Source organism: Xenopus tropicalis, chromosome 3 (assembly GCF_000004195.4).
Source record: "Xenopus tropicalis strain Nigerian chromosome 3, UCB_Xtro_10.0, whole genome shotgun sequence".
NCBI classification, from domain to species: Eukaryota; Metazoa; Chordata; class Amphibia; order Anura; family Pipidae; genus Xenopus; species Xenopus tropicalis.
The window spans coordinates 50,864,093-51,992,842 of record NC_030679.2 but is presented as its reverse complement, the minus strand read 5'-3'; the positions used below and the strand labels follow the sequence as shown (position 1 = coordinate 51,992,842).

The following is a 1,128,750-nucleotide window of genomic DNA, read 5'->3' as shown; positions in this document are numbered from 1 at the left end:
TATAATATATATATATATATGTATATATATATATATATGTATTTATATATGTATATATATATATATATATATATATTTCTGCCCCCATTCACCTTATGATAAAGCCCCTTGCTGTTCACACTAACCTGTCAGACTATGTACATACTTGTTGCTACTAGTGGTTTGTCCAGTGGACTGGCCATTAATGCATGCAAAAGGTGTATATAACTTAACTTTGTGTATATGGTGACAAGGAAATGTAGTCTGGGCTCTGTGCATACAGGTTGCCATGGCTCTGTGGAATTGTCTGTTAATTTCCTTGCTGTATTTTCTTTAATATGTGCCATAGCTCATAGCAGCACATTTGTTTGCTTTTTTGCTTGTTTTAATTCCATGTTTACATTTTATGTAACACATTGTAACCGTGACAAACTTTTTTTGCCCCCTTTTGGGCAAATTGGCGGTTTTTACTGTATATAAATCCCTGGGAAAGATTGTACTGTAGTAACCTAAACCTTGGACTTCACATGTGATTTAAAAGAGAGAGTGTGTTTTGTAACCTGAGTTGAAAAGAACTGAGCATGCCCAGTAGCCCACAGCCAAAGCAGTTCCTGAGGGAGGGGGGCAATTTAGTTGGAGTAGAGTTGGCTTACTCTTACTGTAGGCCAAGAAAATGCCCATGTGGCAGTAGCCTAAAGCTCTTTTATTGGAAAATTGCTATTGCCTATGAACAAATGAACATGTTTCTCTCTTAATTTGAAATGCACTTGTAGACACTTAAGAGTTATCCAGAATAGTTTTTCGAAAGTACTTTGGGCACAGCTGGCAAATGTTTACTTAAATAGCACCAATTGTATACTGATCAGAATAATAGCACTTGCTGAAGCCACATTACTGATAAACCCACTTTACCAGTCAGTACCCACTTTACCTTTGTCAGTATATGTATCTAATGTTTATGTCTGATGTATGCTTTACAGTGCTGTGCAGTTTGTTTATAAATTCTAAATAGGGATGCACTGAATTCACTATTTTGGGATTTGACTGAACCCCAACTATCTCATGAAAGATTTGTCTGAATACAGAACCAAATCCTAATTTACAAATGTAAATCAGGACAAGGAAGGGCTAAAGAGAACTCTGTGAAAATGTTCAACTGTGTGACAAAAAGTCATGTTATTTTAAGGATTCGGATTCAGTTCGGCCAGGAGCGGTGGATTCACCCGAATCGTGCTGAAAAAGGCCAAATCCCCAACCGAAACCTGAATTCAGTGCATCCCTAGTTATAAATATGCCCTAATTATAATGTGCCTATGGACCATTGTACATAAATTGGGCACATCTCTCCAACCGTGACGGCATCATTTGTACTGCCGGAGAGTGGCAACGTGTTGAGTGCAGCTCTGTTTTGTTTTTATTGCTAATTTTACAACCAGTCTGCAGTTTGATCATGTATGATAGACAAATGCTTTTGGAGATCAGTGTGTCTGGAAAGATGCAGTAGTTAGTAGTTTGGATTAGGAACTATTGTCATTGCTTGCTTAGGGGGCTGCATGGTTATCACGATACTTACTGGGAGTACCCGGAGGGTACATTCTTCGCGCCCCCCCCAGCATCCTCCAGGTACCCCCAGCATTCTCCTGCTTCCTCCAGGGCCCCCCAAGCAGCTTCCAGCTCCCCCCAGCATCCTTCTGCTTCCTCCAGCTCCCCCCCAGCATTCTCCTTCACCCCCCAGCATCCTCCTGCTTCCCCCATGGCCCCCCCCAAAGCATAATCCAGTTCCCCCCCCCCCAGCGTCCTCCTGCTTTCTTCGGCTCCTCCTGCATCCTCTGGTTTTGGTGGCGTCCTCTGCTATGTCCCTGCTCCCCGCAACATCTGCGCTTTTATAAGGTTGCGCCCCATACGTATGATGTCAATACGCGCAGGGTGCAACCTTATAAAAGCGCAAATGTAGCAGGGAGCCAGAGGACGCCAGCAATGACAGGGCCTGGACTTGTTTAAAAGTTCCAGGCCCCCTTTAAAGTTAAAAACGCCCGAGCCCGGGACGAGTGTCCATCCTGTGCCCCCCTGATGGCGGCCCTGTGGTCTGGTAAAATCTTACCTCTAACCTGTGTACATTTGTGGGAAAGTGTGGAACACAACACAAAATAGTGGTACATAAAAGTATCATAAATAACAATATTTGTGTATCAGCTAGGGTTGCCACCTGTCCGGTTTTGACCCGGTTTGAGCCCAGTTTTTGGAAGGGCTGCCCAGTTTCCCTAATTAAGAAAACTAGGCAGGATTCCCCCGGCCCCTGTGATGTCATGGCCCCGCCACCCATGGCGTCACCCCTGCCAAGTTTCTTAGCCGTCAGAGGTGGCAACCCTAGTATCAGCATAAGAGTTTTCTCATTATTTGTATATTTCTGTATGTGTGTGAAGTTCTGCTCAAACAGCCATTAGTAGACTAGGATAGAAGCTAGAGATCTATACAAGATCAGATCTATAGCACTAATTAATATATTTTTCTGAAATGATTTTCCCTGTATGAAATAATTCACTATAAAAGATCATAGCCTGTCTGTGACACACCTTAAGTTACAATGGATTTGTAAGGTACTTCCTTGTACAGTGCAACTGGAAAATCAGGTTTATCTCACCAGAAGAATGCTTTACTGATTCCATGGGGAAAAGAATAGCAAGTATTATGTTCTGCAATTTTGTCAGATTATTCTAAAGTAGTACAAAATAGCAACTGATCACAATTCTTTAACTATTACCTTCACATGGAATGAAAAAAAAATAATAATAATTGTCATTATTGCCACAATTGTTTTTACATACCATAAAATATTTCAGTTTCATCAGTTGGATGTGCAGCCCTGTGATTTTGGGATAAATGGATTGAAGCTCAGTGCCTTTGAAAACCTCTAGGTACATATTTTGTTGCATTTGTTTGTACCCTATAGACTGGCAAAATGTGATTAGATAGAATGGCAGGCTGGTGTTGGCTGGAGACCAATGTCCCCAATGTTGGATACTTGTCAACAAAAGCTAGTTATTGTGTTTCATTTCATGTCCAAATGAATAATATAAAGCAACATAAAATAACACTGCATACGGGGTCCTTAGACAAATATGGACACTGCATATGGGCTAATTGTTGGCCTCCTGAATGAAAGTTTGGTCCCTGAGAAGTTTTGTTCGATTCAGTCATATGTCCCAAAACAAATGGACAAACTTTAGCTTTTTATTGGGAATTATGTGCCCCATATTGTAAAATATAAGGAAATTAAAAGTTGCAAAGAGTTTCATGACAAAGCTTAAAAGGCCAAGTGAGGCTTTATCGTTGCTTTATTCGAGGTCATGTTGTTCAGCCGAATACTAAATCGAATCGAATTGTGGGTTCGGCCGGATCCTAAAATAGTGGATTTAGTGCATCCCTAGTAGGAACCCTGGAGCTACTGCCATCTCAAACGTGATGGTAGCTTCAGGGTTCCAACATGACTCACATTTAACATTAAAGAATGCTGCTCATTAACATTAAATAAAATAGCTGTTAAACACTTGACTGGCTTTTTTTTTATCAGAATAGTGACCCCAGAGCTAAGGTTTACTGGGATTGTATGTTTTTTAGCTACAGAAAAACCCATGTAGAAACATGAGTATCATTAACTAGTTTGATATTGACACTGGAGTATTCGTAAACAGATATTTAAACGACTTTTAATGGATTTTATTTTTTTACTTTCATGGTAGAGATGTAAATCAGTAATGAAGGGTTACCATTGTGACTTATGGGGAAAGGGTCTGGCCCTGGACACAAGCGCATCTAAGCACTGAATGGAAGTGGAACGCAACATGATGCTTTACACCTGTGTCAGTACGGGCAGATAAGAAAGAATGAATTGCATTTCATCCTGCACTCCCCTGTTGTGAAATGTAGGAGAAATCCACTGCGGTGGAATGCAGGCCGAAATGCCAATGTGTACGAGCCCTTCAATGGCTGAAAGGTGGAACTATTTTTGGATGCTTCTTGTAAGAGATGAACTGTTTATCTGAATTATGCTCTTTTATACCCTTGTATTTGTATTCCTTTTTAGTGTGGATTATGGTATAATCAATACAGAATTCTTTTATGAAGAATTAAAGTTTACAAAGTGAATACGTTTGTACTACTGAAATGTTGTGGACCGCTGCAGCATTTAACCTATTTATATGGATGGACATTGACAAGCTAGTGGAACTATTATATTATAGACATTGGTGTTTGTGATTCTACTGTGTACCGTCTGTCAAGCAATTAAATGCTACTACTGTGTGCAGCAGAGGGATTCCAAAGGGCAGTCCATGTTATCTGGATGTTACTCTTAAGCATCTTTTCGCTTACCGTACTGAATAATGCTTAGCTACAGAAGTAGTTAGGACACAATGTATTCAGAGGAGCCAGTCTGTAAATATACAGTATAAAGATGTCCATGCAGAATATGAACACACAGATTGAATTTTTGCCACCAGATGCCCCTTAGAGCAAATATGCCTTATACTAATATAATTAAGCAAACTCAAAGCTCAAGCATAACATTGTGATTACTCTAGGGCAGGGGTGGCCACACTTTTCCATTCCGCGTTCGACTGATGAACGCAGAATGTGGAAGTGCGGCCTGAATGTGTACGTACACATTCACGCAGCACTTCTGCATCTTTGGCTTGATCGTGGTCCACCAGTGATCCACCAGGGATAGACTGGTGGATCGCGATCGACATATTGGCCACCCCTGCTCTAGGGGCACCTGAGATGTTAAATCCATTTTTAATTCTATGGGTTACAAAATGAAAACTGAAAATTATACTGAAATTATAAAATACAGTCATATGAAAAAGTTTGGGAACCCCTCTTAATTCTTTGGCGTTTTGTTTATCATTGGCTGAGCTTTCAAAGTAGCAACTTCCTTTTAATATATAACATGCCTTATAGAAACAGTAGTATTTCAGCAGTGACATAACGTTTATTGACTTAACAGAAAATATGCAAAAATGCATCATAACAAAATTAGACAGGTGCATGCATTTGGGCACCCCAATAGAGATATAACATCAATACTTAGTTGAGCCTCCTTTTGCAAAGACCAGTGTTCCCCAACCAGTTGCTCACCAACCCCTTGGATGTTGCTCCCAGTGGCCTCAAAGTAGTTGCTCATTTTTGAATTCTTGGCTTGGAGGCAAGTTTTGGTTGCATAAAAACCAAGTATAATGCCAAACAGAGCCTTCTGTAGGCTGCCAGTCCACATAGGGGCTATTAGGTAGCCAATTATAGCTCTTATTGCTACCCCCAGGAACCTTTTTCATGCTTGTGTTGCTCTCCAACACTTTTTCCATTTAAATGTGGCTCACAGGTATAAAAGGTTGGGGATCCCTGCTCTAGACGCCTCCTATAGCCTTTGATGAGTGTCTGGATTCTGGATGGTGGTATGTTAGACCATTTGTCCATACAAAATCTCTCCAGTTCAGTTCAATTTGATGGCTGCCGAGCATGGACAGCCTGCTTTAAATCATCCCATAGATTTGTGATGATATTTAAGTCGGGGGACTGTGATGGCCATTTCACAATGTACTTCTCCCTCTGCATAAATGCCTTTGTAGATTTTCAACTCTGTTTAGGGTCATTGTGTAGTTGGAATATCCAACCCCTGTGTAACTTCAACTTTGTGACCGATGCTTGAACATTATTCTGAAGAATTTGTTGCTATTGGGTTGAATTCTTCCCCAGAAACACTGTACTAGCCACACAGCCCACAGCATGATGGAACCTCCACCAAATTTGACAGTAGGAAGCAGGTGGGTTTTTTTTTTTGAATGTGGTGTTCTTCTTCCGTCATGCAAAGCGCTTTTTGTTATGACCAAACAACTCAATTTTTGTCTCATCAGTCAAAAGCACTTTGTTCCAAAATCACTGTGGCAGAAATTCCTCTGCATATGCCATTCCTGTATTTTTCTTGGTCTGCCACAGACCTGGGTTTTTCAGCACCTGTGGCTGTGGCCTTCCATTTCCTGATTACATTCCTTACAGTTGAAACTGACAGTTTAAACCTCTGAGATAGCTTTTTTGTAGCCTTCCCCTAAACCATGATACTGAACAACCTTTGTTTTCAGATCTTTTGAAAAAAAATTTCTTTGAGGATTCCATGCTGTCACTCTTCAGAGGAGAGTCAAACAGACGCACAACTTGCTATTGGCCACCTTAAATACCTTTTCTCCAGATTGGACACACCTGCTTGACACAAGCTAATCCAACCAATTTGGTGTTGACGGTAATCAGTATTGAGCAGTTTTAGCAAAATTACCCATATTTTTTTATTAATTTCATACAACTAAATACTGCTTCACTAAAAATCTTTGTTCAGAAAACACCCCAGTACTCGGATGTTCCCGGGAAATGAAAGACTTACCACTGTTATCTTTTTGTATGTATTGATGGTGGGAAGTCTTACTGGATTTTTAAATTAGCACAACCATATATACTCCTTCCATCATGGTGGCTTAATTGTAAAGGTGTGTTAAAAATTGTGTACAAATACAATGCAATGTGTTTTTTGTCATTATTAAATCAATGATGATTGCTGCATTATGATATCATAATGGCCGTTTCTGTCATTATGATGACAGAAACATATTTGTGTCATTACAACATCACAAAGCCATTTCTGGTAAAAAAAAACCCCAAAACATTATGATGTCATAACAGCATAATTGGCTTTGTGATGTCATAATACAGAAAATATTATTGTGACATCATAGTCAAAAAAAATCAGGTGTAGAAGTGTTATATTTAGGTTTGATAACCTAAATGTCATATGTGTTATTAAAACAATAATACCTATAAAAATCCATAAAAACGTGAACGTATTACTAAAGAGTAGGGATGAGCGAAATAATTCATGCAGCGGAAAATTTCGGCGCAAGACAATAAAATTTGCCACATGATGCTTTCTTTGATGCGTGCGTCAGCTTTTTGACACATAGTTTTTTTTTCACACGTGTGTCATTCTCTTGACGCACGTCCTAAAAACAACACGCATGTAGAAAAAAAATGCACGCGTCAAAAGCCAAAAAACAACACGCGTGTAAAAAAAAATGCATGTGTCAAAAGCCAACGCACACATCAGAGAATTATTGTTGCACTGCAAAATTTTTCGCCATGCAAATTATTTCGCTCATCTCTACTAAAGAGTTGTAGGACCAAAATACCTCTGGCCAAAAGGCTGGTAAGTACAGGGCCTCTATGTGCCTAGCACTTGCTAGCGCTCTAACATGCATTTGAATGCCACCTACATGCCCCCCCCACCTGCCCCTCATGAATAGAGGGTTGACAAATGCAGCTATCTCTGTATTCATCGGGGGAATGCAGTAGTAATGTGTGGGTCCAAGAATAACCTAATAAATAACTCGCAATAACCTAACCCACACTCTACCTGATGTGCCGATTTATATTCCCACTCGGATTTAGGCAGGTACAACTATATATACACATGGAGCCCCATGGCTTATAGGACAAAGAGGTCATTGGAGTAGCTGGGTAGCGGCAACCTTCCACAAAAGCAGAACATTAGCTTAAAGCTACACTTGTTTTTATGCCAGTTCTGCAGGATAGAAAATGGACTAGTTTGACATTAGGCTCCATTGCACCTCCTCTATAAGCAGTGTCCCCTAACTTTTGTCATGAATTATAGGAGCCCCTGCATCTTGAGAAGATAGAGGAAATGTAGAAGTTAGCATTGTGTAATCTTAGTGAAGAGTACACTTCTACAGATATAGGATCTGTCATCCAAAATGCTTCAGACCTGGGGTTTTCTGGAAAAAGGGATTATCTTGTAAAAAGGATTATCATATCTTGTCTGCTTAAAACATTTGAACATTAAACCCAATAGGACTGAGTGTAGCATGGTTGGAAAATCATAGAAGGAAGGTAAATCCCTTCCAGAATCCTCTATGAAGCAGGACAGATGAGTGTGAAATTGAAGGTCTGTTCAGCTGTGAAGGCTTATTAACCTCACCTGTAGTTAAAGGAAAACTATACCTCCAGAATGAATACCAACAGATAGATTATATTATGTTAAGTGACCTATTAAAGAATCTCGCCAAACTGGAATATATATATCAGTAATGAAGCAAGAAGGGGTGGGAACTTTATTATCACGGGGGGGTAAGTTGGTTGATGAGAATGGGGAAAAAGCTGAAATTTTGAACTCTTATTTTTCATCTGTCTATACATCTGAGGAGCCAGATAATGAAGGCTTCCCTTGTAATATGCCCAGTTCTAGTAATTTAGCTACTGGCGCGTGGGTCACTCAGGAGGAAATTCAAAAGAGACTTGAACATGTAAAGGTAAACAAAGGTCCAGGGCCGGATGGGATTCATCCCAGGGTATTAAATGAGCTGAGCGCTGTGATTGCCAAACCTCTTCACTTAATTTTTCAGGATTCATTGAGGTCTGGCATGGTGCCAAGAGACTGGCGGATTGCTAATGTGGTGCCGTTATTTAAAAAGGGATCCCGTTCTCAGCCTGAAAACTATAGGCCTGTTAGTCTGACATCAGTAGTAGGAAAACTTTTGGAAGGGGTAATAAGGGATAGGGTACTTGAATACATTGCAGTTCACAATACTATTAGTTTGTGCCAGCATGGTTTTATGCGTAACAGATCTTGCCAGACTAATTTAGTCGCCTTTTATGAGGAGGTGAGCAGGAACCTTGATGCTGGAATGGCAGTTGATGTCATCTACTTGGACTTTGCTAAAGCGTTTGATACAGTACCTCACAGAAGGTTAATGATCAAATTAAGGAATATTGGCCTAGAACATAATATTTGTAATTGGATAGAGAACTGGCTGAAGGATAGAGTACAAAGAGTGGTTGTAAATGGAACATTTTCTAATTGGACCAGTGTGGTTAGTGGAGTACCGCAGGGGTCAGTCCTTGGGCCTTTGCTTTTTAACTTGTTTATTAATGACCTGGAGGTGGGCATAGACAGTACTGTTTCTATTTTTGCTGATGACACTAAATTGTGCAAAACTATAAGTTCCATGCAGGATGCTGCCGCTTTGCAGAGCGATTTGACAAAATTAGATAACTGGGCAGCAAACTGGAAAATGAGGTTCAATGTTGATAAGTGCAAAGTTATGCACTTTGGTAGAAATAATATAAACGCAAACTATCTACTGAATGGTAGTGTGTTTGGGGTTTCCTTAATGGAGAAGGATCTAGGGGTTTTTGTTGATAACAAGTTGTCTAATGCCAGGCAGTGTCATTCTGTGGCTACTAAAGCAAATAAAGTGCTGTCTTGTATAAAAAAGGGCATTGACTCAAGGGATGAGAACATAATTTTGCCCCTTTATAGGTCCCTGGTAAGGCCTCACCTTGAGTATGCAGTGCAGTTTTGGGCTCCAGTCCTTAAGAAGGATATTAATGAGCTGGAGAAAGTGCAGAGACGTGCAACTTAACTGGTTAAGGGGATGGAAGATTTAAACTATGAGGTGAGACTGTCGAGGTTGGGGTTGTTTTCTCTGGAAAAGAGGCGCTTGCGAGGGGACATGATTACTCTGTACAAGTACATTAGAGGGGATTATAGGCAGTTGGGGGATGTTCTTTTTTCCCATAAAAACAATCAGCGCACCAGAGGTCACCCCTTTAGATTAGAGGAAAGGAGCTTCCATTTGAAGCAGCGTAGGTGGTTTTTCACGGTGAGGGCAGTGAGGTTATGGAATGCCCTTCCTAGTGATGTGGTAATGGCAGATTCTGTTAATGCCTTTAAGAGGGGCCTGGATGAGTTCTTGATCAATCAGAATATCCAAGGCTATTGTGATACTAATATCTACAGTTAGTACTAGTGGTTGTATTTATAGTTTATGTATGTGAGTGTATAGATTGGTAGGTGTGGGTTAAGTGTGCTGGGTTTACTTGGATGGGTTGAACTTGATGGACACTGGTCTTTTTTCAACCCTATGTAACTATGTAACTAAGTAATTATTGCCCTTTTACATCCTTTCCCTTGATCCACCATTTTGTGATGGACTGAGTTCTCCTTCAGAGATCACATGACCAGAAAAAATGCAGCTCTAACTGTAACAGGAAGTAATGTGGGAGTAAAAGGCAGAACTCTCTCCATTTAAGGACCAGTAACACCATTTAGACATCCCAGCTCCAAAAAATCAACTTACAGTTATTACTTGAAATACTCTGCTTCATGCTGCTTTCCTATAATGTATCAGTAAAAAATCCCAATCGCCGCTTTTCCGCAGTATATAGGGTCTCCGCCATCTTGCAGGGCCTGAAAGCTTCTTCTCCCCTACGTGCACGCTGCATAAGGTGTGCTCCATAAGTATTCCCTTTCTGCTTTGTTCTGGGGGAGCGGTGAGCAACTGAAACTGTGGTATGTGTACTGGTTGTAAAAGTGTTTTTGGGACAGGGACTGTTTGCTGCATGGCTATCTCTTAGGGCTCTGGCACATGGGGAGATTAGTCGCCCACGACTAATCGCCTGTTCACGGGCGACTAATCTCCCCGAATTGCCTTCCCACCGGCGAAAATGTAAGTCGCCGGTGGGATGGCGGCACGATTTCGGCAAATCGTCGAAGTTGCCTCGCAAGGCATTTTCGGCGATTTGCCGGGATGGCAACTTGGGGAGATTAGTCGCGGTGGTGGGATGGCATACGCGGTGCTGCGATTTGCCGAAGTTGCCTTGAGAGGAAACTGCGGTGACTTTGGCAAATCGCGGTGCCGCGTATGCCATCCCACGGGCAATTTACATTCTAGCTGGTGGGATGGCAATTCGGGGAGATTAGTCGACCGTCGACTAATCTCCCTGTGTGTCTCAGCCCTTAGGGCTCTTTGCCGAAATCGCCTGCGCAGCGTGTGCCATCCCACCGGCGACTTACATTTTCGCCGGTGGGATGGTAGTTCGGGGAGATTAATCTCCCCATGTGCCAGAGCCCTTACTTAGTCTGAGGATATTTATTCACAAGAGGTAGATTTCCTAGTAGCAAGGGCCAGCTACTATCTGATGCCCTAAAGACTTGGGACTGATATGCTGCTGTTTCTGAGAGAGCACGGGGATTCTACAAAGGACTGTGAGTGTATCTGGCATTTACTTACAGGTATATGTAATTATTCTGCCCAAGTGTGATTGTGTGTGTCCTCTGAGAAGGACGGTTTCTTTTTCAGCAAGATTGCTACTTATTTGTTATATTGGGATCTCAGCTGTATGATTTTTCATTTTCTGCCAAAACTGCTGTGTTACATAAATTCACATGACAAATTTCAGTTTAAAAACCCTGTGTACCTGTCTCTTATCTGTGTAAAAGATAATTGGTTTTCTGGATAATGGGTTTCAAGATAAGGCATCCCATACCTGTATATATGTCTATGTTGCAGGAAAGATGATGTTAACAAGATATTAGTAAAAGACTTGATAATTACTCAGAAATCATAAGGATGCTGTACCCGGAAAAGAAAACCATAGCACTGTGCCTTATTAACAATTTGTGTGGGCAATTCAAAAATTAATTTATTTAAGCAGGGTGCTGTTCTGAGCTCTCTTGCAAATTAAATTAACTTTCTGTTTATAGCAGTTTTTGAGATATTTGCATTTTAGATTTCTAATAGGCTTTTGGCTCAACTGAAATCCACCAAATGTTAATTGAATCCAGAAAGTGCATAGAAAATGCATAGACAATTTGGGTCACTGACACTTTGGGCCTTCAAATATTGCTGTTGAGCTGATGCCTGCCTTGCAGTATAAAACTGTGTAAATACTCTACTTATATCTCAGACACGACTAAGAGAAAATTAATGTAAATTGCAAAAGTACCATTTTGAACACTAATTCATTTTTGTGGGTTTAGGTCCCTTTTAAACTAATTGTGGTGCAAATTAATTTACAATACTCTTATCATGCGGTAAAAAAAATCATGCTCATGCCTATTCCAGCAAAATATTATTTACCTTGTATTGCCACCTGGTGGCCATTGGTAAAACTATGCTTTTTTTTAACTGTTTTTGTACTTTTATGCCACAAATATGCAATATTTATATTTTATATAATATGTAGTAGTACACCACATTTTAGTGAAATGTGGTTTAGCCATAATGCAGCATTTCCCATATATATGAACATAAGGATAGACATATCTTTGTGATGCTTTAATATACAAATATGACACAAGCCAGCCTGTGGCGCATCTAAATGCCTTGCATACATCTGAGTTCAGTTTTTGTCGTTATTCAAAATATGACAATGCCAAGCCAGGCAGCTAGGGAACTAGAGTACCATTAAAACTTTTGGATACAAAAATTGCAGGTAATCATTTTTTTTTTCTATAAACTATAATAGCAGAAATGCCATACTGGAACAAATATTGTGATATCATAATTACACAGATATCTTTGGGATGTCATAATTTAACAAATCTCAATATGTTGTCATAAAAATACAACTATCTTTATGATGTCATTTTGCAGAAGATATTATTGTTTTCAGTGTCAGACTGGGCCCACCGGAAACATTCCTCAAGCGCCCCCACCTCCGCCATGGTCTCCCATACCTGTCCACACCAGGTCTCAAAACCACCTGTCCAACTGTCCAAGCAAGCCTTATATACTAATACTTTAGTATGATAGTACTGATCTAGAGAAGGACAAGCCAGCACAAAAAAACTGAGCTCAATTAACCTTACCTGAGTATAGATACTTATTGGACATAGTGAAGCATTAACTGCTGCTGTACAACCAGCATAAATACCAAATTGTAGAACATAATAGTAATGTTCCACATTTACTTCCTACCTGATTATAAACACATCTCCAGAATGAGCAACAGTTTCAATGCAGTCTAGAATAAAAAAAATCTATAATAAAAAGGACCTTTGCAAATTGTAAAATATTTATTTATGTCAAGGTTTTCAGGGGTTATTTTAATTGTAATAAATGAAGATTTTAGGGTATTTGTTTTCATATACATTCCATTTTTTTTAATATTTGTGGAGACTAAAAAAGTGAATTTAGTTGTGTTTAAAAAAATCACAAAAATTACACAAACACAAATTTTAATACATGGCCTACATGGTGTCAAACCACACCAATGTTATCACAAGAGCTGTTAAGACCATAACCACATTAATGGTGGTAGCGCACAAAAAAACAAATATTCCCTTACGTCCCTTTGCGGCAGCAACCATGAGATTATTACATTCCCCTGTCAGGTAGGACAAGCACAAAGAGTTAAAATAAAAGGAAAAACCCCACCTATAAGTAGGAGTTACCTTCCAGCCTTCATCAGTGTTTTTTTGTCCTAGTCGGTAGGTTCAAGTGAAATCTTTCTAATTTCTCTTTCTTTATTTTTCAGGTTTTTGCCAGGTCCTGAGGGGACTTGAGGACCGATGGATTACCTGTCCAAGGGGCAGAATATCCAGAGGACGCATTATGTCCTTAGGTGGAGCGGCGCCACAGTAAGGGAAGGCAGCCTAGGGCTGCCTCTTACAAAGATGGCCGCCGCATAGTGAATGCGCTGCTCGGAGCATGCGCCGTACGATCGCGGGTCGCGATGACGTCACACGCGCGCCGATCGGGCGGAAGTGCTGGGGGAAAAAAGGGATTTAAACCCAGTTATTGTTTGGCGCGGTGCCTAGGATCAGACGGCGTTTGGAGACGCTTAAGAAATCCTACAGCGTGACTCTCCTGCCTAGGCTGCAGCCCTCTGAGTAGGCTGTAAGGTAGTGTAGAGATTATGGGCTCTGTGGTAACTGCTGTGTATAATGGGATTTACACTCAATTACTTATTGTTTTGTTCCAGATGCCCACCCCTCCTGTTCAGGATGCACCTACAACTAAGAGACACAAGAAATCCAAGCACCTACAGTGCAGAGCATGTGATGACATATTACCTGATGGATATGAAAAGAGACTATGTAAAGATTGTCTAGCTTTTGTGGCACAGAAACAGGATGCGGATGCAGACTCATCTCTGTGGATTGAGGAGTTTATTAAAACCACTGTGAGAGAAATGATGTCTCAATCACGGAGTAGCTCCAGTAATCTGGCGGATGCATGTCAATCACCTATAGAGACGGTTACTATCTCACCTGAGCACTCAGGGGAAGATTCATCCTCAGAGGAGGAAGAGACATTAGCTTTATTTTCTCCAGAGAATACTGCAAAGCTGATCAGACGTGTCAGATTTACTATGGACTCTTTGGAGGGTACAGAAACAAGTACATCAGCTCAGACTGTAAAAAGAGCTAAGACTTTTCCTATTCACCCTATCATGAAAGACCTCATGAAAAGAGAGTGGAAAGATCCGGAAAAGGCTCCTACAATAACTAAAAGACATAAGCTTTTGTTTCCAGTTCAGGAGGAGGAGTCACAGGCTTGGGAGACGCCTCCCAAGGTGGATATAGCAATTGCTAGACTTTCCAAAAAGACTTTAATTCCGGTGGAAGACGGATCCGGGCTGAAGGATCCTATGGATCGTAAAGTGGAGTGTGTTCTTAGACGTTCTTACGCTACTGCAGTTGCATCAAGTAAGCCAGCTCTCGCAGCGTCAGGTGTGGCACGCTCCACCAGATTTTGGCTTAAACAACTCGGGGAAGATATAGTCAACAAAGTCCCTAGAGAAGACTTGTCTGATTCTTTGGCAAGAATCAATATGGCTCTGGATTTTCTATGTGATGCTACAATAGAAGGAATCAAGTTGTCTGCTAAGGCTATGGCCTTATCCACCGCTGCAAGGAGGGCTCTTTGGCTAAGAACCTGGACAGCCGATGTTGCCTCAAAGAATAGCCTTTGTACCATGGCTTTTGAACCGGGTCATCTGTTCGGCTCTGAATTGGACAAGTTACTGGAATCCTTGTCGGGGGCTAAGAGTAAACGTCTGCCTCAGGAAAATGTTAAGAAGAACAGCCACCTATCAAATCAATACTAAAATTCCTTCAAGAAGGGTTTTCCAAGGGGCTTGCTGTCAACACAATCAAGGTTCAAATTTCGGCACTGTCGGCCCTGTTAGACAGACCTCTCTATTCAGTACCCCTGGTCAAGAGGTTTCTGAAAGCCATATCTAAGATTCGTCCTAGAGTCCTCTATCCTTGTCCCACATGGGACCTTTCTCTGGTTCTGAAGAAACTATGTGAGTCACCTTATGAACCTCTTCAGGATTGTACTATAAAATGTCTCTCCTTTAAAGCTCTCTTTCTAGTGGCTATCACATCTGCTAAACGTATTGGAGAACTTCAAGCCCTCTCATCTAAAGAACCGTACATCTCCTTTTTGCCAGATAGAGTGGTGTTAAGAACTCTACCTAACTTTAGATCTAAAGTGTCTACAACTGATAACATAAATCGGGAGATTGTACTTCCTTATGTTAGTCAAGAATCTCAGGAACAAGATAGTCAGCTGGCTCTGCTGGATGTCGGTAGAATTCTAAAGGCTTACCTTGAACAAACAAAATTATTCAGGAGAGAGGAGAATCTATTTCTCAGTTTTGCAGGGAAACAAAAGGGGCTGAAAGCGTCTAGACCCTCTATCGCCCGATGGATCCGGGAAACTATCCAGATGGCATATATTAAAGATGGTCTCATTCCTCCATTCAAGATAAAAGCTCATTCCACAAGGAAAGTCTCAACCTCCTGGGCAGAGATGGCCGGAGTGTCCATAGACAACATTTGCCGTGCAGCTACCTGGAGCAATCCCAATACTTTCGTTCAGCATTATAGGGTGGACATCTTAGCCTCTCAGGAAGCTTCCTTTGGCAGTAGCATAATCCAGAGGGCGGCGTAACCTTAGACCCACCCTAAACTACTTGTTAGTTCTCATGGTTGCTGCCGCAAAGGGACGTAAGGGAAGAAGTAAATTTATACTTACCGTAATTTACATTTCCCTTAGTCCCTGCGGCAGCAAGAATTACCCTCCCATTAAAGTTGGTTAAAGCATTTTTGTCTGTGTTACTTTTTTAAATACACTAATGAAGGCTGGAAGGTAACTCCTACTTATAGGTGGGGTTTTTCCTTTTATTTTAACTCTTTGTGCTTGTCCTACCTGACAGGGGAATGTAATAATCTCATGGTTGCTGCCGCAGGGACTAAGGGAAATGTAAATTACGGTAAGTATAAATTTACTTCATTTGTTCTCATTGCAGGGATATCCTCCTTCACTCATATGTGAAAAAAGTTTATTTTGTCATTAAGACATATCCTTAAATCCATATGTACATTATTAATCACCTTACAGACCTTCTAACGACTATTTCCAAACGCTACCAAACTCCCAGAACCTCTACTAGGTTTATCTCCCACAGGCAACATAGGGCAGCAGTGCATGGCACACAGGTAGGCAGAGTATGGCGCACACAGGCAGCATAGGGCAGGCACAGTATGGCACACACAGGCAGCATAGGGCAGGCAGAGTATGACACACACAGGCAGCATAGGGCAGGCAGAGTATGACACACACAGGCAGCATAGGGCAGGCAGAGTATGACAAACACAGGCAGCATAGGGCAGGCAGAGTATGACACACACAGGCAGCATAGGGCAGGCAGAGTATGGCACACACAGGCAAGCAGAGTATGGGGGGGCATTTAATCGCAGTACTGATGCAGGTATAGGACCCATTATCCAGAATGCTTGGGACCAAGGGTATTTCGGATAAGGAATCTTTCCGTAATTTGGATCTTCATACCTTAAGTTTACTAAAAAATCAATAAAACATTAATTAAACCCAATAGGATTATTTTACATGCAGTAAGGATTAATTATATCTTAGTTGGGATCAAATACAAAGCACTGTTTTATTTTTACAGAGAAAAAGGAAATCAATTTTAAAAATGTGAATGATTTGATTAAAAAGGAGTCTATGGGAGACAGGCTTTCCGTATTCGGAGCTTTCTGGATATCAGGTTTCCGGATAAGGGGTCCCTTACCTGTACCATTTAAAGCTTACACAAAGGTAATCAGTCACAACAGCCAGGCAGATGGGGGTGCACAGAAGGGGGCCGTGGGATAGTTTCACTGCATTAGATAGTTTCAAGAAATGCTTGAATTTCTTTTTAGAAAGTGAGAAAATATCATGTTATTGAAAGCAAATTGGAGATGCTCCAGATGTTTTTGTTTTTTTGTTTTTTTTTATACTTTCATCTAAATCAACAAAGTAGTTAGTTAGGTATTTAAGCAGCCTGCACAGACTAACGTACACTGTACATGTAGCAGAACCCTGATTAGCGCCTATTTTGAAACAAGGCTGGGGGCTGGTGTTCTTTCCAGACTTTCTCTTCCTGCTGCCATATGTACAGAAGATTCACCCTACTTCGATGCATTATCAGTAACTCTTTAGCCAGTATATAGTTCAGCAGGGGGTACGCTAACAATTTAATTCCCCAGCCAGCATACAGTGCAATAGAAGGTAATTGTCTTAGGTGCTAATAATACTTTGTCAGGCACTGAAGTGAACAAGCCTGGTGCAATAATGGGGGGAGATCAGAACACACTTGGCCAGATCTTAATGGGTTGTTGGAGGAGGATTGCCTGGCAGTCCTCGTGTGGTACTTCCTGACCCACTTGGAGCCACCACGGATTCAATAGAAGAGTCAAAAATCTAAAATCTCCCTTCTTCCCAAGTACCCAGCGTTGCCTCCTTGTGGGGAGTGTCACGTTGCTAGGACACACCCATCTCTCTCACCCAAGCAACCAGGCCGCAAAGTGGAGAAATGCAGAAAAAAAACCTGATTTATAATGCACAAAAAATGTAAATACCATTTCCCAATCTGTATTTGCCCTTTTGTACAAAGTATAACTATCAGTATTGTATATTGTAATATTCATGTCATGCTGGAGGTATCTGCTGATACACAGTGCTATAGAAATATTTACTTGCACCGATACATTTAATTCTACTGCCACTCTTCCTCTCAGACTGCGTTCCTGGGCCTGGCACTTGTGGCCCCTCTTTGGCCGGATATTGTCCTTATACCCAGTGTTGTTTTATAAGGAGAATCTCTCAACTGTAGCCATCCGTTCTCTTGCACTTGCAAATACAACCACCAGAATGCCACTGTAACCTTAGTACCTGGATAGGAAAATGGGTAAAAGAAAAAGGAAGAGGTGCCGTCTACCGGGTGAAAGTGGAAATACAGAGAAAGACATTTATATCGGGGCGATTTCTTATTATTTGCCTTGTTGCTGCATGTTTATTCAGTGGAGTCATTTTATTTCTTCTTGTAATACATATAAAATACATAGAAACCCTCCCGGGACTCTACCCTGTTTTGCCTATACAGCTGCCCCAGAACTGAGCATGTTGCAGACTACACTGATTCCCAAGCAGCCATGGCTCATGTATCTAAACTGATTACTAATGAGCTCTGAGCAGCGAGCAGCGAGTCGCCTTTGTGTCTTTCTACAAAATGAATAATAAAGTGGTCAAGCTCCATTTGCCAAAACACTGTCCAGCCAGGGGGTTGCACTGTAAAACTGGTCAAATCCACTTATTCCCATTAATTCCTAATATTGCAGGGCAGCCCTGGGCATTGCAGGGTTAAACACATTAATATGGGGAATTCACAAAAGTGGTGATATTGAGACAAAATAAAAGTGATTGAGATAGATTTGTCGGATTTTTCACCGTATTCACAAACCTCTATCTCCACTATTGTGAATTTGTGTTTTAAACAGACCATTCTGCGATTTTTTCATTTTGCCAACAATTTTTTGTATGACTCTCTCTTTAGCTCTTAAATCTGTCAGTGTGCCATCAAACCCGGCCCCACGTCTACATGAGCCTTGGAATAAGGATTTTCCCAGCAGGATTTTGCATTTCATATGCCATTTGTCATTTCAATTTAGGGGCATTTCCTGCAGGGCCATTTTAGTTTGCCTAGGGAAACTATACATCATTTTTTCAGGACAAGCTGAGCTTTCTAATGTTTTCTACATTTCTGTGTAATTCCACTTCTGTAACGAGATGTAAGGGTCTAAATGCCTTCTTTGAGGGGAAAAAAGTGAATCGGGGGCCCACCCCCTGCACTACTCTTCCCCCACACTACTTCTCTAGCCCCTACTGATTACTGGTCAACAGCAATCCGGCCCGCACACCAACATGCCCGCCGAAAAGGGGCCCAACAGGACTAGGGCCCACCGGGTTTTTATCCAGTGGCCTGTTATGGGCCAGTCCAACCTTGTACCCCAATATACCAGTTTGGGTGCCAGTGTGCATGTACTGCTCACCAAGACGGCGGCTGGGAACAGAAGAGGCGCAGTTAAAGGTGGGGGCCAATGCTGTCACGCAGCTCTGTAGTTCTGGACATGCGATGGGGGAACAGGTTAGTTGCAACAAGTGTCAGTGAAGTGATTAAAGAGGGTGCACTGCTGCTAAAACTAAAAATTTGCCTATGAGGCTTTACTTTTCCTTTAAATAAAAATGTATAAAATATATTCATAAACAATATTATTATTGCCTCATTCATTAAGTATAAACTAGCATAACAATGCAAATGTGATCTTAAAATCTTTTTTATATATAACATATCAATTCAACTTTTTGTTTAATTAGTGTTTTAGTTGTTTATAAAATGTCAGTGGGGCTTTTTTGTTAGACAGAGACTTGTCCCCTAACAATGAGTCTGCTAATCTCCGTCAACATGTTAATGATCCCCCAATGGGGCCCCTAGCAGAGGTGTGAAATGGGGACTGGATGAAACAAAGCAAAACAGAAGAGCTTAGAATTGATTTGAGAGAGTTACACTGAGCTTCACACCATTTTAAAAATGGCGGGGGAAAATTTCTTTAAAATGTAGTTTAAAAGGCAAATTCACAAAAGTGTCTGTAAACGGTCTTTTTTTCACCAAAAATGGAAAAGTGGCGGTTGAGTTGGAATTTAGGTGGATTTCTGTTTGTGAATATGGAGAAAGTGTTTTCTACCAGTTTTCCCACCACTTTTACTCCAAAAAAGGGCTATTTCCACTTTTGGGAATTCCCACCTATATGTCTAGCTGTCCATTCAATATATGGGCATCTTGATATATAGGATGTGACTTGCACACTCTAAAGCCTTCTTCACACAGAATGTATTTACATGCCTTATGCTACACACATAGCACTGCCTTAAAACAAAAAAATGACGGGCCTTATGTAGCTATGGGTTGAGACATGCATAATAACAATGCAAGTTTATATCATTAGTAATATGTGAATTTTTTTCTGAACACAAAAATGAAAGGTCTCCCCCCAAAAAAGTAACAACAAAAAAAACTGAAGTGGGCAGTTTAAAAAAATGACCACCAGATGGCACAAAAGGAAATATAATAATACTAGAATAGGTATAAGCAGTTTTTTGTCACCCTGTAACAATAATAAAATACATAAATATACATCTTAATTGTAATTATCAATGCCTGGACCCCAGTAAAGTTAAAGGGCAAAACTGTCCATTTCAGTTTGCAGAAAAATATACAAAATTAGCAAAATTGTGCCAAAGTGCATTGGAGTTAATGGGAATTTTTCTGTGTTGATTCCCTGTGCAAAAAAATGTGGCGTTTTTTCTTAATTTTTTTCTATCACAAAAGCCCCATTTTTTCCCAGAGAAATAAAACACATGGAGAAATTCAATAACACCAGTAGAATATTTACCACTTCCAAATTGAAAATTTTGCTGCAAATGTGTTCTAGGCGAAAAAAGGTTGCTCACCACTAGTAGTTAAATAGCCCCTTTTTTGATTCCCAGGTACAGCAGCCCTATAAATTCTAAGTTGTGATGCTTAGCAGCAGGATTATGTTACATGTACATATACCACTGTGGGAATACTCATTGTGCCAAATGGGAAGGTGGTAAGCCTGGATGCTTGTAGATCATAGGCCTTATTTATTGAAACCAGGGGTGCAAGAGCATTAAATCCAAATGGAGCCCCGATTGGCTCCGAAATTCTCCCGGGCCTGACTAGAACCTTTCAGTCAGAACTCAGAATGTTAAACAGACAGCTTTATTTGAAGTATACATTTATGCAAAATATTGCAATACATATTAAATAATACCTCATGCATAGTGTTGATCGAATTTTATTGCCAGACATGGATATGTGGCAAAATTCTGCATTTCATGTGAAATAAAATTCTTACTGCAGAAAAGGCAAAAAAAATAAACCCTTTGTTCTCTTTAATGCATTTTGAGTAAGGAAAAACTTAATTAAAAAAATGCCCTTCATCATTTTACAAATCTTTTCACAGTTTCATAAATTTTTATGAGAAGCAAAATGGGACAGATTCACTCATGCACTCATGCACCATGAAAGCCTGTGATGATACTGGAAAAACATCTTCCAACACATCAAGCTACCATTGTTTTTGGGTAGTAATGCTGTGTAATGACGTAATGCTCTGTCTTGTAAATCTGCAGTCATAGATCATAGTAGGGCTCTCAAATATCTCTCTTAGATAGAGTATAGGTTGAGTGCAGCAACTGAGCAAGGCACAGGATATTAAGCTGCAATGAATCCACCCATAGCTATCACATCAGCATGTATTGCTAAACTCATATAATAACTACCTGGGCCACTGGAAGAGGCTGACCATCTACCAATTCTGTAAATACAGGCGATGGCTGCCAACAGCAGCAATTTAGAACCCATCTGAGTTTGCTAGAATCCAAGTGCTGGACAAGAAATACTCTCTAAAGATGAGAAAACAGTGTAGTTACTGCTATGCAATATATTTACAGTTGCAAGAAAATGTATGTGAACCCTTTGGAATGATATGGCTTTCTGCACAAATTGGTCATAAAAGGTGATCTGATCTTTATCTAAGTCACAACAATAGAAAATTGTGATTTTCTATTGTTGTGACTTAGATCAGATCACATTTTATGACGAATTTGGGCCGAAATCCATATAGTGCCAAAGGGTTCACATACTTTTTCTTGCAACTGTATATAGGTTATAGCCTAACATAGTATTTGTGTAAGAATACCTGGTGGTCCAGTGGGGAAGCGGGGACGCCCGCCGCTCTCTAGACGGGGATGCCCGCCTTGTCGTGCGCACCAATGCGCATGTCCTGGAGCTATGGAACGCGGAAGTGCGCGCGCTTCCTTTTAAACCCGGCGCGCCGCATGACGTCATCACGCAAGGCGCGAGTTTCAAATATTTAAAGGCGCTTGTGCTTGTTTTCAGTGCCCAACTTCGGTTTTGCCTCCTGGTTCTCGTTTTCTGCTATTTTGACTCTGATTCGTGTTTTGACCCTTGCCTGACCCTGACCTTGCTGATTGCCGCCTGTATTGACCTTCTGCCTGTTTTTTGACTACGGTTCCGGAATCTGACTTTGTATCTCGCTGCCTGTTCGGTTTGACCTCGGCCTGATCACCTTGTCTCTTCTCCCCAAATTCTGCATAACGCTAAGTTCCCTAGCCTGCTCAGAACATTTGCCCTGGTCCTCTCACAATAAGTCCTGGCGGCACCCGAGTAGCGGAGGACTCCTCCCGAAGTGAAAGGTGGCTGTTATAGGCAGAAGAGTGAGCTCAGACCGGGACCTTGGCTTTTGTTCTGAGTTTTGGGATACCGTGCGTGACAATTTGTTGCACAATAAGAGGCCTATTTATTATGCTGTGTAAAGCAAAATTTGCCAAAAAAAAGTACAAGAAGCTGTGCAAAATAAATGGCAAATTTTGCTTTCCGAATGCCACATTTTCCACCATTATTTTACTTTCTGGCAGAATTAAAAACACATAAATTACGGTGCAAAGCCTGACGATGTGTGGCATATTTTGTCGATATTTTTTACACAGCATAATAAATAGGCCCCAAAAATGTATACGCTAAGCTCCATGTTATTATTGAATTCAAGTCTGTCAACATCTGGTCCCCTTCCTAGACCTTTTTTTAAGATCAACAAGTAAAAATTTTACATGTTCTGTGCATTCATAATGAATAGGGCAACTACTGTCCAACAGCAAACTCCAATACCAGCCCAACAAATGGGTATGGAAGTGAAGGCAGTGGAATCATTCATCAAGGAAACAATCTAAAGCACCCATGAATATGTTTAAAAAACAAGTTACTGCATTACATTTTGCATATTGTTTTTTTTTTTACTATTATATTGTTCATAGAAATGTCCAATGCAAAGGTGCAAAATCAGTAACATGGATTTTGACACGTTTGCTTACCAAAATATCTTGCTAGGTTTCTAGAACTTGTCTCCCTTCTTTTTCCAGATTAAAAAAAACAAAAACTTTTGTTCCACATGGAAGGAACATCTTGGCAGAAATCATAGCTAGAAATGTATCTGTGTGTATAACTTTTTGTAAATGTTCTAATTACATATAATTATGCTAATATAATAATTTTCTTAATTATAATGTATTACAAATTCATATTGGTGATTACCATACATAAAAACTCAGCAGACTGTACATGTTTTTACGTAAGTCAAACTCTTAAAATGTAAATATGGACATAAAAAACTACTCTTTAAAATATGAATTTACATTGAAAGTTACCTATAGGTCATGTTTCTTAAAGTTCCTAAACCTGACTGTTTTTCCCTTCTCAGACTGTCAGTTACAGCTTCTAATGCTTACAGACTACTGCTGCACAAACATGGCAGCACCTTCACACAGGAGGCGAAATTCTAAAGTTCATGCAAAGACAATGCTATTATAGCTGTAAAAAATGTTTATTTTTGGTGTCGGTATCTCTTTAAGTAGTTGGAGTCTGTTTTCACCCATATAAATCTATTCTACACAAAATACATTGAAGCCAATTGGCATTTTTTCTCTGCATTTTTCATGCAAAATGTTCTTTTTACTCAGTGTTTTTCTTGCATGTTTTTTCTGTTTTTATGCCCCTAATGTTGCTGCTCTTTTTATGGCAATTTTAAACCATTAATCTTCCTTACTCTAGTTTTAATTTGCAGGGATCATGTGTGATGTGGGGCTCTAGGGCACATCATACACCACTATTTATAAACATGAATCATGGACTGTATGAGATTGTAACACTTCAGTTTGAATTGTTACATTTGACAGATTTTATTTTTGCTCTAAATCTGGTGAATTCATCTCTAGAATCTGATTCACATGGACTACAACCTAGGGAAGACTAAGCATCTGCTATGCTTCAACAGGAAAAGATAAGAAAAATGCAGTGCTTTTTGGCACATCTTTGAGAGCATGGGTCTTCACCTAGGCATACTGTAACCGTAGTGCCTGTGGGCTGGTACAGCAAGCTAACAACATAATGCAGGTAGCAATTTTAGCTTAATCCATCTCTGCCCTTTAGAGGAGAACTAAAACCTGAAAAATGAAACTTATATACCATTAGCTCAAATGTTCAGAAACCCTATACCAGTAATGATCAGTATTGGAAAAGTTGTTCATAGCAGCTCCCTGGAACGCCGCCTTTTGAGTATCATTAACACTGCACGTTTGTTGTGTCAGCTTAGGTGTCCTTAGAAATCATCAAAACATTAACAGAAAGTGAGGTTACATCTCTCATGCTATAGGATTATTAATCAGTTCTGGTGCAGAATGCACTTGTTTCTATATGGACTTAGTATGACTTTTAGTAATTTACTAAAAGTAAATAAATAACACAGAGCAAAAAAGAAGATGGAGAAGCTACTGTGGGAATATTTGGAGGCACAGATCTTCCCTGCTAAAGGGCTGTGATTAACTTGAACTAGTGGAGAAACCCATAAAAATAAAGTATAGCATTTCTAAATACAGTACATATTTGGTGCAACTACACCCAGTTTACTATGAAGTGCACACTCAGTGTTTTGGTGAATTGGACACAGTTGCAGTGGCACAGGGCAACTACATCATCAGTATTACCCCCTTGTGACTGCTGTGACGCAGAATTTTGCGAAAAAAACACATTGTGGGAAAAACATGGCTATTGTGTTCAAAATTGCACTTTGCTCACTCCACTTGAGAACTTACAAAAGCCCTAAAGAGTCCATGGGACATTGATTTACTAAACTGTGGGCTAGTTTGTATTTATATCAGTGTGGTTACCTATAGCAATAAATGATATCTATGCTTTTGTTCTAACTTGATGTAATCCAATTCATTCATGCTGATCCTTGTTATGAGTAACCACACTAGTTCATCCAGACCCGCCCCTATAAATACAGTGCGGCCCAATGTGGGGAGGGCTGTATTTATCAGGGCTGCCGCACAAAAACTGTAGCAATTCAGGACCAGAGGAAGGCAGCATTCAAAGTGCAAAAAAATGGTAGAGTGCGCCCATTTATTAAACTTTGCCTTCTACTAAGTAAATGACCCCTGTAGTCTTTTGTTAATCTATCAGCATTTCTGGCTGAGAATGTATGTCTAATTCCCTGCCTGCTAAAATTCAGTGCATAGCAATGTAGAAAAAAATAATCAGTGTTCATAAACCTTTCAGCTGTCACAAAAGAGTAAATATCTCTAATTGACTTTCCAGAAGGCACTCCAAGTAACTGTGAAGAACAAAATTAAAAGGTTAAAAATAGCGATGACCCTATTAAATGCCAGTGCATTATCACAGAAGGAATTGGATTCAAAGCCAAATAAATAAAGCTTTCCTACAAGATTTGCCGAACAGCATTTGCATAATTCAACATGTTAACTTAAGAAATGTTTAAGGCTTAATGGTCTTGCTGTTTGAATTGTAATCAAAACATCATTTAGCTATACTTTGTAATCGCTGCCGGCATGCTCTGTGTTCAAGCAACAACAGAAAATAATTGTCAGTAGGCTTACATGGGAGAGATTTAGATATGTTATTTTGACAACTAAAGAAAATGTACCTTTTTAATCCAGTAAACACACATTATGGATGGACATGGGAAATGGCAGAGTTATTTAAATGTATTAAATGTTAAAATGCATTTGGCATACATTTGCGCTACACTGGGGGTTATGTAATAAAAGGCACCAAGTTTGCCCAGGAGAAGTAACCCATAGCAACCAATCAGCAGGTAGAATTTACTGGTCACCTGTTGAATAACTGCTCCTGGGCAAACATAGTGCCTTTTATTACATATGGGGCGTATCCCTTAACTTCTAGGCAAAAACACTAATGGGAGCTAAATAGTATGCTCATGGGAGTGGTAAACTTGCCAGTTAGCTGTTGAGCATGTGAATTTTACATCTTTCCACTAAGGAAACTATACTTGCGTACTTATTTTTATAGTTTTTTAATGATTTGCCTTCCACTTCTGGCTTTACAGCTTTCAAATGAGGGCCACTGTTCCCAGCAGCCAAAAAATCTTTGCTTTGTGAGGCTAGATTTATGATTATTGTTAATATCTTTCTATTTAGGTCCTCCGCTATTCATATTCTTGTCTCTCTTTTAAATCACTGCTTGGTTGCTAGGTTAAATTGGACTGTAGCAACCTGATAGCTGCTTTAATTCCAAACTGGAGAGCTGATGAACAAAAAGCTAAATAATTCAAAAATGACCAATTATAAAAAATGAAAACCATCATACTTAAAGTTAATTTAAAGGTGAACAACCGTGTTAGGAGATATCAGCAGATCTCCTGATCTAAACAAATCAATGGCAGCTTCAGTTTGCTGAGCATGGAACTGTGATGAAGGCAGCCAGATATAATCACAGCAATATAACTCAGCATGTTATTATATAAAATAGTAGCCTTTGAAATAATAACAGAATAAAGTATTAAATAATTTTTTTATAAAGATTTGTTCTGGATGTTTTACGGATGACTGGCTGCATTATTATTCAGTAATGCCTCGGTGCAACATTGAGATGCTTACACTAAATATGTTATTTCATTATCTGCTAAGTGAGATTAATGGGCCGTGTGTTCATGGATTCAAACTCTGCTACAGGCAAAAAAACAAGCTTTTGAAAAGAGAAAAGAACACATATTCAAGATCCAATAGAGATAAACCCATCCAAAATGTTAAACATTACCTTCTTCCAAAATGAAATCACTTTTGCTAACGGAGAATTTATTCCATGGTAACTCATTGAATTACTGCACCGAATGACCCAAGCAGTGAACTGGTCCCTTGCTGTACTTTGCAAAACCACCAAACCATGCTCCATTAGTTTAAACACGAGCAAATGCCAAAATGTAACCGAAGAAATGTCTGCTCTTTCTTGCAGTGGGTAGCAGTGGTGGTTTATTTTTAGCCATTTTCTTTTTTTCCCCCCAGATTTATTGTTTCTGTAGTTGCGATACTTGAAGCAGAAAATATTATGCACGAATAAGAGAAATTATCAACTGAATAGAGACTTAACATTTATCTGAAATGTTAAGAGGAAAATGCTTTCCTAAGCTCCGATTCTGATACTTCTGCTTAGAGGCACACATTTTTCCTAGAATAGGCGAATATAGGTGTTGAGCAAAAAAATCCATGTGATCTTACAGAAGTAATATTATGCCCTCTTTTCCTTCATTTTATAGGACATTCTCTATATAGGAATTCTTATGAATCGACACGTGAGTCTCGGCATCACAAGGAAAAAATTACAGATATAAAGGGTTATTTAGAATGAATCTGGATGCTAGTGCTGGAGCACTTAAGGGCGCAATTGTGGCTCATTCAAGAAGTAATTGCACTGATGCACTATTTACTTCATTCCAGATACCAAATCCAGCATGAGGTAGAGACAAGAGCGCAGGCTCAAGGCAGCCCTGTCCTTACCCCCTGCCGCAGAGCCAACCATCACTCTTAATTTGAGTCTGAATGACTTGCAAGTTAGGGGGCTAGAGGGGGAAGTCTGTGTTCCTCTCCCCACCATCCCTTCATGAATACAGATATGCTCTGGAACAAAATTTGTTGTAGCCAGAGGTGCTGACAGCGCCGGATTTCAAATCCACGCGCCCCGAGGCCGCCCCCCCATTCGCCCCCCCGCCCCGCATGCGAGAGCAAACCTCCCCGCCTTGCTGCGCCGACTCAAGAACGCATGTGCGGCCATTTAACCTCCCAAAAGGAGCAGTGGGGAGAAGTCCCCAATTTTGTTGCGGCGGGGCGGCATGCCGCCCCTAAAATCGTGCCGCCCTAGGCCCGGGCCTTTGTGGCCTCACCACAAATCCAGGCCTGGGTGCTGACAGTAGGGGTGCTCCATATTTTCCTGCACTCTATCAGTAAATGACCCCTATACAATAGCAGATCTCAAAAACATGTATTTTTTGCACTTACTTACAAAACTTCCAGTTTTATGCAATGTTATTAAAGCTGCACAAAAACATTTCATTGGTCAGAACATTTCAATTAAATTTGTAATATGTAGCAGTGGCTAGCTTTACAGCTTTTCAGTGCTGGGTCCTAGGTTTGGTTCCAGCCATGGTACTATCTGCAAGGTGTTTGTATGTTCTTTCTGTGCTTGTGTAAGTTTGTCCAGTTGCTCTGCTTTTTTTTTTTTTTTTTTTGTAAAGTGCTGAAATATGGTGGTGTTATTAAGATAAAGCATAGTAATATTGTATAAATGTCACTGGGTGTAAACCCCTCTCTTTTATTTTTATGCATATACAGTAGATAACTTGTAATGCCATAAGGCCATCTATGTGAACTAGGTGTTGCTGTTCTGGGAAAATCAACAAGAACATAAGAATCTATTCATTAAGACCGAATCTATAGTACCTCCAGTGTATTCATAAGCTTTTTCACTAGCCTCCTAGTTGTCAACCTAATAGCACTGTTGCATGGTTAAGTTTTGGCAACCACAGTGTAAAAGCACACATTCATCTCCACACTATGGGGTAATGTAAACTGTTTCTGGAGACTGTGAATGTCTACAATTGCTTTCCTCTGCCTCCTGGAACCAATTATACGTTCCCCTATGGTGTGGTAAAATCTCATCTACTGAAGTAACTGAAGATTCCTCTCACATTTACTATATAAAATGCAGTATTATATACATCTAAGGGCTCTGGCACACGGGGGAGATTAGTCGCCCGCGACAAAACTCCCTGTTCGCGGGCGACTAATCTCCCCGAGTTGCCATGACCCGCCATCCCGCCGGCGAACATGTAAGTCGCCGGCTGGATGGCACACGCGAGTCTTTTTCGGCGATTTCGGGAAATCGCGCAGCCGCGTGTGCCATCCCGCCGGCGACTTACATGTTCGCCGGCGGGATGGCGGGTCATGGCAACTCGGGGAGATTAGTCGCCGACTAATCTCCCCCGTGTGCCAGAGCCCTAAAGTACATCCACAGTTCCTTACATATTGGTAGTTTTCCACTGTAAAACATTAATAATTGTGCTGTATGCATAGCTGATATCGATGTTTATTTTGGAACATATTCCTGAGAATTAGTATATTCTTCCACTGATGTTATCTTAGATGCACAGGATGTTGATTAACCCAAAACAAAAACACAAACAAACAACATTCTTAATTTGAAAATATGAATAAAATAGACTTATGCCTTATCCCTTATCATTAAGGAGCCCATGAGAATGGCGATAGTTTTTCTACTGTGTGTTGTAGATACAAACCACACATTAAAACACTTAAAGGAGAAGGAAAGGCATTTTGGAATTTTATTGCCAATAAATTAGCCACAGCAGTGCAAGCTATAACATATATTTATTCTGTAGAAAGCCATTTCAGCTTGGTCTCAGAAACTTCCTCACTAAACTCATTGGTGAAGCAGACAGCTGCACCACTACCTTTACTTAAATATGCCTTTTGCTCCTAGAGCAACAATTAAAGTTTTTCACTAACTTGATCTAACTAGTACCCAGACCTGTAGCCACCTCCCAGTGAGGTGAAGTCCCAGGAAAGACCTCAAGCACATCCAAACAGCTATCCTTTTTATATTAGAGTACACTGCCCACCTGCTGGGCATTTCTGAAATTATAAGGAAGTTTACTTTTAACCTGGAAAGGGAACACAGAACCAAAAGGGAAACTGCCTGACTGACAACACTAAATTTTTGAGGTAGCTACACAAAGATACATAAAGGGGCTGATTTACTTACCCACGAACGGGTCGAATGGAGTCCGATTGCGTTTTTTTCGTAATGATCGGTATTTTGCGATTTTTTCGTATGTTTTGCGATTTTTTCGGATTCTTTACGAATTTTTCGTTACCAATACGATTTTTGCGTAAAAACGCGAGTTTTCCTATCCATTACGAAAGTTGCGTAAAAAGTTGCGCATTTTTCGTAGCGTTAAAACTTACGCGAAAGTTTTAACGCTACGAAAAATGCGCAACTTTTTACGCAACTTGTACAGAATCCGAAAAAATCGCAAAACATACGAAAAAATCGCAAAATGTTCGTTTTCAAGTCGGAACTTTTCCAATTCGGGTCGGATTCGTGGGTTAGTAAATCAGCCCCAAACAGTCACCGTGCTGTAGTCCCATACACAAACATACATGGGGCCAACTCACTATAGGTCGATAACGCTTATCATATGCTTTTTTGCATTAAAAAGCATGCGATAATTAAGTACCTACTCATCAAAGTCATTTCGCATGCATTAAGACGCATATCGCATGTGCAAAAAACCACACTATAGCAAAGCGTTATTTCTATTGCATTGCGTTGATTAGCAAATAGAAACAGTACTAATACATGACTCACAAACACATATGAAGCATTAAACGCACAAAATAAAGCTTTAATCTGTGCAAATATTAACACCTACTTGGGGTAGGCGGTACTTAAAGAACATTCCGTTTTGTGAGCGTTTGGCAACACAACATGGAGTTTGCAGTCAGATTTTTTTAAGTATGTGATTGTCCTAGAGTGATGCATCCTCCAGTTTTCAGGGAAATGGTAATTTTTAGAACAGTAGTTTTCAGAAAGTAATGGTTACGTGCGTAATATCGTCGCTAATATCGCACGCGGCGGGAAATACCGCAAGATAATCGCTCATCGCGAGTTAAATAAAGCAAAGAATATCGCTTCTTAATTATGACAAGTGTCCTTTTAGTGAATCAAGCGTTAAGTTGCAAAAAATAAGAAGTGATAACATTTTTAACGCATGCTATAAATATCACTCGTTTCATTGACCTTTAGTGAATCGGCCCCCAGAATGCCACTTCACTCCACATCACTGTGTAACAGCCCACACACGGGGGACAAAGGCTATAAGCAACAATGAGGACCATGGTCGGAAACAGGTACAGGGTAGAAGGGGGGGACATAAAAAAAATCAAAGGAAGGGAACTGTGTAATAATTATAAATGAAATTCTACATTTTGATCTAATTTTTCATTTGAAGCATGTAGCAAGTGGTTAGAGTTTACTGTAGAGATTTCCTTCACACAACTATTAAGCTTAAACACTCAGTAGTATAACTATTGTAAATCTTAAAATGCTATTTTTAAAAATAAATTGCATGGATGAAAATAAATGAACCATTTGTGTCAGACTGTAAAATCTACTGTGCTGGCACAGTGCCGTTGGTTCTATGTTTTCATATTACAGCTTATTCCATGCTAGGAAAAATCATCATGATGGTTAAGATGGTTAAGGTAAGAAATTAGAAGCATGCCACAAATTGTAATTTTTTTGGAGCCAGGGCTACTCACTCCTGCGACCACTAAATGAATCTGCAATACTAAAGTACATATAGTTCATAATACTTGTGTCGCAAAGCTCATAACACTGTTTTATTCAGTACTTGCACACATCTTCAATTCATACCTTCTTTAAATCCTTATGTAACATACTGAAAATGTCCCATCCTTACCTATACAGGCCCATAGTCACTTTTAATTCTGTCAAATTTCAGGTAAACAGGCCTGCAAATTTGGCCTGCTTTACCTAAATAAAGGCAACCTGGAGTGGTTGATAGTGTTGTACTTGTAAATAAGCCACAACATTTAACATTTCAGTATGCTTACTGAAGGTTTTACAACTATACTGGGCACATGCATCTTATCCAAATACTGTAGCACTTTCCTATGGCAGGTTTTAAACTGCAATTTTTCTTGAAGCATGTGTTCATCTGACCATGACTGGAAAAAAAGCAGGAATATAGTATGATACATTTTTAATCAATCACTTTAGTTTATTATGACATTTGGTGAATTCCATCTTGAAGTCTAGATCATTAAGGAAATAGTAAACAAATACAGCACAAGGAAAGTGTTCCCATGGCATAGGATTTCCTATTAGAATGCATTTAAGTGAGCTGCTAATTGTGATCAGATCTGAGTTATTGTCCCATTTAATAAAATGTCCTTTAGAAATTCTTTAGAATATCTCCAGACCCAAAATGACTCCCAAGTTTAATGACCTTAACTGAGAGATGACCCAAAAATATACAGGCATATTAAGCTGGTGTAGTGTGGGCCTAGTTTGTTGCAATAGAACTTCATTGTACTGTACTAAACTTAAACCCTTTATTTACATATCAGAGCATAGCAAGCTGTACTGCATGTTATAGGTAGTGCAGAGCAAATGAGGTATTGCTCAAAAATGAGAAACAGCAACATACCAGAATAGCTACAGTATGTAAGATGAGAACTGAATATTTACTGCTCTACTTTTACTGTAACCAACTTGTTTATGTTTGGTCTCTGTGGACTATTATTATTTCCATGGCAAAGCCTGCTCAGCAAACTAACTTAGTCATAGAGGCCCAAAGTGGCCCAAAGATTTTAAATCTGCAATAAATCTGCTGCTCTTGGCTTTTAAAATCCATTAAACTCAATGGGAACTGGATGCCGCAAGCAAAGCAAAAATGTGATTACATTCCATAAGAATCCCTGTCATAGATTTGTCTTTAAAAATTAAAAAATCTAACTTAACCCTGGGTTACCTTTTTATTCTACTGTTACCAGTATGATGGGGGACCCTTAAAAATGTAAGGATCCATGTGGGTGAAATGAAATTAAGGGGATTGGGGTACAATGGATAATCCCACACACAGACTCAAATTTGCATCAGAATTGGTAAATCATGAGCATTTGTAGTGTTTCAAAGTGGGTGCAAAATTAATGGACAGTAATGAACCAAAAACGATGTTAGCTGAGAAAATTCAAGAGGGTTTATTAACAAGATGCATTGCAAAGAGCAAAACTATTTGCATTAGAACTGTAAACTTGCATCTTTCATTAATATCTAGTTCAGACTGCTTTAGTGAATTAAAGCAAGGTGCAAAGTACAAACCACGTGGACAAAATGCTTACAGAATCTTAAAGGAAAGGTTCCATTAAAAAAATGAAAGTGTTTTAAAGTAATTTAAATATATTTTTTCCCTGTTTGCTTCAGAAACAGGACTATAGTTTATATAAATCAGCTGCTGTGTTTAACCTTTTGCCAAAACCTACTACGTGCCGATCTTTTCTAAAGCACATACAAGGGGCTTGGCTAAAAATTCTAGAACTACAGGAACTTAATGGGGAGAAATTTACACATTTAAAAAAATTCCCGTGGTTCTCATTTACTATATTTAAACCACAGGTGGTTGGATGTAATTAACATCCCAATCTAACCACTAAGGCAAAGTCTTGCGTTTTTAGGCAGATATCGGCTACATGAGCGCATAGAGCGTATTCTCGGCAATCGTTTTTCGGCTTGCCGAAAATATGCGCCATACGCTACGTGCAGCATTAGCCTAAGGCCAAAACATGGTCTCCCTAAAGCCCCACATACACAAACTTTTAAAATCGACTTTCCTAAGTAGGAAAAATTAGTAAGTATATAATAACAAATACGTATTATAACAAGGATACTAACTCCAATATGATCTTTGATGCTTAGGCTACTTGGCTACCTAACCTACATTTTCTACTGCTCCTAGAGAAAGTTAAAGGGGAACTGTTGTTGGAAATTTATACATTCTGGTTTACTCAAGCAGTGGAAGAATAAATCGTTACAAGTGTGGCAACCAATCAGCTTTGAGGAAAAGCTATAACTCTTGGTCACCTGATCGCACTGCCTGAACTACAGGTTGTAGGGTGAGAAAAGTAGATCAGTGTTCTAGAGACTAGAATTTTCCAGTTACTGAGTCTGGTTCCTGACTCTGCTTTAGCTACTGTTTAGGAAAGTTGTATATCCTGATTTTTTTTGTCCCAGACCATTTCTGCTGGCTGCATTCTGAATCTCCCTGCTAGTGCTACACTGCTCTTGCAAGTTTCTTCTTATTTAAGTTTTACTTTTGAGTGCCCGTTTTATTTATCTAGAGTTCTCTAGTGTTTTTATATGTGGTTGCAGATGTATCAGAGCTAGTAGCATTCAGAGTGTTAGTCTATTTCATTGAAGGGGTGGTACACCTTTAACATCAATTTTAGTATGTTATTTATTATACGGGAGCACCAAAACTATTGCTCTGTAAGGCTACAATCTTATTGTAATTGTTACTTTTTATTACTTATATTTCTATTTAGGCCTTTCCTATTCATATTCCAGTCTCTTATTCAATCCACTGCCTGGTCGCTAAGGTAAACAAGACCCTAGCAACCAGTTAGCTGCTGAAATGCCTAACTGGAGAGCTGCTGAACAAAAAGCTAAATAAATGAAAAACAAAAAAATTAAACCAATTGCAAATTGTCTCAAAATATAAATGTCTACATCATACTAAAAGTTAGTGAAGGTGAATAATGCTTTTAAGGCAGTTAGTCTATAATCTGCCTGCAGTCATTGGTAGTGGGAGCTTAACCCTTTCAACTCCTGCTGAGTACCTGCTAGCCATTTGTATGCAGTATAACTGCAGACACTTGTTCCTTGCTAACTATTATTCTGGAGCAGTGCTGTCCAACTTCTGTGGTGCCGAGGGCCGGAATTTCTCTAGCATACATGGTGGAGGGCCGCTAATGGAAGACAGTTTTGACTACTCCCCCTTTTTAAACTACACCCACTTCAAAACACACCTATTTTATCACAATGGTGGTAGCACAGCAAAATCCCAAATGCTTGGTCCTTACTGTGGGGATATCAACCATCATTCATATGTGAAAGAATTATGTCATATTAAGATATACCCTTAAATCCATATGCCTCCTCCTCCCTTGTGGATAGCACAGCAACCCTCAGCATATAATTACACACCTTAGGGACCATTTAATGGCTATTTCCAACTGCTAACAAACCCCTGCCAGGTTCACCTCCCACAGGCAGCATAGGGCAGGCAGAGTATGGTACACACAGGCAGCACTCTGTTTGCCCTATGCTGCTTGTGTGTGCCATACTCTGTCTTATGCTACCGGTTTGTGCCATACTCTGCCTGCCCTACCCTGCCTGTGTGTGCCACACTCTGCCTGTCCTATGCTGCCTGTGTGTGCCACACTCTGCCTGCCCTACCTGTTTGTGCCATACCCTCCCTGCCCTATGCTATGTGCCGTAAACACACAGGCAGCATAGTCCAGGCAGTACCTACATAGGTACTAACAGTACCTATGTCTAAGGTGTGAACAGGTGAACAATGTGGGTGATTATAGCCTGAGCCTGAGGTGTGAACACTATAGGGGTTGAACAATGCAGAGATTAAAAGGTGTGAACAACATAGGGGATTACATATTTAAACAATACAGCCTGATTACAGCCTGAATCAGAGGTGAGAACCATGCAGGGGGCCAGTTAAAGGAACAGTAACACCAAAAAATGAAAGTGTATAAAAATAATTAATATATTATATACTATTGCTCTGCACTAGTAAAAGTTGTGTGTTTTCTTTATAAACACTACTGCAGTTTATATAAATACCCTGCTGTGTAGCCATGGGGGCAGCCATTTAAATTGAAAAAAGGAGAAAAGGCACAGGTTACATAAGAAGATACCTGATAAACTGAAGAATACAATGGGAATCTGCTACTTATCTGTTATCTGCTTAGTAACCTGTGCCTTTTCTCCTTTTTTCAATTTAAATGGCTGCCCCCATGGCTACACAGCAGCTATTTCTATTAACTATAGTAGTCTTTCTGTAGCAAACACGCAACTTTTACCAGTGCAGGGCAACAGTACATTATATTTTAATTATTTTAAAACATTTTTATTTTTTAGTGTTACTGTTCCTTTAATATCAGTACTGATACCATTTAAAGCTTACACAAATGTAAGCCATCAAAGCAGCCAGACAGGTGGGGGGCCACACAGAGGGGGGTCGAGGGCCGCATGCGGCCCGCGGGCCGCCAGTTGGACAGCACTGTTCTGGAGGCTTAAACAACTTATTACCTTATCTGACCTCATGGGAAATCTGCATAAACCCTAATTGTTTCCTATCTCACATTGCTTCTTGCTACAAGGATCTTGTTATGTTCCTAAAAACTACTGAAAATATAGATGGATACTTGTGGAAATAAAACTTTTTAAATTTAATCAATTAAAAATTCTGTTCAATGTCTGAAATATCAAGTTACTCTTCACTATCTCCCTCTATACTTGTCTTTATCTTCTTCACTATCCCCCTCTCAGCAATCTGTCTTTTTTCATGCAGGAGTTGAAGTCAGATTTTGATTGACATATTGGTGTGTGCTTCTTTTTCATTGCTTTTGACAATGTATTACAGACAATAACAGACATCTACAGAAAGCTGCAGGGGAAGGAAAAAAGGGAAAAAATAATAAATCAATCCCCTAATATTACAGCAAGTGAGCTTATGTAGCTATGTTAAAGGTTTCCCCCAGCAATCTAAATGGCTTTCCTTGGGATAGGTAAGTAAAAAAGCTTGAATAAAGTACAAATGCAGTTTTTCACTTTTCATTTCACATGGCCGAGTAGCAAGAGGTTTTAATATGCTTATTAAAAATACTTTTCAAGTGCATTTTATTTGCTAATTAAAAATTCTGAAACTAATATGCACCTATGATTTGGTCCCTCTGTATCATTGTATGTGCAGTTTTGCTATGTCAGTTAAAAAAAAACCAAAGCATTAATGTCCTAGATAAGAAGCATATTCATAATACACCTATCATTAACCTATGGGATTCATCTTGATATAGAGCTTAAACCACAACTAATAAAAATATGTGTTTTTTTGTGCTTTGCATAATAATACTTAAGAAAACATGTTATCAGACAAGACAGGGGAAGATGTCTACAGCTGAGTAAAAATGCAGACAGCAATTAATAAGAAGTGAATGGAAATGTTTCTAAGGGACAATCCTATCTGTAAATGGGTTGTTTTGTAATACCATCAATATAAAGAAGCTCCAAATGCATTTATTCTGTCAGCTCTTTAATCTTTATTGCTAACATAGATAAAAGAAAAAGATTATTATAAGAGAGCTGCTTTTCAAAAAGGAATGTAATAATTGCAGTGTGATGAAAGTGGTGCAGATTCTTTAATCAGAGTACTGCTAGCTTCCTACAATGCAATGTGAAGTGTTTACTTCAGTTAATGCAGCACTGTTCATATTTGGCTGATACGCAGGCTGCTTGAAAAGTTGTTACAAATCTAATTTATTGTGCCCAAGTTTACTGTTGACTTACAGCATTCTTTATTCTTATACTTAAAATGGAGTGAAGAAATGTTCTGCTGCTTTAGATTTTATCTTCGGAAAATACATTTGTACAACTTGTCACTTTATTCCATTTAGAAATACAGTATAGTAACATAGTCAGTTTTAGACTGGGTCCCCAGGGGCCCACCAGAAAACCTTAGACCATGGGCCCAGTCTCCAAACTATTTTTCATCCACTTCTTACTCAGTCTCTATATTTTCCTAGTTGTTTTCATCTTTACATACTATAATCTATTCTTCCATAAATTTAGTTGCTTTGATCCCATAGAAAAATAAGTAATTGCCATGAATTATGCCAAATGGCCAAAAGCAGGAGGGCCCACTGACACCTGGGCCCACTGGGAACTTTCCTGGTATCCCTGTGGGCCAACACTGAACATAATAAACATGCTCTTAATTTGTTTTTTGGATTTGAGGTTGGGGTTAGATTAGCAATTTTTATACATTATCCAAGTCTCTAAATGTGCTTTGCACTATGCTGCAGCCAGATGGGTGAATGTCACCTACCAGACAGCTGTTTTCCTAGTGATGCTTGTCCCTAGTGAAACTCTATGCTCTGTGTTATTGTAGGACTACCGTTTGCCTTCCCATGATATTCACAATGGCATTGAATTGCCTCCCCTGCCATGCTTACACTGTTTTAACAACATTTGAAGAATCACAAATCTTATCCTGTTGTCCCATCCTACAACTGCTTCCCTCCCAAACAGCACTATGGGCAAGCCCAATTCAGTGACTGCTCTATGGACTGTCTAAGGAAAGCTCTATATGTGTATCTGGGAGAGATGCTGTGTTAGCAGTAGAATTTTGGTGCCCAGAATTACTACTTGGGCCACGTGTTGTCTATCTCTGATCAAGTTCACCATTTTACTACTGGCTCTACCCTGTGGTAGGAGAGACAAGGAAAACAAATGCTTTTTTTTTCAATTCTTTATTTATTGCAAATTTCAATTCTTTACAGAAAGAAAAGAGTCAAGCATTTTTGTGATTGCCAGTAGCTTAGAAAAGAAAATATTTTTAATACTAGCAAAACAGAGGTACAGTTATTGTATACATGTTCATGAAAAAAAAACTGCCATAGGCTATCATTTCATTGTGTCCTCAAAGACTGCTGTTTGCGCTATACCACCCTGTGGGCAATTTAGTAATCAGTGTAATGCCAGATTATGGATTTTTTTAAAGTCTTTATGTTATATATTTTTTTTCCCTCCATCTTACATAACATCAGTAAATGGGTGCAAATTACATAAATTGACCCTGCAAGCGAAATAATTTAACAGAGTAATTGTTTTTGTTTGTGTTTGATGGTGACCAACTAATGGTGCTAAAGGGTTTAGGCTTGATGTTGTGCGTCATTAGCACATGGCCTGAGTCCACATCACGTTGAAATGCTTGCTCTCTTACATGAATCCTATTTGTCCCGTGATATGGCTACAGCGGTATTTTATATCTAGTTTTTATTTGATGATTTCCCTTTCTCAAAGCACCGTAGTCCATTAATAAAACTCTGTAGTGTCGGAACACATTTGCCATGCTGGTTTGCATTTTTTTTTTAAACTTACTTGAATCTGACAGAGATATTTTCTTAATGAAATGCCGCACAACAGAAAGAAAGAGTACATTTAATTAATTGTTACATAGTTACATAGTTACATAGGGTTGAAAAAAGACCATTGTCCATCAAGTTCAACCCATCCGAGTAAACCCAGCACACAACCTATACTAACCAATCTATACACTCACATACATAAACTATATATATACAACCAGTAATACTAACTGTAGATATTAGTATCACAATAGCCTTGGATATTCTGCTTGTTCAAAAACTCATCCAGGCCCCTCTTAAAGGCATTAACAGAGTCTGCCATTACCACATCACTAGGAAGGGCATTCCCCAACCTCACTGCCCTCACCGTGAAAAACCACCTACGCTGCTTCAAATGGAAGCTCTGTTCCTCTAATCTATAGGGGTGACCTCTGGTGCGCTGATTGTTTTTATGGGAAAAAAGAACATCCCCCAACTGCCTATAATCCCCTCTAATGTACTTGTACAGAGTAATCATGTCCCCTCGCAAGCACCTCTTTTCCAGAGAAAACAACCCCAACCTCGACAGTCTAACCTCATAGCTTAAATCTTCCATCCCCTTAACCAGTTTAGTTGCACGTCTTTGCACTCTCTCCAGCTCATTAATATCCTTCTTAAGGACTGGAGCCCAAAACTGCACTGCATACTCAAGGTGAGGCCTTACCAGGGACCTATAAAGAGGCAAAAATATGTTCTCATCCCTTGAGTCAATGACCTTTTTTATACAAGACAGCACTTTATTTGCTGTAGTAGCCACATAATGACACTGCCTGGAATTAGACAACTTGTGATCTACAAAAACCCCTAGATCCTTCTCCATTAAGGATGCCCCCAACACACTACCATTCAGTAGATAGTTTGCGTTTATATTATTTCTACCAAAGTGCATAACTTTGCACTTGTCAACATTGAACCTCATTTTCCAGTTTGCTGCCCAGTTTTCCAATTTTGTCAAATCGCTCTGCAAAGCGGCAGCATCCTGCATGGAACTTATAGTTTTGCACAATTTAGTGTCATCAGCAAAAATAGAAACAGTACTCTCTATGCCCACCTCCAGGTCATTAATAAACAAGTTAAAAAGCAAAGGACCAAGGACTGACCCCTGCGGTACTCCACTAACCACACTGGCCCAATTAGAAAATGTTCCATTTACCACCACTCTTTGTACTCTATCCTTCAGCCAGTTCTCTATCCAATTACAAATATTATGTTCTAGGCCAATATTCCTCAATTTGATCATAGACCTTCTGTGAGGTACTGTATCAAACGCTTTAGCAAAATCTAAGTAGATGACATCAACTGCCATTCCAGCATCAAGGTTCCTGCTCACCTCCTCATAAAAGGCAACTAAATTAGTCTGGCAAGATCTGTTACGCATAAAACCATGCTGGCACAAACTAATAGTATTGTGAACTGCAATGTATTCAAATATCCTATCCCTTATTACCCCTTCCAGAAGCTTTCCTACTACTGATGTCAGACTAACAGGCCTAGAGTTTTCAGGCTGAGATCGAGATCCCTTTTTAAATAATGGCACCACATTAGCAATTCGCCAGTCTCTCGGCACCATGCCAGACCTCAACGAATCCTGAAAAATTATGTGAAGAGGTTTGGCAATCACAGCGCTCAGCTCATTTAATACCCTGGGATGAATCCCATCCGGTCCTGGACCTTTGTTTACCTTTACATGTTCAAGTCTCTTTTGAATTTCCTCCTGAGTGACCCATGTGTCAGTAGCTAAATTACTAGCACTGGGTATATTAAAAGGGAAGCCTTCATTAGGTGGCTCCTCAGATGTATAGACAGATGAAAAATAAGAGTTCAAAATTTCTGCTTTTTCCCTGTTCTCATCAACCAACGTACCCCCCCGTGATAATAAAGTTCCCACCCCTTCTTGCTTAATTTTTTTACTATTCACATAATTAAAAAATAATTTTGGATTCTTTTTACTCCTAGCTGCAATATCCCTTTCCATCTCTATTTTAGCTTGCCTGATAGCTTTTTTGCATGCTTTATTTGCTTCCTTGTACCTGATGAAAGTTTCCGCTGTCCCAGCTAACTTGAATGCTTTAAAAGCACGTTTTTTATTACCAACCTCGACCCTAACTCTTTTATTCAGCCATAAAGGTTTTGCTTTGCGATGCCTCTCCTTGCTTACAAGGGGAATATACTGTTGTGTGTGTACATTTTCAAGGAACATTTCATGTTAAAATCACGCAGCCTCTCCATAGCTTTTATATACATTATTATCTCCTGGTTATTAACTGAGCCATTAATGTAATAACAGAAACCTTGGTGATATATTTTTTTTTATTTAGAATAATAAATTAATGGTGTAAATTAGGCTTAAAGGACCTTATTTACTAACAGCAAACATGCACATATTTACACAATTTTCTCCCATAATGCATTGCATTGCCCAAAATTCTATTACCTTTGCAGGAAATGGAAGAGTTTGCACCTGGAGCTTGTTGGCAGGTTATTTATCCATCTGTGCACTGTTGATTTGGTGAAAAATTACCTATATGTATGTGTGCAAAGAGCTAATGGAACCCTAGCTTTTATGGATTTAAAAGACAGGAGCTACTGACAAGTTTCTTCCTATGATGGGAATGATATCAATGTTCAGAAAGAGATGAATTCATTAATTTGTAATTATGAATATGGGTAGAAAATCTGTATTTTATATACTGAACTTTACTGTACCAGCTTGGAGGTTCAGCAGCTGTATAGTAGTAATGATTCACTGCTAAAGGGCTGTGGTTAGCTATAAATTTTATGATTGTAAATTTAATGATTGTATACTGGAAAATTGCCTAGAATTACATTTACTGTTTTAGATAGAGATCCAGGGTCAGACTGGCCCACCGGGATACTGAGAAAAACCCTGGTGGGCCCTGGTTCTGCTGGGCCCAGCTATCTGCCCCACTAGACCCTGCTAGCAGTCCTTTGTGGGTTACAATATTTGAGTAATCTGCTTACCTTTTTCCAACAAGTCATAAACCGGAAACCCTCTAAAAAATAGGTACTACATACTGGCATTTCAATGTACAGATCATAAACCCTATGATATCCCCAATTCCAAATGTATATTATATTATATATCTAAATACACTGTCTTTCAAGGAAATAAGTATAGCTTTAATGTATGTGTTTGGTTTTCCAATGTACCATAGATTTGTGTACGTTTTTAGACTACATTATTAATGGAAAACAACCAGTGGATAAGATGCCTTGTGTTACATGTTTTTATGAACCCTTATTAGAAGTGATGTCCTTTATTAAGGATGTTTCCCTGTGCTGTTATATGTGCTGAGTAGTAGCTGATCTGATTGCCTATGTTACCTAGTGCTGTAGTGCATAGTACATAATGTACTGTACCATAGCTGCTTCTGCTGATGAAGAGTATTTAATTATACATTATATTCGTTTCACATGCATTCCACTCATTCTAGAATACTAACAAACTATTACCATAATTTTGTTCAGATATTAAGACGGGATTCTGGATTGAATTATAGCACCTTTATGTTCTTTAAATGCACGTGAATTACCCTGGTCATAGCAAAGCTAGAAGGAATTTTGTGCAGAATGACTAAACTAAAGTTCCTGGGTGATTAAGATGTTTTTGTTGGTGCTAAACAAGAAGTTTATTTATTTAAAAGTGTTCTTGTTATTTTTAGTGTTACAGCAGGATGAATTGGAATGTCATCTTGGAGTCCTATTTTCTACTATGTTTGTATGAATGAAGACCAGAATCACTATCCCAATCATTTATATGGTGACAAATTAAAAAAACAAAAAAAAAAAAAACAAATTTGATACAAAATACCACCCTAATGCTCTTTAAAACTTCTTGAGCCATACTATTAGAGAAGAGATGATGTGTGAAAGGTTTGGGATCACTGCATTATTTGTAAGTGGCATTAGGTGTTGATTTCAATGTTTCAGTCTGACCATAATTACTCAGTCATAGAAGAGGCATGCAGGTTTGGCAGAAAGTACCAAGTCTGGGTTACAAACATTTTAGGGTGCAATTTTCTTTCTTTCAGGTTATTCACTCTGATGATTTGTGGGAGCATTTTTGTATACATTTCACCATAGACCAGGAAAGGTGAAGTTCTATTAGAGATGAATCTCCTGTATTCCTAGGATAGTTAAGAGCAATGTGGATCTGTTTGAAATACATCATCTTTCTTAAAATGCTACATCAAAGTAGCTAAACCTAAGTTAAATAATAGCAGAAAGAGAAATATATAGTGACTTGAAATTAGATAATATGCAACAGACAAGAGTAACCACATGTGTTTCCATCAGATAAGCAGTATAAAATCAATGTATTTTACATTAACCAAACACAGATGATGTTCTTGGTTTGGTATAAAACTTTACATTTGCTTCTGATCTCCACAGTATGTACTGTGAAAAACAAAAAGTTTGTCAACACAGCATTACAGAGCTCAACTTTTTATCCATTTATTAACCCCTAAAAATAACAGTGCTGAAGATAAAAATCAGCAAAAATAAACTTCACTATACAAAAATATATAAGGGTGCATTTACAATGCCCCAACCAGAGTGTAAACCAGAGTGCGCAGAGACCTGCGCTCTAAGATCAAGAATGACCTCTATTGTGTTTTGGCTGAAATCATCAGAACAACTTGGCTGACCTGGGTACAGTTTGCAATTAGCGATGCAAATCATCAATTTTCAGATAAGTTTGCCCTTTTCTTATTGACAATCTGCCTTTGCATCCAGCAGTATCAGCTGCAGATTTCACTCTTCATCACAGGCATGCTCTGGTCCAATATAGTTCAGTCCCTTTTCTTTGAAATGTCTATACTAGTATTTCCTTCAGTGTCTTCTCTAGTCCCTCAATTACTCCTGTTTCTTGTGATAATAATGTAGAAAAAAAGAAACTCAGCAGGACTTGGACTGAAATGTTTGTCCAAGGTTATTTCCAGTATCTTGTCCATTACTTTGAATTTTTTCTTAAATAAGGTTCTTGGATAGAGGACTCCAAAATGATATGTCTCCTCAACCAACATTTTCCCAGAAAACAAAGGAAACTACATGCACCAAAAGTGAAAACCATGGAGGAAAAGTACTGTACATTCTCTTTCCAGCCTTTAATAGTTGTATTTACGGTTTGCTCACTATATTTGGCAAAAAAGTATAAAGAATTGTATTTATTAATTTTATTTATATATTTAAAAAATTGCACCCCACCCCAGGAAAAGTATGTTTTTGCATTTTACAGTAATTTAATAATGTCCAAGTTTTTTCCTGTTCTTTGAGTGTACCAAAGGCAAAGAAAATGTGATGTGGAATAAACAGTTAAGAATACAAATTCAAGAAACAGGATGTAAAAAAGAATTGTCTGAAATCTGTTAGGCAAGAGATACATAAATCTAATCTCTTGTGAGTTATTGCAGAGAAATAGCTCTGGGAGATGTAAATCTACTTGCATTCCATTTATACTCTCTGTGACCTCATTTTAATGAAAAAAGATGTGTATCAAAATAATGCCTTGTTCTGTTTTCCATAAACATTATTGTTTTCTGTGTTTGGCTCTTGGCTCTGGAACATATTTCAGCACTTGAGGAATTCCCCCCATTGAATACTGAACATCCATCAGTATCCAGTTTGCTCTTTATGGGGTTACCAGTTGTTTGGAGAAAGGGTTAAGAACCCAAAGAAACCCAAGTGGCAAAAACCAAGCTTACTTGTCTGTCCATACATAAATAAGAAGCTATACTTTTTACTGAATATTTCAGTTGGGATGTGTCACAATGTGCCAACAGTCTATTCATTATAAAATGGGAAGGGCCAGAGATAAAGAAGAATAGCCAAGGGCACTGAAAGTTTAGGGCTAAAAAAATGTACTCATCCAACTATCCTTCAGCTATTAGTGGATGTTGCTATAAGGTCAGTTGCTGCAGGCTGTTGACTACAGCTTCAAACTGATTGGAACAACTGAAAAGTAACAAAGAAAAATAATAATAAAGAAATGAGTGTAAAGCTGCTCATATATTAGAAGATCCTCAGGTGGGTGATATTGGGCAGATCTTTATGGCCAAATGACTGAATCAGCCTGATATCACACACCTTAGGTGTGGGTATCAGGGAAAGATCAGCTCATTTGGTGACCTCTCCTATTGAGTGGATCTTATAACATATGGCCAGCTTTATATTGATTGATTTTATTTTATTTTTTTTGTAACTTTTTTAATTTTCTTTTTTCATAAATAAGCCAATGCAGTCCTTGATCTTTTCGGACAGATATTGGTCAGGGAGGCCCGTCGGTGGTCCCCATACACAGGTAGATAAGTTGCCAAATTGGTCTGAAAAGGCTGAACAAGCATCTTAAATCTGCCCAAATATGGCGACCTTAACAGTACTTTCCCGTAAATTTACACCCCTTGACACCAACCCTCAAACTTGCACTGTCTAAGCTTCCTCAGTTCAGTGCTTCATTCAACCATTCAAGCATCCTGGGATACCTGTGACAAACACAACTATGCTACACTCTAGCAAAAAGCCTGCATTGGGTAAGGGAACTTCCAAAAAACATTATTCAGATGCCCTTTTCCATAACTGATCTTGAGTTGTAAAAAAGAATTTAAGTCAAGCACGGTAAAAAATAAGGGATAAAGGAACTATGCCAAAATTGGAAAAGCTTTTTGTGTGATTGATTGCTACAACCAACAAAAATATACACAATTAAGATGAATGTTTTTAAGTGTATTTATTTATGTTATTCTCATGCCTTTTACAAACAGGATAATCTAAAGTGTTGGCCAAAAAAATAATGAGAGAAAGTAAAATAAAGCTACAATCGGATAACTCTTCTCAACTAGATTTTAGAGGGTGACAATTGTAAGGTTATTAGGGATGCACCGAATCCCGGATTCGGTTTGGGATTCGGCTGAATCCCGGCTTTTTTTTAGGATTTGGTTTCGCCCGGATCTGCGGTCTCGGCCAAACCGAATCCTAATTAGCGTACATTAGCATATGCTAATTAGAATCCGGAATTCCACCACGTGCGCGATTTTTAACCCCTTCCAATCCTAATCAACATATGGGTTCGGAGGTTCGGCCGAACCCAAAAAAGTGGGTTCGGTGCATCCCTAAAGGTTATATTTCACTGTATTGCTCTTGTGTCATGCTCAATGGTTTTCAAATGTGAACGTCCTTAAGGTCTTATTTACAACTACAATTCCCCACGCAGTGGGCAAAGTGCAAAAACATTTCTGATTGTGGCCTAGTTGTCCAGAAAGTTATTTTAATATTTTGGGTTTTAAAGCTGCTTTCCATTTTCTCCCTTTCTGTCCATTCTCTATGGTTCCTATCTGCTCCTTTTCTTTTCCTCTTTTAGCCATTTAGCATTTCTAGCCTTTTTGCCTTTTTGCTCCTATGCAGCTTGTTTTTTTCACCTTTCTATCTTTCACCTAAAGACTGTTCCATGATTTTTGCTAGGCTGGAAAATGATCTGTGAATAAATTTCATTTTTCTTCTCCACATTTTTTTTTTCTTTTCAAAAAGTATCATTGTCATGTATATATCATGCATGCAACTTTTTTGTGTTGCTATAACAGCTCAAAGAATTCAGCACTCAGTGTTTTGCTTAGCTTACACACAGAAACTAGAGGACAATCACACACTTAGTTATGTGTGGCCTCGGGCATCGGTGTGTGGAAGGTTACCAGCAAAAAAAACACTGTTGGTTAACTTTAAGAGCCAAAACTATAAGTGGACAGCACAAAAAGTAAGAGGGGGAAGGCTGCATAACATGATGTAGGATGCAGAATCTCCCCGGCATCTGAGAGAGAGTCGTTATAACCCTTAGAATAAGCCACAAAGGGTGACCAGAAGTTTATTACACTAGTATCAAATATCTGCCAAAATGATATGTCATCAGCATAAATCCTTTTATTTACAGAAAAATGTGATATATATGCAATGAAATACATAGAGCTTTTACTTTTTAAGTGACTGACAAGCTTGTCATCTGCAGAAGAACAGTTTCTCATGGGAAATCCCAGAGCTCCATACAATTTTAGTAACTACCTCCTAGTACTTCATGGGCTAAATGATGATAACCAGATTTAAGAAACTTCCTGTTCTTTTCTGTTTCTCCTATTTGTCTTGCTTTTGTGTGACACAAAAAGTAATGGCAATAGTCCACTTTCCCTATCCTTAGCCTCTAGGGTAACATTTAATTCCTTATATGAACATGGGATCTTTGGGAATTGCTAAAGATAGTCATCTTATTCCATGAAAATGATGTGCTTAGTTTATTGTAGTCTGACAGTATTTCCAGCACTTTCGCTGCATCTCTACCTGTACTGTCACTGTGGTGCTTATATTTACTCTTTATTGCTGTTTAAATTAAGACATACATGTCATAATACATTAATACATACATGTAAAATTTACATCAGACGTCGGTAACAACCAAAGTAATCCACACATACAAAGAAATCAAAACAAATAAGTCTTTAAGTTATGTGTGATAAAGTAGAATGATACAGGGAATATGTATTGAACACATGAAGAAAAGGAGGTGCAAAAAGGCATGGAAAGCTATGAAACCTGCTAAAATCTGTCAGTGTTTAGAAAGCAATCCTGCCCCCTGTCAGTGCAAATTAATATCAACTGGTTTGGACCCAACTGATGGCCTATTAAGAAGCATCTTATGATGGGTAATGCAAAGAGCTCTCTCAAGACATTTGCAACCTTATTGTTGAAAAACATATGGATGACATTGGTTACAGATGTATTTCTAAGCTTCTGAATGTTTCAGTGAGCACCGTTGGGGCCATAATCCGAAAGTGGAAAGAACATAATTTCACCTTAAACCGGCATGACCAGGTGATCCTTGCAAGATTCAAAAGAAGTCACAAGAGTTGTGCAAGAGCCAAGGATCACTTGTGGAGAGCTTCATAAAGACCTTGAATTAGCAGGTACAGTTGTCTCAAAGAAAACAAAGTAAGTAATGCACACAACCAACACAAACTCTATGCACGCTCACCTCTGCTGAAGATAAGCTCTTTGCTGCACAACATTTGGACAAGCCAATGAAATTCAGAGAGACTATAGTCTGGTCAGATGAGACCAGAATTGAACTCTTTGGATGTCATTGCACACACCATATTTGGAGGAGAAATGGCACTGTACATCACCTCAAAAACACCATACCAACAATGAAGTTTGGAGGTGTGGGGCAGTTTTTCAGCATATGGTACTGGCAGACTTCATATAATTGAGGGAAGTATGAATGGAGAAATGTACCGGGACATTCTTGCTAAGAATCTGCTGTCATCTACCAGGATGCTGAAGATGAAACAAGGGTGGACAATTATCCAGCCTATAAATCCCTACCTCTTAGTTCCTTCCACTCCCATTATAGGTCTACATAGTTCCTGGGTGTGCTTTCTGATCTGTCTATTTGGTTCTAATCTCTGCCTGGACTGACCCCTATGCCTGCTTGACTTCTCTTCTGGATCCTGATTTTGTTTTGTGCTGCTGTTCTGGTTTTGACCTGGCATGCCTGACTGATTCTTGTAAGCTGCCTCAGTCCTCATCTGGTTCCTTTGCTTGCTGAGAACCTTTGCCCTCATCCTCTCACTTTATGACCTGGCTGTTATAGGCAGAAGGGTGAGCTGTGACTGGGACCTTGGCATCATCTCCCATAAACTCTATTTTAATCAAATAATTACATTTGTTTTTAATTATTTCCTTCTCTCTGTAATTACATGTAAAGTAACCTTTTTTTTAGGTTAATTTAGTTGGTATCATACAGGAGTCTCTTTCTGTAAACAACTGCTGAATTTTATTTTTAGCGAAAAACACATGGATCTCATAAACCATATGAGTAATTATTCAACCTTTCAATAAAATCATGGGAAATTAATATATGGTATTTTTCCTGTTTTATATGTTCTAAAATGTCTAGGGAAAGAAGTAGAGATTTTTATTTTCCATAGTCAATTTAATGTAATAACATTCTTTATTATAGCTGGTTTGCAGACTAGAGCATATTGTCACTTGGGGCAGATTTATTAAAGTGCTAAAATTTGAACTCACCACAGTAAAATTTCACTGTTTTTCATTCCCATGAGATTTTTTGAGGTGTATTTTTCAGTTGGTGAACTCTTAAAATCCTGTAGAAATCAATAGAGGGCAGTGAAATTTTACTTAAACAAGCCCTTTAGTCTCTTGCTTCAACTCCACGTAACACAAACAATATTTCTACAAAGAACACTGTTGTAAAGACTTTTCAGCAAAGCATGGGCTTTCTTTTTTCAGTGTACAAGCCTGTTAAAGAATACAAGGTCATTATTTTTTTAACTCCATACATACAAATCCTTGTATTTGATTTGTTTCTTTTCATTTAATTTTTATTATTGGAGAATTCATTGTTTTTAGCTATTTGTGAGGTCACTCAGGCGTTTCTTTCCATTTGGCTTTACATTTATTCAGGTATATATATTCTATATCTATTTACTTAAATATGGTTTACTACTGAAGAAATTTCAACTCTTATGTATAACTTAAACTTCTTTATTTGCATTTGGGTTCTGTTACATTTGTTTGTAATTTGCTTACATTATTCTGGCTGTGTTTGTTTTCTTTATACCATGTGGTACAGCAGTATGCTGTTAATATGTTCCATAACCCACCAGTTAATTTCATCTGGTCATATTGTCCTTATAATTTAGAAAACCACATGACCATACAGAGTTGTCTGAAGATAAGGATCAGAATGAAGACACTAGTGAGTGGATGGACATTTTGATTACAAGTAAGCCCATAAGCATTATAAAGCATTACTAAGGATATATGTTCTGCCCTCACTATGTGTTACCCTGAGGGAGTGTGTAGCTTGACATGAAGCTGAACCATCCCAAACTCCAATAAGAGAAAGAAAGTTTGCCAGCGCTTAGTTTGCCTTTAAAAATAATGTTTACAAAAAATGAGGTGTTAGTACCACACTTTGGCCAAAATATGTAAGCTCACGTGCCACGTCAAGGCCCCTCATTGTACGTGAGTCCTACACTGTCTAATGACTTTGAGTCTGTGATGCAATTAAAATAAAGTCCCCCAGAAAACAATGTGACTGAGTATAAAGACCTATTACACCAGCTCATTAGCACACACATGAAAGTGATTCATTGGTTTAAAGGCTACATAGCAGCTAGAAGCAAAATTTGGCTACAATTTGTACACAAAACACAGAAAGAAGTCGCCAGCGCTTGTGGGTTAGGCCGAGCGCTGGCACAATAGTCTGTTTCTAGCAGCTGGTCAACACTACAGCGTGGGTTAGACCGAGCGCTGGCGACTTCTTTCTGTGTTTTGTGTACAAATTGTAGCCAAATTTTGCTTCTAGCTCCTATGTAGCCTTTAAACCAATGAATCGCTTTCATGTGTGTGCTAATGAGCTGGGGCTTAAAAGCTCCCTGCCTTTCCCACTAGAGCCTTTTTGAGCTAAAGGTAGGTGCAATAGGTCTTAATACTCAGTCACATTGTTTTCTGGGGGACTTTATTTTAATTGCATCACAGACTCAAAGTCATTAGACAGTGTAGGACTCACGTACAATGAGGGGCCTTGACGTGGCACGTGAGCTTACATATTTTGGCCAAAGTGTGGAACTAACACCTCATTTTTTGTAAAAATTATTTTTAAAGGCAAACTAAGCGCTGGCAAACTTTCTTTCTCTTTGTGTATAATTAATGGCTTTTTGTCGTTTCTAGCAGCTGGTCAACTCCAGATTGTGGGTTAGACCGAGCGCTGGCGACTTCTTTCTGTGTTTTGTGTACAAACTCCAATAAGAGACTGAGAGGCGGATTCACTTAAGGTCGTTAACACTTATTGCATAGCTTTATGCATAAAAAGTGTTAGTTAATTAAGTAACGATTCATCAAAGTAATTTTGCATGCGTTACTACTCATATTGCATGTGCAAAAATCTCAATTATCGCAAAGTGTTATGTCTATCGCATTGTGAAAATTATCTAATAGAAATAATACTAACGCATAATTCACAGACATATTTTAAGCGTTGAAATATTGCGATAATTTGTGCTAATATTAACACCACCTAGGAGTGGGCGTTACTAAAAAAAACATTGCGGTTCGTGAGCGTTTGTGAAGACAAGATGGAGTTTGCAGTCTGATTTTTGTTAGATTGTGAAGAAGAGAATCAAGTATGTGATCGTCCTAGAGTGATGCATCCTCGGTTTACAGGGAACCTGTCATTTTAAGAAAGTAACGGTTAAGCATATATATATATATTGCATGCTTTAAAATATCGCTTAAAAATATGTCATCGCAAGATAAATAACGACAATAAAATTGCTTCTTAATTCAGACAAGTGGTCTTTTTGTGAATCGATCATTAATTCTCAAAATATAAGAAGTGATAATATTTTTAATGCATGCTAAAAATAACACTCGTTTTTTTGGCCTTTAGTGAATTGGCCCCTGAGAGTGAAGTCTGTAAAATTTTACTGGATTTTTACTCAGACAGCATACAATAACTACCATGAAAAACAAATTACATGAAAAGCATGGACCAAGTAGCTGTAGCATGAATATACATATCCTGACACAAATTCTAAATGCAGCAGTGTCCCTGGGGTGCTGGCAGCTGTAGATGTAGCTGGATCCTACCATGGGAGAGAAGATAGATATGGTGTACTTTATCCCGCATGGGCTACAAAATGGAATGTGGACTCCCACAATGCACTGTAATAGGTCACATGCTAGAAGTATTGTGGTTCCAGAGGGTCAAAGACAATGCTGAAAATGAATTCCTGTAGATATGGCAAATGGCCAGCAGGGGTGATGGAAAATGACAGCATAATGAGAGCTTATGCTGGAGACATCACAATATACAGTATATAGCTCAATGTCCAAGTCAAGGCATCTATGCCATTGGATAATCCCAATGACAGACAATGCATTACCATCTCCTTTCATTACTTACCATTTGATTGAGTTATATGTGGAATAAGTCAGTCGAGGGATCTGAGCCAGCTTATTTGGTTCAGGCTGGGAGGCTGAGCTTTTCTTTCTGCCTTCACTGTGTGGAAAATGGTTCGCCTTTTTGATAGACCCTATACATGGTTGCCTTTTTAATGGATTAAACAAAAACCTAAACATGGGGCCTTTTAACAGGCTAATTGTGCTCATCTTACAAATGGTGTAAATTTTTCCTTTGGCCGCCATCTATGTGATAAGAATGGCAGTTTGCATCCTCTAAAGCCCATGCACTTATTATTTGTACACCTGCTCATCCTCCATGCATGTTGCGCTCATCTCCTTGATGCAGACTAAAAATCTGATGCAATATGCAGAGTACAGATTGAACAGGTGCAATGGAACAGGGCTATCTTGCTCCTCGTACTCTCTGCCACTCTTGCCTACTGAAATAACACCCAAGGCAGATGGTGTGTCATATGATGCCTAAGTCCTGTGTGAACGCAGCGATGGTAGGTGGTGCCAGGACCTGTTTGCTTTAATTTGTAAGCAGAAAGTGCTAACAGGGAATATCATAGGGGTAAGGGTGAAAGTGCCAAAAACAGGTGCTTTGTTTTGCACTTTGTTCTGGCATTATTAATACCCTAATGCATATTTTTATCATGCTGTGTAAAAAGTGGAGTAAAACATTACTAGTGATGTTGCTTATAGCAGCCAATCAGATGCTTTGCTTTGGTTTTCAGACTGTTGAAATCTAATTGCTGGTTGGTTGCCCTGGGCAACATCACCGGTAATGCTCCACTCCACTTTCTACACAGCATGATAAATATACCCCTAAATGTACTGAAACTAGTTCCGAGTTGCTATCATCAACTGAAAACAACTGTCATAGATTCTGCAAGGAATCAATTTGCCCAGAGCAGGGCCACTGAAAAGTAAAATGTATGTTTTTGCCTTCCTTAACACTTGAAGAGCAAAGGCCTTCTGACTCTACCTTGGGCTTCTCTAGTTTCTGCAAAACTGCAAAGTCTGTAATAGGTATGCTGGAAATTCTTTAAATGTGAGTATATAATTGGCTGCCATCTATTAAATAATGAACACAAGCACCTTTCTGAGCCCAGTCTATTCTGTGATGTGCAGAGTGAGAGATGTGGCATTATTTATCATAGTGAGCCACAGAGTAAAAAAGTTGATTCGCAACCACAGCAATAATGAATGATGGTCATTTGAATCCAACTGCAAATGTGATGTTTGAGTTTTCATCACAGTGAGTCTGCCTTGCAGTTTAAAGATGTGGATTCTGTTTCTCAGTGCAGGCAATTCGTGGTGTTGGCACAATTAATAGAATGGTTTAGGTCTTAAATTCTTCTGCCTAATATTTTCAGAAAGGTATCATTTTCAGTTTCTCATTGAACTCACATCTTTAGCTTTTTAAAGCAATTGTGAGAAGAGGAGAAGTAGTTTGGTCAGGTTAACATTCCTAGGTGAACCTCCTGTTTAATAAACTCCTCAGTAAAACACAGAGAAAGTATAAGAAACAAGGAAATTAATATGCAAAAGTCCTAGAGGTAGGGGGGTGGTTGTAAAAGTAAAAACAATTGTCTATTGGTGCTTCATAATAAAGGAATAAAATAAAATACAGGTATGGGATCCCTTATCCGGAAACCCATTATCCAGAAAGTTCCAAATTACGGAAAGGCCATCTCCCTTAGACTCCATTATAAGCAAATAATTCTAATTTTAAAAAATGATTTCCTTTTTCTCTGTAATAATAAAACAGAACCTTGTACTTGATCCCAACTAAGATATAATTAATTCTTATTGGAGGGAAAACAATCCTATTGGGTTTATTCAATATTTAAATGATTTTTAGCAGACTTAAGTTATGGAGATCCAAATTACAGAAAGATCCCTTATCCGGAAAACCCCAGGTCGCAAGCATTCTGGATAACAGGTCCCATACCTGTATATGTTTTGGTTAACTAATACCAAACTTTTCCTTCTTCATACACTTAAATACACTTCTTAAAATCCCATAGGAATGAATAGAACATGGTTGAGTTTTTATGTATTGAACTCTGAACCCACATTTTGATCTGCCCCTTGGGCTCAGGCCCACAAAAAGACCCTAAATTTGATATTCCAGCAGGAGGCTCTGGAAAGGTGTCACTTGCGTATAGGATTATTCGAAGTGTGACTATTTGGGCAAGGAAGCTGGGACAATTAGTTTCTTTGATTTGTTGATCTGAGCTGCAGAGGGGGAGCAGCTATGAGAAAAATATGGATTATAGAAAATGATCCATATCTCCTCTGCTCTGATCCTCATAAATCATTATTGATTATGAGGAGATCACATACTTCCTAATAATACCAAACAATGTGCATTGGAAGCGCATAAAAATAAGAACATGTGAAATTATGGTGTAATATTTCTTAAATAAATACACCACTCACAAGTGCAAGCTTGAAAAATGAGCACTTGTGGGTGGTTTATTATTTCAGAAATATTACACCATAATTTCATAGGTTTTTTTTTTATGCCCTTCCAATGCACATCTTTGAATACCCAGTCAAAGGGGAGTCATTTAGAGGAGGCTGCACACAATCAACACAGATTGTACACACTTTACGAAGACCATGAGAAGCACTGAGTATTTCTCTTCTTTCCTAATGATACCAAACAGGGCCAGCCTATACCCACCAATTAAGAGGGATTGTTTTGGGGGACTGGAACAGGAGACTTCCCTCATGTTTGGTATCATTCCGATCGCCCACGTATGGATCACAGCAAGCCCATATTTTCATTATAATATTGGATACTGGCAAGTCCCAATATTATATTACAGAAAATCGGCCTAAAACCAACAACCACCAAGAGGGTCATAAATGACACTTTCCTGGGCACTCCCTTCTCTTGCATAAAGTAATGAGCGTGTCCCAGCAGGCCATAAAAAAATTGGGTGACACCTAGCCACGATAGCTCATAACTGAGGACCCAGTTCTGTTGGGGGTATGTGCCCAGGTTTCCAACTCTCGTCTTAGGGGGACAAAGGAAATTCCTAACTCTGTAACTTACCTAGGGTTTCTCTGTGTTTTATTCCCCTTTTATTTTATTTACTGTTTGCATGTGTGTCTTCTTGTAATATCTTTTTTTTGTAAATGCACCATTTACTTTTTTGTTATATTAAATATAAATTTTGCTCTAAAGAACTCATCGCCTGTATTTAACTTGGTAGGTGCCATTGGGCCAGATATAATATCTTTGATGGGCCATTTATATCCCTTAATCAGCCACTTGTAGCAGGTCTGAGATGCACAGCATGAGTGTGTTGCCTGCAGCTGGAAAAATGCTAGGCGGAGGAGCTTGTAAATAAACTACCTAATATATAGGGCAATTGATATATTAGGTTGGAAGGCTTGAGTGCACCTATGCATTTTATCAGGCTTGTTCCTCCCCTATTTGATGTCACGTCGAGGTCATGTGTGTGCATCTTGTGTGTCAGCATCAGCAGAAGAAGGGGAAGCCTTCTTGAAAAAAAGCTGGAGTCAGTTTCTGGGAGGGAGAGTGAATGTAAGGGGACCAGATGATGTGAATCATGTTGTGCTCTGATACATGATTTATTTGCTATTGCACCTGCACTGCACTTATTTTTAGTTTCCAGCCAGGAGGAGGACTGGGCTCCTAAAACTAGGTGGTGCCCCCTAGGCATGTAGTGATATGTGTGTGTTGGGTCATAGGGTTGCAGTGCAAAACCTGGACATACTGTTGATTTTTGAAAAAACGTCCATACAGGCAGACAGGGGCCCAAAAGCAGGATGTGTCTAGGGAAAATATTGTAATCCTAGACAGTTTTCCTTCAGTTACATTCCTCCTAATATTGTGGAAAGCATGTCTACATGTCTATCAGTGAACTTGCTTTTATGTAGCATGTGAGGAATTACTGTTCTCTTTTGGCTTGCTGTTGTTCAACATCATCAAGCCAAAACAGAATGTCTATCTGGGGTTCAGTGCATTGATACATTAGTTTAATTCCTCCAGCTCTAAACAGGCAGTTGGGTATCCACAGAACAGATATGATTATTATTGAAGAATCATCTTGTATCTTCTGTAGCCATAGACAATTATATCAGGTATTGTTGCTTTAAGAATCCATCCCTGATGTTGTGGGACTACAGCTCCAAGCATACATTGGTAATAATTAGGAGTATGCTGGTAGTCCAGCAATATGATAAATCATGGTTTATCATCAATGTTGCATCCCCTTTTAAAGGGGCACACGTTTTCAATTACATTGTAAATTCTAATAATCTAAATTACAAAATATAACTGTTCTTACAAAAATATTAATAAATTGTTAGGTCCCCACTTAACCAATAAGAAGGTAGGTACATGAAAGCATTGCAATACTAAGCATTCACCAATAGTTTCAACAATATCTTAAAATGCAGTTAATGTTGCACCCAAAATTTCCATCTAGGTCTGCTAATGGGTACCCTCCCCAAATCCTCAACCCTGTTGGGTTTAAGGCTGGACAACTCAAACAGTTTGTGGTGTGCCCTCCAAAACTATTTGTTTGAATTGTGTTTCCCTACAGGAGTGAGCAACTACTTCTTAAGCAAAGAGAGTTAAGGTGCCCATACACTATAAGATCCGCTCGCTTGGCTTGGCTACGGGTGGGCGATATCGGGTAGCAAGGGACTTAAAAAAAAATAATCCCATCGTTTGGCCCTGGGGATTACATTTGAGGTTATGGGGCAGTCGGTTCGGCTGGAATTTCTAACCTGGCTGATCGAGATCTGGCCAATTTCAGGCCAGATATCGGTCGGCCAGGCCTCTCTGTTCTGCCCATACACCCCCAGGGCCAAACGATTGGATTACATTTGAGGTTATGGGGCAGTCGGTTCGGCTGGATTTTCTAACCTGGCTGATCGAGATCTGGCCAATTTCAGGCCAGATATCGGTCGGCCAGGCCGCTCTGTTCTGCCCATACACAGGCCGATTAGCTGCCGAATCGGTCCAAGGGACCGATATCGGCAGCTATAGTCGGCCCGTATATGGGGGCCTTTAGAGTGGATTTATAAGCTTGATACTGGAGCTCCAAAGGGGATGAAAGAAGAGAAAGAATTCTCATTGTTCTTTTAAGATGGCCCTTGGTAGCTCTCCTTTCATAAACTATGACCTCAGCTTGTGTGTATATTTGGGAAATGTTTTTAATTCTGATGTATTTACTGTTGTTATTTAATATATTTATATAGTACACATATTGGGTAAACTGTTCTGATCGACGATTGATCTTAGACTCTCTACCTGGTGAATGGGACAATCTCATCATTAAAAATAGTTTTTTACCTCTTCGCAATAATGTCTCTATTGGCACTTCCAGACTCACTGAGTACTATTTCAACTGCGATTTTGCACTTTCAATGTTATTAACAATATATATTGATGTATTTATATGACATATATTTATATGATACTTATGTATTGACACTGCTGCACTTTATGTATTTATTATAACAATATGAAGGTATTTTATTGTCTGTAAACATGTCATATAGTATACTATGGGAACAGAGCTTCTGGAACTATTTTAAATTTTTTTGTAAGAATACATAAGGGTTGATTCACTAAAGCGCAATAATGCATATTGCATGTTTTTTTGTGTTAAAACAGACGAGAAAAAAACAGATGATTCGCTAAAGTATTATTGCATGCGTTAAGTCGCATATCACATGCATTAATTAGCGTGAAACCACATGCGTTAATTTTACCGCGTTACGTTAATTAGAGCGCAGAAATAATACTAACGCATGATTCACAAACACTTAGACGCGCTAAATGTCGCATTATTCTATGCAAAAATTAACACCTACTTGGAGCAGGTGGTAATTATAGAAAAGTACAGTTCATGAACTTTTGGCAACACAATATGGATTTTGCAGTGGGATTTATTCAAGTCTGTGTTGGCCCTAGAGTGATGTAGACTCCAGTTTGCAGGGAAATGGTCATTTTCAAAAAAAGTAGTTGTACGAACGTAATGGTGTGTATGGCTAATATGGCGTGCGCGCGAAATGTAGTGCGCTGCGTTAATTAGGGCGTGTGACAAGTAACATGCTGCGTTAATTAGCTCTCTTTGCATCATATACCCCACGAAAATAGTCTTCGCGACTTAACGCAAACAGCATCGCGTCTAAATTAACGTAAGTATCCTTTTAGTGATTTGTGCGTTAAGACACGAAAAATTAGAGGCGATAAAATTTTTACCGCATGCTATAAATAGCGCACGTTTTAACGCACTTTAGTGAATCAATCCTATATTCTCTTTTTAAAGAGGAAATTTCTATGTTGATAATGTTCTGTCCCCAATATTTAGATATGATGTGTAATTTTCACTATGTGGAATAATATGCATTGTGTATTGTTAATGTTATTGGTAACTGCTAGGAGTTATATCTTTGTATAAAGTATTTGTATGGCACCCTTGTTGTGGGTTAGTTAGAAACTATGGGCCTGATTCACTAAAGTTTATCGCACGCTTTTTTGCGGTAAAAAAGACGCGACAATTAGCACGCGATTCACTACAGCATTACCGCATGCGATAAGTCGCATTTTCGCATGCAGTATTTCTCGCGCTAGTTTTACCGCATACGTTCATTTCCGTGCTGAAAAGAATATGATTGCATGATTCACTATAACTTTTGCGTGCTAAATATCGCATTCGGCTATGCGAAAATTAACACCTACTACAGGCAGGCGAAAAATTATACAAAAGTACAGTAAATGATTTTTTGCAATAAAATATGGACTTACAGTGTTATTTATTCAAGTATGTGTTTCCCCTAGAGTGACGCAGCCGCCAGTTTGCAGGGAAATGGTCATTTTTAATACAGTAATTTTCTGCAAGTATTGGCATGTATGGCTAACATGGCATGCGTTCATTTGCGCGACTATTTATATTTGGCTACAAGTGATGAAATGTTTCAGCAGGCATGGATTCGCAGCGAATTTTTGGACGTGCGTTGAATTTTTTTGCGGCAGATTTTTTCATGCGTTTCGCAAAACAATCCGCCAATGGCAAAACGCCTGAAAAAATTTGCCACGCAAAAATTCACCGCACATACAAAAATTTATACAAGCGTCAAAAAATAATAGTCACAGCAACAATTTTTTTGCCGTTTCGTGGATCTTTCGAAAGATTTGCTAATTTTCACTAAAGATAACCAGAACACATTTGCTCATCACTAGTGGCTACTATTTATAAGCATCTACTATTTATATGATACCATTTATATGCTACCATTTATATGTGGCTAATATTTATATACACCATTTATATGCGGCGACAATTTTTATACACTATTTCTAAGCTACCATTCATATGCGGTGACTATTCGCGGGCGTAATTTAGCACATGTACCAGCAAATACCGCATTGAAATAGTCTTCGCGAGTTAAATAACGCATGCAATATCGCGCGTAAAAAAGCGCGAGTATGCTTATAGTGAATCGTGCGAAAAATCGCCAAAATTAAGACGCGGTAAAATTTTTAACACACGCTATAAATAGCGCACGTTAAATCGCACTTTAGTGAATCAGGCCCTATGTTTTTAGCTTTTTTGTCAGTTTTCTCTGCCTGCGACTATTCTGATGCACCACTATTCTGACTCGCGAAAATTTTTTACCACGTCTTTAACGCTGAAATCAGCGGAACTGACATAAAGGAAGTGACGTCACTTGCTTTTTTTCACGCGCTTGCAGTACCAAACGAGGTGTGTCCTATCGGTATATAAACTTGCATAGAATGCCTGCACATCAGAATCCCCTTGACAAAGGACTGTGTTCCGGAATGTTGGGGTTTTCTCAATCCTAATGTGTCTGCTTTTTCTGTTTTATTACATTTTGTCCAACTGGTGGTATGTATATTATGCATTATAATTGTATTTACTGTTTTGTGAATATTTACAATATAAAGAGCATTATATGTTAAACATACCGTTTGCTGCCTTTTTGTAGTTAGTAGGTGTGCATGGAGCAATTGATTGATTTTTTAGGCTGGACAACCCCTGCAACTGCTCTGGGTCCTCTTAGGTGGTCCAGTCCAATAAATTGGGTTCTATTATTTTAAACAAACATTTTCAGTGTAATTGATTCTGTATTTGCTGTAAGAAACAGAAACCATATTTTATAAAATAAAACCAAATACTTAATGCTCTTATAGAGGAAACTGTCCCACAGGGGGATTCAACAATAGTTTGTTTGCAGATTTGGAGCCAAGCTGTTTTATTAATGAAAATCAGATGAGGAACTGACATTTTGACAAACTTTGTAAAACTGAGTTTAGCTTACAATGTCTACTTTTGTTTGACCTTACTAGTACTCATGGGAACTAAAAAGCTTTCCAGAGTTTATGTAAAAAATATCCGCTGAGGAGAGATTTTGGGGACACAACAAGGAATAGTGCACTTTCACAAGCTCTTGGTGGCCTTATGGGGCCCTACGTAACCTTACATAGTTTACATGAAGCCACTACTGGTAAATAAAAATAAGCTTGCTTCATGCACATTATTTTAGTAAAAATTGTATTTTTATATTTTTTGTTCTGTACCACAGCTTCACAATAATCTTGCAAGTAAAAAAACACAGAAACAAAGTAAAAACACTGCCTTAGTTTTGCAACCACAGCAACCAACCAGCAGTTTTGCTTTTTCTATTCCAGCACAAACAGTATAGTGAAAGCAGACATGCTTGTTTTGGGCTGCTGGATTAAGGCAGACATTTTGCCTGTGCATATGTGTAACCCAATATCTGCCTTTTTGTTTTGTATACAGTAGAACCCCCTGAACCTTGTAACAATAAGGGCTCATTTACAAACACAAGTGCAAAGCACAAAATTACATTTTTTGAAACATTTACTAGGTGCAAAGAATTGGGGTCATGCATGCAAGAGAGCCCTGGAATAAATGTATGCCTTAAGTGTTGCATGTACATGTATGCAAATACACAAATAATGTATCTAATTAATTCTGTTTAATACCCCACAAACTGGAAATGACTAAACTATTGGACATATTAAAGGGCACCTGTCACCACTGAACCCTATTGAGAGGTGATGGCTAATAGAGCATGCACTCCAGTTGGGGAAAACAATATTTATTAAAAAATGTAGCCCCTACCAGTGCTAGGTTGCCTGCACCAGGGAGGAGCCTGGTTGTTGCACTCACTCATTATGTGCATGCATCTTAACTTGGCCACGTAAACCGGGTGCTCCCTCCCAGTATGGGTGGCCTGAAAATGATATCTGCACTTAATTCTGTAGGGCAAGTTAACTGTGCCTATTGATGTTGGCCAATGTGGGAACCCTGTATTGTCCTGAAGCTAATATTACAAGTAGTAGTTTTGGCTAAATGAAGAAAGAATAATTTGCCTAAAGGGGAACTATCACTAAAATTAAATCTAAGCTTTATCTCATGAAAATATGAAACTTTCTAAATATAATCAAATAAAAATTCTGTCCCGTTTTTGGAATCATTAAGTTCCTCTTCACTATCCCCCACATCAACGTTCATTCTCTTTATACAGAAGTCAGGGTCAGCTTTTGATTAATACGTAGGTCCAATACATCTTTAAGGTGGGGCTTTATTTCCTAGCAGATGTATTAGAACTCATTCAAATAACAGACTTCAGCACAAACAAAATCTTACAAAATAATTGACTCTGCCACAAATCCTGAATGTAGAGAAACAGGATTTTTCTAGTACATCATCTAGGCCAGTGTTTCTTAGCCATTGGCTTGTGAGCAAAATGTTGCTCCCCATCCCCTTGGATGTTGCTCTCAGTGGCCTCAAAGCAGGTGCTTATTTTTGAATCCCTGGCTTGAAGGCAAGTTTTGATTGCATAAAACCCAGTGTAAAGCCAAACAGAGCCTCCTGTAGGCTGCCAGTCCACATAGGAGGTACCAAATAGCTAATCACAGCCCTTATCTGGCACTCCCAGGAACTTTTTGAAAAAAGAGAAACAGATTGCGGAGAGAGGCTTCTTTATTTCCTAAATGGTACGTAAATTTGAATTGATCACTTTTTGGGGCCCATTTACTAACCAGTTTTTTATTTTACACTCGGATTGAATTTTTAGCGTAAAAAATCTGAGAAAAAATCTTGCAACTTTTCTGAGATTTACTATGCGTCTAAACGGCTAAATATTTGAATTTGACAATTCACCAGTTTAAACTTGCCAAACGTATGTAGAAATCAATGGCAAAGGCCCCTTCTCTTTCCTTAAAGTTGCTTTTTTTGTCTCAAAACGTTAGAAATTTCCCTGGGTTTTGTCTGAAAACTTTTTGTCCCAACTTTTTTGGGGATTTTTTTTTTTTTTAAAAGTCAAGTATGGTACAACTTTTCTCACAGCGACTTTTTATTAAATATTAGACATATGAGTTTAGTTGAATTTGAAAATGAAAAAAATTAGAAATTATGGAATTTTAGTAAATCTGCCCTTCAGTTTCTTATTTTGGAGGTGACGCTTATAATATAATTTTTATTTCTTCAATAGACCTCCTATAAACTATAACTTCAGCAGTTATATGTAGAAATGTAAAGTTGGAACATAAGCTTATCAGGTTTATGGTGAATGCATGTCACAGTGCATAAAGCTGGCCTAAAGCCTACTCTGATGTTGACAAGCAAACGTGCCCCTGGTAGGTTAAAGGACAGCTGATCTATGGTTACGCTTTTCAACTGAAAGCATTTGTCCTGTCAGCTAACATAAAAAGACAAATGGGTGACAAAGTAATGTGTTATCTGTGATTTTGTAACTACTATTCTTCAAGAAAAAACAAATGCAAATAAAATAAAAGTCATCCAGCCCCAAAAAAGGTTTGTTTTTCAGTTATTAAATTAACTAGTCCAGTATTAATGAAGAAATAGTTTTCTGTGAAGGTGTTGTCTAATGATGGCTTTGCTAACATTTAATCCCTGCTTATGTCAATGCTTTTGAAATGAGACTTTTCTAAATGGCTTATATACATTACAGGCTTACTTTGCTCACCATTTGATACTAAGGATGCACCAAAACCAGGATTCGGCTGAATACACAGTCGAACCAAATCCAAACCCTAAAAATCATGTGACTTTTTTTTAACGTAAATGCCGGCGCCGGTATTAGTCTGAATCCTTTATGAAGGATTTTGGGGTATGACCAAATCCAAAAAAGTGGATTCAGTGCATCCCTATTTGATACACATCTAAACTGGAAGCCACCCATGCTGTCCTTGTAACTTCCTACTCTGCCGGTGGCCTTACTTGCAGGCCACAGTTTTATAGGTCTATATGGAAAATGTTGTAGTGTTTATGACATGTCTTAAAGGGTACCTGTCACCCCCAAATTGTTTCATCCACCAGAGGTGCTGGCTTATAGAGCACAAAAGAACAAAAAACTTGTTTCCCCTGAGTGGAGTGTGGGCTCAATTAGCCTGCACCTCTGATGGAGGAAACCATTTGGGGGTGACAGGTATCTTTAAACAGTGAACTGACTGCTGCCAAAATTTACAAGCTAATGTCCATATGTACTTAAAGGTTCTATCACAGTATTCTGGTCCCTTGTTTCATTGTGCCTATCCTGCCTAGTGCAGCACAGGATGGTGTCACTAAACAACTATCACATCTGCTAATTCTCTGGATGTGGTTGCACAGGTTTTTTTTCCCGAGTTGGAAACTTAGCAGCCTGTTCCAGGGCTCTTTTATTATACTTCATTACACCAAAACTTACCAAGGATTGAGTTTATAAAGGTAAACAACTAATGCTTTTTACATTTAAAATCATTTAATTGCTCTCACACACACACACACACACATATATATATATATTTATCTTTTGTATAAATAACAAAGTGCACACACTATACTTTCACATGATAAATCTGTATTCAGCCAAATTCCAAAAAGTGGAATGTCTTTAACACAAAGCTTTTATGTAATTAATATGAATTTTAATTATCAATGAGAGTGAAACCTTATAAACATTCTGGAAAATATAGAAAATGTTTAAAAAGATGCATATACATTGTAAGTTTATAAATAATAAGAAATGATAATAAACAACATTTTGTGACAAAATATAATTTTAGTGGATGGTGTTTAATAAATAATGTAATATATATTTCAAATACAAGGCAGAAGATAGAGTAGACAGGGCCACAGCAATGCAAGATGGCTGTGCTTTCTATGTGATTAGGCAAAAAATTATATAAATAGGGGGACGAGCAACTCACAGCATCTGCAGGGCCACAAGGTGGACACCGATTTACACTTGGAATGCTTAGTGGCACAGCATTTATTTTCAGCGGTGATGATTTATAAAACGGCATGACATTGTTGGAGCCAAATGAAAATGTCTAAACAATGCAATTATATATATATTACACAGTACCTTTCTGCCCCTTAAATACTGCATGTGATGCTGGGAACCCAGGACAAATCCCCCTTCCTGCCCTACCCTAAAACTGATCCAAATACTGTTTGGCTGAGACAAGAATCTTATCTGCAGTATTTGCATAGCACTGAGCACTTGTACAAAAACATTAAAATGAAATATTTTCTGTAACACTGCAAGAGAGGATTAAAAACACCACAAGCTCACCTTTTTTGGTGTATAAACCTTCTACGGCAAAATCTAAGCAACTAATAAAAACTCTGTCTTGGAGTCTGCCTAATATAATAATTAAACTGTCAAATAGAGACATCTATGATCTGGAATTGTATGCTTCTTTCATAGAGAAAGACAAGAAATAACTCATCGGCATTTTCCCAACTGTCAATAATTTTGTCAGGTCATTAAAATACTGTTATAATGAAGGAATTTCAATAACATTTAACAACTTTTACTTAAAGCTTTATTATTAGGAATTTACAATACTGACAAAGAGTGCTGAAGTCCTAAACATTGAGATATCTATCTGAGTGGCGCATAGGTGAGGATTAGTAAAGATTAAGGGGTGGTTAGCCTCAGCAAAAAAAAGGCCAACTTCTATCTATTCATACATAATGCAGTTGTAAGTTTTCCAATGAAAAGTCTTCTATTGTTAGCCTACACAACCAAAAATGTCACCCTCCCCTCTTGAGATGGCACCAAATGAAAGCAATTTATGATGGCATTATTGGGGTTCTGGGAGATGGCAACTGATTTAATGGAATGCTTTACAAATAAAAATGCAAAAAAACTACACATTGCTTAATGGCTTATACAAATTGTGCTCCTGGTTATTTCAAACTGTCATACATTGATATGACAGTTATTTGTAAACATGATATTTATTAGTTAAGAAGAGTGATATTTGGGGGTGTAACTAAAGTAATATTCAAGAGGTATTTCAGTGACTTGTCTTTTATCCCAGAGTCAAAAGAATAATCAAATGTGTCTTTAAATTTGGTCACTCGGTTCTACAGTACAATGAGAATAGCAAAGCATGGTTAGAACTTAGTCAACCGCTGGATAATCCTGCACATCTGAGATCTGGTTAAGGTGGCCATATATCAATATGGTCCAGGGGCCAAGCCGTGCAACGTTAGATGGGTCGGGCCATGTATTTTTATTGTAAAAAATGGATAAATGGTATAAAAACAATAATCAGATATCCAAAAAGGAAAAGAAATGTATCAAGTATGAAATATATTACAAATAAAATTATTCACAAAATACAGATATTTAGCACACCATAGAAAACTTCAGGAAACTGCATTAAAACATGAAAAAGGTTCAGAAATACATTGAGCACTGAAAGCCAACTGTTTATACCCAGTATCACATGCCATACAACCACTTTTCACAGAGTTCACTAAAATGGTCCTTAGCTTTAATTAAATTATTGGTTTATATTAGTTCTTGGGAATTTCTGAAGGGAACATTTCCCATTCTGTGAAAAAGGTTATACACATACTGTACAAGGCAGGGATTCTCTGTATCCCCTGGCGGCTGTTAGATGTCAAGGGATTCTGGGAGCTGCAGCTCAGTAACAGTTGAAGAATCACAGGTTGAAAATCCCTGATAAATCTCTGTGACAAATGCACTGCCTGCACAATTCATATTTGTTCTGCAGTATGTTACTCTAAGGGACACTCATGCTTTAGTTCTTCTATGTACATTAACCTCCAAACCTATAGTCTTAATGTAACTACATTTTGATAAAACTGTTCATTTACAAACAATATTATATATATATATAACTGAGCTTTTTCAATAAACTTTTTTTCTTTTGCGTCAAGTCCCTGAGTGTGCAGTTCTCTCTCTCTCTCAGAACAATCTTATTGGGCCTATTTCGTGTTTAAATTATGTTTTAGTAGACTTAAGGTATGGAAATCCAAATTACAGAAAGATCCCTTATCTGGAAAATCCCAGGTCCCAAGCATTCTGAACATCAGGACCCATACCTGTATGTATATATCATTAAACTGTTCATTTTTTAACTGGTGTTACACTATGTGAAAATTAAAGATATAAAAATATATTAAAAAAGTGATGAATTTCCTTTTAGTTACTGTTTTAAATTAAATGAAATTTAAGCTTGAGTAACTGTAAGAGCAAGCACTTGCAATGCCAAAGCAGCAAATACTCTACTTACTGGTGTCATTGTCCTTGAATGTCAGGTAAGCAAATTGTAAGGAATAAAAGCTGTCAGGATGGAACTAAGGTGATGTAAGTAAATCTAGGGCAAATCCACAGGAATAGGTGGCAGTTAGTTGGACCTTTATTTTGCCTCATGTGATGCATTAGGGTGCTGCTTCTTTTATGTTTGCATTTTGAATGGAGGGAATCTTATGAAGCAGACTTGGAGAACAATCTGCAGTGTTCAGATATTTAGATACTGCTGATAACACACAACTACTGCTCAGAAATTCCTTAAGCCACAATCTAGTGTCAGTACCTGGGGTTGCACTCCCACTATGTTCTGTGTTTCTAATCCTGTGTTTCTAAAAAGTGTTAAAAACTTTATGAAGCTTTGTACAGAATATGGAAAATATTCAGTATACAGTACGTAGGATTTTGTTTAGAAACTGGGGCTGCCCAACTTGTGCCATTCAGATCATTGTTAAACTGGCTATTATTGGCTGCTGGAACTTAGAGAATAACATTAGTTTTAGGACTATGTGGTGAACATCCTTTCCACACATCACTTGTTTACACATTTACTAGTAAATAAAGTTTGTGAACAACACACAATGTTTTAGATAAGAGAGTCTGCATCTCAGCCCTCCATCTGCTTGTGAACTACAGCCCACAGGATTTTTATTTTCTGCTGTAGAATGATGGAAATTGTAGTACAGAAGCATATGGATAGCCTTGGATCACCCATTTCTGATTTAATAGTATATGGCTGTCTTGCTTTCTTTAGAATTATTTTTTTCTATAGGTGACAATTTCAGGTTTGAATGGGCAAGAATTTGATAGACTTGCTGGATTTGGGGGACTCCTTCAGGGTATGAGTGCTGTTAGTGGGACTTCTTGTCTGGATCCTCGTGAATGAGGTTTGCCTGCGGGTGCTGCTGTCTGAATCTTCCTTGCTAAAAGTTTGCTTGATTTTTTGAAAGCAGGGGAAGCTGTGTATGAAATCTTGCAGGAGATGCCCGCTGAAGAACATGTATATCCAAGGGTTGCAGCAACTGTTCAGAGAGCCCAAGAGCGCTGTCACGGTGGTCGCAATGTCTTCTGAATCTAGAGGAGATAAAACACATCATGAAATATTTCTTATTTTACTGTGTCAGTTCAGTGTAATTTATCTTGCGCTAATTCACGTGCCATATTTTGTAAAATTAATCATGGCAAGAGTACTTTAAGAATACTGCTTAATGTACAATATTCCAGCTGCTGATGGCATTTACTTCCCAGCATCCCACTCAGGGGCCAAGGCTGCCTAGTCATGTAGGGAATTCTAGTTTAATAACAGCCAATGGACTGTATAAATAAAGTAAGTGCAGAATATTAGTGACATCATAATTTGCTCATCAGTAACATTTTGTTCGGTTATTTTTTCCAGTCTGAGCTTTACCCGGTGCCTTATACTGAAAGGAACCTATTTCACAATATGTGCCAACAGTAGGAAGAGATTATATAATTGCAATGGACTGTCATTAGTCAGTCTCAATGAAATGATATCAGGGGTATGAAATAAATGAGAAATAATGTTTATTGCAGAAATTATTTTCTTTCATTTGTCTAATTGTGTCTGATTAGGGATAGCATGTCAATTTAAATTGTGTACATAAAGGGTGGTTTGTATGCACATGCATTTGTTTCTAGAGTGCAGGGTCAAAAGAAAAATCTTTAGGGTGAAGACACACATAGTTACATAGTTACATAGGGTTGAAAAAAGACCAGTGTCCATCAAGTTCAACCCATCCAAGTAAACCCAGCACACCTAACGCACACCTACCAATCTATACACTCACATACATAAACTATAAATACTACCACTAGTACTAACTGTAGATATTAGTATCACAATAGCCTTGGATATTCTGATTGTTCAAGAACTCATCCAGGCCCCTCTTATAGGCATTAACAGAATCTGCCATTACCACATCACTAGGAAGGGCATTCCATAACCTCACTGCCCTCACCGTGAAAACCCCCCTACGCTGCTTCAAATGGAAGCTCCGTTCCTCTAATCTAAAGGGGTGACCTCTGGTGCGTTGATTGTTTTTATGGGAAAAAAGAACATCCCCCATCTGCCTATAATCCCCTCTAATGTACTTGTACAGAGTAATCATGTCCCCTCGCAAGCGCCTCTTTTCCAGAGAAAACAACCTCAACCTCGACAGTCTAACCTCATAGCTTAAATCTTCCATCCCCTTTACCAGTTTAGTTGCACGTCTCTGCACTTTCTCCAGCTCATTAATATCCTTCTTAAGGACTGGAGCCCAAAACTGCACTGCATACTCAAGGTGAGGCCTTACCAGGGACCTATAAAGGGGCAAAATTATGTCCTCATCCCTTGAGTCAATGCCCTTTTTTATACAAGACAGCACTTTATTTGCTTTAGTAGCCACAGAATGACACTGCCTGGAATTAGACAACTTGTTATCAACAAAAACCCCTAGATCCTTCTCCATTAAGGAAACCCCCAACACACTACCATTCAGTAGATAGTTTGCGTTTATATTATTTCTACCAAAGTGCTACTTGTAGCAGCTACTTGTCACAGCTACTAAAATAGACAATGCTGATCATTTACTCATAATTGTCTCTACGTGTGTTTTAGCAGAGGCAATTCTAAGTATTGTCTATGGCAGGGTATTTTCTGGCATTTAGTAGCCGTGACAAGTAGCTGCTACTAAGTTGCTCTGTGTCTCTTCACCCTTATAGGGCAAACATAGTGACTGGACTGTTGCCACAGTGTCTGTATCTCAAACACAGATGCATATTGTAATACTTTAGAATAGATCACTGGTCTCTACTACTGGGTTTGGGACCTTGCTACATCCACCCCCTAATTATTGAATTGGTACCTTATTTGCATCAAGGTCCCACTTAGGAAAGAAACTCATATAACATATGGATACTAAAACCAATACCATATGGATACTAAAACCAGTGATCTTTGCTCCACCATTTGAGTGTTGCCCACTGTTGTATATGCAAGTCTACCAGGGCAATGACAAAATGATTGCTTAGCCTTAGATGCATGTGCAGCACATCAGTACGTTAATATACAGTCTATGTCTGCACTGAGGACACCTGGGAAAGGCAAGTGCATTTTTTCCTAAAAAGCACCACTGTCCTGAGGAATGAAATAGCAACTTGATTCACTATCTGTTCTGGGAAAAAAGAACCCCCTCTAAACAATATATTGGATCTGTCATTTAAAATCAGACTCCTAAACTCCCATATGAAGAGACAATGAAGAAAGACAAATGCTGAGAGGGGGATAGTGAAGAGTAACTTGATTATTTCGAAAACAGGTCAAAACTTTTAATTGATTATATTTAGGAATTTCATATTTCAGTATGTGAAGCATATATTATACTTTAATTGTTTAGGTAGTCCCCCTTTAAGGACATTGTCGTAATGTGGTGTAAGTGCAGTGGAAGTTATAGTATGAGAAAATTTTTTATAAAACAGTCTCCCAACAGGTTAGGTGTAGTTCAGTAGTTGCATATATCCATATCTCATCAACAGCCTAGAGCTGCCTATATGGGTAAGAATTGCTACTTCTTTCTAGCTCCCCCTCCATTGTATCTATAATGTCTGTATTCTCAGCTTCTGCTGGTATTAAAGCATAACATAAACTGGTAATTGTATATATTTCAGGATACTGAAAATATAATTAATCAAAGTACAGTATGCAGTATGCATGTTACTTACATTTCCTAAAACAAAGCTATAATGTCTGTAGTGTATAATAACAGAATCCCTTCACTAATTCAGAATATTGCTCTCATTTTCCTCTTGTACTGACTCTATCCTCCCAGGTTTTTCTGTGTGTGATGTATATCCACCTGCTATTCTTTTGAAGTTTATGAATCAACTGTTCCTTATCTATTTATTTGTGAAAGACAAAATGGAGGCTTTACACCCCCCAAGACAATAATATAATTACCACAATTGTTTTCTTGTAAAGAAAAGAAAGAAATCTTGGTTCATCCAACTAGTACATTGCCTGGAACCAATCTCTGCCAAAAATGATAAGTACAGATATTGAGCTTGTTGTTTTTGCTGTCACAATGAGATGATGCAGCTTTGCTAATATTACCAAATGTTCCTAGCATGATGGGCTGCAGCTCCATTCATATGGAAACAAGCACAGCCAATCAGTTTGCAGGTTTTAACATAGTATTATTAAGGGGAAAAAGTTTCTGCACCCATCAGCTGAGACTTTCCCAAGCCTACATTATTCAGGAGACACCAAATGACAATGTTGGGACTTTTCTCCTGCCCTTTTAGTATCAACAACAAACTCTTGAGCTGCCACTTACCAGTCCATTCGAAATTCTTATCCCATACCGACCTCATCTGCACAATGAAGAAAGGAGCCCAGCAGAGGATGTAGGCAGTCACTATCACTAAAGTCATTTTTACAGTCCTGATCTTGGCCCGGGAGATGGTCTTCACGCTGCTCACTGAGGTGGACAATAGTCCGTGACTCTTCCTCCCCTCATTCTCCTCTCTCTTAGTCTTGCACTGTATGTTCCTCCAGATGTTGTAGCAGATAAAACCATAGCAGGTGGTGAGGATGGCCACAGGCACCACAAAGATGCTAGCTGTCATCCAGGTAATATAAGCCCTTGCACCCCAAGGCTGAATGAAATGAGCCCAGCAGTCATACACCTCGGACCCGTTAACCGGGCTGAAGGAGAAGATGAAGTACTGCGGGATGCTGAGAAGGAAGCTGATGATCCAGGCGCTGATGATCATCACATAGGACCTTTTAGTGGGCTGCTGAAGGGTTTTTAAGGGGTGACAGATGGCTATGTAGCGGTCAGCAGTCATCACCACCAACATATAGGCAGAGGCGAACATACCGAACACCTGCAGATGCTTCACAATTCGGCACAAGATATCCGGACCCCGGAATCTGTAGGTTACCTCCCAACACAACTGGGGCAGAACCTGAAAAAATGCCACCGCCAGATCAGCCAGGCTCAGGTGCTTGATAAAGAGGTGCATCCTGGACGTTTTCTTTTTCGATTTGTAGAGCCCAATCAGAACGCTACAGTTGCCCAGCACTGCGGCCACAAAGATGATGGCTAGTATGGCGATCTCGATCTTTGCCAGCGCCTCATTACGAACGTAGGGGTCTGCAGTCGGGTCTATTTGGCTGCTGCTGCTGTTAAACAGAGTTGAGTTTGGGCTGCAATCTTCAGTTGGGGCTGCCAAGTTAGAGTCCTGCTGGCTCTCAGACGAATGGGTCAGATCCATGATACCACAGCCAGTTGCTCACTGGCCAACTCTGTCGGTGCTGTTTAATGAGCAAGATGCGCTGCCGCCTACTAAGCTGCCTTCTGGGGCAAATGCGCCCGGCGCTGAGAAGCGGCAGATATACTTGTGTACTAGGGGGCTGTCAGGCATCTGACTCACAGGCTGGAGTCATGCCCACTTGTTCATCAAATCTTATAGCTGCTCCACATGGGCTATATCCTCATATTATCCGCTCTGTCCCCTCCCAGTACCCGAGCGCAGACAGAAAATAAACAGCAGCAAAAAGGCGCATCTGTATGAACAGCAGTGTTTGTAGAGCAGGAATGTGCCGTAACGTGTGCAGGCGGTGTTCTTGCTCCATTCATAAAGTCGGCTGCCCATTCCCCCTCATTGGTCCTGCACCCTATAATAAATCAGTTCAGATACAAGGGCAATGTTAGCGCTAGGGACATTTCTTTGCATCCTAATGGCGTGTATATCAAGGGGCTAACAGTTCCGAACATGGAATTTCAGGCACAGAGATCTCCTTTCTCGCGTTAGCAATTATTTGAGACTTGATGACCTATAGTTAACTTTAGGGAATTTAGAATAATACATAGAAACCTCTGCTTTATCTGTCCTGGTTACAGGACTCGGGAAAACGTTGTCACATCGGTGGCACATTTATGTTCTTGCAGCACATAGGAGTATTTACATATGGGTGTTAGGGAGCACTGGATTTATTTCTCCTTTTTTTATTCTACCCCATGTGAATTTCCTAAGGATCCCAAAAGAATCAGAACTCCCTGTAGCTCAGTTCCTTTCTTCCCTAATGGGACTTGAAATGAAATATCAGCAATGCAACATGTTACTGGGAAGAATAAATCCAGTGGGCAAACACAATATACACTTCCCAGGGTAGGGGCGGAATAGCACTTTACTTAGTATTTGGAGGCGTTTAGGGGAGCAGTTGCTGTTCTGTGCACTTCATTGCACTTTACTATGTGAGATTGCATGCAATATTGGTGTAATTAAGCTTTACTGCTCTACACCCACAGTGATAGGAACAAACACTGAATCCAGTAAAACATTAGGTAAATCAGTATTTCTCCTGTGTTTGGTGTTCCTTTCTATGTGCAGCTACAGAGACATACTGTATGGCTTAGTAGGACTAAATCTTTCATGGGGTGGTGTGTAGTGCATGCACAGAAAAATGCCCATGGGCAGCGATAAGCAAAACTGGCATATTTTTCTTCAATGTAGAATATGTAAGACTGCAGAAAAATTAGCAGTAAGGTATTTTAGTTGTGCAGTAGCAAATACATTGACCTGCATTGTTACACAAGCTCCTTTGCTTTTCCATAGAAAAGGCTAATATGTTGCCAATTTCTTTCAAATACAGGGCCCAGGTAGAGGGATAGGGAGGACCCCATACCTATCAGTTGATTTGCAAGGCAATTGTACCAGGTAAAAAAAATTAGTCATCCCTGCCTAAGTCTATAAAAGGAATAATGGGTTTAATTAAATTTAAAGTCATTTCAGCCCACTAAAGGCATTATTTACCACCCAGTTCTGGGAAAAAGTAATTAATGCCTTTATTTATAAAGTGCCAACACATTTATTCGGTACTTTACAGCGTTTGTTCACTTGCTTTTAATTTGTATGGTCCCCTGGTATTGTAGGTCACCTCACTTCTTATAGGGCTAGGTACAATTAGCAGTCACTTTCAGTTAAGATGATTAACATCTGTAGAGAATATATCTCAGCTAAATATAGAGGACACAGAAACTTAAGCCATATTATTGTTGTAAGTGTATAAGTATTAATATACAACAATAATATGGCTTAAGTTGAAGTGTTTTTCTGTTTTCTTTCTGGCCTGACCCACCAATTAGAAAGGGGTGAAATCTGGACCACCTTCTGTAATTTTTTTGCCCCTCCCTCACAGTTGGCAATTGGGCTTCTTTTGGATCCCTGAAATGTAAATTATTCAATTAACTACATTATACATGGTGTGGGTCATGTGCACGTTAATTTCATTATTTCCATGTGATGAGGATACTTAATAAGGAAAACCTTTTGCGTCTAGATTTAATTTTGGGGAGCTAGGGGTACATGTGTGGCAGTTTTATAGAAGATTAAATGCCATTAACATTCCATGCAAGTGACCTTTCCAATAACATGTAAAATGGGATAGGGTGACATTATTAATTGTGGACTTAACAAAGACATGATCACCAAATTAAAAAGGGCATCAAAAAAACTTGTCATTATTGCTGTATTTAAAATTGTACTTGATACAATTAGCTCATATGCCCATTTAGTGACTGGTCACCTCTGAGACAATTGGTTAATATGTGATGTGCTTGGAAAAAATAGGGGTTTCCCTTGTGTGGGTGCAGCTATAATGTGAGAAGGTGTCAATTGTACACTCTATCCTGGGGCACCTAGCCTTATGTGTATGATGGGATTCATTTACAGCTCTGCTTTAAACATATTTGCCAGGGTGAAAGGTGTGCTTTAATGATATTACAAGTGGAAATGTTAATATCCAATAGATACTAACTGTGATTGCTAAATTAGAGTCCAGCAACAGTCCCTAGTGACCCCTTACCTGAAGACTTTTAAAAGGATGAATGAGTTACTGATACAGTGTAAATAATTATTAAATATTATTTTCAAGGCCTAAAATGCAAAGGTGGAGGGTAACAAACCACCATGAAGTCCATAACAATAATCAGGAGGGTTAGAAGAAATAATTCACTTCATTCTTCTTTGTCCCAGTTGCCTTGTTGTCATCTTTCATCATGTGTGAGACATACTTTATTCCCTGTCATAGCGGATCCTGTTTCCTCTCACCCTGGATATTTATATGCATCAGCACAAACCAAATACAGTCCTGCAATATTAACTCTTTCATAGGCTATGCATGGCAATGTCACATGGCAGGATCCGGCTCTAGCCAGGGAGACATACCTCTCTGTCTATTCTGGTACATCAGCTTCTGCTAAATATGTGCGTGCCTTTTTATAGAGCGAAATGTCCCTTGATCTTTGCAGAGAGCACCATTTCCTCTCTTCATATAAAGCATATGAGCAAATATCATATAAATGTAAATATAGTGCTTAAATGGTTTAATATGGTTTTACATTGACTTGTAAATGCAAATGCTTTTGAAAACAGTATGTTTTTATCTTTCTCTGTGCTTTGGTTCTGACTGCTACATTGTTTCAGGAGTCAGATCCAAAAGTGCAATGAATATTATTAAGACTGATGTATTTCCATTCCAATAGTGATTACATTTACAAATCACAATAGTGATTGCATTTACTAAATCCATTATATTTTCTATGATCACAGGAATTATTACTGGATAACTGTAAAATACACATTCTCCTCCTACACTCATGCTGGAAGTGGTACTTTTCCACGGTACTGGGAAAATGATTTTCTCTCCTCTTGATTGTGGAATTTCCTTTTCCAAGGAAACAAGATAATCTGATCTATTTGAAAAGCATAGATCAGTTTGTTTGCTTCACTGAAAGACACGTGCTTATGGCTATAATGCCTGTGCTGTAATCACAGCATTCCATAGTTCAAATCAATGCACTTTCCCATTAATCAGGCTGCATGCTATAGACCATTTGCTAACGAGAGTAAGTTGTTTAAAATGAATTCAAAACAAGTTATTATGAAAGGAGTGGCAAACTCAATGGAGTTCTCTCCTAAATGACTTCACTATTTCTCTGTTTATGACCTGTAAGTGTTCAGGAAATAATTCATATCATTCATATGATTTATGATCTATATAAAGTAGACATACATACACACAACATTGTGTTAATAAGAGAAAACAAGAAACTAAACTTAATTAACTACTGTGACTGAGGACACTGTGCTTCTGAAAACACTTTTACATAACAACATCCTTCACTATACCTCTCAATGAAGCCAGTAACTGCATACTTCTGCGCATACACACACACACACACACACACACATGCATGCATTCACGTGTACACCCCCACCCCCAAATCTCCCTCTCACTCATTTACCTAAAGCATCTCCACAGCAGCACAAACATACTTCCCTGGTGACTGTAGGCCTGGGGGCAAAGATGTCATTGTCTGTGCCGGGTTTAGGGCAGAAGCTGCCACTGTGTCAGTCATATAATACTTGGGAGCCACAGTGTCTTATGAAATGCTTTGGGACCATAGTGTGACCCAAATCTAGTCCTTTATTCCTGATGCTGCCATTCCAACCATGTTTAAAGGGGAGTAGTTTTGTTCATTGAGAATGTTATTTGGGGTACAAATTGGGCAAGACCAAAAATGTCACCACCATGCTTTATGCATTGGTTAGTTGTATCCCCTTTCCACTTTTTCAAATGTGGTATGGTACAGCAACATTTGAGTGGAGCAATACTGCTAGGGGATGTCTCTTTTAACTCTATCATGGTGATTTCTGGGGTCATAAGCCTCATAGATTATAAAGCTACCATTGTGACTTTCATACTCAACAAGTTCAGTTGTTCTTTATTAGGTTCTCCAAATCCATTAAATATCAAAAAATAAAGATGCAGTAAACCCTATAAAACCTATCATGTAACAGCAACATGTGCTCCAGCTATTGTTTGCATCTGCTGTGCAGAAAGCAGGATTTTCACTGCATGTGTCCTCAAAACCTTTTAAGAATCCATCACAAGTACAAGATGTTTTGGAGTCATGTAGAGCACTATGTAAAATATGTACTTACAGTATATTTACAGTGATTTAGTATTACATCCCATAGCCTTAGATTTAGTACTTTTATATTGTGATAATATAGCTAGATAATAATGCTGCATGCTTTAATGTAAAATAAACTTTCAGATAAAATCACAGGGATTGAGTCTGAGCTGATGCTTTTTTATCGATCTGTTCTGCAAAAAAAATATACATCTTTGTTCTGATCTTCAGCGTGTTATTTGATGATCTGCATGTGGATGTAATTATGGAGCCTACTGTGATGCGTTACAGGGCTGGAGAGAAAACCATAACAATAAATTGCTGCTGGAAAAAAAAACAGATTTAATGAAATCCAGCACCAATGTCAGCTATCTGAGTTAGCTGTCCTTTTCTGGAGAAGCTTAGTTTTAAAGTTATAGATGAATTGTCCTGTAGGGATGTGACTGTGGCCTAGTACTGTGTGTTTTACTTTCTCTAGTATAAATACAATGGCAATCTCAGGGTAAATGTGGGCTATGCTCTATTAACTAGTAAGTAAGCCATAGAAGCTCTATAAGAACATTTGTGCAGTTTAGGGTTGCTGATATGATCACCTTTAACAAATGGACCAATAAAATATATTTGGACAATACTAATTTCTCATTATTCTCATATAAAAAGGTTCAGTAACATCTCTCTAAATAAATGGATGATGTGAATTAGTCATCAGAACTGTAGTTCACCTGCTTGTTTTGTTCCAGGTTATATTGCTGGTTTGGGAGCTGTTTAAAGACACCAATCATCACAGTTTCCATGCCCGTCGGAGCCTAGCAGAGAATAAACCAGCTGGGTGTTCATCATAGCGGGGAAGTTTTGCAGTGAAAGCCAGCTTGACAGTAAGACTGCCAGCCCTCAAGAGAGACTGATTACCTACACCTTGGTAATAATTTGTACCAATAGTGTGGAAAAGTACATATTAATAGTGTGGAAACTATATGATAATATATAGTTTATTACACTGGTGTACACATGTACATTCATAATGTGTTGATATTACACGTAGCTGTCAGTGTGTATATTGCCAGTATTGTCACACTGATGTGTGTACCCGGGAACTAAGTTACAGGTAAAGGCTTTGCATATGCCTTATTTGATTAATTATATCTAACCTCATGTAGTGGTGGCACATTAGTAAAGCTCTTTTTATCAAACAAATATACACTGCTCAAAAAAATAAAGGGAACACAAAAATAAGACATCCTAGATCTGAATGAATGAAATATTCTTATTAAATACTTAGTTCTTTACATAATTGAATGTGCTGACAACAAAATCACATAAAAATGATCTATGGAAATCAAATTTATCAATCCATGGAGGTCTGGATTTGGAGTCACACTCAAAATTAAAGTACAGGCTGATCCAACTTTGATGTAATGTCCTTAAAACAAGTCAAAATGAGGCTCAGTAGTCTGTGTGGCCTCCACGTGCCTGTATGACCTCCCTACAACACCTGGGCATGTTCCTGATGAGGTGGCAGATGGTCTCCTGAGGGATCTCCTCCCAGACCTGGACTAAAGCATCCACCAACTCCTGGACAGTCTGTGGTGCAACGTGGCATTGGTGGATGGAGCAAGACATGATGCCCCAGATGCGCTCAATTGGATTCAGGTCTGGGGAACGGGCAGGCCAGTCCATAGCATCAATGCACACACTCCAGCCACATGAGGTCTAGGATTGTCTTGCATTAGGAAGAACCCAGGGCCAACCGCACCAGCATATGGTCTCACAAGGGGTCTGAGGATCTCATCTTGGTACCTAATGGCAGTCAGGCTCCCTCTGGCGAGCACATGGAGGGCTGTGCAGCCCCCCAAAGAAATGCCACCCCACACCATTACTGAACCACTGCCAAACCGGTCATGCTGGGGGATGTTGCAGGCAGCAGAACATTCTCCATGGCGTCTCCAGACTCTGTCACATCTGTCACATGTTCTCAGTGTGAACCTGCTTTCATCTGTGAAGAGCACAGGGCACCAGTGGCGAATTTGCCAATCTTGGTGTTCTCTGGCAAATGCCAAACGTCCTACATGGTGTTGAGCTGTAAGCTGAACCCCACCTGTGGATGTCGGGCCCTCATACCACCCTCATGGAGTATATTTCTGACCGTTTGAGCAGACACATGCACATTTGTGGCCCACTGGACGTCATTTAGCAGGCCTCTGGCAGTGCTCCTTCTGTTCCTCCTTGCACAAAGGCGGAGGTAGCGGTCCTGCTGCTGGGTTGCTGCCCTCCTACGGCCTCCTCCACGTCTCCTGATGTACTGGCCTGTCTCCTGGTAGTGACTCCATGCTCTGGACACTACACTGACAGACACAGCAAACCTTCTTGCCACAGCTCGCATTGATGTGCCATCCTGGATGAGCGGCACTACCCGAGCCATTTGTGTGGGTTGTAGACTCCATCTCATGCTACAACTAGAGTGAAAGCACCGCCAGCATTCAAAAGTGACCAAAACATCAGCCAGAAAGCACAGGAACTGAGAAGTGGTCTGTGGTCACCACCTGCAGAACCACTCCTTTATTGGGGATGTCTTGCTAATTGCCTATAATTTCCCCCTGTTGTCTATTCCATTTGCACAACAGCATGTGATTGTGCAGCATGTGATTGATTGTCAATCAGTGTTGCTACTTAAGTGGACAGTTTGATTTCACAGAAGTGTGATTGACTTGGAGCTACATTGTGTTATTTAAGTGTTCCCTTTATTTTTTTGAGAAGTGTACTTAACCCCTGTAGGATTGTGATATACTCAGATAGCCTTCGGGATATAGATTTTCACTAGGCTTTGAGACCATTGCCCAACCGTTTGTGCTAAAATTATTTTAGTTTTATGTGCGTACGTTTTTAATATATTTTCTCATATGGAATAAATAAAAGATTTTTCACATCTTTCAAAAGTGGTGGTATGTGTAGCTCCTCTTGGGAGCTCCTCTTTCTTTCTTTTGTTCTGTCCTATTACGTACTGTTCAGGGCATTATTTGTATGTAAGCATACCCAGTCAGAAATCCAGTGTATTAGAAATCAGTGTGATTGACTGATGTGTCATTTATTTTTGGAAAACATTCCCACTTTATAATAAGTTTGCTTAGAATGTAGTGCTGAAAAACCCTTTTTAGGAAAGTCTTTAGTGAAGTGCATAGCTATGAAATTAAACATCTCAATATCCCAATAAATTCAGAAATGACAGATGTTTTTCTGCAGAAAAAAAATGCAAAATAACAATTGACAACCAGAGTGTTTGTCTAAATTCTTGGAAAATGTCCTAAAGCCACTATATTTAGAATACGTTTTGTATTTTAGAGTTGTGTTCATAGAGTTCCTTCTATAGTTGTCTACCTCCAGGCAATGCACAATAAAGGGGGTATGATATACATGCAGAATGCCATAAACAAAGTGCTTGCACTGACCTGAGCACATACAGTATATACTAGCTTCCTACACCAATTCATTATGTTTACTCAAGAGATGAAAGATTCAAGATGCAGTGCGCACTGACTGGGTCTATAGGCACTTGCTGTTTACCAGTTAAATTGCAAATGAAGGGTATCTAGGGGGAACACCCATATCCTGCATGCATGCCATACCACCCAAATATTTAGTTGAAAGATGTCACATAATGTGTTTAATAAAGGAGCCATAAGAAGACTAACCTTTTTTATTTCTGAAAAATCTCTGTTTGCAGGGGTTTTAACTGAACCTCCACCCAGGGTCTACCTTTTTGGAAGATGTCATTAAGCCAAAGGGTTTCTGTTACTTGAATGCCTGCCATTCAAGGAAAGTATAACGTTTGCTTTTACTGAAACAAAAATATTGCTTCATTCATCAGAAAATGTTTTGATTTCCCAACATATTTTTTTCAGAAAATGTTGATAGAAATGCCTGACGACAGGGTCAACCAATTTCCTTTCAAACCACAGCTACTGAAATAGTAGAGAATTGTTACATTGCAGCCTTCTCTCAGCTGAGCCCTCAATGGAAGTGTCTGGAAAGGAAAGGTGTTGTTCCTGACTGCAATTTAAGGTACAGTTGACAGTAAAAATAAAGGGCACCTATAAGGATACTCACCATGTTCGTCGCGCAGTCCTCCATCCGTGCGTGTCGTGACTGGAACGTTGCGTTGCACCGCGTGCGTTCCAACGAACATGTCTCGACGTACGCCGATTATTCGTGGTGTAAGGGCGACATGCATTTAGACGCACAGCGTGTGTTCTTACACTCCTCCTGGGCTATTTAAAGCTGGCTGTAATGGCTATCAGTGCCTGGTTATCTTGGTCTCCCCCTAGAAGCCTAGCCTGTTCCTGTGTTTGTATTTCCCTGGTTTGACCTCTGCCTGATTGACCTTCTGCTCTTCTCCTCTCCTGACTTCGGCCTGTTTACCCGCTCAAGAATCGTTGCTGCCTGACTCAACCTGGATCCGCCTGACCAAGCTTTCATCTCATCCTTGTGTACCGCGTTATCTGGCCTCACCGGCTACTCATCACTCCCTAAAGTTCCCTGTGCCATCCTCAGGTGAGCCTAGGGCTGTGTGGGGCGCTTGTGGGTCTCTCTATCAACATACTTGATCCTTCCTGGTAAGCCTGACAACACCAATGGTTCTTAACCATGATGTATTAGTGTATTGAACAGAAAGTTACTTCCTTTGTACACTTAATAGCTGAGGAAATAGAGATAGTATAGTACAGAGACAGACAGACAGTTCTAACACCCCAGTTGGGTTGGAGATGGATAGGATCAGGGTGTATGTATGTATGTATGTGTCTAATCAACAGGAGTGACATCAAAGTAAAATAAATCTTGTGTGGAAGTACAGTATAGACTGAGTCCTGTTCTATCTGTGGTCCCTACACTAAGTCATCTTCACCTACGGAATACTAACCCCACACTATTTCTCCTTGACAGATTACAGGGCTGCTTTTCCTCATTAGCCCCAACTGTCTTATATTCTTGGCTTTTACAAAATATATTTTAGGTATAGGGGTCCTAAAGGGTTAACTTTCCGTTGTTCAGGAAGTTACTGGTCAGAACGTATTCTTTGTAGAAGGGAGATAGTCCTATTGACCCAAGGGTAGTTTATTGCTTTCTGTTTCCAAGGGGCATATTTATTATAGTGTGTAAGCCAACTTCACCGATGATATTTCCCATAGCAACCAATCAGCAATTAAATTTCAATGGTCACCTACAAGTTAGAAAACAAAAACAAAGGTCTGATTGGTTGCTATATGCAACATCACCGGAGATGTTGGCTTACACACTATAATAAATATGCCTGCTAGAGTATAAAAGAGTAGGGAACATGTATCTCTATGGACTTCATAGTGTAAGGTGAATCTAAAGTGGAGATTGGAGACACCAAGGCCAATCCCCAAGATAAAAAACCCTATGAACAAAGTTAGTGTGTGATAGACTAGCATCCTGTCGTAATACACCCCATAACATTTATAGCCATTTTTGATGTTTCACCTTGACCTCCATCAGGCCATACCACAGTGATTGTGCTACACAACCAGTTATACAAATAATTAATATTACTATATTGTCTTGATTGTACAGATATAATCTCTTCACAGGCGCCCTTTCCAGGCCAGTCATTTTAGTGCAACAAAGCAACTTTGAGAAAACATTACCTTTTAATTAGCTTTGCATAGGAGCATATTTATTTATTTTAATAGCTTTAAGATGGATATTGGTGTTTAAAAGATATTTACTTGTTCCAAAATAAAAATACATTTGTAGTATTTATAATCTTTTCATAATGTTTATGAGCAGTCTGACATTGTCATATTATCTGTGTTCACACAGATATGCTCTTTTCCTTCCCTGCATGATTTGTCCATTCCATACTCTTCCCCCTGCTGTTTTCCTCCCCTATGGTATGTTCTTTCCCTATGTTGCTTTCTGGTCTCACTGGCACTAGTTTCTCTCCAAGATCTTCTTCTCTTCTCCCTCACTCCATACCAGTTTCTTCCTGTTTACTCCAATCTCTTCCCCTTGCCCGTTAATGATGTAATTAACGGGCATATTAGTTCTGGCTTCAGGGCAGTGGGTGAGCTGGGAGAGTAGTGCTTGAGTGAATTAGTGGGTGAAAAGGATGAAGAGAGGGAGCAAGAGGGGGGAGGGGATGCTGAGAGAGACAGTTGCATCAGATAAGTGCTATGTATTACAGTAGAACCCCCATTTTACGTTTTTCAAGGGACCATGGAAAAAAGATGTAAAATCGGGGAAAATGTAAAATCAGGGAAATGTGTAAAAGACACATAAATGTAAGCTATTTAAGCTGCATGACGCTGACACAGAGACACCCCATAACATTGACTTCAAAATGTACATACATAACTCTTAAACCAAAAATCTGTACCATTTTAAAGAGAATTCGCACCTTGTACCTTGTAACTTGTACCTTTAATGAAGGACTGGTGTTTTTGTTGCTCAGTCACAAATTCCCCTGTGCTTGTGCAACTCTCACAATATTTTGTAAGCTCCCGGATAGGTGCGCATGCGCAGTGTGTATTATGAGGCGATAGTGGTGATGCTGACCTTCCCAAGATGGCGCCTGCGATCGCAAGACACAGGGAAACTTTGCTTCCTAAAGTAAGCACCCTTTTCAGCTTAAAATGAAGCGATTTGCTAGGGAGAGGCATGTTAAAAATAATGTAAAATGTGGGAAATACAAATATAAATTCCAGGAAGAGAGAGCCCATAGGAATGCATACAAATTGGTGGGACCACAACAAAATGGTGTAAAAGGCGGGAAAACGTTAAATCCGGGGACATAAATTCGGGGTTCTACTGTATTATCTATATAATGCCATTGTCTGACACAGCACTTTACAGACTAGGGGGTTGCAAATACAAGATAAAACAGTTTATATATATATATATATATATATATATATATGCACATAAGCATTTTAATATATACACAGTTAATATTGCATATTGTTAGGAGACAGGTGGAGGACTTGAAAAAGCTACAATCTAAGAGGGGGAGTAAGTGAGACATACAAATATGCAAGATGATAAATCAATTTTCTCCCCTTATCTGTATATTTATAAAATGAGCAGGACATTAAATCATCAGTTTGTAATTTGTGAATTGGGGCTAAGGGATCAAAAACTGAATTGGACCAGCTGTGACAAGTAGATAAGCATGATCAAAGCCTTGCCCTTAATTAGATTGATAGAAGAAGGCCATATGATGTACATATATACATACATACTTATATAGTTATTAAGTTTAAAAACTGGACTCAAGTTTTTCTTTGAGAGGATTAGAAAACATACTTCCTGATTCCAGAATTTAAATCTGCCTAGTTCCTGAACCAACAATCTGCCCTGTGAATTTAACGCAACCATTCATCAGGGAGCACATTCTATAACTTTATTACAGTTTGTCCAGACAGGTTGTCTTTATAACTGAAATCTTCTGCTCCCCTAATTGATTTGGTTGCTCTGTTATGTTACAGAATGCATTTTTTGTTAGCTTGAGACCAAAACTGATATTCAGCTTTAGACCTAATGCTAGTGATTTGCAAAATAGCAACAACTGTAACTTCTCTTCCTCAGTTACCTCCTTTAATGCAGGATAATAATGTATTACCTCCTTTAATGCAGGATAATAATGTATGCTGGTGTTTTAGGTTGCTGAATATTGACATTATTGTGAAGTGTGCTATTCAAAGTGACCTGCAGATACTTCTCTGTCAGGGATTTATCCAGCAGAGTACTAGACATATACATAGGGAAATGCCAAATGTAACCTGTTTAATTTACCTAAATTGAATCCAAGCCAATAGTCTGAGCAGATCGCCATGCAAATAAAATGATTCTTCCTGGAGAATTACTTTGATAAAATATAATAAAAAAATATATATAAATGGAGTTGAAAATGGATTGAAATATTAGGTATATATACAGGCAACCCTATACCCCTCTCTCACAGTTAGACTTTCATAACCTAAGGCTAATTTATTGAGCATACTATAAAATTAATGACCAACATCAAATAGTTTGGAAACCCCTCATTTGGCCTGCCTGAACCCCAGACTTGGCTTCTTCACATTGTTATGGATATTCTTTATTCAAATGCAGCCATAAAGAATGTGTATGTTACATGTCCAAAACATGGTGTCCAAGTTAAAGGGGTTGTTCACCTTTGAGTTAACTTTTAGTGTGATGTAGAGAGTTCTATTTAATACTGTTTGCAATTGGTCTTCATTTTTTATTAATTATAGGTTTTATATATATATTTCAATTTTTGTTTAGCAGCTTAGCAGTTTGGAGTTTCAGCAACTATCTGGTTGCTAGGGTCCAAATTACCTTAGTGACCAGGGAGTGGTTTAAATGAGAGACAGATAAGTTATGAAAAGTAACAATAACAATAAAATTGTAGTCTCACACAACAATAGTTTGCTGGCTGCTGGGGTTAGTGATCCCCATTTTAAAGCTACAAGGAGTTGGAAGACAGCAAATAATTAAAAAAACTTTAAACAAATAACAATAAATAATGAAGGCTAATATAAACGTTGCTTTGAATTGGCCATTCTATAACAAGAAAGTTATAACTAAAAGTTAACTTAAAGGTGAACTACCCCTTTAACTGTGTACCCTTTCCTTCTAGATGTTGAATAAAATCATTTTCTAATATATTGGAGACTTGAATATACAAAAGCTGTTGACTTTCTGTTTAATTTAACTCAACTATAGATTAATAGCATTAGACATGAAAGCTGAAAGATGAGAACATACATAATATGACAAAGTTTGGAAAGGCCATAAATCATTTTATATCCTTCATGCTTATATCCGTGGCAGGAAATCGGGACTAAAAATTAGGACTAAGTCAACTTAGCAGATAGTTTTGATCAAAGAGCCTGTTCAAGTTGTGTTAAATGATATAGCAAGTAAGGCAGATAAGAGTGATAAATTCAGAAGGATTTCTAGACCCTTCCCACACATTATATTGATATATTGAACTTAGCGCCATGTAGATTGTATAAAAATGTAAACATTATATTAATGATAATAAGACAGGAGTTCTTCTTATCTTCAGACCACGCATACTCCCTATTTGGATTGATGCTATAAAGGGAAAGATTGGGATGATGTTAAGAAAAACAAAAGCAGCATTAATATAATGCTCACCCATTATATGTGTTGGCACTCGGAAATTCCCTGGGGCAGTGGTAAAGACCTTAGACTATTTGAAGACACAGGAATGTGAGTGGGACACTCTGTTTTGATGGAATACGAGAGTAGAGTTTTAAGCAAGAGGAGGCCCAGGAGCAGATTGCAAATCCTGAGGAACCTGAATGGATCACTGGTGAGTGCTTGGAAGATATTGCCTTTTCCTGTAAGGCCAATGTTATTGCATTTTTTGATGAGATACGGTATTTCAGTATCTTTTGTTAATATCAGTAGCTACAGTACTTTATGTTATTGTTGATATTATGTTACTTACTTCCAGTGTGGTAGGGCAGGGGCAGCAAACAGAACACAAGGCTAAATCTTGTACTCACCTTAAAGTTGTGAATACAGTAATGTGCCAGTATCCAGTAACAAATACCTATACACCCCACCTATGTGCTTACATGATTCCCACTTACTCACTGCTGCTCTGGTGCGATCAGCTCTACTGGGGAATGATTGGGTGAGACAAACGCCTGGCAAAATCTCCCAGCCAGTGGTGATGCTGACAAGGTCTGTGGCCTGCCCACAAATCTGCCTACAAATCCAAGCCTAGGATGGACCAATTACCAGCCCTTACCTGGATATGGTTTCTAAAACATCAACCATTCCCCCCAAGAAAGGCTCTCTTGTTAGGAAATATTGAGTTGCAAGTTACAGACCAACAGCAATGCGTTGTCGACATACACTCTGGGCAGCTATCTGCCTGTTTCCTTACCTTGTATGCTTGTCATGTTTGTTCCTCGGCACGTTGTGTTTTACAGCATTTTCAGATCACAGGTCAGTTTAATGTAGAAGAAAAAATTTTAAACTAGGAAAACAGACAATTTCTGATGATATAAAAGCAGTGCATTCAAGGTTAACCCTTTCACTGCCAGCCTTTTTGGTCAAAGCTGAACTTATATTGCCAGTTTTTAAACATTTTGCACTTTAGGGGCCTTTTCTCTGGGACTTTTAGTTTACCCAGGAAGACAATATATAGTTTTTTTCAGGACAACCTAAGCTTTCAAAATATGGTAGAATTTTTGTGTAATTCCAATTCTGTAACAAGATATAGGCTTCTAAATGTCTAAAAGATGAAAAAAATATATATTCTGATTATAAACACATATACCAGAAACAAAAGTTATTTTATGTACAGATTTGGAAAGTCCCATGTCTTCTGAATGTGCCAGTACCAAATATATTTAGTTTTATCGACCCGTAACTATACAGAGACCCATAGACCCATAGACCCACCCCTAGAAAACCATATATTTTTGGAAAGTACACATTCTGATGAATTTAAAATAGGTTATTTTTCTACACCAAAGTTCCACATGGCAACGCTAAGCTAAAAACAGATCAGCAATACTAATACAGGGATAAAAAATGCAGTAACCACAAAAATTGTGCAAATCAATGAAACAACAAAATAAGTCACACAACAGTGTAATTAGTGCTCAGAATATCTGATACAATAGTCACGCTGTCTTTCGTTTTTTTCACGCTAGGGAAAAAAACTGAAGACAAAGGGATAAAAAAAAGTGTTTGTGCATACATGTATGTACACATCTAAAAGTTGTGTGACAGTGTGTGTGTATATGGGCGTATATAAGTGTGCTAAAATCTAAAATGTGCAAAAAAAAATTGTGTGCGGTACATGTGTAATTGTATGTAAGTGTGTGTAATAGGGCAAATAAAGGCCACTTACTTGTCCTGGAGGTAGAAGTACGCAAGAATCGCATGGAGGGGTCCTGGAGGGTCCTGTGAGTGGGTGGCACTTGGGGGGGGGGGAGGAGCAGGGAAAGGAGAAGGAGCAGGGAAAGGAGAAGGACAAGCAGCAGGGGGCTGTCATTGCTCCTAACTCTCTGCAGAGAGAAACAATATACGGCGCACGTGCTTGGCAGATAAACCCTTTTTCTTAAAGCATGTACGCCGTATGTACTTGGCGTTGCCATGTGGTTATAGAATGGCAAATTCTATTTGATATATTGTTATAAGTTTTTAATTATTTGCATTTTTCTTCCAACAGTTTTTAATGGGGTCACTGACCCCGGCACCCAAAAACTATTGCTCTGTGAGGCTACAGTTTTACGGTTATTCTGACTTTTTGTAACTTTCTTTACTATTCAGGCCTTCTCCCATCTATATTCCAGTTTCTCAACGAAACCACTCCCTGGTTGCTAAGGTAACTTGGACCCTAGCAACCAAATAGCTGCTAAAATGCCGAACTGGAAAGCTCCTGCACTGAAAATTAAATAACTAAACAACTATAAATAATAAAAAATGAAGACCAATCACAATTATCTCAGAATATTACTCTCAACATCAAACTAAAAGTGAATTCAAAGGTGAACCACTCGTTTAAACAGGTTACTAAACAGGACAACTTAACTTCTGCTTTAAAAAAAGAAGAGGAATGCAGCCTTAGTAGGCAAGGAATGGGGCAGGAAACAAGCCCTGTCACTGCTAGGGTGATGAATACTGATTGATAATTATGTTATTATGTTATATGTTATATATGTTAAATATATTAAAAATGTCTTGTTCCTAAAAGTCAGTGAGGCCTAGTATCTTATAGTTACAAGCCAGCAAGTAGCCAGCCCTTTACTGTGCTTGTAAGAGTGACAAACTCACCTTGCTGGCCAAACCAAAAACAAAATGCTGTTTAATCCAAGGTATACAAGATTATTATTAGGAATTTATTGAATGGCAGTATATAAGCAACAATGGTGAAGCCCATCCATAGGCAGTTTGGCCAAGAAACAGGGCAACTGAATGGTTCTTTTCCACCTCTACACACAAGTGTTCAGTTAAATAACACGTGTAAATTGCTGTTCTCTTTAGCACATCATTAAGCAACATTTCACATTAAACTAATAATAGGTAATAGAAATAAATGTATTCTGTACCTTTTTATGAATAATGATTTTCCTGAAGAAGTGGAAAAACTGAATCAAATAATACATTAGTATCATGCATTAGAGGAAAACTCTACTGCAAGAAAGTAGAGAAATTAGCTTGAAATAGTGCAGCCTCTCAAAGGGAACAATTCTTTGCTACCATTTATTAGCAAATGTGTGTTTGTTAAAAAGTAAGTCCTCTGCTTGCTTTTTGTGCATTATAGTGTTTTTGTTTTTTAGAGTTCCTTAAATCAGTGCTCCTGCATTATATACAACTTTCTGTCCTTGGCAATCATATTTTAACATTAGGCATTTTCTCAGTTGGCAGAAAAACAGCAGTTTTTGATTTAAAAGTTCAGAAATAATGAAGCTTCTCTTCACTATTCCCCCTCTCAGTATCTGTCTCTTTTCATGCAGGAGTCGGAGTTTGATTCAGAATTATATTTAATACATCTTTTGGGGGGATGCAACTTTTGCCCAAAAGATGTAGCATTCACCTTTTAGGGCTCTGGCACACGGGGAAATTAGTCGCCCGCGACAAAACTCCCTGTTCGCGGGCGACTAATCTCCCCGAGTTGCCATGACCCGCCATCCCACCGGCAAACATGTAAGTCGCCGGCGGGATGGCACACGCGGCAGCGCGGTTTCCCGAAATCGCCGAAAAAGACTTGCGAGGCTTTTTCTGCGATTTCGGGAAATCGCGCCGCCACGTGTGCCATCCCTCCGGCGACTTACATGTTCGCTGGTGGGATGGCGGGTCATGGGCAACTCGGGGAGATTAGTCGCCCGCGAACAGGGAGTTTTGTCGCAGGCGACTAATTTCCCCGTGTGCCAGAGCCCTTAAAATAATTGACTCTGACAAAAATCTTGTCACTCTACATGCAGGATTTGTGCCAGAGCCAGTTGTTTTGTTAGACTTTGTGTCTGAATCTTTTATTTGAGTTAGCTCTTATCTATCTGCTAGGAATGGGAGCCCCCTAAAATATGTAGTAGAACTTTCCATTAAAATCTGACCCTGATTAGTTTAGATATTGGTATTTATTTATGTATATTGACAGGTCTATATATATATATATATATATATATATATATAAGATTGCAAGTATCGGCACTCACCAGTCCAAAGGCAATAGCCGGGTGCTAACCCAAAAAATGCATCCACTGTATCTAGAAAGCACTCATGGCCTCAGTGTCCAGAAACTGGCTGCGGTTTTCTCCTAACAGGTCACCAGCCCAGGGTACAAGGTAAGCGATTTAAGTCACTTGGGGGTTCCTAACATTTTGGCACCCCCAAGTGATTTAGCCTTTCCTTGTCTTTTAAGGACTGGAGCCCAAAACTGCACTGCATACTCAAGGTGAGACCTTACTAGGGACCTATAAAGTAGCAAAATTATGTTTTCATCCCTTGAGTCAATGCCCTGTTTTATACAAGACAGAACTTTATTTGCTTTAGTAGCCACCGAATGACATTGCCAGAGGATAGAGGAGCACTGACCAAACAAAAACACAGCATGCCCAGGTGCAGGCAAGATGTGTACAGAGAAACAAAAAAAGTACTGCACTTAACAGGCTCAGTTGGAGTAACTGATTTTAAAAAACAAACAAAAGAAATTCCAATGTTTCGATCACATCATCGTGATCTTCCTCAGGGAAAACAACACAGTGATGTGATCAAAACTTTGGAATTTTTTTGTTTGCTTATTAAAATCAGTTACTCCAACTGAGCCTTCTTTGTTGCTTTATATATTATGAGGAAAAACAATCCTATTAGGTTTATTAGCGCATAAATTATTTTTAGTACACTTAGGGGCACATTTACTTACTCACGAACGGGCCGAATGCGTCCGATTGAGTTTTTTTTGTAATGATCGGTATTTGGCGATTTTTCGGAAAATTGCCGCGACTTTTTAGTTGCCATTCCGAATGTTACACAAAATTTGGCGATTTTTTGTAGCGTTACTACTTGCACGAAAAGTCGCAACTTTTTCGTAGCCTTCGCGCCGAGTACGAAAGATTCGGATTCATTCAAGCTTCAGTATGGTGACTTTTCTTGGGCCAGGTTGGAGCTGCAGGGTGCCATTGAGTCCTATGGGAGGCTTCCAAAATCATGCTAAGTCTGAAAGTTTCGCCCGCCGCTTACAAGCGCTCAATAAGAAAAAGTCGCGACAAGATACGAGCGCATCGTAATGGCTACGAAAAACTCACGTTTTTTCGCACAAATCGTATTGGTAACGAAAAAAGGCGCCGAAAAAAACGCAAAAAATACGAAAAAGTCGCAAAATGTTCGTTTTCCAATCGGAATTTTTCCAATTCGGATTCGGATTCGTGGGTTAGGAAATGTGCCCCTTAAGGTATGACGATTCATATTATGCAAAGACATCTTATATGGAAAATCCCAGGTCCAGAGCATTCTGGATAGCAGGTCCCATATTTGTATGTATAGAGCATGGTGTGAATGGCATTCTCCAAATGATGTACTGTATACTGCCTAGGTGCTGTGGAGTAGTTCAACAATAACAGATATGCAAAGGACCACTACTCACTTGAAATAAATCAACTTTTGTTTATTTGTGGAAGATTGAGGTTTCGGTCTAATTAACAGACCTTGCAACTCTATTATATATATATATATATATGCAATGGGTTCATTTGGGGGTTGAACTTGATGGACTAATTATGTAACTATTACTATAGTGAGTTTTTTCAAAGAGAATTCTGGCTACCCACCTAATTGCTTCCATTAATTTATGTCATTGACTGGATTGTGCACACAATGTACCCACACTGATAAACCTTTCTACATATAAAAGAAGACAGTTAAATTAAAATAGGAGTAATTTCATGATTTCCTTGATTGTATGAATAACTAATCACTTGTCCATACTAATCTAGCAGACAGTTTATGAAAATCTTCCATATTATCAGGTTAACTTGGTGATATATACAGTGAAGGTTGCCACTAGGGATGTGAGTGAAATTCTAGCAAGGTGCAAAAATGTGTCATTATCCTGTGTAATATTACCAGAAATTCTATTTGAACACATTGAATATATTTTCATTTGCTAGCTAAGATGCACATTACCTTTCTTCTTCATAAATATACATTGCATTATAGTTCGACATTTCCCATCACGTACTGCCCAGTTTATAGTTTAAAGTTTCTTGTGCATGCACAGAATCTGATTACACAAATCTCTCATTTCACACTCTATATAGAGCTTATTGAGAAGGGCATAGTATACGCCATGCTGTGTGATGCACATTCCAATTAAATATTAGATTTGACCTGTTAAGCTGTAAAACCTGCTAAAGATAATTATTATTTTGAGATTAGACTGTCTGTATTACAGAGACCTGACAAATATAATTTTGCAGCTTATTAGTGAGGATAATATGGAAACTGGGGCTGAATTCATATAATTTGATCACCACACAAAGGAAAACGGCTAAATATAACAATACTGCCAATACTGAAAAAATGAAAGAAGTCCAGTTCTTTCCATGTTTAAATAGATACTGTCATGGGAAAGTAAATGCTTCATGCGCATGAACTTTAAATTCCTGTGAAGTGTTCATTTGCATATTGTACAATTTTTGATGTTCATTTACTCTTTTCTTATAATATGGCACTCCTGCTTTTCCAGGTAAAAAAGACCAAAACCCCATAGAATTCATTTATTCTCAGATGTTAAAAAATAATGCGGCAGAGTTTCAAAATCCTCTTAGAGTTTAGTTCTTGGAAATATGTCAAGATTGGAAAAATGTTCATGTTTCCAAGAAGTACAGGAGGAGTTTAGTTCCTGGTATATTTCTGGAAACATTGCAATTACTGAGGGAATATGGTTGTGGCCATTCCCAGTGTATTGTCTCCAGTTGTGCTGCTTAACTCCCACTGGGTAATCTAGATCCACTGTTATATGCTTGCTTCTTCTGTCCATCCTCTCAGCCTGAGAAAACCACCATTTAGCACAAATGAAATGTCTTATAAAGCCCAAAACACCGGAAAATGATTTCCATGGAAAAAGGAGTGAGTAAAGAATAACAAGGTGATTATATGTTATATGCTGCTAGCCACATCCTACACAGGAATACGTATGTAGCGAACCTCACAAAAAAAGTTCGCAAACCCGTTCGCGAACTTCTGCCAAAAAGTGCGAACTTTTGCGAACTTTGCGAACCCCATAGACTTCAATGGGAAGGCGAACTTTAATACCTAGAAAAGCCATTTCTGGCCAGAAAACTGATTTTAAAGTTGTTTAAAGGGTGCCACGACCTGGACAGTGGCATGCAGGAGGGGGATCAAGGGCAAAAATTTATCTGAAAAATACGTTGTTGACACAGCGTTGCGTTTTGTGCTGTAAAGGGCAGAAATCACACTACATTTCTAAACTTGTGTAATAAACTGCTTTTACAAGGACTATTGGGTTACAGCAGATGAGATCAGCAGGACAGCTGCCCACAGCAGCTACATACAGAGCAGTAGAAAGTAGATTACTAGTCAGCAAAGCTACCTAAACTGTCCCTCAAATCCCGGCACAGCTCTCTCCCTATGCTAACTCATCAAGCACACACAGGCAGAATGTAAAATGGCTGCTGGGCTTCGGTTTATATATGGAAGGGAGTGGTCCGGGGGTGGTCCAGGAGGGAGAGCTGCCTGATTGGCTGCCATGTATCTGCTGGCTCTGGGGTGAGAGGTCAAAATTTGGCTCCAGCTAAGGCGAACCCAAAATTGCGAACATTGTTAAAAGTTCGCGAACTTGCGAACTTGCGAACACCCGATTTTCGTGCGAATTAGTTCTCCGGCGAACAGTTCGCTACATCTCTACCTCTGCCCCCATATTGACATTGGTGTCCCCTGAGATTTCATGTCAAACGGTTACTTTTTACTAGTTCAGGTGACACATTGCACCACATTCATTGTACGCTTTCTGGAACCAGTTGCATCACTTTCTAGATTGCTACATTGCTCTGTTCTGCTTTCATTTTTATTTACATTTCCAAACACTTCACTTAAGCATGTGCACACCAATCCAATTTCGGCAGTCTAATACCATATTGCACCATTCAGATCCCACTAGCACAAAATCATAGCCTACGAGCTTTGAGAAGTTGGGCCAAATGATTTCTCATACCCCATTGAGTATTACTGGATGCAGTGGTTTCTGATAGTTAAGTAAAAGAGCATAACAACATCAGGGTTGGGAGCAATTTACACTTACTAACTCCTTGGTGGTTTGAGCCCTGTTGACTGTGTTGAGCATGGGATTTTGCAAATTTGCAAAACGAATACCATAGGTTTCTTTTAAGTCCAGTGAAAACACATCTAAAAAATCTCTCAACTGCATGCATGCACCCTCTTTTTGGATTTGGAGGTGACGTTAGGAACATACATGACATATTCTAATTTTGAGATTTATTCCAGACAAAGATTTCTGACCAATAGTTGCAGAAACATAATTTGATTATTATAATTGGTTTCATACCAAGAAAGTTTGAGAAGAAGAAAACCATTACAATCTACTTTGCAGCGTGAGCACAAAGTACAGAGCAGACTAAACAGCACATTGGCAGTGCCAGGCTGAGCCAGCAGTAACATCAGTGGTGGGGGAAATAAGTGAAAAGAGCCTGGAGTCGCGTCAGGTAGGCAGAAGAGGTACTTGCCTAGTGCCCCTCACCTTTGTGCCCTAGCCACATGCCTTTTCTTCCTACCCCCTAGTTTTAGCCCTACTCCAACATGCTAAGTAGTGTGTATGAATGCAAAATCTTTGTGAAAAGCAGCTAACACATCATATTTATATTTATTTATAGCTTTTTGCACATTGCACTTGGCTATGCATATGAACCCTGATATCGTCCCTTAAAATTTTTTGTAAAAATTCCTTTGACAATATCATCATTATAATGTATAGCCCATATTAGTTTCCCTATGGTATATAATGAATAGCATTTAGCCCATTCTGTGGCCTTTTTTTAATAAATTACTTTTTGCTTATTTTGGTGTATTTGACCCTTTTGAGAGTTAGTATTAATAATGATAATAGTGCTTATGAGTGAACTGGGAATAAAAGAGAACATATTGATTCCATCTGATTAGGGAAATGCGTCATTTTGCCTTTCAATCATGACATTTTGCTCTGTTTCTCAATTTCGGAGATATAGACAAACTTTTGTCAAGCTGTAATGGGCAAGATAATTTTAGTTCTGGTAAAATGGCAAATTACTCACACAGAAGACAATTTCAGTGCAGTCCTGTTCTTATTACTTGAGTGCGTTTGTACAGAAGGAACACTGTACCAGTAATCACCAAGGTACATCATTTCCTACTTGTGTATGCTTGTCACTACAAGAAGAAGCATTCAATTATTTTGTGCATTTGTTGATTATTTCTAGTTTTATTAACTGTTGAAGTAATAATCCAAGATTTGTGTATCTGAAAGGAGCACTAAGCTCTATGAATGTTTTTAGTCTGAATAAAGACACCATATACTACAGCTCAGCAAACAAAATCATGTGCCTCTGACATTGCCCCAATTTTCAAGCCTTATCTCTACGTGGAAGAAAAACAACCAATGATTTTAAGTCTATATTCATGCTCCACTATGAACAGTTTCTGAGTGTTATGTTGATTTTATCAGTAAGACATGGAGGTGGGGAATTCCGCACGTATATAACTAGGGCAACTCTGAGAAAGTTCTTTAAGTTCTATTCAACTACTGTAATCTTTAATTTGTTATGGGCTTGTTTGGATCCACTTTCTTCTCTGTAAAAAGCATCTACCATGTAAATAGGTATGGGATCTATCATCCAGAAAAGCATTATGCAGAAAAATCCTAAATATTTATTGAAACCAGTTTCAATAATGTCTTACTTAAAAGTTCTTGTTTTTTTGTTTTTTCACATATTTCCTTTAGTGTGCCAAACAATCCTACTGGGTTTTTTAAAAAAAAATCTTTACATTTTAATAGCCTTAATTATTGGATTAAATAGGTTATGGAACACAACCTTGCTAAACATATAATCAAATTTAATGCGGATTAAGAGGAAAAAGTCTAGTAGATTACAGAAAGTATACATAGACATCATTCCTTTTACAAATAGATACACAAATCTTTGCTATGAAACAGATTTGTGATTATTGTATTATACAGGTACTGGGTCACCTCTGCAGTTTAACAAATCTAAACTGAAATTCTGAAATATTTGATTAACTGTCCATGAGAGTGTTGGTTTAAAAGGTTCAGTTATTCATAAGGCAATCTTTTTCATTAGTGCTACATTCAGGCAATGTTCTAGTAGCATGCCTCTAGGAATGTGTGTTATGTGTAGCCTGATGCTGGGAGGAACAGAATACTTACATAACAAGCAGCTGAAATAAAGAGATAAAGAGAAACAGTGAAGGTGCTGCCGCATAATGGCATGTCCTAAACAATATGTGAACAGAACAATGGAGAGTGGCAAGAGGTGTTGGGTAAGAAATCAGTTATTTAATAGGAAGCCTGAAAAGTGACTATATGAGGGTGCTAATTATACATCTGTGGTGCAAGACAGATGTATAATTCTGGCAGCGAAGCTAAAAAGTATGGATTTGCTAAGAAGGAATATGAGCTAGAGATCAATCTTTGAAAAAAAAAACAAAGAACAAAGAGGCTCCTAGTAGAGCTATATACCTATAAAGTGCTAAAAAGGATAGAATTAGATAGAATTGGATGCAAACTCTCTCATGTGAGAAAAAGCCTAAGCTAATGTGCCAAGGCAGAAGTACATGATAAAATCTTTCTTCCCCAGTTGCACATTACTTAGGAGAGGGTTAGCTTGACATTATGCATTCATGTGAATAAAATGAGGATATTTGCATTTTACTATGAACATAATTCATGTTTAAGTTTTAAATATGAAATGTAAATAAGGATATTAAGTAGAAATAATTATAGGAAAAGACAGAAATCTGCCTATTAGGGCCAAAAATAAATTCCTAGACTAGTCAAAGTACAGTAATTTATTAAGATCTAAGGAGAAGGACCATGTGGAGTAATGCTTGTTGAATTATAAATGGGTTATAGTAGACATGGGTAAATTACATGTTATTACATTTTCTTCTATACTTTGATTCATAATTAAAATTAATATGTATTAACAAAAATAGGGTTGTAATTTCACTTGTTATAAATGATAAAAATAAAAAAACAAAACAAAATTAACCAACGTCATATTTTTATGGCCATAACCTATTTAAAGCTCAATAGGAATAACATATCCAATTCTAGAAATATTTTATGACTATGGGTATGAAGCCCAGAGGACCATGGTTGTGATGGGTTATATATATGGCAGATGAAATAGACAGCGATGAATCAAACAGGAAGGTAGCAAATGGGGCAGCAGGGGGTGGTTTGTAAATAACATATAAATGTTGAAGGTTCCGAACTGCATGCAACTCAAAAAAGTGAATGAGAAGGTTAAAGGGAAAGCTATGAGACAAAAGGAAGTGGCAAGAGAGGAGAATTCCTTCTCCCCAAGAGTATGAGAGAAAGCGAGGCCGCCATTAGTAAGTACAGCCTGTGACTGTATCATTCTGGGAAAGTTCTTGTTTATTCCTGTCTCATCACTCACCATAAAACAAAACTGGACTACTTAGTAACATGGTTACAGCGTTCCTGGTCCTTATTCCATTGTTACCTACTTTTTTTTCCTTAGTATTTTCAAAGCTAATGACTTGTTATGAGTTAGTGGACATGATCACATTCTGACCATATTACTAAATGACCCCAAAGTCCTTGTCGTGAATATGTGTTCCTTTATAAACCTTATTTGTCCCTGTGTTTTTCTGTACATTACGTACATCATGTACAGTATATTTATATTTCCTATTTAACGTCACTAAATGTTTAAACTTGTTTTCCATGAATTTGTAGTTAATGGCATTAGATGCACATGCATTTTAATGTCTCCCCTGAGATCCTAAACGAGTTATACTGCTTCTTTTTCCAGCTAAATGTTCAAGAGAATTTGCCATTTTGATAGTGACTAATTTATTCTTCAAAATTTATACCAAATAATCTGTAGGAGGGAGAAATTATAACAAATTAACCCTTTTAGTGCTGCTTCCCTTTGATCTTGCCACACAGTGTGTTGCCATAGGCACATCACGGCTTACAGTAGATCAAAGAGAAATCTAGAACAGTAGATCCTACCGAGCCAGTCAGTTTGGTGGCACACTAAGATCCACTCATTAGCAAGGTTTCAGTCTAATGGGACCAATAATGAGATTACTATAAGGCAATCTTGAGAGAACCACATCCAGTTCTGGCCAATTCATTTTTCAAACCTCAGTAGCTTGATCTATGTTGACCAAAAGGGTTTATTTACTGTATATTGTGGGAGATTTTAAAAATGGTGGTGCTTGATACATTTTACTGTGCTGTTGCATATACTACACATTGAGGAGCAAGGATTTAGAGAGATGTAGCACTGCTGCTGAGCTACAATTGCCTAGGGCACCCCGTCGGCTCGGCCCGCCCCTGGCTGTACTGGAAGATATCTAATATAGACCAGAGAGAGTAAATGCTCTCAACGGCAGACTGGGGTGACTGGGGCTCACTGGGGTCACTGACCCCTCTCCCTGTGTGCACATGCCTTATAACTAACTTTGCTGTGATCGGGGGAGGGAGGTCAACTGGGGAGTGCCAGTGCTTTGGATCAGGTCTGGGTCACACAGTCTGACCCTGAATGCCTTTATGATATTTGTGTGTTTGTTCTGCCTCTCCATTCTAAGCATTGCAAGTGTGATCTCTATAACTTATCAAATTGTCTTGGGATAGCAATAACCTACAACATCAATAGTGTTGGCAGACAGTTGCTTTAATAGCTGTAAAATTAAACATTGCTGAATACAAATATAATGTTAATTATGGAATTACAGTCATCTAAAATGGACAGAAAAGTGCAAAGATTCGGGCTTAAGCAGTTTCACAACTTCAGCCTGTTAGCAAAGTGGATTTTGGTGTGAAAATGCACTGTATGAGCAGTTGATTGGCCCGTGGGAGTATGATCAATCAAATTTTTTCACCAAGTGTGGATTCACCACAAAATTCATTGGCACATTTTGTTAATGAAACTACTGTAAAAATTTGCTGTGACAAAAAATTTGTAAATTGCGTTTTGGCAAAAAAAGTCACACTTGTCAAAAAAGTTGATTGGCAGCTGCATTTCACAAATTTTTCAGCAGTTTCATGAACAGATTCCCTCATCACTATTATCTACTAATTTTTTTTATATAAACCTTTAGTAAAACTTTGTGGCATAAATTATTTTATTCTGACATTTAAATTCCATAACTGGTCAGTATTATTATCTAAGCAATAATTATTCCTTTACACTAATGGTAACACTAATGGCTTGCATATGCATTGTGCATTACTTTCAGAATTCAGATGCATTGAAACATAATAAGCACTTCATATAGGCACCTTCAACTGACAATGTAATGACATTTTATTCAGCACTGAATTCTTAACATATAGTTACATAGCTACATAGGGTTGAAAAAAGACCAAAGACCATCAGGTTCAACCCTTCCAAGTAAACCCAGCACACACAACCCTATACTTACCTACCTATACACTCACATACATAAACTATATATACCAACATCAATACTAATTGTAGATTTTAGTATCACAAGAGCCTTGGATACTATGCTTGTTCAAGAAATCACCCAGGCCCATCTTAAAGGCATTAAGAGAATTATCATTACAACATCACTAGGAAGGGCATTCCCCAACCTAACTGCCCTCACCGTGAACGACCCACTACACTGCTTCAAATGGAAGCTCCGTTCCTCTTATCTAAAGGGGTGGCCTCTGGTCTACCTATCTGCCTATAATCCCCCCAATGTACTTATACAGAGCAATCATGTCCCCTTGAAAGCACCTTTTTTTCCAGAGAAAATAACCCCAAGCTTGACAGTCTAACCTCATAGTTTAAATCTTCCATCCCCTTAACCAGGTTAGTTGCACATCTCTGCACTCTCTCCAGCTCATTAATATTCTTCTTAAGGACTGGAGCCCAAAACTGCACCGCATACTCAAGGTGAGGCCTTACCAGGGACCTATAAAGACACAAAATGATGTTCTCATCCCTTGAGTCAATGCCCTTTTTTAATGTAAGACAGCACAACATGATGTGTATTTTTTCCAATTGCAAATTCAGCTACTCCATCTGCTGTCTACCCTTCTGTATTATATCAGGGTCTCAGTGCCAGGGAGATGCCCCTCTATGTCAGAGCTGATAGATCAGAGGTAGCACATAGGAGTAGACCCTATGGAAAGCTGGTAAGTGTTCTGACAAAGAATTAAGAGTCTTTTCTGCCACTCGGTATGCTGGTAGGCTTTGAAGCAGTAAATGCCCAGCTAAACTGCCCATAGCTATTTAACATCTGGTACAGCCTGTGAGAGCACTGATGCATTAAGAGGAACACATAAGCTGTTTAGAAAAGAACTTCAGGCAATTAGACAACTCTTATCTACTGATGCCAAACCTTGTAATAAACTTTAAATAAAACAGCATTTTTGTACCGTGAAACAGTTACTTGGAAAGACAGCAGCCTTTTCAGGAACATATAATATCTTGCATGTTACACACGTAAAGAAGCAACATAGATATGCAATTATTCTATCCTATGTTTGATTTATAGCTAGCATATGGCAACCCAATTTATCTGAATGAGAAAAACAAACTTCCAGAATAGATTCCAATAGCAAAATGAACATTTAGAGTTTCGGAACACTCCATGTTAATTTCAGATATCATCTTGATTATCCGCCTGTTCATCCCTGCTTCTAATTAGGTTTTAAAAATAATTTCTTATTGCCTTCTGTTCAGAATTGAAAGTGGACTTGCCATGGAAAATCACATTTCTATTACAGCTCTATTGGAGTTCTTGCTAAAAGTAAATTCGTAAATTTGCCCATTCCTTTGCCTCACATTGTATGTGGCTTCAATCAACACAATTCCCCAGCTCTGATTGGTTAGAAAAACTACATGAAAACTACATATCTGATTTATTTTCCCAAAGCCCTGCTGTCATGGTACAGCATTCTCTCCAAAAAGTACAATAAAAACTTAAAGAACCCACAAAACAAATTACCTGCAACAAGTTACGTAATCTATTTATCACACTTACAAGTGTTAAGAAACTGTAGGGTTGATTCACTAAAGTGGGTTAAAACGTGCGCTATTTATAGCGTGCAGTAAAAATTTTATTGCGTCTAAATTTTCGCGACTTAACACACAATTCACTAAAAGCATACTTGCGTTAATTTACGCACGATATTGCGTGCGTTATTAAACTCACGAAGACTATTTTCGTTCAGTATTTGACGGTACATGCACTAATCAACGCCAAATTTTTTCATGCGTTTTGCCATTGGCAGATTGTTTTGCGAAACGCATGAAAAAATTTGCCGCGAATCCATGCCTGGTGAAACATTTCATCACTTGTAGCCGCATATAAATAGTCATACGAATAAACGCATGCCATGTTTGCCATACACGCCAATACTTGCGGAAAATTACTGTACTGAAAATGACCATTTCCCTGCAAACTGGAGGCTGCATCACTCTAGGGCCAACACTTGAATAAATAACACTGAAAAGTCCATATTTTATTGCCAAAAGCTCATTAACTGTACTTTTCTATAATTACCGCCTGCTTCAAGTAGGTGTTAATTTTCGCATAACCTAATGCGATATTTAGCGCGTCAAAGTGTTTGTGAATCATGCGTTAGTATTCTTTTGAGTGCGCTAATTAACGCATGCGGTTGCGCAAAAATTTACGCATATGATATGCGACTTAACGAACACGGTAATACTGTAGTGAATCGCGCGCTAATTTTCACGTCTATTTTAACGCAAAAAAACGTGCGACAAAAAATAACGCACTTTAGTGAATCAACCCTTGTGTCTCAAAAATATTCTGTTATCGAGATAAAATCCCTTTCTACTTCTGATGAAAATTGTGTTGTTACAGCATTGAAAGCAAGATCGTTCTGATAATATTAAAGCTGAATTATACATATCTGTGGCAGAGTATCAAGCTCAAATAATTGACTTTGCAAATGATATTCCATGACATTTTCCATTCCACATGATATTCTATGACATTTATATATTAAATATTTTTGTCTTATGCAAATTACAGACAGTTGGAAAGAGAATACTGTAACATATAACTGGATTATGGGTTATTAATGGAAGAGGGTGCTGTACATAAAAGAATTGTTCCATGGCCTGCCTGTACTGAGTGGAACATATACTCTTATAACCAGCTATATACAATGTTTATGATTCTGTTCATTTTATAAAGTTTTTGCTTTAGGATTACCTAAATTATAGGTGACTTTTTACATTGTGTAATTAATAGAATGTCAGTTAAAAGTGAAGTTTTACTGCTGAAGAACATGTGATGAAACATTAACTACATTAATGCTCAGCAGATTGTAGTTAGTGAAGTTGCATCTGTTCTTGATAAAAACTCTGTGTGATTTTTGGATGTAGCTAGAATGCAGACAGTCTCGGGTTTTTATATTGTAATCAGAGCAGTAGCTCACTAACTATAACTTTTTCTTTAGGTTAATAATGGCATGCTTAGAGGCAAATAATTTCAGCATTTGATGTTAAAATGGATTTCACACATACAAATGTGACCAGTGCCCTTGTATGCGGGTAACCCTGGGCATGAATGCAATATCGATATTGTAGATTATAGTAATAATAGTAAGAATTATAGATTCCTGTGCGCTTTTATGTCTGTAACAGCCACCTTTGGCTTTGGGTCTGGCCCCTAAGAGAATTCATTGGGGCCAGGCAAGGGAAAGAGAGACCTGTTCTGGAGGATCACACACCCTATTTATAAAATATATAAACTCTAGGCCAGTGATCCCCAACCAGTGGCTCGGGGGAAACATGTTGCTCCCCAACCCCTTGGATGTTGCTCCCAGTGGCCTTAAAGCAGCTGCTTATTTTTGAATTCTTGGCTTGAGGCAGGTTTTGGAGATGTACTGCCAAACAGAGTCTCCTGTACGTTGGCAGTCCATATAGAGGATACCAAATAGCCAATAACAGTCCTTATTTGGCACCCCAGGAACATGGTTTATGCATGTGTTGCTCCCCAAGTCTTTTTACATTTGAATGTGGCCCACAGGTAAAAAAGGTTGGGGACCCCTAGAGCATCATAGATTAAGGTGTGATTTTTTATTTTGTAAAATTAATGCAGTTTATTTTGCCTGCTCTAAAGAATAGGAAAAAATGCTACCCTTGAAGTGGGGATTTTATAAGATACCTAAAGAATAGCATACTTTATTTCATCCAGTTGTATCTGGTCTATGAAGATTATTTCATAGTACAGAACAGCCCCTATTATTAAAGAACAAATTAGCCTAGTGACAGAAATATTGGGTTGACCCCCAACAGGCAGACTCCAAGTTTAAAAATGAAGTATGAAAGCTTTTAATGTTAAGAAGAAAATACTGGTAAAACAGACCTGAAGCAAAAATAGGAGTTTTCATTAAGTACAGGAAATTAATTTCCCGGAGACAGTTAAATAATAAAGAGGTCAGGGAGGAAAGTGCATGTCTCTCTATGACGTTAATGTTAGTTTAAAATAATAATTAAGGATTTATGGTGAGATTGGCTAGCTATCACCAAGTACAAGAACACATAATGGTTGAGTCAATGTACAGTTCTCTTATATCTGCTATTAAAATGGAAAAAGCAAACTAAAATCCTTGAAAATATATTTTTCTAATGATGTACTCAATGTATTATAAATGTTTTCTAAGTCAGTAATAATAATAATACAAAACTGAATGGAATATCCTGCTTCTACCTACTTTGAAAAATAATGCATTTGGTTGTTTTTTTACAGAATGGTCATTTGCACACAAATCTCTCCTTTTTCTCTTTTTTCATATTTAACACCAAAGAAAAATGAAATGCAATAAGAAAAACAAAAAGGATAATGATTAAGATGAGATCACACTTAAGGGATATTTGTAGTGTGTTCTGGATTAAAAGTTGTAAAATAGAGAACAGTTCCAATTTTATAAGGTATTGGGTAATTTGGGGCAAATCTTGTTTTATTATCTTAAAACAATACAGATCTCATTGTGATACCGGAACCCACAAGTGAGTTAGCTGAAGATTGCGCTCAGGCCCAAAACACTCCACCAAATTTGGTAAAAATCTCCACTTTCATAGTAACTCCTAAAACAGAGAAGGAATATGGAAGGGCATTATGGACTTTATTAGAAGAAGATCATATACAATCTAAAGATAGCATTACGTACTGTTTTTTTGATGCCACGATTCACTGAACATGCATTGGACGCTAACCAAATTGTAGACATAGGGACTAATTTTAGAATATCTTAAATACACATATAAAACATATGACAAATTTTTACCTTAATTAACCCTTTCCTGTTCATCGCAAATTACACAGGGCATAAAATGTGCAAAAGTAAAAACAGGTTTTATAGATTACAGAGGACATCATGACACTTAATAATAAATGTTGAACAAATAAATGTTCAAATAAAGGATGTTAAAACAAAATCAGCAGGGATCAGGATCTTTAAATATATGGGACTAGTAATATCTAATAAACTTGCCTAGAGAAGAAAAATATATTACTGTGTACTGTTGTGAATCATAATGGATTCTTATGGTGGGTTATTGAACATAAAAATAGATATTTACTGTATGTATCTCAACATTTATCAGTGAGTGTATGGGTAGAATCTTACTCAAACCAATATATATATATTGTGACATGCTGATTGCCTGTACACGCATTTTTGGGAGAATTAGCAATGGTAGGCAGGCAGGCATGCAGAGGATCTGGAGCATAGAGACAGGGACACCAAGGGGCACATTTACTTACCCACGAACGGGCCGAATGCGTTCGATTGAGTTTTTTTCGTAATGATCGGTATTTGGCGATTTTTCGGAAAATTATCGCAACTTTTTTGTTGCCATTCCGAATGTTGCGCAAAATCTGGCGATTTTTTCGTAGCGTTCGGATTCATTCAAGCTTCAGTATGGTGACTTTTCTTGGGCCAGGTTGGAGCTGCAGGGTGCCATTGAGTCCTATGGGAGGCTTCCAAAATCATGCTAAGTCTGAAAGTTTCGCCCGCCGCTTACGAGCGCTCAATACGAAAAAGTCGCGACAAGATACAAGCGAATCGTAATGGCTACGGAAAACTCGAGTTTTTTCGCGCAAATCGTATTGGTAACGAAAAAGTCGCGACAATTTCCGAAAAGTCGTAAAGGCGCCGGAAAAAATATGAAAAAGTCGCAAAATGTTCGTTTTCCAATCTGAATTTTTCCAATTCGGATTCGAATTCGTGTCTTAGTAAATCAGCCCCCAAGTCTTCAAGCAAAACTCAGGTTTATTTAGGGCCAGTTCTTCCCAACAGAAACATAACACAGTTCATCAACATACAGTTCAGGATTATTGTTTGTCCCTTCTTCAGGGTTCTCACCTTCCAGGGTTAGTTCCACTCTCTGGAACACTCAGGCTTCACACTAAGCCTTGCTGAGCCCTCTCAGCACTCATCCGTTTGGTCAGAACTCCCTCTGCTCCCTGCAGCGGCAGGAGGCACCCCCAGCTCCTCTGGGAGTTCCTGACATAGGCAGCCCTCCTGCTCTGTGCCCTGCTCTGAGAGTGACCTTCACTCAGTCAGCGTTCAATTCCAACTCCAACTCCTCTGTGTAAATCATACAGCCCTTTTATTGGCTGCTCACCTGCAGCCTAATGAGGCAGCTCCCTACAGCTGGCCAAATCAAAATCTTAAAGGGAGATTTACTCCAACACAGCATTACCTGCTGTAAAACAAGGCATTTTCCCTGGTGCCATTTGTATCCCACCTTAAACACTGGTGGAAATACACCAAACAATGACCTTTTCTCTTACAGGTGTCTGTGGGACACAGGGACCATGGGGTATAGTATCTACCAGCAGGAGGCAGGACACTAGAAGAGGAAGAAGAGGAAAAGGCCCCTCCTCCCTGCTACTATACCCCCTGTAGCTTCCTTAGAGCACCAGTTTTTTCTAGTGTCCTCAGGAGACAGGATCTTACAGCTCTCTGAAGTCTGCGGCCAGATTTTTCTGGCACCAGGGGTCGACCTATAGGGCCTACTGCAGTTCCCTCCACAGGCTTCCCCCTACGTGGGACTCAAGCACCGGGGCCAGTAAGACTCTCTGAGCGGGCCACACAGATTCCCTGCCTCTACCTGTGAGTGCAGACGCTGTCCGGCGCTTCCTCCTTCTCAGCTGCACCCCAGGTCAGTTCAGCTCCCAGCCTGCCTGCTCAGCCTGCCAGCCTACCTAAACAGCCCCCCTCGCCTTAGTACCCTCAGCGGTCCCTCTGCCGGTCCCCATGCGTTCCACCGCGGCCCCATGCGTTCCACCGTCCCTTCCGGGTGACGTCACTACGCGTCGCCATTTTCTGCGCGCCTCTGTTCGCGCGCTTTCCTCCTTCGCGCCATTCTGCTCCGCTCTCCATCCTGAACGGTCGCATCCTCAGGGGCTCTCCTTGGCTTTCCGGACACAGGGACGGTATCTTTGGCAGAGGGGGCACTATTAGGGGAATTTCAGGAGGGCAAGGCTGGGCTTTTAGCGCGGTTGGGTCTGTCTGATCGGGTAACCCCTCCAGGGTTGAGGGGACTGTATTCTTTGCTGAGTTATGTGAGGGTGTTTTTCTGCTTGGGAAGTATACAATTACTTATGTATTGAATTATATCTGTGCCTAATCGCCTCATATATTTCCCTTACACCTTTTTAAAAAAAAAAAAAAAAAAAAAAAAGGTTATCCTAACGTGTAAGGAGGGGGAATTCCCCTCTCTCCCTTGCACTGACTTGCATTAAAGCCTGCCTGTCTTTTTTGCGTTTATCTGCTGACCATTGTAGGACTGCTTGTCTTGCTCCTTTTCTGTCATGGCAGAAGGCATTCCAGAAGGCCCCTTTTCCAGGGGGGCTTCTAGCTCCTCAAAGGTAAAATACCTAGCATGCGCCAGATGCTGCAAACGTCTTCCATCTGGAAGAAAGGAACCCCTTTGTTCCTCTTGCTCCAAAATTCCGGCTGAAACCCAGTCCCAGGCTCCGGACGTGCCACTGCCCCCCAGTTCAGAATTAGCAGGGGGGGACCCTACTCCAGCACTGGCTCTGGATGCTCAAGCGCAAGCTTCCTCTTCCCTACAGGATCCTCCCTTATGGGCGGCCCAGCTTTCCACCGGCATTCCCAAGCTTGCAGCCTGCCTTGATAAGCTCTTGGACAGGTTAGATAGGGAGGAACCTCATCCTCCTAAGTCCCTCAAGCGGCAAGCCTTACTCCGCTTGGATGACTACAGCGACTCAGAGTCTCTCCACGCCTCGGCTACTTGGGAGGACCACTCCCTAAGCGAGGGGGAGATTTCCTCCGACGGGCCTGATGACCCGGAGGACGCATCTAGATCGTCACCAGAGGCCATTGATGCTCTCATTGCTTCAGTAATGACCTGCCTTGACCTCAAGGCTCCAGAATCCTCTCTAGAGTCTTCTGCCTCTCTCTTCAAGCGTCAGAAAAAGACCGCCTCGGTTTTTCCTTCCCACGATCAACTGGACTCCCTTATCCAAGCGGAGTGGGATCACCCTGAGAGGCGATTCCAGACCTCACGGCGTTTCCAACGCTCGTATCCCTTTCCACAAGAGACCCTGGAGAGATGGTCTACCCCTCCATTGGTAGACGCTCCGGTGTCCCGATTATCCAAGAACACCGCCCTTCCTGTCCCGGATTCCTCTTCCTTCAAGGATCCGATGGATAAAAAGATGGAGGGTTTCCTCAGAGCAACATTTACTTCAGCTGGAGAAAGCCTCCGCCCCACCTTGGCCTCGGCCTGGGTTTCCCGGGCAGTTCAGACCTGGTCCAATTCGCTCTTAGAGGGCATATCCTCGGGCTCTTCCAGACAGGAATTGTCCTGCTTAGCCTCCCAAATTCGTGACGCTAACGAGTACCTATGCAAAGCATCCCTGGACTCAGCCCAGGCCATCAGCCGTACCTCAGCCCTGGCTGTAGCGGCACGCCGTTCCCTCTGGCTTAAGCTCTGGTCTGCCGACATGTCTTCTAAGAAGTCCCTCACCACTCTCCCCTTCAAGGGCAAGCTCCTATTCGGGCCAGAACGCGACAAGATAATCAGCCAAGCCACTGGGGGGAAGAGCACCTTCCTTCCCCAGCCTCGGACTCGCCCTTCCTTTTGCAGGGGTCGCTTTTTTCGCCCCAGGGGCTCCAAGGTCTCCTCCTCCAGGGATTCCTCCACGCAGAACCCCGCGGGAAAACCCAGGTTCCAAGTGCTCCTGGCAGGGTAGGCGTCCTCAATCCAAGCCCGCCGACAAGTCCTCTTCCACATGACTACCCCCGGGCAGTAAGTCCTCCTCCCGTAGGAGGCAGACTTCGCCAGTTCCGCGAGGCCTGGCTTCGTCTTACTTCCGATCCCTGGGTACACCGAGTGGTATCCTTCGGCTACCGTCTCGAGTTTCTTGCCACCCCTACGAGCCGGTTCTTCATGTCCCGACTCTCTCAGGACCCTCCCAAACAGTCCGCATTTCTCGCCATCATACAAGACCTCCTGGACGAGAGAGTGATCATGCAGGTGCCTCCCGAGGAGAGGTTCCGGGGATTTTATTCCAATCTCTTTCTCGTTCCAAAACGAGACGGGTCCTTTCGACCCATCCTAGACCTCAAGAAGCTCAACACCTTCCTTCGCTTCTCTCGGTTCAAAATGGAATCACTCAGGTCAGTCATTGCGGCCATGGGTCACAACGAATACCTAGTGGCGCTAGACATAAAGGACGCCTACCTCCATGTCCCCATTTTCCCTCCCCATTGGAAATACTTAAGATTTGCGGTCAAAAACCTCCACTTCCAGTTCACGGCTCTTCCCTTCGGGCTTACCTCGGCACCTCGCATTTTTACCAAGATCATGGCGGCGGTAGCAGCGTCTCTCAGGGCTCAGGGGGTGTCAATCACCCCATATCTGGACGACCTTCTTCTCAAGATGGCTGCGACATCCCAATTGGAACTGGTCACTTCAACCCTAACATCCCTGGGTTGGAAGATCAACTTGGAGAAATCACGACTCATTCCATCCCGTCGAATGCCCTTCCTGGGCATGATCTTCGACACAGTCCAGCAGAGGGTATTCCTCCCTCCAGAAAAGATCTCCCGAATTCAGGACTTGACGCGTCGGCTGATCCAATCACAGGGCCCATCTATCCATTTTGCCATGCAGGTACTGGGGTCCATGGTGTCGTCCATAGAAGCCGTGCCCTTCGCGCAGTTTCATCTACGCGACCTTCAGTGGAACATCCTGGATCAGTGGACACGCACCAGTCTGTCCCAGAGAATCCAGATCCTTCCCAAGACGAAGACTTCTCTTGCATGGTGGCTCGACACGCCTCACCTTGCCAGGGGGCGTCCTCTCCAGGAACCTCACTGGCGCCTTCTGACCACGGATGCCAGCCTCAAGGGTTGGGGAGCAGTTCTGGACCACCTCTCAGCTCAAGGGACCTGGTCAAAGACCGAAGCTCTCCTTCCCATCAACATCCTGGAGATCCGGGCAGTCCGTCTGGCCCTATTGCACTGGCAACACCTTCTTCGGGGACAGGCCATCAAAGTACAATCCGACAACGCCACCACGGTTGCCTACCTGAATCATCAAGGCGGAACCCGAAGCCGTCAAGCTCTCAGGGAGGTCAGTCTTATTCTGACCTGGGCGGAGGCCCAGGACTCCCGGCTGACAGCAGTCTACATCCCGGGCCTCGAGAATTGGCAGGCCGATTACCTCAGCCGGCAGCAGCTCGACCCAGGAGAGTGGGCCCTAAGTCCAAGTATCTTTCAGGACATCGGCGATCGATGGGGTCTCCCGAGTGTAGACCTCATGGCATCTCGCCTGAACCGGCAGGTCCCCCAATTCATGGCCAGGTGCCGCGACCCTCTAGCTCTGGCAGCGGATGCTCTCACGGCCAGTTGGGATTTCCCTCTGGCTTACGTATTTCCCCCGCTTCCTCTTCTGCCCAGAGTCATCAAGAAGATCAAGGCCGGAACCAGCCCGGTGATCCTAGTGGCCCCCTTCTGGCCCAAAAGGGCCTGGTTCTCCGAGCTGGTAGCTCTCAGCAGGGCCGAACCCTGGAACCTTCCTCTGGTTCCCGACCTTCTCTCCCAAGGCCCGATCCACCACCCGGACCCGGCATTCCTGAATTTGATGGCCTGGCTCTTGAGTCCCTAGTGCTCCAACGCAAGGGTTTCTCTCCCGAGGTCATCCGTACCATGATGGCTGCCCGAAGGCCGGTCTCCTCCAGAACCTACCACCGTGTTTGGAGGATATTCAAGGATTGGTGCGACACGGAGGGCTATTCCTTCCAGACCTTCTCCTTACCCCGCCTCCTCTCCTTCCTTCAGTCGGGGCTTTCCAAGGGTCTTTCACTGGGATCCCTTAAATCTCAGATCTCGGCACTATCTGTCCTCTTCCAACGTCGCCTGGCCATCCTACCGGACATAGCCACCTTCTTACAGGGAGTCTCTCGACTTTGTCCTCCCTTTCGCGATCCCATCCCCCCATGGGACCTCAACCTTGTTCTCACAGTTCTTCAGGGGCCCCCATTCGAGCCCCTGGGTAGCATACCTCTGGCATGGCTTACCTGGAAAACAGTTTTTCTGCTAGCCATCTCTTCAGCTCGCAGGGTGTCTGAGATCTCGGCTCTTTCGCATCTCCAGCCATACCTCGTATTCCATGCAGACCGGGCGGTCCTCAGAACTTTGCCTTCCTTCGTGCCTAAGGTCGGCTCTTCCTTTCACATCAACCAGGACATCACCATCCCGTCCTTTTGTCCTCAGCCTTCCTCGCCTAAGGAAGTAGCCTTGCACGCCTTGGACCCGGTCCGGGCGTTAAAGTTCTACCTCCACCGCACCAAGGACATTCGCCAGTCCTCAGCCCTCTTCATTGTGCCCGCCGGCCCCCAAAAAGGTTCTCCGGCCTCCAAGGCTACCTTATCCCATTGGATTAGGGAAGCCATCCGCAGAGCATACATTGCCAGAGGCAAACAGCCGCCCCTTCATCTCAAGGCTCACTCGACTCAGGGAATTAGCACCTCTTGGGCCTTTAGAAACAGGGCCTCAGCCGAACAAGTCTGTAGGGCCGCTACATGGTCCTCCATTCATTCCTTCACTAAATTTTACAGATTTGAGATTTTTGCGGCATCTGATGCTCATTTCGGGAGAAAGGTGCTGCAAGCCGCAGTTACCTAAAACCGTTTCTCCCACCCTTTCTTCTATTGGGGCAGCTTTGGTATGTCCCCATGGTCCCTGTGTCCCACAGACACCTGTAAGAGAAAAGGAGATTTTGTGATTACTCACCGTTAAATCCTTTTCTCTTAGGACGTCTGTGGGACACAGGGCTTCCCCCCCTGAACCGGTTCCTCTGGAAAGTTTTCTGCTTATGTAGATAGTTAAGTTATACTGTCTCTTTCTTTGTTGACAAAACTGGCGCTCTAAGGAAGCTACAGGGGGTATAGTAGCAGGGAGGAGGGGCCTTTTCCTCTTCTTCCTCTTCTAGTGTCCTGCCTCCTGCTGGTAGATACTATACCCCATGGTCCCTGTGTCCCACAGACGTCCTAAGAGAAAAGGATTTAACGGTGAGTAATCACAAAATCTCCTTTTCCATTGCATCTCTCACAATATATATATATATATATATATATATATATATATATATATATATATATATATATATATATATATATATATATATAAATCTTTCACGAACACACCGCTCCACACAGGACTTAAGTTGAACAAAAAATTTATTTAAAGTATATAACTAGAACTGACGTTTCGGCTGGCGTCTTTTTGGAGACTGTACCCAGGCAAGATTAACGTCAGTTCTAGTTATATACTTTAAATACATTTTTTGTTCAACTTAAGTCCTGTGTGGAGCGGTCTGTTCGTGAAAGATTTTTGTATACATTTTTGGAGACTGTACCCAGGCAAGATTGACTTCTTTGAACCGTGAGTGCCTTCCCTATGGACTTTATATATATATAAATATATAATATATATAAATACAGTTATTTTTTTTTTGCCCATTGTGTAGTAAGGTGAATTTATGAAAACAGGATGTATCTAGGATTACAAGTTAAATAAGAAATGGAGCCTATAGTGATAAGCTACTTTACATAAGTCTGCATATATAGATACAAATAACCTGTATTTGCCCAATTCTGTTTAAAAATATAATTCATGAGAAAACAGCTATAGTAAAACAGTACAGGGAGTGTTTTACTTAACTGCACTAATAGGGCCACTTAAGAGGGCCATATATGGCTAATTAGTGGGTTGAAACACAGGCTTATGGAGCAGATATTGTCTGAGTAAAGATTAAATAAACCTTTTTAAAAAAAAAAAAAAACAATCTATAAAATTACTCTTTTTAAGGCAGAATTCTGTGCAGTGAATGGATTGTCAGCTGTAGGATAAAAATGCTTTGCATGCAAGAGAACAGACACTTAACAGAATTATTCCCTCAGAATCCTCTGTATGCATGCTTCCCCTGGAATTCTGAGACTGGTCAACCTTTGGCTGTCGGCATTCTCTGAACATGTGTCCCATTTGGGGTGCCAAATGTTAAGGCAGAATGCTGTACAGCAAATGGATTGTCAGCTTTAGGATAAAAATGCTTTGCATGCAAGTGAACAGACACAGAGTCTAGCTGTTCTGTCCAACCTGATTGGTGTGCAGACCTTTATTTATATTGATTTTTGTACATATCATGTTAATGTTATACTTGAAGTGGTCCTGCTTGATGACCAATCAGATTTAAACATGTATGGTCATTATATGATAAGTGAAGTGTCTGATGAGTCTACAGAAATTGCCCTTTGCACTAATTACAGGTTTAAGAACAGTACCTCTTAAACCAATAGTTAGTTTAAACAGAAGTATTTGCTTAACATAAATTACATTTTTGTGGTCCTTGGAAAGCCGGTAGTATTGATTTTCTTAGATACACAGTTGTAGGTTGATTTGTCAATAGATTTCTGTAGCATTTATTAAATCTTTATTTAATCTTTATAATCTTTCTGAGCATGTCTTCTCTTTGTGACTATGATGACCTCAAAGAGGTGCCTATTGCACATGCCTGATTGATTTTAATTGGAGCAGAAGCAGTGAGCATGCCCAGTAATACTTAATCAACATATACTGTAAACTATAACCTAAAAGTGGCCTATTAAACAATCTTTCTGAATGGAGTATATATATATATATTGGTAAATTGTGCCCTTTTATGTAATTTACCTTTAGCCACTAATTCATGATGGATTGTGTGCTCACTCACAATTTACATAGACTGTTTATGCAAAATATATAGTTATAGAGACCAACATTGAACAGGGGTATAGTTACCTTTTAATAAGAAACAGTAATAGCCCTTACTGTGTTTCCCAGGCAGCCTTATGGCTTCCTTACCAGTATTTCTTTTAACCCCAGTCTCCTCATTTGGGTGGTAAAAGTACTTAAGGTATTGTGGACTTCTTTTTTCTCTGTGTTACCCTATGTAAGGGTAAGCATAATAAGCAAGGATGAGGAGTCCATAGAATCCTTTATATTCCTTTTGGTGGATGAAAGACTGTAGGGTGTCCATGTCTGACACCACCTTGCTCTGTTGTTTTTTGAGCTCTGGGGAAGTGGTGGGATAAAAAAATCATTTTGGCCAATGCTGACATAGTGAACATCCTGGTGTGGCCTCCATTACTTTCTACCTGGCTATAGCAGTAATAAAAATAATTTGATATATCTAAAAACAAGGCACAATATGTCTCAGAATATTACTCATTCTAAGAGAACTGCATACTGTAATGCTTATTCATGTGGAAACTATGGGTCATAGTTATCAATAACAACCATCTATGTATGTATGTGTGTATAAATTTATTTATAAAGTGCTGCACTTTATAATACGATACACAACACTGTACAGTCTTACATTATACACAGGGAGGACAAGTGTTATAATAAATACAATAAATAAGTATTAATACACAGAGATTAAGTTCCTTGTGGTATGCAACAGAGTAGAGCTTACAATTTAAGTCTATAGAATTTTTTGGGGGTGTATTAAATCAAGGCTGAGCACAATTTTCAACTTATGATAATATGCACTAAAAATCTTATACAAATAAATAGAGAACTAGGTAATTAACCACAGTTAGCTATATGCCTTAGTGACTCCCACATTTGCAAAGGGTCTTTAAAGATTTTGCAGTATTTAAAATATAATAATGAAACAAGCAAGAGGGTCTATTTTATTCTATGTAAGAGCGCTTTAATAGTGATTTCAGAACACAAGAATGTACAGATCTGCCAAGATGTAACAAGATTTATGCCTATTTTCCACAGTTTTCTACTAGGGACTTCTGCAGCTCATTAAACGAAACCATGTCTGACAGTCTGAGCAAAAATCTTGTAGATTACAAATATATTATTAATTAGCACGACCAAAAAAACAGTTTCTGTGTTAATATAACATGTTCTGTGGTATCTGTATCTTTATAAAATATTCCAGTTATTTTAGGGTCAACAAAAGAACGTCCTATATGACATTAAAAAACTAACTTTGCAGCACCATTTACCTGTGTTAGAGATAAATTATTTTGTCTGTTAAAAGCCAAATACGTTTGGTAAAAGGTTATTATATAATCAATGGTGTTTATATTCCATGCACGTTTTGGTTACACATTTATAAAACATGTATTCACTGTGTTCATATTACAAATGGAAATATGCTGACTGCATAATTATTTATTATCCATATATTTTGTATACCTTTTGCAGGTGTTTGGTGGATGTACAGTATGTAGCAGCTCTGCACACTGTTTATGAGTGCTATGGATCCATTCTTGCAGGTAGATTTGCTCGAGGTTGTTCTCATTAGCAGAATGATATTTTTGCACTTTCATTTTTAAATATTGGATTGGATCAGGATCAGGTCTTGGCTGGGTCACTGTAGGACTGCCACTACTACTGCCACCACCACCACCTTAGACATGGGGTAGCTATATTACTTGTATGGGAGGGTGGCACAGAAAAAAAGAAACATGTAAAAGCAAATCTGGAAGCAAATCTAGACCAAGGCAGAGGTTTCTGGCCAACGTTCAAAGATATATGTATGCCTACACTTTACAACGCAACGTACCTTCAGTGAATTATGGTGGTGGTATCATCATGTTTTGTGCTGCTTTTAATCTGCAGAAATTGTCCATGTGATAGTTACATAGTTACATAGGGTTGAAAAAAGACCATCAAGTTCAACCCTTCCAAGTAAACCCAGCACACACAACCTATACTTACCTATCTATACAATCACAAACATAAACTATATATACACAACTACTAATACTAACTGTAGATATTAGCATCACAATAGCCTTGGATATTATGCTTGTACAAGAACTCATCCAGTCCCTTCTTAAAGGCATTAACAGAATCTGCAATTACCACATCTCTAGGAAGGGCATTCCCCAACCTAACTGCCCTCACCGTGAAAAACAACCCACACTGCTTCAAATGGAAGCTCCGTTCCTCTAATCTAAAGGGGTGACCTCTGGTTAGTTGATCTCTTTTATGGGAAAACACAACATCCCCTATCTGCCTATAATCCCCTCTAATGTACTTGTACAGAGTTATGATGTCCCCTCGCAAGCGCCTCTTTTCCAGGGAAAAAAACCCCAACCTCGACAGTCTAACCTCATAGCTTAAAGCTTCCATCCCTTTACCAGTTTAGTTGCACGTCTCTGCACTCTCTCCAGCTCATTAATATCCTTCTTAAGGACTGGAGCCCAAAACTGCACTGCATACTCAAGGTGAGGCCTTACCAGGGACCTATTAAGAGGCAAAATTATGTTTTCATCTCTTGAGTCAATGTGATGGGGATTAAAAAGCACATTCTACCACCCACCCCCCTTTCCAGATCAGCAATATCCACACAAAGGGGCACATTTACTAACCCACGAACGGGTCGAAATGAGTCCGATTGCGTTTTTTTTGTAATGATCGGTATTTTGCGATTTTTTTGTATTTTTTGCGATTTTTTCGGCGTCTTTACGAATTTTTCGTTACCAATACGATTTTTGCGTAAAAACGCGAGTTTTTCGCAGCCATTACGAAAGTTGCGTAAAATCTGGCGATTTTTCGTAGCGTTAAAACTTGCGCAAAAAGTTCTGCTTTTTTCGTAGCGTTAGAACTTACGCGAAACTTCGCACCTTTTAAGTTTTAACGCTACGAAAAAGGCGCAACTTTTCGCGTAAGTTTTAACGCTACGGAAAAATCGGGCGATTTTACGCAACTTTCGTAATGGCTACGAAAAACTCGCGTTTTTACGCAAAAATCGTATTGGTAACGAAAAATTCGTAAAGACGCCGAAAAAATCGCCAAAAATACGAAAAAGTCGCAAAATGTTCGTTTTCAAGTCGGAACTTTTCCAATTCAGGTCGGATTCGTGGGTTAGTAAATCAGCCCCAAAGAGTTTCTGCAAACAGAATTCACTATTATTGTTCCTGAGAAATTGCTTGTGTTCAGATATTAATGAGAAGTGTTCCACAGGGAGGCAAAGGACAGTGGAGGAAACAATGTACACTGTTGCCTAGGGTGCAAGCCAGACATGCAAGCTAATAGCGTGAAATCTGGCTCATTTGGTAAGAACCTGACAGAAGGAAACCAATAAACTGTAGTATGATATGATTTTGTTTTGAGAAAATGGGAACAATTTCAGATGGGTAATTACTGAATTCTGGGTGAGGAAGTTCTGTTTTTAATTCCAGCTAGCACTGGCCTAGCTTTAAACCTTGGCTGTCTATTGCAGTGATGAGTCCCAGGGCAAAACAGATTTCGCTTCCAGATATGGCAACTTTATTTTAACACCATATGGACAGCCACAGACTAAGCAACATAATTGCGAAAAGTATATAACAAGAAATACAAAAATATTATATGTAGCTGTTGCCAAATTTCAGTGGTTTTTATTGCACTAGGAATTGCCTATTTATACAAGATTTCTCGTGAAGTTTGCATGATAACCAAAATAGTTCATGATGTCATTTAAGCTTTCTAGTAATTGTTACTGACATTCCTTTTATTTCCAGTAGCAATTCAGTCACTGTCAACATTATTGACCAGTAGTTAAAATTATGGCGTTCTTTATAAATAAGGACAAATAAGGAAACGGTGGACGAGAAATAAAACATTTCTGTTAAAATTAGAGTTTAGAATAGGAAAATAAGGAATATTGGAGAATTTGACCAAATTGAAACAAGTCTACAATATGAATAGCTCATATAAATCATACAGGTATGGGGCTCATTATCCAGAATGCTCAGGACCTGGGGTTTTCCGGATAAGGGATCTTTCCGTAATTCATATCTCCTACCTAAAGTCTGCTAAAAACATTATTTAAACAGTAATTAAACCCAATAGGATTGTTTTGCTTCCAATAAGGATTAATTATATCTTAGTTGGGATCAAGTACAAGGTACTGTTTTATTATTACAGAGGAAAAGGAAATCAGTTTTAAAAATGGGAATTATTTGATTAAAATGGAGTCTATGGGAGATGGCCTTTCCGTAATTTGGAACTTTCTAGATAAAGGGTTTCCGGATAAGGGGTCCAATACCTGTACAGGGTTTCCTAATATGGTTGCTGACTTTTCCAAGTGCAGTTAACAGTGGAAACCAATCAGCATTTATAACAACATTTTGATTTTGTCTTAAGTTAGAAAATTATAGTAAAGATCTGATAGCAACTACACTCGGGCAATTTTGCACTTGTTAGTAATCTGCCCTAATGTTTTGTTGCTGAATGTGCACACATATAAAATGATTTGCATTGAGATGGAACTTTTTAATTAATCTCTTGCATCTGGTCTGTGAGTTGTTATAATAGAATAATTACATTTAAAACCACCCCATATATGCATACTATAAAAAGACTTTGTCACTGTTGGGATTGGGCAGCAACATAGTAAATTTAGTGTAGATGTAAAAGCTGTACAAAAAAAAGTAAAATAAATATAGAGAAATCAGTAATGGAAAAGGTTTTATGTCAGTTTTAACATCATTTAAAATGAAGGTTATTAGCTGTAATTCTGTGCAGTGAGTCTATAGCGTATAAGCTTCTATACGTGATACCTATTAACCATATGTTTCTGATCATATCAGACCTTATGCAGTTTGTGTATTTTGCTATAAAAAAGTGTAGTGATGCTTTACAGTAAAAGTGCATTGTGATAAGGAAACTATTCCTACATTAGATAACCATCATCATTAATGCAATTACATGTCCACAATCAATGTCCATTTAAAACAGTAACCACCCCTCCTTAATGCTTACAACACGTTCTTCATCTTAGCATTGTGTATAGTTCAGTGACAATAAAATATTATAGAAATTAAGAATTAAATGCCATAAAGCCAGTTGTAAGCTGACTGTTAAGGTTATTCCAGGCTTGGTTTTGCTATCAATGAAATAGATGTGAAAACAAAACTAATGTTTAATATTAAAAGTGCAAGTCATTTCGAGTTACCGTATATACTCGAGTATAAGCCGAGTTTTTCAGCACACAAAATGTGCTGAAAAAAGCGACCTCGGCTTATACTCGAGTACTCAACTAAATACAGACCCCCTCCAAGTGATTGCCGCTGCCCCCGGCAACAGGACAGGCTACCCGCACCACCTCTAAAGCCCCCCACACACACGCACACCAGGGAAGTTAAAAAAAGAGTTGCATGTTACCAGCACTCGCGTTCGTCAGTCTTAAGAAGGAGAAGGAAAGTGAAAGGTATATTTGTGTAAAGCATCAGCCCCCCTCCTGAACCGCCGCATTAAGAACTCACCAGCTGCTGCTGGATCGGTACACCATCCATCTCCCGTGTTCGATCTTTGGCGGCGCCGCCGCCATGTCACTTCCTCCTTGCGCCTGCTCCTCATGCGCATGCGCCGGCTTCGTGACTTTGGTGACATAAGCGCTACTGGCGCGCTTATCTGTTACTGCCCTGCACATGCAGATTGCTGGCGGAGAAGGTGAGGTTCACTTTGTTTATTTCAGAAATGGCCATAGCGTTTTGCCCAAAGCTTTTTGCCCATAGCTTTTTGCCCATAGCTTTTTGCCCATAGCACTGATTTCAGGAGACACTAAAGACATTTCCATTTCCACCTTAAGAGGACACTTCTGCCATCAGAACTGGTTACAAGGCATTATTTATTAAATGATATGTTTAATAAATAATATTTATTTTAATTCTATTTTATACTGGTTTTGTGGCTGGGGATGTGGGACTGTGGGATGGCTGGTGTATGTGGGATACACAGGAGCATTCCGATTGGACAATAGAATGAAGTGGGCTCATGTTGTTTTTAGACTTTCCTTGTCCTTTAAATACCGGCACTCGCGTTCGCCAGTCTGTGATTGGAACCACTGAGTATCCTTCTGAAATGTTTTTGTTGACCCTCTTCTCCACTTACAGAGCTAGCTAAACTGTTTTTCTTTGAAATAAATATGTAAAAACATATACCCCTCTGATGCCTCAATTTATGTGATTTTATTGGTATTTATTTTGATTATTGAAACTTAGCAATAGCCGCTGCATTTCCCTAGGCTTATATTCGAGTCAATAAGATTTTCCAGTTTTTTTAGGCAAAATTAGGTACCTCGGCTTATATTCGGATCGGCTTATACTCGAGTATATACGGTAATTAAGGTACATTTACAAATTAGGCTTTAGACTTGTAATGACTGCACTCGAAAATGGTGACCTTACATAAATGGCTGAGCATCTAGCTTTTTAAATATATTTGGCATCCAAAGTAGGACACTGTAGCCTTGGTAACACTAATCAAAAATAAAAAAAAAATCAATGTATTCCTGTTAATTACTATTTCCTGACTGTGGATGAGTTTATTCAGTTGTTGTTCTTGTTTGTAGAGCTCTTATTCCTGTATTAAATGTTCATTTCCTTTTCTGGCCTTTTCAGCACATTGATGCTTGTCTGGTCAGAGAGTAGGAAACATCCACTGTTATTCCAATATATTTCAAGCTTATCTATAAATCTGCATTTTGTTCTTAAATAAAACAGTATATTATTTGAGCAATACTAAGAAAAGACAAGTAAGCGTAAGAGAAATACATTTTGTTTATTCATGCAAACAAAACTGGGAACATTCTGCAATAACATTTATTTATATTGTCCTTTTCCTATGGATAATACAACTGCTTTGTTAACAAAACATGGCGCTATTTGTTCTGAGCTGTAGGCTCAGATGTGAAGTTAGGAGATGCTATTTACTTTGTAGTGTGCTATTTACATATAGTAGTTATTTTTCTTTACAAAGGCCATTAGGTTCTTGGCAGTAACTCATTGGGGAATGGTCTATACTGTTTGAAAAGGATTAATGTAATACATTTTCCTCAAAATGTCATTGTTTTTAAAAAAAAACCAAAACCCTCCACTTTCAACTTTGATTACCTACTTTGTTCACAGGCATTAAGAACGAGAAACAAGTTTCTTGTCTCCACTTATAGTTGCCATATCCTGTATGGATTGTGGTTTGGCTACAATTTTTCTTTGTCTACTAAAAGATATTTAGTATTTTCAGGTGCAGTTGACCAAGCTGTACAATTCTGTGTATGTGTTGCCTAAACATAATAGGATATAAAAAATAAATAAATAAAAAATAATAAAAAAAAAAAAATATATATATAAAAATAACAAATATATAAATAAAAAAAGTCACCTGAGAGGGGACCTGAAACATGTAAGGGATTTATGAATCCTGGGAGTGCAGAATGCACAACTTAGTGCTCACTTACAGAGCATTTGTGCCTCCCAGGGTTGCTGCTCTCTGTCTGCAGATTAAGAATCTGTTTTGTAAATGAGTCCTGTAGTACTATGCTATTACAAATACATCTACACTTTTTCATTACGTATAGACCAGTGCTGTCCAACTGGCGGCCTGCAGGCCAAATCTGGGCCAAAGAAGAAGCCCAAGAGGAATGATCAGAGCACAGTTTGCAGGAATGCAAGAATATTTCCCCAATGTTTAAGGGCTGTGGCAGACAGGGAGACTAGTCACCCACGACAAATCTCCCTTGTCGCAGGTGACTAATCTCTCCGAATGTGACCTCCAATCATTTGGGTTTTTGCTGTGCTACCACATTAATGTGGGTATGGGCTTATAAGATATTGTGATAACATGCGTGTGGCTTGAAGTGTGTGTGTGTTAAAAAAGGGGAGTGGTCAAAACTGGCCCTTGGTACCACAGAGGTTGGACAGCACTGATATAGATTATCCAGTGAATATTTTTTGTTGTGGAGGCGGTTACTCTTCCTACTGTTGATGATGCCATTGACACAGGTTGTTGTGGGAACCAAGAAGATGCTGGCTGGTTAAGAGGTGACGGTAGCTTTAGGGTTCCTCTTGTATCAAAACATGCAACTGCAGTAGCAGGTGTATTGGGTTGTTGGTTGACTCAAGAACATATGGGTTTTAATTAAGCTGAGTGGTCTCACTAGTCAACCTCTAGGCTGGTCAGTTTGATCACTGCATGTAGGCCATTCGCATACAAAGTAATGTTCAACAAGTCATACCACAGGAGATCTGGCTGGATGTCAAGGAACCCTGCCTTTTTGTGTTCAGAATAAATAGAAGCAATTGCAATTCAATAAATGTGATTTATATTTATAAAATATTTCTGTACACTGCTCCACTGTGGATAATTCAGAGGTACTTAATTTGGTTACTATTCAAATATTATTTTTCTATTGTTTCTGACAAATTAACAGTTCCAAAACAGCACCTTACTTACTTACTTAGGAAAGGTCCAGACCATCTGGTCAGTCCAAATGTGTTTCTTACACAACTGAGTAAGTATTATCTCTGGTAATCAAAGTACAGATTTTCAGCCTTTAGTAACTCTAACCTATGTATCAGTTTTTTTGTGGCTACTGTACTAGATTAAAAAGCCCAGACATAGCACTTGGTAAATAAAAGAGTTTTATTAACATATATAGCCAAAATGTAAATAGCCCCCATTGTGTGGAAAATCCATATAGTTTGCATTTAAAATCAAGTTCATCATAATAAATAGACTTTATGGCAGTACACGGATTTATTGTATATCTTTCTGACTACATTTGTGTTGAAAAAAAACCCATTAACTTAGAGGAATATTTATTTATCCTTTCCTAACCTCATATCATTAATTAACTGTTTCCAATTAGATCATTTTACCTTCAGAGTATTAAGTGATAGTGAGTCAGTTGCTTTTCATTTCACTTTTGCTTTGTCAAGTGTATATGGGTATCAGAGAACAATTTAGGAGAGTAGAAATGAAAAACGTTATCTCTTCAAGCAAACAGGGAAAGTGAGAATAATTAGCAAGTTGAGATGGCTCTATTTCACACCTTATATTACCTGTTAATTAGTCTGGGGATAACATATATTCATTTCTCCCCTTATTGATCACATTATGAGTTGCCATTCTGGGTTACAACATATGATTTTCTGTTTAGCAACTAAATAAAGAAGGATTTCAATTTTATTTAACAGGAATAAAAATCTAATATTTTTAGTAAAAATATACTTTAGACAAATAACTAATCTGGGTACACAAATACATGTTTAATTCCATATGATTTATGAGTAATAGGATGACCAAATGATTTACTAGTTACTAGACCCTACACTTTGTCAATCCAGTTCCATTCCTTCATTTAAAAAGATGGTAATTTCTTTGCATATTTCCCTTTGCCATTTCCTGCTGCTTTTAAGATATGCAGGTATGGGATCCGTTATCTGGAAACTCATTATCCAGAAAGTTCTGAATTATGGGAAGACACTCATCCATAGACTATTTATAAGCAAGTAATTCAAATTTTTATTAAGAATTTCTTTTTTCCTAGTAATAATTACAGTACCTTGTACTTGATCCCAACTAAGCTTTAATTAATCTGTATTGGATGCAAAACAATCCTATTGGGTTTAAAAAATGTTTAAATAATTTTTAGTAGATTAAGATATGGAGAGCCAAATTACAGAAAGACCCCTTATCCGGAAAATCCAGGTCCTGAGCACCCTGGATAACAGTTCCCATAACTGTACTTAGTTTATACAGCATATGTCATATGTCACAGTTGAAACATCCATTTGATGCTATCCAAAAAAGCAATAAAGGGATTATACATTCTTGGTGCCATAGTCATCTGAGTGCAACATGCAAAGGTAGCCAGGGAAGTAATAGCTCCTCCAGGCAGGTGTTAATGCCAAAGTCCTTTGCATTTTTGTGCCCTGCACTTTACAATTTATTCAGCAAAGTGCATGTAAATAGTAGCATATAAATAGTAGTCGCATATAAATATTTATATGCTACTATTTATATGTGGCTACTATTTATATGCTACTATTTATATGCACTATTTATATGTGGCTACTATTTATATGCTACTATTTATACGCGGAGGCTAATTAACGCATGCGTTAACATTACCGCATGCGGTTGCGCGCAAATTAACGCATGCGATAATACTGTAGTGAATCGTGCGCTAATTGGCGCGTCTTTTTTAACGCAAAAAAAGCGCGCAATAAAAATTAACGCACTTTAGTGAATCAACCCTCATGTGTTTTAATAACCCTACAACTGCACAATTCAGCTAGTGCAATGCTAGCCTGGAACCCACATCCTCTGCAAACAAATTCACTTTCTGGGGTGCTTACCCCAGAAGGTGTCAGGCCTGTCAGGCACCCATTAACAGTGCAACTGCCTTCATAACTTACTTAATGTGTCCCAGACTTGACCACCCTGCCACGTCCAGCAAAACTATCTTACATAAATGTAGTGAGGAAGGGTGGGCGTGGGTTATAATAAATATTCCTAATATGCAAAAATGGCATGAAAAACTGTCATTAATTGTTTATTACTCAAAACACACAGACATGTTTCTAGATGGGAACTAGAAATGCAATGTACAACAAAGGCAAAAGCAACTAGATTGAAAAGTCTTTATTCTTACAGGATTGTTTTATTTGCCAGAACTGTATTTGGCTGGAAATGTACTGTAACAGCTGTGTGATGTGGAAATCCTTTCTTAGAGAAATTCCTTCTGATGTTTACTGGAAAGCAGACATTATTTCAAGTGAATCTTTTTCATTTTTTAAATTGCAGATGAATGGGTTAAAATTGACTGGAAATTTAATCCAACAGAATTTATAGTTGCTTTTAAGAAATGATTTTTAAATGCAAGGAGTAATGAAAAGGTCACACTCGTTAACATATTTATAGAATTTATTGTTCTTCAGGGACACGGTTCGTCCAACCATGAACATTTTTGGATGATTTTACTTGTAACAAAATAGCAGGAGTCATAGGTAAAGTATGGTTTCTATTATCTTGTAAGCACTTTTGGATTGCTATGTGAGATCTAAGTAAAAATTGTTATTGTTTCCAAAGCAGGGATGAGAATGGAACTCCGCTTTCTCGAGGGATCCATGTGGTGTTGCAATATAAGGGTTTTTAATTTTAAGTGAAAAACTTGTGACCCAGACAAATAAGATCTGTGTGTACACAGTAAGGGACATTTACTTACACATGGGGAAGCGTGCAAAATGCAATATGGATGTGATTTACAATGTTTCTACACATTTTCATTTTCACACAATTGTAGCTGATCTGAGAAAAATTGAACAATTGCGCTTGCATTTTGATGTGAATTAAAAGCAATTGGATGCCGGTGTTAAAATGACATCTGCATGTGATTCTTTAGGTGCTGCTGTGCATATTGACACTATCTGTTATAGGAGCCCTGGTACAAGTGCCAGCTTGGCAGGAACAGTAGCTGCAGGGTTCCCCTGAGTCAGTATGCATACTTGTGAATACTTGTACCATGGACAAACACTTGCACTGTTTTTGAGTCTCTTTCTCCTTTACCCAGTGCTTATATCACTTTTTGAACTATGTTCATCTCTGTTCTATATATGTGTGTATTTGTGTTTTGTTATGTTTCTTGTATGATGATGAGTTTTCCATTTTCTGATTCTGAACTTGATATTCCCTGATTTTTTTCTCATTTCAGACTTTGCCTATTCCTGTGATTCAGTTCCTCTCTGTTGTTTGTGCATCCTCCCCCAGTACACTCATCCATCTGCCCCTCACCCAATATTTGTTATTTCTTTGATTGCTTCACATTTATCTGCTGGTGTGTGCACACAATTCTGACTATATTTTTCCTTCTAGTTTGTCAGTGATGCTACATTTATCTGTTGGCATTTGATGTCTTGAGGGTCCTCAAAAGCCTTCGCATAAATGTACATGAACTGCAAATTTAATGATATCTTTGTCACTTCCTCGACCTTTAAACATGACAGATTTCAATCCTCCCACACAGATTGAATGCTTGAAAAGGCAGGAACTCATAGAGCCTGAACTATTCTGTGTTTAATGCTGCTTAGAATGACCAGTGTCATACAGGGGTGAAAAAAAATATTTTTTATTCAACAAATCAGTGTCCTCTGCTGTGGCTATTTCATTAGAGAGTGGATAGTGAATGTCAGGTTTCCTGATGGTTATGGGGTGCCCTTTGCAGTATTTCAGTGGTAGACAAGTATGGGATCTCTTATATGAAAACCCAATACCCAGAAAGCTCTGAATCCATTTTTTAAAAGGTTCATTTCTTTACCTTAGTAATAATAAAATTGTACTTTGTAATTAATGGTGACTAAGCATTAATCCATATTGATGACAAAACAATCCTATTGGGTTTATTTAATGTTTAAATCTATTTAATTAGATTTAAGGGATGGAGATCCAAATATAAAAAAAATCCTAGAGGGCTCAAACTTTTCATGCTATACCTGTATTAGATTTTGTCTTGTTTTCTTAATCTTACATCTAGGTCCAAAGGGCAAAAATTACCTGTTTATACATTTAAGCCTAACATTTAACTTGAGGTTATCAATTTCACAACTGCTGTACATGTGTGTATATAATACCCTAAAGGAAAGAAATCCCCAGATTATCCTATTTTTAGACTTGTGATTTGTCACTAATTTTCAACATAATCATGTGTCCTTTATTTTCTTGCCTGTATAGTTCACAGTCAGAATAATTTCAGTTGTGACTGCAGTAGAAAGCCTTTAATTTATGTAATGAGCTATTCACTATCATAAAAGGTGCAAGAAAATGATGGGTAAATAATTTGGGATACAGATATTAATGCACATTTTAGAATATTATTGCTTTGAATGTGTGTGACTAGGAATTTGTTGTACTTTCCAAGATGTAGTTCTAGAGCTAAGCCTTGTTATTGCTGTGCCAAGTTTTGTGTATAGAATGAAGTGTTCAAAATGAAATGCACGTCCCTGTTATTACAATATTCATAAGCCTTTGAGAGATAAAAAAATATATGAATCACGCTCATAGCATACTGATTAAACCCCAAGGAAAGTGATATTGCCATAAAAGATAAACTACAGCTTTATTCAAGGAATAGCGGGTTCCTATTTCTTTGTCAAATAAAATGTGAACATAATATCAATCACGTTCCATCAACAAGCATGAAGAGCTGGCTCTACTGCTATGTTTTCATTCATGTTTAGTCAGTATACTATTGACTTAACTCTAACAAAAAGTGGCCCTTAACCTGATGCTACACAATCCTGTATAATTACTAAGTAGTGCTGCTCAAATGGGAAATGGTTATAACAGTGTCCACGATTGTAGGCATAATCTAACTCTGTGTGATGCTTAAAGGACAGATTTGACCATTACTAATTAGAGGTCCTTTGTTCCTTTTCATAGTTGTGTAATTAACTTGAGATAAAAAAAACGAAATAGTCCATCAATTTCAGCTTCTCCAAAGCCGATTTTATAGTAGGCACTTAAAAATGACATCAAAGAAAAAGCATTTTTAACTATGTCCAATCCTGTTAGCACTTTTCTACTACTTTCCATAATTGACTTCATTTTTTGTGCTACTGCTTCATGCAGCCCTAATATAACTTCACTAAATTTTAACACAAACGGCATTATTTGGCCCATCATATTGAGACTTGTTGGAGCCTAGGAATGTTTATGAAAGTCTTTTCTTACATTAGTCCAGTAATAGTTTGAAATTAAAATAATTACTGAAACAAAAGTTCCTTGCAGCACTCACAGCTTTTCTTTTCTTCAACCTGCTTCTTTAGGTCATGGCCTGCTATTCCAGTCACTGTCAACTGTCATTGCTGTTGTGCATCTGCCCCATCAGGGTTGTGGTCTTTTTCTGAACACAACCTGTTATTATGTGTGTGTGGTTATGGGCCACTGGTGGAGTAGGAGTAGCTCTGGGCGCTGGGTTGCATAAACTGGTAAATATATGGGGTCTATACAATTGCACAATATTCTGACACTCTATTCTGTGTCAGGAAAATGCTCTTAGACATAATAACATTGTAAAAAGACACACATCCATGAAGCCTCTCTAATTTGCAGCAGAGGGGAAAATTCCTTCCTGACTCCAAGATGGCAGTCGGACCAGTCCCTGGATTAATTTTGCACTAAGAGCTATTTTTAATAACCCTGTATTTCCTTGCTAAAAAGACATCCAACCCCTTCTTAAAGCTATATAATATATCAGCCAGTATAATTGATCTAGGGAGAGAATTCCACCACCTCACAGCTATCACTGTAAGTATTAAGTACTTCTTTCTCCTAATTGGAATGAATGTATCTGCTGGAACACCTACTGGTAAATAAAGCATCAGAGAGATTATGATATGATACCCCTGTTTATATTTACACATATTCCCCCTTAAATGCCTCTTCTCCAACATAAACAACCCCTACTTGGCCAGTTTTTTCCATAACTGAGACTTTCCATACGCTTTACCAGCATAATATCCTGTTTGAGAACCAAACTGAGACCGAAACATCACTGCATATTCTAGATGGCACTTTCCCAGCACTCTATAAGGTGGAAAAATGACCCCCTCCTACTGCTAATCAATCCCCTTTTTAAAACATTTAATTATTCACATAATATTGAATCATTGCATTTTAGGAGATCTTTAAATATCAACTGCAAAAGCTAAATGTGCACTCAGGTAAGGGACCTGTTATCTAGAATGCTCAGGACCTGGGGTTTTCTGGATAAGGGATCTTTCTGTAATTTGGACCTTAAGTCTGCTAAAAAATAATTTAACCATAAACACAATAGTATTGTTTTGCTCCAATAAGGATTAATTATATCTTAGTTGGGATCAAGTACAGGCACTGTTTTATTAATACAGAGAAAAAGGAAATCATTTTTAAAAATTAGAATTATTTGCTTATAATGGAGTCTATGGGGGATGGCCTTTCCGTATCAGAACTTTCTGGATAAGGGGTCTCCGGATAAGGGATCCCATTCCTGTATTATACAGATCACAACAAACACACAGCATTTTTCCATTATACAAGTGCCAACCCTACGATCTGATGTCCTCTGGTAGCACATTTTTTGCTAGAAATCGCCCTTTTTATCGTAAGATAGGAATGTTATGGTTAAGCTTATTAGGCACGTAACCCTGCTTTGTTGTAACTACATTTTGCTACAAATGATATTCAGCATGTTTTCATTTTACTGGAAGCTGTACTTACTCCCCCTTGTCTTTTCCTATTTGCTCTGTACATTTCTTTATATACAGTATGCTCAATAATTCTATAATTTAGAAATAAAAAAAAATATATATATATTATATATAGTACAGTCTCATTGAAAATGAATGGAACAATTATGTTTTCTTTTGAGATTATTCTATTCATATTTTTCTAAAATATGCTACCAACTAAGAATAAAATTGTGGAAAAAAAGTTGTTCAAGCTTTATAGCGAACTTTCTTCGATAATTTTTCATGTGATTTTCAAATATTGAAACATTTGCCCCTAACAGTTCAGTAGAACTGAATCTAAAAGATTGAGACCAATCGAAAACCTGCAAAAACTTGCTTTTTTCATTGTAAAATTAGACATTTCAGCCTGTGACCTTGTCAGAATTGTTAGGAATATTCCTAAACAAATTTGGTCTGCACTTCCATGTGCTCAGAAAGTGCACTCAGTAATGTAATAGAAACCTATTTAGACCCCTATCCAACCCAAAATCCTATGTAGGCCCAAGTGCTCTCATACTTGAAATACCTAGTACTAAGGGAGTACTCGGGTGACTATATTATGTCTCTCTATATATTTATTATGCTGAATTAAAGTGTAAATCTAAAGAATATATATACAGTTCAAGCAAAGAACCACAAATCAGAGTAAGCAAATATAATTTTCCAAAAACCAGTCTTCTCAGTGGGATAATAAATACAACTGGAAAATAAACATTGCTATCAAATGAAATAACACAAACAAAGACATTATGAAAAATCAATCCTAAAGCACGTCCTCTGTGAAATAATCACAAGCCTTTAGAAGCCATTGTGTTTCCTATTAGGGTCTGGAAAGGTGCAGCAGATTTCATTTACCACACAGGATGGTATTGGTTTTCTGTTAATGTTTCTCAGAAAATGATAAATCTAAACAGTAAAGCTTCAATATGATGTTTTTCTCCTGCTTTTGCAATACAATATATATATCTTAACATGAACATTACTTTACAACAACAACATACAGAACACCTGTCAAAGCACCACAGATCAGATGACTATACCTACTGTATATAAAAATGTAGGAAAAGTCTTTATGAAAATATTAAAATCATTTATCTTTGAAAGTAAACATAGTTATTAACCTTAACCTTACAGAAGCACAACTAAATGAGCTCACGATAATAATAAATATTTGAAATCTGAATTTAAATAATGTTACAATATCTGTAAAATGTAGATACAAATGTCAAGGTATATGCAAATCAAATAAATACTCTTTCCAGTCAAAACTTCTAAAAATCTAAGTTATTTTTTAAATAAACAACATTTTAAAAATATCGAAATGATGTTAATTAACTCAACGGTCCATCTGCATGAAACCCAAGAACATCACACTTAGGCAAAAATGTCTGTTATATATAAATAAACTGATTTCCTGTTGCAAGTTCAGTTGCTATAGTTCTTACTGGATCAACATGGGATGTTGATGGCATCTCTGATTTTGTTTGTTAGGATTCTACTAGGAAGCAAATCACCAAAAGAAATAATATTTAGCATTTACCATAACATAAGTTTTAGCCCAATGTCATGCAGGCTGAAAAAAGTAATACTTTTTGGAAAGTATGAAAGGTGAGCAAAGGAAAGGTGAACAAAACCAAAGAAGACTTTATACTGTAGAGAGAATAATACCATTAAAATGGAATGTTAGCAGCATTCTTTGCCTATTACAGTCACGTATTTGGTTAAAAATCGAGCAAATTGATACATGTTCTACCCTATCTTGGACTTTCTAGGACCTATTTCACTAAAAGTGACATTTATATGCCAAGATGTTGCAGTCCTCTCCCAGAACCTGAACTAAGGAACACTGTCACATTTGGCCTGAAGTAATAATCGCTATAATATTTTGAAGTCTGGTTAAAAACCCCTCATTATAAGGGGCGTTGCTAGCCCTAATGCCGCCTGAGGTGGCTTTCCCAATGCAACCCTCCAGCCCCTGATAATTAAAAATGTTTTTCCTTTCTCTTTATACTAATAAAACAATACCTTGTACTTGATCCTAACTAAGATATAATTTATTGGAAGCAATACACTCCTATTGACTCAAATGATTTTTAGCAGCCTTTGAGGTATGGAGATGTAAATTATGGAAATACCCCTTATCCAGAAAACCCCAGGCCCTGAGCATTCTGGATAACAGGTCCCACACCTATACTCCTGTACTCCAATTGTCTTTAATAAGAAGCAATTCTTTAGTTATCACATTCTTTAGTTATCACTTCCTATAATATTTATTAGGCTACCATGCTTTCTTACATAATAAGCCCAAATGGCTAGAAAACTATGAATCTATGACTATATGGCTGGTTTCTTAACAGCTGCATATCAACCAGTGCTCAGGTTAGAAATACAATTTACACAGCTCGCTGAAATTAAAAGCAATTCTGGCTGAGGTATGTGAGGTTCTTGAAAAAATACAATATTGTTGGTTAATTTACCAGTATGTGGTCTGTAATATTATACTGGTATTCTAGGAAAATATAGTGAGAACAGCAATATAAATATATGTTGCAATAAAATAAATTTGGTGGAATGCCTGTGCTTAGAGACCACTGTGTACAAACTATGTAATAATTTGAATGAATTGTGAAGAAAGGGATAGCCTTGTGTTCTTTGCTTTCATTGCTGTGGGAAAATTTACCAGTTTAGTCTCAGCACCTGTTTTTTTTTTGGGGGGGGGGACAGGGGGAGTTGCACTTTTATTCATAAATTTTCTATCTGTGTTCATTTCCATCACTTCTGTGGCCATGCTTGTAAATTTGCTATCTGCATTAATTTCCATCATCTCTGGTTACATGTGCTGTAACTCTGTAGTGTTAATGTTCCATTTCAAACTAGTTGTGTTATATCGATTATCAGTTCTCCCTGTAGTCTTGTTAACTGGCCATACATGGGATGATAAAAGCTGAAGCTTATTGGCCCTTGTTTGTGGCCCTCTGATGGGTCTGTCTGACCAATAAACTGGCTGAAAATTCGGCAGATGTTGATGAGGCAGTTATAATAATTCTATTGGTGCGGCTTGTCCTGACTGCCTGCATCCTGTCAATGTGACACAATTGTTCAGACAAACTAACGGATCTTTCCATGTATAGCCAGCTTAACTTGTACATTTTATGACACCCCCACAAACTCCTTTGAAAACAAGCGTTGTAAGTCACTTTGTCTCTGTGTTCATCTACGCTTTTGCTCCCATCTAGGTGCCACAGCTAGGTGCTCTCATCTAGGTGCCACAGCTAGGTGCTCTTGTCTAGGTGCCACAGCTAGGTGCTCTCATCTAGGTGCCACAGCTAGGTGCTCCCATCTAGGTGCCACAGCTAGGTGCTCTCGTCTAGGTGCCACAGCTAGGTGCTCTCATCTAGGTGCCACAGCTAGGTGCTCTCATCTAGGTGCCATAGCTAGGTGCTCTCATCTAGGTGCCACAGCTATGTGCTCTCATCTAGGTGCCACAGCTAGGTGCTCCCATCTAGGTGCCACAGCTAGGTGCTCTCGTCTAGGTGCCACAGCTAGGTGCTCTCATCTAGGTGCCACAGCTAGGTGCTCTCATCTAGGTGCCATAGCTAGGTGCTCTCATCTAGGTGCCACAGCTATGTGCTCTCATCTAGGTGCCACAGCTAGGTGCTCCCATCTAGGTGCCACAGCTAGGTGCTCTCGTCTAGGTGCCACAGCTAGGTGCTCTCATCTAGGTGCCACAGCTAGGTGCTCCCATCTAGGTGCCACAGCTAGGTGCTCCCATCTAGGTGCCACAGCTAGGTGCTCTCGTCTAGGTGCCACAGCTAGGTGCTCTCATCTAGGTGCCACAGCTAGGTGCTCCCATCTAGGTGCCACAGCTAGGTGCTCTCATCTAGGTGCCACAGCTAGGTGCTCTCATCTAGGTGCCATAGCTAGGTGCTCTCATCTAGGTGCCACAGCTAGGTGCTCTCATCTAGCTGCCACAGCTAGGAGATCAGTTTGCTGGTCAATCAATTCCCCAGACCTGTGTGCAGCAATTCCCAGATAGTTTGCCTAAGGCTAATGCCACACAAAGAGTATGGAGCATATTTTCAGCAAGCTGAAAAACGCTAGCGGGGAATACGCTCCGTATGCTTAAAACTCCCCCTACCCGTGCCTGCACCTGAATGAATTGAATATACTCGGGTTCAGGTGCATGTAGCATATATCCGCATAAAAATGCAAAAAAATGCAAATGTGGCATTAGCCTTAGGCCTAAACTCCATGTGAGATTTGGATCAGATTTTGTGGTTTCAGATTTTATCTAATCTTGTCTTGCAACAGCACGCAACACCATGCAGCAGCACAAGATTTAGTAGGATCCTACAAAATCTGAACCCTGTAGGCTGTAATATAAAGTCGGATCAGATAAAGTCTGATGTTGTGTTTTTTTCCTGCATCTACATTCAACGGTCAGTGTATTTCAGTGTCAGACACCATCAGATTGTATCGCAGTGGATAAAGACACAGCATGTAGTGTTTCCTTCCACAGGCATGTTGTGTAGGATGGCAAACCTTTTCATGTAGTTTACACATTTGATTTTTGTAACAGTTCCATTATATTTTGACCCATGCAACTACATCCAACTTGCAGTATGTGTTTTGTCAATCTGACACCATCCTACACAATCTCCCCTGGAGTTTAGCCCTTACTCTCCCTATTCATTAAGTTACTGATAGGGGAGCACATTGGCTGGGGATAAGCATTTGCAAGGGTGATTTGTTCCACAGTGATCATTAACAAGTGATCTGGATGAGTTCTACCAGGAGAGCTACAAAGAGAGCCATTATACAGGACCTTGGTATCTGTCTGCTACTGGAATTAATGGACTGCTCGAGCAATTCTCGGAATCGGAAGATATAAAACAATAATTTATCTGCTACAAAACAGCATATTACTCCTGGTATTTTTCCCGTATTTGCTCCTCAAATTTGTTTCTTTATGTTATCCTTCCACTTAGATTGTAAGCTCTACGCGGCATTTTTGACACTTAGCACTTAATGTTTAATGTCATTTTCCATGTTATTTATTTAGTTTTATTATTGTAATGACCCCTGTTTGTTCTATTAATGTATTGTTCTTCTGTACAGTGCTGCATACATAAGTAGCGCTATATAAATAAACATATATACCAGCTCTTATTGCTTTGCACTCTTTATTTATCAGTAGCAACCCAGGGACTGTTGTTAATATACTAACCCTGAGATCATTTATTAATAAATTAAAATGCCATGGACAAAGAAGTTTAATTAGTGACCTTATGTGCAGTACTGTATCAAATTATTTAGCACAATGAAAGTAAACCATATTTTACATGATCTAGGCTTCTGATCATATCCTTGTAGAACATAATTAGATTTGCTCTGCTGGATCTATGCCACACAAACCATGCTGGCACATACTCATAGAGGGTGACTTAAGACAGACTGGTAATTTTCACAGAGCATTTGTGATAGTTGCTGCTGTGTAAAAAATACATTACATGTGCCTTTAGTGTTTAACCCTGTGAAAGGATTGTGCCAATTAAGGGTAATGTTTCTTGGGATGTTTTGTTATTGTGTAAAATTTTGTGTGGGTAACAAAGCTCCCAATAATTCCTTCACATTGGTGAATGCAGGAATCAGTGAGTCCAGAACAGCTGTAGCAACATCACAGAAGCAACAAAAATCTCAAAGAAGACTGTGTTTTGACACTGTTCCCTAAATCCTCATCCACACTGGTGCTGGATGCACTAAGGATCAGCATTATTAGTGATTTCATGTTGTGTCTGAGTTGGTTCCTGAACAAGGTAAGACAAAAAGTTGTCATTTAGCATTAACCTTTTGCATTTCCTAACTTGGCTACCCCATTACTCCAGTCAATGCTTCAATAAAATATATTGCCCGTAATTAGAACCTGATCTATTTGTAATGGATTTTTTTTTGCATTTATTAGCTGTTCCATATTCTTTTCACTTAATTACATGCTTAATGATGGCACTGTGTCAAATGGTAGCTAAAAAAGGAAAGTTGTGCTATTAGGCTGTGACCATAAAATTCATACAGACAAATACAATTCCTGTTTTAAGGGGAGGGAATTTTAGTAGCCTAATGAACGAAATGTTTAAAATGTCCTTAGCATATTATTTATGGGTGAGTGCAGAGGACCTCTTGTCATTGTCTATTGAGTCCAGTGGCCTATAGAAATAACATCAACAATACAATATCATTATACTGCCTGTAGTAAAATATAAAGATATTGTAAGTCCTTTCAAGGTCCATGACCTGTATAAAAGCATTATAGTGTTGTGTCATATATTGAAAATGCACTATATCTAATATATATATAAGCAACCACATTTGATAAATCTGATTTGCCATACTGAGAAGCTTTTTTTTTCATACAGATGCAAGCTTATCAGTGCTATGGCTGCATTATTATTCAGGCCCTTTCCACAAGAAACATATTAAAGTTGATTCATCAATCTTTTTATCTATGTCCTTATCCAAATGTCTTTGTTGTACTGCATTATATTTAGCTGGTGCTGAGAATATTAAGCTGGAAATTAAAAGAACAAAAATAATTATTCCTATGGATTTACTGTGCATCTCTCCTTTCATTTAAAAAAAGCACCATATTTTGGAAAATCATTATTCCTGAGGTTAGCTGTTTGGTGAGAATATTGTTTTATATATTAGACTATACTTGATTATTATAATGATGTTTCCAATTTAGGTTTGGGAATAAAGATGCTTTGCATGAGCTTTTTTCTTGCATGTATGAAAATCCTAAAATTTACATCAGTGTTTTGTTTTTTAAATACACCCCTGTACCATGTTTTTGTTTCATTTGGTAAAGCCATGAACTATTTAAATCACTTATTGTCTTTCTTTTGCCATATGCAGGTCCAGGTCACTAACTATGTATGGTTGCATTTGTGTTTGGCCTGTTTTATATATATATATATATATATATATATATATATATATATATATATATGAACTGAAACGTAACGTTGGCTGTTCATGCGTTCTTTTAATACATAATTGATTTTTTTGGAATAAACTCGGTGTTGTTGGTATTTTTTCCATATTTAAACCATATATATATATATATATATATATATATATATATATATATATATACACTATAAGGAGTACTTGTAGATTGTAAGCTCTTTTGGGCAGGGCTCTCTTCACCTCTTGTATTGGTTATTGGTTGCTTTATATGTTACTCTGTATGTCCAATGTATGAAACCCACTTATTGTACAGCGCTGCGGAATATGTTGGTACTTTATAGATAAATGTTAATAATAATACTGCATTTAACATACTTGTTGAGACTAGCAGAATGATACAAAAGTTGCTTCTTTTCTATGAGCACAAGCCAAACCCCACCCAGAATCAGCTTGGTAAGTCAGAGTTTGAGTTACACATCAAGAAGGTCTTCTGGTGCCCCGGATAGGAATGCATCACAGATACAATTTTAATATTATTCAAAATACTGAAATACTGTGGTGTATACTATGCAATTACCACTTTATTGTCTTTATCATCATTTTTCCTCACTTGCTGATCACCTGACAGGAAATGGAAGGCAGTTTCTGACTCTAAAAGGAAGACGTGTGGAAGTAAGAGATGGAACCTAGCATGTATTTGTGCCCTTGGTTTGTGTATAAGCACAGTAGCTCATGTAAGCCAGGTGCATAGATTTTAGTGCTTATATTGTATTAGCACATATTATTAGAAAAGTACATTTTTATGAAAAGGCTTTATTTATATGAAAGAGCGTTTTACATAAGGGCTGTTTATGTGATATATTTTTTATAGAGCAAGAAAAACAGATATGAGCAGCTACTAGTAAATAAATATTGTTATAACTGAATGACAATTTAGAGAGAAATTATGGTCAAAACAAAAACATGTTTCTTACCCTCTGCTGAGCACTTAGTCATAGATGACTTCATACATGACTTACCATTAAGAAGGCTTTGCTGTGTACCTGCTAATATCCCTTTTGCTAGCTTATTTGTTCCACACGGAATGGAACTCCGCAGTGCACTATTATTTCTCATGTACACTCTCCTTTACAATTAATGCCACTTCTTTTGTTTTATTTATATTTTATAGAGACTTGTAATGGGTAATGGGTTATAGTTTCCTTTTAAATGGACAATTAACTTTTCAGTAATCTTTAACATGTAATAGAAATAGAGATGACTGTCTCAAAAATGATTGCTCTACGGGCTACATTTTATTACTTATCTTTCTATTCAGGCTGTCTCTTATTCATCATTCCAGTCTCCCATTCAAAACACTGCCACATACTCGGATAGCCGGGTAGCTGCTGAAATGCTAACTGGAGAGTTGTTGAACAATGAGTAATTAAAAAACACATTAAAAAAAACAAAATGACCAATTAAAAATTGTCTTAGAAATGTTCTATTGAAATCCTATATTCAATCCCTGTATATAATTTGTGTAAAAGAAATTGTTTGTGACAGTGTTTGTTAACTATAAACCTGCTGCAGACAAAACACAATGACAGTTTAATTTGTCAAAATTTGCACTTGGCACAAACATAAACCAATATTTAGGTACTTCATTTTCCTGCTGTTTGTCTCCACCAATGACAGTATTATTTATCACTTAATTAATCATGCCTCAGTCAGTACTGATTCACATTACATATTGCATTAAGCCAGTCATTGCTCATTGTGTTCTGCTAATATCAATGGTTAAAGAGATGAAGTAGAGGTTTGAGTGTTTTACTTTTTCTTTATTTGTTTGGTTTAGCTCAGTGCTGTCCAACTTCTGTGGTACCGAGGGACAGAATTTTTCAGGCCTACATGTGGAGGGCTGATAATGGAAGCCAGTTTTGACCACTCTCCTTTTTAAACTGCACCTACTTGAATCCGCATAATGTTATGTTATCACAAGAGCTTTTAAGGCATACCCACATCAATTGGTGCCCACTGTAAGGATATCATTCTTCATTCATATGTGAAAGAAATGTATTATTTTATATTAAGACATACCCTTAAATCCATATGCCTTCTTCTTCCCTTGTGGAAAGCACAGCTACCCCCAGCACATTTCACACTTTAGGGACCATATCATGACTATTTCCAAGTGCTAACAAGCTCCCAGAACAAACCCCTGCCAGGTTGACCTCCCACGGGCAGCATAGGGCAGGCAGAGTATGGCACACACAGGCAGCATAGGGCAGGCAGAGTATGGCACACACAGGCTGGGTAGGGCAGGCAGAGTATGGCACACACAGGCAGCATAGGGCAGACAGAGTATGGCACACACAGGCAGCATATGGCAGGCAGAGTATGGCGCACACACAGGCTGGGTAGGACAGGCAGAGTATGGCACACACAGGCTGCATAGGGCAGACAGAATATGGCATACACAGGCAGCATAGGGCAGACCGAGTATGGCACACACAGACAGCATAGGGCAGGCAGAGTATGGCACACACAGGCAGCATAGGGCAGACAGAGTATGGCACACAAAGACAGCATAGGGCAGGCAGAGTATGGCACACACAAACAGCATAGGGCAGGCAGAGTATGGCACACACAGGCAGTATTGGACAGGCAGAGTATGGCACATAAAGGGCAAGTTGTACATACACAATACTGGTACTGCTCCTACAGTCTGTCTGAGGTGTGAACAGGTGAACAATGTAGGGTGCTTACAGTCTGAGCTTGAGCTGTGAACAATGTAGGGGGCGAACAATGCAGAGACTAAAAGGTGTGAATAATACAGGGGGTTAAAAGTGTGAACAATACAGGGCATTACAGGTATAAACAATTCAGGTGTATACAGCCTGAATCTGAGATGTGAACAATGCAGGGGAGCAATTAATACTAGTAATGATACCATTTAAATCTTAAACAAAGGTAAGCATTTTCAGCAGCCAGACTGAATATATCAGATTGAATTATGAAGTGAAGGGAAAGTTAAAATTTAAGTGTTTGTTTCAGTATAAAGGTATTGGTATTCAATGACAAAACTGCTATTTTAAATGAATAGTTATGCTTTAGTAGCATGAGATGATTCTCTGCATGTCTCTTTTAACTGCACATATTCAGAAGTGTATTGATGATAAAGCTTATATCAAGTTGATCTTTAAATGAATGTTAACCAATCCAAGGTACTGTCCTGTGAAGCAAGCATCGCTCAGTGAAATTGTGTCTGAATGAAAAAAACACTGGGTACATCATACAGTATGCAAATGGCCCAAGGGGGAACAATAGCAACATAACTCATGTCCCACTCTCCCACTTGTTTGTTTATTCCTATTCCGAATGGCTTTGCCCACTATTGGTAAAGCTACAGGTGGGCAATAATCTGCGTCTGAGTGTGAAAGTGACATGTTTGTTACGCTAAACATTTCCACATACGCAGGAGACTTTGTTTTGTAGCACTGAACCTTTTGTTAAAATGTTAACTCACACAGAGATTGCCAGTGTGAGATTTCCTCGTCTCCATCTGCCAGCCTTTAAAAACACTCACCATTCAACACCAAAACAATTCAGAGAATAAAAAGAAGAGAAAACATTGAACATAATATTGCAGATAATGTCAGTGCTAAAATCCATTTGCAATGCTGTCAGTCCTGTTCCAGCACACGTGGGCATTAAAGTCTATTATTTTTACTGTCAACATCTTCTTTGGATTTAATCCTCTAATTGTATGCTTTAAGTAAAATCTGATCATCAGTGGGAGACAATTTGTGGTATTTTATTTTGTCATTTTAAATATGCGATTAGTCCACAGCAAATCCCATTCTTATAAATAAATAAAGCCATATCTCAATGTATTGCAGTCATGGAAGAAAAAAAAAGATCTTCTCAGAGAGTACAAATATATGATCATATAAATTGCTATTAACCTTTTTTATCTCAATATTTACAAGTCTAGACTTTAATTTACTGAAAGATAAAATTTCAAGATAGATAGTAAAGGGACATGAACTAATACTTCCATAATCTCCAAACAAATACAAAGGAATAGGCTTTAAATGTGTGTTTGCCACATATTGCATAGTGCTGTTGCATGCTTTGGAGAGAAATGCCATAAGCCTACTATGGTAAAAAATAATAGAATAAAGGGTGAGGATTTTCTGGGATTGCCGTTGTCCAAACATCTTGGATGGAGATAAATAATCTCTTAGATGAAATCTTAGCCCATCGTGTTCCCAAAGACATCCTCCCTCCTGCTGGGCAAACTGCTACACAATGTACACAAACATGGTCAAGCCCCAGTTAACCAGATCATGGCTGCCACATGTTTCACAATTACAGCTAAATGGAAACTCCAAATGCTCCAACTTTGGCAGAAACAACTGTAACTGTAAAGGAGACATATCATATATAAATCAAGAATGTACAGGAGAATTATACTCCTCTAGATATAGAAGGATTGACCTTAAAAAGTTGTATTTCGGACTGATTTCCACCAGAACCCCACTAGTCCCGCCCATCTATTCCACTTCCTGCTGGCTGAATTCTGGATATGGATATGAAGGGGAGCCGGAGGCACTCAACACACTGCACTGTAGGATAGGAACCAATCAGCTGCTAGGCTGACCTGATAGGGAACTGAAGCCTGCCTATGCATGTGTGAGTGCAGGGCTGTCATTGGCTCTCCCCCTCCTGCTGTGCTTCTGGCAGGAACCGTTAGGACACGCCCATCCTTCATTTGAAACACGGACAGAGAACAGATCTATAAGGAGCTCCAATAAAGGGGCCATTTTTACAGACTGTATTCAATTTTAGCCCAAAGTGAAAACAGCACCATATATTATTCATAATTTATCCAATATGTCTCCTTTAATAGAAGCTTTAAGTCAAACATAGGTACCCTGCAGAATGAGGTCCATCACTACATCAATATATGGTCAGCCTGGGAGTTAAACACCAATCAAACCTACATCTACACCTCAACTGTCTACCAGTATATATGACTTTACAAATGCTTTTCTATTGATAACAGTATCCTAATGTATTTTATGTTTTGTTCACAATCATTTATAACTAGAACATCCATAGTCTCACGTAGTTTTTTTGCTCCCGTATTTTCACTTTTTACCTACCATCTTAGTATAACAGTCTTTGCTTTTACTGCCAATAACTAGCATCATCTACTATAAAATGTAGTACAGCTGGATACTATGTACAACAAATTCTTGTTTTTCCTTTCTCTGTTATGTTTTTTCTTTACATGATTTCAGGGTTGGACTGGGGGGTGCAGGGTGCTGCCCCAGGGGCCCCTCACCCCCAGGGTGCCCTTGGCGTGCCCCCCTAACCCCTTGCAGGGGCCCCCGCCAACGTCCTCCCCTGAGCACGCGTAAGTGAAGCCTCAGGGGAGGGACACCAGCGGCCAGGGAAGTGCCGACAGGGATCAGGTCTGGGCCCCTGGGGCCCACCAGGTTTTTTCCCAGTGCCCCGGCGGCTCAGTCCGACCCTGCATGCTTTTATGTAAAATTTCAGTAAAATATGTTATCAAAAGTAAAATGAAAGCTGAAAATGGGCATTAATAAACATTCTCATTGTGGCGAATTATATGTTAATATTATGGCTGTACAATTCCACACACATATACAGTGGCTTGCAAAAGTATTCGGCCCCCTTTAACTTTTCCACATTTTGTCACATTACAGCCACAAACATGAATCAATTTAATTGGAATTCCACGTGAAAGACCAATACAAAGTGGTGTACACGTGAGAAGTGGAACGAAAATCATACATGATTCCAAAAAATTTTTACAAATAAATAACTGCAAAGTGGGGTGTGCGTAATTATTCAGCCCCCTTTGGTCTGAGTGCAGTCAGTTGCCCATAGACATTGCCTGATGAGTGCTAATGGCTAAATAGAGTGCACCTGTGTGTAATCTAATGTCAGTACAAATACAGCTGCTCTGTGACGGCCTCAGAGGTTGTCTAAGAGAATATTGGGAGCAACAACACCATGAAGTCCAAAGAACACACCAGACAGGTCAGGGATAAAGTTATTGAGAAATTTAAAGCAGGCTTAGGCTACAAAAAGATTTCCAAAGCCTTGAACATCCCACGGAGCACTGTTCAAGCGATCATTCAGAAATGGAAGGAGAATGGCACAACTGTAAACCTACCAAGACAAGGCCGTCCACCTAAACTCACAGGCCGAACAAGGAGAGCGCTGATCAGAAATGCAGCCAAGAGGCCCATGGTGACTCTGGACGAGCTGCAGAGATCTACAGCTCAGGTGGGGGAATCTGTCCATAGGACAACTATTAGTCGTGCACTGCACAAAGTTGGCCTTTATGGAAGAGTGGCAAGAAGAAAGCCATTGTTAACAGAAAACCATAAGAAGTCCCTTTTGCAGTTTGCCACAAGCCATGTGGTGGACACAGCAAACATGTGGAAGAAGGTGCTCTGGTCAGATGAGACCAAAATGGAACTTTTTGGCCAAAATGCAAAACGCTATGTGTGGCGGAAAACTAACACTGCACATCACTCTGAACACACCATCCCCACTGTCAAATATGGTGGTGGCAGCATCATGCTCTGGGGGTGCTTCTCTTCAGCAGGGACAGGGAAGCTGGTCAGAGTTGATGGGAAGATGGATGGAGCCAAATACAGGGCAATCTTGGAAGAAAACCTCTTGGAGTCTGCAAAAGACTTGAGACTGGGGCGGAGGTTCACCTTCCAGCAGGAAAACGACCCTAAACATAAAGCCAGGGCAACAATGGAATGGTTTAAAACAAAACATATCCATGTGTTAGAATGGCCCAGTCAAAGTCCAGATCTAAATCCAATCGAGAATCTGTGGCAAGATCTGAAAACTGCTGTTCACAATCGCTGTCCATCTAATCTGACTGAGCTGGAGCTGTTTTGCAAAGAAGAATGGGCAAGGATTTCAGTCTCTAGATGTGCAAAGCTGGTAGAGACATACCCTAAAAGACTGGCAGCTGTAATTGCAGCAAAAGGTGGTTCTACAAAGTATTGACTCAGGGGGCTGAATAATTACGCACACCCCACTTTGCAGTTATTTATTTGTAAAAAAAAATGTCGTTCCATTTCTCACGTGTACACCACTTTGTATTGGTCTTTCACGTGGAATTCCAATAAAATTGATTCATGTTTGTGGCTGTAATGTGACAAAATGTGGAAAAGTTCAAGGGGGCCGAATACTTTTGCAAGCCACTGTATATATATATTGTAATATGTTTTTTTCAATCTTTGTTGTAATCATTCATGGAAACTTCTGAACATGCAGAGTATACTGTAAATTAAAAATAAAAAGACTTGTAAGTTTGAACCTTTTCAATTCTGGGGGATGGCTCTTTGCTCTATTCTGTTACTTGGGTAAATCTGTAAAAGAGAACAAAGAATTATCCAGAAACATATAATCAACATCTCTGGTACTAGATATAAAGGCACTGTAGACATTATGTTTCATTGTTTTTATCACATAGTAATATGAATGCATATGTTAAGGTTAATTAGAGGATATCCACATGCTGCCAACCACCTGCCCCCTATAAATACAGTACTTTCTTCCTATTTTGGCATTTTGCACCCTGCTCTAAGCTTGTAAATGACCCCATTGAAGTACTGTATATTTGTGTCATCTTCATAATAACCCTGTTAAATGTATTCACATATTATTTAATGTTTAATAATTAAGTATGTTAAGACTAAGGCTAATGGCACATGTACTATTCTCTGCCAGCAAACCAGTAGAGAAACACTTAATACTCCACCTTGCATATTGCAGAAAAGAAACTCTAAGGCAGATTGATGAAGGCTCAAGCACACGGGTTCTGGGAAAATATTTGCAGAAAATGTGAGTGAGTTTCTTAACTCGCCTGGGTATTCTGCAATTGATTGCTTTGGCTTACAGCTAAATAGGTTTAAAAAAACACAAAAAACTGCTTAAAACACAAGTCAGTTCAAGAACTGCCTGCCCCCAAGTGTGCAATTAGCCTAATCATAGCACACAGGAAAATGTAAAAGCTTTATTTATAGGTAATATATTAAAATAACCATAACATATCCTAACATATCCATAAAGCTTCACCAGTAGTAGGTTTACTGAATTATTGGGGGGAGTTCACAAAAGTGGAGATAGCCCTTTTTTGGAGTAAAAGTAATGGGAAAACTGGTGGAAAACACTTTCTCCATATTCACAAACAGAAATCCGCCTAAATTCCAACTCAACCGCCACTTTTCTGTTTTTGGTGAAAGAAAGACAGTTAACAGACACTTTTGTGAATTTGCCTTTTAAACTACATTTTAATGTAATTTTCCCTGCCATTTTCAAAATGGAGTAAAGCTCAGTGTAACTCTCTGTCAGATTAATTCTAAGGTCTTCTTTTTACATTTTTTTCACCCAGTCTTCACTCACACCTCTGGTAGGGGCCCCATTGGGGGATCATGAACATGTACACATCATCCCCATGAACATGGGGATTAGCAGACTCATTGTTAGGGGACAAGTCTCTGTCTAACCCTAGAATATTAGGTGCAAAATGCCTCACTGACATTTTATAAACAAGTGAAACACGATTAAAAAAAAAGTTGAATTGATATCTTATATATAAAACATTTTTACCTCACATTTGCATTATTAGGCTAGTTTTAGCGTAATGAATGAGGCAATAATAACATTTTGAGTGAATATATTGTATACATTTTTATTTAAAGGAAAGGTAAAGCCTCCCAGGCAAATTTTTAGTTTTAGAAGCAGTGCCCCCTCTTTAATCACTTCACTGACACTTGCCGCAACTAACCTCAAATGCAAAATCCTGCTGGTAAAATCCTTATTCCGAGGCTCATATAGACATGGGGCCGGGTTTGATGGCACACTGACAGATTTACTAGGAGCTAAAGACAAATTCATACAAAAAATTATAAATTTATAAAAAATTATAAAACAGGCACAAGCATATTTAATGAGCATCCTTACAGCTCTAGGACCTGCTTCTAGGGCCTTGCTTCTTTAATTATCCCAATTCCCCACTGTATCCAATGGCGGGTATCTTCTTAATCATTCCCTTAACTAAGCCTTTAGATAAAATATAAAAATTCTTTATGCAAAAACAGAAATATGAAAATTGTCTAGAGATATAGAAAGCCTACAATGCTCTGCATACTTCAGACAGAATGTGTGTGCTTTTAAGAATCATGATATATAAAGATACACTGTCATTAAATATATTACACATCTGTGGCTGAAAAATGGAAAAATGGATTTATTTAAATGTTTAAAAAAATGACAGCCTTGTTTATGTTCAGATAGGGAATCAGATGATTAAATCACAAGAGCTTTCAACTCAGTCATGCTTGAGCAGTGTGGCAGATAATTCTTGTATCCAGAATGACAACATTTGATGCCAACATCTGATCAGGGCTTGGTCATATACTGAACAGATTATTAACAGGTGAATTATTATTACTACTCACTACCTATTGCCATTACACCAGGGGCAGCAGGTAAGTTCATTGCATCTATGCCTTGGGCAGTGGTAAATGATCCCTAATAGAGTATAAAAATAATCTACTAAAAAAATTGGTCTTTAATGAATAGAACTAAGGTTTTCATCCTTTATAGTAGAACAATATTTAGGCGAGTGATCACACATTTTCACTTGCATATAACTTTCACTTCGCATAACTTTTATACAATTGTAATCTAGCCTATAACAATCCTGCAATCTTTGAGACAACATAATACCATATAAATGCACACTGAAACTTCTTAGAATGTTAATAAAACAATGGAAATACAGACAGTTTTGCTGCTGCCTGCCTGTTTTATCTGACATTTTATCAATTTCTTTTCTTCTATTGTTTGCCATAGATAAGCTTGTGCCTAGGAGTAAGAAATAAAATGATTTTTTTTAGAGAAGGGAATTAAATAGTTCAAGTAAATCAAAAGAAAAACTGAAATGTCTTGTTGATTCAAAAGTCATTTTGTTTGGCTTTTGTGTAGCCCCAAAGAAAATAATCATTTATCCAAATGAGTAATATCAAAATGTACCGTTTGTTCCTTAAACTCAACTCAAAAAAAGATTGCATTATTTTGCTTGCAGGCATAATGATGAGTAGCATATGTAACTTCTAAGGATTAACCATTTAACCATATGTAAAGAAAAGCCATAGAGCATGTAATAAACTGACAGAGCCAGTCATTTACATTTTCATGTATGATGTAGTATATACAGGAAATAACATACCCCCCATCGTCAGTGTTGGACTGGAGTGTCTAGGGGCTGCCACTGCAAGGGCACACCATTAAAGACACTGTATGTCTTTTTTCTTAGATAGATTAAAAATGGTGCTCAGGCGGTTGCAAACAAAACTATATGCAATAATAACAGATGGCACTCACATAACGTTTTCAGTTGTATTATGGAGTTATGATGACTTGCATTGTAATGATTTTATTGTTACTGATTACCAATTCCATTATCAATGATGGGGCTATATCTATACATCTGATACCAGAAATTAAACTGTTTATAACATTGTCTTTGCATGTACTTTATAATTTTGCCATTAAAGTATTTGTCCAATGTGTTTACATTACATTACTTATCTGATCAACCTTATTTCTCTATGAGGGGGCTGCCATATTTGTGCAGCAGGAGTCCATTAGCAATAGAAGCTCTAACTGACAAGTTGAGAAGGGACAGTCAGGTTGGCAAAACCCAGGTTTAGTAACAATTACTTACAAAAGCAGGTACATTTTTACGTACATTAATATTTTGAAAAGCAGTTTTTTGTATCAGTATCACTTTAAGAATGTCACAGACAGGTATTTCACTGTTTTCACTATTTTAATTATATAACTGGTACAGAGGCTGTACACCGATTCGCTTTATGAGTGGGTGGGGTTTTCCCTTTGTATACCTGTTTCCTGTTACTTGTTGGTGAGAGCACTTGGGAAAAGGGGGACGTTCCCCTGAAACTTGTGTGAAGATCTCAATAAAATGTAGAACATATTAGTACTGGATGTGCATGCCATCTGTTAAACATTATATATATATAGTACTGTTCCAGGGTTCACCACCCCAGCCAAGTAGCCCCCCCCCCCCTCCAACATGTACCTGGTCTGTGCCTGAAGCTTTATAGACAGGGCTGAGTAAAATGACTTACGAAAAAAGAATAAAATGCAAAAACATATCATTAAAAGGCATTCCATGACAAGACATCTTCTCTTTTACTTAAACCTTTAAAACTGTCTTGTCTTCTAAAACTCTGAAAATTCAGTTTGTAATTGCACTTCTCTGAAATTAAAACATCAAATGGATGACTAATTTGAGACTAAGCAGCAACCAGCCAGGCATGTATTCCCCGGATCATTGGATAACAGGTGAGAAAATTAAACAAAATTATTTCTTCTTCTTAAAACTGATAAAGTCAAATAATTTGCTTTTTCCGTTAGATAGCATGTGTGCTCCCTATTAGCCTGGGATCTCATGCAGCAGAAGGCTATACATTGAAATTACAAGAGCACCTGTTCCCCATTATACATTCCAGTTTAACACAGGCAGAGAATTTAAGGGCACTGCTTCTTTTCCTTAGCTTGTAATATAGAATAACACTAGCCAGCCAGCTGGAATGAACTAGGTTGCAACCATTTTCCCTCTCTTGTAAAAAGTCATTGCAAACATAATTCCAGGTGGCTGATGATTTTTGGAAGTATAAGTGTTATGTTAGTCACTCAGAGTTAAATTTAGATTACTGCTACAGTTGTAGATTGATAATAATACACTGTGGATAGAAATAATACTGTATTGCACTAAAAAGGTTTAATGCCCTGACAATAACCATATGAACAAAAAATAGAGCGCGAAGTGTATCCAGGACAGGTAGAATTATAATTAATCGATGTTCTTGCAGGTTTCCCTCTGGCCATTTAAGATGTTATAAAGTATAATCAGTATAAGGGCTTGTACCTACAAGCAGTTTTTCTGTGTGTCCCTGCAGTGCTGTTCTCCTGCTTTCCCCCACAGGGGAGTACAAGCCCTACAAAAGATTTAAGGAGATGTGTTGTTCCATTCAATTGACTACAACTAGCATTATCTTTCATATTATAAAGGTGTAATCCTTTCTTGTCCCAAAACAAGTTTTCTATCTGCTATGATGTGGAGCACGGTTACACAATAACCCCCTCCCTCTATCATACTCTTTATGCCAGGGGGGAGCCTGGTATACAGATTATGATGAAACTATTTTTGTATTATGGAGGGGACTATTTTAAGTGTCTGGTTAATTATGTGACTATATCTGAATGTATTCCCTTTCTCTCTTAACCTAAACTGCATTATATATTGTATAAATTCTTTGGTTCCCATATACATAATGTAAACTGTAGCTGACCTGCATTCACCCTTCCACCCCAGAAACCATACCCCCTGCTATCAAAAACCTCTATAAGGTTAGCTCACCCCAACACACATAGCCAGAAGTCCTTGAGGGAGCTGTGTATTGTCTGAATTCTAAATACAATCATACCTTGGCATAATCATCAAGTGGTTTCTCTTGGCCTAGCAGCATCATTTGTGACTGTCCCTATGAAAAAGTATTTATTTAAAGGAGTTGAGCACCATTTATTAATCTTTCTTTCAAGATAGTAGTTCACTTAACCATATTGCTTTCATATAAACAAACTGGAGTAACTTACAAATTAAAAAAAGGACTTTACTGGTACATAAAGTTTCTTTGTGTCTTCTATACAGTATGTGTGTAACTGATCTCTCTCTTGCTGTATTTATGTTTCTGTTTTAAAAATGTTGTGCTCTAGAGGTGCATAACTAAATGTTGATCACCTCTGTTGTATATCCTGAATCCTCAATACAATGACCTACATAGACTTCAGTTTGCCTGGTCTCTGTGGTTGGTTGAAAGAGTCTATACATCATCTAAATGTACAAATAAACTGATGATTTCTTGGCTTACAAATACACAGTTACAGTTTAACAAACCATTACAAAGATAAAACCATAAAGCTTTAGTACCTTTTTGACTCCAATAATCAGCGCTGCTGGGCTGCCCTATACCTAGACTAGTATACAGTGCTTCAGCTCAAATACCCTTAATTAAATATAATAGCTGTTGCATGTTAAAATTGCATGTCATGTTACATAAATATAAAATAAATGAAATGTTCAACTAACAAACTAATGGGTTTATGTAATATCAGAAGCAAAGTTTGCTACACTTCTTATCACCTCTAGCAACCAATCAGTACTGTAGGTAGAATCTAATGGTCACTTGTTTAAAAGCAAGTATCTTGCTTCTTGGTAAACGTTGTGCCTTTTATTACATATGGGGGTTACATCCTTCTAGCTGCTGTTCAAGTAGCTCTACTTGATCTTCCAAGGTATTGTGATATCTTGGGGTGGTGTTCCTATGCCTGTTCTATAATGAAGAGCATACTAAGAAAAATAAGCAGCCATTTACAAAGGGGGTATAGCATCTAAATAGGATGATATTACCTAATTTTATAGCACTTTCTTCATGTATGCTTTGCTGCACAGTGAATGGATATGAGGTTTAAGGATTATCTACCATATTTGAAGGGAAAAATAACATAGACAAAGTGGCACAGAGCTATATGTGATGTCAGGGCATTTCAGATATGTTGAACTGTGACATTTTGAAGGCTGGTGTTCCCCGGCAGTTATACATGAACAAATGCGCCATTGGATAAAACACTTCAAGTTGTTATCGCTTAAAAATTATTTCAGTCCTAAAAGGACATGTGAGATTCTGGTATGTAATGTTAATATTAATTTAAAAAAGCAAAGCATATGAAACATCAAATAGAAAAAAAAAATTTCTTCCAGGAAGCACTTCCGTTTAAAGCACCCTGCTGTATATAAAATAGGTAGTGTATCAGTATAAATGACAGATGGCCTCACCTAATGGTTCTTTCAGTTTCCTGCTGTCTCTGTAATATAGTTTTCACTACTGAAACCCAATGACCCATAATACTCATGTTATGCAGTTAATAACTAAGCACCTGCTGTAAGGAGAAAATAAATCAGTTTTAATGAATTTCATTCAAATTCTCAAATAAAACTTCATGGCTACAACTGATGTGATCATTTATTATGTGAGGAAATTATTTAAATTATTGATTAAAAATCACACAGAAGTGTATAACAAGAATAAAGTACAAATTCAAGTGTAACTATATTTTGTATGTTGTTTAAAAGTAATTGCTGATTGTTTGCTGTTGGTAACTACATTGTGTAATTTAGAACCTATGTTAGTAAATGAGTCTCAATGTCACTTGTTATTTTACCCCATAACTGCCACTTGGACCAAGAAGAAAGTGTCGCTTACCCAACTTAGGGCCCATCATTTCTCACAGGTGGCCATGACTACAGGCACAGCTTTGCCTCATCTGAGTCCCTTTTCAGAAGAACTTTTTGCCTTGTCTCGTCTACCATGTAGTACATATTAGTGTAACATGTAGTACCTTAGTGTACTTCACATATACTTTAATGCTGCTCACATTTGTCTTTATCCACTTGGGAACCTGAGTTGCAGAATTTCAAAAGGTGAGAAGACAAAGAGGTCAGCCTATCAATATACTATTCTCCTTATGATGGGCGATGGTCTCTATTCCTATCTCTATACAAAGTACAAATTAGAGTAAATACTACATATTTGTATGTATTCCTATTCCCACTCACATGCATTAATCTGTCAAAGAGGCAATGTGACAAGTGAAACTGGATTATGAAATTGCAAAACATAGCCCTCTGATGAAACAGAAAAGGATGAAACACTGTTTAAAACTGTATAAACCTTTGAATAGGAATACAAAAAAAAAAGAAAATGATATTACGTCATAGTATTAAGGGATTTAATTAAAGTACTCACAAAAACGCTCATTTATTGGACAAGAAATACAGCCTCCGTTGTATCAAATCTCACAGAAGGAAATCACAGTTAAAGCATAAACTGATATTTTTATGTACTGTTCACATATTAATCTGCAAATTTTCTACTCAGGAAACCATAGGACATAGTACCACTTAACGTAATTGGTTAACAACTTTAAGCCATATAACAGCATGAAGCTATTTTAACTTTTAGCTTGAATAGTATTGTTATTAAGAAACATATCTTATGTTAATACCTTAAGCTGTCAATGCATAATGCATTATTCCTTAATTACAGAATGATTTATCATTCAAGCATACATTGTTAGTTTTTAAGACTACATATATTTAGAACAAAACATATTATTTGAACAAGTATTACAAGAAATAATTATTTAACCAAAAGTTATCCTCTTCTTTTATTCAAAATAATGACACATTGCATCTAGCTTTAGTGGAAAATGTAATAATAATGTTTTTCCGATGAAGTTTATTACCATAATGCTGAAGGCTCTCAGAATCCCTAATCTTGAGTTTGTATTATGATTTGTACCTACTTTGGAACAATGTTAGGACCTGTCTCAACCCCTGGCAACCATGACAGTCAGGAGCAGGAAAAGCCAGTTACCTGCTGTCCTCCATTAACATGGGTATAGATTCACTCAGTTTAGGTCATAGCAAATAAACTAATAAAGAGTGTGAAGGGTCTCAATGAAACCCTCTGAAGTAAACAGGGTGAGCGGATACCCTATTTTACACAATTCCCCAATTATAGTTACATAGGGAATGTGCTATGTAAACATTGGCACATTCTTAGAAATGCATACCCCTTAATACAGCAATTAAAATTGCCACCACTTATTTCTTATCTTAATGGCAATGTATCCCTGTTTAGGCTGTACACAGTGTCCCAATGTTTTTAAGGAAAGGGAGTTCATCCACCTCTGTACGGGACAGAGCATGCAGCTTTGGGGTTTATACCTGTATCTCTAAATATGTGATATATGCGTTGACCTGTCTTTGTGGTCCCATCTATAAAGGTGAGGCACAAATCTCACAACATAGATCAGCTCTCAATCTGTTTATAAGCATTTTTTGGAGAAAGGAGGTTATAAGGATTATGATTGCTTTTTGTTTTTATAATCTTTGGTTAACAGCTTTTGTAGCTTGAGAAGTAATAGTGATTGTGTACATTGTGTGAGTTATTGATATGTTAATAATTATCTTGGTCACTGAGAATCATATTTGTGTTGTCACTTCCTGTATATCCCTTTAAATACAGCTTTTATGTCAGGTTAGTTTAATATGGCTTGATAAAGGGCGCTTATCCTGCCCAAAATGTGGGGACCAAAATGTCAGATGCAGCAACTATATGTATGTATATATATATATATATATATGGGACCATGTACAAATGTAATAAACTCTATACTTTATTCGCCAGTCCAGTACATTCTTTCAGCAGACACTGGAGCATCTCAGAATAGAGGAAAGTTTCTTTTACAGTGTGAGCTGCAAAATTGTGGGATTGTCTTCCCTAATCTAGAAGAAGAAAATAAGAAAATATGAGAATATTGAAAGTATTCTTGTATTTTGCTGCTAAATTGATCCAAGGACTGGTTTGATTTTTTTTTTTTACCTTCCTCTAGACCAACTAAGCAAATACTTCTAAATGTTCAACCTGATGGACTTTTCAATCTCAGTTTTCCCCACACATTTTAGCAAAAACATTGCCTTGAGAGCTAAAAAAACAACTAAAGTTGTTTAAAGATAGACTTGAATTCTGTCCTCTGAGGTGAAGGCTCCCTCTTTCTCATGGCAGAAATATATGTGGTTGTCTTCAAACAGAATCCTTTAAAATGACTGCAATTACTATGACACAGAGAGAAAGAAATCCATCTAGGCTCAAAAGAAAACAGAAATACAATTTTAAGTGGAAAAACCAGGACAATTGGTTTGCTATGATACCTGGGTGCATGATAGCTCAGAATCCCATCTTCTGACCACTGGCTTGCTGTCATAGCATTAGAGCCACAGGTATGGGGTCTATTATTGGGAAAACTATTACTTGTAAATGCTCCAAATACCATTCCTCACAGTGAGTTGACACAGGAGCGCTGTAATCAAAAAAGCCTGTAAGTATTGGTGCCTGAAAATATTGTTTACAATTTAACAAAGTAACTGAGCAAATGTCCATCATGTTTATTCTAGATGATCTAAATTGAGTAAAAATATAAAATTAACTTTAATTTGTCTCAAAAGGGAAAAAAATTCTTCCTGAATCCAAAGGGCAATTGTTACATAGTTACATAGGGTTGAAAAAAGACCAGTGTCCATCAAGTTCAACCCATCCAAGTAAACCCAGCACACCTAACCCACACCTACCAATCTATACACTCACATACATAAACTATATATACAACCACTAATACTAACTGTAGATATTAGTATCACAATAGCCTTGGATATTCTGATTGTTCAAGAACTCATCCAGGCCCCTCTTAAAGGCATTAACAGAATCTGCCATTACAACATCACTAGGAAGGGCATTCCCCAACCTCACTGCCCTCACCGTGAAAAACCACCTACGCTGCTTCAAATTGAAGCTCCGTTCCTCTAATCTAAAGGGGTGACCTCTGGTGCGTTGATTGTTTTTATGGGAAAAAAGAACATCCCCCATCTGCCTATAATCCCCTCAAATGTACTTGTACAGAGTAATCATGTCCCCTTGCAAGCGCCTCTTTTCCAGAGAAAACAACCCCAACCTCGACAGTCTCACCTCATAGTTTAAATCTTCCATCCCCTTAACCAGTTTAGTTGCAGTCTCTGCACTCTCTCCAGCTCATTAATATCCTTCTTAAGGACTGGAGCCCAAAACTGCACTGCATACTCAAGGGGAGGCCTTACCAGGGACCTATAAAAGGGCAAAATTATGTTCTCATCCCTTGAGTCAATGCCCTTTTTTATACAAGACAGCACTTTATTTGCTTTAGTAGCCACAGAATGACACTGCCTAGAATTAGACAACTTGTTATCTACAAAAACCCTAGATCCTTCTCCATTAAGGATACCCCAACACACTACCATTCAGTAGATAGTTTGCGTTTATATTATTTCTACCAAAATGCATAACTTTGCACTTATCAACATTGAACCTCATTTTCCAGTTTGCTGCCCAGTTTTCCAGTTTTGTCAAATCGCTCTGCAAAGCGGCAGCATCCTGCATGGAACTTATAGTTTTGCACAATTTTGTGTCATCAGCAAAAATAGAAACAGTACTGTCTATGCCCACCTCCAGGTCATTAATAAACAAGTTAAACAGCAAAGGACCAAGGACTGACCCCTGCAGTACTCCACTTTGTACCAGTCATTAGATTAGATGTACTATTAGTACTATGATTACTATCCATTGCATTGTATTTTCTCTCTTGTTTAAAAGGATTAAATGTATCTACCAGTACAACTGCTTCAGAAAGGGAATTCTACAACTTTGGGGCAAATTTACTAGGGATGCAGAGAACCCACTTTTTTGGGTTTGGCCGAACTCCCGAACCCACCCGGATGGATTCTGCCAAATCCCAAACTGAATCCAAATCCTAATTAGCATATACTAATTAGGATTGGGAAGGGTTAAAAATTGCTGCACACGCGGCAAAAAAATTTCCCCCCTACCATTTAACCCTTCCGAATGCTAATTAGCATGCTAATTTATGCTAATTCCGATTTGGTTCAACTGGGACCATGGATTCGGCTGAAACCAAATCCTTCAAAAAAGGCTGTATTCAGCCCGAACCGAGTCCGGGATTCAGTGCATCCCTAATATTTATCAAAAGATTAAAATTAGAACTTATAGAGAGGCAAATTTATCAAAGGGTGAATTCTCATTTTCACCCACTGATATATCAGTCTTTAAAAATCCCATGGAAACAAACAGAGGGTGGAGGAGTTTCACCGTGGCAAGGTCTAATAAATATGCCCTTAGTAGCTGTAATTGAAAAAAAAAAAAGAAACCTTCACACTTTAAAATAATTCTTTCTTTCTTGCAACCTCAAGGGATTCCCTCATGGAAAGATATATTAGCAAATAAGAAATCAGAAAGATTATTTATATACTATACATACTGTAGTTATCACATTCACTTGATTTCCTGTGTGTAAACAACTTAGCGATTCTTCTCATAAGAGATATCTCCCAGACCCCTTATAAACCTGCCTATACGTTTGCGTAACTGAGATCTTCCATACCCTTTATCAGTTTAAAGCTGATATACTAGAGACAAAATTGAACTGTATATTGTTGATGGGGACGCATATAAGTATTTTGTCAAGGTTGGCACATCTTGGATAGACTGAATTCTTCTGCTTTAATATGTGTCATTGACATCAGTAAATTGCTTTCTGCTTTGATTGCCCTCCTACAAGTCATTAATGAAAAAATTGAATAAAAATGGATCCAATACTGTTCTGTTATTTATAAAATTATACAGATTACTACTTATAATGCAATGACTCTTAACACAACTCAAATAACTTCCCCACTGTGTATGATGTCAAAATCCGAGACTTGAAATTGCCTTCTTCAAACAGTGAACTTTTTTTAAAATATTGGAACTCTTGTTAGATTTCCTCTCATTCATTAGTTCTATATGAGTTTTAAAGGAGTCTGAAAAAATCATATATACGATGGCCTGTCTAAAACTAAGCTTTAGTAGGCTGATTCCATCAGGCCTTGGAGCCCTGCTCACATTATTTTTACTTTTTATTTCTAAATTACACTATTTACAAAACAAATAATTCACTCTACCATTTCAAATGTTGTTCTTGAACCAACAAATGTATTTTTTTTAGTTGTAATATTGGTGTGTAGGCAGCCACCTCGGTGCATTGTGCCTGAGTCTGAGCTTTCAGAAGGAGCCAGCGCTACACATTAGAACTGCTTTCAGGTAGCCTATTGTTTCTCCTACTCCCATGTAACTGAAGGAGTCCCAAGCTGGACTTGGATTTCTTAATATTCTGATATCTACTGGGAGCTGCTATCTTGCTCCCTTCCCATTGTTCTGCTATTGGCTGCTGGGAGGGAGGTGATATCACTCCAACTTGCAGCTCAGCAGTAAAGTGTGACTGTAAAGGTCACAGGGCTATAGCACCCTGGGAAGTGAAGAATATGGCTAGCCCCATGTGAAATTTCAAAGTTAAATACAAAAAAATCTGTTTGCTTTTCTGAAAAATTGATTTCAATACAGGATTCTGCTGGAGAAGTTATATTAACTGATGCTGTTTGAAAAACAACATGTTTTCCCATGACAGTATTCCTTTAACATTGCTTAAATGTTTACATCTCACATCCTTTTTCAGTTACTGAGAATTTGAGCTAAACCTTCTGTACATTTTAATGGACCCATACTCTCAATCCACAAATGTTTACTATTGAAATAGTTTTGTACAAAAGAAAAGATATCTATAGTCCCTTTTTTAGTTGGCTAGATCTACTCTACTTTCTCTTAGCAACATCATTTAGGATGTAAGGAATGAAAAAATCCATTTATATAAACAATGTTTGCTTGATTAAAATTGCATTTAAATGGGATCTCTAAAAAATAGTTTATTTTCAAACTGAAACATTTTTTTGAGCAACTAATATTGATTAATTAAAATTTGGGTATAGTTACAAACATTATTTGTAACTGATCCGTGTTTATTGTTCATTGTGGTAGCAAATTTGACCTGTGCATGGGAAATCATAGGAAGTAATTTAACTTACTAAGCGAATACAAATACAATTGCTTGAAAAAACAATCAATGTTGGCAAACTGTTTTTTCAATTTTGTTGTTGTTTTTGTGAAAGAGGCTTTGAAGACTAATGGAAAATGTGTGGCAAATCATTTGGAGAAAAAGCATAAGCATAGTTGCTACATAAATGATTGGCTCTATAAGTCAACTACTGCCACTACTATTCTGAGAAGACATTATTTAATGATGTTGTTCTAGAATGGCAGTTGCAACCTGTGCTGAAATCTTTACAAGATAAAGCTCTTCAAAAGTAAAGCCTTATTTGGAAGCACTGAGGAATGTGCTCTTAAAGTACAGAGCAAAAATATTGTCTAAGCCCCTGCTCAGTTATTTTCCACTAGTTATAGGATACAGACCAGAAAATGTTTTCTTTTTATTTATTTGATTTGTCTCCAAAAATCTGCAAACACTACGATTACAACTGTAAACTGGTAACCTGAAACTAATGCAAATGTAAACTTTAGTTCCATAAAGGACCAAGGGTGCAGCTATAAGGGCTCACTCAGTGTCAGACTGGGTCCCCAGGGGCCCACCAGAAAACCTTAGACCATGGGCCCACTCTCCAAACTATTTTTTATCCACTTCTTACTCTATATTTTTTTATAGTATAATCTATTCTTCTATATATTTAATTGATTTGTTCCCATAGAAAAATAAGTAATGACCATGAATTAGGCCAAATGGCTAGAAGCAGGAGGGCCCACTGACACCTGGGCCCACTGGGAATTTTCCTGGTAACCCTGTGGGCTTTAATGTAAATCAGGCACAATTGCACAGAATTTTTCAGAATACAGATTGTGTAATTTCTGGTGCATGTGATCAAAATGGCATCTGGGCATGATTCTTTAGTCTATGATGTTCCTATTGACAATTGCCAATTGCCAGTTTGACAGCCCTACACTAAGCTATCAAAGGGATCACCAGTTGCAACTGTTGCATACAGGTGGAACCATACCACAATGCTTTGTGTTCCTTAGAAATAATAATGTAGAATAGGCACTGATCCTTAATTGTAACAATTGCCTGATTTATTATTCCATGTATTCCCTTTAAAATAGACTTACTCGAGTGGATTAATTGTCTGCTTCTCAAAAGAACTGTAAGAGGGGGGGGGGGGGGGATAATATTATTATGAATATCAAATGTTACTTTAGCCTGGGGGATTAGGGCCTTCTCTTTTAGTTTCTTTTTTTTCACCTGTTGCTTACTAGAAAATTTAGGGACACATCTATAAAATCTATCTAGAAAAGCAGCCCTGATAGCAATTTAATTTCCATGCAATCAATGCAGCCCTGCAACATGCACGTAGTAGCCGTTCCGCCACAGGGCAATAGCAGATACAAACACACGTGCAAAGACTAGGGTTGCCAACTTTTCTGGAAGAGAATACCAACCTTTCTATATTTGTACTGTATCTTTCCTCCCTATTAATAACATTGGCAACAAGCATCATTTTTATTGGCCAGAATGGCATCATTTTTGTGCCAAGGGGGAAAAAATCCTACATGGCTGATCAACCATCGAGCTGGAATCAAACCAATGTTGTCTACTTAGATAATGAACTCCACTGAGTTGCCTTTCAAACATATCTTGTATTAATCATATTACCGTATATACTCGAGTATAAGCCGAGTTTTTCAGCTCCCAAAATGAGCTCAAAAAGGCCACCTCGGCTTATACTCGAGTATATATATTGAACCCCCTCCCCTGGACATACCTATTTTATACGTTAATGATTTATTGAACCCCCACCCCTGGACATTCTGCGTAGGCTGGAGTATATCCGGTAATGATTATTTGAACCCCCTCTCCTGGGCATACCTTCGGGCTTTAACATGCACTCGAACCCCCCCTGGATACACGTGCATGGGCTCCTGCGCCAGCACTCCACACACGAATACATTCTTGCTCGTGCAGTCCCAATTCCTGGACATATGTTCGTGCAAGAAGCGCGACGCGCCTTCGCCGTAACCCCCGTCGCGCGACGTGCCCCCTGACTTCACGGTGGGGGGGGCGGGTGCGAGCGAGAGTGAGTGGCCACACGGGAATGCAGTGTCCAGGAGCGGGGACTGTTAGCACGAGCAAGAATGTATTACACCTAAAAAAAATGGAACTCAGATACAAATGCCTTAAACTGTTCAACAACTGAGGTAAATCACACATAGTTTTGCCATTTTAGGATATATATTATATTTTGCTATACAGCAATGTATAACTAATTTCATATGCTGTGTTCAGCATCATTTTCTATTGCAGTTAGGCTTGATTATGTAGTATTCTGTGTTTATTACACTTAGGGGCTGATTTACTAACCCACGAATCCGACCCGAATTGGAAAAGTTCCGACTTGAAAACGAACATTTTGCGACTTTTTCGTATGTTTTGCGATTTTTTCGGATTCTGTACGAATTTTTCGTTACCAATACGATTTTTGCGTAAAAACGCGAGTTTTTCGTATCCATTACGAAAGTTGCGTAAAAAGTTGCGCATTTTGTGTAGCGTTAAAACTTACGCGAAAAGTTGCGCATTTTTCGTAGCGTTAAAACTTAACGCTACGAAAAATGCGCAACTTTTCGCGTAAGTTTTAACGCTACGCAAAATGCGCAACTTTTTACGCAACTTTCGTAAAGGATAGGAAAACTCGCGTTTTTACGCAAAAATCGTATTGGATACGAAAAATTCGTAAAGAATCCGAAAAAATCGCAAAACATACGAAAAAATCGCAAAGTACCGATCATTACGAAAAAAACGCAATCGGACTCCATTCGACCCGTTCGTGGGTAAGTAAATCAGCCCCTTAGTATTGTAGCTTTTGCTTTGTATTGATTGTTACTGTTCATATAGTTTTTTATGTACACTTTCCATGCTTGATAGTTATTGCTGTAATAGTGTCCGATTAGTGTTTCCTTGTTTCATAGAAAGTATATCAGTGTGGGTGCGGGCATAATCCAAGTACTGTTGTAAGGTGAAATGTGTGCCTATGTACAACTTATAGGTATGGGCCAACTGTATACAACTGATTTATAGATAACAATGGGAAATAAATGTTAAAATGTCATTTATATCAAATATTTCATGTATCATATACATGTTAACATTTAAACTCAGCTTGGCATATATTGGCCATACTTCCCACAGGTTTAAAAACCACTCTGCTGAGCACCATAGAACAATTAAAGTGCTGTAAATATTTTGTACTGTGACAGCTGCCCGGAAGGTATTAAACCATACTCCATAACCAGAAGAGAAGCTAACACACACCAATTATATAGCTCCATCATGAAAATATATACACCCCAGATGTCTTATACAATTTAAACAAATTCAAGGAAATTTTACCAAATTCACAAGGCGTGACACCATCCGTCCTGCACAAATTGTTTCCCAAGTGGTGGGAGGAGGCAAGGGGAATTGTACCCAGGAGGTCAGGTAGTGTCGGACTTGTAGGTATTTGTAGGATTTGGAAGATTCTATTTTTGAGGCATAGCACAGGTAATATAAAATCATCAGCTTTTGCAAAATTAAAATGATAACACTTAGATGGCCGGCTGGACAAGTAATCCAGTGCTGCCCTTACTACTCGGACACAGGCTAGTATGCAGGTGTGTTAAAAGAAATCAATGCCTAGGCTTATACTCGAGTCAATACATTTTTCCAGTTTTCTTAGGTAAAATTAGGTACCTCGGCTTATATTCGGATCGGCTTATACTCGAGTATATACGGTAGGTTTGTATTATGATGAAGACTGAGACCAGTTTTCCTCAAATGCTGTGGGTGAACCTGAGAGAAAAATCATTTTAATGAATTGTAGTTAATACATAAAACATGACTTTTTCTAATATTATAGAATCAGCAAAGATCAGCGGCTCTTAAAGCAATTTATTTATATTTTTCCTTCTAATAAAAACAGAAAAGCTGCTTGCGAAAGACTCTCTTCTAAAATTGTTCAGTAAACTTTAATGGCACAAATGTCCATAGAAGGTCAATTCTTAAATAAGACAATTTTCAGTAAAACTGCACTGTGATGTTGGCTCTTACTCTTTCTAACAAGCAATCTTTTCCCACCTTACTTCTATGCCTTATTCAATCATTTTGTATATATGAACATTCCTTTTATCTCAGGCAGCTCCTGCATTGTATTTTTTTTGTATGTAAATGACAGTTGTCATCAGATCAGAAATTGTATATATGTATAATATTATATTTCATATCCTTTTTTCCTTTTTTATTTAAAGTAAGCCATCAGTTCAGTTTATTTGATACTGACCTTTTACCAGTGTTCAGTGACTGGAACAGTTCCTTTCTCTTGGTGTCCTGTCTGTCAATTTCTTAGGAATAAAAAAATAACACATCTTCGTATCCTTTGGGACTTTAGGATTTATACCCCATTTCATTGGAACCCTACAAACTACATACTAGAATTCAAGTAATAATGAAATGTCATGAAAATTACATTTTATCTACTGCATATTTTCATGGAAGCACTTAAATGTAAATTGTATCTGAAACCAGTACTAGCCATCTAAACGTTGAAACAAGACACCACCAATAACAAAAATACAGCATTGCACATTTCTCTCACTCTAGAAAATAGAAAGTGTTGTTAAAAATGTCTTTGTATATGGACATGATCATTGAAATAACAAAAAACTAAACATTTATATTTGTTTTCTTACATAAATAAATTCAACTGTCAACTTGTTTATTTGGTTGCTCTTCTCTGCATTCTCTCTAGTTTCATAATGTGCTTTTGTGAATTAAGAGTTCTATAACTGTGCTAATAGTAATCTAACCCTTTAACATAGCCGCTTAGCAGGCACACAGACCATTATGAAATGCTGCCCCAAGGTACAAAAAGTAAAGCAAAAATATTTATTGCTATGTATAAATCAATTTGATAAAATTCCTTAATGGGTCACAAAATAGATATGATCTTTTTTTCAAACAAATAGAGTAATAGATATTACTAGCAGCAGCTAAATATATTGTATATAAGTTGTACTAGATTGTTTTTCTCACAGTAATTGCTTATTATACCATATATAGACCTTAGTATGCGTTGGTAGATTTGTTACAGCAGATTTTTATTTCTCACCAAAGATCTGGCCTATTCTCCCTTGCGTTTTTTCTCTTGTGCCCTGCCGTGCTTCACAGGACGTGGGACTTCTCATGTTCAATCCCCTCGGGGTAACAGACTTTGCTTTGTTTACATAGCAATGCCAACTTTCTGACAGCTGAAGATAACTTAATTTTGCCCAATTTGCAGAAAACTAAACAAACTTTTTCTTAAAAATAAATTTAGCAGCACCATTTTCAGGAAACTTCTATTCAAGGGTCTACTCACGGCTTAGTAGTGCCAATATAACCTGAAGCATAGCATGAAAAAGTTCAAGCCCTCAACTTGTACATGGGAATTCCCCCTGCCGCTACATCTCCCAAAAAATATCTGATGAAACAAAGTTTTGTTTTTTTCCCCAATATGGATACACTTGCCTGACTATCCCAAATGACATCTATGTACCATAGAAAATGAGCTGCAGCTCGTTTTGATCTTTCAGTTTGTTGCCAATAAAACAACAGATAGGTAGCTGTCACGATCTCCCTGAGGAGACGCCGTGGAGTACCAGGAAGGTGGGAGCCTGAAGACTGGGTAACCCGGAGTGTAACCATAAGTCACAAAACTGGCGTCAGAGGCCATGATGATAACGAAGAACTTTAATACTAGTGATGTAACAGTGCATACAATGGAATTACACACTGCATATATAACACGGCAGGCAGAGGCAGAATCCAAACAAGCAAAAGGTCAGGGCAAGCGGCAGTCAAACGAAGTCAAGGACAGGCCAAGGTCAAAACCGGGAAATCAAGGTAGAACTAGGAAGGACTCAGGAACAAGGCAGAAGGCAGGATCAGGACACGGAACTGGAGCTTGGAACCAGCGAGAACAGGAACAGGAAACACGAAGGCAGGGTCACGAGAGACAATTAATGACCAAGCAAGGGGCAATGGTCAGAGAAAGGCTTATAAAGGGAGAAGATTAGAAGATGGGAAACACATGAGGTTAATGAGGTGGGCGGAGGAAAGGGAGCAGACAGAAAGTAGGAGACAAGAGAAGAAACAGACAACCCAAAATGCCTCCAGTGGCTATAGAGGCAAATGCATGCCGTCAGGAACACCCCAAGTGGGGTTCGAATCCCGCTGATCCTGACAGGTAGCAATACTATGTATGGTCAGTTGTACAACTGTTTGGCCCATAATCTATCTGTTCAGCCTGCAAGCCAGGTCAGCAGTAACATTTGTGCAATTTCTTTTTGGCAAAACAAACGCAGGGTGAAATTCTAGCGCAAATATTTTACTATTCACAAAGCAACAAATTTCCAACTCAGATCTGTATCAGGAGAAAAAATATGCTCATCCCTAGCCCAGAATGTTGCTAGGTTGCCCTGCAAAGATGATATATCTTGTGTGGCCTGTTTCATTCTACTAAGTTTGTTTTACAAATATATATATATATATAATTAGTCTCCCATTTCAGGTGAGTTTTCTAATTCCATTAGCTCATGCTCAGCCAGTGAAAACCCCCACATACTTTTGTGTAATCTAAAAATTTTTAAATTTAGATTTTTAGATTTTCTCCTTTGTATTGCTTTGAATTTGGTGACATCTAGTGGCATACTTTGACAAGCTGGTTTGGTTTTACTTTGACAAGTGTGTTTAGTCTACAAGGATACTAGGATAATTAAACTAAAATTGGATGTACTTGTCCAAATATAATTACTGGGCATGTCACTATATCCCTAATATTAACATAGGGGTTGCCTGTTGGACCACAATATGTATATTTATAGCAGCTGCTATTTCTCACTGGTTCATAAACAATTTTTTTATTATGTCCCAGTAGCAGTCTCTCGAGTAGTAGCCACTAATCACAAAAAGGGTAAACCAATAATTTTAGAAGGGACCCCCCAAAAAGTAGATGTGGGCCAAGGCAAGTACCTTTTGTGACCCTATCGCACTTGCTAACTGCAGGAGCCTTTTTTGCTTGGGACACCAGATCTCCACCCCTCCCCATGATACTCCAGTCCCCGCCCTCCTGTACATATATTTGTGCTATAATTTCAACTAAGGCAGCTGCCTGTTTGTGCCATACTTCCCAACATTTTGAAAATGTAAAGAGGGACAAAAATAAATGCCACGTGCAGTGTGGCAAATTTTTTTGACCATGCCCATTTTTCCAACCACACCCCCTAAATAACACTCCCATTTGACAAAATTTGTCAGGCTATTTAAAGTTTGAACACATTTCTGGGGGTTTTGGGGTCCTGTTTTATGTGTTATTACAGTTTTGCTGAAAAAGGTAAAATTTTCCCTTTAAGCTGCAAGTCTCGGTTCCCCTAAGAGACCTGTTTAGCTTATTAGTTACAATTGTATGTCAGTGCAGGTGTGGCTTTTTACCTTTCTGGGCTCTCTGCCAAAAGCCCACTTATTAATTAAAATCAAAAATCAATGTTTCTTAGTGCAGGCGACGCTCGTTAAGATTTCCGGGCTCTCTGCCAAAAGCTACTTTTAAATTAAATTTTTATCCTTTTTAGATTCAGTGCAGGAGATCAAAGGGAAATGAGGGACTTTTGAGTAAGAATCTGGGATTGCGGGTTGAGCTGTCAAAAGAGGGACTGTCCCGCAAAAATTGGCCCTGAACATGCATGTACAAATGTATACATACCTACACGTGTGCACAGGAATGTTAGGACTCTCTCAAAACAGTTCACAGTTCCAAAGCAATCTATTTGTTATTGTGTATATTTTTAGTTATAGGCATATTTATTTTATTTATTGCAATAAAGAAAGTGTAAATACTGATTTAAGTAAAAGGAAGATTTCATGCTAAAATGTAAGTGGAACTCTTGAGAAGTCGGTAGAGCCTGATCTGGTTGGCAGGTCTTCATTTGGACACCTCTATTCTAGCCAAAGAAGAGGGCCCTGAAAAGTAGAAAATGAGGATATGAACAGCTGAGTACCACAGGCAGGCCTGTGAGAATGGGCAGCTCTAGCCCCACCAAGATGTGAGAGGGTTTAGTACCCTGTTGGTTAGTTGGGCTAGTTAGAGCCAGAATGGCTAGAAAGGAATAGATTAGGTGTATTTTAAGTGGAAAGCTATGTAAAATGAGTGGCGAATGTATGTGAATCCTGGCGATTGTGGTATATGAACTGTAACAATTCATAGCTTCCATGGATTGCCTAAATATTGCCCAAATGAATACATAGGGGGCTTGCAGGTGTGTTAGTCTGTTAGCAGATAGCTAGATAGATCCATTTGTCTCCAGGAGCAGGTATTGTACCAAATGCAATACTTACCAATTGCACGTCTTTTAATGTATTTTTTAAATTTATTGCTACATTATTATTATTATTATTATTATTATTATTATTATTATTATTATTATTATTATTATTATTATTAATAATGGCTACATTTTGTTAATGTTAACACATAGCATTTAAGCTTGAATGTAATTATATTTATTTATATTCAGTTATTCCAATGATCCTCATCTGACTATATTGTTTGTACAGCTCTGTGTGCAGTAGTGGGACCTACTGAGGTGTATACCTTGAAACCTATCAGGAGGAGGCATCATGCAACAGGTTTCCTAAACATGTAGGATTCCCAGGTCAATGTATTACAGGTATGGCATCTGTTATCCAGAAACCTATTATCCAGAAAGCTACGGTTACAGGAAGAGTTACGGGAAGGTGATCTCCCAATTTAAGCAAATCATTTTAATTTTCCCTTTTTATCTGTAATAATAAAACAATAACTTATACTTGACCCTAATTATGCTACCTGAATCCATATTGGTGATAAAACAATCCTTTTTGGTTTATTTAATGTTTAAATTATTTATAGCAGGCTTAACGTATGGAGATTCAAATACAGAAAGAACTCTTACCTGGAAAATACCAGGTCCCAAGCAGTCTGGATAACAGATCCTATGCCTGTACTATTAAGTAGGAAGCAATGGTTTATAAAATTAAAATATACCAGTAAAGATGCTTTGAAATAAAAAGTAAATGTTCCCCCTAGCGCAAATATAACTTGACACAGCAGAGGGCAATGTCTGACAATTTTTCTGCTTTTAACTAACCAGTATCTTCCTTTCATTCATGTTTTCCTATACCTGATCCTGCAACTTCACCATTACAGTATAACTGAAGCCTGCCCAGCACCAATTAAATCAGGAGCAGTGCCTGAATATTAGAAATACACTCCAGAGAAATGACAAAATGTAAGTAGTACATTAATACACACCTACTGTATGAGCTGAGCAAAATGAGCAATAAGGGCAAAACAGTTGCTCAGTGGATAATACTGCTCCCTTACAGCACTGGGGTCCTAAATTCAATTCCAGCCAGTGCACTGTAAAGGGTCTATATGCTCTCCATGTGTTTGCATGGGTTTCCTCCTGGCAGGTTAATTGGACCCTTAGATTGTAAGTTCCATTGGGGTAGGGACACTATGAATGATGCCGAAATGTGCGTACTATATAAATACCAGAGAATAAATAAATTGAAAGGAGTTGAAGGGAGATATTTATTAAAATCATGATAGAATTTTCACATTTTTCCATAATCATTTATGTTACGATAGGTTTTTGTATTCAAAATTAATTTCTTTTAGTTTGTTTTTTTAGCTCCTGCCAAGCCTGATTAGCAAACCCCTATAACTATTAAATACTTGGGCACATTTACTAAAACTAGAACTGAGGAACCGAAAGGGAATATTTACTTAACACTTTTTTCAAACTCTGTGACACCTAATATATGGGTTAAGGACTCAAATTCCAATTCCACTTTTATCTTTACTCGACATTGTGATTCATTATGATACTCTGCCAGGTATCCAGGAAGTCTTTTGCATCAGCTCTTCAGGCACAAACTTTTGTATGAAACAACTTCTCTCCAGTACTGCATTGTTCTGCTATAGACTGTTGTACACCATTCTGTTCAGTGGGGTGTAAGAGCTCAATGGCATCACTGAACTCTAACTGAATCATTAATCTTCAATGCAAATTGCAATTTGGTTTTGATGTCATAGTAACAGAACTTTCAATTATAGGTACATTTCTGTGGGACAGAAAGAACAGAGATGTTAAGAAAATTACAGAGCATTAAAAGCTAAAGTAAGATTGCAGAATGGATTAACATTAACCTATTAGTATAGAAACTTACAGTATTTGTCTTGTAATCTGAGAAGGTGAACTCTCAAAACAGCCCAAAATAGCACCAAGGCTTTCTACTATTTCAATTAAAACAAATAACATTTTATAAGTATGTCTACAACCATACGTGTCTCTGAAATGTTTGAAAGGTAAGGTAGTATAAATAACAAGGCCAGATGAGCATCCAGCCATATATAAATACAAGAAAAAGCCACATACTGTGCTCAAAACTACAGTTTTAGTGATAGCAGCCATTTGTTCTTTTTACTGTACTTTTGAGTTTAAATGATACAGTCCATGCTTTTCCACAAGTTCCACAAGCCAGTGCAAAGGTTTGAAAGAAATAAAATCATTATGCATTTAGGGTTGATATCCTAGCATATGAAGCAATTTAACATTTAGGCTCATTTCAACACTGGACAAATATGCATCTGAGCTTTTCTGCAGCCAGAATAATGAAAACAAACATTTGATTGGTTGCTATGCGTAAAAGTTTGCCCATTGTTGATAAATGACCCAATGTTCATAACCAACCAGCATTTGAAAAAAAATGATTAGTTGTTAGTGTGAGTGTATGTGGCGGGGGGGGGGGGGGGGGGGGGGGCAGAGCTGATGTTTATTTTCTGGCAGGATGAACAGAAAAGTCTCAACAGTATGTATGAGAAATAGAATGAGCAGCAGGCTTGCTGGTTTGCAGGCTTTTGTTTGTGTAATGGATTTCTCTGTCTTTAGGCCTTCTTCTGGCCCATTAGGTGATGATATCTAAGAAATCCACATCTTTAATTTTCATAGCATTTGGGACTTGGTCTGGCGTTGTTATCAGAAGCTAGAATTATAAACTGCCTGGGTATGACTGCAGGCATGAATCTGTTCAGAAATATGATGTCAATGAGAGAGATGTAGCCCTTACCAGTGCTCCTTTCCCAGCTGTTTTTACTTAAAAGGCTGGTCTTTTTTTTAAAGTGCATGTTGCAGTCACAATGTTATTGCAAGGATTATTCTCAAGTTGTATCCTTTAAATACGTTAAGGGAGATAAATTCCACTTCTTTAAACCCAGGAGGTAATTGAATCCCATTCTCTAAGAAGATACAATGACACAACTTAAAAAAAAGAGGCAAGTCAATTTTAAAACAGAGTTAAATACTTTATAGAGTCAATTAATAAAGTATGAGTAACTTTAACTTAGTAACTTTCGCTTTCACAGTAGAGTAGTGTTATGTATTACTATTATTGTAAGATCACTAGATGGCACTGTTACTTGTAAAACTGTTGTGTGTTCTGCTGGAAATTGCTCTCTCTAGTATTTGTCTGTATATTCTTTCCTTCCCCTCAACTTGTTGGAGGTTTAACCATGTTCTTTTCCAAGTTAGGCATGTGTCACTGCCAGCTGCTGTGAGCCTCTTCTGTCCTAATTGTGGGTCCAGCATATAATAGTAGTTAGCGCTCGCAAAAAAGAAATTACATATTTTTATGGATTTAAAAATGTATTTTTAACTCTGTTGTTCCAAAAATAATTGTGGAAATGTTGCCTGAATTCTTTATGTATGGCAGAATTAATATTTAGAAGGGTGTCTAACACCCCCTTGAACAGAATGGTGTTCAAATGCTTAAAAAAGCTGAAAACATTGTAAAAATTGACACACAGACCTAGGTTTGTGGGAAGACCACAAAGGTCCAGGCCTAGGGACCTGTGATTTTAGGGGTGGCGTGCTGCCGGAGCACCGGGAAATAGTGCTCCGGGACCAGAGGAGGAGTGTGTTGACATATTCTTTGATAAATGTGTCAAAACGCTGCACCAAGTAATTTGTTAAGGATCTAGTCTTTTAGGTGGCTTTCTTTACTATGAATTTATTCAGGAACCTGCATTCTCTGGGCTTTGTAAAAAAACTCATAAAGACTTTAATACTAGCACATATGTAGTATACAAAATGCAGTTTCAGACGCAAGTGGCCATGGTTTTTTTTTACCTTTAGTGCAGCGTTCATCCCATTGTTTTTCCTTATAATTCCAGTGTAATTGCAGTCACAAGGGATAGATGCACCTGACAAAATTGCATCTAATGCAGTGATCCCCAACCAGTGGCTCGTGGCACATGTTGCTACCCAACCCCTTGGATGTTGCTCCCAGTGACCTCAAAGCAGGTGCTTATTTTTGAATTTCTGGATTGGAGGCAAGTTTTGGTTGCATAACCAGTTGTACTGCCAAACAGAGCCTCCTGTAGGCTGCCAGTCCACATAGAAGCTACTTAATAGCCAATAACTTATTTGGCACCTCCAGGAACTTTTTCTATGGTTGTGTTGCTCCCCAACTCTTTTTACATTTGAGTGTGGCTCACGAGTAAGAAAGGTTGGGGATCCCTGATCTAATATGTCAAAACACGCAATCAAAAGCAATTGCTGAACATTTTCAGATGTTGGAGTAGCTGTTTATAATCCAATTTCCAACTGCAATACAGTTTCTCTGAATTAAATCCTGTCATATTAGAAACTGGTTAAGAAATATGGAAATAGATGAATATGGAATGAATTTTGGCAGCAGTGTTTTCTTCTCTTTTACTTTTTAAATGAATTCTCATTGCATTCTATGTTAAATTATAAACTTTTCCTACTTGGGCTATATTTAGACCACACACATTGATGCTGCTGGATCTCTAGGATGCTTCACCTGCACTCTAGTTACATTATAGGCAGCGGTGAAATAAAAATCACGTTTAATCACACTAATCATGTGGACCTCCAACATTGCTGGTTGTCTTAGTCTCTCAATAACTAAAGTGGATTATTCAGGGCGTAAATGCTAATGTATAAAGCTGCTGTTGATGAGACAAGAATGAATGTAGTCAAACCAACACCATATGGTTGTACCCCTGATACAAACACAACAGTTAATGAGGAAATATAAGCTAGCATAAACACCTGCTAGAAATAAAATGAATCTTAATTACAAACAAACTCCTCTTACTGTTTTTAAAATTAGATTTAAATTAGTGTAGGGACCCATAGGGTTAAGCTTCCTATGGCTTTACTTCCCTACTTTTCCTTATCTGTACTGTTATAGGGCAGACCCCTCTATACTCAGGTTACAGTTTCTAAAGCTATCCCTTACAGGTTTAGCTCATTTAACCACTCCCCTTGGCAGACTATATAGTGTCTTGCACAAGGAAGTGTTTTCCTCTTTGGCTGCCGGTCTGCTACCTGAAGCAGAGCTCAATTGAGCCTGGGTACAGATCCGGCCCAGTAAGCCACTATCCATCCAAATTAAGTCGGGGACAGGGCCCCGTGAACGAGGAAAAGACAGTATAGCAGCATATTTCATAGCACCCTCTAGAAGTGGTGAGTTCAGACAGAATTATACAGAAAGAGCAGCCATTTGCTCCATCAAGGATAATAGCAAAGGAGTAGTCTTCGTAACAGGCATTACTGGCCTTAGATTAGGGACACAGAAGTGCTAGGGAAATAGGTTAGCAAATATGCCTTGCCCTAACCTCCAAAAGAGCATGGGACTATGCCGGTGAGCTTTCCTACCTATCACACTGTTGGTGTTCTACCTGCCCAATCCTCTTGATGAGAAGGGATACACAGGGGAGCATCATATTTCTGCTATTAATCCATTTTACATCAACTGTATAACTGCATACTGCATAACATCTATTAAGTGAGTATACTGAAATACCCTGATTACCTTTGTCTTGGACAAATAAAGTATTATCCAGTTCATTAATAAGAATCCTCTGGCGTCCATTTATATCTATTGCACCACACTACTTCAACTAGTTGTAGTTTAACAACCCCTCAGCTCCATTGTCTACCTCCCACGTAGCGGAGGCCCACTCCTGTGCATTAAGGTCGAATGTAACACATGCTCTACAGCACGCTACTAGCCTGGGTTGGCCATATTATAGCCAAATAGGTGTTACATTAGTCTTCAACATTAACAGGCTTATTGATAATAAATGGGGCAAGGTGCATAATGCAAAGAAGAAAATGTGCAAAACACCTGCATCTGTAAGTAAAGGGAACACATTGTAATGAGAACACCTGCAACCACGTGAATGGGAAAATGTAATAAAAGGTGCAACCTTTGCTACTTGCCTAATCACCTGTAGCTACAGGAACCATTTATTCTTCACATGTATAAAAGTAAACATCCTGTTGCTATAGGGAGGGTTACGGCCTTGGTGTTCTGTCCCTAACATTATTTGCTAGCTCGATAACAACAAGCATGCTCAGAACCCTCTTTCCTAAAGCAACAGCATAAGGTCAACCTTGTTTATAAACACTGACCATATAGGAACTCACAGCTAAAAAGACACCTAATGCTCAGTTTTTATCTTGGAGCTTAATCAAAGACCTTTTTAGTACTTACTTGTTTATTGTCATTGTTTTTCACAGTATACTGTATTTCATCCATTGTTTTCCAACCCCTAAAGAAAAACTTTAAAGGAACAGATTACTTATATTAGGGGTTTCTGTGTTGTGTGGGGCTCTTTTACAAAATTGGAATTCCCCTTTAATACAGAAGTTCTGTACATTGGTAAGACAATAAATTTTATTCTTTCCATGCCCACAATGTCCCATGTTACTGTACATTAAAATGTTGGGCTCTGTTTAAGCATATTAGCGAATCCTTCCTTTTCAGCATGTGGGGCAATGGCATAATCCATCCTTCTGTGAGGGGTCCAGTCTTGGACAAAGTAGTCTGAAGTCCCAATGACCCATGGCAAATCAGCACATTTGCTTCTGTTCATATAACACAACATATAACACAATAACCTGATTCCTCATAGCATCAGGTGGCAATAGTATGATTTAGGTGGTGATATTCTGAGACTATTTGGCTGCTTATTTATTTGGCTTTATGTTAAGCTGTAAGGTACCTGGGCTTCTGCAGCGTGGTCGTCCGCCTGGCCGCAAGATGGCGAGTCCGGACGCCAGCACACGTTCTTCCGGCGGCGCACGTCCTGATGCCGGCGCATGCGCATTGCGCTTAAAAAGACGCCAGAGGCCTAGAGTCACTGCAAAGTGATCGCTTCCCTTGTGAAAGACGCCGAGCATTATTTTCTTCTGGATAAATTGTTCTTCTGACCCGGCCTGACCCTCGACTCTTACTGCCTGTACCGACCTCCTGCCTGTCCGACCATCCTATTGCCTCTCGATTTTGCTTTTGACGTCCGGCTCGGCACTCCTGCCACTCCTCCACTTGGTTCCAGTCCTGTCCCATCTCCAGTGGCTGTGTTCCTTAGTGGGAGGTGTAGGAAAGGTCCTTCCTCTACAAATTCTTCCAGTGACACTTCCTTCAGGGTCCTGATATAAGCAGCTCTCCAGTTTGGAATGTTAGCAGCTATCCAATTTACCCTAACATACAGGGGCATTTAATGAAATGATTATAATTATTTGCATAAAATTGACTCTGTGGGAGTTGGCCTTGGCATAATGTTTCTGGATATTGGGTTTCAGAACAAGAGATTCTATACCTGTATATTAAAACCTCTTTTTACATATAATGGGGGGCAATTTTTGACCAGTCACCAATCTTGCCATCTTTTCAGGTGATTCTATTTTACGTCCCCTGGATTAACTTGTAGAGAAATTTGGAGCTGCACTTGATCTTCTACATAGAACATTGTTGACGTTTCAAGAGATAAATTGGAAAATTTTATTTAATTAACCAGTTTTTGCTTGTTTGGAGATTATTTTGGGTAATCCTTTGCTCTTATTAAAATCAATAGACTAGGAATAATTAGTACTGAGATTAATAGTTTATTATTCCTGTTTTGTGCCTGGCTGTTTGTAATGTTTAGTAAAGGCCTTAACTGAAATTAGCTGGTAGGGCAAAAATTGAAGAAACAAAACAAAAAAATATTATTAAAAGGAACATAACCAATACTTAAGCCTATGTTAAAAAGTTAAACAGCTTTCTGATATATATAAACTTAAGTGGTGATATTTTCCAAGCAGGATTAAGAAGAACCAATACGTTAATAATACATGGCAAATCAGGACAGACGCTTATGTTCATGAATAAAGAAAGAACATTTCTAGTCCAACCATAGAAAAGAAATAAACTTGAAACAGCTGCTCAGTGACTTTGGCTTGTGATATAACAGAACCAGATTCTTAAACAGGATTATTTTTAGAAGCATGAGCATGATTATGGCCAAGACACATTAAGAGCTGCTTTCCGTCTGCCAGCTTTGTCAAGATAATATGCCAACAGTACTGAGGGCTACAGTTAGAATATGTTGACATTTTGGGTGGAATAATGACTATTAATATTTGTGATTAATCTGAGCTTTTATTTATTTATTTTGTGAAACATAAGATTCACTCTTTGAACATATAAAGGTATATATATTTAAAGTATACAGTATATTTACTGAACTGTACTAATATTACATAAGCATTTTTTTCCAATGTGGGATTTTTGTTTTTTCCCCCCAGCTTATTAAGTAAACAAAAAACATAAAAACAAAAAAAGAAAGCAAAAAAATAACACAAGCACAAAACACAATAGGAATAATTTACAATGCCCACATAGAGTGCAAAGTGGAAAAAAAAGGCTGCGGTTGACCATCATTTTGCACTTCGGGGCATTGGGCAAAAAGCCACAGGTCCCTGTGCTCCATTTCAGACCCATGAACTGCACTTTGAATCTAGCGTGACCTGCATTTGATTTTAAAGGGGGTCCTTAAGGGGGGGGGCCTTATCCAGGCTGTAGGTAAGGACAGGGCTGAGCTGGGCCTCCTGGCTTTTTCATCCAATGCTCTGTATCAGCATAGCAATCACTTTCATTTTTTATTCGGCACTTCCTAGATTTCACTGCCACTGTAAGGAGCAGAGGAAGCAAATGACTGAGCAACTAAGAGGGTGATTTATCAATAATTTTTGCCACAGTTTCAAATTTCTTGCATTAAAACTCCCAAATTCCATTCAACTCGAATGTTAAGTATTAATAACAATTAAAAAAATCCAAAAACACAAATGTAAAACTTGTACATCTAAAAGTCTGTAAATTTATGTAAAAGTCAATGGGAGTTGTCCTGAGCAAAATGTGTGTGTTTTTTCAATTTGCGCTTTTCAAGTTGTTCAGATTTTTTTGTGGGTTTGTCGACCCATAATCAACAACGGGTAGAATAGAAATTCAATGTGTTAATTTTCTTTACAGTTTAATTTAATCACATTTTACAATCACATTTTTACATTTTTTTAAATAAATAAGCAAACATCTGAGTTCAGTAACATTTTGAGATTATTCAAATTTTAAAAAATTGAGAATAAGTTAAAAAAATGAGGGTCTAAAACTAAGAGACTAACCCCTAATATTTCTGTGTTTTATGCTGGTAGTCCACAAGAGGCCCAGTGTGTTGAGGGAACACACCAAATGTTTAGAGTTGGTGCCCAGGGGCAGCAATTATTTTAATGATTTATGTTTTGTATTCTGAAATGGGCATCCCTGTGCTTCAATAAAGAAAGTTGTCTGTTGTTCATCCCACAAACACACAATTGCTAATTTAACACTTTTGAGTACAGGTATTGGATCCCTTATCCGGAAACCCATTATCAAGAAAGTTTCAAACTACTGGAAGGCTATCATCCATAGACTCCATTATAAGCAAATAATTCAATTTTTTTAAAAATGATTTCCTTTTTCTCTGTAATAATAAAATAGAACTCTGTACTTGATTTCAACTAAGATATAATCTTTATTGCAGGCAAAATAATCCTATTGGGTTTATTTAATGTTTAAATGGTTTTTTTTTTTAACACATTTAAAGGAGAATGTAATTCAAAATTTAAAAAGCATTCTGCCCAATAGTCCTCCTATTGTTTAGTAAAAACGCCACACTTTTGGCTCACCAAATATTTACTCAGTCACACTTACTTCACATTTTCTAGAACAGGCAGCCATCTCTAAAAAGGTATTCTCCCTTCCTTTCCCTCCTTGCTTCATACTGCACATGTGTTTCATTCCCTCCCCCCCTCCCCTCTGGCAGATCTGCTTCTGATTGGCTGGTGGGCATGTCTAACGCAGAACAGGAGACAGGACCAGGTTACACACATGTGCATTGCTAATGAAGGCTACTGCCGCTGGCACCTACAGGAAGGGGTGAGATATTTCAGTGATGTCACTGTAGTCTTCACACTGCTGTAGGCTGCCAGCACCATATCTCAGAGAAGCAAGCAGGGATCTGGGAATTTAGATATGCAGTCCTGTTTATCATTATATGTTTTTTGTGGTTCTGTTTCCCAGATTTCTATTTAGGGTTGTTGATAAGATCTTATTTGTGCCTATTAAAAGGTCCCTTTATTATCAAAAGGCAATGGTTTAGACAGGTGGATCAAGTGTCAAGACGCTTTATCTGGGCAAAGACCTACACTAGAGGCTCTCTAACTATCCTGCAGGAAGAGTCCATGAAGGGGGTTTGACTCATCTAATTTTATATATTATTTTTATGCTGCCCAATTAGTGTTTACTCATGTGCCACGTACAAATAACAGGCAGTGGAGTTTGAGCCAAAATGTCCGTCAAAGCAATTGACAATTAACATGTTCTTTTTTAAGTTAGGCATGTTTCACTGCCAGCTGCTCTGAGCCTCTTCTGTCATAATTGTGGGTCCAGCATATAATAGTAGCGCCGCCAAAAAAGAAATTACATATTCTTATGGATTTAAAAATGTATTTTCAACTCTTGTGTTCCAAAAATTATTGTGTAACTGTTGCCTGAATACTTTATATATGGTAGAATCAATATTTAGAAGGGTGTTAGTGCTCAGAATTGCTGGAACAACAATGCCCACAGTGTTTTCCAAATATGTTTCATTTGCAGGAAAATGCAGGCCACCACAGAAATCCAGTTTTGCTGCAATTTAAAATCCAGACCATTCATTAAGTAACTACATGGGCCAGCACAGAGTGTTTAACTGCTGGGACTCATAGGGGCTGATTTACTAACCCACGAATCCGACCCGAATTGGAAAAGTTCCGACTTGAAAACGAACATTTTGCGACTTTTTCGTATGTTTTGCGATTTTTTCGGATTCTGTACGAATTTTTCGTTACCAATACGATTTTTGCGTAAAAACGCGAGTTTTTCGTATCCATTACGAAAGTTGTGTAAAAAGTTGCGCATTTTGCGTAGCGTTAAAACTTACGCGAAAAGTTGCGCATTTTTCGCGTAAGTTTTAACGCTACGCAAAATGCGCAACTTTTTACGCAACTTTCGTAATGGATAGGAAAACTCGCGTTTTTACGCAAAAATCGTATTGGATCCGAAAAATTCGTAAAGAATCCGAAAAAATCGCAAAACATACGAAAAAATCGCAAAGTACCGATCATTACGAAAAAAACGCAATCGGACTCCATTCGACCCGTTCGTGCGTAAGTAAATCAGCCCCATAATGTACCACTGAAATAGCCATACATTCCCCAGTCACAGTCCTGCCCAGTGACTGCATGCCCTGCCCCTGGCTGCTAAAGGTGGCAACGCTATAGGCAAGAGATGGAAACTGTAGTGTCCATGAAATGTAGAGAAACAAACACACAAGTAGCTGCTAAAGTAATTGCTGTAAGGCTCAACAGGAAGGATGTTCCATAACACAGTAGCAGACAGGCCCAGATTTGTGGCAAGGCCACAAAAGCCCGGGCCTAGGGCGGCAGAAATTTAGGGGTGGCATGCCGCCCTGCCACCCATGAAAATTGTGCATACCAAGCAATGGGGAGAGGACGCACAGAAACTTTAGCGCGTCCTCTCCCCAATCCCCCCGTCTAAAGTTAAGTGACACACATGCGCACGCGCGGGGGGGGGAGTGTTGAGGTGGGCAGGCAGGCGGCCAAAGGGGACGGCCTTGGGGCGCCCCAATCAGAAATCCAGCTCCGGTAGCAGAGAAAAAAGAACAACAGATTCAACATAAAGCCTCAAACAGCAGGCTCTCTAAATACATTAATTTTCAGATGTAGAATTTTTAAAAAAATCTTTAGTAGTGATGTGTGAAATTTGGCATGGATGGCATGAATTAGCAGTGTATTTCTGCATTTTGCCATTGGTGTTTTTTTTGCGAAATGGGAGCAAAAAATGTGCTGCATGCCAAAAAATTGTGTTTTGTGAAAAAAATGATGCTTCAGAAAAAAATGTTGCGGGTGTCATTTTCAGCGCTTTGCATTTTTTTTTTTGCCATTTCAGAGTTCTTTCACAGTTTCACTTATTTTTCAGTGCAGTGAAACAGGACAGATTTCCTCATCACTAGTCATAAGTCTTTTTAAAAATACAATTAAAAAATCTGACAAAAAAGCATTTTGCAGTTCCCATATATGTCCGAAATACAAAACATACCAACTTTATAATTGATTAGTTAACTAAAAAATCATGTTTTACAAAATTAGAACGCCTGTATATGTAAAGGTTGTATGTATATGTAAAGGCACACTATAGAGAGTCATATACTATTCCCTAGGGCACAAGGGCTAGAGCACTCCCTAAATTGCATATCTGAATGTTGAGCAAGTTAAGGACAGGAGGGGGAACTCCTACATGCCTCCTCCCATCTGCCCCTTTTGGATAGAGTGCTGAACATGAGGTTCCTTTGTAGAAGCAACTTTGTCTTTGTTTGGTGCCTCTGACTTTCTCTTCATATTTACCATTTCATCCAGTTGTTTCTTTACAGGTTTTTAATTGCATAGATGGCGTCTGCATTTTAGGTGCAATGGAGGTAGAGATATGATATGGTTGGCTGTCCATTTTCTTAGTCAATACCCTTTAATGTTATAATAAGGTGATAAAGCCAAAGCTGTATGCCCAATGCTGCTTGATAAATAGCCAAGATCTGATATAATATTGGTTGTTATTTTAAAACAATAAGACATGGCATTTTTTTAGGACTGCCAATACTAATTTTCATCTACAGAAACATTTAGTTGCATATTAAAGTTCCCAGTATCTGGGAGGAATTCTCTTTGACAGAACCTATAATTCCATTAGTATGAACACAATTAACAACACCAATGAAACCAATGAAAGAAATTTCTTTAGTGAATTAGTGTTGAAGATATCAAGTTACTAAACAAGCTCTTATGCTTAATAAATGTATTTCTCATAACTAAAATGAAAATAAACACGTTTTCAACAATAAACTATAAAACATATAAAGTATGGGACCTGTTATTCAGAATGCTCGGGACCTGAGGTTTTCCGGGTAAGGGATCTTTACTTAATTTGGATCTCCATAATGTAAAAGTGTAATCATTAAATCTTTACATAAACCCAACAGGATTGTTTTGCCCCCAATAAGGATTAATTGTATCTTAGTTGGAATGAAGTACAATGTACTGTTTTATTATTACAGAGAAAAATTATATACTTTATATACTTAAAAATGTGAATTATTTGATTAAAATGGAGTCTATGGGAGATGGCCTTCACGTTTCTGGATAATGGGTTTTCGGATAACAGATCCCATACCTGTATTTTACCCAGCAGGGCAGCCAGCAGAGACATAGAGAACAAACTATTGTTCTGACTAGGCTTCCCAATGCATGTTTTGATCTTCAGCATATCCACACTATCGAATAATAACCACCAGATAAGGGGAAACTACACACTATATTACTGTATTTCAGTCATAATGTTGTTTGTGATTTTTATTCCTTGGGGTTGTTTTAAATTGTACTTCTGCCACCAGTTTTTTCTAATATCAAAGTGGATAAAAAGAACATGTGTTAGCCTTATCTTTTGTTTTGACTGGTGTCCAAAATCTGTTTACCCCGAGCTGAGTCAGTGGCAGAACCAAAGCTTTAACATTTCATTCTCAAGATGAGGCTGTCATAAAACATACACTGTCTTCAACACACAGCTGACAAAAGATAATAAAACAACTGTACTAAAATTTATCTTCAGCAGCTACGTGTCATTATGAAAAATACCAGAATGATTTACAAAGTTTTCTGACAATGTAAGTGAAACCTGGAATTTTAGAATAATCTTTTTTTTTAAATGAAATTTTGACCACCCATGACTACAAACACATCACACAGAAAAGCAAAAACGCTGTGGTTACTTTTCCGTGCAAAGGATGAGTTAAATAAAGGCTGCTCAGCAACAGTCGAGCTGTAATTCCAGTACTTAGCAAGATTCTGTTTGTGTCTGGTTCACTTAATTCTTTTGGGAAACAATCCATCTGCTCCTAATCTCTTCAATTTGAATTCTTCCTTTCTATTTTTTTTTTAATAAAATCAATACCATGGTAAAGTCACTGTTTGAACACACACTATTTAGAAACCTTTGACCCAAAAGAATACGTTTCAAGTGAATCTTTCAGCTAACTGATGTTGAGGAAAAGCAGATCTTACTTCAATTTGTAAGGAGTTGTGAGATTAGAGAATGCCATTTGGCTTCTGAAGTGTCTAGAGGCGCTTAGTGTTGCAGTGACCACTAAAGACTTTTCACCTCTTTTCTGGACAGCTTCTGTCCCCTTGTGATATCATTTTGTCTGATAGGAAACAGAGTTCTGTCACCACATGGCTATATGAAAAAAAACAGATGCATCTAGAAAATACAGTGCATAAGGATAAAAGCCTGAACAGTAAACTGCCAAGCTCCTTGTGGTTACACAGATCTAAAATTACATCTATGAATTTGAAATCAATTTACCAATGCCTTCTAAAGTTTTTTCAAGGTTAATAATTAGCAAATTTACATCAATATGTTTTATTAATTAAGGTCTCACTTTTTACAGGTATAGGACCTGTTATCCTGGATATTTCCATATCAGGGATCTTGCTGTAATTTGGGTCTCCATACTTCATAAATCATTTAAATGTAACTGAAACCCAAGAGATTTGTTTTGCCTCCAATAAGGATTAACTATATCTTAGTTGGGATCAAGTACAAGGTTCTGTGTTATTATTACAGAGAAAAAGGAAATCAGTTTTAAAAATGTGAATTTTGATTAAGATGGAGTCTATGGGAGATGGGCTTTCCATAATTTGGAGATTTCTGGATAAACAGGTTTCCGGATAACAGATCCTGTACTTGTACTTGCAATGTGTTTTCAGTAATTAATTCTCTCCTAGTGGGTCTGAAACTGAATTTTTCTAAATTCTATGGAGAAATATATTGGCAGCAAAATTATCCTTTGTCGTTGATTTAAAGTTCATGAAACTTTCATTGAAAAAGTCTGAACTGAAAGTCTGTGCATGAAAAAGTCACAGAAAAGTTGCAAAACTGTGAATTTTTTTAATTTGAAAGCAAAGAAGGATCCACTAGGGAAGGAAAGAGACTTTGTGGCATAGAAAAACTTGAAAAAGTTGCAACTTTTTTTTCAGCAACTTTTAAAAAAAGTAATCGAAAAAAAATCTGTTCGTTAGTAAATGGACCCCATAGGCGTTAAAAATCAGAAATTGACAATTCACCAGCTACAACTTGTCAATATTATATAGAAGTCAATGCAGATGTCTCTTCTCTTCCCTGGAGGAATTTGGAAAAAACAGAGGTTTCGGTGTGACAAGTCGAAAAATTTGGAGTTTTGCAACTTTTCTGAGACTTTTTCTCACAGACTTTCAGTTTAGACTTAGACATAAATGACAGACTTTCTACCTACTCCCTCCCCTATTCATTATTCAGTCTGTCATTCAAACCACTTTCTGGTTTCTAGGATCAGTGATACTGTTTAAATTCCAAGCAGTAAGACATTGTGTATAAAGGTAGTGTTATATAAATAAAAATATATAGCCATAACCAGCTGGGAAACTGCAGAATTAAATGTGAAATAATTCCCATGGGGGTATTTTATTTATTTATTTATTGTTTTAAGATAAACTGTCTCTTTATGTAAGGTGGAAAAGTGGCATCCCACCTTGTCTTTTCAAGTCTGTATTCCCACAGATGTATTCAAGTATGTTTCTATCAGTTCCATGTGAACAAGAATGTGTGTGTGTGGTCTCTTGTCTTCTATATGTGTGACTCACAGACCAACATTTTTCCTTTCACCTCTAAGACAGATATATTCATTACAACAAGGGAAACCCCTAGGGAGGTTACTGTTCACCCTTCACCTCGTCCTTCTTACAGTAGATTAATTTACACTTTGCTAAGTTAAACATTAAGGACATTTCATCCTGGTCAGTGTGTAAAGAAGCAGCATGTCACCACCTTATAAATCAACCTACAGCTTACAAGAGGGGGCCTAAGAATTATGACTTAATGGCTAACCCCCAAAATACTATTTCATATAAATTGTGTTTTATATTTTTATAAAAGGATGTTATGTGCCCAAATAAATATTCATAAGAAGACAAGAAACACATTAAAATACACACACAGAAAATTATTATGAGCATAGCACAGGGCGCCAAATTTGCCCGGCATGCCTGTCAGTTACTGCTATTGGTTGCAAATTGTATTACTGTAAAAAGTGTGCATTTGCTTTTGCTGTACTTTCAGAAAGCATCCCTGATTTTTTTTTACAGTGGCAACTAGAAATTAATGGGGCCCTAGGCAAAATCATTTTTGGGGTCTGCCCTTATGATTGTGACTGAAACTGCTTGTCACTCCCATTGGGACACCTTTACTTTCAGAGGCCCCCGGCTGTTATTGCTTCCTCTATAGATTTGACTGGCCCAGTAACCTTGCTTTATTGGTGGTTTAAATGACAATAAAAACAGAGCAGGACATGGCCTAATAGCTTCTGGCCCTATCTAAATATCATATTAGCAGACTCTGAGGCATGTGACAGAGTGACAGGAAGCTAATACATTTTAAATGATAATTAAAAGATAAGTTGACCAAGGAGTAGACCAAGGATTAGGCATTTAGTTTTAATGAAAGAAAAATAAATAGTGTGGATTCACATATTATTGGAAACATATTGAGGCACTTAATGGTTTTAGATTATGGTGCAGAGGTCACATGTGTCTAGCGCTGTTACTTGTAAGCAGATAATACAAACCGGATTCCAAAAAAGTTGGGACACTAAACAAATTGTGAATAAAAACTGAACGCAATGATGTGGAGGTGCCAACTTCTAATATTTTATTCAGAATAGAACATAAATCACGGAACAAAAGTTTAAACTGAGAAAATGTACCATTTTAAGGGAAAAATATGTTGATTCAGAATTTCATGGTGTCAACAAATCCCAAAAAAGTTGGGGCAAGTAGCAATAAGAGGCTGGAAAAAGTAAATTTGAGCATAACGAAGAGCTGGAAGACCAAATAACACTAATTAGGTCAATTGGCAACATGATTGGGTATAAAAAGAGCTTCTCAGAGTTGCAGTGTCTCTCAGAAGCCAAGATGGGTAGAGGATCACCAATTCCCACAATGTTGCGCAGAAAGATAGTGGAGCAATATCAGAAAGGTGTTACCCAGCGAAAAATTGCAAAGATTTTGCATCTATCATCATCAACTGTGCATAACATCATCCGAAGATTCAGAGAATCTGGAACAATCTCTGTGCGTAAGGGTCAAGGCCGTAAAACCATACTGGATGCCCGTAATCTCCGGGCCCTTAAACGACACTGCACCACAAACAGGAATGCTACTGTAAAGGAAATCACAGAATGGGCTCAGGAATACTTCCAGAAACCATTGTCAGTGAACACACTCCACCGTGCCATCCGCCGTTGCCAGCTGAAACTCTACAGTGCAAAGAAGAAGCCATTTCTAAGCAAGATCCACAAGCTCAGGCATTTTCACTGGGCCAGGGATCATTTAAAATGGAGTGTGGCAAAATGGAAGACTGTTCTGTGGTCAGACGAGTCATGATTCGAAATTATTTTTGGAAATCTGGGACGCCATGTCATCCGGACCAAAGAGGACAAGGACAACCCAAGTTGTTATCAACGCTCAGTTCAGAAGCCTGCATCTCTGATGGTATGGGGTTGCATGAGTCCGTGTGGCATGGGCAGCTTGCATGTCTGGAAAGGCAGTATCAATGCAGAAAAATATATTCAGGTTCTAGAACAACATATGCTCCCATCCAGACATCATCTCTTTCAGGGAAGACCCTGCATTTTTCAACAAGATAATGCCAGACCACATTCTGCATCAATCACAACATCATGGCTGCATAGGAGAAGGATCCGGGTACTGAAATGGCCAGTCTGCAGTCCAGATCCTTCACCTATAGAGAACATTTGGCGCATCATAAAGAGGAAGGTGCGACAAAGGAGGCCCAAGACGATTGAACAGTTAGAGGCCTGTATTAGACAAGAATGGGGAGAGCATTCCTATTCCTAAACTTGAGAAACTGGTCTCCTCGGTCCCCAGACGTCTGTTGAGTGTTGTAAGAAGAAGGGGAGATGCCACACAGTGGTGAAAATGGCCTTGTCCCAACTTTTTTGGGATTTGTTGACACCATGAAATTCTGAATCAACATATTTTTCCCTTAAAATGGTACATTTTCTCAGTTTAAACTTTTGTTCCTTGATTTATGTTCTGTTCTGAATAATATATTAGAAGTTGGCACCTCCACATCATTGCGTTCAGTTTTTATTCACAATTTGTTTAGTGTCCCAACTTTTTTGGAATCCGGGTTGTACTTATTATAAAATCAAAAATATGCTAGATGTATGCAGTCATTCCGTTAGGTCTGATGGTATTTTGGGCAAAGGTGCCATAAACATCAGAGGCTGCAAATCTTCCATCATATGGAATTCTTATTAGAATATTCTTTTGCAGTCAGTGGGCCCATGTTAATGTTATCAAACCAATATTAAATGATTTTATCAAGTCACAAGTTAAGCCCAACAAGAGGAAACCAGTTATTATCAGTTCCTTACATTTTTGCAGTTTATTTTACAAGCTATGCAATAAGTTATTTAGTGCAGTCTTTTAATTATTTTTCCTCCAATTCACTAGGCTGGATCACATGGTAAATACAGTCCAGATGGTCTTTCCAAGAAAACATTACAGTCATCAAATGGCAAATTAATCATTAAAATTGTAATAAACTAAAACTGACCTGATGTAGAAAATGCATTCAATGTTTGTTTTAACTTTATGTATCTTATTAAGATTTCAAATGTATTTTTTTGAAAGGAGCAATGAAGGAAGATAATGTAGAGAGCACTGTTATACAGAACTTTATTCTAAAATCTCTAGCTGGAGGAGACGTGCTCTTGTCAGAAGACAGATAACATAAAAAAACAAAACAGCTACATAAACCTCCTCCTATTAATACCTAGAACTGATCCCTTTTATTTAACCCTTTCTTCTAAGGTTACAGTAACATCACTTTTTTTTCTGTTAATTTTCACTATGTATCACATCACAGTACAAAAAAAATATAGGAGTTTCATCCAGTCAGTCTTCGAAAATATCTAGGACAGGAAGTACACGTTTACCCTAAATTTTACCCTAACTGAATTTTAAGCTGGGTTTGAGGGGTATCTAGAAGGTCATATGGTGATTATTCCCAATTTTTACCATAACAGGCCCTTCAACTGAGCCTCACCTCCTATGCTCACTTGCTCACTTACCCAGGGGGCACCCCACGGCTACCTACCCAGTGGGCACCCCACGCCCACCTGCACAGGGGGCACCCCACAGTGTGTATCTGGTGTTCATTTTACTTACTTTAATAGCTTACATCTTAGAAAGTGCTTGTCTGTCCATACCTTGTCTTCTAATTTTATAGAAAATTGAATTCTGAAACAAATTTCAGATTTTTTTTATTTAGCATGGTTAGCAATGGTTTGGAAGTTAGAATGAAATATGGATAGGAAAGGACCTTTATAGATATAATGATAGATATTAAACCCATACAACAACAATAGGAACAAGCAACATACAACATCAGCTTTTGGTTGCCAGGGTCACTGTACCATACAACCAGATACCATTTTAAATTGCAATTTAGAAAAAGAAAAAATATAAAAAAATGAAGAGCAACTGAAATATTGCTAAATATTACTAATATTAGACTGAATTTCTTACTTACTACACACTATGCCATTACTCCACAAATGCACACTATTTATTTTCCCTTTAGTATAGAATTGTAACCTCTATTTCAGCTCAATAGCTGCCTTCCTGGACTAGTACCAGTAGAACATGGGTTATACTGTACTCTTTCACCCAGAATGGGCCTTCGCTAAGTGGAAGAGGAAGGAGAGGGTGTTGTGCAACTACACCTCCCTTGCTGCTATGCAGAAAAATAAAAACAGAGGGCACCAGAGGTTCTTGCAAACAACAAAATAATAAGTGTTTATTGAACATCCACAGGGTTACTCACAATACAGCTTCAGAGGCCAGTGGTACAGGCAACACCACATACAGAGTGTAATACAGACTGACACTCCCCTGCGGGCAGACTGGCAGGAATCTCACTTCACCTTTGCCACACCCCATAGTGGATCCCTCAGGGAATTCTCTATCCTGATTCCCTATTCACTTGGATCCCTACACTACAGGCAATATGGCCTGGGAGAGATACCTCCAAAACTGCCAGTCCTATGTAGGAGCTCAGAACTGCTCTCTCTAGCTCAACCCCTAACTGCCTTCTGGGTCAGAATGGAGGTTGTAGGGCCCACCGGGGCTCCCGCCCCAGGGGCCCTGCAGGTGCCCCTGCCGGCCGAGTCCCCTAACCCCCTTCGCTAGGGCCCCACTAACCCCCCCCACCCCCACAGGGTCCCCCACCCAACGTCCTGCACAAGCACGCATAAATTTAATGCGTAAGGGGAGGGACAGTCGGGCAGGGGAAGCGCCGGTAAGGGTTGGGTCTGGGCTGCCAGGGGCAATCCCTCTGGGATTTTTGCCAGTCCGACCCTGATTACCTTACACTCCTAGAGTGTACTATTTAGGGAGCTACACTTGCCACTACCTAATGCCTCATTCACAGGGCCCTGTTCCCCGACTTTAGCTAGGCCCGTTCCCCAGGCTCACAGCACACATCCACCCTGCTCCTCAGGTTAACGCTGAGAGGAAGGTGCCACTCCTTTCCCAGCACTATAACAAAGTGAGGTAGGACGTGGTCACCATACCTGCTAGCCAATAGCACACATATGTTAATGAACCTAATTACACTCCCTTCTGCCCAGCAACTAAGGGAACTGAACCTGTAGGGATTTAATGCCATAGGGGTCATTTAACCCTATGGGTCCCTAAAGAATTTTATGTATAACCTCTACAGCCTTTAGGCTCCTCCCCTGTTGACTCCAAGTGACAGTGGAAGAGGGCAATGGTTTTGTCTATTTTTTATACTCTTAAAGAGAGTTAAACTATATATTTTCTGCCTTCTTCCATGTGACTTCCATTAAATATAAAAAGGGGAATTTTTATTAAACTATTCATGCTTCATGAAAAAATATATACAATGTTATGTAACAAAATACACATTATGTTTTCCAACTTATGCTGCTGAAGGCCCTAAAAGCACACTTTCTTTATATTTTATACACTATATCAGTGCTGTCCAACTGGCGACCCCCCTCTGTGTGGCCACTCACCTGTCTGGCTGCTTTGATAACTTACCTTTGTGTAAACTTTAAATGGTATCAGTACTGCCCCCCTGCATGGTTAACACCTCAGATTCAGTCTGTAAACCCTCAGTATTGTTTAAACATGTAATCCCCTGTGTTGTTCACACCTTTTAATCCCTACATTGTTCATCCCCTGCATTGTTCACACCTCAGGCTCAGGTTGTAATCACCCACATTGTTCCCCTGTTCACACCTCAGACAGACTGTAGGAGCAGTAGAAACCCAAAAATAAACACTATAAAAAGAACATATACTGAGGTGGTACTGCAATTAAAAAGTTTTTAAATATATAGTTATTGTGCAGACTGCAGGAGCAATGGCAGCATTGTGTCACTGTATGCTGCCTGTGTGTGCCATACTCTGCCTGCCCTATGCTGCCTGTGTGTGCCATACACACAGGCAGGGTAGGGAAGGCAGAGAATGGCACACACAGGCAGGGTAGGGAAGGCAGAGTATGGCACACACAGGCAGGGTAGGGAAGGCAAAGTATGGCACACACAGGTAGGGTAGGGAAGGCAGAGTATGGCACACACAGGCAGGGTAGGGAAGGCAGAGTATGGCACACACAGGCACGGTAGGGAAGGCAGAGTATGGCACACGCAGGCAGAGTGTGGCGCACACAGGCAGGGTAGGGAAGGCAGAGTATGGCAAACACAGGCAGGGTAGGGAAGGCAGAGTATGGCAAACATAGGCAGGGTAGGGAAGGCAGAGTATGGCACACACAGGCAGGGTAGGGAAGGCAGAGTATGGCACACACAGGCAGGGTAGGGAAGGCAGAGTATGGCACACACAGGCAGGGTAGGGAAGGCAGAGTATGGCATGTTTTTGCTGTACTACCACCATTAATATGGCTATGGTCATTCATGCGATAACATGGGTGTGGTTTCAAGTTGGTGTGGTTTTAAAAGGGGGAGTGGTCAAAACTAGCTTCCATTATCGGCCCTCCACCACGGAGGCCGGAAAAATTCCGGTCCTCGGTGCCACAGAAGTTGGACAGCACTGCACTATATGGTTCATTTATCAAGCATGGAACAAAGTGTAAAAACCAAAATACAATGCCCTATTTTGCACCAGGAAGGCTTTTTCACCTGAAACATTATTTTGTCTCCACACTGTGTGGCCATAATAAATGGATAAAGTGTCATTTTTAAATGCAACGTGTGTGGCTCCCAATTTGTTTTCCATTGTGGATTTATTCTATGGTAAGGGTCTAAGGGGCTCTGCACCACCAACTAACTACATTTTGTTTGTGGCAAGACAACTACAGGCCTTCCTTAACATTAACCATTCAATTCAGTTCTGAATGAAGATCAATTAAGAATTCAAGGACCTTTTACAATAGCATTCATTGTTTTCACAGGCTGCTTTGCAGTATGGTAATATGTATATAACAAAACTAAAAAATCTATACATTTTTCAAATCACCTACAATAATTTTATAGAGATCATCATTTTCTTGAGACAGACAAGACTAATCTACTGGTTCAGCTGGAAAACAACTTGACCATTCATTTTTGCCCATAAAACAAATGATGTAGTTTTAGCTATCTTGGTGTATTTGGTGGAAAAGCAGAATGTGTCTGGGCAAGGAATCAAAATCCGCAGTTTATTGGCAATATGTTTGCTCAGTCTAATTCTCTGGAGCCCATAAGTCTCAGATCTGAGCGAAAAGATATATTATTGTTTTCCATAGAATGCAGAAATGTTTATATTCTTGTTCAGTTGTGGTTATAAAGAATCTACATATATTTATGTTGATATTAAATATTCATTTTTTTCCTGGGCCATGCACATAATTACAATGAAACTATAACGTATCATTAAAATATATATTTTCATTGGATCTATATCTAAACATTAGATAGTGACAAAACAGTAATTTACTTTCTATGTGTAATATAAATATCAACATACTGCCTTCCCTACACCATGATCTTTTTTTCTTTTTAGTTATGAAAAACTCCAACTGTATAATCATAACATTTGAACTAGTGATGAGCAAAATTTTTGATCAGGTTTCGTCTTGAAATAACACCCATAGACTCCAAAGGCTGCAAAAAAATTAAAAAAAAAAGGTGCACTGTAGCGGCGAAAAAACATACATACATACATAGTTAGTTACATACATAGTTACATAGGGTTGAAAAAAGACCAGTGTCCATCAAGTTCAACCCATCCAAGTTAACCCAGCACACCTAACCCACACCTACCAATCTATACACTCACATACATAAACTATATATACAACCACTAGTACTAACTGTAGATATTAGTATCACAATAGCCTTGGATATTCTGATTGATCAAGAACTCATCTAGGCCCCTCTTATAGGCATTAACAGAATCTGCCATTACCACATCACTAGGAAGGGCATTCCACAACCTCACTGCCCTCACCGTGAAAAACCCCCTACGCTGCTTCAAATGGAAGCTCCGTTCCTCTAATCTAAAGGGGTGACCTCTGGTGAGTTGATTGTTTTTATGGGAAAAAATAACAACCCCTATCTGCCTATAATCCCCTCTTATGTACTTGTACAGAGTAATCATGTCCCCTCGCAAGCGTTTTTTTTCCAGAGAAAACAACCTCAACCTCGACAGTCTCACCTCATAGTTTAAATCTTCCATCCCCTTAACCCAGGGATCCCCAACCCTTTATAACCGTGAGCCACATTCAAATGGAAAAAGTGTTGGAGAGCAACACAAGCATGAAAAAAGTTTCTGGGGGTGCCAATAAAAGCTGTAATTGCCTATTTAATAGCCCCTATGAAGACTTACATCCTACAGAAGGCTCTGTTTGGCAATTACACTGGGTTTTTTTGCAACCAAAGCTTGCCTCCTAACCAGAAATTCAAAAATAAGCACCTACTTTGAGGCCACAGGGAGCGACATCCACGGGGTTGGAGAGCAACATGTTGCTCATGAGCCACTGGCTGGGGATCACTGCCTTAACCAGTTTAGTTGCACGTCTCTGCACTCTCTCCAGCTCATTAATATCCCTCTTAAGGACTGGAGCCCAAAACTGCACTGCATACTCAAGGTGAGGCCTTACCAGGGACCTATAAAGGGGCAAAACATCTATTGACTTCAATGCGTTTTGAACATTATTTAATGGAGGGCTCACAAAAATATTGATACTGATCATCTTACAGCTCAACCAAACTGTATGACACACTGATGTGGCCAGAATGAACACTCCTGGACCAACTCCAACTGGTTGTGTTTAGAGACATGGAGCTCTGAATCCAGCATTACAAATTATTATGGGAATTCCAACAAAGTTTCCCCTTTGAACCATAATTTTTTTTTCTATTGTAACATAGGATAACTTCCAGATAAAAGTTGTTATGCAAAGGTATCTGTTTTAATATCTGAGCAAAGGTGAAAAGAAACAGTGAAATGAAGGAGAGGAGGAAGAGAAACAAAGGGAGAAAAACATACATAGGGAAGGAGGTAGGGAACTGAAACAAAAGTTAAGGTGAGGTCAGATAGAAATTGAAGAGGGTTGAAGACTCCAAGTTTCCTAAATCTTTTGAAAAGATTAATTGGGTTAAGAAATATGTTCCACAAATGGAGCAGTGGTTTTGGATTATAGAATTCAACAGGTTTGCAGGTTATGCAGAACACAGAGTTATAAGAAAAAAAATACTAGAAAAGGAACTCATCAAGCTAAATTTCTCTGATAGAAAATCACATTTGTACTGGCATAGGATAAAAAGCTTGGCAAGTATCTAGAACATATCTTGAGAAAAATCCATCCTTTCTATTATACTTCATATAGCAAAAGAAAACATGTAATGCCATATCTAATGCTGTAACAGGGTTTTGGTTTGACAAATTTTGTGCAGCCAACTGCATTACTGTGCATATTAAATTTACATGTATTAAAGAGTGTGCATAGTTAAATGTGTATAATATCAACAAATACATATATAAAAGAAACTTACTCAATGAGTTAAGCTTGAACCCATTGTTCTAACTTACTGTAAGGGCCTGCTCGGACCAAGGAGGAAGTTTCAGCAGCAAGTCCGGAAATGCAGTACCTGAAGGGTTAAAACGTATTCTCAAAATGTATTGCAGGCACAGGTCAGTTCAGGCAGCAAAAACGATGGTCAGAAACAGGCAGGAAGGTGAAATATCAGTAGATCAATCAGAAGGACAATTTGCATTGCACCAGAAGCTTACTAAGAAAGCCTATACTTGGGTCTCTGGCGTGTATTTATTAAAAATTTTTGCACCAAGCGTGATGACGCCACGTGCCAGTAGGTTGTTGATATTCGCCGGTGCAATGACATTGCACCTGTGGGAGCCGCCATCTTCCTTTTTCTTACAGGGCAGAGCGCTCCTAACTGAAACCCTCCTGACACTTGCCTTCTGGATTTCTTCAATTCCCACCTTTCTCTCTTCATATTTATACCTTGAACCCAGTGAAGAATATTGTGCTTGCACTTTACCTTAGCTGAGGAGCCAAAAACTATAGGTTACTGCACAGTGTCAAACTAGCAATTTACAGTTTTAGAATTATATTGTGTTTTTCATTGGAAATGTTGGACAATGTAAAAAATAATATAGAAAGTAAATAGAAATACAATATAAAGAGAATAGCTGCACATTCATAATTGCTCAGGAAAGACTGGATTCAAACAATAACCTGAAAATTAGCTTCAGTGTCAAAAGGACAAAATCTCCATAAATCAAGTTGATTTTGTTTTGGGCCCTCTCCAATATAAAATAAAGTGTTTAAATACAATTGAAAACACACTCCTTCCAGCTTTCAGTGTAGTAGAATTTCCAGTAAAAATCTCTAGCATTTCTATCCTAAAATTGTAGAGAGTAAAATACCAAACTGTCAACAAGCAAACAAACAAACAAACAAACAGACAAAACACATGCTTCCAGTGCAATGATCTGTGGAAATTTCCAGTTATACATGGATTAGAAGTTGTATGGGTATCCCATTATCCAGAAAGTTCCAAATTACAGAAAGGCCATCTCCCATAGACTCCATTTTAAGGAAATATTTCACATTTTTAAAATATATTTCTTTTTTCTCTGTAATTTTGAAACAATACCTTGTATTTGATCCCAGCTAAGATATAATTAATCCTTATTTGTGTCAAAACAATCCTATTGGATTTATTTAACATTTTAAGATCAATTATCCGGAAAACCCCAGGTCCTGAGCATTCTACATAACAGGTCCCATACCTGTACACTATTTGTGTGAAACCTTTTTAACAACAATGGATCACTAGAATGTATATTTTCCTCACCCAGGCTAGAAGCCAATTTCTGCAGTTCAACAATGCCACAATTAGGTAACAAAGGCTGTGACACACATTCCTGGCAACTTACTCTTTGCAGAAACAGACAAAACTAGAAGCAAACAGAGGCCAAGCAAAGGTTTCATATTTGTGTGTGGCAAAAGTATGTGAACCTTTGCCGCCAGTAATTGGAGTGTCCCCTTCAGCAGCAATTACTGCAACTAACATATTTGGTAATTACTGATCAATCTTGCACATCAGCTTGGAGGAATTTTGGCCCCTTCATCTTTACATAACAACTTTAACTCAAGGACATTGGTGGACTTCCATTCCACAACATTTCTATAGGATTAAGGTTAGGACTTAGGTCATTATCTTACTTTTGATCTACTTTTGTAGATGGACTTGCGTATCATTGTCTTGCTGCATGATTCACTTTCTCTTGAGCTTCAGTTGACATGTTTCTGTAGAATTTGCTGGTACAATTCAGCTATCATTGATAGCAAACTGTCCATGACTGTTCTTGAATGCAGTATTTACCAAATATAACACTTTTTATTCAAGCCAAAAACTTTTCTTGTGGTCTCATCTGCCTTGCTTGGTGAGATCTTTGTTAATGTTGAATTGCCTCCATCTGTACATAGTCTCCCTTACAGTTTGACCTTTTCCAACCTGGTAAGCATCGATAACTGCTTATACTGTGTTTAAGCCTGGGGAAAAGGGGGGGCTCAGAGCAGTTGAGGGGTCTGCTTATATAGTAATTACGACACTGGGTAGGGTCTTTTGTATGTCACTTTCTGATATGTAGTTATTTAAACATTTTGTGTGAATAAAACACAATTTGTAGAGAATCTGCTTGTTTCCTTCCAAATGTGGTTGTATCAACTAAAGTACAGTGAGGAAGTATTTGAACACCCTGCGATTTTGCAAGTTCTCCTCCTTAGAAATCATGGAGGGATCTGAAATTCACATTGTAGGTGCATTCCCACTGTGAGAGACAGCATTTAAAAAAAAAAAAATCAGGAAATCACATTGTATGATTTTTAAAGAATGTATTTGTATTGCACTGTTGCACATAAGTATTTAAACACCTGGCAATCAGCAAGAATTCTGGCTCTCAAAGACCTGTTACTCTTTCTTTAAATAGTCCACCTCTACTCCACTCATTAATCTTGGCAATTGCCAAGCAGCTTGGTGAAAATAGAACAACTGTTGGAGCAATTGTTAGAAAATGGAAGAGGCTAAAGACGACTGTCAGTTTCCCTAGGACTGGGACTCCATGCAAGATCTCACCTTGTGGGGTATCACTGATGATAAGAAAGGTGAGGAATCAGCCCAGAACTACAAGGGAGGAGCTGGTCAATGACATGAAGAGAGCTGGGACCACAGTTTCAAAGGTCACTGTCGGCAGAGCACTACGACGTCATGGTTTCAAATCATGCATTGCACAGAAGGTTCCCCTGCTCAAGTCATCACAATCCAGGCCCGTCTGAAGTTTGCCAATGACCATCTGGATGATCCAGAGGAGGCATGGGAGAAAGTCATGTGGTCAGATGTTGGTCTAAACTTCACTTGCCGTGTTTGGAGGAAAACTAAGGATGAGTTGCATCCCAAGAACACCATCCCTGAAGCATGGGGGTGGTAACATCATGCTTTGGGGGTGCTTTTCTGCGAAAGGGACAGGACAACTGCACTGTATTAAGGAGAGGATGAATGAGGCCAAGTATTGTGAGATTTTGAGCAACAACCTCCTTCCCTCAGTCAGAGCATTGAAGATGGGTCATGGCTAGGTCTTCCAACATGACAATGACCCAACGCACACAGCCAGGATAACCAAGGAGTGGCTCCGTAGTGGCTCCGTAAGAGACATATCAAGGTTCTGGAGTGGCCTAGCCAGTCTCCAGACCTAAATCCAATAGAAAATGTTTGGAGGGAGATGAAACTCCGTGTTGCTCAGCGACAGCCCTGAAACCTGACAGATCTAGAGGAGATCTGTGTGGAGGAGTGGGCCAAAATCCCTGTTGCAGTGTGTGCAAAACTGGTCAAGAACTACAGGAAACGTTTGACCTCTGTAATTGCAAATAAAGGCTTCTGTACCAAATATTAACACTGATTTTCTCAGGTGTTCAAATACTTATGTACAGACCTTGTGTCCTATTTATGAGGGTAGTAGTGTGTAACATCAAGATACTTCTAGTCAGTAAGGCAAATCTATACTTCCTCTAATAATGCAGTAACCTAAATTCTACAGTATATGAGCTTAAGCATATATGCATATAAGCTTTTCTGTCTTTTTAGATGGAACAAAATCTGTTCATAAAAATCCATTATCTATAACTTGGTCAGCCACAGTGGGAAGTTCAATCTATGGCATATATTGCCATTTTTGTATTGTGGTTGAATCTATTTCTGTCCAAGACACCTGATATCTACCAGTTAAGTACATGTCAGATCTACTGATGAAATCACTGCTCACTCTATGACTTTCCAAAAATATTACTAATATTTTCTGTATTCTGTGTTCATTTATGCAACCCAAAAAACCTGGCAGATTCATAAATAATAAATCCAGGGAAAAGATTTGTAACAAATCAGTTTGCAAAGTTATGATTCTCTGAACTTAATGTGTCATCATTACAATTTATACCTCTTATAAAGGCCACACTGTTCTTGAAGATATCAGCTTGATAAACTAGGAAACAGTTTCCTGGAGTATCAGCTTCTCTTTTATGTAATGTAAGAGTTTAATCATGTATATGTGAAGTTATATTATAAAATATATTTTAGAATAGAATAGATTGCGGTTTGTATAGATCCCTGACCCATTGGACTGAGATCACCTTTAAGTTTAAAATAAAACCAGATCAAAGAAGAATTTCATTTGAAGAAACCACGTAAGCACTAATTAGCAGAGGTAATTGAATGTATCTGGTTAAGTATGTGGCTAGTCCAAATAGAACATACTTTGGCAGCACCTGAGAGACAGAGGTCAGTGCTAATACCTGTACTTTAGGTTCAAGACGTATGTTACAACTTACTAGATGTCACTTAGTTTGTGAAAGATTTGTGAAAGATTCACTAAATGCTATGATCCATGCAATTGCTCAGCTCTGACTTAAACTCATGATCATTAGAAGGAAAATGTATATTAACATTTGTCTAGGAATTGAAGCTTTGAAGCGTTTACCAAGAACATATTTTCTTGGCTCAGTGCGTGCCCTTTATAAGTATAAATTGGAAGACAGCTATGGATGGAAGCCAGTGGCTTTGTCTGTTATCTGAATAGAAGAAAAACAGAAATTTCGAAAACTCTTTTGTTTTAGGAGTCCTGTGCAGACTCATCATTTTTAAAGTTTTAATCTATTGAAAAATAATGATAAACTTTCTATCATTCTTTTAATTTATATGTACATGCCATTCCAGACATGGGAACAAATTGTCTTTCTGTCAGGACTGCAGAGAATAATAGGAGTTGTACTGTGCATAGAAAAAATAGAGGAGAGAAAGGAATTGACTTAAAGGGGTGGTTCACCTTTAAGGTAACTTTTAGTGTGTTATAGAAAGGCCAATTATAAGCAACTTTTAAATTGGTCTTCATTATTTATTTTTTGTCATTTTTTTTAATTATTTGCCTTCTTCGTCTAACTCTGTCCAGCTTTCAAATGAGGGTCACTGACTCCAGCAGCCAAAAAACTATTCCTCTGTCAGGCTATGATTTCATTGTTATTGTTACTTTTGTTTTCATTAACAATTTTTATTTCAAATCTTGTAACCGTACAGCGCATATTAAGCCTTTAGGCATGTTAGATTCCACAGTAATGTTACCTCAAAGGCCGCTAAATACTTTTTGTTAATTATACATTTATACATTTTAAAGAAACTAAAAAAAAAAAAAAGGAATAAATGAGAAAAACCTAAAAAAAAGAAAAGGAAAGAAAATAAAATAAAAAGGTTAGGTCCAAAAATTAGGACCTAAAAGAAGTTTAGGTAATTATAACCTATAATTTACATATGTACCCCTTAGTTATCCTTGAAATTTTGCCATAAAGACCATTTCTTTCGGAGGTTACTTAGCGAGTTTTTGTTTCTAGCATCAAAGTATTCAAATTTTTCAGTTAAGTTAAGGAAGTTTACCATTTCAACCATAGCAGGAATTGAGTATGATTTCCATCTTTGTGCTATTAAAAGTCTTGCTACTTCCTGTATGTGAACAACTAGTAATTTCTGACGATACTTTAGAAGATCTAATTCCAGATTTAGAAGCGCAGTTAATACTGTTTTTGGTACTGGGCAGTCCATGACCTTGTTTATTAATTCAAACACTTGGGTCCAAAAGAGAAATGGTTTGGGGCAGTCCCACCATATGTGAAAAAAAGAACCTTCCTGTCCATATCCTCTCCAACATTCCTTTGTTGTTTGTGGATAGATCTTGTATAGTCTTGTAGGGACTAAGTACCAATGGTACATCAGTTTGATGCTGGATTCCAGTAGTCTGGCTGATTTAGTTGTTGCAATAATCAGGCTAAAAGCAGAGTTCCAGTCTATTGGGTCTATTGATGTAGTGGTGTCCTTTCCCAGGCAGATATATATGTTTCTGGAGGCTTAGAGGAGTGTGATTAATAGAAGCATAACATTGGGATATTCTTGCTCCTGTTACAGTCAAGGTAGTGAGTTTTTGTTGCAAGGCAGATAGTTTTTTTAGGTTTGCAATAAGTATTTGCTTTAGAAAACTTGAGAGTTGGATATAAAGGTAAAGACCACTTAGCTCAAATGAAGGTAATTGATTATTGGTCAAAATACTGGCCCATAAAGTTATTCCAGCCTGAGTCCAGGCTTGTGGGTTAAAATTTGGGATAAGCCCTTTAAAAGCAGAAAAAGGGAACTTTGGGTGAAGACTTTGATTGAGAGGGTCTGCGTGGATGAATAAATCCTATATTTTGACTGAAGCCTGAAATGTAGGAAATGACAATGATTTTTAGTCTTAACTTGGAAGGGATCCAAATGGGTTTGTCTAGATGGAGAAAAAGCAAAGTTGTTTGTTTTCTTGTAGAACCCATTGTGGTTGAGTTGTTGTGGTATAAATACGTTGGATGAAGTTTAAATGGGATACTTGATAATATATAAGCTGTGGAAACTGAGATCTCCTTGCAATTTACTTTTTGTAATCAATGCTATTGCAATTCTAGGTTTCGTAGCTTTCCAGATATATTTCAAAATTAGTTTTTGTAATAGCAGAAACATTTTTTTGGAATCCTTATTGGAATTGTTCGGAAAAGATAAAGCATTTTGCGTAGTATCATGGTCTTTAAAGAAATCTCTTTAAAAACCTATGTTTCGAAATACTGCTTGAATTTTCCTAGTATTGATTTGAAACTGGCATTGTAGAGACTGTTAACAGAGAATGCAGCCTTTATGCCTAAGTAAGAAATAACAGATTGCTGCCACATAAACTTGTAAAATGCTTTCAGATCTCTCAGAGTATTAGTAGGAATCCAGATGGGTAATGCTTCAGTTTAAGTTGTGTTCATTTTTATGATATAATAATTATGTTATAATATAATATGAAACTTCAGAAAACTTAGCAAGCAGTTGCAACAGAGTCTGGAGTTACACAGGATTAGGCAGAGTTAGGATTATGTCATCCGCAAACAGAGATAATTTATAAGAGAATTTCCCTATCACAAATGTTATTGTTATTGTTACTTTTAATAATGTATTTTCAATTTTTCTATTCAGGTCCTCTCCTATTCATGTTCCAGCCTCTCATTGAAACCACTACCTGGTTGCTAAGATAATTTCAACCCTAGCAACCAGATAGCTGCTGAAACTCCAAACTGCAGAGCTGCTGAACAGAAAGTGAAATAACTAAAAAAAACTACAAATAATAAAAAATGAAGACCAAATGCAAATTGTCTCAGAATATCACTCTCTACATCATACAAAAAGTCAACTCAAAGGTGAACAACCATTTTAAGGTTACCACATCATATGGAAAAAACCCTCCAAACTTTATGATGCTTCCACTATTCCTATCTACAATCTACTTAACGTCTTAGAATCACTGCCAGCCCTAATATAGAATTTGTGTGTCAGGATATCCTTTCTCTTAAATATGCTACCAACAACTGTCTATATAAACGTATTTCCAACAAGGTCACACTATTACCTATATGTGAGGAATGTGAGGCACCTCTAGGTCTGTTAAAGGAAAAATATACCCCCAGAATGAATACTTAACCAACAGATTATATTATGTTAGGTGACCTATTAAAGAATCTCGCCAAACTTGAATATATATATCAGAAAGTATTGCCCTTTTACATCCTTTCCCTCAGAGATCACATGACCTAACTGTAACAGGAGCAAAAATCAGAACTCTGCCCAATAATTGGCTGATGAGGCCTAGCATGTATGTGTAAGCACAACAGAGGCTTATTCCGCACACCCTAGCTCTCCAAACCAGAACGCCCGGTGCACACTGCCAGAGGGATCGGCACCCTCCCAGAATCCAGTAGAACAGCAAAAAGCAAATGGCACTCAGGGCTAGAGGAAAAAATTCCTTTTAAAAAAGATTTTATTTGCGGAACAATGCAACGTTTCGAGGCAAAATAGCCCCTTTATCTATGCTTGATGCTTTATGCTAGATAAAGGGGCTATTTTGCCTCGAAACGTTGCATTGTTCCGCAAATAAAATCTTTTTTAAAAGGAATTTTTTCCTCTAGCCCTGAGTGCCATTTGCTTTTTGCTGTTCTACTAGCATGTATGTGTGCCTTGGCTTGTTTGTGTGCACTGTGAATCCTATGATCCCAGGAGGCAGACCTTAATTCTTAAAATGGCAATTTTCTATTTAGGAGTACCCAATAGCACATTCAATAAAAAAGTATATTTGTGTGATAATTGTTTATTAAGATGAAGCAGGGGGGTATTTCCTCTAAGTGATACCATGCAGGGGATTATATATTTACTTGTATTTCCATTATCCCTAAAAATTTGTCATATTGGATGCCGGACTTTTTCCTTACAGGTTTTATTTTTGGCATTTTGTCTATGTTGTATTTATGTTTTTAGAGCCATGAATATCCTACAAAATATATGCTTCTTAATGATGCTTATTAAAGTAATTTCTGTCACACGACTGACTCAAAAGTTGTATATTCAGAAAAATAATGCACCTCCTGTGGTATATTGTGAGGCTATTTGATATCACCTCAGAGATCCATGATCTTTTAAAAAAACATTCAGCATTCAGCCTCGTGCCTTTTTATGATCAGCTGTAATGAACTAGAATATCCTTATATTTTACAAAAAGGGGCACATTATTCCCTATTTATATACAGGTATAGAACCCATTATCCAGAATGCTTGGGACCATGGGTATTCCGGATAAGGGGTCTTTCCCTAATTTGGATCTCCATACCTTAAGTCTACTAAAAAATCAATAAACCATTAATCAAACCCAATAGGATTGCTTTGCCTCCAATAAGTATTAATTATATCTAAGTTGGGATCAAGTACAAGGTTCTGTTTTATTATTACAGCGAAAAGGGAAATCAATCTTAAAAATCTGAATTATTTGATTAAAATGGAGTCTATGGGAGACAAGCTTTCCATAATTCGTAGCTTTCTGGATAATGGGTTTCCGGAAAAGGGATCCCATCCTATATTGTACTGCAATATACTCTAATCTTGGTTGAATATTGTTTTGGCCTCAGCCACGGGGACAGGGCAAACCACAGGTTTCCTCATTGCGGGCTCTTGTTGCTATTTCTTAAGCCAGTAGAGAATTTTTACTTCCCTATGTGATGGCAATTTCAAGATTTGAAATGTATTATGTTTATTTTGGGAAACACAATTATTTGCATCTCATAAACCATATTAATAATTGCCACAATTCCTATTAAGCTTAAAATGAACTAATTTGTGAGATAACTTACAAAAAGCGCTGGAGTCAGCATTTCCACCCTCATCACTGGTGACAGTTCAGTATAAATAATGCAATTAAAGTAAGCTTTAAATTACATGTACTATAGACATCCTATCTAAAAAAGATTGTACTAATAAAAGCGTTTAAATGCCTGGCTTTCTCGACAGTGTCTTTTAAAGCATAGCAGCAGGTTTTGGCATATCGCAAGGCAATCCCACAATTCCTGCATAATGCATTTTTGTTTGACATCTAAAGGCATTCAAGGACACACTAAAATTCAGTTTTCTTGTGCCAAGCCAGGTTTAAAATGTTTAAAGTTACATATAATCAGACTGATTTACTGAAAAGTAGTGTTATCCTATTTTTGGAGGTGTGTCAAGAAATTGCATTCTGTTTGTAAAAAGGAATTATGTCAAATGATATCCCTTGTGATGCATACTGAGTGCATTCTGTGTCCAACCAAAAGCATTGGTTATCAGCATAGTTTGGAGGACAAACATTTAAGATAAATAAAGGAGTTATGTTGTTGCCAGTTTAAAGACGAAAAGACATTTGATGAATCGAACTTAAGTTGTGGCTTTCAACTGTTCAATGTAAAGATTGTCTTTTCATAAACTCTATCTACTATGAACCTTTTTAAATTCAACTGCAGTTGAATTTATTGCCTAAAAGTGACTCTTTTGGGAGATAGCCTTCTGGTAATTTGGAGCTTCTAGATATTGGGTATCTGGATAAGGGATCTATAGCTGCAACTGCTTTTTAAAGTTCCACATAGCATTATTGAAAACAAATACAATAACATTTTCTAAAAACATCCTGTATTTGCTTGTTTTTGTTGCTCCTGGTTCCAAGTCATCAAGGTGTGATCCTGGCTGCCTGCAATTTCCTAAACTGTCTGTTTACTGAGTTTCTGCTGACTGCTGACTCCAGTCTGTATATAGGACTCTACCCCTGCCCTAAGCTCTGGCCTATGTATTTGGTTCTGCCTGCCATTTGCCCTGCCCTGACTTCTTGCAATTTCTACTTTTTATCATTTTATTATAGTATTCCTTAACACATTTACCAGTGTTACAAAGAATATGGATTCCACTCTGTCTATATTCAGCCAATATCTCAGTAATTGTAACAGTTCCTCCCCAGTCCTGTTAAGTGTAGCCCAATTATTCCCAAACCATCAGGGGTATAAATATGGAGAGACCCTAAACCTGCATTGCATTCTTGATATGCTTTTTTATGAGCTTTAGTAGACACCGACTGACACTGGCTGGAGTTGCAAAGTCTGTTATTGATAATAACCTACAAATCCATCTCGATTAAGGAAGTCCCCAGCATGCTTCCATGTAGTCTAAAACAAGCATCATTATTGCATAGCCTTCCATAATTGAAAATGTATTCATTTAAAAAAATTAAATCGTATTAGCCAGTTTACTCCCTAGCTAAGCAATTCAAATTGCTCTGCAAAGTTTGAACATACTGCATGGAACCTATGGTATTACACAGTTTTGTGTCATCCTTAAATACACAGACATTGCTTACAATGCCAACCTCAATGTTATTTATGAATTCATTTTAAAAAAGGACCATGTGACAGCATCGATCCAACTAGAAAATGTTCCATTTATTACCACTCTTTGTAATCTATCTTTCAGCCATTTATCTGTCCAGCTACAAATAGTATGCTGAAGGATGGATCATAGCTTTGAACTGCAGATTCCACATAGCACATTCCAATAACTGTAAATACTTCTTGTCATCAACATGAATACAATGTTTAAACACTATGAAGAGAACTGATGCAGTGATACCAACAATTGCCAAAACAAAATATAATCAACAAGCCAATAATATATTCTAATGGCTGGGATTGAGAATACAATATGACACAAGGAGAGGAGGCCTAGATTAGGTTCTGCTTATTATATAATGCTAATTACATTTCTGAACATAGTACATCAATTATGGCCGAACAATAATTTTAAATTTCAAGTGTATGCAAGTTTGTATATATGTATTTGTGTGCATTAATATATGTTTAAATATTTATATTATATATACAGTTCTAAGTGCTTCATGAGTATGAATTGGTATAAATGCATTTAAAAAGAAAAACATGAATTACCAGCCCTGAATGCAGCAACGGGAAATACCTGCATTTCATTGAATGTATATATAATATCGGGATGTGGCTTCTCCTTTTTAATGTTAGCTTTACCACCATTCTTATCCTTTACAGACTGCACAATATCTCAGCTTAAAAGAGGTTTAAGATGCAGTTGCGAATACATAGCTTGTAAATTAGTCTAGGATTGATGCAAAAAGGCACTGCTTGTTGACTTATACAAGTTTTTACAAACAATGAGACGAAATGTGCCTTATTTTCAACTGAATGCAGATATTTCCCTTCACTGCCAGTAGGGTTGGTAAGTCACTCTTTCTTAAAATACATTTATACCAATTCATACTCATGGACTGCTGAGGAAATGTTGAACTGTAAATAATTCTGACTGGTCTCATGCACTGCAAATTGCCTTTGAAACTATGGAGTGAGCAACATTGCTGTTGAATGTGTGTATGTATATATATATAGGACTGGTCAGAAGGGATGACCAAGTTACACTGCTGGTTCTCAATAGAAATACTTTGGAATTAAGGAGAGCAGTTCAAAGAATCTGCTTAAAAAAAAGGCCACAGATGTTCCAGAAAGGTACAGATTTTAAACTTTTTATAGATTTTACCAGGGTGAATCTCTGGAAGAAGGTGCAACTGGCAGAAGGTGCATCAATAAGTCCCTTTTTGTCATTATAAAGTGATAGCAAGTACTAAAGTAAACCTGACTCTTGTTTGGTAACAGAAACCAATAGCAGTGGGTTCAGTGACAGTCAAGACTGTAAGACACATAGCAGGAATCCAGAATAGAATAAGGTCAGACTTGAAATTTTAATGCAGTATTTAAAGGAGAACTAAACCCTTAACAGGAATATAATTACAAATGCATATTTGGATATATTGAATGTACTGTACCAGCCTACATGTTCAGGCTGGTGCAAGGGGAACCTCATTTTCTGTGTGATGATTTGTGACAACCCGACCCTAGCTTCTAAACATTTGCCAAGAGCACACTGAGCATCTGCATTTTCACTGACACTTGCCAAAATCCAAGATGGCGAGCTTCTGTGCACAGCTTTGAATGCCTATATCATAACTGTTATCGAGATGCTGAACTTTTAGGTTGGTGTATTAAGCTCAGCATATGAATTTTTTATGGATTTATTTTTTATTGATTCACTTCCCATACAACAGAAATTAAAAGATCTCATGGTTTATTGGTAAACCAGATGAATTAGGATATATTAAACAGCACAAACATCTATTAGACTTGCTTTGAGGACAATATCCATGGCAAACCTTTCATTCTCTCTCCCACTTTAGCAGACATTAGTATTCTATATGTAGAACTGAATTTTGAATTTTGCATCTAGACTTTATTACATCATACTGTCAAAGTCATTGATGGATCTGTCTGGTAGATTTCCTGCCATGCTTTTTTGGCTGTTTATTTTGTTTGTCATGATTCCAAAAAGAACGTTTGAGCTTAAACAGATGGTTAATAGAGTACATAACTGCAGTAGCTGCTCTTCTTTCTCAGGTACAACTCAAGTTTTGTCATGGTCTTGATTTATATTCTTAACATTGAAATCTAAAATGTGTGATAAGGGTAGCTATCGGACTGTTTCCTGGGAACATGTTAAATAAAAGGTGCTGACTCATGGCAAACGTAAAATAAGATGAAACAAACAATGGGAATATTTAACATATTGGCAAACTTTCACTCTTCCAATGAAAACATAAACTTCACTTTAATCTATATGCACAAAGTTCAAAGAAAATTGCCCTGACATAGATTCAAAATGGCAACAAATGTAAAGCTATAACTTAATTGTTTGGATTTGGATGGCAAAAACATTTAATAGAAAATATCTGTTTATTAAAACTGCAGGTGTATATAGATTTTGGAAGTGATGACAGATGTAGTAAATGTAGTGTATTGAAACTGGGACAAAAATAAAGAGATTGTATGGGTATAACTTCCCAAAAGTTTTTATATTTGGAGATACACTCTGCTATATTGATTTACAAAAAGATCGAAGAATGTCTGAAGCCGGGATATGACCATACAAAGGGTTGTGGGAGAACTGTAAGATTAATTAACACAAAAATAAAATATAAAAGAATGCAACTGTCCAGGCCAAATTTGTTCAGACTTACAAAAAATGGGTGGATTGATCAATATATAAACTCTCGCCCCAGTGCTACCATCTGGAAAGTACAGGGATACTGTAGTCAGAGTTATGTATTCTCAAAAGCAGTGCTTACTGGTATTATAAACAAAAACCAAAGTACATAAAAACTAAGTCTAAATGCTCCAAGTAATTCAATGCCTCCAATAATTGTTCAAGATGGGGAACTGCCTCTTTAATCTGTAGTCAGAGGCCTTATGGCAGAGGGGTCACCAAGATGGAAAGGCCTGTTTCATAGGTCACACATGGGCACGCTTAATGTGAGTAGGCAGGGTTTGGAAGGGCCATGGGTGGAGCTTTGGTATTATTGGGGAGTAGCTCAGGAAAATCAGGGGTGGGGTTTAGAATAACGGTAGAGTAGCCAGGGCAGAGTGTGGCAATGCACAGAAGGGGCATTTTTTATTAATTTGGGTTCCATTTAACTTGTTGGCAGAACCCACCAACCAAGTAACTAGTGAACTAATAATTGGGGTTCCCCGGCATTGAAGGGCCATGCTAAATTTGTAGTATGGGATGCTGTGATTAGTGATGGTATCCCTGCCTTGCCCCATGATTTACTTTTAATTTACTCTGTGCAAGTGAATCCACTAGTGATGAGCGAATCTGTCCCGTTTTGTTTTGGCAAAAAAAATGTGAAACTTTAAAAAATTTGCAAACCATGCAAACATTTTTTGTGCCTGTTTTGCAAAAAAGTACGCCAATGGTGAAACATGGAAATTTGTCGCAAATTCATGCCTGAGGAAAAATTTAGCTCATGATTAGAATCCATTAAACCTCTTATGTGGGTAAAAACCATGGACCTGTAGTCAAATGTTTCATAGGCTGGCACCTATCTATTTAGGTGCATTTCTTGAAAATCGTGATTCAAAGGCTGATCCCCCCCACTATGATTATAGGTTTTTTCCATGAAAGAAAAACATTTTAGGTGTAATATTTATTTTTTTGCAATAGACCAACCAGATGTTTGTAAACAGGTGACCAGCAAATGCTTGGTTGCTAGGTTTATAAGACCTGATTGCATGGCATGCAATTGACATCTGCACCCGATTCATTAGGTGCAAATGTGCTGCACCCATTGATACTGGCCGGAAAGGGAACCCTGAAGCTAATGCCTAGACAGGAGGTGGCAGTAGCTCCATTGTTCCCCTGCCTCAGTAGGTACAGCAGTGCCCAATTTGGAATGGAAGGCAGAAAAGGAGTGGTGCCAAGCACTACTATACAGTAGTGCAAAGAGCGCATTTTGATTCCAAATTGCATGTTGCCATTTTTTTCTAAATTCGTTTCTGAAGTTTTATCTGCAGCGCAAGGGATTATAGGGTTTATTCACAAGCAGTATGTAAAATGTGCCTGATGCAGTTGCAGTTGATGCCTTAAAACACTAGCTATCTAATTAATTGCCACACGGTAACACTAATTGCTATCACCTACCTGCCCAGAGTCCTCATTACTTTTGCTCCTGTAATTGACTTGCATTGCTGTCACTTTCAAGCAACCTGTTTCCTTTGGGTCATTTGTGCCTCTAATACTTATATTCTAATACCCACTCCATGATTTAAACCTCTCTGATATAACCATTATGAGGAACACATTTCTTTAATATTCTTCAATACTGACATTTTAGGAACTATCTCTTTTGTAAACTGCAGAAATGTATCATTAGATATCCATCTCTGGCTCATAACCTGCTTTTTAAGGGTCTTATAAAAAGCCTTCATTCTGTAAATTTTTCTTTGTATACAGTATTTCTGTTTTTAGAGATTTTCCAGCATTGACCTCTAACATGTTTGTAAATTGTTGCCATATGGCCTTGCAAGTGTATCTTCTCCAGAGAGAATATATCCAGCCTTTTATAATAGAAGTATTCAATTTCCTTTATTAATTACATTACAAATATCTACAATTTTCCAGTTCAGCAATGTCCTTTGTATAAACTTGTAACCGAAACGTAACCTCATTCGCCATATAGTTGTAAGCTGTACGGGGCAGGGACCCCTATCCTCTTGTCTCTTTGATTCTTAACTTATTGCAACTGTACCTTGTATTTATTTATATTTATTGTTATACTTTGTATTTATCTATTATCATAGGCGGAGGGTGACTTTTTTTTTTGGAGAGGCTAAAGATCGGCCATACTAAAATAGACTGACCAAAAGCTAATGAGAGATTCACTGCTGGTGTAAAAATGAACCCCCCAATTACCTCTTGGGGTTCCCACTGACTTCCATGGATATTGTGCAAAATTGCGATTGGGAGTGCTTTTTTTTCACCCTAAAATGTTAATTATTCATACATGCACCTCTGTGAGGGGTTCTCCATCCATTTGTGTTTGGGATCAGTTAGTTTAAATGAGTTTTAGTTAGTTTTATAGCGAGAAAGGCGGTAGGTACTGACATCCCAGGCACATTATATACAGTCAAATGCTGTTTATATTTACAAAACCAGCACATTATATGCCGTGAGAAGCAGATATTCAGGCCCTGGCACTATAACACTGGCACTGATACACAACATTGGTTTGTTTCCCAGCTATGCAGTCTCATGAGGGCACCACTGTAATGAACTAGAAATGAACAAAGGTAAAATAAGTAAGTGTAAAAACAACAATAAATATACAGTATAGTACCTATGGGAGTGGGATGATGATACAGTATAGTACCTTAGAGTGGGATGATACAGTATAGTACCTGTGGGAGTGGGTGGATAATACAGTATAGTACCTGTGGGAGTGGGAGGATGATGATACAGTATAGTACCTGTGGGAGTGGGAGGATGATGATACAGTATAGTACCTGTTGGAGTGGGAGGATGATACAGTATAGTACCTGTGGGAGTGGGATGATGATACAGTAAAGTACCTGTGGGATGATACAGTATAGTACCTGTGGGAGTGGGAGGATACAGTATAGTACCTGTGGGAGTGGGATGATACAGTATAGTACCTGTGGGAGTGGGAGGATACAGTATAGTACCTATGGGACTGGGATGATACAGTATAGTATCTGTGGGAGTGGGATGATACAGTATAGTTCCTGTGGGAGTGGGATGATGCAGTATAGTACCTGTGGGAGTGGGATGATACAGTATAGTACCTGTGGGAGTGGGATGATACAGTATAGTTCCTGTGGGAGTGGGATGATGATACAGTATAGTACCTGTGGGAGTGAGATGATACAGTATAGTACCTGTGGGAGTGGGATGATACAGTATAGTACCTGTGGGAGTGGGATGATACAGTATAGTACCTGTGGGAGTGGGAGGATGATACAGTATAATTCCTGTGGGAGTGGGAGGATGATACAGTATAGTTTCCTGTGGGAGTGGGATGATACAGTATAGTACCTGTGGGAGTGGGAGGATGATACAGTATAGTACCTGTGGGAGTGGGATGATACAGTATAGTACCTGTGGGAGTGGGATGATACAGTATAGTTCCTGTGGGAGTGGGATGATGATACAGTATAGTACCTGTGGGAGTGGGAGGATGATACAGTATAGTACCAGTGGGAGTGGGAGGATGATACAGTATAGTACCTGTGGAAGTGGGAGGATGATACAGTATAGTACCTGTGGGAGTGGGAGGATGATACAGTATAGTACCAGTGGGAGTGGGAGGATGATACAGTATAGTACCTGTGGGAGTGGGAGGATGATACAATATAGTACCAGTGGGAGTGGGAGGATGATGAAATCTGAAGCAAAAGTTCAGACTTGGTTCTTAAGTAAAGGTTACAGCCTGCAGATTCTTCTTATCAGTCTTTATTTCTGCACTGCCTTTAGATTGTAATATCTCCCCATCCCTGCCTACATCTGTGCCCTGTCAATTTTACTGTCTGTCAAGAGAGCTGTGCTCTGATTGGAGAAGAAGAAAGATGCAATCAGAGCACAGCTGATTACAACAGAACCGGAAATAGGAATGCTGATGTTAAAGGTTCCAGACCACTGCAGAAATGAGTGGTCAAAAAGTGAGTTTTTATTTTTTAAGGTGCCAAGAAGGTTTGGGGAGGCTTAACCTCTCCTAGCCTTATTGAAAATCTGCCTATGTCTATTATTATTTTAATAACCCCCTGTTGTAGTAATCTATTCTACTGTACAGCGCTGCGTAGATAAGTAGCGCTTTATAAATAAAGATATACATACATATAGGTGCCCAAATATTGATGTGGGTTTTATTTTAACTAAAAATGAAATGAATTGATTTAAAAAGATTGCAGATAAAGGAATTGATTAGATAGTACAGGTATGGTATCCATTATCCAGAACTCTTTATGCAGAAAGATCTGAATTATGGAAAGGCCTTCTCCTATTAACTCTATTTTAATCAGATAGTTCAAAATGTTAAAAATGATTTCTTTTTCCCTATAATAATGAAACAGTACCTTATACTTGACATAATGAATCCTTATTAGAGACAAAACACTCCTTTTGGGTTTATTTCATGTTTAAATGATTTTCAAGTAGACTTAAGGTATGAAGACCCAAATTACTGAAGATCCCTTATCTGGAAAACCCCCAGTTCCTGAGCATTCTGGATAACAGGTCCCATACCTGTACTATAATTTATTCACTGGTAGACACATATCATAACATATATTGCAATGAAGTACTTCATAAAATGACTTTTTATTTGGTTATCAATTACCCATTTGGTTTAAACAGTTAAAAAGTTATAGTTTTTTTTTCAAAAGAGTATTCTTTTCTTGTTTTAATGAAAAGTCTTGGTATCTTTTTTAATTTCCATTTTGGAAGAAAACCATTAATGCATCCAATAACCCCTTACAAATTCCATTCTGATCTTGTTGTCTAGACAAGAAAACCTGCAATACCCGAAAATTCCAAAGATGCCTGTGGAATGACCATTACTGGACTGCTATTATGCACACAATTAACAAAAGAACACGAGAATCACTTCAAACGCTGCACCTGGCTGTAATCTTCCCTGCTTGAACTAATTGCAGATTGTTCTTTTATAACACAAAACAAATCTCTAGCTCCCAGCATCGTACCATAAAATGAATACCATGATATTGGCATCTGCCTGCTTAGAAAATCTGACATCTTAAATTAATTTTAAGCTGCTGCATATTGTGAGATGCCGCTGTCATTTCTAAAAGGCAAATCTTCAAAGGAACCGCAGATTCAGCAAGTTACGATGCACCAATCTTAGAAGTTTCCAACGACCAAAAAATACACGCTTGCCAATTATTATTAAATCCGAGACGTTACAGGTATTATAAACTGGCTGGGTACAATTTTTGATGATGTTTTTTATTTATCTCTTTCTGGCTAAAATGTGCCATTTTAAGAATTAAGGGCCACCTCCTGGGATCATAGGATTCACAGTGCACACAAACAAGCCAAGGCACACATACATGCTAGGCCTCATCAGCCAATTAATGGACAGAGTTCTGTTTTCTATTCTTACACTACTTCCTGTTACAGTTAGAGCTGCATTATTACTGGTCATGTGATCTCTGAGGGAGCACACAGCCTATCACTAAATTATATATATTCCAGTTTGGTAAGATTCTTTAATAGGCCACTTAATATGATATAAACCAGTGATCCCCAACCAGTGTCTCGTGAGCAACATGTTGCTCTCCAACCCCTTGGATGTTGCTCTCAGTGCCCTCAAACCAGATAGTTCTTTTTGAATTTCTGACTTGGTGGCAAGTTTTGGTTGAATAAAAACAAGATTTACTACCAAATAAAGACTCCTGTAAGCTGATAGTGTGCATAGAGGCTCCCTAATAGCCAATCTTAGCCTTTATTTGGCACCTCCATGAACTTCTATGATGCTCGTGTTGCTCTCCAAGTCTTTTTACATTTGTCTGTGGCTCACGAGTAAGAAAGGTTGGGGATCCCTGATATAAACTATGTGTTGGTTAGGTATCCATAACCTAGAAGAGGAATTGTATAGACTGTGTCTGCCTTGTACATTTGTACACCCCCATTAGAGAAAAGGGAAGCAAAAAAAATCAGAAATTTTGTGCATTCCCTAAAACCACATCAAATACTATACATCTTGAGGGCTGTTTTTAGAATTTTATGTGACATCCTGCATGTTTCATAGACGATTCTCCTTTGTGTAACATCACCAGTGAAACCAGTTCTGTAACAAGAGAAACCAATTATGTAGAAGAGCAAATGAATGGTAATAAATTACTGTCCTTCAAACAAACCCTAAAGGTATGAATTCCAAAAGCCTTAATATACTATATATGTGAAATAATAATAATGCTGTCTTGTAATAAATGGCACATTTGTAAAACCAGAGAGAGTAAGACTCTCCTGTCTATTGTTTAAGGGATGTGGATGTTTGGATTGGAAAATGAATTCCAAACCAAATCCTAATTGCAACAAGTATATGACTTGTTATTCAGAATGTTTGGAACATGGGGTCTTTCTGTAATCTGGATCTACATACTCCATACTACACAATTTATAGTACAGGTATGGGACCTATTATCCAGAATGCCCGGGATCTGGAGAGTTTTCAGATAAGGGATCTTTCCGTAATTTGGATCACCATGCCTTATATCTACTCAAAACATCATTTAAACATTAAATAAACCCAATAGGATTGTTTTGCCACCAATATGGATGGATTATATTTTATAATTGCAAGTTATAGTAATTATTTGATTAAAATGGAGTCAATGGGAGATGGCATTCCTGTAATTCATAGCTTTCTGGATAATGGGTTTCTGGATAACGGATCCTATACCTGTACTTTTCATAACTTGATTTATGCTTTTGCAGTAAATGAAGTTGATATAATTTTGAAACACAATTGTTACATATGTGTTTTTATAGAGATAGTATATAGTACCTATATCTATACACATTTATGGTATTTATTTTCAATAAAGAATGAAAGAGTCCTTGCTTGCATGGATTTCCTCTCACATTCCAAAACTTATAAGTTTAATTATAGGCTCCTGATAAAATTACTCACAGTATTTAAATGTGATAGGGACCTTGAATAGTAAACTCCACAGGGGCAGGGACTAATGTAACCTCTGTATGTCACTGCATAATGTGTTTATAAATAACATATTAATACAGAAAAATTGTTTTGGGGCTGGTAATTTGTGGCCACTAGTTTTAAAGCCGAATGCTGTCAACTAGGCTGCCATCAGTCCTCACTTGGCCTTCTTGGGCCTTATAGAAATAAATAGATTAGAGCCCCTTGCTGGCCTAATGACCAACCTTTACAGGCTGATTTATTAACCGTTGTTAATATTTTATGAGCCATGCAAAGCACACTGCTCGTAAAAGAGTTAATGGCAGATTAGGATTTAACTATTTATTTGCCGTGTGCAAACAATTTGTTCCACGCAGAGAATAATTGGCTTAATGTAAATCCCCACATGAGATTTGCATGTTGGAATAATAATTCACATAGAAACTAGTATGTAGCACTGCAGCTGAGCAACACTTTTTACTGTTACCAGGGTCGGACTGGGCCGCCGGGACACCGGGAAAAATCCCGGTGGGCCCCAGCGGCCCAGTCCGACCTTTGCCGGCGCTCCCCCTACTGACTGTTCCTCCCCTGACGCGTTCAATTTATACGCGCTCGGGGAGGATGTCAGGCGGGGGCCCTGCGGGGGGGGGTTAGGGGGGCCCCTGGGGGGGGTTAGGGGACGCGGCTGGGGCACCTGCAGGGCCCCTGGGGCGTTAGCCCCGGTGGGCCCTCCACCCCCCAGTCCGACCCTGATTGTTACCCAATATTTTCAGTTATGGTTATCATAAGATCTCATTTAAACAGCTAAAAACAGCCATACCAACAATTTAAACACGTTTCAGTCTAATGAACACAACTGCCAACAGCTTATGTTTTAATACCACTATTCCACCAGTGGCTGCAACTACACTGGAATTGTAGGGGAAAGGCTTCTTTATGGGTTAAAACCCCATGGCAAATTGCACCCAAAATTGCACTTTGCATATAGCACTCAAAAACTAACTGAATGCCTAACTGAACACCTGGGACAAAGCAAAATATGTTTTTGATATTTTTACAATGATTTTGTATCAATAATTTGACATGTTAAATGTAATTCTATTGTTAGTCTTACTAAAAGCTTGAAATTTGAAAAAATTCCTATTGACTTCTACATGAGTTTGCCAGCTTTTAGATGCTGAATTTTCTATTTCAGTTTTCATAGTTTTTTGCTCATAATAAATCGCAAAAAAAGAGCTTAATAAACTTAAATTCATGATCTTTCACGCAAAAAACTTAAATTGAGGTAAAAAAATTTAATTTGAATGTTGAAAAATCTGCCTCATGAGATAGTAGATAGATCAGCATTTGTGGAAATTGCTCTTATCCATTATACATATTTCAGGTCTTACTTGAGCAGAAATTTTACCTGTGGGTCGAACTCAAAAAATGTTTCTGATACTGTTTAGGATGAGTCTACATGAACATGGTGCCTGTCTGGTTTTTGAGTAATAACATTATTTTTCAACAGTTTGATTTACTCACTCCACTTCTTCAAGCTTTTTTTATTGTTATGCCAAAACTTTATTTTGCTTCTCTCTACACATGTATGCAAATAAAATGGAAAGGTTAAAAAGTGCAATGAAAAAGAGCTTATAGCTTATAGAATATTAAAGGGGAGAAAAGATTACTAGGAGAGAAAGAAGAAGGTAGAGGCATTGTAGAGGTTATAGACAACAGGAGAGAAAAAGACAGGGGGGAAACAAATATATAAAATAAAGATAGAGAACAATAGCAGACTGAGGATGATATACTGTATATTATATAATGTGGGGTAATATAGAACACGCTGGGTTTGTGCTGTGTTATAACACACAATATGCTGGTGCGGTACTGCCGCTAAACTGAATTGCCAGTCAAGAAAATTCATATACAGGTATTGGACCCCTTATCCGGAAACCCATTATCCAGAAAGCTCCAAATTACGGAAAGCCTGTCTCCCATAGACTCCATTATAATAAAAAAATTAGGATTTTTAAAATTGATTTCCTTTTTCTCTGTAATAATAAACCAGTACCTGTATTTGATCCCAACTAATATATAATTAATCCTAATTGGATGCAAAACAATCCTATTGGATTTAATTAATGTTTTATTGATTTTTTAGTAGACTTAAGGTATTCAGATCCAAATTACAGAAAGACCTCTTCTCCGGAATACCCTTGGTCCCGAGCATTCTGGATAACGGGTCCTATACCTGTACACTATTGTTTGATACTGGGTATGCACTGCTGCTAAGGCACCTGTTGCACTCATTAATGTGTATGCCGGTGATCCCCAACCAGTGGCTCAGGGGCGACATGTTGCTCCCCAACCCTTTGGATGTTGCTCTCAGTGCCCCCAAACCAGGTAGTTATTTTTGAATTCCTGACTTGGGGGCAAGTTTTGGTTAAATAAAAACAAGGTTTACTACCAAATAAAGCCTCCTGCTGTAAGCATAGAGGCTGCCTAATAGCCAGTCTTAGCCCTTATTTGGCACCTCCATGAACTTTTATGATGCTTGTGTTGCGCTCCAAGTCTTATTACATTTTACTGTGGCTCACAAAAAGGTTGGAGACCCATGGTGTATGTGAAGAACAGGCACATATGCAGTGGATTGCCACAAAATTGTGTGCCTGAATTGTATGGGGCAAATTTTTCCCTGTTTTCAGTGGGTGCAATTATGCTGTACATCTGGTAAAGAAGGTCTCTTGTGTGGAAAAATACCTTTTTTTTGCACTTTTCCCTGTTAGAATTTGAGGTGTACAAATGATGCCAAACCTTATAGATTTTACAACATGCTTAAAGGAACAGTAACACCAAAAAATGAAAGTGTATAAAAGTAACTAAAATATAATGTGCTGCTGCCCTGCACTGGTAAAAGTTGTGTGTTTACTTCAGAAAGTCTTCTATAATTTATATAAATAAGCTGCTATGTAGCCATGGAGGCAGCCATTGAAAGGAGAAAAGGCACAGGCACATAGCAGATAACAGATAAAACACTATTGTATTCTACAGAACTTATCTGCTATCTGCTATGTAACCTGTGCCTTTTCTCCTTTTTTCCAGCTTGAATGGCTGCCCCCGTGGCTACACAGCAGCTTATTATATAAATTATAGTAGTGTTACTGTAGCAAACATACCAGTTTTACCAGTGCAGGGCAACAGTGCATTATATTTTTATTACTTTAAAGCTCTTTCATTTTTTACTGTTACTGTTCCTTTAAGAGATATCCTTTGTTTTACAACTTATTTTCTGCAAGCACCCCTTTCTGAGTTACAATGCAGAGCTGGGACTGATTTACTAACATAGACGTTATACTTCCCAGGTTGCCAATAGCAATCAATCAGGTCATTTTTTTACTTGTAGTAGACTTTTCAGAACAAATTGCTGCTTGTTTTAAATTGGCAACTGCACTTGTGCAATTTAGCACCTACGTTCATAAATCTGTGTCGCACACTCACATCTGTTTGTGAGCTGGGAAATGTAATAGCTTTTAAATTAAGGACTTAAAATAAAATAATATTCATCAACAGGCCAACATTTTTTAGCAAAGTCTAATTCTTCAAAGCTAAGGACACAAATGTGCATCATATGTGAAACATTTGAAATACAGCAAAGATATTTAATTTGCAGACATCATGGTATACAAAATAAACACAAGCCTGACATTGCCTGCTGTTACCGTAGATTATCTGTATTGAACAGGAATTCCAGCACCAACCACAAATTCTTTTGTATTCCGGGTGGCCATAGTTTCATCTGAGCTTCGTCTTAAACATCAAAGACATCTATCCACACCAACCACACTCATCTCTCAGCTCTGCAGTTGGCAGAATGATTCATTTAAAACCAGCGCTTCTTTAATTTTGTATTTAATGTACATCATGTGAGGTGGGATTTTTTAATTTAAAACACAATTTAGGGATAAGTTCTAGACAAATATAAAAAGCCTGAACTTGAGCATTTAAAAAGTACACTATTCTATTAAAATAACTAGAGATATGATACTACTTCAGAAATGTAGTCATGTATAAGACAAGGGCAATGGCACTGGTACTGGACTTATTGGCACTACTAGCTTTGTAAACAAAAAACAGCTGCCATGTCTTGCTTATAGCTGGGATGTTATTAGGATTACAGCAGGCATAACACAAGGTTCATGGTAGGATCTTTTACACTTTATTTTCAAATCTTATAAACTTTTCTAAATTACATTACAGCTTCCTACACTTGTGCCCTACCCAGATCCCATACATGCTGTGCTTTGTGCCTTGTACTAGGATAATGTCACAGAAGATCTCTGTATTTAATGCTTGCTTTGAGCAGGAATTATGTTTAGGCCTCTGGAACACATTGCCTTCATTTGGTTCTCCTTCCATGTGCCTCCAGCATGACAGGTGCATGTTAAGTGGGAGCCTGTGTCCTGCCCATGTTTCTCCCCAAATGTGCTACATTCTGACAGGTTTTATAAGATATTCATATTTTAATGGTGCTCTTGTTTCCTGAATGTCTGGCTATGCATCCAGGGGCGCTGCTGACATGAGGCGAGTAAAGGAACTCAGCACCCCTGAAATTACCAGGGGCAGCAAAAAGCCACTACTGGTAACTTCAAGAGAAGAATTTCTAATTTTTAAATAGGATTTTTGGCTCTTCTAGTGCAGAAAGCACTATCGATGCGGTCACCCCCCTGCCTCCCTAATGCAAAAAGCCTGAATGTGGAGGGGCAAGGGGCTGCCACAAGGTGGAACTAGGGGCCAGAAACACCCTTGGTACATATAAACATGTAGCATTTAGTAACAACAGGAATGGTGTTTAGACAGTTTTATTGATCCACAGACTGTGATGAAACTCAATGTTTCAGGGGTATATGCCTCCCTTAGGAATTCTGAGACATGCTAATTTGTTAGGCACGCCCAGTGATTATAATAACTTGAGACCCCAGACTGTTGCGCCCGTTTGCTGAAAACCAGCCCAAGGTACTACTGTAGGAACGCAACATCGCAATGTTCTTCTTTTTCCAGGATCCTTTCTTGTGGGAGGTCTGGTGTGTATGTCCAGTAGAGTGAAAGGTCAAAAAGCCAACTTCTCATTCCAGGGGCGGGCCAAGCCGACTGGTCGCCCTAGGCAACCCAGTCGGCCAACTCCGCCCACGTCCCCGGGTCGATTAGATCGGTCATTGCCTCCGCCGCTAATGACAATCATTAGCGGCCGAGGCAATGACAAAGTAGCACTAGGGGTAGGCAGGAGAGGCTCCTGCCTGGCGCCCCTCAATCGTTGCGCCCTAGGCAGCTGCCTCTTCTGCCTACCCCTAGTTCCGGCCCTGTCTCGTTTTACTGAGCCTGCACACAGAGAGGATTCAAGAACAGGAAGAAGATTGCGATGTGGTGCTCCTACAGTAGAACCACGAGGTGCATAATTTTCAGCTAATGGGAGCACCAATCCAGAGTCTTATGTAAGCAACTATAATTGTTGGGGGGTGCCTAAAATTTGACACCTAACCAGTGATTATACCTTTCCTTTTAGCCAGACCCCTGCTGATCAGGTCAAGAGATGCTCAAGCTTATACCCATTACTAATATTTCTTTGTGGGACATCCAGGGAAAGGTGTCAGCTTAGTTTATATACGTTTTGTAAAAGAAAAAAACTGTTAGCAATATCGTATTGGAAAGTTTTGTGGTTGAATACAACCACTAAGAACAGAAGATCACAATAAAGTCAGCTAAGCAGTGTTAAGTCTGTTTCCAAGGAAACAAAATGCTTGGAAACATATTATTTACATGTATTGTTCTAATGTATTATAACTAGTTAATTATTTCACAATTGTTCTAAAGAGATTTCTGGCAGTTTCCTCAAATCAGTCATTTACATATAGCGACAACAATGTCTGTTATATATACCCCCCAGTAAGGACCCAGTGTATTTTTTTTTTTTGCTCCATAGGCAAGTAAAATATTTCGTGTGCCACTGAAACCCACAATGTAGAGAGACAATCTGAATAGCTTATTGATCAGTATAACTAACAATCCAAACAAGGAGAAACAATATTTGAATATGTATATAAGCAGACAGGATAGGAAAGGCATATTTGTATGCATATTATTTTGACTCTAACAACTGTGACATGCTGACTGCCTGTACATATAATTTGTGGGGGAATTAGCATTGGTAGGCAGGTAAGCAGAGGATCTGGAGCATAGAGACAGGGACACCACTTCTTCAGGCAAAAGCACAGGTTTATTCAGGGCAAATTCTTCCCAACATTAAGCTCACAGGAACACAGTTCATCAACAAACAGTTCAGCAAACTGAGGGTTTCTCCCTATCCTCGGTGATTTTCACATATTCACTGTGACTCTCACAGTCGTAAACACTCAGGCTTCACCTTAAAGGAGAGGGAAAGGCTAAGTCACTTGGGGGTGCCAAAATGTTAGGCACCCCAAGTGACTTTAATCGCTTACCTTGTACCCCGGGCTGGTGCCCCTGTTAAGAGAGAACTGCACCAGCCCAAGGTACCTTCTTCCTTGTTGAACTATAACAACAAAGTCGACTTTTCACTCTACTGCGTATGCGCCAGCCAAGGGATTTTGCCGGCAGAAGAAACACGGAAGAAGGAAGCCCTCGCTACAGGTACCCCGGGCTGGTGCAGTTTTCTCCTAGCAGGGGCACCAGCCCGGGGTAAAAGGTAAGCGAGTAAAGTCACTTGGGGGTGCCTAACATTTTGGCACCCCCGAGTGACTTAGCCTTTCCTTCTCCTTTAAGCCTTGCTGACCCTTCTCAGCTCTCACACACCTGGTCATGGTTCCCTCTGCTTGTCACAGTGGCAGGAGGTACCCACAGCCCCTCTGGGAGTTCCAAACACAGGCAGGCAGCCTTCCTGCCCTGTTCTGAGAGTGGACACCTTTCTGAGTGACCCCTCACTCACACTGGGCGGCCCCCAGGTGTGGGAGCACACACCCTTTTACCTCTCCAGGCAGCTCCTCTCTCAGCTGCCTCTTAATTAACCAACTGAGAGGGATTATTAACTCTGCCTGCACAAGGGATCCCCCTGCAGTCCACATCACACACCTCTAATGTGCACTCTCTCTTGCACTTTTATGAAAGACTGCTGTGTTTCCTAACCTCACTGTCACACTACATACAAATTGGATTGCAAGTGTGTTCATAACTACATTTAAAATAGATTTAAAATGCATTTATGTGCCCTGTAAAATAAGCTCTGTAACGCTTTCCTAACTATTCAGGTATAATTAATTATATACACAACTAGGTAACAATAAATGCTGTTATACATAAAGGTTGGGAAATTGACCCAGACTGGATGTTAATGAGATGACCAGGAACATGCCATAAGTGAAGAAATGTAGTAAAGTTCTTTGAATGTTAGCAGAAGGATTGTTAGCAGTGGATGTCCATGTTCCTTCTTATGTAAGAGTAGGAGGATTCTAGCTGCAGAGTTTAAGGCTGACTAAAAAGGTAGGAGGTAGGAATTTGGTAGATTGTGGTAGCATGTATGCATGTTTAAACAGTTGCTTGAGAGAAAAAGGGACAGCTCTTGGCAATATTACAAAGTATGCACACCTTTGCACAGCTTTGTGGACAATTCTTCTCAATGCCACTTGCCACTTATGGTTTGAAAATGAAGGAGAGCCCAGATCATTGCCTTGCACTGACAATTGCTGGAAACCCTCTTTAATGTACAGATATAAAGAGTAATTTATTCTTAGAGGATGTTCAGATAATTATTGATAATTTCCTACATATCTTCCCAGGCTTTGTTATTTTTAGCTTCTAAAAATAACAGTGAGGTGAGGTGGGCAACAGAGTAGCAGCAAGAGAATAATCTTATAGGGTATGTGGAGCTAAGTGTACAAAAATTCTGTGAAGAGGGGTTTTGAATTTAAACTTATATTATTAGCTAAGACATTTACCAACTAGGATCTGAGTAGACAACCCAAAATGTAGCTCCATGTTTGCATTTGGGATTAACTTAACATTTGAAGATAAAATATAATGCCATAAATATGCAAACTGACCAGGTCTTTAAATAACATTTTTCTAAGACACTTTATATACAGTTTATGGGATTAAGTTAATGTTTATGAAACATAATTTGTATATATGTATAGTTTCATAAAACAACAACAAGTTATTATAGGTTGAAATTGGCAGGATTGAGTCTTGGTGAGTATGGTTCCAACAGGTGAGGTGTGAATGTTCAAATGACCAAGTTGGTGCTGCCTCTAATTTCTATAACGTGATGCCATAATGGTTAGACACCATCCCTTGCTGCTCTCATATTGGCACTCCCTGAGCAGTGAATGTGGGACATTGTCAAACGCCCCACTTCTGCCATTCATTAAAAATCAGATCTGTTGAAGGTGAACAATTACTGTAAAGCCTGGTTGCACTTGTTAATCCTGAATTGCTGTGTAGGCTAATGCACTACTGCATTTTGTTATAGTTGATGGCAGGTTTGCAGACAGAAATACATTATTCTCATGGACAAATTTTGGACTATAATCAAACTACTCAAAATTTGTTTTACATAGCTTTAAAACATTATAGAAAGAGAGAAATTATGGGTAAGTTTGATGGGTATTTGGGATGAAGGTTTGACAAAATGAATTACAAAAGGATTTAAATCCTATGCCTATTGCCAGATAAATAATAGCCCTCAGAACTGTTTCATGACAAGCCACCTCTCAAATTATCATCAATGTGTATTTTAGAAAGATCTATAGTTGCCAACAAATACAATGTGCAAGGTTACTGGAAGTGGCATTCAGACTGTTATCGGAAACTCTGCCAGCTAAAAGCAAGTAATTAGACATTGGCTTGCTTTTGCTCAGTATAAGCTAATTGTAATGTTTTACATTCTTTTCAGACATTAATTGAACTATTAACATCACAGACTGATGGTGGTTGGAAAGAATACCAGAATCTATGAAAAAAAGCATTGGCACTGTGTTAGTATTTTAGGGGCTTGTCTGTCAAGATATTGCAGACTTTTGTTTATCACAGTTATGTGGAAAGGGCATGAATCTTTCTTCCCAATTTTAGAGAAGTTTTGGAATTCTCAAGTCCTCGAACTTTTGTTCCAAAATTCTATTGTAACACAAAGTTAATATCTAGCAGCTAAATAAAATTCAAAATAAACATCAAATGAAATTGCATAAATAGATATTTTTACAGTGTTTGCTAATTATGATTCATGACATAGTCAAACATTTCTCAATAGTGTCATAATATATAATATATAAATGTGTAAAAAATGTCCAACTGCAAGGCAAGTCAAACATAATTACAGGGAACTAGAGATGATGTTCTGCAACTGATCATTATTAAAATGGGGAAAAGTGCATAATGTGTGCAGACCACTATATTGTTACCACTATATCAAATTCTACTGGTTTAGTTCCTGGTATTGACCATTTGTGCTTCTAGAGTCTAACAATAGTAGTTGCAACTGATTCTGTAAGCAGTACTGCAGGGGTAGTAAGGTGTTCCCTGGAAGGCCTTACAGGTTGAGCATTATTTAGAACATACAAGCTAGAACATGTCATGGAAATAAGCAGCTAGTGACCCCTAAACACAAAGGCATCAAAACTGCCCCCCCCCAAAAAAAAAGTTTACCCCTTTTTATTCTTTATGATTTGGCATCAGCAATGATTCTCTCTGGGTCCAAGGACTGTATTTTCATTCTTCCTGCCAATAAGAAGTAATTAAAGTTTCTCAATGATCCCCAACTTATCCATAACCAACTGGAGTCACCTAGGCATCCAAAACTTGGAACAACTCATAACAGACAACACAATGAAACCATACGAAGAACTGCAAAGGGATTATAAACTACCGAAACACAACTTATACAAGTACCTACAAATTCGCCACCTACTCACCCCCTACCTAAAAAACATACCAGATCAACAAACTGAATATGAAAAGTGGTGCTTCAACAAAGCAGGCAACAAGAAAGGACTATCAAAAATATACCGAACACTACTATCCCACAAAAGTGATGGAAAACCAAACCATATCCAAAAGTGGGAAAAAGACCTTAATACAACATTCACTCAAGCACAGTGGCTCCAAGCAGCTAACGCAGCCTACAAATACACCAAATGTACCAATCACATAGAAAACCAAAGAAAAATCCTATACAGATGGTACAAAACACCCTCAATCCTCCACCAGATATACCCAACGTCTTCCCCAAACTGCTGGAGATGCAACACTGAAAAAGGGACACTTATACACATTTGGTGGGAATGCCCCATCCTTGCTCCCTTCTGGACAGAAGTCTCGCAACTACTATACGATACAATGAATCTACACATCCCACTAACTGCACCATTAGCACTCCTTAACCACGGGATCCAGGACCTACCCCAAGACCTACAAAAACTCACGTTCCACATCATAACCTCAGCCAGATTACTAATTCCCAGACTCTGGAAAACAAGCACAATTCCAACCAAAGAAGACCTAATCTACCTCACAGACTCCAACCTCACCTATGAGCAACACGCAGCACAACAACTATCGAAAACAACAAATAAAGACAAAATAACTCAACAAATATGGCGCACTTGGACTAAAAAACACACAAGCATCACCTAACCCAACAATCAAAATCAACAAGAGACCTGGAACTACACACAACAGACAGAATCCCGCCAACCTATCACCAACCGAAAAAGAAGCACAAAAAAGCAAGAACCACCTCAGCAACAAAGAGACAGTTTCACCAAGCATGGATTCCCCCCCCCCCCTCTCCTCTCCCCTCCCCACTTACCTCTATCACCTCTTTCAAATCTTCCACCCCAATGTTTTTGATATGTACCACATGTAAAGAAAAATAAACAAAATTTTCAGTTAAAAAAAAAAGAAGTAATTAAAGTTTCTGCAGCAAACAGCAAGGACATTTTTCTTTTCTCAAGAGAAAAAAATGAAATCAGAGGCCTTGGAACAAGTGATGAGCTAAGAGACCAGAGGGCATAAGGAGTTAAATGGAAGCATGGGACAAGGCAAGGGAGTGTAACCCTTTCTTGGCACACTCTACAGAAATTGGATTACACTCACTTCTCTGGGCTGTGTTGTTTTAGTAGACTGAATTCTCTTTGCATATGAAAGATACTGGAAACTGGAATTTACAGTGAGGTGCCTTTTAGTGGGCACTGAGGAGTACGCCTAAGGTGAATTCCACTAGCAAAATAAATCACACACAGTTTGCAGCAGAAGAAAAACTTTATATAAAAGATGAATAAATCATGAACAAACTTTATGACAAATAGAAATCTTGCCCTGGGGAACCAGTGTGGTTAAAAATAACTTATGGTGAATGGAGGAGAACCAGAGGGTGATAGAGGGTTTTAGAATTAGAGGGAAAAAAGGAAAGCAGAATGGAGAAAAAGAGTATGGAGTTACCTAAGGCAGGGAAAATAAGGATGAGACCATAATTACATAGTAGTGGAAACTGGAAGTAGAACAAAGAGGAAACTCTGGCTGTTTTGGTCTATTCTGCTATCTGGTTTTGGCCTCTGGGCCAGCAGTGTTGGGATTGGATAGAATGTAGAGAGATTCAAAGAACGAAAGGTGGGTAACCCATGAGGGTAACCCCCAAGAAGAGGTTGGGAGCACATGATACTATAGAAAATAAATTTAAGAATTGAAAAGGATGTGAAGAAAAAGTCAATACAAAAAGTGCAAACAAACAGAAAATGCTTCAAAAACGGGACAAGGTCTAGTGGAGAAAAGAAAAAAACAGACAGTACAAAACAGAGATTGAGGAACAATAAGAGAAGGTGAATATGGCAAAATGATTTAAAAAAACTTGGAAAATGAGCAGATTTTGGTGAAAAATGTCATGAATGGAGAGCTGAAAAAGTCTAGCTGGCATTTTGCAAAACATTTTACAGAAAGCTTTGAAACATGCCAAATCAGAATGCAATGATTCATCCCTCTGCTTTTATTCTGTATCTCCTTTGTTCCATTTATCATTTTGGGGAAGTTGCTGTCTGGGTCAAAATGATTTATGGATATACAGGAGAAACAAAGGGAAACAAGGCTGGGAGCAAAGGACAGAGAAAAGGAGAAAATGCTGAAACATTAACTTTGTCTGCTCTACTTCATTTTGCCAAAAGAATTTGAAAGCTCTATAGAGGTGCTCCTTATATACACCACACTTTCACATGCTCTTCACTTACAGAAGATTTTGGGTGTCGACTTTGGGCAATTTTTGAATGTTTTGAGTTTTATTTCACAGCATCCAGAAAGTAATAGAAATGTCAATACTGGCAGTAAGGCAGTTATATTTAGGTTCTGCATATGAAAGTGTAAATCTTCCTCTAGTTAGGAAATACACACACACATTTTAAAACTGGTGCTAAAAATTTTAATTGAAACTCACATTTTCCTAATGTGAAAATGACAAATTTCAAAACTTTTTCAAATTGTCGCACAAAAAACCAGCATCAAATATCCGAAACCTGTGAAGTATTGAAGAAAAGAAAGATCCTTCAGGGAAGGGAGGGAGTCTGCCATTGACTTCTACATGATCATGACAAGTTTTAGCTGGCAATTTGTTGGATTCGGATTTTTAGCCATTTGCATGCATAGTTAATCTCAGAAAAGTTGTGATTTTTTTTCTGCAACTTTAGGGGGCACATTTACTAAGATGTGCTTTTTTCTGGGCTTAAAACCTAATATGGTATATATTCGGAATAACCATGATTATTTCTGATGCTCTAAAATGTCTCGACAATGCTTTTATCATTCGTACGAAAATATTGCAATTGCGTTCTGAAAGTCATTAAATTTTTGTGCCCTAAAGTTTGTAAACTCCACGAAAACCTTTCTGGCTTTGAAGTCTTCCATGTCTGGCTTTGGAAGCTTTCCACAGGACTCAATGGCACTTGACAGATCAAACCTGGCGAAAAGATAGGACCAAGAAAAGTGTAACCAAAGCGTTAACGAATTCCGAAATGTTCATATTCTTGGCGCAAAATTTTTTCGTGGAAATTTAATGAAAACCACGAAAAACTTGTGGAGTTTTAACGAACTTTTCGCATACATTCCGAAATGTTCTATAAGTTAGAAAAAATACAAAATTATCTCAAAATTGTTTAGTGAATGGGCCCCTTAGTGTTAAAAATCCAAATTTGAGAAAAAATCAGCCGGTTAGTAAATGCCCCCCTTAGTGCTAGTACCTTTGCACATGTGTTTTGAATGATACAGCAAGCTCATTTACATTAGAATTTTACTATCATTCTAAAGAGAAATCTGTCTTCTTTAAGAAAAACTATTCTGTCCTCTGGAGATCCATTCATGAAGGCTTAAGAGAATTTCTGACAGATATAAATCCATAGTTAAATATATTCCGAGAAGTATAGAAACGTTTTTTAGTAGCCTCTCCAAACCAAATTCACTGTCCTCACCTATCTGTACTATTCTAAGAAGCTGAGAAGGTGACAAGATTATGGGGCACATTTACTAACCCACGAATCCGAATTGGAAAAATTCTGATTGGAAAACGAACATTTTGCGACTTTTTCGTAGTTTTGCGATTTTTTCGGCGTCTTTACGACTTTTCGGAAATTGACGCAACTTTTTCGTTACCAATACGATTTGCGCGAAAAAACGCAAGTTTTTCATAGCCATTACGATGTGCTCGTATCTTGTCGCGACTTTTTCGTATTGAGCGCTCGTAAGCGGCGGGCGAAACTTTCAGACTTAGCATGATTTTGGAAGCCTCCCATAGGACTCAATGGCACCCTGCAGCTCCAACCTGGCCCAAGAAAAGTCACCATACTGAAGCTTGAATGAATCCGAATCTTTCGTACTCGGCGCGAAGGCTACGAAAAAGTCACGACTTTTCGCGCAAGTAGTAACGCTACGAAAAAATCACCAGGTTTTGCGCAACATTCGGAATGGCAACGAAAAAGTCGCGACAATTTTCCGAAAAATCGCCAAATACCGATCATTATGAAAAAAACGCAATCGGACGCATTCGGTCCGTTCGTGAGTAAGTAAATGTGCCCCTATGTGTCAGGATGGGGCATTGCGTGAAGTGGGACGGTGGCCTGCACACCAACATGCCCTCTCTTTTCTTTTTGTGCATGTAAAAAAATGATCTCTCAGGCACAGTTTTAATAAACCATGTTTGCAGAGATGTGGCTGGATCCCAATTAAGCCTAAATTACAAGTTTTTACATAAATGTTTTGTATGCCTGCACTACTTACACAAACATAGCTGCACACTCTGATTTTGCAGTCAGTACTAATATGCAGATTATTCCATCCTGATACTCTGAGCTCCGTTCGGGATGGAGTAATTACCCCCCAACCCTGCACAAAGGTATTAACATGCACAACATAAACCTCCAGAACAGCTTGTTAGGGCTGTGGCAAAGACTCGTACACATCAAGTCCAAACCTTCCTCAAATCCACACATTTATTTGTGTCTGTTTCTTCTTTCATCATTCATTATGCATAAAGTTTATAACTGTATACATATTTGTAAATGCTTCACTTATACTGATGACTTAAATGTTGACCACAGTTTCTAGGAGCAGGACTGGGTGTTACAAGCCCATGAGCATTTTCCACAGAACCCAGAAGCATGGAAAATACACTCAGGTAACTCAGTGCCAGTGGAGTAGATTATACAATCTACAGCATTTAAGGATAACATTAAAATCTAATCTTAAATCAATTACAGCCATAATATAATTAAGGAAATACCCCAATCTACATGTATATATATTTTTTCTTTTTAATGGCCTAATACAACCTCACATTTTTCTTTTACACTTAGAATGACAAAACTATAAAATTCATGGTACCAATTAGTACAAACTACATCCAACTGTGGAAATGAAGCAAACCCTTAAATATGCCTTCTGGATAAAATTATCCGTCAGTGTAAATTTCTCAGTATTTAAATGGTTAGTACTTTTAGATGAAACGAAATCATTTTATTTTGGCCCAAATATAAAGCTGCCCAGCTGCCATTTGATCTGTGATTTCATATGAATGTTGGAACAGCTGCAACCAAGCAGTCAGTGAATCACTCTACCACCATAAATCATCAATCCTATACAGGTGCACAATGCTTGAATTCTTGAATCAAAATTGCAATGCTATTCTTAAGGAATTATTTTTGTGTATCTTTATACCTATTCTGAGTTGTGAAATTGCATTGTTAATTATTTCAGAAATGTTGTACTTCACAATAAATATAAATATTTATATATATATAGTTAGTACTCGAAACGTTGGATTTTTTTCAATAAAATTTTTTCACTTTATCGTTAAGTCCTTGTGTGTGTGGCTCTCTGTCCATATATTGCCTCATTTTAGCCAGCACCCAGGGCATTTGAACTTTTATAGGGTGTGCTCCACTCTTCCTTGTATTTATATATATATATTTATTTATTTATTTTTTTTTTAATGTATTTATTTGTTTGTTTTGTGAGCGCCTGGTTAAATAGCAGATCTTAGGCTGTGTCTCATATTTATCTTGGTAAATAAAGCAGCTGAAGTTGTGAAATGATTCTTAATGCAATATTTTTTTTAACATTTCAGTGGAATGACTCTTATGGTAACAAAGGATGCTGATTGGGAGAACTAATCATTTATGACTGCATACAAGCAATGGATAGTGCAGATGTATGTATGTGTTTGCATGCATGTGTGTGTGTTTGTTTGCATGCGTGTGTGTGTGTTTGCATGCGTGTGTGTGTTTGTTTGCATGCATGTGTGTGTGTTTGTTTGCATGCGTGTGTGTGTGTGTTTGTTTGTTTGCATGCATGTGTGTGTGTTTGTGAGCATGAACACTTAGCATTTTTACATTGGGACTTTCCAGTATCCCACTGGAATTCCTTCTGAAGAGCAATTTAGAAAGAGGATCAATAATAAGTAATAGTATTTTGCAGTTCAAAAACTAATTTCAGAGAGCTAAATTAAGCACTTTAGTAGTTTAATGGAAAATCAAAGCAAATGAAGGGCACAGAATCGTTTCACCTTTTGCACTTGTAACATTATTTAAATGGAAACTTCCACTGGCAACCAGTTAACATAAAGGCTATTTGTGCACTTTTAAATGTCCTTAATGGTGAATATTTATTGCAGGTGTCAGGGTCACTTTAACAGGTATTTATATAGCCTGCCAACATATTTCACAGTACAGTACATTAGAAGTATGTATACATCAAACATACAGATTACATACAGATACTGACTGATACAGGAGGTAAAAATAGAGTCCTGCTTATAAGAGCTTACAATATTACATTTCCATTAAAACAGATGTATTTAAGAGCTGTCTGCTTGAAATACGGTCCTCAATCTATCTCACTAAGTATGGGGTTTGTGTTTATTTTGTTCAATTATATCCTGGTATTTTGTAGACAATTCTTCATCTCTTCATTACTTTGAATATAGTGTGGGCCCATTAGCATGTGGCCCTGTTCCTCTCTTGTCTACTCTCTTCTTGAGATCAATCTGCCGTTTCCTTAGTCTTTATAATCTACTAATATCAACCAGATTTTGGAAATCCCTCCTCTGGCAGTGCAATACATTAGCATTGTTTGTACAGTATTGTTAAACCACCTGGAATAGATTTCAAAGCTGGAATTCATAAAACTTGCCTACAGAAAATGAAATTCATCTCCGGCACATATAACTAATGTTTTTATTCGGCTCTTCCAGATAGAGCATTTTGACCTTAGCAGTGGCATATGCTCTTTATAAAAGCAGTTTCTTATTTACAAACCTCTGTATCCCTTACATGTTTGTTGGCATTCTTTTATGAGGAAGTGGCTAATGAATTTTAACAACGCATCATGTGTATCCTCAAGGCTATGATCAGATCAAATTCTCACTAGAAACATTGATTTTTTGTTTCCTTTGTCCTAAAGACATTGAGAAGATGGAATTAATTCAGCCAATTTGTGGTTTAATCAACCTTATTTACAAAACTAGATATCTATCATGTTTATACTGACGGTAAGCATAAATGTTAATAGACATGACTGGAAGGCAGCTAAAGACGAAGATCAAACCTTTCCAAGATTCTGTACATCATTTTCAAAAATGCCTTTGAAGAGTTCTTGAGTCCTCTCTTTGCCCTGTGCTATATTATAATTCAGGTATGGGATCCCTTATCCAGAAACCTGTTATCCAGAAAGCTCCAAATTATCGGAATTGACATTTCCCATATACTCCACTTTAGGCAAATAATTCTAATTTTTAAAAATAATTTCCTTTTTCTCTGTAATACTAAAACCGTACCTTGTACTTGATCCCAACTAAAATATAATTAATCCTTATAGGAGGCAGAACTAGCCTACTGGTATTTTTTAATGTTTAAATTATTATTAGTAGCCTTAAGGTATGATAGATCCCTTATCTGGAAAACCCTAGGTCTGCATAACAGGTTCCTTAACTGTATCAGTTTATTTTGGATTGAGCTAACTTATTTTCTTGTATCACTGGTGAATATTGCCATCTTATGATTCTATATAGTAAGCTGAATGTCAGATATATCACACAATCATAGACCACATCATGTAACCAAAGAAGTGTTTGCAAGTCAAATTCAGTGAAGGCCACATATATCCCCCAGACATGCAGCTTTCCTGCCCTATCCTGTAAGTTGTTCAGCATGTTCCAATTGTAATTGCAAGAGAATAAAATGATAGAATTGCTGCTAGATGTTGCACACAAAATGCCTTGACTTTATAAAAAAAACTCATATAAAACAAGATATCAAGAAAGAGAACAGAATTCTAGTCTACACTTCTTAAGAGCTACTTAGCTCCATTTAGAGATAGCAAGAGTACGGATAATTGCTTTCTTATGAAAGGCGCTTCAGTTACAAAAATGTTAATATAAGTTTCTTTGCAAAAACTGAATACTGAGTGTCTAATTTTGAGTGATTGTAAATGCATTAACAGCTATTCATTGCTTATAATTCAAACACTTTTATACCCATATGTACATAATTAGTCAAACTTCCCATAATCAATGTATTCCCGTACATAGTATTGATTTCCTATATTTTTACATATGGTGCAAACTACTGTTTATTTTTTTGTCCCAGCAGTATATTGGATACCTAATCTGTAGCAAAACTACTCAAGTGTTATGTATTATCCCAAAATGTAACTGCTTTACCATTGTCAATGTGTTGCCATTAAACTTACATTCTAAATATATTTAGCTCAGATTAATAAATAGTGTAATGTGCCCATTTCTGTGATGAGCCAGATCCTCTCAGATACTTTAGTTGGTCACTCCATGTATTCCACTCCTATATGCCTTTATATTAACTTTTTGTATGTTTTAGAACCCATTCTAAGAAATATTTTATTTTGTCTTCATTATTTGAGTCAAATTTGACTTCATTATTAGAGTCAATTTGATGGGGTGACTAAGGCTTCAGTCTGTAATGGAGAAAAATGTCTTGGAATTCTGCTGTCTATATCATATTAAAATGTGTTTTGTTGGGGAAAAACCAACCTCTTTAAAGCTTGAGAGGAAAAGGCAAATGTATACTAGGGCCTAGATTTACTAGAAAAAATGTGCTTAATATTTAGAGCTATAATTTCTAAAAAGGTAACTAAATAATTACAGCCACTCATTTTATTAGATTGCTATCTATATTCTCATTATGAAAATTTTGCTGATAATATCTATCTCAAGTACAAAACTGCATGCAGGAAATCCAATAATAAGTTGAACACACTAACGTTAAATGGGAGCGCAGGTATAAAGCTGAGGAGGGGATAAACCAGTATTAGTAGAAGGCATGCAGTTATCGGCCTACAATTTATGGGCAAATTAATGTGATATTTTGATCAAAGTTAGCATTTTTTTTTTAATCAGAAAAAAGACTTGAAAAACTCAAAAATGTCAAATGCATGTGGATTTATGAAAAACTTCAAGACTTTAGAATTCGATCACTTAATATAACATGAAAATTCAACTGGAACACAGCAAAATCATTTTCTACCCTTCATTTTTAATTAATCTGCCAAATTATTCTTATGAACTCTAATTGAAAAATAGCTTAGATTTTAATATCTATATGAAGATGCCAGCTTTTAGATGGCAGATCTTTTCTATTTGAGTTTTTTGTGCTTAAAAAAAGTTTCAAAATGTGTGTTTTGGAAACTCAAAATTGACACAATAAAGGTAAAAATTTGAATTCAAATGTTGATAAATCTGCCCTCAAGTCTTAAGTTGGTTATGCACAAGACCTCGCCAAATGAGTGGATCTCTTCCCGATATGCCAACCAAAGATGGGCACCCTAGGGCCAAACGATCAAATGAAAACGGCGGGCAATAGGCACTTTCAGAGTGAGGACCACAGCAACAAGTCAGTAGAGGGGGAAAATTACTATTTTGGATGTAGAAGAGAACTACACAAAAATCAGGTCATCCCCAAAAGATGCATAATTCACTATATAAGAATATAAAGATTTTTAAAGAGATAAAGAGAGAGAGTCTTCTATAAAAGTGCACTGACAGCCTTAGCCCTGTGTATTGAACCAAAATGACAAATGGTCTGGCTTGTTCATACAGAGGTATTGGATAAAAGGAAATTTGTACCATCAATTTTCCTGAGGGCCAAAGGTTCATATCAGCCATATTTTCAGATCTGACCCACCGTGTAAGACTGTAATTAATGGGTTACCTGGTCAGATGAGTAGATGTTTACATGTATGACAATATTATAATAGTTTGTAACTATTATAATTGGTTTTAATACCAAAAAGGCACTTTATTTAAATGCTGTTAAAAACAAGAAAACTAACCCTAAATCTATCCATTCAGGCTGACGGATAAGTGGCTTAATAGCAAATATAAAATCTGTGAATAATGCTCAGCTGCTTTCTGTACTCAGTAGGTCACAAGAGCTACTAGGTGGGTATTTAAAGACATCTAGTTAAAGAGCATCAAAATAAAGATGCTCACAGATGCCGAATACACAGTTACAAGTTCTTGGTTTAGATTCCCTATACATAATTAATCAAATTGACTGAACCATAGTTTTTTTTTTTTTTTCAACTGAAAACAAAATGTAAAATTGCTCTTTCCACCTTGAGATTTTACAATCATATGACAAGATTGAAAAAAAACAAGACAGAGCAGCATGGGTAATCATAACTGCCTTAGCGATATTTTGGGCATGGAACACACTGATGTATAAATAAAGTTAGCATTCTTTTGGACTGCTGCACGTGTTTAAACTTAGCCGGTGTTAGTATGAATTTCATCACATGTTTTTAAATATTTTGAATAACAAAGCAACATCATACTATAAGAAAGGTTGTAACCCTGGAAAGAATCCTAGTCATTCAGATAAACAGATGTGTCACTTGAAAAGGGTGTTACAAAAGGTTTGCACACACAAGAGCTACAGTGCGATATCAATAACATGTTTCAAGTTTTTTTGTTTTTTCTTGTTTGGACGTCATACAATATAAAAATATGTCTCAGCACAATTCTTTTGTGTGGCTTTATATATCCATGCAGTGGCTCATATGTGTGCATACAAATATTTCCTTCCTGTACTAACATTGGTTATCATTGCAGTGTTTACCAAACCTCAGTGGCGATGAGTCCTGTAGAGGAATTCTAAACTGGTATTTAGCTATGAATTGCAAGTTCTATGTACCACAGTTGTTGAATTTTAAGTCTCACCAGTTCAGTTTTAAATGGCATCATTTCATGATGGTCCAGAAGAAGGCAAACAGGAATTTCCTGCATCCATAACCTTAAAAAACTTCAGGAGCTAACACAATAATGAAACTTTAAGACCCTTCCTTCCAGAAGTAACAGATGATCCTAGATGAATAGTTTCGAAATAAGAGTTCCTTGGAAAATACGCTGGTATTGACCTTGGACAGTTTGATACAGAGAAACTATATAACCTATAAGAAGCCTTATTTCTAATTTTAACCAACCAGCTATAAAGTCTGTTTTAAGTTCCCTTCCAGGACCTTGTTAAAGTTTACTGATAATTTTTGTATATAATGGTGCCCAAGGTGCAATTCTACATTAATAACATATTGCTTCTCTCAGCTCTTAAGGGCAAGACTAGAGGCTACTGGATCAGAGCTTTGTAAATGGCTTTGCACAGGTTTTTTATTGTATAAGTACAAAAATATTAATTGTTGCTTTTATTTTAGCTCTTAATTTGCATTAGTGGTACTTTTTACATTTGCCCCTTTGTGTTAAGATAATGTCAGTTTCCATGTTAGATTCTGCTAAGTATTTAGCAGTTAAGTATATTTGTTATTTGTTTGTACCGTTCCATATGAATACGTGCCAGTAGTAAGGACCTTAACCCTCCCTTCCCCTACACTACACAATAAGTTAGCGGTTAATGTGCAGGGATCCCTAGGGACTACCAACCAAATAACCAACCAAATAAACATTAAAGGTCTGTGCTTATGTTGTTGTGTGTACGTAGGGATTTGTCTAGTGTGTTTGCTTCTGCGTGGGTCTAGGAAAAGCATAAATACACCACTACATGAAATAAATGCCATCTAGCTTTTTTGCCAGTGCAGTAAGTTATGCTATTATGCTATACAATTCTGAGCAAAATAAAATTCTATCTTGGGGACAAAATCATTGAAAATGGAAGCCCCGAGCTAATCTACTGAATTTAATTTGAGTGTTGCTGTGTGTATACTGGAAAAATGTGCTGCATTGTGTTGCTGTAATTGAAAGCAGGCAGAAAGGAGAAGATAAAAGACTTAAGATTTTAGGAGTCATTTTAGTAAAACAGAAAGTGAAGTTACATCAATAAGAATATTGTTCGGAACTTTATACAAAAAATCGAGTTGTTTAAAATACAGACATTCCTCTGACATCTGTTTAAGGTTTAGGGTTTTGTCCAAATACAGTAAATTTACCTAAATGCAGCTGTGCTTCCTTATATTATGAAAAACAGAAACAAAAAATGACTGTTCTTCAAGGCTTTACATTCACATTCTGGGGAGGGGTGGGCCAGAGCAGGTGAATGCATCCATTTCCCTTTATTTATTGATCTATAACACAAAAAGACAAAAATAGAAGAGAGTGCAGGAAACAAAGCATAGCTTACTGGGAAATAAATGCATATAGGTATAGCAAGACTTTTTTTTAATTTTAAATATAAAATGTTAAATATAATAAAAGTGTAATAATCTAAATGTCAGTTTTCCCAAAATTCCACTGTATAGCAGTGATGCAAGCTATTGACTGGCCGGCCATATTTGCTTTTTGGGTCTGATTGGTGAGCACATCTGGTTTTTTTCTTATTTACAGGGAACAAAACCCCACTACATATGTATGCTGCCCACTGAGTGACCTGCTCTAACCAAACAGAAACGTTTCTAGGCCCACACACATATCAACATTGTCAAACTCATCCATTGCTCTAGGCACTGACTTTTTAACAACAGTGCACAAAAGATAATTTTTACAAAAATTAGTTTGCAACACTGCTCTCCATCAAGGATTCAACAAGATAAACAGGGACCCTGCCTTGTAGCCTGCACTCTCAGGATTTAATTTTCTAAAATTCAAGATCGTCTGTGATTCAAGAAAATAGAAATAGGAAACACATTGTTGAATTTTTTCAAAAAAACTTTAGCAGCTTTGTGAGATTCTATAGTAGTGAATAAGAGGTGTATTTCAAATATTCACACTATTATGGTTTGAGCTTGAACTTGCCCAGCACCAGTAATGCGCCAACCTGAGGGGTGTCCTAGGCAGAGCCGTCTTACAACACATGCCCCTGCGAGTAATGAGCAGAGGGAACGACAAGGTCCCTTTCTACTCGCTAATCACTAAAGTTCTTAAAAATTGTGCTGCAGAGCCAGGGACTGGACGGTCCTTTTCTCTTACCCAGGGCCAAACTATGGGTAGGGAAGGCAGGAGAGGTACTACCCAGCACCCCCTCCAACCACCATGGCGCCCTAAACACATACCTCTTCTGCCTATCCCTAGTTAAATAAATTGTAATCATCATGTTTTTCATGAACCAGTTTATAAAAAAACTTGAATTCTAAAATGAATGAGTGCAAGCAGGGCCAGGAAGTTATGTATGACAATTTAATGAGAGCAGTTCAGAAGTCATTTTTGTGCTCAGCTCAGTGTTTAATGATAAACTAGCCCACATATGTAGTATCAACTACTACTACTACTACTACTAATGTTTCTCACCACCATACACACATTTATTTATACCAGAATCTAAATTTGGTACCATCAACGTGCTAAAGGAGACATCATGAGAAATCAAGCCTAGGAACTGGAAGTCATTTTAGAAAGACAAATTGGCATTATTATGCTGTGACATGGGTTTAAGGAAACGTTGAGATACAGATCTGCAGCATAGCCTTATTAAATGTGAATTAAGCAATGGTGTTCCAATAAATAATTTACAGTTGGTTAATGACACCCTATTAACAAATATTAGTAAGCCATTACATCTGTGGGAGGAAGTGACTAGCTTGCCAGACTACATCTGCTTCTATTTGACTCACAAAAATACAGATGGAATGCACAGAGTTAGTATAACATATTTTGTCTATGCCTATGCCAGTATTACAATGCGTTCAAGAAGTTTAGGGTTTCATCAAGTCATCCATCATAGTTACATAGTTACATAGTTACATAGGGTTGAAAAAAGACCATTGTCCATCAAGTTCAACCCATCCGAGTAAACCCAGCACACAACCTATACTAACCAATCTATACACTCACATACATAAACTATATATATACAACCAGTAATACTAACTGTAGATATTAGTATCACAATAGCCTTGGATATTCTGATTGTTCAAAAACTCATCCAGGCCCCTCTTAAAGGCATTAACAGAATCTGCCATTACCACATCACTAGGAAGGGCATTCCCCAACCTCACTGCCCTCACCGTGAAAAACCACCTACGCTGCTTCAAATGGAAGCTCTGTTCCTCTAATCTAAAGAGGTGACCTCTGGTGCGCTGATTGTTTTTATGGGAAAAAAGAACATCCCCCAACTGCCTATAATCCCCTCTAATCAGTGACCGCTTGTTCAAGGCCGACAAGAAAAAATAAATTGTTTTATCAGATTTTTATTTTATATTTTTGGGGGGTTATCAGTAATTAGATTTAAACGGTCACCTACAATTTAGAAAACAAATATTTGATTGATTGCTATGGGAAACATCACTAGTGATGTTTGTCTCCAATGTAAATAAATACACCCCTAAGTTTCAGCCCAGGTTCAGTAACTCATAGCAACCAATCAGATTCATGCAGCTTAGTTACCATAAACTGCAAGGTACTGTTTTATTATTACAAAGAAAAAGGAAATCATTTTAAAAATAGAAGATGGAAGAAGAATAGAAGATAGCAAAATAGAAAATATAAGATGCCCTTCTGGTAATTCAGAGCTTTCTGGATAACAGATTTCTGCATAAGGGATCTTATACCAGTTTATTATTACAGCTATGCCAGTCAGCAGTGTAGTACTGTTATTACCCGGTGTTATTACCTTATTTCAGAAGTATAACTTAATGATATATTGTTTTATCCCAAAATGCACAACAAGTATTTTCATGAACTGTTTACCAAGATGATAATCATCCTTGTCCCATGTTTACTCAATGCATATTTTTTAAGCATAAAGTAAATCCACAATCAGCCAATTAAGGCCTGAGTTATAGCCACTCTTAATAAACCCCACTGTATATATGTTTAGCAGAAAACATTTCACCTTGTCCAAGCTGAGAATACAGGACAAATAACAAAGAAATATTTCCCATTAAAACATGTAGAAGACATATTTCATACATTCATTTCAATCAAGTCATCTTGCCGTGCAGAATGTAGAAGGAAGAATATTACTCCCAAATCCCCCCTTAAAGGGTATTCATAGCTAAAACTTACCTGCATATTAAGTGCAGAGGTACATTGCAACACACTGGCCTGCAAAGAAATTTCAGCAGTGGAGACAGCCACAGAAATTAGCTTTAGTTTAAATTCATCATTGAAAAAATGGGGAAATTAAAAGTATATATAGGAGATGTGTCTGATTTTAACCTCAAGACATTGTGGACCCCATTTCAACAAACTTTCTTATCACACAGGTATTACCAGCAGGGGGCAGTATAATCTAAAATAAGAGAAGACACACACACGTATATATACTGTATATGTATGGATGTGTAAGATCATTGGTATAAAGCTTTGCAGTAATGCTGCTGAAATGTATAGCTAAAATACAAATTCATCTAGTAATATAATTTTATGATACATAAATGAGGGACTGCCTATATAAGGGGTCAATAAATAAATGGAAGGCAAAGTGCAAATGGTGTACAAAGTGCAAAACCTGGAGCAATTCGCCATTTTTCATTTTGCACACTTTTGCTCCCCTTTTTTGAATTTCTGCGTTTCTGCACTCCTTTTCAGAGTGCAGAGACCTGAAGCCGCCCACATAAATACAGCCAGGATGTGTTCAGCAGCACTGTGTTCAAGAGGGGCAAGAAGTGGGAGGCAGGCAGGCTTACCTACATGTACCAGTCTACTAAGGGATCAGTGGCAGATGCCAGAAGGTTTAGCATGGGGAGCTTTTTTTTCAGTACGGCTGTCTGGGTCAAAACTGCCTTCCCGGAGCTCATGCTGAACCTTCTGATATCTGCCGCTGATCCCTAACTTGAATGCCTGATTCTCCTAAATTAACGCAGTGATTGGCCAATTGCTGATTTCCACATCATACCCCCACCCCCTCAGTAACCTGCCCCAGTGACATCACGCTTGCATCATGACCCTATGCTGAATGCAGACAGTCCCTGAGCAGACGTTCTGTGTGTATGACAACTAAGGGCTGCACTCTTGTGCCCCTCTGTACTATGAAAATATTTTATGAAAGCGAACTGCCCTTTTATCATGATATTACCCACAATCTATTAAGATTACAGAGCACCTCCTATATTGGAAACCTATTTATTACAAACACATGATATTCATACACCAGAAAATGTCTTTGTCCCCAGCATGTACAACCCAAAATAATTGCTATTTGTATTTCTAGAAATGCACAAATCTTGTTAAAATACTGAAGCACAAAGTTATGCCACAGGCAATGAGAAGAATGCATAATGCAAAGCTCAGTATGAATAACCTGGGATTCTTCTGACTCAGCCAGCCTGGAAGAAAATGAATATAAGCATGTTTAAAATGTATGGATTATTTTGTTGCCCTGAGATATTTTATGTGTGTTAATATTTTCCTCTAGTGCAGATTACTCCCAATTTGAAAGAAAACATATGGGTAAATGAATGATGCATATCATATAGAAAGCAGGTGCTTCCTAAAGGTGTGGTTCTGCTGTTAAAATGTAACATCCAATTATGCATAGGGTCTTGGATAAAGTGCACAACCACAGTTACCAAATATTTTTGCTGCTTGGGTAGAGATTTTTGGTATACTGAGAAAAGAGTTGCTATTGGGTTTTATATACATTTCATGGGAATAGTAGCTAAAATGATAGTGGCATGCAAGGCTATGGGGGGGGGGGGGTAATATCAAAAGAAGGACTATAGATGAACATGCATAGTTGTCAAATGAGATGTTTGTGTATTTATTCTACATGCAATGAAAAACATTGGAACAATTGAATGCAAATATCAACCTAGGAAAGAAATGTGATCATGGAAAGCCTATCAACAACTTCAAAGGCAGAAGGATGGTAATATTATGTTGCTCTATACATGTGCTGCCTATAGGGGGTGCCCCATAAATGGGAAGTGATGGCATTCCTGTTTCAATGATAAAAATGTGTGAATTACCCGATTCACAATGGCAAAAAGGTGATACGAGGGGACATGATCACTCCTAGAGGGGATTATAGACAGATATTGGGATATTTTTTGACATTGAAATCATCAATGCACCAGAGGCCACCCCATTAGACTTGAGGAATGGAGCTTTCAGATGAAGTAGCTAAGGTGGTTTTTCCTGGTGAGGGCAGTGAGGTTGGGGAATTCCCTGCCAGGTGATGTTGTGATGGCAGATTCTATTAATGCCAGAGGAGCTTGGATGGTTTCTTGAACAAATGCAATATCAAAAGTTATTGTAATACTAAACTCTACAATTAGTATAGATATTGGTATATATAGTTATATTTGTGAGTGTATAGATGGGTTGGTATCAGTGTGTGTATATATGTGCACTGGGGTTTGTATGGGGTTAAACTTGATGGACTTTGGTCTTTTTTTCAACCCAACTTTACTATGTAACATGACCGCTAACTGGATAAAATAGCAAAATGTTTAATAGCAAGAAAGGCACACACTTAATCAAGGCACACCATCTAATGGAATAAAAACTATGCTTTATTGATTTACTTCTAAAAAATTGGTTAAAACCACATACACAGGGAGTAGGAAAGGTTAAAAAAAGGAGAAATTTCCTATGTTTGTTGGAATTGGAACTGTTTCACTTTCTATCTTGCAACATTGTAACAGTGTCGCAATTGAAAATTTATAACTGTGAATGTTACTGAGGGACAGTTACTTATATCGCACTGTGTCTATTGTTAAATAGCAACATATGCTAGTGAGAGATCTGGGGTTTATTGGGTGGGTATAAGTTACCCTCAATAGTCATTCGAGAATCAACACTCATCATACATCCATCACACTTAGTTGATTATTGAGTGAGTTATAGTTCTCCTAGCTTGATCCTACCCAGGCTTTCGACAGGCTATCTTATTGCAACACGTGTTTGAGGATAGGGCTGTGAGAGTAAAGTACTGCCCATCAAACTGTCCTCTTTATGCTTTTTATTACAGATAGGTGAAATTAATCATATCAGACGCCTCTAGCATAATAATTCTATCGTGTTGCGCGAGGAACCGATCATCGGTAAAATAAAATAAAGAACGCACCTCTCCAATCATTTATTGCTGGGTACGTCCTGTTCGTAATTTAGCAGAAAAAGCCTCTGCGCTATTCAAAAAATTATTATATAGATACTTAAACCAAATTCAGGCTGCGAAGGCTATTTGCCGAGAGTAGCGGTCGATATTATTCAGTTTACTAGTAGTGCTTATGCACCTCCGCAGTCTGGTCTACCAGTAACTGTCCCTCAGTAACATTCACAGTTATAAATTTTCAATTGCGACACTGTTACAATGTTGCAAGATAGAAAGTGAAACAGTTCCAATTCCAACAAACATAGGAAATTTCTCCTTTTTTTAACCTTTCCTACTCCCTGTGTATGTGGTTTTAACCAATTTTTTAGAAGTAAATCAATAAAGCATAGTTTTTATTCCATTAGATGGTGTGCCTTGATTAAGTGTGTGCCTTTCTTGCTATTAAACTTGTTTCCTACTACATTCAAGTGCACCCTAGTAAGCTATAGTGCGAGGTCATTCTACTGTAGATACGTAAAATAGCAAAATGGTCACAACAATACTATGGTGGTTAAGAGTCCCATAGCCCTAGAAAAACAAAGGGATTTCAGACCACTGATTCTTTTTTGGTGTGATTGAGTTACAACTACATGACTGACAAACAACAGACATAGCCAAGCATTACAAAAAATACACAAACAGGAAAATGGCTATAACTTTTGCAGAATTTTAAAAGCTACTTTCATTTACTAAAACAAGATTTCTGACGTTTGCCTTCAAATTTCTTTTAACTCTTAAATACCACAGGCAATACATTGACATTGCTTCATAGCACCTTATTCATTTAGACATGCTCATGCATATTATGATGAATCAGACTATCAGGAAGTGCTTCATTTGTTAAGGCATTTTTCTATACCAGTGGGTTCTGGCTGTATTCTTGTTTGTCAGCTCCTTGAGCAAATCAACTTCCCTTGGCCTCCGGTAGTTTAGTTAGGGGGAGACTTATCAATGTTCAAGTTTTTTCAAAATTTGAGTTTTTTGTGCTAAAAAAATTGAAAGTCAAGTTATGGTTAGAAAATGTCTGGTATTTATTAAGTGCAAAAAACTTGAAAACTCAAATGTAAAAATTTGCCATCTAAAAGCTTGCGAGTTTTTATAGAGGTCAATGGGAGGTGTCCTAGGCAAAGTCAAGCTACATTCTCAAACTTGAATTTTTCAAGGTATTTAAGTCTTTTATTCCACAAGTTTTACTTATTAATAAACAAGCGAGCATTTGATATATGAGTTTACTCAATTTAGAAACACAAACTCAGTTTCACAAATTTGAAAATTGATAATTAAGCCAATTAGGCTATATGCCCTAGAAATCATTAAGGATTTGCAACATCATGTACATTACTATTTCAAATCAATAATAAAATGATTGATACAAAGACAATATGGCAGGCTGCACAGTGAAAATCTAGGTAACAATATAGTATTTTCAGATTAGCTACTGTGTTTTCAGGTAGCATAACTTATAAACAAAGAAACTTTGCCCACAAATCTACCAAGCAAAGGTTTTATTTTAAAGAAGAACTGAAGCCTTCATATGAATATGGTAGGAAAGCATTCCAGCCTAGAGGGTCAACAACCCTATAACAGAACTTATACTTGCCTTCAAAATTGTCCACAGGAGCTCGCCACCTTGGATATTGCTAAGACATATTTTGAGTGTCTGTGACACTGCACATGCTCAGTATGCTCTGGGCAGCTGTTAAAAAGTTAAACTTAGAAGTTGTTGGATACCATTGGTAGAAAATAAGGTCTGTCATAGAAGCTAAGGTAAGACTGGTATTGCCCAGCAACTTCTCTTGCTGTCTTAGTAAATCAAGATCTGCCTATGAGGGGAGGCCCCAACCCCTTCCACCCAGATATGCTTCTGGTATAGCCATACATCCAGTGAGGGAAGAGAAGTCATTTTTGGGTTGTGAGTTTTGAAATAAAAAAATAACTACTGTACATTGAATGCATGGACTGAAAGATCGGTATTTTATTTCTACTAAGGTGATGTCTGTTTTGGTGCATGCTGATCAACAAAAACACTTGAATAGCAATAAAATGTGAATTGCAAAAAGTAAAATGGGGCCAAATATCTTTGAATGCTTTATTAAATTATTCAGTGGAGAAGGTGATATCAGGTTTGACCTAAAAATACAGGTACTTAGTATTGTAACTGGCTATTTCTAGAAATAACATGATATTGTACAAAAATGTAGTGAGTTATACGGTTACAGCAGGAACATGTGAAAGGTGAATAATGAATTCCTCTTGAACTAATAATTCCTGCTCAAGATACAGCATGAACATTGTTTTCTCTTGGCATACTTTGGTTTCTCCTTAAGGGCATTGGCTGGCACAGATTGTCATGTGTACGGTACATGAGCAGAAGCAAATAGAAAATAGGTACCTAGAAACAGTCAGTAGGACAGTAGATAGTAGATCTGGAGACCCATCTGCTAAGTCTATTCTTTACCGGTCTGTAAAAATCATCATTTAAATTTTCCATCTTAATACAGTCAAAGGATTCCACATAAATCCCCTGCCTAAACTGCATTTCTTGAAAGATAAATTCAGACTATGTGGCACTATTCTATTAAATGTTACTTATGAACACATGGCCGTCGCTATTAACAGGTCATGCTAAAGAAGATTTAAGGTATCCCCAATGCCTGTGTATTCCCTGGCCCCCTGTTTTAATAAGAGGTGGAACAACTGTTTCACAGGCCATGGCTCACTTTTAATATGCCAGTAAGGCAAGCCAGCCATGGATATTCCATTATTGTATAGTGATGCAGTTTGCAAATGCACATAATTTACTCTAACACTAGTAGTTTGATAGGCTTTGGGGAGGGGTGGCATTACCAAACCTTTGTGTTTATTTTTATTTTTTTCAGGATGTATTTTTTTGTGCTAAAACTCAAATTTTTTTTTATTAAGCATAAAAACCACAAAACTTTGCTATCTAAAAGCTGTCAAGGTCATGTAGAAGTCAATGGGAGTTGTCCTAGGCAAATTGTAATAATCTTTATTTCGTAGTTTTAGCGGTTTCCGGGGTTTTTTCCATATGAAAGACCATGAAGATTTGTGGAAAAACATAAAAAAAACACAAAAAATCATAGATTTCATGTTCTTTTAGTTTTCGTTCCACATTTTAATTCATTTGCGCTTTTTCAATTTAGATCTTTTCATAAATGATTAGATATTGATGATATTAGTGAACATGAGTTTATTTGTGGTGTCAGAAACCTCTAAAACCATGGAAATTAGAATGTTAATAAATCTGCTCCTTAGTTTGATTGTTAAAAAGACTTGTATGGGCAATTATTCTTACCAGATCCCTAGCCAGTAGTGTATACCAAAAAGATAATTCACAAGATTATAATATTAAGACACTTTCCAGGAATCATCCTATATATTTTGTTCAAAGAAATCATGTGTGTTTTTTCATTTTTTGCAGGTTTCTACTACAGTCACTAGTGAAGTGGGTCATAACACCCAGAGAACATAGCTTCAAATCAAGTATTTGCCTTTTAATGACATCCAAGGCACTGTGCAGTTTATATGGAATTAGGGTAGTGTAATTTATATTATCCAACTACTAATGACATTCCAGAAAAAAACTCAAAAAACTCATGTTTACTTACTAAGGGGTGTATTTATTAACATTGGAGACAAACATCACCGGTGATGTTTCCCATAGCAACCAATCAGCAATTAGATTTGAATAGTAACCTACAAGTTAGAAAACAAAAGCAAAGATCTGATTGGTTGTTATGGTCAACATCACCAGTAATGTTTGTCTCTAACGTTAATACATACACCCCTATATGTCTTTGGAATGGTGATGGCAAAGGGCATGATGGCAAATCAATCAATTACTCAATGAACACCTACTGTACTAACCACAAAAGGGCAGAAAATGGTATGTTTAACTATAATGCTCTTTATATGGTAAATATTCACAAAACAGTAAATACAATTATAATGCATAATATACATACCACCAGTTGGACAAAATATAATAAAACAGAAAAAACAGGCTCAGAGATGATTTAGAAGTAAAAGCACACTAGGAATACACCGGGCCCAAAAATATCAAAGTAAAAAAATTATTTATTAATGTAGAATTAAAAATGAACATCTCCAAAGGCCCTATGCGTTTTATGCCCAAAGGCACATAATCATGGGCTTATTTAGCATTAGGAAGTTGTAATTTATAGGAGATATAGCCAGTGGGAAAACAAAGAATTGTCTTAAAGAGACAGTACCCATTCTATGTTAAGACATGTTTTTAAGACAATTCTTTGTCTTTTGCAAAAAAATGGGTGCTGTCGCTTTAAGCACTGAACAACTGAAGGTGGCCATTTTTGCAAATCACACATTTTTGGGGGATTTCAGTAATCTAGTGTTCAGATTTGTTTCATATTCTGATGAATCTTCTACAGATGATTTAACCGGATACAAAAAGGCATTTTCATAACATTATTACAAGATTTAGCTTTAGGAGCCAAGCTTTATTAAGCCCTTAGAAGGGAGATATATACAATGTCCAGACCACATAAAATCTGAAAACATTGTGACAAAACTTAAAAGTCGTGATAAGCAAATTTTTTTGCCAGGCATAGATTCTCTGCAGGTTATTTGTGTTTGCATCAAATAACTTGTGGCTGCTTCAGAAAAGTTGTAGTCGCTTCAAATAAGTCAAGGTTGCGTCAATAACAGTCTTGCATGTCAATAAAAGTCAAGTTGTAGCAACATTCCATAAATTTGTCACTGTTTCACACATTTTTGGGGGGAAAGTACAGTTTTTTTCCCTTTGGGTAGTGTATGGGGTGGTGACCTGGGAGTGACAAATAGACTCAAGGGGATCCGTGTTTCACATAAATCTAGATCTTCATCTAGCCTTTAGTTAAATTTCATTACCTAGGGCCCCAAACTAAACTCTTTACATTTGGTGGCAAACAGGGCCCCCAAGACTAAAGTAGGGAACAGCACGTAGGAATCTCTTCACCACATTATACTCAAGCCACTTACATATTTCCTTTGAAACCCCCTTCATGGCCTTCATAATCAGCTGAATAATTGTCGAATTAAATATTTAAGTGGAAAGTTTCAATATCTTGCCATGCACTCTCACATTTCTATGAATAGCATTTGGATGATTTATAAGGGACTTCCTTGCCAAAGCACATATTTCATATCTTTTACTATGCTTCATAAGTATGACATTCTTGATCCATGTTTAAACAAACACTACTTCCTCTTATAAATAGCTGCCTACATTAATATCCCCTGTGGATAAATTATTTAAATCCAGAAGCCTGCCAAGCTTGATTAAGTAAAATATATTTTGAGAACATGCTTCTGGCATTTGCGGTTTAAATAATGCAGTCTGCGGCATGTAGAATTCCATTTTAAGCAATCATGCATCCTTGTCGTTATTAGAAAAACAACAAATTGCAACAAAATATATTGCTTTGCAGTATTGAATATACATATATATACAGTATACATACATTTTCCTTATTTAGGTCTTACCGATGTAGATTAAAATGTATATATCAGACATAACCCTTATGCTAATAGCATTTTGTAGATTTTGAAGCATTTAGTTTTTAAACAAGAATTTTATGCCTTTTAAAAAAGAATTCTCGGCCTAACTGTACAAATTTAAAATTTCTCAAGCCATATTTACTTATTTGTATGTTAAAAAATATATGCCCTCATATATATATATATACATACATTTTTTAATATATTTATATAAACACACAATACCTATACAAGACTATGGATGCATAGTCCCTACGATGACTTTGGATACAACTATGGATCTTAAGATAACAATAGCCTCCAATATTATGCTTTTTTCGGCAGGCATGGATTTGCTGAAGGTCGTGTCAAATAAAGTCGTGGCCATGTTGTGGTTGCATCAAAAAAGTCAGGTGCGTCAAAAGAGTCATGTGGTAGCTGCATTTCATTAATTTTTGAGCAGTTTTGCATACTTTTCAGTGAAGCAAAATGGGACCGATTCACTCATCACTACAAACCACTAAAATCTGCCTTACAACCTTACTGCCCTCACTGTGAAGAACCTCCTTTGCCACTTTAAATGAAAGCTCAGTCTAAACAGGTGACCTCTGTTTTATTGTTCTTTTCTTTGTGAGAAAAGATCCAACCCTATCAGTATATAATGTCCTCTACCTCAAAGGAGCTCCACTAGGGATGGGAATGTCTATGTTGCTAAAGTAGGAATGCTCTTTTCAGGAGTGTTTATGACAGTTATGGACTGTATGACTTACCACTCAGCCAAAGAGGCTACACTATAAATTGGTATCCTGGACCTTACTTAGACAAGTAGGCCCAATGCCTAGTCATATAAGTGTAAGGGAACATGAACATGATGCTTAGTCAGAGGTAAGACCCCCTAGGGGGAACAAAGCCTTGTTTGGGAGGCAGTGTGAAAGCTAGCTCTCTTCATCTTTTATAGATATTCCCGGAAGTTCATCTTGAAGGCTATTTAATTTTACTTATTTGTCCTAAATATTCTTAGATGTATGGCTATGACATGCAGAAAGAACAGGATTGGTCTGCATCCCTTTTGCAAGGTGCACATTACAGGTATTTTCCTAGCCAGAAGTTCTTCCTTGTGCCCTTAAGTGCTGTTTCTTCTTCTTCCCAGAGGAATTGTAACTGATCTCCAATATCTTTAATATATTTATACACCCCATGTGGGCTTGGATTTCAATCTACAAGAGAAGCCAGAGCCACAACACTAACACTGCTCTGACTGATGGCTTGGAAGGAAAGATGCATGGCAATAGAAGAATAAACAGAAAGGTTCTTTGTTTCACAGAGGCAATTAAGAAAGGGAATAAACATTTAATATAGACAAACATAATAGCTTCAAGTTATAATGAAAAGATGTTTGTATCACTTAAAACACGCACTGATTAATAAGATTTTAATATACGCTTATGCTCCAGTTACAACTGTTGATAGTACCAAGTATACACACAGCATTATAATACACAGTCAAAAACTCTACTGTGCCACAAAATAATAGGGAAAGTCATATTATTTAACTTAAATTTAACAGTGTTGCTTTAAGGTTAATGTTTTAAACATCTTAAAATAGGAATATCTGGGAAGCATTGCTCAACAGATTTGAATTAATGTTGAACAGACCATTATGTTGGATCTATTTTTGTTTTTGTTGGGTTCTCTTATACATAAAAATAATACTTATCATATCCCATTAATTCTGAAGGAAGATTCTTAGCAAAACAAAGGAAAGATTAATCATGTCAGTCATGCTGGCAGAGTATAACCACATACAGCAAAAGGCATCACAAAAGGACAGGACACATTCATAGAAAGGCAAGTTTAGGACAATGTAGGGGTTATTTAGTAAAAGCAAGCTTAGTGCTTGGTGTGATGTGCTTTCCCAGCCTGCTCTGTTGAACCGTACATAGTGCACCTTTTAAAATGGGAACCCTGGAGTTACTGCCCTCTGAACATGGCAGTGGTTTCAGGGTTCCCACAGCAGGCTTCGTCATTAGATGTAACAGACATGTGCCTGCAGAATCACATGCTGGAGGTGATGGAATCCCTAATCTGACAACTGGTTGGGATGGGTTTGTTTTGATGCATCAGATGCAATTTTAAAAGATTAACCTTTGCGGGCAAGCTGCATTGTGAGCAAGGCCGGAACTAAGAACAGGCAGCGCAGGCAGATGCCTAGGGTGCAAGGGGTGCACAATTGAAGGCAAAGAATGATGTTAAAAGAATGATAGTACAAGTGTGTGAGAGCGATAGTGCTGGAGGGGTCTGGGGGGAGAGTCCATATTGGCACTCGTCCAAGTAGTATTACCTCAGGGTAAAATATGGTGAATTAGGTCCATAAATTACAATTTGCACACTGCGTCTAGTAAATAAATACCCCTTTTAATGTTTGCAAGCTGGCCTCAATTACCAGTCTCATGGACTGTGAATAAGTGCTGGATCCCTAAAGGTTTATTCAACAAGCACTTGCACCCATGGAATTGGTAATGCAATTTGAACTTTACACCTACTTAATGCAAAATCTGGTGCAAGGTGCAGAATGTAGTGCTGCTGGGCATATGGGATTCCTTTGCTAATCAGCTACCATAGGTAAGTGGGAAGTACAGGGCTGGCAAGATAGGAGGTATTCCAGGGGATTCCCTTTTTGTGGCATTCAGAGTGAGACTCAACTCATTGTGCTCCATTCTAGGACATCAGAACTGTGTCTCAGTGTGGAGCAAAGTGCAAACAACAGGTAGCTTTATGTCCATTTTTAGACCATTTTTAGACACCTTTTACCATTTTACATAAATGACCCTGTTATATGAATTTTTTTTCACAAGATAACTTCATATTTGGGAAACTGAAGATCTAAGTTCCCAAACATTTGAAATTATTAGATTTGGAATGTTCTCCATTTAGCATTACTGATGATTTATGATAGACTTCCATCAAGTGCTATAAAAAATAAAGTGCCCATAACTATGCTTTAATCCACAAAGAAAACCTATAAAACAAGATTACTTGAAGACCTTCACCAAAAAAAACCCCACATGCATCAGCCACATTCTCAGAATTTCTCACATGGAGTTATGTAGGCAGAAGCAGAATTTGTTATCTTGAAATGTGTTTGCTGATAAGTAAAGTATGCATTACATTTCAGTTAAAAATATGTACTATTTATTTTCAGTTTGAAATAAATACAGATCGTTGCTTTGATAAATTGCCTTGATAAATGGCCTACCTTAAAAAATGTTGCATCCCCTAAATACACTTTGATTAAAGATCTGAACGAATCTGAAAATGTTTTAGAAACTTCAAAGCTTCCCATTCTGATTGTCTGTCATTAGGGTTTTTTTGTTCCATTAGGGTGATTTAATATTTATTTAATGCAGATAATTTTTGGAGATAGCACATTTTTTCTTTCACTACAAAGCTTGGTTTCAGAACACCAACTTGTCTTGGCGTGTCATAGCATATTGATTCACACTAAAATTCTTTAAAGTGCACAGTAAGCACAAAGGGGAAAATATAATCGCTACCTTTCTTTCTTTAATTTCTTTGTACAGTTTCAGACTGGGTCTCCTTGGTCCTAGAACCTGAAGGTGGCCATACACGGGCACATTTAAGTTGCTGATTCAGAAAGATTAGGCATCTTATCTGCCTGTGTATGGGGACCCCGAACAGGCCTCCCCAATTGATATGTGGGCGAAAATTGGGCAGGTGTCAATTGGACAGGTTTGACTTTCCACCGATGGCCCCTATCCCGAGGACCAAACGATTGAATTGCCTGTTGTCGCCCACCTTAGGTGGGCATATTGGGAGAAAGACCTGCTCATTTGGCTACCTCACCAAATGAGCGTATCTTAATGTGTATGGCCCTAATACACCCTAAACATACTCTTGCAGGATTTAGATATATATAGTGCCTATAATTATATAGGCTCATAGCAGAAGTAAGGAGGGTCTGCAAATGTGAAAGTAGCAGTAGAAAGGACACAAATGTTGCTTTTATTGGCACTGTTCATTCAGTCTCCCTTCAACTTCTAGAAGTGCCCAGTTGGCAACTGCTTTGCACACACAAAAACATAAAAAACAACTGCCAAGTTTAGAATATAAATATATATCTTCTAGTTTAGCATATATGATATATATTTTTTATGCATAAAAGAGTGAATCCTACTGCAAATATTAAAGTTATTATAATGGCAGAGAGTTCAATAAAAAAGGTGCATATTTTCATTCCTAATCAAAACATTTAGTGGGTTTGCTGTTTCCTTTGTAACTGTGTGGGCCTAGAGTGTCTAAACTTGTGTAAAGATTGTAAATTTCTATTGTTTACCAACCTGAATGTACAACATGTATATATTTGGGATTAAATTGCAAAATACCTCATAATTTGTTTGCATACCTCCACCCACATTTGCATACATTGAATCTACTGTTTACTTTGGCATCACAACTACCATAAACTTGTATGTCAGTAATTATTGTAGGGTAGATTGATTTTCAGCTAAGTGGAATTTGTTTCCATCATACACATCTTTAAAAATAATCCGTACATTATAATTTGTATTGCTGTGGCCTAAGATTTCCACATCCTTTTCTGCGCCTCATCTATGTGCTTGGTAATGTGGTGTACACATATTAGGATCTTAGAAAACAACTGTGCACAGGTGAACAATAAGGTGAACAATGAATGGACTAAACAGTCCATAAAACTGGCCAAAAGTTGAAGCAGGTTGAAATGTGGAGTCCAATATACAGGCCACGGATCGGGGTAGGCGGCAGGTAATAATAAGCCCATAAACCAGGCAAAGGTCAAAACCAAAACAGCACAGACGTGATGAACAAGGCTGGGACAGGAACTCAGGCAGTAACCCAGGGAACCAGAATGTAGTAACCTCTGCTTTTGTGGACATTTTGCTTAAGGGCATTCCTACTTTTTTGCCATTTGTCTATAATTAATTATCCGGTTCCTGTTTCCCACTTCCTGTGAGAGCCAGTATGCAGCTAGGAACCCTAGTTGCAGTAGAAGAAGTAAAATATTTTTGCTGAAACACACATATATATTTATAAAATAAGATTTACCTCTTAGTTGCTGTTTTGCAGCATACCTAATATGGGTAGGATGAATAATGAACTTTCTACCTTTAGCAGTATGCATGCAGATGGTAGTGGGAAAAATATATAACAATTCATGTATTATATGCTTCATTCAGTTGTTTTATGTCCAGTGCTACATTATAACAGTAGTCTCTTTATATGTGAGTGCAACCACATTATGGGTGGGATAGCTAGTTTCATTACTCTGATTAGTCCAATCACACTCACATGTAAAAACGTTTGTGTGCCTTAAGCCTAAAACTTTACCACGACAGGGATAATGTGAAGCAGAAGCAGACATGACTTAAGCAATTGATTTACATCTAAGTAATAAAGTAAATTGTACTTTTGCTATAGCCAGAACAGAAACGATTGGGTTTATTTTATTGTGTGAGTTTATAGTGTGTATTGTGCTGTGTATTTTGGAATCATCTGTGAGTTTATTGTCTTCACGACTGAACATTTTGTATGTTTATTAGAATTTTTGTAATATACTACACATCTATACATCTTTAATACATGCATTGTTACTGAAATGTGTAAGCCAAAATAATAAGTGCTGGGAAAACGCATAATATAAGCCAAAATAATAAGTGCTGGGAAGATGCATAATTCAGCATTATAATTCCTTTTAAAATATTTAGACATTTCAGTTTAGGGTTCTTAATATTTTAAAATGTTCATATAATGAGACTTGCTAAGCCATTTGAAATGTATATTCATACCAAATAATGAAAGAAAAGTGTTTCCATATGAACTCTTTGATATTACTTGGTGGTCCCACAACAAGGGGGTAATTGGATACACGTTGAAGGGCTCTCTGTGAGCAGCAATCAAATAAAAACAATCTATGGGGTTAAATTTTAGTTTTCAGGTTATCCATTTTAGATCTATGGATTCGGATTATATTGAATTTCCTCTTTCTAAGGACTCTGTACCATAATAGGATTTAAGACATAGCGCATAATATACACATATCTGTGTTTCTTAGGCTAAATGGTATGCAAGCCATGCAGTCCCCCATGAACCTAATTAATTAGCTTAATTGTGGAATTGCTAACATTTCTAAGAAAATTGGAAACACAACAAAAATTACATGGCTCATGAAATCAGTTCCACATCACAGAAAACAGATATCAATAAACTTTCTTCAGAAAAAAATTGGTTAGGAATAGCCTAAACATTAGAATTGCACATACATTTTATAACTTTCGCATATTCTGACACAATTACTGAGCAAGATTCATTTACTAAAGTTTATTTTGTCTTTTTACCTATTCCCTGTGCTTAGAAATCTGCTATGTGTAAGCAAAAATTTGTATTGCAGATAATGTTAAGGAATGTTATATTTGGTATACAGGACACACAGCACAGAAAAAGACCTTGCCAGCATATGACAGCAAACAAAGCAGTGACTCAAGAGATCAGAAGAGTGAGGGCAGCAGGTGGTGCTTTGAAAGGTTTGAGTTTGCCAACCATTATTACACAAAGAACAGAGAATGCCTGTTAAGGAAATGTTTATCTCTAACTGCTTAAAAATGAAGGCATTTAGACATGATATGAGGCTTCAAAATGTAAAGATATAAATCAACAACCAACTTTCACTACTCCAACCGTGCCAATATAGCATTGGATATATGTCCCCCGTTCTGAAAACACTTGGTTGTGCAGAGTGCAAGGTTTTCAATATACTGCACCTCCATAAATAAGTATAATATCACTTACCACTTGTGATAAATCAATGAAACAGTTTGATACACCAATCAAATTAGCAGTTGATAAGGCTGAGTGAAAGTCTCTTAAAGAATATTGTAGTTATTCCCAATGGATGAAACTTTCCCACCCTATATATTGAAGAGTTTAAATTAGTAATAGTAAAATATGGTTTTGGTGGAAGAGAAGAAAGGTTCCTTCTTCTGGAAATTATTTGGAGAATGTACAGATAGCCTTGTTTATTGGACTTAACACGCAGCAGAAGTTAAAATTGTTTTTTCTCAAAACTAATTATATAATGTAGTGCCACATGGATATGTGGGTGGAGCACAGTGCATTAATTAGCTCCTTAGCAGCTGAATTGCTGTTGCACTTGCGCGCTATTGAATCATTCACATTTGATGTCCCCTCTATGTTTGTAACTCTCAACAATTAAGCCTAACATAACAACTAGGTTGCAGTCATCAGGGTGGCTGCAGAGAAGCCCAAAAACATCACAAAGTGGCTTTGCAGTGCACCTCTGCCCAATGACTAGGTCTCCATGGAACTGCAAAAAAGACGTCAGTAGTTGATTGCTCAGTGAAAGACCCCAATGATTGTACCTCGGATTGCAGACTGCAATAAAGGCCTTTGAAGCTAAGAATGGCTGCATTCCCATTTCTAGGGTTAACCCACAAGCTGTACTAGAGTGCTAAAAATGCACATTTGCAAGACTTCTTCCAAAATTCAGCAGCACATCTTCATAAAGAATTGTTTTCCCTTAAAGCTTGCTATTGTATTTCATTTTCTGATGAGACACACTGAGGATCATTTATAAACACTGGGCAAATTTGCACTCGGGCAGTAATCCATGGCAACCAATCAGATGTTTCTTTTCATTGTTTAACTTGCAGCTAGCTGAAAAAAGCTAATCACTGATTGGTTTCTATGGGTTACAAGCCCATGTGCAAATTTGTCCAGTGCTTATAAATGAGCCCCACTGGGTGGAGGCACTGTTCTAAATACTTTCCAGGTATCCAACTGTCTCTCTTAAAAGTTTATTCTGTGCCAGCTAGTAAGTGCCAATATCATCTGAAAACTATATGACATTGTTAGTGATGAACGCAACTGCCCTGTTTTGCTTCACTGAAAAATTTGTGAAGCAACAGAAAATTTTGCAGTGGTGTAAATTACTGATCACTTATGGTTTTAGCATTATTAGCAAGTCTACTATCATTAATTTTGCTTATTTTTGTAATAACAATAGTCCTAAGCCTCAGGGACAACATTTTGGAAACAAAGGTTGTAGTGTAAAACAGATCTATAAGCATTTGTGCACTGCTACCCACCAAGGAAATGTATAAAGCTGGGGGTCACTAGTAGACATAACAAATGAGGATAGGATGTCTACATTAACATATAGAATTGTCTTTAGTATTCTCCAAAACTAAAGGACTAGAGTAGAGACTTTCCACATAACTAGAAGTTACTTATCTCACTGACAGACACGAGTGTGGTATTTATGCACCCCTTTATTAAACTTAATAAAATAAACTAGCATATTCTGGTAACAAAAAATGTCCTACACTAATCAGATATGTGTAAATATGAAACAGACCTTTTCAAAAAGTAAAATTTAGCAAAGCAGCTTCTACCACAGTTTTATAAATACAAAAAAGAAGTAAATTAAAAATATTTTTCCTGCACTGTTTGACTTTTCTTTTTTTGTTTTGTGATTTGAATTTTTATTGGTTTTAAAAAGTAATGTTTTTAACAAAGAATGATGACGATCCAATGTAACATAAAATGCAAGCACAAATATATGACATTCTATCACTCTTTTATAAAGATTCTATCAGCATTAAAAGTATCCTTATACTTTATAAAAGAGTGATAGAATGTCATAAATTTGTACTATGTGGTTTAACCAGGAGAGGGAGACAGATTAGGAAAGGGGGGGGGGGTAAAAAGGGGTTAAAATGCCAGTTTTGACATTCAGAAAAGATCACGGTGCATAGGATTTTAGAAGATGTACCTCAGATCACATTGTCAGCTCCCAGATGAAACTGTGTGACTTTTCTAATAAAAATAATTTTAATTTATTTTATAATGTCTATCCTATTATATTGTGCTGCAAAATGTGCATACACAATACTTTTACCACAATCATTCTTAGTTCAGATAAAACATTACACACCAAAGTTCATCAAGATACTGAGCTATAATGTTAGTTAGTTATAGCTGCTTCCCATTCTAACAAACATGTCCTTTTATAAGTCTTGAGTTTTTTCTCTAGTGGAAGTGATATATTTATATATGAGCTAGCCTGAGCTTTTTTGATTATGTAAAATGGTGTTAGATTGCCTTGTTAAGTGAGTGAGTGACTCACTGATATTTCCTGTCCTATTGTTTATTTTAAGTTCCTCTGAGTTTCAATGATGATATAAACAAAATCTACAGAATTAGGAATTATTTATTGCCAATAAATGTCATGATCTTATAGAGCAGATATACTAAAACTGTCATTTTCAAATTTCAAATGGAACTGGAATAAAACTCTTGATTTTACTTACTTACTTGATTTTTTTCCCCATGAAATGGCACAGTAAACCTTATCATACTAAAATTGCATTCTACAATTCATTTTGAATGCGTATGCAAAATTATAACTCTTTTTAGAAAACTCAAATTCAATTCCAAGTTTAACTGCCAAATTTTTAAATTCAAGGTTTTTTTTTTTAAATTTACAAGTTTTTTTTTGCCATAGAGAACTCAAAATGTGGAAATTCTTGAATTTTAATAAATCAGCTCTTTAGAGTGTCGTGAATAATAAATAATAAAGTTTAATATCATGTATAATAGACCCAATACAGAACCCTGTGGAACCCCACTAAGAACCCTACTGAGAATGTTCCATTAACAACCACTCTGTACATGATACTTTTCTATTTTCTACTGCAACCCCACTTCATGAATCCATGCTGATTACTAATGATAATGCCATTTGTACAGCGCTGCAGAATATGTTGGCACTTTATAAATAAATGTTAATAATAATAATAATAATTATCTAGAACATAATCTTGATTGCAATCCCTTAACAAACTTTAAGATATCTTTCTTACCACAGACATGAACATTATGGGCCTATAATTGGTAGGTTGAGATTCTGGCAATCCATAGCTACAGTACCATGACTGAGAAAAGGGAGTCTGAGATTGTCAGAAAAAAAGGCCTGACTAACACTAAGGCCCTGGTGTCTTCTTTACATTAACATTTATGTAAACATTTAAGTATCATATCCTGTGTCAGTCTCAGGCTTCATTTATCACACTCTTAAATGGGTGATTCACCTTTAAGTTAACTTTTAGTATGTTACAAAATGGCCTGTTCCTAGCAACTTTGCAATTGGTCTTCATTATGTATTTATTATAGTTTTTAAAATTATTTTTTCTGACTCTTTCCAGCTTTCAAAGGGGGTCACTGACCCCAGCAGTCAAAAACTATTGCTCTGTGAGGCTAAAATGTTATTTTTATTGTAACTTCTTATTACTTATCTTTCTATGCAGGCCCTCTCCTATTCATATTGCCACCTCCTGTTTAAACATCTGCCTGGATGTTAGGGTAAATAAGAACCTAGTAACCAGATAGCTGACAAAATACCAAACTGCAGAACTGCTGAATAAAAACCAAATAATGGAAAACCCATAAAAAATAAAAATCAAGACCAATTGCAAATTAGAATATCAATGTCTCCATCATACTAAAAGTTAATTGAAATGAGAACTACCCCTTTAACCTGCATCTTTTTACTTTTAATAAAAACAAATATACACTGGGGCAACAAAGACCCTTAATTTGAGAAAAACAAACTTTAACTCTTTAAGGGCTGTCCACATAGAATAGAAATGGTTGCCAAGTAAAATGATATTAAAGCATTACTGTTCTCAATTTATTCCATTAAGAAGTAAATGTAGAATCATTAAGAACTACCCTGTGTGGCTTAATGAATTAAAGAAGTTCATTGGGCAAAAAGGAAAGCATTTAAGCAATACAAATCAGAGGGAACAGAAGCTGCATTTAAGGAATATAAACACTATGGGGCACATTTACTAAATAATTTTGAGATAATTTCGTATTTTTTCTAACTTTTTTCTAATTTATAGAACATTTCGGAATGTATGCGAAAAGTTCCGCGAGTTTTTTGTTAAATTTCCGCAAAAAAATCGTACTTTGCGCAAAGAATATGAACATTTCAGAATTTGTTAACACTTTGGTTACACTTTCATCGGGACTATCTTTTCACCAGGTTTGATCTGTAGAGTGCCATTGAGTCCTATGGAAGGCTTCCAAAGCCAGATTTAGAAGGCATCAAAGCCAGAAAGGTTTTCGTGGCATAACAAACTTTTTGGCGCGAAAATATTGTAATTTTCGGAACGCAATTGCGATATGTTTGTACAAAAGCATTTTTGAGACATTTTAGAACTTCAGAAATGAAGGAGGTTACTCTGAATTTATACCATATAGTGTTTTAAGCCCAGAAAAAAATCGGATCTTAGTAAATGTGCCCCTGTAACAAGTATTGTAAAACTGCAATCTGGAAGGCAAAGATAGAAAAGTAGGAACGCATTGTGGCAGAGGCTAATACTAACCCCAAAAAGAGTGTGGCCCCATTGAATTATGGTAACAATATGTGTATAATTGATACAGAAAAGGCAAATGTGCTAAACCAGTTCTTTTCTTCAGTGTATACAGTAGAGGGGCCAGAGTTCCAGGACCCACCCTATAGCTGCACTGTTGGCTCAGCTCAATCTGGTCAGTGGCTGGTACAGAATATGGTACGTAAAGGGATACTCAAAATTAATGTGAACAGGACACCAGTGCTCTATTTCTGATATCCTTAGACTCGTTTTTATCTGGTATGGTACATATGTATTGGAGGAAAGCTGATGTAATTCCTATATTTAAAAAGGGATAAAGATCTCAGCCTGGCAATTATAGGTCAGTAAGTTTGATATCAGTGGTGGGCTAGGTATGTACTGGAGAATGCCATTATGAGCAGTAATCAGCATGGCTTTATGAAGGACAGGTCATGTCAGACCAATTTAATTGCTTTTTATGATGAGGTTATTAAGAAGCTGGACAGTGGGGGTGAAGTTTGCCAAAGCATCTGATACCGTGCCCGACAAACAACTGCTTTCTAAACTAAGGTCTGTTGGTCTTAGAGAAGTTGTTTTACAGGATCAGGTACATTCTCTGCTTGGAGTAAGGTTTTTAGTGGGGTCCCTCAGGGTTCTGTACTGGCTCCACTTTTGTTTAACTTGTTCATTAATGACTTAGGGGAAGGTATAGTAAGCAATGTATCAGTGTTGCAGATGAAACTCTGCAGCCCAATTAATTCCATCCAAGATGTGGCATCCTTGCAGCAGCATCTTGGAGTCCTTGTAGATAATAAACTTGACTATAGTAAGCAATGCCAGGTCAAGGTTTTGAGCTGTATTTAAAGGGGCATAGATTTCTGGGTAGAGGGGCTTATTTTTTCACTTTACAAAACACTGGTAAGGCCCCATCTAGAATATGCTGTGCAGTTTTAGTCCCCAGTGCTCAAACAGGAAATTATTGAGTCAAAGATTGTCCAGAGAAGGCAACTAAGCTGGTAAAGGGTATGGAAGGTCTCAATTATTAAGAAAGACTGGCCCGGTTGGGATTGTTTACCCTGGAGAAGAGGTACTTGAGAGGTGATATGATAACTATGTTTAAATATATAAGGGGATCATGTTATAATCTCTTTGATGCTTTATTTACCAGTAGGTCCTTCCAACAGACACAAGGGCACCCACTCCGATAACAAGACAAGAGGTTCCGTCTGAATATTTGGAAAGGGTTTTTTACAGTGAGACTGGGAATTCTCTCCCTGAATCAGTCATACTGGCTGATACATTATATAGCTTCAAGAAGGGGTTGGTTGTGCTTTTTACCAAGTGCAGGAATACAGGGTTATGGAAGATAGCTCTTAGTACAAGTGAGGGAATACAGGGGTATGGGAGATAGCTCTTAGTACAAGTGAGGGAATACAGGGTTATGGGAGATAGCTCTCAGTACAAGTGAGGGAATACAGGGTTATGGAAGATAGCTCTTAGTACAAGTGAGGGAATACAGGGGTAGGGGAGATAGCTCTCAGTACAAGTGAGGGAATACAGGGGTATGGGAGATAGCTCTCAGTACAAGTGAGGGAATACAGGGTTATGGAAGATAGCTCTTAGTACAAGTGAGGGAATACAGGGTTATGGAAGATAGCTCTTAGTACAAGTGAGGGAATACAGGGTTATGGAAGATAGCTCTTAGTACAAGTGAGGGAATACAGGGGTATGGGAGATAGCTCTTAGTACAAGTGAGGGAATACAGGGTTATGGGAGATAGCTCTTAGTACAAGTGAGGGAATACAGGGTTATGGAAGATAGCTCTTAGTACAAGTGAGGGAATACAGGGGTAGGGGAGATAGCTCTCAGTACAAGTGAGGGAATACAGGGGTATGGGAGATAGCTCTCAGTACAAGTGAGGGAATACAGGGGTATGGGAGATAGCTCTCAGTACAAGTGAGGGAATACAGGGGTAGGGGAGATAGCTCTCAGTACAAGTGAGGGAATACAGGGTTATGGGAGATAGCTCTTAGTACAAGTGAGGGAATACAGGGTTATGGGAGATAGCTCTCAGTACAAGTGAGGGAATACAGGGTTATGGGAGATAGCTCTCAGTACAAGTGAGGGAATACAGGGTTATGGGGGATAGCTCTCAGTACAAGTGAGGGAATACAGGGTTATGGGAGATAGCTCTCAGTACAAGTGAGGGAATACAGGGTTATGGGAGATAGCTCTCAGTACAAGTGAGGGAATACAGGGTTATGGGAGATAGCTCTCAGTACAAGTGAGGGAATACAGGGTTATGGGAGATAGCTCTCAGTACAAGTGAGGGAATACAGGGGTAGGGGAGATAGCTCTCAGTACAAGTGAGGGAATACAGGGGTAGGGGAGATAGCTCTCAGTACAAGTGAGGGAATACAGGGGTAGGGGAGATAGCTCTTAGTACAAGTGAGGGAATACAGGGGTAGGGGAGATAGCTCTCAGTACAAGTGAGGGAATACAGGGGTAGGGGAGATAGCTCTTAGTACAAGTGAGGGAATACAGGGTTATGGGAGATAGCTCTTAGTACAAGTTGATCCAGGGACTGGTCTGATTGCCATTGTGGAGTCATGAAGGAATTTTTTCCCCTCTGCGGCAAAATAGAGAGGCTTCAGAAGGGTTTTTTTCCTTACTCTGGATCAACTAGCAGTTTTTAACCAAACTTTCTATGTTACTATGTATATGTAATATACTTAAAAATGTTTGGTTAGTCTTAGCTTGTGAGGCAATCAGTTCTGATTAGTTGCTGTTCCCTCTGTTAAGCAACACGGTGGTCCCGAAGACTCTTACATTTCCTTCTCAAGGGAATAAATTGAGAACAGTAATAATATAATATAATTGTAAATGATAACCTTTTTTTGCCTTCTTTTTTAAATTCTTTGTAGTTTTTTTCTAACCCCTGTGAGGTAACAGTTTTATTGTTATTGTTACTTTCTATAACCTTCTTTTCTATTCAGTCCCTCTCCTATTTATATATCAGTCTCTCATTTAAACCACTTCCTGAAATCATTAAAAAACTACAAATAATAAAAAACAGACCAATTGGAATATTACACTCTACATCATACTAAAAGATAACTCAAAGATGAACAACCCCTTAAAGGAACTAAAATTCACATTCCTGAAATTTAGAGCCTTTGTTGTCCCAGTATATTTGATTTTTGTCACAAATATTAAATTAAATGGTATTATGGGCACTATTACTCAGGGGTTCTGGTACTTGCACATCTTCTCTACTTTTAGGATTGTTACAGATCACTAGATCCATCATTTCTGCTTATCTCCTCAACAGTCTGTGACATACAATTGTCAGAGAGTGGGCCCCAGAACCTACTATAAGCATTTTAGTGGCACATAGAGAACAAACCATATTACACAGAGGCTAGTAAGGAATAAAAAATATCAAAGGTAAAACGTAAATACAAATAAGTATTTAGGAGACCAGAAGGTTGGAAAATGAAAAGGCAAGATGAGGAAAACAAGACAAGTACAAGTTATGGAAGAGTTTGGTGGCCTGGGAGTCAGTAGTTGTGCAGTCGTATCAATAAAAATGTGCTGATAATGTTCATTCACCCAAAAAGCTTTTTGAGAGACAACAAGGTAGTTGAGAAGGCACATGAAAGGGGAAAATGGGCAAATATGGGGGAAAACAAAAGTAAAGTAAGGCATACTAGGAAAGCACTAAAAAGCCAGAAGAAATTAAAGTGGAGTAGAGCAAATGGATACTAGTGATGGAAAAGGAATTGGAAATGCTGTGTAAATCTAGAAAAGAGCAGAACAGAAATAAAAATGTTATAAATCGTTACATTTTAGTATTTTAGTTGCTTTTAAATCAGTTAGCAAAAAGTTCTTGAAGCAATGGCCACTGTAAATGATCTGACATCAAGTGGAAGTGGTACAGGTAGTGCTGCATCAGCAGGAGGGTCTCTTTTATCCAAATTAGCTGTTTAATTTTAAAGTACAGGTATTGGACCCCTTATCTGGAAACCCATTATCCAGAAAGTTCAGAATTACGGAAAGGCCATCTCCCATAGACTCCATTTTAATCAAATAATTAACATTTTTAAAAATGGTTTCCTTTTTCTTTCTAATAATAAAACAGTAAAAGAAAACTTGCTCCCCAGGCAGCTGAATTATAAACAGCATGATCAACACAGTGTTGTGGCAGGAAAGTAAGTCAACACCTAGTTAAGTATAGAGAATGAGGTAGGCACCGAGATGTCATGTGCTTGTGTCACAGGATATTTTAGGACAGAGTCCTTGCAGTAACACGTTGCACTTATGCTTTGCATATTTTATAGCATCACCATAATAAAATGTGTAACATGTAGTCACAGCTGATTTTCCCTTCAGGTCTTGTTGTTTACCTACTTTAATCTTTAAAACTGAAAACAGCAACATATAACAGATAATCCAAGAGATGTTTACCTAGGAAAAGTACTTAAATATTTTCATATATAGTCACAAGAAAAATACTTATATGACACATTAAAATTGATATTGCTTTATGTAAAGGTTAACTAAACACACAAAAAGACTTTTATGAACAGGAACAACTGAGACCCATTCTCTGCCTGTGGCACCGCAGTGACTGGAGAAGCGCAAGAGCTGTAGCACAGCAGATGGCATCAGTAAAGGCTTTTGCATTTTTAGTGCCAGTTTAGTTTTCCACATACCTACAAACTGGCTGCACATGTCCAACTATATAGCAAAAAGTGTTCTACTGTTTTATGATTGACACATTGGGCTCTTCTAACTAAATACGCTGGGCTTATTAATGTACATTGGGCAAATTTGGCAGTAACCAATAGCAAGCTGCAGGTAGAAGAATGAAAACAAACATCTTACAGGTTGCCATGGGTTTCTTCCCAGGTACATATTTTCACAGTGTTTATTAATGGACCCTGTCATGCCACAGCAATATTTCTTTGGCATGTCCAGGGTTAAACCTGGCAACATTTGGCTTTGGGTCCACAAATGACCCTTAATTAAATATGCCACAAGGTTATACACCTATCTGGGTTAGAAGACAATTCAGAGTCAGACCACTGGGGCAGGGAAGCTGGGGCAATTGGTTTCTTTGATCTGTTGATCACAGAAAGGGAACTGTGGACCTAGAGTTGCAGGGGGGAACAGCTATGAGAAAAATATGGATTATAAAAAGGGATCCATATCCCCTTTGCTTTAGGGTTCACATCCTCATAAATCACATATTGGTTATGAGGAGGTCACATGCTTCCTAATGATACCAAACAGGGACAGCCTATACCCACCAGTAAGGAGGGACAGTTTCTGGGGGACTGGAACACAAGACACCACTCATGTTTGGTATCATTCTGATCACCCACATATGGATCACAGCAAGCCCATATTTTCATCATAATATTGGATCCTGGCAAATGGCAATATTATATGACAGAAACTGGCTTGAGAATTGCAGCCCTCTACAGGGGGTCACAAGGGACAAGTTCCTGGACACTCCCCCCTCATGCATATGGTAATGAGGAAGGGTCCCAGCAGGCGATAAAAGGGCAAAAAACCCAGTGGCTAACAGCTCATACCTGAGGTCCCATTCTGTTGGGGGGTGTGCCCAGGAGTACACAAAGGAAATTCCTAACAAGGTAATGTAAATAGGGTTTCTGTGTTTTATTCCCTTTTATTTTACTTACTGTTTGCAATGTATTGTGCATGTCTCTTTTTGTAATATCTTTTTATATGCACTGGTTACTTCTGTAATATTAAATATAACATTTATACATTTTGTCTTTTTGCTCTAAAAACAAACTCACGTACTTGCATAAACGCTTGAGCCTAAATGTACTAACTTTGTTGTTTGTGTTGAAAGGGAAAGTTGTCTGTGTAAATGCTAATTAACTAGTTGACGGCTAGCAGGAGAGTGTGTTTGACTGTAAGTTAACCCTTTGGCTGCTAGAGTGCTTGTTGAATTAGTAGAAGCTAACCCTAACTACAGTGGAGAAGTGTATGAGATACATTTGTGTATTAGGAAATAGTACCTGTTGTGGAGAGCAGGGAGATATTCAGATTAGGTTTCTATCGCCTGTTAATGATAGAGGGTGGCAGCGAATAAGTTATTTGGGGCGGTGGTGTGTTTGGGGGTGTCTGATGTTAGTCTAACCTGCGTGTAGGGTGACTGAGTGTAACCCCCTTGTTTCCCTGTCCCAGTGTCACGTGCGTTTGAGAGTGGCGTGACCGTGACAGACCCCACTGAGTGTGCTGAATGCATCACAAGCCCTCTAACATTTTTTGAAAGAACTTATAGGTAAATTTGCATTTTTATAAAGACTTATTGATGCTGTGTGCAAAGGTAACCATGAAAGACTGGCTGTCTGGAGGTGGTGGTAGCTCTAAGTTTCTCCTGCATCAATAGAAACAGCAGCACTCAATTCAGAACAGAAGACAGGAAGGGCTGAGAGAAGCTGGCACATGTACCTTAAATAAAAGTGGTTTTACACACTACTGACTGCAAGGAAATTGTGGGAAAAGCAACTGCACTTACAGCCATAAATATAGCTATTGGTTGGAAAGCCTTTGGCTGGTTTAAAAATGAAAGTAAAGGAGATAAGGAGGCAAATAATAAGGAGGCAAACAAATGTAAACAAATGTTTTGTACTTAAAAACACATAAAATCTGTACAGGTATCGGACCCCTTATCCGGAAACCTGTTATCCAGAAAGTTCTGAATTATGGAAAGCCCATCTCCCATAGACTCCATTGTAATCAAATAATTCACATTTTTAAAATGGTTTCCTTTTTCTCTGTAATAATAAAACGGTACCTTGTACTTGATCCCAACTAAGATATAAATAATCCTTTCTAGAGCCAAATCTATCCTATTGGGTTTAATTACTGTTTAAATATTTTTTTATAGCAGATAGAAGATCTAAATTACAGAAAAAAATCCCAGGTCCAGAGCATTCTGGATAACAGGTCCCATACCAGTACCTCTAATGTAACAGAAAATACAAGATTGCTTGTGAAATGATATGTTTATAAAATTGAGAAGTTTGGTCATGACTCCATCCCTTTAAAACTCTCTATTTGATCAAGTGGCGTTGCTACAATATTTTCTCATCTTTTACTTAAAAAAAGACATTCCTAATGCCTTGTTTACCAACCTTATAGACTGATTCCAAGTTTCAAGAACTAATAAATGTTTGGATGATTCCAAGACACATGAATAGAGATTAAAAATCATCTGCATCTAGGGTTTGTTTGATAGTGTCCTTTACATCCTCAACAAGGTATTCTTTAGTATACAATGTTTCCATAGCTGTTTCCTTGCTTAAGGCAAGCTGTTTCCTTGAATAAAGAAGGAGGTGGAGTAATTCTGAAAGCCATTTCTCTGTATTTATAATATTATTCACTTCCAGCAATTTTACCCATTATTTTACCCAAACTGCACCATTATTCCAGTGTCAAGCTTTAAGATAAAGAGGCTTATCTGTGGACTGTTAATCTGATTAACTACTTTCTCCTTCTCCCTCACTTACTCAAAAGGACTACAAGAAGTCAAAAACTATTTTCAGTTTCAGTCTTTACTCTTTTTTCTTTTCTGTCTATAGATCAAGAACAAAACAAAAACTCAACATTTTCTTTGTGTAGAAATCCAATACTGTACAGAATAACGGAATCCATGGATGGATACTTTGTTGGGGGATCTTGACAAACTGATGTCTTTCCTATTTACTTGTTATTTAAAGGTACTCATATTGGCACTAAGATTAGTAAATGAATAATGGGAAAGGATGGAGTCTATTAGAATTAGACTCATCTGGGAGTTGGATAGAGAAAAGGCTGAACTTAAATGACATGTATCTTTTATAAATCTCAAGATTTAAGAACCTATGACATCAAGCACTTTATAGGGAGTCTGCTTTATAAACATATTTGACTCAATTAAGCCACCCTTCTCAACTTTTTTCTATATTTGCCTGATACTAAATGGTTATATCTATAATGACAAACAGTTAATTCCCTTGCCAGTTAATCATTTTTTCAATATCATATTTTAGAAATGAAGTTCAACATAATAATATACAAAATACTCATTTAAAACTTATAATAATTTAGCGAATTTGGCATAACACATTTGTACCTGTTTCTGCAAGAATTTTAAATTATACTTAAGTCCTGTAACACCATGTACTTATGCAAATGAGGCTATAAATGGAGATAAACCTAAAATAAAAGCCCTTTCAATCACAGTTGGGCTCACTAATCACAGGATAGGGTGTGCTGCTGAGGCTTGACTGCAAGCCAAGGAATAGTCAAATAATCAAACTGCAGATGTTGGAATAAAAAAAATGCCTAAATTTATACCATGGCTGAAATTCAAACAAGAAGAAAAATGTACCATGAACGTTGAAAGAATGCATTACCAGCTATTTTTTTTCCTTAACTAGCTCTGTATAATAACCAGACCCTTTATTGATCAAAGGAATGCTCCTGCACTGAACATGTCAAGTCTGCTTGATTTCCACGATTCCTTTTAATCACAATTTTTACATTGATGAAAACATAGCTAATGATGCCATATATTGACTTTGGAAGACATATACCAACTTCTACTTAGACAGATCATTGGTTTACTCTTCCTTTTTGCTTGTATTTAAAATAAATTGCCATTGATATGTATAAAAAATAGGCAGGGCTAGACATCCTTCTGTTCTCCAGCTGTAGCAAGACTGAAGTACTCAGTAGCGGGGACGGCAGATACTGTAAGTTGTAATTCTGGAACAGGTAAAACAGGGCTCTCTTCAGTTTCCTCACTGAGCTTTCTTTTAGAGACTGTTATTGAATTTTAGCTGTTAACTCTATACACAATCAATTTTAATGTTTCAAAAACTGCCGTTATATGTCTTCTTTAAAAAATAATATTTACAGTACAAGCAGCAGGAAGGAGCAGTTCAGAGTAAAAAACTGAGTAAAATAGATAGACTGCACAAAATAAAAAATATTTTTAATGTAGTTAGCCAAAAATGTAATCTATAAAGGCTGGAGCCGGCAGATGTTTAACATAATAGCCAGAACACCACCTTCTCCTTTACAGCTCTCTAAGCTGTTAGCAGTCAGTAGTCAGTCAGTCAATGACTTGAGGGGGACAATATGGGACATAAATGTTCAGTTAGTTTGTATTTGAATCTGTCCTGCATGCTCACAAACTGAACAGTTATGTCCCATGTGCCCCCCCTAAAGTCACTCATTAACTAAGAGGTTAGAGAGCTGAAAGTAGTGTTCTGGCTATAAAGTTAGACATCTGCCCAGGTTTGGACTGGGGCAGGTGCCCCCGCTGGCTGCATCCCCTAATTCCCCCCCCCCCCACAGGGGCCCCCATAACCCCCCTTGCAGGGCCCCCCACCCAACGTCCTCCCCCGAGCGTGCGTAATTTAACGCATCGGGAGAAGCGGTCGGGCATGGGGATCGCCGGCAAGGGTCAGGTCTGGGCCGCCGGGGCCCACCGGGATTTTTCCTGGTGTCCCGGGTCCCAGTCCGACCCTGCATCTGCCCACTACAGCCTTATAGTTACATTTTTGCCTAACTATATTACTAAGTATATTGCAAATATTTTAATTTTACACAGTTTCATTTTTACACAGAACTGTTCCTTTAATGGAAGCATTTCATGCACTCAGCCCTAATGTTTTGCCCAGTTAAAGGAATGGTGCATTCTGTGTGCCATATACACCAGCTAAGTCTACTCCATCTGTTGAAGTTGTTGGTTACCTGGCTGGTGCTAAGCACAGTTCTAATACAATGACAATTCCAAGTAAGGCTTTACTTTAAATAATCCCAGTAACACAGTCCGGCATTATGTCTCACCCCTATTGATGAATAGCAGAAAGTAGGCAACAGTTCTGTTAAGGAACATTTTCAAGTGAAGCAAAACAGAACAAAAAAGTACAAATATCTATGAAATGCTGAAGTAGGCAATTATGGCCTTTTCACATTAACATTCAAAGGATAAGCTTTATATCCACAAACTGTAGTTCAACCTAAATTTTCTTTTATGTGTGAATCAGAGATTGAGGCTACACTGTATTTATTTTGTTTTTTTTTATTTGCTGCTTTAGTTCTGCTTAGTTGCTGTGTCTTAATTAGGAAGTCAGTTAAAGTTTAACCTGACCATAATTTCTATAGCTGAATTACAGTTGCATGCCATATTCCAGTAGGTTTCATTATATTAATATGAACTTGTGTAGGTACTGTTTGGGAGAGCAGCCCACATGTAACAATTCGCCCATGACTCTTTAATTATGCAAGACAACTTTTTCCTGTGGGGCAGAACACATTTAGATCTTCTAGGGCTAAATGTCGAGCCCATGAAAAAAAAACACTCGCGTGTGGCATTACACATGGGTCAGAGTACTTGATAGATATGGCTGCTGTTATTCGGTGTCCCTCATTGGTTACACTGAGGAGCTGATATGTCCATGTTCGAATTTGAATTTTTGCTGTAAATCAAATTTTTTTGCCCTCAAAACCATGAATTCGAATTTTGGCTTCCAAAGTTTGTATGTTTAATATTTGTAAGTGCAAAAAATAAAAAAAAATAAACAATCAGTGAATGTAAAACTTGTGAGTTCATGTAGAAGCAATGGAATCTGTTCAAGTCAAGTTTTTCAAATTTTTTACATTTTTTGACAGTTTATAGACTGAAAATGCTGAGCAGAATACAATTTTTTTCAAGGTTTAAAACAACCAAGTTTCATTAGATTTTAAATTTTTGATAAAAAAAAGCAAACATTCATGTTTGGTAAAATTTCAAATGTATTCAAACTGGAAAAAATCATACGGAGCCTCTAAGCATATGGAGTACATTGGCAGAGTTGGGTGAGGCCTGTGCTGGAGTAAAGTGAGTGGTAAGTAAGAAGGGAGGGTAAGAAGTGTGCGAAAAATCATATATCATACAACAATTTAAAAGGGGAATCAGTTGTCCTCTAACCTTAAACACAGTGGGTTGTACAGTGCAGGAATAAAGTGATGGTAATGCCAACTCCAAAGATATTATGTTTCTTGTATTATGCCATGCTGATAATCCCCACCATGCACAAAAGGGATACCTGTCCAAATATGTGATACAAATGTAGGTATTTTCAACTGAAACAGTCCTAGATGACTATCAACTACTTTCCATTGTAAGGGCTGTTGACTATACTACTGACAAGCCATATTTTAAACTGACCAAGATATTATGCACAGTGTTGATATAATATATTGACCTTACTATTGCAAAAAGGCTAGAAAAAAAGTATTTGAAAGTATTTACATATGATAACATACTGCTTCAGTGTTTTTTCTGTTGTGATGTGTCCATTACCAAGTAATACCTTACAGAGCTATAGTGCCACATATAAGACCTGGCAGTGTACACATATATTTTATTAACTAATACAATTTAGTAAACAGTCACAAAAAAGTAGATTGAAATCGCAGACTATCCACTTCCTTAAATTTAGCAATGTCCCTGAGAGACATGGCGTTTCCTGGTGCATAATTCTGGGATTAGTATTCCCATCGATTTCCTGTGATTGCTGCCAGGCATGTGTATCTGCAGATATCTGATAAGCTTCTGAGAAACAGTTCCCATTATCCATCAAAACTCTTTAATTAGCAAGAATGGTTTGAGCCAATAATCACACCAAAATGGTTAGCCTGCTAAGTTATAAAGATAAGCAAGCAAGAATAGAAGAATGCACACAAAGGTTTCTGTTTCAGGGAGACATTTAAGTCAGGCTTGATTAATGTTAAAAGCAACGTAGTGGATTTCATCCCATTTTTCTCTTACTTTCAGTAAATATTTTAAGTAACATTAAAGCCTGTAGTTATTGTTTTTCAAATGTTTACTGTCCTATTCAGTCTGCTTGACTTTTTTCTCTTATAACTTTTTATTGCTCATCAGGAGACTTGCAGAACAAAAACACAAAATAAATGAAAACCATAGTATGTGATTGACTTCAGCATTCTTCAAAGGGAGTGGCAGGTTTTAATAAATAGGCATGTACCCCAGACCCACTAGAACTGGGGGCCCCACCATCCGACTTTTCATCTACTTTTTACTGAAGCAAACCCAGAAATGACAGACCGAGCTGAATCAGCTGGAGGAGATCTCTTACATAACCATTTACTTTTTGCTTTTCCCAATCCCTATTGGAACAAATATCTTTCTAATAAAAGGCTTTTAATTTAATAAAGATTTTTTTCTTGTGGTGTCCCATATAGTGGTAGTTCTTTGCTAATATAAAAAAAAGTATAATAAAAAGTATTTATTCTGGAGTCTTCCATTTAAACACAATATACAGTATACAGCCCTCTCCAGTAATAGAAATGTGTATGTATGAAGGAGGGTCATGGAAGCACTGCAATCAGAAAATAAGGGCTGTTGGTCAAGGGTGGCACCTCAACTCAGCGTCTACTTGGGAAAGCACAGACTATTTCTTTCATGCCTATCTAATTATATTCAAGGTCACATATTTAATGGTAGTAGTGAGCCAATGAAATATTTGCCTTGGGCCTACTGACCAGAGCTGTAGCCACTGCTGAAGCACATTCACCCTCTTCATAGGCCCCTAAAAATGAGCCTTAGGAGCTGCACAATCACTCTTGGGACATGATCTTACCAAGACAGATCAGCAGACACATGGGCATGATTCTGCAGGCCTAGCACTGCCCCACACTCCCTGTATGCAATTTATGTATTGGTCTTAATTGAAGAAAACAAATTAAATTCAGCTTTTTTACAGGTGTGCACACTTTTGCATACACAGTGCATACACAGATACACCTTGTTGTTGCCACTTACAGCAGGAGACTAAGATGCAAATTTTTTTCTGGCAAGCTTTCCTGTTTGTTTTCTGGAAGCAATTTTTGGTGCCAGAAATACTGCCTAGAACTGATGCCAGCATTACTTGACATATTAAAGATACTGTTCTCCATTTTAATTTATAATTAAACAGTCTCCCTCTAGTAAAAGTATTCATTCCGTCATTTTAAAAGAGAACTAAAGTCTAATTAAAAAGTAGTATGGAATTGTTGTTCCCTTTAGCAGGGAAGATCTGTGCCCCCAAAGATGCCCCAGTAGCTCCCCATCTCCTTTTCTGCTGATTCTCTGCACATGCTCTGTGCTGCTGTCACTTACTGAGCTTACACTATACTGTATGTATAGAATATTAATATCACAATATATTATTATATGATTGGTAATTAATACAGCTAATTACTACATGGCAGCACAGGCCTGGGGAAAAGTGCAAAAATTCTTGAAGCTTTGCTTTTTATTGTACTTTGCACCTAGATTTTATAAACTATTTGGAAAGTTAGTGCAACTTGCTAAAAAATTTTCTGGATAAAAAATGCTACAAAACAATGATAAATAAGCCCCCTATGAATGTATGTTTTGTCAACAACCATCAACCCACTAATAGAAAAGTAGAGGATTGTGGTGTGAAGACAGACTAACTCTTATATGAGCATTGCCCAAATGCAGTTTTAAAGACAACTTGTTCCTGGAATTTCATTGCCTGTCACAGAGGAATGCTCAGTGTAACATCTGTTGTGATGTATGTTTCCTGAGGCCTTGCTTGCTTGTAACAACAAACTTTATTGAGACACAAACAGACAATATAGCAAACCTTATTAACTGTAGTGCTGGCCCAGACAGTAGATGGCAGCACATATTAAGATCTCTATATATGTGAACAATGTACATTCCCCTAATGAATGGTAGAATCCCTGCCGCAACAGAATTCCAAAGGATTTCCCCCATATTAATATATGAGCAGAATGCGCTGTGACGTCCATCTGGCAAAATGCATCACTTATGTTGTACTGGGAGCTCAGGTGTAACGGCCTTGCAGTCAGTGCACCTGGAAAATCAGCCTTTTTATAAATTTGTCTCTACATGCAGACCCAAGGGTCATTTCTTTTATCTATGTAACAACATTTAAATGTGCCCCTAAAAGATATGAACTAGCCAGATAGGAGAGAATTATCCTAAAAACAGGTAATAGTTTTAGAATACTACACTGTATTTTAATGAAAAACAATTTTAATATCTGCATTCTTTTGTGGTCATGTAATACAAGGCACTAAGTTTGCCCAGGAGCAGTAACCCATAGCAACCAATCAGCAGGTAGAATTTACTCGACACCTGGTTAAAAGCAAACGCCTTATTGGTTGCTGTGGGTTACTGCTCCTGGGCAAACCTAGTGCCTTTTATTACATATGGGGGCTTGTATTTATTTACTAATCAGTCCTTACACATATGATGCTGATGGTTACCATGGCATTTAACACCAGCCCGTGTTACTTTTCCAAAAGTCATTCACTGTCAGGCACAACCCTTTGCCCCAGCCAGTATAAAGGGGTGGACAAGGAGCATTGTGGGCAAATATTATGTCTACTTGCGCTATACAACATACAATGATTTGGGGGTAGTTGATTTACAAAGCACAGAGGGAAGTTGCCATAGTGTGCCAGTACATCTTTTACTGAATGCAGGTATAGTCTTTAGGTGATAAACTACAGTATGGGCATGATTGTTAGCAAATAGCTAGAGTTGGAACCACTGATACACATAGTGGTAATCAAAATGACATATGTGCCATTAGTTTAGTAATGAATAATGAAACTGTCTGCCAATCTGTTTTATTAGTCTCACCCAGACTGCTGCCATCATTGGCTTTGTGAATTATGTTTTCAGTAAATGTCTCCAGATACAAACAAAAAACGCAGAGAAAAACGAGCCCTTCTGCAGGTTTTATAAAGTATCTAGATAAGAGGTGAATGACAGCCATGCAAAATTAATTATGCACAAGAAGACATAATATCCAATATTTACTTTACTTCGCTTGTTAGTATTAAGGAGAATACATGAGTTTTTGAGGGCGAAGTAAAGTTACAAACATTCGGCTTTCCTATCATTTCCAATCTAATTCACAGTGAATAATAACAAGCCCATGCAAACCTTATATATATTCCTTGAAGTAATAGCCAAATGACATTTTTAAAATAATAATAATAATAATAGAGGAATTATATTCCAAGAAAAAGTCATTTATAAGGGTGCCAATAATACTTGCTATGCCCTGTGCATAGGAGCAGCTCAATCAGAAATTCTGGCTACATCACAAATGTGCAGCTGAAATTAATTTTTTGATAAATGTTTAAAAAAACACCAAAAAACAATAAAAATTAAGCAATTTATCAAATGGTATCTGATATTAATTGACATTCATTTGCCTCTCTGTCAATTGCCATTAAACATTTCAGTGTAGTAAGAAAATAACTACCTTGGATAATTTATGACCCTGTTGCACAAGGTGTTTCAGCAGAGTTCAGCCAGAGAATATGTATTGTGACAGGTAGAATGCAATCAAGGCACTTGATTAACTAAACCCAAAAAATAAATGTGACGTTTATATTCTATTTATAAATTGTATTGTGGATCAGTAACCATATGGCATCCTGGTTTCTCTTTGTACTGGACCTGGTAGATTTCTAGTGGCAGCCCTAGTCATCATGGTGTTTATGTTACACTGTAGAGGACCCAGCTCCCAATATTATATGGATCTAGGAAGGCCCATGGCTTCACTTATAAAACAACACTAAAACAAGATGTTTATAAGGTTCCCACTGAGAAACAATGGTCCAAGTGCATTTAATAAACTTTCTACAGCTGCTTCTTCAAAGCTTCACAATGCCTAGCATTATTGCCTTTATTTTTTTTTAAAGTATTTATTTATTTTGTTTCAAGACAGACAAAACATGTAACATTGCTAACAGTCATTTCTTGCTGAGAACATTAAATCGTCAGTATACAAAGGGTATCCATACAGAATGTAAATTGCACATTGTACATTGTTACGTAGGGGTTGTACATTAGACAGATTTCCAACCATCTTATGCTATTGGTCATTCTTTATACGTTGTAGTGTTAGGAAGGCCTGTCACCGTTTGTTTTTTAGAACAGGTTCTAGTCGGTAATGTTTAGGATATAGGGTATGCATCTACCCATTTGCCCCAGACTCTATCAAATTTGTCGGGGATTCCTCTGGCTTCATATGTTAACTTGATCATTGGTAGCATTTTGTTCACTAGGTCTAGCCATTGGGAGATAGTGGGGGTGGCGGGTTTCAGCCAGTTCAGGATTATATTCTTTTTAGCATAGAATAGTAGTGATCTACATAGTATACGGGTTCTGTTGCATGGTATGACTTCGTCTATTACCCCGAACATGCAGAATTCAATTGCCACTATATGCGGTATGGCTAGGTTATCATTTAGACACTTCATAATTCCTTTCCAGTATTTCTGGATTTGGGGGCAAGACCATATGACATGATAGAAATTAGCTTGAGCCTCTTGACACCTGGGGCATGCTGATGTTTTGTCTGAGAAGATTCGGTTCAGTCTGACAGGGGTATAGTAGAATTGGTGCAGGATTTTGAAGTTTATCAGTTTATCCCTAGTAGATATTAAGAAACTATACGCAGAGTCTGTGGCTTCTTCCCACTGTTCATCTGTAATAGTTGGGACGGACTGGCGCCACTTAACAAGTGCCCTCTCAAAGGGGGAGTTAATGGTGCCTTGTAATATACTGTACAGGTTTGATACCAGTTTTTTGGGGTTAGGGTTTCTAAGTATAGTGTCAATGGGATAGTTCTGATATTTTATTTGATATGAACCAAATTGAGCCTTAAATGCATGTCTAAGTTGCATGTACCGGAATTGCTCAATCTTCAAACTTGGCAATTGTTCCGAGAGTTGAGGTAATGACATTAGAGTGCCCTTGCATAGAATTTGCCCAAGGGTTTTAATACCTATTTTGGGCCAATATATAAAATCTTCCAAGTATCGGAAGTGCATGAGGTGGGAGTTACCCCAGAGCGGTGTATGAGGAGCTAGTAGACATGGGGGGGATTTGGTTAGCTTTCGGGCAGTTTGCCAGGATTGATACGTTGCTAACAGTACCGGTGGTAATGGGTTGGAATCGCACCGTCTGCGTAAGGGACAGTGTGTCATTGCTTCCAGTGAACCGAGGATAGTGGCTATTAATGCCATGTTGGGGTCCTCTGCATCTGGGAGAAACCAAGAATGTAAATGGGATAGCTGGGCCGCTATATGGTATAAATATATATCAGGTAATTGGAGACCTCCTTTTCCCAGGGGTGCAGTGAGTGATTTCCATGAAAACCTTGGTTGCTTGCCTGCCCATAGGAAGGAAGAGATGGTTCCGTTTATTTTACTGAAGGACTTTTTGGGGATTGTGGTTGGTGCGTTCCGAAGGAAATATAGAAATTTGGGGAGGAATACCATTTTAAATAAATTTATTCTCCCCCATAGCGTTAGTGGGAGATTTTGCCAGGTAACAGTTGTAGAGGTAAACTTTGTATACAGTGGTTCTAGGTTTTGTTCCTGGAACAAGGAGCATAGTGGGGATACTATGATACCTAGATATTTGATTTCGTTTGCCCAGGTGAGTTGGTTATCCATTGGCCTCTCTGCAATTGGTATTGTGTCTACTGGCATTATTTGAGATTTATCCCAGTTTACCCGCAGCCCAGAATATGAGCCGAATTCTTGCACAATATTTAGAATTTCTTGCAGTGAGTTATGTGGGTCAGCTAAGAATAATAGGATATCGTCTGCATATAAGGCTATACGCTCTTCGATATTATGCAGTCTAAACCCACTGATGTTGTTAGAGTGTCGAATGGCTATCGCTAGTGGCTCTATCGCCATGGCAAACAAGAGTGGGGAGAGGGGGCACCCCTGGCGTGTTCCCCTATGTAGGCTAAAGGGTGGAGAGACAAGGTTGTTCACTCTAATTTGGGCTTGTATAAGATTTTTATCCAAGCTAAAAAATTGGGGCCGCATCCAAAAGCTTTCAGTATTTCCCAGAGATAAGGCCATTCGACAGTGTCGAAGGCCTTTGCAGAATCGAGTGAGACTATAATTCTAGATCCACTGTTTTCGTGGGTAATTTGTAAATTTGTATATAGTCTCCTGAGGTTGCATGTGGTAGATTTGCTGGGCATAAAACCAGATTAGTCCGGGTGGATTATTGCCGTAATAACTTTAATAAGTCTATTTGCAAGGATTTTGGCCAGTATTTTCCCGTCTGTATTCATTAAGGAAATAGGATGGTATGAACTACATTGTTCGGGGTTTTTCCCGGGCTTGAGAATAAGTATGATAAGAGCTGAGTACACTGAGGGGGGCAGTTGTTGGGTGTTAAAGGCCTCTTCATACATAGTGAGGAGTTGGGGGGCTACGTTGTCTAATATTGATCGGTACCATTCTGGTGGTAGACCATCCGGTCCAGGGGTTTTATTTGATGGAAGTGCTTGTATAGCCTCTATGATTTCTTGTTTGGTGATGGGGTTGTTTAAATAGTTTGCTTGTTGTCTATCAAATTTTGGAATTGGTAGGTTAGCCAGGTAGTCATTGCCTTTATTTTTAATGAATGAAAATATGCTTAAATTATTAACTAGTGAGTCAAAAACAAAAAAAACCTTAACCTATTTAATTAGAAGGTTTTATGATGAAGGGATTTCTAGGAATAAAACCTCCATCCTACTGCAACCTTTATCTTTTTAGCCCAGGGGATGTTCAGCTAGCGCTAACTTGGCACACCTCAGAATCATCCCAACATAGGCGTACCTTACATACATTTAGAAGTACAGGATCCCTTACTTATACTAGGATTTACACAAACACACATCATGCACAGATTTCCTTTTATTGTAAAATACAGAGGGCTTTTGATTTAACATTTATAAAGCTGTGTGTAATGTTTTATCCCAAAAAAGTAAGAAAAAATGGTGAACTATAAATGTAACATAGTAAGGTATGTTAAAAAAAGACGTATGTCCATCACGTTTAACCATAATGCCTATATATAACCTGCCTAACTACTAGTTGATCCAGAGGAAGGCAAAAAACCCCATCTGAAGCCTCTCTAATTTGCCGCTGAGGGGAAAAAATTCCTTGACTCCAAGATGGCAATCGGACCAGTCCCTGTACTGAGAGCTATCTCCCATAACCCTGATTCCCTCACTTGCTAAAAAGCCATCCAGCCCATTCTTAAAGTTATATAATGTATCAGCCAGCACAACTGATTCGGGGAGGGAATTCCACAACTACACAGCTCTCACTGTAAAAAAAATCTGAATATTTAAATGGAACCTCCCTTCTCCTAAACGGAGTGGGTGCCTTTGTGTCTGCTGGAAGGACCTACTGGTAAATAAAACATTAGAGAGGTTATTATATGATCCCCTTATATATTTATACATAGTTATCATGTCACCCCTTAAGCGCCTCTTCTCCAAGGTAAACAGACCCAACTTGGCCAGTGTTTCTTGATAACAGAGATTTTCCATACCGTTTACCAGCTTAGTTGCCCTTCTCTGGACCCTCTCTAATTCAATAATGTCCTGTTTGAGCACTGGAGACCAAAACTGAACAGCATATTCTAGATGGGGCCTTACCAGCGCTCTGTAAAGTGGAAGAATAACCCCCTCATCATGGGAATCTATGCCCCTTCTAATACAGCTCAAAACCTTGTTTGCCCTTGCAGCTGCTGCCTGGCATTGCTTGCTACAGCCAAGTTTATTATCTACAAGGACTCCAAGGTCCTTCTCCATTATGGATTTGCCTAGTGCAGTCCCATTAAGGGTATAAGTGGCTTGCATATTTTTACATCACAGGTGACCTTACATTTAGCCACATTAAATCTCATCTGCCACTTAGCCGCCCAGATTGCCAGTTGGTAAGATCCTGCTGCAAGGATGCCACATCCTGGATAGAATTGACTGGTTTTGTGTCATCTTCAAGTCACTTATGAACAAATTAAACAAAAGTGGACCCAGTAAAGATCCCTCAGGAACCCCACTGAGAACCTTACTCCAAGTAGAGAATGTACCATTAACAACCACCCTCTGTACCCGATCCTGTAGCCAGTTTTCTATCCATGTGCAAACGACTTCACTAAGACCAATAGACCTTATAAAGCTTTTTATAAAGCTGCGTTGTTTTCCATCCATCACTGAAATCCAGTACATATAACTTATCACATATTCATGCATGTGTGTACTTTATGTGTGATTAGCTCCAAAAATTACACAATTATTTTACACCACTCTAGACCTGGCATTGACCACTGAAGTCAAATTTAAACAACAATGTTTTATTCATCATTTCTGGTCTGGGGTACAGAGCTGTTTTATATGACTTTTAAAAGACCTTTCCAGTTTTCACCTTTTTATCAGATATTACACCCATATACACAAAAAAATATTAAAAGCTTTAGCTTTATATTACATGTCATACCTTGGCATTAAATTGCCAATGGAAATTGTATTCTAACACCATTTTTATTTTCTAAATAAAAAGCTCCCCTAATGTTGTTTTGACATAAGTATAATGTTTGCAGCTAGAGAGAGAAGGCACAGAGAGTACACAAACCCAAAAAGCAACAATGGCACCACAACCCTGTAGGTATCAAATGGCCTATGGCAGCACCAGAGTACAGGGTGTGCTGACATCATTGAGGACATTTAAGTCAATAATTAATTATCCCCCATTTCATCAATACTTGAAATACATGCTTTAGTTGTCTCCGTTATGTTTTGAAACTGTCAAAATAGAAACTGTTGTTCAAACTGGAATTCTATCAAAAAATAAAAAAGGATTTTTCTTCTTCTTACAACATTTTAGGGAATAAATCAGATCTGCAAATAGGTTTTATACACTCTCTCATATAGTGTCTGCTATTAATTTGGCATTTGTTGTTTTGGATTCTTTTTTTTACTGGCACTCCAAATGTTTTTATTTCCGAAATTTGGAAATGGAACAAGTATTATATTTTCACTTTGACTGGATCTGTTACCACTGAGCTGACATTCCTTATTTGCAGACATGCTTTGCCTTTCTGTTAAATTGGAATTCGATTGGATCCTGTTGTTGTTATTGTTTTTGTTAATACAAAGGGATTTGTTTTTGCAGATGTTCAAGGTTAGTTTAATTTAAAAAATAAATACATTTTGAATAAAAGAGAACATGTTTATATATATGAAATGGCTTTTTTTCTATTATATCCAAATTTGCACAGTAAGATGTTTGCATAGCAAAAGAATTATGATTCTATGGTGATGCCTTCCCATTCTTTACTCTAACTGCATACTTTTTGGAACGGACAACCCTGAAACCTATTACTATGGCATAGCGAACGACTGGGTACTTTGTATGATTTTTTTATGCATACTTGTATAAAAGAGTATTACATACACTATAATGAACTGTACTTCTAATATCCTTATCTGTATGGGGAACATCTAATGCAAGGGATGTTTTGGGGCAAGCCCCTTCCTCAAGCACAAGCCTATCCTGAAAAGTTCCCAAAGTTACTTTTTCACCCACTGGAGAGGTCTCAGATAAGTTGTTTGTCAATCAATACTAAAGTTATATACATGTATAGAATCTATCATCCAGAATGCTGGGGACCTGAGTTTCTGGATTACTTTACCTAAAATCTACTAAATCTGGGCCTACCTGACCAATATATATATATATTTGTCAAACAGACAGGTGTAAACGTTGGCACGTCAATGTGATCTAATCAGATCCATCCGATATATCCCACTTTAAGACTGGCATAATGGGGAAAGATCCATTCAGTTGATGACTTGCCAAATGAGTAGATCTGTCAGTGTATGACCAGCTTTAGTATAAAGCTGAACACGAAAAGTATTAGAAGAGTTTTAATATTATTTTGTACAAGTGAGCTGCCTGGTGTCCAGACTAAACATGCATACCTTGGAACACAATATGCTTTTTTTTTTTTTAATCAATCAAATTGACCTTAATTACCTGAATATTTGTGAAAATTAAGAATGGTTTTGATTAAGAATGGTTTGCTCTTAGCTTTAGTTCTTTAGAGTTCATTTGTATTGTGTCTAAACTTTTAGCTGCACTTTTTGTATTTAAACTGTGTCATATGTTCATTGTTTTATTTCTTCCTTTGTGTTGTGTTTTTAATGACCTTATTTTATGGTTTGTTTCTTGTACTAGTATAAATAAAATTAAAGCTTTCCTTCCTTTAGAGGGTGGGAGGGAAGATTTGACTAAACAAATCACACATGGCCATTGAAGTTAACAGACAAACTGGTAATGTGGTTTAAAGAGAACTGTCGTTTTTGTGATGTTGTTTAGTCGTTTGCGTTGACAAAATACATATTAGCAACAATTTAAAGTCACATTAGAAAATATTAACAGAAGATGTGCTTGCACATATGCTTAGGGGTTGCTAAAGAGTTCCCAGCCGTGATGGTATTCTGCATTTTATAATGATAATTATAATCTTTTAGCTTATTATTTTTGTATAAAGCTTGGTAGTAGGATTTAACCATTAACGTATGAATTAATACAACTATGTCTTTGTTCTATGGATAGCAAAAACTAGCTTTTATTTTTTTTTAGACTTTGCACTAGTTTACTAAATTAGCACAGTGGTCATAAAATGAGTGCACACAAACAAGCCAAGGCACACATACATACTAGGTCACATCAGCCAATTAATGCACAGAGTTCTGCCTTTTACTCCCACTTTTCTTCCCGTTACAGTTAGAGCTACATTATTTCCAGATGATCTCCGAGTGAGAACACAGCCCATCACAAAATGGTGGCTCAAGAGAAAGGTGCAAAGGGGCAATATTTAGTGATATTATATATTTATATATATACAACGTGTATATATATATATATATATATATATATATATAGGACAAAAAAGTGTCAGCACTCACAGGATTTAAAATATTTGAAAAAAGATACATTTTATTACAAAATATGAAAAAGGAACATTACAGACCTCAACGTTTCAGTCCCCCACAGGGACTTTCGTCAGGAGGCAGAGAAAAGACAGTACAAACATCTCTAACTCTCATGACCTTTAAATTTACTCACAGGGGGAGGTTCTTTGGCATCTGTATACAGCTGCCTACCAACCCCCACCAAGCCCCAATTGTAACTCTTAAACAATATGCAGGAATGTTTTAAAAGCAATTAGATCAAGATTATATTCATATGATGAATATATCATTAGAAATGCCCCATACAACAGTAAGGGAAGCCATTAATATTTGTACAGTGCCACTGGGACCCCACATGGGGAAATGTACCCTCTGTGCAGCTGTATGTGTGAGTTGTAGTCCCACAATAGATTAGTTATGCATAGAGAAAAAAATGAGAGCCCAAGAGGGGAGTTGCAAGTATAATAGAAAAAGCCAAGCAGGAAAAAGTCAGATGAAAGGAAAAAGAGAGCAGAAGACAGGGAACAGGGGAGGAAGCAGAAGTTGTGCTTGTCACTTGCGCAGGGAGCGTGCAAGCCCAATAGCCTGGTGTCTTTTGACATTGCCTTCAAACCGGCCACTGCTTCAGAAGGGGCAGTGGTGGGTGTGCGCACCAAAGCGCACCAAGTCTCCATGGCCCCCGTACGGTCGCATTCGTTGCTAGGCAACGCAAACCAAATTTGCCGGTTAGGAATTAAGCATAAAGTTTAATAGATATGCCCCATACAACTGTAGAGGAAGCGATTAGTATTTATACAGTGCCACTGGGACCCCCATGAGCCCCACTGGGACCCCACGTGGGGAAATATACCCTCTATGCAACTGTATGTGTGAGTTGTAGTTCCACAATAGATTCCATCTATATACACACCCACATGGCTTTGCTCATATTTTGCTTCCCTATTAGGGCGAGATCATCTGGACATGCACTTTGAAGAAATATATAATATATAGTAGCAATAGAATCAAAGAAGAGGATAAAGTGAAACATAATAGCAATAGCAGAAGGACCAGGAGAAACATAATAGCAGAAAGTAAAGACAGATCACAGAAATAGGGCTGAGATTAATATATTATCCACATATATCATCATATATTAATACATCATTGGAAATCGATCAGTATTAAGCATAGAGAGTGTCCCATTGATCTGTCTGGTACATGTTATTTATGTAATGATTTACAGAACCCAATTATCATGCATAAGATTCTAAATAAAACAGCCCAAGGGTAGGGTCTCATTTAGTCCACGAGGTGAGACAGAGTCCAAACGGTGAATCCAGCGTGATTCCCTCTGTAATAGCGCCAAATTCCTATCCCCACCTCTGTCCAGGGGGAGTTGGAAATCGATGGCCATGCACCGAAAGCTGAGTAGAGTGTGTCCCATTTTAAGAAAATGCCTGGGCACTGGCTGGGTAGCGTTTTGTTCTTTTAGGGCTTTGCTGATGGCTGACCTATGGTTGCCAATCCGTTCCCTGAGCATTTTAATTGTCTTGCCCACGTAATATAGTCCACATGGGCATACAATGATATACACCAAAAAAGATGAAGTGCATGTAAGTCTGTGTTGAATTCTGTATCTTTTGCCCGTATATGGATGAGGAAAGTCTATACCGGTCAGCATACATCGGCATGTTACACATCCAGGACATTTATAGCATCCTGGTTTTAATTGTGTCGATAGCCATGTTGAATTGTCCTTACTCTGATTTTTCGAGAAATCCGTCCGAACTAGTAGTCTCTGAGACTCCTATTTCGCCTATAGCCAAACACAGGACGGGGACTTTGGTATCTTTCTCTTCACCATAGACCAGTTGTTGTTTATGATTCTGGTTTGTTCCTGAGGAAGAGCACTGGTTGTGCTCGGAACGTTGGAATTTTTTCAATAAAAACACTTTTTCTTTTGTATCAAGTCCCCGTGTGTGCGACACTCTTTCTATTATATTTTTGTTTTTGACCTGCTCCAAGGGCATTTGGACTTGTATTGGACTTGTGCTCCTCCCTGTGTACTATATATATATATATATATATATATGTTGGTTAAGTATTCATTCTGAAGGTATAGCTTTTCTTTAACTTGTAAACCATAAGTAATTATACATGCCACAGGGAACCTTTAAATTTGAATGTATGCCCCTACTGCTTCCACAGAGAGTAGCCAAGAGCCGTTTTGTAGTCAGGTGCATGTTAAATAATTACCAGTACAGGTATGGGATTCATTACGCTGAAACCCATTATCCAGAAAACTCCAAACTATGGGAAGACCATCACCCGTAGACTACATTTTAATTCTAATTTTTAAGAAGTTTTTTTTTTCTCTGTAATAATAAAAACAGTTACTTGTACTAAAAAATACTAAATGATAATAAATTCTTATTGGTAACAAAACAATTCTGTTGGGTTTATTTAATGTTTAAATTGATTTTTGGTATGGAAATCCTAATTACTGAAAGATCTGTTATTCGTAAAACCCCAGGTCCCGAGCATTCTGGAGGTCCCATACCTGTATAGCATTGATATAGTTCATTGTATACTTCACTGTATACGTCACTGTAGTTTATTACTCTTTACAAGTCACCGTTTGGGTAGGATAATCAAGTTGGAAGTTTACAGGGCAGGGATTTTTAATGTCCTCTGTCAATGGGCCACATAGACTCAAATGTATTGCATATTATCATTAAGCTAAGCTCATAATATAAGACCACAACTACTTGACTGCCTTCCTAATAGCTTTACTCTTCTGCCCCCATATGCAAACTAAGGGGCAGATTTACTAAGACATTGGAACACTCCGAGTGTATGTGCGCCAAATTTTTTGCAAATTGAGTGACTTTTTTGATGCCCGCGCAACTTTTTCATACGCCCGTGCGACTTTTTCGTACGATTGCGCGACTTTTTCGTACGCTTGCGTGAAAACAATGGAAAGGTTTTCCCTCTGTTTACAACCATTTGGTACGAAAATGTTGGGACTTTCGGATCGCCAATACAATATTTTCGTGACTAATATGATTTTTTCGTAACCGTCTCCATGATATTTGCGATCTTCGGAAATTTTCATATCCAATCCGAATTTATCCCATTCGGGATTCGAACTTGTGTTTTCATGAATGTGCCCCTAAGTATGGGTTTCTTTTTTTGAAACAGCATCGCCACAACCACTCTGGTCATCCCCACCTTATATATCACTTCCTCTTCCTTTTAGATTGTAAAGTCTAATAAGCTATTGTCTCCTTTCAAAATTCAAATGTAACATTTTGCATACACTCTGGTGAAATGTTTCTGTTCAAATTATTATGCCATGTGTTTCTATACTCTTTAAAGCACTGTGTGAGACTATGACACTATGTAAATAATAGTAATAATTATTATTTTAATATATTTTGCAAAATGTAGCCTGGCTTGGATGTTTTTCTTCATACAAAAAGGCTTTCGTCTTGCCACTCTACCCCATAGCCCAGACATATGAAGAATACAGGAGATTGTTGTCACATGTATATATGTATGTATGTATAACTTTATTTATAAAGTGCCACAAGGGTACGCAGCGCTGTACAGTATCACACAGCCAGTACTTGGCAGATATTCCTGCAGCTCCTTTAATGTTGCTGTAGGCCTCTTGGTAGCCTCCCTGACCAGTTTTCTTCTCGTCTTTTCATCAATTTTGGAGGGACATCCAGTTCTTGGTAATGTCACTGTTGTGCCATATTTTCTCCACTTGATGATGACTGTCTTCACTGTGTTCCATGGTATATCTAATGCCTTGGAAATTCTTTTGTACCCTTCTCCTGACTGATATCTTTTGACAATGAGATCCCTGTGATGCTTTGGAAGCTCTCTGTGGACCATGGCTTTTGCTGTGGGATGCGACTAAAAAATGTCAGGAAAGACCAACTAGAGCAGCTGAACTTTATTTGGGGTTAATCGGAGGCACTTTAGATGATGGCAGATGTATGCTGACTCCTATTTAACATGATTTTGAATGTGATTGCTTAATTCTGAACACAGCTACATCCCCAGTTAGAAGAGGGTGGGCACACTTATGCAACCACATTATTTTAGTTTTTTTGGTTTTCTTCCCTCCACCTAAAAGATTTCAGTTTGTTTTTTAATTGAGTTTTGTACAGAACAGGAACCTGACATTTTACCAGCTGTGTAGACTTTTTATATCCACTGTACATACATTTGAAACTATTATTAGCTATAGAAGCCCATTGTGTCTTCAGACATGGCACTGTACGACTCTTATGATGGAAATGACATTGGAGGAATCCGAGGCTGACATTCAAGTGATTATAGGCAGCACTCTTAATTCATTAAAATGCCTTTATTGTCACAATGTGGGCAGAATCCGAGTTTGACACCCATCATGTCATTAACTGCATAAGAACCATCCCTGGAGAAGAGCTACTATAGTATCTTTTTACAAGAAGAGCAGCTACATTTTTCTTAATGAAATGTTTAGACTGGTTAGCCTGCCAGCTGTTATTGCTTATCAAGATTTCAGCAAGGGTTTTGATAAATATTTGCACAATAAATTAAATTCAGAAAATGAACAGGACTTGAATGCCTAACAATGGACAAAATTTTGTTTAAAACACAGAATTACACACATTAAAATGTCATACACTGATTGTGCACGAGGTGCAAGGCACATGTGTTCTAAGATCTACCATTACTTTTGAAGTGGTAACACATGTAAAAGTCTTCCTTATTTTGTACAGAAGGAGTTCAGCAAGAATATTATTTCCCTTTATTACATTTCAAGACTTGTATAATATCTTACTCATCAATTCAACATCCTTGGCTGATTCCCAAAGGATTTTCTCTTCAGATATTTCCTTCTCCCTCATGAAGGCAGAATCAATCTACTATTCTAAAAATACACCTCTCAATAGTTCAGCACAGGTTCATTATAAACTTACATTAAACAGACAGTTATATTTATGATAAATTGTATTTCTAAGTATGGAAAAGCATTTCCAGTAAATAACTGAGAAGATGTACCTATCAAGAGCAACATGTAGGAAGGGCCGACTGAAAATACTGTAATTCCTTTCAGAAAAGTCCATGTATTTTGCAGAATTCAAAAATGATGATGCATCCCTATTAACCAGATATCCACTTATTTAGTTCAAGCTTTTTTAACATGAGTCCTTTGGCTGCCATTCCATTATTATTAATAAAGCAGTTGTTTTTCTAAATTAAACCATTGAATACAGTGTTTATGCATTTTTGACTGTATATATTTGTACATATATGCATTAGGTTAATTATATAGAAAATAAGACATGACAAGGTTTTTAGATGATAAGTGAAATTATGGCAGGGGAAGGGTTCCACATATGGGGTGCAAATTCTAATTATCATTTCATGATTAATAAGCAGTCAACCCAGAATCATGTTTTGCCTACACTGTTTCGATTACAAAAACAGAAATGGAAAGACACCTTTGCAGTTGGCTAAAAAATTACAGGAAACAAAGAAATTCAGATATCTGTTTTTAAAAAGCGATATATTCATTTTTCAAGTTATTCCAAACTTCTGTGTGTACCAAGGACTCAAAGTTCCTCAGATGTTTGAGCAGAATGTAAAGCTCCTTTTAACTGGTCAGTTCAGAAGAGTTATCTGTTTACACAAAAAATATTTGTATCTTTTCATCTTAAACTGAGCTGAGCACATTTAGCGGACACATCCATTATGGAAACACAGCAAAAATAAAAAGTTACAGAAGCCAATTTTGTAGACCATCTAATTTCAAAGCATTCCTGTTCATTCAGAGTTATTTAACTCATCTGCTGTCAGAACAGATTACAATATTCAGTCCTCTTTAAAAACAGTTCATTTTTCAAATTCACCAGGGGCATGTGTTTTCAATTTTGATCCCGACTACACAGCAGGCAGGTTCAGCAACACTGAACTGAGTACAAAGCTTAAGTTATACACTGTACACCAGTCTGCTTGCATTCTCTTTCTAGAAGCCACCTGCTTTTATGACCTAACCAGTCAAACTGGCATGATTATTTCTGTAATGGAGCAAAAAGATGGAAAAAAAACACGTAATGCTATTTTGGTAGCCAAATCCCCTTATGACTTAATTCATCCAGATCACAGGTTACGTTCCTGACCCGTCACACTCAAAGGTGAGCTCCCACATGCATTGGAGGATCAATAATAACAGTTCAGCAGTATCACATTACTCACAGTAGTCTTTGGGTTGCAGTATTCACACTTGGGTACCAGCAAGGCTTTACAGAATACCTCTTAAGTGGACCATTGAGGATCTACACCCAGAGGTGTAAAAATAAATGGTCCATTTATAAAGCTGCACATTTCTTCTCACGCATGATCTTACTCCAACCATTGCAATCCCTTAAATCATCCTTTAAAAAGAACCAGTCATGGTATTTATAAAGGAGTGTATTGTCTTTTTTTACCACCTGAATCCTGTAATTTATGCCATTATTCTACACCATCTTGGATTTCACTTAACCCAGCAGCCAGAAAATTCTAGAGAAACAGTATAAGCGGTGCAAAAGCATAAGAACAATACAATTTGTTACGCACACATTTTTCAAGCAGACACTGCTTTGTACCCCAGAATTTTACACTTCGTTTCACAGATACCTAAAATCAACCCATAGAGAGGCATTTATTAACATTTGGATTTTCATGGTTTTGTAGAGTTTTTAATCCACAATTAAACTCACTCACTAAAGTCAAATGAATGTCAGTGATTTATGAAAAGATCCAAAATGTAAAAAGCACAAAAGCATGTAAAAATGTGAGAAACACAACTTTTTCCTGTTGTCACATAAAATTCTTTTTGTATTGTTGCACAAAGCCTAAAAAACCTTTAAAACCACGAAGCAAAGAAAGATCTTCCAATTGTAAAAGAGATATCTGCCAAAATCGAACATTCATAAATGCCCACCATAGATTGATAAATAAGCCTGGTGTTTAGACTGTGAAGTGATATATATATTATTGTAGTTCATTCGACCTCTCAGAGCGTATTTTTGCCATTTGTTTCGCGCTTGCACAACTTTTTCATACGCCCGCGCAACTTTTTCATGCGCTTGCGCAACTTTTTCATGCGCTTGCGCAACTTTTTTGGACGCTTGCGCGAAAAATTCGGAAAGGTTCTGCCGCTGTTTACAATTGTTCGGTATGAAAATTTCGTGACTTTCGGGATTCAAACGTGTTTTAATGAATCGGCCCCTAAGTGTACATGCTCAGTTAGTAAGACTATGGGGCAGATTTACTAATCCACGAATGGACCGAAAGCGTCCGAACAAGTTTTTTCATAATGATCGGTATTTTTGCGACTTTTTCGTTGCTGTCGTGACTTTTTTGTATGTACCGCGATTTTTTCTTCACTGTTACGACTTTATTGTATATTTTCTGCGACTTTTTCGTCACTGTCGCGAAAAAATCGGATTGGTTTTTCCGCTGTTTACTATTGCTCAATACGAAAAAATCACAACTGCAACGAAAAAGTTGCGCAAAATACAATAAAGTTGTGACGGCAACGAAAATATCGCGCAAAATATGAAAAAACCGCAACGGCAACGAAAAAGTCGCAAAATTTTCGTTTCCAATCCGATTTTTTCCCATTTGGGATTCGGATTCGTGGATTAGTAAATGTGCCCCTATGAGCCAGCTTCCTGCTGATTGGCTTAGATTCACATTCCTAAGGGGGGGGGAGTGAGTTCTTAGCATTCTTGAGGGAGGGGGGAGCAGAGAGGGGAGAGAGCAGAGAGCTGTGGGTCTCTGGCAGAGGGAAACAGACACAAGAAATCTTTTGACAAAGAAGTCAGTGCAGGGTTTCTGTGAGTGCTTATGGCTGTTTTTACATAGACCTTTCTGATAAAGCTTACTTTTACCTTTCTTTCTCTTTTAAGCAGTCATATCAGAAGATTATAGGAATTGGATAGCTCTGTCACTCTCTGTGCGGTCAGCTCCTGTTGATTTACATGGTGATCAAACTAAAAGTCTTATGGAATACACACCTAGTCTGCAACATTAAAATGATTGATAGAAATTCTTATTTCCACAGGATTTTTGGATTCAGAAATTACTCATATAAGGTGTAAATCAGTCTATAGCATAAAATAACTATTTCTAGTCATAAAACAGAATGGTTTTATGACCTCTCAAAATCCTTAGACTTATAATTCTTTGAAAAGAGATCAAAAAGAAGGGAAGGAATATTTAATGTCATGCAAAAGCATGCAAGCTAAAATTCATAATTAAAGGGCATGGAGGTACAGTATGTTATCAATTAAGGCACATCTGGACACATTACAAACAAAAAATGTCATTATTGTATTTTTAGATATTCAATTAAATTGTTCTTATGACACAGAGTTTGATTTTAACAGAACTTACAGTTCAAAAATGTTACGTACTGTATTTAAAAGATGTCATTAAAAATCTGGGAATCTGCTGAAGACAACCCAAACAAAAGGGGGCAACACTTTTTCATTAGTATTGCATTTTTCAGGCATGCATACTGCGTTGGAAGGCAAAAACTTTTTTTAAAAAAATTAAAAATTCTAAAAATAAAAAGATAAAGAGTAATAGAATATGAATCTATTTTGATACTCAATTGGCACCCATTGTACTGCACAGTGTCACCAGCGCCTTAGGGGTGCAAACTGATACCTGTGGTGGTTGAAACTGCGCGAGTGGGGTAGCTATTGGCACCCTCAGTCACTGCAGCCAGCACCTACCACGGTGCAGCAACTCGAGCAGAAAATGCAGTCAGCCTCTTCCGTGGTACTTGAACTCGTGCAAATAACTGTCCGTAGGTATGATACTAGCGCCCTAAGTGGTGCGCAAGGCACCCACAGAGGTGTATTCCCATGGATGCTACCAAAGCCCTAAGTGGCATGCACGACACCCATAGTGGTGGAATGAGTGCCCCTAGAGGTGTAATGTGTGCCCACAGTGGTACCAAGGATACCCCACAGTGGTCTAACGAGCGCCCTCAGTGGTGCCTTCAATACCCGTAGTGCTACAATCGGTGCCTATTGTGACATAATTGGTAAATGCATAGCATCCTTAGTGGTGCATAGTTTAATCACCTCATATCCATGCCTTTCATATCATGATTGTGCTTGCCACCAATGCAGTTGCTGCCCGTTTTGCCCTATTAGCTTGGGGTCTTAGTTTGATTTACTTTTTATTTTGGACTATTATAGTTATTTTTATTTTGGACTATTACAGTTATTTTTAGTACTATTGAGCTGGCCTCCTTTTTTTTTTTTTTTTGCACAATTTGCCCAAATCTGTTACTGGACTTGTGTGGAATGCTTTTTTGTTATAGTGTATATTTATTTGTTCCAACATTTTACTCCTTTGTGTTATGTGGTGATACTGTCTTATTACCTATTTTATTTTACTTAACTTTGATCTGTTCTCTGCACTTATACACTTTGTTTACACTTGTTACTATGGTTACAATCACAGGTTTTGGCGCCCTTTTTCTGTGGAGGGGTATTTCTGTCATTGGAATGCAGTGTTGGCCATTGTCCCTACTTGATTGGGGGTTGATTATTATGTTGAACGACTGTTAGGCCCCACGCTGGCTCAATACGACTGTCGTTAGCAGAGAGAACAGCGCATGTGTTATGCATGACATATATCTTAGCTGACAACTTGGTCTTTTGATTACTACCGATCGTGGCTTCTGTATGCTTCACCCGTGGTTCCTACTCAGCTGCTTCCTTTTAGGCTGATGCCACACCAGGCGTAGGGCTGATTTTTTCGGCAAGCGGAAAAACGCTTGCCGAAAATTCAGCCCTACGCCTGCTACTTGTGCCTGCACCCGAATGAATGGGATACGCTCGGGTGCAGGCACATGTAGCCGATATACGCATGAAAACGCGAGACTTTGCATTCTCTCGCGTTTTCGTGCGTATATATCGGCTACATGTGCCTGCACCCGAGCGTATCCCATTCATTCGGGTGCAGGCACAAGTATAGGCGTAGGGCTGAATTTTCAACAAGCGTTTTTCCGCTTGCCGAAAAAATCAGCCCTACGCCTGGTGTGGCATCAGCCTTACACTTTCTGTCTCCTCTTTCACCAATGTGGTTTCTTTCCCCCTTTTCTGATTCAGTTTATTAATTTTTAGATATTTTTCACAACAATGATTCAGTTTATTTTATAGATATTTTTCCCTATACGTGTGGTTCTCCAGCACACTCTTTCTCCCATTACGTGTTATTTAATCACTATGCCCTTCAGTTGTGTGTGCATTAGTTAAAAAAGAACGATCTAATAATTTGATGATGGAATTCATTAAAGATTGGTTAGTACACACAATATGAGATGTTTAAATACTTTATTGAGTAAACATATTTTTGTATATACACTATTGTTACGGTAATGATGAGTGGGTGGTCTAGGTTGGGGGTGTGTTATGTCACAGTACACATTGTGTCATACGTCACATTTTTGTTTCTCCTGCCAAACACAGTATATATGGGTCACTATCACTTGTATTTGTAACTTTGAGAAAGGCTGGTGCTACAGCCGAAACATCAGTTTCTCTGGTTCAATAAATTATTTTGCATGTCCATAAGCCCTGTGCGAGCGTTTCCTACTTTTAAGAACATATGTAAGAATATATATATGTAGATATACATTCTTGCAGACACAGAGAAGTTAGTCTCTGTATATATACTGTATATATATTTATCTCTGTCACTTAAGGGGCCATATAGCTTTATTAACCTCTTTGAATTCTTTAAATATCTGCCTCTCTGGTTGTCCAGAGGTAAATAGTAAGGCAGCAGCATCCCCTTAATTACTTAGATTTCCTTCTCCTGTAACCCACTTGGCTCCCTCCCTCAGGACTTTGCTTTCGCTTTTGGCTCCTGAGCATGCTCAGTCTTTCTCAGCTCAGAACACACCATTCATTCTAGCAGCCAATGAAGAGATGACATTGCTGATTCCCATAGAAACTCAACTCTAGCTGTCTGCTGCTATTTTTTCTCCTAACTCCTCAACTGAGCTCAGCTGAATCACTACAACGCTTAAACAAAGCAGAACTTTTTATCAAAGACAGTGAGCCTGTATACGCGTATAACCATATCAAATAGCTCCTGTTATTGTATTTTATTGCAACGAAACTATTTTGGCATTCAGTGTGTGGCCTTCTCTGTGACAGAGAAGTGAGTTTGACTTTTCTTTGGTTATTTCTTGGATGGCCCTATCCATGGAAATAAACATTGGCTTTAAAGCATTTCAGATAGATAAATTAGTGCTCTTTCCTGTTTTGTAACCATAGACCAAAAAGGATTAAGGGTGAAGAGACACGGAGCAACTAGTAGCAGCTACTTGTCACAGCTACTAAAATAGACAATGCTTATCATTTACCGATAACTGTCTGTACATGTGTTTTAGCAGAGGCAATTCTCAGTATTGTCTAAGGCAGGGTATTTTCTGGCATTTAGTAGCCATGTAAAGTAGCTGCTACTAAGTAGCTCTGTGTGTCTTCACCCTAAAAGAAGTTTGGGAATATTAAACCTGCCTGAATTGAGATTAAGTCTATTCTGTTTAACCTCTAGTTAACTCTGATGTGTGGTTCTATAAATAGTAATGAAGTCCTCCTATATTTGTGATATATAAACTAGGCTACCTAAAAACTATTATATGTGCATCAGAATAGACTGGTTGTTATCAGAGAGAAGCTTACACAATTAGTGGCAGATTTATTAAAATGTGAACTTACCACACACATTTTATATACATATATATATATATATATATATATATATATATATATATATATATATATATATATAGCATCTATTTTCTGGACTGTTTTGGATTGTGGCAGATTTATTAAAATGTGAACTTACCACACACATTTTATATACATACATATATATATATACATGTATATATACATATACTGCTTTGGACCTGGGTTTTTCCTAACAAGGTTTTTTTATCGTCATTTTGCTGAAATTTGCTGAAAAACTTTAAAGAAACCTAATGGGATAGTTTTGCCACCATTATTGGCTTGTGCAGCTTAGTTACCATCATTAGTCACCATTAATATTTTATTTACCAGTAGGTCCTTCCAACGGACACGAGGGCACCCACTCCGTTTAGAAGAAGGGAGGTTCCATTTAAATATTCGGAAAGGATTTTTTACTGTGAGAGCTGTGAGGTTCTGGAATTCCCTCCCCGAATCAGTCATACTGGCTGATACATTATATAGCTTTAAGAAGGGGCTGGATGGCTTCTTACCAAGTGAGGGAATACAGGGTTATGGGAGATAGCTCTCAGTACAAGTGAGGGAATACAGGGGTATGGGAGATAGCTCTTAGTACAAGTGAGGGAATACAGGGGTAGGGGAGATAGCTCTCAGTACAAGTGAGGGAATACAGGGTTATGGGAGATAGCTCTTAGTACAAGTGAGGGAATACAGGGTTATGGGAGATAGCTCTCAGTGCAAGTGAGGGAATATGGTTGAACGTGATGGATGCATGTCTTTTTTCAACCCAACCAACTATGTTACTATGTACTGTAGACTGTATGACCATGTCTTATACTGCTCACGTTTGCTAATCCTTTCTCTAAGGTTCCTTTTGGGTCTCCCTACATATTATAAGGGAATTCTAGTAGATGTTTGCCATTTTTATGCAATTATTTCTTTAATCCTGCACGTCTGATTATGCTGACGTTTTAAATCTCTTGTAGAATGCAGATGGTTCTATAGTATGCATCATTATGTTTAAGAACTTTTTTTCAACTTTTAGCAAATCACTTCCCATTTTCTGGTTTTAAACACTAGTAACAAGTGATTGCCTGACTGTTTGGTCTATGGAAAATTATTTGTAGTCTTACTGTACTGTCTAAATATTTAATTTTGAGTAGCAGGTACTTTTTTTTTTTTACAAAACCTTGTATCAGAGACTATCAATACATACATTTGTATCCTACGGGGAAAACACAGCATGAAACGTGATGTTTTGGGGTGCGCTTATGTTTTAAAGTGTAGATTTACTAGTGCTATAATAAAAAGTATCCTCCATCTTGGTTTTTGATTACCCTCTGTATAGTTTCTGCAAAGACAAAAAACTTTGGCAAGCCAACTCTGCTGACCCACTGGGGCTATCATAATCCACTGAAGTGAGACATCAGCTGATTTACTATAAATGGTTATGGGTTGAGCAATTCCATTTCATCCATATACAAATAATGTACAGGATATATTTGGAATGATGAGACATCAGGTTTTTATATGGCACTTTTGAAAAAAAGACAACGCTAGTGAGAATGTGATAGGACTTAAATTGTAACCTCCAGTGGGTCAGGGACTGATGTAAATAGCGTATAATCTGTTAAAGGAGAAGGAAAGGCAAAATCTATTAAGCACACTATTAAAAAGTACTACTATTGCTGTTTAAAAACGCTGTATTCCTGGCTTGCCTAATGAAAGAATTACAGAGATACACATACTAGAACTTACATGCTTGTTTCAGTGAACGGCGCCGCCATCTTGTCCAGCGTGTCTGTATGGGCTGAAAAGCAGAAGCCAGCTTCCCGCTCCTGTTACAAAGATTCTGCAGCTCCACAAACCCCCCGCTCCTGCCACAAACAATCGCCGCCTGCAGCACCTGCCCGCCCCCCCCTTCCCCCTCCTGCTTATCACAGAGCTCGGCGACGCTGCGTCTCCATGGCAACCGGACGCTTCTGCCCTCTGCGCATGCGCCGCCTGCAGTAACAAGTCACTAAGTCTTGGGGGAGCGATGCATTATGGGAATCTTCTCTACCCAGCTCAGCGTTTCTTTTCTCTGTTTGGCTTCTGATCTTCTGAACGGGTGAAGTATGGGGAGACATAAGGGCACTATTGAGAGAACTGAAGGTATGCCTGCAGCTTGGGATTAACTCTTTATTAGCCTTTCCTTCTCCTTTAAGTGTTGGGCCCTGTTACTGCAAATTCATTATGGTACAGGTGATAAAATATCACTACCTCCCCTCCAAAAGAACAAAAATAACATCAATAAAAACACATATAATGATTTTAATCACAGAATTTTATTTAATAAAAAAACAGATAAAAATACAACATTTTGGGTGGTTGTCAAGAGCATCTCATGTCTATGTGAGCATTATGAAGCCCAAACACACCCATCATCGATAAACAAAATTTTGGCAGGAGCTTCAAGAAATGTTGCACTGATTAAATTACAACAAATATATTATACCTTTTAAAAACTGAATTTAGAATAATAAATAAAAAAGGCATAGACAAATAAAAAAATCGTCATAGCAATACAAAAAATATTAAATAAAACCACAATACTAATAACAATGTGCAGTCAAGTTTTTTTCTACAAATGAGAACATGCCAGTAAATCCCTATATAACGTTTCCAGTTGGCAATAAGCAGTCAATTATTCATTCACATAATTATTTTCTTCTTTAAAATATCTTTTGCTCAAACAAAAAGTATGACCTGGGCAAACATAGTCTGCACTAAATACTGTTTTCTTTGGTAACATGCAACTTCCCCCTGTTCACTTTAAAAGAAAAATTAGTGAGATACATTCAATATAAACATGGTCTCTTTTTTCCTTAGCATCCAACAGAGATTTCTTCAAATCGTTGGACATAAATATTATACACTGCAATCTTTTAGGACAGGGCTGTTAAACTGGGAGGCAACAGGTCGGAAGTGTCTCTGCAAAGTATTTTTATAGCCTCCTCCTAAAATTTCTATAGACTTCTTTGCTTTGCACTGATATTTTACAGTCCAACTCCCAAACATGTAGTTTTCTGGATAATAAGACCAATGCAAGGTCTGACAGTGCCATTTTTATAAAAAAGGAACAATGGCAATGCTTTGGAAAATAATGATTCCTATTATATAGGAGTATGTACACTTAATAAAAAATCTTTAGACACTGTATTCTTGTTTAAAAATAATTCTACATACTCGCAAATATGAGTTTGGTAACTTTGTAGCATTCCCAGCATATAGAAGAACTGATATGTATTTCAAGAATGGAACAGTTTTCTTTGGGAGAAGAATGGGGCCATGGAGGTTACTACTATAATAATGTAATAACAGATGCATCATTGCTATAAACTTCTCTTTAAACAGTGTTTTCAATCCTAATACAAAGAATAATGTTCAGTCTCTGCCGACTGGTTTTAAAAATACCGAGAATAGGTAAATAAAATAAAAAACAAACAACAAATAACATTTTCCAACACGGTAAATACTGATAGAAAATACACACAAAAAATGTAAAAAGTGGATAAATACATTGTTATGTGCATACGGAACATGGCAATATGGCTGCTCTTATGAACAATAAAAGGGGTTACATTTGAAGTGAAAATAGAAATATTTTCAATTTTGTTAGCATTAATGTGTCTACTTACACATTCATTGGCCTAGTCTTAATATGACTCATATAAAAGGACTCAATGAGATCCAGTGTCTAGCAGCCATATGAAATAGAAAAACACTGCCATTCTGCCTGATATTTAATACATAATGATTTGCATTTCGAAAATAGGTTAGGCAAAATCCAAAAAACCACTGAGCTTATTCTTAAAAGCAGTTCTACAATAAAGCTCATAATGATTTACCCTTAAGCTAACTTCATGTGAGCCTATCTTCTCTAAAAATGGTTGTTTTCATTTTCGTCACATGCAAAAAAAATGCCATTTGAGATGTAAAAGAACACACAAATCTTTATTTGTTTGCCCAGGCCTATCCCGCTATGCAGCATTTGTGAACACTTGCATTCATTCACACGATCCAGTTGACCCCTGAAATACCTTTATGGTAAATAAAATGCTATTTACTCCTGTTCATCATAGCTTTACCATAACCACCTTTTTTTTCCTTTTTACAACATTTTAGAAACCTTTGCCATCATTTCACTTTGTTATACCATTGTGAAACCCAATGGTATATTTCATTGCAATATTTTTGCATTCTTAAAAAACACAATACATTTCCAGATTTCCTTCTACACCAACAATTCGCAAATCACATTTTGAGACTCAACCTTGTACTTGTTCTACTTTCCATAACCACTTCAGCTAACATCCTAAAAACCAACTAAATTCAAAAGACTATTCCGTGCTGTACGCCAGTTAATATTTCAGACAGTATTTGCTGACAGTGAAGTAAAAAAACTTAACATACTAAAATTACAAATGACATCAGTTGTAATGGAATCTAGGTAGAAAATATTTTGGGAAACCCAAAAAGAGCACTTTACCTCTTTTAAAATATTTTTTAGCAAATGTGCTCTTCATAAAGATATTATTAAAACACCAGGAAAAATATAAATAAAACAAGCCAAAAAAAGAAGCATTCATACTTAACACACTCCTACATTATTATACATTATATCTCCATTATATCTCCATTATTTTAGATTCTTATTTATGTGAAGACCTAAGTAAAAAGGCATTGATTTATTCACACTAGTTGCAAGCCATCATTTCTTTTGTTATAAGGAAGAGTTGTCAAAGATTGTCTACACGCAGGATGATCTAACACTGAGGCCAGATAACTTTTTTATGGAAATGTTGGCCAAACTAATCTATTTGTTATATCTGAACTGAGACAAACATGCGAACAATGTATTTTTAGATACAGACCCAGAGCCACACTGACTTGATTTCCCCTTTAAAATATCTATTCAATCTCCTTTTTGGAGAATAGATTGATGTCTGGCAACACAGGGTAAGATGAAGTTCGCCAACACAGGCAAGCAAAGTTTTTCGTTTAAGAACCTAAATCACTCATAGTGTGCATGAGGTAGCTGACCCGTATGTGGAAAGTGCCTGCCTACTTATTCATTTGGCTGAGGGCTGCACACAGTTTTGTCATGACTAAATGACAATATTCACTATAATGAATATAATGATCTGATCATGAGTAAAAAAGCTAAATCACTGCTATCTTTAAAAATACTTTTTAAAAAGAGATGTTTCCTTTAATATGTTTGGATGTCTGTTAGATCAATAAATTACCTACAGGTATAAGACTAGTGTTTACGCAAACCTACAAAAAAAAAAATATATATATATACTGTATATATATATATATATATATATAGCACTGAAATGTTTTAGTTAAGACACGGTACTGTAGTTCTCAGATGACTTTTAGTCACTGAAAAATACTGCAGTCAGTATTCATAAATGGACAAATTAAGGTGCTCCATTATTAAAATAATAAAAATAATAATCATAATAATAAATATAATTTGCATATACTTACTTGAAAAGACAATTAAGTTAAGGTAAGTGAATTTCTGATTTTCTGAACTCATTTATATGGTCTTTTACCAAAGACTGGAATAAGGAGTTTTAAAAAATACTGGTAAAGCAAGCTTTGCAAATGTTTACATTGCACCCCAATGTCTTAAGTACCTTGCACTTTGAATATGTGAAGATGGGCAGTGCAGATAGTAACACAAAAAAGTTTATTAGCTTAAAGGAACAGTAACACCAAAAAATGAAAGAGCTTTAAAGTAATAAAAATATAATGCACTGTTTCCCTGCACTGGTAAAACTGGTGTGTTTGCTACAGTAACACTACTATACTTTATATAATAAGCTGCTGTGTAGCCACGGGGGCAGCCATTCCAGCTGGAAAAAAGGCACAGGTTACATAGCAGATAACAGATCAGTTCTGTAGAATACAATAGTGTTTTATCTGTTATCTGCTATGTGCCTGTGCCTTTTCTCCTTTGAATGGCTGCCTCCATGGCTAAATAGCAGCTTATTTATATAAATTATAGTAGACTTTCTGAAGTAAACACACAACTTTTACCAGTGCAGGGCAGCAGCACATTATATTTTAGTTACTTTTATACACTTTCATTTTTTGGTGTTACTGTTCCTTTAAGGGCTAATGAATATCAAAAGTAGTTTAAGTAGTGCCAGTTTACATGAAAGGATTCAGAGTTGATCTTTGCCGTATTTTGTCATCTGAGCTGTGGTCCCTATCAGGATACAACCATGTGTTTAGAACCCCTTACAAATAACTAGATCCTGATGGGATTTTCTTTCCTGCACAATTGATATCAGAACTATCCCTGACCAGATATCAATCAAGAAGGCCATCGTCTTGGCCCCATACTTGGGCTAATGCTAACTTTGGTTAAGAGCCACCAAGCTATCACCGTCAGACTCATTTATTAGAAGAGGAACAGAAGGATACTGGAAACAGGCCAGTTTTCTTCACTGAGAACTAGAGAAAGAAAAAGTTAGAAAAAAAAATAGTTTGCCTTTTTTGCTTAAGTTAATGAAAAATATTGCACACTTAGGATTGAAATGAGTGTGCAAAGTCTACTAGAGTTGACATTACAGATCCTGTGCAAGAGTGACAAGTGCAAAGCAAAACTGCAGAGTAATTCTAGAAAACACATACTACTGTAAACAATATGACTTTTCTTCTATAGGAAAAGGATTTAAGAAAGGTAAAATTGTACGTGCTGGCTTGGCTCATTTTGTAACTGAATGCCAGACATAAGAAAAATATTTACGGTGTCAGAAATACCTCTTCACAAAACGATTACTGGTGTCTTATTCCAATACAACCACTGTCAGCAAAGTTCCTGTGTTCACCATAAAGGTATCTTAATCTAAAACGAATAACTTTAAGTAAGATTGTTACAGATCTCCAATGCTTTTTTATAAACCTGAGTCACATCATCCATATCTGTAAGTAAAGAAAAGCTATTGTCTGCAAAACGGTTACGGTAGCGTTTCAGGTTTTGCGGACGAGAGCTTTTCTGAAGTCCATCGAAATCCTGCAGATACAAGATATTTTCAGCAGAAACACAACTGCGTATTCTCTGCTTGTTTGATCTACCACCTTTTAATTCAAGCAAATCAAAGGAGTCATTGGAAAGAATGCTGTCATCACTAATGACACTGGAGGGACGACTGTAGCTTCGAGACAATCCTTCTCCAGGCATAACACCTTCTTTCATAGAGTCCAGTGAAGCTCCTGTGAGACCAGCCACTGACAAATCTATGCAGTTGCTGGAATATTTGCTATTATGCTTTAAGATGCCCTTTCTCCTATATGACAGACTATGAGAAACCGTTCTTTTTGTCTCACTGATGACAAGTGCAGAATTGATACTTTCTTCTCCATCATTGTCTAACAGTTCAGATGACTCACTTCGTTCAGGAGAAGAGTAATAGCCAGACTCTCTTTGTGGTGTCTTTTTTAAAATGCCCTTTTTTGGCATTGGCGTTGCCTGTTTGGTATCACATATAATAGGAACTTCAAGGTCTTGTGTGCTGTTGGGAGATAGATCTATGTGCCCGTTTTCATCATCAGTGTTGTATGTTGGAGACAAAACAGGACTAACAACACCTTCAATATAGCCAGCACTATGTGAACGATAATCACCATTTCTTTTCTTTAATATTCCTTTGGGTCTCTTTGATGTTGTCACTGATGATGTTTCATCAGCGCCATCTTGCAAAGACTGTGCAATGTCGCTTTCTTTCTTCGATTTCTTTAAAGATCTCTGCTGTTCTAATGACATTTCAGATGGTTTTGAAAGGCACTTGCTTTTGTTTTCAGCCTCGAGCTGTCTGGTGGTAGAACGATTATGCCAATCGATAAACCTCGCAAGGAGAGGAGATTCAGAGTCTCTTAAAACATCACAGTCACATACACTACTTTTATAGCTCCAGTTAACCCACCAGTGGTTTGCAATATCCTCAATTGTTGCTCGACGCTCAGGATTGACCATGAGCATCCATCTGATCAGCCCACGAGCATCTGTGAATAAAAATTCTTTAATTAAAATCTAACACACAAAAACAATACTATAAGAACTGTAATATGTCCCTTTGGAGACATAGGACATGTACTATCCACAATAAACCTAATGTTGTTCATAAACAGTAATTGGGACAGAGAATGAAAAAGCAAAGGTCAGTTTTGAAATATTAATGATTTTCTATCCAAGCAAATCAGATTCTTAGGGCATTATTGACTCTGGGCATACAGCGGCACCAGAAGACCAGAACTTTGTGCTGCACTTTGCACACGAATCATGAAAAAAGAAATGCTAATTGGCACCCATGTTGAAGCATCATACACAATTAGAAGTAGGCCTAAATAACCCTGTAATTATGAAAATGAGGAATCATGTGTCAAAAACCATGGTAAAAAAAGCACATTCACTTAATTAGACTTAATTCTACTAGATACCACATTCACTTGTTTCAGAAATGATGCCTTTTATGTGTGAAGGAATGGATATTTCCTCTGAGGAGGTATTAAATACCATATTGGGTGGCACGGTGGCTCAGTGGTAAGGTTGCCTGGCCTGCCTACCATTTGACTATAAGGTGTATTATGAAGAAAGTTAAATATCATTTTCATTTTCAAGTACTTCACCCACTGTGTTTTTTTTTAGTTTTCCCTGAGACAAGGTAAAATGTACAGAATCACCCATCTCTGTAGGACTCCCCTGCACATGATAGTTAATAAGCTTTTTAGTGAATTCTGCCATGTTTAAAACAATCACATGACAAGCATATTGTTTTTTAATATCTAGGATTACATTTTTAGGAACAATTTACATATAACATACCTAAAAATGCAGATTATTGCTTTTATTTACACATCTCTCACAATGAAGGCAAGACAGTTTACAGAAAAATGATCTTCTCATGAACAAGACTGCTCAGAGCAATGGCAAATTCAAACTTGCATTTTGGCTAGGGTGTAGGGTCAGTTCATATGTTCTGTTTTAATTGCACACGTGCAAACAAGCTTAGTCAGCCAATAAAGCAGTCACATGTTTGAACTCCAGCCTGTCTCAGCATGTGGTTTCATATCATACGGTTACCTGATGGTTGTGTTGGCTCACGGTATTCTCCACTGCTTATTTGTCTGATTAGGTTTTTGTGATCAAAACCATCAAAGGGCATCGTTCCATAAACTAGAGTGTATAGAAGTACTCCAAGGGCCCAGCTGTCAACCTAAAATGGTAAAAAATTATGCTATAAATGTGAATAGAGCACAGGACAGGAAGACACATATTAACAAAAGGAATGAGGGATTGGATTCAGATTTCATAAACCAGGCCCAAAATATTATTGAGTAAAAATTAAAGAAAATAAGGTTTTCCATGGCTGCTGGCATTTGCAGGTTGGATAAAACTGCTCTACAGAGGATCATACAAGGAGTAAGATTAGTAGCCAATCCTTATGTTTTTGACTTTACTGGCAAGCCTTCCCTTGGCTAGCCCTTGGCTAACTATTCTGAGGCTAAGCAGTTCTATACGAGACAACAACATACCTCAGGACCTCGATATGGTCTCCCGTTGACTATTTCCGGAGAAGCATAAAGAGGGCTCCCACAGAATGTTTGCAGAAATTTATCTTTTTGATAAAGGTTTGAAAGACCAAAGTCAGCAATCTGCAAGAAAGAGTCATCTTTCAGTTCACCATAAAAGTTTCTCCTAAATCACAAACTTCTTATAAAACAACAAACAAATGAAGAGGTATAAACATGGCTTAATCCTAAACCTTCCAAGTAATTTATGGAATCCTCTAAGTAGTGGGAAATACTAACAGTGACACTGCTACAAATGGAAGAGAGGGCCCAGCAATATTCTTAGCAATCGCATTTTTAATTAGCGTTCCACTGAAATAAATATTTAAAGGGGATGTTCATCTTTAAATTAACTTTTAGAATCATGTAGAGTGTAATATTCTGAAACAATTTGCAAGTGGTCTTTATTTTTTCATCTGTGGTTTTTTAACTACTTTTCTTTTTGTCCAGCAGCTCTCCAGTTTGGAATATCAGCAGTTATCTGATTTCTAGGGTTCAAATTTTCTTAGCAGTCAGTGAGTGGTTTGAATGAGACTGACACATTTAGAGGACCAGAATAGAAAAACAAGTAATCAAAATTAACAATAACAATAAAACTGTAGCCTTACAAAGCAATTGTTTTTTGGCTGCCAGGGTCAGTGACCCCTATTTGAAAGTTGAAAAGGTTTAGAAGAAGAAGGCAAATAATTCAAAAACTGTAAATAAGGCCAATGAAGGCCAATGTATTTCATTTTTAATGTGTTTATTTTCAGTTTAGTAAAAAAAAAATTAAGGTACCATTTTTGGCCTAAGGAGCACTACCACCATTTATCATTCAAATAATGCAGGAAATTGGGCCCACAAGCACATTGCTTGGATTCCACCACAGGCCTGTGCATTTCTAGGATGGCAATTGGCCAGATACACTGGTTGAATAAAGCCTGATTTTCCATTTTAGTTGATTACCACTGGACGATCACACCCAAGGAAGGCATATATCCAAGTGATCACACATTTTTGTTGAATATATATTAATGATTATATATATGTAGTTGTGATTAGTTTGCCTGATTGTATTCTTCTAATATGTGTATGCACAGTCACCTTAAACCAGCTAACTAAAGCAAAACTGGCAAGGTTCATAGTCAACTTCTCACTGTGTCAGATGAATGCAACTTGAAAATATATATAGAACAAAGAAAAGTCTGGCCTCATCACAACTGCCTATCCCGAAATCCTATTCCCAGGCTCAGATTGCCTTTAACTTGCCTAAATTTCTTATCAACTCACCCTGGCTAGTTTGCAGGAAGTCACTGTTAAGTCTTGAGAAGTGTGCCTTGTCAGTCAACAGTGGGAAAAATGGCCAATTTCCAATGGTAATATTTCTGTCCTTGTCCCTGGACTTTTTACTGGCTCAAATATTCTACATTGAAATTGGCTAAAATTATACCTTATGCTGCCTTTAAAGGACACATTCCATTAATGGCATGAACTGTATCATCGTGAATAGAAAGGCATGATATATTTGTTTTCTTATAAAGGAGTAAGTACATTTAGCAGCCATGTTTTTATTGCAGCCATTCAGGAAAACATTATTTACATTATGTCCCCTCCCTTTCTCACAGACTGATGTTTATCAGCTTTCCCCATTAAAGCTGTCTGACCCATTGAAACAAGATTAATAGAAACAGAGATTACTTCATACTCTTGGCACTTTAAAAGCACCAAACTTTAATTTAAAAATGAATGATATTTGAAGGACTTTAAAGGACAGAATGTAATTTTATACACTTTTTGTAAAATAATGAATGCTTCGTTTGTAGATTTAATTTTATAATAGCATCCAAATGAGCTCAAATACCATTATTAAATCATATTTAAAATACTTTTTTCCTGAGCAATAAATACAATTTGAGTACAATCTTTATTATAGCCATTCATTATATACAGTAATACAACAACTTTAGGCAATTAATCTAGCTTATTTCAGAAAATTAAGGTTTCATTTTGAAACAAAAGTAACATCAATTTTGTCCTTGTATTATACTATTTTGTGTGACAAAATTTGTGTTAAAGAAGAACTAAATCCCCCATAGACAAAAGCCCCCATGGACTGCCCTCCATTGGGAAATGCTATTAGACGTAAAAGTATTCCTGTCTGGAAAGCTGACCTATGAATGCAGAGTAGAGCAGGGGAGATCCCAGGCACCACCTTCAAGATCTTTGGATCTTCTTTGACAAGCCCACCAACACTGAGCTTTCTGATGTATGCGCAGTTGGAGCTAGTCTAAGATTAGCTCTGACTACATATGCGCCATAAAGCTACATCTATTGACAAAGTGAAAAAAAAAGGATCCAGAAAATGGTACCTGTGAATTTGGCTGTGCTTTAGACATTTATAGGTCAGCTTTCCAAGCAGGGACACTTTTCCTTCTAATAGGCTCTGCAGGGAGGGGGGCCAATGGAGGGCAGTCTATGGGGAATTTTGTCTGGGCGGGGGGGGGTGGGGTTAGTTCTTTTTTAACTTGGTATTAATTAGCCTTTAGGGGGATGGCACACAGGGAGAATTGCCATAGAAGGAGAACTCCTGGCAATACCTCGGCATTGGTGTCAGTGTGAATCGCCAGTGGTAAAACATACGATCATTGAAAATTGCCTTCTGCATTTTCTAGTGGTTACACGATTCATATGTTTCACAGCGATTTACACTATTGACACCAATGCTATGGTACACCTTCTGCATCTCTACACACCAGCTACCCAGCACACAGGGTTAAGCATAGTGATGCTATTTCCAAGCTGCTATTGCCTGAGGGCGCACTATAGCCATATTTTGGGGGTACAAAAACTATAGCGCTTTAAGCACCTGAAGTAGGCCTGTGTGGCACTACCCTATGGGATAATGTCTCTATACAAAACTGATGCAAACAGATAATAAAATTATTTGGTGGATAAGATATGGGTTTGCCCAGACAGTACCCTGGCTGCCTGTTAACACAGCCAGTAGGATTCTGCTGTATGTCTCTCTTTAGGTTAGCAAAAGCTTCTCAGGGTCTGACTCTGATCTGGAAATATCACAATGAGTGCTTCAGAGTCAAGGTCCATCTGTTCTCACTATGTGCACTTTTTCTAACACATTTCACACTGAGCCCTATGCAAAGCATAGGAACCTTTTGACTGCCATGTTTCCTGCTAATCGCAGCAGCAGTTAAAACACCCCCAAATGTAATTTGTTTTAAAGTGATTTTAGAACATTAATTCTTGATGTTTTATTTTTGGCATAATCACAACGTGTCAATGTCTGGTTTCAAAAGTACATATTACTATTATGGAAACCAGGGAAAACACAACAACTAGAGAACTAACTGTTTAAGCAGCCATGTCTTAATATTGGCAGCAGTCATATAAAAAAAGGTAAAAAAAGTAAAAATGTATGGTGGGTCTTTAAAAAATGCGGAAGACAGAAACTATTTAGCAAAATGGTCATGGGTAGCCTCAAAGGTCCCTAAAGCTGTAATCATAGCACTAAAAGGTCAATTCTGCAATTCTGCAGAGAGTTTTAAAATTAAATTAGAAAAAAGATAAGACATCCTTACATGGAACATACTTAAGCATGACAAGGCCATGAAGTTAAAGGGATAATCCGTAAGAGTTTTCCTCACAGAGGTCAAAACAACAGGATGGAATACCTCACTTGCATCTGACCTAAACCTGTTCCCGCAATCACAATTTTTTTATTAACAAATACAGAGTATAGAATTTGTTTACCAGCATTCAAGAACAGTGGCAAGATTGACCTTGAACAATTTATGTGATGTTTACAAAACCACTGAAGTGCAAATAGTTTAGTACACAACAGTTATATTACATAATTAGCCTTATACAATGACAAAAATGCTGTGATTAATGCAAAGAATTCTGATTAGCAAATTATTTGTGAGAACAGTAATGAAGGGTTTAAGACAAAGGACTTCATTTTCTACCTTTAGTTGCACATTATATCAAAGCAGCTCTTTGTTTTCATGGGCATCCCAAAATATATAAATTACTATGCTGCCTACTGTTGGTTTTTAGCTCCCTTGACCCTTTCAGCAGGATGAAACTCCAATGGTTAATAGTTTGGAATGTGCCTGTCTGGAACTTAAAACTTAGGTCACCTCTTGTCAAAACTAAATATCAGCAGAAAGCATACATCACCCAAAGTCAACTGAAACAGAGTTATAAAACATACAGAATTCCAGAAGATTGTAGTCCAGAAAATATTACTTTTGACAACTAAAAAACAACATTCAGTATAAGTACAAATACTCTTAAAAAGATAATATCCATGGCCCCAATGACTTCTTAAAGCAAATTATCTATAGCATTATTATACATTTCTTTGTTGTAATGACACATTCAGGGTTACCCACAGTATTTCTATTAATGACAACTGAAAACAGTCTCCCGTCACCCTTCCGCATTCTCCAGAATTTTTAAAGGTTTGCCTTAGATTCGGGGCATGCATGCACAGTAAGCATTCAGTGACATTACTGCGAAGCATTTGCACGTGACTTCACCTTCAGATAGTGGCAAAAATTGTGAGTGGTGTGCTGTGCTGGTCCCCCAATTCCAGTCAACTGAGGCTGACAGCTCTGCATTTGAACAGTTAAGGTTATAGTATGAGGGCCCCTATATAATACAGAAGCATGAAACACCAGTCTTGAAAACCCAATATTCGGGTTCAGCGGTCGGGTGTGTATCTATAGGGGAAACAGACCCTATGATTGTTTGGGGCCCAGGAAGTATGCTAATAAGCAGTTTCAATATGTTTATGAGAAATTCCCAAAGTTTATGAATAGTATAATGAATTTGCTGTGGTGCACAGTAACCTTTAATTTTGCTACTAAGCCAAATAAAACCAATAAACATATACATTTTTAAAAACCTAATAATCAGCAAAGCAGAAATAGAAAATCCAGCATACCTTTATGTTACCGTTTTCATCAAGAAGAATATTCTCCAGTTTTAAATCTCTATGTACAACACCATTCTAAAAAAAAAAAAAAAAAATGAATACAAAAAAAACCCAGCATAAAAGCGTGTTCTATATATAGATTATATACTTTAGGTTTGATTTATTCACCAGACTATTAACAGGCTAATAGAAAAAAAGGCTCTTAGTCACTAGCTATGTGGTTGGGGCAAAAATGAATGGAATCCATCCTCCTCCAAAACATAGGAAACAAGAGGGGATTCTTTGGGTACCTTGTTTCACCTCCCCATCTCGACTTTGTGCTGAAAACCTTTTACTGAGCGCCAAGGGCTGTAAAAACAAATTTAATACCATTCTGGTGCCTCTTTAGTTTGATATAAACTCTGAAGAAACATATACTCTATGGCTGAAAGAATGTTCTATTGCATTAAGCTTACTGAATCAGCTTCATGTGTTTTAAACATAATATTTTCCCTCTGAGAATACAGTTGCTTTTTTTTTTCTTTTGGTCTTATTGTAGTCTACTATTTTAACCCATTAGCTTCCACTCGCCAACTGAATAAGATCTGTGCTCCAACAAGATGTAGTGCGAAAACTAAGTGTGCCTCCATTTGTGGCCTCTGTTAGGTAAATTATTTTGTCAGGGGGCACTCTCTAATCAACCAATCACAACTAATCACTTCCATGTGTGACAGCTTTCACTATCAGCCACAAGGGAGGTGAGTTTATATAACAAAGAATATTTTTAGTGGCCTCCTCTTTACACCAGAGACACAATTTAGCTGTGTGGGTGTTAACAGCTAAGAGAAAATACTTGTCTGACAACCCATACTTTAAGGGACATTGTTTAAGCTGTATCTCTAAATGCAGCAAGTATATTCTTTTTAATGGACATGATCTTCATTCCTCCCTGGAAGAAAATCCACTAGAGTGGCTGCAATATTCCTATTTAAAAGGTCACCAGGAACTGAACTACTTGTTATCAGCAAAAATATTTGTTCAATGAAAACATACATGACTCTTTCTGTGTGCGTCATATATTATAAATGGTTGCTCTTAGCGGCAAGACACTAAAAATACACCCAGACGGCTTATCTATTTCAGCTCCTCTCTTTTTGTTTTATTGTGTGAGCAAATATCAAGTAGGCTTGTCTATTTCACAGCCATATGGCAACAGTAAACTAAGACTTCTAACATCGATAAATCCAAGTTATTGAAAGCTGCTTTGGGTTTGTTTTCCCTAAAACCAGAACAGGTAATGGGTGGATACTGAAATTTTCTAACATTACTGTTGTGTCATTCCTATGACTCAGTATCTAATACCCCTACTTACAGAGCTACAGCAGACAGGAATTAAGAGTCTTACTTACTAATGAGCAGTTTGGGAAGTTGGGTTGCTGCATGTTTCATAGAGGAAAGCAAGATGTAACCAAAATTCCTGTGCTTCTAGTCAGTACTCCAGCTCCAGACACATCCCTGCAATTGGTTAGAAGTCCATGGGCCTCTATACCTACACTGCAAAAGCAATGCAGCAAGGCTGGCTGCAGTCATCTTTTGCCGTGTCACACCCCTTGTTAGAGTCCCTGGTAGTTTTTACCAATCAGAAGTATGCATGCTGGAAGACCAGATCATCTTCCAGTGCTCTTGCAAAGTAATGACAGCCAAGAAGCCTAAAACTGGATGCAACATGCACATAGATGGCAACCACCACCTACAGTTTTATATCTGGATCTAGGTCTGGGGGGTGGGGAGGAACTTGTGGGGTCTTGGCCAATGCAGTTGGCTAGGAGGCCCAGAATACATTCTACTTTAAGTTTCAAACTATACAACCCTTGTGTAATGCAGAGAATTACATACAAACCTTTTGCTGTTCCCAGAATACATAACCAGTCAGTATAAATTAACTGCAAGGGAAAGCACAAGATACATATTCCCCAATATGTACAAGATAGGAGCACACACAAATATGAGCTAGTGGAAAAAGAAATGAAGCGCTACAGTTAAAACAGCTCAGGAATCTGACAACTCAACCAAAACATTTTAGCAGCCATCATTCTTCTCACCTTGTGGCAGTAGTGCACAGCCGAGACAATCTGACGAAAGAAGTGTCTGGTTTCCCTTTCACTCAGTCTTCGTCTCTCGCTGATATAATCATACAGCTCGCCTTTGCTTGCATATTCCATTATAATCACAATTTTGTCCTTATTTTCAAAAACTGCACCAAAAAAGTGAGAGAGAGAGTAGAGGTTTAGATAATTAGCACAAACCTGCAGTTATGCTAGCTCCAGCATTGAAATAGATGAGCAACCAACGTACAAAAATAAGTAAAGGCCAGTCTGCATATAAAATAAATAAACAAAGAAAGGAATAAAGTTAATTTTGCTTGCACTAAATAGATTGACAGATACAAGATGCCTAGAGGGCCACTATTCTTTTTTCCTATATTTCTGCTTCCCTTTATATTAATGTAAAGGGCTTATTATTATTTTTCGAAGGTTCAGTGTATACTTTTCACTGATGTGTTGGCACCACATCAAAACACACTTTCAATTCAAGATGGTGGCAAATGATTTGCTTGTTGCAGAAACGTAACTTTATTCTGAATCAGAAATGAAAATGAGCAAAGGATTCTGACTGCTAACTAGCAGTAAAACAGCAAACAAAGCACCACCTGTGCCATAGCTTTAAAGCATGTGGTTTCAGCAGACTCTTATCTTCAGCTAATATGAAGCAGGTTACTGATCCATCCCAGGCCTTAGGTGTACCTGTTTCCAGAAGGCAGTATGTGTGTAGGCTGAAAGCCATCATTCAACTTAACTTGTGGCAATTCAGCAAAAGAAACCTGAAAATGACCTTTTATATTTTCCACTTAGTACCATGTTGCTTCTTACAACACCACTATCTCGTTTTTAAGTATCCATGCATAGCTTTAATGAATTGTATCTTTCTATACACTTTTAATATTAAAAACATTAGTTTGCATTCTATAACACATATTTTAAGAAATTCATTTTAGTATTTAATCTTTAAAAAAAACCATAGTAAACCCATAATAAAAAAAATCCACCAAAACTTGTTTACTGCATATGTTCAAGAAAGAATCTGTCATTGTTTCCCTATTTCCTACGCACAGGTGTGCGATACAAAAAAAAGTCTAAGAAGTGCCCTTTAAATATTACAAGTACCTTCAACTACTTGCCAAGTCCTGTTATATTTGCATGCATCAATGGGATACCAACTCAGAATATCTCACTCACATGTTAACCATAAGCAGTTAGCAGACTGTCCAGTTAGTCAGGATATTTAGCAGCCAGTACGAGACAAATAAGGGAATGAACAGACAATGTTTTTTTTACCAACCCCAGTTATAGTGACTGATGAAAAAGAAGGGATATGAGCTGTTCACATTCCCTGCAGCTTATCATCGTATGCTCTCAACTGACGTGAATCTTGTGCTCTGACATCAATTCAATTTCCCCATGTCTCAGCACACACAGACATGGCAAAACTGGTAGATCAAGATGCCTTGGGCTTATATTCTATTATTTACACTATAGTGCCTAAGAGAACTCTCTTGAATATTAAATCCCAAATAATGATACAAATATACTGTTCTTAAATGCACATGTTTACATGCACATTTAAACTTAATACAACTTATATATGAATAAAAAGGTAGAACTCAACACAACGTTACAAAAAATGTTGTTTCCCTAAAATATGCTATATGGCAAAACTATGTTGACACCTGTATGTTCAACATCTTTTCCAAAACCATGGGATAATGTAATTTAAGTTGCAGCATTAGCTAAAGGCCTTCTAACCTAGGCTCTTACTCCAACCAATCAGCAGGAAAGATTCACTGGTCACCTCCTCCTCTGTTGCTATGATTAATGCACCTGGACAAAGATAGTGCCTTTTATTACATATGATGAAATATGGGTGGATTTGCTCCTATTCACATAACAGAGGTTGGGTCCTGATGCTGAGCAATTAGGACTAGTTTGAAATGTGTTCAATTGGATTCTAGTCAGGACCCTGTGTCGGATAGTCACATTCTTCCTCTCCTGTTTCAGAAAACCCATTTTTTGTATGGCACTCTTTTTGCAAATTGGAGTACTATTTGGCTGAAACAAGAAAGAGCTGTACCCAAACTGATCCTACAAAGCATAAATCAACGGGTTAAAAAAGTATACTTAATGGCAAAATGCTAAAATGTTTCAGACTAGCAAAAGACTGCATTGTGGTAAAACAGCTTGTGACTGTATCTTTGCCATTTTGTTGTAATATTAAATAGAGACATCTTAGGTTTCCCAGATTTTAGTGTTATATCCCCACCCTTGACTTGCAGCCAAACAGATCTGTTAGTAAATTAAAGGAAACTGACTGATAACCCAGAATGTTCTCTACCCCATAGGCCCATTTCATGCTGGAGATTCTCTTCAGTGTGGAAGAGTGGTCTCTACACAGATTATTTAATTCAAGCTGTTTCTGACTTTTTTTCAAGAATTTAATATGATGACTTTTCCAGGCGGAAGTACTCAGTATTTGTTTGCTGTTGGTGGGATGCCAACAAGAAGTTTGGTTTTGCAGCATAAGATGGTGGTCAGTTCATATCGTATTCCAGCAATATTTTGTTTAGTAGGTTATTATTAAATGTCTTAGAAAATATTGGTTTTGGTGCCCAGAATGGCAGCACTCTCCACAAATGCAATTACAGAGTTATGGTTGGGAGTGCAACTATGCATTTCTTTTTGTCAGTTAACAAGCTGTAATGCAGGGTAAGATATTTGTGAATTATGAAACCTAGTAATTTACTTTTGTGGTAGAATCCATAACCAAACATTAAAACAATGGGCCAAAGCCCTTCTATGTATAATTATTTTCCCCAAGGTGTAGCGCAGCTCACATTTCGACGCAATGAAGCAAAAAAGTGTTTACATTTTAGCAGTGGAAAGAGAAAAGACAGATGAGACTTTACTTTCCAGATCTTTTCAGTTAGTGTATGCTTAAGCATTCAGGTCAAGCTTCATTTATTTTGAACTCACGTAAACTGCTCATGCTACTCTTTACATATGCATATCTGCTGTTGTCTTTGGTCATGCCGCTAAACTGATGACAAACATATGTGCCCATAACCCTACCGACTAATAACTCTCAACTATTAAGTCTTCTGTACAACTGCCCCTTTCAAAATAGGGACCATTGCCAGATATGTATATGGCTATTACATACAGATATCTGCAAAAAATTTAATTATCTGCCACTGATAGTTTTAAGCATGAGGTTGCAGCTCTGATGGTTTAAAAGGGCGAAGCTTTGGGTCAGCTGGAATATGCCTTATACATTCCCTCTCAGTCTGAGCAATCTTCTAAATTAGTTCCAGTGTGTTGACATTCCTTCCATCTGCTGCCTTTACATGCCCCCTGAATGGTATTTTATTACTCTATGGACAACTGTAGACAGAACTACCTTTCCGCAGTCACAAAGCGCTTCTTTATATAAAGTTCAACCAATCAAAAGAAGTAGAAACAATCTATTTTATGAACACTAGATCAGTGAATACCAACAAACAAATATATTTTATTTCCAAATGCTTGGTTATCAGGTCATAATGAGAAACAAATTTAAGTCAGGAATTCCTTAACCAACAGCATCTTAAACGCTTGAGCCTTCCACTTTTGCAATTGAAAAGCTGGATCTCATTTGAAGATGGAACCCAGGGACACTTTTATTTATCAAGTATATGAACCCTTAAAAGATACATAAATGAGCTTTTATGTAGCTGTACTTTTGGTTAATGACTATATTTACTATATTTTAAGCACAGTAAAAAGAGTGATGCTGGGTTTCTTTCTGCCTAAAAACACATGCAAATATAGCTATGTAAACATATTTATGTTCCTTAGCACTGAATGCACTTTCCATTACAATTTGTAAGAACTCATTAAAGCTACCCCTGCAATGCATTATCACTTGGCCCATACTTCTCTAAAAATATTAGCCTAAAATAACCTTGATAAAGATTTTGAGACACAGGCACTAGGGGGCAGATTTATCAAAATTTGTGTTTAGAGCTTAATACATACATCTTGGCCACATTCTATTAATTTCTATGGGGTATTTAGAAGTGTATTTATTAAATGGCGAGTTCTTATTTTCAGCTATTGATAGATATGCTTCTAAAATCCCATAGGAATGTATAGAATGTGGGTGAGTTTTTGTGTATTAAGCTCTGAACTCACATTTTGATAAATCTGCTTTTCTCTGGTATCATGTTTTTTCATGTTCAAAGTCCATGGCTTATTGACTGAATTAAGACCTGATTATTTGAAGTGGCAAAGTGATTTATAAGTGGTATCAAGAATAAATTAACCAGAGACACCACTTCTTTTAGTAGGAGTAACAGTTTTTATTGCTGTTAGAATGTGAGAATTTATAGCAAGTGTTTAAATGTCAAACACACGTTCCAGTCCATAAATAAATGAAAATAAATATGCAAAGCACAGGACTGCATTGTATTTAAGCAGCAGAGTATATTGATTGTTTTGCCACATAAATGCTTCAAATAATTCTTAATGGAGACATATTGGATAAATGGGAAAAACCCTAGTTTTGTAGGCAATTATGAATAATACACAGTGCTGGTTTCCATTTGGGCTAAACATTAATCTGTAAAAATGGCCCCTTTATTGGAGCTCCCTATAGATCTTATCACTTCTCTGTTGGAGTTTGAAATGAGGGGTGGGTGTGTCCTAACGGTCCCTGCCTGAAGCACAGTAGGAGGGGGAGAGCCAATCACAGCCCTGGAGGCAGAGAAGCACAGACAGGCTTCAGTTCCCTATCAGGTCAGCCTAGCTGCTGATTGGTTCCCATCCTTCCTAGAGTTCAGGGTACTGAGGGCCGCTGGCTCCCCAGCTCATCCAGAGAATTCAGCCAGCAGGAAGTGGACTGGATGGGCGGGGCTTATGGGGATTTGGGCGAACTTCTCAATAAAATCAGTAAAAAACAAACTTTTTTTAGCACAATCCTTCTATATCTAGAGAAGTACAATTCCCTGGTACATTGGTAATTTTTATAGGATATGTCTCCTTTAATGTTAGATATTTTTTCATTAACATGAAATGCTATTTTGGGGTAGACGGTTGGCAAGCATGTCTGCCAAAATAGACGCAACTGCGCATGTACTTCTTTGTGAATCTGGCACAATTGCAAAGAATATTTTTTATCTGCCTGGTGTCATTTCACATCAGTTTCATTTGCAACTGTGTGCACCCCATTCTTTTGGTGTAACAGAACTGCTGCAATTGATGTAGGGCTCTGAGGGAACCCGGAGATATTGCCTGGTCAAGAGGTGTTAGTAGCTCCAGGGTTCCCCTGTATCAACATCAGCCTTTTGGAGCAGAATGCAGGAAGGACTGAGCAGTGGCAAGCACAAAAATATGGGTGTGCAAAAAGTTAATTTTGACACAAGCACCTTTAATGAAAAGTGGTTTTAGCACAACTGTCTGCTGGGAAACTGTAGGGACTGCAACTGCATGTGCAGATGTAAATAAGCCCTATTATTGATTGTGCTTTTGTACCTCACATATAGATCATATATATTAATATATCTTAAAAATAACTGTTGCCATTTGCCCTGTGGTATGATAAAATTCAGGGCAGTTGTCACAAAGACATACCGTATATACTCGAGTATAAGCCGATCCGAATATAAGCCGAGGTACTTAATTTTACCTAAGAAAACTGGAAAAACGTATTGACTCGAATATAAGCCTACCCTAGGGTGGGAAAATGCAGCCGCTACGGCTACGTTTCAATAATCAAATAAATAACAGATAAATAAATAATAGATAACAAAAATGCTACAGCAGCAGATAAAAGCAAGTTTGGGAAGGCTAAGGAAGCTGCTACTAATTATCAAGTACTTGACACAGTTCACATGAGGGGTTGTTACTAGGGCAAAATAATTCTTGATGCTGGACTTAGAACAAATTTATTTTTTTTAAATAACAAGTTATTTTACCACTTACTGACTGGCTCGTTGTGCAGATACACTGTAGGCATTTAACACACCCTATATAGCATTAGTACTGTTTTTTTTTGTTATTTTCTATAATGGTGTGTAATACTAAGTAGGGGTCCAGATTACATCTGTATTAGCACCATGGTTTTACCTTCTTGCGCGCAACCTTGCTATCCCTTCTCTGCCCCCCCAGCCCCTCGCTATTCCTTCTCTGCCCCCCCAGCCCCTCGCTGTCCCTTCCCTGCCCCCCCCAGCCCCTTGCTGTCCCTTGTCCCCCCCAGCCCCTTGCTTTACTTGCAGCCCCAAGAGTATAAAGATAAAATAGCTGTAAATGACAGCAGGCAGAAATCGCAGTCGCACAACTGGTGGGAAATAAGCAGCAAGCAACTTACCGGCTGCCCAGCCAAGGTCACGGCGGCTCTATATCCTGCTCAGTGGGAAGTGGAGAGGAGTCTTCTAACTCGGCCTGAAACAGTCTGGATTCTAAACTGCCGCGCTTTGTCAGGTAACCCTTTCACCACCAGACGGACGGATGGTGTTATCTCCTTGCGCGGCCCCCCCTGTGAATGGACATGCGTTGTGCGTCCATGTGTACCTGTGCGCGTGGTGGAGATAAAACCATCTGCACAGCAAAGCGAGTCTGCACATCGATGCACGCCGCCCGGTGGGGGTGCGCGCAAGGAGGTAAAGCCATCATCTGCACAGAGAGTGAAAGTCTGCCTATCGATGCACGCCGCCCGGCCGTCCATTGGGGGGTTGCCCGCAAGCAGATAAAACCATCTTCAGAGCAAGTGAGACACTGCACATCAATGCACGCCGCCCGGCCGTCCACAAGGGGTGCGAGCAAGGAGGTAAAACCATCTGCACAGCGAGTGAGAGACTGCACATCGATATACTTGAGTATAAGCCGAAGGTTACTTTTTGAGCACATTTTTAATGCTCAAAAACTCGGCTTATACTCGAGTATATACGGTACTTTAGTTCTTGATGTTCCAAAGATGGCTGTATTATAAAATGTCTCATAGAAAATGCACCTTTTTTATTGATTTGCTGTTGCAAACCAGCCTTGGAGAAACAACCCATCTAGTTAACATCCAGGAGGCTGAAACAACAACTTTAATGTGCTTACTAAGCACATTTTGTCTCTGCATAGGAAAATGTACTCTGTTCCCATTTCTATTTTTTATGTTAGCTGTTAAATCAATCCACAGTGAATGGAGTCATTTACTGTTGGAATCCAAGGTTCCAGAATGTTTCTAATGTGCTTTAATAAGCTAATTAGATAGGTGCAAAAGAATTATGTGAGGAAACCTAAGGTGGCTGGAATGTAACAGTGGAAAACCAGGGTCATTTTGTTCTTGACTCCATGCCAGTTGCCGCTTCTGGCTTGACAAGACTCTCATTTGCAAACAAGCAGAAGTGTTGCTGATCTTGACGTCACAGCTCAGCGAGACAGGAAATTAATTAAAAACATGGTCTTAATTGAGAGGTAAAATGATGCCAGAATTATTCATCCCTGATCTCAATTAGGAGCCTGCCTATCATTTCACTATTTTTTTTACATCCAATTTCATCCCTTTGTAGGGTCACCTCATTCCAGTATTCTCCCTGGGAATATATTGTGGCTCTCATAATTTGTAAAACCAATCTTATGGTTTTTATAACCTAACAGCAGCATGGTACTGAAAAGGAATGCATGACCTGAAAATTGAGTCTTCTCAGTCCTAGACTTGACTTTTTGTCACTGTGCCCCATACTTTTATTAAATAATAAAAAAGACCCAATTTAGTGAGATAAGAAAAAATAAAGCAAGGGTTTAGTTTGCTGAATGTAATGAAATGCAATAAAACAGTAAGAAATGAATTGCTATAATAACATTTTCAAAGCAGATAACATTAATGAGACATTCTTTTATGTACACCCTTTGCTGCTGCCATATTTTATGAAGTACTGAAGGGAAATAGCTTCTAAATAGTCATCTTACTGTTGCACAGAACATTGCTTGCCTGCATATCTTACTTTGCATCACTTGAAAATTCAGTGTTGTTGTGGGGCTGCCTTAATTGTAATTAGTAAAGCCCTTCTAGCTGGATTTTCTAGACACTTAATTTTCAAGTGATCTGGTAACCTAATTAAATGTAAGCTTTAATGGATTTCACTCCTGATCTCAGCTAGCATTAGCTATGGCCTCTGGAGGCTGCCAATACAGTTAGCTTGTGCACATGGCCAAATATCATCTAAACACACTTAGCTAGCACAGTAAGAATTGCAATGTGCCAGAAAGAATAACCAAGCAAGCTGAAGGAAAGTATAGTTGGACACCATTACTTGAAGACTATCAAATGCATTTAATACTGAAAAAATGTTTTTATTTTTTAGCTTTCCATGCAAATGCTGTTAGGGCAACTACCAGGAAGAAACAACAGAACTATTCATCTGTGTGACACAGGCTCAGACTGGCTGAATCTGTGGGTTCTGGCAAATGCCAGAGGAGCTGCTGTAAGATGCTATAGACAGCCACAATTTATTGGGTCAGTGGGGGGCTGTTTGGGCCTCTGTGGACTTAAAATGCCAGGGCCTATTCTGACTCTCAGTTCAGATGGACCAGACCTGGTGTGACACTTGCATTTGCTGAGTTAATTTATGCTACAAAATGCATTTGGTATTTGAATTGATGCTTCAAAATTTACAAATAAATAAAAAAAAACACCATTAGCAATTCTCTACTATTCAAGATGGTTAAAGTCACTTCAATAGTATTTTCCTCCCAGCTGTATATAGCACACTGACAAATTCTATCCTGCTGAGTGGAAGGAATTTCACTACTGCAAATTAATGGTCTTCCCTTTGATTTGGGGCATTTATTAGATAGAAAAATACAGAAGCCAGTGAGTCTCTATGGATCCAATCACCATTACCATCATACATTATCTCTCTTATTTGTGCTCCTATCTAACATATATTTTATTAGGTTAGACAGCAGGTTACCAAACTCTGGAGCTGGTCTTGCTATGGAAGCCTGAGGAAATAGATGGCAGAGGGTACTGCCTGAAGGCATGTTAGCATAAGACTTAGGGACAGATTTATCAAAACACGAGTTCGAATCCCGAATGGAAAAAATTCGGATTGGAAACGAATATTTCTGAAGATCGCAAATATCACGAAAATGCTTACAAAAAAATCGTATTAGTCACGATAATATCATATCGGCGATCAGAGTCACAAAATTTTCGTACCGAACAATTGTAAACAGCGGCAACACGATCCGATTTTTTCGCGCTAAAATTACGAAAAAGTCGCGCAAGCATCGAAAATGTTGCAGAAAATACGATTGGACTGATCGAACACTCGGAGCGTTCGTGGATAAGTAAATGTGCCCCTTAGGGTAGTGGCACCTAGACCAATTCCCAGGCCTTTGCTGGCCACAAAAAGCTTGGAGGAAAAATGCTTGGATTTACCCCTAAACTGACATAAAACGTAATTTCTTGGACTCCATGACTCATAGGGCAGGCAATTGCTGGAAATACCGCAAACAGCCTGAAGGTGAAATTCTGTTTTTTTTTTCATCATTTAAAGGTGGTGTAAAGATTATAGCACTAGGGAATACCAATATATTAGTTTTTACCCCCAGTAACTCACTAACCCTGTGATTTGAGCCATTTGTCCTCAGGCCCAAGGCACTTTGCTGAAGAGTGCCACCATGTTGCATCCTATTACCAGTGGGACCAGGGAATACATGGGAAATTTCATCCATAGTGGTGGTATTTATCTAATTCTTTTATTCTAATTCTAACTGCCTGATTTCATTCACTTAGAAATGACAGCTTAGTAATGCAGCTTTAGCCAGGTTAGAACATGAAACAAAAGGAAAACAATGGTACTGGATGGCACTGTTATAATTTTGGCAGCCTCATTGTAAGTGCTCAAACTGGGAATGGTGAGTCCCACTACAGGCTACATCCCTGAGTATTTAATCAGAGTTGGAACCACTTTCTGCATAACATAATTTTTATAACATAACAATCTACGATCCCACTGTTTACTTCTGCAAGGAGAAGCTGCATTTTAGAATAAGTTACATAGTAACAAAGAAAGGCAGGTTAAAAAAAACACTGTGTCATCAAGTTGAGCTTGTTATGCTCCCTCTTGATGGCAATGAGGGTATTGATAATTAGCCCTTCCTGCATAGAGGCAGAGGGCAACAAGGTTATGTTAATGAAACATCATTGACAGAAACAGTCTGGTATCACATGTACATTTTGCAGAAGGGCAGAGCCCAAAATGGCTGCTTTGGGGTAGGGCTAGAAGGTTTACTGCCGTCAGCACAAGTCTAAGATGGTCATACAGGCTAAGAACTTGTCTTCCTTACCTCCATGAAATATATTAGCTTACAGTATAATCTGCAGTTTTGCAGCCTCTGCCTTCAAAATGAAAGAAAAGAAGGGGGTATAAACCATCCAATAATTGTTGACACATATGCTGTGGCACCACTGAGCTCATTTACAATTTAAATCATTATTATTTTTAGGTAGCTCCCTCGGCTTCCTGTTGCTGGAGGTCTCTCTTTGCCTGTATTTAGTAGGCAAAGAGTGTTTCCATTGTACGGTGTCTATGTGCCAAGAGCTGAGGAGACTACAATCCTTGGATCCTAGCTATAAACACAAGTACTGTGCTCTCTTCTACTTGTTTACATTTATATATTGACTTACCATCATGGTTAACATCTCTCTCTTTGTACTTTTAAGATTAAATGCAGAACCCTGCATAATGTATGTAAAAAAAAAAGGAAGTTTACATTCCCTTTACAAGACAGCATCCAACACATTACATTGAGTAAATACAATTATCATGCATGAGGCGATATGCCTTTAAGCTAAGCTTTAAAAATTCTGGGACTGGCTCCCCATTAGTGTCCTGGAGCAGGGGCTGTGGAGGCCCAGCTAAAAGGCTAGTTAAGGTGAGATTTGGAGAAATTATTATTCTCCTATATTCTCTGGGAAACACAAAAATGAAGGTCCATTAGTGTGGAATTTGGGGGTAAAAACATTTTAGCTACCCTTGTATTCTTGGAACTTTGGTTAAATGACTGATGCATCAATGTTTTTATAGATTTGTAACCTTGTAATTAGCTATGGGTGGTGCCGGCCAAATGCTGCACCTCAAAAGCGCACTTCAGCAGAAAATGCCTAAAATAAAAACCCTAAAATATTTATTGGAGTGGTTGTGAGCTAGACTTTTTTAGGGGGATCACAGACTTTGATGCTATTCTGCAGGTGCACCAATAAAAATGCTCTTAAACAGAAGCATCTTTTGAAGAAACAGAAATTATTCAAGATTTCTCTAAGAATCTGCCTGACATTCTAAAGACTGTTTTAGCTGATTCTAGTTTTCCTTCAGAGTAAAAGGAAATCCCCACTAGGTGTTTCTACTTGGCAGCTTTACCTATGAACTAGGGTGTGTGCTTCAGTCATCATTTTTCAAGGGTTGTTGTCAGCGCTGCATGTTTCTTTTTATTTTCGTGCCCTGTCATTTTTCCGCAGTTTCCTTGTCTGGGCCCTTTTTTCTGCTTTTTGCATAAACTTGGCCTAAACTGTACAATACACCACTTATTACACACTCCTGTCTCTTCTTGGCTTCCACTTTCCTCTGCGGGTAGGGGGTAGTCTCATGTAAACTAAATGGAAAACTCTTGATGATACTTATGCAGTTCCTCTGACTTTGTTTCCCTTTCCCATCTGGTGCTGCAGTTTAAATTTCTTGGCAGTGCAACAGACCGAATAGCTTCAGGTTACTTTGGGACAATTGGTTACAATGTTATCTCCATTCCCTATTTAATAAAAAGTGGAGGTTCCAGCCAGCATATTTATAACTACAAAAACAAAACAATTTCAAGTTTAATATACAAAAAAGAATAAATGCGACTGACCAAATTATACTCTCCATAAAATGAAATACAGAGCATTGGAGTTAATATGGCAGATGTTAAAATGCAAATATAATAATTTTTTTTCTCAGACAACAGATAACACATTTTTAAAGAACATATGAGTATCACTGTAATAAGAACCCACTATCATGGGGACCCTGACTGCTGTACCCTTGAAGGGTGCATCCCTAATATTTACACAGGCATTGTTTGTTAATAGAAATCTTAAAGCCAATTCACAATAACACATACTCCTTCCATTGCAAGTGAACAGGAGTGGATGCCACACTTGTGACAATTCCCATTCTACCTTGGCAGCTCTCAACCTATGTTTCCTTATTTGAGGATCATTTCAGCTAATACAAGCCCCTACATGGGCTGATTATCAAGCTACCCAACCATGGACCATGGGCAAACCATCTTTAAAACTTAATGGAGTTGTAAGAATACCTGGTGGTCTAGGGGGTTGGCAGGGACGCCCGCCTCATCGTGCGCGCCGATGCACGCGTCCTGGAGCTGTGGAACGCGGAAGTGCGCGCGCTTCCTTTTAAGACCGGCGCGCTACATGACGTCATTGCGCAAGGCGCGAATTTCAAATATTTAAAGGCGCTTGTGGTTGTTTTCAGTGCCCAACTTCGGTTTCGCCTCCTAGTTCTTGCTATTGCTTGATTCTGATTCTAATTCATGTTTTGACCCTTGCTTGACTCTGACCTTGCTGATTGCTGCCCGTACTGACCCTCTGCCTGTTTTTTGACTACGATTCCGGAATCTGATTTTGCACTTCGCTGCCCGTTTGGTTTGACCTCGGCCTGATCACTTCGTCTCTTCTCCCCAATATTCTGCATAACGCTAAGTTCCCTAGCCTGCTCAGAACATCTGCCCTGGTCTTCTCACATTATGTCCTGGCGGCACCCGAGTAGCGGAGGGCTCCTCCCGAAGCCAAAGGTGGCTGTTATAGGCAGAAGAGTGAGCTCAGACCGGGACCTTGGCTGTTGTTCTGAGTTTTGGGATACTGTGCATGACAGGAGTCAAGGAGGAGGAATGGCATCTGTCATTTTTGAATGTCTAACCCAAACACACATGCACAGATGGGAGTGATATACAGTAGGTAATCAGTACAGTCTAAAAGAGTTGTCTATGGCAAGGGCTCACAGATGTAGCAGTGGAAGAACAAAAAGCCAGCCAAGTATACCAAACTTCCCAACATTGCTTAGAGTATGGCCACCTTAGACAAAATAATTGTTTGTAACCATTGAAGTTCAATGCACTTAATGTCTCATGAAACATAAACTAGGGCTGCTTTGAAAGCTTTCTAAGTTTTAAGAATAAGTCAGAATGAATTTTCATATGTTGCATCTCTCGAGTATTACACATTTTAAAGTTGTCTGGATGCACTCCATAGGAATAAACATCTTTATTTGTTTAATGTGAAGTGCATTGTGTTCCATCCCACACAAATATAGAATGCTGGCGAAGACTCAATATAAAGTTTAAATTGTGGACCACACAAATATTGCTTTCAGTGCTATCCACATAAATTTACCTTCATAAATTCTTATGATATGCGGGTGGTTGAGGGATGACATGATCTCAATTTCTCTTCTGATGTGAACCATATCTTGCTCATCTCTGATTTTGTCTTTACGAATGGATTTTATGGCAACCTTTAATATAAAAGAAATTAAGCATTACTATGAGAACAAAACAGATATGAAGCAACAATTAAAAAACTTTTCTGCAAGCAATTGCTGCACAAGGACCTAATGGAAGTTTGATATATGAATATCTCACCAAACCTTTCATCATTGGGAGCTGTCTAAAACCTGCAGCATACATAACCTGGGCGCTACCTCTTTGCATTAAACTATCCAAAAAGTAGGCAGGTGTACACCAGGATTCTTTAAAGATAAAGAATTGTTTTTATTTAATCATACTATTAAAAAACAGGCTAACATTTCAGTCTCCACCTGAGGGCTCTGGCACATGGGGAGATTAGTCGCCCGCGACAAATCTCCCTTGTCACGGGCGACTAATCTCCCCTAACTACCATCCCACCTGCGAAAATGTAAGTCGCCGGTGGGATGGCACATGCTGCGCAGGCGATTTCGGCAAAAAATGGGCAAAGAAATTGCCTGCGCAACCTGTTTTTTAATAGTATTATTAAATAAAAAAAATGTTTTATCTTTAAAGAATCCTGGTGTACACCTGCCTACTTTTTGGATTTTATATATATACAGTGGCTTGCAAAAGTATTCGGCCCCCTTGAACTTTTCCACATTTTGTCACATTACAGCCACAAACATGAATCAATTTTATTGGAATTCCACGTGAAAGACCAATACAAAGTGGTGTACACATGAGAAGTGGAACGAAAATCATACATGATTCCAAACATTTTTTACAAATAAATAACTGCAAAGTGGGGTGTGCATATTCAGCCCCCTGAGTCAATACTTTGTAGAACCACCTTTTGCTGCAATTACAGCTGCCAGGCTTTTAGGGTATGTCTCTACCAGCTTTGCACATCTAGAGACTGAAATCCTTGCCCATTCTTCTTTGCAAAACAGCTCCAGCTCAGTCAGATTAGATGGACAGCGTTTGTGAACAGCAGTTTTCAGATCTTGCCACAGATTCTTGATTGGATTTAGATCTGGACTTTGACTGGGCCATTCTAACACATGGATATGTTTTGTTTTAAACCATTCCATTTTTGCCCTGGCTTTATGTTTAGGGTCGTTGTCCTGCTGGAAGGTGAACCTCCGCCCCAGTCTCAAGTCTTTTGCAGACTCCAAGAGGTTTTCTTCCAAGAAGCCCTGTATTTGGCTCCATCCATCTTCCCATCAACTCTGACCAGCTTCCCTGTCCCTGCTGAAGAGAAGCAGCCCCAGAGCATGATGCTGCCACCACCATATTTCACAGTGGGGATGGTGTGTTCAGAGTGATGTGCAGTGTTAGTTTTCCGCCACACATAGCGTTTTGCATTTTGGACAAAAAGTTCCATTTTGGTCTCATCTGACCTGAGCACCTTCTTCCACATGTTTGCTGTGTCCCCCACATGGCTTGTGACAAACTGCAAACGGGACTTCTTATGGTTTTCTGTTAACAATTCTTCTTGCCACTCTTCCATAAAGGCCAACTTTGTGCAGTGCACGACTAATAGTTGTCCTATGGACAGATTCCCCCACCTGAGCTGTAGATCTCTGCAGCTCATCCAGAGTCACCATGGGCCTCTTGGCTGCATTTCTGATCAGCGCTCTCCTTGTTCGGCCTGTGAGTTTAGGTGGACGGCCTTGTCTTGGTAGGTTTACAGTTGTGCCATACTCCTTCCATTTCTGAATGATCGCTTGAACAGTGCTCCGTGGGATGTTCAAGGCTTTGGAAATCTTTTTGTAGCCTAAGCCTGTTTTAAATTTCTCAATAACTTTATCCCTGACCTGTCTGGTGTGTTCTTTGGACTTCATGGTGTTGTTGCTCCCAATATTCTCTTAGACAACCTCTGAGGCCATCACAGAGCAGCTGCATTTGTACTGACATTAGATTACACACAGGTGCACTCTATTTAGTCATTAGCACTCATCAGGCAATGTCTATGGGCAACTGACTGCACTCAGACCAAAGGGGGCTGAATAATTACGCACACCCCACTTTGCAGTTATTTATTTGTAAAAAATGTTTGGAATCATGTATGATTTTCGTTCCACTTCTCACGTGTACACTACTTTGTATTGGTCTTTCACGTGGAATTCCAATAAAACTGATTCATGTTTGTGGCTGTAATGTGACAAAATGTGGAAAAGTTCAAGGGGGCCGAATATTTTGGAAGCCACTGTATATATATATATATATATGAAAGACACCAAATAAAGAGGAACAGGATGTTTGTATTTAAATCACCACGTGCCCTAAAATTTAAAGCATTATGACAGGACTAGTGGTGACAGGCAGATTCTATTCAAGAGAATACACCATGTACCATTTTTCCTATGCTGGAATCTATAGTGCTATCAGGTTAAACAATGGCTGAGCAACAATTTGAAGTCCCCTTTATACACAGTATATGGGCATTTGTTGTAGGGATGCAGCAAATCTACTTTTTCAGATTCAGCCGAACCCAAAATCCTTCATAAAGGATTCTGCCAAATACCAAACTGAATCCTAATTTGCATGTGCTAATTGGGTTTTGGAAGGGTTAATTCTCGCCATGTTTACGTGATAAAAAAATCACATCATTTGGCAAACCCTGCTGAAAAAGGCAGAATCTTGGCAGAATACTGAATTGAATACTTGAGTCGGTGCATCCCTAGTTTGTTGTACCACTTTCTATGTGCAGCAGCCCTAAAATTCAGTCCTCTACCCAGCATTAACATTGCTGGATACATTGCATCAGGTCTTCAGCCACCCAATAAAACTTCTTAATTTATCTGATTCCTAGTATCCACTCCATGCTCTGATTCCTAGTATCCACTCCATGATCTGATTCCTGGCTGGGTCTGCTTTTGAGATCTCTTTAATGCTAACCAAGAGTAATTTTTACTCATGGACTATGTTAAAAAAAAGAAATTTAACTGACTGGCTTAAGTTGGCTTTTTAAAAAAAATGTTCTGTGGTTCCAGAGGAACATATAATTATGTTCATAATGTTCCACATCTATCGTTAAACTATTACTACACCCAAAAGCCACATGCAGCAAGCATAATGACGTGCATGCAAATGGCAACCGTGTGCAGCTAAAGAGATTACAAAGGCTCACCTCTGTGGCTATAATGGGTAGTCTTACTCTAATTAATTTTGGAATCATTTCTGTAGTATGGGACGTGTAAAGTAAAAGTTGGCTAGAGATGAAATATTACATGAATATGACAACATCTACTCCTACTCCTGTATGCTGCAAGTTTTCTATAAAAATATCTATAGTACTGCACTATTGTATTGCTAGGATACTGTGCCATACATCATCCATTGCATGTAGCCAGTGAGACAAAAGTAATAGAAGCAACATAGACAGGTACAGACATTAGGATAAGGGTAAAATTGGAGGTAACCATGATAACATTCATTCACACTGTATATAAAAATAACAGCAAAAGAATTATTAATGTTTATTTTATATTTTCCCCTCATATGGCCACCTGAACTAAGTGAACAAAAACTGATCAACCTGTATTAAACATGATTAGATCAGATTTGTGTGCATGGGTTTCCAAGCTGGATGTCTGTACCAACAATACTCTATATCAAGCTTTGTTTTTAGAACATTTACATTAATAGGAAAGTCGCTTTAGAAATAGTCCTCTCTACCTCGGTTGAAAATAAATAGTCTACAACCCATTTCCAGTTTTTAGAATTAGGAAATGCTGATATGAAAATCTTTAGGAAATGAACATTACAATGTTACAAAGAAAATTTGGATCTCAATCCTCTGTCCTATTAAAGACATGTCTTCTTTTCTAAAGGTATCCTGTCTATCTTATTAAAGGAACAGTAACTCCAAAAAATGAAAGTGTATAAAAGTAATAACAATATAATGTACTGTTGCCCTGCATTGCTACAACTGGTATGTTTTCCTCAGAAAGACTACTATAGTTTATATAAGTAAGCTGCTGTGTAACCATGGGGGCAGCCATTCAAAGGAGAAAAGGCACAGGTTACTTAGCAGATAACAGATAAACCTCCATTATATGGGGCTTATCTTCTAGTTATCTGCTATGTAACCTGTGCCTTTTCTCCTTTTTTCCAGCTTGAATGGCTGCCCCCATGGCTACACAGCAGCTTATTTATATAGTAGCTTTTCTGTAGCAAAAACACCATTTTTTTGCTGAGCAACAGCACATTATATTTTTATTACTTTAAAACACTTGAATTTTATGATGTTACTGTTCCTTTAAGCCTGGCTACATGGAACTACAGGTAAATGTTTTTGTTTAATGACCAAACCCTTCAATCCCCTCCAAAAACGTTATAGTGTATACTGATACAAAACAAGATAAATCCTCTTATAAAGCTCCTAGGCATTAACTAAGTCTTGACTTAAAAAAAATGTCCTTCCTCAATTGCTTGTGTGTGTAATTCCACAACCCCCCCAGGGATATTTCAAAGTATATATTATATATTATACAGTACAATTGTTAAGGGGGGGGGCATCAATTTGGAAAAAAACACAAGGACTGGGGCATATCAAAGCTGGCCATTCTAGGCAAATTTTAACACCATGTGTGTGTGTGGGGTGGGGGCAACAAGCACTTAGGCACTTGAGCCACATTCAACTGTGAGAAAAGCAACACAAACTTAAAAAAGGTCCATGGGGGTTCCAAAAAAGGACTGTGATTGGCTTGTTAGGCCACTGGGAGCAATATCCAAGGGGTTAATGAGCAACATGTTGCTTGTGAGCCACTGGTTGGAGATTACTCACATAAGGATTTAACACCAGAAATGAATGCCTAATGAAAACACATCTGGGGTTAACGTCATATGCAGACATAGGTATAGTCCCCAGCAAATAGATTAAGGATACAACAGATCTACAGCTTACTTTGATTACTATTGACTACAGCAGGGTAAAATTGTGTTTGGATTAGTTCTATTTTACAGAAACATATAAAAAATGGGAGGCAGTAGGGAAAGACTACTGATGATTAATCTCGCCAGAGCTGAATAAAAAGGGTATTATAATAAGTACTACAACTACTTACTTTATACTGGAGTTTGCTTTATTCTTATGTAGCAAATTGCTATGTTTATACAAGTAACAAGCAACTTAAGAAAGAAAATGGCACTGTTTAATACTTATTATTCCCTACTGATATAATGCCAGTGTAAACGTAATGTTTTTTTATCTCTTATTTATTCATGTCAATACAAGAATCTTTTGAAAGACAAATGATCTTGTATTCAAGTCCGCAGCTGCATCAACATGTATGTCTGGGCAAGAAAGCACAAGCCGAGCAAAGGTTCTGCCACACCAGTTTATTTATATTGTTTGGGCAAACTCAATACCTTTACACAAGGCTTTGCGCAATAGACCTCATAGACCCAACATCATTCTGGAGAAGCCGCCCCAATGTTATTAAGTAATGTACAAATCATGTTCAGCACGAGATACCTGATCTAATTATTAGAGTGAACGTGATCTTATTATTAGTGTAACCCTGCCTGCATTTAATGCTTAAGTCACTACAAGTAAACATCCATAAAAATAACAGAGCCAGAATATCCTGGCACTAGAACCAAATGCCATTCTACTCAGATGACCAGCGCATTATTTCAGGGAGAGAAATCCCCAGCAATTTGTGCATACTTCCTGATCCTAACACAGCATATGCTAATACTGTAGTTAGACACTATGACCATCTGAAAGCTTAACTTGGAGCTGAAGAAAGTTCCTAAGAAAAATATTTGTGAAGAGTTTGAATAACTAGCATGTGTGCAAGTGTGCTTTCTAATAGGCCCACAGATGACAAAAGTAAGCTGAAATCATCAAGTGAATCAAGCTCTCTTTCCATATGCCACAAGACAAAAAGGCTTGTTTACCAAAAAAATAGGGCAAAGTGTAAAAACCAAGTACAAAGCTCCATGTTCTTGGCACTTTGCCCTCCTGAGGTGCAACTCTTTGCACTCCATGGGGAGACATATATCATTAACAATGAAGCTGGGGAGCACCAGCTGGAGTATGAGCTGCCCTCTGCACCATGTGCCAGATATTAAATCAGAGCCTTCATTTGACCAAACCGCTAGTACTGATTAGAGCAGTAATCCCTAACCAGTTGCTTGGGAGCAGCGGCCTAGAATTATGTGCCAATTTTGACATTTCTGGAAGCTGGAATGCTGGAAGCACAGAGACACAATTTACTCCAAGCAGAGCATCCTGCAGGCTAGAAGTCCACATGATGCTACCAAAAAATTTAGTTCATGCTTGTGTGGCTTACTAACACTTGTTACATCTGAACGTGGCTCAGAAGTGGAACAATGTTGGGAATCCCTGGATAAGACCAAGAAACCAAAAAAAGGGTATATACGTTTCTTAATTAAAGCAAAGAATGTTCAGAACAAGCCTTGTTAACTGATCTGAAATTGAACATGGTTATAATGCTCCTTTAAGAATGCTTACATTTCTTTATTCTTTAATATGTTTTAATTGTTTAACTCAGTTCTATTACTGAAATGAATAAGCATCTTGTTGCTAGGGGGGGGGGGGGGTGTCACCAAGCCTTGCAGCTAAGAATTTGTTTGAATGTAAAAATAAAAATCCGGCTTCACAATCTGTTTCTGTTTGCTAGGGTCATTGACTCTACCAAGCGTAGAGTGTAATATGTTTTGCTTTCGAGAGGCACATTAGAAAGAAAAATAACTTTTAAGAAATGACTTTATAGAACTTTTCCTTAAAACACATTTGTCCCAAGCTGGATGTGAAAATTTGATAGTAAACTGACATTACAAAATGTATTTCCTGTTGTATAGAAACATGTCCAAGGCTAAATTCAGTCTGCATGCAAGTGGTTAGTGTGACATAGGGGTGTGTTTATTATTGGAGACAAATATCCCCGATGATGTTGCCAATAGCAACCATTTTTTTTGTTGTTTTCTAACTTGTAGGTGACTGTTCAAATGTAATTGCTGATTGGTTGCTATAGGCAATATCACCAATTATGTTTCTCTCCAATTTAAATATATATGCCCCTAAGTTTCTATTGGTCTAGGAAGATGAGTTAAAGAGCACCTAGAATAGCTGCAGAACAGCGGAAAGGCAAATAGAAATGTAGCTGTGTGGGTGTGTGTGGGACGGGGGCTTTAAACAGTATTGTTAAGAAGGTTCAAGTGTATGAAAAGCAGATGGGGATAGTTACAGGAGGATGAAAGTGAAGATGTAAGAGACCCTGAAAAAGATGTGGAAATTGAGAAGGCAAGGTAGAGTAACACATGGAGAGGTATGTCTTCTCACATGTAATAAAAGGCAGTATGTTTGCCCAGGAGCAATAACCTATAGCAACCAATAAGATGCTTGCTTTTAAAGGGATACTGTCATAGTTTATATGATATACATTTTATTTCTAAGTTACACTGTTTCCATAGCAAATAATTTACTCTACCATTTAAAATGTTAATCTTGAACAAACATATTAGTTATAATATAGGTGTGTAGGCAGCCATCTCAATGCATTGTGCCTGAGTCTAAGCTTTCAGAAGGAGCCAGCACTACACATTAGAACTGCTTTCAGGTACCTACTGGCAGCTGCTATCTAGCTCCCTTTCCATGGTTCTGCTGATTGGCTAATGGGAGGGGGGTGATATCACTTCAACTTGCAGCTCAGCAGTAAAGTGTGACTGAAGTTTATCAGAGCACAGGTCTCATGGCTGGGGCACCCTGGGAAATGAAGAATATGGCTATCCCAATGTGACATTTCAAAATTAAATATAAAAAATGTATTTGTGTTTCTGAAAAACAGGTGACCAGTAATACTACCTACTGATTTGTTGGTATAGATTTCTGCTCCTGGGCAAATTTAGTGCCTTTTATTACATAACCCCCTTAGTGTTAGACCTGAAACAAGCGACTGCTGCATAACAGAGCAACTTAAGATACTTGGAGCAACAAAACCCCAACAGAGGCCATGGATTTATGGGTACATTAGAAGGCAGCTGCCATTAGACCTACTTTGGTTTTTTTTCGAGTAGCAAGATATGTAACAGAGAGATTAGAAAATGAATAATATTTCATAAAAGGAATAGCCATAACATATTTTCCACAGACAACCTGCTTAGTTGGATTATGCTAAACACGAGTGTATTTTAAGCAGAAATGTACTTTCCTATCATTTCCAGCATCGATGTCTATGAGGCCAATTGCATTAGAAGTCTTAATTTTAACTTTTTTCTTTCAATTCCATCAGTTTGCATTTGGCTTTGTTTTATAGTCTTAAGAGTGTGCCAGCTTCATAATAGGCTTTGAAGCAGTTAGCGTGTTTTAATGAGGTATGTTGGGCAGACTTGGGAGGAGCTGTGACTGTGGCTGAAACAAAAGATGTTCCATGTTAGCCCAAGCATCTTGTGGCAGCATATCATAAGGCATATTCTTTACACATTGTCATACATCTGACCACATCCCAGGCACATTACCAGCTAAACTGAACATCAGATTTCCTCTGTTTGTACATACAAAACTTCAGTCCTAGCCAGATGTTCTCTACACACATTAACAAAAACAAGATTTTCTTTCCACCCAAAAAGCCCATGAAATCACAACGTTCAGCTGAAACAATTTAAACATTTGCCTGTAATTTCCTTGCATATGTACCATCTGCTATAAACTACCATAAAATGTGTAAAGGAAAAGACATTTTTTGATTTATGCTGTTTTATGACTTGACAGCTCATAAAAGTTTTTCATCTACAGAACGTAGACATCTGAATTGTTCTAGAATATCTTTCATTTAAAAACTTCAGATAATCTGACACACTTTTTCCTCCATACTGAACTGTGAGAGACATTTTTCAGTGGGAATAGTGCAGGTAGGGGACCTGTTATCCAGAATGCTCAAGACCTGGGGTTTTCCGGATAAGGGATCTTTCTGTAATTTGGATCCCCATACCTTAGGTCTGCTAAAAATCATTTAAATATTACATAAACCAAATAGGATTGTTTTGCCTCCAATGAGGATTAATTATATCTTAGTTGGGATCAAGTACATGGTAATCTGTCATTATTACAGAGAAAAAGGAAATCATTTTTAAAAATTAGAATAAGTTGCCTATAATGGAGTTTATGGGAGATGGCCTTTCTGTAATTCGGAACTTTCTGGATAATGGTTTTCCAGATAGGGGATCCCATACGTGTACTGAGAAGCAAAGCAGTGAGATCTGAAGAGACACCACTAATGATAGCTGAACATGTAAATCTTGCAAGTTGTCAGTGCCTTTAGGTCTCTTTTCAAGAATAGACCACAGAGTCCTGAAAGAGTCATCCTTAGTAACAGTTTGCATTTGCCATACCCAAAGTGCAGTATTGAATTTGCAACTGTAGCCCGAAAATACAGATTTGACTGTTCATGTAGTAGAGTTGCTGCTCATTATTTCACTAGTGCCCATAGGCAGCTTGTTCTGTATCTTCTGGCTACTAAATCAATAAAATACAATGTCATGGGGTGGAACTTGTGTATTAGTTGAAAATTTTATACTGAGCTGTCTGTATTGCTTTGCAGAGATGGTTAAATGGTTTTATCTGGCATCCTCTTCAGTAACAAAAGGTTGTATTGGGGTAGGCTGTGCAAGACTTGATTTCCAATGCAGAAGATTTCCTGCAATCACAGATACAACCTCAACACATTGCTGTGACAGATGCAGGGTTGGACTGGGCCTGCAGGACACCAGCAAAAACCCAGTAGGCCCTTGCCTTTGCAGGCCCTGCCAATCATAGCCTGTTTCAAGTAACTTTGGAGTTCCACCCCACCCCCTAATGCAGCTGCAAGTAAAATTACTAGCAAAAGGTTTTCCGGCACAGGGGGAAGGCAAGTAAAAGCAACACAATGCAATGTTTGACGGAGAGGGAGAAGTAGGCTTGCAGCAAGTAGAGGAATTTACTATTGTGATAGAGGGCCCCCTGGGGTGGCAGTCCCAGGGAGCCCCAGCCCTGTCCAACACAACAGATTTAGCAGGACCTCTTATTGTGCCCTGTCTATGATTTGTCATGGGCATGATATTGTCAAAGTACAGCAAGAAAAGTGTTGCCATCATTGGAAAACTTTTCATCCCTTAAAAAAACAAGCTAAAACAACAATATTACTTTATTATAAATAAGGAATACAATACAGCTGCAATTTTGAAGGTGTAAGAATTGTGATAGTATATTGAAAAGACAGCTCTAGTTAAAAAGGGGTTTATATATATGTGTGTGTCCGTTTGTGTGTGTTATTTTTTTGAAATGATAGAACCTTCTAATAAACTGCATGTGTTGTTTCTCAGTGAACTGGAGAGGGCAAGTCCCTGCAGCCTAATAAAAGTGCTATCCTAGCAATGTTTTTAAGCCATCTACTTGGAGCTGATTGTAAAAGTTTCATTAACGCTATGTTGAAATTGACTTAATGTAGTACAGTTGTGTTTTATAATATGAAATAACATTTTCTTGCTGCAGCAGCAGTTCAGCTTCAAGTAGTGACATAAGCATTTAGGCTATGGGACTTGGCCTAATGCAGCTCTTGTTCCCAGTTGTCACGAGGACTTTTACTACTTACTATTTTATCAGACACTACTTACTGCTTAATGCAATTGTGCCACTGCTAGTTACCTGAATGTACCAGACACATGCAGAAAGTATACTGCCTGTATGTGCTTGCTTATCCATCACAGACAAGGTTGACCAGCTATTCAACTGCCTGTATCTTACCTTGCTTATAATGCAAAGAACAGAGCGCCTTTTCATAGCAGAGCAAAATGCGTTTTACAATGGTGCTCCTTTAAGGCAAATCAGAACCTCACAAATTGTAGTAGGTTAAAAGAAAAAGTAACAGATAAATGCACAATAAACTTAAAAGTAATAAATCTCAATGGTAGTTATTGTACCAGGGGTACTCTCCACTTCACTCAGAATTAAGGATGGTATATGTATCCAGACTCTAGGGAATTATTCCACTTTGAAAGCTAAGCCATATTATCCCGCTAAAAGACAGACAGTGTGTCTACCACTCACATACCAATACCAAAGCTAAGCATGCAAGGCTCTATGGCAATGATACATGCAATATCACTTTCCAGAACACTACTCTGTCTGCCATTAAAACAAAATAATTCAACAGGTTAGAAAGAAAGATTTTCATAAACAATACAATTAGGAACACAGTTTATTACACTGTATGTGTTAAATTAATGGTAGATGAAGACAGTTTTTTTTTTATATCAGCCTACGACCAAAAATTATATGCATGTTTATGTGATCAGCAGGCCATGCATATTTTTGGATAAATAAGCAAATAGACAGTTTACTAAAGCAGTCAAGCCTTGCCAATACAAGTATTAACTTCTTAAGGGGAAAAAGTGAGCCCAGGAGAACAATCTAAAGGGTTTTTGTTAATACCTTCATTTTTCCAGCCAGACAAATGCCTTTTATATAGGGACAAAATCTTTTTCTACATATATTAGAACTGGCCCATGTATATGTGGATGAGTACAATATTAATTTCCCCTCGTGTGATTCTGTCATAGATCCAAATGCTTATATGAATCAGATTTGATCCAGCATTTGGATGGCTTAATCGGCCATTGATCCATAGAGATTGAATCAACCCAACATTTATGTTTCAATTATGTGGTTTAATGTTATTTTGGGGAGCAAATTACAGGAGAGGGTGACTAGACTGTTGCTTTAGGCGAACAAGTGAGCAAAACAGAGTACTGAGTTTGAGCTGACGTGTGGATCCACTGGACTTGGTAACCCAGCCAAACAAGTGGCACACCAAGCTTAACTGGCTCTTGAGATGTGCCCATTTTAACTTGATGAGAAGATCTAATGAGAATGTAATGAGCCTCTGGGCAAAAAAACAAAAGGACAAAGGATTGCATTCCTGCCAGCATTAGAACATGTCAAGCCAAGCAACCAATCTGCCTCACCATAACACTAATCCACTGTTTATCAAGCCCCAACTCTTTTCAGGTCTGGGAAACAGCACTGGTCTTCCAAAACCAGGATACTTTGGATTAACGTACAAACTTGTAGGGGAGGAGATAACTAAGGTTAACAAGTTGAAACACTGACAAATGTTATTCAAGTAAATGGCAAGGGCTGTTGGTTGACATTCTGGAATGTTGGTTGGAATTCTGATCGCTGAAGATTAATATGTCCTGTGACCACAGGATTAAAAAAAAGGCAAAGGACAAGAGACGTCTCTGAATACTAGTACTAGTATTCCTTTAATAATTTGGCATTATGACATAAATTAGAAAAACTTTTCACAAGATTTTGAATCTTATTGCACGCTTACAGGCATTGTATTGGGAGAATTATACTGTAAACCAGATGTAGCACAACAAAGGCACCATGACTACATGCAGGGCCGCCATCAGGGGGGCACAGGGGGTATAGTCGTCCCGGGCCCGGACGATTCTAACTTTAAAAAGGGGCCCGGCGGTGCTACAGCTTACTTAGTAGCTCGGGCCCCCTTTAATGAATTCCGGGCCCTGTCATTGGTGGTCAGCGGGTGATCCTATTGGTCGCGCCCCGTGCGTACATGCACGTCGGTACGCACAGGGCGCAACCTTATAAAAGGGCTGGCGTCTTTCGGCACTCAGACTTGCAGAGGAACCGTCAACGAAGTACCTCACCGGAGGAGCCGCCGCCAGAGGAGCCGCCGCAGCCAAGGGGGGCTGGGCTGGGCTGTGCTGTGCTATTCCGTTCTGTGCAGGGCTGTGCTGGCTACCAATGTACAAGGGGGACCCTGCTGGCTACCAATGTACAAGGGGGACCCTGCTGGCTACCAATGTACTAGGGGGGCCCTGCTGGCTACCGATGTACAAGGGGGACCCTGCTGGCTACCGATGTACTAGGGTTGGGGCCCTGCTGGCTACCAATGTACTAGGGGGGCACTGCTGGCTACCAATGTACAAGGGGGACCCTGCTGGCTACCAATGTACAAGGGGGGCCCTGCTGGCTACCAATGTACTAGGGGGGCCCTGCTGGCTACCAATGTACTAGGGTTGGGGCCCTGCTGGCTACCAATGTACTAGGGGGGCACTGCTGGCTACCAATGTACAAGGGGGGGCACTGCTGGCTACCAATGAACTAGGGGGGGGGCCCTGCTGGCTACCAATGTACTAGGGGGGGCCCTGCTGGCTACCAATGTACTAGGGGGGCACTGCTGGCTACCAATGTACTAGGGGGGCCCTGCTGGCTACCAATGTACTAGGGGGGTCCTGCTGGCTACCAATGTACTAGGGGGGCCCTGCTGGCTACCAATGTACTAGGGTTGGGGCCCTGCTGGCTACCAATGTACTAGGGTTGGGGCACCGCTGGCTACCAATGTACTAGGGTTGGGGCACTGCTGGCTACCAATGTACAAGGGGGGGCCCTGCTGGTTACCAATGTACTAGGGGGGCATTGTTGGCTACCAATGTACAAGGGGGGCACTGCTGGCTACCAATGAACTAGGGGGGGGCACTGCTGGCTACCAATGTACAAGGGGGGGCCCTGCTGGTTACCAATGTACTAGGGGGGGGCCCTGCTGGTTACCAATGTACAAGGGGGGCACTGCTGGCTACCAATGTACAAGGGGGGCACTGCTGGCTACCAATGAACTAGGGGGGGCCCTGCTGGCTACCAATGTACTAGGGGGGGGCCTGCTGGTTACCAATGTACTAGGGGGGCATTGCTGGCTACCAATGTACAAGGGGGGCACTGCTGGCTGCCAATGAACTAGGGGGGGGCACTGCTGGCTACCAATGTACAAGGGGGGGCCCTGCTGGTTACCAATGTACTAGGGGGGGGGGCCTGCTGGTTACCAATGTACTAGGGGGGCATTGCTGGCTACCAATGTACAAGGGGGGCACTGCTGGCTACCAATGAACTAGGGGGGGGGCCCTGCTGGCTACCAATGTACTAGGGGGGCCCTGCTGGTTACCAATGTACTAGGGGGGGCATTGCTGGCTACCAATGTACAAGGGGGGCACTGCTGGCTACCAATGAACTAGGGGGGGGGCCCTGCTGGCTACCAATGTACTAGGGGGGCCCTGCTGGTTACCAATGTACTAGGGGGGGCACTGCTGGCTACCAATGTACAAGGGGGTGCACTGCTGGTTACCAATGTACTAGGGGGGGCACTGCTGGCTACCAATGTACAAGGGGGGGCACTGCTGGCTACCAATGAACTAGGGGGGGCCCTGCTGGCTACCAATGTCTCATCTCCGTGAGTCCTTTGTACTGGTGGGAGGGGGCCCCAGAAAATTTTGTTGTGAGGGGCCCCGTGATTTCTAATGGCGGCCCTGACTACATGATTTCAACAACAGAAGATGGATCAGTTCAATAGGCTCTCAATAAGTGACACACTGTCATTTTCTCACATTCTTTATTTACAACCTAGACTTTATGAAAATAAATCATTTGCAAGGGCTACAAAGAGCATAACAAACATATTTTATAACAAAGTAGAGGGTTCCTAGAATCTTAACCATAACAGAGCTGTACATAAAGAAGGAATAAATATGTCTCTATTTCCTACTAAACACAAGGGCCTGTCGCTTGGCAGTGCAAGGAAGCAGATTAATCTGTTTGAGACTGTTGACAAGTGAATTCTCTTCTGTGTGGGATGAGGTTTTAAGGAAGTGCCAAGTCAAAGCTTACTTGCAGAAGCAATAAACTGGGAGTTAAAAAAAAGAAGGACTATGGTGTTTATCATAGCATCTTTGCTCAGACTGATGGATATTTGTAATTATATATATATATATTTACATTATAGAGAGATATGTTTACTGTAGCTCCCTTGGTAGATCATGTAGAATGCATACCTGAAAGTAGATCCAGTGATCTAACCAGGTGCCAAGAGGTTTCATTTTGCAACCCTTTGGCTCCTGCCTTTGGGTAAGAAAGTCAATAAGGCAACAAAAAGCACCAAAAACATCATGTGTTAGGATAACAGATTCCTATTAATGACTTGTGAAGACAAACTATTGATGGTTACACTACAGTTCCAATGGATAGAGCTTTCTTAAACCGCAGAGTGTGCATTTGGAGATGGTATGCTGTTGTTATCAGATCCATATGGATCTTCAGGAAAAGCGTTTGGCCAAATGTGGCATAATACCCTTTGCCTTCATTGGCTTATTCTTTAAGTCTACTGCAGATCCTATGGCCAAATGAAATTAGTTAACAGAAGTCCTAAAGAAAACAATGCATGCAAATGCCTCACAATGCAGCCCATTATATTGAGATATCTGTAACCATAAGAAGAATTTCATTTTCAAATGACATCCTGTGCAAGCCACACCCTCAAATTCCAAGCCCAATAATGCTAGTTCAAGGAAAGGGCATTGAGTATTTCAGCTTCTTTATTTCCGAATACAGCAATTCAAGCAGAGATAAGATACTAATTTGATAGAGCTCTGAATCATCATAATTGATCCCATGTGCAAAGCATACTTGAATGCACACCCAGCCTGTTCCGCAAATGTTAGCTAGAATCATGCTTTCATCACAGAGCCCACTGGAAGACAAATCTGATTCGATCAGATAAACTATTATTCGTTACATTTTTTACTTACTAGAAAGAGTATATTAAATTATGCTTCTTGAAACTGTACTGCTTCCAAAAGTTTCATCTCTAGGCTGGAGTTCCAACAAAATGCCAGTATTAGTGCTGGTATTTTCTTAATTAGCCCAAAAATTAGTTCTGATTACCATATTATGTGAGGGCTCAGGGGGTGTAACATTTAAAGACAAGGGATAATAGGGAGACATAATAGCACGAGAAAGAGAACACAAAGATTTAGGACAAAGAGAGATCAGTAAGAATTCCCCATAAATCCTGGTGGCATTAAGGTGCTACCTACTTAGGGGGTGGATAATTGTTTGTATATTTTTATATACGCAGTGCTACTTATGCATGTAGGGCTCTACATTACTGCTAGATGTTTAATTAAATCATAATATATTGTGATCGTTTCAGCATGGACATTCAAACTTCAACCTGAGGTTGAGAGTCATAAATGTTTAGTCTAAAAAGACTTTGAGACTACTTCACATGAGAATAAGGAATCATGCTGTGAACTGTTGCTAGGCTTGCTTCCCATCACATGCATCTTTTGAAAAGAGAAGTGAGGAGTGAAATTGCCCTTAATCAGTTATATCTTACATATGTTTCTCCAGCTGGGGAATGATAGGGGCAGTAAAATGCCTGATGACTGCCAGCACACACATTCTTGTGTATGAAGGAGTAATGCTACCACTGGTGCAGATGTGCAAATGTTGCAAGAACATATTTTCACCATATATTCACAATATATTATTTATAATAACAATAATATCATATGGTAGTCCAACACTACCAATTGTAATTTTGTGTGTCTGTGCAGGTTACTGTAACCTTTTAATCAGTCTGCTGTGAAAATTAATAACATGACATGAGACATAACACCTCATCTGTGCACAGAATGCAGCTGTGCCTATGCACTAAATTTACAGGTTTCACACCAATGTTGCTATGTTGCTAAAACTGACTTCTTGCAATGGTAACCTGGTTAATTAAACATGTCAGAACCCACCTAGAGGTGTACATCCTACCTAGTACTGAATTGCAATACCAGAACAGAAGGTATGCATGTGTTCAAAGGAAATTTTCTTATTTCTAAGGTTCAGCACAAGCAGATGAATATCATGGAAAATCAGTTCTCCTACGATATTTCTGAAGCACTAAGATAGAAAGTCATGCATAATGTAAAGTCACGCATATATATTTGTATATATACACACACACACATGATTTTAAGTATGCAGCTTATACGCAAGCTGAAAAATAAGGCAGGGGCATTTGGAAGTAGCAAAACGCAGGTCCATTAAGAAGAGGCCCACCCAACCTGCAATTTACAACTACACTTAGACAGATAAGAACTGGCCTTTTTTCTGACAGCTACTCATCAACCACATCACATAGTTCTCATAGTTACTCCTCATACACCAAGCTCAAACTAAGTAGGAGTTTAACTACATGTATAGGATCTATTGCAGTACAGTGTCGAAATGGCCACCAGGATACTCGGAAAACTCCCGATGGACCCAGGTGTCAGTGGGCCCTCCAGCTCATGAACATTTGGCCTGCTTCATGGTCATTCCCTATTTATGAATGGGAAGAGAGAGAAGAAAAAAATTAGAGTGATTTGCTTATAATGAAGTCTAGGAGAGATGAGCATCCTGTAATAAGTGTTTGTTTTCAAACCTGTATAGAGAAAGCAGACCCTGTGATGATCACTGGGGGGGGGGGGGGGACCAGAAGGTTGGGGCCTACTGGAGCACTGACCAGTAAATAGATTAATGAAACAAATTACTGTTAAAGTTTAGGCGGGTTCTAAAACTGATTTTGCTGTGGGGTCCAGTGACTTCTAGTAATGCCAAATGGTAATAATAATATTTGGGTCTGGCACTTATCCCCAGTTATCAGAGGTAATATCTTCAGCAAATTTTATATTTTATGCCTGCAAGGAGGGAATATAGATGGCATAATTTAAAATAATTTCTGAATTCTACAAGTTATAAAAAAGGATGTCTGCTCAAAAGAGGAGAAAAAAATGCAAATACAGTGCAAAGAATTTAGCTCACAATCCCACTTGCAGGGTTTGGAGATATGGTATATAGAAGGGTTGCATTAAGGAACTGCAGGAGGCTGATGGAATAGCAGTGCATGAAAATGGTGGGGACCTTACAGTGTCTTATTAAGTCTCTGTTATATTGTTTTCGGGATTCATAATTGTTCACAATAATGTGCCTTCCAATGTTCTTTCATGAAAAGAACTGCTTGTACTCTTAAGAATTAAAAAACAAACTGACAATTTAATTAAACACAGCAGCAGCAAGTGATCTGTTAGAATGTTTTCTGGTATAAAACTTATGAATTACAAGAGAAGGAATTGTGTTTTGATGCCACTCCTGGGCAGTCATTAATTTTTCAGAGGACAGTGACAGTGATAAATTATTTAGATGTTTCTTTTTTCTCTACTGAATCTTTCATTTAAAAAACCCTCTTGTATCCATCTTTATAATCAAATGTGTAAATCCAGTGTCTTCCAAGTATTTGTAACTATAACAGAGCAGTCTAAATTGAAGCATGAGGGTGGATTCAGACCTCATAGGGATGCACGCTGTGCTCCGTGTTCTCCTTTCAATTACATCATTTTATTTAATGCGATCCTTCTCACTAGTGGGGTGATAACAGCTAATTGGCCCTCACCTTTGAAAGAACTATAAAAAATTCCAAACTGCAATTTCCATGGTAGTCACACCCTTGCCTTGGATAGGGCTATGGCCAGATAATTGCTGCTTTATGTGAACATAGACCAGTGTATCACAAACAATCAATGGATAAAATATCAACATAATGGGAAGAATGCTGGTGTAACAATCAGCCTTTGTCCCCAAGGAAAAATATGATTAGTTTTCAATGCAAATGAATCATGTGAAACTGATTAATTCACAAACCAACTGGATTATGAACTGGCCAATAAATCATGAATAGTTTCACCAGTCATTGCCCCTAATGGTTTGGTGGTGGCATTTTTCCAAGATATAAAGAATTAACTCTCAAAGGGATCTAAGGCACTAAAATGAATAATTAATTCATACAACACTGTAAACAAATATATTTTGCATCAGATGTTTTTCTTGTGTAAATACTAATCTAATCTTCAAAATGTGCTCATATTATACTCATTTCTTCCAACTACACATTTTCCAAAAAAGTGTAATTTTTAAATCAGACATGGAATTTCTAATAAAACAAGCCTGAGTCATGTGGTTTTTCTTTCCTCCATATTTACTATAAAGCCAATGGGCATGAGCCCAAGTCTCCTTAACTCAATGATATAAAATAGTAAATGACACACTAGAAAGTTCAATAACATGTGAACCCTGAAGTCATAACTACACAAATGTATACACTAATGCTCACTTACTAACATAGGACAAATATGCTCCTCAACAATTACCCATAGCAACCTATCAATTATAACCTTTGTACAGACAGCTCTAGGAAAAAGTCCCATACGGGGACTCATTTTGCCTTCCAACTCAACCACTCTTGACAGTAGCTTATTTGCCACTGCTTGGGGCCAAAAGTATATCCTTGTCAAATGATAGGCCTTAATCAGATATTGATCAAGATGGATGGAAAATTCAGTCAAGAAGGGGACCATATCTGCCATTGATGATTAATCTGCACATGCTCTCCATGTGATAGACTCATTAGCAAAGTGACCAAACAACTAGATCGGCTGATCTAGTTGTTTGGTCACTTTTCTTAATGAGTCTATCACATGGATAAACTAACTGGGTGAATCACTAACTGGGTGAATCAGAGTTTCACTCATGTAGGAACCTTGCTGTGGTATAGTCAGCTCACTTTGCCGCTGTGAAGTGCAGCGCAGCTAGCCAAAGGTGCCATAGAAATGTAAGTTAAAGTCTGATTGGTTGCTTAGGGTAAATGTACTGATGCAAGTTAGCATTAGTGTTAGTAAACTGCCCCATAATTTACTGGAAGAAAAAAATAAGTAAATTTCTTTGACTACCAATGAATTTCATCCAAACAACTCTATTTTAAATTATGGTGAAGAACAAGAAAAGACAATATTTGTCCAGACTGTACTTAAATTAAAATCAGAAATGTTCATATAAGGCTTGTTCTTTTGGTGTATCATAAAGTCAAAAACCTTCTTTTTCTACTAAGTTGCCTGTAGTATACCCATGAGCATTGTCTTACCTATCAAAGGCTATCAACCACTTTCTCCTTATGATGATGCACAGCAATTTTCTTGCTACACTTCAACATAAACCCATCATCTCACATGCTTGTCAGCACTGCTCTCTCACGTCTGCAAGTCTTTCTTTAGCTGCACCTCATGTCTGGAACTCTCAACCCTTAAATATATGTCAAGCACCATTTCTCTGTACTTTCAAACCACATTTATACATTACTAAGTGAAAGCTGCTTTTCATTTAAATACTACTTCTGTCCCTTGCTCCACAGGCACCACTGTTTCACACAAAAGGTATTTATGCATCTATTACCTGGGTTCACCACCCTTTTATTTTTTTTCCTTTTTATTCATATCAACAAAAGCGTGACAGCATAGAATGGAATCTCCTAAAGAATTAAAAGGGATGCTGTTGTGAGTATAAAGAGTGTTTACTTTTTGGCAAACACAAGATTGTATATAGAAAAAAAAATGTACTTTACATCACAAAATACTACTGTCACTTTTATGCTTGCAATTAGTATACCATTTTCTGGTGAGCATGTGATTTCCTTTCTGGCACAAAGTAGGAGTCCTGCCTTGCTTTATGGCAGGCTTTCTGGATATGGACTAAGGAAGCCACTGTCTCAAAGGTTAAAGTGGATCTGTGACCCAGACCTAAAATGCTGTATAATAAAAGCCCTTTTCAAATTAAACAAGAAAACCAAATAATTTTTATATTAACATATCCATACCCATTATAAAGGTATTTAAAAATCCCAGCTGTCAATCATATATTGCCTGCCCCGCCTCTATGCCTTAGGCAGACAGTTACTTTCACTTTCAATTCAGAACTTCCTAGGTGTTGCGGACGTCCTCACATTCCTTCTCCCTCCTCACTATGTAATTTTGTAACCAGTGCATGGACATGGGTATCAGGTCCCCCCATACTGGCACAGAAACAAGATTTTGCCAGGATGCAATGCCTGCTTTGATAACAGTGTCCACAAAATGGCACCTGCCTGCTTGCTGCAATTGTGAATTCCAAGGCTGAAGAAAATAAGATTAAAATAATTTATATAGTGTAAGTAAAGTTAACTTTGCTTGACAAACACAATAGAAAACAATTTGGAATTATTTCTTAAGGTGACAGGTCCCCTTTAAGCAGATAAAGCACCTTAAACACTAGACATCTGCTTGCAAATGCCTAGAGATGATTTAACAGTACTTTTAATAGTGGCTAGACAGTTGCCCATAGTGACATTATTCTTAAACTGATACTTTTCTTTAACAGAAAATCAGCACCATAATCTGCATTCTGAAATTGTATTTGCTTCCATTTACCTAATGCCATGCAACAACTAAGCATAACATGCTCTTTTATACAACACTAATAACAAGCTGGGTGTACAGGGCAAGCACATTTTAATCAGTCTTTCTAGATCACAATGTACCCTGGCTCCACTTCTAAAATCTGGTGGGTTCATATGAAGGGAAAAAAAATAAAACAAAATCTGCCTTCCAAAGCATAAAGCTCATATACAAAAGGATGGGGACACTCTGTCCCTACAATAAATGTGCCATGTGCAAAACTTGGAGCTACATAGTCTGCCAAAGGCATTTAGCCCCACAGCTTGAGCTTCCAAAGACTACTTTTAGCCCAATAGCTGACACATCCACAGAGTACATTTAGCCCATTAGCTGTCACAACCAGACACTACATTTGACTTAATTTAAGTCCCTCCTTTAGGATTTGTATGACAGACTTTGCTGCTATTGTTTGTTGCCTTGCAATCTAACTTAACTGAACTGGAAGGTGATTTAATGAAGTTCTACTTTTTTTAAGGATGAAAACATTTGTAAACGATTCAATGGACAGTAAATGTGAGCAGTTGTAATCAAAGCAGAAGCTAAAATAAGGTCCATAACATTGTGATGGACAGAACTGTCCCAATTGGTCTGTTCAGAACAAGGATACAGCAAACTCTATTACAACGAGATGAATGTAATAGTCAGGCTGTATGCCTCATTCTATCCAGAAGCTATTCCGATTTTAGACCCTCTTTGCAGTTCAGCAAGAGGTGTATATATATTAACACTGGAGACAAACTTTACCAGTGATGTTGCCCATAGCAACCAATCAGAATTAGATTTGAACATTCACCTAAAAGTTAGAAAACAAAAGATCTGATTGGGTGCTAAGGGCAACATCACCATTGATGTTTGTCTTCAATGTTAATAAATACACCTGCTAGTGCTATCTATAACACTGCTACACGTCTGATCATTGTCATACAGTTGCAGCTCTATTCTGGCTAAGGAAACAACTGCTATTCTGACCCCACCTAGTCTTCACAATGGGCCTACAACTACTGCATCTCATGGGGGTCAGCCCCTTGGTTTAGGACCCATGCTATCAGCTATACCACTCAATGAAACAATAAATGTAATCATGTATTACAGAGGTTCAGCTTTGGTTTGGTAAAGGGAGCAAAACAAAAACATTACAGATGATATAACAGATAATAAATTAGTAAAATATTTCCATATTTCCTCCCTATAATGTTTCCTTACAAAAATTGCAACATCATCTGTGCCTGTGAATGAAAGTAAGTTATTGTTTTAAAACAAACCCACTGATTTGCAGCCTAATATGAAGAATATGAAGCACTAGAGCATTTTTAACAAAAACAAAAAGTCTAATCTAAAATATAATTCAGCTTTTTTGTATCAGTGATCCGCCTGCATTAGCCAGTAGAGGAAAAGCACTGTATTCAAATGATATCCCTGGGCTCCTTTACCCAGCAATAAAAACAGAGCTGGTGACTGGATTTCGGCTGGCATTACACGTATGTGTTGCTGTCACTTCTGGATAGGGAAGAATGCTAAGGATAAGAAAGTGCTGTCTCTGCACTAAACCTTAAGTTACAATGACATTTTCTTGCAGTTTCACTAAGCCTGCTGGAAATCTGCCTTAAATATTTCATCACGTATCTGAAGCCAGTGAAGCGCTATAAGCATACTGAGGCTTGGCACAGGGATGTTTATAAACGAAACACTTAAGAGGAATATATTTCACATAGAGCTTTTTCAGGTACCAAACCATATTTCTTTAGAAACATAAAAAGTCTAACAAGACAGCAACACTGGTAGATCAGTAAGCCTTTACACAAATTGTTGAGGCTCTTCAGTTTCAAAATGTATTTTTGATAAAAAATACTTTTATTTTCACTTTATAAGGCTTAGTGACCCAAATCATATTTATGGATTAAACCTTCAATGAATGCACCAGTGTTCAGTTGCAATGGGTGGTAGAGATATAAGATGACCCCAGAGCAGATAAACATACACAAATGTAATAATAATAAAAAACAAACAAACAAGGACTCCATGACAAGGAAATAACTTTATATATACTGGATAGAACAACTGGCAATATTAGTTTAAACCAGATGGCTTTTCATTCTAAAGTGGGCAATATTGGCAAGATATCACAAGTAAATCCATTGGAACACTAGGCCTTAAGTCAATAATCAGATCACATAATGGGTCTATACTTTAGGCAGCTGCTGGCAAAATCCCTCACCCAACTTGGTCCTAGTCCAAATAGGTTTTCCACCATTCCCAACTGATATCCCTAAAACCTTAACAAGTACTGATTAAGGAGTTACCATTTTGGGCCCATGCATAGCCTGTGGCCAATTTGGTACCTTTATCTGTCCCTTCCAACATTTCACTAAATTTATGGGAATGCATTAAAATATATAGAACAGCCATATCAATGTTAGTTTTCAGCCATTAAGATAATGGCTAATGGGAGGAATTTCTTTCCTGCAGCACCACAGAAAAATTTCACCTTTAGACAATATTTTCCTGCACTCCAGTTACTATTAAGGCTCCAAATCTTGTTGCTATAACAACTGACCATTTCCTATGCCACCTTTCATTTTCTTTATGTAATCAGATTGCGAACATACCAATATCCCCCATCCTTTTCCAGACAGCCCATAGGCTGTTAGTAAAATAAAACTCCCACTGGCTTTTTAGGCTACTAATGTTTGTAGTTCAGCACAGCAGGAGGACTGTTAAATGGAAATCACAAAATGTTATGGGTATCTAAACATATATACATATATTTTTTTATAGAACAGTGTTTGTTCTGACATATATATAACACAATTTTGCTTAAGTGCCCTGTGTTAGAGGAGACAGGCATGCATACAGATGCCAGTAAAATAAACATTTGCTCAGTCTAAAAGGAGGCAAGAATGTCATGGGCAGCTCTGGTTTACTATGGAAATTCTTATGCTTACATCAATGTTTATTGTAATGGTTTGCAATTATAAACCAAAGTGGGGGAACAGTTCTGAGCGGTGCCTTTAGCAAGACCCTTATCCAGCTGATTAGGACATGTAAGTCATGCGCATGCAAAGCAACCACACATTTCTGAGATGTTATCTCAACTGAAATAGCCTAAAGTGCTGGTTATCTGGCCTGCACCCTGCTCAGTATGTGTGTGTCTATACAGATATCACTCTAGGACAAGGTACAGCCACATGGCACCCTCCAGTAACTGCTGGGTCACAGCCTTGCAGTTAGGACAGCTAACCTACAACCCTTGTTCTGCTACAACCCTGATTTTGTCAGGAGATCTGGTGCAACTGCTGTTGGGTGCTGGGTGCTTTAAACAAGGTTTTCCCTTAGATCTGTTTCTCATTAAATGAATGGACCAAATAAACTGTGGCAACTTCTAATGATATATGTATAGATATGTCAGGGACATCTGATTGTTAATGATGTTTGAATTATTTTACCTTTATTTTCTGTTGGTAAATGGGGCTGATGCACAAGTACTAATATCCATCACCCCTATAGTAAATAGCTGATGCCTTTATGCTCATGTGACCCATACACATAGTGCAGCAGATGAACATATGAAATGGGAAGCTTTAGCGCTGGGTACCACTATGCACATATGAGCAGATAACCTGAGGGGTGAATAGAAACATGGTGATGGGGGAGATGGGTGTGCAAATGGTACTTACCACTCTGCCTGAAAACCTCTCGATGGCTCGCTTGACCTTCCCATAGGTGCCCTTGCCCAGGGTCTCCAGCAGCTCGTACCTGTGCTTCAGGTTGTGCTTATGATGGTGCCTCTTCACCCCATGCTGCTTGGCTAGAGCCCCGGCTGTGTCGTCCTCCTCGTCACAAGGGGAAAGGTGCATTTGCTCTGCTAGCCCCACAACAGGGCTCTTGGCATCAGCACCTGGCTCCGGCTTGCCACCCCCATCCATGTCCCTCGGTCAGGAGCAAAGCGCCCAATTCTCTCTTTAGTCTGAAGCTGCCACTGTCGCTTTCTGCCTCTCGCAGCTGCGCATTTGGCACGTCAGGTCGCTAAACCCACCCTGCGTCTCCCGTGGGAGATCGGCGGAGGGGGTGACAGAGGTGGCACCAGCGACGCGATGCGATTGAAGGAGCGTGTGTCAGGGCTAAGCTGGGTCAGTGCGCACACGGCGAGGATGCGTTAGACAATCGCACAAGTGCGATCTCATGCACGCCGCGTCTCCCTCATTCACTAGTGCATATGATCCAGCCAAGGGGGGTCGGGTTTCCACTCTATATTTGGCCTCTCGCTTTAGGTCTTTCAGTGCAAGGGGACAGCACGGTCTGTCTCTGTCTCCATTCAGCATTTAAACCCAGCAGTACCTGGGGGGCTGCGCTCCTGATGGGGGGCGCCGGGGGGCCGCAGGGCTCGGAGGTAACGGAGAGTAATTCACCTCCCTAGGTTCCCCCATGTTCTTCTGCTCTCCTTCCTTTCGCCTTTCTGTCTCTCTGCCAGAGGGGCCCGAGCAGCAGTTTGTGATGCCGAGTGAGTACGAGAGGCCCTTTCATCCCCTGTTCTTTCCTCTTGTCTGAGGGAAAAGCCCATATGGGTGGGGCAGCACCTCATCCTCCTCCCCTTCTCCCTTCCATTCCAGGCTGGGCTGGAGCTGGAGATGGGGTCAGCCAGCAGGGCACAAGCGCTACTGCAAGGGAAATGCCGCCCCAGGACCCACATGCCTACACCCTGCAGCACCCTCTGGAAAGGCTTCCCACCTATACTTTCCTCACACTGCTCCTTCTAACATGATCTAATTACACGCCATGAGGGAAAGGCTAACCCATGCACTGTTTAAATAAGAATTCAGATGTAAAGTGAGTATGATAACTACAGTATATAGAAGTATATAAGTGGAGCTACCATAAACTCTCTGACGATTTAATTACCAGAAGTTCCTTCCAGCAGACAGACTGCGGAGATTTGTTCCCTCCCTTATAAAACCTTTTCCCCCAAAGTAACTGGACACAGGAAGAAGTACACTGACACCAAGATTCTTTTTGTGGGTAGGGTTCTGCCACAGCTTTATTATAGAGATACAACCGAAAAGTAGTCCTCGCCATGTATTTCAAAATTTCCCAACATTACAAACAACTTATTTGTTATTATAACGGATGCCGGCCACTGCAAACGCAGTGGGCATGTGAAAAACACCAAACCAACCGGACTTAAATGGCCAAGGACTATCCCCGCCTTTGCTGTGACATACGACCATATACAATCATATAACAGATACAAAGATAATACTATTTTTTTTTTTGCCTGAAAGGCAAAAAAACATAACAAGTAAATTAAGCGAAGTAACTATCCTATTGGTTCCTTAGTTAGACACGCTTAAACAGGGCGGGGGGGGGAGGGAGATGATCCTCCGTGCTGCAGCTGCTGCCAGTGGGATGCTGCAGGGTGATCTGTATAGCAGAGGAGAGGGGGGAGCTATAGGAGTGTTCTCTTTTTCCCCGCCTGTAACAGGAGCTTTTAACCCCTTTGTGTGCTGGAGGGAATTGGGCCCTTGCTGTCTCCACAGTCCCTCACTGCTTTCCTTAATTACTTCAGTGCTGTCCAGACTGCGGAGATTTGTTCCCTCCCTTATAAAACCTTTTCCCCCAAAGTAACTTGACACAGGAAGAAGTACACTGACACCAAGATTCTTTTTGTGGGTAGGGTTCTGCCACAGCTTTATTATAGAGATACAACCGAAAAGTAGTCCTCGCCATGTATTTCAAAATTTCCCAACATTACAAACAACTTATTTGTTATTATAACGGATGCCGGCCACTGCAGTGGGCATGTGAAAAACACCAAACCAACCGGACTTAAATGGCCAAGGACTATCCCCGCCAGGAGGAGTTCATGTATACCTACTTGAACTCCGACCCCCACCCACCAAGAGCCCTAGAGCCCTTTCAATGCCGTCCTGTAAACCGGACAAGAAAATATCTTGCCCTATGTCATTGAGGTGTACTCCGTCCTGTGTCATGAATCTATAAGTGTCACCTTCAAGGTGGATGTGCCGCCATGCTACCCATCCTTTATTCCTGACGAAACGGGATATCCTCGTATTAAGGAGCCTGCGCGCACGATCGATCGCAGCTAGGTCCCTAGCCCCTCTCCATGTTAATCTGGGGACAATTTCCGACCACACAATGATTGGGTTAGTGAACAGTGAGGCGCAGCGTTCTAAATCTGACTTCATTATTGTTATTAGCTTGGACACCTTAACCGCGCCTGGGTCGTTGCCCCCTGCATGAATGACCAATACCAGTGGGCAGTTATAGATTTTGCTAAAGGTGAACACTTCTGTTAGTACTTGTAGCCACCGCAAGCCACTAATTCCCTTCCAAACCATGTCAACCCCTTGGAAGCCGAGGTTCCTGCCTCCTGGACGAATAGCCGCCCGCCTCTCTGCCCGACGGAGGTAGGAATGCCTGACCAATAGGATTACTGGCGTATTGGAACCTGGGGAGAGAACTGATTAATTATCAGGTTGGGACGGATATATGCAGCAAAGCAGTTTGACTTCCACCTCCCCACTGACTTTACTGACGACTCGCTAAGGCCTTGTAAGCATGCTTCTGTCGCAGCGCCAATCCTGAAGGAGTGCGTGCCGAACTCCTTTTTGTCCAGGCCCAGATGCTCCAGGCATCTGTTGAAAAGGCGGCTAAACTGATAGCGTGTGAGGGGGGAGCCATCCTCGTGTACAAGGCAATTTGAGCCTGCGCTTCGCGCGCCGCGAAGGTGCTAATCAAGTGTACAGGGCAAGCATGGCCTTGGATAGCGGAGATGGTCACCCAGCAGCCCCTTCCCATAACATCGGTTTTTGACCTGCCTATCCGGACCCTTATACATTTTTTGTTTACTATCATGTCCTCTTGCCTCAGACCGCCCGGCTTTTTGGCGCTCGGGGGGACAAGCTCGCTAATGCGAAGGGCCCCGAAGAAGGCAAGGCTGAACGCTGCTCGGAATAGTGCAGTCTCGTATGGAGACTTGCAGATTACCTGAAATGGGGCTAGTAAGCGCTGTAGCAGCTGGAAATCCACCGGCCTGCGCGTGTCCCCCTTTTTCCCCTCTCGCCTCCAGCCCTTGAGTGGTGATGGGGCTGCTTAATGCCACATGTGGACAAGGATAGCCTCCGCGAGAAAACCCGTGCTATGGGCATAATGCGGCAAGCAAAGACCAGCAAACCCAGTAAGGACTGCATGCTGTGGAGCGTTACTTTTTTTGCTACTGTTACTTCAGCTACTGTGCTTTTTAGTTTTTGCAGTTTGTTGTCAGGGAGGCGGAAGACTAGCTCCACCGTGTCGATTTCAATGCCCAGAAAGGATAAAACGGTGACCGGGCCTTCCGTTTTTTCCTTAGACAAGGGGACTCCAAATTTTGCCATGAAAAATTGGAACATGCTCAGCAGCAGTTGGCACACATTGGTGTTTTGGGGGCCTATGAACAGGAAGTCGTCCAGGTAGTGGATGACGGAGTTATGCCCGGTTTCGTGCCTCACTACCCATTCTAAGAACGTGCTAAAGCACTCGAAGTAGCGACAAGATATTGAGCAGCCCATGGGAAGGCACAAATCGTAGTAGAACTGGCCTTCGAATTGGCAACCCAATAGATGATAGCAGTCGCTGTGTATCGGGAGAAGGCGGAATGCAGACTCGATATCTGACTTGGCTAGTAGTGCACCCTTTCCTGCCTGTCTCACTAGGGATACCGCCCGGTCAAAGGATACGTATGAGACTGCCGCCGCTTCCTTGCTGATCCCGTCATTTACCAATTTTCCCTTCGGGTGTGAGAGGTGATGGATGAGCCGGAATTTTCCAGGCTCCTTTTTTGGCACGACACCCAAAGGGGAAACGCGTAAATTTGGGAAGGGCAGGGATGGGAAAGGGCCAGCCATGCAGCCCAGGGCTACCTCGTTCTGCAGCTTTGCTGCCACTATTTCCCGGTTCTCCAGTACAGATTTCAGGTTTTCTGCAAAAATTGGTTGAGAATTTGGTGTGAAGGGGATGAAGAAACCGTAGGTAAACCCGTCCCTAATTAACGCGGCTTCCCCCTTCCTGTGGTATTGGTCTAGCCATGGCGACATCTTTAGGACGCTCACTGGCGTCCTCCCCGCGAACCATTGCCAGAGTTTTTGGTGGCACCCTGGTCTCTTTAAAGCATCGCAGGGCCAAATGGGCCCCGCCACAGAAATTGCATTCGTGCTTGAATTTGCAGTTCCAGAAGAATCTGCAGTGCCCTTCGTTGAAGAGCCAGCAGACTCCGGGATGTCTTGCTGCCGCTGCGCCTTGGGACCCGGTAGAGGAAGGCTGTGTTGAAAGGGCGGTTTTGGGGTCATCATGATCCTTAGCCATGCATCAGTGGCTTTCAGCTCTGGTTTAAGGGCTAGTCTGCGTCTAAATTCCTCATCGTAGCGCCACCATGAGGCGCCCCCGGGTGTCCTATAGGCCCCGTAGATGGAATCTAAGTAGACGAATAGTTCTGAGCATTTTGACTGGTATTTGAAGTTAATAGAGACCCAAACTGCCCCACACCAGCCCAACTCAATAGTGACTGTCTATGGCATCTAACGGCAGCCCCTATGACTAATACCAGAATCCAAAGATTGACAGTCTGCTCCTGTAACTATGCATTCCATTTGTGGGTGTGTTGCCACAAATGGTGGATTATCCACAGGCTGAGAACTTGGAGCCAATGCGTGAAGAAACACTGAGCAAATTTCGGATTTTCATAAAATGCATGCTTATGCACTTTGGAGTCAAAATCTGCTTTATGTGCCTGCACCCCATCCGATGCAGTAGCTCTGGGTGCAGACACAGAAGCGCTGATTCAAGCTTAGGGTTCTAGACCTGCATTTATCCAGTAGGTGCATGATGGACCTAAGCCATAAGAAACTAGTGTGTCTGCCTACACAAGAGGTGGCAACTCTCTTCACTCTAGTAGGCTGCACTGCCAAGGATCACTTATTTATTGTATGTTATTTGCTGTCTCAAAGCTAACAAGTTACATCCCCCCTTAGCATTTCCATTCAGGGAATGCTGCCTGCAGTGTTTCCCAGGTACTATCTCTGCTAAACTAATATCTACTTATTGTGGCTAAAGCACAAGCAAGTCTGAACCTGGACTTATGGCAGCTGTAGTGCAAGTCTCACAGCAAAGCAAGCACTGTGGCAGCTCACAATAATTCAGATAGATATAAATATCTACATAAATAATGGTCTTCATACAGGAAAACCAATGTTTTCTGAATATAGAAAATAAGGAACTTTATGAACCGAATCCTTCATGCAACAATAACCCTGAAATATTTTCATCGTCGTATCTTATTTTGTGATGACAGTAACCCCCTTCCATCTTGTTTTCTTAGTTCTTCCAATTGCTAGAATCTCTGTCCCTTTTGCATGAAATACATAATCTAAGTTGTAGTTATCACTATAATAACACTTGGGATAAGAACCCCGGCTGTGGTTCTGTGAAAGCTGTCAGATAAAATAATATACAAGGGATAGAATAACTTGGGTTTTATCTCCAGCTGACACACAAGATCACTACGCAGATCTCTGTCATAAATTTGGCTTCTTTTGTAGCATTTGGAAAAGCACACAAAAGGCAAGTCCTATAAATAGAACAGAGGAAAGGTCGTTAATCAGACCCTCTTTTCTAAATCTAGTAAACTTTTATACAATATTGTTCCATGCGCTTGAATCACTGGGGTATTAAAAGCCAATTTACGAATCATCCCCTTTATAATCAGACGCTATGTTGTGCCTGGGTGGGGTTGATTCACCAATATGTGGGAATTGTAAGGGCGTTCCATGTAATGAACCAGTGTAATTACTTTAATGGGACTGAGCAACTGGAGGTCAGCCTAGGAAAGGATTATCCCCATTGCTTGCCCACAATGTACATATTTTAATAGGGTCCAGCCTGAAAACATATGAGTATGATAGATAACTGGCCAAGTGATCAAAAGATTTGCTAGCTTTGCTCTGTTTTGCTAATTTATCAAGAGTAAGAAAAAACATTTAGGGAGTTATGTAATAAAAGACACTGGGGCTCATTTGTCAACAGTGGGCAAATTTGCAAATTTGCCCATGGGCAGTTACCCACAGCAACAAATCAGTGATGACCTTTTTTCAGCCAGCTGCAGGTAGAACAATGAATGTAACAATTTGATTGGTTGCCATTGGTTACTGCCAATGGGCAAATTTGCCCACTGTTGATTGGCTAGGGTCAGTAACTCACAGCAACCAATCAGCTGGTAGAATTTACTGGTCACTTGTTTAAACGTTTTGTTGTAGAAGGCTCGCACACTGGACAGATATTTATTATCCTTTATTCTCCAGTAAAGCATTAAAAACTGCCTAACGCATTTCCACACTGACCTTAATCATAGGCTTTGATGGAGAATAAAGGATTATAAATATCAGTCTGATGTGCAAGCCTTCTACAAGAAAAAGTGGTGGCTTCTCCCCTGGCTATGGGTTTGGGGCATCTGCACATGGGCCACTATAAGAATCGCGTGAGTTACTGCCTATGTAAGGCTGATGCCACACATGACGTTTTTACGCTGCGTATTTTCTAATTCTCTCAGCAGCTGAAAAACGCCCGATATCATCATCCATAGAATTAACTTGAAAAGACTCTAGGCAAACCACACAATGCGTAAATACGCTAGAAAACACCTTAGCACGGATTTTTCAAGCGTTGGCTGAAATACGCCAGTATGTGCAAAGCAAGCTATTCCTATGTATACACAAAGGCAGCTGCCAGACCTAGCTGAAATACGCAGCGTTTTTTTATTATTTTGCATTATTAGCACCATGGAAACAGGATTTGATACGTCACCAGTACTAGGCTGAAAAACGCCATAGTCAGGGGCTGTGTGGCTTGTGCAGCGTTTTTAGGCTGAGAAAAAACTCAGCGTAAAAAACGCCATGTGTGGCATCAGACTAAAGCTAATTCCGCTGATTGGGAACTCCTGTGTACTCCCTTGTCTGTGCAAAAGTTATATCTAGTACTTGGGTCACAAAGTTTCTGGAGCATATTTTTGCGGCTGAGCTGTGAGCTGTCTTTTTTAAGAAATTCACTTGTTTAAAAGCAAGCATCTTATTGGTTGCTGTGTGTCACTGCTCCTGAGCAAGCTTAGTGCCTTTTATTACATAAGTAGATTAGAATCTTTAAATCAGTCCCCATAACAAATCAGACTAATATTTTTAAGTAGAATGATTCTATCATTTAAACATCTAATAAATCTTGTGTTATTAGTTCTCCAGTGATGTCCTCCAGTCAGTGTCTTTTTTACAGATGAGTAGAGGGGGGCATATGCTAACTCATTCCTTGAAAACATAGTAGGATAGGGATAATTTGCCCTCACACAATGAGACACGTACTGCAGTTCCCTGCCAGGTCCACTGAGCAGCTGAGGCTACTGAACAGCCCTCAGGCTACAATCTGGGAGGAGCGTGGTTGTAACATGGTTTGGTCTGGGCAGATGAGTAGTGTGGTTAAGTGTTCTGTATATGAACATATATTTTTAACTGGGGCCCCATTGTGCTAGTTTGGCAAGCTTTAAATGGGTAGCAAGCTAAAATCTGGTGGGGAGGGTGGGTCATGTTGGGCAAGTAGTATGGGGGGCCCTGTGATTGTTTATCGCAGCTCTATTAGTCTGTGTGTGCCATACTCTGCCTTCCCTACCCTGCCTGTGTGTGCCATACTCTGCCTTCCCTACCCTGCCTGTGTGTGCCCTACTCTGCCTTCCCTACCCTGCCTGTTTGTGCCATACTCTGCCTTCCCTACCCTGCCTGTGTGTGCCATACTCTCTCTGCCCTGTATGGCACACACAGGCAGCATACAGTGACACACTGCTCCTACAGTCTGCACAATAACTATATATTAAAAAAAAAAAAACTTTTTAATTGCAGTACCACCTCAGTATATGTTCTCTTTGTAATGTGCAGGGTTTATTTGTGGGTTTCTACTGCTGTCTGAGGTGTGAACAGGTAAACAATGTGGGTGATTACAACCTGAGCCTGAGGTGTGAACACTGCAGGGGGTGAACAATGTAGGTATTAAAAGATGTGAACAACACAGGGGATTACATTTTTAAACAATACAGAGGGATTACAGCCAGGTGTGAGCCATGCAGGGGGCCAGTTAATCACAGTACTGATACCATTTAAAGCTTACACAAGAATAAGCCATCAAAGCAGCCAGACAGCTGGAGGGCCACATAGAGGGGGGTCGCCAGTTGGACAGCACTGCTCTAATCTTAAAAGTACCCCCACTGGGGGAAAGCCCATATTTTTATGGCATGCCAGTATATTTATTTTATTCAAGAAGAAAGGCCATATAACACATACATTGTTTTCTAACACCATAGTTATACAATGCACATGGGGAGATTTGTTGCCCACGGTTAAATCTGGGTACTTTGGAAAATCTAGGGACTTCTGGGACTTAATAAAACTTTATCGCAGGTGGAAAAGCAGTCAGGGGAGATTTGTCGTCTGCAATATACCAGATATAACCAGAGGGGTGACAAATCTCCCCATGTGCCATCACCCTAAGACTGCTGTCCCCCAATGAGATTAGTCACCTGTGATAGATCTCTGCTACTGCTGGCAACTAATCTCTCCTAAAAATGCCTTTCCACAGCAATAATGCATTGCTTCGGTGCTTTCCTGCAGGGAACTTTGTGCAACGTCGGAAAACCAAAGCGATTCCCTTTGGTGCTGGTGGAAAGGCATTTAGGAGATATCTATCACGGGCAACTAATCTCTAAAATGTGTGTAGATATTACAGCAAATGAAAACTGTAATAAAATCAATCAAATATGGCAATGAAGAGAATTAAAAGCCCCATCAAAGATGGGGAGTTATAACTGGAGGATGTTCAGCCTGCAGGACATCAGCTTTTACTGAACTGCTCCCCTTCTGCTGTTGGTGGGATTCTGTGAGGTTGCGTTTCACAATAATTTGATGTTCAGACATTGTACATTAGTGTCTAATCTAATATTTCATTTATGGTGGCCGTACACATTGCAATACACTCGTTTGGCGAGGTTTCCAAACAAGTGTATCTTCTGCTGATATGCCCACCTAAGGTGGGCGATATTGGGCTAAGGTGCCGTCGGACCGAGGACCACATCAACAAGCCAGTGCGGTCCCCCATTCCACAAAAAATCAAACCAGCCTGATCAAGATCTGGACAATTTTATGCCCGATGATGGTCGTGTAGATCCATCAGGGGTGCCCATACACGGGCAAATAAGCTGCCGGATGGGTCTAAAAGACTCAAATCGGCAGCTGAAATCTGCCCGTGTATAGCCACCTTTAGGCTTTTAGCTATAATTACCACCAATTAGGCCCAGGACATTCTCTGCCCTACCTAAAAAAATAGCATATTGTTTACAAACTCACAAAGGAGGATTGCATTGTTGGCATTGTTATTGAGAGCAAATGGCAGCCTGATATGCAGACTATATACTTTAATGCATGTATTAATGGCATCAAAATCAGTAGCTAATCCATTGAAATGTTTCCTGGCTAGTGCAGCAACACACAGGTATTTAGTGGGGATAGCAAAGTTAATCTCCTAATTAACAAACCGAAAATCACAACAGAGGTTCCAATACAAAAGCACATGCTTTATTACTAGGCTATATATAAGCAACATCATACAGTAGTTACGCAGGACAATACTGAAATAAAAAATGAAAAGGGGGTGGGAGAAAATATGCAGCTAGCTAAATTGTTTAACAAGTCACTGCCTTTTTTAATGACCCACTGACATGCAACATTATGTAAATTAAAGGAACAGTAACACCAAAAAATGAAAGTGTATAAAAGTAACTAAAATATAATGTGCTGCTGCCCTGCACTGGTAAAAGTTGTGTGTTTACTTCAGAAAGTCTACTATAATTTATATAAATAAGCTGCTATGTAGCCATGGAGGCAGCCATTCAAAGGAGAAAAGGCACAGGCACATAGCAGATAAAACACTATTGTATTCTACAGAACTTATCTGTTCTCATTTATGTAACCTGTGCCTTTTCTCCTTTTTTCCAGCTTGAATGGTTGCCCCCGTGGCTACACAGCAGCTTATTATATAAATTATAGTAGTGTTACTGTAGCAAACACACCAGTTTTACCAGTGCTGGGCAACAGTGCATTATATTTTTATTACTTTAAAGCTCTTTCATTTTTTGGTGTTACTGTTCCTTTAAGTAATATGTGTAGATACAATCAAAATGCTCGTAACATAGTAAGTTAGGTTGAAAAAAGACTCAAATCCAAGAAGTTCAACATTTTATGCCTATATATAACCTGGCAAAAACCCTTCTGAAGCCTCCCTAATTTGCCTCAGAGGGGAAACAAAGCCTTCTTGACTCCAAGATATCAATTGGACTAGTACCTGGATCAACTCTTCACAGCTCTCACTGTAAAAAACCCTTTCCGAATATTTAGATGGAAACTCCTTTTTTTTAATCGGAATGGGTGGCCTCTTGTCTGTTGGAAGCACCTTCTGGCAAATAAAGCATTAGAGATGATTACAGGTATGGGATTCATTACCAGGAAACCTGTTATCCAGGAGGTTCCAAATTATGGAAATGCCATCTCCCACATTTTAAAGAAATAATTTTTAAATTTTTTAAATTAAAATATTTACATTTCTCATTAATAAAAAACAGTACCTTATACTTGGCCCCAACTAAGATATAATTAATCCTTATTGCAGTCAAATCAGTCCTACTGGGTGTAATTATCATTTGAGCAGATTTTTAAGCAGACCTAGGTTATAGAGTTTCAAATTATGGAAATATCCCTTATCCAGAAAACCCTAGGTCTCAAGCATTCTGGATAACATGTCCCATACCTGTATATGATCCCCTTATATATTTATACATAGTTATCATATTCCCCTTAAGAACCTCTTCTCCAGTGTAACAAACCTAACTTGGCCAGTCTTTCCCCACAACTGAGACTTTCCATACCCTTTACCAGCTTAGTTGCCCTTCTCTGGACCCTCTCTAATTCAATAATGTCCCATTTGAGCATGGAGACCAAAACCGCACAGCATATTCTTGATGGGGCCTTACCAGCTCTCTGTAAAGTGGTAGAATAACCACCTCCGCCCGCAAATCTAAATAGATATTAAAACCTTGTTTGCCCTTGCAGCTGCTGCCTGGCATTGCTTGCTACAGTCAAGTTTATTATCTACGAGGACTACAATGTCCTTCATTATAGATTTCAAAATACATACTGTAGATACTGGCACAACAAGGCAATTTTAAGCAGGGAGAACCCTGTGCGTTTATTTAGTGCAACACAGTAATGTTTTGGGGTGAAACCAAGGGTGGAGGGTGCCGACCCCTCATGATACCGTGCACCAGGCGAAACATATTTTGGAGGAGCCAGGGAGTGCTGGTGAGTTTTTCCTTATCTTCATTATGGATTTGCCTAGTGCAGTCCAGTTAAGGGTATATGTGGCTTGCATATTTTTACATCCAGGTGCATGACCTTACTCTCCATAGATCCCTTCTAGGTTAGCCACCTCACCCTTTTATTACCAGCCACATAGTGAATCCAAATCTTGCATGGCTAAGTAGCAATTTATTTAGATAAATGCTGCATATTAATTAGTTCAGTCTGCAGCATACATTTTAATTAATTGGTAATTAGCCATACAGGCTAAGGAATCAATATATCGCTGGTATTAAAAGTGTGAGGTGGATAATCTTGAAGGGATTTATGGAGAGTATGGTCAAATTAAAGGGATGTGGTGACAACGCTAATTTCTTCCCATTTATAGCAGGGGGAATGGACACTTACCAATTAAAGAGATGCCCTGGGGTAGGGTTGCCACCTCACCCCTTTAATTCACATATTGAATCCACATTGGTGAATTTGAAATGAATTAAGATACACGCATCTGTGTATATGTGCAGACCCTGAAACTGTCTCTCAGCTACTATCCACTCTTTTTTTTGTCTGTACCCAAAGTCACTACATCAGCCTGGGTGCAGACAGATGGGGTTAATTTTGGCACAAAAATGCATGAGTGTGCATTTTCCTGCCGAAATCAACTTTTTGTCTGCATTCAGGCCTATGCAGTGCTCCTGGGTGCAGACACAATGAGGATGAAATAGGATCATAGGGGCAGTTTTTCAGCCTGTGTAAACTGCTCCATGTGGCAGTGGCCTTAGTGATTCACAAGCGAACCAGAGACCTTCCTCGCACACCCTTAGCTCTCCAGAGTAAATTGAATGCCCGGCGCACATTGCTGGAGGGATCGGCACCCTCCCAAGGTGATTCACAAGCCTGCAGCGGCCCCATCTATTTACTTATTTATCAGTTGACGGGGCTTCCATAAAATGATCAAAGGCCAATGTTGCATACAAAACTTGTTTTATGGCTAGTAACACTCGTACTGTGTAACTTGGCTGTGGTAAAGAAAATGGTTTGGCTGCCAAAAGGTGGTAATGGCAGGGGATGGTTATCGTAAATCTGTCAATGTATTAATCTGGTTATTCTCATGCTGAGTTAATTATCACCTCCCACAGGTATCCAATTATGTTTGTAATCCTATTCCAAATGCCATAAGGGAGCATTAACTAGCAATCCACAGGTTGACCTGACAACGCTGGGGGCATAACCAGCGGACAACTACCAGGAACAAGTCTCTTGGATATTTAATTACCTATAATGGGATAAATCCATGCTAGCATACAGTAGGTAGTCCCTGTACTAAACATTTTTTCTTCACTTAAGGATACGGAGGTATTTAAATAATACTGGCAATATTAAAGAAAACAAAATATACTGCTGGAATATGTACTGTGAAAACTCAGCAAGTGATAAAAATAAGTCACCTATGCATTTTACTGCATATCACAGTCACAGTCAAGCCAGGATGTAATTAGCAACTATATTTCATTTATTCTGTAGCTTTAAGATTATATACAGATTGTTCCAGAAAATAATTTCAAAGAGAAAACCTACAATTTTCAAGGGGGCATGTGACATATTTCAGTGAAATAAACAACCATTTATTGGCTCAAAATTAAACAAACAATTCAAAAAAGCAAACATACTATACCAAACAATGGATAGGTGCATCCCAGTGCCTCATGGTACCCACTCTCCTAAGGAGAGCTAGAGCTTCTCTAAAATGATCAAAGGCCAATGTTGCATACAAAACTTGTTTTATGGCTAGTAACTTGGCTGTGGTAAAGAAAATGGTTTGGCTGCCAAAAGGTGGTAATGGCAGGGGGTGGTGATCTATAGCGTAAGGCTAATTGCAGGGGTGCACACAATGCAGTTTAGTGCTTAAAGTTAACATTTGAGTGGTGTCACTTGTGTTTTAAATAAATTACAAGATTTTGTGAGAGAAGAACAAAAAGTGTCATACTTTGCATGATACAACAAAGGGTGTTAAGAGTTGTAGGGTAAATCAGATTACACATAGATCTATTTTGATGCAATCAAATAGTTGTGTCTGAGAAGCTTTTACCAGTGGAGTACAGTGTGTGCAAGTTGGCCACAGGGCATGGATAGATTGCACTGATTTGATCATTGATTGAATTACATGTTTCCATGGCCACACATAACACTTGCCTCCATCTGGTACCAGGGCTGGATTATTAATGGAGCTGACACCTTTATTAGGTTTAGGTGTTCAGATCTAGAAAAGATAGTTTCATGCCTTCTGCTCTGATTGTATGAAAACAAGAAAAGAGAGTCAATTGTAAACAGAGCAGGCAGGATTCTGACTGGAGGATCTTGCATCACTTGGGCTGGTAACCCTGGTGTAGTTGGAAGGCATTTTTTTGTGTTTCTTTAACAATCCATCACTATGATTGTTGAAGTACAGCTCCCATCATGCTTTAACCCAGGGGTTCCCAGACTTTGTCACCCTGCGATCTACTCTTGCCACCTGACCTCTGTCATGGGATCTACCACAGTTAAAATAGAATCAATCGATGTTTAACAAATACACATACCAATATATAAATGCAGTGCCAAATTAATTTTAATGCCCACTTAACATTATTTAAGTGCCAATTTAAAGTTTAATGTGAAAGGATTGTAGTAGTTTTTACTTCCCTTCTTCATGGCCCACTTTGTAGTCTGCACACAGAAACAAATATAAAGTGGGAACAAATATATATAGCGGCCCGGTGGGGACAATCTTCTATACCGGGATGGATGGCTTGAGCAGCCACACTCAAAAGCTGCAGTATGGGGGGAAAAATGAAGTGGTGGGATGTCATCCCACTGCATTCCACCTCGAGGTCTACCAGAAACTTTAAAGTGATCTACTGGTAGACAGCGATCTACCTTTTGGGCACCCCTGCTTTAACACTTGCTACAATTCAAGAGAATATATTTTCAATGGAATTGTAACATATTATGTGGTAATTAAGGTAACAGAATACCTCTGCCAACAGAGATTATGCCTATGTGCTCTAAGGCTAAAGATGTATACATTAACATAAAGATAATGCGTTTAGGTGTTAAAGTTCACCAATTTTAGAGTATGGAGACCTGCTTTGGACCCAGCACTAACTGCATTAGTTAGCACAGGATCCAAGAGAGGCAGGCGGAGGGAGGTACATAGGTGTCACCTCTACCCACCCCAACCCACCCCTAACTTGCACGTTATTCAGAAGCACAAGGTAGGGGGCAACAAGACACTGCGTCATCTGCCCTAAGTCAGGTGATAAGGACATGGCTGTGCTGCAGATTCTGAGGCTGCCCCTATGTACTGAGTGCTGAATGTGCAGATGCAACAAACGGGGGTGCAAGTGTTTCCACAATGAGCACTAAGGGGTATGCTCTTGCACCCTTGGGGTATATTTATCATGCTGTGTAAAACGTGGAGTAAAACATTAGCAGTGATGTTGTTTATAGCAGCCAATAGATGCTTTGCTTTGGTTTTCTAACCAGCAAATGAATTGCTGGTTGGTTGCTCTGGGCAACATCACCAGTAATGCTTCACTCCACTTTTTATACTTGCACCCCAAGGTCAAGAATGACCCTTCCAGGATTTAGAAGAGGGCAGCCAGAGAGACTGGTGAGATCACTCATCATATGGACTACATGAAAGGAGGCTCCCAGAGAAGAAGTTAGAGTAAGATAGAATAAGACACTCAAATATACTGTTTATATAATAACAATAGTGGCTACAGTTTATAAATTAAGGGCTCTGGCACACAGGGAGATCTCCCCTTTCAAGGGCGACTAATCTCCCCAAATTGCCATCCCACCGGCGAAAATGTAAATCGCCGGTGGGATGGCATACGTATAGCGTGATCTCCAAAGTTGCCTCTCGAGGCAACTTTGGTGATTTCTGCAAATCGCGCCGCCATGTATGCCATCCCACCGGCGATTTACATTTTCGCCGGTCGGATGTCATATCGGGGAGATTAGTCGGCCGCAACAAGGGAGATTTGTCGCGGGCGACTAATCTCCCCGTGTACCAGAGCCCTAAAGGCTTGCAAATAATCGTGTGCAGCAAGCAAAGAAAGTCATAGAAGAGGGGATGGTTTTAAATCGTAAAACATTTTCTCTAAGTCAAACATGGCAGCATTGTATTTATGGGAGCGGCTGCATGTCTCTGCATGCCAAAATGGATCGCAGAGACCTGGGGCAATTCACTGAAGAAGCTGCTTATCACATTTCTTGCACTGCTCTACCCTTATCTCTCTCACAAACTGCATTTTCCTAATGAGTGATTTAATTTGTTCCTTTAATTTAGCATGAGGCAGATATATTTCATTAAGCAGGTTAATGAGCTGATGGGTCTTTAATTTAATAACAAAATGCTTGTGGGATTGTAAAGTTACCGCTCAAACGATGCAGACAGTTTCTCACCCTTTCCATACATTGTATATTGACAGGTTAATACACAACTTCCTAGTATCAGAAAGGCTGACATTTTCAAAGAGGACCATTTTAAACATGCTGCTACTGTGAAACACTAAAGTTTAACATTGGTTATGGAAAGATGAATATGAACATAGGCAACAACATGTAGCAGTCTGTATGGCACTGAGGGCATATTTATTAACATTGGGGGCAAACGTCACCAGTGATGTTACCCATAGCAACCAATCAGGTATTTTCTTTTGTTTTCTAACTTGTAGGTGACCATTCAAATTGCTGATTGGTTGCTAAGGCCAAAATCTGTGGTGATGTTTGTCTCCAATGTTAATAAATATGCCCCTGAGTGGTGCATGTGTAGCTCTGGGTGCTTCCCAAAGCAATTGCAAACCTGTTTCTGTAGAAGTTAAAGAAGATAAAGATAAATAAGGCTGTGGATATTAGGTAAGCGAAGGTACTTTTTATCATATTTTATGTATCTACAAACACGTTACAGTACATATAGTGGCTGTATCACTAAAGTTAGATGCTCAGAACTCAGTGGCCCATATTCAGGCAGGTTAAAGGGTCAATAGTATTGTAAACTAAGTTATGAAACGCAATATAATGCAAGTAAAATAATGTCACAGCCTCCCATACAACCAAAACAGATATGATCTTATGTAGGAAGCATGAGCTGTTCAGGACTGGGATATTTTAATGGTCAGATGCTTTTTGTGATGCAACATGTTGCTCCCTCAACAGATTCTGTTGCTCAGTGACTAGCAATGTGATATTGAACCCTTTAACCTCTGCATTCACTGTCTTAGATACATAGCAACAAAGCACAGCACCAGCTATATATTTGCTTGTGTCCAGGGAATAGTTCCATATCAAAGACAGTGTTAATTATTTACCAGTCATTTAATGGATGTAAGTGTTTACAAGGTAACCCTTTTGAAATAAAAAAAATAACAAAAGTGGTATAAAGGTGATACCTTTATTGGCTAACTAAGATAACCATAGCAAGCTATCAGAAGATTTTATTTCCTTTTTCCAGCTGATTACCTGTAATGGATGTAAGATAATACCATTCCAGTTTATTGAGATATGGAGCCCATATGACGTTACTAAGGTAAGGTACATTTCCTTAAAGCAGGCCTAAGCCTCCATAAAAAGATTATTCCTAAAAATGCCATATTTTATTTAGTGAACTTACTGCACCAGCCTAACTGTTCCGCATCTCTATTGCAGCAAGGATCTCCCCATCTTGGATTTTGTTAGGAATGTCAGTGACACTGCACATGCTCAGTGTGCTCAGAGCATGTGCAGTGAATCATAAGAGAAGAAGATGGGGGCATCTTTGGAGGTACAGATCTTTCCTGCGAAGGGGCTGTGTTTGTCTTGGCTTGGTAAGCTTTAGTTCTCCTTTAAATACAATGGCACATATCAATTCTGTGTCTTTTGCGTGCCTTTTCCCTAATCTATAATATAAAGGTAGTACAGCTGTTACCAGATAGAGACCCACCCTTTGAGCCTTTTTTAATCAAAGGGGTAGTTTGCCTTTGGTCTTTATTTTTTGTTTTTTTGTGGTTTTTGTTCAGGAGCTCTTCAGTTTGGCACTTAAGCAGCTATGTGGTTGCTAGGATCTTATTTACTTAGCAACCAGCCAGTTGTTTGAATAAAACAATAAGTGATAAAAAGTAGCAATACCAATAAAACTGTTGCCTCGCAGAAAAATAGATAATGGCTGCTGGGGCCAATGACCCCCATTTGAAAGCTAGAAAGAGGCAGAAGAGGTAGGCATATAATTAAAAAAAAAAATAATAAAGACCATTTTCAAAGTTACTAGGAACAGGACATTCTATAACATACTAAAAGTTAACTTGAAGGTGAACTACCCCCCTGCATAAAGTTAGTGCAGTCTGTCCCCTCCCCCACAGTAATTGCATTTGCCATAGGTTAGTGCAAAATACTATGCGCTCCACTTTAAACAGGCACAACACTTCCTTCTGGCATGCAAGTTATATTTCCAACATCCTGGGCATCACAATGGTTTCCCACCCAATTGCAGTCAACTTCACAGGTTGAAAAAACATATCCGGCACAATGCACAAAGAACTATATTCTTCTTATTCTATACAGGCACTGCAAGGAAAGGAAGCTCTGGGTTTAGAGGTCAGCACTGGCTCTGATGCAGTAAGGAATGGGAATGATGGGAATACAGAATGAAAGGAACATGTCTGTACCAATTATGGCTTAAATTCTGTCTCTTTGAATAAAACAAGTACTCCCATGTCTGTGAGATACTTCAAAGCATAATCTTCAGTGAAGTCAAGCAAGTGTTCCATTATGACATGGTGTTGTGTTGAAGGTTATGGGGTATATTTCATTTTAACATGGCAAAGTGAGCAGTACAGCCTCTCCCACTCATACCAAAATGCAGATAGATAAGGTCCTTTGTAAAGGATATCTTATGGCCATCATTTACTAAAGATGTAAATAATAAATGTAAACCCACTGACAAATATGGCATAGTTTCATTAATTGATGATGGGGGCAGCAAAGCAGTATGTGAATATGTTTAATTAATATAATAGGAGGAGGGGGATTAAGAAGGATTGATTATTATGTATAATTAGTTTTCTCATTGCTTCCACACTGTGAGTAAGGTCCAAAGCTCATCTGTCCTAATAATAAATTACTAACATGGCAGCCTAACGATTTGTCAGCTACTACCCCCCACCTTCTTAATCTGGTCTTGTGGAAAGGCCCCAAAGAAAGCCATATGTTGAATCCCTTGGGCCTAACGATCGGATTACATGTACAGAATACAGACTGTTGGGACGAGGGCAGCATCAATGTGTTGATGTGCTCCTCATCCTGTCAGGCAGGCCCATCTGAGGGCACCATACAAGGGCTGATAAACTGCTAACTCAGACCCTGACCATGTGTGGATACCTTCAGACACATCAGTACCTGCTATACCATGTGGTGGATATTTGTGCCTTTTCACTACTGGGCAACACACAAGTAAACTGAATGGAGTCTAGTCAACATAAGTAATAAAAGACATTAAGTTTGACCAGTAGCAGTAATCCATATTAACCAATAAGATATTTGCTATCAAACAGATGACAAGTAAATTCTACCTGCAGATTGGTTGCCATCTGTTATTGCTTATGAGCAAACTTAGTTCTCTTTATTACATAACCCCTTTAAAATGTACTTGAACACTGAATGCAGATAAAATTGGACATGCTATGCAGTGGGATGAACAAAGTCTACTGCACAATAAACACAAGTATAAATTAAAAAGTTCCGTTAAGGCAGGGATCCCTAACCTTTCTTACTCATGAGTCACAGTCAAATGTAAAAAGACTTGTAGAACAACACAAGCATCATTAAAGTTAATGGAGGTGCCAAATAAGGGCTACGATTGGCTATTAGGCAGCCTCTATACCAGGGGTCGGGAACCTTTTTGGCTAAGAGAGCCATAAACACCACATATTTTAAAATGTATTTCTGTGAGAGCCATACAATATGTTTGGCCGCGGATGCTTAGAACACGTCTTCTATCCCCGAGCACAGGCCATACCCCTGTAATTTTTTTTATTAGAGATTTGGCAGATAGCCTCATGCAGCCATCAAAAGAGCCACATCTGGCTCGCAAGCCATAGGTTCCCTACCCCTGCTCTATACACGCTATCAGCTTACAGGGGGCTTTATTTGGTAGTAAATCTTGTTCTTATTCAACCAAAACTTGCCACCAAGTCAGGAATTCAAAAATAACTACCTGGTTTGGGGACACTGAGAGAAACATCCAAGGGGTTGGTGAGCAACATGTTGCTCACGAGTTACTGGTTCGGGATCACTGATTTAAGGGCCTTGATACACAAAGAGATTAGTCACCAGAGAAAAATCTCCTCTGTCTCAGGCAACTAATCTCCTCCAAATTTACATTATCGCCTGTGGGAAAATATATGCATCACTTTTGTTTTCCAAAGTCGGCCAAAGTTGCCTTGTGAGGAGATTTCTGGCAACTTCAGAAACCTAAGTAACACATATATTATCACACTAGCGATTGACACTGGAAAGGTATTAGGAGCAGATTAGTTGCCCGCAATAGAGGAGATTTGTCGCAGGTGACTAATCTTGTGTCTGGGTCCTATGAAGACCCTAAGATTGCCATTTATAATTAAGTGTTACATCAATTATGATATTACAAGCATTCCTCAACATGATAGCACCATATCCAAGAATTTCATCGGAAAAGAAGCAGAAAGCAACATTTTATTTATTTTTAAGAAAGCAACATGAGGAACAGATTATGGCGTAAGGTCATTATTTACCAAGGCTCAGACAAGCATCATCTGAAAAATTGCCTTGTTAATGTTGTAACTGAGAGTGCCTGTCAGTGGTGTAACTAAGAGTTACTGGGATCAGAACACAATTGTATATGGTGTCCCCATCCTCCAAACCATGGACCGGAAAATCTGCTTTCAACAAAAACATACTGATATTGTACGTCCTACTATATCTTATGGAAGGATACATTTCTTTTGGGAAAAAAGAAATAAGAAATTATTATTCATCATGTTGATTTAGGGCAGGGCTGAAATAATGGGGGTTTCATAAAAATGTTACTACTTTGACTACATTTGCATTACTAAGTCACCATTACATTTTATTTCCCTTTTACTATAATACAGACGAAAGCCTGAAAACTGAAGTAACAGATAACATATTCATGTGTGTGGAGATGAAGACAAGGCAGTGGGAGGGGGGGTTTAGGAGTAAGAGCAACTGGGGAGGTGTTTTAATTCAAACAGATTTGTATGCAAGTGGGAAGAGTTTATGAAAACATATAGGCAGACAATGTACGCATGCATTATGTGCTTCAGGATATTTTCCCTATTAAGTTTTTGGTGAATGAAGTCTGCAGTCCACCCCTATTGTGACATTGGTTCAGCTGCCAGACGAAATACTTTATTAAATTCCCCACTGTATATTTAACTGCATCACTAGATATGTGAGAAGGCTTTAAAAATAAAGGCTACTTCCACTATGAAGTATCATAGATCCCCAGTGAAAATGTGAGAGAAAGAGGAAAGACATGCCGTTTGTAGTTTTTGTTTAACTTTAGACAACTTTGAGGATTGGATGTCAACACCAATACTTGTGCAGAAATGTTTAAGAGGAACTTATCCTTGCAAGCGATCCAATGGTGGATTAGTAGTATTTTATCTTTTCACATGGGACATGTTATCCAGAATGCTCAGGCCCCAGTTCTGGATAAAAGGTCTTTCTATAGTTTGGCTCTCCATACTTACAGTATATCTACTAAATAATGATATCTTAGTTACTTTCAAGTACAAGGTACTGTTTAATTGTTACAGAGAAAAAGGAAATCACTTTTAAAACTTAGAATTAAGAGTGCAATAATGTTTACAATGGATGACAAATTATAAGAAAGTATGCCCAAGTTTAAAGAGAAGTGCAGTTTAATTAGGTGACACGGTGACAGTTATATAGTTGTAGTTTAACAACACTGATGTTAAGCTAGTGGTTACACTTCCCCCATTAATTGGGTAGTTACACCAAAAGCATCTTGATACATCAATATAGCTTTGGTGTTCCAAATGTTTCTGGTATAGCAATATGGGGAATTAACAATTGACAAATACAGTGCAACTTTGTTTTATTATGACACAACATTACAAACATATAAAAAGTGACTACCCACAAGAGTCCTTTGTGTCAAAGCTAGGCTTTATAGCATTATGTGTAAGTTTAAATAAACTATACTGATCTTACTTTAACTTGTTTGGCTACCAAGAACGTTTCATTTATCTGGAGTGCCTGCCTGTTCTTCCTGATTTCTCAGGCACTCGGATATGCCAAATCCCGCAGAAATAGGCTCAGGTTTTGGCAAATACCGAAACTGTGAATTGGTGCATCCCTTCTATAACGGTCAAAGCATGATTAAAAATTGATTTACAATGCAAGATATGTGCATATAAATTTTTTGTTATCTTGATAATACATTAGGACTAATTTATGACTGCAAGTGCAGTGGGCTAAGTGCAGTTTTGAGCTCAATTGCCATGTTTTTCATCCACAATTGAGTTTTTTCCCTCCCCTGCAATTTCCCCCATTGTAATTGTAGTTCAGCACAAGTTGCGGTTGCCAGGGGGAGACGTGCCTGACACAAATACAGCTAATGCATAAAAACTGATGCATTTGCACTAGTACTCCAATGTGAATTTGACACAACTGCACTGGTGTCATTTCCTACATGAAGAAAGAAGAAGCAGGAAGAGGAATGGTCCATGGCACTCCAACAGAAATACACCAGGCCAGTGCAGTTTTCTGCTTATGGGAGCCCAGGGTATCAGGTAGGTTATAAATACCAGGGAGAAAGAAAGATTCAACATGGGGGTGGGGGGGGCAAATACATTTGGCACCCCCATTGATTAACTCTTTCCTTCTCCTATAAAAATGCTAAAGGTGAGCACAACCTGCAACTTTGTGCTATTTCTGTAGCCTCCTATTGTGTGATCACAGTGCAAGGAACATTGCATAGCAATCCACCTCTGTTAGATTAAAGCAAGAAAACCATAACACAGGTAAGCTTTACTGCGTTTTCTCACTAAAGAATGCCTTTTATCTATAATTAAGTTTGGGCTTCTGAGTTTGGGAGCATGGGGGTGGGGCACAGTGGGAAAATTTATGGAAGGTTTACATTCCTTTAACTGCTGTAGCAGCATGAAAATGTTTATATATATAATATATATTTTTGTGTAAGGTCAAAGTGTATTTTAAGTTATTAAATAAGGCAGATACATAAAAGCAGAGGGTAATGAATGTTACATTTGTTTTAAATAAATGTTTCTAAAGCTCAGTGACAAGGGAATCTGGAAATAAGCTTATTTTGGAAATTCCCTCTTACTTCCCCTTGCTACTTTCTGGACAACTGCTCTGCTACCTGTTTTTGTAATTTGTTCATTTTGTGTGTGTGGAGGAAACAATGTTTTATTGGGCTTGTAAAAGAAAGCATGTGAAATTAAAATAAATGTTTTAGTCTCTTTTTCTTAACTACCACCCAATATAAAATATTATTAGTTTTAGTATTCTTAAAGGAGAAAGAAAGGTAAAAACTAAGTAAGCTTTATCAGAAAGGTTTATGTAAATACAGCCATAAGCACTCACATAATTAATGTGCCAGAGACACAGCTCTCTGCTCTCTCCTGCTCCCTCCTCCCTCAAGAATGCTAAGAACTCACTCTCCCCCCTTAGGAATGTGGATCTGAGCCAATCAGCAGGAAGCTGACTCATAGTCTGACTAACTGAGCATGTTCACTTGGTCTTGGTCTCAGTGCAGGAGTGAGGCATTATGGGAACACAGCTCAGCATTTTTTCTTCCTGTTTGGCTTCTGATCATCTGAACAGGTGAAATATGGGAAGACTTATTGAGACAACTGAAGGTATGCCTGCAGCTTGAGATTAACTATTTATTAGCCTTTCCTTCTCCTTTAATCTAAATGCATGCTTGTTGCAGTCAATGGTTAGAAAAAATTAAAAATTGTTAAAGAATATGGTATTTTAACTTAAATATATATATATATGAATGTGCACAAGATGCTGTACCATTTAACCATAACAGAGATAGAGCAGCAGCTACAGTTTACTCCTGCTTTCACTCAACATGCCTAACAGGAAGTGATATGAAACAGCAGCCCTCCCCTGTCTATAGGTAATGTGGAGGTTCTGCTTTTCCTTGTCTGCAGGGTTCTTGGTAGTATCCCAAGTTCCAGAGTGGATGTTACACCCTGGGATTTCCTAACTGGTGCACCTTCCCCAAACAACTACCTCATTATCAGGGGCACAGGCTGCCCTAACTGATTAGCACAGCTACCTCTCACCTCTGAGGTGAGCCTGGTACTTATCTCCTAACTCACCTAGTCATAGCAGGGTGCAGCCTTCCACCTGATCTGGCTCTGCATTCTGTTTTGCCTCATTTATGTTATCAGGCCAAAGAGGAATCCCTGGCTCCTGCACATCCTTATATAGGATCCTGTAGGGGGAATCCCGACCTTAAAGTAAGCTGAGTGAAATATTGCCTTACTATTTACAATTAAAATAAAATATATTTCACCTCCTTCAAGGTCATAGAAAGAACTAACTCCCCAATCCCAGAGAGGGTTACCACTTTGCCAGCAACAAAGCAATGGTATCCCTTGCACTAATGTGCTGCATCCTCAGTTTCTCGCCTCTACTCTTCACTCAGTGCCCTGGCCACACATGCTTGGTGCTGTAATGCAACAGGAGAGGGCTGAAGCCAGATCGCAGTGTAGCTTTCTCACCTTCTTTGTTAGTATAATTGTGACCTAGGTTTTAGAATGAACTTCCTGGTGCAACCACATTACATCCTTCCGCTAACCCACACTCAGTAACCTGTGCAGCTCATTCACTAAAGCTTAGAACCCTCCATAAATGGTTAAAGTGGTGGTTCACCTTTGAGTTAACTTTTATTATGATGTAGAGAGTGCTATTCTGAGACAATTTGCAATTGGTCTTCATTTTTTATTATTTGTAGTTTCTAATCATTTCAGTTTTTGTTCGGCAGCTCTCTAGTTTCGAGTTTCAGCGGCTATTTGGTTGCTAGGATCCAAATTACCTTAGCAACCAGGGTTTGGTTTGAATGAAAGACTGGTATATGAATAGGAGAGGGCTTAAATAAAAAGATAAGGAATAAAAATTAACAATAACAAAAAAAGTGTACAGAGCAATAGATTTTTGGCTGCCGGGGTCAGTGACCTCCATTTGAAAGCTGCAAAGAGTTAGAGGAAGAAGGCAAATACTTCAAAATCTACAAAAAATAAATAATGAAGACCAATGGAAAAGTTGCTTGGAATAAGACTTTCTATAACATACTAAAAATTAACTTAAAGGTGAACCACCCCTTTAATGTCCATAGCCACTTAGATTTAAAATATATTTATACATACTGTGTATATAGGGATATACACTCAAAAGGAGAACTCCACAAAGTTATAATCAAACAAAACATAAGAAGAAAAAAAATCAGTTCATAAGGACAGTGTTTCATGTGTTAATGTCTCCTATTCATAACCAAGTTGACAAATGGACATGTAGGGATCCATAGGGTTAATATTTCCCATGGCTTTAAGCCCTACACTTCTTTATTTCATGTTTAGTTACTAGGCAGATACCCATGTATCTATTTTGTTATTAGCATATAGCTATGATTATTGGCCCATAAGCTTTATAACCAATCCCTGTTACACTTTCATATAGTGTTTGGTTAGGGGTGGTCATTACTATTTGGCCTTCCTTGCTTGACCCAGGTGGATGTTTTACAGAGAGCATGTGATCAACAGAACTGTTCGACCCTAGGGAAAGAAACCTTTTAGTGAAGTCAAGGAGCAGGGACCCCGTGAACAAGGATTAGTAAAAGCAGGTCAGTTCTTTAATGGCACTTTCTAGTAAAGTGAGATAGTTCAGCAGCAGCTAGTAAGAGCAGCTCTTTAAGCTCCAACCAGGAGAGACCATGGGGAGTAGTCTCCTAAAAGCCTCTGCTGCCTTAGTGAAGGGACTGCATTAGTGACAAGGGCATCAGGCAAAGAATTACTTTCCCTGATCAAGTCTGTTGTTGGGATCCAGACCATTTAAGGTGGAAACCCTATGGGCGAAGACACACAGAGCTGCTAGTAGCAGCAATCTGTCATGGCATCTAAAATGGACAATGCTGATCTTCACTGATAATTGTTTCTACATGTGTTTTAGCAGAGACAATTCTATGGCAGGGTACTTACTGCCATTTAGTAGCCTTAACAAGTAGCTGCTAAGTAGCTCCGTGTGTCTTCACTCTAAGGGTATTATTCTATTGTCCCCAAGCTGTTCCCCTGAAGAGGTGCACTTCTTAAATTTGCTCCATTCTTATATATTTGAATGCCTGCCATACCATCAAGTATTAGTGAGTATCAACCCTGCATTGCATCTGTCTTGGACAATAAAGCCAGTTTAGTTTTATTGCAAAGAACTCCTGGTGTTCTTCTACTTATTTCTTTACATCATTTGTAAAACCACAGAAACATAAACACAATTTTAAAAAATACTCAAAGAAGAGTTCTAATGTAGTGTATATAATAAACAACTGTAAGACACAGAGGGGCCGATTCACTAAAGGTCGTTAACACTTAACACATAGGGCCCGATTCACTAAAGTCCGAAATAAGGAGTGCTATTTATAGCATGCGTTAAAAATCTTATCACTTCTTATTTTTCGCTCGATTCACTAAAAGGACACTTGTCATTATTAAGAAGTGATGTTCTTGGCGTTATTTATCTTACAATGACATATTTTAATGAAAAAAACTATGCGATAAGCGTTATTGACCTTTAGTGAATCGGCCCCTATAACGCTTATCGCATAGCTTTTTTCATTAAAATATGTCATCGTAAGATAAATAACGCCAAGAACATCGCTTCTTAATTATGACAAGTGTCCTTTTAGTGAATCGAGCGAAAAATAAGAAGTGATAAGATTTTTAACGCATGCTATAAATAGCACTCCTTATTTCGGACTTTAGTGAATCGGGCCCATAGTTCTATGTGTTAAAAAGTATTACATAATTAAGTACCATTTCATCAAGTCATTTCGCATGTGTTACTACTTATATCGCATGCACAAAAATCCTGATTATTGCAAAGCGTTATTTCCATCGCATTGAGGTAATTATCGAATAGAAATAATACTAACGCATAATCCACAGACATATTTGAAGCGTTAAAAGCATAAAATGTGGCGATAATTACTGTGAAACTTAACGCCTCCCAGGAGTAGATGTTACTAAACAACATAGCAGCTGGTGATTGTCTGTGGTGACAAGATGGAGTTTGTAGTCGGATTTTTTCAAGTATGTCCTAGAGTGATGCATCCTCCAGTTTTCAGGGAAATGGTAATTTTCAGAAAGTAACTGCTACGTGTGTAATAGCGTGCGCTAATATTGCGTGCTACAATATAATGCATAAATATATTGCATGCTTTAAAATAACGCTTAAAAATATGTCATCGCCAGATAAATAAAGACAATAAAATCACTTCTTAATTCAGACAGGTGTCCTTTTACTGAATCGATTGTTAATTCTCAAAATATAAGAAGTGATAGTATTTTTAACGCATGCTATAAATATCACTCATTTTTTTCAGCCTTTAGTGAATCGGCCCCAGAATGTTGTATAGTAAAAAGAGAAAGGTGATGTCACACTGTCAGCAATAAGAAAAGAACTTCCAGATTTGGGGAGGGAAACATTTTTAAGAAGTGGAGAATGCCTACAACGTGATTTAATATGAAATTTGATTAAGGAAGAATAAAAGGCATAATAACATACCCACATTACAGAAAGGTAGAAAAATATGTGGAACAGCCATTCATTAGGTGAGGTGGAGACAAAAACAGAAAATGTATGGAAAGAAATACTGCAATCTTAAAGCACTAAAAAAACACATGGAAATGAAAATATATTTTCTAATGGGCAGACTGGGTGGATCAGTTGGTTCTTTCCTATCATTAATCCTATGTAGCAACAGTGAACAAATGTAAGAATTTAATTTCCAGGATTGTAATTCAAATCAAAGCCAAGCCAAATCAAAGCCAAGCCAAGGATCAAAGGCAACAACATAGGCAAGTTGAATGTTTTTAAAGCAGTAGTTCTTATTCATGTTGCACTGACAGGGAAGTGGGGTTGAGAATTTTTTTTATTACTTACCAATGTTTTGTCCAGGATGGGAGGGGGATTCCTGACACTGCTTATTCCCTAATCCCTACAAAAACAAGCCAATGTGCTCATTCTTTCTAGAAAGCATTACTACACAGAGCAGTTGTCGGCTATTACCAGCCTCCAAGGAGTTTATCAAATTGCTTATCATGCAAATGTAAATAAATAAACTGGGTGCTATAGAATCTGCCAGTGGCCACATGGTCCTGCCATCCATTCAGCGGACACATATGAAATTTTCACCCCCCTGGACTAGACAAAGGTACAGCATTTACATTGGCCATAATTGAGGGTGTAATTTGTTTGTAAATATTGTACTTTTGCCTGGTTTGGGGATGACATAATTTGGACTTGTGCATTGCTGGATATTAAACATATTTGGGAATAGCAGGATGCAATTTTTCTATAAAAATGGTAATTTCCTCAATTCCTCTGTGACTGGTTCTTTATAACATGCACCGATAATGAGGTGCAGTTGCTTATAAAGGTTTGGATATGATTATATTTCATCCTCTAACTCAGTATAATTTTATAATAATATCAGCTAAAAGTACTATTTATTTCTTCTGGATTTCCTGTCAAGAGACCATCGTTTGTTTCATTTGTGGGGGCGATAATTTTAATTATTATAGATTGGTGTATTGGGGCACCAGCCTTAAACACAGTTATTGAGCTGTAAAGTCTCTTTCAAAATACATCATTATTGATGGTTTAATCTTTTGTTAAATCACAGAGAAATATGTTTCATATTTCTTTATTTAGGTTTCTAAAGCATAAGATACTAACAACAGTAATGGTAACAGTGACACATGCCAATATATGTGGCTTATGATAAAAATGAGATCTATTCAGCCAGGGAGGTAACAAGTTACAGATAGTAATCCATGCAAAACAAGCCAAGCAAAACATTCCTAATTAAGTGTAGAAGGGTATAACTAGACGTTTCCAAATATACTCTGGGCTTGATTTGACCACGTGCAGGACCTTGATTTTCAGTTTAACAAGCACTAGGAGCAAATTTTTATGCAGCAGTTGCTAAGTTGCTGGTCAGCATGAGGGGACTTTCTATGTGTGCCCCAAGTGAATTTGAATTGTTTATTCTTCACTATGCAAACAGGTTCTCCTGTATATACCAACCACTACAGCAGTGTTTCCTAAGCCTTTTCAATCAGGCCCCCAAATAACTTGGGGTGTGGAGTTTTCAACAGACATTTTGTTTGATAAAAAATTATGCACCTAGATTTTATTATTCTTTTCTAGTGTTAGTGTATAAAGAAATTTTACATTATTAAAAGGTACCATGGAAACCAACCCTAAACATCACCGAAAACCCACAATAGGTGGTCTTAGGCAGCTACCTGTAACAAACAAATAACATTTGTTTCATTATACTGTAAACTCAATACAGAGGCTACCTAGGATCTATTATACAAACAATATTGTTTTTCCATTAAACCTGCGTCACTGTCCCTAATTGCATTTTTATGCTGCCTAATAACTACTGAACTATTTCACCTGTTTCAGACAAAGCAAGAAGTTAGCTTTGAGTCTCTAAAACTGCTAAATAAGCTGCCTAAGGGTGTTAACGGTTATTCTGAGACAATATTAAATAATATGTTTGGAGCCAAATTCTATTAGCAGTAATCAACATGGTTTTAGGAATGACAGATTTTGTCACACAATGAATATGCTCTTTGTAACAAGCGAGTGGGAAGTTGTGCATTTCTATTACAGTTGATGTGTTCTGCATAGAATTGGCAACAACTTGATACTGCTACATAAGGGTTCATGCACACAAACACACAAAAGTCACATGTTTGAGATATGTATTTACAGGTTTGCTGCAATACATATATCAAACGTAAACACAAAGTAAATTTAGCAATACTGTACTACAATATATGATATATAATATATGTTAAAGCATGCTCAATCCACTGGATTGATTAAATGTAGAACGAACAATTTTCTGGCATTGTTCTGGTTAATATGGAGCAGTGAAAAAAAGGGTGAAATGCATTAACACATCATACGAACGCACTGGGGCCATATTTGTGTTTATGTGCACTCATATATAAATGTGTTTGCATCAAAGTTTGCCTACATACACAATGGGGCCCCATTTACTAATGTTTGTATTTTTTTTGTATCCATGAATCGTTTTTAGCTCTAAAAAATTGTGGCTTATACTAACACTCGAGCACTCGAAAAATCTGTAATTAATAAGTGAAAGAACCACAAAAAAGACAAAACTTTGCCATCCAAAAACTGTTGAGGTCATGTAGAAGTCAATGGGTGTTTTCCTAGGCAAACTATAACAATCTTTATTTTATTTGTGGTCTTAAAGGTTTTTGGGGGATTTTTATAAGTGGGTGAAAATTCTTACAAAAACAAAAAAATTGGGGTTTTCATTTTAATTTGTTTGTGCTTTTTCAATTCAGATCTTTAAGTAAATTACTATATATTAATGGTTTTAATGGAAATTACTTTTTCTTGTGTTTTCAAAAAACTCTAAAACCACTAAAATCAGAGTGTTGATAGATGGGCCTCAGTGAGTATATGTATACTAGATGATGACTTTCAATTAAAGAAAAATATAACCTATGTTTAATTTGGACTTCATTTTACTATTTTTCACATTTACCCTATTTATCTACTTGTATTCACTATATGAGAGAAAGATGTCATACACAGTGCCATGACAAAAAAGGGAAGCATACTTGCAACTACTGGAGAGCACAGGTATGTAGAGGGCTCAGTGGAGTCTTACTCATGAGCAAATTAAATATATGTTAGTTAAATAAATCAAACCAGTGTGGGGTTAAACTCACCAAAGTACATGTGGAGGTTCAGATCTTACAGCTTAGGGTGCAGATAATTATCAGAGTTTCAACCAAGCAGACAGGCACAAGTTTGTGGATAAAATGCATAGAAAAGTTATTCACATGTTGGAAAAAAGCAGCCTCATGCATTTCATGTCTAGAAATGGCTCTTAAGCCTATGATTAAGTGTCCATCTCTAAGCACAAAAGGTGTAAGGCTGTTTTTTTTCTAATAAGAGATGTCATTTCTGAATACATTTTCTCTGCCCTTTCATCTACAAATTTGTGCCTGCCAGCTTGGTTAAAACTCTGCTTAATTAATCATCTTTCTAAAGTTTTCAAGGGCCAATTAAGGATTTTTCTGAGGGGCCCAGTAATTTATTTATCTGATCTGCAATACCACTAATTCTACTAGGAACAAAAAATACTGTCCATAGGATTAAATGGAACATCATTTAATTTGCTCATCTTCTCCGGTGAGTATATACAGTATCTAGTTAAGAATATTTATTTTGTAACACTATCTATAGAATATTTTTCAACTCAGTAATCATATTTTTATCAGTAACTCCAGATTTCATTTATATAAAAGGCATACAGTTTGAAAAAACTAGCAGGATACTTTTTATTTATTCCCTGGTATTAATATAGTGCCACAACATTTCCGTAGCGCTCTACAGAGATTATCTGTCATTTACATCAGTTCCTGACCCAGTGGAGCTTACAATCCATTATTTTTTTATGCACAAAACTAGAGCCAGGTCAAGTAGTAGCAAAGTCCAAGGCAATACTACTTAGCCTGGTGCCCAGTTTGCTCATCCTCAATCTCTCACTGCTAGTTAACTTTACAAACCCCACCACCACTTGGTCCAAAGAGGCTCCCCAGCACTTTTTCTCTGCCAATCACTTTCCCTTTAATTGTGCCCAGCAACAGTAGCACAAACCCCTATCTATGACCCTGTACAAAACATGTGTTTCTAACCTGGCTTTGGCAATAAGGAGGCAGTAATGTCAGGGGCAGTAATTAGGCAGATCAGGGGAATCTATCTGTTATGGGACCAGGGATTGGGGCCAATGCAGAGAGAGAGAGATACGTTATCAGCTAAAGAGTGCCCTGAACAAAGGTTGGACCTCCAAGGAGGCTTGAAAAGCCAGACAACCACTGCCCTTTGGCCTACTTTAGAAGCCTAAAGCTTAATAACACACTTAAATGCATGATGCCACAGGTTATGGACATGCCAAAAACACTTTGAAGCATTCTATAGGGATAATATTCTATAGGAATAAAGATAAATGCAGTGCCTATTCATTGTTCAGCTAAGTTGAGGGTAGAAATCTCAAAAATTAACAATTGCTTATAACTGGGCTGCTTTGGATTGTAATATTAGGTCTTAGTTTCTGTGGTATTGTAAATTATAACATATTACGTGACTCAGAGACAGAAACTCTACCCAGCAAATAATGCTTAGATGAAAGATAAGAACTGTAGATAGGGGAAAATGGTATAGTTTTAGTGCCACCATGTGTTCATTGAAAAACAAGAGTAGGAAAGTACTGGCAGGAAAAATATATATCTTTTAATTATTATACTTAACCATTCTTGAACTAAAGGCACCTAAAAGGTGCTCCATTATGATCAGTTCTTCTTTACTCTGTTGCTTTTCAGGGACTCCTTTTTTATTGTGACTGTACATATGAATTAGCTAAACAAACCCTATTGGACCCAATGGTGGATTCTCTCCAGTTGACTTGGCTGTTTTTTAGGTCTAAAGTCCTCTTTACATTAAAAGATAACACGAAAAAAGGTCTGTGGATTATTATCTCCCTTATGACATGGGGTTCGTTGACAGTTCTGGGGATGTAAGTGTAGCCTACACAAGATACAAAGCTCAGCTCTGTGGGCACAACAAAGCTTGATGCGATCCCTGCAGGATCTGTGGTTGGGCCAGGTTCGGGTTGAAATCTGGGTGATCATTATGGATTTGGGTGCAAGTCATACTGGGAAAGTACTCTTCACCTATGCTTCTGAAGTTTCCCTGCCTTAGAACCAGAGGCACCTGCAGAAGTAGTGTAAAGAGCACAGGTACGGGTTTGATGTAGATCCTACAATGACAACATTTTGGGTTGGGTGCGGATTAAGGTTTTACAGGTTAGGGTTTTTCCCGACCAGTTAATTACTAATAGGCAGGTGGTAAATATAGAGCTGCCTTCTGTACCTGTTGGCACTCCATAATACGCAAGTCTGAATGACACGTAAGCTATGGGGCATCCAAGGTGACACCCATATACTGCCCCCAGCATTCTCCTCATGAATATAGTGTAGGACCCCATAATTTCTGGTGGCAGCTCTGAAGATGACTGGTGTAATGAAAAGACAATTCTAAATGTAGTATCCATTTTGAATCTGTATTAAAGGGGATACAAACACTGTCACGTAATCATACTTTACAGGTTGTTACCTGATCCTGTAGGACCACAAATTCTGGCAACAAACTTTTTCTTTAGCTAGGGTAGGGTAAGAAAATCCTCCAATAAGAATGTCAATTGATCTATGTAAATGTATTCTTTATTTATGCAACTGAAGCTAGATTCAATAAACACAGTACTGAATATCAGTTTCTCCTCCCTCCTCATGTCTGATTAAACTGTAATATTGTGAAACCAAAAATGCACAGTTCTTTCTGTATGATAGTTAACGGCAGGATGACTGCTGGTGTGCTTGTAAGCAGGACTCTCATTGGTAAGTACTTCTGCATCTGTAATTAAGTTTGGGCCACCTGCTTTTAAAAGCCAGTGGGCAGAGTGGGACACTGTTACTAAGGATTTAAAACACATTTGAGGCATGCAGAAACAGACAACGTCATGCAAATCATTTATGCCAGTTTGAGTTTATTCTTATTAGAAGTTAGGCAGCAAGTGCTTGTGTCACACCGGTCACAAAAGGTACCTATAAGACACACAAAAAAACCACAATTACCAACCAAGTTGATGCTTGCCTAATTTGGCCACCCACGTGCAGGACCAAATATGATGATCAGTGATCAGATCATGATGAAGGCCTATGCGCCCCTTTCAGAGAAGACTTTATCAGTGAACCAATGCAGTCCTTGCCCAATGGGATTTTATAAGCTGCAAGACCAATTTTAGACAGGCCTCATAACATAGGCCAACAGGCTGTCAATTTGGTCTGGATGGGATCTGAGCAGCTTATATAGGCGCATGTATGGCCAGATTAAGTCCCCAAATACATGCAACACCGTATACTCTTTTTTGAGCTTGCTCTTCCATCTGTAAAGTATTAATTAATCTTTATACAGTTCCCACTACATTGATATATCTCTACAAACAGCCCCTCATAGCTCTTAATTATTTGCAAAATCTATTACTCCATCTGGTAAATAATGAAAAAAAACTGTATAAAGCTAACTTGTTATTTTTATTATCTTTATGCTCTAATAAACGAATATAACGAAACTATGCATAGTTTTGTTGCAAATTAATTTAGAAATGCTGATATAACTGTTTTAGCAACATTTTTGCAGTCAATAAATTTTTATAGCTTTAATATTTCACTTTGAGCCACAGCACACAGGTCCAGAGAGGTTAGCAAAGAATGCCACGTTTCCCATAGAAATGGCTCCACTGTTTATAGTATATAAATTTATTGTTTGCACTCTATCACACCTTGTATTGGTTTAGCATGGAAATTCACATGGCTTATGAAAGGTACAGGCACCTCTAGCTTAAAACTCCTGTGTGCTATTAAGAGGTGTGTGTTTATGTCCTTTACACACTTGTGAAGTTCACTGTAAGTGCAAGAAATGAATCACAATCTGACAGCTCAGACAGTTTATAAGGTTACCAACAAAATATCCCACACAACCATGTATTCTTGAAAGCAGGTATAGCTTATTATCTTGATACAGGTATAGGATCGATTATTTGGAATGCTTGGGACCTGGGATTTTCTGGATAAGGGATGTTTCTGCAATTTGAATCACTATACCTTCAGTTTGCTAAAAGTCATTTAAACATTAAATAAACCCAATAGGATTATTTTGCCACCAATATGGATTCATGCAGCTTAGTTACCATCAAGTACAAAGTACTGTTTTGTCTATAAAGAGAAAAGGGAAAACGTTTAAAAATTAGAATTATTTGCTTGAAATGGACTTACAATGGCCTTCCCATATTTTAGAGATCTTTGGATAACTGTTTCTGGATAAGAGATCCTATACCTTCATTACAGCTTTTACTGGGCAATTAAAACACTGTGACTAACCCATACTTTGCTGGACTACAATATCCAGAACCATAGGGGAAGGGTGACGTTTTTGTTTGGGGAGGCTAAAGATTTGTCATACACAGACTGATTTAAAGTTAATGTGAGTAGCTGCTGGCATAAAAAATGAACCTCCCAACTACATCTTGCAGTTCCCACTGACTCCCAGAGAAATTGTGCAAAAGTGCGGGTGGGAGTGCTTTATTCACTGTAAAATGCTTAGGATATAAAAGTATTCATACCTGCACTTCTGTGAGGGGTTCTCCATCCATTTGTGTTTGGGATCAGTTAGCTTAAATGTGTTTTAGTTAGTTTTATAGAGAGAAAGGCAGTGGGTACTGACATCCTAGTAGAGCTGGGCGGTATGACCAAAAATTTATATCACGGTATTTTTCAAAATGATATCGGTATCACGGTATTTGACGGTATATAAATAAAAAATAAATAATAAATATTGGTGGCCCCCCACCCCCCCAACAACAACCCCAACAACAACCCCAGCCCCCCCAACAACCCCAGCCCTCCCCCCAACAACCCCAACACCAACCCCAGCCCCCCCCCAACAACCCCAACACCAACCCCAGCCACAACCCCCCCAACCCCAGCCACAACCCCCCCAGCCCCCCCAACCCCAGCCACAACCCCCCAGCCCCCCCAACCCCAGCCACAACCCCCCCAGCCAGCCCCCCCAAACCCAGCCACAACCCCCCCAGCCCCCCAACCCCAGCCACAACCCCCCAGCAGAACTTACCCAACTTGTGGTTCCTCCAGCTCCAGCGATGCGTCCTAGCGACGTCGCGTGCGCGCTGACGTCACATGCGCGCCGACGTCACGTACGCACGGGAGCAACCCGGATGTGATTGGAGAAAAACAGCAGGAGGCGCGCATACCGGTATAGCGGTATGTTTAAAACTCATACCGTTTTTTTTAAAAAAAACGGTATACCGGTTAAACCGGTATACCGCCCAGCACTACATCCTAGGAACATTATATACAGTGAAATGCAGTCTATATTTACAAAGCTAGCACATTATATGCAGTGAAATGCAGTCTGCATTTACAAAGCTGGCGCATTATATGCAGTGAGATGCAGTGGGTACTGACATCCCAGGCACATTATATACAGTGAGATGCAGTCTTTATTTACAAAACCAGCACATTATATGCAGTGAGATAAAGACCAATTGCAAAGTTGCTAGGAACAGGCCATTCTATAAAATACTAAAAATTAATGTAGGGGATCAGAGAACTCTGTCCCCTGTTTCTCAGTCTGTGACATCATCCTGCCTAGTTACAGACTGGGGAGTAACCAGATTGGCTGGATGCCCCAGTGCACTTCTGGGAGGAGGTGTGCTTAAGTTTGGAGCCAAAAATCAAGGGGCGGGCCCAGCAATTGATAAAGGTAGCCCCTGCTGTTTTGCCAGCTTTTGGAAAAGAGATATAGAGTGAGCAGCCAAGTACCACTTGTTGTGAGTTCAGACTGAAAAGAGAAGAGTCTGCTGGGTTGCCAGTGATTACAAAGTCCTCTGTGGAATCTCCGTGTGTGTTCCCTGGTGAGGACAGGTATTGCTCGTTTGCCTGCTACGTGGGAGCAGCCACCTTTCCAAAAGGGAAGGTACTCTGGGGCAGGTAGCGCTACCTGGGGGACTTAAAGGAGAAGGAAAGGCTAATAAAGAGTCAATCTCAAAATGCAGGCTTACCTTCAGTTGTCTCAATAGTACCCTTAAGTCTCCCCATATATCTCCAGTTCAGATGATCAGAAGCAAAACAGGAAAAAAAACGCTGAGCTGGGTAGAAAGATTTCCATAATGCATCGCTCCTTTCCAAGACTTGGAGACTTACTACTGAAGGCGGCGCATGCGCACAAGCAGGCGCGCTCCCCCTAGCTGACAGGCTGACAGGTGCTGGGGGGGGAGAGGCAAGCGGGGAGGCTAGTGGAGCGCCATCTTATCAGTGTTTAAAACATGGCAGCGCAAACAAGGAGAAATACTGTTTACTTCGGGAGGACTGTACTGGTCAAAGGAGGATTTTTAGAAGAAATGATTTCAGCGTTCAGGTACATGCAGGGGCCCTCTATTACATACTAAAAGATGAGTAAAACCCTTTCCTTCTCCTTTAAGAGCACTTGGGGAAGGGGCTGAACTGAATAAAAGGGTTGGGGTCTATCAGGATCCACGTTGGGACTGGGCACCTACAGAGACTGTGCCAGGAGTGGATAGACTGCACAGGTTCCTCAGAGCAGGATAATCAGTTATCCATAAAGTTGTTTTACATTCTATTTCAACAGTTATATAAAGTTGATATTGCTGCAATGGGCAGGGCCGGATTTGAGAATGGGACACCCCGAGGCCGCCCCCTATTGCCACCGCCCACCTTACGCTGGACCACCCCCTCCCCCGCCGCATACAGAGCAGTGGGGAGAGGACGCGCTAAAGTGCTCGTCCGGTCCCCATTGCTTCGTTTGAGCAAAATTACATTGCGGCTGGGCAGCATGCCACCCCTAAATTTCTGCCGCCTAGGCCCGGGCCTTTGTGACCTCACCACAAATCTGGGCCTGGCAATGTGACCGTTCCGAAGAGCGCTTTTCATAGCTTTAGCTTTAACCTTGAACATATGCAACACCTTGGATATGAGGGCCATGAGATTCAAAATAGGCCCTGGCATTTTAAGTACTCAAAGGCCCAAACAGCCCCCCCACCAGCCCACTAAATAGTAACTGTCTATGGCATCTTACAGCAGCCCCAAAAATTTTCCCAAAAATCCACAGATTTCCCAAAATCCACAGATTGCCAGTCCAAGCTTGGTAGCATTTAAACCCATGTTTCTCTCCAGGTAGATCACATCCCAGGGGCTACTACAAACTAGCCTGGAATCCTTTTCATTTGGGTCCCTAGTAGGTGTTATCTCTGAACACACAGCCTGCCTTTGGATTCAAGTTTCTTTTGAGACCTCAAGTCTTCCTGCACATCTAACCCTTTCTTTGAGTGGAGTGCAGAGAAGCACTAAGGGCTGCCTTTACTATTATTGACTACAAGGGGTGGAATTCACAAAATGTAAGTGAACTTAAAGTGGAGTAAGAAATATTATTGTAGTTGAATTGTCATTAAAAGAACACCAGATTAACAAAAGCCTTACTCGATTTCATGCATAAAGCAGTTATCTTGGCATTAAACTGTTTTTCCAGGACACATCTCTAATAAATTTGGGGTACCAAATTCCTCCAGACTAATTTTCAACATAGCTTTCAACAATCTGAAGTCGATTTAAGGTTTTTGGCTTTATCAATTACATTTTGCTGCTGATAATAATGTCAAATTAAAAAAGATCGAGTTAAACTGGCAAAATTACTTTACTTCATCTTGTTGACATAAAAAAAAAAAAAAAATTGGCGTAGAGTGGAGCATGTAATAAAAAAAAATGGCATTCAGACCAGAACATTGTCTAATAATTTTCTGGCGTAAATTAACATTTTACTCTAATGCCAAATTCATCTTAGCGACACTTTTGTTAATTTTCCTCTAGGGCTTAGTCATAATACCCTTGGATTAATGGGAACACGTTCCTCCCATAAGGCACAGGTTACATTTCACACAGTAAAGGAGGTGAACTCTCTACATCCTCTGCACACAATACACATATTTTAGGAAAACCAATAGCAGTGATCAAATTTCCATCTCTGCTGAATATGCAAAATAATATTCCTGAAAAGAAACTCCCATTTTTCCTCAGCTAGCTCGAAAGGTTAAATAGTGAGAACACAAAAAAAGTAAATAAACTTTGTATTCTAACTTAAATTTAAAAAAAGATTAAAAAATAGTTGTTGTATTTTGTTTTCTTGAGTATGTAAAGTTACACCCATACTGCCACACGTTTGTAATATTATTTGGCCTTTCTTTTTATCATCCTTTCATGTAATTAGTGCTAGAATCCTTTTCCTTACCTTTGGCAATAATCCGATGAATAAAGAGCATGGAACATGCAGTTTTCTCATCTGATGATAATCTTGTATTTTTTGGGCCTCAGGCCTGCAAGGAAAGGTTGTATTGAATAATGTTGTATTAAGAAACCATTCATCATGTTCTAGAGCTGACAGCATACATTAACCCTTGATTAAGTTATTGGGGATGCTGGGAGTTTTAGCTGGTAGTTGTGTCAGACAGAAGTGGTCTCTTGAAAGGGTCGTTCACCTTTAACTTAACTGTTAGTATGTTATAGAATGCCATATTCCTATCAACTATGCAGTTGGTTTTAATTATTTATTTTTTATAGTTTTTTAATTATTTGCCTTTCTCTTCTGCCTCTTTCCAGCTTTCAAATGGGGGTCACTGACCCCAGCAGCCAAAAACTATTGCTCTGTGAGGCTACAGTTTTATTATTATTGATACTTTTTATTACTTATCTTCCTTTGCAGGCTCTCTACTATTCATATTCCCATTTCTTGTTTAAATCACTGCCTGGTTGCTAGGGTAAATAAGACTAGCAACTGCTGAACATAAAAAACTTAAAAATACATCAAAATAACAAATGAAGACCAAATGCAAATTGTCACAGAATATCAATGTGTAGATCATATTAAACGTTAATATAAGGTGAACTACCCCTTTAAAGAATAAGTCAACCTTTTTTTTTCTATTGTTAAAATTACTCTAAACAGCCTCACAGAATAGCCTACCTTTGTCGCTCTCTTCTTTTTCACCTGCATCTTGAGTTATATTCAGCTGCATTCTTCTCCTTCCTTGTGCAGCCTGAAGCCCCGCCCCCACTTCCTGTTCAGGACTCTCACAACTCCAACAACTTGTCAGAGTGGAGAGAGCGCTTCTGCGCATGCCTGGAGGTGCCAGGGAGCCAGCCTGTGCATGAGCAGGTTTTTTTTTTCCCAAAGCTTGTGCACGTCACTGCTCGTTCTGGTTCAATCTGGAAGGGACCAGCAGCGCCAGGACCAGCATCAGGAACTTCTCTCTTACTGCTACTGCACTACAGGTAAACTAACAGCCTTTACTGCATTTTGAAAACTTAATATTATTATGCCTTATAGCTATTTACAGTATAATGCTTTATTTTAACTATTTACTGAGTATGTTTCAGGGTTCCCTTTGATTTACTGATCTATCTATGTGCCAAGTAGTTCCATATTTTTCTATTTATATGTACTGACTTTTTTAACTGTTTACAGAGTGTGATTAACTCTTAGGGTTTCCTTTGTGTGATTTACAGATCTATTTAAGTGATTTTTGAAGTGTAATTGTTATAGTAGCATGAGGGAAATATAGTGTGGAATCTATATGTATATAAATCTATATTTGTATAGTTGTGCATTATGTTTAATGTGATGGTGCAGAGTTGCACATGACATGATTGTTAGTGATGCTGGGGAAGCTGGCTTACTATTCAGTTAGGAGGCAGCCATTTCAGATAGTTCTCCATTAGGGCAAAGGTGCAGGGAGTTGCACATGACATGATTGTTAGTTGTTGGTTCTCATGACATGATTGTTAGTTGTTGTTAGCATTGTTGATTCTCAATCTGCGCTCATACACAAAAGCATATAGTGGGCTGCATTATGTGCTGAGGGGTTCACATATTGCCTATGCTTTGCCATAAACAGTCGCTATTTATTTTGCTGGGGGGGGGGTTGTGCCTCTGGGTACTGGGAATGCCAGGGGGGCTGTAAGGTGCCACAGACAGTCACTATTTATTGGGCTGGGGGGGGCTGTTTGTGCCTCTGGCTACTGGGAATGCCAGGGGGGCTGTAAGGTGCCACAGACAGTCACTATTTATTGGGCTGGGGGGGGAGGGCTGTTTGTGCCTCTGGGTACTGGGAATGCCAGGGGGGCTGCGGTAAGGTGCCACAGACAGTCACTATTTATTGGGCTGGGGGGGGCTGTTTGTGCCTCTGGGTACTGGGAATGCCAGGGGGGCTACCGTAAGGTGCCACAGACAGTCACTATTTATTGGGCTGGGGGGCTGTTTGTGCATCTGGGTACTGGGAATGTCAGGGGGGCTACTGTAAGGTGCCACAGACAGTCACTATTTATTGGGCTGGGGGGGGCTGTTTGTGCCTCTGGGTACTGGGAATGCTAGGAGGGGCTGTAAGGTGCCACAGACAGTCACTATTTATTGGGCTGGGGGGGGTGCTGTTTGTGCCTCTGGGTACTGGGAATGACAGGGGGGCTACTGTAAGGTGCCGCAGACAGTCACTATTTATTGGGCTGGGGGGTGCTGTTTGTGCCTCTGGGTACTGGGAATGCCAGGGGGGCTACTGTAAGGTTCCACAGACAGTCACTATTTATGATAAATTATTATGTTTACCAACTGTATTGATCCTTGTGTAGCATTCTGTGTACCAAGAGCACAAATAAGCACTCACCCCAAATCTCCCCCTAACTGGCCTTCAGGCTGGGCCCCCTTAGCCCATAACAAGGTTACATGTATATAGAAACATTGGGGTAACAGTCACCCTGCTATAGTTCCAGGGTTACCCAGGGCACAAATAAGCACTCACCCCAAATCTCCCCCTAACTGGCCTTCAGGCTGGGCCCCCCTAGCCCATAACAAGGTTACATGTATATAGAAACATTGGGGTAACAGTCACCCTGCTATAGTTCCAGGGGTACCCAGGGCACAAATAAGCACTCACCCCAAATCTCCCCCTAACTGGCCTTCAGGCTGGGCCCCCTTAGCCCATAACAAGGTTACATGTATATAGAAACATTGGGGTAACAGTCACCCTGCTATATAGTTCCAGGGGTACCCAGGGCACAAATAAACACTTACCCTAAATCTCCCCCTAATTGACCTTCATGCTGGGTGCCCTTAGCTCATACAGATATTAAAAAACCTTTGGTGTACCAGGCAATGGGCAACCACAACTAAGAAACTGATTTGTCAGGTTTGCCTATAAAATGTTAAAAACACACATTTGTGTGTTTCCTGTACTAAATCAGCTCTTTGTGCAGTGACAAATGAATTACAATATCATTGTGGAGAAACACTGCAGTTATTTTGCTAATAATATAAAGTGTCCTATTAGCCCTGGGCTCATGCAGACTTATGCATCTGAAGGTGGCCATACAACTTTTGTTTCCTTTACTGACGCTCAGGGCTGAATTGTCAGATAAGGAGGTAGAAACAATAGAAATTCTTCCTCCTTCTGCCGATTCAGCCCTGGGCGTAGATTTTGCTCAGGCCCCTTCAATGGTGCCCAATCAAAATCTTTTAACCTGGCTTATCTATGAGACAACCGAGATGTACGATACTAGGTTTGGGGCCAGCTTTAGGACCATATATTCATATGCATCTTAGATTAACATCCACTCTCATTGGTACAGGCACATTTTCTGAAATGTACATACTTATTTGCTACCCTGATTTTCCTGGGGACACTTGCAAGCGGATATGTACTAAAGTTTCTACGTGTCTGTTATATGCATATAACCTTGTTATGCGCTCTGGGCATGGACACACAGAGGTATGTTCAGCATTAAAAGTGCCTGCAGTAAGGTTGAAGCTCTAGTTTTCAGTTCAGGTACAAGTGGCAGCATAGGCAAGGAGATCTGCTTCTCTCAGCCTGACTGAAAAACGCAGGGCTGAGAGAAACTGACAGACCCCAACTTGTGCCAATGCCCAGAGTGCATAACAAGGTTATATGCGTATTACAGACATATAGAAACTGATGTTCATTTTAGAAAATATGCCTGTACCAATGATAGTGGTGGTTAATCAAAGATGCATGCGTGTTAGTGATGTGCGGGCCGGCACCCGTAGGACCCATGGGTTAGGTGGCTTTTGGCGACCTCGGCACATGTTCTTCGGGTCATGGGCGGGTGCAGTTTGAACCCTTCTGCTCACTCTACCCACCCGCAACCTAACACAGCATCTTTTTTGGTTCCAGCTTCTGAATTTATAGGCTCGCGGCTGACACGCCACGCGGGTTTAGGGTTGGGACTGGGCAGGTTAGGCTCGGGTGCGGGTTGAGTATTTCTCCACCAGCACATCACTAATGAGTATTGCGTAAAGGGGTTGTTCACCTTTGAGTTAACTTTTAGTATGATGTAGAGAGTGAAATTCTGAGACAATTTGCAGTTGGTCTTCGTTTTGTATTATTAGTAGTTTTGTAATTTTTTTTGTTTTTGTTACACAGCTCTCCAGTTTGGAAATTTAGCAGTTATCTGGTTGCTAGGGTCCAATTTAACTTAGTAACTAGAGAGTGGCTTGAGAGAGTGGCTGAAATATGAATAGGAGAGAGGCTGAATAGAAAGATAAGTTAAAAAAAATTTACAATTACAATAAAAATGTAGCCCCATAGAACAATTTTTATTTTGGGCTGCCGGGGTCTACAAAGAGCCATTAGAAGATTGAAAATAAATCAAAAACCCTCAAAAATAAATAATCAAGACCAATTGAAAAGTTGCTATGAATTGGCCATTCCATAACATACTAAAAGGAACAACCCATTTAATAATACCTGTAAATTTTACTAAAAATGTACAAAAAGTTTGCAGCTTAACAGTGCAATGAATTATTCCCAATCTAATTTTTAATGTTATCACTAATTGGCAAATAAACAAATACAACTCTATTGATTTGTTAATATAACAACATTTATTGAAAAAGATTATTACATAATAATATCATTATGCTCAATCAGTATTACCGATTTTAAATATTACTCGCTGTCCACTGGTGCTTGCAGGTAGAACATAGGATGCAGAAGGAGCGCGCCTGATATTTAAATGAAATCGCGCAAGATCTTGCGCGTGATCTCAGGGACCGGCGCGCACGTCCCTGCAAGGTGCGCGCTCCTATTGCTCAGTCAGCGTGCACGTCCTATTACAAAGCCGGCGCGCACCCGTGCAGACGCGCGCCGGCTTCTGGGAAGGGTGGGGGCTTCCGCTCCGCAGGAAGGCTTTTTGAAGATGGCGCATGTCATTGTAAGACGCCACGGGTAAGCGCTGGAAACAGCGGATCATAGGAAACGTATATTAAAACTTTATGTTTACCAAAATGTAGAGAATACTTGAGTAATGCGAAATATATGTTTTATTTTTTGAACGTTAACTTCTCCTTTAAAGAAATTGTAGTCTGGCATCATTTGGGTAAAACAGCACACTATGGTTTGTGTAGCAGTAGTACAATAACCTTTTCCGATATAGGCGGAGGGTGACTTTTTTGTTTGGGGAGGCTAAAGATGGGCCATACAGAGACTGACCTAAAGCTAATGTGAGCCTGCTGGTGTAATAATTAACCCCCCAACTACCTCTTGCGGTTCCCACTGACTCCCAGGGATACCCTGGTAATTTACCCTAGCAACCAGGCAGTGGTTTAAACGAGAGATGGGAATATGAATGGTTAATGGAAAACTATACCCCCAGGTTATGATAGAAATATATTGCATAAACAAGCTCATATGTAAAACCCTGCTTCATCTAAATAAACCATTTTCATAAAAATATACTTTTTTAGTAGTATGTGCTATTGCCATGGTAAGAATGAAGGGCCACCTCCTAGGATCATAGGAGTCACAGTGCACACAAACAAGCCAAGGCACACATACATGCTAGGCCCCATCAACCAATTAATGGGCAGAGTTCTGTCTTTTGCTTCCACACTACTTCCTGTTACAGTTAGAGCTACATTATTTCCTGTCAGGTAATCTCTGAGGGAGCACACAGCCCATCACTAAATAGTGGATCAAGGGAAAGGATGTAAAAGGGCAATATTTACTGATATATACCGTATATACTCGAGTATAAGCTGATCCGAGTATAAGCCGAGGTACCTAATTTTACCTAAGAAAATTGGAAAATCTTATTGACTCAAGTATAAGCCTAGGGTGGGAAATGCAGCCGCTACTGCTAAGTTTCAATAATCAAATTATTTAATAAAAGGACACTCACAAAAAGTGTGTAAGTAACAGGAATGATACTGAGAGTTCTACAGTGTATTAAAGCTCTCAAAGAAATTCCAATTATCAAAACTTCTGCTTACCTTATATCTTACTACATGCCCTCTCAATCCTATTATCCTATTAAATAAATTCTGTAAATTCTAATACCATTTTGCCTTAAAAATCCCCCCATGTGTCACCCTAGCACTCTCACCTTACCCCTCCCATGTGTCACCCTAAAAACTACAAGAATGCTTCCACTCCCAGCATCCTCAGCTAGCCAGCTGACGTCACAGTGCCCAGCACAAGAGCAGCTTCTGGGCGCTGCCGGGTCACACACACACATAGGAGCTGACACAAGCAGCGTTGCTAAGAGTGCCGGTGACAAATGTGCAATGTGCAGCTAAATAATGAAAGAGAAATGAATGCAAATCCTACAACATCCCACTCTGTGCTGCTTTTCTCTGATCGTACCCTCCCAGGCCTTCCCAGCTCATGGCAGCTTCCCCTCAACCCTCAAATGCTTCTCACCTCTGTCTCTGATAATGAGCAACTTGAAGAGATGGTTGCAGTCCCGGGCCATGGTGGCGACCTGTGCAAATGTGAGGCCCGGGATCCGCGGGCTCTAGCCAGAAGTGACAGCGAACCCAAGCGCAGGTGCACAACGTCATCTGAGGCCCCCCCCGAGCACTGTCTGTCAGTCCGGCGTCGCACCGCTGGCAACCAATACCCCGCCCCGAGTACTCCACGCCGGCATCCACCAGTCCTCCATTGCGCCGCCGGCATCCTCCAGTCCACGTCACGCCGCTGGACGCTGGCCCGAGCTGTCACAGTCATACAGGCTAGGTACAGGAACATCAGTTGCAGGGCATGCTGGCACGTCGCGCACGAGTACCCCCTCTGCGTGCGTGTGATGTGCCTGCATGCTGCTGTTACATTTAGAGTACTCGGGCGACGCAGGGGGGGGGCTCTGGGGGTTCTATCGATGGCTCAACATGCCTGCAGCCTCGCGTAGCGGATGCGCCACTACTTGACTCATGTATAAGCTGAGGATTCCTTTTTTAGCACATTTTGAGTGCTGGAAAACTCGGCTTATACTCGAGTATATACGGTATATATATTCCAGTTTGGAGAGATTCTTTAATAGGTCACTTTATATAATATAAACTATCTGTTGGTTATGTATTCATTCCAGGGGTATAGTTTGCTGTAAGGGGCCTGCATGGAAAAATACGTAATAAAAAGTCACAATAATAATAAAATGGTAGCCTCACAGAGCAATACTTTTTGGCTGCCGGGGTCAGTGAAAGCTGGAAAGAGGCAGAAAATAAAGGCAAATTATTTAAGAACTATAAACAAATGCCATTCTATAACATACTAAAAGTTAACTTAAAAGCAAACCCCCCTTTTAGATGTGTTTTAGTTCGTTTTTTGGAGAGAAATAAAGTGGGTACTGACACCCCAGGCACATTATATACAGTGAGACGCAGTCTATATTTACAAAACCAGCACATTATATACCGTGAGATGCAGTGGGTACTGATGGCAGATATTCAGGTCCTGGAACTATAACACTGGCACTGATACACAACATTGGCCCCACTGTAACTAACTAGAAACAAAACAAGGACAAAAGTAAAAAAAAGTGCAAAAAACAATAACAAATATTTAAAAGCACAATGAGCTTTTTCAGAGGGGAAAGAGTTAACTTAGGACTGGAGCGAGGGTGATAGGGATATTATAGATGCAGCCTCTATGCACACTATCAGCTTACTGGGGGCTTTATTTGGTAGTAACTCTTGTTTTAATTCAGCCAAAACTTGCCACCAAGTCAGGAATTTTAAAATAACTACCTGGTTTGGGAGCACTGAGAGCAATATCCAAGGGGTTGGTGAACATATTACCCCCGAGGTTAGCGGTTAAACTTTTTGGTTTAAAGCCTCCTTTAGAGGTCTAACCTTAGGTAAGGGACTGCCTTACTTCATAACAAGGTCACAGATATAGGAACAGATTGGTTTATCAGCCTTTGTTCCAAGAATAAGTAGGTCATCAAATAATTGTGTATCCCAAATCCCACCCCAAGTGACCTTCATGCTGGGTTTCAGGTGTATATAGAACAGCAAATAGGCTTTTACCCCATAAATCTCAACTACATCAGTCTTCAGGCTGTGCCTCTGTGTCCTTGCTACAAGGCCCTTTATGGGGCCAGGCCCACAGGTTGGAAACCACTGCTCTAGAGTGTCTGATAGCTCACAGGGAATGTAAGTACCTTAACTGTGTAATCACTTTCCTAAAAAGGAAGCTAGATCTAATAAAAACAAGGACTACAAAGTCACTACAGGGTAAGTAAGATTGATTATACATTGCTCAGATGCTCTTTGATTTGGCATCCAAACAAACAAGGGTTCAGATATCTATGTGAGGGTAAATGCAGAACTCTCATTACAAGAAACAGTGCCAACAAGCAGTTTATTTTACAAATTAATTTTACATTTCCCCTAATGGCATGATCCAAATTGTAACTGGAAATGTCTGGAAATGTCTCCACAGCGATTAAATTTAGGATAGGCAAAATATTCCTGCTAAAATATATCATTGTGCAATCATGCTTTTTTAACTTTGCTCGGGAACTTCCTATGCCATACAGTACAAAGCAGCAGCAATCCTGCAGATTTTTGATAACATGGCCTGCACAGTTGTTAAGGTTGAGCAAAAATACCAAAAAGTCTATAGTTAAACTGGCCATTAGTAGGGAGATATTGTACTGCCAAGATCTCAGGATGATTCAATAAAATTGTGGAAGTATTGTTAAATAAATGGGCAGAAACTATCTAATTTTGCCATGGGTTTAAAAAATAACGGGCCCGATTCACTAAAATGCGATAAAACGTGCGCTATTTATAGCGTGCGGTAAAAATGTTATCGCGTCTTAATTTTCGCATGATTCACTATAAGCCTACTTGCGCTATTTTACGCGCGGTATTTCATGCGATATTTTCGTTGCGATAAATAGCGCGCGCGGTATTTTCCGCATGCACGCTAATTGTGGCGACATTACGCACGCGACAATCGGCAGCATAAAACTGGCGACATTTTGCCCTGGGAGAGCACAGAGTGCTAGAGAGTTGCTGTATAAAAGTTTATTTGCAAAAAACCCCCCAAAAAACTATAAAAATCTAAGTAAGAAAAAAAAAAGAAGTGCTAGAGATAATAAAATGGGGGGGGGGGGGCATTTAAGAATATTTAGCCAAATACTTAGGGGTCCGTTTGCTAAAGTGGCTTAAATTAAGTGGGAGATTTTAGACACAGAATAAACGGGGACAAATATAATATTGCAATTATTCTGGCAACAAAACATTGGATTGGCAGTTATCACACTCGCCAGAACATACGCTACGTACTAATTAACGCAAGTTTTAATATTCAGCAAAATAGGCTAAAGACAAAATTGTTGGCAGAATATTTGCCAGAACATTTAACCCATATAGCATATTGATGCTGTTACTGATAAATGTAAGAGTGTAGGGGAAACTACATGAAAGTATAGAATACCATATCAAGGAAGGATAAATAATGAGACATTACTCAGTTCAAAAGTAGAAAAGTATAAAATTTTACTATAAAAAAAAGGGGGGGGGGAAAAACTTAGGGCTTGCTGCCCTTGAGCTCCTCCATGTCCCTCCTGAGTTGGGCAACTTCCCCCCCGGAGCTGGGCCAGCCCGGCCTTCATATTGTCCAGGTCCTCCTGCATGGACCGATGTGCTGGGCCTTCGTCGGCAGGAGAACCTGGTGGCTGGGATCCGGGGGGCTGGGGGGGGGGAACCCAAGGGCCGGGGAAACTGGGGTCAAACTGGGGGAGGAGTAAAGGGGGAGGTGTCCGGGGCCTCCATGGCCTCCTCGGCCTCGGGGGCCTCCTCCGCCTCATCAGAGTCTGGGGCCTCGGGGGCCTGGGTCAGTCCTGGGGCCTCAGGGGCATTGCTGGGTCCTGGGGCCTTGCTGGGTCCTGGCTTGGTCCTGGGGCCTGGCTTGGTCCTTGGGCCTCTGGGGCCAGTTGTCGGGCCTCGGGGGCCGGTGGTCGGGCCTCTGGCCTCGGGGGCCAGTGAGCCACATGAGCCTGGAGGGCCTGGGGTTGGGCCTGGGGAGGAGGCGCCAGCTGAAGTTCTGTGAAATAGTATTGCAAGATGTTATTTTGTGTAATATATTATATATATATATATATACATTCATACACCATCATAAATAACGGGGCCCCTCACAACAACATTTGTTGGGCCCCCCTCCTCCCACGCCCCCAATGGCCCCTCCCCCTGTGAACCCTCACATCAATACAAAGGACACACAGACATTGTTAGCCAGGGCCCCCTAAAACATTCGTGGCCCTTCCCCAAATGACTCACACTATGGGCCGCTCCCTGCTGCTTCCCCCCTGCTTTAAACTTATTTATGCATATGTATTTGAAAATAGATGTGTATATACATATATACAATAGGAAGTGCTGGGAAGCTGCACACCATATGGAACAATAATACCTGGGTGCCTGTGGCAAAACAAAATCTAGACAGGCATGGGGTGACAGCACACACAGGATTTTCACAAGGAGTCACAAAGATGTGAAATAATATTCAGAGGTTTATTGTGAGCAACGTTTCAGTTCCTCACTGGCATTATGGTTGAACATGATGGACGTATGTCTTTTTTCAACCCAACTTACTATGTTACTATGTTACTTTCATCATCCCTGACAATTCTTACATTTGTACCTTTAGTTCAAATTACTTGCTAAATCTTTTACTGAACGTATACTGTAAAAGCATAATAAAGTACAATAATTACCTTCCGCAATTTCAGCAACCAGTTCTGGACTCCTGCGCTTCAGGTCAGACCACAGACGCTGGAGCTAGCGGGGGTCCACATTAAGGGCAAACCCGGCGAGCAAACCCTCTCTTAGCTCGCCCAGGATTGCCCTCTTCCTCTCGTGGACCCCTAAGTCCCCCAGCGGCGGGTCGTCATATCCTGCACGCAGGAGCATGCTGATGATATAGCACCTCTCCCCTGGAAGCAGATCAGAAACCCCAGGCATGGTCCTCTCAGTTTGGTGGCTGCAGGCTCAATGACACAAAATGGCCCCAAGTCGCACATGTCACGAGATTGCCACAAAATGTCCGCAAGTCGCGAGATTACAAAATCGCGATAAAAAAAAATCGCCAAAATATACATAGTAATGTATTTTGCGCGACAAAATATTCACCTCTACAGTACATTATCGCGACAACATATTCACCGCTATATTGCTGTTTATTTTGGCGAATAAATTTTTACCGCTATAGTACTGTATATTAGTAGCGAAATTTCATTCATGCCAAGACTTTAGTAAAATTGAGTAAAAAGACACATACTTGAATAAATAACACTGTAAGTCAATATTTTATTGGCAAAAACTAATTTACTGTACTTTTGTATAATTTTTCGCCTGCCTGTAGTAGGTGTTAATTTTGAGTAAAATTGAGTAAAAAGACACATACTTGAATAAATAACACTGTAAGTCCATATTTTATTGGCAAAAACTCATTTACTGTACTTTTGTATAATTTTTCGCCTGCCTGTAGTAGGTGTTAATTTTCGCATAGCCGAATGCGATATTTAGCACGCCAAAGTTATAGTGAATCATGCGATCATATTCTTTTCAGCACAGAAATTAACGCATGCGCTAAAACTAGCGCAAAAAATACTGCATGCAAAAATGGCGACTTATCGCACGCGATAATACTATGGTGAATTGCGCGCTAATTATCGCGACTTATTTAACATAAAAAAGCGTGCGATAATTTTTATCGCACTTTAGTGAATCAGGCCCAATGTCTTAAAAATTAGGCAGGTTGGAAAATTCTGCTTGGGAAATGATGAAATGAGCCCATGGATGAGACTGATGGACAATGGCTGTTTAATGATCACTGTGCATATCTTTTATATTGTGGGTGATGCTGAAAGCACATTCTTCCCCACAATGATAATTATTATAAACCCACGTATGCAAACAAAATCCAAAAAAGCTGGAAACATGCAAATTTAGAATACAAAGCACAAGTGCAACAACCCAATGACATAAAGAAAGTAATGTTGATTGCCCTTTAAAAATAAACCCTTCCCAAAATTGACTCCTGTACCACCTTACTCTCAAATAAATAACCACAATGGGTCAGATTCAATTAATTGTGAAAATATATCTCATTGCTTATCGAATGAAAGCCCTAATAAAGTTCATGTAGAAGTCTGGAACAGAATTATGAGATAAGTTGTTCTTGTTGGACTGAACCTTGCTCAGTATGACCCACCTACCTCTTGACCTGTTATCCAGATTGACCTGAGTGTACATTAAGTAGGCTGGAATCTTACATGAGGATCTTTTTCCACTAATTGAGGCACAGGCCCCGGGGATAAAGTTATTGAGCATTGTTGTTTTAAGACTATAGCTCTGGTGTTGCTGGACTACATCTACCAGCATACTTTAATATGTTGAAAATATGTTGGAGCTACGATTTTAGTCCAGAAACATCTGGGTATGGTTGAGCCACAGTATTTACATCCCTTTAACACAGGCTTTTATAATTAATGATTCATCTCATAAGAGCTATGATTGCCATCATTTAATGTGGTGACAGATAAGTCTCTATGGATTCTAGGCTAAAGGCTGTATCCTGATTCTCTGCAGCTGGTCTTTGTAGAATAATGACGTACCATACAACAGCACCTCCTAGGTACAGGGCTGCTCACTCCTTTTGGGACATCTGGTCTTCTTCCATTTTCATGCTTCAGTGCATTTGCATATCCTTTCAAAGAAAATTGACTTCCTTAATTATGTGCGCTTTTTGGCTTTCATATACAATGAGATTAATTTAGATAAGTCTTTGACTGTGAACATTTTTTTAGAAGACACAGGTGCTTTGGTAATGATTAAAATTGAAATGTAAAAGCCTGTGCAACTATACTTTCTGAGAACAGACGCTTGGAATAATTATTATTTGGCTTTATTCATACATTTTCAACATATTGTACAAGATATGTTGTGACAATGCCAGTGTAAAGGGGATATGTTTAAGAAGCATTCCATGCTGGGGTTATTTTGACTTTTATTATGATTTTTTATTATGATAATTTCTCCATTTAGGAAAGTGATTTTCAAATAGGAAGGGATTTGGAGCAGTGCCTAAAGGAGTTCAGCCTAAAAAGAGAAGGAAAAGTTAAATCACTGGGGTATTAGGCAGCCCCCAGTGACTGTAATCACTTACCTGAAACCATTGACTGGTGCTCCTGTTAGGAGAAAATTGCACCGGCAGGTAAGCAATCCTCTTCCTTTTGACGAGCTTCAGTTTTTCTTAAAGCTTTACACTCCATTGTGCATGTGCGAAGACCGAAGAAGGAAGAGGATTGCTTTGTCACATAAATCCCGGCCAGTGCAGTTTTCTCCTAACAGGAGCAATTGGCAGAAGCCTAGGTAATTACAGTCACTGGTGGGTGCCTAACATTTTGGTACCCTTAGTGATTGTAACGTTCCATCTTCTTTAATGCTACTGAGGGAGAGGTTTGGTGAAAATGGTTATTTATTCTTCTAGATACCCTGTGAAAATTACGGAGAAGCTCAAATGCAGTGTGCTAGTGGGATTACTCTTCTATTGGCCTGGAATATAATACTTGTACTTGGAAAGAAAACTGGCTGAAAGATAGACTATAAACAGTTAATGGAGCATTTTCTAATTGGCCCAGTGTTGTTAGTGGAGTACTGCAAGGTCCTTGGTCCTTTTGAATTTACTGTCTCTATCTTTGCTAATGATACTAAATTGTGCAAAACTCTTAAGTTGCATGCAGGATGCTGCTGCTTTGCAGAGAAATTTGATTAAATTGGAAAACTGGGCAGCAAAATAGAAAATGAGGCACAGTGTTGATTAAGTGCAAGGTTATGCACTTTGGTCGAAATAACAGAAATGTCAGTTTTACATTATATGGTAGTGGATTGGGGGTATCCTTAACTGAGAAAGATCTGGGGATTTTTGTGGGTAACAAACTGTGTAATTCTGAGCAGTGTTATTCGGTGGCCACTAAAGCAACTAATGTACTGCCTCTCCTTAAGTATGCAGTGCAGTTTTGGGCTCTAGTCTTCAAGTAGGATATTAATGAGCTGGAGAGAGTGTAAAGTCGTGCAACTAAACTGGTAACTGCAAGGAGACATGATTACTCTTTACAGTACAGTGGAGGGGATTATAGACAGATCAGCGCACCAGAGGCCACCCCTTTAGATCAGAGGAACAGAGCTTCTATTTGAAGCAGTGTAGGTGGTTTTTCACGGTGAGGGCATTGAGGTTGTGGAATGCCCTTCTTAGTGATGTTGTAATGGCAGATTCTGTTAATGCCTTTATAGGACATGTAAACCCCACATACAAAAATTTAAACAGTGGACAGCCTCTTTGAAATCTTTCAATACCTGCCACACTGGTTGTCCAGAGGTTTAATAGTAAGGCTGCAACATCTCCTTAGTCACTTACTGTAGATTTCCTTCTCCTCCTGTAACCCACTCAGCCCCCTCCCTCAGGAATTTGCTTTGATTCCTGGCTTGTGGGCATGCTCAGTTGTTCTAAGCTCAGATTACTAAACACACCCTCCAGTCTAGCAGCCAATAAAGAGATGGCATTGCTGGTTCCCATATTTGCACCTCTTAGCCCTCCAAATGAGGCATTAGAAACATGATTGCTATATTCATCTACTTTTAAGCTTACATATTGCAGTGTTTTTCAACCTTTTTTGGGCAAAGGCACACTTGTTTCATGAAAAAAATCACGAGGCACACCACCATTAGAAAATGTTAAAAAATTTAACTCTGTGCCCAGCAGCAGTGCCCCCCTAGTACACTGGTGCCCAGCAGCAGTGCCCCCTAGTACATTGGTGCCAAGAGCAGTGCCCCCCTAGTACATTGGTGCCCAGCAGCAGTGCCCCCCTAGTACATTGGTGCCAAGAGTGCCCCCCTAGTACATTGGTGCCCAGCAGCAGTGCCCCCCAGTACATTGGTGCCAAGAGCCAGCCCCCCTAGTACATTGGTGCCCAGCAGCAGTGTGCCCCGTGGCCCTCCCTAATACATTGGTGCCCAGCAGCATTTTACTTCTGCTCTTCGGCGGCTTCAGCAGCATCTTCCCCTCACGCGCGCCGCCTCTGCACTTCTGCCTACACGCGACCGCACACAGGCCCTTTTATAACGTTGCGCCCCGTGCATACTGACGTCACCCGTACACACGGGGCGCAACCAATGACAGGGCCCGGATTTTATTAAAGGGGGCCCGAGCTACTAAGAAAAACTGTAGCATCGCCAGGCCCCCTTTGAAAGTAAAAATTGCGGCCCTGCCTACGGCACACCAGGAACAGCGGTTGAAAAACGCTGACATATTGGAATAACCATGTTTGCCAATCTTTGCTTGCCAATGGTACAATGTAATCAAACATCACAAGAACAGATACAGTATGGCTTAGGTGTTCAGACCATAGTGCTTATGGTCATGCTCATATTAACCAAGGATAGGTCAAGCGTAAACAGAGCAGGTAGGGGATCCTCTTGCATTAACTGGGCCATTGGCTCTGGAGAACCTAAAACTAGTTTTACAGAATCTGTCTATAATGCTGGACGACAGAATCCAGTATGCTTTTACCCATAATAATATGTTGGTATATACTGGGAATTGTAATCCAGGAACATTTGGGTGGAGCAGCACTAATCTAGATGGTGTATGTCCTCTTTTACTCTTATTATAGATTCCAGAACCATACCTAAATCCAGGCAGAACCAACATCTGTATAAGCTGTTGCACTTAAGGACAAATTTGGCATACCCAGTGAGTGGATAAATACCTGGAGACTTCCAGAATACACCAGGTAATCATTGTCTACATTTCTCTTGCCTGAATTTAATTTTTTGGTACATTATTTCCTATTATGGTTAGATTGTACATACTATGCATTACTTCTGCCTCAAAAGCATGGCTACCACGCTCAGTGCAAACAATCCATATGTTCTGGCAATATGTCAACCCATGGACTGGAAATTCTTTCACAGTCCATTGAAATTTCTGATCTCAGCTACTCCACTGTAAAAAACATAGCAATATTAACAATCTGTTTGGCACGCTTGAATGCATGTAAACTGTTGTGATCTATAGCTATATGTACGGAATCGCTTAACCTCGGCCAAAGACAAAAAAAGAATTGAGAGCATCACGAGCAGATTTAATAGTACAAAAAATCTAATGGGAGATACTCAGGAAGTGAAGAGCATGTGCACACATTTTTCTCTTTCAGTGCTAAATATATTATGTCTACAGACTAGTCAAAGATCAAGCTAAAACAACATTATATAAAATACATATACATTTGGGGGCTGATTTACTAAGACACGAATTCCGACCAAATTGGAAAAATTCCGATTGGAAAACGAACATTTTGCTACTTTTTCGTATTTTTTGCGATTTTTTCGGCGCCTTTACGACTTTTCGGAAATTATCGCGTCTTTTTCGTTACCAATACGATTTTTGCGAAAAAACGCGAGTTTTTCGTAGCCATTCCGAAAGTTGCGATTTTTTCGTAGCGTTAAAACTTGCGCGAAAAGTTGCGCTTTTTTCGTAGCGTTAAAACTTAAAAGGTAACGAAAAAGTCGCGATAATTTTCCGAAAAAATCGCAAAATACCGATCATTACGAAAAAAACGCAATCGGACGCATTCGGCCCGTTCGTGGGTTAGTAAATGTGCCCCTTGGTCTTGCATTGCTCACATACACCACATTTTTCAGTTAAACAATTGCATGTTTGCCTTTTTATATGCTGATATAATATGATGTAAGTAGATTTTTATATTTTCATGTACTGTATCATTAGCTTTACTAAACAAATGCTTCACATTTGTGCCTGCTGTCTTTAGGATGGATAAAGTCAGTGGATTGTCTACTACTACTATCCATTATATCATATAGTGTCAGGGTTATCTGTAAGGGAAAGTGTGTTCTATTACAAATGCATACATAGTGATCCAGTAGTCCATAGCAAGACACATTTTTAAATATAAGTAAGAAGCAGTAAGTACTAAATTGTAATAGAAAATAGGGCATGTGAAAAAGTTTGGACACCCTAGTAAGCTGGAACTTTACCTTTGGCACAGATGACAGTGTGTAATGCCTTTTTGTATCCAGCTAAAAGTATTTCAGTTCTCACTGAGGACTTTTTGCCCTTTCTTCCTTGCAGATTACTTCTTATTTCAAAATAAGCTTGAACCTTCTTGCATATTTAAGTTCTTCCCACAGATAATTAACAATGATAAATCAAGGGACTGTGGGGCCATTTTAAAACCATCAGGTTGCTTTTCTTTAGGTATCTCACTGTAGCTTTTGAGGTCATCACATTTTTCTGCTTCAACTTCTTGGCAGACGCTTTTTGTCATATGCAGCTTCTTTGTTTCTCTAAACAAACTTTTGTGATTGTAGCCAAAGTGTTAAATTTTTACTTCATCGGTACTTGTTTCCAAAAGACCTCTGCTTTGTCTAGATGCTGTTTTGCATTGTTCAGACATTGACATTTGTGATGAGGTTGCAGCTGAGGTTTCCTCCTGATGCCTCTTCCATGCAGATCATGTTTGTGCAAGCACCATTGTACCGTGGAACAGTGAAAATCTGTAGATGCTGGATGATTTATATTAACATGTTAAAAAAATATATATATATTTATATAATGTGTTATATGAAAACATTTTTATAGTCTTTCCTTGCTTTGTAGGCATTAATTTGCTCCATTTTCAGATCCTCACTGACTTGCTTTGAGGAATCTATGGTTCTTGAGTGACAGCCCAAATTTTGGGGTGTCAAAGTTGTTATTATGCTCTGTAGTTGTCAACAGGTCACAAGTCCTAATGGCTGTTAAGGCCCAATGTGGTAATTAGGGTCAGGGATTTTGCAAAAACAGTGTTTATCACAGGAAAAGTGGAACAATGTACTAACTTTTGCACATGTTACTATTACTATTTTCTTTTTCCATATCTTTTAAAATTTGATTTGTGATGGGTGTAACTGTGCATTAAAGGGGTTGATCACTTTTAAATTACCTTTTAGTATGATGTAGAGAGTGATATTCTATTTGCAATTAGTCTTCATTTGTGTTTTTTTCTAAGTATTAAACAGCTCTAAAAATTGGAATTTCAGCAGCTATCTGGTTTCTAGGATCAAAATTACCTATCAACCAGGCAGTGATTTACTGTAAATGTGAGACTGGAATATGAATAATAGAGGACCTGAAGACAAAGATAAGCATTAAAAAGTAACAGTAACTATGAAATTGTAGCTTCACATAGCAATAGTTTTTAGACTCCTGGGGTCAGTGACCCCCATTTCAAAGCTGGAAAGAGGCAGAAACTGAAAATTATTCAGAAACTACTAAAATGAAAAAATGAAGACCAATTAAAAAGTTGTTTAGAATTAGCCATTCAATACATACTAAATATACATTTAACATTTGCAAATATGTTGTATTTTAACACACTGTAGTAGTTGTTTTCTACTTTTCACTTTGCAAAATGAAGTAAACTTGTCATTTGCATTCAACTGTATTCAAATATAATGAGTTGTAATGTGAAGATAGGCAGTCTGTTGTTATACTGGCACATGGATACATTTTCCTAACAGTGACAAACCCCCAAATCAAACAATGTTTTAGGGATTCTCACCTTAAATGTGCTACGGCATGGCTCCAAATATCCTTTAATGAGAATTCTACCTGCTCTGTCACACAGGTGACAAAATGTCCTGTGTGTCATTGCCAATAGGCTAATGCCAGTTTGAAACTCTTGCGTTTTTATGAGTATTTCCGCTACATGTGCCTGCACCCGAGCGTATTCTATTAATTTGGGTGAAGGCACAAGTAGGAGGCGTATTTTTGGCAAGCACTTTTCTGCTTGCCGAAAATATCCGCCCTACACCTCGTCTGACATCAGCCTTAGATTAGAGCTCCTATGGTGCTTTAACACTTAATATGCTGGCAAATGCTGGGTATCTATAGTGCAGCAACATTTGGTTTGAGCAACACTGCCGTTGTAGGTTTATGTCCCCTTTAAAGCTAGTAGTTTACCCAGCTAGCACTGGAATTAAATGCTACCTGTACAAAGCTTGCAAAAGTGCACTCTGGAGATTTATTAATGCAGTTTTCTGTTTTTAGTTTTATATTTTAAGAACCTAAAATAAAAATTAATTTCCGGGTAACTTTATATAGAAAATGTTGTCCAGCAATGTTAAAGGTGTCCTCTTACAGAAATAGATATTTTTCTTGGGCTTGTTTTATGCTATGTGTTGCAAATGTGTGGTTTATTGAAAAACTCATTCATGAAGAAGTTGTTTAAAGCTCTGCTGTGTTTTCTTAAATAAAGTGACACACATATATATATATATATATATATATATATATATTTATTTTTTTCAAATTTTTACAAGTTTCTATGAATTCATCCAGCACATACAAATTCTATTTTATCAGTAAAACATTTTCATTCTATAGTTCTTTAGAAATCCATGAATGAGCCATTTTAATCACCCTGGTTAAACACTGTTAGCTAAAACCACAACAAACCATTTTGTTAGGCACCCCTAGGGCCAGAACTAGGGGTAGGCAGCATAGGCTAAGCCTCCCCAAACCTGCTTTGGCACCTTAAAACCTGGCTCCGTTGGTGCACTGTCGGAGCAGTGTAGAAATCAGCTGTGCTCTGCTTGGATCTTTCTTCTTGTGGATTCTCCAATCAGAGCACAGCTTTCTTGACAGGCAGTAAAATTGACCAATCAAGGCGCAGATGCAGACAGGGATCAGGAGATTTTCCAAACTGGAGACAGTGCAGAATTGAAGACAAAGAAAAGAAGAATCTGCAGGCTGTAAACTTTACCCAAGAACCAACTTTGAACTTTTGCTGCAGTTTTAATCCCACAGGCACTATACACAGGTACTGTACACAAGTACTATACTTTATATGTTCTAAAGGCTGAATCACTAGCTGAAATTTAATTGTTTTTTGTCACCTGATATCTACTGTATAATATCCCTATCCCCTACCCTAACAGATGGATCGTAAGTTAACTTTTCCCCCTGACAAAGCTCATTGTGCTTTTATATATTTGTTATTTGCACTTTCTATATTTCTTTTGTCATTGTTTTTTTCATTTCTAGTTAGTTACAGTGGGGCCAATGCTGTGTATCCGTGCCAGTGTTATAGTGCCAGGGCCTGAATATCTGCCATCAGTACCCACTGCTCCTGACGGCAAATAATGTGCTGGTTTTGTATATAAAGACTGCGTCTCACTGCATATAATGTGCTGGTTTTGTATATAAAGACTGCGTCTCACGGCATATAATGTGCTGGTTTTGTATATAAAGACTGCGTCTCACTGCATATAATGTGCTGGTTTTGTATATAAAGACTGCTCCCTACGGCATATAATGTGCTGGTTTTGTATATAAAGACTGCGTCTCACGGCATATAATGTGCTGGTTTTGTATATAAAGACTGCGTCTCACTGCATATAATGTGCTGGTTTTGTATATAAAGACTGCGTCTCACTGCATATAATGTTCTGGTTTTGTATATAAAGACTGCTCCCTACGGCATATAATGTGCTGGTTTTGTATATAAAGACTGCGTCTCACGGCATATAATGTGCTGGTTTTGTATATAAAGACTGCGTCTCACTGCATATAATGTGATGGTTTTGTATATAAAGACTGCGTCTCACTGCATATAATGTGCTGGTTTTGTATATAAAGACTGCGTCTCACTGCATATAATGTGCTGGTTTTGTATATAAAGACTGCTCCTCACGGCATATAATGTGCTGGTTTTGTATATAAAGACTGCTCCTCACGGCATATAATGTGCTGGTTTTGTATATAAAGACTGCGTCTCACTACATTACCAAATGGAGAGCTGCTGAACAATAAGCTAAATAACCGAAAAACCATTAAAAATAAAAGAGGACCTGTTGCAACTTGTCTCAGGATATCAATGTCTACATCATATTAAAAGTTAATTTAAAGGTTAACTACCCCTTGAAGCTAACTGATCACGAACACAAATGTATAAAATTAATGCTTTTACATCCTAAGCATTTTAGGGTTAAAAAAGCTCCCCCACCCGCACTTAACACAGTATCCCTGGGAGTCAGTGGGAATGGCAAGAGGTAGTTGGGAGGTTAATTTTTTACACCAGCAGCGAATCCACAAAGTCTCACATTAGCTGTAGGTCAGTCTGTGTACGACCCATATTTAGCCTCCCCAAACAAAAAAGTCACCCTCCGCCTATGGTAGGCAGAATAGGCACCTGTCTAGGGCACAACAATGGGGGGGGGCAGGGAGGTACCTCTCCTGCCTATCCCGAGTCAGTGCTCCTTTGTCAGTAACTTTGCCACTTGGAGGGGGAAAGGTGTAGGGGCGAGGTGGCCAACCAGATTGCCTAGGGCGCCCAGTCTGCTTGACCCACCCCTGTAATGTGCTATGTAACTTGTGTGCTGTGTTAAATGGCTTCCCTTCATGACAATTTATATAAACTATAGTTGAGCTTCTGGTCCAAAAATACAGTTTGTTCAAGTGAAATGTAACAAAATAGTATATTTAAATGCATAGAAATTGGTCCTTTAACATACATAAGATAATATACAACATACTGTAGTTTGGAAAGATATTAGAAATCACAAGTGATTCATGAGAAGGTTATGAAATGAATCAGTGGCTTGTAATATCCTTTTTCTGTAGGGGGTAAATAGTTTCATATAATATATTCAAGGAAGTTTTGGCATACAAGGCAGTGTATTTATTAGTAATATCGTGTTTGGTATTGAGCAAGCTACAAATGGAATTCATTTGTTGCTTAGGGTTTTTATGGTGTCATAATTATGGCTCGTTTTGTATACAGAGATTGGCTTAACTACAAATGTCCCTATAGTGTACATGCATGCTTCTGTAACTATGTAGTATGTGCCTGATCCTTCATTCCTTGCGCCGTGACCAGAGAATAGGGTATATCTCTCTGTTATAAACCTACCAAACATGCCACGTCTGACCTCATCTGCTTGGCTGGAGCCCCTGAGCAGTTGTTCATAGGGAAATGGCACTGGGCACAGGAAGGGTCTGGCCTTATGACATTCTACCTTGTCCTTTATGTTTGTAGGTTGTGATGTATGAAGAGCATCAAGGAATTGACACAGTAGCCATAACAATAATATAACCCAGCCCTCCCTGAGACAAAGACCAGAATCTTAAATCCTTCTCCTTTTTCCTATTGAAACCTTATATTCCTTCCGATACCTGAGATTTTAAACTTATTAGTCAATAGTTTCATAGATTAGACCTTTTTAAGCAATCTCTTGATTCTCCTTTTTTGAAACAACAGAATTGTATTTGTACATATGCAATATCATTTTGCTTTCACAATACAGGTATGGTATCCCTTATCCAGAAAGCTCCAAATTACAGTAAGGCCATCTCCCATAGACTCCATTTTAATCAAATAATTCTAATTTTTAAAAATGATTTCCTTTTTCTTTATAGTAACAAAACAGTAGCTTGTAATGCCAGCAAACAAACAAGAAATTCCACATTCAAGAATATCATTCTTTTTGTGATACAACCTGGCAGGGTGGAATTATTCTCTGTGCAAAAACATGCACTGGATTTGTTTATCACAAGACATAATTACATATATATTATGTATAAGTCTTTATTCTAAACGCAATAGTTAATACATAGCGATGAGCAAATATTTTCGCCAGGCATGGATCTGCAGTGAAATTCCACATTGCGCCATTGGCAAATGTTTTCACGAAACCACCACAAAAAATGTAAACATATTTTTGTATATTTAATTTTGAAATTTGACATGGGGCTAGACATTCTTTTGCCAGATGCCCCCAGACATTGGGAAGGTGGCACAAGAGCAGCTCCCTGACCCCTGCATTGCTAAAAATGCTCCCATGCTCCTACTAATGGTAGATATGAGAATAGCACTCAATAGTAAAGATCCAAGGCCAGCCCAGCCAAGTCATGGCTCCTCAAGTCATACTGAGTAGAAAAAACAACAGCTTATCTGAGAGCAGTTGCATTGTGAAGTGCTGGCTTCTTCTGAAATCCCAGACTCAGGCACAATGCACTGAGATGGCGCCTACACACCAATTTTACAACTACAAAAAAAATTTGTTGGTTCAAGAATAAAATAATAACATAAAGTCAATTACAAAGTCCAAAAAGAACATAAAGTCAGTCATCTTGATGTTATCTAACATATTGAGAGATGGCTGCAAATTCTGCTGGCCAATACAGGTATTACACTGTGATCAAGGGACCATATAGGGCAACCAGCATTACCTATGGAATCACCAATGAAATAAACAACCTGTTTTCAAGGAATTGCAAGAACTAGGTGTAAATGCATACACAGATATTAGGGAATGCTAAATCAATTAACTGTGACCTAGTAGTAGGATATTAGGGCAAGAAAGTGTGCGGTATGAAGAATTTCTACAATAAGTTGCCACCAGCTGAAACATCTGTGTAGGATTCCTTTGCATACTAACAACCAGCGCAGCCTCACCTGCTGCAAATATATCATTGTGATATGTCAACCTCAGTACCATCCTCTTTTCAACCCAGTGTTATATGTTTAGCGTTAAGGAATGAATAATTAAAGGCAGATTCTGCAATGACTGCAGGTTAAGCATAGGCCTGAGAGTTTTATAACACTGCAGGTTAAGCATAGGCCTAAAATCACTATATGTAGCCACACTATCCCCTACATACACACATCTTCCTATACATAAGTACAAGAAATAATGTGTAGGGAACTCTAGAGGGGTTACTTCAATTCTCTGAATGTGCATATCCACACTCAATAACACAGTAGCTCCGAGATACACAGGTTTTTTTCATTTTAATTTTCTTTGTCCATGGATGAAAGCAGATCCAGCCTCAAACATTACAAAATAGGTATAATCTACGAGATGCAAAATTTAAAGGGCAGGGTTGCATAGAGAGAGACAGAGAGAGAGGTGCTGTATTATCGTAATGCATATTGCAGATTATGAATATCCATGCCAACCTACTGTATACCCATGTCAAAGCAAGGGGCATGTGACTTTACACAGTTAGTGAGAAAGCTTACGCTGGCAAAGGTAGTTAGTAAGGCCCTTGTTGCCACTTTGTTAGGAGTGTTTGTTTGTATATGTATTAGTTTCCCCTTTATTTCAGATAAAAAATTATTTTGTTTATCAATACTGTATGTGCATTATTATTGTTTCTAGTGGGGCCACCCGTAGGTGCATTCCCAGATCCCACTAGGTGGAGGCACTGCGCTAATAAGTACCAGGTACCCAGTCTCTTCCAATGCCACTGCGGAGTGATTCAGGTTTGTCCTGTGCCATTGGGTAAGCGCCACACATGTACACTCTCAAAAGAGCCAGAAGCGGAGTGGATAGGGTTACATGCCCTTTGAATAAATCAAGGATTTAGCTAATTTTGGATAGGGAGCTCTGGTTTTCTTGGAGCAATAAAAGTTATGGAACACTCACCATTCTTTTAAGCTGTATGGTAAGAACCACAAGGCTCATTCTTCACCTAAAGTGCTCAGTGGAAAGTGAAATATCATCAGGCCACTCTACCGAACTCAGGAAAATTTTCAGCCATAATTACACTTTTCATTTCAACACTGGGATATTAAAAAGCACTTTAAAATAAGCTGTCTGACAGGTAACATGCCATATAAAACGTTCTTTAGACTAAATAACTTTAACCTGAATGAAAATTGATCTTTATAGGACAATTTCCACCTTTTGAAACCATGAAGCTTAAATATCAATCCAAAATAGACCTTAAAAACTCCAAATATTTGAACAGATCCCAACAGAGAATTTCTCTCAGCTAAAAGGGGATTTTCCAGACGTTTCATTTGATGGAAACAATCTTTAGGGAGTGTTTTTCTAGTTTGTTAAGTCCAGCACAACTGAGGGAGTATTAGAGAAGAATTCTTGCAGGCTTACACACGGGCAAATCGCATAATTGACAGAGTGAAACCGAGTGATATGTAACAATGTTACTTAAAAAGAAATCTAATTAAAAACACATGCAGTAGTGAAGTAAAACTGGCACAAGCAATGTGTAAGAAGAGAAAAAGAAAACAGGGAGAGAGCATTGCAATGAGTTTCTTGGAATGTTTTTATTCAATGCACATGTTTTGGAAATACTACATCCCTGTTCTTTTTTATAAAAGGACTTCTTTTTTTAGCAGTGTCTTTGCCTCATATGCGCTTGCCTCATTTGCCCTGCAGAAAGTAAGCTTGATGATAGCAAACTAGTGTCATTTTGTAATTAAGTGCATTTGAATCTCCCACATTTTGACGACAGATGAAGATAGATGTGACATGCGCCATTCCAGACTTCAGAGGTAGCAACACTAGCTGGCGTAGAGGAGGAATTGGTTTGTGGGATGAAATGGAAAAATGAGAGCCTTTGCTTGAGGATCTGTTTCTTGGCTAATGCTCTATGGCCTATGGCACACATGGCTGTTTAACCTCCACTATGCAAAGGTGGAAAACAGCCATAAGCAGAGCATTTGCCATTCGCTGAGATGGGTTGAGGGGTGCTCTATTTAGACAAACCATTTTTTTAAACTATAGGCCCCAACCGAAGAGAGTTCTGTGTGTGCTTGATAATAGCACTATAACTGATCGCACACTAGTAAAAAGGATTCTTTTTGGTAGATAGTCATATGTCTGTGATTTTGAGTCATTTATTTTGAGACCTAAGGGGGCAGCAGTGAGAAAGTACTTGTTTACAATGAAAGCCTAATCTTTTTGCTGCATTTTAAACTTTTTTTTGCAGTCCTGCATATTCTGAGGCTTTTCAGTGGGTTACCCTCCCTGAATTTGGCACCACGTTTCCCTGTCTTTTACAAGACAATTTTGTCTCATTTATTTAAAAAATGCCTGTTAGTCCTCTCGAAATTGGAAACAATGCTATTTACAATAATAGCCAGTTGCATATCATGCACTGGAGCATTTTGTAACCAGGGAATGAGATTTTGTCTAGCTGAAGCACGCATGGACTACCAAAGAAACACAGGAAAAATGCTTGTTTCACCAATAGCTACAGAGGATATAGATCAGGTAATCAGGTTTTCAAAATCAGGAAAACATAGTCCTGATGGATATATGGGTAAATATTATTTAAAAATATCCAAAACTTTATACCTTTTAAAAAAGCTTTCAAACAGCTTTTTCAATAATATCTAGAGGCCTCATTTCCTACATGGTGCATTCAAATTATGTGTATATTATGTAATGATACCAAAAGCAGAGAAAGACCAACATAATCACAACAGCTACTAGCCTATTTCTTTAATAAATTCAGATCTGAAACTGTTTGAAAAAAACCTTCCCATTCTAAAACATTGGTAACAAGTGGGATGTCAGGCGATCCGCACTGCTCGCGCTAAGCCGCCAGTTCAGCGCATGCGCGATTATTCGCGTGCACCCGTGCGTATCTGCGCGCGCGCATTGACGCGGTCACGTCGGCGTGCGCACGCTTCGGCGCATTTCCGCGCGAAAACAGGCGCATGCGCATCGCGTTTAAAAAGACGCCGCGGCCTTCAGTCCAGTGCGAGGTGATCGTCTTTACTGATTGACACTAAGCGGTTCCTGTTCCTGATTTCTGGTTTGACCCCTGCTTTTGCTCCCGACTTCGTCTTCCTTCTGCATTCTGATTGAACTCCCGGTTGTGACTTCGGCTTTGGACCTCGACTCCTCAAGTTTGCTGCCTGTCCTGACTTTTGGCTTGTTCATCACGTTCCTGTTTGCTACCTGTCCAGATCTACGGCCTGCCTTGTGACTTCGCTTGCTTAATCCTGTTTCCTGTCTCCTGCACCCAGCAGAGATCTGTGCCTCGGTATTAGCACCTCTGCTATTCCTCATCTGAGCTCACCCTGTCTACATACCCAGGATCTGAGAACTCAGTGGGAAGCGTAGGGGAGTGCTTCAGTCGTCCTTCCTGCAATCCAAGCATCTGGCAGAGGTAAGCCTGACAGTATCACCTCGCCAAGGTAAAGATGGATCCGGCTGAGGAATCTGCTGCTTCCCCTTTTGATCAAATATCCCAGCAATTGGCATCACTAACTCAGGCTGTGAGAGACTTGCAAGGTAGTTATCAGCACTTACAAACCCAGGTTCAAGGGCTGAGTGATCCATCTAACCCTGTTCCACCTGCTGCACCTGCTATGTCTGCCTCTCCTTCTGCTGAATACACAGGACGTCCTTTCGAACCCAAGGTTCCGCTTCCTGATAAATTTTCTGGTGACAGACGTCAGTTTCGCACTTTCATTAATAGCTGCAGACTATTATTTTCTCTTCAGCCCTATACCTTTTCTTCAGAACAAACTAAGGTGGGAGTGATGATTTCCTTGTTATCGGGGGAACCACAGACGTGGGCTCATCGGTTGTTGGAGCGTCGCAGTTCTATTCTTATTGATGCTAATACCTTCATTCATGCTATGGCTCAGCTGTATGATGACCCCCATAGAGAAGTCACTGCTGAAGCGGCTCTACGCTCTTTGACACAGGGTAAAAGGCCTGTAGAAGAATATGTGTCGGATTTCCGCCGCTATGCTGCTGATACCGAATGGAATACGCAGGCTTTAAAACATCAGTTTCGCAATGGGCTGTCAGAGACTCTGAAAGATGAATTGGCCCGTGTGGGAGTTCCTCAGGGTCTTGAGGAACTTATTGACCTTTCTGTCCAGATTGACCGCCGCTTGAGGGAAAGACGTGCAGAAAGACTTCAGCCTTCTTCAATGTCCTGGTTATCCCCAAGAACCTCTGGGAATCTTCAAGCTGCTGCCCATGCGGGTGATACTTCTGAACCCATGCAAATTGGTCTAGTGAGGTCTGCTTTATCGTCTGAGGAACGTACCCGTAGACGCCAGTTAAACTTATGTCTATATTGTGGTCAACCTGGTCACTTCCTGAAGGATTGCCCAACTCGTCCTAAGGGTAAGACTAGATGTCCTGCCATGTCTCCCTGTGTGACTTTTAGAGAACCAACATCTCTTTCATTCCCTGTTGTTTTACAGTGGCCTCAGGACTGTCTCAAAAGCACAGTGGTCATTGATTCGGGAGCCTGTGGTTGCTTTATGGATCTCGACTTCATTAAAGAACACGCGGTGCCCACCCGACCTAAGATGCAACCACTATCGTTGAGGACAGCTGACGGTTCGCCCATCACTTCTGGTCCCGTTACCCTAGAGACTTTACCTTTGGAAGTATTTTTGGACTCTAAACATATTGAAACCATTTCGTTTGATGTTGTCGCTTCTCCTTTATTCCCTATTCTTCTGGGGTTTCCTTGGCTAAGACTGCACAACCCATCAATAAATTGGAACACTGGGGACATTCATTTTGATTCTAAGACTTGTTCTTCTCATTTGTTAGAGAAATCTCATTCGATGGCAGTGGCTCCTGCAACTGACACTCAATTTGCTGTTGTTCCTAACTATCTCCATGAATTCAAAGATGTTTTTGATGAGAAAGGCGCTGACACTCTTCCTCCTCATCGGGTGTACGATTGTCCGATCGATTTATTGCCGGGGGCCGCCATTCCTTTTGGTCGCATTTATCCGTTGTCTGAACCTGAATTGATTGTGTTGAAAAAGTATATCGATGAAAATCTTGAAAAAGGCTTCATTCGTCCATCCACGTCTCCAGCTGGGGCCGGTATCTTCTTTGTTGAGAAAAAGGATCATTCGCTACGACCTTGTATCGATTACAGGCAATTAAATTTGATCACTGTGAAAAATCGTTATCCTCTTCCCTTAATTCCAGAATTGTTCCAGAACCTACGAGAGGCTAAGATTTTTTCTAAATTGGACTTACGTGGTGCATATAATTTGGTAAGAATTCGTAAGGGGGACGAATGGAAGACAGCTTTCAGGTCACGTTACGGTCATTTTGAATATCTCGTGATGCCATTTGGATTATGTAACGCACCCGCCACTTTCCAACACCTCGTTAATGACATTTTTAGAGACTTCCTTGATCAATTCGTTATAGTCTATTTGGATGACATTTTGGTTTTTTCTTCCTCAATTAAAGAACACGAGATTCATATGAGAAAAGTTTTTAGCAGGTTACGGGAACATTCATTGTTTGCTAAACTTGAAAAATGTGAGTTCCACAAGACCTCTATTGAATTTCTTGGTTTTGTCATCTCAACTGATGGGATTCTCATGGACCCTAAGAAGGTGTCAGCAGTTCTGAATTGGCCAGTTCCGACTAGTCGTAAGGCGACACAGAGATTTATCGGTTTTTCTAATTTTTACAGGAGGTTTATTCGCAATTTCTCAAAGATTATTTCTCCCATCACGGACTTAACCAGTACCACTAAACGTTTTCAGTGGTCTTCTCAAGCTCAGTCTGCTTTTGACAAATTAAAGGAACTTTTTACGTCGGCTCCTATCCTCAAGCATCCTGATCCTTCATTACCGTTTGTTGTTGAAGTGGATGCCTCAGAGACTGCTGTGGGAGCTGTCCTTTCGCAGAGGTCCGGTTTGCAGAATTTTCTTCATCCTGTGGCTTTTTTTTCAAAAAAACTCTCCCCCTCCGAAAAGAACTATGACGTTTCTGACAGAGAACTTTTGGCCATCAAAGTAGCTTTCGAAGAATGGCGTCAATATCTAGAAGGTTCCTCCCATCCTATTCTCATCTTTTCAGATCATAGAAATCTGGAATATTTACGTACAGCCAAACGTTTAAGACCAAGACAGGCTCGCTGGGCTTTATTTTTTTCCAGATTCAATTTTCATATAACATACAGACCTGGTTCTCAAAATCATAAAGCTGACGCCCTTTCTCGTATGTTCCATGATGAAAATGTTGAAACTCAATCTGATACCATCCTTAGACCTCAAAATTTTTTGTTATTACAAACTGATCTAGTGGCTAAGATGTTGGAACAATCCTCTTCTGTAGTTCCTTCTGATCAACTTCGGAATAAAGATGGTCTTCTATTTTTTAAGGATAGAATTTTTGTACCAGAAGCTTTGCGATTGGATGTTCTTCGATTAATTCATGATCATCCATTAGCAGGTCACATGGGGGGACGCAAGACTGTTGATTTAGCTAAAAGATCTTTTTATTGGCCAGGAATGATCAGAGACTGTAATCAATATGTTTTGTCTTGTGAAGTTTGTGCCCGTTTTAAGGAATCACGCACCAAACATTTAGGTCTTCTTCATCCATTACCTATACCGGACAGACTTTGGGGGTCAGTTTCCTTGGACTTTATTGTTGAACTCCCTCATTCTCATGGGTTCAATACTATTTTTGTGGTTGTTGACCGGTTATCCAAGATGGCACATTTCATCCCTCTGACCAGTATTCCGTCTGCAGTAACCACTGCTGAAGTTTTCATTAGGGAGGTGGTTCGTTTACATGGGGTTCCGGACGAAATTATATCTGACCGTGGGGTACAATTCACCTCCAGGTTTTGGAGAACCCTTTGTAATGCTTTAAAAATAAAACTTGCTCTCTCTACTGCTTTCCATCCTGAATCCAACGGTCAAACAGAGAGAACTAACCAAACTCTTGAGCAGTATCTGCGTTGTTTTTCGTCTTTTTTACAAGACAATTGGTATGAACTTTTGCCACTAGCGGAGTTTGCATATAACAATTCTGTGCATTCTTCCATTAAACAAACTCCTTTTTATGCCAATTTTGGGTTTCATCCGCAAGTTCTCCCAAATTTTCCTAAGGAAGTTTCAGTGCCAGCGGTCCAGGATAGACTTTCTTTTATTTCTAATAATGTCCAATTAATTCAATCTGCTATGAAACAGGCTCAAAGGAATTTTAAATTTTTTGCAGATCGCAAGCGAAGAAGTGATCCTGAATTTAAGTTGGGAGATTCTGTGTGGTTATCCACTCGTCATATCAAACTCCCGTGCCCAACTAAGAAATTAGGTCAGAAATTTGTTGGCCCGTTTCCTATCACAAAACAAGTCAATGAGGTAGCCTTTAAATTGAAATTACCGTCTTCTTACAAGATTCATCCTGTGTTTCATGCTGCGTTACTAAAACCAGTGGTCAAGAATCGCTTTGTGAGGAGAAGTGCCAAGCCTCCCGATCCTGTTCCTATCGAAGGTGTTGAGGAGTTTGAAGTTCAGTCAATTTTGGATTCAAGAATAAGAAGAGGTCGGTTGCAATATCTGATCCAATGGAAGGGGTATTCTCCAGAGGAGAATTCATGGGAATCCGCATCTGATGTTCATGCTCCCTTGCTGGTAAGAAGTTTTCATAAGAAACATCCTGAAAAACCAGCATCTACTTGCGCCCGGAGGTCGCACCTCGGGGGGGGGCAATGTCAGGCGATCCGCACTGCTCGCGCTAAGCCGCCAGTTCAGCGCATGCGCGATTATTCGCGTGCACCCGTGCGTATCTGCGCGCGCGCATTGACGTGGTCACGTCGGCGTGCGCACGCTTCGGCGCATTTCCGCGCGAAAACAGGCGCATGCGCATCGCGTTTAAAAAGACGCCGCGGCCTTCAGTCCAGTGCGAGGTGATCGTCTTTACTGATTGACACTAAGCGGTTCCTGTTCCTGATTTCTGGTTTGACCCCTGCTTTTGCTCCCGACTTCGTCTTCCTTCTGCATTCTGATTGAACTCCCGGTTGTGACTTCGGCTTTGGACCTCGACTCCTCAAGTTTGCTGCCTGTCCTGACTTTTGGCTTGTTCATCACGTTCCTGTTTGCTACCTGTCCAGATCTACGGCCTGCCTTGTGACTTCGCTTGCTTAATCCTGTTTCCTGTCTCCTGCACCCAGCAGAGATCTGTGCCTCGGTATTAGCACCTCTGCTATTCCTCATCTGAGCTCACCCTGTCTACATACCCAGGATCTGAGAACTCAGTGGGAAGCGTAGGGGAGTGCTTCAGTCGTCCTTCCTGCAATCCAAGCATCTGGCAGAGGTAAGCCTGACATGGGATTTGTGCCAGGAAGTCAGGAAACTGGCAACATCTGCAAAGCAATCATCCTGCTTGGCACCAACCTACAGTCTTCCTCTCTACTTCTGTCTCTTGATGCCCACAAGGCATTGAATAGGCTAGATTGGAGATATGTGTTCGACAAGACAATTCCACTCCTTCAGCCTGTGTATCTATCAGTTTAACATAATTGATATTAAAGGTGTAACTTGTCAGCAATGTCCTCATTGATATATGCCCCATTGTTTAGAGCCCCTAGCCCATACAATCAGAAATGCCCCTGATATCAAGGGAATCTTAGTAGGTGACTACTACTGTCTTTGCAGACAACATTTTGCTTACACCAACTTCACCTTGAACCTTATTACCAAATCTAATATAAAGATATTATTTAACTAATATAAAATTAATGCCACAAAACCACACACCTTTCCATTGAAGTTATCAAATATGTAAATCAGACTCTTGCAATTTGCTTTTGACTACCAATGGAAAACAGATTTGTTAGCACTTAGATACTTGGGCATTTATCACATCCCATTGGCTGGTACTTTATATGATACTGCCAGTTATCCCAAATTACAAGTTAACCTGAAAAGGACTTGCTTGCATGGCATACATATAACTTATCCTGGTTCAGCAGATCTACTGCTGTCAAGATGCTGCTGCTCCCACAATACCATATACACTTCCCAGAATGACTCGCTCTCTCCAGAAAGCTATGTCCAACTTAATTTTGGGGGGAGGAGGCGGACCCCACATGTATTAAATCTCAAAACCATAGGTGGGCTGGGGTGTACCTCACATCTACTGATATTATTAATCAAGTAGACTAGCAGCCTAAAACTGACACACCTTTTCTGGATCCTCAAAAGGACTGTTCCCAGTATCAAAACATGCTGCAGTGTAGACCTATGGGATTCCTCAAAATGAAACTAATTACAACAAATACAAAAAAATATAACGTTATAAAGTAACAAAAAATCCCACTGGGGTGTATCTGCCATCACAACATCACCTGGCAGGGCATTCTACAATTTTACTGCCCTCATAATGAAAAACCACCTATGCTGCTTCAACTGAAAGGTCTGTTCCTCTACTCTAAAGGGGTTGCCTCTGCTGCATTGATCTTTTCTATGGGAAAAAAGATCCCCTGTTCTCTGTATATAATGTCAGCCCCTGCAATTTGTCATCTAATTTACTTGTAGCAAGTAATCATGCCCCCTTGCAGGTGCCTTTTTTCCCATAACAACTCAAAAGAACCCTAACCTTGTCAGCCCCACCTTATAGTAATACTTCCATTCCTTTCATTAGATACAGCCTTATGGAGAGAAGCTATGAAGGGGAGATGGAGTGATTCCTTGGGCCCATTACTTGGAAAACTCATTGTTTGGGAATTTAAATGCAATAAAATTGCTGCAACTGTAATCCTCACTTGACCTTTTTCAACTTCCATTTAGTCAACAAAATGTATTTCTTCCTGTTTTCTCTCTTTCTTACTTTTCTTTCTCAGTTGTATAAAAATGTATTTTAAAACATGAGCAAACAAGTGAATCTGTTCCATTTCACTTTGGTGCAGAATTTGGAAACTGCTGAAAAATTAACAAAATGGCAAAAAATGTGAGAAATGCATCTCCCACATGACTTTTTTGAGGTGACCTTTTTGACTCACTATTTTTTTTACATATTTTTGAAGCAACCACTGCTTTTTTGACGTGACTGCAACCTTTTTGACATGACCACAATTTTTTCCTCACTCGCTGAATTTTTGATGTGGCGAATTTTAGCAGCAGTTTCGCAAAAAAAAAAAAAATCACAGATGGCAATATGGGATTTTGCAGGAGATCCATGCCTGGCAAAAAATTTGCGCTCATCATTAGAGCAAACTATACATTGCATAACTACTGTTATGCAAGAGGTAACACAATAGAGCTGGTACATAACATTATGACAGACCATCATGCTTATGTTTCTGTAGTATAAAATTCTAACCAATAAAAACCTTAAAAAAGAAAGAAAACACAAGAAAAAAAAAAGAAAATCAAACACAAGTATAATGTTTCTTTAACCCTTTCACTGCCGGCCGTTTTGATCTAAGCGGAACTTGTTTTGCCAGACAGTTTATGAACATTTTTGCACTGTTTCACTTTAGGGGCCTTTCCTCGGGGGAACTTTTTGTTTACCCAGGAAAACAATATATAGTTTTTTTCAGGACAACCTAAGCTTTCAAAATATGGTAATTCCAATTCTGTAACAAGATATGGGCTTCTAAATGTCTAAAAAAAAAAAAAAAAACAAACTAATTTTCCATAATATAAACACAAATACCAGAAACAAAAATTATTTTATGCACGAAAATACAACTGATTTGGAAAGTCCCATGTCTCCTGAACGTGCCAATACCAAATATATATAGTTTTATGGAGATTTCTCACTTGTATAGGTCAAAAACTCCCAGCAGCACACTACCAAATTTCCAAAGCACTGCTTCAGAAAGCTGCATACTTTAGATTTCAAGGACAAAAATTCCACTAACAGAAGGTTTATCCCAGAAAATTATACATTTTTGGAAAGAACAGATTCTGGGGAATCCAGAATACTCCAAACTATCAAGTCACAATGCTTTCCTAAAGTTATAGGTTTTTATCAAAATTTGTGAAGGTTTTAAAAAATTGCTTCAAAGCTTCCAGTCTATAGTATCTTATCTCCTACAGGTCATAAAGTAACCAAATAAAACACCCTAAATATGAATGCCAGGGGTCCACTAACAGTTTGATACCCAATATGTATAAGTATACCTAAGTATGTGGCATGTAGGGGCCCCAATGTGAACATACCCCCATATGATCTATCATTTCTGTCATTTCAGCTCCTGCAAAATCAACACATTTACATCATTATATGTGGGATAAAGCTAGTAAAAAGTAGGTTCTCCCCAGAAAGTCATATATTTTTGGAAAGTACACATTCCCCTGAATTCAAAATGGGTACCCATGTCTATCTACTCCAAAGTACCAAGCCACAAAGCTTTCCTAAATTTGGCAATTTTGATGACATTTCCAAAAATCCCCTCAAAGCTTCCACTTTGCAGCATCTTATCTCCCACATAGCATTAGGTACCAAGATAAAACAAACTGGTCCACTGAACAGTTTGATGCCCAATATGTATAGGTTTACCTAAATATGTGGCATGTAGGGGCCCTAATGGGAACATACCCCCATATGATGTGTCATTTCAGAAAATCAACACATTTACATCCTTTATGTGGGATAATGCTACAAAAAAGTAAGCTCACCCCAGACAATCACATATTTTTGGAAAGTACATATTCCCTCGAATCTATAATGGGTACACATTCCTTTTACTCCAAAGTACCAAGCTGCAAAGCTTTCCTAAGTTTGCCAGTTTTTATGATATTTCAGAAAATCGCCTAAAAATGTTGCAGTTTGCCGCATTTATCTCAAACAATTTCTTGCGTACAAAGGCAAATCACCCCTAAGGTCTACTAAACAGTTTAATACCCAATATGCATAGATATACCAAAGTCTGTGGTATGTACTGATCCCAAAATGAAAATAGTGCATATGGAATTCTCGCCTGCCAACTCAGCTTTTGCACACAGAGCCCCCTGACAGCGTATTATGTGCCGTTACACCCCCTAACTATACAGAGACCCCCAGAAAACCATATATTTTTGTAAAGTACACATTCTGATGAATTCAAAATAGGTAAAGTTATTTTTGTACACCAAAGTTACACCTGGCAAAGCTATGCTAAAAACAGACCAGGAACACTTATACAGGGATAAAAATGCAATAAAACCACAAAAATCAGCGAAACAACAAAATAAGTCACACAACAGTGTAATTAGTGGTCAGAATATTTGATCCAATAGTCACGTAGTCAAAATAGTTTTTAGGGAAAATAAACTAAAATCGAGTGGTAAAATGGAAAAAAAATACAAAAAAAAAGTTTGTGTACATATGTGTGTATATAGTTACATAGTTACATAGTTACATAGGGTTGAAAAAAGACCAGTGTCCATCAAGTTCAACCCATCCAAGTAAACCCAGCACACCTAACCCACACCTACCAATCTATACACTCACATACATAAACTATAAATACAACCACTAGTACTAACTGTAGATATTAGTATCACAATAGCCTTGGATATTCTGATTGATCAAGAACTCATCTAGGCCCCTCTTAAAGGCATTAACAGAATCTGCCATTACCACATCACTAGGAAGGGCATTCCATAACCTCACTGCCCTCACCGTGAAAAACCACCTACACTGCTTCAAATGGAAGCTCCTTTCCTCTAATCTAAAGGGGTGACCTCTGGTGCGTTGATTGTTTTTATGGGAAAAAAGAACATCCCCCAACTGCCTATAATCCCCTCTAATGTACTTGTACAGAGTAATCATGTCCCCTCGCAAGCGCCTCTTTTCCAGAGAAAACAACCCCAACCTCGACAGTCTCACCTCATAGTTTAAATCTTCCATCCCCTTAACCAGTTTAGTTGCACATCTCTGCACTCTCTCCAGCTCATTAATATCCTTCTTAAGGACTGGAGCCCAAAACTGCACTGCATACTCAAGGTGAGGCCTTACCAGGGACCTATAAAGGGGCAAAATTATGTTCTCATCCCTTGAGTCAATGCCCTTTTTTATACAAGACAGCACTTTATTTGCTTTAGTAGCCACAGAATGACACTGCCTGGCATTAGACAACTTGTTATCAACAAAAACCCCTAGATCCTTCTCCATTAAGGATACCCCCAACACACTACCATTCAGTAGATAGTTTGCGTTTATATTATTTCTACCAAAGTGCATAACTTTGCACTTATCAACATTGAACCTCATTTTCCAGTTTGCTGCCCAGTTATATGAGTGTATATAAGTGTATATGAGTGTGCAAAATGAAAAACAAAAACAAAAAAAGTGCTAAATTGTGTGCTGTATGTAGGTATAAATGTATGTAAGTGTGTGTAAGTAAGTGTGTAAATGCAAAAAATAAAAACACACTTACCCATCCAGAAGCAGGGATTGCATGGCTAGTTGTCCTGCTGCAGTCCTGGTCAGTTGGCCGGCTGGGGGGGGAAACAGGAAGCGGGGACCATGCAGCAGACGAGATGCGATCGCGTCTGCTGCTTGGAGGTCGGTCCTGCAACAATCGCATTGCAGGACCGGCATGACAGCCCCCTTGGCTCATTGCCCAGGGGGCTGTCATCACTAAAAACACTCTGCAGAAGCCGCACATGCCGCTTCTGCAGAGAGAATCTTTATCTGCCAAACGACATATGGCGCACGTCGTTGGCAGATAAAGCCTTTTATCCGGCAGTTAAAGGGTAAATAAACCTTTCCTCTAGCTCTCTAATGTAGACATCCCCAACTTAATAACAGATTCCAGAGGACTCATCCAATGAGAATCAAAGCTAGTGCCATATTATCATCATCATTTATTTATTTACACAACACCAGCAAGTTACGAAGAGCTTTACAGTTATTTAACAAACAAGGGTTACAGAATAAAAATTGGATCAGAGGGCCATGCTCACATGAGCTTACAGTCTAAAGGTTTGGTCATATCACTGTTAATGAAATTACCATGCAATTTTTGCTTGCCTATTTTACACTTTAATTAAATATCAAAAGGGTTGATATAGTGCTGTTTAGGTATTTAGAGTAATAAAGTTTGACTGACTTTGGTGACTATCATTGAGAAAATCAAATATAAACAGAACAGAGAGGACTCTCATTGTGTAGCTGTAGGATCACATAGTTGAACTAGGGGAAGACAGAACAAGCATATGCCTAGGGTGAAATTATGTGGTGTTACTGGGCATGTACCTCTTCTTCCTGCTTGCTGTGTGGTGGAGGGGGGGGGGTTGGTGTGTGCTTCAAATGGGAGAGGGGCTAGTTGTGATTCTGGAGTCAAAGTCCGGGCAAAGCTGTTTGGTCGCATGGGAATGGTAGGGGGGGGCAATAAAGGGAGAGAGTGTGCCTTGGCTGCCCTTAAGTGTAGGCCCAGCACTGCCACTTACAATAAGCATTGGTAAAGTAAAGTAGGTGCCAGACAGACTTGCATGTATCAAGTTTAGCATATGAAAAAACTCAAGAGAGATTCAGAATCATATTAACAGTAGAATATTTTTTTTTATTGAAGCTACAGCAGCAGCAATTCTTTCTGCAGTTCCTCCTGATTCCTCCATCCTGATAGCAAGTTTATCAACACAATATGTACAGGAAATGTGGTCTTTATTCAGTGGATCACAGGAAACCTGAATTGAAGGTTACATTAGATACATGATGCATAGTAATTTTTATTATTAGCACCATATGTTCAGTAATAAGATCATTCCTCTAGGCAACATGCAACATATAAATTCCAGAGAAATAAAGTCCTGTACCTGAGAAGCACAGTACTGTGTGTACATGCTGCTACTGTCTATGATTAAATGCACCCCTACAGATAGGGTTCTTTTCTTAGAAGAAATAATTAGACAGTAAGCTCCACTGGGACCTCTGTAAAGCGCTGCAGAGTATTGAAATTAAGGATAATAATATCTGTGTTGGTTCTATAAGCATGAATCCTATTGAATAGACAGAAATTAATACAATCTGTTTTTTCTTGAAAAGGCACAGTTATTATTCTTTTGGTATCAAGGAAGGAAAGCTCAGCAGTTAAAGGGTAGTTCACCTTAAAATAACCTTTTCTTTTGATGTAAACTGTGGTATTCTGATACAATTTGCATCTGTTCTTGCCATTCCATTCTCTTTTCTCTAAGTCAAAACTGCTTAAAGGAAAACTATACCGCAAACAATGTAGGTCTCTATAAAATATATCACATAAAACAGCTCATATGGAAAACACTACTTCATCTAAAAATATACTTTTTAGTAGTATGTTCCATTGGGTAATCCTAAATAAAACAAATGTCATTTTAAAGGGATACTGTCATGATTTTTTTGTTATACTTTTAAAAAATGTTATTCTTGAACCAACAAATGTATTTTTTTTAGTTGTCATATTGGTGTGTAGGCGCCATCTCAGTGCATTGTGCCTGAGTCTGAAGGAGCCAGTGCTACACATTAGGACTGCTTTCAGGTAACCTATTGTTTCTCCTACTCCCATGTAACTGGAGGAGTCCCAAGCCGGACTTGGATTTCTTACTATTGAGTGCTATTCTAATATCTATTGGGAGCTGCTATCTTGCTCCCATCCCATTGTTCTGCTGATTGGCTGCTGGGGGGGAGGGGAGTGATATCACTCCAACTTGCAGCTCAGCAGTAAAGTGTGACTGAAGTTTATCAGAGCACAGGTCACATGGCTGTGGCACCCTGGGAAATGAAGAATATGGCTAGCCCCATGTGAAATTTAAATATTAAATATAAAAAAGTTCTGTTTTTTTGAAAAACGAATTTCAGTGCAGAATTCTGCTGGAGAAGTTCGATTAACTGATATGTTTTGAAAAAAACATGTTTTTACATGACCATATACACTACCTGTTGGTTAACTATCCATTCTGGGGGTGGGTACTAAGGGTGGTTAACAGTTAGTAGAAAGGGTGTTTCTGCAGGTTGACTTGTCCTTTACTCATTCTGCCTATCTGTAGACAATTCTGTTCCCAGTTCCTGAGTGCTTACACTTCCTGGTGTAGATTTTGTCCTTTTTCCTTTCTGTGTCTGAAAAACTGTCAGCCTCAGCCCATTGGCCATTAAACTTTTGCCTGTCTATTAACCCTACCTGTGCCAGTCCCTACCTTCCTGCTTTGTTTTGCCATTGTTTCTGCTTTCAAGTACCAGCCTATCTGTGTCCCCGTTTTGCTTCCTGCTTGGTCCTCATTAAAACCTTTAAGACCCCGTATTCTCTGAATTTAGGAGCAGGCCTCTGGTCCTCACATGTGTTTGGGCCGCTGATTCTTACAGATTCATTTTACATTTATTAGACAAAGCATTCAAATGTTACTGTGCATTTCACAGTTTTGTTTGCTCTCAGGTTTGTTTTAAAGATTTAACAATTAAAAAAATGAGAAAAAAAGTAAGAAAAGGGGGAAGACATAAAGGCTTATGCAAGCCAGACATGTTTGAGGATTGTGAATTTTAACCATGTGTCCCACACCACATTAAACTTGGCTAGACAACCTCTAGACATGTAAACCAATTTTTGTTTGGGTAACATATTGTTAATAAGTTTCTTTCAAAAGGTGAGAGATGGAGATACAGTGGACTTCTGTTTTAACAAGGTGGCTTTTTTAACATAGAATAACAGTTGCAAGTAACACAGACATTGGTATGATGATAACCCAAGATCCTCCAGCACCCCCAGTAAACATACTTTCGGAGAGTAAATACTGGCAAAGGACAGTGGTTCATTAATATATTGCATTACCACTTTACCACAGCTTTGACAGCCTGGGGGTAATTAAGTAGGCACAGTTAATACATTTAATTTGAATAAACCTGTCTCTGACTGGCATTGTTATTTCTAGAATTTGCTCTAGGGAATTATCCCACATTTCATCGTAAAAATCTGGTGTGTCACTTTGCCATTTCCCTTTGATTCTGATTAATGGGTGAGGGGTTAATTGCAATTATAAAATATAGAACCACGATTAAGCCTTTCTCAAGCCTGGTCTATGTAGGTATTTTTCTAGAGATGACTCTTTCAGCTGCAAGGATCTAGTGGGAAACTGGGCATAAGTTATAAATAGCGAAAGTGCATGGCAGGGGGCAAATAAAGGGGGTTCCCCCATAAAGAAGTTTGGGGTACCATATATTTAGGGATCATTGTGTCAATAGGAGAGATTTTTAAAAGACTGTAATCACTGTAAGCGATTGGGGTGGTAGTGAAGTAGTGTTAAAGAGCCTCGGTAAGGGAGCCTAGCCAGAGCTTCTAAAGAATCCAGGGCTGCAGCTTCAAGCATGACAGCTTGAAATTTTCGTATTGAAACGGAAAGACTCGTATTTTGTGATTCGGATTCGTACTTTAATGAATGGGCCCCTAAGGGTTTCATATCATTATGGAACATTATTCCTAAATATATAAAAGTAGATACCACCTTTTTATGGGCTGGTGGGAGCGGCTCCATGTCTTTGGCGCTAGTAACCCTTTCAGATATCGATTGGTACGTTTCTACCGCTATATAGATGACTGCATTGGCGTCTGGGATGGGGATGAATCCTCATTGCGGTCTTTCATTGATTATTGTAATGGAGTTGTGGAAGGCATCCACTTTACATACGAGACTGATTTAAATAAGATCCCTTTTTTGGATGTGGTGTTTTCCATAACAAATGGGACAGTGAGTACGGATTTATATCGTAAACCTATTACACGTAATACCATTCTCCATGCTGAGAGTGGTCACCCCAGGACCTGTATTAGGGGTATCCCAGTGGGGCAATTTCTGCGTCTTCGGCGGATTTGCTCGACATGGGATGCGTTTCAGGAACAAGCCATGCAACTCTGGGATAGGTTTATTCAGCGGGGTTATGATACTACGGTTATCAAAATGACCTATGAAAGAGCTGTGGCAACAGATAGGTCTGATTTATTAGGTCCTGTGGGTAGGAATAGGACACGCCCAAGGAATTTCAGAATGAAACCCAGATTTTGTACTACATATGGGCGTGGTATATACGATATACAGAGGAGTGTACGCAAGCACTGGAGTATCCTTATGCAGGATCCCATTCTACAGGATGTCTTGGATAGAACCCCCCGTTTTATCTATAGGAGAGCTAAGAATGTTTCATCCTGGATTTCTAGAAGCTTATATACAACTGATGTTAAGGAACAAGATTCTATTTGGTTACGACATAAGGGCACTTTTAAATGTGGAAGGAATAGATGCAAGGCTTGTGGGATTGTAAATGTATCCAGGACCTTTGTTTGCACCTTTTCGGGACAGGTTTTTGACATCCCACAGTATTTTAATTGCAAGTCGAAAAGGATTATTTATTTAGCTACTTGTGATTGCAGGGCCCAATATGTCGGTAAGACAATTAGAAGGGCTGGTACTAGGTTTTTGGAACACCTATCGGCTGTGGAAAGACATGATTCCAAGTCTGCGATTGCGAAGCACATGGTAGAGAAACATGGTGGTGGTGGCCGTGTGACTTTCCAAATTATAGATAAACCAAAGGCTAACATCAGGAGAGGGAATCTAGATAATTGGCTACTGGAGCGAGAAGTCTATTGGATTTACCGTTTGAAAACATCGGAACAGTATGGGGGTCTGAACCGAGAGTGGGAGATATCATGCTATTGTAAGTAATGGCTAATTGAGATGCAGCAACACCATCTGAACTTAATGTAACATTTAATTTAATTTAATATAGACTTTTACATTATCGTATGATTGGGTTATGTGCGACACTGGTCCACCAACACCTTATTTTCCTTCCCCCTTTTGGTATAATGTATTGCAACAAGGTATTGTGACAAAATAATTTTTGCGACTACCATAAGCCATATACATCGTTTCATTGCACCTTTACTATAGGTTATCAATTCTTTATCGTTGTTCTTACATTATATATATATTTTTTGGTATATGGCTATTATCATTATTATTATTCCTATTTTTACATTGACGGTTTCGGGCCAAGGGGACCTCACCATTTCCCTCCATAATAATATCTGTGGTTGTTTATGTTCTTAATCAGGTATATGTTGACCCTAGGTAACTAAGGGGTTAATGATACAATGTTTTATTGGTGGGTGTGTCCCTCTGGGGGTGGGATAAGTGAATAAATACTGGTGGTGGTTTGGGTTATAAACCTAGCTTCTGAGGATGTGGCATGTTGGCCACGAAACGCGTCAAGCTGGATGGGTGAGGACGCTTTCTGTATGCTTTTAAAATGATGAAATAAATATGTACTTTTATTAATTTGGCTATCCGGTGCTCCGCTACATTTTCTATTTATCTATTTAGATACCACCTGGAGTTACTCGATATGCCGGGAATTGGGAAAATAACTGATTTACTTTTATTGACTTGGAAGCCTGACAATGATCCACAGGCTGAGACTACCTGCAATAATTCTGTCAGAGCCCATTGGAATTTGGCTCTAAGGATTGTTTTATATACTAGATATATGAATTAAATTAAGAGAAGGATAAGCCAGTAACAAACTCACTAACCCAGTATATAAGTGAGAAGATTTTTGATGCTGACAGTGTACACTGATTAGGGCCAATATTGAACTGATCATGCTTACCCTTCCCTTATATAATTGCTATTTATAAACTAGTAGTTTACTTTTTATCTGCTCCACAAAAGGGCAGTAACAGCTACAGCAGTTAGATCCTGCCATCAGGACACTATTACACCTTGCTCAAATAGGGCATATTGAAGTCTTATGTGGAAGCTCTGGATAAAGGAAGTAGTGCCCCCACTATGGTGTGTATATATATAGTGAATCAATGACATTTTGCTTGTATAATTCTGACCCAAAACTACAATCATCTTCAAGTTTATTCCCTCAGTTCACACTGAAGCTTATCAAGATTGAAATGCAATATGTGGCTTGTTTCTTTATCTTGGTAAAAGTACCACCTTTCTAAAGGCATATACCTTTTAAAAGCACAAGGCTGTCCAGCCATATGGAAGTTGAGGTTGCCTTTCTGGATAATAACTGATATAATAAAAAAAAAAAAAATATTGGGTCTATGAATGTATGTCGGTCTTGCAGGTATCTCCCCAATAGAAAGCTACAGCTGGGAGGTTAGGCTGTGAGGCCAATACTTTGGTCAGGAGACTTCCTACAATAATAGATCCAACTATGGAGGGGTTCAGCCTATAAAAAATATGGCCAGAGGTAAATAAATGAAAGTTTACCTTTTAAATGAACTTTTACTATGTTATAGATGCACCCACTCTAAGCAACAGTCAGGAACATCAGTTGGTCTTAATTGATTATTTTATATCTTTTTTTTCTGAGTGTTTCTGGCCTGCTGAAGCTTCTATCTGGTTTTTGGGGCCATTGACTGTGAATGATCTATTTATTTATTTTTTATTTATTTTGAGATCTTTAGCTATGCAATTTCCAGCCTAACTTCCAAGCTGCTGCCTGATAAGCCCTAGCAACCAGACTACAACTGAAACCCCAAGCCTGAGAATTCCACAACAAAAACACATCAAAAATATAAAAAAGGACTACTTACAAACATGCTTACAACTGACTTCTTCATTGATCAATTCAGTTTGTATTGTTAAAGCAAGTTTTGCCAGATGTCATAATTTCTTAATAGTTTCTTAAAGTTTTGGCTCTTTTGGGATCTTTAATCTGGAATGTTCTAGACCTGGGGTTTTCCAGATTAAGGATCTTTCTGTAATTTGGATCTCTACAGTCAAAAATGATTTAGTCATTAAATCATCCCAATAGGATTATTTTGCTAATATGAATTAATGTAGCTTAGTTACCATCAAGTACAAGGTACTGTTTTATTATTACAGAGAAAAAGAAACGTTAAAGCCATTACTAATTTAGCATTATTCAGTAGAGCTCTAGAGCCCTCTGCTGGCTTCTCATATTAAGTTCCACCCAAAGTAAATGAAAATGGTTTTTGCATAATCAAATAAAATGTTTTTTAATTGTTTTTGAAAGCGGAACCAAATATTGAGAATTACATTTTATTTAAAAATATTTACAAGTTAGGTTAAAAAAAGTCCATCAAGTTCAGCCCCTCAAAGTGAAACCCAGTGCACATATATAGACTTATACCAACCCATCTATACACTTACATATATAAACTCTACATACCAATATCTATACTAACTGTAGATATTAGTATCACAATAACCTTGGATATTATGATTGTTCAAGAACTCATCCAATCCCCTGTTAAAGGCATTAACAGAATCTGCCAACACAACATCTCTAGGAAGGGCATTCCCAACCTCACTGCCCTCACCGTGAAAAACCACCTACACTGCTTCTAATGAAAGCTCCCTTCCTCTAATCTAAAGGGGTGGCCTCTGGTGCACTAATATTTTCTATGGAAAAAAAGATCCCCTGCTATCTGTCTATAATCCCCTCTAATGTACTTGTACAGAGTAATCATGTCCCCTCGCAAGCACAGTTTTTCCAGTCTAACCTCATAGCTTAAATCTTCCATCCCCTTTACCAGTTTAGTTGACTGGAGCCCAAAACTGCACTGCATACTCAAGATGAGGCCTATAAAGAGGCAAAATTATGTTTTCATCCCTTGTTTTCATCTTTTTTTATGGCCTGCTTACATCTGTAGCAGATTCTTGGCTGACTATGCAATTTGATTTTGACCTTTAATTTTTTTGGTAGTAATATTCTAGTTTGTTCAAGATTGCTTATCATGTTAAACTTGAAGTTATACTTCGTACAGAAGAGCAAATATAGATTGGGAAATGGTATTTATGTTTTTGTGCATTATAAATCACATTTTTCTGCATTTCTCCACTATGTGCCACTCAAGGACTGCCAGGCAACCCTCCTCCAAGAGCCCATTAAGAACCGGCCAAGGGTGTTCTGATCTCCTCCCATTATTGCACCAGGCTTGTTCTCTTCAGTACCTGAACAATTATTATTACCTCCCAAGACTATTACTTTCTCTTGCACTGCATGCTTGCTGGGGAATTAAATGGTTTGCGTTCCCCCTGCTCTGGGATATTGGTGTACAAGGTTGGACCCCAAAAGGGCACTGGATAAAAACCCGGTGGGCCCTAGTCCTAGTCCTGTTCTTGTACTTGATCCCAACTAAGTTATAATTAATCCTTATTGGAGGCAAAACAATCCTATTAGGTTTATTCAATATTAAAATGATTTTTACCAGACTTAAGTTATGGAGATCCAAATTACGGAAAGATCCCTTATCCAGAAAACCCCAGGTCCCAAGCATTCTGGATAACAGGTCCCATACCTGTATTTAGACCCTTATATCTCGTTACAGAAGTGGAATTACACAGAAATATGGAAAACATTAGAAAGCCCAGCTTTTCCTGAAAAAATGATGTATAGTTTCCCTAGGCAAACTAAAATGACCCTGCAGGAAATGCCCCTAAAGTGAAATGACAAACGGCATATGAAATGCAAAATCCTGCTGGTACAATCCTTATTCCAAGGCTCATGTAGACGTGGGGCCGGGTTTGATGGCACACTGACAGATTTACTAAGAGCTAAAGACAAATTCACAAATGACAAAATCTGAAAAATGTCTGTTTAAAAGACAAATTCACAAGTGGAGATAGGGGTTTGTGAATACGGTGGGAAAATTTGCCAAATCTATCTCAATCACTTTTATTTTGTCTCTTTATCACCACTTTTGTGAATTCCTCCCATTAATGTGTTTAATTTGCTCTCTATTTAATCCAGCAATGCCCAGGGCTGCCCTGCACTATTAGGAATGAATGGGAATAAATGTATTTAACATTTGCCCAGTTTTATGGTGCGACCCCTGGCTGGACAGTGTTTTGGCAAATGGAACTTGACCACTTTATTATTCCTTTTGTAGGCGATTCGCTGCTCAGAGTTCATTAGTAATCAGTTTAGATACATGAGTCGTGGCTGCTTGGGAATCAGTGTAGTCTGCAACACACTCAATACTGGGGCTGTGTCTAGACAAAACAGCTAAATGGTTAGCGTACCCCCTGCTGAACTATATACTGGATGAAGAGTTCCTGATAATGCATTGAAGTAGGGTGAATCTCCTGTACCATATACCAGCAGGGGATAACAGATAGCGCTCACAGGCTATCTCCTGTATTACATAGCAGCTGGGCACTATTATACGGCTCGGAGAATATCTCCATTACTCTCCTATCAGCTCCCCAGTGTAGATTCTGTTCTATGATTATTTTCATATATCCTAATCAAATTCCCAAAAATTACCCTAAAAAGCACTTGCTGATTTTGGCGGCCTTTGTAAGCGCCATTGTCCCTGCGCTGTAGCTCAGCCCACCTATCAATTGGCTTCTTATTGCCAGCGATAAGAAACAGATTTTTCCCCGTAACAGTTGCTTTCAGCTGCCATAGACAGCACAATTCCACTCAGCGGGACAGGGGCAAGCAGGCATGCTTACGGTGGGCAATTTGATAGCTGGTATCATAAATCGCGAGCTGCAATTGAAAGTGCAAAAAAGGGGATTTGTGGGGAAATGTAAAAAAGTCAAAAGTCAATACAACAACCAATTTCTCATCGAAATGTGGTTGCCGGGACATAGGGAGGTTAAGTGACTTTGTCCAAGGTCACAAGGGCGCAGCCTGGGTTTGAGACAGACAGCGCCTTTGAGAAGATTTGAACTGCTGGCTGACTGGCTCACTTGGCTTTGACGGGATTTGAACTTGCGGCTGATTGGTTGAAGGCGGATGCCTTACCACTAGGCCACGCTTGCTCCTCCCGCTTGTGGGATGTTTTTTTCGTCCTCTTGTCAGCTGCATGCTGGCAGTTGGCGTATCCTAACCGAGTGAATGAAACATTCAGGGTTAAAGCCTGCCCCTTGCACCAACACCTATATAACTAGGGGGACCGTTTAATAATTAGGGAGACTGAACCCTCCATTTATCAACATTCTCTGAGAAAGTTGATAAGTGAGCCTCTTGGTGGGTGGGGGGGCCCGGATTGCTGTTGACCAGTAGGGGCTAGAGAAGTAGTGCGGGGGCAGAGTAGTGCAGGGGGTGGGCCCCCGACTCACTTTTTTCCCCTCAAAGAAGGCATTTAGACCCTTACATCTCGTTACAGAAGTGGAATAACACAGAAATGTAGAAAACATTAGAAAGCCCAGCTTGTCCTGAAAAAATGATGTATAGTTTCCCTAGGCAAACTAAAATGACCCTGCAGGAAATGCCCCTAAAGTGAAATGACAAACGGCATATGAAATGCAAAATCCTGCTGGTACAATCCTTATTCCAAGGCTCATGTAGACGTGGGGCCGGGTTTGATGGCACACTGACAGATTTACTAAGAGCTAAAGACAAATTCACAAATGACAAAATCTGAAAAATGTCTGTTTAAAAGACAAATTCACAAGTGGAGATAGGGGTTTGTGAATACGGTGGGAAAATTTGCCAAATCTATCTCAATCACTTTTATTTTGTCTCTTTATCACCACTTTTGTGAATTCCTCCCATTAATGTGTTTAATTTGCTCTCTATTTAATCCAGCAATGCCCAGGGCTGCCCTGCACTATTAGGAATGAATGGGAATAAATGTATTTAACATTTGCCCAGTTTTATGGTGCGACCCCTGGCTGGACAGTGTTTTGGCAAATGGAACTTGACCACTTTATTATTCCTTTTGTAGGCGATTCGCTGCTCAGAGTTCATTAGTAATCAGTTTAGATACATGAGTCGTGGCTGCTTGGGAATCAGTGTAGTCTGCAACATACTCAATACTGGGGCTATGTCTAGACAAAACAGCTAAATGGTTAGCGTACCCCCTGCTGAACTATATACTGGATGAAGAGTTCCTGATAATGCATAGAAGTAGGGTGAATCTCCTGTACCATATACCAGCAGTGGATAACAGATAGCGCTCACAGGCTATCTCCTGTATTACATAGCAGCTGGGCACTATTATACGGCTCGGAGAATATCTCCATTACTCTCCTATCAGCTCCCCAGTGTAGATTCTGTTCTATGATTATTTTCATATATCCTAATCAAATTCCCCAAAATTACCCTAAAAAGCACTTGCTGATTTTGGCGGCCTTTGTAAGCGCCATTGTCCCTGCGCTGTAGCTCAGCCCACCTATCAATTGGCTTCTTATTGCCAGCGATAAGAAACAGATTTTTCCCCGTAACAGTTGCTTTCAGCTGCCATAGACAGCACAATTCCACTCAGCGGGACAGGGGCAAGCAGGCATGCTTACGGTGGGCAATTTGATAGCTGGTATCATAAATCGCGAGCTGCAATTGAAAGTGCAAAAAAGGGGATTTGTGGGGAAATGTAAAAAAGTCAAAAGTCAATACAACAACCAATTTCTCATCGAAATGTGGTTGCCGGGACATAGGGAGGTTAAGTGACTTTGTCCAAGGTCACAAGGGCGCAGCCTGGGTTTGAGACATACAGCGCCTTTGAGAAGATTTGAACTGCTGGCTGACTGGCTCACTTGGCTTTGACGGGATTTGAACTTGCGGCTGATTGGTTGAAGGCGGATGCCTTACCACTAGGCCACGCTTGCTCCTCCCGCTTGTGGGATGTTTTTTTCGTCCTCTTGTCAGCTGCATGCTGGCAGTTGGCGTATCCTAACCGAGTGAATGAAACATTCAGGGTTAAAGCCTGCCCCTTGCACCAACACCTATATAACTAGGGGGACCGTTTAATAATTAGGGAGACTGAACCCTCCATTTATCAACATTCTCTGAGAAAGTTGATAAGTGAGCCTCTTGGTGGGTGGGGGGGCCCGGATTGCTGTTGACCAGTAGGGGCTAGAGAAGTAGTGCGGGGGCAGAGTAGTGCAGGGGGTGGGCCCCCGACTCACTTTTTTCCCCTCAAAGAAGGCATTTAGACCCTTACATCTCGTTACAGAAGTGGAATAACACAGAAATGTAGAAAACATTAGAAAGCCCAGCTTGTCCTGAAAAAATGATGTATAGTTTCCCTAGGCAAACTAAAATGACCCTGCAGGAAATGCCCCTAAAGTGAAATGACAAACGGCATATGAAATGCAAAATCCTGCTGGTACAATCCTTATTCCAAGGCTCATCTAGACGTGGGGCCGGGTTTGATGGCACACTGACAGATTTACTAAGAGCTAAAGACAAATTCACAAATGACAAAATCTGAAAAATGTCTGTTTAAAAGACAAATTCACAAGTGGAGATAGGGGTTTGTGAATACGGTGGGAAAATTTGCCAAATCTATCTCAATCACTTTTATTTTGTCTCTTTATCACCACTTTTGTGAATTCCTCCCATTAATGTGTTTAATTTGCTCTCTATTTAATCCAGCAATGCCCAGGGCTGCCCTGCACTATTAGGAATGAATGGGAATAAATGTATTTAACATTTGCCCAGTTTTATGGTGCGACCCCTGGCTGGACAGTGTTTTGGCAAATGGAACTTGACCACTTTATTATTCCTTTTGTAGGCGATTCGCTGCTCAGAGTTCATTAGTAATCAGTTTAGATACATGAGTCGTGGCTGCTTGGGAATCAGTGTAGTCTGCAACATACTCAATACTGGGGCTGTGTCTAGACAAAACAGCTAAATGGTTAGCGTACCCCCTGCTGAACTATATACTGGATGAAGAGTTCCTGATAATGCATAGAAGTAGGGTGAATCTCCTGTACCATATACCAGCAGGGGATAACAGATAGCGCTCACAGGCTATCTCCTGTATTACATAGCAGCTGGGCACTATTATACGGCTCGGAGAATATCTCCATTACTCTCCTATCAGCTCCCCAGTGTAGATTCTGTTCTATGATTATTTTAATATATCCTAATCAAATTCCCCAAAATTACCCTAAAAAGCACTTGCTGATTTTGGCGGCCTTTGTAAGCGCCATTGTCCCTGCGCCGTAGCTCAGCCCACCTATCAATTGGCTTCTTATTGCCAGCGATAAGAAACAGATTTTTCCCCGTGACAGTTGCTTTCAGCTGCCATAGACAGCACAATTCCACTCAGCGGGACAGGGGCAAGCAGGCATGCTTACGGTGGGCAATTTGATAGCTGGTATCATAAATCGCGAGCTGCAATTGAAAGTGCAAAAAAGGGGATTTGTGGGGAAATGTAAAAAAGTCAAAAGTCAATACAACAACCAATTTCTCATCGAAATGTGGTTGCCGGGACATAGGGAGGTTAAGTGACTTTGTCCAAGGTCACAAGGGCGCAGCCTGGGTTTGAGACAGACAGCGCCTTTGAGAAGATTTGAACTGCTGGCTGACTGGCTCATTTGGCTTTGACGGGATTTGAACTTGCGGCTGATTGGTTGAAGGCGGATGCCTTACCACTAGGCCACGCTTGCTCCTCCCGCTTGTGGGATGTTTTTTTCGTCCTCTTGTCAGCTGCATGCTGGCAGTTGGCGTATCCTAACCGAGTGAATGAAACATTCAGGGTTAAAGCCTGCCCCTTGCACCAACACCTATATAACTAGGGGGACTGTTTAATAATTAGGGAGACTGAACCCTCCATTTATCAACATTCTCTGAGAAAGTTGATAAGTGAGCCTCTTGGTGGGTGGGGGGGCCCGGATTGCTGTTGACCAGTAGGGGCTAGAGAAGTAGTGCGGGGGCAGAGTAGTGCAGGGGGTGGGCCCCCGACTCACTTTTTTCCCCTCAAAGAAGGCATTTAGACCCTTACATCTCGTTACAGAAGTGGAATAACACAGAAATGTAGAAAACATTAGAAAGCCCAGCTTGTCCTGAAAAAATGATGTATAGTTTCCCTAGGCAAACTAAAATGACCCTGCAGGAAATGCCCCTAAAGTGAAATGACAAACGGCATATGAAATGCAAAATCCTGCTGGTACAATCCTTATTCCAAGGCTCATCTAGACGTGGGGCCGGGTTTGATGGCACACTGACAGATTTACTAAGAGCTAAAGACAAATTCACAAATGACAAAATCTGAAAAATGTCTGTTTAAAAGACAAATTCACAAGTGGAGATAGGGGTTTGTGAATACGGTGGGAAAATTTGCCAAATCTATCTCAATCACTTTTATTTTGTCTCTTTATCACCACTTTTGTGAATTCCTCCCATTAATGTGTTTAATTTGCTCTCTATTTAATCCAGCAATGCCCAGGGCTGCCCTGCACTATTAGGAATGAATGGGAATAAATGTATTTAACATTTGCCCAGTTTTATGGTGCGACCCCTGGCTGGACAGTGTTTTGGCAAATGGAACTTGACCACTTTATTATTCCTTTTGTAGGCGATTCGCTGCTCAGAGTTCATTAGTAATCAGTTTAGATACATGAGTCGTGGCTGCTTGGGAATCAGTGTAGTCTGCAACATACTCAATACTGGGGCTGTGTCTAGACAAAACAGCTAAATGGTTAGCGTACCCCCTGCTGAACTATATACTGGATGAAGAGTTCCTGATAATGCATAGAAGTAGGGTGAATCTCCTGTACCATATACCAGCAGGGGATAACAGATAGCGCTCACAGGCTATCTCCTGTATTACATAGCAGCTGGGCACTATTATACGGCTCGGAGAATATCTCCATTACTCTCCTATCAGCTCCCCAGTGTAGATTCTGTTCTATGATTATTTTCATATATCCTAATCAAATTCTCCAAAATTACCCTAAAAAGCACTTGCTGATTTTGGCGGCCTTTGTAAGCGCCATTGTCCCTGCGCTGTAGCTCAGCCCACCTATCAATTGGCTTCTTATTGCCAGCGATAAGAAACAGATTTTTCCCCGTAACAGTTGCTTTCAGCTGCCATAGACAGCACAATTCCACTCAGCGGGACAGGGGCAAGCAGGCATGCTTACGGTGGGCAATTTGATAGCTGGTATCATAAATCGCGAGCTGCAATTGAAAGTGCAAAAAAGGGGATTTGTGGGGAAATGTAAAAAAGTCAAAAGTCAATACAACAACCAATTTCTCATCGAAATGTGGTTGCCGGGACATAGGGAGGTTAAGTGACTTTGTCCAAGGTCACAAGGGCGCAGCCTGGGTTTGAGACAGACAGCGCCTTTGAGAAGATTTGAACTGCTGGCTGACTGGCTCACTTGGCTTTGACGGGATTTGAACTTGCGGCTGATTGGTTGAAGGCCTTACCACTAGGCCACGCTTGCTCCTCCCGCTTGTGGGATGTTTTTTTCGTCCTCTTGTCAGCTGCATGCTGGCAGTTGGCGTATCCTAACCGAGTGAATGAAACATTCAGGGTTAAAGCCTGCCCCTTGCACCAACACCTATATAACTAGGGGGACTGTTTAATAATTAGGGAGACTGAACCCTCCATTTATCAACATTCTCTGAGAAAGTTGATAAGTGAGCCTCTTGGTGGGTGGGTGGGGGGGCCCGGATTGCTGTTGACCAGTAGGGGCTAGAGAAGTAGTGCGGGGGCAGAGTAGTGCAGGGGGTGGGCCCCCGACTCACTTTTTTCCCCTCAAAGAAGGCATTTAGACCCTTACATCTCGTTACAGAAGTGGAATAACACAGAAATGTAGAAAACATTAGAAAGCCCAGCTTGTCCTGAAAAAATGATGTATAGTTTCCCTAGGCAAACTAAAATGACCCTGCAGGAAATGCCCCTAAAGTGAAATGACAAACGGCATATGAAATGCAAAATCCTGCTGGTACAATCCTTATTCCAAGGCTCATGTAGACGTGGGGCCGGGTTTGATGGCACACTGACAGATTTACTAAGAGCTAAAGACAAATTCACAAATGACAAAATCTGAAAAATGTCTGTTTAAAAGACAAATTCACAAGTGGAGATAGGGGTTTGTGAATACGGTGGGAAAATTTGCCAAATCTATCTCAATCACTTTTATTTTGTCTCTTTATCACCACTTTTGTGAATTCCTCCCATTAATGTGTTTAATTTGCTCTCTATTTAATCCAGCAATGCCCAGGGCTGCCCTGCACTATTAGGAATGAATGGGAATAAATGTATTTAACATTTGCCCAGTTTTATGGTGCGACCCCTGGCTGGACAGTGTTTTGGCAAATGGAACTTGACCACTTTATTATTCCTTTTGTAGGCGATTCGCTGCTCAGAGTTCATTAGTAATCAGTTTAGATACATGAGTCGTGGCTGCTTGGGAATCAGTGTAGTCTGCAACATACTCAATACTGGGGCTGTGTCTAGACAAAACAGCTAAATGGTTAGCGTACCCCCTGCTGAACTATATACTGGATGAAGAGTTCCTGATAATGCATAGAAGTAGGGTGAATCTCCTGTACCATATACCAGCAGGGGATAACAGATAGCGCTCACAGGCTATCTCCTGTATTACATAGCAGCTGGGCACTATTATACGGCTCGGAGAATATCTCCATTACTCTCCTATCAGCTCCCCAGTGTAGATTCTGTTCTATGATTATTTTAATATATCCTAATCAAATTCCCCAAAATTACCCTAAAAAGCACTTGCTGATTTTGGCGGCCTTTGTAAGCGCCATTGTCCCTGCGCCGTAGCTCAGCCCACCTATCAATTGGCTTCTTATTGCCAGCGATAAGAAACAGATTTTTCCCCGTGACAGTTGCTTTCAGCTGCCATAGACAGCACAATTCCACTCAGCGGGACAGGGGCAAGCAGGCATGCTTACGGTGGGCAATTTGATAGCTGGTATCATAAATCGCGAGCTGCAATTGAAAGTGCAAAAAAGGGGATTTGTGGGGAAATGTAAAAAAGTCAAAAGTCAATACAACAACCAATTTCTCATCGAAATGTGGTTGCCGGGACATAGGGAGGTTAAGTGACTTTGTCCAAGGTCACAAGGGCGCAGCCTGGGTTTGAGACATACAGTGCCTTTGAGAAGATTTGAACTGCTGGCTGACTGGCTCACTTGGCTTTGACGGGATTTGAACTTGCGGCTGACTGGTTGAAGGCGGATGCCTTACCACTAGGCCACGCTTGCTCCTCCCGCTTGTGGGATGTTTTTTTCGTCCTCTTGTCAGCTGCATGCTGGCAGTTGGCGTATCCTAACCGAGTGAATGAAACATTCAGGGTTAAAGCCTGCCCCTTGCACCAACACCTATATAACTAGGGGGACTGTTTAATAATTAGGGAGGCTGAACCCTCCATTTATCAACATTCTCTGAGAAAGTTGATAAGTGAGCCTCTGGGTGGGTGGGGGGGCCCGGATTGCTGTTGACCAGTAGGGGCTAGAGAAGTAGTGCGGGGGCAGAGTAGTGCAGGGGGTGGGCCCCCGACTCACTTTTTCCCCCTCAAAGAAGGCATTTAGACCCTTACATCTCGTTACAGAAGTGGAATAACACAGAAATGTAGAAAACATTAGAAAGCCCAGCTTGTCCTGAAAAAATGATGTATAGTTTCCCTAGGCAAACTAAAATGACCCTGCAGGAAATGCCCCTAAAGTGAAATGACAAACGGCATATGAAATGCAAAATCCTGCTGGTACAATCCTTATTCCAAGGCTCATGTAGACGTGGGGCCGGGTTTGATGGCACACTGACAGATTTACTAAGAGCTAAAGACAAATTCACAAATGACAAAATCTGAAAAATGTCTGTTTAAAAGACAAATTCACAAGTGGAGATAGGGGTTTGTGAATACGGTGGAAAATCAACAAATCTATCTCGATCACTTTTATTTTGTCTCAATATTACCACTTTTGTGAATTCCCCATATTAATGTGTTTAATTTGGATTTAACATTTGCCCAGTTTTATGGTGCGACCCCTGGCTGGACAGTGTTTTGGCAAATGGAGCTTAACCACTTTATTATTTATTTTGTAGAAAAGACACAAAGGCGATTCACTGCTCAGAGCTCATTAGTAATCAGTTTAGATACATGAGCCATGGCTGCTTGGGAATCAGTGTAGTCTGAAACATGCTCAGTTCTGGGGCAGCTGTATAGACAAAACAGGGTAGAGTCCCGGGAGGGTTTCTGTGTATTTTATATGTATTACAAGAAGAAATAAAATGACTCCACAGAATAAACATGCAGCAACAAGGCAAATAATGAGAAATCGCCCCGATATAAAGGTCTTTCTTTTTTGCATTTCCACTCTCACCCGGTAGACAACAACTCTTCCTTTTCTTTTTACCCATTTTCCTATCCAAGTACTAAGGTGCTTACAGTGACATTCTGGTGGTTGTATTTGCAAGAGCAAGAGAACGGATGGCTACAGTTGAGAGATTCTCCTTATAAAACAACACTGGGTTTAAGGGCAATATCCGGCCAAAGAGGGGCCACAAGTGCCAGGGCCCAGGAACACAGTCTGAGAGGAAGAGTGGCAGTGGAATTGCCAACCTTCAGCTTTCAGCTGCCATAGACAGCACAATTCCACTCAGCGTGACAGGGGCAAGCAGGCATGCTTACGGTGGGCAATTTGATAGCTGGTATCATAAATCGCGAGCTGCAATTGAAAGTGCAAAAAAGAGGATTTGTAGGGAAATGTGGCCAGTGAAAAAGTCGAAACGGCAACCAGAGCAGCACATTTCTAGGTGCCATCATGCTGGGGTAAAATCTGACAAATCTATCTCCACTTTTACTTTGTCACCAGTATCACCACTTTTGTGAATTCCCCCTATTGTAAATCTTGGAAAAGTTGCAACTCAAGCAGTTGTTTCCACTCCCCAACTGTGTGGTGCACCAGAGCCTTGCTTGACTGGTGAGTTTTTTTATTTAATTTGGGACTAATATGATTATTTTGTAATATTTTTAAACATCTTTTGTACTTTGATTTAAGGAATATTTTCTGGGTAGGGATATGCATACATGACATTTCTAAGTACAAATTTAAGCCTTTAAAAGCTGCTGGAATTTTTTTTTAATCCCACTGTTACAAGATACAGGCTTTTAAATGGGAAATGGGAAAAAAAAATAATTTTTTTTATAATATAAAAGTATGTATTTGATTTTATTTTATACCTGAAAATACAACTGATCTAGAAAGTCCCATGTCTCCTGAATGCACAATACCAAATATGTATAGTTTTATGGAGATTTGTGACATCTAGGTCACAATTTCCGTCAGTACATAACCACATTTCCAAAGAACCCTCCAGAAATCTTCACCCCAGAAAACCATACTTTTTTTTGGAAAGAACTCATTATTTCTACTCCAAATTGTGTCAATGCTTTCCTAACGTTAGCAGTTTTTATAACATTTTTAGTAAGTTTTATAAAATGTTCTCAAAATTTAGAAAAATCACCTCAAATCTTGCAATTTACAGGGTGTTATTTATATTAGCTATAAGGATAAAACATCAGAGTTCAGCAGTAGCTCTAAACTATTCCCTCCAAAAAAATTGTGTTTATTTGAATGCATTGCTCTTTTATAGAGAACTTGCCATTTGGTACAATTCATTTTCTGTGTTACTAAGAATTGGCTATAATGTTTTTATTTTACTTATTAGTAATTAGTATAATGAATACATCTGCACATTTAAAGCTTACTTCTGCATATATTATAGAATATGAAAGAGCTTGGTCCATGGTACAACTTAATTTTCGTACCTTAACTCACAAGACTTTCATGAAAATCCCTGCATCACTAATTCTTCTTTTTCTGTTGTACAGGTATCGGACCCCTTATCCGGAAACCCGTTATCCAGAAAGCTCCGAATTACGGAAAGCCTGTCTCCCATAGACTCCATTTTAATCAAATAATTCAGAATTTTAAAACTGATTTCCTTTTTCTCTGTAATAATAAAACAGTACCTTGTAATTGATCCCAACTAAGATATAATCAATCCTTATTGGATGCAAAACAATCCTAATGGGTTTAATTAATGTTTTATTCATTCTTTAGTAGACTTAAGGTATGGAGATCCAAATTATGGAAAGACCCCTTATCCAGAATACCCTTGGTCCTGAGCATTCTGGATAATGGGTCCTATACCTGTACAAGTTCAATTTAATTTTCCCATAGGTCTTTTTTGCAAGGAAACATCTTGCTATCAGGATGTTTGGCTCTTGAAGTGCTGTTGTTCTTCTCTCTTTAGGATGCCTCTTCTTCCATATACCAAGTTGTCCACACTAAGCAGGGTGCCTCTGTATTCCACAAAGATGATACCCAGAGAAACCCTTAACTACAGAGGTAATAGAGATAACATTTGGCCCCTGAACCCACAAGACTTGTGAGTTTAAGAAGAATCCCCTCATTTCTACTGTAGTTCTTGTTCTTTCTTTTCAGAAAGATCCTTTGTTTGGCTCCTGAATTATTTTTGTCTTTCTTGTTGCTTTGGCATGCCTTTGCTTCCACATATCAGTTTTTATTGGTAGTGGTTTCATTTGAAGTCACAGAAAGGGTTCACGCTAAGCAAGGTGAATTTGTATTCCACAAGAGATAATGGAGCTCATTCATTAACGCATCACAGCACTGTAAATGTTGCAGTGGTGAAACTTTTGCCCTGTGCATGCGCATATTTAATACAACGGCGTAAAAATATGCTTCTTTATAGGGCAATTAACACACTAGTTTGGACACAGACATAAGCGTCGAACTAAACCATGCATTTCCTGTCACAAGACTAATAAATTATGCACATTGATAGCGCAAAAAAAAGACTACATTTCTTTACGCATGTAAGTATGCACACTTAAAATGGTTGTGTTTACTACTGTGCATACTGCGTCCACTATGGCGCGCAATGTGCTCATTTCTGCTCCTTTGTTCTATGATTGTTGCAATAGTGTGTAACTGAACTTGAATTAAAAAAGGTTCATTTATCTTTTGAAGCCAGATGCCTGGCTGTTTGTAATTGCCATTGCTGGGGGGGGTTCCTTTAAGACCCTGGCATGTGCAAATGTACTATTGGGTGCAAATAGTGTGCTTGTTTCCTAAGCACTTGTGCCTTCCTGTCTGCTGAGCTCTGCACTGAGTGGAAGCAAAAAAATCTCACTGATGATGTATTGATGATGGTCGCAGGCTGTGCACCCTGACGCTTGATACTGTGCATGATATGAGGTGGGTTGGAGGCAGGAAAGTGTGACGCTTACATACATACATACATCAGGCCACCTGTCCTAAAAGGAGTACTGTCTAATGCAGCCTGCATTCAAATAAGGGCATAGTGTGCAGCACAGTGGTCATAGTTATAAAAACTGGGGAATTCAGCCCTTTTATGTCACTTTTCACACTGTTTGGGCAATTGTAAATGGCTGCTAGGTAATATTCCCTAGGCCTCTTGTGCTTTAGCTAAAAGATAATAAAAATACTTTACCTGGCAGTGTGCTGGTATCCTCCATGGGAGGGTTGGTATTCTTTTGTTAAAAGAAAATTTATGTTAATCTAAAACATTAATACACATGAATGCAGTGCCGGGCTGAGATGGAAGGGGCTCACCAGAAAACCCGGAACCATGGGCCCACTCTCAAAACTTTAATTCCTCTCTCCTCCCTCAAACTCTTTATTATCCTTGTCTCTTTTCTCTACATAGTATACTCTATTCTTCCATCTATCAAGCTTCCTTGTTCCCATACAGAAATAGGGAATGACCATAAAATAGGCTAAATAGTTAGAAGCAAGAGGACCCTACTGACTCCTGGGCCCACCGGGAGTTTTCCTGGCATTCTATTGGGCCAGTCCGACACTGCATGAATATAAATTAGAAGTTTGAACTCTGGTCCGGTATTCCTGATTGCTCCGGACTCATGGTTTTCAACATTTGTGGTCTTTCTGTAACACTAATCACTAATCTATTAGTTTGTAAAATACATCTTTTACAAATGTTATAAACCCAATAGGATTATTTTGCACTAAATCTGGAATAAAAATGTCTTAGCTGGAATCAAGTACTAGGCATTTTATTATAATTACAAATATCCTTTTCTTTGTAATTACAAAACATTACCTTGTGTTTGATTCAAAATGAAATACCATTATTCCTTATGGGACCCAAAACAATGTTATTGGTTTTACTTAATATTTGAATTATTTTGGATAGATTTAGGCTCTGGAGATAAAATTACAAAAAGATCACTTATATAGAAAAACCCCTGGTACAGAGCATTCTGAAGATGACCATCCTGAAAATCAAAGCTTTCTTGTTGATGGGTTTCTGGATAAGGGATAACATTTCTGCACTGGTATTTTTTTCCACATCAAAAATATCTTTAAAAAAACAAAGAAAAGATGCAAAATTAAACTGTAGTTTTATTAAACATGATCAGAAATTTATAGATTCTGTTTATGAACATTTTTTGCATAACACACTAATTCTTTATTATTTTTTCAAGACTGGAAAAGTTCTCATCAATTTTAAGAAGACTTTTTTTGAAAACTTCTAGCTCCTGTCGGATAATATCAATTTTCTCAAGAAAATAGCAATGACAATGAGCACAATATGATGAAGGAGCATCAAATGCATCCATATTATCACACCTAGCTGACCCTTGTGAGTTACAAAGCAGAATTTCTCCATAGCTGCTACTTGGCTCTATTTCGGGGTCTGCATCTGCTGAAGCTTGTGGTGATGAGATTTGTGTAAAAGAAAATTGTGAAACACCATCAGATGTTGCCGATTCAGGCTGCTGAGCAGGTTTTAAAGGTTCAGGAGTCTGAACATCATAACCTGGCAGTTGTATAGGAGGCTGTGATGTAGTTGAGGAGGGCAGATAGTTTAGCTACTGGCTGTTGCTCTTTCAGTTGTTGTGGGGGCTGTGATTGCGTGGGGGCCTGAGGTACACGGCCTGATGACCCAGTTACTGGCTGCTGCTGTGGTGTTCAAGGTGGCAGCTTTGATGGTTTTGGGGCCTGAAGTTGCTGGGCAGATGGTCACGCAACTGTCTGATCTCTACTTTTATTTTCTTTTAATTTTAAAATAAAGTATATCTTTTGATTAACAGCACCATCAACATTTTCTCCAGATGAATTTATACAGTAACAGAAGGAAAGGACAATTCTCTCCCATCTGAAACATTTGAAGACATTTGACAGGCATAATATTATTCTGTAATGGAAACTGAATAGATTTTTTTACAGAGAGTCATAACTATAATTTTCTGCACAGTATAGACAATGCCATTTAACCATTTTGGATAAATAAAAAATAAACACATAGGGGCCGATTTACACGTTAATCCGCATATCGCATGTGCAAAAAAATCCATCATCGCTAAGTGTTATTTCTAACGCATTGCGTTAATTAGCGAATAGAGATAATACTAACACACGATTCACAAAAGCATATGAAGCATTAAACGCACAAAATATCGCATTAATCTGTGCGAATATTAACACCTACTTGGGGCAGGCTGTACTTAAAGAAAATTGTGGTTCGTGAGCTTTTGGCAACACAACATGGAGTTTGCAGTTGGATTTTTTCAAGTCTGTGTTGGCCCTAGAGTGACGCATCCTCCAGTTTTCAGGAAAATGGTCATTTTCAGAACAGTAGTTTTCAGAAAGTAATAGTTACGTGCATAAAATAATGCACACGGGAAATAACGCACACGGCGGGAAATAAGAAAATCACTCATCGCGAGTTAAATAACGCAAAGAACATCGCTTCATAATTATGACACGTGTCCTTTTAGTGAATCAAGCGTTAAGTCGCAAAAAATAAGAAGTGATAAAATTTTTAACACATGCTATAAATATCACTCGTTTTATCAACCTTTGGTGAATCGGCCCCATATTGTGCTATTTTTTCACCTTCCCAACACCCCTTTTCCTTTCTCTTGTTTTTAGAGTGTTCATCAGAAACAGATCCTTTTCGCAGTTGCATTACATGTTGCATTTTCCAACTCTACATATAGAAATGTTAGGAATCAAATTTCCTTTGTCTGCAGTTTCAGTCTGGCAGCTCAGTTCTCAGCAGCATCCATGCAATGTAAGTAACTATTGTATCAAAGTCATTGGCCTTTAAAGGACATGTAAACCACACACACAAAAATGTAATCAGTGAACAGCCACTTTGAAATCTTTCAATACCTGCCACACTGGTTGTCCAGAGGTTAATAGTAAGACTGCAGCATCACCTTAATCGCTTAGATTTCCTTCTCCTCCTGTAACCCACTCGGCCCCCTCCCTCAGGAATTTGCTTTGATTCCTGGCTTGCCAGACATGCTCAGTTGTTCAAAGCTCCAATTACTAAACACGCCCCCAGTCTAGCAGCCAGTAAAGAGATGGCATTGCTGGTTCCCATAGAAACTCAGCTCTTATCAGGACCGTATATGAAAGGGTAGCCGGAAGAATTCGTAGGGGAAGGACCTCTCCTACACCTCCCACTGAGACGGCAGTCGCTGAGGGTGAGACAGGACTGGGCCTAGTGGAGGAGTGGCAGGAGTGCCAAACTGGAGCGTCGGAGCAGAATCAAAAGCGTATAGGTTGGTCAGGCAGGCGATAGGTCAGTTCAGGCAGCGAGGTTCAAATTCCAATTCAGGCCGGGTCAAAATCAGAGTTTCAATAGCAGGAACAGAGGCTTAGTGGTTTCCAACAGAAATGATCACTTCGCAGTGATCCAGGCCTTTGGCATTGTTTATATACGTTCTGCGCATGCCGACGTTTGCGTCATCGCGCCGCGCACGCCTACTTCCTGGGACCGTGACAGGCGTGTGCGCGCAGAGAGGAGGGCGACGCGCGCCGGGAACAACCCGTGGCGCAACCTTGGGTCCTGGCCGACCACGGAGAGCAGCCCCAGGTACCCTACAGCTCTAGCTGTCTGCTTCAATTTTTTTCTTCTAACTTTCTCTCCTGAGCTCAGCTCAAACAAATTAACAATACTAGTTATCTTTTTAAATTTTTCATTATAATAAATATCTGCCAGTCTTGATATCAGAGCACGACTGTGTTGCTATGATAAATACTGTTGCAACTACATGCTTCATAACATAGCAAAGTAGTGAGCTGCTGTTTAAGTGAGAACCCAAATAACTTTAAAAATAAAAGATATTGGGGGGTGGAGCTAGCCAGCACTGAATATGGAAGTGTGAGAGTAGTAGTCTGAGTGATAAAGAGCCTAAAAGCAACACTGAGCTCGAGAGACCCCAAGGAAAAGTATTAAAGAACCCCTTCTAGCAACATTAGCCTGAAGCATCACCCTAAAAAACCGCCACAACAGGTCACAGCTTATTTCTCTCCACATCCGGGCACTGATAAACAACCTAATGTGGCCGCCATCTTGATTCAACACATGGACACAGAAGGAATCAATGCAGGCAGGCAGCAAACAACAGCAGACAAGACAAAGACAAGACAAATGAAATGGTTTCATATTAGTTTTTGTACTGAGATAATACTAAATATGCAAAAAGTTGTTTATTAGGTTATAAAAATGTTTTTTCTTGTTCATGGCAATTGCAGAAATCAGTTTTTCATGAGGAATCTCTCTCACTATACCGATAACAATCAGATTGCATTATCAAAAAATAAGTACTGTATACCATGGGGGTAGCAAACAGCTGAGACTTGTTATGGTTACATTTTATTCATTAAATGCTAGGGGCCTCAATACCCTACAAAAAAGAAACCAAGCATTAAAAGAAGCATAGAAATCTAAAGTGGAGATCTTGTTCTTTCAAGAAATGCACTTCAAGAGCTCAAACCACCCCTCATTTTGTAATAAATGATACCCACACAGTTACCATCCCTATTCTAAAACCAAAGACCACAAATTACAATTACAGATCCACTCCAATCTGCTAACCATTTTGCTAAATACTACACCTCTCTTTATAATTTAGCTAATCAACAACAAGAACCCCAACCTACATATGTTGGCATACAACAGTACTTATCAACAATATCCTTACCACAACTTACCCCCTAACAAGCTGAACAACTGAACGCCCCTATATCAGGAGAGGAAATTGAGAAAGCAATTAAACTCCTAAAACTAGCTGAATCGCCTGGACCATATGTTTTCACTAACGTGTATTGCAAACTCTTTCAAGACAAACTTATACCTTATCTTTTAAAACTTTTCCAAAACATCATGGAAACATGCAAAATTAACCTCAAATTTTTATCAGCACATATATCCACAATCCCCAAACCAGGGAAACAACACGACCAAGTCAAAACTACCACCCAATTGCTTTATTAAACACTGACTTAAAACTGTACTCCATAATTTTAGCTGTCAGACTGAATAAAGTTCTTCCCTCGCTTATCCATTTTGATCAATTTGGATCTGTACCAGGCAGACAGGCCCCAGACAACACTAGGAGATTCTATAGCCTGCTATGTCATATAAAGCTAAAACAGACTCAAACCCTTCTTCTTTCTTAAGACGCAGAGAAGGTGTTTCACAGAATCTACTGGGGGTATATGAAACAAATATTAAGCAAATATGAGCTTGGCAAAAGTTAATTCAAGCTATTCCTCCTTTATGTTCCGATTCTACAGCTTGAGTGATGGCTTCAGGGATTCTGTTAGACACCTTTCAAATCACAAATAGCACCAGGCAAGGCAGCCCATTATCCCCCTTATATTTGCATTACTGTTGCAGCAAGATTAAGGGCAAATACAGACAGCTCAGGCATTACAACTAAATTGGGCAAACATAAGTTAGGACTATTTGCTGATAACATCAAATGGTTACTAACTAACCTTCACATTACCCTACCAAATGTAAAGCAAGAGCTGGACACCTTTTACAAAATTTCCTGGTATAAAATAAACCCCCACAAAACACAAGCACAGATGAATACCTTCATCTGGGCAGGTAAAAAAACACAGATTAGCTGCAAAAAGTTTGCAACAACCGCTCAGTAACGGCAGCCTAGGCCAACCAAATATCGTATACTATTACTGTTAGAGCAATTAACATGCATAGTCCAAACTACTGCAGACAATTATTAGACCTAGAGTCAGCAGAACTGCAAGAACTGCTCTGGCTGCCTATAAAGAATAGACCAGCCAACCTTCAAGTAGCCGGATGATACTATCCTTCTGGGACAAACAAAACAAAACCACATCCTTGGACAGTTCCCTTCCCCAAGAATGCCTTTCTAATTTGCCGCAGAGGGGAAAAAATTCCTTCCTGACTCCAAGATGGCGATCGGACCAGTCCCTGGATCAACTTGTACTAAGAGCTATCTCCCATAACCCTGTATTCCCTCACTTGCTAAAAAGCCATCCAGCCCCTTCTTAAAGTTATATAATGTATCAGCCAGCACGACTGATTCGGGGAGGGAATTCCAGAACTTCACAGCTCTCACAGTAAAAAATCCTTTCCGAATATTTAAATGGAACCTCCCTTCTTCTAAACAGAGTGGGTGCCCTCGTGTCCGTTGGAAGGACCTACTGGTAAATAAAACATTAGAAAGGTTATTATATGATCCCCTTATATATTTATACATAGTTATCATGTCACCTCTTAAGCGCCTCTTCTCCAGTGTAAACAAACCCAACTTGGCCAGTCTTTCTTGATAACTGAGACTTTCCATACCCTTTACCAGCTTAGTTGCCCTTCTCTGGACCCTCTCTAACTCAATAATGTCCCGTTTGAGCACTGGAGACCAGAACTGAACAGCATACTCTAGATGGGGCCTTACCAGTGCTCTGTAAATGGGAAGAATAACCCCCTCCTCCCGTGAATCTATACCCCTTTTAATACAGCTCAAAACCTTGTTTGCCCTTGCAGCTGCTGCCTGGCATTGCTTGCTACAGCCAAGTTTATTATCTACAAGGACTCCAAGGTCCTTCTCCATTATGGATTTGCCTAGTGCAGTCCTATTAAGGGTATAAAGTGGCTTGCATATTTTTACATCCCAGGTGCATGACCTTACATTTATCCACATTAAATCTCATCTGCCACTTAGCTGCCCAGATTGCCAGTTGGTCAAGATCCTGCTGCAAGGATGCCACATCCTGGATAGAATTGACTGGTCTGCAGAGTTTTGTGTCATCTGCAAACACTGATACATTACTTATAATACCCTCCCCCAAGTCATTTATGAACAAATTAAACAAAAGTGGACCCAGTACAGAACCCTGAGGGACCCCACTGAGAACCTTATTCCAAGTAGAGAATGTACCATTAACAACCACCCTCTGTACCCGATCCTATAGCCAGTTTTCTATCCATGTGCAAACGACTTCACTAAGACCAATAGACCTTAGTTTAGAAAGCAGTCGTTTGTGGGGAACGGTATCAAATGCTTTGGCAAAATCCAAATAGATTATATCTACTGCATCCCCACTGTCCAGCTTCTTACTTACCTCATCATAAAAAGCAATTAAATTGGTCTGACATGACCTGTCCTTCATAAAGCCATGCTGATTACTGCTCATAATGCCATTCTCCTGTACATAATTTTGTATGTGATTCCTTAACAAGCTTTCAAATATTTGCCCACCACGGATGTCAAACTTACAGGCCTATAATTGCCAGGCTGAGATCTTACTCCCTTTTTAAATATAGGAATGACATTCGCCTTCTTCCAATCCCTAGGTACCGTACCTGATGAAAGTGAGTCTGAGAATATCAGAAACAAGGGCCACTGCAATTCTGCCCCTAGCTCTCTCAGTACCCGAGGGTGTATTCCATCTGGCCCCGGAGCCTTGTTTACATTTATCGTGTGTAACCCTTTGAGCACCATATCCTGTGCCAACCACTGTGTAGTTGGAGCTGAGGCAACAGTGCAGCTATTGGGTGGGACTTGGCATTCTGGCTCCTCTACTGTATACACAGAAGAAAAGAACTGGTTAAGAACACCTGCCTTTTCTGTATCCGCTGTAACCATATTGTTATTATAACTTAATGGGGCCACACCCTCAACCGGAATCTTTTTACTATTAATATACTTGAACTTTTTGGGGCTAGTCTTGGCCTCTGCAGCAATGCGCTCCTCATTTTCTATCTTTGCCTTCCGGATTGCTGTTTTACAATACTTGTTATAGTGTTTATATTCATTAAACGCAGCTACTGTCCCCTCAGACTTATATTTCTTAAAAGCTTTCTTTTTTCCCTATTAACTTCTTTACCTCAGAGTTAAGCCACATAGGGTGATTCTTAACACTTCTACATTTTCTTATTAATGGAATAAATTGAGAACATTAATGATTTAATATCATTTTAAATGACAACCATTTCTGCTCTGTGTTTTTATCAGAAAACATAATGCCCCAATCTATGCCCTGAAGCGCTGCCCTTAAGGAGCTAAAATTTGCCTTCCTAAAATTCATTGTCTTTGTTGCCGCCGTGTAAATTTGTTTCCTGCACCAAACATCGAATGAAATAACATTATGATCACTATTACCCAGGGATTCAACCACTTGCACATTTGCTATACGTTCTGGGTCATTAGAGATCACTAGATCCAGTATAGCATGGTTCCTGGTTGGCTCCTCAACAACTTGTGACATAAAGTTGTCATGCAGCAAGTTTATAAACTTGTTCCGAGTTACTGTCCTGGCAGTACTATTGCTCCAGTCAATATCAGGATAATTAAAATCCCCCATTATTAACACTTGCCCCAAACTAGCAGCCTTTTCTATTTGCAACAGGCTGAGCCTCCTCACTTACATTAGGGGGTCTATAGCATACCCCTACAATTAGTTTGGTAGATTCTTTACTATCTGTGAGATACATAATACTTTAAAAATACATAACTCCAAAAGAGTATAGCTTTCCCTACATTCAATCCCATGCCCTTTCTACAACACAAGCAGCACATTTCCGCTCATTCCTAGTCGGCTCTGCTCCCTTTTCTTTTGAGTTCTTTGGAGTATCTACACGCTTGCAGCTTCTTTTTTGCAGAACCATCTTCACAGTCAGAGGAGAGCTCAGAAAAGAAATGAAAAGGGATGGAACACTAGACTAGTTAAGCAGCTCAAATGAGCTACAGTTTGTGAGCTTTTCATTTAGAAACAAGCAGAATCTGAATGCAGGAAGAAAGGTGTTATTCTGGGCACTATTTAGAGAAGAGCTTGTCATTTGCTGGGGTGAAAAAAACTCCACCGCATAGAAAATCCTTTAGTATGTTATAGAGCAGTGCTGTCCAACTGCTGTGGTACAGAGTGCCGATAATGGAAGCCCGTTTTGATCACTCCTCTTTTTTTTAAACTGCACTCACTTCAGACCATGCCCATGTTATCACAAGAGCTGTTAAGACCATACCCACATTAATGCAGTAGCACAGCAAAAGCCCAAATGGTTGGTGCTCACTGTAGGGATATCACCCTTCATTCATATGTGAAAGAATTATATTTTGTCATTAATATATACCCTTAAATCCATATGCCTCCTCCCCTTTGGATAGCACAGCAACCTCCAGCATATAATACACACCTTAGGGACCATTTAATGGCTAGTTCCACATGCTAACAAACTCCCATAGCAAAGCCTGCCAGGTTAATCTCGCATAGGCAGCATAGGGCAGGCAAAATACTGCCTCTATATGTGCATATCCTGCCTGCGTGCCATACTCTGCCTGCCCTATGCTGTCTGTGGCATACACACAGGCAGTACATACAGTGGCACAATGTGAGGTGTAAACAATGAAGGGGCTTACAGGCTGAGGTGTGAACAATACAGAGACTAAAATGGTGTGAACAGCCTGAATCTGGAGGTGTGAACAATGCAGGGGGCCGTTTATCCCAGTACTGGTACCATTTAAATCTTACACAAAAAGTAAGCAGCCATAGAAGCCAGACAGGTGGGGGGGGGCACATATGGCCTGTCAGGTGGACAGCACTGTTATAGAGGGAACTATATTCCTTGCCCTGTCCCCACTTCTGGAGTGGCTGTCATCAGTTTTTCTAAAGTTGATTCCTGCTGAAGCCTCAGGCCAGTGTACATGTATCAATGAACAGAGCTGCCTATGGATTTAAGTCAACACACTTAAGACAGGGAACTTATTTGGAAGAGCAGACCGAAGCACTGTAACATATATGGACATTCTTCACCACTAATTCATCAGCATCAACCACTCGAACAAAAATACAACTGAAATGTGTTTGGGATGGATATTTAGTTCTGTACATTAAATCTTTAACCATCAGTTTGTTAAGTTTAAATTACATAAATGCAATAACTCTCATCTGTTTATTTCAACAGATAAACACAGCGGTAAAACCAAGTTACAATGTGTAGGCTATGCGGCAAGGTGAGAGCACAACCAATAATTACATCTGAAACAACCATAGGTCCTATTTTTTAGTTGAATTTATAAAAAACGCCTTTTGAAAATGTTGGAGTTTGCATGATTTGAGTCCATGTTTACTGAGTGAGACCAAGCTTCTTCTTCAAGGATTCTGGCATCTCAGGGGGAGGAGGACGAGGAAGTCTGAAGTAAACCTTCACAGAGTCATAGATAAACCACTGCAAAGCAGTCAAGGTACCAATCATGATGATACGGGCAGTCAAACCCTTCCAGACACCTGTTGAGAACAAAGTGGTTGTAAGAAACATACAAAACTTGCAAGGTGGAAAAGGAATATAGCTCAAAGAGTATAACACATACCTTTAGGCCCAAGTCTCTTCAGAACTTCCAAAGCAGTGCTTCCCTTTTCCTTGTTCAGTACAGAGACCACAGAATCCGCAGGATGTGAGACAATGGCACAGAAGACACCAGCTACAAAACATAAATATATGTTAGGAGCGATAGCTGTATTAGGTCATTAATAAAAACTGAATGACATCTTAATGTATCTGCTGGCTGTTTTGGAGCTGTGTATGGCCGCCTTAAGGGTGTTTTTCTTGTTAACGTGGCCATAAACCTTACGATTACGATATTTTGTTCCCTCCACTGAAGTTCAGAGCTGAATCGTCAGATATGTAGGTAGAGACAATAGGGATTCTACCTCCACCTGACAATTCAGCCCTAAATGCAGATTTTGCTCAGGCACCTTCAACGGCGCCCAAGCAAAATCTTGCGTCCCTATCAATCGACGAGACAACCGATAGCCGACGCTCCTGTGATATCGGTCACCTCGTTGATCCACCATGCAAAGTTCCTTACTACAATATCAGTGCGTGTATGGCAACTTTTAGGAGTAGCCTGCAACAGAATGTAGCCATCTACTGGAAGGTGGCAGATAAGCAGCTATTTAACATTCTCCACAAGTTTTTGTTACTGGGTTGCATTCTCCAGTGGCCTTCAAACAAGCTCTAAAATACTAAAGATAATTACAAAATCAACATGTTTTAGGAACTCCTGAATAATAAAATAGCTTTGCAAGCTTTACAGGAGATCATTTATCATTCACATCAGTCTCTGCCCAAGTGGACAGAACACACAACAAACCAGGTTTAATTATAAAGCCAAGTAACCTGCCTGTAAATAGTGGCTACAAATTCATACTACTACAGTCATCTTGTCCATAACTACTGCTTTTAGTCAGTTCACGCAAATTTCAGCATAAGATCTCACTTACCAATATATCCAGCCACGAAAGTGACAACCAACTGCTCAGATTTTGAACATTCGCTTCTGGGTTTGGGCACAACATACTTATAGAGAGCTTCAACAGTTCGTTCAAAGCAAGCAAATTTCATCATTGTGTATGGAATCTGCCTCATCCAAAGAGGAGCAACACCTTTGTAAAACCTGTATGTAGAGATGGGAGGGGGGGGGGGGGAGAAAGGTCATAAAGCTTAACTAAACACAAGGTTATCTTTTGTCATTTTTTCTAATGAGTTTCTAAGCATGAGCAAATAAGTAGTGTCCTGATGGAATGAGTGAACCCTGCAGCTAGTGGTATCAGAAACAGAGGGTTATAATACAAGTATATTAGTCTCACATGACCCAATCACCTTTCACTGTGCAACCAGAAAGTTTCTAAATGTCTAAGCTGGAACCGTTGAAGGCATACAATGTAAAATTAGCAGAAACCGATATTCACAAAGGTAGGTCTAGGGCAGCATGTAACTTCAAAAGTAGCAGGGAAAACAAGGAAGCATATTCAGAGAAAAAATATACTGTATAAATTTATGTATAAATACTTACGCCCAGATGCCTTCCTCAGCATACATCTTGGGAGCAGCTTGTCTTAAAGTATTAGCATAGCCTGGTTGTGTCTGAATGCGTACTTTTGCAGCTTCCATTGGAGCCAGAGCAATATCAGCAAAGAACTCAGCACTGGCAGACGCAGCCAGGTAAAGAGAAGTACGCCACATGTAGGAATTTTCCTGAAAGAACAACATACATTTTAGTGGGTAAAAAACCATCACATCATACAATATTTTCAACCTACTACTTATTGGTTCTACGATAATCCTTTACTAGCTAGAAAGTTTTTTCTGTAACGACTGCAATATATACCTATATAAAGATTTAATTTCACATTTTCTACCTTGCTAATATCTGCAGATTCATATTCATTGGCAAAAAGTTTTAAACTGTCACTAGTTACCTCGCCCAGCATATTAGCATACAGTATCTTGAACACTTCATAGAAACCAAACTTGCACAGGCCCTGCATTGAATATCCAATGAACGTTGGAGCCCATCCCTTTGCAAGGCCACGAACACCATCTTCTTTAAGGGTAATGGAAAAGCCATTGAAGATGCTCTTGTATTTTTGAGGGTCAACCTTAAAAGGAAAAAAAAAAAAAAATTGCATTTAAAAAAGGTATTATACAACAAATTTTTTTAAAGGCTTAAAAAAAAAAAAAAAAAAAAAAGTAGTTAACTCTTTAAATATATATGTCCGCACATTTGCTAAATTCTGATGGTGGCATGTGGTTAGGAAACCACGGCCATCAAAATGCCAAGACAAACGTGCAGGTATATTAGTCTCACATGCCAATGACTCAAGCACCTTTGACTGTACAACCAAAAAAGTTGCTGGTTGTCTCTTAGCTGGAACTTCTAAAGCCCAAAATGAGCAGTTAGCAGGACTCAGCATAAGCGGACTTCCACAAAGATGGATCTAAGGGAGCATGTTAACGTGCGGCAGGGGTTCTTCTGATTATGCATTAACTGCAAGTAATTACTAACAAAAATTAGTACAATGGAACTTGCATCCGCTGACTTCTACAGAAATCACATTTCATTTCGAGTGTGCAATCCAACACAGCAATATAATATAATATAATATAATAGGCAGGCCTATAAATAAGTGATGGGACTGCTTACATACTGTAAGGTTAGACTTTTCTATAGTGAATTAAGTACCCCCCCTTTGGAAGAAAATTTTGAAGTACAGGATTTATGAATGCAATTCAACACTTACATGTATCAGAAAGTTGCATCTTTCTCCTGTAGCAAAAGAAATTCAAACCCCCATAATAGATTTCTAACTTCATATTTTTTGTTTGTATGATCTTTTGTATACAGCATAGCCATTTTGTAGAGAAATACCTGTGAATTAGGAACCACTAAAATAAAACCCACCATTCCAAAAAATAAAAATAGCCATGAGGAGAGCTAAACCCACACTTGCTCAAGGTGTTCTTCTGGGCACTTTTGCAATTAACTGCTTTGCTCTCAACATGTGCTGGTGTGTTGGTGGCCTGAAGTTAACGGAATATGGAGGCAGTGCCTGCAATCAGACACCACTCTGCACATTGCCTCTCCCCTTGCGGTCTTAAAGAAGTGCCAACAGCGGGGGAAAAAAAAAAAAACAAACACCTCTGCATAGCAAAAACTGCGCTGGAAGGAAAACCGAGCATCCCTTAAATGTTTGCCATACTAACCTGAAGACGACATTTGACCAAATCCAGTGGTACGACAGCAGTGTGGGTTAGACCACAACTCAGGATGCCACCAAAGCCACAATATGCATAAAACGTTCCTGAGCCATATTCACAACTGAATTCACCTGCTGCACAAAAATCAAAACACACCATGCTTGTTAGTCAAATGTATGTTTTAGTAACTTGTTTGGTGGCAAACAGATTAGTTTATGCAAAACATTGGTTAATTTACACTGCATACCAAATTAAGCGAGACACAAACCTGAATCCTGCATTTAACCAGATCTAATGGGACCACTGCAGTATGGGTTGTACCGCAACTTATGATTCCACCAAAGCCACAAAGTGCAAAGAACTTGCCAGATCCGTAAGCACAGCTATACTCCTCTGTTTAATCAAAAGTGACATTTTCATTCACATTGCAGTCTATGAAATAGGCCTAAATATGTCAGTTTCAAGCCACTAACTGAAACAAGTTATTTTTTTTTTTAATACATGTGTGCAAACTGCTGTAAAGGTCTCCATAATGAAGACACATCTAATGCAAATTCTAGTGGTGACTGACAGTGAATGTCGCCTAGACACAGCTGTAACCATGCAAAATATGCTAAGAAAGTATAATGCATCCAAAATTTTATTACACTGGGGTTTAAAAAAAAACAAAAAAAAAACAGACCTCGGACCAAACTCTGATAAAGAATGTGACTGGTCTGTTTTTCCAGCTTCAACTAGATATTCTTTGTACAAAATATTGTTTGGCACATGGGCTTGGTCTCAACATACTTTTTTCCTATTGTTTTACTAGGAAAGACATGTATTTATTACTTCCAACAAACAGGGGAAACAATCTTGAAAGTATTTTAGAGCAATAGTGGGAGGAGACAGTATTCTTCAGATGAAGAAACAGCTGCCTGGTTGCTATGGTAATTATGCTCTAGCAACCATAAAATACCGTAAAATACAAAGGAGATAGGCAAAGTATTGCACATACTAATTCATCCTAACATTTCATTTTTCTATCAGTTTAATTTCATCCCCTATAAAAATATTTGCATGTCAAGAAATTATTTAAAAAGCCATGATTATGTCACACTAATACCAAAGGCAAGTATTGTCCTTTACATACATATAAGTCACAGGTTGCCCTTCAGATGACCTACTTCAGCAGGCTTAACCAAACAAGGCAAAATGGCCCAAGTTAAAACCAGGTCAAACCCCAACACTGCAGGTTCCAACCAGGACTAAATGATATGTGGTGCAAAGCTACTGCAGTAGATTCTGAAGGTTATAATAAAAAAAACAGGGTAAATTTAGAACCCATGCACAGTATAGAACACTCAAAGCACTGCAGCAGCTGACCTACAGTATCAGTGTCTCAGTAAACATGGCTTCATTTATACCTTGACAGTAGAATTCTAAACATTGTAGCAGCTGAAAAAGCTCATTACATAATTTTACTATCATATGCAACAAACATACCTTCTTGAACAGCAGCAGCAGCAAGCTGACGGGTCGGCTTTGTTTGGGGGATATTGCCTTTCCTTGATATTACAGAATCTTGCCCCAACTGAAAGTGGGGAGCATTGAAAGGGTTGGTCCGCGCTAACTGCACAACGGAGGAATACATTTCGGCGGCAACTGAGGGGGAAAGAAAAAACGTGTCAAAAGCCACCATAAGCGTAAAATAGAACATCAAACTGCAGATGGAATTATATTAGCCCCCAACAACCACGCATCTTACTTTGTTACTGGAGGTCTGTACATCTGCTTCATGCACTCCTAATATTAACTACAAAGCTAAATCACATACACACCATTGTACCAGCAGTGCTCACAAACAGCAAAACTAAGTAAAAACTCTAACACATTGCACTGTTTAACCCCGACATGACCATTCCCATCAAGCGTGATCGCTGCACATTACAAACTCTGATATGGTTGTTCCCTTTTAAAGATGAACTTTGCAAATAAACTTTGCGGTGCTATTCTGAGAGAATCTGCGGCTGATCTTATGTCTTTAGAATTGGATTTAGGCTCTCAGTCTTAACTTTCAGCAGCAGTTCCCTAGAAACCAAACACCAGAGAGAGAATGAACAGAAAGATCATTAAGAGAAGACGTGGAGCCTCCCAGAGCAATGATCCTTGTAGCTGCCAGGGTCATCAGTACATACAGAGCAATGATCCTTGTAGCTGCCTGGGTCATCAGTACATACAGAGCAATGATCCTTGTAGCTGCCAGGGTCATCAGTACATACAGAGCAATGATCCTTGTAGCTGCCAGGGTCATCAGTACATACAGAGCAATGATCCTTGTAGCTGCCAGGGTCATCAGTACATACAGAGCAAGTGAAAAGCTAAGAATAAGACACTCTAAAACACCTATGTATGGCCGATCACAGCCCCGGCTAAGCCAGCTATACACGCCCATCTTAGATTTGCCATTTGACCAGGTTAAGTAGCCAGGGTACGGCAATGTGATCGGGGCATCCCCTGCCTCTGGCCAGTACCATTGTCCTATTCCAGGGGGAGGGAGCCCCGCAAACACAGCTACGTCTATTAACATTGAATCACTTTATTTCTCCTGCGCTCAGAATCAGGCAGGAAACGCTCACCGACAGGAACTCGATTGCATTCATACTCTAACATGGAAATGATGGACTTCCATGCGGGTTAACAGGATACTACACAACTACTATACACACGCCGCTGCATTTTAAGTTAAGAACCCGTTCGGCCATCTCGGGTTGCGCGGAGAGCATTTATCACTATGATTCAGAAGCTACAGCACCACACAACACGAAAAGGAAAAGAAAACCTCCTTATTAATCCCCCGCAATGCGGCCTAGCAGAACTCACCCAACAAGATGGCGTTCACTAGCCCCCTCACCGGCTAACAGAGAACGAACGTCCTCCAGACCTAATGAATTTGTCCTTCCGTGACGTCAGCGCAACGCCCCTACAGGCAATACGCAGTGCTGATTGGATACGAGCACTGACGTCACCACAGAGCCCGCTTTCACATTGGATGGGGAGTTGCAGCGTCTTGAAAAAAAAGATATTGTCACGTGGACTACAGTACGTGTGCGTTACGTAACTGACGTATCTAATCTCCGTATTGGGCGTCCTGCAAAGTGACTTGTGCCCAATGTCACAGTGGGAGGTCAACTTCCTCTCTGACCTTTAAATCCTTCTCAACTGAGAGAAATGTGCAGATATTTGCGATATTAGCCGTGCTTTTTAGTTAAAGTGCATATCTTCAGCTTTTAGCGCTGCATTTTTAATCTGTTTAGTAGTTCTATTTCTGCAGTTAGGCTCCATGGTTTGTTTATTGAACAAATATTCCAAGGTGCCCTTAGTTTTCAATGGTCAAAGTACAGACAAATATGGAAGTAGATGGCATGAGCCCTAATATGGAGCTTTCTGACAGGAGCTTTGTCTTTTCTGACCCTCATATGCTGGTCTCTTGTAAGATTCTTGTATTTAGCAGTTGCTGTGAGGGCAGAATATCAACATCTGAATTGGAGTGTTTAATGGAACTGGAAGCCTGCTGATTCCCTTGTCGCTCATTTAGACAAATGATCTTGGCGGCTTTTAGCTTTCATTTGTTTCTCTCCACAGTGTGTACTTCATATGTGTCAAGAGAATTTCATTAGAATAGTAGATTCTGCTGTCAACAAATGCATTCAAAATTTGTAATGCTTTTATGCATTGCCTGCAATATTCTTTTTGCAAATTTTATTGTCATTTCCATTCATTTTGCATTTTTAATGAGAATTCCTAGTGCATTGCAGTTTAACTTCTGTGGTACCGAGGGCCCTGAATTTTTCTGGCCTACTTGGTGGAGGGCTGATAATGGAAGCCAGTTTTGACCACTTGATCCTTTTTTTAAACCACACCTATGTTATCACAAGAGCTTGTAAGACCATGCCCACATTAATTGTGGTAGCACATCAAAATCCCAAATAGTTGGTGCTCACTGCAGGGATATCCCTCTTCGTTCATATGTGAAAGAATTTCATTCATGTCATATTAAGACATACCCTTAAATCCATATGTGAACCCTGTTGACAGCACAGCAACCCCCACCACATAATTACACACCTTAGGGACCATATAATGACTATTTCCAAATGCTAACAAACTCCCAGAACAAACACCTGTCACATTCCCCTCCCACAAGCAGCATAGGGCAGGCAGAGTATGTCACACACAGGTAGCATAGGGCAGACAGAGTATGACACTCACAGACAGCATAGGGCAGGCAGAGTATGGCTCACACAGGCAGCATGGGGGTAGGCAGAGTATGGCACACACAGGCAGCATGGGGTAGGCAGAGTATGGCACACACAGGCAGCATAGGGCAGGCAGAGTATGGCACACACAGGCAGCATAGGGAAGGAAGAGTATGGCACACAATGCAGAGGGCCAGTTAATCAAAGTATTGATTACATTTAAAGCTATTGTCTTAATTGCTTTGTTTTTAAAAATTAGCCTAATGTGTTGACAAAATTAGCAGCTGCCTATTGAATCTCACTTCATATTATTTCTCATTGGTGTTTTGATTATATATATTGTCTTTATTTACACATTCCACTATCTGCATTCTGCATTTTTGACACCAATTCAAACCTTTGCCCTGCTGGCTCTGAGCAGGAGTAGAGACAGGAACAGGCAGGAGAAACTAAGGACAGGTACAAGACCAGGCAGAACTGAGGCAAGGCAGGATTGGAGCAGGAACAAGCTGAGAGCCCTGACCTCTGGTTCTGACTCTATAGCTAGCAGTGTGTTCTGACACCTGGCATGCAACTCAGACTACACTTCTTGCCTGTCTGCTATATTTGGGATTGTATTGTTCTGTGTCTCTTTAGTTATATGATTCTCTACATGTGTCACAGCAAAGAGCCCATTCTCTCAAAAGGGTGTCACCGAATAAATCAGTGAAACTCTCCACTAGTAAAGGAGGTAATAACCTAGTATAAACCTTTTCCATGAACCCATGCCGACTAATTCCCTTAAATATCTCTCTACTACAGATATGTAACTAATAGGTCTGTAAGATCAAAGCCCCCATTTTACTGGTACAAAACCAAAAAAGAAGTGTGTAAATAATGGCAAAACCAAGCTTTCAGACAACCAAATCCACGCCAAAAGTAAAAAATTATATTTAAAAATTTCATTACAGGAAGAGAAAAAAATATTTTTTTTTTAGTGATAAATGTGATTTAAGTGTTTAACTGATGATGAGCCACATACCTCCACCCAATCCCATGTGATATCTAGTAAATGTCTAATTAGAGTTGGCGCTCTTTTTTATAGTTATAGACACCAAAAAGTAATCTAAAATACACAAAAAAATTACAATAGTGAATACAATTTGCGGTTTATATAGAGTGTATTTTCAAGTTAAAAATCAAATAGTATGATTCCTTTATGAGTTAAAAATATCTCTTGTATGGAGTCCACACAGTATACAATACTCATACAGAGTTAAGGTTAGTATCTAATAATATTAGGAGACTCACCCAATATAACACTACTTGGGGTCCACTTATAATATCAATAAATGGCCCCAAAGAAGCGATAATTTATTAGGAGATTATTTGGTTTCTCTCCTCTCCCATACAGGGTTAAGCCAATAGCCAGTACAGTAGAATAAAATATGTATATCCCAGGCGGACAAATTCAGTAGAGGGCATAGAGACAGGAACAGGCAGGAGCAGAACATAGCAGGCATAGAGACAGGAACAGGCAGGAGCAGAACATAGCAGGCATAGAGACAGGAACAGGCAGGAGCAGAACATAGCAGGCATAGAGACAGGAACAGGCAGGAGCAGAACATAGCAGGCATAGAGACAGGAACAGGCAGGAGCAGAACATAGCAGGCATAGAGACAGGAACAGGCAGGAGCAGAACATAGCAGGCATAGAGACAGGAACAGGCAGGAGCAGAACATAGCAGGCATAGAGACAGGAACAGGCAGGAGCAGAACATAGCAGGCATAGCGGTAGGAACAGGCAGGAGCAGAACATAGCAGGCATAGAGACAGGAACAGGCAGGAGCAGAACATAGCAGGCATAGAGGCAGGAACAGGCAGGAGCAGAACATAGCAGGCATAGAGACAGGAACAGGCAGGAGCAGAACATAGCAGGCATAGTGGTAGGAACAGGCAGGAGCAGAACATAGCAGGCATAGAGACAGGAACAGGCAGGAGCAGAACATAGCAGGCATAGTGGTAGGAACAGGCAGGAGCAGAACATAGCAGGCATAGTGGTAGGAACAGGCAGGAGCAGAACATAGCAGGCATAGTGGTAGGAACAGGCAGGAGCAGAACATAGCAGGCATAGTGGTAGGAACAGGCAGGAGCAGAACATAGCAGGCATAGAGACAGGAACAGGCAGGAGCAGAACATAGCAGGCATAGAGACAGGAACAGGCAGGAGCAGAACATAGCAGGTGTAGAGACAGGAACAGGCAGGAGCAGAACATAGCAGGCGTAGAGACAGGAACAGGCAGGAGCAGAACATAGCAGGCATAGAGACAGGAACAGGCAGGAGCAGAACATAGCAGGCGTAGAGACAGGAACAGGCAGGGGCAGAACATAGCAGGCATAGAGACAGGAACAGGCAGGAGCAGAACATAGCAGGCATAGAGACAGGAACAGGCAGGAGCAGAACATAGCAGGCATAAAGACAGGAACAGGCAGGAGCAGAACATAGCAGGCATAGAGGCAGGAACAGGCAGGAGCAGAACATAGCAGGCATAGAGGCAGGAACAGGCAGGAGCAGAACATAGCAGGCATAAAGACAGGAACAGGCAGGAGCAGAACATAGCAGGCATAGAGGCAGGAACAGGCAGGAGCAGAACATAGCAGGCATAGAGGCAGGAACAGGCAGGAGCAGAACATAGCAGGCATAGAGGCAGGAACATGCAGGAGCAGAACATAGCAGGCATAGAGACAGGAACATGCAGGAGCAGAACATAGCAGGCATAGAGACAGGAACAGGCAGGAGCAGAACAGGCAGGAGCAGAACATAGCAGGCATAAAGACAGGAACAGGCAGGAGCAGAACATAGCAGGCATAGAGGCAGGAACATGCAGGAGCAGAACATAGCAGGCATAGAGGCAGGAACATGCAGGAGCAGAACATAGCAGGCATAGAGACAGGAACAGGCAGGAGCAGAACATAGCAGGCATAGAGACAGGAACAGGCAGGAGCAGAACAGGCAGGAGCAGAACATAGCAGGCATAGAGACAGGAACAGGCAGGAGTGGAAAAGAGCTGGTGTAAATTAGAGACCTTCATGGGTCTTTTTTTTTTTTTTCAAACCCGCCCCAAACCTATATCCCATTATCTTAAACCTGACCCCCACCCGCTAACCCACTTTCTTTTTCCCACACAAGCTCACCCAACCCCCCCCTGCAATAAGGGGTCCATTTATCAATGAATTATTGGGTATGATTACAAAAACTATTTTTTTTCTAAGTTTTAGAACTGTGCGTATTTTCTGCGATTAATTCGTTAATTTTTTGTACTTTTGCAACAAAATCGTATTTGTCGCAACGAGTACGAAAGTTTGCCAGAGTGCCATTGAGTCCTATGGGAGGCTTCCAAAATCATGCACTGAAGGATCAAAGTTTTTCACGCCGTTTATGATCATTCGGATACGAATATTTCAGAACTTTCGGATCGTACCACGATATTTTCGTACGACCACGATGCAAAGTTTTTGCGCTTTTAACGCACATCAGAAGTTATCGGATTTAATCCAAATTTTTTCTATCGTTCTTTTAAATGTCCAAAATTCGAACCTTTACAAAAATAATTCAGAAGTGTGGTCTTCCAGAAAAAAAACACTGACACAGAAACACAGGGAAATCAGGTGAGTAGATTTTACCCATGATTCCATGTCATCAAGCAGAAACAGTAGAAGAGACCTGACCTCCAGTCCCGATTTAGAAATCTTGTATGGACATCCCCTTACTTTCAACAGGAGAATATGGTACCTGCTTCTTCTGTCCATGTTAGTTGGCAAACCTCTGAAAAGGCTGAATTTATTAATAAGGGGCCCAATTTTTCATCCTTGCCTAAATATATTGTTCCTACAGGCTTTAAGATTAAAAAAGAAAATGTTAATTTAAAGCAGTAATACATGCCATCCAACTTCCAAAAGGGGTGAAAGCACATCCCTGTCAAGCTGCCATGGGTATCTTAGGCAGTACCAATAGATCTAAGCAAGCACAGGATGTTGGTTCTTTCAGAGGTTTCAACATCAGAAAAGCAGTAAATGTCTGACCGTTTACATTCTCTGAACTCCCAGCTCTGACAGCTAAACTGTGTAGAAGTCAATCCTATAACACAGTTTGGCTAGTGAGCAGGTTTTTCCAACTGTTTTTGGCAAAATGTTTAACATATGATATAGTGCAGGCAAATATTTTAGTAGTGTATCCAGAATACCAGTATTCAACCTTAAGTCTAATGTATTATGCAGAATACAGTTTCTGAATAATCTGTAGCACAGAAGTAAAACAGTAAGTAGGTGGTATAGCAAGGGCAAAGTCACGCAGAGTACTTAGCTTGCAATGTTTGTGCACCCATATATGGAGAGTGCCGGAAGCAATGCAATCCTTACATACTGACTGTTGAGCCATTTCGACAGATAATAATGAATGCACTTCATATGCAGCCATAAGTAAACAGTGCATCAGTTAGTTATGCAGCAGTTGGACATCCGACAAAGGGGACATCCTCACTACAAAACCCTAACCCTTAACAACTGTTTATTGACCACTATGGCTTTGCCAAGAAGCCATGTCAAAGCACCTGTGCCATTGCTTGTCAGGTAATAGATGTCACCATGTTTTCCCAAGCTACTATTCTCTGACAAGGAGGTGACATTGCACTTATCAGGCAATTACATATAAATCTAAGTGGGAGCTGCTTCGGGGCGCCTTTGCATAGCGTTTTCAGGTTCGTAGAAAACCTTTTTCACCTTCAGGCAATTGTCTCCTTACCCATTTAGGCTTGGTAGGGGTCAATAAATATATACACTGTAGCTGTACTTTCACTGAGTGATCCTGTGGTGAACCTGGGAACCTATCCCAGTGCCAACTGGCCATCAGCATGTGTGGCCAAATTTGTGTTAGCAAAACATTTTTCAAAAAAAAAAAATAAAATAAATAAAAAAAAATATATATATATACTTAGAACTAAATCTACTTATTTGTTTCCATATCAGTGAGCTGATTGGTAGATTCTTGCCAGGCAACTGTATGAAAGATGTGCAAAGGAGGCAGAATGGAAGGGGTTATATGCAGTCGAGCTTCATGCTGACCTTACTTTTTCAGCATCACATGCCTTAGGAGAAACAGACATTCGGGGGAGAAACTTTCTTGATTGGAGATGCACTGCTTCACTGGCATTTATCTGTGAACAAATCACAGACTGGATCATGGTTGGCTCAACTCATCTTGTATGCAATAACAATTGTACATAATATGGTTATTCTGAATTTAGTTCATTAAACTTTACAATTTCCACAGTTTATCAAACGTTTATTCTGGTGCTATTCAAAGGTTATAATGCATCTGATGACAGTAATAAGAAACCACATTGTCTTAAACTTGAATAACGAGTTGCACAGGAACAAAGTTATTTTCCCGAGGCCCTGCAGCTGTTGAGAAACTACAATACCAGGCATCACTCAACAAAGCCTGTCAATGGCTGATAAAAACCATGCCAGGACCACACGTTGGCCATTCCATTTAAAAAAACAAAAAAACATACAAAATGCATGAAAATTATTGTAGTATCTTCTTATGCACTGCATATTGCAAGCATTTTCTTACAATGTTACAGCCACATTTTTTACCTTATGGCGGGTGATTTCAAAAAAATATTGCACAAATTCACAGAAAAAAAAATCAATTTTGATGGTTTAGCTGACAACTTTGGCAAAATAAAAAAACTTAAGAGAATTTGGCATGCAAAATAAAAATGTAGGGGATGTCGCTACATTTTGTTCGGCTTATTTGATGATAATTTTTGGCGCACAAACTACATTTTTACTGTGCAATAATTCTTACCATTTAGACAACACTTTAGAAATTTGGCAGCATTGCAAACAATCTATCAGTCACCCACTATTGCAGTTTTGTAAGTAACACATTTACACATAGACGGAGGGTGAGTTTTTTGTTTGGGGAGGCTAAAGATGGGCCATACTTAGCGTATTTGCTGCTGGTGTAAGAAATGAACCTCTCACTGACTTCCAGGGATACTGCACAAATGTGCTTTTTTTTTCTACCCTAAAATGCTTCGGATGCAAAAGTATTCATATATACATTCACTGTAGGAGCAGTGCCAGCATTGTGTCAGTGTATGCTGTCTGTGTGTGCCACAGACACAGAGTATGGCACACATAGGCAGGGTAGGGCAGGCAGAGTATGTGTGCCACAGAGTATGGCACACATAGGCAGGGTAGGGCAGGCAGAGTATGGCACACACTGCCTGTGTGTGCCATACTCTACCTGCCCTATGCTGCCTGTGTGTGCCATACTCTGCCTGCCCTATGCTGCCTGTGTGCCATACTCTGCCAGCCCTATGCCGCCTGTGTGTGCCATACTCTGCCAGCCCTATGCTGCCTGTGTGTGCCATACTCTGCCTGCCCTATGCTGCCTGGCAGGGGTTTGTTAGCATTTGAAAATAGTCATTATATTGTCCCTAAGATGTGTAATTATGTACTGGAGGTTGCTGTGCTACCCACAGGGGAGGAGGAGGAGGCATATGGATTTAAAGGAACAGTAACACCAAAAAATTAAAGTGTATAAAAGTAACTAAAATATAATGTGCTGCTGCCCTGCACTGGTAAAAGTTGTGTGTTTACTTCAGAAAGTCTACTATAATTTATTATATAAATAACCTGCTGTGTAGCCATGGGGGCAGCCATTCAAAGGAGAAAAGGCACAGGCACATAGCAGATAACAGATAAAACACTATTGTATTCTACAGAGCTTATCTGTTATCTGCTATGTAACCTGTGCCTTTTCTCCTTTTTTGCCCCCGTGGCTACACAGCAGCTTATTATATAAATTATAGTAGTGTCACTGTAGCAAACACACCAGTTTTACCAGTGCAGGGCAACAGTGCATTATATTTTTATTACTTTAAAGCTCTTTCATTTTTTGGAGTTACTGTTCCTTTAAGGTTGTGTCTTAATATGACATAATATAATTCATTCACATATGAATGAAGGGTGATATCCCTACAGTGAGCACCAACCATTTGGGGTTTTGCTGTGCTACCGCCATTAATGTGGGTATAGTCTTAAAAGCTCTTGTGATAACATGGGTGTGGTTTAAAAAGGGGGAGTGGTCAAACTGGCTTTGATTATCGGCCCTCTACTGCGTTGGCCAGAAAAATTCTGGCCCTTGGTACCACAGAAGTTGGACAGCACTGCTCTGATGGATCAAACCTGCTGAATTTTTTTTCCTAAGCGTAATAAATCTCAAATTATTTTGAAAAAACAATTTTAGAAAAATTGAGTACTGGCCCATTTGTTAATCTCAAAGATATCTAGAAAAAAAAAATACTTTTTCTCAAAATTGCTTTGTAAATGTGCCCCATAGTTTACATTTTCTTTGTTGTGTCATTATTTTTGGTGCAAAAATGATCAAAAAACATAATTTACAATCAGATAAAAGTTAAATATAACCTGTGTTTAGTATGCTGACCATTTTATTCAGCTTACACAATACATAAAAAATACAGTATAGAGTAATTGCTAAAAGAAATTAGTCTTTATTTTCATTAAAAAACACTTTTAGGTTTTGAGGAAGGCAGCTTGCATAGCCTTGTCATACTGTAATTCCACCCAGTGTGGCTTGTGCATTTAAACAGACAGGAATACAGCTTTAATGCAATCTATATTAAGCATAGAGTATGAAACTATGGAAGAGCAAAGAACAGATTCATAACTGTATACAGATTCTTTCACTTGTATTACCTAGATTATTGTTTTTCTGCTATCTTAAAATGGTCCTAATATGTAATTTAAGGCTTATAATGCAGTACTGGCAACATCCACATAACCTACAGTGATTAAGCTATAGCATCACTATCTCTTAATGGAACAGTTCAGTGTAAAAATGAAACTGGGTAAAATTAATAGACTGGAAAAAATAAAAAATATTTGCAATATAGTTAGTTAGGCAAAAATGTAAGGCTGGAGTGACCAGATGTCTAACATAATAGCCAGAACTTTACTTCCTGCTTTCAGCTCACTAACCTCTTAGTTAGTCAGTGACTTTAGGGGGGGGGGCACATGGGACATAACTGTTCAGTTAATTTGTGAGCATGCAGATCAGATTCAAATACTAACTGAACAATTATAGCCCATCTGCCCCCCCCCATCAAATGATTGGTTACTGACTGCTAACAGCGTAGATAGCTGAAAGCAGGAAGTAGAGTTCTAGCCATTATATTAGATATCTGCTCACTCCAGCCTTTACAGATTACATTTTTTCCCAACCATATCAGTCATAGTCAGTCTATTTTGCCCATTTTCATTTTTAGACTGAACTATTCATTTAAAAAGGAAAATATACCCCTCTTTTGATATGAGCTCATCCAGTTAAGGTTATGTAAAAAAGTGCATAAACATGACCTGAACTTTCATAAATATTTGTTTTTACATAGACATAACTGATTCCACAGACTAAAAGGATACAATCATTGTCTATGTCTCTGACACCATTCTACAACCTTCCTAGGCTTACAGAGCAATGTAACCCCTCCCTTGCCTTGTTCAATTGTGAGATGAATACTTTTAGTCCCTCTGCTTTCCAGAGAATCTGTGTGGCACACAAAATGGAACACAGAAATCAACTTCAAGACTCAGATTCACTAACTTGCAAAAAGTTAAGGAAAGGGGTTACATTACACAGTGAGCCTAAGGGCCGTGACAGACGGCAACTAATCTCCCCAATATGCCATCCCACTGGCTAAAATGTAAATTGCTGGTGGGATGGCATACGCGGTGTGCAGGGATTTGTGGAAATTGGCAAAGTTGCCTTGAGAGGCAAATTCGATGACCGCGCCGCCGTGTATGCCATCCCACTGGCGATTTACATTTTCACCAGTGGGATGGCATTTCGAGATTTGTCGTGCGGCAACTAATCTCCCTGTGTGCCACAGCCCTAAAGGATGTCAAGAAATAGTTTGTATGAGCCAGTGACATACTATTATGGTTCCCTTTCTATCTGTGGAATCTGGTATGTCTGTGTAACAAAAATATATTCACCCACATTTATACATAGTAGATAAAATAATAGTTTACCTAAACCTAACTGAATAAGCGCTTGCTTCATCAATAAAGCTTTTCAGCACAGATATGTGTTGCTCTGAAGTTGACATTGGGTTTGGAAGGGACAGAGGACAAAAGTAAACAGAATGACCCATCCTATCAGACTTTTGCCAAGCCCCCCCAAGACTATTTTCATATGGCCTACATTATTCTTGTCCCAAGGCCCAACACATTTATAAGTGCAAATGTATAAGTGCTTACCTTGTATTAGTAATTTACTTAAAACCAGCTGCACCATTGTGCCCTATACATGTGATCCACTGCCTTCCAAATTTAAGTACATAGTAGCTGCCAACCATACGTATAATGTTGATATTTACACAACTTTACTGTGTGATGAAGGGGGGCAGATTTGAGACTTCAGACTAGTCTGTCAATTAATAAACTATTTTGGAAATCACAACAATCTGTGCTAACTCAGGACACATTTTAAGTTCAGAAGAGGTATTTTAGGCACAACAGTAAAATACGAAAACTGCATACTATAATACATATACACACACATGAAATGTATATAACAGCAGTTACATTTTTTTTTGGGGGGGGGGGGGTGGAACAAACATTGCCTTATTGCTATCTAATGCTAACAGCTAAAAATAATTTTATAGGTTTTAGGCCAATGACACACTGGCTGTTTTGCTAGCCATAATACATTAACACAATAAAAGGAATAAGCAAAACAGGCTTCCCTTTCTAAAGGAAGCAGGTATGGTTGGCAAACATGGAACTTGAAACACCTGAGCTCTACCTGCTTTACTCAGAAAGGTCCATGAAAAACAATGTGTGTAATGGACCTTAAAGAAAATCTATACCCCTGAACAATGTAGGTCTCTATAAAATGATAACACAGCTTATATGTAAAGTCAGAGCTGCATTATTTTCCATCAGGTGATCTCTCTGATCATCACAAAATAGTGGCTCAAGGGAAAAGATGTAAAAGGGCATTATTTACTGATACAGGTATGGGATACTATGTTTGTTTGAAAAAGCCACTTAATATAAATGGTTAGGTATTCATGCAGGAGGTATAGTTTCCCATTAAAGGAGTGTCTAAAAAAAGGACTTTATGGCTCTTTAAGCCAGCAAGTGCAGTGAGCAAATTTGCCATGTTATTTTTTCTCCAGTGCAGTTTTTCCCCCCCCCCAAGAATACTGGCATCATTGCAGATGCAAGCAGGCAATTATCTTGATGCAATTGCTCTGCACCTACCACAATTGTGTCTGATTTGCCATAATTTAATGCAACACTACTAGTGCACAACTGAACTGAATAGTCTGCCTAGTGTCATTTCTTGTGTTGGCATGCAAGTCATGTGTATTTTACTCTTTTTGAATAACTGTGCTGTAGCTATTGATGCAGGGAACCCTGAAGCGATCACCTGGTAGGAGGTGGTGGTAGTGCAGGGTTCCCGTGTCAATAGGTGCTGCAGCACCAATTTGGAAAGGAAGGCCTAAAGTGCAAGGAGCGCATTTTGAGTAGCCTTAATGAAATTGTTATGTACAACTCACTGCAGGGAAAAGTGCAAGTTGCCCACTGTTCTTGTGGAGATAATACCTTAGACTATTAGAAATGCTATATGTTATATACTGAACTTCCGCTCCAGCCCTAAGGTTCAGCAGCCCTAGAACAGTTATGACCCATGCCTTCCAAGTTGTCCACAGGAGAACCCCATCTTGGATCTCTTTAGCTATTGTTTGCCCCATGGCATGCTCAATGTTCTCCGGGCTGCTATTAACAAGCTATGCCAGCTTACGAGTCATTGTATATTTTCAGAACATTAGCAGAAAGGTTACATACGTAAAATCAACTAATGCGACAGTGCTAATTATTAATTCAAATGCAACACACTTGTTTTTAAACTGCCACTTAACACAAATCTGAATTACTAATCATCCTTGTACTGTGATTTTTATATATACTATATTATGTGGTCGACTTAGCCCAAGTACCAGCCCAAGGTAACCAAAGCCCTTAGGGCATTTTCAAAATACAGATATTAATTACTATAAGTAGCTCCCCATCTTCTTTTCTGTTGATTCACCACTGGGCACATTTATCAAAGTATGATTGTTTCCAAATACAAAAAAAATCGTATTTTTTCTATGTGCGGTTTTTTTGCAACTTTTTCATTAATTGGCACAACATTTTCATACTTTGCGACAATTTGCCCGACAAAATCATATTTGTCGCAACGAGTACGAAAGTTTCGGATTCTGCAGTTCCAGGTTGGAGCTGCAGAAAGGTTTCCCCGCCGTTTATGATCGTTCGGATACGAAAATTTCGTGACTTTCGGATCCCCAATACGATATTATCGTGACTATTATGAATTTCTCATAAGCATTTTCGTGAAATTTTCAATCAGAAATTATAGTATCTAATCCGAATTTTACCCATTTCGGGTAAAACTCGTACGGTTGAACTCGTACTTTGATGAATCTGCCCCTATGTGCTGTAAATCAGAAAAAAAAAATCTGGAGTAAAACACAGATTTTCACTGCTAAAGAATTGTGGTAGCCTTGGACGGCTACAAAGCCCTCCAAAAATAAGGTATATAGCAGGTCTTACATTAATGGTTTGCTGAACTTTAGTATTTCTTTTAAAACTAGATGCTTACTACTTTACAGTAGATAAAATAGTAAATTCTATGATCTAGCTTTTTATGAATATTAATAATCAAGAAGACTGCCCAGTAAATGAATTCTCCTTAGTACTAGAAATGCACACAAAGTAGCTCTGCTGTACATTTTTTTTTTTTTTTTATAAGTAATGTGTGTTCTACACATGAAGGTACACTTAATACTTACAGTAAAATACTTGAAGCACATCAAGAAAGTTATCGGATATAAAAATGGAAAGGGACAAAACTTGGCAATTTCATTACCCTATTTTTTGACTTGAGAGACTAAAACACAGTGTTTGGAAAAAGGTATGTATTGCTCATTGATTCACACAATATTGTAAAATTGCTTGATGCTTTAAACTTTGATTTGCAGCAAACTACGCAGAAGAATAAAATAACTAACCTTCTGAAGGGAAATGAAAAACATCCCTTGTTTCAAAAATCTGAGCTATAAATACAAGATTACAGTTACATAATGTCCTAAATGTACAGTCTAAAAAGCCAGGCTTTTTAAGCATCAATGTACCAAACATAAGCTACATGATTATATCAAAAAAATTCCCCTTCACTTTTTTTTTAACATAATAAACTAGCTGAATTCAACCCCCTCCAATCATAGTACAATTGTATTTTACAAGTTTTTCTGTCAGAGAGAAGGAAAAGACTTCACATTGAATTTAAACTGCTTTTCCAAACTTCATAATAAGATTCTTAACGTAAAATGAAAAAAGACAGTTCACATTAAAAATAGCACTACAAAAAGTGTTCCACGCAGTTCTGTTAATAAGATGTAACCCCCTTATGGCACACATTCCTCTTCTAGCTGTCCAGAATAATGAATGAAATTCAGGTGTCCAAATGTACCATCTTTATTAATGTACAAAAGTTTGAAGTGCGGTGATATTTTCAGACAGTATGGGACAAATGGCAGGTTTTCTTATTCCTTGAGTTGTTAAAAATATAAACTGTAATTCAATCCCCCCCCTCAAAAATAAACTTAAAAATCAGTTTCAGTCTTGTTTGATTCTGTGATGCCAAGAAGGAATTTAGAAAATGCTATTCCTTCATTTGTTTCCATAGCTTGATAGACTAAAAAGCAAAACACAGCCAAGAGGACAAACATCAAAATCTTTATCCATACAGGTATTGACCGTCCAGGTTTCACTTTTTCTGCCTTCACCTCCACTGCTGGTGTGTACTTTGAAACATTTGAAACATATTTTGATGTATAGGTTTCATCTATTTTGTATTCTGTGGAATTTAATGGTCGCCCTGCGGCTCCTTTAATTGGCCTGCGACAGCTGGCACTAAACAAGAAAAATGGGAGAAAAAAAACGTCAGTGAGAAAAATAGTGTGAAACAGTTGACAGTCAAGATAAAGGACAGTATACAAAAACTATGTGTAATAATTTAAAGGACTAGAACAACTTTTATTAAAACAAAATCTCGAAAACATACGAAAACTTCATCCTACTTGGCTAAATTGTTGTTTGCCAGCTAGGAGTCACCAAATTTGACAGTTTGTCAGGAAAAGGCCTCCAGCGCAAGTTATTGATATGCAAATGCATTTTGAGTTATGGCTCACCTATAACAAAGGATGCAAATGCTCATGTGGTACAACAAACTTGCTCTGAAGTCTTGATATAAGCTCAAACAGAGCAACTAGGAGTTGTGGCAAGCTGCTCATCATGACACTAAGTAATGTTGCCAGTGACAAGTGCCAGCAAAAAGGTCCAACAACAACCGTTTACAACAGCTTGTCAGCTTGTTATGGAAATGTCATAGGTCTAATAAATGTTGATTACATTTTGTGATTTGCAGCAAGTTTGTATATGAGGGTATTTGTTGGTGCCATCTGGCACTGAATTAAGAAGGGTACAGGATGTATAGAGACTCAGGAAAGCCAGTTAAGATCCATTTAAAGACCGGCTTCACTGCACAGTTTCTGAATTGGTATGTTCTAGAATCCTAGTATACTTTTTTTTAGAAAAGCAATTTGCATTGTCAAATAACCATGAAAAATGAATTTTAGCATTAGTGTATTAGTAAACATTATTATAACAACCTGATTCCAGTTGGAGTGTGAATTTCATTTGGAAACATTTCCTTAAGAATATCTCTTTCAGTTCTTCTCTCCTCAAAAGTCTTTTCTACAAGCTAAAAAGAGAATAAAAGAAAAATCTAGTTAAAATGCAAATGGCACAAAATTTATGAAGAAAAACCACAGATCACCATATAAGAAAGTGGCTAAATAAAAAGTTTCACCACGTGCACAAAAAAAAACCCCAAAAAACCAAAAACCCTCTTTCCTGTTTTTTTACAGGTGTTACAAACTTCGTTATTTTCAACTGCTTTGTCTTTTTTGGAGTTTCCAAAGAGTCATCATCGATGTTTTTCGTTTCCTTCAATATGAAGAAAATCCTTAGGGTCACTTATCTATACATTGCCAGACCAAAGGAAAACTATAAGGGGGGGCATATTTAAGCCATCACCTCTATTAAAGCTGTGTTAAGAAGATCATTGGGGTTTGCATAACCAATACTATCAACATCAATCAACCTGATTTGAGAAGAAGCGGATTCAGTTTCACGTGTTACGTTCAAATGCTGCAACTGTATAAACACATGTTAAAAGAAAACAGCATGCTTTAAAATGAATGACATGAGATTTTGCAAAATTAAGTCCCCTGATAAATTGAACCACAATATAAAGAGGAATCCGAAAAAAGGCGCCTTTTTTATAGCACAGTTTCATAAATATAAGCGACCTTATGCTATATTGCTATATGGAACAAGAAAAGCTAATCTAAACTTATAAGTATTTACTTTTTCACTGATCAGCTGTTTCTTAGGGGTTCTTCTGCTCAGTTCTGAGAATTCGCTCACTGACAGCAATGTCTCTGCATGCTTCAAACTTTCAGGCACGTGATCAACAACCTTACGAGATTCAAAGTGCTTATTTTCAGCATAAGTCTACATAAAAAGAAGAAAAAAAATGTTAAGAGCTTTAGATGGAAGTGTATGTTTCCTCCAGCTCATCAGAAAATTCTACGTTTTCAAAATTATTAAATTACACAGCATTAGCAGAACGCCTGTTAATCGCTAAAAACAATGCTCACAGTTAGCTACAAAAGTAAAATATATATTTACTAATATTTGGTTGCTTGCAGGTACTACTGTTTCAGATATAGAAGGGACCTCTGCAAGATCTGCATCATCAAAAGGGACTGGATCAGGAGCTACCACCTATTAATTGGGAAAAAAAAAAAACTGGAATTAGTATAAACTAGTGCCAGGTCACTATCTCCAAGGCTAGAGACTTCAATATAATAACGGTCATCACCCTTTTTCTTGGGGTTCGCCGGGATAATTTTGTTGACTCCTTATAAACAGTCTGCACAGGTCCACTTTTTGAAGGTCCAGATGTCCATGCTGCCTCGGTAACTATATCTTCAGACACGATCTAATTAAATATTAAATGTGAATTAAATAAACCCTGTACTCAAAACTTCAGTGGCCACAACTGTCTGGCACATGCAGAGGTGAAAAAAAGACCAAAAAACAAACATAAAAACCCCTAAACCCACAGAAGTGCTTAATGACCTCTATTATGAAATAGCGAATCAGTGAAAGTGCTTTAGAACCAATAGAAAGGTCCATAAAAGTACAAGAAACTGTGCAATAAATATTTAGAGATTAAATATGGCTATCCAGTGACTCAAGCTGTTTAGAAAATCATATTTTTTACAGGGAGATAAGTAGATAGTTCTTCAGCATCAGGGGTAAACTCCTTAGGAGGAGATCTGTTACTTCGTTTGACATTTAATTCTGGTATGAGATCAGTGTCTTCCTCCACCTAAATATAAGAAAGTCAATTCTGCACATGATAAAGAAAACCTGCATCAATAATATTTTCATATTCTATTCGAACATTCAAAAGTAATATGATACTAAAAATATTCAGAGAATGTTTAATATGGCAGACATAACAGATAAAATCAAAAACTGTATAGTTAGAATGGTTCAATGTGTTCAACTCTAAACTGTCTTGTCTGGGTGCGCAAAAAGACATGCCCCTCGATAAATCTTTTGCTTATAACAGTAATTGAATGAATGAGGACCAATTATCTTACCTAATGTACAATTTCTTAGGGTAATTCACTTTAATTATAGATAAGCTTAGGGTGTACTGGAACACACCATCCTAAGCATCAGGACATGAGGCAACATCTGGGCAAATAAATTTAATTAAATCCAAAGATGTGAAAGGACCGCTGCTAATGAATTTTACTAATCTTAAATGTATTTTGAATTACACAGCATAAACCTTTCTAAAAATAAAAAAAAATGTTTTTAAACTTTTTATGGTAGGGCCACACGGGATTGAATCAGCCAATTCACTGGCCTTTGCTTGTTTGGGTGTCAGCACTCACAGTCACAGCGTTGGCCTGGGTACGGTGGATCTTGCTGCAAAAACGCATACTTGCACATTTGTGTCTAAATTAGCTCTGTGTGTCTGTGCACCCAGGCTAATGCAGTGCCTGCAGATTGGGATGTATGCCTTCCCATCAGCAATTCCATTCCCCAGGGCCAAACAATCGGATTATATATTTTTTTAAGGTACTTGCTACCCGATATCACCCACCCGTAGGTGGGGATATCGGGTGAAGATCTTATAGTGTATGGGCACCTTTAGGGCCGTAGCCCGTGGGGACAATAGTCATTGAAAGGTAAACATTAGCTGATGCATACTCTGTGGTTTATATGTAGTGTACTGCTAAGTTTCTTTACACTTCATTTAGCAAATCAAAACACAAACATAAACAAGGCCTCAGAAACCAAGACAAGCCACAACCAAAAAAATATGGGGTAGGTGGGACTTTACAAGGAATTATTTCAAAGGCATAGATGATTATATTACACTACATTAATTTTAACTATTTTTATTATCTTTATAAGCTCTTAAACATACCTCAGTCTTTTCAGTCCGTCTGTTACGCACGGTTACTTGGGTCTTTGGCTTTCCCCTCAGTGGTTCTCTCTTTTCAAATGTCAACTCTATTTTAGTCTCTGAAAACAAAAAATAGCCATTATTTTATCTGTGCAAAAACATGCTCACATTTTCAAAAATGTAGAAAAATATTGCCGATTTAAAACAAATTCAAACCGACAGGCTCACACCGATTTGATTTGAATATACATTTTACATTACCTAGGTAACTAATCAAACATCTTAAAGGATATATACATTTGTAAGGATAGCTTTTGGTTACTTTTTATTGCTCAACTTTCTATAGGGCCCTCCTCAATTTATGTTCTTTTCTGACTTTGCAACAATTTTATGTTTGCTAGCGAAATTAGAACCTTAAGCTACAGTAGCAGAACAGAACGTTAATTCATAGGCCATTTAAAAAAATGCCTTTGAATACCATTATCTACATCAGAATTGTCCAATGTCCATTTAGCTGACATATTTCATGTTTGTGGGCCACAGTATATCAAACGGTTTAGTCTGTGGAAAGTTTCAGGTGGCAGCCATTTTGTGGAAGCTGTTATCATGGCAAAGCATCCCAAAATCATGTGTATGCGCCAGGAGTGGGAAGGGTGGGGAGAATGAGAGGAAAGAAATTACATCTAGGAAGTGCAGAAATGAAAGTGAAAGTAATTGCTGTGCCTGAGGCATAGAGGTGAGACAGGCAATATATGATTGACAGCTGAGATTTTCAAATGCGTTTACAACAGGAGTTCATATTTTATTAAGTAAAAAAGACAAACTAAGCATATTTGATGTATTTATTATATACGTTTCACCTTACCTTCTTCATTATCACTGTATTGCTCAGAATCTGTGTTTCCATTTTGTTTGTTGTCTACTTTTGATGAATCAGCAGAAGCAGAAGATGCCAGACCTTGTTCCTTTAGTTTAGCAAGTCTTTGTTCATACACTTTCCTAGTATTGCCTGAGAGAATAGTAGTATTTATGAATTAGTATTATGAATTTATCACTTCGTTATACTAAAAATTATTTTCAGCACAAGCATTATTAATTAAACTCATTGTTAAACAAGGTATATAATGACATTTTAAAGACACTTTTGGACATCACACTAACCGTGATTGATTTCTCCATTTGGGAAAATATGAAAACATTAAAAATTGGGAGTTTACAGGAAGGTTACAAGTAACAGGTATTTGGGGGACGTAATTAGTATTAGATGAATGACTGAATGGATGAATGAAATTAAAAAAACCTTACTTAAAATTGGGCCTGGTTTCATTCCATATTTAAGTAGTTCTTCTTTAAGAGCCTCGTTGCTGAGTTCTGTAACATTTTGGTCATCTTTTTCTTCTGCTTGAGGTTTGTCGGTCTTCTTTGTAGCTTTCTGAAAAACAAAATTAAAAAAGTGTATTGTATGTATCTGTACAGGTATCGGACCCCTTATCTGGAAACCCATTATCCAGAAAGTTCTGAATTATGGAAAGGCCATCTCCCATAGACTCCATTTTAATCAAATAATTCACATTTTAAAAAATGATTTCCCTTTTCTCTGTAATAATAAAACAGTACCTTGTTCTTGATCCCAACTAAGATATAATTAATCCTTGTTTTGGAGGCAAAACAATCCTATTGGGTTTAATTACTGTTCAAATAATTTTTTTAGTAAACTTAAGGTAGGAGACCCAAATTACGGAAAGCCCCCATATCCGGAAAACCCCAGGTCCAGAGTATTCTAGCTAATGGGTCCCATACATGTACAATATTAGGACCCCCATTATAATTTAATGAGCAAACAAAAATTCCAAACGAAATTTCCTGTGCACCAGAGAGTCTTCAAGTACCAGAAGCCATCACTCCAGAATAAAATAAGGTGAGTGAATAAGTTCTACACATTAGGACATGTTGCTGTTTGTGAATAAGTTCCCATTCATTAGACTAAAGGAACTGCTGCAGTTCTCTTATGAGCACTCTCCCAGCAAGCTATACTCTCTTCTAGTATTTTGTAAGATGGCTTTAAGGGCTACAACATTTGAATAACAAAAGGGTAGCTCACTGTTAAATTAACTTTTAGTATGATGTAGACAGCAATATTTTGAAACAGTTTGCAATTGGTCCATTTTTTTCTTTTAAAATGGTCTTTGAAGTATTGAAATTTTTGTTCAGCAGCATTCCAGTTTGGAATTTCAGCAGCTATCTAGCTGCTAAAATTTAATTTACACTAGCAATCAGGAAGTGGTTTGACAGAGACTGGCATATGAATGGGTGATAGCCTGAAAAGTGAAGAAAAAAAATGTAACATTATAGCCTTAAACAGCAATAGTTTTGGTGGTAAGGCTTTGGGCATACAAGGTGAGAAAAGGGACAACCATCTCCCTTCCACTACATTATCTTAATGCATTGACAGGCAACAACATCAGCAGGTCAGCCCACACAGAGCAGATTTCAGTGTATTAACACAAAAGAACACATTTGTGTCAAAATCCACTTGTGTGCCCTGACAGGCCGATAATTCAGATCATGGGGATCAAGGAAGCAGATGATTCCTGGCAAAGACCTGTGCATGGCAATATGTTTGTAGAGGTGAGTCACTTTGCCTGCTTTGGCACTTGCCATTATGCTACTTTAGCTTGATACGTATACCCCTATAGCTTTGAGCTAAATATTTTGTTTGGTTAAACTGATATGGTTTGTATTTTGGATAGTGAATGGGGGATTGTCTGAATATTTCAACCTCACACATGGGTGTAATGGTATGAACTCCACTGTTCACTCAGAGCCTTATGATTATTTAAGGAAATTCCACCTAACATTTATATTATGCAGCGGATAGAGTGACTATAGTTTCAAAATATTTTTGTAGTAAAGATTGCCTTTTTGAAAATTTTAATTAATATTTGTGATAATTTGTGCAAAGCTATGCAGTCTTTTTTGGGGTTCTGAAAGGGAGCTTAAAGTACAAGCTGATTCAGTAGCACTATTTAATAACAATCTGGCCCCTAAACATGAAAAGAGCAGATAATTCTGTCCAATAAATTAAGATACATTACAAATTAGATTTTATATCATGATTACAACATACAGCTTTTTGATTTATATCAAATGTATGTTTACTATGGCTTTATCACCTTTTTAGCTCTAAAGGTCCCCATACACGGACCAATAGTAGCTGCCGATATCGGTCCCTTGGACCAATTCGGCAGCTAATCGGCCCGTGTATGGGCACTCCCGACGGGCCTGCCCGACCGATATCTGGCCTGAAATCAGCCAGATCTCGATCGGCCAGGTTAGAAAATCTAGTTGGATCGGGGACCACATCGGATCGTTGATGTGGCCCCCGGACTGACTTTGTCTATGCCCGCCATTATAATTCGTTTGTTGGCCCCAGGGCCAAATGATCGAATTACCCTGGATTCTCCCGATATCGCCCACCCGTAGGTGGGGGATATCGGGAGAAGATCTGTTCGCTTGGCGACATCGGGCCAAAAATAATGAGGGTTTTTATAAAGACTGGGCAAATTTGCACCTGGGCAGTAACCTATAGTAAACAATCAGTTATTAGCTTTTTTTCATCCAGCAACAAATTCAGCAATAAAAGCAAATACCTGATTGGTTGCCATGGTTACTGCCCAGGTGCAAATTTGCCCAGTCATTATAAATTACCCCTATTGTGCTTTTGACTGCTGGGTCACCTCCATACTACAGGTCTGAGGCACTGCACCCAGACTATTGGAACAGAGTGGTGAATGGCCATGCGAGCATATTTTTTTTTATGAACAGTTACAGAAGGGCTCGCCTTCAGTGAAGGATCAGGGACAAGGCACTCGGGCCAACCTTGCAAAGTGGTGAGCGTAGTTTTTTTGAAGAGTCTCATTTTAAATTGGTTTTGACAATTTACCAGAAAAAAAAGTACTCAATAGTGGTTGGAGCAGAATATATATTTGTTGTACCCTGTGTAAATGCACATCAAGTTTCAATATGATAAGTGAAGTTTGACTTCACAGTTTTAATACATATTAACCCAGTTTTTCAGTATTCAAACTATCACAACATACAATTATAAGCGAACAAAAAACCCACATTTCTACAAATACGTTTCACATAAGACATTATCAGATCACTAACAACATAAATCCCATGTACCAGGATAAAAGTTTGAAGTACCCCATTCTTTGATAAGCTTATTTGCCTCATTATGGTGCTCAGAACATTGTATACATCTACACTAATGCCAACCATACATGACACTTTACATGAGACTGGCCAGTTTGTCAAAGTATTAGTGTCAGTACTGAGTGCATATTTAAAGAAGTGTCTGGCTTCATTTCGCGATTGTTCTTATCAATAGACATTTGATAAGATCAGGACACTAAACATATATAACTGTTTTATAAGAAACCAGTATGTGCCTGATTATTTAGGCTATGGACGTACATGTCTGACAAGCACCGGACACTGTTAAAACAACCAGAGACATGAGTACCCCTCTGTACATGCCAATGCTATATTGAGTTCCTCTGCCTTTAATATTTCATCCACTGTTTAACTGTTAATAATGAAAGAAAATGCACTTCTTTAAGCACCATATACAGCAACATTTGTTTGTTGATAGTCAGGCTGTTTAGAGTGAAGACACATGGAGCTACTAGTAGCAGCTACTTAAATAGACAATGCTGATCATTTACTGATAATTGTTTCAACATGTGTTTTAGCAGAGGCAATTCTCAGTATAATCCATGGCAGGGGATTTTTTGGCGTTTAGTAGCAGTGAAAAAGTAGCTGCTACTAGTAACTCAGTGTGTCTTCACCCTTATATCCCTTGCAAAACCAACTGTGCCCTCTGAAACAATGTAACAAACTAGGTGATACAGACCTGGGGAACTAGCTTTGGCTACACCGTTTCAAGCCAGATAAAAAATATATATCTTTTTAACTTCCAAGGGTACCGATTATTGATGCGACTAAGGATACCTGGCACAATATTGCAGCAGCGCAGAAATGAGTTGCATATAGAGACAGTGATATAAAGGTTGTCTTAGATAAAGGAAACGCGTTCCAAATCATAACACAGCCACTTCATTTATTAGGATGATGACTTCACGGGAAGGTTTTGGCATAAAAACTACCCGGGTGGAAAAAAGCGGGAAGAATAAAGAGATGTGTGGGCAGTAGGGGGCGCTCGGTCACGGCAGGCGGCGGGAAACCCAATCCGGGGATTCTCATTAGCTTGATTGTAAACTAAACATTACCTCGGCCACAAAATAAAATGGCAATCTGGCCATTTACTCGCCCGAACAAACCCCTCTAAAGTGCAGTCCTTCCTCCCTGCTTGGCGTTACAGCTTCTAACAGCTTGCTGCGAATGATGGGAATAGCGCCCAGCACCTAGCCTGAGACACTTGATAGAAGCCAAACTGTATGCCGGCTAACAGAACTGCGAGCTCCAGCCCCATTTATTTACCAAGAGGCAGCCATTGTGCCTAGCGCACCTGTCCCTCTTGCGGCCCCTGAGGCTTTGGAACAGATTCAGTGATAGAGTTGTACAGGTGATAGAGTTGCAGAAGTGCCAGAGCGGTCACACGGGGCACAATGGGCTTCACTTTAGCTTCTTACCCTTCCCGGGGGGCGGCCTCTGCCTCTCACAGGGGTGGCCTCCCTCTCCTCGTCACTGGAGAAGTCTGGGGTGCTGCGGTTCTGGGAGGTGAGGTGCTGGAGGTACAGTTGCACGTACACATCTTTCCGCTGCTCCCCGCTCGGCAAAGTCACGTTGTTCGCCACCAACTCGCTCTTGAGCTTATCCTTAGTGAGTACTGACGGGTCTTGCAGAAACTCTGGCATGGTGCAGCGCTGCCGTCTCCCCTCAATGTAGAACCCCTATCACGGCGAACACAAAACAATGAGAGGAGCTTCCAATGAACAGGATGAGAGGGGGGAATCAAAACGGAAACAGTCTGCTCAGTGGCAACGGTCGCACTACATTCGACGATGTAGCGCAACAAAGCGCGCCGCCATTGGCTGGCGGACAAACCAAAAGAACAAATCATTGGCTGGGGACTTTCTTTAAAAAACAATCGACAGCGCGGCCTTTCACAGCACAGTGTGAGCTGAGATAGGGTGGGGGGGATTGAGGGCCCGCCTTTATGTGAATGGCTCCGCTAGGTGCTTCCTAAGCACCATTACAACTCGTATAGGCAACTAGCTCATGTTAACGAGCGTTAGGGCAGTGTTTGCCATGTTTTATTTACATGTTTAGAAACATTTATTTCATGTTTAACTTGTTTTTAAAGACCTAGAGGTGGGCGTTGAAAGTACGCTTTCTGTATTTGCTGATGGTACTAAATTCCTATGTAGGATGCTGTCACTTTGCAGGTAGATGTGACAGATTTGGAAAACAGGATCAAAATGGAAAACCAGGTTCAGTGCTGATAAATGCAAAGTTATGCACTTGGTACATAGTGTAGTTGTGTGTTGGTAGATTCTTTATAGAGAAGGTGATTTTTTTAAAGGAGATAAAGTGCTGTCTTGCATTAAAAAGGCATTTACTCAAAGTATTAAACATTATTTTGCCTCTTTATAGGTTTCCTAGGCCATACCTTGAATATGCATGAAAAGGCATTTTATTGGCAATAGATTAGCCACAAGTGTGCAAGCTAGAACACTGTATTTATTCTGCAGAAAGCTACAGTACCTGAGTAAACAGCTCTAGAACCCTAGAACCCCCCTCTGTTTTAGCTTGGTCTTAACTTCTGTGTTGCAGCTTTGGCTGCTGGTAACAGCACAGTTGGAGTGAGAGATAATAGGAGGGGAACAGGAGAAGAGAATAGGAGAAATAAGAAAATTGAGCAGACTCAGGCCGTGGCCTGAAGGATTTTTCTGAGAGAAGGAAGTCTGATACTGAAGAATGTTTGTACACAAAAGTAGAAATTAAATCCTCTGTTTCTTTTGATAGAGGACTCAGTGTAGCTTTTCTGTGGCTGCATTTACATAGACCTTGCTTAATTAGCTGTTGCCTTTCATTCTCCTTAGAGAAGGATATTAATGAGCTGGAGAGAGTGCAAGGATGTGCAACTAAACTGGTAAAAGGGTTGAAAGATTTAAACTATGAGGTTAGACTATCAAGGTAGGATTAGTGTTCTCTGGAAAAAAGGCACTTGCAAGGGGACATGATTACTCTATACAAGTACATTAGAGGGGATTATAGACAGATAGCAAGGGGATCTTTTTTTCCCATAAAAACAATCAATGCACCAGAAGCCACCTGTTATATTAGAGGAACAAAACTTTCATTTGAAGCAGTGTAGGTGGGTTTCACGGTGAGGGCAGTGATGTTGTAATGGCAGATTCTGTTAATGCCTTTAAGAGGGGCTTGGATGATTTCTTGAACAAGCATAGTATCCAAAGCTATTGTGATACTAAAATCTACAAATATTTAGATATTGGTAAATATAGATATATATGTGAGTGTATAGATGTGCACTGGGGTTTGTTTAGAGGGGTTGAATTTGATGGACTTTTTTCAACCCAATGTAACTAAGATCGTCTGCTTTCCTAAGCCTGTGTTGTGTACACACGTGGAGTAATGTGGATCCTCTGTTACACGCTCTTTCATGTAGCCCTGGTCAGTGTGCCCCTGCCTCTGGGGTTGAGCTGCTACATACAGAAGCTCTTTTGAATCTTTTATGCCAGGATTGTATATTTAATACATAATTGTTTTCCTTATAATTAAAATAAATCAACATAGGTGGGCATGTCTATTACTCGTGGGTGTCTTTATTTAAATTTTGATATACTGTGCATATACAGTGGTGTGAAAAACTATTTGCCCCCTTCCTGATTTCTTATTCTTTTGCATGTTTGTCACACAAAATGTTTCTGATCATCAAACACATTTAACTATTAGTCAAAGATAACACAAGTAAACACAAAATGCAGTTTTTGAATGAGGGTTTTTATTATTTAGGGAGAAAAAAAATCCAAACCTACATGGCCCTGTGTGAAAAAGTAATTGCCCCCTGAACCTAATAACTGGTTGGGCCACCCTTAGCAGCAATAACTGCAATCAAGCGTTTGCGATAACTTGCAACGAGTCTTTTACAGCGCTCTGGAGGAATTTTGGCCCACTCATCTTTGCAGAATTGTTGTAATTCAGCTTTATTTGAGGGTTTTCTAGCATGAACCGCCTTTTTAAGTTTTTAAGGTCATGCCACAACATCTCAATAGGATTCAGGTCAGGACTTTGACTAGGCCACTCCAAAGTCTTCATTTTATTTTTCTTCAGCCATTCAGTGGTGGATTTGCTGGTGTGTTTTGGGTCATTGTCCTGCTGCAGCACCCAAGATCGCTTCAGCTTGAGTTGACGAACAGATGGCCGGACATTCTCCTTCAGGATTTTTTGGTAGACAGTAGAATTCATGGTTCCATCTATCACAGCAAGCCTTCCAGGTCCTGAAGCAGCAAAACAACCCCAGACCATCACACTGCCACCACCATATTTTACTGTTGGTATGATGTTCTTTTTCTGAAATGCTGTGTTACTTTTACGCCAGATGTAACGGGACACGCACCTTCCAAAAAGTTCAACTTTTGTCTCGTCGGTCCACAAGGTATTTTCCCAAAAGTCTTGGCAATCATTGAGATGTTTTTTAGCAAAATTGAGACGAGCCATAATGTTCTTTTTGCTTAAAAGTGGTTTGTGCCTTGGAAATCTGCCATGCAGGCCGTTTTTGCCCAGTCTCTTTCTTATGGTGGAGTCGTGAACACTGACCTTAATTGAGGCAAGTGAGGCCTGCAGTTCTTTAGATGTTGTCCTGGGGTCTTTTGTGGCCTCTCGGATGAGTTGTCTCTGCGCTCTTGGGGTCATTTTGGTCGGTCGGCCACTCCTGGGAAGGTTCACCACTGTTCCATGTTTTTGCCATTTGTGGATAATGGCTCTCACTGTGGTTCGCTGGAGTCCCAAAGCTTTAGAAATGGCTTTATAACCTTTACCAGACTGATAGATCTCAATTACTTTTGTTCTCATTTGTTCCTGAATTTCTTTGGATCTTGGCATGATGTCTAGCTTTTGAGGTGCTTTTGGTCTACTTCTCTGTGTCAGGTAGCTCCTATTTAAGTGATTTCTTGATTGAAACAGGTGTGGCAGTAATCAGGCCTGGGGGTGACTACAGAAATTGAACTCAGGTGTGATAAACCACAGTTAAGTTATTTTTTAACAAGGGGGGCAATCACTTTTTCACACAGGGCCATGTAGATTTGGAGTTTTTTTTCTCCCTTAATAACGTAAACCTTCATTTAAAAACTGCATTTTGTGTTCAATTATGTTATCTTTGACTAATAGTTAACGGTTTTTGATGAGCAGAAACATTTAAGTGTCACAAACATGCAAAAGAATAAGAAATCAGGAAGGGGGCAAATAGTTTTTCACACCACTGTATAAATAGTTTTCATGGCCTCTTTTGATAAGACTTGTGAAGAGTTTAAATCATCCCTGTGGTTTTTGTATTGTTTTTAAATGATTTGTACTAATGGGGTTGCTCCCCTTGCTTAATAAAGGTTTTATGAGGCAGCTAAAAATATCTTGGCCAAAACTGCGCCTGGTGCTTTCAGTTACTTTAGGCTGATGCCAGATGTGGCGTAGGGCTGATATTTTCGGCAAGCGGAAAAACGCTTGGCGAAAATACAGCCCTACGACTGCTGCTTGTGCCTGCACCCGAATGAATGGGATACGCTCGGGTGCAGGCACATGTAGCCGATATACTCATGAAAACGCGAGAGAATGCAAAGTCTTGCGTTTTCATGCGTATTTCGGCTACATGTGCCTGCACCCGATCGTATCTCATTCGGGTGCAGGCACAAGTAGCAGGTGTAGGGCTGTATTTTCGCCAAGCGTTTTTCCGCTTGCCGAAAATATCAGCCCTACGCCACGTCGGGCATCAGCCTTAAGTTTAAGTTAATGAAGGGCCATTTGAAGTGCCATATTGATCCATGTGCCATTACCCTAGTGCTGAAGATTCTAGCTTTCTCATCTGAGATCCATTATTTACATCACTGTAGGATTTTAAACCCTTTTCATTACATTTGCTGTTTTGAACTATATAATTTTACAGTAAGGCTTATGGCACCCAGGGCGATTAGTTGCCCACGGTAGCAAGATTTATTGCGGGCAGTCGCCCACTCATCTCTTGCACCAGGAGGTTAATGGATATATTTAATAGAAAAAGGACCTGCACTTACTAGAAGATGGAACTTTCAGGGTTAATGATATTTCTTCAATTAATACAAAAGGGTTTGTTGCACTTATCACTGTTGATATGTATAAAGCGTAGGCACAATAAGGGTGTGACCACAGGTTTCAAACAAACAATTTATCTTTTGCATACGCCACTAGCAAAATGCTGGAGGCTGATACACCCTATTTATGTTTGCGGACTTATGCTTCATACAAGCAAATGCCTGTGCTGCAATTGATTAATTTTATCTCTTTGAAGATCAAACAGAGTTGTCCTTACTGCAAACTACTAGTGGTTTAGTGATGTGCGGGTTAAGAAAAACTTGACCTGCACCCAACCCTAACCCACCAGCTCCCAACACTAATCCTACCTGACCCAGCTTCTAACCTCTATAAATCGCGGGTATTGGGCCAACCTGTACATCACTATAGTGGTTGTATTGGCTCTCCTGTTGTGCCAGATTATGTGTTCATTACCCCTTGCAAAACTCCTTAGATGGTAATAAAGTAAAACAGGAGGATGAGTTTGTTGCTTAGGCAAAATTAAAACTGCAAACTGTGTTAAAGGGGCCTGTCGCCCATACATAAAAAGCTGTATAGTAAAAGTCCTTTTCAAATTCAACATGCAACCCAAATTCCCTTATATATTAACTATTATGAAGGCATTTAAAAATCCCAGTTGCCAATCATATATTGCCGACCCTGCCTTTATGCCTTAGGCATACTTTTATAACAACAATAAACACAATTTTGAGATGATGCAAAACTTACCTTAATATCACATTCTACAGAATAGTACCTGCCTGCTTGCTGTGATTGTGTAATTCCAAGACTGAAGGAAACAAGATTTGTATTATTTATATAGTGAAAGTGAAGTTTAAATTGCTTGACAAACACAAAAATAAATTTGGAATTATTTCTCAGGGTGACAACCATACTATAGTATCTATTACTATAACTTAATTGTCTCTGCTTTGCATGAATTGAAAACCTGCAGGGCAGTGGCATATGTTTTTATTGCCTGGATCCTTACAGGAAAGATGCAGTGTCTGAAATGAATATTACATTTTTATATAAGGGAGAGGCAAAACATTTACAAAAAAACTTTTTTTTTTTTTTTAGCCCCACAAGCTAAGGCCCTTGGCACTCAAGACATATCTATTAGTGACCATGCATCCTGTTATATGCGTTAGTTGAAACCCCTCACTGCTGGGTACAAGTGGAATTTTAGCCTTAAAATGGGCATTTGTAGCCCCCCAAAAACATTAAAATGAAGGATCGGCTCTGTTTGGTTGACCACCCTCCAGGGTGAAAACACTAGACAATATGCTAATAAGAGCCTAATAAGGGACATAACTAATTCAGCTCTTTCCTACATGCTTTATTTGTGTTTCTTTAAAACAGGCTAAAGCACACTGAGCAAATTAATGTTGCAGACATAAAGGGGAAAGATCAGAAAAAATGGGAAGCTATTAGGATGAACTTTGAAGGCAAGGTTCACCAGTAAGCCCTATATATAAAGTATGTAATTTCCAGCCTAAACCCTTGTTGGGTGTTAGTTACCCTGTATGGTAAAATGTTTCTATATGCATTCTACCAGATGTTTATGTTGTTATATAAAAATATATAGCTGCTTTAGCTGCTGTTGGTTTTTGTTTTTCTTGGTTTTATTGTTATTTCTTTTGTTTTTATTGGAGAACCTGACATATTCTCTGGCTTCAAAGGACAAATCAGTATCCTGATATGCTGCTCAGCAGTTTATACTTGAAAATATGTAATGCAGACTGGAATGCAGTTTCTATACATAAAACACATGACTTGGATTATCCAGTTAAAGCCAATTAGCAGAGAGTTACAGTGAAAGAACTCAAATCTTTTCTGACTGCTGATCAAGTGTTCTTCGTGAAATCAGCATGAAAATTAAAGGGAGCAACAGTTGCATTATTCACGGCATATGTTTTTGAAAAAAAAAAAACACTAAGACGATTAAGAAATCCATATTTGCTCTTAAATCATTCCTTTAGGAAACAAATACAAAATTATGTTTGCCACTAAGGGCTCACCAGTAAAGAATCCAACTGCATGGTTGTTTCTTCAGCAGTTATAGTTACAGGCGGGATCACAGGCCAGTGAGCTTGAAATGTAGATCAAGAGGCTAGAGCAATGAACTTTTGGCTTAGGCCTGTGAACACTAATAAAGGATTTAGCCTCAAGCCTAAGAAACTGCCTGAAAAAAGCAGAAAAAAGATCTAAATAGTGAGCATAAGACTTGCCAGTAAGTCTAAGTAAAACACTGGAGTAATTATAAAATGCAGTCCTATACTAATAAGATTCTTAGCCCAGACTTTAATATAATCTCAGAAGCAGCAGGCCGATAATCTTAAATTGCTCTGAAGTAGAGGCTTGCCTAAAGAAAAATCTGGGCATTTAGGTGTTACAGGACTCATGAAACTCAAGGCAAAAAAGAGTTATTTACCTTATACGGACCCACACAGTGAAGAAAAAATTGATTCTTGATATTCTATTTGAACTTTAATTATACAGGTATGTTGTGATCAAAGGTATTATGGGGTTGCACAAGGGAAACCTTGTGTATTTTGTACATCTGGGTTAATCTTAATACTTAGATTAACTGTCCCCCTGCATTGTTCACACCTCAGATTTAGACCGTAACCCCCTGTATTATTCACACCTGTAATCCCCTGTATTGTTCACACATTTTAGTCCCTGCATTGTTCACCCCCTACATTGTTCACACCTCAGACTCGGACTGTAAACCACCACCTTGTTCACCTGTTGACACCTCAGACTGTAGGAGCAGTGCCAGCATTGTGTCACTGTATGCTGTGTCATTGTGCCTTCTGTATGCTGCCTGTCTATATGGCACACACAGGTAGCATAGGACAGGCATAGTATGGTAGACACAGGCAGCATAGGGCAGACAGAGTGTGGCACACACAGGCAATATAAGGCAGGCAGAGTATTTCACACACAAGCAGCATAGAGCAGACAGAGTATGGCACGTACTCTGGTGTCTTTTTGTCCTTCTCCTTTAGTTTTGTTTGGTGCCCTTGGTGCTTCATGTTCTCAAACAAGTAGGGCACTATGGTGACACTTGTTTGTCCTTGATCCGTGTGCCTTTCCAGGCTTGTGATAGCATGTGCAGGGGCAAGTGCTTGTCCCTCTGTATGCCTTACTGGCCTGCCTACAATGAATTTGGCGGCAGTGGTGTATGTGGCCCCTATACCCCTTATGATTTTTATGGGTGGAAGGTGGCAGTTAGCTAAATTCCAGGTTGCAGCCAGTATAGCCCATTGGGGTTGACCAACTCCTTGCTGGGATGTTCCAGGTTGCCTTGGGGGCATATGATTAGCAGACATCTCTTCTGAGAGGTATGTTTAGTTAGTGGCCTGCTTTATGGCTTTCTTTTTCTTTTTTCCTATACCAAGGCATCAATGTTTTCTTTAAATTGAGGAATTTTGGTTTCAGAGCTAAATCTCTGAACTCTTGGGTGGGAATTACCAAAAGTGAAGATAGCCCTTTTTTTGGAGTAAAAGTGGTGGGAAAACTGGTGGAAAACACTTTCTCCATGTTCACAAACAAATCCGCCTAAATTCCGACTCAACCACCACTTTTCCGTTTTTTTCCACTTTTCCCTTGTTAGGGGACAAGTCTAACCATTGAACAATAGGCGCAAAAAGCCTCATTGGCATTTTATAAACAAGTAAAACACTGATTAAACAGTTGATTGATATCTTATATATAAAATGTTTTTACATTTTGCATTGTTATGCTAGTTTTAGCCTAATGAATGAGGCAATAATAACATTTTTAGTGAATATTTGTATACATTTTTATTTAAAGGAAAATTAAAGCCTCCCAGGCAAATTTTTAGTTTTAGCAGCAGTGCCCCCTCTTTAATCACTTCACTGACCGCAACCAACCTGTGCCTCCATCGCATGTCCAGAACTACAGAGCTGTATGACAGCATTGGCCCCCACCTTTAGCTGTTCCCCTTCTGTTCCCCTTCTCTTCCCAGCCGCCATCCTGGTGAGCAGCACATGCGCACTGGCACCCAAATTGGGATATTGGGGTACAAGGTTGGACTGGATAAAAACCTAGTGGGCACTGGATAAAAACCTAGTGGGCCCTAGTCCTGTTCGACCCACATGCAGGGCATGTTGGCGTGTGGGCCGGATTGCTGTTGACCAGTAATCAGTAGGGGCTAGAGAAGTAGTGAGGGGGCAGAGTAGTGCAGGGGGTGGGCCCGATTCACTTTTTCCCACGAAGAAAGTATTTAGGCTGATGTCAGACGTGGCGTATTCTCAGCAAGCCGAAAAACGCTTGCCAGGAATACGCCTCACTACTGTAGACACATTTACAGTAGCGGGGCACATTCCCGGCAAGCGTTTTTCGGCTTGCAGAGAATACGCCACGTCTGACATCAGCCTTACATCTCGTTACAGATGTGGAATTACACAGAAATAAAGAAAACATTAGAAAGCCCAGCTTGTCCAAAAAATATGTTGTATAGTGTCACCTTGAGGAAATGCCGCTAAAGTGAAATGACAAATGGCATATGAAATTCAAAATCCTGCTGGTAAAATCATCAATCTCTATCACTTTTATTTTGTCTCAATATCACCACTTTTGTGAATTCCTCCCTTGAAGTGGAGGAATAAGATTGCCTATTCTGTAAGAAGTGTAATTCCTGTTGGAGCAGACACCAGTTGCAGGTAATTAGGAAATTACTCTGGATGGCAGTGTTCAGCTGTATGTAACTGGGCTTTCTATTTCCCCTTCTTTTTTACCTTTGCAGCTCAGAATGAAACTTCAGGAGGATCAGGTAAAGTTTTCTGTTTTTAGTATGGGTTGTTAGCTTCAATCTGACAGCTATTTATTTTATACCACTTTTCTTTCCTAAGTCAAGCTATTGAAAATTTCACAAGAAAAGATTAACATAACTCAAACCGTGTCTGGCAATATGCTAATATAACCACAGAAAGGGGTTGTGGGAGCACTCCAAGGCTAAATAGAGTATACAAATTCAATGTAAGTGCGACTGATCTGGCTAAATGAACTACAAGCATACAAAAAGAGAGGGGGATTGATCAATGCCCCTCTATTTAATATGCTAATATAACTCCGTGCAGCCAGTGTGCATATTAGGGTATGAGCTTGCCTGGAATTGGCAGCATTGTACTTGGCTTTCTTGCACAGTGTTCTCAGGCTAAAATGTATATGTAACAACCAAATCTGAACAAACATGTTTAATACCTCTGATTCTTGCACAGATTTGTGTTGTATAGTACAGGTATGGGATCCCTTATCTGGAAACCTGTTATCCAGAAAGCTCTGAATTACGGAAAGCCCATCTCCCATAGACTCCATTTTAATCAAATAATTCAGAATTTTAAAACTGATTTCCCTTTTCTCTGTTGTAATAAAACAGTACCTTGTAATTGATCCCAACTAAGATATAAATAATCCTTATTGGATGCAAAATAATCCTGTTGGGTTTAATTAGTGTTTTATTGATTTTTTTAGTAGACTTAAGATTAAGGAAAGACCCCTTATCCGGAATTCTGGATAACAGAGCATTCTGGATAACAGGTCCTATACCTGTATATGCTTAATTGTCTCTGTAGCTCTGTGTGTTGGAGGCTTAGGGTGATATCCAATCTGTACTGATGTTTGATCAGTCCCAGGTCATATTTGCTTATACAGCCTCCAGGTTTTGAGGAATGGGTAACATATCACTGATTCAGTGGCCCTGTGCCATGTTTGTTTTAAGCAACATTCACATTAATTAAAAGCATGGATATGGTCTTTGTGTGTTGTATGCTGGCTTAAAGCAGCAGCCAGTTTGTATGTATTATACATTTTTAATTCAGTAGCTATGATGTGTTTCAAAATTGTACTTATAAATGCAGCAGTCCGCTCTGGCTTAAATGCACAACCAAGAAGTTTGTGTTATAAATGTGTAGATGTGGTAGGGTTTGGCATGTAGGTAGTATACACTTGTTTAAAAGGTGAGGCTTAAGGTAGCAGCAATGCAGTGTATGTTTATTCTACCCTTACAGAGACCAAAGAAAACAGTCAGAAATCAGGCTTGCATGTATATAGTAATACTCTATAGATGCTAACGGCAACAGTCAGGCTGCAGACAAGTATTATACACTTGCATATGCACTTAATGCCACAGTGTATGTAGACATGCTAAGCTGCAGTAGTCAGCCAGATGTAATTATCTAGTTAGATTTATGGCTCTAAGACCTTATTAAAGGCTAAATAGGGCTTTAGGGCCTAGAATCACAGGAGTGATTTAAACAGCTTACAATGTTTTACAGATATACTAGGGTTTATCCATATGGCAGGGCATTGTATCAGAGCCTGAACAATAGGGTTCTGTATACTCCATAATGATATGCATTCTCTTACTCTGGATACTGAGGAGCCGTTCATCATTTTCTCTTTAGTCCAGTAGTCAATGTGCATATCAAAACCACTTAAAGGTAACGGCGAGCTCAGGGCAAAATTTCATTGGTGAGCCTCCACTGCCCCAAGAAATGTGTGATAGAATAACCCTCAACACATGAAGCTTAATACATTAAGGCAGATATTGAGAAAATGGTCTGCGCTTACTGAAATTGCCATGATCCCCTAGTGTGCCATCCTGGACCAACAGCCCTGGGATCAGAAAAATGACAAAATTGTGTAGCACTTCTTCGGGTGATTAAAATGAAGAATCTGCCATTTCTGCAGGATGCTTTTGGCAAAAGTTATCCAAGATGAGAGGTGTGCTAGTGAGCCCCCTATCCTGGTGGGCCCAGGACAAATGCACAATTTATTTAAAACAGCCCTGCAGCCCTGGTGCACATTGGTTAAAGTAACCTTATGTATATGTGAATGCAGGTAGTTATCTGTAAAGGCATCTGGGGTCATAACTGATGCATTGTTTTAGGCTTATGCCACATGTAACGTATGGAGCGTATTTTAGGCAAGCCGAGAATACACTCCATACTCTCAAAAATGCCCCTGCCTGTGTCTGCACGGGAATGAATGAAATACGCTCGGGTGCAGGCACGTGTAGCCGATATCCGCCAAAAAATATGAAGTCTTGCGTTGTGTAGCCCAAGTATACGAAGGTATACTTCGTAATGTTTTCCTTTTAGGTAGGTCCTGGTTATGACATGACTGCCTATGGACTTGAGCATTGTAGTATTGGTATTACAGGTCTGTTTCCTTTTAAAACAAGAGATGGATAACTTTATTTCACCTAGATTTAATTCATTAATTATCTGGGGTGCTTGTTAAAGAATAGTTTTGGCCTAATGGGTGCTATTTTTTGATGTTCAGTGTTGGAGCCCTAGAATAAAAAGATGGTGATTTATACTCAAAGAAAAGTTCCTTCTATAGTAGTTGACTACTAATTATACTTATAGACTGACCTAAAGCTAATGTAAGACTTAGTGGACTCGCAAGTGCCTGTGGTAGTGGGATGAAATCTGCAGCAAAAGTTGAGAGTTGGTGATGTTTTTACGTAAAGGTTACAGCCCGCAGATCCTTATCAGTCTTCATTTCTGCACTGTTTTAAAGGAACAGTTCAGTGTAAAAATAACATTGGGTAAAATGGATAGACTGCGGAAAATAAAAATTATTTGTAATATAGTTAGTTAGGCAAAAATGAAATCTCTGGAGTGAGTAGATTTCTAACATAATAGCCAGAACTCTACTTCCTGCTTTCAGCTCTCTAACCTCTTAGTCAGTGACATTGGGGGGGGGGGTGACATGGGACATAACTGTTCAGGTCAGATTCAAATGCAAACTAACTGAACAGTTATGTCCCATATGCCCCCCCCCCCAAGTCACTGATTGGTTACTGACTGCTAACAGTTTAGAGAGCTGTAAAAGAGAAAGTAGTGTTATGGCCATTATGTTAGACATCCACTCACACCAGCCTTTATAGATTAAATTTTTGCCTAACTAACTATATTGAAAACATTTTTTATTTTGTGCAGTCTGTCAATTTTGCCCATTTTCATTTTTACACTGATCTGCCTATATCTGTGCCTTGACTGGTCCATTTTACTGTCTGTCAATAGAGCTGTGCTCTGATTGGAGAAACCACAAGAAGAAAGATCCAATCAGAGCACAGCTGATTACAACAGAACCAGAGCTTGCAGGAATGCAAGAAGATTTCCGCAATGTTAAGGAAAAGGTGCGAAGCAGGTTTGGGGAGGCTTAACCTCCTCTAGCCTTAATAATAATCTGCCTATGCTTCTCTGTGTCAGTATTTTACTTCACATAATGTTTGGTGGGCTAATTTATGAGCATGCCAATTCAGTTATTGATTCTAGGCCCAATCTACATGGTGAAGCATTTATTCCAATAAGGTAAGATCCTCGTAGATTCAAGATTATCCAGTGTTCTATGTTTTTCAATATGTCCAGGTGGGCCTTTTCATTCTGTTCAAGATAGGTTGCTTGGCTGTCCGAGAGCACCCACATGAAGAAAGCCATAGTTAATTCTCCTGCGGTATGCTTGTTTAGAATCCTCCTGTGGGGGCCATCTGTGAGTTTTACTGGTGGTATTGTTTCCCTCTACATGATTTTTTGAATGGTGCACAGGTTTATGGTCTAGGATAAGTATAGGTTTTTATGTACTCTGTAGCTGGAGAGACATATTTATGTACACTAGATGGCTATCTGTATGCAATATCACACAGCTTTCCCCACAATAGCAGACTCCCTGAATAATCTCTCGGAAACGTGGTTCCAAATTGTTAGGCACCCTTTAATAATTATAATCTTTTTTGGATTTTTTGATAGTGTCACATAAACATTTACTTTCTAAACTATTGTCTGTTGCTCTTGTTAATGTTTGTACATGGTTAAAAACTAAGAGGTCAGATACAGAGGGTGGTTGTCAATGGTACGTTCTATACTTAGGGTAGATTTACTGGAGGAGAGGGTCATTTTATCTCTTTACAGAGTGCTGGTAAGGCCCAGTCCTGAATATGCAGTGCAGTTTTCATCTTCAGTGTTCAAATGGTATATTATCCTAATAAAGATATTTCAAAGAGTAAGTAAAAAGGGTTGTAAAGGGTATGAAAGGGCTTAGTTATAAAGAATGGCTAGGCTAATTGGGATTACCCTAGATAAGAGGCTCTCCAAGAGGCAATCCACTAGAAAAAAGACACATTCGATTGGACATCCATGGCATTTACCACCTACTATGGCTTCTTAGCTTCCCAAAAGAAACCAGCCAGTAGTCTATATGAAAAGATAATGACTTGCGGCAGAACAAACTGAACGAAAACAGATAGTATAGAACAGTTTTGTAACAGAGGGAATGGCCTCCCTGGAGCAATGGCTAGGCCACACAGGGTGAAATCTAGCGACAATGCCTATATACTCACCTAAATAAGTGAAAAAGACTGATAACCTGTGTTATAGAATACCAGAATGGTAATGAGTGACATCTAGTGGTGAATGCAAATCAAAGGTGGTTTATAAAAGGCTACAGAGAACATTGCAACAACAACTTTACAACAACTTTAGAGAGTATGAAAAATTAGAAATAGGCAATGAAAACAACCAATATCTAGATTCATTTTAAGCAGACCAGCAAACTGTATGCTGTGTGTTTGAGGGCTAATGTGTGTATGGCTATAAAATTACATAACTTTCCACACTTATATTTAGAGCAGAGCATAGTAGTACAGGTATGGGATTATGGATTCTGTTGGTATTTGAACCCCTGGTCTTCTTTGATGCCTTTTTGGTCTTGGAACTTTCTGCACTGGTACCAACAGAGAACCCACTCCACTTCAGAGATCAAAAACAAGGTAGTAGAGAAATGTTATGTTATATTAAAATGATGTATGGAAGTGTCACTTACATTTTCCCTGAAAACATAACCTTGCGACTTTAAAGGAACAGTTCAGTGTAAAAATGAAAATGGGTAAAATAGATAGATTGGCACACAATAAAAAATATTTGCAATATAGTTAGGCAAAAATATAATCTATAAAGGCTGGCGTGGGCAGATGTCTAACATAATAGCCAGAACACTACTTCCTGCTTTCAGCTCTCCAACTTCTAAGTTAGTCAGTGACTTTGGGGGGGGGCACATGGGACATAACTGTACAGTTAGTTTGTGAGCATACGGGTTATATTCAAATGCAAACTAACTGGACAGTTATGTACCATATGGTCGCCCTCAAGTCACTGGCTACTAGCTGCTAATGAGAGCTGTAAAGAAGGAAGTAGTGTTATGACTATTATGTTAGACATCCGCTCATGCCAGCCTTTATAGATTACATTTTTGCCTAACTAATTATATTGAAAACATTTTTTATTTTGTTATCATTCAGAGCCTGGCCCAGTTAGCAGGAGGAATTTGCTTCTGATCTTGTGACCTCTCTGAAAGAAGTTTTGGAGCCAAAAAGATATGAAAGTGAGGTAGATCTTTCCAGGAAGAGAATTAGAAGGAAAGCACAGACTCTGCACATTACTCTTAAGAGCCAGCCTGAATGCGGCAGGATTCTCCCATATTGTACGTGTGTGCCTGGGTAATTGTTTTTCTTGCAGGCCTTATTCCCTACCATTTCCTAATTTGCTGTTACTATGCAGAATCACATTTTACCACTGTTGCTATTTACATATGTACATGTTATTGGCCCTTAAATTGGATGACCACATGCTGCACACTGTAATATAGGGTCATGCAGGAGGTGGGCTCTTTGGTCTTCTTCTTCTAGCAGAAGGTTGTGTTCCAGGAAGCCTGGATTAACTAGGCCCAGAAATACTGAGTCATAGAGGAAAGCCATAGATTTAGATTCGGGGAGCAAGGACCCTGTGAATAAGGGTTAGTCAGTATGCAGGTTATCTGTTTATAAGAGCACGTTCTAGGACTGTGAGATGGTTCAGGATTATTTAGAAATAAAGACTCCCAAGGCTCTGAAGGCTTTGTTACCTTAGTGAAGGGACCACAGTAGCGACAGGGAATTCAGGCATAGTTCAGCTCCCTGATTCAAGTCGACTGTAGGGATCTGGGCCATTTAAGGTGGAAACCTTGGGACTTCATTCTACTTTCCCACACTGGTCTCCATAAAGGAACCTCTGGTGTCCTATTCTTATTACTACTACCTTCAGTTTCACAACTCTCATCTACACTCTTCCCTCTAGTGAAGGCTTATCCTGTGTGTTAGTCCTGTGTATCCATGCTCTTTACCATCTAGCTGGACATTGGCCTAATACTAGCCACAATAGGGTTGCAATTATATTTGGCTAGTATGACTATCCAATGTTGCTCCAAATGTGCTATCCAATGTTTATCCAGATGCGCTAATGGGTTAAGGAACTTCACACCTCATATAATGTTTTGGTAATGGTCCATGCTACAACTAGCAATTCGAGTTGAATAAACTGTAATTATTGGCTTTTCTTTAAGCATTTCCCAAAATCCCATTGGTCGATGCAAGTAATCAATCTTTCATAATCACTAGACAGGACTGCACCTATAACACTTCTCTTAATTGTTTTGTTTTGCTGTTAACTGATTGGTGTCAAGGTTAATTTTCTGTAGCAAGCTCTAGACTCCACTGGTCATTTTATTAAGGTTGACGTTTTCCACAACAGTAACAGTAAGCCAAGCTTCAGTTCTGTCTTATTCAGTGAAGGGAGGCTGTGTGAGCACATGTTCATCAAGAGTACAGCATAAACTTCAGCTAGATGAAGTCAGTTTCTCGGTTATCTAGGTGAAACTCAGTCCTACCCTCTTGTGGTTGGTGATAGCCTGATTAGAAACCCATTTCTTACACTGATAACTTCTAGTCACCGATTAGTGCTAATCCCCAAAGGTAGGACCAGTTCCTAATCATATAGAATTATGATAAATTTTATGAATGGCTTAAAAATCACTCCAAATATAAGATTACACTAAGTCAACACATTTACCACACTTATGGGCACATTTACTAAAATCTGCTTTTATTGTTCATATGAAAATATCACAATTGTGTTCCGAAAGTCACTAAATTTTCGGACCGTAAAGTACGTAAACGCCACAAAACCTTTCTTGCTTTGATGCCTTCCATGTCTGGCTTTGGAGGCCTTCCATAGGACTCAATGGCACTCAACAGATCAAACCTGGCAAAAAGATAGTACCGAGGAAAGAGTAACCAAAGCATTAACAAATTCCGAAATGTTCGTATTCTTTGTGCAAAGTATGATAGTTTTCAGTGGAAATTTAACGAAAACCACAACAAAACTTGTGGAATTTTAATAATCTAAAGCAGAATCATCAAACACAAATCCACCTTAAACCATGGCTCTGCATTGCTATTATGGCAGATATTTGCATCCAAATCTGTATCGTCACTGGTTCCTTTTCCTATCCATCAAACACGTCAGTGGACATCTTTTTTTTCTCTGTGATTGTTGTTACCAAGGTTACAATGAGCCTATATATCTATTAGGGTAGTGCCTTATTAAAACTATGAGGAAGGGGGCACAGGAATTTTTTTAATATAATACTTCACTGGTAAATCTAATCAGATTGTGAATGCCTTATATGAATCCATAAGGATTTCAGTTCCAAAGATGGGCAACAACCCATATGAAGGCAAATTATCCAGGAGATTAAGGCTGGAAATAGTTTCTTCGTTGCAGCCTCACATGGCAGCGTGTAGGTCCACCTGTAAAACATGAAAGCAGGCGTTTTACCAGCATACCTACGCTCTGCCGCGTGTGGCTGCACTGTAGCGGATTCTGTAGTTTTCAGTGCAGGCACACAGCAGTGTAGAAAAGCAGAACCTCTACTCTCAGCCTGATGCAAAAATGCAGGGCTGAGAAAAAAGGTACTACGATTTGTGTGACCTCAACCTAAAACATGTTTTTGTTCTCATTTGACTGCATATTTAGTTTGTTCTTTTTGTTTGAGTGTTTGGAGCCAGTGCTGTTTCCATACAGAGCCAGTCATGACAAAAAAGGCGCATTCTTCTAAATATGTTTCCATTTTACCCTCAAATATGACTAAACCTTCCCCATGTTTTGTTTAGAATGGGTATGATATATTGGTACTAAAAAGAATTAAAAGCTTGCAGGAACACTCTGTACAAAGAAACAGTTGCTTCAATTATAGAGCATATTTTAGGACTGCACTCTGTAAGTTCTCAGTATATTGGGCTGCCTTCAGCCATAAAAGCAGAATGCAGGCAGGGCCAGAACTATGGGTAGGCAGAAGGGGCACCTGCCTAGAACGCAACAATGGGGGCGGTGCCAGGTAGGCACCTCTCCTGCCTACCCCTAGTCCGTGATCCCTTGTCATTGCCCTTGTAGCTTGTCATTACATGGTGGGGCCAGTGACCACCCCCCTCCCCCCACTGGCAAAAAGAACATTAAGAACAAGGTTTGGTGTAAATACTTGTTTATTGTCTAAGTGTTTTTACCTAACTGTAACCTTGTTATAAACTAAATGGGTGGTGGTTTGCCATGTATTAAACTCAAGGACGTGACAGAAGGGAAGATTAGTGGCCTGTGACAAATCTCCCTTGTTGCGGGCATCTAATTTCCCCAATATGCCATCTCACCGGCTAGAATGTAAATTGCTGGTGGGATGGCATATGTGGTGCGGCGATTTGCCGAAGTTGCCTTGAGAGGAAACTTTGCTGATTTCGGCGCAGCATATGCCATCCCACCGGCGATTTTCATTCTAGCCGGTGGGATGGCATATCACGGAGATTAGTCGCCTGCAACAAGGGAGATTTGTCGCGTGGCGACTAATCTCCCCGTCTGCCATAGCCCTTAAGCTAATGCGATAAATCCCTGCTACTGGGGGTGTCTAAACTTGCTCAAAAGCAACAAAGTAAATCACTGGTTGAAAGACACGTGTTGCTTTGTTTTTCCGATGACAATTGAATTTTTCTCCTGCAGGCAACTTCTGAAAAGGAAGTGACACGTATGTCTTTCCACTGGCTTTTTTTACTTCGTTGAAGTTATTCTGAATGTGGAAAATCTTAAGGAGTTCAGGCTGTTTGTGAGCATTGTGGATGTGTGTTATCAGGAACTAAAATGTTCTGATAGCTTGCTATGGTTATCCTAGTTAGCCAATAAAGGTATCACCTTTATACCACTTTTGTTATTTTTTATTTCAAAAGGGTTACCCTGTAAACACATCACCATATAATCACATTATGATAAGAGGTAGCATCATTATCACAACCTCTTATGTGATACCATAACTAATCGATAATTTGTTCTAAAACAAATGAAGCTATTTATAATTATCTCTGTTTATATTTAGAAGAAATTTATCAAGGTTCAAACATAGATTATTTAGCATTAATCCAGTATATACTTCTTGCCATATATATTTTGGCCACTGGATGTCAGTGTACTACCATGTACTGGATGCTTGGCATTTGCACTTTCTGATATGTATGCCTGTATCATTAAAAGATATCACAACAGTTCTCTTGTCATGCATCATTCCATTATCTCACATATTCTATCCTATCTATATTCATCTGCTGCCCTGGTTAACTTCAAAGAATCAGACCAAATGAATATATTTGATGCCAGTAGCTAATTGAGAATATTTCAAGGATCAAAAGTTTGCCGTAGTGTTACTTCTAGCCCTATGTTCTTTTATTTAATCATAATTAAGTAAATAGAAATAGAAATAGAAATGAAAATGACTATTCATCATTCCCAACCCAAGATAAGTATTTATGTAAATAATAGATCGCTAAAATGTGCTTGGCTTTATTAATATAGCTCTCTTATCTTCTCATCCACCACCTCACAACAATTAAATCACTTTTATGAGCCATTTTTTACTCAGTGTAACTAAAAACAAATATTGTATAATCCTTTAGAAGGCAATGTCAGTATCGTGTTTTCTCCACAGCTTCAAACTGGGCAAGTGTTAATGTAAAAATGTGGTTTTATTTGCCATAGATCCTGCCATGTCAAATCCAATTGCTTTCTATAGGGATGTGAACAGAAACCCCTAGACCTTGGGGTTGTAGTGGATGTGGTTTACTTATATTTTGCTGAAGCATTTGATATAGTAATGCACATAAGGTTACTGATTAAATGAAGGAATATTGGCCTTGGACATATTTGTAAAGGGATAGAAAGCTGGGGAAAGATGGATTGCAAAGAGTGGTGATAAATAGATTTTAGTTTTAGGTGGACCTATGTTGTTAGTAAAGTACTATAGATGTCTGTCCTTGGCCTATTGCTTTTTCATTTATCCATAAATGACCTCGAGGCAGGCAATGTAAGTACTTTCTTTGTGTTTGCTGATTGTTTTAACTGTATTGTACAAAAGAATGCATTCACCACAGGATGTTGTTGCTTTCCAGGTGATAATGCAAACTGGCAAATTTGGTTTAAAGTTGATAAATACAAGGTTATGCACTTCAACAAAAACACAAATAATACTACTTATAGAGTAGAATTGTTTTGGGGTCTCCATAACTCTAGGCAGTGTCTGCTAAAGCATCCCTGGCACAAGCTCAGCTTGCGTATGCACTGCAGATTTGGGCACTGGCACATAAGAGGGATACAGAGTCACAAGGAATGGAACAATGGAGATGATTAAAGTTGGCGGTTTATCTATAGAGGGGACATTTGCACAGGGGCATAACTATTGTTTATATGTAAACTGTCATACTAAAATAGTGGGAAGTTTCTTTCACACAGAAATGGACATATAGGGACCACAAGGGATGTAACTTTGTGGAATGCTCTGCCTACTGATGTTGTAATCGCAGACCTCCTTTATTCTTTATAGAGGAGCTTGGCATTAAAGGAGTCCTCATATCCAGGGCTACAGTTATCCTTATTGTGTGTGCATGAATGTAAGTAAGTTTGTATTAGAATGTATAAATAATAAATACTGTACCCCAATAGTTATTGAAGACCGAGTGCTTTTATACAGGTCCTACATCCTGATTTTAAAATGAGGTTTATCATATCGGCATTGACACTGATTGATCAAAAAAGAATTGCATTATCCCAAACACATCAATAAATATAAGTTGTAGGATGAAAAAGCTTACACGTGGTATGGGCAGTAATTACCACTAAGGCACCCTAGGTATTAGCCTAGGGCCTGTCTAGTATTAGGGGCTGGTTCCAGTCAAATTTAAAAAGACTTGGAGAGCAACACAAGCACCATAAAAGTTTATGGAGGTGCCAAATAAAGGCTAAGATTGGCTATTAGGGAGCCTCTATGCACACTATGGGCTTACAGGAGGCTTTATTTGGTAGGAAATCTTGTTTTTATTCAACCAAAACTTGCCACCAAGTCAGGAATTCAAAAATAACTACCAGGTTTGGGGGCACTGAGAGCAACATCCAAGGGGTTGGTGAGCAACATGTTGCCCTCGAGCCACTGATTGGGGATCACTGCAGTAAATATCGGATCTAATTACTTTGCTTCATTCAGATATTAGAGACCACTCCCTCCCAAGGTCTGCTTTGCCTGCCTGGCCTGCTCAACTCTATTGGCTACAGGAGGTAGTGTAGTAGCCCCATTTAGTCTTGATCTGGGTGTGAGAGCATTTTGGAGCACAACTTATCTTTGCAAGGCAAACTAAACAATGCTGAATCATTTTTAGAATGTCATTTTATTAAAAATGCAGATATACAGAATATATTATATATGATGGTTATATACAATTATATACGGGATTAACATGGATCCTACATGGTTCCAAATAATTTACCAAAATGTATTCAGTGCTGCAGCTTTGTTACCAAGCCTTCGTTTTTTAGCGCCTAAAGGTAGCAAGGGAACCCTATCATTTCTCCTGTCCGCATGTCAAACCTGTTTGTTAGACGGATACAATTTGAAGGCTTTTTATTAAGGGAAAGCTGCATTAGTAAATGCTAGATAAAAGGGTTTTTTGCTTTAGAAGAAAGTAGAAAGTGGTAGGCCATCTAAACCTGTGCTAAAGATATATTGGTGCCACTTTGCTCTGAACAGATGTATACTCATAATATGGTTATGCAGTATTATAGGATGATTTCAGCTCCCTTTTCTTGATTAATGAAAACTGAAATGTTCTTATAATCGCTAGCTTCATTAGTAACAGTGAAAAGTCTGTAATTATAATGCCTAGACTAATTGCATCAAGGCAAGAATTAAGAATTCATTTTCTTTTTAAATCTCTCCTAAACTCATCAAAAAGCTATTATATTCACCCAACAATGCTCCATCTCAAACACAGAAAGGCTCCAGCATATGAATATACAATTTATGAATGATACTCAACGACTCAGAAAAGATTTCACTTCCCTCTTTGCTTCACTGCTTGAAGATAATTTTAAGAAATATAGTAAATTAAGGCTAGTATTTCATGTCACTTCTAGTCAAATATAGTGTGACGATCTGGCAGTAATATTTACTGATCTGGTCTGCATGTGGGTTGATCTGCAATAGGTTTCATGCAGCTCTGTGGCTGCCTCCAAATAGCTTTCAAGGTGGGTAGAAGATTGGGGGTCTTGTACCATTAACTGAGAAATTTTGTGGGAAGTGGCAAATCTTATTTTGGAGAAACATAGTATGTAAATTTTGTATTTACATTTTGGAGTTTCACTGAAGTGCAAAAGCGTGTCAAATGCCCTGGGCCACTGCTCCTCTTCTAGAAAAAAAAAAAATCAATATTTTGGGGTTCTCCCTCTCTCTCTTCTTATCTACCCAGGATTCGCATATATGCACAGTAATGAGATGTTTGTGTTTATTTTAGTGGGGACTACAAGGGATAAACCAAAAGTGAGGGTGGGGGGTGCTTTGAAAAGCAGGAATCCTGGTCCATTACAGGAGAGGAGCACAGGCAAGTAAGAGATTTTATTCACGTGGAATGGGGGTGCCTAGTTGGCACCCCCAGTGCATTTGATTTTCCTTTCCCTTTTCTTCAAATTAACTGAATTGGCTAGGTTTTGCCTTGTTTGGATTGCATCACACCACTGGTACTGTAAAATAGGCAACAGGGGTAGGAAGTTTGGAAATCTTATCACCAAAGCTTTACAATATTGGACTTTAATATTGCTTATTCTGTGCGTTTCTCATTTTTCTTCCCCCGATGCTTTTCCCCATTTTCCCTGGTCTCTCTGAAGATAAGTGATAGAAATGGCCAATAGTACCAGAAAAAATTGTGTCAGCCCCCATGGTTACATAGTAGCTCATTTAACCTATTAACCAATGCACAACGTTATACACGCAGACGTATCTCTACATTGTATTCAAATGTATATAAAGCTATTTAATTTTCTTGGTGTTATTGGCCACTCCCATCACTCCTCTTCAGACAGACCATTATGTTATTTATCAGCTGCCATGGCTTTAGAGGTCTTATTGTAAAATACCCTTACTATTACTGTACTATTCTACTTGGAGATAGATGGACTGATTCGAAACAGTTTTAACAAACAAATTCATAGATCATTAAAACCCAACTAATCAATTTTAATAACTCAGTTCCTTATTTATAGCTTTACGCTAATGGTGCCTTTGATCTATGCTTTAACAACCTATATACTCCTAAAAAAACAACTTTTCTGAAGATAAAAATTAAATGAGCTTTATCTCATGGAAATAAGTTTTCTAAATACTGTATGATCAATTAAAAATTCTGTCATGTTTCTGAAATAATTTGAATAATTCTGAAATAGATTCCCCTGTTCGTAATCAATCCATCTACATGAGTCAGAATCAGATTTTATTAAGGGGAGTGCTCCCTTAGCCTAGTTGTATTAGAGCTCACTGTTTCAAAATAGGGTCTGACCCAATGTCTCTCGGCAAGCAGGATTTGTATCAGAGTTTATTTCTGAACAATTAGTTCGCCTCCCTCCAATAATGTATTTGACCTAACTGTAAATCAAAATCTGACTAGGGGCTGACAGCAGCCCCCCCCTCCAACTGCGGGGTCTGCTGTATTGTAGTAAAGACCACTGCCCATAGGGGATTAGAAGGAACATTGCAATAGAGTAAAGTTTGCTCGAGAAGAAGAGTTAAAGGAACAGTAAAACCAAAAAATGAAAGTGTATAAAAGTAACTAAAATATAATGTGCTGCTGCCCTGCACTGGTAAAAGTTGTGTGTTTACTTCAGAAAGTCTACTACAATTTATATAAATAAGCTGCTGTGTAGCCATGGGGGCAGCCATTCAAAGGAGAAAAGGCACAGGCACATAGCAGATAACAGATAAAACACTATTGTATTCCACAAAGTTTATCTGTTATCTGCTATATAACCTGTGCCTTTTCTCCTTTTTTCCAGCTTGAATGGCTGCCCCCGGGGCTACACAGCAGCTTATTATATAAATTATAGTAGTGTTACTGTAGCAAACACACCAGTTTTACCAGTGCAGGGCAACAGTGCATTATATTTTTATTACTTTAAAGCTCTTTCATTTTTTAGTGTTACTGTTCCTTTAAGGGTTATAATTTTAATTTGTAAAATATTTTTAAATAAACATTTTAATTGGTTATTATTTCATTGTTCCTTATCAAGTTATAAGCATTCCAAGGCCTCAATGGAATAAACCTCTTTAAAAAAATGACCTTGGAATATTAACAAATGTAGTATAAAATTGATATTCTTCAGCATGGATAATGCACTTTGCCTCCTACTGCTTCTGTTCCCTTTAAAGAATGAAAGTGCTAGTATGAGCTTTTAACACCGCAGACAGCAGATATAGGTCTGTTATCATTCAAACTTACTATCAGTAGGCAAAGTTTCTCTGCCAGACACAATAATTCATGTGCGTATATATACACAATTACAATATCTGGTGGAATGTGTTCAGTGTTCCAACAACAGATGGAAAAGAGTTGCCATAAAATATAATAACCTTTTACTATCACTCAAATAATGTCTTTCTGAGTCTTAAAAGGTCAGTAAACACAATCTGTGACAAGCCCTTTGCATTACAAAGTAATATACTGGCAGAAGCCTCTGCAAAGGAAATAAAATATGTATTTCAATTATGGTAGTTACATAAATTGTCAAGATGGAATTTCAAAATAAAATGTAAATTAATATTTGGCAAGAGGCACATTATGATGTTGGCACTCTAAAAAGACATGCATTTGCAAATGAGCCGTGATTGAATTAACTGAAGAACATCTAAATAAATAAGTGTGTTTGGAATTTACATTCCACAGTAAAGATGTGTTTCAACAGTTATTTCTATAAATGAGATTCTGCAGGTAATTTAAGTTGCAGCAATTGGAAACATTACATACTAGAAGACTTTATTTACTAAACTCTTGCAAACTTGTTCACTTGTTTTTGGAGAGATTTATTATTGTTAAAGTGCAACTAGTAGGCCTGCTGGGAAAACAGGAGAAGTCTCAGCCAGTTCCCATGTCAGTGTGCCATTTCGGTGAGCCCTTTTCTTTCTCAGTCTGTTGTTAAATCCAGCAGCACTCTTTTACTCTGGGTTTCAGGTCTACACTTGCACTGGACAAAATTAATCATTATAAAGTTGCATCTGTTGCCCAATTTTTCCAGGCAAAATACAATGCCTTTCTATTTGGGATGACAAATGTCATGATATGTCACTTATACAACAATGTTTTGCTTTACATAACAGTGCTTACATTGTTATTTAGTATGGATTGGCCCTGGCCAAGATTTCTCTACACAATGCATCACATGGCAGCTGCATAGTACATTGAAGGGATCATGACTCCTGATGTATGTACCATTTTAAAATGTCTATATGTTAGAAACAATTACCATGTAAATGGATAAAATAACAGCCATCAAGGCAATACAAATAAACCCAAAGGGCTCAAGAGCAGGTGGGTGGATAAGTAGCTGGATCATGATACGCTCAGCCATGCTTAAGGGGTAAGAAAACTGAAGGGTCACTGCTTTAGAAAAACATTATTGTAGGTTGTATTATTATTGAATTATTATTAAAATGTGGCCTGACTTTCCGGCAGCAGCATCTTTTGGATTGTTAAGTCCAGGAAGAGTTAAAGCAAAGAGATCACTTCTCTCCAAGTGCAAACACTTTCTACAAAATCTGCTTGCAAGGAGTGTAATAGAAGCATTTGCTGAGCCCTGTGTGTCAGGTTTTTGGCTATAAGCTAATACTGTGGTGGCAGTACAAGGGCAGATTTAATCTGCTGGTTCGGGTCCTTTAGACCAATTCGGCAGTTTATCTGCCTGTGTATGGGGCGCTCCGACTGATATATGGCCAAAAATATTGGCTAGATGTTGATTAGGCAGGTTTGATTTTTCTGTCCTCGCTCTGACTTCCTATATCCCCTTCACTGCAATGCAATCATTTGGCCCTAAGCAGGCCCTTCCTGCTCCCAAGCACGCTGAGAGAGGGATGATCTACCAATCCAGACAGTTACTCCTGTGCTGCCAGTTTGCTTTTATTTTCCTTGTAACTGCCCTTAGAAGCAATTACCAGGGAAAGGTTGAACATAATAAATAGACAGTATTTTGTGCATTTTCAGATGGTGCATATTGAATTTAGCTGAGCACACCACTTCTGAAGATAACTGAACTGTATTATATATAGCATTATTTATTTTATACATAGCATTATTTATTATTATATGTATCATTATTCTGTATTATATGTAAAAACCTAATATTAATAATAAGACAAGAAATCGAACAGGTTATGCCTTGAACTTGCAATGTTTAAATTTCCACTATAATTTGAAATGCAATTCTGTATCACAATAAACACTTGCACACAAAATAAGTTCAAAAATATTTAATTGAGTAAATACATATTCTACGCAGAGGTATTGTTTATAATATATTTATGTAGTATAAAAACATTTCCAAGGCTGTAAAATTAAGAGCAAAAAACACATGAAATCACACAAATTTGTGCATAAGTGTTCAGCAAAGAACTTTGAGTAAGTTAACATCAATGAACATGTTGGGTTTAGAACCATCCACTTTAATCCAACCCCTTGGATGTTGCTCTCAGTGGCCTCAAAGCAGGTGCTTATTTTTGAATTTCTGGTTAGGAGGCAAGTTTTGACTGCATAAAACCCAGTGTCATTGCCAAACAGAGCATTCTGTAGGCTTCCATTCCACATAGGGGCTATTAAATAGACAATTATAGCTCTCACTGACACCCCCAGGAACATTTTCCATGCTTGTGTTGCTCCCCAACACTTTTTCCATTTAAATGTGGCTCACGGGTATAAAAGGTTGGAGATCCTTGCCTTTAATGATCATTCAATAAGGAATTAGTCTGGGGACAGACTGAGCAGGGTGCAAAGGGACTTTGTCTGCACACACCCTACTCTTCCATATGTGAATGAGGCTCACAGACCCACAGAAAGGGAGGAAAGTGCCCTAGTCTTGTGAGCTTAAAATCTAGAATATTTCTTGAAAAGAGGTGTATTGTATTATAAGTGCAAATCAAAATATCAACTCCTTCATTTATAAAAATATATATGGGGTTATGTAATCCGTTGTAAAAAAAAAAAAAACAACAACATAGCAACCAGTCAGCAGCTATACCTGTTTAAAGGCAAACATCTTACTTATTTGGGGTTGGGTTACTGACAATAGGCAAACTTAGTGCCTTTTTTACATGGTTGGATTGACTGGTAATAAAATAATGGATGTATGTGAGCAAAGTTTAGGTGCTCTTGGGCGGCATGTTGCGCCTAAATTTGTGCACCCTTGGCCCAGGCCATTGTAACTTTGCCACAATTCTGGCCTGTTTGCACTGCTTCTTACACTTCTATTGCTGCGTGTTTTTTTTCTTTCTGTTGGCTTGAATAGGTCACTCCATGTCTGAGGTGGTGTAAAATAATGGCATAAATTAAAGTAATTAGGGATGAAAAGAAAACACCTTTCATGTATTGCATTGTACAACATAAAACCATGCTTAATACTCCACTTTATAAATATCCCATTTATTTTGCACCACTTGTTTCCAATTTAAATTATTTTGCACAACTTGATAAATAGGCCTTTAATAATCCAGCTGGCACAGGCATGCCACTCCTCTGTTCACCCAGTGATTGGGAGGTTCTTCAGTTGCTAAGGTAATTGATAATACATAATTGGTTGAATGTCCTGTTGTTGAAAGCTCTCCCCGACGAGCACTTGTTTTGTAAACTGAAAAGCAGAGAAAATAAAATATAAATCTTGGAAATACTGTATATACTAAATCTTACTAGTTCATTCACATGGATATTATGGTGTGTATTTACTAATGCACTATTTTTATATGACCCTCTGAGGCTGATAAGCAACGTGAAGCTACACATCCATGCCATACACACTAACACTTAGATGGATTTCTTGGAAATGAAATCCTTATAAGCACATTCTTTGTTTAATCTCATATTGACCTTAGTATAACAACCACTTTGAAATGTGTTTCAGTTTCACAAATACACATTTGGCTTGTGGACTAATGATTTACTCTCGAAAAATGCACACATATTATTAATGGCCATTCAGACGGCAACCTTTCAACTACTCTGAGCCTTACATTGTACCTCTCCCGTTAATTTTCAGGCTACCCCATGGGCAGATAGAGAGAAAGTACAATTCATCTGATAGGAATATATTGGCTACAAAAATCTAAAGATCTTTGTGTATTATCTCATAGGATACATCACCCCCAGTACTGTACTTACTGTAATGTAAGGTTGTTTACAGGAGCCAAGAGCTTTGTAAATATAATTGTGATGTGCACTTAATTGGCTATCATTTTTATTTTCTATCATCACATGTAACAAGTGTCTTGAATCACCAAGTAAATCCCATTAATCTCATTCTCGGTTAAGGCACATTACCTCTTTGAGCAGTTGCCTTAATTCTAATTACATTTCCACTAAGTGTGAAGAATTCTGGGGTTATTTCACATATCCTATGAATACAGACAATGGCTAAATGTTTTTTCATCAAATTAAGATGAAATAAATGATCATCCTTTGTTATTGGATGTACATACAAGTGCTCATTTATGACTAGTTATGATTATAGATTATGATTGGGGTTCAAGTATGATTCCCCATTAACTTTTTTTTTAACTTCTCTGCATACAGTTCCAATGAACAGCTGTGCTTATATTTAAATTAAACCACAGCTGGAGAGCTTTGTTTTAAATGAAGTGTTTTTAATGGCACCTGGCTGTTATTTCTATCTGATGTCAGACGAGGTATAGGGTGGATATTTTTGCCAAGCGGAAAAATGATTGATGAAAATTCCGCCCTACGCCTCCTACTTGTAGCAGAAATATGCGAGAGTTTGAAAGTCTTGTGGTGTTTATGTGTATTTCAGCTAAATGTGCGTGCACCCGAGCGTATTCCATTCATTCGGGTGCAGGCACATGTAGGAGGCATAGGGCGGTATTTTCAGTAAGCGCTTTTCCGCTTGCCGAAAATATCCGCCCTACGCCTCGTCTGGCATTAGCCTAAAGAGTTTATTTGCCGAATTAACCAAAAGATACCTAAGTTTTCAGTTTGCCCTTTCAAACAAATGCAAAGTACTTATTTAAATAAATGTAGAAATTGTGTAATTTACCCTTTAAACTATTAACACCACCTCTGATGAAGTCTCCAGAAGGGGATGAATTTCGCTATGTGTTTAGGGTTTGTACTTTATCCACCATGTACGCTTTACTGATTTCTGCTGTTTCTTGGAAGAATACATGTGAATGTTTTTTTTAGTCTAAATCTATATTCTACAAATAGTCATGTTTGCTATAAATGTGCGATGCTTGCTGGGATTGATGCAGAGGAAATTCCCTGTGATTTTATCATACATTCAATATCTTACCTGGGCAGTTATAATAAGATTCCACTTTTTCTACCCTCTCTCCAGGGATAAGCCAAATCTTGAACAGTGAGTAAAGGAATTGTATAGAAAGAAATAAAACAAGTAAGTGCTTGAGGAAAGGATAGAAAACATAAAGAAAATATAAGTGTGGATAAGAATTGAGAAGAATGTTGGGTGAAAAATAAATTCTGAAGGATAAGGGAAAGTGAGAGTAGACTTAAGTGAAAGAATTATGGAGAAGAGAGGGTATGAAGAATACAGGAAATACTTGCTTTTAGTAAGTAGACCCATAGTAAATAAAAATGTAAGAAGTGCCCTTCACATCAAAAACTTCCACGCAGCTGATGGGAGCCCTATGCTTGGAATTAACAGGGCCTCTATTCCCATGTATAGTGCCGGCCATGAATTTGCTTTCTTGTTTCCCCCTACATTCAGCAGAGTTTGTTTAGAACCCCATATGCTCATAAATGTCTGTCAGTGAAATATTTCATACCAAATTTCTTTGCATTTCAGATTATGGCATATCATGTAGACAAGCTAATATTCTACATATAGACCTATTTTGTTTAAATACAGGTGAAGCACTGGTTGCTGCAGATAGTGAGTTGGTGGCACATTTTTTTTGGCCCCTAGAAGCAGGGCAGTAAGCTGGTTTAAAAAAATTGACTATTTGTTAGGAAAATATTCTGTATCATTGCAGGGTTTATGCAAGTGGTTCTGCTACCCTTCATACAGTTTAGGTGATTTAATGTAGTTATAATTATATTACATTTTGTAATGTATTCTGCACGAAGTTAAAATCAGGATAACAAGTCTCTGACCTGCTGTAATTGAAAGCCACAGGTTGGATTCTGATTTAGAGCTCCCCGGTGTTGCAGAATGCAGAGGTCTGCTACATTCAAGCAGACACACAATTCAACAAAAATATGTATATTTAAACACATTGTTTAAGGCTCTAGAACAGAAGGATCTCATAATCCCATAGATATACGATATTAATTGGTTAAACAGATACCATACTGCTAAATTTCTTTAGAATGAAGGATACAATAGGCATGCTCTCATATAACACTTTGGGGAAGGATTCACCAATGACATGCTTCTCACGATCCCATCTTGCACCTTCCATGTACAGTCCAGAAATATAGATGCCATCACTCTGAAATAGATACATTATAAATCACTAGGCAACTTATTTTTCTTGACACAACCTCCCACTTCCTGTGCCAGAGGATCTTTAATATTGCCAGGCAGTGTGTTGCCAATAAAACATCAGCGTGGCATAGATCAGAAGGGAAGCGTACCATCTGTGACATCAGTACAATGGCATTTATTTCAGCAAAGTAGATTTTTGGAATACAGCTCTTAAAAGGTTCATCTCTAGCACCCATTGTTAATGATCATATGTATATAAACGGTTTTTGTCATGTGCCTAGTGTGAAATTGTTTCCTTTTTTAAAATAATGGCCGATATGCACAGAGGCTAAAAAGTAGGCCAATGCAGTGGGCCAAATCAGGCTGATCTAATGGTTAAGCCTCTGGCAAGCAACCATGCTGGAAGGAGAACTGAGTAGAGTTATTGGCGGCAGGCTGCATCCTCTTTTAACATGATATTTTTTGGTTGGCTGAGCAGATTATATATTTCTAATCAAGAAAATATATTTACCGGAGAATCAACAATTTCTGTAGGGCTCTCCTGCTCAGTCACATGAAAGCAGAGTCCCAGCAAGTCTATTGGGGTTTTATATTTTCGGGCATAGTTTTGCAGAGCTCCAGTCAGAAAAGATTGGGTAAAATAAAACCCTGAAATCCAAAACACTTTTGGGGTTCCCTGTTCGATCCATTCCTGAAATGGAAAGACAACAGCAATATGAATTATGCATTTACAGCTAATCTTTTGATATGTTATTCCATATCTTTTTATTTTTAAGTTGTGGAATTATGGGGGATCATTGTATAATAGTGCTAGAGCATTAAGGGGTACAAAATCGCTCACCCCCTGGTGCCCATTCATGAAGCACTTCTGACCTCTGCAAGGTGCCATATGGCAGGCCATAAGTGCATCTGTGCAGCACTATCTAACACAGTATGGTACAAGCATGACGTACGAGTCTGGGTATGGGTAGGGGAACCACATACAGACCTACAGTACATAAATACACAGCTGCTAAGAAGAAATACATGTTGGCTTGTTCCTAGATTTTGTGCTTTGCACCATACACCAGGAGTGATAAATGGCCACTATATAGGGCTGGAACTAGGGTTAGACAGAAGAGGCACCTGCTTAGGTTGCAATGGTGGGAAGGGTGCTAGGCAGGTACCGCTTCTGCCTACCCCTAGTATGGGATATCATACTCCCACTGCTGCTGGTCAGCTACCCCCCCTCAGATGTCTTTGTGTGTGTGGGCTTGTACACTTGGGGGTGGGGGGAGAATGCAGGCTAGGGGGCGAGGTGGCTGCCCACCTCTGCCATTATGCACTTCTTGCAATTTTAAAAAACCCAGGCTTGCTCAAGTTAAACAATTACTGTGGACATTCAGTCTCTTCTGTGTGTCACACAGCTCCCTTACCTCAAATACCTGGAAAATGTATAAGCAAGAGTGTGTTTAGAGGAGTCATTACTAGCTAGTTTGATGGAATTGTGAGTTATTTTAACTTTCAAGTACTTTAAAATGTCATAATTATTACTGGAAGAAATAAACTGTGTTCATGCTCAGAGGCTGGTTCCAAAAAACGTAAATAAGAGTTCACTGCTACATTTAGGTTTTTAGAAATGTTAGTATTTTTTTATTGTTAAAGATGATGGTGTGGTAGGTTAGGGGGTGGAGGAGGTGCACCTGTGAGTCTCGACTGGGGTGAGGGACTATTTAGGTGGCAGCCCCAGTGGGCCCCAGACACCCCAGTCTGACGGGGTGTATTTATTAATATTGGAGAAATAGGGTTGCATGTATTAACATCACTGGTGATGTTACCCATAGCAACCAATCAGATCTTTGCATTCGTTTCTAACTTGTAGGTGACCGTTTAAATCTAATTTCTGATTGGTTGCTCTGGGCAACATCACCAGTGATATTAATACATTAGTCCCTATGTCTCACTGTAAATGCTGTATGTGATGCAGCCAAGCTAAGAAAACACCCTAACACTACAAAACTGAAAGCACTCTCATGCAGCAGTTTAAGTATACTAGGAGCTTAAAAAAGCGCATTAAAAAAAACCTAACCACCCAATGATAGGATCACATCAAAATATTTTGCACCACTTTGCATGAAAATGTATGAAAGCTAAATTTTACTTATTAAAAATGCACATTTTCCCATAACAAAAATACAATCATATTCCATCAGTATGGCAGATACTACTGTATATATTGGTAACCTATAACCACTAATAAGCAGTTAGGTTGGTACCTGCAGGCAGCCTGATGCGGCTGTACTTGTAGCTGCATGCTATGAAGGCTCGGCCAGGGATGCAAGTCATGTATCAACACAGTACAATGGAAATCTGAGCTAATACACTGCTTCCATTTCCTACTGGTTCTTATCTGTTACAGAGTTTCAAAGGGAAAAAGTCTGCACTAGAGGCATTATTAGATACTACACCTCTCACACTTTATAAGAAATGATTATGGTAGCCCTCTAACAAGCATACCTGACATTTCTCTTCCTAACCATTTTGAGTAACACATTTATCTGACATATAGAGGAATGAAACATAGAATCTGCTATCAGAAAATAGCTTACTGACTTATCTAGTCTACCAGTTCACTTGCTGTCTGAAGAGAATCAGGCTTAATTAATGCTTGATTTTATCAGGGAAACGGGGCGGTCACATTTTAAAGGAGCAGTTAACGTAAAAGAGTAAAACAAAATCTTAAACCAACAGAAGCCTTATCCATAAACCAATAACACTGAAATTGTTGAAAATGATGCAAATCTGTAAATATATAACCACCAAGTATAAAAAATCAGTACAATTTGCCGTGTTTAAATCACAGTGCAACATCCCTTCCCAGAATTGCATTTAAACCGTGCTTTCCAGATATCAGAAGTGCAAAGTTAACTAGTAAACAGAGTGTAAACAGTGCAACTTGTACTTATGATATAGGGAGCAGCATAGTGACAGGACATTGGCTTAAGGTCCCCATACACGAGGCGATTTCACTTGTTGTGCGACGAACGATTATATCGACAAACGATCGTATGGCGATCGGGTTTCCATACGATATGCCATCCACGGGCAACGATAATTTATAAGTACGATCGTACATCTACGTACGATCCAATGTCGTGGCGGAAGCGGTATTTATTTATGTTCGTTGACTTCCGCTGCTGGCAATCCTTGACATGCGCAGAGAACAATCGTTCGAAGACAAATGTCTGACATTCACACCAACTGGCAGATTTTATCGTTAAACGGCTAAAATTTTTAAACCTGGCCGAACGATTTTGGGGACGATAATGTTGGGTCGATTAGTGGGCCGACGATCGTTCGCACACCATCAACTATACGATAACTTAACAATAGTATCGGATCGTTCAGGAATCGGTTGTTTGACAGTAAAAAATTGGCCCGTGCCTTTACACTTACATGCCCTTCAATTAGTTCTCAATAGTGGGGATATGTATGCTCCAAGAAATATGTTGCTAAACAGAAAATAGGTTTTCTTTTTTTAGAGAATCTGGCTGCTGTGGCCTGGAGAGTTTTGGAAAGAATGGGTGGGGCAGACACTCTGTTCCACTGGTCTATCTCACGCATTGGAGCAAAAGGCTGTCCTGTGGGAAGGTATTTAATTGTAGTGAAAAATGTTAGGAAAGGCTCTCTGAGCAGGACACAGAGCAGGAATGATACCTGCCTGTATATGGAAGTTCCAGGGGGCTGGGGATGCTGCCTGCCACTGCTAGGAGCAGAGGGAACTACCGACTGACAGAGAGAAAAGAAACTGAGAGTAAAGCCAAAAGGCAAAAGTTTTGTGTGTTTGTGTAGTCCACATGAGCGCCAGAGGGCAGGAGTTATTTTTATGATTTGTGTCTTTCATCCCTGCGTTTCAATAAAATGCCTTAACATGAAGAAAGTGCCTGCAAACTTACAATACCCTTTAGCATAATTCAGAACTCCTATAGTATAACAACAATATTGTTGGAAGTGAACAGAATGGAATCCCGCATAAAAGTGATGGTGGAATACAAACCCTAAACAAGTGCTTGTTGTCAACAGAATGCTGAGCTGATTCCTGGATTCACTACATACTAAGATTCTACTCGTATGAGTGGGAGCAGTCATAGTTACTCTGATAAGTTTTGTCAAGATGGTAATAAATAAGTGGCCTCTGTAGACTAATTTACCATTAAAAATGGTAGCTTGCTTGCTTGGCTGTACTCAGCCATGTATTACAGTAACCCATAATGTCCCTTTAACTGAACTAATATCTATCACTGCAGATTATGGATCTTTTCCTCATGCAGTGGGTGCTTAGAAATATAATATTTACTGTCTTTTTACAGTTTATGCTGACATTTATGGAGAAAATGTTTATTTCAAACCACAAAGCCTAACTGGCAATTTTCATATAGAAATAATGCTTTTATTTTTCTTGTACGCCAGATAAAAAGTAATGGCTTCTTAAGGTTTTCTTGACCCAATGAGATATTGTAACTCATAAATATAGCCTTTTGTAGCACTGAAATACAGACATGCACAAAAGAAGGATGCAATGATCTTTTTTTAAAAGTAGTGCCTTCTGCCGCGAGTAAAATAATATATCATTTGTTATGTTTCCTTATTTTTAAAGTATAGTTATTAGGGACTAGGCAGTTACAGTGACAAAGGCTCTTCCCAAGTGCCAGCAATACTGGCACTGAATGGGTTAGGCTTCCCTTCCCAGGTAGCATCTGGCTTAGCTCAGCTCATGAAAAGTAGGAACAGCACAGTTTGAAGTGGGATTTAGATGACTCACACCACAGTAAACTTGTAATTTACTACTGCTCCTGAGAAGATTGTTGCTTTCTGTCACTCACCATCCCCTGGCAGCCTTCTATAGAAAGGTTTGATGTGTAAACACTGTATTAAATTATTGCCCACACAGATCTGATATCCAAAACCAAATAATGTCTCACTACTGTAAAGCTGACTGCAAACATTACCCATCAGAGCAATTGTACCAGACATAAATCTTCTACAATGAGGGTGTTTTAAGTTGTTGCCACAGGGATTCTTCCTGCACAGAGGAGAGTTTATGCACCAGAGGTAATGCGGATTTTGGATGTTGGATGAAAAGGTAAAGATGATTAATCATAAAGTGTACTGGTTATGCAAATCTAAGTACAACTGCAGCAAAAGCAAGCATATCTACATCTGGCCAACTCCTCTCACAGTGGAAACGCTTGTTAGCACAGATATGGGTGCAACTGGACTGCTTTATTAGTTATTGCTCTGATCTTACCTTAAAGAAATTCAGTCTGAGTAAAAGGTCGGTGATATATCCTCCTAAAGGTTTCAAGGAAGGGTAAGACTTAGCCGACCATAGAGCAGGAACCTAATTGCAAAGCAAATATAGAAACATCACAAACAGAGAGTATACAGATGATCTGTATGTTTGAGAGCCAACAGTGTCAGTCACACCTTATGGCTTGTGCAGGCCTGGAGGGGGTTTCATACTAGCCCTGAAATTTCAAGTACACAGAGACCCAAACTGCTCCGGGAGCCCAATAACTAGTGACTCTCTATGGCATCTTACAGCAGCCCCTCTGGTATTTGCCAGAATCCACAGATTGCCAGTCTGGGCTTACATTTATGTACCAAAGCAGTGTCAGATGTATGCAATAATGTGTATACCCAGGATAGCCTAAGTCCTCTGATGTAAGCTGTGTTATGCTGCAAAAAACATAGCAATGAGTTTGCTGTGTTAAGCTGCATTAAATGTGGTGCCAGAGCTTTATACATTCATGTTTAATCCCTTAATATGCTTGCCAAATGGAAAAATTAAGAGGTGAATGTATATATCTATCTATAATATTACTGGCTCAACATGCAGCTCTAGCCTTTCTAAAGTCACCTTTATCTCCTTGCTGGGTTAGTCATAAACTCCCACAGGTCTCCTATTAGGCTAATAGCACACAGATTGTTTTCTCCAATAGCGTATATATGTCACTAAGCATCATAAAGGCACTGATAACTATCTAGACATTCTAAAATGCATTAAACTATTTCATTTGATTTTGTTACAATTATTAGATTACAATTACATATTTTATAGTATATGTTACCAAATGCCAGCTATAGTTGCTTTTAAGGAAACTCCACTTGTGAGTGGAAAGTACAGTATTTGAAGCACATTGTTTTATAAATAGCTTGCAAAGTATTTCACATAACCCCAGTTAAGACCCTTTTGACTAAAAGGATTCTTTCAGAAGAATTTCTTTTGAATCTATATACCTAAATAAGAAGAAGAGATCATTTGATTCAGAAGCAGGTAACAATATGAGCCTAAAACAAAATTATCCAACTCAGCTGATCTCGGGAGAATGAGAAATGAGGAAACCAAAGTGTGAAAAAAAGGATTCCTGGATTTGCCGAGACAGAAAGATGAGTAATGAGATCCCTAATGCACTATGACAGCGATTGCATATTAATCTCCATGGACGAGCCACATTGTGAGCTACTCTTACTAAAGCTTGCAAATGACTTACTTTACCAACAATCATGCTGCTGAACAAATCATCAAGCTCATTTGACATCACAGTTAGGCCAGAAATGGCTTTGTTTAAATCTTGCAGGCTCATTCGAATGGTAGAGGTCAAGCGATTAAATCTCAATAACTCATGAACCAGCACTGTGTTCATAGATTCAGTGTATTGTGTGGGATATTGGGTCTGAAAGATAAAAAAAAAAAGTTTCAAATGTTTAAGCATTGCCTTACATTATCTAAATATAGAAAGTTAGAGCCACCAAACACAACACTAGCTTCTGGTCATTAAGTTTTTTATGTATTGCAGTTTGTACCTAAAGATAGAATGACCCAATTTAATAACATATATGCTAAATTGCACAAATACAGTTGCCAATAGTAACCAATCAACAATTAGCTTTGAGAAGTTTCTACAAGTAAGTAACTTAAAGGATAACTATATCCCCGGGCGCATAAAGCCCCCTTAGCTATCACTGCCTAGACCCACCTCACCTCTTCCCTATTGCATAGTTTTTAAGTTTAATGTGTGTCACCATCGCTAACCCCTACCTAATATTGCAGAGAAGCGCAGCTGCATACCTGCCCGACCTCTCCTTACAGACTGAAGAAACTTTGGGCCTCTCAGCCGACACCTATCCTGCTTGCGCATGTGCAGTTGAAGAGGATTTCCTGCTACCTCCAACTGTGCATGCGTAAGCATGTTCGTATCGGCGGAGAGACCCAAAGTGTCTTCCGTCTGTAAGAAGATGTCAGCCAGGTATGCGGCTGCACTTAGCTAGCTGTTAGGGACTGACATTAAACCTAAAAACAGTGCAATAAGGAGAGTTGAGGGGTGTCTAGGCAGTGATAGCTATTGGTGCTTGTTGCACCCATGGGGTATAGTTCTCATTTAAAGCAAAAATCTGACTGTTAGGGGCAACTGCACTGGCGCAATTTAGCATCTATGATGATTACTTTTCACTTATCTCTCAAATACACATTTTGATCAAGCTTTATGGCTACAGTATATACTCGAGTATAAGCCGATCCGAATATAAACCGAGGTACCTAATTTTACCTAAAAAAACTGGAAAAACTTATTGACTCAAGTATAAGCCTAGGGTGGGAAATGCAGCCGCTACTGCTAAGTTTCAATAATCAAATAAATAATAAAAGAACACTCAGCGTGACCCCCTGTGAACTCTTCATAAATATATCATATTGGCAGCTGCAGATTTTATAAAATACATTTGTGCTGGATCTTTTTGAGCTAGATAGATGATAGATCATTTCAGTTTTAAATAATATTATAATATTTCAGCCAAAGAAGCAGATCTGGCTGTGTATAGCCGCCATACGATGTTTCCAATAACTGTTTTTACCAGGTATGGGACCCTGAACAATAAACCATGACCTATGCTAGATGTAATACATATAAATGACAAAGCAGCTGAAATGAACATAACTTATTCAAGTAGCAGGTCTTTACCCTGTAATTTACATTTATAGAATATAAGTCATTAGGTCAGATCTCAGTGTTTTACAACATATTTGTCTTGACAGTAGTACATCCAAAACCTTACTAGGATTCTCAGAATGGCTGGCTGTTCTAGTTAGTGTTAATGTTTTATGTGTTTCAGTGGCAACTAGTGCTAAACACTTCTCCCAACAAATTGTAACCCATCTGCACTTATTGTTGCTGTTTTATATTTCTGCATACAGCAGTCTAGTGGAAATAGCAACCTTTGAGTTTTGGTGATTTCCAGTCTTAACCGAATAGGAAGAAGCTGTATATACTGCATTTTGTTACATAAAAGCGGCTGCGTAACGCAACCCACCAAAGCTAGTGTCTAACTGAAATCTTGACTCAACACAAAACATACTGTGCATAAGTGCATAAGCATTAAAGAATGCAAACGTTGTGCCTCTTCAGAGAGCACTTCTTCCCTGTGTCTGGTTGCACATTGCACCTAGTGCCAGATTAAAAAATCCAGCATGAGGTGCAGAATACAGCATTGTTTGCAGTAAATTTAGATAATTTAAGACAAATATAAATATTTTTTTTTAAAAAGGGATACATTTTGTGGCAAGGCATTGATGACTATGACAGAATTACATACTAATTGGGATCATTTCCTGTAGACAGTGAGTAAAAGTCTGAAACAATGACCCACAACTGGCAAATTACATAAATATAATTAGTCAACTAGAAATGGGCTAATTGTAAAAACAGGAGAAAATTAATGCAACCCTGAGACTAGAAAAACAAGTTACAGTATCTGTCATAAAATGCTTGACATACAAAGAAAAAGTTAAGTTTACGGTTAAAACAAAACCAGTTTTCAATAATCTGCTGTTACAAAAGCTTAGGTTCCTCTTCTAAAGGGCATGCTAGAGCAAATATAAAGCAGTAAGTGCTGGCTCCCACTACATCCTGCTCTTTTAAAAGTGGTTAAAGCATGACACCTTTACATTTGTCATTTACCAAGTATATTTTAGGGTTCTCTCTGTACCCTCTACCTTCCCTGCATTATAACATTAGGGAAATTTTGCACAGTTGGAAGAAATTGGAATGAATGCCCAAACCACAACCATGCCATGCACATGGTGATACAGATTTAATGTATGCAACATTAATAATACCCACACGCATTGTGCCTGTGTAACTGAACAGACTGAGCATGGAAAGCTGCAAAATGTTGAGGTGATATTCAGCAGATACAGTGCTTTTCCCTACTATACCTAAATGTATCTTGTGAAAAAAGATGGCAGGTTATGCCTTCCAAGGAAAGTTTTGAAATATGGTAATTTGATTTTTCCAACCAATTGTGTGAAAGGATTTGAAACAATAACCATTGTCACATTTATTTTTGGATAGCATGAAGTCCGTGCATTTTATGGCTGGTAGGACCTCAGACAATGGTCTCAGGAGATAAGAACCAGACAAATAGATTGTCAAGCAGACAAGAGGTCAGACTATTTTGTACTGGTTCATAATAATGATTCATGTAAGACAATATGTTACTTTAACAGAATGTCACCGAACAGGCAATGATAACTGATAAGACTTAGACTAAAGCTCTGCTTTTTTTTTTTTAAAGGCAAATCAAACACAGCGTGCCTCTGAACAGAATATTAATAACAGTAAATATAAGATGGGATTAAAGAATGCCTGCACCTTTGATAGTAAATACTTTGAGGCCTGACACACACCGGGTGTTTTGACCACCACTTTGTTCAATTTTTAGGGAGACCCAAGGTGGTCAAGATGCTTGTCCTGTTTGCAAGCAGTTACCATCCAAATAAATGAAAACACAGTTGCCTGTGATAGATGTTGGAGCTACAGTTCTGCATGGGTTTAGGTATCCATGGGTACAGATCTGGGGTAATAGAAGGCACCATGGGCAAAGTAAAAATGACCAAAACAAGATATATAGGGGAAATCGCCAGCCAAAGGGGGTGGAAAAACACAAAAGAGCCCTGTGCAGAAATGTAAACAAAGGACACAAACAGTCATGGCCGAGCTCAATTTGAAGAGGCAACATGTGTGCTGCAATGTTATGGCAAGAACGGTACAAACGGTGATGTACAAGCTCAATTTCAAGTGTCAATATGTGTGGGTAGGCACGTGCACACAAGGATACAAAAGGGTTATAATGAAAGTGATGACATCTCTAAGCTCTGTTTCTAAGGATATATTCTATAGGTTATTCATGGCTCATATATATTTATACATACAGTATATATTCATATACACAGTATATATGATAATAACTTATGATAATGTTCATCTGGTATAACTGAATGTACACAACAGAAACTTTTTATCCTAGGGGTATTCTGATATTTTAATAATGGTTTTCTAGATAAGGGGTTATCTGGGTTTTCTGGATAAAGGGGGTAGCCCTTAAAGTTTAGCATAATGCCTCAAGGCTACTATACATATAAACGTTAAACATGAGAATTAATGTTAAGAATGTTACACGTTATTTTCTTATTATTACAAAAAACTAATGAAAAACTTTTTTGAAACATTTTTTTGTTTAAATAGGATAATATGAAAAAATTGTATTCCTGTATTTCAGAGTATTTTTGGATAATAAGGGCCCATAGCTAGACCTGCTAAAATTTAACAAGCTTACTTTTTCTATTTTTACAATAACTACTAGGAAACTTGATTTTATTTTTACCAGACATCTGTGCTGTGAAAGTTACCAGATAGAAATGAATGAACTAGATAATATCAAGCAAATGGAACTAAAAATAATATTTCTCTAGAGTAATGCTTCAGTCAAACATCACAGAAATAAGATATATGACTCTTACCATGACTTCCTCTACATTAAAATCTGCCGGTATTTTTGACAGGATGTCAGCTGTAAGTTCTTGGACAATTTCAGATGATGATTTTCCGACTCCACTTGTCTAGACAGTAGATAGATGACATTACTTGCACAAAGATAATATTATGTAAGAAGCTCAACTGAAACAATGTGCCTGAGAAACAGATTTCTCTATAAATTACCGTATTAATACATTAAAGAAGATTGACTCTTCACATAGGACCTGGATTGTCACAGTGTGTGTCATTCTTATTTTCAGAGAGAAAAAAAATATATAATATAATATAAAAATATCAACCCCATTCACATCCCTGTTCATTTCTTACTTATTTGAGAATTATATGAATAATTAATAATAATATTATAGCATAGGTCTTATATAGCCTTCTTTATTATTGTTCACCTTTGTTCTCTTATTTCTAGAGACAGAATAGAACTGTGAACAATCACTAGAGACTAGAGGGGAACACCACTGTTTAGCATTTGTTTTATGCTTTGGAAGGGGTGCCAGGTTTTACTCCTATGTGGTACCAGTAAAGTTACTATTTTCCATATATGGCAGAACTGCCCAAGTAACAAGCAGATTCTGGTCACACACATTTATTTTGATAAACGTATAATGAGCAAAATAGAGTTAATAAAACAGACTCAATTATCCTATAAAGGCACCAGACACCCCTGGCTAAATTCAACCTACCAATCACATAAAAAAAAATTTCAACAAAGAATGTCATTTTGAGAATACTTTTGTATCATTGATATTACTGTGTTAACACTGGTTTTTTTTTTTTTTTTAAATTCCAAAAGGAAAAAAATATATTAGTGCTGAACTGACTGTACACATTAGTGCTGTTCCAAAATTGGTACCCCCATTTGATTTGACATTAGCTTGGTATATCTTTAACTGAAAATGTAATTGCAAATTTGACAGATAACCTGCTGGGCAAGGCACAAAAACTAAGGAAAAACTTACTAGGAAAACTCTGCAGCTCTCTTAATGCATAGTTACTATGGATTCAAGGAATATGGCTTCACATAAGAATATATATATATATATATATATAACTACAACTTAGCAATTCAGATACATGGTATAGGATCTACAGGTATAGGATCTATTATCAGAAATGCTTGGGGCCTGGATTTTTTCTTATAAGATATATTTCCCTAATTTGGATCACCAACATGAAATTAACCCAATAGAATTGTTTTGTAACCAACAAGGATTTCGGGTTAGTTAGAAACAACTACAAGGTACAATTTTATTATTAAAGAGAAAAAGGAAATAGTAAAAAGTAGAATTATTTGCTTAAAATGAACTTTTAATGGGAGATTGCCTTTCACATTTCCAGAGATCCTATACCTGTTCTGTGTACTGACTAAAAATATATATATAATTTAAGTAGGAAAAGGGATGGAAATAATTAATATAGCTCTTTTACCTTGGCCACCTTGATGTCAGCTACATTTTTATTTGTATTGTTCTAAGCCTTAAATTACTGTTCCTATTGGTTAAGCATTAGTATATCCCATCAGTAGCTGAAAAGGAGTTAACCAGGATAAAAGGGAAAATCACATCATATTTACTGTAATTTCCTTTCCTGGCCATCCTCCATGTCAACTTTTTTTGTTAGTTTTTTTCCCCACCCTATTCTCTATAATAAAGGAACGTGGCAGCTTGTTACAAAGACACCTGTGTAAGGGAGAAAAATTTTTTTTGATAGGGGAGGGTCTTCTCTCTGGGGTCAAAGGGGTGGTGCTTTACCCATGTGTAGCTGACATGGAGGATGGCCAGGAAAGGAAAATCATAATAACTATGATGTAATTTTTACTTTTCTCCCACAGAATTCAAAGCGTTTTTATAGCAATCAAGGCAGCCATGATAGGTGCATTATATATGTATAAACACCAGACGATTAAGTGACTTTTACAGGATCACAAGCAGTTGCCACAGAAGATAGAACTAGGGCATTTAGAATGAGATCCTGCATCAAAGGCTGATCACTTAACATCTAATACATTACTACCTCTTTTGGCAAAGTTGTTAAAATCCCATCAAAGAGTTCTGCAGTCTCCTTTTGCTCTTTGGTGATGTTTCCGTTGACATGGAGTCCAAATACCTACAAAGCAAGTACAATATTTTACATCTTGTACATGTTTATCTACTTTTTTTTCTGTTTCCTTTTTTCAGATAGACATATGAAGTAAACTGTTTGGTGCTAGAGCTTGCATTTATAGAAGATATCACTGTATTAAAGCAAGTAATCAAAAGAGCAACTAAAGAAAATACATAGTCATAGGCGGATTTTCAATAAGACTAGGGGAGGCTAAGCCTCCCCAAACCTGCTTGGTACCTTAAAGGACAAGGAAAGGCAAAGTCACTTGGGGGTGCCAAAATGTTAGGCACCCCCAAGTGAATTTAATCGCTTACCTTGTACCCTGGGCTGGTGCCCCTGTTAGGAGAAAACAGCACCAGCCCGGGGTACCTGGAGAGATGCGCTTCCTCCTTCCTGCTTCGTTAAGTTGTGACTATGCGGTAGGCGCATGCACAGTAGAGTGAAGAGTCGACTTTTCTGTTAAAGTTCAGCTTTTCACTCTACTGCGCATGCGTGCGCTCGCAAAGAAGGAAGCGCTGGCAGCTACCCCGGGCTTGTGCTGTTCTCTCCGTACAGGGGCACCAGCCCGGGGTAAAAGGTAGGCAATTAAAGTCATTTGGGGGTGCCTAACATTTTGGCACCCCAAGTGACTTTGCCTTTCCATGTCCTTTAAAAAACTTACTCCATTTCTGCACTGTCCTGGAACCTTTAACCTTTAACATCAGGAAATCTTCTTGTGTTTTGTAAATATAGAACAAATAGCCAAATGACTGAAAAACCATTAAAAATAAATTAAAAATCAATTTAAAGGTGAACTACCCCTGTAAGCTAACTGATCACAAACACAAATGGATGGAGAACCCCCTCACAGGAGTACATGTATGAATACTTTTATATCCTAAGCATTTTAGGGTAAATAAAAAGCACTCCCACCCACACTTTTGTGCAGTATCCCTGGTCAGTTGGAATTGCAAGAGGTAGTTGGGAGGTTCATTTTTACGCCATCGGTCTCACATTAGCTTTAGGTCAGTCTATGTATGGCCCATCTTTAAACAAAAAGTCACCCTCCACCTATGCATAAATTGTAGACACATTTTTATAATAAGAGATAATAAAATATATAATATATTTCCATTTAAGTGTGCATTTGTTCTGCTGTTTCTCCAATATACAAAGGATGGGATACACTGCACCAAATTGACATAAACTTTGACTGCCTAAAAATAAAACTTAACCAAGGACACTTAAAACTCACAGGCAAGGGCAGCCAAAGGTTGCTTAATTTTAGAACACATACCTCTGGATCAGTGTTGAGAGGCAAGCTCTTTATGTATTCCAAGTAGCTGTCATAGGTGCCATTGCTGAGAGCAAAGTATTTGCCACTAGGAGAAAATTTGTATTGGTCCTCTGTAATTATAGATTTACAAAAGAACATGTCTAGTAAACTTAAAAGCAAACGCCTGTCATGCTCGTCTGTTACTCTTCCACCGTAGTTACATTCTCCAGTTAGATATGTGACAGCTTCCAGAGGAGGTTCATTGTATTCACTGAGGAACATCTATAGTGCAAAGCAAATTTATTAGTTTTCAGTGATTTTTTTTTTTTTTATATTAAACATCATCTAAAAAAAAAAATACCCAAAACACATTATATTTGCTGAATCAAATACCTAGAATACAACAAATATGCTATTCTGTAGGCAAGACTTCCTTTTTTGTGGTAGATCATAATACAATAAAGACTGTGACATAATACCATCTGAACTGCCCCAAAAGAACCCATCTTGCCTATACTACTACAACTGCTTTGTGGTCCTAGTGAGGGAAACACCCTGAACACTTACCCAGATTACCGTATCCATATACAACTGTTTGCTACACTTGAGATTCAAATCAACACACAAATTTGTGAATTACATTGATAATGATGTGAATGTGTGAATTCTTAATCAGACAATACCAGATAGCAATTACATTGTAAAAAATTAATTACCTGAAGTATGTACAATATATACATAATAGATGTATAGTCTGCCACACTGCACCTACTGCTGTCAAGTCAATTATGTTTAATAACAGGGATTACCTGGTTCCAGTTCACATTTTCAGAGTTCAGAATACAGTAATAGCAGGGCTAAAGAATTATTTCCCAAAATGTTCCAACTAGATAGAAAATTAACCCACAACATGTTCCATAGATGTTCCATAGGGGGAATGTAATACAAATTACAAACAATCCGTAAAATTGCATTTTTGTTATTACTGTTCACTTAACATTTATAACATTGCGAATGTATATAATAAAGTTTGTATGTCAATTAACAGTGAGATATGTTTTTCTCATTGAATTGCATCTGGCTGTATGTGAAATATGGAACTGAATTAGGAAATGTCTTTCTCATGAAATTGAATTTGGCCCTCTGTGTAAATAAGAAAATATGGGGCAGATTCAGTTTGATAGAATAAACAAGCTTATCTCTCAATTCAATTCCAGATTTTCCAATAAAACCAAATTCAATCCAATAGGAAAAATGTATCTGTTTATCACATAAAAACTTTATTGAAGTCTACAGGGAAAAAACTGGACCTGAATTAGGAGAAAAGTTTTCTCTCCTCAAATTGAATCTTTTTCACGAGTTTTTAAGTGATAAGTCATTAAAAAAATTTTCATGGAACTGAATCTTGCCCTATGTCTGATGTTTTTGGCAGGTGTAGCCCTGCCACCAGGGTGGTCAGTCTTCCTATTATTTGGTGAATGTGAAAAAGATCCAGTATCCCTGTCCCACTTTGCACATAGAATTAAATCTGTCTGGCCCTTACAATGGCAAACTAACAAATGTAATCATTAAAGGAGAAGGAAAGGCTAAATAGCTGGGGGTATCAAATGTTAGGCACCCCCACAGCGATTGTAATCGCTTACCTGCTGGTGCTCCCATTAAGAGAAAACGGTACCGGCCAGGGGTAAATGGAGCAAGCTATCCTCTTTTTTTTTTTTTTGTTAAAGTTCAACTTTTTACTCCACTGCGCCACAGTGCGCCCTGTAGCATCCAGAGTAGCTTGCAGGTAATTTGCTAAGCTTCACCTGATTAGAAGCTGTACCCCATTAATAACTACCTACAGTTTAATAAGTTGTAAGGAAATCAAAACTATATATACTGTACATATATTTATATACAGTATTATGTATACATAAAGTATATGTTCAGTCACTGTCTTTCAGTTATTAAAAACAGGTCTGTTCTTGGTCATGTTAATAATTTTTTTTTATATAAATGCAGTACAGGTTTAGGACCGGTTATCCAGAATGTTTGGGACCTGGGGTTTTCCAGATAAGGGATCTTTCTGTAATTTGGATCTTCATAACTTAAAGCTGCTAAACATCATTTAAATATTGAATAAATCCAATAGGATTGTTTTGCCTCCAATAAGGATTCATTATATCTAAGTTGGGATCAAGTACAAGGTACTGTTTTATTATTGCAGAGAAAAAGGAAATCATTTTTAAAAAATAGAATTATTTGCTTATAATGGAGTCTATGGGAAAGGGCCTTTCTGTAATTTGGAACTTTCTGGATAACTGGTTTCTGGATAAGAGATCCCATACCTGTATATACTTGTTCATGTGTGTACATTCTATTGTATTATTATTCTTCTCAGTTTCTGTATTTATTTCCCTCTTTCTGAAGCACACAAGCACAAGTTTCAATGGGAAAGACTGTTGCACATTACTGGGGATGCTATATACAGTATATTACCACTTGGTGGCACTGCAAAACAGTGAATTTGTATTAATTAATTATATTTATGTTTATCTGTATCATTATCACTGCCCGTGTTTAGTGCATTTACAAACAATTACAAACCTACAGTGGCACATATCTGAATGTACATTTAATGCTTCAATTCATTTAGAAAGAATGTGCTACTGAATGATTCACACAGTAGGTTTACATTTACTGGTAGTGGTGATATGGTAGTTACCTTGTTTGAAAGACGGGTCACTGAGAGATAAAAGATAACATCATTACAATCTAACATTACTAGAGTGAGAAACTAGATTTCTAACAAGCTGGACCTCCTACACTACTCATTGTTTGTGCAAAACTGCACTGCAGCTTCCAGGGGTTGATGGTCTCTTAGCAAATCTTTACAGAACACATATAGGGTAAGGTATTAATGCCCCTGAACAATGTAGGTCTCTACAAAATATATTGCATACTTTTTGTTTATTGTTTTAATCACAATATGTTCTTTTCATATTTATTCGGCTACACTGTGAAATTAGGGCAATTGAAGCTACGTCATGTTTTGTCCTTGTGTGGTAGATAATCAGATTATCCGTAAACATCCCCCCTCCTTAAAGGAGATGATTTTCTGGACAATCCTGCTGCATCAATTATTTAGTTCAGTGCTGTCCAACTGGTGGCCTCTACCCCCCTCTGTGTGGCCCCCACCTGTCTGGCTGCTGTGACTGCTTACCTTTGTGTAAGCTTTAAATGGTATTAGTACTGTGATTAACTGGCCCCCTGCATTGTTCACACCTCAGATTCAGGCTGTAAACCCCCTGTAGTGTTTCAAAATGTAATCTCCTGTATCTAGTATAAATAAATCTAAAGCAACTGGACTTGTTAGGTAATCTCCTGTGTTGTTCACACCTTTTAATCACTGCATTGTCACACAAAGGCAGCATAGGGCAGGCAGAGTATGGCACACACAGGCAGCATAGGGCAGGCAGAGTATGACACACACAGAGGGAATAGGGCAGGCAGAGTATTTCACACATAGGCAGCATAGGGCAGGCAGAGTATAGCACACACAGGCAGCAATAGGGCAGGCAGAGAATGGCACACACAGGCGGGTAGGGCAGGCAGAGTATGGCACACACGGGCAGCATAGGGCAGGCAGAGTATGGCACACACAGGCAGGGTTAGAAAGGCAGAGTATGGCAGGTTTTTGCTGTACAACCACCATTAATATGGGTATGGTCATGTGATAACACGGGTGTGGTTTCAAGTGGTTTAAAAAAGGGGAGTGGTCAAAACTGGCTTCCATTATCGGCCCTCCACCATATAGGCTAGAAAAATTCCGTCCCTTTGTACCACAGAAGTTGGACAGCACTGATTTTAATTTAAACTTTCTACTTTGAAGAATTAGTGGTGAAAACCTTTTTCTTAAACCAGCTGCTGAGCATGAGTTCATAGGTAACTGTAAGAAAAGGAAATTACTTTCCTAAGGATTTGCGTATTTCACATAAACCGAAAAAAGAGGAGGGGGGGGGTTAAGGTTGCCACATGGCTGGTACTTTACTGGCCTGGCTGGTAAATATGATGCTTGCTGACAATGTTATAAAATGGGTAGAAATCTAAAAATATAGTTTTATTTACTGAACCAACATACCTGAAGCTGCTTAGCACTGATTTTAAGGTCTGAGTCATTGAATTCATAAGGGATGTTCCAACCCAGAGATCCATATGCACGCCTTTCTTGGATAAGGGCATGGAAAAAGCAAAGTCCAAATAAGAGCCTTCTCCACACCTTAAGAAGAAAGATATATACAATAAATGTTAATAGCCAAGAGTCATGTGTAACAAGCATCTTCAGAGTGACAAAGAAGATTTACTGTATTCAAGGGTTATTAACTATAATTGACTAAGCTTTCTTGACTTTTGGCAGACTCATCTCTTTATAAACAGTTCACATAGCTACATTATTATGCATTTATATTGCCATGCCTCATAATTTTACTGTGTTTTATGCTAACACACACAATCAACCAGGGAAAAGAGATAATGTCTCAAAATATTCTAAATATTTAATATTGCAATTATTTCCTACAATTCTATTTGTTTATGCATATCAGATTTTATGGGAACAAATTAGAAAAATGTTGCTTTGTTGCTTGTAAGATGTACTAGAAACCCACTTTTGTTTTACTGGAGAAACTACATTTCTTTCATGCATTTTTATTGTGCCCTACATATTACTACTTTTCCTATCCTGTGTATATTATGCTCTCCCTTTCCTTTAGTCTTCGTCTATTGGTTTGCAGAACCTATTGTAATTGCTTAACTGTCCTTTTTATGAATATTACTACCCATTTGTAGAATATAGGATATGACTGCACTGGCTGGAGGTAAAACACTAGGGCAGCTAGTTTAATGGACCATATTGATGTCACTGCTCATAAAATGTGGTCCTTCTTGTTGTTTCATAAAACCACTGTTCTGTATTGCTACGTCCTGTTCTTGTTTTTTTTTAACCCATTAGCAACAACTTCCTTTCAGAGTTTACACAAAGTGGCACATAATACATTTCAGCAGTGGTTTCAGACTTCTCCAGTTCAAGTCCTCCTTGGATGTCCAATATTTGGTAAGGGCTTTCCTGAAAGGAACAGTTCAATGTAAAAATGAAAGTAAAATAGACTGTGCATTTGTCACAGTGACTTATACATAAACCCATAGCGGGTTTTTTAAAAGTTGTGGCGACTAATCGCTCCATGTCTTTGCCCTTAGAAAGCCGAAAGCAGGAAGTATGTCTATGAAGATTCTCATTCATCCAGGTCATGATATACAGTATCTAGTAGAATTAAGTCTAAAACAACTGGACTTTTCTGAGTTTTTCTTGCAGGAAGTAGTGTTCTGGCTATTATGATTTAAATCAACACAAAAGTTTTTAGTGAAAAAAACAGACATTTATCTGGCTATTATGGCAGACATCCATTGGATGTCTGCCATATTTTGTGCAGTCTAATTTACTCAGTTTAATTTTTACACTGAACTGTTCCTTTAACTTATGGTCAGAGATATATGAACAGAAAGGAGACCTTACTTGCACACCCTGGCACTCCAATGGTGAGAAGCTTGGTGCACAGTGCTGGAGGGATCGGCACCCTCCCAAACAGCCCAAATAGGAGAAAAGCAATGGCACTCAGAGCAATTACAAGCAGGGCAAGCCCTTGCAAAGTGAGTGCCATTACTTTTTTCTTATTTGTAGAGATATATGAAAACATTGCACTTTTCACCCATTAGTTACAAGAATATCTATGACAACAAATAAGTGTTCAGCTCAAATGTTATTTTGCAAAATGGGCCATCATTTCTACAGCTCCATGCCACTTTTTGAGAGTTCCACAGGTTGGGAATATTCAGTATGCACTATATGCTGCTAAATACAGTTCTCTAACCTTGCCAACTCCTCATCGTGCTCATCCCTACACTTTGGGGCACATTCATGAAATCACGAGTTTGAATCCCGAATGGGATAAATTCGGATTGGATACGATAATTTCTTAAGATCGCAAATATCACGAATATGCTTACGAAAAAATTAGTCACGATATTAGTCACGATAATATCGTATTGGCAATCCGAAAGTCACTACATTTTCGGACTGAACTATTGTAAAATGCTGGAAAACCTTTCCAACTTTGATCCTTCTGTGCTTGATTTTGGAAGCCTCCCATAGGAATCAATGGCACTCTGCAGCTCCAACCTGGCCCAAGGAAAGTCACGATAACGAAGCTTGAATGAATTCAAAACTTTCGTACACCACAATACCATTTTGTTGCACAAATTTTGTCGCACAGTACGAAAAAGTCACCGAAAATACGTTCAGAGCGTTCGTGGATTAGTAAATCTCTCCTTTTGTGTCTCAACCCCTTCTCCTTTTAGATTCCAAACTCTTTTGGACTTGAACCTCTTTACTGCTTGTATCAGTTATTGGTTGTTTTTGTTTTTTTTATGTGCTGCAAAATATTCTTCCCCTTGGTATACATGATAATAATAATACAGTTGCTAGGGACTTAATTTTGAATTATGTTGAAAAGTATTTTGAGACCCTGGGCACAAAATAATGGGAGATCTATCATGTGCTAATAGGGTGGAGTGAAAGTTTAACTGAATGGCACAAGCTGTGCCAACATAAAAAAATCCTGCATTAAAGAGAAAAATAAAAAATGTTGAGCAAAGTAATGCTGCTATACTTTAGCACATTCGGTCCATATGGCTGGTGGATACAAGTTGGTAAATAATATCTGTAATCTAACTAGAATAAGCAGATAGTAGCCTGTTGTAAATAACCATAGCCATGAATTATGTGACATAACTAAGCAATACATGTGGATGCCATGTGGCACAAAACATTTGAGTATAGTAACAAGTGCAGCACATTCTCTTTGAGTAGATATACACCTTAGAAGGAGCATGTGGCACTTCTGCGAAACACAATTCATTTTAATGACAAAGGCTGTGACTGTGTAGGCATGCAGTGTCCTAATATATAATATATAGTCACTATTACACGTAAAATTGCACCTTACTAAGGAATAGGACCACTGCAGCAACAATAGCAAGTGTTAAATGAATTCTAATCTATATACTATACTGCTAATATACTGTATTTAATGCATTTTGTTTTTTTTTAACTTATAATGCAATGGGGTCACAGTACAATAAAAGAAGAAATATATGAGTCCATGAGTATAGAAGGACAAATTACATAATCATTCTGCTGGAAAGTAAAGCAAAGATTTACTTCAGGTTAATACTTTTATACTGTGGGTTGTGGGTTATTTATATACACAATGAAAAGTCAATGAACTACTATAGTATCGCAGTGGCTAAAATAGCATTTAAATTACTGAGCGTAATGACTTATCCACAGGGGTATATGTTTATGGTAGATAAATAATGCATATGCAAATGGACACTGCTATAGAACAAGAATTTAAAATACTAAAAATACATTTGTGTACTGGCTCAATAAAAGGGCTACTGTGCACTTACATTTGTTTTCTTCAATTAGCTTATTTCTGAGCAATATCTATGCTATAGGTACATTTATGGTATAGCCTTGTACAGGTTATGAGCAAACTATAGGGTCCAACTGTAGGAAAGTTGGTATAATTCTCTAACCATCTGTTTAACCACATAATAACATGCTAAGCTGCCTCTGGTTCCTTTTAAAGAGATTTTGACACTTCTGGATAGTTAAGTAAACCTTTGTTAAAAGCAAAGAGGACTACTCTAAATGTGGACATCAAAAGGAGACTGGAACCAAAATAAGACCTGCATTCGCTGCTTTAAGGTTACATACACTTTCTATAAAACTCTCACATTTGCCCCACCTAGCTCTCTAAAGTATGCAACTCATTAAGAATAATGCTATGCTGTGGTAAAACTGGTGCGTTTGCTTCAGAAACATTACTATAGTTTATATAAATAAGCTGATGTGTAGCCATGGAGGCAGCCATTCAAGCTTAATAAGGAGAAAAGGCACAGGTTACATAGTAGATAAAAGATGTATTCTATAGAAAACAATGGGTTTAGTAAAGGAGTAAAAGCCATTCAAGAATCTTATTATAAAATGAATACCTCTCCAAAAACATGCACAAGTTTTTCGCACTGTTTACGATCATTCGGATAGAAAATTTTCGGAACTTTCGGAACGTACCACAATATTTTCGTACGACCAAAATGCGATCTGAAATTTTTGTATTTAATACGAATTTTTCCAACTTTTTAAAGTCCGAAATTCAGACTTTGATAAATCAGCCCCCAAGTCTTTGTGTTAAGAAGCCAGCCCCGATCTTGCTAGACTACAGCTACCATAATGCTTTTACTCGAAATAATATTTTGGAGAACTCTGGAAGTTGTATTCCAGCAACATTTAGGGGTAGCACACTGCTGTAAAGGTTATGTCCCCTTCAAGTGTATGTGAATATACTAAGGCTTATTTATAAACACTGGGCAAATTTGCACCTGGGCAGTAACTCATAGCAACCAATCAGTGCTTTTCTTCACCAGCTGCAAGTAGAACAATGAAAGCAAACAAGTATGTTGCACTAAATGAATCCTGTTACCTAAAATTGTAAAATCCATTTTATCAGCAGCATTTCCTTAAAAACTGTTTCTCAATTTCTGTGCTCTGGAAGTAATTGAGGCCACTTGGAAACGCACAGTATAGAAACATCGATCTAGGTATTTACTATTTTTCATTTATTTATAGGGCACATGTTAGGTCTACTCAATTTCATTCTTAATAAATACTTAATAAATTCTTAGTGCCAGCTTTTGCATTTCAGCCCAGAAAGACATAGACACAAGAGCAGATATATTATGTGTGAGCTCCTCTAAAATCTGACGTGACCTACCAGAATAAAATCTGTCAGTCAGACAGAGTAGAGAATGAAATGGGAAACTCACACATCGAGCTTAACTTCTCTGGGAACCTACTGTTCTTTTCTTGTGCTCAGAGATCTTAATGCTGCTGCAAAGGTCACTCCCTGTGTGAGAATTCTTAGCTCTGTTTCTGGCGAAATGACTACGTGTGAGCCAAACTGTCTGTAAAGCAGAGTTATATCTTAAGGCGGCATGCACATAGGTATTTTTGTCTGCAATTGCAACAATATCCTCCCATAGTTACTCTAGGTATTTATATTAACCTGAATATCTTGATGTTTACAAAGACTGCATGCTAAAAAGTCAATGTCTAACAGTCTAATAGGACAGAACTACCACTGAGTTAAATTAGCTCGAAAATAAATTGAGGTTTTTGCCCTTATATGAAATTAATAACATACAAAGTGGATAACATTCTCTCTCAAATAACAGAATTCACTGTTCATTTTTTAGAGATAATTTACAAGTAGAAGTGCAGTGAGCAAAGTGCAATTTCAAACACAAAACGTACGTTTTTTCCCAAAAAGCAGTGTAGATTGTAAGCTCTTTTGGGCAGGGCTCTCTTCACCTCTTGTATCGGTTATTGATTGCTTTATATGTTAATCTGTATGTCCAATGTATGAAACCCACTTTATAAATAAATGTTAATAATAATAATTAAAAGCAGCATTTTTGCCTCCCCAACGTACTCCACCATGCTTGTGGACAGGTGTGCACAAGAGGAGGGTGCCTGTGTACTCGAGTGGCAGTTATGGCACTGCAGTGGACAAGGTTACCTAAGGAGCAGGTGGTGGGGGATGAGGGCCCGGACTAGTGGTAGGCAGAGAGAAGAGGTATGTGTCTAGTTCCGACCCTCTACCATTGCGCCCTAGGAACATGCCTCTTCTGCCTAGTTCTGGCCCTGTGTTACATCTGACAATTGCAGCTGATGCGTCTAAATGAACACAATTGACTATGCACATTGACTCGAACATATGCAACTGTGCTGAGAGTTTTCCGTGTCTGGTTAGTGTAATATCTGGTATTTGCTGTGTTTGGCTGGTTCTTCAGACACAAGTGAATTGCACACAGTGATACAGTCGGATATTTTTGCATGAATTCTCTAAAGTTGAACTTAGAAAAGGAAAGAAAAGAAATAGGGTTAAGCTTGTAGAGTTAAGTGTATTTGTAGAATACAGTGCATTGCTGTAGTCTACTTACTGACTGTTAAATGTTCAGCTGTCATGGGCAGAAGTAGGTTGTTATATTTCCTAACCCCTCATGATGAGAAAATTATGTTTTACTGGTAAACAGGGGCACAACCTGGAAATCAAAAATGAGCTACAAATTGTTAATCAGGAGCTTCCCTTCACACAAAAGGCACAGCAGAAAAGCTTTGATATAATATTCATTCAGATATGACACTTTTCAAGTGGTTTGCCATAGCAGCTGCAAATGGTAATATTATATATAAAAGTAGTGCTCGTGTAACCATGGCAACCTGTCTTGTCAGTTTCGTTTACAAGTTTTTTTTTCCCCTTTCTTTTCTGAGGTAATGCACGATAGATCCAATATCTTTTCAAGGTTAGGAGAGAGGTTTGAGACAAAACAATAATCTTCCCATGAATTGCCCAAACAGAAGAAAATATTTCATAATTAAGCAAGGAGTCAAAGCTGTGTGCTCATTATTGCACAATTTCTGTATATATCAGTTACAAGGCACAAAGCAGTATTGTGTTCCCTTAACAGATACCAGAATATCTCACAATTTATAGATTTTATCTTTTTGCAAACAAAAGGATTTGTGCTAGAAAAAAATAGCATCCAGGAGGTGCCTTCAGTGATGTCGGCTGGAATAGTTACATACCAGACTAGATGTTCTAAAAGAAGCCAGACATGCACATATCATATGCAGGGAGAAGGAAGCATAGAGATTACATATAGTATAGTAAGTTTGTACTTCATGTACCTAATTGTTTACATGGATTGTCCAAAGATAGACACTGTATCCTGTTGGTGCAACACACAGTTACTATTACTACTAGTACCACCAATAGCAGTGTCTTCTTTAGCATAATATACAGTGTGTATGCATACAGTCATGGCCCAAATTGTTGGCACCCCAGAAATTTTTCCAGAAAATCAAGTATTTCTCACAGAAAAGTATTGCAGTAACACATGTTTTGCTCTACACATGTTTATTCCCTTTGTGTGTATTGGAACAGAACAAAAAAGGGAGGAAAAAAAGCAAATTGGACCTAATGTCACACAAAACTCCAAAAATGGGCTGGACAAAATTATTGGCACCCTTAACTTAATATTTGGTTGCACACCCTTTGGAAAAAATAACTGAAATCAGTTGCTTGTTGGACCACTCTTCCTTTGCAAACTGCTCCAGGTCTCTCTTATTGGAAGGGCGCCTTTTCCCAACAGCAATTTTAAGATCTCTCCACAGATGTTCAATGGGATTTAGATCTGGACCCATTGCTGGCCACTTCAGAACACTCCAGCACTTTGTTGCCATCCATTTTTGGGTGCTTTTTGATGTATGTTTGGGGTCATTGTCCTGCTGGAAGACCCAAGATCGTGGACGCAGCTTTTCGACACTGGGCTCTACAGTGCAACCAAAAATCTTTGCTGATCCTCAGATTTAATAATACCTTGCACACATTCAAGGCACCCAGTGCCAGAGGCAGCAAAACAACCTAAAAAAATAATTGAACCTCCACCATATTTTACTGTAGGTACTGTGTTCTTTTCTTTGTAGGCCTCATTCCGTTTTCGGTAAACAGTAGAATGATGTGCTTTACCAAAAAGCTCTATCTTGGTCTCATCTGTCCACAAGACGTTTTCCCAGAAGGATTGTGGCTTACTCAAGTACATTTTGGCAAACTGTAGTCTTGCTTTTTTATGTCTCTGTGTCAGCAGTGGGGTCCTCCTGGGTCTCCTGCCATAGCGTTTCATTTCATTTAAATGTCGATGGATAGTTGGCGCTGACACTGATGCTCCTTGATCCTGCAGGACAGCTTAAATTTCTTTGCAACTTGTTTGGGGCTGCTTATCCACCATCCAGACAATGCCGCATTGCAACCTTTCATCAATTTTTCTCCTCCTTCCACGCCCAGGAAAATTAGCTACAGTGCCATGGGTTGCAAACTTCTTGATAATGTTGCACACTGTGGACAAAGGCAAATGTAGATCTCTGGAGATGGACTTGTAACCTTGAGATTGTTGATATTTTTCCACAATTTTGGTTCTCAAGTCCTCAGACAGTTCTCTTCTCCTCTTTCTGTTGTCCATGCTTAGTGTGGCACACACAGACACACAATGCAAAGACTAAGTGAACTTCTCTCCTTTTTATCTGATTTCAGGTGTGATTTTTATATTGCCCACACCTGTTACTTGCCCCAGGTGAGTTTAAAGGAGCATCACATGTTTAAAACAATCTTATTTATCCACAATTTTGAAAGGGTGGCAATAATTTTGTCCAGCCCATTTTTGAAGTTTTGTGTGACATTAGGTGCAATTTGCTTTTTTTCCTCCCTTTTTTTTTCGTTTTGTTCCAATACACACAAAGGGAATAAACATGTGTATAGCAAAACATGTGTTACTGCAATACTTTTCTGTGAGAAATACTTGATTTTCTGGAAAAATTTCTGGGGTGCCAACAATTTGGGCCATGACTGTAATATACATATAAAAGCCTTTAAGAAGATCTTTTTGCAAATGCATCAGACATGATGTCATCTCTGTGTGCTGTTAGTGAAGGATATTTTAGTTCAAATCTAATCATGGATACTGATATTTTTGTTTTATTCTCCTGGGTGGACTCTCCTGTGGTCTGGACAGTTCAGATTACACAAACATAAACTTTTCTAAAATATACTTAATCTTGCAAAGGTACTATCTGCAGATGGAGAAGACTGTAATAATGAATTATAAACGGCTTAACCTACTACCACAAGTTGCACAGGAACACCACTGGCTTCCTTGTGCCTAACAGTGCCAACTATGTCATTAAAACCTAGTTTATGTATATGTAACCCCCTATTTGGCTGTATTTACAGACCAGCTAGATGTGCTTCAGAGCATGGGGTACATAGGACTCTAACAAACAAAATGCAATACTCATTTAGAGGAGTTAGCAGATAAAAGCACAGAAGGTAGAAAGATATGTCCACCGTTTTATCCCACCTCGACAAAGCAGGGCAAATACAGCCAAACAGCACGGCGCCACTGTGGAGATTAGTCTGGATAAGTATCTGTGTCCTCAGGATGTTTTCCTTAGCAGTCAAGGATCCCAAACAGCCAACTGTGGATCAGGGTTAAGAACTAACCTGATATCCGTGTCTTAAACATGGTCCTATATTAAGGCAACAGTGCCTGTAGGGAAGAGTACTTCCAGCTAATCTCTCCTGGTTGGAGCCAGAAACTGCTTTTTCTAACTAGAGTAACTCACTTTCCTAGATATTAGGAGATATTAAAGATATTATTCTGATTTTTGCTAATCCTCATTCACGGGGTCCCTGTTACCCGACTTCACTAGAGTTAGATGTGACCTCTGGGGTAGATGCTTACTGGGGCCATCTTGATCCCAGGCTCAGTGGAACTTCCACCTGAGTCAACAGATGTAGCCAAGCACTGTATTAGAGTGCAAAGGGAGTGATCTACCAATAAACCAATAAGGCACAAAGGGCCCGATTCACTAAAGTCCGAAATAAGGAGTGCTATTTATAGCATGCGTTAAAAATCTTATTACTTCTTATTTTTCACTCGATTCACTAAAAGGACACTTGTCATAATTAAGAAGCGATGTTCTTGGCGTTATTTATCTTGCAACGACATATTTTCAAGCAATATATTACGCAGGGCACAACATATTACGCAGCACGTTGCTTGAAAATATGTCGTCGCAAGATAAATAACGCCAAGAACATCGCTTCTTAATTATGACAAGTGTCCTTTTAGTGAATCGAGCGAAAAATAAGAAGTGATAAGATTTTTAAAGCATGCTATAAATAGCACTCCTTATTTCGGACTTTAGTGAATCGGGCCCAAAATGCTTTGCCAGTAACAGGAAGTTATAGGAAATGGTAGGGTTTAAAGCCATAGGAGCATATTAACCCTATGGGTCCCTACATATAATTAAATATTGTGACCATCCATACACATTAGAGGCTGTCTGATGTTTTAGTCTGCAATAATTATGGGACCAATAAAAAAGTGAAACAATATTTCTACATTTGTTTTTTGAATTACTGGAATTGCATTTGTTTATAGTTATATAATTATTTATGCTCATGTCTGGAAAACCTGGCTAAACTACTATAAATGTTGCTTTAAAATATATGAGATGCCTGATATTTTGCAAATTAAGTCCTCTTGTCAAAAGGACACTGCAATCAAAGAATTCTTGTTTGTTAAATAAAAGCTGTCTCAATTTCCACATGACACGTCTAATAAGCAATGTTTTAAAAATTTCAGTGTAGCAGAAACCTTGATTTAAAAGCAGTTCTTTAAAATGGATTTCATTTGTCCAATAAATCAATCCATTATTTTGCACCTCCTTGGCTAAATCTAGATAGACACCTCCCTAAATGTGTAGGTTATCTTGTCTGTCTCTGGACATAATGTAATCTCCTCCCGTCATTCCCATTTCCAAAACGTAATTCTTCTAATGCAGTTCTTGCTGTTTTGTTAAGCTGCGGGGAGAATTGGCTGTGGTCATTTGACAATGACAAGATTCCCACTTGTCAAATTAAATCACTATTATTGATATAAATGTGGAGAGGTAAATCAGTAATTAAATGACTTAACTATTTCATTTTGCATTGGGAAGAATGCGGTAATATTCTGCATTATTTTACTGATTTCTTAAATTGAGGTTATTAAGTCACCAGAAAGTTAAATACTTTCCCCAATTGTTATTTAAATAGTCTATGAAAAATACAATTTTACCATTCTTGAAATTATGATCTGCTCATTTATTAAATGTTAATGTCTGCAGATATATACAGATATAAAAATAATTATAAAGCAGCAAAAGAACAATAAGAAGAACATCCAGACAAGAGAGAAGAACAAGAAAGACAAGTAAGGAGAATGACCATGCTCACTAGTAATCAGTGTTTTTAGACATCATATATCATGAATTGGATTATGTTTTTACCATTACAATAGTGCTTGGGGATTTAGAATACAGGTATGGACCTGGGATTTCTGGATAAGGGAGCTTTTTGTTATTTGGATCCCCATACCGTAATAATTTAAATAAACCCAACAGGATTGTTTCGCCTCTACTAAGGATTAATTATATCTTAGTTGGGATCAAGTACAAGGAACAATTTTATTACTACAAAGATAAAGAAAAAATATTTTTAAAATTCGAATTTTTTTTTATTAAAATGGGAGAAGGCCTTCTCATAATTTGTAGCTTTCTGGATAATGGGTTTCCAGATAAAGGATCCCACACCTGTACAAAAGATGCAAACCATTTTTATAGCATTTTCACTGTTATGCTCCAAAGTAGGCTGGGGGCTTATTGTGACTATGAAATCTGGGACCAATTCATACACTGAACAAAGGCTTTTCAAATAAGCCATAACAGCTTGCAGACTATTATTCTTGCACTGCTAGAAAAGTCCCCAACCACCTACAACACTGAAGTAGTGTCCATGACAGCTTGACTAACTCTGCCCCAGTTTGAGAGGGTACAATGGTTCCCTGCTAATTGTGTTTGTTGCTAACTTTAGTTGTTTCATCCCTTTAAGATTGCCGCCAATTTACTAACTTGCTTAATGAATCAAATGATTTATATATTAAATAGTCAATTTATTTTTCCTTATATGATTTTGCCATGTTAAGGTTTATATATAGGGATAAAACATATATGCTGTAATTGCAATTTTTTTTATTGGAATATAAGTAGACATAAATATAGTACATATTTACTTATATTCCAATAAAACAAATCTGAGAGGAATGTACAATAACAGAGGTTATACACATAATACTGAAAAAATAGTAAAATGTTGTGATTTGTATCTGATGTCGTAGATCATTTTTGCTTCCATAATTGTGGCCTTGTCATCAGTGCACACAGGGGTCATTGCTCTCTGGAAATTGTATTTTATTGTAGATGTGTTTTAGAGCGAATAGTGCTATAATATAAAGCTGCAGGAACTCTTTATTGCTTTATAAGGCCAAATTTCTCAGCAATAACCTTATGAAACAAAGAAGTCTACCTTTGAGTTTATAAGTGGGCCAAAGAAGCTAAAACATATATATTAATCACAAACTATTTGAGCTTACTGATCCTCAGCAGACATGTCAACTCACGTGGAGCCTGATTTCGACCCCCTCACCCAGTTACCAAAATAACAGCCTAGCAACAGCCCACTCATTAGCTTTCACCCAAAAAAACCCAACTCTCTCTCTAACTCTCTCCAAGGTCTATAATGCACCTGATTTACCTCAGAACACAAGCAGCATTGGGCAGTTCCACTTTCACTTTGACGTCTTTGATATGGATTTGTAATAAAAATAATTGGAGTAATAATAAGATTGTCGTGCAGCCAATTATTTTGGTACATCTGTACTGCAGTGATTGGTGCAGGCCTCTGTGGGAACCCTAGAGCTACCACCAGGTTCATCAGGTAGTTCACCAGGTAAAATAGAACTTAATATGGAAGAGGAGGCAGGAGGAAGGGAGTGGCACAGAGTGCTAATATATAGAAGTACAGGGAGTTCATGATGATACAAGTACCTGCAAATATCAAATGGAAGCTCAGGTGGGCTTGTGCCTATAGCAGAGAAATACATGTAGGTAACATCATGTCATAAACTTTTTTTTTTTTTGGTGTAAACACCTTAAAGTTCAAGATATACAGTACATTGCACAGATACTATGTTGAAGACTGTGTGGAAGCTTTCGAATCTTACAAATTACTTTTTACCTGATGAAAAATGACATGATGCTTCAGTCCTGTGCTTTTCTTCTAGATTGGAGATAACCAAAAATCTAAAAATTCAATCATCTTGTTTTACACTATTTAACATCCAGGGGTTTTATTAGGCCACCACAGTGCATATGTCCAAAATTATTTGCACAGTAGCCCATGTCTCATGAATGGAATTAAAATTGATTTAAAACTTTTTAAATGTGACAACTCCAAGGGGCCCATCTACTAACCATCGGGCAATTCAATAAAGTGGAGTTTTAGGAGCGACAACTCGAAAAATTTGAGTTTTCTCAGCAAATCTGCCCCATAAACTTACATCTCTGTCTGTGTACAACATGCATCTTGGAGATGATAAAGGGTGCCTAGATGGGTCAGGGTAATGGAACAGGCAAACATTTCAACACCTTTTAATGTTGCTGCAATAAGCTACAGCATATATAAGGTTTTGGTACAAGTAGAATAAAAGAATAACTTTGCCTCTCTTACTAATGTTTTTCAAAAGATGTTCTTAGTCTAGAGGGCCATTACAATGGTGGATTTATATGGTCTACTGTTAGCAAAGTATATAACAGACCATTAAAATTGTAATCTTATAATCTCTCAGTCTAACATTGACTATAACCTGCATAAACGTTACAGATATCGGTCAGATGCACCATTAAGTTTCTGATGTTCAAAATACATTTGATGTAATTTTCTTCTTTGGGGATAGCAGTCAAATTTCAATATTGATTTATATGCAAAATGATATATAGGATGATGGTACTGGTTTTAGTACCAGTAGGTTATTAGAACAAAGTTCTGCCATGTCAGAAGTGATACTAGCAATGCTATTAATAAATGTCACAAAATATGTACATTTTCTTGACTTGTTTGAATGACAAATGAAAAGTTGCCTATGTTGTGCTGCACATTTATGAAACTAGAAATGTGTCATGTTGAACAAGTCATTACACAGAGTAGGATATCTCTGCAATAGTTCAGCTATCTTTCAAGCACGACAAGGTTACACTGCGGAAGACACACAACAAAATAAATTCAGAGATGAAAAAAGCTGAGCGATGGAACTGAATTTCAGTTGACGTACATGTCAAGAGATTCAGAATGCAGGAAAGAAGAATATCCCCCTGTTCCAAAAACTAGTATTTAAACTTTAAAAAATGGATTAGGGCCTTGCAATTAGTGTCTAGATATAAACTTAATATATATAAACAAATTTGTTTAGTTCTAGGTCAATTGTATGCTGTAAAATATGATAGTGAATACCAAGTATGATATGTTTCTCTATTTTTTGTGTGTTTTTTTTTATAGTTGCATGGTATAATGTATATGGATATATTTTAAATGTAACAAATTTTAAACTGGGGTATGATACACTTGTATTAATAAGATACCTTTGTGCTGCATTCTGACTAGTATGACTAGTAGGCTAGCAAAGTAGTGGAGCTTTTGTTCTGTCGCTCAGACAAGCAAAGAATCTGGTACAGGTATGGGATCCATTATCTGGAAACCCATAATCCAAAAAGATCTGAATTAGGTAAAGGCCATCTCCCATAGACTCCATTTTAAGTACATACCGTATATACTCGAGTATAAGCCGATCCGAATATAAGCCGAGGTACCTAATTTTACCTAAGAAAACTGGAAAAACTTATTGACTCGAGTATAAGCCTAGGGTGGGAAATGCAGCCGCTACTGCTAAGTTTTAATAATTAAAATAAATACCAATAAAATGACATTAATTGAGGCATCAGTGGGGTATATGTTTTTCAATATTTATTTTAAAACAAAAACAGTAAACTAGCTCTGTAAGCGGAGAAGAGGGTCAACAAAAACAATATGAGTACTACCTCACGCTCATTGCACATTGGCAAACTGGCAGCAGACCCAGTCCCGGAGGAGATGTAAGGGGAAATAAGTATTGCTAGTGGGAGCCTAGGCCAGGGCACTGGAGGGTCTGGTTGCAGGTGGCCTTTGCACACAAAGGAGAGAGGGTGCTAGTCTAGAGGGACCCATGGCACCCGACTCGAGTATAAGCTGAGGGTGACTTTTTTCAGCACATTTTGGGTGCTGAAAAACTAGGCTTATACTCGAGTATATACAGTAATTAAAATAAAAATGATTTCCTTTTTCTCTGTAATGATAAAACAGTACCTTGTACTTAATCCCAGCTAAAATATAATTAATCCATATTGAAGGCACAATGATCCTACTGGGTTTATTTAATGCTTAAATTATTTTTTTTTGTAAACTTAAGGTATGGGGATCCAAATTATGGAAAGACCCCTTATCCAGAAAGCCCCAGTTCCAGAGCATTCTGTATAAAAGTTCCTATACCTGTAGTTTTATGGTATGGTGACATGTTTGACTATGCCTCTATCTCCTTGATATTGTACTAGAACACAACAGGGGTAAAGTGGTTAGCCAGAAAAGAAAGCAGCTTAGACCCTAAACCGCTCTTTTTGCTAATGATAGCTAATATGGGGGCAAAAAGCAAAGATACTGTATATAATTATATATTAATCCCTTGGGACTATTGAAGAATTACTAAATTAGACAAATACAAGTATAAAATAAAGCATTGTGATATATGGCCCATTATAATACTTTTTACTGGGTTGTTGACAATAACATTAAATGACAATTTTAACATTTTTTAGAAAATGTTAACCTTTTCTTTTAATAAATCATGCAAGCTTGCTATTTACACCACATTTTTCCTTCTAGTAGCGCTAATCCAGATTGATTTTAAGCTCAGTAAAACAAATGAAAAATTATATCATCACTTTAGGGCTTTGCATCAAAGGCAATTTATAAAGAGTCATTTAAAACTGTACAATGTGCAAAGTGTAAGTGAATGCAATTCACCATGTTTGTTTTTATCCAGAATATAATGTTTTCCCACAATAATTTAAGCAAACTTGCAGCTGCAATCTTGTCTTAAAATGTGTGCAACGGCACGTGAAATGCCCGTAATTGTGTTGAATTGTATTAAAAATAGTGCAATCCCGCTATGTGTTTTTATGCTGGTCACAGTGGGAACCCTGGAGCTATTTCCATCTAGGTAGCTTCAGGGTTCCTCTGCATTAAATGGTACTTGTGTATTGTGCAAAATGTATGCAACTGCACTTTAGCCTAGGCGCAATGGCACTTGGCATCAATACAAGGGCAAGGAACTTGCTTGGATATAAGTACCTTTAATTAATATTGTCAACAACTACAATCATTATAGTGCAACTGAAACTACATTTGTAAATAATAATGAGTGAAATTTTGTGCAGCAAATTTTTCATGACAAAATTCCACATTTTGCCATTATTTTCATGAAACCACTGACAAAACGCCATAAACACCTTTTAGTCACTTTGTGTTTGTGTCTCAGCCTTTGGTTTTACATGGTATAAAATTAGTTTTTCTGTGTTGTGTAAGTTTTATAAAAATAGTTATTATTGAGAATAAATTGGAAATAAATGTATTTTTACGTTTTCAGTCAGCTAATGATGTCATCAATAAAATCAGTATAATAGTCAAATCCCACCATGTGTAAGGTAAAATTGGGACATCCATGATATACATGCACATCCCAAAAATATAGCCATTTAGTTTCATCACAGCCAGTTAGATCAACTGTACTCCCAGGCTTAGGATCAAGGCATTTATATATGAATATGATTAAATATATTTTTAATGAAGAGGAGACTCTAATGAAATGGGATGAAACTGATAGATATTAAACATGTTTGATTATTTAAAGAAGCTCAATAAGTTGGCTACGTCTAAATCTAAAATTTAATGGGATAAGATTACTTTGGAAAATAACCAAAATGTAAAAATGATACCTAGAGGACTATTTTAAACACTAGCTTTCAGTGATAAAAATTCATCATGAAAAAAATGAGAAATACAATTCTAGCTCAAACCTCATGTCATCTTAAAAAGAAGCACTTACATAGTATAATAAAGAAAATTTAATTTCAGATGAAACCCTTTTTCTAAAAAAAGACATTTCCAGCACATAACATTTTAGAAGAGCCTCAAAGAGATGAGTTATAAAAAGGGAAAGATAGTCCAGGTGGCAGGCTTAACAATCAGCCCTAGTTGGTATGATTTATTTTTTTTAATAACATATATAAAGTATTAAAACAAAATATGACTTGAGTGTTAATGAAAAATATTAATATGAATTAGACTAAAAGTTTTTCACATTAAGATAACTGGGGGCCTCAGATACTGTATACTTTGGAGGGCCAGATTATGTCATCTCTAATCCCGCAATACGAAAGTGCTATAATATTAGAAATGCATATATTAACATTTACACAGGGTCATACTGGGCCAGCGGTGCACCGAGAAAAACCCACGCCAACCCAATATTGGCTGGTGATCACCTGGGCCGCAGATCACCCTCCCTCAATGTGCCGAAGGTAAGAATAAAGTATGCTCACTCTGGGGAGGGTTTGGGCCGTGGCCGGGGTCTCTTGGGGAGTGGGGGGCCCCTGGGCATCAGCCCCAGTAGGCCCTGCACCCCCCAATCCAGCCCTACATTTACAAATATTCCAAAGGGCAGTGGTCTTTATCATCATGTACTACCAGTACTCAATAACTTCCATATCCAAATGATGCCTCCCCCAGCCCAACAATTATGAATTTAGCACTGTCTAAGGCAAGCAGCACTGTATTTATGTGCAGGATTAATTTTGGAATCATGGTAATGTAAATAACGTTTTGAATATTAACTTTATTTTGTAGTACTCTGGCTAAAAAAACTTAAGCGCCACTTCTACAATCCTATAACTTTCAAGGCCTTTTCCGTTTTAGTGTAGGGCTTTACACATCTGTTTCTATTCTGTTCCTGAATTTGTGTAAATTTGTATAATTAATCCAAGAGTATTAGAGGTTATCACACTGCCTTATTAATAATCCATTAGAAACTAAATGTCCATTTCAAAGCACTTTCAGAATAGATTCTTGTTCTCTAAGATAGCATTTGTCTTGTTCCTGAATTCTAACACAAGCTTCTATATTAGTATTATTAAGTTCAGCATCACCTGCATTGAATTCATAATTACTTATGTTGCCTCTAACTGAAAGCTCTCTGGAGATACATCCCATCGCCATTTCTGTTACTTTGCTACTCTGTAATATAATTTAGTTTATTTCCCTTATTCTACTGTACCATGGAAAATAATCTTTTCATATTAATACATTATATGACTGCATCAGCATCTATTCCCCATACCTATTTGCTACAAATTTGTGTTTTCCTCTCTGCTCAGTGGTTTTACATAGCTTTAATTTAAAGACAGTTCAAGAACATCCCACAGATGTGTCTATCTATCTATCTGAAAAACATAAGGCTACATATTGTATACATTGCAATTACATATATGTTGACATTATTGTTAGATTTAACACTACATTTGATGAACATTGCAAACACAATAAATGATCCTACCTCTGTTTTTTTGCAACCATTAAAGAAAATGGGATTGGAAATTGGATCACTGAGGTAGGACTTTAGAAGGTTTGCTCTTAATCCCTTTGGGGGTTCATTGGTCATTTTTACCCCACTCTGCAACACTGATACAGGAAAGTTTTGTGATGGGTAGCTGGTTAGCCACAGTCGGAACGTAGGTTTTGTCTTTTCAGAATCTGTAATAACCTCTTCACAGATCTGCTCTAGATCTGCAAGCCAACTAGTGGCAAGGTGGCAGTTTTGTAGTATCACCCATGTACCATCTTCTGCTGCCTAAAATGATGTTACAATTTGGGGAGAAAAAAAAAATGATTCACCCATCAACATGTAAAATTAAGACTGAATCCCAAACAATATGGATAAAAAAAACTAAACACAATTATTATCTAGGAAATTAAGTTATACAGTCTCTGTGACCTTTAATCAATCATCCAACTGTTAATGTTAATTTTCCTGATTTAAAAATCATAGATGTATTTGCATTTTAATGGCCAATAAATGAGTGTCATCAGGAAGAAATAATGGATCGTTGGCCTTTTGGTGTAACTTCTTTGTAAAATATTTATAAGAAACAGAAAATTAGGAGACACTATGAAAATGAATGTATGATAGACTGGCAGAGAGAAAGGGAGTATTAGACATTTATAAGTAACAGTGTTTTTTAGAGAAAGACATACTGCAAGAAGAACAAGAATGTGGTGATAGAGAGTTAGAAGTATGTATTCAGCTGCTAAGATTACTCTAAAAGGACAGTGAGCAGAAAGAACGATACAATTCTATGGAGAAAAGTTATAGTTATCTCACATTCCTATAAATGAGCAATGAACAGCAGAAGGGTAATAGAAATAACCATATATACACACTAGGGATGATTCACAACTGCAAGTGCAGTTATTGTCATGCAAGTTCTCCACAGTCATTGCATGAACGAACGTATTCATTAAGCGTACTTAATGTGTGTGCATTTCTGTATAGTTGCTCTCATTGCTTCTTGCTACTCTGCCCATCATGCCTCCTGTTCTGAACTGAGCACAGACTACTGACACAGGTGAACCTTGGAGCTACTGCCACCTCTGATGGTGATGGTAGCTTCATGGTCACCACAGTGGTGGCTTGCGTCAGTCACCACAACACACTTTGGCAAACCCCATTTAATTAAATTACTTACATCAAAATGCACTCTTTGCACTTCCATATAGTGGTGCTTGGCACCACTCAGTCCTTCCTGCCCTCCAAATGGAGTGCTGCTGTGCCTGTTGATGCAGGGGAACCCTAGAGGTATCATCACTTCCTCAGCAGGCAGTAGCTCCAGGGTTCCCTTTGTGCCCAGAATCAATAGGCAATGTGCTCTTAAATAATTGGGCACAGATGCTATTTGCATGGCAAACACTGGAAATGCAGACTTCAGTGCAATTGCATCTGCAAGAAAATGCACCCGCAGTTGTGTTCATTTTGACAATCAGACACAATTGAATTAGATGCTATATTGTGGGAAAAAACATGGCAATGGCACTTATAGCTGAACTTTGCTTAAAGTGGACCTGTCACTCAGACATGAAAATCTGTATAATAAAAGTCCTGTTCAAATTAAACATAAACCCCAAATTCATTTTTATATTAACACATCCAAACCCATTATAAAGGCATTTAAAAATCACAGCTGTCAATCATATATTGCTTGCCCCGCCTCTATGCCTTAGGGGCAGACAATAACTTTAGCTTTCCATTCAGCACTACCTAGATGTCACTGCACATATCACTTTCCTCCTCATCATCTAATTATGTAGCCAGTGCATGGACCTGGGCATCTGGCCCCCCATTCTGGCACAGAAACAAGATTTTGGCATGATACAAAGCTTGCCTTCATAACAGTGTCCACAAAATGGCACCTGCCTGCTTGCTTTGATTGAGTAATTCCAAGACGGAAGGAAACAAGGTTTATATTATTTATATAGAGTAAGTAAAGTTTATTTTGCTCAACTAACAATATAGAAAATAATTTGGACTTATTTCTTAGGGTGACAGGTCCGCTTTAATGCACTTGTGGTCGTAAATGACCCCTTATATCTGAATATACTATACTATATGATCAAAAGGATCCAGAATCCCCTTCTAACATCATATGTTCACAACTGGAACACTTACTGCCAAGTTCCAAAATGTGCTTATTATCACCATGTTTAGTGCTAAGCTGGAGTGGTGTGATGCCATAACTGGACATTGCAGTAGTCGAAATACTGATTTGCTGAAATGTAAGTGCAATAATTTTATGACCTGCATAGTGCTCTGGAACACGAGCTGTGAGTTGGGCTTGATTGGCCAACATTCCAGCCCAACATCACAAATAATCTTGTGTTTAAATGGAAGCAAATCCGCATATTATTACCTTTCCAGAAGAGTAGAAGCTAGAAACAAAGGGAGTACCAACATCAAATAGCACCTTTTTTGGATAATATTTTATACAGGTGTTCAAATACTTTTGTCAATATAGTGTATATAAATAACGTGTTGGATATACAGAATAGTGACTTAGGTTTTCAATGTTCCATAAATTTCCTTCACAATAAATAACAATAACCTCAGTCAGCATGTACCCTTACTTTTTCAATCATTCTCCGAGCAATGGGACCTTGACCCTGACCAAGAGAAATAGTCTGAAGATTCACACCACCCATTTCTGCAAACAAAAGGATAAAAAATGTGTTTAGAAATAAAAACTGATTGCACAATATAATAAAAAAATTATAGAAGTGCCTCCTTTAATGTACAGGGCACAACTGTCATTATTTGAACTGTATATTACTGTAATATATATATGGCATTGATTTTTTAACAGTATGATTAAATAAAAATTAATATTTTTTTTTCTTAAAATATCCTGGTGTGCACCTGATTACTTTGGAATCTTGCAAATATACAAGAAGATATAAAATCCTTACAAAAATCTCAATAAAGTAGCTCTGTTCACTTTAAGCAACACAAAATCTCAAAATAAACGTCCTGTATGACATTAACAAATATGTTTTGTGCTATGAAACACATTTCAGCTGTCTCAGCCTGACATTTCATCCCTATTTCTTATCTGATTCCAATAACTATAACTAGGAACGAGTATATGTAGCCAGCCACTTGAAAAAAGTGCAATCTTAACAGTTTCCCTGGCCATTTGTTAAAAAGGATTTCTGTACAGCATTGGTGTCTCGGTAGAATACTGAAAGTAAGGTATATTGTAAGAACCTGTTTCCCAAAAATGCATTCACTTTAAGGGATCATCCAAGGATGCATTTTATGTATCAACTAAGATATTCCCCTGAAAGTTTTTTTTTTATATATAAAGGAAAGTAAAGGCTCCAGGATCCAGAATTAGCAGGAGGTATGAATGGTACTGTAGAACAAAAGAAAAGAATAATAAATACAGGCAGCACTGCTTCAGATGTCTTGTGTAGGCATACAGTCACTTCTCTGAGAATTCTTGCAGCATCCCTCAGTGCATGAAAACATTTATTAGAATAAACAGAGTATTATGAGTCTGCCTTTAGTCAAAAGAACACATATTATTCCAGTGAAGAACAACACAATGCTGAGCTGTTTTAGTGCATACTTATATGATCATATATTAGATGAAGCAAACTTTGTTCATCATGTCTCAAACAAAACAACATATCACAATTGTCTTAAACCGATCACCATTTCATAATACGTTATACTATTGATTTGGAAAAAAACTCTTATAATAAGTAATAAAATTAGCAACAGTGTACGATGCATGCAGAACCTATGGACCAGTTGATTTGCAAGCAAACATAACATGAGTAATGTGAATTGGGATTATTTTGACTAGAAGTTAATTTTCTAACAATGAAAAAGATTTACAGCAAACGATAGAATGGTAAAACAAATCAAATCAAATTAATCCAAACGTCTACCATTTCTTAAAAGTAACACTGCACTGGTTGGAAAAGGCTAGTTCAGTCAAAGCAGGTGGGTAACTAGATAGGATTAGTGATGAAAGAAATAATTTGCCAGGCATGGATTTGCGACGAATTTCCACGTTTTGCAGTGGTGGATTATTTTGTGAAATTACTAAATTCGTTGTGTGACAAAAAATTGTCGCCCCTGTCAACAAAAATATGGCACTTAACATTTTTGCCGTTTAGCGGATTTACCGCTCTTTTCAAAGATTCACAAATTTTTCAGCGAAGCAGAATGGGACAGATTTGCTCATCATTAGACAGGATTTCCATCCATCAGGACACAATGATGTCCCATGGGTAAGCATGCTGTATATAAAGAAAGCTGTTCATTTAAGAGTACCCAGAATAAGTGTATGTTACAGGTTATGGTATAAACCTGAAGAAATGATAAGAAAAGAATGAAATGATAACAAATGCACATGGATTAAGCTTTAATGCAGACCTTGTTCTTCTGCAAATTTAATCAAGGATTCCAGAGGATCAGCTCCAGGGGAAAGGATGAAGATAAGTGGTGTACTGGGAGAAGAATCCAAATAACTGTGCTGCAGGTCGAATGTTGGTGGGTCTATGTAGTTAGGACCCATTTTTTCCGTCAGAAATTGCTGGACTGCAGGAATAACCTAAATAAAAAAGACAAATTAAGGTCATCATTTTACCTTACTAATATCAGCAAATATGCATGGAAGTAAATGTATCTTAAAGTACCATATTTTCAGATTAAAATGATGGTTCCAACATGCTTTTCTGTAGAGACTCCTATGACAAAGAGATGGAGCAGAAAGGCCTAAATGAACCCCTTTTCTAGCAAGGAGTATTTAAAGTGTTGATTCTTACACAACAATTACTTTTTAGATATTTGCATAGAAAACTTTTCTAAGGCATCAGATGTGTTTCATGAACAAAGGGACTTTAGAAGAGGTCTCTGTTTCCTTCTAACATATTCCCCTGACTCTATCACATTCAGAAGAACTGGACATCACGTAGCATTGTTGTCACAAAATTCAATATAGCAGTTTAAAAAATCAACGTAAATTGCTTAGAAGACCACTCTGGGCATTTTAAAGGTTTACATATCCTTTAAAGTCACAGGCTTATACACAAGTACACAACTACAAATCGAGCAAAAAATGTTAAGAGATAAATGAAACCATCCAAAACTATTAAACACCCTACAAACCATAGTTTTAAATTAAGTCCTCCACTGAAATTATAATCCCCCAAATAATATTGAAAATTGTGGCCAGTTGCACTAACTATCTTACATCTAACTGCATCTAACAAACTAACATGAAACACAAAACTTGGGGTACATGCCAAGAAATCTTGGGAAATGTACTGTAGTTTATGCAATACTATATTGAAAGATCATCTGTGCTTAAAATAAAAGATAGTTTCCCCTATTACAGAACCAAGAGTAGCACTGAATCGCTGAATAAGGTAATGCTCCTCTTCAAAATTCAGTGACAGCGGGTCAATTCTACTGTCTATCTCTGACAGACAATAACATGAATGAGCTGTTACAGCAGGTTCAATAAAACTACTGTATGACATTTAAATCAAAGAGCTGGCAAGGGAGCTTGGTTGGATGGGGGGAAGGTGGATAGGAAAACTAGAGAAGAAGAAAGGGCAGACTAGTGATGGAATTGTCTGAATAAAGAAGCAATCCAGATGCTGGGACTGGTGGGGGTCTGATGTCTGGTGTGGAAAAAGGCAGCATGCAGGCAGTAAAACTTATAGAAAAGTAGGAGAGGGATGTTGGTGCTGTCATTTGTGCATGGCAGTTAAGGTGCTAGGATTTGTGTCCCTGACAGTCAGGGTGTTAGCTGGGGACCTGGTAGCTGAATGAGGAGAAATAGTTTGATTGCAAGCTTTGTGTAGCATAACCATGTTTTCATTGAAAATGTAGTGACAAATGAACCCTTGCAGATAATAAATGATCATATCTATCAGAATTCACCTCTGGTAAAAGGGTAGATTGAAATTATACAAATGTCCCTGATATCATTCTCTTTTGATTTCATCCAAATGTTCTGTGCTGTTCTGTCTACTGCGATTTGTCCATTGTTAAAGACAAGTTATATGCAGATAAGTAGGAGGAGCGTTCTTGGCCATTTTGGCAGCGTTGGGATAGCATCATTTTGTGAAGCAGAGCTTGGCCCAGAAAAAGCCCGGTATTCATGGGTTGTGTGGACACTGCTTAGTGAGATACTATAATGAAAGTCATGTGCCCTAATTTTCTGCAGTTCAATATAGTAAAACATTTTGAGAAAAAGGAGTCCTTTCATTTCTTACCTATTACATTCAGAGTATAGCTATTTGCTTTTATATTGTCATAGAGCTTTTTGGTAACTTCAAATAGCCTTATAAATGACAGTATGGAGAACTAAATCTTCAATAAACAGGCACACAAACAGACACACACACACACACACACACACACACTTCTTATTGATTTTTTTAACGCCTCCTGCCCTGTGTCTTTTTTTTTTGCAGATTACTAAAGCTCCTATGGTTTTCTTTCTTTGTTATAAGCCAGATATTGGAAGCTGCAAAGACACACGGTCTGAGGCTTCTTCCAATTTCTTTAAGTTCTGCTCTCATTTAATAGATTTGACCTAATTATCTGCTCCACAGTAATATCCCCCACTGAAAGGTTGGGCACACCAGCCGGAGTGACTGCCGAGTTGTTATAAAATCCAAGGAATCAGCATCTGTTCATTCTTCCCTGCTGTAATATTTTTTTCGAAAGTTAAATAAAAAGGATCAACAGTTTTCTGAATACCAATCTTTACCAGCAGAAAAAACTGGCATGAGAGGAAGGCAACCTGCTGCTTTCTCTTGTCAAAAGCTCATTTCCAGTTAGATTTCTGCAGCCGTTGCATTGAATTTTCATTATGTTCTTCAGTAGTCTTTAAGAAACAGATCAACAGCCTGACAGTGCTTTTGAAATTCATAAGATATTCTTTCCCCTTTTCTACAGAAATTGACTGATGAACTCTTGGGTGTGGAAAATATCCCAAATCTATTATTCTTATTCTTAATTAATATAGCACCATCATATTCTGCTTTACTTTGCAGAGATTATACATTCTTCACATTCTGTCCATGCCAAGTGGAGTCCATGTCTCATTCACTTACACTATGGACAGTTTTATTTCAAGGGACAATTAAGCTGTCTTATGTTTTCATGGGGTGGGGTGGGGGGTATAAAAAATAAATACCTAAAAATAACCAACACAAGAAATTAAAACTCCTTGCATTTAGTGCCTCAGCTGGAACTGAACCTGGGAACTCATCACTTTAATGATATAGATAACCACTGCACCACTGTACTCTTTCAACTTGCAAGTGGTCTACCTGGTAAATGGTGAGTTAAAAGACAATAGTAAGCAGTAAACTGGAAAACTATTTGCCTATGATAAAAGTATTCAATTCATTTTTAGGGGAATTACACTGCTGAAATGGAACCTTTTAGTATTTGACCCTGCCACAAAATTATTCAGCTTTCCAACAAGATATATGAGCCCGGAATATGCTCTATAAGTATGTGCTAATAATCAATAGTTGGACCAAACTACCAGAGTACCAGGAGAACTGTCTGTGGGACCAACTATCAGGTGATCCTCGTGGTCATTCAACCATGTGACATGCTATGCTTGCCCCTGGCCAAGCCCCCATTCTTTATAAGCAAAAAAAAATGAATGGATAAGAACAGAGCAAAGGGAGAACAATGGTAAAAATTGACAAAAAAGGGAGAGAAGAAGAAACAGAAAAAATAAAAAGTTACAAATGCAGAGAACAAAAAAGCAACGTAAAGAAGTAATGGAAAGAGAATAGGAAGAAAGAATACTGGCAGGCAGACAAGTAAGGACCTTCCAAGTAATGGAGTGGTTTCACTCTTACATTTAATTCATTCGTGCTTTTTCAATTTGGATCTTTTAATAAATGACAGACATTTGTGGTTTCAAAAACTCTAAAAACACTAAAATCCAAATGTTTATAAATCTGACCTTAGGTGTATATTATAAAAGTATCTTATGGTTCACCCTATGAGAACTTTATTCAAGTCTACAATGTAATTTGCAATTTCCTTAAGACATTTATTCTCATAACTTTGAATCTCTAGCATTGAGAGCAACAGTGAAACTATAGTATCAGTGACAATGTAGTAAATGGCACTATATTAATGACTATGCTACATTTTTCACTTCTGTGTGTTGCTGTGAAGATTGCATTTTATTATGTATTACATATATGGTTATGATGCAAAACTTTATATTGTGTACAATTACCTTGTCAGGTCGTATGCAGCGTAACAACAACAGTTTTTGAAAACTAGTCAGGAGATCTTCCCAAGGATCCGGCCATTCCATTTCATTGGGCAGATGAGAATCATAGATCTTTTTCCATTCGGCAAGCTACAAAAAGTAAAGGTCAAATCTTTGGTTTTATGAATATATTTTTATACATCATTGAGATATGGCACAAGCTGGTGTCTTTAGTATAGGTGGTAAGACCAGGGGTTCAGTAGTTCCTACCCCTTCTTTATGGCCTCGGAGGTAGCTTCTACCTAGTGCCCTACATACAGACAGTTGTGGCAAATCTTAGCTTTTGATGTAGGTGAATGCTGATGATGGCAGCTTTCTAAGGCTTGCCATATAAGTTTCTTGGAATGATGGGACTTCTTTGCACCCTGCTGGCATACCAATTATATTTCTGGTGTGGCTGACCCAGTTTCTGTATATTGACGTTTTTATATTAAAGTAAGGCACACCATGATGGAACCTGTCTGCCAAATAGTTGTTAAAAGGTTTGCTTCCATTATACCATTTTGCATTTTATACATGCACTTGATGAGATATACATCATAGGGGTGGATATTTAGAAGAATGCAAACACCTTTATAGCCCCTATATTTCTGCAGTTTCTGTCTCATTCACCAGCCAGATTTGTTATGAAACATAAAAGAAAATGTGAAGCCACTCATTTAGACAAAAAAGCTCAAAGGTGCTAATCTGTGGAATTTAATTTTCCGATATTAACTACTGCACAGCATAATTATAAAAAATAATTTCCCACAAACACATTGTTGCAGTCAAAATCCACTCTCACCCACATATGACGCTTCACCTTTATCTCCAGTTGGCAGAGAGAGTATTTATGTCTATCTAATTACTGTAAGAAAATGTCAAGCGAATTTCCACTACATTAAATCAGCTATTTTGTCAATGTTGATGTTCACAACTGAAGAAAGTCTAGACAGTTTTAAATTTTTATATATCACTAGTCTCGTGTTTGTAAAGAAACAACAGTTCCTTCAAGTGAACTCAACCTTTTCTTCTCCTATTTGATTATCACCAAGCTTTCTCCTCCCATTCCTCATTTATCTGTTGTAATTCATTTAGAAATGCTCATAATAATTTGCAATTTAAACAAACCTTTGGGGGCAATAAACGGCAAATGGTTTTTCAGTGAGTGCAATGAACTCTGCTCAGTTTATTATTTCTATTCTAAAGTTCAGATCTCTATATTACAGAATATGCATTGTGCTTACATGACAGCAATGTGAAATTCTATCTAATATAATGTGCATACACTATTGTAAAACATTACTTAGATCAACATAATATTATTCTCAATACGATGGTAACAAACAAGTAGTTAAAATTATTTGACACACAGAGGGATCCTTTAAAGCAAAACTATTATCTGTCTGCCCCTGCCCACTGCCCATATGGATGTACAGTAGAACTTAATCTGCTCATATATAATGAACTACAGTGTAGTTAAATTAGTTCTTGGTTCACCAAAACAAGTTCTTGAATCAGTTTGTGGGGTTATTCATTTTCCTTGCAAAAGTGGGCAAAAGTATCCAAACCACGGCGAGACCAAAATCTCACTTCCAAACCAAGTGCATCGATATGATTATGTCTTTTCTTTGATGCTATAACAGCCTCTATTCTACAGGGCAGCATTCTAACCCATGCCACAGGTGATCAGTTGGGTTGAAGTTAGGGCTCCGTGCAGACAAGGCAAGTACTACCACTTCTATCTCAGCAAACCCATTCTGTATGGGCCTTATTTTGCGCATGGTGGCATTATTGTGCAGAAACAGGAAAGATCCTCCCCAAATGCTTGTCCCAAAGTAATGAAGAACAGAATTGTCAAACTGGTGATATTTACACATTCAGCTGGCATTTAGCACTGGACATGGGGATGTTAGGTTTATTTGCTTCTGTTTACCCATGAAACCCCAGTGCAGGAGGCATAATCCTTCCAGGAACAAACTTAACATTGCTAACATTGCTTCCAGGAACAAACTTAAACTCAGTAAAATTCCAGCTAAGGACATATGATTTTAGATGTCTGTCTATCTACCTTTCTTTCTATTAGGGATGCAGTGAATCCAGGATTCAGTTAGGGATCTGGCCAAGATTAGGCCTTTTTCGGCAGGATTTGGATTCGGCCGAATCTACGCTCCTGGCCAAATCCTAATCCTTAACATCTCATGACTTTTTTTCATGTAAACATGGTAGTTGAACATTTTTCACCACGCACAACGCGCTTAGCAACGTATAACCCAATAACGTATACACAAATTAGGGTTCCGATTTGGTTCTGTATTTGGTCGATTCTCTCACAAAGTATTCAGGGATTCAGTGCATCCCTACTATCTATCTATCTATCTATCTATCATCTATCAATCCCTCCAAGCACACACTCCATCTTAAAAACATACTGATAGGGTAGCCACAGATTATAAACTTGGCAAAGGCTATGTAACCAGCCTGAAATGGTTTGCTCGTGTATGCTTTTCCCTTTATCACAATTACTGAGTAGAGCAAAGCTCATATATAAAGAACTAGAAATAGTAGAATACTCTATATAGACAACAGGTTACACTCTGATCTTCTTACACTCAACAGTGATTCATTTTAATTGGAAGTTGGACTACCCATGTGATGAAAATATTACTAAGATGGGTACAAATGGGTCTTAAACTGGTTTATTTTAAACACGGAAATTTGAGGCTCCACCTTAAACAAAACAATGCAATTCAGCAACACTGCCTTACTCTAAATAATCTTGAACTGTAGTACTCACTTAAATCAAGAGCTTTTTCATGGCAGATTAACTAAGATTACTGTCACTACCTCTCTGAACACTTTGGTCCATAAAATGGTTAATTTTACACCTGGTTTACTAACCACACATTACTCATAGAGGTGCCCAACCAGAGGCTCAGGAGTAACATATTGCTTACTCGTTAGATGTTGCTTCCAGTGGCCTCAAAGAAGGTGTTTATTTTTGAATTCCTGGCTTAGAGGCAAGTTTTGGTTGCATAAAAACCAGGTGTACTGCCAAACAGAGGCTCATGTAGGGTGCCATTTCACATAGGGGCTACCAAATAATCAATCACGGCTCTTATTTGGTACCGCCAGGAACATTTTCTATATGTGTGTTGCTCCCCACCTCTTTTTACATTTGAATGTGGATCACAAGTAAAAAAAAAGTTGCATACCTCCCCCGTACAGCATCTAAACATAGGGTCTAACCATCTCTCTCTAGGTATATGCCATGTAGGCCTGCTATTTTGCCTGCTATTTGACTTGAGCTCTTCCTGAGGCTTATTTCCAAGGGCTATGGGCTACATGCTCACTAAGGAGTTCCAAGAAATAAGTGTAACTTCTTCCTTACATATACCAGGAGATCACCTGACACTAGTGTGTCCATCCTAGCAGTCTGAGTACCTCACTGAGAGGGCACTGCAAGATGAGTGCACATTTATTTATTATATCCATAAGTCTATTTTATATAATTGTGTTTAGTATATTTTCCCTCCAACTTCTAACTTGCTTTTCTTGTTCTTTATCATGCTGATACCAGACCAATGCTAGCCTGGTCCAGGTGCAGTTAATTCAGAACACATATATAAATAGATAATACCACTATTTACCAGGTGTCAGATGTAATTTTTTTCCATGCTTTCTGTTCATATAAACACAATAGAATGTCAGAGAAGGAAGAGCCATCAGAGGGAGACATTTAGCTAAGAAATAAGTTTGAAGTAGCAGCAAAGATTTCATTTTGCAAGTGAAAACTTTGAGTGAAAACAGGTTCGCCCTGCAGATCTAGGAACTGTCATTTTATTTTTTAAGCAACTGTCTACCAAAGACCACAATAAAGGGTGTAATTGATGTTTGACATTGGTTTGTCTTAAAAAAAAAAGCAGTCATCAGTTAACTAAATAAAACATTTTTATGATCTGTGACTCAACAGCTGAAAACCAACACTACTACTACTAACGAACATTAAAGCTTATTTACTAATTATGCAGACATATTTCAGTGCTATGCAGACATTTAAATTTATCCGTGGTTCATATAAGTAATGCCCAGAGTCCATGTTTTAACTGTATACATTGTTCCCCCCACGGCTGATTTATAAGGGTGATAGAAATTTAGTGATATTTCATATATTCTTAAATTTAGTGTTAATTTTCTCTTCTTTTCATATGAACTTTGAGTAAGTGCCACACAAGGACTGCCAGGCAACCCTCCTCCACGAGCCCATTAAGAACCGGCAAAGGGTGTTCTGATCTTCCCACATTATTGTGCCAGGCTTCTTCACTTAAGCGCCTGACCAAGTATTATTAGCACCCAAGACAATAACCTTCTCTTGCACTGTATGCTGGCTGGGGAATTAAATGGTTAGGGTACCCCCTGCTCAGCTATATACTGGCTAAAGAGTTACTGATAATGCATACAAGTAGGGTGAATCTTCTGTACTATATACCAGCTGGGCACTCATACTTAGGGTATGTTGATTCAAATTACAGAAATGTCCCTCTGCAAAACTCAAGGGGTCATTTATACACAATTTGCACCTTGGCAGTAACCTATGGCAACCGTTTAGGAGTTTGTTTTCATTGTTCTACCGGCAGCTTAAAATTGATTGGTTCTTATGGGTTACTGCCCAGGTCCAGATTTGGCCATGGTTAATAAATGAGCAGGTCATTCTAGATAATAGTGCAAACTAATATACTGTAATCAGGTCATGTTAGACCACTCTAAAGAGTCTTTACCGTGGTTGTTCTGTTTTAAGGAAAAATTCGACCATCAATATAATATCATATATGCTTCTTATTGTCTCATTAGCAGTTCTGTCTGGGTGTGTTTGTATATTTTTGCTCAGAATAAAGACACTTAGGGCAACATTTAGACTACCATATATACTCGAGTATAAGCCGATCCGAATATAAGCCCTAGGTACCTAATTTTACCTAAGAAAACTGGAAAAACCTATTGACTCGAGTATAAGTCTTGGATGGGAAATGCAGCAGCTTCTAAATTTCAATACTCAAAATATTCCAATAAAATTAGGGTCTATCAATCTTACTGAACAAATTCGTGCAGGGAATGAGTATGCGAGATGCCAGGCTCCCCCCTACTGCCTCCTCTAGCAGGGTCACCTGGAGAAGTAATCACTTATTAATACCTGCCCTGCTCCTCAACCTGTCTATCAAAAGGAGCACATCATAAACTGAGAGGATTCAGCTTGAGCTTTACTTCAAGGAGCTTCATCCCTCTTCCTCCCTCCTCACCTCAATAGCATGCAGGCTTGATGTTCTGTTGCCTGCCTGCTTCAAATAGTTCCATTCCTGCCTGCTTGTAAAGGCTCTCCCTCCCCCTCGGACAGACACCAGAGCTGAGAGCAGGGAGCGTGTGATGTCACGCCGGGGGCGGGGCAAGGAACCAGGAAGGAGCGGAGCACAGAAGAGCACAAAGGGAATCAGGTAGCAGAGGGTGTTAGTGGGAGGGACTTGAGTATAAGCCGAGGGTTAATTTTTCAGCACATTTTGGGTGCTGAAAAACTCGGCTTATACTCGAGTATATACGGTATATTGGGCAAAGGAATAGTTCTAAAGAAGGCAAGCTGAAATGAAAACAGGATTTCTTGTGATAATCCATTTTTAAATATGAATGTGTTTTTGTTTAAACCTGTTGTTGCTATGAATGCAGCGTTGCACTTACCCAGACCAGTCTGAAGTATTCACCTACATTAAAAAAAGATAAATTCCCATTAAGTCTAGATTTACATAAAAGACTTGTGATTGGTCACAATGATATGTTTTCTGCCAATCAAGAAATTAAATTATTTTTTTTGTGGTAAAAGTCATTGTAGGTGTAATGACTTCTCAGCAGGAAAAATGTCATTCCACTTTAAGTTAGTGCCTGGGAACAGGCAAGTGCAATTCTCTGCATTAACATAATTGAACATATTTATAACATTATCAAAAGGTTCTTCCAGAAAGCACTTAGGTTATAAAAAGAGAGTAAAAATGCAGGATAAATATATTAAAATTGTATCTCTCTTTTAAAATCTGCTATGTTCACTAAAACCATAGGCAAATTGTTATGTTTGATTTTCAGCCATCAAACTTAGATAGAACCCCTTCCAATACATTTCAGTGCATATAGCTTGGACCTAGCTCCTTAAAATTAATAATGTGACCAAAGCTGTATGGACATACTTTACTCTTATTAATACATATGGTATTAACTTATGTTAATATACCTTAATAATGTTTTGTCACAGACATGAAAACTTGCCAAAAACAGATGCACCAAAAAAAAAAAAATAAATTATATATATATATATATATATATATATATATATATATATATATATATATATTGATAAGATGGGGCATGTCAAGCTTAACACTTTAGCAAAAAAAAATGTGTAAAATGTGTAGTTGTCTCTAATATGCTTCAGAGAAGGATACAATCCTTGCTCAACCCTAGAGGGCAATTACTGTATATCAGTCCGTGGTCCAATAACCATCCCTTTCTTGAAACAATCTAATGTGTCTGTCAGTGCATTTGCTTTAGGGAGAGAATTTCCCAGCCTTTACAATTCTGTAAAAGATCCCCATTCACCTTAAGATGAAAGAATGCCATGTGCCAATATCTACTGTTATAATTCCCTATATATATATATATATATATATATATATATATATATATATATATATATATATATTTATTTATTTATTTATTTTTATCAAATGCCCCCTTCATATGCATTTTTCTATCATTTAATGTAGTGTAATGTAATGTAATGTAGATTATTTGTACTGTCTATGAAGATTCTCATTTATCCAGGTCATGATATACAGTATCTAGTAGAATTAAGTCTAAAACAACTGGACTTTTCTGAGTTTTTCTTGAAAACGTTTCACCACTCATCCGAGTGGCTTCTTCAGTTCAAATGACTGGTAGGGAATTCCCCGGTATTTAAACTCTTGATGGTAGTAGAGTCACAGACATCCAATCACAATGGTTCCATTGAACTTGTTTAGTTAGGTGTTAGCTGAAACTGACAGGTGTGAGTAGGTATGATCCAATCACAATGGTACCAAGATTCTCATTGATGAAGGTGTTAATCCTTCAAAGTACATGACTGGAAGTGTGAACTGTTTTGAAACCGCTGGGGTAAGGATGTCAACGCGCCATTGAATGTTGGTGACAAGCGGTGTCTCAGGCCCCCTCCTCTATTCAGGGATGGTTTTTCCAGGTTTGCATAAATGGCCTCTTTCACACCTCTTTCAAACCATCTGTCCTCTCGGTCCAAAATATGCACGTTACTGTCCTCAAAAGAGTGACCTTTTTCTTTGAGGTGTAGATAGACCGCTGAGTCTTGTCCTGAGGAGTTTGCCCGCCTATGTTGGGCCATTCTCTTACAGAGTGGTTGTTTTGTCTCCCCAATGTATAAGTCTGAGCACTCTTCACTACACTGGACAGCATAGACCACATTACTTTTCATGTGCTTGGGTGTTGGGTCTTTTGGGTGCACCAGCTTTTGTCTCAGGGTGTTGCTGGGTTTGAAAAACACAGGAATGCGATGTTTGTTGAAAATTCGCCTAAGTTTTTCCGATGTTCCAGCAACATATGGAATGACTATGTTGTTTCGCCTGCTGTGTTCCTCCCTTCTGTTTGTAGGTCTGGTCTTTCTGTTGGTCTTTGATTTGGTTTTGATGAAGGCCCAGTCTGGGTACCCACAAGTCTTCAGAGCTCCTTTTAGATGTTTATATTCTTTCTCCTTAGCCTCTGCATTGGATGCCACAGTTTCAGCCCGATGATGTAGAGTCCTAATTACACCCAGTTTATGTTCCAAAGGGTGGTGGGAATCAAACAGCAAGTACTGGTCTGTGTGGGTGGGTTTCCTGTATACTTCAATATCCAGGTCCCTCCCCTCTTTGATAACTATAGCACAGTCCAAAAAAGCCAGTTTGCTGTCTTTCACATCTTCCCTTGTGAACGTGATGTTTTTGTCCACCGAGTTTACGTGTTTGGTGAAGGCTGGAACCTCGCGTTCTTTAGTTTTGACCCAGGTGTCATCCACATATCTGAACCAATGACTTGGTGTTGTTCCCTTGAAGGTGTCCAGGGCTTTCTTTTCCACTTCTTCCATGTAAAGGTTCGCTACAATTGGAGACACAGGCGAACCCATGGCACAGCCATGTTTTTGTCTATAGAAAACTTCCTTGTGCTTGAAGTAAGTGGTATTGAGACATAGGTCCAGTAAGGAACAAACTTGTTCTGGGGTCAGCTTTGTTCTGCTGCTGAGGGTGGTGTCTTGTTTCAGCCGTTTCCTCACTGTATCAATTGCCTCGGCAGTGGGTATGCATGTGAACAGAGATGTTACGTCATAGGACGTAGGAAAAACCATCCCTGAATAGAGGAGGGGGCCTGAGACACCGCTTGTCACCAACATACAATGGCGTGTTGACATCCTTACCCCGGCAGTTTCACAACAGTTCACACTTCCAGTCATGTACTTTGAAGGATTAACACCTTCATCAATGAGAATCTTGGTACCATTGTGATTGGATCATACCTTCTCACACCTGTCAGTTTCAGCTAACACCTAACTGAACAAGTTCAATGGAACCATTGTGATTGGATGTCTGTGACTCTACTACCATCAAGAGTTTAAATACCGGGGAATTCCCTACCAGTCATTTGAACTGAAGAAGCCACTCGGATGAGTGGTGAAACGTTTTCAAGAAAAACTCAGAAAAGTCCAGTTGTTTTAGACTTAATTCTACTAGATGCTGTATTATTTGTACTGTTTTTAAACCTTTGCGGAACTCTCTCTTTTTTTTTGCTAAAAAGAAAAATAATGCTATATATCCTAGACTAACAAAAGTATTGAGTATTAAAGAGTATTGAATGTTAAAATAGTAGTTCAATTAGAAAAGGAGAGCTATTTACCAACCAAATATGCATGGGTTGTTTCTATTTAATCTGCTGTGACCTCATCAATATGTACCTGTGATACAGTGGGTAGTACTTCTGACTCCCAGCCAGGGCACTAGCTGCAAGGACTTTGTATATTCTCCCTTTGTCAGTGTTTCCTCCAGGTACTGTTGGTTTATTTCCACACTCCAAAATGTACAGTAAAAAATGTAATAGCTCCTATTCAAATTGACCCTAGTGTATGTAAATGTGATAGGATCCTTAGACTGTAGGCTTCACCAGGGCAGGAGCTGATGAGAATGATGTATAAGCTTTCTCAAGCCAGAGTAAATGTGTCTGCACTATATAAAACACCGAAAATAAATAAATTACGGGAGGTAATGCTGCAAATGCATCTGACTTTATCTGGTGAGAAGCTGTCATTTACCATTTACAGTTGCTGCTTACATTTTCTACAAAAAAACTATGAGTATGTGTGGAAAGCTGGAGAATTTGCATTCCACATGCAGTTTGCACAATGGCAACATCTACACCAAACTACAAACTCCTATATATACAGTAATGAACTCACAACTACTCCAGTAAGCAACCAATAAGATGTTTCTTGCTGATTAGTTGCTATAGGTGACCAGACTTGTACCCAAGTTTGCATGTTTTATTATATAACCCAATTAAAATCCTAGATAATATTGACATCTATTTCAGCTATGTATCCATCTATCCATGGACAAACAGTTATATGCAAGAGCCAAAGATCTTAGTTTAGAAACCACGGCATTGACAATGTGCAACACTGTACAAGCACAATTGTTTAACATGATGACTTTCTCCATATCATAATTTTGAATAAAAATCTTTGAGCAAACCTTCACATTACAGGCGCCAAACTTTACAGATATCTAACTGCAGCACAGTACCATATCCTAGGAAGGGTTTGAGGAGAACAGAAGTAATGGTGTGGCTAAATTCTTTATGTATTTGTGGATGTTGTGCACAAGGCCTTGTTCATATTAACTATTCTTAAATGTCTAATTATCATGTCAGCCTATAACAGTGTGTCTGTACTAATTAATGTTAGTATATACAGCATGCCTACACATCTACTGTTGTTTTATAGGGACACGACACTATGATGCTGATGTGTGAAAAGAGCAAGCACAACTACATACATTTATTGAAGTGTTACAAAACTGAGGGATATCTAATTTAATTGGCAATACTCACAAATGGAATTGTTGGATCTCAGCCTGAAATATTTTTTGCAGAATAAAAAAAATATATAATGAGCAACAATCCAGTATACATTGATGACATTTTATAATTTTAAAATGATTTGTAAATAATTATTTTGCAAGCTTTTTCTGTCTAACTCTTAGAATTATCTTCTCTCCTTTCCCTGACTACTCATGCCAAAGCTCCATTGATTGGTAGTCATCTCTCCTCCAGGCAAAACTACAATGCCCATAGTAAGTGGGCAAATTAATCATGTTTTTACCTACAAAGCAGGTTAAATGCATCAGCTGCATGGCAATTAATGCAATAGTGCCCAAAGGTTTTTTAGAGTGGGGATTGTGTAATTTCAAGCATTCTGACTTGTATTGATGTCTGCCTGTAGTTCATTGGGAACCTACAGACACAGCCCTCAAGGGAATCCGGGAATTGTTGCCAGCTTGAAGGTGGTGTTAGCTCCAAGGTTCCCCTTCATCAACAGTCATATTTGCGACAGATTCAAAGGAAAAGGCAAGTCAGCCACATTGGTGCCAAGGGCAACAATAAGGAAGTGCAAGGATGAAACTACCTTATTGAATGGAATCAACGTATGCAACAATTGCTTCCATTTTGCACAACAGCAATGGTGATTGTGTTTGCAAATGAGCCCTGCTGTCTAAACTGGAGCATAAGGGTGAAGACACACAGTGCTACTGTCACGCTCGGTATCCCAAACCCAGAACAAAAGCTGAGATCCCGGTCAAAGCTCACTCTTCTGCCTATAACAACCACCTTTCGCTTCGGGTGGAGCCCTCCGCTACTCGGGTGCCGCCAGGACTTGTTGTGAGAGGATCAGGGCGAATGTTCTGGGCAGGCAAGGGAACCTTGCGTTTAACGTAAAGTTTTAGGAAGCTGAGACGAAGTGGAGCAGGCCGAGGTCAAAACCGAACAGGCAGCGAGGTACAATATCGAAATCCGGAACACGTAGTCAAAAACAGGCAAGGGGTCAGTTCAGGCAGCAATCAGGCAAGGTCAAGGTCAGGCAAAGGGGTCAAAACAGTAGTCAGAATCAGAATAGCAGAAAACAGTAATCAGGAGGCAAAACCGAAGTTGGGCCACGAAAATATGCGCAGGCGCCTTTAAATATTTGAATTTCGCGCCTTGCGCGATGACGTCATACGTCGCGCCGGCTCAAGAGGGAGAGCGAGCACCGCCGCTCGCCAGAAGAGCCGGACGCGCGCATCGGCGCGCAAGGAGAGGCGGGCGTCCCCGCCTGGAGAGCGGCGGGCGTCCCCGCTGCCCAGGTACTTTTACATTACCCCCCCCTCTAGAGGGGGCCACTGGACCCCTTGGTTTCTCAGGGTGTTTAGCATAAAATTGTCTGATAAGGCGGTCAGCCTTAACATTAGTGGCAGAAATCCATGATCTTTCTTCAGGACCATATCCCTTCCAGTGAATAAGGAACTGTAACCCCCCCCTGGATAAGCGTGAATCAATAATCTTTTGTATTTCATATTCAGATTGACCATCTACCAAAACTGGAGGAGGAGGAGAATGCTGACGAACCACCCTGGCAGGCTTTAAAAGAGAGACATGAAAAGTATTTGAAATTTTAAGTTCAGGGGGAAGTACTAGGCGAACAGAGGAAGGGTTAATGATGTCAGAAATTACAAAAGGACCAATAAATTTGGGACCCAATTTGGCAGAGGGAACCTTAAGTGAAATATTTTTTGAAGATAACCACACCTTATCACCAACCTGATATTCTGGTGACTCCTTCCGATGCCTATCAGCAGCCCTTTTTTGGGTGCTCACTGCAGAAGACAGAGAATTTTGAATTCTCTGCCAAACTTTTGAAAAATGCTCCACCATAGAATTAGCCGCAGGAACAGCAGAAAAATGTTCTGAAAAAGAAAAACCTCTTGGATGGAAACCATAAACAATATAAAAAGGAGACTCCCCGGTGGAAGCATGAGTGGCATTATTAAAGGCAAACTCAGCCCATGGAAGAAACTCTGTCCACTGAGACTGATTATTGGACACATAACACCTCAAATACTGTTCCAGAGATTGGTTAGTTCTTTCAGTCTGACCATTAGTTTGAGGATGGTAGGCCGAAGAAAAGGACAAATCAGTACCTAAAAGAGAGCAGAATGCCCTCCAGAACCTAGAGACAAACTGAACCCCCCTATCAGAAACAATATTCAATGGAGCTCCATGGTATTTAAATATATTAGTAATGAAAAGACCAGCCAAAGTTTTGGCAGAGGGGAGGGCGGGAAGGGGAATGAAATGACACATCTTGCTAAAGCGATCTACTACCACCCAAATAACAGTATTACCATTAGAGGACGGCAATTCAACAATAAAGTCCATAGAAATATGAGTCCACGGCCTCTCGGGAACAGGAAGTGGTTGTAATAACCCCTGAGGCAGAGTCCTAGATGGTTTGGAGCGTTGGCAAACGGCACAAGAGTTAATATAATTGCCAACATCTTGTCTCATAGTAGGCCACCAAAGGGAACGAGATAATAGTGAACAAGTCTTACTTTGGCCAGGATGCCCTGCTACCCTAGAGTCATGAGTTTCAGACAAAACAGCCTCGCGTAAATTTTCTGGAACAAAAAACCTGCCAGATGGTATGTTTCTAGGCAAGTTAATTTGAGCCTCAGAGAGAGAGGCCAAAAGGTCAGGACTCAGGGCAGCCACAATCACTTCCTTAGGAAGAATAGTGTCAGGTTCAAGGTTTTCTTTATGACATGAGACAAAACTCCTGGACAGGGCATCGGCTTTTAAATTCTTGGACCCAGGTCTATATGTTAGGATAAAATTGAAACGGGTAAAGAACAAAGCCCATCTTGCCTGCCTAGGGTTCAAACGTTTAGCAGATTCAATATACAGTAAATTTTTATGATCAGTGAATACGGTAACAGGATGTTTGGCACCTTCTAGCAGATGTCTCCATTCCTCAAAGGCCCATTTAACTGCCAACAGTTCTCTGTTACCAATGTCATAATTAACCTCCGTAGGGGAGAATTTCCTTGAAAAGTAGGCACAAGGATGAACCTTACAAGTAACAGGGTGACGTTGTGACAATACCGCCCCAGCCCCCACCTCAGAAGCGTCAACTTCAACGAGGAATGGTAAGGTGGAATCTGGGTGACGCAGAACTGGCGCAGAGACAAAAGCTTCTTTAAGAAGCTTAAAAGCTTCAATTGCGTCTGTGGGCCAAATACTGGGATCAACCCCCTTCTTTGTAAGGGCCGTGATTGGGGCCACCAGGGAAGAAAACCCCTTAATGAATTGTCTATAATAATTGGCAAAACCTAGAAATCTTTGAATGGCACGTAAGGAGAGAGGTTGAGCCCACTTCAAAATACCCTCTACCTTGGTTGGTTCCATTTCTAAACCTTGTTGAGAAATGATGTACCCCAGAAAATGAACAGAAGGAACCTCAAAAATACATTTTTCAAACTTGGCATATAATCGATGCTGTCTAAGTCTCAGTAGTACTTCCTGAACCTGACAACGATGATCCTCCAAATTAGAAGAATAGATCAGAATATCATCTAGGTATACTACAACATAGCGTCCAAGAAGGTCACGAAAAATATCGTTAACAAATTCTTGGAAGACAGCAGGAGCGTTACATAACCCAAAAGGCATTACCAAATATTCATAATGCCCATCACGAGTATTAAAGGCTGTTTTCCACTCATCGCCTTCCTTAATCCGGATTAAATTATATGCACCCCTGAGATCGAGCTTAGTGAAGATCGAAGCACCCTTAACCCTATCAAAGAGCTCTGAAATCAAGGGAAGGGGGTAGCGATTTTTAACCGTAATCTTATTTAGATTTCTATAATCGATGCAGGGCCTAAGCCCACCATCCTTCTTGCTTACAAAGAAGAAACCTGCCCCCGCAGGGGAAGAGGATGGTCTAATGAACCCTCGTTCCAAATTCTCTTTAATGTATTCTTCCATTGCTTGAGTCTCAGGAAGAGAAAGTGGATAGGTTCTACCTTTGGGAGGAACAGCCCCAGGAATTAATTCAATTGCACAATCATAGGGTCTATGTGCAGGTAGTAACTCAGCCGCTTTCTTAGAGAATACATCAGCGAAGGCTGTATATGGGGAAGGAAGACCCTTTAAAGTGGTTGTAGCAATGAGAACAGACCCTTTTAAACAAGATACTACACAGTGTGGTCCCCAACCTTGAATTCTACCGGAGACCCAGTCAATCTGCGGGTTGTGTTTTTGTAACCATGGGAGACCTAGAATCACAGGAGTGTCAGGACAATTGATTAGATAGAAAAATAACTGTTCCTTATGAGAACTTTTGATAGACATGACTAGGCTCTGAGATCTGGAAGACACAAACCCACACCCTAGCGGATTCCCATCAATAGCCAGTAACCTGACTGGGGGAACTACAGTGGTACAAGGAATACCCAGCTTATGGGCAAAATTAATATCCAAAAAGTTCCCGGCCGCTCCAGAATCCAAAAAGGCCGGAATCTTAGCATTACCGTACTCCCAATCGAGGAGCACGGGAATGAAGATTTTAGAGGAAACATAATGGGGAGTAGAAACTGCATTACCCAAACAAGACTCCCCAGACTTGTTTAGGCTTTGCAGTTTCCCGGCCTCTTTGGACAATCTTTGCGGAAATGACCACCCTCACCACAGTACATGCATAACCCATTAGTGCGTCTGCGGGTTCTTTCCTCTGAAGATAAACGAGTAGAACCCAATTGCATAGGCTCCTCTACTGGCATAGGGGTAGCAATGTTACGTATAGGTTCAGGTACCAGGGAAGAAGAGGGGTTTAAGGAAGAGGCCATTCTTTCTTGACGCCTCTCCCTAAGTCTCCTATCTATTTGAATGGATAGGGACATTAATGCATCAAGGGATGAAGGAGCAGGATAATTAATGAGACTGTCTTTAATGGCATCAGACAGACCAGTTCGGAACTGACTACGAAGGGCTGAATCATTCCACCCTGTCTCCACTGCCCAGCGGCGGAACTCTGTACAATACTCCTCAACAAGCCTCCTGCCTTGCTTGAGGGCACGGATGGTAGAGTCAGCAGAGGCTGCCCGATCAGGGTCGTCATAGATAATAGCCATGGCTTTAAAAAAGGCTTCTAGAGAGTATCGGGCAGGGTCAGATGAGGACAGAGTGAAGGCCCAAACCTGAGGATCACCCAACAGTAAAGTGATCACAAAATTAACCTTCGCTGTTTCAGTAGGAAAAGAGCGAGGCAAAAAACTAAGATAGAGTTTACATGCTTCCTTGAAAGCAAAAAATTTACTCCGATCCCCAGAGAACTTCTCGGGGAAAGGTATCTTAGGCTCTACAAGGGAAATTCCCAAAGAGAGCGGGGTAGGAGCTGGATCATCAGCTGCAGGTTGCTGTTGGAGAGAATCCAACCTTAAGGCCAAGCCCTGGAGGCATTGGACAATTTGGTCTTGTTTGGTCTCTTGCTCCCTGAGACGCTGGAGGAGGTTTTTAAGCATGATCTCTGGAGAAGCGGACGAAGCAGAGGCCCCTTCAGCATCCATTTTCTTTTCAGGCCCAACTTACTGTCACGCTCGGTATCCCAAACCCAGAACAAAAGCTGAGATCCCGGTCAAAGCTCACTCTTCTGCCTATAACAACCACCTTTCGCTTCGGGTGGAGCCCTCCGCTACTCGGGTGCCGCCAGGACTTGTTGTGAGAGGATCAGGGCGAATGTTCTGGGCAGGCAAGGGAACCTTGCGTTTAACGTAAAGTTTTAGGAAGCTGAGACGAAGTGGAGCAGGCCGAGGTCAAAACCGAACAGGCAGCGAGGTACAATATCGAAATCCGGAACACGTAGTCAAAAACAGGCAAGGGGTCAGTTCAGGCAGCAATCAGGCAAGGTCAAGGTCAGGCAAAGGGGTCAAAACAGTAGTCAGAATCAGAATAGCAGAAAACAGTAATCAGGAGGCAAAACCGAAGTTGGGCCACGAAAATATGCGCAGGCGCCTTTAAATATTTGAATTTCGCGCCTTGCGCGATGACGTCATACGTCGCGCCGGCTCAAGAGGGAGAGCGAGCACCGCCGCTCGCCAGAAGAGCCGGACGCGCGCATCGGCGCGCAAGGAGAGGCGGGCGTCCCCGCCTGGAGAGCGGCGGGCGTCCCCGCTGCCCAGGTACTTTTACAGCTACTTAGTAGCATCTACTTGTCATGGCTAATAAATGCCAGAAAATAACCTACCATATACAATATTGAGAATTGCCTCTCTTAAAACACACATAGAGACAATTATCAGTAAATAATCAGCATTTTCTATTTTTGTAGCTGTGCTAGTGATGAGTGAATCTGTCCCGTTCTGCTTTGGTGAAAAATTCACGAAACGACAGAAAAATTTATGAAACGTTGAAAAATGTTCAAAATACATTTGTCGCGCATGGTTTTTTTTCATGTAACCACACCTATTTTGCCACCCACATGCCCTTTTGGCGCAACCACACCCAACTTGCTGCGACCGCGCCTATTTTGACGCAACCGTGACTTTTATTGGCGCCCAACAAATTTTTCTGCTGCGAATTTTCGTGTATGTTTCACTAAACAATTAGCCATTGGCAAAATAAGAAAATTTGCTGAGAATCCATGATGGCAAAAATCACTAGTAACTGCTCCGTGTGTCTTTACCCTTAACTAGGGGGCTGATTTACTTACCCACGAACGGGTCGAATGGAGTCCGATTGCGTTTTTTTCGTAATGATCGGTACTTTGCGATTTTTTCGTATGTTTTGCGATTTTTTCGGATTCTTTACGAATTTTTCGGATCCAATACGATTTTTGCGTAAAAACGCGAGTTTTCCTATCCTTTACGAAAGTTGTGTAAAAAGTTGCGCATTTTGCGTAGCGTTAAAACTTACGCGAAAAGTTGCGCATTTTTCGTAGCATTAAGTTTTAACGCTACGAAAAATACGCAACTTTACGCGTAAGTTTTAACGCTACGCAAAATGCGCAACTTTTTACGCAACTTTCGTAATGGATACGAAAAACTCGCGTTTTTACGCAAAAATCGTATTGGTAACGAAAAATTCGTACAGAATCCGAAAAAATCGCAAAACATACGAAAAAGTCGCAAAATGCTCGTTTTCAAGTCGGAACTTTTCCAATTCGGGTCGGATTCGTGGGTTAGTAAATCAGCCCCTAGGGGAGAGTTGATTTTTGATACATTGCTTCTGTAGTCTGGCAAAAAGCAAAGGCAGTAGCAAAGATCAGAAAAATATTGTCAACTGCAATTTTTCGTGAATGTATAATAGAAAGCTGCTCAGAATTATGTTTTTTCATTATAGTAAGAGTAAAATGTTTTAGTTTACATGCTATTTAAGCCATGTGCATGCATATATAAATATAGCGATACATTTTAATTATTTTTTGTCTCCTAAGTTAAAAGGTATACTTCAAGAGCATTGCTTTCATGCAGGAACTTTGACAGAAAGCGCTAAAAACAATAAGAAATATGCAGCTAATATTTTAAAGAATGCCCATTTTTCTGAATTTCATTGCAGTGCTTACTGGGAAGAGGAGAAATATAATTCAGAGACAGACATTAAATATTGTGCTCCAGCAATAGCAGTAAATAGCATTTTGATGAGTGCACATCTGTGAACCAAAATCAATTACACTGAAAGCGAAATACTTATATTTAACCACATTACGCATGTGATGGAATTTTACAGGAAGAATTATTTATGTTTCACAAAAGTGGGACATGCCAAATGCTGCAGTCAGTGTTAAGAGACAGTGGGGGGCTAGCAAGTGCAAGCATATATCAAACAGACTATACTATAGAATATAGCAAGTGCAAGCGAATATCAAAATATGTAAGCCAAGGAAACATATTATCGCAGGATAAGCCTCTATTTAACATGTTTTAAACAGTGTGCTACGGGAATAAATGCATATTTTAAAGCAAATAAAATACAGCCAAAAATAGATCTGGCATTACCTAATTTGTAGACATTAAGACAGATTTAGTTTCCCAGACATGGTACTGAATATAATCTAGGATTTAACCATCTAACTGCCAAACACATTTATTTTCCATTATTAAAAAAGCCCATCTTGTCATAGTTTATAAATGTTAGACCCTGCTGGGTTGGGTAGCAAACTGAAGGACTCGTTTACCAGCAGAGTGGGGTAACATGTGGCCCAAGGGTGCAATTGCCTCAGGGGCCCATTCAAGACAGAAGAAAAATAACAGGTACGTGGTACCTGTTGCTGCTAACTGTTGCACCCCAGCACTGTCCCAACACTGTCAGCTCCTGTGGCCCTCCTGTGACATCTGTCTGCCTACACACATGTAAGATCCAAAGGCACCATTTTTACATTAACACATACTTGGGGATCATTTACTAACATTGGCTAAAGTTGTACTTGGACAGTTATCCATTGCAACCAATACATAATTGCCTTGTGTAGCCAAACAATTAAAGTAAAAATCTGACTGGTTGCTTGTGGTTACTGTCCAGAGATTTTGACCACTAGTTTCAATGTGAAATACATTTTTATTGCTTTAATCATAAGATTGACAGTATTCCTACTTATGCTGTTGTATCTTAATACCTAAGGAGATCTTTAACAAAGTTTCTTGTGGTAATTTGGAGCAATATTTATATGCCAAAATGTGTTCCTTCCAAAAAATATATAGTTTTTCAGAGTTAACATACTGTTAGGAGCAGGCTGTATTGTATTTGTCAGCCATGATGTTTGCATGTACTGTTTTCATTTTGGGGTCTCTACATGCCACATACTTTGGTAATGTTATGAATATTGGGTAACAAACTCTACAGAAGAACCCTTGGATACATATTTATGATGTTTTATCTTAGTTTTATCTTAGTATCTAAGAACATACGAGATATAGTTGTATAGTGGTGTTTTGAGGCAAATTTCAGAAATGTCTCAATTACCCTTACATTTATCAAAACTATTTAGTAATTTGGAGTATAAAGAAATGTTTACTCATCGTGATGTGAGTGGACTTTTAATGGGTGATTTTGAAATGAAACCAATTATTCACTTTTCTTTTGAAGTCCCTGGAGGGCACATATAATTCGTACCCCTATGACTTATTTATCAGATGATGTATATTTATCTTTGGAACAATTTGTGTTTTTTTCCAAGAACTAGTGAGAAACAAATGAGAAAATGTAGTGTTTTAAGCCCCATGCCCTTTCAGCTTTCAACCATATATCTAAGTCCTAAATACAACCTCCCATATATCAGATATACTACTCTTCACCCAGTATCTCCAGCTTTATACTATTCTGCTATTATACTACTTATCTTTCTGTCAGTTGATAAGGAGAGTAATTCATATACTGTAAGGATGTAAGTCAAACTCACAAAATTGTAATTATTTCCTAACAATTCTGTTCTTTATTTATCTTCACAGCCTCGTTGAATAGTAAAGAATTAGTTTACATTTCTCTGTCATTTATACCTTGCAACAAGCACTTGCTCGTTCAATGGATCAAAACAAATGCACATTTATCATGTACGTCCTAAACTATTTCATCTATCTAGTATTCCACTCAGCTGCCTTCTTTCTGAGTCAATCTTTTCTTAGGAGAAACACTTTGAATAATATTACTTCCAATTCCTATATCAGTATCAGAGCTTCCTGATGCAGGAAGTTAAAGGAAGTGTTCTATTACAGAAAATCAATATGTAAGAGCACTTCTCCCAACTGCACACTCTTGAGACTCCAAGTATCTGACCAATCAATGAAACATAAAATAGTAATGTCAGGGGATCACTTACAGTATTAAAAGATGTGTTTACTATGATATCTGTATGATTAGCCATGTTTATTAACCACAATTCTTATCCAGTTACAGGACAACTAAGCTTGCAGCAAAAAATGCATGCAATGCAACTTGCACCTTATTCAGCCATATTTGTGCCCATTTAAACTTCCGTGCAAGGTGCAAGTGAATTGATGTGGTGTGCAAAAGCATGCTTTATGAATGGTTCTGTTTGCATTGCGCTTTAAGCACAATACGCAAAAGAAGTGCCTGTAAGACCTATAGCTTGGGAGAGTACACTATGAATCAAAGTAAATGTATCAGGAAAATTAAAAAAAACACATGCAATTTTTTTCTTCTTGACACAATTTTGTGCTCTGAACTTATAAATGAGCGATTTCGACTGAATTAAAAATGAGACTAAAAAGAACGGTTTGAAGTGCTTTTGTTCAAAGCATTTTTTAAAACTAGTGACTTAAAATTTATAAGGATAGCTATTTGACATGTGCCTAAATGCCATTCATAGAGGTACTTGCCTTAGTGCATGCTCTTATAAACTGTGACTTGCAACAAAACGCTGCTTAATTGTGCTTACAATAATCCCAGCCTAACTACTGGCTTCCCATTCCAACTATAAGTGGGTCAATGGGGGCCTTTGTCTGGAAAAAAAGATACTTTTTATGCATCCTATCCCACTGGGGGGGATACTTTACTGTAAAATTCTAGGTCTGGAGTAATTATCAAGTTTCTTGATACTTCTTTGCAATTAAGTTTTTAAACTTTCAGACTGTAAAATTTCTAGCATGTTCTAGCAAATTCAAATATAGTTCTTTGTTGCCTGAACTGCTTAATCCAAGCAAGCCTTGAAGTACCTTGGCTAAAACATACTGAGTTAATAGTCTGTAGTATTTAGCACAAACTACTATATTTACTATGACAAATATAAATTTGAAGTGTAGCAGCAAAGCCTTAGATTTCATGACTAATATATTACTGCTTTTTTCCTAAAAGAAGCTATTGCTATAGACAAACCTATCATCAACAAGCGCACATAACTTCACAAACAAAACAAGTATTACTGGGAATAAGTATTATTACCGGTTTGTTTTACCAAGTAGCTGCATGATCTCTTAGAGAAATTACAGTATAGACATACTTGAAAACACTGCACTTAGACAAGAGGAAAGTCTGTCCTGCTACGGATTAGCCAACTCAGAATTTTTGCTTTTTGATTCAAAAATTCAATAGCAACTGTGTTAAGTGTTTCCACCCCTATTAAACAGTCATCTAAAATCTATAATTCAGTGAAACATTAAGTAATTGCCATTTATTTCTAAACTATTCAATTCCATAAGTCCGACTGTGTATCCAGCAGAGCATTTCTGAGCTAGCTGGCTTTTGCCATCAGTATCTCTGCATGAAAGGTGATTTTATATGACTGCTAAAAAATACAAAAGAGAATCAAATCTGTCTAGATTTAAAGGAAACAACAGAATGTAAACATTCACTGTTCAGCTGAAATGAGGATGGATACAAAGTGAAATGGTTACAAGGCATCAGAGGTGTATGTCTTAACTGGTTTGCTTTGTCTTTTGAGTTATACATTTCCGATGCCTGCTATTTATTTATTTACTTCTATCTTATTTCAAGTTTCAAGAGCATTTGTCTAGTCTTAGTAAGGCAGTATGTATAAGTCAGCTGTTTAAAACCAAGAATTGGATTGGTTTCTATGGATTACTAGATCTCAGCAAATCTTTTTTTTTTTTTTTTTTTTTTTTTAAAGTGACTCAAGTTTGTGTCCTTTGGTTGTCATTGCCACAAAACAGTTTCACTTGCATTGCAATTTGTGTTAAGAACCATTGTATAACTATTATTTTAAGCTACAGATGGCTTTATTCTTTTAAAGAACTCTACCAAAATCATAGCGTGATTGACCTGGGTCTATTAGCAGTTGTGCATAAACAACATTCTTAGCAGATCATTATGCTAATCAAATGCAGAGCTCATTGATATTAGTAGGGCACATAGAGCTGTCTACCTTTTTATACCCAGGATTTAGATGATTATTATTCCAAACAGAACATTATTTTCTGAAATCTGGACAGTAGTTCAACCCTGATTCAGTTTCCAATTGTTTTCCAATATATTGCTAAAACTGTTTTAACATTTAGGAGCCTGGTAATCACATAATCCTTAAATAATACACAATTAAATATGCAAAAAAACTGATCCTTATTAAAAAGCAGCCTCCTTTTGTGTAATATATGAATAGAACAGAAAAAAGAAACACTGTTAGGATGAGTAGGCCACTTTCTAGAGATTTATGTAAAAGCTACGTACATTTGAACAGATGTGGTCATCCAAACCAGTAAACAGAGGTAATGTTGAAAGTCTTTGGATTTCTCCCCATGATTTATCTTTAAGCCATGAAGGGTCAGGATTGGTTCGTGGGATCTCCAGTGCAACTCCACCAGTTAGTAGGAAATGCCACTCATTATCATTTACTGAGCCTCTATTCTTCTGTAAACCCACACAGAGTAGGAATGAAAACAGCAGTTTGTGCTTCTCAAAAAGTGAACGGCAAACATGCTCATATATACTGAAAAGCAAATACAAAGATGGGTTATTATTATTTTTTTTTTTTAATTCATATATTTTTTTAAATAATGAATCCTGTACTACCACCAAAGAAAAAATGTAATAGCTCAAGTCATAAACTAAGATGAAGGGAAGATACTTATAAAGAGGCTTCTGTTTTTTTGCAAGTAACTCTTCCTCTAGGTTAAACAAAAACATAATTTATTCTGTACATGTAATAGAGACCTTGAGTTCACCTTCCCAAAAAGGATTGACATTTCTCTACTAAAGGAACCTCTTGGTCCTTAGGACATGCATGCTATTATGTTCTTACATCTAAGATCATAATATCTATCTTACTTCCTATTTCTAAGGGCTGTTGTTCTAAGCAATGGACTAGTGGTGTTCTATGGAGCTCACTATTTTATAGGGAGTGTATGAAAATGTAAATATTGACTTCTATTCCAGCAGCATATTTCACACCCTATACATATACATATATATATAAACACCTTGTATGTGTAACACCTTGTATGAGTTCCTTATGCATAAATCTGTATGTAATGTCCTAATGTATAAATAATCTGTCTCCTATGCTGTGTCAGAATGTGACCAGTACAGACAGTGTGATCTGTTTTACTATAAATTAAATGTTTTACTTTTGATTGAGTAGATGTGAAGCACTTTCGACACTCCATGGCAGATTAATATGCAAAAACTCTTTAGTACCTTTCACTCCTTTTAAAACCATCTACCACTAGTAATGCAAGGCTAATTCAAGCCCAAATAACCAAATAGCAGGAACTGCATTGAACTGCATTGCAATAGTATTGTGCAGGGGCCTTGCCATTACACAGCAACTGGAAAGAACATTGCTTTTCCTGTATTATTCTTTAGCATTCCATTTTGTGACCTCATAATATTTTAGATATTTTTACCTTTAGTTTGAAGAAAGGAGTTCCCCTGCTTATCTACACTTAATCCTAACTCTAGTGTTTCACAGCAGTAAATAATGCAATTCACTTATCAATATCTTTCAATATTTTTCACAGCACAAAATTGAACCAGAGGTCTGAAATGGACTATATGCAGAAGTCTTTGATAAATACACCACCACTGATTTACAGTATGCATTAAAATGTCAATACCATGTAAGGCCTTTCAATAAAGGCTGATTAATGTAAATCATTTCAGATTAAGGTATTTTAGGGTTATTTTTCTAAGAGATGGTGAGCAATTGAAATCAATACCTGGTATGTCCCTTTAGACAAGAGAAAGCCTGCCAGAGAGAACACTGTGTCCATGGGAACAGTTTCTCTCATTAGATATTTTTACGCCTGAAATAACAGGAAAAAAAATGTGTTCATCCTTGCCATTAAACTACTGGTACAGAGAGAGAGAGAAGATACACAGTCTAATACTTATAAAATAAAAACACTAACTGACAGAAAGAGTAGGGAATTGCAAAGCAAGTATTTTCTGTTGTTCTTATCCTAGATTATACTATTGTACATGTGGGTTCACTGGATCAGGTTTGCCATACCTATTTGTGAAGTAGTCATTAAGGTTTGTTATCCTTTCATGTAGGTTGTTGGAGGATTCGCTTTTCTTGATAGCATTGATGTACAGATTAATGAACCAAGCCAAGGAGTACTGATACATGAAGTCAATATAAGCCAAGTTTGAGATAACAAAGAAAATAACACTGGAGTAGTTTGCTACCTAATGAATAAAAGAAATAAAAAGTGTAAACAACATAAAATATGGTTAACTGTCTATGCAAAACAAAATCTCTACAGAAAAAGCACAAAATATTTAAAACTTACTGACATAATATGAGCATATGATCAGGACTAGATCTAAGATCACGGATTTTTTCTCCATGTGTATTTGGTCATTGTTATTCTGCTAGTTTGTCTGGCAACATTTTTTAGGCAATGAACAATGACATTCTGTACTGGGAATTCTCATACATGAGCTAATACTCTTCTAGATACAGGACCACTAGCCATACTTACAAATATTGGTACTATATATTTTTACCCACTGCAAAAATGTCTAAATTCGAGTATTAAAACCGTAAAATAGCTACAAGAGAATGCTCTGGTAATATTAAATGTTGATAATCCATGAGGAGCTCCTACACCAGGATAACTGGAGTGCCACCTTCAGTTATGACAATGCAAAGTCACAAAGTAAGGTAATGGTTCCAAAGCTAAGGGATGGAGCCATACTTTGGGTAAATCAGCTATGGTAGGGGGCTGCCAGGGTTCTGCAAGTAAGTAATGGAGAGGAAAGGCTGATGGAAGGCAACATTTTAGATTTAAGCAGGAAAAAAAGCATCTGCAATGTCTTTTAAGTGATACTGACCCTTCCTGTAAAAACTAAAGCTTGTCTGTATCAGTTTAGGGCAGTGGCACAAAGGGAGATTACCACTACCACTACCCACAATAAATGGTTTGCAGTAAATCTGCTGAAGCTTTTTTCCTACTTTTTGGATTTTTGATTTAGTGAATAAAACTAGCATTAGAAAATTCTTATTTACTTTAATTCTGAAAAAGTTATAGTCATTTTTTCTGTGTGCATGTATTCTGGAATGTCTTCTTTCTCACAGTTATATTTTTATCTCTATCTCTTTTAGTCTCACCTAAAAAATGAGAGGTTGCCCTCATATCATAACCCTGCAGTCTAATGATATTTTTGCGTGAGAAAAGAGGAAAAGAATACAGCCAAAATCTTTTTTAATCCGTCTACTTCTGGTTCTAATATGAGTTGATTTTAGTTAAGCAGAAGGAATTCCGAGATGGAAACACTCATACAATTTCAAGAAATATGGTTAAGGCTCACCTACTGGGTTGTAAAGCAAAGACAGGGTGGTTGCTGATCGGATCGATCAGAATAATAGACCTGTAGTTAAACCTTCATCAGTGGGTGAGCCTTGGACTAAAGGGTATTCAAGGAAATAGGACATTTTAGGAACGTTACTGGGTTTCCTTACTAGGATTCCTGTAAATTGACTGAAATCAACTCACACCAGAGCCATGAGTAGAAGGATCCAATACACATACATCTTGAATTGCTATGAATTAGGGGTTTCCATGGAATACAGATCAGCTTGTAAAATTACACTCATTCAAAGACAATTTGCCTTGATTTACACCTTGATCTAAACCAAAGTCCACTTGTAATTAAATTCCAATATATTTTAGAGTGCGCTGTGAGTAGAATCATTGCTCATTCACTCATCTCTAATCGCAAAAATCTAAATACACCACTGTATTATTTTATCAAAAGGAATAAATAAGGTCTACAGGCAAATATATCTAAAAATTAATTGCATATGAAAGCTAAATGCTTCAGCCTCCCTACACTCTTACTTTTGACAGGTTTACAGTATTTCTATGCACTTTTTACAATAAACAGAAGCCTGGAGCAGATCTACTGTAGAAAATACTCACATTTGCTAGAATACAAATATAAAAATAGCCTAATTTTGAATATTATATTAGCACACAGGCAATGTAAGGCAATATCTTGTGTTCGTAGAAGCATAAACGAGCTTTGAAAGCTTTAAAAAATGTTTATGCCTTTAGGATGAGTTTTACTTTTAGAAAATGGAGTTTTGGAGAATAACTGAGCGTGTCTGTGTTTTGACAAATGTTATTTATTTTCTGAAATCTGGAATTTGAGAACAGATTATTCCAGCACAGTGGGATTTAAGATGAAAAATGTTTGTCTACTGTATTAACTGAGCTTCAGGTGAGTCAATTTATATGTAAACCCGCTGATGATAATTTTAGGACAAAAAAAGGCAATTTTTCTAATATTTTATGTGTTATCATACATTATCTCATAGCAAATTTTGTATGTACCTCAATAAAATTAGTTTACTTTTGTACTGTATCATCTGAAATAAGCAACTAAACACTTCCAGGATGCAGTGATTATATCTTTGCTATGCTTTTACTTTTCTAAAAGTGGAGTGGTCTTATGACTTGGCTATTTCATGTGAGAGAATGATAGAAAATAGAATAAAACAGCTATTTTTCAAAGCTGTAAATGCACGAGTAAAATCTTCAAGGTAAGTTGATTTAAGATTGCCTGTGTGTACTTTGTTTAAGCTCTGTTGAAAAAGGTAATGAAATAAATGTGTGACAAATTGTTGCACAAATAGCTGGAGCTCAGATATTTAAAGGCTCATAATACTCTGATCCCAAAATGGGAACATACTGTAAATGCTTAATTGCAGTATGTGAAGGCTTGTATAGCCAGGTTGTACTACTGCCTGGTAAAACATATGCACTCTAGAGAGATATGGTCTTATAATATATCAGTTGGAAGCTGCAACTTGACTGGTGGACATTAATTTGCCCCTGTATGGTCAAATCCTGTACAAGTTGTAACAAATACTAGTATCATAGATACAAATGTGCAAATTTATATATTATTAACTTATTTATTAACATTCGGATTTTCGTGGTTTTGTAGTTGAAAACATGACTAAACTCATGTCCACAAATGTTAGTCATTTATCAAAAGACCCAAATTGAAAAAGCATGAATGCAAAAAGGATGTGGGGAAAAATGCAACTTTTTTAATTCGTCGCACAAAAACGGCAACATTTTTGTATTATCATAAAAAAGCCAGCATAAAAAAAAACCCTGAAAACCTCTAAAACCGCAAAGAAAAAAAGATCTTCCAGTTGTAAAAAGGACATCTGCAATTGATTTCTACATAATCTTGGCAGGTTTTACATGGCAAATTTTTGCACTCGGATTTGTCATATAATAATTTGCGGAAAAAATGTGTAAAATTGGGTCTTTGGTGTCAAAAAACCTGAACCGAAAAATTGAATAAATACCCCCTTATAGTGCTGCATTTGTAAATATACATCTGTATAAATACTATTATACTAAATACTAAAACCTGGGTTTTTCTGGATAAGGGATCTTTCCATAATTTGGATCTCCATACTTCGTCTACTAAAAAATAATTTAAACATTAACTAAACCCACTAGGATTGTTTTGCCTCCAATAAGGATTAATTATATCTTAGTTGGACTCAAGTACAAGGTACTGTTTTATTATTACAGAGACAAAACAAAACATTTTTAAAAATTTGAATTATTTGTTATAATGGAGTCTATGGGAGATGGCCTTCCCGTAATTCGTAACTTTCTAAATAAGGGTTTCTGGATAATGGGTCCCATACCTGTACTAATTTTATAGTACAAAACTAATAAACACCAATATATTCAATTATTCAGTGATGCAAGTGATGCAGAATAAAGAAGGGGGTTCCTGACTATAAGGCTTACAAACAAAATTATACCTTCTTTACCTGTGCCTGAAAAGGTTTTTTATTATGCAGTTTTAAAATTTTGTAAATAATATAATTCTAACCTTCCCGCTGTTACAATGCACTCTTCCAAACATATTTATATAAACTATTTATAACTTTATAGTTAGCGTTGCTGCACTACATTCTCTTTTACCCTTTTTAAAGAGATGGGACACCTTTAAGTTAACTTTTAGTATGTTAATATATAATGTCCAATTCCTATCAACTTTGCATTTAGTCTTTATTATTTATTTTGCCTTTTTCTTCTACATCTTTCCAGCTATCAAATAGGGGTCACCGACCCCAGCAGACAAATACATATTTCTCTGTGAGATTACTATTTATTATTGACACTTTTTATTCATTATTTTTCTATTCAGTTCCTCTAGTATTCATAATCCAAGTCTCTTGTTTAAACCATTGCTCAGTTGCTAAGGTAAACAATGCCCTAGCAACCACAAAGCTGTTGAAATTCCAAACTGTTGTGCTGCGGAACTAAAAGCTAAATTAAAAAAAAAAAGTTAATTTAATGGCGAACAACCCCTTTAATTCCCTATCTAATGTTTTTATTTGTTTAGCAGCCACGAGGCAGTATTCCTGCTTGTCAGCTTAGTAGTGAAAGGGTAAACCTTTCATGTGCAACTGGCTGCCTTATTGAAATCCAATGCTTATCTTGCTAATATTATTATGTCCTGTCTCAATGGACATTTGAAGCATATTAAAGTTGAGTAGAGCAATGCTAATATTAGAAGCTGGAAATGTATATATTAATTAAAAAGGCTGCAGGAGAAATATGAATAGGTTTCTCGACTTACTAGCAGGATTAACATATGCTATTTTTTCATGAAGGTCTATAAAACTGTCAGATAATAATACATGCTTATTGGTGGACCTGCATGATATCAGTTATACAATTTAATATTATCAATACAACATAATGAGATATGGGAAACAGCTGCAAAACTGTCAAAAGCAGCAAAATGGATCAATACTTTATTACTAATAAATCTTGATGTGATACAACTCCTTTAACCAAAGAGTAGCAACTCTTCCACTGATTATGTCCTCATTGAACAATAATGAGTAGCAAGCATGGGATTCCCTTCTATCTGATTAAAAAAAAAATAAAGAATTTCTTTATAAACGAACAGTGCACACAGCTACTTACAGGTCTGTAGCCATCTCTGGTTTCATCAATTTGTTTTTCTGTTTTAGTTGTTATTTCTTGCTTCTCGTGAATCTCCTGGGATAACTTCTTGCTGGAGGAAAGAATGTCAATAGCTCTCTCGTCCTCCAAGATGTTTCCTTGTGACAGAGATAATACTTCCAAAATTTGATCTTCTATCTCTTTCAACTGTTTTCTGTCACAGAAAAATCCAGTTTATTTTAAGAATAAGAACTTTGCATGTAGGCGTTTTGCATGGGCTTGTCTCAAATATATTTTATGCTCAGTGAGATTTGTCACAGGTTTGCTAGTGAATAATAGTTACAAAAGGTAGTCCTATATTTGACTTTTATTTTCTAAGAACTGTACAAGTATTCTTGAAATTAAATAAATAAGATACATTTGTTTTTTGTAACAGTCAGGGACATAGATAGGTTATGAAATGTGGCCTTCCATAGTTTATAGTTATTGTGTCAGACTTTTCACCTGGGAACTGCCAAAAAAAAGCCGAAATGGACAATATTTAAGGGCATCAGCAGAGGGTTTCTGCAGTTTTGGGTTGTTTGCATAGTAAACATGTTGTATTATTATCGTGCTTCCTATAAATTTATTATAGAAAGGTAATAAATAATTATGTTTGTCATGGAATATATTTCACTGAATCTGTGCTAAATTTGTAGGTAGATTCAGTAAAACAGACCATCTTTGGGAGAATGACAAGGACAGCCATTGTTAAAACCCTGTAAATCAGTGGCAAGGAACCATCAATCAGTTGGTTCCCAATTGGTGCAGCCCTTGTAGCTGGATATTCTAAAGTGTCCCTGATTTTTAACATGATACAGTAACCTAAATCTATTATCATATTCTAGCAGGCATTCCCAATGTATGTGTTGTAGCTCATCATAACTGATACACAAATAAAAATGCCTAACCAATTTTGTTAAAATAAATGAACCCAGTATAAAATACTGAAATAAACTTCACCATGCTGTACTCCGATTTAAAAATGATTAATATTTGCTATTGTTATGAATTATCATTAGGCTAACTGGCCCTTGTGTATATTGTAAAGTATGCAGTATATTAGTGTGTAGCCTTGGGATTATGATGGTTATTTCAAAAGGACATTTTAACTTGTCTCTGGGTTATATTTATCCTCTGTTTATTCCTGTTACACGGTCAATAAAAGGCTTGGTATTGTATTGTGCAGTACAATCCCTTTTTGCTGTTTAGGGTTCATACTGTGCACTACTGTGCAAAACATGAATATTACATGAAAAATTGTAATATGGTAATGAGTTTTATGGATACCATGTAATGTGTGTACATGAGCCAAACAGGGAATTTAAGCATACTCCATGTCTGGTCCTCACTTTCTCTATTGTTGGGACTTTTTTAAGCAAAATTTGTTATGCAGGGGGATTGTCTGTGCATTGGAAATCTAATTATCTATTTGATGAACAAAGGCACACACTGCCACGTTTTGAAATAACAGATTTTTAGCATTTTAAACTTGTGCTTAGTAAGTAAACATGGGAAAATACTAATTATATACTTTTATTATGTGGTAGGGAATCCACTACTTGCATAAGTAAGTGCATATATAAAAGTGTATATATCTCAGAGTGTACACTAAGAAGTGCTAATAAAAATTGCTAATAAATTAAAATCTGACTGACACACTAGAAAGGATGTATGTAAGTAGTGGAGATATTAAGTTAGAAAATTTGAACCAAAATTTTCAATGGATTATGGAGGAAATAGCAAGCCAATGACTAGGCATTTTGATGGTTGCAGTATTAGTATTTTCATCATTTAATAACAGTTATCCTAGCCATCACATTCAGAATACTTGGAGCACAGACGTGAGGTGAGGGGAACAGTTAATTACAGGCTACAACAATCAAGGCAGGAAATAATAAGTGCTAGTAAGAATATTTAATAGTATCTAGGGTAAAGGGACAGATTTGGGACTTGTTGCAGATCTATATCATTATATACTTATGTGTTACCTGGTATTTGCCCCTTCTAAGTAAAGTTGATTTTTCTTGTCTTCTAACTGAGGCTTTTCTTCTGCAGCTAGAATAGTCAATAGCTGGTCCTCCAAGCCAGTTGGTGTGATTACAAAATTGATCAGTGTAACCTGTAAATTAAATAGCAAAACATCAAATATTAAGTTTTCAAATTCTGTATATCTGTAATGGTAATCATATTATTCCCTTTTTATGCTAAATGCACAGTCAACTGTTTGAAAGAGCATTCCTTCTATGTACTGTATATATCTTGCAGTAGTGTTAACTCTTCAGATCCAGCATTTTCTAATGGCATTTTGTGGTGATTTAAAGGAACAGTAACACTAAAAAATAAAAATGTTTTAAAATAATTAACATATAATGTACTGTTGCCCTGCACTGGTAAAAGTTGCGCGTTTGCTTCAGAAAGACTACTATAGTTAATAGAAATAGCTGCTGTGTAGCCATGGGGGCAGCCATTTAAATTGAAAAAAGGAGAAAAGGCACAGGTTACATAAGAAGATAACAGATAAACTGTGTAGAATACAATGGGAATCTGCTACTTACAGTGGTGTGAAAAACTATTTGCCCCCTTCCTGATTTCTTATTCTTTTGCATGTTTTTCACACAAAATGTTTCTGATCATCAAACACATTTAACTATTAGTCAAAGATAGCACAAATAAACACAAAATGCAGTTTTTAAATGAGGGTTTTTATTATTTAGGGAGAAAAAAAATCCAAACCTACATGGCCCTGTGTGAAAAAGTAATTGCCCCCTGAACCTAATAACTGGTTGGGCCACCCTTAGCAGCAATAACTGCAATCAAGCGTTTGCGATAACTTGCAACGAGTCTTTTACAGCGCTCTGGAGGAATTTTGGCCCACTCATCTTTGCAGAATTGTTGTAATTCAGCTTTATTTGAGGGTTTTCTAGCATGAACCGCCTTTTTAAGGTCATGCCACAACATCTCAATAGGATTCAGGTCAGGACTTTGACTAGGCCACTCCAAAGTCTTCATTTTGTTTTTCTTCAGCCATTCAGAGGTGGATTTGCTGGTGTGTTTTGGGTCATTGTCCTGCTGCAGCACCCAAGATCGCTTCAGCTTGAGTTGATGAACAGATGGCCGTACATTTTCCTTCAGGATTTTTTGGTAGACAGTAGAATTCATGGTTCCATCTATCACAGCAAGCCTTCCAGGTCCTGAAGCAGCAAAACAACCCCAGACCATCACACTACCACCACCATATTTTACTGTTGGTATGATGTTCTTTTTCTGAAATGCTGTGTTACTTTTACGCCAGATGTAACGGGACAAGCACCTTCCAAAAAGTTCAACTTTTGTCTCGTCGGTCCACAAGGTATTTTCTCAAAAGTCTTGGCAATCATTGAGATGTTTTTTAGCAAAATTGAGACAAGCCATAATGTTCTTTTTGCTTAAAAGTGGTTTGCGCCTTGGAAATCTGCCATGCAGGCCGTTTTTGCCCAGTCTCTTTCTTATGGTGGAGTCGTGAACACTGACCTTAATTGAGGCAAGTGAGGCCTGCAGTTCTTTAGATGTTGTCCTCGGGTCTTTTGTGGCCTCTCGGATGAGTTGTCTCTGCGCTCTTGGGGTAATTTTGGTCGGCCGGCCACTCCTGGGAAGGTTCACCACTGTTCCATGTTTTTGCCATTTGTGGATAATGGCTCTCACTGTGGTTCGCTGGAGTCCCAAAGCTTTAGAAATGGCTTTATAACCTTTACCAGACTGATAGATCTCAATTACTTTTGTTCTCATTTGTTCCTGAATTTCTTTGGATCTTGGCATGATGTCTAGCTTTTGAGGTGCTTTTGGTCTACTTCTCTGTGTCAGGTAGCTCCTATTTAAGTGCTTTCTTGATTGAAACAGGTGTGGCAGTAATCAGGCCTGGGGGTGACTACAGAAATTGATATTGAAATTGAAAATTGAAATTGATAAACCACAGTTAAGTTATTTTTTAACAAGGGGGGCAATCACTTTTTCACACAGGGCCATGAAGATTTGGAGTTTTTTTTCTCCCTTAATAACGTAAACCTTCATTTAAAAACTGCATTTTGTGTTCAATTATGTTATCTTTGACTAATAGTTAACAGTTTTTGATGAGCAGAAACATTTAAGTGTGACAAACATGCAAAAGAATAAGAAATCAGGAAGGGGGCAAATAGTTTTTCACACCACTGTATCTGTTATCTGCTTAGTAACCTGTGCCTTTTCTCCTTTTTTCAATTTAAATGGCTGCCCCCGTTGCTACACAGCAGGGTATTTATATAAACTGTAGTAGTGTTTATGAAGCAAACTCACAAGTTTTACCAGTGCAGGGCAATAGTACATAATATATTAATTATTTTTATACACTTTCATTTTTTGGTGTTACTGTTCCTTTAAGACAGCCATATGATACCTTAAGGAACATCTGTGAATGCATATGTGTGGGTGTGTAAATACACATATATAGTAGCTGAACAGCCCCAAAAGAACCCAGTTAATTACCATTTTAGTGAAGTTATTGATCTGCTTTACTTTGCAGCCATGGAGATTATTAAGCTCCATCTGTTGCTAGTGTTCATATCCACAGTATGGTTCATTTATTAACACTGGGCAATTTCGCCTCAATATTGTAACCCATGACAACCAATCAGAGATTTGCATTTTGTGTTCTTCTAGCAGCAACCTAATTTAAGTCACACTTGGACAAATTCATCCAATGTCAAAAAAAATAATCCATAGAGACTCACCAAAGAAACATTAACTTCAGGCATGGGAAAAAATTAAACCACTTCAAGTTCTGATTAGTGTATATGGTAGGTCACAATATCAGACAAATCTGGTTGCAATTCTTACATATTTTGCCCTAGTGGGAGCCATATTAAAAAGTAAATTTTTATCATAGCCTTTCTAACCATTCCTGTAGATTCTAAGTATGCCGTTAATAAAAACAATGTATCTGCACTCTCCATTGAATCATAATTTTCCCAGTGATAACTGCTAAAAAGAAGTTAGTTGGGAAAACAGCACTTATTTCAACAAGCTATAAAGTGTAATTAGGAAAATCCAGAATTCTCCTGTCTGTGCTAGTGCACAGCTGCATTATTTTGACATCCACATAAATATAAGAATAATACTATTAGAAATTAGGGAAAACAATTCCACAGACCAATTATAACTTCACAGCACCCCATTCATTATCCCCAGTGTATTTGCATTTCTACCAATTTTCCTAATTCCTATAATTTCCTAATTCATTGGAAAGAACAAGAAAAACATACTTTGACAGACACTTCAGGCAGGTAATGAGGATTTCGGAGACGGGTGGTCATGTAGAGTTTAAAATCCCTGCTGTAATGAATTACAGCTTCTCCGAGACGAATATATTCCATTCCACTTTGCTTAAACGTCTGTCTTAACAACACAGGCTCCAAAATTGGATCTAGTTCTTCAGAGATATTTTCTATTAACACCGGTGTCCCAAACTTGCAAAATAAAAAAAAAGAGGCAAAAGGAGAGTCAACACAAGCACATAACACTGATTTAATCCAAGCAAAAAGTGCCAATTTAATGTGATGTGTTTATGTGTTGTGACAAGGAAACATTGGGAAACTCTCTAGAAAGACAAATTTGTTAGTCAAAAAAGGCAATTGCTTCGACTTTATGTTTTCAGTGTATTTAATGCAGTGCCATTAAAAAGGTAGCAAAATAATCTATATTAAATTGGTGTCACTGCTATGAATCTAATATGTGCAAAGAGCTGGTAGCTGTCAAAAGGGCTTAATATGAACGATTTGTCAGTTGTTTGCTTTATTGATTCTTTTTGCACAGCACAGCGCTGGTGGCCTTTGATTTTATTCCCTTCGAGGTCATGTGGTGTTAGAGAACCAAAATAAGCCCGCGCTGAATGAGTAATATTAATAAGCATAAGGTCACAGTGATTAGACACTGCGGTATAACGATGCACTGAAAGCAATAATGAGTAAAGAACAATATAGGAATGGGATTAGTCTCAAAAATATTATATTGTTGGTTTCTCAGTCAACGAAATATAAGAACGTTGCCTATACAATGAATACATGGCATGATTAATTAACACACATATACATGTTCTCATTTATGGATTTATCTATCCACACTAAGAACCTTTTGTGTTTTTAATATTCCTGCTAGACAAGTAGCTACAGAAGTAGGATTGGATATTGTAAATTACATTGCATTGCAGACAAATAAACTGTAAACATGAGTTCAAGCTTAAGGCATACCTATTATATGACAAATGTGTCTGTTTAGCTAACACCTTTCATTTTTGGTGACGGCTTTGGAATGCGGGTATTTTTAGAAGTGCTGGATAGATCTAATCAAAAGGTAATGAGAACTGTTTAGATGACCTGTCACCTCTTCCCTTTCCTTTTGCTATCTGTTTGCTTAAAGATGCCAGTGAATCTGCAATATCTACACAGAATACTTATTCAATGCTGCGCAATCAATACTAGGGCTTACCCAATGCTTCACAATACATAGGCAAAGTTTAAACTGGAAATATATAGACGTCTTACACCATGGAGCTCAGCTTACATAATACTGTATATACCAAATGATTATGATCATTTCTGATTCTGCCACCTGCATGCTTCAACATTGTGGCCACAGAGGGTAGGCTGCAGAAATGACTACTATGTAAAGCCTAGGCAGCCTTCAGTAAACGACAAGCAGATATCCCTAAAGGTGGCCATACATGGGCCGATTCTAGCTGCCGATATTGGGCCCTTAGACCAATTTGACAGCTTATCGGCCCATGTAGGGATACTAACGATGGGCCTGCCCAACCAACACCTGGCCTGAAATCGGGCAGATCTCGATCGAGCAGGTTTCAAAATTAGTCAGATCGGGGACCCCATCGGCTCGTTGATACAGTCTCTGAACACCTTTAACGTCATTCTAATTCGATTGTTTGGCCCCAGGGCCAAAAGACTAAATTAGCCTGAAATAGCTCACCCGTAAGTGTGGATATCGGGGGAAGATCCATGAATCTTACCTTGTATGGCCACCTAGGTTAACACCTTAGTTATGAGACACCAATATCAGTTTACTAGCCACCTACTGTAGGTGTATTTATGGAGGTCAGGAAAAAGCATGTGTAATGCTACACCATACTGAAATCAGTAGACTTGATGCTGCCTACTACCGGAACCAGTGTGCTAAAAGGCATAGGTGAAGTTCACCTTTAAATCAACAATGCGACGCAAGACCATTTGTTCTTCATTATTTATTTTGGAATCTTTTTGAATTATGAGCCTTTATTTTCTGCTTATTTCCAGCCTGCAACTGAAAAAGCTGCCTGGTTGCTGGGGTCACTGTCATCTGTAACAATGTATTATTCCTATTTGTATTGCTTTGCTTACTTTTCAGGCCCTCTCCTATCCATTGTTCAGTATGACTTCCAAATAAACCATACAGACCAGATAGCAGTTGAAATTCCAAAACTGAGTGCTGCAGAACAAAACTAAATTCTTTTAAGAAGAAAAAAACACAGGAAACAAAAAGATGACTGCTAATTGCAAACTGCAGTCTACATCATTGTAAAAGTATATTTTAAGGATAACTTTCATTACAAAGTGTAACCCATGCAGTTATGTTGCTGTTTAGTTACGCAAAAAGCTAATCTTTAGAAAAATAGATAAAATAGTAGCGACTGAAAAAGAAACTTTTGTAGTGTGTTTATTTTAAAATCTGACATTTTATTTTGGGTTCAATCACTATTTTTGGATAGAGAATGTGCTCACAAAAGTACAGCAGGTGTTCTGGCAGTCAGCTTTAAGCGATTTGCAGGTGCACAGCAGTCACAGCCTTTCACTTAATACAGTTCTGTGCCATGTTAACAGGTTCCCCACACTGCTTCACTGAAATAATAGTTTGCATGCAAGTACTCCATGGCCCTGTTAAGGAGTGTGGAGTATAACACAAGCCCCATAAAGAAAAGAGATATAAGACCTAGTATGTGGTGATGGTGGGGTGTAATGGACCAGCCAAATTGCATCAGAAGTCAGGTGGCTTTGTACAATTGCTAGAATCCTGTGAAATATCTAATTGACAAAGCAAAGCCACCCATGGCAGATCAAACAGTGGAATCTACTTGTTGTTTTTATACCTTTCAAGCACAGCATGCTTTCATGAATTGATATATATCCCCCATGCACTCTCTCAAATCTATAACTTAATTATCATGGTATTAAAGGAAGGAGCAGTCAGTCCCACTGCTGAGCCATTAAATCTTGTCTAATTATATATGTGTGTGTATCCATATTGCAATATGAGAATCGCTTATTAGATTTATTATTTAATATTGAATATCTGATTTGTTTTTTTAACATTAATATCGGGGAGGAACACCATTTCTATCTATCATAGATTTATCTTAGGTCATGTGTTCTTACAACAGTTCAATTATTTTTCTTGCTAATCAAAACTCATTCTAGTCAGCTTGTGTTGAGAGGGTATTTCGTGATCATAAATCCATGTAAGGCTTTTTGCAAACAGTCATTTTAGGAACTAATTGTTCTGTGAATAAAATATGTTTTTTTATTTGTTAAGGAGTAAGGCAAAATATCAATTTATCAAATATGGTGGCCAAAATTAAGGTAAAACAATAGACAAAAAAGAAAATAACAATCCATTGCTTTCTTACTAAATGGCTTCTGTGGCTTCTGTCCATTTAACAATACAGTAAACACCTCAACTTAGACTGACTTATATGAGTATTTCCAGTTAAGATACCATTGCAGCACTATTGGCATTAGTTGGTAGGGAAACAGAGTTATTAATTCACTTCCTGCTCAGATCCCTTGGACCCTGCCAATGCACCATTACACTCTCAAACACAATCCATCCAAATCCTAACCACAGGGTGCCTTCAAGATGCCCCCCCTGATGGAGTAGGAGTAGTAGGAACCTTCCACAAAACAAAAGGGGTCATTTACTATACCCTAAGGTGCAAGTGGTTGAGTGCTAAGGAGCACAAGATTGAAAATCAAATGAGAGAGGCAAAGCACAGTATCAGCAGGTACAGCCAGCTCTGTCCTTATCACCGACCTTATGACATGTGGAAAGGACAGGTCCCCAATGTGGGCCACATCACTGAACACACATTTAGTTGCAAATTGGGCACAATTGCATGGAAGTCCATCTGGCACCATTTCTACTGTTTGGCATGTGATTGACATCTGCACCTGATTCTTTAGGTTCAAGTGTACTGTGCCTATTGACACTGGGTGCGAAGGGAGCCCTGGAACTACCACCTGGGGGTTGTGGTAGATCTAGGGTTCCCCTGCTTCAATATGCACTGCAGCACTCAGTTCAGGACAGAAGGCAGGTATGGCTGAATGGCACTGAGCAAAACTATATGGGAAGTGCAAAGAGTGGATACCTAAGTTCCTTTAATTAGTGATGAGAAAAATTTTTTCAACAGGCATGGATTTGATGCGAAATTATACATTTAAGCATTGGCTCATTTTTCACAAAAGTAGTGCAAAAATTTGACAAGTGAGAAAAAAGTCACGGTTCCGTAAAAGTGTCACGGTTCTGTAAAAAGTGTTACGGTTCCGTAAAAAAAGTCATAATTGCATCAAAGAGCATTCTGGATAACATGTCCTATACCTGTATAATGTTATTTTGATAACAGGTGGTAGCATATATAATAATTATTGAACATTATACAGGTATAGGACCCGTTATCCGGAATGCTCGGGACCAAGGGTATTCTGGATAAGGGGTCTTTACATAATTTGGATCTCCATACCTTAAGTCTACTAAAAAATCAATAAACCATTAATTAAACCCAATGGGATTGTTTTGCATCCATACGGATTATTTATATCTTAGTTGGGATCAATTACAAGGTACTGTTTCATTACTACAAAGAAAAAGGAAATCAGTTTTAAAATTCTGAATTATTTGATTAAAATGGAGTCTATGGGAGACAGGCTTTCCGTAATTCGGAACTTTCTGGATAACGGGTTTTCAAATAAGGGATCCCATACCTGTACAGTATATACTATTTAAAAAGCCCATGCCTGAATAGAAAGCAGTGATTCATTGCTCTTACACTGCAGGTTTAACCACTTTAGGAATTTAGATTAATAAATGGCAAATGAGTGTAAAAATGTGCCAGGTTAAAGATGACTAATATAGTTAGCTATTTTACTATATATTGCAATATATGGTACCAGCAATCCCCCAAAAAGCATGTTAACACAAACATTTATTTCTCTGTTCTCTATGTATTTGTTAAATTGAAGTATATATATGTTCAATTTGGAATATTAAAATTAACCTGATAATATGCAATTATTGCTTTTAGTGTAACATTTTTTAGAAAAGAAAAGGTTGGCAGTTGCCTGTAATGCTTCTGTATATAAAACTGAAAGATAAATAAAAACTATATTTTTTCACTCTGAGCCAGCTGACCTCAGGGGAGAAAACAAACAGGTTGTTTTTTGTTTTTGCACTTGAGGGTGTTTTTGTGATATTTTTCTTTCAATCTAGAATCCTTAAGGCTTTTTCAACTATTCTGCCTGAATAAAAGAATCTTCAAATGTGTCTGTATTTAGTTGTGTTTACACTGTAACTTTCACCATATTATTCATTTTCTTAATAAAAGGTGGGTTAACAGTGAGATATCAGAAACTCTTCTGTATGTAAAAGGGCACATAGCATGTCACAGACACCTTAAGCAAGGGCTTAAAACTCTAAAAGAGTAAACTGGAAATATTTACAAGGGCATTTTACAAGGGCATTATATAAAACAACAGTTATCCTGGAAAAGAATCCATGTTTTGCTTCTGAGTTTTCCATTTCATGGAATATCCCATAGACTGAAACCATTTATTAAAACCCAACTGAAGAGTAGTTTTGCCTTTAATGGGGCTCTTCAGTGCAGTACAGTGTTTTGTAATCAGAATTAGTGAAAACCAGTACTCCAACTATAATAAAGTAGTAGGGAAGGAGCTCTGACTGGGTTAGAAAAGGGCAGGGCAAGGGGTTAACTGTTCTTGGTGGGATAAGGTAGGGGGGCAGGTAAAGAGGTAGGTGGGAAGCTGGCAGGTCAAACAAGGCACAGGGCAAAGGGGATAAATAGATATGGTCCTTATCGGAATAGTTTCCCTTTAACATCCTAACTTGGTGATGCTAATGCCATGCCAAAGGAATTCTTGTTAAGGGGATGAGGTACAAGGCACAAGGAGACTGTACTTAACACTCGCCTTAACTAGGTCGTAGGGATGCACCGAATCCAGGATTCGGTTCGGTATTCGGCCTTTTTCGGCAGGGTTCGGATTTGGCCGAATCAGATCCGAATCCAAATCCTAATTAGCATATGCTAATTGGGATTTGAACTGTTAAATGTCACCACATGAACAAGGAAGTGGAAAATGTAACCCTTCTGTATCCTAATTAGCATATGCTAATTAGGATTCGGATTCAGTTCGGTATTCAACCGAATCCCTTACAATGGATTCAGGGGTTCAGCAGAACCCAAAGAACTAGGTTCGGTACATCCCTACTAGGTGGTAAGAACAGGAGTTCCTTTGCGTGTTCCATCTATAAGTGTTTAGTGTTGCAAAAGCTAAATCGGACAATTTTGCAGGACTTGTAAATGCTAGTATCAGAAGAAAGGCCATTGGCACACAAAGCCAGTAGCCTCTCTTCTGATTGAGGCTGTCTCCTGGAATGTAAGGCATTTACATGTAAGCCCATGACCTATTTGCATGCTTCAAAGTTAAGCCAAAGTTTCCACAGGAAAATCTTGTATTTTGTTAGTAGCATCAGTGACACTGCACATGCTCAGTGTGCGTTGAGCAGCTGTTGAACAAAAAAATAGTTGCGGAAAAAATACTTATGTACTGTTACACAAAAACAGTCCCAAAAAACCCTAAAACCTATAAAACCACAAAACAAAGAAAGATCTTCCAATTCTAAAAGGGACATCTGCCATTGACATTGCCATTGAGAAATTCTGTTTTTTTCTGCAACAAAATCTTTTTTAGTTCTCCTTTAGGAGGCATAAAAGTAGAGAAGCGATTAGAGACTTGTGATGTTTACTTTACAATAAAGATAATATATTTAAACCAGAAATAAATGGACATGGAAAGGCAGTAGTCTGGATTTTAATATTTTCTTTGAAAAAAAATAAACAATTATTAACAATGTGCTTGTAATAAATTAAGATGAGAATTTAGGATATAGTAATGGGAAAACATTTTTAAAGCATCAGTGTAAATAATAATTCCTTAAATAGAAAGCCCTCACAAAATCATAATTTTAACATCTATGCATGCAATTGCTCATAATATTCCAGAAATTACAGGAATAGGCAGAAAGCCATGAGATGAGTGCAGAACAGGTGCCTTGGGGTCATAAATCATAATAAAAAGCTAGACAAGATGACAGAGACTAACAAGGTAATTATAACTTAAACAGTATAACGTGTTAAGAATTAACCACATTTTGTTTATGCAGATCTGCTTCCAGGGTTTTGGTTGCCAACAGTGACTGAAAACTTCCTTGAATATAAAATATTGTTAACGGGGAGGAACATGTTCTATAATTTAGTACCTGGATACTGTTCCCAACTGTTCGAAGGTAGTCAGTGTCTGAAGCTTTACAAACTTGAATCTTATTTATTTTTTCCAAATTTTTTATCCACTTATTTGCTTGACCTTGAGGGTCGATCATGAGAGGCCAGCGCTGGGCAGACGTAACAATAATAGCATTTTCTACAGAGAAGCTGAAACACAAAATCATATTTACATGTTTCTTTCTGAATTTATATAATCTCTTTTTCAACACAGTCTATTGAATTCCACAATAGGTGACATACTTATCTTTTGGCAGCCCATGAAATTGCCATTCCATTATTTTCACAGGATCTCCTAAGGTGCTTGTGAGTGCAAATCCATCAGAAACGGGAATATGTTTACCTTTACACATTCTAAACCACTCTTTTAGAATTTCCTATAGATAGAAATTGAATACTTTTGAGTGATTTGAAAACTACAGTCATGCAGAATAGTAGCAGGTATCCCAAGGTACAAATTAGCCCAAAATAATAATTTTCTACCTGTTTCATATGTGTTCTTTAGATATTCAGAGAGGTGCATTATTCATTGCACTTATGCCACTTACCTGTTATTGTTTGAGGATATATTTCGTTTTTTTTTTTTTTTTAAAGAGAAAACCTACCCATATATTCAACATAATGTCAAGAAATTGTACATTTTATACATTTTCTTGAAATTGTCATTGTCTTCTAATGGAGTTAACATAAACACTGTATAAGGAAGATGAGGTGGGAAAAGTTGAGAAAATGAGAAGGGAAAAATAGCAGAGCAAGGACCAATCGAAAAACAAAATAATGTCCATTACTATCTTGTTATACATAACTAGCAATAAACAGCAATAGGATTTAAAACACAGGATAAGAATCACAGAAGTCTGGTTGCATTTTAATGAATAGACTCCAAATTATATAAAATATATTGGTAGGTAAGTTGTATCTAAAGATTCATACATGCTTTCAAAACATTTCAAATGGGTCAGCTGACTGAGCTCAAAACTTGACACTGACCCATTTGTCAAAGTATTGCAAATAGGAGACTGCAACTAAGCAGTAAAGGAACTGTTTGCCCCCTCTCTGAGTTCCAATGCACAAAGAGCTGTTTGGAACAAGATCAGAGTGAGAACAGCTAAATACCTGTAATCTTTAGCAGAATATTATAGAGAAAACTGGGCACAGCATCTAGAAGATTTGGAACATTTAGAAACATGAGCAGTGACCTAGCAATTGTGTTAGTTGCAATATAACAACATAGTTACATTGTAGTCTTTTTTTTTTTTTTTTATAAATTTTTAAATAAATTGCTCATAATGACTTATTATTGATAATAATGTATAAAAAAAACTATTGATAATGTAAAAAAAAACCAATAGAGTATATATCTTATGCAACATTAATTTTAACAGGCAGATATAAGGTGTAATCGGTGCTCTAATAAGGACATAACAGAAAGCACATATTTATGCAATTCATTAAAGGTTTCAAACTTGGTCCTGCACTTTTACACAGTTGCCAATATGTTCATCCTAATAGCACGTCTCTAAATACTGTGCACCAGGTGGATCAGAGTGGAAAGGCCAGGGTGTGCTGGTGAGTGTGGATTGGCAATATGTTCATCCTGCCATCCTTGCGTTAAATGGTGTGCTAACTATTGGCATATGGGAACTGTGGAACTACCACCTGAAATGTGTGTTCAGGCTTCTCCCAGAAGCTGTGTCAATAGATGCATCTGACTTGTGCTCAGTGAATCTGATTATTTTAAATGCTTGCTCTGGAACTGAGGCTACCCCCACTCTATAAATGCTATGTGCAACTTCCACCCAAAAACACCAACATAATTGCATCTGTTTTGATGCATACAGCACAATTCTGGTGAAGGCAGATCACCACAACTATCAGGAAAATGGGTATGGGGAAAAAGACATAGTGATTTGTGTTCAGCTTTACTACCCAAAATTTAGTTCAGGATCAGGACTAGTTATTCACCATAGTTATCATTATGTAAAATTGCAAGATAAAATGTCACATTATTTAGGGGGAAAATCTATACTGCATGGGGTACCATATTTGAGTCCCAAATACCTTGCATACTGTAAGTCACCCTGGCAAGGCTTTCATTCCTGCTGCACAAGGTATTCTAGAAGCTGAAAATGGAATGCTCTTACATTTCACTATTCACATTTCAAAGTATGAGATGTATGAGGACTTACTTGTCTAAACTTTGGAGTGAATGAACCCAGATAAGCCACCACGCCTGCACTTAGGAGCAAATCCCCAACTATATTCTGATATGTGTCTTCTAGTTGCATTGCAATGTTTGTCCAACGTTCTTTCTCTCCACCAAGTCCATTAATTAGTTTCTCTGCACGATCCAGTTTCAGCCTTAAATGATTATCATAAATATGTTATAAACATTATTCTTACATCATTATGATAGGCTGTAACACAGCATGGACATATTCCTCTTAATCGCATGGCAGTACAAAGGTTGCTTTCCAGCTGGCATTTTTGTGTGAAAACTACTTTATAGGAATGATAATTTACTACAAATTATTTGGTTAGTGTTTTCGGCATTTGCATGAACACTGAGCTTTAAACTGTACTTGTTTAGACTATGCAAACATTTTGAATTGTCAGCAGAATATTAAAGGGAATGTAAATTAAAATGAAAGGAAAGATAAAGGCCATTTTAAGCAACTGTCCAATACATATTAACTAGATTTTCAATGGGTTACGTTTTTATGTGTTAATGATCCTTGTGGGCAGTGAGAATTCAGCAGGGATCCCCAACCTTTTGTACTTGTGAGCCACACTCAGATGTAAAAAGTATTGGTGAGCCACACAAGAATGAAAAAAGTTCTTTGGGGATGCCAAATAAGGTCTGTGATTGGCTATTTGGTAGATATTTGGCGCTAGACTGCAGGGGGCTCTGCCTGGAATAAAACTGTGTCTCTGTGCTTCCAAAACTTGCCTCCAAGCCAGAAATTTCAAAATGACACCTACTTTCAGGCCACTGGGAGCAACTTTAAAGGGGGGTGGTGAGCAACATGTTGCTCAAGAACCACTGGTGGGGGATCACTGCTGTATAGAGTTGGGAGACTGTGTGATTTCCATTTCTTTCTTTCACATTCGCAACTGGACTTTTAAGTTTTTGACTATTTTCTTAATTTATTATATTTCTAATATTACAAATAGTTTAGTACAATTTTTCCATATACTGGAAACCAAAAAAACATTATTTACCCAAATAATCAGCCAAAAGTAACATATTTTCAGATTATACATTCCCAGGACAAATGCTTAGAAGAAGTACTATATCTTGCACAAACTAAAAGTTTTGGTCTGTAATAGAAAGGCTGCTTCTTAATAACTATATTGAGTATGTCAACAAAATGTTTTCAGGTCTTACTTTGCAACTGTAGTGGTGCCTCAATGGATACAAAATTAAGATCACTAAAGATGGAAGGTTTATTTACATTGCACCCCTTAATGCCAATGTACATTAGACTTGCTTCCAAGAAAATGACTCCACATTGCACCTTGTGCAATGTTCAAGGGTCAGAATGCTGTGCTGCTGAGAAAAAGGCAGCCCTGTACTGAAATGAATGAATATGCAAGGTAGGGGCATTTTTTAATACTTCCAACTGCCTCTCTCCACCAACCCCAAAATCTTTGCATCTAGGCACCTTGCACTTGGAGTGGTCTTGAAAAAGACAGCACTACTTGTATTGCTTTACAAAGCACTATATGGCAGAAGAATATGTCTTCAGGATTATGGTGTAGTCAATAGGCTGAAACACGATGACCCAATTCCTTTAGACATTTGTCACACGTTGCAAAAATTTTACTATTTTATTTAGCCTCATCTTTGGAGACATTTTACCTAAAATAATGTGTAATTGATGCTTTCAGTGGGATTCATAAGAACTTTTATAATGAAAGATGAAACTTTTGATGACAGAGGGAGACTGATCATGTCCCTGTCCACAGGAGACACCTGTCACCATGCCTGGATATAAGTGACATTATTAATTTGAATATACATTTTTAATTCTCATAACAAATCTATTTTGGTTCACTGATGCTCATCCTCCATGCATTTTTGTACCAGAATTATTGTACAAATCCCAGTTATTATACTGATAACTTAAATGTAATTTTTAACAAGCTATTTGTAATTTAGTCTTAGGTCATAAATAGAAGAACAGGGCTCTATTCATCGGATTAATGTAGCATAGTGATTTGTGCATACATTAAGCAAAGGCACAAAGCTGCAACTGATACAAAATGCTTTCCTCCAAGGTTAGAATCATTTGGCATTGGCATGTATAAATACTGCTACTACTCTGAGTGCATTATGGGTAACTAGAAGAGTAAACAATAAGAAAAAGTAATTTAGCTGTTGGCTAATGTAGAAACCTGTATACATGTATTTCTTTTTTTAATGTTCTCCATTAATGCTACTCCTTTTCAAGCCTGGTTACACACATAACTCCAACAATTTGAGACCTTGCTTGGCATAAGGAGTTATTTCTACGCTTAAGACTTGTACGAGCAATAATAAAGAAATATTAAGGATTTTAGCTGACATGCAAGATTTGTGTGAATAAGCCCAAAACTACAGTATGACCTTTCTAGTTTAGTTCCTCCACATGCAAATAGCTGTTACTATGTAATTCTGTGACTGATGTTCCCATTTGTTTACAATTATTGCTTGTCAGCTTGTATGTAGCATTATAAGCATGCAGTATCCCCAAACTGGTCTCTGAAACAAGTCAATGAATGACATTATACAATAAAAAAGCTCGGGACCTGGGGTTTTCCGGATAAGGGATCTTTCCGTAATTTAGATCTCCAATGTAAGTCTGCTAAAAATCATTTAAATATTGAATAATAATATTGAATAAAGCCAATAGGCATCTTAGTTGGGATCAAGTAGAAGGCACTGTTTTATAATTACAGAGAAAAAGGAAATTTAAAACTTAGAATTATTGGCTTATAATGGAGACTATGGGAGATAGCCTTTCCCTAATTCGGAACTTTCTGGATAACAGGCTTCTGGATAAGGGATCCCATACCTGTACAGGCATTATACAATTTTTAGATCCAGGTGTTGAAACATTTATTTTTTTGTACTAAAAATGACTTTTCCTACTTTAGTAATAATATTATTTAATTCTATGAAATCATTCTTCTCTTTTTATCATAGTGGAACAGTGTTTAATGGCTCGGATACAGCTAAGAAAACCAAGTAATTTATAAAGCTCTCATCTAAATTTCTATTCATATCCAAAGATAGGAAATGATTAATAACTTACTTAGTCAGTTCAATATTTTCCTCCAAGACTCTTTTCTCGACTAGTTTTTGAGACAACTGCTCCTGCAGGACTTCTAGCTTGTCACTAACTTCCTTTAGTTCTGCTCTCTTGATTTTTAGCTTTTCCATGTGAATCCTAAAGTCTGCTTCTGCTGCCTCTAGCCTTTGTCGTTTTGGAGCTACAATCTGCAACATAATCATATTCCAAGTTAACCTTTCATGTGTTGGTTTTAAGGGGGGATGGTGTAATAAATAAGATAAATAAAACCAATACATAACACACAAAACAAAATGATCACACTTTATGATGTTTTACTAACCATGAACTAAACTTAACATTTGACTCCACGTCATACACATATATATTCACCCATATTCAATATGTTTTCAGTGTGACTAGGTATGGGTTTTCTAGACCCATTCCTAGTCACATAGAGATGCTTCACACTTTCCAACAAATCCATTCTTCTGAAGAGTAAGGATCACACTCCCTTTAGTAAATACTCAAGTCTGGGTAACACCCTTCCTTGACCCCAAAATACAGACTAATATCCATATTTAACAACATTATAAAGCCCTTTCTCTATGCCTATGCCCTCCCTCTAGTATTCATCGTGTTCAGGCAAGCTTTGTAGAGATTATAGCTTAAGAAAGCACCCAACAACTTACTATCCTACTGAAAATGTCACAGAAAATAAGTAATTCTGTTGGAAACTTGCCCTCCAAGCCAAAGGGTATCAGTTGGCTGGTATGGGTTCAGCTGACATATTGATGACCTGAAATGTGCCTTTTTGGGCAAACACAGGAGCCTTATTGGTACAGTCTAATAAAAACTGTTAAAGACTTTTACAGTTGCTCAAAACTATGATTAAATAACACTAGCAACTCTACCACAGTTAAAGGAGGAGTGTGTCCTCTTGTTCAGCTTGAGTGCAGTGTGCTAACATTTTCTTTTTTTGCCTATCATGTAATCACAAAAAATCAGGGCATACTGGGAAATGTAAACTACTCCATGTTTGATCCTTGTGAGGAATATAATTAGAACCAGTGCACATTTAAACCCCTGGATAATGGACTCCTGCTAACAAAACCCTCACATAAAGTGTGAAGTGCATTTTCCTTTCTTTATTTTACTAATTGTTATTGCACTGGTTATTTTTTTAACATTTATCCAACTGTGCTAGCTGGCAAGGGCTTTTAATATTATATGAAGTGATGCATAACTACCTAAAAATTTTCTCTCTTTACACCCATATTAAATATTGAAAATCTATTTGGGCTTATGAGAAATAAACCCTGCACATAGCCATTTTGCCCACACATTTAAAACACTGCATAGTTAGAGCAGTGAATTAAAGAGAAAACATCACAGACAACTCTCACTCTCCTCTCTGGTTTTCACATTGTGTCCAAAACATGTTGCAAAGTATTGGAGGAAGAGCTGTGTGCAAGCTGTGTCTCCTCCAGTTTGCCAAACCATTAGGTACCAGCATTCATTTGGCTTTTTTGTTTTTTGGCAGACCTTCAGCTGAAATAAATGGCATGGTGATGATGAGAGTAAATAGCAGTGAATTTGGCCTGCAAAGTGATATTTTTATTCTGATTGCAGCTATGAGCAAAGAATTTAGATAGTGACCCATGAAGGGCACAAAATAGTCTTTAAAACTAAAAATGTGCCCTTTCTCTGCAGGCAATGCATGTAATAGCTTTGCAATATGAGTGTGATTTTCAAGGCTTTGTTGCTATTAGAGAAGTCAGTAACAGTTCCTTAAAATCTGAAAATGAATAGACATTTTCTCAACAAACCATGAAAGCAAGTGCCATAGCAAATAAATGGAACAATTTTAACCCTTTTACTGCTGGGTTGCATTGATCTTGCCCTTCCACCTGTTTCCTGTAAACACGCTGCACAGCATAGATCAAAAAAAGAACTAGGCCTCTGACAGCCAATGCCACAAAATTTATGAATTTTGCTATTAAGAAAATTGACAAGTGTTTTGGCCTATTGAACTAATATGACATATATACAAAGGTCATGCTTACCTGATCCTAGATAATTATTCAAAATATCAACATGAAATACACAGTAGGGTTCATTTAAGAACAACAGTAGTGCTAATCCCCATATTTTAAGTGTAAAGTTGACTACAAATAGACATTGCAATTGTTGCTGTTGTCTTAAAATGCAAGCAAATGTGCTTGCATTTGGTAATTATAGTAATTATACTAAAAACTGGGTCAGGGTAGCATCATTTCTGGTACTCTGTGTCAAATAGGCGCACTTGCATTTCAGAACAAGAGGTAGAAAGATGAACTGGCCATAAGTGCAACTATCGGGAAGTGCAAGGTGTATAATTTAACGAATAGCTTTAATACACCCAACTGTGTACATTTTTGCAACACAACAACTGAAGCTTTATGCACCATAATCAAAATATATCATGATATTCAAAATATGTCATGATATAAAAACATATAAGTATCCACGTGAATTGTCTTCATGCCCTTGTAGTAATATACATTCCTTGTGTTGCATAGAAGAATATTTTTTTGTTTATAAATACTCAAATTATAGGATTATAGTCCTATCAGCATGGAACGTACAAATTGAGATTTGGCTTGCTGTTTAGCAAATGGAATATTTAGGTGCAAACAACTATTAAAAAAGGTGCTAGGTGCTTTATTACCACTGTATTCATAATGTAGCTACTAGATACCACCTAGGTACTGAATTGTATTGCCCATAATTGCTTGAGGATACTGCCTAAATCAGCAAAATACCTTGTTTTTACTAGGTATTTTATTATACTAGGTAATTTCATTACACTATACATACTTATATATATCCCTGCTATTAATAACCTTTTTTGACTGACCAAACCCTCCCAGAGATATCACAGGAAAGGTCCTGTTGAGAACCGAAACGTCGGATTGTTTTTGTGCAATGTGTTCACAATAAATCTGTGATAATTTTTACAGTGTGTGCCAGTTGTGAAGTATTTTTTATATATATGTATATATATATATATATATATATATACAGAGAGAGAGAGAGAGAGAGAGAATTTCTAGGATAGACAGAAAGGGGTTGTTTTTCAGATGAGGCCAGTTATAGCAAAGTTACCTGTATTTCATGTATTGTTATAGGTTTTACAAATTATTTTTAAGGCCCAATAACTTTCTGCCATTATAACTAACAATGTGAATGTGACACAGGAATGGCACCCAGAGTTTCCATCATTAGAGTTCTGACCTATTTTTGATAAACAACTAATCCAGGAGATAAGAAAGAAAAATAGACTTCTTCCACATATAAAAATGTTAGTGAACATTGAGTTTAATCCTTTCATTAGTTCTTTCTGAGGAAATGTGATGCAAAACTGAGATCTGATTTATTAGAAGACTGTATTGCCATGGTAACCCTGAAGACTTCTCCTAAAGGTCACCATTCCCTGGTGATAACTAGAACCTCAAAGTCTGTATTTATAATGATGTTAATGTGCAAGTAAGCCAGATAAGTTATTTTACTGCAGTTCATTTTCATGTAGAGATTTTCCTGTTTAGTTCTTTTTTTACAGTTAAGGTTTTTTTCTTTCAGTGAGCTGAACGGAATTGCATTTCTTCAATTTGGTACATCTTGAAGATGTGATTCATTTAGAGTGGGTACTCAGGTTTCTTTCGAGGTGAAAGGAAAACTTTCTTGCTAATGGCTATATTTTCCATACAAAATGTACATGCCAATGAGGCAGAGAGGCACAAACCTTTGCTGCCTGAATGAAGTAGCGTCCCTGGGGCCGGGCACTGCTGGTAACGCAGGCCAAGATAATTCATTCTCTCCTTCATCCTCATAATGAACGTTTCCATTTGTTATGTTCTTATAAAAATAGAATACTCTGTGTGTGGCCTTGGTGAATGGAGCTAAGGAAATGTGACGACTGCAGTAAAGTTTGCTTACTATAATATAATAATACATAAAATAATATAATACTATAATAAAAGCTGCAATGAGACATGGCTGAGTAAAATAATAATAAGAGTAAAAAAAAAGAACAAAGAACGCACAACCTTAAAATGAAAGTGTAGATTGCCTGACAGATAATCAACGAAGATTGACTCACCAATGAGAGATCTGCTTTCAGCGAGGGATCTTAATAATCAAACTGTCATCCTTCAGGCAACAAACCAAGATGTTTACCAATAAGATAACATAAAACAACCCCAGGGCATAGATAACCTTAGATTATTTTGACCTTGTCACAAACAGCAACTTCAAGTTTTCATTTTATTTACTCTGGAATAAGCTGTGCGTGCCGCAAAACAGTGATAAAGGTTTATGAAGACAACTTAGCAATCATTGGCAAATCACAAAAAAAATAAATAAATAAAATGTGAAGCTGTTTATGGTGTAATTATTCTATGGAATGCACCTGTATCACCTTTTGTTACACGATCATTGCTCAACATACTATCTTATACTAAGATAATTGTCTACCCAAATAATATTGTTGCATGTAATAATTATAAAAAATGTTTAAAAAATATGGATGTATTGTTATTAGTAGTGTTATAGCCAATAAACTTACATATTTACACTAATTTATTTGTCAGGTCAATTTTCTAATGATGGGCAAATGTTCAATTTTTTCTTTCCATTTATTAATGTATGATTCTTGCGAGTGTTTGTAATTTAAAGAGATACTGTTTAAAAATGCGCTAACTGAGCCCCTTAGTGCTTATGCAGAAAGCACTATATTTACCTGGCCAAATGGAAAGCATATATTTACCTGGCCAAATGGACATTTTCTGTGGTGCTTCTAGACAACTGCCATTAAAACACCAAATTAATTATATCACCAAGAAGAGAAAGCATATTGATGCAATTTATTAAGTTACTTTTGTCAGTATGCATTTCTGCACTTCCAGATGGTTGCCAATGTGTCCAGCCTGTCTCGTCTAATGAGTGCTACACAACTGTGCCTACTGACTCTGGGGAACCACTGGGCTAAGTCAGCCTTGAACCTGGGCACACCAGACTTATGCCCAGTGAATGGGAAGGAAGCGCCATTCTGAACATGTGCACTGAAAGTGACACAACCTCTTTGAAAATGCAATTAGCACCTAATTTGCATCAAAACATAAGCACACCTGAGACAGTTGTGTACCTGCATTTAAATATAAAATATGAATTTACTATATGTGACACCCTCAGCATGCAATGTCTGGTTTGGTTAGTGCTGCTGTTGGTCACCGAACCAGGTGGGTTAAGCTTCTGGTGCCCTTTCATCTTCCATACAAAACTAGAAACACAGATATCTTGGCTGCCCCAGTCGTAAATTCAGAACAGGGATGAACTATTTCTGTGTACCACAAAGGCAGGGTCTGCACTGTATTAGGGTCAGTCAGAGTGGATATGGCTGGGCCTATGGGAAAGGTTTTGCTAAGCATGCCCAATTCAGTATGCATGTAGAGTTCGGATAAGGTGAAACGTCTCCAAAAATATTTGAGATGTTGAAAGTCCAGTGGAATTTGCATGGTTCGAGTAAAACTGCTGGGTTATTCAAGGCCATGATTTCTGTTAAGTTTTTCTTCTAGAAAGTCTCAGAAGCTTGAATTGAAAATAAATCCTGCCCAGCACTATTGCACATGGTACTCAGACATAAGGTATTATTATTAAAGTTTATTTATTAAGCAAAAACAAAACTATGAGCAGAAGCAATGACCAAAATGCATGGGTATTAAAGGGGTTTATGTAATAAACAGCAAAAAGTTTGCACAGGTCCAATAACCCATAGAAGCCGATAAGACATTTTGGTTAAAATAGCTGGTTAGTAAATAATACCTGCTTATTATTTGCATAGCAAATTATCATATAAATCATAAATGCTGCATTGTCAATAGAAAAAAAAACATGGTGATTTACACTGATCTCTTGCACTTTACTCTACTTTAATAAATGATCCCTGAAATGTATAATTGCTCTGAGTATCAAAGTTCTGGACAGTATTCCAAATAAATTTCTTTCTATAATTAAAACACCTTTATTTGCCTTATTGGCACAAACCACAACAGTAATGTTTTAGGTCCACAATAACCCTTTATCAAGCTTACCCTATACTGTATATTCTATAGGGCTGATTTACATCTGTAAGTGCAGTGGACACTTTAGTCACTTGCACCTAAAACCACTTTAATTAAAAGTTCATGGGGGGGGGGGGGGGGGTCATTTTTAAAGACTGGGCAAATTTGCACCTGGCCAGTAACCCATAAGGAAAAACCTGCAGCTTGATGAAAAAGGCTAATCAATGATTGGTTGCTATAGGTTACTGCCCAGATGCAAATTTGCCTAGACTTCTACTGTCAAAATGTGCTCTTCACACTTCCGTATCCGTATAGTTGTGCTTGGATCTGCTCAGTCCTTCCTGCCTTTCATTTCAAATTTTGCACTGCTGTGCCTATTCACACATGGGAACCCTGGAGCTACCTCCTTACAGGCAGTAGTTCCAGGTATCTCTCAGTGCCCTGTGTCTATAGGCGCATCATACTTGTGGCGAAAGAATAGGGCACAAGAGTCACTCGCATGCCAGCCAAGTGCACACGCAGTTGCATCCATTTTGGCGAATTGGACATAACTGCGGTAGGTACAGCACAATTGCATCAAGGGAAGTGCCTATATTATTGCCAGCATTCCTTTTTGTTTGGTGCCTTATCAATAAGTAGAATCCTTCGTGCAAAAATAAGTACAGCAGAATACATGTACTGTCTGAGAATACTGAAACAGACAGTATCCAGCAAAATATCATATATCTCAATTATACAGACATGTGCTTACATTTTTAAAGAAGGGAATGTTACAACATTCTGCTGGTCAAAAAAAAAGCAAGTGTTATAGTACTTCTGCCCTTTTAGCCACTATCAATATTCATTCATTTCCAGCTATACACAGAAACTAAAAATTATTCATAGTAATAAATCCATCCTATAGTGTATAAATAAATATGAACCCAGCTGTCCTTGCAGTGTATTAACATTCATCTCACTGTGTTTTGCCTATACAAGTTTAACAAGATGAAAGTTTGAATCATAAGATGAATCTTAGGACATAGTGGTTACCTTGGCAACCTTGTCATAGACTTCAATGGCCCTGACCCAGCTACAAAGCCCTTCACAGGCGGAAGAGACATTCTTAATGACAGCTGGCTGGAATTCAGGATTGCTGATAAAATCTCTCCTTATCTGGGTGATAACCTTTGGGGGGATGTTGTCTTTATCGAATTCCTAGAAAATAAAAATAGCAATAATTAATGACAGATTTCGAATATTGAGTCACACATCTGTGATTATGCTCCTTTCATGTAGTAGATACATTGTAATCTGTTTCTCTCGAAAATGTATATATGGGGGAAATCTGTCAAATTGTTAACCCTGTGTAGAAAGATTGTGGAAGTCATGCTTATGTCTACCCCTGGCTGAAGCCATTTTAAAGTGGTCATGTTACCATATTCTTGAGAGAGATGAGCAAATCAGTTCCCTCTGAATATGATTCTGTTTATTGTTTCCATGACTTATCCCTACAATTTAAATTGTATGCTGATGTTGCTAAATTCCATTATCCAGTGCAGTTCCCCAATTCAAATCAGTCTTTGTTATGCCATAGACACACTAGCCAAAACATTTAGACATTTATTTCTAAAATCGACTTAACACAGAACTGTTAATAAGCGAGGTTAATAAATAGGGTTATTGTACTTCAGAAATGTATGCGTGTGAAAGAAAAGGAAGATGAGAGAAAAAGAATTAGAAGACAAATAGAAGAATAAATAAAGCAAGGAAAAGAGAAGTAATGCATTGTAGTGTGTATACGGCATGTAGTCATGTTATTGGGATGCCTATGTTTAGAATGGATTTCAATTCTCTTTTTGTTTGGGTTAATTCCCTTTATGTGTGGGTGTATTTTTCCACGGAATAATCAGAAGTTTGCATAATTAAGGCTGTAAGAGGAACAAGATAAATGTTTTGGCAAATGCATCAGTTCATGCAATTACTCCATTAGTGTGGCCTCGCATATTATGCAACCAGGTGACTAGTTCATCAAGCCTTCTAGAATATCTGCACCTTTATTTGGCAATCTGATGGGAGTCTTCAGCAGTATGTCAGGCAGTATGTCAGGCAGTATGTCAGGCATAGATTCCATGTTGATGGGATGTGAAAGCAATTTTATCAAAATTAGGTTGTCTGGTGGACTAAGGTCATAGAGGAGTGTGAGAGTAGTACCCAATAGTAGAGGTAATTTCAAGTAGTCTGCTTAAAGGTGTCCCCTGTGCTGAAGGTGTCACTGAGTGGCAATCAGAGTAAAGCACACATAGCACACTCAAATCTAAGCAAGAACCCATGCTTGGGTGTAAAATGTCTGGACTGTAACCCATGTTCTCCTGGAGTAAGCCGAGGCATTTTCTGGCTAAAGTATTTTTACATTTAATAAATGACAGCAGAGTTCAACTGGAATAAATAATGAGTGGTGTGCTCTATCTGGACAGCATATGATAACTGGCCACCTCATCCAGAACAATATGTAATCTGTTGCTGACTTGCTAGAAGTACTGTCAGTAAGAAGTGATGGAAAACCTGTCTGTAGTGACGTACATACAGTATATATTAAAAGACATGTAAACCCTACATTTTCCTACCATGTACATAAGTTGGACACATCTCCCCCTCCCAAACCACACAATTTGTAGTGCATATATCCCCTCCGTTCGTCAGCACCATCACATTTTCCTAAAACAAATAACGGCTTACTCCTAGCACCCATTTTCTCTCTCACACATCTTCAGTGACTTTTTACATCTGCAAACAGCACATGTGTGCTGTAAAGTTCATGCAATGAAGAATGCAGGCTTACACAGGCAGAGTGCACAGCTACAGCAGAGTTTCTATGGAAACCAGCAGTGCCAACTCTTCACTGGCTGCTACACTGGAGGGTGTGTTTGGCAACCTGAGTTGAGAAGAACTGGGCATGCTCAGTAATCCAAGACCCAATGTAAATTCCCAAGGCAGGGGCCAAGTGCGTTAAAGGAGGAGAAGGAAATTAATTAAGGGGATGCTGCAGCCTTACTATTAATCTTTTAACAACCGGAGTGGCAGGTATTTAAATATTTCAAATAGGTTGTTTACTGATTAAATTTTGTGTGGGAGGTTACATGTCCTTTAAAATAATCCTTGTGTATTTTGTGGGACTGATACTGTATATTGTTTACATCACCTTAGGCATCCCATAAATATGCATCATTTGTATATATATATATACTGTATATATCTCTAATATTGAAAAAGTTACAGCCATTTTCTTCAACTTCTGTGCCTATCTGTATTTGTCTAGCTGTATAAGGAATGCATTTTCAGGGCCCTCATAGAGGGAAGGCAATTTCTGACAGTTTGACTATTTACTTTTTGACTAGCTATAGCAATATTTCAGCAAAGCAGGGCAAGACTGGATATGGAGTTCTGAGACAGGGACTGATCACATTCCAAGTGCACTATAAAAGTTGCTGGGTATAATTTTCATTGTATTTTGTAAAGCATTAAAATACCAATAATACAGTAAACTTTGGCTAGACAAAACTGATCTATTAGAGTATAAAGAACAGATGGGAAGCCTACAGCCCTCCAACTGTGGTTGAGCTACTACTCCCAGCACCCCTTGACAGCCCTGGGCATTAAATTGCCTACTTGACAGGGTTAAATGTTGAAATTCCATGGGGCGAATCAGTATATAGTGTTTATTTCTTATCTTAAACCCACAGTGTAATGGGAATATGTGTACTTTTTACTTTATCAGTAAAAACTCCATCATTTCCCAGAGGGATTCCTACCCCTCATAAACAGCAAAACAACAAATTGCACTGATCAGTATTATTACACACAGATCAAGCACTATGTTTGGGTTTGTTAACTGAACTGTGAGACAAAGAATAGCAGCTCTACATAAGTAAACATACTAAAATATTAAGTAGAATGGCTGGGAACATTTTGACATTATCACGCCTGTCACATTTGCCAAAGCTTCAAAAATTCAGGTTTGAAGCAAAGTGTTGGATGGGAAGATGTCTGAGAGCACTGATGTTTAAGTTAACGAAAGACAAGATGTCACCTTAAAGATAAGGGAAAAGATATAGCAAACCTCTACACACTTTCATCTTACAAACTCTGCTGACTGGAAGGAAAGCCATAGAATTTATTTTACAAACTCAGAGCACAAGAGAAAACATGCCAGTAATCCATCTTTTTACAGTTAGGGGAAGATTTGTTGGGAGAACTAGACAAAAATAAGAGATAAAAAAAGAAGCTGTACAAATAAAAAACAGATAAAGGTAACACATACACTTTTTTCCTTCTTCGTTGTTTTAATTTGAATCAAAAAGCACAAATCAAAATGCATCGCTGTGATCAGGAAGAAGGAAGGCAAGATATGGTAGGGTGAAGGATTACTTTGGCAGGGAGGAAAAGCTATGAAATAACTAGGCTGGAAGCTGAGTGAAAATATGCATGTGCTATATATATCTTCATGCTCTAGTTTATATTCTATTCACTATACACAGGCTTGTGTTTGTGAGCACATGTGCACACTATAATAAACACAAATATATTAGAATTAGAGTGTTGGAGAACAGGGGAAGATTTAGTCAACACAGCAGGGCTGACTATTGGGACCAGATTTACTATCGTTGTATTTTTTTTTCATTTCCCTTAATCATACTTTTAAGAGTTAAAAAATCATGTATTTATATATAATTACTCAACAAAAAAATAAATTTTTTGTAATTTATCGTGTGTAGAAACCACAAAAACACTAATACAAAACTATCTAACAGCAGGCGAGGTTAAGTAAAAGCCAATGGCACTGTCCTAGGCAAATTGTAACAATCTTTAATTCATGATTTTAGAGATTTTCATGCTTTTTTTTCATTTGTAAACATACAAAAATTCATACACAAATGAGGATTTCCAGGTTTTTGTATTATTTGTATTAGTTCTATGTTTTTATTCATTCATGCTTTTTATTTTCATATCTTTTAATAAATAGGTCAACATTCATTCATTTCTCATAGTAGAAAAATGCACAAAAATTGCATAAATGCAAATTTTGATAAATCTGCCTCTTGGTGTTTCTTAACATTGCTCCTCATATGTTTGCAGGTGCCTGTCGATCACACACAAAATAGGAAAAACACCCATTGTTCTATGATTATCACTTGCATTGTTGCTATTATTGAGTTGGTCATTAACTTTCTTTTACATTTTGTGGCCCTTCATTCACCTGTGTCTCTAGTAGCATACTATATTTACTCCTGCTGGACATTCTGCTATGAATTCCTTTCCATGCCAATTTGCATCCTGTTGTGGTAATGATGAGGCCTGTTATGCAGGGGGGAAGGCATCTAAATGGAGAGTTAAAATGACTCCTATCATACTTGTTTTCACTCTGATAGCATCAAGTGCTCATTATCACTACATATTTTTGTGTGATTGTGTCACCTCAAATAAATGTTGCTTTTAGCAGCTGTAATTTTGCAGCAAAGAATCAATCAAAGCTGCAACAGCTACAGAATTTCAAAACTATCGGACAGAGTCTCCATTGAGGTGGGAAAAATAAATCAATGACACTGTTCCTGCTGAAAGATATATCCTGCATTAATAGCAGTCTGTAGTGAGAAGAGACCCATAGGGGAAAAACATCATTTACAGTGATTAGGTATTGCAGCAAATAAACTTCACCATGGTCTGTGGAGAAGCTCTTAATCTGGGAATCTGGGGCTGCTATGTGGAATCTAACCTTCAGTCAAACACAGTGAATAAATGATTGCAGATTGTGTGCATTCAGTAAAATTAGTAATAGTGTTTCTGTTTATATGCTCACGGAAGGCACTTGCAGCATGTTGTCTGAGCCTGTGTATACATCTATTCAATGTTGCTGAGCATACCATGCAAAGGCAAAGCCATCTTTCAAAGCTTGGTCCTATTAAATAGGCAGTTTACCTTTTCATTCTTGCACTTGAACAGAAATATGCTCAAAATATAAGGATACTTAAAAGCTTTTTACTTGCCAGTTTACATTCAGAATTAACTGCACCTTAACATCTTCGACATTATAAAGAATTGCATTCACGCCAAGTACCACGAAGATCCAATGCTCTCATCAGCTATAGCATTCTGCATCTGAGGGTCATTTAGCTAATATATTAGCAACATAACCATAATGCTGACTCATAAAAATCCCCTTAGGCATAAAAATGAATGAGGAGTATACCAAAAGAATATAGAAAATGAGGGACAATATTTATATAGGGTAAACAAGTCAAATTGCCCACCAAGGATACATTAAACATTACATGTACCCACTAGGAGCAAAAGGACTATTATTATAGCCTATGTACAAGAATAAAATTTTATCTAAAATATGAAACAATTACATGCACATTACAAAATGTGGAATGATTAGAAAACTGTTATCTGGATTCATTATTTTTCAATAACCGGAATTGCAAATTTCTCAACTTAAATGTCTCCTTGTTATATGAAATCTAAATTGATATTGTGCCCATTTGCTGCGCAGGCCATTGGTTTACCTCGTCGATAAATCGTACATAGGCCAATAAGCCCCAGACTCACTGTAGAAGGGGTTATATATGCCTGTGTTTGGATGGGGTTTGTACACTGGGGGGGGGTCATTTATTAACGTTCCTATTTTTTTTCCCGATTTGTATTTTTTTGTGCAAAAATATGTTTTTTACACGACTAAACTGCGTCAAATCTGAAAGTAAAAAAAAGTTATCTAAAAGCTGTTGAGGTCATGTAAAAGTCAATGGCAGGTGTCCGTTTTCAATTAGCTAATCTTTCTTTGCATTGCGACTTTAGAGGTTTTCAGGTTTTTTTTACATTTTCATTTGTGTGACTATGAAAATTTTGCATTATTTGTGTTTTCACTTGGCTGTAGTTTTAGAGAAAAAGATTTTGTTTATGAAAATGAGAATGTTGATAAATAGGCCTTTAATCTTGATAAAGGTCTGAATATGTGGCTGATATATAAATTTTGCACAAATAAAATGTATTTCCTTTTTCTCTGTAATAATAAAACAGTACCTTGTACTTGATCCCAACTAAGATATAATTAATCCTTATTGGAGGCAAAAAGGCCTATTGGGTTTATTCAATATTTAAATGATTTTTAGCAGACATAAGGTATGGAGATCCAAATAACAGAAAGATCTCCTATCTGGATAACAGGTCCCATAGTTACATAGGGTTGAAAAAAGACCAGAGTCCATCAAGTTCAACCCTTCCAAGTAAACCCAGCACACACAACCTATACTGACCTATCTATATACTCACATACATAAACTATATATACAAACATTAATACTAACTGTATATTGTAAGTAGTGATGGGCGAATTGGCATTGGCAGCTTATTTTGCGAAACGGATGACAAAATTTGTTTTGTAAAAATTCCCACAACAAAAAATTGCCTCCTGCATCAAAAAAATTGTCGCACACGTAAAAAAATGACGCATGTCAAAAAAATTCACCACATGTCAAAAAATTGTCATGTGCATCAAAATAATGCAGCACGAGACAATTTTTTTTGTTGTGCAACATTTTCGCAGTTTCGTGGATTATCCACCATTTAATTTTTCAGCAACAGATTCACTCATCACTGATTGCATTATATGCATTAAAAAACAAGGTATATGACCAAGTAGTGCATAGGGTTATGGTCACTTAAATAGAACTGTAAATAGGTTTAGTTCCCTACATATACAATAAACTCATGTTGGCTTTACAAAAACATTGCACTGGCCTTACAGCACATTACTCAACTGCAATAAATGAATACTACAAATGTATCTTTTCAATAAACCAGTGTATATTTTTAGTCTCAAATTAAAATATGAGAATGAGATGGAAATAGTTTTATTCATATCTACTTTACAAAGGATTTATTATGTTAACCTTTTCAAAGTTTGTTTTTAGTAGTTAAAATACAAAGAGCAGTTTATTACAGACAGAGTAAAGAATAACTTCTAACCCCCACACACTTCATATTCTCCTGAAGAAAAACTCCTATAGGGGCTTCCAAACATAACAAAGAAAGCAATCTCAAATAAAACCAAGTATTATGTCTCTGACATGAATGAGGCAATCGATACCTGTTACACTAGGGACCCACCGAGAAAGATCTTTACAAGAAATCTGAATGCAATTTTGCCTGGCATTAAAAAAGAGCACTGCCAGATGTGTTTATTTGCAGTAAGGATTTCATTTGTTTGTTTTGGTTTGTGTTACGGATAAAACTAATTATGAGAGACTTTCATTTCATGATAGAATATTTGAATGTAAGTACTATAGGTCTGCATGATTATTGCCTTGTTTTATTAAAGGGAACCTATTATAAACATGTAGGGGGATATGGTTCTGCATCCCACAAGAGAACACATTATAATCATATTTGGGAACATGGTTCTGTACCCCACAAGAGCTGTCAGTTTATAGATTTTAGCAGTAGCAGTTGAAGAGACAGGAAGTTATTGTTCAACTACAAATCAGCAGGTGGAATTTGCATCCTATTTGGTCATTTTTGACCATCACACAGTTTAGGGGCAAACAAATACTCACTATAAGGAATTAAACCAAAATCAGTTTCTCATGGCTCTTTATATTGCTCAGTGACCTCCATCAGTAAGTGAGGAGACACCAATTGATTCACAAACAAACAGATTAGTACAATATGGTGGCTCAAGTATTAGGCCACAGTGCACATACCTGGATCTAAGAGGAATCTATGAACAGTGGTCGGCTTTACTGCAGGGTTTTTTGCAGTGCAAATGTGCAAATAGGTCACACTAATAGTGAACTGAATAGAATATGGTGCTCTTACATGTCATGAGAACTAATATCTAAAAGTAGTGATTTGCTGGTGTTTGGGTTTTCCAGCTTCTGTAGGACGTAATATTCTATAACACCAAGAAAATATTTTGAGCATCACTACAAACCTCTAACATTTACTTTGTCAAACCTCAGCAATTAATCCATAGGTTAGGTCAAACAGGTATACCCTTCTAAAGTTGTTAAATTAAAAGTTTATGTTTATGCAATTTGTGATGTTGACATGAAGCCTTTCAACTTTTTTTTTTAAATTCCAGCATCCTCAACTAGTTGTCATATATCATTATTTTATCATTGACCTAAGATTCTATGGCAGGTCTCGTAAGCTATTTCAATTTGAAATGCACAGTGACATTTGTTTTATTTTAGATTTTGTGTCTAGGTAATCTGCCTTTTAGTTACCAGGCCTTTAATTGTGTATGACGAGATACTATGTTTGTAATTCTAAAATTCATTAGAACTGTTCCAGTGGTTATAAAACAGCACATAATGTGTTTAGAAAGTAACCTGTTTTTTTCCCGAATATACGGAATAAAAAAAATCTGTGCAAAAGGTAACTTTGACTTTGTATGTCAAAAGTTCCAGCACCCTCTTTTATATTGGAACAAACTGAAGTTAAGCTTTTGCTGCCCTAATCGTTTCAAGTATTGGGCCAATTAAACAGCTGAAAAGAGGTCATATTAATAGGAATTGATTTTCATTTCTAAGGTACTTTCAGTTAACCTAGGAAACAGTTAATGATGCTTGTTTTCTTGCTGTATCTTGAACCTTGCTACTGATTTTAGCTTCGGACCTCATGGTGAAATAACAGATGAAACACATAAAGGCACATTAAAGACAATAAAAAGCAAAAAAGACATAAAAGAGACTTAAAAGCAGGACATTAAAAGAAAGCAGTACAAAGTGGCAGCTACTTAAAAGGACTTTTACCACTAATAAATCTGTTACAGCAGGATGGAAAAAATGAAGTAAGGTATATTCTGAGAAAAGTGTGGATATAACTACATAATAAAATGCCATAGAACAAAATAAACATGTCTTCATGGAATTAATGATGGGCCTAATTAATTATTTTATCCAAACCAGATTTGCTAATTTATTAGTATGTATATTCTTAAAGTCTATAGGTACATTTAAATCACATTTAATATAGTTAAAAAAATCATTTGAGAAAAAAACTAAAAAGGCTATGCATAAATTGGCACATATATGGCACAGAACTAAAAAATGTTGTAAATCTCATTCAAGATGCACCAATGTTTAGTAGGAGTACAAAAGTAATAATGGCAGCTCTGCCTATATGTGCATAAACATGCATTTAGCTTTGACTGGGGCATGACAGGGGCAGTGCAATCTGACAGGCCCCTCACAACAACACCAATCATATATTACTTGCCCCTCCTCTATGCCTGAGGCATGTGATATTTTGGGTGAAAAGGCCGCAGCTTGTTTATTAAACATGTAAATAACAACCAACATAAACCAACAAAAGTTAAGTGTAGGGCAATGTACAATCACATTTATATAATTACACAATTGTCCCCAAGAGTGAGGGGCCCGCCTGCTGTCTTTAGTTTAAGGCACATACCAGGAAATCACAGTACAGGTATAGGATCCCTTATCTGGAAACCGTTATCCAGAAAGTTCTGAATTATGGGAAGGCCATCACTCAAAGACCCCAATTTAACTAAAAATATTAAAACATATTTCCTTTTTCTCTGTAATAATAATAATAATAAAATTGTACGTTGTTTTTGTTCCTAACTAAGATATAATTAATCCTTATTAGAGTCAAAACAAATCTACTGGGCTATTTAATATTTAAATGATTTTTTAGTAGACAAACTACATCTGAATATGAAAAACACCAAGAATTCCCAAGAATTCTGGATAACAGGTCCCATACCTGTACAGGGTTTTACAATTTGGGTCCTCTTGCATGGTAAGGATTTATTATTAGGTATTCAGGGGTAAAAAAATATGAATGGCAGCTGGTGATGAGCAAATATTTTCAGCAGACATTGAATTGCAGCACAATTCCACATTCTACAAAACTGTATATTAATAATTCACCGCAATGAAAATTCTCTGAGAAAAAATGCCCATTGACTTGTATTTGCGTGCTTAAAAAAAAGTCCCATGCATAAAAAAAATGTTGCACAAGGGAAAAATTTGTCACACATAAAAAAATTTGTTGCCTAAAAAGTTGGTCTGTAGGAGTGAGAAAAAACACCCAATAACTTTAATTCAATAAAAGAGAGAAAAAAAAGTTGTGCACGTAAGAGAAAAATTGTTGCAGGTAAGAAAAAAAAGTTGCCCATTGACTGAAATGTATTTAGCAATTTTTTGTTGCCATTTTTCCGCAGTTTTACAAATTTTAGGGGGGAAGCAAAATGGGACAGATTTGCTCATCACGAATGGCAGCAGATAAACACCATACTTTGTGCATATAATCCTACTTCAGTGCAAAAGATCAAACACATTGGGTAAATGTTTTCACAACCATCTGGTAGCACTGATATTCTGATGTTTTTATATGTATGTGTGTGTGTATTTAGAAAAACTATCTTTGTCAGAAATATAAGTACAATTATGAGAGGTCAGCATTGTAATTAACTATATTATGGCACAAAGCATCCAGCATCCATCACTCTGTCAGTGAGAAAAGTTAAGTTACTAAAAAATAAATGAAGGCAGTGCTAGTGCTTGCCTGACCTGACCTGAGATAGTCTGAGACCGTATATCCATGACGTCTCCCATTGTTAGCTTCTCATTGTAGCTAGACCTTTATATTTGCACTGTGCCAGCACATTTGCATTAAGATGCTTTAATTGATATGGTAACCTAGAGATTTTAATACAAGCTGACCTTTCCATAGTTCCCAAGTAACGATTAAAAGAGCAGTTAGATTAATGGTGTTCTTACTGCCAACATAATCTGTTTTTAGTGACAGTTAATATGAGATTACAAGTTAACATTCAGGATTACCTTGTCCTTGGTCTGAGGATAATGGAGATTTTTAACAGTATTTTTTTTAATAGAAAATACATCTTACCAACAAGTAGGTTTTATCATCCATTTGTTTTAGCTTATTGCTTTTCTCCCCCATACAAACTTAAATCTATTTGAATGGGAGTTTACATATTGCTTTGTGCATGGGAAATGCAAACATTTCCTATTTACAACAACACATAAAACCCCATCATTATGTAATGATTTGCTGCTGAGATCAGTCAAGTGATGCTTTCATTTTCATGCCCTCATACTTTGCAAATAGAAGACAAAATTATTCTGGCTACACTTATTTTAACAACTGCTTTCCTATTCAATGCCACCTTTGATTCCATATTTTTATTGGACAAAAAAGTCTTACTAAACTTTTTTCTCTGAAATCTATGTCTTCACAGCCACCATGTTAGATAGGCTACTTCCTCTGATAGGCTTTTCAGTTTACATACCCCTCCCATGTAATACATACAGTATTTAACCACTGAAACCTGAAAGATTGGAGATGTTTCTAAGCCAAGCTAGCGGGGTTAGTTTGGTTGCTTGCAAAATGGTCGTTATTATAATACCTTAAAAACTGAGTTTTCTTTAAAGGTGAAGAAATACCTATAAAAGTCATGCAATGTGCTCTAGGGGTTTAGAGTAGTTTATCAGAGTGCAAAGTAGCAAACAAGCAGATGTTGTAATACACCTTGTTATTCATTTGACATTCTGTATCTGCTGGTCCATGGTTGGCAAGACAGGTGAAGCTCTCCATATCTTACCAGTGACAAATGATTATTTGCGGGAAGTTTTCTCCATTTGATTTACAAGCAAGTGTCTAAGCTGACACTCACTCATGTGTCTGGACCCATAGGAGCCTTAAAATCACTTTTTTTGGCATCTAAGCTCAGTAGGAATGTCAGCTGTCTGACAGAGGATTTATGAACAGGTTATACTATAGTTTTTTTTAACATAGCATGTATTCTATAACCTTGGGGAACAATGTCTAAACACAGACAATCAGAGTATTGTACTAAATGGCACTATTTTTTTTTATACTTTTCATGCAGTAATGTGACTAATGGCATTCCTGTTTCTTCATAGAATGCTGCCCTTTATTTCCATATAATACTATATATTTTCAGATCTCTGTGTAAATGTATTGACGCGTGAACTGAACAAACAATCTAATGAGCTGTAATTCTTATAAAGGTTTTGTTTGTTCTTGGTTATTGGAGCCATTCATTTCACAGTTTGAACCTTGAAACGTTAAATGGGATATTGAAAAGAAAATCATATTTTGTGTCATATCAATTAATATACAGTTTCTGTTTCCGGGCTCAATTCTATTTTTATTTTATTTCTTCATATGTCCTCAAGGCAAAGCTCTGATTCTGAAAGGGTATATATTATATATATTATATGCATGATATATTGCTAACAAAATTTGTATTGATGAGTAGAGCCAAAACAACTTATTTTGCAAATCTGTTCTTTTTAAATACATCCCATCTCTAACTGATGTAGGCTAACTGATGTAGACTTTTGGTTAGGGAGGAGACATTTATTTGATTTTTAATTTAGGAAGATTCAGAATATTCTCATATATGTAGTGGATGTGATAAATTAAAAATCTTGTTGATATCAGACCAAGACATACAATGCTCTGATAGTTTCTATTCCTTATTACAGAATAAAGGAAAATGGCCATCAGTATATCTTTGACTGCATACTAGTTTGGCTGCAGGCTGACAATGATCATGGTCCTGAAGGATTTTTGTCCAGAATTGTCCACAAAGTAAAGAAATAAATCCATACTCAAGGACGTTATACAGTTATACAGTCCCATGTGGTAAGAATAGAAGGAAAAAGTGCACAAATGTTTGGGGTCTTAATTATATAACAGAAAATTAAATATATTCAGTAAAGAGGCAACAAAGCAAAATATTAATGAATGGAATAATTGTCATGCCCTGCCCACAGACAGAAAGTAATAGAAAATAATAACCAAACTACTGGCTTCAATAATATGTGACCTTTATTATATATTCTTTTTAATTTCTATAAACTATTATTTTATCATAACTGACTTTCCTACTACAATTCATTATAACAGGACCTTAATAGGAAATAATTCAGATTGTGTACTATGACTTCTTGAACTTATAACTTTTGAGCGTTAAAAAAAACCCAAACAAACCTAGTGACCTTTTATAAATCTTTATAAGTGAAGAGGATTTTGGGTGCCTGCTATAAAGTAAAAGGTAATTCAACAATAAGGTGCTGACACAAAAAGATGAATGATAGAGTTTGGATAGATTTCGTGGTAAGACTGCCATGCTCACAGATGCACTAACACTTAAGTGGACTGTCAGGAAAAGCTTGAGATGCTCATGTCCATCATCATATACTATAGCCGGTGTCACATGGCCAGATCAGTACAAAATCTTAATCTTACATAACATAGGCTAATCTTATTGGATATTAGTTTGATATTAATATAATAAATGTGATTTGTTTTTAAAGGCTAGGGTAAAGGAATTTTGGGGAGAAGACTCTACAGTTTAGTTTATACTACATGAGAATGCTGTAAAGCATCGCTATACTGCATTGGTTAGAACCAAAACTTACTTAATTCAAATACCTTCCATACACTCTTTTGGTAGGATTTGTATTTTACTGACTGTATTTCTCTTATGAAGGCGCAGCTATACAACATCCATGGATATGTATGGCCATGAGAGGCCATGTTGTATTGTTAATTTTTAATTTTTGGCAAATGCTTGTGCTAATTCATATGAGTTCTTGGGTAATATCTCATTTTTCATTTGTAGGGGAACAGTAATATAAGGTTATAGTAAAATTCTTTATGTAGAATACCCTATGGCATGCAGCAGATCCTATGACCATTGAAATAAAAAATTGAAAATATTTTGTCCAAGATCAAAGCATTGTAAAATACTAAGGGGCCGATTAACTAAAGGTCGATAAAATGAGTGCTATTTATAGCATGCGTTAAAAATTTTATTGCTTCTTATTTTTTGCGACTTAACGCACAATTCACTAAAAGGACAGGCGTCATAATTAAGACGCAATGTTCTTTGCGTTATTAAACTCCTGATGAGCGTTTTTATTGCGTTAATTCCTGCCACGTGTGTTTTTTCCCGCTGCACGCAATATATTTTGCCGCTTGCATTATTAGCACACGATTTTACGCACATAAACATTACTTTCAGGAACCTACTGTTCTGAAAATGACCATTTCCCTGAAAACTGGAGGCTGCATCACTCTAGGGCCAACACACACTTAAAAAAAATCCCTCTGCAAAGTATATGTTGTGTTGCCAAAAGCTCACGAACCACAATTTTCTTTAAGTACCGCCTGCCCCAAGTAGGTGTTAATTTTCGCACAGTCTAATGCGATATTTAGCGCATTTAACGCTTCATATGTGTTTGTGAATCATGCGTTAGTATTATACCTATGCGAGAATTAACGCAATGTGAGGTAAATAACACATGCGTTTTTTTGCGCATGCAATATGCGTCTTAATGCATGCGAAATGACTTGGTATGAATGAATTGGTACTTATTTATCACGTGCTTTTTAACGCAAAAAAGCATGCGATAAGCGTTATCACACTAAGTTCCTAATCAGAATGTTTTAGTAAATGTTTTCTAGAAATAATAGGTTGAAATTAAATAAATTAAATAGGTGTGCTACATCTATGCGTCTTAATTTACAGTAATCCCATGCCACCTTATACATTTGGTATAGCTTTCCTCCTACAAGCTTCTTGTGTAATAGTATATGTACATGCAAAGGGTTAAAATAAAGAATTTATCTTTGTAAATACGTAAAGATATATGCAACACGAGCCAACAGTTTGTTGCCAAATCCACCTGTGACAGCACTTCGCCTTTTGGCCTGATCGACAGGCAGCCGTCACTGAGTTATTTCCAGGTGCCTACCCAAACCTTATTAGGATAGACAGAGAGATAGAAGGAGAAACTTGCTTGTTCTAGGAATGAGAGCTAAACAGGTAAGCTAGTAAGGACAGTTTGGGTGATGAAAAAAAATACATTTATTGGTCTAAGAATAGAATGGAATAATTGTAACATACACTAAGGGGCACATTTACTAACCCACGAACGGGTCGAAATGAGTCCGATTGCGTTTTTTTCGTAATGATCGGTATTTTGCAATTTTTTCGTATTTTTTGCGATTTTTTCGGCTTCTTTACGAATTTTTCGTTACCAATACGATTTTTGCGTAAAAACGCGAGTTTTTCGTAGCCATTACGAAAGTTGCGTAAAAAGTTGCGCTTTTTTCATAGCGTTAAAACTTACGCGAAAAGTTGCGCCTTTTTCGTAGCGTTAAAACTTAAAAGGTGCAAAGTTTCGCGTAAGTTTTAACGCTACAAAAAATCGCCAGATTTTACGCAACTTTCGTAATGGCTACGAAAAACTCGCGTTTTTACGCAAAAATCGTATTGGTAACGAAAAATTCGTAAAGAAGCCGAAAAAATCGCAACAAATACGAAAAAGTCGCAAAATGTTCGTTTTCAAGTCGGAACTTTTCCAATTCGGGTCGGATTCGTGGGTTAGTAAATCAGCCCCTATGTAATTTAGTAATAAAAACAACACCTTAACAATCATGACAGAATCCCTTTAAGGAAAGAAATGAAAATGAAACCTGGAAGCTTTTTAATATGCCATCCAGTTATTTTATACAATTCTGGGTATAAAGGAATTAAATATTACCTTTAGCGAGTCTAAAAACTTCATGTCTCCCAGCATTTTTTTGGAAGCCGGCCAGAAATCATCAATGGCCTTTCCATTCTGATCCACTTTCTTCTCTGGTTTAATTCCCTAGAAATAAATGTGGTATTATGGAAATTAGCATAGAGCTATTAAACAAAAAAAGCAACAATCTGACCTCTTATATTAGAAAATAAATAAAAAAATGTAAATCGCTTATTAAAAAAAGATAATAATGTATTAAACTGACAATAAATTCATTATGAATAAAAACCCTACAAGTAAACAAATGCAGTCACAGCAAAAGATTAATCCAGGCACTTTATTGAGGAAAATATGTGTTTTTTTGTTTTTTTTTTATTAACTGCATTCTTTTAGCAAGCATGGGAGGTTATTTGTAATTACCTATCCTTCCTGATATAATTACTTAATGTTTACATATCACCAATGTCACAGTTTGAAGATTTGGCTCAATTAAGTTAGATTTATTTGATTTTCAGTTTTATATTTAGCTTGACAAGAAGACACTTGGTCTAAGACAACATTGCAAATAGACTGTGTGATATACTTATAGTGAAACAAAACACATTTCTCTTTTTATTTAATGCAGACTTCTCTGTTAATTAACTGTACTGAGTGATTCATACTCCAATGCTTTGAAACGTTGTGACGGAAAGCAATACTTTTCAAGCACAAAAGTCTCTGAGAAAACTGTGAAGGCAGCAGATGGGGTCTCTTTATAGATGTCCCCCTCAGGGAATTTTACTAGCTTGCTTAATCTCATTACTAAGGAGAGGGATACTCAAATTCACTAGATGGTGCTTGTCACCAATAAGAGATCCTTGTAACAATAAAAGAATATGGCAGCTTCATGCTCTAATGGAAAATACCCCAGGCTTGTGTGTATTTTAGGGAACTACACACTTACACACTTTGGGGCCCATTAATTAAAGTACAAATCCGAATCATGAAATAAAATTCTTCTTATTTAAATCCGAAAATTTCAGAACTTTCGTAGTCGTTGCAAATACAATTTTGTCGCACAAATTGACGCAGAAAATTGCAGAAAATACGCACAGTTCTAAAAGTTAGAAAAAATAAGATTTGTTTTGTAATCGTAACCAATCGTACATTGATAAATGGGCCCCTTTAAGTTAAAGTGATACTGACACGAAAAAACTACTTTTCAAAATATGAATATACATAAAAAGCTACCTATAGGTCGTGTTGATGGTTTTTCGCTGACAGGTTTGGTTTTGTAAGTAATTGTTACTTGAAGTCCCTAAACCTGACTGTTTTGCCAACCTGACTGTCCCTTCTCAGCCTGTCAGTTATAGCTTCTAATGCTAACAGACAATTATGGCTGCCCCCTCATAGAGGAACACGGGGGATCAGACAGGTTATGTAAGCGCCTCAAGCAAGTATTTTTATGGCAAAATTATAAAGTTCTTGCAAAGACAATGTTATGATAGATGTAAAAAAAGATTTACTTTCTGGTGTCAGTATCACTTTAATGGCCATGTTTAACAAATTACCACCCCTTTGGAAATTCACTTTCCTTCCTTTTAAGAGACAAACATTCATTGTTTACCTGATAGTGATATTACATTAACTGTAATATTCATTTACTTTATTTGGTATATGCAAACACCTTATTAGTGAACTATGGAAGTAACTCTGCCTACTGTTTGTAATGTGGACTATTTACATAAGAACACAACCAAAAATTAACAGGGTAGCAAATACAGAACCACATTTTTATAATTAGAATCATACAGAATCACATTTTTATATGAATTTTATTAGAATCAAACAGAATCACATTTTTATAATGAAGGAAACAATTCTGTAAACTTAAAATTGATTTTGACATTATTTTAAAGTTGAAGGGAAAAGAAGAGAGATCCGTCCTTAGAATGTTCTTCATTTAACCTCTCACCAAGATACGCACGAGATATGCAAGATGTTTAAAGCATAGCTTTTTGCACAAAAAGAGGGGAAATAACAATACCTTTAATATGCAGATTGCAGCCAAGGTGAGGCGAACTCCAGAAGGGGGATTCTGCATGGTCTTCAGCAGAGTGATGTCACTTGCTTTTAAGGTATCAAGTGCTGCAATGGCAGCATTTAATGCTGGAATCGCCACACTTAGTTTTTGTTCACATTCTTCCTGAAAAAAAAACCCAAAATACATAGAATATTCTTGTGAAAAGAAAACAATCTAATGCAATTGTGGAAGAATCTGTCTCGCTCAAGGATCCGTATATAATCAATGATGTATCTTATCTACTTACCAATTATATATATTGTATTGTTGTAAAAGGAAAATATTAAGGTGTTTAAGATAACCCACCTTAAATACTAGTGGCCCATATTTATCTATGTTTTAAAATATGAGTAATAAGCTTCCATATTCTAAAATGATTGTGCTTTTATCCTACTAAGTGCTCCATGAGTTCACACTCACACTCATTCCCTAATTTATACACCCCATAATACATCATATTCATATAATAATTATGTAGATAAATAACTATATGCTACCCATAAAATATGGCCTTATCTGTTCATAGAAAACAAGCAAGTGCACATCTGTCAGTGCAATAAAAGATACCCACTAATTTTAGTAACCCATGCTATCCAATGGTAATCTTTATGGTCATCTATTTATAAGCAAAGTTGACTGGCTACTATGTATTAAAAGACCTGGTGCAAATTTTTGCAATGTGTTACTATTTGTAGTTCGCTTTTCAGTGATATTCCATGGGGTTAGCTTGAAAGGGACAGCTCACCACAATAAGATCATTAATAACTACTCATTAACATGTGCCTTTCCTCAGCACATTTTATTTTGTAACTATATACAGTTTGTCACTCAAAAAACATTGTAAAAATCCCCAAACAAAGCACTTAGGTATCTAACTGATATACAAAAATGAAACAGAGAAGATAAAAGGTTGTCTGTCTAACAGTTGTATTACTTAAAGTGGAACTGTCACCCAGACATAAAAAGCTGTATAATAGAAGCCCTTTTCAAATTAAACATGAAACCCAAAATATTTTTTTTATTACCACATCCATACCCATTATAAAAGCATTTAAAAATCCTAGCTGTCAGTCATATATTGCCTGCCCCGCCTCTATACCTTAGGCATAGAGGTGTGGCAGTCAGTTACTTTCACTTTCAATTCAGAACTTCTTAGATGTCACTGCACTCCTCACATTTCCCCTCCCTCCTCACCATGTAATTTTGTAGCCAGTGCATGGGCATGGTTATCGGGTGCCCCCATACTGGCACAGAAACAAGGTTTTGGCAGGATGCAATGCCTGCTTTGATAACAGTGTCCACAAAATGGCACCTGCCTGCTTGCTGCAATTGTGAATTCCAAGGCTGAAGAAAATAAGATTAAAATCATTTATACAGTGTAAGTAAAGTTTATTTTGCTTGACAAACACAATAGAAAACAATTTAGAATTATTTCTTACGGTGACAGGTCCCCTTTAAGATAGAAGCAGTGACACTGCTGTGAAGGGACCTATCATAAGGAATGGCTGATGAGCATGCATCTGTTTTCTTGGTCATGTGTAGCACAGTGGATTTTATTTTGATTTTATAATGATTTACAATATACATCTGCTTTGACATATGAATCAAATCTTAGGTTTGAGTCAAGTTAAAGCAGCAGATTTTGGGACATCTATTGTCCAGTGTTCAAGGTACAATGTCTTTGTTTTTTGAATATTGCTGGGTAAACAGTAAACACAGGTATTGTTACCCAGCAAATATCCTTGGAATAAACAAACAGACAGCATATAGACAATACACTTTAGGTACAACTTATTTGAGCAACAAATAAGGCCTTCTACAAAGTCTAGTTAATAGATTTTGTTCATGACAAAAGTTTGTACACAAGTCAGCACTTGGTGTTGGGGGTTTTGCTAAGAACTCTAGTATAAAAAGGAGCCTCCACCATGGGTCAGTAGCTTCGCCTAGGACTCCTGAAAGAGTGCCGGGACAATTGGATCATCGCTTGGTTATCGGGAACCTGAAGGTCTTGCGCCAAAGGTTGTGGGGCTCCCCGATTGTGCTGAATTGTGCAGAACTGGCTATACTTGTAACTAATCATACTAAGATAAGTAAATCTATTTAATTCTATTATTACTTGTGTGTGTGTAAGTTATTGCTCACTAACAGTCTATCAGAAGGTTTAATCATTGATCCTGCATATTTATTAATATTTGTCATTAATGTCAATTAATACAAATTATTAATATTAATAAAGGTTCACCCCCTTTATTACATTTGGCGTAGTCGGCAGGATTAACCTTTTTGATGCTGGGAAGTGCAGTAATAATTTGTATAGAAATTGTAGAATTTATAGTGTAGCTTTGTATGGTAGTGTAGTGGCAGTATTGTAGTGGCTTGTGCAGGGCAAACATACTGTTGAAAGTTAGCAATAATGTTCTGTTGGTTGAAAAACAAAATTAGAGGGGTAGATGATCAAACGAGCAACCTTCCCACATGGGCTAGTTCCGGACCCTGGACCCATGTTGCTCGGGATGTGATAGGAGATCAGCAACTCTCTCAGGTGACTCACCCCCATCACCTGTTGCTGAATTTGGATTTGTCTATGTGTTCCAAGGAGCTGAAGTCCTCAGCACAATTGGGTTGGTTGTGTTTTCAGGCGCTCAGGGAGGAGACAGTCCAAAGGGAGGCAGTTGAGCTTGAGCTGCAGGCAGTTAAAGATCAACTAGCCACAATGAGAGAATGTTTGCGCTCCTCATTAGCACACAATGAGGAGTTGGAGATAGAATTTACAAAATATGTGGTAAGAACTATGAGTAAAAAGCACCATAGAAAAGGGACAGAACAAGCAGAAAATGGTGTATTAGTTAAAGTAAGAACTCTTGTAAGTAAAAGAGACTAAGGGAGTGATTTATTTCTCAAGATAGAGAAACAAAATAAATGTTACATTGTGTTAAATTGTACTGTATGTTAATGTCATATGTTTTTCTGTTTCAGGATTTAAGAATCTGATTATTTTGAGTTAATATGGTTTTTGATAACAGGCATCAAGAGTTGATGGATCCATTATTTTTGACACTTTTTGTTTTGTTTTTTAAGTGCACAAATTTGTGCGTAAAGGCCTTAAGACATGTCTGTTTTTGTTAAAAAAAAGTTTAACAATGAAACTTGAAAGTTTTAAACACTTTTTGTTGTATGTTTCTGAGAATGTGTGGGCCCACATGCATGTTGTTATGGTTTGTCTTGTCTTAATTGTGACAATGACTTAAATGTGACAGTGACTGAAAAATTCTTGACAAAGTAATACAAAATTAAGAAAGTTGATAAAGTTGACAAAACAGATCTTAAATGCTAAGAACTGATGTTGCCTTGATCTTTTGTTTTATAGATGTTTATCAAGTGCATTAACAAATGGGTTAATAGCAAAACAATGGACAGCAAACAAGGATTTGGACATTGTTATCTTCAATGGACATCAGTACAAAGTATTGAAGAACCTGGAATTCATTTGAATGGTGACCTGGAAACTTAAATGGACATTGGTTTTGGACTTTATAAATGAATACTTATGTTTTGTTCAACTGTTTCTACAGACTGAAATTAGCATTGCATACACTATTGTACTAATGGTAATAGGAATATTATGGCTTGTTAAATGAACTGTTAAGTGCTAGTTAGTGGGTTTTATAGCACAGGCAGCACAGCTGAACTGTATATCTCCTATGGTATATGATATTGTGCAGTGAACCTGCAGTATAGAGCAGGCCCTGGCTGACAATCTGTAGATTCAGGCAAATGCCAGAGGGGCTGCTGTAAGATGCCATAGACAGTCACTATTTATTGGGCTGGTGGGGTCTGTTTGGGTCTCTGTGTATTTGAAATGCCAGGGTCTATTTTGAAATTAGTGTCAACAAAACTCTTTGATAAAACAGAAAGAGTGAAATTTATTATTCTGAGGGAGAAATTGTTATGTGAAACTTAACAATGTCTGTAGACAAGCATTATGGTATAATTGTTGTAAGTGTGAATAGGGTAATGTAATTTTATGAGTTAGTACTATGATATCAATGGAGTTAGCTGAATGTTGGCTGTAAGAGAGTTTGGACAACGCTATATGATTGAAGTGAAAGCCTTTTAAAGACTACAAGTTAATACACAATTCTGCTGAGGGACACAGTTGTTTACAAGAAGTCACTGTTAGACTTGATAGTATCATCCCAAGTGATTTGAATGCCCTGGGTGATTTGTGGCCTTATGGGTGGAATTTGTGGCTACTGGTGATAGACATATTTTGGAAAAGCATTGGCAGAATGTGTACTGAGGCTAAAACTCTGCTGAAAGGAATTCAGTTGCCATTTGGTCTATAAGAGGGGGGTAAGGTAGAAACAAAGTGCATGGCAGATACATAATATAGTAAACATATTGCTTATCAAAGAAGCATTGTTTAACTATGTGAGCTGTAAAGCCTGCAAGGTAACCTGCCCTTGGCCTAATTGTTTTGAGCAGCTGATGGTCTATAATGAAAATGCAGAGCAAGAGGGGTGCCTATACATGTTTGCCTCATGTTTGCCCAAGATATGTATCTATAAGTAGACACAGATTTTCTCACTGGACAGAAATCATTATAGAGGTGTTTTATGACTTGGGATGTAGGTGAGATTTGTTTAATCTTTTGTTAAATCTAGTGTCCTTCAGTCAGAATTACAGTCATTAATTGTTTATTTGTTTAGGGTAATGGGGACAACCAGTGAATGCATATATTGCATTGAATGCAGCATTGTATGTTATCTGTATTAGAGGACTTACCAATTTGTATACTGTTGGTTATTATTATCAAATCAGTATATTTTGTAAATCAAGGGGTGGAATGTAGCACAGTGGATTTTATTTTGATTTTATAATGATTTACAATATACATCTGCTTTGACATATGAATCAAATCTTAGGTTTGAGTCAAGTTAAAGCAGCAGATTTTGGGACATCTATTGTCCAGTGTTCAAGGTACAATGTCTTTGTTTTTTGAATATTGCTGGGTAAACAGTAAACACAGGTATTGTTACCCAGCAAATATCCTTGGAATAAACAAACAGACAGCATATAGACAATACACTTTAGGTACAACTTATTTGAGCAACAAATAAGGCCTTCTACAAAGTCTAGTTAATAGATTTTGTTCATGACAAAAGTTTGTACACAAGTCAGCACTTGGTGTTGGGGGTTTTGCTAAGAACTCTAGTATAAAAAGGAGCCTCCACCATGGGTCAGTAGCTTCGCCTAGGACTCCTGAAAGAGTGCCGGGACAATTGGATCATCGCTTGGTTATCGGGAACCTGAAGGTCTTGCGCCAAAGGTTGTGGGGCTCCCCGATTGTGCTGAATTGTGCAGAACTGGCTATACTTGTAACTAATCATACTAAGATAAGTAAATCTATTTAATTCTATTATTACTTGTGTGTGTGTAAGTTATTGCTCACTAACAGTCTATCAGAAGGTTTAATCATTGATCCTGCATATTTATTAATATTTGTCATTAATGTCAATTAATACAAATTATTAATATTAATAAAGGTTCACCCCCTTTATTACATCATGTTTAAGTGATAATAGAATGTTGGGTGCTTAATGCTTGTATATGTGTTACAGCACTATTTAAGTCTTACAAAAATGAAACAAAATTTTTATAAAAGGAACATCTTAAACAGCAGTATCTATAATTTTTTTTCTTTCCGTTCCCTCAAGTAATGCTGCTACATCAACCTTTGCTTATTATATATTAGTACTATCTTCTCCAATTGTTCCCAGAGCAGAATCAGTCATGTTAACTCACAGGTTAGCGAAAAGGTGGGCTTTTAATAATCGTTTTTTTCCTGGTATAAATCTATTCCTTGGAGGACATACAAAAAGGTTTTCAAGTAGGAGAAAAGTCTTTACTGATAAAAGTCACTTTGTACTGTAAAATGGTTCCTTTGGGCTACATCCCTGTGTCTGCTCTGTGATTTACAGGTTGCATATACTGTACGTTGCCTTTCTTAAAGCCAAGAGTGAATGTCCCGTATTCAGTTAGTACTTACTGAAAAAGTGAGAAGTGATTCCATTCTCTTTACTGTACAGTTATTAAGAGGCCAGTAGACAGGCTTGTATGTAAGAAACCAGCATGTGTCAGAATTCAAATGCAGTTTTGTTTAATGCATGTCCAGTGTTCTGCTCATAAGTTAGGTAACAGTATTTGTCCTCTAGTATTTTATTTAAATGAGTATTTTATATACATGATCCTTAACAAAAGTATTTTAATTTTTGTCAGAATATAAATTTCAGACCTCTGTTATTTGAATTTTGTTGCACATTGAATTCAGTTCTGCTGTTTTTTTTAAATTTTGTATGTTGTCCCAGTGTCTGTGTTCTTCAACACAAGGAAAAAAAAAAAAACAAAACAGGCAAGTTAATTGTCTTCTAATGAAACTGGCCTAATCAAATTAATAAGAGTATACAAGGACAGGAAGGGTTGTTAAGTTGGCACTAAATAACTTAATGATGATAACTTCATTTTAAGTTGAATATACCTGTATGCAGTAATTCAGGTTTGAATACCATAGACCAGTGATCCCCAACCAGTGGCTCGTGAGCAACATGTTGCTCCCCAATCCTTTGGATGTTGCTCCCAGTGGCCCCAGAGCAAGTGCTCATTTTTGAATTCCTGGCTTGGAGGCAAGTGTTGGTTGCATAAAAACCAAGTATAAAGCCAAACAGAGCCTTCTGTCGGCTGCCAGTCCACATAGGGGCTATTTAGTAGCCAATGACAGCACCCCCAAGAAACCTTTTCATGCTTGTGTTGCTCCCCAACACTTTTTTCATTTGAATGTGGCTCACAGGTATAAAAGGTTGGGGATCCCTGCCATAGACAAACATGAATTTTAACAATTGGGGCAAATTCTGAACAGGAATCATGAAGGAACATTAGGTTCCACATGTCTGTTAGAGGATGGACAGTGGGTAATACACAGTATAGGTGGGAGTTGAGGTATAGATACAATCATTGTGACATGTATTGTCTCCAGACAGAAAGGACCCTACTTACAAAAATGTGTAGGACTTTCAGAATAAATGGAGGAGAAATTTTAGTATACTATTAAACCCGTTTAATTTAGTATGCTAATATGTGTACACAAAAATCTCATCTTAAAGGTTAATAGAGAGCATATTAAGTATAGTGAGAAAAAAAAGGACCATTGTACCTTCAGAGGTAAATTTAAGCACAGAAGATGATGTACTCAAGTATGGTTTGAAACAAGCTAGGTCAGTAGATCTGGGTTTATGTAAAAATAACACCACAGAGGTGATGCTGGCACCTATGTTATTAGTCAGTTTTCCAATGGTTTGCCAGAATATTGAGAACACATTCATTCAGGGCATTTGTACAGTATTTATTGCTAAAACTGTGCCATCTCTACTATAAAAGACCTTTATATTTAGGCATTTCATATTGTATGAAAGTGAAATATGGGCCTCATTAATACAATTTTTCAAAGAATTATATTTTGGGAAAGTCGTTAAAGGTCATTATATCAGACAATAAGGCGTGATTTAATACAAAATATTTCTGTGCCAGCATGAATGCTATCCACTTTTGATGATGCTTGGGATTAAGAAATAAAGTAAAATAAGACCTTATCAATTAATGCCATAGCATTCAGTATTTATGTTTTTGTTTTTCTCTTCTAAAATGAAAATGTTACTTAGTGTGCCAGCAGTTTATTTGCTGGGTTGAGTATTTTGACATCTTCTTTTGTACTGCATTCAGGATGACTGGCTAATTTAATGAACAATGAAATTGTTAGGGAAAAATTCATTACACGAAATTAAGAAAGTACATCATTCCATAAACATTTATGACACTGAAACCCTTTATTGTCATCGCTGAAACATAACTTATAAGTTTATTGCTTTACTTTACTTTTCCAAAACAATGTCAGCAGCCTCAGGTTTCCAGCCACTGCCTTAAAAAGAAATGTTCTGCATGCCCAAAATGTTTTGCTTAAACTATAAACTCTCACTTTGAACATGCATCTGTTATTTTATTGGGCTGCATGCTGGCTTGTAGCTTCGAGGCGCACTTGTACCAAGAAGCCAAGATAAAATTAGGGTAATGATTGTGGAACACATCATGCTTTTGCTAGACTTTCTGCACATCACAATAGGTGTCAGTTGCAAACTATGAGATATTTCTGGATGTAATGTCTTTGTTGTTCCCATTTCACATTAAGAAATGTTTTAACATAGAAAATAACTTTTGTAGACAGAATTTCTTGCAAGAAAAAAACAAAATAAAAAACCTTTTTGAAAAACATGAGAAAGAAAACATCTAAGTTATAGATTTTCAATGTCTTCCCTACCTGCTGTTGAATGTCCCAGAATGCCTTAGCAGTCTATAACGGAACTTAAGGCTAGTATAAGTACAAATACATAATGCACAGGGCCAAACTGGTGTGTCATGGAAAAAGCTACATTTTATTCAGACTGGCTTTTTGAAGCTGACCACTCCTAATTATTATTGGTTAAATTTGTCTGTTAGTTACATTTGTCTGATGTTTTTAGTTAGTTTTTATGGTGGTGATAGGGTGATATAATACATTTTATTAAAAAAAAAACATTTTCTTTTCTGCTTTGCAGCTGAGCATGTGTCCTTGGAATGCCTGTTGAATACCACAATTGAACATTCACTCCCTTATGTTATAGTCAAATAATGACTTCCCTCTGACAATTGGTATATCTGAATTCAGTGCATTGCAGTTGGACCAATTGCATTAAACATATGATGAAAGGTCTGAAAAGGTATTTGTCCTTATAGTGTCCACATTTTTTGTTGCTCATTACTAAATCTCCAACTGCATAGTTTGTGGTAATAATGTTTTTTTTATATCTATGTTCCTTGCAACAAGGTGCCCAAAGAACACTTTCAGGTTTCCTCTGTGGAACCTAGGACTGATGCAAGTAAGATAAACTTGGGCACTCACTTGCATACAGAAGCTGGTACCTCAAAATGATTCTTTTGTGGTGTTGTAACAATAGTTGTTCAGTAACCCTAAACTGCAGCTAGATTGTTCTGATTTGCTGTTTGAAACCAAAGCGGCTATAAGGTATTAGATCTTTATATTTCATGGTCATTATATTACTGCTTAATTAATAAATACATGAAATGTGCCCTTCTGTAATCTGCATGCAATAAAAAAGCATTTTAGTCAATAATGAGGATCGGATATATTATACGAGCATATATTTATATTTATAGAAAACATACATTCACGGATAGCCACAAAGAGCATCTCCAAGAATCAATGTCAAATAAGTTTTATCATTAAACATTGCATTTAAAGACTTTCATAACAAATATTGAAAGGGAAAAATCTGTGCTATTTAATGTATGTATATTTTAATTACATGATTTGAAGAAATCAAAATATTGGCATAATTATATGAAAAACTGCAATACAATATCAGGTCATCTAAAATCTCTTTTCCAGATGAAAACATCAGAAAAGGTAAACACTAAGGACTTCCTACCAATCATCTCACCCTGGATAAATCATTTGCTTCTGAGATCTTCTATAATTACCAACACTGGGCCATTGCATTTGCCTTATTTCAACTGAAATTTCAATTAAATGTGTAAGCACCATTGCAATTTATCCTACAAACTGAAGAGAAACATACCGAAAAATATTGTGTGCATGATAGGTTAATAAATCATGGCTGTTCCCAAGGAACAAATATGCAATATTTAACACAGAAGTTCTGAAATTATCAAAGACAGGTCTACATATGGTAAGAAAGTGAAGCATTGAATTTATTTACTTATGGAACCTTTAAAGAGGGAAGTTGCTGCATATGAGTGAGAGTAATTATTCCTGCGTTTATTTTACAATTGTAGAATTAATTTGCACTGCTGTAACAATGTCACAAGAAACAAGAAAACAGACGATAACTAAATAACTAGCCAGGAAAAGAATAAACAAAAAAGAGCAATTAATTGCATTCTTACAGTGAGGTTATAAGAAATACAATACAAAGCCGAGTACATTATTTTTACCTGTGCATGGAATTGTGGGTGCTGGGATACCAATATCCTGGCGGTAAATATTATTATGCCAGTCAAACAGCAGATGTAGCTGCACAGGACTTAAGCTGCAGATGCAAAATACTGGCTAATTGACAAGCCTATTACATTGCCTCTATACAACGGATTTGGCTTGTGCAGTGTATGTTCTAGGAATCCTTTGAGGAAAAGTATTTCATTTTCAACGGATTACATTTTTCTGTTTTATTATCTCTCCCCATAAGGCTACTCAAACCAAATACTTTGCTAAATATGCTATAACCCTCATTTGAAAATTTGCAGGCAAAGACTTGCAGATAGGTCTGTATGGGTCAGATCAGCTAATGCTACATCCAGCTGGTTTGAAAGCACCAATACAGAAATAAATTCAGAGTAATTTAACCCAAGACTTAAACTGGTTGCCCCTGTCATAATGGCAGGGATATTGTATATTTATTGTGATATCTGATTTTACAGAAAAAGGTTTGGGGGCATTTTTGGCCTTTCAGTCCAAATTATATTTGTTTGTTTGTGGGTTTTAAATCCATACAAGCCAGGAAACTGTATAAAACTATGCATATTTGCTATTGTGTGGCATGTGCAAATGTGCCAAATAATCGGGCAGGAAAAAAATAAAATAGGGCAATAATCACAAAATAATAATGACCTAGATAATCAGCACTCAATGATTATGCTTTACAGGAGGTTAGGGCAGTTTTGCAGCCTACATCGGGGAGTATTGGCTCACTTCACTATTTACTTCACCAATTCCTACTTCCAGAGCATGTTCTGTTTTATAAAATCTCCACACCTGCTAACTAGACTATAGCGTATGTCTACAGAAAATGACTAGGGGTTAATTTTTTTCTTGTTCCTTTTGTTTTGCTCTGGACATATGGTCAGAAAGGCCAAGATAACCAAAGATAATTGACTGTTGGTTAAAGATATAATGTGGCAGGCTCTGGTAGCTGGACATGGTTAGAACTGGTTTCTACAGAAAGCAAATGGAATGGTGACTAGACTGGCACTAGTGCTATTTAATTAAAACATTTGCTGGAACAGTTTAAGTTATGGGTACAATGAAAATAAACATTCCTTTTGCTATATACAAATGAATTTAATATATTACCAAGCTGTTTGTCTTTGAATGGCAAAGGTGACCTTTTGCAGTAGAAATGTATTTTCACAGTGTTCAGCACCATTGTTATAAAGTAGGACAAAAACATTTATTATGTCTTGGTGGTAACTCAAAACTTACTAGGTTTAGGGGCTGATTTACTAAAGACACAAATTCGAATCCGAATTGGAAAAATTCAGATTGGAAAAGGAACATTTTGCGACTTTTTCATATTTTTTGCGATTTTTTTCTGCGCCTTTACGACTTTTCGGAAATTGTCGCAACTTTTTCGTTACCAATACGATTTGCGCAAAAAAATGCTCGTAAGCGGCGGGCGAAACTTTCAGACTTAGCATGATTTTGGAAGCCTCCCATAGGACTCAATGGCACCCTGCAGCTCCAACCTGGCCCAAGAAAAGTCACCATACTGAAGCTTGAATGAATCTGAACTCTACGAAAAAAATCGCAACATTTTGCGCAACTTTCGGAATGGCTACGAAAAAGGCACGATAATTTTCTGAAAAATCGCCTAATACCGATGATTACGAAAAAAACGCAATCGGACGCATTCGGCCCGTTCGTGAGTAAGTAAATGTGCCCCTTAGTGTCCACAAAACAGTCTTCACTGTTTGAGCAATACCGTCCATAGGAGAAATAACTTCCATTGATGAACGCATAGCAACTTTTGTCAGCAGAGATTTGTTATTTCTCTGGCAACTCTTGGATTGGAGAAAATGGGCCTTAGGCAACATTATGGCACATTTGACGGAGAACTAAAGCTTAACAAAGAAGTAGGTCAGAAATTATGCACATATATACATGTTTTGGGGTTTTGTACCAGCCCAAGGCAGTCATAGCCCTTTAGCGGGGAAATATGTACATCCCAAAATGCTCCATCTTCTTTTCTGCTGATTCCCTGCACATGCTCTGAGCTGCTATCACTTACCTGAGCTTAGGTACTGAATTAAAAATATACTGTTTACATAAAATATAAATGTCACAATACAATGCTGAAAAATATGCCATTTTTAGTCATATTTGTTTTTAAAGTTTAGTACAGGGTTGAAAGGAAAAGTGTTTTTACTGTATTTATTGCACTACACAATTGCTAACATAACGCCTAATAACTGAAGGAGTGAAGAAGGCATCTGTGGTGCGATGAAACAAATTAAATGTTTTCCATTATGATACATGATGTGAATCACAAAGCAGGTCTGTCATATGGCTTGTCAGTTTGATTTGGTGCTGCTTATGAATAGATATATTTGTTATTTTAGGCCCTTTGAAAGATAAAGCAGGCTAAGTAGTTGGGTCACAACAGTAGGGGTCCTGTAATTTGTAAAACAAACATGTGGTGCTGAAAGTTTCTTTAAAGTACATAGGTTCTATCTAGGCAATAGCATTATTTCAGTAATTTACTGATATATATATATATATAATATATATTCCTTAATAGGTCACTTGAGATAATATAAACTATCTGTTGGTTAAGTATTCATTCTGGTGCAACTTCATCATAAATCATCCCCTTGACACTATTCAAAAACAATAACACGTGCAATGTACACACAAGTCATATAGTGCACTGATGGTTGTACTCCTCTGTAATAACTCGTTAGGAGTTAAATCACTCCAAGAAAGGGTCTGAACTAAAATTCTTCTTTGATCATTCACAAGGATCGTTAGGTGTTTACAAAATAATGTTTCTCAACAGGCAATATCTAGCCAATAGCATTAAGTTTCTAGTTCATATTGTACTTAACCCACTCATGTTTAGCATATTTAGCCATTTGCTAAACTAAACATTATGGACACACAAGAAATGGGAGGTTTGACCAGTTTATTCTGATAGGTCCCCATGTATAGGTGGAGCCTGTTTAGGTAGTGATGATTTATTGGTGCAGAGTAGAAAAGACCTTGCACACAATTGTTCTGGAGAATTCCATCATGCACATGGACATACAAGTAAAGAGAATCTCGCCTAGAATTTTTATTTTGCCTGGACAGGTAACCATTTCTGAAGGTGGCCACTGATGAAAGGCCCAGAGAATGCTACCTTTGTCTAAAATCCATTAGCTAAATAAAGCGAAGTACAAGTGCCTTTAATGATTGATGTTTAGCATTTGTTATTATTTAGCATTGTTTGTACACAGCCATTTTGTTTAGCAAAGTAGTACATGTTTTATAAGCCAAAGTGAGCTGGTGTTTATTTTCTTCTAACAGTTACTGTAATTCTGCACCGAACACCCATTAATCATAACACCTTTTCCAGTACCTCTCTTACACACAAAGATACAAGGCTACTTTACTCTTCTTATCATAAATTTGCAATTGATCAGAATTTTGTCAGGTCAAGTATAATAAGTATTAATTCTGCAATAATTCTTTCCTCATTGGTGTCCGTGAGAGGCAGCTTGCTGGGCTATTATCCTTTATTTGTAACACACTAACAGCTTAAGTATTATGTTCCAGGTTGTTCAAGGTGAATCGTTTACATTAGCCCTTTCCCCAGTGGAGCTCAAGTTGAATTTCTCTATCACATTCATACAATATACTGTATAAGAATAAACACATATTCACTCATCAGGAGCGCATTGTGTGTGCTTGTGTGTCAAATACACATAGCAAGGCACAGTGCAGTAAAACCCAGATTAATAGTGTAATCTTTTATGACACTGTGCTGTCACTTTATTTCACATTAATATTTAATAAAAAAAATGATTCCATAATGTAAGGGACTTTTAGCACCATAAAGCTCTCCAGAAAAAAGTAAGATCAGTAGCTTTTTTAAAATACACAGTGGAGCCAGTGAAATACGGCCCAGTCACATTGTTTTGTCTTTAAAATAAGAAATATTCAAGTCTGCCTATGGCAATGAAGACTTCTTTAGCATTAATGATATGTGTAAAACTTCTGAATTTATGGGCTTTCTCATGAATGATAATGTTCTTAGAATGGTTGCTAGTGTGTTTTTGCAGAAAGCAAATAGACATATATTACAATGTAAAGCCTTGCAAAGTGCCATGCTCTATATTTGCATCTTCCCTTTCAAGATCTCATTCCTCCAGGAAACAAAATGATAAATCTTGTAACCCAACAGGGATCCTAACGACCAACCTTACAGCAGTTTGCTGTCCTTTTGATCAATAGGCCCCATCATGTCAGCAGCAGGCAAGCCTCTGTCTATTTTACATTCTCATCCTATTTTTGCACCAAATCCAGCCTCACAATTTTTACAAAGACTTGAATATCCAGCTCTCCTGATTGTGCATTTCCTGATCAATATTAAATCTAATTTACAATTCTGTTCCCTGTGAAGCTTGCATATGTTATGTCAACATACCTTAATAGCTTTGGCTTCCTGAGCAGCCCTGTTAGCTGTAGCCTCATCTGCTTCAACTAAACTTTTAACTGCTTCCACCTCCAATGTCTCATCTGCAATGATGTTTACCAGTTCCTCAGTCTCGCTGCTTCGTTCAATCAACATAGGCTTTAGTTCTGTCAATTCTTGTTGCATGATTGCTATCTGATGAGCCAAAAAATAAAGACAAGAAAAAAATAATAAGCAAACAAATATTGCAACCAAAATACCAAGCAAGCTCCTTCCAATTAGTGCCTTCTGCCGCTTGTAGGTATTTTTATGAGTTTTTCCTTTAATCTCTTGTTGTGAAACTATGTTGTGAGTCATTTGTACTGTTATTGCATTTGTAAAATAATGGCAGAGAACATTAACACCATTACTATAATGTGCTCATAAATATCCTTGCTTAAAAGTAACAATAAACAGTACAGTAAAACCGTGTAAAGCCTTGTAAACTGACCTTTTTATTACTGGACATAAAAAATGTCCCCTTCAATACAAACAAATAATGTTATAAAATATATAGAGGTAAAGAGTAAGTACTCACGCTACAGATGCTTTTGGCATAAAATTTAAAGAGCCATTTAATTTTTTTCTTTTGATGAAGATGCATTATGTACCTTCATATTTTTTAATTGCATGGCTGTCAGTTTATAGTGACTTGAAAATACCATTTCCAACTCTGTTTGAGGCATAGGGAATCTTATATCAACTACTAGGGCATCAGAATCTATCTGCAGTATGCCATTAATTCCAAACTGCTAGTTGCTGTGAGCTACTGGAATGGAGCAAATCTTGACTGCGCATCGTCAAGTGAGTCGGCTTTACAACCTGAAGAATCCCCAAACAACTTTTTCAAGCCTCCCCAAAGCTAATAAGGACAACCAGGTTGGGATAAAACAGGCCACAGCTTTATTAACAAATTACTGTTAAACATTTTACAATAACAATCAACATTACTGTATATCCCCACACGGAATGCTTGCCCACCGGAAGACCCCCACCAACTGGGCTACCTGTGATGCTGGCCATCTGTCATAGGAGCAACAGGTGGGCAAGTGGGAGCAGGCAACCAGAAAAACACCTGGGACCCTTGTCCGAGGAAACCACATCCACCTTGGTACACTTGTGCCTAAAACTGGGGCATAAGCCCCCCACCCCTGGCAAGGATTAAGGCACCTGTAGTGAATTCCAATGCCCCTCCCCCGTAAATTTACCACAAAACAAGGGCGGGAGGGTGGCATGTTGCTTGTCCTCTGCTCCACCGGAAAAGGTAGCAACTTCCTCTCCTGCATTCCCTATACCTCGTTGTCTCCTCCTTCTGCCTCGTAACTTCCTATTCCTGCTGCCTTACTGTTAACCCTTTGTTGCCCCCCCATTTCTATCTCTTATGCTTGCCTATCCTTCCTCACACAGTCAAAACCCTTCCTTTTTAGTAAGTCTGAGCCCCATTATATGTGACTTCACACCAAAATTTTAAAGCAAAAATGCTCCATACCACAAATCCTGCATAAACTGCATTAGAACAGTCTATCCTTGAATCTACATGTAAATATGACCATATGGCCACAGAACTTCTTGATGAATTTTAGAATATACAATACTAGGGGGCTGATTTACTAATCCACAAATCCGAATCCGAATGGGAAAAATTCGAATTGGAAAACGAACATTTTGCGACTTTTTCGTAGCCGTTACCACTTGCGCGAATTGTCGCGACTTTTTCATAGCCATTACGACTTTCGTGAATTGTCGCGACTTTTTCATAGCCATTACAAATTTCGTGAATTGTCGCGACTTTTTCATAGCCATTATGACTTTCGTGAATTGTCGCGACTTTTTCATAGCCATTACGACTTTCGCAAATTGTCGCGACTTTTTCGTATTGAGCGCTCGAAAAAGTCGCAAAATACCGATCATTATGGAAAAAAAAAGCATTCGGACGCTTTTCGGACGTTCGTGGATTAGTAAATGTGCCCCTAGGTGTATAGTATCTTTATTTTTATTGTGTATTATACAAAATTGTCAAAAAGGCCTACTAAATATACTGGAACTCAAAAATAGGATGATTATAAAATAGTATTTTGTATTTTAATGTGGAATTATGTGTTCTATTTATTAAAAGTAAAAATGTATCTCTACTAACTCCCTGACCCTTGTTCAAGCCGTTTTGAGTACTACTCCCCAATCCATCACTGATGGTTTAGTTCATATATGTCAAACACAAGGCCCCTGGGCCAAATCCGGCCCACCTAGCTGTTTTATGTGGCCCTTGGTGAGTGTGTCTAACCATCCTGCCTGATCAATTTCCATTTTCCTCACATAGTAACTAAGACTAAGGGGTATATTTATCATGCTGTGTAAAAAGTGGAGTGAAGCATTACCAGTAATGTTTTTACACATTGTGATAAATATACCCCTTAGTATCTTACTAAGTATATTAATAAAAAATTTGGCCCACAACTTAGCCTGTGTTTTAGATTTCGGCCCCTTATGTGATTGAGTTTGACACCCCTGGTTTAGTTGGAAAAAAAAATCCCACAATTTAGCTTTATTGGAAATTTCTCATATTGCCTTTACCTTGTAGATAATCAAAAGAAACATTGGCATTTGATTTTGGCTACAGAAAAAAAACAAAATTATTTAATGTTCTAGTTTATAACTAAAACAAAATGATAATTATTATTTTTTATAAAAATATAAATATAAAAAGTATATGAAAGAGCATATTATATGATTTACAAATCAATAAAAGATCAGCATTAAACAACTGGTAAGAATTGACCATATATAGGAAATACATTGGTTATCATTTACTAATGGTGGCGCAGTGCTACCAGGCAATTTAATGGGTTATTTTGCATCAGTAATAGTTCTGTATCACTGTACTTTCTAGTGTTGCTTTGTTTCTGGCTATGAGTAGTTACAGCATACTATCATTAAATGAAGTGAAAAATGCTATGCAATATTTAAACAGATACTGACAAAATGAATCAGGTATATCAAGTTTTTTAGATTATTTACATTCCTTGCTAAACGTTCTTTGTACTGTACCTATACATTCCAGGCTAATTGGCACTAACTGTACCCAAGACAATTGAATAAGTTAGTAATTTAAAATGATTGGGCATATATTTGGCAGGTGTCAATGATCTGGCAAGATTAAAAAAGAACCTTTGTTAATATAATACATTTAAATATTTACTTCTGCTAAGGTTTTTCTTGGTATGCTGCTATTCATGCATGAATAGAGAACTGTCTGAAGACTTTTGTATAGATAGTTATCAATAGCACATTCTCTAACTGGTCTATTGTATCAAATAGACCTTTTCTGAGAATACAAGGGCATCCCTTGAGATTAGAAGAAAGGAGGATTCATCTTATGGTGCATAAAGCGTGTTTTTACAGGGATATACAGTACATACAGTAAATGCATGAAATGACAAGCTGGAGGTTTCTAGGTAGGATAGATTGGGAAGAGCCTCAGAAACAAACAAACAAAAAAATTGCTCCATAGTTTATAAATAGTGATGAGCAAATTTTTTCAGCAAGCATGAATTTGCAACGAAATTCTGCATTTTGCCATTGGCGAATTGTTTTCCGAAACTTTGGAAAAATTTTGCCACAAAAAAATTTGTGGCAGTATAAATTTTTTTTCACCATTTCACAAATTGATTTGGAAGCATAGTGCCTATTTTTTTTTTTTTGCAGCATTTCTAGAAAGATTTTTCTTTTATGCCATTTTACTTTTCTGGTTTTACTGGTCCTTGAAGGATACAAAATAATATAGATATACACCATTTACACTCTTTTCCTAGAAGACAGGGTGAATAATGTACAAGTACATTAGAGGGGATTATAGGCAGATGGGGGGTGTTCTTTTTTCCCATAAAAACAACCAACGCACCAGAGGCCACCCCTTTAGATTAGAGGAATGGAGCTTCCATTTGAAGCAGCGTAGGGGGTTTTTCACGGTGAGGGCAGTGAGGTTGTGGAATGCTCTTCCGAGTGATGTGGTAATGGCAGATTCTGTTAATGCCTTTAAGAGGGGCCTGGATGAGTTCTTGAATAATCAGAATATCCAAGGCTATTGTGATACTAATATCTACAGTTAGTATTAGTTGTTGTATATATAGTTTATGTGAGTGTGTAGATTGGTAGGTGTGGGTTGTGTGTGCTGGGTTTACTTGGATGGGTTGAACTTGATGGACTCTGGTCTTTTTTCAACCCTATGTAACTATGAATATCATACTTTCATGTTTCCATGCTAATATCCACTCCACGCTCCACGCAGGCCAAAACCATGACAGCAGATCTGCTTTCCTCTGCCTGGTTAAAAAACACAGGAGGAGAAAAGCGAATGATCTGCTCCATGTGCCCTATAACTAATAAAAAAGAGGGTCCTTTACAGAGACCATGAACATAAATGGAATAGCACTAAAAGGGGCATAAGTGGGCATTTATTTGTCGAGCATTTATTTTTGATATTTATTATTTCTTACATGTCACATATGTATAGGACTTGACGATCCCTTGACAGTCCTTCTAGAGCTGTTCAAGATTCCCTGTTAACCTCTATGGTAATCTAACTCTAGAATTCTCCAGAAATCTTAAGAATTCAAGAAGTCAAGAGACAGAAATATTAAATCAAACCCATGCTGATGGTGGCCCTTGGTATAAATAGTTCTAGGGGCCTCTGACCTCCTGAAAAGTTTTTGAAAAAAAAAAAAACACTGGAGAGATAATGAAATATTTTGTTAAATTGAGATAGAGATAAGAAAAATTGTTGATAAATCAGTAACTCTGTTAACAACTGTCTTGCTAGCTCTCATGCCCTATCCTGTACCATAGAATAACATGATGTCCCGTAGCAAAGTATTTAATAATAATTAATATACATAGTGGGATTGATAAGGCATAATATTTATATTATATCTCAATGCAAATATAGGCAAGTTTTTAAATTGCTATAACAATAAAAAAATCATCATGATGCAGATCCTTTATTGCTATTCAAATACACGTACATCTTTGGGTTGTAAAGTATGGATTTAATCACAAGTGGGTTCTTATCACAGAGTGCTAATACAAGGTGGTCCTCCTATGTTTCAATTTCAATTTGTGGTAGTTAAATCCATAGTAGAAAAGCTAGAATTGGAATCAAATATTTGTGAGAGCGCAACAGAAATGTCCATCTACTGCAAATTGACAGAGGCACATTTCAAAATTCAAGGATAATTGAAATACCATGTCAAAAACTGAAGCTATTTGTTCTGAGGAAGATTGGTTTCAGCCATGTTGATAGGCAGGTGGCCAATTTTCCTTGACAGGAAAAACCAAGTCAATTTCAGGGACAATTTCTCCATGAAGGGCGAGTACGTCTCTTTAAACATTAATGATCTGATGAATTTGCTTGTTGCTTTCTGTGACTCCTACATTTGCAGACACACTTTCCTCAGTCAAGAAGTTGGTTTGGCTAAAATATTAATTAGAGTAGCAAGTAAGACTTATCTTGCCAAACACCCTCACTCTTAGCTGATATTTCTGAAATACATCCTATTCTTCCTGAAATTAGGTTATTATTGCTTCCTGATAAAATTACAAATGGAGCATGTGCAATATATTACAAATTATCACTGATTCCATGAATTATCCCATGGCCTAAAACTCACACCATTTTACAACTGCTATTGTTTACGATTGTGGAAGGAACCAATTCAGTATGATAAAGCAAGCAGTACATTTGTGTTATTTGTGGGCAGTTAATTGCAATAGCTTATGCTATCCTTGCAATATAGAGTATGTTTACATTTAATATACAGAAGATATAATATTTAAATCCTGTTAAAAAAATGTGATACATATAAAAAATGTATGCTGCGCCATGAGCCCAAAGTACCAGTCCATCTAGTCTTAGCTAATAAGAGTAGTAAATCACAGGCACCTCATACTTTCATCTATCTATCTAGGAACCCTCATTTATGGAAATATGGGTACAGAGATAACAATTACTTCTCAGGCCAGGTTTAATGCTATATTAAAGCCTTATAATTCAAACCCATAAATCTGAATTTGCAGATAGCCTTTTTCAATCCTTTTCACTATGGATGGATTTTTGTAATACATGTGTTGCAGGACAACCCATAAATGGCCATTTGTACTTGTTGGTGTTCACAGTACTTCTCCAAAGGCAGTAAACAGTTTAGGTTCTTGGAGTTTTATCTTGGCCCCAGAAAATCTTGTGGCAAGTTAAGTGCTTCACCTATTTACAAAGTCCCCTGATGGGATCTTTAATTAAAGTACTTCCATGTCTCTTGAGAGAAAAGATTTTCAGGTTAACCCCTTCAATGTTAGTGATGTATTGCTCTGGCATGACAGTCAAAAAGATAATCTATTGTAAAGCATGATAATTCCTACATGCTTTTAAAGTTAATTACATTGCAGATAAGAATATATTTATTTAAACAATCATATTAATGTATTTTCTGCCATTGGAATGAAGCCTAGTGAGTGAGAAAAAGGTGGATTAGAAGGTTCCTGTGCTTCTCCACCCTGTCAACAAATGTTGTGAATAGAAGAGACCTCTATGATTCCTCTTTGGGTTGTCTAATTATCCATAGCTTTAAAATGCAAAAAAGTAGTGACTAATTAGAGTTTCCATTTCACTTGCAATTATCTGGCAAGAATATGACATTGCATGCCTTAGAAAGTACAAATGTCATCTGCCTTCACCTAGTTTTGCACAGTGAAACTAAGAAAGGAAAGTAAACTGACATGCGCTAATAATAAGAGAAAAACTAGAAAGAGAATTGTCAAAGGGTAAATTAGGTCAACTTATACAAGGAAGAGAGTACTTAAACTAGGCATAGTCTGGATTGGGGCTATTGTGGGTAAAAACTAGAAGGGGGAGTCTAGGGAAAACTGGAACAGAGAGATGTTTTTAGGGGTCAGGATAAAGATAGTTGTTGAGTTAAAGTTGAGTATTCAGTGCAATTTTGGGCCCTGATCCTTAAGGAGTATATACATGAGCTAAAGAGAGTGCAAAGACTTAAACTATGAGGTTAGACTGTCAAGATTGGAGTTGTTTTCTCTGGATAAAAGGTGCTTGCAAGGGGGCATGATTACTCTTTACAAGTACATTAGAGAATATTATAGACAGATAGCAGGGGATCTTTTTCACATAAAAAAGAATAAAGAACCACAAAGACTTGACTTGAGGAACTGATTTTCATTTGAAGCAGTGCAAGTGGTTCTTCATGGTGAGGGCATTAAAGTTGTGGAATGCCATGCTGGGTGATGCCTTAAAGAGTGGCTTTGGTGACTTCTTAAACAAGTATAATATCTAAGATTATTGTGATCTTAACATTTACAGTTAGGTACTGGTATATATAGTTTTGTATATGTCAGAATATAGATAGATCTTTATGGGTAAGTGTATGTGCACTGGGATTCCTGTGGAGGGGGTTAAATTTGAGGGACTTTTGTCTATTTTTGACTATGTAAGGTCACAATGTGCCTTGATTTAGGAAAGAATTATTTTGTCAAAAATATTTTATCTGTATATGAAAATGACTGATATGAATAGATGGAACTGAATTTCCTTTCCTGAATTTCGCTTTATTTACCAGTAGGTCCTTCCAACGGACACGAAGGCACCCGCTCCGTTTAGAAGAAGGGAGGTTCCATTTAAATATTCGGAAAGGATTTTTTACTGTGAGAGCTGTGAAGTTGTGGAATTCCCTCCCCGAATCAGTCGTGCTGGCTGATACATTATATAACTTTAAGAAGGGGCTGGATGGCTTCTTACCAAGTGAGGGAATACAGGGTTATGGGAGATAGCTCTTAGTACAAGTGAGGGAATACAGGGGTATGGGAGATAGCTCTCAGTACAAGTGAGGGAATACAGGGGTATGGGAGATAGCTCTTAGTACAAGTGAGGGAATACAGGGTTATGGGAGATAGCTCTTAGTACAAGTGAGGGAATACAGGGGTATGGGAGATAGCTCTTAGTACAAGTGAGGGAATACAGGGTTATGGGAGATAGCTCTTAGTACAAGTGAGGGAATACAGGGGTATGGGAGATAGCTCTTAGTACAAGTGAGGGAATACAGGGGTATGGGAGATAGCTCTTAGTACAAGTGAGGGAATACAGGGGTATGGGAGATAGCTCTTAGTACAAGTGAGGGAATACAGGGGTATGGGAGATAGCTCTTAGTACAAGTGAGGGAATAGCTCTTAGAACAAGTTGATCCAGGGACTGGTCCGATTGCCATCTTGGAGTCAGGAAGGAATTTTTTCCCCTCTGCGGCAAATTAGAGAGGCTTCAGATGGGGTTTTTTGCCTTCCTCTGGATCAACTAGTAGTTAGGCAGGTTATACATAGGCATTATGGTTGAACGTAGTGGACGTATGTCTTTTTTCAACTCAACTTACTATGTTACTATGTTACTATGAATATTGCTATGTTAAATGGCCACACAGCTTCAGACACTGTACTACTTCAGGCTTGGTTCTATTTTTGGTTTTCTATGCAGGCAGATGCAAAAAACGATGATCAAATAGTATGAAATAAAACTGTTGTTTGTAGAAAAAAAAATAGATTCAACGAGAAAAAGATAGCATCATGCATACTCTTATGGGAATAATACCTCCGTGTCTCCTTTCCACACTTTTCTGAAAACAAAAATAAAGTTAGCTTTTAGCAGGGAAAAGCACTGCTTGGGGGCATATGTAAATAAATCTATAAAGGATCCCCCAGGAAGGTAAAAAATGCAGTACACACTATGGAAGAATAAAAAGTGCTACCTTTACAGTACTAAATCCACTGCATTGAGTCCATCTGAGAGACTCATCTGTGGCAGGAATACAGTTTTGATAAGCAAAATGTTTAGTGTTTTGACCACACCTCCACCCCAGCCAAGAACTTGAGCCTTGTTAATTAGGGTGTGATTACCGTTTTTATTTATGAAAGTTCAAGATACAGTATGTATCTAGTGTCTATTTCTGATCGTGCCTTTAAATCTTTGTAACTGTAGGCTAAGGTTGCTTGCACTCTCTGGTGAGTCAGTTCATTTGCAGCTCTACTCATCTAAAATGATGATATATCTGTGAATTCCTATTTGATTTGATTGTTATGTAATATGTGATGGCATTGGCATTATAGTGGGGGTCATTTACAAAATTCAGGCAGCGCAGAATTATTCACACGTTTATATTATTCTTATTCGCATGTTTATATTTTTAAAGCCAGACAAGACTACATTTGGGGGTATATTTATCATGCTGTGTAAATAGTGGAGTAAAACATCACCGGTGATGTTGCTCATAGCAGCCAATCAGATTCTTTGCTTTGATTTTCTGACTGTCGAAATCTATTTGCTGATTGTTTGCCCTGGGCAACATCACCGATAATGCTTCACTCCACTTTTTACACAGCATGATAAATATACCCCTTGATGTACAAACATAATTGTGTTTTTTTTTATTCGCAGTGTGAATGTCATTAAAAGCTTTTTAAATATGTCATATTCACAAATTGTTAATAATTATGCAAATTATTTGTTAAACTGATTTTGTAAATTGCAAATTTATATTTACATCATGAAAATCAGTGCTATATTCACGCACAATAAACACGTACAGAGGGCATGCTCACGCAAACCTGCAAACTCATTTGCAAATGTTTGTTTTGTAATTTGCATTTCACTACAATTTGCAAAAAAAAGGAAAGACAGGCACAGCAGTGCAAAATTTAACGGGAGAACATGCGCAAAACAAACGTTTGTAAAAAAATATGCTCTGCGCAAACTTTAGAAATGACCCCCAGTGGCTTATTGGTTAGCAGTACTGTGCTGCAGTGCTGGGGTTTCAAGTTTACTTCTAATAAACTGCAGTATCTGCAAGGAGTGTGTTATCTCCCAATAAATGTAAATGGAATGTGTATTATGTTATAAAGAACTTAGTAAATTCCATAGAGCACAGACAGATATAAATGATGAACAGTTCATAAAAAGCATTTTGTAAATGTGTAGTAAACTCTGCTTGTGTGGACATTTTGGTTAAGGGCATGCCTACTGTTTTGTCATTTGCCTTTATCATTAGACAGTTAGTTTATCACAGTGGCTACAAGGATTTGTGTTACTGGATTCAGATACATATTTCAGCTGCAGAGCAAACTGGCTGCACAGGCCGCATGATTTCTTCTCTGCACAGTGAGTAACCTGTTACAATGTCTGCCATAAGGAAAGTCCCAGAATTAATATAATCTGCTGAAGAATTTGATTTTTATTTGGAAAGGCTTGAGAGATGGCTGTCTGCAAATGATATCAGTCAGGAAAAGAAAGCAGATATTTTACTTGCTATACTACCAGCAAAAACCTACAGTCTCCTTATAACTTATATCTCCTGCCAAGGTTACCCATATGAGAGCATTACAGAGACCCTCTCTCAGCTTTATAAACCCCAGCCCATCATCATTGCTGAACACTTTAGATTTTATGGGAGAAATCACAACACAGGGGAAAGCCTTGCAGACTATACTGGATTTAAAGCGGCTATCTGCATCTTGTGCATTTGATACATTCCTGGATCAAGCCTTGAGAGAGAAGTTTGTATGTGGCCTACATGATGAGTTCTACCTGCATAAACTGCTAAATGAAAAGGATCTAACTTTCAAGCCTGTTTGTAACATTGTCTTGGATATGGAGTTAACCAGACGTGACACTCTGCAATTAAAAGAGCAAAATAGCTGTTCACTTACAGAAATTCCTAACAGACCTGCAACATCTAAATCCACTGTGCCAAATGCACCACAGTTGCCCACACTGTCAGTCACAGGTGAACAAGCATTTCAGGCAAAAATGGCTAAAACATGCTACTGCTTTGGGGGCCTGCATCAGCAACAGAACTGCAGATATAAATCATAATCCTGCAGAAATTGTGGGAAGTTAGGTAACATTGCTCGTGTCTGCAGAAGCCAAATGCGCAGGTCCAAGGTGCAATATGTGATTAGTGAGTGACAGCACAGACTTGTATACAGTCAACACCACGCATGGGGGAGATGATGGAATACATATTAAGATGGAAATTGATGGGCATCCAGTAAACCTTCTACAGGTGCATCCGTATCACTAACCGAGACTGTATTAGTAAAATTGCATTGCAGGACTCGATACTCTTTGGAGTATCAACAGCACCAGCAATCTTTCAGCCATGAATCAGATAATTTCACTTCCTCTAAGAGTCTGTGGAATACTTAGGATACTGTATAGATGCATAAGGTCTTCACCTAACAGGAACCAAGTTAACTGCCATTCTTAATGCACCCTCACCTTCAGATGTGTCTGAACTGCTCCTGTTTCCTAGGTCTGGTAAATTACTATGGACGGTTTCTTCCCAATCTGTCCAAATTTCTGCAACCCTTACAACTTTTGCAGAGAGATACCAAATGGACTTGGTCATCATTTCAGGATGCAAAGTAAAGACTAACCAACAGCAAGCGGTTAGCACACAATCCCAGTAAGCCTCTAAGATGTAGCATGTGATGCCTCACCCTATGGAGTTGGAGCAGTTATATCACATATACTGCCTAATGAAGAATAATATCCTATTGCTTTTGCTTCTAGAACCCTAGCTCAAATAGAGTGCAACTATGCTTCAATAGAATGGGAGGCACTCAGTATACATTTTGGAATAAAAAAATAAATATAATAAAATAATAAAATGTCATAAATATCTTTATGGATGGAAATTGGCATTGGTCACTGACCACAAACCACTTTTGGCTTTTCTGGGGCCAAAATCTGCCATCCCGACATTGGCAGCACTTGAAAAATGATGCTGGGCACTACTCCTATTTGCATATGACTATGATATTTTATATACTGTAGATGTTGTCATGAGCATGGAAATGCAAATGCTTTGTCAAAGCTTCCATGCCCATACGCAACAGATGTCCATGATGAAGGTGTCATTTTTCAGGTTTCATATGTAGAAGAACTACTTATTTCTTGCATCTGGGACATGATCATCCTCATGATCATGATCCGCCTCTGGCCAAAGTGTGGGATAATACTTACAAAGGTTAGCCCAACTACAGCTCTGACAAAGTGCTTAATCCATATTTTGAAAAGAGAGATTAGCCTTGCATATAGACCTTGCCCTAGACCTTGCTACAGGGGATACGGGTTGTCATAACCCACAAAAACCAGAAAAGGCTCTTGCATAAACTCCATCCAGGTATAAACAGGATGAAATCATGAGCTCATAGTTACCTATGGTGGCCAGGTCTGGATCAGCATATAGAAATGTTTGTAAGTCAGTGTGCTGCTTGTGCTTCTGTACAAGCTCAGCCAGTCACTGCACCACTTCACCCATGGGCATGAGCTACATCACCATAGGAAATAATCCATGTTGACTATGCTGGAATAAACCAGCAAACATTCCTAGTTATAGACAGCTATTTGGAGATGCTAACCACTAAAATGAGTACTGCTTTGTTGCGTACTTTGTTTGCATCCTATGGTTTGCCAAAGGAGTTGGTTTCTGATAATGGACCCCAATTCGCATCTCAGGAATTCCAATACTTTTTCAAAGAAAATGGTATAAGACACAAATTGACCCCACCTTATCATCCAACTTCAAATGGTGCTGCTGAACAGGCTGTTAAGACATTCAAAAAAGCTTGGATGAAACCAGTCATTTGCCAGTAAGTCAGCAGGCACTACAGCAGAGCAGAGACTGTGCCGCTTTCTGTTTATTTATTGGAATACTAACACAGCAGAATCACTTAACCCACTGCTATGCAAGTAGTGTATCACAAAATGTATATGGGCTATACATAAAGAAGGTTTCAAATGTTAAGTAAGGGTAAGAGTTATAATCTAGGTTAAAGTTAAGTGCTCCCATTCCTTATATTACTATGTAATATTTATAATGATCATTTATTTCATATTAAGAAGTTTTTGATTTCAACATATAAGGTTTACACAGACTAAGACCAATTAAATTATATGCTGTTACCTTCTGATGCATTCACAACAACTGTTGTCATTACACAAGCTTATTCTTCCACTACATGTGAGGAAGATAAAAATTACTCCTGTGATTTCTGTGCCTGCCTGGCTGCTTTGTTTACTAATGAGAGTACATTATAATCTAATTAAAAAGAGGAGAAATTTGGCGCATCTGCTTTGAATTTTTTATAACCCTAGGCTACTGTTAATTCCAACCCCTGTTTACAATTTTTCCTCTGCAAGCCTCAGTCCTAATGTGCATTTGTGTGAGAGGAATAGTATGAAGTGCTTTACCTTCACCAGCTTCAAAGACATCTTTACTTACTTGTGATGATGCAAAATCCAACTTCTCAAGTCCAACAACATATCTGTTCTTGCTGCTTAACAGCTCAAGTCTCTTACGTTCTAAAAGATTCTTAAAAGTCTTGATTAATTCGAGGTAAGATGTCGACGTGACATAGATATGTCTTTGGAGAGATTCAAAAAACCTGTCCACAATTAAAATGATCATGACATAAGACACAAGTGAACTTGGAGCAAGTACAATATAAGACATTTCATTCTTTTAGAAGCATGCTAGCTCAGGTATAAATGCACATTTTGTCCTTCCCACTGAATGACTTTTTGAATATTTTTCAGAAAACCAAAGCAATGAAAGCATTTTCACAGTAAAAGGGAAAAAAAATCTTCCACTTTCCACTTGAGCAGCTACAAGGTCAGGTCAGAGAAGAAGAACACAGAAGCTTTCACTTATGAATATTGTATGAGAAGCAATAACAGTGATTCCCCCCCCCCCACCAAGAAATAAGAGAGGGGTGCTGGTCATGAGACTATTGTACAAATGAATGCCATTCAGCTAAATGTTTCTGTGAGCTAAAAAAAAAAGTCAGCATTTGTTTATTAAAAAGATTTATTTCTAGACACAATACAAAATAATGAAGGTAAAATCAATAGCAACGCATAATACTGCACAAGTAAATTGTATAGAAAGCATATTGTATTGCAGTTGATGCATACCTCTCACCTTACAGTGATCCAATTAGTCCAAAAAGAAAGCCAAGTGACTTTTCAACTACCCTGTATTCTGTTTTGCTTTTCTTTTTCTCCAGGTGATGTAAAAAAAGTTGTGTATGCAGAAAATTAAAGAGGGCCAAATCATTTTCAGTGGGTACAATAATTAAGTCTTTTACTTAGAAACACAATGGCGGGGGGGGGGGGATTCACAAAAGTGGTGATATTAAGGCAACATAAAAGTGGAGATAGCTTTGTGGGATTTTTTTTTTTCAATGGTTAGACAGAAACTTATTCCCTAACAATGAGTCCGCTAATTCCCATTAACATCTTATTGATCCCCCAATGGGGCTCCTACACGAGGTGTGAAATGAATACTGGGTAGTGAAAAGCGAAATTTCTTCCAGGTATGGATTTGCAGCGAAATTCCGCATTTCAACAGCTGCTGCAAAATCTGCTGCAACAAAAATTTGATGAGTGAGAAAAAGTTGCGGTCATGTCAAATCAGTCATGGCTGCCCATGGCAAAAGAGTTGTGCTGTCGCTGCATTTCTTAACAGTTTCAACATTTCTTGAAATTTTCAGCAATTTTGATTAACTTTCAGTGAAGGGAAATGAGACAGATTGGCTCATCACTAATACTGGGGGAACTAAAGCAAAACAGAAGAGCTTAGAATTGATCTGACAAAGTTACACTAAGCTTTACTCCATTTTGAAAATTGGGTGAAAAAAAGTAGTTAAAATATAGTTTAAATGTTGTTTAACAGACAAATTCACAAAAGTGTCTGTAAACTCTTCCACCAAAAACTGAAAAGTGGTGGTTGATACGGAATTTAGGCAGATTTCTGTTTGTAAATATGTAAAAAATTATGTCCACTTCTGTGAATTTCCCCCAATACATCTTTAGGTGCTGCACAAAAGTAATGCTGGGAACAAACTATTCCAAACTATTATTTTCCTACAAGAGAAACTCCAATGAATTGTAATAATTTATGTATCGGTGCTTGTCCAGTTTGTTAACTCAAATTGTTATACATTTACAACCCATTAATCTCCAAAGAAGTGTGGATACAAATAAAAATGATTAAATTCCATGAGCTGTGTTCCCCACTAAAGTAACATAAACTCTGATACAGTTAATTGTATGTCCTTAAATAGAAGTTGCTTTTTCCTACACACCATTTGGTACGATTCCTGGCACAATTAAATACAGTCCACTAAAAGAACAGAAGCTAATGCTTTTTAGGGTTCATTGTGGGTGCTGCTTTATGTACCTATTCCCCATTGTGTTATTGCTTTCCTCATATAATGGGTAGAGGAAATGGCATATATTATACCTGATGGAGGCTTGAAATGTACACAAAGAAACAGCATGAATTCTGGATAAGAAAAGACCCAGCATGTGCTACATTCATGCTGTGTGTGCATTTAACGGGCCTACTTCTAGGTATAATATATAACCCTGTGTCCCTATTCTATTTAGCAGGAGTTCATGGTAAAAAAAGGAACATATCAGCAGAAAAATCACTTAATGTGAGTAAGCTCTAAGGAACCTATTTTTGTACTATTGGAGGAGAAATTGAAAAAAAATGAAGTCTGTATATTATAATTTCAACAACTAGCCCGAGAATACCTCTTTATCAGGAAAAGTAAGTAACAGACCCAAAAATATCTCTTTATCAGGGAAGTTAGTAATAACAGATGTGAGAATACCTCTTTATCAGAGAAGTTAGTAATAACAGATCTGAAAATACCTCTTTATCAGGAAGGTAATAACAAATGGCCTGAGAATACCTCTTTATCAGGAAGGTAATAACAAATGGCCTGAGAATACCTCTTTATCAGGGAAGTTAGTAACAGACCTGAGAATACCTCTTTATCAGAGAAGTTAGTAATAACAGATCTGAAAATACCTCTTTATCAGGAAGGTAATAACAAATGGCCTGAGAATACCTCTTTATCAGGAAGGTAATAACAAATGGCCTGAGAATACCTCTTTATCAGGAAGGTAATAACAAATGGCCTGAGAATACCTCTTTATCAGGAAGGTAATAACAAATGGCCTGAGAATACCTCTTTATCAGGAAGGTAATAACAAATGGCCTGAGAATACCTCTTTATCAGGAAGGTAATAACAAATGGCCTGAGAATACCTCTTTATCAGGAAGGTAATAACAAATGGCCTGAGAATACCTCTTTATCAGGGAAGTTAGCAACATGTCCTGAGAATATCATTTTATCAGCAAAGTTAGTTATATTGGATCTAAAAAAATCTCTCTTTATCAGGGAAGTTAGTAATAGTTGTCCTGAAAATAACTTCCATCCAAGACCTCTTTATGTAGGTCTCCCAAACACACTGATGGGCTACAAAGATTTAGGTGCAACTTAAACCTCATGTACTAGGGGCCCTTAATCCTCATGTACTAGGATGCACCTACCCCAATAAGCACTGCTACTGTCCTCTGTAACTGCTAATCCCATGCATATGAATATCTGTCCCAACTTTGTCAAATGAGCATGTGTATCTCCTTATAGTGAAGATCTGCACAATGGCACAAAGTATTTTTATTTCTGGGAATCATTGTGATTTTGCAAACTAATCCATTAAACTGAGGTTTTTCCAGGGTATTTTCACTTTGCATCTCTTAGCCTCACCCAAGAACTGATTTGTATTTCAATATCCCTTGGGCAGTGCTGTGGTTCTGCTCAAGCTGCACACCAGGAAATGATTTAATTTTAATTAAATACCTTTTGGAGAGTGCAATAACGCTTTGATGGAAGTGCTGACACATGAACACAGCTTCTTTTCTGATTTCCTGTGACATTTCCACATCATCAAGAAAATGATTTGCCACCTTCTCAAGAGCATCTTCAGGCCATGCCTTTTAGAGAAAAATAAGCCAGTGAGAACGAGATTGTTTATTGTACTGAGAAGGAAATTCAACCTATTTATGACAAAGCACAACTGACAGATTCACAATACCATTGAGATTCAGAATGAGAGAGCAAAAATATGACCATATCTACATGTACCTTAGAGAGAGAAGTGTATTTTAATCTAGCAGTAATGTTTTTTAGTTTTCTTTTATTATATAGTCTTTAGTGTAAAATGGGGTGTATTTTTTTTCTATATGTTTTATATCGTCTATATCTAGTTTTAAAAAAAAAAAAGTACACTAACAAAAGGCTGCCGTAGATGAGAGGCAAGACACAGCTGCATAGGTAAATACTCAATATTTTTGCAACTAACTGAGCATTGGTCAACAAATGTGATGCATAACCACTGTTATCATCCACGGGCAAACATTTTATTAATTCAGCTTTGCAAATCATTTTCTATATAACTATATAAATACTGGTGGCAGCACAGCATTTTCCATGTGACAAAACTTGCCACAGAGTGCAGCAAAATGACAAAATACTGTAATTAAAATTGTAATAAGTAATATGTGTTTTGCTATCATTTAGTTGCAACTAAATGATAGTAAAACACATATTACTTTACTTAAAGCTGACTAAACTGCCTGTAGTTTGATCTGGTGAAAAATTATTTTTGGCAAGTCTCTACCCAATGTGATAAAGCAACTGAGTGTTTATGGAAAATAGTCTAATTACTGTATGGGATAACCATATTGAACAGCCAGTTATTCATTTAAATGGCAACTAGGCAAAATGTTTACAATTTTAATTACAGACCAATGCTACTGCATATTTCTGACCTCCTCAAAACCTGGACAGTTAAGCATTTCACTTGGATGGGAAGAATTACTATTGTTAAAATGCTAATATTGCCTAATGTCTTATTTTAGACTTTACCTATAATGATGCCAAATGTTTTCTTTAGTAACTTAAATAAAATAATCAGTCAGTTTATATGGTCTGGCAAGGCACCCAGGATGACATTTTCCTTACTATATAAACCCAGGATTGATGGAAGACTTGGTCTTATTACCAGGCCAGCATTTTATCCAAGGACAGAATACCCCAAAAAAACTCTCCCCTAAGTAATAGAAATTTCTGGAAGACAAGTGGCTGGGATATTCTTTCTCAAAATTACTTTGGGCCAAAGTTCCACAACCAGAGCTTAGAATAAAAGAACATATGCAAATACAAAACAGCGGAGGAGACGTGGTCCACTCTAAACTTGAAGTTCAATTAGTGCCCTACCCATCACTGTTAATGACTCTGAGAGATAACCAAGACTTTAAACCAGGACTCTTGCACTCTGAAATATACACAGCCTTTGGAATACAAAAAGTACAACTTAGACATATAATACCTAAAATTCATTCCCCCGCCATGGCCTGCAAAAACAAAGCAACCAGAGCTCAGTTGAGACACTTGCAAATTCAACATTTTCTGACATCTAACCTAGTACTACAACAGGCCAAACATCCACTTGTGATATAGAAGTACCACAACCATATTTAATATCATATTGATACAAGCTTTTCATTTATAAAAAATACCCACAACAACCATGGTATACCCAGCCGTTGGAAAAAAAGATCTACAAATACAATTTACAGAGGAAACTAAAAAGGGTAAAGAAGAAACTAAAAAGGTTAAAGACTAAACTAAAAAGGAAACTATGTTAGCCAAACATTTGTTTACACAAGGTCTCAATTCCGTGTGTATCAATTCCGGTGGCAAATCCTTGAAAAAGTGTAAGCAAAACAAGGGCAGGATAAAAAAAAGAATGTTACTTCAGAGAGAATGTTATTGGATCTGGCTTCTGCAATCCAGGTACCCTAGGGGTCTTAATAAAGAATTCAACATGTCATGCTTGCTTAAATCTCTGCCAATTTATGTATAGGGGGTGCTGATCCTTCTCTCATGGAGCAGCCCCAAGAGAACAGTGATGTAACTTACTATAATGACATATCTTACTAAAAAAGGCATAACATCTGTGAACTTTGACTATGGAAGGGTATTCTAAGTAACTTTAAAATGTATCAATTTGCAAAAACCATGATGATACATTTTCTGCTTTAATAATAAAGAAAAGTAGTTATTGCACTATGTAATGTAATAAATATTCACCTGAAACCAATCAATGGTACAGCAGTTGACTAAAGATGGAAAGTGCTGAAGATGATCCCGAAATGCATGTCCAGTAGGACTAAATGCTAGTACAATGTGTAAGTTTCTTCTTATTCGGTTTTTAAATTTACCGTACAAGTCAGATGGAGTATTCTCAATCTGTGATTCACTTGCTGGCAACAGTTGGCACATCTGCAAACAAAATACATAGAATGTATTTCTATGATACTTGAATAAATTAAAAAATAATAATAAAGTAAGGACAGCATGAAGCAAAGATTATTAATTTCGATTACAGAAGTCTGTTTGTGTAGTCAATTTAAACAATCTGGAAATGTACTTAAAGTGAAAATACTCTACTTACTGAGTAAGCACTGGTGGATTCTCAATCAGTCCCCTACAACCTATACCAAGCAGCAACTATATGCATCAACTCTCAAGTTGCAACGAGGTAAAGCAACCATTGCAGCACACATTTCAGGGTAGTCATTGAACAATAATTGCGGTTACATTGCCATGTAAAACTTTGTAAGAAAACTTTAGGGATATTTGATGTTCTCTAATAAGGTAGAGCATAGTCTTATAAAGTTTATATTTTATTATGCTAAAATACACATTTTATGGATGTGGAAGATTTGACAGACTTCCCTTTACTTTTGTAAACTCCTGCCCCATGTGAAGAAATAATACAAGAAATCATTACAAAACCCCAACACTTTTTTCTCTTGTTCTCTCTTCTCCCTGTTTATTCGGTCTGATTCATTGGTTGTCTGATTTATTATCCTCTCAAATGCAAATGTATACTATGAAAACGTCATACAGGGGGAAATAATTGAAATCTAGTACATCACAGGCAAACAAAAGACTTTAAAACTTTCCTAGAGATTGTGTTCCTTTTATTTATCAAAGTATTTATGTTCTGCAAAGCTCAGTCATTGTAACATAAAATGACTCTCTTGCCCTCCTCATTCTATCTTCCTGCCTGAAAGCATCCCTTGCTAAAGCACAATAACAGAAAGATGACCTTTTCTAACACTTCCAGTTTTTCTTCATTATTGAACAGGGAAGGAACATCACCGGTGCTTAGGATCATGTTGATGTCTTCCAAAAATGACTCATCCTATTGCAAGAAAGAAAATTGCTCATTTACAAGTCAAATAATAAATGCAGAGAAGGAAAGAAAACCTTTCACAATTAATTTATTTCTGCCCTTATTTTGTTTTTCTGTTCAGTTGTGTGCACAGGCAGGCTTTCTTTTTTTCACCTGTAGGAATAGGCCTCTGTGCAACGTCTATAACCCCCCCCCCTAATGTGCATGATTCAAATAAGCAACAGACAGTCTAAATTATTCAAGTGACTTGTTTTATGCTCTAAATATTACATATGCATTGCTTTTACCTAGCATAATTTCATTTTCTTTTTATGCCAGTTAACGTAATACCTTTATTTGATGATCGGCAAAGAGAAAGACGGTAGGTTTCCCATTCTGTCCAGCAGCTTTAAATACCTTTTTCAGATCATCTCTCCACTCACTAACAGTGTATGTTTTTTGAATACTAACTTGGTAAAACTCAAAATCGGACATAAATGCAGCAAGCTTTGTTACAGACTGACGGCCAGTTCCTCCAATCCCTGAAATTAGATTAAGAGGCAGAAGATGTACTAAACATGTTACAGTAATGGCAGACACGGAGATTTGTAGCCATTCAGATATCTGTGCTACTCAAGGGGCAACAGTTCTCCTGAAAATACTTTAGTATTAGTGTCAGTGTGAATCACAGGCAGTAAACCATATGAAACATATTGGCTTCTCCTGCATTTTTTGGTGGTGGGACAATGTTATGCTTTACCACTGGTGATTCACGAAATACCATGCTAAGTTATTTTCACAAGATTTGTAGCCCACAGCCTAGATTTTTTGCAGGCAACATTTCTCCCTGTCTGCCATTCGTCTTCAAAAATTAGAAAATAACCACTAATGCACATTTATCATGTCCCAATCATTTTTTTACCTAGTGCTAGAACATTTGTGTATTTACCATCATTTGTTAAAAAAACACATCTCAATGTTGATTCCTCAGTTTCTAGTCAATTATACACCTAGAAAAGTTCCTGCAGTCCAGTCATATGAATCTTATATTTTATTTAATCTTTTAAAATCATATAGGAATAACAGTTTTTTTGTTTTTTTTTGTTCGTGGTCATCCAACAAAGGCTGCTAGGTGGCACCAAGAGGAGAGACAATTTAATCCTTTGTAAATATTCATCTTTATAAAGTATGGTTTTAAAGGACATGATAATATAGCTTTAAAAAATTTTATTCACAGTTTATTGTATATAACGAGTTTAAGCTTCTTTGAGAAGCTGAACACAGCGTGCAAAATTCAAAACAAAGTATGCAATCTGCAGTTTTCTTGAACCTTGCATGCTGTGTTTGTTTATCTGTAAATGGTCACAGCCCTTTGCACTCTGTTTCAGGGCACATAAATTTGCTGCATGGCCTTTGAATCCAGAGCTGACAGCATTAGCAAGTGCCAAGAGTGATTTTAGAGAGTCGTGCTGGGGGAGGCACATAGGCATCCCCTCATCCAACCCTACCATGCTGTCTCTCTACACTCTGGATTTGTGTTAGAGATGATTGTTTTGAAAGATAGTTGAAAGATACAGTAGTTCAAATATATCTTCTATGCAAAAGGACCCCATACTAGACTCTGACAAAGCAGTTGTAAACCTAAAAATAGACCCGAGTTAATTAGTTAGAACATGTAATTGCTTTTGAGCGCAGTAGTTGTCAGCCACTTGCTATTCTCTGTACTCTCTGCTAGTTCCTACTATGGATACTATGAATGTAGCAGAAGCTAATTCTCCTCTAGCAAAACTCCAGTTCCCACAAAGCCTTGAATGCTTCTTCACGGGCAAATCAATGGCATTGCTTTGATCCCCTTTCTATGCTGCCCCCTCACCCCCTGCCAGACACTGCTGCCTGAGACAAGGTCTCAGCTGGTCCATGGCAGAAGTGGAACTGTTCACTGGTCTGTTAATCAACTGGCTTTTGATTCCTTGCTTCAAAAGGATTATTACAGCAAAGAATAGCAAAAGAAAACAAACTGATTTGTTGAACATTTTAATTAATGTAAATTGGAAAGTTGTCTAGAATTAAATATCCCTTAATTAGGCAAAAACAATGACAGGCCCTCTAATGCCTGTATGTAGAGAACAACTGTTGAGGAGGGGTAGGGAAGATTAACTTAATTATTTCAGAAATGGTACAATTTTTGATTGATCATATTAATATCTTATTTTCATGGGACAAATCTCATATTACATTTGTACTCCTTTTAAGCATTAAACTGAAGACAGGCAAGTATTTTGCCACTGAATTTTGCCACTGAATTATCATGAAACATGGCACTGGTATTGCTAGCTCCCAACCCAGCCTTTAGGTTCAAATATGCACATTTTTAAATATGTTCTGTAACCACTGAGGGCTGAGAAGTCTGTTTTAACAGACTAATGCTAAACCATGAAGCATAACAGATTAGGTACTGTGGGAGAATACAGGAGACTTAAAAAAAACAAGTTAGATTTTTCAGACTTTAAGCTAATTATTTCATCTCCTATCACCTTCTTCTTTACAACATATTACATTTTGTTAACAACTAGAATCTTTATTTTTTTGTTGGGACAGTCTTTTCAATATCCTTGAAATAGCCTTACCAATAAGCAGAGCATGGCCACAAGGAAGTCTTAGGATTCTGCTAATTCGAGATATATGTTCAATTGCAAACTGAAACATCACCAGATTCATAGAAGTTTTGCAGCTCGAATTAAACTTTTGTAAGTAATTCTCCATGCACTGAAAAGCAAAAAAAACGAGCCTATTACAATAATAACATCATAGATATCAGATAGCACATTAATTATTTGTGAGCGACTATAAGAGAATGGCATATTTGGTCTTCTGCTGTCTTTCATTTAAATGATTTGTGTACATAAAATATTACTTTAAAATGACAGATAAAATAAAATTAACATAACATCAAGTAGTAAGTTCTTAAGCCCACTGTGAATACTTGCAATCTGCTCAATTAAATCTAATAATTCTATAAGTCAATATTTGCTTTTGTAGATGACTTCTTTCCTTTTAAGCATTTTTTGATTAATCAAAATTATTGAATTCTGAATTTTCAATTCTGTATTTCAAAAAAAAAAACTAGCGACTGGGGGCTACATAGAATTATAGAAAAATAACTTGGTAGCACAAAATTAAAGCAAACATTTAATAATTGATTTATACTTAATAAAAAAATAAATTATAATGAATTAATAACTCCATTAATATATTAAATTCACAAATAAAATGTCACTAAAAAGTAGTTTATATTGTATTTACATTTTCTTCACAATACATTATTCATCTTGCTGTTTAGGAAATTACCTACATTTTGTTATTAACATTGATCTTCAGTTCACCTTGTTTTACAGGAGTTGGAGCTGTTTCACAGTGCACTCACAGTTAATATATAAAGGACAACAGCTATGGTTCTGGGGCTGCTTTTAACAGGCTTCTTTTCAAATTGTATTTAGTACTGAATTTATTTTTAGTCTTTCTTTTTTAAGGCCAGAAAAAATGGAAAGCAATACAAAAAGTTCTTCTGGTAGTAGAGGAAGCCATATATATATATTTATATATATATATATATATATATATATATATAATCAGTGTTTTAACAGGCATTCACGTAAAAGATTCTCAAGATAATGCATAATGCCTGGGTGCAGTCCAGAGAAAAATGAAATAATGTAGCAAGGTAGAAGGTACCACACTCACAGGACTTAAAGTAAATCAAAAACGTTTATTACAAACTTGCATCTAACATTTCAGCTGCCACTTTGAGAAAGGCGCAGTGGCAGCCTAAACATTAAATGCAATTTTGTAATAAATGTTTTTGATTTACTTTAAGTCCTGTGAGTGCGGTACCTTCTACCTTGCTACATTATATATATATATATATATATATATATATATATATACAGTGGAGGAAATAATTATTTGACCCCTCACTGATTTTGTAAGTTTGTCCAATGACAAAGAAATGAAAAGTCTCAGAACAGTATCATTTCAATGGTAGGTTTATTTTAACAGTGGCAGATAGCACATCAAAAGGAAAATCGAAAAAATAACTTTAAATAAAAGATAGCAACTGATTTGCATTTCATTGAGTGAAATAAGTTTTTGAACCCTCTAACAAAAAAAGACTTAATACTTAGTGGAAAAACCCTTGTTTGCAAGCACAGAGGTCAAACGTTTCTTGTAATTGATGACCAAGTTTGCGCACATTTTAGGAGGAATGTTGGTCCACTCCTCTTTGCAGATCATCTCTAAATCCCTAAGGTTTCGAGGCTGTCTCTGTGCAACTCTGAGCTTGAGCTCCCTCCATAGGTTTTCTATTGGATTAAGGTCCAGAGACTGACTAGGCCACTCCCTGACCTTAATGTGCTTCTTTTGAGCCACTCCTTTGTTGCCTTTGCTGTATGTTTTGGGTCATTGTCGTGCTGGAACACCCATCCACGACCCATTTTCAGTTTCCTGGCAGAGGGAAGGAGGTTGTCGTTCAGGATTTCACGATACATGGCTCCGTCCATTTTCCCGTTAATGCGAATAAGTTGTCCTGTGCCCTTAGCAGAAAAACACCCCCAAAGCAAAATGTTTCCACCCCCATGCTTGACGGTGGGGACGGTGTTTTGGGGGTCATAGGCAGCATTTTTCTTCCTCCAAACACAGCGAGTTGAGTTAATGCCAAAGAGCTCTATTTTGGTCTCATCAGACCACAGCACCTTCTCCCAGTCACTCACAGAATCATTCAGGTGTTCATTGGCAGACTTCAGACGGGCCTGCACATGTGCCTTCTTGAGCAGGGGGACCTTGCGAGCCCTGCAGGATTTTAATCCATTGCGGTGTAATGTGTTTCCAATGGTTTTCTTGGTGACTGTGGTCCCTGCTAATTTGAGGTCATTAACTAACTCCTCCCGTGTAGTTCTAGGATGCTTTTTCACCTTTCTCAGAATCATTGACACCCCACGAGGTGAGATCTTGCGTGGAGCCCCAGAGCGAGGTCGATTGATGGTCATTTTGTGCTCCTTCCATTTTCGAACAATCGCACCAACAGTTGTCACCTTCTCTCCCAGCTTCTTGCTAATGGTTTTGTAGCCCATTCCAGCCTTGTGCAGGTCTACAATTTTGTCTCTGACATCCTTGGACAGCTCTTTGGTCTTTCCCATGTTGGAGAGTTTGGAGTCTGCTTGATTGATTGATTCTGTGGACAGGTGTCTTTTATACAGGTGACTAGTTAAGACAGGTGTCCTTAATGAGGTTGACTAATTGAGTAGAAGTGTCTAACCACTCTGTGGGAGCCAGAACTCTTAACGGTTGGTAGGGGTTCAAAAACTTATTTCACTCAATGAAATGCAAATCAGTTGCTATCTTTTATTTAAAGTTATTTTTTCGATTTTCCTTTTGATGTGCTATCTGCCACTGTTAAAATAAACCTACCATTGAAATGATACTGTTCTGAGACTTTTCATTTCTTTGTCATTGGACAAACTTACAAAATCAGTGAGGGGTCAAATAATTATTTCCTCCACTGTATATAGGGATATGTTCAACTAAATTTTAGATTTCCTGTCAAACACAATTCATTATGCCAATCCTTCCCCACCCATTAGAAACCTTTTACAGATCTAGAGAAACATGTGGCCAGCTGAGGATATGGTTATTTGTGTTTGTATATAACATAAACCAGTGTGTTCGCAGCACTCTGTCCTTTCTTTCCACTGGGTGCATGGTGTCACACCTTGGATTGGTTTGTCTCCAATAAGGATTAATTATATATTGGCTAGGCTCCGGTACAGGGTACAGTTATATTATTTAAAAACCTAGTTTTTAAAGAATCAGCAAAACTAAAATAAATCATTTAACTTACAATTTTAAGTTCCTCCATATCCATAATTTCGTTGTAACATTTTCCAGTCTTTTCCGCATTCTCAGGGACTAGATAATCACCAAAGAAAAGACTACGCATGTCATCATCCCGTATTTCTCTCCCAATGACCAAATGACCAAAGAGAGGGGTCAATTTTTCCTTAAACTGAGACTGTACAACATTCTAAACACAATAAAAAAAAACAGACATGCTGTATGTTAATAATGAATATTTGAACTCTGTAGAAAGGCTGATCTATAAAAAAAAAACAGTTATGCATTTTTACCACTATGTGAGAACATGAATATATGCCAGTCATTAAATCTGGTCTTTTTATCAGATTGACATTGACCTTTCTGTCCTGTTGTTATATATTAATTTATGTGGATGACATACTGCAATCTCTACGTCGGTTTTTTTATGATGTACAACAAAGTTAAGTGTGTAGAAACATTGCATAAAATGAGTTGCCCTAATGATTTTACACTAGTGTGCACATTATCTTATCTTGCAGATATCATTGTGTCATTTCCGCTGTTTAGTATGCAGTGTCTTTAGCTAGTATCTGAATGCAAAATTCACAGGAAAGTAGTTATCATTCTAAGTCAGAATAGGAAGGGTATCTAGCCATGCTGGTTTGTCTGAAAATAAAGGACATAAAGAGTGATGGTATGTTGAAGATTTAATGATACCTTTTACTAGACCAACATATGATTGAAATGGCAAGCTTTCAAATTTCACAGATTTTTTTGGGCCATTTCTACCTGAGGAAAAATCTTGTGAGGTTGGAAAGCTTGTCATTTCAACCATAGGTTGTCCCAATTAACCGTATCATTCAGCCTTCAGCATTCTGCCTACTTGTGCCTCCTCCTCCATAATCAAGAGTCAGAAATACTGTATACCATTGGGTTGAGACCAAAACACAGATATTTATTTATTAGATGTGTCTCACCTTGGGTGACAGCACTTGTTTTTATTGCTCAGTGCTTGCCTGGATGGAAGTAAGTAATCAAGAGAAACTGACAGTCATGGGTGGCAGTATAAAATAGACGGATTGCCAATGAGGTGTGAATGTCCCTCTGTAAGGGTTATTGTCTGTACTCTGTTTGTTTTGAATCTCCCAAAATTAAAGGTGCATAATTTTATTTTAAACAATTCTTCATATTAAGAGAATTGCTCTCATAGCTCTAGCAGCAAACAGAATGTTGCATTACATGTTTTCACATAAGAAAAATGAAAATATATAACGTGGCATTTGTCAACAGGCTAAAAATATTCTTATCCTTAAGGGGATATATAGTATTTTAGAAAATCTCATCATGTAGCCAACAGGAAATATTATACTAACTGATTTTAGCCAGGGCCAAAAAAGACCTAAAAATGACTCCTTTATATATCCTATATATCCTTACTGGTCCCTGTCTTCGTGGTGGGGTGTCCTAATCAGCCTTGCCCAAAAGCACTGTAGGTTATGTGCAGCTAATTACAGTTCTGCCTTCACAAAGTAAAAGATTTGTTGCAGTTCCCTGTCAGGTCTTCTTGGCTGAGAGCTCTACTGCACATCCTGGGAAAGCAGTAGGTGTAATGGCTGGGGGCTACTAATGAGGTTTTTGAGAACAATTTTATGAAAGCAATAAAAAAATACCTTTTTAAGGAACATTCCTAGTATTTTTAGGTGTATAATTTAATAACTAATTGTTCTTGACACTAGAATTCCTCTTTCGGTATTTGAAAACAAACACATTTCTACTAGTGATAAGCGAATCTGTTCCGTTTCGCTTCGCCATTAAATTCACGAAACAGTGAAAAATTTGAAAAACGCATATGTATTACTGTAATAGGTTTTCACTAATACATTAGCCTCAAACCCATTACTATTACATTTTAAAGCACTAAAGAAAAAAAGACTTACACCTCTATGTAGGGTGTGGGAACCTTTTAGCAAAGCAGGGCTGTGCATTGTGCTGACAAAGAAGGTCAGAAGGTAAGCCATCATACTGTTTCCTGTGGGCATAATATGCTGCCCTGGAATCAATGAACACATTGGTTTATCAGTCTTTTTATAGTTTGCAGCTTGTGAGTGTGAATATCCTATAAATGATATAATTTTAAATGGTTCTTAATGATGTTATCAGTTATCAGTAATTGCATCACTGACCATAATCTATGGTCAGTGATGCAATTACTGTCACGTGACTTGTAAAGGGGTTGTGTATTAAAATAAATAATTTACCTCGTAAAATATTAAGAGTCACTTTTGGGTTCCATGATCTGTATTATTCGTCTTTTGGCCTTTATATGCTCATGGACCTCATCTGTGTAATAATACCCTTATATTTCAAAATAGGGGGTACATTATTCACATTATAAACTGCCTTGTGATGTAAGAGAGCACCAAAAAGCAATGAACCCATATTAGTTAATTGTCCCTGCCCTCATAGCATGTCCACTGCTTTTGCAGCTAACACAGAGTGCCATTTGTCAGCCCAGCTATAGGAGCTGCTATCTCAGTGCTCCCATAGTGCTTACAGGGGAAGCTGCTCAGCACAATCAGGAAAACTTGTAGAAACCTGGTGTTCAGAGTAAAGATAATGTCACACATACTATAACGGTTTTAACTCATGTCCATAGGAGGCATGGGCAGGATAATGGGTGTTTCTTAGCCTAAGGGTACTAGATATTGTGCATGACAAAAATTAGGGCCAGACTTATGATTGTTCAAAACTTCAGGCTCAAGCATTCATAAAGGAAACCCCACAATTAGAAGCTGATGAACTGTTAAGTATCTAAGAAAACCTGTTTGGGGAAAAACACTCACCTGAGGTATTTTTGCCCAAAACCCATTGTTTTCCTTTATGATTGCTCCAAGCCAAAAGGCTCAAGTAATCATAAATGTACCCCTAAGAGCAGGTTGTCAGCATTAGGTTCAATCCAGCACAGTATGGCACACCTTCTTCTTTCTGTAGTAATTGATACTGCTGATCAACATTTTTCTTTAATGCATCATTCATGATATTAATCTGATTTAAATATATTAGCAGTACAATCCTCAGAAAACTATATCCTTGGAATGGCACTATAATAGTATTTTCGGGTTAAAACAACCTGACTGACAAAGGAGTGTTTTAGGAAGTCAAATTGCTGCATGAAGGAACTGCTGAAGAACTGAAATTATGTCAATACGTTGTATTTGTACATATGATGAATTAGTCATATGAATACAGGTATGGGATGCCTTATCTGGGGACCCGTTATTCAGAAAGCTCATAATCATCTCCCATAGCCCTCAATTTAAGCAAATAATTCCAGTTTTTATTAATGGTTTCCTTTTTCTCTGTAATAATAATGCAGTACTTTGTACTTTATGGTAACTAAGCTGCATGAATTTATATTTTTGGCAAAACAATCCTATTGGGTTTAATTAATGTAGGGATTATTTTTTTTAGCAGACAACGTATGACAAATTAAGAAAAGACCTCTTATCCAGAAAACCCCAGGTCCCTGCATAATAGATCCCATGCCTGTATTTTACAATCTATATTTTAATTCAGTTGCTTTTTGTGCAACTTTTTGTGTAATGGGCCTGTAATTTAACAGTTTATTAAGCATGCTATTACAATGCCAAAAAAGCCTATTAACTAATGTTTTCTTGCCTCTAAATTCATTTCTTGGCTTGAATAAATTAGCAGTTTGACATAACTGTAATGACAATAATTACATCTAAACTATATTGACTGTTTATGCCATTAACCAAACATATTTAGGAACACTTGCCAGAAAAACTGTAACTAGGCCAGGTCACAACAACTAAGCTGTATGAATGGTTAAAGCTGACCCTTTCTGAAAGTCTTTGGGGTACTCAAGATACAAAATAGATTTGCTAAACCCAGGTGGCTAATATTTCCTTACCAAATGCTTTTTAATTTGTTGTTTTTGTAAACTAAAAAATATTAATAGAAACATTTATTATGCAAAATATTATAATCTTGTTAGTTTTTTAACTCTCCTTGAAATCTTTGCAAATGTTAAAACATACTGTGTTCCAAATGACTTTCAAAATAAACTATTACAAAACAGTAAGAAACTAATTAAAATAACTTATTATAAAGAAAAGTTGTAGCCAAAACATCTAACAAGTCCCGTATGATTTCAAAACACGCAGTTATCTAGAAATCGTTTAACTTTAAATTCAATGCATTTTAAATAGTGATATCTAATATCTATAAATGTCACGTTGCTTTTGATGTATTTTGCTTAATAAGGCAAGGTAAGATTGGTCATAGCCGGGAACATGTCTTGAAATGATATAGGGTGCTCTGGAAAGCCAAAGCCGTAGAAAGAGTGAAGTTTAAGTAAAGTGTATGTAAAATAGATGGATGTGCTAAATGACATGAAAAGGGTTTAACAGGTGGAAATATCACAGTGAAAAGAAGAAGTGCAAAGCAGGATGTTATTCTTAAATTTATATATGCTATTACATTTTATAAAGTTTTATATATTATATACTAAGTCAGGGGTCCCCAACCTTTTTTACTTGTGGGCAACATTTAAATGTAAAAAATGTTCGGGAGCAACGCAAGCATAAAAAAATATCCTAGGGCGTGATTAATAAGGGTTCTGATTGGTTGTTTGATAACCCAATGATGACTGGCAGACAACAGGAGGCTCTGCTTGACAGTACACATGGTCTTTATGCCTTCAAATCTTGTCTTCAATTCAAAAATGAAAACCTGCTGCAATATGTTGCTCATCCTTCCCTATCATGCTCATTGATATGGGAAGAGGCTGATATGATTACTCATAAGATCACTAATAAATGCATACCAGCTTGGACCTGTTGCTTTCCCTATGTTATCTAAAAATAATTGGATGTTGTATAAACTCCACCCTATGCATTTCATCACTGATGGTGACTTTGTCAGGACCTATAGATAATAGAATAATAAAAAGCCTACTGCTTGCCTATTTAATACCCTTAAAACTTGTGCCTACAGCAATTGCGTCCTATTTGGCAAAATAGACAGAACAGCGCATGCACTTCATTGCAAATTGGGTGCAATTGTGACAAATATTTTAGAAGTCTACCAGGCGTAATTTATGGTGGTTGCTGGTGTCATTTGCTGTATTTGGTGTGTGAGTGATGTGTGCGCCTTCATCTTTCCACATGATTAAACTGCACTGATTAATGCAGGGCACTGAGGGAACCCTGTAGTTACCACCTAATCCAGAGGTGGTGGTAGCTTCATGGTTCCCCTGCATCAATAGCCGCAGCAGCCCACAGTTCAATAAGGGAGGTGGGAAGGACTGAACAAAGAAGAGCAGGGAGTGCATTTTGACATAAGTACATTGACAAGTACATTCAAAGAAAGTAGTTTTATGTACAACTGACTGTGGGGAAAAGTGCAAGTTGCCCACTACACTTGCAGATGTAAATGAGTCTTTTTGTCTTACTAGTATTAAAGATACTTTGCAGAGCTGTGCTGACAGCCCTAGTTATTTGCAACAGTTCCTACAGGGACAATAATTATAAGGAGATCCCTTCTGGTTGGCATGGTGAGGTATGGAAATGCACTGTTAATTACTATGAATGAATGTTTTAGCCAGAAATGTCAGTATTTGAAATTTAATTAGTGTCTCAGCAAAGATTTTTTAATGACTCACTTAGTCAATCTGCTAACACAGGACACATTAAGTTAATTGTCTTCAACTTAGTAGTTTTTAAGTTATGGTAGATAAGTTTGTGCATCATAATTGCACAGCATGCTAGCTGAAGAAGTAGGCAGTGTTAACAAAGCTCATAGATACATTTTGTTTTATGTTTGCTTCTGAAATATGTAGCACCCTCGGTAATACCAGCTTGCTGTTTTTATAACAATTCTGAGTCAAGCAAATTCATCTTAAACTGGTGGGGCAGACTTAGATGATCTGATGAATGAATGTCTAGAGGTGCATTTTTTTCCCAAACAGTTGCAGAAAACAATAAAACCTGCCCTTGCTGTGCTCATCCATACACTTGACCTAGATGTAAAATCTCCTGATGTTAAGGCAGAACAGGTACATTTTTCCTTTATGATCAACTCCCTGGCTTATTCAGATCATGACTAATTAGAGCGCAGAAACAATATATTTCATTTTACAAAGCTTTACCGACTGCGAGGACAATCTCTGTTAAGTGGCTTGCCTCTGCAATGATGCCCCCAAAGTATAATTATAAAAGACTAAGATAGGAACTGTGAATGTGATAGTTTAATAAACAAAACTACTGTATTGAGCCATAGCATCAGTTTCAGTCTCAGAATACCTAATAAAGGGAGTATTATGCACAATAATAAGTTAGTTTCTTTTATTTTGGTTTAGGAACAATGGTGCTACTTATTGACATAATACATGATTTTACCAACTGAAACAGATTGATTGTATAAAGTAAATATTTAAAGAAATGTAAATACCCGCTTACCTTAAGTCTTTCAGACATCTAAATCTTGTGTTTTTGCCTTGTATACAGACAATCAACAATCATCCTGGGCAAACTATTTCTGAAGAAGCACTTAATGCAACAATGCCAACCAGCATACTGCGAAATTGCGACTGACAGTGCAAAATAGAGCAAATTGTGAATATTTATGCTCACACTCTGCGTCCGAGTTACCCCACAAAAATACACGGAAAAAATATTTGCCAAACAGATTTCACAAATTGCGAATTTAAAATCAGCACTATATTCATGCATAATAAACAAGCACAGAGGGCATGTTCATGAAAATCGCAATCTCATTGGCAAATGTATGTTAAAACAGGAGTGCTATATAGAATAAAACCTTTTTATTTATATATAGATTTAAAAATTGCCACACTCGCAATTTAAAAGCCCTCATAATGCTTTAAAACAGTCTCTCCAAAGGTGTCCCCATCTGTTCCAATGGTTAGGATGTTCCAAGCCAGCGTTCTAAACCACGAGGCGCACCTGGATGACGTAAGCCTGACGCCGGCTTGAAACATCCTAACAAGTGAACAGATGCGGACACCTTTGGAGAGACTGTTTTAAAGCATTATGAGGGCTTTGAAATTGTGAGTGTGGCAATTTTTAAATCTATATATAAATAAAAAGGTTTTATTCTATATAGCACTCCTGTTTTATAGAATTTTAAGTCTGCTGTTTGAAGAAAAAATGGGATTGATTTAAGGTAAGAAAGTTTTTGAAGTTTGTGAGTACCCACTTCTACCATATAGAGTGTAGTAAAGTTAAAGATTAATTACACCACTTGCTTACAACACATTCTTTCCTGTATCCATAGTAACACAAAAAGGTGGAATAACCTTATTAAGAATATTGTACCATATTGTGATTTTTCTTTTTTTCCTGTGCTTTGAGCGCTGGCTTTATATACTACAAACTGTTGATCATTATATCCGGAGGAGAAGCGAAGAGGAGCCGGCAAGGATATACTAGTGCAAAATGTAGGAATTCAGGGGAAAAGATGCACAAACAACCATTTGCAAAAAAAAAAAATGCACTGTGTGAACTTCATAAATGACCCCCACTGTGTGGGAATGGGCAAGATCAGAAGTAACAAGGTGAGAGATGTAGCACAGGGCATTGCATTTAGCAGCACACTGAAGTTAAACTAGATGTACAGTAGATAAGCTTCTAAATAAAATGTGTTTGATCTTTTGAATGTAGAATGACTGAGAGAAAGTCTGACAATTTGTGGGAACAAATTCAAGAAAAGGGGGCAGCCCTTGCAAAGTCTTGAATGTGAGTGTGCGACGAGTTAATGAAAGAAGAGATGAGGAGCAGGTCGGTAGAGAAGCTTAACAAGCTGTTTGATCAGTATCTCGAGATAACTTCAGAGATGTAGTTTGGGGCAGATATTTAAACTGCTGTGAATGTGGGGGGCAGAATCGAGGATAACCCCAAGGCACCGGGCCTGGGGAGATGGGGTTAGAGTAATTTGTTAACTGTGATAGATACGTCTGGGATATTATGGGTATTAGATGAGGGAAAGATAACCAATTCTGTTTTTTAAAGAGCTTTAACGTAACATAGTGTTGAGACATCCAAGCAGAGATAGCAGACAGGCAGAAAGAGACATGAATTAAAAACTCTGGGTTAAGATTAGGAGAGCAAAGATAGATCTGAGTATTAAAAACCACATGAGTTTTAGTTTGCCAAGGGACCAGTCCCTCCTCCCCTGCCCCCCTTCCTTGCCCCGACTGCGCTGGTATATTTAAGGTAGGAGAGGGGACTAAGGTACAGCAGACCCTGCGGTCCGGGCCACCCCCCCCCCCTCCTGCAACCACGGGGTCTAGTATATATATATATAGCTTGATATAGGGATATGTTTTCTGTATGGTAGAGAGGTACAAGATGGGCTTGAAGAACGTGGCCCTGACAAAACAGGGATAGGGTAAGGACCAGGGGTGGGGAAAATGTCACCAGCTGCCAGCAATAGGACAGAGAGGAATGCATACATACTTCTATAATTCAATGGTACATATAATTAGCTATATATATTTTTTTCACAAAATAGCTTTTTTTATGAAAAATTTAAATTGAAAATTGATTTTATATCTGGGCTATTTTATAGAAACCTGTTAAGGAGTTTAGGGGTATGATTCCTTGTAACTAAACTCAGCTGCTACCTCACTGTGCTATATTAATAAATGGTGAGCTTACATTCTTTTCTTTTAAAATTTCATGAAGCGATTTTACATTGTTAAAGGTACAGTACAATTCAAAATAGTACCCAAGTGAGGACAAAATAAAATATCTGTATGCCTGCATTTTGTGTTTTTTCCATTTTCCAATTTCCAATAAATCAAGTGGGTAAATCAAGATTAGGGATAGATAGGATAGTTAAAATATATCAATACATATGCCTCCAATTTTAAGATTCTTAAACCAGTTAAAGAAGACCACACACTTTCCAGGAAAACAATGAATATTTAGTTGTTTAATAAATGAATTACCTGTGTTAAAATGCTAATAAAATCTAATAATCCCTAGTTTATAATTTTTGTCCAAACCACCTAAAGAATTAAACCAGAAGGAACATTTACTTCACTGTAAAGGTCACAAGCCGCTAGCAACAATAAAAATTTCCCACTGCATGCCTATTTAGTTTCAACCTTTTCAGCTTGTCACACACACAGTAAAATATCCTAAACATAGTCTTTAAATGTAGTCTTTAAAATTTGTATCAGTGAAAAAATAATGTTGTAATATTAAGTTTAAATGCTCTATTTCCACTTTAAAAAACAGTAACATACGTGCAGAATATATTCTCATATTATTTAATGGTGCCACATGTTTATTGCCAATGCCACATTTCTTTGTTGCATTCTGCCTGCTGCCCTGTGCTATTGTCCATGAAACCCTATAACCCCTATAACTTGATATGTGGTTGCCTTATCAAGGGTCATCAACTTCACTGCAAGATATCTTCTCACAGCATTGCTTCTTGCTTGATTGGCTTAGACAGGTCCTGCAAAATCTGCATAGATGCTGCCAAGAGTTATTTGTTCAGGTCTAAAACCAGTATGGAGTATCCCAAAAGAAAACTGAAGCATTAATTATATCTTATCACAAAATAATTAGGGGAACCTGGTTTGGGAGCAACATCCAAGTGGTTGGTGAGCAACATGTCGCTCATGAGCCATTGGTTAGGGATCACTGCCCTACATTAAGTAGAATTTCCATATAAAACAAATAAGACTTGAAAAGTAGACCTTTTACCTTTACAATCTGGAAAAACTCCTGTCTGTCTTGGCTTGTTGCAAGTCTATCGCAAAACACTCTGTAGACTTCATGGATCCAAAGTCGCATTAATTTCTGGTCCCCTGCAGAACTCGGTGGCACCTGTGCAGGCTTCAGCAGTATTACACCCTAAATAATAAAGAGAAGAGAGGACATTTCGAATTTTAGCTGCTTGTTGAGCAAATGCACTTACATAAACTTTTAAAATTGCTTATCTCATAATATTATTTCACCACATCATTTTTGATTATGGCTAAGAGAGTGAGAGAGAAGATATGGTGTACATTTATAATAATAAATAACCTTTACATGTACATACATATAATCTGGCAAATGATGACAGTTTAAAATATAATAATGGCATAACACTCTAAAACTCTGTACAAATATTTATATATTTATATTAAAATGACAGCTTTCAGCCCATATGATGTTTGTCTTTTGTCCAATATACTTGTGCCAAATATTGGACTTGTTTGTATTTAGATCAAATGCTTCCACTACTGTATATATTATCATTATATAGATAATGAGGTCTCCACAAAGTGTGCCCATCTACAGACTGTGTGTCAGGCAAAGGCCTTGTAGCCTTTTGTCTGCCTAGGTAAAAACAGCAGCAGAGAAAATGGCAGTTAGTGAAGAGTGAATCAGAGAATAATTCAAGAAATGCACCTACTACCGCAATTTTTTTTTACTCGACTGTGACTTTTTTCTCACTTGCCAATTTTTTGTAGCAGCAAATTTTCACAGTAGTTTCGCGAAAGAAAACTCCAGTGGTGAAATGTGGAATTTAGCGGTGAACCCATACTTGCCGAGAAAATTCTCTTATAACTAATGCCACTCCTTTCTGATCCACACTCTGTTGAGTAAGCACTGACAGTCAGTGTGTTTGCCTGTCAGTGTTTGCTTTTGGGCTACATCCATCTTCTGTTAATACTAACAGGTGGATTCTGTGTCATTACTTGCCAAACAGGGTACATATTGAAGCATACTGGTGTTTTCTCTGCTGCTGCCATTTTTCTGCCAACTGAGAAAATAGAATCCTCAAGATGGCTTCTGGCTCATTATATGTTTATAGAGACTGAGTGGTAGTGTTCCCCCAAAGTGGTGTATATTTAGTTTAATAAACATTACTTTTCCCCACATCTTTTCAGATGAGTTTTGTGATTTGGAACAACAGTATGATAGGCACTAAAGCTCCCTTGCTAGACAGAATGATATCCCCAAATTATGCACATAATAATCACACAGCATAAGCATGATAACAATATATTTTTCAGTAAGGAGAAGTTGATATTACAAATGTCAAATCTGCTATCAGTTAATTATACACAATAGTACTTTTATGACTACAAGTAGGGGGACTAGGAAACATCATTGCCATTCTATGATACTTAATAGCATATATATTGCTATGATTACACACATATTGAGTTATGAGTTTATGATCAGTTTGATTGTAAAAATTATGAGTTTAGTTTTATCTCACATTTTAACATGTCTGAAGTTGGTGTATACTACAACTGATGCTTAATTTCAAAGTGATCATTTTTAAGTGATACAGATCTTTTATTATATAAAATAGTGCATTGGTATTGCATTGATACTGTATTTACTGCTGATTAATTACCTGGATTACTCTTGCAAAATCCCTCAAGCTGAATATATAGTGAGATTTTGAAGGCATTGGAAGAAATGTCTGTAAAACTTGCCTGTAGACATCCATCGTAGCCCATACCAATATCTATAGAGCAAATATGAAAGCTGTTATTAGCATTATCTCAAGAAAGAAGTTTGCAAGTGTGTGCCTCTGAAATTACAACATTCTCTTGTAACATCAGGAGGGGGAAATATATAAGTTAAATAACCTGAATAAAAACATATATTCCAAGTTAAGAGCTATAAAAGAACACTCACAGTTTATATGAAACCAGCTCTAATGCAAACCAGTTTATGATTTAGGAGTGTTATTGCACCTATTTATATAAAAAAGCAGCAATAAAAAAAAACTCAAAATAAAAATATAGTTTAGGAAGGAGGAATGTGAACATTCTGTCTTAATGGTTGGTGTCCTTGGCTTGCCAAGGAGAGAAAAATACATTTCAAGAAGAAATATCCAGCAGCTCTTAATGCCTGCCCTTTGATCATGTACTTTTTCAGTGCAGGCAAAGTACCAATTTGACAGGCTTTCTCACTGTTGATATTCAATGACCTGGATATGGAAAGCTTAATGTGGAGTAAATGATAAAAAAAGGAACAACAATTTACCTACATACTGATTTTCCTTAAGAAGCAGATTGGCACAAACCTTTTTTTGATGGTTACATTGATTTCGTTTGTAGGAAGCAGGGGTAACCTCAAGGTAACTATAACCAGCAGGATATTACAATAGAGCAGATCTGCTATCACTTGACTTGAGCACAGATCAAGCAAATTACAGTCATACTCAGTCATTAAAGGTTCTTCTTTATACATAAATATGCAGTAGGAACACTTTTGTTTAACAGATTGTACAGAGAGGCAAGCAGTGAGGCAGAAAGGGGCAACTAATTACTGGTTACTATTGGTCACTGCACTGGTGCAGTTTAGTATCTGTGTTCATATTGTCCTATTGGCACTCTGGCTTGTTTCCAGGTAAACATAAGCATACAGGATATAAGAAGTGAGAAACAAGTTATGTAAAGTAAACATATGAAATACATACATACAGATAACAAAGATCAGTTTAAAAAAAATGTCAGGAAAATTATAGTTGATTTGGCATTTTTGTGTTTTTTTATACATCTGCCCCTTGTGTTCTGCCACTAAAAAAGAGTGCTTTCCCACTACTTTCATCATCCAAAAGCTTCCCTTATTGGGCTCATAAGCTATCAGATGTAATAGAAATGGTAGCCGTTCAAACATTTTCAACCCAACATTCTCCTGTCACCTCAGTTGACATATGTGTGGCATTCAGGTCAATGGCAAGAAAAGAGATTAACAGAGATAATACCTTGTGTGCCCTGAGCCTTAGTTGTGGAAGGCTTGACCAGGAAAGCAGCACTTCTGGTTACAGGATTGAACCTTATGCTTGTGATAAATATTTAAAATAGTCTATTACTGCGACTAAATTTATGCAGTCATATTTTCCACAATAAGTTGTCAAGTTTAAGCCTAGAATATTTGGCCATATAGCTGTATTGCATAATTCAAATGAAATAAATGCCAGATCATCGCATTAACCTTTCTTATCATTGGCTGGATACATGGAGTGCATTACTATAATGTAATCAAACATCGGTAAATCAGTACTTTTCCATTAGAGTAGACTAATGCCTCTCACATGGAAAAATGCACTTTATTTTTTGTATGTGGTAGTTGGTTCTCCATGTTTTTCTTTTATAATTCAGTGATTTCATGAGTTGAGGTTCATTTACTAACCAGCCACAGATTTCATAATAATAACATTTATATTATAATGCCTTAAGTACTGTTTTCTATAGTATAATATGCTGGCAGGTCTTAAACTGTTTACCAAAGCATGTCCCAAACTGTGGTGCTTGTGCCAAAGGGTATTTTTTTTACCAGTCCAGATATACAACAGTCCTGTGAAACCCCATTTTTTTAACCTAATATGGTCCCACCATAGGCCAGCTGTCCAAAAATACAACCAATGTAACCCTTCCAACTGTATAAATAAATCACATATTAAATAAATGTAAAACATTACATACTATCCAGCAACCACACCCTTTAAGCCAGCCTCTAATAAGCCATTATCTCCTAACTTTCACGCCATTGGGTGCTTCATCAGGAAGAAATATAGTATCTGTTATGATGAATATTTACGGAGCATGTATGGGCGCAAGAACCTTAATTCATAGCATTTAACTGCATACAAAATAGCAGAAAATGTTGCACTTTGCCTGTATGTATGTTTTTCTAAATCAGGGACTGACATTACACTAGGCCTTTAACCCAAATGACTGATTGGTCAGAAACAGTGTAAAACATTACTACAGGTGCTCCAGTAGGCCATGTGTGTTTAGGATATATTGTTGCTTACTGAGGGTAACATTACCTCACTGTGATACCAATTCTTATGGCACAAATAACACCAGTCCAGTTGTCTGTTTTGTATAGGACAATTAAGTTTGTAGAGCTTACAAAAAAATTTACTATAAAAAATTACATAAATGTATACACCTGGACAAAATACTGTATTTTTATATGCTGATAAAACTGAGGAAACTGAGAAACCAAGTGATTATGGGACATTGTCTATGTTTGAAAAATTATCTACCAGTAAAAAACGTGTAATCTAAATATAAAATTATATTCTGGAATACACTGGGTTTTCTCAGGGTTAATTTGTCTGCATTTTGAATTCTGTAAACCATTTAAAGCTCTGCATAGGCAATCTGACAGCTGGTACACTTAAGGGCTATTGAGTCTGTCTTCATAATGGTTTCAGCTCATACAGCCTGTGCGCTTTAAATGCTAGAGTCGTGCAGATATGCCACTGAACTGTTATACGGGTGCTACCAAAAACTCATCTACTACCCTCATGGTGGTGTAGAAATTATCTATTAGGTATATATTTTTTAGCATGTCCTTAATGAAACTGCATGTTTTGGGAGCAGATACATTTTGGACAGTGATGGGCATGTTTCACGTGTTTTCTTTTAAGTAAAAGTTTGCAAAATTGTGGTTTATAAGTGGTGAATGGACTGAATATTTTAACAATTTCCCTAGGGTCTGAAGGCTTGGGTGGAGTTTTGCGAGGGTCTTTATGCCTTCTCTGAGACTAGTTTTTGGAGTGTGCAGTCTGGTGTGGGAGGAGAGTTACTTACATAGTAATTGCTTTTTTGCCATTTTTTTTTGCACTTTGCACACTGTGTGGGGCATTCAAAGAATGGCCTCAGGCCTTTGTACTCCTTTACAGTGACCTATAGCATGTGCTCAATTCAAGAGGGGCAGGCAAGGGTAGGCACATAAGTGTCCCCCACCCTTAGGGTGGAGAAACTTTTTTAAATCCTAGAGGAGTCAGGGTTCTTCTGCTAATGAAGAACAGAAAGAAACCCGCTTTAACTGTTTGTCTGCAATAGATTATAAAAAATGTGTTTGAAAAATGGAAGTCATATCTGCTGTTGTCCTCACTTCCTGGCCCATCTTGTGCCACTCCAAATTCCAAGCTGTGTCTACCACTTGGATCTGGAACCTGTGACCCCACCTGGGGGTGCCTCATTTACAGAGTACCAGTCAAAGGTCAGTGTCACACATGCACTTTTTACATAGAAATAATTATTATTATTTATTCCTACAAAAGATTTACAAGGTAAAAGAAAAGCCCCCCACCGCATACAGAAAATGCCTGTAAAGTGAAAGAACACAAAACGTTCAAATATTTTATCTAGTAAACGCGAATGAAGCGTGAAATTCTTTTGGCAATGAAAGGATTAAACTCCTGGCATCCCAGTCTCCTGTCTGCTTTAGCATTACCATGGAAAAGATAATAAAAATAAATGTTTGTCTCTTCCTTTGACAAAAAAGTGTGACTTCAAAATATATATATTTTTAATGTTCCAGACCAACAGTTGGTAGGCATGCCCGAGGCCCTATTCATCCCCAAGCACAAGTGTCCTAAATTGCTACATCCTGACTCACCCTGTAGTCTCGCAATAAAAAGTACTATTGCCTCTCTCTCTCTTTCTTTCTTTCTTTCTTTCTTTCTTTCTTTCTTTCTTTCTTTCTTTCTTTCTTTCTTTCTTTCTTTCTTTCTTTCTTTCTTTCTTTCTTTCTTTCTCTTTTTTTTCTTTCTCTCTCTCTCTCTCTCTCTCGCTTTCTTTCTTTCTTAGCTTAGTTTCAGTTCTTAACCTGTGTGCTTATAAAAATACTTATACTGTGTGCTTTTAAAAATAATATTGGTACAGAGTAGCAAAATGAAATGGAAGTCATGGCGGTAAATGGTCTCCACTACAATTTAAAAGACAGAGCATTACAAATTCTGGTTAAATTTGCCTTCTAAAACAAAACTTCATTTTAATCACCATGAATGACAGGTTGCTTTTCAAAACATTTATCAAAAACAAAGCATATTGCATTCAGATAACAGCTAAGTATAATGTCCTCTAGTCACTATGGAGCTGACTAAAATACAGTTGGGATACCTACATATTAAGCCAGTTAATTCTTGAAATTTTCTTTTAATGATGCCTGGGGCACACCATCTGGTACAAGCACAGGTGCAGGAAAGATTATTTATTTAAAGTATACACAGCAACATTAAACTAATCAATACTGAGCTAATTAAAAAAACAAATATTTGTTAATTGTTGTCAACAAGTGCATTTTCTGCATATGCTTTTAGAATATTTATGGTTTATCTGTATGTAATCAGTGGGATAAGCAAAGTACTACTCCACCGAGCTTAGAGGAAATGGAGAATGAATTTGATTTAGAGTAATGAAGAGGCATCCTGTTGAGCATAAAGACCATAAAGCCACTTACTTTTTTATTGATTTAAAAAGACTCAGGTCCGGATCAGTATTAAACCAGTATGGATTTCACTGAAAGATCACTGTATGTGACACATTTTTAGATGTGAGATGTCAAGACCAAAACTGGTTATTTCACATAGCATTTATTTCTATCTTGTATAGTTTAAAATGCCCTGATTTTGAGATCTTCATTTGTTGTGTGTCTGTTGTTCTTCTTTTAAACAAGGCCTGCCTGGTTTATTGCATTCAGAAGATCTTTATATCATTTGCAATTGTGACTTGCCCTCATACTGCCCAAAACAAATGTAATTTTTCACCAGGCGTGAATGGGCTATTTTGTGAAACCACAGGAAATTTTCACCACAACATTGATACCCCATTTTTTTACACCATCGGATATGTAACAATGCTGTTATCCTATAGCTTTACTTGATTGGTCCCCACCCACTTCCCATCTCCCATACACACTACATTATACTATGTAACACTGGTCACTGTTAGGCCCGACAAAGTGCCCAGTGTGGCCAAACTGTTGCCTTGTGTGCATAAGCATATGGAACCATCAAAGCACTAACTCCACTTGTCTGGTGTGTTATATAATAATTATTGTTTCAGTAAGACATTTGATTACATAACTGCACACTGGGGTAAACTATAAAATGTGCAATTCTTTTTCCACTTGCAGCTTGACTGCAAAATAATTTTGTGGGATCACAACATTTTTATCGAATAGGTGCAAATGAAAATTTGATCACACAAACTAAAAATTGTTCACATTACAAATATGCTTTTCATTAGCTACTTTTGTTACATTGCTTCATTATTAAAAGTATATGTTAATGGTTTTAGGGAATTTTTATTTGAATGATTTTAGAATTTTCACAGAACGTTACAGAAGAAGTGGTTGGATGGTAAAAAAAAAAGCCAAATATGCATAGTGCAAAAATATTCGAAGGTGCATATTTTTGGGTGCTTTAAATATGAACACTTGATTTTAAAAGCCATTTGTCTAAATGACTTAGCCTGCAAAATGCTTTCAGGTTACCTCAATTTTTAAAAAAAGTAAGTGTCTAGAAGTAAATTCAGTTGTAAATTTGGATGCTTTCATCATTCATCATTTCCTTTGTTTTGTTCTTTACTAATAAGATGCTTGGTAGTGACAACCTTTGTGTCTCACCACCATCTCTGAGTTTGGTGTGCTTTCCAGAAGAAGTTTCCCTAAAGCAGTCAAAATGCCATGCTGTATTTTATCTTCCTTGTTGTGAACAACATTCATCATATTTGCTAATCATATACCCTTGGGTTTCCTCTACCCCAAGGACACTTCAAAATAATACATCCCCTAAAAGGCAGAAAAGATTGCAGTAAAATACTAATTTGCCAGGAACTTGGTACTGAGTGAGAAGATGTCTTCAAAGGAAAATGAAAGGTAATACCACTGGAGAGGTGCTACATTTCTAGGTACCCCCACTGATTCTAGTCACTTACCTACTACCTTCTGGCTATGTTTGAGAATATATTTTTTGAATTAGAAAGCCACAATCTCTGCTGATGATGTAGATGCATTACACAATCTCAACTGTTGTACACTGTACTTGATTAACTGTTTTCAGCCTTATTCTTTTAATGCCAATAAATTACGTTTAGAAATATATATAACAATTGCATGGCTAGTGAAGCATTAGAAACCACCCAGAGTTATACAAAGTTTTGAGCCAGTTGTTTTTATACATGAGAAGGTTTTTGCACTAAAGCTGTGCTCTTGTATATACTAAACATTGGTATTCATTGTTGTTCAACTGAAAACTCTTGGCCATAATAGGCAATAAAATTGTTGATCATATTCTTTACAGGAGCGTGCCATAATTCCTTTTAGAATTGCCTTTCTTAAAATTAATCTTCAACTAGCAAATATATTGTATATATGTATCTGTTGCTGGTGAAGGCTAAGTTTATTTATTGTAAGGCCAATTTAAAGATGAACAAAGTGATCCAATCAATCTTACTTTAGTGTGATATATTTAATGTGCTGCTAAGGCCACTGTCAGATCTTTCCGGAAAAAGGTAGCAAGTCATCTAATACAGGGTTACAGCAACATGATGTATTATATTCTGTATTTTGTGACAGGTTTAATTTAATAATTGATTTATAAACAAGAATGACTACAATACCCAAGAGCATGCATTCAGTTTGCTTTGCTCTTCAGGAGTGGAATTAATTTCCCATTGTTTGCTTCACAAACAATGCTGTTGGAATGTAATGTTTTCAATAGTTTGATTGCAATGTTGGTCATTAGGGGTTTTTTTATGGAGTGTGTAATATATTTATTGCATATATCACTAATTAACAAAGTTACAAATATGCATTTGTAATACCAAACAAAATTTGCCAATCTATACTTTTCTTCAGTAGAGTTAGGAAAATAATACAGGATATTTGAACATATGATTAAAAGAATAATAAAGCTCTTACTAGAAGGCCTTTGTTGTCTCTCAACAAAATTAAATTGTAACAATACTGCATGCATCATATACTGTTTGTATGTACAAAATATTATGTCTTGTGTTCGTATCCCCTTACTCTGTGGGAGACAATGACATTATATAAATAATAATACAGGTATGGAACCTATTATTCAGAATGCTTGAAAATGTAATCTTTCCATAATTTGGATCACCATACCTTAAATCTGCTAAAAATAATTTAATCATTAAATAAACCCAATAGGATTGTTTTGCCACCAATATGGACTCATGCAGCTTAGTTTCCATCAAGTACAGTACAAGCTACAAGTACAGAAAAAAGGAAATTATTTTTTAAAATTACATTTGGTTAAAATGGTTTCTATGGGAGATGGTCTGAGTTTGAGAAAGAGTCCTGAAATCTTGCAGTTGTGTTTCTGCTTTGAGTCAAAAGCCATTGTTCTTTCATAAATCCGTAAGAGTTATTTAGCTTAATATGTGTGTGTGTGTATATATACGGTATATTCAGTATATATATAGGCGTATATATATACATCAAATGCATTTTAACTTTTTTAAAATAAAATTAAATGTCTTACTCTTGAGTATCTCTTCATTGATGTATCAAAGCCGGAGTTGAAATGCCAGTCAACTATGGGTTGAAATATGCTCTTCATAGTCTCGTCATTAAAAGCATCGATTGACAGAACATTAAAATGCCTTAGAAAGCGAGGAGTGACTGCATGCCTTCCTCCACCAGGTGGTGCCATGGCTAGAACTATTGACGTGTCCTTGATTTCTATCGTATTGGTATCTTTCCTGCTCAAAATATACAGAATGCAGAGTTTACGTGACAAACTTGTGTTTTTTTTTTATTATTTCATTATTGTTAACACATATTTATAAATCTCCAACACATTCCACAGCATTGTAAAATAAATGGGTGTATACAATACATTCCACATATAAGAAAACATTCAAAACAACCATACAAGAGGTAAAGAGGGCCCTGTCCAAAAGGGCTTTTTGTTGTAATAAATGCATTAAGAATAGCAGCAACTCATGAGACATATAGTATGTTGTGTGTTGCAAAAATCGTCCTTTTTATATAAAATATGTTGAAAAGCATTCCAGGCTACAGAGGATGACAAGAGAGTACTGAGTCTCATGCTGACAACTGAAAATGATGGACTGCCCCCAGCTGTGAGAAACAGGTTATATTGTAAATGAAATATAGCTTTCTTTTAAAAAAAACTTCTTTTGATGGACATTCAGTTAAAGAGCAGGAAACAGACAGTAAAATAAAACTTTTTAATCATACTGTCGGAAAACTAAAATCCTTCGATATTACAAAAAGTGCAGAGGGTGAATGTGAATGGCATACAAATTTTATTTACTGAGCTGCTCTACTTTGTATGTTTTCAGCACACAGCAGGGGGACATGCAAGCCTGAGCAGTTACAGAAAATTGTAGAGTATAAAATATATGTGCATTTTAAGTACCACAGATGTATTGAGAATCTAGATGTTTCCATAAAAATTGGTTTACAAGGGGAAATCTATATCCCAGCTGCAAAACAGCATACTGTATAAATCACCATTGTAAAAAGAAAGCATCCCAAGGGTTGTGTACACCATACTTAACTGAAGGTCAAAGGCAAATCTTTTTTGCTTTACAGATCATTTGCAATGGAATCATTTAACTAATACTTTTTTAATTCGCAGCATTCGCCCTCTTTCTTACAATTTTATTACAACAAACACAATATACCATATATATACCTCTCAACAATGGGATAGACAGATAATTGGGATTGCCTCCTTTTTTTACTTATACAGGTATGGGACCTGTTATCCAGAATGGTCAGGACCTGGGGTTTTCCAGATTAGGGATATTTTTGTAATTTGGATCTCTATAATTTAAGTCTACTAAAAAATCATTTAACCATTAAATACATGCAATAGGATTGTTTTGCATCTAATAGGGATCCTATATTAAATTTGAATCAAGAACAAGGTACTGTTTTATTATTACAGAGAAAAAGGAAATAATATTTAAAAATGTTAATTATTTGATAAAAATGGAGTATATGGGAGATCGCCATCCCATAATTCAGAGCTTACTGGATAACGGGTTTCCAGATAATGGATCCCATACCTTTGGAAATCAAAAGTTGAATGATTTTCCTAGACATTTTTCTTCTCCGTTTCACTGCAATTGTGTACCCTGGCTAAACCATAATGGGCCTAAGAGGAGCCATCTAGAAAAGTGGAGAAACAGCAAGCCAAATGGAATCATAACTAGGTCTACAACAGGAAGGAGACTTCCATTATATAAGCTATAATGGATTTTAAACTAAAATCTATTAATAAGTGAAGCCATCAATGCTATAGACATTTACACAGGTCCCAGTATTATGAGGGGACTTCTAAGTCCTGGTAAAGTCCATGGTAAAGTAGGTTTTACATTATTTTATACCATAAGCAAGTTCCTATATGTCATGTCATTGGACCCAAGTAAAACATAAGGGTAGATTTATGAAAGTGTGAAATTAGAGCTCACTACAGAAAAAAACTCACACATTTTCTAATTATTCCAATTGGATTTTTAGAAGCATTTTAATCAATTTCTAATTTAACACTTTGATAAATCTGCTCCTAAGGAGAAGGAAAAGCATTTTGGCATCTATGTTTGCCAATAGATAAGCCACAAGAGTTCAAGCTAGAACACTATATTTATTCTGTGGAAAGCCTTGCCATGCCTGATTAAACAGCCCTAGAAGCTCCCTCTGTTTGCTTAAGATAGTAGCTGCCATTTTAGCTTGGTCTCAGTTACTTTCATGCTGCAGCTCTGGCTGCTAGTAGCTCAGATTACAGCAGAGAGGGTGAAACAGAAGGGAGGGGGAGAGAAGAGCAAGCTGCGCAGACTCCGTTCCCAAATAATTTTCTGTGAGAAAAAAGTCTGATACCAAAGAACATGTGTACACAAAAAAAGAAAATAAGTCTTTTGTTTCTTTTGATAGAGGACTCATTATAGCTTTATTAATATTTATTATTGCTTTATTTACATACACCTTTCCTTGTCCTTTAAACATAGATTATAACTGATGTCATCAAAAAGTATCATTGGTAAAAGAGCATTTTACAGGTTATTCATGGTTTTTGAGTTGCACAGCAATGTACAGAAGAGTGTTGAGGGGGCTGTTCATCCACTTCTAGGGAGACATGGTACTACTTTAACATTCCAAATATTGTTAAATAAAAATGAATGGGAAATTTTATAATATTTGGTAAAACACCTGCCCAGTGTTTGCAGCTTTTGTAGCTTTGTAACAGTAACTGGCAAAATTATCAATAAATCTTGAGAATAAAAGCATTTCAGGTCTAACATGATTATTTAATTAAAGAATGAAACATTTACAAATGAAACCTATCAGCCCAACTTCTTTTATCTGAATTCCATTAGCATTCCTAATATTAAATCAGCCATTGCTTGCTTCAACCTTTCTTTTAGGTCTTTTACCTTTTGTCTATTAGAAATGATAGCACAGAAAAAGTAAGGGTGGATTTTATTAGAAATATCTGATTTTGACATTTACAGAAAGGTGCACCTTGAAGGTCTTGTTTGTATTTCAACAAAATCATTCTCTCTCCAGTTTAACTCTCTAGGAACCAAAATATCAGATGGTAGGAGTTAGCACATTAGAAAATTGATGTGTCTCTTACTATCTTATTAAAAACTGTTGTTTAGATGACACCGAGCTATTATACAATACTTTATAGAACATGTTTTAAAGTTTATATCAATGGAGCTTATAGCAATTATAGCTCAATTAAATATAGCTTATAGCTTATAATGTCCCAACAACAGGCACAAACACTAATGATGATTAACTGCAATGTCACCATAAAAACCATAAAATGGTTTTATACGCTGACTAGACCAGAGGGAATTAAAGACAAATATATTAGATACAGGACAGCAATTTAATAGCTCCACAAAGTCCTATATAACACAAAATCTAGGCAACAATACTTGCCAAGCAGAAACAAATCCAGGAAAGTACAAAGCTCTATATCCAGGCAGCAGCACAGAAAGACCTGGAAAAGACATTGAACAACACTCTAGGCAGGGACCCTTCAAATTCAGGAAACAATGCTGTGCAATATATTTAGACTACGGAGCAACACTTGACCAGGACAGGGAAGCGTCAAGGCACATGGTCATCAGTAACGTAACCCTACTGAACAGCTGCTACTTACCATTTTCCCTCTGTGCTCCACAAAAACATACACAACAGCATGCATGTAAAAGGCCACCGTTTGTTAACATCGAAACTGACAAATTACAAACTATTGAATAAAACAATGATCTAGCTATCAATACTCTCCAGGAATGCTTGTCTACTTGTCTAGGCACAGGTGAACCTCACTCTGAACACCTACCTTTTCCAAGGAGGTTGATTTGCACCAGAGGGTTACTTGCTCTTCCCACTGGGGTACTTGCCAACCTCCCAGCTGTGATTTAGAAAAAAAAAAACACCAGAAGAAACCAGAAGAAACCAGAATCCCCAAACACCACCGAATTACACCAAATACAACATGCAAAGAAAGCTGTAATTTAGACATGGTACCAAATCACAGCTGTTCAAGTTGAACTGTCTCACTGCTGTGGAAAATAATATTTTCTAGCAATTTATTATGTGGATACTCTTGGAGGGAACATGGTATGACAATAATATAGTTAGTAAAATAAAGATCTAAATGTTTTCTAGATTTATATTTATTTCAATACAGATTATTTCAAATAAAGAATGTTTGTAATAGAACCAGTCATTATCATTTATTATATATTTCACCAACTATATTATTTCTCTTACAGCCCTTCTTCTATGCAGATAGTCACTTCTGAAGGCTGTTTTCCAACCATTGCACCTTTACATGACACCTATAGCTTTAACTTAAAATGAAATGACCACAGGTATAGCACAGGGGAACCCTTCAATTCATGCCATGTTAGGGCATTGTGGCCTTTAAATGTATTCAACTGACCAAAACACCAGCAGTGTGGTGTCATTTTGTTCCTTATAAGTCTCAAAATATTTGGAATATCAAAATATGTCAAACTATTACTGTAGATCTGCTCTTTCATTGAAATAAAATGTTGAGACTGGATAACCATATGGCACTAGAGAAGACACATTTAAGTGTTGCTCACCTATCTACTTATTTTGAAAGTAAAATGCCATTAATGCTGTATTATTTCCAGCTGCAAACCCTATAAATTGCCTGTAGCTTGTAATCTGCCTCAAAGTCCTTGTTATGAGCAGAAGGAAAGTAAAACAGTTACCTTTACATGGTTCAATGCCCTCTTTGTAAGTCATGATTCCAGTTATAATGTTCTGTGACATCTGTCACATTAGGTGGATTATCAGACGTGAGCATAATTCAGGAGGGTTGTTGAAGAGAACACATTAAATTTTTTTTAGCATTTGATATCAGAAACACATTTTCTATAAAGATAAAGTTGGTGGGTGCGAAAAAAATCCTGTGTGTGTTGCTTTAGAAGCAATGAATTGCAGCATGCCACAGGTGTACAGTAGCTGAACAGATGGAAAAATGTGTATAAGGCGGGTGCTCATTAGTATTGATGGCTCCTTGGCTAAAATGCTTTTTTTTTCCCAAGGTGCACTCGTACATCTGTTACATATTCATAGCTGTTATATGCTGAGGCTGAAATACATGTTTTATGAGATGCCATAATCAACTTTCTGGGAAGAAACACTGGACCCATGTCATCATCTCAAGGAATCGGGAATATTCCTTGAAATATATGTCCATTTTTTATGACATGTAAAGTCAAAAAGCTAACATTTCTACCTGAAAGATTCCATTGCCTAAGATTATGGCTTCTCTTTTCATTATGTGAATAATTACGCCACGTAAAGATATGCAGTTCAGATTAATTTGCTGGACTGCATCTGTAAGTGACCTCTGAATGCTAAAGTGCAAATTCCTAACATTGAGAAGATAGCAACGAAGCTCCCTGGACCTAATAGCAAAGTTTGTATTTCATTGTGGAAATAAAGCTGTGGCCGACTCTCACCCAAAAGTAAGTGGTGTTTTATTTGCAGAGTTTAATAATAGTAGCCCTTACAGGGGGATAGGGAGATGCTGTCTCTACAGGCTAGCGTCTTTAAGGCAGAGTCCTCCCTGATCACCCATCACAAAGACTGTAGAGGATGTATAAATTAGAGGCAGGCTAAATACAGGTGAAACATTCCTAAAAGGACTACAGGCTTTCTATAGAATACAATTGCAAGGACTCTTGGGATATGACACTCACATTAACTGTTTTAAATTTATATGCTGACTTTTTCATATTGGACAGTAAATGCAGAAAATTTATATTTTATTTTACTTTGCTTTTATTACTATTTAAATAAGTATGCAATTTGTTGCAAAAAGAGAAAATGGGCATATGTTATGCATATACAATTATGTACATATGTTTATGTAGGATTAATTATATTTCAGCCATACAGTCTGGTGTTTGGTTAGCCTAAAAACACACATTTTTGTTGCCACCTGAGAACTGGCTTGAAAAATATTCTGCTAAGGCACTGACAAAAAGCTACCAGACATTCAAAGATAAGGCAAGTCATTAAAATCTCATTGGGGCAAGTGGTAAATGGAAACTGACTAAATAAAAAAAAATTATAACATTTCCCTTACAAGAACTGTAATGATTATCTATTTTATTTACCTTATTTCCAGAAATCCCATTTGAACACACTGTTATTTTATTACTCTGCAATGTATGCATAGTGCACAACCCATTATTCAACACACGGGTAAGTGTTATAGAAATATCCGATAACAAAATGTTTGAGAAGAGTCTCCTAGGCACAGCAGTAAGCAATTTTAATTAAGGATTCAGCAAGTATCAGCACTAAATGAATGCCACTTTTCCTACTAATGTGCAGTTGTTTTGTTCATACTTCAGGTGTAAACAATTAATAGATGCATTTAATTATACATTTGCATGCCATATGAAAGGATGTTCTGGTTTATAGTTACTGAAGTCTGCACAAAATAACATTAAATGAGTATAACTAGAATATTTCATACTTTGAAAGCTTTGGTATGCTGCTCATTTTTTATTCTTGTTCATATGTATATTTTATTTCATTCAGGGGGCCCCAAGGACTGCAAGGAAGTGAAAATGACAGGGCCATTACAGGGTTAGGATGTGGACCCAGGAAGGAATAGATTGCAAGGGGTTGTGGAAGTTCTAGCCAGCTGGGCATTGGCTAGGAGAAGATGGGGTAAGTCATCAGAGCAGGAGGATATTGGTGCCATTTAACTTTATCAGCCCCACCCACACTATTGGGGTAGGATGTTGGAGTAGCTTAGCAAATTCCCAGTCACGGCCATGCGGGTGTTGCAGGAAGGGCAAAGAGACAAGGAACAGGAGTGATGAACAAAGTTGTTAAAACAAGGGTGGGCTAGTCTTAGGAATTTCAAAATGGTGGGTAACGGGGAGCTCCATAAGAGCAACAGTGTTGGAAAAGATTCGGAAAATGATGCGTGTCAAAAAATGATGCGCAGTGAATTTATCTGCAGTGAATTGTTGCGCCTGTTTCACTAAACAATCTGCCAATGGCAAAACACAAAATTTGCCGCAAATCCATGCCTGGCCAAACATTTCACTCATCATTTTCACTCATACTTTTAAATTTTCAACCCATAAGAATGTCTGCCTGAGTGTTTGTATGGCAGGCATAAGGGGTGGGGGAAGGGGCCACGACTTGACATTGCCCATGTGGTTTTACTGGCACAATAAATGGTGCAAGCCCCCTCTGAGTATTTAATTGTTACCCAGTCTCTTGATTGTTTTCAATCCCTGAATGAGACACTGCCATACTTCCAGAGACCAGCCACCATTAAATGGAAAGCAATATAATTCTTTCTTGTGCTGATGACTTAATGCTGCTTATTATACTATTAATGAGTACAGAACAATAAGGAAGCTTGTCATTGCATTTCAAAAAGTAAAAGGTGTCCCCCCTGTTCTACAAACAATTGCTCATACACACTTCATAGTCTTCTTCATTCATTGAATGAGATGAACTTTCAGTACATTTCAAGGAGCAAAGAAGTAACAGTATGGGCAGTGAATCCCTCTGATATAATTATTGTTTGGATAAAATACAGTACCGCCATGGAACATACAGGGTGAAAGGACAAAGAAAAGAAATTAAACTTCTGAACTGCAAGAAAAAGAAAGATCACAAAACCTTTATTTTTTGTGACTTTTTGCATATTTGGCTCTTCAAGCTTCCAAAGAATATTCTCGATTATATTCAGTTTTTCATTTTTTCTCAAGAAAAACGCAAACTCTAATTTTGATAAATCAGCCCTAGATCAAATACAGAAGTGCGAGAGAACTAAGGGGGTGCAGAAGCCCCCCACTAAGTACTTGGTCAAAAAGAACTTCTGTCCATGCACTTACTGCACTCTGCACATAGCACCATATAATATATTAGTCACAAGTGCAAAGTGCAGGGTTGGCAAGTTCAAATCAGCTCTTCCCTTACCACCTGCCCTAGGCCTGTCTGCCGAATGCAGGCAGCATTGCATCTATTTAGGGGATGCAGGGTTCTCTACACCGGTGTAGAATGCAGATCTGCAGCAATTCTTTGTGCAAGGCAGAATGCTATGTGCCAAAATATGGCTGCTTCATAATTTTAAACTGTACACACTGTCTTACATATAATAAGTAACATATATTTTATTTGAACAGAATTTAAATAAGGAAACACTGATATGGAAGGTGTTAAGTTGCTGGTTCATATATATAGAAAACTTTATGAAAGTTGCCACACTCCTAGCTGATAGGTAAAGTTGATACTTATGCTGCCTATATAATAAAAACTAAATAAATGTTTCACGCCTCTAGTTTCAACCTCCTATGATTTACTATTACAGAAATACTATGTGTAACATTCAGCCATTTCCTTGCCTAATTAAAAAAAAAAATTATGAGCTGTGCATAAAAATGTGTTCTTAAATCCACCTGGGAGATCCTGGCACTCTGTATGTAAGAATACTAGCAAAAAATCTACTGTATATATTTTAGATATTTAAATATTCAAAGTTCCAAGTAAATATTTCCAAGCCAAACTGGAAAAAGAATTATTCAACTTAGATATCTTCAGTGTAAAAAAATGCAGTAATTCAGTCCAAATGGTGAATCTCTATTGCTTTCCTTTGCTAGCAGACTTGTAACTTAGTGTGTTTTCCTGTTGTATCTGAGCAGATGAAGAATTATAAAGACTAATACAACAATTTAACGCTTCAGAGAAACAGTGTATATCATTACTCCTCTGTAGCCAAGCACACTAATTAATATTTATTGCACCTGTCAAACCAGTAGCCGTGGTCAATCCATTGCCTCAGCAGTTCAATGGGAGGCTGGGCACCATATTTCTCCTTGGCAGGCATGTTTAGGTCATCAACAAAGACAAAAGCTCTTTTCCCAAGTGGAGCACCATAAACTCTCTTCTTTCTCCTGCAAAATTAAACCATTAATTTAGTTCATGTTAATTTTCAGCCACCTTTTAAACAGCAAGAAATAGCAAGCACACACACCGACACACATCCATACACAAAATCTTAGTTGTAGTGTTGTTAGCAAATACAAGAACCTCAGCAATCCATGACCTCTGATTTTATCAGATGTGCCTTAAAGGTCACAAAGCATTGTGTGGTGATAGTTATAAATCCACATGGAATTTAATCAAAGGTGACAGGGCATTCTGAGGTAAATAAGCTTACTGAACCACTCTAGCTAGAACCTTTGTTAACTGCTGACAACAAATGTGAATAGCTGGCAGTGGGATTAATCAAACTGGAAGAAATGTAACAAACAAACTTCAGCTTATCTGACAATACAAGGAAAGGTTTTAATTTATAAGCTTTGAAGATAATGGCTTTCTGGTACTTAAAAGTTGTGTTTATGTAGTAAAAAGACAAAATAGTGGAGAAAGGATAAATCTTACGATAAGACGGAAACTTCTACCAGATAATAATACAGCAATTCTTATTAACCCATTACCTGAATGACATTCCTAATACAAGAAAAAAAGTAGAAGGATGTGCTTTAATGGAAGTGAGAAGATAGAACATTTGAGATTGAAATAAAGGAAACTTAAAGACGGACTGGTAAATTGCATCAAATGGAAAAGAAAGCTGTAAAATACTGTACATTATGGATATATAATACAGGTACAGGACCTGTTATACAGAAGGCTCAGCACCTGGGGTTTTCTGGATAAGGAATCTTTCCATAATTGGGATCACCATAATTTGTTTAAACATGAATTAAACCCAATACGATTGTTTTACCTCCAATAGGAGTTCATTATATTTTAGCTGAGATTAAGTAAAGAAGTACTGTTTCAGTATTACAGAAAAAAAGGAAACTGTTTTTAAAAAGTTATTTATTTAATTGGAGTCCTAAGGGAAATAGCCTTCTTGAAATTTCAAGCTTTCTGGATAATAGGTTTCCGGATAATGGATCCCATACCTGCGCTACACAATACTACTGAAAATACTTGAGGTAATGTCATTAGTCACAAAATCCCTTAGGAGCTATGAAATAGAAGGACCCCACCAAGCGGCTATTTCACATAGGAAGAGAACCACAGATTTGCCTCTTGAATGTACAGACACATAAGTATTCTGGAAAGTTGTACATTATTTAAATAATGGGGCACAGACAAGACAGGTACTGAAAACAGACTTCTAATTTATTCAGGAAGGTTAGATAAGTGTGGCAAGGTAGGTACAAGGAACAGGTGCTGGAACAGGAAGGAAAGGCAAGGTTAATACAGCAGGCTGGCAAAAAGCAAGAAAGGTACCAAGGGGTTAAAATGTACATAGTCAACAATGGTGTTACTACCATCCCCCTGCCTGCCGACTCCCCACCACCTTTTCCAAATGTCTGCGCCCCCCCACCTACTGGCATATCCATTAGATATCTAAATGTTATGGTACTTTTCCCTGTACCTGAGCCTGCACTCCAATCTCAACACAGGCTTATTGAGAAGTTTAAGCCATGGTGTTTTTTTACCCAAAGGGCATGTATTCAGAATTTGTTCTTATTATTTTTCACTTTAAAACATCTATATATTATGCTCTGGTTTTGGACATAAACATACAAGAAACAAATTCTTATATGAAAAAATGGGAATCTGAAATCAATACTACGATTGACCCTATTGACTGGAATAAAGCCTTTTCTATACTTTTCCTTCTTTTCCGTCTCCTTGAATCCAGTGTGAAATTAATGTACAAATGGTATATGACCCGTGCATAAATCTATAGAATCTTCCCGGCCACTTCATCCAACAAATGTTGGAGAAACTGCAACCAAAATGGAACCTTCATTCACATATGGTGGGATTGTCCTAAGATATCTCAATTTTGGCTCTCAATATTTCCTATCTTAACGGAGTTATCTCAAATTAATATTTCAATATGTCCTAGACTCACCCTCCTAAATCTTGATTTAGACCACATTCCCTGGAATAAAAAACGTCTCATAATACATGTACTAGCGGTATCCCGTTTATTGATAGCAAGAAACTGGAACCCATTTATTGATAGCAAGAAACTGGAAATCTACATCGACCCCCTCACTAAAAGATGTAATACTCTTACTCAACAGTAACAGTACCATGGAATATTTCAATGCCAGAAATAACCACCTGTTGCACAAGTACCACGCAAAATGGGACTCATGGAACAATAGCAAATATGCCGAAGAAAACCCTACCAGAAATTTTATATGACTACTTTTGAATATAATGTTTAGGATGTAACTAAATGATAGACAAAGTTAAAACTTGCCTGTAGATCTCATGACTATGACTATAATTAAGATATGGATGGTCCTTTAAGGAATTCTTTACCTATAAAAAAAAAAAAATCCTGGTTTCCAGACAGCATTTTCTTTATATTCTCCTTTTGTTCTACTGTCCCCTTTCTCTCCTTTTTTTTTCTACTTTATCTGTACAAGAAATGATGCAATGTCGTACTTTATTTTCCTGCTTATTTTATCTATGTTATTTTCTTTATACACATTGTATAATTTAAAACTACTGTAACATTGTTGCTGTAAACTTTACTTTATTCACCAATAAAAAAACGTTAAAAATAAAAAAAAAAACATCTATATATTACTTTCATTTGTTTCAAATTGATGTCAGTGGCTTAAGAATTCATTATACAGCTGGAGATATATAGGACAGCAAATTGAATAGTTACCTCCTATTCAGGTATAAAACCAAAGTACACAGTAAGTATTAATGAAATATAGTTTGTGTGTGTGTGGTTTAGCAAGTAGCATCTTAAAGTTTAATTGAAGAATCAAAAGTTATAAAACCCTAAACTGTCTACAATTCTGTTTTAGGATAGAGTCTTTGAAAATAGCAATGCTAAAATTTGGGCTACAGTAAGTTGCAATTTCAGATCTTTTACTTATAAAGTGATTTAATCTTACTCTGATACATATACCTTTTCAAGTGGGATCTTTTGAAGATGTTTTCACATTTGATGTTGCCTTGCTCTTTATATTTCAAAAACAATTTCTCTGGCATCTTTAACATAATGCATTTCTTTACTCTTGGGGTTTCAAAAACATGGGTCCTTTCTTGGCAGTATATTTATGAAAATTATCAACATTGTTGATTAGCTATTACCAAAATTAATTGCTTAAACTTTCTAGATATAGTCCGTGTATACCATTTTTGCATAGCTACAGGTAAAGGGGAACTAAACAATGATATTTTTACATTTGACGCACAACAAGTATGTTTCATGGTTTGGGAAATAAGATGGGCTCTTAAAGATGCTGTTTTAATTATGTATTTTGTGTTGTTTGTATCACTTTTGCTTCTATATGATGGATTTAAATTCTGAAGTATTGATTAAAGGTAAACTGGAAAAAAGTTTTGCCGTGATTTATAAACTCACTGTATTGACACCCAAGTTAAAAAGCATGAAAAGGTTAATAGTTTTGTTTTTAAATCTACTACAGAGAAACAAGATGTAGGATTATTTTCTCAGCTTCCCCCAGGATATGACAGATCCAGTGAATGCAACTTTAAATGATGTAGTCAACAGATTTCTGACAGTCAGGAAGGTGTTTAAAGAATTGATAGCATAATCAAAGAAGATCAATGTGTCTGCTCATCAAAATATGTTCAGTGGCTTTGAGAGGTTGAACACCATTCTGTTCTCAGTGACAGCACTGGGCCAAACACCCAAATGACTCAACAGTTCAAGTGAGATTCAGATGCTAGTTAATGCTTTAGCATTTCACCCGCTAACCCACTGCAATCCGGCTTTTGTGCAAAACATTCAGCAGAACCTGCCCTCACCAAAGGAGCCAATTGCCTTCTCCTAGCAAAATATAAAGGTCACATTTCCTTATCCATCCTTTTACATTTATCACTGAGTTTGACACAATTTATTACCCACTACTTATAGATATTTTGTACTCTAATGGCATGTGTAAAGCTCCCCTTTCCTTGTTTAACTTTGTGACTTTTCTACCTACAAGCATTTTAGTCTACCATAGTTACATATAGTTACATAGGACTGGAAAAAGACCATCAAGTTTAACCCTTCCAAGTAAACCAATCACACACAAACCTATACTGATCAATACACTTACATCCATAACCATAGATAACAACATCAATACTAACTGTAGATTTCAGTATCACAATAGCCTTGGATACTATGCTTGTTCAAGAACTCATCCAGGCCCCTCTTAAAGGGGCAGAATCTGCCATTACAACATCACTAGGAAGGGCATTCCACAACTTCACTGCCCTCACCGTGAAAAGCCACCTACACTGCTTCAAATGGAAGCTCCGTTCCTCTAATCTAAAGGGGTGGCCTCTGGTGCTCTGATCATTTTAAGGGAAAAAGGACATCCCCCATCTGCCTTTAATCCCCTCTAATGTAATTTTACAGAGTAATAATGTTCCCTCTCAAGCGCCTCTTTTCCAGAGAAAACAACCCCAACCTCAACAGTCTAACTTCATAGCTTAAATTTTCCATCCCCTTTACCAGTTTAGTTGCACGTCTCTGCACTCTCTCCAGCTCATTAATATCCTTCTTAAGGGCTGGAGCCCAAAACTGCACTGCATACTCAAGGTGAGGCCTTACCAGGGACCTATAAAGAGGCAAAATTATGTTTTCATCCCTTGAGTCAATGCCTTTTTTATACAAGACAGCACTTTATTTGCTTTAGTAGCCACAGAATGACACTGCCTGGAATTCGACAACTTGTTATCTACAAAAATCCCAAGATCTTGCTCGATTAAGGATCACCCCAAAACACTACCATTTAGTGTATAACTTGTATTTATATTATTTCTACCAAACTGCATAACTTTGCACTTTTTAATATTGAACCTCATTTTCCAGTTTGCTGCCCAGTTTTCCAATTTTGTCAAATCGCTCTGCAAAGCGGCAGCATCCTGCATGGAACTTATAGTTTTGCACAATTTAGTATCATCAGCAAAAATAGAAAAAGTACTTTCTATGCCCACCTTTAAACAAGTTAAAAAGCAAAGGACCAAGGACCGACCCCTGTGGTATTCCACTTACAACACTGGCCCAATTAGAAAATGTTCCATTTACCACCTTTCTGTGTAATCTATCCTTCAGCCAGTTCTCTATCCAATTACAAATATTATGCTCTAGGCCAGGGGTTCCCAGACTTTGTCACCCTGTGATCTACTCTTGCCACCTAGCCTCCGTCATGAGATCTGTCACAGTTCAAATTTATAATAAAAATCTATAATTTGGCGCAATAAGCAAGAAAAAGTATCAATCGATGTTTAACAAATACACATACCAATATATAAATGCAGTGCCAAATTCACATTTAATGCCCACATAACATTATTCAAGTGCCAACTTCAAGTTTCATTTGAAAGGATTGTAGTAGTTTTTACTTTCTGTCTTCAGGGCCCACTTTGTAGTCTGCACACAGAAACATATATAAAGTGGGAACAAATATATACAGCAGCCCGGTGGGGACAACCTTCTATACTGGGATGAAACTACAAAGATGGATGGCTTGAGCAGCCGCACTCAAAAGCTCCAGTATGGGGGGGAAAATGAAGTGGTGGGATGTCATCCCACTGCATTCCACCTCGAGGTCTACCAGAAACTTTAAAGTGATCTACTGGTAGACCGTGATCTACCTTTTGAGCACCCCTGCTCTAGGCTAATATTCCTCAATGCTATCATTAACTTTCTGAGTGGTACTGTATCATATGCTTTAGCAAAGTCCAAGTAGATGACATTCTCTGCCATTCCAGCATCGAGGTTCCTGCTCACCTCCTCATAAAAGGCGACTAAATTAGTCTGGCAAGATCTGTTAAGCATAAAACCATGCTGGCACAAAGTTTTTGTATTGTAATTGTGTTCAAGTATCCTATCCCTTATTACCCTTTCCAAAAGCTTGATGTCAGATACCAGCTTTTATATCTCTTCTAAACGCTGCTGGTAGACTTAAGCTATTACATCAATAAAGAGTTTTTGTTTGTATTAAGAACCACTGGTGCCCAAGTTATGTGTGAGATCGAATTCTGTGTGTAAAATCATTGACGTTCCACCCAAAAGGAAAGAGTCCATGTAACCCATGCTCTACAGGAAGTTGCAGGGAGTTGTAACTTGTCTGGCCAGGATTAAGGTAGTTCATAGGGGTAATTCAGAGAGTTAAGTACCCCAAACAGTTTTCATATATATTACTTGTAATGCCAGAAACACAATTCACATATCTGCCTAGAAAAAAAAGGTTTAGAACTCCTTTGTCAGTAAATCTGTAGATAATTGGCTACTAATTTATAACATCTCACCATTTAGGTCATGTAAATGCTGTACCATGAATACATTTAATTTGATCTCAGCTGTACAGAACCACTGACACTGCATCTTATCAATAATTTATAATACCACACTTGCGCATAAAGAAGATGGCTAGCTAACGTAAGCAATTTGCGACTTATTTAAAATATAAAAAATATCATGCACAAATCAATCTGTGGCATGGTGGATTCAGTCCAAGAATGACTGATCATCTACTATAACAGAGAAACATTGCAGGTAATTTAAACTTTACTCTAAAATTTGCTATGGCTGTATATTTACTGGTACCACATGTGACGCAGTGGAGAAAGCAATAAATGGACACGGTACAGTTACAATTAAAGTTATGTTTAACCAGAAGAGCGCAGAGATGTAATCACCCTGAGAAGTGCTGGGAAATAAACCACATAGGATTTTTTGGCAGTGGGGAAGAGGCAATTAACAAACTGCAACCTGTTTATTTAAGACACAAGATAAATCAACAAAGCTCTAAAGTTTATTTAAGATGGAAAAGGCTAGGGGCACAGATAAAATGAGCTTACAGCTTAGGTAATTTGATTAGAAAGATTTTTAATTTAAGACAAACTTACTTTTTGTAATTTTCAAAAGAGTGTTTAATTAACATAGTGTGCACCACTTATTCAGTGTATTGCATGCCTGCTGATTTAGACCAAGGAGAAATGCTATGAGATGCTAACAGTTCCGTGTCCAACCATGTTTCTACCTTCCCTAAAATGTTCAAATGTATGCCCTACAAAGTAGGCATATTAAACTACAAATGTAAGAAGATTCTGCAGAAAAGTGACATAGCATCCTTGTATGTGTTTAGACCAAGAAGAGAGTATTATTACTCTGTTGCAATGATCAGAGCAACAGTGACAAGGATTTTAGACTGATTAGGCAGATTCCCATTAGAGGATCTATAAAAATCAAGAGGCCCGTGATCATGGACTTTAACGGAAAGTTAAATTGTGCAGTGTTTCATTAAGAATACATGTATTACATTACATTATGGTTTAACCCTTGATAATATGCTGAGAAATTCTGGGAGTCTATCATCAACTTGGTAGAGCAACTCTGCTACGGAAAGTTTGTGTGCCCCTTAACTTTTCTTTCAGTTCCTCATTGCCCTCTCTAACCCCCATTTTCCATTTATTTGTGCAGGGGATTTCTAGTCTGGAGATCTAAAAGTCAACATAAAACCCTTTTATGCAGTAATATTGCTGTTCTAAGCCATCTAAGTGCTATTATTATTTGATGCATTGTTATTTCTAATGCTCAACCAGACTCTAAACATTTAATTAAGGAGTATATCCCACTACACTTCACACCATATGAAGTAATACTGGGAAAACATAACAAATTATTATATTATTTTTGCTATTTAAAGTGCTTCTGAGTTGCAGCAGCACCAAATGTGAACATGAATGATTCAGGATAATGAAGATGAAAATATTATGCACACTAAATAATAAGGCAGACTTAATTATCTCGGCACAAAGCCTGGGACAGGGATTCTTTCGAAGGAAGCAAAAGTATCTGACAATGTGTAACATTTATATTCCATAGGGCCTATAATTACAGCATTGTAACCACAACAAAAGGAAGTCATACTGGAATATCTCCTAGAGAATAATATATAAAAAAAACAAACATCATTTTGCTTTATTAATTTGCCGGCCTTCTGGAATATGAAATAAACAAAAGTTTCCTTTTCCTCTCAATCGCATACTTGTAGCCAGCTTGAGTTGTTTCTTGAAATGCCATATGTCACTTACTGGGAGTGCGGTCTGACAGATTCTGCTCATAAGGGAATATGGAGAGAATTTAGTTGTTGTCATTCTGCCACTTCAGACACACTCTAAAATGAAATGAAAGACCCTCATGATATTAAAATAAAAAAGAGCTGCTACTTGCACAATGGTTGTCTAGATCTTCTCATGATTACGCTCTCGCTTTTAATTTAAGGGAACCGGGGCATTTAGTGGAACAATTTCTTGTTCTGAATAACCTAATTTGAATATTTAGCAAAACCTTTTTATTTCCAAATTTTCAATGGCCAGTGATAGACTTTTAAGAATTAAAACATTGTGTTAACTGTGTATAATTTTTCGTCTATGTAATAATGATTTAAAATGAACAACAGAAGTTGTAATACCTTGAAAATGCAGTATGAGAACTCTCCAAGAATAAGCAAGGAGACAACAGCATTTTCAGTTGTTAATTTTAATATACATATTGGGAGAGAAAGATCAATGGTGGAGGCAACACTACTGGAATAGAGAGATAGCACCAGTGACTGATAACAATAAGGAGAAAATAAGACAGGAAGGCAGAAAAGTGCCCAAAGAAGACAGGAGCAAATGCTATTATAAAAGACATACCCAAGACCAGTTTGTGATATTAAAAGGTCAACCTGTGAGAAACACTGCAACCATAAAGGTGGCCATACATGGGCAGATAAAAGCTGCCGATGAGTTAACACCTTATCAGTCCGTGTATGGGGCCCTCTAATGGGCCTGCCTCACCAATATCTGGCCAAAAATCTTACAAATATTGATTGGGCAGGTTTCAAAATCCCACTGGGGTTAGGAGTGCATCAGCTTGTCGATAGGGTCCTTGTCCCAGAGGGGAAATGCATGAAATAAACACACTATCAGTTATTGATTTACAAGTGATATCTCTCTTGATTTTTTTGGCATATGTTACTGGTTGGAAGGTACCAGGAGTATCCACTTGAACCTCACTGCTCTTTTTGCTACAAGTCCTCATCCCTGAGGCCTGCATCCTATCACATTGACAGGCCCAAGGCCTGAACAATCAGGTCAATCAAATATTACCTGCCTGAAGGCATATGCATGTAGGGACCCATAGGGTTAAGTTCCCTATGGCTTTACTTCCCTACCTCTTCTTATCTGTACTGTTATAGGGCAGAGCCCTCTACACTCAGGTTACAGTTCTTAAGCTATCCCTAATAGGTTTAGCCTGGTTGACCACTCCCCTTGGAGACTATATAGTGTCTTGCAAGAAGGAGTGTCTTCCTCTTTGGCTGCCGTTGTCTCAGGCATCAGACCACTGAGCCTGGAGGCACACAGCCCCAGTAATCTACCATCTTAAGTCGGGGACAGGGCCCCGTGAATGAGACCAAGCCAGCACAGTCAGTTTTACTTAATAGCACCCTCTAGGAGTGGTGAGCATAGTCAGTTTAGCTAGGATGGGCAGCATTAGCCCCATCAAAGGAGTTGTTAAGGGTTTAGCCTACCCCAGCTCTGTTTGCCTTTCTAAGGGACCAGTAGACACAGGATTCAGGTTAGTACTTTGCCCCTGAACCACCGTCTTTGGAGAAATCCATTAGAGTGAAGGTATTCACCACGGGTATCCAGTTAATACTCTGCATCTTCCTAAAGTTGGGCTATACTGTTCCTTCAGGGTCACATCTACTATTCTTCACTGTGACCATTCATATCTGCTGTGTCTGTGAGTATAATCCCTGATTGCACCATTATCTTATGTGTCTTGAACAATAAACCTGTATTATAGTTTACCACAAGAATCCTCTGGCGTCCATTTCTATCTATTGCACCACACTACCTCAGCTAGTTGTAAGTTCAACAACACCCTCGGCTCCATTATCTATCTCCCACTTAGCGGAGACCCACTCCTTTGCATTAAGATTGCATGTAACACATGCTCTACAGCACACTACTAGCCTGGGTTTGCCATATCTAAACCAAACAAGTGTTACACGCATATCATGGAAAGATCCGATTGCTTGGCAACTTCGCCAAAGTTTATGGCCATCTCTTGTGTTTTGCAAAGTTTAGATGTTAAGCTTCACCCCCCCAGAGCCCCGCAATTAATGCCTATCACCAGATTAAGTTTCTGGTTTGTAGTCCAAACAAATGACATGCCATGAAAAATGCTGATTTCTTGGGAGGAAAAGTGGTTGCATTGGTTTAAATTAAGCATATTCTCTACTTCTGCTTGTTATAATTAAAACCTGAGCAATGCAGGGTAACCAAATGCCATTTACAGTACCATCTACGGTACTTCTCAGCCACCATTTCAGCCAATTAGGAAATCATTTTTGAACTTTGCCCCCCTGCTGATAGTAAACGACCCAAGTAAATGCTGGAAGAAAAAAGGGCTCATATATATCAGAACATTCAGCGGGCAACTTCCACTTCAATTAAAGTTGCATCAATATGCACTCTTTGCACTTCTCTATAGTTGCGATTGGTAGTTCCAGGGTTCCCTGCATCAATAGGTGCAGCATATTTGCACCTAAAGCATTTGAAAATAAATCCCATTTACCTGTTAAATATTGCAAATAGGGTAAAATATAATCAATGCATTAAAAATCTATTACAAGTGCTGTAATGAACCAGTTAGCATGTATTTCAGGTACCATTTAAAAAAACAGGAATTGAATTACACATTTCTGAAGGAGAAGGGAATATTGATAGAAAATGTTGTTAACAGTCGGTGGTAACCTTTATACGTGATTTACTATTGTCATTTAATACTGCATGCTTCTTGGCTGTAGTAAATCCGAAAAAAGCTCTATGCTAATGGTGCAGGCTCTTCTATAAAAACTGTGTGTGGCACCAGCTATGTTTGTGATTTAGTGCCGTAAGTGATTTTATATAGCTAAGGAGATATACAAAAATTGTAATAATGATTTCATAAAAATATAATTAGGTTCTCTCTACATTACAGTTTCAAAATAAAGCTACACATAATTTAAGCAATAAGGATAATGATCATTTAATATCCTTAAAATAGCTTTAGATTTGTAAAATTATTGCTGCTGGAATTAGTAAGCACAATCTTGCCATATCTTTGGATGCATCAGACATTGTACTTTTTAAGGAAGGTGAAATATATATGCATTAAAAATTTATTTTGCCCTTGTGAAACTTAAAGTCCTTAAAACATGATATTATGCTTTTCTTTGTTTTTTTGCTTTAGTGTCTAAATTGAAATTTCTATAAATAAAAGTATGCACTTCACTGGTGTCTGCAAGAAATAAAATGATTCCTATTTGTGTTATTTTTCTTCAGACCCACACACTTTAAGCAGGTAGGGAAACAGGTTAGATAACTTAGATGCGCTTTTGAAGTCCAGACCCTTGACTCAAATGGTTCTGGTTACTCTTAAGTTAGACCTGTAACCACAGATTTATATATATATATATATATATATATATATATATATATATATATATATATATATATATATATATATATATATGTTATGTTATATATTATGTTGATCATCAGGAGATCAGGTACATTATAAACTTGTAATAGACCTATCATTGTCTACACTAGACCTGGACTGGGATTCCAAATAGGCCCTAGCTTTCAAGTACACAGAGGCCCAAACTGCCCCCCCCCCCGTCTATGGCATCTTACAGAAGCCCCTCTGGCGCATGCTTGAACAAGGGTCCGTGTTGGTGGTGAGACCCGAAGCTTCTATGATTGAACAGAAGATGACGTCCAGGTACGCAGCTGCGCTGCTCTGCTCTGCTCTTTTAGGTTGGGGTTTGAGATAGGGACAGTTTTTTACGTCAAGGGAGAGGTGAGGGGGGTCGAGGCAGGCCTGTTAAGGGGTCTTTTATAGCTGGGGGGGTGTAGTTCTCCTTTAATTATATGTTCTATAAATCTGCTAGTCATAATCAAGCCCAAAAAGTAGACTTTCGAATTGCGTATGTAATTGTATATTGTGCAAAAAAGTCACATTGAAAAATACCCATTGACTCCAAACTAATTTTCACAAAAAAGTCACCAAGATAAAAGCCCATTGGCTCCAATGCATTTTATGCAGAAAAAAAACACAGCTAACAATTGCCCATTGACTTCAGTGAATTTCGCTCATCATTATAACTGACTTTATATTAAATAAAACAGTGAGGTTTGCCTGTGCTGCAAGAATGAAGGTTACGTTTTATTTATAGCATGCTATAACCCTAGTTAATGTGTCCGTAAATTGTCCATTTCACTTTGTGACTTTGGTGAAGATTAGATGAATAATGCTCTGGGGCAAAGGACGGGATAATAGTGAACTGATAGCGTGGGCAAAATAGTTTTCAATACCTTGAGCTCAGTTTGCATTTATGTAATTTTCTTATTTTCTAAGTGCTTCCAAATATCATAAGATATCATAAAAACAACAGTAAAATGTAGATATAACTGTGGTATCCAACATTTTTTAGTGATGTTTAAGGGATAACAGCATAATCTGTTTCCTTAATTTGAAAATAAACTGTAGAAAAAATGTAATTCTATTTTGATACACTCTGGGTTTTATTACAATTTTGTTATGTTTTACAAAAGACAACACCTGTTGCATTTTATTTTGTTTACATGCAATCTCTCAAGATGGAATTTCTTTTTATAGAGATCTATTTTAATTTTTAAATTATCTATATTTTACAAAGAGCCTTCAGTTTTATGAACACTGTGCCATTTGGGGATTTAAAAAAAAACCAAAGGGCTCAATTCACTGTAGTTCTGGGGCTTATTTATGAGCATTCGGCAAATTTACACCTGGGCAGCAACCCATAGCAACCAATCAATGTTTAGTTTTTTTTAGCGCCTATGTGTAAATTTGCTTACAGTTGATAAGTGACAACCCATTTGTATATTTCTAATTTTAAAAATCAACTGATTCACTAAAGAATAATTGGGCCATATTTTTCTTTTATTTCCAGTGCTAATACAGTCTATTATAAGCCTTATTACCACTGGGAATAAAAATGGTGGTTATCTACAATGTATTGTGGGTACAAAAATATATTTTATATTTATTAATTGCCCGGGAATGTACAACCAACAGCCTGGCATTATCAGTCTAAAACTACAAATATCTCAGAAACAAGTACAAACAGAAAATTATAGTAATGTAAAAAGTGCACAGAGATGCACCTTGTGTAAGTTTACATAAATTCATTGCTAAATTATGGGACCTGCCTTTATATTTATTTTTGCTCTTAATATTACTTAAAAGAGAAGGAAAGGTTACTAATATTACTTTTGTAAACAATTTCCAAAGTCCTGCACAAATGTAAGCACTTAACAAATGCTAACTGTGGCCAACCTGTGCCATATTTGTAGATTGCTATTTTGCAGCAATTCCTTGTGTTTTGATTTGTGCCACAGCCATTAGGATATAAAGCTAAAGTATACTGTAGTGGGATAATTGTACTTTTATATGACAAAAGTTATTTATCAGTAGCTTGAACCCATTCCATGCATTGGGCTAGGGAACACTGATCTTTCCAATAGCTTAACCAGAACCAGGAAAAGTTAAATATACAGTGTTGGATTGCTGGTACTTCTGTGTCAGCGCCATCGATTATACAATCTATGCCACAGAAAGGATTAGTGCAGTAAGAACTAAAGCAGAATGATGGCAAATCTCTAAAGTAAAACAATACAGGAATGTAGATTTTAAGTATGGGGTTTATGGGCGTGATTTACTTTGTACTGCCACCTTTGGGCTTTGTATGTATGTACATTTTTAAACTCTTAAGGGGTCTTAACTTATATCTGCCATATATTAATAGATATTGATTATTTTTAAGTTTCCAGCAACACAACTTTGAAATTAATTAAATATGGCTGGCAACAGAACAGCTGCACCCAGGGAATGATTCTGAGATGATAAATTGTGATGGTGTAAACATATGTTGCTTGTCAATTTCAAATGCTAAAACCTAGTACTTACTGCTATTATTATTCTGAACTTTACAGTGCCCAAATTTGCAATACAAATCACACAAAAGACACAGTTATACAGTATGTATATATGTCTTAAGGATCTTTTTCTATTAAAAGAGAAGCTTGGCTTCTGTTATTTTTCCTACCCTTAAATCTCAATTGCTCATCTGGTTCGTCTCCACTTTGACAGCACTCTCACATCTGAAAAAGCTCTAATGCCTTTATTACATTATAGGGGTCTGCTGATGTGCAGAGTGTTGAACTGTCTTTTATTTGAATGATTTTACTTGTATAATAAGTTGGTTAACGAAGAAAATTATCCTGGCAAGAAGTAGGGGGGTGATGGTGGCCTTTTTGGCAATGAGAGAGATAGGGAAAGAAGTTTAGTTTTGGTAGGAAAAGTCAGGCCAGGAGAAATAAAGACTGAGATAATACCTAGGTCGGGAGCCAGAATAAGAATCCAGTTGTATTTAATGTGCTGTGAATAAAGGTGAACTTGGTTTCAGAAGTCTTCCACATGCTCTAAATTCATCTTTACAGGTGAGATGAACTGATGGCCTTATTCAAATATATTTTGGCTACAAACGCTACAGCCAAAAAAATCCAATACTGTCAGTTTTAAACAAACTGTATAAGTATTGGGCCCTGTGTTTTCAGCCCCACCCCCATGAATATTTGGGGAGCAATCACACTTTGATGTGATCATGTAATATGCTACTGATGAAAACAGAAAACTATGTTGTCTAATCACAGGCCATTGAGATCACTACCACTTGGCCATCTTCCTGTGACTCAAATGTATAAAATAAAATCGGCTTGCCTCGCCTTTATTTTGTCCCATTGACAGTAACAAATATGTACACAACTTGAAGCATCAGCAGCCTTAATCCGACCCATGCAAATTGCCCAGCTGTGCAGATTCAATTTCTTTGTTTTAAGAACTGAACCCAAAATACAAATATGACTAAAAATGTCATAGTTTATACAGTGGTGTGAATGCATGTTTGTCACACTTAAATGTTTCTGCTCATCAAAAACTGTTAACTATTAGTCAAAGATAACATAATTGAACACAAAATGCAGTTTTTTAATGAAGGTTTACATTATTAAGGGAGAAAAAAAACTCCAAATCTACATGGCCCTGTGTGAAAAAGTTATTGCCCCCCTTGTTAAAAAATAACTTAACTGTGGTTTATCAATTTAAATTTTCAATTTCAATATCAATTTCTGTAGTCACCCCCAGGCCTGATTACTGCCACACCTGTTTCAATCAAGAAATCACTTAAATAGGAGCTACCTGACACAGAGAAGTAGACCAAAAGCACCTCAAAAGCTAGACATCATGCCAAGATCCAAAGAAATTCAGGAACAAATGAGAACAAAAGTAATTGAGATCTATCAGTCTGGTAAAGGTTATAAAGCCATTTCTAAAGCTTTGGGACTCCAGCGAACCACAGTGAGAGCCATTATCCACAAATGGCAAAAACATGGAACAGTGGTGAACCTTCCCAGGAGTGGCCGGCCGACCAAAATTACCCCAAGAGCGCAGAGACAACTCATCAGAGAGGCCACAAAAGACCCCAGGACAACATCTAAAGAACTGCAGGCCTCACTTGCCTCAATTAAGGTCAGTGTTCAAGACTCCACCATAAGAAAGAGACTGAGCAAAAACGGCCTGCATGGCAGATTTCCAAGGCGCAAACCACTTTTAAGCAAAAAGAACATTATGGCTCGTCTCAATTTTGCTAAAAAACATCTCAATGATTGCCAAGACTTTTGGGAAAATATCTTGTGGACCGACGAGACAAAAGTTGAACTTTTTGGAAGGTGCGTGTCCCGTTACATCTGGCGTAAAAGTAACACAGCATTTCAGAAAAAGAACATCATACCAACAGTAAAATATGGTGGTGGTAGTGTGATGGTCTGGGGTTGTTTTGCTGCTTCAGGACCTGGAAGGCTTGCTGTGATAGATGGAACCATGAAGTCTACTGTCTACCAAAAAATCCTGAAGGAGAATGTCCGGCCATCTGTTCGTCAACTCAAGCTGAAGCGATCTTGGGTGCTGCAGCAGGACAATGACCCAAAACAAATCAGCAAATCCACCTCTGAATGGCTGAAGAAAAACAAAATGAAGACTTTGGAGTGGCCTAGTCAAAGTCCTGACCTGAATCCTATTGAGATGTTGTGGCATGACCTTAAAAAGGCGGTTCATGCTAGAAAACCCTCAAATAAAGCTGAATTACAACAATTCTGCAAAGATGAGTGGGCCAAAATTCCTCCAGAGCGCTGTAAAAGACTCGTTGCAAGTTATCGCAAACGCTTGATTGCAGTTATTGCTGCTAAGGGTGGCCCAACCAGTTATTAGGTTCAGGGGGCAATTACTTTTTCACACAGGGCCATGTAGGTTTGGATTTTTTTTCTCCCTAAATAATAAAAACCCTCATTTAAAAACTGCATTTTGTGTTTACTTGTGTTATCTTTGACTAATAGTTAAATGTGTTTGATGATCAGAAACATTTTGTGTGACAAACATGCAAAAGAATAAGAAATCAGGAAGGGGGCAAATAGTTTTTCACACCACTGTATAATGAATTTAATGCTCTAGCCTAAAGGTTCAGAATCTCTTTAAAGGAAAAGTAACATTAAAATTTTTTAAGTAAAAAATCTATTCTACCCTGCCCTAATAATTGCCCTATCCTGCACACCATTTATTACTTTGAATGCTTTATTAGAAAATACCTACTAAAACTTGGCTTCCGGTCATTTGAAAAAAGGCGATATGGCGATGCAGGGGAAGCATCCACTATGCAGCGATCGATTGATCGACCCTAGCCTGACTCCTTCCTATACAGAGAGAAGGCTAGGATCGATCAATCGATCGACGCATAGTGGATTCTGCCCTGCATCGCCGTATCGCCTTTTTTCAAATGACCGGAAGCCAAGTTTTAACAGGTATTTTCTAATAAAGCATTCAAAGTAATAAATGGTGTGCAGGATAGGGCAATTATTGGGGCAGGGTAGAATAGATTTTTTACTTAAAATTTTTTAGTGTTACTTTTCCTTTAAGAGCCTTTAAAGTTGTGCACAAGAGCTCCCCATCTTGGATTTTGTTAGAAGTGTCAATGACACTGACATGCTCAGTGTGCTCTGGGCAGCTGTTGAAAAGCTGAGTTTAGGGGTCATCGCAAATTATCAAGCAGACAATGATGTTTGCCTGTTATATAAGCTACAGGGCTGATTATTACATTCTGATGCTAATTGCACTGGTTTTGCAGCTGCCATGCAACGAGAATCTGTAGTGATTATTAGTCCTGTATTGTGACATTTATATTCTATACATACAGTATATTATGAGTTGGTCCCTAAGCTCAGGTAAGTGACAGCAGCACAGGGCATGTGCAGGGAATCAGCAGAAAAGAAGATGGGGAGCTACTGGGGCATCTTTGGGGGCACAGATCTTCCCTGCTAAAGGGCTGTGGTGGCCTGGGGCTTGTATGGAAGCTAAAGATTGTGCAACAATTCTACCCTGCTTCTTTGTTAAGCTTTAGTTCTCCTTTAACTAATAATCTGCATTCAGAAAACCCTGCATTTTTATATCTATTTCCCAGATTTTCCAGTTTATTTTGAATTTGCTCAGATCAATTTTTCAGTAACAGAATTGCAAAGTTCATTTAAACTGCATTTGTACACAAATGTGACCTTCAATGTACTTGTTCCAAATGTCTCCGCACAAAGTAGCTTAGAAAATGTAACTCGTTCGGCTACTTTATCCACCCATTCCTCAATGAACTCTCTCCGTTTTTTTACACAATTATACATACTGTAAATATTGTTGGGATCCAATTTAAAAGACTAGTTGAATATTGCAAGCTTACATATGTGTGTCTTTAAAAGCGATAACAATATAAATCAAAGGCATTCCAAAAGAAGTAAAATCCCTTGGACATTTCAGCCTCAAAGACTATCCTTTCGCCCTCCTTTTGTTGGCAAGTGTGCACCTGCTGCTTTGATCCTTCACTAACAGATGGCTCTTATTTCCTATTAAGATACAATTTAGTGATTCATTTTAATATGCAATGGACTTCGGAATGCCCAAGACCAGATGTCTGCTTATTCTCTCATGGAAGAGTTTTCATAAGGAAAACTTAAGACGACACATGCATTCTGAAATAGTGTTCTACTTCCTGCGTGGTATAAATCAGATTATTTGTCAACAGCAATTAAAATGTAGTTTTTTCTGGTAATCAGAATTACAGGGTGAAACAAATCAGTTTTCATTCTCACTGTCAGAACTTGAGTCAGAGTGGTTAATATTATTTTGTGGCTAGTCTCAGAGGAGCAAACTAAGCACTATTACATATTTGATTTTAATTAAAACTCAGGGTACCTTTCCAGTTTTGTTAGGAAGATGTCCTGGGTCTGATGAGCTGTAGTCTGCACTGAGAAGTTAATTTGACATACAACATATTTTTCTTGAGGTAACTGTCGCAGGAAGCTGTTTGTAATAGCTGTCTTCCCAGTGCCTGTGGGGGCAACAAAAAGTAATGGCTTGTCTTGAAGCAGTAACATCTCTAGGAAGTACATCTGCATAGCGGTCCCTGGCGTGCTCACTATAATGTCATTAAGCTGCAAGAATAGAAAAGAACAAGGCCAAAGATGTAAATAAAATGTATTATAGATCACCCCTTTCACACAACATTAAAACTAAAACACGTTTAAATACGTTTTGACACAGAAGATAAATGAGTTTTGCACAGAATATTACTGGCAAAAAAGCCTACATTTATTTTCTTCTCCAATGAGCACCTGCATTTGTACATGTTTACTAGCAAAAGTGACCAGGCCTTAGGTTAGGATTTTATTTAAAGAATGCAAAATGTTCATTTCTGAAGATTTTTATTATCGTTACAAAGTAACAGAGCATTAGTCATATAATAAAAGTTTCCCTTCTATTAAGTCTTCTTGGACAGACAGAATATACAGGAAACCTTATTGAACCAGTGCTACCATAAGCTACAATAACGTCTTCCCTGGGGGTCCTAAACTTTGGCCTATTACCTCTTCTAATGCATTGAATAAAAATAATGTTTTTCAAACAAAGTTCCTGGTGAGCACCTACTATAAACACATGGCAATAAATGCTGGGTGAATAATCACCCATCGGACATAAACTAATTGGAGATCAGGAACTCTAGATCAAGAATACTTGACCCATGTAAATTATACAAAACACACAACACACATTTGTCTTTGTAAAATTCTACCTCACATGAAATTAAACCTAATAAATATTTTGGTTACTTTTAATCTACTAGCTGTTTAAAATTACAACTATGCTAACTATTCAAACTTTTTCTTGCTATGATTCTCCAACTCATCCAGTATCTTTTGAATATGCCTAGAGTTTATGACATATGGAGCACCATTACTAAATGTTAATTAAACATTAAAACATTCCCATGCAATTGTTTTGCCCTCAACATGGATTTATACTAAGACTGTCGGCATACAGTGCAGACAACTATATTGGTCAAAACACGCAAACTGCTTTTATTTATTGGGGGAACATACACACATACACAATTTTACATCTTTTGTTGCTGACGTGTTTGTTGTCTTTCATTTTATAAAGATACTTTATAATTGAGAGTATACTGTACTACCCTATCTATCATCCAGTTGATAACTTTGAGCCATTTTTGATCCCCCTAAATGACCCCATTGAACAAATCTGGGAAACAATGGACTAAGCACATGTTGCATTGATTTTTTTTTCTAGCAATGGCATCTATTAAATAACAGATCTATAATACTTTCTAATACACAACAATGGAAATTAGCAATGTTGTGTTAAGTATGGCGCAGTGAGTGTGATAATATTTAATGTAACCCTTTCTTGGCACACTCCCATAGAACACTCACTTTACCTCTGTTAGTTATTTGCAGTCCAGTAGACCCTGAAAACCTTTTTGCTTATTTGAAAGATACTGGGGAACTAGAATTTATAGCACAGTTCCTCCACTCAGGGGGATTCCACTAGGACAATAAATCGCCCACAGATTTGCAAAAACAAAGATTAACTTTATATTAAGATAAATGATACATACTGTATATTTTTCCCACAGTATTTAAATGAATCTGCTTCAGTCTAGTCAAATGATCTTCCAAACTAAGGCATTATTAAGGGGACATAATAATAAAAACATTTATCGGAGAGACCTTCCAGACCAATATCTAGCTGAAAATCAACCAAAAGTCAATTGGATAGGTTTGATTTTCCTGTAGGATTGAGGACTGCATTGTCTAATTGATACAGTCCTTGCACCAACAGCTCTTATCCCCTTCATTGCAATTCAATAATTTGGCCCTAGGGACAAACAATCGGATTAGAACGATATCCCCCACTGTAGGGTGAGATCGGCTTGTTTGGTGTTTCTATTAATTTTGTGGTCACAGCCTCATTGCACCCCCGCCTATTGGTTTAAAATGTAGTGGTGAGCACAACTTTCTCCTGTTTGTTATAGTTTATACAGGAGCAGTGGCCAGCTCCATGTTGCAGCTCCCTTCCTTTCCAGCTGCAGTCAGGTGATCCCAATGGAGCCAAAACAATCCATATTTTGCTTAAAGGGAAGGGCATTTCTTGGTAGCTTTTCTACAGAATGTCTCAATGTCTTATATAAAAGAGGACATAGGTCATGTTATACAGAGTAAAACGGTATTTACAAAAGGAAGAAAAATATACTGATTTATAAAAAGAAAGGTATTTCATATCATGGAATTTCCATTACAAACATTTTCAGACACAAAACATCTAGCTTTGATAACTTCTCTTTAAAAGAAGATACCATATACTGGCAATTTTTCTCTGCAAAATAAATAACTGTTAACACAATTTCTAGCATTTGCTATTAGTCTGAGATATTGTGCTCTTAGCTCTGACAGTAATATTATATATATTAATGGTCTGTTTAGTATTAATTCAGCCAACTTGAAACCTAACCCTAGCAGCACCCTGCAGCTACAAGCAATTTATGGCTTGGGGGAGACTCTTTGTTTGCCTACAGCTATATAAGTTATTATGCTCTAGCAAACATTTCATTGAAAAAAAAACACATTTTCTATTACTGAGACACAAAATTATATTCTAAAACAACCTCATTCCTTCTCCAGAAATTTTGGAATTAAGGTGGAACGAAGCAGGAAATTGCCTCTGGCAAAACATTCAAATTAAGGTTAAATTGACAGAAATAATTTTAAAGTTTAAACATCACTTTACAATTTGACATAAATCTGTTTGTTAAATTGACCTTCCCGGTAGACATACAGATTCATATTAACTTATACAGCATGCTGATAATGGTGCTGGAAAAGCATAATGTGCTGTAAAAACAATCTGGGAAACAGATACAAATAAAGCTACAGGAAACCTAAAAGAAGAGAAAATATTATTGTTCTAGTCCATTTAAAATACCAAGACATAAAAAGTACTACACACAATGAACACTTATTTTAAATAAGGTATTTTACAGTGCCAATTTCCAAACTATTATTCAAACAGTAAGGATTTTACAGCCTTATTGAAAATTAATGAAACAATGCGATTTTGTTTTTTAATCAACTTTTTTTACTGCTCAGTAAACTTCTTATTAAATATGCTAGTTTTCAGTAGAAAAAATTCATGGAACACTTGCATCCATCGGCCATGTACTTTAAAACTGGTGAGGAGCCCATCGAAGCAAGCAGAACCAGTGCACCGAATGCATGAATTTAGTGAGGTTAAGAAGATTAACCATCAGCAACTGCTGTTTGGTTTAAAGGAGAAGGAAAGGCTAAGTCACTTGGGGGTGCCAAAATGTTAGGCACCCCCAAGTGACTTAAATCGCTTACCTTTTACCCCGGGCTGGTGCCCCTGTTAGGAGAGAACAGTACCAGCCCGGGGTAGCAGCGAGCGCTTCCTACTTCCTATTCGCGTGCGCGCGCATACGCAGTAGAGTGAAAAGTCAAACTTAAAAAACAAAGTCGGCTTTTCACTCTACTGCGCATGCGTCGGCCGACGGATTTCGCCGGGAGAAGAGAGAGGAAGGAGGAAGCGCTTCCTACAGGTACCCCGGGCTGGTGCTTTTTTCTCCTAACAGGGGCACCAGCCCAGGGTACAAGGTAGGCGATCTAAGTCAATTGGGGGTGCCTAACATTTTGGCACCCCCAAGTGACTTAGCCTTTCCTTCTCCTTTAAACACCTTACATTTGAAACAAAATATGGGGACACATTAATGACCCTGCCTCCATATATTTAGTAATAGGAAGCTTACCAACAGTACATATTACTTCAGAGTTCTCCTGGCTCTCAAAAACTTTGCTGTATTGGAAGTATGTATGCCATCATCACTCGATTTAAAGAGACTTGCCACCCCTACCTAGAAAGCAATGCCTCAGGCATAGAGACAGTAAATTACTTTCACTTTCTATTCAGTGCTTTATAGATGTTACTATCCCCCTCACATTCCCCTGCCATCCTGACGGCCTATAATTGTGTGTCCTGGGCATGGACATCAGGTTCCCTATTCTGGTGCATAGACAAGATTTTAGGTTGTCTATTCACCAGAATAGATTTTATACAAGTTGTAGATGGGTAGCAGCATAAGAGCCACCCTTTATCTAATAAACAGCTTGCTTTGGTGAAGTGAACTGTTTGCAGCTATACCATTCCGTTGTTTTTCAGGGGCATGGCGAAATAAATATAAGACTTGGAGTTGGTAGGTAGGGATAATGGAAAGAGAATGTATTGTGAGAATGTACTGAAAGTGGTTGCTAGTTGTGCTGACTTATACTCAATTTTAGTATGTGTGAAAAACATATTACTAGACTACAGTTACTATCACATAGATAGAGAAAAATGCTTTAAGCTATTAGAGCCACTTTAAATACATATGTTTCCTTGCTGCATTTTAATTTGGCCATAGAGGTTTTTCTCCATCTCTCTTTATTTATAATATTAATATACTGTTTCATCCTAACAAATTCTTGCCTGGTCTATGGGTTGTGTAGGTTTCTTTATTATAATAATGATAGCTCTCCTGAAATGAAGAAGCTTTGTTGATTCTTAATAAAATATGTATCTGGGACACATTCAACAAAGAGACCACACAATGCCTTCTATTCGGCAAATCCTCACTAATGCAAATGCTGAATATAACATTTGCATTATCTGTGAGATAAAAAAAAATCCAAGTGTTTAGTTGAGATGATTTTGTTACTCCTGAAAGAAAGTTGACGTGCAGTTGTTAAAAATGCTACTTGTATTTTTTGGAGTATAGGTATGGGAGCTGTTAGCCAGAATGCTTGGGACCTGGGGTTTTTCAGACAAGGGGTCTTTACATAATTTGGATCTGTATAACTTGTCTACTAAAAAATCATTTAAACATTATAGAAACCCAATAGGATTATTTTGCCCCCAGTAGGGAAAATTATATCTTAGTTGGGATCAAGTACAAGATACTGTTTTATTATTACAGAGAAAAATGAATTAATTAAAAAAAATATATACTGGTAATTATTTTCCTATAATGGAATCTATGGGAAATGGCCTTACTGCAATTTAGAGCTTTATCCTGTAATGGATCCCATACCTGTATTAATTTTAGCAGCACACTCCAGTTTAATTTATGCTTTTAGAGATATATTAAAGGAGTGTATTTTTAAAAGGCTTTATCTATACATTTTCTCTATGCATGAGAGAAGGAGGAGAAATGAGAGGAGGAAAGAAAGACATAGGTAAGGCAGAGATAGATAGTCATTAATGGTTTAGACTAGTGATGAGCGAATCAGTCCCGTTTCGCTTCGCCGAAAAATTTGCGAATCTTTCAAAAGATTTACGAAACAGCAGAAAATTTGCGAAACGGCGAAAATGTTGCGCGTCAAAACAATTGTCACCCGCAGCTATTCTTTTGTTGCATGGCTATTCTTTTGTTGCGCGGCTATTATTTCGTCGCCCGCGGCTATTATTTTGTCACGCGGCTATTATTTCGTCACCCGCGGCTATTATTTTGTTGCGCGGCTGTTATTTTGTCGCCCGCGGCTATTCTTTTGACGCCTGCGACAATTTTTGGACACGCAGCGAATTTTTTCATCCGTTTCGCGAAACAATCCACCACTGGCGAAATTTGCTGCAAATCCATGCCTGGCGAAACATTTCGCCCATCACTAGTTTAGACGTTTTATTTTACACAACTAGTGATGTACAAATTATTCCCCCAGGCATGGAATTCCCTGCAAAATTCCATATTTCGTCATTGGGATTTTTTTTTTTTTGCAAAACTGCTGCAAAAATTTGCTGGTAAGAAGCAAGTCAGTTGCACCAAATTATTAGTTATTTAGCCTCTAACTAGATTTGTAAATTATTCTTTTTGATTTTGAAAAAGTTTGTTTCTTTGAGCCCATGCAGTACAGGACGACTGTTTCCTTTTAATAGCATAGTCGAATCCAAGCCATTCTATGCCTATCTTTAAGTTCTGTCCCCTGGGTTGTTTAGAGGGGGAAGAAGGGGGTTTATAAAAAAACACTTGGATTTACTAAATAAGGTATAGTTAACATGTACATGGCATAATGTTGGGTATGTTTTACTTAGATGCTTTTTGAATAATATTGTTATGCCAAGGCCTCTGACTGATCTGGAAATCTAAGCAGTTTCTTTTAGGAAAAAACAAAATCTGTAATAGTTAGATTATTTTGAACGACAACTTTGGCTCTTCTTAATCTGTAGAGAGATTTCTTGATCATTCCACTTTTCAAGATCACAGCTGACATGATCTGAGCTTCTATCTTAAGTCTGTGCTTTCCTCAATCAATATTGTGGCATTTCTATGTTTTATTAACAACAACATATTGACTGGGGGTTTCTTAATGTTAAAGGTGCTGTGTGATCTAATTTTCTTTTGAAAAAGAGCCATAGAGATTGTTCTTGATAACAACAATTTACAATTCTGTTCTTGAATGTCAGTTATAATGCAGTGTTAACCTATATCCCCAAGCCCATTATATCAGATAATGCATTTTAAACCTATTTTAAAAATGCCCCTTAAAACATGGATTCTTATAAATGTGATTTTCACTATATCTGAGATAGCTAAAATGGAAATGATACAGTATTTATCATTGCGTAGCCATTTTTATTTTCTGTAAATATTTTGCACAAAAATAAATAAATAATGATTACAACAAACAGGATAATCTCCCAAGGGTGCTTTTTCATATTTATATTTTTCTTATACCCACTGTGATAGGCTCCATAAATACCTCACAGTGAAACAACACTGTGGGTAATAGGGTCGTAGGGATGCACCGAATTCATTATTTTTGGGTTCGGCCAAACCCCAAATCCTTCTCGAAAGATGAGCAAATAGCGAACAGAGTCCGAATCCCAATTAAGAAATGGAAATTAGGCTATGGAAGGGTTAACTTCCATGTTCATGTAACCAAATTACACATGCTTTTAAGTCACGGATTCGGTTCAGCCAGACACTTGGATTCAGCCAAATAAAAATCCTGCTGAAAAAGGCAGAATCTTCACCAAATTCTAGATTTGGTGCATCCCTAATTAGCAGTCTGAAAGTCAGATATGGCAATGGTCTGTCTGTCATTCTCTCTCTGTCTCTATGGGCAGGATTATTTCTTTAGTTTATTACTATGATTTCTGGAATAAAACCATTAAAGGTTTTAATTGAATTTAAATAGGAACCTGGTACCTAGTTTGGTTGGTGCAAAACAAACAATTTGGTTGCATTATGGGCAGGATTATTCCTTTAGTACATTACTATGATTTCTGGAATAAAACCATTAAGACTTTTAATTGAATTTAGATAAGGGCTTGGTACCTAGATTGGCTTGGGCAAAACAAACTATTTTGGTTGCATTATTTAAAATATTACAAGGGAGACAGGACCAGATCAACTTTCAGCAGAGATATTTCTGGGGCAGCTGCCACCAGAGGCAACAGACCCAATGCCACCCGCTCCACACCTATGTTTATATCTCTGACATCAGAGTGGGTCACATAGCTAATACAGAGAGTGCTATGCACTGCTTGCACTAAAAGAGCTGCATTTCCATTTTTGTTTCACCTCTAGCAACTGGCTGCTCACCTTGCCTTATGATAAAAGTGGCCCTGGCTTTAAGTGCACATGCTCCTGTTCAGTGATCAGTGAAACAGAGCTAGGAAAATAGGACTGCCAACTCAGCATAACAGTTCAAGAGGACAGGTATCAGGGCCATTCTCTAAAGACTAGTTGCAGCAGCTGGAAAGGAGCCCCATTGTCTGTAGTTGAGTTTAGTTCCTCTTTAAAAATAGATTATAGCCTGTGTGCAAATTTCCAAAAAGGACAATTCTGGGACAAGAAGGCAGCATTGTGGACAAAAAACTTGTAAATTGGCCTCTGACTACACTCTGCATAATGTACTGCCTTCATGAGTACAATTATAGGATCTATTATGTACAATGCTTGGGACTTGAGGTTTTTCATATAAGGGGTCTTTGTGTAACTTGAGTCTGTTAAATATCATTTAAACATTATTTAATGTTTTTCCCCACTATGGATTCATGCAACTTAACCCTTAAATACAAGGTACTGTTTTATTTTTATGGATAAAATGGGAAATCAATTGTAAAATTTGCCTAAAATGGACTCTACTGGAGATGGCCTTCTCGTAAAAACGGGTTTCTGGACAGAGATCCCATTCCTGTACATAAAACCCATGCAAACACAATTTCAATGACTTCTCTAGGAGTGACATAAACATGTATTTTTTCAAGAAGACCCTCCACCATATCAGACCTTAAATTCAGGCAAAAATAAACATTTTTTATTCTAACGATGGAATAGTCAAATTGTGTAATGCGCAGATAATCTTTACTTAAAGCAACTGGAACTTAGAATGCATTAAACTTAGAGAAACTATTTGATCTTCATAAAACCAATATACTTAATCTTTCCTTAAATTGATCTATTCTGGTTTTCTGCTTTGTGCCTTTTCACCAAGTGAAATTTGCTGAAAAGCTGGTAATTCATTGAATTTGTTCTTTTTAGAAGATAACATTTAATGAATTCTTTATACTTAGAAAATTCACTTGTTCCCAAGCTCAATGCACTGCTGACTAAATTAGCATGATATGTTTTATTGCAAAGTAACAAAGGTTATCAATTGTGCAGGTCTAGCACGATTTCTCTTGACATAAAATTACGTGTATGAAAGACAAAGGTTGGCTCTGATACTTTTATCATAATGTCACCCAGATCTGCATGGTATTTTCCTTTATCTCTATCTTACATTTTAATACATGGTCTCAAATATCAGTACATTATGAATGAAGAAATTGGATATATATATCAAATTTAGCTGGAATGCATTTAATGAAAAATTACAACAGGTGAGTTTTTCATTTTCCTTATTAAATGTAGCAAATCAGGAATCAATTAGAAAATAAAAAGTTACAGATTGGGGCAGATTTATTAAGACACGAATGCTCGGAGCGTTCATTCGAACTTCGTTCATTTGTGTCTTGCGTTTTTTTTCGACGCCCACGCGACTTTTTTCGTGCTCTTGTGCGAAAAAATCAGAAAGGTTTTCCCGCTGTTTACAATCATTCGGTACGAAAGTTTTGTGACTTTCGGATTGCCAATACGATATTATCGTGACTAATGCGATTTTTCGTAAGCATTTTCATGATATTTGCGATCTTCAGAAATTTTCAGATCCAATCCAAATTTGTCCCATTCGGGATTCAAACTCGCGTTTTCATGAATGTGCCCCATAGTGTTGAGGGAATCTGTCCTGTTTCGCTTTGCCCAAAATTTCTTTTTTGATGCACCTAATTTTTTTACGTACGTGATAATTTTTTTTACGTGGGCAACAATTTTTTGTTGCGCAGCTAATTTTGTTTGCTTTGCGAAACAATCTGCCAGTGGCGAAACGTGGAAATTTGCTGCAAATCTATGCCTGCCAAATAATTTCGCCCATCACTAGTTACAGATCAAGAGTTATGATTCCTTGTTAATAATTTGACAAATGTTATATTTTTTTATTTATTTAAACCATCATTTAGTAATGAGCTAATCTGTCCTGTTTCACACAAAATTTGCAAGACAGCAAAAACTAATTGAAGTCAATGCAGGTTTTCAAGTTTTATTTGAGTTTGTAAACAAGAAAATTTGAGGTATTCCAGTTTTTTTCGCACAAGTTTACCACATTAATAAATAAGCAAGCATTCAATATGCAAGTTTATTCGAAAAACTCAAATTCTCAAACTCGAAAATTGATAAATAAGCCCATCAGTCATATTAGCTGAACCCCTATTTGTGTTTATGCCTCATAGCACTATGTACAGTTGTGTTGAAATACAAATACACCAGCAATTTTAGTGGTCCATTTTTGATGTTATTTCTGTAATTTATTTTCGCCTGCAGATCTGCAGTAAGGGCAACGGAAAAAAACTAATTGGATGCTTATGTGACTTTTCGCAAATTCCATCTGATTCAGCAAAAATAGACGGCTGAAATGATCCTACTCTGCATCAAATTAGTTTGAAGACATGGATTTGCTGCTTACAATTACTATTTGAAAGGAATGCACAAGTAACCAAGGAGGATATTTGCAGTCGCAGAAATATTTTTTTCTAAATTTACAGTTTAAAGTTTGGTTGGTTTGATCCATTTTTCAGTCCAACAATGTTTGGTCAATTAGTATCTTTAGTCTCCTGTGGCATAGTGACTGATTTAGTTAGAACACATTACAAACAATGATATTTATTTCTTTTGGCTTGTTGTAGCATTAAAAAAGACAAGTTATTCACTTCATTCTGAGATCTATTTAAACTGTATTATATAACTTTTATAATCCTCAACTAATTCTGATAAAATTAAGACCATCAGGGTCTTATTGATGCTGCATTAACTCATCAGAAAGCCATAAAACATTCAGTTGATTTAAATTGTCTAACAAAAGACTGTGCTCTACCAAACTAACCAAGGCCTTAATTTCACTAGGCTGTGCCAGTGGGCAGTGAATTATATTACTAAGCTTCTCCTGCAGCTGGTGCTCCTGTTTAATGAAAACTACACCAGCCCATGGAAAAGATACCTGTGCTGCACTGGCGCTAATATTTTGGCAACCCCCAGTGAAATACATTTTACATGTCCTTTAGAGTGGTCATGTTTATGTTGACATTTATTTCATCTAATCTATCAGCCCATGGACTAATCAGCTAGGTACTGTCCAATTTGGTCATCCATGTGGATGACATAGCTGCTTGTTTTGCAGTTGTTTCAAATGAATGGATCCAAGGGATTTTTTTCTAGAAAATGCCAATGTTCAGTCATCTAGATTAGATAGATTAACTAGGATTTTAGGATTTTTCAAACAATATTTTTTGGGGCACAGACCTAAAATGTCTGTTTTCCTACATGTAGGCAGAGCCTATATATAACAAAATAAACTCAAACTGTGCAAAGATTATATTTGTATTGTGATGTATTCTACTATAATTTCTATATAAATAATATCTTTACAAATTACTTGCAAAACTGAAGTCACATTTCTTACAAATGGACATATTTTTTCTATGTACTCCAATCCAATCTTCTGGTATTTGTACTAGGGGGCTCTCACCACTTTACTTTTCCTATAATTTTACAAATTAATATCCCAAAATGGATAAATTTTATTATGTTGGATACAAAAGTCTTTCAGCTACAAAAATACAGGGTGTAGTAGTCACCATAGCTGCTTTACAATCTTTTCAGATGCACGATTGTTACTGGTGACCTCCTAGCTATCATAATCATGAACTCCACAATAGAACAGTACCAATCTTCATTTCCTAAAAAATGCCTTTATTTTCAATCAAGGGCACATTACAAAACATTATGTTTTGGGCACCAAATAGCTACAAAAATACATGCTGGATAGACATTGCTTTCTTGTACAATGTGTACAAATGTATATGTCTATGTATGCTTTCAGATAGCACTAGCTAAGCACACTGTTGACAGCAAGGATCTGACAGTTTGCATGAGTAATACATATGCTGTCTTTTACATTACACTAATAGGGTCATGCAGTACCTTTATATATCCTCATCTATAATCCTCACTTTCTCTTGATAAAGAGGATTATAAAAAGAACCTGTCTATTTTAAACGGATGCTTTTCTGGATAAGATTCTGAATAATGGCTATAGATTTGTAACAAGAAAATGTAGAACATTAGGCAATAGCCTTGATCATGAGCATGATCTCTTCTGAAAAGAGGCCTACCACTTTATCCTGGCTTATATGTAAAAGCATATACAGATGTGTTGTAACACATTTGTGGGTGGGAAAAAATATTTATCTTAACAGTGACATTAAGAATGTGCTTAATTTATTTAGTATTTAGTGTGACAAACAATATGTAGGCCAGGCATCTAGAAAGTTAAAAGAACACAACCATGAACATATTCTGGATATATGCTTGCAAAAAGCAACTAATGTATTGAAACTAGTGCTGGAACTAGGAGTGGGCAGAAGAGGCATCTGCCTAGGGTGCAACAGGGGGTAGGTGCCAGGCTGGTATGTCTTCTTTCACTTACCCCATTCCATGCCCTTTACCCCAACAACAACCCCCCCCCATGTGTGTGCATAAGAGCCCACATGTGCATGCGCATGCACCCTCGCGAGGGGGTGGGCCATGCCGGCTGGGTTGCAGGTTAACAAATTGTCCAAAACACGGTACCAGGCACAGGTCATTTTAGGCAGCAAAACAGCAGGGTCATAAACAAACCAAACGGATAAGAACCAGGAACACATATTTTTTTTTGGCACAATAAAATTTGACAGATTAGCTTTTCACTGGTAATCTTTCTACTGTGCTTAAAGAGGACCTGTCACCCAGACGTAAAAAGCTGTATAATAAAAGACCTTTTCAAATTAAACAAGAAACCCAAAATCATTTTTTTATTACCACATCCATACCCATTATAAAGGCATTTAAAAATCCCAGCTGTCAATCACATATTGCCTGCCCCGCCTCTATGCCTTAGGCATAGGGGTGGGGCAGAGAGTTACTTTCACTTTCAATTCAGAACTTCTTAGATGTTGCTGCACTCCTCACAATTCCCCTCCCTCCTCACCATGTAATTGTGTAACCAGTACATGGACATGGGTATCAGGTCCCCCCATACTGGCACAGAAACAAGATTTTGGCAGGATGCAATGCCTGCTTTGATAACAAAATGGAGCCTCCCTGCTTGCTGCAATTGTGTATTCCAAGGCTGAAGAAAATAAGCTTAAAATAATTCATAAAGTGTAAGTAAAGTTTATGTTGCTTGACAAACACAATAGAAAAAAATTTGGAATTATTTCTTAAGGTGACAGGTCCCCTTTAACAATCATATTAAATAGATTTTTACATTAAACACCTAATTGGTTATGTAAACTTTGCTGTATCTTGTTAATATAAATAACCCATTCCATATTGTTTATGTACTGTGTTTTTATCTTCCTTCCCCTTTTAACCCTATAGAAATTGATGTGTTTCACCCATTGGTGGGTTTTGGTTTTATATACCTTGCATGTTGTCATTTTATTTAGCCTATAATTAAGTTCTGTATGCATGAAACCTGTAAGGATATATAGTGTTCTACCGCTAGAATTCATCTCATTGTTACCTATAGTACCCCTAATTCAGGTTTACATTTCTATACAAACTAGTCTTTTACCTTAGTAAAACAAATCTTGACAATGTAAGCCATACTTGGAATTCATAACAAGCACAAGGCGCTTTAGTTGTGGCTTTGAGTATTAAAGCGAAAGCCCAGGTACTCATAGTTAAGCAGGTAAGCAATATCAGTTTCCAGTGGCTACAGAATCCATAGCTAAGGTCTAACGAGGAATCATATAGATAAGCAAGGTAAAGAATTAAGGTAAGTTGTTACCTTGTGTTTTTATATAATATATATATATTACACATTTGCATTCTGCATAAATCTATGATAAAGAATGATTTTTTACAGAGACACAGGAAACCCTACTCTAAAAAGTAAAAGAAAGAAATACACCACAGTGTATTCAATGTATTCTAACAGCAGTGAGGGGAGATTTCATGAAATGATAGGAAACCTAAACAGTATCATTGTGCTAGTGGGAACTATGCAAGGGAAAATTGATGAGGTCATGACATATTCATTTACTGGTAAATGTTTAATTTAAACATATTTAAATTATTAGCATGTTGACATGGGTGACATTTGCCTAGCTTGTATAAATATTGCCAACTTAAAGAATACGCAGCAATTTCTATCTCAATTCTCAGCTTGATGATAATACTCAGAAATGTCAACGCAAATAATTTTTTTATCTTTGTCGCTGGAATAGTGCTGTATGTTTGTGCACATATTCAGCATGGAATGGGGTGTATATATATATGTCTTGTCTAGTAATAAGTATGTATGTATGTAAGTATGTATGTATGTATGCACAGTATTTTAAAGATCTCCTTATGGATCTTATAGTGACACAAATGCCACACCTTCAGTTTGTGTATTTTTTGTTGTTTCCTACACCTATATTTGACTATACTTGTAATTTGGCCTGCAAAGTCTCCTCAGGATTTCCTCTGTTCCATATTTTAGCCTTCATTTTATCCAGGTCCTCATCTTTCATTCAACCTTCCTAAACTGTTGTGTTGGCTTTTTATATAACCATTATAAATGAGCCATCTCCCAATTTTGAAGTAAAAATGTTTCTTTGAAAGGGAAATAATCCTATTTAACATAAATGTAAGTGCCTTTTCAAAAAAATTAGATCTTTCTCACTATATAGACCACATCATGTAAGTAATTTCAACATTAAATGTTATCAGTCAAATATCCTAACCCATATTGCCCAAATTAAAGAGTTTTGCAAAGGGCTTTGTTTGATGGACCAGGCAGATGTGCATACTATCCAGGACCTCATTCTAGCCACCAAAAGCAGTTTCAGTTATAATCACTGGCATAGCAGTCTGTCTTAAGATAAAATCAATTTTTATCTTTAATATATATCGGAATGAGGCTGTTCCACCTCATTTATAATCCAAAAATGAAGCTTTCTATGGGTTCTATTCAAATTATATCATTCCACTGGTGTTTCCAACTTGTTTTTATAATTTCTGTGGTTGCAATATCATTTTTAACCTATTCTGGACAGTATCACATTTTGTTTCTAATGCATTTAACTTCAGTTCACTAAAACTTTTTATTAGTAGGATGTAGCTTAGATGTTATTAAAGATTTCTAGGAAATGACCAGACTTTGACAAAAACAGAAATGTGGGTTGGTAACTAAATGCTATGACAGTTCTGCATATCGCAGCAGCTCTGTTCTACTACAATCTGGATTGCTCCTGGAGGGTACCCATTGATGAAGGTTCAGCTACTTTTAGCAACTCAAGAGTTTCTGAATAAGCCATGGTGGTAAGATCTATATTTGTTTTGTACAATAATATTTTTTTATTTATAGGAAATGCAAATTCACGGTTTACCCATATGTGCATGTGTGAATATATCACAGTTCATAATACTGACTGGCTGTAGATTAACCCACCAACATCTGTAACTGTCATTTTCTTAATGTTTTGCAATGTTTTACAATTTCTTCAGTACAAAATACTTGGACCCACCAAATATGCCACTAATTTTAACCTCAGTTTTTAACTCAGTTTCACTTGTATGTAAAGTTCCTTGTTAGGTATCTCTTTGTTCCATAATAGCATAGGTGCTGCCATAACTTATAATAAATATGAAAATCACAAATTGTGTGCCTAAGATAAATTAGTTATTTGTGCACCATAAATTAAATGCAACTTTATAGATTTGTCAATGCTTTTTTAAGCAGATGCTCCTATAGGTCAAGCCCTCTATCTCAGGGAACCATTAAGTAAGCTGCATGTTTTGTAGGGGTGAATGTGACGTCAAAGGTAAACGCTAATGTCATTGTTTTCACAAGTGATGCTATAATTAATGTTTTTATGTACTGAGCTCTAAACTCCCATTTTGATAAATCTGCCCCTAGGTGTCAATGTATATGATATTGTGCATATATGATTTTAAAATTATAATTTAACAATATAGTTTTGTATTAGACTGTGCGTGAGTCAAACCCCTTTTAAGAATACTTTCTTGATGCTCAAGATATGTTTTAGGTGTTTTATTTGGTTGGGGGAAGGATTCTCCTCCATACGTAATGTGCAACTATCAATGTATCGATATGAAATAAGATGAGAGATAACTGGTTGTTAAGGAGTTTAATTTCCTTGGAAACAATGACTTCTGTAACTGGCTGCTCCCATGTGTGAGTGCTAGGGAGTATGCAGGGACATGCAGTATGACGCACTGGATATCATGCGTACTTCAGATGTTATTATACAGAGAAAAGGTTGCAGATGAGGCCTGCAATGTTGGGTAGATGTCAGCAAATATAGGAATATGATAACTCATTAAAGTTTATATATAAATCATACCTTTTAAATCTTTTTTAAAAAAACAGTTAAGTTCTCATCATGTATAAATACACAAGGCATTTTACTGGAATTAATACTTATCTATAATTACATTGAAAGTCTGTTACTGTGTGTATCTACGGTTTAAATTTTAGCAAACTCAAGAAAGCTTTGAGCTGTAAAAGTTATATAAAAATACTTTCTTATTAGTAAGAAAGGGTAAGAGGTGTCTTATACATGCTGCATCATTTGTATTTACTTTTCATTTATTTACTTAATGTTTATCTCTAAATGTGCTACATGACTAAAAATAATTTTATTTTTGCAGATAAGTTGACATGAATTTTGAAAAGCAGTTGTTTAGAGAATATATCTTAACAGAATTAATATATGCATATAACACTCACCGTTAGCTGCATATCGTTATCATCCAGCTTCGTGTTTAAAAATAGATTCACAGCAGAAAGGAAAAGGAATAAAATGATTAATTAATCCGGGGATAATGTAAAAATACAAACAATTACTAATACATACATCAAGAGAAACTCCAGACAAAGAAGCTCTTGAATGAAGACCACTAAAATCAAAAATCCACATCAGTGGTCTTTATAAATAAGCCACAATGCAGAAGTGATATTTAAGGCATAAGAGTGCAGGATGTAAAATACCCCTTAGCTGAAGCTCATAGGGATCTATTTCAAAGCCCCTGGGGACAAATGCAAGAGCACAAGAGCATGTCCTTTAGTCCTTATTCTAAGAGCACTTGTGTCCAGGAGTGCGGTTCTATTTGCAGGGAGTGCTCCCTTAAAAATTAAACCAACTGGCTTAGCAATTCATTCGATTTAATAGGCTAGTTTGAACAACATGTCTTCCAAGCTTTATTATGTCAGACCCCCAAAATAATGTTTAAATAACATTTGGAGTTTTTTTTTTCCATAGAAATGCTTTATTCTAAATCCAGCCAATTTGACTGATTTGTTATTTGCCCTGATAAATTCCAAAATCATCAATCCATCATTCATAAATCTTTCCTTGACACTTTATAAATACAGCTTTATTTTACAACACTTTTTATGTCTTTATTGGTGTAAAACGTTTTCTTCCCCTTATTAAATATGATCCCTATTATGAATAACAAAAAAAATGTAGGCTGCCTTGGGAAAACACCTGCTTCAGTGAAACAGTACAGCCTTTTAAACCGCCATAGCAAACTCTTAGAGGTTAAGGCTGCTGCTTCACTGTTAGTGGCAATACAGGAAGATTTGAACCAGAAGTCAAGACGGCAGCTGTATAACTGTTCACTCCTCCCCATGGTAGGATTTGCCATTATGTTGTACTAGGCTGTTTTTATTATTTCCTTTAGGCAGCAGTAAAATTCTTGTACAGCTCTGTCCCTTAAAAGCAATTATAGAGCACCCAACCTATGTAAATATTCATGAAAATATTGCAGCACTAAAATACATTATATCTGTTCTGAGGCAAAATCAGCGCTTCATAAGAGACACACTGGACAATCAAGAAACATTTACAAAATTTAAGTTTCATTCAAGGCTGGCAAATTAAAATGGTAAAGTGTCTTAGGCTGTGTTTTCATAAGAGTTTAATTATAAGTGCGTAATGTGATATTGTGGCAACAGAATTAATTCTATAAAGATTAGAAAATGCAATATTTCATGTCAATAGGTTTTAATTGATCTCTGCACATGCTGAGATTGCAGTGTAATATCTGAGATGCTTTCCATACACCCAGACAAATAAACAAATTCGTTCTGTTAAACCTGTTAAACTGTTTTACCTTTTTCATTATACATTTTATATTGTGCTATTATGTATATAATGAAAGATAGGATATAATGTGGCTTTTATCCTGGGCCATGATGTATTTGCTAAAAAATGAAATATTAGTTTTGAACCTTAAATGATAATTAGGAGAATACATTTTTCTTGTTATCTATATGAATATATATACACTTCTGAAATCATATATGCATCAGTATTGCAGTAGGTCAACAACACAGTGATAAGGGTGCATCTTAGGTACTTGGAATCCTCCCAGTGGAGGAGTCCAAGTGCCAGCAAGAGGTTACAAATATGCACCTTTTGACTATAGATAGCACAATATAATTTGATAACAAGAATAATAATAATAATAATGTTCTCCTAATTAACAAGCAAGGTTCTAAACTAATATTTCATTTCTTAGCAAAGACATGTCTGCTATCCTTCTATAAACAAATAAAATAATCCCTTTTGACCCAAGCCTAATAGCAGTCAAAGGTGCACATCAGCAGAATTGTGAAGGATCCCATTATTGTTGGAAATGTATATGTAAACAGATATATAATAGCTATCACACAAGAATAAATGCAGTATTATTGGGATTCTCCTTTTTGTTGTTTTTGTTCAGAACCTATGATAGCTTTTGAGCTTTGGTTTATTAGCTTGTTCTACTTGACCAGAGCCCTACTTATAAAAAAAAAAATGTAACACTGGATTAGCTTAAAAATACATTTTCTATAAGGGGCAGTTTTTCTAGAACTTGCTGATTCCCAGTGCCAATATACTGTTCTCTCTCTCTTTTTCATACATACATACATACATTATATACATTGGAATAGCTGTGACTGCTAACTAGTCATTTAGCATACATTTTACTACCACACGGCATCACTTACCTTAACAGTGTCTTCAATTTTAGTAGGATTAATAAGATCTTTCCATGTACGCCAAGATAAATAGTTTTCCGTAAAAAAGACAATGTCATAGACACTCTCCCCTTTAGGTAAATGTGTAACTCTGGGAATATGAAGACCTTGTGGTTTTGGATAAATGGAGTCCATGTCACATATGCTTTTTAAAAACTCACTAAAGCTGTAAAGAACATTTAAAACATCTTATTATTATTGTGCAAGGAAGATAAGTCAAATATTGAAATATTATAGAAAACATATAGTAAAGTAGCTATGGATTTATACAGTATAATTCATTTTAACTCATATATTATAAGTTTATCAGTCCTTCCTATATTTTTTTTTAAACCTTTGCAATCTGTTTAACAATTCAACAGTAAGCCAAAGGTTCTGGATGCATGGGTCAAAGGGATATAAAGAAGTAACTTGCAACTTTTTCTCAAATTTGCTTAGTAAATGTGCCCCCTTCAAAATAAGAAAAACATGAAAGTATTACTTTTCTTCCACTAATAAAGCATTGTCTGGCCCTCCCAAATGAATAACAGGATTGATAAGGCCAGTATTGACACACAAATGCATTGTAGAACAGGATTTCAAATGCTTTCATTCCATTATGGTGTGTTAAAAAGCCGTAAGAAGCTACAAGATTGTAACCATGCTGTTTATAGCATTCCACGTATCAGTGTTCGTAAGTTATAAATTGTGCAAGTGTTGAGTGTTTTGTTGTCTTGCTGATGGGTGCAATCTTTCACATGTCATAACTTTCAACTTGGAACACTAAAATGAGCCATTATGTCAGCTTCTAAAGATTTTTGATGAAGGCCTTTTTATAAGGCTTGGTCTCATTTCAGAGCCAGAAAAAAAATACTTCTGTACTAGATTTATTCTTCAGGATCTTTTTATCTTATTGTTTTGTTTTCTTACATCATAGAGATATCCGCTATTCAAATAATAATTTAATATTACCTCAACATTGAAAATATTAATATAATCCAGTTTCAAAACTGACCAATAGTTAACTAAACACTTTTTATTTGTAGTGATATTTGCTTTGCAAAAACCATTATTCTCTTAATACTAGTCTAGTTTATTTTAGCCTGACAGGGGTTAAAAAAAGTAAGCTTGTATAGTTTAGTATCTCAGTGTACAAGCAAGATGCAAACTTGAAGGCAAACTATACCCCTAAACATTACAGTTTTCCATAAACATATCTTGCATTAAACATCCTATATGCCAAACCCTGCTTCATATAAATAAACATTTCCATATGAAATACTTTTCTAGTAGTATGTGCCATGTCATAATCTTAAATAGAAAATTGCCATTTTTAGTACTAAGGCCCCCACCCCAGCTCCAAACATTTACTATGCTCAGGCCCGGATTTGTGGAGAGGCCACAAACAGCCTAGGGTGGCAGAAACCTGGGGGCGGCATGCCACCCCGCCGCACCAAAATTTGAAAATTTGTGTTCCCATACGGAGCAATGGGGACTTCTCCCCACTGCTCCATATGCTACTTGGCCTACGGCGCATGGCTGCTTGGATCCCCTACCGCCCGCCCCCGCTGTTCGCCCATGCGCGTGCCCCTAAACACCCCCCCCTCGTGCGACCGGGGGCGGCCGGTTTTGAAATCTGGCCCTGACTATGCTCACAGACAAACCAAGGGCACACATACATGCTAGGCCACATTTTACTCCCACACTTCTTCCTGCCACAGTTAGAGCTGCATTATTCCTGGTCAGGTGATTGAGGGAGCACACAGCCCATCACAAAATGGTGGCTCAAGTGAAAAGTTGTAAAAGGGCAATATTTGCTGTAATATATGGCAATATGGTACAAAAATCTTTAATTTGTCGCTTACTATGCTATACATTTTCTGTTGGTTAAGTATTCATTCTGACAGTATAGTTTAGGGGAATTTCCCGTCTTTCCTACAGTACTTTCTATTACAGGTATGGGACCTATTATCCAGAATACTCGGGACCTGGGGTTTTCCAGATAAGGGATCTTTCTGTAATTTGGATCTCCAAAAATTAGCTAAAAATTATTTAAATATTGAATAAACCCAATAGGCTTGTTTTGCCTCCAATAAGGATTGATTATACCTTAGTTGGGATCAAGTACAAGGTACTGTTTTATTATTACAGAGAAAAAGAAAATCATCTTTAAAAATTACAATTATTTGCTTATAATGGAGTCTATGGGAGACAGCCTTTCCGTAATATGGAACTTTCTCAATAATGGGTTTCCGGATAAGCGATCCCATACTTGTACCACCTGTTTATGTTCAGTATCTTATTTCCAATGCTAATAATGTTTTCTGTTTGCTACCTGTGCATCACTTTCTCCAGCAACAGTTGGATGGCACAGATTGAATGGATTGTTCTATTTCATCTATGGCTCTATGATTAATTCTATCATTTATTAAAATTGTCATTTTGAATACTTAACTATAAGTCAATGAAACAGCAAAACTGGCAAAATGGCACATTAGAGGATTTCACTGCAAAACAGGAATATTTGTGTGGAAATGTCTAGATACTCATTTTTTTAAGCATATGTTTTGGTAAAACAAATAGCTCAGCTATTCTCACTATTCTCATTTTACCTGTGTAGAAAGAATACTTACCAAAGTTTGGAATCTGAGTTTAGAACTCCACCAACTGACCAGATTACAGCAAAGAATCCATAAGCAACCAGCATATTTCTAATGTCTTCATTATTTCTGTTAGTAACAGCCTGGAAACTTTTTGCATTTGTCTCTTTTAAATTATCAACAGCCTCATTCTCATTATCAATTCCTGAATCTGCAGAGCTATAAAGATAAAACTTTTATTAACCTTAAATTCAATGAAATACTAAGCAATATTTTCACATTTTCAGTACCTTTAGTTCAATAAATGTTCTGCACAAAATAAAATCATTTTAAATATGGCATATGGATACTACAAGCACGTAATTAGTTTCCTGTTATTCGTCGCACTCCCTCTGAGAAAAATAAAAAGCATCTCACTTGGAAACATTTTAATGATTCACACAAAAAACATCAATTTTTAAGTTTTAATTTTGACAATACCAATATTTAACAGTAGGGAAAAGAAACCTAGTAAAAATTGTAATTTAAGGATCAACACAGAATACTGATTGTGAATGAAGATTAGGTGCTCCACAAAGTTGACCAAAATGTTTATCCTGGCAGACCTAAGTGATTATTGATAGAACATTGCCAACTACATTACACTGCTCATTTTGTGAGACAATTTGGCCATTTGTAGCTTTGTTAGGATCAAGTACAGAGTACTGTTTTATTATTAAAGAGAATAAGGAAAAAAAATAGAATTATTTGCTGAAAATGGTCTCTATGGTAAATGTCCTTCCCGTAATTTCGAACTTCATAATAATACATAGTACACAGCTTGCAAAAAGACTCATGTCCATCAAGTTTAAACTTTTAACCACTATTTGATCCAGAGAAAGTAAAAATAAATCTGCCCTTTTGAAGCCTCTTCATTTTGCTTCAGAGTGGAAAAAAATCCTTCCTGACTCCAAGATAGAAATTGGACCAGTCCCTGAATCAACTTGCATTAAGAACTATTTACAATAACCCTGTATTTCCCCACTAAACTAAACTCATCCAGTCCCTTCTTGAAACTATCTAATGTATCTGCCAACATAACTGATTCAGGGAGAGAATTCCACAACTTCCCAGCTCATCTATGGCTATATGATTCATTCTAGCATTTATTAAAATTGTCATTTTGAATAATTAACTTAGTTAAATTAGTCAATTAAACAGCAAAAGTGGCAAAATGGCACATTAGAGGATTTCGCTGCAAAACAGGAATATTTGTGTGGAAATTTCTAGTTACTATTTTTTTAAGCATATGTTTTGGTAAAGTAGCCATTCCTATGGGGCAACAGAGGCAAGGCACCTCAGATATCCTGCTTCCAATGCATTTCACTCTAACATTATAGAAACAATATAAAGACAAATATTATCTGGTCAACCAGAGGTGACAGTTCAAATCCCCTCAGGCAACCCCTACTTCCTTCCATGAATGTCAGAGAGATTATGGGAGTGTATTCGGATGGATTCTATGACTTCTTAAATTGTGATCAACTATTTGTCAAATATATATTTGCAACTTATTGTACATCTATGCTTGTTTCTATGGCCTTCTAAGTGCCTGGAAAAAGTCACTAAAAAATATTGTCATGCTACAATTTTGTAAACTTGTTCCCATGTCCTGTAAGAACTATTGCTCCAGACAATATCTGGGTAATAACTTCCAACCAAGGAGTAATATCATCTATTTTCTCTATGTTTCTTAACACTTGCTTATTTTAATAAAAGCATCATTTTTAAACACTATGTTAAAAATGTAAGAAATTGTCACTCACTCACCTTATATTTGCCAGTAAACCTTCATAAAGCTTCAGCATGCACATGGTCAGATGCAAGCTAGTTGTTTTAATAACAAACTTACATTTCTTCTCAACAAAATCTAAGCAAGCTGGAAGCAGCCACTTGCACATCATCTATAAAAAATAAGACAAAAATGTAGCATTAGATGCATTAATAAAAGTGATATTTTCAGAAGCTTGGCCACCCAGGGCCACTGCTGCCATAAGGCGAGTTGAGAAACTTGCCTCAGGCGCAGCAGCCCGCAAGTTATGAGATGCAAAAGCAGCCCCTGGTAACGTTAACAGTTAAAATTCTGTTTTTTAAATTGGAATTTCAGCTCTAAATTTCAGCTCTTCTAGTGCAAGAGAGTTTACTAGCGATGCAATGTCCCCTCACACCTCTGCGATGGATAAGCATTTGATGCGAAGGGAGGACACCTCAGGACAACAAGGACTCCAAAAATGCCCCTGTGGGCACCAACTGTGAAATGTACCCCAGACTTTATGAATTATGGATTATACCCATCCTTTGCCAGATTTTTTGATTGCAGAGGAACTGAGTGATTTCTGGAAATCACTGTTTTTCTGCACTCAATTGTTCTGGCTTGCTGAGGAGTGACAGCTAAAAAAAAAGGTTTTTTTTCATGGAAAGCAAACAAACAAATGCAACTTTTCAATGTGTTACCAAAGGGTTTCCATCACAATTGTGAGTAGTAATCCTACATGCAATCAGCTGGGCCTATTTGATCCTTACATCAGTATTTTAGCCAATTGTTATAAGATCCACATACCTTACAGGTGGTCTAAGTCTATGGGGCTGATTTACTTACCCACGAACGGGTCGAATGGAGTCCGATTGCGTTTTTTTCGTAATGATCGGTACTTTGCGATTTTTTCGTATGTTTTGCGATTTTTTCGGATTCTTAACGAATTTTCGGATCCAATACGATTTTTGCGTAAAAACGCGAGTTTTCCTATCCATTACGAAAGTTGCGTAAAAAGTTGCGCATTTTGCGTAGCGTTAAAACTTACGCGAAAAATGCGCAACTTTTCGCGTAAGTTTTAACGCTACGCAAAATGCGCAACTTTTTACGCAACTTTCGTAATGGATACGAAAAACTCGCGTTTTTACGCAAAAATCGTATTGGATCCGAAAAATTCGTACAGAATCCGAAAAAATCGCAAAACATACGAAAAAGTCGCAAAATATTCGTTTTCAAGTCGGAACTTTTCCAATTCGGGTCGGATTCGTGGGTTAGTAAATCAGCCCCTATGTATACTTTGCTTATCTCTTTAGCATTTTCGCATCCTAAAACTTTCTTATTTCTTTCCCATTCAGTTATGGCCATATTTTATTTATCATTCACCATTCTATATGTATCACACTATGCTCATTTGGCTCACTGGCTTCTATTTTCTGGCTTCGTTTTGCTAATTTTCTTGTTGTTTCGCACATATTTCGGCAAAGCAAAACGGGACAGATTCGCTCATCACTAATGTTTTCTGCAAATGACAGTGTATTAGTACTCTAACATTTACACATACAGCACCTATGATGTCACAGAGGCAGGTTTGGCACTAATTTCTCACTCACCAGGGTTATTGGTTGTTTTTTGGGTCTTAAAAAGGTCTCACAAGTGTTTTTATTTTTTTCTACATCGTTATGATTTATTTTTAGAGGCACCTGGGCTAGTTATCTGTGAGTACATTACATCTTTCTATTTTAAAAAATGTATAAATATTTGTATTTATGCAGAAATTTAATAGCATATCCTGATAAAACATGCAATGTAGTTTTGCTCATATGCACATTTAATATTCTTTTTTCTCTCTACATTAAAGTGAGCAATAACAGATCCTAAAAATAAAACTTTATCATCTTACACTTTCCCACTGGAGCAATGTTCTCTTTCTCTTCTAGTTTGAAGGGTATATTACCAATAAAATTAATAATGATGAGAAACAGAAAATGAGTTCCTTCTATTTACCAAATCACAGTACAATATAAAACAGAGGTACTATAGATCGCACTTCAGGCATTTTTTTAGTTCATCTAATTGTATAGAGAAGATTTATATATATATATTGTCATTAATGCATAATCACAAAAACAAAAATTCTTGCACCATATGTTAGGGAAATATTATTGCTGGTTTCAACTCGACAATTATTTAGATATTGAATGATACATGGAGACAAGTTTAGATAAAATAACAGCATGGTGAAATGTATTAGAACTGGTGTTAATGTAATAATCTTCTGTGTTCAGTAGCATATGGCAACTTATTTTTAAACAATTATACTGCATTCCATCTGCATAGTGTAAAGTACAACAAGGAAGTAGGCAAAGCTTCAAAAATCTGTGTTTCCAGCTGGTCAGAACTATAAGATGAATGAATAACCAAACATAGGCAAAACCTACTCCAAATTGTACATCAAATCATAAATTACATTAGACAAGAAATGTTTAAACTTAAAGTCAAAGTTCTGAATGTGAAAAAATATATATTTATTGCCACATTCAATTCAAAAACTAGAATCAACAAAAAATGTTAAATTGTTAAAGATCTGATATTAGAATCTTTACAAGAGATTTAAATATATTAATAATAATAATATTAATATTTTGCCAGGCATGGATTGGCAGAGAATTTCTGTGTTTTGCCATTGGTGCATTGTTTCATGGAACAGGTGCAAAATTAAGCTGCGGGAAATTCACCACATGACAAAATATTTCCGCGGACAACAAAAATGACGTGTGCGGCAAAAAAAAACATACATTTGACAGGTCTTTTTTTATGTGGGCATTTATTTTTTAAAATGTGTGACTATTGTATTTTATGCGCCTTATTTTTGCTGTTTCACAATTTTTTCGCTGATTTGCAAATTCGCTCATCACTATTTATTTCCATGCAGACAAGTGAAACAGAAAATATTTCCTCTTGCAATAGGAAGGAAAACAATTCTGAAACCTGCAGTAACTGTAACAGCACATGTAGGGCCCTATTTATGACTTTTTTTTAATGAATAAATACTTTTGCATCTAAAAGTAATTTGGGTAAAAGTTTTTTTTCCCCAAAAGCGTATTCTAATAAACAAAGGGTATAGAGCTTTGCCCATCATTTATACCTTTTTTCCCAGTCAGCAACCCTACATTGATGGGTTGTAATAAAAATACTAACCTGATGGGCTGAGACTCACACAATGAATAAACATTAGTCTATAGTACAGTATTTGAGGGCCTTTGCCCTCATAATATTCACCCTGAAGTTTGTCAATAACCAAGACAGCCTATAAATGTTAGATCTGAAATTAAAATCTAATCTGACTTTAGGCAGGAACTAGTGAAATTCTGCATTTCGCCATCTGTAAAAAATTTTTTGAAACTGCAGCAAAAATTTGCAGCAAAAAAAGCCAAGACAAGAAAGTCCCCGCAAAAGAATGCCGATGATGATTTTAATGCATTTGGAGTGAGAAAAAACACCCATGGACTTTAATGCATTTGGAGTAAGAAGTTGTGTTGTAAAAAATGGTGTGAGCATAAAAATTTGTTGAGTATAAAAAATGGCGCATGCAAAAAAATGGCGCATGTTCAGTTCAATGCGTTTTGCTAATTGTTCACCTTTCCCCGATTTTTCAGCCATTTCATGAATTTTTCAGAAACAAAACAGATTCGCTTATCACTAGCTGGAACCCCGATGCATCTTTGGGCCCCAAAACGAGAGCTGGTCCTACAGCTTTTGGTACCTACTGTGTGAGCTAAAGATTACTTTTTTGTAATGTTTGCATTTAGGGGTGAAAGCTACCACATTCCTGCATTTCATATTTAACAGATAAGCTAAAATCTAAAGGTTAAAAATAGAAACACTTTTAAATGGTGGTGCTTTTGAAATGTTGGCATGCACAGACTGCGCCACCAGAGAAAACAATATATCTAACATTACTTATAGAGTGTGCTTATCTGCATACATATAAAGAAAGAAGTGTCATGTGGCTTTATACTGTCTATTTAGGTTATATATATCTTATAAGTTTGATTTTCCAATTTGCTGTGCAGTCATATATTATTTAGTGTTTATATGGATAATTGAGTTTTAAAGTCTTACAATGCCCAATTCCTGTCTTTTAGGGCTATGGTTTTGCATGCTTTTCCATTTGCAAAATAAATAATTAAATATATGGATGAATGACTGCCTCATGATATTTAGCTATGGGCTTTATAAAGGCAAATTAATTTTAATGACTATTTTCAAAGTCTAGAAAATATGTATACTGCTTTCCCAATTACCAGTTGAGAAGCACATTTAAAAATAAGCTGAAAATATGAAGCTCTAATCAAGTTTTAGAAATGATTTGACATTCATCTGGTTTTATTCGATATTTACACTTTTGCTGTGTTAATCAAAAATTGGGAACTAAATTATCAAGGCAGATCTTTGTCTGTGCTGAGATTTTGATTTTTAATTATATCAACATTGCAAATTATTTCAGTTGAAGCATTTTAGTTATGGAATAATTTATTTCTTCATACAATTGAATTATTTGGAATGCGCATAGCAATCAATTGAAATTCAAAGAGAATCTATCATAACACTAAAAATTCTAGTTACATTAGAAATAATAAATGGCAGATGTATCAGCTCTATCAGAGGGGCAAAAAAACATGATCACGAGTAAAAAAACACACGTTTTTTTCTGCCACTACATTTTTTTTAATCTTGAGTAATAGCATATTTAAGAAAAAACTTGGACATAATTGTCCCAGTAAGGTTTTGTCTTGAATAAATTGCATCTATTCAGGTTTCCAAAAAATATTCTCAGATATATATGAGTCACGAAAAAACTCTCAAATCTTAAGAAAAAAAGCATCTTACGGGGTACTGTAATAAAAGTTGCAAAGATTGCATTAAGTCTAATCACCTATACAACCAATCATATGTTTGCTTTGAAACCACAAATCTGCAAATGCTACCAGCTGGTTGTTAAGGGTAAGTCCACTTGGTGCAAATGTTTTTTATATTATGACATTTGAATTTTTAATCCTACTTCAGTACAGAATACAGCTTTGGGATTTCTAATATCGTCCCAATATTTTTTGTAGGGCTTCTACAGGTAAGGTGTAGGATTTTGTAATTAAAGAAAATCACTGAAAACTTTTGAAAGACATCTAGAGAGAATCCTATTCTTGTACATCCAGTTCTTTAAAACACTTTAAATATTAACCTATTATAACATGTTTTAGTTTTTCCAATCCATTTGTATTTTATTATTAGTGAATTTTATTTTTTATTTGAGATATATATAAATATATATTTAAAACGTTGTATTTGATTAAGCCTTTAGGAGACATATAGGAATCAGTCAGAAAATGTAATATCTAAAAATTAAAGTTGATAATTGTCCTCACCCAGTTCCATGATGAGGGGTTACACTTGCAAAATATAGTCATAACTAATGCTATGACTACAACAAATCCTACCTGTATAATCTGTCGTTGCTCTGCAGAAAGTTTGGTTGGAAGACCCACAAGCCACGAGTCAGTTAATGGTTCCCAACCCAAGTCTTTTGCTTCCATGTAGATCATTCCACACCTACAAAACAAAATGGTTTGTACTCTTAGCAAACAATAGCAAAGCTAAAAAGGAATTAATTCTATAAACATGGCAGTTCACACTATGGGCCAGATTCAATTCAGTGAGAAAAAGTAATCTTATTGTCACGTTAAAAACCAGTGATGAGTGATTCTATCCCGTTTCGCTTCGCCGAAAAATTGTCTTTCAAACAGGGGTCATTGACCCTGGCAGCCAAAAAGTGATTGTTCCCAGAGGCTGCAATTTTGTTATTTTTATTGTTATTACTAACAATATTCAGGGCCCCATCTTTTCATCTTTCAGTGTCTCATTGAATCCACTGCCTTGCTAGGGTAAATTGGTCCCTAGCAAGCAAATAGCTGCTAAAATTCTAAACTGTAAAGCTGCTGAATAAAAAGCAAAATCATTAAAAACAAAAACCCACAATGATTAAAAATGACCAATTGCAACTAGTCTCAGAATATTAGTGCCTACATCCTTCTAAAGTTTATTTCAAAGTAAACTATCCCTTATTACTCATTGCACCCCTGCCTAATGGTTTAAAATTTAGTGGTGACTACATCTTCCCTTTTTTGTTAGCCCTTAAACCCCCATATACAATAAAAGGCACTAAGTTTACCCAGGAGCTATAACCCATAGCAACCAATAAGATGTTTGCTTTTAAACAGGTGATCAGTAAATATTTTCTCCTGATTGGTTGCTAAGGGTTACTGCTTTTGGGCAAACTTAGTGCCTTTTATTACATAACCCCTTAATAATGTTGAGAGGTAGCGTAACTATGTTTTCTACCCTCAACGTTATGTTTAAGACATTGGTTAATTGACATTGTTAAATTGTTTGGCGAAACTTCCATGAAAGAAAAATTAGCAGAGCGTCAAATCGGGCGCAGTCGCGTCAAAAAAGGGCGTGGCTGTGTCAAAGAACCATTGGCTACAAAAAACCGCCATGGGTGACCAAAACAGACGCGGCCGACAAAAAAATAAGGGCGACAAATGTGTTTCTTATCTTGCTGTTTTACAAATTTTATGGCGAAGCAAAACGGGACAGATTCGCTCATCACTAGGCATGAGTATTTGCCGGGCAATTTTAGTAACAGTCTTTCTATGTAGCTGTTTTGGAACAAGTTGTAAATTCAGTTTAAAACGCTCTCTAAGGCCCCATGTGGGTTGCTCTAAACAGAATTTTCATGCAGAGTTTTGATGTCTAAAACCAATTTCTTAAATGAATAAAGGATTTTGCATTTTAAACAGGTTTAATTCGCAGTGACTGACATAACAGAGTTAAGCAAGACAAAGGCCCATGGCAGCCAAAGTTGTGACATTCAGTTTTCTGCCTGGTGTGTCCAAAGGCAACAATTCCATGGCAGTTTCAAATGTGTAATTTAGAAAAAATGAATATATTTAATAAAATAAATCCATCACTAATTAAATATGCCTAAAATTAAAATTTTGAGAGTGATAATAAGTATTTAACCATTTTTATCTGCCTAAGTAAACCAAACTAATCTATTGCCAAATTTGCTAGAGACTTTTCAATCCAACTGCATTAAAATAATTGTTGCTTATAATTAGTCAACCTTCTTTAGAATGTTTCTCTTCTAGTTACAGAGGGGCAACTAACATTATATTAGACATTAAAATATATCATCACAGCTGAAATGAATTGATCTGAACCAGTAGGTCCTTCCAAAGGACACGAGGGCACCCACTTCGTTTAGAAGAAGGGAGGTTCCATTTAAATATTCGGAAAGGATTTTTTACTGTGAGAGCTGTGAGGTTCTGGAATTCCCTCCCCGAATCAGTTGTACTGGCTGATACATTATATAGCTTTAAGAAGGGGCTGGATGGCTTCTTAGCAAGTGAGGGAATACAGGGTTATGGGAGATAGCTCTCAGTACAAGTGAGGGAATACAGGGTTATGGGAGATAGCTCTCAGTACAAGTGAGGGAATACAGGGTTATGGGAGATAGCTCTCAGTACAAGTGAGGGAATACAGGGTTATGGGAGATAGCTCTCAGTACAAGTGAGGGAATACAGGGTTATGGGAGATAGCTCTCAGTACAAGTGAGGGAATACAGGGTTATGGGAGATAGCTCTCAGTACAAGTGAGGGAATACAGGGTTATGGGAGATAGCTCTTAGTACAAATTGATCCAGGGACAGGTCCGATTGCCATCTTGGAGTCAGGAAGGAATTTTTTCCCCTCTGCGGCAAATTAGAGAGGCTTCAGATGGGGTTTTTTGCCTTCCTCTGGATCAACTAGCAGTTAGGCAGGTATATATAGGCATTATGGTTGAACGTGATGGACGTATGTCTTTTTTCAACCCAACTTACTATGTTACTATGGCTCAATAAATATAGGATAACTGATCTGATCACTTTCTCATGCATTAGTTAATAAGGCTGGTTGAATCTAGTTGAATATGCATAAGCTTGAAGGGGCACAATTACTTTTATTATTTATTATTGTACTCATGCTACTTAGAATGACTTTTATATATTTAGCTCAACCCACTACTTGGTAGTATTTGTTAATATAATATTCTTTGCATTGCACAGAGAAACTCTGCAAATTTTGTGGAACAGGCAATGCTAAAAAGGCTTCAGATACCAATAACAAGCACCCCTTATTCTCCTTTACATAAACAGCAAAAACTTGGAGCAGATTGCCTCTATAGACTTACGGTCACAGCACGGATAACACAGACAAGAGAGACATAGCTGCTGTCTATGAGGTTACAATTTGGCAAATCTACTTTCGATGAAGATGTAAGATATGTTTTAACTTATATGTGTATAGTTCTAATGTTTACATGAACCTTTGCTAAAAATGTTTATACTTAATGTTTTACAACTTCACTCCTATGTTACCATATATTAGGCCAGATTCAATTCAGTGAGAAAAAGTTATTTCATGGTTTATCACATGAAAACTCATGGACAAGATTCAATTTGAGACGAAAAACATTTTCTTTTAATTTAGTTCCAGAGTCTTCACGTGATAAACCATGAGAGACTTTTTTTATGAATTGAATTGCATTTTAAATTGAATCTGGTCCACCTTCTTTATTTCTATATGATGTCATGTCATAGTAATAGCTTAGAGACTGATTTATTTCAGCTTTTATTTTATTTTTGATTTGTTGGCACAATAAACACTTTGCACAAGATTCAGAGTGCTGCAGCACATTCAGATTTCAGTTACATGTGATCCTGGGCAGTGGGATCAGCAGCCTGCACCCAAAGCTACAACAAGCAGTTGGTATAGGTCAGCATTACCAAAATTGTTTGGATTTATTTCAGATTTTATTTTCTCAAACTGTTTTTCTTTGTGTCAAATGTTTGCATACACTTTTGCAAGTATTTAGAGGCATTGACTTTTGATTGTTTAATTTTAATTACATAGGGTACATTTTCACAAGCTTCTTGCAATATGATGCTAAATTTTTTAGCCATTATTCCTGGCAAAAGGTGTAGGTAAGTCAGGTTTGTGAGCCTTCTTTATCTCACACTTTTCAGGTTTGGGCTTTGTAACGGTCACTGCTATATTTCTACTTTGGAGGTGTGCTTTGAATCACTGCCATGCTGGAAGACAGCATGCTACTACATTTTAAGTTGCTTCATAATTTTTACACAATCCATCTTTCCTCATGATGCCATTTATGTCTAAAGTGCAGCAGTCTCTTTTCCAGAAAAAAAGCACAGTCTGGATGGCCTTCTTTGGCTTAAAAGCTTCACCCTTCTTCCTTCAAAAATAACAATGATTATTATGGCCAAACCATTCTATATTTGTTTCATCTCACCAGAGAACCCTCCTCTATAAAGTTAGTTAGGTTTTTTTTATCCTGGTGATCATCTGCAAACTTTAGTCTAACATTTTTATGCAAGGCTAGCAGTAGAGGCTTCTGAGCCCCCTTTCCGAACAATGCAATGTGTGAATGGCTGCAAGATTGCCATACTTGTGTAAAATTGTTTTTACAGATACCTTGCTCCCAAGTTAAAAACAGGTTTGTGAAGGCCCACAATTTTGTTGCTTAAGTCTTGGCTGAGTTTCTTGGATTATCGTATAATATCAAGGGCAAACAGGAAGTGGCTCAAAGGTAGATCCTTAAAAATAGCCATTTGTGTATTCCAATTCAACTAATAATTAAAACAGTTGAGCAATCAAAAGCTTCAAGTCATTGACCCCTTATTAAAAATAGTTTGCTAGAATTTTGAAATGTAGTAGCACTGTTGTATCAGCCATCTTCCTGATAACACACAATTCTCTGCTTTGGATCTCTATTTGGAATAGCCCCAAAATTTGGGATTTGAACATTCATACAGTCATTCTAATATAGGAAAAAATAATAATTGTACCACTTTCCCTCTGAAATTTACAATACTTAGCACATTTTAATGAATTGCTCTTTAAGAAAAAAAAGAGAAAACACAATGTATAATCTTGAAAGCCCTTGTATGATGTATAATTGTTTTTCAAATAGCAGCAATACATTAATAAATCAACTAAACAACCTGTTTTTTTCCAGCAATAACTGGGGGGTTATATTAGTTTGTTTCAGAACAAAATAACCAATAAAATGTAAAGAGTTTACGTTTATGGTTCTTCAAATGTGTTTTTGCATAAAGTAAGAATCGTATATATTATTATAGGAAAACATATTATCTTTGATACAAAATGTTGAAATTATATTATATTAAGGTAATATTGGCCCTGAGGGATACTTCACAGAATACTTTGTTAACTTGAAAAGTACAGTGAGACGGAGTTTACACAAGTCACAAAAATTACAAAGAAAAAGTAAACAGCTTCAAACTGTAAGCTTATAGTAGTTTCTTTTTTCAGTTATCCGAAAGGGCATAAGGCACCTTAGAGGTATAGTATTCAGTGAAATAGAAAAAGAAAAGCAATTTAACAAGTATTCTGTAATAGAAGCTGGAAACAATGTGTAAAGGGGAACTATGGGGAAATAGAATCCTTTTAATTAAATCTATTTTGACATTGTCATTTCATTCTGAAACTTTTTCCCCTAAGTGCTCTTGTCATTTGTAATCCTGAGTTGTTCAGCCGAGTACCTTTTATCCAGCCAAGGGATGCAACTATGTGCAAATTTTGTTGAAAAATCTTCAATTCAATTAAAAGCCCAAAGTACAGTTTACTTTTTTTAATGCTTCCAACTCCCAGTTTGATTTTGTAGCCCCATATAAAACTACAGGGTGTCATTTCAGTCGCTGTCTATAATTAGAATTGATATCACTAATTAATTAATATATAATTAAAAAGCAGACTTTCTTCTGCTCAATGAGGTATGTTATCCCAGGCTCAGACTTTTGTACTTAAAGGACAATGAAAGGTTAATATAAATTAAAAGTAAGTATAAAGGCATTCTTTTTAAGTACTTAGTGCATATCTAAGTTCCCAGATCCCTGCTTGCTTCTCTGAGATATGGTGCTGGCAGCCTACAGCAGTGTGAAGACTACAGTGACATCACTGAAATCTCTCTTCCCTTCCTGTAGGTGCCAGCGGCAGCCTTCCTATTCTCTGAGCATGTGTGTAACTTGATCCTGACTCCTGTTCTGAGCTACACATGCCCACCAGCCAATAAGAAGCGGATCTGGCAGAGGGGAGGGAATGAAACACATGTGCAGTATGAAGCAAGGAGGGAAAGGAAGGGAGAATAGCTTTTTAGAGATGGCTGCTTGTTCTAGAAAATGTAAAGTAAATGTGACCGAGTAAATATTTGATTAGGTGAGCCAAAAGTGTGGCGTTTTTACTAAACAATAGGAGGACTATTGGGCAGTATGCTTTTTAAATTTTGACTTGCATTCTCCTTTAAGTTAAAGGCAATGTCAGAGGCAATGTGATGTAACAAATCCCTTTTTTTTATTCTGCAGACCAACTAACAACTGCTCCAGGAAGAGGTGGTTACACAATTAGTGATGAGCGAATCTGTCCTGGTTCGCCAAAAGATTTAATAAGAGTGGCTCCATTCCTATAAAACATGGCCATACTGATCTTATCTTAGTAAATTTCAAAATAATATTGAATCAAAAGATGCATGCAAAATCTACACACTTCATATTTCAGAGTAGTTTAGTTTATGACAGTTATGTCCAGTAGGCCATAGTTAAATATATAGTTGAAAACAAATGTTTTGAATCTAGCATAACCCCTACACAGAGATAACTAGGCTAATTGGGTTTTGGGGTTGATTCTGAAAATAGAGTGAGTTTCCCAATATTTCTATAATCACATAAAAATAACAAGTTCCTGAAAGTAAAATATTTTTCAAGAGCAAAGTAGGGCTAATGATTGTCAGTTATTTCATTTTTCACTTGTGCTGGTTTGGGTCACATTGTAGAATGCAATGCTACACAGTATAATTGGTCTCTAACATAATGCTTAAAGTGTGCAAATCCTCGTTTTGACTCTCTCAGCACATATTTACTGTACAAACAGGTCCCAAAGAGCAGAGTGTAAATCACAGGAACATCTACTAAGAAAACCCTTTTTCAGAATAATTAGCAAATAACATCATCAGTATAGTACTTTCTGATATCTGTGCATTAATTTTGGTTACAATATTTTTTTTATACAGGATTGGTTCTAATGAACTCATATGCATAATATTACCTTTCCAAATGCAGATTTGGCATGTATCAGAATCTTGCAGCTAAAGATCACAGGCCATATATAACCCCAACATGTCCATGTCCATTTGGTATGGTATCATTATTTTATGATAAGTTGGCCCAAATATGGCATGGAAGATTATGAACAATGCTGTTCATTTTGACCAGCACTTTTTGCATGTATTGGGTGAAATATATTTTAAAAAGTCCCTATTTAGGGGGACCTGTCATGCCAAAATGTATATGCTGGTTGGGTACAGGGATAATTAGGTACACATAGTGATTAAAAATATAAGTACAAGTAAAAGGAACATTCACTTGGTATTTAATTTAAGTAGGCAAGAAATGTATACGATATGGGAAGAAATGTGTCCGCTTAAGACAAACGGATGATGGTTTCAGCATTATATTACTTCCACTGCATAAACTAGATCTATGGAAAGTTCCCTGATATCTTATACAGTGTATTATATATAGTACATACTTCCCTGGGACTGTATTCACAATTTTCAGACTAGAACTGCTAGAGAATTACTACAGATTTTCAAAATAGTGTCTAACTTACCTGCTCACTGTGGCAGGGGAAGCCTGTTCAAGATCCAAGACCTCAAATATCATGTTCTGTTGCGGACTCATCTGTATAATCTCCCCACTCATAAGGCAAAGCTGTTAATAATAGAAAACTGTTCATTAACCTTAATTTATTTTAATAAAAAAAAAAAATACAGGATTGTATGTTGTTAAAATTGCATACTAGTGACTTCTGTCTATTAATAGTTTACTAGTTTTTCCCTGACGCAGGCAATTTACTGCAGTATGTTTTCCCCTGAATCACACCTAGTTGTGATGCTGCTTATGTAAAGGAATTCTACATAAGGAAAGCAACTGTGTTTGTAGACAAAAATATGCTGTATAGAAAAAGGGTGTTTGTTTAGAACAACCCTTTTTACATGCATTGGGTTCCTGTACAGAATTAGGGGATAGTTTCAACTTCAAATGGACCCTATCACATGCATGCTGTAATGCATATTGAGTATGGAATAAGCTTTGGGGCTTTATCTGTAGGGGTCAGTTAACTAAACACCCAAGCCCCCCCCCCCCCCCCCCCCAGTTGTGGGGGTTGTATATCATTCACTATATATTCCGCAAGCATCTTAATATTTCAAAGCAATACAGAGGCATAGGATCCATTATTCGGAAACCCTTTATCCATAAAGTTCCAAATTGTGAGAAGGTCATCTCCAACAGAATCAATTTGAATCAAATAATTCATATTTTTTTAAAAATTTTCCTTTTTATTCTGTAATAATTAAGAAGTATCTTGTACTTTATCCCCACTAAGATATCAATATTCCTTTTCAGTGGCAAAATAGTCCTATTGGTTTTAAATGATGTTTAAATGATTGTTTAGTAGACTTAGGGGCTGATTTACTAACCCACGAATTCGAATCCGAATTGGAAAAATTCCGATTGGAAAACGAACATTTTGAGACTTTTTCGTATTTTTTGCGATTTTTTCGGCGCCTTTACGACTTTTCGGAAATTATCGCGACTTTTTCGTTACCAATACGATTTGCGCGAAAAAACGCGAGTTTTTCGTAGCCATTCCGAAAGTTGCGATTTTTTCGTAGCGTTAAAACTTGCGCGAAAAGTTTCGCTTTTTTCGTAGCGTTAAAACTTAAAAGGTGCGACGTTTTGCGCAAGTTTTAACACTACGAAAAAATCGAAACTTTTTGCGCAAGTTTTAACGCTACGAAAAAATCGCAACTTTTCGGAATGGCTACGAAAAACTCGCGTTTTTCCGCAAAAATCGTATTGGTAATGAAAAAGTCGCGATAATTTTCCGAAAAAAATCGCAAAATACCGATCATTACGAAAAAAACGCAATCGGACGCATTCGGCCCGTTCGTGAGTAAGTAAATGGGCCCCTTAAGGTATGGGGATCCAAATTACAGAAAGACCCCTTATCCAGAAAACCCCAAGTCCCGAGCATTCAGTATAACAGGTCCCATTCCTGTAATAATCATGAGTTAAACAATATTTGAGGGATCCACCATGACCAGTAAACTTTTTGATTGGGGCTCAGTAGTCTAGATGTATCATTATGGGCCCTTCAGTGCCAGAAGCCCCAACCGCTGGAAACAATAATTCTAAAGCAGCTTCAACAGAACACATTTGAAAATCTAAGTAAGGAGGGGTACTATTACTCTGTACTCTATTACACTGTATAATAAATAATTCTGCAGGTAAAAAAAGTCCATTGATATTGTGACATCATTGTTTTCACCTTCTTGTTGTCATCAAGGACAGTGTTCAAGTTTTCCACCCAAACTGCATCAACTGGTCCATCAAATATGCACCATTTCCGTCCTTTTGTAAGGCTCGTGGCATGGTTTCGGAACACATTTGCTAAGACACCTGTAAAAAAAATTATTGCTAAAAATGTTTACTTTTTCCACATTACACTTTTTTCAAGTGTGTTGATTATGTGAAATAATTTCATCTAGAAAGAACTCTTCGCACATAAAACACATATACATTTACAGATGCATCAATATATTTCTGCTCTGACACAAAACTGTGTCATATGAAATAAATGACAGAAGACACTCTCCTGGTAGTTATGGGAGGATTCAGGAAGATATGTCATGCAGAGATAGTAGATATTAGACAGCATTCTTGTAAGCATCAATCTCAAAGGTATATGGTATTGCAAGGACCTAAATAATGCCTTAAGACAGAGGTTTGCTGTTTCTCTTTGTGGTGTATGATTTGTTTAGCGCTCATAACAAGCTTACAGTTTTGAGCATATTTATTAAAGATTGAAAATAGACCTTGCCACCACAGGAAAATGTCATAGTTCTCATTTCTCTTGAATAAGATTTCTATAAACTCTCACCCTTAGATATATGTGCTCCAAAAATCCCATACAAGAAAACAGCAAGTTGCAGAATATGGGGCATATTTATTACCTTTTGATAAATATGTCCCATATAATTGTAACATTATGCATTCTACAATCAGAAATCTTTATATCAATGATTATGATTAAGCCTGGCCCTGAGTGGTGTCAACATTGTGTTATACACTGCAGTATTATACCAGGGATACAATATTTATTAAGCACCTTCTGGCTACTTTTTATTATACATAAATTAAACATAGCTCACAAATGTGTGTAAGTAGGATGTACATGTATGGATATAGGGATGTCTCAATAGGTAATAAGAGTAAGAGCGTTCTGGTTCGTTTCTTAGTAGCCAACTAAAATATGTGCAAAAGGCTCGCTTCAAGACTCCCTTTTTAAAGGCTACTTTGGTAATTTTGAAACATGAATGCATAGTATACTATGCTAGTATAATTTCACTTTTCTGCTTTTTTCTTGCAGTTTTAGCCTTGTTTAATTTTCAATTTTCTCCCATATCATCTGTTATAATCCTATTTTTCATTGCTAGTATAGGGTGAGTAGCACTCATAGATATTCATTTGAGTTCACTGGGAGAGAGACAAAACAGTCTGTAAATAAAAATTCCCATAATGCAATCCCCACAACGTAGACAGTGGGAATAGAAATATGACATCAAAGGGTTTATCACAAACTAAGCACTATTACTCTGGAAACGTTAGGTCTCATTCTGTTTATTTTACATAGAAAAGGTTTTTAACTACCATACATTTCTTGAAAAAAATTGTCTTAAGTTTATCAAGAAGCACTACACAAAACATACAAATACAAGCAAATATAACTTTTGCTCTAAACATTTGCAGAAATGTTGTTTTTTTTTGTCTTTTTTGCACTTGTTCCAGAAAGAGGTTTAACTTGAAAACCAGCCTATAAAATACTACCTGCTGATTGGTTGTTATAAGTTACCAAAACTGCAGAGCCACTGCCCTTAGATGCTACTGCTTTCTTTATAGATGCATTCACCTAGACAGACAATAGCTGTACTTCTATCCCTGAGGATACATATAAATCCGGATACAATGAACAGACAAACAAAAGAACATAGTATATAAAGAGTCTATATTTCTCTTCAAAGAAGGTTTGATTCTTTGGCTTATAAATGTCTAATTAGTAGCACCTTTAAATTCTCCATAGGTTGACAACATCTCAATAACAAATCAACCTGGGTTTGCATTGAATGTGTAGTTATCTCTAAGTCACACTGTCTAAAACTTTTCATTTTCCTTATCCTTGACTTCCCCTTCACCCTTTACCAACCCTTCTAGTTCCTATTTGTTATACTATTTTATAGCATCTTAAAATAATGTAGAATTACATTTCAGAATAAGCTCAGCACTTCTCAAAGCGACATTTAAATTTCATTATTTTTGACAGTGGAATTATAGGAACTCGGGAACAAAAATGTGCTCTTTTATTACATCACTCTGGCCTGAAGCCTTTGAGTTTATCAGAAGAGCAAGATATGCCTTGCCTCTCCATGATAAGGGTTATCAGTTTCCTGCAAATAAAAACAGATATGTGGCAGCCTAGGCATTTGCCAGATACTCATGAATACTGGAACAATTTCCATTTAATTCCCTTTGTTTCTATTCTACTAAGCATGCATATCAAAGAATAGATTGAGCAATTACTATTTGATATTTTCTATCATTAACACTTAAAAACAATAGCTATAATAGGCTCCTTTGTTTTATGGCGACACAGGTTCACACCAATGCACACATAAATAGAAAAAGGATTGGATAAATCTTTTTGTGCGGGCTTTCAAATTATTCTGAATAAAGATATGGTTTGACAAGTAAAAATAATTAAAGATGCATTCTGTCCCAGTTGGTTTTTTGTGGGTGAAATCGAGCAAACTGACATTTCATAAATAAATACAATAGAATTTTGAAAATATTCGGACTATGCAGCAAGTAATTCTTAAGAGGCATTTCTGGCTGAGATGTGGCTGAGATTTACTCATTCAATAGCATAATGTATTACATTCAAGCTAGGTAGAGCTTGTTTATAAATACATATGGGTGAGCAATGGCATAAATCATGGCAAAAGGTAGGTTAGCACAGAAACTTCACCTACAGCAGCAATGGTTTCCTCTAGTTAACACTTAATGTGCTCAGTTCCTATTTATTTCTATGGCGTTTTCTAACTAAAATGCAAAACATCTAAGCTACTCTAGGCTCAACTGTGGGTATTCACATCCATGCCTAAAGATACAAACCGAATACACATTCTAGTGTTTAGTAAGTGAGAGCTTGTGAATTGACAGACAACTAAACAAACAGCAGGATGCAACCCACAGTCAGTCAAAAATTGCCTAAACATGCAAAACACCAGGACAAGTTTGTTTATTTTGTGTACAACATCTACACTTAATATTCTCATAATTTGCATGTATTAATCACAATTTAGCAAAAATATTTTAGTGTTCATTAGTGATGAGCAATTTTTTCACTAGGCATGGATTCGTAGTAAAATTCTGCATTTCCCCATTTGTGAAACTGCTGCAAAAATTCGGTTCGAAAAAATTTGCCACAACAAAATGTTGCAGAGACAAAAAATATACAAACAATTCCCATTGACTTTTTGATGATTGCATTTGGAGCCAGAAAAAACACCCATTGACTTTAATGCATTTGGAGAAAAAAATTTGTTGTGTGTCAAAAATTTGTCACGCATAAATTTTTTGCATGTAAAATTTGTAGCCTATTGACAATGTGTTTTTGAGAATTTTTCGGCAAATCAAAATGGGACAGATTCACTGATTACTAGTGTTTATTGTTCATTTATATACCCTGCAGCAGCAAATACATACTGGTTTCAAAGTACCTGACAAATTCTGCTTCATAATCAGATCTGGTGGCATATAACCTATTAAAGCTTCATCTAAAGCTAGAGTTAGATGCTGAAGGGAAAAAGCTGGACACAACTGTACAGCTGTTAGCCTGCTTCCACTGCGGATGATAAAATACCCATTTATAACACCATATTTGGGATTTGCGCTGTACAACAAAATCAACAGCCCATGCAACTAATGCTCTGTTAACCTATTTTATCAGTAATATCAGTCCCTGAAATGTCATATCCTTTATTTTATTCTTCAGAAAATGAGAAAAACATTTTATACAAGGCAATCTAATTCCATCAAAAGGGATAAAAGCATGTGACTACTACATGTAACCACATGGCACTTATATATATACATATATATTTATTGTATTTATTTATTATATCACTTGTCCTCCCTGTGTGTAATTTTGTATTCTCTAAGACTGTACAGCGCTGCGTACGCTTGTGGCGCTTTATAAATAAAGTTATACATACTGTGACATGCTGAATGCCTGTACATGCAATTTTGGGGGAATTAGCAATGGTAGGCAGGCAGGCATGCAAAGGATCTGGAGCATAGAGACAGGGACACCAAGTCTTCAGGCAAAACTCAGGTTTATTTAGGGCCAATTCTTCCCAACAGAAACATAAAGACAGTTCAGTAAACATTTCAGGGTTTTGAGATGTCCCTTCTTCAGGGTTCTCACCTTCCAGGGTTATTTTCCACACTCTGGAACACTCATGCTTCACACTAAGCCTTGCCGAGCCCTCCCAGCACTCATCCGTTTGGTCAGCACTCCCTCTGCTTCCTGGCAGTGGCAGGTGGCACCCCCAGCTCCTCTGGGAGTTCCTAACACAGGCAGCCCTCCTGCTCTGTGCCCTGCTCTGAGAGAGTGACCTTCACACAGTCAAGGTTCAATTCCAACTCCCACCCCCCTGTAAATCATAAGCCCTCTTTATTGGCTGCTCACCTGCAGCCTAATGAGGCAGCTCCCTACAGCTGGCCAAATCAAAATCTTAAAGGGAGATTTACTCCAACACAGCATTACCTGCTGTAAAACCAGGTATTTTACCTTGGGCCATTTGTATCCCACCTTAACACTGGTGGAAATACACCAAATAATGACCTTTTCCATTGCATCTCTCACAATACATACATACAAATAGCATCTTGAAATATAAGGGAGATGAACATAAGATCCATAATACCCTCTCCCTACAAGTAAGGGGGGGGGGGGGTCAAGAAAATGTATATATAGCACTACCTCTGATTCTTTCCCGGGCAGAGTTAGTAAAGGTAAGGTGTGTGTTATTTAGAAACCTAATCTCCAGAAAGTTCCAAACTGAGAGAGAGAACTGCACACACTGGGACTTAATATATAGAAAAAAAGTTTAATCACAAAAAATCCAACATTTCGAGCACAAACGTTGTTTTTTTCTCTCAGACCACATCAGAAAAGTCATAGGGAATAATTGGAATACCCTTCAAGCAGATCAGGAATTGAAGAAAGTTTTACCCAATTCTCCTCTAGTAATTTACAAGAGGGGTAGGAATTTACGTGACCTTTTAGTACATAGGGATCCAGTCGCTTGCAATGAGAGAAAGCAGGGGTCGTGGTTACCTAATGCTAAATCAGGATGTTTCAAATGTCCAAACTGCACTTCTTGCAGAGACTCTATATGACCCCTGTTGAGCCTTTCCTACACCCTCTGATGGGTAAACACTTATTAATTAGGCATCATATTACCTGTACCACCTCATATGTCAATTATTTGATTACGTGCCCATGTGGCCTTTCCTATGTAGGTAAGACTGACCAGTCCTTGAGGCTGTGTATGGACGGCCATCATTCAGCGATTAGTACAGCATTTAGAGATGGTGTGACTAATACACGGGTAGCTAAGCATTTTTTGGAATATGGACACAGGCTACCTACTTTTCTCTATATTGGGATTGACCATGTTCCCCCCATTAGGAGGGGTGGGGACAGATCTAAACTGCTCCTACAGAGAGAAGCATTCTGGATTCAGACCTTAAATACACCATCTCCGTTTGGGTTAAACGAATATTGCTCATTTTTGTGCTTCCTTAACCAACGGTAGATGTTTTTTGATGTATCAGTCCACTACCTTTTCTCAGTATTTATATGTGTTTTTATTTTTGTAATACAGGTATGGGATCCCTTATCCAGAAACCCATTATCCAGAAAGCTCTGAATTATGGAAAGCCTGCCTCCCATAGACTCCATTTTAATCAAATAATTCAGAATTTTAAAACTGATTTCCTTTTTCTCTGTAGTAATAAAACAGTACCTTGTAATTGATTCCAACTAAGATATAAATAATCCTTATTGGGTGCAAAACAATCCTATTGGGTTTAATTAATGGTTCATTGATTTTTTAGTAGACTTAAGGTATGGAGATCCAAATTACGGAAAGACCCCTTATCCAGAATTCTGGATAATGGGTCCTATACCTGTATATATTGTTTTCATATTCAATGGTGTATTTAAACACAGTATACATTTCACCTTCACTTGCTTTGTTATAGTTGTAAGTATGTTTAAAAATGCTCTTCTGGTTAGTTACTTGGAGAGTTATTACTTCTCAGGGTTACAATTGTTCACATGACCTCACATGTGACTGCAATACAACACCTCATTGGGTCTGATCTATGTTTATTTCATATGATGCTACAAGTACCCTTATGGTGGGACTATGTGCGAGTCTAAGCACTTATTTTGGCATGGAGCCCCTATGCTTGATGTTTTTGAAAGTTAATATATTGATCAACAATTTAAATAGTTTTTGCTATAATAGTAGTATAAAAAACATACCTTTACTTCTGCCTTACACTCACTTTACACTAGGCTTTAGTTACATGTAGGCCAAACCTAAATAAATTAGACTTCTCTGTATCTTTGCAGTGATTCCTATTAGCCATCCTGGCCAACCCTAGTTCTAATGTGTAGCCAACAATGAATTCTTGTGCTTTTTCCCAAGCACTAGCCAAGTGTGTATGGGAACACTTGAGAAACTCACTACCTTTACAACAAGGAGATATGGTAAGGTCATACTAGATATACAGTATTTGTATTTAACTGTAGCAAAATTCAGTAGTACTGCAGCATTATGACAGTAATAGCTTGTTCAATTAAACAAAGAGTTTGTATGGTACATTATTCTATGACTTGTGTTTTATTCCTGCACAAGTTCTTCAATCCATACTTTGAATGCACTTTTACATAATTATCTTGCAATAACACAGTCCCATTACCTCCTAGCACTCTATAACCTCGAAGCTTGACTTATGGAAGGAAAAATGTGCCGTAGCACAAATGATTACTAGTTCATTTAACAGGATAATAATAACTCAATACTCTTTCATAAATTTTTGATTTCCCGTACATTTTTTTACCTGATAGGTCGCCAAGTAACTGCTTTTATCAGATCATTTCAACATTAAAAATGCATTAAGCCCTTTTCTCCAGTAAAGTAGTTTGCAGTATTCTTAGTAAGTTTCACTTTGCAATAGAAATATTTAAAGAATCCTATAATCTGTATGCTCTGCTTTGAGAATACTTGGCATGATTAAAAGTTACTGCAAGAAATCTGTCATAAAATAATCAATTGCCGTGTCCTAATTAATACAATTATCGAGCACCTGATCCACCCTCTCTCTAGCTGCATCGTATCACAGTTGGAGTTGAGTCATTAAAATAATTCATTTCAGGAATTAAAAACTGCTGAACAGAAAACTCCTGGTGGTAAACTGAACAGAGATGCAACTATTTGTTCATCATCATTATTATTATTATTATTACAATTTACATATACAGACAAACATTTCTACCGAATACTTGCACCTAGTTACAGTTGTATATTGTTTGGATACAATAGAGGTAGAGGAAAGGATACATATGGTGAAGGTAACCAGTGTGGCTGATAAGTACTTATTGGTTGGGATAGTAATGGTAAGTGCAGAAACATGAAAGTGCAGAAAAACAAGAATCTTGAGGGTGCATTCACTTCCCTAGCTGCTTAAAGGCATTTGCTGGAGTATAGAGGTGGGCTTCTCCCATTACAAGGTATGTGCATGGCAAGTAGCCACTGCTGGGACTGGCAAAAAGGGGTAGCACTTTCTGGAGTCTGGAAGCAGTGTTCATGATACATTGCAGTGGGATTAGTTTAGACATGGGGCATTTAACAAGCTGTGAGTTGCAGTAGCCTATACAGGGCATTATGAGGCCATGGATAAGAACATTTAGCTGTCTCTTGTGTGATGAAAGGTCACATACAGAAACTGTTTCCGTTTTACTTAACATTTGAATATGGGGAAAGAATGAAGGGACAAAGTAAAAAGGGGAACAGAAGAAGGTGGGAAGATTAGCAGTTCAGTTTTGTCCATGTTAATATTTAGACAATGAGAGGACAGCTCTAGAGAGCGCTACATCTCCCTCTTGCAAATGATTCTAAGACCCACTTTAGCTTACCATCTGGAGAGGTCGATTTTATAATCATGTAAATGATAAATAAAACCCAGATTAGCTCACCATCTGGCCAAAACCAGTAGTGTCGATTAAGATTAGGAGGGAGTGAAAGAACAGAACCTCACAGTACCTTAAGGTAAGGTGGGTGAGGTGAGGAGGCAAAGGCGGCATTTGAGACACTAAAGAATTACATAGAAAAGCAGGGAAAGTTAGTGCAGTGCAAGAAAAGATCAACAGTGTCAAAGGCTGCAGATAAACCATGTTATATTAAGAGAGAATAGAAACCTTTTGTTTTAGCAGCAAACATATTGTTTGCTTCTTTAGTAAGGGCTGTTTCTGTGGAGTGGTGGGGGCAAAATAATAAAACAATAATGCAGTGGGTCTAGATAATAGTTAGTGTGAAAGGAAGGTGTGAGTTTGGTTACATTATTACCATAAATATCCAAAAGAATGCTCTAGCAATCTGCATACTTCAGATATCAAGACAATCAATTCAGCTAAAATAGCTTTAATCCAAGAAACTGTACATTTTTTGGAAAGAAAACATACTTTTGGTGAACTACTCACCTGCAATGCTTTTCTACACGTAATGGTATTTCTAACATAATTTAAACTGTCAAAAAAATATTTTTAAAAAATTCCCCTAAAGCTTGCAATTGAAACATGTGATAACATACCAAAACATCTAGGCCAGGGGTGCACTAAGCTGTTTGGTGCACAGGTTTTTCAAAGTACGTGCTAACCTTTTTTCTGGCACAGGGAACTGTACTGAATGTCCACACACATTTAATTGCAGACACAAATTTGTTACATGTCTTCTGTTTGGGGGCTGGACCTGCAACAATCAGGGTTAACATGACTGTGCCTGTAATCCATTGCTAAAAGGGGATTGTCATCATCGCTGACTCTTTGAAGAGAGAAACTCTAACTGCCAAAGAATTTAACCTGTTAGCACGTAAGAGATCAGTGCTTGCAGGCAAAGGATTAAACCCATGCCTTAAAATCATCCATTACAAAGAGGTAATCGTGGTACAGGTATGGGACAGGTATGTAGCCATGGAGGCAGCCATTCAAAGGAGAAAAGGCACAGGCACATAGCAGATAACAGATAAAACACTATTGTATTCTACAGAGCTTATCTGTTATCTGCTATGTAACCAGTGCCTTTTCTCCTTTTTCCCAGCTTGAATGGCTGCCCCCGTGGCTACACAGCAGCTCATTATATAAATTATAGTAGTGTTACTGTAGCAAACACACCAGTTTTACCAGTGCAGGGCAACAGTGCATTATATTTTTATTACTTTAAAGCTCTTTCATTTTTTGGTGTTACTGTTCCTTTAAGTCTGCTAAAAATCATTTAAATATTGAATAAACCCAATAGGATTGTTTTGCCTCCAATAAGGATTAATTATATCTTAGTTGGGATCAAGTACAAGGTACTGTTTTATTACAGAGAAAAAGAAAATCATTTTTAAAAATTAGAATTATTTGCTTATAATGGAGTCTATGGGAGATGGCCTTTCTGTAATTTGGAACTTTCTGGATAATGGGTTTACAAATAAGGGATCCCATATTTATAAAGGACTAACGCTGTAATTTATTCAGTTATTTGAGATGACCCTGGACCTGGTGTATACCATTAAAGTCAATGGGACAAATTCAAGAACTTAAGAAATCCTCATGTGAAAAGCCGAGTAAAAATAAGTGTTGCTTAATTATTTATGCATGTATGCAGTAAATGTAATTAATTGCCCAAAGGAATATTTATGCTTAGGTGCAGTGCTCAGTACCATCTTCCAATCCCAAACTACACTTCTCCCCCTGACCCCAGCTTAGCTGTTTCTCCATAGTCTCTCCTGGGTTGCAGAAGCTTGGTGTCCTGTACTCAGGTTACTGCTCACCAATCACTGCCTTTCAACCTGGTAACAGAAGTAACTTTTCTAAACATGGCAGCCACCAGCACAGCTCAGTAATTCAGAAGCCACTAAGAGGGGAACGGTTGGGGTGTGGGGCAGGGGGCATTTACCAGACCTAGAAAAGTTTAAGTAGCTCTAAGGTTAATTTTACTTTAAGATGGCACATTTTTCTATGCATACCATCAGACAACTTTTTTGGAACTGTTGAATATGAGACCAATAAATAAATATACTTAACTAAAGATGCTTGTTTCCTGACACCTTTTATCTTTCATCACCCTGGGAGCTGACTAATCCATGGTGCCATGGAATAACTTTTTCTTGATAATGTCCATGTTGGAACAAATTATGATTCAAAACTAATATTGATTAAAAAATAGAGCTGGGCAACTCTAGCCCATGTGCCACCCTGAGGTGTCTCTTGTAATGATGACCCCCTCACTCCCCAACCTGAACTTTCCTGCACTAGAAGGGTCCGTGGGGAGTGTGCATCTCTAGGTCAGAGAGCCAACTGTGCGTTCTGCACTAGAAGAGCCAAATTTCTGGTTTGTGGCAGGAGCGTCCCTTAAACAGAATGATGCATGAGATCACCTGCACACCAACAACTGCTCCTGGGCACAAACACTACAAAAAATATCCTTTTCAAAACAGCTCCTACATAGCATAGCCTCTAATTTCAGGGGCATCAATTTTAATAGATTCTCTCCAACAAGATCATTAGGCCAGCGTTTCCACAGTATCCAGCTTTGTCAAACCATTTTGACAGTTTGTTGCATTCAAGGAAAATATTGAACATCATCTTTAAAGTATTAAACACAATGAAATTGTACTGTATATTCTAAGTGTAAGCAAGAAGCTGCCTTGAGGAACCAGTCACGGAACAAGAATGTCAAAATGTTAAACATTTGTAAGGCCCTAAGCAATATAAATATTCACTAAGCCTCCAGCACTAAAAAGGGTTACACATTGGTAGAAATAAATACAAATAAAACGGAAAAGAAACTAAAGGTTTGTGCTGTATTTATATTTTTTTGCTACAAATGACCAGCATGATTAAACCACTGCAGCAGCAAGATAAAATTGAAAGATGTAGGAGGAAACACGTGAAATCTGTCGACAGTGAAGATAATCCATGAAAACTGTAAAATCTTCTAACACCCTGGAAACTATTGAAGCAAATGGAAAAAAAATGTGCCCCAAGGCTCAGCAAAGTGGCAAACATGAGGAACATGGGAAATAAGCCATTAGGTGCCTTCAAGGCTTGTAATGGATTTCTGCTTTAAAATATCACTGCCTTAAAAATATGTGCTGATCAGAAAATACTGAGGTAAATGCCACTGACAACAAATTATTCATCTGTAATTTGCATTTCATTACCCCAACATTGCAATGTATCTTTTTCAGTATCCTAATTTAATTTTATTTTAAAAATATATAGAAAAAGAAATGAAATCAGCCTGCAAATAATTAATTCAACAGTCAAGACCAGAGTTTCAGTGAATAATAGAGAGAAAATCTATCTTGCAAGTCTGTGCATAATAGAAACACAAATAGTATTGCAGTGTTACAGAGCAGATTTGCACACTTTGTTTTACATTAAGGGGCTTATAATACATTCCTATATGTCAGAGGAAGTTATGCTGATTAATAAAATAAGTACAAATTAAAGGGTACACCAAAAACATCAATAGGCAGGCACTCCCGGAGTGCCTGCCTATTGATGTTTTTGGTGTATCCATGATGGCTCCCTCTGGCTGAAGGTCTGGGGCATGAGCACCTGGGCCCAACTATACTATGGGTGAGATTTGATTTATACCCTCTCTCTTATGAGCTTATGTATCCCCCTTCTTTTTGTTACAAATTAAAGGGAACATAAACCTTCCATAACAGTACTGCCATAGATAAAAGTTCAATGGACTGCAACTTTAAGCATGCTCAATATATATTATCAAGTGTTAAAGTAAGGTTGCCACCTTCCACCGCATACAGCCCCAGGCAGGGTGGGTGAGGCGTGACATCACTGGACAGTTAAGTGATGTCACTTGGACAGACTGGTGGCATTATGGGGCATGGCTATGATGTGGTGATTGGCTGATCGGCAAGTCAATCTTGGAGAGTCCTGCCAGGTTTTACAAATAGGGAAAACCAGACAGGCAATTTTGATCTAGACAGCCCTTCTGAAAACTGGGCTGTTCGGGTCAACACCGGACAGATGGCAACCCTATGTTAAAGCATTCTGGGAACTATAATATAGCAACACCATAGATAGATTGGCAAACCTGCTTAATAACACTTCATCAGCTCTCTAGGGCCACGGGCTTAAACAATGCAAGAGAATTCTTCAATAAGAATCCTGCCTGCCCTGTGTACACACATATTCCTTTGTCCTTTAAATTCTTACTAAGGTTATGATCATAAAATTGCCAAGTCACCATGCCACATCAAGGTAAGTACCTACTGTATCCCGTCATTGAAATAAAGTATTAATGTGAGTACATTTTGGGGTTTTTACCTTGGCATATTCTTATACCAAGCATCTACAACTGATCATGCCTCAATGATTATACCACTTTGGCAGTGGGACCAAACAAATAGAACAATATTATTTTCCATCCACGTGGATGTACCAATCAAATCTTAAGGGGCAGATTTATGAAAATTTAAGCTTGCGTTAATTTTCGATTCAAGAAATAATGCAGCTAATATTTTTTGAAAACCTGGGATAGACGCAGTTGTCAAAAGAAAAATCTGCCAAAAATCAAGTAAAAGCTGCCGAGTTTCTGTATAAGCCAATGGGAATTGAGAAAATGCTACTTCTGTTGAGTTTGTTAATACATAAGCTAGTGCTCGAGATTTCTAAAAATGCGGTTGCGTAAGAAAAGTCACATGTTTTGCTGCAGGTTTTTTTTTTAAATGTAGCCACATCTTTCCCTTAGAAAAATTGAAAAAACCCCTCCACCCCTGAGTTGGAGAGCAACCCAAGCATAACAAAAATTCCTGGTTGGGGGTCACTGGTCTATATCATGATAAAAATTTTAAGGTCAACAAATAAAGATGGGAAACTAATACAGTGAATATCCTATACCCTATATACAAAACCAATTAAACATACTGAAGGTGTGATGCAGATCAAGCAAGAATAATATATAGTTTTCACAGTTGTAAATGTATTTATTTGTTTATTTTTGATTATTGCATGTGGTGGTAGATGATTTGAGGGGCTATCAAGACAATTGGAGAAGAAAGTTATTTGCTTATTATCCTTTAACTCTGCTAATGGAAGCCAACTCATCTAAATAATTAGAAAACAATGATTCTGGGTTCTGTTATTGAAGCAGCAAATAGCAGACATTTGATCATTTGTACACATTTCATTTAACACCATTTTTGTTTTAGTGAAATGATGGTAAAATGAGATAAAAGACATTTTACTGTTCATTTGATTGTTGCAATTAAATAATTCCAATCAGACCCAGACAGACAGCTTTAATTTTTTACTTATCTGTTCATCCATGTTTTTGTTCTAAAAAGCATCCTACTGTGTTTTTGTTATTGCAGAAACAATTAAAAAATATTATATTTGTAAATGAACAGAGACATCCCCAAACCAGTAAGAGTGTAGCAGACCCAGAGGTTGCCCAGCAGTACAAAGGGCTGGTGGGGTCATGTTAATGCAGCATTGTGTGTAAGCAAATAATTTTTCTCAGTTTGCAGAATAAGTTGGTTCTAATAAAATATTTACTGGCTGGGAGCTATAGTTTCTACATACACCACTGGTTACCCTCTAGGGGCCATGTACAATTAAGAACACATTGTGCAAAGTGCAAAAAAGGCAGCATTCCACACTATGGGGCTGATGACGAGCGCTATTTATAGCATGTGTTAGAAATTTTATCGTGTCTTATTTTTAGCCACTTAACACACAATTCACTAAAAGGATACTTGCGTTAATTTAGACGCCATGCTGTTTGCATTATTTAAGACGCGAAGAGGATTTTCGTGCAGTATTTGATGCAACGTGCGCTAATTAACACAGCGCACACAAATTGTCGCCATGTGTGAAAAAACACATGCCATATTAGCCATTTACGCCATTACTTTCAGAAAACTACTGTTCTGAAAATGACCATTTCCCTGCAAACTGGAGGCTGCCTCACTCTAGGGCCAACACATACTTGAATAAATCCCACTGCAAAGTCCATATTGTGTTGCCAAAAGCTCATGAACTGTACTTTTCTATAATTACCGCCTGCCCCAAGTAGGTGTTCATTTTCGCATAGACTAATGCGATATTTAGCGCATTTAACACTTCGTATGTATTTGTGAATCACGCGTTAATACTATTTTTATTTGCTAATTAACGCACGCGATATGCAACTTAACGCATGGGATAATACTTCAGCGAATTGCGAGTTTTTTTGGCGTCAATTTTAGCGCAAAAAAACATGCAATAACGCTTAACGCACTTCACTGAATCAACCCCTATGTGTTGTCCAGGCTTTCTCTTGAGAGTAGAACTTCTGCTGTGCCTACTTTACATGCCCTACCTCTCTTGGAGAGCTCAACAATGTTGTTTTTTTTCCCCTGAGATAGTTAAACTCAAGGAATTTTAGTTATACAATCTTCTTAAAGTAGTTTGGTATATTCATTTATATAGTAACTCTGCTAAGTAACTTACCATCGCTCCATTCATGTGATATTGGATCAAATCTGCCATACAGTTCACCAATTGATATTGCTTTTGGATTTATAAAAATATAATCCACTCCATGTTCATCCATAAGCCCTTTCACTTCTAAGTCTTTTAGGACACCAGCAAGAACTTTAAGAGCAGAAGTTTTTCCTCCCAAAGGACTTCCAATTAGCATAAAACCATGACGAACAAGCATCATTTCATAGATCTGCAATAATTGAACAGAAAATTGTTTGCAAGAGGATCTCTATGTTACAGAGAGTACACGAGCAAATTACAGGTCTTCAAGATCCCCATCGGTGACCCCAAAATTTCAATCCATAGACAACATTCTTGCTTCACTTACAGTTGCATATTTTCCGTTTGCAGATTATATTACTTGATAGATGGTTTAAGGGAATATCAAGATGACTAGAGAAAAATGTATTACTTTTTTGAAGTAATCTTTGAACTCAGCTAATACAATCTAATGCATCTAAATAAACATAATGATTCTGGATTCTATTATCAAACCAGCAGATAGCAGACATGTGATGCTTTATACACATTTAATATCAAATAGTTTCTCTTGACAAAATGAAATATAAGACATTTTACTGTGTAGCTGATTGTTGCAATTAAAACTTCAGACACAGCTTCAGACAGAGCAGCTATGGCAGGAATACAAACGCACCAAACATTACAAAGCCCATACTCCAGGCTGAACTAGCTATATAGCCCTGCCAATGCAGGAACTGGTATGCAAAATACTCAAACACATTCATTAAAGAAAAAATTACATTCATAAAAGTTTGAAGAGCTTTGGCTGACCTGAATTATCTTTTTGATGAAGCAAGGGACTGGCTGCAGATTCATTTTGTGTGTAATTTCCCTGACAGACACTTCTAGGCTTCCATGGTCAGGAGTTGGTAAAGCAACCCCGGGGAAGAGGTCAGATATGATGCTATCAAATAGTGGGATATCATGGGACAAAAACTGTAAATTGAAAGTAATGAGAAAACATATTAGAAATAGTGGAATAAAAATAAATATGTTGCCCCCAATATCACCTTGCAAATGTTACTTAAGGTAAGTTCTCTTCTGTAATTAAAAGTATATTTAAAGTGTTATATTTAAACAAAAGCAAAGCAATAAACTTGCCAGGCTTGCCAGTTTTTGGTGTATTTTTGCCTTAATTACAATTGTATTTGAGTAAAGACATATAAATGTTGAATCCAGGCAGTGCCGTATTCATGGGAGCTGCCGCAGGTCTCTGTGCCCTAAAATCCAGAAACCTGTGGTAACTCAAGGAGAGTGGAAGTCAGTGTGTAAAGTGCAAAGATATCATAGATTGCATTCCTTCTTAAAATATGCACACTGCCTTTCACTTTCTAAATTACCCCTCATATCTGTTGTCCCTGAACTACAGCTCCATCATGTTTCAACCCTTGATATGTTATGGAGATTGTAGTCTAAAAAAGAATTTGGGTGGAACAATACTGCTCCTTTAAAAATGATGGCAAGAATGTGTTATCACTTTTTGCGGAAATACATTATTTTCCTTTCACACAGACTCAGGGTCGGACTGGGCCACCGGGACACAAGGGAAAAAACCTGGTTGTCCCTGGCCCTACTGGCCCAGACCCGACCCTTGCCGGCCCTACCCCAGCTGGCGGTTCCTCCCTGACACATTAAACTTTTGCGCTCTCAGGGGAGGACATCGGGTGGGGGCCCCTGCGCGGGGTTAGGGGGTGCTGGGGACGCAGCCAGCGGGGGCACCAGCCCCGGTGGGCCCTGCACGCCCCAGTCCGATGCTGCACACTCCATTACTTTGAATAGGGAAATACTAACTTAAGATACCATATATCTATACCAAATACAATGCAATATGGAATAATATTAATATATTAAATTGCACATTTTTAAAATAAAGCTTAAATACATGTGAGAGCCAGGGTATACACAGCAACATTTTATAGCACGAATAAGTGATATTCTAAAGAAAGGAATATCCATAAATATGCAACTGGGGAAGGATGTTTATCTTCTTTGCAGCCTTGTAATTGCTAATCGATCTTAAATTAGGTAAATACCATTTTTAAACCGTGGTTCTTGTTTTGCTCTGTATTTCACTATTCGCAGGTAGTGCTATTTCAAATGCCTTTTCAGAACTGTTGTACCTTGGGTAGATTGACGTCATAAATTGACCGTAGCATCAGCATGTCTTCCTTCTCAGTCGGGAATTTAACCTTTAGATTTCCAGCTGCGGTTAATACTGATTTTACTGCTCTCATGCCATAGTCATAGTGATGCTGAGAAGAAAGCTAAAGGATAGAAGTTATAGCACTATTATGTGAATGGAATAGCTCCACTTGGCACTTGAATGAAAATAATGAATTATTTATTTTATTGAATGAGTGACTCGCACAATACTCTACAAAAACTACATTTCCACAAGTCTGTTGATATTGTTCAATCCAATAAAGAAAGCAGAGCACAAGACACAACATATGCGTTGTACATAACATAAACTAAAATATAAAGGCTCATGTGAACTGATGTGTAATAATTTTAAATTGCATTGGTACTTGATAAAAGATTATAGTAACAGAGATGTTTTGCCATTAGGTGAAACCAGAGGCAAAATGTGACTTTCAGTTTCAGATCTTGCCCTGTTTAGTACATGACAGGCACAAAGTATTCTCAGCACAAGCCCTATTCATTGAGTTAACATAGAACAAGGCGTTATACAGCCCCTTTAAGTATGGATATAGTGTGCGGTAAGAATTTTGGTTCTGCTTATTACTTTTATATGAACCATAGAAGGCAAATGTTATTATTTACAGCACAGTAGATTTTTTTCGATGATACAAATTTGTGGCAAAATTGACACTTTTGCAGTTGGCAACAAAAATTTCATAAAACTGTGCTAGAATTTTTCCATGCATTTCACGGGGATTAAAAAAAAATATTTTTTGCACTGGAAAAACAACCATTGACTCCAATGCAATTGGAGCAAAAAAAAAAAGAAAGTTGAAAGAAAAAAATGCAAGATAAAGCACTCATTAACTCTAACGCATTTAAAAAAGTGGCCAATGAATCCAATGCATTTGGCAAACTTGTGGCTAAATGTTATTTCACAAATTTGAAGCATAACATGGCAGTTTCACTAACTGCTAGTAGAGATCCTACATGCTGTTTTTAACCTGTTACTCATTTCATGAGCTGTCAAGTTTTAAGAATGTCCACAAGGCCACAATAGGTTCTCGTATGTGGCACTTACCTTAATGGCTTAATAGTCTTGGGCTGTGTTATTTATCATCTGACTCCTAAATGGTATGAGTTGTGGCAAATCAGTTCATTACAATTAAGGTAGATTATGGCCCTTCACTTGTATATTATATAAAGAGTCACAGAATGAATATTTATACTATCTGTATTGAGGCAGAACTGTAATATTGTCAATCAAAGCCCAAGATTTTAATATTGCCCCTAAAACATTGCCATCGCTCCTCCAGTACCAACCTGAACACAGCTGAGTAAAACCTTGCTCCCTAGTAATACGGGATCTATTATGCAGAAACCACCTATTTAGAAAGTTATAAATCATGGATAATGTCTAACTGGGGTTTGGTGGTATTATCTTGTTACATGATGATTAGTGAATTTTTTCAGCAGGCATGGATTTGCTGCAAAATTAGGCATTTCACCATTGGTGAATTTTTGCCGCTACGAGTGAGGAAAAAGTCACGGGACATTAAAAAGGTTGTGGTCATGTCAAATAAGTTTCAGTCATGTCAAAGAAGTAGAGGTTGCATCAAAAAAGTTGTGCATGTCAAAAAAGTCGCTTGGTAGCTGAATTTTACAAATTTTCTGCCGTTTTGCAAATTTTTCAGCAGTTCTTTTTCTGGTGAAATGGGACTGATCGACTAACAAGTCATCAGTGCACTATTGCTTCTATCCACATATATTTTATACATCATTAATAGTGATTAATGATGTATAAAATATATGTGGATAGAAGCAATAGTGCACTGATGACTTGTGCTGTTACAAGACATAGCAAACTCAAATTACTGTTCATAAAAACCTTCACAATTTTGGCATTATAATGATAAAAAAAAAAAAAAACAATGGACCTCTGTTTAAAAACTCCCATCCAGCTGACATTATAGCACCTGTGGCAATGCCTTCTTGTAGGACCATGTTCATAGCTTGGAGATGAATAATTGAGCATTTTGCAGAACTGTTTTACCTTGATGTTATGATATATAATTTGTGGAAAAGATGCTATAATAAATAAATGTTTATTTTTAAAGAATGCCTAAAAACCCTTACTTCTAAGATTCTTGTATACTGGATTCACATTTAAATTGCTGTTTATTAGAGTAATAACTGACCATGTTTTTACAGTTTCTTTAAACCTTGAAGAATTGCAAGAATCAGATAAAGCATCAATTACCTAGTTACAAGTGTCAGTATAAAAGGAGCAATGAATAATGAAATCACATTGCTCAAAGCTGGTGGGATGTAAAATCTATGAGCTCCAGGTCACATATTCACCCTGAAGGGTAATGGTTTTCTGTAAGACCAACGGCCCCATATCCATCTTCTTTCGTAACTATGAAAAGAAAATAGACCCAGAGAGAAAAAGCCACAAAATATTTCTTTGAAACAATACTAATATATATGAATGGGTCTTGGGAGCAGTCTTATCTAATATATATGAATGGGGCTTAGCAGCAGTCAAATAACTGTGGAGGAAAATAATCTCAACTTATAGCTGTGCAGCCATTTGAGTTAGTCTGAGAAGGTAAAAAAAAATATGTTGATGAATCACAGATCAAAAATGAAACTAGATGAATAAGGACATTTGAGATGCAGTTTAATTGTCCAGAGTATATATATTTATAAAACTATCAAAGCACTGCTAGAATACAATTAGATTTGTTAATGTAATTGAAACTTTGAAAAAAAAGACATGTCAGCAATTAGTGCACAGATTTTAATGGATCTGGTACCCGACATGTTTAAGGAAGAGACTTTTAAGGCAGAACCTGAATACTACCGTATATACTCAAGTATAAGCCGATCCGAATATAAGCCGAGGTACCTAATTTTACCTAAGAAAACTGGAAAAACTTATTGACTCGAGTATAAGCCTAGGGTGGGGAATGCAGCCGCTACTGCTAAATTTCAATAGTCAAAATAAATACCAATAAAATTACATTAATTGAGGCATCAGTGGGGTATATGTTTTTAAATATTTTTTTCAAAGAAAAACAGTAAATTAGCTCTGTAAGTGGAGAAGAGGGTCAACAAAAACAATATGGTATCATTAATGATACCTTAAGAGTACTACCCCCTTAGCTCAATCAGCAACCAAGCTAAAACACACAGAGTTAAAAATCATTCAAAACTATATATAGATTATATAGCATATAAAGTGCAATGTCTAGTGCAGAATGGGACAGGTGAGGATGGTAGATGAAGATGAATTTGGTAGAGGCCAGGGCACTGGAGGGTCTGGTTGCGGGGGGCCTAATTTGCACACAAAGGAGAGAGGGGGCTAGTCTGGAGGGACCCATGGCACCCGACTTGAGTATAAGCCGAGGGTGACTTTTTCAGCACATTTTGGGTGCTGAAAAACTAGGCTTATACTCGAGTATATATGGTACATACTTCTACATCAACGGCTACAGTATGTGCACAAGTAAGGTTTTTGCTTTAAGCAGCTAACGCATTCACCTCCACCCAAAAAAAATCACTTGTATGAACAAAACTATTAGGATTGGTTTAATATTTTTTAAAGATCTGCAGAGGGGAACTGAATAAGATTTGCATAGCTCCAGAAAATCTGAAATCTCTAAAGTTCCGAAGCAAAAATAGGATCCTCCAGGGAAGGGAAGAGACATCTGCCATTAACTTCTACATGTAGTGATGAGCGAATCTGTCCCGTTTCGCTTTGCTGAAAAATTTGCAAAATGTAGAAAAATACACAAAACGCATTTGTCGCGCAAATTTTTGGTTGTGCCGTGACCATGCCTATTTTGACGCAACCTCGCAACAAATTTTTCAGTGGCAGATTTTCACTGAAGTTTCGAAAGACAATTCGCCAATGGCAAAATGCGGAAATTAGCTGCGAATCAATGTCTGGCGAAAAAATTCTCTCATTGTCGGATTTAGATTTTTTTGCTGTTTTGAAGCATAGCAAATCAAGGAAAAGTTGTGACAGTTAGTAAATGGCCCCCATAGTGGAATTCTGATGGGAACACAGGCCTGTGATGTTGCTAAAATTGAAGATGAGACAGCTTAAATATAAATGTTCTCACTATAATTCTAGTCTTCTGGCTAGCTCTCTCAGTCCTTCTAATAACCATCTGATGTCACTACAAGCAATATGGTTTTAGTAATGATGGTTTATCGCTGTAAAATGTGGGATGTCCCCGAAATACATAAAAAATTGAATATTTATAGCTTGACTGTTGTAAAACGAAATGACACCTTATTAAATGAGAGAAGGAGGCATGATTTTGCCACAATTCCACAGAAGCAATTAATCTAATTTATTTGTCTTCTTTCCTGATGGATTTGCAAAAACTGAAGGCATTGGGCATTTTTCCCTGCTTTAATTTTTCTATACAAAATACATTGAAGTTAAGGGGCATTTTCTTCAACATTTTTTCTTCACAAAATACATTGAACTCAATAAACCTTTTTCACAGTGTGTTTTTACGCAAAATGCATTAAAGTTAATGGTCTTTTTTGCTGCATTTTTTTCTTGATGCATTTTGCTTGCATGTTTTTCATGGTAGAAAATTTTCACAATAAAATTTTCTTGTAGTTTTTTGAAAAAAAAAAATCAACAGCAAAACACGAAATTGCACCACAAATCTACACCTGCCAAAAAATTTCAGTAAACACTATACAAGAGTCCCTAGGGATTCCATACCGAGGATCTGTACATAACAGTGGAGGAATTTAAATCATAGGGGCTAAACAACACTGAAATAGGTGAAGAAGTCTTTCAGAATCATAAGTGAGAAAATTTGAGACCACATAATCTTACCTTATAAAGGAATTGATAGAAAGTGTCTCCAAAGCAGATTTGTAAAAAAAAGCATTCTAGGATGTCTATGTTAGCACCATTACCCTATATACTAAAAACATAATTCCTCCATACCTATCTATAGACCATTTCATACTTGCAAAAAAAGTTTACTTTTAAAGACCCACATCTTCAAAAATAAAACTTTTATAGCCACTTTACTAGGTATCCTTACTTTCACATTAGTTGCTATGTCCCAAAAGAGAACTGCTCTGTTGGTGAGTATCTCTGTCAGTAGGGAAATATATTAAATTCAAGCCCTCTGTTATTAATATTCATTGCATCTTTCTCAGCTGTGCAGACTTGCCATATCAGTTTGTACACATCCATATGGAACTTCAATGGAAATCATGAGGACTAGAACTCACAGGATGGTAGTCTTCAGCTCTGTAACTGGTGTTTTGGTCTGTTGACCATATATATGAAAACTACAATGTGTAACATATGGGTAACATTCTCTTTGCCATTTATTGATGAAGCAGTACTATCAGAACTTATTTGGGACTAATTATAGAACATGGAGTATGTGATTTAAAAAATGCTGTATTTATCTGATTGCTCACATAACCTCCATTTGTAACTCCCAATGAACTGAAAGTACTTTGATCCATGCTATTTATTTATTGAAATGAATCTAAGCTGCCTACTACATTGTTAAAATGTTCTTTTAGGAATCTTACACAATATCAGTTTTTCTTAATATATACAGTATTTATTTCTGGCCAGCCAGTATATTTTAGCTTAATTTTTGACATGTTTGTTTTTGTTCTCTCCCGACATAGGTCCCTGCGGGGGACCGAAACATTGAAATAGATTTTGAATAAATCACTCCTTTTGTTTTCCCCCAGGTAATGCTTTTTGTAATAGTGTGCACCATTTTGAACTACTTAGCTTACTTTTTAATACATGGTTTTAAGGGGGCAATAACATTGTTTTTTTAATGATTTGTTAATTGGACAGTCTCTCCTATTGTGTCTTTTTCTAAACACAGAGTATATGATTCCCTATGATTAAAAAAGTTTTTTTTTTTCATTTTAGAAAGCAGCTAGAAATAAATCTAAAAAGTTTCAATGTTTTGAAATTGCAACATTTTAGAACAGAATGTTCTAAACCTAATGTGTTTTAGGAGCATTTTTGCTGCCATACCTATTATGCAGCATCAAATACTGTGGCCCTTATTTACTAGCACTCTGCAGATATCAATCATTTGGTCCTTTAATTGTTTCTGAACTACATTTACCAATAACCCTTAGCTGCCACAGAGGATGATGTGAAAATAACTTCAAATTATTCTTCTTGCCCCTAGCTAGTTTTTAATAATGTAATCATAAAAGAAAAACACAATTAGATGTGTATTTTTATTTATTCATAACTAATAGTAACAGGCAAATCTGCACCTGGGTGGTAACCTATAGCAAATAACAGTAATAAGATTTGTGGAGACCTCATCAGGAAGAACAAATAAAGGGAAAAAAACAGGAATCCCTCCAAATAAGCTCATCTGTTTCATTGTCCTAGTTAACCATAACACACTGTATATACCTGAACTGGAAAGAAAAAATGCAAGTATTAGAAAAGTACATGCATTTAAAACTTTAATTTCAATGTAAGAAAGAAAGTGATACTACATGGGAATAGTAAAATGGAATAATAATATTACCTGCTCAGAGCAAAGCCTGTATGTAGCAACAATTTTAGCAGCAAGACTTCGGGCTGCAACAAAGCCTATCGAGTATAACGAGATCTCAGCAATTAAAGCATAATCAGGAACCATCATTGCCACAGTACGAAAAAGAACCTGGAGTAAACAAACACAAAAAGTTACAGAGAAAATCAGTGTAATTACTGTGCACACTGCTTATCAATTACTTATTCAGCTGGTCCTGTGGAGATGATGTATTGGAACAGGAGAACTTATGACCTTGTTCTACAGAGCAGAAGATGCAATGAAGGATCCACAGGAATAAGCTAATAAAATGGAACTTCATTGTTGGCACTGTATTGATTTAGTTGTCTTTTGAAACCTGGCCAAAGCTTCATTGACTTTTTAGTAAATACATTTATCTGTATTAAAAATGACATTTTAAGTCTGGATCTCTGCTGTTTGCGGCAATTCACTTGAGGGGAGTATATCATATTAAGGATGTCAAATGTGCAGACTCTTTGGATACAACATAATTTCCAGAAGGTGTCTGGAAAGGCTGGAAATGGTCAGATGCATTCAATTTAATTCTGTAAAAACTCTTTGTAATAATAACACAGTACCTTGTACTTCGTGATAACTAATCTGTCCCATTTTGCTTTGCCAAAAAATTAGCAAAATCTGGCTACCATGCAACTTTTTTCCTGCAACCGCAACTTTTTTTGATCAGTGCAACTTTTTTGACTCATGACTTTTTTTTCTCACTCGAAATACATTAAGGTCAATGGCCAGTTTTTCCTCTGCAAATTTTCACAGCTGTGGCGAAATGGGAAATTTCACAGCGAATCCATGTCTGGCGAAGATCTTTGGTCATCACTAAAGATAACTAAACTGCATTGCACATTGTTATTTTAATATTTAAATGTTTTTAGTTCACTTAAGGCCTAGTGCTCTAAATTACAGAAAAAAAGCTTTTCTCTAGTTTTTAAGAATTCAATAACATTTAATAAAATCTACTCAGTAAAGTAGAGAAACTACAGTTTAAAATAAATTATTCTCAAAAATCTTGCCCTGATTTATATTTGAAGAAACTCATAAAAGGATAGAATAGTCTTCTGCCTCTGATCTGCCTCTGATTAGCAAGATATGGAAATTAAATAGAATTCAGAGTATCATGGATGTCGGCTCTAATTATAATTTTAATTGAAAACTGGGTTCTAATGAAGAGAAGGTAAGTTCTAGGTCCACTGGGAATTCTCTCTATATGACCTAGAGAAAAAAAGCAATAATATCTAAAGTAAAGCATAATTGTAAGGGAACTTGTAGCCTGCTGGTATAGAATATTAATCTGTTGTTGCAGTTTCACAAACCTTCCCAGGGCATCTCAAGATTGTTATTAAGATTAGGATTTGTTAAATAAACTATTACATTATTTAAGTGAGATTTTGTGAAAGTGACTGCCCTGCTGGCTCACTTTATGTATTCCAGTCAAGTTTCTGTAAGGTTCTGTGAAAGGTCTTCTGGGATTATCTCTTAGACCTAGGGCATAGATGGGTTCCCTTAAAAACTGTTTGTTATTAAGCATAATGTAACATATTTTTATAATACAGAGACCATGGAACACACAAAACTATTAGTAACTCCTGTTCCACCTACTGTAGTCGAAGTATTGCCAGCATCAGGCACCCTGTGAATTGAAAAAATATTTGGGAACTTAGAGACTGTTTTAATTGTGGTGTTATGCTGTATGGGGGGGGTCAAAGTCTTGTACTGGCAGTGGCTAGTTTACTGATTGTCTAAATAGATTTTTTACATTGACACTCATTGCAAAAGTACCCTATCATGTGTAATTCCCTTTTGTGATTTCAGTGAGGAAGTTTGCTATATTGTATGTACTATATTTGTAATTACAGATACTTCTGCTAGACTTCATATGCAGCACAAGTCCAAATAATTATTTATAGAATATTTTAGGCTTCTGATGATGGCTCTGATGAACCACAAGTATGATCTAAATTAAATAGACACATTTTGGTTTTTTTACTTTTCTGAATTAATTCTTCTTAATTTTGCTTTCTAAAAAATGAGTTATTTTGCCAAACTGAGGTTTAGGTTATAGGTTTCATAAATGTTAGGAGATGTGTTATTCCGTGCCTGATTTCTGCTGTAACCAATTACCTAAACTCTAACCTCAAGCAATATTAAAAACATTGCCACTTTTGCTAATCTGCACTGCAAATACCATTTTGTTGCTTCAGGATTTTATCTAAGATGAAAATGGAGAATAAATTGTGGAAAAATGAAAGGGAAATCCCTGCAACATGATTGTTCCAAATGAACCTAATTATATTTCTACTAGATGGATACAACGGTAAAATAATCAAAGACAGGATCAGTTTGTTTTTAACATTACCTTTAAGTTGTCGGGTAGCTCAGCTCTTCCCGCATATCCAGGATTCATGGTTATAAACACTGTACATGATGGATCCAAACATATTTCTGTACCTTCAAAGATAAATGTTTGAACCTGCTCTGATATGGCTCGTTGAATAGTTTGAATTTGCTGGGCAACTACTGAGAGTACCTGTGTGTAAATGTAATGCGATCTTGTCAGAACATGTGATGGCTAATATGGGAAAAAATACATGTTTCAAAAATACATTGCTGATATACAATATTCAAATTCAGTTATATTAGTTGTGTGTGCAGACAGCACAAAGTTAGAGCATCGCCCTCTTTCAGGTATTTCATATAATAGAACTGGGCTTCATGTAAATCAAAATGTTGTTTCTTGTACCCATTCTTGGCATAGACCAGTTTGCCAAGATCTGAAGAGCTATTTTCATGTTGTTTTCGCTAACAGAAATGAGAAATTAGCAGCTGTGAATACAAACAGGAATAATTTTATGTATCTGTTTACATTTAATCAGGGTAATTTTCTGTTGATAATTTCTATTCAGAACCTCCATAAGAGACAGAGAAAAAGCTACTTCAGTATATCAACCCTGCAACAATATAAACCACATAAATTCCCCCACATAAATAGCGAAAAAGAGAAAAAAAACCCATAGACTCTGTTCCTGGTAACATATTAAGGTTTATTAATAAAAATGTAAGTTTTTTTTCAAGTTGAATAAACTCAAAATTCTCCAAACTCAAATTACTGTTTGAATAAAATGGGGAAAAGAAAATGCACTGAATTCATATTCTACTTTTGCAAGGGATCTACAAACTCTCAAATAAATTTGGAAAGTTTGAAAAACTACTTGAACTCACAAGCTTTTAGATACCAGAATTGTACCTTCGACTTTCATGATTTTTTTGCCCTTAAATATTGAACATTTAAGTTTTGGAAACCATAATTCAAATTAGAAAAAAAACATTTTGAATTTGAATGTTGATGAATTACCTCCCTTAGTGCTTTTAATATATAACCCTGTTTGTATTCCTAATCCTGTAATCTCTACAGCCTTCCCCATTATTCTTCTGGATCAAGAGTGCTGAAAAATGTATAACAAATAATAGCAAAAATGTATCTGTGGCTATGATTTTTATTTTGATTCTGACTTTGGAATGAATTCATTACATACAGAAATGTGTTGTTTTTAGTGAAATTCCCTTAGTTTCTCCTGACAGTGGTTGCACCTCATTTATGCTGCTGCCCTAATATTTCCATGTTTCTTTTCTCATGTGTCCCCTCTTTCATCCTTCACTATACAGTATTTGCTTTCTCATTCACATCTGTTTTTTTTCTTTAAAGGAAAACTATACCTCTTAACAATGTAGGTCTGCATGAAATATATTGCATAAACAAGCTCATTTGTAAAACCCTGCTTCATCTAAACAAACCATTTTCATAAAAAATATACTTTTTTATTAGTAGTAGTATGCGCTATTGGGTACTCCTAAATAGAAAATTGCCATTTTAAAAATGAAGGGCCGCCTCCTGGGATCATAGGTTTCACAGTGCACACAAACAAGCCAAGGTACACATACATGCTAGGCCCCATCTGCCAATTAATGGACAGAGTTCTGCCTTTTACTCCCACACTGCTTCCTGTTACAGTTAGAGCTACATTATTTCTGGTCATGTGATCTTTGAGGGAGCACACAGCCAATCACTAAATGGTGGCTCAACAGAAAGGATTTAAAATGGCAATATTTACTGATATTTATGTCCCGGTTTGGCCAGATTGTTTAATATGTCATTTTACATAATATAAACTGTTGGTTAAGTATTCATTCTGGGGGTATAGTTTTCCTTTAAGTCTCCTCTCGTGGTCATGGTCATTTTATTCCCATGTGCCCTATTCTCATAGTTATGAAATAATAAAGGTTTAGGGAGGCTTAGCTTCCCAAAAAACAGACCAACTGCAAAGTATAAGCATACAGTAGTTAAAAGTATTGATGAGCAAATCTATCCTGTTTCGCAGAAAAAATTGCGAATCTTTCAAAATCTGCCGGCGGCAAAATGCAGGAATTCGCCGCAAATCCAAGCCTGCCAAAAAATTTCACCCATCACTAGTTAGAAGCTCTTTCATGGAAGGCCATCTATAAGGAACATCCCTAAACCAAAATGTTACCCTCCACCCCACCTATATGTTCTGCTTCATCATTGTTTTTCCTTGACTCTGCTTTATCCCTCCACAATTAGCCTTCATTTTGCCTGCTGTTATATGTTGTCTTTCCTTGCAATGAGTCCTGTTTTTGGAAGCATAAATTGCTTTGTTTTGCTGTGACTGAAATAAAACTAAAGTCACAAGCCCTCATATTTCAATGTCTATATACAGATAGATTTAATGTTACAGATCACTGGTCCATTCTTTCAGATAAAAAAATAAATACATCAGAACTTTCGATTTGCCCTATTTCCATCAAATAAGTGCCTATGAAAAAATACTGTACATGTAATTTGCCACAATACAATGGCCTGTGCTTTATACCCAATGAAAATGTTTACCATATTATGCTGTTAAATCAAAACAACAGATCCACATACTCATGGCTCATTGCCAGACTGTTCAGATAATGCCCAAGTGAAAAACTTCAAATTGTATTTAACTAAATAAACACAAAACTCTCTAATTTTCAACCAGTAAAACCTTTGACAAGGGGACTCCTCAATTGACCCTTCACCTTGAGGCACTCCACTGAACCCCCTTGTTACATACTTTAATGAAACACCAGGAGACAGAGGAATAGAAAATGGTCACAGCATTTATTCACATTTTATTAAATAAATAGGACTTGCCAGCCTAACCCAAGGCAATATTCTAAAGCCATAATTCCATAAAAGGTCACTACTATGCTTTGCCGTTCCTCGCTGAAGACTTTAATGAGTATTAGACTGCTTCTACCTACAGAGAGGATGGCCCCAAACTCTGCTACCAGCAGGAGCTGCATCACTAACCCTGAGAGAAGTTCAGCAGCCCTGCTGCCAGTCCTGGATCTGCAGTGTCTCGATGATAGGAAATCCAAGCAGTAGTAGTGCCTGTATCTATCAACCCACCGTGCAGTCACAGAAGAGAACCTCCTTTCTACCTGTGCAGTACTCTGGCAAGGTCCCACCACTGCTTTGACAATTAAAACTCAAAATACATTATCATATATTCACTGTTTTGATCCAGAGGAAGGCAGAAAACCCAACCAGAAGCTTGTGCCAATTATGCCTCAAGAGGGAAAAAATTCCTTCCTGACCCCATGGCAATTAGAAACATTCCCTGGATCAAATAATCGTAGATAACATGAATTACATACAATGCTGACTCTCAAGTTTATACTGTATAAAGATACAGAAAGCACAATATAACAATGCATTCAGAAAAACTTCCACATTCAGTTATTAAAAGATAATATGAGAACAAAAAGAAAATAAACTCCTGACATTTTGTAAAATATACAAAAAGGGGGAGGGTGGGATGTTTCTACCTTCTCAGAAGATAAGGAAGTGAGTGCTTCTTTTTCTGACATCACATCCCTCTCTTTCTCCGCCCCCCAGGCCAGCTTTCTCCTGCCTTAACTCTTTTGTTCTCACCTAATCACAGTTGCACCTGGTTCTGCCAATATCTAAACATAAAACAGTGTAATCTGGGCTAGAATAATTGTAAATTATACATAATGTGGGGGTTTGCTGACATGGTAGAAGAGGCAGTACCTATATTTTATAGTGCATGTTTTCACACACACACACACACACACACACACACACACACACATGTAAGCAAATAAACAGACTAACATTCATTCTTCTGACACCAGAACAGACTGGACTGCTAGCAGACTGTATACCTCACCCCCCTGCATTTGTCAGTGCCTCAGTCACTGTTAATGGTATTTATTCCAGACAGTATAGACATTTTATTAACAATATTTTACCCTGAGCTCTTTCAGCTCCACAAACATATTCTCACTGCCTAAAGAGAGAGCTCACTTATAGCCTCTCCCCTCTCACAGGTAATGACAATAAATTTGAGGATCTGTACTGGCTTCTTCAGCCTGAGTGAACACAGCCCCTGTCAGTCTTCTCACCTGCTGTGTCTCATAGAGCATTCTAGTAAAGAGATACCTACTTTCCAGAGGTTTTCCCCAGTTACTGTGTCACAATATACACAAACATATTACACTTTAAGCAATGAAAGAGTGCTAATTCCCAATAAATTATTGTATACAAGCCCATTTACAAGATTTGTCGCACAAAAATGACCATTGACTAATCTTACTGTACTTAATGTCTTAATGTATTGTAATGCTTATGGTATGGAGCTGCAAAATGAAAAAAATATTTAGCAAAATATCAAACCATTCCATTAGATAGGATAAACAAACTATATATATATACACACACACACACACACACACACACGCACACACATACACATACACTCCAAGTATTGTGCCATGCCCTCTAATGCAATATGAGCACATGAAAGTGCTAAATTTGAAAGTCAATGTTCAATTTCAGCATTTACATTTGCACTTGTCAGATTTGGAACTTGAATTGCATACTAAGATGTTGAGAAAATGGTGTTACAATTACCTCCAGCTCAATGCGATTAAATTCATCAAAGCATGCCCAAGCTCCAGACTGTGCCAGACCTTTGAAGAATTTCCCCATAGCTTTATAGTCTAGTCCATCAGAGCAGTTAAAAACAACACACTGAAAAAAAAGATTCAGATAAAGATTCAAGTTTTCATGGCACAATGAAGTTAAAGCATATAATTATAGCTACAGATACAACAGAATGCATATACAAAATATTAATGTGTGTTGATATATATTAGATAAGGTCTCTTTTCATCAAGTGTATAAAGGAAGACTTTGTTAATTATGTAAGAGAATGAGCCTTAAAGACATATTTATTTATTTGCTTTCATATTAATAGTCTGATAGTTAATATCTAATACATTTACATAAAAGGTAAGCTTTCTGGTTTTGTGACTTGATTTAGAAGTCTGGATCAGAGAGACCAAATGCTTTGAGCTGTAACATTGATGGGCCAAGTCGGACAGATGTCCAAGGCAACCCAGCCAGCCAATTGGCACCCCCAATGAGTGGGAGCGTGTTGTGCCCTAGGCACATGCTTATTCTGTCTGCCCCTGTATTTGGTCCTGAGCTGTAACTTTTCCACATTCCTTACTTTATTGTCTGTAGCCGGGAGATTAAATCACAACAGTGGAAGTTAAGCCACTTTGACTTTCTGGTCTACATTACCCAGATTCTGTATAATTGTATATGATCCCTTCACTACAATAGTGCAGGTGTCAGTCAAGATAAAAATGTCACACATTATTGTATGGAAAACTGTACAACTGTAACAGTATGACTGCCTGATGGGAGTTAAGCTGAAGGTTTGGTTTTGTAAACACCTGCTGCAAGCTATAAAACCCAAAAATATCTCATGGGAGCTGTTCAGCCGGCAAATATCCTGTTAGGCACTGAAAGTTTAAAATACATTTTGAATCATTCACATAAAATTTGCATTGTATTTCCTCTTAAACCCGGTACTGCCTTCCTAAAGACAGAAACACTGGGGGATTTCTGGTATTTAAGTAAAAACTTAATCAAAATTTTCATTCAAGAGTATAAAGCTCATCTAATTAAACAGTGCTGCATTAAATGAGTAAATTTCCATTTTTTCCCCATGATGCAGCATTCTTACCCAGTATTCCATTACAACTGTGGTTAGGCATTAAACTGTATGCTATATAATTTGAAGCAAATTGGTCAATATGTTTGAAAATCTTCACCCATTTGGTAACTCTGGTGATGTGTACAAAAGCAAACTCCAGCACTAACTGCGTGTGCACCTACTGTAATTTAACTGACTTAAGAATGCCTATTTGTGTAACATGTAAAGGGAAGCCTGGAAATACCACCTTCCCAGCACAGCATTAAAATACACATAGCTCTTGTGCCAAAGTACACTGTACCTTCACTTAGCACATTATTTTGCATGCAAGTATAACCAACATATTAGTGCATCACTGGCACAATTCTAGCCTGACATTTGTGCCAAAGCACCTTGCAATTATAAAGTAAGCCCATATGTTGTAATTACCACAGATGTTAATTGAAAAGACCTCCAGTATATCCAGGATAAAAATTTGTCCTTAGAATGAATAGCTATCATAAATGCCTACTGTAAGCGGGTGGCCAGGTAGAAAATACCCTTGCACCATCTCTTTAATGATGTTGTGGCCAGTACTCAAGCATGGGTGTTGGATACCTAGGGGCACCACGAACGGGCCGAATGCGTCCGATTGCGTTTTTTTCGTAATGATCGGTAATTTTGCGATTTTTTTCGGCGTCTTTACGATTTTTGCGTAAAAACGCGAGTTTTTCGGCGTCTTTACGAAAGTTGCGTAAAGTCGCGATTTTTTCGTAGCGTTAAAACTTGCGCGAAACGTTGCGCCTTTTAAGTTTTAACGCTACGAAAAAGGCGCGACTTTGCGCGCAAGTGTTAACGCTACGGAAAAATCTCGACTTTGCGCAACTTTCGTAAAGACGCCGAAAAAATCGCAAAAAATACGAAAAAGTTGCAAAATGTTCGTTTCCAATCGGAATTTTTCCAATTCGGATTCGAAATCGTGTCTTAGTAAATCAGCCCCCTAAACTAGCTCAAAAGAAAGAACATGTTGAAATATAGAAATACAGAGGAGCAGCTGGCAATTAAATCATCTTCACCTGGAAATTACCTTTATAAAGCAGCTTTTTCCACATACAGGTATAGTATCTGGTATGCGGAAACCCATTATCTAGAAAGTTCCAAATTATGGGAAGGCCATCTACTATTTCACTCAAATAATTAAAATTTTGTTTAATTATTTCCTTTCTTCTCTGTAATAATAAAACAGTACCTTGTACTTGATCTGATTGAAGATATAAAACCAATCCTATTAGATTTAATTAATTTTTAAATAATTTTTCTAGATCCAAAGTACGGAAAGACCCAGAAAATCCCAGGTCCAAAGCATTCTGGATAACAGGTCTCATATCTGTATTATTTAATAGACTCTTAAGAAACTACTTGTAATATAATCTGAAGTAATGCATGTGCTAATGATCATAGATATGCTGTATAGGAAGAGACTTTTCTACCTAAAGTTTGACTTCTAACTGCTGTTAGATATGCGTAACAGCTCATGTAAATAATATATATTCTTTATATTTATTAATAAATAACTAAATATTGTATATTGAGCATAAGTGTACCTGAATAGCACTTGAAGCAATTATATTAAAAGTAATTTGAAAACCAAATGCCTAGACCTCAAGTTTTGTATATTTTAACATCCCGCTACTTTGCTTTGCATGGCATAAGCAATTACAGTTATGACAGGATATTTTATAAGAAACATTAATTATAGGCTATTGTCCGTTATGTATACTTGTAGCACTTTTACTAGCTAAACAGAAAAAAATGCTTTAAAATGCAATATAATAGCTGACATTGACAGTACATGTTTTGTATGTTGTAAAGTCATTTTAAAATGTATAGATTTGCAGTCCATTTTCTGGAAGCTCCTTAAAAATAAATTACACACACATATGCATAAGACAGCATTGTTATTATATTCTCTTGGGAATACCGCAGCATTTAATACTAGCATTTACTGCATAATACAACAAGCAGGTGGCCAGCTTATATTATCAGTATGTATTATGGTCATAGAAGTGCTATAATGTTAAGGGGCACAAAATTGTATTTCTTAGTGCCCATACAATTAACACTTGCACCCATCAGGCCTTATTTAAGAGAAACTATAACCTTGAACAATGTAGGTCTTTATAAAAAAATATATTGCATAAAACAGTCCATATGTAAAACCCTGTTTCGTAAAAAAAAACCCCCAAAAAAACACTTTCATAAAAATATACTTTTTGTAGTATGAGCCATAGGGTAATCCCATTTTAAGTAATTAGGGGCAACCCCTGGGATCAAACAATTTAGGGTGCACACAAACCAAGGACACACATACATGCTAAGCCACATTAGCCAATTAATGGATAAAGTTCTGCCTTTTACTCTCACACTAATTCCTGTTACTGTTAAAGCTGCACTATTTCCTCTAATGTAAAGGGTGGCCTCTGGTGCACGTGCCTTCCTCCAGAGAAAACTGCACTGGGTTAAGGTCCCCATACACGGGCCTATAGTAGCTGCCGATATCACTCCCTTGGACCAATTTGGCAGCTTTTGGGGACTACCGACGGGCCTGCCTGAAATCGGCCAGATCTCGATCGGGCAGGTTAGAAAATCTAGTCGGATCGGGGACCACATCGGCTCGTTGATGCGGTCCCCGGACTGACTTCTCCTATGCCCATCGTTGTAATCCGATCGTTTGGCCCCAGGGCCAAACGTTTGAATTACCCTGGATTCTCCTGATATCGCCCACCCGTAGGTGGGGGATATCGGGAGAAGATCCGCTCGATTGGTGACATTGCCAAGCGAGCGGATCTGCCAATGTATGGGGACCTTTAGTTAATATCAAGTACTAATTTGATCTGTTCTTCCTTCTTGTACCACAAATTACAAAATAAATAATATAAAGTTTACAAATTAAGAAACTGTTTATTTATACAACATGCTGAAGGGAATGTTACTGCCGGGGTTTTGCATTATGTAGCTCCAGTAACATTTATATTACAGTAAATACCATATTCAGTTCCCTGGGGCAGGAGATTTTCTCCATTCTGCTGACTATAGGTCTACATTTAATTCAGCATTTATAATTTGTACGTATTATTTTAAACCAAGTGTACACAAAATATAACAGAATGCATTACAAGACATGCCCAATGTACACGAATTGTCTTCCTAAATCACTTTCTCAGATTGGCCATAATAATGCTCCAGAGCAGTTCTTTCCAACTTATTACATATAGCGGGCCAATGATTTCTTATATAGCAGGTTCAAGGACTTAATTAAACTTTAATGATGAAGTCCAACTTATTACATGTAGTGGGCCAATGATTTCTTATATAGCATTTTCAGGGGCTTAATTAAATTATAATGATGAAATCCTATAGTGAAGTCTGTGGAGTCTTTGAGCAGACTGAACATTCTTATTAGTTTCTACTGATCTTCTTCTATATGTGCCTGTTTTAGCTGGTTCTAAGAATCAGGCTTGCCAAGCATGACATACTGCATTTTAAGCAGGCTATAAGTAAAATTACACACCAGAGCCTGCCATACTGCTAACCCAGACAGCATTCCTCAGGATCCTATTTGATATAGGATAACATGTTTATTTTATACAATAATCTGCTAATGAGCTATATACAAACATTTTAATATTCTTTATTGATATCCATTATTCTTCTTTCAAAACACTGTCTTGCTAATCTGTCAACGAGTAAAAGAATTCAGTAAGGAGTGCATTGTTCTGTTTGAAGTCATTCTCTAACTTGTCACTAGCATGGAAACCTGGAATAATGGTTATTACAAAAGCAGACTGACAGGCAGTTAAAGGAAATAAGATAACTTTTAGTGCATTTATGGAGAAATGCCACAATGCCATGTCATAATATCACTAGTTATAAGTTCTTCATAGAAGAATAGTTTCCTCTTCTGGTAATTTTTTCGTTTCTGTTTCTGGTAATTCTTTATATATTTTGCTATAATATTTAATAGGATCTGGAAATGAACAGTATTAATGAACAACAGAAGGGGCTATGTAATAAAAGGGAATATTTTTTCTAGTAACCCATAGTAACCAAGCAGGAGGTAGTACTTACTGGTCACGTGCTTGAAAGATATATCAACTTGGTCATTATTGGTCACTGGACCTGGCTATTATTGTGTTACCCCCTTATAGTTGGCTATTCTCGGAAATGCTTAATTCAGAAAGTGTTTTTGGGTTTAAATGTTTTGTTTTTGTATATGCTAGGGGTTGGCCAGTTCATAGTGGCAACTAGGCACCTGTCCAGTTTTGACCCAGACAGCATGTATTTGTGAAGGGTTTCCATGTCAGAACCGCCTGCCCAGTTTTCTGTAACTGGGCAGACCCTACCTATGTAAGCATTTTACCAACTAAGCTTTAACAAGTAGTAACAGGGATGCAATTAAAAAAACTCTGAAACCAAAAAACAGGAGAGTGGGAAGTAAGCTACCCCACTACACCTGCTGGAGAGGAGTCCTCTTCCCTGGCATCAGTTCCCTCTAGTCACAGTTTTTGTACCATGGAATCTTGCCATTCCCATGACAGTTTCCTGGCACCTAGAGGTTTGGAGTGTATAATATAATTGCAAATTGCCAAATGGAAATTATCTGTTTTAAGACAGGGCAATGATGTTCTGGACTTTTACTCTATATACTAGACCTTATGCAAATCTGATTACATTTGGTTCTGTAAAAGTGTTCTTACCTGTTTTGCCACTGCCCTTGCCAAGTCTTTGCATGTCTCTGTTTTTCCAGTGCCTGCAGGTCCTTCAGGAGCTCCCCCAAGATTTAACTGTAGGGCGCCCATTAAAGTTCTGAAACAAAAGTTTGCAGTTAAGGAAATTTTGCTGCAGTTATTCCATGAATATACATCATACATTGAGAGCATATGCTTGTGAATCTGCACTTTACGCATTTGCATAGTTGCACTAGTGTCTGTTTGCTCATCCAACCCTTTACAAAGAATTATGTGCAAATGCACCTACTGGAGAACTCTGGAGCTACTGCCACCCTAAGTATGGCGGTAGCTTTAGGTTTCCCTGCCAAATGAGGCATCTTGTTTTTGACAATGATTCTTCATGAACCCTGTAAAAATGTGGTGTGTTTTCCTGTTCATTGTCCCAAGCTCTTTGAAAAATGCCATAAACTGAGGCTTAAGCTCCTTTGCTGTTGTGAGTAAAATCTGATATATGTACAATATGGCATCCCTTAGTGCTCAGTTACAAAACACTAGCATCCACAGCATAAACAGGCTTGTGTGCTCAAGGCTCACTCTCACCTTACAACAACAATCCTGCTGTCATGAATTTCTTCCATCCTTTGCTATTTAATTTGTCCTTTTCTGATCTACAACAACCAGCTTATGTAATCATGTACAGTCAGCAAGAATATAGTTGGATACATACGTCATGGAGAAAACACCAATCTGCTGCAACTGTGCATTTTCTGTGTGCACATGACCACCAACTAGCATTTTCTCTTTTTGGAGTCAAACAATTAAATGCTGCCATTCTGTCTCTCAGTATGTTTTATTTAAGCACCTGGCATGATTTTACTCTTTAATTTAATCATGTTTTATCTTACTTCAGGGTTTTTTCTTTATTCCTCAACCTGTAGGCCAAACGATGTGCTGGTTTGTGACCTGACCATACATGCATAGGTCATGATTGGTGTACATGTGGGTTGGCAAATAAGTCCACTAGGGAGCTGTGAAGGACTTGCGAGTAACAGACTTTGATCCTGACCCTTTGACAACATTGCACAAAACTGTCTCTTAAATTACTCATGCAGAAATGGATATCCACCCTGTGTGCTTCCAACTTAAATAGAACCTATCATCGTAACTGAAGAAATTGCTATTTCTACCCTTTAAACATTTCTAAGCATTTACTGATAATCTTCCTAAAGGAATTTATCATTCTATATTTCCTACTGAGCCTTTTAAACTACATCAAACTATACATGGATAAAAGGTTTTCAGTATGAAAACCAATATGTACAGGTGTGGGACCCCTTATAAGAAAACCTGTTATTCAGAGGGCTCTGAATTATGGTAAGGCCATCTCCCATCCATTTTAAGCAAATCATTCTAAGTTGTAAAAATGATTTCCTTATGCTTTAAAAACATATAATTAATCCTTATTGCTTACAAAGCAACCCTATTGGCTTTATTTAATGTTTATATGTTTTTGCAGGCTAAAGGTATCACAATCTAAATTACGGAAAAATTTGGAAAACCCCAGGTCCCAAGGATTCCAGGCAATAAATCCTATATCTGTGCTAAATACTGTATAAAATATGTTATTCTCATGTTATTTACATTAAGCTAACGTGTCTATTTGTAGGGGTTAAAAAGGGTTTCACAAAAAGTAATTTTGGGGTAATTAAATACTGCTGCCAGAATTCTCCTCCTCTCATCCAGGAGAGTTCAGGCCCTTCCCCTGCTAAAGTCCTTATCGTGGCTTCCTATTAAACAAAGAATATCTTACAAACTCCTTCTCTTAACCTTCAAAGCTCTCCATTCCTCTGCTCCTTACTACATCTCTTCTCTTGTGTCGCCGTATGTTCCTGGCCGACTCCTTCGTTCCTCGCAGAACAATCGTTTGGTTGCGCCCCCCACTACTATTGCTGTTTCCCGCCTTAAACCCTTCTGCCTTGCTGCCCCTTACATTTGAAATGCCCTCCCTGATTTCCTCCAGAGAGAATCCTCCCTCTGTCTTTTAAAAACTAAACTTAAAGACTACCTTTTGGAGCACTCCCACAGTATCTGATCTGGGAACTGGCACTTATATTATATTGTCACCCACTGTGACCTACAGCACGTATATTTGCGTCTGTAAGTTACCCTCCCATATAAATTTTAAGCTCTACGGGGCAGGGACCTCGTTCCTAGCTAGTGAGCAGAAGAAATGTCTAGAAAGTTCTAGGAGGGTGCAGATTAGTAACAGGGTTGGACCCAGGCCTGCTCCTAACCAGGACCATTGGCTGCAAGCTGTCAGGAGGAGGGAGAAGTACAAGGGACAGGTGGGTAGTGCATTGGGCAAGTGCATAGGTGGACAAAGAAGGGTAGTTCGCAATGAAGGTAGGGGAAGTGGGACCTGGATACTCTAGTCTGACTCTGCTTCCCAGGGGGAAACCCATCAGTGAGGGTTGTAGTCAGTAGTACAGGTATTTGAGAATATTTTTTACCTGTATGTTTTGCAAAAATGCTAAACATTTGCTAACTTTTGTCCTATCTTGGTTACATTGTCCCACAATAGTCTCAAACTTGTCAAGTCTAGACTGGTTTCCCAAAAAATTTCAGCTATGGTTTGAGACTCTTTAGCACCAAACATGTTCTCAGTTCAGACCTGCATCTAGTTCACACAAAACACTCAGCAAAACACGCTCTAAAATTTCCAAATCTAGTAGAAAACTTATAGCACTTATCTAGTAGTAGTTCGCAGTCTTGTATTTAAACACATGCTTTATTGATGCATATTCTGCATACAATTCACACTGAAATTCTTTCATTCCATAGAGGGAAATGGTGTTGAGTGTGCTAGATTTATCAGTTTAGCAAGTGTTATTTTAGACAGTTATTTTAGATTAATATAAAGACAAGGTTGACTTTACATGGTGGTAGCCTTGCATGAACTCGTTTTCTGTCTTCCATTTTATCTGCCTTAATAATTCTCCACATCTGTTTTTTAAACCATTTAATGTTTTATATTCTGATGACAGGAAAACATTTGATTCCTTTTTACGCAAAGGTCAGTGCTCACCCTGTTTAAAGAAGAAGTGGTGAATAAATGGCTTTTCGACCATAAAAGACAGGTGGTATTTGAATCACTCTTGTTTTGTAATTTTGAAGCTGCTTTAAATGTATTAACTCTGCCAGGAACAACAAATCACAAACAAACTTGCTGTCTTCATGTACGTGGATACATTAATTGTTGTCTGGAAATGGCAGGATGACATTATTTTAGCTAGACACCAAAGTACTTTTCTCCAAATGCTATCTGGCAGCAGGGCATCTCTTTAAAGTTCCTAGGGTGGATCATTAAACTCTTTGTTACCAGTTAAATGTGTCTTTGAGAACTTCGGCAGCAGTTATCCTGAAGGTTTGTGGTTGCTGTAAAACTGCCAAACTATAAAGGTTTATTATTGGTATATAGATGTTTTTTCTTTTGTTAAAACATAATTTGAAAATACTCAGACAATATAATATATACAGAGAAAAAAATCTATCTATCTATCTATCTATCTATCTATCTATCATCATCTATCTCTATATTTTAAATGGATAATGAAAGTGTATCCATCATTCTGCTATTGGTGTTGGACACTTGAATTCTAAAAACAATGTATAATTCTTACAGTGAATTTTCTCTTCTGAACAACTTTATTTCAGCATGAACTGAGGAGCCCTGCTCCCCACTGTGGGGCTGAACCTTCCCTTTGTTCTTTTACTGTAGATACACTTGAAAGCTAAATTTGAAGGCCATTTAGGGTGAGACTTGGCAAAGCCCATACCAAAGTATCCACACTGAGTGCCAAGTTGTGCAACCTGGCACTCTCACCTTGATGTAGAGATAACTAAATAATCCAGTCAAAGAGAAGTGGAAAGTAAAACACCTCAAGCTGTGTGCTAAAAACATACAGTAAATGTACGTCTAGAGCAAGAGCCTTACTAGATATAACTCAGATAATCAAGCACTTACATGAAAAGACTTAGCTGGGGAAAGCAGGGGAATACAAAGCAAAATCTAACCTTTCTCCTATATATATTCACAGAGAAACCCTTTCTGAACAACTGGACAACCCAATGTAGAACAATTGAATAATAATTTTTGTAGACTTCAACCCGCTATTCTCAGTTTCCTGTAATAAATCTCTACTGCTGTCTTATATAATTCAGAAAAGAAATCCAGTAGCACTTTGAAAAAATTGTCGAATGCAACAATTTTTATTTATTTAGCCCATAAACAAAAAGAGACAATGTTTCTGACTCTTCTGTGTCACTTATCAAGCTTGGTAGAGGGCCAAACCTTGCCCTTTTTGTAAAAAGAAAAAAGAGACAATGAGATCAAGTGGCATGACAGAGCTGACAGCTTCAGAATAGGAAGTAGAAAAAGAAAACCATGACCACCACAACAAACTGGCTTTGCCCTTTGGAATCACAGAGCGGAAAAGATTTAGTAGCATACATTTGTTTTGGGGGCCCCAGCAATGGCAAGGTTCAAAAATATCCTATTGAGAACCAGATTGCTACTCTGGGAAGAACAAAAGAGAAAAGCAAAGAAAGAAAAAGAAAGAAAATGTGTCACAAACAAAGAACAGTAGGAAGAAAAGAAATATAGATAAGGATTAAAGGTTAGAGAATACTATGACTAAAAGGTTGAAAAGAGAAAAAGATAAGAAAGTAGTGGACAAAAGAAATAAGAGATGATATCGGGAAAAGAGAAGACTGGTCGGTGGATGAGAAAGGAATGAATGAACCAAATAATAGAAAATATTAGAAGTAAAAATAGGGGTTACTATCAATCTATATGCTGGCAATGTAACAGTATATGCTGACGGTCAGTTTACCTTTACAGGATGGGATCACTTTGTACCCTTGATAAAGGGGTCACGTCGCCCCGAAACGTTGCACCTCCGCAATAAAATTCTAAGGGTTTTTCCCTTGTTTATAGCCCTGAGTGCCATTTGCTTTTTTTTTTTTTTTGTGATCACTTTGTACCCTTACATGCTGAGGTCAGTTTACTGAAATGCTCATATTGGTGTTACTCCAACTGACTCCCTATGCTGGCAGGTGTCACCCAGGGTACTAGCCTCTGTGAAAATTACACTCAGTCTGACTCTCCTATAACAGACTAACCTCACAATAATCCTAGTTGTTCTGAAACTTCTCCTTCTACTTCCCTTATCCCCAGGATCATCCTTCCTTTTCCAGGAAGTGGGGTCTAAAGAGACAGAGCATTTGGGGACTTGGCCAATCAAAAATCTACCAGAGAAATTTTAGCCAGGAAATAGAAACGGCTCCCCCCACCAGCGCTGAATGGGCTCAGTCCTATGCTGGATTAACCTTTAAGGGGACTACTTAGAGTTCATGTAGACAAAATCCTTACCCTCCTGGTCCTGACATTCTTTCATATTGCTTACTGTAATTGTTAATTAGAATAACAGGAGTCAGGAAGTACACTGTTATGCAATAATGAGTAATATTCACTACACAGGACAGAATATTTGTACCTGAAGCACCGATCTGTAAGAGGTGTAAGGACAAGTCTTCCACAGTTGCCTAAATACTCGTAACCATATGGAACATTTGTAGTAACCATTCGTACAACAACATTTTTGTCCTCCCAGTAATATCTAAGTTGTGCAATCCAGTTGAAATTGGAGATGCTGGTAACACCACGTGTATTCAGACTGCATACCACATCTCGAGCTGAAACAGAAAAATACATTTATTTAATTAGGGACAAAAGCATTACTTACTTTAATGACTAGCTATCCATTATGTGTTAAAATTATCTCAGACATATTCTTTATACGTGCAAACACAGCAAATGAATTGTGATTAAGGCAGTGACATTTCTGTTGAACACATGATTTTTGTGCATTAAGATGATTAGTCTTAGATAAGTACTGAAGTTATATTGAAGAGTTTTCTAAATTGAATCCACAAGTTTATTTTCTGTTAAGACTGAAGAAAGCATTGTATTCATAATGGAATGATAAAGAACGTATTATCTAAAAGAATCTGGGACCCCAAATTTTAAATTGAAAAAAATATAATATAGTATGATAAACAAACTGAAAACACAAAACGTGGATGACAGTAGTTTCCTTTGTTGAATTATTATTTCAGGAGTACCAGCATCATTTTTTCTGTTTGTAATATGTATGTGTGGAATTTCATAAAGAAACACATTGGGCAAAAACAGGCCAGCGCTTGCAGCACAGGACAAAAATAAAAATTGAATATAGTGTAGTCATCTTATACAATATCACACCCTCTGTGTTAATTAAAGTCAGAAAGGTGTTCTCACACCTTTATCAACCCAATATAAATGGTAGTGACGATTACTTCCTTAATTCAGTGCACTTTACAGTTAAAGTGGGTACTCACAAACCATTAAATCAATGGTGCTTTGAAATTCACTGATAACTTTTTGGCAGCAGCAAAATTCTATAAAATAAGATGCTTAAATACTGTAAAAAATTTCTTTAATACTGCATGTTTTGAAAATATTAAACTCACATTGCAAAAGCAAATCACATTGCTTTAAAAACATTATCTCCCTGATGTTCAACCTTCTGTTTCCACTGGTTCCGATGTTGCTTTCCGGCATTTAGGCAGCGCGGACACATGGTGCACCAGGATGACGTTATCAAGCCTGCCATGTTCCGTCTGCAACTTCCTCAAAGGCTTTCCTTTCTCAGGGAAAGTCTTTCAGGAAGTTGCATATTAAAAACTAGTGATGAGCAAAATTTGTCGCCAGCCATGGATTCACAGCAAAATTTTGCATTTCCCCAATAGCGCATTTTTTTGCAAAATGGCCACAAGAATTTGTGCCAAAAAAAATCAGCTGCAGTTTCGCTAATTTCGCTATTTGTTTTATAGAATTCTGCTGCTGCCAGAATGTTATAGGTGAATTTCAAAGCCCTTTTTGAAATCAGTTTGTCAAACTTTTGGTCCTAAGGGGAACGGAAGTAAGGAGCCGGCTAGGATATAAACATCAGACTTCTGGGACTTTTTCGGGGACTATTTTGGTCTTTTCTTATCAATGAAACCAGTTTGCTTTGATGTTACTCTTTCTGTATCTTATGTATTAAATTATTACAACGTGGCCACTCCAAGCAATACTGTATAAAATATCTTAATACTTTCAGTTATTTTTGCCTGTGAAATCAGAGGAGATATTTTGAGATACTTAATAAAAAATTATCTGATTAAATAAGATACCCACCCACAAAGAATTTCTCACATAACCAATAGAAGTCTAAAAAACGGACAGACAGATATATGCCTAATCTAATGCATTCATGCACTGCAACTCCATTACTTATTAGCATTATTGATCTTAACTGTCTATCGGGGTTATGTAATAAAAGGTGCAATGTTTGTTACAGGTCTAGTCACCTACAATATAGCAACCAACCAGCAGGTAGCATTCACTAGGCATCTATTTAAAAGCAAAAATGTTATTGGTTGCAACTGGTCACTGCACCTGGGAGAGCTTTGTGCCTTTTACTATATATGCATGTGCTACATTATGGGGTCCATGTATATCCGCAAGTGAACAAGAGAAAAACACAGCTCTATTCACAAGTCTTGGACAGTTAGCGTGTGTATTACAGACAAATGGGAAGTGCTGCGAGATCACATTTATCAAACAAGTAAATCAAATTCACCTGATTTTAAAATAACTTGCATATAATGAAGTTGCAACACTACAAAATATATCATCTATTTGACTGCTAACATTTTTGCACTTCTTTTGTTATAACTCGTTTTTAGCTGCCTCCTGTATATCTTTTATGCACAACGCTGAGAAGACTCATGCCCAGAAACCCATTCACATAACAGCCCCAGCTTTCCTAGGATTTGTGGAATTAACTTATTAAGCCTGGATAGTGTATGTTCTAAAAATATAAAAATCAAAGACCTTAAGTCCATATCTGATGTTCTGCTAAGATATCTGTTTACTGTGTCTGTATCCTGTGATATTTAATTGAAATCTGGTTGATTAATGAGGTGCTTAATTTTTATAGCCAGACTTAAAATGAAAAGCAATCTGCTTTATCTTGAAAAAAATCTATTTCAAAGGAGCTTGATGCTCATTAATAATAATCATTTGCAAGACATGGAAGAAGGGTAAACTGTACATGGCTAAAAATTAATTGTAAAAAAAATAAAGTAAATTTAAAAGGGAATTCCCCCCCTCAAAAGAAAATAGCATAAACACACCCTAAGGAAGGTCACAACTGGAAATGAAATGTTGGAACTCACATTTCCCCCCTAATTAATACTTCTCATTAGTCCTTGTGAATGTAGTGCCCCTTGATTTCTTGTGTAGCTAGACAGACAGATAGTAGTGATAACTGAATCTGTCCTGTTTTGCTTTGCGGCTACCGCTAGTTTTTTTTGATGCACTCAACATTTATTGTTGCAACTGCAACTTTTTGGACATGAGGGTGACTTTTTCCTCACGCAGTTTCATGAAAAAAAATTGACAGTGGCAAATCCATTAGGGATGTACTGAATCCTAGATTTGGGCCAAATCCAGCCATTTTTTGAAGGATTCGGTCTCAGCCGAATCCATGGTCCTGGCCGAACCAAATCCTAATTAGCATAAATTAGCATATGCTAATTAGCATTTGGAAGGGTTAAATGGTAGGGTGAAAACATTTTTTCGCCACACGCTGTGTGCGTAGCAATTTCGAACCCTTGACAAAGCTAATTAGCATATGCTAATTAGGATTTGGATTCGGTTTGGGATTTGGCAGATTAGGAACCCAAAAAAGTGGGTTCGGTGCATACCTAAAATCCATGCCTAGCGAAATAATTTGCTCATCACTAATAGATAGATAGCAATATTCCCTTTTCTGTTATAACTTCAGCAAGCACTTTATTATTATTATTTTATTTATTATTAACATTTATTTTTAAAGTGCCAACATATTCCGCAGCGCTGTACAATAAGTAGGTTTCATACATTGAACATACAGAGTAACATATAAAGCAATCAATAACCGATCCAAGAGGTAAAGAGGGCCCTGCCCAAAAGAGCTTACAATCTACAAGGAGAAAGGGTTGAGACACAAGGTGTGGGAATGGGCAAGACCAGAGTTCTGAGAGGTGTGGCACAAATTAGCAGCACACTGAGGTCATGTGAAGGGGGGCAGCCCTTGCAAAGTCTTGAATGCGAGCGTGTGAGGAGGGAATGAGAGAGGAGTTGAGGAGCAGGTAAGTAGAGGAGTGTAACAAGCAGGTTGGATGGTATCTAGAGATAAGTTCAGAGATGTAGGGTGGGGCAGAGTTATGGACTGCTTCGAATGTAAGAGTCATTAGTTTGAATTTTATCCTGGATGGTAGGGGAAGCCAGTGCAGGGATTGGCAGAGCGGCATGGCAGAGGAGGAGCAGTTGCTGAGGTGTATGAGCCTGGCAGCAGTATTCATTATGGACTGGAGAGGGGACAGTCTTTGGAGGGGAAGGCCAATTAATGGAGAGTTACAGTAGTCTAGTTGCAATATTATAAGAGAGTGAATAGGTATTTTGGCAGCATCTTGGGTGATTAATGATCGTTTTTTTTAAATATTTCTTAGGTGAAAGTGACATGATTTGAGAAGTGACTGGATATGAGGAATGAAGGACAGGGCAGAATTGAGGATAACACCAAGGCACCAGGCCTGGGGAGATGGGGTGATGGTAGAATTGTTAACCTTTATAGATACCTCGGGAACAATGTTGGTGTTGGATGGGGGAAAGAGAACAAATTCAGTCTTAGAGAGGTTTAATTTAAGGTAACGTTGGGACATCCAAGTGGAGATAAGAGTACGCCGCCTTCAAACATGGCTTTAAAGTGTGATATGTGCAATTAAAATTCACAATGCAGTTTGATAAAGAATAATACATTACAAAATGTGAATTTTTATTCTTATGTATGCAATTTTTTTCCATTTATGACTTTTATTACATTCGCCCCAAAGCTCATTCTTCATGTGCACCTGAAGTAATACTATGAGTAGCACCCAAAAACTAAAGGTATTGTTATGATATCAGACTTTAAATGCTCAAAAAAAGTTGCGCCCAAATCAAATAAATCGCAGTCGTGTGAAAAAAGTTGTGGTCATGTCAAAAAAGTAATGCGGTAACGGTATTTTGTGAGCTGTCTGGGACAGATTTGTTCATCGCTATACATAAATACACACATACAGAATTAAGTATTCAAACTTACTATAAAGATGCTTTTCGTTCTATATAAAAATAAAAACCAAAAGCTTTAACTGAATTGCTGCTATCAACAGAAAGTTAAAATTGTGTACGAAAAAAGTTATAAATGTCTAGAGGCAGGCTTAACTTTTGTGCTAACAAATTAAATGGATTTTCAATCCACAATCTTCTTTCTTATTCATTGAAAAAGAGAGCAATTTCGCCACCACTGCTGTTGCCATTCGATATAAACACCATTGCAGCCGCTCATAGATTCTTCTTTTAACCTTCGCTGAACCTTCATTGTATAAATGCCACTTGTATTGCTTTCTATATATGCTGAAAGGCCAGTGATCTTTGGAACAGCTGAAAATGGTTCAACACCAAAAGCTTTATGTGGGAATCCTTCAACACATGGCTGAAGTATTAGTACAATTTGACATGAAGATGTAGCTTTTAAACTCTCCATAGAAAAAGTACAAAGCACTGGTCTGTACAGTATAACATGGTCAGCACTGTGTAAAATATTTATAGGAGAAATGTAATAAAAGTCGGGAAAGGAAAATATATTCACAATGCAAAAATATATGCCTTTGTGCGAGCAAATTCTCCTTTACACAAATGTAATATAGCTTTTGTGAACCTGGAAACTATTTAGCGCATTTTATTGTTCGCACCAGTGTGCAGTGTATGTAATAAACTCATCACAATTTGTATCATTTTCAAGTATGAGGCAGTCTCCTCAACCTAATTTATTTGTTTGTAGAACCACATGGTGACTCTACCTAAGCTGATCAGAAAACCCTGCACTACACTGATGAGCCCCCAAGAAGGGCGAAACCGGTCTGTAGTTGGGAATCTGATCAGCTATTGTCCTGGCTTCAGCTTCAAACCCAGTGGGTGAGCTGTAGCCTATAGGATAAACCCATGTAAATGGGATTTTTTTAAGAGTTTGGAATTCACTCCCAGAATTCCTTTTGTTTGCTTTTGTCTGTATGAGGCAGTCTCCTCAACCTAATTTATTTGTTTATCATTTTCAAGTAAACTCACTTTCTAAAAAAAAAAAGAAAAATCACAAATGTCTACCTATTTATTAAAAACTATGATTATAAAAAGAACAATTGAAACAATCCTGGAAGGAATATAAATAATAATTATACAAAAACCTATATTTTTATAAGAATTTTCGTGTGATTAAAAAGTAAAAAAAATCCTGAAAACTTTTAAAATCTCAAATGAAAGATTTATCTGCAAGATGCAGCTCCCACTGACATACAGTATACATGACCTCTCCGGCTTTTAGATGGCAATGTTTTTTTTAATGGATTTTCACAATAAATACATTTGTGTTTAGAATAATTATCTAAATACATGATTTTTAGTGCTAAAATGTTTGATTCAGGGAAATGAAAAAAATAAATAAATATATGAACGTTAATAAATCAGCCCCAGATGTAATGAAGAATATTTCATTGTGAAATGCGAATTTTTATTCTTATTTTTTCTACTTTTATTACATTTCCCCTATATTAACAGACTGATGATAAAATGAAGAATATCTGATGCTTTGATTTTCAAATCCATACGTGAGTAACCAGTTTACTCTTTGGAATGTCTTTTGACTGGATTATGTATGCAGAAAGTGGTGAAACATACAACTGTTCAAGCAACTATTCTATCAAGTTCCACAATAACTGGGGCACAGGGAGCACTGTTTAATTGCAGTAACATGTAGGGGGGCATTTGCTAAAAAAAATATTATTTGTTGAGGATTTGCTTTTTGCCATTTATTATACAACAAAACTGTGTCAAGTCCCAAAGTGAAATACACCATCTAAAAGCTGTCAAGGTCATAAAGAAGTCAATTGCAGGTGTCCTTTTAACAATTGGAAGATCTTTGCTTTGTGCTTTAAGAGGTTTACAGGTTCTTTTGATGCTTTCATTTGTGTGACAATATAAAAAAAGTTGCGTATTTTCACGTTTTTTCCCCACTTTTTTTGTGTTTTTCCATTCAGAGCTTTTAATAAATAACTAGACATTTGTGGTGTTTGTGGAATTGAGTTTAGTCATGGTTTAAAAAAAACAAAAAACTCTAAAGCCACTAAAATCCAATTGTTGATAAATCTGCTCATAGTGTCACCACATAATATACTGATAAGATCAAAGCTGTGGATAATATCTGCTGCCAATACTTAAGTCTTGTTAGTGATGCTAGTTCCATAGCTAGCATCATGGAGCAGCACTGGTTGAGCTTAAGTAAATGTGAAATTACCTCCATGTATGTATAATTACGAGTAGTGAATTAGGGATTGCAACTTTAACCCTTACCTCAGGTAACTGTTCTTTTTCTTAAAAATTCAATAAAACAACGTTTACCTCTTCCAATCAGAATGCTTGAATGTTCTATGCTTTTCAGTTATAAAACACAGAATTTTGCTGTTGTAATGTTGCTCACTTATTTCAAATCTTTTCTGTATTCCATAAACAACTACTACAAATGCTAGGATATTGAAATCTTTCCAGGTACAGATCACTTGGTTTGAAGAACATTTATAGATCAAGGGGAAAGGATTCAAATATTTTGCTTTAAATCAAATCACATGTAGCAAATATGAGAATCAGTGAGTATTTAAAACATATCGTACATAGATATATGGATAGTTAACTAAAACTAAAGGCATCCATAATTAGTGATGTAGCGAACATCGCCGAAAATGTTCGCAAACCCGTTCGCGGACTTTCGCCAAAACTCGCGGATATTCGTGAACTTTGTGAACCCCATAGACTTCAATGGGAAGGTGAACTTTAAAACCTAGAAAAGCCATTTCTGGCCAGAAAACTGATTTTAAAGTTGTTTAAAGGGTGCCACGACCTGGACAGTGGCATGCAGGAGGGGGATCAAGGGCAAAAACTTCTCTGAAAAATACTTTGTAAAAAAAACGGCAAAAAATAACGCAAAAAAAAAAATATGTATATGCATAGGCGATAAAACGAAGTGAAAAAACGCGGCGGAAAAACCAAGGCGAAAAAACGCGGCACCAAAAAAAACCGCGGCGAACATCGGCAAAAGTCTGCGAATTAGTGCGAACAACCGATGTTCACGCGAATTAGTTCGCCGGCGAACAGTTCGCTACATCTCTATCCATAATTTTCCATTTGAAAAGTTCTCTTACCTTCTGTTTTTTCAGTGGTTAATATATCCCTACCATCAGTATTTTTTACAGTCAGTGGACAAATATACATATGTAATGCTTTTTATGAATAGGTTTATGAAAATGTATTCTGTATGTTAGTTGTACTTGCTTCCCTTTACCTAAATGAATGTTGATTTCTTTTGCAAATGTTTATTATTATAACTGCAGGTTTCTCAAGCTTTTATGAATATTTTACACATGCTTGGCACAAATCGGAGTTTCTAAATATTAAATTATATCTAAGGCCAAAGAACAGATTTATCATTACCAAGCTGTTTGACATCCCAAATGGCACGATAAAATACTGTTTCTGTAAAGTTTTCCAGGATTCACATATGTAGCTTTAAAATACAGCTGTTTTAGCATTTGGTCAATTATTTATTTTAGTGCATCAAGTCAGGTAGCTTTGAAGCCATGAAGAAGCTTGGTCCAGAAAAATAAACATTAAAATGACTATAGACATTTCAAAGAAATGCTCCAACTCTGAGAATGCCTGAAGTAGAAAAGATGCGTTGACACAAATGACTGCCAAAAAATAAAATCTATTTGTAAGATGAAAGGAGAACTTTCAGTTTCAAGAAATTGGCAGCTAGTTGACACTGAAATAAAGTCCTATTGGATTATAAAAGGCAGAAATAAAAAAGTAAGAAATCATATGACAAAACTTCACTAATCAACACTAAAAAAAAATGTGTGTCTGCCTATTAAAGGTTGGGCTACCTAATATGACCGAGCATCAAGAAATTTTCTACACAAAAACAACTATTGGTTGAAAAACTCGATGATCTAAAAAAGACACAAAAAGCATAAAAGGAATTTAAGTTTGCCATACATGACAAATATAATCGCACAAAACTATTTTTTGTAAGATTTTGTATCATCCCGACAATTTTCAGCTGTTTAGTTGACTGGACAGGTTAGAAAATTTTGGTCAGATAATTATAATATTTGTGCATGTATTGTGTATCTGGCAATATCCTTGGGGGACCTACAATGTATTTCGGGGACATCACTTTCGCACTGAGCCAGAAGAGCAGCCGGCAAGAGCTCATTGCTCATTTATTCTCCCATGCACCTGTATGCTGGCCTTTGTTACATCATCCAGCAGCCTTAGGTGAGGTCAGCCAATCAGGGCTGGCTCTGCCCTATAAAAGCCCAGCCTTCCTCACATTCCTTTCCTGAGCATTGGTCTAACATTGAGCACTGTGGCTAGTCCCTAGCTCTTGTTCCTTGCCCTGGCTCCTGTTCCTGTCTTTGCTCCTGCTCCTCTTCCTACCTGTGCTCCCAATCTTGTTCCTTTGCTCCAGTCCTGTCCTGGTCCTAGTCTTCCCCGCTCTGTCCTGTCCTGGTCCTAATCTTCTCCCGCTCCAACTTGTCTGGGTCCTAGTCTTCGCCTGCTCCGCCCTGTCCTAGTCCTATATTCTTTGCCCACTCTGTCCTGTCTGGTTATGGCCCTAGCCTTCAACCACTTCATCCTGTCCTGGTCCTAGTCTTCAACTGCTCAGTCCTCCATATGGTCTCTGGTCTGCATCCTCTCCACCTTGCACTTTTACCTGTCCTTGGATCTTTTCCCTTGTCTCCCTGTTCTTGTCCATACTTTAACAGCCCCTGCCTTAAAGACCCACTTTTCCCATCTCCTCTTTAGCACCCCCTACCATTTCCCTTTTAGTAGGATTGCTATTCGAGTGTTTGCTGTAAGACAAAACTAAAAACTAAAACTAAAATAATTAATATCTGCAGGAGTCAAAGGTAGGCCCATATTTCTTCACTTCTAATTTTTTAAAGCTAAAACAAAAGACAAAGAAATAAAACAATAAACATGCATTGTTCAATCAGCCCTATAAAACAAATAAATAAGGAAGGAATTACAATTCTAGAACAGAGTTATACAGGTAGTCAGAAAGAAATAAAAACTGCCTGTAAAAATTCCAACAAGCTTGACAGATAAACCTTGCAATATACCATTATTTTAATATGACAATGATTTTCAAAGTTGATCCGAGCAAGGTGTTTTATAATATAATCTTGACGATAAAACATCATAAGGCCATTATAAAATGTAAATACCTCAAGGAATCCATGACACAATTATTAATTAAGCTATGCTAAAACGGAGTACTGTAACCCATGTCTCTCAGCAGAATTAGGAGTGACAGATGATAATCATTAGACGGATGACATGATGATGTATTTAACATTAGTGTGGAATTGTAAGTTAATTTCTTTTTCAAGTAATGGCACCTTTGTGTAGAGTAATGCCAATATGCACATAAACATTTGAAACTATGAGCATTCCTCCTAGACTGAGCTGCCACCAGGTTTGATTAATGTGCTAAGGCAGTGTAGTTTAGCTGACATTTCACAAATCTTCCCTAACCATTTTCAGGATGCGTTGTCATAAAGAGATAATCCCATCTCGAGACAAATGTAAAGCTTACAATATTTCACAAATAACAAATAGAAGATACCGCTACAATATCTCAGCAACATGCATTAGGATGCACAGATAATGTTTTCAGAATATTTTGTGATCAACAAGATGTGTTGGTGCTAATTCAAGCTGGTCTTTCTGGGATGTACTAATGGGGCACAACTGCAAATATTCTGCAAAATGGAAAACTCATTTGAGTTTGAGTCTCATTGGAAAATGACAGGACATATAATATCATAAGGATCTATAGATGGCAGTAATTGCAAGCTGTTTTTACCCCTTAGTACGCGACATGTTTGCTTGATAAAGAATATTGACACTGACCTACTGTTACCAGCCTGATTTCCAGGGGATTTCCAGGGGCATTTTTTTATTTCAAGCCTCCCACTTGACAAGGGGACTCCTCAATTGACCTTTAGCTTTCAACCATGCCTATGAACCCCATTGTTACATACCGTAATGAAACACCAGGAGACAGAGATGGGATAAAATGGCCACAGCATTTATTTACATTTTATCAGATAAATAGGACCTTGCCAGCCTCACCCCAAGGCAATATTCAAAGCCAGAATTCCATAAGAGATCACTACTATACTCTGCTGTTCCTTACTGAAGACTTTTTATATTCACCAATGAGTATAAGGCTGCCTCTACCTACAGAAAGGATGGCCCCAAACTCTGCTACCAGCAGGAGCTGCATCTCCCACCATGAGAGAAGTTCAGCAGCCCTGCTGCCAGTCCTGAGTCTGCAGTGTCTCGATAATAGGAAATCCAAGCAGGTTGCTCTAAAATTTCCTGTGCAGTACTCTGGCAAGGTTCTACCACTGCTGTGACAAATAAAACTTAAAATACATTATAATATATCCACTGTTTTGATCCAGAGGAAGGCAAAAAACCCAGCCTGAAGTCTGTGCCAATTCTGCCTCAAGAGGGAAAAAATTATTTCCTGACCCCAATGGCGATCGGAAACATTCCCTGGATCAAGCTTTTGACATTCATTTAACATGAATGATACCATGCAGACTCTGACATTTATACTGTATAACGTTGCCAAAACAGTGCATACAGAAAAACATCCACATTCTGTTATTGAGGTAAAGAAGTGAGCTGCTACCCTTGACATCACATCACTTTCTTTCTCCAGCCCAGCTTCCCCCCCGCCATAACTCATTGCTTCTTAACCAATCACAGCTACATCAGATTCTGCCAATCTTTAAACATAAACCAGTGTAATCTGGCTGCTGGTCATTCGTATACCTTGTCATGCAGCCCCTGCACTTATACTGTAGCTCCAGGGCTTTCCTTTCCTTCTAAGCACAATCAAGACAATCTATATTCTATTTACAAGTGCAGATCAACTAGACTTTCTAAGCATGTTTGAGGCAGGCCAGGAAAACTGAACGTTTAATAAGGAAATAAGGACTATTTTGTTGTGCCTTAGCGGGTTACTATAACACACTCATGCCTATGAATTTCATCCCATATAATCATATACTTTTGCTAACTATTTCAGTCAAACCACTAGGTTTATAACAGAATTGCTGGTCCCTCTAAGCTGTTTTAAAGAATTCCACCTAAATTTATTTATTTTCTTTAGAATACAGTATTTTGTGTAGAGCAATTCAAAAATATATTTAAAAATACTCTGAAAATTAATAGTTTATTCACTATTTTCCAATTTGAAACCTATTGGACCTCAAGGGTCTTCAGTAGTGAAAATTCCATTTTAATAGTAAAACAGCATATATTCTAAGATTCTATGCCTGAAAGCACGCATAGTTAGGTTGATCACAATAATTTTTCATTCTCACGTTGGTGCAGTGGTTAGCAGTGCTGCCCTGTGGGAAAAGTGATACCCTTCAACAAGCTGAACCTTGTTAACTGCACGGGACTGCTTGGACTTTGCCCAGAATAAAACAACATGATATTTGGAACACTGCAATATTTGTTTAAATGTTCTTCATACACACTAATAGCACCACTAAAACTGCTGTGACTGTATTTAAGACCCTTGGTCATCAGATCATGTCAGATGTGAAAATGGTCATGATACAGGCCATGTTAATAAAGCAGGCCAATAAACATTCTGCCAGTAACAGAAACAAAAATATGTTAACTGAGGTCCAGAACCAGCCATTTGTAAAAAGGTCACAACCTGTTCTGCTGTAGCCCTAGCCAGACTGATAAGTGCCATGTCATATGGGGGTGTGAATGCCCATAAAAGGGGTTACTTAAAGTTGATATCAAGACCCCTCATAGGTGACATGGAGGTGAGACAAAAATAAACTCAAACACAACATTTATTCCAGAATCCATACATTATCAAAAACTGGGTATATCGGCTAGCTTTGGTACTTGGTTTATGATTTAGGAAAATCTGGTTAGGGGCATTTCACACCACATTAATGTTTAAAGTGTGTGAAACAAGTAGGAAAAATCATGACCAATAGTTATAATATTTATTTTACTATGCTCCCAGAATCATAATGGTCATTATATTCTGGATCCAGGTTATACAAAAACGTGTGTCCTGCTAGGTCCACCCCCTTTGCATTCTTGTGTAGGGGCAGTTTCCAATTACCTGATGCCCCTGCAATCTAAATAGTCAGCTCTTCTGCCCAATTTCTGCTGGGAGTTCATCCTATTTATTTTCCCCTTGTGTGTATCTGTGGACCTCTGTGCCAGCTAAAAGAAAACACTGGTCTGCTGTATGCTGACTTACCTTTTGACTGCTGGTAGGAAGAGTTTGTGTTTCAATTACATTAACCCTTTTTCTGCTGTGTGCAAGGTGAATGAGAGACTGAGCGAGTGACTCCTTATAGCCATGCCTAAAGTCACATGCATCTTAAGGTGGCATTATCGTGATGTCTCATTTAGTGGTTAATGTTGCACTAGCCACTGTCCATCAGAGACTTATAGAAGCAGTCAAATAAAATGTTACATTATTCTGCATTTGTATTCTTCAGAATGAGCAAACCATGAACAACATGTACATACCATGTACGTCAATAGTAATCAGTGCACCAAGAGTAATTCGTTCCATTTTTGTCAACATTCCTCTCACTAAATTGACAATGTCTTCAATTTGTTCACTGCATTTATTCAAATATGTTTGCAGTCCTGCTTTTTGCATAATTGCCTGAAACACAAGGATAGCCAAAGAGTATTAAGAATAATCCATGGGTTTGTGGAGCATAATGTAGCTTCTTTAATTTCACACATTCTTTTATATTTGCTATAGCTTATGAATAATATATGCTTCATAAGTCACTAAGGGCTTTCTGTCGATAACAAACTGCACATTTCTAATTATAAAATACTTGTGACTTTTGATATAAAATTGATGGTAAGGCATTTGTTACTTGCCAAGTAAAAAGGATCTTGTTTTGTTTTGGTTTTATTTAAATACGAAGCAGTAAAGCCATTATAATAACATTTTAAATATTTAATTGAAGTATACATGTTACATTTTGGGATATGAAGAAGATAGAAACGGAATGTAAATCATTACTATGACTCTAGAACCCAATTAAATGTTTTATTTTTGTAAAGTAAACATCAGACATTATCACTTCAAACATTGCCATTATTTTCTCTTGCTTCTGTCAGGTATACATATTGTCATAATGTGTATTGTAATAAATGAATTCATTATTCAGATTATAGTTTACAGAACCAACTAAACTGAAACACAAAAGTCATACTTTTCAAGGCATATTTTCTCCTTTTAGCACAAATTATTTTAAATGTGTGTTTTTTCATGGGCCAAAGGAAATCAAAGAATGGGCTTTCCAAACAGAACCGTGTATAGGAAAAGAGCAACATTTTTTTAAAATCTTTTAAAGGTGAAGTAAGATGTTCTCGTCACATCTTCCATTGGTTTAACCTTTCAATCTATTCACACTTGTCCAGTTCTTGAATATATTGCACCTTTAAAGAGTCAAATGATATCCTCCCCAAGATGTAGGCTTGTTCAAACATTAGGGATAGAAAATCTAGTTGAGGTGATCTGCATTTGATCTTTATAGCCACTAGTGTAATCTGTTTCTTTACCTAGGGGTAGAATGAATGGACCAGCCAAGTTGGCTAAAACAGGCAAAGGCTTTTAGTGATCTTACCAAAAGAGCAATTTACTCAAGGAGACTAGCTTAAGTTTATTATTTCAGTCTAAATAACAGTCTAATATTGTCATATATATTTTGCATCACTCTCAGGGGGAGATTTATCAATGTTCAAATTAGATTTTTTGATTCGAGTTTCTTAGCACTAACATTTGCACAATTCAAATAATAGTTCACACGAATGTCTTCTAGTTAACCTGAAATAACCTGAAAACTGGAATGTAAATCTTCAGCATCTAAAAGCTTGCAAGTTTATATAGAAGCCAATGAGAGTCAAGCCATATTTTCAATTTGAGATTTTCAAATTTTTTGTTTGTTTGTTTTGTTGAAGTTTTTTTCAAGTTTGTAAATTCACAAATTTGAATACTTTTCCTTATTAATAAATAAGCAAGCATTTGAAATATGAGTTTATTAGAATTAGAAAAATAATCTTGAATTCACAAACTTGAAAACTGATAGATAAGTCCATTAAAGTAATACTTGGGGGCTGATTTACTAATCCACGAATTCGAATCCGAATGGGAAAAATTCGGATTGGAAACGAACATTTTGCGACTTTTTCGTATTTTTTGTGTTTTTTTCGTCGCCGTTACGACTTTATCGTAAATTGTCGCAACTTTTTTGTAGCCGTTACGACTTGTGCGAAAAGTCGCAACTTTTTCGTAGCCATTACGATTTGCTCGTATATTGTCGCGACTTTTTCGTATTGAGTGCTCGTAAACGGCGGGCAAAACTTTCAGACTTTGCATGATTTTGGAAGCCTCCCATAGGACTCAATGGCACTCTGCAGCTCCAACCTGGCCCAAGAAAAGTCCCGATACTGAAGCTTGAATGAATCCGAAACTTTCGTACTCGGCGCGAAGGCTACGAAAAAGTCGCGACAATTCGCGCAAGTCGTAACGCTACGAAAAAGTCGCAACAATTTGCGAAACAGTCGTAACGGCTATGAAAAAGTCACGACAATTTACGGAAAAATCGCAAAATACCGATCATTACGAAAAAAACGCATTCGGACGCCTTCGGACCATTCGTGGATTAGTAAATCAGCCCCTCTGTGTTTCAGAAAACATGGGCTTAACCAAGCCTAATGGCACCATAATAAGCAGTGCACATTTAGCTAAATGTTTATGTATATGTACAGTAAAACTAAACAGTCTTCATAACCAGGCCCGGATTTGTGGAAAGGCCACAAAGGCCCGGGCCTAGGGCGGCAGAAGTTTAGGGGCGGCATGCCGCCCCGCCGCAAGGAAATTTTTTAAATTTGGCTCCCATACGGAGCAGTCGGGACCTCTCCCCACTGCTCCGTATGGGAGTTTAAAGGAGCGTTCGAGCATGCGCAATGGGGAGATGACGCGTTGCGCATGCGCACTGGGGGCGCGTTCACGCATGTGCACTGGGGGCGCATTCGCGCATGCGCATGGGGGGACACCCACAGGGGCGGCCTCGGGGCACCCAGGATAGAAATCCGGCCCTGTTCATAACACATTTGTATGGCAGAGTTTTCACATGTGTTGTAAAAAAAACTTTCTGGCTCTCACAAATACGCACTCTTAGCTCATATGTATTTCAAATAGCACTTGTTCACTATCCCAGCCCTTAGACAGCATACAATATAGCAGGCTGCAAATCCAAATTCAAAAAACTTTCATTTTATTTAAAAATATTATATAAACATTATAAGGCCAAGAACAATGCCTGATGCCTTTTGGATTGTATCAGTCCTTAATCGTAGCTTATAGTAGTATAAATAAGATTAATTTAAAATCAAATACAATCTATGCCTGTTCTTCTTTGGATCTTTAGGGCAATTTTTCTTATCAGCAGAACATTTGATATCTTAACATTAAAAGTGTTTTGAAAATAAAAATACAAATACAATGTACTATTTTATGAGCTTAAACAGAAGCTGTAATATATTTCAGATTCTAGACATACAGCAGTTCTGTGGTTACCCTGGTGTAAAAGCCTACTGAATAACCTTTATAGAGGTTAACAGCCAACAGATTTTTGAATGACATAATTGCATTTGCTGGCCTGAACTGTTCAAAACCTCAAGATACTTTTCTTTAATAATATTTTTTCCCAAGTTAAAGGTTATACAATATCTTTTTACAATTTGCTATATTGGCTGTTAATTGACAACCAGTTCTTAAACAGCCTTGGTCTAGTGCACCGTGATGTAGTGCCAAAAGCAGATCCATGAAAACACTATTACACTATTATTCATACTAATTTTTATAAAATAGTTATTTACTGTAGTAAACCAATACTATTCATTCTACAATTATTTTATTATCGTGATAAAATGCCTCCTGGCAGCTTAAATAGGTTTGTGATAGTTAGGGGCAGATTTATCAACATTCAAAATAGTGTTTTTACCACAATTCAAGTTTTTTTTTTAATTTGAAATTTGGCAGACTCATTGAAAATGAAAGGTAAATTGAGAATGCAATTTTATTGCTTTTTCATGTTTTTAAGAAATATAGTTTTTAAGTTTTGTGTTTTTAAAAAGAATTTTAGTTAATAAATCTAACCTATAGTTAACAATATCAACTATATCAACAATGTTTTATGTATTAAGCTCTAAAATCACATTTTGATTAATCTGCCCCTAAGGTTTGTCAGATTTTGAACAGTTACCTGTTCCCTGATATGTACTAAAATACAAAAATAGGTACAAACAGTTGAATAAAAGTTTGTAATGTGTTAATCCTTATGAAGGGAATTATGAGTTTCTATTTTTGATTGTGTTGGAGAATATCAATATCCTGCCAGATACCAGGGAACAGTGCACCACTGAGGATCTAAAGGAAGGAGGAGTGCAAGTGCAAAGATCTAAATACAACTTTTTTTGAAATGATCTTTGGTGTATTTACATAATGTAACTAACCCAGGTAATACCTAAAATTGAAACTGACTTCTCTTCAAAATATTAATGGATATTTTAAGTTACCTATAGGTCATGTTGATATTTTTTTGCTGATCAGGCTGCTTTTGTAAGTAACAGTTACTGGAAATTCCTCAACCTGACTGTTTTGCCAACCTGACTGTCCCTTTTCAGCCTGCCAGTTATAGTTTCTAATGCTAACGGACTCCTGCTGCACAAATATGGCAGCCCCCTCATAGAGGAACATGGGGATCAAAAAGGTAATGTAAAAGCATCTGGCAAATACATTTAAGACAAATTTATAATTAGCACACAAAGGCAATGTTATGGTCAGTATCTCTTTAACAATAATATCAATAATATCTCAAGTCAGCATTCTAAATTACAGTAATAAAAATATAATATTACACAAAACTGAACTATATTTGTTATTTCAAGTTTTTAAAGAAGATATATACATGGCAAGGAATAAGTTCAGCTTCATCAGTCTACAGCATATTTTGGTTAGAAACAAAGTTTCCTAATTAAGAAATCAGGTTACCTTTGAAACGTCCATAGTCCAGTGTACCATACTAGATGCCAAGACCACCTGCCCTGGCCAATTTAAAACCCATTTTTTCCGTAATGTCTCTCCATAAGCTGTAATAGACTGAGTCATAACTTCCTGAAGAGATGTTTTCATAGTCTTTTCCACCTAAATGATAAAACAAAATGTTGCTCAAATTATTACTGAATGCATTGAATTGTTAATTCAGTTTATTGCTCATCTCAGGCGTAAACAGCATGATTTAGAGCAGCCAACAGATTGAATGTGGCCTTGCTAAGACCTCTACTGACTTTTTTGTATTTCATTATTATTATTCATTATTAACCTGTCCAACACTGACCTAGAGTACAAAATTCAAATGTAAATCAAGATATAGATGACCACAGAATGTCACTTTCGGACAGTATATTATTAACAAAAATTAAAAAATGCATAAAAAACATTGTGGGCCCCATTTATAAAATGCAGACACAACCCTGGGTGCAAAAATAGGCAAAAATGCTATACATTGCACCACTCCACTGAAACTTATAGGGGGAGATTTACTAATCCACGAATGCTCTGATCATTTGTTCGGCGTATTTTCTGAGACTTTTTCATATTTTTCGCAATTTTTTTGTACGTTGCGACAAAATTTGTGCGACAATACGATACAATCAAGTTTCGGATTCATTCAAGCTTCGGTATCGTGACTTTCCTTGGGCCAAGTTGGAGCTGCCATTGAGTCCTATGGGAGCCTTCCAAAATCAAGCACAGAAGGATCAAAGTCGGAAAGGTTTTCCTACATTTTACGATTGTTTGGATATGAAAATTTTGTGACTTTCAGAAAGCCAATACGATATTATTGTGACTAATACGATTTTTTCGTAAGCATATTCGTAATATTTGCAATTATCGTATCCAATCCGAATTTATCCCATTCGGGATTCAAACTTGTGTTTTCATGAATGTGCCCCCTAGTGTTAATATAACTGTTTCTAATATGCCTGTATCAATTAACGTATAGCTAGGATATATCATAACAACTGTTATGGTAATTTTAACACTAATGTGTTATTTACCTTCTTAAATCCAAATGTTGTCATAAACAGTACATGGGACGTAGTATACACTACATTAAGGGCAGAGTAAGGAAGCACCTTAGCACCTTAAAATAGAAAATGGAGACTCTAAATCCACCTTTGGTTGACACTTTAAATCATCAACCAGTAAAGGAATTACTATTCTTTTCCAACCTGGCTTTTTTAAATAAGAAAAAGTTCAGCACCTCAAAGCTGAAAGACTTGAGCAATCATAAATCTGCCCTAACTTTTTCTTTAAACTGTAAATGGGTCAGCCTTACTGACCTGTGGGATAATTTCCCTTAACCCATTAAAAAACTATGGGTAAAATAAAAAACAATATTAATATAATTACTAAGTTTTGTTTAACATTCACAAATTACAGAAATGCTTGAATTTATAAAAATTAAACACATTAGAAAAAAATCCCCAAATAAAGCTTTTAGTGGAAACAAGAGAAAATGGTTGCATCTATGCACTTCCACGTAATGGTTAATTAGTTGCATTATGCACTTTGTATTCAATTTAGGCAGTGAGATGTCATTTAAATGTCAATTACTTCAATGGAAATATTTATGCATACCACTTTTCTGAGCAAAATAATGGATTACTATCTCTCCTAATAGACTAAGAGATGGTATACCATAATTAGTAGGATACAATTAAATCAAACAGCAAAAAGGACAAATATTCTAGATTTCCCTAAAACAATGAAATGCAATGTATGCTGAGTTTAAAAACACTTGTGATATATTTTGCTGAAGCATTTCATTTATGAATTGTAAAATCTGATTTTGTGTATCATTTACAAAAATAGGACAAGGTGCAAAGTGCAAAAAATAGGGGGCAAAAGAAGGTTTATACAATACAATTTGAATGTCGTGCCCTGAGCCAACAACTCTGTGTTCCTACAGTGGAGGTAAAAGGCAGAAAACAGAAAAGGTTTTACTTATGTGCCTTCCTTGGCTCTGACATCCCTGTGCTCTGATTTGTCTGCAAAGTGCAGCAGCACAGCTCAAATCACTTAGTACTACCCCGTGTATAGACATATAATGGTGGTTGCATCCAGCTCTCAGTAAATGGTTTCTTTTGAACAAAAATGATTCTTGTAAATATTTATTAGATTTTATTTTATGCATATATTTTTTTTAAACGTTTATTAAATAATTAAACCCTTTGAAATGACTATTCCACAGAAACATAGACATTTACAAAATCTTTCTAGACACAATGAAAACTGAATTTCATTCTAAAGTGACCACTCAAAATGTAGGAATGATTGTATGATGCCCAGCCAAGTGAAAAGGTAGGCACCTAATGAAGACTATCAATTGCTGTTTCTGTAGATAAAATTAAATCAAAACTGACCAATCCTTGCAACTCCTCACCTTGTTGCTAGGAAAAGTAATAAAACTTATTAAAAAAATATTAAATATGCAGTACAATTCGCATGCTTAGGTCAGTTGCAGTTCCTTTTTAAGGATGGACAAGGTTAAACGCTTTTTTTTTCTGGTTTCACTAGAGTTTCTGAGCAAAATATAAGTACCACTCAGTTGCACATAATACACTCTGTTGTTGGGGGATCAATAAATCTAAATACAATTGGAGCTTCTAAGTGGAAGGGGAAATGGTTCTGCTGCAAGTTACTGCTAGTGGGTTTGAAGTTATTAAATGCACCTTACTATTTACTACAAAGTAGGCAATTCAGGTTTCACATAGAAATGGGCCTTGACCTCATACTCGAGTATAAAAATTTTGCCCAAAGTGTCAACTGATTATTCTGTAAAACTAATTCAAAGAAATGTGCATAGGATGAACTTAAGCGCTGGTAATTATATGTATTTGTAACACTTTACATTTGACAATATTTGTCAAATGAAAAATTAACTTAAAACAAAGTGTATGTGAACACAGCGTATACGGTATTATAAGGTATTATTAATGCTGTACTGCGTGAACCAATCACATAAAACTCTTTCATACAATGTACGTATTTGTTTTTGTTCTCCTTGTTCTTTTTCCCGAGATATATTGATTATTAAAGTTAGAGGAAATTAAATGTGGTGTTTGAGAAGTTTAGAATAAATTAAAAAGTGGTGAGTTGTTATGTTAAATGAAAGAGAAATACATCTCAAGATTTCAGAAAATATATATCAGTTGTCTTAATTAGCAATCAATGAATCTATCTGGCCAAAACTGCAATTTCCTCAGAATAAAAGGGTACATGTATGTCCTGCAAGTGCAGTTGCAGTCTCCACAGTCAGTTGCACATAAAAAAACACTTTTATTTAAGGTACTTGAGTCCAGTGTCAGACTGGAACCCCAGGAGCCCACCAGAAAACCTTAGATCATACAGTAGGCCCACTCTCCAAACTATTTTTCCTCCTTTCCATCTCTTTATTCTCCTAGTCTCTTTTATTTATATGCCAGCATCTATTCTTCCATCTATTTCTCCTCTTTGTTCCCACTCAGAAATTAGGAATGACCATGAAGCAGGCCAAATGGTCAGGAGCAGGAGGGCCCACTGACACCTGGGCCCACCGGGAGTTTTCCTGGTATTCTGGTGGACCAGTCCGGCACTGCTCGAGTTAAAAAGTGTTGCGTCAGTCAGTACTTCCTGCCTTTTGTTCCAAAATGAGCGCTGTTGCACCTATTGACACAGGGAAACCCTGGAGCTACTGTTACCTCCAGAGCAGAAGGTGGTTTCAGGGTTCCCTTAGTGCTCTGTGTCAATTGCCTTAGTTCAGTTGTGTAAAAAAAAAATAGGGTGCATATGCTACTTGCATGTTGAACAATGGAAATAACACCAGCAACCACTAGAAATGATGCCAGACAGACAACAAATATTGCAATTGCACCTGCACTTGCATTAACCTTGAACTGTGTGGGGAATGAGGCATTGTAGGAAAAAAACACAGAGCAAATTTGCACTTTGCTCACTGGCTGCACTTGTGAACGTACATGTGTCCTAATGTGTTTTAGAATAGAGTTAATAATATTCCCAGTATTAATTAATGGGTGGGTCAAACAGGTGTTAAATATCCATATCTTATATTGTCACACAACCATTTACTAAAGATGCCCGTACAAGGTAATTCTAGTGACAGATTCTATCGTTTAAAAATTTTTTAAACCATATGACACAGCCATCTACAAAAAAACAATAGTGTAAAGAGACTTCAGTGTTACATTTCAGATTCTCTGCAGGAAAGCTACAGCACTTGCTATTGTGTTACAGTTTGGGTAGTTGTTATAAAACCTATGATTATGAATATTTATAGGATTGAACCTTTTATGGTTCTGCTGGTTAGCTGGATTTCTGTCATGCGGTTTCTATTCTATCATTCATGAAAAGAACTGTTGTTTACATCACCCAAAGTAAGAGTGCTAAATGGTTATCTTTCTTTTATATACACAGATTTTATTATTTCCCAGCCAAAATTTTCTAACCCGACTGATCGTTATCCAGAATTGCAAAACGTTATCTACTATTAACTGCACCAGGGTTGGACTGGGGGGTGCAGGGCCCACCGGGGCTCCTGCCCCCGGGGTCCCCACCTGCTGCGTCCCCTAAGCACCCCCCGAAGGGGCCCCCTTCCCCCCCGCAGGGTCCCCCACCCGATGTCCACCCCAGAGCGCGCTTAAATTTAAGGAATCAGGGGAGGAACTGTCGGGCAGAGGGAGCACCGGCAAGGGTTGGGTTTGGGCTGCCAGGCCCACTAGGGCTGGGGCCCACCGGGATTTTTCCCGATGTCCCGGGGGCCCAGTCCGACCCTGAACTGCACGATAATGTATAATTTTTAATGGATTATTCTGAAACCATTTAATGAAAGGTATGAAATCCAACCACATCTCACTGCCTCATAGAGTTCTCATAGAGGCGGATTTCCCCCACATTCATGTAAAAATTTGCAGTGGGTAAAGTTGTTAAAGTTGCTACAAAGCTGTGTTTCTTTAGAGAATTTTTTTTTTGCTTATACCTATTTATCAATGTCAAATTTAAATAGATTCATACAATACATGCCATTATCTGAGCGCTACATGGACCGAAAATATATTTTGGGGAAAAAAGAATGGGCAACATAAAGAGTAGTGCAAATGTACAAAAATGAGAAAAACAGAAATACTCCTGCATTAGGCAGCTGCCAAGCTAAATTTTATTGTGATGAGCGAAATTTTTTGCCAGGCATGGATTTGCAGTGAATTTCCGCATTTTGCCATTTGTGAATGGTTTCGTGAAACTTCAGGAAAAATTTGCTGGCAAAAAAAATTGTGGTTGCGTCAAATTTGTCATGGTCACATCAAAAAAAGTTGTGCACCTCAAAAAGGTCATGTGACAAATGCATTTCTCAAATTTATTGCCGTTTTGTGAATTTTTCTGTCGTTTTGCAGATTTTTCAGCGAAGCAAAATGAGACAGATTCACTCATCAGTAAAATTTTACCCTCCTGCCTAATTAAGAGTTTGTATAACACTATGGGGCCCATTTATTAAAGGTTCTGGGGTTTTTTGGGATCCGTAATTTTTTTGCACAAAAATATGATTTTTTTTCATTTAGTATGTATCAAAACTGCAACAAATGTGAAAGTAGAAATATGCCATCTAAAAGCTGTCAAGGTCATTTAGAAGTCAATGGCAAATGTCCTTTTTCAACTGGCTAATCTATATTTTATTCTTTTTGGTTTTTTGACTTTTAATAAATAACTTGGTGTTTATGGTTTTACAGAAATGTGGTTTATTTTAATTAAAGTGCCTCTCAGTGTACATTCAAATTTTCATTTTTTTTTCTTTCCATCTGACCAAGACAGGAGAAATTGCCTGTCCCACCCAGCAAAACAGTTATTGTGAAGGTTTCAGCTGTTTCAGCTTGAGGAACAATAGGAAAGGAAACATGTAGAAAACATTGGTATAAATATTAGTGATGCATTTTCAAACTGCAGTGAGAAATATTTCAAACTGAAATGTATGCCCAGAAGTTTGCGCATGTGTAGTTACTGTACATAATTGTTACATTTCTGGGGGTTTCACCCCCTAAAGCTGAAAGTTGTATATTATAGAATTATTGTTACTTACAATCTATCAATCCAATAGTCTATGCTGATATTTAATGACAGAAGTGACCAACACTAAGACCACTTTCCAGTTTTTACAAGGATATCATTTGTTCAGTGAAAGAGATATATTTTCAGCTGTCTTTATCACATCATTTTAAGACATCTATAAATCTTGCAGCCCTGGGGCCTCATTATTCAATCCGTCCAAGCTGCACTTCAAATGAGGTTAGTGTAGCATCAGGGCAAGACATTAACACACCGCTCAATTTATCATCCGGTTCTAATTACATTTCCTCAGTCAATAGCCAGTTCACTTATCATCATAGGCTTTCAAATGGCATTGTGTGCAAGTTTTCCTTCAGAAACAAAGTTGACTATGGAGCATTGCACTTGCATTAAAATGGCAGGAGACTGATAGATATATTCTCTTATGGAGAATACATACATTATGGGGCACATTCATGAAAACGAGAGTTCGAATCCCGAATGGGACAAATTCGGATTGGATACGAAAATTTCTGAAGATCGCAAATATAACAAAAATCTCCGCAGCAACATTTTGCACCCGTTTCACAAAAAAATGTGTAATTTCACTGCAAATCCATGCCCGGTGAAATAATTTGCTCATTACTAAAACTATCCTAAGCAAAATGTACTAATTATTCAATTCAAGTCTTAAAAAAAAAATGTTGGCACTTTTCATGAGCAAAATATCAATTTGAGGTATTTCAGTTTTTTTCAGACTTTTATTCAATAAAAAAATTTTTAATTTGGATTTTTTCATAAATAAGGTAACATTAGAATTTTTTTTCATTTTGAGTTTATACGAAGTAGAAAAAAAATGCAAAGATTTCACAAAACACAATTTTTTAAATAGTTCTCTCCGTCTTAATAATTTTCCAGCTGTCTGGTCTTCCATATCAAATCCTTACCAAGAACATCACTCTCATGGGAAAATGTAATAAAAGTCATACTAATTTATTCATAAATAAGAACGGAAATGTTAATTTTACAGTCTAATGTTACAGTTGTTATACCATGAATTGTAACGGTGTATAACAAAGCTTTTTAGTGGACATATAATTTTTCATTAAGAAGGTTGCGTTAGTACCTAGTGTGTGTAAACCTAACAACTGGCTGGTAAATGGAACATTTTGTAAGTGGACCAGTTGTTAGTGGAGTATAACAGGGATCTGTCCTTGTGTCTATGCTTTTTCATTTGTTTATTAATAAACTTAAGGTTGGCATTGTAAGTACTGTCTGTATTTTGCTAACTAAATTGTGCCAAACTATAAGTTCCATGCAGAGTGTTGCTACTTTGCAGACTAAATTGGAAAACCTGGCTGCAAATGGCAAGGTTCTATGTTAATGATGTTAATGTATGCACTTTGGTAGAAACAACTTGAAGAGTCTTGGGGGCCTATTTAATTGAGAAGGATTTAAGTATTTTTATAACAAAACTGTATAACTCTAGACAATGTCAGCCAAATGGCTACTAAAGAGAATAAAGTGCTGTCTTGCATAAAATAGGCCATTATTTGAATGATGAAAACATCATTTTGCCTGGTAAGTTCCCTGGTAAGGTCTCACCTTGAGTATGCAGTGCAGTTTTGGATCCCATACTTTAAGAAAAATATAAAGAAAAATAAAAAAAAGATAAACAATGAGGAAAGATTATGAAGGTTGGGGTTGTTTTCTCTGGAGAAAAGGCACTGGAAGGGGACATGATTAATCTTTGCAAGTACATTAGAGGGGATTATAGACAAATAGTAGGGGATCTTTTTTACCATAAAAAATATCAACACACCACAGAGGCCACTCCTTTAGATTAGAGGGACAGATCTTTCATTTGAAGCAGTGTAGGTGGTTTTTCACAGTGAAAGCAGTGAGGTTGTGAAATGCTCTGTGCCACGGATTCTATTGATGGCTTTAAAAGTGGCATGGGCAACTTCTTGCCTCAGAAAGGGGGGAAAATCTGACTCAAAGATGGCAATAAGACCAGTCCCTGGCTCAACTTTGCACTAAAAGCTAATTATAGTAACCCTGTATTGTTTCACTGGGAAAAAAAAGCTGTCCGCATTTAACCATTGGCAACATTTTTGACAAAAGAGCTGCAAAAATTTGCCACAACAAAAATTCACTGAGTGAGGAAAAAAGTTACAGTCTCATCAAGTCATGGTCGTGTCAAAGTAGTTGCGCATTTTTCACTGAAGCAAAGAGGACAGATCCGCTCATCATTACTTTTGAATATTATATATGTATGTATACTGTATGTGCAGTGAAGAATGAGTAGTAATGTGTCCTCTCTACTACACTATATAATAATGTGTCCTATTAATTGATGTATTCAATCCTATTCAAAATATATAAATAAAAGAGAATGATTCTCTCTTTTTAATAAAAAGGGCTGCAAATCAGTTTTTGGTTTATGTGAACAACACAGATTCGTTTTCAGCCCTAGATGTAAAAACAAAAGTCGAAGAAAAAGGAAAGAGAATTATATATTCTTTCTCTGCTTCTTGTTTTCATTGTTGCTGGTTATCTTGTTTCTCTTTTTGTTTCTTGTGAATGTAAATATGCTTATAAAATAGCCAGTGCCAAAGGCAAAAGCTTATTCCTTTACATCCAAAGTTTTAGAGCATTTGCTCTTGAGACTTTTCACTTGTGCTGTACAAGACTGCTATGCATAGGGTGCTTTAGATGAACATTTATGGTGGGAATATGTGGTGGTAACTTTATTCTTTTTTTAGCCTTTATAGATAAAATTCACACATAAACAGGACTTTCATAAATAGCCTTTTTAAATATGAATCCCTTCACCCCAGCTGCTTAAATACTGGCTTTGAACTCACAAACTAGATTATTTGAAGATCCTTGTCTCACAGGGAGGGACCTGAAATATATGATTCATAATCAAAGAAAAACACTGAATAGTTCATGAATTATTTAAAAATAATCTGGCTTTTGGTTCACAGTGTTAGAAGAGTCTGCTGTTCTAAAAGAAAAAAAACAATTCACATCTAGGCAAGTCAGAGTGGTTTAATTTAAAGCATTAATAAACGCTTGCGGAGTGTTACTAACAAAAATATGTTTTTAAAGCCATGTCAAAAATCTAGTTACAGTTACCAAAACTGAGTGTTTTCGCTTAAATGAAAGAATGTATACTGTATACATTCAAGAACAACTAAAATCCAGGAAATACATTTCAGGCATAAACTATTTATGTTCTTTTCTGCTGGTGAAAAAAGCTGCACCTATAGGTATTGCGAGGACTCATTGCTCATCAAGTGCAATTTCAAGCACAATCGTTATGTTTTTGTTCACCTAATGCAGCATTTTTTCCCCTAGAATTCCAGTGTTATGGTCACAAGGGGAAGTAGTGCCTGATGCAATTGCACTGAAAGTTGTCCATGTCCAGTTGGCATCATTTTGGGTGTCTAGTGTGAGAGCATGTGCCCAGTTCTTTAGACACATATGTGATGAACCTATTAACACAGGATGATGAGGGACTCTGGAGCTTCCATCTGGTTTGAAGGTGACCATAGCTCCAGGGTTTCTCTATATCAATAGGTGCTACTGCAATCAACTCGGAGCATAAGCAGCAAGAACTGAGTGGTGGCAAGCAGAGAATGCCCTTTGATACAAATATTGTGTATAGAATGGGATTTAAAACACAACTGACTGTGAGGAAATTTTCCCTAACACAACTGCAGTATTGGACATAAATGATCCCTGCTTCATTCATGCTTTTTGCACTTTGCTTAAAACTGTACATTAATATTGTGTGCAACTCGGGCACCCAGGTTGCCTATATAAGTGTGCACATAATACAGAATGATTAATCTCTATAGATGTAAGTAACTCCTCAAATAAACTATACCTCAAATATTGACTTGATTTGATTTGGTTTGAAATCAAACCAAAAATGAGCTGCCTGACCATCACAATTCCTGAAGGTGACTTTAATGCATTAATAAGCTCTTTCTACTGTCTGTAAGGAGAAAGTATTATCCACCAACATATAAAAATCTTGCATAAACTGAATTGTCAAAATATTAGCATCATTTAAGTATTTAACGCAGATAAAGCATTCTATTGCTGATGTGCACTATATGATAAGCCTTTTGCCATTTCCAAAATAAATTGAAAAAATACCTATTAAGATTTTATAATATATCTTAAATATAAATAACATTGTCTTTTTACTGACAATTCTACAAAAATATTGCATAAAATATGCCTAGATTTGTGCATGGCTATGCATTCTGTTTTTTTCTTTTTTCAGTCTTGCAGAATCCTAACCTCGCTTGTCACACTGACATAAGGAAAAGAAAGAAGATTATTTCCATTAAAATGCCATATTGTCCACCCAAAAGAGGACTCTGGGGTCCAATATCTCTGCAGGTTGCTTAATAAAAGCCTGGTTCACAGTTCAGGATAATCAATCACTATTTAAAAGAATTTTCAAAACTTGACTGTATCCTCTCATTATCTAAAAGATGGATCATCAAATGTATTTGGCTCATAAACTCACAAGCAGGTGGTTGGAAATTCTGTGAGCGCACATAAAATTACTGCTCTTTTCTCTTTTATATTTCTTTATTTATTTTAAAGTTCTTTGTGTTTCAGCAAACCAGTAGAGAAACAATAGATTCTCATAGTGAAGCAGGATGGTTATAGATTCTGTTATAGATTCAGTACTTTAATTACGAGTCCTCCTGCCAAAGGCTTTCTTAGTGTAGTCTGTAACACAACAGAGGCATTTAAATGATAAACCTGAACCCCATTGATTGGCATTTTCACAGTGTAAACAGAAAATATGTCTTGGCTTTAAAATATAATTATATTGGTAGAGGAAAATAGTTTTAAAAGGGGCAACACTGGCATAGCAAAAAGAAAACAATTGTTTCCTAACCAGCAATATAGCAATATAACCCTTCAATAGAAGCAAAATAAATCTAACCTGATTAGTTTGTACTGATGTGAACAATTCTTGAAACAGTGAAAAATTTGAGTGCCGCAGCTGGAGCATGATTTTTTTTGACGCACAATTTTTTTTATGCGACCGTCTCTTTTTTGACACAACCTCTATTTTTTTGGCACAACAGAGGATTTTTTGCCGCTACCAAAACTTTTTTGATGCAACTGCGTTTTTCCCTCATTCTGAAATTTCTTGTGGCAGTTTTGCAAAGAAAAAAAAAAAAATCACCAATAGTGAAATGTGGAATTTCGCTGTAAATCCATGCCTTGCAAAGAACAATCGCTCATCACTAGTAATCTGCTAAGTACGTGTATTTGTAATGTGCTCAACTGGCCTGGCATGTCCTCTTCCCTTCAGATGCTCCGGCCAATGGGTGCTCTGGGGAACTTGGAGGCTCATGTGTGCATCCCCATTGGTTTCTATTTAGCAGCAAACAACATCACACGTGTGCGTAGTGAATGCCTGGTTCATTGTTCTAACACTGAGGGATTCCTATTGGTTCTTACATATCAATCATTTAGTGACCTAGTTACTCAGATCGTGCTCAAGCCTGTGATTGTATGTTTTCATGGTTTTTGACTCCAGCCTGTTTCTGAATTTGCATGCCCTGACCTTCTGGCCTTCCTTTACTATGATATTGCCTAAACGTAGCCTATTCCTGAACTCTAGAGGTTCCTTGTCGACACAGGACGTTCTGGCATCACAAAAAGGTGTCGGTGAATACAAGTGCTATCAAGTGGTAGTTGTCTACTCAGGAACCCTGGAGATACCACCTGGTTAGGAGATGGTGGTAGCTCCAAGGTCTCCCTGTGCTAACAGGCACAGTAGTACTTGAGTTCAACTATTGGGAAGTGCAGAGAGCACTCTTTTAAGCAAATACCTTTAATGAATGGGGGTTTAGCATGCAGCTGAGCCTGCATTTGTAAAGGACAAATTGTCAAAGTTGGGGTACATTAAAAGGGGTTTATTCGGGAGGGAGAATCCAAGTAAATACATAATTCTTTCCACTGTAGTTCTGAAGAACCGAAAAATAAGGATTATGTTAAGCACATATCATTATGGTTGTCTAATTTAAGAACTGACATTACTGCATTCCAAGTATATACATATATATATATACACTTATATACTAAGTTTGTAAGCTCCATTAATTACTGTATAGCTATCTTAATTGGGATTAAGCACAAGGTATTGTTAAAATTAGATTGTTTGCTTATACTGGAGTCGATAGGCAATGGCCTTCGCATAATCAGAATTTTCTAGATAATGGGTGTTTCAGATAACGGATCCCATACAAAGAATCAGTTAGGGTGTGCTACACAATGGAAAACAGCTCCTTGTAGCCCCAGGTGCACGCTGTACCCTCTGCCTGGGTAAATTCATGCAAAATGATGAATACAGCAGCACGCCAGTTATTTTAAAAAGTTAAAACTTTACTTAAGTCCAGCCCTTTATCAAGCCACCTGATAAAGGGCTGGACTGAAGTCCAAAACATTGCCTTTGGCACTTAAGCAAAGTCATCACTTTTCAAAATAACTGGAGTTCTGCTGTTTTCATCATTTTGGATCCCATACAAAGGAATTCCATCTGGCTTCTGTATCTTGAGTGTATGGGGCTAATTTACTGCCAAAGTAGCTACAGTGTATTGTATCTGAGCAGAGTAACCAAAAAGATCTTTGCAAGAGGTACATTTTCTGACCTGTGGTTGACATATAAAAACATTTTTATAACCACCACAGTAATTAAACCCAATAAGGATTAAATATATCTTAGTTGGGATCACGTACAAGGTACTGTTTTAATATTACAAGGAAAAAGGATATAATTTATAAAAATTAAAATAATTTGCTTAAAATGGAGTCTATGGGAGATGGCCTTTCCATAATTCTGAACATTCTGGATAATGGGTTTCCAGATAAGGGGTCTGATACCTGTTGTTGAGACACTCACTTATGATGGGTAAGCTCTGCATAAAGGGACACATAAAATCCCCCAGTGTCCCCTATAAAGACAACCCAAGGCAGGTGAGGTAGGAGATAAAGGTATATAAATATAATATATATGCAAAGTATAAAAAAGAATATAAAAGCTTAGTATACCATCTTATAAAATCACAAGGATTAGACATGATAGTGCTGACTAGTTAAAGGAGAAGGAAAGGCTAAGTCACTTGGGGGTGCCAAAATGTTAGGCACCCCCAAGTGACTTAGATCGCTTACCTTGTACCCCAGGCTGGTGCCCCTGTACGGAGAGAACAGCACCAGCCCGGGGTAGCAGCGAGCGCTTCCTACTTCCTATTCGCTTGCGCGCGCATGCACAGTAGAGTGAAAAGCCGAACTTAAAAAACAAAGTCGGCTTTTTACTCTACTGTGCATGCGCCGGCCGATGGATTTCGCCGGGAGAAGAAAAAGGAAGGAGGAAGCACTTCCTACAGGTACCCCGGGCTGGTGCTGTTCTCTCCGTACAGGGGCACCAGCCCGGGGTAAAAGGTAAGCGATCTAAGTCACTTGGGGGTGCCTAACATTTTGGCACCCCCAAGTGACTTAGCCTTTCCTTCTCCTTTAAGACCCTACATGCACTTTGCTATTTGCACAGCTGGAACCACAGAGCACACAGACAGTTGTAAAAGGGGTATCATATACTTTTTAGATAAGGTATGTTCTTCTCTATAAAAGGCTAAGACTTTCAGGGTCTCATTGGAAGCTGTTAGTGACACATTTCAGTTGCTGTTCTGTGTTGCTGAAAGCTTCCACAAGACTCTGTCTTTGATTAATGAATAAAACATCAGTTATGCTGAGAACCTTGTCTCAGGGTCTTGTTGGTTAAGATTACCAACACTGTATATACAGTATGTATATATATATTATTAGCTTCTGTAGACACTAACTGAATCTATATAGTGTGGAAAAACCTTTAGTAACCCCTATTCATTTACCAGCAATCACCTGCAGTAACACAATGCCATTTAGTAATATTTACATGCAAACTGTTTCTTTCCAGTTACCAAACCTACATTTATCAGTACTTTGTCAACTATTCAGCAGCAATTTAAAATTTAAATCACTCTCAGCCATCACTAAAGGCAGCATTTATGCTGATGAATTTCCTTTTGCATCTGAGAATATAAACACAGCTTTGGTGTATGGACAGCCATAAGTAAATCTATCATAAGTAAATGTATCCATATGGACCTCCTGGATTTATGCTGTGCTGCTTCACTATTGCAGTATAGGGCCATGCTCTGCCTGTTTAATGTGTACATATAGGCATTAGAGGCAGGCAGAACAATTACTTTAGGCACTAATATCCTAAGGAGTCAGCTCCCAGATTAAGCACAATAAGCTCAACTACTTTTTATTCATGTTTATTTGTCAGCTAGTGTGGAACTGCACAAAATTTGACATAGTCAGATTCTACATACCACAGCAACATTCATGTGAACCTTTTCTCCTTGTAAAATTCAGATGACCAACTTGAACTTGGCTGCTATACCCTGAGCAACTATGTCGTGATTCAGCTCTATATGTGTGTGTAATAGAACTGAAAAATGCCCATGAAATGTACATGCCTCATTAAACATGTTAACATTGCTAATCTGTTTGATAAATGACATAGTTACAGAAGCTTCCAGCAATCATTGCATGTGTTTATATAATCCCCTATACTTCATTTGTTTTCGCATAAAGATCATGTGCGTTCATTGCTAATTGGTATACTAGGACCATCCTCAGCATTGTCAGTACTCTGCATTGTACACTTGTTTACTTGCTTTTTTCTAACTATTTATATACAGTACTTGTGAATTATACTTTAAGCTGCCCCATTCAATTTCTAGTGTGCCCTTTAGCAGTTCCTGGGTGAGCCACACTCAGGAGGTCACTGCACTTTTTCTATCCACAGAGCCAATGTCCAGCTGAATCCCTAATACACTAACCTTAAATGTGCTCCATAGACACACATATTGCTTCATGTATAGGAGAGAGCCCCCCCTAAGCCCAGCACTCCTCATAATTGTACTCAACATCACTCCAGAATATCGGTCAAACATATTGGGATATAAATGGGATCTTCTGTGATTTTAAACATTTCTTGAATTTACTTACTATAATTCTTTTTAGAAAGCATATTGCAGGCTATACGAAATACAGTAAAGGGACTGTATTGCTATCCTAAATCAACCTATAAATAAAGGGACATGAACTGCCATCCTATGCAATTCTGTGTCTAAACTTAGTTACAGGTTGGGTGTTTAGGCTCTGGTTAATAGTTTTATGATATTATATATATATTGGATATATTTGGATTTTTTTCAATAAATATTTTTGTTTTCTTTACAAAGTCCCTTTGTGTGCGGTACTCTGTCTGTCTACCAAAATTGTTTGACCAGCACCAAGGGCATTTGCTTTATTTACAGGGTGTGCTCCTCTTTTGTTTTTGTATATATATATATATATATATATATATATATATATATATATATATATATATATATATATATATATATATAATATACTGTATAATATATAATATATCTTAGTTACAGGTTGGGTGTTTAGGCTCTGGTTAATAGTTTTATGATATTATATATATATATATATATATATATATAATATACTGTATAATATATAATATATCTATATATAAATATAAACCATTTCCAATAAAATAAACCTGCAGTAAGCAGCTTGAAACCAAAATGAATATAGCGGATTAACTGTTAATGAATGCATTTAAATTGCCTTTCTGTATTTCCGCTGCAGCTTCTGCCCATCAAACAGATTTTGGAAATAAAAGGAAATGGAATTTGCTGAGATAAAGAATTGGATTTCCATAATAGGATAAAAAGGTTAGACTGCTTTGCTTTCATATGATAAATGTTTTTATAATATAAAACATATTATTAGGAATATCACTCATATTAGAAAGCTAACAGGGATATATCCTTATGGGATTGTTTGCAATATGCAGACATATAATAGCATTATCAGTATGTGTCAAGAGAAAGTTAAAACCAATGAGATTATATGTCACACATTTCAAAGGGTTCACATATGAAAAGAATAAGCTTCTCATTTTACTGATGCTGCCTACCAGTATTAATTAAGAATGTGAAGCACACAGAAGACAGTGTGTTGCTAAAATATTGTTAGAGACAATACTTAAGGCTTTGTTCTTACTATAGATGTTAATTGCCAGGCAGAGCTTTGCGTTTCTAGTAACTTTCACAGAAATCCTTTGGGGACCAAACTGCATGACTTCATTATGTGTGTGCTTGTTTCATGCGAGGCACCAGATGTAGATTTCCAGGCATATATAATTATTATTATGATCTAATATATAATAATTGCATGTTAGCCTCAACGAGTGGCTTTCAAACTGAATTCAAGTTGCATATTAAAATTGCAATTATGGAAAAAAAATTCTAGGTTGCAATGAAATCCTGTTATTTGACTACAGTATGAGAGCATAAACAACACTTACAATGAGGTCAGTCATGTGGCAGTTGAACCTGCAGATATGAAGAATAAAAATTCAGCAGGCGTGGATTAATGGCGAATTTGCGTGTTTTGACACAGAAAAATTTGCTGTGCATCCAAAAATTGGCCTCGGCGTCAAAAAGAATTGACTCTCTCATCAAAAGAATTGTCAGGCTAGTCAAAAAAAATTGTCTCTCTCATGAAAAGAAGTGTCGCGCATCAAAAAGAATTGTCTCTCTCATGAAAGGAAGTGTTGCACATCAAAAAAAATGGTCTCTCTCATCAAAAGAATTGTTGTGCGTCAATAGAATTGTTTCACTCGTCCAAAGAATTGTCACACGCCAATAGAACTGTTGCACTACATTTCCACCGTTTCTCGAATCTTTTGAAAGGTTCACAAATTTTTCGGCACTAATGAATAGGCATATAGTATATAAAGCTAATTCTGCCAAACGTTTTGCTACAGTGACTCAGCTATAGCAAAACCTAAACCAGCTGTTATTCCCATGGCCTAGAGACATTTTTATCCCTTTCACGCCTCACATGAAATCCCTTTTAGCCTTCACAGCTGCTTCCAGTCACTTGAACAGGATAGGTGCTTAAACAGGATAGGTGCTTAAACAGGATAGGCGCTACCATTCAGTATGGTGTGTGATACTTTCTAGTTTCCAAAAGTGTCTGCATGTGGGTGAATCTTATCCTGTCACATTTATTTCTTTTCCTATTCCAATCATTTCGTATCACATTTAGGGTTCAAACTTCATCTCAACTGATGTGAGATTCTTACCTTTTTGTCAGCCTATTCATAAACACAGAGGGGGTTTTTTGTGTTTATGAACCCAGTCCATTTTCCCTGCACAAATGTAAACCTGCAGTATGTTTTTAACATGACCCATTAATTTACCTCAGTTTCTGACAAAGCGCTTTAATGAAATCTTTCAAAAAATTTTACGATGATTGCCACAATTTAGTGCAATTCTAAAGGCTTGATTACCACTTACATCTTCTTAAGAGTCTCATTTATTTATATTCAAGCCTGCAGTTTACCTCCTAAAATAGAGGCAAAGAAAATCCTTAAAATAATATGCAATTACCTTATCTATTGTACTACAGTGTGATATGCTGGAAAGATGCCTATTTTATTTTCCCTCAAATATAAGTCTTATACAAAGACAATTTTCACAATTTCCATAGTCCTTGGATGACCTTTTGTAGCCCTGCTGTATTACTAAGTAAAGTCCGCTCTGAATGTTGTGCATGTACTGAACACACTTCTGTTTTTACCAAAAATAAAATGCTATGCAAAGTGTCATCCTTGTCTTAAAAAATCATATCTGAAAGATAGAATGATCTTTGAAACCATAGCTGAATGCTAATTGGTTCTGCTGTTGTTGTTGCCTGATGCATGAGTATTCACATTAAGCTAAACAAATGCCACATTTGCATTTCTGATAAGTGCTGGCATTTTTCTGATCTCCTAAATCACCTTGCTCCTGTAGGCATTTCCAACAAAGTTGCTCATGATGCCTTTAAATACACGCTACCCAATCTGTGTTGCCGGGGGTTTCTTAAATGAAATAAATACAATGAATAAATTAGTCAAAATAGTAAAAATATTTAGAGAACCAGGTGAATTAATTTCATCAAACAAGTTGAAATCAAACTGTGATACATAGAAGAACTCTGAAAGAAATTAGTATTAGCCTAGTACCATTAGCCAATATCACAGGATTGGGATATCTTGTACTTTAAAAAAGGAATGAGGTGTTCCTGTTTTAACATAGTCAATATCTCTAAAACCATTGCAATGCTCTGGTTGATTGGAGAGAACTGTAAGGTACACAGTATAAATGCTACCACACTACAATAGACTTGGAAAGTCCCACCAGCAGTGACATTTACCAACATGGTTCCTGACAGTCAGCTACAGGCACCTGATCAGATGCAACTCAACAGAAGATGTAATGTCCTTGAAAAGTACTGGGTCAAGCAAATGATAAGTTCAAGAAGTACTGCCTGTCAAGGTTGAGGAAAAGAGTTGACTTGCATCATCCGGTAAACAGGAAACATTTCTAACCTTACATTAAACAGAGAAAACAAATAACTTATTGTTTTTAGATGCAGGACTGTGAGGCAGGTTAAAATATGCATATATAGAAAGTTTCCATAACCATGCGGCTTCTGGCTGTCTTGCCGGGGTCTAGGAGGACCAGTGGCATGTGCTGCCAAATTTAAAGACAACTCGTGAAAACAAATGATCATAATCCATAAACAAAATAAGTACCAACCCCTAAGATGAGTTTAAAAAGGACATGGAAACTATAGGCAGCTGGATAGGCCAAACAGTATAGCGGATCGGCAACACTAAAAAGTTAGATCTTACAACCTTTGTATTACTGTATCTTATTCCAAGAAGTCTTAACACTCAACTTAACCTTCATGGCAGTGATAAAGTGCCAAAGCTAAGATCTAACAGCATATAGCTGATTAACAAGGCTTTTTTAGGTATCAGATAAAGATTTATTCAGTAAATGTTGGCAAAATATGTCAATTTCTATAGAAATGTACCAGTATCGGGCTTATTTTCAAGTGTATGGATATAATGTATTTGTTAATTGGCATTTTACATTCCAGGTCTTTTTAACTAATTATGTTGGGTTGAAAAATAATTCTTATTTTTCTTCTTCTTCTTTCTTCTTTCCCCCCATTTTCTAAACGCTACTCCTTCTACAGTTTTAGGGGTACAACACCCAAACTCTTCACACTTCTTCGCCCTATAGCGGAGCAGGTTGCTTGTGTTACTTGATCCCACCCCCCGTCTTCTTGTGGCGCTGCTCCGAACCCCAACATTTTTCATTGACTTTGACAGGGAAGATTTTCAAACTGCTGCCACAATTACTGCTTTGAAGCTACATCCCCCAAACTTGAATAACATAATAATGGAGTCACTCCGAATGAGACAGTAACATTTATTGGATGAACCTAAAGTGGGAGGGGCCAATCAAGTTTCACTCGTTGACTTTTATGGGAAAAATGAAACTGCTGCCAATCTTACAGCTTTGAGGCTACACTCCCCAAACTTGAATCCTTGAATCGCATAGTCATGGGCAGTGATGAGTGAATTTTTTCGCCAGGCATGAATTCGCAGCGAATGTCCTCATTTCGCCATTGGCGAATTGTTTCGCAAAACTTCCTTGAAAATTTGCAGCGGAAAAAATTAGGTGCGCATAAATGTATTTTGTTGCTTGTAAAAAAGGCGCGGTCGTGACAAAAAATATACACAGGCGACAAAAAAAATAGATGCTCATCACTAGTCATGGGGTCAGCCTGAATGAAAATATGATGATTGTTGGATGCCCAAAAGTGGGCGGAGCTGTGAACAGCCAATCAGATTTTACCTATTGACTTGGCAGAAATCCAACCTGCTGCCATTCTCACAGTAATAACACTGGGGTCCCCAAACTTTGCAGGGTTAGGCACCAGGTAACTGTGGTTCAAGGTTAGAAAAAGTGGGTGGAATCACCAACAGCCAATCAGATTTTACCTATTGACTTTCAATGGGGAAATTCAACCTGCTGCCATTCTCACAGTACTAACACCAGGGTCCCCAAACTTTTCACAGTTGGTCACTAAGGGACTACAGTTTCAGTTTTGAAAAAGTGGGTGGAGCCACCAACAGCCAATCAGATTCCACCAATTGAATTTTATTGGTTTGATGCCAGGGTTCCCAAAGTTTGCACAGTCAGTCACTGGGTGACTTCTAACTCAAGGTTAGAAAAAGTGGATGAGGCCACAAAAAGCCAATCACATTTCTTTCATTGTTTTCAGTAGGGGACATTTTAAATTCTGCCAATCTCACATGTTTAATGTCATGTGTCTTACTCTGACAGCAGTTTTCCTATGATGCTCTTTAATCTTTCACCTATAATACTGGAAATAATAATGGAAAGCTTAGCAATATGTTTTAACCTATACAAAAAAAGACTATATACCTACATATAGCAGGTATATTGGGGGCATAATCTGATATCATTTTTGTCATATTTATGTCTTGACAGATGTGTTTTATGGTTGCCAAAACTTTCGAAAAAGTAGCCCAATGACCCGTAGGGAAACGTAGGGAAGCAGGGGCATGACGTAGCAGTGGGGCAGACATAGCCACTCCAATGGTTGGGTTAGGAAGGAAGTTTGATAATTGTTTGGGGATGGCATGCCTGGAACCTCAGGGGTAAGTAAGTGGATTAGGAGGTGAGTTTTGTTGGGTAGGGGGTTCCGGGCTGGAAGGGCAGCTGGCAGTGCCAGTTGCGCTGCGCAGTTATTGGCTTGTTATGGTGTATGTTATGGTTTATGTTTATTCAAAGCTGGTTGTTTGTTATACAAACATTTGTATTGTGTTCATGAGTTGTTTTGTATCTTAATTGTTCTTATGATATGTTTTAAATTAAAACTCTAATTGTTATTAATAAATGTTCTGCGGCCATTTTTAACCCAAGAATTGGTGTCCGTGTGTTTATTGGGGTTGGTAAGTAAAAGAGGCAAAAGGGTAAAGGTTGGGAGAAAGGCGGGTCAAGATCCGACGTTGCTCACGTCATGTGTATGCCACTTATGTATGTTAAAAAGTAGTTTAACATCCTATTGACACACACATAAAGTTAAATGTTAAAGGTCAAACTATTTTATATTTTATTTTAATAAGGTCATGGAACTTTTTTTCACATATAATATTTGAGATTTTAATCTTGCTCTGCCAGCATTTATAAAATATAAAGAATGCATGGCACCATACACTGCACACATAATAGATAGAGCTTGCATTTGTTTGGTCTTTTTGACTTGGTCACATAGCCCTCCAGCATAGTTATTCCCTGCAGCACAATCACTACTGGTAAAAGCTGTCCTTCCTGTGTATAGTCACTGCAGAGAATCACTCTTTCATTGTGATATAAAACAAGGGATGAACCCTGCTGCAGTACCTAGACTGACATTGTCCAATGTCAGTCACAAAGGTAGAAAGGGGAACTTCTACAATTTTTATTTAAAAAAAAAAAAATAAATATAAAAATAAATGAATGCTTGTTTTTGTTATTGTTGCCTTATCAATGAATGAAATATTTAATAATACTATTTGGACTATGGGAAAGAGGGATTTCAAAAAATTAAAGAAGAAGACTTTAGTCTAAATGTTATAAAGAGCCAATAGAAAAAAAAAAGAACTGACAGTTGTTTGGCTTGTTACTTAAGACATCACTGTGTGAACTCAGACTTGGAAAATCTTAGTATATACTCAACAATAGTGATGGGCGAAATGTTTCGGCAGGCATGGATTTCCGCGTTTCGCCATTGGCGGATTGTTTTGCGAAACGACTGAAAAAATTTGCCGCGGAAAAATTTGCCACATGTCCAAAAATTGCAGAGGGCGGCAATTTTTTTTGCCGTGCGACAATTTTCCAGCGAAGCGAAACGGGACAGATTCGCTCATCACTACTCAACAACATAATGTTCCAGTAGGCCCACATCTTGTACAGTATATTGAGCCCTTAATGTCCTTTTCCAATTGGTAGAAAGAAGGGAAGGGATAGAAAAGGAACTATGCAGTAATGCTCAAAGCTCTATACAGCAATTACAGCAACTACTGTATGTTTTGGAGTTCTGTACCAGCCCAAGGCAACCACAGCCCTTTATCAGGGAATATCTGTGCCCCCAAAGATGCCCCAGTAGCTCTCCATCTTCTTTTCTGCTGACTCACTGCGCATGCTCTGTGCTGCTGTCACTTACTGTGCTGAGGGGCAGACAAACCTTATTTTTTGTTTGATAATTTGCGACAACCCCTCTCACTAACCTCTCACTAGCTGCTCAGAGCACACTGAGCATGTGAGTGTCACTGACACTTCTAACAAAACCCAGTATGGTGACCCCCTGTGAAAACACTGAAGTCCTGACTCATCACTACTATAGAGATACCGAGCCTTTAGACCAGGGGTTGCCAATACGTTGATCGATGTCCACCAGTTGATCCCCCGTGGATTTCTGGTGGACCTCGATCAAGCCGGGGATGCAGAAGTGCAGCATGAATGCGTACATATGCGTACATACGCATTCACATCCCACTTCTGCTTTCTGCATCGGTCTGGTCGATTGCGACTGCAAAAAGTGTGGCCACCCCTGCTTTAGACTGTTCAGTAAGTTTGGTATATAAAATATGGTAGTTCTATTCATTTTCATTTTTAGGGTTCAGTTCTCCTTTAATGTGTCAAGAAGACTAAAGAAGTATCCACTAAAAATTGTAGGAGATGTATCATTTAATGTTATATCTGTATTTCATTTCTGCAATCATCATCAAAGCAAAATAAAGGGGAATAACAAGTGACAGGCATGCATGCTCAAAAAATACACAGCCCTGCATTTTAAGCAATATGTGCATGTCACTTGAGAAAACAATGCCCTGTTAAGACATTTTCAATTTACACATGGGAGATTTTGTTTTTTTTTTACTTTATCCCAGTCCCAGAGAAATCACTGGGAAAACAAAATGCTGCAAATCTTCCCATGCCCTCCGGCATAGTCATTCCCTGTACTTAGACCAATTTAACCTGAATATGTTGGGTAATACTGGCCCTTTAAAATAGAAAGAATGAGGACTCATTTGCTGTCTCTTCTGTGTCTAATCAATTCTTTTCCCTATTTGATATACAGTATGCCAGTGTACTTGTCTGTTTGTCCTGCTGTTCGCTTCAGCTATTTATATTTCTTAAATATCATATTTTTCTTAAAATACCATCACTTCTGGCCTATTCTTTTTGAAATATCTCATTTTTTCTCTACCAAAAATGTATTGTCATGCTCTTTAATAAATTACTGCAGCCTTTCTTAATTGTCTCCACAGTTTTTGGCTCACGTTCTGCGCCTTTTCTTCTCCTTCTACAGCAACGTTAAACATAGCTCAGAGAAAGTAACAAATTATATTCAGTTTTCCTGCTGAGATAGTTTACCTCTGCAGCTGAATCAGATTTAGATTGTTCTTAGTGTAAGCCCTAAGCACAATACATTGTACAGAATGACATTTACCTTTCTGTAACAATTTTAATGGGCGTTGTATTCTCTCTGAATTGCTAACAAGCAGATTACATGTATTTTGTACTCTTCACAGTGGAAGAGAAGTTAACTTTACTTTTTTTCTCCCTTAACTACAAAATAAGACTAAATGAGACCCTTTGGATAATTTAGTGCTTTCTGCTCATTACTGTTTTTGAACATTAATTTATTTTCAGTGTTCTCATTAGTGAACCCATTTTTTATATTTTGAATTAGTTCACACTTTGCTTATGACTCTTTGAGGATATTAATAATAGCAATTATATGCTAAAGTACATTACATTGAAATACTGAATTATATAGTAAACAGATAACTCCTATTCACTCTTTAGAAATTTTATATTCATTTACTGGTTTTGTTTGGCACAATGGTGTTATTTTAAAAAAGTATTTGGTCCTTACAGCTTGGAATATATGGGTTCAAATCCAATCATTTTGGCAGTGGCACAATATCTGCCTGAATGTGGCTACCTGAATATGGCAAACAAAACTAAATGGTCTGAATGGACTGAGTGGTTATCAGTCAGACTCCTGGGGTCTTCAAATTATCTGATTGATGGCTTACTGTTGGAAGGCTATAATGGGGACTTTAACAATCTCTTTGGTCTGTTAACTGTTGCCTATATTGCAATAAAAAAAATCAGGATAAGTAAACTTTTTAGTGTACTAAACTTGCTTATATTTTCTCTGGTGCTCCCAGTCCCAACATCATCTTGATTCACTGTAGAGATATTTTAGTGGTTACCAATAAGGTATGTGGGAAAACACAAGCTAGGAAGGTACAAGACTTAGACCAACATTTATTTCTGAGAAATACAGTGCACAACTTTTTTTCATTTGAAGAAGGGTTGTTATATATGTTGTGGCCTTTCTTTCTCAGAAATAAATGTGGCTCTAAAGGGCTGATTATTAATGTTAGAGCCTCCCAACTTGAGTTTTCTTGAAATCACACGTGTTTTCTGGATCCGATTCCCTTGGCTAGCTGGCGATCATTTTTTTTTTCCTCAGTCAGCTTTTTTTCCAAAAATTTATGAATAAATAGCTTGCAGGTTTTGCTGAGCTTTTTATTCTATTTGCTACTAATCGGCAGCAAGCCAAGGTAATCAGACCAGAAACCATGCGTGAGTTCAGTAACCGATTGCTCAAGCCTGGAGGGTCGAGCATTAATAAATCTGACCCTAAGCCTTGCACCTTCTTGGCTTGTGTTCTTTTATGGTTATTCACTAGTGATGAGCGAATCTGTTCCGTTTCGCTTCACCGAAAAATTCACGAATCTTTCAAAAGATCCGCGAAATGGCGAAAAATTTGCAAAACGGCGAAAATGTCGTGCGACAAAAAAATTTGTTGTCCGCGGCTATTATTTTGTCCCGCGGCTATTATTTTGTCGTGCGGCTATTGTTTCGTCACCCGCGGCTATTATTTTGTCGCGCGGCTATTGTTTCGTTGCCCGCGGCTATTGTTTTGTCGCGCGGCTATTGTTTTGTCGCGCGCGGCTCTTATTTTGTCGCGCGGCTATTGTTTTGTCGCCGCGACTATTCTTTTTTTACGCCGGCGACAATTTTTGGACGTGCGGCGAATTTTTCCGCGGCGAAATTTTTCATCCGTTTCACGAAACAATCCGCCAATGGCGAAACGCGGAAATTCGCCGCGAATCCATGCCTGGCGAAACTTTTCGCCCATCACTATTATTCACTGCTTGTCCATATTGGTCACTGGAACAGTTTTGATCTCACCACTCATACCTTTTCTTATGTTTCTACCCATCATACCCATATCCCCATTCTCAACTATCAGCTTGCTAATCTCAATTCTCTGCCATCCTAAAACAATTTGTTTAGTGCTGACCTTGGAAAGTTAATTGCGTTATAACTATTACAGTTTGCTTGGTTGTGTACTAAGGTATACAGGCCAACCATGGAGCTACATTTAAAGAAAAGAAGAAATAACTGGGAGGGGGGGAGGGCAACAAATGTAAGGCACCTCCTCTGGTGATTATGATGACTTACCTCATAATCTGTATCAGGTAAGTGATTATAATCACAGGAGGGGGGGTGCCCAATATTTGGTAACCCCCAGTGACTTCACCTTTACAGCTCCTTTAATAGCAGTTTGTTCCTGTTTGAAAAAGAACTTACAATCAAAATTGAAAGCTAGTATAATAATTTAAAACATTTATGATCCCCCATTTTAACCAAACCAATACTAAAGTTACCCCCTTTGAAAAGGTACAATGGTGTTTTATTTTGGTTTTCAAGTCTATAGTTTCTAATCTATTAAGTGGATAACACTCCCTTGTTGTCATTTTTTTATACATCTGGTCACCAGGGGTGGGCCGCAAGTGTTTGCCTGAAATGGTGTCAAGAAACTAGCATAATGTTGCAAAAATGTTGATGTCTACAAACTATTAGCATTATAATTTAGGTCTTTGAAAGATTGCTATATGTTGTCAATGTTTTTGCTGGCGTATTTGTTTGAGTTCCATAAAGTTCTATCTCATTACTCAGCTGCTTCATTCTGGTTATATTTATCAGTATATGGCAGTTGCTAAAACCCAGTAAACATTCTGTGATTTTAATTACAGTTTGCCCACTAAAGGCCATTATAAATTTATATCTATAGTTGATGTTTTATTTGTACAGTATGTCAGGAAAGCTCAGTAGTAGCTCATATAGAACATAAATATGCATGTAAGAACCATATAAGTACAATTTAACTTGTTACTAAATATTGCATAAACATGTATTAGCTCCTCTGCTGTCTATTATTAACATAATATCTATTTTTTTTCCCTTAATTCAGATACTTATTGTTGTGGTCAACAGCTCCCCAGCAACACCATCCACATGGTTTCTCACTTGATCTATAAGGTCATCTATACTATACTCTGGAAATAAAGATCTTGACAAAAGGTTCTGCTGCTAGGAATTGTAGACAGCCAGCAAGATGATTTCACATATGAACTCTAAAGATATTCACAAAGAGAGTCACAGCTGGTACCTTATATTCAATGCCTTTCCAACACACCTACCACCAACAGCCCCATCAGTACATGGTCTTATTCTTCACAGTCACAAAACACAATACGTGTGAAAGTTGAATTGAAGACCAGCGATTACTATGCCTTAAATGAGAAGCTGCAGTATGTTCCAGATAAGCTTGGCTCTAAAGATTATATAATTTAAAAGTGTGTATCATTCTATAAAGAACAGCAGATCTGTATAAACTCTGAAAAATAATGCTTAGAGCTTTAATTAGTTTCATGACTACCTGCATAGAGAATTAATAACACAAGATAATATTCACTGAACATGAAAAAAGATTATTTAAACATATACAGTATTTAATACATTTACTGTACCTTAAGCCCCAAGATTAATAATAACGTGAAGTAGCTAAATATACAGTACCAGTCCTTTAGATTAGAACTATATCCTTAAATAACTGACAGACCTTTCTCCATGCATTTTGTTTTGCCCCTCAAAAATAGTTTTTTTTTGTAAAAAAAACACAATAAAAACACCTATTGACTTCAATGCATTTGGCGCAAGAGAAATAAGCAGAGAAAAAATGGCCATTGACTCCAGTGCATTTGGTGCAAGAAAGAAAGAATAGAAAAAATGCCCATTGACCCCAATGCATTTGCTGAAATTTCGGGCAAAATTCAACATTTTGCAAATTTTTTGGTGGTATCAAATTTTTCAGCGAAGAATAGTGGATTGGCTCATCACTATTCCTTTTCCTGCCGCTCTCAAAAATTTGGCGTCAGCGCAGGTCTGGGCAAGGTTAATCAATAATGTAAAGAGCATAAACACAATCTATGCAATAGACAAGCTGAAATGTTGGATTATTAACTAGAATTTCAGCCTTTTGCCGTCCCCAGTAACATGCGGGGCTCTGACACCTAAGGCAAGTATCTTACCTTGCATCATTATTGCAGAGCCCCTGATCAGAAGAGGTCCAGAGGGGCAGCATTGCTAGTGCAGACAGTGCAATTGCATTCTCTGCACTAGAAGAGCCAAAGTCGCCACCCTAGTAACTTATGGGGTGTTGTCATCTAAGGAAAGATTTACTACAGCCTCCATTCATAATACAACCAGCAGTAGAAAGACACTGAAAAAATGTACACAAATAAGAATAAAAATTATTGAAAATAATATTGTTCAATAAACTTATTGGATATTGGATTGCGGATTTTAATTGAGCATTGCAAATTGTTTAAAGGACAATGAAAGGTTACTATAAATTAAAAGTAAGTCTAAAGGCATTCTTTTTAAGTACTTAGTGCATATCTAAATTCACAGATCCCTGCTTGCTTCTCTGAGATATGGTGCTGGCAGCCTACAGCAGTGTGAAGACTACAGTGACATCACTGAAATCTCTCTCCCCTTCCTGTAGGTGCCAGCGGCAGCCTTCCTATTCTCTGAGCATGTGTGTAACTTGATCCTGTCTCCTGTTCTGAGCTACACATGCCCACCAGCCAATCAGAAGCAGATCTGCCAGAGGGGAGGGGGGGAGGGAATGAAACACATGTGCAGTATGAAGCAAGGAGGGAAAGGAAGGGAGAATAAGGAGGGAAAGGAAGGGAGAATAGCTTTTTAGAGATGGCTGCCTGTTCTAGAAAATGTGAAGTGTGACTGAGTAAATATTTGATTAGGTGAGCCAAAAGTGTGGTGTTTTTACTAAACAATAGGAGGACTATTGGGCAGTATGCTTTTTAAATTTTGACTTGCATTCTCCTTTAAAGCATGTTTGAAGGTGGTGTAATCTTTTGCAGCAAACAAAACAACTTTTCCATTAAGAATTTTTATTACATACACTGTGCACTGTCGCAAACAATACCATTCACAAACTTTCTTCCACTGTTAGAAGTGGTCGCTTAACAGTTTCGGCGTTCACAAAGCCCATATTAAATTCCCACAAAGGCATATTTGTTCGCACAGAGACATACATTTTTGCATTGCGAATAATGTTTACATTACGGACTTTTATTACATTCCCCCCTAAGTGGGCTTTTTATCTGATTGTGAATGATTAAGTTATGGTGAATACAGATATTAAACAAACAGAGATAAATAAAAAAACACTGCAAATCATCATGAATACTAAAAATTATAACAATTATATTAGGTTTTTTTCAATAATTTTAATAACACTTGTTTGTTTGTGATTTGTAAAGTGCTTTTTAACACATTTATATTTTTGGTTTTATTCTGAAATATAGCAACTTATGGGTCAGTTTTATTGATGGTGTTATGCATCTAAACAATGCGTCCATGCAATTTCACACCTTGGGATACATGTATGAATATATATCACGCTTCACATATACGTACACTGTCAAATATAACACACTGCATAGATCGGAATGACATTTGACCTTTCAAAGCAATCAAACACATTCTGGCAAATTAACACTGGTATCAGCTTTGATAAATCTTTCAATTTGTTAAAAACTTTCCTGTCAGCATAATGTTAATAAATGCTTTATTAAGACAAATTTGTAAGACTACGACTTCTAGAAACTACTTATAGAGGTAGCCTCATAATTCACGACACATTAAATATCCAAAAGAAGCTAGTTTGTGTCTTAAAATATCAAGTTAATTCATTGGTGCAAGGTAATTAGCTCAATTTATCTTTATTAGAATATTGATTTTAGATTAGGAGTTTCTTTCACAAAGCTTCTTTAAATTTTAAAGCACAAAAGAGAAAAAGAGTGACTGAAAAGGAAAGGGGGAGAGAAGTAAAATATCCCTTAATCAGTAATATATTTGGACTACATAACCCTTGCTGGATAAAATGTCGGTAAAGATATTTCAAATGTTTTTTTTATGACTAACTTTGTATGCAGAACCTCTGGTTTAAAAGCATCCAAACATTATGTAGCAAACAAAGATCTCTAAAGGTAGATTCCAGCATTGAAGAGAACAGTAAAGGGAAACTCCCCCTAGAAACTGGTTTGCAAATGAAAAACAATGTAATTATTTTACTGTCCAGTTTATAATAATTAGAATTAATGAGATTATTTTAAACCATTTTTGCTAATATTTATAGAAATAAATAGTTCCATTTAAAAAGCAACTTCCATAACAATCTATTAAAATGAAATCACTGTATTCATTAAAAAAATGAGAGAAAAGAGAAACTAATTCAACACCAGCCAAAATCAATGGCAACAATCAACAGATAGAGCAGAGCTAGGCTCCGTATCAATTTTCTCATCCTTTGCACCTTGATCTAGCTCAGAAAATAGATTAATTCTAACCCTCTTGAGATTATTCTACGTCTTGCAATACTATATTCATTTTATTAAGAAATACACAAAGGCTGAAAAAGTGAGATTAAGGTTAAACGGCAAGACTTCGGCAAGATTACTTGCTTTGAACCCTATTAAAATTTATTGCAATAAATCTTTGACAGTAACTTTTTCAAAGGATAGGATATTTGAGTAAAACATACACAGGTTATTAAAAAGGGGCATTTCCTTTCATTTACCACTCATCAAATGATGAACAATGTTTGCATCCGTATGCATACAGACTAGTATTGCTTTGACAATTACTCCATCTTGCACAGCATCTGACTTTCTATATAGCAATATCACTATCTATGAAGAGGTAAGGCACTTGTATGTATATGTAAATGTTAATATACAGAAAATAAAAAATGAGGCTCATGGTCATGGGCAAAAAATTCCCAAAACGGCAAATTTTTTTTAGAAACGGCGAAAAATTCATGAAAAGTGGGTACAGCACAACTTTTTTTAAACTACGCTTGCCTTATTTGATGATACAGCGCCTTTTTTAATTTTTACATTTTGTGGAAGTTGCAAAAAGTTGTAAAAAGATTCGCCAATGGCGAAAAACAGAATTTAGCTTTGAAACCATGCCTGCCAAAAAAATTTGCTCATTACTACTCATGATGAAAAATAATGTATATGTTTATGATATATAGTGATGAGCGAATCTGTCCCGTTTCGCTTCACCAATAAATTTGCGAACCTTTTGAAAGATTCGCGAATTTATTGGTGAAGTGTAACAGCGAAAAATTTGTGAAACTGCAAAAATGTCGTGTGGAAAAAAAATTGTCACCCGCGACTATTCTTTTGACACGCGACTATTCTTGCGACAATTTTGGCTGCGCGATTATTCTTTTGACGCCAGCGACTATTCTTGCAAAATTTTTGGACGCGTGACTATTCTTGCAACAATTTTTGGACATGCAGCAAATTTTTCCGCTGCAATTTTTTTTATTCATTTCGCGAAACAATCCGCCAATGGCGAAACGCGGGAATTCGCTGCGAATCCATGCCTGGAGAAACATTTCGCCCATCACTAATGATATACTGTATAGGTATGGGACCTGTTATCCAGAATGCTTGGGACCTGGGGTTTTTCAGATAAGGGATCTTTCCGTAATTTGGATCATAATTTGAGTCTGCTAAAAATAATTTAAATATTGAATAAACCCAATGGGAATGTTTTGCCTCCAATAAGGATTAATGATATCTTAGTTGGGATCAAGTACAAGGTACTGTTTTATTATTACAGAGAAAAAGGAAATCATTAGAATTATTTGCTTATAATAGAGTCTATGGGAGATGGTCTTTCCGTAATTCAAAACTTTCTAGATAACGGGTTTCTGGATAAGGGATCCCATACCTGTATATATAATATATCATTACCTTTTTATATTTATTTACAGTATCAGTTGGGACATCAAATTCACTATGGACTATATATATATATATAAACAAATATGGAGACTGCCAGCACTCACAAAACCAAGAACTAGGGTTGCCTGGGTGCAGAGTTCAAAAAAGTGCACAAGAAAAAACTCGGAAGCCGCACACACAGGTCGTATGCAAGAAGAAAAATTTTTTTTTATTGCTAGGAAAGTGAACTAACGTTTCGGCTGTTACACCAGCCTTTGTCAAAGTTGCAGCAACCAATGAGAGACTGCCATAAATACCGTGAATGGCGGGAAAATCAAACAAAGAAGTGAAAAAAATATGTGTATTGTGTGCAGTACACAAAACTCATGTAGGGACCCATAGGGTTAAGCTCCCTATGGTGTTGTCCCCTATCTTTATGTTATCTGTGCTGTAATAGGGCAGAGCCCTCTACACTCAGATTACAGTTGTTAGGCTACCCCCTATAGGTTTAGCCAGGTTGACCACTCCCCTTGGCAGACTATATAGTGTCTTGCACAAGGAAGTGTCTTCCTCTTTGGCTGCTGATGTCTCAAGGCTTCACGTCACTGAGCCTGAGGCAACTAGGCCCCAGTAAAAAGAAACTGCTAATTTGTAAGTCGGGGACAGGGCCCCGTGAACGAGGTAAAGCCAGCACAGTCAGATTTATTAATAGCACCCTCTAGGAGTGGTGATTGTAGCCAGCTTATCTAGTAAGGGCAGTTAATAGCCCCAACCAGGAGTTGTAACAAAGGGTTTAGTCCACCCCGGCTCTGTAGTCGTTCTTTAGGGACCGGTTTTATTAGACGCCAGGTACCAGTGTTAGGAGCTCTCCCCTGGACCACAGTCGGCCGGAACACTCCCTTCTGAAAGGTCTATATCTCAGGTGTCAACTAATCCTCTGTGCATCCTCCAAGTGGGGTATTCTGTGCCTAAGTGTCACCTCTGCTGTATTATCTGTGACCATCACATACTGCTGTGTCTGTGAGTATACCCTGCTGCACTATCAAGTTGTGCCTTTGTCCAATAAAGTGTACTATAGTTCATAAGCAAGAATCCTCTGGCGTCCATTAATTACTATCTGCACAACACATCTCAGCTAGTTGTAGTTCATCTACACCCTCGCTCCATCTAGATTCTCCCATATAGCGGAGGCTCACCCCTTTGTATTAAGTGTTGCAATGTAACCCATGCTCTCTAGTTACTACTAGCCTGGGTTTATTCCTAATTGGGTCAGAAAAGCGTTACACTCATAACCCCACCCACAACAAAAACACATCACATTCACTTTCCTGGCAATAAATTTTTTTTTCTTCTTGCATAAGACCTGTGTGTGCGGCTTCCGAGTTTTTCCTATATATATATATATATATATATATATATATATATATAATTCCAGCAGAGGTAGCACACCACAGACAATGCACAAAATGCCCGGGTGCTCATGCAAAAATACAAATACAAATGCAATGAAGGCCAGCACTCACAGGGATTTTTAAAACAGCATCAGCAGAAAAAATAAAAGATTTACAGTACATAAGTATTAATTAAATTTATTAAATTAATAATAAAAACCATGTACTTTACTTTACTGTACAATTTATCACAGCAGCTCATCATTTACATTTTTGTTGGGCCCCTAAATAGCATTTAGCCCCTGACATTTAGCTCTTAAGAACTGACCATATATGTTGGATCAACCCATCTATATATAACATGCAGAGCTGGAAGGAAACTGATTACCATGTCAGACTGAGGAGGAATAAAATACAATTTCTAAAAAATAAATAAATATAATATTAGGGATTAGTGACCCATTGACTTTAATGCATTTGGCATTAAAAATATACCCATTGGCTTTAATTCTTTTGGTGTGAAGAAAAAAGGCCATTAATTTCAATGTATTTTACCACAAGAAAATATACTTATTAATTTCAATGTATTTGGCTAAATTTTGCAATTTCTTTATATTTTCCCATAGGTTTGTCAGTTTTTCAGTAAATTGAAACAGTCAGCTTTACGCATCACTAATAATTACTTTTCAATGTAGTTTTACTTATCAGTAAAGAGGCTATTACTAAAAACCTTATAAAATGGTGCAGATTCGCTCTTATACTTTTGTAAGTGTGTATGAACACTATTGATCCTTGCTTCATATCAAATTCAAATTGGCTCCACAAAGATATATGCACCTGGAAGAAATAGTAAAAATCATTTTTTGCCAAACAAAACAAATGGCTAAATTCTAGCGCTAATTTATGAAACTGTTTACCATTCACAAAAGTTTGAATTTCTACGTGAATCAGCTGAAAAAAGTCCCTCATCCGTCCTGCCAGCATGTGTTGAGTGAAGCTTGCTTTTCTGGGCTATCTAAGGAAATGTTATGTGTCCTGTTCACGTGCGCTTCATGGCCAAGGTAGTGGCCAAGGTAGTGGCAACTGCACAATTTCTGCAAACTTCTCAAATAAATGTGAAATGATGCTCAGTTCCACTATATGCTTCTCTGCAGCTGCAATGCAGAATTCTAAAGCTTGCCATGGGTACTTAAACCAATCCTGTGATACTATCAGTATTAGTGAGTTTTAACTCCTTGTTATAGGAAACTATTTTACCTTTCCCACCTCAGTACTAAAGAAAATCAAACCATTAAAAAACGTCAACAAAAACATAAGCAAATATCAATCAGAGATGTGGCTTTGTTTGATCTTTTATCTGTGTTCTTTAAGCACTATACTTTATGCCAGCAAGTCAGATGGCACGGCACATAGCAGTAGTGATAATGACAGTGGAATGAGGCAGATTTGTCATTTTAATGACTTTACAAAAGAAGTCATTTGTTTGCACATATTAAGTTTAGTAAACCAAAAGATCTGACATGTTACAAATGATTTACTGGTTAATATGGTTTACTGGTCTGTTTAACATAATGTAAAGCACAATTCGGTGTGTCTTGGCCTATTTATTTTAGACAGCTAAACATTTTATTTCCTTTCTTTCGGTTGTTTAAGTATTTTAATAAAATATGTAGCAACATTTCAGGAATAGTTGACACTGTGCTTTAGTTTGTCTCATATTTCAAAAGCCTTTAATGGATGAGCATTCATTATTCATCACACACGAAGATATTAACTTATTTTTACAGTGCAGCAAGAAAAATAAACTATGTTAAAGCCTGAGCAGCTATGTTGGGTAAAGAGAAAGTTGGTGCATGATTAGAGCATGACTATAGTCCAATGTGTGCCTCAGCTAATCCCAATGCCCTAGGAGTGTAATGATATCAATGTAGAACACATACATAGTAACATATGCATTGAAATTACCAAAAACAACTAGACATGTTTTATCAGTGCTAGTGATGAGCAAATTTTTTCGCCAGGCATAGATTCACAGCGAATTTCCGCATTTCGCCATTGGCAAATTGTTTCACAAAACTTTTGTGAAAATTCAGCGCGGAAAATTCGTTGTGCGTCACATCAAAATTGGGCACGGGCGACAAAAATAATTTGTGCGACAAATGTGTTCCGTGGATTGTTCACCGTTTTGGTGAAATGGGACAGATTCGCTCATCACTAATTAGTGCCTTTAGGTAACACAATCCATTCCATCTTACCATGTCTTAGAGAATATTATCATCCCATACTGTGGCTTATAAAAAATAAAAGTATGGACTAAATTCTCATGCAACCAAACGACAGGCACCTACCTGTTGATTGGATGCTATTGAGTGCTAGACCTTGTCCTAGACCTTGTGACTTTTATTGCATTACTTTATATTTATTTTAATATACTGCTGTTTTCTTCTTTTGCTCATCTTCTTTGTCTAAAATTTATAGTGCAATCAGAAGGTTTCATATACTATTAAATTAACATATGGTTTAGAGAATTTTTCCAAAGGGTTTTATACTTACCACTGTAAGGGTCCAGATGCAAGCCTATGATTAAGTGCCTTTAAGTGGCACAAAACATGTAAGGCTATTTGTTATTTTGTCCATGATGTAAAACAAAACTAAAAACCATTTTAACTTAATCAGTGGCTTCTAGTCTCAACTTTATGGTCCAGATCTACATCTATGCTAGTGTGCAAATAGAGTTTTGTGACAAAGTAACAAGTATGGTTTATGTAGGCAGGAGACTATAATTTAAAATGCCAAAAAGTACTAGATGAATATGAATCATTTTTCAATTACAAATGTAATTCCCAACCAGTGGTTTGTGAGCAACATCTTGCTCCCCAACCCCTTGGATTTTGCTCTCAGTGCCCCCAAACCAGGTAGTTATTTTTGAATTCCTGACTTGGGGGCAAGTTTTGGTTGAATAAAAACAAGATTTCCTACCAAATAAAGCCACCTGTAAGCTGATAGTGTGCATAGAGGCTGCCTAATAGCCAATCTTAGCCCTTATTTGGCACCTCCATGAACTTTTATGATGCTTGTGTTGCTCTCCAAGTCTTTTTACATTTTACTTTGGGTCAAGAGTAAGAAAGGTTGGGGATCCCTGGTGTAGATCAACAGTGAGGTGTTTTATTTATGCCAGGTAAATCACAGCTACATGAGTTTGGAGACCAGAAAGAACCAGAATAACAATGCTAATTTTTTTAAAAAAGTTACTTACTTGCGTTTTTTATTGCTAGACCTTAAAAAAGCAACATGGATTATAAAATGTTTGTTGGGATTGTGCTTTGCATATTAAGAGGTTTAGGTTGCTTTGCCTTTTACTGTCTTGTATGCGCTTAATGAGTGCAAGGAGGTAAAAAGTTAGATTGTCAGTCCCAATGAATGTATAAATCATGCACTTGGAATCCATAGGAGCAACCATGTGCTTTGGGGTAATACTGCATATTTACAAGGGTGTAACTAAGACCCAATTCCATTAATCTTTTATTGTTTCTATTGCATGGCTATGTTTAAAAGAAATGTTGGAGGGGAAGAGCTGTAACAGTATGACTGCATATCACGATTGATCTAATACCAATCTGATATCATTAGTGATGAGCAAATTTTTTCACCAGGTATGGATTCACAGCAAATTTATGTTATAAACTATCACATATTTAGAACAGATTAAATTATTTTCTTTATCTTCCAGTACTAAGAATATTTAAGAGCAATATCTGCATTTCAAAAAATCCTACTGTATCTATATTGAGGTCATCCTTAACTTGATAACTGCTCTTAGGCATTTCTTATGTAGCTCTTAGTTGCCTTTTATGAAGGAGGACTACTCACACTGAAATGAAAACACTAGCAGTTCTCTATAAATGTGTTAAGCCAAAGTAAAAAAAAACAAAACAAAAAAACATATCATTAAAAAGAATTTGTGTTGAAGGCTCATTGCCTATACTCGAGTATAAGCCGAGTTTTCCAGCACTCAAAATGTGCTAAAAAAGGAACCCTCGGCTTATACCAGAGGCAAGTAGCAAATTACCTATCCAACATGGCAATTCATTCTCTCCAGCCATCGGGCGCTCCCCCCCCCCCTGTGCGACGTGCCAGATGGCTGGAGGGAATGGCCATCGGGCTGGCCGGTGTGCGCCCATTGGCTGGAGGGAATGAATTACAACATAAACATGCCCCCCACAAAAAAAAAATCTATGGAAGAGTGCAGTGCACACAACCTCCACTACCCAGCCTCACAATCCAACCTGCCTGCTGGTTCATGTCCCCCACTTCCTGTCTGCTCTCAGGTAGGAGAGGGGCTAGGAAGGGGAGATTGCAACAATTATAACTATAGAGGAAGCAGATCCTGCTTCCTCTGGGATCACAGGGGTCTGCTTCCTCTATTATTATGCCACTGATGTAAGAGGGGAAATATTATATAATATGTTTATTTTGTATAAATAGTTGTTATCTCTGTTCCAGTAGCTAGATGGTGATGCTAGGTAGGGGATCCACTTTGAAAAGGTTCTGTAGCAGGTTCTACTCTGTGGCACTTTGAGGAGATATTCCTAGAGAGGCTATATAAGAGGTATTGCAGTGTGTAAGGGTGTCCGCCGTCTGCATGGGCTCGATCAGCGCACTTGCGCATGAAAGAACGTTCGTGGTGCAACGAAAGTTTGGCGACGTGGGTCCGCACGCAAGTGCCGCAATTCAGTGTGCATCTTGACGCAAGTGCATCCTCGTGTATTGGTGCCATCCTGTTAGTTCAAATAGTCGCCTAGAATCCACCATCTTTGCTTGGTTATCAAGTTTGCTCTTGTGCCTGGCGTTTATCCTGATCCTACTTGCTTGTTTTTGAACCTTGCCTGACCTTCGCTTCTGAACCTGTTCTGCCTGCCTCGACCTGGACCTGTCTGACTATTCTCTTGCCTGATCCTGTTGTACCTCGTTTGGCTCTCCAGCCTCTCTCTACTTCCGTGCTTCCTGTTCCCATCCTCAGGCAAGCCTCCGGTAGTGTGGGACGTTTGTGGGCTTGCTTACATCGATTTGTCTTCCTGGCCTTGACACAGTGGCCCACTTACTCTTTGGCTAATGTAAGAAGACAAGAGTGAATATGCCATGGAGCCTGAGGATAGCCACCTCAATGAGGTACCAGATCGAACCAAATAATTAGGTTAGCTAGTCATAGGTCAGACTTATTGAGCTCACTGTAGGTGGTGAGAGATAGGGAGCAGATGAGGCTCTAACTGGGATTAAAAAAGCCAGCACCCTGGCAGTACCTTGCCAGACAGGGACCCAGTGGATAGGGAAACTAGGACTAGACAGGTCCTGTTATAACAACTGACATTGGGAAAGCTATGCTTGTGACTGTAAATAAAACTGTTACTGTGTTTATCTGTAAGATTGTGTGGACCTCTAGTTTAGTTTCATCTAAGAGGGCAACTACAATACAAGTCCCTATTGCCTAGTAACAGTGGTGCGTGCCCCAAGGGGTTAATTTGTCCATTTATTGAACAAAACATACCAGCAAGGGAGGTAGGGTATTTTATTTTATAACCATTTTATAACCTATGGCTAAAACATAATGAAACATCAAACATTTTTGAATTTTACATGGTTTTTGTAAAACAGTAATGCACAAATTATTTACTAAAAGTTCTAAATTAACTCCTACAAGCAGTGCACATTTTCTGCATACTGTATAATAATTCTATAAGCTTGTACATCAGAGCTGTTCTTGTTTTCTTTATATTGGGGCTAATTATTCAATAAATACCAGGTGATGTAGTCAAGTCCTACAAAGAATTCTGTAGAGCCACATCTGCCTTCAGATCATTACATTACATTCTGTACATCATTGTTTTCAGTGTCCTATTTGCAAATATTTATTATTTTGTTACATGTTGCCTGATTTTTGCAGTAAACTAAACAACTTAATTAGTGTGAGTTTTTTGTGTAGAATAACTTGTCAGACTATACCATGTTAATAATTAAAGAAGACTTTAAAAGTTAAAACGGTTGGATAAGTAATCCGGCATTTTCTTTTAGCTGAAAAATAAGAGTTCAGCCCCATCAGGTTTTGCAAAATTAAAATGATAACATTTAGATGGATGGCCGGTTGGACAAGTAATCCGGCACTGCCCTTACTACTCTGCCCTTACTACTCGGACACAAGCTAGTGTGCAGGTGTGTTAAAAGAAATGGATGCCTAGGCTTATACTCGAGTCAATAAGTTTTTCCAGTTTTCTTAGGCAAAATTAGGTACCTCGGTTTATATTCGTATCGGCTTATACTCGAGTATATACAGTAATTTATTTTCTAAATCTGTGACCTAATTGTGATTCCTATGTCAAGATCCCTTATCGTTGGTGAAAAGCTAGTACAGCAGTGAAAAACATCAAAGATTCTAATTTATTATTCCTATTTTTCAGCAAGTCATGGATTTTATGTTGTCAGTTTGCAGCATTAGCACATTTTGACAAATATTATCAATAGCACCTGGCACCTGTTTTGGTCACTGCCCATATAATTGATCACTAAAATCCAAATAATACACACACATTTCTTACACTACTAGCTGCTCCTAAACCAGAGATAAGCATAGCTGTACACTCTAGTTACTATCTTGTGTCTGCTAATTAAATATAAATATAAATATATATATATATATTATATAAATATAAACATGGTTGGACTACGGATAAGTTATACCTGCAGCCAGTGAAGTCATTGGAACTTGCATTGGGCAATGACTACTTTGTGTATTTGTCATTAGCTATGTACAAAAATGACTTCATAAATGAACTCCCAATCTCTCTACTGCATAGTGACCTTCAACAAATGCATTGGTTTAATCTGGTACAATCTTACTGGAACTCTGATATTTCTCCATGCATTCCTCAAACCCATAATATGACCTTATGTCACAGGCACACATACAAATAGGATTCTATACTTGTTATGAATGCAACCCTTTCTAGTAGTTATTTCATATGAATAGATTCACAGCTATTTCCTGTTCTTTTTTACTTCACAGGTGTATATTTTATCAGCAAATGAGAGTCTTATCTCACCTACTGTCTACCACTTCCACAATGAACAACCTTAATGCCTATATATAACCTGCCTAACTGCTAGCTGAGAGGAGGAAGGCAAAAAACCCCATCTGAAGCCTCTCTAATTTGCAGCAGAGGGGAAAAAATTCCTTTCTGACTCCAAGATGGCAATCGGACCAGTCCCTGGGGCAACTTGTACTAAGAGTTATCTCCCATAACCCTATATTCCCATCCAACCCCTTCTTGAAGCTAACTATCTGCATTGGAAAAAAAAAAAAAATATTCTACCAGAGAAGGTATGCCTGATTTAGTCATTTGCCAATTACAGTTTTTCAAATCATATCTTTATATGTGAAAAAGTGGCGACTAATTTTCTTTTTCTTAATCACTAGTATATTTATGAAAAAATGTAACTGAAAACTCTTTCATGTTAAAGGGGTGGTTCACTATTTAAGTAACATATATGTTATTGGCTGTCCTATTCCTAACAAGTCTGAAATTGGTCTTCATTAGTTATTTTTTATAGTTTTTTTTAATTATTTGCCTTGAATTATTTGCCCCCAGCAGCCAAAAAAACTTGTTCTCTACAATTTCATTATTGTTACTTTTTATTCCTTTCTATACAGTCCCTCTCTTGTTTGTATCTAAGTCTCTAATTTAAACTACTGTCTAGATGCTAAGATAAACAAAACCCTAGCAACCAGATAGCTACTGACATTTCAAACCGGAGAGCTGATGGACAAAAAGCTAAATTACTGAAAAACTACAGAAAATAAAAAATAGAAATCACAATATCTGACAAATAAGTTAGAAAAAGGCAAATTTAAAAAAAAACAAAAAAAAAAAACATGTTTTTTTCACCTTGCTCTCTAATTGAGAAATAAATTGCACTCTTGAATATTTATTAATTTGCCCCAAGTGTAAGTGTGCTTTCATAAAGGCCTATGTGAGTCATTTATATTTTAAGAATGTTTTAGAATTTCCCTCAAGAACATTAATCCTCCATTAATCTTAGCCATTTAGTTACTGAAACACCCTAACACACACGGTCATGCTCGAGCAGTATTTCTCTGGCATGTCCAGGGTTAAACCTGGCAACATTTGGCTTTGTGTCCACACAGAGACCCTAAATTAAATATGCAACAAGGAACTGTGGAAAGGTGATACACTTATCTGGGTTAGAAGACAATTCAGAGTCAGACCACTGGGGCAGGGAAGCTGGGGCAACTGGTTTCTTTGATCTGTTGATCACAGAAAGGGAACTGTGGCCTTATAAATCATATATTGGTTATGAAAATGTCACATGCTTCCTAATGATACCAAACAGGGACAGCCTATACCCACCAGTTAGGAAGGATAGTTTCTGGGGGACTGGAACTCAAGACACCCCTCATGTTTGGTATCATTCTGATCGCCCACATATGGGTTAAAGCAAGCCCATATTTTCATTATAATATTGGATGCTGGCAAGTGCCAATATTATATGACAGAAACTGGCCTGAGAATTGCAGCCCTCTACAGGGGGTCACAAGGGACAAGTTCCTGGACACTCCCCCCTCATGCATATGGTAATGAGGAAGGGTCCCAGCAGACGATAAAAGGGCAAAAGACCCAGTTACTAGAGCTCATACCTAAGGTCCCAATTTTGTTGGGGTGTGTGCCCAGGTTTCTAAACTCTTGCCTCAAGAGGACACAAAGGAAATTCCTAACTTGTTAACGTGAATAGGGTTTCTGTGTTTTATTCCCTTTTATTTTATTTACTGTTTGCAATGTAATGTGTATGTCTCTTTTTGTAATATCTTTGTATATGCACTGGTTACTTTTGTAATATTAAATATAAAATTTAATAAGTTATGGCTCTAAAAGTCACTCACGCAGCATTGTCTATTTTTCTAGCCATGACAAGTAGCTGCTACTAGAAGCTCTGTGTGTCTTCGCCCCCACTTACACCAGCAACTGCATTAATATCATGCAAAAAAACAATTGAGGGTGGAGATCCCTTTTGTGCTACCTATATAATTTGCCAGAAAATACTTAGAAATAATCTGAGTAACTAAATCCCATACAGTATATCTTTCTGTTGATCAGGTCTTCTCTAGACAGTTTTTTTCAGCACAACCAACATTTAAGAACATTGTCAAATAGGAAGAAAACAAGCTTTAGCATTGCTGGAAAATGAAATGTCATACACCACTGCTTTCAGCTTTTCCATAGCTTCACAGACCACAGGTGGCTTTAAGACGTGACACTGCATATTAGGTATGGGAATATGAAACGGCTGTCCAGGGACATTCCAAATAAGAAATGGATGTTATAAAATATACAATTCTGAGATGCACACAGCAGAAAACTGAATCAAGAGGATTTTTCATATCTGTCACCCATGAGTTTTATTGTGGATATCCATAATCTCATTCACTTTTACTCTACTCATCCTTGGCAAACATAAAAGGTTCTGCTATCACATTCAGCTACAGATATCTTTTATTTAAAAGGGTCTGCACCTGCACATCAATTTCAAACATGCTTTCGTCAAAGGGAGCTCAGATCTGGAGAACTGCATTTAGTGTGAGGACTCCCAACCAGGGTGTTGCATTATCCTTCCTCTGCAGTTTGGACTACAGCACATTTGTGTTAATCCATCAAAGCGGGGGGGGGGGGGGGTCTTCTAAACCACAGACACCAAAACTAAGGCATTTTAAGGGTGAAGACACACAGAGCTACTAGTAGCAGCGACTTGTCACAGCTACTAAAATAGACAATGCTGATCATTTACTGATAATTGTCTCTATGTGTGTTTTAGCAGAGGCAATTCTCAGTATTGTATATGGCAGGGTATTTTCTGGAATTTAGGCTAAGAACCCACAGTCGCCTACAATAGATCTTTGCTATCGCAGGGGAACAATAGGAGTCACATTGCTTCAGTATCTTCCTGCAGGCAACTTCGTGTGACAAAGCGATGCGAAGGGCTTTCTACTGGCAACTCCTACCATTGCAGGTGGAAAGCCATTTCAAAGTGGCTGATCGTTTGTGATAGCAGAGATCTATCAAGGGCAACTGAACCATGGGTTCTTAGCCATGACAAGTAGCTGCTAGGTTTAACTAATGTTTAAATTATTTTTAAGGTGTTAATGATTTAAAGTATGGAGATCCAAATTCCGTAAAGATCCCCTATCCCGAAAACCCCAGGTCCCTAGCATTCTGGTTAACAGATCCTATACCTGTACACATAGGTATTTGATAACTTCTTCTAAATAAAAGGTATAGGGGCAGATTCTGTTTTTTCCCACTTAATTTCAGCTACAAATGACATTTTCCTACATTTCAGATTTTTTTGTTACATTGATGAAAAGCTGGAAATTATTTTTTTTTTTTTTACTTTTGTTCCCCTGAGTTCAAGATTTTGCTCAATTTTTAAAATTTTTTTGAGTTTCAATTTTCCCATTAATGCCGTTAATACATTCAATGCATACAAATATAAAATATACATGCATACATTTAGAAAAGATTGCATTTTAGCAACTGGTTTTATTATCTTCATCCAAGTATGTTTCGATTTTCCAGTTATCAGCTATACAACCAGGGTCGGACTGGGCTGCAGGACACCGGGAAAAATTCCGGTGGGCCCCGGCGGCCCAGACCCGACCCTTGCTGCGCTCCCCTTGCCCGACCGCTCCTCCCCTGACGCGGGTGGGGGCCCCTGCAGGGCTTAGGGGGGTCCCTGCGAGGGGGGGGGGTTAGGGGACGTGGCTGGTGGGGCACCTGCAGGGCCCCTGGGGCTGAAGCCCCGGTGGGCCCTGCACCCCCCAGTCTGACCCTGTATATAACCTCTAAGCAGAGTGTTTTTGTTTTTTTTAAAATATCATCTTTGTCTTTACTCCTAAAAAGGAAGACCTCACTTTGTTTTAAAAGGAAGATGTCAGTCTTTACTAGCCAGGTACCTTCAGTGACCTGCCAGAGCCCACGTAACCACATGCCCAAAGCAGTAGCAAAATGTATTAACCTTCCAGCATGCTTTGTAGAAAGGGGCTGTTTACCTTTGAGTTAACTTTTAATATGATGTTGAGAGTAATATTCTGAGACAGGGTAATTCTATAACATACTAAAACTTAGCTTAAAGGCAAACCACCCCTTAAAGGTGTGGTATGGGAGAAAGACCAGAAGGGAAGTGCAAGGGACCTAAGGTACACTGTCAGCCTTCCCTGCCCATCCCTCTGTGCCTGTGTGAATAGGCACATGGCTGCACTCACACTAAAGGGAGGTAATATGGGCAGGTGAGCAGTGAAGGGGGATATGCAGGCAGTGCGGGGGTGGGGGGGGGCCCAGACTAGGGGTAGGAGAAAGAGCTACATGCCTAGTGTCCCCCCCACCGATGTACCCTAGGCACATGCCTTCTCTGCCTACCCCTAGTTTCAAGGCTTGGGAAGTGAGTCTAGATACCCTTAGAATAGGAGTTTGCTGAAAAACAGTTTTTGCAGCAGACTGACATTTAAAACACACAATGTGTCATTTAACCCCAGTGCATGAGAGCACCCATTAGTGCTCACTCAGCTAGCATTTGCATCCCGAGGTAAGCTGTGGCCTGCTCTTTGTATCAGATTAAAAATATGGCACAAAGAGCAGAGCACAGCATGAAGCGGTGGAGCCGAGCCCTATGGCAGGAAGTAAGGACCTCCTGCAGCTCTGCAGCTCTTTAACTTGCCTGTTTGAATGACCCTGAAGTCACAAGTAGAGGGCATGTAATTTTCTCCTGCTCTAGGCTTACAGCCATTCAGTAACAGCACAAGGCAGTGTGTAAGAAGCAAAAAAGGATATTTGGGGTAAATGACCCCAACATTGTTCAATGTATACAGATGGAAATATCATCATGAAAGCGCTGAGGGACTGTGGAGCCAGCCAGGGCTTATTTCCCTCCAGCACATGAGGAGTTAACCTGCTCAGATACTGGGCGGGAAAGAGAGACTTCCTACTCACTCCCCTCACCTTTGCCTGCCAGCTCTCTCACAGCAGCGTCTCACCTCCTTGCAGCACGGAGCGGCATCTCCCTCCCCCCCCTCCCTGTTTAAGCGCATTTAGCTAGGGAACTATATGGCCCGTAATTTTGCTCAATTTTACATGTTTAAGAAATCTTATTAAAATATTTGATATATGTTTATATATAGTTGGTCTGTCACAGCAAAGGGCGGGTGATAGTCCTTGGCCATTTAATTTCGGGTGTTGTTTGGTGGTTTCCACCTACCCACTGCGTTCGCAGTGGCCGGCATTCGTTATAATAACAGCGAAAAAGTTTGTTGTGATGTTTGGTAAAGTTTGCAATACATGGCAAGGACTATTTCTGATGTCAGTGTGTTTCTCTTGTGTCATGCGGTTATATTGGGGGGATAAGGTTGGAAGGGAGGGAATACGTCCCCGCAGTCTATATAACTCGGCTTCTGTATTGCACATAATGGACCCAGGCAAAGTTTGGTTCTGTTTTTTGCACCTTGCACCCTGCCCTGAGTCCTGTGTTTTAGAAAGGTGGCTGGCACATAGGCTTAGCCAGGAGCACCCCTAGCATTGCATTCTGGATGAAGTTGGGAAGCACCTTGGGACCCAGGATTTACTGGGCAGGTGTTACATACAAGGTACACATTTGAGCTGAGCTTGCACCTTGCACAGGATTTATAATGGGTGGGCACAAATGCTGCCTGTAGGGTTCCTATTGGAACAGTATTTGCGACCCTTAGTGCTCCAGCAGCTGTGTGCATAACCTTGGTAAATTAGCCCTACTTATATGATTTAATGTCTCCCTTCATAGCAAATTTTAAAATGTACCCATATCTGTCAAAGAATCTTCTGCCGTTTCATAATTTAATCTTTTGTCTAGAGGGAAGAAATCAATATACCTGATTTGTTTAACACTGTAGAATATTGCATAAAATGACATATTCAAAAAATATGAGGCTATAAAAAAGATTACTGTCAATACAGTGAGTCTCTAAGTATGACAACAAGAACATATGTATGAATCTCATATTTCAATAATGTCTGCAAACAATGGATCTACAATTGCACTGAACCTGATGACAGATAATGATGAAAAAAAATAAATAAATAAACCTATTTTTGTCCTGGTTTCCATGGAAACTAACTGCACAAGATTTGAAGATTCCAGACATGTTTTGAAATAATTTGCTGTTTGCTAAAGCACAAATATTGGATAAACTTAGTCTAACAATATTATTTTTTTCTTTCTTTTGGCACTAACATCAGGATTTTTAATTTGTAATATTAGTTTGAATAACAGAAATTTTAAAACATTCCTTTATGTATAAAAGCACTGTCCGGCTGCAATCCCCCAGCTGTTACTGACTTCCCAGCACTCGGAGATAGCATTTGGCTGGTAGTTTCACCTCCATGACTCTTGCAGTGCAGTCCCTGGCTTAGTAGGAGAAAGCACTTCATTTCAAATTTTAAAAAATCCTGTACCTAGGCCGGACAATATTACTGTTTTTAATTCAGTATTTTCCACTGCCTCAAAAAGAAATCAAACATAGCCACATTTATTTAGTGTCCAGTTATTATTTGCAGGGATCTGCTACCTGAGTAAGTAAATTGCTAGGCAATCAGCCCATATTTTCCCGCCCTTAGGCTGTGGCACTGAAAACATGTGAAACCTGGTAAAAAGGTGCTTTAAAGTATCAAAACTGTACTATAACAGCAATATCTGATGCAATAGTGTTCTGAGAAAATACCATGAAAAAATACTATTGTAAACCTGATTCAACCTTTCCAATTTATCTCCAGCATGCATGTATATGTATATATATATATACACAGCGTGTTTAGAAAACACATCTGCCTTACTTAAAAATGTACAAGAAAGCGTGCATTTAAGGTGCATGAAGTGGACCATAGCTAATTTCCCCCACAAATAGGCAGCTTATCACAAAATATATACATGTATAAAACCAACTATAACTCTTGATATTACTATAGTCCAAGATATTATGCTTGGCCAATAAGTTATGCAAGTTGCTCTTCACAACATAAATATCCTTACTATGTAGAACCATTTGCATTGCTACAACTGGATTCTTTTCCTGAAGTCTAAATGGGTGGCCTCGTGTTTTTTGTTCTACTTTTTTTACTCAGAAATATCATTCCTAAAGACCAGAGCCAAAAATTGTACTCCATACTCAAAGTAAGGCCTTCCCAGTCATCTAAAAAAAAATCAAAATTATTTTTCATTCTCTGAGTGTAATTTTATGTAAGAGAATACTTTATTCTCTTTAGAAGACACTGACTGACACTGCCTAGAGTTGCATAGTTTGTTATCTACAAAAATCCCCAAATCCTACTCAGTTAAGGAGACTTCCAAAACCCTTTCATTTTGTTTATAGTAAGTATTAGCTCACTAACTATTTTTGCCCAAGTGCATAACCTTGCATTTATCAACAGTGAACCACATTTGCCGGGCAGTTTTCCAATTTAGTCAAATCTCTCTCTTCAAAGCAGCAACTTCTTCCATGAAGCTTTGTACAATTGGATTTAATGTAATATTATCAGCAAAAATGTCAAGTTTGTAGTCAGGACTAAGAAGGAAGTTAGAGTTCAGGTAAACAAACAGTCCAAAATGCAGTATCAGAAGAGTTAAAGACAGTCTTAGCAAATTTTAGGCACAGGATGGGGCTGGCGGCAATCATGTTAGTCAAAAAAGGAAACCAGTAGATCAGATCAAGAAGGCAATTTAGAGCACATTCCAGCACTTACATAATAAGTCCTATATTTGAGCATGAACCTAGGTCATCAACCTCTATTTATTTAGAATTTTCGCACCAGGCACAATGACATCATGTGGCAGTGGTAAGTTACTACGCAGCATACTCCTGACACAAGGACATTAATCAACAAGCAAAAGAACAAGGACAGAACCCTGTGGAACTCTGCTAGTAACACTGGTCCAATCTGGAAAAGCTCAGTTCATCACTACTCTGTGTTTTATCTTTCAGCCAGTTCCCTATACAAGTGCAAATATTATGTCCAAGGTCAAAATCCCTGCATTTAATCAGTAACCTTCTGTGTTGTACTGCATCAAATAGTTTATCAAAATCTAAGAAGCTCACATCCACCGCTGCCCCAAAGTCTAGGCTTCTGCTCACCTCCTTATAAAAGTCAATTAAATATGTCAGAGGGCCCTACTTGCAAAAGCTTACAATCCAAAGGGGTGAAGGGCACATTTGAAACAAAAGGAATATGGAAACAGATTAATGATTTATAATACATAAATAAATATCTGATCATTTGAGATACATTGAATATGCTTCCCTAAACAGGTGAGTTGGTCTTTAGAAAGCATTTTAAAATTTGAAAGGAAGGGCAGAAGTCTTACAGTCAAGAATGGGATGAAGGGATGAGAGTAAGAAGAAAGGTGAAGGCCAGAAGCAAAGTGTAGGTTGCATAAAGGAGTGTATTTTGAGATCAGAGCTGAAATATATAGAGGGGTTTCATTAGTAAGAGCCTTAATTGCGAGTGTTAGTAAATTAAATTAGATTTCAGAGGAGATTGGGGGCCAGCGAAGGGATATAGCATAGGGGAGCGGCTGACACTTATTGAAGGAAAAACAAACCCAATAGGGTTATTTAATGTTTTATTATTTTTTTTTTATAGCAAACTTAAGGTATGGGGATACAAATTACAGAAAGACCCCTTTATCTGGAAAACCCCAGGTCCCAAGCATTCTGGATAACAGGTCACATACCTGTATAAGAATACAGTTTGATGACAATCTAATAAAGAAGTTTTAGATCTTTTTTGGAGTGCCACAGATTTTAAAATGAATTGATTACATTGTGTGGCATCCAAGCATATTCAGTGAAGACACTGACACCTAAAAGGGTTAGCCATATCAATCATGTATATACTGTATATAACCTTGAAAGCAAGTACATTGCAGGTAAAAATGCAGCGTCAAAAAATGCAGTGGGCAACAGTTTTTTGCCGTGCACCAAGTTTTTTCGCTGCAAATTTTGTTGCTGGTTTTGCAAATAATCCACCAATGATGAAGTGCAAAAAATTTGCTGCAAATCCATGCCTGCCGAATTATTTCACCCATCACTTCTGGCCAGACCAGGGATGACTTTGCTGTAGTTGGCCAGTTGAAGTATATTGCAGTATATGTTGCTGTCGCAGTGGAAGGGTGGTTCCTGTCCTACTGTGAATTGAAAAAGTGGCTCTGTGAGCTGGAAAGACGCCGGGGCGGTGTTTGGTGTGGGGGGAGTGCACGCTGTAATCTATGCCGAATTACTTAGAAGGCTTCTGTGAGATGGGGTTCAATTTAAAGGAGGAGAGAGCGCTGATTGACTTGATTTAAGTAGTTACCGTGTGCCAGACTGTGACGCTGAATTTAATAGACGGCTGTCGATAGCCGTGGGAAAGAGGCAACTGACGGTCTGTGAGCACAATTTATTGACAGGCAGCAATGGGGTTTGAACCGATGATACAAGTGCTGCTATATATACTTGCATCAATTGACCTTTCATGCTTCCCCTCATTACGGACACCACACTACCTTGGTCATATATAATAGAAGGTTTATGTCTGCACCCCCATGTGATCACATTGACGAGCGCACCCTAATGTGAATACATATAAATGAATTCTACCCCTGCATGTTCCGCCCCATATAACCAAACTATGTTCTGAAATCAACATGTAATGAGATTATCTGTATGAATGGATTAACTCAGAACATACTATACTCTTGGATTTAAGAGTTTTTAATTGATCCTTGTCACAGGTTGACAAGGACTAATGAATTGGGATCCTTTATTAACTTATTTGATTATTACTATTTCAAACATGAAATAAAAGTTATGTCTTAATATACTAATCAGATGAAACACAAAATAATATTTGTTTAGGAGTATATGTCGCTGTATATACAGTATATACACACAATTTGGCTAATTCCCTATGGGCAAGACTGTAAATGTTATCCTCATAGATGTGAATCTACATTATAAATGCAATTTATAATTATGTCTTTCACAGTTCCAGTGCCACCCCTACCTGTTTCACCTCCTGGTGATGCCTTCCTCTGGCCTCCTATTCCAGTGGTACTGGCTTCCCCTGCCTGCTTGCTTCAGGGTGTCAGGAAGTAGCAGCAAATGAAAAAACAAACTCCTCCTTCATTGGGTGGACATTCCTGCTACTGCCAGTACAAAGCTCAAAGTCACCTCAAAGTTACATGACCTGTATAAAAACATTCGGGCTCCTCGATAACTTATAATATCTTTTTAAATTACAGTATTGGGTACATTATCCACTATATAATACTATACTTTACAACTATTTTACTATTTTAAGTTGTTAAAAAGACAAAGTGTCTGTCTACTTAAGACTTTTTAGTCTTAATATCTAAAGGCATCTATGATGAAATGACTTTTAATATTCATTAATAGCCATGTGTGAAGTTCCTTTTTTACATGAATTAATATGATGAAAATAATATTCTTTGCTCAAACTGAAAAAGAAGAGCTTCAGGCACAAGATGAATGGTTAACATTTTATTACTATAATCTCTTTATCTGATGTAATGGGAAGAATGAATGCAGAAAGTCTCAGCTCTGTTCCACATTTATTAGTTCTATTTAGACAATTAACCGCGCATGCTAGGGCAGTTGGACCAATCAATATTTTCACAGACTTAACTCTAAACTTGAAAAGTTTTACAAAAGCAGTCATTGCAGAATAGTGGACAATCACTGATATGATCACTAAGAAATATGGGTTTTTTTTTTTTTTGTCTGGTCACTGCATCTGTTATTTAAAAACAAATTCTTCTTATCTGGGCACCTGGTAAACATAAGAACCCCAAATATTAAGAGCGGCATTTCCTAACCCCTAAATTTTTCGGTTGGGGTTTTTGATGCAAAAAAAAGTCACAAACCTCTAGAAAGTTGAGACTTTTTTCAGATTTATTATGCATTTTTGCCACGACAATTCTGAATCCAAAAACTCTCCACCTAAAACCTGTCGAGGTCATGTGGATGCAATGGCAGATGTGCCTTCCCTTACCTAGAATATTTTTCTTTGCTTTAAAGTTTTTCAGATTTTTGATGCTATTATATGTGCAAGAATTCGAAAAAGTCAAGGTTATTGGGCAACAAGTCATAAACGTAGAGCTTTTTTGCAACTGTTCTGCAATTTTCACTCCCCATGCTTTTTCACATCTGATTGTGAAATGTCTGACATTTGTGGAAATTAGTTTATTCGTGTTTTCAAAAACAAAACAAGATACATTTGAGTTTTAGTAAATCTGCCCATAAGTGTTACCCCCCTAATGAGACTTGTGACTTGTAACTGAAATAAGATATTTATTCTTAAAGGACATGTAAAGCCTACATTTGCCTACAATGTATATCAGTTGGGCACGTCTCCCCCACCCAAATGGCATCATTTGTACTGCATATATCCCCTCTGCTTGCCAGCACCATCACATTTTCCTAAAGCAAATAGCAGCTTTCACCCAGTGGCCATTTTTCTAGATAAATGTAAACCTGCAAACAGCATACACACACCCTTATTCAGCATACATTTTATCAAGAATACAGGCTCACACAGGCACAACTGGCTTTGATAAAAGTTCTGCTTTGTTTGAGCTGAGCTCAGGAGAGGAGGCTAGGAGAAAAAAATTGAGTTTCTATGGGAACCCGCAATGCCATCTCTTCACTGGCTGCCAGACTGGGGGGCGTGTTTAGTAATCTGAGTTTCGAACAACTGAGCATTCCCACAAGGCAGAAGTCAAAGCAAATTCCTGAGGGGGGGGGCGAGTGGGTTTCAGGAGGAGAAGGAAATCTAAGTGATTAAAGGGATGTTGCAGCCTTACTATTAACCTCTGGACAACCAGTGTGGCAGGTATTGAAAGATTTCAAAGAGGCTGTTCACTGATTACATTTGTGTGTGTGGCGTTTACATGTCATTTAAGAATATACATGACATGCATAGTTTAGGTCACTATTAATATTTCACCACTAGAGCCTACTTTAACTGAGCATGATGGAATGTGAAACATTTGCAGACACTGATATCTTCAAACAGGGGCATAGGAAATGTTATATGATCAGTTCAGGCAAAAAGGAATATGGTCAAGTCTTTTCCTTTGCAAAACATAGTCATTCTAAAGACAGAGTGAGTGACCAACAAATGAATTTATATTTACAATCAGGCCTTGCTATAATATAATTATATAATTTAGCATTTCTCATTAATTAGTCAATTTCCCCTACAGTGTTCACACTTTGAAGAATGCATTTGGTTGTTAGTGAATATTTAATTGAAATGCAGCCCAAACTGGGCCAAGGGTTGTAGAGGAATCCACCAAGAACAAAAAAAATAAATAAATTGTAAATACTAGCAAATTTCTGATGCATACATGAGCTCAGGCACTTCTATGGCAAGTTTACTGCTACAAATACTTTTTGAAGCCCAATTTATAAAAAAATGTTCTTCAGTCATCAAAATATTAATATTGCACTTAATGTTAAATAGCTTTTAGCAATTCCCAAACTTGCTGGTTCATTTGTTCACCACCCCGATAAACAGGCAAATGACTAAAATAATACATGCAATTGCATTATGCACTCTTAACGTGCTTCTCATCTAAATCCTTCCTTGTCAATCAACCCAGTAACAATTGCATGAAAGGACAGATAACACCAACAGAATTCATTAAAAAGAGCAATGTGTTGCCTGGGAGTGCACATTCATCACGCTTTTCTGACTTCTATCTTATCTGAATGTAAATGATGACAATGGCAATTAGGGATAAAGAAGGTTAGTGTGAATTGAGGAAAACACAGGCATCAATATTGCCTGCAAAGAAAGTGCTTCCAGAAGCTCGTTGTATGATAGAGTGTTGGGAACTGTCAAACACAAATACCATTTAACAGTTACAGACCTAGAAATACTGCAAGACATGATACTGAATAAAAGCAGTGGTGATATATGAATACTTCAAGAATTTACAATTATGTTCACAGTAGAATTATTAAAAGTAGTATAAAAACCCCCCACCCCAGTATGGCTTAATGTTATTTTGTCAATGGAAAAAATTGGTTTTCTTTATGCTGTTAATAAATGGCTAGAGATTTATACATAAATTCAACAGAATCCTTAAGACTCAAGACACTGGTTTTAAAGGTTCAAGACTACTTTTCTAATTCGAATAAACTCACATTTTCAAAAAAAAAAATTGAACTTACTCAAATAAAAAAAATCTCTGGATTTTGTGAGTATACAAACTGGATAAAACTTGAAAATCTCAAATAGAAAATACAGAAAATTCCAGTTTTCGGGTTTTTGATCCATAATTTGAATTTTGAATTTAGTGCCAAAAAAATTCAAATCAGGAAAAAAAAACCAATCCCAAATGTTGATAAATTATTCCCTAAATGTATACATGCCCACATAGAAATGAGCTGTTTTATAAAACTATGAGAACACAGTGAAATAAAGGTTTGTATGTGCAGTGAATGTTATAGTTTTGTTTAAGCAGAAATCTTATGGAAGCAGAAATATGTGGGAAGTGAAACCTGATGGATTATCACTAGCAACCCCCCAGCTTAAATTTAAGAACTCAATTAAAAGATGAGGATTAATAACAGATAATTACATTTTTAATTTAGACATAATAAAAGATTTTGGAGTCATTTCATATATGCTCCTAGACTCACTTGGGATTTCATTACTCATTTCATGGTACAACGAAGAGTATGAAGAAAGAAAAAAAATTGGCTTCATCCAGTATCTCCTGAGGTCTCTCACAATGGTAATCAAGAATATAATCAAGTACAATACAGAGGCTGCCCTTTCACTGATAGTGCCTGTAACATGTAATTCAACAGTATGTATTCATTCTCCGTGATTGGGGGCAGACACTTTATTGATTTGGAGGGATGCCATCTGACATCAAGTAGGTTTTATGGAAGTAAATGAGTCAGAAAAAAGTAATACTTTTTGCCCTTTGACCACAGATCAGATGTACAATTATAGGGGTTAGAGTTGTGTAGGAATGGGAGGATGTACTGTTTGTGTTAATTTAAAATAAAAAAAAAATGCCATTTGTTCATGGTTTTGCTTACGAATATTTCTAGTGGCTTGAACCACTTTGTACTGATGTCAGTTTTACTTTCCTTTGGGTATCATTAACAGGAAATGCACAGTCCACAAGATATTAGTAAATTAATGTATTATATGTTGTACTGAATGATATGGTGCAATGTTTAAACTAGCATTTGGCAGATTGTCAGCCTGTGGCCATAGATTTCACAAGGAAATATGAAATATTTTGGTGAAGCTATTGTCTGCAAGGTGTGCTGATCACTTTGAGTCTTATCAACCTCTGCTGTGAAGAATGATTCTATACAGCAACATAATGGGGCTTATGTGGGAAATTAAACTAGAGTTCACCATAGTCCCCGTACTCTCTCTTTATTTGTATGGGATTTTTTATGGACATATTTATCAATATACTTCAGTTGTTGATTAAATCTTAAACCATTGTTAAAATACAGTGGTGTCTTTGTATGCATTATTGCTTTGCTTTTTAAATCCCATAGCAATATATTATTAGCCAAACACACATACCGAATACTTCTGCACACAGTTGTACAGGAGCAGCATTTAGCAGAATAAATGAGGAAATTCTGCTGCACAACACTGAAATAAATACACAATCTTTCTTCCTTTTCCTTGCTAACCAGCACAAGTTATTTTGATGGAGCTTAAAAATAGGGGAGAGCATGGTTTCCATTTATTGTTATATTTCCATTATTGTTCAGATGTACATTTAATGATTATTTAACTTTGTAACATTTTCCTGAATTGGCAGGCAACAGAACTCAGTATTGATTTAGCTGTTTCATCACGGAAGGTGTTCTAAATGATAAGCCATGAGCATTGTAGGTCATGGATCATGCATGTAGATAAACTACCATCATTTGTTGTGTTTTGCAAGCTGAATCACATGCTATTGACACCCTTATTTGAATCCTTAGTACAAAAGTTATTTTCTAATATAAAATATATTTTATTACCCTGGATCATTTCTCTAACCTAATAAACTTTTTGAATACTCCAATGATCAGCCCAGGGTGCTAATTGGTTCTGGTCCACACAGTCACATATTTGTCCTTGTGTGTACAGTCACACCAAACTGATCTGACCAACAGATGCAAGGTCCAATTTCCACAGATCTCTATGATGTAGTTTAGGGTCCATGTAGTTTTGTGTTGACTGATGACTCCATACATTTACTTCATGTAAAAGTGAATGACAGATGTCCCTTTAACAACTGGAAGATCTTTCTTTGCTTTGTGGTTTTAGAGTTTTTCGGGGTTTTTGACGCTGGCTATTGTGCATCAATATGAAAAAGTTGCTGTTATCTTGCGGCAAGTCTAAAAAGTCACAGTTTTTTTTGCAACTTTTCCGTTCCTGCTTTTTCAGTTCAGATCTTTTAATAAATGACTGCCATTCATAGAAATTAGTTTTTTTCACGGTTTCAAACAAATATAAATCCAAAAAATGAGTTTTAGTAAATCTGCCCCTAAGTGTTACAGAAAACCCACTCCTTTGTTGCTATAATTTTCTGCAAGCATTATTAAAACTAAATCTTAGTTCATTGTGCATGGCCCTGGGCTTGCAGAAATGACTAGCACATTTTTCAGCAAGTCCTGCCTAATCTATTCAGTTCTTAAAAAAAACTCTCTGAGCTTTATTTCCTATTTCAATTGCTCTGTACTATCCTTACTTTGCATTGAATGCATTCAGCAGTGCAGAGCTGATTCTGAGCTGTATGAAGCTGAAACCTGCCCTGTGCCTTCAGGTAAGCCTCTTTTTGAATAGGCAAGGAGCTGTTTGAGGTGTCAAGACCCATTAGCACCTATACTGTAATTAAGATATCTGGGCCAAAAGTTCCCACTGCCTCTCACAATATTTAATGTATTTGAGATGTCAGCACCATTTGCTTCCCATCATAATAACCTATGCAAGCAGTGTTAGGGAGTTTCCATTAGGGTTTGATTGGTGCTCTGTTTGTGGCAGTCAGCGGCAGCTAAAATGCCCAATCATCCCTCCAGGTAATTTTAAATGAAAAGCTCCCTGATTGATGCTTATGTTCCCTCATGTTCTGTAGTAAATATAAAGTTTTATCCATTCACTAAAATGCAGGATGGTTTCTCCACTCCACGTTCTATTAGCAAAAAGCAGAACAGTGGTATTAGCATGGAAACATGGAGTTCCTATCATGCAGCTGAATCTAATAGGATAGGGGGTTTAGCCAAGCTAAACAGACAAGGCTTTGTTGACATCAGCTGATGGGGTGCAGCTGGGGGAGAGGATTACTGACATCACTTAGCAAGGAAGCAGTAAAAAAAGACTGCAGCTCATTAAAGTCCAAGTCAGGGATCTAAAGGGGTCCTGGTTGCTCAGAGGAATGGCTTGAAGTGCTACCCACAGGAGATACATTTTTTATCCATATTTCTCAGTGGGTGTGAAATATACAGAAATGAATTGATCAAAAAATAAAAACATTTTCTAATTTGTGGAAATTGAAATTATTTTAATACATACTGGGCTTTTAAGTAAACAGGGAAATATTATTCAAGGAGAACTAAAGCTTAACTGATAAGGTAGAGCAGAAATGTTGTACATTATGTTTTAGGTTTTGTACCAGCCCAAGGCAACCACAGCCCTTTGGCAGGGAAGATCTGTGCCCCCAAAGATGCCCCAGTAGCTCCCCATCTTCTTTTCTGCTGATTCCCTGCACATGCTCTGTGCTGCTGTCACTTACTGAGCTTAGGGACCCACTCACAATATACTGTATGTATAGAATATAAATAAAGCAATATAGGGCTGACTAGTAATTAATAAAGATAATTACTACATGGCAGCTCAGAGTTTAATAATCAGTGATGTAACATGAGCTTCTATGACAGAGGAACCTCATTTTCTGCTTGATGATTTGCGACAACCCCTAGAGCACACTGAGCATGTGAGTGTCACGGACACTCCTAACAGCATTCAAGGCCAGGATCATTGCTGCTATAGAGATGCTGAACTTTTAGGCAGGTGCACTAAGTTCAGTATATAAAATATAGCATTTTTAGCCCTATTAATTTCTAGCATTTAGTTCTACTTTAAGTACGATTGCATTTCACCACTTAAACATGACTATATGCAATCAATGACCAACTAGTAAGAAATAAACTAAATGGAATGTGAACAGAATGCTCCTTTTAGAGAGTTCCTGTTTTTTTAAAAAATGAAGAAAACTCTTGAGCATTCAATATCTTTTGTGTGCATGACCTTTAGATGTGCCATTCCTTCACAGGGGAAGGCAATGTTGATTGACATAAAGCAATAATAATAGCAATGCCAAATTATGAATAACCATTAATGAGAAAATAGGAAAAAATGGGACTGCATTTTAAATTGATTCCCAGGAGGCTGCCTGTGGCTGCTATTGTGCTGGAATAAAAGGAAATTGGAAAGATTCAATTCAATAATGACAACTACTTCAATGTTCCCTTAAAGGGGAACTGTCACTAATATTAAACAAAATCTAATACTGTGTAGAGGATGTAAGATTTCTTTCTCAGACAGGCTTACATTTTCTTAATGTTGTTCATATATGTAACAATTGATTGTGAGTTTCTCAACCTAACATTTTTCTTGATTAAGATAACACAACCATCATCTGAGCTGCTGGCAGATATCATTGTTAACTGGCCGATTCCAGCACAAGTCCCAAATGTAAATATACTGACACATGACACAACAGCATGACTGAGTTGTTTGTGGTGCAAGAGTATTACGTTTGGGAACTACATGATTAAACCCTTTATATTTTAAAAACTATAAGTAAAAAAACAGAATTCTTATGTAACCACTATAGTTTGGGTGCATGTATTACATTATTAATGTTCCATTTCCACTAAAAAAATACAAAAACACTTTGTACACAAAGGTTGTTAATAGTGATGAACAAATTTGTCCCATATCGCTTAGCCAAAACATTTGGCTAAAAAACTGACGCCTGCAACAATTTTTTTTTTTGACACGGGTGACAATTTTTCTGAGTGATGAAACTGAAAATGGCATTTTTTAACTTTATATTCCTTAGTAAAACTAAGAAATGTAAATAACACTACCAAATTTGCTAACTGAACCAGAGGTTTAATCATTTTGTTTCAAAAATGTATTATTTACTTATAATTCCTTGACACTTCTGTCATATTTATTATAGGGAAGCACCAAATCTACTTTTTCTGGATTTTGAATAATGTAAATATTCCATGAAAAAATGGCAAGTTCAAATTCAGTTTGGCCAGCCACTTAGATTTGGCCAACTTCTGATGAAAGAGGCTCGGATTCTGCTGAATTGAATCTAGGATTTAGTGCATCCCTAATTTATTGCTTTACATACACACTCACCCAAGCCTCTTTTTCTGTTGCAAACAGCTCTCTAACACTGTGGGCCACCAACGCATGATGTCAGTATGAGTTAACTATATGGCATTCCCATGACTGAATTGCTAGCAGCAGGAAAAAAGTTTGTCTGAAGAAGCACAACACTAAACCATTTATAGGGTAAAAATTATAATGTGGCTTATAGTTTACAGCTATGACAAAGACCCATTAAATAATAGTAATAGCCTTATATATATATACAGTGGTGTGAAAAACTATTTGCCCCCTTCCTGATTTCTTATTCTTTTGCATGTTTGTCACACAAAATGTTTCTGATCATCAAACACATGTAACTATTAGTCAAAGATAACACAAGTAAACACAAAATGCAGTTTTTAAATGAGGGTTTTTATTATTTAGGGAGAAAAAAAATCCAAACCTACATGGCCCTGTGTGAAAAAGTAATTGCCCCCTGAACCTAATAACTGGTTGGGCCACCCTTAGCAGCAATAACTGCAATCAAGCGTTTGCGATAACTTGCAACGAGTCTTTTACAGCGCTCTGGAGGAATTTTGGCCCACTCATCTTTGCAGAATTGTTGTAATTCAGCTTTATTTGAGGGTTTTCTAGCATGAACCGCCTTTTTAAGGTCATGCCACAACATCTCAATAGGATTCAGGTCAGGACTTTGACTAGGCCACTCCAAAGTCTTCATTTTGTTTTTCTTCAGCCATTCAGAGGTGGATTTGCTGGTGTGTTTTGGGTCATTGTCCTGCTGCAGCACCCAAGATCGCTTCAGCTTGAGTTGACGAACAGATGGCCGGACATTCTCCTTCAGGATTTTTTGGTAGACAGTAGAATTCATGGTTCCATCTATCACAGCAAGCCTTCCAGGTCCTGAAGCAGCAAAACAACCCCAGACCATCACACTACCGCCACCATATTTTACTGTTGGTATGATGTTCTTTTTCTGAAATGCTGTGTTACTTTTACGCCAGATGTAACGGACACGCACCTTCCAAAAAGTTCAACTTTTGTCTCGTCGGTCCACAAGGTATTTTCCCAAAAGTCTTGGCAATCATTGAGATGTTTTTTAGCAAAATTGAGACGAGCCTTAATGTTCTTTTTGCTTAAAAGTGGTTTGCGCCTTGGAAATCTGCCATGCAGGCCGTTTTTGCCCAGTCTCTTTCTTATGGTGGAGTCGTGAACACTGACCTTAATTGAGGCAAGTGAGGCCTGCAGTTCTTTAGATGTTATCCTGGGGTCTTTTGTGGCCTCTCGGATGAGTTGTCTCTGCGCTCTTGGGGTAATTTTGGTCGGCTGGCCACTCCTGGGAAGGGTCACCACTGTTCCATGTTTTTGCCATTTGTGGATAATGGCTCTCACTGTGGTTCGCTGGAGTCCCAAAGCTTTAGAAATGGCTTTATAACCTTTACCAGACTGATAGATCTCAATTACTTTTGTTCTCATTTGTTCCTGAATTTCTTTGGATCTTGGCATGATGTGTAGCTTTTGAGGTGCTTTTGGGCTACTTCTCTGTGTCAGGTAGCTCCTATTTAAGTGATTTCTTGATTGAAACAGGTGTGGCAGTAATCAGGCCTGGGGGTGACTACAGAAATTGAAAATTGAAATTGATAAACCACAGTTAAGTTATTTTTTAACAAGGGGGGCAATCACTTTTTCACACAGGGCCATGTAGATTTGGAGTTTTTTTTCTCCCTTAATAACGTAAACCTTCATTTAAAAACTGCATTTTGTGTTCAATTATGTTATCTTTGACTAATAGTTAACGGTTTTTGATGAGCAGAAACATTTAAGTGTGACAAACATGCAAAAGAATAAGAAATCAGGAAGGGGGCAAATAGTTTTTCACACCACTGTATATATAATGGTTATTGTAGATGAGCTAGACTACTAACATTTTCTAAAACTATTTTTTTCCTATAAGAAAAATAATATGGATAATGGTTTTAATAATTTAGGAATGAGATTTTAAAAAGTACCCTTAGGTCTGATGTCTGAACTGAGAAAGTCTGTGTGGGAAAAAGTTGCAGAAAAGTCATGACTTTTTCGCATTGTTGCACTGAAACCTCTACTTTTTCAAAAATCCAGTGTGAAAAGTCCGGACTCTCCAAAGTCTCAAAGGCAGGATCCTCCAGGGAGGGGCAGTGACATCTGCCATTGACTTCTACATGATGTTGGCGAGTTTTACTGGAGCATTGTCAGATTCAGATTTTTAGCTTTTTTTCTTTTAGCGTTAAGTTTATTATTTATTATTATAGTAACTGCAAATTCATTGTATTTTGAAAATGGCTTGAGAAAATATCAGCTCAAAGTTTTTGAGTCAATCCTTGGAGAGCTAAAATCAAGTTACATTGTGGTCAACATGAGAGGCAACGTGGTGTTTTACTAAATGTTTATTTGAATGTTCCTGTCAATGATATGATTTATGAGTTTGGTGTTAGAAGAAAAATATGAATTTCAGGAGGAACAGTAAAATTTAATGAAGTAAAAACAAAAAAGAGAGAAGAGCAGAAAGTACCAATATACAGCATAGATTTGTTTATTATAAGCTGTAAATAGAAAGCAAACACTGTGGGTAGCCTAGACATTATGATTATATGTAAATGTTGTTTGCAGCAATACACAGTTATGATAAATGGTTGCTAGAACATCATTTAAATGCAAAGGAAAAAAAATAGAAAACTTCTCCCCCCCTTGAAACTGGCTTCACGGTTTGAAGTTTTGTTGTGGCTCTAATTGGCTGCACATTATTATGCAGACACAGCTTTAGATTTATTCCATATGAACTCATGTATTGCAATTTAATGGTATTTTTTTGCAGATTCCCCTAAAATGAATGAGTTTCTGTATAAAAACAGAAATTTATATACATTTACTAAAAGTATTAATTTACAAAATAGGTTGCTTTTAGCAAGTAGCTAAATATTTTAAAGTCACCAAACATGGTTGCTGCTTTCTCCACATTATTTCAGGGAATAAAATCCATATATATAACAGAACAATGAGCTCTGGAGTAATGTCAGTCAAGGGGTCTGTAAGAGCGGAAATGTAACATTATGATTAGATTGCTGCTTCATGCCCTATTCATGTGTTTCTATAACTAATGAACCTCTGTGTGGTGCTTAAGGCATTTATAGACATTTCAAAATCCTCAAGGGGCTGAAACTATCAAATACAATTGGGCTTAAAAGCCTTCACTATTCCAAAACTTTCATTTTTACAAATCGCCCCATTACTTGGCTGTGTAATTAGGCAGCACAACTTTACTAATGAAGGGTTTAATCATCCACGGAGGACAGAATTTACAATAAACCGTGACTAATAATCCATAAATCCTCAATCTCTATGGCATAATAAACTAAACTTGTGACACATAAATGTAGCGTTGGTAAATATGACACAGTAAATGTGAGAGGCCTTGTATCTGCTGTAGCTGCCTCACTATTCTAGACAAGGTCAGTCAACAAATGAGGTTCCTGTAAAAGTGGCTTTGTTCCAAGGATCCGGTCGGCTATCATTCAAGATCAATGATCATTAAGTGACAAGTTTCTACAATGAAATATACCCCATGGCATAGGTCTGCACTTAAAGGAAAATATGTCTTTATCATTACTTGTTTTATCTTGACAGTTAACATGAACAGGTTTGTCACTATTTCCCACTCACGTACCATTGCATAAATCATACTTTCTATTATTAGAATACAGACTCCAGCAAACATACTGGTATAGTTATTCCAACTATGATTATTTTAAATTTTAATGTGTGGCATGCAGAAGCAAAGTGATACAAATGTTAAGCAAACTCCTTGCTTCTAATAGCTCTGTAACCTGGACATTGTGGCAAACAAGGAATGCAGGATAGGGTTTACAGTATATATTTTTATAATGTGGATAAAATGGATATTTGTATTACTCTTCATGATGAAGTCTAGGTAACAAAGGGAAATAAACTACAATGTCACTTTGGATTCTATCACACGTCCTTTCAATAACATCAGTGGCATTATGTTTGCCATATAAGAATAAAAATGAAACACTGACAATAATCATCATATTGTGACTTAGCACAAGAATCACCAGTCATTATCACTGGTAGAAACTGCATGAAAAGAGCAGCTACTAAATAATGAATGGAAGTCTTTGTAATCTGATTCATTTGGTGTCCTGCCAAAATATCAAATAATCCATTTAATCAGTCAGAAAGAGAAGAATGCTGGAATCTTTTAATGTTTGCAGTGCCAAAGCCAAATGCATTAATACTCTACAATCAACATCACTAGTACAGTAGCATACAGGCTTATCGTGTGGGAATATATTGAGAAAGCACAACAACCTTATTTGGCTGGTGCTATTCATTTGTGATACTGTGTTGGAAAATATCAATATTATGTGACTAAACACATTCTAATATAACAGTCAATAAACTTCTATATGTTAGTTCTTTGATATCTTGAGAGTTATAGGCGGATAAGGAATGTGTTCACATTCTTGACATTACAGAACAAGAAAAAGGTGAAGAAAGATACAGCTGTTGTAAGTGAGATTTAAGGCTTCTTAAATGTGTAACCTTTCCATTGAATATCCTCTCCTATACTTAAACTAAATACGCACAAATAATGACTGACTGTTTTTCATAAAGAGATAACATAATAACTGATATTTATTTACATTCCAGTGATCAATTAAACTGCATGGAGCATAAGAATTTAAATTCTAATTGGGCTTGTTTATGTTCTGCACCCTATTTTGTTTACCTGCACATTCATTGGAATGGTACTTATGGCCATAACAAAGCTGGTTACATTACTGTAACTGTTTAAGAAAGAATGCCATAGACAAAAATCATTTTTGTTCAGAAGAGAAAGTGGCCAAATGTCTTATACAGGCATAGGTTGTAAAATGCGAGTTTTGTAGCATGGAGAATGGACAAACTATTTTTTGTCTTAGCCACAATGCTTCTACTGGCTGCAAACACTTAACTTTCTTCTTTTCATTGATCTAAGAAACTATAATAATGCACTGTATGTTTATAATAATGAATGTAATGTTTAGGGTGCTACTATTACATCCCATTTAGAGTACTTTATTCTTCAATTATTACCTGCCTTATAGGTCTCACTAACTGGGGTTCTGAGTATAGCATTCAGTGATCTGTATATTGCCTGCTGTGTTCCAGAGAACCCTACCATGGTTGTCCCCTGGATCATTGTTAGAGCATGTATGCAATTTTTGCCATGTAAATTCCATGTAAATTGCAAGGCTGCCCTGGCTCTTTTCATGTTACATAATGACGTGGAAAGGCTAATATTGCCTAGATGAATTACTGTATTTTCTGTATCCAACATTCTGTATTTCTGTCTATGTTGCCCCTGTCCCAATATACTCTACAGGCAGGTATTTTCTTTGTACAATTATTTTTGTCTGTGCTCACCATTCATTGGTTGCCTTCCAATTTCCTCTGTCTTTCATTTTGTTTACCTTTAATGTGCATTGGTTTCTTTCTAAAAATATTTTTTACTTCGTCTATTTGACTTCCATAATATGTGTCCTGTTCTCAGCCTTCTTTCTGTTTACATATTACTGGCATCCTTTGGAGTTACCTGCTTTAGTAATGGGGTTATTCTATAGACATCCTTAGATTAGACCACTTTTACCTGAAGGATTTTTTATTATTATTATATTGCATATAGCCCTACATTTGGTGTTGCCTAGACCTCAACAAACAATAGTTTCCATATATCTTTTATTGCATAAATCCTTTAAAGTGTGAATGGTGATTTCATGTAAACAATACAGACGCTCAAAATCAGTTCTTCCATTTTATTTAAAGCAAAAGAGGGGATAACCACAGCAGGCCTTGTTTGATTAGTGGTTAATTTTTTTTTTTTATTTTGTGCAGGTGAGAAAAAGTTGAATATAAAACATAACAGACAGATATGGGATCTGTTATCCATAAGGTTTGGGACCTGGGATTTTCTGGATAAGGGTTGTTTTCTGTAATTTGGATCACCATACTTTAAGCCTACTAAAAATGATTTTATTCATTAAATAAAACTGATAGGTTTGTTTTACCTTCAATAATTATATCTTAGTTTGGATCAAGTACAAAGTATGGATGATTATTACAAAAATGGAAATCATTTTAAAATTGTGAATTATTTAATTAAAAGTCTATGGGAGATAGGCTTCCCATAATTCAGAGCTTTCTGGATAATGGATTTTCAGATAACAGATCCCATACAGTAAACTGCATCTATATAGTGTATAATATATATATATATATATATATAATTAGATAAGATACTGCCTGATTTTACATACTAAATCCTAAAAACAATTAACTAAAATGAATAACAATGCAGTAAATCTCCAAGCAAAGATGTTCACTGAGAATTCTGTAATTTGTGAATAAGGAGTGAAATTCTTTTTCATGCACGTTATGTTAGAAAACTGAATGCACAACCTTTACATGATGATCCGCAGTTGCATGACTTTGGTTGATACACAACTGGTCAATCTTTACCACCGACTCCTCACCTCCCAAACTCAACAGTGTACAGTACATTATCATCAGTGATGAAGATTCATTCAGGTATAAAAACCTTAAAAGTTAAAATGTACTTTGGTCAAAAGGAAACCATCTGTGGATTTGGTGACACCATATTTTGAGTGGTTATATTTTTTATGGAAATGTTTTTTTTTTCTGTCAGAAGAATTAAAGGTTGCATTGAATGCATTTGTTGATAATGAGCCTTCAGATATATTCCCAAGCTATTCTAGAAGCTTGTCTGAAAACCTTGTGTTTTGTTGTGGATCAGGTCCAAATGCTACTTGGCGTGCCAAGGTTTAAATGTCATGACACAAAAAGGCACCTTTGTAGTTTGTTGTGTACCAGATGTCATGTAGAGTTGCAGATTGCAGTCCTAAAGGGTTTCTCTGATTTCACTTATTTTCTTCTGACTAGAACACATTGGTCCATGTATGGCATCCATTGTTCTGGTTTAGTAAACAACCCGAGTGAAGATTTATATTACTAAAAACAGCAATGCTACTTTTCTTGTCAACTGTTTAAAATGCCTTTTATATTGGAAAAGTATTCTCCTTTATTCTCCTAATAAAAATATAACATGTCTATTGTCTGCTGATTCTCAAAATGACATTACAGGTCATACCAATGTATGTTTTTGATTATTGTAAAAAAAAAAAAAAAAAGATACAGTAATAAAGATGTCTAAGAAATGTACTGTTATTTTAAAAAAAAATTTCATAAATTATTTTATGTCAGAATTGGATTGGGACTATTGGGACTGTTTACTAGGGTCAGGGACCCATTTTTAGCACAGATGCTACATTTCAATAAGCTATTTCTTTAGGGAATTGTTTTTGGCCAATTGAGAAGTTACAAGATACAAGTGCACCTTTAATAAGTAACAGTCTATTGCCATGGCATGCAATTAACTCCTTGATAAGCGTGTTTTTCAGTAAGGGTGATTTCAGTATTATCCATGAATATATATGTCTAAAAGGAGTGAGGGGGAGAAGTTCATAGATTTTGGAGAAGGATGAAACCACTTCCCAACTTTGCTGCTTCATGAGCATTTTATAGGATTTTGAACATTAGCAACAGTTGTACACTCATATTACATAGGTTCTACATACTTTTTGAAAACAAAATTTGGAGGTATTTTTTTCTTGTTCATTGCAAGTCAGTCAAAATAATTTCCATTCCTTTCTGTGGCTGTATTCTCGCCCTAACCATTTTATGCAGATGTTATTGTAAATGTCTACGATAGAAATGACAACAGGGACCCTTTATTTGAAATGATAACTGATATAATTTGGTCCATAGAAACTAGCAACTGTCATAAAATTAAAAATAAATGCATCTAACCCCAAGAGTATGAGGTTTTTAATTATCTAAATTAAAATGTGGCCATAGAAGAAAGGCTTTATTGCTAGAGAAATGAGTTTTCTGTAGTGCAAATAGAAAAGCAACGAGGCAGCATGATATACTAACATCTTTTTTATTGTTTTTAAATTCATACAGAAAAGGTAAAAATTGATTTCAGAAGAATAAAACATACAAAAACATTTTCTAAGAAGACAGAAAGTAATCATGTTAAAAAATCCTAAGGATTCTACTTTTACAGTAGCAAGCCATGCCATAACAACAATTCTCCATAACCTGTTGGATCCAGTACTTCAACAACAATGGGTATGCATGCAAATTACATACCTGTCAATAAGGCAGTGTGTTATGGATAACTATATCTAAGTAGTGTGCATTTAAGCTGTAGTACAAATGGCAATAACTGGCATCAGCCACAGCAATCTGTACATATATGAAAAGAATCTGTTATGGAACCAGTTATATATTTTAAAAGTGGACCAATGTTATGAGACCACTGATGACAATAAAGTCTACAGTTACGGTAACACATCAACATATGCTAACGCTTCAGCATATTTAGCAACAAAGCTCACACTATGACTTCCCACCACCAGGAAGCCCTGCTACAAGCCAACGTTTAAAGCTCAAACATTCTCATTCTAAACATTAAAACGTTAGTATGAAAAAATTGACCCAAAAAAAAAAAAAAAGCTTTTTACTGACTTGTTTTTCAATAATGTCTATTAGCTCCATGGCCATTGCATTTTCTATGCTCATGGCCCCCATCTTAGTTGATGACTTTTCACAATGTATTTCATGGCTTCCATCCCTACATGAGACATTATTACTATCACATAGGAATAAAAAGCCATAAAACACCACAGTGAATTTATCTCGATCGGATGCAATACTTATTTTCTTCACATGATTTCACATCCATTTCCAAACTAACCTATAATTTCATGCTACATTACGGAGCATTTTAAACTATATTTCAATGACAAGCTGCACCGAAATAGTTACATCAAAAAATTAACAGAACTGCAGCTGTCACTGACATATCTTTTAGAGGGGGTAGAAGACACAAAAACAAACGACACAAAAAAAAACAACTCAATCCACTAAAAGTGACAGGACACCAAAGACAGCTAACCGACACAACAACACTAACATGCATTAGGAAATGCTGTGAAACTTCATGGCAGCTGAGGAACAATGAAATTAGCCCACAGCTGGGTTTAAGTCAAACCAAAACTGTTTAATCACGGAAAAAGCAGCAATCCTAACCAAATTAGCACACAAAGCTGCACGATACGCCGGAATCAAACTGTTCCAAGGTAAAACAAAAAGCCCTTTCCACAAAATTGTATTATGGCAGACTATACTCTCAATGCTTATTAAAGCACATGCATTCTTTGTTCATGAGTCAAGCTGACATTCTGATGACAGACCACACTTTGGTAATAACAAACTATGCAGCACCTGTAGATATCATGAAACTGAGCTAAGAAAACATGCTTGGCTTTTGCCTATAACTTGACATACACGCACAAAAAAAAAACAAACAAACCACTGAAATCATTGGACAAACAGATGGATGGTTCGAAAAATACTAAAAAATTAATTTCATGCACATAGAGCAAGATCTTAACTAGGGTAATGATGAATTGGCTTGATTTACCAATAGTTTATCATTTTCTAGTTAAACTACAGTACAAATCTGATAAGGAAGCTCCTCCCCAAATCATATTTACCTGTACTGGGCTTTACTTACCGCCATTTCCTGTGTTATACACTGGAACCAAGTTGGATGGCATAAAGAAGAATAAGAAATCATAAAAGCAAAGGGAATTAGTACATTTATTAAGAAGCGTATATATAATTGAGTAATAAAAGTAACTGGAATGTTTTTCACTCATTACATAAAAACTAACCTTGCTAATAGAGATGAGCGAATCTGTCCAAAGAAAAATTGGTGAAATGGCAAATATTTGCAAAATGTGGCTACCGCATGACTTTTTTTTATGCGTGCACCTTTTTTTTATGCGACTGCAACTTATTTGAAGTGACTTATTTTATGTGACAACAGCTTTTTCCTCATTCTGCAAATTTTTGTAGCAGTTATATTTTTGTGCCAGTTTCGTGAAAAAATTTGCCATGCCTGGGGAAAAAATAAACTCTACACTACTTGCTAAACCTTTTTGCCATCTTGTGCAGTCCCTCTTAAAGTGTAAAAGTCTAAATGACCCTTTGACATAACCATTTCAGGCTGCATTTATTGATAACCATTCCTTGGATTCTCTTACCAGAGTAAATAATGTAATATTTCTGTGACAGAAGTCATTTCAGAACATTACCCCTAGGGGCACATTTACTAATCCACGAATCCGAATCACGAATGGGAAAAAATCGTATTGGAAACGAAAATTTCGGAAGATCGCAAATATCACGAAAATGCTTACGAAAAAATCGTATTAGTCACGATAATATTGTATTGGCGATCTGAAAGTCCCGAAATTTGCGTACCGAACAATTGTAAACAGCGGTAAAACCTTTACGTGCAAACGTCCGAAAAAGTCGTGCGCCATACGAAAAAGTCGTGCGGACGCCCGAAAAAATTGGTGAAAATACGCTCGGAGCGTTCGTGCTTTTGTAAATGTGCCCCCTAGTGTATACCTTTAGGCATGTCAAGGACAAGCAGAAAGTGAGTCTGGAGAACTTGTAAACATGGAGTAAACCACCTGCACTAGGTAAACTAATTGCAGCAGAAAAAGCAGGCAAAACATGTATTTCTAACTTGCTGCTATGTACTGGAAGTACAAGGCAAGGCAAAATCATATGATTTACTGGTGCAAGTGCCAGATGGCAGAGGAAACAGGAGGTTTTAAATCATTATGCTGTCTAGGGCAGCACATTAATGGGGGTTATGTAAAGAAAGGCACTAAGTTTGCCCAAGAACTGTAACCCAGCAGGAATCATGGAATCATGCCAGTATACAGATGGACAAAATTAATAAACAAGGTTGTTTTCTATATTTCATTGGTATATCTGATGACTTTAAACTTAATTTAATTAAGTTTTAATGTAATTTTAATAACTTGGAAAAGCAAAGTTCAGTTCATACAGTGCTATTGGATGAAGCCAAGTTTGAACCAAAATCTCAATGCATTCCTTACACCTTAACAGAAATGAAATGATAATGACAATCTTGTTTGCAGAATCACACACATGACCTAACAATGTGATGAAGGTGACATGACAAAATTATGCACAGATAATAGAAGTGGAAGGTAAAAGCAAGAGTTTAAGCTAGGTTACCTAGGAGTGTGGTACAGACACACTGAGAGAAAATAATGTATGGCCAAAAAGACTGATTTATATTTGTCCCAGTTTGAAACAGAATATGTGACAGCCTGTGACATAGTGACCACCAACATTTTAAAGATGAAAGCACACTTTATAAAGATGAATTAAGATCTAGAATGATGTGACAAACTGATACAGATATTGTACTAATGAAGTGATGACTTAATATAGATACAGTACATGAAAACACCAAAACAGACTAATACTGATGAATGGAGACAGAGACCAAGTTATCTGAAAATTATTACTTTTAGTTACTTTTAATACAAATGAACAGATATTTAGAGCTAATAGTAGCAAGTAAATATTCTGAAAGATGCCAGTCTGTTATGAATAAAATACTCAAACTATATGGGGTTTTTTTTTGTTCTTCACATTAGATGTCCCCTTAATCTGGCCAAATTTGTTAATTTTGTTTGGCCCCATATCAACTATTGGATCATGTGTCCCTGTCAGAGTAATGCAACATACACAGCCACATATATGGGGTTTCCCAAGCTTCCCAACTGATACCTGACCAAGTACCAATCAGATATTGTACCCATATTCTGTCCACTAAGCTGGTGATCGAGTCAGCAGATGACAAACTGGCAGCCTGTGTATTAAATGTATGTATGAATGGCTCCATAGACAACTTGATTAAAAAAGCTTCATGGATCACTTCCTAATTAACAAAACACAGAGAGCCCTTTCTGAAGAAAAAGTTACCATTTAGTTGTTAAAAAAAAAAGCAGTAGCGCACTGCAAAGATTTGAAAAAAAAAATAGGTAACATCAAAGTAGCACTTTTTGGTTATAAAAGCATATCTTGACCAGAAAGGGCTGAATTATGGTATCACATTTGCATAACTACTTACCCGTAATTCCTTATGTATGAATTTGAGGGTATCATCAAGTTATTGTGCTTTCAAAATCAATGAAAGTATTATGGTAGCAACTGATTCCCTTTTTACAAATGGCAGACAGGGTACTTTGTCTCCTGCATGACATTGCCTCTCCCACAGACAACAAAAGGCTCTGCCTGCCATCACCCTTATACTGGGTGTAGTTCAAAGGCTACAAAGGCTATATGCAGTAACTAATCATATTCTGCTCATTAATAAGTATTCCCATTTTATCCAGTGTCCAAGACTATTTCAACCCCATAAAGCTGCCATAACAGGGAACCTTGGAGGCCTAAATGACCAAAATAATTGGATCTTTCTCCCCAGTCATTGGTCATTGGTTGGATAGAGGAAATAAGTAATAATAATAAATGTAAACATAAATTTGTGGTGGATAAGGACATAATATATTTGTCACATGACTGCTAATCTAGCAAATTATTTATATATTAATACTATATATACCTGTAAATAGCATGCCTAATGAAAAATATAGACATAGGACAGCTGAAAGTAACTTGGAGTAATGCAGCTGTAAAATCAAATCATCATGAAGGAAAAATAACAGATGACCATAATATCAGGAATGGTACAAAAGTCTTACTGTATTCAAGTAAATCCAAAGAAAAGATTTAAAATATTCACCTCATATAGCCATTTTTCAACAAGACCATTGGCTTTGGATGGCATTATTCTCAGCACGAGCTCTACTTTCTCATTCTCCGCAGACTCCATATGTGTGATCTCTTTGTTCGCATTAAATGTCAGCTTTGCGATACCTTCAAAGCATTTCTTAAGGTGTGGCTGAACTCTCAGTGGGTCTTTTGTTTCAGACAGAATCTCTAACAGTTCATCATTAGACAGGAAAAAAAACCTGAATTTAGAAATAGGAAAAATTAACCTAAAAGATATCCGAACATATTTTTAGACAAACATGTACAGCTGACTGAGAAAATAGACTGTTTACCTTGGAAAGAATAGTCTTTTCTTCTCCAAATAAGCATTCAGGCCTTTCTGAATGTCATCCAAAAGCAATTCTGCCTCCTTCAACCTATCCAGCATCTGGGGCTGCGAGATAACCCTTATGGCATTGGCCTCTTTTACAGACTCCTTCATTATTAGCCTCCTGGTGGGTGAGATAGAATACAGAGAATGTAATAACCATACTTCACACAACAGGCTTTCTCTCTCTCTCAAATTGAAAATCCCCTTATTACAAAACAAGGAGTGATCTTTTTCTCTACCTTTAACTAGGACTGCCACATTCATAGCTTTTTACAAAAACACAGCTGCCTTTTAAGCTTCAGATAAATAGAAAGTGCTAGGCAGTAATTCTACTCAGCCTGAACACATTATTCTCTAAGACACTTTGGTGAAGGGATTTTCATTTTTAACTGTATTGGACAGGGAAAGTCCTTTGCTCACCTAATTATGACTGAGCTTTGTTCTGTGCTATTAACCCACGTTGCTGGATTGATTCACTTCTTTTATTTGTCATTGCCAGATCAATAGATCTACATGCTTTACGTTTTTTGGCTTCCAGAAAATGAGAGGACTCATTAAAAAGACTTGTGGCCACTAATGATGGCAAAGCAAAAATGACAAATGTAGAAACAGCAGTAAATAGATGCCGTCTGAATGGTAGTTTTAAAGCAAGACAGGTGGCAAATTAAATAAGAAAGTGGTTTCTATTCCCCAAGCTAATTTTATATATATATATATATATATTATATAGGGAGTATAAATAAATGTAATATACAGGCAATAAGATATAAACAGTGCATTCTCAATCTACATGAATGTGAGGTTGGGCTCAGTGGTTACAGTGGTTTTAATTGTGCTTTTCCCCAAAGTGTGTGCAGAGAACACACTCAAGCACATACATATCATGTCCTGAGGAAGGTCCCAGAGTGGACCAAAACATGGAATCTTCAATAAATATTCACTAAGGGGCAAATTTATCAAAACGTGAGATCAGAGCTCACCACAGAAAAATGCACCCACTTTCTATTCATTCCTATGGGATTTTTAAAAGAGTATTTATCAAATGGTGAACTCTCTCACTCATTGTGCCTGGACTTTTCTTTATGTGCATATATAAGAGGCAGATTTGTTCATTTTCATTTTTGCTGCATTTCACATAAATCATGGCACGAAACTGCAATAATTTTTTTTTGCTATTGTAATAAAATTAACACTTTTTTGCAATTTCATATTTTTGCCTCAATCCCATATTTATGCCATGATTTACAATTAAATGAATACATCTGCCCATAAGTACAAGTATATTAAAGGGCATTAATTACAATGACATTTTAAAGATGCATAAATGAATAGAAACACACAGTTTGTATGCAATTATTGCTAAACAAACTGTTTTTAACACATTTTCAAAGTCTACAATTCCACCACCACCAAATAACTAAATACAAATGTGCATTACAACATTACAATTTATACCCACTTTCAGCCATGACATACTTTGATAAGACTCCGCTTTAAGGTTCTTGTTAGATAATATCACTGTGCTTAGCTGGAGTTAGCCCTCCTATTTAGTGGCTCCTTTTTGCCTTGAGAAGTTTGTTGAAACTACAGAGCAAACTTTATCTAGTTATTATAGGCAGATGGCTCACCATTTTAAGCTAGAGTTCTCCAAACTGTAGGGCTGGTCCAGTAGGTGGCCCAAAACAGTGGAAGATTTATATGATCATTACATATGAAACAATGTTTTCTTTTAGCTGGTGCATACTTGATGCACCATTGATGAATGAAGCCTTGAAAAAATGCTGAACCTCATAAGAGACTTTAAGTGGTTCATATAAGAGATAATTAAATAAAATTAGTTACATGAAATGCTCCATCTGTAGGTTACACAGATTGCTATCTGTCTATAAATGTGTATTAAATGTACGAAAGTCATCAAAATAGATAGCAGCATCCACTTTGCTATCACATTTTAATTTATAAGACTAAACAATAAATCACATGTATATTAGATACAGGGCCTTCTGTGTTTAATTAACCATAACAGACCATTTTGTAATGCACGGTATATTCATATACACATTGACTAAATCAGTCTTGAAATCTATTTGTTCAAATGTAGAGAAATACAGAGACACTAAATACCAGCAATGGAAGAGGCTGAATAAAGCAGGGGAAGCAGCGAGTGAGCTACTATAAATGACCCTGGCAGGGTACTTTAGGGGTGAGTACAAACAAACTTATTTGTGCTATAAAGCTGTAATCAAAAAATCACTAATTTCCTACTGCATAGCAGCAACTAAAGTCATTTGTGTTTGGCTGTCACTCAAGGCATAACATGTTTTGGAAAGAAACCCTTTCAGGTAAAAGATCAAGGATTTTCCTATCCAAAACATGTTGTGCCAAATAAAGCATCTTTTAATTAAAGGTATGTTATTCTATTCGTCATGTTGCTGATTTCAAGTAGAAAACTTGACAGGAGACTTGTTAACTAGAGAAAAAGCAAATAAGTCAATTAGACCCTGTTACGGTAAAGTTTGTTTTAAAGTCAAACTTACAGCTTTTGTTCCCTAAAATATTAATTTGACTAAATGCAGTGGCAAGCTCCACCTATAAGTAGATATCCAATCACTATGAGTCTGTTAAGATTAACTTTTGGCCCACCCACTGCCCACTTTTATGGCATCAGTTGATCGTTTTGTGCATATTTTGAGTGTAATCTTGAGTGAAGTCACTTCTATCTTCAATTAATTACAATTAGTAACTCTTTTCTAACAGGTATGTAACATGTATATAACCCTAAAAGGGGTGTTGTGCCTTTATGTTGACTTTTAGTTTGTTGTAGAATGTCCTATTCCTAGCAACTTTGCCAAAAAGTATTGCTTTGTGAGCTTAACATTTATTTTTAATTATTATTGTTCATTTTTATTGGTTATCTTTCTATTCAGTCCCTCTCCTATTCATATTCATTCATTAATTCATCAGTCCTTAATTTAAACCACTGCCTAGTTGCTAAGGTAAACAAAACCCTAGCAACCAGGTACCTGCTGAAATTCCAAACTGGAGAACTGCTGAACAAAAAGCTACAACTGCTGTGTTACATTTCTGCAACCCATGTTGATAAAAGTTGCAAAACATTGCTGGTTGCCGAATGTAAACTTGGTAATGAATTATGTTCATCCAAGGGCACAAAAGCTTGATAATTAAATAATAACATTTTCTACCTACACTAACAATTACATTTTGATATTATATTTTCTAGCTCTTGTTTTTGTCTTGCTGTTAGACAAGTCAGAAAGTTTTAAATAATGAATTGACTGCTCAGTTCTAACCCTGAGGTGCATGTTGTGTTCATAAAAAAAAACCCACGTTTTTTAAAAAAATAGGAAGCACGCCTGGAAAAAAAGCAATTATTTGCCACTCATAAATTGAACTCTGTAGATTTATTCTCTCCACTTGGAAAGGGTGAAATGTGTCACATGCAAATTATTTCTTGATTTTTTTTTTATTAAATTCTAGCTGAGACCAGTACAAACTACAATAACTTTAGCAGCTTAAAATTCGAGCCATCAAAGGTTTCCCACTAAAAGAAAGCCTTCTAACAGAAAATTAATGACTTTGACTTCTGAAGTCTTTTTTAAGAGTCAGTGGAAACAGAATAATTATGAAATGCAGCAGGATTTAGAACAAAAAGAAAGAGTACAGGAGGAGACCAACAATAAGAAACTGACTGGTGTGTGTGTATATCTGTGTATATGTGTGTACATGTGCCTGATGTGTAAATGTGTGTGTATTTAGGTAACTAATTAAAGGGAAGAAAAGCAGGTGTACAATGTGTACTCACCTATACACACCCATGTATCAATTGCTAAAGTACCAATGTATTTGTAAACATATAGCATGTATAGATAAATACAGGTATGCATTTTACTGTGATTCATCGCCCTGTGCTTTTCCAATGGCTGTTTCAAAAACATTTGAGAAAATATAAGCACTAGTATCAAGTTAAACGTAACCAGCAGTATAACTGCATGTACAATAAGTTGATATATAACTGTCCAAGATCGTTGCTGCAGTATTTTCTAAAGACCAAGCTATACATATACCAATACATTTCACACTGCATTTCTGTTTCTGTTGCTAGCACTCTATCATTTTCACTACGTTTGCATAACAAAATGAATATTATTTAAACAAAAGATAGAGCATATAAATGGGGCAACATGTATGCTCCAAATTCCTTTTTACTGTAAAAATTCTATTTACATTTCTTATTCTAAAACATCAGAGACCCATTCTGATCTTTTACAATTCATTTCTATTGCATGGGGCCAGTATTTTCTATTCATATTTCTTCTTATATCCTGGCAATTTATTACAGTTACTGCACATTACTAAAATCGCTAACTCACCCTGATATAATAAACCAAAGTAATCAACTGTATAATGTTGTTAGAATTTATACATTAAAAAAAAAATCCTTATAACAGTTATAGGAAAACATGCCATTTACCGTTCTGCACATCCTATACATTGAGAATAGCTGTATTGTCTAGAGTGGCAAATCTTGATTTACCTTTTCATGTCCCACTGTATTCTTTATATCTGTTAAACAGAGTCATACAGAGTTTTTTTCCTATGAAAAAACATCCTGTTTAAACTTACCAGTTTGCATCAACAATTTCAAATTTTTTTCCTTCCACTGGTATTTGGTTGCGTATATCCTCAGATCCAAAAATGGGTTCCAGGTAGAGCCAGGCCATTTGAACCTTGAGCCAGGAATCCAAAACTTCCTGCAAAAGCCACTGCACAAAAAGATAAAGTAGATGAAACCAATAGCATTCTCAGAGCTGCTGATGGGAAATGAGGCAGATGCCTCAAACAAATCCACCTTAGATTATTACAACGAAATGGATTTTTTTTTCTTTTTTATCGCTTGTTCTGTGCCATCACATATTCTTGCAGAAATGCCTTCTCAACTCCTGTTTTCTGTTCTACTTGGTAAAGCACAGTAAAGAATGAGCCAGCGCAGCTGCCTCTTTGTGTGTCTCACTTGGATGATTCACTCTCTTACCGGGTGACTGTGTCTATTGCGTTTAGCCTCACATAATAAAAACTAAAGTGAAATCAATTTAACATAAAGAATGCAATACTTCTTTTACCCTTCTTAATATTCTGCAGAATGTTGAGGGCAAAGCCAAGTTTGAAAAGTTTTATATAATGAAAGGCACTGAAGCATAAACCTTATTGGGAGGTGAAATCTGAGATGCTGGATGGAGATGAAATCTAAAAGCTAATTAAATCCAACAAGAGCTTCACCAAAGGCAACGTACCAGCTTAGACTCCCATGCTAATATTTCTTTTTCAAATGGTGCAATAAATGGAGAGCCTTTCATGGTCGTAGTTTTCACAATGTGATCTTCCAGCAAAACCTTAAAGAGGGAGGAGAAAAGGGAGCAATGTGAAAAGAGGGGGCTTAGTTACCTGGATTACAGAGCTAAATGAAATCACAAGCCAAGATAAAACGAATGGATAAGTTAGAGCGTCTGAAGAGCTGATTTGAAGCCAACCAGCAAAACGGATTGAACCTTATTACCTCCAGTCACTGAGAAATTCCCTTGACACTCAAATGTAATTTGAAGAGGTCAGAAAAAAATTCCTGCACAGTATTATTATTATGTGCCTAGTAGTGTATGCTTGCAAGATGCCAGCAATAATCATTTCAGATAGGCTTCAAAGTTCACAGACAGATGGGCACAAATCTAGTGTGCCAAGAGAAAAAATCCAACATACAGGGCTTTTTATACAACACAAAAATAAATAAGACCATGGTAAGGTTACACGTGCCACACTGGCCTGTTATGCAGTATAAGAACAAAAGGTTGTTTTAAATTAAGGGTCTCAAGAATCAAAAATGACTTAAATAGAAAAAAAATAACTGTACTCAGTATGAAAAAATATGCCTCCCTGCATGTTACCTGTGTTTCTTCTAAATGTTCTATATACACTATATCAAGAGCTACAGTTTGTTACAGAATAAAACATGTCATACACTGATGGATCCGCTCCTTTGGGTATGTTGCCAAACAAGTAGATGTATGTGCATGTATTTGGCTATCAGCTTGGTGGAAGATATGGGACTAATGCAATAATTGGCCACTGAGCCATCAATCCAATCATAGGGGGAATACAGTGATCACTTAAGAGGGCTAATTTTTGACCAGCTATGGGCAGGTAAATCAACAGGCACCATACCAGTAAGCTGCCAACTCAGTCTGGAGGGCCTGAATATGGAGCTATTATCAGTCTGTGCGGGGCAGCTTAAATCTAAGCTGAGGCAATCAATATGTTTACCTTTCATTAATAGGTATAGATATAATACAAAAATGAGGTATAATATACAGAGGTAGAATGGTTTTCTGTGTATTTTAGGGTGCATAATGAAACATGATACCTAAACTCAGGCATGGAATATCATCCATTGTTACTGAATTGTGCAGGGCTATTTTTTCTCATGGTGAGCAAATAATATTCATCTACTTCCACTGTATAACTTACAAGGGTCACAAAGAAAGAATGAAACCCACCACATCAGTTACAATAAAAAAATAAACACTTGCTTAAAAAAGATTCTCAGTGTATGCAAGACTGTAGGGGTAATCACATACTCATTCAATAACATTCAATAGGATCCATCACAAAAATGGACAGAAAACTGAGAAAAGGATGTAGCCTTTAAATAAAGACTACAAATGTAAATGAAATATTAAATTATATCAAAATATAAAAGAAACACTCTTTACCTGGATGTCATCTACAGCAGCTAATACATGAACATTTCTGTCCTTGTAAGGTGTGAAAATAAAACAAACATTTTCCCAGTCTGTTTTCATTTTATTCAGGGCTTTCTCCAGGCCATATTCTTTACTGGCTTGTGAACTGATTTGATTCAACTCATCAAGGTATTTCTCAAGGCCAAGCTGTAAAACCTCTAGAAGCGAAGTGCTTTCATGAGGAGTAATGTCGAAACCAACCTAAAGAATATAGACCCAAAAAGCTTAAAGGGGAACTCCACACAAACAATACAAAATGAAATTACATTTTCAATGGTTTTAAAGTTATTTGTAAACATAATTGTAATTGAAAATAACATTTGTTTGTCACTTTCACTGGTGTGTTAGTCAGGTAGCTTCTGCTACCTTGTTTTCTGGGGTGAGAACCAGCAGTGTAGAAAAAAGTGACAGACATATATTGTTTTTAATGGCAATTACATGTACAAATACTGTAACTTCATAAGAATGCACAATGGTTGTTAAAAGACCACAGCTTTATTACCACAGTTATAAAGGATATGAACTGTAATGATGCTCAGAAAAACAATAGGATAAAACCCAAGAGACCTTAGTGTGCAAACCATCCTGGGATCAAAATGGGGTTTTACTCCTCCAAGTTCCATTTTCTCCCTACTTTATGCATGCCCCCTTACTTCTAGTCAACATACCAGTTAACCCCAAACCTCCCAAAGGCTCCCTGAGCCTATCTACAAGCTCCTTTGTATTAACCCCTGGTTGTCAAGGGAGCCTTAACCTTTCATTATTGCATCAGCACCTTTAAGTTCAGCAGCTCTTGCATTTATCAGACAGCACTAGAACACGTAGTGACTTCTCATTCAAATACATAAACAGAGGACAGTGAATAGAAATATGAAGACATTCACTAAGAAGGATGTTTTGTAGAATAACTGCAAACATTAATTTCTATTATTATTAATTCATGTTGTCCATATTTTGGACAATGCTTATAAAAGAGGAATTATTAGAAAAAATAATTTGTTTTCTAAATAAGGCTAATAGTGTTCAACATCCATCCAAATGTCAACGTGATTCCATCAGTTCTAACAGGATGTTTCCTTTTAAAAATGGAATTCAATGTTATATTGATATCTTTAGTGTGACATTTTATTTCTGCGTGTGAAAAGAACCAGTTGGTGACAACAGGAGGGAATGTTCCAAATGAAAGAGACATAAATATTAATTCTCCTCAGAGACTAAGCTTCCTAGACCATGATGCATAAGCAGTGTTATAGGTACAAATGTCACTGCTTTGATGAATTTTTCTTGATCTCACTCGAAAATGCTGGCCCTTATTTTATTTTATATTCACCCAAAATCTACATTTTACCAACCAGTTCTCAGATTTCAATTTTAAATGTAAATGAGGCAGCAATCTATCGCCAAGTTCAATGCTTACGAAGTGTCAAGTAAAAAATAGAGGAAGGACTATTAAGAATCTACAACCATTTTATTTGTGTGTTTGTAAATATGTTTTAAAACGGCAATTCATATAATTATATTACACTTTGCGATTAGTAGGTTCAACTTTTAGATGACTAAAAAGAGAGTCATTCTTAATCTTTTGGGGCTATAAGAGAGTGCTCACATCACAGAAAATAATGAAATCTATTTCCAGCTACTAATCCCTCCCTTTGAGACCTAAGCCAATATTCATCTAACTTAAAACCTAGCTTTCCTCTTAAGTCCTTTAACCTTATTCACAATCCCCACATCCCTAGTGATCATTAAAAAAAAATTATACTGATCTACAAATGGAGCATTCCTCAACAAGCTATATGACAGCTCATATTCCACGTGTAAAGAAATAATCGCACACAAAATGTTCTGTTTACCAAATTAAATATGTTGCTTGCTTTACATTAAATGCAATTCAAATGTAAAAAATATAAAAAAAATGAAAATTGCTCACTAGATTTCAGTTGATAAACCCAGCATTTTATGAAATGAAGCACTAAAATGAAACTAATAAAGGTAAGATATTAAGGTCCCCAAGTAATTAGAAAGGAATGTGCAATGTGATCTAATATAGAAGGCCACAAGCTGTGTTCTCAGTAAGTGTTGAACATTTTATAAGTGTGAAGTTTAGTGAAGCTGAGTGGGATCTATGCTCTAGAAGGATGACTAACAGCACACATTTATACAGACAACATATGGTATGGCAAAAATATTTCTAAATACCAATATAACTCTTTTTCAGTTATTTACAAGGCAATCAAGAGGGACACCTACCTGTACATGTTCTGGAACATCATGTCTGGGTTAAGCTTGGGGATGTAACATGCAAACCGAACTAGAATAATATGTCTAATATGATATCATTATGTATAGTGCAATTTGTGATATTGTTGTAGCGTTAAATGATGTGGTATATTGTTTAAACTTTTGATAAGATAAAGGTGTTCAAATGGGACAGAAAAACCTTTGCTTTGCATATATTAACTCCTCTCTCATTCCCTTCTCACACACTCGCATTCAAGACTTTGCATGGGCTGCCCCCCTTCTCTGGAATTCACTCCCACAATCTGTCAGACTTTCTCCCAATCACTCTTCCTTCAAAAGATCTCGAAAAACACATTTATTTACAGAAGCTTACTCTCATTTAGTTTAACATAACCTCAGTGTGCTGCTAAAAGCAATAATCTGTGCCACACCTCTCACAACTCTGACCTTGCCCATTCCCACACCTTGTGTCTCAATCCTTTCTCCTTGTAGATTGTAAGCTCTTTGGGCAGGGCTCTCTTCACCTCTTGTATCAGTTATTGATTGCTTTATATGTTACTCTGTATGTCCAGTGTATGAAACCCACTTATTGTACAGCGCTGCGGAATATGTTGGCACTTTATAAATAAATGTTAATAATAATAATAAATTATGTTATAGTACATTATACTGTAGATTATTTGGTTATGTCAGCTATAGGTTTCAGAACAGGAAAAGACATTAGACTATTCCACAGTTTTCCCAATTTGATATGCACAAAAGTGGCCTCCTCCATTTCTTCTTAAAGAAACTGTACTTATTTGGGCTTACATGGGAGGCTATCTGCCTTATTATAAAACAGCTGCAATGCGTACAACTGCTGCATATCCTCTTGGGAGAAGATTGTCGATCTTTGATGTACTTCAAGTGGCTGTCCCTTTTCAAGTAAAGCATTGATTGACAGCTGTTCTCTCCCAGAAGGCAGAGTACAGGTGTGTCCAATTTTGCTGTAGTTCTGGGTGAATTCACTAATAGGTTTCCCAAGCCTGTCTCTATACAGCTGGGGTTTGAAAGCTACAGGAAGACCTACTTCAGGACTAGGAAGATTCAGCAGCCCCTGAGACATAAAATTCAAAAAGTAGGTTATTGCTGAATAAAAGGCCACAGTGTTCTCACTTAATAGTTATGACTAGTTTGCACTCTTTCTTTACCAATGTGAATTCTGCAGTAGCAACACCTTATACCTTACCATGTCTAATTATACAAATAACTTATATGCCACCAAAGCTTTATTTTTTCTTACCTGTAGTGATCAACTCAGTGATTTCAGTGGATTTCAATAATATATAACATTTACTTTACATAAAAAAGGGAAATTTCCTTAACATAATGACTATACTAATTTAAAAAAAAAAATGCTGATGCCCAACATTCTACCAATGGCAATCACGTGTTGTTATAAATGGGTTGGCAATCTGTGCTGCTTGCTACATATGACTGGGGCTATAGGACCATGTAAAGGGGCTTAGGTACTCTGTAGCAGTGTCAGACTGGGGTTCAGGGGCCCACTAGAAAACCTTATACCACAGACCCACTCTACAAACAAGTTCTCTGTCTCTGTTCCCTCTCTTTTGGACTCTCCTTATGTACTATCATGTGTCCTTCCCACCATTTTTTCTCTTTGTTCTAAAATAAAAGTGGGGAATAGCTATGATATAGGTATACAAGGCAGGTGGTTAGGTGAAAAGTAGGGTCCACTGACACTTTGGCCCTCCAGGAGGCCAGTCCGACACTGCCCTGTAGTGTGTTCCCTACCAGTTATATATTTCATATAGATCAGGGGTCCCCTTTCTAAAGGTGGCCATACACGTGGCGATCTGACGATGTTTCATACGACCATCGGTCACACGAAACATCGTAAGATCCGCCACACACCATTCAGGGCTGAATCGGCAGGTAAGGAGGTAGAAACAATAGGATTTCTACCTCCTTCTGCCGATTCAGATCTGAAGGGAGAATTTTGGCCAGGCGCCTTCTATGGCGCCCGATCAAAATTTTAAAACTGGTCCGATCGGCGAGTCGGCCGATATCAGCAGCTTCTTGCGATATCGGTCGACTCGCCGACATACCATACACGCACCGATTATCGTACGAAACGAGGTTTCGTACGATAATATCGGTGTGTGTATGGCCACCTTTACTCGTGAGCCACAATCAAATGTAAAAAGACTTGGAGAGCAACACAAGCACCATAAAAGTTCATGGAGGTGCCAAATAAGGGCTGTGATTGGCTAGTAGGCAGCCTCTATGCACACTATCAGTTTACAAGGGGCTTTATTTGGTAGTAAACCTTGTTTTTATTCAAACTAAACTTGCCACCAACTCAGGAATTCAAAAATAACTACCTGGTTTGGGGGCACTGAGAGCAACATCCAAGGGGTTGGTGAGCAACATGTTGCCCCCGAGTTACTGGTTGGGGATCACTTGCATAGAGTATTTTAAAGACACTTTAGAACATATATAAAGGGAAAAGTCAAATTAAATGCTAATTATTTTTTGAGAAGTTGGAATTTTAAAATCCAAAGAGGTGCACTCCTTTAACCAAATGGGTCAAATTGCCTAGGTGCAAATAAAATCTATTGGTCAAAAACAAAGTAACTTATTAGTGGTCCAGAAATGTTTCTTTGATTTTCACAATGCTATATTTTATATATATATATTATATATATATATATATATAGTATAGAAATATATATATATATATATATATATATATATATATATATATATATATATATATATATATATATATATATATATATATATATATATATATATATATATATATATATATTTCACATGTCTGAGGCAGGAAAACATCTAAACTGACATTATGACCAGTGTGAAAAACCACATCCAATCACCCAGCTGTTCCAGGCATTGCATTTACAAATCATATATAATATAGAAATTTCTGTCTGAATATCATGAATCCCTGACACATCTGAGCTTTCATTAAAAAGCTTAAAGATGGGACTTGAATAACAATCTGCCATCACTAATTAGTATTTTCAGTTTAGCATATTCACTTTCAGACATATTGCTGTTTGCACATGGTAATTTAAGTAAACAGATAGCATCCACAGCTGCATCAATTAACACTGCTAATCAAAACTGAATTCAGGTAATTAGGCCCATTTATGGAAAAGTCTATAATTTGGGTGGGGGCTGGATTCTTGAGTAATATTTATAAAAGAAAAAAACTATTTTCTCAAGCTAGAATATAAGCAAAGGGAAATGAAAGAGTAAACGCCAAAGTGATATGTACAGGCAAAATTGCCAAACTGAGGCTGAATATTTAATTGCTTTTATTAGCACACATTTAGTTCTTTGTAAATGTTTTCATTGCAATTACTGCTGATTCATATTTAAACCAACATTTTTTATCTGGTTTGTAACAGGAGTTACCTATGCTTTAATCTAGGTTCTACATATCTGTGGATGTTAAATAAATGCCCATACTGCCTCAGAAGGCTAAAATCGGAACTGCAGCATCTGGAAACATGAGCACCGAGGCAACAGAAGACATTTATGGACACATAGCAATCATTATGTTCTGCCTCTTCCTTACATCAGAACCTGAACAAGTCAACTTGTGTTCTTCAGAGGATCAGTAACGTTGCCCTGAGGCCTTCACATCTCCAGAGTCTTGTCACTATGTGGTGTCAGCTGATGGTCAGCTAGGCCCTGAGTAAGCTTCTAGCGTCACTTCTAATAATTATTCTAAGAACCTGATGTATCAAAATAAGTAAGTAAGCAATGTTTTCATGATTTATCTCAAGCTAAGAACAAATTTTAAACAAAATCAGTATTATGAGCCAAAAATGACGAGAAAACAGCATTATTACTGAATAGAAAGAGGAAGCTGGCATGGTAGGGAAAGTCTGTTATGGGTGGAATCTGCCAGTAAAGAATGATGAAATAAAGATGAAATGTGTATGGGGTGATTTACTAAATAATAGTGCGATGATGTGATTATAAGCAAATTAAATTTTCCAATTTTAATCAGAACCAATCAAAATATAATGATTTTAATATGATAATGTTGTTTTAAGCTAGAAAAAGTTATGTAACGTTCAGAGGGAAAAGAACTCTCCTGGCTGCTGAATACATTTCTAGTTAGAGCTTAATGTTGCAATAAATCGTCTGGTTAAACTGGTTTCCAAGGACTATGTGGGTGATTCTTAGCCTCAACAGTAGGTGGCATGCAACCCAAGGGCTGTCAACCTCACTTAAAAGGCACCATTTTCCTTTAAAAACATAAGTCTACTGAAAAATCATTTAACATGAATTAAACCCAATAGGAGTGTTTTGCCACCAAGTAAAAGGTACGGTTTTGTGTATTGGAGAAGGCCTTCCCATAATTTAGAACTTTATGGATAATAGGTTCCTGGATAACGCATCCCATACCTGTATAAGACATTGTATAATACCACATAGGAAAATTACCTTTTAAAGTACTCTGCCCTCTGGCAGGCTCTTAATAATCTTTATAGGTTTAAAGCCATTATTTGGCTTATATAAAACCTTTAACACTATTATTACAATACAGGCCAGTGTGTACTACTATAGCCACATACACATATACATGTATGAATCCTGCAGCGCTAAAAAAATAAGCAAGTAATTAGGAATTCCATATTGAATAGAAAAATTGTTCCTTTACCTTTTCACTTATGAGGCTCCAGTGTCGGAGTTTGATCCCTGGGGTACACAGAGCTGATATGAGAGGCATGTTGATCTTAAATTTCTCAAGCTTGGTCTTTATGGTGGTAGCTACTTTCAGAGGTCCGTGTAAATCCGGGTGATAAAATACTTTTGTCAGTCTGTAACTAGCTTTCCATAAATTCTGCACCTGATGACAAACATTTTTCAGTGAGGAGGTATTGATTTGTTCCAATGGTGCAGGAAGCATCTATCATATTGCCAAGCAGTAGCTAATTCTTGTCATATTAAAGCAATAAAATTTAAATTGATTTCACTCCAAAACAGCCTGTAATGCCAGACTCCCTCCTGTCTTATAAAAATACAAAATGGCTCCTCTACCTTACATTAACTTACATGCTCCTTAAAAGTAATCCTATTCTGTTAGGTACTGTATATAACATAAAAAGTACACAGTCTATAAAACACAAATTTTGTTCTAGAATAATTCAACATTTTGAATTTATAATTAAATTTGAATACCTAATTGGATATATGTATATAGAACTACAAGTATCAGCATTATTTAATTATTCTACTTTAGCAGGACATATAAAGGCTTACCTCCTCTTCTACTTCCTCTGCATTCACTTGCAAAAATGAACCATTCATCCATTTATCATATTTAGCTGTAAATTGGACAGCAGTAGCCCATAGAGTCTCATAAGGTTCTTTAAGTTTACAGATTTCTTCTATCTGGTTAAATGCACTTATCTGGCCAGTTTCTAAAAGTACCTCCTCTTTGTTAATCATAGCCAACTGTAAAAAGATAAATATATAATGAAAACATGTAACAAAGGGCACTAACTGCATCAGAGCTTTATTAGAACTGAATTGTCTAGCCCTTTAATTGAAAAAGTCTTAAGTGCCTTGAAGGTATTTAGCATATTTGTAATAGACCCAGTAACCCACTTTTGATAATAAAATCCAATGTTTTTCATGTATTATCTAAAGCTTATTTATTATTATTATATTTTTATACAGCTAGTGTCTGATTCTGCCCATGCTACGGAGAATCTGCTTTTAAAGCTTCTTATTCTAGTTGCCATTTTCAAGCTATAGCCTATGCTATGTGTACCATTCTTCCATTTGTGGAAGAAAATGGCAATCTTTATTTACATAAAATGCTAAAATGCTTTGCACACTGTTAAGCCGTACAATATACTGTATATAAAAAAAACCATTATGTTTTATTCCCCCTTGGGGGCCTTTACTATGGATTATCCTTGATAAAGGCCTACAAGTGGGACTGAAATATTGCATGCACAGCTGTATAGTAGATAGATAAATAGATAGAAAGAAAGATAGAGATAGAAAGTTGTAATTGGTATATACAACAAGAAATATAAATACTATTATTTATCTTATAGTTTTTAGATCACTAGTGTTTGTTAAATTTGCTTCTTCAACCTAACATTTTTTTCATTCAGTAGTCCAACCATATAGCACAAGCTTTCTGCTGACAAGTTATCCAGTATTGACCCTCCCCTTAAACATCTAAAGGTTTTAATGAATAAAAATAGGGGTATGTGATTGTTGACAATATCCACAATCTTGGTAAATACCAGATGCTCTTCTGAGCAGGTTCCTTTCTTTACATACAGGGTTAGATGGCTTATTTTACAGGTGACATCATTGCTGACAGCTGACACACTGATGACATATTTACTTTGGTTTTCTGTGCCAGTGTTCCTTTAACTTTTATATGCCAAAATTTGCGCTGATTTTAAACAACACTAAAAAAAGTAAACATATAAAGATATAACTTGCAGTATGTAACTTACCTCTTCGATAGACTCTTGGATTTTCCCATTGATGGCATTAAGTTTTTGCAGATACGCAGGAGCTTCACTCATGCGTTCTTTTCTTTGAAATTCCTTCACCTCCGCAGCCACATCAGCTAAGCGCTTGGAAAAATCCTTCTGCCATTGAGACAGCTTTGCCAGGGCTGCATCATGTGCCCTCTGCAGTCGTGTCTCACTGATAATATTCAGGGGTAGGAAGAATGAAATGGAATATTTAGAGACATAATTTGCACTGTTCACATTTAAATAACGTAATTAGAATAAGTCATCATTTAATTGTAGATAGGTTAATCATCCAGATAAAGGTCAAGTAAGTATAATCTTCCTTAAAATAGCTATTTTTTTCATTCACCTACTTGGATATGTATTATGTTGCATTTTCATACAAAAAAAGGTATCACGTTCATAATTATTACTGTGAGAACTCTTGTCTATGTAGCATTTTACCAAAAATATGAATTATACTGAACAATAAAGAAATAAGTGATGGCCACACTAAACACTCATCTTTATACATGTCATAAAGTCAGTTCGATTCTCTTATACAAACCAGTAATGTTAATTGGGTAAGATTAAATTGTTGTATTCGTGCAGAATCTTTTTAGTGTTTCTAATGACATCAGGATAGAGAGAATATGGTTCATTCAACAAACATACAGTCTTATTAGCCAATGATATTACCTGCTTTTAATGATAGGGATAATTCTTTCAGGCCAGGAAAATGTATTCCCATTTATTATAATGTCCTCTTTAGATAATGGTGCATAGTCATTTAAAAAAAGAAGGGTTTCAGCTGCTTTGGCCAGTTTGTCCTAGGAATGCAAATGAATGTATTTTAATATATTTAAAATCTATTAAGGATACAAGTACAGAGGGGAATCATTTTAGTTCAGGGCTGTTGGGGTGCTTAACATGCTGCAGAAGAACCACAGTCACTTTAGCCCCAGCACAAACCAATAAGGATACATGCAAGCATCTTTTTCACCTCCACCTGGGGGAGATTTCATTCACATGATTCAAACCTGTCTCTGCTATAATAATAATAATAATATTCTGGTTCTCTTTAGTACCATACATATAGGTACAGAAAGTAACTATTCAACAAATAAACAAGGAATACAAACGTGAACACGCAGTATATAAAATAAGCCAAGTTGAAATCAGACATCATCTTAAGAAAACCTAATGTTTTAAATTCTGTATTAGTGACTTAGTACCTTCAAAATAAACGTGATAACCTACATGTCAGACCTGCTTTTATTGCAAATTGAATTATCAGCCTCTCAGCTAAAAAAAAAAGTGACAATATATGTAAATAAAATGTTATTTACCCTTCAAGTCCCCATCAGTTTTATAGCTATTAATATATGCAACAGACATTCTCTCTGTCATTGTCACTCTGACACTCTTTAACAATGTGTCATTTTGGCAGTTTCACAACAGGCTCTGCAGAAAATTGCCTGACAGACTGCGTACACAGGGAAATAACCAACCACTGACAAAGAAAAGGATTTGAAATTGTTGTAGCAAAAAGTAAAGATTCAAAATATCTGTCAATGAAATATACAGCAATGTTCAAATATAATGAATTTATTATTTCTAACTTGTTGACACTGCCATTAATACAAATTCACATTTCAAGACATAAAAATACACAGAAAAACGTCCATTAACCTAGACACACAAAGTGATATATATATATACTGCACATAAATATGCTTTTCTTTTAAATCATTGCTATGTTTAGCATAAAAAATAAAAGAAATGTATGTATAACCTACCTTGATTTCTAAAAGCTCGACACTCCATAGCTGGTCTACATAGTCCTGCAGCTTCACAAGAGCAAATGTTGATTCTTCAATGGTAGTGATCTTTGTGACAATGCCATCATACTGCTGGCAAATTTTTCGATTAAACTTCTCAGATGTAGCAGAGACTTTGTTAATTATGATATTAGTCAGCTGGCGGGTATGATCAATCATCCGCTGTAAGGAAGTCAGACAAAGAGACATCTAATCATTGCAGCCAGAGCAGATAAATTTTGTTTCTTTCTCCTACGTGTCACAGATTCTATCCCTCCTGACCCTCTACACAGCCATCGACTGTCAAATTTAGATTCAGAAAGCTCCCAGCCTTTCTTTATCCTTGCCTTAGATCTGAGACTCTTGGCTATCAGGAAGACAAGCGTCACCAGCTGTCTTGGAGCAAGAAGGCAATCAGGTGAATACTACTTATTATCTTTCTTTCCTTTCTGAAGAATGACAAGATTGATTTGGGACCAAGAGCACATCCCTATATCAGAAACAATTACTGGGGTCTAAGGTTCTCTCCTTGGTACATATGTAAAACTGCAGAGTCGGCATCTCAGTGCCTCAGTTAATACAAATAAGACATTACAAAAGTGCCTGTCAGTGTACGATTGTAAGGATATATTGAACATACAGAAATCCTTTGTTAAAAAAAATAAGGATTCTGGGGATAACCATATATACAGTCATACTGCACTAGCAAACACACAAGGGATATCCTTTTCAGTAAATTAATCTTAATTAGGCCCAGTGAAACCGTGAGTAAATGTCTAAGTTATCTCTGGATATATTCCTGCAGAGCAAGTTGCATTATTTGTTACAGAACAGCTTCACTGTGAACATTACAATGATTTAAAGTTATCAAGTAAACATTAATGTGAATATTTCCAGTGAGGAACAGTTCAGTTATGATCATATTAATCTGCCTGGCACTACTATAGAGATGCATCTAAAACTGCTGCACTGCATTTCAAAAAGGCAAATCTGTTTAGAAAATATATATATACTTCTTCTATCCACTGTACATGACAATTTCACATTATGTGGCATTCCCACTTCTGTGGAACCCTAAATAAGTCGAGACATTCTCTGAAGAACCATGGGCTACAGAAGAATAATGGGATTACCTATTTAGCTATAGCTAAGGAGAGCTGTAACTAACCAGATATGTAAAAAATGCCATAATACAATTTAGAATTAACTGTATTCATTTATACACAATAGGTAGAGCATGGTACCAAGACATAAAACAGGAAAGGAAAGCAACAACACTGGAAGCTTGCAATGCAACAAAAGAACATTAGGCTCAAATCAATATTAATATAAACCCTGTAGTCTCTATATACATAATGTCTTCATATGTGAGAGATAGTGTTGGATCTGGGGCATTAAAACAGAATAGAAACATACAAAATGCAACAACAGCAACCCAACATTGCCCAGCAATGCAATTTAGTATATTTATTAAAAGGTTGCTAACTTGATAGTTAAGCTATCCTTCTACAGTCCTATAAAATAAAAACAAAATACTCTATGATTGCATCTGCTCCTTTATATATTATGTTAACAGAAAAACCAATGTATTTTTAAAAATGGCCATAGCACCCAATATGGTTGACTGACTGATCATCTTAGTGCAAAAAGCAAGGCAGGGCTTCATGTTTTACTCACTTTTGTCAAGATTCTACCACAAATTTGCAAAACTGTATTCACGAGAGACAAGTGGGGGAAGCATATAGGGATCCCCTCTCCTAAACTTGTGTGTCATTAAGACAACTAAGAGAGTTAACACGTGCAGGTTGCCCAATGACATGCAATAAAAAAAGGACTGCCATGTTCCCACCTGTGATGCACACTGCCCCTCAATGCCCTGGAGGAACTGCTATTAAAGAATACTATGGGGCATTTGTAAACTAGGCCAATACTCTCATGTATACCCAGACAACCTCTTAGTTACTCTCCTTATAGAAAAAATATAAAACAAGCATAATTTGTCAGACTCAGATGGTCCTACCATGAATGTGTGTTTTGTTTTTGTCCCATTTTAGATTATGTCAAAACAAAGTTTGCTACTTCCATAGAAGCTTCTAATTTTTCTTTTTCAAATCAGGTTATGAGATGCAAAAGAGTGCCCAGGCAAGCTTAAAATGTTTTGATGTTTATTGGAATTATTAACATCTGAATGTTCTGTGGCTAGAGTAAATGTTGGCAATATGCCTGCAGGAAAGGTATTACCAATCCTCCCAATACTTAATTTAGTTACAATTCCTGGCGTGTTTACAATAAACATCCATTGCTCTGGTGTGTGAATAATTCTGTATTCTTCTGTATTCTATATTGTCAAAATCAAGCACCGTGCAGAAGTGCAAAGCTTGGAAATGTTCCTGCTATACTGGTAAGAAACATAATTATACAATGCTCTGGTACATGAAACTCAAGCCTTGCCATAGTTACTTTATTAAATAAGATATACATTGAAACATTGTAATATGGTACCTGATTAGTCTCAGAGCAGTCTAGCAGAAACATCTCCATTGGAATATATACTGGAAAAGAAGCAATATCCGATGCCAGTTTTTTCATATGGTTGATTTCTGTCCTGTAGATACTGAGACTGACATGCTGGTTTGTTAGTGATTCCAGCCTCTTTTCAGTTATTGGTGACAGCAGGTGAAGATAAGGCTTGTATATGAAGGAATATCTGCAGGGCATACATACAGAATATGGTTATAAATAATGGATACACTAGTAGAGAATAAAAATTAATAAGTATTGTCATTAAAACAGGAAGTACATATAACTGAAGTCAGCATTCCACAAATGCGTTAAAGATACTGTACCATTCACAATATGCCATTGAAAAGAGTATAATTCCTTGAACAAAATTTGAAGTCTATTAATCCACTGCATCCACAATACAGTTGCAAATTGTTGTAAAAGTGACTTCAGAAATAGAATTCTAATTAGACTCAACTAACGTTTTTGGCTCCCCTTTTTGTAAGTCTCTGCCAAAAAGTTACTGATTTTGAAATCAGAGCATGGATATCCAGGTTCTAAGTCTATCTAGCAAAGAAATTCTCACGCTTGCAAGGATATCAATGTTCCCAGCCTTACTAGCTTGCCAGTCTGCAACAGAGTGACTATCATAGCTTGCCTATCCATAATTGGGTTACCAGATCACTCAAAATTCAGGGACATATCTAATGCATGCTGCAGGGCTGCACTAAGTAATCTGGTATCCTAATCCTTAAACCACAACCCCTTGAAAAACTGACACTAGTTACTAACATGAATTCATATTTATTGCCATGTTAAATGCAGAAAAGTCAACAAGACCATGTGAATATCTCATTCATAGGAAATAATATGGATGTTTACACTTCTGATCACACCACTCTCTGATTGGTCTGCCTCTCTGAAAGTTGATAGAAGTGAATGAGGTATACATTATTGGAAAATAATATTGCCTTTACATTTTCGAAATAACATATCTAAATAGACATACATAAACTAGGTGAAAAGATGCAAATTAAAATTATTTTAGGCACAATGACATACAGTAGAGTGTTTTTAAACTGTTGGACATAAGAAGTATAGATTAGCAATATATTCTCAGCTACATTTTTTCCTGCTTAATTTCCACTGCAGAATGTGTGCTCCTGAAGTTTGCTGCCCAGTAAGGAACTGCCAAAGAGCAGAACAAAGTAATATTGATAGATTTCACTAAAAATGAGCATTAGAAGAGAGGTAGGGAGATCATGCATTAGGATGAAAGATGAAACAGATGCACTACACAGCCACGATCAAAGAGATCCATCAATTTATTCGGAGAGTCAAAATCCAGCTGAGCGTCAGGAGCCCTGTCTGCATAATAAGAAAGGTTGACTAAAACATAAGGATTAACAGATGAGCCTTCTCTGGTGAATGCATAGGGGTGATGCCCTGCTGAGCCACTTGTAAAGACTCCTTGGAATCATACACCTGCTGATCAGTAGAGAAACCTACTGGAGGCTTGCCTAAAGAATAAATTGTACTAATAGATTAAATAGCATGTTCCAAGGTATATCAGACTGAATTCTCTACTCCCTTTTTAGCCAATATATCAATTTTACTTGCTGACTAGTTCTGCTTTAATTGTTAAATCAGCCAATATAAGACCTTAAAACTCTATACATGATGAATAAAAAACAAAATACTTGGCTTTCTGATTTTCTAAAAGCAAGTTTTCCCCTGACCCCTAGCTGTTGTGAAAAGGCTTCCAGGCCAGTTAGGCCCTTTTTGGCACATCTTTAATGCAAATGTAAATCCAATATCATGACTGACCACAATGATTACAATAACATCCAATAATATAGTGTGCTGTCTGAGTCGCCAGACTACAGTTGCTGTGTATCAAAGTGAAAGCATGCAAGTTAGAGCTCAATTACAAGTAAAAGAAGCATGAGACATATTTACAAACTCACTCTCCATGACTGATACACAGGCAATTAAAAAAAATAAATTCTGTCTTTGGTAAATATACAGGTATGGAATTCATTATCTGGAAACCTGTCAGGATTACAGGAAGGCCATCTCTCATAGACTCCATTTTATATCAATAATTCAGATTTTTAAAAATTATTTCCCTTTTCTCTGTAATAATTAATCAGTACCTTGTACTTGATCCCAACTAAGATATAATTAATACTTATTGGAGATCCCTTATCTGGAATACCCAGGACTGGATAACAGGTCCCATACCATTACGTATTATGTACCAGACAAAATAGAGTTTTAAAATATTGTAAAATATAGCTCATTATTTTCATGAGTAAGAAGTAAGCATTACATATTTCAGGGCCTTTTATTAAAATCTGCTGCCTGATGAGGCATTCTTATTCTACCTGATATGATTGTTTTCTTCAAATACATTTTTCTGGCTATCATTTTACCATTTTTCATTTATTTGTCACAAACTAATAATAAAAAACTGATATGAATATTTCCATTTCATATTTTTCTGTCATTGTTTATATTTTAGTTTCCTTCCTGCTCGCCCAACTTTATCAAATTACCTGTTTACTTTATACAAATCTGCACACTACAGAAAGAAGAGGAAATTCTAATGTTTTTTTTATCCAAATTCTTGAAGGTTTATTGATTTATGGTGTTTAAGGAAATCTCAGCGTTATCATAGTAATATTATCACCTTCTGGTAACATTTTTAACCCTTTAGATGCCACAAATAATAGAATGTATAGCATTGATGCTGATGTACCAATGTTGTAGATTCTACTATTCCAAGTTACATTGTTGCCTAGTAGTGCTCTTCATAGCCGGCACTGAAAGGGTCAAACAACGTTTATTTTGCTCTGAAATGAATATTTGAAAAAGTTACTAACCTGTTCGGACCATATAAGTTGTTTTCAATCACAATCTTTATTCTAGCCTTGGCTGACATGACAATCTCTTCATGGATTTGTACTGAGCTGATGTATTTGATTTTCAGATTATCTACAGCCTGCAGACACAAGCATCTTGATTATTTACATTGAAAGCTGTATTGTGTAACAACTACCAAACTCTCCTGAGACTGGCTAAAAATTATTTACTTGATTAAATCGTAATATATAACAAAATTTACCGCGCAAAACAACAGAAAAAGGTACAGCACAGCAGTTATTATACAAAAATCCCCTTTCAAAACCTATAGCTTTGGGGTATGGGTGCAATACCTGCAGTTAACCTTAGATAACACTATTACACACATTTGACATGCTAGTCAACAAATAGATGGTAGCTATATATTAAGATTTTTTGACCTGTGTATTATGTTGTTATAACAGGACAGTAATGTGTATTCTTGAATACTAGAAACAAACTCATTGGCAGAGGCAGCTAATTGCACATGAAATTTTATGTTATTATATGTAGATTTGTATATATATATTTTTGAAGTTTGGATAAAGTGGAACATAAGTTCAACGAAAAAGAAAGATCACAAATTGCAGTGGAATATAAAGTTTTTTGGAAGATATTATGTTTTACGGGTTTACTTAAATTTCATTGCTTTCCTAACATAATTAAAGTTGACTGTCTTTTCCTTTTTCCTGTCTTTTCCCCATCTGCTTACTATATCTAATAATACAGTTTTACTAAGGTAACCAGAATTGCATAGCCTTTTCTTTTCATTCAGTCTAATTGATTGCAAAAGATGAATAGAATGGATTTGTAGCAAATTACCTGGAAAAGAAAATTCTCAATCCTTGGTATCTGTTGAACACTGATAACCAAACTTTCCACAACACTGTCCAAGCCGCAAACAATCTCTTCAACAGATGGATTAAAGCTGACATCTGATTCGTTTAAGAATGGTTTCTGTGAGAGAGAAAAATGTGAAGCATTTAAACCACTGTTACTTTATTTTTACAGATTAAAAAATGTCTTTTTAACCAAGTTATACTTTTTACAATTTCACATGATTTAGACAATGTAGATAATGTTTGTCTGGCTGTGGATTCAGATAACAGGCACAATCAATTCACCCTGTTTCTCTGCTTAGAAATCCTTAATACATCCATGACAACCAATTTTCCAGTATATATTGTGTTTCTTTTGCCACATGAGGCAAGGAGGCAACAGCTTTTCACTTTAAAAAGTCAAATTTAATTGCTATTCTTTCAGCTTTTTTGTTGCAGTGTGAATATGAGCAGTGCTGGAAAATGGCAAGCCTTTTAACCTGGAGAGACCTGGACACTTGCAGCTCTCTGGAAAATTAATTAAATATCTACTCTGTTTCTTTGACAATCCTGTCCTTGAGTTAATGCTGAAGGAAGTGGGGGGGGGGCTTTCCTTACTAGAAAATTCAGTTTAAAAGAGATTCTTTGTTCATTAGGCCATAAGTTTATGTAAATGTATGTAGTTCTGGGATTGTGCTTATTATAATAGTTTAGAAAAGTCTATGGCAAGTTATTCATTACTGTCTGGGGAAGCTATCACTTCTGTTTGATAATACATTCATTTGGGCCTGCAATAAAGAGGCAGTTTTAGAATCACCTAAAGAAGGAGGCTTTTTAAAACAAAAGATTGCTTATTGCTAAAATCTATGCTGGCCCAATTAATCATTCCTGGAGTAATAAAGCAAGTCTAGCCGCATTAGAACATTTTGACAAATAACTTATCTACCAGATAAACATTTACAATGATTTGATAAATTATACTCCCAACATGTAATTTAATATAGCAGTTAAAAGCTGTGGTATGTATGTGTACAGTAAAAATATACTAGAATAGCATAAATTTGCTGCAAAATTCCGCATTTCGGTATTGGTGAATTTTTTTGTGAAACTGACGCAAAAATTTGATGCAACAAAAGTCGGACGCTCCTTGACTTGCATCCGTGTAGCAAGGCAAGGAGTTACTCAAAAATGAAATGAAGAGTGAAAAGAGAATTCAAACAATGTAAAAAGTGTTCATTTGTGCAAAACCACATATAAGCATTTAGCAACAGAAAGAGGATTGAATAATTGATTGAAGCAATGTGTACCCTATGCAATAAAATTCGCAGATAGCAATTATTGCAAACTGCAAAAGAGGTCAAAATTTCTTTTCCAATAATAAAGGACCATTTTTGCCAAAAAAATAATTAATAATAATTTCAAAATAATTTTAAGGGATTCTATTAAGCTTCTAGTAAGATATGTAGTAAATTAGGATACCTGCAGAATTGGAAACATTTATAAATGGGTTTGTAAATGGGTGTCTATTTTGATTTCCAATATGCCCAGCTATCTCCATGTTTTTCTACTTGCTCACAATATATTTTTTACCCTACATACTGCACTCATGTTTAGGTTTATTTTAAGATATTATATATTGGTGGGGTGGTGTAAAAATCAAGTTGTTGTGGTTGTTCTTTTCCCTATTTGTGAACAGTTTTCTTTTACAGGAGAATAGGTTCATACCAGGCCATTCTGTGCTTTCCTTCATTATTTTTTTATCACACTGGCCTTTGTATGCTTTGTATGTTGTAAACCACTTTGTAGGACTATTCTAAAAACAAAGATATTGGTCATCTGCACAAAAGAGCCACATAAATAACAAGTCCTGAAATAGGTGATCATCCTTGCTGAGTAACATGGGAGACACAAGAGCAAGGGAGATCAAACACATGCTCTAATTCTCTAGAACTACATTTTTTTAAGTGTATATTTGAAAAATCTGATTTAACTTTGTTCTATAAACTTCCAATCAATCTCTATTATAGTCATGAAAACTGTACATGTCATATGGCAGGGGAAAAAAAAAAATCAATAAATCATCCAAGGAAGAACATCTATTAAATGCAAAGGAATGATGCCTGTTCAACTAATAGAAACCAAAGTATTCTCTGATGGCTAGTAAATGCAGTGTACCACTGTAGGCAAGAATCATACATAATAATATCAGGACATCTGAAATACCAGACTAAATAAAAAAGATAGATTTACAGTCTCACAATGCTATATTAATAATATGCATTTCATTATGAATGTTGTACTTCTACTCTATAAGGATATAAGAAGCCAAAAGCAGCTTCAAGACCATATCAATGGATTCTGAAGTTGATTCTAGTATTTTTATATTTCAATAGAGGATAATTATCAGTTTTTTATTTCAGTTTTAAAATGCAACATTAATACATTTATCTAAACATATTCTTAGGCTTAAATGTATCACTTTTCACAGAATAGCCATTCTTAGTTGGTATGCTGTCGCTTGAATAGGCATATTGCCTTTACTGTTTAACAACATATTCTAATAATGTGAAACCAAGTACAAAAAAGTTCACATTAGGTAAGCACTCATCTTCCAAGGGCCATGCTGTTTTGCAGCAAGGTGCCATAAATTAATAGATGAGGTTGCAGAATGGCACCAAACAGCTTAATTGAGCATGATGGTAAGAAAATGTTTATGAGCAGTATGCCGTTTTGTCATTATAATCGACATGCATTACTCACTCCCAAGGGAGACGAATAAACATGGTTTAATTCAGACTATATTGATACAGAATTGGCTGAGGACTAAGAGCAATTACGGTAATGTGTTTATCAAATAGTCAGTTGAGTCAGCTGGCACGGTGATTTTCTTCTCTCCCAAATTTATCCAGTTTCAGTAGGATGCTTCAAACCCATCTGTATTTACCACTTTGCAAATAGATTTGATTTCTAATTCAGATTTAGTGCCAGGTTTTGATAAAAATGACAGGACTTGGGGATGTGTGATACTGTCAACATATATATTTATTCTCTGTATGAAAACAACTGTTTGTTATTTTCAACATTACAAGTGTTTATTGTAATGAGTAAATCTAAGTGATATTATTGGAATCTTCAAAACGAAGAGCTTTTAGTCTCTGTCATATATTTGAAATGTCAGGCCTACAACAATCATACTGTGCATTGGAAGAAACAAATGCACAGATTACAATTTATCTGTCAGTTTAAGCATTTTAGCAGCCTATTACCCGTAATTTGGAAAAAAAAACAATTTAAAGGAGAACTAAAATCTAACATAGAAATCATTTATATATATATACTCATATAAATACACATACTGTAAATTATGTGCCATATGGTATAAGACACAGTAGGAAGAAGGTCCCTGCCCTGGTTGAGGTAGAGTATGAGTGCAGTGCAAATATTGGAAGTATTTTTTTTTACTCATCATATAATATTTTCCAAGAATCTCAAGGTTAATAATTTTGTGCAGAATTTTGACTTGCAAACTATACACAAATAATGGTACAACACTTATGTGCATTTATTAATTGAAAGTGCATGCTCACTAGGTGTCAAATAGATATGGCTATTTCCTAACATGCTCCTTTGTGCAATATTGAGTCAGTACAACAGATTTTGGGGTATATTTATCATGTTGTGCAAAAAGTGGAATGAAACATTACTGACAATGTTGCTCATAGCAGCCAATCAGATGCTTTGCTTTGGTTTTCTAACTGTCGAAATCTAATTGCTGATTGGTTGCCCTGGGCAACATCACTGGTAATGCTTCACTCCACTTTATACACAACATGATAAATATACCCCTTTGTGTGTAGGTACAGAGCACAAGGGGAACTTGGGATTTAAGCATCCAAAGGCATTTATAAAGTACAGTATTAACTTGCGAAGAGCACCTGAATCTCCAATATGTTGATGCAACCTAGATGCTATTAAATACTATAGTGGTATGACACAAATGCTTTCTGCATATGCTATTATTGATGAAAATGGACTTATATTTTTGCAGTTTAAACCACTGCAGACAGGTGAGGTTCTATATAATAAAGCCAAATGGAATACACCTGAGACCCAAAGGACAGAGAGTTGTTGACATGCTCATGCCATATGGACATCCAACTTATTTCATCACTTTACAAACAAACAGGTGCCTTTTGGGGCAGGGAAAGAGCAGGCCTAATGTGTTTTGTGGTACCAGCCACTTCCTTAGAAGCCATAGTACCTGCAACTCTTTCGTTTCACTAAATAATACATTCAATAAAAAACAGTTTGGGGTGGGCAGCACAGTAGGCAGGTGGTATATATGTTAAAAGTTGTTGGTAGGTCCTTTGGTAGGGTAGCTTGTTATCGCTATGTTCAGCGGCAATCAGTTTTCCTCTTGTGTCCTATCTTAGGAATAGTCAGAGATACAATAGTGGTCTGAACTAAGACAATCTGATGGGCTCTTATCGAAGGAGGCTAAATGTTCAGTGTTCTTTTGGAACAGTAAACGTAATGTATATGCTAGTTTGCAAAAAAACAATACTCTAACACCCATATGTAATAAAAGGCGCTAAGTTTGCCCAGGAGCACTAACCAATAACAACCAATAAAACATTTGCTTTTAAACAGGTGACCAGTAAAACCCACCTGCTGATTGGTAGCTATGGATTACTGCACCTGGGCAAATTTAGTACCATTTATTTTATTACATAACCCCCTAAGTCATTGAGCCAATTTTGCAATAATTAGAACCATATTATGTTGCAATTGATCTAGGACATTATGCATTCATAAAAGCAAAATCACTTTTTAATTTTATATCATAATAATAAGCTGGTTTCTGAAGATATGTTTCTGATTTTAAACTTACTGTGTTCCTTTTAAACTAATACCCTGTGTTGAGTTCACAGAGTAATTTGCAAAGAAAATGTACCATATCAGTCATTAGATGATGCGATAAACCTTTTCCAGATTCAGGAACATACCATGAAGATCAGAATAAGATGAGGTTTCACTGGGTACCATAGGTCATCAGAAGGTTGATTTCCCTCATACTGATTTCCTTTGCTGTATGTTTCAATCATTTTGACCAAGTCATTAAGTGAAGCTTTAACAATATTTCTTAGAAGATTGGACATTAGTGTAGCTAAACTGCGAAATAAATGATCCATCTTCCTCCTTCTTAAGCCCTGGGGAAAAAAAAACAAAAAAAGCATTGAAGGGAAGTATTCTTGGTATTTGCCAATGCTTTATACTGAAACACTGTCTTGTCTCATGGAATTTCTTAAATCCTTATTATACAACAGTGAGCTGTATATTAAGGATAGGCTTGGCTAGGCTTGGAATTATCCAAGCTTGGTAAATGTTGCTTTTTCCACGTTATTTATTAGAACACAAATTGGAAAGCTCTAGAGCAACGTTATCGTACCATTTGTACCTCCAACTTATAAATACAAATAAACATGTAAACTAAATGCAGAGGAGTGATTTTGCCCAGAATGCCATGCAATACAATTTTATCTCAAGTAAATATAAACTCCATTTGAAAAACGTAAAAATAAAACCCATTCCACTATCTATGCTTGTGTGAATAATCCACTGTCAACATAGTCCAATTAAATATTTACATTTTGAGGAGAATTGGTGTTTTTCATACAGTGGCTGCTTTTAAAATTTTCCTGAAGGGGCAAGAAATTATATTATAAACTAAGCCGTGATATCAGCTGTATTCAGAATGATCTAATTATATAATCAGTCTCGACAAATCTACTGAATTGTTTCTCAGTGACTCTGTGCATCACATTTTTGAATGCACACAAAGTTGTGAATTAATACGTGTTTGTAAAGTATTCTGTTTACCAAAGTAATGTTTCTTAAAATAAAACTAATTCACTTTAAAGTGGTCTGCATTTATTAAATCATTGGTGTTTGTTGTTGCCTGAAGAGTTAATAACATTATGTAATAGTAGAATTCTATCTGCTGACACAATACATTTAGACAATGTCTCCTGAGCTACCAGTCCATATCAAGAATAGTGAGGGTATTATAACATCACAGGAGGGTTTAGGTGGGATGATAACTGAGAATGAGGCTATCCATCATGGAAAATGACTATTAAAGCAAGATGAATAGAGGTCTCCTACAAGGAACTGCTATCTGAATGTATTCAGATTGATCTAAGTTTATGAAATCCCTGCATGATTCCCTGATATCGAATGATTTGCCAATATTCAGTTCAGATAGCAGTTCCTTGTGGGAGATCCTCATCCATGCACCCACTCACTGCACTCTTTACAAATGTATTAAAATACTTGATGTATCAAATGAATAGTATATACAGAGAACTTGCAGTTTGCCTACCAGTTTTTTTTTTTATTGGAAACATGAAGAGGGTTTTCTGGGTTATATTTCTACTACACCCTCTTTAGCTATTTATTTTTGGGGACTAATTTTTCTAATAGTAATTCAATCCAGTTTCTTGTACAAAGCAGTGTTTGTAATGGACATGTAAGCCCTACATTTTCCTGCAATGTATTTAAGTTGGGCAACATCTTCCCCACCCAAACCACACCATTTGTACTGCATAAATCCCACCAATACATTTTGCTAAAACAAATAACAGCTTTTCCCTCTGACATCATGACATACATCGAACAGCACATGTGTTCATTCAACGATAAAAAGTTCTGCTTGAATGGTTAAGTTGAACTCAGGACAGAGGGTTAGGAGTGAAATAGGAGCAGACAGCTACAGCAGAGTTTCTATGGGAACCAGAAATGCCATCTCCTTATTGGATGCTAGACTGGAGGGTGTGTTTAGTAATCTGAGCTAAGAAGAACAGTGCAGGCCCAGGAGCCCCTCCTGAGGGGTGGGTTAGAGGAGGAGGAGAAGGAATCCCACATGATTAAAGGAGAAGGAAAGGCATTTTGGCATTTAACTGCCAATAGATTTGCCACATTAGTACCACCTAGAACGCTATATTTTTTTCAGCAGAAAGCTTTACCATACCGGAGTAAACACATAACTTTGTTTGCTTAACATAGCAGCTGCCATTTTAGCTTGGTCTCAGTAACTTGCTGCTGCAGCTCTAGCTGTTGGTAGATCAGATCACACATTCTTATGGGAGGGGGAGTGAATTCTTATGAGTTCTTATGGGAGCAGTAGAAGGGAGAGAGGAGAGAGCTGAGCCCAAACCTGAAGGAGCCCTAAAGGAGAGGAAGCTAAAAGTTAGCTTTTAGCTTTACTTGTCCTTTGAGGGGATGCTGCAGTCTTACTATTAACCTTTAAACAACCAGAGTGGCAGGTACAGAAAGATTTCAAAGGGGCTAATCACTGATCAAATTTTTGTGTAGGGGGGGTGGTGGTCAGATATCCTTTAATATAGTTAGAGCTTTAACTATAATTTTCAGTCAGTCACCAACTTGCAAACTCTTACTTTTCAAACAACTGCAGCTGATCTATAACAATAATAAAAGAAAGTTGAACAAAACACATAACTGTTTGTTATATAAAGAAAATCTAAAATGGAAAAAATATTTCTACTACACTTTACTCCTAATCTCTCTCTCACTAGAGCCATCACCAAGCAAATCGGGCCATACTTCAAACTCTACAAAAAAAATCCCTAGAATTTCTCATAGTCTCTACAGAGATACCATACAATTATGACAGTGTAAGTATTCCCCAGTACTAATCAAAATTCAGCAGAGAAACTAGAGGGATTTGTGGCCGTATATGAAATGTTACACTTGCGGTAAAAATAATTGACAGGACTATCATTAGAGGTTTCTTGCAGGCAAGGTGAAAAAAATGTAAAATATTAATATGGCTGAATTTAAAATACTAAATGGAATTTGTTGATTTGATTCTGTATCCTAATTTAGCACTGATAGAAATGAGCAAATTGAGTCATATGAATATTTATTTGTTATGATCTGTGGCAATCTGCCTACCACAAATTGCCTCATGAATTTTTTTAGGTGATTCATGGCTGATTCATAAATGATTTGTGCTGGAAAATGCATATTTACTGATATCATTTAGTCTACGAATAAAAACATGGTTGATTCACTCATCTGTAGTCACTGATGGATTCATTTGATCTCTAATGACATCCCTCCCTGCCATCATTTAATTAAGTATATATAGTGTCATTTTAGCTGTTAATCAAATTAAAATAACATTACAGTACATGCAGTTTGAATACTATAAAATAGCAAAATATATTTACAACAAGCACATTATATATTTTAAGACGGAAGGGCTAATTTACTTAGGGGTTGGTACAAGGGTATGAAACTTAATTGCACCCACAGATCAAAATACAGTAAATCCTTTTGTATCTAGGCATTATGAAGTGCAAACTACACTGTGCACCTTCAAATAAAGGAACACAGTGCAAGGTGGAGAGCATATTGCTAAATGGCTGCAGGAGGCCCTATACTTCATGCTTCACTTGATCAGTGGGTAAGTAAAGGGTCCTGTTGTGCCTTGTGGCCCCATACACTGCCTATGTGAAAGAAAGGTGCACATATGGCAACTCCAGAATCCTGACTTTGCTACAGTGGGTGCAGCTTGCAGCTCTTGGTGCTGCATTGACACCTTGGCAAAATCCTTTGCTTTCTATACTAGAGGTGCCAAGAAATGCACCTGACAGAGTTGCCCCATGAGGCAAAGAGGGGGGATGGGTGCATAGTGGTGCTTTAGGTCTATTTCAACTTGATCCCCTTTCTGATTAAATTAACTTCATGGAAAGACATGGTGCTTTTCCCCAGCTTTATGCATAATGTAAATTGATTCTCCTTTATAAATGAGCCATTGTAGGTTAAAGGGGCAGTTCGCTTCTAAACACTTTTTCAATTTACTTGTTTTCAGCTATTCAGAAATAATGAAAATTGAACATTTTTCCATTTAACCCTTCCAACGCCTAATTAGCATATGCTAATTATGATTCAGGTTCGGTTCAGTATTTAGCCAGATTCTTTACGAAGGATTCAGGGATTCGGCCGAATCCAAAAAAGTGGATTCAGTGCATCCCTGGTAAAAAACATTTGAATATAATAGATCTTATTATACTTTTTATGTGTAAAACAATTTTTTCTGCACATATTTTTTAATTTTGCAACAATATATATAATATATAAAAATATATTGTATATCTATAGTATACAATATATACATATATTTTTTATATAATTAACCATGATTAAAGTATACCCTTATAATACACAACTGCATTGATTTAGGTACTTTGGCATTTGAATTGAATAAAATGTTTTCACAATTTTGCCCAGGGAAACTAAGCTCATCCTGACAATCGAATAAGCCTGACAACAAAATATTATAGAAGTTCAATGACACGTAAACAGGATTTATTGTCATCATCTTGATTACACATTTAAAAAAAAAAAACTCACCTCATCATCTTGAGGCATTATTGTTTCTATGTTTTCTCTGTTTCTGTTCACAATATCACAGCAATCTTTTATCCATAATTCCTGTAATAGTTCGGATTTGTCTTTGGCAACATGACATATGTAATTCACAAAGTTATCAAGCATCATTGGCGCAGTATCAAGAACATTATCAATGTTGACCAGTCTAAAACCTTCATACCTAAGAGGAACCAACGATAGACAAGACTTTGATGTACAATTACTTTTATAGCAAAAAGATAGTTTAGTGTAAAAGTATTGCTACTAGATATCAGTATGAACTAAACAATATTAATTCTTAGACTTGTTTCTGGGTTGACTTGTTTCTTATCTTTACCTTCTAAATAAGAAACAATTCCTTGGGGCAGGTAAGTTGCTTAGACGTTTTATGTCAATTGCACATTGGGCAATATCTGGCATTTTGCAGCAGTGTTATATAATAGCCCATAAACAGGCTAATTCAGTTATCTGAAACCAACTTTTAAGGTTCTTGTCAGATAATTGCTGCTTTTAGACAATTGTAACATAGAGCAATGGAGGGCAATCATGGCTATTTTGACCCTGCATTTGTATCTACATACAAGGGCAGTGGGTGAAATGCTCTAAATTGCCCTTTGTGCCATCAGTTGCAGCATGACCTACAGACGTTTATGGCAGGCGAACTCAAGTAAGAGACACTTAGAAACTGTGTTTACAAACATGTAAGCCATTGTCTAGGGAAAACCCCTGCTTTTAACCAATTAAAATATATAACTTGTATATGCTTGTTGTATATGTTAAATCAGGGGTGGGCAAACTTTTTGGCTCACGGGCCACATTTACTTACCCCCGGGCCGTACCGGGCCAGGGCGGGCAGGGCCAGGCCAGCGATACGCCCCCTTCGTCTCTTTAATTCCAGCCGGCCAATGACACCAAGTCTCGCGTGATGAGACTTGGCGTCGTCGGCGGGCCGGATTAAAAAGGCCAAGGGGCCGGATGTGGCCCGTGGGCCATAGTTTGCCAACCCCTATGTTAAATGATAGATCAAATGCCCACTCTACCACAATTTTCATCCTAAGTTTCCTTAGGGCTGCCCCCCTCCCCAGGGGGAACAGTCCCTCAGTTTGACATCATTAGTCTGATAAATATTATATGCTGATTGGTTAGGGAACGTTTGCCTATGTTACCGCTATAGATTTAATTTAAGATGGATTTAATTTTAATTAAAATGTGTAATAAAAATGTCCTCTTTCATGTCGATAAGTAAGTCTGCAGTTGACCCCATACTCAGAACAGGAGTTGTAAAGGTGGTTGTAACATTGACCTCCCACCAAACAGGTGTCTACAGAAATAAACCAGAAATTAAGAAAATAAGAACATATATTTTAGAAAACTATTCAAAATGCATATTTCAATATAGTTTAAATAGCAGACCTTTTTGGTTTACAATTCACAGATTAATAAATATGAAAAAGACATCGAAGAATAGCTTCTTCTGGTAACCTACTTGCTATAAAAGTTGAGCAGAATAGCAGGCATAATAGGATGGGTAATGTGCAATCTGCTTTTCAGTTTGCTGCGTGCACAATGTAAATTGTCTCGCCAAGGAAATGCTTCCCGGCCAGCACCAGAGTGTATCTACAGAATAAATGAGAGTAGAGAGGCAACAGTAGTAAATATCTCAGCTATGCAATGCAAACAAGTGTATGTTAATAAAACCATCTAAAACATGATGTTTCATGCAGAAAATGACAAACGTTTACCACTAAAAAATATAAAAAAAAAAATAAACAGCTTGGCTATCAAATCCCTGCTCATGAAAGCACTTTTTAAATAAATTACAAAGAGCCACTGTAAAAGTGTCCCTAAAGGCTAGATCTAATCTACTTGAATGCTAATTAAACTAAAATTCTATCTTGGTTGATGGAAGAGGTGAAACAGAGCACTGAATGACTTGTTATCTAAAGGACTGGGGTTTCATTTAAATAATAAAGTGTGCAGTGTAGAAGTAATGGCAGCTTCTTTCTTTCCTGCTGCCAATTGTCTCTGTGGCCATCACTCTTCTTTCTTTAAAATGTAATCACTCTAACCTCCTATCTCTTTTCTGCTGTTGTGTCTTTCCATCAACACGACTAGGTTGCACCACACAGCATTACTGTTACTGCAGTGGCTATCTCTCTTTTAGCGGTGCACATTTCAGATTTCTATCTATCTGGTGTATAACGGGATTCTATTAACATGTTGACTGGTGTGAAAAATTTAATCTTGTCAGGAGAAGGTGTAGCCATGTGAATTACTGACAATATACCCTTGGGTAAGCTATTTAAGTTTATTTATCCTGGGGCCAACATTACTGCTAATATAGACTTTGCACCTTTCATGGCTATACAAAAAAGATGAATAACTTAATTATTACTCTTCATGAAATAGATAATAAGGTTGTTTACATACAGAGCTCAAATAATACAAATATCTCTTTTGCCTACTTCTATTGATTGTATAGCCACTGATGCAGAAAATATTCAACTAAGTTATATAAGATGATTTAAAGAAAAATACCCTTTTTAATGTAAGGCAAGATAATGCTAACCTTTGGTGAAATTTCTATCCCCAGTCTTTGTTGTTCTTCTGGATCCAGCAAAATATAATCTAATATGGATTTCTTAATAGCATTGGTATAATCTTCTTCTGCTTCCTTTACAAAACAGGAATGTTTAAATAATGTAAGCATGAGCCAAACAAAACTGTATCAGAGTTACTGTACATTGTACAGTACATTGTAGTCCACTTAATACAAATGCTTGATGAATGCACAGAGATCCACATTATATATAGTGAATAATGTACCTCTTATTGTAAAATATAAGGATATTAGAAGTCACAGACCCTGTGACCATATAAAGGCCTGAGGCTGAAGGCCAAGTGCTTTTATACAAGTAATGGAACTCCAAGGTGACTTTCAACACCTAATTATTTTCAGCAGGGGGTACTTTATTATAATACTAAAGTTTCAGTAAATCATGTGACAGAAATTACATCACTAAACAACGATTATAACTGATGACATCACTAAGCATTATAAGGATATAATTTTGTGTATTATAAAGAATATATAGCAGATTTAGTGTATCTCACTATGGAACCTATAACCATGTAAAAATAGGGTGATAAAATACACCATACATCAATACTTGATTGTCAGGCTTAGAGGTGTATAAAAGCTGTGTATGATAGGTATAATATTTTATTTTACTCTGCTTTTTACTCTATCTATCTGATGAAAATAATTTTATACAATATGATAAATAGGCCAATGCCTTAAAGCACACTTAGGGGCCCATTTACTTACTCACGAACGGGCCGAATGCGTCCGATTGCGTTTTTTTTCGTAATGATCGGTATTTTGCGATTTTTTCGGAAAATTATCGCAACTTTTTCGTTACCAATACGATTTTTGCGGAAAAACGCGAGTTTTTCGTAGCCATTCCGAAAGTTGTGATTTTTTCGTAGCGTTAAAACTTGCGCAAAAAGTTGCGATTTTTTCGTAGTGTTAAAACTTGCGCAAAACGTTGCGCCTTTTAAGTTTTAACGCTACGAAAAAAGCGCAACTTTTCGCGCAAGTTTTAACGCTACGAAAAAATCGCAACTTTCGGAATGGCTACGAAAAACTCGCGTTTTTTCGCGCAAATCGTATTGGTAACGAAAAAGTCGCGATAATTTCCGAAAAGTCGTAAAGGCGCCGAAAAAAATCGCAAAAAATACGAAAAAGTCGCAAAATGTTCGTTTTCCAATCGGAAATTTTCCAATTCGGTCGGAATTCGTGTCTTAGTAAATCAGCCCCATATACTTATTAAGAGAGATAGGTGTAAAGGTGGCCATACACGAGGCGATTTCGCTCGTTGTGCGATGAACGATTATATCGACAAACGATCGTATGGCGATCGAGTTCCCATACGATATGCCATCCACGGGCAACGATAATTCGGGAAAGATTTAGTCGCATCATTATCGTAAAATACGTACGATCGTACATCTACGTACGATCGAATGTCTTTGACTTCCGCTGCTGGCAATCGTGACATGCGCAGAGAACAATCGTTGAAAGACAAATGTCTGACACTCACACCAACTGGCAGATTTTATCGTTAAACGACCAAAATTTTTAAACCTGGCCGATCGATTTTGGGGACGATAATGTCGGCTCGTTTAGTGGGCCGACGATCGTTCGTACACCACCAACTATACGATAACTTAACGATTCCATCGGATCGTTCGGGAATCGGTCGTTTGTAAGTAAAAAATCGGTCCGTGTATGGCCACCTTAAAGGGAAGATATTCCACCATTCTAATGTAGACCTAACCTGCTATAGGCCCAAATAATGCAATACAAATCAAAATCAATTGCCAATCACTAATCAGTGGTCAAATCCTATTAAATATTGTATGAGTGTCCATGATCAACCTGGGTGCATCCCTACTATGAAATGTAAGTATATTAGAAGCCACTGAGATGTTATGTGATCATATGAAAGCATGAGACCACAGGCAGAGTTGATTTATACAGATTACAGAACTTTCAAAATACAGAATGTGTAAGTTTTCTTTGTAGAGATCAACTGTGTGTATTATTATTATATGCCCAAATTGCTAACTTTTTACATAAATGGCTTACTGTAAATATATGTATGTGTCACAAAAAATGATGTATTCTTAATTACCAGGCTATATGTTTTCTTCGTTGTAGGGCATTATACAGCAATAAATTATTATAGTTTATATTTATAGTTTATAGTTTATAAATACCCCCAATGACATCTAGTTTTGTTGCTATTTATATATTTAGATGCTTTACTGAATGAGAAAGGAGAAGGCACATATATTAACATATCTGTATAAGCAAACAATGCACTCAGAACCAAGTCATTCATTTGTGTCTGGCCATGTGGCTTGTTCATTATAATCAGTAGTTAAAATAATGCCAATTGTTGGGAATAGTCTAACAGTGTCATTTCAGATTCCTGGAGGGTTATGTTACAGTGATTTAGTGAACAAAAGTAGAACATCCGTATATGCAGGTGTAAAAACTGTGGTGAAAAAAGAGAGCAACATTTATAAAAGCAAAAGGAGAAAATTCTCAATAATTTCACATTCTCTTTGCACCCAAGTAAGCTGTCAAAAAAAACATTTTTTTAAAAAAAAGTAATCTGTAAGAAAGATATTATGACATGCCTTGGAGCAAATATAATGATACACAAAAACATTCAGCCAAGTAAGCATATTTAGTGAACACACAGTATGACAGAAGGAGAGATGAAATTAAGCACTGCAGACATTATAGTACTAGATAATATGTCAAAGGAAAAACCACAGGCTTATTACACAAATATCCTGTTTGTGATTTCTCTGGAGACATTTTTGTCGGTATGAATTCCAAATGGAATAAATGTACCTTTCTCATGTGTTCTATCCATTTGTCTGCCCCCATGTAGTGTACATTTTCTCACAAGCCATGTTAGCCTTGGATATTTTACACAGTGATAAATTCTATATAGAATCTAGTGCCTACCCTTCATAGTATAATTTATCCACTGCTTTCATTACAATATTCATATAATATCAACAATATGCAATACCCAAAGCCACACATACCTTTGTTAAACCCTGAAGGGATTTGTTGTACACCTTGCAAAGTTCTGCAGGTATATATGAATAGATTCCCTGAAGCCATTCCTTACTAAGTGGTGTCACCATACACGGGTCTATGGATTCTTCAATAATCTTGTAATATCTGCAGAGAGGAAATGCAGTATGAGAACAGGTTCAAGAGATTTGCTCTTCTGTCAGCTAATGTTATGAATAAAAAGGATTTTTTTTCTTTTCTTTCGCAAAATATGTGACACCCAGCTTAAAAGAGAGAGACTGTGCAATGCTGTCACAATGTGTGTTAAGATATGCCAGAGATGAGCCTATAATAACAGTTATTCTGACTAATACAGTTAAGCCTATGATAATACACTGTATTGCTATTCCCTTGATTAATGTTCTTCAAAGTAAGTGATGCTTCCATTTGAGCCATTCTAAATTAAGCTAATTATTTCTTCACCCTGCTGTCAATTAGGTTCAATCTTGCAATATCAACAAGTTTAAACTTAAACAGAATTTGCATAATAAAACCATTAAAACCCTTTTAGAATACGTATGCTAATACAAATGTATAAAAGACTTATTTTATTTACCCTCAGGAAGTCTAATGACTTTTAAAAGTCGTAATGCTAAGTTATATATATAAATATATATATATATATATATATATATATATATAAACAAAGTTGCAACAGGCACTCACTTAAAAATCTAGAACAAATGCCTGGGTGCAGTACAGTAGGTTAATGTAATCCAACGAAAAAACAAAGTTCCGCACTCACAGGTCTTATGAAAAACAAATCAAAAGTTTATTAGCAAAAAGGATCTGACGTTTCGGCTGCCACAGCAGCCTTTGAAAAAGGCTGCTGTGGCAGCCGAAACGTCAGATCCTTTTTGCTAATAAACTTTTGATTTGTTTTTCATAAGACCTGTGAGTGCGGAACTTTGTTTTTTCGTTATATATATATATATATATATATATATATATATATATACAGGTATCGGACCCCTTATCCGGAAACCCGTTATCCAGAAAGCTCCGAATTACGGAATGCCCGTCTCCCATAGACTCCATTTTAATCAAATAATTCAGAATTTTAAAACTGATTTCCTTTTTCTATGTAGAAATAAAACAGAACCTTGTAATTGATTCCAACTAAGATATCATTAATCCTTATTGGATGCAAAACAATCCTATTGGGTTTAATTCATGTTTTATTGATTTTTTAGTAGACTTAAGGTATTGAGATCCAAATTACGGAAAGACCCCTTATCCGGAATACCCTTGGTCCCGAGCATTCTGGATAATGGGTCCTATACCTGTATATATATGTGTGTATATATATATATATATATATATATCTAATCTGAAAATAACTTTTTTGCACTATTACTATATCCAGTTCTACTGAGGTTGCACACCATTAGTGAGAGATACTACCTGGGAGCTCGTGCAAAAAATAAAATTAAAAGAAGGCATAAACGATGGCACTCTCAGGAATTTGCACAATATTTTAGATCAAAGTAGGATTTATTTATATTCCAGTGTTCTGGTTCCTAACTGGAACCTTCATCACAGAAACCCCAGTTAGACACCCTAATGTACCCTATTTTAAAATAGTCAGTTCCATTTGTAGGTGATGCTCTTTGATACAGGTCACTAAACTCTAAGGTGGATTTAAGGTAGGTGGCATGACATTCCCTATAATATACAAATTATAATGAATTATGTGAGACAGCAGTAAGCACTGATAATGACTTATGATATTACTAAGCACTTTTTATGATTATACACATTTTTGGTAGTTTATCCATGTATTTGAATATTATATAAGACAAGAGACAGGATGAGAGCAACATTATCCTTACAAAATAAGCATTAATTACATAACTCATAACTTTATACAACAATTTAAAACCTAATTTCATATTTTGCATTGAGGCATTCCCTTTCTAGTAACACAATTAAACCACTTTACATTAGTAGTTAGTTAAGCATCAGATGTCCAATAGAAATGAAATATACAGCTTTATTAAAAAATAAAAAAAAAACATTATTTGGGGTAGATAAAAAGTCTACACTAATCAGTATACAAATCACTTGATGTAGGTGCAGTTAAGCAACTAAAACATTGCTAAGTACCATCAAACCTAGGGACATTGGACTACACTGCAACACTCTTGCTTATTTACCAACTCTGGGCAAATCTGTACTGTTGCTGAAACCCATGGCAAACAATCACTTTTTTTATTTTACTGTCCTACATTTAGCTGGCTGAACAAAGCTAATCATATTCAAGCAGCCCCTGGTCTTCCAACAGGAAGTAATCAAAGTCTAATAGCTAGTCATGAGTAGCAGTCATCAGACTGCTTTAGGTGAAAATAGGATTAAACCTTACTTCATCTGTGTCTGCTTATTTTAGAGCAGACTTTAGTAGAAGGCTTTAAAATGAATATCTTATATTATATTGCATGTTTCCTGAAATCTATTTTTTTCCTGTCAAGCTACAAAATATATGTATAGCCTGGCACAAATGGGATTCATTATTTTTAATGTGGCCTATAGGAAACAACATCTATTTGTAGCTAGCTTTAGGTCACAGCTTCTAATCTCCACAAGTAAAATTATCTATACTATAGGAATGTTGGCCATTCTGGGTGCAATACAAAATACAATCACTTTTCATTTTGTGGTTGTACCTGTGATGTCCTAAGAGAAACTTTTATACTGAATTGATAACCATTTTCTTTGTTCGGATCTGTATCTGTAAAGTACATTTTGGTACATATTTCAGAGAAGAGAAAAAGAAACCATATACCATGAGGAACCATGTGTTAAAATAAAATTGACTCCATCTGTATATTGCACACTTGTCTGTATATTATACACCACTGGAAACATATGTACAATGTCCACACTATATCTGGAATTTGCAGGTCTCCAGTAATTGCTCAATTAAAACTCAGTAAGATAACAATAGGAGGGAGAGAACATTTAGCTGTGGGGGAGATGGGGCATGGTATGGACCTGTAATTTCTTAAATAGGGAATGTATTACGTATATTGTTAAAATCAGCAATACAAATCAGTAATAAGGGTCAGGAATTTTTGTTTCCAATGTACATTTTATTTAAATAGTAAACAATAGATGAGCAGGTAGCATTTAATTCTTAACTGTTGCTTAACATCTAATTTTATCACATTACCCCACATACCATATTGCTCATCTAAGCTGATTCATATCCCTACAAGTAATAATGTCACTTTTTGAGCAATAGAAAATGTCTTTTTAGTCAATGACATACACCTGTATGGATGCCACACATTATTTGAAAATAAGCAGAGAAGGGTTGCTATGTGCTCATAATAACTAGAACTTCATACACTTCTGACATTTTTGCATGCAAAAAGGAATATAATCAGGGCTTGTAAAATGCAACAAACTTTATTGCATGCAGTGGTGCATATGGTAGTCAACAGGATGTCACAAGTTCCTTTATTTAGCGTGGCCTGTGTAGCTTTATATTATGTACATTTCTGGTTTAGCACCTTAATTTTTAAAGTGCAATCTGGTTACATGATGCACTAAGTCAAGTTGCCAGGTAAGGATTTGAATTATAGGTTGGATAAAATAAAGTAGAAGGGCGCCTTAACAGAAAAGTGAAGCAATAAAAAATAATAATGGTATTAAAAATTCAATCCATTTTCTCGTTGCAAGGTCACTCACTCTAGCAGCTAGAAGGCAATTGATAATAAAGATTCAAGAGTAACACAATATAAAGGCAAATAACTAACAAAGGATCTAATTTACCACTGTCTACAACATACTAAAATGTAATTTAAAGGTGTTCTTCTATTTAATCATTTGGTTCTCATAGAAGTCCATAGAGAGGGCACTTCTATTTTTGACTGATAAATGTGTACACATCAGCAAAAGAAGATTACATATTTTTACAAGATTTTGGTTTAAAGGACATTTAGGTTGTATGAAAAGCTTCACAATGTATTCAAGGCAGATGTGGTAAATCTTTTACGTTATCCATTGTATTGACTGTGTTCAGCACAATTTATTGTTCTCTTATAAATACAGTATTAGCAATAAATGGCTGATTGCAACTTGCAGTGCTCATAGCAATATCTACGAAGACCACAAGCCACATTTAAAGATCCTGCTCTATTACATTGATTTTATCTACAGGAATGAGTAAGTAGGTATTTTATATGCAATGAATAATAGGTACTGTTCCCTTGCTACATGCTATGCATTGTCAGCAAAAGACACTAAGTGAAGCTTTTTAAGTTTGAAAATACAGAGAATGTGAGTTAGAAATTGTCAGAATATGCAAAATTCAATTTTGAAAAATGTCAGCCAGGAAGAACAAAGTGAAACTTTCTTGGTTTGAAAATATAACATTTCCTGGGAGCCAATTATATTCTTTATTTATTTATTTGGTAACTGTGACACCAAGCAAATACAAGCCACACATTTTATATTAGATTATACTATTTACTGTACTTTTGATTAATACCTATTTTATATTAATCCCCCTACACTCTTTCTCTTTTATCCATAAGTTCTGAATTATTTCATGATAAGGCAAAAGTCATTATTTGTCACTGTTTATTACATATTTTCCTTGTGACAAAAAACATTTCTAAATACATTTGTTCTCTTAAATTCTGTCATATTCTTCATACATATTGTGCAAATAATGGAAGTAAATAACAAAATAATCAATACAATACTGTAGCACAAGTGCTGGAATATTTAATTTGTAGCATCTTTTTACCATCAGAACTGTTTTAATAACTATTCTATAGCTTTGGCCAGGTGGATAACTTTCAGATTGGGCATTTATTATAGCAAAAAAGTATGACACAATCTTCACTCATGTTACTTGTAACTGCAATGTTGATGTGGAAATAGTGAGTTCCCATTCTGCACTACAGAACATGCACCAATCCTATATACTAAATATATGAGCATGTTCTCAGCAGTCTATCCTAAATAAACCTACTTGAGCATCAAGTTCACAACTATAACGTGGTAGACTGCACATTGCTTAGCCATCAATGCTGCTCTTCCCAAGAACAAGTTATATTAGACATGGTTATATAAGTTATATTAGATATGGTTGCAAACATCATTAAACTCATCATATCCAAATGTAATTACTCTTCTATGGTTTGTCAGCTGACCTTAACTAGCAACATGGCTTATTTACCACCTGTTATGGTCTAAGAGCATGCATAATCCCTATAAAGTTTTACAAGCAAAATTAAATTTCATTCAGAGTTTCATAAACAAAAACTAAACCCTAAAAATTAAATGGCTAAAAATGGCTGAAACTTTAGGCTGGTGCAGTAAGTTCAGTACATTAAATATGGATTTTATATACTGAACTTACTGCACCAGCCTAAAGTTTCAGAATCTCAATAGCAGCCATGATCCAGGACTCCAAACTTGTCGCAGGAGCTCTTCATCTTAGAAAGTGTCTGTAACACTCACAAGCTCAGTGTGCTCCGAGCAGCTGTTGAAAAGCTGAGCTTAGGGTCTGTTGCAAATTATCAAGCAAAAGAAAAAGTTTGTCTATTATATAAGCTGATACTACAGGGCTGATTATTAATTCTGATGTTACTTGCACTGCTTGCTGAGCTTCCATGTAGTAATTATCTGTATTAATTACTAATTAGCCTTATACTGTTACATTTATATTCTATATATACAGTATATTGTGAGTCGTAAGCCCAGGTAAGTGAGAGCAGCACAGAGCATGCGCAGGGAAGATGGGCATCAGCAGAAAAGAAGATGGAGAGCTAGTGGGGCATCTTTGACGGTACAGATCTTCCCTGATAAAGGGCTGTGGTTGCCTTGAAATTGTACAGAAGCACAAAACATAGTGTACACAAGAGAGTGTGTGTGAGAGAGAGATAGTGTGTGTGTGTGTGTGTGTATGTGTGTGAGAGAGAGTGAGTGTGTGTGTGTTTGTATGTGTGTGAGAGAGAGTGAGTGTGTGTGTGTGTGTGTATGTGTGTGAGAGAGAGTGAGTGTGTGCGTGAGTTTTTGTGTGTATGCATGCCAAGGAATACCATTTCACACAGTTTCAGCACCCTTCCTGATCATTTTTACAAAACAGAGTTAAAATATGTAATGCTAATTCAGAGTGGAATCCAATTATATATTTGTACTGACTAAGAAGTTAAGAGGATAGACCCTTCCCGAGCCAGCCTTTCAATTGATTTACAAATCTTAGAGTATGGAAAATCGTCCGTGTATGTCAAACCAGAGGTAATTAGGTGCCGCAAAAGTGAACTGATAAACTTGGTCAAACTTAGACACTGATGTTTGCATTTAAAGGAGGATGAAAAAAAGAATATATTGTTTTGCCTACAAAAGAAACGCAATTCTAAAAAATATATTGTAATAATTTTAAACACTGATATTTTTTTGTTATTTTTAAATCGAATATCAATTATTGTAATGTCATTGCCATTGTAACAAAGTAGCTCTACTCAAGCCAAGGCTCTGGGTCCCACAACTGCCTTACACACTTTTTGGATCCTCCTTCTTCACTGGTCTCTTAATTACAAAACATGCAAGTCATTGTGGGTATTAGCTGGATGACTAGTGCTATATATTTGACTGTTACAGGCAATGCCAATAATTTAATTACATTGAACATAAGGTTGTTTGGAATTATTTTTTTTTTTTTTAACTATGCAAAATTGTTTTTTTTAGCTTAGATGAAGTCCCCAGTTTATAATGTAAATATATGCCCTCATACATATTGATTTATTTTTCCATTTCTCTTTTTATATAAATGTTCAATAAAACATTTAGGGATGGACCAAACAGAAGATCTAAAAATATATAGGGAAAACTGGAGGATGTGCACTTTTAACTTCTTGCTGTGAGTTAATGTATATTAAACATTGAAAAATTGTTTTAGCAAGCTTTTTTAAAAAAAATATATATTATATATAAATATTAAATATGTATTTATTGGAATATAGTTTAGCAAATTGCTTATAAAAATGCTACAAATGGTACATTTTGATTAGGAAAAAATATTGCACTTGCTGCCCTTCTGTTTGCCTGTAAAGAGGAAAGACTGAGAAGTAGCAGACACTAGGGAACTTGTATAGTTCATTTATAAAATCATATATCTCCTACAAATGGCAGAACGTACCCCCATGAGCCTATTATTTGATCACACACCGTACCATAAATGAACTGATTTCCTTATGTATATCATGATAAACCTAGGGAGTGGAAATAGGTGACTTCAATATATTTCCACTAGAAATATATCTTCTTAATCATAAATGTCATTTTTATAACTACACAGACATTTCCTTGACTATTTAAATATAAACCCTTGCATCATTTTAATCAGCCACTTTTAAATTCCATTTATGAATGTGTTTTTATTACTCCTAATTCACTTTTGTACAAAATACCCTCTTCTCCCTCTGACAGATATGCACGATAGAATACCTACAGCTTCATCCATTGTGGTTTTATGTTTTATTTTTGTTAGTTCCAAACAGACAGTGAACCATTTTAAAAGCACTTATTTTGTAACTTTCATGCACTCATCCACCCCCTTGCCTCCTTTTTGAATCCCAAAGGTTTTGATTTGAAAAGGAAAACTGTGTCTTCAAAAATGAGTTGCTGTTTATTTGCTTAAAATGAAGATTTTTTTTTCATATCACTGATATGTCTGATATATCATATGACAACTGAAGCCACTTTTCATTGGTTAATAGGATAACATAGGAAAGCGGAAGACTTTTTTAGTTATATGTGGTAAATTTCTCCCAGAATACAACTGGAGTACAAGAAAACTCCACTAAAATTTCAGTATAATTATCAGGAAAAGCCTTGGGAGAAACCATTGTGTAAAAAATCACTAGCAGACTTACAATGAGATGTGTCTGAGATATTTTCCTCAGCTGGGTCTATGAGGAAAAAACATGCCATAGCCTACAGAATATTCCTGCCATTTTGTTCAACCTAGATGGATTTGTCTTGGACAAGACTTTTCTTTTATCAACGAAAATCTCATCTGCACAAATCATTTTTACAATGTTGAATTGGGGAAAAAAAACACAAGTTGCGTAAAAATTTATTAGGGCTCATTTACAATAATCCCATATGCAAGTGCTAAAGGACTAAGGGGTGCAAATTCACACCCGCTTGGGATCATTTAAGAGACATTTACCTCTGGTATCTTGATGCACCTTGCTTCTAGATTCCAATGAAGTGCCAGTAGGGATGACAAAAAGGGCAAAGCGGCTGGATGCTATAGCAAGGCCACACATCTCGGAGTTTGCTCTGGGAATCCCTATATTTTTTCATCTGCATATATATTGTTTCTTATAGTACTTCACTAAATTTAGAATGCAAATGTATTGTATGTAGTGATGAGTGAATTTTTTCGGCAAGCATGGATTCACAGTGAATTTCCGTATTTCGCCATTGGCAAATTGTTTCACGGAACTTCAGTGAAAATTCGCCATGCAGAATTTTATGGCGCACGTCAAAAAGGGCGTGGGTGCGTCAAAAAGTGCAGGCGACAAAAAATAGACGCAGACGACAAAAAACGCAGACGACAAAAAAAAATCGTGTGACAAATGCTTTTCGCGAATTTTTCGCCATTTCGCAAATTTTATGGCAAAGCGAAACGGGACAGACTCGCTCATCACTAATTGTATTAGTTCCTTCTATCATAGAACAAATTTAGAAGGACTAGTTTGAAAAGGCTGCCACCAATCATAGCTAAATACAAGCAATTGTATCTCTAAGGATCAAATGTAAGGGACAAATACAATGTTTATCAGGAGTTTATTATTATGTCACTTTATTATTTATTATTAAAAATCACTTCATTATTTATTATTATTTATTATTAAAAATAAAAATCTAACCTTGCAAGACTCTTTGAAATATGAAGACCCAGTTCACTATGATTATTTTTAGGGATTTAAAAAAAAAATAGTTGTTATTTGAAGTAAGTGGAGATTTTTTTTTTTTTATTCTATTTTCATTTTTCATCCCCTGAAAAATATGCTCCAGTGGTCTGCAGTAAGCATCCCATATATAATGAGCAGTCTCCTGGTCTTTCTATTACCTGCCTCTCTCTCTCTGTCAGCGAAAATAATATTGTGCTGTAGTTATGACATGATATAATGCATAACGAATAACATAGCCCCAGATAACCATGTAACCCATTTGTTGTTGTGCATCCCTTTAAAACAAATAATTCTACTTTTAAAAAAATGATTTCCTTTTCTCTGTAATAATAAAAAAAGTTTCTTGTACATGATCCCAACTAAGCTGCATGAATCTATATTGGTGATAAAACTTGGTAATCTATATTATGGAAAGCCCCCTTATCCTAACCCCCTAGGTCCAAGCATTCCACATAATAGATCCCATACCTGTATTCTTAGAATTTATTGTAGTGGACACATTTTCCCATAAATAATTCAACAGGGGTGTCAAAGATCATGAGTGTAAGCCTGTTTTCCATGGTATATATAGATTTGTAGACTAATACAGTTTCCTTGAGCATCACACTGGAAATTCAAACACATATGACAGAAAATGCAAAGACTATTGCAATTTTACCAACTCGGATGCTTATTTGCACAGAAACGTGTACATCACATACAAGTTGTCCCCTAGTGCATTTAACTTAAATGTAATATCCACAAACACAGCTTTTTATTAAATAAGTTGTAACTAGTGAGCTATTCGATTAAACATTCATGGACCATCTTTAGACAATGCATGGACAACTTTAATTCTCAGTTGCAACAGATTATTAGCCATTGGTTCTAAAAAAGAATGTACATTAGAAATAAGTAGAATGAATACATAATTAAGTTTTAAAAAGAGGCAAAGAATATATTTGCCAAAAAATAAATATATGAGCAGAGGAGATTTCAGAAAAAAACATATGTTTCACAACATTCCCTAACATTGTGCTTGCTGACCTTCAAAGTCAAGCAAATATTCATATAAATATCAATTCTCTGATCAGACCTCTATAAACTACAAAGTAACATCACACAACTGATGCAAAATAGCAATCATTAATATAATAATATTATGTCTAAATAAGATTTCATGGAATGTGGAGGAATATATGCTAGATAAAGAATATCTGTAATGCCAGTTTGCTTCTGTATCTCCTCATTTTCTACAGTCCCCCAATAGCATGTTACTTCATATTATAGTCCAGATCCCTTTTTGAAATAGAACGGATGAATACCCTTGATGCATCAGCAAAAATATTGCAATACTATTGTCCTTGCACTATATAACATATAGTATGTATTGAATGATACTTAAAATAACCAATTATATACCTTTATATAAAAATGTATGCAAGGTAAAAGGATACTAAAATACCTATTGTATGTATTGAATGGAATGTATCTATGGTATGAATTTGAATTGTTTTATTGTTCATTCATATTAATCTTTTAATACTAGAACCTAATATACAGAAAAAAAGTGCTAGTCTATTAAATGAATATTATTAAATTGCACTTCTTAATTATTTACTAACAAACACTGTAGAGTAGTGGTGTCCCTTCTTTGGCATCCAATATTTGGTCAGGCTCCCCCTGGGGAGTTAGAGATATAGGAAAAATATTTTGGATGAACCATTTAGCAATAGTTCAAAGAATATCCAGGTCAGAAAAAAACCACAAATCTCCTGCTGGTTTCCAAAATGGGCTCCAATGACTATCCAGTAGAGGAAAAAAGGCATTCTTCCCAATTCTCATTAAAAGCCATTAGCACTGACCTGCGACCCCCTAGGGAGACATACAATACATTTTGAAAACTATTGCTAATGAGGAAACATGTAACTTAGTCTTAGAGACTAAAAAAAGGAGAAAGAAAGAAATATTTAAAATTTAGACAACAAAACTGTTGCCCATCTGTTTTGTTAATTTGTTCTATGGAAACCAAAATTCTGTCTAGGTATGAGATCTTTGAAAAGGTTAACCTTGATCACACTCTTATTTTCAATTGCCTAAGATGTACTTGGTATAGTGCCAATGCATATAAACTAAGCTGTAATTCCAGTACTCAAAAAAGCAGTGTGACTCAGACTGGAAAAAAATATACATGTCATTTTAACACATGCAGGAAGGAGGGCATTTGTAGGGCTGCTATTGGCATGACACAGTCTTGCTATGCTATATCCCATGTATATACACTATGGGGCACATTTACTAACCCACGAACGGGCCGAATGCGTCCGATTGCGTTTTTTCGTAATGATCGGTAATTTTGCGATTTTTTCTGCGTCTTTACGATTTTTGCGTAAAAACGCAAGTTTTTCGGCGTCTTTACGATTTTTGCGTAAAAACGCGAGTTTTTCGTAGCCATTACGAAAGTTGCGCAAAGTCGCGATTTTTTCGTAGCGTTAAAACTTGCGCGAAACGTTGCGCCTTTTAAGTTTTAACGCTACGAAAAAGGCGCGACTTTGCGCGCAAGTGTTAACACTACGAAAAATCGCGACTTTGCGCAACTTTCGTAATGGCTACGAAAAACTCGCGTTTTTACGCAAAAATCGTAAAGACGCCGAAAAACTCGCGTTTTTACGCAAAAATCGTAAAGACGCCGAAAAAATAGCAAAAAATACGAAAAAGTCGCAAAATGTTTGTTTCCAATCGGAATTTTTCCAATTCGGATTCGAAATCGTGTCTTAGTAAATCAGCCCCTATGTATATAACTTCAGCACTAGCCAAAGAACTCTGTTCCAATTACATTTCCTTAAATATTATCATTGATCATATGACCTAGCATCATTTGCTCCCTTGGGAAACACATTAAACCTGTGTAACAAACATTTTTTTATGATTCAATGAGAAATGTAAGAACTTACTGCTGAATTCCTCTCATCTTTGTTAATTAACTTTGTCCAACAGACACTGTCAGTAAATTCCAAAAAGGAGCTCTCCAGTGCTGAAATAACTCAGCAATATCTGCTACTAATCAGTGTTTAATGGAGCACTAAGTGTCTCTCTCCACATAGTGAAGGGCCTTAAGGCTGAAGAATGTTTTGTAACTATTACCTGCAATGCCACAAAACATCTCTAATTAACAGGAGTTAGTGCTAGTGTGAAATACTTTTGTGTATCGCCACTGACTTCTGTAAAAATGTGGATTTTGCTGAAAAACCAAGCTTCGAAAATGGCTTGTTTTTAAAGGATCAAAATAATTTTGTTAACCATGAGAAATAATACGTTAACATTGCCACCATCCTGTAATATTGATTTACCATTGCTGAATAAAGTAAATACAAATTGGAGAAAGCGTTGTGACATCCAATACTTTGGGGCAGATTTATGAAAATGTGAGTTTAGAGTTCAATTCATACTGTATGTTCTATTCCTTCCTATGGGATTTTTAGAAGTGCATTTATCAATGGGTGAAAGTTAGAACTCATCATTTGATAAATATGCTTCTAAAAAATCCATAGGAAGGAATAGAATGTGGGTGAGTTTTTATGTGTTAAAGGGATTCTGTAATGATTTTATGGTTTTTCTTTATTACTGTTTACATAGCAAATAATTCACTTGTAAATATGTATAATCCTGATATTTAGGCAGCCGTCTCAGTGCATTGTACCTGATTCTGAGCTTTCAGAAGGAGCCAGCACTAGCACATTAGAACTGCTTTCAGGCATGCTATTGTTTGAGGAGTCCCAAGTCGGACTTGGATTTCTTACTATTGAGTGCTATTCTGATACCTACTTGGAGCTGCTATCTTGCTACCTTCCCATTGTTCTGCTGATTGGCTGCTGGGAGGGGGGTGATATCACTCCAACTTGCAGCTCAGCAGTAAAGTGTGACTGAAGTTTATCAGAGCACAGGTCACATGGTTGTGGCACCCTGGGAAATGAAGAATATGGCCAGCCCTATGTGAAATTAAATTAAAGTTCTAAACTCATTTTTTTATATAAATCTGCGCCCTAATCTCAGTCTGCTTTTGCTTTTATTAGCCTTGTATGAAATTGATTATGGATTCTTAGGCTTAATTTCAAGCAGGGAGTTTCTATGTCCTCCATATATCTGTGTGAGTTTCCTCCAAGTGCTCAAATTTCCTCCCATATTGCAAAATACCCTAGCAGATCTATGGATCCTGATGACACTGATCCTGGTATGAGTTGGCAAGCTTTTAGAGACTTTGCATAGGAAATTCAGTTGAAAGCTTTACTGGGGGGAATAATATTGGTAAATGAGCATTCACTGTGTAATATGCTGGTGCTGTACAAAGAAACTAAAAATTTCAACTTCATTTCAACTTCATACTGTCAAAATAATGTCAATAACTGTGGCACCTGCTGGTTATTGCAAATTATACAGTCTATAATAAATATGACTTTCTTTTTTTTCCCAGTTATTTCATTTTTTTGGCCCCAGCTGAATTTTAATTCACTTTTCATGGTTCACAGAACAAGAAAAGGGTGTTTGGATTAGCTTGCAAGCTGATGGACCACATAGTAAGGGATAATGACTTTCTGTCATATGGTTTTAGAAAAAGCAGTATAATAAATACTCACATTACTGTGCATATAAATAGAAAGCCAAAATACTACTATAATATAGACCAATTTTCTATTTAATTGGATACATGATCAGCAGCTCTGCAAAGTGGAAGCTAGCTAAACAATTCAGTCAGATTTCTGGAGGAATATTTGTAAAGTAGCAATCTTTGGAGAGATTGGGAAAACAAAATGTAATGTTATAATTAATTACCTAGAATCCAGACTCAATTTATTTTAAATTGTTTGAAATCAATTTTAAACCTCTGCAGTAATTATGAAAACAGCTCTATTGGATAGGCAACATGTTGCTATTTTGTGTTTAGTTATAAATAAAATGAAAATATATTGCAGAAGTAGTGGTTTGGTAGTGAACCAATTCATTGATTCATACTTTCCCCTCTGCTTTCTATTTTTTTTCTCCTCATTTCTAACTATCCCCTGCAGTCTAAGGCATTCTTGGGCTCAGGGCACAAGTTTGATTCCTCACTCCTACAGCTGTATAATATTAGACTGGTTTGACAGAAAAGCCAGGTGTTATAGAGCAAAGGAACTAGCTTTCTGTACATGTTCTTCCACCACCCCAAACACCACAGCCAATCCAAAGAGGGGACAAACTCTTGGTAAACAAAGACAACATTAACATAGCAGCATACAGTTACTGTAGTATAGGATTACACTTACCATAAATAAAAATATTGTATTATTCTGCCAGATTTCTGGGAGATGCCTTATTTAAAAGATATTATGGATGAAATTGCTGGTTGTGGTTTCATAGCTCCTTTTGCGCATTTATTAAAGTTGCCCTGATCTCTTTACAAAAAACTTTTATGGGTTAAATCAGATCCTTAATACTAGTGATGAGCAAATTTTTTCGGCAGGCATGGCTTTGCAGAACAATTCTGCCCACAAATTTTATCAGTGAATTTTTTTGTGAAACAGACAAAAAATTTCGCCTTGTAAAATTCTCAAAAAAGTTGCATTTCACTGGGACAGATTCGCTCATCACTACTTGCAAGGGTAGATTGACTGCAATGTAGGGTGTTTAAATGTAGGCATATTTGGCCAAAGATCCTTTACATGATAACCAGTGATTGTATTGGATTATCATTACAAAAACAGAAGTATATATAGAAGACACAGCACAGTGTTTTGTGCAACACATCAATGTGCACCCATAAGTTATAGTACACGCTAAATCATGACTTCTACACAGGTAAGATCATTCACAATGTTCTTTAGGCTCCTGTTTAGGCCTCAGTATTTCCAACAAAGAAGCATATGGATACTGTATAGTTTATTTGCCACTGCAGTACTGAGGATGCAATTGAAGGTTTTTAAAAGAGTTTGTTTTTCATTTTTCTCCCTCTGTACAGAGGATCAGTATACTCAATGGGGTTAATGCCAAAGCAGTCTTTTCTATGCTTCTTTCTGGGACTGTGAGTTGTTAATAACAAGATACTCTTTCTTAAAGTTTCTGACACATATCTAATTAGTTCTGCCATCACTCACAAGCACTCTTATTTGTTATAAGACTAGGGACCCCTATTCTCTGTAGCTGCACTAAAGAAGAACAGATCAAAAGTCATAAAGAATTTGACAGTCATGTTAGAGGTCAACCAGGACCAAGAAGTAAGAAAGTAAGGAGGAATCAGGGTACTGCGGATTCTAGCTCAGGCGAAGTCTAATTGCATGGAATGGTCAAGCGGAGTCAAAATCTGAAAATAAGGCAAAGGTTTAGACAGGTAGGGATCAAGAATTGTCAGAAACTGGTCAGGAGTCAGATTATCAGACAAACTGTAACAGAATAAAACCTACAGTAGGCCGTTGAACCTAAACCTGAGTCTGAAGAGGTTTAAATTTTTAATTTGGCGCAAGAACAATGATCCTGATCTGTGGGTGGTAAAATCAGTGGGGTGCTACATGGTAGTAGAATTAGAAATGCCATGGACATGCTACTTTAAAAAATCGTCATCTTTGGCAAAATAAAGGTACACTTTGCATCACAGCTGCTTGTGAAGTTATGATATCAGCCTTCAGCAGGCATTTTGGGAGCAGCTTGATGATGGCCAATTCATGTAGTTTCGTACTGTGTCTACTACGACTAAAAGACTGTGTTGACTGTGTTGTCAAATCTCCTGTGTTGAGCTTGCTGGGTTCCAAGATAAAAAAATAACTTTTATTAGCCCAGAAAAGTTGTAAGATAATAGGGCCTATTTACAAGCAGGCATTAAATAGAGGGCACTGCAGTACCTTGCGTTGCCTAGTTTCTCTCAGATGCCTTTACTGAATTAAACTTAAGCTAGGGACATTCCTGGGGATGTCCATATTCTGCTCACCTTCCATTCCTCCAATATGCAGCTCTGTTGACAAGAGGCAACCACTGCCTACCTTCAAGAAACTCTGTTATAGGAAGTAAAATTGCTGTGTCTCAGGGTGCATCAAAAAAGCTTCACTGAAGCAAGATGGCCTATTTTTTGCACTCTGCACCTTTCTCCATTTTGATAAATGGGTCTGATTGTGTATTCCTGCATATTGTTAAATTAATAAAGATACATCAGCATGTAGGTTGTCTACACAACATGCCATTGCCCATGATTGCTAATGATTCCTACATATTTCACCACATAGTATTTTCTAATTAATTAACAAGAAAGTGTGAACCACTATCCTCCATATGTTCTTTAAAAGAAATGAAGCATGTTCATCCTCACACACAAGTCTTTAATAGTGGACAATTATCAACGCTTTTGTTTCAGTCTCACCTCTTGACACCTTGACATCTTGATCAACATACTTCAAATGTCAATATCTGTACAGAGCTATGTATATATAGTTATATATTAAGTTCACCACATAGCTACAATGTACTAGAGGTATTTAGTAAGTAATAAATAAATAAATGCCTTATTAAAATATATATGTTAGGTTTAGGGTAAGACTTTAAAATGATAAAATACAGAATATCCAGGGGGAATTCTTGTTTTAGCTTCTATGTGTATTGCTTTAATTTGGAAAATATTTTGGAGGATAGTATATAATGCAGTAATACTGATGTTAATAAAAATGTAAACCATTACCCATAATAATGAATTCCCTTGCTGGCTGAGGATGCACTGGAGGGCAGGAAATTGGACTTTCCTGCCCGTCTGATAAATCACAGGGTATCTAAGTAAAATTAATGTGATGGGGCACCTTTTATTATAATACAATACCACAAAACAGCAGCTTCACTCATTAAAATGAATGATAGTAGCTCAGTTCACATACGTAAACGAATGACGTTGCTAAATCTTGCAGTTATACTGCTGAGGTCCATGTAGCAGCCTGCATGGTGTACTTCTGTAGTCTACAAGGCAGGCTTGAGAATATAAATATAACCAGTACATACAAACTGATAAATGACAATATCAACCAATAAGAGTAAATGGTGTGTAGAGCATGACTAGTGGAATTTTTATTTGATGTCAACTGTAATTTCAAAATAACTTTCTTACTGTTACCTATGTCAGGTTTACAGTTTGTTCTCTCCATGTCAATAGGTATTTAAAAAAAAGTATATGTTGGGATTATTATGTTTTTAATAAAACCAAATTTAAAAAATTATCTACTTTATAAAATTCCCACTGCATTTCACATTCATGCACAATAGTGTCAATGATCAATATATAATTTGGCCATAATTTAATTTAAAGTCATACTGACACACTACTATATTTGACAGTATTGTGTGTCTGTGTTACTTACAATAAAGTAAATCCTGCTTTTTAACAAAGCTCCCCCTAAAACATCCCATCCCAGCAGTGATTACCCTTTCAATCTCTCATTGACTATGTGGCGAAAGAGCAGTATAGGTCTACCATGCTGGGCAGGGGTGGTGCAAGCATTCCATAGGCCAATGTAAATAGCACTTTAGCCTATGGAAGAACTGGGCTTTCCCAAACCCAGCATGAAGTGGCTCTCTGTTGCAGGCAGCTTAAGCCCAGAAATGTCAGTAGAATTCTTAATAAATCAGATGCACGTGAGTGTAGGACTGGCTAAACCAGGGATGACTCTGATAGTTGATTATTGACAACCCCTGTTGTGCTGAAAAAAAGAGCATTTTTCAGTAACTTTATGCACAAACCCCCACATGTAATAAAAGGCACAAAGTTTGTCCAGGGGCAATAACCTATAGCAACCAATAAGTTGTTTGCTTCTTAACAATGACCAGTAAATTCTACCTGGTGATTGGTTGCTATGGGTTACTACTTCTGGGCAAAATGTGTGCATTGTATTACATAACCCCCCAAAATACCTTAATATCCGTAATATCGATATAGTTAGAGCAGAGGAACTCTTGGCTTTCTTTGTATAAACATTCTGTTTCTACGCTCATTGCACCCCCACCTAATGGGTTGAAATTGTTTAGTTGTGAGCTCAATTTTTCCTTTTTGCTGTAGTTTATAAAGGAGCAGCAGCCAGCTCCATGTTGTAGCCCCTATCACCCTTTACTTCTGTCAGGTGATCCCTGTGGTATCCAATAAAAAAGTGCAACTTTTGGTAGTTTTACCTTGGAAAATGTATGATGAAACAATAGAATACTTAATAAATCAAATGAAAAAGAGTGTAGATCTGGCCAGGCCATGGAATTACTTTGAGTAACTGACCATATTTAAAATATAGCATATTGTGCCTGTTTTGTATAAGGGGTTGCATTTTTAGTCATTAGTTTATTGAAATGGGCAAGTGCAAATTATTTCTTGTTTTTGTCTATATATTAAGCATTACATAGTCTTGCAGAGTGGAAATATCACTTAGAATTACTCTATATAAGTCTAGTCTCAGTTAAACACATCAAAAAGATTTTAACTAGACTGAAATTAAGTGAAATAGCTAATTGTAATAGAAACCTTTTTTGTAAGCTATTATGTAACTTAACTATAGTATCCTTAACCTGCCATTGCTAGGTTAAGAACCAATAGGCAATACATTGCTAGTAAATAAGCTGTTTATTAATATAAATTAACATATTATAAGGCATCAATACATGCATTTTTTTAAGTATCACACTGAACTTGGAGCAAATAATGGGATTTGTCCAGATGAAGGTAATATCAAAGATTCTAAAGTTGTAGTATAAATCCTATAGCCTAAGAGACCTGCCTATTGAACTCTTTTTAGCAGCTTTATAATTGGTTGATTTGGTATCCATACCTTCTACCATCTACTGGCAGTGTAACCTATGTGCATTTAGATTAATGTAGTTGTGTCTTTTTATGCACCAGTTTGCTGCAGAGATAAAATTCCTTATTATTACAATATTCTTTTTATTCTTTCTGTCTATTTCATGTCCCATTTAGTTGAGCTGTATTGTTATCCTATCAACCCTTTGTAAATTATTGCACAGTGTGTGGATTCTTCATAAATCAGTATGGACTATGATGATAAATGTTAAAAGCCTCAAGTAAGATTAATATTCATTTTTCAAGCGTGCCAACATTATTATTTGCAAAATAAACCCCATTATAGATCTGATTCTTTACATATTAATACATCTTCACAAGAATGAGGAAAATATGTATAAAATGAAAAACTATGTAGAACAATGACAGTATTAATATGTATATGCCGTGTTTCCAAAATGAAGATATAATACTATATAAGAGATTTCTTTTGTGGCGATACCATGTCAGTCTGCTTGAATTTGACCCTTTTTTAAGCAGTTGAACAATCATACTGCAACCTTTCCGCTAAAGATATTTATTCTGTGAGAAAACAAAAAAGGGAGTAATCCATTATTGAAACGGATGTCCTTAGTCTCAGGTGGGGTTCCTGCTGAAATTTTTACAGCCATACCCTGCTGATTGATTGATGGAACACAGCTTAGGTAATGCAGATCCAAAGTTCTCTCTCATAATGATGGAGGAGATCAAAACATTCATGCTGGGTGCACATTAATCTTTGCATAAAATATAAATTAGGAGTGTTGTGCTTACAGAGAGCTCCAGTCTCTCACTTCCATTCACCTCACTTTCATGTGTGACTTTATCATTCGGCATGCAATCCAAAAGCATTCCCTCAATCATTTTAAATATAGAGCGTGACTTAAAAAAAAAAACCCTACTCTTAACAGAGCACGGTAGATATATTTGGTTTGTAATGTGAGAGAAAAAAAGAACAAGGGTATAGAGAAACTGTACCTTCTCTGGTTTTACATATAGATTGTTATATCCTTTGATACTTTTTTTTTTATTGTATCATAAATTCTATTTGCCACACTTACAAAGAATGTAGAGATTCATGTTGTGTAGAAGCTCCAGTAATGAACAATTTCATTACTGAAAGGCTCCTCTGCATTTGTAACACATATAGATTCCAATCTCGTATCATTCCATTGTTCAAACTAAATAATTAAATATAATATGCTCTGCTTTAGATCTGTAATGTAGTGACCTTTATTGAGTTTCCAGTGGCTATGATTCAGTATAACATATAATTGGGGCTACAGGGCAAGTTAAAAATACAGCTGTTAAACTTTTTTGCATAGTAAAAGGTTTAAGGTATTTAGTCATTTCAAGCAATATAGTAGCTGACATTTAATTTTCTCACGTCATGGTTTTTGTTTTCACAAATGTATACGTATTTATTATCGATCTCATGTACATTGTATGAAGAATGAATTATTACATCAACATTGGACTGTTATATATAATTGCCTACAGAGTTCCTTGTAAGTGACAATAATCTATTCTTGAAGCAGTTGACCTTGGTAAGTAGCAGGGTTTTCGACTCTAGCTAGCAAATATATGTCAGTACCAGCACCTGTGTCACACTCCAGCCAATTACGGAGATTTATTGCCTTGAATATAGTTTGCATATTATTCAGAGTTTGCATTTCCCTTTTAATAATTGAGTGCCCTGTAGCCTGATTTGATGAACTGCCATCTCTCCCTTGAGATAACCTATTCAAGATACCGTTTGAAAAGCAAACCCCACCAACTGGCAACTGCTTTGTTGTCAAACTTCAAATATTAATGAGACTGGAACTTCCACAGACTGTGTGTTACTGCATGGCATCCTTTCAAAAGTAACAAGACACATGTGATTCTTCTCTTGCTACAGCATTAGTGCTGCACACAGAAACCAGATGTCTAACCTTGCCTGTAATTCCCAACATTACATTATGATTATCTCTGCTCCAAAAGCTCGATACCCTTATAATAAAAGTATTTCCCTTTCAGTGGCTGTTAAACTCCAGGGACAATAATGGATGACTTATGCTGGAGTCCAATATGAGATCTCCTACAGAGCAGACAGGTACATAAGATTAACACTTGACCGTGCATGGGTGGATATAAATATACTTAATCATAATAACTATATGTACCAAGCATATCATCCACAAAATCAACAAAGTATTCTTCTTCTCTGCTAAATAAATGTAAACTTCATATGTAATATATATGCTAAGTAAAAATCATTGATTTGGCAGTGTGAAATGTGCCATGACCGCCAATATCCGTTCTCATTACTGGGGAAGAGAATTGAAGTAGTAATTTAGGACAGGCTATATGTGTATTTCTTTTGTTTTGTTGCAGATTGCAGAGTATCTAAGATACCAGCTTAGGGAACATGCTACTTCATGCTATGAAAACCCAATTAAGGATAAGTAATTCTAAAATATGTGGAAAAAAACATTTAAAAAAAATACTCTTACTAAAAATTATTCCTAGGTAGACATTCATTTCTTAAAGAACAATGTAATGTTTTGTTATTTGTACTGGGATAATTATTACAATAAAAGGAAAATGGTATTTTGTTGGCCACGGTGAGCAAAACCAATACATGAAATCCTTTTCATCCGTCATAGTTTGAAAGGTAAAATAAAATATAATATATTTTTTTGCCAATCACAAATTGTGATAAGAAACCCATTTGTTTCCCCTGAGTGCACCAGCAAATATTAACCCTTGCTTATAACTGTGCATAAATCTCTATAGAACAGCTGTATACATCAAGCTGGTTTAGAACTAAACATTTTGGAACAAATTACCAGGCATATAATATTATAAGTTAGGTTTAGTACTCTTCATTTTTGAATGCTTTGTAATACCACAGACTATTTTAAGAATCAGAATATGTCTACAAGTGCTCTTGGTTTAGAGAAGCAGCATAATTAACTATTCATACCTATTGCAGTTAAAGACATTTCCAAAATATTTTGCATTGCACTGATTTAATTGCATTACCATAAAAACTAGATATTACTTATAGTAATTTGGAGGGGGGAAGAGAATGATCATCTTCCAAATATGTGACACTAATAATGTTGTTCATCTACAGTAGCCTTTATAAAATTGCACTATTGGAGACTAGCAGGGAGCCTCATTAAATTTTAAAACGGTGTGACCTTGTATAGTGTACAGAGTGTAAACATAATTACAAAGTAGATGTCGGAACCTTGTTTAATTTTACATATGCACTTAGAAACACACAGCATGCTTCTGTGCTTTTTGCTTATTACTTATTACTGAAAATGCCATTGGAATACAGTAGCAAAGCAATATCTCACAAACGGGACATTGTAAAGCTGGGTTGCTCATTGTGTGCATCTTTCTTATTACAATGTCTAATGTATTTTTTTATTAAAGAAATAATCATGTGTGTGAGTATAATATATTTCTTCATACTATGCTTGTTGAAAAAGTAATATTGTATTTGTTTGTATTGTTGTGCTTATTTCTTTCAGCTCCTTGCCCCTCTGGCCACCCTGGAGATTGGATCACTAATGTTTATCATCATGCGGCTGTTACAGCTGTGACACTAATCTTTCTGCCTAGAAGAATGGAATGGAGGGAGTCAGAGAGGATAACCTACTGACTTCTAGGCTGGGAACCAAAACCTCAGGCCAAGTCAAGACTGAATGGAAATGATATCATTGAGAGCTTCAAAGCTCTGTCCTTCACCAAGGGGGCAGATGGATTTTCTTTCTTTCCTTTCTTTTTTGGCATTAATGAAAACTTGCCTGTCATCTGGGATTCTCACTAAGCATCCCCTAACAGAGATAGACCTCATAGACATTGCCTGGTGTCTGCCAAGAATGCCCATAGTGAGCACAGGTAACTATTGTTCCAGAGACAGACAAAAATCCAGCCCACTGAGACACGAATATATCTCAGCAAACCAACGCCTGTGCCTTCACTGTAACTCCTTTTTAACATGATCTAACATAGTAATGGTCCAAGTATAATAACAATGTTCTAAAATACATGTAAGCAGCTATTTGTTTGGCTGCACAGTGGCATTTGGAAGCATTCCATCAATGCCTCATTAGAGCCTACACATAAATAAAAAGTGCATTTATCTGGAGATTTAACTTTATAAATGCATTGCTACAAAAAAGGGTTATTTAATGTTAGATCCCATTTTCATGGTTTAATCACATCTTGCAGGCATCAATCTTAACCTACAAAAAAGTTATATATATATATTTTTTTTTTTTTCATTATGCTTTTATCATATATCAGTAAAGAACCATTGTGTTAAACAGATCTGGTAAGGTATTTTTGTAATAAATGGCATAATTATACACTGCACAAAATTAAATATGTATCTTCAAATATAACGTGCTTTATTAGATAATAGAATGGTTACTGTACATCTTTTGGTTCCCTGCTTCACTGGTCATGTGGCAGCTTCTCATTGTTAATTATACTCACAATCTTCCCCCATTTTAACAGCCACACTAAAACATCCATACATCAGATTTAAAGTATGCTGGGTTTTATGTAAATTACTTTAGTATTAGAATAAGCCAGTATTTTTGGAGCAGTTACAGTTATGTATGCTTTAGAGACTGCATTGTGGTGCAGTGAGGTGTTTGATGCTAAAGTATATTGCCTGTGTATTCATAGGTGATTAAATTAGTTTGAATAGAGATCTATCGTCTCCCAATACCTTAGAGCCAGTGTGTCTGCTTCATGTCCAAATAAACAGGCTTTATACAAAAATTTACGGCGAAAATATATGAGTGTCATTATTTGTGATGCAGTTTATTTTAAAAAATGCAATAGTAATAAGCTTGTATTGAAAGATAAAATGTATTATATACCATGGAAGTTAAGGTAGGAGGCTCATTAAATTGTAATAGCATGAGACGTGAGGCATTTGCAAGACTGATTTCATAAAGACATATAAAAAAGAATAATATATAGGTTTATAGCAAATAGTGCTGTGTTTAACTGAAAAAGTCTTTTTTTTTTACTAAATGGTTATTTGGGACTAGCCTATTACTGAAGAAAAACTTTAGCATTAACATGGGTACACTGAGGTGGCTTTATCAGTGATGGGCAGCTAGTGGTCATGCAGCCCTCATCTGTCTGGGGATGTTAGGAATTGTATCTCAACAACAGAGTTTGCAAGCCTTATGTTAGACTATGAGCCAGCTATCCGTACTGCAAACCTTCCTATCCAGTAACCCCGGATAACCCTGCACTTGCTAAGCTTTGAGAGTGTTTGCAATCTACTAATTCTACCTGGCAAGCCATGTGTAATGTTTTTGAGCTGGTGAATATGTTCATAGAGTATTATGGGCACTTTCTATGCATGCTGTCTATATTGTTACAAGCAAATTAGTATTAACCTCAATTTTTCTTTTTTTTATAGCAAAAAACTTCTATTCCCTACAGGGTGTCACACTATAAATGCAGTGGGTGACAAAAATAGGCTAAATTCTGGTTTCTCTATAATGGTACCCCTTGTGATTCAGATATCAAATGTTAAGCTGAAAGCTATGTTGGGCTAGGAAACACTATACCTGAAAAACACTGTTTAGTGTATTTATAAATAAAGGAAAATATGCTCAAAATGAGTAATGAAATCATGCAAACTGCCCTTTCAGTGCCTAATATAAAAACCAGAACACATTTTTAAGAGAATATTTCTAGTTTGTGCCTTTAGTGAAAGTAAATAGTGCAATGATTTAACTGTAATCTGCAGCTTTCCTCCACATATATCCATCCTATTTGTCTCTAAGATAATATACAGTTAGGATTGCTTTGTAATTAAATGGTGAACCACAACAGGCTAAACCTAATCATTATGAGACACGGGTACAGTTACAGTACTTAAACTGTGATCTGAAATACATTATGATATATGTGTGTTTGGCTAGATAAATGAGCTGGCTATATTTAGAACTTGTTGCTGAAAGGAGAGTCCCTGGAAGTAGCTGCCTGGAACAATTTTACCAGATTATTTGACCATTATTCTTTAGATTACTATAAAAATGTTTATATTATAAACACACACACACATACTGAATCAGTTATTATAAGTATAAAAGGATAACATCTGACTGTATTGCCAAGTTATTGCGCTGCGCTGAACTATAGTTTAACGTAAAAAAGATAAAACATCTTCCGAAGAAAGATGATGGGATGGATTATTAGTGGTTACTATAACACACCATATAGAACACTTACCTTGCTGTGTGACCTTTTGCCGGTGTTCCAGGTCGTGAGAGGCCATGTGTGGAGAAGGTTGACGGAGGAAATGCCACACTTAACACTGCTCTAGTAGCTGCATCATGTTCCCTCTTGCTGTCTTCCAAATCTTAAGGGAAATAATATTAATTAGCTATGCCAGAAAGTCACAGCTCTAAAATCAAACAGAAGCTTAAGCAATGGGGGGAAGTATACTGATATAACAGATGAGGCATAAATATATTCAACAGAAACTCTAAAGGGAAATGAATATATATAGATGTCTTCGTTCTCTTCTGTAATTATGTTTGATCGAAAAAATAAAGCTATATTAATCTACTTCTCTATATAACAATGCTTTTATATAAGTATAATAACACAGAAGAGAAAGTAATAAAACATGCATTTAAATAGTAAAAGATTGTAAAAGATTGTAAAGGCAAAAATATTAAATTAAAAAAAAACTTAAGTATTTCAGAAGCAGTATATAGGTAAAGCCTTTGAATGCTATTGTTTCTCTTACCATGAAATCTGTTCTCCATTTTCTTCTGCCTGTATTGTGAGACTGGATAGATTACAGGATGAGCACATAGCTTATTCCCTTCCAGTCCTCCTTGCGCTTCTCTAGCAGGTGGGCTGGAAGAATGACTGCCTTTGTTTTTAGATAAAGACTGTGGCCAGTGCACGCCAAGGTTTTCTGCATTGTCTGATGATGTTGAAAGAAGTCTGAAACTCCTACTGGGAGACAGGTATTTGCTGCAGTCTGCAATCCAAACAGGTTTATTTATGCTCTGGAAATGACAGTCGCCTTCGTTTTTCTGTCTCTGAGTGTCTGTGCACTGAATCAGGGGATGTCTCTTCTCCTTAGTATTTATTTGCTTCTGGATTGGAGGGAGAGGTTCTGAGTTTCTCAGTCCAAGATCAAAGGCAGGCATGCAATTGGATGATACACTATTTTCTAACTGGCATTCAGCTCCCCCGGTTGCTGCATTGCTGAAAAACTCACAGTGGTCATCATTCCAGGAGCCAGGATCTCTGTGTGATTTAAAAAAAAAATCATTTAAGAAACAAGAATAGCATTTACTCCTCCCCTCTTTGCATTCTTGCTTCTCTAAACAGTAACTATTTCTGCAAAGGGATCACTTAATAAAGCTAAGGTCAGATGCTTTCGAAATGGCAGGGAAATCTGCTATAACAAAACAGAAATGACAAAATCATACAAATTTATGAATTTTATTTCCCTGCAGTCACAAACATCAGGCATTTACTTTAGAAAGAAAGCTGTTAGATCCTTTCTCCAGTTTCCATAGTGATTTCATTTTTCCCCCTTTTATCCCAGATTGGTTGTAGAGCTGCTTGTCTTTGTTGTTTAAAAGGCTTATGCTACAGACTGTCAATATAAAGAACAAGTAAACAGAACACAATGCACACTGCCAATTTCTTCTTCACCCTGTGCAATGTATTTTTTTCTTATTTAAAAAATGAAAAATAGAAGGAAGAAAGAAGCCACTGAGGACAAATGTGAATAAGGGGTGGGTGCCTTGTTATATATATATATATTACTATTATATTTTATGTGTTATTTAATTGCCCACATCCCTAAAAAAAAAAAAATCCTAAGAGTTTATACAAATTACAGTACAACTGCCTGTGAAGGCATCACAAAAAGAAGCTTGATGTATTCAATAAAGCAAAAACACAATCTGATTATTTTAGAAGATAGCACAGACACAAGATATGTATCATTCATTCAAACTAAAGAAAGTTTATTAAATATGCTAGCATTTACACATAAACAAAATAAGCATTCCCTATGAAATATATGTTTTACTGGGATTAAGCATTCTAATTAAGACCCAATTTTCTAATCCTCACTTGTAAAGCACTTTAATAACCACATAGCAGGACGTTGCTACTTCCAGTTGCATGTTATTAAATTCGAGCAGAAATGTCTTCTCTTTTTTGAAAAGAACAATTGTCTGCGCATTAAATATATTGATTTTGTGTCATCACTTGATATATGCTTTACAAATACACTCCAGGCACTGGGAATGCATTACAAATCTGCTACAAACAAAAAAAAATCAAATTTCTGTAGCCTTAGAATGAACATGAGTTTTCTGTTGGACACTTCAGAGTCAAAATTCCTTTAAAGGTGTATATTATAAATGTAAAAGGGCAAAGTGGGTTACACTTGGGCAGATTCCCAGGTGATTCAGATCCAGATGGCCCATGGTTTGGGCATTTGGGACAAGTGCACTTGGTCACACACATGGCAGGGAAGAAAGATTGCTTCACAATCCAAGCATTGTACCACATCACATTAATCCCACAATTTCACACCTCCCAGGCTTCACTGCAATGGAGAGAGAATCAATAAAGCAGAAAAAACACTGATATGAATAACCCCAATTTGAAGCAATACAATAAATTGTGTAAAATCAATAATGTTGAATACATTTAACCCCTCCACATATTTTTTAAAAAAATTCTTCATATTAATATTATTGATAAGCAGACAGATATGCTAGTGTTTATTAAGTAAACAAAATACCAATAATATGAGTTTAGTTCCACAGGTAAGGCTTTTAATCACTGTAAATTTCAATAATTGCTATACCTCCAATTCTTGCTGCATTAGATTTTTGTTCCTAAAGTTTTGACTCATTTAACTAAATTAAGTAGGAAAATATAAAGACTTCAAACATTTTACTGAGTTAAGTTGGCATTATATGTTAAAATGAACCTAGCTAGCAAAGAAAGCATGATGTAAATATATCCCATGTATGGAAAGGTTGCTGCTAATCCCTACTGAAACCAGCAACAGTTCTGCATAGCATCAAGTGGTAATTATACATCCATAAGCACTAATGTTCACTATTTTTAGAGCAAGACATACAATCAACAACATATGTTTACTGAGGTGTGAATTGCACCTTGGCAATTAGTTAGAGAATAAAGCAACACCTTTGAGGGGTCAGTAGCCTATCACAATTACATATCTGCTTTGACAAATACTGCCAGGAATTGTTCACTGTATAGAAGGCAGGTTTGAATGCGTATCTTCCAAACTGAAAAGTTGCAGAAGCCTATATTTTAATCTAATTGCCATTCAATCTAAGGAACTAAAGGATTCTCTAAACCAGGGGTGGGCAAACTACGGCCCACGGGCCACATCCGGCCCCTTGGCCTTTTTAATCCGGCCCGCCGACGACGCCAAGTCTCATCACGCAAGACTTGGTGTCATTGGCGGGCCGGAATTTAACAGACTAAGGGGGCGTAACGCTGGCCTGGCCCTGCCCGCCCTGGCCCGGTCTGGCCCGGGGGTAAGTAAATGTGGCCCGTGAGCCAAAAAGTTTGCCCACCCCTGCTCTAAACCAATATACAGGTATGGGATTCATTTTCCAGAAACCCATTGCATTATTTAGAAAGCTCTGAATTACGGAAAGGCAATCTCCCATAGACTAATCGAATAACTTTTAAAAGTTATTTCCTCTTTTTCTGTGATAGTAAAACAGTACCTTGTACTTCATCCCAACTAACATATAATTAATCCCTTTGGGTTACATTCGTGTTTAAATGACTTTTAGAATAGACAAAGTATGGTGATTCAAACTACAGAAAGATCCCTTATCTGAAAAACCCCAGGCCCCCAAGCATTCTGGATAACAGGTCCCATATCCATAATAGTTTTCTATGTATAACAGTTAACTCCATATCTGCTATTAAAGATAAAAAAAAACATACTTATAACTCAAACATTACTTCTTGGCTATCATGATCAATTTCCTGAAAGTATCAAGCAATTTTATGGTTAATCACTGTGACTTTAATAATAGCATATTCCATAAAACATAATAGAATGGGCTCTGTTGGCTTTCACTTCATGAGGTGCACTTTTATTCATTTATGTGGTGTTAAATCTATCAAAATGACATTAATTTATGCAACCAGTGTAAACATTTTAATGACAAAACATGAATGCTGCCTGCATAGGGTGAGAAAACTGCTACATAACCTAAATGAGCTTGCATTAAAGTTTAATGGCTTGTCATGCAAAAGCCAACTGTTAAAGCATACCACCAGTGAAGCCGTCTAAAGGTGCCAAGAATTGAACTAGCACACTGCAATAAAGGCCATGTTAGATTCACTTTTGACTGATGACACAAATGCACAATGTTTCTTGTCAGAAGCTTGCATTCCAATTGATTTTTTTACCTAAGAAAATCTATCATTATGTCAGGGTAGAGAACGTTAAAAAATATGAAAGGGGAAGTTCACTTGAAAAGTAACTTTTAGTGAGTTTAAAGAGGAATGTTTGAAGACAATGAGATACTGTTTGTATTTGCTTTATTTTGTTGCTATGTGCTTTCATTTTGTGCCCCAAAAAAATGCCTTTTAAATTGTGGTTTGGTTGCAGTGAAATAGGAGAGGATCTGAATATAAAGTTAATGAAAATTACAATGATAAATAAAGTATGGTTGCTTATCTGCTCCTAGATAAAACAAAACAGAAATACTTGGAAACAGTGTATATTTCAAAACTATTTTGTATTAAAGTATAAAGAGGCAATATTCTGTCAAACATAACCCACATTTAAGATGTTGTGAATGTTCTTGGGGCCTTTTGATGAACCATATGGAGTTCTGGGAAATGCTCTTTCCCTTTATCATGTAATTCCAATATTTAAAAAAATGGATAACAATCCTAGCCTGGCAATTATAAACCAGTAATTTTTACATCTATGGGGGGGGGCAAGTTATTTAATCACATTCAAGATTATGCTCTGGAGAATGGCAATATGAGTAGCAGTCTGGAGGCCTTTATAATGCATAGGTCATATCGGGCTAATCTTATTGCTTTTTATGATGAAGTAAGTAAAGCGCTGAGCAATGGGATTTTTCTAAAGGGTTTGTTGCAAAAACAACTACTTTCTAAACTAAGGGTCATTCGGTTCTAGTTATGTTTGTACTTGGATAGGAAGCTGGCTTTTTGCAAAGTCCAAGTAGATGACATCCACTGCCATCCCAGAGTCGAAGTTCCTGCTCACCTCCTCATAAAAACCAATATGGTCATCAATATTTTAGCATTATGAGGAATCAGTGGCTTCTTTGCCAGTTTGAATACCTGCACACCACCACCAGCCTGCCTAATGCTTCATTTTAAGACTTTGCGACAAATCTCCGTTGTTGCAGGCGTCTAATCTCCCCACTATGCCATCCCACCGGCTGGGATGGCATATGCGTCGCTGCGATCTCCCGCAGTTGCCCGAAGTTGTCTTCAGAGGAAACTTCGGGCAACTGCGGGAGATCACAGGAATGCGTATGCCAGCACACCAGCTATTTCAATTCTAGCCGGTGGGATTGCAATGAGGGGAGATTAGTCGCCTGCAACAATGGAGATTTGTCACGGCGCGACTAATCTCCCCGTGTGTCACTGCAATAAATGTGTCACACCACAATGCCAGTGGAGAATATGACCTGTGTGGCAAAAGCCTTGAGATAAACAAATAGGATGCACTATTGACTATGATAAAGGTGATTTGTGCATTTTGAGGAGAACGATAACAAAACATGCACAGACTTTTCAGACAACCACACGTAGTATGTTTCCATCCATGCCTTTTTTTTAGGAAAAGTTAAAGTAACAAATCTCTGCATGTAACAAGCTTTAGTTGGCTTTTGTTTGGTTATTTTCAATTATACCTGATTAGATTATAACGAATCGCAAGTTATTTAGCATTTAAACTGATGTTAAGTCCATTCCAAACTGACATGAGTTTGTAGAGTGTTTAGTTAATGGGCTACTGTTTCTAATAACAGTTGCCTTGGTAAGTATTTCTGTATTTGTGAAGATTTTGTGCAATAAATGTTTTGTAGCTTCTCTTTTCAATGCCTTCAACTGTTTAGCATATTAGATGTAGGTCAAAGCATTTTAAAAGGCCTAGTTAGTGGAATGTAACCTTTGCTTGGAAGTAGGTTTACAACGGTGTTGTTTTCTTGCACTCCAGTAAGGTAACTTAAGTTAATTGTGCGCTTAATGTATTTGCTCTTCTGTTTCTTGTCTTATTTTGCATTACAAAAGCCTCAAATAACAACAAAGTAGGCTAAAGGTTGCTTTCACAGGATGAGGATTGTAAATAAATGATTAAACCACTGTATAAGTTGGATTCAGTAGTGATGATGGCCTGATATATATCTTAGTGAAAAGTATCAAAGTCTATATAACTGTCCCCCTCTGTTGCTTACACTTAAGAAACAACGATTATGATATCAATCACAAAATTAGAAGTTACTAGCCTTTATTCAAATAAAATAGCTTCACCCAGTGTTCTAGCAACTGAAGTCTGTCTGATAGGGATAACTGATGACATTGTGTCAACAAATGATGCACAAGTAAAATATAAATTACTTTTACTCTTGGCCAGAACAGAAATAATCTTGCAGTGGATGAAACAATCACCCCCATCAATCTAGGGCTGGCGTACACTGGTAAAGGGTGCTTTCCCAATGATCAAACTTCCATATCTAGCCAAAGAAACCACTTCCAAGATGGGAAATGGGATTGGGGAGCAGCTCTCCTAAATAATGGCATGCTATTAGCTTAGCAACAAGCAACAAATCCTTATGCATTAAATCAGTGGTTCTGACAATCCAGAGCTGAGTGGTATCAGGGCTCATCCTGAATGGCAGTTAGGGTAAGATTTGGAATGGATTTGCTAGATACATCTGAAAGACCAGATTCAATTAGGATGAGAAAATGTATTTGATACATCATATATTCAAAATGTCCTTTATCTATATAACATTGATATGAGCCCAGGTGTGACCTGAACAAAGGGGTTGGAAATACAAGGAGAGTTTAAAATGAAGAGGTCTGACAACTACTGACCTAGATGTGGTAAAATCCTTTTACTGCTACAATACTGTAAAAATTAAAAATATATATATCTTACACTATTTACACTTTTATATAGCATCTTAGATCTTTTGTTGTAAATTGTTATATAAAACTAGGAGTACTAATATTTAATTGCCAAGTAATTTTAAGAAATACATAAGTAATGCATCAGTACTTACTAAATCAGAGCTACAAAGGGCATCAGCAATAATGAGTAACCTGTTTAAGTGGTTAGGGGAAGGGTTACTTTTTTTGGAATAGCCACTGACACCTGGAGCACATTCACACCTATCTAAGTAATTTAAGATTTGGAAAAGGAATGATCAAAGCCTGTACAATTACACAGTAGTCTAAACGATAATACTGTAATGCAGTCTTTTACATAGACAATATTGGAGTTTAAGCCAGTCTGTTTAGAGCTAAGCTTGAATCATAATAAGAAGTATAAATTATCCACCACAAATATGTGAATGAATAGGTATTTAGAATTACTTCAGCTGCCACAATAAGTCATGGCTGAATAATGTCCCAAAGAGTCAAGTGGGGAGTAGAAATATTGTTCTAATAACAAAAACCTCAACATATTTATTGCAATATGGATGTTCATCATGGAGTATCATGAATATCTTCTTATTTTTAGGGGGCCTTTGGTAGTGCACCCCTGTGGTTGAGAGAGCAAAGACAATACAATCTATTATTGCTAAAAGTAATATATTACAATATAAATGATCATACATATGATCAGTAGCTATTGCTTGTATAGTCATGAGAGCTTTTGGAAGTTTTCCCTCAATGCTCAATTGCCTTTTGGTTCTTATTGTAGCTCTTATTTCTCAACTAGACCCTTGGTCTATTAATTTTTGCACATCTCTTAAAACTGTTTGAGTACTGATGGATGACCTAGAATTTAAGTGGTCCTATCCACTGTGCGAAAAATAATGTATTTTCTAACACCGCTTTTGGCTTACATAAAGTTAAGAGGACTTGCTTATGTCCTGTAACTAGAGCTAGTAGCCAGACCAGCCACTTAATGGACATTTTTTAGCATGTGCATTGTGAGGCTATTAACCTTGTGCCAAATACAGATTATTTAATGCTTAGTTAAGGAGCAGGTGTTGGGATTAAATGATTGTTGTTCAATATTACAGTACTGTTAAATACACTGAAGATGATAGCTTGTATACATTAAAAAGGGTAGAGTGTAACTTATACTCAACTCCTAAGGCAAGAGAGTAAGTTTTAGTCATCTAATGAGACAACATGTAGAATTTATGAAGAAATTTGTCAATTGCTTTAGCCAGAATTATATTGACTGGGCTTGGAGGACAAGTGTATAGCATATCATTTCTTTAAATCTGCAGATTTACACTTGCTACATAACTCTGACTCAGCATAATGTAGTAAGACATGCTTTTGTTTCCATTGTTGTGAATCATGCTCTTATGTTACATTATACACTCTGCTGGCTGTGTCATTAGTATAATTATTATCAAGTATTTCTATAGCACAATATTAAAGCCTGTTTTGCATCTGTCTGTCTCATCTACCCACACATTGCAGCGACACAGGTTTGACAATGAAATATTAAGAAGTAGAACAAGCACAACTAATTAGTGAGCAAAATAATGTGTATTATTCATAGAACTTCACACTAAAGGAAAACTATACCCCCAAAATGAATACTTAACCAACAAATAGTTTATACTGTATTATGTTAAGTGACCTATTAAAGAATCTTGCCAAACTGAAATATATACATCAGTAGCAATTGCCCTTTTAGGTCTTTTCTCTTGAGCCACCATTTTGTGTTACTGTAGGTTTACCCAGTGGCACATACTACTAAAAAAGTATATTTATATAAAAATGGTTTATTTAGATAAAGCAGGGCTTTACATATGAGTTTGTTCATGCAGTATATTTTTATAGAGATGTACATTGTTCATGGGCATAGTTTTTCCTTTAGGTGCAATGTTTTGCTCCACCTTAGAACCTTTGGTGTGCATTTTGCACTCACTTAAAACGGCATGGCAAGAACCCCTCCGCAAAATATGCGCACACCCTTATATAAATACACAAGGAACATAGAAATATAAATCATAAATTTGCTACTTTAGCAATAGCTTTGTGGCTTTAATTATGATCTATTAGTATCACCCAGGAGACTGGTCAGAAGTCATTGGGAGTAAATAGACTGTATTCTCTAAAGAAACAAGAACTAAAATAATACAAAATAATCCCAGGGAAGGAAACAAAAACAGCTTAATATTAGTATTTCCTATTTACATCTTCATCTAAAGTCTTTTATCATTGGTAATAAAGGAAAAAAAATGTAAATTTTGTTTAGCCCTTGCCAGTTACATATCTTATTTTTACGTATATTTATGACAATAAAGCAGGTGCAACCCTGTTCTTCCTACTTAGCATTCACATCAGAGCTTTCTGTACTCACATACTGTATGACAAACACTGGCACCTTTGCTATAAAACAGACTATAGACAGCCTACTGTAAGAAAGATTTTGGCCACCAGAGATATGGATGACAGATGCATCAGTTCTCATTAAATCTCCTATTCACACTATCCCTTACCTATTAATGCAAAACTAATGGATAGGACCCTGAATTAAATATGTGCTGAAACCACTAAACATGAATAAAAAGAAAAGTACTTTTTCACAAATCGATAATTAAAGCTATTTAATGTTCGCGAGAGTAATGAGTCTCCACCTCTGTTCTATATTATATTGCCTTCAGCTTTATATATATCCTAGTTACAGTGGAAAATATTGCATGGTCCTACTAAAAGTTAATTGTAATTATCCTATATAGAGATCCATTTACCAATTTAAACAATATTTAGTTGGCTATATGACTTGTGGATTTCCTAGGTTGTTCCTGGTGTTCGCTTTTCTCATAATGGACAGATGCAGTCATCGTTACTGAAATCAGAGCATTATAATTTAACACTGAGGGTGTTAGTTGTATCAATGGAATAGCCATGGCCTAATTCAAGCCTAGAATGTCATAGTAGTTTAGTAGGTTATCACATAACAGTTGATTATACCAACAGCTTTCAAGGGGAAACTATCATGAACGGAAACGGTGGGTGCAAGTCTGTAGCCCCTATTGACACTACCCATTGCAGGAACCCTGGAATTACCATCATGTTGGGGGTGGCTGTAGTTCCAGGGTTTACAAGTGTCAATAGGCGCACAAATCAGCATAAGTGGCATAAAGGATGTAATGGCACTCAGCACAACTATGAGGATCCTTCAATGAATTGAGTCAATAGGCCCACGACTTTGCATCCATTTTTTTTTTTTTTTGCTTTTCTACTGTAAACTGTGAGAAATGGGAAAAGATCCATGCTAGTTCTTTCAAATACCCTATTCGGACAACTAACTAAATGCTGGTAGGTTTGGTGCCAGTTCAGCAGCACTTTCTATCCACAAACACTTCTTTATTACATGTTTCCACAGATACATAAATCCTTTTTCTCTCTTGTGTCCTAGCAGATGACACTGTGGGCCTAATGTAAAAATGCCCCTTCTGCAAATGCAGCAACACTAAGGGGCAATTAATTTGGCCTTTGAGTGCTTACTTACATTTGACTTGTGGCAGGGTACTTTCTGCATTCTGCACCTCACACCAAAATACAAATTTAAATGACACAAGTTAGGAGGTTGGGCAAGATTTCTTCTGAGGGTGCCCAGAGGCCAGCATCCTATATCTACCCTGCCCCACCCCCTTACTCCCATGGAATTGCATGCATGCGTATCCTTTGTTCCTGCATCTGGAGAACAGGCGACAGGGCGTGTGTAGATTCAAAATCTAATGTGTGCCTAGTCACTAGTGCTCCAGATGTAAGGAAACTTCAGTGCGGCTGCCTTAATTTGTGCCACCCTAGGCCCAAGCCTTTGTGGCCTTGCCACAAATCTGGGCCTGGGTGGGTAGGAAGGGTTATGCCTTTTTGCCTATATATGCCCACCCCTCATGATAAATACAACGCTGTCCAATTTTACATGAAGAAGTCTCCTGATTTTTAACCAAGGACCTGGAATTTACTAGCAGCTACTCCTCTGGGTTGTGATGATGTGCAGTCAGAGACTGTATCATAATTCCAATGACTCTTCTCCTCTGTCGGTATTCCATAACCACACCCATGATCCAGCTACAAGAAATAGCCCAATTAAGCCTCAGAATAGGAACCCATGGCTAAGACAAGATTGAAAGGGCCAATGATCCAGCACAGGATGTTGTTACCCAACCACTTAGATTGTAAGCTCTACGGGGCAGGGACCTCCTTCCTACTGTGTCTCATACCACATGTAACTTATTTCCTGTGCATTTATATATATTTATTGTATTTATTTATTATAACACTTGTCCTCCCTGTGTGTAATTTTGTATTTTGTAAGATTGTACAGCGCTGTGTACCCTTGTGGCGCTTTATAAATAAAGTTATACATACATGCATACATTATATCCATATAAAATAAAACAGTGTGTTGTGTTTTATAGCAATTCAATGATGATGGTTTATTGAGATGAAATTATTCCTAAAAAAAACCCAAAAATCAATCATCTTGCTTCATTTGCATATTGGTTCTATAAAACGTGCAGTTGGAATATCAGGAACCTCCAAAGGAAGACAATTTACAGATCTCCAACTGTTGTTGAATTAAACACCTATCAAAACGGACTTGTTGACAGGTGTTAAAAATTCAACAGCTGGAAAGCCACAGGTTGTCCACCCCAGGTCTAGCTACGTAAACCATTACTAAGATAATGAGTCAAGGTTTATTATGTAGCTGTAGCCATAATGACAAAGAGGAAACCGACTATGCTAGTATGTTGCCATCTTTGAGCCCTGTTAATAAACCTTTGTGAAACATTAAAATAGGCCACCAATTTTCATTTATAAGCCCATTAATCTATTTAGAATAAAGCTAAGTGAATTATTTTTAGAGATAGGTACAGGCTAGGATATCAACAGTTCTTGCTCCATCTGTAGACAGGAGTATTTTGAAGTGCCCTAGATACAGTACTCAGTTGTGTTTGTTCTTCTAGGTTGTGACATACAGCTGTCATAGTGTTACTGACATTGCTAATCACATTTAATAAGAAAAAATAAGACTCTAGAGCTGGCCATAAACGTGTAGCTTTTTAAAAGACCTTTTCCTTATTGTGCAACCAAAATTTACTTGAAATGCTCGTTCAACAGTGTGATTTGTCAAGACAACTATTTCAAGCAATATCATCTAGTTGAAGCTAGGAACAACCGTGGGTAGCTGCCTGCTTGGTCCTGCAAACAATTGGACAAAGGACAAATGTTATTGTTAAAGACAAAAATTTTCAAATCTGTCCGATCCATTTTCTGACCAATGTTGGATCAAAGATCTCTACATGTACGATTATTTGGTGCACACTAACATTATGATAATTTGATGGTTTTGTCAGATTGCACTGAAATTGGTTGTTAAGGAAATACACGTACACCACCTTAATATTTATATTGCTACTGTACTTCAACATTGATCTTGAATCTTCTTGAACCTTTAATCTATGTTCATAAATCAATCATCTGAAGTATTGGTATGATAAACAAAAGGGGAATAAAGTGGATTATATGCAATACAGAGCAGTTCCACTCATTTTACTGTATCTTTTCTGTATCTTCTTATACTCTCATGTATGCCTGAGACTAAAGTAAATCAATGTGTGAATGGTGTAGCAGTATAAAAGAGAGTAAAAAAATAAAGAACTGATGCAATTTATTTATCCAGATCTATGATACCTTTATAAGATGGTAAAAGTATAATATCTGGGCTCCTAACATAAGAAAAAAAATATCATAAATCAGAGCAGTCCAATAGCTGGAGGGCTGTATGCTGGACCATCCTAATTCCAATAGTACAGTAACTTTTTTCTTCAAGTTGGTAGCAAAGGCTCCCCCATTGCTTGGGGATCCACTGAACAAACTCTGCTTAATACATGCCCTAATCTTAATAAGCCTAACATATTAGCCCAATGTAAGAACTCTCAAACATCTCTTTGTTAATTGCTTAGTGTTCCTCATTTCCCCTATGTTAATGTCAGGTACAACTTGCAATTTACAATGGAGTATCACAAAAAGGTAATTGTGGGCAGCTGAAATAAAATAAATGTATTCTACTTACTACAAAATCTCCTTAGACAAAGCATGTGTGCCTTTTACTCAAGACGCTATAGCAATATGAATGATGACAGATGTATGTGGAGATAGGACAAGTCCTTTAATGCAACACCATCAGCTGCTGCCATCACCATAGCAACAATTAGAACTCATCTCCTCGGCACTCCTTAGATAAATATAAGATACCGTTGCTCTCAAGGTATGCCTCAGCTCAAATGTCTTTTTTTCTTGCCTTGAATTAACCTCTGAGATGCACAGCCAGATGTACAAATGCACAGGGGTAGATAAAAATATTTGCAGACAGTAACAGTAAATGAATAGCTTGGCTAAAATACACTCTTAGCAATGAAATCCATAAATTAGGGGGAGGCAGAGAGAGAGAGAGAGAATGATGATATCTAAAATGCAAAGGGCCCGTTTCAGGGTGTTCAAAAACAGAAAAGGGGCAGGTGTAGAAAGAATAGAAGGTGTTATTAAGTGGGGAGAGATGTACAAAGACAGACATGGCAAGGATAAAGAAGATAAATAGAAGAAGATATGGGCAGACAGGTTGCTGGTACATGGACATGTAAGAATATACTGAATGTGTGAGTATAAATGCTCTTGAGACAGGCAATATAAATATGTGAATAAACTATTCCCTGAAGACTTTTAAATCCCCTACTCTGGTAACAGTACCAAGAGAAGGTGTATGCGGAAAGTGCTACTGATAGCCAGCTCACTAGAATAATCTTCACATCTTATTTGTACAAGCATTCATTTTCTTGCCTCCCAGTAATACTACAAACTATGGTGAGCTGCCAGTTCACATTTCTGAACTGAAATTATGCATTGCAAAACCATTACGCTGACTTGCCATATCTTTTTAATAGCGCTTCAATATTTTACAGTGTAGATACTGTAGGAAGCACATGCTGTGAATGCGTGTAACAGTTCTCTGGAGAAAACATGTCAGACAGAATTTAAAAAGACATTTTATGCACATAACATTTCTCCAGACCTTTCCCACTACAAATAAACCTAACCTAAAGGCAGAAACTTACTTCTTTTAAGGTGAAAGTAGGTTGGATCTTAAGGGCAATCTTGTTAAAAGGCTTGCATTGTTGTTTTGTTACTAAACCATTCACAAAATAAAAGGAAGATGTTCCATGCAGTATATATTGACTGTATACACATAAGGAGTAGAACATATTTTGATGAAGTTTAATTACATGCAGATTATAACTACACTATTCATTATTGAATAAAAATAATCAGCACAATATTTTTCATATTAGGTAATGTAATGGCACAGCACACCTGAGTCTGGAAAAGCTGTTGGTAAAGTGTTCTCCAAGTGTAATGAAAATGGCCCAGTGGGTGGCACTGCTTTATTTCATTCCATACTTACTTCTCAGAGCAACCAGTATATCAGCTCTAACTCCCCACGCAGAATCAACACATTTTAAATGATCATTTTATAGAAAAGAAATGCAATGGAAAAGGTATATCCATTATATTTTCCTACACAGCACATTAAAAGGGCTTAATCTCAGATTGCTGGCCCAAACATTTGGTAAAACGAGCATAGTTTAATGGGCGCAGATCTGAATCTTTACTTTTTAATTAATTTGTATTCTCCGTAATATTTTTACAGCAATATTTTCAGTTTAAACACACAAAAAAGGATTTTTTATTCTTCATATTTTATTACAGAAACCTATTATTATAGTTCTGCTGTTCCAGTTATTCTTTGTTATTTTACCATATTCTTCCTGGGGAAAGAATTTTTTTTTTTTGGGGTTCATTTTTTCCCACAGAAAAACTTTTGGTGAAACAAAATAATTCTGCATGGCACAAAAAGTAGCAGTTTTTTTTTTTTAAAGAAAATGATATTGTGTAACAAAAAATATGTAGCTTTAGCAGTTTGATAGAACTCAGCTTTTCATCAATGTTTGCACTTCTTGAAAATGACAAATTTTCTTTAGAAAATTGCCCCATAGAGGCGCTTGTGGAAGGAAAAGCATTCAATGTTCAAATAAAGTACTGAATGCCTGCTTATTTATTAATGAGAAAAATAAACTCAAATACCTCAAATTTGTTAAGTTTACAAACTCGAAAAATTCAAGTTTGAAAATAAGGCATGACTTTGCCTAGGACAACTCCCATTGACTTGTATAGAAACTGGCACATTTTTAGATGGAAGATTTTTACATTCAAGTTTTCAAGTTTTTTGCACTTAATAAATACCTGACATTCAACTTTGAACCATAACTCGATTGAGATAAAAGTAGGTTTATCAAAAGTAGATAAATCTCCCCCTTAGTGTTAATGCATGCTGGGAAATGTACTCCAGCTACTTTAGGCATGGATTCTTAAATTGCAAGAGGATCCTCCAATGTGGATCCTGTCTGCCTAGTGAAAATCCAGTATCTTTTTTGTTAGTCCTAAGATAAAAGCTAAACCATATAACATATTCTATAAGCACCTAAACAGCACTAGGAACACTCTGATAGCTGATTAAAGCCAAGTCTCCCTAGGTTAGATAAGATGTAGCGGGAGTAGGGTTAATTCACACTGAGATTTTTGTTGTATTTCTTGCTAGGATTGAAGTACTTCTGAAAGGAAGGAAGTGCAATTAGGAGAATTCTATTCTAAGGGCAATAATAACCACGTAATGTTGCCCCCATGTCACCTTGCTGCCTTTAGAAGTACTGACTAGCCAAGCTTTTTTGTGCGCACTCAATATATAAATATATATACACTCACATGTAAGGTAGGATCATAATATCCCAGTTGCACCTGCTTTTGTAATAAATGAGAGGATGCAATTGTATCATCCCAATTGTGCATCCCAATATACTTTATGTAGTATATTTATCAATTATTTTATGAGCATACTTCTAGTTTTAGTGAGAAGCACTGTAGTTAATACTGAGTGTGCTTCTCTTTGATGTTGCATTTTGTTCATTATAACACTGCATACTGTTTAGAGATCAAAAGGATGAACAATTGTTCATATTCAGTAATATATAAATAATAAAAGAAAGGAAGTAGGAGAGCTGCTAAATGTTATGGTTACATTCTTCTTGTTTCCCCTTATTTAAGGGAATGGGTTATTTTGTTCTTATATTACCTGGAATACCTTTTCTTTTATTATAGGAATGCTGAAAAATGCAAATAAACCCAACATTTATACTATATAACTAAGGACTGTAAAGTTACTTCTTCTGATCAAATATTTTACCCTACATGCACCTTCAGTGCTAAAGCAACTCATGCATGCACCATAGCATTTATTAGCGGCAATCAATCAGCAATAATTTTTGATCAACATTTTTAATATAGACTTTACTCCACCCAGCTTAAGTCTGTTAAAGGAACACTTGGGAGCCAAAGAAACTTAGCCGTACACTGGGCCTATTATTTTGTTTATTTCTGAAGAGAAGTTAGTAATTTAGCTCACTTGGGCCTTACAAATTGACCCACGCCAATAAAGTTACTTACACTGTCCTGATATTGTCTGCTGTTACTGCCAATATCACAGGAATGGCCACTCCTATTGGCTCACTGTCGTGTTGCATATAGAGAGAATAAACTGCCTACAACATGATGATTTCTGGTACCTATCACTGAAGGGTTTGGGGCAGCTTGGTTAATGAGTATCTCAGTTTACACTCCCTTATTCAATCTGAATGCTTGGTATCGACCATATTTTGGAAAACTTTCCCAATAACTCACCATTTGAAATTCCCTGACATCTGTCCAAGGCATTTACCCGAAACAAGATGATATTTGGCTGCTGTTCAGTACAAGGGCTTCAATTACAAATATTGCAAGAGCAAAGAGAGTTTGACTTTTAGATGGAAATTGGCTATATGTGAGAACAAAGGTACTAATTAAACACTCTGTAGGAGCAAAGCTAATAAGCCACCAGACACACAGTCAGTCTACTGCTTGGCCAAAAGTTAATTTTACTGTCTGTTTCCAGATATTACTGTAAATGTAACCAGATATTATTATTGTTAATAGTATTAATATCTTGTAACATTAATAGAAACCGTAATCAGAGAATCATTGGTATTCGTATATAATATTTGTCCCTTCTTTATTCTGCATTTTAAATACACCACATAAACCCTCCTTAATAAGGATTTCTAAAAATATAATATTTCCTTTGCACTGAATTTGCTTCATGTGATTGTATTGTGCAATTATACAATAACTGAATATAAATATTTCATGCGATATTGGTCCGCTTACCAAGAAACAGCAAAATGCTTACAGCTTTCCTGCAAACTAGTTCAACCGTTATATAATAGGAAGCAATAATAAAGTCAGACACAGCTTTACCCATAAATTATTTACATTTACAAGCGTGCTAGAAGTATGCCAACAAATGTTAAAGAATATTTTAGCATCTTTAGAATCAGCAGCTTTACATTAAATAGTACACTGCAACAAAACTGTAGTAATCTTCATGGTAGCTTTACAACACACTGAAGTAATATCTCATTGCTGTATCTTTAGAATATTGGCATAGTGGTGATAAATCGTGCTTAGTACACATGCACCTGCTAATGACCTGGTGCTGCAGGTAAAAGGCTTTGATTAATGACCTTCGCAGAACAAAAAAGTGCAGGCCAAGTTGCTGTGATTGACACAAACATTAATTTGTTTGCTTGTTTGTTTTCACCTTATCTCATACTTACTGGGAAGAGTTGCAGTAGAAAATGTTTATTTTACTTTTGTTTCTATCTTTACCCTGTACTTAATTACTTTCTGTGCTTGCATGGATGTTCTCATCTTCGATTTTCACAAAGGACTCATCCGCCTTCCCCCAGTACACCAGAGATTCTGGTGTACTTTTTATAGCTACAATACAATGTAATGTAAGGCCAGTAGATGAACAGGAGAGGAGGAACTAGCCTAGATTTCACCCCTAACATTTTGTACAAATTGTTAGAATTCTTCATAGTTTTCATAAAGTAATGGCAGTGACAGGAGTTTGAAAATATTCAATAGTCAGCAATTGGAATCCTTAATATACACAAAGTCAACACATAATTCATTAATTATACATTTTAAATATCAGACACTGTTTTGCCAATATAGTGCCCTTTTCTGTGAAAAGACAGAAATAGAAATGATTCCACAGAAAACAATACAGATACTGTAATAAAAGGTACATAATACAAAGTTTACCCTAGATTTGATAATCCACAGCAACCATTTACTGGCCTCCTGTTTACCATGAGTTACTAGACAGGAAGCAAACTTTGTGCTATACTTGCATTCATTTCCTTTCTGCCACAAACACAATGAAACTCATACAATTATGATACTGAACTCCATACATTTTGTGATTTATGAACCAAACAACTCAAAACAATCAGAAGTTTCATCAGGTCAGATCAGATCAACAAAGATGCCACAGAAATTGATGAAAAGTAGGTTTCCTGAATTTTTGCATGTGGCTAATGGAGTTTCTGTTACCTACAAACTCAAATGGGTTGAAAATGTTTTGTGTTTAATTAAGCGAAAATTATGCACTTTTTTTTTTTACTCTGTGTCACTTTTACCGTTCACAGTCATAAGCAAGTGCTGTCCAACTTTTTCCAATTAGTGGGCCAAAATATCCATTATTATAGATGCTGGTCAAAAAGCGGTAATTTGTTTAATAACACAGATGATGTTTATGGTGCCAAAAATATCAATTTGATGGCTAAATCCACCTCCTAGGAAGTGACATCAAATTATACCCCTTTGGATGCCATGCCACACCCCATCTGGATTCTTGTAGGGGGTTTAAACTCAACTGGACAGTTATGGCATGTCATAAGGAAGGTTAGAAATAACGTTATCTTAATATTTATTATCGTAATACCAAGACTACAAGCAGACTCAGTAGCACCTTCACATAAGAAGCTGGAGAAAACTGCAGCAGAAAAACAGTTACACATCAACCTTTTCATATCTGCAACCTGGACCAAGGTGGAATGTATAGCAATGCCAAGAGAAACTTTACCAAAGAAAGTTTAAAATCCCTCTGCACAGAGATCCATTGGGGACTTTATGAAACCAAACAAGAAATAAAACAGAACATAAAATTAAATAGCAATGAAAATAAATATATGAATTGCAGGCACTGAATTCTTATAGGCTCATATGTACTCTGAGAAATACTTTAGGAATATTTCAGTAATTATTGTATCACAAAACTGAGATGATGGAATTCATGAGCCTGTAATAATATTGCAAAATAGCCTAAGGGCAGTAGAAAGATATGCAAACACGCTGAAGAATGTATTAGTATTTAAAATACAACTGCTCACAAACTGTGTATAGCTTGTCTAGACTAGAAGATTGCACTTAGGAAATACTATAGCTTGAGGCTCAAGGGAGTTCCATTTCTATTGAGGGCTATTGCTGCTTTCTAAATATGATATGATCAGCACTAGTAGAACCTGCTGCAGGGAATAAAACACATTTGGCAGGGACCTACTTATAACTACTTCTATATTTCACTTAAAGTTAACCTGCCAACGAGATTCCCAGAGACAGGGGGAAAAGGTTAGTCAGCTAAATAGACAAATTATACAATAATGTGTGAATGCAATCCATTGATGCCTCTTGTTAATAATAGTCAAAGCACAACAGTACTGCCACTATGAAATAAAAGTCTGAAAAGAACTAATTATGATAAATTTAAACTGTGTGTAAATACACTTAATTAGAAAAATAACAACAAATGATTTTATTGTATAATAACTTTAGTAGATCCTACATCCTGTGTAGCCAAAATATTTATATGCTGTGGTCCTATAATAAATTTTAAGCAAATCCTTTGTGCTTTTATTAAAAATCCAAGCGAGATAGATAGACAGACAGACAATCAGATAGACAGACAGACCGACCATGCTACATAGCATGTGTTCAATACTTACTTACTTCATTTCCAAGAATATTACTAAAGTATCTCTAAGATGCTCTGGGATCTGCCCTTTGCTTTGAGCATTCATATTTTTATTTTGTGAAAGTTTGGTATCATTTAGAGAAGGCCCTGTTTGGTACAGATAATGACAGTACAGTGTTTTTTTTAATAATAGCTCTGAACCTAAAGTTATCGAGAATAAAGTTACAGCACATATCACTGCCTGTTCTTTCCTTTCATAGATTGCATGAATAACTTACCTAAATGATAAAGGAACATTATGATAAGCCTAGATTACCTGTGTCGTTTTTTTTGTATTTTATGCTTATCAAGTCACTCCATTAAAAATATGCCTTCAGTTTCCCTTAGCAACAGTAAAACTAACTTGCAAGCAGTCATTGTCAAAAAAGGGCATAGGGCAAACTAGCCATAAAATACAAAGGAAATTAAATTGTTCTTTATGTTAACAGTTTTCACAAGAATACACATAAATATCAGCACAAAAAAAACATGAGAAATTGCTTCACCGCACTGAACGCCACATGAAAGAACAGAATGTAAAACAGGAAATAGCTAATAAAACCAATTACAGCATTAATAGGGTGAATAGGTGAATAGAAATAGTTCTTAATACACTAAAATAAAATAATGGCAAAAAAAACAGATTGGACTAGGCAGGCTCATTGGCAGTTTGCGCAAAAAAGCATATTTGGGCTGAGTAACTTTAATTAATGACATTAACAGGTGGACTAATTTTCAACCATTTTTGCCTTTCTCCCTTGTACTTATAAATGAGACTTTAAAACTATAAGTAAATGATTGCGATTGCATATTTTAACATAAATGAATTACCTTTTACGATCACTATTCATTTTATTTTAATTAAAAATGCATGGGATTGCCATTGGAAACGTGTACCGGCAAGGGAACAGCTAGAGGGGTAAACTTTATACCCTGTTTTCCTTGCTTAAAGCATGGTAAACCACATAATCAATAACAAGACAATGTCAGAATTAATTGTTTAGGGTAATCACTTATCCATTGGCTTTCACCACCTTTGCTCATGTATTATCTTTAATGATCAATAAGAAATATTGCTGCTTATTATTAGTTCCTTCTGCAGTCAAGTATGTACCAAAATGCCCATATTCATATAAAAGCTTGTTTGTACAGTATAGTAATGATAATAGTACAATCTACATGTAAAATTCATACATGTGACATACAGTATCTGTGGCTACATCTGCTACTTTATGGTAGGAGCTCATAGAAAGTCAAACAATAGGGCTGGAAACCAAAGACTTGATGACACCAAAGCAGAGTAGATTTCATTATTGTCTTAAAACACCAAGTACAAAAGAGGCAGCAAAGCCTATCTTTTAGAAAAATAATAACACTGAATTATGGATACTATATTATTTTTTTTTTTTGAGATTCACTTGCAAATTTGGAGTCCAATGTACCATGTAGACTACCTAGGAATGGAAATGTTATCCCAGAAAAGGGAACATACATGATTTATTTTGTTTATAGGATTAGACATTACCCCTAAGTAGCTCTGGATACACTGTGGGGATTTGAAGAGAGGTAAAGGGAGTAATACTTGCAGACTCCTAAAACCCAAATTATAATGTCAGTTGTCATGTTTCCATTAAGTGAGTTCTGGGTGAAAAATGATTGAGAACCCCTGATCTAAACAACCTAACACCTACTGTTCTCTCATACTGTGTTTATACTGTCTATGTGCCATCAATAATGTTCCTTCACTGCAAACCCCAAATATGCATTTTTTACTTTATGTCTGCAACAAACTGCTATATGTCAGTCTACAGCATCAGTTTTGCTTAAATGATGCTTACCAGACGTGATAGTTTTGCTCAGTCTTTTCCTAGATAAATTATGTACGTACAATCCTATATAAAGATTTGTAGATCGCAAGATGTGCTTTATGTTGACAAGTGCATGTTTACTTCAAGCTGAAAGCTATCCGTGCTTGGTAATATATTTAGAAACACGTTTCTGTCCCTATTTGCCTACTGCAAACAGTTAGTTTGTTAGATGTGTCAGTAAAGAAATATTACAAATAAAAACACATTTTTATACTGCTGCATAAAATACTAATACGCCATCCTGGACCACCTAATAATTTATCATTTAGCATAAGGTGTCAGGTAATCCAGCCTCCTTAGAAGAAAGTCAGGGATTAATGTGCTCCCTAGTGCATATTGAAAATTATATTTTTTGTGGCCCCGTTGCTTGGATGACTCTCTAGGAATGCCGTATAAGTCAGAGAAAATGTGGACAAGAACAGGGGCTGCATTCACTTAGGGTGGAAAAGCCAGTACATGTTTTGGGATGAAGTAGTCATTATCTGTGAAAAAGGTGAGGGGCTGTGAGTAAGCGCTTTGTCCAGAAAGTAGGAACCAGGAAGTGGGAAATAAACGTGTGCCTGTTGGGTAAACAAAACCAATTTGTGCAAACTTATTTTACTTTTCTGATTGCACTAACAGAGGCTAAGGGCTTTTTGAAAGATCAAGCCTCCTAGATTTTCAGACTGCCTGTGGGGCCGGTCTTCCTGTCAGACTAACACCGGATAACACAGACTAACTTTATTTGCTGTGTACGGGTTTCTCTGGCAGATGAAACAAAATGATGCACATATAGTTCATGTCAATGATAACATCACTTCAAAAATTATTTTCATACATAAAAATGTTCTTTACCATACGTTTCATAAAAGGTAGTTTTATATATATATATATATATATATATATATATATATATATATATATATATATATATATATATATATATATATATATATGTGTCAGAACAAAATGATATGGGTGAGGAAGGAATTGAGGACTGATGGAGTAGAAAAGGCAAAGGAAATCACATACACTGAGTTGACACAACATGTAGATAAGTAATAGGTCCCCAAGTCAGAGAATAATATAGGGATGAAAATAAAGTGACAGGGAGCATGAAAGAAAGACACATGTATAGGATGTGTCTTTCCAAATAAATACAAAATTCCTACCACACATCTGTGCACCCTATAATAGAGCTGTAGTGCGAGGTCTTCTCTAAATTTACAATTAGGGAGCATGAAAGAGACATACAAATATGGCCACCTGGTCAATGAGAACCAGAAAAAGACAAAGAGTGAGTCACAAAGATAAAAGGGAGGATATGGAGAGATCTAAAGCACCTAAAGGATTAATCAGTTACATGTCATATAGGGCGCAGATTCAACTGAGTAGCTCTCAGTTTGTATAGTGCCCAGATCACTCAATTCTAGTTTTGAGAGTGAAACTCAGAATTGTACTCAGCAGTCATAGTCAAGTCATAGTGCAAGAACTGTGGAACCCTTCAACTAACTACATCACTATCATTTCAATCATAGAAATGGTAATGAAATTCCTTTCATCCAGATAATGAAATGACATTTGCTAGTTAGCCACATTAAGCACAAATTCTGTCCTGTGCAATCTGAAAATTATATTACATCAAAAGAAATGTATTTTAGGTACAAATTCAAGGAATTTCATTTTCTAACATCATGGGAATAATTATGTTTATACTAGGTGTTCAGTGTGGAAACTGCTTTTTACTTTGATAACCAATTCATATCAATGCCGTACATGACCCAGATGGTATTGCTAAAAACAGGACATTTATTTGTATATTTAGAAGTGCAGTATGACTGCAACGATACAGCTTTTCAATATGTTTTTCTTAAATGATATCAAATAAACGTGATTATTATCTGCCTTTCTTCATACGTGAATAGGAAGGATTACAGAGTATATTTGAAGTTTGCTGAGACTATTTCAGACAGTGCAGTAATGTGTGGGGTCAGGTGCATTTCAAATGATACATAAGTTAGAGTGTGATTATCTGTTGAGCTCTGTGATGAGCCACGAGGGAGGATTTTTTAGATTTCACTCTACATAAGGTGATGCAGAGGGCATATTAGGTTATACATTATGGAGATGCATTCTGCTTCTGAACATTTGAGAGTATACACAGAGCATTTTATAATCTATATGGTGATGGGTTTCTTATAATATACTGTTTTTAGAACCTACATGATGTGGTCACACTATGCCCTATTTCCTCGCACACTAACATGCCAGTTTATCATAAGTAGAGTTTTGCAGAAAGTTCCAAGAAAAAACTTTGAAAGTAAAACTGGCAAGATTCTGCAGGAGTCAATGGGAACTGTCTCAGTCAATTATATATAAAACTTAAAGGAGAACTAAACCCTAAAAATGAAAATGGCCATATTTTATATTCTAAACTAACCACACTGGCTTAAAGTTGCAGCATCTCCATAGTAGTAATGATATAGGTCTGTTACAGCTGTCACAGGAGCTCCCCATCTTGGATTCTGTCCCCCCCCCCCGAAACTGAGCGCAGACATGTGGTCTGAGCAGCAGTTGAGAAGCTGAGCTTAGGGGTCTTTGCAAATTCAAGCAGAAAATGAGGGTTGTCTGTCATATAAGCTGATGCTACAGGGCTGATTATTCAATTCTGATGCAAATGTCCTGGTTTTAGATCTGTCATGTAATGTGAATCTGAATGAATTGCTGATCAGTTTTTACTGTTACATTTATAATCTATACATACAGTATATTGTGCGTCAGTCCCTAAGCTCAGGTAAATGACAGCAGCACAGAGCATGTGCAGGGAATCAGCAGAAAAGAAGACGGGGAGCTACTGGGGCATCTTTGGTGGCACAGATCTTCCCTGCTAAAGGGCTGTGTTTGCCTTGGGTTTTAGAAACCCAAAACATAATGTAAATTTCTGCCCTACTTCTTCAGTTGGGCTTTAGTTCTCCTTTAAGATTTTAGCCTCATTGAAAATAAATGTAACAAAGTAATTTTTCCTTGTGTGTTTTTTTGTCTGTGAAAATTGCAACCACAAATATTTTGTATAATCCCTTCTGAAATAAACTAGTACTTGAGTAAAAAACATGATCAAAAGCAGAAAAAAGTTGCATACGTTTTGTCAATTTTTTTTTTTAATTATTAGAATGATTTATTCTTTATCTAGTTTTAAAACATACATATTCCAAGTAGCGATGAGCAAACTTGTGGTTTTCATTTCACATAAAAATTAGCAAACCATGAAAAATTTAGTGAAACTGCAAAACTGCAGATTTGCATGGGAGTAAATAGGAAGCGGAAATGACATTGCAGTTTTTGCAGTAGCATATACATTGTCCTACGCAGCTGGATAAGTTCCTTTTCCCTATCCTCTATGCTACAATTGTTGTTCATAGGAAAAAAGGCACCCATGTTGCCAATTTCTTGCAAACATAGCAGCAAATAGAATGTCACTGTCTTATCTAAATTCCCAATAAACAATGCAAATCTTTGCCAGTTAAAGCCTGTTTCGATGCTATAGAAGTCAGAGGGAAGTGAGATCAAGCAAGTTGAAGTTCAAGTTCTTCAAATGATTGCAGAAAAAAAGCAAATAAAGTCATGTTTGTGATCCCCCCCCTTTTTTTAACCCTATCAAAAAAATCTTCCTTTTATAACAGCTGTACTTTTTTGTCGAGTTTCAAGGATGAATGTACAACCAACCCAGATATCATGAAAAAGTTATTTATCAGTTTAATACTGATAAATATATTGAAAAAATATACTTTTTTCAATAAAATTTACATTGAAAATTACCATTGAAATATTGTTAAACACTACTGCTCATTAACTGCCGCTTTGTTATGCCCCAGTACATTTAATCTACACGTCACTTTTCCATTTTAGAAATTATATTGTGACACAGCCTTCAATTGTGCTCTTACCCAAATCATTTTAATTTTTCTCTTAAGAGTTAAAAGTATACTTAAAGGCTATGTCTGGCTCTAATTTACCTGCTGTCTACCATTATTGCCAGACTTTCTGGACTTCCTCGCAACACTGTTATTTTATAAGATCATGCCATAAACCTGTGATACTGCTATGGGGTTTGTGTGTCTGTATGTGTATGCTCTATAAATGCAAATATGCATTGGTTACTCTTTATTTATTTAACCGTCAACAGTTTAGACTCGGTAAATAACTTACTAAAAGTAGTTCAAACATTTTTCAATAGATGTCTTAAAAAAAAGTTATAATACCTCTTGTCCAAAACCAGTTGATATTATTATTTGTCAGGCAGCAAGTGATATTTTCCATACGGAAGTAACAGTGGTTGCTAGAAGAATGGACAATTTAGAGATAACTGCCATATTACAAATCTGTCTTGCAATGGTTATGTGAAAGAGAAAAAAAATCTTGACAGGGTGACGATCATTAAGGAGCCAGAAACGAGCTCAGCTTCTAACAAGAAGCACGTACCACTGTTCATCAAATAGTCTATAGCTGTCGCTCGAGGTGCTGGGAAATAAAGGAAAGAAATTGTTCTCTCTAATAGGAATTCCCATTTGTATTATATTTGCTTAACTCTTCCTCTTCTGATTTCTGCAGCCTTAAGCTTCCCCAATAAATGTTTTTTTAATTTTAAGAAGAAATATTACTTATCCGTGACTTTTTCTAAATTACACATTGAGTTTTAACAGTTTATAATTGCATTTAATTTGTTTTGTAATTGTCTTTATTATTTGTAATAAAGATGAAATCAATTTGAAGATGCAAAAATAAAAACATTTGTGACTATTGGAAGAATTTCATCACAACACAAGACAAAATCCATATGGTATTATAATGATCTGGTCAAGAATACATCTACAGCTGTATCAGCCATACAAGACATGTACTTACAGTATATGTATAAACATCATATTTCCAGTGAGTGAACCCTTTTCCTAACCCATCATTATTCATTCATATTAATTATAGCCAGAAGAGGTTTGAAGAATGCATTAATTAACTCATAATACTCACATTTGCCATGTTAGAACAGATCTTTCACTCTGTTACATTTTTCTGCTTGACAGATACAGAAACATTAAAATTGTATTGTACTACTGCACAATTTTAAGGCTTTTTGTTCTTGAACTCTAAAATCATCATCATACTAAGTTAAATGTAAATGTACTTTAATTTGAACAATATTATTAGCACTCATGCTATTGGTCTGCAAAGTTTATATTTGCAATATGTTTATGCAACAATCACCTAGTCTTAGCCACCATCCTTCATTACTATGCATTATTATTGTTTGCAAGCCCACTATCTGGGTGCAGGGAATGTTAACCAGGATCTAACCTTATCATGTCCCACGGTATTTTAGAACACACTGTGTTGTATACTGTATAACATATGTCCAAATCATGGACATAAATAAACCATGTGGGACAAAGCCATAATACTTATACTTATGTAGAAGCCAAGATATGTATTTATGCTGTTCATTTCACAACTAAATTATGCACACTTTTTTAGTATCTGATCAAAGTATGAAAATAAAACCCTAACTAGTACAGATAAAAATAAGTGTGGCACCTATTTTGGACCCATGTTATTTAGTGTGCATTGATCCAATTCTTATGTTGCTTTATAAGTTTGTTCATGCTGTATATAGGGGCCACATAAGAATGGTTGAAACCATTTTGCCAGATTGATCAATAAATAATACCAAGATTTATTACAATGAACTGATGAAGCTTATACTATTTCCTTAAATAGAGTATATAATTTACAGACAAAGTTTATTTTCATTTGATATTAATACGTGTAAGTGCTCGAAAACATGTAGATGTACAAAGCTTGTTTTGGAATGGCTCACACAGTGGACTACCTCTATAAACTATCAACGCAAACAGACAAATGTCACAAATGCACCAAACACTTAAAACACTATTTAGAAATGCAGTCTATGCGTTCCTGGGGTATCTAATGCCCCCATACATATGCCATATCAGGTCATTGGTTGGCCAAGTTTATTCACACAAAAAAATTACATTTATCTATTGAGTTAATTCAGAAATTGAAAATAAACAAAAAAAGGTTTCCACAAATGTATTATATTTACCAAAAAACTGAAAAAGACAGTGTGGGAAACAAAAAACCAGCGGTAACTCCAAAAGTTTCTAAGCAAAAGAAGGATCCTCCAGGCAAGGGAAGGGACAACTGCCATTGACTTCTATATGATCTCCAATAGTTGGATAAGTCTTTTTAGCCATTTTTGACACATAGTAAATCTTGGGGGCCTCTCACTCTAGTCTCAGACTTCTGATGGTATAGGCACGCCTCCTCCAGTCTCCACCCCCCCCAAAACAAGAATGCCATGATGCATGCTGCGAGAGGCCTAAGTTGCTGAAAGGGATTGGGTCTGGGTCAGTGAGGCCCACCAGGTTTTTCCCATGTCCATGTCCATGTATTGGGTTATTTAATGATTTAATTATTTTTTTGTAGACTTAAGGTATGGAGATCCAAATTACAAAAAGACCCATTAGCTGGAAAACTGGATGACTGGTCCAATACCTGTTTACAGTCAATTAGACAGATATACAACAAAAGACTAATGACATGACATGGCAAGATTGATGAGTTATTATCACAAAACCTTTGTGGGGCACATTAAATTTCTGCTCTTATGGACCTTAACCATTGTACTTATTGCCTTTCTTATATTAAGACAAATTGCATTCATGTCTTAAGATTTGGCAAGGAGATTTTTCAAGCTAATTTTGCTTGAAATTTTACTAATTCATCCAAGTAGTAGAGAGTGTCTGTTAATTCTATTTTGTAGCACTTTCTCCATTTTTACATTTTGTCTGCATGATCCTAAAATCCTAAACTGCTGAAAAATGCTTGCCTTCCAATAGCACTGTAGTCTGTGTCTCCTGCTGCTTATACATAGGCAACCAGCAATCTTCTGCCAGCTGAGAATTGTAAAGAAATTAAGCTTCTTTAATTCAATGCAATTTTGTTTTCTGCCATTCCTGTGATTAGTATCCTACTGCTACCCTACATACTCTATATTTTTCTTTACACCACATATTAAGTGTGAGTAAACATTTCAAAATACATGCAATGTAGACTGGCCAGCTATAAAGTCCTGGTATTTCAGGGAGACATTTAAATAGAAATCTTCATAGTCACTTAAATCAAAAGTTATTAAAAGTTGTAGTACCATAGTTCACCTTTAGCACCATAGTTCACCTTTAGCACCATATTTCACCTGTTGCCAGCAGCATTGTTGACAAAAATCAAGCAAATCACTTCTACTGCAGCCCTACTGTCTAAGTTACTATTTATCACATCATAGAAAGTAGCTAGATTTTTCTGACATAAACAGTCCTTCATAAAGTTGTGTTTATGCATATGGCCTAGATGGAGCAGAGGGTAAGCCTTCCATCTCAGTAGGAACAGGATGTTGCCATAACTGTGACAGATGCTCAAGACATGGCCACTTTAACTCTACACATTCAGAAAATTTAAAATCACTGAAAAATATAACAGGAACTTGTGTGTCCACTTGGGGTTGAAAATAGGAAATATAAAAACATACAGTTATATTTATCTCATACATCTAAAAAATTATCAAATTAAAAGGGTTTTGTACATTTCCAAGAATTTTTTTCTGTAACAGTTTACCTAGCAATTTAGTATTTGACTACGTAAGTCCATTCAGGCAAAAGGCATTGAAATATCTTCCACTTCGCTGCATCAGGATTGCTTGTCTGCTCTGTGTAATTGCATCTTAGAGCATTTACCTCAAAAGATGTGGAACCAGTTTTCTATATTTAATTATATTACATATTCTGTTCAATCAATTAAAATGCAGTATGCCTCTTATTAGATTCACAGCCATTAAGAAAGTGCTGCTATTAAGTGGATTTAACAACCAACTTGTTTTTTTTTTTTTATACTAGTATAGTACATTCACCTTCAAGAATCAACCACAGTTTATGGCTTAGCATGCACCTTGAACGTTTCACAGGCTGGGAATGTCATGGTAGGGTAGGTTGTCAGTAGTCTCCCTCTAAGGAAATTACTGCTGTTTTATACTCCTGGTTGTGGAAACCATAATAATAAATGTATCTATGGCTACTGGAGCAATACCTTTACCTAAGCCTTTAGGCGTTACTTCAGCAAATATGAGAATATTTACTCTCAGTATCAAAGTACCAAATATATTGTTTGTTAAGATAAAAGCCATGCCACATTTATTACCTGTTTATTTTTACTTAAAAGGCCACTAATAGTGCCTTGTACCTATGATGGCATAATTTTATAGTATTTTTTTACAGGCCATAGTTGATCCTCCTAATACTATGCCTATCAAAGACATTTATTAAGCTATAGGTATATCTGACATTAGGTATTAGGTATATCTGACATTATTTGGGGGGGTTTTCTTTAGATAAAAAAGGGCTACTAGAAGTGACACAGAAAATAAAATAGGGCAATATTGACAAACCTGCCTGATACAATGGCTACCTTACATATGACTAAACCTGCAAGTCTGTAGCACCTTCACAGACTATAGGAAAGTAATGTAAGATTTGAACAGTGCCGCTAACAGTGAATGCTTTTAAGTGCCACCCACCTAAATGCTCATTTTTTTTTTACCAGTGTTAATTAGTCCCTGTCTTACTGTTCAAACCCCCAAAATGTCTTTCCATTTCAGCTGTGTGCCTACTAAGAGCATAGCCATAATAATGACACAGGTGATATTGTCATTATAGTTCCAGTATCAGTAATGGCAACTGTAGCCAGGGAGCTCAGAACAGTTCAAATACATACACACACACACACACACACACTACTCTTGTTATACCTACTGTACTAGTCTATAATGTTACATAATATTACCACAGCTATCCAGTGGCAGGGTTTGAAGCAATCCATATGAGCTTTAAATATACAGAGAAACACATTTTTATATCTGTCATTAATCTGCTTAATTCTTACAGTACGTCATTTATCTAGCAAGGGTTTCACTTTTTTAATAACTTGTCCATAGCACAAGGTAAATTTATGCTGTAACTACATATTAATCGGGAGACAAATATTGATTTTCATTCTCTAGAGCCATATTTGCATAACTGGTAATTTTTCATCCAGATCTATTTCAATCTAATTAAATTTGTTTGCGCTAATAAAAAGTTATATCCGTATTGTAAAAGCATTTGCTGCTTACTATATCATAACTATGCACAGTAAATGTCCAAATACATGCTCATAATGTTGTAATTTACAAAATGCCATCAATGTAAACTTTTAAAAAATGGTATTTATACGTACAACTTGTTTGTGATGCTCAAGAAAGTTAAGAATGTAAATCCTATTTTATAATAGTGCACAAAAACAAGTCACAGGTAGGGAATGATTAGTGGCTCATGTATACTAAAGCATTCCTTAAACAATTTATTTAGGAGAATACATGGTCATTATTATTACTTGACTACTTCAGTCAATTCATTTTACATATACTTTTATATAACTTGTAAGTTGTCAGCAGCTGTCCCCTCTGAACTGTTCTTAAGGATAAGATCAGGTTGGCAATGTCCAGTGGGTCCAATCAGTGCCAGGCCAAGCACCCAAGGCAACCTGGTCGGCTTGGCCCACCTACCCCACACCCCTGTGTGTGTGTGTGTGAGCGCACAATGTTCGCACAAAGGGGCGCCGGGGTGACTGAAGTAAGGGGGAAAGTGCCCCGAACTAGGGGTAGGAGAAAGAAGAGGAACCTGCCTGGTGCCCCCCCACCGTTGCACGCCAAGCAGTTGCCTCTTCTGCCTACCCCTAGTTCTGGCCCTGAGTCCAACAACCAATTTCAAGAAGGGATTAAAATGGTAACTTGGAGGCTGATTTCTTAATATTCAGGATTGGATTGCAGTTTGCCATTAAAAATTTAAATTGTAATTTTTATCTAAAGAACTTTTTTTGGTTGTTTTTCTGCAAATTCAAAAACCTGTATCTTGCCAGGTTTCAGTGGCAAGCTTTATATCACAACCAAACATGATCCCAAAAATGAATACAATGTAAATCAGCCCCCCGGATGTAACATTTGCTCTAGGCCTTGTTACACATAGCATTAAATTAGCAGGCAACTTTTTTTTTAAATGTTTGAAGGCAAACAGTTATTATATTTAGAATGGTATATAGTTCTATCTACATAGAATTGATAGAAGTATAATTTTATAATTGCTTTAAGGTGTGGCCAATATTGAGCAGACACTGTGCTTCAGATTATCACTAATTCCTAGCCAATTCTCTCTAAATGTTTGAGCATTCTGGGAGAATAATTTTTCTTTACACAGCTGCATAGAGATCGCTGATTTTGTGTAAACTTTTCTCAGCTACTTGCTGCAAAATACATGCCACTGAGCTGAATCCAGAAGGAAAGATAGGACTGTGTAGTTACAGGAACAATAGTGTGCCTTTAACAGCAAGGAACACATTTTTTTCTGACTACATTTCCAGTTGGTTACTTGATACCTCTGAATGGTGGTCAGAAGATGAATACATTCTTTTGCTATCCCACAAAATACATCTTGTTAATTCTAAAGTCTTCACTCTTTCATTGTCAGGATATTTTTTTCCAGAGATTAAAGAAAAGCTGTTCAAAGTGAATATCAACAATGTGGCTGCTGTTTCATAGACACAGCAGAATGTATGTGAAAACACACATAATACATGCAAAATAATGAACTAAAAAAAAAACATCATAAAAAAGCCTGGTTACTGTTTCAGGACAGATAGCATAATGCATCCACTTAGTCTTGTTAACAATACATAAATCTATATCTGTTTCAGTATCAAAACTACCCAGTAATGGTGCAGTAACTACACGTGGCATCATGACTCCAGTGTCCGATCTAGAATAAACAAATTCCCTAAGGTGCCATTTTATGGTAGCTTAGTATATAGGTTTCAAAGTCCTAAGATAATGGCCTCCATTGTGGAAAAGGTAGGTAATGGGTGGTCCCAGACCCGAAGCAAAAAGACATAAAAGAGCCACCATTATCTTAAATATGTTTGAGCTATATTCAATTATTTTTACCCTAATTTCTAAAAGGTATGAGACACATGGAAATTAGAATTTCCATGAAGATGTGCAGAGTTTTATGGAGATGGTAAGATAAGCAAGATAAGGTGTGAAAACATGGGTGCCAGCAATACATATTGTAAGGATATAATTTCAGTGTCAGCTATATGAGTTTATGTGAGTTTTGAACGTAAGCAGTTGGAGAATGCACAAAGTATCCTTTTTTGTGGGGGACTCTAACATAAAACTTAGAATGTGAAATGTTGCAGGTAAAGGTTGAACACCCACAATTAAGGGCATTCATTATTCAATGGTAAGGACATTTCTGTTCAAATCTGAGAAAGGACAGCAAATTCTTTGCAAAATAATGAAACTTCACTTTTCAGTATTATTATCCCTTTAAACATACAAAAGATGTATGCTTCTGACTGAATGAGTATTTAATTTAAACTGGAATCTTAGCAGTTACGTAAACTTTAGCTGCTAGATGTGAAATTTGAGGAAAAGTCTTGCAGTTGGCGGAAGGCTGGGACAATTATTTAACAATGTTTACACTGCCTGCCATTACACCTTCTCCCTGCGCTTCTGCTATTTCTTATAAACATTTCTAAATTATACAATAACACTTGGTAATTATAGTTTATCTACTGTCTGAAAATTCTGTTTAATATCTAATGAATTCTGTTCTCATGTGGACACACAATATGTGAAAGGTACGGTATTGCTGGTTCTAAGAGAAATCAAAGAACATAGTTAAATGTTGCAGGTCTTTCTGTTAGCCACCAGAGTTAAAGGTCAGTAAATAACTTTGTGACTCAGTAATAAGCAGTTCTCTAAAGTATAACTGAAAACTCTCTAAATCAGAATAGTTCAGCTAACTGGACAGCTATGAAAAAACTAATTTAGCATTCTAAAGTCAAAAAGTCTAAGAAACAAAAATAATCTTATATTATTATTATTATCATAATATCCTTGAATATAAACAGAGAGACCATATTTGTGTATGTACAGTATATTCATGACCAATTGATATCTAGTACATTTCTGTACACAAAAGACATTTAATAATTATAGTAACCTTTACCTGCAATACATTACTTCATATTCACAGGTAGAAGTAGGAGTCAGACATGCAAATGTGTCTTTGACATGCCAAATACTGTTTTACTGTAGATGATTAAATTGTTATTGTGTTTCATCTAAAATGTAAACAATGCATTTATTTTTGATGGGTGGTGATACAACTATGGGAATCAATGTCCTATAGCAAATGTTGCTGATGTCTTTTAGGTCCTGAACAGTAATTATGGATTTAACACATATTATATAGACTTCTTGCAAGCACTGAGACCACAGGAAAGCTCATAGCCACTTTTTTTTACTACATTTACCCCAGTACGGTGGATGGCCTTATTTCAGTGTCCTTCTAACTGGAAGGGAAGTATCATTGGGTGCTCGAACCTAAAGAAATAACTGCATAAACACTAGGGGGCGCATTTACTAATCCACGAACGTCCAAAAAGCGTCTGAATGCGTATTTTTCATAATGATCAGTATTTTGCTATTTTTTCGTAAATTGTCATGACTTTTTCGTAGCTTTACAACTTGCGCGAATTGTCGCGACTTTTTCGTAGCCGTCGCACCGAGTACGAAAGTTTCAGATTCATTCAAGCTTCAGTATCGTGACTTTCCTTGGGCCAGGTTGGAGCGGCAGGGTGCCATTGAGTCCTATGGGAGGCTTCCAAAATCATGCAGTCTGAAATCATGCAGGCTTCCAAAATCATGCAATCATCAAGTCTGAAAGTTTTGCCCGCCGTTTACGAGCACTCAATACGAAAAATTTGCGACGATATACGAGCAAATCGTAACGGCTACGAAAAAGTCGTGACAATTCGCGCAAGTCGTAATGGCTATGAAAATTCGCGACAACGAACAGCAACGAAAAAAATCGCAAAAATACGAAAAAGTCGCAAAATGTTCATTTCCAATCCGAATTTTTCCCATTCCGATTCGTGGATTAGTAAATGTGCCCCATGGCATATGAAAATGTTAGTCGAATTCAGGAAAAGCAAATAGAAGAATGATATTCTCTAGGAGAACACCATTTTTTCCTGCAAAGGTGGGAAAATGAACGGGATTATACAGTATTTGGGTAAGTCTAGATACATTTTAGGGAGCTTATGGAATGTCAAACATCTTGTGGTACAGAAATAATTAAGGCACTACTCTAATAATGAATTTAAAAAAAATTATATTTACTTTTGAAATTTGACATGGGGTTAGGCATATTGTTAGTTTCCCAGATGCCCTTAGTCATGTGACTTGTGCTCTGATAAACTTCACTCTTTACAGTTGTGCTTCAAGTCGGAGTGATATCACCCCCTTCCCCCCCCCCCCCGAAATGGTAGAGTGAATTATTTGCAATGTAAAGAGTGTAGTTTATAAATAAAAAGTACATCATAAAAATGATGACCGAAACCCTGTAAAGAGTAAAGATTAGGATAATGTATGGAAATCATGGGCCACACGTGAGCGTATTTAAGGGTAGTATGTGACTGTCTGGGTTACAATTAGTACAAAAACAAATGGTGCCCTTTCATATATATTACAATGCATCACTTCCCAAGTAAGAAATGGATACTACAATCAATCTATCTTAAATGATGTTTATCCATAATTACTGTGATTTTCTCTATATTAATCTTTGTATGTAAAATATCTTTACAAACACAGGGCTTGAGAACTGGACAAAGATTTGGGGTTTTTTGACCACATATACTGTACTTATGCGTAGTTCTATCTCGGTCTCATTTTAAAAACACAAGTTAACACAATATATTATAATAAATTTGGTTCTTATTATTAATTTTAATCTCCTGTGTATTGTTCCTCAATTGCTTCAATATGTGTTTGACCTACAATAGGCTACATCCAAGTCATTTCTCTCTTCTGCTGTATAAATATTGGTTGCTGCTCTAGGTGGTGTGGAATTTTAAATAAAAGTTTTACCGACAGGATATAGTCCTGATAAAATTGTTTGACCTGACCTCAAGGACTTTACTGCTACTAGTGAGCACAGGAGAAAGGATCATTTAAGCCCTCAGGCAAATATGAATGAAACACACAGATTAAGCAAGAAACTAAGGGCAATATAAAGTTAAATCTACAGCACAAACCAAAAAAGTTTACTTACAAGCTAAAGTAGCTTTGTCATAGACACAGAATTTATAATAATAATAATATTTAATAATTGCAATTACAATCCTTACAATATAGATTACAGAATAATAAAACTCATGTTAGATTATTTTCTAAAAAATGGGGGAACAGTTGATACATAAAGATGATTCTTTATGGTAAGTTGATTACTGATCAATCAGGGTGCATTGTTTATGCTTATCTAAACATGTTGGTATTTAGGGAGGGTTTGGAGGGAAGAGTAAAATCTTAGTTAAAAATCTCAATTCCAGAGAAAGGTAAGTCTGAAAAGTCTTGCCGTTAGTAAAGTGAATGTAGAAAGGAGACTAAAATAAGAATCTAAGTGCATAGACCCTGAATGTGTATATTTGTGATCGAAGCTGAGCTATAAGGAGAGGCTTCATGGTTTAGAGCCTTGAATTTGAGAGTTAGTATTTTGAATTTAATTTGCTGTAGTATAAAGATGGCATATTATAATGCCTGCAAATACAGGTATAGGACCCATTATCCAGAATGCTCGGGACCAAGGGTATTCCGGATAAGGGGTCTTTCCGTAATTTGGATCTCCATACCTTAAGTCTACTAAAAAATCAATAAAACATTAATTAAACCCAATAGGATTGTTTTGCATCCAATAAGGATTAATTATATCTTAGTTGGAATCAATTACAAGGTTCTGTTTTATTTCTACATAGAAAAAGGAAATCAGTTTTAAAATCTGAATTATTTGATTAAAATGGAGTCTATGGGAGACGGGCATTCCGTAATTCGGAGCTTTCTGGATAACGGGTTTCCGGATAAGGGGTCCGATACCTGTACTATGTTGCAGTAATCAATGTGGGAAATAATATTATACTGAGTAAGCACTTTAGTAGCAATCTAAGGTAAGGGCGTATAGAGAAATGCTGCATGGGTGAGTAACGGAATTTGCCAAGGCTTCAGATGTGGGCGTTGTTGATTGTGAATGATACCTAAGGTACAGGGGAAGATGATGGCAGAAACATAATTAATTCCATTTTAGAGAGGTTCAGTTTTAAGTAGTTCTTGTGAAAGGACAGAGGAAGAGAGGTCTGGAGTAAACAGGTATATTTGAGTCTGAATCAATTTTCCTACAGAAGTGGTATAGAATGAGAGGAGTAGAAGGGCTGAGACAGAGCCACAAGGAGCCAATGTTCTGTTGATAGCCAGATCACAGAGGGTCAAGAATGGCGTTATCAGTGAGATGTTAAACCATCTGATTATAAACAATAGGATAGAAACTACTAATGTAAGTGAAAAAGCACCTCTAATAACATTTGTACTTTTAATGTATTTAAAGTAATAATGCAAATACATAAAAACCTTAAAATCATACAGGTTTGTCGAACAATTTAATCATAGAGGGGACCAGACCACAGCCAAAGGACTAAAACAATAACACCTGCAGCATAAAAAAAATCCCCCAGCCTTAATTTTGCCAGACAGCTTGTCCTTGGTGGTGAAATATGTTTTTTTACATTTCATTAAAGAGGCAGTGCATACCTATATAAACCTTTGCTAAACATAGATAGAACTTGTGCTGAAAATTTATTTTACCTATTCTTTGAATTTAAACAAATTCACACACCCTGTAGACTTTGTTAGGCTTTGAGATAAGGAGCAGCTCATTATACATAGACTTTTTCTGTGGACTAGTTTTTTCCACCAAACAGTGGCTCACCACCAGAACCAGGGAGAGAGATAGAAAGTTAAAGTGGTTTCATGCAAGATATGACAAAAACCATAACTATTTCTGACTAACAATATGCATACTCAGAACAAGCACTATTCACTGAACGAATGTTAATAGAGTGTGTATACGGAGCCTTTAAACTTAAAGATAAGTTAAATCATTTATGGTCAAGCTTATAGGACCATTACAGAATAAGTGGACCAAGGCCACTCCTGCCATGAGGCAAGGTAAGAATCTTGCCTCAGGTGGCCGTGAGCGGACAGTTACCAGGAACAGCGAAAAGCCACCTCTTTTTTTTTAACACGGAAATTCAGCTCTTCTAGTACAGAGAGCGCAATAGCGTGCAGAGAGTGTGAAAATCCTGGGGTGCAATGGAGAGTTATACCTAATGCACAAGATGCAAATCTTTAGAATCAGGCACAAAAAACAATTATAATACAATTATATCACCACAATATACAATAAAAAAAATGTATATTTATAAGGCTATCTGGAAAAAAACTCTGGTACTAAAAGATATATAAACCGGAAAAAAGTGTTGTATAAAAACACCAGAACTGCTTTCATTTTTTTCCCTTTTTTACATATAGAATTTCATTTCTAGAATAAGCATGTCACTCCAGTAATAGAGTATATGTTACTGTCTGTTAGGGATGACAGGTTTTTCTTTAGTGTTCATTAAGCAAAACTTCTTTATTGGAAAGCTAGATTTCTGCCTTGTCAATAACAAATTGCAGCTTATACATAACACATTCCCAGTGATCCGCTGCTGTGACACTGAAATATTGGACAGTATTAAATGTATTTATTTGAATAGCAGCATACTGAAAAGGCTGTCTGCAGAAATCATGGTGAAAAATATTTCTGATGGACTGACTGACAGCGCAATATTATTTTTCAACCACGTCCATGTTTTCCACAGCTGTCACTTTTTTTTTTTTTAATTTTAATCAAAATAGGAAGGCATACTGCAGGTCGTTCATATAAATACCACCAGTGAATCTGCACTGGAAGCTGACAGGCATCTTCTTACTCTCTGCAGGGCTCTGTGCATTTTTTTTTGTACAATACAATTCAGCAGTTGAGAAGTTCTGAAGATATTGTATTAAAATCCTTCAATAAACTTTTTTTTTTCAATCTTTCTTTTTAGAACAGCACACACTGCACTAATGCTTAGGACTGCTAAAGATAGGGAAGATTTATGAGTTTAATTTATGATTTCTCCTCAGACGGCTTTGAATTCTAACATCTTTATACTCATACAGCAATCTTTTCTAGCACTCCTCAGCTCACAATTATTTGTGTCTGCAAATATTGCTTGAGTCATTAGCTGCATCCATTATGGTTAAGTCCCATCCTATTATCTGGCACACAGAAGAAAATGTATGTTATTATGAGATGATACATAAGTAAGACAAGTGAGAAGACAGATGCAGGAAATACACCATGTACGTGGGGGGAAAATACCAGACACTTAAAATGACTTTTTTTTTTTAATATCTCCATACAGTTTTGTTGATTTGAGCAGCAAATAACTGTAAGGTTGTCGAAAACGGTAACAGACTGCACATTAAGTAATATAATTAATAAAATTGATTGCAATCTGGTTGTTAGCAGCAAATAAAATGACAAAGACCAGAATTATGATTTGCGTGCTGTTCATCTGGCTTTTTTTCCTTTAAGTGCAATCTGTTCATCTGGTTGTGTTTGGAAACAATATTTTATAACTGTTTTCCAAAAAGGAAAAGCCATTTGTTCCTGCAGCACACCTTTTCTTCTGCTCAGCAGTGTCATTTAAATATCTTAGTGGAAAATAGGGGAAACCGGAAGTCCCGTTAGATGCTCTGGGCCACACATGCTCTACTAAGGAGTCAAAGCACAGCTATTACTGCTAATCGTTGATTTTTATGCATTTCATTCCCATAATCCTGATTAACTAATATTATATATATATATATATATATATATATATATATATATATATATATATATATATATATATAAAACAGGTACTATATTTATTATGACATACATTTTTGAGTAATGTACATAATTTATGTATGTACATGATGTATTATATGTAAATATTGTTTGATATACGTTTTTTGGACATTACACATGAAAGTAGCAATGCATTTATCCTGATATATACTTTGAGGTATTATATATGAAATAGGCTCCGCACATCATAACATAATAATCAAAAAATGTTTGCATTTTTGTGATCTTGGCTATTTATCATTTCTGCCCAAGAAACATGTTTTTGCACCAGTGCTGGGCCAAGCCGGCCAGGCGCCCTAGGCAACCTGGTCGGCTTGGTCCGCCAACAACCCCCCCATGTGTGTGGCAGGGTTACCTCTGCAGTAAGGGGAAAGGGTCCAGAACCAGTGGTAGGTGAAAGAAGGCGTACCTGCCTGGCGCCCCCCCCCCCCTGCTGTGTTTTGCAAGCAGCAAAAATCTTCACAAAGCTACATTAAAAGTTCCCCATGTGGCCTATTTTCTGCAGTAAAAAATGCATATATCATATTCACTTTTTGAATCAACCAATGGGATTTCAGCCCTTCCACTGTGTATATAAGGAAGTACATGGGGGCCATTACTCAGTCATTGCAGTTAATAGTAAGAACAAGAGCTAGGAGGATTTGTGCTCAGGCCCAGACTGGCAATTTGTATATTCGTGCAAATGCCAGAGGGGCTGGTGGGGGCTGTTGGGTCTCAATGAACTTGAAATGCCAGAGCAAGTGGAAGCTGTGGACTGATACTACTACATTTATCACTAGTGATGAGCGAATCTGTCCCATTTCGCTTTGCCACAAAATTTGCAAAACAACATGAAACAGTGAAAAATTTGCGAAACACATTTGTCACGTGTTTTGTTTTTTTTGTCGTCCACGTCTTTTTTTGTCGTCCGTGTTTTTCGCGCAACAAATTTTTCCGCCCCTAGTTTTCACTGAAGTTTAATGAAACAATTCACCAATGGCAAAATGCGGAAATTCGCTGTGAATCCATGCCTGCTGAAAAAATTCGCTCATCACTATCACAAGATTAGTTGTGGAATCATACAAGATTAAGGCAGTGCCTTTATTCTGCTATATGTTAAGGTGCATTATATATGAATGCTAATATTCTGGTGTGTTTTCTATATATGTTATATATGTCATTCACCATAGTCGCCACAGCTACCAATTAATGACATGAACTGCTTTCTTGGTTAATAAACCTGCCACTAGTATGAATTGTGTTACACTTTCATTAGTCAAATATATGAACTGCCTCACCTTGCTTATATCAAAAACTACTTTTCTTGTATGCACTGTATTCTTTGTGTACAGCTTTCAAGGACTATTAGTTTGTCATACATTTGACGAATGTCACATTGTCTTTTTTAACACACTTAGGAGTGTTATATGTTACTTAATAGTTCTGCAGTAAGAGAATATGGAAATGTGATGTGAATGTTCTACAATACACTGTGCCCACACATTTAACCTTTTGTGCTTTAGATGTGAAAGCTGGCTACATACCTAGCAAGAATTTGTGATATTAAATTAATTTCTATCGTATTAATTGTCTGTTCTGTGCCACAAGAACAAGAGTCCTCCTGTCAATTACAAGCATGGCACTGAGCTGTCTTTACACCAAGAAGCTGCTATGTTGGCACCTTGTGTCCCCTGTAGACTGGTCAAAGTGCCAATGTCAGCTGTTCTGGAGAGGCTCTGTGTATATTGTCCATCCTGCTTTAAAAAGCATTCAGTGCACATCTGCATTGTTATAATAACAATACAGTTCTGTACACTGGGCTTTAAAAATGAACCTGCAAAGCATCTGTTTACATTTGAAGTGTGATGCTGTCTATGAACCATAAACTGTAATTTTGCATTTTTTCTAGATGTTTGTTTTGTTCAATTATCCAGCTTGTAGTCCACGAGCGTCTTCTGGATTTTTATGGGGTTTTTTTTTGTCAACTAAAGCTCAGTGTGGGGATTTTAATAGATGTGTTTTAATGAAATAAAAATCAAGGTTAATATTGAGAAAATGAGGTTGCTGGATTAACAGTATGAAACAATATTATACTGGCATCATATAGCACAGTGCCTCTAATTAGAATCCATGGCAGTGCACTGCATGAGTAACTGATTTTTTTATCCTTCATATCACATTACCCACACAATATAATTCAACACTTAGTTTTAATTTCAATGTAGAACGAGTTATTGACAGATCCTTCACAGCACCGTGTGTTTATTTCATTGCATTTTCAGAACGTTGGCTATAAAGTATCTTATCAAGACTGCAGGGGGAATTTTTTTTTTAAGTGTCTACATTGTGTACAACAGTTGGAGTACAAAAATAATGGTTTTTTTCTTACGTATGCAAAATGCAGTACTAAGAGAGTTTAACAAAATGGCATAAAAATGCTGTTTTTAATTCATTCAAATGACTTTCAGAAAAAGAGCAATGATGACAATGTCTTTTATATGATTCTGTTAGAAACACATGGGGGGGTGGTCTTCCAGTGAGGTATTATTTATTTTTCAATTTAATAGTCTGAAATAATTTGAGAGAATAGGGCTTTAATGTGTGTGTGTAAATCTTTGTGAAAAAATATTCATTGGTTAGTCCACTTTACTTTGCATTTAATTGTCAGCCCTTTTATTGCAATATTAATACTGACACAGTTTCTTATATACTGTATTAAATGAGGCCAATTAGTTTGGACTTTTCACATGAAGATTTACATTTGAGCATCAACATAAAGGGGCACATTTACTAAGACACGAATTCGAATTGGAAAAATTCAGATTGGAAAACGAACATTTTGCGACTTTTTCGTATTTTTTGTGATTTTTTCGGCGCCTTTACGACTTTTCAGAAATTGTCGCGACTTTTTCGTTACCAATACGATTTGCGAGAAAAAACGCGAGTTTTTCTTAGCCATTACGACTTGCGTGAAAAAACACGAGTTTTTCGTAGCCATTACGATTCACTTGTATCTTGTCGTGACTTTTTCGTATTGAGCGCTCGTAAGCGGCGGGCGAAACTTTCAGACTTTGCATGATTTTGGAAGCCTCCCATAGGACTCAATGGCACCCTGCAGCTCCAACCTGGCCCAAGAAAAGTCACCATACTGAAGCTTGAATGAATCCGAATGTTTCGTACTCGGCACGAAATCTGCGAAAAAGGCGCAACTTTTTAACGCTACGAAAAAATCGCAACATTTTGCACAACTTTCGGAATGACTACGAAAAAGGCGCGACTTTTCGCTCAAGTTTAAACGCTACGAAAAAATCGCCAGATTTTGCGCAACTTTCGGAATGGTTACGAAAAAGGCGCGACAATTTTCCGAAAAATCGCAAAATACCGATCATTACGAAAAAAACGCAATCGGACGCATTCGGCCCGTTCGTGGGTTAGTAAATGTGCCCCATAGGGTTGTACCTAGGGCAGAACTTGTGAATTATTTGATTTAAAATGTTGACACATTATTTTTCTCCCCTGTAGCAAATATACATTATTGAGAGATGCAGACGGTAGCTAGGCCAGTTGCCCTGTGTGTGCCTCCTTTCACAGAAACTAAGGCTTATTCTTACAATGTGTATTTACTAGGATGCACTGCTTCATCTACAATAACATGCAAGGTACCTACTCTGATAAGAAGTATTTGACTGTGTTTAACTGGATGGCTATTTAGTCCTAACAAGCCACCTCACCCCATCACTTTTTAGAAAGTTAAGAGGCCAGCTCGTAAATTTGTCTTTCACTATTAAACTGTGTATAAAGACTGAATCAATGCTGCTCTATGTTAAAATGAATGTTTTATGTCCATTTGCTTGTTAACAGTAAATATATTGAAGGTACATCTTATTAGAAGTCCAATCAGTCTTTAACCTCAACCTTAACACTGTTGTTTTTTGGCAAAGACGAAATAATTCAGTAATTTTTTAGGTAACTTGGAAAAACCAAGGCATTTCACATCATCATTGAATCCCTTTGTGAATTCTATTTAATATATACATGTATTCCCTAGTACTTACTTTTGCTTGCTGACTTTTTTCTTCACAGTCCTGAGATCTGAATAAAGAGGTTTCTGAAATCCAGTGATATTTTCTACCCTGTTTGGTTCGGTGTATTCTAAATAAGGATAAATATGGTAAACATTAGTAAATAGATATTTGTCCCAATTAGAGATTAAACAAATCTGAAGCTTTAATCAAATCAGAATATACACATTAAAGTTCTGATTTGGTTCTGTATTCTGTCAAATCTTTTGTGAAGGATTTGGGAAACATCCAGACTCCAAAAATATGGGTTCAGTCTACCCCTAACTCTCATATTAGCGTCTATTATGTCAAACAACATATTGTTAGAACTATGAAACACTTATTTCTGCTAATTTCATCTGGCTATGAATATATGCAAACAAGCTCCACCCACTGAGACAACATTGTACCAGTCTAATGTTTTTCATTGAATTACTGGATCACTAACTACACAACAAACCCAGGAAGCAGGGAGCCATTTTGACATCTTCAGAGAGAAGGTGAAGAAACTGCATTTTAGTAGATTTCTTTATTGTTGCTTTCAGAGTATGTGTAATTAATGCTGCATTTCAGTGTGAAGGAAGTACAAAAAGTTACTTTCCTTTCTGAAGAATCAGCCCAAAGTTTAACTAACTTTAAAGGACATACACAGTGGCCATTAAGGAAATAGCAGCTAAAATTCTTACCTAGCTTTCAAAAATATCTGTGCAATTTTTATTTGAAAAGTATCTAATGAGATCAGCCTGCAAAAGGAAGGCTTAATTAGCTCCAATGTGAATACTATCTGATCATTTTCTGATCTGCAGACTGCTAATAAACTTTACGCACTTTTTTGCAGGCAGTGACATATCTGAAAATGATTATTAGAATTTTAGTCACCATTTCTGAAAATGAGGCCAGTTTACACACGTTATATATTATGTTAATTATTTGTATTTATTTGTTTTTATTCCTTTTGCCCCACTGTCTCCACATCAGTTTTGCAGCCCCTTCTCTTCTATTGTAGATTTGACTTTTGTTACCTCCTGGGGTTTTTCTCACCTGTTATGCTCTCCATAAATTTCACACCTTAGTTATGGAATTTAATGTCACTGTGCTTTTTCTGGATGGGAAACTTCTTAGAAGGCAGTTTGGGCATTTAGTTATGTACAGGAGTGGGTTACTATGTGATGGGTCTCTATGTTAGCAATGTTTCTGCAAGCCCTGGGTTCAGCGCTAGGTGGATTTTAGTCAGATGCAGAGCATGAAGCCATTCTGCTACATAGATAAAATGCAGAGAAGGAGTACAGCCAGAATGGAAGTATCAGCACCAAACCTATAGAACATTGCAGAGCTGAATATAATAGATGGCTATAGTATACTGGGCAAGATTTTCATTTAAGCTTGTGAGACAGAAAAGAGTAAGAAGGGTGTGTGTAGTTGGGGTGCAACACAAACATGGTTATAATGTACTGTAGAAGATACAAATTGAATAATTATGAAAAATGTTCTTTTTCATGTGTCTATCAGCCTTTGTGGCAGTGTCAGGTAACAACTCATATCTTTTAATCTTTAATTTAAGACAGAGCTTAGTCTCGGTAACTCTTTTTGGGAGATGACTGAGAATATTTAGCTATTGTGAGGTATGTTTTGTACATTTTATAAAATCAAGCAGCATCATTCTTCCCCTAAAGTGGGATATTGTGTTGTATGCAGTACTTTACTGTAGTAAAATGCAGTATTAAAGGAAAACTATACCCCCAAAATGAATACTTAACCAAGAAATAGTTTATATTATGTCATCTAGTAAAGAATCTTATCAAACTGTAGGATATATATATGAGTAAATATTTCCCCTTTATATCTTTTCCTTTGAGCCACCATTTTTTGAGGGGCTGTGTGCTCCCTCAGACATCACATGACCAGAAATAATGCAGCTCTAACTGTAACAGGAAAGAGAACTTTGTCATTCATTGGCAGATTTGTCCTGGCTGCTGCCCTTAGTACGTAAAATACAAAATTTCTATTTAGGATTACCCAGTGGCACATAATACTAAAATAGTATATATTTATGATAATGGTTTATTTAGATGAAACAGGGTTTTGCATATATTCTTCTAGAGACCTAGATTGTTGGGAGGTATAGTTTTCTTTTAACTGACATGATTATTTGCTTAATATTATCTCCTAGATTATGACTGTTTTTTTAGCCTTAGCTATTGACAATGTTGTAAAAGTTTGAATGTAGAGAACAGCGTGTCTGCCAAATTAAATTTATGTAATTATAGATATAATTAGTTGCACAGAAATACCTTATGTCCTGTGCTATGAACCCTATTCATCATTTTCTATGTTATGATGCTTTGATCCATAAAAAATGTCCACAAACAGAAGATATTCTCATTCAGTCAGGACCATTAGCTACTGCAATTATTTCCTCTTTCATATCATTAGACTTAAAGATAGATATTTCCTTTGTGAATTTATTTAATGCCGATTAGATAACCTATGCTGCCGCAGTTGGTTAGGTAAGCTGTTAAACTAGTTTTTGAAAGGAAAGATATTATATACTAGACACTGTCCTAGAACTCTCATTCTTGGTTATATAAAGAATAATATTTGTCCAGTAAACTATCTAGCTTTTATTTCTTTTCTGTGTATTTCTATAAGAAATGAATATAACCGATCAATGCATAATTATATTCCTGTAAAAAATGTTTACTTTTATCTTGTAAAGGTGGTTCCAATTCTGGCTTTGATTTTGACTTTGCATTAGTTATTTAATTGTCTCCCTTTCACTTAAGTTTGTATCCCCTCCCTTCCATCAATGCCCCTAAAGAAGAACTAAAACTACACAAAGAAGCAGTGAAAATGTGGCACGTTATATTTTGGAGCTCTGTACCAGCCCAAGGCAACAATGGCCTTTAGCAGTGAAGATCTGTGCCCCTGAAGATGCTCCCAGTAGCTCCCCATCTTCTTTTCTGCTGATTAATGGCACAGGCTGTGGACTGCTGTCAGTTACCTGAGCTTAGGAACAGACATACAAAATACTGTATATATAAAATAAAAATGTCAAAATACAATGCCGATTAGTAATTGATTCAGATTCTCATTACATGGCAGCTCAAAAACCAGTGCAATTTGCATTAGAATATAATAATGAGCCCTATAGCATCGGCATCTATGACAGGCCAACCTCATTTTCTGTTTGATGATTTGCTACAACCCTAACTTAGCTTCTCAATTGCTGCAGAGCACAGAGCATGTGCGTGCCACTGACTAACAAAACCCAAGATGGTGGGCTCCAGTTCACAACACTGAAGGCCTCAAGACACATTAGTACTTCAGTATTATCTTTCAAAAACTATACTAAAATTATTCTTACCGTTAACACTGTTAAGTTTGTAGACAAAGTGGGTAGAAAAGTCTCTTGCTGCAGGACTGTAATTGTTTGCAATAGAATCACTGTAAAAAAAAGAAAAACACATGAATAAATTTGGTTTGTTTCCATAAAATACAAAATAATCATAGATCTCTGCAAGGTTATTCTCAATGTAACCATTAAGTACATTTTAAATGTTATCAACTGTTGGTGCTCCAGGATTCCAAAAGTGTAAAAAACAAACTTTTGATACAATCTCATGGAAATAAAGAAAATTATATACCAATCAATCAATATATACTCTTGAATGTCTCCCTCATGACAACCTGCCTCTCTACATGCAGGCTTTGGGTGCTTTTTCATAGACAGCTTAAATACATCATCTTGTCAAAGGAAATCCAGGCCAATGATGTATTAGCACTAACTGTCCATCAAAACACAAAAATCTATGATGCAAATGTGGGATTTGGGGAGACAGTTGCCAAGTGGGCATAGTGAAGAGTTACTTGATTATTATGGAATAGGTGTGTCATTTTTAATTGGTGATATGGTTTAAACCACCATCAAAGTAATATTGAATATCTTTGTATAGTTTGTATACAGGTATGGGACCCATTATCTGGAAACCTGTTATCCAGAAAGTTCCCGAATTAAAGCAAGGCCGTTTCCCATGGCAAATAATTCTAATTTTTAAAAATGATTTTACTTATTCTTTGTAATAATAAAACAGTACCTTGTACTTGATCCCAGCTAAAATAGAATTAATCCTTATTGAAGGGAACACAATCCTGTTGGGTTTATTTAATGTTTAAGTTATTTTTTAGTAGACTATAAGGTATAGAGATCCAAATTATGGAAAGATCCCTTATCCAGAAATCCCCAGGGCCAGAGTATTCTGGACAACAGATCCCATACCTGTACAACATACAGTAATTATAAAATACTGTATACATTCATACAGAGTTTTTTTGTATAATAAATCATAATAAACTAATACACTGCTCAAGCTCAGAGTAATAAAAGGTAATTTTTTTTTTACAAGGTAAAATTCTATCTATTTTTGTCCATAGTTATAGGCACTATAAAACTCTATAACACTCTCTGTTTAGCCCTTGTTTCTTTTTTGCCAGATTTTACATGAACTTACGGTTAGGGTGGAATGATTTCTTTCCTGTACAGGTATGGGATCTCTTATCCAGAAACCCGTTACCCAGAAAGTTCCGAATTATGGAAAGGCCACCTCTAGTGATGAGTGAATATGTCCCGTTTCGCTTCGTCATAAAATTTGCGAAACGGGGAAAAATTCAGCGCAACAAATTTTTCCGCAACAAATTTTTATGGCAGTTTTGCAAAATAATGATATTTGGCAGACATAAGTTATGGAAATCTAACTCTGATAAAGATATATATATTCAAAACAACATTACATAATGTGTGTCAGTAGGGTCATATGTAACTACTAATGAAGGTGAATCTTTATCATATGCACCTTATCATATACACCTTATATAAACATAATGAACATGGCCAAGCAACTTGCACACTGTGTGTGGTCAGCTTTAAGGGTCAATAAGAAAAACAAAACACGTAGCCTTTTTTCTTATGTCTTCTTCTATTAACAGTCTCCCTCTCTCAGTTATACATAACAAAAGTGCAATTTAATCCAACTGTTTTTTTATATCGCAACTGTGATATAACAATTTTGCTTTAAAAAAAATGTAAAAGGCAAGTCCTTGAACAGTTATTTGTATCTTTGGAGTGCAGAATATTCCCCGGCTAAACACGAGTGTCATATTCATGGTATAATTTTCAATCCAACAGATCATTTTCTGTGTCCGTATTCTTGCAAATGAGGCAAATAATACGGAATGTGAAAATATGATTTGTGCTATCAATGACATCTGGAGGTTTGGTTCTGCAGTTATTAGCAGATATTTTTTCACCCAGCAGCAGAGCCAAAAATCAATCATTTTGATAACGAAGCATGGCATGGCCTGTCTGCACTGTCATTTCAATCTGATTAATCACACATTCAGAGACCTTTACCTTAAAGAAGCAATTGTTCCCATTTAATCAAAAAGAAACATTCATGCTAATTTAAAACATTAATAAGCATAATTGAAACTTGAAATGCTGAAATATAATGTTGTATTGCTAACTATGGAACCACGCTGCCCCAGTAAGTTTACAAGTATTTAAAATAAAAGCTGAATAATTTTTGTACCTGGTATTTTCAATACATTCTTTAAGTGGATATCACTTTATGCCATTGCTGATTAGCCAGGACGAGTGGGTATGTTGTGCTATTGCTCCACAGTACAATAAACCCACTCATCCTGGTCTCCTCTGCCGTAGTTAACTGTACAACCAGATTAGAACAGGCAGGCAGGTAGATTGCTATTTTGTATTGCTGACCATTACACTGAAGTACAAAAACATGAAAGTATGACTCTTGACAAACATTTTGCAATAACAACCAAAATATTGCTTTTTTTGCAATGAGGGGGTGCAGTTTTCAATATTTTCAAAAGATAAAAGCTCAGAAAAGGTACAAAAGAATGTACTTTTTCACACAAAATGCTGATATTTAGACTTGAAGGAATTGAAAATGAATATTTAGACATAGTCATAAGCAAGGTAGATGCAGGCTTATATGTGACATATATGTCAGCTGAGCAGCTGCTGCTTTGATTTAACAATCTGTCTTATTAACCAATCAAAGGTTTGTGTGTACGCATACTCTTTTTTTGTTGTTGGGTGAAGCAATAACATGTGACATATTATTACACTGGATCACATATACAGTATTCCATAACAATTTAAAGATATTCTATAAAGAATAAACCTTTTGTCTGTTTCCATTTAGATGGAAATGGCCTCAACAAACTCATGACTGCATAATTTTGATATTCTGTATAAACCTGACATATTAATCACATGCATGTTATGAAAGACTCATGCCATAAACTACAGGTCATAATTATCTTAACATTGGGGGCCTTATTTGTTATTGCTTGAGCAATCAGTTATAGAAGGTGAGAGCAAGTTTCTAAATATACATGCATTTTCTTTAATTCATTACTTTGGCTTGCAGCTGGACAGATTTTAAAAAAAATTAACATGTATTTTTTTGTCCAACATCCGCACTGAAAAAAAAAAGTTAGTTTCTTTTAAAGGACGTGGGGGTCTCTATCCTTCAGAAACCAAAAACAGGCTTATATATAATTATTGAACTTTATATATATATATGGAGATCTGTGTATATCTCCTGTCTTAAATGTACATGTTATATACATAATCATTTTACTACTATTTCTGAAATGGATGTTAGCTCCTAAATGGTTACTCTTGTTCTCTTTTCTCTTTGCAGGATTGTTTCATTTTCTGGATAAGTGGATGCTTCCTACTCACTAGAGTAGTAGTTATTTACCTTGAACAGGAATTTTTTCCAAAAAGTGCAAGACATGGGAGCACAGGGTCTTTATTTAGTACTTTGAAACTTACTCCAATCTCATTTATTTGCTGTGCTTTTACTCTTTGCTCTCCTAGAATGGAGCTTTAAGTGTTGCATTTCATATTGCAGGCAGTTCTGCTTGCATTCTGAAGAGTTGCAAACATAATTGGCAGAAGGTGGTTGAGACCCTGGAATACCCCTATTGCACCTCATCACTCAAAATGCTCCAGCTGAAGAATGATATGGGAGTTATGTACAGAACACGCTTGAGCCTGGCAATCAATAGCTCTAGTTGCCAAATCTTACCACATAGTGATTTAAGGGCTTTGGTTGATGTTGTGGCCCGTTACTGTTTTGCAGTTGTGCTTAATCAATCGGAAATGAAAGCCACTGTGTTTCATGCAATATATTTTTTCAAGTTACACACTTCAACACACTACTTGGTTAGTAATGCCTAACTTTAACAATGTTTGCCCCAGCAAATTGTATGACAAGGTTTATAGATGGCTGCTAATTCTCCATTTCTCCCAGGATTTTAATTCAACTAGGTTTTCAGCTAAATTCATTAAGGAACTGATATACCTAAGGAATACGTAGCTTATAAATGGGACTATATTATAATAATCTAATATACAAGACACACGTGCAAAGATAACATTTCAATGCTGAAAATATTTAAAATATAAGAAGAAATCTTTAATAGATACAATAACATTACAAAATCTCTCAAGTGTAGTGGCATTATTTTTTATGATTAAATAGTAAAAGCTTTTGTGTTGTATTCCATGTATAAAGTGTGAATGAATCACTTAAAGGGAAACTATACCTTTAAAGGGATACTATCATGATTTTTATGGTATACTTTTTATTTCTAAATTACACTGTTTACCTTGCAAATAATTCACTCTACTATTTAAACGTTTATTCTTTAACCAACAAACATATTTTTTTGGCTGTATTATTGGTGTGTAGGCTCCATCTCAGTGCATTGTGCCTGAATCTGAGATTTAAGAAGGAGCCAGCGCTACACATAAGAACTGCTTTCAGGTAGCCTATTGTTTCTCCTACTCCCAAGTAACTGTCCTAAGCAGGACTTGGATTTCTTACTATTGAGTGCTATTCTGATATCTACTGGGAGCTGCTATTTTGCTCCCTTCCCATTGTTCTGCTGAATGGCTGCTGGGGGAAAAGGGGATGAAGAGGGCGATATCACTCCAACGTGCAGATCAGCAGTAAAGTGTGACTGAAGCTTTGCAGAGCACAGGTAACATGGCTGGGGCACCCTGGGAAATGAAGAATATGACTAGCCCCATATGAAATTTCAAAATTAAATATAAAAAATATCTGTTTGCGTTTTTAAAAAACAGATTACAATGCAGGAATCTGCTTGATAAACTCTATTAACTGATGAGTTTTGAAAAAAACATGTTTTCCCATGACAGTATTCCTTTAAATATTGTAGGTCTCCATAAAAATGTATTGTATGAAGCAGCTCATATGTGAAACCCTGCTTCATCTAACTAAACCATTTTCATAAAAATATACTTTTCTAGTAGTATGTGGCATTGGATAATCCTAAATAGAAAAAATGCCATTTTCAAGTACTAAAGCCCACTTCCTGGTTCATACAATTCCCTTTACCTATCAACGATTCAAAATTTCAACCTGATAGGCCCTTAGCCTGGGGGCTATATCAGCTATTTTTGGTCCACATGGAGGCAGCCCCATAATTATGGAACATCTTTTTTTTTTTTATAAAAAAAAAAAAAAAAACAACAACAACTGTGGTTTGTGTTATTGCTTTGTCTGCAAACAGAGATTCTTTCTGAAAAATCAATTTTTACTGCCAAAAATAATAATAACAGGTTCTGACAGCATAACAGATGATAATAAATATATAGCAGAAATGCAATTCCTTTTAATAGCTTCGTGGCCCCAATGATTGTACAGATATGAACGCGATAAGCGAATAAAGAACAATTATAATTAGCATGTAGCTTGAGACCAGCTAACCTTCCTGACCTTATCTTACTGCATTTGACTATAACTTTTAAAAATTTCAAAAAGGGCAAGTGCAAGTTCTTCATGTTTGGCTTCAGCAATAGAGAAGAAAAGTTATCTTTTAGCATCTAATTCAGAGGTTACACAGGGCTGACTTTGGTCTTTAACTAGCTCTGACACAGGCAACAGCATTATCCACACTGGGCCTAATAATGTGTTCTGGAGATAATCTTTTGACGTTTTTAGACACTCCAAATTCTGGATATACTTTCCCATAAGACAGCAAGGTTTAGCTTTTATTACATTGAAATGATTACTAAAATATAGAAAACATTTTACTGAAACCAGAAAACATCACCAATCAGTACTATCAAAAAAATATAACCCACATTTTGTCTCATTAGTTGAGTAAAAACAATAAAAAAGGGTAGTTTAAGATAATTGCATATATCAGCATAAGATTTCTTAAAGGAGCAAACCTAACAGACTGTGTAGGGCTTTGTTCCTGTGTAATATATTTTCTTGGTTTTCCAGTGGAGAAACACCTCAATCCAATCATTCACTTGAACGGGAAACACATGGCAGAACTGCAAGTATCACTTATTAACCTGAAAATATTGTGTTTTGAGACTGATAAGAACTGGTTCCAGCAATATCAAACATTTTCCATTCATGATTAAGGGCAGTGGAAGTGGTAGATTTATGCATTTCTCCAGTGGATGATACTCCTCAAACTATAGCCCTAGAACAGAATAATCTGGATCCAGATTATTGTAAACGTAATATATTTATATGAAAGTAAAGTAGAGGTGCATCATGCATATAAATCACATATAATGTAATGGCAAAGTTTTGGTGTCTTTGTATAAGGACAGAAGGAACCATCTGAAGCAAATGGGTGTATGGCAGTATACTTATTATTATACTTAGTATATTAAGAGGAAACAGATAGATGACAATATGTAATATGAAAAAATTAGTTTATACACAGTATAACGTGTATCAGTCTTGGAATATTTTATTTGGCATTATCTATAAAACCCAAAATATTGGGTCATGATAAAAGAGTTTTATCAAACTGTTATCAAAGTTTTCACTGCAGAAACTATCTACATCTGAACAGGTAAGGGCTCCCTTATCTGGATATCGGGTTTCCGGACAAGAGATCCCTTACCTTCATATTTTTTAATATGCACACACATTATATTATATATATATATACACACACACACACACACATATTATAAAGCATTACATAGGTGCAAATGTGGAGCAGGCTGCCTTGGTAAATCCTTTTGTCTTAGAGTTTTTGGTTTATTCTTTCTAAATTAATGTCAATATTACATTTAAGATGGTATTTCAAAATTCAAAAGCAAATCCTGGTTTCTTGGTTTGGCTTTTATGGATAGATGTAGCAGTGGCTTGAAACGGTGGAAAACAAGTGATGGATGCCTTGTCCCACCATCAGTTTTTACCAGTTCATTTTGGGTGTGAGTTGCAGGAACATTTCCCGCTGATGGGGCTTTTGCATTTTGCAAGATGTGACAGTAACTATAACATGCTTTCCTTTTATGGGATTTGCTTTAACAGGATTAGAAATGGAGATTAACTGTCATTGAGCTCTAAAGGGTTTAATGATACTGTTAAAACAGTTTAAGTTTTATTGTGTTTATACTCTTTTTTTTAGGTCATTTCACTTTGTTTTTTAATATTGTTTTATTAAGATCAAGCTAATGTGAAAAATATTTTATATTTAATAGCATTTTGTTCTAAAGCATTTTATACCCTGGATGTAAACTGTATTATAATAAAACAAATGTAAAATCATGGCTAAAGGCCAGCATACGAAATATTCCTTTGAATACCATTTTAAGAATAAGGGAGATGATAGATAGATAGATAGATAGATAGATAGATAGATGATAGATAAATGATAGATAGATAGATAAATAGATAGATAGATAATAGATAGATTCTTTAATGTTCAAAGTTCTACATCTTTATAGGATAATACAGGTAATGATCTCAAGAGTACAAGAAAAGTAAATTCTAGCAATACATACCACATATGATATATATTGAGATGGATACAAGAGTGGTTATTACCCAGAATTTCTTAAAACAGTCAAGTTCAAAGTTCTACATCTTTATAGGAGAATACAGGTAATGATCTCAAGAGTACAAGAAAAGTAAATTCTAGCAATACATACCACATATGATATATATTGAGATGGATACAAGAGTGGTTATTACCCAGAATTTCTTAAAAGTCATTTTTGGTAAACAAGCACAAGAACAGAATAATAGTATAGCAGTTACTCAGCCTACATGGACACAGGTGGGAGCCCAGTAAGGGGCCTCAATGCAAGGGAGGAAAATAAAAGATGGTCCAAAATCAACTATAACTGCCTTTTAGTTATTAGTTATCAGTCAGCACTCAACAAATCATGGACTGAACTGCACAAACTTTCAAGCATTTACTTCAAGCCAATTAATTAAAATTTATAATAGTAATTTGAGACAATCATTATAAAAAGACACAGCCTAAAATGCATTCAAGTTCAAACTCATATAAGACATAACATATTAAATGTAAAAGATCTTGAAAAACTGAATGAAACCCATTCCTACATGCGGAGATGCAGTAGAAGTCAGTTGGAAGGGTATCCTTGGTATGAAGCAAGTTGAAACAGTTGAGGCAATTGTTTAGGACAGTCAGCATTCTACATTCTTATTGAAAATGGATGAAACAATGCAACGTTTGTTTGCATGAACATAAGCCGTCACTCTTTTAGTTCCTTGTATACCCAATATAGTAACTGAACACCCCTCTCATATTTTATCCTATTATGATGCAATTAACTTTTTTCCACAACTTAACATGACTGAGATTAAATCATTTGAGTTTTTTCTTAAATAAGCAAACAATAATGACATAATTATTGCTATTATGCTATTGCAGAAAAAAAGAAAGTCTGCTTTTTAAATACAATCACAAAAATTAGTAAATCTGTCTTATTATTCTATTGTAAGAGTCATCTGGGCCCATTTAAAAGGGAAACTATGCCCCCAAACAATGTAGGTCTCTATAAAAATATATTGGATAAACAAGCTCATATGTAAAGACCTTCTTCATCTACACCAATTTAATAGGAGTCACAGTGCACACAAACAAGCCAAGTCCCACATACTTACTTACTAACAGGCTGGTGGCTGGTTGAATCAACTTGCTTTCATTTCAACTAAAAAGGGATAAGTATTCTTTACTAACTTTATCAAAACCATTGTGTTTTTTTACTGTTGGGTTTTATTTATTTTTTTTCATAAGTAATTGTTGTTTTTGGAGCTAATTTACAAAGTTTGTGGGATCCATAGGCTTACAGCAGGTTACATTCCCTTGTAATTACCCTCAGCTTGAGGAGGGTGGGGTTTGATTAGTTCACCTTTACAGACTGCATAAATAGAACCACAGGCAGTCCAGTGAGCTGCTTACTAACAGGCTGGTGGCTGGTTGAATCAACTTGCTTTCATTTCAACTAAAAAGGGATAAGTATTCTTTACTAACTTTATCAAAACCATTGTGTTTTTTTACTGTTGGGTTTTATTTATTTTTTTCATAAGTAATTGTTGTTTTTGGAGCTAATTTACAAAGTTTGTGGGATCCATAGGCTTACAGCAGGTTACATTCCCTTGTAATTACCCTCAGCTTGAGGAGGGTGGGGTTTGATTAGTTCACCTTTACAGACTGCATAAATAGAACCACAGGCAGTCCAGTGAGCTGCTTACTAACAGGCTGGTGGCTGGTTGAATCAACTTGCTTTCATTTCAACTAAAAAGGGATAAGTATTCTTTACTAACTTTATCAAAACCATTGTGTTTTTTTACTGTTGGGTTTTATTTATTTTTTTCATAAGTAATTGTTGTTTTTGGAGCTAATTTACAAAGTTTGTGGGATCCATAGGCTTACAGCAGGTTACATTCCCTTGTAATTACCCTCAGCTTGAGGAGGGTGGGGTTTGATTAGTTCACCTTTACAGACTGCATAAATAGAACCACAGGCACTCCAGTGGAGCTTGCTCTGGTGGTAGGTGCTCTGTAAGTGATTGCTCTTTAAGTGGGACTCTGTAAGTGGAGTTATAAACTCAGGGAGTTAGTGGGGACTCTGTAAGTGGAGTTATAAACTCAGGGAGTTAGTGGGGACTCTGTAAGTGGAGTTATAAACTCAGGAGTTAAACACTAAGGGAGTTAAAAATAAGGTAAAACAAGGTATTTACTACAAGTCCTTACACCTATTTTTGTTTAACTGTTCTTGTAACTGGGAGAATGAGTGGTAGCAACATTGAAGGTCTGACACAGTGCACAGCCTGCCACATGTATGCAGTTGTGGAACAACAGTTCCAAAGTGCATACCTCTGTTGTGGATGTGAGCGAATTGCCACTTTAGAGGCTCGCGTTAGAGTCCTAGAGGAACACGTCGCAACACTGCGTTCAATCAACAATCTTGAGAGGGGTCTCTTGTTAACTGAACAAGAACTAGTGGGGTCAGATAGTAGGGGGGGAGGGGAGCAGCAAAAGGATGATAGGGCAGTAAGCTGGGTGACAGTTAGAAAATCTAGTGTGGGGAAAAGGAAAAGGGAGGCTGCTCCAGGGTTTGCGCATCCCAACAGATTTGCCAGATTGTGTGAAGAAGATGGGAGTGTGAACTCTGGATTGGCGGTTCTAGGTGAGGCTGATCTCTCTAACAGCCGGGAGACCAGTTTCACTAGTAGTGGTGGGGAGGAGAGCAGAGCTAGGCCTAAACAGATGGTGGTTATAGGGGATTCGATCATTAGGAAAGTGGACAGGGTAATCTGTCAAGCGGATCGCTTCAACCGGACAGTTTGCTGTCTTCCTGGTGCCAGGGTTCGGCATGTGGTTGATCGGGTTGACACATTATTGGGAGGGGCTGGGCAAGACCCGGCTGTCTTGGTACATATCGGTACTAACGACAAAATGAACGGTAGGTGGGGGACTTTAAAGAGTGAGTTCAGGGATCTAGGCTCTAAGATTAGGCAAAGGTCCTCCAATGTCATTTTTTCGGAAATTTTGCCGGTGCCGCGTGCAAGTTTAGGGAGACAGCGGGAGCTTAGGGAGCTAAATGCGTGGCTAAAGTCTTGGTGTAGGAAGGAAGGGTTTGGGTTCCTAGAGCACTGGGCTGACTTTTCCTTGGGGTACAATCTATACAGCCCTGACGGATTGCACCTCAATGGAAGGGGGTCTGCTGTGCTAGGGGAGAGAATGGTTAAGAGGTTGGAGGAGTGTTTAAACTAGACAAGGGGGGGGTGGGTGAGCTAGAATTCCATGGGAAAATTAGTGTAGACGGGGTAGGGGGACTAGCAAAGGGTTGTGGGGGAGGAGTGAGGGGGGCATATAGTTTATCAGATAAGGAGCTTCCGTTACAAGGAAAGCAGTCTCATAATTGCCTTAGCTCTAATTCTCCCTTAGCTAATGTAAACATCAGAGGGAGAAGTAATAATCTCCGCTGCATGCTGGCTAATGCGCGTAGCTTGTCGGGTAAATTAGGGGAGCTGCAAGCTATTGCATGTATTGAAAATTATGATTTAATAGGTATCACTGAGACCTGGTGGGATGATAAATGCGACTGGGCTGTGAATTTAAATGGGTATACACTTTTTAGGAGGGACAGAGAGATTAAAAAGGGTGGAGGGGTTTGTCTTTACGTAAAGTCAGACTTAAAGCCATGTAATAAAGACATTACCAATGAAAACGTCGAATCTCTTTGGGTAGAAATTTCAGTAGGGCTGAAGGTCACAAAGAAAATGATCATTGGTGTATGTTATAAACCACCCCGTATAGATGAGGGGGATGAGGCCCAGCTATTGTTGCAAATGGAGGAGGCTTCAAAACTGGGTCAAGTTGTTGTTATGGGGGACTTTAATTATCCGGACATTGACTGGAGTAATGGGGTGGCTAAGTCAGAAAAAGCTAGTAGGTTTGTAAATATGCTAAATGACAACTTTTTATTTCAGGCAGTTCAAGAACCCACTAGGAATGACGCTATTTTGGACCTGGTGATTTCTAATAATAATGAACTTATCTCTAACATTTGTGTGGGTGAGCATTTGGGGAACAGTGATCACAACATGGTCTCCTTTGAGATAATGCTGCAGAGACAGCGCTATAAGGGAGTAACTAAAACACTCAATTTTAGACGTGCAGACTTTGCCAGTATAAGGGCATCTCTGCAATGTGTCAACTGGGAAAGGCTTTTCATGGGGTTAGACACAGAAGGAAAATGGAACATCTTTAAAACATTGCTTTGTAGGTATACGCAACAGTATATCCCCCTAGTAAGCAAGGAGAGGCATCGCAAAGCAAAACCTTTATGGCTGAATAAAAGTGTTATTGTCGAGGTTGGTAAGAAAAAACGTGCTTTTAGGGCATTCAAGTTAGCTGGGACAGCAGAAACTTTCATCAGGTACAAGGAAGCAAATAAAGCATGCAAAAAAGCTATCAGGCAAGCTAAAATAGAGATGGAAAGGGATATTGCTGCTAGGAGTAAAAAGAATCCAAAATTATTTTTTAATTATGTGAATAGTAAAAAAATGAAGCAAGAAGGGGTGGGAACTTTATTATCACGGGGGGGTACGTTGGTTGATGAAAACGGGGAAAAAGCTGAAATTTTGAACTCTTATTTTTCATCTGTCTATACATCTGAGGAGCCAGATAATGAAGGCTTCCCTTGTAATATGCCCAGTTCTAGTAATTTAGCTACTGACGCATGGGTCACTCGGGAGGAAATTCAAAAGAGACTTGAACATGTAAAGGTAAACAAAGGTCCAGGGCCGGATGGGATTCATCCCAGGGTATTAAATGAGCTGAGCGCTGTGATTGCCAAACCTCTTCACTTAATTTTTCAGGATTCATTGAGGTCTGGCATGGTGCCAAGAGACTGGCGGATTGCTAATGTGGTGCCGTTATTTAAAAAGGGATCCCGTTCTCAGCCTGAAAACTATAGGCCTGTTAGTCTGACATCAGTAGTAGGAAAACTTTTGGAAGGGGTAATAAGGGATAGGATAGTTGAATACATTGCAGTTCACAATACTATTAGTTTGTGCCAGCATGGTTTTATGCGTAACAGATCTTGCCAGACTAATTTAGTTGCCTTTTATGAGGAGGTGAGTAGGAACCTTGATGCTGGAATGGCAGTTGATGTCATCTACTTGGACTTTGCTAAAGCGTTTGATACAGTACCTCACAGAAGGTTAATGATCAAATTAAGGAATATTGGCCTAGAACATAATATTTGTAATTGGATAGAGAACTGGCTGAAGGATAGAGTACAAAGAGTGGTTGTAAATGGAACATTTTCTAATTGGACCAGTGTGGTTAGTGGAGTACCGCAGGGGTCAGTCCTTGGGCCTTTGCTGTTTAACTTGTTTATTAATGACCTGGAGGTGGGCATAGACAGTATTGTTTCTATTTTTGCTGATGACACTAAATTGTGCAAAACTATAAGTTCCATGCAGGATGCTGCCGCTTTGCAGAGCGATTTGACAAAATTAGATAACTGGGCAGCAAACTGGAAAATGAGGTTCAATGTTGATAAGTGCAAAGTTATGCACTTTGGTAGAAATAATATAAACGCAAACTATCTACTGAATGGTAGTGTGTTGGGGGTTTCCTTAATGGAGAAGGATCTAGGGGTTTTTGTTGATAACAAGTTGTCTAATTCCAGGCAGTGTCATTCTGTGGCTACTAAAGCAAATAAAGTGCTGTCTTGTATAAAAAAGGGCATTGACTCAAGGGATGAGAACATAATTTTGCCCCTTTATAGGTCCCTGGTAAGGCCTCACCTTGAGTATGCAGTGCAGTTTTGGGCTCCAGTCCTTAAGAAGGATATTAATGAGCTGGAGAGAGTGCAGAGACGTGCAACTAAACTGGTTAAGGGGATGGAAGATTTAAACTATGAGGTTAGACTGTCGAGGTTGGGGTTGTTTTCTCTGGAAAAGAGGCGCTTGCGAGGGGACATGATTACTCTGTACAAGTACATTAGAGGGGATTATAGGCAGTTGGGGGATGTTCTTTTTTCCCATAAAAACAATCAACGCACCAGAGGTCACCCCTTTAGATTAGAGGAACGGAGCTTCCATTTGAAGCAGCGTAGGTGGTTTTTCACGGTGAGGGCAGTGAGGTTATGGAATGCCCTTCCTAGTGATGTGGTAATGGCAGATTCTGTTAATGCCTTTAAGAGGGGCCTGGATGAGTTCTTGATCAATCAGAATATCCAAGGCTATTGTGATACTAATATCTACAGTTAGTACTAGTGGTTGTATTTATAGTTTATGTATGTGAGTATAGATTGGTAGGTGTGGGTTAGGTGTGCTGGGTTTACTTGGATGGGTTGAACTTGATGGACACAGGTCTTTTTTCAACCCTATGTAACTATGTAACTATAACTATGTAACATGCTAGGCCCCATCAGCCAATTAATGGAGTTCTGCCTTTTGCTCCCATACTACTTCCTGTTACAGTTAGAGCTGCATTATTTCTGGTCATGTGATCTCTGAAGGAGCACACAGCCCATCACTAAATGGTGGCTCAAGGGAAAGGATATTAAAGGAGAATATTTACTGATATATATATATTGCAGTTTGGTGAAATTGCATAATAGGTCACTTAACATAATATACATAATATAACTGTTTGGTAAGTATTCATTCTGAGGTATAGTTTTCCTTTAAGATCACTGCAACAAGGTTGCGCTAAAATGGACACAATTGTTGCATGTATTTACATTATTTGTTAAAGGTACTTGCATCCAATCATGCTCCTGCACTTCTGTATAGTTGTGCTATGGGTCACTGCATCCTTTCTGCCTCTTCCACTGACGCAAAGCAGCCCTGATGCTGCCACTACCCTGAACGTGCTGGTAACTCCCATTTCCATTATTACCACTAGGAAAGCATTCAGAGAGATTAGTCGCAGAGCAATTAATATCCTCATGTGTCATCGCTAGTGATGGGCAAATTTTTTCTGCTAGGCATGGATTTGCTGCAGAATTTTGCATTGGCAACATTTTTTCATGAAACTCCTGTGAAAATTTACTGTGACAAAAAAATTTGCAGAGTGAGAAAAAGTTGTGGTCGCATCAAAGAAGACGTGTAAAAAAAGACACTCTGCATCAAAGAAGTTGCGGTAGTGGCAAAAAAAGTCACGTGCATCAAAAAAGTAATGTAGTAGCCACGTTCCATGAAGTTTTCATGGGGTTTTTTTCAATTGTTTGTTAAACAGTTTTGCAAAATTTGCAGCAAAATGGGACCAATTCGTTCATCAATAGTCATCTCTCTTATAGGGAAAGGAACTGCTTACATTACTTTCTACATTTCTTAATTATTGACTGAGTTTAAATGTTTGCAATTATAAAGCAAATTAGTACAACATAAACATTTTAAGCAAAAGTTAAACTAAAAATCACTACAACGCTTTTTCAGAGTTGATAACCTAGCTGTGAAATCATTACCAATACCTAAAAACAAAGTGAGGATGTGGCAGATAGCAAAAATAAGCAACAAAAGAAACCAAAAAAAGCATTTGATATACCAAGGTTCATTTATAAAAACTGAGTTGAGCTCTAAAAATCATTCATTATGCTTTTTGCCCAGAATAATACAGAGTATGCAACCAATGTTTACTGTCCTGTGCTTACTACAAGTCAGGAAAGGTGGGTTTGCATTCCATGGTCAGATATCTGGTTGTAGGCAACTTAATCAACTGTGACAGGTGATAGCAATGGTTACCAATTTCCCTTACTAAAAATAGTTGTCCAAATCCTTTGACTGCTCAAAGCAGTTGAACACGTTTTGAAGGACTGATACAGGTATCAGGCAAATATGATAAAATAATAAATAAGCATGGTGGTCTTTAGCTACTTCTGCACCAAAGGGGACACTCTCATAAGGGAGTATGGCACTCCTTAAAAAAATGAACCCTACCTGTTTTAGAGCAGGGATTGCAAAGTTTTACACTAGTTGCTTACAAACTGCAATTTAGTTTCAACAAAAAGTTGCACTAATAGTTTATTACCAGACACAGCAAAGCACCAACAGAATCATTGTTCCCTCCTACACATTCCGTGACAAAGTCCCCAGATTTATATATTGTCACTTTCTCTCTGACACACATGCTTAAAAATAAATGTTTGGCAGAAGCGTTGTGCAGACATAATCAGGAATTGATTTTGGAATGGAAAGAATGATTAACTGAAATTTACATTTAGAAGGGCATAAAACAAAGGAAAACCTAACAGTGTCAGCCACAGTGAGAGATTTATTCAGATTTATGGTAGCTATGTACAAACTTGTTGTTTACCAGTCCTGTTGAGCTGCAGTACCTGACATTATCTGAGGAGACTATAAACATTATTCCCTACAAGTTTGGCCCGCGCTCCCTCATATACAACATATATCAAAGAAAAACTATAGCTAAATAAAACTAAAAGAGTATTCAAGATAGCAATGCAAAGCAAATACCAATTTTATATAAATTTGCAAAAACAATTCTTTTTCAAATTGTATGTTTAGTTTTTAGCAGATCACACATTTTCTGAAGCATAATTTTTTATCTATACAGAGCATTATTCTGCAGGACCATACAGTGTTGGACTAGCCCACAGGGATACCAGGAAAACTCCCGATGGGCCCAGGTGTCAGTGGGCCCTCCTGCTTCTAGCCATTTGGTCTAATTTATAGTCATTCCCTATTTCTCTATGGGCACAAAACAACTAAATATACAGAAGAATTGATTATAGTATATACAGATAAAAAACTAGGAAAATATAGAGACTTAGTAAGAAGTAGATGAAAAATGGTTTGGAGAGTGGGCCCATGGTCTTGTTTTTCTGGTGGGCTCCTAGGGTCCCAGTCCAACACTGGTACCATAATACAACCAGCGTAAACTATTGTCATTTTTTCACCCCAGTCCTGATTTACAGATGCCTATTATTCTCATGTCTCCCTTCCTGGTGCTGAGCTTTGCAGTTGGAAAAGTGCCATGTTTAAAGCATAGAGGTCAGTTATCACTGCACAATTCTATAGGTAACCAAGGAGGCACTGTAAGGATATATATAGCAATGACCTCTCAGTGTCACAGCCATGCACATCCCAACACTTAAGGACTCATTTACGTCTGCAAGCACAGTAGGCAACTTATTATTATTCCCCAAAGTGAGATGCAAATAAAACCACTTTTATTAAGGTAGTTGTATCAAAATGCACTTTTCACAGGTCCGTATAGATGAGCTCTGTGCCGCTCAGTCCTTCCTGACTTAAATTCCAAGTTGATGCACAGATGCCTCCATGGTTCCCTCAGCACCCTGCCTCAATTGGCATAGCTGCACACACCAAAAACATGGGGCACACGTCACTCATGTGCTGAATTATGCAAAAATTATTTGCAAGAAAAGCAAACGCCCAGTTGCATCCATTTTGGTGAAAAAAAGATGTTATTGTGGTAGGTGCAGCACTGTGGGGGGAAAAATGGCAACTACACTTGAAATTGCACTTTGCTTGCAGACATAAATGAGCTTTATAATGTAATAAGGATCTATACAAACTATGGAGACCCAGCACTTTTGGGTTCTACAAAGTTTTGCACTGAAATGGCAGTCAGACCAAAAATTAAGAACTTCATCAGAACCTGGACTCATTATTAAAAAAAAGCAAACATTATCACATTGTGTAACTCTGTATACTCAAACACTAAAAACAAGAACTGTTTTCCAATGAACTTTAGCATTCTGAAAGGAAATAGTATCTTGGCAAGGCAGCATCAAAGATACAGGGTATTTGGTATTCAAGCCTTTCATATCTGACCTAATATCGCTGGGACTGAATATGAAAAAATATATTATAAAATGTATAACATGAAAAAAAAAACAATTTTATTTTACACAACCTGCAGGAACGCTCATAAAACCACTGCCCTGTGAATGCCAATTATTTGCTTTTCTTTCGCAGCTTCTATAGCACCCTGAATAATGCTGCCATCCACCTGTAAAAAGGGTTGAAAATTGATTTCATTCAAGATCCACAGTTATAATGCAGGTTAAAACCATTAATTCCCCCACCCTAGCTTTATATGCCTTTTCTACAGCAAACACAACAGCATCAGCCCTCATCTTAAAAGCTTGGCACTTTATTTCCATTCACTCTTATCCCTGACTAGGCTATGCTTCCATATAACACTGGGCTCTGGAGTCTAACTGCCTTTAAATAAATAAGTATGAATGGTACAAAGTATGGTTTCACTTGGGAGCAGTAGGTACTTAGCATAATTTTTCTTTTATATAATGCAGTTATAATGTCCTTGTAGAATAAAGTATTTAACCCAGTTTATGCTTTCCCTGAGGTTAAAAGGTAAACCAGACGTAAACGGATTGATTCAGATCTCATAGCCTGTGAAAATCCACCTTACAGGAATAAAGTGAAATGATGCTCTAACAGGAGTAAAAAAATCAAAACAGTAAACAAGAGTGCTACTCACTTTAGTTAATTTGTTGCTGTTGTCAGGATCAAGGAAGAAGTGTTGTTGGAAGAACTCGTAGAGGAAGGACCTCTCCTACACCTCCCACTAAGGAACACAGCCGCTGGAGCTGGAGACAGGACTGGACCAAGTGGAGGAGTGGCAGGAGTGCCGAACCAGGCGTCAGAGCAGAATCGGGAGACAAACGGATAGTCAGGCAGGCAAGAGGTCGGTACAGGCAGCAGGATTCGTAGTCAAGGGAAAGCCGGATCAAAACAAGTCTTTCAGAAGGATAACAACGCTCAGTGTCTTCCAGGATGAAAAAGATCACTTCGCAGTGATCCTAGGCCTCTGGCGTCTTTTAAAACCCAAGGCGCATGCGCCAGGACGCACGCTGGCGTCAGAGCGTTAATGCACTCGCATTAAGGCGCGCGCCGGCGTCATTGCGCGCCCCCTTGTGGCCAGGCGGGCGGCCGCGCTGCTGCCGTTGGGCCTTACAGCTGTATACTATACTTTCTACCACACGTATTTTATGTAAGATTTCTAGAGCAGAATGCAGTCTTTCTTTAAAGAGCTTTCTCACTTTGTAAACTAAATTCACTTTTTTCTTTACGCAGTAACATTTTTTATAAAGCAATCTTGAGCCTGGTAGTGAACATACAGTTCAATAAAGAGAAAGGGTAAGATGTACAGTTCTGTTCCCCAGTCAATCATTTGGGTCTGGTTCTTAAAGGAGAAGGAAAGGTAGAAAATAAGTAACCTTTATCAGAAAGGTCTATGTAAATACAGCCATAAGCACTCACGGTCCTCTATCAAAAGAAACACAGGATTTCTTGTCTCCTTTTTTGCAAACATGTTTCTTAGGGTATCTGACTTCCTCTCTCAGAAAAATCCTTCATTCTGAGGGCCAGAGTCTTCGCAGTTCTCTTCTCTTTCCCCTCTCCTGCTCCCCCCTCCCATAAGAATTCATAAAATTCACTTCCCCCACCCTTAGGAATGTGTGATCTGAGCTATAATGGCTAGAGCTATACAGCAGGAACATACAAAGACCAAGCTAAAATGGCAGTTGCAATCTTAAATAAACAGAGAAAGCTTCTAGGGCTGTTTACTCCGGTATGGTAATGCTTTCTGCAGAATAATATAGCATTCTAGGTGGCACTAATGTGGTGAACTGATTGGCAGTAAAATGTCAAAATGACTTTCTTTCTCCTTTAAAGGAAAACTAAAACAAAGAAGTAGGCCAGAACTGCTGCACATCCTGTTTTGGGTTTCTGTACCAGCCCCTGCACATGCTCTGTGCTGCTGTCACTTAGAGCTTGGGAACTGACTCACAGTATACTGTATATATAGAATATAAAATACATGATAAAAGGCTGTAATACTTGGATAGGTCGACTATATTCATTTTTACGGTTTACTTTACATTTAAGATCTGGAACACCTGATTAGTCAATATAAAAGTAGAAGAAGAAAATGGGTGCTTTAGAGCTAACCTTATTAAGAGAAAACCTGACAGAAGCCAACACTGTAAAGGGCAGTAGGGCACCTATCATCAAAAAAATTTTTTTTACTGGAGGTACAGGGTAAAAAAATGCTCCTAGGGGGGCACTATAAAACCTGCACTGGCTCGCTCATTATGTGAATGCATGTGACATCAGGTCAGCTGACAGTTAGGTCATATACATTGGGGTGATGAAGCATTAGCTCTAATCTTCTTTTGAAATAACCGACTCTGACACAAAGCTTTATGAAGAGAGACAGATTGCTTAGAGGGGACAATAAACTTGATTTTTTAGAAATGGTACAGAATTTGTAATTGATTGTATTTAGAAAGTTTGTTAAAGTTCCCCACTAATGGTGAATTTAGAACTCAACACAGTAAAATCCCTCCTCTCTCTGTTCATTTTTATGGGATTTTAGAGGCATACTGTAGTTATCAAAATAGTGAACACTAATTTAGCAGGGTAGGAAATATGAAGATAGTAGACCTATCCAAGTATTACAAATAAGGGAGTGCACCCTAAAGTCAACACAACTAATGGAAACCTTCACACTGTGCATGTAAATAATACTTATTGCGATGGTGATGACTTAACAAGCGTGATTGATTGGATGAAGGGGAAGAAGACAATAAAATGACAAGAAACACACAAAAGTAACATTGAGCGTATACATCTCAAGCAGCAGGATATTAGCTGCCATACTAATAGATACATTATTTAAAACAAAGGAAAAGAATCCTAAGATCCTTAACGACTGAAAGGCCAGCGGGAATAATCCCAGCCATAACAAAGTGTAATTGTTTTGTAACTATGCTTATGTTTCTTTTCAGGAGGAGAAATGTAGGAATTTGCATTTTAACCAACTTATGTTGTGATGAATAACTAAAATGTAGCTGTTTGTCTCCATTAGTAATTAAGTAAACTCAGAATTGTTGTTCTCTGCTGGCGTCTTTTTTTTTTCCATTGGATTTTAGTGTAGCCTCCAGTCTGTTTGTAATTGCACTGTACTGTAGGCAGCTTGCCTCAAAACACAGAGCATATGGCATCCTCACAGGACAGGGTAGTGTCTTTTTGTTCTTTTAATGTGCAAGTCAGTTGGTCACTTTCTCTCTCCCTCGCTCTCAATCTCTCTCTCCCGGGAATAATTGAAACAGCTGATCTAATCCATTTTAGAGGTGAGAAATTCTCTTTTGTCTTTTGCCTGAACATTTTGACTTGATTCCGTCTGAGCTGCAATATATCCAGAAGGGAAGCTAATGTACAGTGCACAGAGCAAATCTGATGGAGGCGCAAAAATGATGGAGTGAAGCTGTTTCATGCTATAAATGCTTCAAAGCAGACAATGTCTGTAAGATTAAAATGGGGCTAACACAGCTCTACCTCTTCCCCCCCACCCCATAAATATTGCCCATAGGATAACAATTATGATTCAATAAATAAATCATGTTAGGAAACATAGGAATAGTCATTATAATTTTTAGCTAATTCCAGTACTAAATAAATGGCAGACACTAAATGATGACTTTCTGTGCTTGAAAATGATACCACTCATTCTCTGTTAATCCTAGTTACTTGGTAAGATTTATATTTTGTTAAGCCTCCATGAAAAGCTTAACAAAGGGATCTAGTTGCCAATGGAGCAAATTCTCGGACCAGATAAATTATAATAAATAACCGACTGAGAAAAATAGAGAAAGGCATTGGTAAGAGGGAGAGAAGAGAACAGAAAGACAGCCAGATAGATGATAGATACATAGATACATAGATAGATAGATACATAGATAGATAGATAGATAGATAGATAGATCCATAGATAGATAGATAGATAGATACATAGATAGATAGATAGATAGATAGATAGATAGATAGATAGATAGATAGATAGATAGATAGATAGATGATAGATAGACAGACAAAACAGAGAGGGACAGAAAGAGGAAAAGAGAGAGATGGGTATATGAGTGACACTAAGAGAATTTTCACAGATAAAAAACAATTTAAGGCATCTCGTTCTAGTCCCTAGTGAGTATTACTGGAACGTTTACTGAAATATGTGTTAATTTGTTAAACAGCTAGGGTGTTACACATTTTGTTTTTTGAAACCGTTCCAACACAGCAACATTTCTATTTTAGTAAGGAGTCATTTCAAATTTTAAGGTATAAACTAATGAAGTTGACATAGCATTCATCTGGATACATTAACAATTGATTTAGAATTCCATCCTGGCAAAAAAAAAAAGCTTTTGTCCACTTTGCACAAATGATCTCTATGGCAACTGTTGCTGTGGCACAGGAATTGTTTCATATGGTATGTGGTTTTGCCTTTATCATGATGCAGCCAAGCTATCCGAAAGGATGGTAAGAGGTATGAATACGGCTTCAGTTTAATTGTGTGCAAGAGTTTAACAGCAACAAATTAAAAAATGTGCAGGAATGGCAAAGTAGCACGCAAATGCAGATTTATGTAAAATAACTGGAACAAAGTCAATTTTTGAAAAGCTTGTTTATGCCACCGTGGGTCACACAACGCAAAAAAAAGGGAGCATATTCATTTGTCTTGTGGCTGTGTTTGTTTCTTCTAAAGCTGGAATTATTAATCTTCTGGAGCGATGTCACAACCTTTTGATCACATAGCAAGTTTATGAGCTTGGATTAGAGCCAAACAACTGCTGCAGTACATACTGAAAGAAACTTTTGCCGAATAGCCTTTTAGCTCATTATATTCGAGACACTTGGATTTCAAGTCTGAACAGAATTAACTGAATGACCACCAACACAGAAATACTGTAAGAAAATGGGCATGAAGTATTTTATTTGAAGACTTGTTTCCAGAGGTTAACTGGGTACATTTTCTTTAGTTAGCTGTGTTGCCACTTTGTAAAAATTGCACAGTTGTAGTGGCTACTACTACTAGCTTATGATCCATAATGATGTACGATTAGTATTTAACCCTTTCCTTGTTCATAACTATAGAGAATGATAAATCTCATATCTGCGAGAACTTTTGCAGCAACCCTAGGGTTAACTGAATGCAGGGTAAAGGTCCCTTGGACCGATTTGGCAGCTTATCGGCCCATGTAGGGGCAGAACCGAGGGGCCTGGCCGACCAATATCTGGCCTGAAATTGGGCAGATATCGATCGGGCAGGTTAGGAAATCCAGTCGGATCTGGGACCGCATCGGCTTGTTGATGCGGTCCCCGAACCGACTGCCCCATTGCCGCGTGTAGAATTCAATCATTTGGCCCCAGGGCCAAACAATCGAATTCCCCTACATGCCTTCTCGATATCGCCCACCCATAGGTAGGGATATCGGGTGAAGATACACTCGCTTGGCGACATAGCCAAGCGAGCGGATCTGCCCGTGTATGACCAGCTTAAGGGTCACTGACACTCTCGGCCTTCAAAATTGGCTGTTACGTAGCAGCCTGCCTAGCAGTATAAAACTGTCTGAAACTGATAATATTCTATTAAAATTATAAAATGAATGTAAATTACAAAAGTGCTCAGAAAGTAGACATGGGTTTTTTTCTGAGTTTAGATCCCCTGTAAAGGGAAGCTAAACCGAAATTATGAAATGATATAAAGGTACTTTTATGCATAAACAGTTGGGGTCGCTATCACTCTGAGCTGAAAGCACAGTATTAAAACTCAATTTCTCAGAAACCAATAAAATAGAAAGTTCATGTATATTGCCAAAGTGTAAGGTTACACAGATTAATTTTTTGGATGTAAATCTTTCATTTTTAAGGTTTATAACATAATTTATGTTGCCTTAGACCAGTGATCCTTAACCAGTAGCTTACGAGCAACATGTTGCTCCCCAACCCCTTGAATGTTGCTCCCAGTTGCACCAAAGCAGGTGCTTATTTTCCTGACTTGGAGGCAAGTTTTGGTAGCATTAAAACCAGTTGTACTGCCAAACAGGACTGTTGTACTGTCAGTCCACATAGGGGCTACCAAATAGCCAATCACAATCAATATTTGGCACCTTTTGGAACTTTTTTCATGCTTGTGTTCACCAACTATTTCTACATTTGAATGTGGCTCAAGGGTAAAAAAAAGGTTGGGGACCTATGCCTGACTATCCTGGTAATATAACACTTAAATGATAACTTACTGTATTATTCAGCACAAAAAAGCAGGTAATGTTTTCTCATGTCTTACTATAATACATGAGTTGTCACTTTTTTTGCTATTAGAAACATTTAATGTTTTTGTTCTGCAACTCTCAGGCATGGTGTTTTAACTGCTAACTGGGTTCTTGGGCTTAATTACAGCAACCAAGTAGCAGATTTTGAAGTCAGAATGATATATCAATAGCACAGAAAATAAACATACGCAGTTAAAGAAACAATACAACTAAACCCTCTCGGTCAATCTGTTTTTTTAGAAACGGTGATGTTTTCAGTTACTAATGAGCTAGCTTGGGGAAAAACCACTGCAAAATATCTGCAAAATGCATTGGCATCAATGGGAAGACAAAATGACATAGCAGTTAGGGGTTTGTAGCTCCACAATAGCATATACATTGCCCTACATTGTTAGAGAAGCTTCTTCCCACTATGCTACAATGGTCCATCATAGAAGAAAATAGTACCATTTAGATATTCTTTCTTCCAGTTGCTCAGGCCATAAACTCTCCAAATGTGGTTGACTAAAACCCACTTGTAATTTTCTATTTAGCAAAATAGATCCCTACAACCCATAAAAAATAAGTGATGTAAGCAATGTTTAAATTAGTCTTCAACAGAAGCATCCAGGTAATATAAAGGGGAGGATCCCCTCCATTTATTGTACCTTATACTTATGAAATGATGTTAATATACAGAAAGCATTTTGGCACTCATGGGCAATCTGAGCACAACAGAGAAACACTTTAATGTAAAAATGTGCTTAAACACTATTGCTGTAATGTATGTGGGAAGTAGAATGCAGCAAATATTTTCTTAACCAACGTTTAAACTTTTTTTGACAGCACTGCCATGGTCATTCTCTAATAACTCTATTTGTACTAGATTAGGCAAGAATATCTGAAATTTGTGCAGTTCCTTCAGGGAGGAAAACAAAACACCAGATATTAATGTGTCAAGCTGCAACCTCAGCTGACATTTCTCGGTTAACCTATCATTGAGAAGAAAGGCACATTTAGAATCAAGCATGACGTTTCCCATGCCAACAATAAAAATGCCATAAAAAGCAGTTGCTATAGAAAGAAAAGCAAAATTGCTTCTGTAGAAGAATAAGAATCAGAGCAGTTGTGATATACTGGCAGGAAAGGAGTAGTGGAAGGAGGAGGAGAACTGTTGCAAAACAAAATGTTATTACATTAAAATGGCATTCATGAATTTCGATTTAAAACATTTTATATGCACATTTAGTGGTGCTGTTTTTCAGGCTGTTGAGAAAAATTAGTTTGCTCCTGAAGTCAATAGCAAAAACAATCTATTGATATATGTAGGATGAAGATGAAGTGGAAGGGGGTGGCATACAGTACACATGAGGATCACCATAGGTCTGCCAAGAGCCTCTGCAGTTATAACATAGGGAGCACTGAGGCTTTAACACAATTATTATTTTCAAACAATATTTACATCTTTCAGTTTTCCAGTTTAGCCAGTAGCATGTGTTCAACAAATGGATGTCCTGAAATATCAGTGCATGTCAGTAATCTGGCATATATCTTATTTAAAATTTGTCTTTTGTCTCTCAGCCTTAATATGAACCATGTTCAAAGTTTTCCTTACATTTGCAGAGCAGAAAGCTAGATGGCACATATAAGGGTTGACGCGAAAATTAACGCGCGATTCACTACAGTATTACCGCTTGCGTTAAGACGCATATCGCAAGAGTTACATTTCGCGGTACCTCATGCGTTAATTTGCACGCAGAAATGAATACTAACGCATGATTCACAAACACTTAGACACGCTAAATATCATATTAGTCTATACGAAAATTAACACCTGCTTGAGGCAGGTGGTAATTATAGAAAAGTACAGTTAATGAGCTTTTGGCAATAAAATATGGACTTTGCAGTGTGATTTATTCAAGTATGTGTTTCCCCTAGAGTGATGCAGCCGCCAGTTTGCAGGGAAATGGTCATTTTCAGTACAGTCATTTTCCAAAAGTATTGGCGTGTATGGCTAACGTGGCGTGCGTTTTTTAGACTAAAATGACGCAAGCAGTATCGCGCGTAAATTAACTCAAGTGTCCTTTTAGTGAATTGTGCGTTAAGACGCGAAAAATTAGATGCGATAAAAATTTTAACGCATGCTATAAATAACGGACGTTTTAACGCACTTTAGTGAAACAGCCCTATAATGTGTATTCCACTAGTTAGTAACCACAACGATGTTCCAAAAATCTCTAAGGTTTCAACATTAGGGGAGAAAGTCTGGCAAGTATGAAATTACTTTTATTGCACCAACAGTATTTGCACAGAAGTGCAAAGCAATTAAAGTTTCAAGCTCTTTCTTGTAGCTCACAGACAATTTAATGCATTCTTAATCACATGTCAACACATTCACATCTGTTCTCAAGTCTATTAAAATTGCCTAAAACCTGGTTCAGTACCATATGTCGGCGTAGCTCATGACAATATATCTTTGTGTTCTTTTAATGAAAAAATATCTGTGTTTTTTATGTATACAATAAAGTAGATCACCACAATCAGCTGGCAGAGAATATGCAAGCAATGTGCAAGGCTTGAACTTTAGATAATCAACTAAAGAAATATAATTTATATTTAGATATATATTCAGGATTTATATTTCATGTATGTCCCCTCTCACCTAATACTAATATTTAACTGTTTCAATAAAATCACATCACTTAGGTCCAACAGATTTGAAGGCCATGTACTATGTTAGCTGTAATAAAGGCAAGTAGGTGTTTATGTTGATTGTGAAATTACTTTATGTTAATATGGAGGATTTTGCACATTTAATAGTTTTTGCTCATTCACTGAAGTCTTCAAAATCTTATGCTGCATCTGTCATTCATCTGTTGTTCTGATAAAACTGTTATAAAGGGTTATTTTCTTTAGCTGCTTGGTCTGCTTGTTAAGCTATGCCAACCCAGACAGAGATAAAATATGTATATTATCTGGATATTTGAGGAATTGCTATTTGTGAGTCTGAAAGAAAGGTACGGGGCAATATAACATGAGGCGAAAAGTTTGCAAAGGCATAGTAACTCATATTAATCAATCAGCTGTTTTGCTTTCAACCAGGTGACCAGTAAATGAAACCTACTAATTGGTTGCTATAGGATAAAAGACCTATTTGCAATTTGCTCTACTGCAATAATTTCTGCCTATATGCCTCTGTATACGAAAAAAAACCTGTAGTGGGAAGACTATCAAAGTAGAAGCTGTTTTCTCTAAAGAAGATCCACTTGCAAGGGGACGTGATTTCTCTTTACAAGTACATTAGAGATTATAGACAGATAGGTGAGCATAATTGTTCACATTGAAAGAGGCCACCCATTAAGGCTTGAGGAATGGAATTTTTACTTGAAGTAACGAAAATGATTAGTCACGGTGAAGTTGTGGAATGCCATACCAGATGATGTTGCAATAGAAAATCCTATTAATGCCTTCAAGAGGGGTTGAATGACATTGTGGACAGACATAATATCCATGGCTACACTAAACTCTAGTGCTACAGTTAGTTTTGTGTATGTACATGTATATATATCCAAGGATTTGTAAATGTTTTACTTGTTATTCAATGTAATAGCAAGCAGAGGGTGGCAGTACAGAAGCTAGGGAGACACCTTTTATTCCTAGGACAACAAGTTCACAACAAGTAAGGTAGACCTTGCATTTTTTCTAAATTAGGGATTGGAATAGAGGAAATGAATGGCTTAATCTGAGCAAGTATTATTTACTATTTAGTGGAAATAAAGTGGAATGGAAAGAAAGTTTCAAGGAAGAAACAGCAGAGTTAGAGAAGAAAATTAAAAACATTACATGTATTATTTTCATTAGTTTCAAATGCAATAAGTCATTAAGAATGGAGAATATTTGGAGAGTTCTGTAATTTTTTTTTTTGTAATTTAAACTATGATTTTTGTGAACCATAGATGGAAAATATATTATACTCTTTTCTGAAATGCTTAGCAGCTATTGTGAGAAAAATACCACACAAGCCTAAGATAAATAGGGGGGTTTGAAGGAGTTATGAAGGATTTGCAAACATATGCAAGGAAGAATCATTCACAAGAAAAGTTACAAACATCTTTATAGAAGAATGGGAACAAATAGGGACATCATTTCCTTATTTTTGCAAGTCTAAGGGGCACATTTACTAATCCACGAACGTCCGAAAAGCGTCCGAATGCGTTTTTTTCGTAATGATCGGTACTTTGCGAGTTTTTCGCGACTTTTTCGAGCTCTCAATACGAAAGTTGCAACAATTCGCGAAAGTCGTAATGGCAATGAAAAAGTCGCGACAATTCTCCAAAGGCATAATGGCAATGAAAAAGTCGCGACAATTCACGAAATTTGTTATGGCTATGAAAAAGTCGCGACAATTCGCGCAAGTCGTACCGGTTACAAAAAAGTCGTGACAATTTACGGGAAAGTCGTAATGGCGGCGAAAAAAACGCAAAAAATACGAAAAAGACGCAAAATGTTCGTTTTCCAATCCGAATTTTTCTCATTCGGATTCGGATTCGTGGATTACTAAATCAGCCCCTAATACTTTAACGTACACAAACTTTAAAGAACAATATAAGAAAGCACACTTAGTAAGTTTTGTATTTTTTTACAAAAACTATAATTTCACTGATAACTCCCATATAGCACAGTCCCAATTGATATAAGTTGATTGCCTCAGGACTCACTCACTCAAGTTCCAGGCCAAAGAGCACACAAAATTCTGCAGCACTCTTGTCTTGAATCAATGCAAAGCACGTACAGCACAATATTTCTGTAAATGAAGCTACAACATACGTACCTGCTTACTTTCTTTTTGAAAACATCCAGCCAAGCAAGATAAAGAGATGGGTACTCCTATGGTGCTTTCTAGTATAAAAATACCCTTTAATCAAATAGGATTTCTCAACGTTAGTTGAGGTGTGTTTAAAACAAATCCATTACCAGGACAATTCCCAGCTTTATGTACCTAATCAGATAATGAAGGGGCAAAATGGAAAAATACTGAAAGAAATGGAGATTTAGCATTTAAATATAAACATGTAATTACAGCATGGGGAAATGAAAACGGTTGCCAACGGCTGCTAATAATGTAGGCACAGGTTGGAAGGCTTCAAAAGCTTTATGTCTAAAATGAAAATAAAGCTTAGGGAAAACAGCATTCAAAGCCCCTGGACTTCTTAATATGCTGTGCATATACCATTTTTATATCAATTTTCTTTGTGACCAAAATTTACACACACACACATCCCCCACCACCACACAAACACACACACAAACACACACACACACAGCGCTTAAGGAGCCATTTTTATGCTTATTTTTTAATCTTTGGAATGCCAACAAACAATACTTTGACTGACAAGACCAGAGCTGATCTAATACTGTTCAAAGCTGTTCCTCAGCATCCCATACTGCTCTGGAGCCTTTGCATAATATAGTAAGAATGGTGCAATCCTGAAATACCACTGGCAGTTGCTTTGAATTTCATTATCACAGGTTTCTAAGCAGACTCTTTCACAGCCTTTTTGCCATTTAATATTGCTATAGTTTTATTGACATACAAAGGGCATGCCTATTTATTGGTACCTATGTTTTGTGGTGTTTTTATTTTGTATTACTGTTTTTTAACAACTGTATTTCACTCAAATGGACCATGCCATTAAAATCAAGCATAAGAAGAATAAACAGTGTTGTTTGATGCAACAAATAACACTGTTGAGTATTCTAGCATGGGAAATTGTAGTAGGATACATAAGGGCAAATTTACTAAAACTGCATAATTTATATTTTTTTTATTTCCAAATTTGACTAAATTCGTTTTCCCAAATGTCTGGTATTTAATGAAAAAAAAAGTTATAAGGAAAAATTGCTGCAAAAGTTGCCTCGAAAAACCCAGTTTTATCGAATTGTTGCGACAATTTGAAAAAGTTGCGATTTTTGAACAAAACCCAACCAAATCTGTAAAGTTTCGAGATTAAAAAAAAAAAACTTCAAGAAAACAGAAAGGACATTTGCCGTTGACTTCTACATGAACTCGCCAAATTTAATCTGGTGGATTGACAAATTTGGATTTATAGCCGTTTAAATGCATAGTAAATCTCCGAAAAGTTGCAGCGTTTTTTTCGCTGCAACTTTTTTAAAAAAAATTTGAATATAGTATTTTTGAAAAACTGCATAAAAATACTGAGTCCATACAAATAAAAATGTACCAGCACAGTTACTGTAAACAACTAATCAAATCTCTGCTTTCTTAGATCAATAAAAACTAATTCCTGATTGGTTGCTATTGGTAACTGGACTGGTGTGATGTAGTGTGGGCAGCTTGAAATTAAGCAAAAGACTAATTCTACTTCCTGATCCTAAAAAAAAAATCAAAATCAAAAACAAAACACTAATCCACTGAGAATCCTTCTTTAAAATGAGCTGCTCTTTATCTAAAAAGGTAACAGGCTGTAGCTGGGGGAACAGAGGGATTTAATTATACATTTTAAATTTAGAGTTGAAATATAGGGAAGGGCTTCATTATAAAGGGCCTTAAATGTGAGTGTTAATAATCTGAATTTGATTCTAGAGGAAATTGGGAGCCAGGGATGACATAGGGGCATAGGGGAGCAGTTGATGTGGACTAGTAGCAGCATTTAGAACAGACTGGAGTTGTGAAAAGGCGATGTGTTGAAGGACCTGCAAGGTGTTACAGTAGTCAAGTTAGGAAATAATAAGAGACTGGGTAAGTATTTTAGTTGTGCCTAAACTGAGGTAAGGACATATTTAGGCAATGTTGTGAAGATAAATACAACAAGATTTGGCAATTGTTATGGAAACTAGACAGAACACACAGATCACTGGCTACAAAACCACATTACAAAACCTCCTCAGGTTTTTGAAAGCGTACATAATAGTACGATTTTACTACCATGAAAGCAATAAAGTCTTTGGCTAAAACCAGATTAACCAGGGCAATGGAATTTCGCAACCATAAGGTGCAAACCTTTAGCGTCAGTAACAAGAAGGAAACTATGATCCATAACTCAAATTAGATGACAAAGTAAGATCCCCTAAAGATGGGGATTTCCCTTCAAATTGGTTGTAAGCCCCCAAGGACACAAACTCTACAGCATGCTAGCAAAAGAAATATACTTCTAACTACTCTGGGCTTGAGACTAAACAGCACATTAACCTTAGACAAAGGTCCCTCCATTTGATCTCCCCTGATTCTTCAGTGGTCCAAAGCATCAACCTCTCCTCAAGCACCTCCACTTAACCCATTTCTTTTACCACTACAAACAGGATGAAAGACATTAGCTAGCATGAGGAAAATCTCATCCTATAAATCTAATCCTATACCTCATCCTACTGTAGCTCATCACTAACCTAGGATGAACTACTTTAGTACCAAAGCTTTACAGAGATACTGACACCTGAAATTGAACTGTGGTTTATATATATCATAACATTGTGTTTGAAAAAGCTTTATAATTTTGCCATAAAATTACTTCCTTAACATTACCTATCTGATCCTCATATTTCTCTATGAGGGGGCTGCCATATTTATGCAGCAGGAGTCTGTTAGCATTAGAAGCACTAACTGACAGGCTGAGAAGGGACAGTAAGGTTGGCAGGTTAGGTAAAAAGGTAACATGCTGTAGCTGGGGAAACGGAGGGATTTAATTATACATTTTGAGTATAAACTAAACCTATTGGTGAAAAACAATCAACATGACCTACAGGTAACTTTTTATGTACATTAATATTTTGAAAAGTAGTTTTTCCGTGCATCATTTTAATATTTACAGTATTTTCACACTTCAATACACAGAATTTTTAATTATGTTATGAAGAAATCACTTTAAGAGAATCAAGGTGCAAGCAATTACTATCTGGTAGTGCAATTAAATAACGCAAGCAAGCTATATTTCTGCTGTATTTTATTTGTTTAAATATTTTCCTCTTTCCTCTCTAGCTTCACACACATAATTACTGGGTTTATGTTGACTGAGAGAAAGCAAATCTTGGCAAACACGAACTGCTGTTTTGAAGCACTTCACCAAGGAAACGAAAGGAGTTCCATGCTGTGTCATAGGCATGGCTGACAACAAGAACAAAAAAGGCGTGTTGCAGAAAATTGTGATTACAGTAAAAGATGTAAAGAAATGGCTTTAGCTCTAGCACATCAGCATTACGCCAGGCTTGGATCACATTTGTTGTTACAAAAAGCATCTCGAGGATTTGTAAAACAGATTATGTTAATGTGCTCATCACTGTAGCATAAAGAGACAATTAGTCAAAACCCAAACAAATTCACAGGTGGTTACAAAAGATACTCACAGAAGCAATGTAATGTACCCAGGAAATTATACTTGAAATAGGCCTCACTCTGATTTTGAAATAAGGATGGGGAGGAAACAGGCACTGCTCTAGGAAGTGTAATGTTTCTCCTTTTCACAGAATGTCTCACACATATAGCATATATCCAGAAATCAGTTATCCAGAAAACTCAGAATTGTAAGGTGACCATCTCCCATGGAGTCCATTTTAAGGAAGTAAGGTTTGGGTTTACTTAATACATCAGGTCCCAAGCATTCAATATATATGGATGGATATTACTGACTTGGAAACTGAACAATGAAACTGCACATTTTATATACATTATATATAGAAGTCCAGGCAACAGGCACTCACATCTGATAGAGTCACAAATAGCCTGGGTGCAGTATTAAAGCCGTAGTTTCGGCCGAAACGTTAGGTTTATGTTTGAATAAACTACTCTATTTTTTATACACTAAGCCCTGTGAGTGCGGCATTCTTCCATTTTTGCTTTCTAATATTATATATATATATATATATAATAGTAATATTTGTAATATTGGTGCAATCACAAAAATAATAAGGATAATTATCCTTATTATTTTTGTGATTGCGCCAATATTACTGGTGTTATCTTATCAATAAAAATGTCCATATGCAAGGAAGGAGCACTCAAAGGACTTCAGAAAACCAAACAACATGTGTATTTTTAATTCAATGTGTTGATAATAGGCATATTACGGACAAGAGCGCAGTGTAGGGAAAGAAGGATAATGCTGGGGCTAGGAAGGGTGCAGGGGAAGTGATGCAGGGTCAGAAGAGGCAGAGGGCAAAGCAACAGGAAGGGTAGACCAGTGACTTTAATTTTGTTTCAAATAGCAGTGGAATGCTTGCCTTCGGGGTAATCTATATGAATCTACAACAAATGTTTTGTTAGTTTTCACGCAATTTGTTTTACTTTTAGGTATGTCTTATGTGATCCTGAATTAATTTTAAAAAAATATGGTTTTATCACAGGTCATAATACATGATGCACAGAATTTCTAAAGTCTCTAAAATCCAGTTCTGTATACAAAATCCTGTTTTAGAGTAAGTGAAGACTTAAGTGACCATAAATCCTTTAAGTTGATCATACATGGGCTGATAAAAGCTGCTTTTTGGCCTGTGTATAGGACCAGCCAAATTGGCCAGATATCTATTAAGCAGGTTTGGTTTTACTATCGGGGCAAGGAACACAATGGAGTGTTCATGCAGTCCTCTCCCAGTGACCTGCATTGGCTGCAATTATGATCCAATCAGTGGCCTGACGCCTCTGATGCACATTGGTTAGGGCCAGGGCTTTAAAAGAAATCATATAGCTGGGACATGGTTGTGCCAGATCAATGAAAACATATTACATTTGCAAATGTATGACTACATATATTTCAATATACAAATGTATTGTGCTAGAGCACAATACATTTATCATACAGGGGGATGGTAGCATATATGTACTGTATATGTATGTTACCAGATCTTCCATTTTAACTGCCAAGTAAAATGTGGATTTAATATCAATCGTGATTTAAAGTATTTATCTTTCAGTGACCTTACAGATCAATAGTACATATGTAAATACAATTAATTTGGACTACCCATAGGCTGGAGTGGTTGAGTGAAAGGTTAGGGTTTTATTATATATATATATATATATATATATATATATATATATATATATAATACACATAAATTATAATATACATAAATATATATGTACATCTCAATCTAAAAAGAGGGTCCTTGCTGCTGAAGTTTAAGAATCATAAACATAAAAGAGTCATCAGAAATTGCAGAGAAAATTACTGTAGAATTTTAATTCACGTTCCATTTTGCCATTATGACACTTAGGGGCTGATTTACTAAGACACGAATTCAAATCCGATTGGAAAACGAACATTTTGCGACTTTTTCGTATTTTTTGCAATTTTTTCGGCGCCTTTACGACTTTTCGGAAATTATCGTGACTTTTTCGTTACCAATACGATTTGCGCGAAAAAACGCGACTTTTTCGTAGCCATTACGACTTGCGCGAAAAGTCGCACCTTTTTCGTAGCGTTAAAACTTAAAAGGTGCGACGTTTCGCGCAAGTTTTAACTCTACGAAAAAATTTCTACTTTTCGCGCAAGTTTTAACGCTACGAAAAAATCGCCAGATTTTGCGCAACTTTCGTAATGACTACGAAAAACTCGCGTTTTTTCGCGCAAATCGTATTGGTAACGAAAAAGTTGCGATAATTTCCGAAAAAATCGCAAAATACCGATCATTACGAAAAAAACGCAATCGGACGCATTCGGCCCGTTCGTGGGTTAGTAAATGTGCCCCTTAGTGGCAGATTTATTAAAGTGTGAAATGAGAGCTCACAACAGTAAAATTCTACCACTATCTATTCATTTCTATAGGACATTAAGAGGCATAATTATCAAATGGTTAACTCTAACTTTCAACCATTTATAAAATATGCCTTAAAAAATCCAATAAAAATGAATAGAGAGCAAACTTTTACTGTGGTGAGCTCTAATTTCCCACTTACAGTTTGCAGTACAAATTACACCAAAAGGTAATTAATTATTACTCTTACCTGACATGTCTGTGGAACTTTTCCTCTTTAAATGGTGCAGCCTGAGTAAATGCACCACGTTGTAGTATTTTAGGTTTCTCGCTGCCATCCATCTATACCAATGCAAGAAAAAAGATTCTTGTTCAGTACAAGCTGTACTTTTATAACAACATTTCCGTATTTAAGCATCTACCTAATAACTTGCATAACAATAAAGTGAACTGTGTTAATATTTCAAAACCTTAACAGTTGTTCAAAGAACATTAGCACAGTTTTTTTTAGAGGCATGTTTCTTATTTCCTTACTGCATGCATGACCCTCTAGCACCACTGGAAAACACGTCCGAGAATCTGTATTCAATGAGAACAAAGACCAAAGTTGTGAAGGCCCCTTCATTTCTCTGAGGCAAAAAGGTGAAAGGATCAACAACCACAATCAATATGCTGGTGCTCTATGTTATTTATATGTTCTTCCAAGTCACAAGTTCACAGTAAGCAACTGAGCTTAAGATGAATGGTTGCTAATGGTAGACATGTACATATTGTTGCACCTTGATGGAAGATATATAATACTACATGCCGAGTTTGGAATTATGATGCAAGCAATTAAATAACCATTAATAATGTCCTTTTTCTGATGCTATAATAACCATATGAAACATCATATACATACCAAAGCAAGACATTATTTATAAAGCTATATAAAACCTTACAATTATATTGTGCAACTAGATGACTTTCATTTTCAATGATAATTTCCTGAACCAAGCAGACTGCGCTTAATGGAGCCATCTGAACTCTTTGTATTCAGAAAACCATGAGTAAACCACTCACAGTTTGTTTCAACTAAGCATTTGAGAAAAACCTATGAAATGTTTTATATTATTCAAACGACAGAAATGTGCAACTTCTCAATCTAAGTCTTATAAACACCTGTTTTGTTTTGTTTAGTTAGATTAGCTTAGTGGGTTATTATTATGGTGAAATTAAATAGGCTAAGAATTGTCTTTATTATTCCAAAAAAAAGGCGGCCATGGCCTGTAAACTCTACATTCACTTGAGCAAGTGAGTGAAATTACAAACTGCAAATCGTCTCTACAGTGCAGAGTATGTAAATAGCAAATTGTGTCAGTTAGGTATTACATTTTTTTTAGCACAAAGAAGAAATTATGTCCTAGCTCAAGAACAGTTCCATTTATATACAGCATTTGTAAGTAAGCAACATTGCACTAGTTATACTGAAGACTGCCTCTAGATGACTGGTATAGTATTATGAGTATGTAACACTGAAATTATATTGTAAATTTATTCTAAAACAACTGGACTTTTCTGAATTTTTCTTGAAAATGTTTCACCACTCATCCGAGCTTCTTCAGTTCAAATGACTGGTAGGGAATTCCCCGACATTTAAACCCTTGAGGGTAGTACAGTCACAGACATCCAATCACAATGGTTGTCCAGATGTTTTAGACTTAATTCTACTAGATACTGTATATCATGACCTGGATGAATGAGAATCTTTATAGACATATACAGTATTGTAAACCTATTTTGCCTGATGTACTTGTTCCATTCTGCATCAGAATTAGATAGCTCTTTGGGTCCATCACTCATTTTTCTTCGTTTAACGAGAGGGAAAGTAACATTTATTGACGCTGTGCCAATTTGCACCTGGGCAGTAAGCCATGACAACCAATTTATTTTTGCTTTCACTATTTTACCTGCAGCTGGCAGAAAAATTCTACCTCACTGATTGGTTGCTATGGATTGCTGCCCAGTTACAATTTGCCCAGTGGTGATAAATTAGTCCTAGGGGCACATTTACTAAGACACGAATCTGAACCGAATTGGAAAAATTCCGACTTGAAAACGAACATTTTGCGACTTTTTCGTATTTTTTGCGATTTTTTCGGCGTCTTTACGACTTTTCGGAAATTGTCGCGACTTTTTCGTTACCAATACGATTTGCGCGAAAAAACGTGAGTTTTTCGTAGTCATTCCGAAAGTTGCGCAAAATCTGGCGATTTTTTCGTAGCGTTAAAACTTGCGAGAAAAGTTGCGCCTTTTTCGTAGCGTTAAAACTTAAAAGGTGCGACGTTTCGCACAAGTTTTAACGCTACAAAAAAATCGCAACTTTTTGCGCAAGTTTTATACCGATCATTACGAAAAAACGCAATCGGACGCATTCGGCCCGTTCGTGGGTTAGTAAATGTGCCCCCTAGTGTCTTAATTATTACTAGATTAATTTTGACCGTTTTTGGGATACGTCGTGGCAGTAAAAGGACTTAAATGCCAACGACGTGTCCCATACGTCGTTGGCATTTAAGTGCTGCTCTCTGCAGCGGCGGCATCTGCAGGCAGGCGAGAAATCCTTCTGCGCTATTTTCATTTTGGGTTCAGTACATACCGCAGACTTTGGTATATCTATGCATATTGGTCATTAAACTGTTCAGTAGGCCTCTGGTGTTCCTATTTGGGGTGACTTGCCTTTGTACGCAAGAAATTGTGTGAGATAAATGCGGCAAATTGCAACATCTTTAGGCGATTTTCTGAAATGTCATAAAAACCAATAATTTTAGGAAAGCTTTGCAGATTGGTACTTTGGTGTAGAAAGGACTCTTTACCCTTGTTGGATTTGTCAAAATGTGTACTTTCCAAAAATATATGGTTTTGTGGGGGTCACTGTATAGTTAGGGGAAGTTTTGGCACATAATACACTGAGAGGGGGCTCTGTGTGCAAAAGCTGAGCTGGCAGGCGAGAAATCCTTATGCGCTATTTTCATTTTGGGTTCAGTACATACCGCAGACTTTGGTATATCTATGCATATTGGGCATCAAACTGTTCAGTAGGCCTTAGGTGTTCCTATTTGGGGTGATTTGTCTTTATCTGATCTTTATCAAGAAATTGTGAGAGATAAATGCGGCAAATTGCAACATTTTTATGCGATTTTCGAAATGTCATATAAATCTGCAAACTTAGGAAAGCTTTACAGCTTGGTACTTTGAAGCAAGAAGAAATGTTTACCCATCATAGATTCGGGGGGATGTGTACTTTCCAAAAATATATGGCTTTCTGGGGTGAATGTACTTTTTTTGTAGCATTATCTCACATAAAGGATGTAAATGTGTTGATTTTGCAGGAGCTGAAATGATAGATCATATGGGGGTATGTTCCCATTGGGGCCCCTACATGCCACATACTTAGGTAAACCTATACATATTGGGCATCAAACTGTTCAGTGGACCCCTGGCGTTCAAATTTAGGGTGTTTTATCTTGGTACCTAATGCTATGTGGGAGATAAGATGCTGCAAAGTGGAAGCTTTGAGGGGATTTTTGGCAATGTCATCAAAATTGCTAACTTTAGAAAAGCTGTGCGGCTTGGTACTTTGGAGTAGAAAGACATGGGTACCCATTTTAGATTCGGGGGAATGTGTACTTTCCAAAAATATATGACTTTCTGGGGTGAGCGTACTTTTTTGTATCTTTATCCCACATATAATGATGTAAATGTGTTGATTTTGCAGGAGCTGAAATGACAGAAATGACAGTACATATGGGGGTATGTTCACATTGGGGTGCCTACATGCCCCATACTTAGGTAAACCTATACATATTGGGCATCAAACTGTTCAGTGGACCCCTGGTGTTCAAATTCAGGTTGTTTTATTTTGGTACCTAATGCTATGTGGGAGATAAGATGCTGCAAAGTGGAAGCTTTGAGGGGATTTTTGGCAATGTCATCAAAATTGCTAACTTTAGAAAACCTGTGCGGCTTGGTATTTTGGAGTAGAAAGACATGGGTACCCGTTTTAGATTCGGGGGAATGTGTACTTTCCAAAAATATATGACTTTCTGGGGTGAGCGTACTTTTTTGTATCTTTATCCCACATATAATGATGTAAATGTGTTGATTTTGCAGGAGCTGAAATGACAGAAATGACAGTACATATGGGGGTATGTTCACATTGGGGCCCCTACATGCCACATACTTAGGTAAACCTATACATATTGGGCATCAAACTGTTCAGTGGACCCCTGGCGTTGAAATTCAGGGTGTTTTATCTTGGTACCTAACACTATGTGGGAGATAAGATGCTGCAAAGTGGAAGCTTTGAGGGGATTTTTGGAAATGTCATCAAAATTGCTAACTTTAGAAAAGCTGTGCGGCTTGGTACTTTGGAGAAGAAAGACATGGGTACCCAATTTAGATTCGGGGGAATGTGTACTTTCCAAAGATATATGACTTTCTGGGGTGAGCGTACTTTTTTGTAGCTTTATCCCACATATAATGATGTAAATGTGTTGATTTTGCAGGAGCTGAAATGACAGAAATGACAGTACATATGGGGGTATGTTCACATTGGGGCCCCTACATGCCACATACTTAGGTAAACCTATACATATTGGGCATCAAACTGTTCAGTGGACCACTGGCATTCATATTTAGGGTGTTTTATTTGGTTACTTTATGACCTGTAGAAGATAAGATACTATAGACTGGAAGCTTTGAAGCGATTTTTAAAAAAAATCACAAATTTTGATAAAAACCAATAAATTTAGGAAAGCATTGCGACTTGATAGTTTGGAGTAGACAGACAGTTGTGCCTATTCTGTATTCCCCAGAATCTGTTCTTTCCAAAAATGTACAATTTTCTGGGATAAACCTTCTGTTAGTGGAATTTTTGGCCTTCGAAATCTAAAGTATGCAGCTTTCTGGAGCAGTGCTTTGGAAATTTGGTAGTGTACTGCTATGAGTTTTTGACCTATACAAGTGAGAAATCTCCATAAAACTATATATATTTGGTATTGGCACATTCAGGAGACATGGGACTTTCCAAATCAGTTGTATATTTGTGCATAAAATAATTTTTGTTTCTAGTATGTGTGATTATATTATGGAAAATTAGATTTTTTTTGCATTTTTAGACATTTAGAAGTCTATATCTTGTTACAGAATTGGAATTACACAAAAATTCTACCATATTTTGAAAGCCTAGGTTGTTCTGAAAAAAACGATATATTGTTTTCCTGGGTAAACTAAAAGTCCCCTCGAGGAAAGGCCCATAAAGTGAAACAGTGCAAAATGTTCAAAAACTGTCTGGCAATACAAGTTCCGCTTTGACCAAAACAGCTGTCAGTAAAAGGGTTAAAAAAATAAATTTGGTTGTGTTACATCATCCCACAAAGCAAACAATAAAATCCTTATACCATCATAATCTATAGTGGACTTTTTGTGTTAAAAAGTGTAAGGCCTGATTTGTATACTTGACAATCCTTGGATGAAAGATTTACTTTTAACATTTGGGAACATTTTCTAAAACATTTTTTTATGTTTTATGACTGGAAATGGTATGAGTAAATTGAGAATAGTAGTGATGGTTTCAGCATGCATGGACCATTGGCCAAAATTTTGGCATGAGAAATTTTCAGTTGAGTAAAATTAATGTCCGGCCTTGTAAAAAAAGGCATGGGCAGGTCTAAAAGATGGGGTGGTACCCGTGTTTCCCAAATTTTTAGGTAAAACAAAATGGGAGAGACTCGCTCATCACTATAGAATAGCCTAAATAAATGAGTAGCTATGCAGATATATGTGGATATAGATTATATCTTTCTATATTCCTATTAAAACTAACATTTTGCATTCACATTCTTTTTATTTCAATAGGCAGAGGGAAGAAATGAGATGATAAGCAGAGGATACATTTAAATATGTGTCTAAATCTATATCTTAAGCTCTATAGCTCTGTTAATGTTTCCACATAAATTTGAGTACATAGTAGCTAGTTTACAGGAAACAACAGCATGCATGTTATCATAACAGTTTCTATAATGAGAACATTGTAATACTTTCTTTAATGCACTTGGTTCTTGTTCATTTATCAAGCAGACCATATGAGCAAGAACAATATAAAAAGTGTGCCTGATAAATAAAAGTGCATATTATTTATTATACATCCTACAAAGTGTCTTGTTTGTCTTTATATAATTTAGAATTCCTTTTCTCAGAGTTTGAATGGATGGCTTTTTATAATATATAAATACCTTTATCCTTAAGCTAGCCCTTCACATAAAGATAGCAAATTTGGCAAAGTCTCCAAGAGCATATGTTTCTCTTTTTTGGAGAACCAAATTGGTCTGATTGAAAGATTTTGACCCCAGGCCAACAAATGAATCACAATAGGGGACTCATGCAGTTAAACAGCTTAATAACCCACATGAATTCACATTATCATTTTGGTGCATTGTATCAAAACAAATAACTCATTGACCTTTACTTTTTCCCAATGGCTTCGCATTTGTACCATCTCTGTCCTCACATATACCATAATTTAAAATGCTTATGCAACTTATTACATGAGTTGAAAATTGTCATGCAAGAAAAAGTGGGAATGAAACACAAACAAGTAAATATCAAGGGATAATAGAGTTAGTCAGCTTTGAACAAAGTAGAAAAAAACAGATGTACTGGGAATGATTTGCAGGAGATGAAACATTTAAGCTCTAGAGACAGAAATGCTCCACATAGACCAAAAGCTTGGAAGTGTAGGGAACCGAAGAGGATTATGAAATTCATGCAGAATTGTACAGGGATTCAACTTGAATACATCAATAAACAGAGTCAAATCCTCTTTGGATATCATCACTAAAGATTCAAATTCTTTTACATGCTACAAGAACAAGACATTCCACATGCGGTATAAAACACAATGGGAGCTTGAAATAAACCTCCAGGTGTTTCTAGCTATTAGAAAGTGTAACAAAAGCACTGCCAGACATTTTAAGTATTTTATCTGAAGGTAAATTCTGATGAACATCCATTGCATCCATATTATTCAAAGTGTAAGATGGGGTAAAAAAGACCAAATAAAAAGCATTATGCTATGGATGACGTGTAGATAAGCACTGCCATATGCAACTCTCTAGCTGTTAACATGGGTTATCTGAGGCTTTAGGAATGGCATCTGCTGAAATAAACAGCTTTTCTTGAAATGTCTACCTTCTTGGCACCCCAGATCCATGACACTAATGGGGGCTTTAGTTTAGCTGTGCTGCAAGTATATACAACCCATGACCAGCAGTGCAAGGCCTCTGCATCACCATGCACTCTTGGGGCACCAAACACTATCCATTGTAAGAACAGACTTTAAAGAGGAAAATGACTATAGCATTAAATGTTATTATGATATAGACAGATGAGATAGTTGGTTTTCAAAGCCAATCATTTTTTATTACTATAATTGCTATTTTTATTTGTTTACACCCTTTCCTATTCATCTCATTCAATCATTGTTTTAGTATACTAATGCACTATATACTAGTTGTTTTAGTATAATGGTGCACTATATTCAAAACAGAGTTATTATTATTATTAACATTTATTTATAAAGCGCCAACATATTCCGCAGCTCTGTACAATAAGTGGGTGTCATACATTGGACATACAGAGTAACATATAAAGCAATCAATAACCAATACAAGAGGTGAAGAGAGCCCTGCCCAAAAGAGCTTACAATCTACAAGGAGTTTACAGCCAATATCTCTTTTAAAACTGCATTCAGCTTTGTGTAGTGCAACATACTGTATAGTTAGTTCCATTGTAGTAAGCTTTAGGTTAGATTTACTGCACAGGTATAGGACCTGTATCAAGACCTGGGGCTTTCCAGATAAAGGATCTTTCCGAAATTTGGATCTCCATACCTTAAGGGGCACATTTACTAACCCACGAACGGGCCGAATGCGTCCGATTGCGGTTTTTTCGTAATGATCGGTAATTTTGCGATTTTTTTCGTATTTTTTGCGATTTTTTTCAGCGTCTTTACGATTTTTGCATAAAAACGCGAGTTTTTCGTAGCGTTAAAACTTGCGCGAAACGTCGCGCCTTTTAAGTTTTAACGCTACGAAAAAGCCGCGACTTTGCGCGCAAGTGTTAACGCTACGAAAAAATCGCGACTTTGCGCAACTTTCGGAATGGCTACGAAAAACTCGCGTTTTTACGCAAAAATAGTAAAGACGCAGAAAAAAACGCAAAAAATACAAAAAAGTCGCAAAATGTTCGTTTCCAATTGGAATTTTTCCAATTCGGATTCGAAATCGTGTCTTAGTAAATCAGCCCCTAAGTCTACTAAAAAATAATTTAAACATCATTTAAACCCAATAGGATTGTTTAGCCTCCAATAAGGATTAATTATATCTTAGCTGGGATCCAGTACAAAGTTGTGTTTTATTATTACAGAGAAAAAGGAAATCATTTTTAAAAATTAGAATTATTTGCTTATTAAGGAACTTCCAGAACAGGTTTCCGGATAAGGGATTCTATACCTGTACCATGAAAACATTAACTGTATATGTGCTGACCAGATCTGCTATTGAAATCACAGGGTAATCTAGTGCCAGATTCTGTCTCACACTTGCAACAAGCTAGGTGAGAAAGATAGAAACATGTAATAAACCTCAGAAAAATGTTGCTTCTATTTGTTATAATGAATAAATCTACCCCTACATGTTTTAACAGTGTTTCCGTTTTCTATTTCTGGAAAATGAGCTGCAACATAGTTGTGCATGGTTTTAATCTGACTCCATTGCAAAAGAATACTCACTTCATCAGTGCATGTGCTGATGGAATCCAAGATACACTCCCTTAGAGGCAAGTTTATCAAAAGTCTTATTTGTGTTTTTGCTGCAATTAAAGATAATCATGGCAAATAAAAGTGAATTTAAATATTTCTGAACTCAATTTTAGTGTATTAAATATGTTTTGAAAATGGCAGCTAAAACCTGGCAAGTTTCTATTGAAGTTATGGGGAGCTATATTTTCAATGTTCAAACTATTTTCTAATTTGAGTAGGTTTTTTTCTTTTTAATTTAAAAAAATAAATAAATGAACGCAATAAGGTATTTTCGTAAATATGCTATTGGTTGAGAAAAAAAAAACATGACCATGAAACAATGGTTGAAGTTTAGAAAAAACATTTGACTCCCCATAAAGTAATTAGAAACCAAGCTTTATCTCTTGAAGGACTTCAAAAAAACTGCAGCAGATGCTATGTTCCTTAGTTAAAATATGCTGTATAAAGAAAGATCATCCTCCTTCCACTGATTTACCATTAAATTAAATTAAACTAATAAAAATGATTTTGTTAACTGCTGTAGCTGTCTGTACAAAATTACCCATAGCTTGCAGAATCAACTAGGGACTGTAGCTACCAGTGTAAAGTTGGCTACAGGTGTATATATTTGGTCAGACAGTTTGGCCTTTTTAGGTCTTACTGCCAGACCATCTGTGCATGTACATATGGCAACTTCAGGGGGCAGATTTGATAAACTGTCAAAAAACTTCCCATCACATAAAACACCAGTCTAGAAAGGTATTCACTACCATATAGGTATGTATAACATCTGAACCAATTAACAATATACAGGTATGTTTGTAATATTACAAGAAATTTACTGACAAGAAATCAGTGAATAAACTGATGTTTAGTTTAATATGAATTGCTCAGTACAAAAAATGAAAGTAACGGATGACAGTACTAATGATAGAATTTGTGTTAGCTGGGTCAGCTGAAACTTGTTTTAGATACAAGGAAGCCAATAAAACATACAAAAATCAGACAAGCTAAAACAGAATAAAAATGGCATTGCAGGAACAAGTAAAATAAATCCCAAAGTATTCTTTATGTATGTAAATAGTAAAAAATGAAGCAGGACTTGGCAAACCAATTGTATCAGGGAGAGGTAAACTGTTATATTTTATCTGTAATTACATCTTTTTCAACAGATCCAATTATAATAATCTATTGATGGCTGGTTGACTTTGGAGGATTTTCAAAAGAGGCTAGAACATGTCCAAGTAAACAAAGGTCCAGGACCTGATGGTATTCACACCAGGGTACTTATAGAGCTCAGCTTTATCATTTCCAAGTCTCTTTACTTAATTGTAAATTGACATATTTTCATGAAAACCATTCTCTTAGTAATAATCAATGTGATTAGAGTGAATCATCAATGGGTTCCCCAGTACAATTCTTACAGAAAGTGGCCTCATTTAATAACACTAGGCAGATACCAGAGCAGAAACCCATAGCAACCTAATCAGTGAATACTCTGTTCAGTAAGTTGCAGAAAGATTAACAAAATCAAGTATTTGATCAGTTGCTATGGGTTGCTGCACTAGCATAAATGTGCCCATTATTAATAAATATACCCCAAGCTTGACAATACACTGCTTTTTCAGATGTGGAAACCCTGCACTCAATCCTTGTGTTAGTTAATCAGCAGCAAACCAAATGTTTACACGTTTCATAAGGCTTCTGTTCTCTGTTACTGCCTGTTACTAAGTGACCGTAGCTACTTATAAAACATATTGTTTATGTTGCAAACAATAAATACATCCCTAAAGGAAATACTCATCAAAATAACAAAGTTTCTTGATCATTTTTTTTTTTTATTTATTTCATTTTGATTAACAATTCATTTTTAAGAAAGCCTTTTGCGAAAAGTACTGTCCACCTCTGAACAAACAGTACTGCTCCCATAGTCATGCAAATTATTAGTATCAATAGATGAGAAGAAACTCAGGAGCTACTAAGATAAAAATTGAATATATCAGTAACTAATTTTATTCCAAACTTTGCCATGCAAGTTCAGCCAATAAACTCTTTCAGGGGAAGTCATTCATGATGTAAACATCCAAAACTAGGTAACCAGCAACAGTCCTACAAAGCTACTATTTCAGAGTTTGTGTTGCCTATCACTTATTATCTGATCATGTTTAATATATCAGGAGAAACCTGGATACATTTTTCCTGTAGGCTTAGACATCTGATGTAAGCGGATACTTGTCCTGTTCAGTAATTATGGGGGAGTCTTCCTTTACCAATAAATATGTAAACATGTCAACACGGCACTACATTTACCTTTAAAAGCATTATTTATTAATGTGAACCGGATCTGCACTGGGAATCAAAATAGGCCCCAGCATTTCAAGTACACTGAAGTCCAACAGTCCTCCACAGACTCAATAAATAATAAATGTGCTATCCACAGGGGAGGAGGAGGCATATGGATTTAAGGGTATCTCTTAATATGACATAATATAAAAATTTCACATATGAATGATGGTTGATATCCCCTTAGTAAGGACCAAGCATTTGAGTTTTTGCTGCACTACCACCATTATGATAAAATAGGTGTGGTTTGAAGTGGGTGTGGTTTAAAAAGGGGAGTGGTCAAACTGCCTTCCATTAGCAGCCCTTCACCATGTATGCAAGAGAAATTCCGCCCCTCGGCACCGCAGAAGTTGGACAGCACTGTCTTACAGTAATGGTAATTAAGAACACATCCAGTTTTGTTCATTTTACCACGAACTAGTACAATATTGGGGGTAGTGTCAGTTGTGCATCTATTGGTAATATTTAATGCACTGATAAAGCAAAAAGTACTTTTAAAACAACAAGCTAATCATTATTGCCTACCTATATATTTTGGAAAAGTACATGTTAAATCCCATTTTTCAGTTTCTGGGTGAGATACTGTAGTGTCATAAACATGAAGAAGCTGTAGAGGGTTATACCGTTTTTTTTTTCATTCTTTAACTATTAAAGAATACTCATATATGTAACTCTTTAACCCTTTGTGTAAGTGCCAGTTCTTAAATATACCACACTGCATGAAGCCATGCAAACAACAATGAGCAGCCTTGCTCAAGAGTCAATTGGCAACAGGGTTCTTTAATAACAGCAGAGTAAATTCTACAATTCTCAACATTAAAAGAGTTAAACTAGAAATTATTGTTATTTATATAGCGCCAGCAATTTACGCAGTGCTATACAGAATAGGGGGGTACAAAAGACAGAACAGTTAACATGTACACATAAACAATTCACAAAAATGGTTTGCAGTTACATTGGATGAGGATCGGAGACACTAGGGGGGAGGGCCCTGTTCGCAATAGAAATCTAAATAAAATACCCTATTATGTTTTCAATACATTCATCTTGAAAGCCAATGTTGTGCTGCAAAGTCATGCTTGATTCTAGGACATGACATAAGGAGAAGGTTTAACAGCTGACTTAACTACTCATAACCAGGTTGGCAGCCTATTGGCCTATGCATGCAGACAAAAACACGGTAACCACATCATTCTGATGTAGTTCAGGTAAGGCAGAGAGTATCTCTTTAGGTGACCATAGTCGCTCTTATCCAACTGGATCAGCTTGTGGAAGCCCCAGTTTTATTCAGATACAATAGTCTATTAAGATACAGTCTCATCTTTGTTGTTACTGCTCTTAGCTTGCTTAAGGTTCATCCACATGGAAAAAGTGGCACTGCACTGATACGTATAACTATATGTAGTTATCTGTTTCAGTCACCATATGTAGTGCAATTTACATGTTATACATATAAGAAAAAAATTAATATCCCATACACAGTAAAACTCACCACTTGGAATGATAGGTCTGGGCGCACAAGCCCCAGACCTTCAGCTAAGGGCAGTAACCATGTATATCTTCTTAAAAAAGACAGCCTGGCACAAACCGGACCAAGGTAGACTTGTGCTGCTTAAAATGTGTTATTTATTAAAGGAATACTGTCCAAGTCCGGCTTGGGACTTCTCCAGTTACATGGGAGTAGGAGAAACAATAGGTTATCTGAAAGCAGTTCTAATGTGTAGTGCTGGCTCCATCTGAAAGCTTAGACTCAGGCACAATGCACTGAGATGGCTGCCTACACACCAGTATTACAGCTAAAAAAAATACATTTATTGGTTCAAAAATAATATTGTAAATGGTAGAATGAATTATTTGCAATGTAAACAGTGTAATTTATAAATAAAAAGTGCACCATTAAAATCATGACAGTATCCCTTTGAGAACTTAATTCATCCTATTCTAAGTACATTTAAGACCTACATGTTTCGTGTCCCATCTGGGCACTTCATGATACAACTTACATGTTACCATATAATATTGCCCTTCATCCACAACACTACACAGAGTTTTATATTACATATGCTTTTCTTAAATTAGTAAAAGCAAATTATATATTTTTTTTAACTTTATGTATTTATATATTCAGGCTAAATATTTTTGTGTTAAATTAACCAACTAAATTCCACTCTTTGCTAAGATTTTCTTCGGTGTACAGTTTTTTTTACAATTTTTTTTATTAGTCCTCATCCTTTTTCCTACACCTGGAATACATGTTCAGAGAACCTTTGCTTCTAAGGCAGAAACAGGAACGTTGTGTAATGGTAAAATCTTGTTATTGCTCTGAAACCATTGTTTCCCAGTTCCTATAGAGAACCGTGACCTTTCTGCCTGTAATGCTGAGCAAGATAATCTGGACATATAGAAAAGAAGAACAGCAGGGGCCATGTTCTTCTAAACCATGCTCTTCCGTTATTGCCCTGAACAAAGTCTTTTTACACATTTTTTTTCCTTCTGTTTTGTCCTATTTGTCTTGGTCTATTCTTATGCCTTTTTTCTGCTATTTCCTTACTTTTATTGGAGACGGTGAGGGGTCAACTTTCCCCACCATTATGATACAACAATTAGTGTTATCTAACAGGAAATTGGAGCATAGAAGGCACTTTCTTTTATAGTAAGCATTTGTACAGTAAAGGCAAAAAATACAAACCCTTCGCAAGTAGGGGCTAATTGCATTGTTACATATTGTAGTAAGTACAGTTGGAAAAATATATATGCCCATTAAGCTCAACTTCTGTAATTCAAACCCAATATTATCATGAGGAAAATGAACAAAAACTCTAAAGACATTTCCAATCCCTCCTTGTAGAAACACGTCAATCAAATGTATTTGCAGCTTGATATTATCCTGTAATTAGACAGAGCTCCTAAAACTCATTCCATAGATACTAAATCTCTGTTCCTTTTTGAGGAGACCTAACAAGAAAGCAAAGGTCAAATGTAAAACAAACAATATCTATGCTTCTTCTTTTAACAATTGCTCTATTGGAAGGTATCACGCCAAATTTAACAAACTGATATTGGCATACTGTTTTCCATAATTCCTAAGCATAGATGTAAATCACATGAGTGTTTCTCTAACTGAGTATGCATATACAGGTATAGTTAGGCCCGGATTTGTGGAAAGGCCACAAAGGCCCGGGCCTAGGGCGGCACAAGTTTAGGGGCGGCATGCCGCCCCGCCGCAACAGAATTTTTACAATTTGGCTCCCATATGGAGCAGTCGGGACCTCTCCCCACTGCTCCGTATGGGAGTTTAACTGTGCGATTGCGCATGCGCATTGACTGCGCATGCGCACTCGGGGGGAGAGGGCGCCGCGCGATTGTGCATGCGCACTCGTGGGGGGGGGGCGGCCTCGGGGCGCAGAAAAGTTAAATCCGGCCCTGGGTATAGGATACTTATATCCAGAATGTTTGAATTTTTAACCTAACTTGGATAACCATACATATACATACATGTTTATTACATATAATAAACATAATAATAAACCCAAATAGGAAAGTTTTATCACCAATACAGATTTAAGCAGCTTAGTTAGGATCAAGTACAAGGGATTATTCTATTATTACAAATAAAAGGGAAATACATTTAAATAAATTATAATCATTTGCATAAAAATTGACTCTATGGGAGATGGCTTACCAGTAATTAGGAGCTTTCTTAATAATGGGTTTCCAGATAAGGTATCCCATAACTGTACCTTTCGGGTTAAGAGAAACCGTTCTTTATATTAGGACCAATGGTAATGTGACCTTAAATTTACATTTACAAGTTGTCCAAGTCATTAGCTTTGTCATTACTACCAGCTGTACCCAAAACGCTACATACATTTTCATTGCCAAGCCAAACATAGACTTTGACCATACACTACATCCAAAAAAGCATGCATAGCTTCAGCTAAACTAAATGATCGAAGCTCATACGAATTTCTCATGGACAGGAAACCATTCATCCTCATTTCTCCTAGAAAGCTTGGCATATTGCTGTTATTCTCTGACTGCACAGCGTGACTAGTCACAATGGATTGGCCTGCTTCAGTCGACCATTGTCCAATGTAGGTTTTTAGCTACCCAGCTTGCCATGCTATATCAAAATAAATGACCAGTGCACAGGTGATAGCAGGGGACACATCTGTACAGCACTGTCCAATCTGAAACTCTGATTACAGTGTTTCATTGGCTGCATTATACCGGAGCCAGCAATCTCATGCCTATTTTCAGCAATTTTGTTTCCTTTAGGTTTTCACAGTTGTTTGTGTTGCATATCCCCTGTTCAACTTAATGCAGGCATGATGCTATATGAAATATGTTAACCCTTTTTATCTTTATTACCTTTATTGTTTGTACTTTGTAATCTGTGCATGTGTAAAAAGCCTATTGATTTCATTACTTACCACACCCAAGATGGTCAAGTGCAGTTTTGAGTTCACTTGCTTTGTTTTCCCCACAATACAGCATTTTTAAAAAATGATTCCAGTGTAATTGGCACCTATTGCAGTTGCGGCCACTGCATTCAGATTGACACAATTGTGCTTGCACTTTGACAGGAAGCACAATTACACAGAAAATTTTAAAAATATAGTTTGCTTCATTTTCAAAGTTCGGCGGGAGAGTGACACGTGCCCTCAGTTCTTATGGCGCATCCGCCCTGAGCTTATTAATGCAGGCTGCTGTGGGAACCAACTGGTAGTTCCTGGATTCTCCTGCATTATTAGGCTCAAAAGCAGGGTGCAGAAAGAAGCATCAGGACACACAGCTGAGCCCTGACTTAGGGCAGGGGGTAAGGGCAAGGCCCCATTGCAGCCTGGTTCTCCTGTCACTCTCTAACTGGCTTGTCTGAATAATGCACCTGATAAACTCAGAGCCAACTCAAGAGGATCCTTCTGGGTCACGGTACTTTCATTCCTTGGCATCTCCTAATTTTGCACCTTTACTCAGCACATTCATATAAGTGGCATTTATTAAGCCACTTAATAAAGGTCCTTGAGGGCCCAAAACATTGCCTTTCTTGAATAGTTTTTGGGCTGAATAAATTCTTGCCACATTTTAATTTCTGCATTGTGCTGCTTGGTAATTCAATTTGCAAGTGTTTTTTTAGCACATCATGACACTGTAAATAGTAATTGCTACAGGTTATGTCTATCCCATATACAAGCGTGTGTGCGTATGCATACGATCCTTTTATGCCTTACAACAGTGATCCCCGACCAGTGGTTCGTGAGCAACATGTTGCTCCACAATCCCTTGAATGTTGCTCCCAGTGGCCTCAAAGCAGGTGCTTATTTTTGAATTTCTGGCTTGGAGCCAAGTTTTGGTTGCAGAAAACCCAGTGTAAAGCCAAACAAACTATTTAGAAAGTTGCACATAGAATATTATTGCATGAATTGTAACACAATACCTTTTCTAGGGACTTTATAAATCAATGGGATGTTAGAGTTCATCACTGCAACTGTGCTTTAACACCCATAGGAAAGAATTGAATTTGACTGCTCAAAATAAATTGACACATTGATCTATTCTGATTTGTCAAACACCCTACTGTCAGGAAAGTCATAATAGTGATAATAGTATATTAACATTTAAACTAAGGATGCTTAAGGATCCAATTAAAATTTTAATAAACCTGTCCAATATTTTTGTGCAATGTTTTTAAGGTTACCTGACAATTAAGATTTTATTTATTGTGGATAGATGATAGATAGATAGATAGATAGATAGATGATAGATAAATAGATAGATAGATAGATAGATAGACAGACAGATAGACACACATGCACATATAAATTTACACAGAAGAAAGAAGAGTTGAAGGAGTTAATAGATTTTTTTTATGTAAACCATGCAAAAAGGTGTTTTAAACATAATTACATTCATTTGGCTCAATGAGGATTAGTTATTCAATTAGAATTAACTTTGTTACCAGGAAATGGACCTATCGAGTATACAATTATTGAATGTGGGCTCATTTTTTCTGTCACCTGGAAACTAATTAGCACGACATAATCACATACTTGCTGTCTGGTAAACATACAAGTCCCGCAGGAGCAAATGACTTGAGTCATGAATCACTAGCCACTGCTTATATGTAATTATCATATAAATGAGGTCCTCTGCATTGGCCTCAGATACCCACTTTTCCTTCAAAGGCACTGGTTGTGATATTGTTTATGCATGACTATAAGAATGCTATATTTTGAATGTCAAATAAATCCCAAAATAATTGTGTTTAAACACAAAAGTTCGGGATTTAAACACTCGTAAGTCAAGTGAGTTTTGCTAAAGACTTTCACTGCAAGTATAGGATGCCGTTAAATGGATGTACTACTGCCGATGCCGCCACCAGGGACAGCAGTAAATAGAGCCTTTGGATCATGGTAATACAGTCTGTGCTTTGGGTAATATCTAGGGATGCAGGCATTCTAAGAACATGAATTATATATCTTCTGCATAACGTCCTTCAAAATGCTGTGCTAATAATTCCAGTTGTCAGCAACATTCATTTTCTTCATGTGCTTATATTAAATAGTGTTAAAATGCATTACTTAATATTTAAATAGCATTAACTACTTAAGCACTGTACAACAAGAGAAGATTTATCTGGACTTTGCACTTATTGTGGCAATGGTGGTAGCTTATAGAGTTACAAGAATTGTGCGGTGACAGTAGTAGGGCATAGTTTGACAAGAATGTGATGGTGGTGGTGATTATGGTGATAGGGCATACCATGACAAGAATTTTGGTGATGGTGGTAGGGCATAGTATGACAAAAACTTTCTTGGGACAGTCCCTCTTTTAATAGCTAAGCCTGCAGTCCCAGATTCTTACTGAAAAGTTCCTCATTTCCCTTTGATCTCCTGCACTGCATGCTAAAAAAAGATACAATGTTTCTCAAACTTAATTAAAGAAGTAGCTTTTGGCAGAGAGCCCAGAAATCTTAACAAGTTACAGCTGCACTTAGATACAATTGTAACTAATAAGCTAAATAGGTCTCTTGGCGGATCTGAGACTTGCAGCTTAAACAGCAATTTCACCTTTTTAGCAAAACTGTAGTAACACATAAAACAACCCCAAAACCCCCAGAAATGTGTTCAAACTGCCAAATTTAGTTAAATGAGAGTGGTACTGAGGGGGTGAGGTTGTCAAAAAATTTCACCATGCTACACGCTGCATTTCTTTTTGTCCCTCTTTCCATTTTTCAAATGTTGGGAGGTGTGGTGGTGATGGTCGTAGGGCAAATTGTGACAAGACTTTGTCCAAGGCTCCTCTATATTCCAACACACTTTTACTGCTAAACATAGAACATTTATCTGTAAAACCTATTACCTAGAAACCGTCAAACTAAGTACCATTTTCCTTAATGCCCTGTTTAAACATGCTGCTTTGTTTACTTTCTGTAATAAAACAATACCTTATACTTTTTGGTAACTAAGGTACATAAATCCATATTGGTTGTGACACATTTCTATGGGAATTTTTGTCAAAGGAATACTGTCATGGGAAAACATGTTTGTATTTTTTCAAAACGCCTACATTAATAGAGATTCTCCATCAGAATCCTGCATTGAAATCCATTATTCAAAGACAAAAACAGGTTTTTTATATTTAATTTTGACATTTCACATGGGGCTAGCCATATTCTTCATTTCCCAGGGTGCCACAACCATGTGACTTGTGCTCACACTTCAGTCACACTTTATTGCTGTGCTGCAAGTTGGAGTGATATTACCCCTCCCAGCACCCGATCAGTGGAACAGTGGGAAGGTAGGAAGATATCAGCTCCCAGATCAGAATAGCCTCAATAGTAAGAAATCCAAGTCCGGCTTGGGACTCCTCCAGTTACATGGAAGTAGGAGAAACAATAGGTTATATGAAGGCACTAGCTCCTTCTGAAAGCTCAGACTGAGGCACAATGCACTGAGGTGGCTGCCTACACATAATATTACAACTAAAAAAATACATTTGTTGGTTCAAGAATAAAAGGTTAAATGGTAGAGTAAATTGTTTGCTATATAAAGAGTGTAATTTACTAATAAAAAAGTACACCATAAGAATCATGACAGTATCCCTTTAAGTTTCACACTTTGCCTGCCAATGACAAGGTGCTGTATGTTGCACTTTGCTAGCCAGTGACCTCCAGGTTGAAAGTTATGATACAGAAAAAATGTATTGCCTAGCAATGTACTTTCTCAAGCCACCCTTATGCCAACAACACTGCCAGCAGGAAAAAAAGGTTACATTTTTTGTAGCTTTAAAGCATTGCGGTCAAAATGATAGAAAAAACCCTTATCTGACTGTGCCTAGGCCCAAGCATTCTGTTTAATACATATAAAATATATACTATATCTGTGTAATTTCTTATTTAATTAATCATATATACTTATGAACGATTTAGCATGTAATGTGATGTAACCTTATAAAGCAGAACTGCTAGCAAGAAATATATTCCATACATTTTGTAGCATATTTACATCAATATTTCTTAAAGTGGGCTAAAGCAACAATTGTGACACTTCTATATTTGCCACAATTTTGCATCTTTATTAATCAACAAAAAAATTATTTTTATAATGAATGACATCAAAAGGGTTACTCTCTCATGTTTTAAAATATTTGTAGTGGCTTTAGCTGAGAATAATAGAATAATAGCCTCGAATGCAGATGCCCACGTGTGTCATAACCACAAAGATAGTTATGCGTTTTTCCTGGAAAGTTATGAAAAGTGTTAGACACACTTACCCTATGCTGTTACTCAAATATTTCCATGACTTTCTGAGACTTGTGGGTTAGGGAGGCATATCACAGAAAAGGGTTGGAATGACTTTGTGGGGAGTATTGTGGGGAGTATTGTGGGGTGCTGGGCGCAATGACACAATAGATAAATGTAGAGAATGGGCTGTAACTTATGTATATCCTTAAAAAGAAACAAAAAGTGTTAAACAACAAAAAGGGCCATTAAATGTTAGCAGTGGTAAAAAAAAAATGGCACTCTCATTTTAAAAGACCCATAGTATCACTGCTCTATTATATGTTAAGAGGGTTTATTATTTCAGGCAAGTACAGGTATAGGACCCATTATCCAGAATGCTCGGGACCAAGGGTATTCCGGATAAGGGGTCTTTCCGTAATTTGGATCTCAATACCTTAAGTCTACTAAAAAATCAATAAAACATTAATTAAACCCAATAGGATTGTTTTGCATCCAATAAGGATTAATTATATCTTAGTTGGAATCAATTACAGGGTTTTGTTTTATTTCTACATAGAAAAAGGAAATCAGTTTTAAAATTCTGAATTATTTGATTAAAATGGAGTCTATGGGAGACGGACATTCTGTAATTCGGAGCTTTCTGGAAAACGGGTTTCCAGATAAGGGGTCCGATACCTGTATACAGAAAACATCATACTTTTCATAAGGCAATAGAATGTAATGTTCTGAGTAATATAGGCTACAGAGCAACTATTAAACTGCAGCTGGATAGCCCCTACCTCTCCTGATGATCCTTCTTACTTCTGGTAGCTGAAATTTGTAAGTATTTCAGAGAAGTGAGTATGTTCCCGATCAGCTGAACTCTTGTAGTTTACAAACTCTTGGTCAGTAAACCTAACAACTCAGTTTAAACATAGTTTCTCAGTCAGCCGTTACAGAGGAGTATTTTGATAAGGCGTGGCCTCTTAACAAATGCATTATATGAAAGCTTTACACATGGATTGCTGCCGTTCACAAACAATAAACATAGGGATTGGCTTGTTTGCACTGCTCTGAAAGGATTAAACAATCAATGACAAGAACAGGAATGACATTTGGTGACAGACGACTTACAAAGGATTGCAAATTGTATTAATATTCTTGGAACTCTTTAACCTTTTAGATTTTTGGGTATTTCTAACATGGTAAAATCAGTTACAAATAATAATAATAAAAAAGTTTCAAGATTTTTTATAACGTCAAAGTAACTATTACTTGTAAAATCTACAAAAATATTTTAAATCATTTTCTCCTTATTCCTTTGGGGAAGAGCATAGTATACATTTTTATAAAGATTTTGGATAAATGATCATAAACTATTCTATGTACATCATTAACCCCTGATTGTCACACATTCTGAAATTTACTGAGTAAATTAAAAGTGTTTGAAGTGTCAGCAAATAAAGTTTACGACGCACAGCAGTTTATGCTTCGGTGGCGGATCTGACCAACAGGGATGCCCATGTAAATAAACAAGATATATGCACATTTCTCTTTAGCCTTTGTTTATGAGTGTACTGTAACTTTTGTTAATTAAATCCTTTAAAATGTAATTGCTGTTTGGTACTGACGGATTAACAAATGGCATCAGTGTTCATAAACACTTTTTTTCCTTATTTTATCCAACTTCTGTATGTCAAGTGTTAATGCTTTGTAATATTTTTATACTGTCCCACTGTGAGCCAGGAGAAGCATACTGTATGTGATCCTTAGTGGTTCCCAGGAACTACCTAGCAGGGTGACTTTGCATGGGAAAGGTGCCCTTTTGTGGCACGAAAGGCATTCCTATAGGTTTAGGGGACGTTTAGTTTATAGTGTGAAATAATGCAATACACTTGTTTTTCTTATTTTCTCAATTTCAAATACAGTAATTGCACAGTGTGACTAGTTGATTTGGTGTTTAACCACTCATCACACTTTTACTGATTTTAGTAATTTCATTGCATTTCAATACTGATCTGTTTCTGTACATACAACATTTATTACTTAGTGTAAGTGTAGATCAGATAATTTGAGCATTGATCTCAGTGTATTAACACCTTTGTCATTAATTGAGTTGACTGATTTAAGCTGGAGTGATGTGACTGTGGTGCTTAGGTTGTTCAGCAAAGCTCATAACCACATAGAATCGAAAATCTAGCATTTGGAAAATGATATATAATGCCTGCAAAGTGTTGTTGTATTTGTAGTAGACTGTATCTAGGTATATAGATATTGCTATGCTTGAATGCAAGTTGCCATATTTTTTCACTTTGTTGTGCCATGTATGCCCACAGGTATACTGTAGGCCTTTGTACCTCAGAATGGAGTGTGAGGACCTGCATCTTCTCAAACAATAAAGCGCTGTCAGCTTTTGGCAACATTGTATTCATGACTCTTAAGCTGGCTAGGCAGGTAGGCATCCTCCATCTATACCACCCCCTAACTTGTAAAACATTCCAATCTGAAAGGTAGGGTGAGTAGGCAGGCTCCAGGTGCTATACCAGTAAGAACAGGGCTGTATTGTGCCTGCCAGAACTGTGCTGCTGCACTTTTGTGCCAGACTCTTTATCTAGGCAGTAATGCCCCATATGCAAGTGCTGTAGAACTGAGCACTATGTCAAGTGCCTTGGGGCTGGATTGTAAATAGCTTCCTAGACATAAATAGCTTCCTGTTTAGCATAGGATTACTTTTTTCTAGTTTTGCATAGAAACCACACATTTACCTGTAAGGCTACTCCTCTTTGCCTATGCCCACTACTCAGCATTGTGTCTCCACCTGCATGCCGGCTCTTTTGTGACACATAGGAAACATTCAGTGGAGCTCAGTTACTAACACTATTGCAAATGTGGCAGAATAAGAATTCACAAATATATACAGAAATATTTTAACATAAAAATAGCATGTGCCTTAATTTATAACCCTTCAAACTCCCAAGTCCATCAGCCAGAGACCATGAGAAAACCTATATAATGTTATACAGCATAATTTCTCAGTGTATCTTTAATTCTAATTAAATACATAGCAAAGTTTAAGTATAATTCTTTTCCAGAACATGACTGTGTATACCTATTACATTTTGGAAAAAAAGAAAAATCTCTTGCAGTTAAATTGTATTATATATTTTTGACTTTCTGAATCCATGCAAACAGCAAGCAAGAACAATGTTTGTATTGCTGTATTTTATAAATTATTTCTAAGCCAAAGGTTGCAGCCATCAGTAATGCAAGGATTGACTCATTTTTCACAATACAGTGACGTGTTTAGTGTCAAAACCAATAAGGCTATGTACATTTGTTATATGCATCCGGTAAACTCTGCTTCCATCATGTTCCAGAGAACGGATACTCCCAGGCAGACCAGGAAAGATTTTACTGAAAAAGCCTGTTTGATGATTATGAATGTTCAACATTCCAAGGCAAATTTACCATCTGCCATTTAGCATGAAATGACTCATAAAAGTATTTGAGCAAGAAATAAGGAATTGGCATTGTGCATCATACTTCAATATTATTACAGCAGAGGTAAGTTGTTAATCATTAATATGTAGCTTGAAAATGAATGTTTAACTGTGGAAGACAATTTTATCTGTCAAAGTATTCCATTTCTTAAATACAGAAGTGAAGATTTTAATCACACAATATATGTTTAATATAGATAACTCTCTTTCAGTAAGGTATACATATGTTAATGACTAGAAGAAACCCTGTTTTAGCTGTAGTTTCTGCACTGAACTCCCCTACATATTTGGCTAATATTATGTTGCTTGGTATATTTCTCTGCAAATGTAAACTTATTTCCTAAATTCATTAATATTTTAGGGATTCACATTATTCTAGAGCTGGGCTTCCACCCAATGTGTTTTTTTTATTATCAACAGTGAAATTAAAATCTCTCTATAGTAATGCACATATATTGTAACTTTATTCGTCTGGACAAAACACATAAAGAGGAAAGCTAAAGCTATGGTAAATGCCAAATAAATACTGGGTAAAATGTAAAAAAATAAGTGGAATAGGAATAATTGCAAGCTTGTGAGGGGTGTGAATATTCACATGTACAATTTTTCATTTATATTGCATTAAACTACATATTACACCCTGAGTATGGAAGTAATGCTATGTCTGTATAAAGGTATTAATAGCCATAATATCAGACAACACTCTCTACAGTATTATGCACTAGTCCTATGAAGATCACCTTGCCCAAGGCTTGTGGCTTTATAGTAGTAAACTATATTATTTGCCTGATTGTTCAGTGTCTTCTATTTTAGTTGTTTCTGGAGAGTGGTTCTTGTAATGACTAGGGCACAGATAAGCAACAATTTACAATGTTTACAACTTGACTGAAGTTCATTTGCTTGCCACATCTTACCCTTTTGAACATGGCTAGCCCCACATCACATTTCAAAATTAAATCTGTTTGCTCTTTTGAAAAATGGATTTCAATGCAAGATTCTGCTGGAGGAGTGCTGTTAACTTTTGTAAAAAAAAAAACATTTTGTCCCATGACTGAGTCCCTTTAAAATAAAGAAGAGAATTTGAAATAAATAAACCAAACAAGTTTAGTCAGCTTTGCTCTGGTGTATTTCATGTTAAGAAGTGCATACTAGGGCTAGGGTTGGCCATGGGGGCTTGGGGTATGGATTTTTTTGCCACTAGCATGTATGTATGCTAGCTTAAAAATAAAAAGGTTGTTATTACAGAGAGAATGGTAATCATTAAACAGATATTTGTTGTTTGCTTAATTTATGTACTTTAGAGTTCATTTACTTGAGTAGGTACTTAATTGCACAAGTGCAGTTCAAAAAATCAACCAATCATTGATCAACTTTGAAAATAAAAGCTAAGGGCTGATGCTTTGCTCTAGGTAAATGCACTGTGCTCTGATTTTGGGAAATCACTCCCAAAATCCCAAACCTCTTCTACGATAGAATAGCAGGCATATACTTAAATTTATGTATGGGAATCCACCAGAGCTATTTTACCCCTTTGCAGTATGTTGGTTAAAACCTCATCATGCCAAAACAGCCAATACAATCCATCTTAACTAAAAATACAGTAGGAACTTAAATAGATGGGTGCAATTTGGTTATGGCTGACCATTTCCCTGTCATGAGGTTACAGTTACAGCACAAGGCCAAAGAACTAGTTTGGATGCAAAATTGAGCATGTGCTGATGCTATTCAGAAACCCTCTTGTGCAAACACATGATCCTTTGCAACTTGCAGCAAGTGTGCATTTGTGTGAAGTGTGTGCTCCTAGAGAGAGAGGGATGGAAAAGGGCATTTCCCTTGGATCAAGACAGCAAAAGTCACACCCATGTAACAAACAGAATCAAGTGATATCACAAGTATAACATAGATTTGAAGTATATTCAATATACCACCTCATAGTACATAGTTTACATAGTTACATAGGGTTGAAAAAAGACCAGAGTCCATCAAGTTCAACCCATCCAAGTAAACCCAGCACACACAACCCACGCCTACCAATCTATACACTCACATACATAAACTATATACACAACCACTAATACTAACTGTAGATATTAGTATCACAATAGCCTTGGATATTCTGATTGTTCAAGAACTCATCCAGGCCCCTCTTAAAGGCATTAAAGCGCCTCTTTTCCAGAAAAAACAACCCCAACCATGACAGTCTAACCTCATAGTTTAAATCTTCCATCCCCTTTACCAGTTTAGTTGCAGTCTCTGCACTCTCTCCAGCTCATTAATAGGCTCATAGGTGAGAAAAGATATAGGTTCAGAGGGGGCAGGAAGCCATAATGAAACCGAGACTGAGGACTGTTGAAAACTTATCATAGGCTAGTAGGGCTTATATACCGAAAGTCCAAAGCGCCTTTATTGGTACTGAATAGTATGCTATTATTTGCACAAAATATTTATTGCATATTTATTGAGTTCTGCAACTGTATTGATGTGCCTGGCTCTTTAACAAAAAGTTCAACATGACTGTTCATAAAGCTGTTTATAGATGGCGAGTACTCACCTGCCATAGTATCATGAGAGCCCAGATTGTTGTATGATTATATAAGCCTTGTTCTACACAATAGCAACTAAAGGGGAGATCAGCTTAAAGATAGCTGCTAACAATTTTACTGTTAAATACTGTTAAAGTTCTTATAGTTCATCCCTCCTGCTCTAAATAAAAAATCCTTTATTAGAGAGAAAAAAAGCAATTATTCTGTGTAGTGTGAAAACCCATCTTCCCACATTCCTTCACACGTGTATGTATAACAGAGACTAAATTGGTATATAGATGGTCTTATGCCCATGAACTGCATTACACTTACTTGTCTGGACATTTTCTAACTTCTTACCATATTTATTTCATAAAATAAATGTAATTTCATCCAAGGACAAACTTTATATTTTTCTTCATAAAACATTAAAAACTGTGAAGTAAACGTTTTCCACCTAATCCATTCATGGATAATGGCAGCTATTATATAATTTGTAACAATGAAATATTACAATACTACATATGTATTACTAAGTTTGCCCAGGCACAGTAATCCATAGCAACCAATAAGATGTTTGCTTTTAAACAGATGACAAGCTGCCTGCTGATTGGTTACTATGGATTACAGCTCCTGTGACAAACTTCGTGCCTTTTATTACAAAACCCCATTTTATGTACATGAGACAACTTGTTTATGAAAATAACGTCACCACTCCCACAAAAAAACACCCTACCAGTTTTACATAAATAAAAGTTGGATCTTTCATACAGTACAGGTTATTTTTTCTTTAAAATGGAGAATCATTTCACAGAGAAATCTCTAAAATGCATTTATCTACCCTAGATAAAAAGTTTGACTTTCAAGAGGCCAGACAGTAAATATTTTTTGATTTAAACTTAAGTGACAAACAAAATGGTGGAACAAAAAGCAGAAAAGTAAAAGTGTAAACATAATACAATCTATAGACCATGAAGCAAGGACAAACATATTTTTTCTAAAATGTAATTTATAGCTGTTACCCAGTTGTCTATAAAGCAAGGACAACCATGTAGAAGCATGAAAACTTAACTCTACACTTGCACTATACAGTAGTTGCTTCTCTTTACAAACTTTTGTCTCCTTTTTTTTTTGTTTATTAAAGGGAACCTCCAGGCAAAGACAACTTACATCAATAAAAAAAAAATCTGCAGCTTTTTCATGTTTTTTTAAATGTAATAATATGGTTACCTATATTTCCATAAGCCCAGCCCCCTGTTCCCCTGCTGATCAGGCTGACTATTTTGAGACTCATATAAAATGTAACAGTAGTCGACTGTCCTAATGGCATCTTTCCAATCCCACAGTCCCTTGCACACGTGATGTCAATAAGGAAAGTAACATTGCAGTGCAATGCATTGTGTGTTATGTAGGTCCTGCGTGCTGTCAGTAAACTCCGAAGAAGTTGTTACAATCCGTCACATCATTGTTTAATCCCTGCTCCCTTCCAGAATTTTAAATGATGCAGAAAGAGAAAACCTGTTTTGCAGCTTGATTTTAGCATATGAAAATGGTATTCATACTTTTTGAAGAAACAGATTACAGTGATGTTATATTAGGGGTTCTGTTTTGTGTGGGGGGCTCTTTAACAAATTTTGGTTTGGAAGGCAGAGATCCCCTTTAGATACAATTTTAGTTTACCTACCTAATTAACTTTTATCGTAATATATATTTGTATATAATATCAATGCATCTGAAAAATGTACAATTTTTTTTTGTTCAGCAACTGTCAAGCTTGGAATTTCAAATGCTATTTGTTTGCTAGGTATTAATTACCCTAAGGGCATGAAAACAAAGAATTGCAATTAATAAGAATAAAATGAAACTTCACAGATGATCCGTTTGCCAAAAAAGAGAGTGTGAACTGTCAGTCTTTTAGTTCCTGTTTATCTTTAGTTCTTTGGCCATATGCTATAACCAAACACACTTTTATATCACAGCATTTCTGGACAGAGCCCTTGACACAAAAAGAAATAAAGAAAAAAAAACTATTTTGCAGTTGGGAGCTGTGCTAAAAATGCTTCTGGTTTAACCATTATAAGGAGTTTTTTTCATGATCCAGGGGGGTCCCCAGGGCTCTGTGCTCTGCACTGACTGCTGCATGAGAAGTGCAGTAGCAGGAGGTCTTAAAGGAAAACTTATGTAAAACCCTGCTTCATCTAAATAAACCATTTTCACAAAAATATATATATTTTAGTAGTATGTGCCACTGGGTAATCCTATATAGAAAATTGCCATTTTAAGAATTAAGGGCCGCCTCCTGGGATCATAGGATTCACAGTGCACACAAACAAGCCAAGGCACACATACATGCTAGGCCCCATCAGCCAATTAATGGGCAGAGTTCTGACTTTTTTTTTTTCACACTTCTTCCTGTTACAGTTAGAGCTGCATTATTTTTGGTCATGTGATCTCTGAGGGAGCACACAGCCCATCACTAAATGGTGGATCAAGGGAAAGGATATAAAAGGGCAATAATTACTGATATATATATACCAGTTTGGCGAGATTCCGCTTAACATAACATAAATTGTTCTGTTCATTCTGGGGGTATAGTTTTCCTTTAATTTGCATCCATACTTCCAGTCTGCCAGTGGAATATTTTTAGTAACATTCTAAAGTCTTTATCATCTTTCTTATTAAAGCATTACAAGTTTACAATATTCAGTATACATCTTAAACATAACACTTGGGCCGGTGTTTTTTTAAAAATATGTCAGCTTTTTTTATTTTACCAAATGAATCTGCCGTCTATCTGTATGTGCCACATGTTAGGGAGACACAATGCATTTCTAGAAAATGTAGAGGCTGAATCACATCTCTACACTGAATACAACTATTCCTTCTCATTTGTAAAGTTCTATTGAAGGACATTTAAATAACCTATTACACTGCAGTAAATTGAAATAAATTGGACTTTAGAAACTCTTGTGGGAATAATATACAAGATACTGTTCTCTACAAAACTTGTAAATATGTGCTGCTGCAGGAAACGTGTAAAATTATTGTATTGCATTTAATTACTCTAGCAGTGAAGCCATGCATCAAGTGAGTAAGTCTATTAAGGTGATGAAAGTTGTACAAAAAGTGGAATCAAGGGACAGTTTACTTCTCCACAAAAGGTTGTATGATGATATTGATGTGCTGATTAGAAAGAATGGAAAATGTCTCCAGTTCTTTTTCAATCCTTGAAACCAGCAGCCTGTGTAGCACCAACATTGAGCAGCTCACTGATAGTTTGGGGTTACAGTGAGTCCCAGATCAAGATGCACGATGCATGGTCTGTGCAAGATAATCAACTGGAGGAGTGGTCAGCTGACTATGTATAAAGCTGAATTTATATTTATAAGCATCCAACTAGTTTACCAGTTTTTAGAGTTGTTTACTGTGGAAGTACATAAAATTAATTTCTGATTCAGCAATTAAATTAATTTCTATTAGTGGAAATAAAGCAAGTCTGCATGTTTCAAAGGAACAAATGGAAATAAACAAAGATTTTGAAACAATATTGACTCAAATCTATATGGTTGCTGCTATGCAAAATGTATGCCCTGTGGCTTTTCGGCTGTGGTGGATCATCTTGTAGAGCAATAATCTAACTGAACTACAACTCCAAGAAAACAAACTGCCATATTAATGGCTTGCAGGTATCTAAAATACGTGAGACCTCGATTTTTTTAGGATAATGGACCTTTATGTAATGTGGAAAGTATCCATAAGAATTGTAAACATTTTCACTATCAAAAGCGATTAGGATGTCCTAGGTAACAGCAAGTACAAGAGAAATGGAGAAAAAGCAAAGCCTTACTGTAGAGAAAAGAAAAATGAATAGCAAAGATGAGTATTTGTTTGCTAAATGGCATTGCTGTATTGCAGAGCTTTCTGGATAATGTTTTTCTCTATAATTGATCGATAATAGATCCCATACCTGTGTATTTGTAGTTCAGCATAGGAACCACAGGCTGGAAAGCATTGCTGTAGAGGAATGCAGGAAGTAGTGGGTTAAACAAATGCAGGAGAAGACAGATTGTGATAAACCCCATAGCTAATTCACATGCTTGGACCTGATTACCAACAGGTGAATATGGGAAAAAGCTCTCCAAGCCCAGGCTCTGAAACAGACTCAAACTTTTTATTTCTCACAGACTAACTGCTCCTTGAGGAATACACTTCTTCTGAGCGATTACCATCTACATAAGCCTCATTCAATTAACATTACAACAATATGCGCATCTCGGCTTATTCTCCCACCACATATTAAAAATGCAAGCCAATAATACCACCCGAAGCTACAACAGAAAGGTTAAACAGAGACAGCGTTGCCATAAAATTGCCTACAGATGATTACTGCATCTTCTCCAATGAACTAAACAATCTGTCATGTTCCCTTGCTGATATAAATGTGCAAAGCATCGTTACATTAATGATAATAGCAAAAGAAAAAAAATATAGGTACATAAAAGATTTCTTGCCTGCAAAGTGACCTTTTCAAGTTTATCCCAGCAGCAGATAGAGTGGATCCTAATTACTGTTCAATATTCTCTGCTCCAACGCCATTAATAATAATAGAGAACACGAACAGTCATCACACACGTCTGAGTTTCTGGCTGAGACTTTTTGACTGTACACATGTAGATGGTTTTAAAAAGGCAAAATGCCAGTCATGAGAGCCTAACAGACTAATGGTAAAATACTGACAGCAGCACTACAGCTAATCAATAAACAATGCAAAGAGCTGACAAAGAAAGATAAAAATAAAGGCTTTCACTAGTGTGCAGTTTGGGACCTTTGTTAGGAAATGTGCTGTTTGACTGAATTGCACTCGGCATTGTACTGGGAAAATTCTAGCTGGTTTCCACGACAAATTCTGATTCAGGCTCTAGCTGTAAAGTTGGGAGGGGTCTTAAAGCTATTTACTAGGCTCTATTCAACATCATGAAATTAGTCCTGGAACTATATCGTACCAACAGCAAGAGTGCTCATTGCTTTCCTGCCATAAACACACAAAGAGCATCTCATAAATTCCAGGTCATGTTTACAAACTGCAAGTATTATCTGTAAGATGTACAGCCACATGAAGATGGGCCCCTTCATAATGATGCCTTTTCTTTGGTCATTTCTGTTTTTATTAAGGTTAAAAAAAGAAAAGCCACATGTATAACTTCCTCAGAGACGGTATGCAGTTTGCAGCTTTAATCCCAGAGATCAGTGTGATATGGCGGACAATAATGGTTCCGACAGCCACAGCAGCAAACGCAGATCCCACTGACCTTTCAAACAGCGTGACCATTAAGGTACTAATATATAATAGGATGAAATCTCTGGAAACAGAGTGTTCTACAAAATAAGGAAGAAAACAGTTGTGCTTAAATGCTTTTATAATGCTTTTATAATGAACAACAACAAAATCCTTTTTTTTTTTTTTAGCATTTTGGTATAATGAATGAATAAAAACTATATATTTAGCTCTTCCTTCTTTCAACATAAAGTAATATAAAATAATAATAATAATAATAAAGTTTTTTTTACAAAAAAGGGGGAAAAAAACCTTCCTGACTCCAAGATGGCAATCGGATCGGCCCCTGGATCAACTTGTACTAAGAGCTATCTTCCACAACATCACAGCTCTCACTGTAAAAAAACCCTTTCCAAAGATATTTATTATATTACCCCTTAACCGTCTCCAGCGTAAACAATCCCAACTTGGCCAGTCTTTCTTCATAACTTAGTTGCCCTTCTCTGGACCCTTTCTAATTCAATAATGTCCCATTTCAGCACAGGAGACCAAAATTGCATGGTATATTCTCGATGGGGCCTTACCAGCGCTCTGTAAAGTGAAAGAACAACCCCCTCCACCCACAAATCTATGCACCTTGTAATACAGCTCAAAACCTTGTTTGCCCTTGCAGCTGCTGCCTTCATGGATTTGTTATAACGCTACTTATTGTTTTTCACTAGGTCCTATGAGTGCTGGATGGTGTTTTGAGTATCTACTATCAATATTCCATACACCCAGGCATTTGCTATTTTTGTTGTTTGAAGTGCAAGTTATATATATTGTTTTTCACTCCAGATGAAGATTTCTGTGTGAGACTGAAACGTTGAATAATAAACCTTTCTATTTTTGCATTTAGATTTTGCTCACAGCTCTTAAAATCCTAGGAGTGCTGTCCTTGTTCCAGTACATTTTTTTGTACTACCACCCAGGTTTTGTTGCTGCAAATGGTATGCACCCTATGTGTGCACTATAGTGTGGACTATTTTATATACAGTATATTATTTTATATATATATATATATATATATATATATATATATATATATATATATATATATATATATATATATATATATATATATATATATATATATAAAAAAGAAGGACCACCACACCAGGTCACATCAATATCTTGTTTTTATTCACCTTGCAATCAAACATTTTGGTCCCTCTTGGTACCTTTATGTGCAAGTAAAAAATACAAAAATAAATAGTACAAAAATGTGAAAAAAACACTCCAGTGACATCACAATTTGCACAGACTGATTATCCAATGCCATCACAGTGCAGGTCATATACAATTAACCAATCAATTTATCCAAAGTGTTACCATATAACATATAGTCAATGTAATCTTTATATTAATCATGTGTGCAAGGTTTCAAAAAGCACATGTTGAAAGAACCAATGCATTTTAGGAGTGACAAATGCAGATCAGAGCTTTTTATTGTAATAAATGGGAAATAACCTTGTTTAAGCCCACATGATCTTCCTTTCTGGTTTCTGTGTTTGGAGAAAAGTGTCAGCTGAGGTTAGCGCTGCTATGGTAGGTATGCTTCCTCACCTATGGACTCTCTCTTTTGTGTCTGGAGAAAAGACATGGGCCTGGCCATTACCGGGGGGTGAGAGGCTACTGAAGCCTGAGGCAGCGCAAAGGGGCCAGAGAGAGGCCTGTGAAAAAGGCAACCTACAGAGAAGCAGGTGTTGTGACAGTGTGTGTGCACTGGTGTATAACAGAGGATGTCTCTGGATGGCAGCAGAGAATAAAAAGTTGAATCCCTTAAAATGTACTGTGCTTTCTTTTGTTTATGTGGAGAAACCCATGAAGAGGGTCAGTCATCTGTTTAGCCAGATACTTTAAAGAAGGAAATCTTTCATTAGTATATTTTCTGTTTCAGTTTTACTGCTATCAATATCAAACTTACAGTGAGAAATCTGCTTTAAACTGAAACGTGTTGCCCCTGTCTCCCATCTGCCTTGACTCTACCAATATCAGTTTGAGCGAATCCCCACAATATAGATTATGCTTAACAAGCCTGTATCTACCAAAAATTGCTTGGCTGTCTGATAAAAATAGTTGACCAGTTATTGGAGAGGATGATGAGTGCATGCTGGGGATTTTCATTGTGCACTTAATGTATACTATCAGCCAAAAAATTCTCTTTATACATACTACATTGAGTATTTCTGTTTCTTTGTTTCTTTTTCCATTAAGTTATAATAAAAATGACTTATATCAGTAATGCTGTGGAGTTATTTCCTTTCCCTAAGTTTTCTTGCCTCAATCACTATGCTAAGCAATACTGCTTAGTACTAAACATGCTGCATTGTTATAAACAACAAGTTTTGGATAGTTATCAAGCTGTGTCCAATTCAATGCAACTTGAATAATTTATTTGCAAATTTAAAAAAGGCACAGCTATCCAGATGCTTTTTACACTGACTCCCTTATAACAAATGAGCCCCTAGCATCTTTGATGAGAATCAAGTACATCAATTTAAAACTTCAATAATGATTTTCATTTTAAGTGAAAGTGTATTTTTTAGGTGTATCCAAAGAATGCCTTCAGAGTTCATATCTGTCTTTTGCACAAAAAACAATTTAATATGATTGATTTGTCCAGGAAACAGAACCTACAATGTGTCCCAATGGAAACACTAAACATTTCTCTTTGTTCTGTTATTATATAGATCAATTATTCAAATAAATATATATCATGCAATTTACAGTATTCGTAAGCAAAGCAAGTCTTTCTATGACTAAATGTATTAGAGTGGGGGAGAACCTTAAGCAGGAACTGATATTTGTTTATACATAAGCATTCATTGTAATGTTACATAAAAATAAAAACAAAATTACACCATATTCACTAACCCATCTGTATCATCTCTGCATCCTGGCATTGCATTTTGTTACCAAATGTATTGGAGTTCATCACTCAGAGCAACTCGAAGAAGTCAATGCGATTCTGACAAACTAGACCATTGATTTGTTTTGATAAATGCTTTAATTAGTTGAATGTCAGAATAATAGTAATAACTGCAAAAAAATTAGGGATCTTCAAAGCAGAACTAAACCCTATAAATGAATGACTAAAATGCCATATTTGATATACTGTACTTATTGCGCCAGCCTATAGTTTCAGCATCTCAATTGCAACAATGATCCAGGACTTCAAACTTGTCACAGGAGCCCCCCATCTTGGAAAGTGTCTGCAGCACTCACATGTTCAGTGTGCTCTGAGCAGCTGGTGAGAAGCTGAGCTTAGGGGTTGTTGCAAATTATCAAGTAGAAAATAAGGTTGTCTGTTATATAAGCTGATGCTACAGGGCTCATTATTAAGTTATGATGCTAATTACACTAGTTTTAGAGCTACAATGTAATGAGAATCTAAATGAATAACTAATCAGCCTTTTACTGTGACATTTATATTCTATATATACAGTATATTGTGCATTGGTCACTTAAGCTCAGTAAGTAATAGCAGCACAGAGCATGTGGAGGGAATAAGCAGAAAGAAGATGGGGAGCTACTGGGGACATCTTAAAGGCTGGTAAAGAAGCCAAAAACATAAGGTACAACATGTCTGCTCTATTTCTTTAGTTATGCTTTAGTTCCTTTAAGTCTGAATTTTAGTATCCACCCCTCATACTTCAAACCTGCCCAATATTGCCTTCCCAGGTGATATTACTACAAAAATAGGTAACTGCAAAAAGCCTCTGCTAAAACACATGTAGAGACAATTATCAGTAATTGATCAGCATTGTCTGTTTCTGTAGCCACTACAAGTAGCTGCTACTAGTAGCTCCATGTGTCTTCACCCTAAACGTTTGTATCCATGTTAATTTATGTAAGATTGGTGTAGACAATAAGTGAATTAATTCCCCCACTTCATAATTCAAGAAGGCACTTATAGCTCTCTAATGCACAGCTCTTGGTTATCACCCAATAATTGTGAATACAAATGTTGTGCACTGGGGCACCCATGTTCATTTGTGCCCAGAACAGAAATTTCACAGTTCTTTCCTCACTGTCACAAGCTGAGCTGAGATGTGTCAACAAGATTGTACTAAACTCTCTATTGTTAAATTAAAAGCAATTATAATAAGTAGTAATTGTTAGTGTCCCACAGTCACTAGTATGTAACTAAGGCACTGGTGTATTTATGAACATACAGTTAGTGTTATTGCTAAGGACCAGCAAGTTGAGTATTTGTGTAAATTGTCAATATAAGAACCTCCTTGCACTTCCCGCTGTAATTCACACCTCAGTCATCCCATAGTTCTCCATGTGCACGCCTTCTCATAGCTCCCCATAACTACTTCTTAAAATGACTTGGTCCCCATCAGTCCAGTACAACACACATCAAACATTGACCTTAACCACTGCATTGCTTATCAGTCCCCTTTTAGATTGAGCATAGAACCTACAAAGAGGAAGGTTTGAAAGCTGAGGGATCGGGATGAAGAAGGTCTGAGGTATAAGACGAGGTTGCACAATAAAACAGACTGGTACAAACTTCAGCATTAGCAATCAATACTAGACCATTTCTCTCCTGCAAAACACACAAAAGCCAAGAAAATGATTTTTCCTTTCAGATAATACTTAAGTCATGAGGTGTACCATCCCTATGTATAAATACTGTTTTGCGATATTAAAGAAAAAGATAATGATTTTGAAGTGTGGAGATAATATTCATTCAAGCTATTTCAACAAAGTCATTCTGCTGATTTTATACAGCAATGCTTCTATTTTATTTTTTTTATCCGAGACAGTCCGAGCAGATATCAGAGTTTCATCAACACAGAGCCATCAAGAAAAGAACTTAGATTTTAAAATTGTGTTGTCAGGTTCAAAATATGAGGAACAGGAAAACAATGGACGTGTTAGAAAATCTGCGCTAGTCTTTCAATCAGTGATCCCATTCACACATCTAAAACTGCAATCAATTCAACTTACAGGTGGTTTAATATCATTCCCAAATATTTTTTATTATTACCATTCAGTGATAAGGGCCAACGGTGACAGCAGAGGTCTTCAGAAAGATCACGCTATAACCTGCACTGTGGCTGAACGAGGTAATTGAAAACCGAGGCATTCAGCAAATGGCTCCTTTCATCCAAAATAGTAAACTTGAGAGTGATAAAGGCTAGTGTTTTTAATCAGATGTTGGCAACACATAATGGCCACTATGGTAAAGAACCACAAAAGATTTTAACATACACAGTTAGCTCTGATTAAGTGGAAATAACACTGCATGCTGGGGTGGATGAAATACTTCAAGAATTTATTAGGTTTTGCATATTCGCTAAAGCCAAATGAGCTTCTTTAATTTCCATAATGAAATTGTTTTTGTAAAGTTAAAAATACAGTAATGAGGCCAAAACGGTGTGCTTTCTGAAGCCCCCACGGTGAAACAAATGAGATTTTAGCTTCTCTAATTGGGCATACTGCAAGCTGGGCTCTATGCTGTCCTCGGCGCAGGATGTTTGTTATCCCTAACAAAAAGAGGTCTACAGCTGTCAGCATAATACCATGTAGCTTTTCAGAAGCCAAACCATCAGAAAGGCTGCTGCTCTCTGCCTGGGACCACCCAAGGGGGGAGATCAAGAAGAACAACTATACTTTTTTTCCCGATTAAGAAGTTATTCTGAAGGTAATTTGTTTACACTTGCATAGGAGAAGCTTTTGAAAGTCTGACTGAGAATTCTATGCATCATCTCAAAAGATTTTATTCGATTAAGATATGAATATGGATATTTCCTCTTTTTTTACTTTTTATTTCCCCAGTGAAACAGCTTTACCTGTCAAAGAAAAGCCTGGAGTCTTACTGTTTCCAGACAACAAAAGTGGAGTTTCATTTTTGCTTTATAGACAGTGCCAAACCCAGCTGGTAAACTGCCAGGTTCAACACCATAGTGACAGCCTGTAAACCTTGAGTTTATATAGAGACTTCAAATTTTAAAAAATAAATTACTTTTATTAATTTTGAGCCTCATGCTTTCATCTACAGGGTGCATTATAATATTAATAAGGCATTGTGAAGCTATCATTACTTGATGGATCCAATAGGGCATCTCACCATACAAACGTCATTTATCTACATGCAGCCAAAATCAACACCTGGCTGGGGCTCTAATCTAGATCAGAACTGTAGTGGGGGCTATTCCATAATACACAAGTCTTTGTGTAATTAAGAATGTGGTGGGGTTTAAGTGATTCTTAAGTCATTTGACAAAGCAAAAAAGTATTTTTGTATGAATCCTTTAAGAATGAAAAAGTTAGTATGTAGCTTAATATTTGTTACAAAATAGTATTGCATAGAGCTGCTGTTCTTTAAAATATTCTTTCATTATAAAAAGGCTTGATGCTTGCCCAGGTACAGTAATGCATAGCGACCAATAATGTTTATTGTTCAACTGGTAAGAAATGAATCCTACATTCTGATTAGTAGCTAGAGGTGACTAGACCTGCTGAAAACGTTGCACCTTTTATTATATGTCCCCATGAACTCTAGTTGGTACAAATGGCCTAGGGACTATGCATAGGCAATATGAGAAAATTCTAACAAATGCCTGTGGTACCACAAAGTCAAGTTGATCCAGACTGGGAATCTGTGGCAAATGCCAGAGGGGCTGCTGTAAGATGCCACAGACAGTCACTATTTATTGGGCTGGTGGTGGGCTGTTTGGGCCTTTGTGTACTTTAAATGCCAGGGCCTATTTTGAACTTCAGCCCGGGCCTGCAGCCAAGTGGAGTGAAGTGATGTAATGAAGTGATGTAATGAAGTGATGTAATAAAGTGATGAAATGTTGTATAATTAGGAATGTAGGTAAGCTCTGTTTACAATACATTTCACAATACAATAATACTGTATACAGTATTCTATTACAGTTTATAGTATTTTATTTGCATGTTTCATAGGTGCTCAAGTAGCCTTCACTGCAGGAGCTTGCACTTCCCCATAACCATATAGCCAGGAGGGTGTTTATTTCCTATTATTGAAAGTTTAATGACTTACCCACAGGCAAGTGGGTCAATTAAAACTACTAATACATACTGTATATATATACCCCTGACATGCTATTAGTAATTCAAATAGTTTTGTACTTTCTATGACAGCTAAAATTGTACAAAAAAATGTTTTTTCTGTCTATTGGCCAAATATATTGTTCACCTGGGACAAATGGCAGGGAAATGAACAGCACATGCAAATATATCAAAGTAACAAAAAAATCTTGCATTTTCAATTTCAGGTTAAAGAGGTAATAAGAATAGAAAGGAAAATGTCCAAAAAAAGACTCATTTATAATTGTCTCAGCATATTTATACCTATTAATACTATTTCAAAAGGGATCTCCACAATGTTTTTCTTTTTTAAAAAATGAATTAAAGGTCATTTTAAGAAACTTTCCAAGCGGGTTAATCACACATTTTCAGTTAACAGATATTACTAAATATAATTGCTCTCAAAAGCAGTGCTTGACCATCCCTGCTTTTTCTAACGCTTAAAACAATGTAGCAGGAGCAGATCTGTATATTACATTTCTTTCATTTATGCAAACTACATTTGTTGTGTGGGAATTCACTCAAATGGCAAAAAAAAAATACTGTTTTATTATTACAGAGAAAACTGAAATAATTTTAAAAAATTAGAATTATTTGCTTATAATGGAGTCTAAGGAGATGGCTTTCCATAATTCGGAATCCCATATCTGTACCAGATATATATATAGTTTTTGAAGATTTCTGACTTTAATAGATCAAAAAATTTCCAGCAGTAAATTAGCGAATTTTCAAAGCATTAACAGCAGATTACGGAAAATCCTGGAACATTAGGTTTATCCCAGGACTCCAAAGTACTAAACAGCAATGCATTTCTAAACAGCAGGTTCTATAAACTGGTGGTTTGGATGAAATACCTGAAAATCAACTCAAATCATCCACTTTCAGGCACCTTATTTCCCACATAACATTAGGTACCAAGAAAAATCATACTAAATATGAAAGCCAAGGGTCCACTAAACAGTTTGATGCCCATTGTGCATAGAATTACCAAAGTATCTGGCATTTCGAGACCCCAAAAGGAAGTTAGTGCATACATACAGTATTTCAAGGCATATATTTCTATACTGCCTGATTTATGTGAAAAGTGGGAATAAGTAAGTTGACCCCAGAAAACCTTATATTTTCAGAAAATACAGATTCTGTCGAATAGAAAATGGGTGAATATGTCTTTGTATGGCATAGCACCAAACAGCAAAGCTAAGCTAAATGTAGTGATTTATTGTTTCAAAGCTTGCAGTTTACTTCATTCTATACCCCACATTTGGTTACATACTAAGATAAAACATTCTAAATATGAATGCCACGGGCATACTGAACAGTTTGATGTCTAGTGTACATCTTTCTACTGCAAGCTACCAAACTACACGCTAAGCAAAACATAGTGCTAAACGTAGTGGGTTTTTATGACATTTCTGAAAATGGTCAAAAAACTTGCATTTTACCCCATTATATACCCCATATTTTGTTATGTATCAACATAAATATTTTAAATATGAATGCCAGGGGTCTACTGAACAGTTTGATGCCCAATATGCACAGATTTACCAAACTATGTGGCATATAGAGGCACTGGTATATATCATATCGATATATAGCAGACAAAATTTCTATGGGCAAAATCAAGTAACAAAGAACAATGTGGAATACAATAAAATAACTAAAATCCAATAAAATCACCTAATGTAATCTGCAGTTAGAATAACATTTTCAATATTTTGGCTCAGCCAAATTAGTTATATGGACAAAATCAAGTGAAGAACACCTATGCAGAACTGAAAATGCAATAAAATAGCTAAAAATGCACCAAAATCACCAAAAACATAATATGAGCACCAAAATAACATACAAAGCTTATTGCACAGTGCTGTTAGCAAATACACTCTCCGCAATGCCAATAAAACATTTTTCAGGCAAAAAAATTGATGCAATAAAAAAAATCCACTAAATTGTGTGTGTATGTGTGTGTTTGCACTTGTCACAATGTGTGTTGTGTGCCTGTGCAAGAATATGTGCTGTGAATCTGTAAAAGCCAATGCCCCAAAACTTTTATGTATGTGTGTAAGTGTGCATGTTAAGTGTGTGTTGTTTTGAAACTAACTTTACTTTGCATTCAGGCAGGGAGCTGGAGGGGATGCAGGAACCGGAGGAGCCTCTTCTGAACCAGTGAGTGGGCAGTGCTGGAGGGGGAGGGTGTGGAAGATAGCTAAGATGTCAGTCTGCTTAGTCTGACTACCTGCTTTATGTAGAGAAGTCCCTGACAAACTTTGAACTCCTCAATATGTTATTTGAACTAAGTGTTTTTGCCTTACATTTCTTAAATATTTTTATTTTTTTGCATCCCTATCCTTGTAAAATCTGTTTAAGTCTCCACTGCACAATAATTCACAGTGACCTACAGATACTGTATGTGCTATCATTAGTTAACTTGCACTTAAATGGGTAAAGCTCATTGCTCAATGATTGGCGTGGGTGTCTGCACATTTGCACTTCATTGAGGCATCACCAGGGTAATATTGACCTCCCAGTTGTCTGAAAGTGAAAAATTGTCCATAAATGTGCAATTTCAGCAGCTATGGGATAAATGTGATACATCCATAGATTTTGCTTGCCCTCTAAACATGTTGTGTTCTTAATATATAATTATAAAAATAATAAAGTATTAGTCTAACAGTATTATTTGCTGCCTAATCCTTAAGAAATAACTAAAGGTTTAAAAGCTAATTTTGTAATCAAGCATTTTGTTTAGCATTAAAACATTAAAGGGCTTTTTATCTGCTCTTCAAGCTAACAAGGTACTATACCTTCTCTATGTCCTTGACGGTTCAAAGACTTGGAATCCTACCAATTCTGAACAAAAGCTACAGAGCAAAGTCTTAATTGCATTTTGTGCTAAATCAATTTTCCCCTTACACTATATTTAGGGAAAATGTCATTTACATTCAGTGACATGCTTATATATTTTGAATAGATAGTGCTCAACAAAAAACATAAACACACAACTCCTTGTTGACATGACATAGTTTAGAATCAAGGTTTCATGTAAATGTGTCAGTTGCAGTTACACTGTATATATAGCATGTAAAATTTATTTCAGCCATATAACAAGCAACAGGGTAACTAGGGTTGCCAGCTGTCCGGCTTTGACCCAGGCAGACTGGTTTCCAGAAGGGCTGTCCAGCTCAAAACCTCCTTCCCTGTTTTCTAAATTAGCAAAACTGGCAGGACTCCCTGAGATTGACGTGGTGATCAGGCACTTGCCGATAGATGCATGATAGCCCCACCCATGTGACATCACTGGCCCACCTCTTCCCCACCGCCCACCCCTGTGACATCACTGCCCGCCTCCTGCCCAGAGACTAAAGTTGGCAGAGGTGGCAACACTAAGGGATATATTTATCATGCTGTGTAAAAAGCGGAGTGAAGCATTACCGGTGATGATGCCCAAGGCAACCAATCAGCAACTAGATATCAACAGTTAGTAAAGCAAAGCATCTGATTGGCTGCTATAAGCAACATCACCGGTAATGTTTTACTCCACTTTTTACACAGCATGATAAATATACCCTGTGACCCAATACAGTTATGCCTTTGCTTAAAAAGCTTTAACCTTACTAAAGTTATGACTTTGAATATTAAAAGGTCCCAAGCTTTTAAGATCATCAGCCAGTGAGAAAGTACAAATGGACACATTTTACCTACAGGTACATCTGATACATCTGTTATTCAGCTCATAATTCATATGTCTGAGCTAGAACAATCTGATCAAACATACAGTATGTGCATGTAAAATGTCTCTGATACAACAAGATCTAAAAATATGATGATAATATGTAGTGGCAAGTTTTACTTCACTGGAAAATTTGCAAAACTGTGGGTGGGAAAAGTCACAAAATAGCAAAAAAAATGCAAAATGTATTTAAGTCAATGTGATTTTTTCTGCAGTGCTTTTCTCGAGGCTACTTTTTCCATGCAAAATACATAGGTGTTTATTGCTGTTTTTTCACTGCTAATTTTTTCTCGCAGCAGCTTTTTCCACAGCAACTTTTTCTGGGCAGAATACTTTCGGCAGTTTCACAACGATGTGCACTAAAGGCAAAATGCAGAGTTTTGCTACAAATCTATACCTGGTGAAATGCTTTGCTCATCACTAATCATATTTCCCTTATATGGCCAGTTTAAATTAGCATTAACAACCATAAGTTTTTTAGAACACAGCATAAGCTTTTCCACCAGGGTTGACAAGGAAATAAAAATCACTGGTTTAAAGGATGAGCTTCTGAATTTGCAACAATTTTCTTGCACAGAAAAGAAAACATGGACACACATTTCCCTGTATCTACAATCAGTTTTCAGTTTATGCAATTAATTTCCAAAAGGGATAAAAGGCCAAACACAAACATTATTGCTTATGAGCAGTCATAATCATGAGAGTCATTCAAATAAATCTGAAGTGGGACACCAAACACAAGATAAATGGTTTCTAGCTAGAAAACATCTCTTTATGGTGACCCCAGCTGTAAAGCACAATAGAAGAATTAGAATCCCTCCCACCTTATGTATTTGTATGTTTACTTAGGCTACTTGTTTTCTATTGTTTTTATTCCATGCTTCATGTCATTGTTACATAATCTAGAACATTTTACAGTAGCTTTTTGGTTTGGACTAGAGCCATTACAAAAACCAGTATATGTGAGTATGAATGAGTATGTGTCCTTCACCATAGAACTGTTTTTTAAATAACCTCACAAAGGCTCATTTCCTAAAATTGGCACAGGATGTGTTATTCGGAAACCTGTTATCCAGGAATCTCCAAATTACGAGTTGGCCATCTCCCATGGACTAAATAATGCACTTTTTTTTTTAGAAATCATTTCCTTTTTCTCTGTAATCATAATAAAACAGTACCTTGTCCTTGATGTCAGCTGAGATATAATAAATCCTTATTGGAGGCAAAACAATCCCATTTGGTTTATTTAATGTTTAAATTATTTTTAGTAGATGTAGAGGCCCATTTCTCACCCTTCTTATTTTATTTATTTATAGTTCTAAAGTTTTTTTGAAACCACCACTAAACTCATTTCCACTAAAACCACAAATGCCAAATGATTTATTAAAACAGAAAACTACTCAAATTTTTGCATTTTTCAATGAAAAATCCAAAACCTCTAAAACCACAATGCAAAAGATCTTCCATTTGGAAACAGGACAGCTGCCCATTGACTTCTACATGACAGCTTTAGATGGCATCCTTTTTCTTTAGATTTGTTGTAGTTTTGATGTATAAGAAATGGGGAAAGTTCATGCTTTTTCCATAGGATGAAAAACATATTTTTGTGTGAAAAACACAAAGTAAAAGAAAAAATAAAATACGAATGGAATAAATGCCCCACCTAAAGTATGGAGATCCAAATTACAGAAAGACCCCTTATCCAGAAAAACCCAGGTCCCGAGCATTCTGAATACTAGTTTACAAACATGTATTAATATTTTAATTCACAATGACAGTATATACAAAAGCTGCATGCACTTTATAAACTGATGTAACAGTCTAATGCTTTTTTTTCATGTATTTTCATGGAAAACCGAACATTTTCATATCACTATGTTACTAATAATAATTTAAGAGCTTGTAGTTGGTTAACTTATTTTCTCTAATACCCTATAGTATGTAATAAAGACAATATAACTATAAGGATTTGTAACTACGAATCTCTATAGTCACTAGAACCCTTTTCTGTTTTGTAAACACTGGATATTAATCTTGACATGGCTGAATTATGTTCTTTAAGATATCTGCCACAAGGGCATTTTATCACCTGTGTCTATATTTCCAGTTTTATTAGTGTCTGATTGTAATCTGGCTAACCTTTCCTTAAGACATGCATTTATTCTTTCCTTAGTTTTGCACAATGAAAGCTGTGTCATTTTTCACTGGAATGCTATGTATATCCTTGTGCTTACACAAATAAATACAACAAAATCATTTTCTGTCTTTTGTAATGTTTGAACTGTTTACCCAAAAGCAATATACATGAATATTGATCCACCTGTCTTCCAGTCACTCATGTAATAAAAGCCTTTGTTTTTTTCCCACATCAGTGTTTTACTGTTATGCATAACTGCCACATATGTTCAGATATTCCCTGAACTGCAGCATGTCCTTGTATAGGTTTGTTATGGTTGTTGGGCATATTCTAGATAATTTCACCAGCCTCCAATAAATGTGATGAACCATAAAAAACTGCTGAACATTTGCTGACGTCTCTTGAATTGAAAATAGGAATGTCCTGGATTTCTTCACTATGTTTCTACTATTTTATTGTAGCTCAGTTTCCCATATCTCAACAATCCAGTGGTTACAGGGAAAATCCTTATGAATATAAAATAAATATTTTCTGCTATACCCTAGCCTAGTTCCTTCAATAAAATGTGGTTGTTGGTAACATTTTCCAGTGTATCATTTGGACTTTTCCAAATTATATTTTAGTTGAACATTGAGGGGGGCATTTATTACTGGTCAATTTTTCGGTTTGGGTTTGGGTTTTTGACTCCAAAATACATCTTTGTCATGGAAAAAAGCAAGATTTTGTCGTAATTTATTCTGCGAAAGAAGGTTGCATTTTTTGTCCAACAAAACAAAAAAGTCATGGTTTTCATGTTTTTTTGGCAGCTTTTTTTTTTCATTCGTGCTTTTTCAATTCAGATCTTTTAAAACATGACTGATATTGGAAAATGACATGGAAATTAGTTTAATCGTGGCTTAAAAGAATACTATAAAACCATGAAAATCCGAATGTTAATAAATGCCCCCCTACATACCTATGTATTAAGCAATGATGTTAGTAGGCAGATCTGGGTGAGTTATTTATCAAAGTTCATGTGTTTCAGAGTTACAGTTGGTCAGTGGAGTTGGTGGTCAAAGTCTATGGGGAAGAAACCCAGTGCAAGTTTTGTAAATCAGAGTGGTTTATTTCTTAAATTAAATTTATGTAGCACCTTTACACAGCACTTTACACACACTGGGGGTTATGTAATAAAAGGCAATAAGTTTGCCCAGTAGCAGTAACCTATAGCAACCAATCAGCAGGCAGCATTTTCTGATCACTCATTAAAAGCAAGCATTTTAGTGTTGCTATGGGTTACTGCACCTGGGCAAACAGTGCCTTTTATTACATATGGGCGACTGGTCATTATTCACATGTCCCTGCCCCACACACACTAAGGACAACTGCTTTAGAAGCCAATGATCTGTCCATATGTTTTGGGAGTATAAGAAGATGCTAGAACCAGAGTCAATATACAAACACCATACAAGTAGTACCCAGGTGAGAGTTAAACCCGGGACTCCAGGCAACAGTTCTAACCACTGCTTTTACAATTGTGTTACTAATTCTGCTGGTTTCTGCATAAATGTATTTGACTTGCACCTATTTCTTTGCATGTTTTATGAACAGCTTCAAAGCCACTTCAAACAATTTTTAAATATGACAAATTTCAAATGAACAAAAAAAAAAAAAAAAAAAAAATGATTGGTGAACTTTGTATAAAATACTTGCGAAAAAAAAAGCTTTAGTTCCTAGTCGTTGCTCTGTGCTGCAACCAAATACAATTGTTGAAAACCAAAAAATAGGAAAAAAGCTTCAGCAGGTTTGCTGCAAAACATTTATTGTGGGTGGTGGTAACACGACATGTTTCGGGTCAATACCCTTTATCAAGTGTAAATTTCAAATGAACAGCATTTAAAAGCACCACAGAAAAACCTATTACTGCACATTCTAAGACTTGTTTGTAAATACAGCTTTACGTTTAAATAAGAATGGCAGAAGGGTTTAGGCCTCTATAGACCCAACATTAAAAATAATATGCTCTTGTAAAGCAAAGATACATACTTCATTAATTTCCCTTAAATAGAGCATTAATTATCTTTATATTTATTTAACTACACAAGTAGAGGTTGCCATTTGAGACAACTAGGGGTAGGCAGAAAAGGCACCTGCCTAGGACGCAACGATGGGGGGGCACCAGACAGGTACCTCGCCTACCTACTACTAGTACACACTTACTTGTCATTGCACCCGCCATTTGTCATTACATACTGAAGCTGGGGCAATGATTTCACCCGGCAAAAGCACTGCACATGCAGACACTAGGGTGGCGGGAAGGGGTGAGGTGGTGGACTTGGTTGCCTAGGGTGCACCATCGGCTTGGCCTGCCCCTGGCTCTAGTGGTGCTTTGGAAACTCAGTTTTGTGGTTTCTTTTCAACATAAGAAAAGGAAGGGATATGAGGGCTTAACTGAGGCTCTATTTTTTTTAAAGCAACAACAGTGGCTGATTTTTGGGAAGTAGCTGCAGTAATAGGTTTTTTGAGCCACCTTTCTTCAGTACAGTATCTATGTGGAAAAATTCCAGTGTTGTTCCAGTTTGCTTGCACATATCAATAGAGTGCACAGTCACAGTTAGTTAACAGTCGGTTAAATCTCTTAATTCTATTGAAAAAAGGAATGTTCTACTGTTTCCATCAGCTAAATAAAGGTATCTGTTTTATAATATAAATCTTGCAGCGTTGGGAATATTCCACCTGACCACCATAGATCATTTAGTTACATCTGCTCGTCCGTGTATTTGGAGACCAGTTCTAGGAATGAAACAAATGTTAAATAGTCAGCAATCTGCTGCCCAAAGGACAAACACTTGAGGCAGTAAATAAACTGGGATCTATTTATTTCACAACCTGATTATTGTAGTCATTTGAGACAGTAAACTTTAATTTCATCCACGTACTATTTCACAGAAACATATTTCAGGGAAGATGCCTGTCTCAATTGGTAACAAGGTGTTTGACTGATTGATTTGAGCAATGGAATACATTTATTTCCAAGGGCTGTTAGCAATCAGTGCAGCACAAAAGTACTACTGAGCACTAACACCCATCATATTTGCTATGAATTCAGACAATGGTTATATATGATATCTTTGCTATATTGTTATAAACCATATATAGCATAGCTACTCATAACAAAGTAGATAAACATTAGATCTGCTGTCTTTAGACCATATGTCTTTAAGTTCTGGCCTGTAGAGAACACTTTTGATGACCAAATGAGAAACTAGTATTCTGAGCTTCCATACAAACTACAGATAACAGAATGATTTAATGGAACCTAGCAGAGTCTGATCCTATTATCTTGCTTATTGGGCTCAATAATTATACAGAATATATCACACCTGCCTTCCTAAGCTCAATAATACAAATCAATAAATACCTTAGGCTGATGGTCTATTTTCACCCAGATGTGAAAACCACTGACATCAGGATAATAACCAATATTAACAGCAATCCTAAGGGTCAGACTGATGAGACTCCAATACAAATGTATTCCCTCAGGGCAACTGATTTTTTCTGCAGTTACAGTTTTCAAAATATACTCATTTACATGAAGGAAATTAAATCCAGTTAAGTCATTTTTACATGTGCAAGTTTAACAATCAAAATATATTCCATAGAGTCTACCATAGAGATTTTAAGGTGTCATACGAGTTAAATATAAATGAATACAAATACATAGCTCAGCGTTGGGGGAATGTAATAAAAGTCAATAATTTAAAAATGTGCACAATGTTAACTATTTTTCTTTTGTGCCAACAGTTTTATAAGTTTGCAGCCAATGGCTGTTTGCACCATTGTACAGTATATTTTGTGTTCAAAGTGATCTTTTAAAAAGTAAAAACTATCTAATGAAAAATATTGCATTGTGAAATGCAAATTTTTGTCCTTGATTTTGGTTTTTTTTCTGTTTATGACATTTATTACATTCCCCCTAATGTGCATTTTAATGGTGCTTTTCCCAGCTTTTCACTTCATGTTCCTTCTGTGTTTCTAATGTATTCTGGAGTATGAAAGCCTACTTAGTCAATAACTACAGACTTTAGCAAAAGCACTAATAAGCAGCACAAGGAACATGCCTACTACTTAGAATTAAACAGCTGGTACATCCGAAACAGTGCAACGGGAGTTTTGTTCAATTTGAAATGAAGGCTCAGTGGGACGGCATCATTATGATGCAGCACCTGTTTTTTTATGAGATTCCCACACATTTAGAATGTCCTAATAAGGGTTTTATATATCAGTTGCTTGCAACATTTGTCTTTTGAGGGCATCGTCTGCTCTACAGAGAAGTTACAAAAAAGGGCTATAAATTTGCCTTTTAGGTTTTGTTCCCTTGATGGCTTATTTCAGACAATATGTCTTTTTGCAATATTTTTTGTAGCAAGAACACGGACTCATAAATTTACCTGCCTCAGTTTTTGCTGTTTTGTTACAGGCAGTTTATCAACACATCAATTCAGTTATGTTGGATTGTTGCTTGAATATGCATTTTGTTCCCCAAATCTTGAAATTATTAAAAAACTCTTTTGCAAATGTTCACATTACCACTGGCATTAACTGGCTGTATAATTTAATTTGAAATCAAAAGAGATGTAGAATTAATTAAAAGTCTACTGGATAAATGGTAGTTACAGTTTTAAAATACTATATACAGTACAAAGGTGCTTGTGCCTCTACTCACTCCTTTCCATTTTTGTGAAGAGGCAATCTGTTGTTTGCTCCTGTTTGCACATGGTCTGTGCAAGCACCAGGATAAAGTGCCCATAGACCCTGGAATTTCATGTGCTCCTTCTTTGTGTGTTTGCTTACAGGTACACAAAGTTGCTGCATCCAAATTAATTTAATTACATTAAATGGTTTTATTTCTTTTCAGAGCCTGCATCAGTGTCATTTCAATTTATGAAGGAGTTGCAAGTTTTGTGCCCAAACTGACAATTTAAGTGCAGTATTTATGAAAATCATAGCTGTGACAGCTAAGGAATAATTAACTGGGGGTCATTCATAAACACTGGGCAAAGTTTCACATAGGCAGTTACCAATGACAACCAATGAGAAGTTTGCTTTCATCATTCTACTTGCAGCTGGCTGAAAAAAAAACCTAATCACAAATTAGAATTTCCTACATCTATAACTTGATGCCCAAAAGAGACTTGAAGTAAAAAAGTAAAAAAACCAATTCCGTAAATGATAAAATGCAGGTTGATAGCTACAGCCATGTTCCTCCCACAGCCTAGCCCACTGGAATAATACCACCACCAACCTGCATAATAAAACCTTAACAGCAATGACACATGGGGTTTTTGGGGTTAATTTAGTATGGGAACAACCCAAGTGCTGGACCACTAGGGGGTACAAAATCCACTCCTTAGAGCCCCATACACCAAGCACCTTCACAATACCCAGCAGCAGTACAAACTATGCTCTGTGCCAAAGAATTTAGCACAAGCCATAAAATGGAGCACTCACAGGGGCACAAGAGCCCTTTCTTTAAAGGGCAAGAAAAGACAATTTACTGGACGAGCAAATATGTTAAGTACACTTCAGTAAATTTAGTTGCTAAAGTTTTCCCCATGTCAGTACTCATTTTAGAAATTAATGCACCAACTGGGGGAAAAAGTATTGCAGCAATGCCATCTTACTTGCCTTTACCAGGCGTGATTTGAAAGATGTGGAGGCAGATTCAGGTTTTAGAGTTTTTTTGAAACCACAAACAAACAAATTTCCACTAAAACCAAAAATGTCTAGAGATTTATTAAAAGATCAGAATATAAAAAGAATAAAACAAATGAAAATGCAGGTAGAAAATTAAAAATACGAAAACCACAAGTTTGTGGGGGTTTTTACACTTTTAGTTACATAGTTACATAGGGTTGAAAAAAGACCATTGTCCATCAAGTTCAACCCATCCAAGTAAACCCAGCACACAACCTATACTAACCAATCTATACACTCACATACATAAACTATATATATACAACCAGTAATACTAACTGTAGATATTAGTATCACAATAGCCTTGGATATTCTGCTTGTCCAAAAACTCATCCAGGCCCCTCTTATAGGCATTAACAGAATCTGCCATTACCACATCACTAGGAAGGGCATTCCCCAACCTCACTGCCCTCACCGTGAAAAACCACCTACGCTGCTTCAAATGGAAGCTCTGTTCCTCTAATCTATAGGGGTGACCTCTGGTGCGGTGGGAAAAAAGAACATCACCCAACTGCCTATAATCCCCTCTAATGTACTTGTACAGAGTAATCATGTCCCCTCGCAAGCGCCTCTTTTCCAGAGAAAACAACCCCAACCTCGACAGTCTAACCTCATAGCTTAAATCTTCCATCCCCTTTACCAGTTTAGTTGCACGTCTCTGCACTCTCTCCAGCTCATTAATATCCTTCTTATGGACTGGAGCCCAAAACTGCACCGCATACTCAAGGTGAGGCCTTACCAGGGACCTATAAAGGGGCAAAATTATGTTCTCATCCCTTGAGTCAATGCCCTTTTTTATACAAGACAGCACTTTATTTGCTGTAGTAGCCACAGAATGACACTGCCTGGAATTAGACAACTTGTGATCTACAAAAACCCCTAGATCCTTCTCCATTAAGGATGCCCCCAACACACTACCATTCAGTAGATAGTTTGCGTTTATATTATTTCTACCAAAGTGCATAACTTTGCACTTGTCAACATTGAACCTCATTTTCCAGTTTGCTGCCCAGTTTTCCAATTTTGTCAAATCGCTCTGCAAAGCGGCAGCATCCTGCATGGAACTTATAGTTTTGCACAATTTAGTGTCATCAGCAAAAATAGAAACAGTACTCTCTATGCCCACCTCCAGGTCATTAATAAACAAGTTAAAAAGCAAAGGACCAAGGACTGACCCCTGCGTAACTCCACTAACCACACTGGCCCAATTAGAAAATGTTCCATTTACCACCACTCTTTGTACTCTATCCTTCAGCCAGTTCTCTATCCAATTACAAATATTATGTTCTAGGCCAATATTCCTCAATTTGATCATTAACCTTCTGTGAGGTACTGTATCAAATGCTTTAGCAAAATCTAAGTAGATGACATCAACTGCCATTCCAGCATCAAGGCTCCTACTAACCTCCTCATAAAAGGCAACTAAATTAGTCTGGCAAGATCTGTTACGCATAAAACCATGCTGGCACAAACTTATAGTATTGTAAGTACTTTTGTAAGAATTTTACAACAAAAAACACCCTGAAAACCTCTAAATGCACAAACTAAATTAAAATTATTGCAGTTTGCCTAGGACAACTCCCAAGGACTTCTACATCACCCATGACAGCTTTTAGATGGCGTAATTTTACATCTGTGCTTTTCATGGTTTTGACGTATAATAAACAGCAAAAAATTTGCTTTTTTTTTTTTACACAAAAAATTGAGTTTTAGCACAAAAAACACAAATCGTGGAAAAAAACAAACATTAGTAAATGGCCCTTGGATTTCGTTCCACTGCTTATTAGTGAATAATTCAACCTTCCTAAATGTCGTGATACTTTAATACAGTTGTGGTGACCCCCAACCATAAAATGATTCCTAAGACCATCGGAAATATGTGTTTTCCGATGGTCATAGGCGACCCCTGTGAAAGGGTCGTTCGACCCCCAAAGGGGTCCCGACCCACAGGTTGAAAACCGCTGAAATAACTCTAGGAATGGTAACATGGCAGCCTGGTGCTTTGCTACGTTTTCCTCCAGGCTGCATTATTTTTCTGAAAAATATCACTGGCCCGGCGCTTCAATAACGCACATACATAACACTTGGGGAAGGAGTAAAGACCAGCCCTTTAGTGTTAAAGTGACACTGATTCATGCTAATTGTGCTTAATAAAAGGTGCCAGATTAGACAGATTTATGTCTACAAGTTATAGTTTATAACTACAAGTTATGAGAGAATGTTTCTCCTATTGCAGATATGCCTCATCCTGTCCTACTGTGCTTACTCTACTTTATAATTTTTCACAATTGCTACTCCCTGATCCTTTATTTCAATTTATAACATAGCTACCTGTTGAACTGATTATTTCTGTTGATTTATGCCCAACACACTATCTAACACAGTCTGATTTATGGAATAAATATTATATTAAAGGAGAATTCAGATTTCCTGTTCCCAGCAAAGTTTTGAATATCCTTTTTGTATTTTTCTCAAAACACAAGACGCTCATATAGAATGCATGGCTGAGCATTTATTTTTCTTAGTCTACATTTTGCTGAGACTGGAATTTTTTTGTTTAAGATTTTTTTGTGATATTGTTTCTATGCTTTGTGAGCGCAATTAGCTGAAGTAATTGATAGCTCACATTCTACCCTTGTAATGCTGTTTTGGGCCTATTATTATCCCATAGAGTTGAGAAACTGGATACAGGCAAGAGCTGGACAAAGTTATAGTGCCTACTGCCTATCTAATAGTACAATGGTTTTCATTGCTAGGAAACAATGACATTTCCGCAGCATAAAAAAAATAGGTGTTTAGTTAAAGCATGTATTTTATTTTCCCATTGCAAATGAGTGTGCAGTTTAGTAAAGAAGCATTCATTAACTCTCGCCTTAGTCATGATGATCTTGCATCAGTATACGATTAAGCCTGTCCTATATAAACAAACATATCCAGAAGCAAAAGATGAGAGCACTTGACAGAACATGTATTAGCCACCTAGACTATGAATAAATCATTTTATAGGTAAGACCAGTAGCACATCCAGTAACAAGGCTAGTAACCCATACCCTTGCTTTCCCCACATTTTATTTTAAAGCACTCAAGTTTTTGTTGTATCTGTCTCCCACCATTCACATCACTAAACATATAGCTGTTTTGCAGTTCATGCTTTAGGTCACTCTGCAATAAAAATATCATTTTCAGACTTTACCTATCTCTGCCTTCTTGTACTGTAGTTCATGTACTATATTCATTCCGTTATAAAGACTCTGTGTCCCATTAATTCATATATACTTAAGTTATAAAATACATAAAAGTATCTGTATCACTACATAACTAATTCTGTTAAATATTTTACAGTACTACTCACTTGTATAGTATCAATAACATAATCATGTCCTTTTGTAATATAACTGTAGAGTTTTGTACGCAAGCAAAAAGATTTTGAATATACTGCATAGATAACCATTATTAAGTCAAGGGGCTATCATTTTGCATCCAATAACTAGACAAGACTTTGAAAAACCAAGTTAATAATGTATCTTTACTTCAGCAAGTACAGAGAAATATCGCTTATAACAGCTTTGATATTTTAAGGTTTGAGAAATAGTTGCTGTTGTTGTTGTCTTGAGTTTCCCAGAATTACAGGATATGCTTACAAACTAATAGTTTGACAAGTACATAGGTAAGTGCAACATCTTGTTTACTGTTCCTGCCCCTTTGGTAAAAGCTAAATCAGTTTAATCCTGCTGCATAGCTTAATTAGCAGCAAGCATTTTGCTTAGAAAACATATATTTATATTACTGCACAAGTCATTAATCTGTGTTATATTCTGTTCAAACATACAGTAAGAACATTATAAGCCTAAGACTGATGCATAATGGCACTAACCTAGAAAAATACTCTATGTAACAAACCAGCACAATTTCCGAATAATCTCAAATTCTCATTATTGCGTTGTAGAGATTGATCAATTTCTTCCATACTCTTGGGTTGGCGCGCACTCTGGAAACCAGATTATTTTGCAGATAGCGTGTCACTTTTACTTAAGTTACATGAAATTCCATTCCCCTTTTATTGGCCAAAGCAGCTAATTTATTTTCATTGACCACCTACTAGTATAATCTTCCCCCAGCTTATTTTGTTTCTTGTTATCTTGAAGCAAATGGCATTGTAGCCACTGACTCCTTCCCCTTTTAAAATCTCTAAAGGGTAGGAGTAAAAAAGCATTGCATTGTTGATCTGAGAAACATAAATCTTTAGCTAGCTAGGCTGTTAAGAACATTATTGGTAAATATGTGTTTTTAAAGTAAGGCTTTATTATTACAAGTTTAAATAAAATCTTTTATTTTTAACTAAATCTAGTCTTTCAAGGCCAATTCATAAGTAGAAATGGGTACATTTATTTATTTATTGTTCTCAAAACTCTATATATAGATTTCAGTGGTTTGCCAACAATGAAAACATATGGATATTTTGCAAAAAAAATAACTGAAGCCAAAGTATTATGGAAAACATCCAAAAACAAGTCAGGAAGCAGGAGTCACTACCCACATTGCTCAGAATGGAAGAATCTCCCCCCCACCCCAATACTGTTAGCTATAAGACACCTGTACGTGACAGAGCAAGGTGCAGTCTGATAGATTATAGGGATGAGGTGAAACACAGGGATGAAAAAGATGGACAAGGGGGGATTATTGGACAAGTCACATTGTTGTTGTAACTACTGTATAGCAATAGCTTTGTGCCTAGTACTATTATTTTCTTTGTGCAGAAGGTCACCAGTATCTTTATATAATAAAGCAGAGTTCAAACCTTCAGTTTAACTTCTAACTGGATCATCTTGTTCTATGGGTTCAGCAAGGATTATAAAGGCACTTTTTGCCAACAGTTGTTATGAAGGTTTAACAACAGAGAGGCAGACTGTCTTCACAAGAGGTGTTTGTTCTTCTTAGGTCATACCATGCTTAGCTACACATTTACACAAATTCTCATACAGTATACTCAGACGGCAAAAGCCAAGAGACAGCATTAAACCAGCCATCTTTGACCTTAGTTATTACAAAGTAGGATACTTACAGAATACATCAGCCCATAGAGATCAATCAGCACTGAGTTTTATTTGGTCTATAAATTATAAAAAAAGTATGTTCTTTACTAGGGCTAAGTTGCATATAACAGAGTTGGCTAATATACAATTATAGCAGTACAGTTTTTGTTAATTATAGGGTGAAATTAGGCTCAGATAGGGTACAGCTCTTATAGAGTTAAAAGCAAACACACTCCATGGTCAGATAAATATGCATATAGATCTGTGTACATTTCCAAATGAGGAAGCAAGCGGATATGTGTCGACTGGAATCAGGTAAAATCTTGGTTGTGGCTAAGTCTGCCTATTTTATTAGCAGGAAAAATAGAGCAATGGCCTCAAAATGAGATTTGGAGAGGGGAATCTTGTATCTGGTTAAGAGAACGAAAATTGTTAATCACATTTCTCACATTTGATACAGATCATTAGAGGAAGATGCCTATGCCAGCCTAAGTCTGGCAGTGATATTTTTTATTCTTGGATGCTTCTATACACCAAGTCCCAGTTGCAGAATTTGATCCATTATATTATAATCTGTGAGCTACTCATTGTATCCCTAGCTCAGCACTTCCAAAAATTACAAATAGAAAAATGATGTGGAACTGGCACTTGGGTGTGAAAGTGCTAAATTCCTCATATGGTCAATTTAACTGCAATACTGTGGTTTGTCTCCCTCGATAGGTTGTCCCCTGCGTTCTTGACTTTTCGGCCATCTGCTGTTACTTTATTTGCTCGTCATGATATCCAGCCAGTCAAAGGCAATTAAGTCTGTTTTGCCACTATATTACAAAGATAATTATGATAAATAACAATCTTAGAAATTAGTCGCCAATTATACACAATAGGCATTTTTCCTTGCAGCTACTGATGAGCAAGATAATTCTGCACTTGTTAAAAAAAAATCCCAGCAACTTTATTAATGATGTTGTTTGTAATGAGAAACCAGCTACGAAATTTTCTCAGCACAGGGTCTGACAGTCATTAGAAAACTATTTATAGCCCAGCAAGATGTCTCGCTACGTGTATGGAAAGGCATTAGCAATTTGAATAGGTAATACTGCGTCTGCAGTGAAGCCATGTCCACAGGACATTAAGACATTTGTCCTAAAGAAAGAGAGTTTATGTCTGGGTCAATGAAACTAGTAAATTGGAGTGTAAGCATATGTACTATATGCATCCTAAATAGCTTTATTAACTCAGCAACCACCACAAAATCCTTTAGGAGCCCACTATTTTTTCTGAAAGCTATTATTCACATAGCACTTTACAAGCATCATAACAAGATGGTAACCTCAACAATACAGACAATGATGTCACCTCTATTCCGGCTCAATAACTGCCTTCCCGGACTAGTACCAGTAGAACATGGGTCACAATGGACTCTTACCCAGAATGGACCTTCACTAAGCAGAAGAGGAAGGTGAGGGTGTTGTGCATCTACACCTCTCTTGCTGTTGTACAGAAAAATAAAGACAGAGGGTGCCAGAGGCTCTTGCAAACAAAAAACAGAATGAGTTTTCTGAACATCCACAGGATTTACTTACAGCACAGCTTCTCAGAGGCCAGTGGTACAGGCAACACCACATACAGAGTGTAATACAGGCTGACACTACCCTGCGGACAGACTTGGCAGGAATCTCACTTCCCCTCTGTGATGCACTGTAGCCGCCTGGATCCCCTCAGGGAATTCTCTATTCTGATTCCCTATTCACTTGGATCCCTACACTACAGGCAATGTGGCCTGTAGTGTAGGCCACATTACCAATAAAGTAAATGTAATGCCAAAAATATGTTTTATATTTTTTCCCTATTGTTCTGTAACAGAGGCAAACCTCCTAACATTTGAAAAATGCAAAAAGGACAAAGAGAAACAAAATTTAGCAGGTTATGTAAAGTTTGAACACATTTCTGGGGGTTTTGGGATCTTGTTTTTTGTGTTATTGTATCTGAAAGGGCAATTTTACCTTCATTAGCAAAACTGTAATAACACAAAAACAAGACCCCATTACATTAACCCTTAAGCATTCAATGTAGCACCTTTTTCTTTAGCTGTTTCATTGTGAGTTTGAAGTCCTACAGTGCTTTGAACTGACTAAAGGCTGATGTTAAGATATGGGGCCTGATTCTCTAAAGGGCGATAAAAATTATCGCACGCTTTTTCGCGTTAAAAAACGCAAAATAATTTGCGCGCGATTCACCATAGTATTATCGCGTGCGAAAAATCGTCATTTTCGCATGCGGTATTTCTCGCACTAGTTTTACCGTTTTGCGTTAATTTCCGCGCTGAAAAGAATACGATCGTATGATTCACTATAACTTTTGCGCGCTAAATATCGCATTCGGCTATGCGAAAATTAACACCTACTACAGGCAGGTGAAAAATTATACAAAAGTACAGTAAATGATTTTTTGCAATAAAATATGGACTTACAGTGTTATTTATTCAAGTATGTGTTTCCCCCAGAGTGATGCAGCTGCCAGTTTGCAGCGAAATGTTCATTTTTAATACAGTAATTTTCTGCAAGTATTGGCGTGTATGGCTAACATGGCGTGCGTTCATTTGCGCAACTATTTCTATTTGGCTACAAGTGATGAAATGTTTCGCCAGGCATGGATTCGCAGCGAAGTTTTGGACGTGCGTTGAATTTTTTCGCGGCGGATTTTTTCATGCGTTTCGCAAAACAATCCGCCAATGGCAAAACGCATGAAAAAATTTGCCACGCAAAAATTCACCGCACATACAAAAATTGATACAAGTGTCAAAAAATAATAGTCACAGCAACAATTTTTTTGCCCGCACAACATTTTTGCCGTTTCGTGGATCTTTCGAAAGATTTGCTAATTTTTCACTAAAGATAACCAGAACACATTTGCTCATCACTAGTGGCTACTATTTATAAGCATCTACTATTTATATGCTACCATTTATATGTGGCTAATATTTATATACATCATTTATATGCGGCAACAATTTTTATACACTATTTCTATGCTACTATTCATATGCGGCGATTATTCGCGTAATTTAGCGCATGTACCGGCAAATACCGCATTGAAATAGTCTTTTCGCGAGTTAAATAACGCATGCAATATCGCGCGTAAAAAAGCGCGAGTATGCTTATAGTGAATCATGCGAAAAATCGCCAAAATTAAGACGCGGTAAAAATTTTAGCGCACAATAAAAATAGCGCACATTTTATCGCCCTTTAGTGAATCAGGCCCATAGTGTTTTACTGATCACATTGTCACAGCTACACTGCATCTAAATACTTTTGTGTAAAATGTTATTTGTCAGATTACCATTTCAGGCTTATCTTATGAAGCATGGCAAAAATTCTTTTTGGGAATATAAGGGAAACATTGACATGTTCTGCTATACCACATATTTCCCATAGGAGCCTCAAAATGTTTTGCCAATCACAAAGTTACTTTTTCATATTAACAAACTGAGGGTCTATCAAAGTAAAATAAAAGTAGAATAAAAGCGTTCTCTAGCTGTTTGGGGGGGGGGTTGAATATAAGCTTCTTTTTTTTTACACACACATATATTTATATATATATATATATTTTTTTTTTTTTTTTTTTTAATGGGAATTTATTTGAATTAGAAAAACCTCTTGAATTCACAAACTCGAAAATTGCTAAATAAGCCCATTAGTGTACATGACAGATGTTATCATAATCCAGGATGCCCAACCATATAGAAACCATATAAAAACCTTTAGAATTAGGTTTCTTAAATACTTTTTGGATGTTTAAAGGAACAGTAACACCAAAAAATGAAAGTGTATAAAAGTAACTAAAATATAATGTGCTGCTGCCCTGCACTGGTAAAAGTTGTGTGTTTACTTCAGAAAGTCTACTATAATTTATATAAATAAGCTACTATGTAGCCATGGAGGCAGCCATTCAAAGGAGAAAAGGCACAGGCACATAGCAGATAACAGATAAAACACTATTGTATTCTACAGAACTTATCTGCTATGTAACCTGTGCCTTTTCTCCTTTTTCCCAGCTTGAATGGCTGCCCCCGGGGCTACACAGCAGCTTATTATATAAATTATAGTAGTGTTACTGTAGCAAACACACCAGTTTTACCAGTGCAGGGCAACAGTGCATTATATTTTTATTACTTTAAAGCTCTTTCATTTTTTGGTGTTACTGTTCCTTTAACGAGGAAGTTGATGTTAAGTGTAACTTTTGTTATTATGTAGACATTGAAATTCTGAGACTATTTGTAAAACTGACTTTGCACCAGGTCAATAAGCCACAGAAACATGTTTTCTTCTAAAAAAAATTATGATCATTAAATGCCACTAGCTGATATACCTGGAGCAAGTTTTGCCATTTTAGTTATAAACCTACTTTGAGTTGTTCAGTGCAAAAGCCTTATTCCTATTGTGACATGCTGACTTCCTGTACACATAATTTGTGGGGGAATTAGCTATGGTAGGCAGGTAAGCAGAGGATCTGGAGCATAGGGACAGGGACACCACTTCTTCAGGCAAAAGCACAGGTTTATTTAGGGCAAATTCTTCCCAACATAATGCTCACAGGAACACAGTTCATCAACAAACAGTTCAGCAAACTTGTTCAAAAGCTGTTTCCTCTCTGGGACTCTCACCTTCCAGGGTAACTTCCACTCTGGAACCTTTTCGGGGTTTCTCACTATGCCCAGTTACACACATCCGCAGTGAGTCTCACAGTCGTGAACACTCACACTTCACCGTAAGCCCTGCTGACTCTTCTCAGCTCTCACACACCTCGTCACGACTCCCTCTGCTCCTTGCAGTGGCAGGAGGTACCCCAGCCCCGACTGAGAGGAATTATTAACCCTGTCTGCACAAGGAATCCCCCTGCACTCCACATTACACACCTTAAATGTGCACTCTCTCAAATTTTTTGGAAAGAATGTTGTCACACAATGGGGCAGATTCATCAAATTACGAGTTCAAATCCTGAAATGGGTAAAATTCATTAGATAGATTAGATACGATAATTTCTGATTATCAGAAATGTCACGAAAATGCTTATGAACAAAACGTAATAGTCATGATAATATCAATTGGCGATCCGAAAGTCACTAAATTTTTGTATCCGAACGATCGTAAACGGCATGAAAAAGTTTCTGACTTTGATCCTTCTGTGCATGTTTTTTGAAGCCTCCCATAGGACTCAATGGCACTCTGCTGCTCCAACCTGGCCCAAGGAAAGTCTCCCATAGGGCTCAATGGCACTCTGCAGCTCCAACCTGGCCCAAGGAAAGTCACGATACTGAAGCTTGAATGAATCCGAAACTTTCGTACTTGTTGTGACAAATATGATTTTGTCGCATAAAATTTGTCGCAAAGTACAAAAAAGTTGTGCAAAAAAGATGCAGAAAATACGAACAGTTCTATAAATTAAAAAAATACGATTTTTTTTGTATTTGGAAGCAATCGTACTTTGATAAAGGGGTCCCTATATATTGGTGATACTGGGTAGTGGGTAAGCTTCAGCTGATAATAGTACATTTTAGTACTTACCTTACACAAATCCTTGTGACATCAGTTTTCTCAAGCCTGTGTACTTAGTCCTTAATTTCTACATTTAAAGCAACTTTTTTGGGGTATAGTATCCTCTATTGTGCTTTTTGTCTGTGTAGATCTCTGAGATACCATTGATACTTTAATCAGTAATATACAAATGGTAATCTTGCTTTGATTTTAACTGTGTGCTCCCTTCTTGCCTTCCTCTACTTATATTTGGTGGAATGTATTTTCTCTCTTGTGCTACAAAAATATTTCTTTTTAGGTCTTAGAAAACAATTTTCACAACAGTGAAGGTGTTTACATTTTGATCCTAGCAATAAAGAGTCGTGATTTATGATTATGGGCTTATTGCACCAGCGGCGATGCATGTAACACAACCTAATCATTTTTATCCATTATTCATTATATTATAAACAGTATAAGAATTGTAAAATTAAAGTGTAGAGAAATCCACTACACACGCAATTGCATTTTAAATGTCAGAATATTAAAGTACTCTTTAAATAAATCTTACACACTGTGCGAAATGAACTCTACTGAGCATACTTTACCTTAAGAGAATTTCTTTTTTAGTAAATGTTTGCCTTCCAAGGCATATACATTATAGTAGAGAAAACATTAAATGTTGAAAACTATTCTCTTATATACATGTATTTTTTCCAGCAGTAATATACATTTGACTCAAACTGTCCACAAGCGTTTACTGGATACCAGGCCTTCAGGAGCCAAAAGTATTTTACAGTAAAAATATAAAGGATGTTGTTTGAGGTCCATGGGTAAATCCCATACATTAACGCTGCAATAAGAGCAGTAGAAGACCAAACACTAACCTACAGCATGTTACATTCCCCTCAGAGTTTTCCTTCATAAATTATGAAATGAAAGAAAGGAAAACATCTTAAACCTTTCTAAGCTCTCTAATAATGTACAAGGGCCCATTTGGGGTGTTTTTTTCCAACTGGCTGAAAAGGGCTCAGCCTAGAAAGCACAGGAAAATTCCAGCATAGGTTTAGTAAATATATAAATATCTCCACTATCTCCTTGATCTCAACTAAGCACTTTCCAAGTCTTTTTCAGAGTTCAGACAATGAAAAAAAAAAGAAAAACTATATAGTGCCATATTTTTTAAGACTGAAACACAGTTGTGCAGCAGTGCAACTAAAAACTTAAAAGGGAGGAAGCCATAGTGGTAAAACGCATCAGACATTACACCAGTGATCCCCAACCAGTGGCTCGGGGGCAACATGTTGCTCACCAACCCCTTGGATGTTGCTCTCAGTGCCCCCAAACCTGGTAGTTATTTTTGAATTCCTGTCTTGGTGGTAAGTTTTGGTTGAATAAAAACAAGATTTACTACCAAATAAAGCCCCCTGTAAGCTGATATTGTGCATAGAGGCTGCCTAATAGCCAATCACAGCCCTTATTTGGCACCTCCATGAATGCTTGTGCTCTCCAAGTCTTTTTACATTTGACTGTGGCTCACGAGTAAGAAAGGTTAGGGAGCCCTGCATTACACACTGTGGGAGAGGATGCTGGTGAACACCATCTACCCTGTGAACAGCTTAGCCAGCATGTGTGAGCAGAAAAGGAACTTTATTCTTTGCTTTTTATATGTACATAAAATATCTGAAAGCAATATATTCAAATTGCTTTTATTTTTATTAATGACATTTTGATACTATGGGAGCAATATAAAAATTTCACGGCCACAGCTGCCTTGAAATCCCAGAAAGGTCATGAGATTTGTATGTGTATATGCACATGAAACTGTTGGTTTGTGAGTACCCATTTAAGGTGATAAAGTTTAAGATCTATACCATAATTAGTTCTAATCATTAAAAATCTAAAAGTGTGACTTTGTATTCCCCTTTCAGGCTTTTATTTAAAGAAGTGCTGCACAATGGTGTTTGGGGGTTACAAAATACTTGCCTAACCAGGCAGCTCCAGAAGTACTGGATCTGTCAGTTACTCTGGGCTGGTGTACTTATATGGTTTAAATTCGTATTAGCAGCTATTGGAGGATCATTGTACCCATCCAGTGTCGGACTGGCCCACAGGGATACCAGGAAAATTCCCAGTGGGCGCAGGTGTCAGTGGGCCTTCCTGCTTTTAGCCATTTGGCCTAATTCATGGTGATTACTTATTTTTCTATGGGAACAAAGCAACTAAGTATATAGAAGAATAGATTATAGTATGTAAAGATAAAAAAACTAGGAAAATATAGAGACTGAGTAAGAAGTGGATGTTTGGAGAGTGGGCCCATGGTCTAAAGTCCTCTGGTGGGCCACTGGCATCCCATTCCGACACTGTACCCATCCATATGTAACTGACAGATCCAACATTCAGGAAACCCAGGATTGGTGGGGGTGGAGACTTCTTGGTGATCTTGACAGGAATCACTTAGAACCAACCACCAGGTAAATAACCTTCAATTTCAGTTACTCAATACCTTCCATTGTTAAGTCGCCTAAAGTGACTTTAAATCAATTTCTGAAACACTGTCAAAATCAGGTGTACATGTAATACTCTATTCATATAGTGCATTACAAAAAAGTACTATCCAGGGACTCAAATTAATTAACATTACATTGTTAACTACTGCTCTGCATTTTTGGTTGTGTTTTGAGAACTGTTCAAAAAGATAGATGGATAGATGATGGATAGATGATGGATAGATGGATAGATGATGGATAGATGATGGATAGATAGATCTATTTTACATATGAATTTTTGTTTCTTTATATTTATGTTTAACTACTTGTGCAAAATCTACAGTTGTTGTACCTAAGTATTCAGTTGTCTACTATGTAAAATAATGAGAAAGGCAGTGAAATATGCATGGAAGAATCAGCCCCAGATTAAGCGGTGATAGCATAAATATTACCCACTAAAAAAGTATAAAAATAATTTACAAAACCATTCCTATTGCTAGAAGTACCACTTCTGATTAATGCTTGCATCTTGTCAGGTCATCAATTATGAGATTATGAGTACTTCATCGTGGAGAACAGCCACCAAAAGAAGCTAAGAACATATTTCATCCTCAATGTAAGTGTATATAAAAAATGAAAAGAGGTTTTCATTTCAATGCATACCTGCTTTTCCTATAGTCAGACTCAAAACCACCTGTATTGTTTTTGCTTCTTTGAGAAATGATTTGTCCAGGTCATTCAAATATATAAAATAAAAAGTATAGTGAAAGAAATAACGGCTGAGAAAATTAAAAGAAAGAAAGCACACCCACTTGTCAGTACCACAAACACTCACATACCTCACATTACTTGATACAAAAGGGGACTTCTATGTTGTATTTGCATATCCATCACTGCCATTATTAAGGTTTGAAATTTAGCAATGTTGTGTCAATCAACTACATGACTGCACAGAAATCTGTATAGTCTGTAGCATGCATCTGATTAATGTGGGTTTTATTTGAATCGTATTTAAAACAATAATATTCCAGTACACATGATGCGTACATGGTTACCATCCTGCTTTAATTAAAAATAAAAAACATTTTGTTGAAAAATGCAATAATAAATGAAGCCCCACATTTGTTCTGTTCTAGACAGGTTTGCTAAATTTTTTCTCCTGAATCAGGGGATACCAACCCACTGCATTAGACAATCAAATTCTTGGAGCCACAATGACATCCTGAAAACAGACAATGTCTCAACTGCAGTTGGCAGTGGGGTTGTTGTCCATTCCTGGGTTACAGTATTTCCCTGGCAGCACAGTAACTAGCCAGATGGTGTCAAGATTCCCTAAGGTTATAAAAAAAAGGGAGGGCACCATGTGCTTACTCTCTTTTGTCCCCCATTTGCTGGAAGAAGCGGTATTTTGGGAGCCTGGGACAGAGGTAGGTTCCAGGGGGAGAAGTGCTAGAATATATTTGTAATAATTCACTCTAGGAGTAAGAGGCAGGATCAAAGTAGTTAGTAGAGCAGCCAAAGGCTTCAATGAGGAGGCCAGTAAGGGTTGGTGCCCTGTGGTGACAAGGGAGAGAGATATCTTTGGTTCATAGGACCACTGTGAGCTTCTCCTAGAGCTGTGGAATGAATCAGTGTGGTTAAACTTTCCTTCAACAGTAACCAGAGGGCCCACCTGAAAGGCAAGAGTCCATGTAAGTTTTCTAACAGGAGTTGCACTGGGAGAGAAGTTAGGTAAAAGTTTGTAGAAGTGAAACTGCTGATTATTTTGAAGGAGAAACGAAAGACATAGTTTTACTTCAATGCAACATCTGCCTTTAATGTCATCATATTATTTTTTCTCATTAGGCAAAATAGATAGAGTCTCTTGGAGCATTAATTATTCTACTGCCCCACTCTAAAATATATTAACATCTTGAGATTAGAAAAAGAAATTAAGTTTGGCATTTTTTTTTAGCAGGATAGACTGCAAATCTGTTTTGAGTCCCTACAGACACATTTTAGCCTTGTTAAAAATGACCTTAACTGGTTCATAAAACAACTACATTCTGTACCTGATCTATTTAGTGTACTGTAATCCTAAACCATTATTTACGCAGCTTACTTAAGCAATAATTAGGGGATGATATTAATACAGTTAGTCTTAGTACACTGCATAATTGCCAGTTTACATAACTTACTTTCTAACTTTCACGGCACAGAACCTCTGTCTGCACTTTTCTACATTAATGATAAACACATACTGTACAACATGATACATGATAATTTACAATACAGCGTAACAAGATATTCTCTTTGTTTCTCCTGCCATAAATGGTGTTGGTGGACAATATGTTGCACAATGATGAAACATAATGCACTATTACCACAGAACTAAAGTTAGAAATGCTACACCGCTTTGGTGGTCATGATTCATAACAGAAAAATGAAAAAGGTGGAAAGTGCACACCCAAATACATTATAATGAGGTGTTTTTTCCAGCGAGGCCACCCATGTACAGTAAAGACTCCTAAACATATGACAAAAATTCTTGAAGGAAAGCACACTCTTAAAAAGAAAAAAGGTTTAACTAAACGTAATACAGAATGTAATGTAGAAAATGTCATTACAGAAAGACCACATAATGATCAAACTAGCGATGAGTGAGTCTGCCCTGTTTGTCGTCGGCAGAAAATTCACGAAATGGCGAAAATTACGCGTGCAGCAATTTTTTTCTGATGCGCGTTATTTTGTGTGCGACTCACATTTTTGTGTCTGTTTTGCAAAATGCAGAAATACACTACGAATCCATGCCTGAGGAAAAATTTCACTCATCACTAGTTGAAATGCATAGAGACTTTTTTTTGTAATGACTATGATTCATAACAAAGGCTGATTAGTAATAAATTCATATTCCAATTACATGGCAGAAGGAACATTAATCATGAAGAATTGGGATTGCCATATGGGGCGATAACCCACGGGTGTCAAGGTGCCATATATGTTATTGCCCTAAAATGTACCACTGCTAATTATACTAAATGATACTAAATGAAAGATTCAGCTTTTTTCAGCAATTTGAAACTGAATCCAAAAAATCACGTGACTTTTTGTCATGTAAACATGGAAGTTGATTTTCTTTTGCCTTATCAAGGATTTGGGGGTTCGGCAGAATCCAAAAAATGGAATTGATGCATCCCTAATATTAAAGTAAAAAATATACTCTTTTAGGGGAGGTGGCAAGCTGGTCCCAGCAGCACAGGCAGACTTTCATGGGTTCCTTCCATTTTGTGGAATCAGGTATGTCTGTGTAAAAAATACATGTATATTCCAGCTTGGATAAGGTTTATGCACCTTTCCTACATATTACCAACTGAATGAGCTCATGTCAAAAAGAAGGTGGGGTATTTTCTCTCTAAGAGATCAGACATATAAACATAACCTCAACCAGTGAAAAATGATTTATACACATTTATAGAATATCTTTTACCCCATGTAAAAAGACCATAAAAAAGACCATAATCAGTATGTGTTTACAGATTATAGGAATATTGTCATAGGAAAGCAATTTTTTTTTAAAATGCATCAGTAGAGATTCTCCAGCAGGATCCTGCATTGAAATCCATTTTTCAAAAGCACAAACATATTTTTTTATATTTAATTTAGAAATTTTACATGGGGCTAGCCATATTCTTCATTTCCCGAGGTGCCACAGGCACGTGACCTGTGCTCTAATAAACTTCAGTCACACTTTACTGCTGAGCTGCAAGTTGGAGTGATATCACCCCCCTCCCAGCAGCCGATCAGCAGAACAATGGAAAGGGAGCAAGATAGCAGCTCCCAGTTAATATCAGAATAGCACTCAATATTAAGAAATCCAAGTCCAGCTCGGGATTCCTCCAGTTACATGGGAGTAGGAGAAACAATAGGTTACCTGAAAGCAGTTCTAATGTGTAGCGCTGGCTCCTTCTGAAAGCTCAGACTCAGGCACAATGCACTGAGATGGCTGCCTACACACCAATATTACAACTAAAAAAATACATTTGTTGGTTCAAGAATAAAATTTTAAATGGCAGAGTGAATTATTTTCTATGTAAACAGTGTAATAAAATCATGACAGTATCCCTTTTAAGAACTCAGAGGTGACTCCTAACAACCTCATATTTTACAACAGGTGCTACAGAAAAACAAGCTCAAAAAAGAATTGTTCCTAGACTTCTATGGCATTTGACACCTCAAATCATTCATTATTTTGGGTGCTGAAGGTTTGGACAATAACACATCAGTTTTTGTCAACCAAATCAATGAACTATAAGTCAGTGTCTAAAATATTCCTGAACAGATTAAATGGCTGAAAATCCTGCATGATTTCCAATTTGATCTCTGATACATCTTCCCCACAGTTTTTAACTAGAGCACAGCAACATCTTATATAAGTCTTACAGAAGAAATTCAAAACCGAAGTCTAGTCTATAGCATATTATTAAGGCTGAATGAAAACTAGCCCTTATCAGTGTCAATTACCAATAGAGAGTCCTACTGAGTACTTTCTTCAGTAGGTTATTTGAAATTCAGACATCTAGTAATACAATACTACAGAGACTAGTACAGAAAGAATAGTCACAAAGTAATAAGTGGCTTAAATCATCCCCTTATATGATATGTCCTGTATGCTTTTATTTCACTGACACAGACAGCAGAAGAAAGCCTATCAAGAGATTTGCAGGGTCGGTTTTTATCGACCAAAAATATTCACAAAAGAATGGTAGGAAAAAATGAACATTCACTATTCCTACATGTTTTCTAAGCATAAAGAAAGAGGTAAGCTAGCTTTTAACATACCTATAATAGGAGTGTTATAAATTATTTATTTTCTCATAACTACAGGGGAAACCACCTATTCGGATCAAAATTAAATGACAAAGTTCATATTAAGGAGGGAAAAGGAATTCTGCACAGGTTTTTAGCGATAATTAGCGAAGGGAAATGCCTTGGAGCAAGATTTGAATGTAACTGTTAGAAAACAAAATTAACCTTTTTTTAAAGTGTTACAATATCTTTAAATAACAAAAATAAAAAGTTACATTTAAAATAAACAGTAAATAAACCTATATTTCAAGTTGCAGATTTAGTAATATTTCATAAAAAAACATTTTAAAGATGACCATATTGTGAATATTTCTACTGTACTAATAAGTATTACAAATGAATTTGTATTTATGCTATGCAGAGACTTTAAGCGCTGGGTTTAAAACCCATGATTTCATATGTGCGCATGAACTCTTGGCGTCTTCAGCTTTAAATAATGGGGAATCTTTTTTCTTACAAATGTTTCCTTCTGCAGTTTTTATGACTTGTGTAAACAGGGCTATTTTAATAAATGGGCAAGAGTGGCATTTGCCAGGGCCCACCAAGACAGGTTGCTACAGTCAGAATCCTCATCTACTATAACTTTTGATAGACACATCCCCCAGAAGGGATCTTTCTAATTAAAAGATTGTATCTTATGTGGATAAATTACATTCGTGTCTTACAATGTCCAGAGGTAGCTGTGAGATTCTCCTTGTGTGTTTTTCGACAATGTACTCAAGATTAGGAGATCTCTGTGTTGTTTTTCCTCTCTAGTGTAGGAAAATCAGTTGGAGACTGAAGTAGAGCAGCGTTTATCCTCTACAAAATACAGGTTATATATAATTATTTGGTGAGGCAATCCCTTTCATTTAAAGCATTGCAGTCCAACTTCACAGGGGCAGAAGCATTAATGCAAAACTATAAACAGAAAGAAAACAGCATAAACAGCAAAAATCCACATGTCCTGTCCTGGTATATTACTTTCTATCTGCATTTAGACAATCAGTTTCTCTAAGTTTCTGTATTGTTTTCTGTACATTTTGCCAAAACTATTGTGCTGTGTTTCATCTTCAAGAGTCTAGAGACTTGGTAAAGGCAGGCTGTATCTCTTAACCCAAACGCCACTCACTAAATATAAGTTGTAAGTAATACAATAAAACCACTAGACCGTAGTAGTGAGTGCAGTGGTTGCATTGCTGCCATATAGCACTGGGGTCCTGCATTTGATTTTGGCAAGGCCACCATTTGTACTTACTCCTCATGTTTGCTTTGGGTTTGCCCAACAATATGTTGGTAGGTTAGAGTGGGTGTGTTTGTGTTATACTTAATGGGACGTTCGATTATAAACTGTTAATTTGTTGTAAGTGACAGAGCATTCTTTGTAATGCGCTGTGTTATTTCTACATAAACAAAGCTTTAAAAAGGCTTAATTGAATTGTTGCTACATTATTGTAAGGGGCTAAGATGAATAAAAAAATTAACACATAGCAGAAATGTGTAATAATGCCTATTCTCTGACATTTACAATACCAAAGGTTCTTTAATGCTTAATACAAATTCATATTTAGACATATATTATTTTCATCCCAACACACCTAGTTAAGCTAAACAGTGTCTGGAGTCAAGTCATATTACATTTTAAATTGGATTTATACAGCATGTATTCTACAAACAGTTCAGCATTCAATTCAACCACTTGTCCCAGGTCAGTGATCTAATTCACCGTTCAAGGTAAACAAACACAAAGAACAAACAAGGTAGATATTTTGTCAATATAACCTGAATGTTTTTTCATATTTTGAGTGTTCAAACAGCATAATTAGTGTCCATTAAATGTAATGATGCAGTTTTGAGAAGAAACATGCTGTTAGTAGTGACCTCTAAGGGTCCTATTTTATAATAAGCATTATTATTTCATTCTTGTTCACTTGATTTTGCCTGGTTCCATCCAGTGTCTTTGGAAAAAAAAAATAATGGTGTACATATGATGCTCTGAAAAAAAAACTACAATAAAGGTGGCAAAACTAGACAAAAATAAGCTGACAAATGTAGTTATAAAGCCATTAATTGAAGTTTGCTAATTCAGACAATTCATGTGATACAATCCTGGTATGTAATGTAAATGAAAAAAACAATTGTCCAGTCCAAAAAAAATTCTCTACTAATTGTATCTAACTAACATCGAAGGTGTTGAATAAATTCTTCATGATTACAGTGGATCTACAGGATGAAATTTAGAAGAGCTAAAATATGTATCACCCCAGCACTCCTTACTTCTAAACCAATAAAAAATAGAAAACAATAAACCTTATGGAGACAAAAGAAAACCCATACTTAATCCAACCAATTCTAGTCTTCTACTAAGCTGAGTGCACACAGCTTACCTATAGAGCACCCCTTTAAAATCAATTTAATTTTGATGGTACATTATATATATATATATATATATATATATATATATATATATATATATATATATATATATATATATATATATATATATATATATATATATATATATATATATAAGAAAAAGGGAAAGTTGTGCTCAACCACTAAATTGTAAACCATTAGGCGGGGGTGCAATGAGGCTGTGACCACAAAATACATATAAAGTAAAGGGACTAAGTTTTACCTGCAACTTTTATTGCCCTTTTATTGGCTCCATTGGGATCCCAATGGAGCCAATAAAAGGGCAACCATATGGGAGTTTTAACCTTATAAGCAAGCATGTTGCAGGTAAAACTTGGTCCCTTTGCTCAGTACTAATCTTAAATTACTTATATAAGTCAGTGTAGGACTGGCCAGAAGGGATGACTTTGACGTAGTTGGCCAGCTTGAGAGAGAGACACACACAGACAGACAGTAAGTAAGAGAGAGTGAGAGAGAGAGAGAGTGAGAGAGGGAAACATGACCTTATTTAAAAAGAATATCTCATATACATAATTTTATGGCTCGTTTTCTTTGTTGGATTTGGTATTTTAGGGGCCTTCCATCCAAATGTTACTGGACTACAAATCCAAACATCAGAAAAAACAAAATTGCAAAGTAATTTCTTAGTTTGTTAACAGCAAGATGACTGACATAGTGCTGGTAGGGATGGATACGATTGGAGAATCCTATCTTGATAATATGCCACCTGGAGATCTGGGGAGTGCAATAAAAATGTTTTAGGGATGGTTTAGATCAATTTCAAGATTAACTGCAATGTCTACAAAAAGTACAACTGTTTTAACCATGCAGCTTATTCAACCAAAGGAAATACCAATTTGTTTCACCATACACTCCCAAGAAATGTAATTTGCCTTCCTGTTGGTGAAAGTGAATCAAAACTGTAATTCATATTGCAAAACCCAGCAGATACATCTGGGCTAACAATGATTCCAATTACAAGTTGCAAAGTTTCACATGACTGCACTAACAGGCAAATGTATTCATGCAGGAAAAATACTGCTTCAATGTGACATTAATAAATCATTGCAGTAATTGGACAGCAAAATTCAACAGATAGTAGGAACATTTGATAGAAATATTTTCACACTGTGAGTGACATAACAGAAGCAAAAACAAAAAAACAACAAGAAACAGAAAATGATTTTGCACATGGAGACAGGAGTTATAATCTGAAGCGAAAAATGGAGGTGGAAATACTCAATAAAAAGTGAGCTTACCACAAAGGAAACTGCTGATATGATATGACTTACTCTGTTATATGATATGTATAGAAATGCTCAAATCGCTCAAATACATGACACATGATTCCATTTACTGAATCTTAAGGTGTTTGAATTCAGCACTCACACAACAAGTTGAACTACTAGTAAATGTGCCCTTCTAATGAAATAGCAACCTTAGTAAAAGGGAGGAAAACCTTAAAAGAATGTCAGTGGGGGCATGGAGAAAAAATTTAGCATTTGGCATACAAAGCATTGTACTAATAAAAGATTGTTGCCACTGAAGTAATTGTAAGTTGGTTTGAGCAGCAACTATCTTATTGCCTCATCAGTAGATGCCTCAACTGAACTTTACTCAAATGTTGTTGGACTTCAAATACCTGGGAACTGAGGTCCAACATCATCAGGGTTGTATTCTTAGAGTAATAATATGTATTTCTGTCAGTGATAGGAATCATTTTAGTATCATTTACAAAGCAAGCCCACATTGTAATTCTGTTCAGAAAGCCCAGTGTAACAGTGGTCTCAGACATTCTAAACTGGCTTAATTCAGCAGTACTGTTCTGTTAATCACAATGAGAGTGTTGTGATCCCACCATAGTCAGAAGAATGTAGCAATATTAAAAGTGTGTTGGCAGGAGATCATCAACTATTTCTTTCCAATATCCATCTAAATATAAGCTAGACTGCTTCTCTAAATGTTTATTTCCTAAAGTCCTTCATCTTGCAGCAGCCAAAAACATTCCCAGAGCAAAGGAATAATGTAAAACCATCTTTTATATAAGTCAAAAATGGATAAAGGCATTAAATGTTCACATCAGAAGGTCTTCAGTAAACAATAATAAAGAGCCAATTAAACACTACGCAATAAAATAAAGTGAACTCTAGTTATAAATATGGACTTTTCAGTTTGCATTGATGTTTTTAATAGACCATTATTATATAAAGGCAGATGCCTTCTGTTACTACATAACAGGTTTCTGGATGACAGATCCCATACCTACAGTATATCTAACTTTTTGTTATACAATTATTACACTACGGGGCTGATTTACTAAGACACGAATTCGAATCCGAATTGGAAAAATTCCGATTGGAAAACGAACATTTTGCGACTTTTTCGTATTTTTTGCGATTTTTTTCGGCGCCTTTATGACTTTTCGGAAATTATCGCGACTTTTTCGTTACCAATACAATTTGCGCAAAAAAACGCGAGTTTTTCGTAGCCATTCCGAAAGTTGCGCAAAATCTGGCGATTTTTTCGTAGCGTTAAAACTTGCGCGAAAAGTCACGATTTTTTCGTAGAGTTAAAACTTGCGCGAAACGTCACGCCTTTTAAGTTTTAACGCTACGAAAAAATCGCCAGATTTTGCGCAACTTTCGGAATGGCTACGAAAAACTCGCGTTTTTTCGCGCAAATCGTATTGGTAACGAAAAAGTCGCGATAATTTCCGATAAAAAACGCAAAATACCGATCATTACGAAAAAAACGCAATCGGCCGCATTCGGCCCGTTCGTGGGTTAGTAAATGTGCCCCTATAAGTATGTTATAGACGAAAGGTGTTAAAATGAAAGAGCTAAATGAATACATGTAATTTAATAACAATAATAAGCTCAAAAGGCTGGTTTGTTCTTTATCAGGTAAGAATGATTTTTTCCATGCATGTATCCCTTTTTCAGTAGTAAAGGCATACAAATTTCAATAAAACTACACAGTATAGAACAGTATTACTCACTGTCTTTTGGCATAAATCTGTTCTTGTGACAGCTGTAGCACTTTAAAGATTACATATTTTATGATTTTGCATTTTACTTAATCTTTAGAATAGAGATCATTTAGAAAGAAGGAAATGGATATTCAAATAAAGAAAATCAAAGAACTTTGGCTGTATCATTAGATTTAAATCAACTGCACTGCTATTTATGCACTGAGTGATAGGAAATATCAGATGAACACTAATGCAAAGTTGTTTACCCAGTTTTTGTATAATATTAAGAAATTGTTTACTATGTTGTATTTAAATAACTATATTATTTTGTATAGGGTTTATTATATATGGCCAATTACTAGTAACAGCATTACTTGAATCAAGATTTAAAATATATATATATATATCTAGACACACTGAAAAATAACCTGAGGGGGTATCGAACAGTAGCCTGATTGGATGAGCTTTGAGTATCTCTGGACTGGACACACATCTGATACATATTCCCCCACAAAATTGCCACATAACAAACAGCTTTCCAGAGCTATTTTAAAAGACAATGGGATTGCAAACTACTCCTAAAAAATGGTAAATGTTTGTATAAAATAATCACACATATATGTAACCCTTTTCTTACCACACTGTAGAATAGGATCACACTCATGTACTTAGCACAGTTTCTGTGGTAATCATGTAGACCAAGCTTTTTTGCTATGAAAGATACTGGGAACAGGGATTTGCACTGCAGTGCCTCCTAGTGGGCATGAGGAGTACACCTCCGAGGGATTCCACTGGGAAAATAAATCACACACAGTTTGCAATAACAAAGATTAACTTTATATAAAGGATGAGATAATACATAAATCTTATTTATTATAAACAATAATCCTGCCCTGAGAAACCTGTGTAATCTATCTACACCTGGCACAGCCTCTCAAGGTGCCACAGTCTCGCACTCCACTCCGGCTGGACAAAGCAAATCCTTGGTTCAGTCTTTGGCAATATGTTCCTTTCCCAAGAATTTTTTTAACCCCAGGTAGCACTACCTGTCCAAAAGTACCTCTGCCTTTGGATAGGCAGTTGCTCCCACGTAGCAGGCTCACAAAAATCACTTGTCCTCACACAGGAGACACACAAGGATGTCAATAGACATCCACAGGCAGCTGAACAGGACACAGAACAATCTCTCCCTGTAGGGCTGGAGTTAAAAGCTGTCCCAAGCTAAGCACACTGCAGCCCCCAGGGTACTGGCAGCTCCTTTACTTTCCATGTTGCACTCACTCTAAATCTGGCTCTGACAGGCTGCTGCAGCAGGGGATCCTTTATAACATCTTGTCCAAGCTGGTTGGCTCCAAAGCAAGGCACTCCCTGGGTCCTCCTCTTTTCCCAGAGGTGCACTGGGGCCCCCAACCAATCACCAGTCTGTAACCGGGCTATAAAGCTCCATTGTAGCCCTTGTGCATAAATAAAGTCTGTCCTGCGACTGCAGAAATCTTGGGCATAAGACATTACAAGGACCTGTGATAGGGACCTTAGATAGTAAGCTCAACTGGGGCAGGGACTGATGTGAGTGATGTATAATCTCTGTAATGTGCTGCAGAATGTGTTGATGCTATATAAATACAGAATAATAATACTTACTATGAATTTACACAGAATACAGTAGCATTAAAGTGGGAAATTGCAGTGTATTTCGATGCAGATATTTTTTTACATTGATAAATAAGCCTCACCCTCTTCTTAGAACACACAGGCACATGGAAAGCGGAAATTGAAGCATACTGTAGAACTGAACCCCTTGGCAAATACATATTAGGACTGCATACCTCTCAACATTTAAAAATGATAAAATTGGGGCTTTTTATGTTTTGATCTACACCAGCAACATTTATGATCCATGGAAAACTCACATTCTGGTAAGCTGGCCCCTTTCAGTTCTGCATTTTGGGACTGTCACACCTACACTAGGAACTTTGGGGAGAATTCAGTTGCACACTGTTACATATTAAATATGCTTGTACTGCATGCCCTTACTCAAGTGAAACGCATTTGCTGCTATTCATAAGCAATAGTCTATTGTAAACAACTGTGAGGAGAAACAAAGTAGGTGGAAATCTTAGGAAAACCATTTTTAGTTAAAAAGTGCAAAAAAGGGAATAACATCATTGCAAACAGTTTAGCATCATTTAAACACAAGATTTTATGACTTGTTATAATCAGTTACAAACCAGTTACAAACCTCTATTTATATCTGTGCAGTAATGCATCTGTACAATTTCAACAAAATTACAGTAATTATATATATATATATATATACAGTGGTGTGAAAAACTATTTGCCCCCTTCCTGGTTTCTTATTCTTTTGCATGTTTGTCACACTTAAATGTTTCTGCTCATCAAAAACTGTTAACTATTAGTCAAAGATAACATAATTGAACACAAAATGCAGTTTTTAAATGAAGGTTTACGTTATTAAGGGAGAAAAAAAACTCCAAATCTACATGGCCCTGTGTGAAAAAGTGATTGCCCCCCTTGTTAAAAAATAACTTAACTGTGGTTTATCAATTTCAATTTTCAATTTCAATATCAATTTCTGTAGTCACCCCCAGGCCTGATTACTGCCACACCTGTTTCAATCAAGAAATCACTTAAATAGGAGCTACCTGACACAGAGAAGTAGACCAAAAGCACCTCAAAAGCTAGACATCATGCCAAGATCCAAAGAAATTCAGGAACAAATGAGAACAAAAGTAATTGAGATCTATCAGTCTGGTGAAGGTTATAAAGCCATTTCTAAAGCTTTGGGACTCCAGCGAACCACAGTGAGAGCCATTATCCACAAATGGCAAAAACATGGAACAGTGGTGAACCTTCCCAGGAGTGGCCGGCCGACCAAAATTACCCCAAGAGTGCAGAGACAACTCATCCGAGAGGCCACAAAAGACCCCAGGACAACATAAAGAACTGCAGGCCTCACTTGCCTCAATTAAGGTTAGTGTTCACGACTCCACCATAAGAAAGAGACTGGGCAAAAACGACCTGCATGGCAGATTTCCAAGGCGCAAACCACTTTTAAGCAAAAAGAACATTATGGCTCGTCTCAATTTTGCTAAAAAACATCTCAATGATTGCCAAGACTTTTGAGAAAATACCTTGTGGACCGACGAGACAAAAGTTGAACTTTTTGGAAGGTGCGTGTCCTGTTACATCTGGCGTAAAAGTAACACAGCATTTCAGAAAAAGAACATCATACCAACAGTAAAATATGGTGGTGGTAGTGTGATGGTCTGGGGTTGTTTTGCTGCTTCAGGACCTGGAAGGCTTGCTGTGATAGATGGAACCATGAATTCTACTGTCTACCAAAAAATCCTGAAGGAGAATGTCTGGCCATCTGTTCGTCAACTCAAGCTGAAGCGATCTTGGGTGCTGCAGCAGGACAATGACCCAAAACACACCAGCAAATCCACCTCTGAATGGCTGAAGAAAAACAAAATGAAGACTTTGGAGTGGCCTAGTCAAAGTCCTGACCTGAATCCTATTGAGATGTTGTGGCATGACCTTAAAAAGGCGGTTCATACTAGAAAACCCTCAAATAAAGCTGAATTACAACAATTCTGCAAAGATGAGTGGGCCAAAATTCCTCCAGAGCGCTGTAAAAGACTCGTTGCAAGTTATCGCAAACGCTTGATTGCAGTTATTGCTGCTAAGGGTGGCCCAACCAGTTATAAGGTTCAGGGGGCAATTACTTTTTCACACAGGGCCATGTAGGTTTGGATTTTTTTTCTCCCTAAGTAATAAAAACCCTCATTTAAAAACTGCATTTTGTGTTTACTTGTGTTATCTTTGACTAATAGTTAAATGTGTTTGATGATCAGAAACATTTTGTGTGACAAACATGCAAAAGAATAAGAAATCAGGAAGGGGGCAAATAGTTTTTCACACCACTGTATATACACACATACATATACATATATACACAGTCAATGGTAGCAGGCACTCACTTTTAATTCCTCTTTCTGATGGCCTGGGTGCAGTCCGGAAAATAAGGTATTCAGAATGTAATAGAGATCCACACATCACAGGGCTTAGAGGTGATAAAGAACCCTTTATTTGGAGGCTGCACAAAGTCCTTTTTCTAAACTTTGAAAAAGGCCTTTGTGTAGGCCAAAACGTCAGCCTCCAAATAAAGTGTTCTTTATCACCTCTAAGTCCTGTGATGTGTGGATCTCAATTACATTTATATATATATATATATATATATCAAACTCAACAGTAGAAAGCACTCACAGCTACAGCATCAATCAGGTCAGTGATTTATTTCAGCATACCATCTACGCGTTTCGATCACCACAGGATCGTCATCAGGATGACGATCCTGTGGTGATCGAAACGCGTAGATGGTATGCTGAAATAAATCACTGACCTGATTGATGCTGTAGCTGTGAGTGCTTTCTACTGTTGAGTTTGATGTATTATTTTTGTCAGCACCCAGCCTGTGCCCGATACTGGTGAGTGCCGATTCTTTGCAAGACTATATATATATATATATATATATATATATATATATATATATATATATAGATAGATAGATAAACGGAGAGGAACGGCACTCACAGGGAATTTTCACACCAAGGACATCAACAAGTTTGTAGAAAAGTGAGGTTCTTTATTAGTCCGACGTTTCAGTTCCTTCAGGAACTTTCATCAGGGACATTAGTATTGCAGTGCATAGTGAACGTTTTTTAAACCCAAAAAAAAAAAAAAAAATATATATATATACACACACATACATACACATATACATTATTAAAAACCATTTCTATACCCCTAAAATATGGCAGGCTCATTTACTAAGGCGATCTGTCCCAGTCCAGATCAGAGATTTATTTTTAGTATGCTACAGTAGAATAAAAAAGGTTAATTTCTAAATAGTTGCTAATGGTTACTGCACTGGTACTAATGTAAAATGCAAGCCCTCTGGTTATGGCTATTTGTGGCTATATTGTGTCAGCAAAAGACTCTGCATAACAATCCTCAGTATTACTTATGATGACTGAGTGGCGATTAAAATGCCCTATTTACCATGCACCTTAAAATGTGAACATCCCCATATTTTTCAGCCCTTCATTCCTTGGAAAAACATTATTTCTCTGTAGAAATGATTAATTCCATTACTTGCATTATTTTTCTCCTCTACATTTAGCAGCGAAGGCATCTCCCAGTTCTAATCTACATTTGATTGTACTCCTCATTACATAAAGACAAAGACCATAATAGACATTAATGAACGGTACTAATGTGTCACTTATAACCTATATAATCATTTCAATGAAATACTCCATTTATTTACTGTAGTGTGGGGCTCCAATTTTCCAAGATAAGAAATGTTGTTAAACAGAAATACATTTCCAGTATAAGATAATTGTCTCTCATGCATAAATGGAATTTGCAGCAGGATAATTTGTGTGACTTCTCATTTCATTTCTGAAATAAAGGGCTAGTGTGGGAGGAACATTCTCCCATTTTCTTCAACATGAAAATTACTTGTCTTCTTCAGTAAACAGAGCTGTCATTTTATGAGCTGACAAAGCTTAATAACCTCTACAGGGATATTACCGAGAATTCTAAAAAGGTGGTAAATAAAATCAAATGCTTTTTTTTTCTTTCACTGCCAAAAGTGAATTTTCATACCTACAGTGTAAATCCTGGATGTGTGTATATAGCCTTTTATAAATGATAAGTTCTTTGTTCTGTTTCTGTTTTGGTGTATTGTGTCCTAGCCCACCTGTCAAACGCCCACCTCTATTGTGTTGCCCTGACAACCTGACACTGAGGGCCACTCTCACAATACCTAATTGTAAAGAGGTGTCAGAGACTTTTGGTGGAAATAAGGAAAGGCTGATGGAAATTGTCCTTTGCTGTGGACCACTAGAGCTGGGGCCCACTGGGAGATCTTCTACTATTCAGGCAATGCAGTCAAGACTTGTTCCCATATTCCTGGTGTATCATTAAGAAAGGAATATACACCCTCAATTTATAAATCTAATCACTGGGCCCATGTACCAAACTATTTACCTATACGCTCGAATGGTTACATTTCCTTGATCCACTCATTTGACCTCAAACAGGAAAAATGTGCAAATCCTGTCACTTATCAGTTAACAAGTCTACCTCGCAAGCCAATAGGAAGTACCCGCAGACCAAGGTTTATGTCTAAGCGGGCCAACTGCATTCTGAAGGAACTGCGGGATGATCTTGTAAAACAAAATTCCAAGGAGCCCAATGCATGTGAAAATGGTGGACAAAAAGCAGCCAAGCCTCTTAAAGAACATAGCAAAAACGATGTTAATCAGAAAAGAAAAAAATAAAGTTTGACAAAAAACAAACAAGACCAGGCACAGATTTGCATATGAGGTGCCCCTAGACCCCGTCTCAGCGTATCGCCTTGTCCCCTCCCCTTCTTGAGCACGCATGCAAAAATTCCTTTTGTCAGGTAGTACTGGGGATTGGTGCGCAGGTTGCTTGCACTTCCCCAGTGCTCCAGACCCAATTTACACGCAGCAGGGCAGCATGCCGCCCATGAAGTCCTGCTTCCCGAGGCCTGGGCCTTTGTCTTGTTCAGGCCTGGATTTGTGGCAAGGCCACAAAGAAATATTAACAAAAGAGTTAATGGCAATTATTATGCACACAGAGATCAGCCAAAGAGGTTTTTAAAAAACTTTGAGGATTGAGGAACATTCAAATGAGGTGGAGGGTGCAGTACCAAACAGCGGGTTCAGTTGGTCCAAAAAAGTCAAAAGGTAGGGGCTAGTGTTTGTGTGTTTGTCATTTGAAACAGTATATGGTGGTAATCTGCTATGTGTAAGAACACAAATATATATAATATATATTACATATATAATATAATATATATGTGTAAGAACACAAAATATAAAATACAAGCAAAATGTCAGATTTAGTAATGTACCGTAAATAAGACAAAGAAGAATAAATCAAGCTAATGGACTCCTGCAATAAGGTAGGTCCTAGCAAGAGGGCAAGAACCAAAACCCAGAAATGAATATAAGCAGGGATTGCTCTGTTCATTCAGGCTGTGTCTAAGTGCAAAACAACATTGGTATACTAACATTCCTCAGAATATTGGTTATTGAGCAGAATGAATCCAAAGGCAACTAATAAAAAGAAAGTTTAGTTCACCATTAAAAGGAAAGTAAAATCAAACTGAAGGAATTGCTACAAGCGATGAGCATTTGAGAAGGAAAGATCAATACCTTTCTAAAAAACGTTAGTAAGTTTAACACTTTACGTTCATATTTTCTCTCACCACTCTGTGAATATTAACAGAGTTGCAAATGGCTTTTTAAACACCTAGTGATGCATACCAGGCATGGAGAGGAAATAACACACCCTGATGAGTATCAAAACCATTTATAAGGTATCACCATGGCTTCTAGCAGCAAGTTGCCTTGTGTGTTCAACATCAGCATGTATGGCTGGCCCAATACTTCTGGTCATTCTACAAGGTACCCGTGATGACTTATTATCAGAAATGTAGCTACATCTATACACAACTCAACAGGATGTGCTATTTCTAATGACTGAAATTTAGAGAACAGTATTTCCCAAATTAAACTTTACTTTGCCATAAAGATGTTTAATGTTGCCCATCTATTGTCCATTAAAGGAGAACTACACCCCCCAGCTATAAAAGCCCCCTTAACTGGCCTGCCTCAACCCCCCACACCTCTCGCTTATCACATACTCTGTAACTTAAAAAAATGCCCGTCGCAAACCCCAACCTAAAAATGCAGAGCAGCGCAGCTGTGTACCTGGGCGCCATCTTCTGTTCAATCATTCTGTCTGAAGCTCCGGGTCTCACCTCCGACACAGACCCTGTTGAGCATGCACAATTAAAGCTGATTTCCCGATTGTAGTTCAACTGTGCATGTGCAGGGTCCCCCTCACCAGGGAAAGGTAAGTTGGGTCGAGGCAGGCCAGTTAAGGGGGCTTTTAAAGCTGGAGGGGGGTGTAGTTCTCCTTTAAACAATGTGTCTTCAGTTTTTGAATCAGAAATCCTATTACAGGTATAGGACCCATTATCCAGAATGCTCGGGACCAAGGGTATTCTGGATAAGGGGTCTTTCTGTAATTTGGATCTCCATACCTTAAGTCTACTAAAAAAATAATAAAACATTAATTAAACCCAATAGGATTGTTTTGCATCCAATAAGGATTATTTATATCTTAGTTGGGATCAATTACAAGGAACTGTTTTATTTCTACATAAAAAAAGGAAATCAGTTTTAAAATTCTGAATTATTTGCTTATAATGGAGTCTATGGGAGACAGGCTTTCCGTAATTCGGAGCTTTCTGGATAACGGGTTTCCGGATAAGGGGTCCGATACCTGTACTAGAAAAATTCCAGAGAAAGATATATATGTATACCACTTTGTAGGCACTAAAAAAAGTGTTTCATTATGGTCCATTATTCCAATCATGGAAATTAATTAGAAATTCCTGGTCATGATAAGGCCACTGATTCTAAACAAAGGTAACCAGTCCTCCTTCTATTTAAAGGGCTTGTAAATCTTCTATAACAGTTGTTATACAAACTATTGGTCTTTATAGTATTATACAGAAGTAATAATGTAACAGAAGGGCAGATAGCATGTTTAGGTAACTGGAGCTACAAAAAATATGTTGAGCTTCTCAGTTTCAAAAAATGTGCACATAGTGCAGACAAAGTGAATATGATGGAGTATGATGGCAGTTGCAACCTTTGGGTAAGGCCTAATCAAGCACAGGATCCCATTAATGATAACTTAGAGGATATAAATCTTCTATAAAACTGTTGATCCCTCAGATGTTGCTGGAGTACAATTCTCAGCATTGGCTAGCATATTATAGGGGGTTAAACATGGTGAGTAGTGAAAAATTGTGATGAAAAAATTCTGTAAATGTTTCAGTGGTTTTGCTAAAATACTCACCTATGACAAATGCTGAAGTTCACCACAAATCCATACCTGCCAAACAAAAAACGTGCTCATCAAAAATGTAGAGTTTAGTCCAATAACATTAGATATGGATTAGAAAGGTAAGAAGTGCAAAATGGTCAGTTTAAGAAAAATTTAACACCAATTTTAATTCAAGACGATTTTCCAATAGAAATCTTGCCACTATATGAGCATACAGCTACACAGAATATAAACACAATTTTTTATACCAATAAAATGCTATTTACTACTAAAAGGTTTAACAAAATAAGGTGCAAACACAATCACATTTCTTTTAGCTGTTTATAAACTCATCTTTGAAAGATACTCTGCAGGCCGCAATTAATTGGGATTATTCAACCATGTAATATCTTTCGTGCTGTGTTAAACATTTCCTCCATAATTTAGGATATACTCAACAGATTTTCATTTACAAGATAAAAATACAGACCGATTTAGTTAATAATCAAAGACGACTGTACCTAGAAAATAAATATTTTTAATAAAAGCATGGGCTCATAAGTAAAAAATGGTAAAGGATAATTTTAAAATGATTTCTGGAAGAGAAAATAACTACATTTAAAAAGGAAATGTGCTATTTATTATTTTGCTATAATGTAAACAGCTGAAACATTTAATATAGTATATAGAAGCAAGATGTTTATATCCTGAAAATAGGGATCTAGAAATGTTAAAAGTAAAGTCTACTATCTTGTTTATATGTATAGGGTCTAGTCTGAGGGCAACCATTTATTTCCCCTGTATTGATGTCCTATGTACCTGTACTTGTTACAAGCGTAACAAATAGGACATGTGTTGAAAATTTGCTCTGCCTGCTGTATTTTTGTTAATTGCTGGACTGTGCAGAATACACATTTACCTTCTCTCAACCTAACCAACATTCAAGCAGGGCTTTCTAGGACAGCAAATGGCCATTCTTACCAATTCTCACCCTAACTGGCCTTTAGGCTGAGCCTCCCTGCCATGGATCCAAGTAGCTCAATCATCTGGAATCCACGGTGCTGCACTGTATTAAAAAAACACACAATTTTTACACTTTTAACATTTCATATATGAGTAGGTAAGCAACAATAAAATCATCAACAAACCTTCTGCCCTATTTCCATTTGGCTATTTCTCTATGGCAAGGTTTTGTCTTTAGAAATTCAAGTAAAGTGAAACTGTGCATCTAGCAGTAAGAAAAACATCTGAAATCAACTTATTTAAATGCATAGACTCTGCTAGTATTGATGTACTCAGAAGAAATGTTCATTCTATACCAACAATTGTTGTATTTGCTGTCAATATTTTTCATTATTCTAAATAAGACTTCATCTTTTCCAGTGCAACAATGTACAAAAGTCATTGCTTCTTCCTATTGTATCTATGAGGTGGAGAGCAAGTTCTTACTGGTTTCTTAATTTTAGTGCCATCTTTAGTGTCCCATATACTTATCTAATATCATAAATGTAGAAATAATGTAACCTTCCAAGGTGACGAAGAAGTAGGGATGCACCAAATCCACTATTTTAAGACCCAGCCGAACCCTGGATACTTTGTGAAAGATTTAGCTGAATACAGGTATAGGACCTCTTATCCAGAATGCTTGGGACCAAGGGTATTCCGGAAAGAGAGTCTTTATGTAATTTGGATCTCCATAACTTAAAGGAACAGTAACACCAAAAAATGAAAGAGCTTTAAAGTAATAAAAATATAATGCACTGTTGCCCTGCACTGGTAAACCTGGTGTGTTTGCTACAGTAACACTACTATAATTTATATAATAAGCTGCTGTGTAGCCCCGGGGGCAGCCATTCAAGCTGGAAAAAAGGAGAAAAGGCACAGGTTACATAGCAGATAACAGATAAGTTCTGTAGAATACAATAGTGTTTTATCTTTTATCTGCTATGTGCCTGTGCCTTTTCTCCTTTGAATGGCTGCCTCCATGGCTACATAGCAGCTTATTTATATAAATTATAGTAGACTTTCTGAAGTAAACACACAACTTTTACCAGTGCAGGGCAGCAGCACATTATATTTTAGTTACTTTTATACACTTTTATTTTTTGGTGTTACTGTTCCTTTAAGTCTACTAAAAAAGCAATAAAACATTAATTAAACCCAAAAGGATTGTTTTGCCTCCAATAAGGATTATTTCTATCTTAGTTGGAATCAAATACAAGGCACTGTTTAGAATTGGTTTTAAAAATCTGAATTATTTGATTAAAATGGAGTCTATGGCTGGCTTTCTGTAATTCGGAGCTTTCTGGATAATGGGTTTCCGGATCCCATACCTGTACTGAACCAAACCCTAATATTCATATGCAGGAAGAGAACCGAGCGCTTCAAACGTTGTGAAAAATGTTCTGTGTTCCGTGTTTATGTGACAAAAAGTCACATGATATTAAGGATTCAGATTTGGTTTGGCAAGAGGCAAGGATTCAGCCGAATCTGAAGCATGCTAAAAAATGCAGAATCTTGGCAAAAAGTCACTCGATTTTAAGGATTCCGATTCAGCCAAATCCTGCCAAAAAAGGCAGAACCTTGGCCGAATCTCACACGCAAAACCGAATCCTGGATTCAGTGCATCCCTATGAAGAAGTATGATAGTACTTAGCGAAGATTTACATCCCCTTTAAGACTCTGGTCTGTACCATTGGATTGAAAGTTTAATGCTCCAAGTTCTTTATGAGCTTAGACAAATCCCTATTTCTCCAATTGCTCCAAGCACCAAAATTATACTTTTATTCGCAAGGGACAGGGAATCTTTCTTTGTATTTTACTAGAAAAAAGTTGTATTTCTAAAACTAGTAAAACCAATTTTCTTACCTGCAAAAATGTCTCATTGACAAAAAAGAAGCCACAATAGAAAACATCTATTGTTCTACTGCATTCCATTTAAGTTAAATCAACTTGGTATATGTGATAAATGAAGTCTGCACCGCAGGGCAGAGAATTTCTATTAACTACATATTATGGAGGAAAGAACGGCTGTGCAGTCAAGATCTCTCCATATCAGCCAAAACACAAGCTGTCTTTCTATTTAGCTTCACAATAAATGTCCATCAGGCATCTGCACTGAAGGAACTGAGCCCTATTTGGCATTTAAGCTGTAGTAGGTAAAGAGCATTTAAGTAAAGTACCCAATTTAAAATTGATTAACACTAAATTTAAAGGTTAAGGCTTACAATTACTTAGTCAGAGGTATACTTGATTATATAGAAATAGATTGCCAAGATACGGTTTGGGGTCTCATCTAATTCATTAAAATAGATATACCTGTACATGTGTGCTCAGACCTATGTATAGAGGTAGCAAAAATGATTAATTTATGTTTGTAAACTGAAATCAATTTCAAAGGCTTGTTTAAAGTATATACTTCTCAATCTATATTTCATGATTTAAATCAAAAGCTAAAGAGAGAAAATACTGGGATTTCAGGTATTGCTTCTCTACTATATTCTATATAACAAAGAAAAGAGATTTTAAGCATCCCCACTTTTTTTTTTATTTACCTGAGAACTCGATGTTCTTGCTAAGAAAAAGACATTTTGCAAAGTGGAAGAAATTTTTTTGTATTTGTTTTGTTTTAAAAAAAAAAAAAAGCTTCTTGTGTACAAATAATGGCTTTTTATTGTTCCTAGCAGCTGGTCAACCCCGTAATGTGGGTTAGAATGAGCACTGGGGATTTCTATCTTTGTTTTATGTTACTATGTTACATACACACTACTGATGAGTGAATTTTTTCAGATTCGCAGCGAATTTCCACCATCCAACAGTGCCAGTACACTTACAATTTTTCCAAAATGATCTACCAAGCTGTAAAGCAGTAGCTCCCAAACTGTAGGGCTGTCCCTGCTAGGCGACCCAATGCAGTCTTATGAAATTTTGTCTTTGGATTGTGTCTTCAGTATAAACTGGCAATGGCCTATTTATTTATGCATGAAATTCAAACAGGGACATTAGTCTTTATTGAGGGAGCCCTGGATGTATGCATTGTTAATAAAGTTGCTTCCTATTACTCTGAGTTGCTGCTTGACTTTATGCATATTGTGCTTTTAGATGGAATTGCAGGACAGCTTGCACCCGACATAGCATTATATCAAGGTGTTATATGTAGGAACTTTTCAGTGCAATTTTCAGTGTCTTTGGAGCAGCATTATCTTCAGATTTCATAACTATTTATGCTTACATTAAGGAAAGGTAAAATGTTTGTATTTTATTAAAGAAAGTTGAGGTACAAGCAGCTGGAATGAACAAACTCCTTTCTAAATAATATTGCAAGAATCGAAGTCAAAAGCATACAGGAGATAAAAACAAAAAACAGGATCAATAAACAAAGCAGCCAGCTTGGGCAATAATAAAAGAGAAGCTGGCTTACATCAGGGCTTTAAGCAGGGTGCCACAGAATACTGTATTTGATCCACTTATTTAATCTGCTCATTGATTACTTCATTTTTTGTAATGATGAAGGTGCAGCTGCTTTGGGGAAAGAGGATGGAATAGATTTTAAACTAGGCATGGGGGTGCAGTGAGTATAATGGCAGGAAGAGGTACACATTTTCTGTACACAATTTACAAGCTGGTACTAATATTAAATGTATGTTTACAAATGCATGAAGCCAAACTGGTAAGATAACGCTGGAGGTACTGACACTGTAAGAGAAATATGGCGTAATTGGCATTGCTGAAACATGGCTGAATGAGTCACATGACTGGGCAGTAAATATACAATGCTATACTGTTGCTGAAGGAAAGGGGAAATAGAAAAGTAATTGCAATTAAGGCATTTTTAGCTCTGCAATAGCTTATAAATTGCCCTACATTGTAAGCTCCTTTCCACAATGCTACAACTATTCTCCATATAAACAAAATGCTTCCACGTTGCCATTTTTTTTCCAAACAAGGATATCTTCGGAAGTAGATGGGGGGGGGGGAGGTTCTGATTCCATTTGTTGATGTGGAAGGTAAGGGGTAAATAAAGACCTTTTTGGCAACAGACCAGTAGTCTCCAGCAAAACATGGATGAGTGGATGATAAAATGATGGTTGTGTTACAATGGTAAAGATTTATGCAGGTTACATAATTACATCTCCTCAAGCAACAGATGTGAAACCTTTAACGAACTCTCGGGACAGTGGCCCAACTGCTCCAATTAGAGTCCTGCAATCTCCGAGTAGTCTTAATTTTCTCTTTTTCAACGTTGTTGTCACCAAAGACATCAAACTATTTCTTTCTATATCTGAACACTCAAACAGCATATATCCATTAGATGTTTGATTACAATGTAATACTAGCAAGCAATAATTGCACAATAATCTCAATAAATCAGGTATTAACGAGATTCTCATTGGCAAATCTGCTTGAATCTGTAATTAGGTTTGGAATGCCTACTTGAAAAGAAAGACAGGACCTAAATAAGTCAGGTTTAGGCTTAAATCAATTCAGTTGAGCCATGCTATTGCAAGACTACAGCTCCCAGCATGCTTTATTCCCTGATAATATAACTTGTGATAATAAACTAAGTTGTATCAAAAAACTTTATATTGTAGTTTTCTCCTAGCACAAGATTTAAAGACTGTTTTACAACCTGCTGCCACATAAAAAGATAACATACATATTACTGAAAATAAACACACAAATTAAAGAAATTGACTTATTTTAAATGCTAAAACTCTTTTATTGTTTTAAACTAATTTAAATTATTATTGTTGCATACAAAGTGTGAGCTCCGTATATCTTCAGTTTTATACACGTTTTATGTCAAAAATGAACCCAGCTGTGTCACTTATGAACTACATGAAAAATGTAATTGTTGCTAAGGCTTATATCCAGGCTTTACCATCCTGTTGCTTGGGAATCTTGCAGAATGCTTATAGAGCTATTTAAGGGTCAAAATAATTAACTGGAACCTCCTACTGCTTATTTGCTAATTTTAATGTCGTTTTTTTATTTAATTAGATATTGGAGATCATGCTGCGTTATAGCTAGAGTAAGCACTCCAGAATGAAATTGCAGGACTGCTAGAAGGCAACTTTAATTTTAAAGCCAGTTAATCATATAAATCTCTTAGGGTCTTGTTCAAAGTGCATTAAATGTGGTGTGCTATCAATATTAGAACATGAAATCCGCTACTAATTCTGGCCAATGGACGATAGTAAAATGCTTTTTAGCCTCAAGACCTCAAGAGCAATTGGATATTACCCACCTGCTGTACTAAATGTCAAAAACAGGGAGGAATTTATTGCAACTTCTTATTTGCATATCAAAGTTTAAATTACAGGCACCAACTGCTGTTACTAGATTGTAAAATCACTCCAACCAGCACTGAATTTGAAGCAGCTACTAGACTTTGTACTGCACTTTACTGGTTTTATTAAGCACAATTTATTTCACTCTAGAAGGGGGATGTGTTTTGCCTGTATGTCGATAATTATTAGGCATTATTTTATGCCCAAGGATAGAAATATATTTGGCAGTGGGTAGTATAATACTGTCATAAAATAATGCTGAAAGAAAACTACAATATAAAGTATTGTGCTAAAACCCAGGTCTCTCCAGAGTTATATTAGGATTCAACCATGCTGGGAGAAGCAACATCATGCCTAAGTCGAGCAACATCATGCCTAAACTTTGAAAGGAGATGTCATTCCAAAGTATGCATTCCAAATGTAATGACAGATGCAAAAGGATTCTCCAATCATTGCATTAGCGCATTAAGTGTTTTAAAGTAATTAAAATATAATGTACAGTTGCCCTGCGCTGGTAAAACTGGTAAGTTTGCAACAGAAACGCTACTATAGTTTATATAAATGAGCTGCTATGTCAACACGGGGGCAGCCATTGAAGCTGGGAAAAAGGAGAAAAGGCACAGGCACATAGCAGATAACAGATAAGCTTTGTAGAATATAATGGGGTTTTATCTGTTATCTGCTAAGTAACCTGCGCCTTTTCTCCTGTAAATGGCTGCCCCCGTGGCTACACAGAAGCTTTATTATATAAACTATAGTAGTCTTTCTAAGGAAAACACACCAGTTGTACCAGTACAGGGCAGCATTACATTATATAGTAATTACTTTTATACACTTTCATTTTTTGGTGTTACTGTCCCTTTAACCATACTAAGATAACCATGCAATTTTTGTCAGCCAGTATTACCCTGAAATCATACTGCAGTTGGATAAAGGTGTTCAGCCGTTTAGAAATGGAAAAGAATCGGTTAAGGCTATTAGTGACAGTCACATCAAAACAAGAACAGAAAGTCAACTGTGCACAGAACAGACTCTTATTAGTGAATCCTCTTGCAGCACTGCAAGGCCATGAAGAAATCTTTAATCTGGCAGTGTGGCTTTAAGAATCTATCCCTGTTGTTGCTGAACTACAATCATATATCATGCTTTAAAACTTGAGTTTTGGAGAATGTTGTCCACCAACATTCAAGTAGAAAAACACTGCAATGGAAGGTTTACTTTATTATTATGTCTGAATAAAGTGGTTTCTTCAGTTAAAATGAAGTGGTAGGGAATTCCCTGGCATTAATAATCTTATTGTTAATACTCTTCTATTAAAAAATTCAGGTTGGTGATAAGTGAAACCAGGCCCAGACTGGGGTTCAAAATAGGCCCTGACATTTCAAGTACACAGAGGCCCAAACAGCCCCCCACCCGGCCCAATAAATAGTGGCTGTCTATGGCATCTTACAGCAGCCCCTCTGGCATTTACCAGAATCCACAGAATGAGGTGTGAAAGTGTGATCCAGTTACATGATTCGTATTAAGGCAGGTGTTTATTTTTTTATGTACATGGTCTGTACTGTTTTTTCTACAAACAGAAGTAGTATCTCACAGGAACTAGACAGTTTTTATTTATAATTTGCAGAAGACTGTTCAAAATGTATTGATAGCTATATGATACTACAGTGGGGCAAATTTGCACAGTGTTCTATGCAGTCTATGCAGACATTGGTACATTAGTGTAAGTATCATTCTAAGAATCCCTCTCAGCTGTAGATTAAAATGCAATGCCACATTTGGATGCTAAATTGCATTGCTGTTTCAATACCTAAAGGGTACATAAACCTTGTACAGCAGTGCTGCAGCATCCCAATATACAGCAGTTGAACTACAACTTAAAGAATTTTTCAACACATCATAGATATGATAAGAGCTATAGCCCAGCAAACATACACATGAACTCTTAAAATAGAGAGAAGCCTCTTTTTTGTGTCATGTAATTGTCATCAAGTCCTGCACACCTAAACAGCACTATATGAACCTGAGTATATATAAGAAATATGTTGAATAACAATATTAGAGAGTCCTTAAGCATGAACAATAACATTGTTTAAAGAACTAAGGTGCACAAAGGCTCCCTTACATCCCTGTTATCTACTGATGTCAAAGAAAAAGACTTGTGCCCATGAGTTCTGCATCAGTCAGCTTACTGTTCTTGCATAAAGAGATTAATGTGCAGTTTTCCTTTCCTGATATTATACTTTAACATTAGAAAGATAGACACTGATGTTTATGTGTATGGTGTAAGAAATATATGGGTGTAATACTGGCCAATCACAAGGAAAAATCAAACAAGGAGCTGGTTGTGGAGACCTAGGATACATTTATCTAACAAAAGTATTCTAAGAATAACAGCCAAACCTCCCAGCATGCTTTAATATATAAAAATATGTTTGTGTAGTCTAAGGGGCACATTTACTTACCTACGAACGTTCCGACGGCGTCCGAATGCGTTTTTTCCGTAATGATCGGTATTTTGCGATTTTTCGGAAAATTGTTGCGACTTTTTCGTAGCCATTCCGAATGTTTCGCAAAATGTCGCGACTTTTTCGTAGCCGTTACGAATTGCGCGAAAAGTCGCGACTTTTTCGCAGCTTTCGCGCCGAGTACGAAAGATTCGGTTTCATTCAAGCTTCAGTATGGTGACTTTTCTTGGGCCAGGTTGGAGCTGCAGGGTGCCATTGAGTCCTATGGGAGGCTTCCAAAATCATGCTAAGTCTGAAAGTTTCGCCCGCCGCTTACGAGCGCTCAATCCGAAAAAGTCGCGACAAGATACAAGCGAATCGTAATGGCTACGAAAAATTCGCGACTTTTCGCGCAAGTCGTATTGGTTACGAAAAAATCGCAACAATTTTCGAAAAGTCGTAAAGGCGTTGAAAAAATCGGAAAAAATACGAAAAAGTCGCAAAATGTTCGTTTTCCAATCGGAATTTTTCCAATTCGGATTCCAATTCGTGTCTTAGTATATCAGCCCCTAAGAGTAAAGAAGGAGTTCCACTTTAAATGTTTAATATATCAATCATAATTAGTGGCATTGATTTTATCTAAAAAGTTTGTGTTAGCCAGTAGCAACAGGGTATTCTGGGTGCTTTGGCTTTTGGATACAATGTCAGATCATAATAGTGTTGTTCAACCAATATTTTGTGGTTATATACTCTATTGTTTCACACCTGATAAATATGTTCAGTTTTGGATTTGATGAAGAAATTCAGCTGCCAACTAAAACCATGCTTAGTCCTTTATAAAAGCAAATAATATCTCTGTGAAACCCTAAAACTTACATAGAACTTCTTATGACCTTATTCTAGACTAATACAGTATATTCTTTTTTCCTGGGTCAGTAATATGTGGAGGCAAAGTAGGCAAGTAATGAAAAAGGTTAATTCAAAGCTCAGACATTACGTTGTGGAAAATTGTTGACTGAGCATCTTTTAACTCTTTACTATCACAGGTAACATATGAAAAAAATGAATGGGAGGCACACTGTAAAGTAGAGAAATGCATACAGCATACTGACTGAGGAACTTCTATTAATGTATAGGATCCAAAATTCTTGGCATCTGGGGTTTTCTGGAAAAGGTATCTTTTTACAATTTTGATTATTATATTTAAGTACAAGTAGTGTGTTATTATTTTAGAGAAAAGGGAAATCATGAGATAAGAGATCCCATACCTATAACAGATATAGGCAGATTGTACACTGAGAGACTATGCTCTCCATGGACAGCGATCCATCAAGTGTAACCCTTACATACTGTATATCTCCCAGCACCACACTCTCTGCATGCAGGACCAGTCTGTATCTGTTCATAAAGCACCTACAAAATAAACTATTTACTGGCTACAAATGTCCTACTTTATATGTGACAGGTTTTCATTCTCTAGTCCTGTATAAAGTCATGAATGATATTTGGTTCCTATTTATATTCTTGTGTAAGGACTTTATCCATTGTATTCACCAGGTGTATTTGTTATTTGCTATTTAACCTTTGCCTTTTTGCCCTACTCAACTTCATTACCTGCCCCCATAGCCACAGAGAAGCACAAAGTAAGAGGTTTTATTAAATGCACTGTGCTGTGGTACAAAACTATACAGTGCGCAATCACACAAAGGAAACAATTATGCACACAAAAGAATGTTTTTGCACTGCACATATTTTTCCTTTGAATTACATCTCTCCACAGGTCAGTCATCGGGATGTTATATACAAGAGATCTCTTTTCTGTTTAATACCAATTAAACTTGTTTATTGTAGGATATATTAGGGTTTAGAGTTATATAATTAGCAAAAGTTCTAGCTTCCTATGAGCTGGAAATGCTGACTCTATGGTGCCACTATAGATTTTACATTTCTTGGTTGCTTCAGATCCATGCCGCATTTTTAAGGTCATTGCACTATGCATTAGTTAAAATGATTACAGACAGATGGAATGGCACTGGCACCAGTTTAATGAATGGAACCTTTACGTCGGTTGTGCTGATGGCTCTAGGTGGAGAAGAATGCACTACAATATGCTGTACGGCTCAAAATGTTATATTTCCATTTAGATCCTAGAATGTTTGGATTTTTCCACACTATACTGAAAGAAAAAAAAAAAAAGACCAAAAGGCAACCAAAAGGGCCATGTCATTGTGTAGATTGGGTGGACTGTGAGGTTGCCCCAATTTTTTGTAGTGCCCAGAAAAGGGTTAGATAAGTTAAGTAAGTCTTGTTTACTAGTTTAGGATAATGTGTAATAGAGCCTCTGACCACTAGAGGGAGTATGGGGTGACAAGTGTAGTTCAGACCCCAGAGAGGGCACAAAGAATATTAGCAGGGTACCACACCACCCTGCAGGAACTTTTTGCCAACTGATCGACATAATAGGCAGAGAGGGTTTCCAAGTGAGGAGCACTAAGTGCTTTAGACAGACAGGCTATTTAGCATGGGTAGCCCATCAAGGAGTCATATGGCTTAGGAGCCTTGGCTATGCCACAGTTAGAGACTTACATATTGTTATGAAAGCCTGTATGTATTGCCACATGAGATTGAATGCTGATGTGTGCACTGCCATTGGATGTGAGTGATCGGCCAGAACCCTGAATAAATGTTCTGTTAGCAGCATCCGTGTGTGTGGCGATGTGTCTATTGGTGCTACAATTGCTTTAAATTGTACATTTACCATCATCTACAGGGTTACAGAACCCTCCAACACAATTCCATTTAATATATTTCTAGCATTCATTTTGTTTTTCCTCCAGATTCCTAGCTTTTGTTTTTATTAACTTTTAAGGGAAATAACAAATGAGGAGATTAGTTGCCCTGTGATTAACCTCCTCTAGCAGTGGTTAGATTTTGTCACAAAGATGTACTGTATCTAGCTTAGTTCCCATCAAGTACACTTTTGCTGTTATATTATTACAGAGAAAAAAATTGTTAAAAAATGAGAATTTTCATTTGAGAATTTTATCAAGTACGTAAACAAAAGGAATTCTGGGAATGAATTCCAAAACTCTTACGTAGCAACTGTAACTAAAAATTTCTTAAACACTAAAATCTCAAGAAATTGTTCACATTTTGGGTTAGAGCAATGGTAAGGCAAATCGAGTAAAGCAATAAAGTAAAACAAAAAGACTTCCATTTAGAGAAAGGATCATGTACCTTTGGTTTGAGTTCCGGAATGTGTTAGGTGGAAAAACACAGAGGACAAAACCCAAGAAAATAAAAAAAATAATATGAAACTTATGGGTTTATCAATTTTCGAGTTTGTTTTTGCAAATCAATTAAACTCATACAGTATATTGGGTGCTCGCTTATTTATTAATGTGGTAAATAAAAAAAACTTGAATACCTCTAATTTTCACATTTACAAACTTGAATAAAACTCCTCTCACAAGCCTTTAGATGGTAAAGTTTTACATTCACATTTTCTGGTTTTTTTGCACTTAATAAATACAAGTTCATTCAAGTTTTTAAACCATAACTTGAATTATGCAAGTTTTAGCTCTAAAGAACTCAAAAAAAAAACTGTAATGTTAATAAATCCCCCTTCATTTAAAAAAAGTCATATTAGAAAATATTCAGATGTATTTACCTTACAATTTGTCCTTTAGCAATTACTTTGCCTATTTCTATGTTTTTACCAGTTCTAATGAAACAGTATCCTTGGGAAGGAACAGAAGAATTTGCTGACATTTGTGATCGTGTTTTTTACCATCAACTAAAGAAAGTTATTGACAGTTCTGGCTGTTTTTTTTTCTGGCTGTTATTCAATTATTAAAATTTATTCTGAGAAATAAAAACAGCCAGCAGCATTATAGAATATAAGTTAGAAAATTATGGAAATGTTTTATTTTTAATTGCTTTGCATATAAAAGAGAAAAGTTTTTTTGGGTCATATGCAACTTACAGAATTTTCACACACTGTATATTTTTTCTCTGCTGGAATAATATTTATTTACTCAATGCCAAATCTATGTTACCTAGGTATTTGTAATGTAAGGCCACAATTGCATTTTCTGGAATAAAACTGCTGACTACTATGCTTGCAGATTGTCCCCATTGCTAGGTTTTCCTTTGTTTCTTGTACAAACACAGTAGTCAGCAGAGATGATGGGAGAATGAGTGAAAATATGATCTGGAGTAAAACAATGCATATTAGTAAAAAGAAGAAATGTATAGTGTAGGTTTCTAGTAAAATAATTCATTTAAAAAATACAAATAGTTTTGGATACATATCAAGTCTTTGCAGAATTGACTAAGTTAAAAGGCACATAAATCTTGCTCCAGATGTCACTGGCTACATGTCCCAGCATACTGCAGCTTATTATCAGTGGTTAATGATATGATGGGAAATGCAGTCAAGCAACCACAGATATTGACTCCTGAAACAAACTGCAGAATAAATGGTGTTCACCAGGGCACCAGCGAAAAAACATAAAAATATAGTAAGGTGGCAACCCTAAGTGAGGATCCCTGTTTTGCTTTTACTGACAATTATTACCAAACAATTATTACCAAAGGCATTAAACAATGTTTTTCTAAATATGAACACCTAAATTGGACCATTTCTTTCCTTCTGAAGTTTGACTACAGACTATACTATATTGAGTACCATAGCACTGTCACTAGAGAATTATTATAACTATGCTAAGATGCCTACATTGGAGACTTTGGGGCCACAACTGAGTGACTTTAAATTTCATTTCCTACCAAGGACAATACAAACAGAATCCTTCTTGATTAAATCTGCTTTTTTCTTCAAATATAACATACAGCAGTAGTTGCATACAATGTTAATCGTTCATCATATACAAGGATGAGATGTCTAATTCTTTGTTCACAAGTGCCTTAATATCCAGGGTAGTTGGCACTCCCACTGTAAACAAACTTCAGTTGTCTGAGGCAACTATATCGCACTCCATTAATGCTATAAAGGAGCACATAAATTACAGAACAATTAGTCAGTACTGTTTGGCTGTGTGAAAAGGCCCATGGTTCCTAGGAATGTAGTAATGTGTCTTGTTAGCCAAACAGCATGTTAGTTACTCATTGATATTATTTAGCCAAGCTTTTAACACTTCCATTCCCAGTGTTAAAAAGTATGTAATACTTTGGGTACAAGTCAGTTTGAGCAAATGTCATGCCATCATGTACAGTACATGTACTGTGTTTATACAGGTGTTTCAGTCTAACTACATGGCAATGTAATATTTAAAAAGGAAAATTTATCTTTGAGAGGGGAAGTTTAAAATGTGGATTGTAATATGATAGTTACACTGGTCAGTTTATTAATTTTCCAAAATGAATACAAGCCCAATTAAAATAATGAATAAATAATGTGTATTTGGTAAGGGCAAGAAAGCAGCTCAGTCCATAATAGCACAAGTCTATTCAAAAATTTTTTTGTTTTGATCACAAAGTTCAGGGACAATACAAAGTCATACATATTAAATGATACCAAAGACAGGTTTAGCTTTGCTATGAGAAATGTGAGCCACCATGTTAAGAGTTGACTGAGAACGTAAAAAAATATTTCCTTATTTGTATTTTCTACCCTAATGATACAGTATGAGTATAAAAACAGCAGTTTGTAGCAATGATATTTGTATTGATAACTTTTATTTACTTTAACCAGTTAACTGTTTATATTATATACCTTGTAAATTGCAAACTCTGTCATAAAATGTGTGTTAAACAGTATTAAGATGAGCAGAAGATATGGGATGTTGAAGATGGGGAGAAGTGAGGGATATAATTGCACTGTAACTTAATAAACTACCTGTGAACTACTGAAAAATGAACCTGGCATAAGTCCAAAGGACAGGGCAACCATAATTATTTGTGACATTATAAGAATAACATGCTGATGCTACTAGGTATGCACAATGTCATCATTCTGTTAACAAGGGTCTCTGCATAGGTTCAAGATGTAGATAAACAAGCTGGTCTGTTGACATTTAAATTATAAATCAAGTCAAATAAAAATGAATTCTGATAATAAACTTTCCATAAACCTCTCCGTTTGCAGAAGTAGGCTACACAAACTAAATTACGGATTCAAGATGATGTTCCTGTAATCAAACACCAGGAGTAATGATATAAATCTACCCAGTTTTGATAGATGATTTATTGAGAAAATTCAAAAACTCTTCAAGTCCTACCTCATCCACTTCCTGCTTGCTACCAGCACCATTCAGCTTTAGGGGCACGTGATGGGGAACTAAAGCCTGCATTTGCTTGTTTGAATGCAGGGCTGTAATTGGCTTTCCCCATCATTTGAAACATGAGCAGGGACCATAGCAGATCTAAAATGAACTCCACTAAAAAGGGCCATTTTTAAAGATAATGATAATTTGTAGGCCTAGAGTGAAACCAGCACCATATTTATTATTACCTACAAGATCGGGGGTGGGGGTTCAATTATGCAGTATGCATCCGTTTAAGGAGTAAGCCATTAATCAGTCATGGGCATGCCTTAAAAATATATGCCCTGAGTTATTGGCTGTCACTTTGTCAGCGGGGGCCTTCGTCACCCACAGGGGGGGGGTGTAGTCAGGATCAAGGAGGAAGTCCTTTTCCGGCGAGTCCAGGCAAAGTACAGTTTCGGGGAAATCCAATAGAGCGGTCAGGTTCAGGCAAAGGTTAATTAAGGCAGGCAGAAAGGTTCTAAGTCAGGAACAGGCAGAAGATCAGCAGCAGAAG

At 37.4% G+C, this 1,128,750-nt stretch overlaps 5 protein-coding genes, 1 long non-coding RNA gene and 3 other non-coding genes across 15 annotated transcripts; 1 reads left to right on the top strand and 8 right to left on the bottom strand.

Annotated features, from left to right (window-relative positions):
- Positions 1-66,292: 66,292 nt before the first annotated feature.
- avpr1a (arginine vasopressin receptor 1A) lies at positions 66,293-72,112 on the bottom strand. The gene is made up of 2 exons (XM_002931618.5): positions 70,895-72,112; positions 66,293-67,634 (listed from the first exon to the last, which is right to left on the bottom strand). Exons 1-2 carry the CDS (start codon positions 71,835-71,837, stop codon positions 67,342-67,344), a joined length of 1,236 nt encoding a protein of 411 aa, XP_002931664.1. The 5' UTR covers positions 71,838-72,112; the 3' UTR covers positions 66,293-67,341.
- A 223,868-nt stretch (positions 72,113-295,980) lies between these two features.
- Positions 295,981-345,699, bottom strand: nuak1 (NUAK family kinase 1). Its single transcript, XM_002931629.5, has 7 exons — positions 344,827-345,699; positions 319,917-320,037; positions 306,485-306,636; positions 304,413-304,478; positions 299,432-299,551; positions 298,980-299,112; positions 295,981-297,901 (listed from the first exon to the last, which is right to left on the bottom strand). The coding sequence occupies exons 1-7, from the start codon at positions 345,073-345,075 to the stop codon at positions 296,760-296,762; spliced, it is 1,983 nt and encodes a 660-aa protein (XP_002931675.2). The 5' UTR covers positions 345,076-345,699; the 3' UTR covers positions 295,981-296,759.
- Positions 345,700-384,692: 38,993 nt separating this feature from the next.
- Positions 384,693-417,264, top strand: LOC116409481. The gene is made up of 3 exons (XR_004221870.1): positions 384,693-384,905; positions 399,603-399,722; positions 417,184-417,264. It is a non-coding gene; the product is annotated as an uncharacterized LOC116409481 (long non-coding RNA).
- Positions 417,265-452,353: 35,089 nt separating this feature from the next.
- On the bottom strand, positions 452,354-459,006 carry slc25a3 (solute carrier family 25 member 3). 3 transcript variants are annotated; one of them, XM_012958742.2, is made up of 8 exons: positions 458,897-459,006; positions 457,520-457,678; positions 456,303-456,427; positions 454,756-454,935; positions 454,350-454,531; positions 453,778-453,950; positions 452,865-452,975; positions 452,354-452,781 (listed from the first exon to the last, which is right to left on the bottom strand). In XM_012958742.2, exons 2-8 carry the CDS (start codon positions 457,665-457,667, stop codon positions 452,621-452,623), a joined length of 1,080 nt encoding a protein of 359 aa, XP_012814196.1. In that variant the 5' UTR covers positions 457,668-457,678; positions 458,897-459,006; the 3' UTR covers positions 452,354-452,620. The 3 variants fall into 3 exon arrangements, with proteins under 3 accessions (XP_012814196.1, XP_031753627.1, NP_988928.1); XM_031897767.1 differs by lacking the exon at positions 456,303-456,427 and adding an exon at positions 456,041-456,165; NM_203597.1 differs by lacking the exon at positions 456,303-456,427 and adding an exon at positions 456,041-456,168 and having other exon boundaries at positions 452,358-452,781; positions 458,897-458,969.
- LOC116409917 lies at positions 454,047-454,270 on the bottom strand. The gene has a single exon (XR_004222165.1). It is a non-coding gene; the product is annotated as a small nucleolar RNA SNORA53 (small nucleolar RNA).
- LOC116409916 lies at positions 455,048-455,289 on the bottom strand. The gene has a single exon (XR_004222164.1). It is a non-coding gene; the product is annotated as a small nucleolar RNA SNORA53 (small nucleolar RNA).
- Positions 459,007-472,314: 13,308 nt separating the features above from the next.
- tmpo (thymopoietin) lies at positions 472,315-483,047 on the bottom strand. 5 transcript variants are annotated; one of them, XM_012958743.2, is made up of 12 exons: positions 482,627-483,047; positions 478,275-478,401; positions 477,835-477,978; positions 476,991-477,088; positions 475,767-475,874; positions 475,362-475,481; positions 475,169-475,264; positions 474,845-474,991; positions 474,512-474,631; positions 474,329-474,421; positions 474,085-474,176; positions 472,315-473,326 (listed from the first exon to the last, which is right to left on the bottom strand). In XM_012958743.2, the coding sequence occupies exons 1-12, from the start codon at positions 482,849-482,851 to the stop codon at positions 473,017-473,019; spliced, it is 1,680 nt and encodes a 559-aa protein (XP_012814197.1). In that variant the 5' UTR covers positions 482,852-483,047; the 3' UTR covers positions 472,315-473,016.
- A 25,938-nt stretch (positions 483,048-508,985) lies between these two features.
- Positions 508,986-1,031,470, bottom strand: LOC100490346 (dynein heavy chain 3, axonemal). The gene is made up of 79 exons (XM_031898872.1): positions 1,031,373-1,031,470; positions 996,813-996,892; positions 993,443-993,539; positions 950,087-950,598; positions 949,564-949,693; positions 924,534-924,672; positions 921,475-921,579; positions 920,392-920,522; positions 918,888-919,086; positions 914,456-914,659; positions 909,454-909,588; positions 908,613-908,731; positions 905,728-905,932; positions 903,205-903,408; positions 902,105-902,235; positions 901,403-901,598; positions 900,183-900,377; positions 899,581-899,769; positions 892,605-892,835; positions 891,135-891,233; positions 890,467-890,606; positions 885,785-885,943; positions 885,463-885,691; positions 814,411-814,563; positions 809,859-810,000; positions 796,546-796,744; positions 791,018-791,126; positions 785,189-785,308; positions 780,566-780,736; positions 778,171-778,308; positions 771,583-771,726; positions 770,234-770,398; positions 769,409-769,631; positions 754,817-754,947; positions 753,095-753,195; positions 745,787-745,898; positions 740,309-740,442; positions 738,533-738,718; positions 735,891-736,086; positions 733,623-733,649; positions 717,100-717,338; positions 698,456-698,605; positions 689,632-689,851; positions 681,721-681,834; positions 680,070-680,219; positions 670,334-670,516; positions 667,068-667,206; positions 664,792-664,982; positions 664,375-664,470; positions 663,351-663,542; positions 661,056-661,189; positions 657,623-657,785; positions 644,268-644,450; positions 629,704-629,862; positions 627,696-627,803; positions 612,118-612,282; positions 605,009-605,193; positions 601,901-602,072; positions 599,955-600,088; positions 599,690-599,861; positions 592,360-592,563; positions 589,075-589,205; positions 587,066-587,258; positions 582,100-582,278; positions 580,320-580,578; positions 558,006-558,131; positions 554,156-554,333; positions 552,340-552,416; positions 549,719-550,012; positions 531,543-531,680; positions 527,444-527,704; positions 526,078-526,170; positions 524,034-524,132; positions 519,730-519,912; positions 518,484-518,576; positions 513,708-513,887; positions 513,090-513,200; positions 512,042-512,099; positions 508,986-510,370 (listed from the first exon to the last, which is right to left on the bottom strand). Exons 1-79 carry the CDS (start codon positions 1,031,462-1,031,464, stop codon positions 510,225-510,227), a joined length of 12,624 nt encoding a protein of 4,207 aa, XP_031754732.1. The 5' UTR covers positions 1,031,465-1,031,470; the 3' UTR covers positions 508,986-510,224.
- On the bottom strand, positions 881,364-881,463 carry mir135-1 (microRNA mir-135-1). Its single transcript, NR_049582.1, has one exon. It is a non-coding gene; the product is annotated as a microRNA mir-135-1 (primary transcript).
- Positions 1,031,471-1,128,750: the final 97,280 nt, after the last annotated feature.

Coding starts and splice junctions, on each gene's coding strand:
- nuak1 (XM_002931629.5), bottom strand. CDS start 345,075: ATGGATGGGGGTGGCAAGCCGGAGCCAGGTGCTGATGCCAAGAGCCCT. Junction 299,113..299,431: donor GACCATATCGAGGTCCTGAG/GTATGTTGTTGT, acceptor TTACCATTTTAG/GTTGACAGCTGGGCCCTTGG. Junction 297,902..298,979: donor TGAGCCAACACAACCATCAG/GTAACCGTATGA, acceptor TTTTATTCACAG/ATGCTCGTGGGCTGATCAGA.
- slc25a3 (NM_203597.1), bottom strand. CDS start 457,667: ATGTATTCCTCCGTTGTGCAGTTAGCGCGGACCAACCCTTTCAATGCT. Junction 456,169..457,519: donor TGCTGCTGCTGTTCAAGAAG/GTATGTTTGTTG, acceptor ATTTTTGTGCAG/CAGGTGAATTCAGTTGTGAA. Junction 454,532..454,755: donor ATGCTAATATGCTGGGCGAG/GTAACTAGTGAC, acceptor TTGTTCTTTCAG/GAAAATTCCTACATGTGGCG.
- tmpo (XM_012958743.2), bottom strand. CDS start 482,851: ATGCCAGAGTTTCTGCAAGACCCGTCAGTACTCACTAAGGATAAGCTC. Junction 477,979..478,274: donor GAAACCAGGCCCAATTTTAA/GTAAGGTTTTTT, acceptor CTATTCTCTCAG/GCAATACTAGGAAAGTGTAT. Junction 474,177..474,328: donor TAACACCTGTAAAAAAACAG/GAAAGAGGGTTT, acceptor TTCTCTTTTTAG/CTTGTAGAAAAGACTTTTGA.
- LOC100490346 (XM_031898872.1), bottom strand. CDS start 1,031,464: ATGGATGGCAGCGAGAAACCTAAAATACTACAACGTGGTGCATTTACT. Junction 924,673..949,563: donor GCAAAAGGTCACACAGCAAG/GTAAGTGTTCTA, acceptor TCCTCTCTGCAG/ATATTACAAGATTATTGAAG. Junction 740,443..745,786: donor AGCAACGACAGATTATACAG/GTAGGATTTGTT, acceptor TATTTTTTATAG/ATGATGTGCAAGTGGCTGCT.
- avpr1a (XM_002931618.5), bottom strand. CDS start 71,837: ATGGATCTGACCCATTCGTCTGAGAGCCAGCAGGACTCTAACTTGGCA. Junction 67,635..70,894: donor TAAGAATTTCGAATGGACTG/GTAAGTGGCAGC, acceptor TATCTCCTCTAG/ATTCAGAAGACATTGCGACC.